The following is an 888,984-nucleotide window of genomic DNA, read 5'->3' on the forward strand; positions in this document are numbered from 1 at the left end:
ACCGATTTTGATGAAATTTGGCATAGAGATAGTTTGAGTCCCGGGAAAGAACATAGGATAGTTTTTATCCCGGTTTTTGAAACAGGGACGCGCGCGATAAAGTTTTTCTGTGACAGACAAAATTCCACGCGGGCGAAGCCGCGGGCGGAAAGCTAGTAATACTATAATAATAGTAGCGATAAATAAAAAGTTATATAGTTTAAAAGCATACTATGAAGAAATAACATTAATGCATTTGGTTTCAACCTAAGGCCCAGAACAGACGGTGAAACGCAACTGCAACGAAACTGCAACTGCTAGTTAGTTTTGAGTTGCATCTAAGTTTCTGCCATAGCGTCCGTTGAGAGACAACACATGACGCGACCAGTTTGAAACTTTCCGTTTCAGTTTCATTCATCAGAATCATCAGAAAGTTGTAGTTTCGTTGCAGTTGCGTTTCACCGTCTGTTCTGGGCCTAAGTAAGTACTTGGTTGATTTAAGTCGAGTGTCGTTTAGGCACCCAGTTAAGTCTATAAACCCAAGGTTCTGTAAGTCGCTTTCATGAACATCATTATACAGTGTGAGTCACGTTAAAGTGTACATATGAAAATAGATGAAACTAGACCTATTTTTATCGACAAAAAAGAGGTCAAAAATTTTTTGAGATTTTTTTTAAATTTTTTATAGAATTTTTTTTCTTCCAATTACTTATTGTAAAGAAAACGTAATAACTTTTGAACTAAGCGGTATATCCTGATAAAATAAAAACAGTAATAATTCTAAATAACAGGCAATACTAAAAAAATACATAAAATACACAAAGAATGAAAACAAATAATAAAAAATGATACTTTTTGAAAAAAATATGCTTTTAAATTCGTGTTTTTTTGGTTATTTGATAAATTTCTCCAAAAAATGCCCCTATAATCGGTGGTTTTTATTACTTTGTATTATTCTCTATCGTATTACCTTCGTAAAACTAAAAATCACATGTCTCTATCCCTATCACAATTTCTGCAATGATCGTTTGAACTAAGCCTCTCCGGGCGCGCCATTCAACGCTTCGTTAACAACGAAACTGAAAATGGCTCTAGATTTGTAATTTTGATAAAGACAAGTAAGATTTCAAATAAAAACAAAAGATTTCGAAGTAAAATAAGCATTTTAGTTAAAATTAAAATTGTCTCTACCTGTAGCGGAGAATAATGTTGTGGCAGGCCTTTGTTCAAACGATCATAGCAAATGTTGTGATAGGGATAGAGACATGCGATTTTTGGTTTTACAAAGATAATACGATAGAGAATAATACAAAGTAATAAAAACCACCTGTTATAGGGGCATTTTTTGGAGAAATTTATCAAATAACCAAAAAAACACGAATTTTAAAGCATATTTTTTTCAAAAAGTATATTTTTTTATTATTTGTTTTCATTTTTTGTGTATTTTATGTATTTTTTTAGTATTGCCTGTTATTTAGCATTATTACTGATTTTATTTTATCAGGATATACCGCTTAGTTCAAAAGTTATTACGTTTTCTTTACAATAAGTAATTGGAAGAAAAAAAATTCTATAAAAAATTAAAAAAAAATCTCAAAAATTTTTTGACCTCTTTTTTGTCGATAAAAATAGGTCTATTTTCATCTATTTTCATATGTGCACTTTAACGTGACTCACACTGTATTTATACACCAGTAAAAAGAATGTACTTCAGTAGGTACACTATCAATATTTTTATCTCACTAATTTACTCAATTCATTCTCGATTCTTGGATCTTAACAGAACTTGGATTTTCCAAAAATTCTGATTGAAGTAAGGTCCAGCGCCGTTAAGAGATTTTTTTTACTAATTCAAGCCACTTATTTTTAGCAAATCTAGCGTTCTTCGGTTGGTAGGCACTGATTGCCTACTCTAATCAAATTACTAAATATTGAGTTCAATATTTAAAGATGCGCATGGCCATTAGATGGCGCTTAAGCTTTAGCAAAGGTTTGTCATTCCATTAGCGAATGCAACGTTACGTCTTGTTCAATGTTGACGAGCAGTCAAATACAAAAGTTTAAAATTAAATTTATGCAGTCGTTAAGTCATCAGAAGATTCGTCTTCTTGCAATGCTTGGGACTTGGCCCCCTCATGGTGAGGGAGCGACAGGGGGGCGCGTATCACCGCGCGGACTGCACGCGCTTGTCTTCAGGGCCGTTCTCCTTCTGGACCTCCTGGCTCTGGTCCCGGGACTCCTGCACGGATTCCAGGCTGATGTCGAAGGATTGTTGTCTGCGAAGAAGAATGGAATGAAGAAAATCAGAGAAGGAGCTGGGAAAAGTGTGAAAGGGGAAATTTCTGTAGCACATGCTACGCAAGACTCACGTGAAGTGACAATAGTTACACTGACGCATCTTCTAAACAATATCTAGCAGGATACAAATCATTCCTGATAGGCAATGCCTCTCAACAAGGTCAAATATCCTACTTGATATAAGAAGACAGTTTAAAAAATAGTACAAATCCTAAACCGTAAGATCACAAAGAAGTATTTATCATTTGACTATACAGACTATCTGCCAGAAACCATACCTTTTGGTGGAGTATACTCCACTCTTGTATCGTTACCAAAAATGGATGAAATCAGTTCTAACCTCAAACCAGACCTTGCTATGACCCGTTACTGTCTACGTTTGCTACAGTCCCTGGCCAGCTCTTGTGCCGTTGCTAACCCTAATGACATCAGTCCTACTGACCTGTCAGTGAGGTAGTTCCCCGGCGCTGACAGCGACCTGCCCGCCCTGGCGAGCTGGCCACGCCTCGCTGCGCACTTCTCAAGCTCGCCGCGCCCGCTGCCTGACTCCCGCCGTGCTGTGCTGCCCTCCCGGCTTCGGAGGAACGGGTTCTGGAGGCAAGAGGACGATGATTGGAATTTACTGGTTGGATTTTTATTGACGGCCAAGTCCTAGGATCTAGAGCGAGGATCTAAAATCCTGGAGTTGCAGTGGTGGAAACGAGGGGTGGGAACAGTCCCGCATGATCACAAATTCACTTGGTGAGACTGATTGGACCGACACTGGTTGGGTTCTTATTCAAGTCAAACAGTAGATCCTGGATATACAGGAGTTGCTGCAGTGGGAACAAAAGGTGGGAATGGTCCCGTTGTGAGATTGAGAAGACATTAACCGGTCATTTAAGGAGATAGAAGGCGGTAGCCTATTTCAATATAGCACGTGTGATGACCACGATCATTTCATGGTAAAAGCTCTACTTAGTTTGTGGTAATTATGTCTGAGGTAATTTATTATTTTGGAGTTGTGATAATTATCACTTTATCTGTTTCATGAATATCAGCGTCAATAATGTTATACCTCTATTGCGTGGACTAGTTCTAAAGTGATTAAAAGAATGTGAATAAACGTACCTGGAAGCTGTGTTTCTTGAGCATGGTCTTGATGAGTATGAGCGTGGAGAGGTTGGGGATGGAGGTGACGACCTGCGCCATGTCCTCGTCCGTGACCTCCACGAGCCGGCAGTTCTCCTGCTCCGACGGCAGCGGGTCCTGCCCGGAGTTCGTTATCCATTCGTGGTCCTGGGAACAGAATTTCTTGTTTTATTATTGACATTTTGGATGTTAAACCTCTTGATTATTATCTGGAAGTTTTATGATACCGGACATATGAGCCTGGACGTAATAGGATATATCTAAGAGTCAATATATCTTGCTTATAGAATTGGTGTCAGATTGAAAAGGCAATAAAAACAGTGATGTATTTGTGACGTCAGATAAAGATATCTACATGTGACCGTATAACTTTAAGAGACACTGCAAGAAGCAAAAAAGTAGAAGTACTTCTTACACCCGTATTCACAAACGATGCTTGCTTAAGTGAAGCAGCAAATCGAACGCACAGCGTTGAATAGAGCCCTGTGATTGGTTTATGTGCGTTCACGTGCACTGTGAGACCTAATGTTAGTAAATACGGGTGTAAGTCTAGACCAACGCGACCTTCTGGAAAAACGCGAACAAACTGCAGTTGGAGCTGACCTTTATCTGCTGCATATTGGCCCTCGTCGCCGGGTTCTTGTCCAGCATCCTTCCCAGCAGGTGCTTCAGCTGCCGCGACAGCTGCGGCCGCTGCGGGAACGCCAGCGGCTCGTCCAGGACCCTCCTCTGCAGCTCGGCCGCCGTGGGCCCGCCCCAGGGGACCTTACCCGTCACCATGGCGAACAGGGTCACTCCTAACGACCAAATGTCAGCTGCCTAGAACAAGTTGATTTTGAGACTATTGTAGAACAGAATTGACCAGTCACTGAAAATTAATTCATTGTAAAAAATGTGGACTACTTTAAAAATCAAGACTATAGCAAGATGGCTGTGGATCTGAAGGTTTTATTCTAGTAACCAGTGTTGATCTCAGCGACCAGCTTAGCTTTTTTTTTATTTTTTTTTTATGTGATAGGTGGCAGACTAGCTGACGGATTACCTGATGGTAAGCAATTGCCATCGCCCATGTACACCCGCAACATCAGTGAAGTCACAAGTGCGCTGCCAACCTTTTAAATCCCATTCCCCCCCAATTGGGCCTCCGATTATTTTTCTGACAAAAATCTTCTTCTTACACGGTCCCTCACTGATGAGGATCGCAACCACATATTATAGCGTTCCACCACAGTTTGTGGTGCACAAAAAATCTGTGTGAAAATCACACTACAGATTCAAAAAACCTGTGACTGGAGTTTTTTTCTGGTTTATTTATTTACTTGATGGTGCTTGCATACCTCTCCATTATACTTGTCGGCGTTCGCCGCTGCCTCAGGTGCCCTGAAGGCTGGCGTGCCCACAGCCCCAGTCAGTCTGCCGGCTCCGGCCAGCTCCCCGCAAGCACCCAGGTCTGCCACTTGCACCCTGCCCTCGCCGAGGAGCAGGTTTGCAGGTTTGATGTCCCGGTGAGCGATGCGTTGGTAGTGTACTAAGAAAATAGAGCATGGAATAAAGTTTCCCTTGAGGAACTTAAATCATTCGGTTTGAAAAAATGCATGTAATACAGAGCTCTTTAGATTATTAGTTTTACAATTTAAAGCCATGATAGGCATACGTGTAGGAAAGTGTAGGTAGGCTAAATCCTCTAATTGCCTCTGCTCCTGCTGCGGAGACGAAATATCCTGATGATGATGATAGGCGTCTGACATTACCATGAAGTGTGAAAGTAGAAGAAAAGGGTCTACAGATGGAGTTTATTAGAATCGTTTTGTAGAGCATTCTTCATAGAACACAGAAACTAAAGGGGGATGTATTGTGACAAGGGGGCGGGGCCGGTGTCGCAGCAATATGCCCAAAAACAGAACACATTGCTCGTGAAAGCAATGATGACAGCAGCGACGTTATAATGTAAGCAGTTTACATTGCTTGCGATTATTCGAACGTTGATAACTGACACCGCAGTGGATAATGAGCACATATTTTGATTTGATTTAATTTTTGACTCTCAATATTCTCACTCACAATATTCTACTCCTAGTAGCGCGTCCCTGAAGTACTTTCTCGCCAACAGTTCGCTGAGCGGGTTTTCGGTGGGGATGTCTATGACGGGCCCCCCTTCTAGCAGCTGGAAGACTAAGTACAGCTGGTCCTCTGCAGGGTCGTCCAATACCTGGGGGTTGGGACAATTTATAATAAGCGGGTAAACATGAGCTATAGTGCCTATAACGAGCGGACTATTAAGCTGTTAGTGTTATGCAGCACGGAATTGGGAATGCTGCAAAGTACTTAATGATTTATCAGCTCGTAGTGAGTTGAGGCAGTAAAACAGGCATTTTTTTTAACAAGAATATTATCATTCGTAGTAAGCTAGATATGGCTTTGTTACGACGTTACGAGTGTTTCCACCATAATAGTCCAGTGGTGGCGGGGATCGAACTTGCGTTACTCGTAAATCTCGTAACACCCGACACCCACTCCGATCGGCTATTGTCACTTCAATTTGGCAAAATTAAACGTTTTTCCTTTATAGGCCACTAGAATTAGATTTTAAATCGGAAATAATTCCTACAAAAGATTTTATTGCTTTAATGGTTTCATTGGTTGCCCATTAAGACTCTCCTAGGTTTTCGACTTCGACGGAGTTGTGCTTAAGTGGTGGGGGCCCCCGAAAGGGGCGCTTTTTAGGTTTTCCGGTTATACCGCTTAAAGGACGTGGAGAGGCTCATTAATTATATACATATTTTCTACTTTGCCGAACATTTGCATGAGAACGGTTTGTTCAAAACATATGAATTTGGTCTTATTTAATGCAGGATTAAATGCCCTTCAACCGTCAGGAAGACCACTTTTCGATAGGGTAAGTCCTTTACGCGGTATAACCGGAAAACCGAAAAAGCGCCCCTTTCGGGGGCCCCCACCACTTAAGCACAACTCCGTCGAAGTCGAAAACCTAGGAGAGTCTTTATGGGCAACTAATGAAGCCATTAAAGCACTAAAATCTTTAGTAGGAATTATTTCCGATTTAATTTATTTTTGTGTTTAATTCTACTGGCCTATTATTTCGAGGTGACATTCTTAGCCCATTCTAGCCTTAGCCTTAGCTTACCTCCACTAGCTTCACGACGTTCGGGTGGTCCAGCTTCTTGAGCACGGCTATTTCCCGGTACACCCTCTGTAGCGGGTCGGGCGGAGGCCCGCGGCCCGGCGTGCGCGGGGGCGCGCGCCCGAAGAGCCCCGCTCTCCTCATCAGCTTCCTTTTGGACAAGATTTTCATTGCCTGCCAAACAGTTAGGATAAGATTTTAAACTTTCGCGTTCCATTCCATCCTTCCATTCATCCGGTGATTATTAAATGCAAACCGCGAATTTTGCCGTCAAATACGAATACGGATACTGTGAGTGTTGTGTGTTGTGGTAACATCACTAGTGGTACGGGACTATACCCACCTCTCCCACCACTGCAACTCCTGTGTAGCCAGGATCTACAGCTTGACCGCTACAAAAACCCAACAAATGAAGGTCAAGTTTGTCCCGGGGGAAAGTTAAACTGTCATTGGACCCGCAACGAAATTAATCAGAAGAACATAGGAGGAGTTCGAAATTAAGGTTCGACTTCCCTCCATTGCAAAGCGGATGACAGGTGACAAACAAAGGTTTAAAACCTTTAAGAAAAGATTAGGTATTCACCACGGACAATAAATATCAATTAAGGGGGCCTATCTAGTGGTTAGTGTAACAAATGACAATATGAGGGTAGTTGAAAATTTTCAAGCCCGCCCGAACGGACTACGCCGCGAGCCGCCAGTCTGCTTGTGACCACGGCTGCAGCATATCAGCCGAAACGTCAAGCTGTGAGTAACGTAATGTAATGTAACTCATGAATAAACGTCGCGTTAAGACCCGTGTCTTACTATTTTAGTTGAAACAGGTAGGATATTTTGAAACAAGGACGATATGCCAAGTCGTTGAATAAATATAGAACTATATAATTTTCGAATTCGATAAAAAATGAGTGTACTTACATAGTGTGTGTCATCTTCTTCGTTGTAAGCTAACTTGACGATACCGTATGAACCCTGTAAGAAAATATTTGATTAAACATCTCAAAATATTGCATAACTGCTTCTTCTAGTGCACACATCCGTAGCACAGTAGCTCTAGAGTCGGTTTTGGCAAAAAGCTAACATTAAGCTCGCTTCGCTCTAGCTTTTTAGTTGTGTATTGAAGTTTGTTTCTTTATGTTACACACTTCAAACGTATCTAATACGCTCTGGTTCAGCTACGAGATGAGTTGCCGCGACTCGTTCAGGACCCAACGCGGCCGAGGCGGGCTATGTCAACATTGGCTCTCTAGCTTTGCTTTTTGTTTCTGCGTGACGAGCTGTGTCCGCACTCAGCTCGCTTTAACTCTACATCTGTTACTGTCTAAAGCCTGGTCCGTGAGCACGTAGAATCCCGTCCAATGACCCCAAGCTGCCCATCCTTGTCGCTCGCACGTAATTATGTTGCTGTCGCGCTCGCACACTCACTGCGGGCGCGCGTCGCACAGTCGCGACAGCAATATAATTACGCGCGAGCGACAAGGATGGGTAGCTTGGGGTCATTGGACGGGATTCTACGTGCTCTCGGACCAGGCTTTACTATAACTCATTGTAGCCTCACCTGTCCAATAGGCTCCAGCAGCCGGTACTGGTTGAGTTGCACGTAGCCGGGCGCCTGCGCGAGCGACACGCGGCGCGACTCGCGTGGCACGCGGCGCGGGCGAGGCGAGCTGTGCCCGCACTCGGCTGACTTTGCTGCGTGCGAGCGAAGCAGGTTCGAGCGGTCGCCCGTAGGCAGGGTGGACAGTCTGCAAGGAATGCGCTGTGAGTATACCCAGTAATCCTACTAATATTATAAACAAGCGGCCGCCCGCGACTTCGTACGCGTGGATCACGTTTTATCTCCTTAGGGGTGGAGTTTCGTAAAATCCGTTCTTAGTGAGCACCTACGTTCTAAAAGGAACTAGCACTGTAGTTTCTGAGATTTCATGATGAGTGAGTGAGTTAGTGATCTTTTATACATAGAAGCTATGTTTAGTTTATTACCCTTTATCAATATGCTTCAATAACTGAACTAAAAATCAATACGGCAACTTAGTTATTTAATTTTTAGCGTTAAGAGTCGCATCTCAAACTAATTTGAAAATTATAAATAACTTGAAAAAATCGAACTGCCTAAGGCGGGAATTGAACCCACGATATATATAATATATATAGTAGATATATAGATATATATAATAGTTGGAAGAGCAGTCGCCCGGCAAGCGGAAGATCGTGGGTTCAATTCCCGCCTTAGGCAGTTCGATTTTTTCAAGTTATTTATAAAATACGGCAACTTGTTCCTTGGATGAAACTAAAAGTGGGGCTAGTCGCAGGAAGACTCTTGGTAGAGTCTAAAGCTAGTTTGAGACCCAAAACATAGGGACGCGCGCTTCCAAAACTTTTTCGTACTTCATTTCATTTATTTATTTTTCCACCATTAGCAATGTATTTTTTCACAAGCCTAAAAATATGCCTTGTATACGAGACGCTTGGGATGCCCCTATTTTTTGACTGGGCTAATGATAAGTAATTTATTTTTGAAAAAAGTTGGTCTTCTTTTTGTCCCGGGATTGGCGCATCTAAATCTGGAAACCCTGGACTGCTAGTGTCAATTTGGGCAGAGGTTGAGTAAACGTGAATTGAAAAATAATTGAATTGCCATTGACTCGTAAAGAACAAGAAGAAAAATATCATTTTTAATAAGTTGTAATGTACCGAAGTAGGTAGGTAGTTAAAGAGAGTGGGCCAAACATTTTTACAAATAGCAACGCTTGATTTCTCGAAAACGGTTCGAGGTAGGGAGGCATGAGTGATGGGAAACTGTGCATAATTTCATAAATTTTTAGTCACTATGAAGCGCTTCAATAAACGCATTTTGTGTAAATTTTTCTACGCATCCCTGCCTCGAACCGTTTTCAAAGCGTTGCTATTTGCAAACATTTTTGGCTCACCCTGTATTTCCTAATTGGTAGTATTTTGTACGTTCAGAATTGTTACTTTGATCCGACCAAAAGGGCAATCAGGATGGTTATAATATCTGCGGGCGCGAGTAATTGGAAACAGCCAGAAAATCACACATGAAAGGAAATAGGAAGGCTACAGAACGTGACCGCACCGACTCAATGGAAATGAAGTTTCCGACCGGTTGGCGATTCCATTCTGGAACGTCACGTACCCGCAAAATACGGGATCCGTCTTCTTTATTAGCTTACAAAAGCAACCTGCTCCGGCTTTGTTTAGATTTTAATGCCCATTTTGATTTTCCTTTTTTGTTTTTTTTTTCTATTCGATTTACTATAGTGTATTGTGTTAATATTTTTTTACGATGATACGGCAACTGTATTATGCGAATCCGATTTACACATGGTTAGTTTTAGTTATTTGAGTACGCGTCATAATCTGGCTTTACAAGATACATAAGTTGGTAAATCATATTATACTATTGTACACAACGCAATAACAAAATAAACAAACAACTTTTTGTAACCGTTGACTTTGTGTGGATTATGTATTTATGTCTATTGTAGATGGATAAAAACACCAAGAGTCCAAAAAGAAATAAAAATGTCTAAGGCAGGGTTGCACTATCTAACTTTAACGGTAACTAAAACGATACCGGTGCTTTTTGTATGGAGTTTCACAGTTTTTGACGTTTGTCATAAGTTAAAATAAGATGGTGCAACCCAGCCTAAGAGAGATCTGTGTGCCTACCATGAGTTTACGTTAGGTGTGCTCGCTAGCCACTGCGTAAAAAAATGACATTCAAATGTATGACATATTGTGCAGCGCCCCTAGCGGCTACTTTCAAGAAATAAAATCTTCATAGAATTTTTTGACGTATTCGCTAGCGAGCTCACCTAACGTAAACTCATGGTAGGCACACTGTCTCTAGCTCGAATTCGATATCGATAGAGCTTTAAACTCTTCATATTTTTTCTGATTAATTTCATTGCGGTTCCGATAACATTAAGAACAATAGAAACTACTTCTCGGCAAAGACTATTAAAGAAAATCGAAAGCACTGTCGCCTATTTCCATGATGTAAAGTAGATACTATTTTTCACCCTTTTTAGAAGTGTTACCACCAGTTTCATTATATTATTACCTTAATAAAACCCACATAATACGTGGGCACCAATAACGTGCCACATCTAGTCGACAGGGCTCTACTGAGACAAAATATTTCCATTATCTCTGTCTCTCTCGTTCATACTAATACACATTGTGAGGGAGCGAGACGGTGATAGCCGAAATGGTTTTTCAGAGTGGGATCTAGCCTATAGCCGATAGTTTATGCTTGTCTTATCTGTTCACGACGGGGTAGGAATGGGCAGGAAAATTTACGGATATTACGTACTTTGTATCCGAAAAGATAGTTTTCAGTTTAGAGAAATAGATTCATGATAGGTACAGTTGTTATTTATTGTATCTGATAGCATTTATGATTATAAAGTGCAGTTCAGAGAAAAACAACGAACTTTTAAACTTTTTAGTTAACTTTTAGTTTCAGGAGAAACTTAGTTTTTATTGCTAGGATTGAAAATCTAACTTTATAAATTGTTATAAACCTTTTCGAAAATTTACTAAACGTATTGCGGGGAAAAACCAATGAAATTACAAAATAAAATGCATGTTAACCCTTAAATGGTTTCTGTCCGTTATAAAAGACACGTCAAACAATTGCCTACAGAATCTAAATTAAAGCAATTTATCGACTTTCAAGAGATATTTTATAAAAAGCATGATATTTTATGTGAAACACGGGGCAGTAGTTCCATAAAAAACCGCGAATTTAAAAAAATAAGACAGTTGAATAACTGCAACAGCAAGGTAAAGTTTTCGCTGTTGATAAATATGGCAACACTGTGGGTATTACACTTGTTCTTGTGCTTTATTGACTGATTTTAGAATATTAACGAATAAAACTGACGATTATTGCCAAAACTGTAAAAAAATATCGATATTTTTTCATTCATTTTAAGGTTACAAATGTTATGTCACTTAAAACAGACAACGCCATGTATCAGTAATAAATACTCATGTTGATTTTTAGACATTTTTACCCCATTTCCCCCTTTTAGGGGTTGAATTCTGAAATAACCTGAAACACGTGTTTATTCATTTATCCATAGGAGTACTCCTGTGAAGTTTCGAATTAAATAGTGCAACTAATTTTGTTTCGCCCTACAAACTTTGGACCCCCATTTCACCCCCTTAGGGGGTAATTTTGGAAAAATCCTTTCTGATAACACCCTAAGACCCTAATAAGGAACCTACATGCCAAAATTTGTGTCTTTATACCCACCGGCTTGGGATTTATGTTGATATATCAGGCAGTCAGTTTCTCTTTTTATATGTCTGGGTATTTTATGATAAATTTATGTAAAATCAACAGTAAATAGTCCGGATGGATTGCAAAAGGCACTGAATTAGCCAGAGGCTGATTATCAGGGATTCCTGTATTGTTATTAATAAAAGTTGTTTTACGTTTGTAGTCCTAAACTGGCAATGTCCGCCCTAAGTGACATGGATGTAATGCTAAATAATTGGCAATGTCCGTTTTGAGTGACATGTCATAACTTCTATACTAATTGAATTTTTTTCAAAAAGAAAATATTTTTTTCTTAATCTATCAAAACAATACCTAAATTCCAAATTTGACCACTTTTGAAGCAAGGGTTCAATGAGTGCCAATTTAAGGGTTAACAAATGTTAAAAGATCGACTAACCAATTTTAAAGGAGCAAAATTCAAGTTCATTATCATGATCATCATCATCATCATTTCAGCCATAAGACGTCCACTGCTGAACATGCTTCCCCCATTGATTTCTTCTACAATGGCCGGTGGGTGGCGGCCTGCAACCAGCGTCCTTTAAGAGTTTCAAGTTCAACCATTTGAAAATATCCGAAAGTGGGCATCCTTACCCGATACCTGTTAATAGGTAATACGGCCCAGAAGGTCCCGATAAGGGAGCATATTGGCCCTCACCGGCTCGTAAACCTGCGGCGAGAGGGAACCACTTTATGGCAAATAAGATGAGCCCAAATCTTATTAGCTCGAGGAAAAACTGTTTCTCTCCATTGTCTAATTCCTTGCTTTTAAGAACACATTTTTTATCCTCACGTCCCACAGCTGTTGGGCAAAAGATTCCCCTTTGTATTAGTTTGTTCGTTCGTTCGTTTCAGCCAAATGACGTCCACTGCTGGACAAAGGCCTCCTCCAAGGTTTTCCACAATGCACGGTCCTACGCTGCCCGCATCCAGGCTCTTCTCGCGACCTTTACCTCGCCGGTCCACCTAGTAGGAGGCCTGCCCACGCTACGTCTTCCAGCCCGTGGTCGCCACTCGAGAACTTTCCTGCCCCAACGGCCATCGTCTCTACGAGCTATGTGCCCCGCCCACTGTCACTTGATTTTAGCAATTCTGCGAGCTTTGTCGGTCACTTTGGTTCTTCTGCGGATCTCCTCATTTCTGATTCGATCACGCAGGGAAACCCCGAGCATAGCCGCTCTATCGCCCTATGGGTGACCTTGAGCCTTCTTATGAGGCCCATAGTGTTTGTATTAGTTATGTAGGCCATTTTCAGGGCTCATACACGTTCAAAATATAGCTTGCCCTGTCACCACTTCGATACAACAATCGTAGCCGATAATTTTTCCCCATTTCCTCATCAAAGGATATAATCTGCTACTATAGACATAGCAGCATATTTGCATATTTATTTATTGATAGCAGTAGTCAAATCAAGATATTATTTTGCTTTAAATTAATAATGCAAGATCCTTGATTGCAGCTTTAGCTAAATGATCATGATTGGTCTAAGCATGTACAGTCGACAGCACATCAAGCTATACATTTTCGTTGCAAAGTCGCCCCTATCGCAACTACGTAAAATACCACAGTGTTTACGTTGACGTGCTATCGACTGTACATCTTGTGCGAAGAAGCACCTACTTACCCAATAAAATTCTCTGACAACTGTTTCAGTTGTCAGAGAATTTTATTGGGTTGTCATTTAATTACCAACAATTTTGCACTAGTTTCAGCTACATGTAAAGTAATTAGTACCGAATAGAAAGGTAACGGGCGTGAATTTAGGCAATAAATTGTATCACCTACCTCCGTATTGTGTCGATTCCTGAACGAAGAATATAAGGGGTATTGTAACAATTTAATTACATTCCCCCTTCGCAATAATTACTAGTACAATCACATTACTTCTTCCCTAATTACGTTTTAATCACTCAAAGCTTAAGCCTGAAGGCGGGAATGAGATCGACGAGGGTCCAAAACGAAGTCGACGTCGACTCTAGCCGTCTCTTTTCATTTTGTATGCTACTTGTTATGTGGGAAAAAGAGGGTAGAGAAGGTTAAAGTTGATCCACTGAATCTTGATTGACCACTAAATGTTCCTTATGTGAAAGGACTGGAAATTCAGTTGTACTTTTTATGTTGCTGTAGATGGAAGTCTTGATTTTTGGTAAAAAAACATACCTATTTAAATAAGCATAATATGATAAGGTTAAGATGAGCTAGCTATAGGTACTTTAACTACGTGTATTAAAGGGTGGGCATTTTATCATGAAAACAGTCGCAGTCATGTACACAGTACGATTCTATTGAAGTAAAAACTTGTTGAAAAGCTTCTAATTTTTTTTTAATTTACAACAGGGGAAACTACGAGAAATAATAATAATGATGATAATCACCTGTTTCCGTCTGTCCATCGGGAGTGTTCATTTTCCTTGGCAGCACTGGACACGTCCACTGCCGAGTGCCTGTAACAATCACACATAAATTAAATTAATAAAATTGGTCTACCAATAAGTACAAGCATTAATTAGACAAGTTTTGGGAAAAATGTTTTTAAAGAATAAATTAATTTTATTCAACCTTTTGGGAGTATAAATGTGTCAAGATTAATTTCATTTCGTAAAATAGATATTATATTAGTAACTAGCTCTTGACCATGGCTTCGCTCGCGTGTATATCACAGAAAATCTGTCACATATTTTAGATACACAACATCCCATTTTTCCTTAATCTTAAAACTATTTCTAAACTTCATCTAAATCGGTTCATCCAGCAGTTAAGGCGTGAGGAGTAACATACAGATACAGTTTCGCATTATTAGTACGGATTTAAGTATTAAAAACAAATGACGTCCACTGCTGGACAAAGGCCTCCCCAAGGTTTTCCACAATGATCGCTCCTGCGCTGCCCGCATCCAGGCTCTTCGCACGACCTTTTACAAGGTCGTCGGTCCACCTAGTAGGAGGCCAGCCCACGCTACGTCTTCCAGTCCGTGGTCGCCACTCGACGGAGTTAAGTATATCATTAATTAAGGTATCTTTATATTAACCTCAAGACACACGATACCAGTTAATAATCTTATAGGGTCTGTAACGCGATCCGTGTGAGTGCTAGGGTATTTTCCTTATTGCTATGACAGGAGGGTCGAGAGTGGTCGCGCACTTAGCTTGTATTGTCGTCTTACACCCACTATTAACTAAATGATTGTGTGGACGCCGCCTTAGGACGCGGCCTCACTTTGTACTGGTATTATACTATTGTACGGGACTATTCGCACCTCTGGTGCCCACCGCTGCAACTCCTGAGTAGCCAGGATCTACAGCTTGGCCGCCAATAACCCAACCAGTGAAGGTCAAGTTTGTCTCGGGGGAAAGTTAAATTCTCATTGGATGAAATTAATCAGAAGAACATACATAGGTAGGACTATTATAGTAAACTAGAAAGTCATATAATTAAGACCAGAAAGTGGTTGTAAAATACCTACAAAGTTATTTTTTGATTAGAAGGTTAATTGGGGTATAAATATATCGCGTGTGATAAAGGGTTTTAAATTGTATATTATTTTACTTGTAAAAATGCACTACGAAAAACCTACGAGTACTTTACTATTTACACACATTACTATGAGGTCTCACAGTGCGCGTGGACGCACAGGGTGACACACGAATCAATCGCAGACCTCTATTCAACGCTCTATTCGATTTGCTGCTTCACATAAGCAAGCATCGTTTGTGAATACGGGTGTTATCCATTTTTTCTAGTACACCAAATTATTTCGTTGCGGGTCCAATGACAGTTTAACATTCCTCCGGGACAAACTTGACTTTCACTGGTTGGGTTTTTATTGGCGGTCAAGCTGTAGATCCTGGCTACACAGGAGTTGCAGTGGTGGGAAAGAGAGGTGGGAATAGTCCCGTACACCAAATTATCTTCTTCCTCCCAGCTGTCAGTGAAGCCCCATCCCTAGTGTAGAATAACTCAATCCAGTGTAATATCTGGGTGACCCACATACCCGATCGCCTCACGCCAATCAAGCTTTGATGCTGTGACTGCACCCGGAACCGTTCAGCAAATCCAGATGCTGATTTAATTACCGTATGCACACAGTACAGGGGAACAGTAAGAGGGTCTTGTATTTGTACTCACACGTGCGTGAAAACAAGGGTTTTGAGACTAAACGATTGATTTATTGGTCAAACCAATCGTCATCAACATCGGACGAAGCACACTTATCAACCGGAACCGAAACGGATCGTTACCGTATCAACTTCAGGCAGTCAGTATTCTTTGTATGAAACTCCTACTGCAACGCTCTCTTATCCGTACCGTAACGTAAACGCCTCGGCTCCTTGTTGACAGCACGCGAAGGCGATGACAGCTCGCGAAAGACGATACGGTACTGATCCCTTTCTAACTTGTTGACAGCTCGCGAAAGGCCATAAAATATGCTGTTGATCCATTTCCGAGTTGATAAGTCTGCTATGACCTTAGTTTCCTCTGCAGGACTACGTCCCTCTCTAATGCACTAGAGGCGAATGGAGGCTTAATTCTACATTCCTCACTCCTCACCCTGGCTAGACGAGTTGAGGAGACCTGTTCGCATTTTTGTCTTAAGTCACCAACGGAAGGAGTGGGAGTGGTTCTATTCTACGAGTACTCTGCCGGAACCACACTGCACCAAATCAATGTAAATTATAAATAACTTGAAAAAATCGAACTGCCTAAGGCGGGAATCGAAGCAACGACCTTTCGCTTGCCGGGCGACTGCTCTTCCATCTACTACTTTGACACTGGATGAAACCGACGAAATTTTCAAGTGTAATACGCTGTTTTGAAACAAAATGCCACTAGCTAAAGGTTATACCAGGTTATACCACAGAATACATAATAGTAGCAACAGAAATTGCACTCCTTTGTGTAGGATCAGATGCCGGCATTTTAACGGTAATAATAATAATGCAAAATATCCAACGCACATGGTGCATTCGAAATCGCACCTTACTACTACGCTCACAAGAGCGCTATTTTTTTGTGTTCAGAATTGATCTACCTCACAGCTCAAGCGTCAGGGTTGTATAAGCAAAGTAAAATAAATAAAAACTTAATTTTAAGAAGCATTTATTGTATTTACGATTGGTAAACTTTAATCTAGTGGTGTTTGTATAATCGTACCATCTCTAAAGTACCTATTAATAAACTTCAGTGTTACGATAATTCGAAATTGGACAAACAGTTTTAAAAGGTGTAGTGTCGGAAAACAGACACGGTAAAGTAAAAGTTAATGTTTTATTAGATAAAATATTTTTTTTGCTACAGTTTTTTGTCATAAGTATTTCAAAATTATTCAAAAAGTGTAGTTTTTTAAATTATTTAAATCACTACAGTTAATTTTTATTTCTAAATATTACGATTTTCCATTAAAGAAGAATAACAGTGCTGTTGGAACAATAAACCTTGATTTCAACGATGATCGACCGAGCGTGTATAGAAATACGCGTGTGCTCACATTCGCGTCACGGCGCGTGGCGGTCCTGACTGATTTGCAACTTGAAGTTGTCGCGCGCTGTAGGTAATTGAGAATGTTACTAGGTATGCAAAATCACTTGAAACCTATGTTACAGTTAAGCTTTTACATTTACAAATACATTAATTTTTATTTCATTCAAAAATACCCAGTAGTTATGTTTTTATAGGCATTCAAAGTTCGCTTAAATATTGAGTCCCGCCGACGGTCACGTGACCCCGTGTGACGTACATTCACAGCGTCCGCTCACTAGAAAACGGATATAAACATACTTAAAATAATTTTTTTTTGTAAATACATACTTATTATACATATTAACACCCTGACCCATCACAGAAATTAAAATTGAACCCAACCCAAACTTGATGCGATTGTGTCGTTTTATTGCGAATTACCTTCCAGCTCCATCATCAGACCCTGATTACTATATAGAATTAAAGTACTCATTAATACAAAACGAACGAGCCCAAACTCGATGGATTTAAGTCGTTTTATTATAGAGTTCCTATGGCCACCTTCCAGCTCCATCATCAGATCAGCTCCATGTCATCATAATATTGCATGGTTATCCAAATCACATGTGTATGCGAAATTTCAGCTTAATCGGTTGCCCGGAAGTGGGTCTTAATTCAGCTTGCAAGATTCCACCCATACAAATATGAGCCAGTCACTGTAATATGACGTCACGCGCATAAAATGGCGGGCCGGCCGCCGCCCGCACTTTTAAAATTCTATATCTTGGAAACTAATTGACGTATCGAAATAATTCTTTCACGTGTATTTTTTATTTTTAACAGAGAATACAGAAAGCTAAAAACAAAATTAGTGAACATTCTTCATTCTTTAAGTTAGTTAGTTATTGAACATGCCGTAAAATTAAAAATGGCCTCAAAATCAGTGACATGGTTTAATCAGGCACCAGCATAATAAACGTCTTTAGTAGGTCGGCTAGGCCATAAAACTTATCGCATATGAAATCCAATTAAACTGTTTATGCATGTGCAGGCCTGTTATTAGAGGACATTAACTGAGGTGGAACTGAAAGGCCCTGTCCTTTGGAACTGTTGTTATCTCGTTCATTATCATAATAATGAACACTGTTTTGCATTAATTAAGGATTTGAAATTGCGTTCAAATTATGTTTCAGTTGTATGAAATAGAGGCCCGTAAATTGGACTCGAATATGCGACCTTTCGCTGCTCACATGACAGATCTTTCACTATGCTATCGATATATTAGTTAGATACAGTCAGCGTCAAACCCAAAGTTGGCAAAAAGTTCGCAACACGTCTTTATTACAAATTGGAATAAGGTTTTGTTGTCTTTTTGGCCAGTTTGAGTGTCACAAAATATTTGATGCTGACAGTACCATGTCGAATTGTTAAAAAAAGAGTTGATGTTGATTGCGCGTTTCAATTTGCAGTGGAAATGCGAGGAGCAACTTCTCAACACTGAACTTTTGAAAATGTGTAAAATCGGTAGAGTTTTCAGATCTAAGCAGGTTCCTGAAATGATTAAATAAAAGATATTAAAGATTATTAAAGAATTGAAATCAAAATTAGTAGGTACATTTAAATAGAAGTAGGAACCTTAAAAGGGGAAAAAATTGCCGTGACTTCATAATTGTAAATAGCCCGTGAAGAGCACATTAACTTATTACGTTTAGCTGATTTTTCGATCGTCAGATATCTTTTAACGGAAGAATAAACTTTTTCTTTTTGACATATTTCCCATACTGAAATGAAGAATGTTCACTAATTTTGTTTTTTAGCTTTCTGTATTCTCTGTTAAAAATAAAAAATACACGTGAAAGAATTATTTCGATACGTCAATTAGTTTCCAAGATATTGAATTTTAAAAGTGCGGGCGGCGGCCGGCCCGCCATTTTATGCGCGTGACGTCATATTACAACGACTGGCTCATATTTGTATGGGTGGAATCTTGCAAACTGAATTAAGACCCACTTCCAGGCAACCGATTAAGCTGAAATTTCGCAAACACATGTGATTTGGATGACCATGCAATATTATGATGACATGGAGCTGATCTGATGATGGAGCTGGAAGGTGGCCATAGGAACTCTATAATAAAACGACTTAAATGCATCGAGTTTGGGCTCGTTCGTTTTGTATTGATGAGTATTTTAATTCTATATAGTAATCGGGGTCTAATGATGGAGCTGGAAGGTAATTCGCAATAAAACGACACAATCGCATCAAGTTTGGGTTTGGTTCAATTTTAATTTCTGTGATGGGTCTGGGTGTTAATATGTATAATAAGTTTGTATTTACAAAAAAAAAAAAAAATTTGTTTTCTAGTGAGCGGACGCTGTGAATGTACGTCACACGGGGTCACGTGACCATCGGCGGGATTCAATATTTAAGCGAACTTTGAATGCCTATAAAATCATAACTACTGGGTATTTTTGAATGAAATAAAAACTAATGTATTTGTAAATGTAAAAGCTTAACTGTAACATAGGTTTCAAGTGATTTTGCATACCTAGTAACATTCTCAATTGTCAATGTGCCAAACTTATTCTTCAGTTAAAGTTATCCGACGATTGAAAAATCAGCCCTTAATCTAAGACTTATTGCTAAAGCTAAAAAGTCTGTTTTTTTGGCTCCAACAATGAGATAAATGTGTGTCGGTGTCAGCACAGAGTGCTGAGTTAGTTCCGGGACAAACTCGGCCAAATAACATTCTATAACATTTTCCTCTTTCTCCAGTCACATCATCAAAATCTTCACAATGGAGCAAAAATGGGAATGAGCTTGTTAATTCTCGAAAAAAGGAGAATGTATTAGGTAATACCGTAAAAGGTCATTATAATTTCCAAGACTTTGCTATCATAAATCTAAAATATCCGAAGTTGGCCTCTACAGGGTATTAGGGAGGCAGATAATGTACAAATTTTTCTTTTCGAGTTCAGCTACCGTGTAAAATCGTTTTTAGGCCTGGCTTGTCACCTCACCAGCATAGCAATTTTCCTCGAAATTTTATCATAAAATACCGACCAGAAAATAATCTCTTTAGGGTAGGTTGAACTACTTACTAAATTAATTGAAATTAGGTAAGGATTATCCAATAAGAGGAGGCTTGTTGATAGTGGTCCGGTAGTTGAGAGTAACTTAATTATCACGAAATAAGATACAAGGATATTTTTTGTATCGGGATTTTCGCTAGAGTGCAACAGCCGGTCAAAAATCCTTTTAAAATTCATTTAAATCGCTAAGAAAGGTTATGTTTTTTAGTACATAGGTATATGCTTCTTTGAGGCCTTTGACTTTTCAGTTTTCCATAACGACAAGCTGTCTGCACGTAACAGCTTAACAAAAAGTTCGTGTAGTTTTATGGTTTGCGATATGAGAGATTTATGGCGATAACGCCATACTTATCGGCGTTATGGGGACGTTGACCGAGGTCTTGATCGACGTCTTGTTTATTTTAAAACAGGCTGCTGTTTGACTGTTGATAATCCTTCATTAAAATGTACCTGCCTAGCTACCAGACTAGGAAAGACTAACAACGATTTGTCAGATGCATTTCCTGATATTTTTATTTTATTGTATAAACTCCCAAAAGACTATTTGACACCATTCCCCAATAATTCGAAATCACAACTTTCACAAAGACTTTCATTCTCGTCTTAAAAATTTGATTAATTTTAAACTACTTACCTGTGAATTGAGAAAAAATTTGGTTGCATTGTAATTCAAAAAAGTAGTATAATTGAGTTGACAAATAGTGACGTCACTTGCTTGTAACCATCAGATTCCTACTTGAGGAATCCATTCCATTGAGCAGTAAGGCGTTCTGCACTATCAGAATTCTACTTGAGGTCATCAGTTCATCGAGCAGTGATTCGTATTGCCATACAATCATAAAATCTATGGGAGAGTCTCATTTTGTCAGTTTTACAAAGTAAATCAATTGATTGGTGGACTTGGTGGTGTCTAATATTCTTGGCCCCATCGCTGCAACTCCTCATTACCCGGGATAAAATATAGCTTGCCCTCCAAAAACCCAAACCCAAGTAAAGGCACAGGGGAATGCTAAACTGTCATCGGACCTCAACGAAATTGGCATGCGGATTTCCAATCCTGCAGAATATCTTCTACCCCGATTTACATATCATGCGTGATAAATGTTTCGATATTTTAAGATTGGATCTTTGGTTCTCTCCAGCCTCCAGCTCTGGGAATCCCGGAAAGGCTGTAACACAAATAATAATAAGTAAATACCCACCAAACAACTTACGCAAACCTTGGATTACAAGTACTAGGTCCACATATTTATTTTAAATGTAACACATTACATAGATTAGAATATTTTTATGCATAAAAGTCATGTATTTGACCGCAATCGCACCTGGTGTTAAGTGAGATGCAGTCTAGGATGGTACATATCTGCCCTGTAAGTGCCTCCTATTCACTCGCTTTGAAAATGCCCAGATTATAATGTATGAATTTGTATTGTGGAGGGTCGAACCTTTAACCTCTATTAGTCCGATACGCACTTGGCCAGGACCGAACATGATACAGCCTTTTCGGGCATCAAAAATAATTGTTGGGACACGTCACACATTTAATTGTACTCGTATGCAATGAGTTTCAAAGGCCACAATCAAATTAGGTACAGAAAGTCTGAGCCGATTGAAGGATACAAAATAATGTACCTACTTAAAGCTGGAAATACATTTACTTGGCACTTCACATGGTGTCATCCAGCACAAATTTGGTACAAATGAGTATACTGTGGCAGGAGGCCACTGCTTACTGCTTTTATTTATTACGACATTTTAGGAAGATAGAGGAACGGGACTATTCTCACCTCTCGTTCTCGCTGCAACTTCTGTGTAGCCAGGATCTACAGCTTGACCGCCAATCAGTGAAGGTCAAGATACTCCTAGAGTAAATTATGTCATTGGGAGATGTGACAAGGGGGCGGGGCCGGCGTCGCATCAATAAGCCCAAAACAGAACACATTGCTTCAGACTTCATAATTTAAACAGTTTACATTGCTTGCGTAGTACTATAGATTTATTCGAACGTTGAGTACTTACTGATACCGCAGTGGATAATGAGCACATATTTTGATTACATTGTGTGTGTCAATTTCTAATGCGACACTGAGTTTCGAACTTAGCGCATAAGTTGGCATCTCTCTATATCTTTATGGATGTCAATGTCATAGACAAATGGGCCTTCTCACTTAGTCTGTGGTACACATTGCGGCGAACTGACAGTAGTCAGGGGATCAGGCGCGTACAATTGCGAGTCCCATTGTTTTGCGAGCCCTGTCATGTTGCCCGCGGACTCGCAAAAAACCACCATTAATTCGCATTTAAACGTGGAGTGACGTAAACAGACGTCGGATTAGCGACGTAACGAACATAATATCAAACAACTGGTTTTGAGTTTACACATCAGTTGCGGTTGCGGGTTTGTACCCTGTGGAGAGCAAATCATTACATTTGCATTTATGTCCAGAAATATAGATGTCACCGTAATATTGTCAACTCCGTCAGATTTTAATCTGACGTTAATTAAATTACAATTTAACCTAACTAGCCCACTGTTAGTTACAAACTCACGCATTATACAGGGTGTCCCAAAAAGTAGTGTCAAGCTGAAGCCCAGAAGTAGAGCATCACTAGGGCTACCCAAATTACCGTGACCTTTGATAGTTTTCGAGTTATGGTTTTTTTACAACATACAGGATTTAAGTTTACATTCGTGTTATGGATGTAAATACTTCTGAATTAGCTAGGCCTAGTATTCATCTAATAATAATAAAAAAATCAGGCATGTAACTTGACTATTCGCGCCACAGTGACCAAAAAAGTGCCTAAGCACAGAAATTTAAAACAATCATAACCCGTTTGAGATATTTGCCCTTGTTAGATGAATATTTGCAATTATACACAGACATAAATAAATTTAATGGAATTCATTTGTTAAATAAGCGGTTGGTATAATGCTATCTGTAAAAATAAATTACCACCGAACAAAAGCGCAGCGAGATAGATATAGCTTAATCTATTCAATTTCATAAGAAAAGAGCGCCATCTTTCTTTCCCCTTTTCTTTAATAAAGTTTTGTTAACAAGCCATCTTGCCAAAAGATAAACCTAAGGCATTCGTTCTTTGACATAGAGCCCGCATAAAGGGCCATAGACAAGGATCCTTTGTCGAAAGATGCGAGACTTTGTAAGATGAATATCTGTAAAACAGTTTATGGCGAATGGAAAAGCCCTTGGAAAGTTTATGAAAATCCAGTATTGCGTAGTTTGTAGGCTTTAAGTTTAAATTTTGTGGTTTGTGTAGGCGCACACTAGGTGACACGCGACAGCGACTAGACGCCTACTGTAGACAATTTCATAATTATATTAGCTTGTCGACTCCGCGATTCGTGTGCGAAGCTTTGAACAAAATACATAATTATAATGAAATTGTTGGCCGCAGCCTGTCGTCGCGTCTAAGTCGCCGAGCCGTCGCTGTCGCGTGCGCCTAGTGTGCGCCTACACCATTCTATACTATGCGTACGTACACTAAACATTTTATATGCCATAGATTATAATTCTATGGAAGCCATAATGAAAACTATGTTCGTTAATTTATTAACCTTGTGGCATAAGGTATAAATAAATATCCTGTTGAAAACGTACCACGCTTCTCAAAAGTTAAATTCTTACTATCTATCCTAATCTAGATGTAAATAATAGTCTCTATTTTATCTGAGAGGCAGGCAAGTTCCTAATACTATGACGGACTTTAATAGCTAGATGCCTATAAGTTGAAAATAAAGCTTACAAATAAGGCCATGAAAGTCATTAATTTAGACAACGAGGCTTAATATGAAGCCTTTTTAGCACTTCTTAATATCTACCTTAAAAAGCTTACCTACAATTTTCTAAAAAAGAAAAAGGCTAACACAAAATTACCTCACTTGTATTTCAGAGGCAAACCCCTCTACGCCGCGCTAACAGGGCGAGATAGAGCACGCCTTCACCTTAACGTGTAAAACGATACACACGTCTTGATAAGTAGCGCGAGTGGAGCTCCGAGGAAATCTCTAAATTGTGCTGCTTTTTGCTTTAGAGCGCTTTCACGTTTAGGCGATTTAGCAGCGCGACAAACGCGCGACAGACGCGCTGCGGAAAATTTCAAACTATGTGACAGCGAATGCATGCCTCCGCATTATAAAAACGCCGCTGCCGCGCTGCAGTCGCGCTTCTAACGCCCTAATGTGAAAGCGCTCTTAATTGTGCTTCTTTTTGCTTTTAGTCTAAACTACGTGTCTTTGTAAATAGGGTCATGTGAGAAGTGACGTCTTACAAACAATAGGCATTTTGTATTAGTTTTTGTGTAACGCCGGAACAAAAACAAAGGGCAATATTTTGGTGTAAAACATAGATTTCGAATATAAAAAATATATAATTTAACTAATTAGGACATGACAAAAAAACTGATGTATGTCTCGTTTCTGTCGGGTCTGGGTTTTTTTTTTGTATGGGGCGTGACCGTTCTTCTTTCATCAAATTCGGTTCAGTGGTTTAGGCATGAAAGCAAGACAGACAGACAGAGTTACTTTCGCATTTATAAATTGTATACTCGTAGATATAGATATAACGGTATTTTCAAGTTTTTGCGATAAATATAAACTTAAATCTCCTATGGAGAGGGATGAATCCTTCGAGGTTTTTCATCTCAAAATCTTATCTTTTACAAGAAGGACTACTTTACAGTAGCAAAATTAGTTCAACGGTTCTTTTTGAGGGTTGATTTCAAGCAGAATCAGTTGGATATTACCTAGAATATTGAAAAACTTGTCGAAAGACGCAAACGTGAAATCCTGTGTAGCCAAACTTTATACATAGTTTGCCTGCCAATAAAACCTACATTTTACTGGTCGAGTTTTATAGGGAGGGTAGTTTTGGGGAATGATAAACCGCCTTGTGAAATGCGACTAACAACGTAATATTCTGAAGTACCTTCCGGCCTGTGGTTTTCTAAATAAAGAAAATAAATATAAAAATCTTTGTCTATAAAAGCGAAAGGGCACTGATTGACTGACTCACTCATCACGAAATCTCAAAAACTACAAGTGCAAGGAGTCTCAACTCAAATCCTTTTAGAACGTAGGTGCTCACAAAGAACGGATTTTACGAAACTCCATTCCTAAGGGGGCAAAACTTGATCCACGCGTATGAAGTCGCGGGGGGCCGCTGGTAAAAAAATAAAATCCTACAGTTATAAAAGAAGTTCGAACTTTAGACGCTATGCAAAGAAGAATAAACTTCACAAAAAGTTAAAAATCACAGTCAGAGAGCAGAAAACCTTTTGGGCTTTTAAAAACTATGTTAGTTTATCTCTGCAACTATCAAAAACCGACAAAAACCATGTCAATATTTAGACACGTCGGCCATTTTATTACCTTTTCGTTCATCTTCTATTTTGTTTTGCAAATGTACAACATTGCTCGTTTTATTCACTAGGCGTCGAGTCAGCCGAGGCTCAGGTACGGCGAATGAATATTCTACATTCATTTTGCTATGAGTTACGATGCTGTACAATAAACAACAAGTTTAAGCTTCGCAAAGTCTGGCAGAGTTATTGCGGAATGTAATTTTTTGGTGTGCACTTTATTTATTACAAAAACTACGTTGCAGTGAATATTTTATGAAGTTTATTTCGCAACGGTCTGTGACCGAAAAGTGTAAACAAAATTAAATTTTAGAGCTTTGTGAGTTTGCAACATTACTTTTAGTATAAAACAGCCAAGGGCTGAAATATAAAAGTTTAAAAATGCACAATTAGTGTAATTAGAGAAAAACTAATACTCGTATGTTTCGTAATAAGTACTCAACATACTTTTTATCATAGCTCACTGCTAGGTATTTTTCTCTCTAACTCTGATCTATCCACCATCATCCCTTGAATGGACAAGTAAGTAAAATAATGTTAACATGTGGAATATTAATAATATGTTGAAGAAAGATAATACTTGTTCCATTTTACAGTGTAGGGGTGCGTCTTATCAACGAATAAAGCATAGAAAGTAATGAAATTGTACGTTTATTAAATCAGCAGTAACATTTTAATGACCGGGTACCCATTTATTTTATTTAATTTATTTAATAGGACAACCTACAAGACATACACTAGAAGACAATCAATATTTACAACGTATTTAAACTTAATCTAAGTGCTGCCTTAATTATAGGTTGCCACGGCATTATAGCTAGCAATAATCTAACATAATAATAATAATTGTCAAAAAGCTGCCTTATTATGCATAAAAAAATCTTGCATGAGTACAATATTGAGAGTAATTTAGTGCGAAGAATTTTCTACGCGTTGCCCCTATGATAGGCATTAGAATAGAATAGAATAGAAAGTATTTATTTGTCTCAAAACAGGTTTCATTTACAGTTCATTACACTAAATGTAAGCTATTTTAATGTTTCCTTGCTCTTTTATTTACAGTGCCGTCCATGTACCTAGTGTACGATGATACCAGAGAAGAAGGCGGACCTAGCACAGTGCCCACTGAAGGTAAGCCATTTAATACATCTTAGTTTCTATCATTGGGAGCAAGATTGAGAGCAGACCTCCATAACCAGGTCAATACGGGGTGATTGATGATGATGGCGATCCTAAGTTGTCACCTTCGGGCTGTAACCATCACGATTGAAGAATATACGACCGCGGAAGTTGCCGAAAGTATCCGAGTTGGTGATTATTCCGATAAATTACCATTATAGTTGTGTCTATGCCTTTTCCCTGGTTCCTGTTTAGCTCGGCCGTAATGCGTCCTATTTATACATGGCGTGGGCCGAGTTTAGGCACGAGCCCCACCGCGGAGGCTGACAAGCGATCGAGCGGAAATCTAAAGGGTTTGTCTTCTACTGTGCTGGAAAATATAAACTTATGTAATGGGAAGTTCCAGTAGAAGTTGCAATGTCCTTGTGTTTACGGCTGAGGAATATTCCTTGATTTGTTTAAATACCCATGTTAATTTCATTGCGATGAAATAAAGGTAGAATTCTAATACCAATGGTATTAAAAAGGAATAAAGTAGATCAATGAATCTAAATCCTTTCTAATACCAAAAGCTAATGGTAGTAGAAAGCAACAGATCGAAATGAAAGCCAAATCTCTTTTTGATGTTTTTTAAAGAACTTTGACTCAAAACTGTACATAAAGTGCATTGCTTTTAGAGAATCCTCAATTAATCACGTGAAGATTGTTTTTTAATTTTTCTCCACAACTTCAATGGAAATTTTACGTCACGTAGGTTCAAGTTTTTTTCAGTGTTCAGTTCCCTATTATTTATTCACAAAAAATATTACTCTTCCTGCAATCAGATTTCATTGAAAACATTTCATCCATCCCAGAATCGCAAATGGCGGCTATTTGTATGTAAACCAGTGCAAATCAGTTTGTGGTCTCAATTAAGTGAATGTCTGTGGTGCAGACGCATGAATATTAATGCGCTGGAGACATGTTTATTATTTATTTATTGTTTATGGTGTGTGCTCGAACACAATAGTGCCTTAAAGAGGGAGGAGAGCAAGGATTGAAAGTTTTCTTTCTTAGTATGTAGGGCTCAAAAGGCAGAGAAGAATTCTTGCTCTATTTTGGGAAGAATTAAATTCGCTGCACCGTTAAAACATTCCTGTTGTCTAACTAAAAACTGTTTAAACAGGCAGCGCTAGATTGCTCACAGAGTATAAGTAGTTTGTCAAATGTAGGATGTCAAAGTCACATGCAGCTGTACAGTTCAGTTATATAGAGCAAGTGTTTGGATTGGGAAATCTAGTGTGTAGTACTGATAGTAGGGCTCTTTTGGAGTAGGTACCTAAACACGTCCCAATATACCTTGTCCTACCTCTTGTAGTCAGGCAGGGGTTCAGCAGATGCGATATATTACGGAACTAGCGACCCGCCCCTGCTTCGAACAGGTACAATGTATTAAAAATTCATCTTGAATCACTCTATCTATTAAAAAAACCGCATCATAATCCGTTGCGTAGTTTTAAAGATCTTAGCATACATAGGGACAGAGAGTCAGGAAAGCCACTTTGTTTTATAATAATTGTAGTGATGAGCTTTCACTCGTGCATTGTAAGAGTTTGGGAACACAAATTGAAAGCTTAGGGAATTCCACTTCTTGAAGTAGGTATTAAAAAGCGTTGAAATGACACAAAAAAGTAATCTCAGTATAAGTTCAGACATTTAACAAAATCCACACCCTTTCAGGGTAGGTTCTATAATAATTTAGTTCCGTGGTAATTATACGACTTATGAGCACGACATGGTATGTGCTTTAATATTTTATCATAAGCGTGCGTGTATATGGGAAAGTTATTTTTTCCTAAAGTAGAAAGTAGGTCAATATGTTAGTTTTTTAAAATGTATTATAATTTTAAATAATAAATTCGGTGACCACAGCACTCCAGTTTAGCGCGCGCTCGTTAGCGAGGGTAGTTTGAAATAATCCGACACTGTGTGTCATTAGTGGCAGCTGCAAGGAAGCTTGGTTCCATTCTATTTTGTTTTCCTTGGAATATTAGAAATACCTTTGTATTTTTATAAAAATATGGATTTAGAACTGTGTTATAAGCGCTTGTGTGAAATACTTTCTACTTATTCTTGTGAATTTGCCATTAATAGTGTAGGGGTTCAACCGACAAGGGTTTGGCCTAAGTACACTCCCCACGCCACGCTCTGACCAGACAGATTGGGGAGGCCTGCTGATCACATATTTTTTTCCTTTAGTCGCCTCTTACGACATCCACGGGAAGAGTGGTCCCATTCTAGTCCATGTCGTCGCTTGCCTCTCTAACTGACGTAACTGACATTTTGCAAAATTTTCAGGCGATTGGACAGATCGATTCGTCTTGCAAAATTGATTAAGATGGTGTAGAACAGAGTTTCCCAATTTTTTTTTGTCAAGGAACCCTAATTGATTATACTTTTCCTAGCGGAACACCCGTACTACTCCGCCCGTGCCCCTCCCTTGTGCGTAAAAAAGTCGGTGCGAGCGAACAACGTCGGTCACGAAACGTGGGATAATATTTTTTACGGAACCCTTGCGGCCTTTCCACGGAACCCCAGGGTTCCGCGGACCACCTTTCGGGAACCGCTGGTGTAGAAGACTCAGTTTCGAAAAAAATGTCAGATACGTCAGTTAGAGAGGCAAGCGACGATGTACTCGTATTGTTACATATTTAGTCGCCATAGTGACTAAGTACCTGCCTACTTACTACTTAACTTATTTTGAAACTACTCGTAGGTAATGACGTGAAAGTTGGATCAATTTATTTAATGCGTGAGCATCGACTCGTTTCATCGACTACAAATTCAATAACAAACCCAAAAAGTAAATCTCTTTAGAGCCAAATCACACGATGCGTTGTAACGCCGCACCGCAAGGATTTCGCCGAATCGCGCAACGCGGCGCGGCGCTCGCACCGCACTTTTGATCGCCACATTCGCCACAGATAATAATATCTTTCTGTGTAAGTGCCTTTTTCCTGTGTGCGGATTTCGACACGCTTTTGTATCTAATCCGCATGCAGGTTTTTTCGCATTTCGTTATTTTATACATGCTTTTCCAATTACGCGGGCTACATGTACGCGGAAAAGAGCACTAAGAAGACGCAGCGACACCGCTTCGGCGTCGCACCGTCGCCGCAACGCATCGTGTGTTTTGGCTCTTATTGTTAGGAAATACAAAACCCGTACTAACGAACACGACTTTCGGTATCCGGGCAATATTTTAACAAGGTTTGTTAACGAGTTAACACATCTAACTACTAGAGCCGATGTTACACATGACGGTACAACAAGCTAATATTGTGGTATCTTGTGTCATTGTAATAAGGCCTATGTTACAACCAAAATGCAGGGTGTTACTTTGCATCCTTGTCATATTCACAGAGATATAAAAGTAGGGAACAATACCTACTATTTTAGATAAACAAGAGACTCCCGTAAATATTTTTTTTACTGATTTGTGTTCAGTGTCAGTAATATAGTTAAGTACCTCTGTAAATATGGCAAGAATACAAAATAACACCGTGTATAAGTACTCATAATTCAAGTGCTCTCGTTTGTACCACAGGCACATCAAGAAGAATACTTTAGGACCTTAATTAGTTGCCATAATAGGTGCGAATGTGCAACAAAATGGGTATTATCTGATGTGTTTTTGCATGCCTAAAGGTGGAAGATGGAGATACCTACTTGAAAAATTGTAATACCTACTGATGTAAACCCATTTTCGCAAAATATATGATTTGATTTGATTTGTTGTCGACTGTACGTGTAACTACGTGATGTTATAAAAGTTCTACGGAAGGTTGTTAACAGTTCAAATCCCGTTTCCGATGTGTGAAATCGATTTCCTGGAGAGTTAACATTGAAATGTTTTTATTCATTGAATAGCGAATAGTAACTGAGAAACATTTTGTGAGCTTATGCACATGAATGTATGTGATTGTATAGGTGTGATATTTTGTTAAAGCTGAAGAGTTTGTTTGGTAGAACGTGCAACTCGCGGGAACTACTGGGCCGAATTGAAAAATGTTTTGGTGTTAGATAGCCCATTTATCGAGGAAAGCGTGTAGGTATACTATAACATCACGCTAGAGCAGCAGCGGAGGATACATGAAAAATTACACTTATTTTCACGCGTACGAAGTCTCAATCTGATTTTAGACTCTACTATATTAATCCACAAAGTCATAGTTAACAGAAGAACATAAAGCTTATGTAAAGATCAAGACCTGAAAACACAATTCAACTAACAACATAGAACATAGCTCACAAAGACTCAGATCTGTGTCGACATTCCGCCAGGGTCAAGGAGGTGTCCTTGCGATTCGAAATGCCGGGCATGTCCCTTGCCTGCACAACGGGTCCTGTTCGCTGTGAGCTCTTTACAAAGGCAGGGGTAGTATGCTTTCTTTGAAGGATAAGTTTAGGAGAGTGAATTATGTGTGACCCTACCCTACATACGTGATGCAAGAAGTTCCTTGAACTTTTTTTGTTTACATTGAACGCATACAAATACTAGTAGGACCCACCCAAGAGAGCAAATAGAAAAAAATGCGTATGGTGTACTCACATGCAAATCTCTTAATTCATAATGAATTTAGGCATTAAGCAACCATAAAATACTTTTCCACGTGTAGCTATTTAAAGGCAGTCATAAAATTGTAACCACTTATTAAAGAAATGCATCATTTTAGTTTACTTTCTGTGACCTCAGAGAAAAGGGTTGTTCTTTTCTTTACATTTTTACGACTGATTTAAACTTGGGTCTTTTCTTTCAAAACTAAAAGATAACCTAAGCTTATAGGAATATGTAGGGAAACGTAGTATTGGTTATTGGAAACTGCTAAATAGTTAAATTGTTTGGTTAAGCTGCAATCACTGCATACAGCCAATTTGGAATGAACTGGTAGTTATCATCATTTCAGTGTAGTTGGTAGAGTTTGCTCTGTTTATTTGTACTGCATTTACTATTTAATAGTTGTGTGCTTCACACTTTTATTTACATATACTTTTCATTGTAAGTACCTACTACAGTTTTTGAGCGATGATGCTGAAGATTCTTCTAGATACTTTTCCTCTTTTTCTCATAGTTCAAAAGATCATCACATCCTTCAAATTTTTTTCTCGCCCTATTACGTGCCCTTCCCAAGGCCAATAGCAAAATTGATTAGTCGAAATTGATTCAGTGGTTTAGGAGTGAAAAGACAAAATACAGAGCAACTGCCATAATAATATACGAGAGAGAAAGAGAAAAAAAAACACCTCCAACAAACAGCTCGCATTTCGTGGCGAATCAGTAGGTACTTTGATGTTCACATACGTTCTCTACTTCACGCCTTCTGTTCCCGAGTCCTCATCGTGGTGATTGATAATTATGAAGCCTGTCAACATGATTAAGCTGCCAGTAAACATGGAGTCAGGTTGTGGCAAATTACACGCCACGACGCCTCCGCGGCGAGTGTGGTTAGAGGCACAAATCTGCGGGTAAACGAATATTTATTGCTCAAGATCAAGTGTGAGTACGTGTGATACGTGCTGAAGCGAGAAGTGTTTTCTTTATTAATATCATTGATTTCGCCTCCGTGGTCTGGGAGATTCTCTGGATTGGGACGGCCTGGGACAAAGGAATTAGAAATGACTGAGATTGAGTTTTAAGTTAGGTTAAATTAGAGGAATGTTGAAATGCGAAATTCTAGTTTATTACAGAATTTTTAGTCTTGCCCTAAAATTTTGGTAGGTATACTTAGTTTTTGGTTCTATGATGCTTTCTCCATACATCATCCCCTCACAAACGCAACACGATCGAAACGGCTGATCAGATTTTCTTAAATCATAGATCATCATAAGAAAACGACCTAAGTCGTTTTTCAAATCAAGCGTTCTGAGTTCTCAACTCAAGTTCTGTTGGTTAAGCGGGGACTTGAATGTTATATTATAGGCTATTATGAACCCGACTGGTAAGAAAGGTCACACTAATGTATGGTGCATAACAAGATAACGTATTATCAAGCAATAATTCGATAGTTACATCACTGTCGTTTGTGTTGTGTTCAAACTGTTCACTAACGTCCTATGATTATTTTCAACCTTCAGCCACAACTAAGGTGAAGGCAGTAGAATCATTCCCTCCAAATTGTAAATTGCTTATACTATGTAAGTACATAATAAAAACCTGCTGCTTTATTAAACAAAACTGGATCTAAAAAGTATGTAATATTTTAGAACAGTATGTTGGTTTAGTTAATAAGTTTTCAAAGACATTGAAAATAATCTTAAACCTTATCTTAGTAACATGCATGGTATTTTTCATGTGATGATGTTGAATTTAGGTATGACAAATAGGATTTCGAGACTGCTAATGGATGGAGATGGATGTCTTTTTATTTGACCTTTTTATTGCTGAAAATTGTGTGCCAGCATAACAAGTAACATCATCGGATAAAACCTCAATTGAGAACTTATTTCTACACTAATTTTTACAGATTACTACTTTTTACAGATCCTATTTAATTTTGGTCAAAAGTTGATATACATTTTAAAGTAGCAATCCTACTGAACCTTTCCTAACCGCTATTATAGTAAACAGACAAGAGGTTACGTGGTGTATGATTAAGGAGCTTAATCAACGTCTTGTCGCCCATATTGTATGCTGTGGTGTATAGTACCTCTTACGACACATTGATAGCTACATTAGAGCACGTACATACGAGTATGTACCCATATCGCCGCGGGCCTGTTTTACTGGGTAAAAGCGCTTTTATTTTCTTTATTTGGAAAACATACAGCTTACCTACATGTAATACGAAGCATGATTATATGACTTTTCACATGTAGATTTCGTGCTTGTTAAAGACGGTCTAAATGTAACAGTATATTATCTTGAATTTTTGTCATATACGAAAGACTGGTATATTTTTGTGAAAAAACTTCTAATGATATGAAACAAAATAACAAAGAGGAGTTTAAAATTACTTAAACAAAATCCCTAAAAACGTTAACAAACGAGACTGGAGTTTTCTTTTATAAACTTTGAAAGTATAAATTAATCGACATGAATCTTATGAAGCGGAAAAAAGGTTTACCTACCTTTGTTTGTTTCTAAGAAATAATGGCACTTTCATACATTTCATACCTTAGGCCCAGAACAGACGGTGAAACGCAACTGCAACGAAACTGCAACTTTCTGATGATTCTGATGAATGAAACTGAAACTGAAAGTTTCAAACTGAAGATTGAAGATTGTAGGTAGACCATGACAACCAGCCGAAAATTTATTATTGTTTAATTTTTATCGACTACCACGCCCCCTGTTGCGCGCCCTTATGGCCAGTAGACTGACCTGGCTCACTGTGTCACCAGATTGTAGCTTGCCTATAACCTGTCTGACACTATCTGATTAATCCGTCTCGGCCACAGATCTCGACCAGAAGGGCGCGCAACCCTCACCACGCATTGGTTCCCGCTGAAAACCAGCTTCTCGGCATGACGTTTGTGTCATGTCGCGATTTTTGCTGAGCGGGCGCCTATTCAGCATATTATGTTTTTATTTATTGTTTGTTATGTTTTTATGTTTTTTTTTTATGTACTTACTCTTGCCTTGTATACCTTAATTTATAATTATGCTGAATAAAGACTTTCTTATTCTTATTCTTATTCTTATTCTTATCAAACTGGTCGCGTCATGTGTTGTCTCTCAACGGACGCTATGGCAGAAACTTAGATGCAACTCAAAAGTAACTAGCAGTTGCAGTTTCGTTGCAGTTGCGTTTCACCGTCTGTTCTGGGACTTAGTTTTAAATAGTTGACCACACCATGCTTGCTTTACAGCAATATTTGGCTTAGTCATAATACATTTTATTTATGAAATTGGACTGTAAAAAACTTTCACCCTTTTCTCATCAGTTAATACAGCTTTGTGGGTTCTAGGAATAATTAATTTATTATGTTAATGTTTTAAAATTAATGAGTAGCTACATTTTAGCTTTCTAAATGTCAAAATACCTACGCATGCACAGCCTGCCGCGGGCAAGCAGCTCTTTCATCTACAACTTCATTTAAAATGGAACTAGAATAACCGAGCCTAAATTTTAATTCCACCGCCTTGATACCGTATTTATAAAGCGGGCCCCTCCTCGCCCGCGGCGAGTCTTTAGCGCGATATTAACGAACAAAGCCTCCTATAAACCATAACAGATTGCTACAAAGGCTTGTCTTTCCAGTGAAAATACCTCTTAAGGGCTCACAGACGAGCGACTACATCGGCGACTGCTTGCGACTTAAGGGCTATATTTCACCGGGACACCATGGCGGCGCAACCAGTCGCCGGCTACCAACAAAATGTATACAGCTCTATAGAGAGTTACTGGTGTCCGTTTGGTTGCGCAAAGCTGCATACATTTTGTTGGTAGCGGCGACTGGTTGCGCCGCCATGGTGTCCCGGTGAAATATTAAAGGTTCGACTAAGCCAACGCGTGTAGCCCGCATGCACGATGGCGATGGCGATGGCGATCCTACTGATTTCTACTGATCGCCGTCGCGCGCGCGGACTGCACGCGTTGGTTTGGCCTGATCTTAAATTGGCGTGGCGACAGTCGCCGATACCTAATCGCCGACGACAGATGGTCAAATTAGACGACCGTCATATTATCAATACCGTCGATGGTCGCCGACAGTTGCCGATGCATCGCGACACTCGAAGACGGGCAGTCACTAACGTATAGTCATGTCATAACAGCGAAAGGCGCAAGTCGAAGACTCTCCTGACAGTCGTCTACAGTCGCTGACCGTCGCCTACAGTTGCTGACCATCGCCGACATAATGTCGCTCGTCTGTGAGCTACCTAGGTCACCTTCCAGTAAAGGACAATTTGTAACAGCCAATTTTTCCAGAATATTCCGAAGTGTAAGGACGATTCAATCAGCCGAGTGACGAAAGGCAAAATGACAGCACAGAAAGCCCGAATTGTAATTGTGTGAAAAAGTTTCTTCTTACGTGTATTTCGAACGTGGCTATTTCGGTCCAAAGATTCGTCTTTACCTTTTTAAAGAACATTTTACGAATTAATATAATTATATCGGAGTCAAGGGCTAATTACATAAAGTTGCCTATAGAATAAGTAACACTATAATTCGGTTGAAACCAAATACGAAAGGTGTCTTCATCCATATTTTATAGGATTTTCCAGTATTTTCATGTATAGCAGACTGCAGTCACTCATATGTCAAATCTGTGAGTTCCAAGAGGCTATGCCCGTTGCCCAGTTTTCTGGGTGTATTCACATAATAATAATAATATCTATATTTTTAAACGTACCTATACTTTTTTGTTTCGTTTATTACGATATAGCTGTTGCCCGCGGCTTCACCCGCGTGACATTCAGTTTGTCACAGATCGTCGTAAATTATAGCCTATACCTATGTTATTCTGGGTTATAAACAATAATACTGTAAAGTTTCATCGAAATCCGTTCAGTAGTTTTTGTGTGAAAGAGTAACAAACATCCATACATCCAAACTTTCGCATTTATAATATTAGTACGATTATATTAGAATTTTTATTTTTTATTTATTTACTAGCAATCCGGTTGGCTCTTCAATTAACTTAGAAATGTCCTCTCGGCATTAAACTTACCTTTTATCATAATGTTTTCAACTTATATTTTAGGAAACGGTCACCAAACCGAGTTTTAGCTCCATTTTCAGAAGCGGTTTACTTTGGGAGTTGTTATTCGTGAAATCAAAAACAATATAACTTGATTGTCTCACTGTTATTATTATTTGAGACTCGGTTATTTACTTATGACAGATAAAACTCAATTACCTTTCTTATCAAAATTATTTACGATGGAGACTAGAATCGTTCGTTCGTTCGTTCGTTTCAGCCGAAAGACGTCCACTGCTGGACAAAGGCCTCCCCCAAGGATTTCCACAAAGACCGGTCCTGCGCCGCTTGCATCCAGGTACTTCTAGACTAGAATATCAGTAATTTAATTAATTTGGTTGAAAAAGTTTGTTGCGCTACTTATTCTTAAAATTCGTCCATTACCAAAGGACATGAGAAGGGGATAATTATTTTATAAATAAAATTAAGGTACATGGCAGCATGTAAAGTGACCATGAAAGTTTAAAACAATATATTGAGAAGGGGAATCATGCATATTCGCAAATATGCGGCATTAGGTAGGTACCTACTTAATTTGTAAATCTTATGACCCCATTATGTTTTTAATTCAACCCACAAGAGCATGAAAAACGATTCCAGACAAAGCCTTGCCGTTAAAAATGGAACCGAATAAAATATTAGAGAACGGACCCACCATTTTGTTCTGCCTGCTTAACATTTCATAAATACCGTGTAATTTTGGCAAGTAATAGGCGAGGACTTCTCAAAAGACGTTGTGTGATTTTTGTGTAATTTTCCTCGTTTTCTGGATGAATGCCTTCGTGAAGCACCTTTGGCTTCAGTGATGTGCCATTTCCCTTTTAATTTTGACAAACGGATAATTTTCTCTGTATTTTCTGATAATAGGTAAAACAATAAGTTTTTTTTATGTGACAGGAGGCACAAGAGCAGACGGACGGGGGAGCAGTCCCCGCAGTCCCAGTTTAGTTAAAACTAACTAAAGCCTTACTTATTTTATGATCATACGTGTAGTGTAGTATGAGATAAAGTTTTAAGGCATCTCTATCAATATTTCATTGCACGAATAAGAATTATATTTTATTTGAAAGTTATCGGCAGGTATTTTAATTTTCTAAATTTCCCTAGAATGTAATAAACCGGGAAAATATAAGAACCTATCCCCTTCTTGCACAATGGTATTTGCATCTAAAGTTTACGTATCTTTTCGTTCAAATAATCTATTCCAAGATGTAACTTACCTCCTCGAAACCCACCTGAGACGCTCTCCATCACTGGTGCCAACATTAAAGTTTCATACCTCGAGGATCAAAGTTCGGATCTGTGGTTTGCGAATCTTCTAAACCGTGGTACTGTTTGTTCGGGCACAGATTTCGGGAAGCGAGCTCACAATGCTAATTGGGTCTACTAAGCCACAGGGGAGTCCTAAATGTTTGTACCGTTTTTGCTTCTGTCGTTTAGGTCGTTAACTGAGGTTTTCAAGCTTAATGTAGGTACCTTTATAAAGCCCGGTTTACCATAATGCGAAGTGTTTTGAATAACCAATCAGATCTCTTCTCCGCTCTGCGCCACCACCTCTGTCAGATTCTATAGAAAAATCGGTCCGTCGACACTTCTCCGCTCGGCCTCGATAGAATTCAGATTGAATGAAACTGACAATGTGAAATCTGATAGTTGGAATTGGCAGACACCAAAATATGCGTATTACTTCTATACATGTTCATTCATACTGATTAACACCCCAACCAATGGATGACAAAAAGTCTATAGTCGGCGGTGAGTCTAAGTGGCTGGTATAAGACGACATAGCGTGCCCTCTAAAGCACAGAATGATATTTATTTTCGGACAACCAAAAATTTTCTGAACATTTTCAAAATGAAGCGCTGGTATGTTAAAAGATTATGAGACATGTAGAGGCTCCTTAAGGGCAAAATATTTGACGATTTGTAAGCACTATAGGTATAATAGCCTATACAAATAAATAAATTTTGACTTTGAACTTTGACTTTGAAAACAAAGATTAAATTTGATTCATAACCGCTTCTTCGAAAATCCTTCTTTGGTTGGAATGTTATTATTTAAAATAGTGAGAGTAGGTTGAGGAAGGATTAATTACAAAATTTTACCAGTAATAATCTTACTAAGTTTTTTAATATTATACAGGTACAAATTAATTATTAAAAATCAGCACATCGTTCATTACGTCTTATAAAGCGTCGAAATTATTTATTCATATCTTTACTTCTTGTAAAATTTGTAAATAATCCCATTACCAAATAATGGTAAAAAGGCATACGGAGAGGAAGTTTTTAAATTTGTAAAATGCCAATACTAGCTTATTTTCGACAGCTGAAACGTATTTACAAAATATTTGTTGCTCATCATTGTTATTCAAACTCAATCTTCATAACGAACAATAAAGTCCCGAGTACAACAACGCAGATGTCACAAAAACAGATTGTAAATAGCCCGAGCCAAGGGTCGAACCGCGACCCCAGCGATAATAATATCGCGTTGTGAAGCGTAGAAGAACACTGCGCTACTTACTTATAGGTCATGAGAACGCCTCTATTAATAGGTCTATTTATATATTTCAGTTAGACATAATAAGACCCAGTTTTTTATGTGTAGTTAAATTAACCTAATTTTTTTACCAATGGTAAAATATTTAAACTAATACTTAAAAATTTTGTTAAAAGTCAAGCTAACCATCGTGGGTCGCTCGAAAAACGCATTTTGCTGATACATTTTTTGTGTTGTGTTTACCACTTATTATATTAAAGATAATACTTGGGTACAATAAGCTTATTATGTTGCTCATTAAATAAAATAAAATTCAAGAAACTGAGCTTACATTTCAATCGTACTGTATTCCTCAGTTTAGAACACCTTTTTAATACCAAAAATGAGTTTTCATGACGAGTTTACTATTTGAATTTTCATCCCCAATTTTAGCCCTTTTGAAATTTATTTTAACAACAATTTGTAGCGAAAAGTACGTATAAAATTTTCCCTTTAGTTAACAGGTTGACGCTTTCATATTATATCGTAATATTGTTGGTAATATGTAATATATTTTAGTACATAATTTTTGGTAAAGTTCAAGTCACTTACGAAGTGTGTAGGTAGGTACATTACGATGATTAAAGAAGGCATTTTCAAAGTGACAATCTTGATACGAATAATAATTTATCATTTCTGTTATTGGAAAAAGTCATTATTTTATTATTATTTCATACGTAAGGAACATGAAAACCACTAAAATTTAATAGTAAGTTGGCACCAAATCCATCGGAGTATCGCCTTCTAGCAGCAAGCTGGCACGTACCAAATATTCACTTAGCTCTCTCTACATTTGCCAAGTCAGCTGTTAACGCTGTGTAGGTTGTATTTTGTGCACTTGACATTTCTGGTGTCGATTCAGCTTAATAATTTGTGCAGTTGCCATTTTATTGGTACGTTATTGAAACACAAAAAAGTGGCTTTTGTTTTAATAAAATAGAGGTATACGCGTGGACCAGTTCCTCCCTAGGGGCGGAGTTTCGTAAAATCCGTTCTTAGTGTTACAGTTTCTGAGATTTCATGATTAATCAGGGAGTGGTTTCGCTTTTATTTAAATAGATTTATTTATATTTTTCACTGTCTTACGTCTATACTTTTTGTGGGTATACGAATAATCTTAATGTAGTTACAGCTGATAGCTAACGTGGAATAATACGAATACTGATAAATAGTAAATATTTACTACTGATTAAAATAGTCCAGTATTCGTCAAATAACACTTGGCTTGTAGTCTTGTGATATTGTGTCGAACTCTTTAGGCTGAGTTGCACCACCTAATTTTGACCGTAACTTAAACGATAACCGGTGTTTTTAACCGACTTCAAAAAAGGAGGAGGTGCAGGCATACTTCACACGTTTCATAATCTTGGCACCGACTCCAGAAGTATCAATCATGGTATACTAATAAATAAGTAGGTACTTAATTGGTAATTATTTTTCTACTTTTTAGTTATGTTTTTTGGAGTCGGATATTTTTTTTTTATAAAATTAATTTGTATGGAGTTTGACAGATTTTTAACGTTTGTCAATGCTAAGGTAAGATAGTGTAACCCAGCTGTAGACTGGTAACTCCCAGTGGGTTCCCAATTCCAAGGCAAATTTTTTACTTCGTTTAAGACTTTCGTATTAAGCTTTAACTTTCCAAAATGATAAAACTTACAACTCCGCAGGGAGAGTTAAACGCGTGGGTGGTTGCCGTTTTCTGGAAGAGGGAAAATACTTCCCGACGTTACTTTATTGCATTGCTGAAGTTATTCCACATTTCTATAATATTCCCGGACCGTAGCGCCTTCAACTAGACCAGTCATTCCCAAAGTGGGCGATAACGCCCCCTTGTGGGCGCTGCAGGTTTAAAGGGGGCAGTAAGAGACCCAGAAAAAAAAATCGGGACGTTGTGTAGAGGCTTGGGAGTCATCATCTACTAGGAGGACTCTTAGACACCGACTAAGCTCGACTCTTGAGTACAAAAATGGGGGCCGCTAAAAATATTTTATTCTCAAAGTGGGCAATAAAACTTTTCGCTGTCAGGATTTGCGCGAAAAGAGGTTACGACGTAGGTAGGTGCATGTCTAGAATAGTTATTACTTTTAATCTATGTTTGTTTATTCTTCTTGTAAACTCGACTTTTCGCAAAGGAAAAGAATAGAAAGTAAAAAGTGGGCTCTTTAATGAAGTTAGTAGTCGCTTTTCGAAGTTGGGATTTTTACCTATAGTGTTAGTGGTTGTGGTATCTTATGTAAGAATCAAAAGTGGTTGGTAAAGGTATCATTTTACTTCTTAGTTGTAGACCGCATGAGTCTTAACGAAAATGCTCTGTATGAGTAGTACTTAAGTAAGTATAGTTTTTTTTATCCACAACGAGGAAGCTCTTGTCCTGTATCTCACCTGATGGTAAGTGACGATCAGGCCGAAGGTGGAAGCGAGCTTCACCCGGAATCCTCAACCACAGAGGAACTGGCTATCTTACCTCTAACTGCCGGAACACAACAATGCTGTAAACATTGTTGTTTTGGCGACAGACTTAGGTAAGATGGTGGTAGCTAGCCAGGCGGACTTAGAACAAGCCCTACCACCAACCAAACGAACAGAAAAATCTGCCCCTTGTGGTTTTACCACTAGACCACAAGAGGGGGCAGTTTGTAGTATTCATTTTATTTGAACTATCGACTGATAGTATTTTATACAGTATCTTCTCGCATTAATGACTTGTTCATTTATACCAATATCTATAATCCACATGCCAAGAGGACATGGCCGTTGTTTGTAAGCCTCGCTAACGAGGACTTAACGAGCTCGGGGAGTTTCCATCGGTCCGCTGTCTGTGTGTCTCGGGATATTAAGTGAATAAGTTAGTTCATTGTCAAATATCTAGTAACTAGTCCAAGCTACATTTGGAAAATAACAAAGAACGGAGATATAGAGAAATAGCTTTCCGCCCGCGGCTATGCCCGCGTGGAATTTTGTCTGTCACAGAAAAACTTTATCGCGCGCGTCCCTGTTTCAAAAACCGGGATAAAAACTATCCTATGTCCTTACCCGGGACTCAAACTATCTCTATGCCAAATTTCATCAAAATCGGTTCAGTGGTTTAGGCGTGAAAGCGAGACAGACAGACAGAGTTACTTTCGCATTTATAATATTAAGTATAGACTAGTATAGATTGACACAGAGACTCTAAAGTGGGAGTTCCATCTTCTACTGTGAGTCCTCTGAGACCCACATGCTCTGATATTAACTGAATGACATAGTTAATTATAAAATAGCTAATTCCGGGCCAGTATATTTAATATTTTATTGACTAATAAATGACAAAGATCTACTTTAGCAGATGCTGAATTTCAGAGATGTCAATATTATTTCATTTAGCAATCAAAATGGGTTTACAAAAATACTAGAGCCTATTTTGTCAATGTTTACATCGAAGTAATTGGAAGAGCAGTCGCCCGGCAAGCGAAAGGTCATGGGTTCAATTCCCGCCTTAGGCAGTTCGATTTTTTCAAGTTATTTATAATTTTCGAAGTAATTGGATTGTAAAATCGCGAAAGAGACGGTCAAAAGATAATGTTCAGTTGAGGTAACCAAGCGAATGAAGTCACAGGCAAAAACTAGTTCTGAATAATCACAACATTTTCTTCGGCCTGTAGGCACCTAAAGTAATTAGGTCTTGTACGAATATGGGATAAGTTTTTCTGGCTTGTTACTGAAGTTATTACCTAATCACAAGAAGATAAAGAAGCCTACTTGAAGTAACAAAACTAATAATAGGAAAACAAACACATCCTACTTCAAAGGCCTAAAAGAAACTAACCGCTGAATATTCAAAAACGCGTCTTTGACCGTCAGTGAGCCGAGAAATCGAGGTAAAACGTTGAATAAAGGCACCTAATTATGAATACAAGGGATGTACGCAGTAATTTAGGTGCAACAGTTAAGCAAACTTGGAAATATTGACGCCCAGAACACACGGTGAAACGCAACTGCAACGAAACTGCAACTTCTAGTTTATACTTTTGAGTTGCATCTAAGTTTCTGCCATAGATTCCGTTGAGAGACCACACATGATGCGATCAGTTTGACCAGTACAAATCTTTTAAACTGGTGGCGTCATGTGTGGTTTCTCAACGGACGCTATGGCAGAAACGTAGATGCAATTCAAAAGTAACTAGAAGTTGCAGTTTCGTTGCAGTTGCGTTTCACTGTCTGTTCTGGGCCTAAGTGACCGTCTTCTATTGGTAAGACTACCTGCTTCAGACGCAGAGGTCCCGGGTTCGATTCCCAGTGGGAGCAGATTTTTCTGTTCGGTTTGGTTGGTGGTAGGGCTTGTTCTAAGTCCACCTGGCTAGCTACCACCGTCTTACCTAAGTCTGTCGCCATAACAACAATGTTAACAGCATTGTTATGTTCCGGCAGTTAGAGGTAAGATAGCCAGTTCCTCTGTGGTTGAAGATTCCGTGTGAAAATCGCTTCCACCTTCGGCCTGATCATCACTTACCATCAGGTGAGATACAGGCCAAGAGCTTCCTCGTTGTGGGTAAAAAAAAACTTTATTGATTTCTTAAGTCGGGATTTTCTAATTCATTAGGCATTTTCATTCATAGACAGTTAGAAAAAATAATGTAGGAAAGAACCTTCAATGTCCTTTATGCTGCAAAAAGTTCCAAATCTCACAAAGTGTTATGTAAATTAACGCGATGTTAGGTAATAAGTAAACATTACCATTTTCGCCTGACCTTTTGAATGTACACGAATGCAACGTAAAAGTATAAACGCTGAAAAAAGTTGATATAGCTATCCATTCCAGACCATTCTCAGTAGAGGAAAGCAACTGACGTGATGCCGACTTTTCAGTTGCTTCTTGAAAGCATTTCGCGCTCCTTATTTACATTACTGTGCTAGGAATAGCTGATAGATTACTTTAGATTTTAGATACTAGGCTATACCTATGTTGACTATGTACTGAACAAGAACTCACGGGAAGCCACATGCGGAGTGTTTGTTAAGGTCTTACTTAAAGTTCAGTTTAGGTTTCGCAAAAGTAATTTAATGTAATTTTCAGCGTTTAACGCGTCCACAGAATCACAGACCTAACTCGGTCCATCGGGTTACTCCGAAAAACGTTATCCAATGTTTCGAGTTTTGCCATCCCTCTCACTCAAAACCAGATGTCAGTATAAGCCTAGGCACAGACCAGCGATTTTTAGTCAGTATGGAGATGTATAAAAGTGCGCACATTACCGATTTGGTATCGGCCGATTCTTCATACAAATTAGAATCGGGCCCAATTATTATTGGCCAACTAAAAGTCGGTGGTCTGCGCGTAGGATAAGCAATGGTAATAGACAGACCCGAAACTACGCAAACAAAGTTTTGGGGTAGCCCTGAATGTCCAGGACACAGATCTTTGTGAGAGCGACATCCATCCGGGTTACGCAAATTGTTTAGCAAGCATTGAATCCGGCCCGGGGTCCGGATCATTCCGGGTGTTTGAAGTTCGCGCCTAATGTGTGGGATATTACGTATGTGACCTACACCCGTATTCACAAAGATGCTTGCTTGAGTGAAGCAGCAAATCGAACGCACAGCGTTGAATAGAGCTATGTGATTGGTTCATGTGTGTCTACGCGCACTGTGAGATCTCAGTAATGTTTGTGAATACGGGCGCTATTTGCGTAGGTTAGTAGCAATATTTAAGCAGTACCTAAGAAGAAGAAATGTCACGCTATTATTCAATTTGTCCAAATTCACATTGAAATTCTTTGTTAGTACCTATAAGCCCTTTTCAGAGCACGTCTCAAATAAAATTATGTAGCTTGCCTCCTACTAGCATTTCTGAGAAATGGAAGAAGTAACTCGGAGTCTTTGCCAGTCTTTATTGCTTATTGTCCAGTTATTAAATTTTATATTTCACTTTATAGTAATAGGTATACCTACTTTGTTTATAAAAATTCTGTAATTTCAATTTATGATAAGAAAGTAAATGTTTATTACATTTTGATGCATTTCTGCAAGAACGAATCTCTGAGACTTTGCAAGGACTGAAGTTTACAATGGCATGTTTATGTTTTTTTTTTTTGTGAAAAATCACTAATCGTTGTAGTAGCAGATTCTTCTAAAGTATGTTTTAAAAGATGTATCTTTTACTTCTGTCACCGAATAATTTACGATACAGATAAGTAAGCACATAATGTCACTGTGCAGTAAAAATTTTCTTTTACACGTTACCTACGGTACTTATGTAAGGCTCAAATCTTACTTCTTGATGTGCAAACTTTTGCTTTTACGTCAGTTTACAATTTTCATACAATCCTATGTAAATTATATGAATGAAATCTCATCAGAACCCGCCCGTATCATTCGAAGTCGAGCATTCCTGATTTAATGAAGTTGCACCTCTGCACGTTACGTACTCTTTGCCCGCTATTTATAGACAAGTCTGTCTGCGGAAGCGTTTGTCTGCAAACAGTTTAGGCCGCAATTACCCGTTGTTTGGCCCCATTGGAAGAACACGCGGTTCGTTTGACTCGCGCATACGATCGGGAATACAGGGCTTCAATGAAAGACCCCGTTTTCTCAGAAACATGCCTCTCTGCCTAATGAAGGAAAATTCTGCTTTGACGTTAATTTTGCTTTACTCACTCGGAACGTCAGCATATTTACTTGAAGGGTTAACGCGACTATTAGTCATTTGTGAATACAAAGCTTTTTATAAAAATAAAGTTTATTTTTATCCCAATTAAGGCTTAACCCATCCTCACCTCATAAAATCTCACGGTCTAGCGCCAGCCTAATCAATTTAGGTACTAGGTTAAAATTGGTTCAATTGTTTTATCGACTTCAGGTAAAAGGCAAATTAAGTTGCAAACACTTTAAGTACTTCGCAAAGTCACCTCTACAGAAGCTTAATTGTTTCTTTGCGCTACATTTTGCAGCACTAAGTTCCTAAAAATTAGATAGAATAGGATTCATTCAAAAATTCTCTTTCAGGCAAAGAGCACATTTCTGTGCAATATTATCCGGCTTACGTTGAACAAAATTAAGCAAACTTCAGGATATGGGTCAAATTACTCGCAACATTTGATCACCCTGTCTGTCTGTCGTAAAGTAAATGCTCGTAAAAATAAACCACTCAAAGTCCAAACAATTTCCTCATTTATGAAATTTTCCGTTCACTCTGTGAGTTCCGACAGCCGTACAAAAAGTTCGCGATTTCGTCAGGACGCGGGTGAAGCCAGAATACCACATTGAAATACACGCTTTCACAATTGTTGGGGAGCTTTTTGAAAGTTTCAGTTTAGGTGGGAAACTTTACAGGTTGGACGCTGTTTTGTAATCGTTTCGTAGAAGAAAGGAGGATAATGTTTTCCAAAATAGCAAGTTTTATTTATGTTTTATGAATTTTGACTTGTTAGTCAAATTAATAAAGTAAGAATGCTTTTTTACTTGTGATGAGATGTTATGTCATTTAAATATAAAGATACTGTTATATGTATAAGCACTCGATCGATCTCGGATTACTTGATTCGCCAGTCGGTAAATGAAGTACTAGTTACGAACTTTCATCGATCAAAGTGGCTAATCCCAGCTGAAAATCTTTGTTTGTTAATTTGTCAAATATTCAATTAGTTTAGTTTCCTTGCAGTTCCGGTTATATTTGAATCACAAACACTAGTATTTTGGTCGCAGAGACGAAGTTTCCGGTGAAACTCCGGCTCTACCGAACGAACATGGTACACAAATGGACCGTACCCCCTGAGCGTTTCGCAAACTGGGTCATGTATTGCATTATTTCCTTTATTTACTTGTAAGACAGTAAATAAACTATGTTCTTCAATAAATTATTTGACATCAGCTTCCCAATTCAAATTATTTTTATTTACTTCAAAACTCTCTAACGCTTTGTTAAAAGAGCCATTCTTGTTATAAAGCTATTTTTTTTTTAGCAAAAGGCTTTTAAAGAGCGCTTATACACAGTGTAATTGTAGTACTACCAGACCAGTGCTTTGGAACAGACAGGCCAGTGATGTGTAGAAAGAATTTACGTTTTATTGTGAAATATTCAGCGATGAATCCTGTCAAAGTGGGGAGGTAGGTACTCGTGTAGATATTTGCTTTCGTTACAAAAAAATACGCACAGGATTAGTGTAGATTTTTTACGCGGATCTCGCTAACTCCCTGTATTTACCGATGATGAATGTAGACTCCTCAGAGTGATCGGTGGCACTTACGTTCGCTCGTCGCCACGAAACGTACCTGGAACGTAATTTGTATCGTTAATCATACGTGTCAGAAGTGTCACAACGTTTCGTCACATAAATAGAACGGAATATCGAGTAGTATCGGAATAGGACCCTCTTTAACCGTTTTGGGAATGCGGTAATCAGATGGTGTCAAAATATGATAATTTACTTAAGATATTAGGAAAATAATAACACAAAATTATTACTTTTTCTTCCTTTAAAGAATGCACCTAAATTTACAATCTTTCAGAAACATTTTGTTGACAGAAAGTAGCTTAATTTTCTCTTAGATTCTATTCCTTAAATTAATGTCTACATCAAAATTAGGCGGTTTAAATAATATCTATCAAAACACAACCTTAGAGCACATCTCGCTTTCGCAACTTTTCAGACAGCAATATGGAAAACTACCATAGCTGAATATTCTACATTTTGTTACTGATGCTCAATTTGTGATTTTCTCTTGCTCTAGCTCAAACAAAGTGGCTTTCAACTCCGAACATTACCGAATCTCCCAAAATTACTTCCCGACTTATGAAAATTTATACTACTGCCTGGTACGAATTCCGCCGAATGTTGCACCTTTAGATAGTAATCTTTAATCAATGTAATTAATTGTGTGCATTTCCCAGTTGCATGTTCGCGGCGGCCTCGCTCTTGGCCTTGGGCCTTGGAGGCTCCAGCATTGCTGGTCAAGGCCTACATTATACATTGCAATACGGCGATTTGATCAACTGCATTTGAGGCGATAATCACACATCTACATAATATTATGAACTGAATCTGAATCATCACAGAGTTTAACAGAATAATCGAATTGTATGAAGTTAGGCGAAACACTTTTAATCTTTGCTTAAAGCACTTCAATTTTAGAAGATTCATTATATTTGCCATTAGGTACTATAGGTGTACCAGAATCTCATGGCAAATGGGGAAAATAAACTTTGTTGAGTGCAATACTGGGGAAATTGGATTAAACGATCTTGATACTGTTAAATTTTTTATTTATGACTTTAATATTAATGAACATGAAGTACGAATGCCTTCCTATATTTTAGGTATGATGTGTATGAAGAATGTTGTTATACATCGGGTTTTTAACATAGAAACATGTCTTGAAAAATAAGTAAACCGTATATTACTGTAAAGAATTTTATTATGTATCATTCTTATAACTTATCACTTCATTCAGAACTAGAAAACGATTCTTAAGAACTTCACTTGCATTTCTTGTTCTTCAATAGATGATCAAGTTAAAGAGGTATTTATACAGGGTGGAATTTTGTAATGCCACCTGGAGGGAAAGCACTCCCACCACTGTAGATAGAAAATTTTACTGAAAGAAAACATTCCTTCACCTTTGAAAAAAAAAGAGAACTGCATTCAAAGTTTTTCGATTTTTTTTCGAAAATTCACTACTATACCTACCATACAATTTTGTGTAACATTATTAAAATAATTTAAGATTTCATGGTTTTCCTTTCATTTGATTTATCAAGTTTGTTAGAGAGATTTCATCCTTATACTTAACCCTAACGATCGATGTAATAAAAAAACAGGATATAATTTTTAACAGATTTTAGTTGGTTAGATTCCCGGGTGTGGCAAGCAAATTTTTGGAAATCTTTGAATGCTGTTCTATTTCCTTTCAAAAACAAAGGAATGCCCTCCTTGAGAAAAAACCTCCATCCACAATACTAAGAGTACCTTCCCTCCAGGTGGCATTGTGGTGGTGGCTCACAAAATTCCATCCTGTATAATATAAATCGCTCTTTCAGCATTTCAATTACTCAAACTTGCTTGATGATATCTTTTTCAATTTTCTTTACATGATCATAACTTTTTCACTATTCCTCTGAACCAATGTATGAAATACACCTGAAAACCCCGAAAAAGCAGCTATTAGGTAAGAATAATATAAAAATAAACATAACCCTCCTTCTGACGCAGTTAGGTAATAAACTAAATGTATCAAAACATTTCACTCCAACTTACTGTCAACTCAACGACGCGCTTTAAAATCAAAGATTGACTTTGAATTATGCCTTATTTTACAATACAGATTGAAAACAATATGATTTGCTTGAGCTTTTTCGAATTTTTCACAAAAATAACAAATAGGCATGAAGAGATTACAAAATTTCTGCAGTGGCTGACAGATCTCTTGATTTACTTTGACAGGTGACAATAAAGCCATAGACAATGGCCATATGAAAAACACACTTTTCCAATATTTTAGTAATTTAGCTCGTCTCAAGAGTCGAGCCCTATTTTGTTGACAAATGTCAGTGATCGGTACTGCGCCGAAGCCGAAGGGCTGATTTCGATAAAATGATATGTGACGTGAGGTGCCAAACTGCGGAAAATGGCGGAGGAAATACATGATTAAGCATGAAGCATATTTTGTGTTTCTATTATTATTCAGGCAGTTAAAAAATACCGGACAGTATTAATTACACCACCGTTTTTACATATAGTTTATTGTCTTTACAATGCAAATGGGTGAAGAATACACGTGCGACGTGCGTGCGTCAATACTCGCTCGTGATTGTCCTGTCGATTAGGTATCTCAGGAGGGGTAGTCGCGCGTGTTTTGTTTTCGATGCAAACTCGCGGAGATGAACAGGCCTGGTTCTACTTACAATGATCAACCAGCCATGAGTTTAAGTAAAAAAACAAAAGAATAGCGGCAATTCAAACAATAGAAAAATAAAAAAGAACGATTCAAAATTGGATTTTTAAATATTTTTTGTTTCTTTTTCATTTCATCAGCCAGTGCGAAATATTTTTTCAGCCTATCACAACAGTAGCTTAATAATAAAAGTTAATTGAGTTGGATATGGCCGCTTTTGATTAGATAACGACGTACTCGACCGCAGACCAATAAATTGTTGAGGTTACAGATAACAGAATGTAGAGTCATCCCAAATAAACTCATAATAAAAACTCATTTTATTTTTGCAAGTAGGTTTTTAAAGCACACGTCGCAGTATTAACCCTACCACTGCTTCGGGACAAAAAACAGGCCAGTGCTGAGAAGAAGCAGCGCAAGAAACTCGCCCGTATTTACAAACATTACTATTAGGTCTCACAGTGCGCATGGATGCACAGCTTAGGGTCACACACGAACCAATCACAGAGCTATATTCAACGCTGTGCGTTCGATTTGCTGCTTCACTTAAGCAAGCATCGTTTGTGAATACGGGCGTCAGTCACTTGTCAGCCTCGTAACTCAAATGAGAATTACTTCAATTCTTGATTCTTATCTAGTTTTCCATAACAAGTAAGTAAACCTGTGATTTAATGTTTTCTATATTTATCTACTATCTCCACCCAGGATCACCATTATTCGGTGTTGTGGCATGGTTTATTCATGAATCAGTCATTCAAAGGGTTTCAAAGGACCCTTACATTCAGACTCCCCTACCCTAGTTTGGGTACTGAATTCTATTGAAAATAAACTTGGTTTGCAGATTTCCTGTCCCTGTTTAGGTGAAATACCTTGTGACGAAAATAATCTATCTTCTATCTATCTATACAGGGTGTTAGGTAAATGGGTATATGAGCCGACACTAGCCCATGTTAACATGGTCATATAAATGTTATGGTGAAGTCAGAAAATTGATATCTTCATTTTAATTATTTTATTATTCATACAAATCGGATTTTGACAAATTTATATTGTACTAGCTGTGCCCGCGACTTCGTCCGCGTGGAATAATGACTTTGGGTAGGCACTTTTAATAAATTAGTCTAATTATTTTACAAATAGCTTTTGCCCGCGACTTCGTCCGCGAAGAAGTCGAAAACGTTCTCATACGATTTTCAACGTTATTATCTAAATGTTTGAATACTTATAAAATATAAAAATCTTAAAGGTTAAATAAACATGAAAATAAAATTTTCTTATAAATTACGAATATGCAGCTCGGCCTTTGATCGGTGGTATTATCTTTTTACAACGAAATCGAAAACTACACCTACCGCAGTATTATTGGTAAACTTTTTTTTTTATTTTCCTACGGGTGCTAGAATCACCAAGTTTCTAGCATGCCACTGGCCGTGGGAGAAGGAGCTTTTCCTCAAGACTACTCCCACTACCTCAAGGGCCTCCGCAAAAACTCTCGCGCGAAAATGAGTTTATGTATACAGCGCAAGCAGGTGCCCGCGGCATGAATTGACCGTCATGCATTACTATGCATTGTTAGGCGAGCGCACGCAGCGGGCACCCACACCGAGGTTAAGTGGAGGCCCCTAGAGTATGATAGTCTTTAACATGACATGATTGTAAAAAAAATGCACTAATGAGTAATTAATATCAACTTTGAAGCAAATCACCACTAAAATAACTTTCTACCCCTTTTTAACATAGTTAGGGGATGCATTTCACTAAAATACGAAACACGTCTTCTATTAATTCTGTTATAGAATGCTTATGCGAAATTTGAAGTAGATTGAACGAAGGAATCTCGTTATCCCATACAAACTTTGCCCTCCCCTTTTTACCTCCTTAGGGGTAGAATTTTGGAAAATCCTTTCTTATCAGATGCTTACGTCTTACAAAGAACACACCGTCCAAGTTTCAGGTCTCTACGATCAGCGGTTTAGGCTGTGCATTGATCCATCAGTGGCGCGCGCAGTATTACTTGATCATTATTTTGCTGCGATGATATTTTTAAACTGCGATATCTCCTAAGATATTTATTGAAATTGAATGGTGTAAAGGCCAAGTATGTTTAAAATTAAATACTTGTGATGAATAACTTATTTATTTGGATAAGGATTAATATCATGTTTATGAAAAAACCTCCGCAAATAATGCATTAATATAAAACAGATTTCTTTTTGCATAAAAAGGGTTACTATGAGCCAACCTTAAAAGATAGACATATACTATCGCGGACTTTTTTTTAGAACTTTTAAAGGGGAACAATCCTGTGATACATGATTTTTGCGAAACTTTAACCGTTTACGCAGCGTCAGCTCTCAAAAGGAAAAAAATCACTGATTTGAAACATTCTTCATTGGTGCTCCGCTCCTATTGGTCTTAGCGTGATGATATACAGCCTAAAGCCTTCAGGAACTAACGGGCTATCCAACACAAAAAGAATTTTCCAAATCGGTCCAGTAGTTCCTGAGATTAGCGCGTTCAACCAAACAAACAAACAAACAAACAAACAAACAAACAAACAAACAAACAAACTCTTCAGCTTTATAATATTAGTATAGATGAAAATTAAAAAAAATAAAATGATGATATCAAATTTCTGACTTCACCATACCATTTATATGGCCATGTTAACATGGGCTAGTGTCGGCTCATATACCCATTTACCTAACACCCTGTATAAATAAAAATGAATTGATGTTCGTTAGTCTGATTAAAACTCGAGAACGGCTGTGCCGATTGAGCTGATTTTGGTGTTAAAATGTTTGTCATAGGGTAGGTTTAAACGGTGCGCAAATAAGGAAAGATTAATTTGCTTATTTATTTTTAAGGCGGAACAGAGTTCGCCGGGTCAGCTAGTGGAAATTGAAAAGTACTTTACATTTCAGTGAAACGAAGCCATGAGTCAAAACTATAGCAAATAGCAAACGTTATGTTTGTTTGTTTTATTTGTGTCTCTTCAAAGCAATTTAATTTAACTTAACAAATAATTTCTAAGTTTATTCTGAAGAAAACTTAGTAATACTAAAGTAGATACTCACAAAATTACATTTACTTTTCATTTTAGTAATGACATCACGACGATCACAAAAAATAGGGACAGGTGCGACTTAAAGCCGTCTAATATAAAAAATATAAAAAGAAAAACAAGTGGACGAGTTATGTTAATCATTACAAAATTCCTAAATAAGCAGTAACATATAAATACTCAGATAATAACAAAAGTATTCACTTACTGAATACTTTATTATATAATTTGACTGTTCGTCATAGCGACAAGTTTGTCTTTTTCGACACTAATAAATTTATTAATAATAAGTTCTTAATGACAGGCAGCTCTTTACACCTGCCCCAAAGCATGAAATTAAAACTTGCTACTTTGTTAGCATATAATATTAACTGTGTTATTAACACAAAACTTATTAAACATTTTGATATTATTAGTAGAAATACTAATATTTCTGTGACGACCTCTGATTTAAACTGAGAGGGACGACAACAGACAGGTCTTTAAAAGGTTTTAATATTGTTCATCAAAATTTACAAGGCCTGGCTGGCAAAGAATTAGAATTAGAATTGTTTTTAAAAAAGTACAATGTTCACGTATTATGCATAACAGAACATTGGCTTAAAAAATATGAATTAATGTTTTATATAGGTAATTATAAAGTTTGTAGTTCGTTCACCAGGGAGTCGGCTATTAGAGGGGGGTCACTCATACTATTAAATAACCAATTTAAATGCAAAGAAAGGAAAGATATTGTTTCACTCTCAGTCGAACGAACTATTGAGCTTGCGTGTGCAGAGCTAGAGCAGTATATAATTATAAGTGTGTACAAGCCCCCATCTGCAAATTACCAATTATTCGAATCCACTATGGAGGAAGTCTTAAAAAAGGTATTTAAATCAAATAAGAAAGTGGTTGTATGTGGAGATTTTAATATAGATTTATTAGATAATACTCAATATAAAATAAGATTCTTAAACCTGTTTAAATCTTTTAACTTATTAAACCTCTTCAATGAGCCTACTAGAATCACTCCAACATCAGCTACTTGCTTAGATAATATTTTTTGTAACTGTAATATTCAAAGTAAATCAATAATTAATTGCCTTAGTTCAGATCATAGTGGACAATTGGCCACATTTGAACACCATCATGTCCCTAGTACAGTGGATGTTGTTTGTAGGCCAATAACAACTAATCGAATTGACAAATTCAAGAAAAACATTTGTGATAGTATTGATAAACTTATAGTAAATGACAATAATGTTGATCGAATGTATGAGGATCTATTCAGTGTAGTGAGTGATGAGTTCAAAACCACATTCCCACAGAAAAAGATCCGAATAAATTCGATAAAATGTAAATTTGACGACTGGGCTACAACCGGCATTCACAAGAGTAGAAATAAAATGTATGAATTATATAGACTTAAAGCTGATACGCAAGATCCGAATGTTATAGAATACGTTAAAAATTACTCGAAAATATTTAAAAAGGTTTGTGTGGCTGCTAAATCGAATCATCTTCGAGACATGATTTTAAATTCTAATAATAAAGCTAAGGCTACGTGGAACATAATAAATAAACAAACATGTAAAAATAAATCGAAGGATAACACCTTCTCACTGAAAGTCGGGAATGAAGTTATAAATTCAGATACAGATGTTGCAACCACATTTGAGACATTCTTCTCAAACATTGCGTCCGAAACAACTAAAGCATTGAATTCATCGCCAATTCTTGCAGAGTCTCTCTTAAAATCTAATGTCACCGAGTGCCAGTCTCTACTCCAGTTCAGGCATATAGATTGTAATACAGTAATTAAAACCTTCAGAGAATTGAATATGAAAAAAACCGAGGACCTTTGGGGAATCTCTGTCAGTATTATTGGGACAATTATTGACACCATAGCTCCTCACCTTGCATTCATTTTTAACACATGCATTGATCAAGGTTGCTTTCCTAGTTTAATGAAATTAAGTAAAATAATCCCATTGTTTAAGGCTGGTGATAAATGTGACCCCTCTAATTTTCGGCCGATTTCTATTTTACCAGTACTTAGCAAAATTTTTGAGAAGACCACCAAACCTTACTAAAAAAATTGCGACATTATGGTGTTTCGGATGAGGCACTTGATCTGTTGAACTCGTATCTCACAGGCAGAAAGCAAAAAGTTTGTATTAATGGAACTGAGTCTTCTGGAGCACCTCTTACCATGGGTGTGCCACAGGGATCGATATTGGGACCTTTGCTATTTCTTATTTATATTAATGACCTTCCCTACTTTGTAAAAGATCTATGTGATATTGTGTTATTTGCTGATGACACATCTCTCATTTTCAAAGTTGATAGAGGTAAAGTAAACCTTGATGATATAAATGACACACTCTCACAGGTTTTGCATTGGTTTACTGTTAACAACTTATTGTTAAATGCAAACAAAACTAAGTGCATTAAATTTACCTTACCTAATGTGAGGCAGGTTCCCACACAATTGATGGTGAAGAATGAACCATTAAATAGCATAAGTTCCACAACATTCTTGGGAATCACTTTAGACTCTAAACTTCAGTGGGGTCCTCATATTGAAACCTTGTCAGCAAGGCTCAGTTCAGCTGCTTTTGCAGTGAGAAAGATAAGGCAATTAACTGACATTGAAACGGCAAGGCTAGTTTATTTTAGCTATTTTCATAGTATAATGTCATACGGCATATTGTTGTGGGGCTCAGCTGCGGACATTGAAACTGTGTTCGTTCTGCAGAAGAGAGCAGTGCGGGCCATTTATAACCTTGGACCCCGATTTTCCTTGAGAGAATTCTTTAAGGAGATTAATATACTGACAGTAGCTTCACAGTTCATTTATGAAAACCTTTTATATGTTCGCAAAAATATAGAGCAATTTACTAGAAAGAGTGATTTACACAAGTTCAATACAAGAAACAAAAATAAACTTGCCGTTCCAAATTTCAGACTGCACAAGATTGGTAATTCATTTATGGGGAAATGTATTAAACTTTTCAATAAATTACCACAAACTGTTGTAGAATTGCCCATTCATAAATTTAAAGCACATATCAAAAGCACCTTAATGAAAAAGGGCTACTATAAAGTTGATGATTATATAAAGGATAAAAATGTTTGGAATGTTTAACTACCTAGCTCGCATTAATACTTATGACTATAATTTGTATATTTTAAAGACTGTAAAACCTTGAAAAGGAGGCTGACAATAGTGACTGAGTTTCTTGCGCTGCTTCTTCTCAGCACTGGCCCATTTATTGTCCCGAAGCAGTGGTAGGGTTAATATTGGGACGTGTAAAAGCGCTTTTTTAAAGCCTATTTGCAAAAATAAATGAATTTTATGAATTTTATTTTAAATATCGTCCAATAATTTAGTTCCGGATTCAAATGTATGTCCTCATTCAGAGGTCGCTCGTATCGATCATTCATATTAACTTCGACACACACGTGACTGTGCGCATGTAAACATAATCTGTGGAGTACGCGCCATTCATTTATGGGACTATAAATAAATTATGGCGGACTCATCATTTAGGCTGAGTTGCACCACTTGACTTTGACCGTAACTTTGACGATAACCGGTGTTTTTTGTATGGAGTTTGAGTTTGACAGATTTTGGACGTTTGTCAAAGTTAAAGTAAGATGGTCCAACCCAGCCTTAGTGTGCTTCAGTTTAAGTTGTAATAAATTAAGTGCCTGTGACTTTGTGTAGAATGGTAGATTCTTTAATAAATCAAAGTTTCCTTTAATCTGTGTATTACTTTACTTATGAATAAAATATTTATCAAAATCTGTTTAACGGTTCAGGCATAAAAACACAAATTACTATTAAGTCACAAAAAAGATTTGTTTTATCGATAAAACAAATATTGAAATCCTCCCTTTTCAATCGCCCTCAGGCAATGCTTTTTCCAATATCTCGTAAACAAGATACAAATAAAAGATATTTTTCTTCTCAACAGCACAGAATACGTATTTACTAGCTAATAGTAAATCTAACTTCAATTTTCATATTATTATCTTCAACTTGAGAAACTAAGTTAATGTTTATGCATAGAAGCAAATCGAGTTTTGGTAGACTAAGTAAAACTTATTATAACTGAACCTAGGAATCTTTTTGGTACGCAAATAGCAAGTTTGGGTATTTCTGGGAATATTCCTATTTACCTACACGTGGAAATAGTGTTCAAAAATGAAATATAACAAAAAATACAAAAAAAAAGGTTTTTATTTACGAGTAAAAGAGCTAGCCCGTAACTTCGTGCCTACGCGTGAAAATAGTTTGAATATTTTTCCCGTTTTTGAAAAATGTTTAGCGATCCTCCGCTGCTATGATCCAACACAAAAATATTTTTTCATTTCGGACTAGTAATTCCTGAGTACTTATACTACGTTCAAACAAACAAACTCTTCAGCTTTGTAATATTAAAAAAAGTAGTAAGATAAGTGTAGATCGACATTTCTGTACCAAATACCTAACCTAAATAAAGGTCATCTGTAAGAAGCTCCGAACTTTGAAGATAGTCATTTTTTGTCGGACGCCAGATGATTGGCACAACCGATCGCGGATCACTCGGCCGGGTCGCTGACCTTAAGGTGGCCGGCCACTTGATACGATGACGTCATATTTTATGTGATTCATCACGTCATCAGTTGAATCATTTTAGATTACTAATGCCCGTTTTCACCATCAATCCCTAATTTTTAAGTGACTCCTATGGCAACACACAACAGGAATTTTGTTTTCATAGGGGTCACTTAAAAATTAGGGATTGATGGTGAAAACAGGCATAAAGCTCACAAAACGGGACATTGAGGTCAAATAACTGATTTACGAGTATGTATGGGTTCGATTCCTACTACCTTTTCAGCTTCAGATCAACTTAACACTCTTGAAGGTGATATTAACAATACCTTAGTACCTTAAAACAGATATTATTTATCACAAAACTAAAACAAGAAATAAAAAAGCTCTCTTAATAATATCCATTAAAAGAAATAAAGACGACGTTACTAGGGCATATTGAGATAATTTTTTCGCCAAGTGTTAAAGAAAATACACAAATCTTACCCTTCCTAATGGCTGCTAAGAGACAATAAAAAGGCAATCGTCTGTCATTAAAATAGAGTAGGGCGTAAAAGCAAACGTCCTATTGTTTTTCATCAATTTTATTGAACTGCTTTCGTTATTATTTAAAAACCTTGTCTTTGGAACTTTATAGATAAAAATATCTTAATACTTGTTGATTTAATCTCTGTTACCGGTTTGATTGTACTTAACACATAGTTCATGGTGTCGTATGTTATGTATCACAGTGTAGGCAGGCACAGTCAGCGTCAAATAGTTCATGACACCCAAAGTAGCCAAAAAGTTCGCAACACGTCTTTGTTACCATTGAAAGAAAGAAAGAAAAAAGAAAAAATATTTATTTGACAACTAATAAAAAAAAGTACAAAAACAATGGAGAGAAAAGAGGAAAAATAATGTTGCCAAAGAGGTCGCCCACTCAGTATCATCTTGACAGTTGACATTTTGCTGCCAAGTGCCAAGACACTGGTTTCAGTGGGTACCTTGTACGCAGGGGCAAAAATAATGTAATAAAATAAATTCCAATTAATTAATTAACAATTGGAATAAGGTTGTTGTCAACATTTAGCCACTTTGGGTTCGTTCGTTCGTTTCAGCCAAATGACGTCCACTGCTGGATAAAGGCCTCCTCCAAGGTTTTCCACAATGCACGCTGCCCGCATTCAGGCTCTTCCCGCGACCTTTACCACTTTGGGTGTCACGAACCATTTAACAGCGACTATAATAAACGAGTACCATAAAAAACCATTAGGTACCAAGTTTCAATGAATTCTAATTTAACTCTGAGGTATATACTTCACCGTAAACCTCTTGTGGTATCTGAATGCCATTTCAGACTGAATTTAAACCCCTGTTCCTAATGTTATGAATCTTACATCAAGACTGTTTCGGCCCACACAATACTGTACAAATTACAGATCTTGCAAACATATTGCTACCTTATCTAGTTGGGAAAGGTGCGATTTTGCTCAAATTGTAAAGTCTGATGTGATGTGGACTGTACCACAATGGTGGGAGGTTTATTCTAAGGGTGCGTTTTCACAGAAGTGGAGCTGCGCGGAGTTGAGCGGAGCAGAGCCGTGTAAATAGGTAGGTGTTTCCACTAAAGCGGCGCAGAGATGACCGGCGCAGGGCTGAGTTGTGTAGCTGAGTGAAGTGGAGCCGAGCAGAGCTGAGACTAGCGGAGCGGAGCTGTGAAGTGGAGATGAGCTGAACGGGGCTGTGAATAAATTTTTTCACGATTTCAATTAATTTTTCGTCCGTTGTCATAATGATAAACGTGCACTCTCGATGACGGTACAAGGTCGAACTGCAACAAACAAACTCCCGCGCCTGACCTGACTCTACTAAGCTCGACACCGCTGTGCCACGCTTATCCCCGCGCACCATACATTTAAATGTAAATCTTCTCAACTCCGCTAACACTTTTTCCACTGAATCGGAGCGGAGATGAGATGTGTATTTTGAGCAATGTGATTGGTCAATTTTTAAAAGTCTGCTCAGCTCCGCGCAGCTTAGCTTCTGTGGAAACGCACCCTGAGACTAACTCCTGTAATTCGGGCTCCAGTTTCGCGTTAAATGGCTTATTTCTAATATTAGAATCACTTGTGTCTGTGGACATATTTAGGCGGAGGCGTTGTCGACAGGAGCATACGTTTTTGAATATTCATAACGTGTTTTAGAGTCTGTAATAGATCAAGGACAAATAGATCAGCTAACACAGTTTGGGCTTGTTGTTACATAGCAGTTATTAAGTACCTACTTACCGACAATTTTTTTCTTTTTCTTTTTCATAATTTTATTTAGTGAATGTTTATGTTAAGAATGTTTGTCTATGATATCATAGACAAATCTCACATCCGATCATGATTATTTTTTTAATTTACCAGAGGCAAAGGGATTTTTTGTCAAATGCACATTTTGCCATAGAAAAGGGACAAAATAATCTCATGATTGATAATAAAATGTGAATGTTGGTATTGAAATAAATTCTAACTTTCTAACCCTTCGAACAATTATGTGTTCATAAATATTCAAATCTCAAGTTATTCAGTCTATTGCCTTTGTAAATGAGTTCTGAGAATGATATAAATATGCAGCTCGTATTAGCACACAATGCCTCAGATAAACGTTGTTCTAACTTCAATTACCATACGTACATATTATTATGCCTTTTTAAACGATTATTTTGACCTTTTTCTAATTTTTAAACGTGTAGGTGTTTCTGCCTTGTAAATTATTATTGATCTGTAAAACTAATTAATGGCGTTCTTTCGAGTGACTGAAATCTCTAAAATTAATTCATGAGACAAAAAGATATTTAGGTAAATAACAGGTAAGTAGACGTGGTAGAGAGACAAAAGAAATTGGTATTGTACTTTGTTTTGCTTACAAAGTTTGCTCTCTGAGACTGAAAATGGGTGATAATGTGTTCATTCATTTAATAATTTATATTCCAAATAAATAATATATTTGCCTTGCCACACTGGCGGATTACAAGCGTTTTCAAAGCGGAGCGGCGACGCAGCGAACACGTCGCGTCCCGGAATCTCAACGTTTCCGCATCGAGTTTCCGCCGCTGCGTCGCCACTTCGCTTTGAAAACGCTTGTAATCCGCCAGTGTGACAAGGCCCTATGGATCATCTACACCTGTTAATAGGTACAGCAGATTAGGTAAAAGCCAAACTCTCGAGTGAGGAGTTTGGGCAGGCTGTTCTATCCGGGCTGTCGGTAAGGCTGCGGCTTCACCCGGCGCCAGCGGGTAAGGGTGCCGACAGACTAATCGCTCGGAAACTATTCTCAAGGGACATTAGTTTAACTTGTTCCAACACACTTCATGAAATAACATGGAATAGATTACTGGAATTTGTTGATCTATATGCGTTTGTAGATAAATAAAACATTACGTATTTAAAGAACTAAATTATAAAAAATACAGTGGAATTTAGGTATTTGAATACGAATGGACAAAAGTAAAAATAAAATAAAAGTCTAATTTAAAAACTTAATCCTGGCGCAGTTGGGTAAAAAATAAGAAGGCTCGCTAGTAATATAGGTACAATAGACGGTTCCTCTGTGGTTGAAGATTCCAGGTGAAGCTCGCTTCCACCTTCGGCGTGATCATCACTTGCCTTTGCCAGGGGAGTTAAAAAAATCTCCAACATTTCTCATAATCTTTTAGCAGTATCTGCCAGCTTTACAAAACAAACATTTGGCGAATGCTGAGAAAACCCACCACGATTGCGATTGAAGCGTAGTTATTCCGCAAAATTGTTTACGTTCCGGGCAAAGTTCGCCAGGTAGAGTCAACAGTGCACGGCGAGATTATGCACGGAACCAAGTTTGTTTGATTGGATGCTGGAGCTATCGGGAGTTGATATTTTGCGCATCCAGATGCGCGATCCGATTGGTTTGCATAAACTTGAGTTCTATGAAATTGACTAGTTACTAAGTAATGTCTCTTTAAAGTGAGAAATCAAAGTTCTTTAAGCGTAGGTTCTTGATACAAATACTAAGAATTATAAGTTAATATAAACTGTGAAAATTATGAGTCATTTTTCTCTATATTTTCTGCATAAAATGTAGTAATATTTAGAGCACGGATGGACAAATTTTTTTATTAATATAGTGTCGAGGACGGTATACAGGGTCGTTCTTATTTTAATACACAAAGAAGTTGCCTACTTTTGATGTAAAAGATAGTAATCAAGAGTTGGCCGACATTCAAATTTAAAATTTCTTATTTTTGGAATAATCTTGGAAGACTTTCATAATTAAATATCAAATTATAAACATTTTAAAAAATATTACAGTTTTCACTGACGGAAATCAAAATCGGTAAACATGTAAAAAATAATTAAAACAATAAGTTATAACTTTTTCATCAAAGTGATAATTAAGTTGACCTGTAAAGTTTTATTATTCACTCTTTTGTTTTATTATTTTCATGACTATTTTTTTTTTAAATAGAATTAAAAAGACTTTGACTTTTGACTTTGAATAAGTTTGCGAGCACCCTAACCGCAGAGGTACAGTCGCGCCGAGGTCGGACTGGTCTCGAGCGCTAATGAGTGAGTACACTCGGCGTCGGATACTTTAATTGTTTTCGCTTCCAGTTAAACTGTTTGCCAAACGGTCCTTGTCTGTGTGTACTTTGCAGGGATTATAGTTGTTGAATCGTCAATTTAGTGTTAGACTTTTGCAGTTTTAATTCTGTCTAGTTTCTGGTGTCAACAGCACATCGGGTGATATATTTTTGTTGCAAAATCCCTACTTCGTCTTTCGTCTTCGTTTCAGCCAAATGACGTCCACTGCTGGACAAAGGCCTCCCCCAAGGTTAAATCCCTACTATCCCTACTAATATTATAAACGCGAATTTGATGACAGTTGGTACAGAGATAGTTTGAGTACCGGGGAAGGACATAGGATAGTTTTTATCCCGGTTTTTGAGACAGGGACGCGCGCGATAACGCTGTGACATAAAATTTCACGCGGGCGAAGCCGCGGGCGGAATGCTAGTAAGTCATAATTAAGATTCTACAGGGTTTAGGTACCTTGATTTGGGTCAATAGTGAGTATGGGTACAGAATAAATTTGGCATGGGTCAACATATTTTTCAACTACAAAATTAAGTGTTTTTTTAAGGAAGGAACGTGAATAGAGATGCAGGTAAGTGAGTAACGGGACTATTATTCCCACCTCTCGTTCCCACCTCTGCAACTCCTGTGTAGCCAGGATCTACAGCTTGACCGCCAATAAAAACCCAACCAGTGAAGATCAAGTTTAGGTAAGCGGGTAGGGTAGCTTATGTTTGCGAGCCCGAATCTTGCTCGTCTGTTTTTATTCCGGAGCACCCACAATTTCCCCTTATTTATTCATAGCGCAGATTCTTAACTCAAAATTCCTGGCAGTCATCAAAGTTTCACCGCGATATTAAGCCCTGTGCTGGGGTCCTATTCTGGAATACCATTTCGACATATCTCTATGGGTCACAAAAGTTTATGGCTCGTAGAGTCAACTCTATGAGTCTTTTAGATTAGACAAAATGTCTTTGATTGGCAGCACGAGTGAGAGAAACGTAGCCTTGAAACACAAGTTATCTTAGGATCTTTAAGTAAGGTATAAAACCACAAAAGCTGAATTTAGCGACTCGAAACGAAATGAATCTTTTCTGTGTATTGTTTTTATCTGACAAAAATCTTCTCAGTTTACTCGTTTATAGGTATGTTGTAGGCAGATTATCTTACTTGCCAACACACTCGGTATAAAACAGATAGTTAACTTATTTTAGTTCAAATTAAACTTAGAATGTAAACGGTATGGCGCGGTAGACCCATGCATTAAAAGTGGAAGCGCTGCGGCCGGCCCCTCGTGAATGTTTAACGCGCCCGCAAACTCCAAGATTGAAGAGGTTACAACTTACAATGTAAAATAAAACGTTAATGTTTAATTTCTTGGTAACAACGTTTTTATTATTCAAAACTAATACAATGTAAAATCCATGCGGCGCCCGCGTCCTCGTACGCGTGGACCCCGTTTTACTCCTTTAGGAGTGGAGTTTCGTAAGACCCTTTCTTAGCGGTTGTCTACATCCTATATGAAACCTACCTGCCAAGTTTGTAAGTATTATAATGGCTTTTGCTTTTATAATTTTGACATAGAAAATGACACGTACCTACTTTTAATTGTATCATTCATGTAGCTTGTTATAACAACTGATATCATCCCTATTGTTACGCTCTTTAAGTCGCTATAGACGTTTGTAAATATACTTACTTTAACGAAGACTAAAAGCAAAGGCTCTACTATGAGCTATAAAGTGAACTTATATTTATATTTACCTAAGCTTTAAGTATATTTTGTAACTCATCGATTACACAAATTTCATTCAGTCCAAAATTGTAACGTGCCAGAAAAAGATACCATAAAAAATAGTATCACAAAACGTCCGCGCCTCGAGCGTTCATTTTACCCATTTTTTGGGGTAGCCACTAATTAGCGGGGGATCTAGGGACTTCCGACGGAATTACTTCCGTTGATTAAAGGCACAGGTGAGCGTTTCCGATGTGGAAATTTGAATTAAAACAAAAAATGTGCTCCACAAAGGTTATTCTGTTCTGTTGTTGACATTTGAAACGTCAACGGTTATTAAGTATTTTATTTGTTATCCATTCGCTTTGGGAATGTCGAGAGTATTTATATCAGACTAATAATATTTTTGTGACAAAATAGCATACATTTGTTGTAACTGTATAAGATTCCGCAGTGTTTAGCTTGATGAGTTTGTTTGTATAAGCTCTGCTTATTGATAATGATAGTTGGAACGAAGTGAATAAATTATGGTCTTAACATAGGAATAGTCCTTGTGATAGACCTACGGCGTAAAAGTGCTCTTTAAGTTTAAATGTTAAGTTACTGAAAATAAATGCATTACTTGTTTATGTAAAGATGTGTTGTTGGTAGATCTGTGTCAATAAATAATAATAATAAAATGTATCATAATATAGGTATATTTGAGACGTCTCTTAGCACAATTAGATTAAACATAAATTATATGCCAATTGAAAAAATATCGTTTTCTAAATTGGCCTCATGAGGAATCTAATCTGGAACTTAGTACATTGAATGCAATAAACGTTATCTCATCTACAAATCAAATCAACTACTGTCGCCGACGTGACTGGTTACTATTTCTATCATTGTTTAACATCATAATTACAAATTACGCAGTGTACACTCAATACCAAAATATTAAATTAATCTTAACCTAAATGTTACTTCTTGACTTACTCTCAAAATCACATCAAAAACTACGAAGTTTTTAGAGTTAAATATCAAACAAAAATTGTAGGTAGGTATTTCTTTTGTACAAGGCTCGGGCGATAGCTATTTATTAATGTCTCAAAATTAATAAAAGCTGCATAATTTAAAAAGTAGTTTTTTGATACACAAAAGTTAATCGTTTTTTTATCACCTTTTAACTTTTTTTGAGCCAATGCGTATAAAAAGTTTTCTTCATAATGACTTCTGAGCCCGACTGTACTGCAACAGCTGAGATAATTATAGCTCATTGCAGACATTGTGAGCATTATTGCAATACATTACTACAAATTGTCTAATAGCATAGTGATGTGACTCAAGAGAACTATTAAAATTCATAAAAATTCATAAAATTCATTTATTTTTGCAAATAGGCTTTAAAAAAGCGCTTTTACACGTCCCTATATTAACCCTACCACTGCTTCGGGACAATAAATGGGCCAGTGCTGAGAAGAAGCAGCGCAAGAAACTCAGTCACTATTGTCAGCCTCCTTTTCAAGGTTTTACAGTCTTTAAAATATACAAATTATAGTCATAAGTATTAATGCGAGCTAGGCAGTTAAATATTCCAAACATTTTTATCCTTTATATAATCATCAACTTTATAGTAGCCCTTTTTCATTAAGGTGCTTTTGATATGTGCTTTAAATTTATGAATGGGCAATTCTACAACAGTTTGTGGTAATTTATTGAAAAGTTTAATACATTTCCCCATAAATGAATTACCAATCTTGTGCTGGTTAGATGTTATGGTTAGATGTTATCTTAATAACTTATGCTGTGGGTATTAAAATTAGCTTGAAAATGTCACCTGTGACCTGGTACAAGCTAAGTGCAGAGATTTCTAGAAAAACATTTATTTATTGTTTTTTAACCTACTTCAACAAAAAATTTTTTTTTCGTAATACTCTTGAACTTGTAGGCAACTCTAATTTATTTATTTACTATTAGGTACTGTTACAGTACACAGAATACCACTTATAAAAAAAAAATACAGCTGCTAATCACTTTACAACTGCACACAACTAGGTATGCCTGATAACTTAAGTGGTTAGATACAAAAAACTAATGTTAATAATTCCATGGTTCTCGATATTAATGTGTATGTTGTAAAACTTTTGCCCTCAATGAAAATCAAATCCGCTACCACAATCGTTGTAATCCATAACGCCCGTATTCGCAAACGATGCTTGCTTAAGTGAGCGAGCGTAATAGAGCTCTGTGATTGGTTCGTGTGTCACCCTCTGCGTCCACGCGCACTGTGAGACCTCATAGTAATCTTTGTGAATACGCCTTAATCGTGTAGTCTAGCGTCTATGTGCAACCACTGGGAATCGAAATTAGCTCATCCAGGTAGTACCTACCTTAAAAGCTTTTTAACTAAATCACGGGAGCTTTACCATTTCTCATCGGCGAACATGATTTTCCTTTCACAAGTAAAATAATTAAACGACCAAAATTATATCTTCAAACAAAAACGTTCCAGATAATATGTTTGACAATAAATCTATAAATAACTGTACACTCGAAATAGGACTGTTTGATTTGGACTCAAGGTCGACTTCGGCGTGCCGTTTTCTAAACATCTGCTATTAATACCATCTTACATGGAAAATTGAGTTCTTTACGAGTGTTGCTTCGTTTTTGCGTACTCGAAATAAATACATAGTCAGGTGCGGGTTCAAATGCCGCGGGGGGCAAATGTAAATGAAAGGCATGAGTAATTATATCTGGACTAGCTTTCCGCCCGCGGCTTCGCCTACGTGGAATTTTGTTTGTCACAGAAAAACGTTATCGCGCGCGTCTCTGTTTCAAAAACCGGGATAAAAATAATCCTATGTCCTTTCCCGGGACTCAAACTAGGTATCTCTATGCCAAATTTCATCAAAATCGGTTCAGTGGTTTAGGCGTGAGCGTGAAAGCAAGACAGACAGACAGAGTTACTTTCGCATTTATAATATTAGTATAGATTCATGTGTTCATCGTGCATTACACCTATAAAAATATGTCAAAGCCTTAGTAGATTGTCGTATGCGAATATTTTTCAGTTTCAATTAAGTCATAGGACCACCCACAAGGTAGACCGATGACCTCTTAAACGTAGCACGAAAGCGCTGGATGCCGGCCGCTATAAACTCATAATGGAGACCTATGTTCAGCAGTGAACGTCCTATGGCTGAAATGATGAAGATGATGATGATGAATGTCACAAACCGGCATAAGTACTAGGTGTTAAATTGATAACATCCTTTTTAAACTGAGTTTTTTTAAGTAGACGCCAGTCTTTCATACACTAATCGACAATAGAGTCGTTGTTCCTCCGGGAACAGTGCGTCCCTGACCAAAATCTGTTCCTGGTCGCTATAGATAAACAAGACAGACGATTCCACATCAAGATGAACACTGTGGCATCTTAATATCGATGTAATAGGAGCGATTTTACGACAACAATGTGCTCTAATATGTTGTTGACTGTACTTGTGTCTGAATATTCTTGTATATTTTATTACTTACTTATAGGGTACGTAAAATAAGAATTATAGCTAACGTAGCTTTTTATTTTCCACAAATGTGCTTTTTTAAAGCTCGATTACTTAATTCTGTCAACTTAGGCCCAGAACACACGGTGAAACGCATCATGTGTGGTCTCTCAACGGACGCTATGGCAGAAACTTAGATGCAACTCAAAAGTAACTAGAAGTTGCAGTTTCGTTGCAATTGCGTTTCACCGTATGTTCTGGGCCTTAGACAACAATGTTGAACGCTCTGGTTGGCTTTGATTTGATTTCCAGGTGGGTGCTATCAACGCTTAGTGTAATCATTGTTTGTAGTTGTTCGGGTAGTTGCCACTTTGTTCCAGACATTATGAAAATGAGTTTCAGGCATCAAATTAGTTAGTAGTAGTATTATTTTAGTCATCATCATTTCAGATGTAGGATATAGAACTCTCCCAATGACTTCCACTTTGCCCGGTTGGTAGCGGCGTCCAGTGCCTTCCTGCTACCTTTATGATATCGTCGGTCCATCTTGTGGGTATTATTTAGTAAGTAGTTTTATTATTCCACAAAAATTAGCATATAAACTGACACGACATCTTATTCAATCGTCTTAAGGATGAATTCGTATTCCACTAGGCATACACGCTCTGCCAAACATGTGACAAATATCTAGACATGCCCCAAATATCTAGGGCTTAGTTCCTTTCTCGAGCTAGTACATAAAGTATCGGATGACTGAAGGGCGCACGTCACAGGACTGTTTATTGTTTTGTCGACGGATCGAGTAAGGGAATTGGATTGGAGCCGGTCGCTTGGAAAATGTACTGGGCTGGGCACAGTGTAACTAGGTTAGGTGCACTCACTGTTTGAGGAAGCGTTAGACGGATCACAGTGTTAATAAATAATGTGGCTGCCTACCATATTACGGACAGTTTTCTTGGCGAGAAAAAAAATTGTAATTAGTACTCATTGACTGCTGGTGATTTGCCGAGTATAAGGAGGAGGCTGAAACTTATCTTGATTTTTACTAGGCACACATAAAATTTTGGTAGTTGATGAAGACGATCTGTGATTCTCCGTGATCATTTTGAGAGTTTCGGGTGGTAGACTAAAACCCGTTGAAGTCAAACCTCTGAGAGCAGTTTTTACAATGAAATTAACAGATTTATGTATTTTGTTGCAGAATATCCTTCGCTTTGCCAAGATGTGACTTCTGAAGCCTGTCTGGTAAGTGACAATTATTTGTAAATTGTTTTATTGGACGAATATGGATAAAGATATCTAGTAATGCCTTACCAGCCTAAAGGTAAGTATAGACATGAGCATTTCCCTGTAACAGAACAAAAAGCCGCTTTAAGAAATGTCTAGTGTTACACCCTGTCACGAACCAAACTTCATACATTTACCTATAGTCAAAGTCAAAGTCAAAATTTCTTTATTTGTTTAGACTAATAAATAGTTCTTACAAATAGTCATTTTGCTCTTAAGGAACCTCTACATGTCTCATAATCTTTTTACCCTACCAGCGCTTCGAGACCAACATTTGGCAAGTGCTGAGAAGAAGCGCCGCAACAAACTCAGTCACCACTGTCTGCCGGTTAATATAAATAAAAAGAAAATGCAGTAGTAAGGTACATTTGATTCAGGAGCAGTTCACTGAATTTACCACGCATTCTTGTATGGTGTATCTTATAAGATTGGGTATACAAAATTGCATGGCATATATTGTTGCATAGTCAATAGTCACCATAATGCTTGTATGATAATACTTAGGCTACTTGTATACGAGTCTATGCTACCTATGCCCAGGGATGCTACATAATGCTTCTTGAGAAGAGTTGACTTACTGTCATTCCTTGTGTTGTGTCGATCAAAGAAAGTTATTACTGTGACAACACTTTATTCCAACAAACCTAACGAAACCTTTTCTGTAGGATTAGGTTTTTATCCGCGACATTTGAGAGCTTTGACGAGTTCGAATCGGCAAACAAACAAGAAAAATCGTTTGTGAGAAGTACTCTCCATTTTGTTTATTCAAAAACAACCATGTTTTGTTTCAATTTGGAACAAAGATTCTAAATTAACCTTTAATTGGAAAACCAAGTTCATATTTTTAATTTTTGGGCCTTAATAAGTACAACGAAATTAAGTTCAAAATTATTTATTGTCCTCAATATTTTAAGATTGAGAGTTAAATTTGAGAATTCTTGATTATATTTAATTGATAGGTACCTCATATTTTAATAAAAGCTTTTTCGGTAGGTAAAGAAGTAATTAATTAACATTTTAATAATAATGAGTTCAGGTCGTAAATAAGAGTTTTTGTTGTTGTTTCATTATACCATAGCACAAGAGAATTTTAACGCCCGTATTCACAAACATTACTATGAGGTCTCACAGTGCGCGTGGACGCACAGGGTCGCACACGAACCAATCACAGAGCTCTATTCAACGCTGTTCGATTTGCTGCTTCACTTAAGCAAGCATCGTTTGGGAATACGGGTGTAAGTATGATGACTACCGCACTGAACCACCAAAGATTGTATGACAGTAAAAAAAACTCAGTAAAACTCATTTATTTCTGTAAGTAGGCTTTAAAAAAGCACTTTTACACGTCCCAGTATTAACCCTACCACTGCTTCAGGACAATAAATGGGCCAGTGCTGAGAAGAAGCAGCGCAAGAAACTCAGACACTATTGTCAGCCTCTTTTTCAAAGGTGCCTTTAAATAAATGCATTTTTAAAAGCTTCCAAAGCCCATGTTTCATACTCTATTCTGTATTTTAGATATTTACGATGCATTCTCCCTAAAAGGACCAAAAGAAACCGACACTTGGCAGTCGGAACAAATGAGTCAACAGTGTAAGAGCTCCTTATATTCCCAGAGCTAACACAACACAGTACACCTTTAGAGAAGCTCTATTGGTAATATTGTGAGAAAAACATTATTATTTCAAAGTTTTCTCTTCGCTACGATCTCGATTAAAGTTGTCTAGATAACATTCATGCATAGTAAGTGCCTATTTACTCTTGCTTTTAGAATTATTGTATTCGGATATGATACTCAATAGACAATGATGATGATGATGTCCAATTAGTGATGTCATTGTATTCGGAAATGATACATAACAGACAATGAGTTCCAATTAGTGATGTTTTCAAAACATTTGAAATCGAATCAATATAATATAATATAATAAGTCATTTATTTCAACACACAGTCATAGGTTTAAGGTTACAGTTAATAATTATAATAATAATAAAATATTTAAATTTCATTTCAATTCACATTAAATTAAATTCAAACAATTCAAACAAGTCAATTTTTGCATTTTGCTATTTGTTCGTTAGTCAGTACATTAATCATAGAGTAATGATTAATGTCGTTCGTTCGTTTCAGCCAAATGATGTCCACTGCTGGACAAAGGCCTCCTCCAAGGTTTTCCACAATGCACGGTCCTGCGCTGCCCGCATCCAGGCTCTTCCCGCGACCTTTACGAGATCGTCGGTCCACCTAGTAGGAGGCCTGCCCACGCTACGTCTTCCAGCCCGTGGTCGCCACTCGAGAACTTTTCTGCCCCAACGGCCATCGTCTCTACGAGCTATGTGCCCCGCCCACTGCCACTTGGTTTTAGCAATTCTGCGAGCTATGTCGGTCACTTTGGTTCTCCTGCGGATCTCCTCATTTCTGATTCGATCACGCAGGGAAACTCCAAGCATGGCCCGCTCCATCGCCCTTTGGGTGACCTTGAGCCTTCTTATGAGGCCCATAGTAAGCGACCACGTTTCGGATCCATAAATCAACACTGGCAGCACACACTGCTCGAAGACTTTTGTCTTGAGACACTGCGGTATTTCGGACGTGAGTATATTGCGTAGCTTCCCGAACGCTGCCCAGCCGAGTTGGATTCGACGATTGACCTCTTTCTCGAAGTTGGCCCTACCTAACTGGACTGTTTGTCCCAGGTATACATAATTGTCAACAACTTCGAGTGTAGAGTCTCCAACCTTCAAAGGAGTGGGTGCGACACGGACATTAGACATGATTTTTGTCTTGTCCATGTTCATTTTGAGACCCACTTGTTGAGAGGCTCTACTGAGGCCATCGAGCATTGTGCCTAGATCTTCCAAGGTTTCAGCCATGACTACGATATCGTCCGCGAATCGAAGGTGGGTGATGTACTCACCGTTGATATTTATGCCAAATCCGCTCCAGTCCAAGAGCTTGAAGACATCTTCCAGGGCGGTGGTAAACAGTTTTGGAGATATGACGTCTCCCTGTCTTACCCCTCGCTGCAACTGGATAGGTTTCGAGTCCCGATCCTGGAGGCGGACTGACATTGTGGCGTTTTTGTATAAACTTTTTAACACTTCGATATAACGATAGTCAATTTGGCACCTTTGGAGAGACTGTAGCACTGCCCAGGTCTCGACCGAATCGAAGGCTTTCTCATAATCCACAAACGCCAGGCAAAGTGGCTGATTATACTCCTCGGTCTTCTGTATAATCTGCCGCAGCGTATGTATGTGGTCTATGGTACCAAAGCCTTTTCGGAAACCGGCTTGTTCGGGAGGCTGGAAGTCGTCGAGCCTGCGAGCGAGACGATTCGTAATGACTCTCGAAAACAGCTTGTAGACATGGCTCAGAAGTGAGATGGGTCTATAATTCTTCAACAAGGTTTTGTCACCTTTTTTGAAGAAGAGTATCACCACACTTCTGTGCCATGTCGTAGGCGTTTTTCCTTCGAGGATGACGGAATTGAACAGCTTCTGAAGAGCCTTCAGTATCGGCGTTCCACCTGCCTTCAAAAGCTCAGCCGTGATTCCATCATCACCCGGTGCCTTGTTGTTCTTTAGCTGTTTGAGAGCCATTCTAATCTCGTACAGACTGACGTCCGGGATATCTTCGGTATAGTGTCGGATCAATCTAGCTCTTGGGTCTTCGGCTAGATTTGTGACAGGTGTGCGTACACTCGTGTATAATTGTCCGTAGAACTTCTCAACCTCTTCCAATATCTCCGGCCCCGACGAAATGGCTCTGCCATCCTCGGTTTTCAGCTTGGTCAGTTGGCTTTGGCCAACAGACAGATCTCTTGCGAACACTTTAGAGCCCTTGTTTCGCTCGATCGCCTCTTTAATACGGTCTGTATTAAATTGGCGTAAGTCGCGAGTCAAAGACTTGGAGATCTGTCTGTTAAGACGCCGATACTGAGCAGCATCTTCAGAGGACTGCAGAACCAAGTTCCGTCTCTCTTCCATGAGTTGATTGGTGAGGTCAGAGATCTTTTTGGTTCTTTTTGAACGACGGGTTTTAAAGAACTTAGACCCAGTCGTTTGGACAATTTCCACGAACCTGTCACTGTATTCGTCCACATTTCCGCAGTCTCCTAGGCATTCGAAACGATTTTGCAGTTCGAGCTGAAAGCTTTCGGGGTTTTGGAGTTGGATGGGCGCTGGGCGGAGCGTAGACTTCATCAGTCGACATCTCTCGAGCTTGGGTCTGATATTCAATGTGCCTCTTACCATTCGGTGATCGCTTCCTGTTTTGACCGAGTTGATCACAGAGACATCATTGAATATATGCTTCTTCGTCGACAAGATGAAGTCGATCTCATTTTTTTGTAGCGCCATTGGGATGCAGCCATGTCCACTTTCGCTGTTTTGGCTTCCTGAAGAAGGAGTTCATCATAAAGAGGCCCTCCTTCTCCATAAAGCCAGCCAGCAGTTGGCCACGTGCGTTCCTCTCTCCGTACCCGAATTGCCCCACTTTCAGCTCATTATCGCTTCGTATTCCCAGCTTCGCGTTGAAGTCCCCCATCACAACGGTAAAATGGGACCGGGAGCTATGTATGGCTCTGGAAATATCCTCATACATAGTCTCCACTTCGTCGTCGGGGTGTTCCGTGGTCGGTGCGTATACCTGTATGACCTTCAGCGAATACCGTTTGGTGATTCTGAGTATAAGGTATGCTACCCTCGCCGAAACACTCTCGATCTGTACCACGTTGTTGATAAGGGACTTGTGGACGATAAACCCGACACCACCCTGGGACTGCTGGTCGCCCTCCCGGAAATAGAGCAGGTTTCCGGATTTGAGGATTATGGTGTCCTCCCCCTCTCTTCGGACTTCACATAATCCTACGATATCCCACCGTAACCTGCTCAATTCTTCCTCGAGTTCCACTAGCTTCACGTCTGTACGCAGTGTGCGAGCGTTGAAGGTTGCCAGGGCCAGAGGTCGTCGGTATTGGTAGCTTGGCATCCCCCGGGGATTCTTCGCACCCCTTGCCCCACCGTTACCGTGACCGCTACCGTGGTCCGGGATAGTGGGGCCGCCGGGGACTAGGGGCCGTTTTTTTGTTTGTGCCACCATTTGGAGGGTTTTGCCCTAATCGCCACGCTTGGCAGGCGGGTTGGCGATCGCAGTTTTTTGTTTGGTTTCGCACGCAGACGCTGCTGCCCGTCTGGTGCTACAGGGGTTTTGTCGCCTCTTACGACACGCCTCCTGTCGGCGGTGGGGAAAAGTATTCTTTTACGGCCGTCCCCACACGGCACAAATGATTAATGTACTGACAGTCAAATCTTGCGGAGAGCGCGTTTAAGATGATGTTGGGACTGCCCCGGACCTCGAATATAAATCGAACATTTACTAAGTAGTGTTCTTACTGAATTAAAGTTAGGGGCATGGCATGTGGCAAAAAGTCTTTTTTCTATAGGCGAAAGAGGATTTTTGCAAAAAGTCTAAAGTCAATTATTTATTTTAATCCTTGCCCGCGCGACACTGGCCACCAAGAAACCTAATTCTTTTTCTCGACGCCTACTCGTATTTCGATGTTCTTTTGTTTTCCCTTGAATTTCCACGCATATTTTCCCCCGTCTCGAATCTATGTAAATAATAGGTATAATACGTTTTATGCGCATATCAAGTAATACTTGTATCTATGAAACCTCGAAACACGCAACATTGAGGCTCCTCGTGCCAAAATAATTATTCCTCTGTAGATTCGCTATACTGCATGCGTATGCACTGTGGCCACACAGCCGTCCACTCCGAGCTGTATTCGTAATGGATCTGATGTATGTGTCAATGAGTTCGTGCGCAAACAGCTTCGTGTCGAACAACATTCGCTAGACGAGGCGCTAGCCGAACAATGGATGATTACGACGAAAAAGTACGTTGTTCAATTGGGATGAACATTTCGTGAAAAAGGACTTTATATTCCTTTTGCCCGTAAAAGACTTTGTATTCTTTTTGTCTAGTAGTTTCAGGTTGCTGTTAGTTATTAGATCATAATAATAAGTCCACCCAAAAGGTGGACCGACGACATCATAAAGGTAGCAGGAAAGCGCTGGACGCAGGCCGCTACCAACCGGGTAACATGGAAAGCATTGGGGGAGGCCTATGTTCAGCAGTAGACGTCCTATATCTGAGATGATGATGATGATGATGATGATGAATAATAAAATATGCTTTGTTCGACTATAATTATGTCATTGACAAATTAACTCATCAAATTCCAAGCGGTTACATAAGACCGCGTAACAATTTGATTTCCATTGTGTCTTAGCGGGACTGTAAGGGCTATTCTATTCGATCAAATATCCATCTTCATTCTACCCTCGCCTCAGTTCGCTGCCGCTGGTGTATCTGGGGGCACGGCAGTGCCCCCACCAAGTCGAGCAAAAAAGCGGCACGGCCGTACCATCCTTTTCTCGAAGCAATTCAGGCCATTTTCGACCGCCTGTCTGTAACTTCGTTGTGGATAAAACTAGAAGGCTGAATTTTCATTAGCTATGCAGGCATTGTAAAGACACGGTATATTTAAAATTTCATTCAATTTGAACCAGTAGTTTAAGAATTATAACGGGTCAAAGTTACTTAATTTTGTCACTCACTGACTCACTGACTCACTGACTCACTGACTCACCGATCATCAAAATTCTAAGGCACTTCTAGCAGACCTAGAAGCTTCAAATTTGGAATATAAGTAGTGTTTGGTGTATGAATCAAGGAAAAACTAAAATAGTTGGGGGCACGGTAGTGCAACCGCCAAGTCGAGTGAAATTTTTCAATTTCGGTCCAGTTTTCTAGATACATAACTGCTGTCTACAAAATACAAAAAGAAATGAGATCCCATCAAAAACAATACTTGTCAAAAAAACCAAGTCTCGCAACTCAGTTGTTCTACGGTAAAAAGTTGTGAGATCCATGTAATACCAAGTCCAGGCCAGGAAATCTTTAACGTTTTACATAAATATATTGAGTTGCGAGACTTGGTTTTTTTGACAAGTATTGTTTTTGATGGGATATTTTTTTACTTTATTTCTAAGAGTAAGGTGGCTTGTGTAGAGCCCTTTTACAACTGCAAGTACTTACATTTTTTAGGCATTTTAACTCTACCTGGGTCGAAACACTAATGTGGGGCCAAGGCTAAGAAGGAATAACATTATACAAATTTTCTATAACGTAGGTAATTTACGTAATCTTTGTTGACACAGCTAAAAGTACTTTGTATTTGATGATTTGATGTAATGCTAAACTTTTAGTTTAGGAAATGTCTCTACAACGTATTCAATGCATTTTGCATTATATGCGACACCGAACGGCGCGTTACGCGACCGAAAGTTTAGAACTTCCTCTTTATAGGACATCTGAGCAGTGCACAATGTTCTAGTCTAAAATTTTAAACTTTCGCGTTCTATTACACAGTTAAAATAGAGTGACATCTCATCGAGAAATTTTTATATGAGTTACATTAGTACTCACAGTTTTACGTTTCAATTGTGTTGCTTCAGCCGTGGTCACAAGCATACTAGAGATGCTGTAGATCCTGGCTACACAGGAGTTGCAGCGGTGGGAAAGAGAGGTGGGAATATCCTCGTAAGCATACTTGAGACCCATCCCTACTAATATTATAAATTCGAAAGTAACTCTGTCTGTCTGTGTAGCTTTCACGCCTAAACCACTGAACCGATTTTGATGAAATTTGGCATGGAGATAGTTTGAGGTTAGTCCCGAGAAAGGACATAGGATATTTTTATCTCGGTTTTTGAAACAGGGACCCGGGCGCGATAAAGTTTTTCTGTGACATTTCATGCGGGCGAAGCCGCGGGCGGAAAGCTAGTGTTTCTATATTTTAAGGTTCTAGTCTGCGAGAACTAGCTTCTTTTCTTCAGTTAACCAAATACTTATCAGTGTGCATTCGTTACAGTGCACGGGCATTTTATGGCGAATCGTAAACGTTATCGCAGATGGCGGCCAATAATGGAATGGTATTATCGTAAATGCTTCTGAAGTACTTATTGCTGTCTTATGAATACATAATGGATAAAAGTATTTATTTATTAAATATTATTTACGATTCGACTTCTACAACACATTCGAACAAAACTGCCCTCTTCTTCTTCTTATTATGTTTAAAACTGCCCTCTCCCATTTGTCTTAAGATGTCATTCACGCAATAAGTAGGTACAATTAAATTTTACCGTTTCAGCTTCAGTATTTTTACAAATTGACGATTTTGAATAATGCAAGACAAATGTATCCAAATCTTGAGAGGCTACTGCCTGGATCCTATTCGTGTAACAGAGTATTACGGCGTCTATTACATACAATCAAAATATTCACACAACTTTAGCAGCAGGATTCGATCTCAATAGTTCGATTCTCAAATATCACACACTTTTCTGTATTGGCAACAAATATGATTTCCAATGGCAGCCAATGTTGCTCAGATCAGAAATATTTTTTACTAAGTACAAATGCTATAAATAGAGATAAATGCTATAAATGCTCAGATAATTTTAAGCACAATAATGTCTTCGACAGCTTTTTGCTAGGCGTTGAAGCAAGCAATTTATGCAAAGCCATCGGCTCGTAGGAATGTAATTTGTATTCGCGGTGCGCAGCGTGCATTACAATCATGGTGGATTCCACGGTTAGCAACGATAATCATCTCGGATGTAATTGTGTTGTCACTTCCTTTCTCCTCTAATGTGCGACGCAATCTGGTTAATTCGGTGTGCAATGTTCTTAATATACCGGGAAGAAATAAATAAAGTAATTGTCTCCTGTCCTAGCTTAAATAACTGCTCTGGATTATCGGGGCTTTTGAAGGTGAAAGTGAATAAGCGCTTACAGGATATAATGTATCATCCTAGACAGCATCTTACTTAACATCAGGCGCGATTACGGTCAAATACCTGCCTTGTTCTGCATAAAAAATCCGCCCAAGTGTATTTTTCATTCGTTTATTTAAACATTAGAGTCAGTGACTCTAACTTGGTTGAAAATTAGCGTGCCTTTGACTACGTGGATCACAACATATTTTATGCTAAGTGAGGTCCCATTGCAATGACAATCTCGCTATTGCAACAGAGCACTAGCACTGCTCAGTCACATTTTCTTTTTGTCGGTCTTTTTTATATGTAACTTTTTGTCTTTGTGTGATATGCATTGTAATAAATGATTCTTCTTTCTATTTTTCGATGTTTTTAAAGAGTAATCCATCTTTTCGACGCCAACTAGCATCATGACTACTAAGTTTTGATGGTTTTGATGGATGATTTTGAGAATCAGAAAATAATCTCTACTAGCGTTCACATTTTATCGTCTGTCAGTATTATTATAGCATGAGTGAAGGTTTTAAGTCGTAAAAAGTATATTAAACATTTTGCAATGTTGCACAATATGCGGCTGTAGACGCCCGTTGATGAAACTTTTAACGATGGCCGCCTCTTGTAAGAGAATGGTTTGATGTAATAAAACGAATACCCGACTGCCTAGAACATTGCTATGTTTCAAGCGTGTGTATGGAAGGGAAATAATTTTTATTTTTCATTGCCAATCTGTGTAATTGTTCCCGTTTTAGAAAAGCTTCATTCGAAAAGGAAATGAGTATGTAATCATGAAGTCCGAAATCTTTGGTGAGCACTCTCCGGATTAAAAAAAGATATAAATGGTAGTATAATTATGTAAATACAATTTCTTTACAAACAGAGCCTTGCATAAACATCATCATAACTTTCTATCGATGTATGTGACGTGTATCGACATAGCAATGCTATAGTGTGGAAAACCTTAAATAAATAATTTCATTTCCAATCAACGTTATTGCCATTACATACTTACTTATAGACTGGCAGAGAATGCCACCCGGCATTAAGTCCGCCACTGTAATACACATTTATGTCCAAAAGTTTAAATAAAAAGTTATTGAAACTACAATCCTCTCATAAATTCAAATCCTAGTTTTTTTAGCACACATACTTGCTTATGTATAACAGTACGTAGGCTTTTTGCACACAAAGCAATCCATAATCCATATTTCTGGATGATCCGATATTTGACGTCGAGATTGAGTATCGTATTAACAGTTTAGCCTGCTAGCGTGTAAGAGGGCTTAGTTTCGGCCAGACCTTGGGATTGAAGGGCTTCCCGTCCTTTGCCGGGCATCGCTAACTAACATTGTAATCAAACGGTCTGGTGTCAGTCACGCTGTAGACTTTATTGCTATTAAATTATAGATCTACGAGTATACAGTGTGAGTCACGTTAAAGTGTACATATCAAAATAGATGAAACTAGACCTATTTTTATCGACAAAAAAGAGGTCAAAAAATTTTTGAGATTTTTTTTTAATTTTTTATAGAATTTTTTTTCTTTCAATTACTTATTGTAAAGAAAACATAATAACTTTTAAACTAAGCGGTATATCTTGATACAATAAAAACAGTAACAATGCTAAATAACAGGCAATACTAAAAAAATACATAAAATACACAAAAAAGGCCAACAAATAATAAAAAATGATGCTTTTTGAAAAAAATCCGCTTAAAAATTCGTGTTTTTTTGGTTATTTGATAAATTTCTCCAAAAAATGCCCCTATAACAGGTAGTTTTTATTACTTTGTATTATTCTCTATCATATTACCTTCGTAAAACGAAAAATTGCATGTCTCTATCCCTATCACAACGTTTGCAATGATCGTTTGAACTAAGCCTCTCCAGGCGCGCCATTCAACGCTTCGTTAACAACAAAACTGAAAATGGCTCTAGATTTGTAATTTTGATAAAGACAAGTTAGATTTCAAATAAAAACAAAAGATTTCGAGGTAAATTAAACATTTTAGTTAAAATTAAAATTGTCTCTACCTGTAGCGGAGAATAATGTTGTGGCAGGCCTTTGTTCAAACGATCATAGCAAATGTTGTGATAGGGATAGAGACATGCGATTTTTGGTTTTACAAAGATAATACGATAGAAAATAATACAAAGTAATAAAAACCACCGGTTATAGGGGCATTTTTTGGAGAAATTTATAAAATAACCAAAAAAACACGAATTTTTAAGCAGATTTTTTTCAAAAAGTATCATTTTTTATTATTTGTTGGCATTTTTTGTGTATTCTATGTATTTTTTTAGTATCGCCTGTTATTTAGCATTATTACTGTTTTTATTTTATCAGGATATACCGCTTAGTTTAAAAGTTATTACGTTTTCTTTACAATAAGTAATTTGAAGAAAAAAAATTCTATAAAAAAATAAAAAAAAATCTCAAAAATTTTTTGACCTCTTTTTTGTCGATAAAAATAGGTCTAGTTTCATCTATTTTCATATGTACACTTTAACGTGACTCACACTGTATCTATAAAAGCGAAAGATCACTGACTCACTCACCACGAAATCTCAGAAACTACAAGAGTTAAGAGTCTCAAATTTTGCATGGGGTTCCTTTTAAAACGTATGTGCTTACTGAGACGAGATTTTGCAAAATTCAACAACTAGTTTTATGGAGCTAAAACGGGATCCACGCGATACGAAGTCGCGGGTGGCTGCTAGTATCTAAAATGGGTTAGCAGTCGCTGTTTATGCATCATTTCCACTGCTGCATTTAATTTAATTTTCATGATTTTATATGGTACATGGGACCAGTGACTTGAAATGAAGTCCCACGAGGGTAAAATTGTATGGAGCAGAACAGATCAGTTCAGCATCACATCAGCTGAAAAACGGACTAAGGTCAGCTAGATACACTCGTAGAGTTTTAGTAACTTTTTTTTCTAATGGTGCGTGTGATGTGTGGAGTAATGCTGGGCCTTTCGTCTAGCAACTGTTTTCGCGACAACTTACTCGTTATAATACTCGTAGTATATTTTTGATAAGAGGCAATTCGTTCTGCTTGTGCCACGCATAACCCTACACTAAGGTCACACGAAGTTCAAAACTTGATTCACTTTCAAACATTGATTGAGGCTTTTTATTGGTTGAATGTCAATATTTAGTTAGCCCAATCACCGGACTATACTAGAATCTTTTTGAGAGTGAATATGGATTAAGAGCGATGTTTTGTCTGTGGGATTTATTTTGTGTTTTGTCATGATGTCGTCTTATTCTCTTATCTCGTACATTATTTAAATAAATGAGCATAATTTGGTGCCTATTGTTAGCCAAACCACAGAATAAGTAATAGTACAGTAGGGTAATTCAAGTGCAATCTGTCATTTCAATCTATTCTATTTGTCATTTAGCTTGTTTAATCTGTGCTGAATAAAGTGCACAATATTTAAGCAGGATATGGTTGCACGCGGATTTTTAGAGAGTTAAATCTTTTGGCCAATAGAAAACGTCATAATAGTTATTATATGAACTGGGATTGGTCAATGACTTTTGAAATTAAAATCCGATGGCCTGAAAAAATCGGTTTTCCAACAAACGTCAGTTACGCGCAAGGAGGTTTAGCTATTTATCCATCGAAGTTAATAAGGGAGAAGACATAAGACTAATTTTATTATTTGCCTGCCGCGACCCGGTTTTTACGAACAATGACGATGACGAACGATGAACCAGTAACGAGGAGCACACTTAGCAATGCTTCCAGGTTGCGCCTCGGTATCAATTAAGTAACATTTTCCGTTAAGTTTACTTTATGGCCAACTAAAGGACTTTTGCCGTCTCCATGGACAAACTCGAAGTATGATAACTACAGTCATAGTCAAAATTTTGCACTGCCATTGCCGCTGGATACCATATATCGCTACTATATTCATAGATAATAGACTTTCAGTGAATCGTCAAAATTGACATTGTTTTTTAAATAACAACAAATGGTATGAATTTTTAAATGTGATATTTTTATAAAGGTAAGTCCCCAAAACAACATTTGATAGCCTATTTTCTTTCGTTGGCATCTAAGTTCCTGTTTTCTACATATATGTTACTACTACCTATTGGATAAGTAACTAAGAACTTTGTCGTTTATTCCATGTGAACAAAATCCCTAAAAGCCCATTTGTAATAATATTCTTACTAAACACTGCTGAAAAAGGACTAAACTTCTGAGCTATGAACGTATAATCCAGTAGCATTAAGTAGGTAGGTACGTATAGCGACGTTGGAACTTGATATAGAAGTTAGCTGTTTTATATTTTTTTTCACAGCAGAAATCTTTATTTTAGATCTTAATATCTGATCGTACGTATTGTCTTTTAAAATATTACATTTGCCTAAATAAAAATAACCGACCTGCTGCTTATGTAAATTATAATTATTTATAACCCTACTTACAATGCATAACAATCATAATTAGGTATAGGTATTATAACCCTACTTAACAATGCATAACAATCATAAGATAGTTTGGCGTATAAGTAGGTAGGTAGGTACTATCTAGGCCGAAGGTGGAAGCGATCGACCCGGAAATATTCTCAACCATCTCAACTATCATAATATGTATTTAGAACAGTCCCTCCTTACCAATGATATTATAGATAATACCATTGCTCCTTACCATCAATGCAATCGAGCAGACATAGGACATTGATAAAAATCGCCCTAAGATTTTCAAAGACTTAGTATGTACCATAATTTTATGTATATTTTATTTATTTACTTGCAAGTGTCCAAACCTATCGGACAAGTTGCAGTTCGAAAAAATATTTTAAAAGTATTTAAACGAAATCAAAGTCACCGACATATTGACAGAGCAGAGACAGAGATGCGCTTTTTTAATTCGATTTAAGTAAATAATGGTATGATCGATTAGACTAGAGTCTAATCATTAGACCTTTAGACGGGCGCAGATCCGCCGCGCCCGCAGCGCTTCAGTGCGCAAAACTATAGCGGTTAAGATACATCAATTAGTTTGAGAGTAATAGTCATTTAACTCATGTATTACTAAATTTCTTAACTAGTGAAAATTCCTTAGAAGAAAATATGAAAAGTGACTGTAGATGAAGTAATTGCTTGCTTCTGAAATATACTGTGGTAACGACGGACCACTACGGAACCCTACACTGCGCGTGGCACGACACGCTAATTATTATAAATTTTATTTTACACTTTTTAGTAGTATCTCAATCTCAGAGCCTTGGTTCAATTACAATACAATTTAGCACCAAAGTGCTCGAAAAGAAATCCAGCAAACCCAAACTCGATAAGTTTCCACCGTTTCGTTTAGGAATTCTTATGGCCACCTCCTGACTCCATCATCAGGACCCTGGACATCATCTAGTACTAAAGTGTTCGAAAAGACAAATCCAACGAACCCAAATTCGATGCGATGCCGCCATTTCATTTAGGAGTTCCTATGGCCACCTCATGACTCCATCATCAGACCAGCTCAATGGTACCATAACATTGCATTGTCATCGTACTTACATAAGTATACCAAATTTCAGCTCAATCGGTTGGAGGAAAACTGGTCTTAAATTCAGTTGCAAGAGTTGTCCCACACATACTTGGTAACAATGTCGTTAGTGATCTGGTTACAAAAACTGTTGTTTTGGGTTCTGGAAGTTCTGAAAGCCCGAATGTACTTGTCAGAACGCGTTTTTCAGCGTGCTTTCGGTAAATAGTAGGTTTAAATAGTAGGTTTTTAGGGATTAACGATTAACGGACTTAGGATAATTTAACGGAAGTTAACGAGTCCGTTAACATTTTTTAAAGTTAACTTAAAAGTTAATCCGTTAATAGAAATGTTAACTTCGTTAATTAACGATTAACGGATTAACGAGTTAATGCCCAGCTATGATATTTAATCACATTTATTTACCTACATTTACATATTTACTCTTTTCTTTAAGTGTAGACACTGTTTATGTATAAGTCCACTATTGCATGCCGTGGCAACCTATAATTAAGGCAGCACTTAGATTAAGTTAAATACGTTGTAAATATTGATTGTCTTCCAGTGTATGTCTTGTTGGTTGTCCTATTAAATAAATAAAATAAATATTTATAGCAACACAATGTTTAAAAATAAAATTTTTCAAAAACGATCAATTTAATCGATTATGTCTATTCTAAATGGACATCCCTATTTGTTAGTCAAATTGTCATTCACTCGCATCACCTTTTCTCTCTCACTCACTCTTGCTGTGTTGCTGTCTTGCTTGATCCTTCTTTGTGATTCGTTTGTGTTTTAGCTTTTATTTTCGGAACTTTATTAACTACAAACTTGGCTATTCAAACGGACTCTGATTGATTGCAATAACGACATACTCAGCCTGGGATTTACTGTTTTTGTGTGGCTCGGCCAAGGCTCGGCTGGTGGTTCTATGGTGTTAGAAAATGAGCAACTTAATTATACACAACAATGGGCAGCACCTCGATCGGTAAGTACCTACATTTTGCTCTGCAATCTTATGAATAAGTACTAGCCTTGCCAAACTTCTGAATTGCCATTCTCATGGCGGGTTGTCTTGAAATGAATGTTCCGCTATTATCTGTGGTTCAACCCTGGACAGTGTGGACAGCCAGGCCCGATTCGATTGTAAGAAACTAGTCGATGGTACAGCGCAATGGAGGCATGAGCGAAACAACAATTATGTTGACAATCCAGCTGGTTTTGGTGTAAATCTAAGGAATTATTTACTTTGACACTATCTCCCTGCTCTCAATGAAAGCTTGTTTTGTTTTGTTTTTTGGAACTAAGACTACTAGATTATTATTTTTTGTAACTAAGTTTGTAACACGTCATAATTAATTATTATAACAACAATGCTTATTTACTAAAGCTGTTTAACCCTACCCTCTGACCCAAAATTCTACTAACAGCACATAATATTGAATTATCATTTTTTTTATGGTTTGCGGCTCAATTTATTCAACGCACAGGAGTATGTGTGGCATGGCATGCAATGAATCTATTTATTTTTACAGGTTACAGCTCATGATCTTATATGCACAACATGATGGACCCAAGCCCAAGATACAACACAAATGCATCTACTTCAAATCTTAGCAGAAAATGTGTGCTTTGCAGTAGAACACTAGAGCCTAGAACACGTTCACATCAGCTCATGTCCCTGAGAACTAACACTCAACATCATATTAACATCAGGAACATAATTGTGGAACGACTAACTCCATTAGAGGTAATGCACGCTAAAGTCCTTATTTAATAAAATGTTATTGGCTATACCACAGAATAATAATAAGTACTTCGTACAGAAGATTTTCTTCGCGAAGATATTTAAAAAAAAATATGCTCAATGTCGTTAACAATATGGTGTAATTTAGCTTGTCTCAAGAGTCGAGCACCATTTTGTTGACAAACGTCAGTGATCGGTACTGCGCCGAAGACATAGGGCTGACTTCGGTAAAATGATGTGTGACGTGAGGTGCCAAACTGCGAAAAATGGCGGAGGAAATACATGAATAAGCATGAATTATATTTTGTGTTTCTAATATTATTCAGGCAGTTAAAAAATACTGCACAGTATTAATTGCACCACCGTTTTTACATATCGCCCATTTGCGACGACACTGTGACATCTCGACATATACGATTTTTTGTTTTACCGAAATTCTGAACCGCGATCTTGCGTTCTTTTATCTCCAAAAACAGGGTATTTGTTACTCCAAAAACAACAATACTATGAGAGAAAGAGACAAAATATTACGTTATAGCGCTGGCTCGTTCGGCGATCTAGTTGGCTTCGACACTGTGACAGTTCAGTTGCCACCTGCGCTTTGAGATGTGAGGTGCTCTTCGTTTTTAAGAAAAACGTGACATCTCGAGGATACCGCGGTATTGATGACAAAGGTAAGTTTTTAAAATATTTTTATTTTATTCGACAATGTGGCACGTCATACTTATCACAGTGTTCTTGTAAAACAAAAAGCAAAGTAAAAGAGAAATTATTTATATGTCACGTTATTCTTGTAAGAAAATCGAAGTATCATCGGGACATCTTAACTAGTAACGTTGTAGATGATGAAAATTTTTCCTATATTGAAAATATGTTGTAGGTCATTTGTTGATGTTCTGTTATTGCAGAATACATGTTATTGAAATTGAATGGTATATCTACTTGTCACGTTGTATACGCTAAACAGTAATACTAAACTTCAGATATCATTACAGATGGGGACTAGCAATGCAAAAAAGCAAAGGTTAACATTTGTGGCGATGCACTGCCTGAATTATCATACGATAGCCTTAGATTAGCTTAATCTAAGACGATAGCTAACAAAATTATCTATTAGTAGAAGTATGCTAGAATAGCAATGCATTAGATGACCCCAGATATTTATTTATTTATGTAATTATTCAATGTTACTTAGCTGTATTGGCTAATGTTTTGCTTTCTGCAAAAATGTATTTTAATGTTTTAATATAATTACAGATAATCAGCAATTGATGGAATTTTATCGATTCTTGCCCAAATATACTTTGGCGGGCGCAACATTTTTTTTTTTAATAACATTGCAATAGGTATAACTATTTCAGAAAAACTACGCCAATAAAATGGCTAAATTATTTATAAATAGTGGTTGTTATTTTTCACAATTAATACATTTTTTAAATATCTTTTATAAATTTAATTTTAAATAAGTATAAAAAATTAAAACACCCTAAAAGGTACCAAAATGTCGCTTCTTTGCCATTTTATGCGCCGTCTCCGGCGATTTTTGCGTTGATAATTTTAGGATTAAATTGTCATTCATGACTAGTCAGTTAAAAAACATCTATTTACTAACCTAGTAGGTACCTACAATTTTTTCTTCTGCATACATACATACTTAGTACAGTTTCTCTTACTGTGTTTTTTTTTTTAGTAGTTTACGAGGTTTTACTTTTGAGAGTTTTTCGTTTATTTTAATAAGCATTAGTTTTTAGAATAAGAAAACTTAATGTGAGCTTAAATATTGTAGGTATGTATACAACTGTCTGTCTACTTAGATAATATTTTTATAAGTGTAATTTAACATGGCAAAGCGAAATATTCGCCTGTTCCAATAATTACCTCATTTTTACTGATTGTAATGTTATTAAAATTAGAGATGAAACGGATAGTGGTTTGGCCGGATACCGGATACCGGATATCCGGCCAGCTGCTAGGCCGGATAGCCGGATATCCGGCGGCCGGATAGTTGGCCAATTGTCTCGTTGCATGTCGTAACGAGTTTAGCGCCGCACAGGTGCTTCAAACGCGATCAGTGGGTCTATTAGTAGACTAGACTAGTCACACTTTTCGAAAATCGAATCCGTCCGAATACAGTGTAAATTCACGATAAAGAGTACATATGAATTAAGGTGAAACTAGACCTATTTTTATCGACAAAAAAGAGGTCAAAAATTTTTTGATTTTTTTTTTTTAATTTTTTCTAGATTTTTTTTTTCTTCCAATTACTTATTGTAAAGAAAACGTAATAACTTTTAAACTAAGAGGTATATCCTGATAAAATAAAAACAGTAATGATGCTAAATAACAGCCAATACTAAACACATAAAATACCCAGAAAATGCCAACAAATAATAAAAAAACGTATTTTTTGAAAAAAATCTGCTTTTAAATTCGTGTTTTTTTGGTTATTTGATAAATTTCTCTAAAAAATGTCCCTATAACCGGTGGTTTTTATTACAGAGACATGCGATTTATGGTTTTACAAAAGTAATATGATAGAAAATATTAAAAAGTAATAAAAACCACCTGTTATAGGGGCATTTTTTAGAGAAATTTATCAAATAACCAAAAAAAACACGAATTTAAAAGCAGATTTTTTTCAAAAAGTATGTTTTTTTATTATTTGTTGGCATTTTGTGGGTATTTTATGTATTTAATTAGTATTGCGTGTTATTTAGCATTATTACTGTTTTTATTTTATCAGGACATACCTCTTAGTTTAAAAGTTATTACGTTTTCTTTACAATAAGTAATTGGCAGAAAAAAAATCTATAAAAAAAATTAAAAAAAAATCTCAAAAAATTTTTGACCTCTTTTTTGTCGATAAAAATAGGTCTAGTTTCACCTTAATTCATATGTGCACTTTTGTCGTGACTCACATCACACTGTATAATGTCAGATTTTGCCACTTGTCTAGGGGGTAGATCAATTCGGGCGATTTCGCTTGCCATCGTGAGTGTGTGATTGAATAGCGAAAATTAAATTAGTTTATTTGCTGCGTAATCTGACTGAACTGCATCATGTCATCAGATCATCAGTGAAAAAAAGATCGCCTATTTTTTTTGGCAATATTTCGACATTAACAGATATTTACTTTTTATCTATTCGTCATTAGAGTGAATAGCCCAGAAAAATATTTTAGTTTTTTGAAAGGCTTTAATATGGCTTTTTTGTAACATTTTGGACTTTAAATAAAAGCCGTCATTATTATAAGCCATTTAATTGACATTAACCTCAAAGATTAATGCATTTCATTTTATTAATAGGAAATTGTCGTAGTTTTTTAATATCCGGTATCCGGCCGGATAGTGAGTTACTATCCGGTATCCGGCCGGATAGTAAATTTAGGCCGGATATCCGGCCTACCGGATAGTTACCGGATATCCGTTTCATCTCTAATTAAAATAAAATAAAAATTTTCAAGATCAACGTTTTATCTAAATAATGACTTATATAAATATATTTTTTTACATCATCTTCAACGTGACAACTGAACTTACCATCTTCAAAATATTATTTTTTACTAGAACAACGTGATAAGTTGTCTCTTTTTTTTTCAATCGCTATAATTTCATCAATTTAGACGCAAAGTTATGTCTTACTATAAATATTTAAATTCATTAATAGTTAATCTGTAAACGTTTTATACACAATTAGGTAATCCTAACCTTCTTTTAAGAGTTATGGTCATTCGAAAGTTAAAAAGTCGATTTCTGTAAAACCACTGTTTTTGATATATCACAGTGTCGTCGCAAATGGACGATATGATTTAATGTATTTGTTACGGTCAAAGTGATAAATGTGAAAATTATGAATAATCGCCGGTTATTATGAATAATTACCGCATGATTTGGTAAATGTGATTAATATGAGGTCATTTATGTGTGTATAAAACTAAATAGGCGGCTTAGAGGTGGCCCTAGGGCCACCCCCGCCGCACCTTAACCTATTTTTCACTTTAAATCAAAACATTATGTTATAGGCATCATGGAAAAGTAATATTATGCAAAAAACATTCCAAACTTATTATGCCAAATTATATTAATATATGATATCAAAACGTTCAAAAGTTTGGCTGTACAGGAGCATGTACACAAGATGTTGTTCTCTTTTATGAAATTTGTTAGTACTAAGGTTGAATTATTAAATAATCACTGTTAAATGTGATTAATTTATCACTTTTACCGCGACTGTCGGTAATTATTCATAATAACCGGTTATTATTAATAATTTTCTATTTATCACATTAACCGTAACATATTTACAATGCAAATGGGTGAAGAATACGTGCGTGCGTCAATACTCGCTCGTGATTGTCCTGTCGATTTGGTATCTCAGGAGGGGTAGTCGCGCGTGTTTTGTTTCCGATGCAAACTCGCGGAGATGAACAGGCCTGGCTATACAATCAGTCTAATTCTTGTAAAGTTATTGGTTTCTGTAAATTAATACTAAAATAAAATAATTTAAGTGCGGGACATTAAAAAACTGATAATTTTTTTAAACTTATTTCTAATTATTATTATTTTTAAACAGGTTACTGCAAATGACTACATCTGTGGGGCTTGTCACTCATTATTGCAAAGAGATACCACACCTACTTCACAAGACTCTCCAGATATGCCAACCGGTGCCCCGGTAGGTCACCAACAAGTTTGTGTTGGATGTGGTTGTTCATTATTGCGAACTTGAAGTCATTGTTTGGATACAGAGAATAATCAAGATATATTAAACATTGTTCGAAATTGGATTCAACCCAGAGAGGTAAGAGCCCTGCCAGTTTTATAATACATAAAAATAATTATGCCGGTTTATTATAATAATAAAAAAGGTTTTTTCCGAATCAGCCTTCCCATCCTTCAACTCCTTCCATTGCTTTCAATCTGCCACTACTCTCATCCATACAGGTTATACAGGGTGGAAACGATAAGTGATCTCACTCGATTATTTCTAAACTACACAAGATATCGAAAAACTGGTTACTCATCCTGAAAGTGCTTCACGAGCTCTTTCTAACGGTATCAGTAAATAGTTACAGAATTAACTGGATCTATCCGAAAATTCAATGTTTTCAGCCTCCATACTAAATGTATACCAGCCACACAATATTAAAAGTGTTATAGATCACTTATCGTTTCCACCCTGTATAATACAAATAGACTTATATTATTAAAATATTGCAATATTATTACTTACATAATATTAAACATAATTTTTACTATTATAAAGCCAGTTAAAAATTCCCTAAGCCAAATAAACTCAGTAAAGTTTTATTTATACTTCCTGCATAACAACAGACTACTCTTTTAAACTACCACTATTCTCACTCTCAATCCTCGTTCCTCATTCATCCCTTTCGTTTCCTCCATAGACCAATCATTCCTCATCATTCAGCGTTCAAATCATAAATTATCTTTCATCACTCATCTTACTATTCCGTTACACACAAAAGTCGTTAATCCTACATAAATATTGCTCTTCTTATTGTTGAACTGTGAATCTGATGTTTTATTTTATTTTCAGATTCGTCCTTCAGATCTTCTTTGCCATAGATACTATCAGAGAGCACGAATTACTACAGTTGGTGCTTATTTAATGAAGCTGAGGACCGGTGATTCAGATGACAGAATAGCTACATTACTTGGCATTTCAAGGAGTACTCTTACAAAATATGTAATGAAAGCACGCAGTATGATGGAGGAACATTTCGTACCAGCACATTTAGGGTTACAACATATTAGTAGAGAGGAAGTAGCCCAAAGAAACCTTTATGTTCCAGTCTCTTTTCGGGAAGCCAGGAAACGATTTACCACAAAGAAAGGCTATTGTCATCATGGATGGTACATACCTACATTTATGTGCAAAAAAGTAGCAATTATGCATACCAAAAAAAAAACTTATTCCCTATACAAATATCGGAATCTCGTTAAACCATTTATGGTACTTTGTTGTGATGGCGACATCATTGATGTATTGGGCCCATATTTAATAGAAAATGTAGAACATGACCATTAATAAATAATAAGTACCTACATACGTATTTTCATTTATACCTACATAACTGCCTACTTACCCTTGGGTCGGAATAAAGATATTTTTGGATTTAAATGTAAGTAAAATATATTAACTTCTTTTTAAAAAATGTTTGGCTTTTCCGTAGGCATTGCTATTTTTCCAATACGCAAAGTTCTATTTGCTGCTATTCATACGGTTTGACAAAGGGGTTCTTTATCGATCTACGATTTAAAGTGTAATTAAGACGTCTCTCCTACATATCTATACCTACTTATAATAAATCTGTAGAGAGGTCAATTCTGTACATGAAATATAATTTTCAAAATAACTATCAGGGGGTGATACTGATGCCAAAAATGCAATCAGTAAAATTTTTGTCTGTCTGTCTGTCCGTCTGTATGTTCCTTATAGAAACAAAAACTACTCGACGGATTTTAACGAAACTTGGTACAATTATTCTTCATACTCCTGGGCAGGTTATAGTATACTTAGGAATTCTCACGGGAACAGGAATTAGCGGGAAAATCCTTTTGTATGAAAAATCTAAACCGCTTAAGTTAGACGCTTTAAATTTCGCACGTAGGTACTTTAGTAAACTAATTCCCACGGGAACGGGAATTCGCATTATTATACATATAATTCTTGACAATAAATAGTTTTATTAGCAACTAGCGGCCGCCCGCGACTTCGTACGCGTGGATCCCGTTTTACCCCCTTCATCTATCTTACGCGGTTTAGATTTTTTCGTTCAAATGTTTTTTCCCGTTCACGTGGGAATTTTGCAATATCCTGTTGTAACTAAGCTTTAAGTTTATTAAGATACCTACATGTCAAATTTCAAGCGTCTAACTAAAGCGGTTTAGATTTTTCATACAAAGGGATTTTCCCACGAATTCCAGTTCCCGTGGGAATTAGTTTACTAAAGTACCTACGTGCGAAATTTAAAGCGTCTAACTTAAGCGGTTTAGATTTTTCATACAAAAGGATTTTCCCGTTAATTCCTGTTCCCGTGGGAATTCCTAAGTATACTATAACCTGCCCAGGAGTATGAAGAATAATTGTACCAAGTTTCGTTAAAATCCGTCGAGTAGTTTTTGTTTCTTTAAGGAACATACAGACAGACAGACAGACAGACAAAAATTTTACTGATTGCATTTTTGGCATCAGTATCACCCCCTGATAGTTATTTTGAAAATATATTTCATGTACAGAGTTGACCTCTCTACAGATTTATTATAAGTACCTATAGAAGATAGAAAATGGAAATGTACTTCTGTTATGCTAATAACCTCAAAATCTGAAGCATTTTTCCTATTGTAACGAATCTCCCGCTTATCCGTGCTTTAAGTATCTACACTAATATTATAAAGAGGAAAACTTTGTTTGTTTGGTTGTAATGAATAGACTCAAAAACTATTGGACCGTTTTTATTAAATTCTTTCACCATTCGAAAGCTACATTATCCACGAGTAACAGGCTAAATTTTATTTTGGAAAATAATAGGGTTCCGTAAAATATGTAGGTACCTAATGTAGGCCACGCGCGCGAAGCCGCGAGCGAAAAGCTAGTGGAGTATAAGGTGACAATCGTTAAGTAATTTCACATATAAAAATCATTATTTCATTGCTTGGGGGTCTTGGGGCGAACGATGTATGGACGCAGAACAATATCCTTTATTTTCAAATTTAAGCAAAAAGCATTCTGTGGTTATAAAATACCTATGCTTATTTGCACCTAGTTTATCAATCACCATGTTAATTCCATGCTTTCTATCCAGTCGACTGCTCTAACGACAAGGGTGGGCAGTCGTTGAGATGACAGCGCGAAAATCGTCGGCATCCACTAATTATGACCCTTATGTACCACTATATTGACAAAGTTCTCCGTCTTCGTACGCGATATTGGAAATTTGGCATCTACCATCGGCTGATCTGACATTAGGCGTAGTCTGGCTTTGATATTCAATTTTCAACTGTATTACCTTGACAATCAGTTCAAAATTGATTACTAGAAAATTATTTGACAGACGATTTCTACTCTCGACAAATGCATTTGAATTAGCCCACAGGTACAGAAGGATTACTCCGCAAGACGATTTAAATAAATGCGAGTCTTGCTACGACGCGATACAGTGGAATTCAGCTCGCACAGCACTACGTACCTACAATTTTATTCACCTACAAGTTTTGTCTCTTTCTATCGCGTGCCTCTGAACTCTTCTTACGTTGTTAGGGTTGCTGTCTAGTGAAAAATTAATTAATCTACTTATATCTAATGAGGTACGTATGTAGGTAAGTACGCATTCATTATGGAAAACCTTGGTAGGTTAGGTTCCTATACTATCCTAAGAATTATTGATTACCTACATGACCAACATACCTTTCAGCATCTTTGGGAAGCGAAAAAAAAGATAAATCCGGTGTAGATTTCTTTTCGAATTTAAACACCCGAACCCCGCACAATATGTATTTCTCTTTATGTCCATTTTTAAATAATACTTCGATCATAGAATTAGGTACATACTACAACGCACGCCAGCGTCCTGACGGGCGCGCGCGTGACACTCGACTGGTATAATACCCGCCGGCGGGGCGCTTCGCTGTAGGTAATTATCGGATGTACCGCGCGGAGTGAGCCAGGCCTGGCCAAACGTCAAACCCATTAAGTCACTAAAACAGCACTAAACCAAATACGGCCGCAAGCAGACGTCAGTATGCGCATGTCAATAACCAAAATATTGCACTATTCTTTATCTCCCATATTATTTAAATAAATAAGCATAAATTGCTACCTATTGTTGGTTAGTCAAACGTAAAACTCATTAAGGTTGAGTTACACGCACCATCTTACTTCAACAGTAACTACAATAACAATAACCGGTGTTTTTAGTATGGAGTTTGAAAGATTATTGACGTTTGTTAAAGTACGATAGTGCAACCCAGCCTAAGTGACACAGACGATGCTTGCTTAAGTGAAACAGCAAATCGAGCGCACAGCGTTGAATAGAGCTCTGTGATTGGTTTATGTGTCGCACGTCCAGGCGCACTGTGAGACCTCATAGTAATGTTTGTGAATACGGGCGTTAAACAGCACTTAACCAAATACAGGCGTAAGCAGACGTCAAAGGCGCGTGCGCACACCGCATTGTCTCGGCCTTTGTGAGACGAAACATGTTGTTATGTCAATACACGCGTTTAAACCAGTTTCGGTGTAATAACAGGTTTGTGTGGAATTGTACAACTAGAGGTCAATTTAAAAAGGTTTATTTGTAAAAATAAAAGTACCTACGTACTTGATTTGGTCTTGTTTATGCATGAGGATTAGCCGCTTAACGTTCTAATAAGACCAAATAGAATGCCAGGGATTATTAAGACGTATTATGTCTTACGTAACTCCAGTACCTTTTTTTTTTTTACGTAGAGCAAAGCAACTTGTGTTATTTTACGAACTAAATAAAATTTTTCTTTTTTTCTTTCTTTAAGCTTTATTTTTCTTTTTCTATCAAACCTGGACTACGTATGTCCTAAATAAATTCACATTTTTTTTTATGAATATCCTTGTACATTTTTGCACTACGCTTCTAGTCCCAAACTAAGCAAAGCTTGTACAATGGGCTCTAGACAACGGATATAAACATACTTAAATACTTTTTTTTTGTAAATACATACATATTATTATTATACTACATAGCAACACCCATATACCTTGATTTACTCCATTTTCTTTTATTTTAGCTGTCACGTGCCGTCACGGTTTTTACGGCGATTCCGCTCCTACGGCATAATATACCGTACTTTTACGCCATCTGGTAGTCAACGTACACCCACTATTACCCATAATTTTTTATTGTTACTACAAGTAGTTCAAGTTAATTTTGTCCCGCAGTGAGTAGATTAGAAGATTATACGCGGTTAACGGTTATTGCAATGTTTCTTCTCCCTTCGTAATTCATGTATATTTTGTTTTAGTTTTTTTATGGGACCAGATGTTAACGAACAAACGGATCATGTGATGGTAAATTATTAAAGCCGCCCATAGACACCCGAAGTCCCGGCGAGTTACAGGTGCGTTGCCGGTCTTCGAGAACACTGCAATCCGGGCTTTTTCAAGGAATAGGCTAACAGGGTAGATGTACCATCTTAGACAGTATCTTGCTTAACACCAGGTGCGATTGCAGTCAAATATCTGCCTTGTTATGTTTCTTGGAAGCTTGTAGATCGTATCGTTATTGTTTCTACAGTCAGTAGGTCAAAATGTATATTTTTGTTTCAAAATAGCATCTATCAAAACCACTTAAGGACGCCACATAGCATTAAGTATGCGGTGTGTGTCTTAGGGCCCTCGCCCACGGCGACTTTTTGTAGCGATGCAGTCGCGCTGCTGTATCGCGTTAGTAGCGCGTTGGCATCTCTTCTATAGTGCGATGCAAATGCGACTAACGCGCGTTAGTAGCGATGCTGTCGCCGTGGGTGAGGGCCCTAAGACACACACCGTATGTGGCGTCGTTCGTACTCTTGGTCAATATGGCCAAAAAGCTTTGAACTTAAAAGACAAATATAGTCCTCAAATACAAGCGTGCCATAATCAGTACACCCTGTCCGGCGTAATGCGGGCCGCAGATTAGGACCCTCATTAGGGTCCTTACTTTAACAAGGGTTCCGTGCCTCCGCGTGACACTTTAACACTTTTTACCGAAATATTTTCGGCCTGCGCTATCCTTTTATCAGCGGACCCTTATTTGGGGGATGACCGACGTCTGTACGTGTGGTCAAAGTAGTGGTCAGATACATTTCTTTGGCAGATTGGCTGTACTTATCCCTGTTATTTACAAAGTCATGTTATTGACACGTTCGTTATTGCGGGCTAGATAGTCCGTCCAACGATTCTGAAACGTCATGTGGCAAAAATCGGAAAATAACCCAGTATTGGTATAGATGTCCAACAATGAACCATCTCAGATATTACATTGTCAGGAGGGCGCTGCTGGATTATTAGTTCCAATTTTTGCCACGTAGGACAACCATATAATTATGACATTTACAGAAGGGCGCTACTATCAACACTGGGTAGTTAGTTTTTATTTTTTCCACTTGACTTTTCAGAATCGTGGGACTAATATAGACTATAGTCAATATGATAATCTGGCACAGCACACTTCATTGTTGTCCAACTATACTTTGAATACATAGTCTAAACTTTTAACTATTTCTGACTCAAGTTTGACAGTTATCTGTTCTGTGTAATTGACATTTCGAGAGGACACGTCAGGATAGCGACACGTGCGCGCTCACATAAAATAGTCAATAAAATTAATATTAAAATTCGAAATACCACACCTGACCTATTACCATACTATTTGGAAGCTCTACAACAGGCATTTTATCTACCTGCTCAAACTTCTTATGAATAACAAATGCCCAAGCATTTTACTAGTGCTTCGCTTGCGTAATATTAATATGTAAAGAGATGAATAATTTGTCCATTGATTCACTATGTTTTTTTGGCACTGATCCGTTTATTTCAGGGTCAACATAATATTGGTATGTAAAAAGTGCTTTAAAAGCCTACTTGCAATATAAATGACTTTTATGAATTTAAGAGAAAAGTAGACCTTTTCTCATAAATTCGATATTATTTTTCCAGGTCCAATGTAAATATTTCTAATACCAAAATAAATTATAATGAAAAAGCGATCAACAAACATTTTAGACAGCGTAATTTTATCGTAGTTAATATTAGTATGGAATTTAATTGTATTTTATTTGCTTCAATAAATTGGAAATGTCGTACGAATAGCAAATTAATGTTAAAATTGTTTGATGAATATTTTGTAGGGCTCCGAAATTAATTTAAAGTAGTCTGGACATTTGCATTTATGTCTTACCACAGATTACAAAGCTTTGCATAATAAAATTAATAAGTTTTCGGGGTACTTGCTAATTTAATTGAATTTAAGGCTTCTAGGAATATTAAAGTTATTATCAATCCTACTAATATTATTAATGTGAAAGTTTGTATGGATGTCTGGATGTTGTCTGGTTGTTTGTTACTCTTTCACGCAAAAACTACTGAACGGATTTTGATGAAATTTTACAGATTATTGTTTATAACTTAGAATAACATTATAGGCTATAATTTATGATGATCTGTTACAAACTAAATTTCACGCAGGTGAAGCTGCGGGCAAAAGCTACTTTTTTATAATTAAACAGTTTTGGTATTTTTTATCAGGGCTGCCAATATTCACTCCCCTATTTATGCATAATACCTAAATACTGCGGTTATTAAACTTTTTAAATCACTTAATATACTTTGGTTATAAATGCTCCTAAAAAAGCTCCCAGCGGATTTCGAACCTGCAACCGCAACCACTATAAGTAAATAGTTAGTATGAAAACCACGAAAGTTTGTACTTGTATGAAATTCACGCAGTCTCAAAGGCCTATTATGATTTAATCACCATCCAATTTGACTCCACGACAAAAGTTGTTAAACTACAAATTACGAAATATGAAAGCTCCTCCATAATAATTATCTTTATTAACTTTACTTTTGTCACTTGCATAATTACGCGTGTCGTTAATGAATAACACGTCTTAATTAATGTGGTAAATTAAATGTCGTTTGTAAAGCATCTAATTAGGCATTCATAGGGGAGACCGAGGAGAGTTGACTTGTAGCAGAGGTATTGTAACAAAGTCAGTTTCTTTGAAACTAAGAAGGTACCAAGGCGAAGCGGAGCGGAGAATAGGCTAGATGACAAAATTTTAATTATTTGTCCGTCAGACAGATAATTAAAAAATATTAGACTCATATTTTTTATTTTCTTTCATAATTAAATAATAACAGTGCTACATCGAGTTGAAATGGCGCGTTACGTCACGCTTGAGTAGATTTTTTACTCAAAAGTGACGTCACGCGACATTTTAACTTAATATAATTACTGTAATTTTTCGATTATGAAAAAAATTCAAAAATATGTGTCCAAATTTTTTTTATTTTCTGTCTGACGGACTAAATAGAATTTCGATTTCATTACCCAGTCATCATCCCTATTGGGTGGACTATTTTTTCTATAGAATTTGACAGTGGCGACGGCGTGGCGTGAAGCGAAGAGAATGGAAATAATGAAATCTGATTGGTTATTCAACACACTTCTCCGCTCCGTTCCACTCTGCTCCGCCTTGGTGGAAACTGGGCCTAAGACTGTTATCAACTTCGTCCGGTCGCCGAGCACGTACAATTTGGTCCAATGACCTCAAGCTACCCATCCTTATCGCTTGCGCGTAATTATATTGCTGTCACGCTCGCACACTCACTGCTTCCACCCGTCGCACAGTCGCGACAGCAATATAATTACGCGTGAGCGATAAGGATGGGTAGCTTGGGGTCATTGGACGAAATTTTACAAGCTCGACGACCGGATTTTAGTTAGGAACTTCGTACTTTCATTGCTTTTTCGACTTCATAGTTTGCGTGAAACTGTCAGTTCGCTAACTATCATAAATGTAGAGAAATTGGCTTTGTGACAACTCAACTCTGTTACAATTCTCCCCAGTCTCTCCTAAGTAACAAATAAGCGGGCCGTTCTTACTTTCTACATGCCCGTGCTGTGGTAATGAGTTCGGGAAATTGAGTGAAATTTCTACGAAGCTACAGAAGTTGGTGTACGTTGTTATAAAATTTTCTACTGAAACTAAGTTTTTCCGTTTGATGTTTGAGACGGGGATGTTGTTTATGTATGTAAACAACTAGTAGCTCTTTACCGACCTCAACTTTACGAGGTGAAGGATTTTTGAACAATAAACTCATGTTTCTAACGCACGTACCTACTTAGTCCTTCGATGTTTTTAATCATCATCGTTTTAGTCACAGGACGTTCACTCCTGAACATAGGCCTCCCCCAATGATTTCCAGATTGGTCGGTTGGTAGCGGCCTGCATCCTTGGCCTTCCTGCTACCTTTATGAAGTCATCCGTTTTAATCATTAAACTTAAATGATACTTATCTAAAACTAAAAATGTCTGTCATCGGTTCAATACCATCATCAGAGCAAACTTGGTGACAATGAAACCACGTAAAAATATCCTCATTCGAACAATAAAATAACAAAAAAATAGCGGAGAAATCGGTTAACAACACATAACAGTCGAACATTCTCGTAGATTTTTTTTGGATTACGTAAGTAGATTAAATATCTAGTCCGTGAAAAATAGGATTTTATTCCATCTAACTTCATTTCTTAGGCTAGCGTATAAAAAGCCATGTTTTAAATGTTCTTCAAACAACCATTGAAATTGGCATCACCTACAAGCAATGTAAAACTTCACCCGCCCACCTTTATATTGTGAGCATGCTAAGCAGTGTAGTCACAGCACACTATATTTAGCGGCCCCGTCACAGTTCATCTCAGGTTATCACTCGAAGAACATGTTTGTATTGAATACTCTCAGACAAAGACTACTTGTGAGTTGTGATGCCAGATGTCGCAGATAATATCTTATGCGTAAATTATAATATCAATATACACTCAACATCAAATAAATCGCACCTTCCGCGACAGGCACTTTCAAACGTATGCATACCCACTTCCCACCAATATTGGCACCATTTAAAAGCCTAGTTCTAAACTTCATTTCATTAAAGGGAAGGTTTTTACCTCAACGTCTAAACTTCATCCAATCGACAACTCAAACGTCTATTAAATGAGACATTTCCATAAGACAAAATTTATTCGTCGCTTTTTCTTATTTAAAGCAAAAGAAGAATGACAACATTAACGCCCGTATTCACAAAAGATGCTTGCTTAAGTGAAGCAGCATAGAACGCACAGCGTTGAATAGAGCTCTGTGATTGGTTCGTTTGTCACCCTGTACGTCCGCGCGCACTGTGAGACCTCATAGTAATGTTTGTGAATACGGTCGTAAATTACTCAAAAAATTCTGAGTCGAAACTCGTGCGAATCTTCTATAGATTGAAGAATTATTTGGGCTCATTCAGGCTTGAATTGAATCAAGATTTGACCGTCATTTTATTAATTTGGATCTATGCATAATTGCATAAGTTATACGCTATCCAGCTACCAAAGTAACAGGTATTCCGTTCAGTCACGGTTCAGTTTTGTTTATGGCTAAGTAAAAAAAATCATTTGTTAGATTTGTTATAATATAGATGCTTTGCGTGAGGAAACCGTGACATTTTATCTATTATTAAGCGATTTGACATAGCGTGAGGCGGCATAATCGAAATTGTCAGCACTACGCAACTTGGATTTATATCTACTGTTGGGTTTCTAAATCATCGGCCTGTAATAAACGAATAATTGTATTAGAATATTAGCTGCTAAATGATGTCCATTGCTGGACAAGAGTCTGTCAAGGATTTCCACAACTCCAACTACAGGTAGGTACATATTATCGAACAAAAACCATGCGAGTTGATAAATACACTCTTAAATTGCACGATTAAACACTTTCAGCTACATCTGTGAGAAAGAACCATCCAATTAATCGTGGCCAATTAAATAGAATGTTTCTTCCAAAGCAATTTCTTCTCATGTTAGTTTCATGTACGAAGAATCGTTTTAATTAATGTTAAATTAATCTGTAATCACGTTTCCAAATGAATGGATTCCGTGTGATTTTAAAATTAATAACAAGCAAACTTTCTATAAAACTTTTCCCCGAGACCAACTATGTAGTTATACGGGAGTTGCAGTGGGAACGAGAGGTGGGAACCGTCCCGCCCTGCAAAACGGAGGGTACTTATATTTATTACCCCCACTTTCCACCGGAAATGCAGTAGAGAGTTCAATTTATTTTTATTGCTGTCTGATTGGAAGTACTGGAACTACACTCAACATCAAATAAATCGCACCTTCCGCGACGCGAACTTTAAAGATTTTATTCTTACACAATCATGGTGCCCCAACAATATTGGTGTTATTTGAAAACCTAATAAATATCCTTAAAGAAAAACACATTTAATTTCTTAATAAATGATTAACATCCCAACTAATATTATAAATGCGAAAGTAACTCTGTCTGTCTGTCTGTCTGTCTGTCTGTCTGTCTGTCTGTCTGTCTGTCTGTCTGTCTGTCTGTTACGCTTTCCCGCTTAAACCTCGCAACCGATTTTGATGAAATTTGGCATAGAGATAGTTTGAGTCCCGGGAAAGAACATAGGATAGTTTTTATCCCGGTTTTTGAAACAGGGACGCGCGCGATAAAGTTTTTCTGTGACAGACAAAATTCCACGCGGGCGAAGCCGCGGGCGGAAAGCTAGTACACCATAAATGTGACTTGAAAAAAGACCTCACTTTGGGCTCACCTCTGGGATCAATTAAACCAATTTTTATGGTTCTAAAACCAAATAATGATCTCACGTGTCCTCTTTAACAGATGGATAGCGATTAATCCCAACTTAACAGTTTGATAGCCATAAAAATTGGCTGAAACGTAACTACCTATTTTTTGAAGTGACTCTGGATCCTTCTAAAGACAAATTTTTGGGATAAAAACCTTTCCTTTAATGAAATGCAGTTTAGAACTAGGATTTTAAATGGTGCCAATATTGGTGGGAAGCGGGGATGCATACGTTTGTAAGTGGAGGTGCGATTTATTTGATGTCGAGTGTATTTTAGCCGCGAACTTAGTTCTGCATAGAGCTTTCCAATCAATTGAGTTGTTTATTTTATGGCCACTCGGAGATGACATAAAAGCTTTGGTAGGCTTCAGTTTTATGATAGGTATATTAAGTGCTTGATTTATTTTCAATCATAGAGTAAATTGTGCAGAATTTATGGCTTTGGACATCTTCATCATTATTTTTCTTTGAACTCGGTTTGTAGAGATGCTCATAAATTGTTTATGTCTGCCAGTAAACATATTAATTTTCTTATACTAACCATAATTCATGATCTTTTCGACATCTAATTTAAGTATCAACAAAATTGTAGCTAATTTGATTGGCAAATAAATCAATGTCTTGAAATTCAGTTTGAGTAATAATTTATTTGTCCACAAAGACAATAAATAAATTAAACTTCAATTACTCAACGAAGACTAATCAACAAAATTTCTAACAAGCATAAATCATTAATAGAAACTGTATTTCATTTATACGTCTTTTGTTTGGATCCACTCAGGCGTGTTTTAAAAACTATATTGTCTATTGTAATGGCCAGTGTTTTTGATGATTGTGACTTATCAACGCGTCGATCGCGTAATGGCGTTAATAATTGTCATGTGTCCATGTTATTTCAACATCTAGCGGTAAGGCCGGCTACACACGTTGGCCCCAACATTGGACCCAACGCCACTCGGGACTATTCCCACCTCTCGTTCCCACCACTGCAACTCCTGTGTAGCCAGGATCTACAGCTTGACCGCCACAAAAACCCAACCAATGAAGGTCAAGTTTAACTGTCATTGGACCCGCAACGCCACTCGTCCAAATTCTAATCTCTACTCAGAAATTGGACGAGTGGCGGTGACAGTGATCTCAAAAATAGTAGATATTGACATAAACATGGGACAAGCTATTTTCTGGATTCACGTATTGTGCGATTGGAGTTGGGGTTAAACTTTTATAACAAAAATGGAACATACGGCATGCGCTTACGTTGCTATGGTTGAAACAAGGCCCTCTGATAACATGGCGAATGTCAGTGTCAGTGAATCTGTCAAAAATGATGTCCTGGGACATCATTACGTCCCTCGCATGACTAACTATCCTATCTCAGTCTTTTGGCGATTTAATAACTCAAGTCCTAACGAACTACAAATTTTTTCCTGCTTCCATTGTCTACGATTTTCTCTAACTCACGTTTCTGTATGTACCTATTTTTCCTCCCACGAGGTCCGTAAAGTATAAACAGAAACTAAAATTGAAATGACCTAACTGAAAACCCGTGGTTTTGAGAAAGTGGCAAAACTGAGATAGGATAGTTAGTCATGCGAGGGCCGATTTGAGTGTGGCACTTTAGAGATGCTTTATTTATGCCGTATCTTCACTTTTTATTTTAATCTAAATGTTGAGGCCGTCGTGTGGAGCGGGCCTTAACCAATAGCTTGTGTTATTCGTTTAATGTGTCACGTTGGAAAGCGATAAAATTATGGTTGAAGCTCTAAAAGGGACATTAAATTGTTTTATAAATACCTGGAAGCTGCCTGCGGTTTTGTCCGCGTGGATTTTGAAATGACACAAAGTTATAATAACGTCAAATAATTGGTATTTTAAAAATGATAATTTTGTATACTTTTTCAACCCCTTAAACTAGTTTCTCTAGTAAGTACCTATAGTTAATTAAAATTATTTTGCTTGAGTTATTTACGAGTTTACGAGTAGATACATTTCAGATCTGCAATGATTTTATTAGTTCAATACCTAATCTAACAGACTAGCATTTGTCAAAATGTCTGCTTACATGTATTTTAGTTTCTCAAAAAAGTACAAAAGTTGCAAAAAACCTTTGACTTCTAAGAACGGTCTCTGGGGTCTGCATCCGATAGCGTAACCTTTTTTATGTCGTCCGTCTATCGGGCAGGTGGGCGCTTCCCGCAACCTTCAATCACGAAACTTGTGTCCCCGTGGGCGATCGGTTCCGAAAATATTCGCGATTTGTATATTGACTTAGGACAAAAAGCCCATGACTCTTGGGATATCGTTGCTATCTTGTTTATTCTTAGGCTCGGTTTCCACCAAGGCAGAGCAGAGCGGAGCAAAGAAGTGTTATCGCTTCGTTTCGCTTCGGTGGAAATGGATAAAGCGGAGAAGAGCGTAGAAGTGTCGGTTGAACTTGTTTTTCTATAGGTAGGTCATTCTTGGCGAATAGTGTTAAAATGTCTAATAAAATACCTCAATCTCTTATAGAACTATTCATAATTTCAAAGTGCAGGTTATGAAAATCTTTATGAAAAAAGGATACTATAAAGTAAACGATTATTTAAATGACAAGAGTGCGTGGACTCTACCTAGCTTGCACTTATTACGTACCCATTACTGTATTGGATTGAAAAACAGGCTGACAAAGGTGACTGAGTTTCTTCCGCCACTTCTTCTCAGCACCAGCCCATATGTTGTCCCGAAGTGGTGGTAGGGCAAGCTATATTTGGGACGTGTATAATATGTGCCCTAGAAAGGAACTATGTACTGAATAAATTATTTCATTTCATTTCATATAATTTAACCGCACCGCGCGCAGTACGAAGGTGCAGAGTGGAGCTGTGCTAAGCAGTGCGGTGTTTCATATAGCAATAGACTGACAGCTGACAGCTACGCACAGCTCACACATCTCAGGGTTTGGGGTGAGATGGTGTAACCCGGCCCAAGTTGTCATACAGAAGAGCAGTCTCATTCTAACACAAGTTTTTCAAACTTAAAAGGATGAGACTCACAATATCATTGTTAAGACTTTTATCGATAAATAAATAATTTTGAATTTTTGAATTTTTTGAATTTGAATCTCCTCTCGCCGCCGCACCGCTCCGCCTTATTGGAAAGCGGGCCTTATGGTATTTTTAGAACGGATTGATCCAGAGATTACCCATACTCATTCATACATGAGTAGTTGAACAAACAATCATGTTTGATGCATTATTAATAGCTATTTGTATGACTAGCTAGCAAAGTTGGCATCGTAACTATAATAAATTACCTAGTTAATAAACTTTGGATTGAATATCAGGTAAGTACTTGGTTTTCCTTTCCTACAGAAATAATGTAAACATTAACATTTTTATGATACTAATGCCCGTTTTCACCATCAATCCCAAATTTTTAAGTGACCCCTATGGTAACATTTAACAGCCATTTTCTTTTCATAGGGGTCACTTAAAAATTAGGGATTGATGGTGAAAACGGGCATAAGGCTGAGTTGCATCACTTTATTTTAACCGTGACTATACCTAACCATAACCGGTGTTTTTTGTATGGAGTTTGGCAGACTTTTGACGTTTGTTAAAGTAAGATGGTGCAACCCAGCCTAAGAATAATTTCTGGGCAGATTTATACGAGTATCTAAGATTTGCTCTATTTCTGCGTACTGTGCATAAGATGAAAGGCGGTCACATTTTCCGAAAAAGTAGCGTTGCACTCTCGTCGCTTTTCGTTGCACTTACGTCGGCTGTCTACTTACCAGAAGTTTTTGTTTTATAGACTATTTAGATAGTAGTGCTTATAAATAAGTGCTACTTGTGGTCTAAACTGAATAAATATTTTTTATTTTGGTTTTGAAAATAATCAAAATTTATTTAAAGAAAATAAATTGGGTTGGATGGGCTTCATCAAATGAATGGGCAATCTAAACTTTAGTCAATCAATCAAAAGTTCACCTGAACTAAATAAAATAGTTCTTGAAGTTTGTAGTATCTTTTACCTACTTATAACTTTGATTTAGCATATTTCTGTTTCTCTTATTGTTTTCAAATCATAAACTAAGTATTAGGGTGGTCCTTATTTTTCGACTTTTGAATTTTCCCCGGGGCACTTTCTCATTCGATTATATACCTCTAAATATGAAATTAGCATTTTTTGTTTTTTTTTTTTGGTTAAGATTTAGAGGTCGCTACCAGCTGTCAAAATATTTACAAAAGCTTTGAAGATCTTAAATCATGGTTTCATAAATGTTTTAAGTGTTTATATCACATTTTAGGTGCAAATGAACATCGCATAGATAGAATAGACAATCGCTTCTTGTCCCCTTCTCCCCTCAACTCCTAGAGCTCTTCTGTACCGACCATGGTACCGACGCGCCGAGATACTAACAAGTAAACACTTATATCTTAAAAATAATTGATTCAAATAATGTACATTGTACATACTATCTTAGTTCATAGCAACAACAATAATTTTGTAATATTTTTATTTGGCTTTGGCTAAAAATAAATGAATCTAACAAATATAGATTTTGTGTTTTTACTTAAAATTCAAACCTTGGTAGCGACCCCTAAATGTCTTTTAAAAATTAAAAAAAAAATAATGAAAGACTTTCATATGGTATATATTCAAATTACGTGGTGCCCCGCAAAATATAAGAAAAAACATTTTTTTTCGTAGAAATAAGGACCACCCTACTAAGTATAGATAAAATATGTATCTATAAACAGCTCATCTTTAAAAGTAAGAGAATGTTTCATGAAAACATCGCGTAGAAACATTATACTTTTGAATTACTAGATCATTATACAATATTGTTGCATGTAGCACCTAAGTAAGTATTAAAACAAAATAAGGTGTCAGTGTTTGGCATTAAGTATGTACATTGTACGTCGTACGATTACATAAAGTGATTTATACGACGTTAAGTACATAAGCTAATGAGTATTAACTTGAACATAATTTAATGTTGTTATTACGCCTAGTACATGGTATTATTTACGTGGTATTTACTTAAAGTTTATTACTAAGTTATGAGTAACACTCATAAAACTCATTTATTATTATTATTTTTGCAAATAGGCTTTTAAAAACCACTTTTACACGTCCCAGTATTAACCCTACCACTGCTTCGGGACAATAAATGGGCCAGTGCTGGGAAGAAGCAGCGCAAGAAACTCAGTCACTATTGTCAGCCTCCTTTTCAAGGGTTTATTAATAGTCCTTAAAATATACAAATTATAGTCATAAGTATTGATGCGAGCTAGGCAAACATTCCAAACATTTTTATCTTTTATATAGCCATCAACTTTATAGTAGCCCTTTTTCATTAAGGTGCTTTTAATGTGCTTTAAATAGGAAACTCTATTAATAACTTCAATATAATGTCGTTTTGAAGAATCAATTAAGTTTTCATAGAATAAAAAAGTCGGTTCTTTTCTAGCGCAAATTAAACTTAATTATTTCTTTTTCTGTTCCGCGAGAAATGCACCAGCATCCTCGCTTCCTTTCTTCATGGACGCGCCATTTTTTAGAAAAAGGTTTTGTTTCCATTAATTTAATGTTTATTTTACTTTCACGTTTAAGTATGGTTAACATCTTTAAGTAAGTAGTTAAATAACTACATTCAACAACAAAAAAATACAGAGAAAAGGTACATGGCATAGTACCTAAATTTTTCAATCAATCACTATTTCTGTTGCTTAGGTATACAAAGTATCTATTAAATTAAATTAATATTTTATGTAGGTATACTTAGTTGTTGTTTAAAGTTTAAATGTCAAATGTCTTAGGTACGTGAATTAATATTCTTCTGTAAATAACCCAAGTAATTTACATAAAACATATTAGAATTATGGAAATAGAGAACCTCGAGAATATTAACGTGTTATGTTTAAGATAAATAGTTGTTTTAGAAGTTGCTTCCCAAAAACATTGTTTAAAGATCTTAAAACTAGTTGCGAAATTGGACATTAAGAGCGACTTAATTTCGTAAAAACAACTTTAACACGTATTTGGTAGTGTCAAACGTGTTGTCAACTACCTTGACCTAAAGTACATACTTCGACAAATCTTCGGCGTTTAATCTAGAGCACTTTATTATCACGATTTAATCGAATTTTCCATTAGAAACAAATTAATAAACTCACCTGTCAACTAATCCCGCCTTTTCTGTATTGCATTCCGAATCCACCACAACACCGTTCATTTTTTAAATCACTTTCACTAATCAAAATCAGACCAAAGAGTTTTACACATAGATAATAAGACACTTTACGATATAAGCAAGAAGTTTTTACTTGCAGCTACACTTTTAAAACACTGGCACAAAAGTTTGTGACACCAAAAAGGCTGATTGAGCACCATGTACTTTTTAAACTTTTTAAAACTCCACTGATATGTTTTGAAATTGGAACAGAAGATTATGTAGTGACCCGAGAGTATTTGCTCGCACGTGCACTGCCTATTTTTATTTTGTTTCGATTGAGTTCGCGTAAGCGAAGTAAAGTTTGTGGGGAGATGGAGCGAGCGTCTGTGTGGGTCAGAGTTCCATGCGGCAATGTTGGTGTGTACGTACGGAGTGTGGACTGGCCGAAACTAGCAAAGAGGGTCGCGCAGATGCGTCATTTACAACAAGTGCGAAATAGGCAGAATGTGAAGATATGTTTTCGTTAAAAGTGCTGACAATACATTTTGAGTGACACAGATTTATGTTACATCATTTTAATAAATATGACTTGGCAACATTTTATTTAATATTTACATGATGTTTGTGACATACATTATTTTTTATTTTCTATGTTATTTAGATAATTAAGTTATACGGAAAATCTTTTAAAGATGTTGACACATCCGAATATTAACCGATATTTAAATGTGCTCTATCGTTTTCTCACAATTGTTATTTCTACCTACTTACCCATCTGTATACCAGTACAAGTTTATTCTATGCCCCAAACCAGTTGCTCCATAGAGCAAGTGTGCTGCGCGCGCACTCGCAAACTCCACGCTAGTTTATTTGCGGGTTTACGGACACCGTAGAGGCATTCTCACCTTTGGGAAACTTGGGACAACTGGAAAACAACCAACTTTGGGGTCTAAATTTAAACTTTCAGTTCTGCGGTCTCAATTTGCTTTTAATTTACCGCTTAAGCAGAATTTGTATTCTCTAGTTGGTGTTTTAATAAAAATTATGTATTAATATTTTGCCGACCATGGCTAGACGACTCAAAATATTAATAACTTGAAGAAATCTACTAATAACTTATAAATAAGAATAATAACTACAAGAATCTAGTAAAGAAAAAGTAGTGTCAATATAACTGAGATTTACGGTTGCTATTTTATTAAGTTTTACGTGTTAGACAGGCCATTAATATCAATTTAGTCAGTGTTGACTACAATTGGTTATCCAAATACGTTTAATCAGTTGACAAAGTTCGATCCCCGTCGACACGGCTGGACTATTGTGTTGAATCCATTCTTTACAAATGATAATGTATCTAGCTAGTCAGGGAGGTTAATGGAATGTTAGAAAATTTCGTACTATTACTAAGTGGCATAGTAGGTAGGTACTAGTGGCGACCACGAGCCAGAAGACTTAGCGTGGGCAGGCCTCCCACTAGGTGGACCGACGATCTGGTGAAGGTCGCAGGAGGTGCCTGGATGCGAGCGGCGCAGGACCGGTCTTCGTGGAAATCCTTGGGGGAGGCCTTTGTCCAGCAGTGGACGTCTTTCGGCTGAAACGAACGAACGATTACTAGGTATAAAAAAAAACTTGTGTTCTTATTATTTTTAGCAATTTGTTACAAATGTAAAATAAAATAAAGGAATGTTTTACAGGTGAAAAATGTACGAGTATGTATCTATCAACACATAATTTTTTGCAGTGATATATTATACATTTGTGAGTTTATGTAACTTGTTTGTATGAAAATATCAAGGTGTTTCTATTTCTGTGGAGCTGACCGTTTGTTATGCCCACCGCTCATTCAAAAATATTATTGTGAAAAATCAGACGTATCCAAATAAACTTGTTTTTGGTGGCATTTTTACCAGTCAGAATCTTTTCGAAAATAAATTAAATAACTAAGTAAAAATGGTACTTAATACTACGAGTAAACAAATGAAGTGTACATTTAAGAGTAGAGTCTTGTTACTTACAAATCTAGAAATACTAAAGTATTTGAGTTGTCACACTTTGCCATGTATTCTGTTACGTGAAGCTTACTCGACCGTTTCGGTGCATCCCGAGATATATTGTGTTTAGCGGCTTAGAGAGCAGCTGACGAAGCAGTTCCTGGAGGTATTACAGCATTTCGGAGCTGTTTGGAGAGTTATTTGTTTACATTGCAGACAAATGTTACAGTTTATTAAAGTGAAGATTAAAACTTAATTTGATGGTGGATGAAAAATTTAAATAAAGGAAAGGTTTTCAAGATTGATTTAAATATTAATTGCGTATTTGGGAGTGCATGGAACGTAGAGTTTATAAAATAAGTATTATAACTCTATAATTAGTATCATGAGTAAAACTTGAACTTAGTTCAGTCCTGTTTCATTATTAAAATACTAAATAGTAATCTCAGATCGAGGCTCGTAGGACTGCAATATGGTATGCACTCGTTGGAATTACAGTGTAGAATTGATCACTTGAAATTGAGCAACTTTTGCGACTAACCTCAAAAATGTCCTTGCAGTTGAGCATTTTTTGAGACAAACCTCAAAAATTAAAATTCTCTAGTTGACCCACTATCATGTATCGTAGCCACATGTGGCTTACTCGGCCGTTTGGTGCATCCAGGATTTATCGCCTCGGCTTAGAGTGCGCGGACGCTGACTCGGCTCTGTGGGCTTATTGAGGCTTTAGGGATGTTTTTGTTTAGGTATAGTTAGGTACTTTGGCTGAATTGGGTAATAGGTACAGTTACCAAAGAATACAATACTTGAAATTCAAGCTTACTGTGTTCCATTTTACCTACGTAATAGAATGCACATGTATCATCACCATAAACATTGAACAAAAGCTCAAGTTCCTTATTATAAAAAAGATAAACGCCCGTTGAACACTGATTTAAAATGTCATTTCCATACTAAATGTGTCTTTAGTCAAGTTCAAGGTGCGTTTAACTTTTTGTAATAAGGCCACAAGCGTTTAGTTTTTTTTAAACATACGTTAGCCGCCTTTTAATGTCATATAAGTAATTTATTTCCTGCAAATAGGCTTTTAAGAAGTGCTTTTACACGCATTACTTTAACGCTAACTGCTTCGGGACAATAAAGTTTGATCAAGTGACGCTGATATTAAAACTTTGACAACACTTGAAAAGTTAATCCTTGCGAATAAATCACATTATTAGAGTCTAAAATTTCTAATTATAATTATAATTAAAATTTCGTATGCATAAAATAATCCTATAGGATTTTAAATCCTATTAAAACAATGTAACATCAACATGACAGTTTGTTTACGTAAGCTGACCTTTAAAAGTCAAAGCTTTCGTTAAAGCTTCCAAGAAGCTGGGCAAAAGCTAGCTTCAGAAGGGATTAGCGAAAACTGAGCTTTAGGTTCAGAAGCCCTGTAAATATTGGCTTCCATCCTACTAATATTTTATAAATGCGAAAGTTTGGATGTCTGGATGTTTGTTACTCTTTCACGCAAAAACTGCTGAACGGATTTTGATGAAACTTTACAGTACTATTGTTTATAACCCAGAATAACATAATTATCCTATCCTATCAATATTATAAATGCGAAAGTTTGGATGTCTGGATGTTAGTTACTCTTTCACGCAAAAAATACTGAACAGATTTTGATGAAACTTTACAGTATTGTTGTTTTTAACCCAGAATAACATATAGGCTATAATTTATGACGATCTGTGACATACGAAATTTCACGCGGGTGAAGCCGCGGGCAAAAGCTAGTTTGCAATATTTCTATTTTAGTATCGTATTAAGTGTCTATAGATGCTTGATATTTTATACAAAACTGACCTGTGAAGGAAGCTCCCATAATACGTTTTGCGATGATAATGTACAGGTATCTTTTACCTTATGTATACCTATGCCACTTTACGAAACATTGGAAAATAGAAAAAGTGTTAAAAAGTAAAGCAGAACTAACTCAGTGTATAAGAGATTGTTGGTATTGAAATGGATTAATATTATCAATACTATGTGTTGAACAATAGAAAGTATTTATCAATTATCTGCTTTTGCTTTCCAGTCCACAGCGCGTTGCGTTTAGTCGAGCGTAACCACGCCAACAGACTCGCGCAATTTTATAAACAATAGCTTTCCGCCCGCGGCTTCGCGCGCGTGGACTACATTTTTTACATATTTTACGGAACCCTACTTTTTCCAAAATAAAATTTAGCCTATGTTCCTCGTGGATAATGTAGCTTTCGAATGGTGAAAGAATTTTTAAAAACTGTCCAGTAGTTTTTGAGCCTATTCATTACAACCAAACAAACAAAGTTTTCCTCTTTATAATATTAGTATAGACAAATAGTAAGGGCTCGGCGCAAATGGGCAACCGACCACAGCCACCGGTGGCCAGCGACGGCGATTTAACACACTTTTTAATTTAATTTGTAGAGACGCGCCGCACACGTGTATCCGGTGGCGGCCACTCGCTACAGTAGTGTCCGCGAGTGGCGCAGGACCGGTCTTTGTGGAAATCCTTGGGGGAGGCCTTTGTCCAGCAGTGGACGTCTTTCGGCTCTGCTTTTCCACGAGATATGTATCGCGAGGGCTGTGTAGAATCCGTTATTTACATAGCCTCGTTCAGCGCTGCGCTAGCGGGATTGTTTATTGAGCATACAAAACAAGCGGGATGCGTGCCGGGGATGCGATACGAGGAATGTGGGTGAAAGACGCGAGAAAATTATCTGTTGCTTTATGTAGCAATAACATGATAGCTACGACAAGTTAAAAAAGAACCCGCTACATATGTGGTGGTGCCTTTAAATAAATAAATATCTTCGCATCGCTCATCTGGGCACCGTTTTAAAGTTTCTCTACGCATCTTAGTACCACTCAGCTTGCTCACATTAGTGAAAATACACACTCACCATTCACAGTATAAGTGAGCTCACCACAATAGTCGAGCGGCGGCGGGGACCGAACCTGCGCTCCCCGGATCACGAGTCAGCCAGTTCGACCCCTTCACCGTTCGGCTATCGTGGTTTCAATTTAATTTTAATAATTAATTAAATTATCTATTTTTAATGTTATTTGCAATCAAAAAATAGATATAATCTAAGTAATTTATTACAACAGGTAGGTAATACACAGAGAGAGTCTGTTTTGTTTGCTTTATTTACTTGAAAAATTACCAGTTTCTGTGAGCGCGTACTATACATAAATAACTTGCAGCCGACAGCTATCCTCTCCCAATATTTGCAGACGGCTGGCGAAAGGACGCGAATTAAATGTAAATAATAAATAATTTGCTCGGTAATTGCTATCTTTCTGTTTTTGTCTACCAAATCTGAGAATTATAATTTTCCCCCTTTTTGAAAATCCCTTACTTTTCATCCATACTTTGCCCCACAGTTACAGTATATTCTGATTATATGAAGAATCGGCATAATGAAGGTGTGTGTTACTCAGAAAAAAAAAAAATATTAATTTACAACAGAGATACCTACTCTGAAAAAATCAACGAATCGCCATTTAAAGTTAATTGGAATGTCGATTCCTTCACAAAATTAAATAATAAATATAAAATATTCATTTATAAAAGCATAAATCAGCATTTAATATTGTGATAGTAACTTAATATTATGGACTCTTGTCCTGGGCTCCCAAAACATTTGAATTCTCGAAGCGTCCCGTTACCAAACTTAAACTATCCTACACTATACAAATTAGATTCGTCAGTCCATCGGGCCGGATGGTTTGAGCGGTCGGATGGCTCGCGCTGCGACCAGTAATTTGCGGTCTCCGCTCATGCATGGTCCGAATCAACTGGCGCGGAGATATCATACCTGAGCTTAAAGCTTCATCAGAAGGATCTATTGAAGCATAAAGTTTTCCTAATAAGGTTCGATAACAGTTATTGTATTCTAATTGGACAAAATATTTGACCTCTATAAAAGAAACTTACTGAAAATAAGCGAATATTATAAATTTTTACATTATGATTTTATGCTTTAACTAGCTTTTGCCCGCGGCTTCGACCGCGTGAAATTTAGTTTGTCACAGATCGTCATAAATTATAGCCTGTACCTATGTCATTCTGGGTTATAAACAATAATACTGTGAAGTTTCATCAAAATCCGTTCAGTAGTTTTTGCGTGAAAGAGTAACAAACATCCAGACATCCAGACGTCCAAACTTTCGCATTTACGAGTATAATATTAGTAGGATTATTATTAGGTTTACGAATACTTTGTTGTTATTTACATTTACTCTAACATTATAAAAGGTTTCTTAACTAACGCTCAGCCAATTAAGAGCTTAAAAATAGATAGTAAATGTAGTGAAAATAAATTTCAATGAACCTTAAGAGAAAATGTAGGTAACTGATGAAATAAAACGTTCCACTTTCCTTGCAAAGGTGACTAGTATCTTTTGATTACTTTCTCGTTAATTACTAAAGAGTTGAGAGCTTTATTTGAGAGTAGAATTTTGCGAAATTTCTTTCCCTTTGAGTCGTCCAACATTCAGCAAGAAAACTATTTTAACTTGGCGAATTCACTAGAATTCTTACGAGAAAGGAAGTTTACATTCTACTTTATTTTGCTAATTAAATTACGGCATCAGAGCTCTCGTACATTTCGAAGAAATTGCTTTTATGAGTGCAGTCATTATTATGTGATTTTCTCAAGAGTAATGCAACGCTAACATTTGTATCTCGAAAATATGCAATAGCATAATTCTTTAAAATATGTGAGATGGAGACAGAAACATTTATTTATTTATTTATTTATAACATATAGCGAAGCACTTACAGTGCAAATATGTAGGATCCTAGACAGCATCTCACATAACATCATGTGCGATTGCGGTCAAATACCTGCCTTGTTCTGCATAAAAAATTGTGAAGTACCTAGTTACCAAAAATCCGGGTATCGTAATTATTAGTCGAGCGAAATGAATATTTATAATTTTACCTTTTACTCTATCGTTACCCAATAATAAAAAATACATAATTGATAATTTCAATAACTCCATCGAGCTAAATTCCTCCACACAATAAAGATTTGATAACCAATTCATGATCCTCTTGACAGAATTAAACCTCCCTTTGATGAGACATTTTTTCATAAATATGAGTAAAGCTATTTGCTTTGGGAATAAAAAAGAGAGAATAATATTTATCAATTATATCAAAATACTCTTCAATTCCCATAAGTCACGGGCCTATTTCCATTCAGAGGTGAAAAGTTATTAAGGGCATTTCTACGGGGACGACCGATCGAGCTACTGGGGCGAAAAAAGTACCTTTAAAATTGAAGTACGGACTTGAAAAAAATCACACGTATTTATAGGACTCTTGACTTGATGGAGAGCATATTTAGAAGACCGCCAGGTTTTTAATCTCGCCTTGAAAAAATCCGAAAGTTCAAAAACGGGCGAAATTTGGCCTAAAATCGAGTGTCCGGTTTCCAGAATTTACTAGTTTTTGCTTCATAACTTTTGAAATAATAACTTCCCCATTATGAAACCCACGTTCACAGAACAAGGGATAGTTAATAAAGCTATATAAATGAGTTTCTTTATTGCAAGTCCTTGGGTTTTAATACAGTAACACATTTAAATTTTGTCCGACGTGTGTGCCTCAATTCCGTGATTTTTACTTTTGTGCTCCTATATCACTAACAACGCACAATACGAACACCCACGCCTGATTCCCATAAACTAGCAGTTGCACTCGAGTGGTCAAGCAGTATAAAAGAGGGATCAGTCGCTTTGAGGAGCATTTTTCAGAGGTTTGAAATCACTCAGAATTTTTGGTCACTGGTCATTTCTCAAACCGGTGTGCGATATTAATAATGTTCATGAAGTATTTAATGAGATTACTGCTGAATTAATTAAGTATTTAACTGATATCTGCCATTACGTTTGGTAGAAATCGTTGTAATTTATAATATTTTCGAGTAATTTGATGAAATGTGATTTTTCCTCAATTCCGTGGATCTCAATTCCGCGGAATATGGGGCATCGAATTGAGAAAACACGTACACCGAATTGATATTAAATGAAAATAGATACTTTTATTGTGCTATAAATTGTTTGTGTAACTTAAAATAATAATGAAATCAATAAAGCATAATAATAGGGTGAACTACCAATCATTGGACCGTACCAGTCATTAGACAGAAGACAATAAAACTATTTTTTTGAGGTTTCATCAAAAAAAATACATTGCTATTGCTATCTTATTAAAATAATTCTTCCAGGTTCTTCCCTCGACCTTCACCAGATCGTCGGTCTACCTAGTGGGGGCCTGCTCACTGGTCCGTGGTTTCCACTCGACAACTTTTCAGTCCCAACAGACATTATCTGTATGAGCTATGTGCCCCGCCCACTGCTACTTGATTTATGCAATTTTACGGGCTATGCCGGTCACTTTGGTTCTCTTGCCGATATTCACATTTATGATTCTTATTAGGCTCATAGTATGCGACCAAGTTTCACATCCATACACCATCACTGGCAACACACACTGGTAGAAGACTTTTGTCTTAAGACGCTGCGGTATTTCAGACGTAATAGCGAAGCTTCCCGATCGATGCTTAGCTGAGTTGAATTCAGCGATAGACCTCTTTCTCAAAGTTGGACATAACTATCTGGACTCTTGTCCCAGGTATACACAATTGTCAACAACTTCGAGTGTAGTCTCCAACCTTCAGAGGAGGAACCTGGGTGCAACACGGACATTTGACATGATTTTTGTCTTGCCCATGTTCATTTTGAGACCCACTTGTTGAAAGGCTCTACGGAGGCCATGACTCCGATATCATCCCCGATATCGCGACTCCTTGGTCTTCTGCATAATCTGCCGTAGCGTACCTGTGTGTGTACCATAATACTAAAGCCTTTTCGGAAACAAGCTTGTTAGGAAGACTGGAAGTCGTTGAGTCTGCGAGCGAGATGATTTGTAAGGACTCTCGAAAACAGCTTGTAAACACGCCTCATAAGTGAGATGAGTCTATAATGCTATCACCACACTTCTGTGCCATGCCGGAGGCGTTTTTTCTTCGAGAATGACGGAATTGAACTGCTTCTGTAGAGCCTTTAGTACCGGCGAAACTCAGCTATAATGCCGTAACACCTGGTGCCTTGTTGTGTTTCAGCTATTTGAGTGCCATTTTAATCGTGTACAAACTGACGTCCGATATAATATCTTCGGTATAGTGTCAGGTCAATCTAGCTCTTGGGTTTTGGAATATTTGTTTTATGTTTAAAGTTAAGAATAAATAAACAAAGAGACCCTGTGTTATGTATTTATTTGTTTTATTAAAATAAAACTAAAATAATATATAAAAATTAAGAATTTATTATAGTTCCTTATTAAAAAATTAAACATATTGATTAGGATTTTTGTTTTATTCCATTGGTATTTCAGACACATAAACCTAAAATGAACCATCTAACTAATAGACCAGCAATCAGATATCAAAACGTTTTATTTATTATATTAATTATTGAAATACATTAGGTATTTCTTCATAATGTCATCAATTCTAAGTTTGCGGAGCGATTTTTATATTTGGAGATTCATTTCTCAATTCCGTGATTCATTTTCTCAATTCGGTGCTATCTCAATTCGATGCTTAATATTTCTCATAAATCACTTCACAATATTTAGTGACAATGCTATTTTTACATTCAGAATGGAGTAACATTTATTTTTTTGAATTGAAACTACTTAAAAAACTAAATATAAATTTTAGCACCGAATTGAGAAAAAATACACCGTACAGTAGAAATGCCCTTAACCTTTTGTGTCTATAATGAAACAAAAAAGCTTTTAACAGACCATCTAAATGTATCTGACTTATATTTTAATGGAAACCTGATATCCAATACTCGTACTTTTGCATGATAATGGAGTACTTTTGTTTTGGGATAACAAGAATGGCCTAAAATAATTCTAGCTAACATTCGCCTGCGGGTACGCCCACGCGAATTTGGATTGTAACGGGTTTTGTTCATTATTATTTTATTCAACATTGATTAGGTTACAAGTACTTCTTCAAAGGATCTTATTTTAGATTTTTAGGTAGGAAGAGATTAACGGACTTTTGCTGGTGGTCAGCGCCCATTAAGGCGATTAGAGTCCTCAATGACCTTGGGCGTTTGACCTTCACGCCGCGCGAAACACCCGCGCACCCCGCACGAAAACTCCGATTTGACATCGATCAAAATTACACGGGCATAGGTAGATACAGAATAAAAGCTCTTTTTTCATCACATTACTGCCTATTATTTTAAACTTGAATTGATGAACCTTGATGTCGGTGTCATTTAACTCAGGCGTAAAGGTATTTAATAAAATAACACAATCCATGAACATTTTGTACGGGATATTTTTTTTTTTTAATTTTTTCGTAAATTTTCTAATGTTTTTGTCGGTTCAGCCGTTCTCGAAATTTAAGGTTTAAAGATTCTTTATTTCTCAATAAAAACATAATTGTCACTTACTTGAGAACAAAATTAAACTAAGTATGATTTACATTTGAATCGTTCGCACCAATATGTTTTATAAAAAGCATTGGCTTTAGTAAATTATACCATCTGATTGGCGATAAAAAGTAAATAAGTATAAGTTCAAAACAAATATAGTTCAGATCAGAGGCTGAGTTGGCAGATGACATTGGGTCGGTGGTTTTAAAATCAGCCAGGTTAGACTCCATTGTTCTCATTTTCTCTTCTCCCTCGAAGATTTTTTTTTCAAGTAATGTTATTTGTGATTTCATTTGGTTCTGTTCCAAGGTAAGGCTCGACATTGACTCTTGGATTTCATTGATTAGTTTTTTCACTTCACTTACATTGTTAGTGAGTAGCGAGAAATTCTGTTCATTCGATGATTTCATATCCGTCAGATGAATATTCATTTCTGAGACATTATCCAGAGTTTTTTTGGTTTATAGTAACAAAATTTTCAAGTAGTTTAGAGATTCGTGCCATCTCGGAGCGTAGATCCTGGACGTCTCCACTGCAAGAACAGCCAAGGTCGTGTGGTTGTTTTCTTTTTCTGAAGGTAATCTGCGGGTCCGCTGCTTCGCGACCAATAGTGGATAAATCACGTGTGGAACGGCACTCTTGCCCCGACGTTGATTTAATAGGTGAATGTAACAGGCTCATTATTGCATAAGCTTGTCCACGGCTCAGTAAAATAATTTCTTACTTGTGTGCGCGCCGTTGTGTTCGGGCGATGAGTCAGGCGAGCAGTAGATTCGCGTCGAAAAATACGTTAATTTAGGGAAGTTTATTTGCACTTAACATGAAAAATATGGTATCAGTGTACTGTGTACCTATGCACCTTCTGTGGCAACAACAAGGTCTATTGAGTACCTATAGTCTACTGAAGGCATGAAATAAATTAATTTTCACCAAAAATTAAAACCAACTCCAAAACGAATCACCAAAAGGTAGGCTGTCACCGACTCCGAAAATATCAATTATGATATACGGGCATTTGTAATCAGTATCCAGATCCACATTTTTTAATAAGCTCTATAGAACAATTTATCAATACCGCTTTATCTTATTTTTTTTAACTGTGGTATTTTCGCGAAGAAACATATTGAAAATCTAATTCTAAATGGCCCATTTGCGCCGAGCCTAAGTATGAAAAATATAAATTGTTTTCTTCACGTAAATCGATTAAGTTACTGATTCTGACTCGCTCCTAATTTGGATACTGATTGCAAAGGCCTAGTAAATAAATCACGGAATATTTTTTCAACTTTTACTTATCTATTGCCGTTTTTTTTTGGAGTCGAATTTTTTACACTTATAGATTCTATTTAGGTAGATAATAGCGTCCGAGCATGCCTTAATTCAATCGTATCGTCTGACTGAACGTGCTCTATGAACAACTCTGACATAAAAACAATTGTCAAACAAAGACTAGGTTGCACCATCTTATTTTAAATTTGACAAAAGTCAAAAATCTGTCAAACTCCATACAAAAAAACACCGGTTATCGCCAAAGCTACGGTCAAAGTTAGGTCACGTCAGGTGGTGCAACTCAGCCGAAGAAAAAATTCATTTTGATCGCTAATGTCAGTTTGCAGCGAGTGACACAACCTCCCCGTCTGAAGGCCAGCGGCCGACTGCCGCCCGCACCCCGCGAAGGCCCCCTCAACAGCAAAACGTTCGGAATTTATAAATAAAATAAATAAAATTCATTTATTTCAGGCCAGGGCCCATAAAATTTCAATAATAATAATAATTGCATGAAATAATTAAAATCAAATTAAAATCAAATTAAAATCAAATTAAAATCAAATTAAAATCAAATTAAATCAATAAAAATAATAATAATAGAGACAAATAAATTAAATTAAAAATTAAATTAAATTAAAAAATTAAATTGAAAATTAAATTAAACATTAAAATAATAAATAAAATTACAATCTAGATTTAATTCAAATACCTGCCTCCCTGTGGGACACCCGGCACCTGCACTTGAGTTTGCACCCAGTGTCGCACAAGGGGGCAGTCTGGCTTATTGCTTAGAACTTTCAGGATGCTATTGGTGCTCCCACGCGTGCGGAGCATCAGCGATGCAATACGTCGCCGCAACACCGTGTAAAAACCGTCTGTGTGCGCATGTGCAAACATCGCCGACGCACTACAGTAGCGCGGGAGCCCCACCAGCACCCTGAAAGCATTATTATATTGCACGCGGAGCGCGTTGATAGCCCGCTGCGTGTAGCTGACCCACAGATTGCACGTGTACAAGGTTTGGCAAAAGGCTTTAAAGAGAGTTATCTTTACTCCTGTGCTACATCGCGCGAATCTGCGTGCCAACATATTACAGCGGACTGCCATCGCCCTCCTCTCCCTTTCGATGTCACCATCGTCTTTTAAATTCTCGGTAACCACATGGCCGAGATATTTAAACTCTTTCACCCTCGTCAGAGCGACGCCATTAAGTAGCACACTTGGCACATCTTCCAGCTTGCGACCCTTGGCTTGAAAGATCAAGAGCTCACTCTTTTTAACGTTGTACAGGAGGCCATGGGTCATCGCATACTGCTCACAAACACCAATTAGCCTTCTGAGAGCGGCGATTGATGGGCTGAGCAACACCATGTCATCTGCATAGCTAATGCTATTGATGCAATGACCATCAATCGAGCAGCCGACTCCTGTATTGCTCAGTTCAACAATCAACCGATTCACATACAAGTTAAAAAGTGAAGGAGACGTTAACCCCCCCTGTCTCACTCCACATTCCAACCTATACTCATCAGAAAGCTCACCAAGCCACCTGACCTGGTTTGTTTGGTGGTCATACCAATATTTGAGGACATTGACTAAACCACTCGGCATACCAGTATCATTTAATTTACGCCACAGAATGTCATAGTTAACCAGGTCAAATGCCTTAGTGAGATCAAGAAATGCTGCATAAACAGGTGTGTTCCTATCGGTGTAGTACCTAACAACCTGCTTGAGAGACATAATCGCGCATTCAGTGGATAGTCCGGGTCTGAAGCCGAACTGAGCGTCATGTAGATGGAGATGTTCTTTAAGTTGTCTCTCAAGCAGGCCGTCAAGAATCTTTGATGTGGTTGTAGCCAATGAGATCGGGCGGTAGTTGCACTTGTCAGAGGTATCCCCTGTTTTGTTTTTAATTATAGGCACCACCACCGTCCTCATTAGCCCAACAGGTAGATAGGAATGCCTAATGCAAAGTGTGAACAGCAGCCCCAAGAGCCTCGGGAGGTGTGGCCCCGCATATCGAAAGTGTTCTATGCTAAGGCCGTCGTGTCCGGGAGACTTTCCTCGGGTCATGCCTTTTATGATATGAGAGACTTGTTTCGCTGTGACACGGTCTGGCACCCCAGACACCACGACCCCCACATCTACATCCTGCACACTTTTTAGCGGTGACTCCACTTGAAAGTGGCGTCTAAATACATTTGCTATGTCCTTTGGTTCAGTGATGCCATTGACACTCACGGGAACGCCAGGCTTTGGACTTAATTTTTTTGTTTGTTGCCAGAACCCCCTAAAGTCTTTATTATTATGTTTGGTCGCTAAAATGTTCATTTTTATTTGCTCTTGGTTATCCTGACAATACTTTAAATTCCTTTTAAAAATCTTTCGCGATTCTTGCATTTCACGGTAAATGATACCACTTTTGGGACGTCCGTACCACACCCAGGTCAAGTACTTTTGCCTAGCGTTTCCATGAGCATCACGGACATACCTATTCCACCCTGTAATTGGACGACCACGGTGCGGTTTCCCACCTCCCTTGCAATCACCATAGCTGACCATAGCGGCCTCCTGCAGCGTTGTTACAATTCCAATATAGAGAGAGTCTATCGCGGCCAAGTGTGACGTATCACTATTATTGCACATATAGTCACCGCACTGATGGAACTCATGTGGAAAGCCAACGTGTCGCAGCTTATTATTACAATATTTTGTATATATTTCTATTTGACTAAGGTCCTTATCCCCCCAGAGAACCTTATTTATTTTTGCACGCGGCAGCTCAACAGTTTGGCAAATAGATTGTAGGTTACAACGTATCTCTAGCGGGAAATGATCTGACCAGAAAACATCACAATGTACTTCTACTGACTGTACCGTACTCCGAGCAGCCTCTGTAACAACACAGTGATCAAGCCATCTGTGGCTGCCGTGTGCTTCACTGACAAATGTGTGAGTATTAGAGTTTAGACCCAACATTTGGATATCAACACATGACCAGTTTTGCTCATTACAAAAGTCTAGAAGCTCATTACAAAAGAGTTCCCCCGGGTGAGCATTAAAATCTCCCAAAATGTATACAGTTTCAATATTACAATCCTCAACAATTGATATAATTTCACTCAAACATTGAACGTACTCTAAAAGATTGTCAGATGAGTCCGTAGGCATATAAACAGTAAAAACGAGCACAGACCGGTCCAATGCACAGACCTTAATAGCACTAATTCGATTACTTTCACACGGAATCACTGTCACGCACTTAAACTTACTGTTTCTCCATAAGAGTGCCACCCCACCGTACGGCCGCCCACGAAGTATCCCGCTCGACGTGTCAACAGCCGATTTCCCGCAAAAACCGAAGTCCTTACTAGTTTTACCTAGTTCCGGTATCTCATGCGGCAAGAGCCAGGTCTCTTGCAGTGCAATAATGTCAGCACTTTGACAAAGCACTCTTACAGAGTCTATAGATCTCTTGAAGGATTTGCAATTAAAACTAATTAATTTGAGACTTACATTGTTTGTTGTACTAACCATTCAAATTAATAAATTGCACCAGTATCAGACCTTCTTTGTCTGTCAGAGGCTCTCTTGCCAAATTCAATAAAACGTCGGAATTTTATGCCGTCAGGCCACAGGTTACAGTCCAGAAACAAACTCAGCTTATGTCTTGGTACAAACATTTTATATGAGTTGTATTCTCTCTGCTGTTTAGAATTAATCTTTTGCAATGACACTTCCACCTCAGTTCTGTTTTTTATATAAGATATTATATCTTTTTCACAAGTTTCCTGGTGCACATTATTTATAAAAATAGCCACACTGGAATTTGCAGCCTTAAAATTTCCTTCAATTATGGTACAAGTTCCTTTTTTACCTAAAAATCTATTTTGTCGTCTCTTTCTTTGTACAGTTTGCCAGCTTTCTTCATGCCTTATCGGTGCATTTTGTATTTGCGGCGATTGTACTAGCTGATCGTTAGCGACGACCCGTACGGAGGTATTAGTCATCGGGGCAGTTGAGGCGCCGTTCATTTGTACCGCGGTTTCGACGGTGGAAACCGCAGTAGGTTCCTCCACGCGCACACTGTTCGGGCTCGCGGCGACAGCTAGATTGCCGCCTGACTGCGCGTGCGACAGGGACAGTGAGTGATCCGCCTGCGCAATACACCCGGCCGCTTTATCAGTAACGGTCGAGTTTTTGTTTACGTTCACCGTCTCCTCTTGGGTAAAGTGTATGAATCCTGACGGGCCACTGTCACAGTTATATTCGGAGTTATCAAATACGTGGTTTGTGCCTCGCTTCATATTAATAAAGTTATTATCATTATTATGCCCGAAGTTGTTGACTATGGAGGTTTGTTGCAAATTTATGACTTCATTTTTTAATTTTGAAAATTGGTCTATAGGTGTGTAAGTATCCAAGATAGTTTCAACTTCATGTTTGAGTACAATAATATCTTTCAACAGTCGTGTAACATCCAGATGATCGAAAGTGACTGGGGGTAGTTTGTGTAGGTCACGAGCGACAAAGATCGGCATTTCTTCAGGATCTTGTTGTTTAATCAATGAAATTATGTCTTCTAATTCACGTTGAGATTTGCCTTCCCTTTTTCGTTTCACTTGCCTTTTCGATGTCTTTACTGATGTAAACAATAGATTTTTTGCTGCACTTATGTCTTCTGGCTTAAAAGCAGTAATACACAATCTAATCATTGCATCTTCGTCCATCACATCACACTTGTTCTGTATAAATGCCAGAACCTCGCTAATTACTAGGTTACAGTTCGCGCACTTTAACATTTTAGAGGTCGTTGAACCGTCCATTTCGAACGCTCTAACGAACGTTCGGCGTACGCTCGCTACGAAGCGCCGTCCGCGACTTATCAAAAGTAAAATTTATGAATGAAAGTAATGTTCGATTGAAAAACGCAACGTGTCATTTAAAGATTAAAGAATTCCTAATCTATTCGTGCAAAAATCTTTTAAATTAACATAGCCGTTTTGGAGGAGTAGGGAATTTAAGTAAAAAATCGATGTCCCGTATTTATTTTTGAAATCCAAAACAAAGAAACGTAGCGAAAATTCAAACGTCACAAATGTAGTCCTTGAACTGTTGTATAACATATATTTTTTTCAACTATTTCTGTCCAGCAGTAAAAGAGGAGTAGGCTTTACAAAATGCCCATTTGACGCGGATTGAGGACTCTAATCGCCTTAACGTTTATTAATTAGTACCTACTACACTAGAAGAATTTATAACTGAGGGCAAACAAGACTCTAATGTGATATTTATTACAAGTCAAGTACCTACATAATACCTACTTACATGCTATTAAAGAAGTTATAGCATACTTTGTTGTAGGTATAAGGTGTTTTTTTTAATATGAACATTTGTTTTGACCTCTCAAAGGCGATGATTTTAATAATTAAAAATTATTTATTTTTATTTCTGTAAAACTTACGCTAAGATGTAAGAAATCAGCTCTTACCATAAAGTAGGACGTATAAATTAAATAATGATCTTGATGATTTAAGAATTATTTTGTTTTATATATTTCAACCAGTTCTTCGTCAAGTAATATACCTCCTTTTGTTAAAAAGGGAAGCCTATTTTTTCGAAGTTTATACATATTGTACCTACAATATCGCTCCATGATGTCATTTATTTTTATTTTTGTTATTATCTTGTTTATTCTTTTCAGCCAGGTCTTTCAAAATCGATTAAGTCATGTTGTTCTATATTGCTCCATGATGCCACGCATTCAATGATAATGCACACTTTCAGCGTGGCAATTTGAGACTTTGAAACTGGCCTCTTACAAAGTGGGCGATAGTGTCATCCTTAACAAGGTGATATCATCCGACAATCTTGCTAATTAGACGATTGTCTCGCGTTTGTTTGGCTCAATCAGTTTTATTAGGGCAACACAACCCACGATGGCTGTGCAGTCAACATAATTGATATTTAAGAGGTTGAGTTAAAGTCACAGTTTCATTGCAATTTAAACCTTATGTTATAAGTGGACATTTTCAGGTCGCTACTGTACAATAATATAAAAAACTTCGTAATAAGATGCTGAATGATTAAGTAACAAGTTTTACCTACTGAGAAAAATAAGACAGCGGCTTCTCATGAAATTATCTTGTCTACATTGACGAACTTGTATGAAGCTTTTGATCCTATACTTGTAAAAGTAATGGTGGATTCATATCAGAAAGTTGTGTCAAAATAAGACATAATAATAATATCTATAATACGACATAAAATGAATAACTTCATCAATGAAATTCCTCAAAAAAATTATATAAAAAAACGTTTCAGATACAACTGGTAGTATGTAGTCCGTAGATGATTATTCCAATTTTTTCCCAAAAATCTCAATTTTTCTAAATTTAATATCACATGAACGTTTGACCATAACCTCTTAATGTAAATAAAAATTAAACAATTCAATATAAATACTTCTCTATTCCACAATAGTAAGGCAAGCTTTCAACCGTCATCTATCACTACAAATGCGTCGGATAAGGAGCTTCGAAAGCTCACTGCAGAAGCTTTTAGCCCCATTAAAAGCTACATTAGCTTCGCAGTGGCCAGTAATGTGACTACATCTGTCTGTATGTCACATCAATTCTACTAACTATGGCTAATGGATTTTATTGTCTTTGTGACATTAGTACTAAGTAGGTATTATTATCTATTCTGTACATTAGTCACAAACAACACATTATAAGAGCATTAACGATTAAATTGTTATTTTGTCAAAAAAGATACACATAATTTAATTCGTCGTCGTGAGACTTGATAATATATTTTACTGTTTACCTACAAATTTTTGTTTGGACTAAAAAAGAAATCATGAGTTTTTTACTCTCCTGAAATCATTCCCAAAGTTGAAAAACCTGACCTGCAAATCTGACATACAAAGGGTTCCGCATAACTATTACATATTTTATGTAGGTAATGTGTCGTGTATGGGGACCTTATTAACTTCAAGATTTTGAACTGAATACAATACAAAAAAAAATTTTTTTTCTTTACGTAAATCAATTAAGTTATTGATTCTGAGTCTCTCAAAAAAAATTAGACACTGATTACAAAATCACCCTGTATTATATTGACATACATGTGAAATTTAACAAAATTAAAGACTACCACCAAATGAGCTTTGTTTTATTCTATAAACAATTTTATAATACTTTTACAAAAAAAACTTAAAATTACTTAACAACTAACATTTAAAAATTAAATTATTTTTAATGGGACCGAATGGCAACTATTTCGCATCGATCGAAGTAAGAATTATAATATAAATTGGATCAGAAACCTTTGCGTAATCGGAATAGATAAATAAATAAAAAATACGAACCGAATTGATCCTCCATGATTGAATCCTCCTTTTGTTGAAGTCGGTTAATGAGGCAATATCCAGTAAGTATCCAGTGTTTTATTTAGTACTACCAGCCTCTAATAATATCTAGATACAAGACAACGGACTTAAACTACACAACTCCTCACAAAAGGTTAACCCAGACATAAATCCACATTAACCGAGCAAATTGACAAATCAAGCAAATCAATTTATAATGTATACCTACGTCTTTATCCCTATTGCCTTACCCATTTGGCATAGAGTTATTCATTCCAGCGAAATTAATTCAATAAAATCAACACAACACACCAATTAGTGGGGCTGTCGCGATAGTATCGATACGAACACAGGCCAAATATAACAGCCAGGTCTAATTTTCAATTTCTGAAAGCTATTCCAACTTTGAAAGAAATGAGAACAAAACTTTACCAAATCTTACTAGAACATATGTATTTTATTTACAAAGAATTTTTTTTAAATTATTTTTTATTGTCTACAAACATTCCAATAGTTTAAAGTGTATTTCGGTTTAACCATTACTTAGTCTGTTTGTATCCATAATTAGTCTCATAAGCTATATTTTAAGTTCACCCTTGTATCTAGCTAAACGGATTTTGCTACAGTCCTTAAAAACTATTTCTGAGATCTAAAAAGTATACACAGACCTGCATTTTATCAGTTATTCTACAACTTAAACCAAAACTAACCTGTCTTAAAGACACAAAATAATAATTATTTTAATTTAATTTTAATCTCCAAACACTACTACGCTTTAAGACTTAAAGTTAAGTGATATAAATGATAAATTACTAGGCTCTGACTTTTCTAGTAGTTTTTCGGTTGATCTAGATGTAGATCTTGGGTGGTCCTCCTCTCCTAATTTCCGTGCCCTACAGGGCCTTTAATGTTCCAATTTAAAGTACACACGTACACAAAACGTGTCGGCCGTTTGGTGTAGTGGTTCAGAATGGACTACTATGCCGAGAGGTCCCGGGTTCGATTCCCGGCCGGGCAGAAATTGAAATGATGAATTTTAATTTCTGTGACGGGTCTGGGTGTTTTCTATGTAAAATATGTATGTATTTACAAAAAAAAGTATTTAAGTATGTTCATATCCGTTGTCTAGTACCCATATAGTAGGGGAGACCTAGGAGAGTTGTGACAGAGGTGAGTTGTGACAAGGACGATTTCTCCTTACTTAATAGGTATAGTTAGGAAGCTGGTAAAAACGCTTGTTTGTCGCTTTTAAGACGCTCTTCTTGACTAAGTACCTGCTGGCGGCGCAAGAGGCACGGTTACGTAAATATGACGTCTGTGTACAAAAAAATGCGAAAAGTAAATTTTTCTTCAAAATTTTATTTCAATTTATTTCATGTTTTAGTATATGTGCACTGTTCTGTTATTTTTTCTCAAGTTGCATGGTTATTCAGGTCTCGAAATGTAGCACTGATCTTTTCTGTGCGCATCGTGTTTAGAAAATAAAAATTATTATTCGAACCAAGTCGTCATTTTAAACACCTAGGAGATTTGTGACAGGCTGTCACAACTCTCCTAGCTTACTTAATTTTTCTGATGGGCCATTTCCACGATGTTTTTAGATGTTTTTTTAGTAGGTTCATAATTTGTAAAATAGCATGCTGTTACTGTTTTGATTCAGAATGCCTAATAACTATACATGAAAGCCACATAAAGGAACTGCTTGCTAGAGCCAAAATCTAGGACGTGGCTTATGAAATGATTAGGTTAAAGGGTTACAGTTTAAGATAATATGCTGCGACCTCTTACAATCTAAACTTGTCAAGATATATTAAGAAGAAAGAGGCTTATCAAGTAAACCCAGAAGACGAAGCTCCGTCTATGGATTATATCACCGCGACTATTTTATTTTTACAGAAGAGGAAGAAATAATTATATTAAGTGACAATTATTACTTAAAAATATAATAAAAAAAATCCAGTGTCGTGGGAGAAAAATGAAAGCTGGAGAAATGTGGCTCAATCTGTGTAACGACATCCTATATAACACAGATAATAACTATTTGTTTTAATTAGTACTAAGGGATGATTAAAGTACTTTTTTGCTAAAAATCATATTTGATTGAGTATAATAGTATTTTTATATCTAATAGATGAAATACAATGCTGTCACAACTCACCTCGGTACCTGTCACAACTTACCTCGGTGCGAGGAGAGTTGTGACAGAGGGAGTGGTCTAAGATTTTGGTGATTTTCTTAGAAACCCTAATACTTTAGTTAACTTTGGTGATTGTTTTGAAAACAGAAGGAACGGCGCTACATTAATTTGTATGATTCATAGCTGTGGAATGTTTTTTGACCGAGATGTGGCCCCTAAAGTAAAAATTGTCACAACTCTCCTAGGTCTCCCCTACAAGCTATGCTTAGTTTGGGACTAGAAGGCGCAGTGTAAAAAAATGTCCAAGGATATAATAATAATATAATATAATAAAAAAAAGTATGTTGGACCCAGGGTCCATATAGTGTTAGTATTAATGTAAGTAAGTAACATATTGGAATAAAAATTGAGTATTGAGTATTTTTTTGTAATAGATTGTTTACGTAGTGGTCTGGCTCTTCTATTTGGGCTAGACCGCCCGTAAAACAGGGTCGGCGATTAGCCCATTTGCAGCTCGACGTGACACGGATCCTTTTACGGTTCGTAGTCGAAAAAGTTGTTCAAATAGCCCTTAAGTACTTTCAGATGTGTTTGGGCTTAATGCTCTTAACTAACCCAAAGAATGTCAGTCTTATTTAGCTTTCTTTTTGGTCAGGGTGAACGCTCCGTAGAAAAATAAGTACGCATTTTTCTCGCCAGCTTGTCTTTAAGAACTTTATTAGGGATGTGGAAGGTACAAATAAGTACCGACAGTAAATAATACTAAGCCGTACCTACTCGAAAAAAATTGGCACTTTAAACTTTAATAATTTGCAAACAGATCCCTAAATGGAAAAATAGTCTTAGAAACCCTATCCAACAATACCCCACACATTGGGGTAGAAGATAAAAAAAAAATCATTCCCACTTTACATGTAGGAGAGGTACCCTAAAAATGTATTTTCAAAATTTTATTTTACCATTTTGTCGGCGCGTTATTAATATAAATACCTCCACAAAGTTACAGCTCTCTAGTGCCAATAGTTTCCAAGCAAAACCTCGGGCAGACAGACAGACAGACATTTCGAAAAAAGCTTTTATTCGCTGAAACAATATAGGTACAATACAGTTAAATTATCTATACATATATGTTTATATGTAGTTCAATAAAACATTTCAATTTAATTAAAATACGAATAATGTATTCGTATGTACATTCGTCAGTACATCTGACTCTACATTTTTGCTGTAAAATCGAACTTAATAGAACAGCATAAGATGCCAGTGTTCAGCACGATATGCAGTCGTCGACATTATCATTCTGCGAGCGGTCTCGAGTGCAGCGTGCATCAGCATTGCACTTAAACTGGAGAATAAGATTTTATTTCTAACTCTGAAAAATAACTAAGTTGCTGAGTGAGATAGGATGTTACCATTTCATATAAGTAAGGGTGGCAATAGCGCAATAGCCCCAACGGTGTCGGCACAGAGTAAAGAAAATTCTTTACCCATGGGGTGTGTCGAAATGGCCGATTCAAGGTCCGAGGAACGCTACGCGTTTGATCCTCGCCGGTCGCTGGACTATTGTGGTGAACCTACTTCTAACACAAACATAGTGAAGCATTATGTAGCTAATATAGGGTGAAAACGATAAGAGATCTCACGAGATTATTTCTAAATTATAAAAGACTAGCTGTGCCCCGCGGTCTTACGTAAAACGTAGCCTATGTGTACTTAATCCAAGGTGTCAGCTAACTCCATACCATATTTTAAAATCGCTCCAGCCGTTTAGATATAAGAAGTAACAAACATACACACTCACACACTTTGGCCTTTATAATATTAGTGTTATAGTGTGACATCGAAAAACTGTTTACTGAATCTGAAAGTGCTTCACGAGCTCTATCAAACGGTATTACATTACAGAATAAATTGGATCTATCCGAAAATTCGATGTTTCTTCAGCAGCATTAGTAAACTTTTTCAAATAGCTAGCTAACCAGCTAGTGGCAGTCTATTTTTCGAGTGAAAATACATTAATCTTTCGAACATTGAGCATTCAAAAATCCCAGTAACTAAATATTAGCTCAACCCAGTCGGAGCTCGCTGCTCTAAAATAAACAACTAAATCCCCCAAATTCCCGCAACATTAAAATGCAGCGCGCAACTCCATTGCAATTTCGCGAAGCTTTGAAACCAAATATTTCTCGAAACAACGGAGCAGTCTTTTTAAATATTAACAACACGAACAATAACCACGGGCTAAGGTACAAGGGATTAATTTTACTGCACAGCAGACTTTAAATTTTGTTCCTAAATAGTACTTATAATAAGCTACATAAGATGTTCTAGTACCTATTTAGTTAAATGTAGCGACTTTCGTACCGAGAATTTCGAGGTACATGTAAGTTGCTAGAAAATAAAGTTTATTGCGCTTTAAAAGTAAGTTTAAAGCTTTTGCTTAAAATTTGAAAAATGTTCAGTGAATTGTTTATTATTGTTTGCAACTCTATTTTACGAGTGATTTTGTTATAGTTAACATTTATTCCAATGATAGAATCGTCTTGTTTCTAAGGTATAATAAAATATAAGTCGTGATTTCGACATGACGAACATTTTAAACCAAAAATATATGTATAGCCCTCAGCCGGGCTAGGATGTCATCATCATCATCATCATCACTTCAGCCATAGGACGTCCATTGCTGAACATAGGCCTCCCCCAATGCTTTCCATGTAGCGGCCTGCGTCCAGCGCTTCCCTGCTACCTTTACGATGTCGTCGGTCCACCTTGTAGGTGGACGTCCCACGCTGAAGTGGCAATGAGCAGGGCACATAGTACGCATAACTGACGAGGACGACCGATGGGATAGCAAGGTTCTGGAATGGAGGCCGCGTACCGGAAAACGCAGCGGCTAGGATGTGCGCCGTGGTAAAATCTTATCGCTGATGACAAACGAAATTGGTGAAAATCGTGTAAAACGTAGCCTACTATAGTGCTCTCTGGGTACGGAACCCTAAAAATATAAATCCATAGTCTCATCATCGATGTCACGGCCTTGTCCACGCATCGTTGTCAGCTGATTACTGATCAGCCGTCATCTAGTTCATTAATACCATTAATCAGCTGCGAGACAGACTTGAGTCGTTATTGATAGATTAGTTTCCATAGGCAAAGTACAGAAGGGGCACGGTAGTGAATACGCCAAGAACTTATCTTGGAAGAGGCAATGGCGTGGTAGCTCCATTTATTTTATTTATTTAAAAGTTATGTGCTTTTATGTTTAAAGATAGAACATGCGTTAATGTTATGAGCTGTAGAAGTGTGAATGTGAATTATACAAAGTACTTATTATGACAAGAAATTCAGTATCCTGTTACAAAATAATGCGAAAGCTCTCGCAGATACTTAGATGTGATCGATCGAATGTCCAATCCATCAAAGACAAGAAGTGGAACCTTAAGAATCAGTGACATCAGTATAGTTAAATAGCCAGCCATATTAAACTAGCGGCCGCCCGCGACTTCGTACGCGTGGATCCCGTTTTACCCCCTTCATCTATATTACGCGGTTTAGATTTTTTCATACAAATGTTTTTTCCCGCTAACTCCCGTTCCCGTGGGAATTTTGCAATATCCTGTTGTAACTAAGCTTTAAGTTTACTAAGGTACCTGCATGCCAAATTTCAAGCGTCTAACTTAAGCGGTTTAGATTTTTCATACAAAAGGATTTTCTCGCTAATTCCCGTTCCCGTGGGAAATTCCTTTCTTAGTGCACCTCTACGGTACCTAAGCTACGTCCCTTCCAAATTTCAAGTGCCTACGTTTAGCCGTTTAGGCTGTGCGTTGATATGTCACTAAGTCAGTCAGTTTCTCCTTTTATACATATATTTAGATTACAATAGACTTTACGGAAGAAAATATTCAATCCGACCCAGATAAATTGAAATTCAACTTAAAACTCACAGAATGTTAATTGATTGGAATTTCTGATTCGGTCCTACACTCGATTTCAAAATCATAAAAGCATGAAACATTTTATTTTTTATGCTTTCAAAACCTTTTTTGCTCCAATTAGGTACTTATTTTTAATCCAATTTAGCCTTATTATTTACCAAATCGCATCGACTTTCAAAATTCAAAGCAACTTGACCCATTTTTTTCACAATCCAAAACTTGCCTCATTATCGTATATTTTCGCGTCCATATTTGTTTATTCGTACAATATCGGGCCATAAGCGAGTTATTGCAAAAGCAAATATCGATGAAATGACAAAAACAAATATCGTCACCGTCGTGGCAGAATTAAATAACTGACAAAACCAAAGTTGCGAGATATTCACGTTTTTGTATTTTTTTTCGTTAAAAATGGCGATAACTTTTAAGGGTAAAAATATTTTACTGTCGGTCTTTTGATATTTTATACAGCAAAGGACAATGGGCAAAATGGTACCCGGCTCCAATAGATATGTGTCTAGTATCGTTTGAAAGGTCTCACCAAGATGAACAACTTTTACTATGACCACCAGCCTCAGATCTGGTTGTGTGCGAAGATACACATACTTTTTTGCAGAATGGTACCCGGCTCCAATAGTTGTGTTTGTAGTGTCATTTGAAAGGTCTTACCAAGACGAACAACATTTACTATGGCCACCAGCCTCAGATCTGGTTGCGCAGAAGAAGAAGTATCATACGTGTCCATCGTATGGTCTTAGGTTATGCGAGGCAGGAAGGGTTTACTGCTCCAGCATCCTTCCTTAACTCTATAATTATTGATGGGGATAATTGTGAAATAAATATTTTTATTTAAAGAAGTACCTACGGGTAGTAGGTACTTCTTTACCTTATTAATAAAAAGTTACACCTAGGAAGAACCTTGGATTAAAATGGCATTTCCATACCAAATGACAATTTAAACCAGAGTTTAGCTAGGGTGTAACTTTTATTAATAAAGGGGTTAAAGTTTTATTACTTCGTAAGGGTTTTATTATAAGTTGCTAAAGCGAATAAACCCACAAGACCCAATAAGTCCACCCGCAAGATGGACCGACGACCTCATAAAGGTAGCGGGAAGGCGCTGGATGCAGGCCGCCACCAACCGGCCATTGTGGAAATCATTGGGGGAGGCCTATGTTCAACTGGACGTCCTATGGCTAAAATGATCATGATGATGATGATGAAAGCGAATAAAGGGCTAATAGCTTGGGTAGTTCATCGTACGTATAATCCTTTCCTTTTCAATGCTTCTTTTAGTTATATTAATAGATTGTAGTCATAATACATACTCGTATACATGGATGATTGTGTTATACCTACTTTCATTATAATACTTAGTGGAATTATTGCTTTCAAAACGTGAATTAGAACTGGCCCCATAGCAGACATTTTCCTACATCTAAAGGCCTTTTAAAATATATATTGGTTATGGCTATTGGAGCGGGTACCACTTTCCATACATTTGTGCCCATCATCCTTTACCTTTATTAATTCAATATTCTTCGATGATGTTACTTTGTATTATTTTAAATAAAAAAATAAAAATGTAATTATTTAGTTTTGCCACAACCGTATTTTACTAAAAAGTTGCAGTTATTTAGTTTTTGTATGTCACTTATTTAGTTTTACCACAACCAAGGTATTACAAAAACGAATATTTCCATTGAATAAGTACACTTGTTTAATTTTGCCACACTTTTATTGACCTAAATGTTGATTTATTCATTTTATTTTATTTATTTTGTCAATGCAATTTTAGTCAAAATCTGTAAAATTGTTAAATAATACTAGAATATACTTACTTATTTAATACTTATAAATGTTTAACAAATTGGTATGGTAACCATAAACATCAGATTCCTATAACATTGAAATACTATTGAAAGAATCAACATCAAAATGAATATCAAAATTAAAATAATCCAAAAACAATAAAACTGTAATAGGGATCTCTCCCTAGGGATCCATAGGGATCCCTTACCCTCAACGTCATGGCAGAACGACGTTCAATGTCTCTGCAGATCACCGTTGACGTTAAGGCACATCGGCAGCTTAATAGACAGATATGGAAGTCCTTCCGACATGATGTTCGCAACTTTAATACAAATAGTATTAAAGAGACGATAGAGCGGAACCAAGGCTCCAAAGTGTTCGCAAGAGACTACTCTATTGGACGAAGCTAGCTGACAAAGCTGAAGACTGCGGAAGGTAGTGTAACGTCAACAAAAGCCGAGGTTCTGGGTGAGATTGAAAAGTTTTATGGACAGCTATATACCTCGACGAAGATATTGTGGATATCAGCATTATCAGCCTATACGAAATTGGGATGGCTCTCAAACACCTAAAGAACAACAAGGCAACGGGGGATGACGGAATAACCTCGGAGCTTCTGAACGCGGGTGGAACATCGATATTAAAGTTAAGTCCTTCAGAGACTATTTAACTTCATCTTACTCCAGGGAACAACGCCAGAGGCATGGAACAGAAGCGTGGTGGTACTCTTTTTCAAGAAAGGGGATAAAACCTTGCTGAAGAATTACTGACCAATCTCGCTTCTGAGTCATGTTTACAAGCTGTTTTCGAAAGTTATCACGAATGATCTCGCGCGTAGGCTCGATGACTTCCAGCCTCCCGAACAAGCCGGTTTCTGAAAAGTATCGGTACATATCGAGGTGCTGAAGTGCTTGTACACGCCACCATGTTGCCCGAGTACAGGAGTGGAGTACGAGGGCGATTCCTCTGCAGCGAGGCATGAGGGAGATGTTATATCTCCGGATCTCCGAAACTATTCACCGCTGCATTGGAAGACGCTTTCAAACTCCTTGAATAGAAAGGATTCGGCATAAACATCAACGACGAGTACATCACTCACCTTCGGTTTGCAGACGATATTGTGTGGTCATGGCAAAGTCATTGGAAGACCTCGGCATAATGCTCGAAGACCTTAATCTCCCAAAAGGTAGGCCTTCGGGTGAATAACATGGAAAAACGAAGCTTTTGTCGAATGTCTATGTTGCGTCCTACCCAGTTTCGGTTAGGAGCTCGAATCTCGAGATTGTTGACAAGTATGTCTATCTCGGACAAACGTTTCAGCTAGGTAGAGAAAGAGGTCGAATCCAACTCGGCTGGGTAGCGTTCGGGAAACTACACAACATCCTTTCATCCAAAATATCTCAGTGCCTAAAGACGAAAATCTACAATCTGTATGTGTTACTACTGATGATATACGGCTCGGGAACGCGGCCTCTTACTTATAGGCCTTATAAATAAGCTCAAAGTTGCACAGCGTGCGCTTTGAAGAGGGCTATGGTCGGTTTTTCTGTACAAGAGACAAGGCACATAGTACGCAGAACTGACAGACGATGGGGCAGCAAGGTTCTGGAGTGGGCACGTACCGGAAAGCACAACGTGGACTTCATAAAGGTAGCAAGAAAGCACTGGATGCAGACCACTACCAGCCGGTCATATTGGAAATCATTGGGGGAGACCTATGTTCGACAGTGGACGTCCTATATGGCTGAAATGATGATGATGATGAAGGTAACTATCCAGATTCAACATCTGAGTAATGAACATTGAAATTAAAAGTAACATTTGAAGTAATGTTACAAAAATGAAATATATCAAAAACACAATTGTACGAGTATTTTGAAGCAATGTTTCGGATCGAGTTGTGGCAGAATTAAATAAAGTCACTTATTGACTTTCTTAGTACAAGTATTTTCAAGCAATGTTTCGCAGTGAGTTGTGGCAGAATTAAATAAAGTCACTTATTCAGTTTTGCCACGTTAATTCTACAACAAACAGAGTTGTAATTTATGGTCAATAGTTTCACTAAACTGAAGATATCTTTGGAAATATCATAGATATTGCCACGAGAGTGAGACCAAAATATAGGTAACACTTTCTACTATACAAAAAGTGGAAAAAGTGTTTTTTGCCAAAAGTTTCAGTTATTTAATTCTGCCACGACGGTGACGATATACTTAAATACGGCCATAAGTACACTGTCATGAGCGCGCGAATTGTTTCGCCACGACAATTCGCCATGGTAAGTGTATCACGTGTTTTAAAGGTGTTAATTCACAGTGTTGATGTGTTTGCTGTATACAGATGATCTCTATTCATGATGTTAGTTACGCTAGATTTAAAATAAATGGATAATATGGATATACAATTATACATACAGTAAGTAATCGAAACACCTTGATATTTTCACCCATCACTACTTACAACGTTTATAAAATAATATTGTAATTGAGAAGTTTCACTTAGCATTTTTTTGTAATACTTAAGTAAGTAAAACTGCGTTCACAACAACACTATATTTATGAAAATATAAAATGTACTTCGTTATTGGAAGGGATCATTAAAAATAATTCTTTTTTGCGATATCTCTATGTAACGCTGAGAATCGAAAGATCACAAACACACCCTATATTAAAGTTAAAGTTACTGTTTGCCTATTTACTTAGAAGATTTTATCTTCAAATATCACGATTGTTAAATTTGCTAACTCCTTGTACTAACAAAGATAAATCGGTATTGTATTATACTATTAAAGTGCCGTATAACATCTATACTTCTACATATAGGTACCTACTAATATTATAAATGCGAAAGTAACTCTGTCTGTCTGTCTTGCTTTCACGCCTAAACCACTAAACTGATTTTGATAAAATTTGGTATAGAGATAGTTTGAGTCCCGGAAAAGAACATAAGTAATAGTTTTTATCCCGGTTTTTGAAACAGGGACGCGCACGATAAAGTTTTTCTGTGACAGACAAAATTCCATGCGGGCGAAGCCGCGGGCGGAAAGCTAGTTTGATATAAAACATGTTTAACTTTAACTGTAACTCTTATTAAGGCACAAGACCAATGCAAATTGTATTACAAGTTCACGGTTAGTACCGATTAACGCTGGCTTTAACGGAAGTTATCGTTAGCGCATCGTCTTTTTCAAAGCGTATCGTTTAACAACTATTTAATTAAAGGTGCCCAGCTATACCTTCATTATTTATTATTATCTGTTTTATGGTTTTAATTTGATAAGGAAAGTTGTGTTTGCCCTTTGTCCTATTCTTGTATTTTTTTTAATTATGACATTCTTTTTTTTAATGCAGCATCCCCATTTGCCCAAGGCGTGCATTGAAAATCAGTGTCCAACCACACACTTGGCTGACTTTAGATATACTTAAAATGTAGCTTCTTTTATTTTAATAATCCCCAATTTTCTCCCAACGGTTAAGTACCCTCAAATTAATTTCTGGTAAAAGCATTGATTAACAAATTCCAGAGTGACTTCTGTTGTTACAACCCACACGAAACAAAAAGGGAAACATTTACCCAATTCTATCACGGTAAAAATAACCCAACAGGATAAGTTTGCTTATACCGTGTTGTTTATTTTTGCTATAAAAAGCGGGTAAGAGGATCTTTTTCCAACAAACTAAAATAGAACTCCTTTCTATTGAACCTCGGCCAGTAGAGTAACTCGATTAGTTCAGAAGTTCTTAATTTATTAGCTTCAACTCGATCCTTCTCCGACACTAGATAGTTCAAAACAAGGACGCCTGTGTACTAGATTAAGTACAATCCTAGACTAGATATAGTACACAGACTACATAGTTTGTGACACTTAACAAAGGCTTGTTTTAGTCGATTGAAAGCAAGCGAGTGGAGCAGATGTGATTACTTTTTTTTAGTCGTTGCAATGGAGACTATGGTTTTTATACTGTACAGTAGCGTCATCTTAGTGAGTGCAAGTGCTATAGTTTTACTACTTCAGCGGTCACCAGTCGACGCCACTGTCATTGCAACTAGCAAGTGAAGGCGACCTTACTTTACAGTGGCGCCAACTGGTGAGGGCTAAAACAATAGTTCTCATTTTTATAGTACAATTGTTATTCTGAACAGTTTATATAGTACACTTAGAAGTCCTTTTAAATAGCAAATAAAGAAGAATTAATGTCCTTACTATTTAGTTCGCGTGAAGGTTAAAAATAGAAAGGTACGAATTAATTGGAAGAACTAATTAGATCTGGCATGATTAGCCGAGTTTCGTAATTAGGTTAGATAGTTTAGGCACTCTAACATTCCCTACCCTTTTTACAAGTTAACATTTGAGTTACATTACACAGTTTGTTAATTGGAAAATATGTTATGTGCGCCCGAGTTAGGTAATGCAGAAAATACAATACCTATTACGCCAATGATGGGCTAAGGAAACACGTGGAATATCGTAAAAGTTTTAGATATTAGGTATTCTCTACTCTTGTCTAGTCTCTAGTTCATTGGTTCCCAAACTTATTTGGGACGCGCCCCCTTTCGACCATACAAATAATTCTGCGCCCCCCTCCTCCAGTTAAGATTATTTATTGGTGGTATCGAGCAGTCTGGAAAGCATTCTCTCAGTGGTCGCAGGTTTTTTTATACTTAAGTACAAAGATGGCCCGCCGGTGGAATAAAGCCACTACCAGCTATCCAGTGACGTCCAAGCAGAATACTATGCCTCTTGAATTCGCTAAAGAGTTTCATATAAACATATATTAAGATATAATGTGTATGCTAATATTACTTCAATGTCAATTCATGTAAAGTTACGAGCCGTCTTAAATGTTTCCTTCAGCTGTAAAATATAAAAATTCAAATTCAATTCTTTATTGCTATTCCACACGTTTAAGGATGTTCCAAGATAATATAGGTACAGCTTGGCCCTTGTCGTTCACATATGTGAATCATCGTGCCAAGGGTGCTCCGGCATTACAGGTATTTTAATCTGCGACGAGGAGCAGGGCCGGGCTCAAGGGCGGGGCTCTTAAGAATATTAAGTTAAAATTTATATTGACTTATCAAATGATTATATTTACATCAGAAATTATTTATAACATTGAATACAGTACAAAACATGGCGTCATTATTATTAAAGAAAAATAGGACGTGTTAGCAAGTAATTTAAAGATGTTTGTTAGGAAAACGGTAAGGCTCAGTTGCACTACCTAACTTTAACCGTAACTATGACGATAACCGGTGTTTTTTGTATGGAGTTTGACAGATTTTTGACGTTTGTCAAAGAGCAAACTGGTGCAACCCAACCTAAGAATAACTACACTGAAAAAAAATGGTTTGGTTACCGATTACACAAAAAAGTTACTTGCGAACTGAAGGTTTACTACTAACTTAGGTAATGATGAACAAAATGTTGTGTAAATTAAGCATTTTGTAGTGAGCTAAACCTGGTTTAGTTATAGGTTAACACTCAGTTCGCTAGTTACTTTTCAGTGTAGTCCACGCCATCTACTCGTAGATCCAGAACCTCCTACTCTCTAACCACCAGAGCACACGTACGCATTGACTTACATCAAGATTATTATGACATTAAGTACTTAGGTAAGTTGCCACTCAAGCCACTCAAGTCTATCTAAACAATTATAACTTGAAACAGTTTCCGATCCGACCATTTGGGGCCCCGGAACACTCTGGATACGCGCCCGTTTATAACAAGATGTCCTTTACAGTATTTGAAAGGAGAGTCGTTTACAATTTCCAAGCAAAGGGGACTATTAATTTCAATCGAATACCCCGATCTCAATATCTTTTCACAGTCACAGTGAATCTGCGTGTGGCAGGGCCCACAAGAATACCAAGGTATATTGCAGTTTCTTGTGTTCGTAATAAGAGCGATATTGCAATAAAAGTTAATGTGAGTTTTACCGTGTGAGGATGATTGGAGTATTTAAAGCGTATATATGTGTAACCGTATCGGTTACTTTACTTTTAAGGTGAGGAGGAAATAAGTTTTTCGGTCAAAACTCATATAGAGCACATCGAAGTCTCTATAAATACCAATTTTCATTACCTACTCCCGGAAAACTTTCCAAATGACTGGACTAATACCGTAGTTTAGCGGATAGATTATTTAGGTTCTGTTATAATTTCTCAGATGGGACTTAATTAGTATTTAATCTACTATTACTTGTAAATGAGATACCACGTGGTTAAAGTAGAAAACAGTCATTTGCCTTGGAAATTAATTTATTAAATTAACTCCTAGATCCTATTTTTAGCATAAAGAGATTAACTACTAATTAAAATAATATTAGATTTTTGGGTAATGTAGATCTTATTAGAACTTACCTTCACAGACTGCATATTTTTTTAAATATAGCCTTCGTTATAGCACCATTGTACAGGTCGAGGCTACTGTCTCTTTTTTATCGTCCTTTGGAATCAAGACGATTAAAGAATATCGACTACAGAAACACGAGTAGACATTTTATTCTGCGTTAGCGTTTTAATTCGGTAAAATTTTGTAGTCATTATCGTCAGTAGAATACGGTAAACCTAACCCCTTTTTTTACGAGTATATGTAAATGTTTTAGTAGGATTAACGGTGATTAAGAACTAGCTGTGTTACCCGTAATCCAGGGTGTCAGCTAACTCCATACCAAATTTTATTAAAATCGCTCCAGCCGTTTAGACGTGAAGAAGTAACAAACATACACACTCACAGTCTCAATGGCTACTGTCGGCTGGCGCTGTGTGAAATTGTCCAAAGATTTATTTATTTATTATTTATTTATTTAATGAAGAAAGAATAGTTAAATATTATTAGAACATACCTATTAAGAACATACTACAGTCTCTCCAACGGTGCCAAATTGACTATAGATACATCGAAGCGCTGAAGGGCTTGTACGAAAACGCCACAATGTCGGTCCGCCTCCAGGATCAGAACTCGAAACCTATCCAGTTGCAGCGAGGGGTGAGACAGGGAGATGTCATATCTCCGAAACTGTTCACCACCGCCCTGGAAGATGTTTTCAAGCTTCTGGACTGGAGCGGATTCGGCATAAATATCAACGGCGAGTATATCACCCACCTTCGTTTCGCGGACGATATCGTAGTCATGGCTGAGACCGTGGAGGACCTAAACACAATGCTCGATGGCCTCAGTAGAGCCTCTCAACAAGTGGGTCTTAAAATGAACATGGACAAGACAAAAATTATGTCAAATGCCCGTGTTGTACCCACTCCTCTGAAGGTTGGAGACACTACACTCGAACTTGTTGACAATTATGTATACCTGGGACAAACAGTCCAGTTAGGTAGGTCCAACTTCGAGAAAGAGGTTAATCGTCGAATCCAACTCGGCTGGGCAGCGTTCGGGAAGCTTCGCGAAATTCTCACGTCCGAAATACCGCAGTGTCTCAAGTCAAAAGTATTTGACCAGTGTGTGTTGCCAGTGATGGTGTATGGCTCTGAGACGTGGTCGCTTACTATGGGCCTCATAAGAAGGCTCAAGGTCACCCAAAGAGCGATGGAGCGTGCTATGCTCGGAGTTTCCCTGCGTGATCGAATCAGAAATGAGGAGATCCGTAGGAGAACCAGAGTGACTGACATAGCCCGCAGAATCGCTAAAATCAAGTGGCAGTGGGCGGGGCACATAGCTCGAAGAGCTGATGGCCGCTGGGGCAGGAAAGTTCTTGAGTGGCGACCACGAGCTGGAAGACGTAGCGTGGGCAGGCCTCCCACTAGGTGGACCGACGATCTGGTGAAGGTCGCGGGAAGTACCTGGATGCAAGCGGCGCAGGACCGGTCTTTGTGGAAATCCTTGGGGGAGGCCTTTGTCCAGCAGTGGACGTCTTTCGGCTGAAACGAACGAACGAACGAACGATAACATCTATACTTCTACATATACCTACCTACTAATATTATAAATGCGAAAGTAACTGTCTGTCTGTCTTGCTTTCACACCTAAACCACTAAACCGATTTTGATAAAATTTGGTATAGAGATAGTTTGAGTCCCGGGAAAGGACATAGGATAGTTTTTATCCCGGTTTTAGAAACAGGGACGCGCGCGATAAAGTTTTTCTGTGACAGACAAAATTCCACGCGGGCGAAGCTGCAGGCGGAAAGCTAGTTTGATATAAAACATGTTTAACTTTAACTGTAACTCTTATTAAGGCACAAGACCAATGCAAATTGTATTACAAGTTCACGGTTAGTACCGATTAACGCTAGCTTTAACGGAAGTTATCGTTAACGCATCGTCGTTTACAAAGTAACGTTTAACGAAGTAACAATTTAATTAAAGGCGCCCAGCTATACCTACATTATTAATTATTATTATATGTATTTAATTTGATAAGGAAAGTTGTGTTTGCCCTTTGTCCTATTCTTGTATTTTTTTAATTATGACATTCTTTTTTTTAATGCAGCATCCCCATGTGCCCAAGGCGTGCATTGAAAATCAGTGTCCAACCACACACTTGGCTGACTATACATACTTAAAATGTAGCTTCTTTTATTTTAATCCCAAAATTTCTCTCAACGGTTATCCTCAAATTAATTTCTGGTAAAAGCATTGATTAACAAATTCCAGAGTGACTTCTGTTGTTACAACCCACACGATACAAAAAGGGAAACATTTACCCAATTCTATCACGGTAAAAATAACCCAACAGGATAAGTTTGCTTATACCGTGTTGTTTATTTTTGCTATAAAAAGCGGGTAAGAGGATCTTTTTCCAACGAACTAAAATAAAACTCCTTTCTATTGAGCCTCGGCCAGTAGAGTAACTCGATTAGTTCAGAAGTTCTTAATTTATTAGCTCCAACTCGATCCTTCTCCCGACACTAGATAGTTCAAAACAAGGACGCCTGTGTACTAGATATAAGTACTATCCTAGACTGAGATGTAGTACACAGACTACATAGTTTGTGACACTTAACAAAGGCTTGTTTTAGTCGATTGAAAGCAAGCGAGTGGAGCAGATGTGATTACTTTTTTTTAGTCGTTGCAATGGAGACTATCGTTTTTATACTCTACAGTAGCGTCATCTTAGTGAGTGCAAGTGCTATAGTTTTACTGCTTCAGCTGTCACCAGTCGACGCCACTGTCATTGCAACTAGCAAGTGAAGGCGACCTTACTTTACAGTGGCGCCAACTGGTGAGCGCTAAAACGATAGTTCTCATTTTTATAGTACAATTGTTATTCTGAACAGTTTATATAGTAGGTACACTTAGAAGTCCTTTTAAATAGCAAATAATAAGAATTAATGTCCTTACTATTTAGTTCGCGTGAAGGTTAAAAATAGAAAGGTACGAATTAATTGGAAGAACTAATTAGATCTGGCATGATTAGCTGAGTTTTGTAATTAGGTTAGATAGTTTAGGCACTCTAACATTCCCTACCCTTTGTACAAGTTAAAATTTGAGTTACATTATACAGTTTCTTAATTGGAAAATATGTTAGGTGCGCCCGAGTTAGGTAATGCAGAAAATACAATACCTATTACGCCAATGATGGACTAAGGAAACACGTGGAATATCGTAAAAGTTTTAGATATTAGGTATTCTCTACTCTTGTCTAGTCTCTAGTTCATTGGTTCCCAAACTTATTTGGGACGCGCCCCCTTTCGACCATACAAATAATTCTGCGCCCCCCTCCTCCAGTTAAGATTATTTTATTGGTGGTATCGAGCAGTCTGGAAAGCATTCTCTCAGCGGTCGCAGGTTTTTTATACTTAAGTACAAAGATGGCCCGCGCCCCCCACTTTGGGAACGAATGCTCTAGTTCTTTTCTCTTAATAAGGCATGGCAGTTCACCTGCATATTTACCCTTTTTTAATAAAGCCACTACCAGCTATCCAGTGACGTCCTAGTAGAATACTATGCCTCTTGAATTCGCTAAAGAGTTTCATATAAACATCTAAAATAATTTTTACACCAAGAAACACAATCATTGAAGGCTTCCTTACAATAACTAGATTTTTAAATTGTATCTATTCATATTAAGATATAATGTGTATGCTAATAATATTACTTCAATGTCAATTCACGTAAATTCACGAGCCGTCTTAAATGTTTCCTTCAGCTGTAAAATATACTGGTCATCACAAAAATCGACCCACCTACGTTTTACAAGAAACCTCGTTTCTACTGACACAGTCATGGTACCCTTGTGAAGAAGTGACTCTGGATCTGGATCCTTCTAAATACACATTTTTGGGGTAAAAACCTTTCCTTTAATGAAATGAACTTTAGAACTAGGCTTTCAAATGGTGCCAACATTTGTGGGAAGTGGGAATGCATACGTTTGATTTTTGTGATGACCACATGACCAGTGTATAAAAAGTCAAATTCAAATTCAATTCTTTATTGCAATTCCACACGTTTAAGGATGTTCCAAGATAATATAGGTACAGCTTGGCCCTTTTAGGGCACATAAGTGAATCATCGTGCCAAGGGTGCTCCGGAATTACAGGTATTTTAATCTGCGACGAGGGGCAGGGCCGGGCTCAAGGGCGGGGCTCTTAAGAATATTAAGTTAAAATTTATATTGACTTATCAAATGATTACATTTACATCAGAAATTATTGATAACATTGAATACAGTACAAAACATGGCGTCATTAATATTAAAGAAAAATAGAACGTGTTAGCAAGTAATTTAAGATGTGTGTTAGGAAAACGCTAAGGCTCAGTTGCACCACGTAACTTTAACCGTAACTATGACGATAACCGGTGTTTTTTGTATGGAGTTTGACAGATTTTTGACGTTTGTCAAAGTGAAAACTGATGCAACCCAGCCAAAGAATAACTACACTGAAAAAAAATTGGTGCGGTTACTGCTTACACAAAAAAGTGTCTTGCGAACTGAAGGTTTACTATTAACTTTGGTAACGATGAACAAAATGTTATGTAAATTAAGCATTTTGTAGTGAGCTAAACCTGGTTTAGTTATAGGTTAACACTCAGTTCGCTAGTCACTTTTCAGTGTAGTCTACGCCATCTACTAGTAGATCCAGAACCTCCTACTTTCTAACCACCAGAGCACACGTACGCATTGACTTACATCAAGATTATTATGACATTAAGTACTTAGGTAAGTTACCACTCAAGCCACTCAAGTCTATCTAAACAATTATAACTTGAAACAGTTTCCGATCCGACCATTTGGGGCCCCGGAAGACCCTGAGTACGCGCCCATTTATAACAAGATGTCCTTTACAGTATTTGAAAGGAGAGTCGTTTACAATTTCCAAGCAAAGGGGACTATTAATTTCAATCGAATACCCCGATCTCAATATCTCTTCACAGTCACAGTGAGTCTGCGTGTGGCAGGCTCACGAGAATATCGAAGTGTATTGTGGCTTCTTGTGTTCGTAATAAGAGCTATATTGCAATAAAAATTTAAGTACTGGTATGTGAGTTTTACCGTGTGAGGATGATTGGAGTATTTGCCTATTATAGAGATAGATGATTCCGTAATTTAGTAAATAGATTCTCTCGGTTCTGTTATGATTTCTCAGATGGGACTTAATTAGTATTTAATCTACTATTACTTGTAAATGAGATACCACGTGGGTAAAGCCGAAAATAAACAGTTATTTGCCTTGGAAATTAATTAATTAAGTTAACTCCTAGATCATATGTTTTTAGCATAAAGGGATTAACTAATTAAATTTAATGATATTAGATTTTTGGGTAATGCAGATCTTATTAGAACTTACGTTTCTTCATTATGTTATCGCCACGTCAGACTGCACATTTTTGCAATATAACCTTCACTGTAAGCTTCACAGTGTTTAGCTTATAGCACCACTGTACAGATTGAGGCTACTGTCTCTTTTTTATCTTCCTTTGGAATCAGGACGATTAAAGAATATCGACTACAGAAACACGAGTAGACATTTTATTCTGCGTTAGCATTTTTATTCGGTAAAGTTTTGTAGAGTCATACTAAACCTAACCCTTTTTATACAAGTAAATGTTTTAGTGGGGTTAACGGTTATTATTACGAATAGTTAAAAGTCTCAATGAAGAAAGAATAGTTAAGTACATATATTAGAACATACCTAGTATTTATGTAATTGGAGACAAAAATGAGCTGAATCACTCTACTTGACTGACGGTACCCGATCTTACTCGTTCATTGGCTTACGGAATACCAGGCTTTTTTTTTTAAAAAGTCATATTTTTCTTTAAAGAACATTGAGGAATGTAATTTTCGGCATTCTTCTTTTTCGACAACAAACCTACACAGCGTCAGCCCAAAACTCCGCTACAAGAGTGGCGTTGTCAGTAGCCTTCATTAAAAATTCCTGCTGTTGTTTGGGCACGCAGGGCACGACATCATGTGCTTCTTCGACTGGGGAACGTCGGCATTTTCGCATTTTCGGCATTGATGGTAGGATATTCCACAAAAGAGTTTTACGAGGCAGAATAATTTCTCGTGAATCGTGCCGAGCTGATCGCTAATTTCAATGATGAGGGTTAGACTTGTGTCATTGTTATCGATGTTTCGGAATTGATTGACGGCACACGCTCAGCATCGAGAGATTTACTCGGAATGTTCATTCGAGTGAACATTACAATATCTAGAAATGCCACAAGGTCGAAATGTGTTCGGTGATTGGTACGCTTTTATCTTTCATGTGCAGTTAAATGGAAAACAGTGATGGACAGAAATGAATACCGACTCATATTGAAATCAAAATACTGAAAAAAGTGGTAATACTTGCATGGGCCGTCTTAAAATTTCAAAAATATTTTGCTCAAAAACTTCAGGATTAAAAGTAATGTTTCCAGGGAGCCAACGATTTCTATTGTGTCTCGATTGATACTTGAAGGGTTAATACCTGCAAATATGTTCTCTCGAGGTACCTCACCTAGGTCTCACCTGGTAGGGCAAATTATATTGGGACTTGTATGCTCCCTGCATAGAGGTTTCTTTTATTTTATGCATAACAAGGCAGTTATTTGACCACAATCGCACCAAATGTTAAGTAGGATGCAGTCTAGGATGGTACATATCTGCCCTGTAACTGCCTATTCACTCTCGCCTTGAAAAGGCCCGGATTATAGTTTTCGGGAAAGACAGCAGCAGGCAGCGAATTCCAGTCCCTAGCTGTTCTCATTATAAAACATTTTTTTTATAAGATTATTAGTAATTTGTTATTTGAAACGCTTAGTGCGAGCTGGTGCCCTGTTGTTGTTTTACTGTATGTCTTCTATCTATACTTATAATAAATCTGTAGAGAGGTCAATAATTCTGTACATGAAATATATTTTCAAAATAACTATCAGGGGGTGATTAGTGATCGATACTGATGCCAAAAATGCAATCAGTAAAATTTTTGTCTGTGTCTGTATGTTCCTTATAGAAACAAAAACTACTCGACGGATTATAACGAAACTTGGTACAATTATTCTTCATACTCCTGGGCAGGTTATAGTATACTTATGAGCAGAGTAGTGAAGGGAAATTTTGGAAAAACGGGAGAAGTTACTCCATTTTTTAAGCTTCCGTCGCGTGTGCAGCCTTAATGGTTAAATTTGGAAGGGACGTAGCTTAGGTACCGTAGAGGTGCACTAAGAAAGAATTCCCGAAATTCCCACGGGAACGGGAATTAGCGGGAAAATCCTTTTGTATGAAAAATCTAAAACGCGTAAGATAGATGAAGGAGGTAAAACGGGATCCACGCATACGAAGTCGCGGGCGGCCGCTAGTTTTTTGAATAAAATAAAATAAAAATAAAAGGACCTACACACTAATAAAGAATTTGAATTAAGTTTCATCCTCTACAAGAGACATAACAAGCTAAACTAAACTAAGCCCACACAGCTGTGAAGCGTAAAGTCGGGTAAACGTGTTTTCGCCGTCTTGAAGGCGATAGTTAGCAGCTCGTCGCTAACTTGCGAACCAGCTTACAGTTAGGCGGCAAAGGAAGGGTGTTAGTGTGAGACGAGCTTTATATACAGGATGTCCAATAAACACCACGTAAGTTTAAAAAGTAGGACTAGGTACATAAAATGATGCTTTATCTAATTGTGAAAAACAATTCCTTTTTTTTTCATGCAGAACAGGGCAGTCACTTGACCGCAATCGCACTTGTCGTTAAGAGATGCAGTCTAGGATGTGTCTTAATGATAAAAACGTAAAAGTTTGTGCGGATTGTTAAATGGGTGATATTCCTTCATGGAGAAGCTGCAATAACTTCAAGTTTTAGCAGTGTATATGGAAAATACCGGAAAATAACAAGAACTGGAAATTTATCAATTTTCATAAGATTGTAAACCAGGGATAAATTGTATTATTTTACGCCCACATTTTCGCAAATACTTCTACAAAACTAGTCACTATGAACAGCGCTACATACTTCGGGGGTTAAATAAGTTAAAATTAGTAATTACCTAGCGATATTATTTATTTCAAGCTTATTTGAATGGACATTTTTACTTTACACCTTACAACCAATCCACCGCATCACAATCACGATATTGTTTTTTGTGTGACGTTTTCATATTAAGTTAAAATTATTTCAGTAGAATTCATTTAAATAGCCCAAAACAAACGATATTGACCTTACAATAAAGTGCAGGGAACTATATTCGATCCACCTGGGGCTTAAATGCCAGTAACGCAAGGGTTAATAAATCAAAACTACCCCATGCGAAGCAGGGGTAGTTCGTAGTAATAGACAATGCCGTAGCATGTAATGGCTACGGGCCGCTGGTCAATAAATCTACGCCGTAGCTCGTAGCCGTAGCGGCTCGTAGCGGCCGCCTGTTTACGTAGCAGGGCTGTGGGATAATAAAATAAATAAATAAATATCCTTAGACATTTTACACTGCGCTTCTAGTCTCAAACTAAGCAAAGCTTGTACTATGGGTACTAGACAACGGATATAAACATACTTAAATACTTTTTTTTGTAAATACACACCTATTATACATAGAAAACACCCAGTCCAATACAAACAAATATGTTCATGCACACAAATGTTTGTACCTACTGTGAGGGAATCGAACCCGCTACCTCCGGAATAGTAATAGTAATACAAAGAACTATATTTTTAAGCTTGGTAAATATTGTGTTGAGTTTGAAAATAGAATGTACTTTATAACTCGTATAAAAGTTAAATGCCTTTATTGACAAGATATTGAATATTTTCCTGTCAAATATTTTTTATTCTTAAAAGTACTCGTAAGCATTTCACTTTTTGAGATAAGTGCTATTTTTTGCATTCAGTATTTTGATAGCAATTTAAACAACATAATCAGATAAGAAATGTTTAAATGCTTTGGATGACACAAGTTTATTTTTTATCAGTAGTTTATTTCGGTGACTGGCGTTATTTTATTTAGTTTAGTTTTGTTGATGTTCTTTTTTGTGTCACTGAACAAAAATTTACTTTTTTCTTTTTTTCTAGTAGAATACTAGAGGACATAGTGATAACTGCGCCAATGAAATAGTTACTTATAGATTTTGTTTTTATTGAAAGTAAAATAGAAAAAAAAATGTAGTTAGTATTGTTAAAATTAGTTTCCAACTACAAAACCAATTAACAAACGTGGCAGCCCTAATCCGCTTGGCAATGTGACAGGTACTTAGGTAATTGTATACCGCGCTACCTGATGGATAAGACAATTACTGAATTATATCGTAAGTCCCCTAATTTGCTTTTGTGTTAACAATGTCTTAGCTGTGCTGAGACACGTTTAAACGACTGCATGTTAAGGTTAAGTTTGGAATTTGTCGTTGAATTAGGGGATGATTGGCAACAAAAAAGTGTGGTATTATGTGCTGTTGTTTTGTAGATATTAATAGGTTACTTACTTAAACCCTCTGGCAAGTTGATAAGACTACAGAGCGACGTGACGGTGTACAATTTGAGAGTCGCAAGGGATTTTTTTACTTTTACCCAGTCTTAGAAGAACATTATTTTCATTGGGTTTCAATCTTGTCTTCGCAGAACAATATTCTAATTGAAATAGGGTATACTAAACTATAGGCCAGATGTCAAAATTTCAATTATTTGTCCGTTATACAGATAATTAGAAAATATTAGACTCATATTGTTTATTTTATTTCATGATTAAATAATAACAGTGCTACATCGAGTTCAAATGGCGCGATACGTCACGCTTGAGTAGAATTTTTACTCAAGAGTGACGTCAGGCGACATTTCAACTCAATATAATACTGTAATTATTCGATTATGGAAAAAATTAAAAAATATGAGTCTAATATTTTCTAATTATCTGTCTGACGGACTAAATAGAATTCCGATTTCATTACCCAGTCATCATCCCTACTATTATGGGATAAAAAACAGTTTATTGCAAAATACTTAAACGATCTTTAAAATATCATTTTCGTACTTTCAACGCCCGACGATTTGCCGTTGCCCTTTGTCAGACTTCCACAGTTACTACTATTTAATTTTATTTATTGGGTTTGAAATACAGTATTAAACACAATAAAAAAATTGTAATTTAAACTATGTTGTTGTAGAATTGCCCATTCATAAATTTAAAGCACATTTATCAAAAGCACCTTAATGAAAAAGGGCTACTATAAAGTTGATGATTATGTAAAAGATAAAAATGTTTGGAATGTTTAACTACCTATCTCGCATCAATACTTATGACTATAATTTGTATATTTTAAAGACTGTAAAACCTTGAAAAGGAGGCTGACAATAGTGACTGAGTGTTCTTGCGCTGCTTCTTCTCAGCACTGGCCCATTTATTGTCCCGAAGCAGTGGTAGGGTTAATATTGGGACGTGTAAAAGCGCTTTTTTAAAGCCTATTTGCAAAAATAAATGAATTTTATGAATTTAATTTTAATTTTATGAAACATCACTAGGAGGAGGCTTGTTCATAGAATAATTAATATTATTAACACAGTGGTAAGAGATTATTGTAATTTAGTAATTGTTACCTATCCAGTTTAGTAATAACATGAACTACATTGTCAGATGTGATGTTAGAGAAATATTACTGAAGTTAATTCTCAGTTTAGGCAAATTCAATATGCCGGGAAGAATTTACTCATTAAGTTGAACAGCTTCTCTAATATTAATTATTGTAATCCAAGGGGTATAATAATGGAAAATTGACATAGTAGTTCACAACCGTACTACCTTCACCCGACAACCGCTTTGCACTGTAAGGAAGTCGAACCTTATCTTCGAAGTTCTCCTATGTTCTTCTGATTAATTTCGTCGCGGGTCCAACGACAGTTTAACTTTCCCCCCGGGACAAACTTGACCTTCACTGGTTGGGTTTTTATTGGCGGTCAAGCTGTAGATCTTGGCTACACAGGAGTTGCAGCGGTGAGAATGATAGGTGGGAATAGTCGGGGTAGGGTAGGGTATGCTTGACCTCGCATATGCTGAGCCTCATCCTTTTGCCTCTTATGTTTTTTAATGTAATTTTTTGTTTATATTTCTATGTTTGTAAAGCAAGTAAAAACGAGGCAATAAAGTATTATCTTATCTTATCTTATCTTAATAGTCGGGATCCGTAACCTTAAGAGCTAAGCTATTTTTATGGTTGACTAAAAAAGAGAGAGAAATAGCTAAGTAGATAATGTAATTTCAATTCAATTCCAATTTACGATTAAGTCTGAAAAGCTTTGTTTTGAAAGCGTTGCCCTTTACACCCACACGCCGTACAAGTTTACTTAATGTAATATCTACTTTCCTAAAAGTTCGTATTTTGGATTCATTTCGGATGTTTTTATACATCCCTCTGTCTGCACCAGTGGAGTCTTCCGTGGAATGACCCCACTTTAACTGGGGCCACGGTCCCAATCGCCGGATTGAGTATTTAAATATATTTTTTCCGGCAACAGGTGGGGTATAGTTTTATAGAAACTACTGGTATAATTTTATTTCATTGTGGGCAAACGATACTATTCTCACCTCTCGTTTCCACCACTGCAACTTCTACAAGGTGTCCCAGAATGGGTGAATCAAACAAAAATTTCTTATTTTTTAGGGATAGTACATTAGTAGAGCTACCTCCCCTAGCAGTTTGATTTACCCATTCTGGGACACCCTGTATAAGTTATAGTTAGTAGAATTGATGTGACATACAGACAGATGTAGTCACATTACTGGCCACTGCGAAGCTAATGTAGCTTTTAGTGGGGCTAAAAGCTTCTGCAGTGAGCTTTCGAAGCTCCTTATCCGAGCGACGCATTTGTAGTGATAGATACGGGACTATTCCCACCTCTCGTTCCCACCGCTGCAACTCCTGTGTAGCCAGGATCTACAGCTTTACCGCAAATAAAAACCCAACCAGTGAAGGTCAAGTTTGACCCGGGGAAAGTTAAACTGTCATTGGAACCGCAACGAAATTAATCAGAAGAACATAGGAGTGCGAAGTTAAGGTTCGACTTTGATCCAGTGCAAAGCGGAGGTTGAAGGTAGGCAGTAGAATTTAAACAAGCGTCATGACCTAAATGCAATGGACGCCACTGTTCTGCAACTATTATATTTTCATTTGTTTGAGTGGTCAATTACAAGATTGGGACTGTAGCACGCGACTTTTGGCACAAGTTTATGGCCCATATTACCTTATTATTTAGTAGTTATATTAACCAAGGTCCACACTTGTGTAACGTGAAATGTTTTGTGAAACGTAACGCAACGTGTAGGCGGTGTTCATATTTAACGCATATCCTAAGCGTTCCTTCCATTTGCTACATTATGCTCTAGTAGTTACATCCATTAGCTAAATCCACTTTCATTAAATGATAGGTACCTACTCACATAACTTGAGCAAACATGATTAATTATTTTAAAGGTAGCCTTTCGAAGCGAGCGTCTATAGCGTCAGTAGCGCCGCGACTCTGACGCCGCGACAGAGCGACAAATATGTAGGTAGATGTTCTATGCAAATGTATGAAATTCTAGGGAACGTCATTCGAACGCAGCGACACTGTCGCGGCGTTAGTGACGCAGCGTTGGTGGCAATAGAGGTAGCCTTTCGAACTAAGCGTCACAAACGCAGCGTCTTTAGATTTGGTCTTAAAGGTAGCCTTTCAAACTAAGCGTCACAGACGCAGCGTCTTTAGCTTTGGTCTTGTGCCACCAACGCCGCGTCACTAACTCGCTTCGAAAGGCTACCTTTAAGACCAAAGCTAACGCTGCGTCTGTGACGCTTGGTTCGAAAGGCTACCTTTATTCTATTCTAATTCAAATTGTTTGTTGCGCTTACTCACACTTAACTATACTATTGCTATATTTCTATGGAATGTGATGAACTTACCTCGGTATATCGCCAAGTCGAGGAGGTCTGGCCCTCCGGACTGCGCCTCCGATGGGCAGCACGCCCACCTGTGGGCAAACAAAAGAAATTCTATTAAACACTTTCATTACGAGAAAGAGTACATACCTACATTTGCATTATAAGTATTAGGTAATTTATCACAAACTTATAAATTGCGACAGGTCACCAATAAAGCTAACACAAGCATAAAATTAATCAGCTAAATTGTAATTCTGTTTGGGGATTGAACTAGTGACCCTCGAATCGGCAGTCCGATGCTGACTTCATCATTATGCTATGCAGACTACACTTCCCTGATGTCAAACTTAGGTATCTGACAATATGGCTCTCTGATAGACGGCTTATCTACACATTACCACAACACTAGCACTGAGAACTCTAGTTTTACTGAGGTAATATTTTTAATTGAGCTATCATAAAACAAAATCAGTTCTCACAATTGACGCAGTAATACGATGTAATGGGAACATATGGCACTTTCGTTTCTGAACAGCTGCACGCGATGCATGAGAAAAAGTGTCTTGTTTTTGTTTTTGACAGAATACGTCCCAGTTTATCGCCAGGCAGATAAAAATGATACATGATTAAATTAAAAGGGGAAACAGCTTTGAAAAACTCTACCTTATTAAGGCTGAGTTGCACCACCTAACTTTGACCGTAACTGTAACGATAACCGATGCTTTTTGTATGGAGTTTGACGTTTGTCAAAGTTCAAGTAAGATGGTGCAAGCAGATAAATAAAAATCAGGTCGGTACCTAGAGCTAACCCAATTTTTTTCATTACAAAGTTTTTTACAAAACCGAAAAAACGGAGTTTCTGGTAAATGTAATAGGATTACACTTAGTCGGAACTTATTATTATTTCCTAACTTGAATTTCAAGTTTAATAACTCCGAAGTTTAAGAACCCTGAGAAAGTAATTTTAAATATTCCAATATAACTGTCATTTAGAGCTGAAACATTATACATTTTAAGCCAATAAGGTTGTGTGTTTATTCAATGTTTTGAGCTAAAAATACCCTTGGTATTTGCTCAATATAATCATAGAGCGGCGGTGAATATTAAGCCAAGCTTCATCGCGCACTGAATGTTGTCAAACTGATGGATTAAAAATAACAATGGGATTGTAACATTTAACAAAGGTGAGTGAGTTTGTTCAGGCTACAATAATTTAGCGTACGTATGTGAGGTAGAATAATAGAGTTACACCCCGTAAATCACCATCATAATGGGACACAATCAGTCTGTAATTATGCAAAATCTTGCGCGTGCGTATTCTGATGTTTATTTTACTAAGAATTCAGAGTCTTAACGGTTTTAATCCTTAGATTACTCTTTCTGATATTTTGCTTTGCTCTTGCAAGGCGTTACGTGTATATCTTCATTATTATCATTATTTCAGCCAAGGACATCCACTGCTGAACATAGGCCTCCCCATATATTTCCATGTTGATCGGTTGATAGCGGCCTGCGTCTAGCGCCTTCCTACCTTTATGATGTCGTCGGTCCAACTTGTGGGTGAACTTAATGTGGCATGCAATAAACAATTTGAATTTGAGATTTCATGGCGAATTGCATTAATTCCTGCTAAATTTAAAAATATATTACGAGGAAAATAATGTAGCTTGGCTACTATTTTATCGTGCAACTAAAAAGCCACGATAAGCGCTCTCTCTTCAGTAATGAATTTTTGGATGCTCGGGAAATTTCTTGAAGAACATCATAATATTTCAGGAGGATAACGTTTCTTCCGCTTTACCGAAAGTCGGAAGGGTTTATGAATACCGTGTACAATCCTCAAGTTTATTTTACTAGAGCTTTTTATTTTCACATTGTAAGTCTAAACTTCGACTGCGGCTTTGTCTGGAATTTTCCCAAATCTTGAGTACCTTGTCAGAATCGATAAGTCATAATTAATTTTAGGGGCAAATTTTTTACATCATTTTCCGTTTGTAACATATAACTCGCAATAATTTTACCCAGAATTATGGTAGTCTATAAATGTATATTAATTTAGTTATCAGTACTTTCCACGAACTCTACACTAGTAATTCCAAATCAAATTGGAATTCACGCTAGCAGAAACTTTGTGCTCAAAACGGGACGTGTCCCGTCAGAATTACAGTCCCGACAGTTGCACGAAACTCACTGAACTACTCCCGGGCTAGTTTGTCCGTGAAAACTATGAAATTACTTTGAAATACCATATTCATTTGTATCCCATCCATGCATGCATAAATAAAGCAACCAATGTAAAATGTTAAACTTTTCATTCAAAACATAATTATAACATACAGTTTTTACTATATTTTTATTTAATTAAAAAAAGAAAAAATATTAATTTAGTATCATTACACGCTTATTATAAAAACACAACGGGAAGTAACAAAATATGCTCATTATCAAAATGAAATGAGCCAGAAATAAATTATTTTCCCATTATTTTAATGAAACGTTTCACGGGAATCAAAAATATTCGCAGGATTTATCAGGAAGAGGAATAAACAAAGCTCATTATTAAAATTAAATGTACCAGGGGAACCGCTAAACATTCCCTTAAACAAAATATGGCAGGAGATTCAACTGACTGTTCGTAAGATTCATCAATATTATCATCATCATCATCATTATTTCAGCCACAGGACGTCCACTGCTGAACATAGGCCTCCCCCAATCATTTCCACAATGGCCGTATGGTGGCGGCCTGCATTCAGCGCCTTCCCGCTACCTTTATGAGGTCGTCGGTCCACCTTGCGGGTTGACATCCCACGCTACGCTTTCCGGTACGTGACCTCCACTCCACAACCTTGCTGCCCCATCGGCCGTCAGTTCTGCGCACTATATGTCCTGCCCATCGCCACTTCAGCTTACTAATCCGTTGGGCTATAGGCATCAATATTATTATTGTCAACAAAACCTCCCCCACTGGGTGGTTGCAGCCCAACCCTCACATCACCCCCCACTTGGCTCAGCACTTACTGCACTTGACATGCAATCTTCGCTAATGTGGCTTTTGATGTATTGAAACGCAAGTGAAACTATTACAATTTATGTATTTATGCAGTTTGAATGAGCACGATGGATTGTCACGTGAATAAGTTGTAGTCGAATTTTGAACTGAATGCGGTTTTGAAATTGCGGTTTGACGAATATGGGTTAAGCGTTGGATATATTTTAGCACATTTACACACTAAAGGTACACTTGCTCATATTATATAAAATATGTGATGCTTATTAGAATGCTTAAGGCGATTAGAGTCCTCAATGACCTTGGGCGTTTGACCTTCACGCCGCGAGCAACACCCGCGTACCCCGCACCAAAAACTCCGATTTGACACCGATCAAAAATACACGGGCATAGGTAGATACAGAATAGAACTAAGCTCTTTCTTCATACATTACTGCCTATTATTTTAAACTTAAATTGATGAACCTTGATGTCGGTGTCATTTAACTCAGGCCAGGCCTGGCTCACTCCGCGCGGTACATCCGATAATTACCTACAGCGAAGCGCCCCGCCGGCGGGTATTATATCAGTCGAGTGTCACGCGCGCGCCCGTCAGGACGCTGGCGTGCGTTGTAGTACCTAATTCTATGATCGAAGTATTATTTAAAAATGGACATAAAGAGAAAGAAATATTATTGTGCGGCGTTCGGGTGTTTAAATTCGAAAAGAAATCTACCGGATTTATCTTTTTTTTCGCTTCCCAAAGATGCTGAAAGGTATGTTGGCCATGTAGGTAATCAATAATTCTTAGAATAGTATAGGAACCTAACCTACCATGACTACTGCTCAGAATGCGTTCGTTCGTTACAGCCAAAAATGACGTTCACTGCTGGACAAAGGCCTCTCCCAAGGTTTTCCATAATCAATGCGTACTTACCTACATACGTACCTCATTACAAATAAGTAGATTAATTATTTTTTTACTAGACACTACTAGACAGCAACCCTAACAGCGTAAGAAGAGTTCAGAGGCACGCGATAGAAAGAGACAAAACTTGTAGGTGAATAAAATTGTAGGTACTTAGTGCTGTGCGAGCTGAATTCCACTGTATCGCGTCGTAGCAAGACTCGCATTTATTTAAATCGTCTTGCGGAGTAATCCTTCTGTACCTGTACTATTACTTATTCTGTGCTCAGGCGTAAAGGTATTTAATAAAAATAACAAAATCCATGAACATTTTGTACGGGATAAAATTTTATTTTATTTTTCGTAAATTTTCTAATGCTTTTGTCGGTTCAGTCGTTCTCGAAATTTGAACAATCCCGACTTTATTACAAGCTTTTATTTAGCTTGCAATTTATGATGTTTGTTCGGATGGAATCTTGCAAGCTGAATTAGTTGCAAGCTGAATTAGTTAGACCAACTTCCTGACGACAACTAGGCTAGATGACAAAATTTCAATTATTTGTCCGCCAGACAGATAATTAGAAAATATTAGACTCATATTTTTTATTTTCTTTCATAATTAAATAATAACAGTGCTACATCGAGTTGAAATGGCGCGATACGCCACGCTTGAGTAGAATTTTTACTCAAATGTGACGTCACGCGACATTTCAACTCAATATAATACTGTAATTATTCGATTATGGAAAAAATTAAAAAATATGAGTCTAATATTTTCTAATTATCTGTCTGACGGACTAAATAGAATTTCGATTTCATTACCCAGTCATCATCCCTATTGGAACGCATTAGTACCTACCTAGTATTGTCTATGGCCTAAAAAAGCAAATGTTTCTGCTTTTGTCTATCACTTATGAAGAATAAACTGAAAATGTATTTGTCTTTTTATTAGAAATCCTTCATCAATTTTCATAAGTTTAAAAAAGTGAAAAATACATTTAGAGTTTTTTTTTTGGTAAGTTCACCGACGGTCTTATTCAAACTCTTGCCACTTTCTTGCTTTATCCACGAAACATCCCTATTCTTCGAAATTATTACGATCTACAAACGGAAAATCTCTGCTACTACGCCGTGGTAAATTCCCCATCATAAATAAAAAGATTTTTTTTAAAACAAGCTCTTTTATGCTAATAATTTTGGTTACATGACATGCTCCTAAAATTCATCACCTTATAAGAGGATTTTAGTTTTTAATTTTAGCTGCGAAACTTTTTAATAATATAGGTACGTTTCATGGTTTGGTAATTTAGGGAAGTTTATTTGCACTTAACATGAAAAATATGGTATCAATGTACTGAGTACCTATGCACCTTCAGTGGCAACAACAAGGTCTACTGGGTACCTATAGTCTACTAAAGGCATGAAATAGATTAATTTCACTAAAAATTATAACCAACTCCAAAACGAATCACCAAAAGGTAGGACACCGACACCGACTCCGAAAATGGCTAATTTTGTAATCAGTATCCAAATTTTTAATAAGCTCTATAGAACAATTCAATACCACTTTATCTTAATTTTTTTTAATGTGACAGGAGGCAAACGAGCAAACGGATCACCTGTTGGTAAATGATTACCGTCACCCATAGACACCCGCAGACCCAGGGGCGTTACAGGTGTTATTTTTAATTGTGGTATTTTCGCGAAGAAACATATTTAAAATCTAATTCTAATAAGTATGAAAAATATAAATTGTTTTCTTCACGTAAATCGATTAGGTTACAGATTCTGACTAGCTCCTAATTTGGATACTGATTGCAAAGGCCTAGTAGCTAAATAAATAACGTAATAATTTTTCTACTTGAATTTATCTAGTGCAGTTGTTTTGGAGTCAATTATAGTTTTTTTACACTAATAGATTCTATTCAGGTAGAAAATAGCGTCTGAGCGCGTCATAATTCAATTGTATCATCTGACTGCACGTACTCTATGAACAATTCTGACATAAAATCTATTGTCGAACAAAAGCTGGGTTGCACCATCTTACTTCAACTTTGACAAGCGTCAAAAGTCTGTCTAACTCCATACAAAAAACACCGGTTATCGCCAAAGCTACGGTCAAAGTTAGGTCACGTCAGGTGGTGCAACTTAGCCAAAGAAAAAATTCATTTTGATCGCTAATGTCAGTTTGTAGCGAGTGACACAACCTCCCCGTCTGAAGGCCAGCGGCCGACTGCCGCCCGCACCCCGCGAAGGCCCCCTCAACAGCAAAACGTTCGGAATTTATCAAAAGTAAAATTTATGAATGAAAGTAATGTTCGATTGAAAAACGCAACGTGTCATTTAAAGATTAAAGAATTCCCAATCTATTCGCGCAAAAATCTTTTAAATTAACATAGCCGTTTTGGAGGAGTAGGGAATTTAAGTAAAAAATCGATGTCCCGTATTTATTTTTTTAATCCAAAACAAAGAAACGTAGCGAAAATTCAAACGTCACAAATGTAGTCCTTGAACTGTTGTATAACATATATTTTTTTCAACTATTTCTGTCCAGCAGTAAAAGAGGAGTAGGCTTTACAAAATGCCCATTTGGCGCGGATTGAGGACACTAATCGCCTTAAAACAAGCGTGCTCTAACAATTCAAAATGAGCAAGCTTATTACTAGCAATGCTTCCTTCGACACATATGCTACTGGCCTGATTCGACCAATTTTTTATCCAAGAATAACTCCTGGTATAACTGGCACATTGACAGTTTCAGTATGGGAAGTATGTCAAAATGACAAGTTTATTCTGAAATTAACTCTTGTTTGGTCGAATCCCCCTTATAGCAAATGTCGTGATAGTAATGAGCAAGCATAATAAATAATAAATCTTTGGACAATTTCACACAGCGCCAGCTAGCCCCAAAGTAAGCAACTTAATGCTTGTGTTATGGGTGCTAGCTTAACGGATATACTACTTATATACTTTTTTTTTTTTTTTTTTAAATACATAAATATTATACATAGTCACACCCAGACCCGTCACAGAAATTAAAATTCATCATTTCAATTTCTGCCCGGCCGGGAATCGAACCCGGGACCTCTCGGCATAGTAGTCCGTTCTGAACCACTACACCAAACGGCCGACAAGCATGTATCTGTACCTTTACTTACAGCTCTATATTATTTTATTTATTTAATAGCATTTCAGCTCTCTGAAATTAAAATACCACTGTATTTACTGTAGCACAACTCGTTTGGCTTAGTTAAAAACATATTCACTGTCCTTCTAAAAAGTATTTTAAACCAAATTAGGTAAGTAATTAAACCTACCTAAGCAGAAAGAGCTTAAGCAACGACAAACTTTAACTTTTCTTGTAAGTTTCTTTTATAAAGTCCTTTCAAAGTCATAAAATAAGTTTATAATTCTAAGCGTTCTCTGCGAGACCTATTTAGTACTCATCTCAAAGACAAACACTGTGAAGCATTTCAATGCGAAGACTTAGCACATTGTAAGGCTTTAATCTCTTGAATAACAAAATGGGGGAGTTAGGGAAAGGCGTTGAAACAAGCTTCGAAAACTAAAGAGACAAAAGGTGAGTTGCATCAACTTACTTTAACAGTAACTTTAACAATAATTGGTGTTTTTGTATGGAGTTAGACAGATTTTTGACGTTTGATAAAGTTAAAGTAAGAAGGTGCAACTCAGCAAGATACTTTAAAGAAAAATATTTAAATATTAGTAATTTGTTTGCGCAGGGCGCACTAAGCTTAATGTTTTAACTAGCATTTTAGCGCTTACTTCAGTAGATCCTCACTATGATCTGGTGATTTGATAAATGAAATATCTTAGTTCTGAGGTTCTAGGTTCTAGAACCAATAAGTATAGACGATTGTACTGCAAACTTTAAATTAAACAATTTAAGACTGAAACATAACCCTCCTTCTGGCGCAGTCGGGTACAAAAAAGCTTGACAATTGAAATGATATAAATTGAATAAGAAGAAAATCATTTAGTTTTCAATAGCAAAGTTTTCCCATCTGGGTACGGTGGCGGCGCTAATTTATCTCTCGCGTCCACTCCTCCAGCTTTAAGCTCTGAGCTTTTGACGGAGCGAAAGCACAGGGAATTATTACTGAGAGCGCGAATCGAGGCAAAGCTCACTGTGGTATTAAAAGCACTTCTATCGTTCCGTTCAGAAGTTAATTAGCGTTTTCGAAAGTTTATTGATGATTATAAACGTAGAATTGCACTGTAGACCCAAAAAGCACATTAGGTAATAGACAAAAGTTTTTGTAAGGTAGATAGAGATAAATAGGTACTAAAATTTGGCAATTATAAGAAAAATTTCCTCTGTGGTTAAGACCTTCTTCGGCCTGATCATCACATTCCACCAGGTGAGATTCAGGTTAAGAGCTTTTTCGTTGTTGATAAAAAAAACTGAAAATTGGAGGCATTATTTAATTGGTCAGAAAACCTGGGACAGGACAAATATTTTAAACAATAAGATGGTGAAAAGTGATAATACAATGGAACAAAGTCCTATAAATATCTTTTTCTCTTCTCTCTTGATTTCCGAATAGCACTTTTTGTGTTATTATTAAAAAAGTAAAGTGTCTAAAGGTGGAAGAAAAATTACTTATTTACTCAAAACACGCACAATTTTGACTCCAATCAGTGTTCAGCAAACGATAAACATTTTACAAAAAGCTTCATTAACTTATTTAAATAATGGCCGATTTTTTCCAACGACCCAAAACAATACGGACCCGTTATGATGGACGATTTACATAATTAAATACCGAAATTTGCGGTTAGCGCGAAGGCAAAATATAATTACAATGGAAGTTCCGGCTCCAGCCCGAATAAAACAGCCAGTTCGGTTATTTATTTATTTTAAGTTTTTATAGACGCCAATTTGTTGTGAAATGTACTTACGTTTTACACTAAGAAAATTGCAGGTTTCATTGGCAAACAATAGGTTATTTTCAAGACTAAATTGCTAGATGTGTCGTTGCTTCGACGATTGAGTAAAATACACGTGTATAAATATTTCTTTGGAAGGATATCATATATTGTATAGTCCACGCCAAATGAGTCATTAATAAAACATTAAAATAATACCTAACAAATAAGATCATTTTAAATTAGGAAACAACATTAATTCACTTAGCAATCAAACAAAAGTTTGTGCATTAAATAGAAAGTTCGGCGTCAACACAAGACAATTCGGTGTCAACGTTTCAAGATAAGACCAAAGGTCAGATCAGTTACAATATTGCACGTTTTGATTTATTATTTATTTTAAACTTGTATGCACATAAAACAGTGTACATAAGGCGGACTTAATGACTTAATCGATCAACTATTTTACCGGTGCGGTGGGCTTGTTTCAAACGGTAGCTGACGAGGACTGACACTAAGATTTTGACCTGGCTGTTTTCTTCCGAGCTATGTAGGAAACAGCACGTTTCATTGGAAGGGGGGAGTGGGATGGGCAGCATTCGGTCGGGCACGGGAAATGTAGCGGGAAGTCTTGCAATTACTTTATTGATGCGAGTGGAAAAGGTCTTTTTGATTTATTTCGTACTGGCTGTGCCTGCGATTGTGAATGTGTGGAAATTGTTTGCAATGAGCAAATACCTTTTTTTTGTATGATTGGGGAAGGAAGAGGGGTCAAGCAAGATGTCAAGAGCTACACAATTAATAGATATAAAATACACCTCAAACTTGTATTTAAATTTTAGTAGGTAATTTAGTGTGGAACCACGGTTCCAGTTGAGTACAAAACAATGCGTAGGGTGAATGTGATAGGTTTAGGGCTCTTGTTAAAAAACTTATAAAAAATATGATTTAGCCGAGTATCACTTGGGTAGGTAGGTACTTCAATTCAATTCTTTATCGCTCCAAGTTACTTATGTTACAGATTTGATACCTATAGGTATTCGTATCTTCCATAATGAATTAGTAAAACTTGAGTTAATCATTTACTTGAAAAACAAAAGTATCCAGCAGAATTCTGCATTATATTTCATTGAATAGCAAAACTGCAATATCATCAACTTATATGAACTTTTTTCCAAATTTAATATCTCTGCCTGCTACGACTGGCTCTGAAACTGCTGATTCACTACTGTCCTCCCAACCTAAACTGAACTCTAAGAAGTGGTCTTTAAGTAGACGTTCGGTTACCAGTTGTAAGAAATGAGTCGCTTATTGGAGCCAACGTTTGTGCAAAGGGGCGCTGCAAAATGGTCGTGTTTTACATTGTTTAGACTCCATTTGGCTTATTAAAATGCTCGGGGCTTGTCGGCGATAGGGTTGAGGGTAGCTAACAAATTCTTTTGTCTTAGGTACAAGGGCTTTGCTCTGAATACAAAAAGAATGGGCGTAAAATTTATATCTGCGATATGATTTGAATAACCGAAGAGCGGATTATTCTCGCGTGTAGATTGTTTCGTTTATTTTATAGCCTTACAAGATTTCTAAACGTTTCTTATTTATTGTTTCTAGTCTATATTAAGTAAGAAAAATGGTATTGATGACAGAGAAGTGACAGGACTGGTTAAAGAGGAATGGGAGGATCGAGCTTGCTTCGGGAACTAAAAACGGGAAAACTTATTCATCAAAGATGCTGGTCGCCATTAATAAAAAAAAGCTGAAGACTAACCTTCATGTAAGATTAATTCGAATTTGGATAGCCTACACAAAAAATATAGCAGCGATTAAAGAACAATAAGATCGGTCTTTCTAGCAGACGTGCTTTATCATATGGGAAAGCCTGCATTCAACGGTGGACGTAAAAAGCTCATGTGTACCTACATAGAAAATGTTCCATCCCATGGTTTTTTGTGAATCAAATATAAGAACTACCTATCACAACAACATATTTTTGTGAATCCAGAATTACCTATCACAACAAAGTCGACCTAAAACGGCCGACGGCCGACAGCCGACAGCGGGCAATATGTCGGCTGAGCCGGCAACAAATTACTCAGCGACGGGTCACGTCGGCGGACGACGGGTATTCCTTCTTGTTTAATAGCGGATTTCTTTGAGTTGTTTATGTTTAACACCTATTTTCGAGGGCTTTTGGGAATCCTGAGCTGATTACCAAATATCAAGAAAATATTATTTTTATTTGTATAGAGAACAATAGTGTCTAGACAAACCTCAAGAGGATTTAAGACACTATTTAAATCAAAGATGTAATGGCTAAATAATGTAATAATAAATAAATAAATAAATATGCTGGTGGTAGCTACTTTGCTATTTTCATATTTTCACCATACATTCTGTTACGTTGTAAGCTACCTATTGTAAGCATTAAGCATGTATACCTAGATAGATCACCCACGAAGACGCGTCTCACCATTTTTCGGCTAATATTTGAGTGTTATCGGTACACGCTAAATTATCCATGAGTGCACACACACACTACAATAATGACGCTCGGATTGTTCGGATCAAACTCCCTGCACGTGCTTCCCTCGACTAAAAAGTGGTGGGGCGCATCTTCGTGGATGAAACGATTTATCTAAATTTAGCGTGTAAACTGCTGTTCTTGATATAAATATAATTGTGTGACAGCTAATCAGGAATTTCAGTTAAAGTCAACAAAAGTTGAAAGTACATCAATTTACCTTTACTTATGTAGTTTTACATGATAAATTACCAACCTTCTTGTAAAGTGCTTATTCGACTAGCTCTCTCACGTTGGCAGTGTGCCAAAAATCTTTAATAAAGGGGTCTATAAATCCAAACTTTATAGTTCGCGAATACAAACTTTATTCAGGCCTTTGGACCTTGTGTGTTACTTGCTATAGAATTCGAAGACAATGCCACTTTAGCAATGTACATGCTTGTTAGGTTAATTAAAAGGTTTCTATTAAAAGCTGTTGGAACTTGCTTCAAGTAGGTGCGAGCTGCATAACTACTTATAACTTGCGTTGTAGAGCCTTTGTAAGCAAGAGCAGCGAGAATAGAACAGCTAGACCACTGTGAAAATTTTTTTGTTTATCGATAGGTCGAAGTTTTCAACCGACTTCAAAAAAGGAGGAGGTTCTCAATTCGACCCGTATGTTTTTTTTCTATGTTTGTTACGCGATAACTCCGCCAATTATGAACCGATTTGAACAAATCTTTTTTCGGCGTATAGGTAATACCTCAAGGGTGGTCCCATTTAAATTTAATAATAGAAAAAACAACCCCCAAGGGTGGAAAATTGGGGATGAACTTTTTTATACGCAATATCTCCGCCGATTATAAATCAATTTGAACGATTATTTTTTTGTTGAATAGGTATTATCAAAAGGGTGGTTTCATGCGAATTTGAAGAAAATATTTCACCCCCAAGGGTGGAAAATTGGGGATGAACTTTTTTATACGCAATATTTTTAATTTTTAGTTTTTTTTTGTGTTCACGCATTTGAAGTCGGTTTTATTTTTTTTAAAAGTAAATTATGAGACAACAGGTATCTCGTAGAAAATATTTTCGTGTAAAATATTGCCAAGGCGAGATCATATTGGCTCGCATTGTGAAAAGGTTATCAGATCTCACGCAGAGTCAAGTTTTTAATTCTACAAGTCCTAATTAAACAAACTACACCTTATTCAAAATACTGTGACGTGTAGTTTCGCTATTGTCACATGGCCGTAAGGTGTATTTATTCACTGTTCATTACTTTCCTGTTATATCAATAGTTTTTGTAGTAACGAAACAACACGGAAAGATCAACACCGTATCACCTTTCGCGCACTGTCAACTGCGAGACGAGGCGTTTACGTAACGGTATTTTCTACCGAGCTGGCTTTTACCTCTGAGCTGCTTGTGCCCCTACAAGTTCCGAACTTGTGACCATATTATTAGGTATGCCAAGTCGCGCCGCTCAGCTATTGTTGGGAGCTCGATCAGAACTTCAGTGTTCGATGGAGCTCCACCTTCAGGGACCCAAGACTTGAAACTTGAGGAATATATGTATAGATAGGCACTCATATTATAATATAAATTGCACTGCTTCTTATCAGCACTGGCCTATTTATTGACCCGAAACAGGGGCAGGATTATAAAAATACTGGGATGTGTAAAAGCGCTTTTCTAATGCCTATTTACAGAAAATAAATAACTTTTATGTAGGTAATCCCTTTCAGCATTTAAAAACTAAAAAATGTAAAATACCATATGAAACAAAAAAGCATTTTTCAACCTTTTATCTGTAGTAAAAGTAAATAGACAATCGGCATAATCTACTTATGAAAGTTTTATGTGAAATTCATGCACATTTTGAGTGATTTTCACTAGCGATATGACTATTATGTGAAGGCAGGATCTAAGGCTTACAGCCATAACACTTTTCCATGGGAATCCCAACGCCCTAGGAATGCCCTTAGAACTGAAAGCACATAAATCTAATGTATACTATACTAATATTATAAATGCGAAAGTAACTCTCTGTCTGTCTGTCTTGCTTTCACGCTTAAACCATTGAACCGATTTTGATAAAATTTGGCATAGAGATAGTTTGAGTCCCGGAAAAGGACAAAGGATAGTTTTTATCCCGGTTTTTAAAACAGGGACTCGTGCGATAAAGTTTTTCTGTGACAGAAAAAATTCCACGCGGGCGAAGCTCGGGCAGAAAGCTGGTTATAAATAAACAACAATACCCACAGTTGAATAATTCCATTAATATTCGTCAAAACGTCAAAAACCATAGTCCTGTCACAAAAGCAATTCCAGAACTTCGCCCATCTTTCCACAAGCCAAAGTATACTCTACACCCTTTAAAATAAAGTAAGAGATAGATGGAGCTTCTTGTTGACAAGTTTGTGACGGAAGACATAAATGTCAAATGATCTGATGGTTGATTCCACGAATTCAAAGTCAAGAGCCTGGAGCGATTCCACCAAGGATATAGCTATTAATTTTCATTTCAGAGGTTGTGGGTGCTATCCTTGCATAATACAAGCATTTGTATGCCAGAACATCTGTGTATTGCTTGGTGCTTTTGTATAAAGTGTGCTCATAAAGAGTGTATGAGTACGTTTATATCCGCATTATGGTATCCATACAAGATTTGCTACTTATTTTGGGACTGGATAGCGCTGTAAAATTTCTACATATTTGGTTTTATTTATTTATTTATACTTGTTGCACATAAGCACTTGTGACGGACTTAATGCCGGGTGGCATTCTCTACCAATTAACCACAGTTTGCGACTTGGTAAGTGTGGAAACCGTCTTCTAGTTATCTAAGAGCGAAAAAGATGTGTGTAGCTATCTCGGATACACTAGCTAGTTATGCATCCGTCAGCTCCCTCTGCTCTAGACTAAACAAGATAAGTCATCACTTTCCACTCTACAGTGTAAGCATTCCTAGAATTGTTATTCACATAAGAGATGTGTCAGCAGAACTAAATTGTAAACACCGTACTGGACGACTGCGATCGGCCACAATATTAACACGTTGAGTGCGAAACCAGGTCTATAGACCTTGTGTACGTCTCGCTTACCGTGCGGCTAAGAAAATTATAGTCTTCCTTGTCGTGCGAAAGGCATAACTTCAATTGGGTCCGGTGTAGGAAAGTGATGAATATATATCTATGATGTATTCTTAAAATAGAATCCAATGATGTACCTACCTTAATACCAGGTTTTTAGACCTGGTACCGCACGGAAGTAATAAAATGTCTTCACAATGCGAAACCAGGTCGAAGCACCTTGTACCCTGCGCACCTGGTACCGCACCCCACGCTAGCTTCGTGCAGCCAGTGTTGCCTCGCATTCGTAAGAAACGCACATGTCGACATGGCGTCAAGAGAAACAAACAAAATCAAAACTGCAAATTGATTATAATTTAATTTGCTACACGATTGCTAATTTAAATAATGTTTTTCGTGACAAACATTTGAAGTTGTAACTAAATGTTATTAAATAATATGTTTTCTTTAAATATAGCTTATTTAAGTATTTATGCACGTATGTCTTATTTGTAAAATATTTAGACTAAATTATTAAAACATCTTTGTTTGTTACTTTTTTAAATGTTTATTAAGACTTAATTTAAACTATCGATATTTGTATTTCACATCCCTAGAATACCCACCAGACTTCCCTACTTCAGTGCGGCACAGGGTGCATAAGCCTTGTATTTTGAATATAGCTATAATTTTTATACTAAACAAGTTATTCACGAACGCCTTCAGGTGTATGTCAATAAATGCATTATTATTAATATTCAAAGAAAAAAAACACAATATCTATTAACATGAAGCCAAAAATAAAATTAATAAATCTTAAATATTACAAGGTCTTTAAGCCTTGTGCCGCCACAATGTAAGTTTTAATACCAGGTTTAATGACCTTGTACCGAAGGAATGGAAAGTATTAGAAAGTTACTGCCGCAGCAAAGGTGTTAAATCATTATTAAATCGCCTCCAACTCGGCGAGGACGTGATCACTTAGTTTAATTAAATATAATCCTTTTTAAAAAGCTTCCACCCCGCTCCCGAAATCTGACTGGCGCAGCCGTTCGGATTTATTGCTGCAAGTTTTCCTAAAGTTTACGCGATTGGTGTCAAAATCCGCCGTTTAAATTCGTGATACTACGGGAAACTAATAAATCCGCCGAACCAAATAAATTTGTCATCGAAGTACGGGTGGAACGAGTATGCAGAGAACGGTCGGTTGGTGAGTAGAACTTTTCGCCAATCCTTCCACTCCTTATCCTCTGTGTATTTTTCATGCTTTTTAAATCGTAGGGAAATATTGCTACTCCGGGATAGAACTTCTCCCAGGGTATCGCATTTTGTGTTTTCGTCATAAAACTTTATCGTTAACACTTTTCGTTTAGATTTAAGTGAATTAAATATTGAAACAAAGTAAAGAAAATTAATTGAAATAAAGTAAATAAATTGAAATAAAGTAAATAAATTGAAATAAAGTGAAATAAAGTGAAATAAAGTGAAATAAAGTAAATAAATTGTATTGAATTAAATAAGTTTATTGTGTAAAGTAAAAATTATTAAAGTTGTTAAGTTAATTGTCTCTCGAAATTGAACAATTAAATTAAGAACCACTCTTATTTTTACTGTGTATTTTATTGTGTATTTTATTGTGTGTTTTACACGGTAATCACTACGTGTATTTTAATTGTGAATATTGTGTAAAGTACTGTTACAAATTCTGACTGGCGCATATCAATTAAATACATTTAAATTCAGTAAAAATGGCTTCACCACAAATCGAATCCGTACAAATCACGCCAATACCCAACGAGATGCTCAGATTAATTCCATTTTTTAATGGTGACAAAAAACATCTAAATTTGTTCCTTAAAAAATGTGAGTATGTTATATCGAGATATAGAGGTGGGGTTGAGCAAGATTTATACGTGTACCACGCTATAACTAGCCGCCTTACAGAAAATGCAGCAGCACTGTTATCAGAACAAGAAAATTTAACAAACTGGTCGGAACTTAAAGAAATTCTGACACAACATTTTGGAGACCCGCGTAGTGAGGCATGTATTAATATCGAATTAGAATCACTAAAAATCAGATCGAATGAATCGTACACAGACTTTTGCAACCGCGTGCAATCAACCAGGTCAATGCTTATATCCAAAGTAAACACCATAGCAGACGAGTCAATCCGTCACGCCAAAATCACCATATACAACAACACCGCGTTAAACGTGTTTCTCTATAATTTACCAGAAAACCTTGTGCGCATTGTGAGACTAAAGGCACCGTCCACTTTGGAAGCCGCCCTCTCGATTGTGCTCGAGGAAGTAAACTTTATGGACCAATATAACATGCGAAGCAAAATGCATTCGCAACCCAAACCTAACAATTCGTTTACGCCAACTCAACAGAAATTTTCAGGCAATCAGCCTCATTTTGTCAGCTCTAATGCTTTCAAACCGATAATTCCTCCACAATTTAAATTTGGCCTTCCGCCTAATCAAGGCTACAAACCCTTCCAGCAATATGGAAACAAACCTTTACAACAATTCGGCTATTTCAAGCCTCCGCATCAACCAGGTTTCAGGCCGCCGCAGCAGTTCGGCTACAGGCCTCCACAGCAGTTCGGATATAGACCGCCCCAGCAGTTTGGCTATAGACATCCTCCTCAGCAATTCGGTTACAAACCGCCTCAATTCGGCTATAAGCCACAGTTCGGTGCTCAGCAAGCCCAACAAGTCCAGCCGCCACGTATGCAGCTGACCGACGTGTCTATGCGTACGGCTACAAAACCAAACAACGTAAATGAAACAAACTTAAATGATCTGAACTACGATGAATCAGAACAGTCGTATTACGATCAATATTATTGTGAATACCCTATAGACGAATATAATAACATGTACAGCGAACAGTATTACCCTGATTTCGAGGAAACTCCCGAGGAAACCCAGGAAACTGAATTCCAACAGGATTTTCACGAAACAGCCTCCATCAAAGAACAGAACAGATAAACATTAATTGCGATCCGGAATTAACATTACCATATATTTACCTACCGGAACTGGATGCTCGCATGATGATCGACACTGGCAGCATGCGTTCGTTTTTCAGTCCGCGTATTGGCTACCAGTATTTCAGCGAATTCATTAGAAATGAACCGTTCCAAGTTGTGAGTACACACTCGTCAAGTATTCACGATGAAACTATGGAAATCCCCCTTTTACCAACATTTAACAGTGACAAACACCACAAATTTTATTTGTATGATGTAGACAAAAGATACGATGGTCTTATTGGAAATGATTTGTTAGAACAATTAGAAGCATTAATTGATTTGAAAAACAGGGTCCTTAGGACTAAAACAGCATGTATTCCGATAATTAATAACAACCTTAACTACGTTATTAATTTACCTCCACGTTCAGAAAAACGCGTAAAGTTACCTGTTGACCAATATTCAGGTGACGCTATTCTAAATTACAGAGAATTTACAGACGGCGTTAGAATGCCTAGTGCAATCGTTAACTGTCGCAACGGATACGCATCCACGATTATTCAAAACACTTTAGACAGACCAATCAGTTATAAAATCACTTGCCCATTTAAAGTTAATAAATTCGAATTGACTGACATTCAAGTTAACACGACACAAAACATGAATGACATCGAAATTGACAATTTGCTTGAAGAGAATTTGGTAAAGTTACGATTAGACCACACAAACGACGAAGAGCGTGAAAAAATTTACAGCCTTTGTCATAAATATAAAGACATATTTTATTGCGATCAACTTCCATTAACATTCACAAACAAAATTAAACATCAGATAAGGACAAAAAATGAGGATCCAATCCACGTAAAGCCATACAGACAGGCCCCAGCTCAGCAAGCTGAAATTACTAAACAAGTAGAAAAAATGTTAAAAGATAATGTAATCCAGGAATCCCACTCTCCTTGGAGTGCACCAGTTCACCTAGTGCCAAAAAAAATGGACGCATCTGGTGAAACAAAATACAGAATGGTTATCGACTACAGACGTTTGAACGACATAACGATCGACGACAAATACCCATTACCAAACATTAATGACTTATTTGATAAATTAGGAAAAAGTGTTTACTTCAGTACGATTGATTTAGCTAGCGGATATCATCAGATTGAGGTAGAAAAATCCGACAGACAAAAAACTGCCTTCAGCACACAAAACGGTCATTATGAGTTTCTCAGAATGCCCTTTGGCCTTAAAACAGCTCCGGCAACATTCCAAAGAACTATGGATAATATACTTAGAGGTCTACAAGGACTCCATTGCATGGTTTACCTTGATGACATAATTGTGTATTCCAGCAGCTTAGATCAACACCTGGAACATCTAAAATCAATTTTCGACAGACTTAGAGCCACAAACCTTAAAATTCAACTTGATAAATCCGAGTTCCTTCGTAAGGAAGTGCTTTACCTAGGACACACCATCACGAAAAACGGTCTTAAACCTAATGATGATAAAATTGACGCTGTATTAAATTACCCAATTCCGAAAACGACCACAGAAATAAAGAGCTTTTTAGGACTTGTAGGATATTACAGGCGCTTTATTAAAGACTTTGCTAAAGTTACAAAACCATTAACGTCATGTTTAAAAAAACGAAATAAAATCGTAATAAATCAGGAATATACAGACGCATTTAACAAATGTAAGGAATTACTTACACATGCCCCATTATTACAATACCCAGACTATGACAAGCAATTCATATTAACAACAGACGCATCGAATGTAGCATTGGGCGCAGTACTCTCACAAGGACAAGTAGGCAAAGATAAACCCATAGCGTATGCTAGCCGCACACTCAGTGATACTGAAGCTCGATACAGTACAATCGAACGCGAATTACTTGCTATTGTATGGGCTGTAAAACACTTCAGACCTTATCTCTATGGTCGTAAATTTGTCATTTACACAGATCACAGACCTTTGGCATGGCTTAACTCGCTAAAGGATCCAAACAGCAAATTAACTCGATGGCGTTTACGCTTACAGGATTACGATTTCGATATCGTGTACAAAAACGGGAAACAAAACACAAACGCAGACGCGTTATCCCGCATAAAAGTAAATGCTCTCGATTCAGATAATCAGTCCATGAAAGTAAATGTTAGCAAAAAGGAAAAACGTATTCAAAAACATGTTGATAAAGTAGTAAAGAAAATAGAAAAATTATCATCAGGAAGTACAATAGTAATTTCCGACTCTACATCCTCAGAAGGAAGTAGACAATTAGGTTCAGAATATCCGATTCCGTCGTCAAATAATTCAGACTGTGTCGATGAACAATCAAATAACTCACAAACTATTCATTCCGCAAAAGATACCGAATCACAAGGCATCCCAATCTTAAACGAAGCAATCGATAACAAACCTAATCAAATATTAGTCTTTGAACGATTCGATAATGAACTTTCAGTCAAAAACCTTTCACGCGATAAACAAAAGGTTCTTGAAGTACATTTACCTGATAATAATGCAGAATTAGTAAAACAGTTTTTAAAAGAATATATCAAACCTAAAACAAAGTATTTCATTTATTTTGAATCAGATCAACTTAGACGAATTTTCACAGACGTAATTATTAAACTTTTTAAGAAAGATGTAGTTCAGTTTTACGAGTGTACAGAACGGGTAAATTACATAGAAGACGAGGGTGAACAAAAAGCAATAGTTATCCAATACCATGAAGGAAAAACATGCCACCGTGGTATTAAGGAAACATTGATTAGAATTCGTAGAAATCATTTTTGGCCTAACATGCAACAAACAGTTTCCGCAATCATTAACGCTTGCGAAGCCTGCCGTAAAATGAAATACGATAGGAAACCCATAAAACCATTTTTACAATTAACTAAAACTCAAGATTCCCCATTTCAGGAAATTTTCATTGATCTCTTCAGTATTGAAGGAATCACATATTTAACCCTAATTGACGCCTTCAGCAAATTAGGACAAGCAATAGAGATACCTAGCAAATCAACATCAGACGTTACTAGAGCACTTATGAAATATTTCTCATTCTACGGAATTCCAAAACGTATAAGCTCAGATCCAGGAACCGAATTTAATAACGAACTCATGAAAGAATTTCTAAATTTACATAAAGTTGAACTTCACATCGGAACCCCAAATAACCCGAATTCTATGGGACTTATCGAACGCTTTCACTCGACAATTATAGAGATCTATAGATTGGCTAAATACGAAAGACGATGTACAGATGCCGCATCAGTTATGACATATTCAGTAATGGCATATAACCACACCATCCACTCTGTAACTGAGTTAACACCATTTGAGGTAGTTTTTGGTCATACAGATTCAGATAGTCCATTTAGAATCAATTTCGAAAAGCAATATTATCAGCAATTAGTTCAAGATCATGCGAAACGTACAAAGCACTTATATAAATACATAGCTCAGAAAACGACAGCCAAAAAGGAAACCATTAGGGAAAAGAAAGGTGGTGAAACAGATATAGAGTTTTCCGAAGGAAACATAATATTTGCAAAAGACGTAAATAAGCGAAAAAGCAAAGACAAACCACGTTATGTAAAAGCAAAGGTTGTAGGCAAAGCCAAGCGAAACATCTTACCAATTAAAGTAGGTGATAGGACTACCAAAGTGCCTATTAAAAACATAAAACGCCCTCCGCAGGTGGTGCCTTCTGCTGATGATAGGGACGCAGGCGCTGGCCCTTCAACTGCAACCGATTAAAGATAATCCAGGCATTCTACCGGTAAAACAAGGACAAGCATTTTTGCAAACAGATTTTTGGACAATTATTAAAGTAATCAACTTAAAAGGAATTTACTCCGATCTTGTTAGTTTAACCAATAGTTACAGGCAATTAGACACTTTAATCGATTATAACAATCCATATTATCATGAATTTATCAATAATAAATATCACACTGATTTCATCCGCGACATAACATTAGAAAAATACAGGCAATTAGTACCACAGCAACGCTATAAGCGAGGCCTTATTAATCCATTAGGATCTCTTATAAAGTTAATTACAGGAAACCTTGACCACGATGATGCACTTAAATATGATAAGTTGACTTCTCAATTGAGTAATAATCAAGTTATAATATCTAAGAAAATTACCCTGGTCTCAAAAATGTTCGACAGTTTCATAAATATTTCAGAGCAAATAAATAACAACTCTATTATTATTGATGAACGCTTGAAACGAGTTGAAAGCCTATTGCAAAACATAACGTCCACACAAAACGATTGGACTTTTTCTACATACATACTAGGAGTGTATAACATATTCATAAGTAGTTTCCGTACAATATTTATAAGATTAAGTGAAATAGAAACAGCATTAGCATTAAGTAGAGTATCCATTTTACACCAAGCAATTGTAAACTCTACAGAATTATTGTATCATTTAAAGTTAATTTCAAACTCTGCCAATTTAGTTTACCAGCCTACGGAAAGTAATTTGTTAAATTTAGAAGAAACTATTTGTGTAAAATCTTATATGAAACAGGATCAGATAACATTTATTTTAGAAATACCATTGATAGATAATTATACTTACAATTATTATAAGATATACTCACTTCCTATATTCCAAGAATCCCAAAACGTTACGCTTTCCATTTTCCCCAAATTTCCTTACCTTTTGGCGAAGGGTTTGAAATACTTACCGATCGTAACACCGTGTCGCCCGCTTGCCGCCGGCGATCGCTTCCTGTGCTCTACGGACAACCAGGCTCTACATAACGAGCCTACCTGCGTGGAACAGCTGATGAGGTTCAGTAAGGACCTTACCTCCTGCAAGCAGCACCAGATCCAGCTGGAAGAAGTAAAACTCCAGCAGCTCAACGCGAACAACTGGATTCTGTACAGCAGACTGAAAGGCACGCTGACCAAACATTGCGACAGCGAAGTCAGTAAGCAGTCAGTCTTCGGCACGTACATCATCACCATCGATGAGCCCTGTGACCTGGAAATCCATGGCCTGCAGATCCACCATCGACTCTACATTTCATCAGACGCCGTAGAACACGTACCGGTGATTCACCTACCCGAGCTACCTGTAAACGCAACGCTATCCGGTGCACGCGCACTCAATATGCATGGAATCAATTTGGATGAAATCAAATACATGTCGTACGCCCTGAAACACAGTGCAGCAATCAGTGCTAGTGAAAATGAAACAGACACTTCTTATTTTACATACTTTACATTTGTATTAGTTTTGATTCTTTTTATGTTAATTATGTTAATTGCCATCCGCAAACATGTAGAAATTTTATGTAAACGAAATTATCGGAATACTCATAAAAATGAAACTTCCGATAATTTCTCACTTAGGGAGGGAGGAGTTATGCATCCGTCAGCTCCCTCTGCTCTAGACTAAACAAGATAAGTCATCACTTTCCACTCTACAGTGTAAGCATTCCTAGAATTGTTATTCACATAAGAGATGTGTCAGCAGAACTAAATTGTAAACACCGTACTGGACGACTGCGATCGGCCACAATATTAAATCATTATTAAATCGCCTCCAACTCGGCGAGGACGTGATCACTTAGTTTAATTAAATATAATCCTTTTTAAAAAGCTTCCACCCCGCTCCCGAAATCTGACTAGCTAGGTGTTTGGCTCTATTTTAAAACTTTTTGTACAACGAATTCCTTTAAGAGCTGATTTTTCAATCATCAAATAACTTTTAACTGACGAATAAATGTGTCATTTTGTCATATTTCCCATACTGAAACTGTCAATATGCCAAACTTATTCTTCAGTTAAAAGTTATCCAACGATTGAAAAATCTGCTCTAAAGGGTATTTAATTCTGTAGCGGCCTCCTGAAATATTTATCGCGGTACTAAAAATATTCACATACTGTTTGGGAAGCTGCAGATACTTTCAGAGCAGTCTGGGGGACAAAACTCTCTGAAAATTATGCCACAGTCGAATGTATTATTCCAAGAAACATCTTATAATGCAACAAGTTGATACTTCTATATTGCTTATCCTCTGAAAGTGAGTGTTCGTTTAGGATGCTACGGGAATTCCTAGGTATTGTATAGTTGCTGCCTTTGTTCCCTATTGTAAAGCTATCTTGAACTTAGAATAAGTTTCTAAGCTTTGGCCTCGGAGTTCATTGCAGTCTTAGCTTAGTTTTATCCCTATTGTAATGCTTTTGTATATATGTATAACTCAAAGGTGACTGACTGACTAACTGACTGACATAGCACCTTGTGGGTGGACGTCCTACGCTGCGCTTTCCAGTACGTGGCTTCCACTCCAGAACCTTGCTGCCCCATCGGCTGTGAGTTCTGCGTACTATGTGCCCTGCCCACTGCCACTTCAGCTTGCTAATCCGTCGGGCTATGTCAGCGACTTTAGTTCGCTTACGGATCTCCCCATTTCTGATTCGATCTTGTAAAGAAACACCGAGCATGGAAACTCGGCTTAAGAATAATTTGTTATTTACCCACTGAACCTGATATAGGACAATGGGTTTGTTATTCTAACAGAGTAAAGCAAAAATATTTTGTTTCAAGCTACTGTAGCGTTTTTGCGACGTTAGCTTTTTTGTGAAAAATAGACTTGTATACAGGGTGTCCCAAAATGTAGTGTCAAGCCGAAGCCCAGAGGTAGAGCATCACTAGAGCTACCCGAATCACCCCCACGTATGTTCCACGCGACTTTTCATAGTTTTCGAGTTATGATTGTTTTATATATCTATGCTTAGGTTTTTTTTATTACTGTGACGTGAATGGTTAAGGTACATGCCTGATTTTTTAATTATTATTAGATGAATACTAGGCCTAGCTAAATCAGAAGTACATCTATAACACTAAAAACAAAAAAACTGAATGTTGTAAAAAAATCATAACTCGAAAACTCGTGATTGGGGTAGCTCTAGTGACGCTCTACCTCTGGGCTTCGGCTTGACACTATTTTTGCGACACCCTGTATAATGGTACTGAAACTGTTTAACGGAAAAATAGGGTTAAATATTTATTCAGATTTAAGATATAGCTAGATCTCACTGTGCCCATATTACTGAGTTAACTGACAATTAGAGCTGTGTTTACTTTTTTATATTACAGTATTCCTTCATTTCCATGTGAAAGACTAAAATGAGATCCTGAAATAATATTATTAATACTATTTCATTAACCACTTACATAAATAAGTATCTGGTTGGCCCATTTAAAGGTAAAATTACTTTTAGAGAAACCCCTGTAGGTATTAGATTTTCCCTTTTTAACTAAAAATGTGATCTACAGAATCTACAATGTTTTTCAACGTAACTCAATGTCACATACAAGCCTTTATTTACCAGCATTGTCCTGCCAGCAGAACGCGATAAGCAAAGGTCATCGTAGTACCCGTGACCTCCGATGGGGGCGCTTGTTTATCGGCTTTGGGGTTCCGTTGGACAACGTGGCGCAGTTAGAAACAATATCATGCTTGTGAGAGGCTTACACCCTCTGGCACTTACTGTGGTAAATGGGAGTTCTTCAATAAATACACTGGGTGATTTTACCAACGTCGTATATTTAATAGAATAGTTTTTATTTGAAAGAAAGGTATAAAATCAGTCAAGACATATTCAAATTCAAATAGTTTATTCAGTACATAGGCCCTTTGTACGGCACTTAAAATTATACATGTACGTAAGTAATGAAAGAGATACACAAATGGACAGATAGCTACTAGTGCCCCTCTGACAAAAAGGCACCCGCTCAGCATACATCAAGACCGCGCCAGGGCTTGTCCCGAAACTGATTTATTGTTATTGCCATTGTTACAGCTTACACTTCTTCTACTATAATAATTACACAACTCGTCCGTCTTTCGTCTTACGTTGTCTACAACACACTCACAGCATCTTTCGTCTTACGTCGTCCACAACACAGTCACATCATAACAACAGACTCTCTTTGAAACTGTTAAACTGCTATTCTCACTCTCAATCCTCGTTCTTCATTCATTCAGCCGTTCAAATCATAAACTATCTTTCATCCGTCATCCTACTATTCCGTTACACACAAAACTCATTAATTCTACATTACAATGTCATTTATTTTCTGCAAATAAACTTTTAAAAGCTCCTTTACACCCCCTAGTATTATTTTATCTCTACCAACTGCTTCAGTACATTAAATATGCCAGTGCTGAGAAGAAGCAGCGCAAGAAACTCAGTCACCGTTGCTCATCATATTTTTGACAGCCTATGTGCGAGTGCTAGAGGTAGAGAAGATAGAGCTATTTGATAGCCCTTGGTGGCTCTATTTCACACGCACACCACGGTACAACAATATGTGTAAATCGTACTGCCTGCAGCAGGACTCGAACCCACGACCTTCCGCTTGCCGAGCGACTGCTCTTCAAACTGAGCTACTTAGACTGGATGAACCTGTCGAAATTTTCAAGTGTAATACCACAGAATAATAATAAGTACTACGTACAGAAGTTTTACTTCGCGAAGGTATTTAAAAAAATGTATGCTCAATGTCATTAACAATATGGTGTAATTTAGCCTGTCTCAAGAGTCAAGCACCATTTTGTTGACAAATGTCAGTGATCGGCACTGCGCCGAAGCTATAGGGCTGACTTCGGTAAAATGATGTGACGTGAGGTGCCAAACTGCGGAAAATGGCGGAGGAAATACATAATTTAGCATGAATTATCATGAATAATATTAACTGCTTATTTACCTCTCAGTGTCTTGAGGCAACTTAAAAAAATACATTCTGTGTTTTTATTATTATTTAGGCAGTTAAATACTGCACAGTATTTAGTACACCATTTTTTTTATTTTCTTCCATCATACATAAGAATACGCGTGCGTGAGTCAATGTTCGCTCGTATGTGAGGCCTTGTCGAATAGTATCCTGTAGGTGGGCCATCGTGCGTGTTTTGTTTTCGATGTAAACTCGCGGAGATGAACAGGCCTGGTAATACGCTGTTATGGCCGCGTTTATTATGTGTAACATTTTACGTAATGCCCGGCACATAAGTGGGTACTGTGATAATTATAGAACCCTTCCCACACCCTAAGTACCTATTTTTGTTATCAGATTAGCCCATGATCGCATCAATATTAATAATGAAGTTTAGGTAATTAATCACTTGGTCTGATGCAAAATGTCATTCACAATGACAGGTCATTATTTAAAATGCCTTAATTTATAACCTTTTGAGGCTGAGTTGCACCACCTAACTTTGCCGTAACTTTGCCGACAGCCGGTGTTTTTGTATGGAGTTTGACAGATTTTTGACGGTTGTTAAAGTTAAGTTTAACTTTTAAAGTAAGATGGTGCAACCCAACCTTAGTATCCAACCTAATACTTTAGAAAGAAAGGAAATGTTTCTTCACTGAAAAAATTTTAACATAACATAGGTAAAAATAAGTAAAATAACTTTTTTAAAGTTACTTTCTGTAAAAACAATTTAATTGCCTTCGCGTTTTGTAAAATCATAAAACCTTAAAGCACGAGTAAACTACCTTTTTGCTGGGCAAGCTCGCTTCTAGATAAAATCTACCCTTCGTCTAAGAAATGATCTATAAATCGCTCTGCTCATAAAATATAGTAGTAAAATACACAAACGCAGTACATTTCAGTCGTAAATACAGGGTGTCCCAAAAAGTAGTGTCAATCACTAGGGCTACCAGAATCACAGCGACTTTTGACAGTTTTCGAGTTATGATTTTTTTTTACAACATATAGGATTTTTTAGTTTACACGTGTTGGATGTAAATATTTCTGGATCAGATAGCACTAGATTCATCTAATAATAATAAAAAAACAGGCATGTACACACGAAAGCAGTGGTTACGTTGACGTGCCGTCGTCCGTACCTTATCTATTCGCGCCACAGTGACCAAAAAAGTGCCTAAGCACAGAAATTTAAAAAAATGATAACCTGAAAACCATCAAAAATCTCAGAACATACATGGGGGTGGTTCGGATAGTCCTAGTGATGATCTACCTCTGAGCTTCGGCTTGACACTATTTTTTGGGACACCCTGTATAACGAGTATACCTCTACATATTATGTATTCGATTGAAGCATGAACTCTACCCGACTTTAAATGAGTCATCGCCCAAAAGGTAGGGTTACAACCAAATATTTGTCCGGGCACCCAAACCCGACTGTCTCGCTAAAAACAAACGCGTGGTCCCCACACTGACCTTCGTCCAAGGACAGAACGTGTTTACGGGCGATGTTGATTGTTGCCAGTTTAAAAATTCAAGCGAAGTGTACAATAATAGAATAATCCAAAGCAAATTTACGAAGTGTCCTTTCATTATTGGGGTTTTGTTTCATCATTATTTTGAGGATTAAGCTTGAATCAACCAATTTTCTGATGAAATATGATTTTATGTTTTTAGTTTGCACGATAGATACCGTTTTATTATGGCTATACCTGTTTTGTTGTCTGTCTACGGGTAATCAAATCTTTGTAGAATTGGAACTACAGTATTGTCGGTGTAAATAATACTTTGAAAATAAGTTTCAAATAGAATTTTCACAAATTTACCACTGGACATAAACAGCCTAGCTGCTGTTTCATAAAAATTGGCCATACAAAGAAAGGAACCCGGGCCCTCTGGATTTAAAACCGGTGGTCTTACCACTACACCACTGAAGCCAAACGTTAGGTGCCTTATTACAAAAAGTTAAACGTGCGATGAACACTTGTTTAAAATGACATTTCGATACTAAGGCTGAGTTGCACCACCTTATTTTAACCGTGACTAACAACCATAACCGGTGTTTTTTATGGAGTTTGACAGACTTTTGACGTTTGTTAAAGTTAAAGTAAGATGGTGCAACCCAGGCTTATATGAGACCATAATGGCTCGCATTGTGAAAACGTTATCAGATATCATGTAGAATCATGTAGAATAAACAAACAAACTTATTCTTATTCTACACCTTATTCATACTAATTGTCAACGATTGACGCGAGTTGTTTTTTCATGGGGGTAGTAAGTAGAATATCTTTCACTAGCGGCCGCTCGCGACTTCGTACGCGTCGATCCCGTTTTACCCCTTTAGTTAGGGGTAGATTTTCGTAAAATCCTTTCTTAGCGGATGCCTACGTCATAACATCTACCTGCGTGCCAAATTTCAGCCCGATCCGTCCAGTGGTTTGGGCTGTGCGTTGATAGATCACTATGTCAGTCAGTCAGTCACCTTTGATTTTATTTATTTATTTATACTTTTGCACAAAAAACCTATACAGTGGCGGACTTAATGCCAGGTGGCATTCTCTGTGAGTTATATAATATTTAGATAATAGTCCTTATCCCACTCATTGTCAAGGACACATTCTTTATTTCTGTTTTAGACGTTTCCCAGCTTTAGCGTCCGTTTTAAATCCAATTGAAGGGTGCAGTGGAAACTGGATTGTAGCGAGATAAGTGAATTTGTAACCTCCGGGGAGGGGGCTAGGTTCACACTCCTTTGAGGGATGTGGGGGATGATTTCTTTTCTTTGTCGAGGGAGCTGGTTAGAAGCGAGATGAGGAAATTAATACTAATAATGGAGATAGTTATTTTATTGTAGCCGCCTCTCTACAAGCACTTCATGCACGCAATTTAAAGTTAAAAATTACAAAAAAAATCATAGATTCTACACTTGCGAGCAAAAGTATGGAATCACTTACATGAAGTTGTTTCCACGCGATCTTGTGAACTAACGAATTTGTTAGTAACAAAAAAGGTAGCACCATTTTAAAGATTAATCTTTTAACTTTAAATTGATACCAAATTCATTTAAATCACACCAGTATTTAAAAAGATATCCCGGCTGATGTAAAGAAGTAAGGAAAAAGACATGTATCAACTGTTTGATACGTCGCGAGTTGCGGCCTATTTACCCCCTATAAAAGCACGTGTTTTCGGATTTTTGCTTTCACACGTTGATCCTTACACATTTCCGCTTCTTTTGACACTTTACCTGGGATTCTACACCTTCAGAAGCAGTACAAATCGTTGCACTATTGCAAGAAGAGCTCAGCCAGCGGGCTGTCGCACGTCAGCTCCACATAAGCCAGTCCTGGGTTTCGAAAGTTTTAAGACGCTTTCGGGAGACTGGTGGCTTTATCCCGAGACCAAGTTCTGAACAGCGCCGGTGCACATCGCAGAGGGATGACCGTTTTTTCATGTCAACCTCTCTATAAAATCGTCATTTGACTGGTATCGACGTCCAGCAAGAGCTCAGAAATGTTCGTAGGGTAGCTGTTAGCAAGTGGACAGTTCGTCTAAGATATAAGTAATACAATTTGACTCCAAAAAGGCCTGCCACGGGCTCGAAACTGACGGCAGGTCACCGATAAGCACGCTTTCAATTTGCTCGTACACATCTCGATGGGAAGTCGAGCAAGCCACCCCTATAAGCCACTGTTTCAGCGAACCAGCACTGCACAAATCTCTCCTCAGGCCGCCTATAGACCCGACCTCTTCGACTGCTGCACTGCAAACACAGTCTGCAGAGAACAAAACTCGCCTCCATTACTCGCCTTCCCATCAAAATAAGTGCGAGCTAATTGAAAGCGTGCTTATCGGTGACCTGCCGTCAGTTTCGAGCCCGTGGCAGGCCTTTTTGCAGTCAAATTGTATTACTTATATCTTAGACGAACTGTCCACTTGCTAACAGCTACCCTACGAACATTTCTGAGCTCTTGCTGGACGTCGATACCAGTCAAATGACGATTTTATAGAGAGGTTGACATGAAAAAACGGTCATCCCTCTGCGATGTGCACCGGCGCTGTTCAGAACTTGGTTTCGGGATAAAGCCACCAGTCTCCCGAAAGCGTCTTAAAACTTTCGAAACCCAGGACTGGCTTATGTGGAGCTGACGTGCGACAGCCCGCTGGCTGAGCTCTTCTCGCAATAGTGCAACGATTTGTGCTGCTTCTGAAGGTGTAGAATCCCAGGTAAAGTGTCAAAAGAAGCGGAGATGTGTAAGGATCAACGTGTAAAAGCAAAATCCGAAAACACGTGCTTTTATAGGGGGTAAATAGGCCGCAAGTCTCGACGTATCAAAGAGTTGATACATGTCTTTTTCCTTACTTCTTCACATTAACCGGGATATCTTTTTAAATACTGATGTGATTTAAATAAATTTGGTATCAGTTTAAAGTTAAAAGTTTAATCTTTAAAATGGTGCCACTTTTTTTGTTACTAACAAATTCGTTAGAACACAAGATCGCGTGGAAACAACTTCATGCAAGTGATTCCATACTTTTGCTCGCGAGTGTATTTTTTTCGCAAAAAAATACTTTGTTAAGGATTAAAAATATATTTAAAAAAATCAGTATGTTTAGGTATGCGTAAAGCAACCTGGTTGTCTGAAAAGAAAATTGATTCATGACAGCAGCATGAAGACTGAATTTAATAATATTGTCCTAATAGACTATAGGTATCTTGTCGATTGTACTGTCAGCTGGGAAATCGCCCTAGGTTTTATAGGGCGGTTATAAATTCGAAAAATTAACAATAACTTTTTAAAATTTCTTTAAGTTTTGATTTGCGTCCCAAAAATGAAAGTCGCCCGGCGAAAGGCCATGGGTTCGATTCCCGCCTTAGGCAGTTCGATTTTTTCAAATTATTTATAATACATTTTTTCACGTTTTCTTTTTTGACGCCCACCCACAAGGTTGACCGACGACCTTATAAAGGTAGCGAGATCCCACTGGATGCAGGCAGACTGGCCACCAACCGGCCATTGTGGAAATCATTGGGGGAAACCTATGTTCAGCAGTGGACGTCCTATGGCTGAAATGATGATAATGATGAACTTTTTTCCTATAAATAAATATGTACATTGTTTATTCACTAAGGCAGTGGTCTCCTAAAAACGCCGTACGCCGCGTACAGCGTCACGTCACGTTGTAGGCCGTGTCACATTGCTTGCTAAAGAAATGTTTTGTTTTGGTCTTTGACGTTGACTTCGGCGTATGGACACTACGGACGTCCGCGTCGATAGGAACATTTGACCCTGACATCGTACGCCGTTTAATAGGAGACCGTAGCCTTAAAAAGATTACACCTTGCTAGACAAATAAAACAGATGTTTGTTCTAGTACTCAAACGTACTTATTACATATGTATGTACTTTTCGGGAATCGAGCCATCAAAACACAAACCGAATTATTTGAGTACAATAAAACATGGACCATGAATATTATTTGCTAGCTTCATCCTGCGGCTCTACTCCTTAATTTATTGACTCCATCTTTATAGACTTGTCCAAGGTACAATCATCACATCAAGCTAAACACAGGCCTTGTGGAGTTGTAATAGGGGTTATTTTTCAACAAAATGTTTAAGATATGCTGTCGACTGTACAATAGGCGTGTTTAAAATTCAACGGGGCTTCGTCCCTGGGAGTCAATTTGTCCTGCCGGCGGGGAATCGTCCAGGAATGATAGGGTGACTGTCAAAAAACAAAGACATAGTACAAAAACATAGTATTTTACTCGTAGTTACTAATTTAGAGCGTGGTTGAAAATTGGTGACTTGATAACGTGATGTGGGTAACAACTCATTAATTTTCATCATCATCATCATTTCAGCCACAAGACGTCCATTTCAACTGGTTCTGGAATGGAGGCCACGTACCGGATAACGCAGCGTGGGACGTCCACCCACAAGGTGGACCGACGACATCATAAAGGTAGCAGGGAAGCGCTGGACGCAGGCCGCTACCAATCGATCAACATGGAAAGCATTGGGGGAGGCCTATCTTCAGCAGTGGACGTCCTATGGCTGAAATGATGATGATGATGACGATAAAAGAATTTCAACTTGCTTAACCTACCAATCATAAACTACAAAGTGATTGAACTGTCTTTTACCACCTAAATACTCATTAAGCATTGCAAATTTGCAACCACCTATTCATATTTCCAGGAAATCCCGACTACCCCTCAAACCCATGGCCACCCCAGCTATTAACGCCGCTGTCAGCGTCCAAACAGTCCGACACAAATAGGAAATTAGTGGCAAATCCCGACTGAGCTCGGGAACTATAGTACTGTTACTATACTATAGTAAGGCATCGCAGACCGACAGGAAAGTAACAATAGGAATCTAGAACATGACATTTTACGTAGTTAGGTAGACTAGTATTGAAATAAAAAAAATTAAGACTCATAAGCGTGCTAATCTATATCTATACTAATATTATAAATGCGAAAGTAACTCTGTCTCTCTTTCACGCCAAAACCACTGAACCGATTTTGATGAAATTTGGCATAGAGATAGTTTGAGTCCCGGGAAAGGACATAGGATAGTTTTTATCCCGGTTTTTGAAACAGGAACGAGCGTGATAAAGTTTTTCTGTGAAAGATAAAATTCCACGCGGGCGAAGCCGCGGGCGGAAAGCTAGTATCTCTCAGAAAGCGTGCGCGCTCACGTTGTCCTTTAATCTTTACTTATCTAATAACAAAATCGCTCTCGCTGTCTGTTAGATCTTAAAGACATGCAACTTTCAGCAATAGATAGTGATTCAAGAGGAAGGCTTAATTCCATATTCAGTAAATCACTTGTGTAAGATGTAAGATGATTTTTATTCCGGCGTTTCTTCTCAGCACTTGCCATATTATGTTTGTCTCGAAGCGCTGGTAGGGCCCAAAAGATAAGGAGACATGTAAAGTGCCCCATAAGGGCTACCTTTTTTATTTACTATATTTTGACGTTCACAAGTGCCACTAGTGGTCTTAATTGAATAAAATATATTTGATTTTGATGAAAATTAAATGATTAGTATAAACTAACACATTTCACACGCTGGTATTGTTTTTGTAAGTACGAGTATTATGGTAATACTGTATTTTAAGACAAATAAATACATTCATAATTTCAATATACAACTTGCTAGTGTCGCAGGATTGTTTGAAGAATTTATGATAACAGTCATCTTTAGTATGTCTATCCTTGTCGGTGCTTGTTTTCGTAACAAAGGAGTTTATGGGCAAAGCGAGGATACATAAAATTTTATGCGTCACCGGCCTTTAGGGCAGCTTTATAAGTTTGGTGTGCAAATAGATTTTATAGACTTATTTACTTGGCAAGGTCAGAGGTATTTGCTATCTGGATAGATAGTAAATAAAGTTAACGTGTCCTTTTCCTACATAAATTAGTTAAATACTTATATACTTACATTTCAAAGAACCCGCTGGGCGGGTCACGGGCATTATTGGATGTGTTAAAGTAGGTAATATACCTTACTGAGGTTTTTTAATAGAAATTACAGTTTTAAACTAAACGATTGAAAGGTAGTCGAAAAATTGTGTGTATTTAAGGTCTCGCCTGTGATTTTCATTAAAAGATTAATTTTAATATCAAAATTGTGGGACCACTTTCTTTGTTGAATATGTTGAAATGTTTTCGATGTACAATTTTACTTTGAAAGTATTGAATAATAGTAGTAGGTAATTGCTCTAAATCGTGTTCAAAGGATATCCAAAACCTGGTGTGTCCCGTCATTTTGACGTGAATATCATAAAAATTCTATCTCCAAAGCCTTCCAGAGCTTATCTCATACATCGCATGAGCACCCGAAGCCCCCAAATCCCGCAGGCTTGGATTCGGGCCAGATTATTAATTTGCATTGAAAACTTGTATGAGAAAGGTTTTAGCGCGAAATTCGCCTTCCATTTTGATTCTGTCTATGGAATCTGTTGTGGCAAATGATTTCAGGTGCATTGGTAAGTTTTATTGATAAAAGATGATGATGATGATTGTAGTTTCAAACGATTTTTTTCTGCGTAGCCCAAAGGTAAACTGGTAGAAAATGCCTTGTGGCCTTATGTAGGCCAATTTATTTGGTATGAAAGATTAAATAAATAAATTAGTACATACCTACCTAGTTCTTTTGATCAAGCAAGACTTAAAATAAGTTTGAATTTAATAGTGAGGTAGCACAGCACAGGGGTGGTCCAAACCTAATACAAATCTGGGCCAATTCTAAAACCTAAATAGACTGGAGGGCTGCAGAAAAATAAACTTACTTACTCTCAACTTGACAGTGACGAATGAGTTAGAAAATTATGTGGCTAGAGTTCCTAGACTTTAAAGCCTTCAGAATCAGATTGATATAGGTAGATAGGTAGACGTACTTCAACAGGTAAGAGTATTTACTTAATTTTAAATGAACAATTTGAAAAAATCGAACTGCCTAAGGCGGGAATCGAATTCACGACTTTTCGCTTGCCAGGCGACTGCTCTTCTAACTGAGCTAGGTACTTAATTTTAGTTTATTGTAAACGGGACTATTCCCACCTCTCGTTCCCACCGCTGCAACTCCTATGTAGCCAGGATCTACAGCTTGACCGCCAATAAAAACCCAACCAGTGAAGGTCAAGTTTGTCCCGGGGGAAAGTTAAACCGTCATTGGACCCGCAACGAAATTAATCAGAAGAACATAGGAGGAGTTCGAAGTTATGGTTCGACTTCCCTCCGTTGCAAAGCGGATGACAGGTGACAAACAAAGGTTTAGAACCTGAAACGTAGTTTAACTTAGTGAAAACTTCTATCTTTTAATTAGTGTATCATACAAGTTATTTAATTGAAACTTTCCAAACTAAAATATAACTAAAGTTTAATTTTCCAGCACCAGCTGATACAGTTAATACAATCCTAACATGCAAATGTACTCGGATGTGTTAGTCGCGCAAATAACTGTGTTTGCGAACTATATTGGCGTGTGCTTCGTATTTATATTGCACTTTGGGCTCTATGTTTGTTGGGGAAGATGTGCTTTATAATTTCCGACTTCTTTCGTGGATATTCTAAGGTCAGACAACCCTGGTGAACTTAATATGCTCAAACTTGAGGCGACTATAGCCCAACGGTATCAGTGTCAGACTGGCCAATGGAAGAAAGCTGTTTCGAATCCTGCTGCTGAATTGTAGGCTATTTTACTAATTAATTAGGCACGTACTCGTATATTTTTAATTGTCAGTCAAACAAATAATTACAAAGTTATAGTGCGTTGAAGTTCCGCCGCGCGACGTCACAAAGTGCTGTAGGTACTTATAAGCACTCATTGACGTAACGGGCCTCTTCTTTTGAACTTTGGCGCGCTCTATCCCTTTAAATTTTCATTAGTTTGAAAAAGTGAAAAACATGTGTCGGGTATTTTATTATAAGTTAAAAGACGGACTAAGTACTTTGTATGTTACGTTGTTGATATGCCTCAATAAATGAATAAATTAATAAGTACTCTCATTTAAAATAACGGACCAACACGGCATAATGTGCCTAAGCCCTAAGCACATTATCTTATTTCTTTTTTAGACTAATGGTCTAAATGGATGAATTTCAAACCTGTAAAATCCTAATTGAACTTGGAACAAAATTACATGATACAAGTAATGCTGGGAGTCAAATTCTGACTCTCCAGGTCGAGATCCAGTAGTCTTGTGATTGGTCTAATTTAAATTCAACCAATACTTAAATAGCCTCGATCTATGCTTGAAATTGATCGAGCTTTAGTTTTTAGCTTCCTTTTGCAATATGCATCTACTTCTTAGCAATCGCTGAGGCGCAAAGTATCAAAGTTTATCTTAGTGCCAGTTATTTCAGGCTTCAAGCGCTATTCAGCAGCTGAACTAAAGCGCTGCAGCTCTTTGATCGTTGTGCCTCGCAAGGAAACGATTTATGAGTACATTTGGACGGCGGCCAAACGCCGCGTTTAAAAGCCTATTATGGAAATACGCTCGTTTATATGTAGGTAGTAAATACTTACGGCTTCACGTTGATTTTGGAATCTAACTTGAACATGAATCCTGTGGTCAAATACTAGACGTAGGTATGTAGGTAAAAAAACTACACCGTTCTAAAATAATTATCTTTGTTTCTTCCAAATATATTTAGAAATGTTTCTTAACCCATATATGCCCAGAGGCACGAAAACGACCAAATGGTACAAGTTCTCTTGAAAAGAAACTGTAAATATGCCAAATTACATGAAAATCTGAGATTTAAATAGTTTTGGGCATATATGGGTTTGTTAAAATTTAGCAAAGAAACATTCAAGCCCCTTATCCCTATTTTGTTTTTGCGACAATTACCTAAGTTGACATTAGTGTTTCTGGCGAGAAATTAAAAAAATAATACATACAGACATTTTCCGTAACACATATTATTTACATTGTACAAGTTTGTACCTAATTTATACTGTTTATAATACACATCAGCTCATTTTTTTATTTTGTATTAATACTTTAATTTAATTTTGAACTCCTTCTTCTGATTAATTTCGTTGCGGGTCCAATGACAGTTTAAAAAACTTTCCTCCGGGACAAACTTGACCTTCATTGGTTGGGTTTTTGTGGCGGTCAAGTTGTAGATCCTGGCTACACAGGAGTTGCAGTGGTGGGAACGAGATGTGGGAATAGTCCCGTAAAACTTTAATTTACAAATAAGTATTTTTTGTTTCAGTTTAACCGGTATCTCTTTTCCTGCACCAGTTGAACCTGACCACCGATCACACGTAAGTAAGTACGAAGCAAAATTCATAAAACGCCTCAATATTGTCCAGGGTCTCGTGCAGATGTTGAATCGAAGCTTTTTTTAATTGGACCGCGGCCAAAAGCTCCGCCCTCGGTGTCAAAGCTCATTTATTCGGAGCATGCTTGGATTAAATTCATTTTTGTGCCACCAGACCCTTTTGATCCCTTCAAATTTACCAGCCACTTGAATGTAACGACATTTTAAATTTAACGACAAATTAAATTTACATTAAAGGATAGGTAAAGCTTACTCACGATCTGTAAACACGGTTTTAAAATCAACAATGTATAACAATCTTTACTTTTAATTAATTTTCCAAATTAATTATTTATCCCCCAAGTTTAGAAATGATGACTTAGCCAGTCTTAAGTAAGTGCCTACATAACTAGGATGTCTCCTGTAGGTCTAATGCCCGTTTTCACCATCAATCCCTAATTTTTAAGTGACCCCAGAAATCAAAATTCTAGTTACCATAAGGGTCACTTTAAAATTAGGGATTGATGGTAAAAAGGGCATATTATGCGCCGCGGTAATCTTTTATCGCGCCATTTATCAATTTTACGCGATAAGTCCATACGTTGGTCGTCTAACATCATCGATAAGATTTTCTCACGGCGCGCATAGCAAAGGCTTTGTGTTGTCAATTACAAATTAATCTACGAGAACCTTTTTATTTAAATCTATCAAAATTGTTTACTTAAATTGGTTGAATCGTAAAAAAACGGACGAATGTTAAAAAATTGCTTTTAGATTTTCAAAGCACTGGACTAAGGTTAAAAGTTTCAATATTCTCTCAATGTCACCAAATTAAAATCCACTATCTTTGACGATCAAATTACAATTAACAGCCTTTTTATTGACGCTGCTCCTTTAAAAACAATTACACTTTCTTTGATGGCGCTTTGAGCTCATTTTAAACTCGTTTAGGGTTTCACTTCAAAGTTAAGTGTTGTCTAATTTTGTTTTAAGACACTTTTAAACAATGTCCATCGATTTATTAATGTTATAAAGAAAGGCTGTGACCAACCGAAGACTAAAAATATACTATGAATAGATTGTGCTATTATTTTCAATCGTCGGATAACTTTTAACTGAAGAATAAGTTTGGCACATTGAGTTGGACCACCTAAGTTTAACGGTAACTATAACGATAACCGGTGCTTTTTGTATGGAGTTTGTCAGATTTTTGACGTTTGTCAAAGTTAAAGTAAGATGGTGCAACTCAGCCTAACAGTGTCAGTATGGGAAATATGTCAAAATTAAATTCAGTATGCAGTTAAAAGTTATTGTCTGCACTTTCAAGAGAATCATTTATGCCACTCAGCTCATACAGTGGAAAGCCAGCCTTACTGATGTCTAGATATCACGTCACGCAGGCAGCAGTTCTGCACAATACAACACTGTCTATTCTTCGAAGCCTTATCTAGCTCGTGTTTGTTCGTATGGAAACTGAAAATCATTGTTCAGCTTTGAATAATGTCAGCTCACACTTCTAACTCGTAGGCTGTTATGTTGGCTCAACATGTTGACCCCAATGTTGGATCCAACGCCACTCATCGTGTGTATCTATAACAGGCAGAACAGTATTGGCACCAACGTTGCGACAAGCGGAGACGGCCCAACTCCAGCGCCACACGTTGCCGCCAATGTGTGTACCAACATTGGTCCTTTAATATCTGTGGCGCCCATCCATTGGCTATAAATTGTATGTATACCAGTCCGGTCCCGTCAGAGCCAACGTGAAGATGTGCCAACATTGGTACCAATACTATTTATATAATATATTTAATAAATATATTATATGGACTAGCGGGCGCCCGCGACTTCATACGCGTGGATCCCGCTTTACCCCCTTAGGGGTGGAGTTTCGTAAAATTCTTTCTTAGCGGATGCCTACGTCATAACATCTACCTGCATGTCAAATTTCAGCTCGATCCGTCCAGTAGTTTGGACTGTGCGTTGATCACTACGTCAGTCAGTCAGTCAGTCAGACAGTCACCTTTTTAGATTGGCGTTGGTACTAACCTATTTGTACCTTACAAAAGAGGTTGCAATCCTGTTGTCAAACTTTATAAGCCGCCATAAGCACAACATAAGTTAATTTCGTGAGCGTGTGATAATGCGTGACTGCCGGATGTAGGTATACGTAAACAGCTGTATCTTTGTAGGCTCAGCTAAGCATTACATGAGGCTTGCTTATTACTTCGTTAACTTTGTCATGTATAAACTTATGGTGAAAGGTGTCAGTGTTATAAAAAGTAACTCATCCATAGGTACAGTCAGCATCAAATAGTTCGTGACACAATCGGAGTGGTCAAAAAGTGACAAAAACCATATACCAATTTTTTGCTACAAAGATGTGTTGTGAACTTTTTGGCTACTTTGGGTGTCACGAACTGTTTGACGCTAACTTTTGTACACAATTCTTATCAATGCAAGTGTAACACGTTTTCGCACTTAAATTATTTTAAAAAATGATGAATTTTTATAGATAGAGAGATAGGATTTAGAAGAAAAACATAACCCTCTTTCTGGCGCAGTCGGGTAAAAACAAAAGCTACGTTTCTCAAAACAATTATCTTAAAAAGGGATGAAATACACATCCATAATAGTGTTAAGACGTAAAGTACCCTGTGAGACTACATAACTTATTACTATAGTCTGGTCTGTTAACACGTAGAATTTTGCTATCGGGCTCGCACACTCACTGCGGGTGCCAGTCGCACAGTCGCGACAGCAATATAATTACGCGCGAGCGATAAGGATGGGTAGCTTGGGGTCATTGGACAAAATTCTACGTGCTCACAGACCAGGATTTACCCCGCACCTAGTATAGTTACGAGACCTATGCCTATCTTCTCCCGAAAAGAAAAAGCTCTGTTCAAGCGATAAAAGCTCTTGAGATAAGTAGATTTACAGCTTTGGGAACAGTTTACCTTTGGGTCAAACGAGCACACCTAACCATGAAGTTTGAGAGAAAACTGTACAGAGGAACGTAGGCATATCCACGTTAGTTTTAGGTCCTAATTAACCTATATTCTTGTAACGATTAGTTTTTATAGGCACATCTATACGAGTAATACTCAATTCAAAATAAGTATGAAAAAGGATTCGTTCGTTCGTTTCAGCCGAAAGACGTCCACTGCTGGACAAAGACCCGAAAAAGGATCATCATCATCATCATCTCAGCCATAGGACGTCCACTGCTGAATTTAGGCCTCGCCCAATGCTTTCCATGTTACCCGGTTGGTAGCGGCTTGCGTCAATCAATGAAAAAGGATAATCATATAAATATTTCAAACAAACACAAACGTCCTGCTAAAGCATAAAAAATCACCAGAAAATAAATAAATAAGAAAGACATACCTATTTTCTACACTCTTTAAGTACTTATCTGCGAACAAAATCCGCCTTTTTAACGTAGTTACATCTTTATAACAGACGAAAGGGTTATAAAATGATTATGAGCCGTATTTCGGTCGGCAAACATCATACACTCCGGGACATCAAAGTCAGCCGACCGATTAAGCGCCCATTAAAAAGGGCAAAAACGCCTTTCTGACATTTAACATGTTTTTACGCCAACAAAAATGAGATAACGCTAAAGTTTTACCTCCTTGTAAAAGTTACGCGCATTTAACGGTACAAAAATTACATTAGCATACAAAAAGTCACATAAAATTCGTGTTCAAAGAGCGTGTAAGATTGTCTATTAATCTAGCGGTTAATTAAATAAATAAGTAAATATTTAGATACTTGAGCTGCGCTTGACAGATCAGACTATCCACAAGGTGGACAGATGACCTCATAAAGGTTGTAGGAATGCGCTGGATGCATGCTGTTGTTGATTGCCAACCGTCCAATCTAGAAATTATTGGGGGTAAATCTATGTTCAGCAGTGGACGACCTGTAGCTGAAATGATGATGATGATGATCCACCACTATCCAGCTACGATTAAAATTGTAGAAAAAATATTACAATTATTCTTATTCGAGAATTTTTAATTTAAATTTTTAGAAAAAATATTTTTCTAGTTAAAAGGCTTTTCCAAAATAAGGCACTTTATTCCTTACCCCAAAATCCGCCAAGCCAAATTAAAAATGACAGACGGTTTCACTAAAGTCTCCACTTAAATTGAAAGCGGCTGGGCCTCAAATGGCCGCTTAGAAGCCGTAATCTGTGACATTTTTAATGGGACACGTCCTCTCGGCTTTGGGGTTTGATCGGAATTTGTTTATTAAAATAGCTCCGACATTGGCGGAACAACAACCTCAGCAAAATTTATTGCGACAACTCACTAACTTTAACGTATAGCAAGCTATATTTGGGACGTGTATAAGCGCCATGGAAAAAGGCCTATGTACCTACCAAATAAACTATTTGATTTGACTAGCTCCCTTCGCTACCTCATGGAGCTAACACAAAATTGAGATACTTAATGTAACACAAAATGGAACGGTATTTAGGTTAAAGTCAAAACTCTTAATCGGTCAAAACTACTTTTGACTGCAAAAATACAGGTTTTAACTAAAGGCGTAACGATTATGAGTTTTGACTGTAACAGTGCTTAGTACTTGTCTTTAGATACTAAATTCATACTCACTGATATCTTGGAATGGAAAAAGTTGAGCTGTCAACTCAGATCGATTTCATCTTACAAGTGAGTATCCCAAAATAACAGAAAATAACAAATCTTATGCGTATTTTTCCAAAATAAAAAATTTAGTTAATAACAAAGAGTGTCTCCGAATTCTTATCTTCTTCTTCTTCTTCTTTTCAGCCAAATGACGTCCACTGCTGGACAAAGGCCTCCCCCAAGGTTTTCCACAATGAACGGTCCTGCGCTGCCCGCATCCAGGCTCTTCCCGCGACCTTTACCAGATCGTCGGTCCACCTAGTAGGAGGCCTGCCCACGCTACGTCTTCCAGCCCGTGGTCGCCACTCGAGAAGGGCGATGGAGCGGGCTATGCTCGGAGTTTCTCTGCGTGATCGAATCAGAAATGAGGAGATCCGCAGGAGAACCAAAGTAACCGACATAGCTCGCAGAATTGCTAAAATCAAGTGGCAGTGGGCGGGGCACATAGCTCGTAGAGACGATGGCCGTTGGGGCAGGAAAGAATTCTTATCTATAAGATAATTATTATGCGTAGGTATTCACTACAAAAGAAATACAGAATCGAAATGGCACAATTTAATTTATTTGATTTCTTGAAAAAGCGATACTAAACAATAATACGATAAATGCCTACTTATAACTTGCAGTATCCCATAAAGTAGTAAGTTTAAGTAATTTGCTGTAATAGCGTAATATAGGAGTCTATTTTTAACCTTTTTTGTAAAGCTGAAGAAAAGAACTTTCCTTCATCAGACTACAAAACTCCAGTAAGTACGGTAAAGGCACATAATGATTGAAACTTTAACAAGTGCGGGGAACCACTATGTATTCATGAGTCAGGCTGAGACGCCAATGATGGGCTAGCGCCCTGGAGGCTTCAATCACAACCAAATTCCAGCACTATTTAAAGTAGGTTGTTATTTAGAACATTGCCAATGACTTGTCTGACTTTTAGAGGTACTTTTTCAGGAACTAAGAAAACTAAGGCGAGAGTGAATAAGCACTTACCGATTGCGGTCGAAGATTTGGAAGGACTTGGGATTATTGGGATTATTGGGACGACATCGTAAAGGTAGCAGGGAAGCGCTGGACGCAGGCCGCTACCAATAGATCAACATGGAAAGCATTGGGGGAGGCCTATGTTCAGCAGTGGACGTCCTATGGCTGAAATGATGATGATGATGATGATGATGATGGGATTATTCCTTCTTCCCGTTCAGATTTGCAACTCATGAGTAAACCTTGGCCTCACTAGTTAGGTTTTATTGACGGTCAAGCTGTAGATCCTGGCTACACAGGGGTTGCAGCGGTGGGAACGAGAGGCAGGAATAGTCACGTAACTCCTCTATAACCAGAATCTGTAGCATCATCTTCAATGAAAACTATACTAGGTTTCTCGTATAGCTAGCTATTATAACGTATTATTAAAGATAGATGGCATTATAAACCTAAACAAAACTCTTTTTAGCGGCTTAAAAATAAACCTCCACCTCGTTTATAAAACAGAGCTCCGGTGATTGTAAACAGTTATTAAAACTTCAGCGAGTGGGCTCGAACCATTATCAATTCAAGAGCCGGCGGGTACGCTGAGGCTTGGACAGCCTCGGACTTAGGTGGTTTCGGTACAACCAAATTTCAGAGAATATACCTAAATCTGATGATTTTATTGCAGACTAGCGACCTGCCCCGGCTTCGCACGGGTGCTAAGTGTACGTATAAACCTTCCTCTTGAATCACTCTATCTATTAAAAAAACCGCGTCAAAATACGTTGCGTAGTTTTAAAGATCTAAGCATACAGACAGACAGCGAAAAGCGACTTTGGTTTTATACTATGTAGTGATAGGCATAAGGGGTCAAAGTATTTATCTTGATATGCTGTGGATGTGCAAATTAATCAAAAGGTCTTTCTTGCTTGTGAAGTATATCTTCGAATGATGAATGTTACCAGAGAGCATTCTTATTGATAACAGAAAAAAACATAAAATCAAGTAGTATAAAGGCTCATTACCACGGCAATCCAGTAATGCAGGTCCCGCAAAACTGGGCTATCGCATGAACACACATACTCCTACGTATGTGTCTAATTCGAACGAATCGTTTTTTTGCGGGATACGCAAATGGGATGTCCGTGTGAACGTTATATTAAAATAGTATACTTCTAAACGGGATCCCATAAAAAGCAGTTCCTGCTAATAACGGGATATGTCCGTGAGAACAAGCTCTTAAATGTTCGAAGTAGGTATACAATGTTAGTTAGTTCATGTTACCAGTTGAAATAAGCGCAATATCTTATCCTAATGAAAACCTTGAAAAAAATAAAGCACCACTCCTCTGGACTCACCATTGCAATAAATAAATCACATTCGCTCGTGTCAATATTATATTTGATCACGGCCAGACGCGGGAACAAAGTATAATTCAGGCAAGTAAATCTCGCCCCATCCAATCCAATTTGTCAGTCTTGTGACACCCGTGACCTGCTTCTTCGTTCCAATGCAGACCACTTAGTAATGGATGCCGAAAAATTATAATAATATAGTGTAAGATTCGCCCGTATTCAAAAACATTACTATGAGGTCTCACAGGGTGCGTGGACGCACAGGGTGACACACGAACCAATCACAGAGCTCTATTCAACGCTGTTCAATTTGCTGCTTCACTTAAGCAAGCATCGTTTGTGAATACGGCTGTTATTGGACTCCGGCAAATTATAATGTCTATGATTTACTGACAAACACTTATCTTATCTAGGTCACGTCTTAGGCTCGGTTTCCACCAAAGAGAAGTTGTTTCTAGAATCAATAAGATTCTGTTATTTTCACATCACCACTCCACTCAGATTCTGAAATCTGATTGATTATTGAAATACATCTCCTCTCTTCTCCGCTTTGGTAGGAAACTGGGTTTTAACGAAGCGCACCCCGACCCGTTAGGATCTTTTGTGCTTTCCTTTCCTTAGTCTATCGTCCACTAAAATCTATCCATCAGATGAATAATTATGTACCTGGATGAGAGGATTTTGTAGTCTTCTGGTGCCAGATACCTATGCCTAGAAGACCTATCCTTGTTAACACATTAGTGTTTCATGGACTCCGCATGTTATCCACATACTTGATAGACGTCTTCTGCTGTTGTTAGGCCCATTTTGTGGAGAATCAAGTAAGCTCACCTTCTTTTTTCGCTGAATATGAGTTTAGGAAGGATTAATAATTTATTGACTTCAGAAACATTAATAGAATCTTATTATTAAACTTTTTCACTCACTAATGCGGCGTCTATTCTACTCAGTAGTATATAAAGCACAAAATGGCTAATCACAAAAAGTGGGTCCGCCTATCGATTGTAGTCATCCAAAATCGTTGGCAACTTAATATAGAAACCGCTGAATTATTGAGCAGTGACTATACCGGGGCCGAAAATACGAGCAGTTGGAAAATTCCCGCCAGAATTTTTGTTTATTTTGTAAGTAATAAAAAAAGGTATTTAATTTAGGTATAACCCATAAAAGTGTTAGTAACAAAGGTTTTTAAAATCAGTTAAACTTTATCAGTTTTGATAGTCTATCGATATTAATTTTCGATGATAAATAAAATAAAAAAAATCACATGTTAGTATCTACTAATTTACTACACTGATTGGATTTTAATATACGATGGTCAAACTATCAAATTCATATTGTAATTTTGGTATGTACAGTTTGTACAGTCACGGAATGAAAAGGTTCGTCAGTTTTCTAATTGATTCCTTCAACGAATCGCGAGCACATGTTACCTTTTGAAACTATGTTACAGAATAATCTCGAGTTAGAGAAAATAATCTTTAACTGTTCGTCAGTAAAGTTCAAAATTATTCAGATCTAAGTTGTTTGACGAATTAACTTGTCAAGAAGATTATTATGATTGATAAACTAAAACCTTCTTGTTGGTTCAACCTGCCATTATCTATTAAATAAAAAAAACTACATTTTGTAACATTGCACTGATGGGATAGAAAAATAAACAATGAAAACCTTATTCGTTAGCAAACGTCATATTTATTTAAATGTTAGCAGCACTGTTTCTTGCACGGTTATGTTGGCAGGTTTGACTCTTACAGTACCTACTGCAAGCGAAAACCGACACTAAGGTGACGAACCTTTTCATTCCGCGACTGTACTTGCTGCATACAATCAAAGGAGTTTCTGTCGTATCATTACGAGTATGTTGCGTAAAAGGTCCATTTCTAAACAAAATTGTAATTCGGGAATCTCAAGAAATTAAAGATTTATTTTATTTATTTTCTTATTTTTATTTATAACTTATCAAGTCTGTTATTAGACATAAACGCCCGTATTCACAAACGATGCTTACTAAGTGAAGCAGCAAATCGAACGCACAGCGTTGAATAGAGCTCTGTGATTGGTTAATGTGTCACCCTGTACGTTCACGCGCACTGTGAGACCTCATGCCACCAAATTCTTGTAATTGGTTTTAAACAATAATATTTTAAACAAACAAGCGAAATAGAATTGGATAAACAAAACCTTACAATTTGTTCCAAGTCCAACTGGGAACCGAAACCGAGACCTTTTGATCAAAACAATTTATCTCTCTATTCACACGGCTCAGCCGCAAAATTATCCCAGTTTCAGGAATTCAGGATCTAATAAAACAACAATAACTCGAGTTTCTCCCCCAATAATTCATCCGTAACTTGGCCAAAACACTTGGCAACACATTTATTTGTAGGGTATCAAAATAATCCAGGTCACAGCTCTTCGGATATTGTTTAGATCGCGCCCCTCACAAAGAAGGTGTAGTGGGCCAGTCACTCGGAGGGCCGAATATGCGATAATATGAGGCTACTATGGGAAATATATTCCTCTGGTATGCTTTAGGTCAATGTTCCGCAAACTTTTTGTGTTCAAGGTACAGCTAGAAAAACAAAAATTTTCCAAGGCACCCTTTGCGGAACACTGCTTTAGGTAAAAATGATAATACTAACAATTTATTAGGTTCTGACCGCGGCTTTGCCCGTGAATCTCGGTAAACTCAAATTATTTGATAGGTTCTGCAAGATTTTTCGATTTTTTCGACAATCCGTAGACCTGTTTTAAAATTTACTTCCGAAGCTAATATTCCATTATCGCTAAAATCTTGATTATGTAATATCAGGAAAATCCTCAAAATTAATAGTCACTAATGTACTTTTCGTTTTATCATAACTTATTCAGGTTTTTGCGTAAAATCCGGTAATGGCTGAAAATTTATGAGATATCGAGTTCTGATTTAAATTTTCCTAACTAAAACGAAAGTAGGTAAAAGTTTAGTTCTAACTAAACTTTTTTACATGCCGAATATCGGTAAGACATGTTGATACTAACAAAACCTACTAACACCAAAAATATATTTCTGTATTGCAATATTGTCACACATTTTCTGGTAAATAAAAATATCTTTTTCTTTAAAAATCGATACCTTGGTTAGAGCCACACCACACAGTCAGAATGCTACTTTGAGCATTGGCGATCGGCGATTTAGCAGACGTCGAATGCAGTGACCACACATTCCACACCGCGTGGCGATTGAGTCGCTTTTCGGAAGCTCGACGCAGCGACACGCGATAACGATACCGCGTCCCAACGTTTGAAGTTGCGAAAACGCGATACGCATGGAAGTTGCTAAATCGCGCGATACTGCATCGATACAGTCGCAAAATTGCCGATCGATATGCTAAAAGTAGCATGTCAGCTATGGACCTTATTTCAAGTAGTTCTAAATACGTAAAAAAGGTAAGCGGTTTATTTCTCTGTATGTATGAATAAGACCCGTATTGCGAAACGGCGCGCTCATAATTCAATTGAGAGCAAGCATTGATTCGGTAAATATTGAATTTCAACCAAACCAATCACACGAGATGACATGCGTTGAGTTTAAATCGAGTTAAGCTTTGTTTTATCAGGCTTTTTCTCAGCAGAAGTGTTGGTACAAGGCAAGCTATAATGGGATGTGTGTGTATGTGCTCTGAAAAGGTACTAATAAAGAAATTGAATATCGGATTCGCAACAGCCAGATCTTATAAGATTTTAAACTTTCGCGTTCCATTTCGACTTACATAGGAAGACACGAGCCTTCGAGCGTTTAATTTCACCATTTTGAATCCAAATTCTTTACATTAAACTAGTCTAGACTAGTCCAATAAAGTCTTACTTAAACCTTATTACTACCTTTTTCCTCGAAATGGAACTGTTACAACTTAAGTACATTGAGATTATTAAATATTTGCCTCCCGAAGCGATGCCGGGATGAAACTCAATATCTCATCAGATATTTCGTGAGTGAGATGACATTTTATTTGCTCAGTGTCGAGTTCTATGGACTGTAAGTTTGTTCTTGTGCTGGATATTTTGACATTGCTTTGTGATGGAAGGTTATTTTATTATGATGAGATCAACGTTGGATATAGGAAGTATGAAAAGAGCGAATAGTTGAAAATAATTTAAGGTTTGTTAACTTCCAGCCTTGAAAAAATATATTTACCAATTTAATTATCTATTTACCAACAGCTCAAATCCTTGCTGTGGAGACTAAAAGCCTGGTCATGATGATGACAGGTTTTAATTAATGAAAAGGGACCGAAGCAATATTTATTTGTTTGTTTATTTATTTATTTATTTGTTTGTTTGTTTGTTTGTTTTTATTTATTTGTTTGTTGTTTGTTTGTTTGTTCGTTCGTTCGTTCGTTCGTTCGTTCGTTCGATCGTTCGTTCGTTCGTTCGTTCATTCGTTCATACGTTCATTCATTCATTCATTCATTCATTCTCTCATTCATTCATTCATTCTTTCATTCATTGATTCATTTATTTATTTATACTTTTGCACATAAAACTGTACAGTGGCGGACTTAATGCCAGGTGGCATTCTCTGCCAGTCAACCACAGGTCGAGTAGAGAGACTAAGACTAATTTATATTGTTTTAACTATAATATTTACCAGAAATAAATGCCTGTAAGTTTGTGGGTGATCTATTTAAATAAATAAATAAAATGTCAGCTAACTTCTAACCCTTCATCTGTAAACGTTTTCCAACTTTTCAACAACCAAAAAGCATCCCATACAAATACCGTGACAAATGTGTCTCCCGACCGATGTCAGACATCGACGCTTGCCCACACGCCCGTGCGCTCAAATGTTGACGCCATCGATTTTACATTATGGCACGTTAGGTCCCGTTTCCACCAAAGCAGAGAGAAAAGGAGATGTGTTTTTAAATTATTTTATCATCACCATCATCATTTCAGCCATAGGACGCCCACTGCTAAACATAGGCATCCCCCAATGATTTCCACAATTTCCGGTTGGTGGCGGCCTGCATCCAGCGCCTTCCCGCTACCTTTATGAGGTCGTCGGTCCACCTTGTGGGGTGGACGTCCTACGCTGCGCTTTCGGAACGTGTGGCCTTCACTCCAGAACCTTGCTGCCCCATCGGTTTTAAATTATTTAAACACATAAATTAATATACCAATCAGATTTCGTTATTTTGTGGAGATATTATCTTCACTCACCTTTGGTTTGGAAAACTGATTGGTTATTTAAAGCTTCTCTCCGCTTTGGTGGAAACCGGCCTTACTCATAATACACGCCACGGGCTAAGCTATGTATGCTTCACTTTTTAAACAAATGCTTCAAAAATTTCAATTAATTTTCAACTTCCTAGGTAGGTAACATAAACTAAACTACATAATGTAAGTGATTTTTTAATATTATTAAATAATAATTTTCAATATTTGAAATTACCGAATTGAGCTTCGGTTCATAGGGGAAAGATCTTGCATAATTATGAGCAGTCCTTCTCAAATCAACTATAAAAATAACATCCTGTATTTTATCGCTTGCTCTGTGGCCTGAGCTTTACAACTGGCAAAGGTTTTGGTTGTTTGACTCAATTATTCGATTTATTCCATAATTCGCCCGTAAGTCTTCAACGAATAAGAGAAGACGCAAACATTGTTATTGTCTCGACACACGCCTGGAGTACGCCTGTGAGAATTATTTGGTTTATTTCACTGTATATTGCTTTTGCCGATCTTATCAATACGTTCTATTTGGAGTTAGAATTATTTGGTTTGCTTTAACGTGTTTTACACGTTCTGTTTGGAGGACTACTATTGGGTTATCTGTGGCAAAGGCTAATGTCCAAGAGGCTGGATAATCAGATAGCTGTTGTTATAAAGGTGAATAGAGACTCGAGCATTACTTGTAACCTCAGATCATAGAAGGGAATAGATGTGAAACGGGGGCGTGGCGCGTGTCTCCGCGATATGCCCAGAAACGAACATCGCCCGTGACGCCAGGTTAGTCGCGAATCGCGATTCAGTCGTACTGAGGAAATGTTCTCCGATATTGTTGGATAATGCGTCGTAACGTGCAATAACATAAGTGAAACGAAGAACTACAGGAACAATGAAGTCATTTACCACATGTAAGTATTGCAAATCCATTGGTATTTTGCTTATAAATAAAAAAAACTAAACATTTTTACGAACGAATTCAGTGCCGTGACATTTACTGCGATATCGAAATTAGTGGTGATAAAAATTCAAACACGTTGTACATTGACGATTTAGTTAGCTACCACTTTATGTCATGCGTAACTACTGCGCAATGTATTTTATTTCTTCCGATATCCACTGACGCGTGAAAATACACAGTACGGCCGCATGTGCCGGTCGTAACATAGTGCAGGGCTCGTGTTCTAATACGGTTTCCTATTATCGATAAATAGAAGTAAATTATTATTTTCTATTTTCTAATTTTGAATGAAAAAATCATGAGTTGCATGCTTGCGATTTTTAAGTTTTTACAAAAACAATAACAATAGTAGAAGGGATTAGTAACTGTCAACTATGTAATTACTATAAGAGCTAGTTGAAAGCCTAATATAGGCATTATTTTTGATAAACATAGGCGGTACGAATTTCGCCATAATTAAAAAGTTAATGCGCGATAGTAGTTAATAATAATTACAGTGATCCTGTTATTGTTATTAAAGTAAATAATAATATATTACCAATATTGTAAATACTGGTAAAAATCGCAAGTACCTACTTAACCCATGACTTAATAAACTTTGTCAGTCTATAACTTCTATACTCCATCGATAACGACATTGAGCTTTGGTTGGGGTAAATTAATATAAGGTAACTTCATTTAGTCCCAATAATTGATTCTGAGTTTTTCGTCCATACAAAATGGAACTGACTCCTTTATGCAAAAATCGTTAAAGAACATAATAATAACGTATAATAATAAAAAGGTTTTCATACAAGCATTTTTTAAACCAATTTCGAGCCTTGCCCCCAGGATTTAAAGTATCGATATCTTATCGACTCCATTTTATCTTTCTTCTCTCTAATTGCTTTTTTTAAAGTGTGCGTTACGTCACGCGGCCATTGATTGGCCATAAGGCACGCCTTCTGGCCAATCACAGCACTTTTAAGCCGGTTGCACATGTTGTCGCAGACTCAGTCGCTTTGTTTTTACACAGTTGAATGTGTGTGTGGGAGCTGTGGTGGAGGAAATGTGGGGACACTGGTTCTCGTTGTAGTTACGCGCGACTTCATATCTATTCTCTTTCTATGATCTGAGCTTGTAACTTAACATTGAGCAGCTCTAAAATACGTTCTAGTGTTCACCCTTTCACGAATCAAACGTTGTATTGCACAAATTACTAATAGTCCCTTTAGCCCTTCGTGGTAAGCTAAATAAGCTTGTGTTACGAGTGGGCTCACCACAATAGTCGAGCGGCGGTGGGATTCGAACCCGCGTTCCTCGGATCTCGAGTCGGCCAGTCCGACCACTTCACCGTTGGGCTATCGTGGCTATGGCTAATTACATAGAAATTCCTGAGAAAATGTTCTAGTCTAGTCTATATTTACCTTAAAGGGTAACAGAGCTAACCAAGAAGAAAAATAATTTTATGAGCGTACCTACCGTGAAATTTTAATATAAATTAAACCCCATAAATTCTGAGCAAAAACAATGTCCCCAAAATTCATGTAGGCATAACCGTGGGATGTAGCTACACATATTAATTCTAAAAATAAACGTACCCTCATCCTTATTTCTCGTAAGTGAAACATCACACTTCCCGACGCCTTCCGTTTCATAAAGCTTCGGCCAAACCAACGCGTGCAGCTCGCGTCGGCGATGGCGGTTGCGATGGCGATCACTGTGCGTGCATAGATCACCGCGACTCATGACAGGACGCGTCGATATGAACTCATCTCTACTCCAAATTCATACACGAAGTCTGTATTCTAGCACGAACAACTTTCGCCTTCGAATCGATTGCGTAATCGACAAAATTCGATAGGTAAGAACCTAGCCTTCGAATTCAACGATAATGTGACAATCTCGATTTTCAAAATTAGTTTCATGCTACCATTTCTCATACTATGTTCACTTTACTTCACGTTCACAAAGATGCTGTTTAAGTTTTCATACTAAGGCTGGATTGCACCATCTTACTTTGACTTTAACAAACGTCAAAAATCTGTCAAACTTCATACAAAAAGCACCGGTTATACCATTAAAGTTAGGTGATGCAACTCAGCCTTAATCTTTTGATGTTGATTCGAATACGTAAACGATTCGAAGTCGAAAGTTTTCCGTGCTAGAACTAGAGGTACGGATCGCCATCGCGCACGCAGGCTGCACGCGTTGGTTTGGTCGAACCTTTAAAGGAAAAGTACAGCTCAAGCTCGCGTTTCACCCTCACGATACTCCCCTTAGTTTGCAAGTATAATTTGTCCTTGATCGCGAGTGTACTCAAGTCATGAGTCTTAAGACGAGGGCGTAGAACTCAAAATGGAGATTTTTCTAACGCGGAAATAGGCCAAGGGCTTGTCTCGACACAAGGTCGACGTTGTTACGAAACAAAACGAAAGGAATTTTTTGCAATTTATTAAAAAACGGAAAAACATTACCATTTTGAACCATTAAGATCTGTAGATAACAAGGATGTGGTAACTTTAAAGCGAATGACAAAAAACACTCTAGGTACCTACACAGACTAATCAAATCCTACTAATATTATAAATGCGAAAGTTTGTATGGATGTCTGGATTTAAACATGTTTGTTACTCTTTCACGCAAAAACTACTGAACGGATTTTGATGAAACTTTACAGTATTATTGTTTATAACCCAGAAAAACATAATATAGGTAGGCTATAATTTATGACGATCTGTGACAAACTAAATTTCATGCGGGTGAAGCCGCGGGCAAAAGCTAGTTCCAGATAAATAGGATACTTTATCTTTTTGGAAATTGAAATCTTGTTCATGAAAACACTTTTTTTTTCTCTTAGAAGAGGTACATTTGACAGAACATCAGACAGATTACACAATTTTATTTCAAAATGACTCTTAAAACAAATACATAAGATGTCACAAAGGTAGCTTAATGTGCAGTCGTCTGTACCACATAAAAATAGAAATGTAGGTGTACATAAAAATCCGCTCTGTCACGTATTTGAAACCATGGGACAAAAGTTGCTTGACTCAACAGTTGGGTTCCATCAGACATTCAGACTCAGAGTATAAAAATTGAGTGGAACTCAATTCAAATTCTTGTAATTTATGCACAATTTTGCGAACTTGGTCTGCGGAATATTGAGTGAAGCAAAACACACGCCTGTTAGCTTTCAACCTTTGTTCTACAAAAATACGAGTTTTCAGAATAATAGCCATTTTGATTCAGTTTACATAAAATAATGTACCTACCAAAACTATTTTTTCTGATACGAAGCGTTAAGTATGTACCTTAAATAAGTATAGCAATTTTTAGATAAATATAATACTACTTAAGTATTATTGGTATCCAATAGAATACCTATATTCAAATCTGCTTTCGTTGAAGATTCCTTTTAAAATAACTTGTAATATCACAAACGCCTGATAGATTCATCTTTGCAAATTCACTAATACTCGTGTCTGAAGCGTGGGCGGAGCTTACGTAAGGCGCCTTGTAAGGGTCAGACTTCAAAGGCTAAGGGCCTGAAAGGGAACATTATCGTAGTACAACATGTGTGGGCGTGATGCTGTCTAGTTCAGAACTAGGTTAGTTTAACTTTGGAAATTGGGCGAGATTCGAAAAGTTTCAAAAACTTCGTTTAAAGCCAATTTATGTAAACTACTTAGCTGTGCCCGCGACTTCATACGCGTTAAAATAGTTTGAATAATTCCCATTTTTGCAAGAATTTTCTTTACTGCTCTGCCCCTATTGGCTGTAGAGGGATGTTATAATATAGCCAAAAGCCTAGCTCGATAAATAGGCTATCCAACACAAAAATATTTTTTCAAATCGGACCAGAGATCGGCGTATCCAAGCAAACAAACTCTTCAGCAAATGTTATTGAGCGACATGTTCACTCAGTGAACAAGCTCATAAAATAAACATAAAAAATACTCTTCAGCTTTATAATATTAGTATAGATACATTCAGTAAGGTTTTAGTCTACAAAGTCACTCGTATCGTTTAAAATCGATAAAGCGTTGTCATCATTTAAGTGTACGCATTTAGTTTGCGTGATTTGAAGTAATTTTCATTTCCATGAATTGTACCCAGCGCACGCCCGAACCACCCGAACTGTGACACATTTTTTATTCCGAACAGCTTGTCTTGTCTAACCAGTTAGACGTCTTTACTTATTTATTACCTAAAGCTAATATAAAAATTGGTATAATTATGAATAACAATTGGTTGTACTAGCGGTAAAAGATAGGTAAGTAAATGTTTGCGTAATTCATTGTAGCCGAAAGATTGTCGAAGTACCTAATTATTTAATTGCAATCTAGGGTAGGGCACAAAATAAGAATGATTGAAATGGATTCTGATGCCCGTTTTCAATCCCTAATTTTTAAGTAACACATAGGTAACAGGAATTTTGTTTTCATAGGGGTCACTTAAAATGTAGGGATTTACGGTGGGAACTGTCATGAGTCCCAGAAACCACCCCTTACATACATACCCTCACAAAATAATAAGCAATTAATATCTACGAGTATATCAAGCAGCAGGAGATGAAAATTCACATCAAATATTTAAATAGGTAGGTGGTACGCTTTGTGTAAATTGTGAAGCCCCAAGCGATGAATGAAAACCATTATGTTATTGAAATGTTCTCAGCGAGTGAGTTTGCATTATTATTTTGTCAGAGAACATATCGAGCCTTCCTTGTACCTTATTTCTTCCTTTATGATCATGTTATTTTATTTTTAGTGCCAAATATAAGTAATTTTCTCTTTCATTCTTATAACTAAACAGAGGTGGAATTGTGTAAAGCAATCGTAATCATTTGACAGTTCATAACGTACGATAAAATCAGTTAAACAAAACGTTTGACAGAATAATCGTACGTTATAAACTGTCAAATGATAACGATTGCTTTACACAATTCCACCTCAGATTGTTTTGAGGCGTTTTTAAATCAGAAAGAACATCCAAATATAAACTTTTAAAAGCCATCTACAGTGAAATACCAGTTTCGTATAAATTATTATAGCAAAGAAATGTTAATGAGCATTGCTGTAAAATCATTCAGCAACTGAAAAACCTTCAATACCCGTAATAAAATTCAATAATAAATGAAAGAAATAGCTGTACGTACGACAGAACATTAAGATCTACGCTGCGGTATCTCATTCGGTTGAAATAGAGTCTATTTTTCAACAATAACGTCTGATGTACTGTAGGTACGTTAAAGTCGTTTCTTTTTCTGTGTTCTACATAATTGACTTGATCCAAAGCCGCTGTTAAATCCCTCAGGCGATGAATTATTCAAGGATATTCGTTTCTTCCGATCAGTATTCATTTAAGAATTAAATGAAATACGAATTTGTTAGAATTAAAAAAACATTAGGCACGCACGTGCCGTTTATAAACCAAATCAAAGTACAAACATACGTCTAAGAACTGGGATTGCCTGAAACTCTAAAGTATCAAAACATATTACTCCAACAATAATAGGATAGTTGAATATTCAATTGCTTTCAATCTAGCGCGAGTTTCGGCGCCATCGCCGCAAGATGGAGGCGATAAGCATGTAGGGGAACTAAATAATTTTGTTTGCATTATTATTATTATTCTCTTTATTAACTTTGGTTCTTAATTTTGAATATTTTTTTACAATGTAAATTATCAAAAAAATAAATAAAAATACATTATTTATTATGTTATTATTATTTACTAGCTGTGCCCGCGACTTCGTCCGCGTGGAATAATGACTTTGGGTAGGCACTTTTAATAAATTAGTCTAATTATTTTACAAATAGCTTTTGCCCGCGACTTCGTCCGCGAAGAAGTCGAAAACGTTCTCATACGATTTTCAACGTTATTATCTAAATGTTTGAATACTTATAAAATATAAAAATCTTAAAGGTTAAATAAACATGAAAATAAAATTTTCTTATAAATTACGAATATGCAGCTCGGCCTTTGATCGGTGGTATTATCTTTTTACAACGAAATCGAAAACTACACCTACCGCAGTATTATTGGTAAACTTTTTTTTTTATTTTCCTACGGGTGCTAGAATCACCAAGTTTCTAGCATGCCACTGGCCGTGGGAGAAGGAGCTTTTCCTCAAGACTACTCCCACTACCTCAAGGGCCTCCGCAAAAACTCTCGCGCGAAAATGAGTTTATGTATACAGCGCAAGCAGGTGCCCGCGGCATGAATTGACCGTCATGCATTACTATGCATTGTTAGGCGAGCGCACGCAGCGGGCACCCACACCGAGGTTAAGTGGAGGCCCCTAGAGTATGATAGTCTTTAACATGACATGATTGTAAAAAAAATGCACTAATGAGTAATTAATATCAACTTTGAAGCAAATCACCACTAAAATAACTTTCTACCCCTTTTTAACATAGTTAGGGGATGCATTTCACTAAAATACGAAACACGTCTTCTATTAATTCTGTTATAGAATGCTTATGCGAAATTTGAAGTAGATTGAACGAAGGAATCTCGTTATCCCATACAAACTTTGCCCTCCCCTTTTTACCTCCTTAGGGGTAGAATTTTGGAAAATCCTTTCTTATCAGATGCTTACGTCTTACAAAGAACACACCGTCCAAGTTTCAGGTCTCTACGATCAGCGGTTTAGGCTGTGCATTGATCCATCAGTGGCGCGCGCAGTATTACTTGATCATTATTTTGCTGCGATGATATTTTTAAACTGCGATATCTCCTAAGATATTTATTGAAATTGAATGGTGTAAAGGCCAAGTATGTTTAAAATTAAATACTTGTGATGAATAACTTATTTATTTGGATAAGGATTAATATCATGTTTATGAAAAAACCTCCGCAAATAATGCATTAATATAAAACAGATTTCTTTTTGCATAAAAAGGGTTACTATGAGCCAACCTTAAAAGATAGACATATACTATCGCGGACTTTTTTTTAGAACTTTTAAAGGGGAACAATCCTGTGATACATGATTTTTGCGAAACTTTAACCGTTTACGCAGCGTCAGCTCTCAAAAGGAAAAAAATCACTGATTTGAAACATTCTTCATTGGTGCTCCGCTCCTATTGGTCTTAGCGTGATGATATACAGCCTAAAGCCTTCAGGAACTAACGGGCTATCCAACACAAAAAGAATTTTCCAAATCGGTCCAGTAGTTCCTGAGATTAGCGCGTTCAACCAAACAAACAAACAAACAAACAAACAAACAAACAAACAAACAAACAAACTCTTCAGCTTTATAATATTAGTATAGATTATTATTATTATTCATTATTGAGCAATTACATATTTGATCCAAATAGCGTCCTAAATCCTCATTAGATTACTGCTTGCAGACTTTATTAAAGTTGAAAAGATTTAAACAAGATTTCCGTTTAGTCATATACAATTTTGTTTTAAATTTTTTATTATCCACAACGAGGAAGCTCTTGGCCTGTATCTCACCTGATGGTAAGTGATGATCAGGCCGAAGGTGGAAGCGAGCTTCACCCGGAATCCTCAACCACGGAGGATCTACCAACCTCAAACGTTGCTAATTAACCCGAATATATTTTTTTAGTTTTTGCCTATGTCTTTGCCCGTGTTTATGATTGGATTTTCATGATTTACTGTTGAAATAAGTTCCTACATATACCTACATATCTGCCTCGAAGGTGTTCTCGAGCACGTGGAGACCACGGGCCGAAAGACGTAGTGTGGGCAGGCCTCCCATTAGGTGGACTTACGATCTGATGAAGGTCGCAGGAAGTACCTGGATGCGGGTAGCGCAGGACCGGTGTGGAAATCTTTGGGGAGGTCTTTTTTTTAATCCACAACGAGGAAGCTCTTGGCCTGTATCTCATCTGATGGTAAGTGACGATCAGGCCGAAGGTGGAAGCGATCTTCACCCGGAATCCCCAACCACGGAGGAACTGGTTATCTTACCTCTAACTGCCAGAACACAACAATGCTGTTAACATTGTTGTTATGGCGACAGACTTAGGTAAGATGGTGGTAGTAGCCAGGCGGACTTAGAACAAGCCCTACCTACCACCAACCAAACCGAACAGAAAAATCTGCCTTCACTGGGAATCGATCCCGGGACCTTTGCGTCTGAAGCAGGTGGTGTTACCACTAGACCTCAGAGGCGGTTAATAAAAGACGGCTTTGTCCAGCAGTGGACGTCATTAGGCTGAAACGAAAGAACGAAGATGCCGTCTTCGTGTCCTTCCATTTATCGATATCTTATGAATTGTACCACAACAAGAAGTTCTGTTGGAAACATAATCATTTGCTAGTGAAATTCGGAAGCTCTCGATTACATATGAAACTGTTAACTTTGTTATTGTTGCTGCGAACAAGACGATGGTTTGGAAATTACTTGTTTGTTGACAACTTTCCATTAGCTATAGCCTATGATTACGGCGTAAATTATGGTTGAAATATGGATAGTGAGAAACATTAATGCTTTGAACAATAACAATTAAATAGACGTGCTGACACCACCAATCAATTGACGTTTTTTAAAACTTTCAACTTTGTATGACACTACAAGCAAGTGACGTCACTATTTTGTCAACTCAATTAAACTACTTTTAACAATTACAATGCGACCAAAAATCGTAATTTACAGGTAATTTAAAATTAATTAAGTTTTTAAGACCATAATGAAGTGTTTTTTTAGAAAAGTTGTGATTTCGAATTATTGGGGAATGGTGTCAAATTGTCTATTTGTCAATAGTTTTTGAGTTTCTCAAACTGGACACACATGTCTTGTGTCCAATCTCTTGTGTCGAGTTGGTGAATAACCCTCAAATAAAAAGGTAGACGATTTTGTCAGTTTGTGAGTTGTGACGAAAGTGTTGAAGCAAATTCTGTGAATTTTGTTATGAATCTCAGGTAGAAGACTACCATTTGACTCAAAAATAGACCATAAGACTCCCCGCAAAGTATAGACTTTTAACGCCCGTATTTACAAACATTACTATCTTTCTCTCACACACATGGTCTCACAGGACGCGTGGACGCACAGGGTGACACACGAACCAATCACAGAGCTCTATTCAACGCTGTGCGTTCGATTTGTTGCTTCACTTAAGCAAGCATCGTTTGTGAATACGGGCGATAGTGTGTTAGGTGTGTACACCATAATGTAACAGGGTTCGAACTACAGACCTTCGAATCCGCAGTTCGATACTTATACCGGGCTATTGTCGCTTCAAATGGGCTGATATAGGGGATGGAAGCTTTTATAGGAACCCATTTTTTCTCACAGCAATATGAAAAGTTTTTATGCTTCCTAACGCGTTGAGTGGTACTCAAGCAATTTATGTCGTAGATTCGACGTTCATACGTAAACCATTAAAGATGTTATGTAACTTTTCAATGTACAGTGTTGCCAATAACGAAAGTATAATAATTTACCATAGGTACATAGAAGATCGATACTATAAGAAGACAATTAATAATGGCACTTGCTTCTGAAATGCCTCGGTTTTCATATTGGCCCCGTTTAGTTTTGTTCACATTGTAACGATCGTAGCTGAAATTGAAACTTTTAGTTTCACAGAATTGTTATTATTTCATGAACTATGTATTTCAAGTTTTCAACAATCGTACCGCGAATTGGAGTTGGAACTTTGCAGACGATTTTTTATTTGTTTGTTTTCGCGCTCAGTTTGAGTACAATTTCGGGTGCAATAATATTTTACTATCTTCGAAACATTTTAAACCTTATTTTTATTATGTACCTACTAGCGGCCACGGTAACTTCGTACGCGTAGACCCCGTTTTAACTCCTTAAGAATTCATTTTGCAAAATCCCGTCCTAGTGCACTACGTTCTAAAAGGAACCCCCATGCAAAATTTGAGACTCCTAGCACTTGTAGTTCCTGAGATTTCGTGATGAGTGAGTCAGTCAGAGACCTTAAAAACAAAGAAAAATCGCTTGTATAATCAATTATTTTATTATGGATGTTTTGTTTCTGGGTTTTAAAATATATTTGCGTTTCTAAGTAAATTTAAATTCTGTACATCTAGTACTAGATGTACAGAATTTAAATTACTAGCTTACAGACAGAGCCGAAGAGAAGCGTTCAGAGAAAACTTAATTCGAAAACCGACAGTTTTTCTTTTGAGAATACTTATGAGTTACCAAGAAATATGATAAAATCCTGTAAAGGCCAAAAGGGCAATAGTGAAAACCCCAGAAAACTTACTATGAGCACCGAGGTCTTAAGTTTCGTTAATTAGGAAATGAATAATAATTATAATTTTTATGTTATCTCGTGTGTGGGTGTTGTACAAAGCGTTGAATTTAAATATTTTGTGCGGTTTTCATAACAACTCATATAATTGCTCCAATTTAATTTTAAATTCGACACAAACACGTCTAATTTTCATGTGAGAGGTGTCACAAAAGATCTTTAAACTCTTCCTACTTAATATTCTTCTGATTTTTGTTGCAGGTACTAAAACAGTCTTCAACCTTCGCTGGTTGATATTCCTTCGTTGCGAAGCTTCAGATCCTGCTGAGAATTACAATCATTCTGATAACGAAAGGTATGTGGATATTAGTTATTTTTTAGCTAAGTATTAATAAGAATTACCACCCTAATAACTGTTGGTTGGCTCCTTCTTTCATCCATCTATGACTTATTATTATTATGGCATTGTTTAGATTAGAGAAACAAATTATCTTGGGACAAATGGAAGGCAGACGCGCTCGGAGCAGGGCACCGACGAGATGGTCGGACGCGGTGAGGAAGACGGTGGGCGGGAGTTTGCATCGTGCGGTCCACACAGCTTATGACCGCAGTCTGTGGAGGAACAGTACTGTGGTCGCGATCCTCATCAGTGAGGGACCGAGGAAGAAGAAGAAGATGAGTTATTAGGTTTTCTCAAGTCACCTAAAAATAAGTCAGGCATAAAAGACCCGGGAAAAATACATATTTAATTATCTTTCTTTCCTTTGTTGTCTGACGTTAATTTATTGGACCTACGCCAACAACAGCTAAGATGTAAATTAGATATTTTGACACCTCACCTCCCCAAGGGCAGGGCGAATTAAAATGAAACTGAACGCGGATTCGAAGAATAATACCTCATTAAGCGAATCGATAAGCTATTATTTTCACTTGGCCGTACCCGTACCTCGGAGAGCACGAGAAGTTTTGCGTTCTCAGTAACTTGTACAGTCAGCTCGGAATATGAGGTGGAGAGTTTTTATAAGATGATGAAATTGGGACAGGTAGCAGGAAGGTGCTGGACGCAGGCCGCTACCAATCGGGCAACATGGAAAGCATTGGGGGAGGCCTATGTTCAGCAGTGGACGTCCTATGGCTGAGATGATGATGATGATGATGAAATTGGATTCCAATTCTTTGAAAACATTATTTTATCTACGAGTATATTGTACCTTGTTGAGCTTTAGGCGACAATAGCCTAGGGTTCAGGTACCGTGTTTTTTGTATGGAGTTTGACAGATTTTTGACGTTTGTCAAAGTTAAAGTAAGATGGTGCAACCCAGCCTTAGATTACATGAGCGAGTTAACAGGAATAGTTCATTAATTTGTTGGTTTGGTTTTTCATTTGTTCAGGAATTCTTTAATCTAGCTGGTAGACCAGTGTATATTTAACCTTCTGTCACTATAGTTACATAATTAAGCGTGTCCTGTGATCAAAATACTGGATTTCTTACCAATAGTACCGACCTAAAGGTATATGCATTTACATATTAATTTAACATGCTTTAATTAAAGAAATTGATATTGCTCATGTATGAGCAAGACTAAATCAGTTTTGACGCGTTTGTGTCTTCCAATGTAATAAACCATTTTGTGTAGTAATTACGACTGTAATCAAACTGGAGTTACACGGATTGTGGGGATCGCAGTGTAATTACACTGACGAGTCGGCTTTCAGAGGTTTAGTGGCAAGTGGTGGCTGAAGGTTAATGAACGCCTCCAGATGTTAGATATCACCTGACAGTTCGTTCGTTCGTTTCAGCTGAAAGACGTCCACTGCTGGACAAAGAGGACCCCCAAGGATTTCCACAAAGACCGGTCCTGCGCCGCTCCCATCTAGGCACCTGCCACGACCTTCACCAGATCGTCGGTCCACCTAGTGGGAGGTTTGGCCAAGAACTTTCCTGCCCCAGAGGCCATCAGCTCTTCGAGCTATGTGCCCCACCCATTGCCGCTTGATTTTGGCGATTCTGCGGGCTATGTCAGTCATTTTGGTTCTCCTACAGATCTCCTCATTTCTGATTCGATCACGCAGGGAAACTCCGAGCACAGCACGCTCCACCTTACAGTGTCGGCAAATAAAGGCTTATTGCATTCGTAAAGGCGATAACAGATCAGATCATCATTATCATAATATCATCATCATTTCAGCCACAGGACGTCCACCGCTGAACTGTCTATCCCCCAATGATTTCCATATCGCCCGGTTGGTAGCGGCCTGCATCCAGCGCCTCCCTGCTACCTTTGTGAGGTCGTCGGTCCTTGTGGGTAGACGTCCTACGCTGCGTTTGCCTTCACCCCAGATCAGACCAAAATGGCACCTATTGTATTGTCAGTTTGTGCTATCATGTCGACCAAGAATTTTGCAGAGGTCATGGTACATCCCCTTCGGTCGCTCGTTCGTAATCGACAGGAGTTCTTGATATTTTATCAGAACAGCTTCTCCAATAAACGAGACTATTCCCACCTCTCGTTCCCACCGCTGCAACTCCTGTGTAGCCAGGATCTACACCTTGACCACCAATAAAACCCAACCAGTGAAGGTCAAACTTCTCCAGTAGTAGATTACTTGAGAGTCTTTGAGTTGCATAGTTTTGGTCGGAGTTTACAAAAAGTGGAAGATCATTTATGGTGATTTAGAGACAGCTGTCCAGCAGTGGGCTATCGTAAACCTAAATAATGAAGGCAAAAATGCCTTTGGCACGATCAAAGCAATATTCTGGAAGACTGTACTATTCTTTGAAAGGGGTAGCATATGGGGTGCCGTATTGCGACTTTATTGCAGTACTTAAAAGTTGTCGAAACGGCCGCGAAGCGAACGGAAACGTTCGAGAAGACATTATCGATATATTACAGAATCGAACTTTTGCTCGCTGAGTTATGCCCGCCTTTGATGTCAATAAAGTTGGTTTTCTTTTCCCAATTTCGAGAAAATGGGGTAAAATGACTATTGAACATTCAAAGTTAGGTTCGTGTTACAAAAATGAAGTCGCTCATTACAACTCATGCAATAGTGACTGAGTTTCTTGCGCTGCTTCTTCTCAGCACTGGCCCATTTGTCCCAAAGCAGTGGTAGAGTTAATACTCGGGCCTGTAAAAGTGCTTTTTAAAAGCCTACTTACAAAAATAAATGAGTTTTTTTTTAATACAAAACAGTCACTGTGTTTTTAATACATAACTCTTGTAAACTATGTCTTCGTAACATATTATTTACTAATTGTTTTATATTAAGAAGATTGTTGACTTCCTTCATAAAAACGTAATATTGTTAGCAAAGAGAGAGTGTAAATCAACTTTTTCTTCCTGAAATCATCCTTCTCACCTTCCAAACAGACGAAACGTTTTTTATTAATGTGTTTTTCATCATCCCAGCAATGTAAATCTCAACATGCCGTCGTGTTGTAGCTCAGAATTATTTTCAGATGAATTTGTCCAAAATGAAACTCGCCATTGAGGGCGTTCAGTTCTGAACGAGCGAGAGCGGAAAAATAAAAACCGGCCAAGTGCGAGTCGGACTCGCGCACCGAGGGTTCCGTACCATTGATTTATGAAATTACAATTATTATTTTTTATTTAAGTTATTAGTATGAAAGATAACGCGGTAATAATAAGCGGTTTACGATTTACGAGGTATTAAAAAAAACTGCTTACTAGATCTCGTTCAAAACAATTTTCGTTGGTAGGTTTTATAGTAATGTACATCATACCAACTTTTTTCCACTTTGGAAGCGTCTGTCACGCAAACTATTCGAGTTTCAGTTCTAAGTATGGGGAGCCCCCAATATTTTTATTTTTTATTGTTGCATCAAAATCTTAATGCGGTTCACAGAATACATCTACTTACCAAGTTTCAATAGTATAGCTCTTATAGTTTCGGAAAAAAATGGCTGTGACATACGGACGGACAGACGTACGGACGGACGGACGGACAGACAGACAGACATAACGAATCTATAAGGGTTCCGTTTTTTACCATTTGGCTACGGAACCCTAAAAAGGTATCCTACTAGCAAATTTCTAGATTTTGTACGCATGAACTCGCAGTTAAAATCACCTTTAATCGTTTTAGCCAAATGACGTCCAGTGCTGGACAAAGGCCTCCCCCAATCATTACCAAACAACCGGTCCTGCCCTGCCCGCATCCAGGTACTTCCCGCGACCTTCACCAGATCATCGGTCCACCTAGCCTACCCACCCACACTACGTCTTCCGGCCAGTTGGTCAAAATATTGAATTTTGCATCAAAGCCTTGGCATATCTAGGGTTCTTTTTCAGGGGATTAGTATCACAGCTCATCATAGTACTATTAACTATCGGCTTCAAATCAGTAGCCCAACAATCTAACATCCTGGGAGGGGGGCACGACCATATACGCGCATCTAAAGCCAATGATATGCAGGGTATTCACCTGCCATGTAGCACGTAACGTAGCATGTAACGTAACCAACCTTCAAGTGAGTACGGCTCGTCCACGGCCATCGCGTATCTGGCTGCGAGCTCCTGGATTCTACTGCGAGCCGCCTTTGTGCTCGCAGTGATACCGCCAGCTGCCGTCGCTGCGATCTCCCTGCGAACCACGCGCGAGCAGCTCGCAGCGGGCTCGTGCCTATGTACTCACTTGATACAGTATCTGATACATTACATGCTACACGGCTAGACGAGTACCCTGCTATAGAACTAAGCGTACGCGCCACGCTCAGCTCATGTCCATGACAGTGGTCTTAGGAGAAAATTAAATATTTCCCGTGTCAACACGGCGGGTGAATGAATCTTTCTTGAAACACTGTTTTGTTAGTACTTTTAGGATCACTTAAAAATAAAGAAATGGTTAAAACAGTCCCATATAGTTATTCTTATTTTGCAATTTTATTGGGATACCACCACCACACACACCAAGTATTGTACAGACACCATATTAACTGTCAGATAAACATAAGACTCCCCTTTGCATTCTCCGTCCGTTTAATAATTTAGAATTTAACTAAGAGTAGGCGCACACCGTTGATTTTTCGTCGGCCGATAGTTGTGCCCGATTTTAAATTGTATGAAGAATCGGCCAAATCGAATCGGCGTAGTGTGCGCACTCCCATACATGCCCATACTGATCAACTGCCCGACTAAACTATCGGCCGACGAAAAATCAACGGTGTGCGCCTACTCTAAGACTTTTGGTCATTTATGAAAAAATTATATAATAGTTTGACAGATTTTTGACGTTTGTCAAAGTAAGGTGGATTTATAGGGTTAAGTTAAAATAAATTTACGATTGCAGACTCAACAATGCGTGTAATATTCTCGTAGCTAGATAGCTGGAGTCTTGGGGTTGAAATAGACCAAATAATGGAAAACTTGATTTTCAAAATGTTATGTTGGTATTTCTCATTACGTTCTATCACAGTTACTCGGTGAAAAGAAAATTAACTGGGCAAATACCTTTTAGTCAAAATTCAAAATCTATTGTAGACATTTATGAAGTAATAATCTAAATTGCATATAAATTGGGTACCTAAATAAATAAAATATTCGGTGCTAGTACAGTAATAAAATATTGAGTTATAAATTGACTAAATTTGACCAATTTTGACCGGTCATTTATGGTATTTGACCATCGTGACTGGTCAGATTCAGTCAATTTACATCTCTAGTTGTCACTCGAGAAGGTATAACTGTAGAAATGTTTAATGTTGGATAGTTATAATAATTGGCCTACAATATCTACTAAAAACATTGTTATTACAAATTTATATTGTGCTGTGTACTATCCTTAAATAAATTATCGCATCCAGACATCAATCCTTGAACGACAATGTCTTTATCGCAGTATTGATACCGTTGGATCGATATAATTATCAAAGCTTGTGCTATGTACACTAGACTTGTGTTTCTAGAAAGTAGAAAAATGTTTAATAAGTTTTAATTATTTTGTAATTAACAAAAACAAAACGCATCACGTACTTACTTATTTATTGAATTCAAAGTACCTACCTAATTACAATAAGATAAAACGACTTAAAAGTCCCGATTTCATAAAAAAGGAAGTGTATTTGTACGGCGAACAATTGGGAAATAAATTTTCTTGTTACTGGTATCATTCCCGTATTTAATTTTTGAAAGCCAAATTCAAGCAAAATACGCGTCGAATTGTAGTACATACTTACTTACTTATGAAATGTAACACTGGTCACTTTCTTTCGTTTTTCTGATGTATTTAGATACCGTCATCTACTATACAGGGTGTTAGGTAAATGGGTATATGAGCCGAGACTAGCCCATGTTAACATACTCATATAAATACTATAGTGGTGTCAGAAAGTGGATATCGTAATATTTAATAAATAATATTTTCCCATACAAAACTAAATAAATTATTATTATTTTAATTTTTGGACAGCCCTACGATCGCGCAGCTCCCTCTTAGGTCAAACGTGGTCAAACGGTATTTCATTCACAAATTTTGACGCGAGTCGGCACCGCCCAATTTTATTATTACTTTTGAACCAATTCTTCACTTACCTCTTTTTATTGACTCTGCAAGCAATCCAAGGTATTCAGGGGGGTAACACTTCACTCTAATTCACAAAATGAATCGCAACACATCTATCACATCCATCCAAGCATCCACTTATTCACCTTCCCACGCTTTCAAGTGACCGGGTAGGTTCTTGTAGTGAAATCCTATTTTCAAGAACGGGATCTCCGGGTCTCCCTTTGGTGGTATGGTGGTGTCGATTCACCCACCCGCGAAAACATTAAGATACAAGGCATCGTGGAACGGAAGGTCTCCCGGACATAAATCGTTCATCACACTAAAGAAGACACAAAGTCCTATTGCACCAACACCACTCAACACACATCACCATAATTTCACTGTATTACTTAGCTCAACAACAAAACATCGCAACGAACGCAAATTATTTACTGACAAAATAATGTAAACAAATAAACATGGCCGCATGGCGCATGCGCGGTGCAACTAGTGCGAGGTCATTATTTTTTCCACAAAATCGGTAATCGATATTGATATTACAAAAAATCGATTAAAATATCAAATTGTTTGTAACCCATCTGAGTAATCAATAGGAATGTCTTAAAATCAATTATCGATTAATTGATAGATCCTACCTACCTGAAATCGCTCATACTATCGATGGGTCTAAATTAGTTTAACGATACCATTGATAGAAGATATTGAAAAAAAAAAACAACAGTTTTATTTGGTAAATTAAGAAAACCGTAATCTGCCATGCTTTTGGAAATGTTTTAGCTAAATTTAAATTTGCGATAACCGCTGTTATTTTTCTTAGAAAATATGATATTTTATTAACGATAGTATGAGTGATTGGGTGGCCTTTCGGTAGGCTATTGATAGACAATCGGCAAGACTAACTGTACTGACCAACTGGATTGTAATTACGGCACTGTAATTACGACACTTTGACCCCAGACGACTCAACCTTCATTAGTCAATCATGAAATGAAAACTTAACCCCAACCACATGTCATCTCCATTAATGATTGGAAATGAATTAATGGCACCTAAATTTATTATTTGTAGAAAAAAAATCCTTCAACGATTTATTATTGAACACGTGAAAAATCTTAATCGATTTTTTGCCTTCAATGTCACCTCCTTACACATCCTTACTCCTGCGCCGCGATGATCTTCCGACTCTTTCTTGCAAGTGAAAGCCGCCGTGCGATACGTCTTGCGTCTCACTCGCACTACACGTGCCGGTCCCATTGTTCCACAACAAAGGACCTTTCGCTGTCCTTCAAAGATTAAACAGTGCGTTGGACACATTTCTTTAATGCCTAAGGTTTTTTTTCAATGGTGTCTTATTTTTAGTTAAGGTATTTTTAATACACAATATCGAGATTTACGATGATAAAATGCAATGAAGTAAAATTAATTCTTGACCACTTTGTTTACTTTTACTTATCCAAAATCCAAATCGAATCAAATAAGGTAAGGGAGTATTTGACTTGTGCTAAATCTTTTTAGATGGACTGATTTTCCTGGGGGATTGCTTAAGGTTTTTGCCTCTCAGAGACAAATTTTTAGGCAGTAAATTATAATGAATTCTGTTATTTGTTTTATCTACGCTAGTTTGTCGTACTATTAATTTTCAGGGGTGTCACGACGCAATTTGGCGACAAAAACTGAATCAGCTGATTACTCAATAATGGTACCTTTCCCAGACTTTCTGACACCACTATAGTATTTATATGACTATGTTAACATGGGCTGGTCTCGGCTCATATACCCATTTACCTAACACCCTGTATAAAAATAAGTCGGGTTTTCCTCCCTGACGCTATAACTCCAGAACGCACGAACCGATTTCCACGGTTTTGCATTCGTTGGAAAGGTCTCGGGCTCCGTGAGGTTTATAGCAAAGAAAATTCAGGAAAAATGTCAACAGAAAAGCGGGAAGGGGGTAAAACGGGATCCACGCGTACGAAGTCGCGGGCGGCCGCTAGTAATTAATTAAAATTCGTCGGACGTGTTTTTCACTTTGACAGTTCATGTGACGTTTACGGGTGAGCCGTTCAGGCTCACTAAAAGCTGCCTCACCTTTCATGCACTGACTATCTATCTAGGCTTTATTAATCTAAGCCCATAGTGGTCAAAAAGTTGACAACACAATCTATTCCAATATTTCCAATTGTGACAAACGCCCGTATTCACAAACGATGCTGCTTAAGTGAAGCAGCAAATCGAACGAACAGCGTTGAATAGAGCTCTGTGATTGATTCGCGTGTCACCCTGCGCGTCCACGCGCACTGTGAGACCTCATAGTAATGTTTGTGAATACGGGCGAAAGACGTGTTGCGAACTTTTTGGCTACTTTGGGTGTCACGAACTGTTTGACGCTGACTGTACTGATTTAGGTACTCTTCGAGCGAACCTATTTATTGGGCTATGGAGTCGTAACGAGATTGTCGGCGATGGAATTCGTCGTGGCCATTTATTCGTGAAATTCGTTTATCCCAGGTACAGACGATGTCAATGATAATACATTTTTATTGGAATATAGCACCTATTGCTTGTACACAAGATGCTATAGCGTTTATCTTGATGTGCAGTCGCTTGTACATATGCCAAAATACAAATGAACACTTCATTGCCTTAGGATTGTATTTGCTATCTCATTTTCATTTTACTTCTTCAGTCGTCCTAATAACTAATGTCACACTCTGTTCTCAGAATTTTTATGCCACTAAATGTATCTGAGATAACTCAGAACCAGCCAAGACTTAAACAAATAAAGTAGACTGAAAGAGGAGACTGAAACTTGACCTTCACTGGTTGGGGTTTTATTGGCGGTCAAGCTGCAGATCCTGGCTACACAGGAGTTGCAGCGGTGGGAACGAGAGGTGGGTATAGTTTCGTAAAAGAGGCTGTCATATGGAATGAAATTCGCTTTTAGCACCTTAATTATTGATATGCAATTTAAAAAATCTAGAGTAGGTACATTGCAGGGATCAAGCCCGTGACGTTAGGTATACTCTTTCAGTAAATAAACCACCAGGCAGCTGATTGAAAATTCATAATAGATAATGCCACGGCTCGTTATACCGTGAAATAGAAATTCTAATACTTATACGGCGATTTGAAATTCAATGGAGAAGCGCTGCAGGCATTCTACCTGATTATTGGATTTCATCAATAAGCAATCGTGAGATATTGAATGGTGTGTAGTCTACGGTGTGTCTCCAAAATGTTGCTCAAATTCAAATTCAATTCAATCCTAAGCCTATTACAAGTTTAACATTATAGATTGATTTAATGCTTGGACCAATCACAAAGCATAATCATTTAATCATTTATGACTTGAAAATTGGATGGCAAAATAAATTCGCTTGGCATCAAATGTCACTATATGTGTGGGTATTATAATTCCATATTGGTTGTTTCTAAAAGTTGTACATTCGTATGGCATCGTTAATTATATTACAGACAGATGTATTTATTTCGGCAATTTATATTACGGTACTTAAAGATTCGTCATAGCAAAAACTATGATGAATGAAAAATATTTGTAACTCCTTGACGCAAAAACTTCTGGACTAATTTCGATGAAACTTATTTACATCAGAACTTTTTCTTTATTTTTCTTTGCAGAATAAGGCAGGTGTTTGACCTCAATCGCACCTGATGTTAAGTGAGATGCAGTCTAGGATGGTACATAATAATATCTGCTCTGTAAGTGCCTATTCACTTTCGCCACGAAAAGGCCCAGAATATAGTGTTCGAGAACGACAACAGCAGGCAGCGAATTGCAAACCTTACGTTTTATTTATCAGAACGTGGAAGAAGTCACGGGCAGAAGCTTGTATTTATAAATCGTTTGCAGCGAGTTATTTTGGGCACAGAAAAGGGGTTTGTATGTTACCCAACTTTGTTTGTTGGCATTTAGTACATTGCCCACGCGCGAACTTTGCGTGACCCAGCTAAGCGTTACGCGTTTAAAGTTTACTAATATCCCTTCCAATTTTATTATCATCATCATAATAATAATAATAGCAATCAATACTACAAAGTCCTATTCGGTTTAGCCATCTTTCTGGAATAGTCCTTTAGCGGGTGCTGTCTTTGGCTGTATCTCCTCAATAGTGCAGGCATAGATAATAGGGATGTATGGAAATGTAGTTTCGGTTATGGAGACGGTTACGGATATACTAATTATATTATACCGGTTTTGGTTACGGTTACGGATATCCATAGCATCCCTGATAGATAGTATCAGTTAGGTGTAGAGTGTACATATCCCTAAATATTATCGTATCTGGAAGGGGCCTCTTCGTGTTTGGCGGGTTTTAGAATCGCGCTGACCGCTCGCTGATCGTCGGCACTGACAGATCAATATGTATGTAATTGAAGGGAACGTTCCTGAGTGACGCTGATCGCTCGGCGCCGACGCTTCATACATTTCGGCTGACAGCGCTGACGGTCAGCGTGACTCTAAAACCAGCCTTAGATCTGTATCACAAGCGCCTTCCAAACGGACCGGCCTCCGCGCCGTGATATATGAGATCCATAGGAGATACAAATGAGAATCATATGTTAATAGTCTTTATTATCATCAAGTTACCTAGACTCCAATTTTGGAGGAAGATCCTCTCTAATTTACCAGATGCAAGATTTTGACCTTCACTCCCCCGCGCTCTGGTCAGGCGGATTTTGGAGGTAAGCTAAATAAGCTTGTATTAAGGAGTAGGTTTACTACAATTCAGTGGTCGACGGGGGTTGAACTTTTGACGCTTGATTCTTAAATCTGCAGCCCGATGTGTCGATACTAACACCAATTCTGAGCAATAAATAGCTATGCTACTAATATTATAAATGCGAAAGTTTGGATGTCTGGATGGATGTTTGTTACTCTTTCACGCAAAAACTACTGAACGGATTTTGATGAAACTTTACAGTAATATTCTTTATAACCCAGAATAACATAATTATTATTATAGGCTATAATTTATGAAGATCTGTGACAAACTAAATTTCACGCGGGTGAAGCCGCGGGCAAAAGCTAGTTTGACATAATATTTATGTACTTTATGTAAAAAAAACTACACCTTGTAAATGGCCGACTGTCCTGCTATGGGCAATTCAGATTGAAATCCTAGGATTTAGGGATTACCTAAATGGATAACTTTTTGAAATGGAAGAAATCGATGTCATCTTGGTTACAGAATAATATTCTGGTATATTATGCCTTCGTGGTCTTATGGTTACAATCAGATTTTATCGATGCAAGTCTTGGGTTCAAATCCTGGATGGGCTTTCAGTTTGGGTAGGTTGTTTAGCAAACCGCGGGACCTATCGGACCTTAAATTGTTTGTACAGAAACTTTTTAATTGCTTTAAAAGGCTCGTAAGTTGTCATTTTAAACGTATCCTATGGGACTACTTCAGTAGCTATAACTTTACACTAAGGCTACGTAATTATACAAATTAATTTAAGTACCAACTACCAACTACATTATACACGTGTTCAGCTATTGTTTTCAATGTACCAAGTTAATTATTTAGTAAATGAGATCGATATTGTCATTGCTGTTACATAATTAATTCACTGTAACATCCTTGTAAGCGATTGCTTCGCCATCGATCGGTGTCACGTTATCGTTCACTATTCTTATCATTAAGCATCGGTGGATCGCGTGGGATGGATACGGAAAACAATTGACATAGACAACTGTAGAAAAATGCAATTAGAATTGATTTTATTTACGTACTAGCGGCCGCCCGCGACTTCGTACACGTGGATTCCGTTTTACCCCCTTAGGGGTGGAGTTTCGTAAAATCCGGATGCCTACGTCATAACATCTACCTGCATGCCAAATTTCAGCCCGATCCGTCCAGTGGTTTGGCTGTGCGTTGATAGATCACTATGTCAGTCAGTCAGTCACCTTTGAGTTAGAAATATTTAAGAAAGATTGAGACGTATACCTAATGCTATGTTTGTATTACGGTCTGTACGTTGGACTCTAAATATGGAAACAAAAGAAATTAATATACAAAGATTTATGGGATGGTAAGCCCCGACTTTGGTATTGATAAGGTATGTTATTACAAAACAAGCACTCACCGTACCCCCTCCGCAGTCGACGCCCTCTGCCATCGGCGCGTTCCACTGCACACTACCATAACACAACGGAAAAACAAACGGCGATCACCACGCTTTTCGAAATTCAAAATTCCGCGTTCCAAATTCGAATGTTTATGCAAACATCGCCCGTCGCGCAACACGTCCGACGCGCTCCGCGGCTCGCGTGGTACTGGGTGCGCGCGCTGCCGTTGCCATGGCAACCGGTGGCCGTTTGCAATTTGTAGTTATTGGAAGGTGTGAAATGAAATTAGGCGCGTCTGTTTGTTAGAGGTTGGGAACCGCTGGCCTCCTGACAGCTATTTAGCGATTTGTTGGGCATGTAGGTACTACAGTTGGCAGTCTAAAGTCTGTATTTTTGTTGGAAAATCAAATCTCATGAAAGCTTCTGGTTTGGAAGTCGTTTCCTAACGTACCTAGTAATTTAAACGCGATAAATGTAAATCGTGTATAATTTCCTAAGCAGTGGTTATTAGTCTGTTATTGTTGCTATTGTTTCACTGTATGTTTTCCGAACAAAATAAAATAAAAAACTGAAAATAAAAAAATAAAAATAAACTGGAACTGAAAAATACCTTCTTTAATTTTTTATCGTTAAGAGTTGCAACTCAAACTAAATTGTAAAAAATAACCTTAAAAGTCGGGAACTATTATGGGTTCGATTCTCGCCTTAGGCAGTTCGTTTTTTTTCCAAGTTATTTATAAATTAATACCTACTCTTTGACGGATTCATCATAACCACGGTAATAATATCATAGTATTACCACAGAATAAGTAATAGTACAGGTACAGAAGGATTACTCCGCAAGACGATTTAAATAAATGCGAGTCTTGCTGCGACGCGATACAGTGGAATTCAGCTCGCACAGCACTACGTACCTACAATTTTATTCACCTACAAGTTTTGTCTCTTTCTATCGCGTGCCTCTGAACTCTTCTTACGCTGTTAGGGTTGCTGTCTAGTGAAAAAAATAATTAATCTACTTATATGTCATGAGGTACGTACCTCATGACACGTATGTATGTAAGTACGCATTCATTATGGAAAACCTTGGGAGAGGCCTTTGTCCAGCAGTGGACGTCATTTGGCTGAAACGAACGAACGCATTCTGAGCAGTAGTCATGGTAGGTTAGGTTCCTATACTATCCTAAGAATTATTGATTCCCTACATGGCCAACATACCTTTCAGCATCTTTGGGAAGCGAAAAAAAAGATAAATCCGGTAGATTTCTTTTCGAATTTAAACACCCGAACGCCGCACAATATTTCTTTCTCTTTATGTCCATTTTTAAATAATACTTCGATCATAGAAATAGGTAGGTACTACAACGCACGCCAGCGTCCTGACGGGCGCGCGCGTGACACTCGACTGATATAATACCCGCCGGCGGGGCGCTTCGCTGTAGGTAATTATCGGATGTACCGCGCGGAGTGAGCCAGGCCTGGTATTACCGTGTTATAACTATCCATGATGTCTAAAAAAGCTAGATGTCTGGAAAAGATTGGAAGACGGATTTAACCTTATAATAATGTTTGACTAATTATTTTTCATTTAATGAAAGTTTTCATGGCCTTCAATAAGTAGGTCGCTTCTAAATACTTATCTAATATTTCACGAAAGTAACCGGGACATCTTTTCGGGCCTAAAACTATTTTCCCTTAGCTTGTGAGGCTAATAAAAGTCCTCAAAAGCACGCCTCGGATGTTTGTCTTTGACACGGGAGGCGGCCATCGTATTGCTAATAATTCCCTTCGGAAGCCTTTGAAAGGTGCCCTTGTCACTAAAACTACACTATTACGAAAAATATCTTTGGAATTTACGTAGGAAAATATTACACGAGCATTGTCTACGTTATAACATTGAAATAAATATCTCTGAGATATTGATATTCTTTTAAAATTTATTCACTTTAAACCGGCAGATAGTGGTGGTGACTGAGTTTGTTGCGGCGCTTCTTCTTGGCACATGCCAAAATGTTGATCTTAAAGCAATGGTAGGACAAAAAAAAACCTACATTAAAATTTTTGACTATTTTTATTCAAGTGCGCCTAAAATTCTCTAATGCCCGTATTCACAAACATTACTATGAGGTCTCACAGTCGGCGTGGACGCACAGGGTGAAAAAAAAACAACTTTTTAGTTAATTGTTTTTTTTAGTCGGCTTTATTTATTTTTTGTTAAAATTATTTTTTACAATTACCAATCATCGTATCAATTTTTCTCTGCACACTGTCACGTGATACCCGCATCACACTGAGTCATCACGCACGATCCTGCATCGCGGTATTGAAGTTTTAGCCGACTGTCACCCAAATAGGCTGAATGAGCATACTCGCCCGGGGGTCAGCAGTCTCGTGGTGAACCAGCTCGCCAAGCTGGCCCAAGTTGGCGGCGATCAGACGGGCTGCTCCGGCGGCCAAGCTGGCAACAGCTCACAGCGAATGCACACGAAACTCAGAACAAGACGTGTCTCTTAATTCGACCCCCACTTTTTGGAAAACATAAAAAATATTATGTACCGTAAATTTTTGAAGATACATTTTATGACTGCGAAATTAACCTAAAAATATTATTGAAACAACAAAAACCTAACTGCGTAAAAAAATACAGAAAAGATAGAAACAAGGCCACTTAGGTTGAGTTGCACCATCTAACTTTAATTTTAACAAAAGTCAAAAATCTGTCAAACTCCATACCAAAAGCACCGGTTTTTGTAATAGTTACTATTAAAGTAAGTTGGTGCAACTCAACCTTAGTGTTGTCAGTATGTTGTCACGTGATGCGCGCGTCAGCATGATCACGCACGATCCTGAATCGCGGTATTGAAGTTTTAGCCGCCGCGTCGCTCAAGTAAGCCAGTCTCGCCTGCTTGCTCGGGGGTCAGCAGTCTCGTGGTGAACCAGCTCGCCAAGCTGGCCCAAGTTGGCGGCGATCAGACGGGCTGCTCCGGCGGCCAAGCTGGCGACAGCTCACAACGAATGCCATGTCAAACGAAACTCAGAACAAGACTTGTTTCTTAACTCGACCCCCGCTTTTTGGAAAACATTAACAATCATTTTATACCGTAAAGTGACGTTTTATGACTGTGAAAATAACCTAAAAAATACATGCGATTCTTTACACATTGGTAGCACCAGACTTAGTTTCGTTTATTACTTGTATGTAAATAGCAGCCATTTTCATTACCCGACTGCGCCAGAAGGAGTCAAATTCATAGTCATCTTTATTTGTCAAATATTTTGCTCTTAAGGAGCCTCTACATGTCTCATAATCTTTTTACCCTACCAGCGCTTCAAGACCAACATTTGGCAAGTGCTGAGAAGAAGGGAGACATAATTATTACATAATTATAATCAACAAAAAAAATTGTCATTGATGCGTCCGACTGCATTTGTGAACACTAAGTTGTATTGTTTTTATCTTTTTAGATCATTTTTACGCAGTTTTTTTTTTCAATAATAATTTTAGGTTGATTTCACAGTTGTAAAACGTCACTTCAAAAATTTACGGTATAAAATGTATGTTTAAGTTTATGTTTTCCAAAAAGCGGGGGTCGAATTAAGACAAGTCTTGTTCTGAGTTTCGTGTGGCCATTCGCTGTGAGCTGTTGCCAGCTTGGCCGCCGGAGCAGCCCGTCTGATCGCCGCCAACTTGGGCCAGCTTGGCGCGCTGGTTCACCACGAGACTGCTGACCCCCGGGTGAGTAACTATAACTGGAGTATTTGAGTAACGCGGCGGCTAAAACTTCAATACCGCGATGCAGGTTTGAAGCCTGCGTGACTCATTTGTATGGACGGCTGGACGCGCGTATTACCTACGTGACAGCTTATTGAGAGAAATGGATAGGGGTAATTTCAAATATTTGTTTTATTCCACTTTGTTCACCTGGGTGAATAAAGTAAATTTTTTAGTTTCCTTATTTCACCTTGGAACCATTTCACCCAGGTGATATCACCCGGGTAAACAAAGTGGAATAAACCCCAAATAAATATTTGTTGTTCTAACTAACAGCACTTCTAAAGAGATTCGTTCTGTAATTTGTCAAGACAATTTTACTATATTATTTTGAGTTTGAATAGATAGTGTAGGTATAAAGTTTTAATCAACTACTATAATATTCGTTTGAATGTTTCGACCATTTTATTTCCTCGTTTTACAAAACACTGTCAGTTGTGATTGTGAGTGAGTACAAAATGCCCTTATATTCGGTTTTTTTTATGTAATGTTTGTAATATTGTCGACAATGCGGGTTAAATTGAACTTTCCCTGTTTTGTAATTTAATGCATCACTTCAATAATTCTTTAAAATGCTACCTGCTTTTTAACGCGCCTCTTTGGTTTGTATTGGCAACACAATTTGTTGTACATCAGTTGTTTAACATAGTTCAGTCTATAGCAGTCCTCTGCTGGACCTTCATACAGACGCTGCTGCCAGCTGGGTAATCTTGAGGTCATCGGTCCATCGAGTATCGTTCTGATTTTATTTATTAATTTTCAGCCTCAAAAATTAACAGTCTTCCAAAGTTACTCATACAAACGCGTTTTCTTATAAGAACGCGCTTCACCCGATTCAATTACAAACCTACCTAAACCTTGGTTTTTCCATATTCGAATCAATTTAGAGATAAGAATGGTGGATAGAATTGGGATTTTCACCAGATTACGATGTAAACCACAAAAGAACACAACAAAAGCCACATGGGGATTTTCATATAAAATCAATCTACGATGTTGTTGACATAAAACATACTGCATTACGTTTTTTATCTTACGGTTCCATCTGAAAATCGATCCTAAAAAATTCATAGTAATAAAATAATTTACATTCCTCTTTATAGGTTGATATGATATGTAACCATATTTAATTTATATTGCAGATTTTTATTATTCCAAATAACGTTTTTATTTATAACATGTCTCCTTAAGGCTCTCGTTTTATGACTGATAATTACTCAAACTTACCTAAGCTACCTACGACTTTACCATCCAAGATCCAAAGTTATTAATCTATTCCTAAGTTGCATCCACACATCTTACTATTCGCACCAAAATTACTATTTTGGCACCTTACAAGAAGCACATAGAAAAAAAGGAGACTTGAGACATCCCACAGACTGTAGACTTTTTGTCGGCCGATAGTTTAGTAGGGCTGATAATCATCGGGACTATTCCCAATTTCCCACCTCTCGTTCCCACCGCTGCAACTCCTGTGTAACCAGGATCTACAGCTTGACCGCCAATAACCCAACCAGTGAAGGTCAAGTTTGTCCCGGGGGAAAGTTAAACTGTCATTGGACCCGCAACGAAATTAATCAGATGAACATAGGAATTCGAAGTTTAGGTTCGACTTCCCTACAGTGCAAAGCGGATGACAGATGACAAAACAGAGGTTCAATACCTTTAAAGGGCAGTTAATTAGTGAATATGTATGGAAGTGCGCACATTACACCAAAATCGGTTTACAAATAAATAGTAGGTATTGGCCGATTCCTCATACAAATTGGGAGCTGACTAAACTATCGGCCGACTAAATTAAAGCCTGTGGGGTGTCTTAAGATAGTATCACAACTAAGACTAAGCCTAGGCGCAGACCACCGACTTTTAGTTGGCCGATAGTTGGGTCGGGCTGTTGATCTGTATGGAGATGTATGGAAGTGCGCACATTACACCGATTTGGTATCGGCCGATTCTTCGTACAAATTAGAATCAGGCCCAACTATCTGCCAACTAAAAGCCTATTATAATCAGTCTGCGAGGAAGGCTGGAGTTGGGTCGGGTTGTTGATCAGTATGGAGATGTATGAAAGTGCGCACATTACACCGATTTGGTATCGGCCGATTCTTCATACAAATTAAAGTCAGGCCCAACTATGGGACAGCTAAAATTCGGTGGTCTGCGCCTAGGTTAAGATAGTATCACATGACTAATGTAGACTCTTTCTGTGGGCGACAGTTGGCCCTGAAACTACTTGCTCATTGTTCGTAAATGACACATAAACAAAATATGTGGGGTCCGGCTGTGGTCCAATTGCAGGGTGTTGTGACGTATCAGATTCGAATCATTCGTCAGTAACCGCAAAAAGTGCCACGGGGTTCCTTTGTCTTATACAAGGTACTTACAATCAGGTACTTACTTATTTTTATTTTAGATAATTTACTTGTCTACCTACTTAAGGTATGTTAAGATTGTTTGTATTTTCAAAAATCCTCGTGTACTCTTTTTCATATTTTTTGTTTTACAAAATGTAACATAACGTTTGTAAAAAAAATACATTTTCCTACAATAGGTTTTTATTCTTTATTTTGTTTTTTAACCAGAAAAAATAAGCTTACAAACAACTTTTCAACCATACACCCGATTGAAAGTGTGTTACCACCTCCTTATTTTGTTATCACATTACTTGTTACTTCTTTTCTAAATATTCATAAAATTTATCTAAGTCGCAGTTAGCAGCCAGTCTTCTACGAGTATAAATTTATTTTTATTACAAAGTATTTAGTTTAGAATTTAGATACAAAACTTGCAATCGACGATCATCCATCTTCTTAACCCTCGCTGTACGAGGTGGGGTGTGACACACCCCAGTCCTTTAAAAATAGCCACAATTTTAAAAATTTGCAAGTGCTGAATTTGAAATTCTCAGTAGCTGGAATTATGACACTGCTGCTTCGATCAGCGTTGCAAAATCAGTCCAGCGGTAACTACCAACTGAGTTACATGCCTTTAAAGTGCGTGTGGGTGTCACACACCCCACCTGGTACGGGACGTTGTTAAAAAGTTTAAAAAAAAATCTAACAGTTTTGGTGTAATTTATATATTTTTAGTAGAGATGAAACGGATATCCGGTAACTATCCGGTAGGCCGGATATCCGGCCTAAATTTACTATCCGGCCGGATACCGGATAGTAACTCACTATCCGGCCGGATACCGGATATTAAAAAACTACGACAATTTTCTATTAATAAAATGAAATACATTAAATCTTTGGGGTAAATAAATATCAATAAAATGGCTTATAATAATGACGGCTTTTATTTAAAGTCCAAAAAGTTACAAAAAAGCCATATTAAGGCCTTTCAAAAAACTAATTTCTTTTTCTGGGCTATTATCTCTAATGACGAATACATAAATGGTAAATATCTGTTAATGTCAAAATATTACCAAATAAATTTTCGCTATTCAATCACACACTCACGATGGCAACCAAAATCGCCCGAATTAATCTGCCCCCTAGACAAGTGGCAAAATCTGACATTCTATTCGGATGAATTCGATTTTCGAAAAGTGACTAGTCTAATCTACTAATAGACCCACTGATCGCGTTCGAAACACCTGTGCGGCGCTAAACTCGTCACGACATGCAACGAGACAATGGGCCAACTATCCGGCCGCCGGATATCCGGCTATCCGGCCTAGCAGCTGGCCGGATATCCGGTATCCGGTATCCGGCCAAACAACTATCCGTTTCATCACTAATTTTTAGCTTTGTCAATTGAATAAAATTCAATACAAATATTATTTTTCGTAATTTTTACGGTATCTGAAATTTTCAAGCACTTTTAGTCAAATGAGATGACTTTTAGTGCGAATCTGGAAGTTTAGTACTGAGATCCGAAGATGTATGTGAACATACACTTGTGGGCTACAATTTATACTTGGTGATACAATTTATGGGCTACTGAAATGGAATAACATATTTTATAAATAAATAAAATTGTTACGCTCCCATTTTATGCATTGAGCATACTCATTTTCTTTCATCAGAATTGTGGTAAATTGAAAACCGATGATCAAAACAAATTTATACCCTTACAGTTTTTAATTTACTTTTAAATTATAAGTAAATACTTGTACTTTGTTAAATAAAAACGGTTGTCATAATTAAAGGCACTAATTAAAAATTATACATAGGAAACTGATTCCTAAATTACAAGAACAACGGAAATTGTATCTTTTTGTTTTTTTATGATAAAAATGTTATAATACATATTTTCAGCTCAGAGCATTTCTTAAACCTAATTAGCATACGTAAATAATCAATATTAAATATTAAATTCCACCTAAAAAAATGTTGAATGAAAATTTTATCACTTTGTATATTGGGGTGTGTCATACCCCACCTGGTACGGGACGTAACTTTTAGTCACCTCGTACACGGAGGGTTAAAGAACTTTATGGAAACCACATTGAATTAATATGTAACAAACAATAAGTAATTCCCCTTTGCCGTTTACACACCAAATTATTAGGTTTTCCACATTAATTAAGGCTAAAACAAAATATTCGATATTTTTCTATGTAGTAAAATTTCGTTCGTGTCAGCCGAAAGACGTCTACTGCTGGACAAAGCCCTCCCCCAAGGATTTCCACGAAGACCGGTCCTGCGCCGCTCGCATCCAGGTACCTCCCACGACCTTCACCAGATCGTCGGTCCACCTAGTGGGAGGCCTACTAAAAGGCCTAGTAAAATTTAAATGCACTTATTGCAATTAAGTTAGGTACAATAACCCGTACTGTGTTTACCTTGATGTACCGTCTTACCTAGAATAAAAGTTTGTGGCGATGACACATAAGTAGGTAAATGGCGTTGCTGTGCTTTAAGTACTCGTATGTTGTTACTTTAGTTTTTCTTTTTAGGGTTCCTTCGGTACCATGATCATTTTTAAAAACCCTTAGAATATCATTGATAACTTTTTAATTTTTTTCTCATCGTTTGAAAACTGTTAAATAATAAATTTTTGGACCATACATAGGTATGTAATATTACTTTTTTCTAGTGAATGTGAAAAATATTGATAACTCTGGCATAATTGAATTGATTATAATAAGCACTTAAGTTTAAAATGCTAAACATTTTAAACTTAAGTGCATATTATACAAGTTTAGGTGTTAAGCTTGACGTATTACACTTTGAGCACCCGTTCAAATAGCACCTGGCCTATTCCACTTAGAGAACCTATCGATATTTTGGGCAGGTGCTCTAAGTTGATGTGACGTCGTTGTATGTTACCTATACTAGTAAAAATCAAAATTATGTCTAAATGGGTTTCCAACTTTTAATTCATAATAATCACTTTTTAATTGATTTTAAGTACTGTTACTGTATCCAGTACATCTCAGTTTACCACAAATTGACTTTTGAATTGACCTATATAAAACCCATCGGGGAAATTGATCATTGTTCCTTCTTCAGTACATTCCCAACTCGCGCTTGGCTATTCGCTACTCACTATGAGTCAGAGAACAATATAAAAACATTCGTCGGCTCAAACGCCGACATATTATTTATCCTTCGGAGTGATTAAAAGGCTGATGAGCAAAAACCCGCATTTTTTGCGGGGAAACCAACCGTCTGTGGTGCAGTTCGTTTGACAGTGCTGTGGTTATCGATCGTGTTTAATTAAACAAAATGGAGCTGGAGATATTGTGTTTTGTGTTTGTGAGTACCTCTTTTTCTATTTATAGGTGTCCATTTATAATTTGAACTTAGCGGGTGAAGCTCACTTCCACCTTCGGCTTGATCATCTCTTTATATCAGGACAAGAGCTTCCTCGTTGTATAAAAAAGTTCGAGATTTTCTTCATTCGAATATTCAGTTAGTGCTTATGTATGTAATTAATTATCAGTTATTGCCAAACTGCAAACTAAGTCATCAACATTGCGTTAAAATGTTTGTGTAGACTAAAGTGTACTTACCAATAACATTAACTAGATTTTCAACAATTTTTCTCTGGACATTTTGCAATAAGCTAATTTACTAAGCTACTATAGTAATAACATTTGTGATATGTGAAGGAAGGAAACTGTTAGCTCCTTGTAAAGTAAAATAAAGTTACATATAAAAATTCTTGAAGTAAATCTTGTACATCGTGTGGGTTTGTGAGTGACAACCTTGTCAGGCGTTGTGAGATCACAAAGACGCTTGATATAGGATAGAAAAGCTTAATTTAATCAAGTATAGTACGAAATATATTTATACTATTTTATTAAAATATAAAACTAGCGGCCGCTCGTGACTTTGTCCGCGTAGACCCCGTTTTACCCCCTTAAGCGTTGAATTTTGCAAAATCCCGTCTTAGTGATCACCTACGTTCTAAAAGGAACCCCCATGCAAAATTTGAGACTCCTAGCACTTGTAGTTTCTGAGATTTCGTGATGAGTGAGTCAGTCAATCAGTGACCTTTCGCTTTTATAGATATAGGTAAATAGTTCTGGATTAAGACCAGATTTCTCATTTTCAGGAAATGCGTGGTAAGGTTAAACGATTTTCACTCAGGCGTAACTTAGAATAGGTTGAAAAAAGTTCACGGTGCTTTTATTTTGTTACTAGCGGCCGCCCGCGACTTCGTACGCGTGGTTCCCGTTTTACCCCCTTCATCTGTCTTACGCGGTTTAGATTTTTTCATACAAAAGTTTTTTCCCGCTAACTCCCATTCCCGTGGGAATTTTGCAATATCCTGTTGTAACTAAGCTTTAAGTTTACTAAGGTACCTGCATGCCAAGTTTTAAGCGTCTAACTTAAGCGGTTTAGATTTTTCATACAAAAGGATTTTCCCGCTAATTCCCGTTCCCGTGGGAATTTCGGGAATTCCTTGTTGTAACTAAGCTTTAAGTTTACTAAGGTACCTACATACCAAATTTCAAGCGTCTAACTTAAGCGGTTTAGATTTTTCATACAAAAGGATTTTCCCGCTAAATCCTGTTCCCGTGGGAATTCCTAAGTATACTATAACCTGCCCAGGAGTATGAAGAATAATTGTACCAAGTTTCGTTAAAATCCGTCAAGTAGTTTTTGTTTCTATAAGGAACATACAGACGGACAGACAGACAGACAGACAGACAGACAGACAGACAGACAAAAATTTTACTGATTGCATTTTTGGCATCAGTATCGATCACTAATCACCCCCAGATAGTTATTTTGAAAATATATTTCATGTACAGAATTGACCTCTCTACAGATTTATTATAAGTATAGATTAACTATCAGTTTCATTGTATCTAATAGTCCGTGACTTTCGCTCGATATGAGTATTTTTTAAATGGACATTGTGGTAGTAACGAGGATCAGTGATCTTATAAAAGCGCCTTTGTTCCTTTTAACAATTTATATGAATAGGGAGGTATAGTCCGCTCCAGTAGCAATTGAAAACTTATCTATTAACTAGAGCTGAATAACATTGAATATAATCAAACTTCAGAGTTTGAACAAATATCTTTTATAGTACTATAACTAAATGTCTCTGTTGGCGGGAACTACTCGTATAATGGGCATTCAAAAAGAGTTCTATCCCTTTTACGTTATCCAGTTTCAATCAATATTTTAGATCGGTTTTATTATGTTTCCAGATTATATCCCTAAGCCTGTCTGCACCAACCTACGACGAAAGCGGGGAAGACTACTACGATTCACACGAAGACTACAACTCAAAAGAATACGACCAGCGGACACCAGCAAGAGTCGTCGTCAAACAAGAAGTTTCTACAAGACCTCCGTCAAACTACGAAGTCACAGAAAACATTGTAGATATACCAAGTCCAAAACCACCAGCCAATTTCATAATCGCTAACTTCACAAACAGAACCCCTTTGAACATTGTGCCAGTAATTGCAAGGAATAACAGCGTCCAAAATGTCAATAATGTAACGCCGAATGCTAGAAATGATCCAATAAATAACTATAACTATTTTGATTTTGATAAAAAACACATCGACTCTTCCGAAGAGTTTGACGACGACGATGATGATGATGAAGATTACACTCATGATCATGAAGAATTTCACGAAGGGCATAAGTTTTTTCCCATTCTTAGAGCGTATCTTTATGGGCTAAAAAAGGGGATCGTGAATGGTCTAAATTCCCTGGTAGGGAAAGGTAACAAAAGTGTCAATGAACCTTATAATACGAATCCAGTTTTGTTTGAGAAGCTACGTAAGAAGAATGGGGCAAAAAACAGTAAATATTTCGGTCATGAATTCGATGATTGTTAAAATAATTTAGATAGATCAGTGATACTGCCATTGTATTAATTAACATAAATTAGATGAACCAGCTCGCAAGAAATCATCCAGTTGTCGACAAGATGGTTTTGAAAGCATATAAGCAACTTGAGATGAATATGAAGTAGACTGGAAATCTAAAAATTAAGGCTCACAAGTATTCAAGCTTTAATACAGTTTATTATAATTATAATACTTAGAACAAAATAATATGACTTATGAAGTCCGCGAATCCAAAACTAATTAACAATATTTCGGAAAATGCAATTAAATATGGGAACCGATCTCGATGCACCAAAAAAGTCTCATTAGATTTTTGAAAATCAAATACTGTGATAGAAAAACGAATGCATAAAAAAAACATACACCATCCCATAGTTAGGTTTACTTTTAAAACTATACCATTTACAAGCTTAACATATAATTTAGAATTTCACGGACAGTATACTCCTACGAGTCAATTAATTTATGTAGGTATTTAAAAAATATCGTATCACCACCACCAGTGATTGCAACGAAACCAGTTTATTTATTAGGAAATTTGAAACAGTATTCAACTTGTTTTTATTTAAACGATTATTTTAAGTACTAATTTATTAAGCTAATTTAAGCAGTCGTTAATGACAGTGATTTGTTTCTTCCAATTGATTAAACTCCTATTGAAGACCAGTTTAATGCGCCCATAAATATTGAAGTGGAGAATAAAGATGTACTTTCTTAAAAGCTGTTTTATTTTAAGCTCTCCACCTAGAAATACAGAATAGTAAATTATGTTAGGTAACAAACCCTTGAGTCTAGAGCCAAAATAGTTAAACCCGGGATGAACATTCGTTTAAAATTATATTCTATACTAAACGACAATTTTATTTAAACTAGATTTCAATTAGGCTGAGTTGCGCCACTTACTTAACCGTAAACTAAAACGATAACCGGTGCCTTTTGTATGGAATTTGACAGATCTATGACGTTTGTTAAAGTTAAAGTAAGATGGTGCAACCTTAATGTCAATTTAAACTAGAGTTTAGGGGATAGGGTTAGGATTCAAAATACAATCAACCTACTTACCTACAGATGACCTCTTAGGAGATGCTCTGTGGACCTACCACAAATATGTCGCGTTTTTTTTAGTAAATTGTGAACTTTATAAAGCAAGTAATAAGGAAATTAACAATTAATATGACAGAAAAAACTTAAATACTTGTACAATTAAAGAAAAACAGATTTGAATGACACTAGTCCTCTACTGTTTTACATCACCTAACAGAACTGTGTAATCTGCTATGCTAGCATGAGCTTCACAATGATTTATAGATTCTTGTATAAATGTAGCTGAAATCTAACAACTTGAGAATCGAACTACCAAACAGACCAAGCATTTAATGAGTAAAGGACGTAGCACACTTATCAACCCGGAAAGGGATCGTAACCGTATCAACTTGGGCAGTCAGTATTCTTTGTATGAAACTTCATACTGCAACGCACACATAAACGCCTCGTCTCGCGATAGCGCGCGAAAGGCGATACGGTGTTGATAAGTGTGCTATGACCTTAAAGATGTGATATTCAAGTGGAAAACACGGGCTTGGTCCAGCACTCATGATTGACCTTGGGGTTTATGGTCACCTTATCCTTGTTTTAAATTAGTCATAAAGGTATTTTTGTGACATTTCTTTGTTACTTTTTGTCATAACAGAAAAACTGCTGACTCATATCTGGGTGGGTGAAGTAAAATGTTTCACTACATTTTAAAGCCGTTCTTTTGATTAACTAGCTGACTCGGCGAACTTCACACCGCCGATGTGCCTCAGATTATAATGTAGGATTTTAGTGCTGAAACATATTTCTAATCGATAAGAGTAATATTAGTATCGTAGAGACGATGGCCGTTGGGGCAGGAAAGTTCTCGAGTGGCGACCACGGGCTGGAAGGAGTAGCGTGGGCAGGCCTCCTACTAGGTGGACCGACGATCTGGTAAAGGTCGCGGGAAGAGCCTGGATGCGAGCAGCGCAGGACCGTTCATTGTGGAAAACCTTGGGGGAGGCCTTTGTCCAGCAGTGGACGTCATTTGGCTGAAACGAACGAACGAACGAAAGAGTAATATTGGAGCCTATTCAATACAAACATCAATAATATTTCATCTTTAAAATATTAGTGTAGATAAATGAGCTGTGTGGTGGTAGGAACTAGGATAGGACCACCTCCCCTCTTCCTGTGGATGTCCCAAGAGGTGACTAAGGGAAAAAAATGCGACAATCAGGCCTCCCCAATTCGTTCACATTCATTGTATTCGCTCATTTTCCCTCCTTAACTCTTTTTCTTCCAAATATTCGTCTCCTACATTGTTTTATACCACCTTTCCCTTCTGAGATAAACATTGCTCTTACAAAAATTAAGGCAAGTTGGATTCAAAACAAACTAAATGTTGAAGTTTAAAAATGACACTGCAAATGTAAATAAGTCATCATCCTTTAGCGGTAGTCAAAGAGCCTTCCTTTCTTCAAAGTAGAATATCTCTTTTTTCATCAATTTCCACCTATGACAAATCATTAAATCTGACACTAAGTAAGAAGGAGGAGGAGGATGTAAATGATGAAGTATGATCGTAACTATCTTTACAATAGCAGAATAACTTATTTGGCATCAAAGAGTAGGTACCTATCGTAAGCTTATGAATCTTGTGATCTCGAAATGAGAAAAAAGTTGCAAATGTTCTAAAACGGACAAGTTTGGACAAAAGTGGCATATTTTACCTGTATGCAAATGCTTGGCGTGCCGATGAACTTGAGGATTTAGTATTCATAAGAGATGTTTACACCTCCTCAGGATTTGTTAATTAATTTGGTAAAACATGATTGTAAAATAAAACACGTACGAATATAAAGGGGTAAGGGAAGCACTGAACTGAATTTTTTATTTAATTTTTCATATTGTTCTTTTCATAAAAAAATAATATTAGAATACATAATTAGTTGTTTGTCAATAAATTTGGACTTGGACATTGAGTTTTTTGTCAACGTCAATAGACATCAAGATTTCAAAGAAAATGTTAGCAGTTGGTATGCAATTGATTGTGCCCATTTATCAATTTTACATAAGTTACATAAGCACTTAGAAATTTAAGGAAGCAACTGCTGAAAAATAAAATCTGCTGGTAAAATATAAATTTTCATAGAAATCAATGTTTGGTAAAATTCTTTCAGTGAGAAACCGAAATCCACGAAGCACCATGCAAGTGTAGTCAATATTTTAATAGTTAGATCCATTTGAAGATATCTATTTTTACATACCACCCCTTATTTCAAAGTTAAAAAAACGTCAATTATAACAATTTCCTAAACTTCATTAATATCAATAGGTACCTCTTCATTTCGTGCTCCAATATTCACATAAGCAGTGCAAAGGCATCCTCACTAATATCCATAAAAGATAATAATTAAAATAGCTTTGTCTGTGTGTTAGTTTATCTTTTTAATGCCTGAAATTAATGTCGACGAATTTGGAAAACACATTCTCATATCTTCTCCTCTCCACTGGGCCTTTTTTAACCCAGGAAAATGGCCTATCTGTACCTACTACCGGGGGACGGCAGGTTGTTTGGGACTCATCATCATCATCATCATTTCAGCCATAGGACGTCCACTGCTGAACATAGGCCTCCTTCAATGCTTTCCATGTTGCCCGGTTGGTAGCGGCCTGCGTCTAGCGCTGTCCTGCTACCTTTATAATGTCGTCGGTCCACCTTGTAGGTGGACGTCTTACGATGCGTTTTCCGGTACATGGCCTCCACTCCAGAACCTTGCTGCCCCATCGGCCGTCAGTTCTGCGCACTATGTGCTCTGCCCATTGCCACTTCAGCTTGCTAATCCATCGGGCTATGTCAGCGACTTTATTTCGTTTACGGATCTCCTCATTTCTGATTCGGTCTCGTAAAGAAACACCGAATATGTGGGGCTCTAACCCATTAAAAACCTGGGGTGTTCCCTCTGTCGCTTAGTGGTCGGCGCCTTGGGTACTAGAAACGACCAAGGCGATGGAAACTGGCCTAAATCCACGCGAGCAAAGCCCCAGTCCAAAACTAGTGTATAATTTTGAAAGGAAAACAAACGCTAAGGCTCTAAACAGGTCCAAGGAGGCGGGGTCAGCGACCGGGAGGCTGCGCAGTCGGAAGCGGCGCGCGCGCAGAGCACACGCGCGGATCGCGGCACAGATTGTTTCGTGACTTTTGTGACGTCAGTGACAAGTTTGTAAGTAACCTTTTTATTATTATTATTCTTTTTCGTTTCTTTTCTCAACCTTTTTAGGACGGATTATTACATCTGTCATGTGGGACTCGGCCAAGTCGTAAATGACGTTGTTTAAGAACAAGAATTATTATTATTGTGTTTTTTTTTCCTACTTGGTAGGTGCTTAAAATAAAAATATGTAGGAGAATTAATTTTATTAAGTTTTTAAGGCTGTTATTTATTCAAAATAATTAAAGATTGAAGGTTTTTATGTCGCCCTAATTTAAACAAGCAAGTAGGTAATCGGTATTGCATTAGGATTAAATTAATGAAATATTTTTCAATAAACTATAAGTCAGTCTTTGTAAAAATTTTGTGATCCACGAGTAGGTAGTTCTTAAGACCATTTTTAAAGTGGACTGTTTTAGATCCTAACCGATCTAACAAAATGGTTATAAATCGATTTAATATTAAAATACTTTAATTAAAATAACTTATAACAAAATATTAGTGCCTCAGGTATTACCAGAAAATACAAATTGTACCTACTTAATATAAATAAAATAAATATTTAGATAGATCTTAACATAAACATTTGTAACTCGCATATTTTAATCCAATAAATCACAATTATAACAAAAAATCTAATCTACTGTTTAATATTAAAATAACTACATACTTAAGCCTATTAGTTACCTTAACATTTCGAGGATTAACTCGTTAGAACGCCTAGCACTAGTTCATTTAATCTAAAACCTAAATTGGCCTCCACTAATAGCTTTACGAATATAAGTAACTTTATCTACAGTTTTCTATAATATTTTAATTTATATTTAGGTATTAATAAAGTTATACGCCTACACTCGGTCGGCGCGAATTTGTGAGCAAGACCTTTGTTAATAAGGTTCAACCTTTAAGGTCAGTGTCCTTTAAGCGATCGTGAAAAAATTTTATAACATAACATATGGAAAAATGTTTTAATTAATGCTGTATCCATTATCTGGTGCCCATATTAGGTACCCTTTTACTTAGTTTGGGACTAGATTTCACCATACACTGTCATTTACAAAAAGAAACTAAAAATCTTATGTCTAGGAAGTGATCTCTTCCAGACAACCAAGGTAAATTTAATTAAATATGTGTGGTTTATTAAACTAAGTAAATAATTATTCACACCAGTCCACCCACAAGGTGGATCGACAATTCATAAAGGTAGCAGGGAAGCGCTGGACGCAGGCCGCTACCAATCGATCAACATGGAAAGCATTGGGGGAGGCCTATGTTCAGCAGTGGACGTCCTATGGCTGAAATGATGATGATGATGAAATAAATTATTTACCTTTCAATAAAAAGGTCGATCAACCCAAACAAAAACAACAAATAACGAAATATGTATTCCAATATCCATCCAATCGGGCGCATCATAAATCGAAATCGAATGGAAATTAAATTCCAAACGCCAACGAATAAGCAATTTCCGAAAAATACTTCGCATCGAGAACACTTAATCGTATGTCAACGAGCGATTATTCGATACTTTATATCGATACTGGATTTGAGGTTGTTATGCGAGAGATTTTTACGGTTTTGTTTTGGGATGATCGGCTGAGATTTGCGAGGTCGATCACCTCGAGACTTTTGTTTGAAAAGATGTACACCGTCGATTGTTTTATTTTTACTGATTTCTGAAATATGTAGAATACATTATTGTGTGGTATGAATTCTTCTTGATACTGGTATAATAAAAATCCTTAGTTTAATCTTAAAGCCTAAATCTTAATGTTGGGTACAACCCACCCACAACATGGGTTGTAATGTAATAATGTAAACCATCTTGGAAGTCAAAATTTTTATTCCTTAAGTAAAAAAGGTTTTGTCTTGCATTCAATTACACTTTAATAATTGAGTAACTAATCGTAGTTTCTTGTATTCCTCGTACATTCCGATGATCGTTGTTTTATATTTTACTAAGGCTGGGTTGCACCATCTTACTTTAACTTTGACAAACGTCAAAAATCTGTCAAACTCCATACAAAATGCACCAGTTATCGTCATAGTTACCGTTAAAGTTAGGTGGTGCAACTCACCCTAAGTATACTTAATCTGTGATTCAGTCTCATAATCCTTTTGAAATTAGTTCTCAAAAATTAATGTTACTTAATTCTTTGAGCCACTCTTGGAGGCTTTTCAATTTACCATGGCTTAGTTATTCGCATGTCGTCTGACATACATTTGAAGTGATTTGACATGAATAACGCGTATCACTTAGCATGTTTACATAACTGCAGTGCTGCACGCATGTTCACGTGATGTGTGACGTAGTAGTTTGCGAGCCAAACTACCGGTAGCGGGTAGACAAAAATCTTTAATCCCGCCTAATTACTTACACCATTTTAAATCTATAATATTATACTAGCGGCCGCTCCCGACTACGTACGCGTGGACCCCGTTTTACCCCCTTAGGGGTTGAATTTTACAAAATCCCGTCTTAGTGAACACCTACGTTCTAAAAAGAACCCCAATGCAAAATTTTTGACTCCTAGCACTTGTAGTTTCTGAGATTCTCTACAAAAAACCCGGTTAGTTTTTTTTAAACGGTATAGTATACATAGTGCTTTTCTAAATAAGTACATTTTCTTGTATGAAAACGATAAAGCTACGACTAATAAAATTGTCTTCAATGCTAATGAGTTAACAAACTTTTTAATTGAGCGCGTGACTAAACTGTAGGCCCTTTACTGGGCTTTTACGATGTCTCAAATGTCTCATCTCTCCCTTTAACAACTTTAAAGGATGGATGAAGAAAGATTTTCATAAAGCCTTTCTTAGCCGATATTAAATGAAGTACTACGAAAAAGATACAAATACGGCACAATTAAGACGGTCTTATCGCTATAGAATAGATCGATCTTTTCCAGACAACCCTATAGGACAGTTGTTTAGAATAGGTAAAAAGGCTATTAGACTCTTTCAGAGCTTTTTTGACATACTTATGTTATGTACTAGCTGTGCCCGCGACTTCGTAGGTACGAGTGAAAATATTTTAAATAATATTGACCGTCTTGCAACACTTTTCTTTACTGCTCCGCAGCCAATACTATTGGCTGTAGGGTGATATTATAAAGCCTTCCTTGATAAATGGGCTATCCAACACAAAAATATTTTTTAAATAGGACCAGTAGTTCCTGAGATTACCGCGTTCAAGCAAACTAACGCCCGTATTCACAAAAGATGTTTGCTTATGTAAAGCAGCAAATCGAACGCACAGCGTTGAATAGAGCTCTGTGATTGGTCCTTTATAATATTAGTACAGATAATACAGTAGGTACTCTATATTCATTGTTGCATTCCAAGACTAAACTAATCCGATATTCTCTAAACGGCAATTCCATCCATTTGTATCGCCTAAAGCCTATGATTTCCCTACAGCCAGTAGCCATAACAGTACTAAGTTGTCCCGGGCACTGAAGCCGACCTGGATCTGGTCCGAGCACGCACAACGGAGGGCGGGCCGGTCCGACCGTTATGCACTAGAATCCTAACAACTTGGGCTTGAAACAATTGTAGGTTCAATTGGCTGCGCCTACGCAGCTGGTATAGGCCTAGTGCTAGTTATTTTGAAAGACAGTCGTAAATCTGTGTACGATAATATTCTATGTATTTATAAAAAAAAGTATTTAAGTATGTACAAATCCGTTGTCTAGTACCCATAGTACAAGCATTGTTTATTTTGGGACTAGAAGCGTAGTGTAAAATGTCCAAGGATATTAATTATTTTTTAATATAATTTGCTCCTGCCATAATATACCTTCTATTATTGTTTTTGGTAAATAAACGTTTTGAAATTCACCTAGTTTGTTGGTGCAGCGACGCACACAATCTTTTATATCTTTTTCAAAGAATAAGCTGATGAGAAACAGAATTAGGAATTGTAGCATTCTTCTTTTTTCCAAATCAAATGTTTTATTTTTTCGTTCTTTTTTCCAAATCAAATGTTTTATTTTTTCGATCTTATCTAATTGTCTATACTTAATTAAGTAACTGAAATAAATCTTAGCTTAGTTTGTAATGCAGTAAATGAGTTTTTTTTTATCCACAACAAGGAAGCTCATGGCCTTTATCTCACCTGATGGTAAGTGACGATCAGGCCGAAGGTAGAAGCGAGCTTCACCCGGAATCCTCAACCACGGAGGAACTGGCTATCTTACCTCTACTGCCGGAACGCAATAATGCTGTTAACATTGTTGTTATGGCGACAGACTTAGGTAAGATGGTGGTAGCTAGCCAGGCGGACTTAAAACAAGGCCTACCACCAACCAAACCGACCAGAAAAATCTTTTCTTGGGAGTCCACATTCTTACAGGAGTTGCAATAGTCGGCACAAGAAATGGGATTAGTCTCATTCGTCAAAAAAAGAAATTATCTACATATTTTATTATTTTGTTTCAGAAACACACACCATGATTCGACACATAACTTTAGTTGCAATAATATTGCAACTCACGGATCTGAGTCTCGTAAGTAACTTTTGTTATTCATCAATCTTTAAAACCCAATGATTAATAAAAAAATTACAAGTTTTATCGCTGACCTAAATCTTAATTTAGTCTATTTTAAAGAGTACAAAACTACAATTAATTAACATCTAGAGTAATGATTAGAGTCATTAAGGGCACATTAGCGGTGTGATGAAGCGAGTTGGAAAATTTTTCGTGACTACTTTAAGTTATAATAATTATACACACGAGGATTAAAAATTGCTCAATATTATTGTAAAGGGTTTAATGTTGAGGATTTAACCCAGTTTAGACTAATGATGATGATGGATGAAAAACATCACAAAATACTCGCTCATATTAAGTACTTTCTGATGGTACCTCTAAGTATAGATACTGGTGTTCTAGTTATAAAGTAACTTGAAAAGAAAATGTATTCAAAGAAATGACCCAGTCCCAATGTCATTCACTGTCGCGAAGAACGGATGAAAGTGTGAATAATTTTCAGAACATTCATTTTCATAGATTTATGTGTAATATAATTATTATAAGTACCTAGTTGTAGCAGTAGGTTACTATTGGTAACTATTTAGTTAAATTTTTTCAATTAACTTTTTATTTAGAACAAATTGTTGTCGAATTAAAAATTGAAATTGATATACTGTTGTAGCGCAACTATAATATCGAATAGTGCGATTTACCTGTGCATTTACACGTTTACTTCCAATTTTCTTCCACTTTATCTACTTATTGTCCCGAAGCAGTGGCAAAGTTAATAAGAAGTGATGATGGGGCGTATAAAAGCGCTTCTTAAAAGCCTATTTGCAGAAAATAAATGACATTGACTTTACTTTGAACTACCTTCAGGTACACACAGCTCAACAGCAACTTCAACTCTCCGACTCGTACCTACCAGTGGCGATGCAAGTCATAGCTCACCTCACCGACCAGATGGCGTACGAAGTGTCCGACGACCCCGCGCCCACCACGCGGCCCATGAACAAACCCGCTAAGCCGACAGTAAGGCCGACAGTAAGGCCGACAGCTAGGCCGACAGTGAAGCCGGTGACGAGCAAACCGTACGTTTGGTCGTGGTCTCCTTCGAGCTTCCACAAGACTCCTAATGGGTGGAGGATGGTATACGGAGTGAGGTGATGGCTCAGCTTTGCTCTTTTCTATGCTACTGCTAAAGGCATTATGCCCTTTCCCTCGGCAATCCAGTTTCCACCAGAATCTCGCATTACTGGGTCCCGAATTTTTAGTTTTAAAACATGTACTATCTATCCCACTGAAAATCAGTGTCTTGGCAGTCCAACTGTCAAGATATTACTGAGTGGGTGACCTTTTGTGGCAACTTAGTTAATTTTTTTTGTGTATGTCTTTGTTGCCTAAATAAAGTTATTTTCTTTCTTTTACTATCGGCAACAGTGTTAAAACTACCCATTGCCCGTCATTCGTCTCGTTCTATCGCAAAGAATTACCATTTGATGAGAGCGAGAGCAAAAACGGGAATGGATAGTTAACACTGTGGCCGATAGTATGTATAGGTACTACTAAACGGGATCCTTCAAAAAACAGTACCTGCAAAAAACTGGATGTCTCCGTGGGAAAGTGCCCTAAGACGTTATCTGCCAATTAAATAGGCAGTGTAATTTAAAACGTAATTAGAAAGTAAATAAAAAGTGAGATCTTCACGCGCGTTGAACGTAAGGTAGATTGAAAATGATTAGAAAAACACGTGGAGGGTAGATACTATTATATTCTGTACTATTATTTCTTGCAACTTTTATTAACTATCTTAATCTTTCCTAAAATAACTTTCTTTCTCTGTTAACTATATAATGAAGGAAGCTTTAACTTTTCTTGGACTGACATCATTTCAACCTTTCTACGACTTTTGCTTATGATTTAACCAACTTGATTATCTCTTATTTACAAAGCTTGGAAGGGGTTTTGTTTAAAATGTTTTTATTTTTAGGCTTTAAATATTAATCTAGTTCGTTGGACAGTTTCGGTACAAGTTGGACAGTTTCCTAACTAGCAAGATTAACTACTAAAAGCTACACTATGACAAGTCTAAACTTCCATTAATCATTTGTACTTAGGTAGATAGATATCTATTTTAAAGCCTCAACTGAATACACATCAAGAAAACAAGAAATAACAAAATATTCGCAACCAATTTCAGGTTGGATCAGACCACTCCCCACCACAAGCCAGGTCTCTACTCCCCCAACGCCCCTCCAAAGGCCAACGAGCGTTCAGACTCCAAATTCGTTCTCCTTCCCATGGAAAACAACTCTGAATACACAGTCATCCAACCAGAAGACCGAAAGACTGGAGAACCTCTCCTCTCCATCCACGAGGAAGAAGTCAAACCCCTGATGGAGCCAAGTCGAGTTGATGCCCCATTACTGCCACCCCATTTCGAAGCTGACAAGATTTCTCGTTCTGATATCCTGGATATTGACGAAGAATTAGACGATGATAGCTTGCAGTACCTATCACATGATGTGAGAGAGATGATTAAGTTGGCTAATGACCCTGCTGATGAGAAGCTGGTGGATGTTTGGGAGGGCGTAAGAGCTGGACCTCAGATGGCGCAGAAGATGAAGCTGTCCTCTTCGAATCTGAGGCTGCTGCTGCTGTATGACCTGCTGAGCAGGGAGGCGAAGAGGCAGCGGCTTTCGGATTATACTGTAAGTTGAAGATTCTTATTCATAGCCTTAAATTAAGGGGTACCTTGTTCGAAACACCTTTTTATGAAAACATTTTTTGAGCCCATACTTACTCGTGCGTACATAAAACGATGTAAATAGACGCCTTACCAGGCTTAGGTAGTGTATTGTAAGTGGACAGCAAAATTTTCTTTTTCTGAATCCAAGTATGGCAATCAAGCTACTAATTTTGTAGAAAACATCCGATAATGGACGCAGGCCGCTACCAACCGGGCAACATGGAAAGCATTGGGGGAGGCCCATGTTCAGCAGTGGACTTCCTATGGCTGAGGTGATGATCCCATAATACAATACTAATCTATGATGATAACCATTGAAACAGAGGTCCCAGCTCTCGCTACAAAAATCCATTTCGAAGGTACATTTTCTAATATCCAAATTAATCAAATATGAAAAGTTAAGAATACCAACTCCATTTTATGAAAATAGAAAACATTGCAAACTTGTTTATCTTCCTCAAGTATGTACCAATTTGGACTAATACTTATTTTCTCCGGACGTACTGAAACGGCTTTCGCTAATTATGGATTCTAAGTGGTATTGGCATGTACCACGGCAAGTGAGGCCAACAATGGATCTGTGACTCATCAGTGAATTTCAATTAGACAAACGTAATTATGATTATTGTCTTATGTAAGACTAGATTTTGCACGCCACTCCGTCCGCGTTTCAATAAGAAATTATTTAATATAACCTTTGACATAAGGCTGAGTTGCACCGCCTAACTTTAACCGTAACTATAAGGATAACCGATGTTTTTGTATGGAATTTTAACAGACTTTTGACGTTTGTCAAAGTTAAAGTAAGATAATGCAACTCAGCCATTTTTCAAAATCTCAATAAAACCGTGGTTGACAAGCATTTGTAATGGAAGAGCCAAATTGACCCTCAATTTATATTTTTTTTTCGTTAAGTGCCTGCTCCATTCCAATCATAAGCTTAAGTTTTAATCATGTTACAATAATCATGATTGAACTAATGCTAGCAAACAATCTTTAATCACCTGTCCTTCTCTAATTGCAAACCCAGCGGTATACTTACCACATCTTACAGGCCCATCTTACAGTATTTAATGTATGTCTACCCTCCTTTAGTATTCCATTATCTTATGTATTAGGACTTGGGCTCATTTGTATCCCTCTCTGCATTATAGATAGATCAAGCACCTACAGTTCGGATCAAGTTTAAACCTATAGTACTTTGTGTGCTTGTAATAGGTGTTATTTTCCAATGAAAATGTAAAGCCTGATGTGCTGTAGACTAACGCCCATATTTACAAACGATGCTTGCTTAAGTGAAGCAGCAAATTGAACGCACAGCGTTGAATAGAGCTCTGTGATTGTTTCGTGTGTCACCCTGTGCATCCACGCGCACTATGAGATCTCATTGTAATGTTTTTGAATACGGGCGTATGTGTGAACTGTAGTAGATGTACTTACAGGGTGTCATTGTTTTGGCACAAAATATAACAGAAGGTAAACTCATGTATGTACCTCGCTTTGCATACCTCTCTCGCTCGCACGCTCGGCCGTCGCGCTAGGGTTGTCTTGTCATGTATTGCGTTTATTTCGTTATGATAGAATAATGTTACTCTTAATACTATGCAAGAAAGACAATAACAGATATCCACGTATACTTATTTATATTTAGTACGTTATTATAGTAATAGTTTGCAAACAAATACACGAGAAGGAAGTAGTATTTAGTTGAGTGGTTGACACTATTATCCAACTAATATTATAAATGCGAAAGTTTGGATGTCTGGATGTTTGTTGCTCTTTCACGCAAAAACTACTGAACGGATTTTGATGTAACTTTACAGTATTATTGTTTATAACCCTGAATAACATATACTTAGGCTATAATTTATGACGATCTGTGATAAACTAAATTTACGCGGGTGAAGCCGCGGGCAAAAGCTAGTTATCCAATAATTCCTAAAACCTCTCTAAAACAATTCGATATTCCTAATAATTGAGTTGGCTTTCAATTTCAATTGAAATTCAAACAAATAACTTACTTACCTCCCCGAATCAACTGGTAATTTAAAAAATGAAAATTCGGTATTTAATGATGAGTTTAAGCAACCAAATACCGAACAATTATAATACGACTTTTTCTGTTCACTCATTTTCGTCAATTTCGCAAAACAAAATAATATCACAGGCGGTTGACCGGCGCGTGACTCAAGCGAACCACAGCGAACGTGTGGCGAACGTCTGTCGCGCTCGCGCCACGTCGCGCTCGCATTCGTCCAAGACAGTCTTGCTAGAGCGGTGTCTATGTGTGCGTGGCTCGAGCGCGTTTAGTATGGAGTTTGTCTTCTGTTATATTTTGTGGTTTTGGTGTAAAACCTCTTTGGAGATTGTACGTGAGAGGGGTATTTCAATTACCCTGTATAAACACCTTAATTTGCGCCTTATGTTGGGAGAGAGAGGGACTATGGCCGTAATAGGATTTTCTTTAAATCTATATCTATAAAAGCGAAAGGTCACTGACTGACTCACTCATCACGAAATCTCAGAAATTACAAGTGCTAGGAGTCTCAAATTTTGCATGGGGGTTCCTTTTAGAACGTAGGTGCTTAAACGGGATCCACGCGTACGAAGTCGCGGGCGGCCGCTAGTCCTTCTTAATATTAAGTAAGAAAATAATACACTTGACCGCAAAGAAAATGGGGCCGTTACAAAATCTTCAAAAGTACCTGACCTAGTTTTATAAAATGAAGATGATTAATACAAGCTTTTTATTTTTAACATCTAAATTGTTAAATAAATAAAAATGCTTAGTTTTTCCAGGAATTTATTTCATGAAACTAGGTCAGGTACTTTTGAAGATAAAGAAGATTTTCTAGACGACCCTTTTCATTGCGGTATTTAATACACTGGGTATTTTCTTTATTCCAAACTTAGTAAAATTGTAAGAAAGACGTACGGTGAGGGCTGTATTTAAATTCAAGTTAATATGACCAAGTCTTGTATTTATGTTCAAGAATTTCCTAATCAATACCAATTGAAAGTTAAAAAATACAATTGGTTTCATTCAAAACTAAAGCCTCAGTTCCATGGTAGTGGTCAAGTACACCGTAAAATCCTAGCAAAACCCATAAAAGCTACAATCGCGCGAAGTCCTTTGCGAAGCCATAAAACCTTCTATTGCCATGTCCCTTTCAGTCTTTCAGTGGAATCAAGACACTTCTCGCACATATTTCATCAACACAAGTGTTGGACGCGTAAATTCAAACTCTAAAATAATCTTTTTTCCAATATCTACTTCGTGGCGGAAAATTCTCGTATGTAGTCAGTATTCCAGTTAACCAAGACTTTCAATTTATTTTAAATCTACCTTCTTCTTCTTCTTTTCGTGTCGACAACAAACCTACACAGTGTCAGCCCAAAACTCCGCCACAAGAGTGGCGTTGTCAGTAGCACTCATCAAATCCTCCTGAGTGCAGTTGCTTGGGCACTCAGGGCATGACATCAAAATCAAAATCAAAATCAAAATTTTCTTTATTTGTTTAGACTAATTAAATTAGTTCTTGCAAATCGTCAAATGCTCTTAAGGAGCCTATACATGTCTCATTCTTTTGTTGCCCTACCAGCGCTTCGAGACAAACATTTGGCAAGTGCTGAGAAGAAGCGCCGCAACAAACTCAGTCACCACTGTCTGCCGGTTTAAAAATATAAAAAAGCGCATCAGGTGCTTTATCGACTGGGGAACAAAACCGCACCTGCACGCCATCCTAGAATCCTCACCTGACCAGATTAAATCTACCTTATTAAAATTTGTTACAAGATTTTAATGTTGTAAAATTATCTTTGTTAATCCACAACGAAGAAATTCTTAGCCTGCATTTCACCTGAATGAAAGTGATCATCAGGCTGAAGGTGGAAGTGAGCTTCACTAGTAAATTCGGAATCCTTGACCACAGAGGAACTGTGGAAGTAGGACTTATTGGATAATGTAGGTATTTAAAATACATTGTTTCTTTGTCAATTGAATATTGTATTTTTCCAATGACAAACTTCATCGCGGCGTTTAAGTGTGGATTTCAATTTTTATGGCCGTTTAGCGTTTTATCCAAATCCGTTCTGTAGTTCTGCGTGAAAGAACATCATCCAGCCATATAGCCTCGTAAACATTCTTCACTATAATATTTTTATAGATCTATACGAATATTCGTTAATATTATTGACTACATTAGCGTTATGTTTCAACCACACCAACGCGTGCAGATCGCCATCGCTGGCGCTATCACGGCGTGATCATAGGCCAATGACAGGTCGCGCGGACTGTCATGGGTCGCGCGACCTGTCATTGGCTTATCAACGCGCCGGCGATGGCGATCTGCACGCGTTGGTGTGGTTGAAGCTTTAGGCATTTCCCAGCTATTACATATTAAAAAACTTTTTTACACGTCCTTTTTCCCAGCATACATTGTAACCGCGCCGCCCGCTGCCCTCGTAACGCCGCCACTTGTTACGGCCAGTATATTTCATTTAGGACCTGTGATTCGGTTTATGGGGATGTAAACTTTATACGTCACCTTCCAAGGGGGTTGCATGAATTCTGGGGGGACTCGGTTATGAGATGTTTGGGAGTTACGTAAGAAGGGTTTGAATTTATTTAACTTGTATGGGAGTACATGAGTCAGGAATAGGAATAGAAAATATTATAATACTAGATTCAAACATTATTTATTCACCGAGATAATGTAGTACAATAAAAGAAATAAACAAGAGGTGCAGCTTATCTCACCAGCGCAGCTGGCATCTGAATGTGTGCATAAAAAAATCATTATTATAAATTACAATTACAATTTTTATTATTATATAGGTATGTCAATAAATTCAATTAGTTATTCAATAATATTAATTATAATAATCTAGACATGGGAAAAGGAAAGCGAAAGGAAAACGGGATGAACACAATAAAAAAGACAGGGAAAATAATTTTAACTAAGCTTGTAATACCTACCCAGTGGTCGACCAATGCTACATTTTTTATGCAGAACAAGGTATAAGTAGAGAATACAATCCCGAGCATGTTTTTCAATCCCGGGATTACGGGATTTTTTATGGGTAATCCCGGGATCCCGGGACAATCCCGGGATCAGCTTTATGTGGGAATTGGGTTCTAATAAAAAAAACTTAAGTATAATTTCCTTATTTCCTCATTAAGTGTAATCCAATGTTGACTTCCTAGCCTGCTTCGTAATTTATTTCCAACAAAAGCAGCAGCTGAAAACGCTCACTCGGGTTCTACACTCGTTGGAGGTATAGATAATAATAGATACGCTAATTTATTCTAAGTGATATCCACGAACTCCTCCACACGGATGACGTATCACTGTCTTTTTTATGTTTAACAAAGTCTCCCGCCATAGCCGCCGTTTAAAATACTTAATTTCAAATAATTTGCTTTCAAATTTAAATGACGTAACGTTAGTTTACGTAAATTTGTCACTGGCAGAATAATAAATGAAAAAAAATTGCCTGGCGTATTTATACTTTCGTACAGGGAATCCCCGAAGGGGAATTACCCCGCAACAATATTTTGATATGAGATGATCGGGTGATTCCCCTGCTAGCTCGTCGGGGAGTTAACTTAAGAGAAGGGGAATTACCTTATTGAAGTATTCCGAGTGGGAAAGTCCCTTCTAAGGTCTACGAAAAAGATAATATTAGGGCCGTACCTGTATAGTCCGTATCCGTATCGTACCTTAGGTTTGTTTTTTATCGTTATATCATTTTATGCTAAGGTATAATCTAGGCAAGATCATAATCAAGGCGTAACGGATCGTAGAATGCAAAATAGACCAGTTTATATCAATCCCGAAAATACCGGGATTATCCAAGAACAGTCCCGGGATTTTCGGGATCAGAAAAGGGTCGGGATCCCGGGATCCCGGGAATCGGGATCCCGGGATTGTATTCTCTAGGTATAAGGCATATAGTACGCAGAACTGACGGCCGATGGGGCAGCAAGGTTCAGGGATGGAGGCCGCGTACCGTAAAACGCAGCGTGGGACGTCCACCTACAAGGTGGACCGACGACATCGTAAAGGTAGCAGGGAAGCGCTGGATGCAGGCCGCTACCAATCGGTCAACGTGGAAAGCATTAGGGGAGGCCTGTGTTCAGCAGTGGACGTCCTATGGCTGAAATGATGATGATGATGATGAAGGTATATGTGATTTGACCGCAGTCACGCCTAATGTTAAGTGCGATGCAGTGTACATATCTGCCTTGTAAGTTAGCGAAACGCTTAGGTAAAGCTGGTAGAATGTTGACAACGTAAGAATAATACGCCAACTTGCGTCTGGTTCCCCGGTGATGGAAGGGGACTGATCCCCTCGATTTGCCTCGAGTACTTATAATATTTTATGGGCAATCGTGCATTTGTAATGGAAACTACCATGTGGTTCTAAACAAAGTGCACATTATAATCGCAAACCATTCGAAAATCCTTTTTTGTATGGTGTTTTGTCGGATTCGATTTTCGATTCGATCAAAAAGTGCATTTTGTCTAGGGCAGCGGTTCCCAAACTTATTTTGTCTACTGCTCACTTTGAGAATAAATTCTTTTTAGCGCCCCCATTTGTAGTCGAGTGCTCAGTCGGTGTCTAAAAGTCCTCCTAGTAAATGACGCCTCCCAAGCCTCTACGCAACGTCCCGATTTTTTTAAGCCTGTGCAGCGCCCACAAGGGGGCGTTATCGCCCACTTTGGGAAAGATTGGTCTAGGGGGCTGGTGAGGATAAAAGCATATCACTAACATCTACATTCCTCATTCCAGGGCTTCTCCCCCACCGTGATGAAGACCCTGGTAGACTCGTCCAGCGGCGGCGCCCGCGCACAACTCCGTCTTGCTCTCTCCAAGATGGTGGACCGGCGCGACTGCGAGCACGAGTACGCGAACAACCGTGCGAAAGAGATGGTCGACGAGCTGGCCAAGGATGAGTCCAAGTTATCTGCTGAGCTCAGATATTTGCAGCCTTTGGTTTATGCTTATTAAAAGATCGAAATAGTTGTAGTTTATCAAGTAACGTTCAAAAGCTATTTCTTACAGTTTCTTATATTATGGCCAACGATAATATTAATAATAAAAGGTTTCTTTTTTTTTTTTCACTCCTCTGGAGAACACAGAATCTATAACTCTCTGGAAAACTGGCGCTTCAGAAATAAGATCTAGAAAATGTAATGATCTGTAATCGATTTGAATTCCATAAGTCCTTAAAACATTAATTACGAGTAAACTATTTTGTAACTAACTTTGGGACTATGAGAAACGATCACGGATTCGAATCTTTAACTAATCTTACATTGTCTTTTCAAGACACGTTTAAATCTAGCATGTCATTTTATCGATTTTAGACGGTGCCACGATAAAATTATATCGTATGATCTAAGCTGGTAGAGCTGTTACCTAAACCGTATCTATATCAATTTCTATGTACTTACATAAGTATATTTATTTATTATAGCCATTTTTAAAGAAAAGAAAAAAGCATTTATTAAGTTTATTATTTACACGCCCTTTTCTGTATTTTTTGTAACGTCTATAATTTCTGAAATATTACTAAAATATCATACAAGTCAGAAACTAAGGACAATGGATATAGTTTGTAAGTTAAATTGTATAGTAACTAGCAATTAATTATATTAATAATAATATTAATCTCAAAGTGCATTTGATAAAGACTTCAGTTTAGTATTAAAGTGATATTCATCTTATTTAATAGTGTATAAACCGAATTATGTATATTCTGTAGTTTATGATACTTAAGTTTTATTAAAATCAGTATTTGTAAGTGCGTTTTTAAATTATTTCCATTATCAAGCCTTTTTTAATAACTAGTTTTAGTAGGATCTTTCACACTATGTCAACTTGAAATGTGAACTCCGTCAGTTTATAATATAACGCGTAAGATTGTAAACAATAGTGAGTTGAGCCCCGCAGGGTAGCAGGTATCCTGTCCCCGCAGGGTAGGTATGCCATTTCATGCATTCTTTCCCCGACAAAAAGAACGTTAGATTGTAATCTAACTACGTCAGATTATAATCTGACTAAATTCACAATTTTATGGTGACAGATAATAAATATTTTTATTTATTTATTTATTTATTATTCATTATTGAGCAATTACATATTTGATCCAAATAGCGTCCTAAATCCTCTTTAGGTTTGTCTAGACTTTTGTTTGTTTAGTATATGTATTTATACTTTGGCAAATAAGTAGGTATTTTTTTTGCAATCTTCTGAACTTTATTGAAGACTGCAAAATTACTTTTAAATTTTTTTCAATTCATTGTTGGTGATCAAATAAATAAATTAACCCATTTCCATCGCAAAGATAATTTCAGAAGCTAGTTTTAAAAATAACTAAAGGTCATTTTATAGGTCCTAATAAAACAAAGAAGAAAGTGCACCATTAAAAACATAACCCTTTTTCTGGCGCATTCGGATAAAAAACGATTGTCCTGTTTCCCATTCCAATGTGCACAGAAAATCCTCAGCAAACGTAGCCGATACAGAAAAATAATCAAAGCGTAATTCAATTAACGACTCGGCTCGCTCGCAGCTTGTTTGCGATCAATCGATTTCAATTTCAATTGATTCCGATTCTCGTTTCCCTGACTCGGCTCCAATATTCTTAGTATCGGTAAAAAGACGCAACAAACTTTTCTAGAGACTAAATCCGAGGACTTATTATTACCTAAAAGGTATCGGATTTGGACACTGTTCAGAAAATAATTGGTTGAACTAACTCAGGAACGTGGATTTTAAATTGAAACGGCTGGCTCTTTTTCGTTACCGATGTGTAGGGTGGGTGCACCAGTCCCACACCAGGAACCTGTAGTACACCATTTCTAATTTCACATCAAAATATTAACAATCTGTCGAATTTCCCGCCACTTTTGTTACGTTTGGTAGCACTGCCGTACTTCTACCAATAATTAGTCATAAATAAAAGCGACAAACACGACTTGCACGATCTGAGGTGGAATTGTGTAAAGCAATCGTAATCATTTGACAGTTCATAACGTACGATAAAGTCAGTTAAACAAAGCGTTTGACAGAATAATCGTACGTTATGAACTGTCAAATGATAACGATTGCTTTACACAATTCCACCTCTGGTCAACCTTAGGCACATTGCGACTTTCCACATTGATTGTTAAATAAAAACAAACCTTACAGCTATTAAGAAATTTGGAATAAGCTACTTGATTCTATGATAGACAAGGAGTAGTTAATTATTTTTTTGGCAATTATTGTTGTAATAATTGCGTCACAATCACAATATCAAAATTACTTTTGAAATGCCGCTTATTCGGTTTGTTACTGGTACACCCACCCTATTTGATTTGAAATCAATACAAGTGACCTAAAACGTAATCTGTTCAAAAACATCTGACAGTTCCCAAAATCATATTGGCAGAGAATGCCTTAATGGCATTAAGATCGCCTTATGTACGTACAAATTACTATGGCATTATAAAATGTACCTAGAGGTAGATTAAATAAAAACAGAATCTCAATTAATCGCAAGACGCGTGTCTTTGTGCTTATTTAAAAACTACAGGGTTGCTAAAAATGTGTAAAGCCCGGTCCGTGAGCACGTAGAATTTTGTTGACTACTATAGTCTTCGTCTATTTTAGAAAAGTACATACTATGTAATGAATATCATTCAGGCAAACCGTTTATGGCAGTTTTAATATAAAAATAATATGAGGGTAGATAAATAAGTTATATCAGCGACCGCGGTCCACGCGAAATTAAAGAGGGTAGTTGAGTTTATTCGCACATTCCAATGGCGCGCAGTTTGCATCGTCCAGTTTGCGTCGGGACCGTCTAGTGGAGGGCCCACAGTATTGTTCATTTTAAGTTCTTGGTGGTGGCTTTAAATTATTGAGTAAACATTTTATAGTAGTGTTCGGTGTTCTTTAAATTTTTTTGCAATTATATTGTTGGAGTACTATGTGATTAATTGTATTAGGTATGTGTCTTTTACTACAATTAACTGTGCGGGTGACTTCTCGACGCGGCGGTTATAGCTATTTTTTTTTACTTCAGTACATTAATTACTTATATTGTGTACGTTTCCGAACCGGAGGACTGTGGCAGCAATATCTTATACAGATTTGGTTAAAGTAAGTGGTTACAGTATTTTTAGTATTTTTTAGAGTTCCGTAGTTCTGACAAGGATTAACCCTTATAGTTTCGATATGTCTGTCAAATTTTGTGGAGGTATATGTATATTAATCACGCCCACAAAACGGTAAAATAACATTTTGAAATAATTTTTTTTAGTGTATCTCCCCTACATGTGAAGTGGGAATGAATTTTTTTTTTTTTCATCTTCTACCCCATCGTGTGGGGTATCGTTGAATAGGTCTTTTAAAATGGCTCGGGGGTGTAGGAAAAATTCGTAATAGTACTGCTTTTCGTGAACTTTCAAGGAAAACTATAACGGTTAAGATACATCAGTTAGTTTAAGAGTAATAGTCATTTAACTCATGTATTATAAAATTTCTTAACTAGTAAACAATCCTTAGAAGACGCACACCGTTGATTTTTCGTTGGCCGATAGTTTAGTCGGGCTGTTGATCAGTATGGGCATGCGCAAACTACGCCGATTCGATTTGGCCGATTCTTCATACAATTTGAAATCGGGCACAACTATCGGCCAACTAAAAATCAACGGTGTGCGCCTACTCTAAATGTAACTTTAAGTGAAGTAATTGCTTGCTTCTAAAAATATTGTGTTAACAACGGACAACTACGGAACCCTACACTGCGCGTGGCACGACACGCACTTGGCCAATTTTAGTCTCTCAAGTGACCAAGTGCGAGATGACAGTCCAGTTGCGGGATGACAGTCCAGTTGCGGGATGACAGTCCAGTTGTGGGAAGACAGTCCAGTTGCGAGATGGCAGTCCAGTTGCGGGATGGCAGTCCAGTTGCGGGATGACAGTCCAGTTGCGGGATGACAGTCCAGTTGCGGGATGACAGTCCAGTTTTGCGGGATGACAGTCAAGTTTTGCGGGATTCTTGCGTGACCCTACAAAGCCCTACAAAATCTAATGATTAAAAAAAACCTACACTAAAAAGTAGAAAAATAATTACTAATTACCTACTTATTTATTAGGACGAATTATTAATATTTATGTAGGTATACCATGATTGATACTTCTGGAGTCGGTGCCAAGATTATGAAACATGTAAAGTTTGCCTGCACCGACTAAGTAGGTAATTAGTAATTATTTTTCTACTTTTTAGTGTAGGTTTTTTGGAGTCGGTTTTATTTTTTTTAATAAAATTTTACTTATTTCTTGCTTTTTAGTTAACTAATTATTACCTTGATGTTACCACTGAAGGTAGGCAGTACATTGAGACCATATTCTTAATGTATATTATAAAAAAGTTCATCCCCAATTTTCCACCCTTGGGGGTGAAATATTTTCTTCAAATTCGCATGAAACCACCCTTTTGATAATACCTATTCAACAAAAAAAATAATCGTTCAAATTGGTTCATAATCGGCGGAGATATTGCGTATAAAAAAGTTCATCCCCAATTTTCCACCCTTGGGGGTGAAATATTTTCTTCAAATTCGCATGAAACCACCCTTTTGATAATACCTATTCAACAAAAAAGTAATCGTTCTAATTGGTTTATAATCGGCGGAGATATTGCGTATAAAAAATTTCATCCCCAATTTTCCACCCTTGGGGGTTGATTTTTTTATTATTAAATTTAAATGGGACCACCCTTGAGGTATTACCTATACGCTGAAAAAAGATTTGTTCAAATCGGTTCATAATTGGCGGAGTTATCGCGTAACAAACATAGAAAAAAAAAAAACATACGGGTCGAATTGAGAACCTCCTCCTTTTTTTGAAGTCGGTTGATAACAAGTCGCCCCAAGATTTACCCTCCATTAATTTATTATCATTCTTATAAAAGTCCCTCAGAATAAAAAGCGGTAATTAATAAAGTAAAGCAACTTTGATTAATCTTTAGCAATCTCCATAATAATATGTTTGATCCAACTTCTGGAAGTTCTGGAGACATCTGCTCCCAAAGTTCAGTTAATCAAGGTAATCAGTCTGTTGGAGGTTTTTTCTTCTAGTTTTAGAACTTGGTTAATTAATTTTAGGACTGGCCCGCGACTTCGTACGCGTGGATCCCTTAGGGGTGGAGTTTCGTAAAATCTGTTCTTAGAGGATGTTTACCCTACCTGCCAAATTTCAAGTTTGTAAGTAGGTGTTATAGTTTCTAATGATGACTCACCAATATAACATTTTGAGTATAGCGAATTTTACAATGTAGGTAACTCAAACTAACTCCACTTCAAACTTAAACTACACTCTCTTATTATGACAAAAAAAAGTACTTTTCATCAGAAATAATGTGAAATTCTTATTGTGAAAGAATTTATCAAATCGATCCAGTAAGTACTATTGGAGCCTATTCAATAAAACTTGATTGTTTGCTTTTCTTTCCCCTTTATAATATTAGTGGAGATAACTGTACAAATCTATTAAACTACGGCAATATTATTGTAACTTAAAAGATCATTCTCAGAAATAATAAAAGAAAATCTACTAACAAATCTATCGGATTTTCCTTCTTGTACAAAAGAGGAGTATTTCGAGTGATTCGTCGCAGCGGGGAATGGAATGATGAACCTGCGGCGCGTAATAACGCGGGTGAGCGATGTCGTTTATATGGACAGGGGGTGGCTGTCACACCGACGTGCGAGAAATATTTTATTATTAGCGTGATTTAGTATTAGCTTTGCCAAAATAACAATAGATGCCACCCGTATTGAGAAGTTACTTTTGACTTGGCAACTATAGGTGCCTCCCGTAGGTAAGAGGTTAAATTATTACCGACAATAGGGATGATGACTGGGTAATGAAATCGAAATTCTATTTAGTCCGTCAGACAGATAATAAAAATATTTTGGACACATTTTTTTTTCATAATCGAATAAATGTCGCGTGACGTCACTTTTGAGTAAAAATCTACTTATCTGCAACTGACGTGTTACAGTTCGGTGTGACAGCGTGCCCAGAAACAAAATAAATGGGAATAACTCGCGCGCTGTGATTTAGACGTCTGTTAGTTCTGCAGAAAGGGTTATTTGTAACACTTGCTGTGATGTAGGGGAATATGTGTGAATTATGTGATATCAGTAGTTTTGGGGAGGATTGATTTATAACGAGCCGTGTGGTGGCGGCAGAGTAGAATACATTTGTCACCAACCCCTACTCTTCCCGCGGGTGTCGTAAGAGGCGACTTAGGGACTACACATCAAACAGAGAACGGGCAGCAGCGCTCTCTGAAAAACATCAATCTTTTAAACTGCGATCTCCAACCCGCCTGCCAAGCGTGGAGATTATGGCAAAACCCTCCACTATAGTGGAGGAGGCTCATAGTCCAGCAGTGGACTGTAAAGGGCTGTTGATGATTTATAACGTTAGATATTCTTCATAGTCTTTATTGAAAATCCGTCTTTTAGACAGACACGACCTTATTCAGATTCTCTATTTGCACGGTATTTTCAAAGAGGTCATATACACACGTCCCAGTTAAAGCTAACATAAAATATCAGCTGTCTGATTTTCAGTTTTCTTAATTAATTTAGTTTTTCTATGTCTGCATAGTTGAGATAACGTAAGAAAACAAAAAAATGGTTTTACTGATTTTATTTATTACTAAATTAAAATGTCTTCTTAACTATTTTTTATTTCCAAATTTTTACAAATTGTTTGCAAAAATTGATATAATCAACTTCAGGTTCATAATTTAATTATACATATAAATTATTAAATTACTAGCTTCAACCTTTGATGGCACATTATAATTACATCAACCAATAATTTAAATTAATTTGTACAATACATTATTTTTTAATATTTTAGTTTAACCATTTTAGAATATTTTCAGATATCTGAAATAAGTATCTAAAATCTACATACATAGTCCCTCGGCAGGCCATTATAATTTGAGGGTACTCAATTTCCTTTTTACAGTGGATAGATTATGATAGAGATAGGTTTATTATAAGATGTAAATGTAACTAACAAATATGGCAGACTTTCATATTATGCAATTAGAAAATCGTGGATAGTTAGATATCCACTAGGATGCTTTGTGTTGTGCCATTCCATTAAATATATCGGTTCGTATATCCTTCGTGTCCAAATGACTATTGTTTAAACACTAAAGTAATACTTGTGAAATCTTAATAATACCTTAAAACTAATCCTCAGAACTAGATTTCGGCTTCAGCCACGAAGTGATTCCGCCCCATATAAGCTGAACTATACTCGCTAATACCTCTAGAATATAAGTAAAATAATTTTCTCTGGGTTCGTCTTCACCCACGTCATCTAACGTCAGTCCACCATCATCATCATCACTGCTCCTATTGCTATCGACTTCGTTGACAGTATCATTGACGTCTAGGGTCTCTAGTTTTCCCAAAATTGGTAGATAGCTGTTGTAAAGGGTAATTTTTTCTGGTTTCTTATCAGCCTTCTTCAGGGCTTCGACGGACAGTTCTTCTACGTCTCTGCCTTCGGATATGTCGTTGTCAACAGGCAGGTAGTTCGGTTTGGTGACTTCTTCTGGAGTCTCGTCGAGGAGTTCGATCTTCTCCCAAGATTTCCTTGTGGCGTTCTTCTCAGTATTCGTTTTGTTGATGCCGAGGAATCTGGAATTACATAATAATCTTTCATTAGGTACCTTATACGTAAAGTATTTGTACAATTTATTTTTTTGGAATCGTAGCTAACGAATGTGTACGAGAAAAACTTATAGGAAGAATTTGTCTGTAGTGTTTATTATTATTCTGTGGTCTAACCCCTAAGGTGACCAATTTGAATTAGAGTCTTATGCCCGGTTTCACCATCAATCCCTAATTTTTAAGTGACCCCTATGGTAACACATAACAGGAATTTTGTTTTCATAGGGGCAACTTAAAAATTAGGAATTGATGGTGAAAATGGGCATAAGTGCAGATTCCTTTTTTAAATATTGTTACAAAATTTCGACAAACCAATTCCAATGAAATAAAAGATTAAAATTATAGATTCAAGGTTTTCTCTTAAAATCTGATAAATAACTTTATATGGATTCTGGCTTGGCCAAATTTATTCGTTATCTATCAAAGCAATAAGTAATTTTTCGTGGTTTCATGTGGAAGTTTTTCCATTCAAATCTGTTGACACTGGTTGACATACTTTCATTGCAGGATATACTCGTAGGTAGGTACATAAGTAAATGATAATATTTATAGCTTAAAAAGTAATACCTGTATATCGGCGAGGTGATCCTCTCAGCAATATTGTTGGCTATCTGGTGGTAGACGTCGAGCGACGGGTGGGTTCCCGCGGTGGTGGGCAAGGTGGTGTAGACAGACACCACCGAGTCCTCCCCCTCAGGCATGGAGCGACCATTGCAAGGCTGGTACGCCTGGAAAAACCACGAGGGAATTGTTAAAATGTCTGCAATGAAAATAACAGTATGCTGGTACGCCTGGAAAAGATAAGGGAGTGATGTTAGTCTGCTATCATCATCGTTTCAGCTGCAGGACGTCCACTGCTGAACATAGGCCTCCCCCAATGATTTCGACACCGCCCGGTTGGTAGCGGCCTGCATCCAGCGCCTGCTTGGTACCTTTATGAAGTCTGCTATAGACAAGACTAATTTACTTCCACTATTTCTTGTCGGTGCTGGTCCAGAAGTGACTGTAGTGACTAGTGCGAGCTATACCTATGCCTATTTAGGAGGAGTTTAGGTGCTAATTTAAAGTTACGTAACTCATCGCAAAAATATGTACTCAATTAACTGAAATGGCCATGCCAATATTAGGTTTTTTTTTTACTTTTTATGTTTTACGAAACGAGATATTTTTTTTTTGTTACGGTGCAATGCAACCAAAAGTAAGTAAGTAGGCTTTCTCTTTGCAATATTTTTATATCAGGTACCTATAATATGCTATAAAACGTTGGAATGAATGCCCTAAGGCGTTAAGTTCGCTATGTACCGATTTTTATGGATGGTACTAAAGATTAAATAGGTACGTAAATTATTTGTGAAAAACGAGCTTTATGTTTTGGAGATGAACATTTTAAAATCGTTATTGAATATAAGCCCATATAAAAACTTCAGCCAATAAACTTTGTCTACTTTCTTTCACCATATTAGGCTCGTTCGCAGCCGCTGACATGCTGTCATTCAGCAATACTTCCATCTCTTCATCCATATTCCATACACGTAAAGTCTTTTTATTTCGCACATTCGTCGTGGTGAACGAATGTGCATGGAAACAGTCAGAAGTAAATTATTCACAGTCCAAATTTATTTATTTGTGCGCTAGTAATAGCCTACTCATAGACACCTACGGAAGACCAACTTCGAGGCATCTTTTGCCACCTCACACTGAGTATCAGCCATTTCTTCTTTTTATTACACAGGTTTTAAACCATAAGCGCAATGAAATTTTACAATAAAAATTATACATCAAGACCGCGCCAGGGCTTGTCTCGAAACTAGGCGCCCTACGGACTAACGGCGTAAAGCCTGACCACGCCTGACGATGTTCCTATTTATGCCTTTTCCATTCACCCCAAGCGACTCACTCTTTGATGGAACGTGTACAAATATACATAATATATTATATTATGTAATAATTTCTCCGAAAACACATTTCGTATTCAAGGGAAATACAGGTGAAGTGAGTATAATGAATTTTTATTTCGTGTAACGCGTCGATATTTGAGATACGACGAAATTTCCCTGGGGTTGGTGGTAATAAAATAAATGTGATAATATAAGAAAAAATATAATAAGATTTGTTTCATAGCTACCTACAAGATATTTTATTATAGTAGGTTCTAGGTGTTGCTTAACAATGTATAGGTACGTCTAATATTCAATTCATAATCTAATTCTTCGTTTTCGTGTATGTAAAAAACTTCACTTCACTGGTCCTCATAAAAAAGCGAATCAATTAAGTATATAATTTATTATTTTTCTTATCATTGCACAAGCTTATAATTTATAAATCTAGTTTTATTTATAGTCTCCAATCTACATCATAGATCTGCATGAGATGCTATTATCACTTTAATGAAAACAAAATCTAAACAATGATTCTTGGAATATTGTGACAAAACAAATATTATTACTTATATTCATTATCTTATCAAACATCACGCATACTTTGCACAAACCTTAATAATTTCAACGCAACGACAAATACTTAAACAAAAGATTCAATTTCTAGTAACTTGTTCTGTTGCAGATAGAATAATAATTAAATGTAATTTCCACCAGAACCTGCCCTGCGCTGCCCGTATCCAGGTACTTCCCGCGACCTTCACCAGATCGTCGGTCCACCTAGTGAGAACGCATTAGTAAAAGCTAAAATTTGAACTTGGTGATATTTTTCACAAATCAAATGTTGCTGTGTTTACTTTTTATTTGAGATTAATATGTTTTTCTCTTTTCTAGGTAAGTCATTTGCTGTTAAATTTCATTGGAGTCACCGCGGGAATTCCTGTGAGTGTATTTATTTTTATTTTATTCTATGTATTGGATTTAGGCTATGTGTGTTTCAGGAGAAAGTTAAATGATGTTTTTTCCAGCCAATTGCTAGTAGTTTACCTAAGCCACAAAAACTAGGTTCGCCACATACTTCACAAGTTAACTAAAGATTAGACGTTTCACAAATATGCTGATTTTCTTATGAAACTACTACATAGGAATAAAATTAAAACGGTAACAAAGGTTTGTTTGTAAATGAACACAGATCGTAATATAAGACAACGCGAGGTATAACGAAACAAAAACAAGAATTTTAAAATAAATCAACGAAAGTTGATAATCTTTTGAAGTAAGGTAGGTGTAGGGTGAAGGAAATGAAGGAAAATTTTTGAGGAAATTCGGCCATTTTAGTTCGTTTTTGGAAGGCCAAATGTTTTAACGAGACAGATAGTGACCCTTAGATGTTATGTTGGATGTGATTATTGCAATTAAAAGTGTTTTTAATCACAACTTTTTAAACGACCGTTATGCCAGGATAAAAACGGTCCTGTTTTTACCAGCACCTTATGCTACTTCTATATTTTTCATAAAAACAGTTCAGTAGTTTTAGTGTGAGAAGGTGTCAGAAAAACAGAGCTATTTTCGCATTTATAGCATTGGCATGAGTACATTGTAGCAGTAGGTACTAGTATGCCTCCTTAACCCGTTTGGCCAGCGTACGGAGTTTAGGCTAACTCCTCCATTTGGCCCTGCAAAATACTGGGGTCGTACTTTGATAAATGACCTGATTATAAAAACATTCTTAACTTTGCATTAGAGAAACACACCTTAATTTCGAACTCCTCCTATGTTCTTCTGATTAATTTCGTTGCGGGTCCAATGACAGTTTAACTTTCTCCCGGGACAAACTTGACCTTCATTGGTTGGGTTTATGTGGCGGTCAAGCTGTAGATCCTGGCTACACAGGAGTTGCAGTGGTGGGAACGAGAGCTGGGAATAGTCCCGTAATAGAGAAACACAGATTATTAAAGTTACTACGATATAGCTACGAATGTAGGTAACAAAGAACATGTATAAACCTAAGCGCATACTAATCCTCTCATAAACTAAGGCCGAGCCAAATCCGAACTACATCAACACATCAAACGAACCGCTCATACAGTATTCAAGCCCGTGACGTCTTGATCCTTGCGTCCAATGCCACGATGAATACGCCGAGCACGTCGCTTGATACTTTGACAGCTCTAAAAGCGATCGTCAATGACACATTTACTTTTTATTGTCTTTATCCTGTAGATGTTTGGGCGCATCGAATTTGAGGCTGATTGTGACGAAAATTACAACCGAGGCCTCTGGTCAAGTGGTTAATGAATTTGTGTATTCTTGAAGCATTCGGATGTAATTGGTACCTATACGAATTGGTTAAAAAAAACCCAGTCAAGTGCTAGTCTCTCTGAAGAAGGTTTCCATCCAAGGTACATCGTAAGATTGATAGGTTGTCTGGAAGAGATCGCTTTATGGCGATAAGACCGCCTAAATTGTACCTACTGTCCCTGTGTATTTCTTTTTTTGTGTGTGGTGTACAATATGGTGTACAATATATTTCTTTATTCATATTTCTTTCTTAGTTTTAAATATTTTTCTTACAATGTAAATTACAAAAAAAAATACAATATAAAAAAAAACTTAAAACTAATTTATCCGCCGGCAGCGGAGCAAGGCCCAAGCTACCGATGGTCAGGGTCACAGGCTGAGGAACCTCCGGACAATGCGTGCCGTGCTGAGGATCACCGCCTTTTGCATCTGACCCTTGAGCCAACCATTATTATTATTATTGATCGTCAGACAGACACAGACAGCGTAGGTTTAATAAGTATCCCGTTGGCACCTTTTTAAACCCTTTTTGGCTGAGTATGGTCTGTAAAACTCGTGCAAACGATGGATGCGGGTTTGTACTGTTGTTGTTGACAAACGTTGTCACGAGCACGACCTTTGAAACCTACGTACCCCGGAAATTGGGACACGGACTATTTTATTTCTTTTATCAATTCACTTTTACATTAAGGGCTCTTTCCCACACAGTTCCCGTATCCCGTTTTTTGCAGGAACTATTTTTTGCAGGATTCCGTTTAGTCTACGTGTTGAAATAACATTTACTTGAACACCCCGTTAGCAATGTCCCGCAAAAAACTGATCCATTCGAATTTTGAATTCAGATTTCAAAACATACGTGTGTTTACAATCCCGGATTGCGGATTCCTACATTACTGTATCCCGCAAAACTGGATACCCTTGGACAAGGGCCCCCTAATCCCCTAATATTTTTCTTTCCCACTGATTTGACTTCACTTTCCTTTCGAACAAAATCAGTGTGACGAATGTGTTACACGCTCATTGTAACACAAAAATATTGTCTCTTAGGCCCAGAACACACGGTGAAACGCAACTGCAACGAAACTGCAACTTCTAGTCACTTTTGAGTTGCATCTCAGTTTCTGCCAAAGCGTCCGTTGAGAGACCACACATGACGCGACCAGAACCAGTCCAGAAAAAGTAACTAGAAGTTGCAGTTTCGTTGCAGTTGCGTTTCACCGTGTGTTCTGGGCCTTAGCAGACAGCAGAACGAAAACATCACTAAATTCCTAGCTGTTACATTTTACATTCTGTGTTGCAAGATTTAGCTCCAATAGAAATGTCGAGTTTCGTAAAAAGGATTCTTGTAGATGAACGATTTCAATTAACATTATTACACAGTTTATGGTAATAGTGAAATGAGTCAATCAGTTCCAATCTTTTTAATTTGCTTAAAAATATCGTAAATCGATTGCACTCATCTCTACACATCCGGAGAATCAAAGTAGATGCCATTTTGGGCATAGATCTTTTTTATACAAATGTACTATATTATGTGAAAGTAACTCTGTCTGTCTTGCTTTCACGCCTAAACCACAGAACCAATTTTGATGAAAGGATAGAGATAGTTTGAGTCCCGGGAAAGGACATAGGATAGTTTTTATCCCGGTTTTTGAAAAAGGGATGTGCGCGATAAAGTTTTTCTGTGACAGACAAAATTCCACGCGGGCGAAGCCGCGGGCGGAAAGCTAGTAATTAATAAATCTCCAAATATACTTGAAGCTGCCTTCAACTTTGCAAATACATTATAATATTAATAAGATTGAAGTATCATTTAGATTCAGTTAGGTATATTTCAACACCCTCACATAATATGTCAACCACCATTAGTACCTAAACTAATTTTTTAGAGTCATAAAGTAACACGACACGTTATTTATTTATTTATAATATTTTGCTTTAATCTAAAATTAACAATCAAGAGTAGATAGATTAAAAGCAGATTTAAAGCTAGCCCAAAAGTAAATCAGTGTTGAAGTTTAGTATGCTTGAACTTGAAGTTTTAACCGCCAGAACAACTTAGTTTGCGAAAACGCATATTTAGGTCAGTACTTACCATCTATTTATGAGATCTTAATTATGCCGTGGATATTGTGAAAGAAGGGAAATTACACTGACAAGAGACGCCTCTTTGATCAAGATGAACCATCTAGCTCAACATTTAAAAACCGTTTAAGCATAGTAAGGTTAACGTAACATAACACAATCGTAATTTTTTTACAAGCTTTTATTTACTTTTTCTTCAGATTTGAATCTGCTATATCCTAAATAACCCGAATTGGTAAATAAATACCTAACACTTAGGCTAAGTTGCATCACCTCAATACTCAATACTCAACTTAACTTTAACCGTAACCATAACCTTAACCAGTGCTTATAATGAATACATGGCTTAAATTTCATATGTGTGGCGTTTGGCAGACTTTTGACGTTTTTTAAAGTTAAGGTAAAGGTTGTTCAGCCAAACCAACGCGATCACACGCGATCAGCCGGCGTGCAGCGATGGCGATCAATGCATTTAGTCTGGTCGCCATCGCTGCACGCCGGCTGATCGCGTGTGATCGCGTTGGTTTGGTCGAACCATAAGATGGTACAATCTCAATGTAACAAAATTCGGGAATCAAGTCCAGGACCTTTTGTCACTGGACCACGGATGCGTATAAGGTAGTTTTTTTTTTATAAAAACTGCGAAGTAATGTGCTACAATACCTAAACTATAAAGATTCGACCAGATATAATATCATGGGTATATTAAACAATACATAAGATGCTCGAACCAAACATGGAAAACAATAAATAATATCTTACCAACAACAATATTACATGAATAGATTAAACGCTATTAACACATTTAATGCCGAATACACGGCGCCGTGGAGCGGTAGGAGGCCACTTCCACGGCACCGTGGAGGGGCGGGGGGCCGAGCACACGGCGCCGTGGATCGCGACCGTATCGTTTCTATGAGGCTGTATGCCGCCGGCTTTCACGGCAGGGTCACGTAGCTCGTGCAGCCACACGCACGATTTGTCGATCTCACAAATACTTTTTTCGGATTTTGACTAGCGTGATATTTGTATTTTATAGAGGGCTGTCAATCACGCGTAATTTTCGCGCCAAAATGAGTGAAGTGCCGGGTCCGTCGAAGCGCTTTTCTACTGATAATTCTTCGATTTCTGGTGCTAAAATATGAATTTGTGACAAAATAATATAATCAAAAATATATATACACATATATATATTTATATGAATGTAAAGGATGCGACAGATCGCCAGGTTTCTGTACCCAATGTTTTTGTAATTTTCATTCATAGTTTTCAGACTTTTAAGCATTTTATTTTTTAGAAACAAAGCTATTTCCTGTTTTTCATAGAAATTTACGATTTGTGTATGTTTTTCTTTTGAATTTTATCTTTTTTAATAATAAACACTAAACTTTTAAGTTCCACAAATGATTAATTGTTTATTTTCATCCATTAACCTAATAATAAAATATAAATAAACCATAAAATAGATTAAAACAAGATAATATCTCCTCCCCACGGCGCCGTGTTGTCGGCCACACACATGCTGCCAGGCCGACTACACGGCACCGTGGATTATCCTTTTTTTTACTTAAATTCATTCCAAATGACTTTTTTTTTTGATAAATCGTCCTAGGGTGCCTTCTATTAACTATAGAAACATTAAAATAATTTGGTCCTACGCGAACATCTTTGATGATAAGGTGGGAATTGCACATACATCTCAGTATTAAATAGGCATTAAATGTGTTAAATATATATTAATGACGTCATTCTATCATTATTGGGCGTCCAGTTATATGTAAGGTTTTATTAGGTTTTGTATGTAAATAAATTACTTGACGCTAAAGCGCACAGTGGCGCCAAATTTTCCGTAAGTACAGCCATTGATTCTTTCGGTTGGAGGGGTTTAAATGGTTTTTTACTTTGTTCGGTTAGTAACTGCAGGCCTAAATTAATCAGATTTATGAAGAACGGGTCATGATTAATTTAGTTGCGGGTCTAATGACAGTTTAACTTTCCCCCGGGACAAACTTGACCATCACTGGTTGGGTTTTTATTGGCGTTCGAGCTGTAGATCCTGGCTATACAGGAGTTGCAGCGGTGGGAACGAGGGGTGGGAATATTCCCATACCGTAATTGACACTTGATTGAGGTTTATTAACTGAAAATTAATGTACAGAAAAGAGTTTAAAGAATCGGAAAGAAAGTCGGACATCTCATCAAGTAACACCAAGGTTACCTACTAAAGATAGTTAAAAAGTAACAAACAAACAACATTGTATCTTAACATCACGTGAGTGCGGAAAATTTAAAACAACGTGAAAGTTGTAGTGCACTTTACTTTCTTCATAACACTTTATTATTAAACCTGTCGATATTTGTGTCAAAATATTACCTACTTTTATATAAAAAAGCCTTTACTACCAGTTCAAAAACAGGTTTACCGATTTATGATTTATTATCAAATTTCTTTTTTCTAAACGCATAGATCATTCTATAAATAAAGTTAGTAAGGCACCAAGATTAATGCTAAAAACTTTCCTATTACATACTAAACATAAGAAAAGCATGGATGATAGAGTTTTATTTTGTTACATTTAAAATTTCCTATAGGTACATTTTATTTAATTAAGGTTCTCTTAAAAAAAAACTGATATAAACAATCAAGTGTTGCGCACATTTCAGGAGCATTTTTAAGTCATAATCTTTTTCGCTATTTTTAAGTAGGCATTTAAAAGAAACATACATACATAAAATTAAATAAACATTCATACAATACTCTAAGGTTGAGCTGCACCATCTCACTTTGACCGTAACTATAACGATAACCAGTGCTTTTTGTATGGAGTTTGACAAGTTTTTGACGTTTGTAAAAGTTAAGTAAAATAGTGCAACCCAGTCTAATTGTATCATCATTTATACAACCCTTTGAACGTTGTTAATAGATAGATAAAAAGTGCAAGTGATTCCGCCGTGAAGAATATTCGCTGAAGGTCAATGCCACTGACCGCATTACCAAACCAGCGGATCTGAATCGGTTGTCGATTGTTATGTCAATAATAATTACAGTTAAATCAATTTTTATAAGGAAATCTCGAAATGTAAGCATTTGTTGCTAATCTTTATACTAATCGAATTACATACAATTTTTTCTTAAAAAGTAGGTAGGTACTTACATTTTTCAAAAACATGAAACTGACATGGTGTTTTGTTGGCTTTTAAAGAATCCACCAGCTACAACCATTAGCTACAACTAAGTAATCACAAATATTTATTGACTGCCTAGCGGCCGAATACTGAAACACTACTCAAATCTGTCACTCAGCTGACGGGCTCCTAAATTTAAGTATCCTTAAATTTTAAATGGTATTCTCAAACGCTACTCAACGGATTTGAAGCCGTGATCAGCTAAGCAGCTCTCAAATGTTTACATAATGGCAACATTTACCAAAAAAAGTATGTTTTCATTTACACAAATGATAACTTTACGTCTTTTATCCATTACACGCAGCATCGTTTGGTTATGTATTGTCTTTTATGGAAACATACTCAATCAACTTAACATAGAACAGTTTATTTTTAGTTTCTATATAAATCTCGTTTTATCATATAAAAAAATTAATGCTTGCATTTTTTTTTAATTAAAAAAATAATTTTAAAGGTGATACTTTTTATTGTTGAAATCTATTAAGTGGCGATCGTGGACCGAAACGTAACCACAATTGACATTTATCATTGTTGACTGACAGAGCATCAAATTGACAAATCAACAACTCTTGGAAATGCTGCTATGCGATGTCCCCTTAATCCTCAGAAATAGGCATGTTTATGTAAAGCGATTTCATAGGAGCTATTTTGGTTGTTACTTCGTGCACTATACGATGCACAGTTGGCTGTTAGATTTGGAAGATATCACCTAGTACACGTTCATAACTTCCCGTTGCGTAGAATAGTAGGGTTATAATAAGTATTTGGTCCACTGGTTGTATGGCATTTGGTGAGGGGTTTCAAAGAGCTTCCAAATTATGAATCCAGAAACAACACCGTTTCTTTAGGGACGCGGAACCTCGCTCGGAATTGCACGTCATTATAATAATATTTTTCAATAGCGTTCAGCCTTATTGCGTTCCTGCGATTAGATCTAGGTATTTCCTCGAGGCTCGAAAGAAATGATAACGATGACACACATTATTTACCACTATTTAGGTCGATTTAGGTATAAGAATAGGATTTAAGATACCGCGCAAGCACTCTCAAATTTAACAGCTGCTTAAGACGATTTGACAGTTGTTTGAGTAATGCTTAGCGTTGAATGGCGTTTCAGTATGCGAAAATTCATTTAAGTGGCGTTTGAGTGCAACTTAATTTGAGAGGTGCTTAAAAATTGAGAACTGCTCAGATATTGTTTTGAGTATGCGAAATGTAAGTTTAGGAGCTGCTTAACTATTTGAGAAGCCGTCAAATATTTAAATGGCGTTTCAGTATTCGGCCGTTAGGTATAAGAATAGGATTTAAGATACCGCGCAAGCACTCTCAAATTTAACAGCTGCTTAAGACGATTTGACAGTTGTTTGAGTAATGCTTAGCGTTGAATGGCATTTCAGTATGCGAAAATTCATTTAAGTGGCGTTTGAGTGCAACTTAATTTGAGAGGTGCTTAAAAATTGAGAACTGCTCAGATATTGTTTTGAGTATGCGAAATGTAAGTTTAGGAGCTGCTTAACTATTTGAGAAGCCGTCAAATATTTAAATGGCGTGTCAGTATTCGGCCGTAAGTACTTCAAATAAAATAATTATTTTTCTAACAAATATTTTGAGATTAACGTAAAGACCATTTACGAGCAACTCTTCAAAATCTTTATAAGTTTAATTTTTTAAAGCATGTAGTTACCTAATAGTGGTATTAAAACAAAAAAGTGTTAAATATAAAAAATCTCCTCAAAAGCCTATATTCTTCTATGCTTCTACTTTTTAGTATGTTTTATCCGTTGTCTAGTACCCATAGTACAAGCTTTGCTTAGTTTCGAGTTTTCCCAAGGATATTTACTTAGAACGAAAGAAAGAAAATGTTTATTTGGCACGTAATTAAAAAATAAATAAAAAAACTCAACACAAAATAAGAGTTAAAATAAATTATGCCAAAAATTATCATAAAGACTTACCAGCACAGCACATAGCACTATCAAAGCCCTCATCGCCATAGCTTCCTCAAGAACTTGAACTTCTTGTTGCCACTGCGCTTGAGTCGCCACAGTCTAAACAGACGCGATGCGCGCGCGCACATCTGAACAACTGAAGAGCTGTGGCGGTGGATAGGGTGTGCGTGGTTCTGGGGGAACGAGGATAACGAGTGTAGGGTGTACATGTTTGGTTTATACGAGGAGATACTACGTTTTGTTGGCGACTTTTCATGTTTTCGATGAAACGTAGCCTAACTTGCGGGAGTGATGTTTTTTGTCTGACTCAGACCCAGAGATCTCGGGATCGGTTTCCAGTGTCGGCAAAATTAACTGCTCGGTTTGGTTGGTGGTAGAGCTTATTCTAAATCTGCCTAGCTAACTACCATTATCTTATAGCTCAATTCCACCTTCGATTTTCACTAGACCTAAGGCAAGATGCCGGCTAAGAGCTTCCTTGTTGTACACAAAATTATATACTCCTGATGAAAAAAGCTGAAACTAATTTTGTAAAACATCATGTTAATAGGTACGTCCAGTAGTTTCTGCATTTAAGCTACAACTACTTGAACCTAATTTTGTAGACATAATATCTACGAATAATTTTAACTTCTTCTATTTTGTGGATCTGTGGATAGTAACTCCTCAAGACTTTTGTAATCTTGGTAGTAGATAATAGATTTCATGAGCTGTTTGGCTCCTGGAATGTTTTATTTCAGTCGGTTTGTCTTTCAGGGAATATAAGTCTAGTTATTTAATTTAAACGTTTAGTTCATAACAAACAAACTGATGGCCACTCTAGCAACGCGACCTCTGCGCAGACGCACGCTGCGTGCGCTGCTGCTCAATGAACTATACAGAGTGGACCAAAATGTCTAGAGGTTTCTTGCATTTAAATAATTATTAATAAGTTAATTCTATCGATCTTTCAATCAAATAACCTATTTATTTGAACAAAACGTTTTGCTAAACTCTCTCATTTTGGCAATCATTATTTTCAAAAGTATACCCAAAATGTTTACCTATCTCATAATAAATACATAGGCATTGTTATTAATGGATTCCCGGCCGGGCAGAAATTGAAATGATGAATTTTAATTTCTGTGACGGGTGTTACTATGTATAATATTATGTATGTATTAAAAAAAAAAAGGGTATAAAAAGTATATCCGTTAAGCTTAGCACCCATAACACAAGCATTAAGTTGCTTACTTTGGGGCTAGCTGGCGCTGTGTGAAATTGTCCAAAGATTTATTAAAATAAAATTATTAAATAAAAATAAAAAAATAAGTTGGATTAAGGAAGGGTAACATTTTTGGTACTGCATTTTTTTGGTGCTTAAAAACAATAGTTTTCAAGAGGACAAACTGTTGAAATCAACCTGTATAATCATTGCGTAAACTTAACCTACGGATATGTGCCTAACTTCCTTCGTAATTCAGGAAGGACTCATGACTCACATCGAAATGGTGATGGTGATCGAAATTTTTGCCATTAATAACAATAATAATTAAATATTTCACATAAACAAAATATCCTAAAGCATTATCTGTAATACTTTCTGAAGCTAAAAAAGTGAAGTTTATCTAATGGTAGGTTACTTTATTTAATTTATGTACTTAAGATTGCCTGAATAAAATTATTTAAAGACCGAATTCTGAAAATAAGCAAGTATAACAAATCTTAGACTTTTCTTAGAAAGAGACATCTACATTTTATAAATAACAGCACAATACGGGCTTGTATTTAGCAACGGCGCCATCTCGTAGTTATAAAGTTTGGCGCTAGATGGCGTGATCCCAAGTAATCCGATGCTCAACGTGGAATAGAAATAAAATGTTTTGTAATGTTTTTTTTATTATAAATAGCGTGTATTGAAGCAGTTTTTTATTATAAATAATTTTATAATTAAGACATAAAAGAACGCGATCTATTGACAACTGTTGACAACGATGCTCTATAGATTTATTTCTATGACTGCCAATTTCGTTTCTATGGCAACGGTTTGTTATGGGTTTTGTTGTTTTCTTCATACGTTGTCCTAAAAGCGGAAAATACTTTTTCTATGATCTTTAAAAATGTCTTATAAATATATTAAAGCATGCGATCGCTCTACAAAAACGAACTCTGCAACTACCGCCAAAAATTTCAAGCGGGTGACTCCAAAGAGAGTGGTTTTGTCAAGGAAACTCGGTGATGGTTCAGAGAAGAGCTGTTCTACTGGCATCATAATGACAGGTTGGAATACCAGCTCTAAGCCACGAAAAACTACCAAGTCTGATGTGAGTATGTCGACAAAATTCACTGGAAGACATTCTTTGGATTATTGTAAGAAGTGCGGAGACGCTGTCTCGACAAACGGCAGTAATGGTCATTCCACTCACCATATGAATTCAGTGAACAGCTTTAAAGAAGCCCAAGAAACCTCTTCTAAATCTCAAGATAACGGCAGCAGAAAAAGCAGGACAAAAATCAGAGAAAATGGCAAATCTAGCTCAGTTAAACAGTATTACAAGAATGAAAACTTCCAATCGACTGAATCTCTGCACGAGACTGAGAATGATTTTAAGAAAATGTCTTTGGACACGATCAAAGAGGTTCCCGAGACTGATAAGTTTAGATCAATCGATGATAACGTTTTTGAGATATATTCAGATTCAGAAGAAATTGGATTTTTGGATACAAACGACGCTGACAATATTGCAACACTGAAAAATTTCAGAGAAGACAATTACTTCGAGTGTCATTCAGTGAAATCTAGAATAAATAGCAAAGGAAGTGCGACCAGCCTTCGAGATCACAAATGCGTGTATCGTTTTTACCTAAACGATCGGCTCTTCCCTGTCCCTCTTAGTTCTGATCACCATAACAACGTGAGATGTGTAGAATGCCATCTCCCCATGAATTTGAAGGAAGAATTAGATGGTTCTGGTAAAGCCAATGGGACAATACAAGCCAAGGTAAAGATTAACTCAGAAAATGAAGTCCAAGATATGATTTTGTTTCTGCCAGTGAAGGATTCCCTCATTATCAAAGAGAGAAGGAAACAAATAAAGAACGAGGAAGAAGTAATGTACTTCGGCGTTATAAAACTGGATACTTATGGACATTCTGTATTTAAATCGACTTTGCCTACTGATTCTTTAGCTTTGAAGTACCAGAAGGGGTACAAAGAGTATGATGTCAATAAATCTTATAAATATAAAGGAATAGAGCAAGACGACGTCATTGTAATATAATTTTGATTAATGAAAATAAATGATACTACTAAGACTTGGGTATCATGTATCTGAAAGAAACCATGATGATCCATGACTCTCCTTAAAAGTGCTTCTGTTCATCACACTAACCTTTGTTCCCTCCGGGAATCGAACCTGTAACCACAGAATAAGATAGCGTTATTGTAGTCCTCTAGGCCATACAACCATCAGGTCGCTTCTTTACTTGTTACCTAAAGTAGGTAAAAGCTTCATAACTAAACCCATAATAAGGCAGACCTTAAGGCAGTTCGATTTTTTTCAAGTTATTTGTTTAAAACTTAAGTCAAAAGGTTAAATTGATACTGGTTTATTTCAACGTTACCTATTCTAACAAATAGTTTTGCCTTTCTTTGTAAACTTTCAGAAATTCACTACAAATTATGTCAATAAATGGATATTAAACATAAATTACTACACTTTATAATAGCCATGAGGTTTTGTAATGTTGCAGGTATTTGAAAATAATCACAGTGATGAGCACAGCCGCCATGGTCGTTATACCACACTTTTAGAACAAACGTAGTGCAACGACGGTCGCCAAACAGTACTACGAAATATTTCCATTTCATATTGATGTGGTTACTACACATGATTGGGAAACTCAGTATAAAATATCCACTGAGTCTTTGACTGGTTTTGTTTTGTTCTTGATTGTTTTAAGAGCCAACAACGAACAGTTTTTTCTAAGTTGGATGAGGATCTCCTGAAGGATGTGATCCCATTGAAAACTATCCTTATAGATGTACAAATTAATCTTGTTTTAACTCAACTAAGTATCTTCGATCAGTTGCAATCGGCAAAATTACCCCACATCATGTGCGTACAAACATGATGTAAATGATATAACATTCAGTAAGCTCGCTTTCTTCAACATTAGAGAAGTCACTTTCTCAAAAAGGCAATTTTAAAAAACCTATCAGGAAAATTAAATGGATTTAAAAAATAAACTGTTGCTATTTGATGCTTTGCTTTGCGTTTTAGGAACACTTGATTTATGAAGAGATATGTTTGAAAAGTTATCCCTACTAAAAGCAATAAAAAATCTATCTAACCCTACCAGTGCGGATCAGTAGGATAGTATGGAGTAGGAGGTTCCTCATTTCCAATCGGTAGCGAAAATTGGAGAAAAAATAGCATAGATTTTTTTATGCAGAACATGGCAAGGAATTGACCGCAATCGCACCTGATATTAAGCGAGATGCAGTCTAGGATAGTACATTTATCTGCCCTATAAGTGCTTATTCACTCTCGCCCTGAAATGGCTCGGATTATTGTATTCGGGAAAGTCCCTCGCTGTTCGAATTATAAAAGAGTTATCGAATCACTAGTGCGAGTAGGTGGAATATCGACAATGTAGAGATGGTACACTATGCGTTTATAGCGGATAATCCTCCATACAACATATTTTGGACTCGGAAAAGGCAATATTTATAATGTGCATGTTTCAGCATGCATCCACGCCCTCTATACCTTACCTCCATTGTGGCATAGGACCGCAATCGTAGGAGATAAATATGAGGCGCCGGCGCGCGGCTCTCAGTTTGCGCGCGCGCATCGTGTCGACATGATCTCCGCTTGTGTGTGTGTGTTGCTTGTGTGCGGGTTGGCCACCGCGGATAACAGCTTGCGTAAGTCGATTTGGTTTTAAAATTTTATTAAGGATGGCAGAATATAAAAAAACAACGAAGATTTAGGACAAAAAGCAGTATTTTTTCGAATAAGGAATTATGGATTGTTCCTACGGCAATCCAGTTTTACAGAATCCCGCAAAAAATCCTTTCGAATTTGTAATGAAAATTGAACGGATCAGGTTTTTGCGGGACACAGCAAACGGGCTGTTCGTGTGAAATATAATATTAAAGCACGTATACTAAACGGAATCCTGTAAAAAATCAGTTCCTGAAAAAAACGGGATTTCACAGTTTCACAAGTCCGAGTAAACTTGGTTTTTGAAACCTTGGCGGTTTATTCTTAGGGAAATGATATGGAAATATTTCATAAAGTGCTACGAACTTTTGACCTGCCTATTTAGAAATTCATAGCACAAATTGGGAAATTCCAAAAGGATAGGTAATATTAATTAAAATGAGTATTTACATGACAAAAGTGCATGAACTTAAAGCTCATACCTAAATTATTTATAATTATATCTTGTGCATTGTATTTCTGTAAAAAAAAATTCAGCACCACTCTTTTCAAATTCAGTTCTCTATTTTCTCCAAGTGGTACCCAAGCTATATTCGGGACATGTATGAGTGCCCTAAAAATGTCCCAACATTCTAATAAACAATGTTTTTGATTGTTTAACTATTCTTGTATTAAGATTGAAGATCTCAGATGCTAACAAACGTATTAGAAATATCTAGACAGCTAGATAAACAGTAGTGGATTTAAAAAATACAAGATAGTTAACTAATACCACCATCTTACCTAAGTCTGTCGCCATAACAACAATGTTAACAGCATTGTTGTGTTCCGGCAGTTAGAGGTAAGATAGCCAGTTCCTTCGTGGTTGAGGATTCCGGGTGAAGCTCGCTTCCACCTTCGGACTGATCGTCACTTACCATCGGGTGAGATACAGGCCAAGAGCTTCCTCGTTGTGGATAAAAAAATTAAATTCTGAATATTAAGGGACTATTTTGACTTTAAACTTCCAAAGGGACAAGGACAATTTGATGCGTAGTACCTTATGGTAATCAAGTATTATGTACTCATGTACATAGTAGGTACATAAGTTGTATTGATTGTATATTTTAATAAGCACCTTTGTCTCGAAGCACATAAGCACAAAGCAATGTCATTGTCAACTGTTTTTGCAAACTCATAAATAATTTGTAAAGGACATCCAAACACAATAATATAATAAATTAATATAAATGCCTGTTTTCACCATCAACTCCTAATTTCTAAGTGACCCCTATGGGTAACACATACCAGGATTTTTTTTTCATTCCTGATAAGTGTTACCTATAGGGGACACTTAAAAATTAGGGATTAATGGTGAAAACGGGCATAAATCTCTGATAAAATGGGAGCCTTTTGGCTGAAACAAACGGGAGCCTATTTTAACCTTCTGCCTTGGGGAGTTTTTTTAGCAAATTACAGAAGGTCAAGGTCAAATTCAAATGGTTTATTGTATGTCATATTACAAATATTGGTGTTATAATAAAATACAGGATCGTGTTGCAGGTCATGAAAATTACCTGTTAAAAATCAAAAATCAAAATCAAAAACATTTATTCACTTTACAACACAAGTGGCACTAATGATGATGAAAAGGGATTATTTAAATTAGGCGTTTGATCGCAATCGCACCCGATGTTAGGTGAGATGCAGTCTAGGGATGGTACATGTCTGCCCTGTAAGTGCCTATTCACTCTCGCCTTGAAAAGTCCCGGATTATAGAATGCCATTCCCTAGTTGTTGGAATTATAAAAGAGGTATCTAATCGCTTAGTGCGAGCTGGTGGTTTTGGGTTACTATACAACTTAAATAAGAAGTCCTTCAAACTGGTTTTATGCAGCACGTCCTTTTTGACCAATCTTATGTATTAGGTCATCAAAGGTCTCTTAAAATTTTCCTCGCAATTAAAGTTATTTATGTTCATTTAGGTGACCCTTAGGAGGAAGATTATTACAGATCAAGCGTAGGTATTTAATATTAGACATCATCTTTACTACCCTGAAATCTGACACCGTGAAGTCGTGATATCAGTATTATTTATTATTTATTACCTAAGAGATGAAATGTATAAGGGTGGTTTTAATATGAAGACTTAACAACTCACTTGGTAAAAGTTTTCATATTACTTTTCTGAAAACCATATCAAGTATTTTCTGAGGAATTTTTCAGGCAGAAGAAAGAGACAGAGTAGAGTAATCTGACAAGGATTCTGTTATTTCAAACGTTTTTGCAACAATAAACAAAAAAAATACGAAAAGTGTGAAAAACTTCAGTGCGACTTAAATACCTAGATAGGTACAAATTGTATAGCATTATTCCAGTATTACAAATTATATTTTTACTATCATGAGCTTACCATAAGCATCTGACATGCCATGTTACGTGCCCTCGGATAAACGAATCCATATTATTGGTTTTTCCCAGTTCGTTCATTCGTTCGTTTCAGCCGAAAGATGTCCACTGCTGGACAAAGCAAGGATTTCCACAAAGACCGGTCCTGTGCCGCCCGCATCCAGGCACCTCCCGTGACCTTCACCAGATCGTCGGTCCACCTAGTGGGATGCCTGCCCACGTCACGTCTTCCGGTTCGTGGTCGCCACTCAAGAACTTTCCTGTCTCAACGGCCATCAGCTCTATGAGCTATATGCCCGTAAAGCCGTTTTCCCCGTAAACTGCTATGATGTTCGGATCCACGTAAGACCTGTATAATCAGCTATGTGATAGGACTCACAATAGATAAGAACGCAAACAGCAAACGAAGCGGATCGTTGGATAACCGATAACGGTATGCGGTAACGAACGCTAGGACTTCGTTATGAAGTCGTGACGTAACGTTACCTAAGATCGGTCTTTGTAGGGCTGCCACAAAACTGAAGATCCTTACAAGAATATTTCTTCTATTCAGAGTGAATTCTTTATAGCATGTAGGACCTTTTTTAGGGCACTTAAATACGTCCAAATAGCTATTAATATTTATTTATTTTAAAACTTTATTTCACACAAAAAATTGCCGTACAAATGGCGAACTTAACGCCGTATGGAATTCTCTACCTGTTGATCTTGGAGCCAAACAAAAAATTTGAGTAGGTGGTGCAAAAATAATAAGTTAGTAGCTTGTTCTACCATTATTTCGGAAAATCATAGGACTGAGAAGTGGTGGAAGAAACTCAAGTCTCCTGGATGGACCTAAGCAAGCATAATGAGAACCATTTTACAAACATTGCAACTAGCTAGTACTTGTGTCTCTACTGCCTAAATGTTTAACAGAACTTTAAATATAAAATCTTAAAATGTGCTTGGTAAGCGCATAAGCTTAAAAAAGAATCGCAAAATGTGCTTGGTAAGCGCATAACTCAACAACGCCTGCCCCCCTAGACAAAACGCACTTTTTGATCGAATCGAAAATCGAATCCGTCAAAACTCCATACAAAAAAGGGGCTTTTCGACCACTTTTCGACTGGTTTGCGATTATAATTTGCACTTTGTCTAGACCCACTGGACCAATTTTACCAATTATTATTTTTTAATGTTCGTTGAAGTCCAAGGATGGTTTTTACGGTAAGAAAAATTCGAATAATTTCTGGGAAAACCCTAAAAACAGCTCTTTTTACACGCGGGCTAGGCCGCGGGCGGAAAGCTAGTAACAATACAAAAACCTTTTTTTTTTAATTTTCTGTAAATAGTCCAAACACGAAAATACATAAAATATTAACAATAAAAGTCGTTGTCGACAGCCCTGGGCCCAGAAACCGAACTTCGGTAACTTTCCCTAACGCTGCCTTAATATTCAGTGCACATTATGTACTTTTGTTACATATCTAGGCAATGTTACTTTGTAACTATTAATTGTATTCCTAGTCATTTTGCATTTATATTGGTTTATTTAGTGAGACTTTGTTTTGCGACTCTATTCAACGCTGTGCGTTCGATTTGCTGTTTCACTTAAGCAGGCATCGTTTGTGAATACGGGCGTAAAGGTAAACAAACATCTTTCGTTCGTTTGTTTCAGCCAAATGAAGTCTACTGCTGGACAAAGGGCTCCCCCAACTAAGAAAGACGTTAATATATTTTATTAACATACAACGTCCTATAAACATCCATAACTCCGGGCATAAATCTTTGAACTACCATTTGCTCCCAGTGGGATTCGAACCCACTACCTTAGCTAGAATATTGTAGACCAGTATACAAACCACCAAGCAAAGGGCAGCTCATCTGTAGTACTCTTTTTATAGGGATAAAAACACTATTTTGCCGATCTCAAAAAGGTCTTACACGTTTCTTTATTTAAGTCACGCGTGTAACATGTAACAAGAATTCAAAAGACGCTACATAAACGATGTTTCCGAAAACTATCGGATGTAGGTCCGTGGTTTGGCTGTAAGCGAATATAAAATAGTAGATATTTAAAAGGGTATAATGTAGGTAGGTAGGTATAGGTATTCATTGAATATTGTTTTGTAAAAATTACTCGTAGTCATTTCTGCTTTTTACACAGTTTCTTAACCCAATGCTGGATTAGCAGTGCTCTCAATCATCTTAGTGCTTTGAGTCCTGGGTTCAGTAAATAGGTAAAAATAATCATGATGTAATGCTTAAATTGGCAATCCTAGACCGTCACCGTTTGTTCAAGGTGTGTTTTATTTCATCAAAATAAAAATATTTTACGGGGATATTTACATTGTCAATCTATATCTATAAAAGCGAAAGGTCACTGACTGACTCACTCACTCATCATAGAATCTCAGAAACTACAAATGCTGGAGGTTCCTTTTAGAACGTAGGAGCTCACTAAGACGGGTATGCACATTGCACAATTCAATGCCTAAGGGGGTAAAACGGGATCCACGCGTATTTAATCGCGGGTGGCCGCTAGTCTTTCATAATCAATGTTCGTAAATTGTGACTGATCTTCTTTGCGCTTTTTAAAAGCCTATTTTCAGAAATTATGAGACTAATGCCCGTTTTCACCATCAATCCCTAATTTTTAAGTGACCTCTATGGTAACACATAACAGGAATTTTGATATCATAGGGGTCACTTAAAAATTAGGGATTGATGGTGAAAACGGGCATTAATCCATGTTCGATTTAACCGCTCATGTTCATACAACTTCCCCGCGCTCGGCCAAGCCGCGTCACCCACCAGGTCAAGGGCTGGCGACTTCGTGCGCGCATACCAACGCGCTTGATGCGCCGTTTGCATGCGCGTCCGCCGCCGAGTGGCCCCAGCCTGGTGGTCGCAAGGTGATTGACCATTGTGCAATATGCGAAAAGGCTCATCTTGGCATCTCTTCTGGTTTTTCTGAAGTGATTTCATGGCTACCTTTCTTGGTGTTAAAGTAAACTTATGAACAACTAGGTATTAGGCATTAATAAGCAACTGTTAACAATATCGGTATAACACTAGTTTCAAATTTAAATTTTCATTTTTTAATTCAATTCGAATTCAGCTGGAGAGAAAATTTGTGTCAAACGAGTTAATTGCAGTACAATTGTTCAAATTCTTTATTAGACCCTTTTCAGGGGCGGAAGCCTTAAACTCAGTCACTTTTGTCACGGGACTACTCCCACCTCTCGTCCCCACGGCTGCAACTCCTGTATAGCCAGGATCTACAGCTTGACCGCCAATAAAAACCCAACCAGTGAAGGTCAAGTTTGTCCCGAGGGAAAGTTAAACTGTCATTAGACCCGCATCGAAATTATTCAGAAGAACATAGGAGTTCGAAGTTAATCATTTTTTCAGCTTGATATTTATTTAATATGGGATAGTCAGTTCATGAAACGACTACTGAGTTCACGACAACAGTCCAAAGACGCGAAGGTCGAACTATTAACCCTTAAATTGGTAGTCTTTTCTTCTAGTATCATTATTTTCTTTCACCAACTAGTTAGGTATCTTTTTATTGCGAAATTCAGCCACAGCACACTTCTGGGCGCTCAGTTTGACAGTTACTTAGACACCGTGAAATTTTTAATTATTATATGCGATTACGCAATCCTTTGTCACCCTCTCTACATCGAAGAGAAAGGAGGACAGTGACGTATTGTACTGTATTAAAATTAGTACACATCAGTAAATTATAAGTATTACCTTTTTAGGTCATAATCAACAGCCCTTTACAGTCCTAGACTAGTCCCAGACTATGAGCCTCCTCCACTATAGAGGAGGGTTTTGCCACAATCCCCGCGCTTGGCAGGTGGGTTGGAGATCGCAGTTTAAAAGTTTGATGTTTTTCAGAGAGCGCTGCTGCCCGTTCTCTGTTTGAAGTGTAGTCCCTAAGTCGCCACTTACGACACCCGTGGGAAGAGTAGGGGTTGGTGACAAATGTATTCTACTCTGCCGTCACCACACGGCACCTTTTTAGGTAAAGCTCCTTAATATACTATCGGCGTAAAATTTTATTCACACCGTTATTCATTATTTACATTGTACCAATTTTCGAACTCCTCCTATGTTCTTCTGATTAATTTCGTTGCGGGTCCAATGACAGTTTAACTTTCCCCCGGGACAAACTTGACCTTCACTGGTTGGGTTTTTACGGCGGTCAAGCTGTAGATCCTGGCTACACAGAAGTTGCAGCAGTGGGAACGAGAGGTGGGAATAGTCCCGTTATTCATTATTTTTATTTATTTAATTTAATTACAAAGTTAGGCTTATAATCTTTCTTTCTTATGTCACTAAACATAAAAATGTTTGTTGTGAAACTCATCACATCACTTCAGTCTACCAAGTTAATAATTATTTTCAGTCAACAAACCAGACCTATTTCGTTCGTTCGTTCGTTTCAGCCAAATGACGTACCCTGCTGGACAAAAGCCCAAGGCTTTCCATAATGAACGGTCCTGCGACCAAACACAGAACAGACCTATTTAGTTCCCTAATTTTTAGTGACCCCTATGGTAAACACATGACAGGAACTTTTTTTTCATGGGGGTCACTTAAAATTAGGGATTGATGGTGAAAATGGGCATAAGGCACACTTAAATTTATTTTTTTCGTTGTATTTTATAGCTTTTTATTTTCATTTCAGTTTGTATGAAAAGTTTTAAATGTTAGTTTGTATGAAAAGACATCAACGCGCTCGAGCTACGAGCTACGATAATTCAATGTGTAAAAAATTGGACGAGTATGAATTTTGTAAAGATCCATACTACTAAAAAACATTAAAACCATTAGGTTTATCTATACTTATAATAAATCTGTAGAGAGGTCAATTCTGTACATTAAATATATTTTCAAAATAACTATCAGGGGGTGATTAGTGATCGATACTGATGCCAAAAATGCAATCAGTAAAATTTTTGTCTGTCTGTCTGTCTGTCTGTCTGTCTGTCTGTCTGTCTGTCTGTCTGTCTGTCTGTATGTTCCTTATAGAAACAAAAACTACTCGACGGATTTTAACGAAACTTGGTACTAATTATTCTTCATACTCCTGGGCAGGTTATAGGATACTTAGGAATTCCCACGGGAATGGGAATTAGCGGGAAAATCGTTTTGTATGAAAAATCTGAACCGCTTAAGTTAGACGCTTGAAATTCGGCATGCAGGTACCTTAGTAAACTTAAAGCTTAGTTACAACAGGATATTGCAAAATTCCCACGGGAACGGGAGTAAGCGGGAAAAAACATTTGTATGAAAAATCTAAACCGCTTAAGTTAGACGCTTGAAATTTGGCATGCAGGTACCTTAGTAAACTTGAAGCTTAGTTACAACAGGATATTGCAAAATTCCCACGGGAACGGGAGTTAGCGGAAAAAAACATTTGTATGAAAAAATCTAAACCGCGTAAGATAGATGAAGGGGGTAAAACGGGATCCACGCGTACGAAGTCGCGGGCGGCCGCTAGTCTGATATATTCTTACTTTCGTAAAGACTTTTGTTATAGGTACGTAATAATATCGACTAGGCCCCATTCACTTTCAATAATATAATATTTTTTGGTACTCGCAATAAAAATCACGTTTTGTACCATTTATCTTCCTTACAGTTTCAAAATACAGCCCGCCAACTTATAAATAGACAAATAAAAAGACGGACGGTCGACGGAGGCTTAGGAATAGGTACCCAAATGGTACTAACTATGCTAAGGGGATATTTTGGGTACGAAGCCACAAAAAATATAATTTTCATGACTATATTTTGTTATGTACCTACCTATGTAACAATGACCTTATCACTCATTCGAAATCATTTTCCACCGGTTCCTCTTCCGCGAAAGTATAACCATCAGGTTCTTGAATTACATTGTGGGCACCGGCTATTATGCGTCCACGCATAATCATAAGACGCGCTTGGCAGCGCTTGGCAGTGGTTGGCAGAACACTTTCTTGTCCTTAATTAGTAAATTAGCTATTTAACTTCAACTACAAAATTAGTGCAAAACATAATGACATTTTTAAGGCCGGAAGACGTAGTGTTGGTAGGTCTCCCACTAGGTGGACCGACGATCTGGTGGATCCGACCGAAGATGCGGGCGGCGCAGGACCGGTCTTTGTGGAAATCCTTGGGGGAGGCCTTTGTCCAGCAGTGGACGTCATTCGGCTGAAACTATGACAATGACATTTGACATAATTAATTACCACTTGATCGAATCCCACCAGTCAGTCAATCGAAATGATTTTATGGAAAAGGAACATCCCGTTTACTATAATTGTACGTAGATTGCACATGTTATTTGCAGATGGATGAGAACCGTGATATAAGAATATACGGTGAACCGATGATCTGGTGAAGGTCGCGGAAAACTTCTGGAAGTGGGCAGTGAGAACCAGTGGTTGTGGGATGTCTTTTGACCAGCAGTGGACGTCATTTAGTTAAAACGAGGCTAGGATTCGTATATTACTTGTAATACGAGTATAAACATGTTCTCATTATACGGTCTCACGTCAGGTACATAATAACTGCTAATTAACTTTGATATCTGATATTTAAATAATGCTACAATAATAATTCTTGCGCTAAATATGTCTACTGGCTATAATAACTAAAATTATTTACGGTCTTGACATTGTTATTGCAGGCACAGGCACTATGATTTAAATTACAAACTAGCCTTTGCCCGCGGCTTCACCTGCGTGAAATTTAGTGCCACAGATTCGCATAAATTGTAGCCTCTATGTTAATCTGGGTTACAAATAATAATACTGTAAAGTTTCAGCCAAATCCGTTCAGTAGTTTCTGCGTGAAAGAGTAACAAACATCCACACAAACTTTCACCTTTATAAATTAGTAGGATGTCCCCAGTTGTACACAAAAAGCTGGAAGAGCTTCTTTGGATATAACCAAACTCTTTGTTATCCGAGGTAACTGCCAAGATCTTGATTACCAACTAGTTGACTTTAGTATACAATAAACAAGTTAGTTTTCTTTCAAATTATCATCATTCGTTGTATCTTCGTTATTATGCCATTGTTACATTTGTTTATAAACTGACCTAAACGAGAACTCAACCGTAGATCGCTCGAGCATGGCCGGTAACACGCACCGCGATTACGCGGCTTTATGCAATGCGCAGGCGCCGGCCGCGGCGTAACCTTCACCGATCGTCCAGTTATTTGTAAATATTTACTTTTATTTCGATATTTATTGAGTAATAACCATGTTATTTTAGACGTTGACGCCAATTCTTGATTTATGCAAAATAAATATAAACTACATTGGCATTCGGTGACCGATATATTGATGAAAACATCGTAAATAATTAAAATATAGCCCAATGGTTTCGGCGTCTGACGGCCGATTCAATAATTTGCTAACTCACTCTACTCGGATTCAAGCATAATAATAGTGTAATTTGTCATTTCATTAGCATTATAAAAATGGATGCACATGCAAAGTCAGCTTTTCCCATACTTACTGGATCTCTATAGGATTTTTCCCAGATGGTGAAAGGTCATACTCGTAGGTTCGATTTGTACCTCAGTCCATCATCGCCTTTTACAAGTGACATACGAGTATTATGAAACCTGTGTTTTAATGTGCTTTAAAAGTTTTAGTTTTGGTTTTGTAGAACTCTAACTTAACATTATGGCATGGGTCATTTAGGAAAGCCAATAGAGAAATAAAGATAGTGAGAACCTTCAAAATAAAGCACGTACTCATAGTTATTCCTTATGGGACTTTATGGTCTATTGTTGAGCCTGCAGACGAGTGATCATCCTATATCAAATATCAAATATCAATATCAAATAATTTATTGTGCATAAATTTGGGTACATTACATTTGCAGTAGTTATTGCAATAATAAAGTTAGATCGCCAAATCCTACCATTACAGGTGTATACACATTTCTCTTAAAATAAAATTAAAAACTATTCCTTATGCTCCATAAAATCTTTCAAACTATAGAAACAATTTTTCAATAACCACAATTTAGTGAGCCTCTTAAACGAACTTAAACTTAATTCATCATCTTTAAAGCGATCAGGTAATTTATTATAGATATCTATACACATAATATAGGCATTTCGTGACACTGCAGACAGTTTTACACATGGTTTATGTAATTTGTACAAATATTGGGATCGTATTCTCCTATTAGTAGCTTCCTGTTTTTTTACAAAAAGAGACTTATGTTTAGTTACAAATAGACAAATTTCATATACATATAAACTTGGAATAGGAAGAATATTATGTTTTTGAAAGTATGGCCGACAGGAATCGGTTTTTTTAATGCCAAATATAGCTCTTATACATCGCTTTTGTATCAAGAATATGCTGTGGATATCTACAGAATTTCCCCATAGAATAATACCGTAACGAAGAATACAGTCAACGTAGCCATTGTAAGCCATGAGCGCAGATTTTACAGATACAACTCTGCTAACCCTTCTTAAAGCATACACGAATTTGTTAACTCTTGTGCACAGGTCATCAATATGAGTCTTCCAGTTACAATGGCAATCAACATTCATACCTAGGAATTTTATTTGTGTAACTTCTTCTATGGGGTCATCATTAACTGTAACATTCAAAGGCTGTGAGTTACCTCTTACTGTCCGGAACTGTATGTATTTTGTTTTGCCAGCGTTCAATTTTAAATTATTACATTTGAGCCATGCTATGGCCTGAGATAATATGTTATTCACCTCAATGTTATATGTGGCAATGTCTTTACGTTCAATAATAAGGGTGGTGTCATCTGCAAACAAGATGCATTCCTGCGATACATGTTTAGGCAAATCGTTAATATAAAGCAAAAAAAGCAGTGGCCCCAGTATGCTGCCCTGGGGAACACCGAATTTATTATTAACATAAGAAGATCTATATGGCAAAACTGTTTTTGATTGCGAACAATACCTTTTGATTTCCACACACTGTGTTCTGCCACTCAAGTATGATTTTATCAATTCAAACGCTGGACCTCGTATACCATATTTGGATAATTTTGCTAGGAGACGTTTGTGACACACGAAATCGAAAGCTTTACTCATATCCATGAATATCACCGTGATGGGTATCTTTTGGTCTATGCAAGTCATTATATGTCGAATCAAATTAAATGCAGCCAATGAAGTACTCCTACCTTTTCTAAATCCATTTTGCTTCTCCGTAATGATATTGTATTTTTCAAAGAATTTATTTAACCTCCTGTAAATTATCTTTTCAATTATCTTTGAGAATATTGGTATCAAGGTAACCGGCCTATAATTATCTATTTTACATTTTTCACCTTTCTTGAATAGGGGTTTTACGATAGATTTTTTCAATTTTTCTGGGAATTTTCCTTGCACCAAGCATAAATTGACTACATATAGTAATGGAACTGCTATGTAAGTCATAACTTCTTTTATAATATCTGTTTTAATGTCGTCAAACCCTACGGAATTAGTATTTTTTACTGTTCTAACAATCTTTATTAATTCGGCCATATCTACTGGATTTAAGAATATACTTGGTTCGATATTATCTATTCCTAGGTCACCTGTACTAGTTACGTCACAATTGTCTTTTACAACATTTATAAAATAATCATTAAAAGTATTAGAAATCAGTTGAGGATCAGTAATGTCTGTGTTATTAATCGTTATTTTTTCTATAGTATTATTGTTACAGTCAGGCGTTGTATATTTTGTTATAACTCTCCATACCGCCTTACAAGTATTATTTGAATTATTTATATACTTTGTGTTTTCAGATCTTTGGAAAGAAATTAAGCATTTTTTAAATATTCTAGAGTATTTTTTGTAAATAGTTTTATGTTCTTTGTAATGTCTACTTTTAATATATAATTTTCTTTTATATGTACTAGATCTTTTGATTCCTCTAGTTAACCATTTCGAAAAAATATTTCTTTTTTATATTTTATTCGAGACTTTGATTTTGTGTACAGGGAAGCAAAGGTTATAAAAAAGAGTAAATAAATTATAGAAATTTTCAAAAGCTTGGGATGCGTCCTTTTCTTCAAATATTTCTGTAAAAGTAAGAGCCGACAAGCAATCTCTAAACTTTCTACGGTTATCTTTACAATAATCTCGTCTATATTCATACCACCATTTAATAGGCGTATGTAGACGTTTACTTATAGGAATGAGAAAAGATTGAGCCGTATGATCTGATAGACCTAGATCATGAACGTTAGCTTGACCCCCTTGAACATTTGTGAATATATGGTCTATGCATGTTTTTGATGTTGCCGTAATCCTAGTAGCGTCTTGAATGGTTGCTTGCAAATTGTACGTTTCAAATAATCTTTTTAACTCTGTCGAAATCTTAGTATCTTTCATGAGATCAATGTTGAAATCTCCACATATTACATACTTTTTCCTACTATGATAACCTATTGATTCCAACATTTCGCATAATTTATGAAAAAATATCGAATTTGTTGATGACGGTGTTTTATTAGTGTAAATACATATCAATACTATACCATATTTATTTATATTTATCCCACAACATTCAAAGCTGTACGGTATTGAAATATTTTCCAGCTCTTTTATTATTGTAAATTCAATATTTTTGCGAAATAAAATAGCAACGCCTCCTCTTTTAGATTTTTTCCTCGAAAAAGAAGTCGCGATCTCAAAATTTTTTAGTTTTAAATTGAATTCGGACCCTTTCATTAAGTTTGTTTCGCATAAACATAATGCGTCAACATATAAGCCCTTATCATTTAGGTCGGATAATGCACAATACAAATCCTCCTGCTTATTCAGAACCCCGGCAATATTCTGATGAAGTATCCCTAGACAATTACTATATAGAAAGGCGTCGAAAAAACGTTTTATTTTCTGTTAAAGGCACGCCCTGATTTTGCTGTTCAAGAGCACAAACATTACTTTGGGATGTGTGATATTCTCTTATCATATTTACTATTTTTCTTACGCTTTGAAATATTGAGTTTAGGCCACGATTATTAATGGTGCCAAAACTTTTGTGAAACATCGTATTACTATATTCTAGGCCGCGATTTGAATCAATCACATAAGCATACTCATGGGTCATTATATCTGCATATAATACATGGTTAAAAATTTCTATTCTCCAATTAAAGAGATTTGTGTATCCATGATACTTATAGGTTGGAAGACATATGAGAATATTGGTGTGCTTAATTTTTGTTAGCGTTTCTCGTAAGTATTTAATTAAGTCGTAGTAATCCGTAGTTCTTTTGAAATCATCCTCACCTATAAGTATGATACAGTAATCTGACATTGTAAAGTCTACTAATTTTGCGTCGATACCGTTCACAAGTTGCCTTATACCACAGTTTGGCATTAGATAATGACATAAATTTTCACCTAAATTAGACATTGCTATAGATCTAGTTTTATTAAATTTGTTACAACTTAACAGGCAGATCTTGGGTCCCAGATCTTGGCGAGACGAGTTAGATGAGATCGTATGATGTCTTTCTTCGGGATTTTGTAAATTTTCAGGCGACGTCACTTGCGTATCAATATTCTTTTTCTTCAGGGACGAATGCATTTCCGGTGTTTTTGATAAGATGGTTCCAATTTTGCAATCAGGTAACTTCTCCTTTGGTTCTATGGTCTTTTCCCTTTTTTTCCGAGATGGTGTTTCTTTTTTACTGTGGCTCTTCGGCGTAGATTGAAAGATTCTTGTCAACTGGTTTATTTTTGAATCTCTATTAGATATTATGTCTTTCAGTGAGTAGTTTTCATTTAACAATCTCTCGACTTCATTTTCTGCACTTTCAAGTTTCGTTTCTAATAGTGATACTTTTGCTTTAAGTTCCTCGATTTCTTCCCACATATGTATGTTATTTTCCGGACAGCTTCTATTGAAAAGTGTATCAGCAGAAGATGTAGTATCGGTGGTTGTATCGATACTACTAGTTGGTGAACTTGGTAATTTAATATCTGATTGCTTTTTTCGTAAAGTAATATTAGTGTTCTTGCTAGACGATGGAAAATTTTGATTTGCTGTGTGAACTATATTTTTTGCCTTATTCTTCATACTAGCGCACGGTGTACATTTCCAAGATTTTTTATTTTCAGTTGTCATTAATAGAAATCTTTTCATTGACACATTGCCACAATCAAGGTGAAATCGTTCCTTACATGATGAGCAATCCAAAAAATCTTTGTTAGTGATTTTATTGTTACATTTCTTACATTTAAGCGTCATTTTTGCTCAGACAATTTTGAATCAAATTTCTATTCTTACTCTGTATTTCTCTTTATAAACAAACTAATTCACAATTAATTATATCTTATCATTATTAATCACTCCTTAACTCGGAGGTAAAAAAGATATGTGCCTTCTGCGTTCTTACTCTTTGGCGAGTTATACGGCGCATGCGCGGTGATGTAGCAGTGTCGAGCGCCCGGTGGATGCGTGCGATTTTGGTATTTCTGCGCTGCGCGTAACCGTGAGATTCGCTTGCGCAGGTGCGTTGATTCTCGGGTCGGGCGCAATGGCGTCGTGCCGGCTTGTAGCACGGTAGATGATTCACTGAGATTCTCAAACTGTGTTATTCACTTATTGTCAAACGAATTTATTAGCGTAACTTATTTGAATTATATTCATTTAAACTTTCACGGAATATTTTTGTAAACAGTACGGTATAACTACACTTTAACAATTTATTTTCAAGAACGAGTTTGATGACAAAGTTAACTGTGTGACGTCACGTCACGTCATTGATGTTCTGCAGTTAACATAATGTTCAGTTAACTGCTTGACGACTACTAGGTATTGCAAGAAAGGATTTTTTTTCCTGGCGGCTTGGTGACTGGAATTGAACCGCCACCGGTGCAGACTGAGAAGATGGTGAGTTGTCTGCACGTGAAAAAGAGGTTGTCCGGCTTGCAGAAATTTATATAAGTTACCGTTCCTTGTGTGAAATTAAAAAATATAAATAAAACAGCTCCCTCTCAATTGACACAATTTATTTTTATCTCGTATGCTCCTATATAGTTAACAATTACGATATTATAATAACTACTGTAATAGTGTCAATCTCAAGGGATTCAGGGTCGTTAATTAGGTTCGGTTTGGTGAATATTATTGCCACTACAAATTTCTTAAAACTCAGCCTAAACATTAAAAGACTCTACTAGTTAAGATAACTGCGCGATGTCAGGTCGGAAAGACTCCTACTTGAAGGATGGAAAAGTGGGTACCTTGGAAGCCATGCGGTTATAAGCCGTTACCCTGAACGTTCCTCTCTTCTTCCGGGGTCCAACGGGTCTCGCACACTTTTAGGTTACAAGCAGCGTCCTCCACGGCCTCAAGCGCGCAGTGCCAGATGAAGCTCTTGCGTCTCCTCGACAGGAAAGCGTTCAAACTCTTGCAGAGACAGAGGTTTGATGACAAGGAGGAAATGCGAAGAGATCAGCAGTTTAGAAAGGAGAAATAATTTATACCAAATGATGAGAAATCAATATGAAATATTGAAATATCTAAAATGTCTATAAAAATAGTGTAAAATATGAAATATAAAATATAAAATTTGAAATCCCGCATCTGAAACGAAAAATACACTGTCAGCATCACATGTGGAACGTGGCATTAGGTTATGAAAAACCCCGCAATGGGAAAGAAATACTTACGAAGGCTGTTCACTAATTTGAGCTTCGCTCGCAGCCCTCAGCAACCCAATACCCTCATCCGAATAGAATTTAGGGAATTTCTGAAAGAAACCATCACATAAAATACCACGTACTGGAATACGAAAAATATCAATCACGAAAAATAAATAAATTCTCCGACGGGAACTTACCTCATGTGTGATTATTTTAAATTATATTATGAAATTATCGCGGATGCATTCTGCAACACACGATTTAAAACACAAGGGATTACATCCCCGAAAATAATAAAATTGCGGTTGCGCAAGATCGACCAAAATTCCAAAGTGATTTGACCTCTCAACTGACAGCCTGCGAGTCATTGACATCGCAAGACGTTTCGTTTCGCCGCTTAGGTAAAAAGCAAATACTAATAAAAACCATGATGAAAACAATCTCCTGAACACTGAAAATATTCTATTAAAAAATAGAATAATCAAAACAAAAACATTAGGAAATGTTTCAATAAAATATTTTTGAATTGACTGAGCAAAAAGCGCCATCTATTGCAAATTAATTCAATATCACGCCAATAGATGTCGCTAGTGGTATCCTAAATCCAAATATCGAGAAGAAATATCAATTTGTGAAAACAGCCAAAACTGCAACGCTACAATACCCTCCCCCCTAGACATTCGCACGGAGAAAGAATCTGAGCTGCCCTCAGCGAACTACAAACTGAAAAAGAAAAAAAAAGTGTCTAAACGCAGAAAGACCTCAAAAAGAAAACATTCCAGCAGAAACTTCAACTAAAAAAAAAAATCTAGAAAACAAACAACGAGTTGTAGGGTATGCTGACATAACAGGAACAAAAACAAACTGACTTTTCACTAAGCAGAACAAACCAGATGAAAACCAACTACCAGGACTGATGTTCTTCAAACCTAAAACAATCTCTGCTGTCCGAGCATAAATAAAACCCAACACTAACATACAATCATCTTTCATACCTCTCTTTCATACCTGTAAGCATCAGTTTCAAATTACACTGCTTGCCACCTGCATTCAAAATTCCCCATAGAGTCCCAACTGTGAACCAGTGGTACTCGAATCCCCAGTAACGTTGTAAGGCTATTTCGGCCATTACGAACATATTTTCTGGAATAGCCATCCAGTGGGCCCTAGGGAAAGTGTATATTTCAACACATGTCGTCCCTAGAAAAAATGTCTGGGTTATAAAAACCACAGAACAAAAATGTCGCTGGCCACAATATAAATTGGACGTCATCGCAACAAAACACAAAACACAGGGAATAGTGCATAAAAGCACATGATGTCATCCCTGGAAAAGACAAAACAAACGAGGCATGTATATAGGAGATACATAGCACTCAGACAAAACAAAACAAAAACACAGAGATAAAATCTCTGGAAAAAAAATATATCTGAACTTTAACACCTTTGCTGCGGCAGTAACTTTCTAATACTTTCCATTCCTTCGGTACAAGGTCAGTAAACCTGGTATTAAAACTTACATTGTGGCGGCACAAGGCTTAAAGACCTTGTAATATTTAAGATATATTAATTTTATTTTTGGCTTCATGTTAATAGATATTGTGTTTTTTTTCTTTGAATATTAATAATAATGCATTTATTGACATACACCTGAAGGCGTTCGTGAATAACTTGTTTAGTATAAAAATTATAGCTATATTCAAAATACAAGGCTTATGCACCCTGTGCCGCACTGAAGTAGGGAAGTCTGGTGGTTATTCTAGGGATGTGAAATACAAATATCGATAGTTTTAATTAAGTTTTAATAAAAATTTATAAAAGTAACAAACAAAGATGTTTTAATAATTTAGTCTAAATATTTTACAAATAAGACATACGTGCATAAATACTTAAATAAGCTATATTCAAAGAAAACATATTATTTAATAACATTTACTTACAACTTCAAATGTTTGTCACGAACAACTATTTAAATTAGCAATAAATCGTGTAGCAAATTAAATTATAATCAATTTGCAGTTTTGTTTTTGTTTGTTTCTCTTGACGCCATGTCGACATGTGCGTTTCTTACGAATGCGAGGCAACACTGGCTGCACGTAGCTAGCGTGGGGTGCGGTACCAGGTGCGCGGGGTACAAGGTGCTTCGACCTGGTTTCGCATTGTGAAGACATTTTATTACTTCCGTGCGGTACCAGGTCTAAAAACCTGGTATTAAGGTAGGTACATCATTGGATTCAATTTTGAGAATACATCATAGATATATATTCATCACTTTCCTACACCGGACCCAATTGAAGTTATGCCTTTCGCACGACAAGGAAGACTATAATTTTCTTAGCCGCACGGTAAGCGAGACGTACACAAGGTCTATAGACCTGGTTTCGCACTCAACGTGTTAAGTTACAGATAAAGCACCGAGGCAAAACTGTAGCAGATACCCGACAACTCGATTGTGTTCAAAAAAAAAACTAAAAACTAAACTCAAGTTAGTTACCAAAGCAAAGTACCTACCTACCCAGAAAAAAAATCCTAAGTCCTACGACTGAGAACCTTGGTATAACCACAGTATAACCATAATTTAAAAAAAAACTTCCTCGAGGAAGGTAGCTTATAAAAATATTTTTGAAAAAAAAAAACTATGTGGCAAAAATATTTTCCAAAGGTTAGTTGAAAAAATTAATCTTATTTATACAAATTTAAGAGAATGGCACTTTACTAAAATTAATAACTTTTAATTGTTATCAAAACCAAAAAATAATCAATTAAGTTATTCCCGTATAAAAATTAACAAGTTAGTAAGTGTACCCACAAACAACTCACTAACCAGTAATAACATTATGTACCAAACCTTATAATACACTGCAGTATAATGCCTAAATAACTATTAGGTATAACTGTATTAAATTATTTAAAATCCATTACTTATGATTCAAAAGTACTGAAATGTAAACAAATATTTTCCAAAAACTAAAAAGTTATAATATTATGCTAACATTATGTAATGCAAAATAATGTGTACTAGGTAACATGAAATAAAAGTTATATGTCCATGGTGACACAAAAGCAATTTGTTACCTTAGTACATAAACAACGTTAAAGTTATCAGTTAGCATTAGTAACAAAATATCCAGGTAGGTACTTTAAAAAACATTATGTACTTACTTATTATGAGTACACATGAATAAACACTAAAATTAAAACTAAACTGTGTTTGTCTTGTATGTAAAAACAAAATAATTAAAGTAAGTAACTAAAAGTTATAAGCTATAAAGCCCAAAAGCAGTGTAGGTATACAATAAATACAACCTAACAAAAAAAAATGTTACTTACTTGTCCCAACATAATATACAAAATAAGAGTTGTAACACAAAAAATATGTAACCTAACATCATGTAAACTAACCTCATATAGAGTAGTACGCTCTGTTATAATGGTTAACATCATATTATGAAAAAGTTGACAACCTAAATAAAAAATTATGTGGGCATCACAAATAAAATAAATTACAACAAAAAAAACAAGACAAACAACAGCACACACATGAGAGATTCCCTAATAAAAATTATTAAACAATAAAATAGAAGTGTATGAGCGGATAGTCAGCACACAATGTTGCTTCTTTTATTGGCTTTCCACCCATAAACTTCATAAAAATAATGTGGCAATAATAAACATCAAAAGATGGGCGCCACTGCAAGAAAAGATTTTTCTGGCGGCTTGGTGACTGGAATTGAACCGCCACCGGTGCAGACAGAGAAGATGGTGAGTTGTCTGCACGTGAAAAAGAGGTTGTCCGGCTTGCAGAAATTTATATAAGTTACCGTTCCTTGTGTGAAATTAAAAAATATAAATAAAACAGCTCCCTCTCAATTGACACAATTTATTTTTATCTCGTATGCTCCTATATAGTTAACAATTACGATATTATAATAACTACTGTAATAGTGTCAATCTCAAGGGATTCAGGGTCGTTAATTAGGTTCGGTTTGGTGAATATTATTGCCACTACAAATTTCTTAAAACTCAGCCTAAACATTAAAAGACTCTACTAGTTAAGATAACTGCGCGATGTCAGGTCGGAAAGACTCCTACTTGAAGGATGGAAAAGTGGGTACCTTGGAAGCCATGCGGTTATAAGCCGTTACCCTGAACGTTCCTCTCTTCTTCCGGGGTCCAACGGGTCTCGCACACTTTTAGGTTACAAGCAGCGTCCTCCACGGCCTCAAGCGCGCAGTGCCAGATGAAGCTCTTGCGTCTCCTCGACAGGAAAGCGTTCAAACTCTTGCAGAGACAGAGGTTTGATGACAAGGAGGAAATGCGAAGAGATCAGCAGTTTAGAAAGGAGAAATAATTTATACCAAATGATGAGAAATCAATATGAAATATTGAAATATCTAAAATGTCTATAAAAATAGTGTAAAATATGAAATATAAAATATAAAATTTGAAATCCCGCATCTGAAACGAAAAATACACTGTCAGCATCACATGTGGAACGTGGCATTAGGTTATGAAAAACCCCGCAATGGGAAAGAAATACTTACGAAGGCTGTTCACTAATTTGAGCTTCGCTCGCAGCCCTCAGCAACCCAATACCCTCATCCGAATAGAATTTAGGGAATTTCTGAAAGAAACCATCACATAAAATACCACGTACTGGAATACGAAAAATATCAATCACGAAAAATAAATAAATTCTCCGACGGGAACTTACCTCATGTGTGATTATTTTAAATTATATTATGAAATTATCGCGGATGCATTCTGCAACACACGATTTAAAACACAAGGGATTACATCCCCGAAAATAATAAAATTGCGGTTGCGCAAGATCGACCAAAATTCCAAAGTGATTTGACCTCTCAACTGACAGCCTGCGAGTCATTGACATCGCAAGACGTTTCGTTTCGCCGCTTAGGTAAAAAGCAAATACTAATAAAAACCATGATGAAAACAATCTCCTGAACACTGAAAATATTCTATTAAAAAATAGAATAATCAAAACAAAAACATTAGGAAATGTTTCAATAAAATATTTTTGAATTGACTGAGCAAAAAGCGCCATCTATTGCAAATTAATTCAATATCACGCCAATAGATGTCGCTAGTGGTATCCTAAATCCAAATATCGAGAAGAAATATCAATTTGTGAAAACAGCCAAAACTGCAACGCTACAGTATAGATTTATTTAGTCAAGCTGTAAATCTTGAGAAGTTGCTCAGGTGGAAACGGGAGTAAGGATAAGTTTTAAATTGGTAGTTTGTGTGACTTTTGTAAATATGTAACTGAATAATTGACTGAATACTCCCATTTCATATCTGAGTAAACTAGGATCTGTAGTTTGGTATAAAAGGCTCAATTACTTTATTTTTTCCGGGTCTTTTTAAGGCGAGAGTGAATAGGCATTTACAGGGCAGATAATAATATGTACCATCCTAAACTGCATCTCACTTAACACCAGGTGCGATTGCGGTCAAATACCTGCCTTGTCTTGCATATAAAAAATATTGTTGCTAGTTGTACCATAGCTATAAAAGTTTTAAAGGTCCCGTTTATTTTTTTTATACAGGACACTAAAGTTTCTCTGTATCTGAAGTTAAACTTCTGTGACAAGTTAATTTCTCAATAGAACTTTCACAAAACCCTAGATGATGATGCGCCAACAGTTCTACAGGTACCTTTTAATCTATTTTGAGATCATCATCTTTCTAACTAATTAACCAATTAAAGAGTGCAATTTGTTTTCCGACCCCATAGCACAGAATAAGTAATAGTACAGGTACAGAAGGATTACTCCGCAAGACGATTTAAATAAATGCGAGTCTTGCTACGACGTGATACAGTGGAATTCAGCTCGCACAGCACTACGTACCTACAATTTTATTCACCTACAAGTTTTGTCTCTTTCTATCGCGTGCCTCTGAACTCTTCTTACGCTGTTAGGGTTGCTGTCTAGTGAAAAAATATTAATCTACTTATTTGTAATGAGGTACGTATGTAGGTAAGTATGCATTCATTATGGAAAACCTTGGGAGAGGCCTTTGTCCAGCAGTGACGCATTCTGAGCAGTAGTCATAGTAGGTTAGGTTCCTATACTATCCTAAGAATTATTGATTACCCACTTGGCCAACATACCTTTCAGCATCTTTGGGAAGCGAAAAAAAAAGATGAATCCGGTAGATTACTTTTCGAATTTAAACACCCGAACGCCGCACAATATTTCTTTCTCTTTATGTCCATTTTTAAATAATACTTTGATCATAGAATTATAATCATACTACAACGCACGCCAGCGTCCTGACGAGCGCGCGCGTGACACTCGACTGATATAATACCCGCCGGCGGGGCGCTTCGCTGTAGGTAATTATCGGATGTACCGCGCGGAGTGAGCCAGACCTGCCCATAGTAACTATACAGCCTAACAAATCATCCGTGTCGCAACGTGCGTTACTAAAATAACTGACGCCGATGCGTTACAAGGCTGCGTTGCCAAAGAGGGCCTTAAGAGGGATGTACTCCGACGGCTTTTATGGTCAAAAATATGGATTAACCATAATATTTTGTGGGTAGGGTACGTGGATTTTTTTCAAAAACAGGGCTAGTTCAGTGATTCGTCCCACAACAGGTTCGTCCCACTGGGACGAAACAATTAAAAAATATATATATTTTTCCTTTTGGATTCGTCCCATTTAATTTATTCTTTAACATAATTAGATTTATATTATTATGAGAGTTAGTCAGAAAGTCAATGAAATAAAAGAAAACATGAATTTGTTAACAATATCTGTATTTAAAAGGAAATCAACACGTTCACTACGTTACCTTTGTTTCTTAGCCCTGTTTTTATAGAATGTTGCTGTTTTAAATTAAACTCTCTTACGGACAGACACTAAATACAAATTAAGTAAATAAGAGAGGGGAGATTGAGGGACAAATGGGAGATAGGGAGAAAGAAAGAGAGAGAGGGACGAAGGGGGGAAATATGGAAAAAGAAACGGGAAAGAAACAGGTGTTACCATTTGTACGACCATTTCATTGCCTATTTATTTTTGTGTCTTTATCCGTGATCATATTTTTTATTTATTTATTTGATTTACCAACAGTTAATGTATTAACTTATTACAGGTATAGGTACACCATCATTACAATAAACTTATGTGCATGTGTTTACAGAAACATAATAGTTGTACACAGTTTTATAGATCAAACAAATGTTGTATGTAAAGAATTTTATTTAGCGAAAATTCTGTGAAATAAATGTCAGAAGATGGCACACATCAAGGTAAACTCTTGGTATCTTTTACTCTTGTATAAGTGCGATTTTTCAACAATAATGTATCTATAGCCTAATGTGCTGGCTGCATCGACTACCCTTGTAAGCAAAAATGTGGATCACCCCATTTATTTCGATCGATTCCATACTTTTGCTCATAAGTATCATAGATCATGGAAAAATCCACAGCAATCCTCCATCGTCTTTTGCAAGCATTGCGCTGGCAGGTTGCTTCACTTGTTAAGGCTGCAAGGTCGGTTGCCCAACATGCTCCGACTCCTGGATCCAGTCTTGAGTCTGGATCTAAGGCGAGATTCGTATCAGTCATTCAAGTGCAAAAAATGTAGAGGACTCTATTCCGTCATTATGCTATTTTTTTTATTTCTATGGTAATAAGATTTTCGAAAAGCACAAAAATTTTGTCTAGCCAGTATTTTCGAAAATATAAGATTAAAATTTTATATTTGTTGTATGAAAATTCGTAGGGCACACATAAACTTAAGGCATGTTAAAATTGGTATTTCACTAGATAAGTAGTGGTTAAAAATTTTGTGCTTTTGCATTTAAACTATAAGCCGCTACAGTTTTAGATCTTTATTATTATGAACGTTGTAATCGACATAATTTACTCAAGAAGCCTTTACATGTCTCATTATTTTTTGCCCTAGCAACGCTTGGCAGGTGCTGAGAAAAAGCGCCGCAATAAACTTAGTCACCTAATAATCAATCAAGGTGCCCTACGAAGTTTGAGTTGATACCTACAAGTTTGCAAATATCTTGAAGAACTTCATCTCCCTATTGCAGAAGACAATTTTAGTTGCAAAACCCACTCATCTCGGCAATACGCACTAGATGTTTCGAGCTAGGTATACAAACAGTGGTAAAAGTAAAGAAATGCGAGCGCAAGGCCGCCCGGTGCCGGTCCCGCTGTTTCACAAACGATATGTCTTCACGATTCACGACGTCTGAGGGAACAGCCTCAAGAGTGTGCAATGAGTATAATATTGATCCGTCTTTGGCATTACCAATTTGGTTGCCTTACTGGCATGGTAACTATAATTTCTGAATCTCCTTTTCTCAAAGTGGATTAGGATCCAGAAAAGGTAGATAGATATATGTAGATATGTAATAGTGACTGAGTGGAAGAAGCTGCTTCTTCTCAGCACTGGCCCATTTATTGTCCCGAAGCAGTGACACAGAATAAGTAATAGTACCATATAGGGTTATTACTAGGACGTGCAAGTGCTTTCTAAAAGCCCACTTGCAAAAATTTTCGAGTTTTATAAGATTAGTTTTTTCCAAACTCTTGACCTCTTGATAGTTTTCTGTAAATAATTTTAATGGAATACTGAATTAAAACAATGCTACATTGTCTGAATTATTTTTTTCAGCGTATTTACCACTTCACTCTCTTATTTCATATTAAATAATCTCCAAAACTTTTCAACTTTTACTGGGTGGGTTTCAGTTTCGTTCAAGATGTAAATCTTGATTATTGCCATCATAAAAATATGGAATGTTGCAAATCTGCATCGCAAATTGCATAAAATTGGTGCAGGCTTCTTTCTCGTCCACAGTTCCGGCTTCCGCTGTCGGAAGTCGTCAAAAACACGTTTGTATTTTTAGCCACACTATAATTTGGTGCAGATGGTTTGGCTATTTCTAAAACTAAAGCTGTGTGGTTGGTAGTGTAGAATAGTACCATCCCATTGTAGGATGCGACTTAACCGATTGAGTCCAAGACGGCATTAATTAATGTCATAACAATTGATTATCTATTGTGTCTAGATTCGCGGAGCTTGAAGGATTAAAGATAAATAAGCGAACATCAGGCCTTTCCAACCCATCTGTCCAGTAGGTCAGATTCTCCATTTTCTCTGGCAAATTAAATAAGGCTCTTGCAGTGGAGAATTAGCCTGATGATAAAAATGATGGTGTGTATCGAGTCGGGACAAAGACAAGCGACCGAGACAAGAGACTGAGCAGGAGACCGCAACCATTACTTGACTTAGGTTTATGTGTCCTGTCTCTATCGCGGCGGCAAAGACAGGAGACCGACAAACGAAACCGTAAAGGTAGCATTCGGATCAAGACGACCGCGACGCGAGACCGCGACTCGAGACCGCGACCGGCGACCGCGACCCACTGCTTTATATGAATTAATAGGAAGTGCTGACGGATGCAAGCAACCGAGTCGCGCTACGTGTGGGCGTGGCCTGCCGGCTACTTGCGTCGCGCGACTCGGTCGCTCACAAGGCAGTGCCGTGGCGCGACAGATGCAAAATGGCCGTGTTTTCTTCGCACGAAGACGAAATTTTAATAGAATTAGTAAGATTCGTATGGGTCGCACGACTCGTGTCGCGAAGATTCGTAAGTAGCTGTCGCCCTGCGACCTGCGACCGGTTGCCTGTCGCGGTCTCGGGTCGTGGTCTCTCGTCGCGGTCGTCTTGATCCGAATGCTATCTTAACGAGAGACCGCGACCGCTACTTGATTTTAGCTAATGTGCGTCAGTTCGCGAGCGAGACAGAGACCTAATGCCCGTTTTCACCATCAATCCCTAATTTTTAAGTGACCTCTATGGTAACACCCGGGTCTTAACGCGATCACGTCAAGCTGTAATGTAACTCATTAATAAACGTCGCGTTAAGACCCGTGTCTTACTATTTTAGGAATTTTGTTTTAAAGGGTCACTCAAAAATTACGGATTGATGGTGAAAACGGGCAAAAGTCAAGTAACGGTCGCGGACTCCCATCTCGGTCTTTGTTTCTGTCGCGACGCGCACCGAAACCTTGAGGTTACTGAGGCTGCTTCCAGTATGTTCTTTCTCTCGCACATTCACCGCGTTATGCAACGTGTGACTCAAGCAGAAAGGTCAAGGATGGTTATAAATCGATTAGCGGGGCGATTACGGACACGTTCATATCAAGACAAACACTGAAGCTTCTGGATTTGGCATATTTGGAGACTTCTTTAAGAATAGCTTAATTATAGCCTACTTACTGACAAAAAAAGGTTGATACCTACTTAAATTGGAAACCACATGTAAATAAAATTTCGACTAAGCTATCCAGATTTATTTATGCGCTTTACGAATTAAAAAAATGCACAGATCTAAAAATATACTATGGGGGAATAGCACAGATGCCAAGGACATTTTCATTCTACAAAAAAAAATGTGTTAGAATAATAGTAAACATAACTGAAACTGAAAGCTGTACAAAACACTTCACATCACTAAAAATATTAACACTAACATCAATTTATATCCTAGGTCTATGTAAATTTGTCAGAGAGAATAAAATTATTTACTCTCAAGCAAAAGAACAATATTCAGCACCCCGTAACTTAAGATACAAAGATAGATTAGCATTACCCGACACTAAGCTTCACCTGGTAAGATCAGGAGTCTACCACATGTCCATAGTAGTCTATAATAAACTGCCTACCTATTTAAAAAATATTGAAAAAGACTCATTATTCTTGGCCAAGCTAAAAGAGTTCCTTATATCAAAATGTCTTTATAGTATTCAGGAGTTCTATAATTTGAGTAGGATGCGATGATGAAAATTATGTATGAATAGGTATGGAAAAACATTATTGTATTTTAATTGTAATGTAAAATTATGTAAACTAATTAATTTTATAATTTATCAATATTAATTATTACTAACTATTGTAGAATATTTAGTAATGTACCTACGATACAAGATTTGCAACACCCTTACAGGGTCATAAGTTGAGACTAAGTTTAAGATCACCACCTATGTACACTTATGAAGCAATAAATAAATGATTATGATTATGAAAAAAGAGTTGGTATTTTTATCTGCAAAAATGCCAAGCTTGTCTCATAAACCTTAAATAAACAGAACCTGTATCATGGTTTGTTTCCAAAATAGGTTTTTGCCTTTTGTAGGGCTGCGTAACTAACAATTTGTCTTTTGTAAAATGGCTACATAACCGGCGCTGGCTGAAATTCAGCAATATCAGTGTGCCAGCTTATATTCAGCCAGATTCTATTTTTATTTAATTATTAATTTTGCGCTTTGAAAATAAAATATTTTATTTATTTATTACTGATTTCAGCGAAGGACTTCCACAAATGTCGGCAGAAGGACACGAAGCTGAATGAATGTCTGCGGGCGGCGGTTCCTGACGCGCTACGGAAGATGAGAGATGGTAAGTCACCGCCTTTCAACAAACTAAAGCCTCAACTACACCAACGCAGTGTGAACAAGTGCAGATCGCCATCGCCGGCGCAATCATAGGCCACATGACAGTCCGCGCGACCTGTCATTGGCCTATTATGATCGATACGATCCTCGGATCGGCCTCGGATCGCCGGCGATGGCGATTTGCACGCGTTGTTGTGGTTGAACAGATTTTTGAAACTGGAGACACTTGGGAGCATATAAAAAGCTATCTTGATAACACTTTACAAATAGGAACATCACAAAATTTTATTGCATTGGCATCAGATTTGGGGATCTGATCCAAATTAAGTCGCGTAGATTTGATCTAAACATACTGCAAGTCAAAACAAAACGCAGATAATGTTATGACGTAGGCCTAGAAAGGGTTCCAAAATGAAACCTGAATGAAACCAGTTTCTAAATTGTCCTGAAGTGGTGTTAGGCCAAGTATAATACGAGTCAAGTCGCGGGCAAGAGTATACGTATAATTGATGAGCTACCTTAAAATTCCAGGCATCCCTTCGCTATCAGTGCCGCGCATGGAGCCTCTCCACGTGGCCGCCATCAACATTGACTCCGGCGCAGGACCCGTCGTCATCACACAGAACTATAAGAACATCAAGCTGCATGGACTCACCAACTCCAAGCTCACTACCTACAAGTAAGTTTGCTTCTTACCTATTTGATATAAAGTTTATTTTACAATTGTAAAAAAACTTATTGTTATCGTCAGCGAAGTAAAGCTGCCTACTGCTGGACATAGCTAAGCTTCCTCTAATACACTCAATTTTACCCTGTCATCAGCTTGCTGCATCCAGGATCAGTCAGCTGCTTTTCGCAAGCCTTCATTTTACTTAGCTAAGCCCACTTGCCAACACAAAAACTGTTTTAAGTTCTGCGATAATTCATCATTCGAAAGAGTCCGTAATGTACTTGATGGCAAACATTTTTTAAAATATTAGAAATGGGGTGGGATTAGCAGTGGTTGTAAAATTTATAAGTGCTGAAGACAGAGGCTAATAAAATCTTATTACGAGTAAAAAACCATAAAATACCCTGAGTTAGAATAAATTCCTGTATTATTATTATTGGTTTTTGGGCCTTTACTTGCGCCAACTCGACCAGGTTTGATCTATTGTGGCAGCCCTTGTCTTTAGAGTTCACTGCTTAGTCCCGTTGAGTCTATAAATTCCTGTAACTACTCTCGCCTTCACTTTCTCTACTACCAAGAACTCTTCTGATCCTCAACAAACTGTTTCCAGAGCCGATCTGAAGCAGTACCGGCTGCGGACGGACTCCATCACGCCGAAGATGGAGTTCATCGCGGACTACGTCATGAAGGGCAGGATCCTCGTGCTGCCCATACAGGGGAAGGGAATCGCGAACATTACCATGAGTGAGTGTAATTATTTGCAATGACAAGGAGAATGACAAAGAGAACAAGATTGGAGCTTAAAGTTCTTGGGAAATCCATTTGAACGGTAGGAATAATCCTTTAAGTTTGATACACCATCAACGATAAAGAAATATTGTCAAATTTTTTGAACGAAACGACTTCAAGAATAAACTTTTAGAACAATAGATGGTCAACTTAAAATAGGTATTTTGATTCTTGTTAAAACTTAAAAAAACTCATCAAAACTCATTTATTTCTGTAAATAGGCTTAAAAAAAGCACTTTTACACGTCCCAGTATTAACCCTACCACTGCTTCAGGACAATAAATGGGCCAGTACTGAGAAGAAGCAGCGCAAGAAACTCAGTCACTATTGTCAGCCTCTTTTTCAAAGGTTTACATGCTTTAAAATGTACAAAGTTATAAATATTTATGCGAGCTAGGCAGTAACGTATCCCAAACATTTTTATCTTTTAAATAATCATCGACTTTATAGTAGCCCTTAAAAAACATGAATGAAGTAAGAAAAAATCACTTATCATACAGCAAATTCAATTGGGAATTCGTGCCCTGCGTGCCAAAACATCTGAGGGCCTAGTGTGAATTTACATCAAACGCGCTCACTAGTGAGCGCGTCAAAAAATTACATTAAATTAAATGTATGACGGATTGTACAGCGCCCCTAGCGGGAAACGTTCAAAAACTAAGAATTTCTTACATTTTTGAAACGCGCTCTTAAACTCACACTCAGCACGCAAGAAGATGATTATGAAGGCTACTGAGCTACTGACAACGCCACTCTTGTGGCGGAGTTTTGGGCTGACACTGTGTAGGTTTATTGTCGACACGACAAGAAAAAGAAGAATTAGGAATCAATTTTTGTATCTAAATTCAAATTAAACACAACTGTTGGCCCGCCATCCTGATGGTTTCAGATATCCTTTTCTTGAATATTTTCTCATCCTCTCCCTGGGTTGTCTGGAATATCTTCCACGGCTGGTCTTAGCAATAAGGCCCGGTTTCCTCTATCACCTTAAATTCACCCACCTTACCCTGAATGTTTCAGTAAACCTAGTAGTCAAGCACGACCTGGTCGGCGAGCCGGTGGTGCGCGATGGACAGACTTACATGCACATCCGGGACTACAAGGTCAAGTTCATCCCTCAACGAGTGCTGCTCAATTTCTCCAACCTGTTCAACGGGGACAAGAGGCTGGGCGACCAGATGAACATGTGAGTATTGATAGAAAATCGTAGAGAATCTTCATTTGTGTTTCTTTATGAGAGCGAATCAGAAATGAGATCCGTAAATGGACTAAATTCGCTGATATAGCCCGACGGATCGGCAAGCTGAAGTGGTGATGAGTAGGGCACGTAGTACGCATAACAGACGGCCTATGGGGCAGCAAGGTTCTGAAGCGGAGGTCATGAACCGACGACCCCATAAAAGGTAGCAGAAAGGCGCTGGATAGTAGGTAGTAGGTAGGCCGATACCGGGCAATATGAAGATCATTGGGGGAGGCCTATGTCCACTGTACCATCAAGGAACAGCCAAGGGTACACAGGAAAACAAGGGCTGTAGACGAATGAAGATGATGATGATGATGAAAACAGAGGTCAGGCCGCGTGGCCTCTATTATTTGTGGCACCTAGCAGAGGTCGTGGGTTTGAATCCCAGCTGCGTCAGTTACCCGATGCTCACAGTTGATTTTTTAATTTTGAGACTAGATGGCGCAGTGAAATATTTATTATGGTAGTGTCTACTGAATTCCTTTTATTTTCACAGCTTCTTGAACGAGAACTCGGAGCTTGTCTTCAATGAGCTGAAGGAATCCTACGAAAAAAGCCTCAGTTCCGTTTTTCAGGACGTGACGAATAAAATATTTGACAAAGTGCCCATGAACAAAATTTTCATTGAGGAATAAGTGTAAAACTATTTGTATTTTTTAAGTGTCCTGACTATTTATAAAATTAATTTAGGAATGATAAGCATAGGTTAATATTGCAACCTGCTTTAATTAGTATACGTAAGAAATAAATTTTGTACAAATCATTTGCATTTCGTTTTGATTTCACACGTGATTTTCTCTGTTTTGGGGTTTCAATCTGTTATAGTGACATCTGGTGGCGGCGATATACATCTTTAGTAGGACGATTAGCGCCATCTCTTATTGTGTTCTCGAACTTCTTGCTACTGAGGTTTACAAGTGGTTTATGCGAGACGGTATGGCGTCGCCTGTGCCATGGTTTCTTCGTGGTGCCCTGGTTATCGTCTTTGAAGGCCTCCTCTCATTCAGCTCGACATCTGGTGCTTCTTCGTTTGCTATACGTCTAGCATTCTTCATACATATCGACTTGCAGAAGGCCTCGTTTATAATTATCACTGTAAAATTAATTTTATTTAGAAACGTTCAATGTCTAATTTTTATTTTATTCTGAAACTAGTGTTAGCTCACATAGATTAACGTTTGTTGATTACCTATAATATTATGATAATGAAGGAATATTATTAAAATTTTACTATGACATTATTTTATCTTTGGCAACGCTGTCAAGCAATTAAGTGAGGAGGTAGATGGATATTCTCTTTACATCTTGTCAACTGTTTAGTTGTGCTTTATTCTTACAAAAGCTTCATTTATTTCAGAAAAAGAAATAATTTTCTCAAAATAAACAATGGTCTTGGTAAAATTCATGTGAAGGAAGACAGTATAAAGAGTAAATAAGTGTGGAAGAATGTTGTGTGAAGTTGTGTGTTGTCAACAAGTATCAAGGAAAAGTTGCACAAGATATAAGAAGGGCCAGGTAAGTGTCCTACTAACTTGACATAATAACAGGACTTGACATCATAAAGGTAGCAGGAAGGTGCTGGACGCAGGCCGCTACCAACCGGTCAACATGGAAATCATTGGGGGAGGCCTATGTCCAGCAGTGGACGTCCTATGCCTGAGATGATGATGATGATGACACAGATGAAATCTTATTTACTATTGAAACATGTGTGCCAAATAAAACTCATAATATCACCACTAAAAACCACAACTTAGAGCTAGGAATCGAACCAGAATCTCCACGAACAGAGTATGATTTTTAACCACAACACCTATACGTTTATAGGTCTTGATAAATATAAGTAAAATACTAACGTATGCCCACTAGAAGTAAATACAGGACTAGCCCCAATAGGATGGCATCCAGCTCCATAACTGGAACACAATAAAACATTATTAGAATACAATAAGATATCATTCATAATTCGCCTGCCTAAATGATAAGTATAATTTTTAAACATGTTACATTCAAAATGTATGTACGGGCAACGGAATATCAAGCTAACCCTTTAGCATTTTACCTAATACATAGATAGGGTGTTATTTTAAACAAAAATGGAAAGTCGCATTGGGTAGTTGTTGACTACTAACTTTATGAAAATTTTAATGTGTAGATACCTATTATGCAGACCGCTACCAACCGGGCAACGTGGAAAGCATTGGGGGAGGCCTATGTTCAGAAGTGGACGGCTATAAGAATAGAGGAGATGATGATGATGATGATGACGAAGTATTAATATGCATGCCATTCACAATTTATTTACCAACGTAATTAGTGTAATACAAGTTTATTACCTATAAATAATGTAAAGTTTTCAGACAACTAAAAGAAGCGACAAGTGTACCATGTGTACAAGATTCTACATTTTATTAATAGATGGCGCTAAATGCAACTGCAAGTACACTACCTTAGCAAGAACCACATAATCCTACAAAACTGAGCTTGAATTTATCTGTTTAATGATCAAAAACTTACTCCTTCAACACCTCGACCCTCTCGTGGCCCTGATCAGCCCTCTGATGGACAAATAAGCGGCGAAGAGGATCAAGAGGAAAAACGCTGTCTCCCAGAAATGTGCTACGAGGACCCTGGTGCTCATCCTCCGGTGGACCTTCGGGGAAGGTGCATCAGGCACAGGTTAAAATTGGATCACGACTTGGTCATCAGGGTGGTTTTTGTTTGACAGCGTGACATTGACAGAAGGATAAACTTCTTTTTCTTGAAAAATGTCTTCAACGACAAAGGTCTGGCATAAATTGTGAGGTAATTAATGATTTATTTAATTTTTCTGGTGTCATGTAAAATAACCAGAATGAACGCATAATAATTAATGATTACACTTTATTTTGATTACGAATTTAAGTAACTTAGTCAAAGTTTTACTTCACAAATATTGCAAGCAATGAATCTTATTTGAGCAAGTTTGCTTATATAAAAACTGAAGGCATTATCTATAACTATGCTATGTTCAACATTTGCAGGAGCCCTCTGTAACCTACTGGGGGGCCCTAGACATTTAAGGATCGAGGGCCGCCCAGTAGGTTACAGAGGGCCCTAGCAAATGTACCCTTTAAAAAAATACTGTAGAACTTTTCGACGATATTTCTACAAAAATATTATTTCTACAAAAATATTGGTTACTTGCCCAGTGTGTCCAATGGGAAAGAAGGGTCTGTCCTTAGATTTTGTTTAGGTTTTTATATCACATAGTATAAAAAGACAGGAAAAGAAATAACAAGAAATGTTTTATAGGTTTATTCAGTGAAATATAACAATTTCTATGGCATAGTCACTGGTAACATTATGTCGAAGAAACAGTAACTTAAACTAAGATCCACTTAGCCTCTAACTAATATTTTTATTTCATTGTCATTTTAAGAAAACAGATCCAAAATAGCTCCTTGGGAAGCTCCAACTGTTAGTTTTTTAAATGACAATGTAATAAAGATATTTACCACGACAGCGAACACTGCTTTAGTTACTGACTGTCCTCAAATTACATTACTTATTTTAATTAACACATTTGAGAACATTCAAGCACCATTTAGCAAAATATAGCGGTCATTTGCCTTAGGGTAATAGAAAAACTATTTTATTTGCTTCAATTATGCACTACAAACTTAAAACAAAGTTATGTGTTACGCCAAAATAAAGGCAAATGACCTAACATTAAAGTAAAAGGTAGAGCATTATAACTAACAGTAGAGATACAATATTTTTGAATAATTTTATACGTTAGACACTTAACATAGATGTTTGAAAGAGCGTCATCGCCTAAGATTTACATTGAGTACGCTTGACTCGAAAACTTCAATCATCAATTTAATTAAATCATTAAATTATCCATAGCAATGATTGATGAATCGTACGTCCTACAACTATGCTAGCATCGGACGGTTATATGGCATTCATTGAGTCTAAAATTTTAAACTTGTTAAAACTGCAAGTGAAAAAATATTTCTTCTTAATTTTAGTACTTCTACGTATACTAAAATGAGGTATAACGATGGATGTTTATTGTTCAAATTCATATGCCATATGACCTAGAATTTTGTTTATCCTATTTAGTTAAAATTTCAAAAACACTACGGATATTTTATAAGCTCTAACCTTATCACAACCTACAATCTGAAAATTAAAAATTGAGATTACTGTGCGTGTAACATTGCCAATTTCCCCGGCTCTATATTTATGGAATGGATCGATTTCTCAAATAAATGCATTAGAATGCGTCTCCGGTTTAAATTTTAGTGTTGAACCAGGCCGGGATAACTTAAAACTAAAACTTAAAACAAAACTAACTACAAAAAAATTCGTCAGCTCGGACATTATACATTAAAAACTAAAACTTGTCTTGTTATAAAACTTATCTACAGCGTATCATCTTCAATAAAATCAGCTGTAAATACAATAAATGATCTACAAATGCTTGATGATTTTTTATAGTCAGTCATAGATCATGTATTGTATTACTAGTATTTGCAAAACTTAGCAAATATCTATAAACATCGTAATCATTGTTACAATATAAAATAACTAACATAAACTAACTTTTCATCGCTTAGCACCATCTTTAGCTGAATTTTAGAGCGAAATAATAATCTTAACAACTCTTCACCCTACGTTTTCAAACCATCATAGTAATCAAACTACAGATGATGATGATCATTTATCATCAACTTACGATGGATTAGAAGTTGTAACAGTTAAGGTTAGTACAATTATCTAGTCAATAGATTAATTAGTACTAATACTAAGTTAGTTAAGACATTCGATTAACTACCGTTAAAAGTACAAAAATTCTGTCATTTATATCATTTTAAAAATGCCTAATCACATCTACATCTAATTCCACAAAGATATGATTATACTATTCAATATAGAAAGATAAATAGACCTTAATATAATTTTAGGCAAACTTGATGTTTGTAGATTATATCATTAAAAATTGCCTCTAAATAATTTTAGACAGTTAAAAATCTCATAAGTATGCCACGAAACTTCGAATCCTGGACCATCACACATCGTCCACATACCCTAATTTTATTGCCAACCAATCGGAACTTCAGTTATCACTTTCAGGATTTCAAGTTTATCTTTGTGACACTACACAGTCGGTGAACACCAAATCACTGGACGTCACGCAGCTTAGTCTTTGGGTCACTTATCACTGACTTCCTCACTATCCTCCGAGGTTCCTTGTCATTGGAACTGCGAGGTGGACGTAGACCTTCGGCAACCGATCGACACGGGCGCCGGTATCCGCGAAGTGCCGCCATTCCTTTGGTCTTTCCTAGGTGTAGCTAATTGTCTAGTGCTCATTGATCTTTCTAATTTCCCATCTGACATAACCCAGGCTGAGGTGAAGTCAGCATAATCAGAGTCTTTCGAGCTGGTCCTTGACAAGGAATCATTGTCTCCTTTAGAATAAGTCCTAATGATTTCCTTCATCTTCTCCAAGACCGCTGCGTCGTCTTTCGCATTTTCTGTGGATCTTAAGATCGTTTCTAGTAAAGGACTAAGCTGTTTCTGGTTGGGTGGTGATCTAAGAGTGGCGCTGCTAGCTCGCAGCGGAGAGTTTCTCTTGAAGGCCTCTGATTGGATAACAGCTTTGACTCTGGCTTTGGGAGATTTGTTGGGATTCTCGAAGGTATCAGCTCCAATGGTAGGTCTGGCTTTAGCCTTCGCTTGGTTGGGGGCTGTGCGACCACTCCAGGTATTCCTCGCTGCTGGAGGGAGTTTAGGAGTCAGCTTGGGCGATGTCTGAGCAGGATTAGCTACGTGTTTGGGACTTGGTGTATTCCCACGGCTTGGGGTTCTGTTCCTAACAGGTGAATGGGGAATACGACTGGCTTGCCGACTTCTTATTGTCTTCGTGGGGGATTCTATCGCGTCCCTTGATGGTCTGAGGCTTTTGCTGGGGGAATCGTTATTCTCTGTGATTACGATTCTTTCAGGGCTACCTCTGTTGCTCTTGTCTTCGATAGAGCCGGGTTTCTTTCCCCCGTAGAATGTGTCGGAGAAGTCAGTCTTTCGGAGGCCGGTGGAGAGGCTCACGTAGACATCTACTCGTTCGTTTCTGTCCATGTGACAGCCATCATCTTGGTCGAGACGCTCTGAAATTAGAAAAGGGAAAATATTAATATGTTTACTTCATTTATTGATAAAACTAGTGGTCATGTTGTTGTCACACAAGAGCTATTCATTAATTGAATTTAAATCTGGGTATTATTTATTCTTCATAGAATTTTCTAATAATGGTTTATGATAAATAAACATAGTTTTGTCACTTCATCAAAGTATAATTCATTCACACCATAAAAGTATAAAGCTACAAACTGCGATCTTAGCTTGATATTAAATTATACGACACGCCTAATAAATAAATGTCTTTGTAATTCCAATCCATACAAATTAAAATACCTGATACCCGCCACTTCCATTTTAGAAGTGTGGATAATAGCTCAGCTAGATTATTTGAGTTATTTAATTGCTGAAGTTGTCTTTCCGGGTGAGCCATAATGCACAAGCTAGTCTATCATTTATTGCCTTAAAAGTACACTGACTATTAAATCGAGACCTTCCCATAGTTATGAGGTTATGTCTAATAGCTTTGAAGTTTATTTTTGTAACAATACGACTACAATAACTTAGAAAAGTTTTACAGATGTGTCGCGTCCAGAATATTTGGGATCAAAGTAAAAGTAAGGGTGCCTAATAGCAGCTTCTAAAATAAACAATTTGTTGTTAGAATCGTCTATACTTAGAACAGATTTCTAACTGTGGAGTGGAAACGTGGAACGTGGTCGATAAAAAGATTGGTGGTCTAGTCACACATAATCTTTTGATTAGTAATTATTTTATCTATTCTTCGAGCTATCACAATAAAATTAGCCAGGGCGTGTACGTACCTACTTACTTTTACCCTAAAGGAGCTGTATTTCAGCTCTAAAATTATGTACTGAAAAAATGCAATTTTACATTGTTGACTTGACTTGCAAACTTGCTCAATCCTTTCCAGATCTATGATACATTTTGATAGGATACAGATCAAATTCAGGGCCGCGATATAATGCATTCCGATATGTCATTGTACGTTTCACCATACATAGCCTCGTGGATCAAATTCGTCAGCGCGCGCGCAGCTATCGTTCGTTTTAATATCACACCATATTCGGCGTAGGTGTCGAACGGATTCAGGGCTGAGGCTGACCGATCTCTTAAGGTATTGGTTCAATTTTTACATTAGTTTAATCAAAAGGGCTTATGCTATCAACTATGTATAGCTATCAGCTTTGGTTGGTTACGCTTCATGTAGAGTATTCTGAATCATAATGTGCCCCAGGAGGCACATACTTACAGTAATCCAATTCAGAGCCATTGTTTTAAGAACTTTTGGTGCTTTTATCCAAAGAGTCATTGAAATGTAGACGATAGCCTATAGGTTTGTCTTGTTCAATCTCCGTCCACCGCTGGACTGGGCTGTTGTAGTGAGTGAACGCACTTTATAACACAAACTTAGAGAAATTAATGGGAATGTCGTATTAATAAGTACGTGAAGTATAGTATGTTTAAAAATGCTTCTTTTAGACACTTTAATCATGGCAAGTATCCTTGAGTTCTGACGAAGCATGCTTACTCGAAGACATCAACGTTGAATTTTGGATGATAAACGAACTACACGGGACTATTCCCACCTCTCGTTCCCACCGTTGCAACTGCTGTGTAGCCAGGATCTACAGCTCGATCACCAATAAAAAACCAACCAGTGAAGGTCAAGTTTGTCCCAGGGGAAAGTTAAATTTTCATAGTCACTCATGGTAAACAAATCTTTCCGTTGATACGCAAAGGGACGTCAATTGTGAATTCTTTTTACTCAATTTTATAATTGCTCCATTATAATTTTACCAGCCCTACTTCGAGATCACTCGGTCACATTGTCAGCTATCGCCGCACCATTTACGTCAGGAATGTGGTTGCTACTAAAAAGGAGAGCGAAGCCAGGCGGACCTGGCTAGCGAGGCGGTCTCTTGCGACCTTCGGGCTTTGTCCTTCAAAAAATTCTTTATTAGTTACGTTCTAAGCGCACTTAAAATTATAATAAAAAAATCTTTTTTAAAAACAAGCTTTATTCTGAAATGCAGTTGTACTAAAATGAAAAAAATAATTGTATGCTATGTTCAAGTAATTTCGAAAGCTTGTATCGCGCATGGAATTTATTCTTCTTTTTTCTGTTTGCGCTACAAGCTTTCGAAATTTTTTTTATTATAATTTTATTTTACACTTTTTAGTTGTATCTCAATCTGGACCCTGGTCATCATTTAGCACCAAAGTGCTCGGGAAGACGAATCAAACGAACCCAAACTCGATTATGTTTCCGCCGTTTCGTTTATGAGTTCCTATGGCCACCTCCTGACTCCATCATCAGGACCCTGGACATCATCTAGCACTAAAGTGCTTAAGAAGACAAAATCAACGAACCCAAATTCGATGTGATTCTGCCGTTTCGTTTAGGAGTTCCTATGGCCACCTGCTGACTCCATCATCAGACCAGCTCAATGGTACCATAACATTGCATTGTCCTCGTACTTACATAAGTAATCCAAATTTCAGCTCAATCGGTTGAGGAAAACTGGTCTTAATTTCAGTTACAAGATTTGTCCCACACATACTAACAAGTGAAGTCAATATAAAGCTTGTAAAAAGCTTGTAAAAAGCTTGTAAAAAAAGCTTGTAATAAACAAACACATCCTTATTTAGTTAGTCCTACCACTTTCGTGGCTACATGCATACCTAAAGGCTGGCGCTAAGAAGTGCCCAAAGAAATTAAGTTACCATCGTATTCGAGTATTTTCTGCCTAAATCTAAACTATTTTTTTTAATGATTGCGCATAACTGCTGACATTTCCATGTCTAAGCCAGTGAATCAATTTTGAGACCTACAGGAAGAATTAAAGTGATCTAAGAAGAAAGACATAAATATAGGTACTCGTATTTTTCTGCAAAAAATATCTGAAATGAATGTAATATGGCGATTCCCCATCAATTTCCCCATTGGGGTGAAATTGAATTGCGAACAAATGACATCGCATATTTATATCCATGGGATGATTTCAAAATGCTGGATACATTTCGTGGACAACTATGCTTTCCAACTCAATTTATTTATTTACTTTACTTGTATTGCAAAACATAAATAACAACAAAACGTGAAGTGTTTTATCAACCTTCGCAACATTTATCTGAGCATCGAGTATGATAGAGCAATCAGGTTTTCACAATGCCTCACATCTTTAAAGTATTGCTGAAGACCACTCGAGAGTCATAACACTTGACATGCTCTTTGCCTTCGGTGCAAATAAAGAAAGGATTGATACAGAGCCGGACTGCGCTCCCGTGGTGGTCCTAAATTACATTTTTATTACAAAATACTACGAGTAGGTATATGATGTTATACTATAACATCTTACTTCTTTACTACATACAGTGTTTGATTAGCTAACAATACATCCACCTTCGTCCATAGATCTGTTAATTGGAGCTCTTTTCACCAACCATTCTATACTCCGATTTGATCTTAATCATATTTAACGTTTCATTCTGTTTCTATTGAATTCAAACCCTTAATCTAGTAGTTAGAAAATTAGATTATATTAATCAGAGTTGGTTTTTGAGTTCACTATTGAGTATCATCATTAGCGATTTAAATCAACTTTCCTTCTGTCTTTTCATAAGAGAGAACTAGTAGTTTTGCAGATAACACTGCACAACAAAATTGCAACTTTTGGCTGATGATTGACTTTCATTACATGATGTTTACTAATTTGACGTCGCTGATTCTGAATCTGCCGTCCATTTTTTCGTAGCAGCTCTTGTCTACGTGTTATAGCTTTCACTCAAAAATTGCTAAATTTCAGTCTTAATTCGCCGACAGTTCAAAAAATACTATGTTTTCTTTGTATAATTTAATATGGTAGCATTAAGAAGTGTTTGTGTGATTGATCTAAATCAATTTTGTTTCATTTGCGGAGAGGATATGTTTAAATAATCCGTTTAAATGTGACAAAGTTCGTAAAATTGGCTTACAAAAATTAGTTTGGGGACCCAGTGGAAATGAAAGATAAGCCTTGAATTCCACAAAAGGCGTGGAAAAGATGCGTTGAGTTTTTACGTTTATAAACAAATAAGAATATGTGTAAAGGACAATGTTCGTTCTCCATACATTGTTCGCCGTTAGATCAACAGTGCCGAAAAAATACTTTCTAGGTTCTAAATGACACAAATCTTTATGTAAGAACAATTATTCCTGGCGGACCAATTCTATAAACTTATTGATAGCAATATTGTTATCATAACCTCTTACTTACTAGTATTGTATTATAATATTGTATGCACATCGATTTAGGAGATGTTCTGTATTGTAGTTGTCGCAGCCAAATTGTATTATAATATTGGACGGGTTTTGGAAATAGCTCGGCGTTCCACTTTTATCATTTACTTACTTACATTTTGCACGTAAATAAATAACATGAATCCTATGTTTACTTTCCACTCTTGACATTTAACACGTGACTTACCAAACTAACTATCTCCATGGTTACCGTCTTAGTCTATGCATGACTAGGGATTGAACAACTTTTAATTGAATATTATTAACAATTCTCGATAATTTTTATCGATTGAAAAATATTCGGTATTTGAATCGAAAGGTATATTCAATTTTATCAATATCAAAATATTCAATTTTAATAATAAAATAAATATTATTTACTACCACCTATGAAATGTTCTGAAAATTGCCTGGAGCGCTCCCCCAATCCTGGGTTTTCCCTTTCCAAACTGAGAGGACATCATTTTGGTTCTATCGATACATTATAAAGGTAGGTACTTAATATTTGAAATGTATTACCAATTATTGTTATAAGCATTTTGAGTGAATAAAACTTTCAATTCTATTAGAACTTTAGACATTTCTCTCACTTTAAGCGGCATTGGATTTTTCATCGGATTTTGAAACTGTTACAGATATATTAAAGATGATCCCATATTTATGTCATTGTCAATATCAGTATTATGATCACAATTCTTTTTATTTTATTCATGACCTTTTAGACCAGTTGGACACATTAGATAGCTTCTTGTAGTATCGTGCAATATATTTTTAACTTTTAATTAAAATCTAGTCATACTGTAGCAATTTGGACGATTTATTTTATTTACAAGATCGGTATCTTATTGTCTATGATGACCGCAATCAACATCACTATTACGTGGATTCCTAACAATGAAGTACGGCATTGCCTTGTGCCGATTTTACATAGATTTTATCGACACAAATTATGGAACTTCATAGGATATGGAGCAGGCCACGCCCTAAAATGTCCGGATGTCGTCATAGTATTATGGAATACATATAAAAGACTTTTATTATTTCATTTTCTAATCCTCAAGTGTCCATTACAATCTAATTAATATTTATGTATTCAAAAAGTAAGAGATCAATTTTGATACTTTACTGCTGTGCCCAGGAATCTGAGGCCGTTTCTGACAATGTCCTTTAGGTACGAAACCGCTATGATCTGAAAGGAACCCTTGAACCATCGCGACGACTGTTATTTTTATTTTTGAACAAAAATGGTATTAACCAAAAAATATTGAACTAAATGGTAATTCCTTGCATACGTTTGGCATGTAGATGTCTTTTCAACCCTAAGAAGTCACCTGAACCTCATGTTGATACTTCACATGAGGATTTTGAGGCGAAAACTGTCAGTGTGGTAGAGACTTTGAATGTGACCCGAAATTTTCAAAACCATGTAGCCAAGATGGTTTAAACGATCGTTTTAGAGATTTAGGATCTTCAAGTCTTCCGAAAAGACATGGAATGAGTTATTTTGGCATTTTAATATTTTTTTTTGGAAAATCCGTAAAAATCTTACTATTCTTACACATCGAACAACGTATGAGTCACTTACAAACATGTTTTTTTGGTTGGATGTAATATAAACATCGAATTACACTCTCTTCGCAATCACCTGAACAATTTTATCACAACTCTTAAGGATCTAAGTGAAGAACATGGCGAGCAAATCCACCAGGGCCTTCGTACGATAGAGGGACGCTATCAGGGCCACTAGAATGCACACATGATGGCTGACTGCTGTTGAATCATTCAGAAGAGCTGTCTGCCTTCAGCATCAGCAAGGAAGTCAAATAAAAGAAAGTTTTTTCAACTTAACAACTTCATAAAATAGGATCATCTCTAAAAAAAGAGTGTTTTTTTACAAAAAGACCCAAGTGTCATATTTTTTTAACCAGAGCTGATACAGATATTTCAATCACAGATTTGAAATCGGTCGGTAGCACATCGGACTATACGTGTTTGTTGCAAAGTCACCAGTACTACGTCGAAATAAGTTTTGTCTCGATGTGGCATCGTCTGTACAATTTAATATTGCATGCTCAATATGAGCAATCTGTTGTAACGAATTTTATGCCTTAACAACTGCAAACTGTACACAGAAAAAGCAATAAATACATTCTATTCTATTCTATTCTATTCTAATCGTCATTAAATATTGGACTAATATCATGTAACATAACCCAATCATCAGAAATGCTGTTGTGCAGTGTAATCATAATATCTTGTTCAGAATACGTATAACTAAATCCATTAGTGGCGCCAGTCAACTCATACCAGGCTCTAAATACGTCTCTGTGTACATTACTCCTAACAATGTGATCCTTGCACCATTTTAAGTGCACTTACTGTTCCACCACCGATCTTTCTCCAAACAACACATCTTATTCTCAACCACACAGGGTTTGAAATTGCTTAGCAAATGAACATTGTGGTAATGGATGCAAATATGCAAAAGGACGACATGAAAGACTGACTCAGCGAATTTGATGAAATACATATCACGTGTGGTGTATAGGACCATCTGCATTGAATTTATGCCATCGAAAGTGTATTGCATTCTTCCTGGACAGATATGGGTGGTTAATGAGTAATATGACGTTTTAAAGCAGCTATTTGATGGTATCAATGAAAGTTTAGTGGTTATTGTATGGTTGAATGGAGCTGGGTACTTGACTATGAATTGTAAGTTAGATTCTAGCTAGAGGAACAGGGATGCTGGGTTCGGTCTCTAAAAGCTAAAGGTCACTGATTGCCTGACTCACTCATCACGAAATCTCAGAAAGTACAAGTGCTAGAAGTCTCAAATTTTGCATAGGGGTTCCTTTTAAAACGAAGGAGCTCAATAAGACAGGATTTTTTAAAATCCAACTCCTAAGGGGGTAAAACGGGATCCACGCGTACGAAGTCGCGGGCGGCCGCTAGTTTGTTATATTTGGCAGATGGGGAATGACGGCACATCCATATAATCACCTTTATGTATTTTTTAATAGGTGCCCATTTCCAAAAAAATATGTAGCCTGATGCGCTGTCGCCTGCAAATTGCTCACGCACGTATTCAGAAACACTGAAAGCGTTATTATGTTAGTTCTACACTTCTTCAGTCCAAAAACAATACTTGCTCTACATTCCACAGCCGAATATTTTTGCAAAACTCATCTACATAACGCAATGCCCGCATTTTAGAAGATTTCGCGACATTTTTGTATCGGATAGTGATGTTGAAGTGTCGATAACGTCGATATTTTACTTAATTGTTCATAAACATTGTTCTAATTCAGGCAATCAGGCATCAGTCAGCAAAAGTAATGAAGCTATTTTAACGATAATAAACCAAACATTTAGAAATAATTTGCCAAACTGGCACAATTTATGGAAAAACCCGAAGTAATATTTAGTGACTGTGACATCTTTTGCAGTTTTACTAGAATCTATTTTGCATCAACTGAGTAGGTTTTATCCGATGTGTTGTCACCGTTGGTAGCTACATCACAAACATCGAGCATGACGTCTTTTGCATCATGAAATGGGTCGATCATTACTCAGATTTTTATCGATATTTGCACAGCACTATCAGCTATTGTGCGGTCATGAGCCATATGTGCAAATATTGGCGCCGTTGGCCTGGTTCTATAGTAATCTCAGTGGGTGTGCATTAAGGTCAACAGTGACTTTGAGGTTCGATTGTTACCAATTTGTTATTGGCAAATCGTAATTGGCAAATGAGAGCTTGTAAAAGATAGTATTGATTGACAAACGCACCAGCACTTAAGTTTCTTAGGAACTGTTTTATAGGATAGCTGATAAACAACCCGGAGGTAACTGCGCACCTGACAGCCGTGACGTCACATCGACGCTCTGGTACGGACGGGGTGAACGCGGCGGGGAGGTATGCGGGTAAGTGGGAGGGAGTCGCATTCCAGCGTGGTGCGCAGTTAGCTCGATCAGATTGTAGGTATTGTTCGTTTCAGACAAATGACGTCCATTGCTGGATAAAGGCCTCCCCCGAGGCTTTCCATAATAACCGGTCCTGCGCTGCCCGCATCCAGGTTCTTCCCGCGAGTCCGCGACCTTCACCAGATTGTAGGTGTCACAGTACCCTTCTGCCTAATATCATACTCGATACCTGTGCAAAAAGTGTCTTAATTCTGGTAGGTCACATGCATCTTTGGGCAAAACTAGCAGCGGTTGGTGTATTTTCATGACGTTTTGAAAGAGACTACCATAATAGTGTCTGTCCGCGGGTGGTCTGTCCATTCCATGATGTGTTGAAGTAGACCACCATATTAAGAGTAGTAAAAATTCTCACGAATCTTCATACAGAATGTTGAAATTATTTGCGAGTGTTTGTAATCGTCTTCAGACAATAGGCGGCGAGTGTCAAAACAGACGTGGGAACTGAACACTCACAATAGGTGACAAATTGTGTTTGGCAATGGGGTTTTTGTAATTGAGAAGTAGCCCGATGGACGGACGACCTGATGAGGGCACTTGGATAAGCAGACCGAAATGGTGCGTTAACTGGGCTAGTGATATTTGTTGAAGAGGTGATTGAGGTAGACAATACTAGTGAAGAATACGACACCTTTGACTAACACAATGAAAAAAAATCACATAAGGGGCTACATAGGAATTCATTGAGCTCTAGGACTGTATCTGTAGGAAGTCAAAAGATTGATCTAGGGTGATGATGACAATGATACACTAACAGTAAATTTAATGTATGGCTGAAGCGTATACACGTTTGGACTGGAGCTTGAATTTGAAGTCTTCAACGGGGCTTATCATATTCATCTAATTTCATAAAATTATGTAGTAATTTGAGGTGTGTATTGTAAATTTTGTTTCTTTTGAGATGTTACACAGTTTTTATCAAATTTCAGCAATCAGCAGCTTCCATTTTAGCAGCAACTCACTCCCATATCCAGCCTATTGCGAGTTCCGCTGAAAGCATGTCGGAACGATGCGCAGACGCACGCCTATTCATCCGCTAACAGGACAATTTAACGGTCCGCGCGCAAACGACAACGTTGCAAAACTGTCTTTGGGGTGGCCTGATGAGGAGGATTCAGCGGATTTGGCAAACAATATTAAGATAAGACTTTTAATTTACTGCCAAATTCGTCATTTATATTGAGACTAGCTTTCCGCCCGCGGCTCGCTCGCGGCTTCGCCCGCGGCTTCGCCCGCGGCTTCGCCCGCGTGGAATTTTATCTGTCACAGAAAAACTTTATCGCGCGCGTCCCTGTTTCAAAAACCGGGACAAAAACTATCCCATGTCCTTTCCCGGGATTTAAACTATCTCTATGCCAAATTTCATCAAAATCGGTTCAGTGGTAGCTGTCATAACATATCGGATTAGTAAAGGAATTTGAAGTCAGCGCAAGCGTATAGGTATTTTGTAGGTTATTTGCTCATCTTTTTGTTACAATGTGTGCGTATTTAGACTGCATCTTTTCAGTGAAAACTTTTCAACTATCTTTTTTCACGTCTGTTTTTCACTTGGACAGCAAACTAACAATTTGCACACGACCGCTTAGCGGGGGCATTTCAATGTATTTCCTCGCTAAAACGCTAACTGCGACGACCTGCCTATTATCTAGCCCGGTTTAACGGATACTGCACGCAAATTGTTTACGCAACACTCAATATTTTGTGTTGTAAATTATTTGCATCACAGTCCATACATTGTTTGAGGACATATTTTGTTGCAGCTACCTTAAAACGGAGGTGCTAATGCTAATTACTAAACTACGCGTCCAAACAGTCAGACGGTGACCTTAGTAAAACTTTGGAGTCAAAAAGTCATCGTTATTCATGATATCCTATGGGAGTTCTCAATTCAATAAAAGCGTATCTTAGTCTTCGTCGTTTAAACCAAATGATGTCCACTGCCGGGCAAAGGCCTCCCCCAAGGATTTCTACAATAATTGATCCTGCGCTGCCCGCATTAAGCAAACGCAAAGCGTATAAAAATAACCAAAAAATATTGAGAAACTACTTACCACTAAATTCAGCGTCCTCCATCGAATTCTGGCTGTGCATCGAGTATCTGTTCGTAGTTTTCGTCGAGGGCGATCCTTGCGTGGACCCGGCCACCACTCCCAGACTCCTGTATCCCTCATCTGACACCTCCGACCCGTTGTCTGATGCAGACTCGGCTGCTGGTGCCGGTGACACCGGCCTTGGGCTCTTATTCCTACCCAGTGGAGTTGGAACCAGGTGATTTGAAGATACGACCACTTTAGATCTTCTGTCAGGTGAAGAAGACTTCCTGCCAGTGGAAGGACTGTGAGCTCTTGGAGTGATCTTTCTGTAAGGCGACACAGCTCTGTCCGTTTCGCCCATATAAGGAAGACTAGTTGGAGCATCGCTCAGCCTGTGATTCGACTGGTAATGCCCAGCTCTCGGGTCGTCGTTGTACAGTTTGTTGTACTGATACGTCTGGAGCGACATGGGCTCGTATTTCTCGTATTTTTCTGGTTTGTAGGTCAGAGAGGTGGGGCCGGGATCGGGGCGTTCGTAGGTGACCGTGGCTCCGGCCAGGTCGTGCTTGGGGCGTGCCAGGCGGGCAGACAGCGAGGTGCGGTGCTGTGCGCGGCAGCGGCAGGGGTCGTGCTTGTCTAAGTAGTGGGCGAGGGTGTCCCAGCCACCTCCAACGCGGACCATCACGTGGGAGCGGAGGATCTGGAAGAAAGAAGGGGTTATGAGTAAGTTTGTCACGTTACATGATAAAGATGAAGGCAGTGAACTTTCTGGTAGATATTTCAAAATTTGGTTTTTGCTATTTGATTTAGTTTAAAATTTTCCTTTATAATGAACATTTTGTAATTGAAATTTATTATTAAATCCTTCCAATTTCTAACATCAAAATTTCAAGTATATTCATCAACGAATTTCTGTGAAAATCGCATACACATTTATAGATCTCGTTTGGATTTACCTATCTGTTTTAAAAACTATCCTACTGCCTATTTGTGATCTTTTTCTTAAATAAGCAACTTTAGTCGTTTTATTTTAGTAGCTTGCTCTATGATCAAAATGGCCCCGTTTCTCGATTTCTACAAATAAATTACAATGATCCGTTTCTCCAAATATCAAGATACCCGTTTAGGTTCGTATCCCTCCATCAAATCTGAGGCCATCAAACAAAGATCTGAATCCATTAAAGTCTGCGATGATTCATGCCCAGCGTTCGATTCCTTGTTTGGGCAAATCGAACTAGTCTCATATCGCAAGAAAACATTAGGAATTCGACCTTATAAACAGCTATTATATCCTGGCACGTATTTTCGAACTCATCATATACGGAGGCAGGTCAAATTATAATGGCCAATTTCAACACGGCCAAATGAAGCTGGCTTCCAATTTCGAGTATTTGTTGGTGCTCGCGGGTCAGCTTAGATTGGTCGTATGATTTGGTCAGCATCCTTTTAAGGGTGCCAGCAAGGTTTGAAGTACGGTGAATAGAGGTCAGCGTGTGTTTCTCTGTTTCTATCAATTGAATTGCCAAGGTCTGAGGCTTTCCCACGGGCCCCTAGCTGTATTGTGTTCTCAATATATTGGCAGGTTGCATTAACTTATCTGCCATCTTAAGCTGGTTGTAGCATGGCGGACAAAACAAACAAGGCTGCCAACTTGGCGCAATAAATACGTTTATGATTTAAATCGTGTGTAGGTACACTAAGTAAGTTGTAGTAAGTACTACTTAACCAATGTATGTAGGTACTGTAACCAAACTAGGATCTGTCACTACTCTAGAAGCTTGAAATAAAATGATTACTAAAGTTTTTTATGTCATAGCATTTTGGTCAAGTCAAATAGTTTCATAATTCATTACAATTTCCTAACTTTATTATACGTATAAATAACTATCCCAGACATATTTGCACAATACGAAAAAACTTTTCAAATTCAATAAAAAAAACTTATCGTACATCCTTCGTATTTATTTCTGTACAAGTTGACCTTGAAGAAAAAGCAGATAAAATTTCAAATTCAAGCATTATCAACAAATAAAACGACCTTTCAAGTTCGTTTACTAAAAGTAAAGAAACATTTTATACTGCATGACACGTAGTATAAAAAAAACTATAATAAATTGTTCACGTGAAACTAAACTTTAAATTAGGGCACTTAGAGTCTAGCTAGGATAATGGATTAATAAATAAGTGATGATGTCACATAATTTTATAATGTCCATGATCTTCTCATCTTTGGATTTATCGCAATACAATAAGCGAACAACGACTAAATATCGTACAGAGAAGCAATTTCATTAATTTAGGTAATGGATTTGTACCTACCTACTCTATGAAAAGATCGATACTTTGAGCACTTTGGCTGTGATATTGATACCTTTGATGGAAACTGCATATAGCCGTTTAACAAAGTGGGGAAAAAATATGTTCACAATGACATGCACATCGCATGTGAACATATTGACGGTGAAGCTAAGCTAAAAAGAATGAATCGGTTCCGCTTTTCAATAAGTAAATAAATAAATAAATAAATTTCATTCCATTTTTTTTGTGTCCTGCTCCCTACCTATGGATTGGACCCAGGATTTCGATAGATTTAGTCCCCACAAAATTAGGCAAGCTATTCTTTAAGCGGATAGGCATAGTATTTAAAGGCACTTCTTAAGACATTCCTGCATGCACCTCTGTACATTGCCTACTCTTTGCCACAGCTATGGCGTTAATTACCAGTAACACGGTAAGGTGATCAGGAAGCGGGGCCGTTTGCATGCATTACGGAGCCGCCTCGCAGCCGCCGGATACCTCACGCCCTCATTAATTGCTCGCAATTAAATAATTGTCATCGCTTCTGACTCAAACAGAAGCTGTTCTGAGAACGTATGTTGTATTGTTTACGCTATTTTTATCGTTGTCATCGAATACTCGATCGAGTAGGGTCAATTCTATTTATAGATTCGTGTAGTTGATGTTAATATCTATCTTTAAAGTTATAGTGCTCAAAATATCACAGTTGTAACAAATAATTTTCAATTAATAAGATTGTGTAAATATCTTTGAGCGAATGTTTAAATATGCTAGCTAACTCTTACGTATTTGGTAGACTTGTCTCGTTTCTAAAACTCTGGGGAGCTGGTCTTTATATTATTTTATGATTACTTTAAATTCATAATAGAGGCTATATTTTCTTAAACAGTCGCCTTTAAGTATATTCGTAAGTATTTCGAAAAATTCTGAATACTAGTGTTGATAGATAGATGCTAAATAAAGATGATACTCACCCTAACGAAAATCAGGAGCCTCGTGTCGCCAATCCTGTACTTTCCTTCCGAGACCCTCACCATGGGGAACTGTGTGGGACAGGAGCACCTTTCCACCAGATCCCTGACCCGCTCGTCCAGACTCCTCAAGTCATTCGTCACCAACTGAGGCTGAGGACCCAACGGCACCAGACCTAAGGCAGACTCATCTGGCCTGATCTCCTCCCCTGCCAACTCCCTCTCTATTTGCTTCTCCATCTGTACTAATAACGGAGCAGGCATTCCTAGCACTGCTCCTTTTCTGGCAACCTCTAGAAGGCATAACACCACGTGCTTTTCGTTCTTCCTCAAGCATAAGTCATCTGTTTCAAATAACAGGCATTCTAAAATGCCCAGAGCTCGTCTGCACCATTCAATGAAGTTGGAAAGGTTGTCTCTAGCGAAGAAGGTGCCGGCCTTGGCTGCTGGGAGCATGTTGACGGGCGGTCTGGTGCGGAGCGCGCGGGCCAGGGTCATGGCGTCTTCGGACTCTGGCGCTGGAGACTCGAGGATCAACCGGGCGGAGTCACGGACTGCGTTTGCGTGCTGGAACAAAGAGAAAGTGAGGTTAGTTTTGATTTTTACTCAATTAGAAACCCAAACAAATCAAGGGCATGTGGTACTATTCTCGAGTTCAGTTCAGCAAATAATGTTTCAAACTAAGGCTGAATTGCACCACCTTACTTTAACCGTAACTATAACTTAACCGGTGTTTTTTGTAAGTTGGAGAAGGGAATATGACGATGACAAATTCAGTTTGCGTGATGAAGGTAAGCAAATTTCTTCTCTCATTTACGTTACATTTACTTTTCCTTGACTCTTTTAAGTTGTTTCTTATCTATGTAAATGTTTTCCAAAAATGTTTTTAGTGTGTGTAGTTATACCTAACGTTGCATAAGTATTAGTTTCGCAATTTAATATCACCAGTTCCCTTCTAAGAAGTCTTGCAGCCTCCCCACGTGTTTCACAAAATTTGCGCCATGATAATCTCCATTATATGGACTTACAACATTTCAATAGCTAATTTGGCATAATGTCCTGCCATTTGGCTGCGACGGTGATATGTTCAACATAATCTAAACGCCTTTTTCAATCTGCATAGTGATGTCGTGCTAGTGATGTCATCGTGCCGGCAACGTGATATCGATTTTCAAATGTTTAATTTACGATGAAGGTGCACCGATATAACGGTACACCTTCAATGTTTTAACAAATTAGTAACGCTATAATGCAATAAATTAGAATCTACAGACATAATAATATTTTAGAGATATCTTTCAATGTTTTTCAAGTAATTTCTTCCAAGTTTACGAATTTTTATATCCTTTTTAGGCCGCTAAACTACTAATTCGTACCTAATTTCGAATCCATTCATTACTCAAAGAATTTGTGTGCTTAATTCGAGCTCAAGTGCTTATTTCGTCTTTAAAACCCTAAACATGATTTTTTTTAACTACTACATAATATCGATGTCCATGCTTACAGACATCACTACGAAACGCCTTTTTCCACTACCTGTGTTGCAATCTATTTATTAGCAAGTCTTTAAAAGTGTTAGGTTTCTATGCCGATTCTAATGCATTGGCAATATTGGCATACATTAAGTAGCTTCGTTGCTAGGGTACGAAATGTTTTTAAGGGTTTCGTAGCCAAATGGCAAAAAACGGAACCCTTATAGATTCTTTGTTTGATGAATTGAAGAAGAAGGTGACTCTAATTTTTTAAGGAAAAAGGCACTGGATCGGCAAAAGATTCTCGTGCACGTGAAGTTATAAAAATATCTGTAACATTCAACTTGATGATGACAGCTTTTTATTTCCTAGGATTCAGGAGATTCTTGCAATCTTGATATGAATCGGTCTAGCACTCGAATTAATCCTGTACCTCCGATTGCTATGAAACTCCTATAGCCTCCAAGAGAGTTTAGGTTCGTGTCGACAACAAACCTACACAGCGTCAGCCCAAAACTCCGCCACAAGAATGGCGTTGTCAGTAGCCTTCATTAAATCTTCTTGCGTGCAGTTGTTTGGGCACGCAGGGCACGACATCTTGTGCTTCATCAGTGTTTAGGTTTAATAATAATAATAATGTTTTTTTTATAATGTATTTTTAGTTTTCTTTATAATTTACATTGTAAAAAAAATATTAAAAATAAGAAGGAAAATGAATAAAGAGATAATAATAATGTATATTTATTTTTTGATAATTACATTGTAAAAAGAAAAAATTAAAAATAAGAAAGAAAAATGAATAAAGAAATAATAATAATAAATGTGGGAGTGTGAAACGGAACGCAAGGGAGTGAGTGAGAGGGAACGAATGAGTGAAGGAGCAAGAAAGACGTGAGTAAAAGGACAAGACGATTTGTATTAAGACGGTTAAGATATTCCTATTTTTTGTGGTTTTTATCCTGGAGAAAATACAAATAAAGCTGAAGAAATACACTCTGAATTTCAATTCCTACATAAATAATAAATAAATCTTTATTTTACTCACAGAAAAAATCGAACAGAATTACATAGTGAATGTATAAGATACGTTTGATGTTTATTCTTGTGTGAGTCTGAAGAGTATTTGTTAAAAGCTTTATTTTCTTTTCTCATTAAAACCTGTACAAAAATGTCCAGTGAGTATTTAGACGGTAACTTAGAAATAGTTATGTAGTGGGTCAGGTAGTTACCTACATTATTGCCTAAACCACATAGGTTTAGTTACAATATCCTCTAATTTGACTTATTACTGATTTATAGCTCAGTCAAATTAAAATCAACGCCAATCCACTGGTGTGATATCCGGCTCAATTATCCTTCTTAGTTTATGCTAAATAGTAATTACAAACTAAAGTTAAATCTGAACGAGCTGTTGTCTACTTACATACTTCTCATTCATAAAAGGCAATGTGAACACAACATAGAAAATAATAGTAACTTTACTTCAATACAAAAAAGTCTCGTCAAGTTCTGGTTGGTGAATGGCAGATCCGAATACAATGCTACGATTGCAGGTTCGGCTCCTGCTGGAAGCAAAATTTATTGTGATCACGTTGATAATCTGTAACCAGAGATACATGGTGCCCTATAGATTTGCCTATTTCAGGAATGTTTATCAATTTCTTAGTAGACCATAGTACAGTTCAACAGTTTTATCGGAAGCTCAGTGGTTAGACTAGCCTACTCTAATAAATGAAGGGAAGTCTTAAATTAACTTCGAACTCCTCCTATGTTCTTCTGATTAATTTCGGGTCCAATGACAGTTTAACTTTCCCCCGGGGCAAACTTGACCTTCACTGGTTTTTATTGGCGGTCAAGCTGTAGATCCTGGCTACACAGGAATTGCAGGGTTGGGAACGAGAGGTAGGAATAGTCCCGTAATAGCTAGATCTTCTGTCCTCTTTTTATCTTATTATCAGAAGGGGGAGAATTGACTATGAGAAGGGACATGGAACAGATAAATTTGTAGGGAGTCAAGCAAAGCGCCCGGGGAAAGCCCAGAGCAAGTACCCGCGCGCTCTCCCGTGATTCGGTTCGTACGCCGTGAGGCAGGAAGAACCATGGGTGGTGGTGGGATTTGTCCTCTTTTTATTGCGTCCCAATTAAAACACCTGTTGTTGTAAAAATTATACCTTACAAAGTAGTTGTGAAATTATGCTAATTTTCCCAGGCGCCACCGGCCATTACCTGGTAGTAATAGCGCATAGTAAACACCGTGTAATCGATCTATCGAGTTAATCACTGTGATTATCGATTTCATAGCGATTGTTTAGGCATGGAATAAATTGACGGTGAATACCTTGGGTTGCTTGAGTGAATAAGTTGGAGTGATATGAATCTTGTATTTAAATTTTGATATTGAACTATTGAAGCTGCAATACTGTTGACTCAGTTGACAGTTTCAGACATTTCAGTAGCACTTAAAACTAGTACATGACTGTACTAAATGATATGTTTACGAATAAAAACACAAAATAAATATACACAAAGAATTAATGATATGTAAACAAAAGATCATGTAAGTTAAAAATACAAAGACATTAATATAGTGCTGTATGTCAAGGGTACTTTTATCGATATATCGATAATACCTGAATCATAATACTAGGTTCGGTAATAACTAGGACGATGCTGACCCACCACAGCGTGTAATTACATTAATACCACGTTATTTAATTTTCATGAACTTTAAGTAACCTTTATTAATTAATAACTTATTATCAAGTAGCAAATGATGACATATTTTGGCTAAAACAGCAGAGCATCAACATGCACCTTATCATTATTGATAACCTTTTATGGTACGAGAAATAAGTTTTTATAAAAATATTTAAATGTGTTTAACTACCTACTTAACTCTCCTGATTAATATTTATTACATCGAGCGATCTTAAAAACATTTTGCATCTCACTTAAATATTAATATTGGCAGGGATATGACAATGATTTATTTAATGTAAGGAACTAAATGAAGGTTGTTTCAGAATCATTTGAATTCAGATGATCTTTAAACATTGATAGGAGGACAAAAACTTTCTGTGTGAAACTAAAATTTACAGGACTTTTTCCTATGATTGGTGTTAGTTAAGTAGTAAATATCTTATCTATTAAATTATACGACTTTTCCGTTTTTGTAACTAGGACCTATACCTATCTTACTGATAGTTGTCATTTTTCATGGAGATATCGATAAATATGGTCTACCTTTTCCCATCCCTACACAATAGTACCAATTCAAATTCAGCACCAGCTTATTACAAGTCATATAGCTCCCAATAATGATCAGTTCTCATGGAGTCATTCAAGCTTCACCTGTTAATGTCCTTAAATGTATGGTTCGGGGTTGGCTGATGAGATATTGCAAGTTATTGTCTTGAAAGCAATACTTTTGTTTGAACTTCAATTCAATTGAATGTCAGAGGAAAGAAGGAAAACGAAATATAAGATTAATAATCAAATATTTCTTCCGAAAGACCAGCTACAAACTGAAACTTAGTAGAGCTATTTCTCTTTTGTAATAATAATTCAAATACTGAAAATAGTTTGATTTATTCTTTTACCCTTACCACAGAATAATTATAAGTATTCCTTTACTGATAAAAGCTACACACGCGTTGAGACATACTACATAGTATGGAAATGTCAATGTAAGCCACTGTTAAACGAGCGTGTAACTTATTACTAGTAAGGGGGTTATGCCCGTTTTCACCATCAATCCCTAATTTTTAAGTGACCCCTATGGTAGCACACAACAGGAATTTTATTTTCAAAGGGGTCACTTAAAAATTAGGGATTAATGGTCAAAACGAGCATTAGTCTCGTAGTCATAGTTCGTAGAAGCTTTGCTTATTTTGAAACTTGATGGCCTTTTGAAAATATTTACTTGATATTTATGACCATAACCTTTTGCAACAACAACATAATTTTACTTAGATTAATAATCGTATTAAAAGGTTTAATACTTAGGCAATAATACCACAATCTATACTTATACTAATATTATAAAGCTGAAGAGTTTGTTTGTTTACTTAAACGCGCTAATCTCCGGAACTACTGGTCCGATTTGAAAAATTCTTTCAGTGTTAGATAGCCCATTTATCGAGGAAGGCTATAGGCTATACGACATCACGCTACGATCAATAGAAGCAGAGCAATAATGAAAAATGTTGCGAAAACGGGTTTTCACGCGTACGAAGTCGCGGGCACAGCTAGTAGTCAATATTTAAGAAACTGATCGAGAGAAATTCACAAGGCTTCTCCCACGTCGCTGCCCACAGGTGGTGCATCATTAATACAGCTAACGCGGGTGAATCATTGGATGCGCACGCGCCGGTCTACTACTGGTACTCGAACGGTAGACGATTTGTACTCGATTGTTTAACGACTCGATACAGCAAAGCGCTGGAGGTCTTAACATCGAGTGAAATATGGAATCAACATAATTATTTTGAGTAGAAACACTAATTAATACCCAGTTTTGTGTATCTGACAAATAACGCTACCCAGCGAATAGATAAAAGTTGCTGGGCAATGATGATTTTATCCGCTCCTGAAAAACCAAGAGGTGGCTTTATCTGTCAGGTAAGTTCCTTAAAGTTTATCTGGGAATTTACAAGAAAGTGGTGCCCTTAGTTTTATAAAATCATAAACCGCAATAACCGCATTATTATGACATGACGTAGTGTTTCAAAAATAGTAACCAATTAATTTCCTCTGAAAACTTCAGGAACTAAAAGATAACTAAAAGATGATCTGCATAAAAAAAAATATTTTAACGTAATCAACCTACATTGATCGCCAGTATCGCAAGGCCGTTACGCGACCTACAATCGCGAAGGTCGACCTTCCAAACTTCGGGGTATCCTTGGCAGTCTCAAATTGGAGGTCAGCCTTGTACTTGGCCTCGTTGAGGACGAGGCCTCCAAAGCCAGGGTGTAGCCTTGGGCAGGGATTGTAGAGGTCAGAGAGGTTATTGGGTGAAGGACGAGGGTGAATCGTAGATTCGTAAAGGATAAGGTCAATGTATTTCGTCTTGGGTATTTGGGAAAGGATCGATTGAGGCACATACTACTTAACATCTTGCCAAAAACTGGGATCTTTGTGGTTATAAATAGTTGCCATAACATCTTTACAATAAAAATGTATAGTAAGATGTGCAATCGTGCGTGTGTCTGTGTACTAATAAATAAATGTTTGTAAAACACAATGTTGCTGTGCCCAAACCCGGTCTATGTTTGAGACTATAGATTGTTTAAGACCTTATGTACAATATGAAATGCAATAAAGATATGTATTGAATTGAATTTAATCGACTGTGTGATTTCTTTCTATGATCTGATGTATCATTAAAATTATTTGGGTGCTTTAAATTAGATAGTAGATGTAGAGCATAGTTTTAGACGAATTTCCACTTCCATTTTACATACATTAAAAACAAAAACAACCGATTAAATAACATCCTATTTTTAATATAGCAAGGGACTCCCCAGGGACCAATTTTGGTTCCCATTCATTAAATCAATTACATTTTATCGTCTAACACTTCTAATACCTTAGTAGTGGTCCTCGCGTCAATTTAGTAACAATATTACGCCATGCGCCGGCGCCGTCTGAATCGACTAATCGATTGTGATTCGATTGTTCATACTGATTCGATTGTACTCGATACTTAGTTCCGAATTCATTAATTGGACCAAGGCCAAGCATTAGTTGCGGTTAGTTAAAAGATGTTTGTTTTTATTTACGGAATGTCAAAGCAATTTGTTTGTCATCATCATTCCTACTAGGAAGGAATTTCCTAGTCCAAAAATACTAAAAACCTAATTTCAGTTGACTCCACACACGCGTTGACACAGAATTTTGAAGTGAAAAAATGTTGAGTATAATAATGAAAATGAATAAAAATGATGAATTGAGGTGTTAGTAGTTAGAAGTTGGGTGAAGTAACTTACGCAAAAAATTGTTAAAATCTAACAGAATCTTCACAACTTTAAATACATAGAGGTAATTATACAATATTGTGATTCAAAGATAATAATCTTGTTAACCCTATCTTACTTAGGGTCAGTTTCAAACTATGTATGTATAAAGATAAATAGACGCCGTCCATAAAGCTGTCTAATGAATAAAGTTGCTGTTATTAAATCTTCCTCGCTTTACATTGTATCGGTCTTTAGTCGGCAGCTTAGGCTACACACAGTAACGTCTTATGCAGTTGAAATAAGTTCGAATTTGCGACAAAAATGTGAAACCTTATGTGCAAAGATAAACACATCTCAACCAAACATTGGTATAATTGACCGCTACTGACATCAACAAGGTACTAAATTAATCTTAATTAAGGCTCTAGGAACACCAGCGATAATGCCACCGCATTCTCACGCGACGGTGAAATTAACCGATATTACTAATTAAATTCTCAATGCGAAGAGTATGAGGGGAAAATAAAAGAGCTTATTGATGGGAAAAGGGCTCATTACACTGCGGGAAGAGAACTTGAAGCTAATATAAAGCGTCCTATGAAAGTTATTAAAAATAATGATTTTTCAGAGACGCATCAACCTAGGCATCTGTACCAAAAGTATAAAGCACTAGCACTATGTCGATATATTGAGTGGCGACCACGAGCTGGAAGACGTAGCGTGGGCAGGCCTCCCACTAGGTGGACCGACGATCTGGTGAAGGTCGCGGGAGGTACCTGGATGCAAGCGGCGCAGGACCGGTCTTTGTGGAAATCCTTGGGGGAGGCCTTTGTCCAGCAGTGGACGTCTTTCGGCTGAAACGAACGAACGAACGAACTATGTCGATAAGATATCGGACAATGTGTACGAAAAGTTACACGATATAGTTACCTTTACTAGACTTAAACACATTATTGTATAGTACAATATCCTAGAACTCCGTTCGTGCTAAAAATTCTCTCCCGTCGTCACTCATTTCTAGCAGAATTTACAATTTAAATAGATGAAAATATGGCAAAAATTAACAATCAACAATCTGGCCATGGTCTTGGATTTGATTCCTGATCAACATTCCAATGTAGAGCCAAAATGAGTCATCCGAAATCAATTCATTTAACCAAATAAACTCTTGATCCGAAGGGCTCTTGATGCTCCACCAATAAACTTGTGAATTTACGTCGCAAACTTATCTTACCACAGTTCATTGTCACGAGAGGACGACCTTAAAATGGCGCCTACTGTTTGTTTTCGTAATTAAGCACGTGTATAATTAGTATGATCATTTTGTTAATTGAGCCAAAAATTAGTACCTAGTAGTAGTAGACCAAAATTTAAAAAAAAAACAATTGCGTAATATAGATTAAAACCCAAACCGAGTAGATGGAGTCAGAACCAAAGCAAATAACCCTCCTTCTGGCGCAGTCGGATAAAAAGGTTATTATCATTTGATAAGAATATCCAACGAGAACCTAAAAATCATGAAAATTCTAAGTTTAATATACAATACCAATAAAAATACTTCTGCTTTGCCAGTATTTCGAGAAAGCATATAGAAAGTGCAAAAGAAGAAGTAACTTAGTAGTCAAAGAATGGTCCCTTTAATGCAGAAATGGTGTGATTTAGGTAAAGCCTGGTCCGTGAGCACGTAGAATTTTGTCCAATGACCCCAAGCTACCCATCCTTATCGCTCGCGCGTAATTATATTGCTGTCGCGACTGCTCACGGACCAGGCTTTAGGATTAACTACCTATAGTTATTCAAAATAATACAATTATGGCAAATTTAAACCCAGTATCCTAAAAGTAGCTATAGCATCGCTCCTGTCTTCACCAACCCTAGCATACCCTGTATTTACAAAGCGCTACTATCTCTATCAGAAGTCGGCACAAAACGAATAGGCCGATCGTATCGAAGTGCTGAGGATAGAGCAGCTGCATTATTATTGGAGGATGTTAATACAGCTTTATTTTTGCAACTACATTCCGATGGTGCCTCCCGATTTGAGTTCGAACGTTGTTTTATGTAAGCGGCCCGGTATTTTAAGCTAGGAAGATTCTTAGTTCATTTATTGCCTTGGCATGCTTGCTTGTTGAAGATTTATTACTATATTCAATAATTTTATCTTTGGTTCTTCAAGAGAACCTTTCAAAAGTCTGGGATGTATTAATAATCCTTTTAAAGTCTGGGATGATTAACACTAAGCACTGTACTATACTAAATGCAACATTTACCTATATGATCATAATTTGATAGCATTCGATTTTTTATACATAACAAGGCAGGTATTTGACCGCAATTGCACCTGGTGTTAAGTGAGATGCAGTCTAGGATGGTACATATCTGCCCTGTAAGTGCCTATTCATTCTCACTTTGAAGAGGCCCGGATGATAATGTTCGGGAAAGACAGCAGCAGACAGTGAATTCCACTCCCTAGCTCTTCGCATTATAAAAGAATTTATCGAAACGCTTATTCCGTTTTTCCGAAACATCCATTTTGAAATCTCAAACCTACCCCATTGCTTCAAGAATCTCCATCGCCACAACGTCATCAAGACAACAAAACGCCAAATACCACTTTCATCTCGATCGCATCTCGTCAACGAAAGTGAAAACTCGAATGCAAATGCGACCTTGAACTGCGCGGGCGCCGGCGTCGGACGGAGTTTATCGAACTCGAATCGAGTCAAGTGCGCGTGACTGATCGTGATGAGGTTTTGATAGTGCCGTCTTCGATTTTTCTTAACGCCAAATTAGGGTAAATTCCGGTAACTGATGACGCTGCGTTAATGAACGGAGTAATTGATGGTGACGGGATTTTAAATGCTCTGCTGGATGATATAGTAAGTTTTAATGTCCTTTTTAAAGATCAGTTAAAGTTGGCCATTTCGGCTTCTGATACAATCTTTGAAATGTTTCATGAGTTGCTTTTTTCCAAGGTTTTGCCTGAACTGTAACATTATTTATTAAGGGTATGTGTGTGTGATAGATTTCCTGTATTTCTTATAGTTACTCTATTTCTCCTTTATCAGATTTTTAGGCATGATTTTGTTTTTCTTCAAGTCCAAACCTTATGAAAATTCTTCAATATTGGAAAATATAATTTAGTGAAACAAACAAAATTAATAATAGCATTATGCAAACTCAAATAATAAACCAGTAAACTGATTACCAACAGTTGTCGTAATAAATTAAATTAATGCACGCAGAAAATTATTCGTTGCGGATTTATTATTAAACATAAAATCACAATCCAATTTGTATTAACATTTAATAACAGTCACTATCGTTGCAAGTCGCAACTCAGATAAGTCGATATTAATTTAATAGAGCGCCTAATGCAAATCTTGAATCAAATCCATACTAATATTATAAATGCGTAAATAGTTCCATCTGTCTGTTAACTCTTCACACTCAAACCACTGTAGCTATGGAAGGTAGAGATACAGTTTGAGACCCAGGGAATATAGTATGTTTTTATCTCAGTACTTGAAAGAGAAAGACCTGTTTTAAGGACTCTTTCCCACAGAGACATCCCGTTTTTTGCAGGAGCTGTTTTATCAGGATCCCGTCTAGTAGCATGCGTGTTTTATGTAAACATTCATACGAACATCCCGTTTGTAGTCCCGCAGAACCAATCAGTTCGAATTGGAAGTTCAAACAAACAACAGTGTGTGTTCACAAGGCAGTCCAATTTTACTGGATTCTGCATTACTGGATCCCGGAAAGCTGGATTGACGTGGGAAAGAGCCCATAAATGTAATTTGGAGTAGAGATACTTTGAGACCCAGAGAAAAACTTACTACAGTTTTTCCTGGTTCACAGTGACGCAGTATTCGTTTGACAGAACAAATTTCACGCAAACCCCACAGGCAAAAGCGAATGCTAAAGTAATTCAACCTAACAATGTGGGCACTTTCACAGTACCAATTCATGCCCATCTCATGATAAACCGAATGCCATTCCAGAAACATTACATCTGTCTGAAATGCCAACTATTAGCAACAAAGCAAATGGGCCATTCAATGAAGAACAATATATCATTATAATTCTAGATCACCGATAACACGAGTGCGGGCTTTGGCTATTGTTCGCAATAACTATTATTGATGAACGACACAATGGGAGATGGCATTATTCCCAATTATTGGGGAGGTTCGGAATGAAAACAATTAAATAAATTTTAAAATAGTATCATTGTAATTTTTGGACTGGAGTATCAACATTATACTTTAATTAAGTGACTGGTTCCTACCTGTTGAGTTCATTTAATAACATTAACACGTTTTGGAGATCAAACGGGTTTGTCAGTTACAAAAAAATACAGTTTAGGGATCAGTGACAACTCTGAAACAATTTTGACTGCTTAAGTGAGCTGCTGTAAATTACTTTACAAATTAACGAATTCTTTATTTTAGATTCAGCGAATAATCAAAGAAAGAATGTGAAATAAATGACCAAAGAATCATTCAAAATACACGTGCCAGAGAGCTTATTGAATTCAACCACTCGTTTAAAAAGTAGTCCCAATTGGATAATGATAAAAAGTGAACAACCAAGGTTCTTTAAATAGACTTCCTACAAACTTAATCAGTATTATCCAAACAAGATAAGTAAAAGTATTGATAAATTGAATCTGATAAAAATTAATAACACACTTACAGTTATAATAAAAACAACAGATGCAAAACATAAAGACTATCTCGAAGTTAAGTGTTAAATATATTCCTTGGCAGAAATATAAAATTCATTTAACAGTAATGTTGGCACATTAATTGAAACACGACGTGAAACATATAAATAATGTAAATATAAACGCTATAATAGTGAAAAATTAGCTGTGAACATGATAAAAAGAACTAAGAAAATCTAGATTAACTTGACACGTAGACAAATAGAAACGAGAACAGTGATTAAATTATTTATAGAAATAGCTTATAAAAACGGTTGGCCATAAAAGGAGCGCTATGGTTTCTCGGTCACCTAACGATCGGCTTCAAGGAGCAGCAGGATTCATAAATGGGCATATACCTATCTGTTCCTCGTCCGCAAGGTTTGATCATAGATATTGTTATTGCAATGTCACGTTTGATCCGGCTTTGGAAGTGGCCTCCGTCATATTTTCATAGTTAACTGTTTTCGAGATCTGTTCTGTCAGTTTTATTAGTGAGCCGTGAGCAATCACTTGGTTTGTTGATGGTAGGTTATCTTGGTGACCTTTTTTGATCGGAACAAGATCTTTTTTTAGAAAGTGTTAGTTATGAATGAATTTCTAGATGTCGAAGGAATAAAATTGATTTGTAAAATTAGCAACCGAATTTATTGAGAGTTAATAATGATCGGCTAAGTAGCTGTAGACTGTTATAAGTTTCAGTATTATACTCGTATTTTGGAGAATGATGTTGATGATTCCAAGCAGGTGCATGTCTCGTTTTGACATTGATGCACTCTTCTTTTTCGAAGGCGTCAGATATTGCATAAATATCTTTATATTCATGAATATTGTTTACATAATTTTCGGCTATAAATAGTCCAGCTGCACTGGCAATCCTCGGACGTTTCTACACTTCCAGCAATGACATTCTACGGCATTCATTCATCAAAACTTAACGATCATCAGCATTAAATTTCTTCCGTATTTATACCTTTTTGGGTTATCAAAATCGTAAATCTCACTCGATAGTGTGAATTTTTATATGAGTCAGTCACCCCCGGCCGTATATGGAAGGCTCCTTTGACCTTCGCGGGCGCCTGGCCTCGACTGAGCGGGCCGGCGCGCGCTGCCCCTTATATGGGAGATATCGCGCCTGCGCGGTGCGTTCTGCTTCCAGGTCACGTGGTCTCATCTAAATTTCGCGTTTATCGAATGTAGGAAATTGTTTACGCACTTTCAACGGCCTCGGCATTACATTGCAATGTTAGCTGATATGCAGGACGTGTTGAAATGCGTTCCGATGCTGCAATTGAGTTGCTTGATGTGTTTTTAACTATGGAGTATGTCCTTAGTCCTCGGTATGTAGAAGGAAACGTTTTAATGAACCGTGAATTCCGATGGCATGATGAATTCAGTGATACAGAGAGTATGAGCTGGGCGATTCGATTATGCACTATTATGGTGCTTCAAAACGACAGCAGTATAGCAAAGGACATTGTCAGAAACCGCCTAAAAAACCGCCCAAAAACATTAACCCATCATAATTATTTTCTATTTTTTTTAATACATTAAGCACCCTTTCATTCTAATGGACACTTAAGCATTGAAAAATTAAATAAATAAGTCTTTTAACGTTTATTCTATAATACTATTACAACTTCCGGACGTTTTGGTGCGTGGCATGGTCTAAAACCTATCAAGTTCCATAATTTTTGCCGATAAAATCTGTACGAGGCATTACCGTACTTTATTGCTGGGAGTCCATGTATAGTGATGTTCCTGCGGCCATCATAGACAATAAAATATCGATTTTGAAAATAAAATAAATCGATTAAACTGCTTTGAAGACTAGATTTGCGTTAAAAGCTAAAAAGATATTGACAGTTTGACACTATTACAAGAAGATATCTAAAGTGTCCAACTGGTCGAAGGTCGTAAATAAAATAAAAATAATTAGGACCATAAACTGATATTCATGGTATCATAACTGTAAAAGTGTCAGAATCCGATGTTGAATCCAATGCCAGTTGAAGTGTGAGAAACATATATATTTTTTTTTATGTGACAGGAGGCAAATGAGCAGACGGATCACCTGATATCAACCTAGTATAGTTGCCAGTCTCTCATAATCTATGCCAATGAGGGTTTTCGCGATTGAAAAATCCGCCAGATGGCAATACGTAGACGTGAGGTCCAAATGCTGCATGATTGGTTATTTTTGACATGACATTGACAGATATCCACCAATCATGCAGCATTTGGACCTCGCGTCTACGTATTGCCATCTCGCGGATTTTTCAATCGCGAAAACCCTCATTCATAGCACATGTATAATAATAGACCAAATGAACTTTTATAGATTGTGAAAGAGAAGATAAAGATTTTATTATTTTATTAAAATCTTGCCACGAGGTAGTTTTTCAGTAGAAACCAGGATTGGATAATCGCTACAGGCAAGTATCAGAACATTTTATAAATATTTTTAATCGATTATATCCATGTGAATCGTTTTAATAAATTATCATTTTACTTTTTCAATTAAAACTTTTTCAATCCCTAGTCTTGTCAAACTGTCATAATGTCAACAAATTATAAATGTCACGTCAGTTGACTCAATTTCAGTCTTCTGTGCGTTTATTGTATTTTTATTTCAATGAAATAGTGCTAAAGGGTTAGTACTAAAACTGAAAGCCTTTTTTCAGAAAGAAAACCAATGTGGTGCCCTTATTATTCATGCTGTTTGAAAGTTACAAGTCAGTGATACAGAGTTGCCGACATTATAACTCCGTAGTGATACCATACCAAAGAAGAAGTTTTCCTAAACACTTGTGTTGTTTTTATATGTGATCGAATAAAAAGGATTAATTCTACTGCTCAAATGGAATAACTTATCCCAAGAGACCGAATATAAAAAAACCTCTCCATAGAAATTATCACCATCACGAGGATGTGAATTTTTTTGAGAATTTGATATTGGTCCTGTAAGAAAAGTAGTTGTGTTTCAGTAGTAGAATCAACCCTTCTTGTTTCATCAGCAAGAGTAACTATAAAAACGCCCTGTAGGTAGGTATTATTAAGCTGAAGAGTTTGTTTAGTGTCAAAGACTGTCACACAGTGTAACTTAAATTGGCATATTATGTTAATGAACATAAAAACTTAAATAAATATTTATGTTAATATTTTTTCTATTTATTTATTTTCCCAAAGCTTCACAGTGACAGCTGAAACAGCAATACTGTTAACAAAACAGTAAAACTAAACTTGGAACAAACTGTTACAAATACGAGGGGTTTAATATTTTACAAATTAAAATAAAACCGCATGTTGCTTTACTTTCTCGTATAGGTAATAAATGTAATTAATGGCTAGATTATTAATGTTACTTTGTTACCCTCAATAGTGAGGAAATCTTATAAAATGGTAACCCTGATTTTTATTGTCATTCAAGTGCTCTTTCTTCGCATAGGCTTCTGTGATTTGGCCAAGGGCCACACACATTGCGATAACATTATGCGACATTGATTTGACAGCAGCGGAGTGAAGTCTTGCGACTATGCAAAATGATACCCTGTAATCGTAGCGCATACAGACATAGACGGGGCGGGGCACATAGCTCGTAGAGCTGATGGCCGCTGGGGCAGGAAAGTTCTTGAGTGGCGACCACGAGCCGAAAGACGTAGCGTGGGCAGGCCTCCCACTAGGTGGACCGACGATCTGGTGAAGGTCGCGGGAGGTGCCTGTATGCGAGCGGTGCAGGATCGGTCTTCGTGGAAATCCTTGGGGGAGGCCTTTGTCCAGCAGTGGACGTCTTTTCGGCTGAAACGAACGAACGAACGATACGTATTACCACTATTTACCAGACATTACTATTTATTGCATACTCGCCGGATTACACGTATGAGCACGCGCGTAACAGCTTCGGCCTTGCATTATTATAAGATCTTGTTCCGCCCTTTTACGAACTTCCTCCGTGAGGATATCCCCGCCGAATTCTATGATGAACCTATCAAAAGTCATATTCTGCAATGTCAACCCACCACAAGGTGGACCGACGACCTGATAAAGGTAGCGGGAAGGCGCTGGATGCAGGCCGCTACCAACCGTGCGATGTGGAAGTCATTGGGGGAGGCCTATGTTCAGTAGTGGACGTCCTGTGGCTGAAATGATGATGATGATGAAGAAATGAATGAAAATGACAAATCTTCGAACGTGTATAATACCGTGCCAAAGTAATCATATAATTTTGGCACCTTAATAACTATTGCCGTTTTTGTTGTAAAGATCATGCAGCGCTACTTGCGGATATTATTGGAAAGAAAACTATGTGGGCTCTAGATCTGAAGCCGCTTTAACGAACACGAAGTGCTCATACAATGCGGCGTATTTTCTTCCAGTCTTTAGTCAGGACTTTAGTCGAATTAAAACCCCGGTTGAACGTGATATAGCCGCACTAGAATACGATGCTTTTTTGCATAATCGCAAGACTTCGTTCCGGTGTCGACCGAATGTTATCATGATGTATGTGGCCCAGGGGTTACCGTAGCCGCTAAGGTTTGAAACTTCTTGCTTAAAATATTGTAGTCTTTGGCATAGACTACGATGGTAGTCATGGAGATAGGAGTTTGTTATCTCGTGTCAGATGTAAATGGTGAAAAGAAAACTCATGATTCGTGGTATTTTTATGTAATATGTAGGTATTTTATAAAAGTGGAACCCCGAGTGATCTCCAAAACCCATTCTATTATTATATACGATTCGGCTTCGATATCTATAATACAATAGGAGTTTATTTCATGTGTCAGATGACAAGGGTGGAAACAACCTACGATTCATGTTGTTTATTTACGTGCAATATGTGGGCATATTGTAAAAGTGGAATGCCGAGTTGTATTTCTAAAACTTGTTCTATTATTTTATACTATTTGGCTGCGACTCGGCGTGACGACAATACAAAACATTTTTCGCGAATCGGTGTTCATACATTCACACAATACATTAGACGCCATGTTGTCATAAACGACATATTATAAAATCGCTGTGATTTAATATTCTTAATCATTAATTTTATGGCAAGTGTCCATCAGGAATCATTGTTCTTACACACAGAATCGTATTATTTCGCTTTCGGGTAGTAATATGTCAAAATTGTTGGTTCTTTAGGCGAACAATGTATGGAGAACGAACATTGTCCTTTTCGATGCTGAGCACTGACGACACTATTTTGGTGCTTCAAAACGACAGCAGTACCTATAGCTAATTGGCATTTGTGACAGTTTCTATTTCGTGATCGTTTTGAAATATCTTTTATTACGAACTCTATCATGAAAAGTTAAAGGCGACAGACAGCTCTAACTGTACAATGTTACGTCCGATTTGTTCTTCTTAGGCTGGTCAATTTATATTCATTCTACACAACTAATCTAACTCTAATATTGAATTTAAATTCTTTCTTTCTTGGCAACATTTCCTAAACTGGCTCTCACAGAGTAGGGAGATCCTCCCACAAAAATCCATTGTGTAAGAGGAGAAGTTCATTACATAGTCTGTCGCATATTTATTAATATTTATACGTAATTATGTATATTCCAAAAGCACCTTGAATTCGCGGGAGCTGCCGAAACTTCTGCAAAAAAATGAAGTGATAAATAAGCTCCTTGCTGCATTATTATACAGCTAACGCCTCTTATAAAGTCGTAATAAGGTGTCGGAAGCGGCCGCTAAGCTTCTTACGGTCAATTATGCATGATTGATCTGTCGTAGTGAAAATAATTCCACTGTAATTATGTGGTTAGAGCCGAGGCTACACTGTCGTGAGAATCGGCTATGTGTATACTTACCTAAGTATGTTATAGACAAAGTGTATACCTAAGTATGTTTTTAAACGCTGCACCAGTGTAGGAGTCGTGCGAAATGCCAATATACTGCTTTGATTTATTTATTTATTCTTTAATGCCATATAATTGGTACTTATGGAACTTAATACCATTGGGCATTCTCTGCCGGTATTCTCTTTGATTGATAATAGCTCTACCATCAAATAGGGTAGTGAACACTCCCATAAAATTTGTATGGCTATTGATAGTGTATACGTACTAAAATATTTTTATTCATTACATAAAATGTAAAATAAGATAATAAGATACTCATAAATAAATAAAAAATATTTTTAGAAAGGTTTATGTGACTGAGCCACCAGAATTGGTCGAAAAAAGTCGAAACTTTTTAAAAGTATTATATTTTACATGATATTGGGCATTTGATAAATATATAAAAAAACACAAAACTAAATAAAAATGCAAAAAGATCTGCGATGGCCGGGAATCGAACCCGGATCAACTGCTTGGAAGGCAACTATGCTGACCATTACACCACCATCGCAGCTGGGTGAAGCGCCGAAATAGCGTGTCAGTTGATTTTAGAACAGTGACCTTTCATCTTTTAGTGGGCGTAATTTTATTAGTCAAAGATTAAATTAGTTTAGAGCTCAATGGTTTATTTATTACCTCATTTTATTTATTATCTGCACGATTTTTTTATTCTGTTCCAAGTGCACTCTTATCGTAAAGCTGTAAAGAAAAATGTTGCAAAAACGGGAAATATTATTCAAACTTTTTTTTTATCTACAACGAGGAAGCTCTTGGCCTGTATCTCACCTGATGGTAAGTGATTTTCACGCCTACGAAGTCGCGGGCATACTTAGCTAGTATGATTATTATCGTAAAGGTATTGATAAACTACGGGCTAAACTAATTAGATATTCAAGTAACTAACTTTATATGACGGCATCTTTATTAATAAATAATGAATAATTATTATGTTCATATTTTCCAATAATATTGTGTAACGCAAATAGCGTGTGTTGGACGACCCCGGGCAAAGTCATTATGCTAATAAATCTATATAATTACACACTTACAACGTTATTATTTTGTTAGTGTCTTGCTGACTGTGTAATTATTGATAAATTTATTTCAACTCCTCCGCATAAATAATTTAATCGACTGACGTTTAGCTATTATTTTTATTTAGCGACATTAATACAGTGTTGATAAAATAAGCCACTCCTGCTTATGTGATATATGTAAGGTAAAGAAAACTATATACAAAATAAACAAGTAGCTGAGTACTTCATCATCATCATCATTTTCAGCCATAATTAAGACGTCCTGCTGAACATAGGCCTCCCCCAATGATTTCTATAATGACCAATTGGTAGCAGCCTGCATCAAGCGCTACTACTTTATGAGGTCGTCGGTCCACCTTGTGAGTGTACGCTGCGCTGTGCTTTCCTTACAGTATTTTTTCCACCACAAATATCAGTATTACTGAAATGACGAATTGCAAATAATTTATGATTTATTTTTTATTTTGTATCAGCAAGAAATAATCTCAATAGGTAAATAGTAGTTTTAATATTGTAAAAGTAGCGCCCTAAAGACCACAGTATAATATTGTTTCGTCTCATTCCTAAAGGAAAAATGGTTTTGCTTTAAAAAACACATCAGTACCAGACGAGCGCACGCGCCTCTCACGCGCCTCAAAGATAGCCGCCGCTCGTGATCCGTCCAGATTACACGTTTATCAGCAAATTGACAATTTGACCTTTATCTTGTGCACTAAGTTCCCTATGATATTAATATACTAGTTAGTTTGACAAAATATGGTATTAACAGAATAGCGGGATTTTGCAGTTGGTTAAATTCACAAGGTATTTTTATCTAAATGTAGGAGTGTAGATAAATACCAACTTACTGCAACTACTTAATACATGTGGTATCTTAAATAAAACACTGATATATGTTCACTGTGTAAGCTAGTGCAAGCACTGACGTCCGTCCCGTGTGGCGGCCCGACTACGACTGAGCCCCCACCGCGCCGTACTAGTCAGTGTTGCCATAGCGCACACTCTTTATTTGTGTAGTAGTACACCACATCTCTTCCTTATTTTATTTGATTCGAGACAAGCTATATTATAATTAATGCTACTACTAAATTAAAGTACATTGGTTTGTAATAACTAGTAAGTAGGTACTTTCTATAAGCTTACAAATTATACACAAATATTTTGCTTATTCAATTTCCAGACACGTTACTCATCTTCCTTTCAATTAAATTGAAACAAGTCAAAAGGTCAAAATATTCAACCATCTTTGGACAATAGCCCATTAATGATCTGTAATACTTAATTAGTAAGTACTTTCTATTAGCATACAAATTACACATAAATATTTTGCTTATTCAATTTCCTGACACGTTACACATCTTCCTTTCAATTAAATTGAAACAAATCAAAAGGTCAAATTAATATTCGACCATCTTTGGACAAAATAGCCAATTTATCAAATAAAATATTAGACTCAAACATCACAACACATTATTATTTGAACTCAAATAAGTTAATAAATAGTAGGTGTGTCCACTTATTACATTACGAATTTCCCACAAGATAGGTAGGTATCTCAAATTAATATTATGTCAATTATTTTTCTTACAATTTTAATTTCCTTAGTGTAGGCCTAGGATGCGCGCCATGATAAACTTTTTATAAACTTTGAATGGTAAGCCCATACGCCTGTTGTCTAAAATCATGGAAAGATTCCATCAGGGTGCGCATCCTAGCTCAGTTGATCTAGTTAAAATACAATAAAAATAAAGTTTCATCTACCACTGCTTCGGAACAGTAAGTGGGCCAGTGCTGAGAAGAAGCAGCGCAAGAAACTCAGTCACCTCTGTGGGCCGCTTTTAAAGGCTTTACTATTATTTTATATATTGATGCGAGCGGGCGAAGATAGTTATCATATTCGGATCATTTACCTTTATACAGTTTGTGGCACAAAATATAGTGCGTTCACTACTCCCACAGGTTAATCTTATGTAATCTGAAATGTGTAGGCAGGCACATCACTCACACTTTTTCATAGACTTGTCTTTATTTTGCCATGAAATATGAACTTTGAAGCTACTGTCTCACTGACAGGCTTGCTGACAAGGTTTCAATATGTTGTTGAATTTCTCAATAAATGACACTTACGAGTGAATAACAACGCTATTGAATAATTACACAATTATTTTCAACGTTCATTATTTGTATGCTACCGAGTTAATGAATTCCTATCGTTATTATATGCATTTTTTAGACATAATTATGATATGAGACTTGAAGTTATAAATGTCTATTCTTTTCGAAACTAAAATGATCTGTCACGCTATATATTATATTGTATGTATAATATTAAGTAATATCTATCATTTTGGTAGCGTTTGATTTTCCAAACGACCACCGGCACCGCGTGCCTTTCAATTTTCATCAAACATTACAGGTTTTATAACCATTTTGGTAGTGATTGGTTTCCCAAACCACCACCGGCACCGAGTGCGCTTCGATTTTCATCGAATCATCACTGGTTCTAGACCCATATTGTTTTCCCATTTAAGGCGTCACTGGACTATGTCAAACATATCAAAACCAACAGCATCCAAATCGGTGCAGCCGTTCTCAAATTTTAGCACGGAAAAATTAAATGAACAGCAATCTTTTTTTCGTAATAATGTAATATTGTATTATTGGCATAGCAACATAATATTCACATAGGATAGGTATAGATATATTTTTTAAGCTAAGTGTACGAATGTCTGTATAGTTTGTCTGTATATAATGATATGTCTACCGGTGCCATCCGCGGTAGAACATTATTATTGAAACTGACTCAGATACTGGATACCTGTATTATCGTGACATTGGTTCTGCTAATAAAATATTTGATTAGATTTGACTTAATTTAATTTGCTGACAAGGCTGATCACATTTCTCAATTATATTGACTTCTTTATTCTTAAGAAGAAATAATATAGGTACATTTATTTGGCACATTAAAACAGCAAATTACAAATTTGGACAGCGTATAAATTAATTTGGTAATAATGCCAAAAGGGCTTCCACCCAGCATAATGCCGCAGTGCGTAGCACTACAACGCTAGTTTCAAGTGGTTGCTGAGAGAAGAGGTATGTACCTATCTCAAAACATTCATTTTCATCAAAGTTGATTCAGTTGTGTAGTTATTAGTCAAAATAGCTGTAAAATATTGTCTATCTAAGTTAACGATTTCCTTTCACAATTAATTTCCACCCCTTTTTTATTCCCACATATATCACGTCCTTCCACGACTAGCAATTTTGATTTACAACGTTGATTATTTATTAGCACCGGTCGATAATTAATCATTTTGTGCATGCTAGTGATTATCGCACCCCTGCTACTAAGTGGTTATCAGTTGTATTTTTCAATATACAAAACGAACATCAGTGCCAAGGAACAACTGCCATTTTTCGATAATAGTTATTGTGATGAAAATCGCTTGTATATAATCGTTCCACATGATGGCTAATATATAATATCGGCTTTATCCCTGGCTATACAAAATGACTATTACAACCCTGCCTTTTATACGCCTTTGTACCTTTGATAATGTACCCTTGGTGATTGATTGGTGATAACCATTGAGGTAATTTATACAAATTATAGAACACTACACTACTTAGGTAGGTATGATCCATACAATATCAGCGATTTAGTTGCTTGCCAGCTTTAGACGTGTTATTAAAGTTATAACACTTTTCTTTCTTTCTTGAAATAATGTGAAATGTATTTGTGCTGTGACTGTGACAAAATGCTGTGATGTGAAGATGTTGCATACATAAACTCAAGGAATACGGCAAAGAGCCAAGGAATAACTTCTCATCGGATAAATAAGATTCCTGGATGGCTCAAACTTGGAGTGAAAATGTGGTTATGTTCTCCAGTCGATGGACCACATGATGTCGTGCCCTGCGTGCCCAATCAACTGCACGCGGGAAGATGTATGCTATTGAGGACACCACTCTTGAAGCGAAGTTTTGGGTTGACACTGTATAGGTTTGTTGTGGACACAACAAGAAGAATAATAATTTGATGTCTTAAAATTCAATGCAATCACCATATTTGTCAGACGCTATAATATCTACATCTGACCAACGATACAGCGCTTTGTCAACTGCATAAACAATTTGGTTTGACTTTTCAAAATGGAGTAGGTACGACTTTTGTGTACCGTCCTCTAGTTCACATTTGACACAGTAAACAGGTGTACCGATTAGTTTATTTTTTAGTGGGACCTAAGTAGGTAAACGACATTTATTTTATATTTTTTTTTTTGTCTGACAATACTGATTCTTAATTGTTTTCAGAATCAGGCACAGATTGGTTGCAATGTAGAGAAATTGATGATTATGGGCACGCTGTACTTGTATACCACCTTATGAGTGCCGTATGCACGATTCACTGGCTCACCGTCACACTGCTGACGTCTACCATTATTACTTCTAATTTGACAGAGATCAGTTGACAACCTATCACTTGTGCGCGTGATACAGTACTGTAGGTACCTTGTAAATGTTTTCGATGGAAGTCACGTCCATTTTTTTTTTATAATAGATATTCTAGGCTACGTCAAATTTAATGGTTACCACATCTCTTCATCAATCATAAATCATCACATCACAATTTCAAAAAGAAAACCGAGACCAACAAAAACAGCTGTTTGTGCTGTGTGAGATATTGTTTTACTTTTTTGACGGTTCATAGCTTGTCTCTGACAATTCACAACTTGCCTAGTTTTTTTTTACTGATACAATACTTCAATTTTTTTTTTTGACGGGAAATCATCATAATATCATGAAGGTTTAAAATATTATCTTATCTCGGGTCATGTCAGTTCCTTGGAGTAGGTACTTTGTAATAAATTATGATATTTTTTTGTCTGCTAACCTTAAATAGATATGAGTAGGTACTTACTAATATTTGATGTTTGTACAGATTTAGTTTTAAGACCTTTTTAAACCCTTAGTGTGCAATTAATTAAATGAATACGTAATTTCAAATTGACAATGTGAGCGCTTAGGATTTATCTCTAAGCTCACTTGCATTTAAAGTAAATAAATAAATCTATATACTTTACTATAATAAATCTATCATTTTCAGCCACCATAATAAACCTATATTATGGTGCAATTATTTCATGAAACTCAAACACACAACGATACCAGGAGGATAGATATACTTTAAGACCACTAATGAATTTCACAACTTTCATTTTTGAATATTTTCTACGTGACAATAAATTATTATCTTGTCTCGTGTCGTTGTATGGAACTCTTTAATAACAGACTGATACTTTGTACTAAAACTCTTTAATAATACACTGATACTTGATTTAATAACACACTGATACTTGGTGCTAATAGTAATCTCCGAGTTCATTATTTATCACTAAATACTTAATTTCAGTGTGGGCGGGAATCGAACACGCGCCCTCACACGTACCTACGTGAAATTGGTGTTAAAATGAAGTTTGTTTATTATTCCATATTAGCAATTCACTACCTGCTTTGTTTATTATTCCATATTAGCAATTCGCTACTTGTTTTGTTTATCATTCTATATTAGCAATTCACTACTTGCTTTATTTATTATTTAAGATTATATACCCAATCAGATTGTCATAATTTCTTAACAATACATTATCTTGTCTCGTTTTATAGGTAGCATTGATGTAAACAGGAGGTAACCTACTAGTATTACGTATATTTCATTGTAGTAAAACAATTTAATTCGTTCTGGAATACGATAATAAAATTGTAATAATATAAATTATTTAGTTCGATAAGGAATAATGATCAAACGAGTCTCAGTGGCATTGCAAATTACAGTTTAAATAGGGTACCCTTCAACTAGCAGGCAGACATATTCTGTCTGCGTCAGTTTGGCTCAAATGATCTTACATGATTTAGTTTTAACAAGACTAATTACTTAATAATAACAAGTGACTTTTGGTAAGTAACGAGTTTGTTAATCAACATAACACCTGTGACTCATGCGTACGCGCAACATAATCAAAATCAATATTACTATGGGTTGGAGATTTGGTATTGTTTGTAAAATTAAATATTAATTGACTTGACGTTGATAATAATAATGATTTTGATAAATAATAATCGGCAAATAGACTGTGAATGTACATTCTGTAAGTGTAATGATTGTAGCTACCTCCCTTTTATTTTATTTAATTTATTGGGTATATAATCATTAAAATTATTAATTACTCACTTTTATCCTCGTCGCCATTGTGGTATCTTAAATAAAACACTGATATATGTTCACTGTGTAAGCTAGTGCAAGCACTGACGTCCGTCCCGTGTGGCGGCCCGACTACGACTGAGCCCCCACCGCGCCGTACTAGTCAGTGTTGCCATAGCGCACACACTTTATTTGTGTAGTAGTACACCACAATACATAAATAATATTATTTAGTGCACACCAAAGACCACAAAAAACTGACAAATAAAACATTATCACAAAAAAGCGATATATTCCTGAAAACCCAGGAAAATTTCAATCAAAATTACCCTTATTTTACACGTAGATAAATTTCAACAATATTTTCAGAAAATTAGCATTTCAAAAGCTAAAAACCATACAGCATTGTTCAGTCAAGATTCGGTTTCCATTCTCCAGTAAACGTATCCTATCAAGGCGCGGGCACATCGTTAGGGCTACAATGGCTGACCTTAGGGCTGCGCCCAAATTGGCGCGGGTCGCCAGTCGTGGGAGCGCCCGCCAATTACTGGCGGACACGACTTGTGACTGGCTAATCGGTTGTGGCCAACAGTTTTAGCATATTATTTTAACCCTATAACAGACAATATTATAAAATTTTTCATTGGTTTTGGACGTTAAAACAAGTGGATAAGGTTGATAATATAGTGGGAATAATATTTCTATTGCCTTATAACTGATTACTATACTGTATTGCTTGTATTAATATTTGGATAAAAATCTCTTGCAACTAAGCTTTTAAAAGAGTTTTATATTACACGTCCTACTTCAAACTCTACCACTGCTTCAGGCCAATAATCTTAGCTAGTTTTTAGGGTAGTTTGCATGGGGCATATCTCCAACAGGGGACTGATGATCATTATAATGATAAATAACTTTAGTACCTAATGATGATTCAAAGTTTTCGAACCACGGCTTTCAATTAAGCCTTATAATGACTAAATTAATATAAGTTCGAATTTCAATGCGCTAAATTCTTACCAAAGCCATAAACTGGCATTCCATAAATCACGATATGCAGGAATTCCAAATTCCAACCAGAATTCCAGAGAACCACAGAATAAATAATCAGGGCATTAAGGCTGGGTTGCACCATCTTATTTTAACTTTGACAAACGTCAAAAATCTGTCAAAATCCACACAAAAAACACCGGTTATCGTCAAAGTTACGGTCAAAGTTAGGTGGTGCAACTCAGCCTAAGTACCAGTTACAAAACATCGGCCCAGCTCAGGTAGGTGTTAGTTTATTCAAATATCTAGATTCTAGACGTAAATACGGCTTTGGACACTTCCAGAGCATTTCTGCAACGGACTGACAAATATTCTAAAGCCGTCTGATTTATCGTTTGAGGTAATTCGAAGCTTTTATTTGTAAATGGCTGGAGCGTGTCGCAATTTCAGGTTGCAGTTCGGGTTATTATAATGTTATTCACACGTTAAATACTAAAAGATAACCTATTTATCAGTTAGAGACAAAAATGTCTTTATTTGTTTGGAATAAGTAAACAATTATTACTTTACTCAGATTTAACTCACCGTTTAGATTGTAAATTGTTTAAATTTTTCAATTTCTTGTGTAACTAGTCTTTTTTGTATGCCAGATTCTGATCAGGCAAGATATTATCCACAAATTAGGTCGAAATCACAATACAGATATCAAATTGGTGAATCATATTCGTAAAGGGCGTACCTTTAATGTATAAATTCTCATACTCTACTCCTCTCCTTTTAGATATCAGATGTCATCATATCCTTCATTATCAGTTGCCCTAAACTCTAAGGCTGAGTTGCACCACCTAACTTTGACCGTAACTATAACGATAACCGGTGATTTTTGTATGGAGTTTGACAGATTTTTGACGTTTGTCAAAGTTAAGGTAAGATGATGCAACCAGGCCTAAGACAGACAATATCATTGGTGACAGTAGAGTTTAGCGATCGCGTCACGAAGCAAAGTAAGTAGGTGTCTACTAAAGACAACAAAATTGAAACTTGATCTAGGGGGACTGATAGATACTGAGTCTAGCCCTATAATTTTGATCCATTTAAGTCACAGTAGTGGCATAAACGAGCTTCAAACCAAAACCAGAAGCTCTGCTCCGCTGTCAAGCGTCATATCAAGCTTTACACTTGCGCTAAATTTAAATCTAAGGGCCATTATATTTGTTAACGTCGCCCGCTCGTGATGTCTCATAATTCAATATTGTTGGGAACATTAATAATAATATGGGGTTTACACATAACGACTGATATTGTGAATTTGTGACCAAAAGTAAATACCATTTTAATGGCAGATCGAAAACGGTTCTACTATTCGCGATTTTTTCGGGTATTTTGCGGTGAGGCGATTCAATAAATTATTCACGACGATATTGGTACTTTCTCGCTGCGTATATGCCGAAACTCACATAGTAGAAGAATCTTGGGTAAAATCTCTTACATTCAACTCTTTATCTGCAGATAAGCAGATAGGTAAAATAAGAAATTCCGTCAACGCCATAATAGAAAATAATGTTAATCCGACGCCAGATAAGTTCAATTCGTGATACTAACAGAAAAATGCATTTTCTTCCAAAGTTTTTCCAGCCCAAAAAGCCTTGATACAATCAAAGTGTCACGTTAGAGTCGACAGCACTTCAGACTCTACATTTTTGCTGCAAAACCTGACCTGCTTGTTACAACTACATATCAGTATTTACTTTGATGCACTGTATCTGTACTATGTTACCCAAGGCTAAAAGGAAGCATCGAACACTACGCAACACGAATCCTCAGGGACTTTTACACAATCGTCGGGTGTAAATCCCGCCGGGCGATTGCCCAACGTCGGTATGCGCAGGATTGGCTGCCCGCGGCGTCGTACCGTTGTTTCGCTGCAAATTGGGTCCCAGTGTTTGTTGTTGTTGAATTAAAAGGACAATAGTGGAACATCGGACTGGGTCACTAGATAGACTATTGCACAGCGCACTAAACTGATTTGTTGATTTTAAATCACAGCAGTAACAATTAGAATTACGTTTACATGCATTGGTTTAGGAATATCAGAGAAGAGGAACATATACAGTTAACAGTACACACGAGTATGCATAAAATAGTGGCTACAACTTGGCTTACAACGGCTTACTAAATAAAATGAATTAGCTCCAAATTATGATATTGTTCTGGCAAGGAGACAGCGGATGAACATAACTCTATTTTTTTGGATATAATTTAATATCAGAATCATGATTAAAATTTTATTATCCATCATTCATTTTAATTCCTGTTCACTTTTTTGTCTCTAACAGGATCAAACCCCGCAACTAACCGCTGCTGGCTTATGTAAACTTGTGAACTACAGGCCGTCAACTTGAACACACTGGGCCCTTTCCATGAGCTTACATTAAATCAGAGTAAATGCCATCGTCAGCAAGTGCGTCAAAAAATCTATGAAGATTTTAATTCATGAAAACGCTATACAATCTGTCATACCAATCAATCGAGCAATTCCAAGTGCGTCACTAGCGCCATACAAATAATTATCTCCTAACGAAGCCATTGATTGATTCTGACAAGTGTAACGACCCTAAATCCGTATAATTATGGATTTATCAGATCGGATCCAGTTCGCGCCCACGCCGCTCGCGCAGCTTGCGCAAACGCAGTAAGTCTGGGGCATGCACGAAAACATTGAAAAGGGTATTGATTAGGACAAAGACGGTAAGTGAGACATACAAGAAACGGGCAAGACGATAAGTGAGACATGCCAGAAATGGGCAAGACTTTAAGTGAGATAAGTAAGAAGGAAAACATTGAAAAGAGCCTTTTGGGACAAAGAAATAGACGAAAAATTTCCTGAAAACTCTTTGGTTTTGATGGATTTGATACTGTATTGAGGTATCGTCAGGAAAATTTTTGAAATAGCATACCCACCAGCCGTGGGGGCAGCTAGTGGGTTATGAGGGGCTCTCCCTACCAGAAGGGTAGGGCCTACCCACTAAAAACCTGTTTCCGCCATAAGCCATATGAGTGGAGAACGCGGGACATCGCCATTGGCTGTTGCCTGTAGCATTCGTCCGCATTCCATTATTGTAACTAACTTGATACTTCAACAATTGATCTATGCGAATGCGATTAGCTGCTAGAGGAGGATGTGCTGTGAGAGCCTTGTTCAAAGCCATGTTCAATGAAAACAAAAATTTTCGAGAAAATATTAAAGGTATGAATGCAACTGAGTATAATGAAGAATTTAATTAGTTGATACTTTGTCGCATTTTGGTTTTTATCTAATATTATATTGCGCTCACTATTAAATTATTTTATTCAGTAGGTACCTACTTAGGTCCCTTCCAGGGCCCAAATAGCTTGCCCTAGCACTACTTCGGGACAACATTATGAGCTGGTGCTGAGCACAGAATAATGAATTAATGTCGAAGTACAAGACAAGTCTTATTGATAAATACCTACCTAACAATGTCTCGCAACCTGTACTTAATAATATTAAATCGCGAGTTATAATAGCAAACAGGTTACAATCACAGTGCGGTATGCGCATCTAATGAACAAAGTGTTCTAGCATTAATAATGGCGGAACTAATCGCAGATTAAAATGCGACTTGTAGTTTGATTATTGTGGTCCAAGTGAGAGCGGGGAGCGTAGCGGCAGCGAGAGCGGAATGCTGGAGCATAAGTGATATTAAAAAGATTGTACCTAACTTAGCTTCGGTTACTAAACCTTTGTCACCTGTCATCCGCTATGCAATGCAGGGAAGCCGAATCTTAACTAAGAACTCCTATGTTCTTCTAATTAATATCGTTGCGGGCCCAATGACAGTTCAACTTTCTCACGGTAAAAACTTGACCTTCACTGGTTGGGTTTTTATTGGCGGTCAAGCTGTAGATCCTGGCTACACAGGAGTTGCAGCAATGAGAACGAGAGGTGGGAATAGTCCCGTACATTTATTGTGAGTGTGTGATCTCTAGCTTCATTCTCAACTCCTGATCTTTCTGCCTACTCTGGGTCAAATGGTTTAGTATTGATTTTTTAAGAGTGGCCAATCCTGGATTTACTGGAGTTGCAGCTGTGGAAAAAAGAGATGGGAACAATCCATTGATACCTCTAAACTCTAAGTATTATTCTGTGTAGTCTTTTACACATTTTCATACAGTAATTAGTAAGGGAAGAACATACCATGAATGAGGATGAATTTAATGCCCAGCCTTCTGATGGCAAGTCCTTGATAACATCAGCATTCTATTGGTTAAACATGATGACACTTCGATTACATAATTAAGCCCAAATGTCTGTGTCAGACTGGCTGAATCCAGATCCGAGAAACGCGGGTTTGAAAATCGTCGCTGCCAGACTTTGTCCCACATATTTAAGCATATTTAGCTGCCACAAGGGGTTAACTGACTAACAAGACTGTTAGTAATTTCCTTAATAAATTATCTAAGGGCTGATGCAATTTCTATTCCTAAAAAGAAACTCCCCGCTCTCACACAAACCTCGCTCGTCCCTTGACCGCGCCCTACTTACTACGACGCTGTGACAGACGCACAAACGCAGGAAATGCATTGTGTGACAAGACGATGTCAACGATTGCATCTGTCATTGTTTTATTCATAGAACAAAGTGGGACGGACGGACTCGGGGGCTATTGTAGTCACAAAATGTTTTGGGCGCGGCTGAAATTGGACACGGTATAGGATTGTAGGTACGGCAGCAACTCCAGCTCAATAAATGTATCTTGTACTTTTAATAGGTGAGATTTTGAAGTAACAGTAGGTACCGGCTACTAAGAAGATAGGATCAAGAAGGTATTTTATAATAAAACTAGCTTTTCCCGCACCTTCGCCCATGAATCGTAATTGTTCCGGCGTTTCTTCTTAGCACTTGCCATATTATGTTTAACTCGAAGCAGTGGTAGAGCCCAATAAGGAGACATGTAAAGTGCCCCATAAGGGCTGCCTTTTTTATTTACTACTAGCTGACCCGGCGAACTTTGTTCCACCTTAATGGCAATAAATAAGAAGACTTTTTTTTTATTTCGAACGGTATAAAAAGTATCCTATGTCCTTCTCCTGGCTCTAAACTACCTCCCTGACAATTTTCAGCTAAATCGGTTCAGCCGTTCTTGAGTTATAAGTGGAGTAACTAACACGACTTTCTTTTATATATATAGATATTTTGACTTTCATAAGTGCCACCAGTGGTCTAAATTGAATAAAATATTTTTAATTTTGATATTCCAGTAATTATGTCAATTTCAGTAGCTATGTTATAGAAAAACTATCGCGTGTTCTCTTTCAAAAATCGGAATAAAAACTATTCCATGTCTTTACTTGGGTATTAAACTATATCCATACAAAATCTCATCAAAAAAAGGTTTCAGAGTTAGGGCCCTTTCCTACGGAAATCCTGAAAAACTGGACTGTCGAGTGAATATACCTCTGTGATACGTTTTTTGCGGGATACTGCAAACAGGATGTTCCTGTGAATGTTAATATTAAAACACGTATTAAGTACTAGACGGAATCCTGCAAAAAACAGTATCTTGTAGTGGGAAAGAGCTCTTACATGACTATTTTGACAGTCTGTTAGTCAAATACTGCTTTAGTAAATATCCATCAATGAAGAATTATCTAAATATATGTATAACTCAAGGTGACTGACTGACTGACATAGTGATCTATCAACGCACAGCCCAAACCACTGGACGGATCGGGCTGAAATTTGGCATGCAGGTAGATGATGTTATGACGCAGGCATCCGCTAAGAAAGGATTTTACGAATCTCCACGGTAAAACGGGATCAACGCGTACGAAGTCGCGGGCGGCCGCTAGTTCTCAAATATAAGTAGCCACTCGAAGCATGCATGTTAAACTACCGCTAGGCTGTAGGTGTGAGGTCAAACGACCAACAAGGCTGTAAAGGCCTGCGAACACTTAGGCCAGTAGGCGGGTACTGTTAGGCACCTGTCAAAGTGTTACTTTTAAGTGCCACCACAAATGGTCACGTGCATTGTCGTGAAGCTCTCACCAAAGAAATTCAAGTTTATTGACTTCACTTTGGCAAGTGGCATCTTATTATTTTGCTAATCTTATCCAACTATACATAAACAACGGATAAGTAACTAAATAATAAAACTAAATGATCGCTTCTTAGCGACAAGCCGCCTAAACTGTGCCGTTTTAATTTTGAACGTAATCCTTTATTTTTTCATTTTTGCGGTGTGCTATAAAGAGTACCTCTACCTATCTATCTATCTATGACATGGCTCTAGATTCTTGAGCACACTAATATTTGCCCCTAGAGGGAATCAATCAAACTCATACTTGCAACTGACCTTCTTTACTACGGAAACCACCAAGCCATGCGTCCCCCAATAACATTAAATCTGACGCATTCAAAAACGATGCTTGCTTAAGTGAAGCAGCAAATCGAACTTTGTTGAATGGAGCTCTGTGATTGATTCGTGTGTCACCCTGTACGTCCACGCGCACTGTGAGACCTCATAGCAATGTTTGTGAATACGGGTGTAAGTACAATTACTAAACCAGCAAGCCCAAGAGCATATTTATCAAGACAAGTGTTTTACAACTGCAATGTCATCCGATGTTCAATTAAAAAGACAATTTATTACTATGTAAACAGATGGACCGAAGGCCGGAAGCGTTCTGACCTTTGGAGAGATACTGTAGAAGTGTAGACCAAATTCAAGGCTTATATCTTAGTGGCGGAACCGGTTTGGGAGCTGAGGACCCTATCGGTTCGATTCCGAGGCTAAGCAATTGGTATTAGGACACACTGCTATACCGCTTTTATTGTGCAGTGCCCAAAGTGCAACCCAGCCTAAGTGAAGCAGAAAATCGAACGCACAGCGTTGAATAGAGCTCTGTGATTGGTTCGTCTGTGACCCTGTGCGTCCACGCGCACTGTGAGACCTCATAGTAATGTTTGTGAATACGGGCGTTAGTACACTACTAAACGGGATCCAGCAAAAAGCTGGATGTCTCTCGACTCGAAGTCCAGAGTTCAAGTTTCAGGATGGACAACACCTATGAGCATATTACAGAAAAAGCCTCAACTTCATCATAGATTAGGGCATTTGGGTGGTTGAATTTCAATATTTAGATTAAACTGCACAGTATAAGACTGAGACTTAAACAGTCAGAATATAAGACATCAGGAAGATACCTAGACTTTACTAGAAGTTCCTACTGAAAATAACTGCTTCCACATAAATCAATTGTTTAAGTTACTCATCAATTGCCCAAAAAACTTCTTAAAACAAATCCGAGAGCCAAAGACCAAAGTTTTTATTTAATCGCACATGTAAATTAAATTCAAATGAGTCATACACACTGAGCGCAATTAGTCTTGCCATTGTGCACGCGCCTTAGGTGGCCTTTGTGGACGCCGCCTAACGCGTTTAGACGTCATTAGGGATTCACAGTTAATTAATAACATTGTGTTCTTAGGCCTCTGACACACAGCCATCAGAAGAGTGAAGCGAAGGAATCATAATGCGGCACTAGGTTTTGTATGAGGCTTTACCCCGCGTTAAACTTTAAACCGGAAATGAGTAGAAAGATAGATAAACACTATTGTAGTAACAAAAACATAAAAAAGAAGGCACAATTTAGGCGGTCTTATCGCTATGAAGCGATCTCTTACGGACAACTTAGGAGAGGACAATTGCGTTTAGGCTACGAGTTTATATTTAGATAAACTTTTTAGCGGGTCTGAACCCTCTTTTCATCCCTTTAGGGGGTGAATTTTAGAAAATCCTTTCTTAACGGATACCTACGACATATAATAATAACTACCTACGTGCTTTTCAGCATAATCTGTGTTCAGTAGTTTGAGCTATGTTGATAGATCATTAACGGTATCACAAATAAATACAGAAGATTTATCACACAAGTGTAGTAAATAATACCGGTCAACAAAAAAAAAATTCTTTTTGAGCATGGATTTTACTTATTATATTCTGATTATATAAGCAAATTTATATAAAAAAGTGCGATTACAAATCGAAAATATTTGCTTTTCAAAGAGTTATAGCGATTTGAATTTTCCATCTTCATAGTAGAATGTCTCTAAAGATGCACGTCACACTCTCATTGGGATATATTTATAGCTAATTATGGGGGCTTATTCGCAAGAACAAGGGGCACGCTTTCATCAAAATATAATGGGATTTGAGAGACGACGTTACCAAGGCCAGAAAACTGAAAGCATGATAGGGTTAGATTTTTATGAAAAAAATCTTCTATGGAACATGACAGGAAATTAGAACTTTTCATTTTTAATAAATATTTGGACTCTATTTTAAATTTTCTCTTGTGAGAATGAATCTTAAATGGATGTTTGGTATGTTTTGATAATTAGAAAGAATGAAAGAAAGAAAGAAAAAAGTATATTTGGCAACAAATTAAATCATCTCTATGTTCATGTTTCATACATTCATTGATATGATTTTTTTTATTTTTTACACATAAAAGCAAATTCAGAACAATTTTTTGTTGTTATTCTTATTTCTAGGTATTAAAGCAATAAAAACAAGCTATGCATAACCCGTGCGCAAAAATGCTGTAGACAGTTGTAATCAATAATTTCAAGCTGCAAGTGTGGCCGTAGATTAAATAACATAATTTAACTTTATTGTTGGATCGAGGACTTCGCTATTGGTACGGCAAATACAGCCAAGGTTTGTGTGGTTTGTCTGCAGTACCAGACATAATAATAAACCTTCCTGTCTATAGACAGCAATAAAATTCAGATTATGCAAATTATGAAACTCAAATTATTAATTTTAGCGAAATTATCTCAGTATCTAAACTGCTAATGAATTTACAATTTTTTTTAACAAAAAAAAGGGCTATCAAAACTCATGTTTATTTAAATCTAGCTTTTCCTTCCTTTGAAATTGATAAATAGCTGTCAAATTGACATCGCAAAGCAATGACATCATCACCTAGTATCGCCATACAAAATCTACTGGAAAATCACGTTTTGACAGCCCATAAAAATGTCAATTGATTGGTGGTGTCAAATACCTTCTCACAGATACATTTCCTATGATATTTTAACAAGCACATGTCTTACCGACCTGTCATTGTATTGTGACGCTTCCTGACACCAAATTGCGATCCCATTGTTTTGTTATGTCACATAAAAACAATGTATGAGTCATGTATGTGGATGTTACATAGAGTGAATGCTCGCGTGAAGGTTTTTTTGTCCATTTTTAACGATTGGAAATCATTTACCTTTGAAGAATCGTATCGTGATAGATCGAAATAACATTATTTTTATTCTTTTGGTTTGTTTGTTTTCATTGGGTTTTGTTGCCGAAAATGTGCAGTTTGTCACTCAGCATTTTAGTTTCAAAAAATAAACTAAAAATGCTGAGTTGCGCCATCTTATTTTAACTTTGTTAAACGGACAAAATCTGTCGAACTCCATACAAAAAACACCGGTTAGTGTTAATGTTACGGTTAAAATACGGTGGTGCAACACAGCCTAAATATTTCTACTTAATTAAGTCTATGCAAAACAAGCTGCAAATATTTGTACGTGGAAGTGATTTTATTTGAAACCTTTCCTGTATTGCAAAACCTTTTAATATACTTCAATCGTCTAAATATAGATATTACTAAAATTAGACTTCGTTAACAGTGAGTTGATTAAGATAAATTCCAATAACTCACTCGTTTAAGGAAAAACCAGTTTAGGAAAAACTGGGGGCCTATTCCGTATGACATTTTTTTAACGCGTTTCACAAATATTATCACACAAGATTCAGCATCGCTTACATGAACTGCACATTGCATTATTATTTATTTGAGCTATAAAGTATTTATTTGAGGATCAATTAACAACTTAATATTTTTAATTTTTTACTAAAAAAATATAGTAAATAATTATTATAATTTCATTACCAGAAATATAAGCATACTCGTATTATGTGTGTTTAGTGTGTTTAATTAAAGCATACACAAGTGACTGATTCTGTACCGTTTTTCCCTGCCTTTAGAGTCTATATAGCATAATCTTCATGCCTTTTCGTTTTACTACATACAATACATATTTAAAAGATTCGCGTATATTTATTTATTCTAAATCGTTTTCCAGAATAGAACCCCAGCCTTTTAAAGAAATGTCTCCTATAAAGGGCCGCCAACCGTTTTCATCATTAGTCCTCTAATATGGCCATGTATGAAAACCTTATTAAAGTACTTCTAAATACAGCCAAGAACGACTAAATTTAGACTATTGAAAACTAAATTAAGCGACTCCAATTCAGTCTGTTGATAGATTTTTTAATCATATCAAGTAAGGTGCGCCAAACAAGATAGAAGAGAATTATCGGTGCTTTTATGTAGCTACTGCCTGTTTTTTTTAACTCATCGGTCCATCTAGACAAAGGGCGTTATACTTCTGCGAAATGGTGTCCATTCAAATTTTTTTTTAAACTTTTATTATCTTTCGTCACATAAAGGGAATCTCTTTAAAATTATTTTCAATTTAAAAAATATTTTACGGTAACCTTCTACTAGGTAATCTAATGTCAAAACATTTTGAACATTAAACCAATGGCATTATTTATACCTATCCAAAAAATATATTGGTTACTGATGATCGCATAGAATTCATCATCATTGAATCTTCTTAATTTTTTATCAGAAAAACTAGTGTGTTAAGCAAAAAATGGCAACATCACTTATGTAATTCATTCCAAAAACTTCCGACAAAGAGTTGAATTTTGACAAAAAGTCAAGGGTTCGATTACCGCGCGGGACATACATTATTTAGCGTTATAACTGCCTCTTGTCATGCATCTGATATGTATGAGTTGTATGACGGAGCGACAGTGATGAGGCTCCGAATATAAAAGACTTTTGATCAGCCAAATTGGTTTTTGGATGGTAATAGTGATGTAGCTTCAATGGCAATCGATATCGATAGCTAAAAAGTGCCTAGATTTGGGTAAAAAATCCGGGAACGTTTTTTTTTTCAGTTTAACTACATTTCCCCTATTTGGCATGTAACAATGTTTTACTTACGTACGATAATAAAAAAAACGCAATATTTGATTAGGTCATAGTATTAATTACGTAATTAGGTAAGTAGACCTAGAAAACACGCTGGACGATGATGATGATGAAGGTGACCTTGATATCATTGAGTTCAATTGTGACTAATCATTTTGTATCTATACGATCAATTACATTACCTTATCAAGTAAGTAAGTAAGTACGTTATCAAATCTTGCGCTATTGATATTGATGCAGTACTAAATCAATAGATTGCATTACTAGTACGAATCAACTTACTGCTGCATAAATTTAATCTGCTTGCGACCATACCTCACATTTATGAACGTTGAAACTGAAAAGTAGTCGTTACGTTAAGAAGCTATAAATTTTCTTGCAATATGTTTTTTTATGCAGAACAAGGCAGGTATTTTGAACGCAATCGCTCCTGATGTTAAGTGACATGCTGTCTAGAGTGGTACATAATTATCAACCCTCTTAGTGCCTATTCACTCTAAGGCGCGGATTTTAGCGTAGATTATATCGTTTCTATTACATTAGAAAGAAAGAATGAAAAAATGTTTTTTTTTATGTGACAGGAGGCAAACGAGCAGACGGATCACCTGATGGTAAGTGATTACCGTCGCCCATAGACACCCGTTTATTTGGTACTAAATTACAATACATTATAACTTCATAAGATGCTAAAATGTTCAGCATGATCTATTGTCTTAATCAAAAGTAGTAACCGAAACCTGACCTAACCTGCAGTGTATAAATACTTCGATAATTCAAGGCCACGTCGACCTATCTTAAGGAACATCACTATCGAATACTTGTGACGGCCTCGCAGGAATATTGGCATGTTTTTTGTTTATTTTTGCCTTTTTTTAACACGATTAATACTTGTAAAGCATCTTGTATGAGTTTATTGAAACACCATTACGCGCTATAATTATAGGGGGAGTGTTTTGTCGCGAAAAAAGTGAATGGAATGAGCCTATACAGTTTATGGGAGTCATTGTGTTGCATTAAAATACTCAAAAGGGATTTTATGAGATAAAAAAACGTATTAAACGTAATCGAATGTTACGTAGAGTTCAGGGAGTAAAAACAGGTTATAAACATAAAAACATAACCCTCCTTCTAGCGTAGTCGGGTAAAAATTTGTGTTCTTACCCTAACCGCATGTAGTTATCAACTGAAGATGTCCAATAGAAGTTGTAAGTAAACACTGCCATTCGCAACTTACCTGTAACAAAATAAGAAAAACATATTAATACAATTTTATGATAGTTTCCTACGTTTTCACATAGAACTAAGGACTTGTTCCCACGTGGACATCCCGTTTTATGCAAGCACTGTTTTTTGCGAGACCCAGCTTAGTAGTATACGTGTTTTAATCTTAACGTTTCACACGAACATCCCATTTACAGTGTCCCGCAAAAAACCGATACATTCGAGTTAGTTATTCGAATTTCAAACACATTATGTGTGTTCCCACGACAGTCCAGTTTTGCAGGATGCCGCATTACTGGATCCCGCAAAACTGGATTGCCGTGGGAATGAACCCTAACGTTCGTATTCACAAACATTACTATGTGGTCTCACAGTGCGCGTGGACGCACAGGGTGACACACGAACCAATCACAGAGCTCTATTCAACGCTGTGCGTTCAATTACTGCTTCACTTAAGCAACCATCGTAAGAATCGTACCAATAATTCAATTTACCACCCTGTATAAACATACATAAAAACAAAACGTACGTCCATAAGCTCACCGGCCCGTGCCTAGCTTACTCACTGTTTACTTCTATTGAACTAAAAACTATTTCCCGGCCATTGAGGCTCAATGCCGCGCTCTGTAAGGGCAAAGACAATAAGCTAATTTGGTCTCTTATACTGCCACAGTATAGAGAACTTACAGAAAGCTTACGTCTTTTAAATAAAAGTCACTTATTTTCAGCAAATGGGCTTTTAGATAGCGCTTTTACACGTCCCTGTATTACTTAAACCCTTCCACTGGTTTAAGAGCGCAAGAAACATGCACACCTTTAAAAATGGCAGTTTAATTTCATGAAGTTCAGCTTTCATACGTTTATTCTCACTAGCGGCGGCCAGCGACTTCGTACGCGTGGATCCCGTTTTACCCCCTTAGGGGTGGAGTTTCGTAAAATCCTTTCTTAGCGGATGCTTACGTCATAACATCTACCTGCATGCCTTTCAGCCCGATCCGTCCAGTGGTTTGGGCTGTGCGTTGATACATCACTATGTCAGTCAGTCAGTTACCCTTTGAGTTATATATATTTAGATTTTTTTTTATTTATAGGAAGATACATCGGAAGAGTTTGATATTGATACAAATCGACTCTATCAAAAATTTACCGTACTACTTAAGAGTGTTATCTTCATTTTGCAAAGAAAGAAGTTTACTCAAATTACTAGTTAAATCTATTTAGTTGTCTATAACAGCTAAGCAGGCCTCAATATTGTTTTCTTTAAAAGAGAGTTTTGAAAGAAAAATGCTAGTTTCTCCTGGCACGAACACAGTTTACTTTGGCTAAACCATTGATACAGAGTGAACATACCTACTATACGTTTTTCTTGTATCCACGGAAGGTGTAAAGCCATAGTACAAACTATACTCACACTACTCTATCCCCTTCAATATACGGTTCAAAATCCCTCTTCCCATAATCAAAGACGCCGGCGCACGCCGTAAACAGATCGATATCTCGATAATTGGCTGAATCGATTCTTAATCGATTACAGAGGACGGACCGATTAGTCACTCGATGCTAAGCTCACGTCTTCTCGATTAATGAAAGCCGTTGACTAAAAGAAAGGTGTAATTGCACTGTTATTAATAAAATTTCAACGGATGTTGGATGTTGTAATACTGTACATGTTGAAGTTGTTGACAAGTTGTTGAATTAATTTAATATTAAAGATAAATACTGGATTACCAATTAGGTAATGGCTGGGATAATTATTTTCATGATAGCGCAATAGATTTAATTTTAATTTGATGTCTAAGTAACTTCAAACTACATTTCCAAAAGACGTACCTACCCAGTACTCTTACGTTTCATACGAGTATACTTAATAATAAGGGTAAAAATAATATGAAAGCCTAAAAGACAACAATGTAAAGATTGTGATGACGCAGCGCGAACGAGACGCTCTTTGCAGATATAATTGATTTTTTTGGCAGTTAAATTCGATAAAGTTATAAATAATTTTTACGTGATTCATGACCACATGGCACATAACAGAAGGAATTAAAAATATGTAATCAGAGTGCATTAAAAGTCAGTAAACGTCAGTTCTTCAGTCAGACTGTATCCAGCCTTCCTTGTCTTTACCAAATTGCTCCGTTTTTTTTATTTGGGAATAAAACCTATGGCATCCAAATCTAGAGATCCTTCAATCCTCTAACGGTTAGAAATATATTTTAGTTTATAAATATGCATACCAGTCGAGGTACCGCAAATCATCAGTGAATATAATAAATAACTGCCCTGTCTAAAAGAATCTATGATTATTAAGTAAACGCATTGTTTTAGACGCATGTAATCAATATGAATGCGGTGCCAAGGCCCGGGCCCGCCACGCCGACCATATTTTCGGAATTGTATGACTTTTTCAGGACTCAATACACGTCCCAAATACAGCATAAATTATCATCTTAATATCGTCTGCTATGAAGTTTAAAACTTTATTTATCTGATGAATATTGTCTATCGCTAGACAAAAATGCGCGCGTGCGCACGATATTCAGCAGCTGAAGGCCGCGCGTGGGCGCTGGTCACGGTGGCGAAACTTGCGGTGGCCAGGCTGTGCAGGCTTTAGTTTAAGGCTCTATTACTTTACTTTAAAAGTTTTTCCTGTTTCTTGACCAGATATACAGGGTGCGGTTTTGTAAAACAACGCCCATCTTAGGGGTGATAGTATACACGACACTGGTGCCAAAAATATAAAAAAAGTAAAATGTTTCTTGTAATTACTTTCAGGTTACTAACACCCCTGAGATGGGCGATGTTTTACAAAATCACACCCTGTATACTTTTTTGCCTTTATCTTTCTTTTGTTTATCATTGTTTTCTAAGCTGCGTAGCGAGGGTTGTATTTACTTCGCCAGTTTTAGTGGAAATGGCACTAATTCTGTGTTACATTTTTATTTCAAGTGAAATTAATATTGAAGAAAAAATTGTCAAAAGTTTGATAAAATGGTATTTATACTCGTAATTAAAGCTTTACCTTCATTTGTTCGTTCGTTTCAGCCAAGTCATGTCCACTGTTGGACAAAGGCATCCCCCAAGGATTCGCCTTAGTTGTTAATATTTAATTTCTTTCTATCTTCTTTTTATTCAATGTGTATAAAAAGTGAAAAGAAGAAAAACAAGCTACTTTTATCAAATTTATTTCTTCTTTCAATATCTGAATGCTCAGAGACTGTCCCACAAATGCCCATGCAACTGGTGCCCATACTGGCGCCCAGGCCTAGATTACCAGCCGGCTGGTAAACTAACCGGTAGCCGGCGCGGGCGCAGAAGACGTGGGTGACAAAATCATAAGCTGTGACAGTGACAGCTGACTCGTGCGGTGACAATGTAATTTGGACCTAGGTGTGTCTTAATAGATCACTTATTGGATCAAGCATGTAAAGTTTAATATTGTGATGTTTATGAAGTTGTAATAAAACTCATTTAGTTTTGCAATTAGGCTTTTAAAAAGCACTTACACGTCCCAGTATTAACCCTACCACTGTTTCGGCACAATAAATGGGCCAGTGCTGAGAAGAAGCAGCGCAAGAAACTCAGTCACTATTGTCAATAGGTGCAGTACATATTAGAATAAAAATGTGTACCTACTAAGTAGTGTGATGGTATATCGGCTATAGGTACAATAGGGGACACTTACTTGTAGCTAACTCAAGAACGGATTTCGTAAATTAGTTCTTTAACAAGAAAACGTTAAATTTTGTCAAATATTCACATTGTTTACCTTTCATTTTGGCTTTAACCTAAAGTGTATTTTTCACTCTGTGGTTAGAATAATATTAAGTGTAACTTCTAAACATAAATCATTTAATAGTGACTGACTTTCTTGCGCTGCTTCTTCTCAGCACTGGCCCATTTATTGACCTGATGCAATGGTAGGGGTTAATACAGGGACGTGTAAAAAAGCTTTTTAAAAGCTTATTTGCAAACATAAATGAGTTTTTTTATGAGTTTCATGCTAAGAACACCGGAGTCCCGACTTAATTACACCGAAGATAAAGTGATTAATGTTAAACTATGTACACATCTTTAGAGAAATTAAAATCTTAGATCGGCCTTCCCTTCCTTTGCGTAACTTCAATAAAAAATATAAATCAAAGTTCGCTCTTACAACACTTTCAATTGCCAAACCCACGTTTAAGCGAATCTGCAATAAAACACTATTATTTCATACACCCATTATTAAATACAACTAGTAATTAATCCACTAAGCGGAGCATATAAAAAAGTTTATGAATTTTTAATACTAATAAATTGCGGTAGGTGTCGACACTTTAGTTGTCTAGATAAGGAGTGTTGCATTGGAATTAATTATGAGGTTTCTAAATATATGTTTTTTTGTACTTACAAAAAATACAAAGATTGCATTTTGTATCTAACTACCAAACCATTCCAAAAACAAAACTCAGAAGCAAAAAGAAACTTCCCTCTTTAAAAAATGGTATTCTTGGAATAGTTACATTTTATCATAATAATATTTAATCCAAAATACTCTGAAAAAAAACATACTGTAACTTTTTCTTATTTTCAGTGACATTTTCTTGAATCATGCGCCACTAATTTGTCACAGCTTGCAAGAGATCCGCCAGTTCATTTGCAATTTACTGTTTTGTAATAAGATCGGTTATCATCTCGCTTTTGTGAGATGTATTTAAAAACAATTGGACTTTAAGTTAAATGTGTATGGTTCAAAACTGGTTGACTTTACTAGCGTTGGGTTTTAAGTTATGTGATGTCAAAAATACATCATATCACAGTCCCTTGTTTAACGCTTTAAGTTCAAAATGGTTTATCTTTTCATTTCAGTTATCACAGCAATTCCAGCGATATTAGACGAACTTAAGGTTCATATTAGCTTGTTATAATGATAGCCAAGTGAGGTAAAGGTCACAAAGGTTGACTCGTATTGTCAGCGAATAAATGCGAGGGCACGAAGAGACCTCTTGTATAAGAGATCGGATGAATATTACGGGATTACCTGATTTGTATGGTGTAACATACGTTTTGCAACTTGAGGCAGTTTCCGACTTATACGGCTTCTTTGTAGGCTATTTATAACGCTTTTATAACGTACCAATGACGGAAAATTACAGGAGTGTTAACAGGATAGTTCCTGTAAATTGTTAAAGAAGTGATTTTACTAAAAGTAACTCGTAGAGATGTTTTATGTATTTAAGGGTCGCCTTATTTACTAACTTTTATGGCATTAATAAATTAACAAAACAAATTATCTTACAGACGAGTCCAATTGTTTTAGTGAGAGTGATTGTAAAGCTCAAAATAATATCTAAGATTTAGTAAAAACTAAAATATTTATTCATACACATAAATTTTAAATTAAATAATTGACCAATCACCTGTTACAATTATACGGTGACTAGATTTTATTTCTTCAGATTTCAATTGGACCACCATACAAAAACGTGTTGTGTTTAATCACTGGAATTACAACATTACGAACGGGATAGGCATTTTAAACATAAATATGTATCTACAAAAAATACACACAATCAATATATTTTTACATAAGTGAAAATAACAATTATAATAAATCCGACATGAATGTATTGAAAGTCAAAAGGCGTTAACGTAAACGACAGCACATCAAGTAAAACTTTGGCATTTTAAATCTAATGTTGTTATAAATAGGATTTATTTTGCAATAAAAAATAATCTGATGTTCTGTACAATTAAATCGCAAACTCGAGTATTGAATACGAAAGCAAAACAGAAAAGAAATGTTCAAGCGAGTGTTATTATGAATTAATTGGGCAAAAAGTTTCGTGTTTACTTTCAAATTGTCCGTAAAAAGCGACTTATTAGATACCATCCGATGATTAATCGATACGGATTCATCGAATTGAGCCACAGCCCAAATATAACCGACTGTTAAAATTAACTCAAGTGTACATAATGTGAGTACTGAAAAAATTTATTAAGTAAGAATGTTAGTCGTTAATGGCTGGGATAAAAATAAAGGCTGCAAGTGGCTTGTAATTATATTATCATGTACTGTGTATTCTATCTAAATCTGAAGTTTCAATTTTCCAAAGAGTTGCATGTCGTTTTACGTCGACAACACCTAGACTAAAAACCAAGAGATTGTGGTGACACGGGAAATCCTTGTGGAGGCTTATGTCTAGCAGCAGACGTGTTTTGATTTCTGTTGAAACGATATCATTGGTATTTTTGAAAAAAAAAATTTTTTTTAATATTTTATTTTAAAAATTATTATTTTTATTAATTTTATAAACTATAACCAAATGAGCTGGCTGATCTATACGCGCTGTGCACTCAGCCTCGAGTGGCGAAAGTGTCGACAGGTGATTACGAGCCCGACTCGATGAATCGAATCTAACGCATCAATTCGATAATCGATTATATCGATCGTTATCGGTGTTTGGCCATGAAAGTTGCGCCGGCGGCGACAAAACGGAAATTACAGAATATTCTATAGAAAACGTGGGTTATGTAATGTACGATGAATTGAAATAGATAGATAGATAAATCTTTATTAGGGCCCTTTCCCACGGCAATCCAGTTTTGCCGGATCTAGAAATGCAGAATCCCGCATGGATTGTCGTTTCAGTAACAAACGGGATCTCATAAAGTAACAGTTCCTGCAAAATACGTGGAAAAGAGCCCTTACACGAACGATGGCACAACATCATATCTACGAGTACTTACTTACTCGTAGCTTGGTAATGGCATCTTTATGTATTTGTCAATATTAAGCGCTATCATAAATGAATATAGACTGATTTGGATGACTTTTTTGTTTGGTGATAAATTTGTTCGGTCAGCACATTTATCTGATAAAAGACAGCTAAACTAATATTTTTATGCCGACCAAAGCAGGTAGGTATTTGACCGCACTCCTGATGTGAAGTGAGATGCACTCTAGGGTATGTATACACGGTGTCCCAAAAATTAGGAAGTCACACTTTTCTGTGGACATTAACAACTAAAATTGGTCATATCTCAAAACTCTTGAAACTTTTCTATGGACATTTAGGCTTGTTCTATACGTCTTTGGCCCAGCTACGAGTAGATTCAGCGTCAGTGTTAATTTTAGGACACATACCTGCCATGAAATGCTTATTCTCCCTCGCCTTGAAGAGGCCCGGATTTTATTTGAAATGATCAATTAATCTCACAGCTGAGTGTCAGTTTTGTCAGTCAGTCACCCGGCCGCCAGTCACGTCACAGACCTAAGACAATGGGCTCTAATCCGGCGGTAAATAAGGCTTCGACGGTTTCGTCATCGCTAAACAGGTCATGATATGACGCCATGTTTTAGTGGGAACAATGCTCTTGGAGTACGAAAAGTTTTGGCAATAATGTTTATTCATAATGTATAATGAATTGCGTCGCAGATCCAAAGACAAGTAAATTTTTATTGGGACTAAATTAGAATGCAATCTTTTGGTTTTTTCATTTCAACCGGCCTGCATTTAGCACCTTTCTGCTACCTTTATCAGGTCGTCGGTCCACCGATGAACAACGGCCTCCCAAGGATTTGTTTCTTGGTACTCTTTTTACTGGTGATCTTTTTTGCTAAGTAGGTAATTGCAGGAGTTTCAGTGGTAAGAACTATTTAACTCTAGAGATGGGAATATTCCCTTAACCACTTTTACAAATAATTTTGATTTGGAAAACAGAATCCAGAAAAATACGATAAAGTTAAAGAGATGAAGAGTTGATTATTGTTGCTCAAAATATAAACTATCGAATTAACTTTATATCCAGAAACAAGCATTACGGATTAAACTACCCAGCCCTGAATTAGCAGTCTGACACCGACAACGTTGGTCGTTATTAATAATCAGCTCGAGCAGAATACAATTATCTCTATTGATGTCAATTATTACCAATACTATTGCTATTAATACCATTGATAGAGTAGCAAATTTTCGACAACACCATCCAAAATCTACCAGACGTGAACCCCGGTCAAGGTCGCGCAAAGCCCCTCAATAACCAACGATTGAATCAACGTGATTGATTGACCAGCGCCGAGACAGTCAATTTGTTAACAACGCCCCCCAATGCCCCCCATATTGATATAATCATCGTCCACAGACTGATGGTCTCACTCTCAGTGAAATGACATCAGCTCTTGACAACCAATTGTCTCATTGGCGTGTATTGATTGATTTTTGTGATTGATAGGTGGATGCGATGAAGAAATGGCCGAAAATAACACACAACTAAAATTATTGTGGCTATTTTCATTTTGAATTGCAGACGTTAATAAATTGATATTATTATGTGATATCAAAAGCTTTACATTTAAAAGTTTAAAGCTAGGTTCACCACCTTACTTTAACCGCAACTAGTGTTTTCGGTATAGAGTTTGACAGACTTTAAGACGTTTTTATAGTTAAGATGGTGCAACCCAGCCTAAAAATTACACTGCAGCTGCCATTTTGATTCTAATTTTACCAATAACAATCAAAAGAAAACTAGGTTTTGAGTGCTTCCAAAATTCAGAATAAATTAAATTAACCACAACACCTGTGACATTGACAAGTTCGTTAACATATTTCGGAAAAATAACAACAAACGAGAACAATTTACACAATACAACAAAAAAACCACAGCCTTGCCCATGGCGAATTATTTACAAATTAACAGTAAATACATAATTACCGCACTCCAAGTGTGAAATTAACCGGCATATTTAACCCTTATTACCTAAATGTGGTTACACAATTAAATTCAGTTTAAGGGTCTCACGTACGCGGGGTCACCTTCGGAAAATAAGTGGATAAAATAATAATTATACCTACCACAAAAGTGAACCAAATTTTATTGATAAAGCTATTTTTACTCCTCCTATTTTTTTCTCAAAAATTTTGTCGCGGATCCAATGATAATAAATCTTTCCCCCGGGACTTAGATATTTGGCATAACTGGTTGGGTTTTTATTGATAGTCAAGATGTGATCTTGACTACATAGAAGGTGCAGAGATGGGGACTACTTTGATAAATCTGCAGACGTAAGGTAGGTGACAATATTATAATTGACATTATAGTACCTAGATAATAGAGTAGGGAAACAAATCATTCTCCGCAAAGAAAACTCAGATTTTCAACCTAAGTAGTTATCCAAGTAGTAGTTGGAGTGACATACTCCTTAATTACCTTTGTGCCCTGTCGTACGTGAGCCTCTTAACTGCTTAATGACATTCCAGCCGCGGCCTCGCATCCACCAACAATCCATTTTAAATCAAAACTATTAAAACGTGGACAATATACGAGAAGAATTTGACCAAGGCTGGCGGAAGGCTGGCCAATTTTATTATTATGAAGTAATGCCAACATTACAACATTACTTAACCTCAACCGCGAAATAGCATCCGTTGTCTGATCATTTTGATAATTGTGGTCTACGGGTGTGTCAGAATAATGGACGTTAGGCTCTTAAGTGGATTGCATTAATGTCAATGTCATTGACAGAGTCAAAATGTTCACTTGGTTAGTTATTTTACTATGATAAGTTTAGCGATATGTTTGGTTATCGCGTGAACTTTAATGCCTTAGCGTATTTCAAGCCGTATTTCACATAATAACAACTCAGGTCACTTTCTCGATGCCGGATTTGATTCTCGGATTGTCACATAAAAAATCACCATCATAGCTTCGGGTTCGGTCCCCGCCGCCGCTCGACTATTGTAATGAGCTCACTCGTGACACAAGCATATTAGCTTAGTACGAGGGGCAATTTGTGTAATAACAAATTACTAATATTCTTAAAAAAAAAAGTTTCAGTTTCGTCAGGAAATTGTACGCATGAACAAAATTTACCGAAAAAAGTAGTCATTCATTTTAGACTCCTATCACCTATGGCAAATACTGAAATAGGGTTTCAGTTGTTTTTTTTTTTTTTTTTTTTATACAATCCACACTATCGAAGAAAAACACGATCCTATGACGCATAGTGAGCTAAAGAAACGATCATAACCCATATATCTACAGTTCTAAAGCTGCAAAACAAATCAGTGTGCCTACCATGAGTTTACGTTAGGTGTGCTCGCTAGCGACTGCGTAAAAAAATGACATTTAAATGTATGACATATTGTGCAGCGCCCCTAGCGGCTTCTTTCAAGAAATAAAATCTTCATAGAATTTTTTGACGTATTCGCTAGCGAGCTCACCTAACGTAAACTCATGGTAGGCACACAGACAACGTCACAAGTACAGTTACGTCCTTAATCCTTAACCAAAGGAAGTCCTTTGCCAATTCCACTCGCGCGTATCGCATTTCCGGACACTATTCGCGAATGTACAGTCCACCACAATTGATTAATTACTTTAGCCCTTAGTGACTGGTAATAAGCGTATTCTCAGTTTCAGGTTGACTGTTGGCAACATAAGTATATAACAACATAGTAGGTAAAATAGCTACTTTCTTAAATAGTATAATATCATTCAAAATTTAATACTGTGTATGAAAGGACGAATGGTATGTAGTTTGGTTGGTAGACTGTAAAGACAGAATGTTACTTGTATTTCGTTGGTTTTGGATTACATTGACACGAAAAATTACAGAAATAATCAATCATAATAGCTTTCTTACAGTGGATCTAATTCAATTAAAAGATTTTTTTTTATCCACATCGAGGAAGCTCTTGGCCTGTATCTCACCTGATGGTAAGTGATGATCAGGCCGAAGGTGGAAGCGAGCTTCACCCGTAAAATTATTATAAAAGCTTTTTTTGATACCGATATAAGCCTGCAATGTGGTGTGTGTGTATTATTGTGACATGAGTTACATACAGCAGAACAAACCTTCCCAAAACTACTGTTCCTCTGCCCCTAACCATTACGCAAATTGTGCAAGCTGCTGCAATGGCTACACAATAGAAAGTCCTCAACAATCAAACATTTAACAACTTAATTGTTTAACTGTTTCCATTTTACTTGTTAAGACGAGAAAAATATCGGAACGTCTTCATTTTCAATCTGGGTTTAAAAAAACAGCAATAAATAAAAGAATCGCTTTTAGTTATTTTAGTACATTACATATCTTTATATTAACCGTCACTTCATATTTGAAGTCGTCTGGTAGTAAGTAGAGTGTACCTCTAGATTACTCCCGCGCACAAAATTCAAAATTTTACTTGTACCCAAAATGTAGTTTGCTCTCTGGTATTTAATTTAAATTGAATAAATACATTATTTACCATCTGCGTTTAATTTATAAAAATATCTTACTTGTTCTATTTGCCTATTTCTCTTGATCCTATTTTTTACCGTAACACCATAGTCCAACGAAAACGGACTCTACAAAACAGTAGACGGTACCTTGTCCAATTTAATATTACCAAAAAATTATGTGGGAGAGCGACCAAAGTTGAACAATGGCGGTAGTCTTTCATAATTCATAAGTCATTAGTGGCAATTAAAAGATTTGATCTTCCGAAAAGCTCTACATGGCTAAAGTAGATCAGCCAGTCAGTAAACTGATGAACTGAAATGTGAACAGCTGAGATTTTTTTATGCAGAACAAAGCAGGTATTTGACCACGTTTTTTTTTCAGCTTAACGAAAGCGTTAGCAGAATTTCATTTTAATTTACCGGAAAACATTGGCAGATTGAGTAGAATACAAATTGTTTACTTTGTACTCAAAATGCTATTTCAAATGGTTCAGGCAAAAAACAAGAGGTGTGATAAACGGAGATCTTAAGCTGGACATTCACGGTCAGTTAAAAAGATCTTGAACTGACGTACATCCAAAAACTGTCACTGATGTGCAAATTCATTCTACAGATGCCAGCAGATCAAGGTATAAACACTCCGGCATCTTAGGTCGTAATTAATAGGTGCTATTTTGCAATAAAAATCTGATGTTATATCGACTGTACTATAGACGGCAAATATCTCAGTTTAAAGATATTTTACGGCGTTCACGCAAGAATGTGATGATTGCACTCCCATAACTTCATTGTATGAGCTGTCTGATTTCTTTTTGCTACAACATCGGACTTAAATTCTCAGTGGCATGGCTTCTTCGCAATAACCAGAACTGAAGTTGACGTTAATTGAATTTCGGACGTTTGTGTAAAAGACGGAATGGCGCGAGACGGAGCACCGTGAAGATTTGTATCCAATTAATTAATGATGAATCAGCGATTTTAGCATTACTTTAATTAATGATGATGGTTAAAGACTCTTTAGATCGACAGAAAAACTGTTGAGATCAGCTGTTCTTTTGTTTGTGAAACATTTAACAGCATGGGCGATAGATTTTTTTATGTTTTCTACAAAATTCGGTTTTAACTTAGTATTAATTAGGTCTGTCAAAGTCTGAAGAAGTTTAATAACTGTGGTACTGAATCAGAAATCGTCACAAACAACAAAAGTTACAGAGAACACATGAAATATACATTTTTTTATCCTTTGTTCTTTGACTGAAGTTTAAAGAGAAATTACCTACAACTATAAAATGTATTAAGTTATAACACATAAGTTTTTAAGATTTTTTAGCGTTAAGAGCATCCTAAATTAGTTTTTTTTTTTTCAAGTTTTAAAACTACAAAATAGATTTTAAATCAGAATGGATTTAACGGATCTAGTCCGAATGCGAAAGCCTAAAATCCAAAAGATAGGTAATTACAATTCCACACGAACAATGGAATAATAATAACAGATGGATCTGGTTCTGGAACTGTGACAATGGAAAAAGTTCTCGCTGAAGTTGGAGCCAAATTGTAATTACAAAGATTGAAAATAGAAGATTCATAATGCCTTTCAAGATAAGATTACGGGATGAAAATAATTATTGAGACTGAGAGATTATCCTGCCTAAAGATTTTATAAGATCCCCTAAGATATGGCATTGTTATTTATTGTGTATTTAATATTAATTTTGTGTGATTATGATTGTCTACAAACTTATGATTATTTATCCTCTAAGAATACCAACTAAAAAAATTGATTAAATAACTTAAAAATTGCGACAAGTGCACTCCTTAGCTCAATGGTATCTAACCATCATCTGGCAAGACAGGTCATGGGTTCGAATCTCACCAGCAGCGACAGTCAAATACTTATTTGAAGTGAAAAGTCCCTTTTGTGTGTAACATAAACTAAGCATTATAAATCCAAAAATCTCAATATTCATGGAGACTGTCTTATTTGTATTGAGCAGTCATTCGATATGGTCATGACGTGTAGGTATATCAGACGTCTGATAACAAAATATGTAGATCAGCGCAGTCAAGATACAAATCGGATTGATAGGAATGCAAGTGGCAACCGAAACGCAGCCAAATCCTTTCCAAACTGATAAATTGAGATAACAGCTTGTGCGATGAAATTCTCAGAGATTTCGTATGATAGAGACTGATTTAGGTATTGAAATTGGAAACCTGACTTCTTAAAGGAAATTATTCTTTGGAGAGTACGTTAAGCCTTAAAGACGCGTGGCTCATCAAGTTTGATATCTCAGTCGTTACCTATATCCACGTGGTTATAGGAAAGGAACTAGAAAATACTGCAATTTGGTTCCAAAAAATATGGCTGTAAGATATTTTACACCTTATTTAAATTAGCAAGATTCGGCAGGTGCACGTCAATATACTTACGCCCGTATTTACAAACATTACTATGAGGTCTCACAGTGCGCGTGGACGCACAGGGTGACACACGAATCAATCACAGAGCTCTATTCAACGCTGTGCGTCCGATTTGCTGCTTCACTTAAGCAAGCATCGTTTGTGAATGCGGGCGTTAGGCTGTTACCCCCAAAACATCACCCCTGTAACCCCTGACTATTCGCTTTACTTTTAGACAAATCATATCCTTCATGCCGTGTGATATCGGCAGAGTGGAAATAGGATCACTTTCACCCTTTGGAAGTCGGTTAAGGATTCCAATATCAGGCTTCCCCAACTCGTCTGTCTGGACAGCGTAGAGAACTGGAGAGTGTACACCAAATCCTCTTTTTGCCTCTGTAAATTTGAGAGGATCGTGCTCCTGTAGCGAAGACTGAATGACCTGATGATGGGGCCTCAAGCAGTGTCGAAACTGACTTTCAAATGAAAGCGATTAGCGTATTTGGTCATGGCGGCCGTAGGCGCGTCCGCGATATGCGCGCAGTATTGTTCCACAACAATGGGTAGTTGCGATTATTTCGACAGCTTTCTTAGACCACAGTACATGGTGAAGCAGTAGGTTAAGTTCTACCAAAGCGGAGAGATGAGACATCGTTATTTTCATGTCGCCTTTCCGCTCAGTTTTGGTTCGGATCTAATTGGTTATTCAAATACATCTCCTTAGTTTTAGACCTTACTTAAAGGTGCTCTTAATTGTATTTTGTGTGGGATTCGAAGAAGATTTTATATTTGATTTTGTTTTTTTTTTTGTTTAAAGGGAAAGACTTGGTTGTGTGGTACCTATGTTTATCCAAAAGACGTCCACCGCTGGACAAAGACCTCCCCAAGGATAACTACAACGATCAGTCTCCCCCATTCTACCAAGTGGCAGGCCTCATCAGACCTGCCTACATCCACCACGTCTTCCAGTCCGTAGTCATCAACATCTTCATTTTAGCCGTAGGACGTCCACTGATGAACATAGGCCTCCCCCAATGACTTCCATAATGAATGACTGTTTGGCAGCGGCAGAGTCTGTGGTCGCTACTCCAGAACTTTTCACACCACGTCTTCCAGTCCGTGGTCATTTTCTGCCAAACGAAGCTATGTGCTATCTACTTAGCGAGAAAGTAAACTTACTGAGACAATTTTAACTGTGGTAGTTAGAGGATGGTTTTGCACAGTCATTGTTGAGAGCTAATCAAACGGCTTGTTTCGAACAAGTATTAATAAACGTTATTTAAAAGTTTCATCAGCTAATCAACATCTAGGATAGGTGTTGTAATTGGACAAGCCAAACAGGACTTTTTATACACATAAGGTTAGGTAGATAATGGCAGAGAAAGTTAGAACACTTTAGCATCGCATCGAAAAAATATTCTCGTCATTTCAGCCATAGGACGTCCACTGCTGAACATCTAGACTTCCCCCAATGATTTCCACGTCGCCCGGTTGGCAGCCGCCTTCATCCAGCTCCTTCGTCTCACTATAGACCTCATAAATAGGCCTCATCAAGAGAGTCGTGTGAAATGAATTTTCACACAAGTATGGCTCTCGAAGAAAACATAATCTGAGGAATCAACTAAAGAAGTGGCTTATTGTTGAAAAACAGATTGCCATGAAGCAGAAACATCAAAAAAACAAAAAACAAAAATAGGCCTCATAAAGAAGCTGAAAGTTGAACAGCGTGCTATGGAAAGGGCTATGCTCGGTGTTTCTTTACGTGATCGAATCAGAAATCTAAAACGATGGATAGGTACCTAGATATGCTTGAAGATTCTTAAATTAAATGATACTTTAAATACATTCTTACAATAATAATCATCTAATTGATGTAATCCAATCCTTTCTACATAATAATAATTTATCTATTAAGCAGTAAATTGTTCAATAATTGAACATTAATTACGTGTGATGTGTGTTTAACTGTTTAATACTACCTACTTATCTAATGACTTCAATTACAATAATTAGTTTTGTAACCGCTCGATTAAAGTAAATAAATAAAATGATATAATCCGATTTTTTATACAAAATTACACAAATTACATAACATGCTACTTTGTTTAGCTGAATATGCAGTCGTGCGTGAAACCACGAATTATTTAAATACAATTTAGCAGCAACACGTTTTTACCCGACTGTGCAAGGAGGGTTATGTTTTTCACATGTGTGAGACGCTCTGTAGCTTAAACGAGTTGATGTATTGTATTTTAGTTTGAGAATCGTAGTCGTCGTAGATTCATCTTAATTATGAGAGTGACCCTGGCCCCTGAAAATATGAATGCAAAAGAAAATCTCTAACATAGATTTCTCTTTACTCGAAGTGCTCGGCGTTTACTACTACAAATTATTCGTTCTTCTGAAAGCACATTCGGCGATACTTAGAAGTCGACAAAATTTACTCTTCGGTCTTACTAGGCTAGATCAGTCAGGTACATATATCTAAAATACTTTTAATTTAATTTGTAAGTTTTATCTTTTCAAGTTTACATTTTTTCTTTACTCTAGCGTTTGTTACATCTGTCAATAACTTCTTTTCATAATTTTTAATTCAGTTGACAAAAGTACGTTCTTGATTAGCTCAAAACAAATTCTTTTTATTTCATTACTCATTGTCCTGTAGATATTTTTTTATCAGGAATGATAATCCAATTTCAATATGGACTGATAAGTTATCAATTACTGGAAAAACTAAGATAAACATGCTTTTGTTCTTTACGTGAAGTCTTATGAACAAAATGCGCTACATTTTGTACGTGAAGGAATAATGCGTTTTGACGTATCTTTGTAATAATCTGGGTGTTTTCATTAACATTATGTAAACACTGGAATCCGGTTCCTATAGTAAAAACTTTGCTTTAGTTTGGCTCTAGATAGAGCTGTCAATCAGGAAATCAATCACTCCCCATATCAGCATTAAGATAACTCATTAATTTTGTTAATAATACGGGACTATTCCCACCTCTCGTTCCCACCGCTGCAACTCCTGTGTAGCCAGGATCTACAGCTTGACCGCCAATAAAAACCCAACCAGTTAAGGCCAAGTTTGTCCCGAGGGAAAGTTAAACTCATTGGACTCATAACGAAATTAATGAAAAGAACAGGAGCAGTTCGTAGTTAAGTTTTGATAAAAATAGGTAAATAACGTTTTGAGTTTGTATTTTAGTGACAGACCAAAATTCTAAGCCAGTGTGACCATAAAACATAATTTAAAGTGCCCAAATCTTATTTTATCGACTCATGAATCACTAATTAATTAATTTACGCAAATAATTAATCAATGTATACCGTCATACCCATACAATCGTCCAGAAAAGCATCGGTGACGTTTGTGAACGTATCGAGTATCGATAGCAGTGCTGTCATTGTTTGGATTATGTCACAGGATGGACCTCGCGTGTCATAGACAAAATAGTGTACAGAGTAGACAATTTATGTATAGGCAAAAAACAAAACAACTTTTACTTAAACTATCTATACATGAGTATAACCAGTAACCCGATGTGCTAAATTTTACAAGTTTTGAATGCTTAAGTAGGTATCATTCAAAAATGATTGATTAGGTAAAATATTTGACAGAAAACAATGAATATTTAATTGTTTCCGTAACTGTCATCATAATTATGCCCACCAACAAAAATTCTTACTACCGATTTTTTTTTTCGATCATTTCACCAATTAAAATTGAAAACAACGAGAATATATTATGAAGCGTTTAATAAGGATTATATTGACTGAATACATAATATTTAAAATGAATATTTTAAATAAAATACCTGTATGAATAATTAAAACCTACTTAACAACGAGTAAGTAGCTTTACGAAGAATATTGATTAAAATACCTTTGTTTTATATTACTTTAGATCTTCACCGATCAATTTGCATCCACGTCAAAAACGCCACTTAATTCACCATTACGCAAAACTTATAAACATTTCCATAATACTCATTTATATTCTTTACACCTTCTGCACCTTAATTAAGCATTAATCTATGCCAACTAAGCATTCAAAATGCGTCGTGAGCGCACATCCTGTAAGCGCGTGCGCATCCACTTTATATTGAGCTCTATCTTCATACATTTTGTTACATTTTAGAGATCTTCTTATGCTGGGGATACCATGCTCATGCATTGGATAACCAACACAATTTGACATCTGTTTTTTAACCTATCCAAAGATCACAAAGGTCTTCTTAACTGGTGGTTTACTTAAAAGGGAACTGACGTACTATGCGGGGGAGGGTCAAAACTTGACATTGCAATTTGTGCTCTACTTCTTTATGTTACAGTTGAATTTAGTATGTGGTGATTGTTTATTATAGATTAGGGAGCCATTTTGCCAAAGTTGTTATTCTAATTGTCAAACCGCATATGGATGGGGCAGATTTGAGATAGGCAACAATTTTGGAACGATATTGTATGCAAATAAGAGATTACGGTTTCAATATTTATTTTGCTAATACATAAAAATAATATTAGTAAAAACTAAAAACCGGAAAACGCAGCGTGGGATGTCCACCCACAAGGTGGACCGACGACCTGATAAAGGTAGCAGGAAGGCGCTGGATGCAGGCCGCTACCAAGCGATGTGGAAGTCATTGGGGGGCCTATGTTCAGCAGTGGACGTCCTGTGGCTGAAATGATGATGATTCAAAATGAATCAATATTATTACCTTATTTAATGAGAACATCCTCCTTTTGTTGAAGTCGGTTAAAAGGCAACGAAAAACGGTCCAGTTTGACTTTTTGTCCCCATTAAAGTAATGTGTGTAATTGCCAATCAAAATGTTTATGATACTTATCAGAAATATCGCAATAACGATCTGCAATCGACAATAATTAAAAGGTCCTTCATTAATTACAATATTTATTGCGTTTTTACTGCTATACATATTTTATAAATCAATATTTGTACCTATTTGTGTCAAAAGTTGTTAAGTGTTGCAACAATTTCAGAATTATTGTTGACATAAAACATTCAACATAGGTACTAAATGTAATTAATATAAAAGTATCTACAAAATCCACAAGAAAAAGTATTACTTTTATTGAACTAATTTATTTATATTGGAAATCAAAATCACAACACCAGCAGTTTCCTTTCAGCCAAATGACGTCCACTACTGGACAAAAACCTCCCCCCACAAGGCTCAATACAAGAAAAAAACATCACTTATTTAAGGCTCATAAGTTTATGCATATTATGGATGTCTATGACCTATTTTCCCACTTATAAATTGCATTCATAATCTTCTTCACCTAAATATGAAGTTACCATTGTAAGTAAACATCAAAAAATGCAATTAACGACGTTGTCACACGAAAGCCGTAAGCGCCAGTCAACAAGTAAGGATACATAACTTCTGTCCTAATAAAGAATATCATGCGTACTTTTGATTTACGACACATACCGATGACACACTTGACAGGGGACTGAGAAGGTTCAATGATCACCAAATCAACTTACGAGTATTTAGAAAAATGTTAATAACAAATTGTAGTAACTGCCAGATACTCTTTGTTGTCAGATGGAGAGGGCTATGCTTGGTGTTTCTTTGCGAGATCGAATCAGAAATGAGGAGATCCGTAAACGAACCAAAGTCGCTGACATAGCCCGACGTATTAGCAAGCTGAAGTGGCAATGGGCAGGGCACATAGTACGCAGAACTGACGGCCGATGGGGCAGAAAGGTTCTGGAATGGAGGCCGCGTACCGGAAAACGCAGCGTGGGACGTCCACCTACAAGGTGGACCGACGACATCGTAAAGGTAGCAGGGAAGCGCTGGACGCAGGCCGCTACCAATCGATCAACATGGAAAGCATTGGGGGAGGCCTATGTTCAGCAGTGGACGTCCTGTGGCTGAAATGATGATGATGATGATGATGACTCTTTGTTACGTAGGTAAGTTAAATAATGTAGCGCAAAAGTTTAATCACTTACAACTGATCGATGATTGAATCACTTACCTTGATGGTTTTATACAAAAATTTGCTGCGTGATAATAGTTTGAATAATATTTCAAACCTGACCACTAGTTCCTGAAATTAGCGCGTTCAAGCGAACAAACTCTTTAGCTTTATAATATTAGTAGAGGCTGCAGGTATTTGAGAACCAAAATCACCCATTTTGGGTCGGTTTCTTCTTTTAGTTATGATTTTGTAGTTTTTAAGCCTTTCGATTGTCATACGATTTAACTAACAGTTGTCAGTCAGCCCTCACTTTTCAGTTCAAACTAACACAATTACTCAAAAAAAGAAACAAAACTTTGTAAGACTACTGAACTAAACTTTGTTACGTTATCGTCTTAAATATTCATTGTTATGTTTCGTTTTAATTGCATTAAGCATTAATTACTACATAATTGTGTGTAAAAACAGTTGTAAACTCCAAATAAACTTGGAGTTGTCATAAGAGTCATAACGCGCAAGGCTCATGTTTCAAAATCAGCTTGTACCAGTATGGAAATGGGAAATGTAGTAAATTATAATGACCTGCTATACTATGGTACACAGAATGCTTAATAGGAGCTTATAGTGTTGGCAACTTAAAAGGCAAGCCTATATTGTACAAGAATTGTATGTGTAGTTGGACCTTTATAGGGTTCCGTAGGCAAAAGGTGCCAACGTCTGCTGTCACGGCTTATGAGCAGATGCCATTTTGGTGCATGTACCTACCCGTTATTTGTCTAGTTTTAGTTGTTATTTTATTTTGTACTTGCATCGAATAAATACTTGTTCTTACTTTCTTTCAATGAGGCTCTATTACTAAGCTTCCACGGTCGGTCCTTCTGTGTGTCAGCAAATAGTATCAACAAATAATAAAAACAAAATCAAAAACGTAGAACGCTTTACAAAAAAAAGTTATTTCCTACGTGTTTTATTCGTATTTAAAAGCAAATGAGATTTAATTTTGTACAAGGTAGGTACTCTTGAAATCCTTCGTATTTGAGTCCGACTCGTACTTGCCCGGTTCTCATTTCATTACCCGTTTTCTCGAACCAAAAACATCAGAGTCCAACCACTGAATCAATAAAAAAACATAAATAGAAGTTGAACCAGTAGAAAATAGCAGTCAACCACTTCTATTTTCTGAATTTGCGTTCTCGTCACTACTCACGTATAATTACTTGCTAGTAAACTGAGTATATTCAGTCAGGCAATAAATCAAAATGTTCCCACCAGTTTAGCGCAGGCAAAAACATGCTCGCAGGCCCTTAATAATGCCCATGTATGTTTGTAAGCCGCGGCGGACAGTGCGCAGGAAAACCGCTGATTTGATACTTTACAATATCATTCTGTTGACAGATTTTAAAGAGCTTTTAAAATCATGGCTAAATCTGTTGAATGCTTTATCAGAAAAAAACGCGCGATTTCGATTAGCCAGAGACCACAGAAGTGTCTTTTTGATCGAGTATTATTATCATCATCGGTTAACCCCTAATTCACATAATAATTTCCATTATAGCGACCCGTTAAACACAGCCTGAATCTAACTAGATTCATCTAACTAGGTCCTGTCAACTCCAGGTTATCAGTTCGCCTTGTGGTTGGGCGTTCGCCGTTACACTGTCAAAAAGTACCCCTTTAAACACATTGTTATCATAAAAATGGCGGTTAAATCAATCGCGTTCAACCGTCCCAGTGTGCGCATCCCCACTTACAATTGGTTCAACAAAAACAAAGTTCAAAGGCGTACACGCCTTAACCGAAATGCCAGCGCACGTCCAATCATGCCTTAACTCATTCGCGGCTGTTAAAGGGAGGAAGTGGTCATTACAGCCTTCGCACAGACTGACACGCCAATTAAATTATGCTCACAGTTTGAACAGGTCTGTACTAGGTAGCTACAATAAAACCGTGGACTGTATGTACTATATCATTCTATTTCGCTTTCAAACTAGTTCTACTACATTGTTCTACTTTGATAGACCTAGACAGACTTTGACAGACACATAATTTTGGGCTCCTCTTGACCCAAGGAAATGGAAAAAATCAAATTGAACCGCGTGTTAATCTACCCTCAGTGCCATCTAGTATCACTTTGTAACAACTAAAACCCAACATAAACAACAGTACTATCTTTTGATACTAGATGTCACTTTATACACATATGTGACTTCAACATGCCGCCCACCAAGGACAAAATGTCCTTAACTATGACCCATACATGTCTAGTAAAAAACCTCTCGTATAACAAACAACACCTCGCGTATAAAAACCCATGTTTAAGAACCACTCGTATAATAAACCCTTTACATACTTATTAAAACCACTCGTTTAACTAAACCTTAAAACTAATAAATCAAATAATGTAACATTCCTTAACAGTTAATTACTTATTAACCAGTGAAAAACCAATTTTAAAACTACACATTTTACATTTACAAAATACAAGTCATCCATCAGTTCAGGGATTGTCCTAGAAAATCTTGCCAAACAACCACGTTCTTGGAGACAAGTTATCATCCTACACCAAAATTGTATCCCCGACTGCCGGCTCAGAACTTTTATGAGCCTGTTAATAAACCTTGTATGAAAATTGTAAAATGTCTATAAAATATCAATTGAACTTATTACCTACCTACCTAAAAACCACGAACTGAACAAGAGAGTGAAGAACTGTTTTGTAACATAGATTGGTCTACCGTACCTATATGAACATAAAACCCTTTTCCTTTTCGAGTTTAGTGTATGATAGTTTGTTCTCTTAAAAACCCTTGAAAAACTTTCATACACACTACTAACAACTTAGTCATTCAAACAGCTCCACAAAACTAAACTGCGATATACCTACTCATTTGTCACCGAAGTAACGGAGTTTTGACACTAGCAAACTAGCCCAACGGGAATTTCCCTGATGCAGTGATTACGCGTAAATAAACCCCAGCAGCGTAAGCAACGTTGAAGGCATCTGAGAATCCCTGCAGCCCTGCAAAGCATCATCTGATCGAGTGCATACCACCGTGGATACTTCAGCTAAGTGGTAACTCGTTGAAAGGTAAGTATTCCCATCTTTAGTTAACTCCAGTAAGTTCTTTCTCTCACCCTATTCCAGCTATCCACACAGCTTGATAACTTCTTCGCTTAAGCAAGTTGCTATCCATTCTAATGGATTGAATAGATGTGATACCATACAACCGATAGATATAATTTTTCTTTTTTTTACAGGTGCGGACAGCAGCGGCAATTCACCGAGTACTAAAATTCATCATTGTTCCTGTTTCAGGTAAGTCCCTCTTTTTCCTTTTTGTTCTAATAACCTTAGTAACGCTTCTCGGTTACATAACCATTTTTGTCCTAAATATAAATCCCTAATTTGTACTATAAATCCCTAATTTGCACTATAAATCCCTTTTCTGTACTATAAATCCCTAATTTGTTCTATAATCCCTTATTTGCTCTATTCTTTCTTCCCCAGTTTGACTCTTGCGGATGCGTCAAACACCACTTTCGCAGTTGATCTATTTCCCTTCATAACAGCATGTGGTAAGTATACTGCTTGTTCTTTGTTGTACTTAGTTTTCTGTATTAACTTCATGTATTCCAGTTGTGTATTATCCTCTGTGTAATATCTTCTGTTCTTTAGCTTGTTTCCGTAGTAAATCTTTGTTCTGAATGTTTTCAATCTTCTGACTGATGTTTCTTCTTGGTTACAGGAAGGCACTTCTTCGTGGTATGGTGACTTCACTCCGTATTCTTCATTTGCACTCCGGCGAGTGGCTGCTGCAAAGATTTCTTCACGTCTTTGTTCTTTAGATGTTAATTTTCTTAAGGTGAATAAAGATTCCATATCCAAAACCTTAGAGCGTTTTGAACTAAATCCCTTTACACGCGCGTGCAACACTGTAACACGATTTTCATCAGCAGCCGTATTTATCGGTCCAGATATTATCCACCCAAGCGTGGTGCACTGTGCCACTGGCGAACCCGTAGGACCCCGCAACAAACCATCCCTTAATATCTGACTACATACGTCTGCTCCCAGAAGAATATCAATCTTGTTCGGTACGTTAAATTGCGGATCCGCTAAATAAACATGTGATAATTCAACCAAATTGTCTAATGAAACTCTCTGTCCTGGTAAGTATGACGTAATGTCGCTAAGAACATACGCCTCTACCTCTATCTCAAAACTCGGATCTAGTTTAGAATTAAGTGTAAGTGAAACCATAGATCTGGAAAACACAGAAGGTTTCGCATCACCCAAGCCTGATATGTTATTTGTCACATTTATTTTCTTTAGTCCCAAACCTTGGACCGTAGCTTCTGTCACGAATGAAGCTTGAGAGCCTTGATCTACTAAAGCCCTACACACGTGATATTGGCCTGTCCTAGACTTAACGTCAACCAATGCTGTTGCCAATAACACATGACTGCTCTTAGTCTTCGCGCAACATGCCATGTGATTTGCAGTCTCAATTGGCTGCGTATCATGTTCTAAACCTTTCAGATTGTTGTCCTTCCCCGCACCTTCTTCTACTACTTGACCTAAAAACCCTGAACCAGCAGTCGAAGTGGGGGCTTTCCCTGAGTGAAGCAAAGAATGATGCCGTTTTTTACAAACTCGACAATTGGTGGGTGATCGGCAAAACTTTACACCATGGTTGCTTCCTAGACAGTTATAACACATTTTATTTTTTATAACAAAGTCACGTTTGTTCTCATAACCCAAATTCGCAAACTCTTTACAAAAACATAATTTGTGTTCCTCCCCACAAAACTCGCAAGATAATTTTTGAACATTAGTCGTATGTAAAGCCCTAGTATGACTAACATTCTGCCCGGTATGCACATTGGGAGCTGACTGTCTACTGAAATGTTTCGGTTCGATACATTCCAAAGCACGAAACCTATCGTACAAGAAATCCTTCATTTGATCGTAAGTTGGTAAACAATCAGACTCTACCGTCCTAGCAATGTGCAGTTCCCACTCCTTGCGTGTCTCGGGGTCTAGTTTGGAACTCAACAGATGTATTATGATTGTATCCCACGTCGAGACATCTATCCCTAAATTGATCAAAGCATTTATGCAATCTGAGGTCGTGTCAATAAAACCCTTTAAAATACCTGCAGATACAGTACTAGCATTACGTTGACTTAAAAACCGATTCAAAATGTTGTGTGCCAAATACTTTTTATTACTGTATCTTTGCTCTAGAAGTACCCAACATTGATCATAATTCGCCTCAGATACAGGTATGTATCGAATAAGTTGTTCTGCCTCTCCCGTCAAATATCCCTTCAAATACTGTAAACGCTGAACATTGTCGAGAGATTGGTTCTTGTGTATCATTGAAACAAATAAATCCCTAAAAGTTATCCATTCTGAGTAGTTACCTCCAAACTTTGGAATGTGAATCTCAGGCAACTTAACTCGAGATTGAGATGGATAATTTGGCCTACTGTTATCTACTGACTCTATGGGTGTTGACATAGCAGACAGACATTGTTTCAATGCACCCTTGTAATTCAAAACCACTTGTTCTGTTTGATCGTAAACATCATTAACCATGTAATCTGTCTTTTTTAACAATTTTGGATCTGATATCTGAAATAACCCCTTATGCCCTTGTCTAAATTCAGCCCACATCTCTATCAATGCCTGTAATCTGTTGTCTATGTAATCTCTAGTCAAGCGTTCTTTGGGAGACTTTTTATAATTAACTTCAGCTTTGAAAATCCTGGATGATAAATCATCCTGATAGTTAATTAGAGATTCCATAGTAGCCATTGTTAAATAAATGATTACAAAACAAAAATAAAGTAAAAAGTTAAAATCGATAAAAATAACTTAGAAGTTTTTCTTAGTTCACTTCATGAAAATTTTACAAGTGTTTGAAACATTAAAATTCTATGGAAAATCGGACATAGAGTCCCCGTACCTTCGTTTTTTCCACTTAAATTCTAAGTCCTAACTACTTCTAAAATTATTCTAAGTTCTAAAAATCCTATCAAAATAAATTAAAGTTCCAAATATTTTAAAGTTATAAACTTCCTTGAAATAAGGTTGAAATTTGCCTGCTTAGTAAACGTCAAAGTACTCACGGTTCGCACTTCACTCACACATAGATTGCACTAAAAACCTTCTTTGTCGATGTGTAGTGAAGCCCGTAGATCCCGTTGTCCTCAGTCGCTGATCCAGCTGAGCCTGCAGCAGGCCACAACCAGGAACTCCTCGCTTGTCTCAGCTCCTCCCACCAGCTCTTCATCCAAGAGCTGTTCTGCACTCCATGAACCAGCTCGTAATCCAAGAGCTGTTCTGCTCTCCAAGAACCAGCTCATCATCCAAGAGCTGTTCTGTACTCCAAGAACCAGCTCATCATCCAAGAGCTGTTCTGTACTCCATAAACCAGCTCTCAGGAGCTGTTCTGTACTCCTCCTACCTACCACGTACTCGGTTTGTTGCAGCGATCCACTGCGAGTACGGGTTACAGCGGTTTTCACCACTGTGCACTCAAAAATAGCCTTTATATTCCGGCTCGTCAAGGACCATGAACAGGTCTGTACTAGGTAGCTACAATAAAACCGTGGACTGTATGTACTATATCATTCTATTTCGCTTTCAAACTAGTTCTACTACATTGTTCTACTTTGATAGACCTAGACAGACTTTGACAGACACATAATTTTGGGCTCCTCTTGACCCAAGGAAATGGAAAAAATCAAATTGAACCGCGTGTTAATCTACCCTCAGTGCCATCTAGTATCACTTTGTAACAACTAAAACCCAACATAAACAACAGTACTATCTTTTGATACTAGATGTCACTTTATACACATATGTGACTTCAACACAGTTGATTAAATAAAGCTAATTTGATTGGGATGGTAACAGGTGACAAATGTAGTAAAGACACTAAGGTTAATCTCGATTCAGTCTCACCCATAGAATATTAAAATTGAACTAATGAAAATCCTCAATATTATGCTTGAAAATGACGTTTTGAACTTCGTCCTGTAAAACGCATGATTCTTAAAGGCTAGGTTGCACCATCTTACATTAACTATAATAAACGTCAAAAATCTGGCCGAACTCCATACAAAACACCGGTTATCGTTATAGTTACGGTTAAAGTTAGATGGCAACTCAGCCTTAGGAATAACTATTAATAATAAATAACACTTAAATCGCATAATGAGACCGATAAAGCGTTGTCATTATTTTCGTGTACATTTTTCCAGTTTTTACACACGCGCTGTGACAACTTGTCTAATACTATACTAGAAGTCATTGTTTTTTATCAATTATTTTAACAACATGTGTTTCTGTTGTCATGTATCAGTGAGCAATGATCATTGTTCAGTGCTACAATTGTTTATCAACATTTTTACGACAAGAGAATAAAACTCGAGAACAGGAACAACATCCGTGTTCATATCGTTCTTGGTAACCAATTTCATTTGGACTAAGATAGTAAAATAATTTATGTAAACAAAACAGTAATTATATTTTATTTAAATAGGATATTATTGAGTTTTTGATAGTTACCCTGAGTTTATTTATCATTAATTGTTTTAAATAACACAGTTTTGTAAATGTAATTGTGTGAGATAGACAAGTGGCGTTAACTTTGTTTACATAAATCTTGTTATCTTGTCTCAATTACTTTCTTAATTAATATTTAAGATAATCAAGACCGTTCTTAGACTCTCTTATTTCATCCTACAATCGATCTCATTAACGGGTCGTCTGTTAATCACGTGATTTTTAAGCAACTTTTTATACAGCTATCAATAATCGTATAAAATAAAATTCTAACAACTATCTTAAACGTCGTAAAAACACTGCCACCGTATTGTCGTTTTGCAGTCAATATACAAAATTACACTAGACATATTATATTTACCAACAGTTATAAACACAAAGCCTTCAATCCATACACTTCCACTTTCCACAAGTCACAGACCTAGTCATTAAATCATAACTAAAGGTCTGTCAGGCCGGGTGTGAAAATGATCACCAGCCACTTCCGGTCAACTAATTAAAGGTTAACTCAACAATTTCGGCTGTCAGTTAACAGTTCTGGCAATGGATTAATCTCTGTGAACTTTAACAGTTCAATTAAGTCCAGGTTAAGCGTCAATTTGTGGACGAAATTGATTGCAGTTATATTTTGTTGTAAGCGACATAATTGTTGTTTGTTGTTGATTGATGGGTTAAAACAGTTCTTGTAAAAACAATAAAAGGTTTAAATAATGAGTTATTGTGTTAGGTACTCGACTGGAATGAAAATAACAGTCAATTGCAGTTAAGCATAGCACTGCAACAAACCGAAGATACAAAGAAACATACCTACATCAAAACAGAAAGCATAATGTTGAGTTGCACCACCTAATTTGACCGTAACTTTGACAATAACCGGTCTTTTTTGTATGGAGTTTGACAGATTTTTGACGTTTGTTAAAGTTAAAGCAATATGGTGCAACCCAGCCTAAGTTGTTTACGAGAGCTAGAGACAGTGCTTATCAGAACATAGGTACCTATAATGATGACACATAATATTTTATTTACAAATGTGTAGGCACTAACTGCACTTCGCCAAATTAATGTTTTTAGAAGTACCTGTCACTGGTTGGACCAAAATTATAGAAGGTTGGACATAGTTTCACAATCTGAAGCTAACGGAAGACATTTAATGATGATATTTTATGTTATTCCGGTAGTTTACGGGATTGTTAAACTTTTTGACATTCAATCTACGATGTTAAGTTTGAAGCAGTGATAGTCAGCCATTAAAAATTATATATTAACTTCAAATCGAATTGAAATGTAATTAATCAAATCAAATCTTTTATTCAGAACTTAGGCGCTTTCCAGGGCGCTTATACACGTCACAAATATAGCTTGCCCTACCACCACTTCAGGACAACATTTATGGGCTGGTGCTGAGAAGAAGTGGCGGAAGAAACTCAGTAATTAATGCCAGGAGTCGCTAATTTCTTTAATTAGATGACAAAAATTCCACGCCAATTTGTACTTACAAATCAGACAACAAAAACACAAACAGAGTAACAAAATTAAACCACGACGGATCGTAACAATTGTTATTGGCAATAAAACTTAACGTCCCTAAATCGAAGAGTTCGAAGTTCTCATAAAAGCTTAGAAGTAAACAAAATAAAGAAGAAAACGCTTGAGAGAATACCGAAATGGGATTTTTAAGTATAATGTTTATACTGAACACCGCATTAATGATGTGACAAGAGAGCTCTAAACAATCGATATTGTTAAGATTGTATTGTTATGTGTGTGTAATCTTTTTAGGGTTCCGTACCCAGACCGAAATTAAACGTCAGCTGTCTAATTTGTGTATCTTTCAGCGGACTACATTTCTTGAAATGAATTTTTTTCGTCTTCGTTTCCTTGTAAGAGGTAGGCAAAAAAAATACAGTCAAATTGAGAACCTCCTCCGTTTTCGAAGTCGATTAAAAAGACCATACAGTTGCCTGTACTTCTGACTATACATTTATATTACAAAGTCACACCTATTAGGGCTCGTCCCCACGGCAATCCAGTTTTTTCCGGGATATTGCACTACTGGATCCCAGTAGTGCAATATCCCGCAAAAATGTCTTCGTGTGAACACATTCGTGTTAACATTAAAACACGTATGCTACTGAACGGGACCCTGAAAAAATAGGATGTCTCCGTGAGAACCAGCCGTTACAAGTTTAGGCTAATGTTCTTTCATCTGTACATAAATACTTCTACGAACAAAGTAGGGGAAAAAGCTAGTAAATAAATCAAAACAGAAAGCGTACAAAACGCCGTAAACTCACGCTGCCGATGCCTCTGTTTCCTAACAATGGCTGTAAATTCTAAGTTTTCACTTGTAATTACTAACTGTTAATGAACGAACGTTACATTACGTGGGACCATTTTCTAAGCTCACTGAATTGCACTTGCACCTGTTATTTGACTTTCACTGCATTGATTAATTCGTGTCAGTGATGTGACATTGTTTAATGTCTTAAGGTGAGTACAGACTAGAACGTTTACTTGTAACAGAACCACGAGCCGCTCTATGAAATTTTCTAGGGTCAGTGACTCCCTTTCAGGAATCAAACGTCGCCGCGTACATTTTACCTGTAGGTAGGTATTGTATCTACCATTCGTAAGAAACGTTAAATTACATAGAAATGCTCTAGGTAGTCTATACTCACCTTTAGGATAGCGTAGGGATGCGTATATCTATGATTGATTATTACTTTACAAGTTAAGTTTAATTCATACAGAAAATTTTAAAAGTTAAGTTAATTTTAAGGTTAGTTAATAATTAATTGTTTTGCATTCTGTCACTTTGACAACGTTATTGTTATCCAACATTCTGTGCATGTCGTGGCAACACCTTAGCTTAATTTATTTATAAGGATACTGTGAACGTATGGTGTATGTTTTGTTGGTTGTCCTTAAATAAATAAATAAATAAAAAGTTAAAATAATGGTGCTTTGAGAATAATCTACTACTTAACAATAATATTTTTACAATACTTCATAAACCAACAACTAAAACACGTTGTAGAACTTGTAGATCTGTACACTAATATTGCTTTTCTAAATGAAGACATAATGTATAAATATTTATCAGGCGCCAATGCGAATTGCAAGTTAGTTTTTATGAATGTATGAAGAAACAATAGCAGTACAAAAATAGCTACTATTACTATTCATCTATAGAATAATGGGGTATTATGTCATGCAGTATCACATAATCATACAAAGTTGTAAGCCAAATATTCCATCTTGCTGGACGCTTTGGTATTCCAAGAGACTTTAGTCAGGGCTGGCGATTTGGAATACCTGCATATTATTATTTCAATGGTTATTATGCAGGGCCACCAGTTAAATAAAGACCTTATAGAAATACCTTAACTGACCTAAATGCATATTATCTACTTCTAGCTTCATTACAATTTTCGCCTTCAGTAAACATTAAACTTTTTGAATCATTTCACTAAAATGAAATAATCCAATGAACGTATTTCTCGTAAATACAAAAATGTACTTACTCATTTTTGGAGTTAAAAAAAGAAAATTATTTTACCCTACGGTTTCTTCCATGCTTTCACTTTATTTTTTAACAACAGACATAAACGAATACCTGTAGGTGTTACTTCTAATAATGTAAAAAGTTATCATGAAATAATTTTCTGCACTGGCAACCCTGAGCAAAGCCTAAATATGCGATTCGCGCCACGTCCCAAACTTGGCAGCACCGATCGCATTTGTAATCGATCGCCATCGATTCGCTGAAGCGATCCGAATTCACGCATTCGATGCATCAACCCATCGGGCATTTCCCAACGATGTGTGAGAACTGAGAAGTTATTGAAGGTGTTCAAATCTATATTCATAAAAGCGAAAGACACTGACTGACTGACTCACTCACGAAATCTCAGAAACTACAAGTGCTAGGAGTCTCAAATTTTGCATGGAGGTTCCTTTTAGAACGTAGGAGTTCATTATGACGGGATTTTACGAAACTCCACCACTAGGAAGGTAAAACGGGATCCACGCATACGAAGTCGCGGGCGGCCGCTAGTTCTTTAATAATAGTATGCTCTTTTTCGTTCATTCGTTTGTTTCAGCCAAATGACGTCCACTGCTGGACAATAGCTTTTCCCAAGGATTTCAACAAAAACCGATCCTATGCTGCCCGCATCCAGGTGTTTTCCGCAACCTTCAACAGATCGTCGGTCCATCAGCTCTCTTTAGGGCACCTTAACACTCCTCAAGTATGTTGGATTATTATACCTATATTATAGTTAAACACGTCCCAAGAAGAGGCAATGGGCAGGGCACATAGTAGGCAGACCTGAGGGCCGGTGGGGCAGCAAGGTTCTGGAGTGGAGGCCACGCCTACCGGAAAACGCAGCGTGGAACGTCCACACACAAGGTGGATCGACGACCAGATAAAGGTAGTAGGAAGGCGCTGGATGTAGGATCAACCGTGCGATGTGGAAGTCATTGAGAGAGGCCTATGTTCAGCAGTAGACGTCCTGTGGCTGAAATGATGATGATGATGATAATGACGTCCCAAGAATAACTTGACCTATTGACTATCAAGTCGGACGGGACACTAGCTGATATTTTTGGGACTCTACATATAGGCCAGTGTTGAGAAGAAGTGGCGGAAGAAACTCAGTCACCTTCATCAACATCTTTATTTATTACAGGAAATACTATTTACAAGATGTGTAGTATGTAGGTACTAAGCAGGAAAAATCCAAGCACCCTTGTCATTTAAAATAGGTATTTTATTAATAAAATCTTAATAAATAACAGACATAACGAATGAAATCATTCACGACCATTTTTCCAGGTTGTTTCCATTACCATTTGAAATGAAAATGTTTCCTAGGAACGCACACGTTTGAAATGTCAATCAGTTTACTGGTAATATGTAAGTTAATGAAGTACTAGGCAAATAGGTGAATTACATACGTGTGTACATTCTCTAGCACATCGAGCTTTACATAATGTATGTAAATATTTAGCTCAAAGTGCCGCTATCAATACATAAAATACTTTACGTTAAAAGCAACTAAGTTCTAGCTAAGTTAGTTTTCAGAAATAAAACAAGACGTTTTAGAGAATCTGTAGCCTTTCTAAGTCTTTTCATATCACGTATAAATTAGTAATTTAAGAATCAAACCAATCTACTGTTTATCAATAGCAGAAACTGCTAAAAATAAAATATCAAAGCTTTAGCGCGTTTTAAAACCCGTACAACGCCATCTATTGAATTAAAAACACACCACGAGTGTTTCGCAGTAAACTATCGGTGTCACCAAGTAACGGTCAAGCACCGAACCCGCGCCCGCGTGGGACCGATGTTATCGCCGCGCCATACGCTGATTTTGTAATGTCATTCATTTCATACAAGTTCTAGAGGAAAAGTTAGATTTTTCTTGAGATATAACTATTGTGATTTGGATGACTTCCTTGTATGGCAGGTCATTGGACCCGAATTTACATAGTCATAGTCAAATTCGTGAGAGTTTTATAATTTTTATAGCATCTTCATATTGCAATGGGAACTGGAAAGTCAATGCGGTTTATGATTTTATTGTTGTTGTTTTTTTAGTGTAGGGTGAACTCACCTAACTTCGTGAATTTGAGGCATATTTTTTTTATTAACAACGAGGAAGCTCTTGGCGCCTGTATCTATAGACATTTATGTATTTAATATATGGATACATATAGTAAAAATATGTATTTAAATAAAGACATTTCAGTAATAAAATCCCAATAAATTTATTAATTTAATTTAGACTTTATATGAGTTTTAGTCAGTCTTTTATGAGGAATATAGGCACAAATTATCACAATCTTTCCTATATTCCTTAGAGTAATACCAGAATGTACTTAAGTAAGTCAACTTGCCTTGCCCTCAAAGCAAATATATCACAGAATTAAGGCGAGTCACGGAATTAGATAAGTCTACCCTAGTGTATTTTTTAATTCTTCATTATTTTATTAATTATTAATATAAGACATCAAATTTTAATTTTATTATTAATGAAGCCACGATAGCCGAACGGTGAAGGGGTCGGACTGGCCGACTCGTGATCCGGGGAACGCGGGTTCGGTCCCCGCCGCCGCTCGACTATTGTGGTGAGCTCACTCGTGACACAAGCATATTTAGCTTAGTACGAGGGGCTAACGGGAGTATTAGTAATTTGTGTAATAACAAATTACTAATAATCTTTAAAAAAAAAAATTATATTATTTTTGTTGAATTAATAATTTAATATAGGTACTACATATTCGTCTTTACAAATGTAAAAACACACAAAACAAAATGTAACAAAATAAATACTAATCAAAAGAAAAAAGTCCTTAACCCATTAAAATGTTTTCAATGTTTAACCTACGGGTATCCTTGGCTAAAAATAGCACCCCAACAATACGCCATGTTGTGATTATACCCAGATCCGTCCATCATAACGTCTAGACGTATAATCTGGCATTGTCTTAGTCCTGTAGGATAATTAGGGCCCTTTTTTGGGACCTTAAGTAACCATTTATTATGTTTGTGAGAGCTTAATGATTAAAAATACATTTGGGATAAAAAATATACTTTGGTATAAATTCATTTAGGAATTCTTTGTATTGTAACCTTCCTAATGTTATCAATATCAGACAGATACCAATAAGTATGGCCAAAAAAAAGTTTTTGAGAGCTTTATGATTAAAAATATATTTGGGATTAAAATTATACTTTGGTATAAATTCATTTAGGATTTCTTTGTAACCTTCCTAATGTCATCAAAATCAGACAGAAAGATAGCCAAAAAAAATTTTACCAGTTTCAACATACTTTTGTACGAAAATACTATTTCCCCGACCTAGTAAGTACATTCAGCGTCAAATAGTTTGTGACAAAGTGGCCAAAAAGTTGACAACACAACCTTATTCCAATCGTAACAAAGACGTGTTGCGAACTTTTTGGCTACTTTGGGTGTCACGAACTATTTGACACTGATTACGGGACTATTCCCACCTCTCGTTCCCACCACTGCAACTCCTGTGAAGCCAGGATCTACAGCTTGACCGCCACAAAAACCCAACCAATAAAGGTCAAGTTTGTCCCGGGGGAAAGTTAAACTGTCATTGGACCCGCAACGAAATTAATCAGAAGAACATAGGAGGAGTTCGAAATTAAGGTTCAACTTCCCTCCATTGCAAAGCGGATGACAGGTGACAAACAAAGGTTTAAAACCTTTAAGAAAAGATTATGCACCACGGACAATAAATTAAATTAAGGGGGCCTATCTTATGAGCAATTAGCAACTACCTGCCAATAATATTTTTCACAAAATCGCTTAAAAGCACGGAAATTTTTCCTTGTCGCGACAAGATCGGTGTAATAAATTGCGGAAACAGATGTATGTTGTATTGAATTAAGCATTATATCACGTTAATGTTTCCAAAAATTACACTCCCACAAGATATGATAGGCAGACTGCTCATGACTGACATCATCAGTGGAACACTCGCAAAAAGGAGACGGAACTATATAGTTTGAATTCGTGAAGTTTATGTTTAAAGTTGCCATGTCCCGTGAGGAACTGCGACGAGCAATGGTCGATTTCTAACCATCGCCTAGTTGACACTATTTGACACTACCTATTTGACACTGATTGTACTGTACATACTTCTTTCGCCATACTGAACTCCGGACGAAGTCGCGATTTCAATATTATTTATTTTAAACCGAATTAAAATAACACTTAGCCAACTCTCCAGTTCTTAACAAAATAGTCTAATAATTATTCTTAATGTAACTATTCCACAATATAATATTCATAAGTGTGAAACTGACCAGTGCATATCTAAGCATGCATTTTTGTTAGCTTTGCGAAATTTCCACGCGGGTGTCGAGGGCCGAGTTGCGACAAGCCTTGCGACACAAGGTTGCCGCGAATATGGTAGTTATGTAACCAATACTAAACACTAATTTTGTGTGGCTTCTGCTCATAATAGTGTGTAGTTACCCGCAAGTCCAACGGTTTTGAGGAAAAGTGTAACTTATTGGAACTACATAAGGTGCTGTTGTCTATTTGTACTATGTATACAGCTACTTATTTCAGTAGCTAGTGTAGTATTGGATACTTGGTTCAGTGACAGTGAGTAGGCGAAATGTGAAATAATTAATTTCATTTTTTTGTACAATATGTTAGTCAAAAATATCCGTTTTCACATTCCCACGTTATTTCTATAAATAAACACTGAGCCCATAGACTGGAAAATTTTGCAAAAAAAACCCGACCATCTTAAAAATACAGAATGATTTTAGTGATTTAAGTAACATAATCCTACATTTGATTGATAAAAGATATTATTTTGAGATCACTATGTCACTGATTCAGTCTATTTTTCATAGCAACAACAAAACTAAATATGGAGGGCTAGCGTGTGGAAGTTTATCAATTAGTTTATTATTTTAAAACATTCTTCCCACACTTAATCACAGATTAACTGAGCCATTTCCGGTCAAGCCCAAGGAGCGTGACTAACACTCACTTGTGTTTTCTTTCAGCTTGACTCAGAGCGCTTCCCTGTGCTTCGCTGAAACTGACGCATTCAGATATAATTTTATCTGCCCTGAATATTCATTTCCGTACATTGTTTTTATTGTTTGTTGTAAGCAAATTACTGGATAAAGATTACTAGTGGTTTGGTTCTATTATTATGCTTTCAATTTAAATGATATCGTGAAGAGGACTATAAGTTGCTAGTAATATATGCTTTGTCTGTTTTGCCAGCGAATTGAGATTTAAAGTTTGACAAATACTTAAACAGCTTTATATTGAGACAATAGGTAGGTATGTAAGCATTTCAACTACGAGTTTTCATTTATTATGTAACTGTAAACGATAAGCTTAGCTAGCATCTTGTAAATGTGTTTTCTTACTAAACAAACGGCTGAAAAAGGCGCGACTGAGTCTCTTACGCATCTTCTCAGATTGGTAGTACCTACCTAGCTTAGATTATCTAGATGCCATTTTTATACAAGTAGTATTTAAGTATAGGCTAAATTATGACGATGAATTGTACAAACAATATGCGAGTAAATTGTGCAAAATTGTTCCAGACATGGTCTTCATCCTTATACCTAACAGGACAAGTCTAGTCCATTGCGTTACGTCAATATACCTATTATGTACTAAGTTTCCCTATTAATAGTCGTCATAATTTTAGTTAGGCACTTAAACAATTTGTATTTTGTTGTAAATTCTAAAAATTATTTGCTATAAAACAAGTTAATAAACGAGTGACATGTCAAATCCAACAGGTGCAAAACGTTTAGAACCAGTTTAAAATAAAAATCGCCTTTAAATTAAGTATTCTTACACCTGAGCCTGACACGTCAGTTTAATAGGCAACAAGCGTGCAAACGAGCGCATAAGCATAGATTAGCTAAGTCTGTAACTAAAGTATACGTCTAGCGTTTAACTCAGTCAGAAGCTGAAGCAGAACGAGAATTTTTTTTTGTGACTTCAAACCACTGAATAAGTACTACGTACAGGTTTTCTTCGCGAAGGTATTTAAAAAAATGTATGCTCAATATCGTTATCAATATGATGTAATTTAGCTTGTCTCAAGAGTCCAGCACCATTTTGTTGACAAACGTCAGTGATCGGTACTGCGCCGAAGCCATAGGGCTGACTTCGGTAAAATGATGTGTGACGTGAGGTGCCAAACTGCGGAAAATAGCGGAGGAAATACATGAATAAAAGCATGAATTATATTTTGTGTTTCTATTATTTATTATTTTATTCAGGCAGTTAAAATACTGCACAGTATTCATTACAATGCAAATGGGTGAAGAATACACGTGAATGCGTTAATGCTTGCTCGTGATTGTCCTGTCGGTTAGATATCTCAGGCAGGAGGTGTAGTCGCGCGTGTTTTGTTTTCGATGCAACCTCACGGAGATGAAGCCTGGTCAAACTGACGTTTGCTGCCGCTGACTTCAGATTTATATGTGTTATACGTGCCCTTGAGAATACCACGTTACCCTTGTGGATTGTTCAAAGATAGATTTTGTAGGACGAGGATGAGTCGCAGTTCACCAATTGTTCGTGTATCTCGTTTGTACAATGATCTCAGCAAGAAGTTGCCAGAACTTGATATACATTTTCAAAGCCTCGCTGGTTTCTTAAAAACAATTAAGACGGATGACGTTAGGCATGGAAATGATTGCTATTTTTCATTCATTTTCATTCTATGAAATGATGATTTTTTTTCATATGATTTCACATGCGAAATTTCACAGGCAATGATTTTTATTCGCAGTGTTTTAATGTAGCTCTTTCATATAATGTGCTACTTTTAATGAAGTATGAATTATGATGAAGGATTGCTAATTAGCTAAAATATGAAATGTAACAATATCTGTTTCATTTATGTCGCACAACAAAAAACAAACAGTTTCACAGCACATTGATAACCGCGCGACTAATGAAAATCATTCATTTCATCTGCCTGCTATCTAATGAAATCACACGAATCATGATAAAGAAATCTAAACCTTACACCTTTGAGTTTAAAGTTCATATTTAAAATGCCCAGATTCGTCCGTCATCACATCTCTTGTCCTTTTCTAACACGCACATGATCAAATCATTCCTTCTTACTCGCTCGGTCGCTTCGAAGAGCTGCGCTCACGAACTTCGCTCGAATGAATGAATGAAATTCATGTGATTCGTGATTTCGTTGACTGTGAAATTATAGCAGTCTATGTGAAGTAAAATAGCAGGTGTGATTAATGAAATTCATTTCATATGATTTTTCACCTGCTATTCATGAAATGTTCCATGCCTAGATGACGTGCCCCTGGTGGCATGCATCTAGGAGGCCTCTTATTATTTTATTTTTATTTTTTGTTGCTTTCTTTTTGTTGTTTAAATTCAAAGTTGTAATTAGGTATTATATTATGTGTATTGTGTAAAGTTCACGGGTTGCTTACATTATAATATTATGCATGCTGTGGTTATCGTTTGTGTGGGAGCAGTTAGCTAGAGACCTTTGGCTTAATTGTTTAATTATTTAATTGTGTTTAATACTGTATCTCATGTTGATAGCCCAATAAAAATAAAAAATAAATCTTCTTTATCTATCTATATATATAAAAATGAAACCCGTTTTCCGTTGTCACGACATAACATGAAAACGGCTTGACCGATTTGGCTGATTTTTTTTTTGTAGTTATCTAATACTCTGTACAAGGTTTTTACGGAAAAAAACATAAAGAAAATCTCTCAGAAAGATTGATATAAGGCGGTACGAAGTTCGCCGGGTCAGCTAGTAAATAAATAAATATGCTCTGTCACGTCATTATGTCAATGTCACCCCTCCCGTGCCGCTGCCATACCTCAGGCACTGACTGAGTTTAACTCTAGACGGATAATAACCATACTGGGCTGTTGCAACACCCATTGACACCAGCATCTGTCAACTAATCGCTCTGTCGGATTAGCCGAGTAATACTTGGATTAAGTAATACGTACTTACAATCTAAAATCAAAATCAAAAATATCTTTATTTGTTTAGACTAATTAAATTAGTACTTGCAAATCGTCAAATGCTCTTAAGGAGCCTATACATGTCTCATTCTTTTTTTGGCCTACCAGCGCTTCGAGACAAACATTTGGCAAGTGCTGAGAAGAAGCGCCGCAACAAACTCAGTCACCACTGTCTGCCGGTTTAAAAATATACTACCTATTTTCTTGTGGGTACACTATTTATCAACTAAATTCCTTGTGACATGTTACTAAGAACTTATCGATGCTACAAAAAAAAAGGATTTGGTACTAAGAGTATGCCCATACTACGAGAAATACATATGGGATAATTTTTATCCCAAGTCTATAGTAGAGTTTCCCAGGTAGCAGGAAGGTGTTGAGTGCAGGCCGCTACCAACCGGTCACTATGGAAATCTTTGGTGAAGACCTATGTTCAGAAGTGGACATCCTATGGCTGAAATGATGACGATGACGACAGTTTCCAAAGGATACGTCACATTTCTCTTTAATGAACTGAAATTTAACTCAATTTAAAAATGCAGATCTGAAATCTAACTCAGTTTAAAAATACTGGTGCTAATCACTCCGACATTTGCATCCCGTAGGATTCGAATCCTCAATCACAGAACTATCAAAGCACGCGGCTATCAATGCATCTGGTCAGGTGGGGATTCTTGGATGGCTTAAACATGGAGTGCAGGTGCGGTTTTGTTTCCCAGTCGATGAAGCACCTGATGTCATGCCCTGAGTGCCCAAGCAACTGCACTCAGGAGGATTTGATGAGTGCTACTGAAAACGCCACTCTTGTGGCGGAGTTTTGGGCTGACACTGTGTAGGTTTGTTGTTGACACGAAAAGAAGAAGAATACATAAATATAGCGTCATCATCATCATCATCTCAGCCATAGGACGTCCACTGCTAAGCTGCGTTTTCCGATACGCGGCCTCCACTCCAGAACCTTGCTGCCCCATCGGCCGTCAGTTCTGCGTACTATGTTCCCTATATACTAACTTACGTATAAATATAGCGTAAATACCCTCAATTGAAATCAAGCTGTGGGTTCACACTTAAGGCGTACCTATTACAAGTAATAAGCCCGTAATTGCGTCTAAATCGCTTCGTGTAAAGCCGGTATGCGCCGGCGCAAATAAACCACCCTGCGCGCGAGTTGTTGATTTAAAGCTATGCGTGTTAGTTAAACTGCGGTTAAACTAAAGTTTGTAAACTTCATGTGAGGTTTCGCTTTTAAAACCACACTAATAATAATTGTTGTGTAACCAAAATCTTACTAAAGAGGTATTTACTTCGTATCTATTTACACAAATAAATGTCAATTAACACTTGAACTATTGAAAAAATATCACCTGGAGCATGATGGAACAAAAATATAATAGAATAATTTATTTTAAAGAAGTCAAGCTTTCCCAAGAGAAGCTAAATAATTATTATTATAAATTATTATTATTATAGACACTTAAAAATATAGTAATAAAGTTTTGACTAACTCAATTATTGAATTGGACACGGTTTACTTATTTTTGCTTCTTCATAACAAAAAAAAGTTCACAGATCCATTTTAATACAATCTATTAATTCAACATAAAAATATATTGACAGACAATGACTTTAACAATTAACAATATTATCGACATTGTCGATAATTTATTATTGTAGTAGGGTGAATATCCCAAACACGTTTTTTACGCGGCGGAGCTGAGAATCGATGGGAGAAATGTAACTAGAGCGATGATTTTTTTTCTGTATATAGTTTATGCAGCGTTTTACACGACACAAAGTCTTAAGGACAATAGGTAGTTATTTTATGTACTAAAAAAATTTTCAAAGACCCAAAATCTAATAGCGGTGGCGCGTCCTAACTCTATTTCTACTCATAAATTGTGTTATTCCTTCTTTCTCGGGGATTCTAGTAATTTAAAAATAGTATAGCCATAAAATACATTAAATAAGACTTCCAAATGATATGAAAGAAATGTGATATTTCATATTTTAAGTGTTTTAAATAGCCTTTCAAAACTGTCCCACGAAAAAAAGCAATTACAGTGGCTCAATTTCGACACTCTCTTACTTCTCCAAAGAAGCTTTGAGAGACGTAGAGTTCTTCTTCCCTGCATCACTCAACTGTGTCCTCCTGATCGGGCTATAAAGACTTGCGACTTGTGGTATTGTTTTTCCAGCAGACCCGTAAATATTAGTATCAGCGGCACAGGAATACAAAATTTTTCAATTTCGCTGGCAAGTGTATGAGTGAAAGCTACTTACTTAGATGCTAAACGATTCTTTAACATGATTAAAGTTTGGTGTTTTGTTGTATCTGCATACAGAAATTATTGATCAGAATTATAGTTTTCTTTATAATTTGAATTTTGTAACAGTTTTTCAATTCCGGTGGCGCAATTTCGGTGGCTCCGGTGGCGAATATATTGCCGGAATTGGTCTTATTGGCTCTGGAGCATTGTACCTAGGTCTACTAAGGTCTCAGTCATAACTACAATATCGTCAGTGAATCGAAGTTGTGTGATGTACTCGCCGTATCTTGATACTGAGCTCGGTCTAGCTCAGAAGCTTGAAAACCTCTAAGTGGGAAGTAGTGAAGACTTCAAGAGATTATGGTGTCTCCAACTCTGAACCCTCGCAGTAATCAGATAAGTTTCGAGTTCTGATCTTGGGGGAGGGCTGATATGATGAAGTTTTCATACAAATACTTCAGAAGTTGCATGTATCGACAGTCAATTTGACGCCATTAAAGAGACACAGCCCAGGTCTTGACCGAATCGAAGAAGGTACAAAAAGGCCAATAATAATGACTGATTATAGTCCTCAGTCTTCTGCATAATTTGACGCAGCATTAAATATGTACGTAGTATTACAAACGTCTTTTCGAAAATGAGGTTGTCTGGATGTTTCAGGAAAAAGCTGCCTCACCTGACTCTGAACCATCGCCAACGTCCATTCCATTCCAGTCTCTAGCACCACCACCATGTCTTATTTTTTGGTTTATCGACCAATAAACATGGTGGTATTTAAGAGAACTTTAGTACTAGCATTCCATCTGATTTCATAAGCTCAGTTGTGATTTCATTATCTCCTGGTACATACCTTGCTGTTTTTAATAGGGCATTCCAATCTCACTCAAGCTAAAGTCTAGGATATCTTCGCTAAAGTGTCGGAATAATCTCGATCTTCAGCCTAATTACTAGTAGTGCTTCTTAATCTCTCCTAGCAGCTTAGGCATTTACCAAAATGGTTCTGCTATCCTCGTTATTCATGTTGGTATATTCAATTTGGTCTCGCAAATACATACTTTCGATTTATTACAAAAAAATCGTCTCTATAATACACGTTGTATCAGCGTGAGGACTTGGATAGCTATTTATACATCGATACTAAGCAGAATCTTAAAAACAGATGAGAATAGTCCTGAAACAGCTAAAATTTCCCTAGTCTCGTAGGTTGCAATCTATTCTGCCACTCGAGATGAAAATTCGTGGGGCTTTGGAGCTGGATTGGCACTGGTCGTGGCTTAGGCTTCATCAGTCGACAGCTTTTGAGCATCTTTTATTCGGCATTCTTCTATTTCGGTGATGACTTCTTCTTCTTCCTCGGTCCCTCACTGATGAGGATCGCAACCGCAGATAGTGTTCCTTCATAGACTGCGGTCATAAGCTGTGTGGTGATCGGAGAATGCAAATGTAATTAAATTGCCTGTTCGTCTAAAAATGATTACTACATTTTGATTTTTGCAGTACTATTAGGGTGCAGCTCAGTACGCTTTTACAGTTCTGGCATCTTTTGCTAGGCCTTCTCTCTCTATGAGGCTGGCTGGATTTAGTCCTCCGTTTCTTAATTGTACTACTTTCATCTAGCTCATTGTGGCTAGGTTTGCATAGTTTTCCGTTAAATTACCCTGTCACAAATATGTAATGTGTTAGTTCAGTAGCTGGTATAGATCTAGAAATATCTTCATACTTAATCTCCAGTTCGCGTGGTCTTTAGCGAATAATTAGTTGCGTAATTCTGAGTATAGGATAGGTATGATACCATCATGAAAACTTGGCTAGCCTGGACCAATATTTTTACTTATGGAAGATAAACCTAACACCAACCTGGGGCAGTTGGTCGCCCTCCCGGGACTAGAGTTGGTTTCTGGGTTTGAGGGTCATGTATGATGTCTTTGTGATGACTCTAGAATAACGGGGCTGTTGGCGGCTAGAGCCAGAAAGTTTTGGATTTGTTCTCTATGGAGGGATTTTGCCGTTATCACCATGCTTAGCAGGCTGGTTGGTAGTTCCAGTATGGTAGTATAATACCCGGAAAGATGCTGCAGCCCACCCTCCAGTATTTTGATTCCTTAGTCGGCTATTACGACTCACGTGGGAAGATTTGATGCTTTTTTAGGGTCACAACACAGGCCTGAATATATTGTTTTTAATTATAAACATCTTTACTGGATAATAATACTTAATTGATTACAAATAAATAAGTAATTTGAGACAATCATCCGTAACATTCCGAAGTCCGCTGTATAAATAAATTTCGGTGGATTGGTTCTTAATTCCGGTGGCTCAAATACAATTTCGGTGGCTCTTGATAATTTCAAATTGACATATCTCGAGAACTAATAATAATAATAATAATAATAATAAATATCCTTGGACATTTTACACTGCGCCTCTAGTCCCAAACTAAGCAAAGCTTGTACTATGGGTACTAGACGACCGATATAAACATACTTAAATACTTTTTTTTTTTGTAAATACATACATATTATACATAGAAAACACCCAGTCCAATACAAACAAATATGTTCATATGCACACAAATGTTTGTACTGTGCGGGAATCGAACCCGCAACCTCCGGAATAGTAGTCCGTTTCGAACCACTACACCAAACGGCCGACAAACTATTAATAATATTTTGATCTCTACCATATCATTGAATAATACAAGTTATTTACTATTATTTCTGCCACAAAAAAGTTTTGGAAAGTGGAAATTAAAATTCGCCACCGGAATTAGGCAAAAAACGAGTTTGTTGATATTCACTCAGTACCTAATTAATTTAATATTAAATCTTGTCTCTAACAACAATATATTAGTCATTGTTCAAAAGAAGTTAATTAATTTGATCAGCAAAATTGTGTTCAATTATTTTTGAGCCCCTATTAGATTAGTGTCAGATTTAATTTTGACACGTATTTCACAAGATGGCGAAACAAAGCCTTCAGCTCGCGGTAATTAGGCATAATGAATTTCAAATTGCTAATCACGGATTGGGAAATAAGAGATATTAAGGCCAAAGTACGACAGTGGACAGTCGAAATCATTTTTTTTTTTATATTTTGCTAATTACGGTCACTGAAAATCATAATAAATAAGAATAAATTCAAGTTTGGATTTAGTTATACAATATTCACAATTTTTTTTTTAAGATTAGATTAAAGAGGCACAGAAAACAGTCGTTACAGTTAGGTATTTCTTCATTTATTAGATTTTACTTGCATATAAACAACTGATTTGATTAAGATTCAAGCTACTCGTACTTTAGTTTAAAGCCATTTTTAACCGACTTCAAAAAAGGAGGAGGTTCTCATTTAATAATCTACATAGAGCAGCATATTTATGTTATTAAATTGCAGTCACCTAAACTAAAAGTGTGAATGAAAAAGTCCCGTTAATGTTTTTTAAATACTAACACCCGTATTCACAAACGATGCTTGCTTAAGTGAAGCAGCAAATCGAAAGCACAACGTTGAATAGAGCTCTGTGATTGGTTCGTGTCACCCTGTGCGTCCACGCGCACTGTGAGACCTCATAGTAATGTTTGTGAATACGGTAAATATCTTTTCCCACCAAAACTACCAAACATTCGTTCTGAGAAAGGTAAACAAGTAGGTGTTTATTCTGTTATCGAAGTAAAAGAGGCCATAAATACTTATCTGATACCGACGTAATGATAAGCACTTAATGATTTCCGACCTAACCAATGATAAGGCGCAGTTCGTTATAAAGTAGAAAATGATTAATATATCGAAGAAACAGGGTATTCCTAAAGCTAAACATAATAATGTTAGTTCTTCTTCGTCATCGTCAACTTTTTCTTGTACTTTTTCCGTGAAAAATTACAAAAATTATGGAGATAGGAGAGTAATATTAGCATATTACAGCCAGTAATGAATTTCACTTACTCTAGCACACCAAATCTACAATACGGATCTTCATAAAACTCCAAAATTTTGCATAAGTTTAACTTGACGCAACACATACGGGCAGAAAAAACCAAGTCATTAAAGAACTTAAATGAATTCGTTCGTTCATTACAGCCAAATGTCGTCTACTGATGTACTTCCCGCGATCTTCACCAGATCGTCGGTCCCCCAAGTGGGGGGATCTGCCCACACTAAGTCTTCCAGACCGTGGTCGCCACGACCATGGTTTAATTAAATAATTATTAATAACTAGCTGGCATAGCTTGGCATCAGTATCGTTCACTAATCACCCCCTGATAGTTATTTTGAAAATATATTTCATGTACAGAATTGACCTCTCTACAGATTTATTATAAGTATAGATAATAAATCTAAAATATTAAACCGAATCGCAAAATGTGTTGGTAAGCGCATAACTCAACAACGCATGGACCAATTTCACCAATTCTTTTTTAATGTTCGTTGAAGTCCAAGAATGGTTTTTACGGCAAGAAAATTTCGAATAATTTCCGGGAAAACCCTAAAAATAGCCCTTTTTCACGCGGGCGAAGCCGTGGTCGAGTAATAAATAAATAAATAAAACTTACCCGGCACAAAGCGACGCCCGTATCCAGTCTGTCCAAGAAATTGTCCGCGTTGATCCTCAGCTCAGGGTAGAGGATGGTCAGCCACTCCGCCAGGTCCTCCTTCATGGCGTAGAGGTACTCCTCCGAGGACTTGAAGGGCCTGAAGGGCCGCGCCTCCAGGAGCACTGCGCCTGCGCTCGCCATTGCTCAAGTGGACATCACTGGCTCTGGAAAGAAGAGGACAGAGTTAGAAAGTGGGAAAAAATCATCATCATCATCACTAGGGCTATATTTCACCGGGACACCATGGCGGCGCAACCAGTCGCCGCTACCAACAAAATGTATGCAGCTTTGCGCAACCAAATGGACACCAGGTGAGTAACTCTCTATAGAGCTGTATACATTTTGTTGGTAGCGGCGACTGGTTGCGCCGCCGTAGTGTCCCGGTGAAATATAGCCCTTAATATCTAGTGCGATTACAGTCTTGTTGTTCTTAACTTGTCGAACCTTAACTTGGAACTCATACGTATGTTCTTCTGATTAATTTTGATGCGGGTCTAATGACAGTTTAATTTTCCCCCGGGACAAATTTGACCTTCACTGGTTGGGTTAAGGAGGTCAAGCTGTAGATCCTGGCTACACAGGAGTTGCAACGGTGGGAACGAGAGGTGGGAATAGTCCCATTAGTCTTGTTGCCTCATAAAACTCTGCAAATCATGCTGAGAATGTATAAAATCAAGTGGCAGTGGGCGGGACACATAGCTCGCAGAGCTGATGGCAGCTGGGGCAGAAAAGTTCAACCACAGGTCGGAAGATGTAGTGTGGACAGGCCCCCATCTAGGTGGGTCTAAGATCTGGTGAAGGTTACGGGAGTAGCCCAAGCGATTTTAAATATCAAAAAGTCACAGTGTAGGCAAACAGCCTTTTATTTTTATAGAATATTCTACTTTATACAAGCCTAGTTTCGTCATTAAAATACTAGGTATATTATTTAAATCCAAGTTCAAGTAGAAGACCAATAACTTACACTGTTTCAAATCTGTCATTCTGAATAAAGCCTATTGTCTCAATAGTAAAATATCTCCCAATCCACCTTAATAAAAGAATCAATGCTAAATGGTTTGTCTAGAATCTAGATAGACAATTACCCATCAGGCAGGTTCAAATGGCACCCGTATCAGTACAATTGAGATGGACGGCTCAGATTGATATCTAGTCTAGATCCAGACCGAAAGGATGAAGTCATAAATAAAGTGGGTCGATTTAGTTCACAGCTTCCTTCTCTAGTTATCGTTTAGTTTGATAACCAGTTGATGGATGAGAAATGTCTACATTGTAACACCTCAATTGTTTCAATTATGCATTTTAACAACCTTTTATGTATGCAGTTGGAAAATTTAATTACAAAAAGCTTATTACAAGCACCCAGATTTCAGGTAAAAGTTATCCAAAAAGTTTTTTTTTTAATGTGACAGGAGGCAAATTATCCGGTTAACGAATAAAAAAACTACGAACTTTGCTTCCACGTCTTCGATCCTTCAATATATGATAAGAAAACCACAAGAAAATATTTACATTTAAATATGCTAAATGCATTCATTTCGTGGGAGTCCAAGGAAAAATCTTATGAAGGTAAAAAATTGCCCTAAAAAAAGTGGACCCACAACGAAAATCAGAAGAACATAGGAAGAATTCGAAGTTAAGGTTCGGCTTCCCTCCAGCCAGTAAGTAGTGAATGAATGAATATGAATAAAAATATTCACGTAAATTCTCTTTAGGTGATATCGCACCATTGGTTTTTCACATAAAGTCCCATTATCAGTCTGTTTGTATTGAACCAGTTCGTTTACCCCCACGGTCTAGTGAGCACAGCATGGCGGCTTACTAATGGTTAACGCCATATTAACCCCAGGAGACACTACATAGATTATAGTAAGGATTTAGTATAGTAATTACACTGGCAATTTAATAGTAAAAAATTGAGGGTAACTGAAAATCTTTCAGACCGCCTGATGATGCCGCGTCGAACACCGCAAGCCACCAGTCTTCTTGCGACCACGGCTGTAGCAACACACCCGAAACGACAAGCTATGTTGCTAACTTTTTGGCTACTTTGGGTGTTACGAACTATTTGACGCTGACTGTACGATGTACATACTTATGCACTACATAATAAGTCGCTTTTGAGTCCCGTTGGTCTCTTTTTCATGATTCGCTTTTGAGTTTGGACGTCATGATGTCTGGATGTTTGTTACTCTTTCACGCTAAAACTACTGAATGGATTTTGATGAAACTTTACAGTATTATTGTTTATAACACAGAATAACATATAGGCTATAAAATGACTATCTGTGATAAACTAAATTTCACGCGAGTGAAGCCGCGGGCAAAAGCTAGTCTAATATAAACGGGTTGAAAAGGACTGAAAATGCCTTCGGGAAAACAAAAGTAATTATCACAACGGACGAAAATCACGGGAACCAGCTAGTTACATCATATAAAACAATGTAAAGCAATGTGGATACTACTTGTACATAGCATAACGAATAGAGCAGCACAATATAATTGAGATCTTCTTATCGCTTAAAGTGGTTTCTTCCAGAACATATTCAGGAAGATTACGTCATAACAGTGTGTTAGTATTTGTCTTCATGGACATAAGGGACTTTCAACACCTATTTAAAAGGATCTCGTTGAAATTCCAGTGAAAAATCAGCCCTTAGCAGTCTAGACGCATTAAGAGCCCTTAGGGGATACTGGGGGAGTAAGTATTTAAGGGTCTCTTTAGGTATCACCTTTTTCATTTGCATCTTTGGAGTAAATAATCGTTCATTACAGTATTTTTCTAAACATTCGCTTTGCTAGTGTAAATAATAATATGTATTCAGAAATTAGAATTGGTATGTCGTCCACATGTTGATATAAAATGACATAAAATAGCAATGATTTTAGGAATTTTAAGTTTTGAAGTTGACTTCTTCTGGTGTAATTCGACAATAATTATGATTTTCGACATTGAATTGATCAGAAACTTATGGAAACAAGTTTTTTAAACTAATCTTTTTCAGAATTCTACCTTATTTTTAATCTCGAGATGTGGACTCTCTAGCAAAAATAGTGTATCTGCTTAAATTCAACAAAAAGCGTGCAAATCGCGTTGGACATGAAACACTCATCAATTAGATGGATTCACCGACCCGAGCCAAATTATATGATGACCGTGAGATTACAAACATAAATATAAATCAGTGGATCAGCCAACTGACGATTGACGGACGTTCTGGTTTAACTTGATTTTCGTTAACAATATGGGAGATAAAGTATGGTGCGATTAGTGAAGTCCGAATTTTCAGAACTTTTTCAGCCCAAAAGCATGTACTGAAGTAACTTTACCTTAAATCCTGTTACCTTTATAAAGTAAAAGTAATGAAAATGGAACAAAATAATTATATTATATAATATGTAAGTAATTAGTTCAAAAAGCTCAAGGTTCGTCCTCATTTCTACTCGTAATTATTCAGTTTTGGGTAATTTCTGAAAAACTAAAATTTCAAGGTATTTCAATCGACCTCATTATTTTAATAATGTAAAAAAAATAGTTTCTAGGAGGTCTTCTTCTTCATTTACATATTTTCAGATACCTAATTGAAATACATTTTAAAAGGTCTAATTTTCTATCAATTTGGCCAAAACTATTTTTATCGTCTACTAAAACTTAAATTGACTCTTATTCCAATAGCCGTAGGAAAATAAACAAGAACTACTTCGGCCGTTACTACATTCGTTGCTTGCGCAGCGAAAGATAATCACAAGGCCACATTAATAAGCACATCCTACTTTCAGTAATATGTATTTTAATACTAAAACTGAAATATTACCAACGTTTATGTAAATAGGACTACGAAAGTAAAAAAGTAGGTAGGTACAGTATGTCCTACATAAAAAATATTGTTTTAATTTGATTTTCCAGTCCTGACATCAGAGCTTTTGACCAATAAGTAGCTTAATACTAATGAAGGTACAGCTATAGATTAATAAGCTCTATTTTTGTATGAAAAGAGGAAAACGAGCTTATAAGTGACCTGGACAAAAATAAGAAGGCGCCTGTCAGCACTTGCCAAATGTTGGTTTCGAAGCGCTGGTAGGGTAACATGTTAGTAGACATGTAGAAGCTCCTTATGAGCAAAATATTTCACGATTTGTAGGTACTATGTAATAGTCTAATAAACAAATAAAGAAATTTTGACTTTGACTTTGTCGATTTATAAATGAGTGTACCCGTTATTTTGATTGTCTTTAAGTATTTCAATTTTGATATTATTTACAGAAACTGAGGACCGGTTTACAAATATACGGCGCACGCGCAGCGACCAATCACCGAGCGAAATGATGCGTGAGATATGTGCACACGAATACTGGACCATAGACAATCGGACGACTGATCAATTTATGGAAATGTCGATAATTGAAATAGAAAAAATATAGCGAAGTCGCTGACTGGTCTTGATTATTGACGAGTATGATACGAGTAACTTGATTTTTAGAAAGGTAGATAAATTTTGGAAATAACCTAAAATACCTAAATAGTGGACTCTCCAGATAGCATAAAGAAAATTATTTGAAAAAATTCTTCAACTTAAAACTGTTTTGTTCAAAACATTTAAAAATTGTTTTATTCTTGCTACTGCTTCAGAATAATGTGTGACAGTGCTAAAAAGAGGCAGCTCGAGAAACTTAGTCACCTCACCTAATGCTACTTTGCAGTTATTTTAATAAATTACTGAAAAACAACTGAACAGAAACTGCATACAAACGCTGTGGCGTTCTACAAATCTTCATCATCATCAGGTCATATAGTTTAAACTACAGGACCACAGTGCTGGTGAAGGTCGTAGGAAGAGCCTGGATGCGGGCAGCGCAGGACCGTTCATTGTGGAAAACCTTGGAGGAGGCCTTTGTCCAGCAGTGGACGTCATTCGGCTGTAACGAACAGGACCACAACCTCTCTGCAATCAGTTACGTATTGCAGCAGATCACGATCTTCTTGTCTCAACTTACAAAGCTCTTTGTCAATGCATCCTTACTTACTGTCTATGTGTTTGGGGTAACGCGGCGAAGACTCATATGATTCTGCTGGAAAGAGCTCAAAGAGCCGTTCTCAAAGTTGCACTAGGTCTTCCTTATCGGTTCCCAACAGAGCATCTGTATCAGCAAGCTAGGGTTCTCCCAGTCCGTAAATTATACATACTATTAACCTTATGTAGATTCCACAACAAAATAGTCCCACATACTACATTAGACAAAAGGAGAGTCCCTAGGTTCACTATTCCCATAACACACTCAGCACTCATGAAACGGCATTTTTCACACATGGCCCCTAGACTATACAACAAAATACTTGCAACAAGTAAAGACATCACACAACTTGTTTCGGTAACGTTTAAAAAACTTATTATAAAATGGATGGAACAATATACGTACGACACTTTAGAAAAGTTAATCCAGACAATTACTAGTTTCTCTTAGCACACTTATTCAGTTACACACAAAATCACACTCACACTATCACACACACATTTTTGTTTTGTTTTTCTATTTAAATTATTTTTTAAATTAAAGATAAAATTTAATCTAAACACTAAATTTTAGTCTTATGTTTTTTTGAGGAGGAGCCTGACTCTCGTTACACAGGTTAACCTTATACGAGAGCGGCACATATCTTGTAATTGTAAAGTGTTTATTTAATAAAAGTATTTTCATTTTTTTCATTTTCATTTTCTCTAATCTACTAGAGACATACCTACATATTATGGAGGCTGTCACGTACACTCAAATCTGTCTGACCAAAGTGAGCTGATGGTGATTTATAAAAGAAGGCACAGCTGACGAATCAAGGGCAAGATATGCAGAGACATAATAATATACACTATGATTCAGCCTTTGAGATTAGATTAAGCTGTATGTTGACGGAGCTACATTCGGCGCGTGCGCATGCGACTCGTGTTACGGGGATTACGTGTCCTGTCAGGGCTGGCGCTGCTGATGTCAATGATTTGAAAGAAGGCTGGAAAAGTTGACTGAGTTTCTTGCGCTGCTTCTACTCAGGTGGCCAATTTATTGTCCCGAAACAGTGGTAGGGTTAAAGTTATGCTATAAAACTATAAAAATCAGTCGGTTAAACTGAGCTAAGTAGGTATTTGGTCCAATTATTAAATTCAAACATTTTCAAAAGAGCTTTGTTGATGCGGATCAATTTACCGCACAATAGAAGCATCTATTATCTATATATATAAAAGAAAGTCGTGTTAGTTACTCCACTTATAACTCAAGAACGGCTGAACCGATTTAGCTGAAAATTGTCAGGGAGGTAGTTTAGAGCCAGGAGAAGGACATAGGATTTTTATCCCGTTCGACAGCATTCCCGTGTGACTTGACATGAAACGTCAGTCACTATAAAACGTGGTATAACAAAAAAGAATCAGACTTGGAATAACAAACCACGCGGGCGAAGCCGCGGGCGGAAAGCTAGTAAATTATAAATAATAATATTATAAATGCGAAAGTAACTCTGTCTGTCTGTCTGTCTCTCTTTCACGCCTAAACCGCTGAACCGATTTTGATGAAATTTGGCAGGGACATAGTTTGAGTCCCGGGAAAGGACATAGGATAGTTTTTATCCCAGTTTTCAAAAACAGGGACGCGCGCGATAAAGTTTTTCTGTGACGGACAAAATTCCACGCGGGCGAAGCCGCGGGCGTAAAGTTAGTTTGAAATAAGTAAGTAAAGAATCCATAAGGGTTCCGTTTTTTTCCATTTGGCTACGGAACCCTAAAAAGTCTAACCTTTATTAATAAAAGATCTGCCCTAGTGATCCAAAACAATCGAAAATGGTTTTATTTGGTTCCAAAGCTTTCAAATTTTTGGCACTTCCGGTGTTGCCAGCCCTGCAGCCCACAGTCGACAGGTGAGCCGAGTGCAAATATTTTAGCTCAGGACGTTGACTTCAAACTTGCGGCATTTCCTAATCTTTGGTATATCTTGCCCGAGAATTTAGAAACATTATTTAAAAAGCTAAGGAACTACCTAAACAAAGATGAGGAGAAGACAGACGGTAAGGCAATAAAACTTCCTAAAAAAAATATATCAGTGTTTTTACCTTCTTTTTGACAGACATGCACAAAGAGAAGTTTTTTTTTTGGGCGCGTTTGTCCAAAAAAAACTTGTTTTGCTAACAATAGAAAATAAAATTGTTGGCAAAACAACTTTTTTCGCCCAATTTATGGCAATTGCCATGGCAACCGCCGAAACATTAGCATGTTTTCGGCGAGGACATGTTTGCTGAACTTCAAAAGTGACGTTTTCCCATAATTTTTTTTTTGACAGGGACAGACTTGCCTTTCCCGGGACCATATTAATTTCATCAAAATTGGTTTAGGCATGAAAGCGTGACAGAAAGACAACTTTCGCATTTATAGTTTACAGTAGGGATTTGATTTAATTTTAAAACATTTAACCCATCATTCCATTAATTACCTAATAGGTTCTATAAAAAGTACCAGTGCTGTTGTTACACCGAATACTAGTAATTGGTCTCATGGGGCCTTGACACCCTGACAATTGATTACAGAGTTTAATTACAAAGAATGTTACCTAAGTTCTATTTTTATCGACTAATCCTTCCTATTATTACGTCACTATCGTTTAAAAAAATGTCAGAAAAATAAACACATAGAAAGTTAAAAAAGAAAGGAGGTATTATAACAATGTCTAGAAAATAATCAAGAAGATAATAAAAGAGACTCAGAAGGAGGCCTAGTGAAGGCAATAATTTCTTTGGTCGATGGGTAATTGAGGATTAATCAAGAATAGAAGAAAATGAGATAAGAGACAGATATAATACATAAACATACCATATACATGCTTCTCGTATATTGAAAATCTCACGGCACATTGTTATAGCAATACTGCATAAAAAAGGGTGATAGTATAATAAGTAGTATTAAATTTGTACCAAATAAAAATTCTAGAATGACTTAAACTTTTCACTAGAATGCCTCTGAAAACTTCTGACAGATAGGCTTAAAAGTGTCTCGCAGATATCTTGTGTCTACCTACCCTCAATCTAGTTCAATCTCCGCGGATAAAAAGCAAATTAATTCAGCCATCCACATTAGATTCCAACGTCACAAAAAGTGGACTAATCAAACATGAGCGCGTCATTTAGACCAGAATGCGAGGAATCCATGTTGATCATGACTGAAACGTTTTTTCCTTAATTACGTCATAATGAGCTGTTGCAGCGAGTATAGATCGCGAGTCATTTAATTTTGTGCAGTTTTTATACATATTCAGATTTGAAACTGAAGGACCTACAGAAAGAATAAGCATTTATAAGTACCTACTCGTAATCACAATAATAACAATATTGATATTTTTAACAATACGTAAAAATTGGCTACTCGTTTTCAGGCCTATGGTCAGCGCAGTGGACGTCCTGTGGCTGAAATGAAGATGATATTGGTTGAAGTATACATAAACTCCTTTCTTTGCATAGACTTTTTTCACTTCTCCAAATATGGGTCATTTTCGAAATGATGGAGTTTCTATCCATCTGTTTTCAGCCAACCACTAAAACACTAAACTTCATCAAATATTATGTAACGTATCCTTTGGTTATCAGTTGGTAAAAGTTTAAAACAATAACTAAAACATTCAATACATAGTAGGTATTATAATTTAATAATCCATTAAAATTTCTATGTAATACAATTTAACTTGACCACATTAATTGTTTACAATTTAGGAAGGAAAAGTATCGCAGTCACTTAAAGTTACGCTGCAGCGCTGCGCTTACGCACGCGCCCAAGGATTCGCGGGAACGTCACTGACATTGGTTTCGAGACGATTATAAATCCATTCGCAGTAACTTATATTTCGTAACTGTACCTCGAATTTGGTTTTACACAGAAATTATGACGTTCTTGTGACGTCGTTATGGTGTATTTTTGTTGGTTACATTGTGTAAGGTAGTTATAAATTAGGTACCACAACATAGTGTGTACAAGGACAGTCGCTATTTCATAGATTGGTGATGAGTTAAAATGTTTTTGTTAGGTTTAGGTTGTTTTACTGACGATAGTGACTGAATCGCTGGTACTGTTTTTAATTTTCAGCAGCTAACCCTCATTATTGTCCTGACTTTAGAAAATAATCAAAACAATCCGTCTCTTTAAATATTAAATCGGTAAAATAATGTTTTTTTGTTATAAAAGCATCATTTTATATTTTTCAAAATGTGTAAGATATTTAGCATCAACAAATTTTAATACCCTTTATTTAGGTAGTGTGCCTATTACATGAAAATAATAATCAAAGAGATGTTGTCTACATTTGTAAGAAACTGTATCAAGATTTTGTTTTTATTTTCCCCGAGAACTTATTTCCCAAGGAACACGCGTCACTTTACGTAGATCTAGCAAGCAAAGCAATAAGACAAAGCTAGTTAACTATAACGATATTTATGTTAATAATCGCATGCGCGTCTCCAGACGAGTACCTAAGTACGGTCAGCAGAGACAATGGTTTGCGCAACGATGCGCTCCGTTGGCTTCCGTTGTCGCGTGTACCGACAGAAAACTACATACTTTTAAAAATAGTACAAAAAAAAGAAAAAGTAAGGAAATATTTGTAAGATATAATGTTGGTCAAGATTAGCGTGGGACACTTGTGCTCGGTAGACAGACAACCTCAAAAAGAGAGCTGCAATGAAAGAAAAACATCGTACTTTTTTTGTGGTAGACTATACTCTTAAGGTTAAAGTGGACTGCCAGACGCTGATGATACGTAGTTACATAGTCTTCTGTCATATCCACTCATGTCATAAAAGTACGACGATTATAGGGTACGAAATATTGAAGTCTTTTCTAAGAAAAGTGTTGTAATCTCGTTATTTTTATTAACAACGTTGTACTTAAACCATTTTTCAGAATCTTGCTTTTGACATACTGAAATACTTAGGCTGTGTTACACCATCTTACTTTAACTTTAACAAACGTCAAAAATCTGTCAAACCTCATACAAAAAACACCGGTTATCGTTATAGTTACGGTTAATTAAAGTTAGGTGGTGCAACTGAGCCTTACTGTGAAAATAAATAAAAGACTTATTTGCTGATGGTGAGTCCGCGTTTGTAGGCTAATCTGTTTACGGCGCAATGCCACTAAGTATATTTTGAGTTGCGCACGCGACGTTCTTCGCACTTATGTCATACATAGTAGTTAGTACGTCGAGTCGTCGTTGACTAGACCATTCGCTTAAATACTGCAATAAGTCACTTTGTATGATTCATTTTTGTTCTAGAGTTTGTGGCAGCTCACACCGACTCGAACCACGAATCTACGGGTATGAGTGTGAAAGTATTAAAAAACTTTATTCAACACTAGCTATCCACCCGCGGCTTCGCCCGCGTGGAATTTTGTCTGTCACAGAAAAACTTTATCGCGCGCGTCCCTGCTTCAAAAACCGGGATAAAAACTATTCTAAATATTTCGGGACTCAAACTATCTCTATGCCAAATTTCAACAAAATCGGTTCAGCGGTTTAGGCGTGAAAGAGAGACAGACAGACAGACATACAGACAGACAGACAAACAGTTACTTTCGAATTTATAATATTAGTATAGATTTACTAAAATAATAACTATAGTATAGCCTGACCAGGAACATAAAAACCCTCGCCATGTTGCGGAAAACTAATGGTACTAATTTCTTTTAATGGCAACAATAACTGAAAACTTCATTGACATGTCACCTTGCATGTCAGTCTATTGTTGTCAAAGTGTAAACAAACTTTATTTTAAATGTGTGCAATTGATTTTGTGAATTAAATTGCTAAAATATTTTTATAGTCGTGAAAGAAAAGTGGTTCACAATGTGTTAATGTATTTGTCGAAGAGAAATACTAAGGGTTCGGACAATATTTTCATTGAATAATGTTTCCGACAAAGGTTGTCAAATTGACTGACATGTTTATCGTATAGTACAGTCCACTATGAAAATTAGCTGAAGTCTGTTTCAACTACCTATTTTAAAGTTTTTTGTCACTTTCTAAGTTTTGAATTTTATGGAATTGGGAAAGAAGTACCGAGTTTGAAGCGTTCATGAGCAGACATTGCAGTTGAATATTCAAGTTCTGAATTTGATTATTGATGAATAATAAAATAAATCCTACTAGCTCGATTGATGGTTTCATTTAATTTATTTAAACCAGGTTACCTTTAATCATATTTTTTCGTTAATTTATGAAAATATCAAATTAGCCCGTAATCCTGAATCCTGATACATAAATTTAGCCTATTAATTTAACACATGTACGACTGTACTCAGTGTTGCACTATCAAATGCAATTGACGCGCCTCTATGCCAGGGTTTTTATGTTCCTGGTCAGGCTATAAAATCTAGAATTTGAGGCTACCCACACAGTGACCCTGTTCGTTATCGCAGTTATTTTAGAATAAAAATAGCAAGGTATTTCATGCAAAAAGTCCATAAAATAATATGAACGGTACTGGGATGGGGAAAAAAGAAAATTAAATAAAAAAAGAAGTAAAAAAAATCTATTACAAAACTATTCTGCCGACCGTACTTCTTAGTAGGCTAATGTGTTGACAGTGTGGTCTTATTATTTTTGGGCTCCACATGTGGTAAACGTACTTATTCTTATGTCACACTTTAAGAATATCTATACTACACAAAAAAGTCAAATACCATTCAGCTTTAAGATACGTTATCGTTTGGCTAAGAAATTAATTGGATATTTGTTTGTACCTCACAAATACCTCTGATAAACTATAGAAAAAACAGATGATTGCATTTTTTAAACAATTTACTTTGTTTTGTCTCTATGCATAAATATATTTCTTACCGTATAGGTACCTAAAAAACTTTAATATTTTGTTTTATTTATTAACTTTTTTATTTGCGAACGGTACTTACTTGTTATTATGCCAATTTATGTACTCGTAAATATTATTGGAAACTACACAAGCGATCGTGTTCCTTATGCTTCTGTCATTAAATCGTTACAGACATTTGTTTTAATATGTGTAAAAAATAATAAAACATATCCTACATAGATAAAAATAACTAATAATAAGATAATAATCACTCGTAAAGTATAGAAAATATTTTTTAAAACAAAATAGAAAGAAACTAGAGTTGTTACGAATCTCTATCGATAAAATTCAATTACTGAATTTCAGTTTTTTTTAATCAATTATTACTTAAATAAAAAAAAGTCTAACTTCAGTTCGTTCGTTAGTATTTCACTACTGAATAGATTTCAATAAAATTAGTTAATAAAAAGCTAGATTTTAATTAAAAATAGATTACCAGAACGAAATTGAGGGAGCATTATCAAAATAATAAAAAATATATTACGGTTATTAGCTCAGCAATAAGTGCCAAAATTAATCGAGCACACATGACAGATCGGCTTATCAAATGTCACCGCGAGCAAGGCTGCGCGTGCGCTTCCGTACAAAATGAAGGAATAGCCTTTACGACTATTTTATGCAATGTACTTTAAAGAAAGAAATTATATTAATACAAGACGTGTAGTAATACCTTTTTTTAAATATTAAAAAATATTAAGACACATCTGGAACACACTGGAATATAATGTTTGGTTACTTTGGTTTCAATGGAATTGTATCTTATCTATATCTGCAAACGTAAGAGATTCTTATTAACAGAAAAGTGCTTATTTTATATATATATATATATTACTTTAATACAGTTCTTTACAATCTAATTATCTTTAACAAAGAGTCAAAGCTAATTCATAAGTAAAACGAGTCAGTTGCTGAATTACGACTGTCTTTTATTTTCAAGTTTGAATGTGACACACATCATACACAATGTCATTTAGGTTTACATAGTCATAGTTATCAATGGATGTCTCTATAATAATATACTATGATATGCTTTTTGATATGCTTTCCAATACCCCTAGAGTCAAGTAAAAACACATGAAAATGTATATAGAAATTGACCAAACCCATTAAGTAAACACAACAATTTCTCTTTTTTATCAAGTTATATTACCGTTAATCATATTTTAGTAGCCATTGTTGTAATTTAGTTCGATCGATAGTGCTCACGCGCCGGCGCACGAGCGATACCTTATCGAGTTTCGATGCAAGACGCGCTGTTTATCGAAAGGTATTTAACTTGGTAAAAACAAGAATTGCTTTTGAATATTTAAACACTGGCTTTTTCCTGTGAAACTGTAAACAAGGCATGACACGGGACTAATACCCGGACTAAGACCCCTATGAAAACAAAATTCATATTAAATGTTATCATAGGGGTCACTTAAAAATTATGGTGAAAACGGGGATAATTCTAATTCTCTCTTTGCAAACACTGTAGTTTTTATGCCAGGATCTACAGTTTGGCCTCGAATGAAAGTATCAATGATAATACTGATCCTCAACAAATATTATAAAGATGTAAAAATTCTGTAAAAATAAATCATTATTGAAAAAAAAAACTGTCAGACGCAACAACTACTAAAAATAAACTACCAGGTGGGCAACAATTTGAAATATTGATTGCCAATGCAAAGTCACCTCACAAGTAATGCCTACAAATACAATGTTAAAAACTAGGCAAATAGAAACGCAGAAACACACAAGTACCTTCTGGCTGATATTGGAAATGTCAAAAAAACTAATTTGCATGTTCCAATGTCAAACCCACGACAAACGCTAAATTGTGGAATAACAAATAAACGGTTACATTTCGCTTCCATTTTGAGAAGCACGAGTATTATTTAACAACTGAGGTAGTCTGTTTATCAACAAAGTAACAGCTGTAAAAAAACCGCAGGTTTTACGGTAGTTTGGTGTTTATGCATATTTTTACTTTAGCGTTATCTGTGGCATAGATTTAAGTGTAGCTTTTGACAATGTAATGGAAGAACAATTTAAAAGAAGAAACACTTCGGAATTGAATAGAGATACATTACCAAAATAATACAAAAGAATTCGTGATCATTAATTATAGAAATATCAACTATTATTACCATACTTGTTAGGAGTTCTCCAGGGTTCAATACTAAGACCGATATTGCATTTTTTTGATAACAGGGATATAAAATAGCTGTCTTTGTCTTTATTGAGACATGTCTTCTATTAACCTCTAAGGTGAGCCGCATTTATCTGAGTAAAATATGGGCATAATAACGATTTCTTTAATGAAGACCAGTCCGCCATTATTGTCGCTGACAACGCGCCAAGGGTACATTCCTTTTTATTTAAATAAACAGAGCAAAACGTGTCACATCACATAAATTAATAAACTCCAATGCAACCCACTTACGACTTTACACAATTAAATCATAAAACGGGCGATATTATCAATTACTCTCGTTTTTATCACTCAATATATTAATTTACGATGTCGATAAATACGTTATTGTATCAATACGAGAACAGTGAAACTTGAACTGAATTGACAGGTCACGATAACTCGGGCCGGCGCTTGCGCAGCCGCGTCTCAACTCGTTCGAAAACCGCCTAAAAATAACGAGAAAATGAAGAAAAAGACTTAGGCTCGCATTCGTAAACGGATCCATACTTTGACTAATTGAGAGTCTTGAGCCTTAATAAATGAATCGGAGGATGCGGTCTGGCATTTTGTTTAATAGGATGCTTAATTAAACGAGGACTTAATAAAGTGGCCATTTTTCTTGTTTTGGTTCGGAATGAAATATTACTACTGGACGGGGGATTATTACTTCCGAATAATTTCGTTTTAAGCTATTCACGAGAGATGGGCTCAGGATATTTTGCTTGTTAAAATAAATCATCCGTCTTACCATACTCTTAATTGTTGCAGTATCTTACCTTAGCGTGTATTATCACATCTAGGTCTTACTCACGGTTGATTTCAAAATGACTAATATTTATCTTCTTTTAAAACGCATGAAGCCTAATAACAATACCAATTAATTTCTATCAAATTGTATAACAAATGAATAACAAAGATAAGTAATTAATTAAATTGTAGACGCCTATGACTCAAGTTTAAACGGTCGGAGTTAACACGCAAACGCAAATATTTGCCTTGTGCGTGACACAAACTTGTGACCGCTGGGTTTGATCGAAATACAAATGCACCACACCTAACAAATTATTGAGTTAAAGTAGTAAAGACCTCTCGAGTGGCGACCACGGGCTGGAAGACGTAGCGTGGGCAGGCCTCCTACTAGGTGGACCGACGATCTGGTGAAGGTCGCGGGAAGAGCCTGGATGCGGGCAGCGCAGGACCGTTCATTGTGGAAAACCTTGGGGGAGGCCTTTGTCCAGCAGTGGACGTCATTTGGCTGAAAACGAAAACGAAGTAAAGACCTGTAGTGAAAAGACATTCAAATATACTTAGTCTACCTTCCAAATAAATTCACGGATATTGTAATTCAATTTACTACAATTTAGAACTAGGAAGGGCGACTCCAAAAAATGTGTGAAACGACAAACAGAAGAATATTGAAATTCTATACTTGAATCTAAGCGCGCGTTTGAATATTTTTGAGATTCGTTCCAGAATTTGAGTCAACGAGTCTAAAACCAATTCTCGTTTATAAATACGAGTGTTAGGGCACTCCGTTACTGGAATAGCTGACACCCTAATGCTTCCTTTGGCATACCGAACCCTTGAAAACAGATATCTCTATATTTAACGCTTAAAGAAAACTATATTTTGGGTCATCTTCCTTATCAATAACTAGCTGTGCCCGCAACTTCGAATAGAAAGAAATAGTTTGAATAATACTTCCCGTTTTTGCAACATTTTTCTTTACTACTCCGCACCTATTGGTTTTAGATGTTATAAAGCCTATAGCCTTCCTCGATAAATGGGCTATCCAACACAAAAATGATTTTTTAAATCGGACCAGTAGTTCCTGAAATTCGCGCGTTCTAAGCAAGCAAACAAACTCTTCAGCTTTAAAATATTTTATTATTCAAGTGTAGTGATTAATTTAAACTATGGATGATTACTTATTCAGTCGCCAATTTACTCACAACGTGCCTTCCGTAAAAAGTGACTGAACTGACAAAAAGACAAAAATGTTTTCCAGAACTTGCCGTGCCACTTTTGTAAATAAAATTAAGGAGGCACATATAATTATTTAAACACGTAGTTAATTTAATAAGTCTATAATAATAGACTGTTAATTCCGTACATTCCTTATAGAAAACGTGTGGGTTGCAGACAAGTTGTATTTGTGATTTAGTCATAATTCAAAACTTAAATGATTTGGCGTCAGCCGCAATAAATATCTTAAATGTCGTCATTACTCATAGGTATGACAGTTCACATAATATTACTAAGCTACTAGCCTTTTAAAACGTATCCTTTTTAATAATTTAGTTGCGCTAATATTTATTTTGTGGCCTTACATTTCAATTTCAAAATTGCATGAATATTCAGCAAAAACATCGATCTTTACATTTGCAAATTGCAATTTGGTGTCTAGCATTTATAAATTAAATATCGACAGCATTGCCTAACAACACTATCGCCTAATCGATGGATTATCGAGATTACTAATCGACGTCACTATTTTTGACAAAATACAATACCGCGCACACCCTAAACTCATGCATCAATTTTTACCCAAAAAAGCAAATGTAGATTAATCAAATGAGAAAAAAGGGGTACCTTTGTAATTAAAAAGAACGGTTCGGTCCACTATGGCAGGCACCAGAAATCCTTTATCGGAAAAAAACACAACACTTCGGCTACGTTATCGAACGAGCGATACTAGCGAGACGTGCGCTCGACGCGGCGGCTGTGGGTCGACTGGCCGCGGTCGTCGCGGGCCGTGCGTGCGCGCAAGTAGCCTTGCAGGACGCATACAGATTTATCTCGCAGGCAACTTTTCGAGGATCGCAGTTTAGATAGGCCGGGATGGGGAGTTTATTTAATTTGATGTTTCGCAAAACGGTTAATTAATTTGCTGATAATTATGTTTTGGGTTATTGTTCACCGGTTTTGGTTACATAGAATATAATGCTATGTGATATGTAACTAATTTTTCGCAATTTAAGCTATTGCAATGCGAACTATTTTTACTTAAAGTTATTTTTAGATACTTAACATTTACTTTTTATTCTAGTTTTCATAATTTCATAATTTACGTTACCTATTCAAATCTAGATTCTGTCTTAAATAAATTTTATGTCTAACAGGAATGTAAATAATAAAAAGTTACATCCACAAGTTAATTCATTGATTACATTACATAATATTGGTATTTATAGCAATTATTATGAATGTGATAATTGTAATATTATGTCGTGCCGTTACAAGTTGTGAGTAACGCGTTACATACGACTTGTAACTAATAATTAGGGTTACCCCCAAACAGTCAATATCTAAAACTAGAATATGAACTACTTAAAAAATAACGGCAATTAATTGTAAAACACGAAAACACAAGGAAAACAGTAGTTTTAATACCACTAAAAGTAATTTTAAGTTCCATAATAGTTATGTTTTCATTTCAGCTTGGTAGTCCACTACCTACTGGATCATTATAAAGTACAATCTTCGGAATTTTTTTATCCGGCCAGCCTGCCACGTTTTTAAAGGCGTCGGTCCATCGAACAGGGGAATTACTATCTACATTTACTTCACACCCCATCACATCACGTACCTCAATCTTCAGTGGGTTTAACTCAGGAATCTTTCTTTATTAACTTATTTGCCTGCGGCTTCACCCGCGTGAAATTTAGTGTCACAGATCGGCATAAATTATAGCCTATAATATGTTAATCTGGGTTACAAACGATAATACTGTAAAGTTTCAACAAAATCCTTTATGTAGTTTTTGCGTGAAGAGTAACAAACATCCCGACATCCAAACTTTCGCATTTATAATAATATTAGGATTAGGATCGTACGCTATACGGTTATATCTAGAGATGACTTATCATTTCAACATTGCTAACCCAGTGGCTACGAGGCACATAGCTCGTAGAGGAGAGATGATGGCCGTTAGGGCCGAAAAGTTCTCGAGTGGCGACCACGGGCCGGAAGACGTAGCGTGGGCAGGCCTCCCAGTAGGTGGACTGACGATCTGGTGAAGGTCTCGAGATGAACCTGGATGCAGGGAGCGCAGGGCCGGTCGTTATGGAAATCCTTGGGGGGGCTTTTGTCCAGCAGTGGACGTCATTTGGCTGAAATGATGATGGTGAATGCTAACCCACCTGGTGTTAGACGTGAAGAGCTACCATAGTCATCTGACATCAGCGCCGGCCTACCAACCCTATCCACCTGCATAGCGTGTGTGACATAACTGAGTTATGTGCCGTTACTATACTACATGGGTTCCTGGCTTCGCTCATGTCGAACAATAACATAATAAGCTTTTCACATCGCTGTAGTGCAGGAGATGGACATTGGAAAACATATTTTAGAATATTTTCAAAAAAATAAATCAAATCAAAAGCCTAGCCTACTTTATACTTCATTTCAAACGTTAAAGTTGTTCTTGCTTTAACATACCTACTACTTAATTTTACGTTAAAAATCAAATTATTAGTATGTAGGCCCTTTTCATGGTACGCGTCCTAAATGATAGCCTGTCCCACCACTAACTTCGGGACAGCATATCGGCTGTACTGACTCACTGAAGAAACTCAGACAGTGTCAGTCACTGACGATCTTTATTTTTTTATGCTTCAAACTTTCTGCAGCCTGTCCCTTGGTCTATTTCCAACGAACACCTATCTCTGCGTGTTAACAAGCCGCTCTTACCATTGTTACTGATTAGAAACGCCTGTATCGTGCGAAAATCTAAAGAAAATCAATTCAAAGTTTTTACAACCACTTATGAAATATGAAACGTTATCCCACTGGTATCTTGTTAGCTATTTGCTACAGAATATCTATTTTAAACTCAATCTTAATAGACTTTTACATTGTTTATAGTTGAATTCTTTCGATCCGGGGTCCTGGGTTCGATGCCCATGTAACTCAACTATTATTCAGTGTCATAAAGTATGTAGATTTATAATTTCTAAAATTTTCTGGGGTGGGTACCAGACTATTCTGGGGTGTGCACTATAGCTAGACCATTCTGGGGTGGGCACTAGACCATTCTGAGGTGGGCACTAACTAGACCATTCTAGGTTGGGCATTAGACCATTCTGGGTTGGGCATTAGACCATTCTGGGGTGGGCACTAATACCATTCTGGGGTGGGCACTAGACCATTCTGGGGTGGGCACTATACCATTCTAAGGTGGGCCTAAACCATTATGTTCCGGGGTGGGTACGCCAAAATGAAAAAAATGAAATTCGATTATTATAGGGAAATAGCAACATTTTGCGCTTTGTATGTTAACCGAAGTATAGACAGAGTTGTCTACTATACATTTTAATATACAAGCAAATATACGACGTAATATAACCTTTAATCAAACCTAAGCTATTAACAATTCAATGAGGCGTAATAACACTGGTCGTGGGCGTCCAATAAAAAATTAACTGAATCACATCTGTGTACTTTTCAAGAATCTGACCAGTGGGTGAAAACGTATAATTTAGCAATAAATTAATGATATAAATTACCTTTGTCCTACTCCTAGTACAACAAACGACAGCCATGAGATTATAACATTTTCATTGCAATTTAGCCCTTGTTATTATAAGGGTATAAGATACCATAGTTTAACGTGCTGTCCACTGTACCTACTAGGAAGTGGGTAGTTGCTGAAAGCCAATAAGGACATCGTTTATCATGAGTCAATATAGATAATAGCAGTACCTATGTGTCCACTTGTCACATAATAGTAGGTACAAATAAATACAGAAGGATTTAAAGTCAGATTAGTTTCAAGCAATACATGTTATTGAATAAGTGAACTGAATCCATAACTTAATAAAGGTAGCAGGAAGGCGCTGGATGCAAGCCGCTACCAACCGTGCAATGTGGAAATCTTTGGGGGAGGCCTATGTTCAGCAGTGGACGTCCTGTGGGTGAAATGATGATGATGTGATGATCTAGGTATTAAAATAGTAAGACACGGGTCTTAACGCGACGTTTATTAATGAGTTACATTATGTACTCACGGCTTGACGTTTCGGTTGCGATGCTGCAGCCGTGGGTGGCCGTGGTCACAAGCATCTAGACATCCTGGGTTTGGTTTCCAGACAGATCAGCAGCACAAGACTTTTTAACAGATCTTTTTTTTCACGCGCTTCTTGTCTTCCTAGTACTAAATAAGCACACCGTTTGAATTTTACAATCGTTTGGCTTATGTCCGTTTTCACCATCAATCCCTAATTCGTTAAATTTACAACTAAAAATTCAAAATTTCATTACTAGGTACCCGAAAACTATCCACTATCATAAAATATGCAGGTCAAACAGCTTTGATTATAATATTTACTGAGTAAATGACCTTTTGCTTTTATTTTTTAACAAACATACTACAAGAAAAGTGACTGCTCAATTCCCCAGCTAATATTGAGCTAATAAATATTTCTAGAACAAACTCCGCCACGGTTGACGGTTGTCACGCAGCGCAACAATTTTCGCGGAAATGCCTCGCGTGTTACCGGGGCGGGCGGCGCCCAAGGCCCTACTACGAAGTTACGAACTATTATATTAATGCCATAATTGTATTCTCCATTCTTATACTAGGACCTTCAGATTCTGAATGTTCTGTCACCAATATGAGAACCTCCTCCTTTTATTGAAGTCAGTTAAAAAAGAAAAATAATTATATTATCTATCTATACTTATAATAAATCTGTAGAGAGGTCAATTCTGTACATGAAATATATTTTCAAAATAACTATCAGGGAGTGATTTAGTGATCGATACTGATGCCAAAAATGCAATCAGTAAAATTTTTGTCTGTCTGTCTGTCTGTCTGTATGTTCCTTATAGAAACAAAAACTATTCGACGGATTTTAACGAAACTTGGTACAATTACTCCTGGGCAGGTTATAGTATACTTAGGAATTCCCACGGGAGCGGAAATTAGCGGGAAAATCCTTTTGTATGAAAAATCTAGACCGCTTAAGTTAGACGCTTGAAAGGATGATGGGCACAAATGTATGGAAAGTGGTACCCGCTCCAATAGCCATAACCAATATATATTTTAAAAGGCCTTTAGATGTAGGAAAATGTCTGCTATGGGGCCAGTTCTAATTCACGTTTTGAAAGCAGTAATTCCACTAAGTATTATAATGAAAATATAACATAATCATCCATGTATACGAGTATGTATTATGACTACAATCTATTAATATAACTAAAAGAAGCATTGAAAAGGAAAGGATTATACCTATGATGAACTACCCAAGCTATTAGCCCTTTATTCGCTTTCATCATCATCATCATGAACATTTTAGCCATAGGACGTCCAGTTGAACATAGGCCTCCCCCAATGAGTTCCACAATGGCCGGTTGGTGGCGGCCTGCATCCAGCGCCTTCCCGCTACCTTTATGAAGTCGTCGGTCCATCTTGTGGGTGGACTTATTGGGTCTTGTGGGTTTATTCGCTTTAGCGACCCATAATAAAACCCTTAAGAAGTAATAAAACTTTAACCCCTTTATTAATAAAAGTTACACCCTAGTTGAACTCTGGCTTAAATTGTCATTTGGTATGGAAATGTCTTTTTAATCCAAGGTTCTTCCTAGGTGTAACTTTTTATTAATAAGGGGGTAGTAGTTCTTCAAATAAAAATATTTATCCCTATCAATAATAGAGTTAAGGAAGGATGCTGGAGCAGTAAACCCTTCCTGCCTCGCATAACCTAAGTACCATACGATAGACACGTATGATACTTCTTCTTCTTCTTCCGCGGTCCCTCACTGATGAGGATCGCGACCACAGATAGTGTTCCTCCACAGACTGCGGTCATAAGCTGTGTGGACCGCACGATGCAAAGTCCCGCCCCCCGTCTTCCTCACCGCGTCCGACCATCTCATCGGTGCCCTGCCTCGAGCGCGTCTGCCTTCCATACTGTATGATACTTAGGTTACACAAAAAGTATGTTTATCTTCGAACGCAACCAGATCTGAGGCTGGTGGCCATAGTAAATGTTGTTCGTCTTGGTAAGACCTTTCAAATGACACTACAAACATAACTATTGGAGCCGGGTACCATTCTGCAAAAAAGTATGTTTATCTTCGTACACAACCAGATCTGAGGCTGGTGGTCATAGTAAAAGTTATTCATCTTGGTAAGACCTTTCAAGCGATATTAGACACATATCTATTGGAGCCGGGTACCATTTTGCCCATTGTCCTTTGGCATGCAGGACGCAGGTACCTTAGTAAACTTAAAGCTTAGTTACAACAGGATATTTCAAAATTCCCACGAGAACGGGATTTAGCGGGAAAAAACATTTGTATGGAAAAAATCTAAACCGCGTAAGATAGATGAAGGGGGTAAAACAGTATCCACGCGTACGAAGTCGCAGGTAGTTATTTTTCTTTTTTATATGAATAGGTAAATTAAACCTAGGTACAACAAATAGTGTTGCAAATTTTATCGCCGGAGCCAGAAAATGTTTAAGTATTACTCGTACTGCTTAGACGTTGGCTCTTTTTTGAAGATTTTTTGAAGACAAATCCTATAGATCTTACTCAGATCTTCTTTTTTCAAAGGTAATAAGTGAAGTAAAGTTATTCTCGGGTATGTTTAATGTTGTTGGTATACCTAAATAAATAAAATAAAATAATTATGTGGGAAAGAACATAGGTAATATCCGAAATTGAAAAATAAAAAATGAAAATGAAAAAAATACCTATAACCTTAATTAGCCACCACTTCTGCCAACTGTATTCACCAATAAATTAATAAATAAATATACATTTAAGTACATAAAACTCAGTACATTCCCACTTTAAGTGGTTAGTAGTAATAATCCACGACATTTAATTTTCATCGTTCACGGAAATACATCGCGTGCGGCGCCGACGTGTTTGGGCGGTGAGTCGTTGGGCGGGCGGCGCTACGCCCCTACCAATGCACGATATTCATCTCAACACGAATTAAGTAATTTGTGCGAGACATATTTTTCAGAAAATTATGTTATTATTGATATTATACCATAGTTTATAAGACCTTTGTTACTAACACTTTTATGGGCTATGCCTGAAATAAAAATACCTTTTATTTTTATTTTATTTATTTATTATTTCTTCCCTGCGAGATGGGCAGGGCACATTGCACGGATGAACCAGGATCGCTGGGCCAGAAAGACCCTGGAGTGGAGACCCCGCAACAACACCCGCGACAGGGGAAGACCGCCTAAACGATGGACAAACGACATCCGGCAGCAGGCTGGAGTGAACTGGATGCGTGTGGCCAGGGACAGAAGTCGGTGGAGGGTTGAAGAGGAGGCCTATGTTCGAAGGCGAACCCAAAGGCTGCTATAGATAGATAGATTGATATTATTTAACAGAAACCAATTGTGAAAAGGAATTTCATCAACATTTTGCTTCAGATTTAATATCATACGTTTACGCTTAATGACGTAAAAGCCCTTGTGGCAAGAATGTACTTGGAAAGAGTAAAACTAGGCCAAGGTAGGTATAATGTATCAGCTAAGTAGTCCAAACATGTTTCACGTTCCGTTTTATACGGCAGTTAGGTAGATATTATGGGCCACACTTCTAGCTTTCCATTTTCGGTCATGTCGTCTCGTTCTATCGCAAAGAAATTCCATTTGATGAGAGCGAGTGAAAAATCGGAAATGGGTAGCTGGAACTTTATGTACTTGTAACACAAACATAAATTTTTTCAGGAGTACATTTCACCGCATGACTTACCTTTACCGAAAACAAATAGTAGGCGTGTTTACAAAATTGCAATATTAATGACGTGTGGCGCCACCTAACGACTTCCGCGAAACTAAGTTTAAACTACCAGAAAGCATAGGTTCGCTCCTGTGGTTGGTATCTAATATTTAAAATCAATTAATCACTTGCTGATGCTTGAGTGAATAATATTTCGGGATAGACTTTATTTCGTACCTTATACGGATAAAAACACTGACACCCGGCGTTAATAATAGATTATTGCAAATTCTTATTACAACTCTTACGAACTATTCTTTAGTCTGTAAAAAGTCGAGCAAAAAAGCGGCACGGCCGTACCATCCTTTTCTCGAAGCAATTCAGGCCATTTTCGACTGCCTGTAACTTCGTTGTGGATAAAACTAGAAGGCTGAATTTTCATTAGCTATGCAGGCATTGTAAAGACACGGTATATTTAAAATTTCATTCAATTTGAACCAGTAGTTTAAGAATTATAACGGGTCAAAGTTACTTAATTTTGTAACTCACTGACTCACTGACTCACCGATCATCAAAACTCTAAGGCACTTCTAGCAGACCTAGAAGCTTCAAATTTGGAATATAAGTAGTGTTTGGTGTATGAATCAAGGAAAAACTAAAATATTTGGGGGCACGGTAGTGCAACCGCCAAGTCGAGTAAAATTTTTCAATTTCGGTCCAGTTTTCTAGATACATAACTGCTGTCTACAAAATACAAAAAGAAATGAGATTTGGGGGCACGGTAGTGCAACCGCCAAGTCGAGTAAAATTTTTCAATTTCGGTCCAGTTTTCTAGATACATAACTGCTGTCTACAAAATACAAAAAGAAATGAGATCCCATCAAAAACAATACTTGTCAAAAAAACCAAGTCTCGCAACTCAGTTGTTCTACGGTAAAAAGTTGTGAGATCCATGTAATACCAAGTCCAGGCCAGGAAATCTTTAACGTTTTACATAAATATATTGACTTGGCCATCGCATGAAAACACGTGTAAATTAAATTATTTAGTGCGATGGCCAAGTCAATAATTTATGTAAAACGTTAAAGATTTCCTGGCCTGGACTTGGTATTACATGGATCTCACAACTTTTTACCGTAGAACAACTGAGTTGCGAGACTTGGTTTTTTTGACAAGTATTGTTTTTGATGGGATTAATTATTTTGACTTGACACTTACGAACAATTACAAAGATAGCCAAAGATGACAGAGTTTCTTGCGCTGCTTCTTCTCAGCACTGGCCCATTTATTGTTCCGAAGCAGTGGTAGGATTATACGCGGTATGATAATATTGTGATATGATAATTTGAAGCCACGATAGCCGAACGGTGAAGGGGTCGGACTGGCCGACTCGTGATCCGGGGAACGCGGGTTCGGTCCCCGCCGCCGCTCGACTATTGTGGTGAGCTCACTCGTGATACAAGCATATTTAGCTTAGTACGAGGGGCTAACGGGACTATTAGTAATTTGTGTAATAACAAATTACTAATAATCTTTCTAAAAAATACAGGGCCGTGTAAAAGCGCTTTTTAAAAGCTCATTTGCAGAAAATAAAATGACTTTTAATATAGTGTCAGTGCTTTATTACCAATATTCCCTAATGAAAATAAGTAGTTTTTCCCCTATCCCTAATTCCCCCGGATTCCAGGTTGAGGCAATTAGTGCTATGTTATTTTGGCGCTGCGCCAGCGCTGCGGTACTGCAGTGCGGGCGCTGACCCGTTATGCAGTCTGTATTAATACGACATATTCAAGTTGTAAATTGTCACGCGAGTGCTACAATTGGTATATTGATACTCTACTATCGGTAGGGTTAAAAAACCAATTGCTTAGACTATTCATGGGTTGAGTAATTTATAGTTTTACCTTCCATCATCACCTCATCAACATTCAATGATGACTACCAGACGCATATACTTGAATAACTTTAGAATAAATATGAAAAACGATATACGTGCCTATAAAATTTGAGGGTTGCCCTCGATTTCCCTAGGATCCCATCATCAGATCCTGACTTGGTGACAATAGGACCACCTCAGAAGTGTAGGGTACACTTCAAACAAAAAAAAAGAATTTTGGAAATCGGTCCACAATTGACGGAGTAATCGGTGAACATAGATAGAAAAAAAATACAGCCGAACATATAACCTCCTCCTTTGTTGAAGTTGGTTAAAAAGCACTTTTACACGTCCCAGTATTAACCCTACCACTGCTTCAGAACAATAATTTAAAATTGCAAGGGTCTTTTAGACGTCTTATGTTGGTTTTAAGTAACAGTAATTATTAGAGACTTCATTGTTTAGTTTAAAAACATTACGCTTCTTTTCATTTTTATTGCATTACCTTTGTGTACTAATACCACCAACTTTCTATTCGTGTCTTTTGCGATAACCAAATCAATTACAAACCTCATTGTAATACATGAGCATCTATTTATGAAATTATGAGACAATCTCATACATTCACATGACGATGGCTCCTACGTATACTGGCGTAAGTGAAAAAAGTAAATTTTACAGGAGAGCCATTTTAGTGGCCAGAACCATATTTTTGGGTCATATCTTCTGACCTACTAAAACGAATTTAATGAAATTTCACATTTAGCCTTAACATGTAATGCTTTTGCTACTGCTGTTATCAATTTTTATATTTTTCTTATATATTTTGAGATTTTACGCATTGCCCTTTTACGTCGGCATATTTCTATAATTTCATGTATATTGTTCAACGTAAAGAGACTTAAATGACAACGTAAATATAATATTTTAAGCGATTACTCTCTTTATTTATGCATGTAATTATTTTAATTGTTATCATGTGCTATATCAATAATAAATCAGTTAGAAAAAGTCGTTTAATGTACCGTTTTACGTTTTAACGCAAATACGCCCATATACTGTGCTCGAGATTTAGTTAGGTCTTTTAACATAATGTGTCATATTTTTAAAAAATATAAATAACTTGAAAAAATCGAATTGCCTAAGGCGGGAATTGAACCCACGATGCCTTAGGCAGTTCGATTTTTTCAAGTTATTTATAATTTTCAAATTAGTTTGAGATGCGACTCTTAACGCTAAAAATTAAATAACTATATAATGTGTCATAATTTATAAATAAAACAATTTGCTAAATATTTTCATGGCTTTATTTAAGATTTGGATTATAAAAAATATATGTTTATGTAAGCAACTACTCGTATAGATTGACGAATCGTATGATTGGGCTTTATACGTGGCGTAGTTTTGCACATACGCCTATTTGCCTAAAATTTTATTTTGTATCTAATGGAAAAAAAAATTTTTTTTCTTACTGATGTTATAGATTAGAGCAAAGTGAAATCATTGCTTAAATAATTGGAAAAAGGCGTAAGCGGCAGTTTCGCCCTTATACGTAGGAGCCATCGATGAATCACATGTCATTTCATCCAAATACATCCATTTATAACCATACGGGTCTATTCTGCATAACAATTTAAGTTCCATCTGTCTCTTTCTTCCATGGCGAAGTTACATAGAAAAGAAAGAGACAGATATAGAGATTTTTTTCCAGAGTAGACCCCCGTTTGAGATGGAAAGTCGCAAGCGCATCGATTTGTCATAGTTGTTTGGAGCACGCTCTGACCTTTGGCAAAGGCTAATCACCATTATTAGGAATTCATGATTTAATAAAACATAAAGTGGCCACATGATGCGGTATTATGTAAGGTTGTGTGAACTTAAAATTTTTCAATCTTCGGGACTATTGTGAGACACTAGGTGAACCGACAATCACGGGAGGTGCCTGGATGCGGGACCGGTCGTTGCAGAAATGCTTAGGGAGACCTTTGACCAGCTGTGGACGTCATTTGGCTGAAACAAACGAATGTGGGATAGTCGAAAGATGAATCGCAAGAGACTCATGCCCGTTTTCACCATCAATCCCTAATTTTTAAGTGACCCCTATGGTAACACATAACAGCAATTTTGTTTTCATAGGGGTCACTTAAAAGTTAGGGATTGATGGTGAAAAAAATTTTAAGTGACCCCTATGGTAACACATAACAGGAATTTTGTTTTCATAGGGGTCACTTAAAAGTTAGGGATTGATGGTGAAAACGGGACTGCACTATTCGTCAGCTTCTTAAATTATCCAAACTTAATCTTAAGCAAAAAAAATATAGAGCCTACTCTATCATAAGTGATGACTGAGGACTAAAAGAAGAAAAAATATACATCAAAGTAAATATAATTAGTCTGATATACCTATAGGCAACTAATAAGGCATTAACGACTGCCTCTAATTCCAAACAACCGTTATTATCGGTTTAGTGATCAGTACGTTCGATTCTATTAACACAAACAAACTGAAGCTATAAAACCACATAAGCTGGAGTTACAGGAATAGTCGGGACACCCGCGGGATACAATAATATACGGTTAGTTCAAGTGCAGACATGTACAGATCGGTTTTGAAGTTCACTCCTCAGAGAGAGAACGAAGTTCAAGAGGCATTTTGAATTTATCAATATGAACTACTAAATATTATTTGAATATGTTATTTTTATACAGGGTGTTAGGTAAATGGGTATATGAGCCGACACTAGCCCATGTTAACATGGTCATATAAATGGTATGGTGAAGTCAGAAAATTGATATCTTCATTTTAATTATTTTAATTTTCATACAAATCGGATGTTATAAAATTTATTTTGTATGAAAATTAAAAAAAATAAAATTATGATATCAAATTTCTGACTTCACCATACCATTTATATGACCATGTTAACATGGGCTAGTGTCGGCTCATATACCCATTTACCTAACACCCTGTATAGAATATTGCGATGATAACACAGTAAATCTTTTACGAACTTCATCTGAACTGTAGTATCAAGCAAACACTTTAATACGTATGTTCAGTTCCTACGATTTCGCAATTCAAAATGTAACTGTGATTGTTTTTCAACTTATCAACTTAATACTTAGTTAATTTTTGGAATTCATTCATAATTTCAACCAACTGTCCGCTTAGGTAGAGTTAAGAACTCCAAAGAGGGCTCTAAGGGCTCTAATGCCTGTTTTCACCATCAATGCCTATTCACCCCTATGACAACAAAATTCATGTTATTTGTGGTTACCCTAAGAGTCACTTAAAAATTAGGCATTGATGGTGAAAACGGGCATAAGACCTTCAAATTAGAGGCGTGAGGAAGCACTGAGAAGAAGCAGCGCAAGAAACTAGTCAGTCACTATTTACCTCTTACGATTCATAGTTGCATCTCTTAAAAACTCTTAAATGATTCAACAATTCAAGCAGAATCATGACATGTCCAGTCTTTCTGAAAAGTTTCAATGTGAAATAACTTCACTATAACGTAAACAATTGAATCATATTCCGTTTTTATCAAAATTATTACGTTTTACATTACAATGGCGGCCTAGACCCACTTGTGAGCGCCGCGTGGGTGCAGACTGACCCATATGCGTGCGAGCACGTGGGGTGTGTGAATCAGAAAGTTTAGTGCTTTGGACATTCACCCAAGCATTATCTTCTTCTTATCGTGTCGACAACAAACCTATACAGTGTCAGCCCAAAACTCCGCTACAAGGGTGGCGTTGTCAGTAGCATTATCAATAGCACTAGACGTTACATTGAATTAAGGCCGGGTAGCAGAGAAAATGGCGAAAATGAGGTTTTCATTTTTCATTTTTGAGGTACTAAACAGTAAAATTAAAGGCTAAGATTTTTATTGGGCATAGTTGAGGATATTTTCTAGGGCTATTAACGGATGGAAACACGATTTGATGAAGTTGACTCGATAGAATAAATTCCCAAAGTTACCTCTATTCGTTTTCTATTTATGGTTTTATTTTTAAAATAAGCGATTTGAGATTCTAAATCTTTTACTAAACTAAAGTTCAGAAATAACTTGAGGGCTTTTAACGGATGAAATTTTTATATTGCGTCTTATTTAGTTACTATGTTAAAAAATGTGGAAAAAATCGTCCATGACGGCTTGGACAATCTCAATCAGTCGCGCGGTGGCGCTTACGGAGGACGGACGCGTGTCAGTTTTTTGGTCGTGACAGTTCGCGATTTGTCAATATTTTTGACAATGATGACTTTGATGAGTCACAGTATAATAATATCAGTGTTACTGGAGAAAGCTTAAACATTCAATTCAATTTTGTCTACCTATTGAAATTTAAATCGTTCGCATCCTTTTAAACGAAGACTCTACTCATGATACATAGTACATTCCTCAAATATGAGACAAAACCAATGAGTTAAAATTACATTTTAATAGTACCTACATACAATCGTCTTACACTCTTTACAAGAGCACACTGACACAAATAAATAATAAAAAATACTGTCTAAGGTCTGTAGCTAAAGGTCTAAGCTGTAAGATAGAAGAATCTTCTAGCCAAAAAGATGGCAGATGCAGCAGATGTCAACGGATTTAAAACTGGAGTTCATGTGACTCCTTGTAGACTTGAGTGTCTAGAGCGTCCCTTCCTCCACCATGCGTAAGAATTTTCACAAAAATACTGTCTAAGGTCTGTAGCTAAAGGTCTAAGCCGTAAGATAGAAGAATCTTATAGCCAAAAACATGGCAGATGCAGAAGATATCAACGGATTTAAAACTGGAGTTCATGTGTATCCTTGTAGTTTTGAGTCTCTAGAGCAGTGGTTCTTAACCTTTAAGTCATGAGGGACCATTTTACCAAATTTCCGTCTTGTCAGGGACCACCTCATAATCGGTCAAAACCTGTTTGACTGCAAAAATCAGTTAAAAGTGGTTTTGACCAAGGTGTGCAAGTGCACATCGTGGACTACTTGGAATGCCTCCAGGGACCACCAGTGGTCCGCGGACCACCGGTTAAGAACCACTGCTCTAGAGCGTCCCTTCCTCCACCATGCGTAAGAATGTTTCAAAAATACTGTCTAAGATCTGTAGCTAAAGGTCTATGCTGCAAGATAGAAGAATCTTCTAGCCAAAAAGATGGCAGATGCAGCAGATGTCAACGGATTTAAAACTTGGAGTTCATGTGACTCCTTCTAGACTTGAGTTTCTAGAGCGTCCCTTCCTCCACCATGCGTAAAAGTTTTCCAAAAATACTGTCTGAGGTCTGTAATAAAAGTCTAAACTGCAAGATAGAAGAATCTTTTAGCCAAAAACATGGCAGATGCAGCATATATCAACGGATTTAAGACTGGACTGGCACCACCTTGCAATGTCATCCTCTCATTGTTATTTGTAATGTAAATTATTTTTAAAATGTATTTAAAAAATAAAATGTTCGTTTTATTATTTCCATAATCTGACCTCTCAACTCAACTACACTACACAAACACCTTTGTTCGCAACTGTACTGACGAAACCTCGATATTATACAGTTCATTTAAGATGGCAAGCTTTTTGCTGCGTTAATGCACTCCAGGTAACCGTGTGTGATGCTTATTGCTCATAGTGATTTTCGATACAGAGCCCCGTACATACGTTATACATAAATTATGGAAAGAAAACACCCAGACCAATACAAACAAATTAATACTAATATGTATGCAATTTTAGTATGATATTTTTATTTATTAATAAACAAAAAGACTGAACAAAATTGATGCGTGTACTGATTAATGTAATTAACCACATGCAAAGCTTTGTGAATTGCAACAACTATAATTTATTATCCAAGCTCTAAATAATCGCTACTACGAGTAACTGATCATAAAATGTTTTTCCAATCGCTCAAGCTCCCGAGGATCTACCGATAGGTCGGGTGACGTAATCTTGAAATTCTTTTAGCCGGCGCGGAACTTACGGAGGGTCGGGTGACGCCACGCCTCTTTGAACCGTGTTTACTTTGGCAGTTATATTCTATGTTTATTCGATTCTAAAATATATTCCCAAAAATTTTGAAAGTTGTTTTAATTTGTATCACTTGGATATGATTTGTATTAGAAAGTGCTGTGAGTGTGACGCTTGAACGGAAGGAAGTCAACCTAACCTAACCAACTGCGTATTTCTATACTGTGTAGCCGCGAGAGCTCTTTGGCGCGCTGTCTTCGGCGGCGTATTGCGCGCGCAGATTTTGACAGCGCGAAATACCTACTTTAGCAGAAATACCAAGCCTTAATGTCATTACTACGGTGCAGCCACGGTAATACTATCATACAGTATTGTAACTTCATATTTACGGACGAAACGCGAACTTTCCTTCGAAATTCAAATCTCGGTATGCGCTCGACATGCAAAAGTCGGGGGTGTCGCGAATGTGCCACGGTAATAAACGGATGATGTGTTGTTTTTGAAACAGTAAGCGCTCTTTTTTATAAAACTAATTACAACTACCTATTTATACAGGGTGTTAGGTAAATAGGTTTATAAGCTAACACTAGCCCATGTTAACATATTATGCATATAAATGGTATGGTGAAGTCAGTGATATCATTTTAATTTGTTTAATTTTCATACAATATAAAATTTATAAAATCACATTTGTATGCAAATTAAAATTATTAAAATGATGATTTCAATTTTTTGCCTTCACTAAGTATACCATTTATATGCACATGTTAACATGGGCTAGTGTCGGCTTATAAACCCATTTAGGTACCTAACACCCTGTATAATAATGAAAAATTTTGTACGCCTCAGTCGAGGCGCATACATTTTACGGTCGCAAATTTATAAGATTTATTACTAAATCTTAACACAAATATAACGACATGCATTTTATCCTATTTCATTCAGTAAGTTATTTTGTTTGTCAAAATAAAATAAAAAATTACAATCACAAAATACGTTCACAAAACTAGATAAAAAAAAATTCTAAGTAGGCAGATGTAATGAAAATAGGGTCTGCAGGTGGGCAGCCCTATCGCATGTTGTCATGGTGGGTGACGTACCGCGCGGCTGTTGACATTTATTTAAAAAATATGGCCGAGTTGGAATACTGTATAGATAGTATTACCGTGGTGCAGCAGTGTGGTGATTGAAATGAAGGAGTTTTCGTTCAACGAACGAACGTCCACTGCTGGACAAAGGCTTCCCCCTTCCCCCAAAGAATTCCAAAACGACCGGTCCTGTGTGGCCCAGTTGCCGATCCAAGTCCTTCCCGGGACTTTCATCAGACTAGTAAACTAGTTACTCACCAGATCGTTCGTTCACCGGGTGGGAGGCCACGTTTTCCGTGCAACTGCTATTATCAGTGTGATGACATTTTGATGTACTTAGAAGGGAAGTCAGAATTTAGACATATAAACTACCTTAATAATATTTAAATGGTGCTGAAAAATAAAACACTTTCATCTCAATGATGACACAATTTCAAGGAATATGGTGCAATTTATAAAAAGAATAGATTTCTCAATCTAAAATTGAGTAATGCTTAGATTAATAAGGCTTTACCCTGCAGGGCATAACAGGTGGACACAAAAAAGGTACAAGATACATTACATTACACATAACATACATGTTACCCATTGCACTTGCGTAACCTAAAACAATACAACATGCTGGTCCCAAATTGATAAGACTGCTCTCTGACCTATGACGCCACTCTATTATCCGTGACGAATGACGAAAAACATCGCTGACCCGGGCCCTTGGCCCTTAAGCTTTATACTTCCGTTGTTATTTTGATTGATTTTCGATCAAATTCGTTATGCCAAACTTACCTTACAAGAGCTTAAAGCTTCCTACCTTTATACAACCTATCGTGAATTGTAATTGGTAAAATGAAAAATATGTCATGTGATTCTCGTCGAGTAGAAGTGTAGACAAAATTTTCTATTTGCCTCTGGTAAATCACATAGAGTCATGCTCCTGTAGTGAAGACTATATGACCTGATGATGATAAATGCCAAAATAATAGAAGTTTGATAAAATAATAGAAGAAGAACCTTACGTTTGACAATGAGATGAATGACAATGAAAAATCCGCCAGATGGCAATACGTAGACGCGAGGTCCAAATACTGCATGATTGGTTATTTTTGACATGACATTGACAGATATGTCAAAATCCACCAATCACGCAGCAGTCAGAGACCCCACACCCACGTCCCGCCATCTAGCGGATCTTTCATTCGCGAAAACCCTCATTGTGAGATAATCTTGTAAATACAACGCATTTTTAGTGATAAAGGTAATAAAATCGCATAGTAACTTAGTTTAAATAAGTAACTAAACTACCAAATGATAAATAATTAATGAAAGTATACTACAAATCTTGCTATCTCCTCACACTACACGGAGGATCAAGATTCAATCATACTTATGAATAAATCGCCCAATTCAAACACATGTCAACCCGTCAATCTATTCAATCATGAATAGACAAGTAAATAATAACCATGTATCGTCAATACTATAGATAGGCCTAGTGCTAACTCAGTCAGTGCCAGAGGTGTGGGAGCGGCACGGGAGGGGTGACATTGATATTTATGACGTAACAGATCATACAAATTATGAAGTCTCACTGACGTTTAACCGTCGTCATGAAAACACCCTCCCGTGCCCAGTGGCGTAGCTAGGTAACCAAGGGCCCTGGGGCAAATAAAAAAATGGGGCCCCACTGCAATCTAAACTGGTTAGGTTTTATCCTGATACAGCATTCTTTATTAACCGATTGAGTCCCAGACGGCATTAATTAATGTCATAACAATTGATTATCTATTGTGTCTAGATTCGCGGAGCTTGAAGGATTAATCGTTCTCTTCTCTTCACAATAAAACGCACATCGATGAACAATAAAATGCACATATCTCTATCCTTCAAATTTACAACACTGCCAACCCACAGAAAGAATTTAGGGGAATTCCCTTCCCTAGATATAACTTTCGAATTTCTCTGTTTATTTAAGAGAATTTTTTTAAAGTTCAGTTCAATTGAGATTTTCAGGTAAGGATTCAGGGGCCCCCTGAGCTTGGGGGCCCCGGGGCACAGCCCCGCCTTGCCCCTTAGTAGCTACGCCCCTGCCCGTGCCGCTCCCATACCTCAGGTACTGACTCAATTAAACGCTAAACCTATGTCTGACAGATTCACGGTATCCGACGGTTAAATGATGATCGCATAGACGCCGCAAAAAATAGTGATATCATATAGTTTTACAAAAGAGAAGCTAAAAATAACTATTTGGGATTTTGGATTCATAAACCATAGATTTGTTTCGTAAAAATGTGAACGAATAGTTTGTCTCAAGATTTTATTTCACACTAGGTTTTATCACAGAATAATTTAAATTTAGTTTACTTCGCGTTTTACTGAGATTGTCGTCTTTATGTGAAGCTTTTGATTTTGAAGACATAACTGTTTAATTACAATGTCAAAGTCAAAATTTCTGTATTTGTATAGACTAATAAATAGTCCTTACAAATCCTCAAATATTTTGCTCATAAGGAGCCTCTACACGTCTCATAATATATAATCTTTTACCCCACCAGCGCTTCGAGACCAACATTTGGCAAGTGCTGAGAAGAAGCGCCGCAACAAACTCACTACATAATTACAATAATTAGGTACAAGTTTAACCTGATATAGAGCTTGTACTATAATGACTAAGCAATTGATTTCTACGTTTTAGGCGTTTTATTTAAAGTTATTTTCATAAAATTTTGAGTCTGCACTGTACTCTGCTGAGTTGCACCACCTAACTTTGACCGTAACTATAACGATAACCGGTGATTTTTTGTATAAAGTTTGACAGATTTTTGACGTCCTAACTTTGACCGTAATTAGAAGATTTTTGACGTTTTTCAAGATAAAGAAAGATGGTGAACCCTGCCTAATTTGTGAAGTTTTACAATTACGACTAGCAATTAAACTAACCAAGGTCAAATCTCAAACTCAATATCCAATTTCATCCTCAAACTATTAATAGGTACAAAGCACTGTACCCTAATGCCGAACTTCCTGCTTTGCCCGGGAGAAGACACCGCGACCTCACGACTCAATGACTCTGATTCAGCTGCTTTGAGCCCGTATCCCTTACATCCGTTCGGCGGCCTCGACTTGTCCATAGATAAAGGAAATCAGCCAGGAGGGAGACACCGTCAGATGATAAGAAAAGTTGATGATGAACGATAATTTTTTCGATTATAATATAAAAGTGTGTAAAAAAGTGCGACGAGCAGCACTTTAAAAAAAGCCTAATTGCAAAAAATAAATTACTTACATGACTGATGTGTTTAACACAATTATTTAAAACCCCCAAAAAAGTAACGAAAGTTTTTGGATGAAGAGCTTATAAATTACGTCAAGCAGTGAACGTTCTTTAGCGATATGATGATGATAAATAATAATAATAAATAAATAAATAATCTTTATTTGAAACCAGAAACAATTTTACAAAATCATTTTAGCGTTAACATTTGCAGTAGTCTAAGACTGTGTCGCAGATGTTAGCGCCCACCGCTAAGTAGACGGGCGTTTCAGACAAAGACATTAATAAATAACATTAAGTTGGTATACATTTAACTAAGAACAAAAATAGCAGTGTGTGAGTAATGTACTAGTATATTAAAATTTTCATTTATAAATAACTTTACAGAAACAAATGCGATAAAATTGGGTTCACTTGCGCACTCTAACGTACTCGTATGAAGACGATATTAAATATTTTTCCAAAACACCAAGTTTGTTTGATTCAAAAATGGGTGTAATAAACTAAGATTTTTGTTCAAACAGAGCTGTCTGTTCTTTCTAAGCTGGGTCCCGCGATGAGAGCCGCGAAAATAGGTCATATCGAGTGTTATCTAATCAAGGGTCGTTGACCTGTGAAATGTAACACTACACCACAGATAATAATGCTACACCATCGCACATGTGTTAACTGTAACTGTAATCAATGTCTAATACCATGCTTTATTAATTGGCTCATTGAAATTGGGTCAATTTTTTGTCAATGACTTGATGATTGAATGACGCATGAGTTCGTGTTACTTAGATTTATTAATAACTGTAATTGCCTGAGGGTTTTCTGGAGAAGTTAACATTTATGCTTTTAGCGAATAGACCGGCTGAATTATAAACAACTAATTTTGTGAATATTTATCTTTTTTCTTAGGCTGAGTGCACCACCTAACTTTAACGATAACCGGTGCTTTGTGTATGTAGTTTGACGTTTATTAAAGTTAAAGTGAGATGGTGCATGCAACCCAGACTTAAATTGATCACTTTACACAATGTTATAAAACACAACACTTCGCACAAATGTAAAAAACCGAGAATCACTTTACCCGTTATCACTGTCGCCAGGGGGGTTAATTAGTCATTTGTTTAATCACAAATTACTGGTATTAAGTTAGTACATTTAATAGTGTAGACCTTTATAAGATTCAAATGAATCTATAGCTGGGAATATCCTATGAATAAAATTCTTTTTCCGACAAATTTTTGATTCTAATCAAACTGGGGAGAACTATGTGATTTGGATTGATTTTCCCACAGGACCTGGACAAGAAGAAGAGACCTGGACACACAGTCTACCTCTATGACTCTAGCTGTAGCTCTCCAGGTCCAACTCTCTAACTCTTAGAGCATAGGAATCATGCTCTTCATCAGACAATAACTACGGACCAAACTAGAAACAACAAAGATATTTCTCCTTATGTGTTCCATCTAGACATATAACCCAGAACCTCTAAGCCCCAGGTTCAGAAACAGAGACCTATTACAACAACCAGACAACGTTGTTTGACTTCGGCGTCACTAACGCCTTCCTTCCTGAACTGTCGTCCACAACTTCAAAGTAACCTCTGAATTCTTATGCAGTTATAATAAAGGCGAGATTGCTACAAAAATGCTGTTGTACATCAAGCACATCAAGCTTAACTCTGTGATCTTATGCCATTAGAATAGAAGCTATTTTCCATCAAAAACTGTCCGTTAAGCTGACTGTACAACGAGCTTTAATTACCAATGTTGTTCTAACACAGATCCCCAATATGGCCGCGGCCGCACAAGGAGCTTTCATAAATACAGTCGTTCTACTTAATTGCCCTATTAAGACGTTAATAGCCACGTGTCGAGGGCTTTACAAGCGCGTGCGCAGCTAGCAGTCCGTTGGATCTACTAGTTACACTTTAAAATGCGGGTTGCAGACCAATATACAGGGTGTAACAAGGGGGTTGGATCTTCGTAAGTCAAACCCATGTATGTTCCGCGATTTTCAATGGTTCCAAAGTTATTGACATTTTTGTCAAATTTGAGTAAAAATCCGGAATTCATATAAAAGTCTTCACTGTATCTTAACTGCTGGACCTGCTTGCATGATGTTTTTTCTAGAAGTAGTTCGATAGTGGGTCTTAATAATCACGATATCGATTCGTAAAAAAATAATTTAAAAAAAAATGTAAACTTTTCTTCCGGCTTTTTACTTAAATTTGACAAAAATCTCAATAACTTTGGAACCATTGAAAATCGCGGAACATACATGGGGGTTATATCGATAGGTATTGAAGTCCCCCATCGTTTGACTTACGATGATCCACCACCCTGTTACACCCTGTATACTATAAGTTAGTAAATTCAAGTTAAAGCTTTAATTCAGTACTTGGGCCCTTTCCAGGGCACTTATACACGTCTCAAATATAACTTGCCCTACCACCACTTCGGGAGAACATATACGGCTGCATAGAAGTGGCGGAAGAAACTCTGCAGCAGTTGTAGAAATAGGCTAGTTTCCAAAAAAAAAAATTTTTAGTCCGTCATGTTTAATATCAAAAAATATTGCTCACATATATTTTTATTTGTCAATCTAACAAATAATTACATAGTTGTGGTGCGTTGAAGTTCCGCACGACGTCACAACGTGCGGCACTTTTATGCACGCATTGACGTCACGGGCCTCTTCTTATGAACTTTGGCGCTCTTTATCTCTTTCAATTTTCATTAGTTTGAAAAAGTGAAAAATACGTGTAGAGTATTTTTTGATAAGTTAACTGACGGACTAATTAAAACTCTTGCTTTTTGACCCAGGAAACATCCCTATTTGCACTGTCGCATACCTGTTTGTAACTAAAAAACTACTGTGCGATCTACTCGCTTACCAGCCAAATGCAGGCACTCCAGGAAGCGTATACACATGACAGTCAGTACAAGAACCTGGCATGCAAGTGTACCAGTCACTGGCATGTGCATCGCCACCTTAATGTCTTTACTTTCATCTACCTATAGATTGGCACCTATCAATTTTATTCATGCTTTTGTAACCGCTGGGTCAAAATAACCAAACTATTTTGCAAAATGTCCACTTTATTTTACCAGCGGCAAATAGAGGATTTAGCGTAGGTACACCCCTATAATCCTTCCTTTCCTTAGTCATCTCTTACTACGACATTAAGGGAAAGAGTATGTTGTAATTCTTTTATACTCTGCCAGTTGGTTAAGCCAGATAGTGGACATGTTTTTCTCATAAAGTTAATATTCTTCCTTCCGAAGGAATATTAACTGTATGGTTTTTCTAATCAATATACAACTGAACTAAAAACTCCTTTGTTCATTTCTTTAATAAGATGATTCAAGCATTTTTTTATTGTTTCCGTAGTTAACAACTCAAAAAATATCTCTATATCTAAATCACAACTAAAGATGACTTGAGTCAAAATGTCAACACTAATAGTTAAATGGAATAAAATAAAAACATAGTATTTATCCCAACTAATATTATAAATGTGAAAATAACTCTGTCTGTCTGTCTGTCTGTTACGCTTTCCCGCTTAAACCTCGCAACCGATTTTGATGAAATTTGGCATAGAGATAGTTTGAGTCCCGGGAAAGAACATAGGATAGTTTTTATCCCGGTTTTTGAAACAGGGACGCGCGCGATAAAGTTTTTCTGTGACAGACAAAATTCCACGCGGGCGAAGCCGCGGGCGGAAAGCTAGTATTTACATAAATAGGTCAACTATAATTAAATAGACAAGATCAACAGTCATATATTCAAACAGGAAGGCGCTAAAGAGTCCCAGTGTGACTCAGACATAGGACATGGCATTCTTATATCTTATTACAAATAATTCATTAACATTTATATTAATTAATGCATCCATTCAGTCCTCATTCAAAACTAAATCCTTTTGTCCAGACTATAACGTCTAAAGTTTACAATTTATAAGATTCTGCATTAATATATTTCCATATCATTTTGAACTTTATTAAGAAAGTAATAAGGTAGTTGTAAATGTCATGTTACTGGCGCCAGACATTTAATAATAGGGTGGCCAAGCTCTATGGAAAATAAAGTCACTTCCCTCTTTGCATGACATTAGGCAAGTAAGGTAAATGATTGTTTTGATTAAAATATGGTTAAGGAAAAACTTCTCCTACACTATTATTATAATCCAAGCAATAATTTTGAAGTAAATAATAATTTTATTATTATTTATGTTCATAAAGAAGATTTTACGAAAGAGAGTAGGAAAAGCCGTTCATTATTTATTATTAATAAAATTATGTAAATGAAAACAAGTTTACTGATAGCACTTTTAACAAGTTTTCGCGATATTTGACCAGAACGTCGATAGTTAAATAGTTACCTATTGTTAAAGCAATAACATAAAATGTATTAATCATTACGTTTAACGCTACGTACTCTGTAGGTACGGTCACACAAATACAATGAAATTCAGAACAACATAAATCTGCAGTAAGAGCATTTATTTTACTATTTTTGACGTTCATATTATGTGCCAAAATAGTGGTCAAAGTTGAATAAATATTTTTGATTTGATTTTGAGACTGTCCCAATGACATTAGGAATTTTGGCTACCACACCCTGACCCCTACACACGATTGATCACAAAGGAGCGCTTATTTCGCTCACCCGCCTAAGGAATTCAGGACCTAGGCGCCAGTTGACCTACAACTATGACATCCACTTCAAATGGCCACAGTGATCACTGTGACTAAAAATAGATGATCATTGATCACCAGTATTCATTGACTACGCACTTGGCATTCCTGTTTAGAGGTCAGGAAGATGACAACAGCACTTAAAACCACCTTATTGTAGAAATCCTACCGACCGCTAAAGGTAGACTGGATTGTTCCCACCTCTCGTTTCCACCACTGCAACATCTGTGTAGCCAGGATCTACAGCTTGACCGCCAATCAAAACCAAACCAATGAAGGCCAAGTTTATCCCGAGGGATAGTTAAAGACTATTGGTAGAGGTGTGTGGTTGAGGATTCCGGGTGAAGCTCGCTTCCACCTTCGGCCTGATCATCATTTACTATCAGGTGAGATACAGGCCAAGAACTCCCTCGTTGTAGTTACAAAAAAAGGTAGAGTCCTGGAGACAGCTGACTGTCTTGGATCCCCAAAAGAAATGTTATCAGAAGAATATAAGGAGAAGTTCGAAGTATAGAATCAACTTCCTTCAGCAGAACTGAAGAAATTTGACTAAAAAGGTGTTAAACCTTTATGAGATTGAGTTTTCACCATTAATCCCTAATTTTTAAGTGACCCCTATGGTAACACATAACAAGAATTTTGTTTTTATAAGCCAGTGGGGCAGCAAGGTTCTGGAGTGGAGGCCACATACCGGAAAACGCAGCGTGTGACGTCCACCCACAAGGTGGACCGACGACCTGATAAAGGTAGCAGGAAGGCGCTGGAAGCAGGCCGCTACCAACCGTGCGATGTGGAAGTCATTGGGGGAGGCCTATGTCCAGCTGTGGACGTCCTGTGGCTGTAATGATGATGAAGATGATGAGGGGTCACTTAAAAATTAGGGATTGATGGTGAAAACGGGCATGAGATACAGATACTTAAATGTGATTTAAAACATTTTAGCTCTATGTATTTACTTACTGTCTTATTTAATTTTATAACTAAACAAAATTAATAAAGATATAATGTAAACTGCTCATTTACATCTATCCGAGTAAATGTATTCACATCGCATATTAATCCTGTATTAGGTATACGTCCATAATTCAGCTTTTGTTTACAATAAACACGGATCGAATGCATGAATGCAAATAACAAATTGTTTATTTTATGGCGGGACAATAACAATAAAACATTAAAGGATTGGATCTATGAAACCATTTGCATTTGGAGTGTGAGATCGTGCTGTCGACTACTATTGTATACAGTATACAGAAAGAGACAGGTGTACAGATGAATCAAAGGCTTAATAAAACTGTCTGTAGACTATGTAGTTAAAATGGCAGTGTTCTATCGCAGCATGAAAGTAAATGGGTCCTAGAATGGATACCAAGTTTTGACAATGCTCATTCTGAACAGGGCTCGATGGATAGACGACCTGAGGAATATTTGGTCATAGTTGGAATAAAAAAGCGGGAATTGACTGAAACGGTGGTGACCACCAGAACATGTTACTTTTGCTGGACAAAAAATGGCCTAAGATTATGTTTGTCCAGGTGTTTACACTACTCATCATAAGTCCGGTCAATGGATGTGACTATGATAGTCCCCACAGTGGACAGATGCTGATCCAGAAATTAAAGGGCTACTCCTGAGTTCGATTAGGTAAAACATCGATTACATTTTTAAAAATAACTAGCTGACCCGGCGAACTTTGTTCCGCCTTAATGGCAATAAGTAAGCAGACTTTTTTTTTAATTTCGAACGGGATAAAAAGTATCCTATGTCCTTCTCCTGGCTCTAAACTACCTCCCTGACAATTTTCAGCTAAATCGGTTCAGCCGTTCTTGAGTTATAAGTGGAGTAACTAACACGACTTTCTTTTATATAATAGAAGACTATGCGGTAAACGCAAACATTTGCCAGTAAACCTGCTACCAACATAAAAATTGGTTTAGTTATTCTATAAATACCGCATCTAGGTCACATGTGAGTACGCGGGACATCTAGATCTTAGGCTAAGGTCACACTAGCGCCTTGACCCGTACCGGGTCCTAACACTGCGTCTTCGTGTTCAAACGCTGCGTACGCGCATGTGACCGACGCGACACGACACAAACGTGACTGCAGGAATGTGTACCTGGCTTTATGTCAACTGAGCCAATTATTTCGTTAGGGAAGAGTCGTTTATCACGACGTCTATTATTTTAATACTTATCTATTTCGCAAAACTGGGTGTTTCGCCATAAGATTATATACGAAATTAGGTGGGTAGTAACAATTTAAATTCACTTCGAAATCCTCCTATGTTCTGCTGATTAATTTCAATTCGGGTCTAATGACTGTTTAACTTTCCGGTTTATTGGCGGTCAAGCTGGAGATCTGTGGGAATGAGAGGTGGGAGTAGTCCCTTGCAGATGCGATCTGTATGTAATATGTCAAGTGTGGATTGTAAAAAGCGATCAATCGCAAAAATCAGACCTACCCAATCCATCTAGTCAACTTGGAGAGTGTACTGTGTAGACCAAATCTTCCATTTGCCTCTGATAAAATAGAGAGGGTCCGTGCTCTTGTAGTGAAGACTAAAATGACCTGATGATGATGACAGTTTGTAACTAGGATTTAGGTAGACTCTATGAGCCGCTGCAGACATTTGACATGGCTCTATCAGATAGATGACTTAGAGTACCCTCAAAGCACACAATCATATCTATTTTCAGAAAATAAGGTTGATTCTCCTAAATTCTTCTGCAGCTCTCACTAAACGCACATAAAAGCACGATGTGGTTTTACAATAACTTTGTTCCTTAAGGAAATCGAACCCAGAACCTTAGAGAAAACTGTAAATAACAACGGAGGCATTATTAGCAGTTAAACCCAACCTCATTAACGTGGTACAAACAAACATCACCCACTTCTAACTTCACAAGCTTTCTATGTCCAAAACAGATGGTAACTGTTGACCAGATGTGACACGATAACAAGAACTTTGATCCTTATCTGTATCAACTTAAGAACATAATTGTGGGCGACTGTACGCCACGCCTACGTTACATGTTTGCCTTTTTTTGGCTTATTAGGAAGACAGTACTTGCGAAAAATGACTGAGTCATAGCAAAGGCTGGGCATTTTGTAAGTAACCGTTTTAATACTAAATACTATAGTAAGTAGGAATTGGAGTCATGGCCTGAAGGTCTCGGATTTAACTCTCTTGAAAAGCTTAAAAACACACTTAAACCTGGCCAATGCATACTATACGAAGACTTTGGGTTTGATTCTGGGGTGGGACATTGAGAGTTAATTACTGCTTTTTACTTTTCTCATAACAATTATTATTTTGAAAGACTAGCAACTCCTATCAAAATGAGTTACAGCAAATGTTCCTTCAAATTACTATTTGAGTTGAAAAGTACAGGATATGTTACGACTGAGGCAGACAAAAAGTAAACAACACATAGGTACTCGCAGTGTGCTTTCATCTGAGCAAACACATCCAGATGAAGTCCCGAAAAGATACTACCTACTCTCGTATGATAAAATAATATCTATTTTATGAATGTACTAAATGTATGGATGCTGGAAACATTGGATTTTCGGATAGATCCAGTTTATTCTGTAACCTATATTGATACCGTTTGATAGAGCTCGTGAAGCACTTTCAGGATTAGTAACCATTCTTCGGTATCTTGTATAGTTTAAATAAAAATAATAAAATAAAATAAAAAGTATTTATTTCGGATAACAGGGATCCATAATGTTAGTAAAAACTTAGGCTACTTTAGAAATAATCGACTGAGATCACTTATCGTTTCCCTGTATAGGACTGGGAGGCGAAATGTATCCTATTGTGATCACAATAGATCGAAACCGGTCACACTGATATTGCAATTAACTAGAACAGCTTAATAAGTTGAAATCCACATGACCTTTGTTAGATTCGAAGGCTCACAATGTTCACCCACTGGCGTCAACTTGCAAATAAACGTTTTATGCGCACTAAAATTAAAATGTCAACGTTTTCCTTCCTATCCTTCCTTCGGCCATAAAAAACTATTTTAAATACGACGATGCTGCCAAAAATGGTAGAATATAAACCCGGTATTGTGGCCACAATGTAAGTAATTGCAGTAAGTTGAAAGACACTTGTCGGTAACATTGTCGTGCAATGGTTATTGACCTTTTGGGCCACAGTAAATTGTTTAATATAACGTAGCTCTCAATTAAGTTTTAAGCTCTCTACATTGTCGCGAATTCTTCAAGATGGCAGATAAAAATAAAAAGTTGATCAAACTTTAAACAATACTACGTAACATCTATTAATTTTGATTCTAGAAGCGGCACACGTCATATTTTGACTGTAAAAAAAAGAGATCAGGAAATAAATTACAAGGAATGTAACAAGTCTAGTTAGAAATACTGCTATTGATATTCATAAAATCACAGGCTTGAGTTAAATCGAGTTTTTAGCATCGTTTAGTCTGCATTTGACTGTAACAGTTCGTACACCAGTGTGTTGTTTACCATGAGTTTACATTACGGGTGCTCGCTAGCGAGCTAGTAAAAAGCTAGTACAAAAATTACATTAGTTAAATGTATAACAAATATAGCGTCCCTAGGGGCTACTTTTAAGAACTAAAATCTGCATACAATTTTTTGACACACTTGCTAGCGAGCACACCTAACGTAAACTCATGGTATACACACAGTACCCTCATTGTAAACAAACTGAAAAATAGACACACAATAAACAAATAACATCCAGAGACGAGCTTCTGCTTCTATCTACACTATGGCATTACGATCTAGAAACATTTTTTAACCGTCTTGACCCCGCCTCAAAGAAAAGTGCGGCCATCTGGCTGTCGTTAACTACATATGTAAATACAGGAAACAATAAACCTTTAGGAAACTTTGCACTACATAGTAAGGACGATAAGTGATGTCACGGTGGACATTAAAAAGATATGGGCCTTTTAAGGTGCTATCGTTACGAATTACACGCCAATTTGCATGGGCCATACCGAACTGTACATATCTTTATGATGAGGCATCGGACAATAATGTTTTGTCATTTTCCAGCCTCCAAATGGTTTATCAAAGAACAATTTGATTGAAGCAGAGCTTATTTTGGAAATTTTCGTTGTTATTATTGGCCTTACACCATACGGGATCAAATAGGAAGCCTCTCTTAGGCTGGATAGCACCATCTTACTTTGACAAACGTCAAAAATCTGTCAAACTACATACAAAACACACCGGTTATTGTTATAGTTACTGTTAAAGTTAGGTGGTGCAACTCAGCCCTATTATGAAAAGACTTTATGACACTGCTGAATCATAGGGGTTCACATAATCATAATGATTACATACAGTTTTAGAAGGAAATTTTAGCCTTTGATGGATTCCGATGCGATAAGACCGCAGACATGAAACTGCTTTGTAACTCTTCTTTTATGACCAAAACCAAAGGCTATGGAAAATTATCGTACACCCCATAATAATAAGTTCGCACTTTTCCTCTATTAGGTAGGTGGGTCATTCCACCGGCCAAGAAAATCACGTGTCCGGGGCCAAAAAGTACCCGAATATCATAATATTTTAGTAACAAATATTTTAATCTAATAGTATAACTTTGGTTCTTGTTGTTAAACCACAGAGATAGTTAATAATAGTTAACTAAGTAATTTAAAAAAAATCGTAAGTCGTCAAAAATTGATTACCACGACGTGTCCGCGCTCCCGATTTCAGAACAAATTTGCTCGTATAAATTAATCCGTTATTATTACCGCTTTCAATGCTTATGTAATCGATTACTGATTAAATAAACATTGATAAATTAAATACGATATAACTATATGACTAAAAGGTTTTGTAAAATAACTATTTGAAGTTGTGTCCGGGCGTTAACCGTGATTACCCCGACACGTCACTAATGTGCGCCTACGTGCCTAGCTACGCAATTAAGAAACGATCTCTATCCTCCCCCGTGAACCTTTAGTGGTGGCCTGCGTGCCGAGGTGATCGGTAATGCAACTCGTCGCAGGATTTCGGAGTTATCGAGATAAGAATATGATTACCCCGACCTTGGTTCAGTGCACGATTGATTTACTCTATCCTGTTTTTTTAGGTTTCTTTACATGGAAAGTTCTTGAGAATGTACAGGAATAATGGTCCATGTAACCGCATTTTTGTGTATTAAAACATATGGGATTCAACTTACAGATTGGGCAGGGCTCAGGATAAACCTTAATTTTTTACTACCCCGACCTTGATTACCCCGACTTTTGTCACCGAGTAATCAATAATACTGTAATTTTACTAATGAATGATTAACTAAATAACGTTTGATAAGCAAAATTTACCCTTTACTAAAATGAAATCCTATCTCCTATTAATACATAATATTATTATCCCTCAAAATTGGCAAGACCCCTGGACTCGACCTTATCACCGCTGAAATGCTGTAAGCCGATATAAACTCCGCCGTTAACGTCCTGACACCTGTCTTCGAAAACATCTGGATGGAAGAGGAACTCCCAGACGACTGCCATAAGGGGCTTCTAATTATTGTGCCGAAAAAAGGGTAAAGCAAGGGTATCAGTACCGGAAGACCCAAGAGATGCGATCTGGAGTGAGGAATTACACACCGTTGGTGCAGAGGATGTCCAACGAGTCCACAATTTCACTTACCTCGGGAGCATCGTTTCAGAGCCTGGAGGTACCGAAGAGGACATCACTTCGTGCATTGCCAAGGCCAGAGCTTCCTTCGCACAACTTCGAGCCGTATGGCAGTCACGGAAATTGACCCAAGCAAGATCAAAATATTCGGGTCCAACGTCAAACCAGTTCTGCTCTATGGGCGTGAAAAGTGGAAGGTCACTAAGGTTATCTCGCACCAGCTGCAGATCTTCTTCAGCAGCTGTCTTCGCCGAATTCTCCAAAATCTTCAAACGACGAACTTTTGGAACGCTGCCACGAAATACCGATCTTTCAGCAGAATAAACGCTGCAAGTGGAACTGGATCGGCTACACTTTCCGAAGGGACCCCGATCACATCCCCAAGCAGGCTCTAGATTGGAACCCCCAGGGAAAATGCAAACGTGGTCGCGCCAAAAAAACATAGCGGCGCACTGCTAAGACTTGGAGCGAGATCAAAAACGAAGCTCAAGACCGAATGCAATGGAGGACTGTTGTGGACGCCTTCTGTCCTAGCCTTCTGTCATATAGGAGACATAGGACATTGAGTCACTAATATTATATGTATAATGTATAATGTATATGTATGTTTTTTACTCTTTTACGCAACAACTACTTAACAGATTTTGTTAAAACTTTACAATATTCTCGTTTATACATCAAAATAACAAATGGCTAGTTATAATAACATTTATTTTACCATAACTTAAAAAAACCTTAGAAAATTTTGTTTTATTTTTGATTACTCTGACTCCCAACTTTGATTACCCCGACCATGAAAATTTTGATGTCGCATAACTTTTTATTCCTGCTTGCTACAGATGGGCCAATATAAAAAATATGCTCGTAATAATGTCTATTTTGAAATGTTTTACCTAAACTTACTCTAAATTCAAAAATAAAAAAGGTCGGGGTAATCAACAAAATAATCCAGATCCGGAGAATGACCGAGGTATTTCTTTGTAAAAGTTTTTCTAAAATAGACGTAGCAAAGAGGAAAGATAATTTCGATTTACTTTGCACAGGTAGCAAAAGTAAAGATGGAATAAACAACACTATAACAAATAAATTCCAAAACACTAAACTCATAAACAGTGCAAAATCGCTGGTTAATTCAGGAAGTTAGAGGCGACCTTTCTCACATTATTTGGTGCGAAGGCAGCGGACCTTTGCCTTTGGTCCTATATGGACACAACTGGCGCTGGGCCCAATTATGGTTACTGCTAGTGATGCTAAATACTATCGATATCATGAGATTGTATCGACAAAAATGTTAGCTTATAAACTTGCCATTTCAGCGTCCTAGCACTTGACCTGCTCGATAGATGAAAGAAGTCAAGATAGCTGGCAGTGGTTGAGTAAAATAATTAGGTGGTTTATGGCGTTCCTTGGAGTTTTATGTCCAGCAGTGGACTGGAATTCATTTATCTCTATCGTATTCCGAATAGACATTTGCAATAAAATTCCTTTACCGAGAAACGACAAAAGTTGCAGGATTTTTTATCTTTATGGTAAAAACAGCGTAATATGTAATTGGAGCAACACTCTACAGACATAGAAACAACGAAATTATGGCATTCAAATGCAACACCCTATAGATGAGTCCCACCCACCTCATTAAAATTTTAAGGGAATCTATCTTTTATCGATATATTCCTGCGACCCCGGTTACGTCACTAGCAGCCCTATAGCCAAATGTTGACCTGCGCTTGCGCAGCTTATAAGGTGTAAGGTTGAGGTGCTTTGTTGCTGACTACTCATTGAAAATGTATGGCGCCTTGGATTCCGTAGAAATTCTAAGGTTATTACTGTTTCCGGGGAACTTTTATGGCGCTGACCTAATAAGTTTTATGAGTAGATATATGAATATTCATGAATAGATTATGATCTAAAAATATCCTTAGGCCATCATCACTTAACATCAGGTGAGATACAGACCAATGCCTCTACCATGAGTTTACCTACCGAGCATCTCGCTATCGAGGGCGTAAAAAAATGTATGGCAAATTGTACAGCGCCTCTAGCGGTTAGTAGTTGAACCACAGCAAAACTAAAAACACTACCATGAGTTCATCTCAAATCGTTAGGTAAAAAACCTATCTAAATAAATTCGATAGCGACTAAAGTTTTTATTAAGTTTCATACAAATAACTTACCATGAGTTGCAATTTTCAAAGATGTCATCGAAAAATACCTTAGCTGTCACAGTAACGTAACTCACTGGCTTATTGACGTGTGAAAAGCAAAATAAAATTGTGGTTTTAGGTCATTTTAGGTGTTTTCTTTATTAAATTATGTCGGAAATAAGTTTATTACGATGGAACATGTTATCAGCATGTGGGCAGACCTCCCACTAGGTGGACCGACGATCTGGTGAAGGTCGCGGGAAGAACCTGGATGCGGGCACATTGTGGAGATCCTTGGGGGAGGGAGAGGATGCTGCGTTTCCCAGAGATATGCGAGGGAATTGTGTCGTGCGAAGATGTCTAGCTGTGCTGTGAAAATGTGTGCGGGTTTCCACCAAAGCTGTGCGAGGAAAATGTATCGTACGAGGATGTGTAGCAGAGATTTGAAAATGCTCATTAGTGTTGTACAGCCTGAGCCTTTTCTACCAGAGATGTGCTGACCGAGGCGAGGTAAATGAAGCGATTCTATTGGTTCTTTACAAACACATCCTTCGCTACGCATCCTCGCACATCTCTGGTGGAAACGCAGCCTTACGAGATCATGATAGAAAGCTAATCCGACAATGAATATGTATTTTCATAAGTTGAAATTTACTTTTGTTTTTAATCAGTCTGTGTATTATGTATTAGGTTTTGTGAAATAAATAGTCAATAAAAATTAATCATTTTATTTTCAACTAGCTTTTGCCCGCGGCTTCGTCCGCGTGAAATTTAGTTTGTCACAGATCGTCATAATTATAGCCTATATGTTAATCTGGGTTATAAACAATAATACTGTAAAGTTTCATCAAAATCCGTTCAGTAGTTTTTGCGTGAAAGAGTAACAAACATCCAGACATCCAAACTTTCGCATTTTTAATAATAAGTAGGATATTTACATTATTATATTTTCTGCTCAACCCAAAGGTAAACTGGTCGAGAATGCTTTAGTGCATTAAGTTCGCCTTATGTTCAAATTTATTTTGGCATAAAGTTTAAATAAATAAATAAATAGATATTAGTAGGATATGTATTTACTTAATTATTATTACTGACGAGATTGCTACCATGTATGTTTAGTGACCATGAAAGATTAAAACAATATACCTAATGTATTTTATTATTTATAATATCTTAAGTTTTACAATAATAAGGTAGGTATATCCATCCAGTTACCCTAGGTCTTTATTATGAATTTAATTTACAAGTAGTTATTTACAAGCACTCTGCTCTAAATCCTTTGGCTTCAGGGAAGAACCTGGACCGCCACCAGTCCAGTGTTCCCTTGGCAGCTCTGTGTATGCGAGTTGCCTTCTTCTTGCTGTTTAAAGTCACTCCACACCTTAACAAATAAACATTACAAATAATAATGACGAAATAAGATAAAAGCAATCAAAATGAATATACCTAGTAATAGGTATTTATACACACTTTTCTCAATTTCTCAGTAGTTTTCGTGTCGGCCGGTGGCATCAGCATTTCACGTTCGCGTGTCCGTTACTTCCACCCACCGTTGACTATTGTTGGCTCTTTCTTGGGGCCCTTCAGTGGGCATACTCAGATCGCCATATCTATAGAAAATCAACTTTATTGTATCTAGAAAATATAAATCTAGCACTCATATTACTGAATCTAGGCACGTTACTTAGCTAGGCACGTGGAAGTTATGCTGGAAAGGTTATATTTCTCCAAAAAAACAGCTCAAAATTATTCGTTTAATTTCGAAATTCCTCCACCACATAGTATGTTTATTTTTACTTAACTTACCTTTCCATAAATTCTACAATCGATTTAAACGGATAGGCGCAGGTTCTCATTTTCCTATCCTGGTTAAAATCCAATTTTTTTTTGTGGAAAATTATTCATCAATAATCCTTCAACAAAACATGTTTTGTTATCTGTTGTCATGACAACAGCTGCATCAAAGTCGCAATGTTTTTCGCTCGCCGCATGTGACAGTGGCAACACGTGTTTCAGGTGTTTAAGTGGAAAAATCAAATTCTAACGTAGTTTAACTCAAAAAAAAACTCAATTTTAAGCTTAGTTATTTTAATAAATAACAACAGGTGACGGATTTATCTGGTAAAACCGTAAGTAGAATGGAATTAACTCCTCCCGATCCCCCGGATCCTCCGGATCCGGCCTCCTGTTCAATGGACATTTCTCAACCACTGTTTTCCCTAGCCGCAACAAAACGCCGCCTGGATTCGGAGGTTCCTTCTGAACCCGCGAAGAGATCCAACAACCCTTCTGCTGCAATGTCATCTCCAAGCAGCCAACCGGTGTACACGCACCCATCTCTTGTTATCGCACCAAAAGTCTACAGTGACCTTGACAAAGGCCCTTTTATTGTCCACGTGTCCCGCATCGAAACCGAGCCTAATGCCCCAACTTTCATCCAGCCAATTAGGTTTGGAAAATTTTTGGTCAATAACAAAATTAAGGACGTGATCAACGATGGTATCAAAAAAATTGGGAGAAACAGAATCTCTGTTGAGTTCACATCTGCCAGTGCTGCCAACAAATTTTTGAGTAGCGAGATTCTATCTCTTTGCAAGTACTCAGCAACAATCCCGACGTACAACGTGACCCGTATGGGCCTCATTAAACAGATCCCCTCCGATCTTCCAATGGAAGAGCTTGCGGAGTCATTGACGATTCCTGACGGATGTGGCATCCTACTAAAAGCCCGCCGTCTAAACAGGAAAGTGACCACAGACGGGCAAGCGTCCTGGGTCCCCACCCAATCGGTAGTCGTGACATTTAAGGGACAGGTTTTGCCAAAACGAGTATTTCTGTTCCATAACTCAATTCCAGTTGAGACATACCAGCTCCCAACTATTCAGTGCCTCAACTGCTGCCGCTTTGGCCATGTCAAAGCCCAGTGCAGGTCGAAGGCTAGATGTTTTCGTTGCACGCAACCCCACTCAGCGGATAACTGTGATATTACCGAAGAAAAGGCCACATGCATTCACTGCACAGGACCTCACTTTGCTCTTAACAAATCCTGTCCAGAGCACTCCAGACAAAAAGCTATTAAAATTGCTATGTCACAGGATAATATCTCCTACGCTGAGGCTTCGGCCATGTACCCAACCACTCGTAGGTCTTATGCCGACATAACAAAGTCCCCATCCTCACAACCCCTACCCTCTCCATCCCAAACACTCCATTCACAAACATCCCACCTACCTCTCTCCTACAAGAAAACCATACCCCGCTCCCCCCGCTCTCCCGCGCCGTTAGGAAAAGGCTACGACCGGCAGGCACACCAGGCCATTATTGGCAATTGTGCTTCTAGCCTTCCTAATGGGTGCGCCCTTACCGACAATCCTCCATCGTCCTTCTCAGACGACATAAACCTTTTAGATCTTGTCCTAACCCTCATCCTCCGTGTTGTTACCCAACACAAAGACAGTATACCGTCCAACGTTGCTCAAAAACTTTCCCAAATCTCTCAGATATCTAATTACAATGGCAATTCAGGCGGTTCAGTGGAACTGTCAGAGCATTAGAAGAAAAAAACACGAACTTTCCTACCTAATCAATAAATACTCTCCGTCGTTCATAGCCGTCTCGGAGACCTGGTTAGTTCCGGATTCACACTTCCGTGTATCTGGCTATTCATGTCTCCGGGATGATAGAAACGATGGATACGCAGGAAGCGCCTTTCTTGTAAGGCGCTCCCTCTCCTATTCCCAACTCCCTCTTCCCTCGCATAGCCAGGACATTAATGCCGTGGCTGTGCGAATTTTCGACCTTTCAATCCTATCCGTTTACATTCCCCGTCCTAACTCATCCTCCCTTAATGAACTGCGTACAGCCATTCTGGCTCTTCCTCCTCCCGTCCTTATCCTAGGCGACCTTAATGCTCACAATACTGCATGGGGCTCCTATCACACGGACTCCCCAGGATCTTTACTCTTAGACCTTCTTGACGATCTAAATCTATGCGTCCTAAACAACGGCTGTTCAACTAGAAGATGCCTCCCATCTCAAAATCCAGCCACCGCCGTGGATGTATCTTTTTGCTCTCCTAACCTTACGTCACTTCTCTCATGGAATGTTCTAAAAAGCACTTTTGGCAGCGACCATTTCCCCATTTTGTTAACTATCCCTAATAAATCATCCCCAACCGTCCGTCCCCCTCCTCTACTACGATATAAATTAAATAATGCTGATTGGTCAGCCTTCTCAGTATCAGTAAATAATAAATTAGACTCACTTCCCACAATCTCCCCTTTAAATTCAATTTCAGTGTATGAACACTTTACAAACATCCTCCGGATGTCAGCAGATGAACATTTCCCTCAAAAGAATCCTACACATAAGACCTCCCCCCCTTGGTGGGATGCGGAATGTTCAGCTGCCATTCGGAAACGCAAAGAGGCGGAAAAACGTTATAACAGGTCTATGACAATGGAGAACTTTCTGCTCTATCAGCAGACAGCAGCCCAGACAAGGAAATTTTTATCGCAGAAGAAAAAGCTAGGATGGACCCGTTTCTGCGAGAATATGTCTCCCAGGACGCCCTCTTCTGTAGTGTGGAAGCAGATTAGAAGGTACCGCCAATCCCTTTCTCCATCCAACGCTCCCTCAAACAATCCCTCTATTTGGTTGGAAGAATTTGCAGATAAATTAGCTCCTCCTTTTGTCCCCTTTATGGACTGCTTCCCATCCAGCTCCTCTGTGCCTATTCCCCCAACTGGTAATTTAGATTCCCCTTTTTCTGCTGACGAACTCCTTTGTGCCCTTAGTGGGCTAACTGATTCGTCTCCCGGAGCCGATGGATTGCCATATTCCTTTTTAGTTAACTCTCCCCCTAGAGCCAAATCTTTCTTTCTTCAACTAGTCAACAACTTCTTTGACCTAGGAACCGTCCCTGACTCTTGGAAGGAACAAATTGTAATTCCTATACCGAAGCCAGGGAAGGATCCTTTAGAACATAACTCCTATCGCCCTATAGCCTTATCCTCTGCCCTACTAAAAGTTATGGAGCATATGATCAGAAACCGCCTGGAGTGGTTCATGGAGTCTCACGGTATCCTAGCAAAGTCTCAATTCGGTTTCCGCAAAGGTCTGAGCACTCTGGACAGTCTTAGTATTTTAACCACCGACATCAGACTGGCTTTCAAGAATAAGGAGTACTTAGTGGGTGTTTTTTTGGACATATCTTCCGCTTACGATAACGTCTTACTTCCAGTACTCAGGCAAAAGTTGCTACATCTGAGTGGCTCGGAGAAGTTGGTTCGTTTCATCAGTAACTCGTTAATGGCAAGAACTGTCTCAATAAAATGTCAAAACATCACATCCCCTCCCCGTCTACTCTGGAAAGGCCTACCTCAAGGTTCCGTTCTCAGTCCACTCCTATACAGCATTTATACCTATGACCTTGACCAAGCTGTCGATTCTTTCTGCAACATCCTTCAGTACGCCGATGATATTGCCCTTTACATCTCATCTAAATCGATAGACGAGGCAACTACTCGTCTTAATTCCGCTCTAAGCTATCTCAGTGACTGGATGCTCTCCCACGGCCTATCCATCTCTGTTCCGAAATGCTGTTGCGTTACCTTTACTCGGAAACGACAGACTCCGAACATAGAGGTATTTATAGACGGTGACCTTATTCCCTGCTGCAACCAGGTCAAATTTTTGGGTCTGACTCTAGACTGTAGACTGTCAGGTGTCGCTCATTTTAACTCCATCCTTAAAAAGGCGGAAAATGGAATTAACGTAATTCGCGCCCTTTCAGGCACTTGGTGGGGGGCCCACCCTTACTCTCAAAAGCTCCTTTATAACGCCATTGTGCGCAGTCATTTTGACTACGCGTCTTTTCTTTTGGACCCTTGTAACAAAGCAGCCCTTGATAGATTATCCAAAACACAATCAAAGTGCTTACGCATAATTTTGGGAGCAATGAAATCTTCGCCTATAAATGCGTTACAAGTAGAGTGCGTTGACCCTCCCCTCTATTTGCGTAGGCAGTACCTCAGCGACCGTTTCTTTGCTAAGGTCGCTCAGAATGCCTCTCATCCACTTTTAAAAAAACTTGAGCTTCTCTCGTCTTCTAACATTTCATCTTCTTCTTTTCAAAAGACACCTTGCATTTTGCTGAGCTTCCAAAAATTTAGTCGTCTTCCATGCCCCATTACAAAAACTCCTGTTTTCCCTCTCTTCTCCAATAGCTTTGAATCGTTAATATTTCAACCGCCTGTTATTTTAAATTTCGGTATTTCTAAAGATTCCCCTGCCGCACCCCAAGAATTCAGAATTATTTTATCCGAACACTGGCAAGGCTGGCTCACGATGTACACAGATGCGTCCAAGCTCGCTGATGACGGCTGCGTCGGCGCCGCAGTGTGGATACCTGTGTACAAAATCGCTCTTAGTTACAAATGTCCCCCAGTGACATCGGTTTTTACCGGTGAAGCAGTGGCAATTTTAGAAGCAATTCTATACGCTAAATCTCACTCATTAAATAATGTTTTAATTTTTTCGGACTCCCTAAGTTGTCTCCAATCGATTCTGGCTAATACTTTTAAGTCTAAAGTTAAATTTCCAACCGTCTTAAAAATAAGAGAAGCTCTTTTTGATTGCCGTTCGAAGGGTATAAATATCGTTTTGGCTTGGATCCCTAGTCACAGAGGAATTCCAGGAAACGAATCTGTTGACTCATGCGCAAAACATGCTATATCCTCTGGCTCCCTAGAGCACTACTCACTATTCTCTCATGACGCTGCATCCCTCTCCCTAGCCCATCTTTATAAATCGTGGAGAACTCATTGGGACAATTCAAAAAGGATGGTTGGCAAATACTACGCAGACATTCAAAACGATATTCCCCCTAGACCCTGGTTTTTTAAACACAAATACTTACCAAAAAGTTCTGTATCAATTATATGTCGGTTGCGAATTGGTCATGCGTGTACTCCGGTTCACCTTGCGAAGATGCACATAAAGGATAGTTCCTTATGCGAATGTGGCTTAGACGAAGGCACAACTAATCACATTTTCTTCAATTGTCCAAACGTAGGTTCCTCCTTATTTGATTTCCTTCCTGAAAGCGTCCCTCGCCCTACTAATATTAAATGTTTATTAAATTCTATGGACCCACCGCTTTTAAAACTACTATCAAAATTTATTCAATCCCGCAAAATTCGTTTGTAGGTAACCGAATTTTTTTCTTTCCTCTCCCAATCTTTCGTCCCACCTACCCCCCTCCTTACATTTTAATTTCTATGTTATGTATCTATTTGTGGTGTCTCAATTTGTGTTGTCTTTTTTGTTATAGGTACACAAATAATAATTTTGCTTATTATTAGAAACGTTAAATATTTTTGTTTTTTGTAAACCCTGTTACTTTGTCAAAACTGTTTACGTGACATTGGCGAAATCATGGTTCTCAAAACCAAACCGTTGCCATAAAAAAAAGAAGAAGAAGAAAGTCGCAATGACAAGAAATAAACAATACAAATTTAAAATCATCATGTTAATTCAGCTTTAAGCACTGTTCTAGGACACTTAAATTTTGCAGTGTTATTTTTGACATTTTCGTTATTTCCTACTCTATCTTTTCTATATAGTTAGAAAGGAGCGGCATTCGTTCTTTCATTCATCCATTCATAGAGTGTGAAGTTGGATACGTTTACATGCTCACCAACATTACATCACAAAACCATCGAATTATCGCTGGCGAGTAAAGTATACGGTAATTGAACTCATGGTATGATTTTAAGGCAAACTTCATCGATCCACGTTTAAACTCTATCGACTGTAGTATACGAATACAAGTTTTCGATGGCAACTCATGGTAGAGGCACAAGAGCTTAATCGTTGTAGATAAAAAAAACATAGTCATACCATCGAATCACATAAGAAGTAGGAACGCTCGCGAACAAGCGGCGATCGTGAGCGAACGTACGCGAGCAATGTTACTGTTAGGCCGGGTACAGACGTGTGTAACGCGTAATGGATTCTATTGTGTAAACGTATGGTAATAATATGGGTGACGCTTTACATGAAACGCTCGTGGTGCCGTCCACACGCAGGATTCGCGTTATTTTTCAAGATAGATGACGTCACACACGTCTGTACCTGGCCTTACAATAATTATACCTAAGCAGTCACATTTATCAAAGTAAGCTTTCAATTAAGACCAGTTAGCGCCACTAATGTGACTGTTTACTTCAGACACAGTCCATTATTGTCCATGTCCATGTTTACGAAAGAAATTAGGCGAAACTGGGTAAGTATGTAAACCAAACATTGTCACTAAATGTTTGGAGACTGTGGGACCGGCTTTGACATGGAACGGTAAATTGCTGCAAAGGTTATCGTTTAAAGAACAAACGATACCACAAAAAAAAATTGGCCAAGTGCGTGTCGTGCCACGCGCAGTGTAGGTTCCGTAGTTGTCCGTCGTTAACACACAATACATAATATATTACTTCATCTAAAGTCACTTTTAATATTTTCTTCTAAGGATTTTTTACTAGTTAAGAAATTTTATAATACATGAGTCAAGTGACTATTACTCTTAACTAACTAATGTATCTTAACCGTTATAGTTTTCCTTGAAAGTTCATGAAAGAATGAAGAAAGCAGTATTATTACGAATTTTTCCAGATTTTTCAAGCCAACAGTTCAGTTTTTGGAGGGGGGGGGTCGCCCTAACTCGAACAAAAATTGGCACTTTAAACTTTAATAATTTGCGAACAGAACAGACAGTTCCTTGTCAGGACTACGGAACCCTAAAAACATGTAAAATGCTGCCAAGACGAACCGTATGACTCACACTGAAAAAGTTTTTCAGATCTCACTCAGACTCTACAAGTCAAGCTTCTAACTCTACACCTTAGTAAAAACATGTGGCCAGGCCATGTCATTGCTACAAGAAGCTCTTAAAAATAATTGGGACTACATACCTAACAAACTGAGACTAACGCCCGTATTAACAAACATTACTATGAGGTCTCACAGTGCGCGTGGACTCACAGGGTCACACACGAACCAATCACAGAGCTCTATTTGCTGCTTCACTTAAGCAAGCATCGTTTGTGAATACGGGCGAAAGTAAATTAATGCAAAGTTAAAGATACATTATAGTGCATATTGGCCACATTGTCCTATTACTGAAAATCAGGGGTCTGAAGTTTTCCTAGACTGCATAAATTCAAACGCCCTCCTCTGAAATACGTATTTCTAATTTTATTCAACCAAATTCGCCCCTATTCCTCCAGCATACAAACATTTAAATTTTCAATAAATAAAGTAATAAAATTAGGTTGTTATTAGCCTTTTGTATTAATGTTTACATACTAAAGTTTTGTTTATACCAAAATTGAGTATTTTTAAACAAAACTAGTTCAGCTATCAACGTCCATTTGCGGACTATCCATTATATTTTCCCAAATCAAAATGGTTGCCTAATCTAAAAGACACCAATTTGTACGTAGGAGGTGTAAGCCGTTAAAGTTTAATGTCTCACTCGTTACCTGCTAACTCCAATTAACCCCACGCTGAGCTTTTAGCAAGCTTTTGACAACTTATTATGAAAGTTTTATTAATTTTGTCAAAAGCTTTTAGTGGGAAATTAAGTGGTGCTGATTATTTGTGATGTTAATTTTATGTTATTAACACTTTGAATTTAATTTAATCAAAGACAACACCTACTAATATAGTTCTGAAGGGGTGGTAGGTAGGGCGTGTTTAACTTTCCCTGGTTCAAACTTGACCTTCATTGGTTAGGTTTTTATTGACAGTCAAGCTGTAGATCTTCGCTACACAGGAGCAGCGGTGGAAACGAGCTGTGGTATTAGTCCCGTATATTTTATTTTTTGTCTTTTTTATTTTTATCCATATATTGGAAAGGGAATCAAATCATTCTGCCCCGGTTTCCTTCAAAAAATCCTTGCTGGGTGCTTTCAGTGCGATTTTGCAACGATATAACTATGTCATCAAAGAAAGAAATATTTATTTCTTTCTAATCATTAACTATAACATCATAGGTAGGAGTATGTAATCTGATGCTGTTACTGTACATGAATACAATAGTCTGAATTGCTGACGACTGCAACATACCGATCTACCTTTTTCTCAACTAAAGTCTACCGGTCTATTCATATGCCCACCACTGGGTTCCCATACAATAAATAAAGCAGCTTTTTTACAACCATTATTAGCTCCAATCATTATTTATCCGTCTCATTATTTATTTGTCTGCTTTGATAAGTTTTTGTCTTGTTTTTTGCGGTTTAAACAAATTGAGCTCAAGAGTGGGTGTTGATAGTCGTCCTTATAAGACGTGTTGTTATGTAATGACGTGTTTTTTCTTGATATAATCTGCAAGGATTTGTTTGAATTTAATTCTTGATCTAGTAATGTTGGTGTCCAAGGCAACCATAGAAAATGAAGGCCCCTAAAAATATAAAGTCTTTGGAATCTACATTTATTACCACTCAAACTCATTGACTCAGCATTGACTCACTGATCAGGAACATAACGGTCTGGTCAGGATTATAACGCTTACTGCCAACTCATATAACCTTAAACCTTCTAGGCACAAAAAATAGGCATTTGCTGGGCAAACTCGCTTCACAATAAGTAGATCGCATATCTACTCCCAGGTACAAACTATATGTTATTTTGTGCCCCAGGCGAGTGCCGATATGTTGTCCCGAAGTGGTAGTAAGGCAAGCTATATTGGGACTCATTTGGGACGTGCATCAGTGCCCTGAAAAGGGCAACATTATTAATAAAGAATTTGAGTTTTTAATAGTTTTAAAGTTTAAATTGTTTTTCAAAGTATCTAGCTAAAATACTCTACAGTCCAATCGTGAGCCAATAGAAATGCCTATGTAAATCTAAAATTCTAAATATCCTTAGCCGTTTCTAGGCCAAAAGCGTCGGAATGTCCTAACAACGGTCAGCTAACCTATCACTATTCAGTGGTTTACAATGGTCTGATCCGAGTTGTGACTCAAGACACGTCAGTGACCTTACGCTGTGGGCTTGTGTCACGCGGAGTTAAGGTCAGGCTTGATTGTTTATTGTAGTTTTTGGACAACTTTTGTATTTGACCACTATATCATCTTAAGTATGTGATAGATCCTTGATATGTCAATGCTATCGGTATCTTCATAAAAGAACTGTGATAATAAAATGTTACTAAAAATGCGACAGGAGTGAGACTAGAGCCTATCTATAACACTGTCTACTTATTTTGTTAAAAATACATTAATTCTCGTAGCTCATACCGTGTCCTATGTGGTTATGGTTCATGATACACAGCTGACAGAGAGTTAAAGGAGGCAATTAATAGGATCCCATTGGCACCCTTTGGGTAAGGAACCCTAATAATATCAGGTGATGGCGTGAGAGACCTGATTCCCTGCCCTTTTGTCCTTTTGTCTGAGAGTCCTCCGCCTGGACATGAGCTCTCCTGGCTTATTTGGAAGTCTTTAAATAGACTTCGGACGTAGTAAGGACAATCTGTTCAGGTGGGGATTCTTGGATGGCTCAAACTTGGAGTGCAAGTGAAGTTCCCCAGTCGATGAAGCACATGACGTCGTGCCCTGCATGCCCGAGCAACTGCACGCAGGAAGATTTAATGAAGCCTGACAACGCCACTCTTGTAGCGGAGTTTTGGGCTGACAGTCTACAGGTTTGTTCAAGAAGAAGAAGGGCTTTTTCCTATGCTTTTTGAGAACACAAAGTGCATAAGCAATTTAATTTTTAACCTACTGTCTAAATAACACACGTACGTTATTACTGCCCCTTAACAGGCTTGCTAAAAGCAAAAAAGTAAGAGATCACCCGATAGCGTTAGCACGTGATAATGAACTCGTTATGACCCGAGTGACTGAATGGCTGCATAATAACTGTGGTTTATTACGTTAATTTAAGACTAGGCGCAGACCACCGATTTTAGTTGGCCGATAGTTGTGCCCGATTTTAAATTGTATAGAATCGGCCAAATCAAATCGGTGTAATGTTCGCACTTCCATACATGACCATACTGATCAACTGCCCGACTAAACTATTGGCCGACGAAAAATCGATGGTCTGCGCCTAGGCTGTGTATTTTGTTACAAATACTAATACAGGGTAGATTTTTGTGAGGAATAGATAACCCGTGGGGGGTGGAGTTAGACTAGCTACTTAATTCTACTTTCCCAACCACGCGGGCAAATATTTTTTTTTTTTTTTTTTTTTTATGTGATAGGAGGCAAACGAGCAAACGGATCACCTGTGCCTCTACCATGAGTTGCCATCGAAAACTTGTATTCGTATACTACAGTCGATAGAGTTTAAACGCGGATCGATGAAGTTTGCATTAAAATCATACCATGAGTTCAATTACCGTATACTTTACTCGCCAGCGATAATTCGATGGTTTTGTGATGTCATGTTGGTGAACATGTTAACGTATCCAACTTCACACTCTATGAATGGATGAATGAAAGAACGAATGCCGTTCCTTTCTAACTATATAGAAAAGATAGAGTAGGAAAAAGCAAAAATGTCAAAAATAACACTGCAAAATTTAAGTGTCCTAGAACAGTGCTTAAAACTGAATTAACATGATGATTTTAAATCTGTATTGTTTATTTCTTGTCATTGCGACTTTGACGCAGCTGTTGTCATGACAACAGATAACAAAACATGTTTTGTTGAAGGATTATTGATGAATAATTTTCCACAAAAAATTGTATTTTAACCACGATAGGAAAATGAGAATCTGCGCCTATCCGTTTAAACCGATTGTAGAATTTATGGAAAGGTAAGTTAAGTAAAAATAAACATACTAGGTATGTGGTGGAGGAATTTCGAAATTAAACGAATAATTTTGAGCTGGTTTTTTTGGAGAAATACAACCTTTCCAGCATAACTTCCACGTGCCTAGCTAAAATTCAGTAATATGAGTGCTAGATTTATATTTTCTAGATACAATAAAGTTGTTTTTCCATAGATATGGCGATCTGAGTATGCCCACTAAAGGGCCCCAAGAAAGAGCCAACAATAGTCAACGGTGGGTGGAACTAACGGACACGCGAACGTGAAATGCTGATGCCACCGGCGACACGAAAACTACTGAGAAATTGAGAAAAGTGTGTATAAATACCTACTACTTTATTAATTTTGATTGCTTTTATCTTATTTCGTCATTATTATTTGTAATGTTTATTTGTTAAGGTGTGGAGTGACTTTAAACAGCAAGAAGAAGGCAACTCGCATACACAGAGCTGCCAAGGGAACACTGGACTGGTGGCGGTCCAGGTTCTTCCCTGAAGCCAAAGGATTTAGAGCAGAGTGCTTGTAAATAACTACTTGTAAATTAAATCCATAATAAAGACCTAGGGTAACTGGATGGATATACCTACCTTATTATTGTAAAACTTAAGATATTATAATTAATTAAATACATTATATTGTTTTAATCTTTCATGGTCACTAAACATACATGGTAGCAATCTCGTCAGTAATAATAATTAAGTAAATACATATCCTACTAATATCCTACTTAATATTAAAAATGCGAAAGTTTGGATGTCTGGATGTTTGTTACTCTTTCACGCAAAAACTACTAAACTGATTTTGATGAAACTTTACAGTATTATTGTTTATAACCCAGATTAACATATAGGCTATAATTATTATGATGATCTGTGACAAACTAAATTTCACGCGGACGAAGCCGCGGGCAAAAGCTAGTTGAAAATAAAATGATTAATTTTTATTGACTATTTATTTCACAAAACCTAATACATAATACACAGACTGATTAAAAACAAAAGTAAATTTCAACTTATGAAAATACATATTCATTGTCGGATTAGCTTTCTATCATGATCTCGTAAGGCTGCGTTTCCACCAGAGATGTGCGAGGATGCGTAGCGAAGGATGTGTTTGTAAAGAACCAATAGAATCGCTTCATTTACCTCGCCTCGGTCAGCACATCTCTGGTAGAAAAGGCTCAGGCTGTACAACACTAATGAGCATTTTCAAATCTCTGCTACACATCCTCGTAGCTACGATACATTTTCCTCGCACAGCTTTGGTGGAAACCCGCACACATTTTCACAGCACAGCTAGACATCTTCGCACGACACAATTCCCTCGCATATCTCTGGGAAACGCAGCATCCTCTCCCTCCCCCAAGGATCTCCACAATGTGCCCGCATCCAGGTTCATCCCGCGACCTTCACCAGATCGTCGGTCCACCTAGTGGGAGGTCTGCCCACATGCTGATAACATGTTCCATCGTAATAAACTTCTTTCCGACATAATTTAATAAAGAAAACACCTAAAATGACCTAAAACCACAATTTTATTTTGCTTTTCACATGTCAATAAGCCAGTGAGTTACGTTACTGCTGAGCGTTACTGTGACAGCTAAGGTATTTTTCGATGACATCTTTGAAAATTGCAACTCATGGTAAGTTATTTGTATGAAACTTAATAAAAACTTTAGTCGCTATCGTATTCATTTAGATAGGTTTTTTACCTAACGATTTGAGATGAACTCATGGTAGTGTTTTTAGTTTTGCTGTGGTTCAGCTACTAACCGCTAGAGGCGCTGTACAATTTGCCATACATTTTTTTACGCCCTCGATAGCGAGATGCTCGGTAGGTAAACTCATGGTAGAGGCACTGATGGTAAGTGATTACCGTCGCCCATAGATAAATATGATCGTAAATTATTGTTTTATATAAAATAAAAATAGGCGGTCTAAGTTCAACCCTAGGGTACCCTAGAAGGAAGATCCGCCCCTGGGAGTAACTAATTTGTTAGGTTTCAGGCAAGACAGCGCGACAGATAGATGATAGAATTTCAAAAATACTTGCGGACTGCGGTAGAAATCCACGCAAAATAGTAGAGAATACAATAAAAGGCAATTTTAGGTATCGTCGAGCTTTGATTGTGTAAACAAAGTATGAATTTTGAAATCGCACGCATCCCAGAGAGCCCCACGCGTGGGTGTTTACGCGCTTCGCAGTTTCGCGACCCATTCATGGTGCTCTTCAAGGTTAAAAGGCTCCATTAGTCTTTATTTTTTAACCAGCTTCGGAAAAGGAGGAGTTTCTCAATTCAATTACATGTATATTTTTTCTTTAATTTGGTGAGGTTTCCATCTGTTGCAAATTGAGATATAGAGAATGAAGTAAAACAGAAACAATTCTTAGATTCTATGCCCGTGGAAGTCATCTCTACATAGAATAAAAAAGTCGCTTTGTCTGTCTGTTCCAGGACGGTCGCTATATTATGGTTATAATAACGGGACTACTATTCCCACCTCTCGTTCCCACCGCTGCAACTCCTGTGTAGCCAGGATCTACAGCTTCACCGCCAATAGAAAAAATCGTTTAAATAAGTAGTAAGACTAATATAATAATACTAACGTGGTTTGAAGTTATTTAGGTATTTTAGATATATCCACACACTAAGTACATTCTTGCCCTATGATACAATTTTTATTCTGAACGCTCATATCTTATACATATAGAAATCTTCGCCTAAACTGTATTTCTTAAAATCGCATCCACAAATAACGTCAAGAAATTACTTAAAACTGTAATTGCTTGAAAAATCATCGTCAATCAATTCCCAGACAAAACCATTTTGAATGCTCAGAATCGTGATTCATATAAAACCTGTATTATGTTTTAAACCATTACCTACACACCAAATATAGTTGGATCAATTATAAACTAAGTTCCGAGTGATTCATTGTCAATTATAATTAGACCAAAATGGTATCTAAAGCGGTCTTTGACTCGTGTTCAAAAAATCTATCGATAAATAGTTCTGTTTATAAATCTGTGAGTATGTTCTCGCTTGATGTTGGAATAGACTATTATAGCATTTTACTTGCAATTTAAGACATTTAAAAAACGTTTTACTGGCAATTTAGTATGCGAAGTAGGTTTTCTATTGCATTGTAAATATATTATGAAAAAAAAAGAAGTTTTTAGACAGCAAAATACAGAGTTTGTTACGGCGTCGTGAATGACGCTTGTTGCAAGTCGAAAATACTTTTCTCAGTGCGATGGTAGCTAGTACTGTAATACTTATTAGAAGTGCAGGTACAATTGCCAGCACATCGGACTATATATTTTTATAGCAAAGTCGTACCTATATTCATCTACATAACAAGATACAATGTCAAGCGTGATATGCCGTTCATACAAGTGGGCGACACGCGGGCGTGGACTTTGCTCTGGTCGGCTTTATACAATCGACAATGCATATAAATAAAACATACCTATTTTTTTTCTGCAATGTTTCTTTAAATCTAAATAAATACCATAGGTAACAAGATAAACTAACTGAGATACAGGCAGCCCAAAAACATTTTTTTATTATATTATAGCCCTAAGAAAGAATTTCATAAAATTTAATTAGATTTAAAAAGTACTACAGGTAATTGGTCTTCAAACCTACAAATGCAAATGGTGTTGAGACGCAGATTCATAGTTACTGATTGAAGTTCGTTTAGGGGAACCATCAACAAGAGAGAGAGCTGTGATGACAGCCTAGTTTGTTGATGGTTTTCTATAGGATGGTTCCCATGGACACTCTAGGAACCTCCAATTTAACCAATGGTTTGGGTGATTCTTAACATACACCCTACCACGAAAGATTCATTCCAATTCAATTCAGCTAATCTAAAAATGCTGGTCACTCAAGAATCAACATCCATAATACCATTCGTCTTTTCAAATTTACTAAAACATGTGTAAATCTAATATCTTGGTTCCGTTTCTTACGCGATGTTCGTCTAATCAATGCGCGTCTCATCTCAATCCACTAGCAATACAAACGATCACGACATGACACTTCCTTGTTTGTTTTACACGTCCACTGGTTAAGCAAAAACTAAGACAAAACACTTGTTTTATCGTGTTCTGTTATTCGTGTTACTCACTACTCACTAGACTCTACGTGCGGCTTCGCTCACGTGAACTGCGGTCACTCACGGAAAATCATCGTGAACACCATAGCCAAAAGCATTATTTATTAACCGCAAAGTATCTTCTATCTATCTATATATCTATATAAATAAAAATGAATTGCTGTTCGTTAGTGATTAAAACTCGAGAACGGCTGGGCCGATTGAGCTAATTTTGGTTTTAAAATGTTTGTCGTAGTCCAGGGTAGGTCTAAACGGTGAGCAAATAAGGAAAAATTGCGATGGCTTATTTATTGCCTTTAAGGCGGAACAGAGTTCGCCGGGTCAGCTAGTAAAAAATATAATGTTATTAATATTAACATGAGAGAGGTATAGGTTTTCCATGCAAACAACACAACTTGTGTTTTTCAGTTGCTTCGCTTGTGCACTAAACATTTTAACCTACTCGTATTTTACACTGTTTTATTTTTGCTTTGATTAATCATCATCATCATAGCCGCTGGGGTAAAAAAATTTCGGGTGGCAACCACAAATGTATGTGTGGGCAGGTGTCCCACTAGGTGGACCAACGATCTGGTAACGTTCGGGGGAAGTCGAACTGGTCGATGTGGAAGTCTATGGGGGAGGCCTTTGTCCAGCAGTGGACGTCATTTGGCTGAAACGAACGAACGAACATCATCATGATCCTATAAAATAGGCCTCTGTAGTTTTTGCTATATCCAACCAGACTGAGCATTAGAACGAAGACTTTCGTCTGAAACTTCTTATTACTCCCAAGTTTCCAACTCCTACTGAAGTGTCCTTAGTCAACATTAAATATTATTAATATCAGTAGTGTTTAACACTATAAATTATTTACATTTATTGAATTGCTAGTCACAATCGAGCAAAACTGCGTCAGCCGCGATCAGTCACGTTTGCATCGAGTTGTTATGAAGCGCACTCGCAATTAGGATAAACGAGCTGCGCCGGCGCCGATGCGCTTCTGCTAGTGCTGGGAAATAATTTGCCAAGATATCGATAAATCGATATTCATAAAAAGGTTTGTATTTTAAATCTATATATATAAAAGAAAGTCGTGTTAGTTACTCCACTTATAACTCAAGAACGGCTGAACCGATTTAGCTGAAAATTGTCAGAGAGGTAGTTTAGAGCCAGGAGAAGGACATAGGATACTTTTTATCCCGTTCGAAATAAATAAAAAAGTCTGCTTATTTATTGCCATTAAGGCGGAACAAAGTTCGCCGGGTCAGCTAGTTACAGATGAAAGAAAGTTCAGGCATAATGTAGGCCTTTATAATGAGTACAAATCTACTGCAAAATAATGATGACCTATCGCTTTTAGCGCACAAATTAGAACTAAATTATCATTTCTCAATTCACTTTTAAGGTCTCTTAAATAAATCTTTCAATTTAACTCAATAGTAAAGATAAAGGCTCTTTCTGTCTGGATTTTTTTCCTTAGATACCTAAGTTTTGTAAGATTTTTTGGACACTTTTTCATTTAAAACCACTTTCTTTAGCAAAAAAAATTGGTGAAAGCTATCGACAATCTACAGACAGCCTATTTTCCACGTGCCCCATCCCTACCAAACGCTGATATTGAAAGCTTTATACATTTTAAATTGATCTGCAGTATAAAGTTACTCAAAAAGGGCCTATCTTCTTTGCAAAACAATTTCGATGTCGACTACATCCTTCTCACTTACTCTTATGCTTAGTGAGGAAGAGGTAGAGAATCGAATTGTTACATAGAGTTTTTATATTAGAATCCCCTGCGCTTACTCGTGTCGGTTTCCTAGAGCTATTTATTTATTTGTTAGTATCATATGAACCCATATTTCTTGAATTCTCTACTTTATGAGTGGACTGTATGTGAACTTATTTTTATCGATATTTATGACAAAAGAATAGAGCAAAAGAGCAAACAACGTCGATACAGTCATAGTTTTCGATAAAATTGGAAACGTGTTGGAATATTAGTAGATATTTCTGAAAAATAAACAAAGATACTGTAGTAACTTTAAAGTCTAATATAAATCTATAACGTTTAACAGCAGGTAGGAGATACAAATACAAATAATTTATTTGTGAAACACAAGTAATATGGGGCATTAATTTTTTCAGGAGTGTGTAGTTCTAAAATCATAAGATACAAACTTGAAAATGGTGGCCGATATTAGTGTCGTGTCGCAGAGTAGACTCGCAGACCACCGATTTGGAGTTGGCTGATAGTTTAGTCGAGCAGTTAATCAGTGTGGGCATGTACCTATGGAAGTACTGTAGTATAATAGGCTAGATGACAAAATTTCAATTATTTGTCCGACAGAAAGATAATTAGAAAATATTAGACTCATATTTTTTCGAGTTGAAATGGCGCGATAAGTCACGCTTAAGTAGAATTTTTACTCAAAAGTGACGTCACGCGACATTTCAACTCAATATAATACTGTAAGTAATTATTCGATTATGAAAAAAATTAAAAAATACCTATGTCTCCAAAATTTATTTTTATTATCTGTCTGACGGACTAAATAGAATTTCGATTTCATTACCCAGTCATCATCCCTATTATCTGTAAATCTGAAGATTGAAAATTTTGCCCTAAGATCGCCAGATCCTATTGGTGTCGACTATAAGGTTCGTTAGCTTGGCTTGGGTCGAGAATCTACAGTTCTACACCAACCTATCCTCAACTAATTAATGTTAATGCCACCAATCAAAATAAACCCGTCATTAGACAAAGCTTGAAGCACAGCGCTAATTGCCTGAATTGATGCGCGCGCGCACATTTGCGTAGTGTTTACAGCTAGCGGCGCATTGATGAATAAATCACTAGTCTAGATCTTGTAGGCTAGGGGCTACTAGACCCATAGTGATGATGAAGAAATCTATATCATCTGATTATTTTATCTCCACTGCAGAAGCTCGACTCTTTAATTTCATTTCGGCCAAATGCCAAATGACGTCCACTGCTGGACAAAGGCCACCCCCAAGGATTACCGTGACGACCAATCCTACGCTTCCCACATCCAGGTATTTCCCGCGACCTTCACCAGACGGTCGGCCCACCTAGAGAAGAGTGCCCACGCAACGTCTTCCAGAGCGTAGTCAAGCCTTGATCACACGTACCGAATACACGGGCGAGACAGTAATATGTTTATTCGGTCGAGACAGTTGGGTGAGCGAGTCACATACTCGAGCCACGGTCTCGAGCGCTCCGCGCTCGGCCGAGCACTCGGCGTAATATTCATACACACCGAGTACTCAGCCAAGAGCACGGTCTCGCCCGTTTGCTCGGTACGTGTGATCAAGGCATCACTCGAAGACTTTTCTGCCCAAGCGGTCATCAGCTCTGCAAACTATGTGCCCCGCCCACTGCCACTTATTTTTTTACTTTGGTTCTCCTGCGGATCTCCTCATTTCTGATTCGATCACGCAGGGAAACTCTGAGCATAACACGCAACATAACCATTTGTGTGAACTTGAGCCTTATTATGAGGGCTTACTATTCCTTCTTGATAATATTACGATATTTTTTACGTTTTGATACAAAAAATGTTGTTGCATTTGATAAACAAAATCAGCATCGAATCGGGCAGGTTATATTACACCTTCTAAATGAAGGTACAATTTCCCCAATTTTCTTTTAATAATATGAAAACTCACGAAAAATGCACTCCATCTCCGCGCCTACGTTCTTGTCAACTCGCGCAGTTTGTATCAATCAGTACCCCGCCCCGGGAGCGCATGATGCGCATGCGTTGATTACTGGGCTAATGAGCGCGCGTTCTGCGCGGGCGACTGTACCTACCTGAAGGGCCGACTTACCTGGAAAGAAAGAAACTATGGTTATTTTTCAAAAAATATTTTATTTATGCAAACACACCTTTTAGGCATACACCTTCAAATAAAATTTGTACAATTTATTCGGTAAACATTATATTGCTTTGTCTGCGGGTCCCACACTAGGAATAACCTGTGTCGTAAAATATACACTGGCCTACAAAAGTAAGCATTAAACATAATCCTCCTTCTGACACAGTCGGTTAAAATGGCTTAACTTTTTAAGTAGGTACACAAGATACTTTCGATTTTATGATGTCGGTAATTAAACACAGATAGGTTTCAGAAAGATCTTATTTAGTAACCTACACACGAAGTAGAAGCAATAAAAAGTATATTTAAGTGACACTTTTTGAGAAACTACTCGTAAAACTTACTCGTAGATCACTACACAGAATTATTATTTTAGATAATTTTCCGGAAATGAACATTAATTTTTAATAGATTTTTCCATGTACAGACGAACATAAAAACATCTGCAGCATCTTATGTAATTGCAAAAGGTTTTATTTTGCAACCAAAATATAGTTCAATGTTTAGTCAAGAAAGTTAAGACATGCAAAATTATATTACTTATTTAAATCCGTGACTTATAATACATATTAATTACTGGAACACCCAGTACATGGCTCTATTTATTTAACCAGCACTGATGCCCTTATAAAGCGTGGGTAGTTATCAAAACTGATCTGCAATGGCGTCAACAGCCATAATAAATAAAACATAAGATATATGGATCGATCGATCACTATAATTAATTTATCACCTATGCTGTAATTTCGCTAAGTGATCGAGGAATTAGACAACCTTGCTCTGGATACCCGAAGATTGGTGATAAACTTGTACATTGACGTGTCAAAGTATAATCTAATAGGGCTGGCTCTTGATCAAATAGCCTTGGTCGATAGCCTTTGATAGAAACATCATAAACAATGGAAAGCTCCCATTCATTCATTTGCCGTTAAATGTTTTTAAAGGAAAATTAAAATCATGGCTGATTGGGAAGGGTTTTTACACCATTTTATTTATTTATTTATACTTCAGCACACAAAGTAACAAATGCACTGTGGCGGACTTAATGCCGGATGGCATTCTCTGCCAGTCAACCCCGGGTCATGCAGAAAGAGTAAGGTGGTGCAAAAATTTTACATTTTTGATAATAAACCTACTTACATAAGATTACATAAAATAAATAACATAATACAAATAAATATAATAGACATACACATAAATACATAAACATAATAATATTATAGATGTACACATCACTCATGTCTGAGATAGCGAGAAAATGGAGAAAAAAAGGTCATTCCTTGAAATGTTTGCGCAGAGCCTTTTTGAAAGTAAATTTGGAAGAAGGTTTGCGTAATTTGGCCGGAAGGCCGTTCCAGAGCCGTACAGCGGAGACTAAGAAAGAGTACCAGAGAGAGACCATTAAGGAATACTTTGATGCTTTTAAGTTTCAGTAGTATGTACCCACATGTTTCCTGTTTTTGTTGCATGTACCTACTTATTAAATTGAGTAAATTAAGTAGTTGTAAGCAGTGTTGGCACTAATCAATTAATTTTTTAATCAATTAATTAATTTGATTAATTTTAATCATGATTAAATTAATCCTGATTAAAATAATCATGATTAAAAAAGTAATCATAATCATGATTAATTTGTTAATCATTAATCAATAATCATTAATTTGATTAACTTGATTAACTTCTTAAATGTTCTATCGAAAACAATGTTAAAACATTGAATTCTAATATTAGATGTTTGGTTTTTAGGCTACAATTCTATGACAGGTCATACCTAGATAAATATAAGGTAACCTAGACTGCCCCCCGCCCCCTTCCCTCGCTGAAACTTCCGGTGCAGTCTTCCGACCTCCCGTAGGAGGATATCAGTCCACTTCCCCTACCGTTCCAGCACTTACTTGCAACCCCACACTCCCACCACCTGCCCCCCACCCCTAGCCTCCCATGAAACTTCTGGTACGAAGTCTCCTGCACCTCCCCAACACGCAAAACCTCCTAGCTTAACAACCCCACCCTTCTATTGAATTGCCCACGCGTGGGCCTCCCCCCGAAACTTCTGGTACGAAGTCTCCTGCACCTCCCCAACACGCAAAACCTCCTAGCTTAACAACCCCACCCTTCTATTGAATTGCCCACGCGTGGGCCTCCCCCCGAAACTTCTGGTACGAAGTCTCCTGCACCTCCACAACACGCAAAACCTCCTAGTTTAGCAACCCCACCCTTCTATTGAATTGCCCACGCGTGGGCTTCTCCCCGAAACTTCTGGTACGAAGTCTCCTGCACCTCCCCAATACGCAAAACTTCCTAGCTTAGTAACCCCACCCTTCTATTGAATTGCCCACGCGTGGGCCTCCCCCCGAAACTTCTGGTACGAACTCTCCTGCACCTCCCCAACACGCAAAACCTCCTAGCTTAACAACCCCACCCTTCTATTGAATTGCCCACGCGTGGGCCTCCCCCCGAAACTTCTGGTACGAAGTCTCCTGCACCTCCACAACACGCAAAACCTCCTAGTTTAGCAACCCCACCCTTCTATTGAATTGCCCACGCGTGGGCTTCTCCCCGAAACTTCTGGTACGAAGTCTCCTGCACCTCCCCAACACGCAAAACTTCCTAGCTTAGTAACCCCACCCTTCTGTTGAATTGCCCACGCGTGGGCCTCCCCCCGAAACTTCTGTTACGAACTCTCCTGCACCTCCCCAACACACAAAACGTCCTAGTTTAGCAACCCCACCTTTCCGTTGAATTGCCCACGCTTGCGCCTACCTTGGGAGGGGGGGGACTTCTCCCCTATCGTCAGCCAGCCCGCTTAACTTCGATCCTGACCCAATTTTGCTGGAGGATACCGGAAGAATAGAAGGAATTGTGAGAAACAAAACTAGTGCGATAAGTGTTTTGAGTAGTGAAAATTGACGCAGTTTTTTGGGAAAACGACAGTACAACTCCAGATCCCCCCTTTGCTAGACATTTTATAAGTCGCGGGTACCTTTTCATACACTCCCAACCCTTTTCTTATGAAAATAGTAGATAGTTAATCAGATAATCAAATTAACGATTAATGATTATGATTAATTAATCTTAATCAAAATTTTTGATTAATGATTAACTAATCATAATCAAAAAAATTTGATTATGATTTTAATCATTAATTTTTAATCATTAATCAGATTAACTTTTTGCCAACACTGGTTGTAAGCTATTTGCATGCCAGTTGTGGTTATTTGTGCGAACTATTTTTATATTGACATCTGCTGTACCGCAAGCAAATAAATAAATGGATTTTGATTTGATTTGATTCGCCAAACCCATGATTGACTAAAGCATGTCAAACTACTCTAGTATTTTATGTACATAAAAATGTAATCCGATAAGTTATTTAACTGTACTTCAACGGACGTAGATTTGGTTAAAAGATCGCCGAACATTTGCGAACGAGCACGAAAAATGTGTAATCTTATAATAGGTACTGGTAATATGTAGGTACCTATTATGGTATTGACTGGTCATCACAACAGAAGGACTGATTGAAGGATCGGCGAACATCTGCGAACGAGCACGTGCAGTTTTTGGCTCGCGAGCACGTTGCTGATCGCCAAAATGTTAACACAAATGGCCCGACCGACCCGAGTTTCGCATTTCCTTGATATGTCGATAAAAGATGAATAATGTAATGCAAATATTTGGCCATTCAATATAAAGGTTTGGCACAAATATTGTCAATGAATGACAATATTTGATAAATAAGGGCTGTTACAAAATTGATCGCCCGGGGCTTATCAACTCAAACAGTGTTTTAGAATCGCCCTCGTAACTTTAACCACCCTTCTTAGGGTTCCACAGAAGTTTTTTTAAAAACTCCCGTGTATAATTTTAAATAAACAACTTGAAAAAATCGAACTGCCTAAGGCGGGAATTGAACCCACTCGTGTCTGATGTTTGTGCAAAAAAATAAAAAATCTTAATATTCATTAATTTTTGTAAGGCTTTTAAAAAGCTCTTTTACACATAACCTACTTTAATTCTACCACTGCTTCGGGAAAAGAAAATGGGCCAGTGCTGAGAAGAAGCAGCGCAAGAAACTCAGTCTATTTCGTTTTCGTAATTATCCAACAAACTACAAAGATAAGCAAGTTTGGAAAAAAAATGTAGAGCTAGGTGGCCCTCAAAAGTAGGTACTAGGTAGGTACCTACTAAAATAGGATAATATTTTAGTTAAAATAGAAAAACATGGGTCTCAATAACGCGTAATATTTATATGACTTACATGTACTCGCAGTTCATAAGTGCCAAAATACTGGTCAAAATTGAATAAATAGATTCCGGGTGAAGCTCGCTTCCACCTTCGGCCTGATCATCACTTACCATCAGGTGAGATACAGGCCAAGAGCTTCCTCGTTGTGGATAAAAAATATATTTTTGATTTAATCTGTAGGTATTTTAGTTGAAATGAAACGCGAAAGTTTGAAATATTTTCAGCGTCGCGTCGACGGAACCCTACATGCGCTATCAAAACTCGCACTTGTCCGCTAGTATCAAGTGACAGATGGGTTATAGTCGGAAAATTTGATTTGTTGTCTAACGATTCGCCGAGGGAAATCTTTTTGAATGGGCACCGGTGATTGCTTATACTCATACACGAGTTTGTTCCGCCTATAAAACCAAAGTTCAAATAATTTAAAATAAAATTTTCACGTGTTTTTTCTTCGTGGATCTTTATCAGTCTCTGCTAATACTATAGGTAAATGTGAAAGTAACTCTGCCTGTTACACGTCACGCCTAACCATTGAACCAATTTTGATGAAATTTGGTTATAGAAATAGGTTAGAGTCCCGGGATAGGACATGATATAGTTTTTATCCCAGTTTTTGAAACAAGGACGCACGTGATAGTTTTTCTGTGACAAACAGAATTTCACGCGGGCAAAGCCGCGAGCAAAAGCTAGTTAATTTATAAATGCGGGAATTTGTGACAATACGGACGACGAATAAAAAATAAGTACAGTTTATAACGAGTTTAAAATGTATCCGAGAAACTTTCTAATTTTTGTCTCGAGTACTGCCCTACGTAAGGTTCAGCCCTAAATAGGTAATATGCGTGACAAATGTCAATTACCACAATAAGCCAGTAAGTGCAATTATTTGCACAAAGCTGGTCTTATCGGACCATGGAAGTGGACTTCAGTACAGTCAACGGCGATTTGAAACACCATACTAAATCTTGCATGTTTTTGTCATAAATATTTTCTTCTGATTTTCATTCTTGCGGTCCAAAAGAATGTTTTCCCCGGGAAAAGCTTGACTTTCACTGGTCGGATTTGATTCCAATTTTATAGAGTTAGAGTTTCTCCTGGGACAAACTTACTGGCCTTCACTGTTGGAGTTTTTATTGGTGGTCTAGTTGTAGATCCTGGCTGCACAGGAGTTACAGCGTTGATTTACTCAAAGCAAAAATTTTCTAAGCATTTGGAAGCGAACTTTTTGATAATCTATATTTTATGATCTGAAACGATTAGTGGCTACCTACGGATTTTAGAGTTTTATCAATATTTTCTTTATGAATTTTTATTTTAAACTTTTAACCGACTGTACAAACGAAGGTAAAAGCCATTTTATTGATAAGCCTTAGATTTATAATACCATTTACATTTATTAATAAAGATATTTCTTAATCAGTACTTTACCTACATACCTTTGCACTTGAACTTAAGGTTCACAGTCGTATGCGTATTTCAACAAATTACGACGTATTTTCTTATGCATTACCTATACAATGTCCTGCCCGTGGTTCCACTCGCATTGCCCTGAAAATCCAGTTTGATTCCTGAAGAAAGTATCGCCCGTATTCACAAAAATTACTATGAGGTCTCACAGTACACGTGGACGCACAGGGTGACACACGAACCAATCACAGAGCTCTTTTCAACGCTGTGCCTTTGAATTGTTGTTGTGAATACAACTGCAGTGAGAAACTGGATAATTTTCAGGATGTGACGCTGGTATTTGCTATCTACCTTCTGCTCTTTGTATAGGTACCACAGAATTTTCGCAGACAGACAGTTAAATTTGAATTTATATTAATAATTGGATTATGTCTCATATAATTACGCTGAATGGATAACGATTGCGATAAATGCAGTTATTATTAGTATTATATTTACCGATAATTGCCGTAGAAGTTAATAGTGTAATGACATAGTGTTTAGAAATTGAAAATGGGGATCAAAACTGATTGAGCTATAAGAACGATTTCATAATTAGGTTAGAGACTAATGCTGGATTTCTATATTCGGTCGGTTATTAGTCAAAATATCTGCGGTTTTCGGTATTTTTACATCATTTTCATATTGTTTATAGGATTATTTAAACAATATTTAAGTGTAAAGGCATCGAATGTTGTGGATATTTAAATTTAAATTTTTTAAGCTAAAACTGAATTGAATTTGACAGTTACAATCCGGATTTGGACAAGGATTGAATCGTAGGGCCTGTTAGCTGTCAGTAGATAGATAGACAGATGGAACACACACATAACATTATTGTACAATTATTGCACACCACACAAGATAAGAAAAGAAGGAAATACTCGTATACAAAAGAGACTAGACAGTACAAGTTTAACAAATTGACAGCTTTGTACGGAAAATATTATTATCCAAACGTCAATTTTATTATTCAGTTATCCTATGATTGAAATATTTGCTCTTAGTAATAAAAGACCATAATCCGTGTTAAACAAATAAAATAAAATAAAATAAAATATATAAAATCCCCACGCTTGGCAGGCGGGTTGGAGATCGCAGTTTAAAAGATTGATGTTTTTCAGTTTCAAAACCCTCCACTATAGTGGAGGAAGTTCATAGTCCAGCAGTGGACTGTAAAGGGCTGTTGTTGATGATGATCCTACTATATTTTAAATGCGAAAGTTTGTATGGATGTCTGGATGTTAACATGTTTGTTACTCTTTCACGCATAAAGTACTGAACGGATTTTGATGAAACTTTACAGTATTATTCTTTATAACCCATAATAACATATAGGCTATAATTTATGACGATCTTCTGTGACAAACAAATTTCACGTGGGTGAAGCCGCGAGCAAAAGCTAGTGTTAAATTAAAGACCAAGAAATTACATAATTTAGTCAGAGCACCTACATACACATGTAGATATGGACATGTATGAATGAATGGAGTGCATTAGGACGTCCCCTCTAATGCAGCGACCGAAATACGCGCCATATGGTGCGCCCGCGCAGCGTGTATCAGGGCTGCCCTAAGATTGCTCTGAAAAGATATAGGAAACCATTGATCTGCTACCGCCTTCGGGTTAATTTTTATTGCTTACCTATCTATCTACCTAAAGGGGATTTAGAATTCACCAATGAAGAGGCATCATATTATAGTGCATCCGAAGAAAACCTTAAACTTCCACACTCCCATCTCAAAAATGAAAATATAGTTTTTTTTTCAGCAGCAAATGCATTTTAAACAGAAAAATATGATTTGTCTGGAAGTACCAGTGGGTTTTTGGAACTCTCCCTGCCAAACGGGGGACCCATTAAAACCTGATGGTATTCTCCAAAGTCTATTGCGACGAAACTACGAGCTACATAGCCTGGACATTCTTTGGTACCTACCAGTCTATGGCAATCCGCTGCAAAGTCTATTACTTATATGTCGAACTCCTCCTATAGTATTTTGATTAAATTCGTTGCTTCCAAGACAGTTAGCTACTATCCCTCGGGACTACTCAACCTTCACCAGTTGGGTTTCATTGGAGGCTAAGCTGTAGATCCTGGCTATACATCGCAGTGGTGGGAAAGTGTGGTGGGGTAAGTCCCTTATAGACGACGGTAATCGAATCGCTGGTAGAGCCCAAAAGATAAGGAGACATGTAAAGTGCCCTATAAGAGCTACCTTTTTACCCGACTACGGCAAAGCAAAAGGAGGGTTATGATTTAGCAAGGTATGTATGTATGTACGTAACGTATGTATGTATGTACGTAACGTATGTATGTATTTTAGGGTTCCGTTCTGAAATATATTGTGTTAACGACGGACAACTACGGAACCCTACACACCGCGTAGCACGACACGCACTTGGCCAATTTTGTTATTTATTGTATTTTGACGTTCATAAGTGCCACTAGTGGTCTAAATTGAATAAAATATTTTTGATTTGATTTTCATTTGTTTTGATTATCGTACTTGTGCTAACCCTACCGCCTGCATGCGAGCTGCGTTTGCGCATCCCATCACGCGAGGTGGTGGTGTTCGTCTCACTTTACGCGCCTTTTTATAGATGTGCATTACAGATGGCCGCTGGGTTCGACCATAATGTTATGTTTCTGTTTATGGTTCGAAAGGAAGTTTCATAACTTTATGGAGCTATGAAGTTCTGGTGTGAAGTTATTTCATATTTTACAGGATGAATGGTTAAGATTAGACGTAAGTACCAAAAAGTCTTTGAAAGTGAATGATTGCAAAAATGAGGATTCCGTCAACTGGGACCGCAATTAACTGGGACCGCGGTCCCAGTCGCCGGATGCGTAAAAATTAAATATTTTTCTTCCGGCGACTGGGACCACTCATGGATTTTAGTACTGTACCGATTTTGGATTGAATAATATTTTCTTTTAAGTTATCTATGAGTGGTCCCAGTCGCCGGAAGAAAATTATTATTTTTTTATGGATCCGGCGACTGGGACCGCGGTCCTAGTTAACTGCGGTCCCAGTCGCCGGAAGCCTCGCAAAAATACACTTTGACACTTTGTAACGTCCTAGTAATAATTTCAGCTTCAGGATAAATGACCTTTTTTTCTCAATTTTCTCGCTATCTCAGACATGAGTGATGTGTACATCTATAATATTATTATGTTTATGTATTTATGTGTATGTCTATTATATTTATTTGTATTATGTTATTTATTTTATGTAATCTTATGTAAGTAGGTTTATTATCAAAAATGTTAATTTTTTGCACCGCCTTACTCTTTCTGCATGACCCGTGGTTGACTGGCAGAGAATGCCATCCGGCATTAAGTCCGCCACAGTGCATTTGTTACTTTATGTGCTGAAGTATAAATAAATAAATAAATAAATAAATAAATCAGCCAGTACTAACATACAAGTATAATATAGTACTAAAGCGCACTTTTCTAGATCTTTACATTTTACGAGTGACATAATATGTAAGTACCTACTATACACACAAAAAAACTGTTCACCTTATCACCAGATAAGTAGGTGGCAGCCACAGTTTAAAATTCCTGTGACAGTTGAAACATTGTATTTATAATTATGGTAAACATCAAGAAGCTTAGCTGACGTTACATCAAACAAACTAACGGTAAAAACAATGTCTGTTAAAGCAGTAAAACAACGACAACCCCCACACTGAAATCTAAACCATACAATTAACTACCAAGCTTCAAATTCCCTTAACAATGTCTGTCTGTCTTTAGGCCCGGTTTCCACAGAGAAGAGCGGAGAAGTTTTTTGAATAACCAATCAGATTCCATTATTTGCACATCACCCCTCCGCTCCGCTTCGATGGAAATGGATCGAGCGGAGAAGAGCAGAGAAGTGTCGAGCGCACTTGAAGACCACACGGGAAAAACAATGAATGTCACCATTTTTGTGAAACTTACTTTTTAATGCCATCTGTTAGCTTTTTAGGGAAACATTCTATTTCAAAAATCAGAATTGGGTAAAATCGTCGTGGTCAACTGTAATAGTTCAATTTGTGTTTGTTTGTCCATGGCAAGAAACGGTTATATTATGGACCATAACTTAAAACTTATTTAAACAAATCGAGTTTTAGAAGTACAGGCAAAGCATATGTTAACACAGTAATAAGTTGTTTCAATATCTCACATAAAAGAGTCTAAAATGAAAGAAATATAGATTTTCAAACTACCTTTAAAAACTGTTTTTCTCTTAATTGTAGTTTTTTTACATTCTTTGTTTTTCCCGTGTGGTCTTCACTTGTTTTTCTGTAGAATTTGTCAACGGCGGCGGTACGGAGAAGAGCGGAGCGGTGCGGTGTTTCATAGATAGCTATAGACTGACAGCTGACAGCTACGCACAGCTCGCACATCATCTCCTCTCGCCTCCGCACCGCTCCGCTCTTCTCCGCTCCGCTTTGGTGGAAATAGACTGCCAGCTTCGCCGCACAACTCCTCTCGTCTCCTCACCGGTCCGCGCTTCTCCGCTCCGCTTTGGTGGAAATAGACTGCCTGCTTCGCCGCACATCTCTCGTCTCCGCACCGCTCCGCTCTTCTCCGCTCCGTTTTGTTGGAAATAGCCAACTTCACCGCACATCTCCTCTCGCCTTCACACCGCTCCGCTCTTCTCCTCTCCGCTTTGGTCCAAATAGCCGGCCAGCTTCGCCGCACCGCTCCGCTCTTCTCCGCTCCGTTTTGTTGGAAATAGCCTGCCAGCTTCGCCGCACATCTCTCGTCTCCTCACCTGTCCGCTCTTCTCCGCTCCGCTTTGGTGGAAATAGCGTGCCAGCTTCGCCGCACATCTCCTCTCATCTCCGCACCGCTCCGCTCTTCTCCGCTCCGCTTTGGTGGAAATAGACTGCCACTTTTGCCGCACATCTCTCGTCTCCTCACCAATCCGCTCTTCTCCTCTCCGCTTTGGTCCAAATAGCCTGCCAACTTCACCGCACATCTCCTCTCGCCTTCACACCGCTCCGCTCTTCTCCTCTCCGCTTTGGTCCAAATAGCCGGCCAGCTTCGCCGCACATCTCTCGTCGCCGCACCGCTCCGCTCTTCTCCGCTCCGTTTTGGTGAAAATAGCCAACTTCGCCGCACATCTCCTCTCGTCTCCGCACCGCTCCGCTCTTCTCCGCTCTTCTCCGCTCCGCTTTAGTGGAAATAGCGTGCCTTCTCCGTACATCTCTCGTCTCCGCACCGCTCTGCTCTGCTCCGCTCCGCTTTAGTGGAAATAGCGTGCCAACTTCTCCGCACATCTCCTCTCGTCTCCGCACCGCTCCGCTCTTCTCCGCTCCGCTTTGGTGGAAATAGACTGCAAGCTTCGCCGCACATCTCTTCTCGTAAAATAGTATATTGATGAGTTACATTATGTCCTACTCACGGCTTGACGTTTCGTCTGTCTGCAAGTCTGCTTGCGACCACGGCTGCACCATAGCGTCGCGTTAAGACCCGTGTCTTTCTATTTTAGTTGAGATGGAACGCGAAAGTTTAAAATCTTATATCTCCTCTCGCCTCCGCACCGCTCCGCTCTTCTCCGCTCCGCTTTGGTGGAAACCGAGCCTTATGACTGTCCAACACGAAGGGAAGGAAACAAGGCTACACAGATGCAGGGACGTTAAACTTTAACGATGTATGAGTTATGTGACCGAGGATCCTGCGGGCAATCTGGACGGAAACGGATGGTGAATGACCAAATTGAATTACTGGTTTAATTAGAAAATTACGACGCTTTAACTAAATTCTACTTACATAAGCTTTTGTCCAGTACTTTTTACATAAACCTACGCTGACAAAGGTCATTAACATTACTATGCGGTCTCACAGTACGCGTGGACGCACAGGGTGACACATGAACCAATCACAGAGCTCTATTCAATACTGTGCGTTCGATTTGCTGCTTCACTGCAAGCATCGTTTGAATTAAGTTTCTTCCGCCACTTCTTCTAAGCACCAGCCCATAATTATGTTGTCCCGAAGTGGTGGTAGGGCAAGCTATATTTGGGACGTGTATAAGAACCCTGGAAAGGGCCTAAGCAAATAAAAGCTTTGACTTTGACTTTTAATTATATTTTTCATTGTTTAGTCTTTGTGCTACCTATGTAGCTTTTTGTCTTTCAACACACTTACTCAAAGCCAAGAAAATCTTATCCTGTCAGGCATCGATCCATAATATCAATTCAAGCAAAGGAAACCCGATTGAATTAAAAATAATAAAACTTCTTAACCGTAAAAGTTTCAAGTCTTTAATGTTACTTTTAAAAACGTCGCTCGACACATTAGTAAAACATCAAAGCGCAATAGACTATAAAAGCTCTTTTCATCAAAAAATCTCAGACATTTCAATCTGGCAGTATTTTCAGCCTCGTTTCATATCTGAAACTAGGTCAAATCTGCAGGTAGTCTGCTGAAATAGCATATTTCCGGGCAATTTTCAGCCTTAGCTGACAGATTTTAGGCTAGGAATAGACGTTTGGGGATTAGTAATATTAATATTGCCATGGATTTAAGAGTATGTACAGATTTTTACACAAAAGTACCTACTTATTTATAAGTAGGTATGTTTATACCCGATGTTCATTTTTTTTTATTTAGAATTAAACAATGTGGCAAACGTCGTGGAGCGAAGGCTAGTTAATCTAGGTTTTATACAGTTAAACGGTCTACAAAAACGTCATAAATCCTCATCCTATATTTATTAATCCTTATTCAATCAAAAATATTTTATTCAATTTAGACCACTAGGTACTAGTGGCAATTATTCACTGACGAATTAGCTACATGCTATACGACATATAGCTACATGCTATAGCACTGGCATATTAGCTTTGTTAATTTGTTTTTTCATAGGTTTCTAAAAGTTTTCTCTATTTTATGTTAACCAATGTTTCTATTTCTAAACAAATACAGATTTACAACACAAAGTTTCATTTAACTTCCAAAGCAGTTTACTCAATAAAAAGTTTTTTGTAAACAATAGTTATCTAAAACCAGCGCAGACAGACAAACAGTAACAACTGGCGGGCTTACAGCGGGCGCAGTCTGCACCAGCCACCATATGTTTACACGATGGATAATAAACCTCGCGCCCGCATGCGGCTTGCTAGTGATGTGCCGGTGTCGATAAAATTATCAATATTTTTTTATTTATTTATTGAATGATATTGCAGTTATGTACCAGAAAAGCTACAATAAATTCTTGCTAACCCTTCTGCATTAAAGCTACGTGCAAAACAAAACTCCTGGGTACCTGAATCACCCAAGAAAAAATAACTTCAACTTTTTAAGTTAAATGGGAATTAAATCGACCACGAAGAATGGTATTTCTTAAAAGGCTCCAAAGTCATTTAGATGAGTCTGGGATAATCCAAATTGTCAGCATAAGATTGATGTAGCTTTGTCGATAAAATTTAAAGTGACCGTTGTTACAAAAAAAAATATCCTGTGTGTGTGTTTGTGTGTAATACCTATAAAATTACAAAGTTTACATACTTAAATAGGGCCCCCAATGAAATAAATAATAAATTTCATTGTTTCTCGTTTTTAAGCGTAAAATTTTAGTCAAAATTGAGTAATAGATATTTGATTTCAATTTGTCTTGTCTATATTTTGCATAATTAATGTTATTCAATAAACGCACTACATTTGAGGCTATAATTTGTAACTCAGATGATAATCTAAAACACATTAATACCACCGTGAAGGATTAGTGAATTAGCAATGCAGAGCAGTTTAATTTATAATGACATCCGTGTAGTGAGCATAAGATACAACTCATAAATAAATCGATGGAAACGTGTAATTACATCGATATAATGTGAACAGGAATGTAAACAAATGATAAATTATCTATTCCCTTTCGATAACAGCACGGATAATGTAGGCTTAAAATATTTTGGGCGCCATTTTATCTAGTTATGACATTTTTATCCAATAACTACTTGAAATGGAATTCGGAAGTCAGGACGTTAAACTTTTACGTTAACTAAAACCTAAATTGACCATGGTATTCCAACTAAATGCAACATATTGTAGGTACCTAAATTACGTATATTACAGTTCATCGTCTCGGAGTAAACCTACTGTGAGTGATTGAAACAAAAGTTTGACATTGAGTTTAATACATATATTTAATTATGAATTGACATTATTGATAATACATACATAGAATAAGGCTATAAAAAATGTCTCTATGTATGTAAGGTGGTCGTAACACCTGCCTACACCGATTGATTATTGAGTAATTTATAAAACTTGAATAAAATTATTCATCGACAGATCTCATTGTGATTGCTCAAAACTTATCTTTTTAGCACACGTCATTGACAGACAGAAATTAAGCAATTTGACACCTAATCTCTGCCGCTCTTTCTCTCATTAGCTATGGAATTTGGCAAATGTAATTTGCAAAAATAATTGCATGTTCTAACACGTCTCAAATTCATAATCCTTAGATAACACACATAGATTAGATAGTCCGAACTTCAATGATAACCTGAATGCAAATTCAATCAAACTACATCGTTAGGATTGCATGGACCGAATGTAGCAAGTTGAATGATCGAAGACAGTGATGGGCGGAGAGAACGCCTTGGTAAAAAATGTGGAACACCCTGGCTTTGGGTTGCTAGAGTAAAAAAGTAATTAATTAAATATGTAATACATTTATTTTGGTATCATTTGTGTATTGTTGTCTTCATGTGCTTTCAGGAAGTCTAAAAAATGAGTTTGAATAAGTCAATGAAACAAACTGCTTTTTTTTACCTTCTAACAAAATCAAATCCCTCGTTTTTTCTCTCTTTCTATCTCTCGCTTATAATTTGAAGGGTTCGTATTTCTACAGTAAAAGATAAATGACCAGCGGATGAAAAGAGTATAATTAAGACTTATATTTGCTTTTTTAAATGCCAAGTGACTTGTATTATAACCTAAAACCCATCAAACCACAAGCTGTCGCATAACAACAAGGAACAATTGATTTTTATTGTGTCGATTCGCGGGTACTTCAAGGGATAATCCGACTATTTCTTCACCTCAATGCTGAAACTACTCATAGGCAAGCATAGCAGATAAAACATTTTTTTCGCTGTTCAAATTGATTTACTAGCAACACCGCACACAAAGGCCGCTTCCCACGTGGGTGTGCGCACACGCATCTACACCAATTAGCGCAACAACGCGTCTAACTGGATCGACAATATACAGGGTGTCCACTGTCCAGGGAGTTGATGCTCCATTCCGATATCTAAAATTTCTTACATCAAGGTGTATCCAATCCAAATCACTCCCATATATTATATTCTAAGAATTTCGTGATTTTACTATCCAAACGTTTCATGTATCGAAACATGGGTAACCGTTGGCTTCTAAGTACCTATTGTTAAAAACTGACCAGGACAGATAATGTTCTATCCTGAGCAGTTTTTCATGGGGTGATTTGGATACACCTTGATGTAAGGAATCTAAATTTTAGCTTTGAACGTCAATTCCCTGGCCACCCTGTATACGACAATCCTCGACAATGGACGACAAAAGGCTACAAAGCCAGGTGTAAGCACAATCGGATTACGATCACGCCTCTGACATCAGTTTGCGTAACGAGATCTGATGATTTGAGTACTTAAGTACCTTCATTATCCACCATCAGAGCTTGTTATCAAGTAGTAGATTAGTTAAGTGGCTGTTAACCATGCCATGCAGTTATGTTCTCAGCTAACATCAGGTAAATACGAGTATTAAATGAAAATATACAGTAACCATCTACCAGAGTAAATTCATTTATCAAAGTTGGCTTTGCCCAAAGGCTTACTTTAAATTCAATTAGCTTCTTTACTGGTCATGATGATAATAATGATCTGGAGACTGTTATTTATGAAGTTCGTGCTACAGAAGGTTTTAGATTTAACACTGACCCTTTTGGCATAACTCCATATTACCCAATATTTTTAAATAATTTAATAGAACATTAAAAAGGAGATAGTAAATCCTCCTTTCAATTCCTCCAAAGAATGTCAATAAACTTTTACTTTCAAGTTACCCATACAAATAACTTCGATATATTTATCATTTGACACGCGGTTTCTTTTTTCAATCCACTTACAATCCAATCGTATAATGATTAATGAACTCACAAAAGTTGCCCAATATAGTCATTACAGTACATCAGCACATCAAGCTAATCATGTTTCTTAAACAGTCGTAATAGAAACTATATTTCAACAGAAATATGTGGTTTAATGTGCCGCTGTATTTAGCAGATCGTTCGTCTGCTTAATGGACATATTCGTAGGTTGAATGAATCAACATCTAATGATTGACATGTCCAAAAACACGGCTACCGTACTTGACCGTCCGTCCCACGCGTTGCGTTGCGCTGCGCGGGCGCTGGGGGCCGATTCTTTGGTATTTGCAGAGTAAATACGTATATTGGCGCACTCACATACAAACCGCGCTCGGTGCTTTTCTATGAAGATGACCTACTCATTTGTATTTAGTCTGGTATTTGGGAACGTTATTTATTCAGAACGTTACAATACAATGACAGGTTCGTGGAAATTGTCCAAACGACTGGGTCTAAGTTCTTTAAAACCCGTCGTTCAAAAGGAACCAAAGAGATCTCTGACCTCACCAATCAACTCATGGAAGAGAGACGGAACTTGGTTATGCAGTCCTCTGAAGATGCTGCTCAGTATCGGCGCCTCAACAGACAGATCTCCAAGTCTTTGACTCGCGACCTACGCCAATTTAATACAGACCGTATTAAAGAGGCGATTGAGCGAAACAAGGGCTCTAAAGTGTTCGCAAGAGATCTGTCTGTTGGTCAAAGTCAACTGACCAAGCTGAAGACAGAGGATGGCAGAGCCATTTCGTCGGGGCCGGAGATATTGGAAGAGGTTGAGAAGTTCTACGGACAACTATACACGAGTGTACGCGCACCTGTCACAAATCTAGCCGAGGACCCAAGAGCTAGACTGACCCGACACTATACCGAAGATATCCCGGACGTCAGTCTGTACGAGATTAGAATGGCTCTCAAACAGCTGAAGAACAAAAAGGCACCTGGTGATGATGGAATCACGGCTGAGCTTTTGAAGGCAGGCGGAACGCCGGTACTAAGGGCTCTTCAGAAGTTGTTCAATTCCGTCATCCTCGAAGGAAAAACGCCTACGACATGGCACGGAAGTGTGGTGGTACTCTTCTTCAAAAAAGGTGACAAAACCTTGTTGAAGAATTATAGACCCATCTCACTTCTGAGCCATGTCTACAAGCTGTTTTCAAGAGTCATTACGAATCGTCTCGCTCGCAGGCTCGACGACTTCCAGCCTCCCGAACAAGCCGGTTTCCGAAAAGGCTTTAGTACCATAGACCACATACATACGCTAAGGCAGATTATACAGAAGACCGAGGAGTATAATCAACCACTTTGCCTGGCGTTTGTGGATTATGAGAAAGCCTTCGATTCGGTCGAGACCTGGGCAGTGCTACAGTCTCTCCAAAGGTGCCAAATTGACTATCGATATATCGAAGTGTTGAGGGGTTTGTACAAAAACGCCACAATGTCGGTCCGCCTCCAGGATCGGGACTCGAAACCTATCCAGTTGCAGCGAGGGGTAAGACAGGGAGACGTCATATCTCCAAAACTGTTTACCACCGCCCTGGAAGATGTCTTCAAGCTTCTGGACTGGAACGGATTTGGCATAAATATCAACGGCGAGTACATCACCCACCTTCGATTCGCGGACGATATCGTAGTCATGGCTGAGACCTTGAAGGATCTAGGCACAATGCTCGATGGCCTCAGTAGAGCCTCTCAACAAGTGGGCCTCAGAATGAACATGGACAAGACAAAAATCATGTCTAATGTCCGTGTTGCACCCACTCCTCTGAAGGTTGGAGACTCTACACTCGAAGTTGTTGACAATTATGTATACCTGGGACAAACAGTCCAGTTAGGTAGATCCAACTTCGAGAAAGAGGTCAATCGTGATGGTATACGGAGCTGAGACGTGGTCGCTTACTATGGGCCTCATAAGAAGGCTCAAGGTCACCCAAAGGGCGATGGAGCGGGCTATGCTCGGAGTCTCCCTGCGTGATCGAATCAGAAATGAGGAGATCCGCAGGAGAACCAAAGTAACCGACATAGCTCGCAGAATTGCTAAAATCAAGTGGCAGTGGGCGGGGCACATAGCTCGTAGAGACGATGGCCGTTGGGGCAGGAAAGTTCTCGAGTGGCGACCACGGGCTGGAAGACGTAGCGTGGGCAGGCCTCCTACTAGGTGGACCGACGATCTGGTAAAGGTCGCGGGAAGAGCCTGGATGCGGGCAGCGCAGGACCGTTCATTGTGGAAAACCTTGGGGGAGGCCTTTGTCCAGCAGTGGACGTCATTTGGCTGAAACGAAGCTGCATGATGATGATAATAATGATCATATTACTACACGTTTGGGATTAAATAACGCTGCATAAGATCCAATGACATATTTATTTAGATGATTACATAAACATTTTAGAAGTTAGATCCACATTCGAAAATAAATATCATTATCTTTTATCGATATTTTCAGTTATTTTCCTAACGAGTGTACAACCCTAATGTCTGACAAAGATTTTTAAGGAAAATTCTCCTAGTTATCTACCCAATAATTAATAGATTTATCTACATTTTAATAGATATTAAGCTTTAGAATGGACACGCACCAGTTGTGTAAAATCGTTATGTTGAACGACAGCGAGACAAGAATCAACGCCGCCGTAATTTAAATGTCGATATGCTTGAATGCACACAAGTTTAATAAGCTGCCGTGTTTAAGATGCCTATCTGGGGGCACGGCAGTGCCCCCACCAAGTCGAGCAAAAAAGCGGCACGGCCGTACCATCCTTTTCTCGAAGCAATTCAGGCCATTTTCGACTGCCTGTAACTTCGTTGTGGATAAAACTAGAAGGCTGAATTTTCATTAGCTATGCAGGCATTGTAAAGACACGGTATATTTAAAATTTCATTCAATTTGAACCAGTAGTTTAAGAATTATAACGGGTCAAAGTTACTTAATTTTGTCACTCACTGACTCACTGACTGACTCACCGATCATCAAAATTCTAAGGCACTTCTAGCAGACCTAGAAGCTTCAAATTTGGAATATAAGTAGTGTTTGGTGTATGAATCAAGGAAAAACTAAAATATTTGGGGGCACGGTAGTGCAACGGCCAAATCGAGTAAAATTTTTCAATTTCGGTCCAGTTTTCTAGATACATAACTGCTGTCTACAAAATACAAAAAGAAATGAGATTTGGGGGCACGGTAGTGCAACCGCCAAGTCGAGTAAAATTTTTCAATTTCGGTCCAGTTTTCTAGATACATAACTGCTGTCTACAAAATACAAAAAGAAATGAGATCCCATCAAAAACAATACTTGTCAAAAAAACCAAGTCTCGCAACTCAGTTGTTCTACGGTAAAAAGTTGTGAGATCCATGTAATACCAAGTCCAGGCCAGGAAATCTTTAACGTTTTACATAAATTATTGACTTGGCCATCGCACTAAATAATTTAATTTACACGTGTTTTCATGCGATGGCCAAGTCAATATATTTATGTAAAACGTTAAAGATTTCCTGGCCTGGACTTGGTATTACATGGATCTCACAACTTTTTACCGTAGAACAACTGAGTTGCGAGACTTGGTTTTTTTGACAAGTATTGTTTTTGATGGGATTATATATGTCTAGAGCTTAATTCAGTAAATGCCTGAGGTATGGGAGCGGCACGGGAGGGGTGACATTGACATAATACTATGATGTATTATGTGAATTATTATTTAGTACAGTGGTTCTTAACCTTTAAGTCACGAGGGACCATTTTACCAAATTTCTGTCTTGTCAGGGACCAATTTTTTTTTTCTTGAAAATCCTATGAAAGGGAAGGTCTATTTATCGCACACTGTGCGCCGTTTGCGTTGTGATGACTCGACTCGTCACGTCACTTGTTTATTACGATGTCTTTGACCACTTGGAATGCCTCCAGGGACCACCAGTGGTCCGCGGACCACCGGTTAAGAACCACTGATTTAGTAGGTAGGTACTAAATTTTGACGTTCATAAGTGCCACTTCTGGTCTAAACTGAATAAATATTTTTGATTTTGATTTTTTTTATTTTGTGACAAAGGATATTTTGAAGGATCTACAAAAACACCCTCCCGTGCCCCAGGCACTGACCGAGTAAAGCGCTAGTGACCTATAGGTACCTCTTAAGTCTACGATAAATAAATTGTAGAAGAGAAATCCCGCTGAAAACCAGCTTCTCGACATGGCGCTTGTTATGTCGCGAATATAGCTGAGCGGACGCCTCTTCAGCATAGCTTGTAGTTTAATGTTATACGTACTGTATTTTTATTTTATATTTTTCTATGCTGAATAAAGTATTCTTATTCTTATTCTTATTGTGGTTTAAAAAAAACATATTTACATACATAATTACCTATCACAGTAGGGTCATATTCTGGGCTTTGGGCAGAATTGATTGAATGGATCGTATGTTCAAGTCATAATAGTCTTTGAAATGAAAAATCGTTCAATATCTGAGGAATATACTTTTCCAGTAGCTCTTATTGCTATCAAAATGTCTACAATCTATACTATTGCAGGGATTTCTACTTTTTTTTTTGTTTATAGCTGTCACTTCGTTCTTAATGTCACTGTCAATCAAATGTAATTGAGTAGTAATATTGATTGAGCCATTGCCTGTGGCTTATTTATTTCCTGTCCCCCATTATATTTCCGGATCCGGTCGTATAATCTCGAAGGTTGCGATAACAGAATAATAGTTTTATAATAATATCATAATTATATATTTTCTTTTAATTAGCGTCTCAAATGGAAGTTGTCAATAATAAATCAGCGCAAGTTACTTGTTAACTTTTATCGTAAATTGATTTATTAGTTTGACATTTAAAAAATTAACTTGTTTCATGCAGTAACTAGTACGATATAATCAAAACATGTAATTGTGGTAAAGGTCAATGGTAAAGTTAATTTATAATTAATTATTAAGAAATTAACATGGTACACGTTGTTCTAGGACAACGGCGGACAATTATTTTCTACTTTGAGTACACAACAGAACAGATTTACTCATTATAGAAGATAAGTTTACTTACTTTAACAATATTCTTAAATAAATAATCCTAATATTACATCATCTTTTTTTCCAAATACTAGTGTAATTAAAAAAAATATAAAAAAAAATTTTTTTTGTAATCTTTGATAAAATCATCGACACCACCCCCTCCCTATCGCTAATAAAAATGACGTTTAATTTTCCTAATGTTTACATAAGAATTATCAGAAACTATCTTGTCTTATTATCTACCAAAAGTAATGTAAATTAAAACAGTTTTAATTTTAATTTTTAAGTCTCCAGACATTTTTTAAGAATCAGCATTTTGTATACATCGATAAAATCATCGACACCGCCCCCTCCCTAGCGCTAATAAAAGCGACGACGTTAATGAACTTGTAGTTTGTAAATAGAAGATGCGCCCGCGCCGCCCCTCCCCCTCCCCTGTGCATTACCTCCCCCTCGCAGCTGTGCGGTAACTTAATCACTTCAATTAGGATATTTTAGTGGATAAGGATCTTTGAAAATGCATTAACTTTTTATCGATAAAAATTATCGGTCGTGACGTTTGTCGTCTAGATGTGATAACTCGTAATATACAAACAATCTAAATTTTCAGGAAAGAAAAAAACTATTTTTATACTGTGGAACTTATGAGGTATTTTATGTACTTTTTGTAGCCAAACTGTAAGAAATAAAGAGTTATACCTACCTACCGGAAATAACTACGTATAGCAAAGTTTTTGCATCAAAATCTTATTTTACCAAAAACTATTTAAATACCAAGAAAATCAAGTGTCATGTAAGAACCTTTGTATACCAACATGGTTACATGGAGCAATAAATAATTTGTCACATTCCTATTTATCACAAGACCGATTTGTTGCCTTGGTATGGTTTTTAGCATACTTTTGCAAAAATAAAACGAGACAGATTGGAGACGATTTCAAACGATGCATACGCAGCGTGGGGTGCTCTCCTGCAAGGGAGCGACAATATTCACAAACATACCAAAATACCAGATAAAAAGATCCCGATGGGCAGATTCGAGCGCATTTTAATCATGGCGACATAATACTAGGAAAAACTACGAGAAAATCCTAGCAAGTTCCGGCTTTTGTTTTAATATTTTATGTATAAAACATAATGTAAACTTACTTAAGGTCCCAGTTTTAAACCAGGGTGTTTCAAGTTTCAGCTTAGCTAGCTCTGCTTGTGTGTATGGTAAATCTTGGTTATGTAGATTTGACCGCAATCATATGTACCTGATTTTAAGTGAGATGCAGTTTACGGTGGCTCATGCCCAGACTATTCACTCTATCCTTGAAGAAGCGCAGTAAGATATTGATATTGGCCACAAATGTTAGGTACTCCTACATTGTCTACAATTACTACAAACACAAATGTGTGTCCAATAAAGTCAATAGCAAATGCCAGATGCCACCGTTCATTCATAACCAACCTCGACCAAGCTTACTATGTGACACTCCGCACGTAGTCCAGTCCCAAACAACGATAAGAACGAATAATTTCTTTTATTGTCTTATTGTTTGACTATCAGCTGATAACATATTGGCTGATAAGCTTGAATTAATTAGCGATGACACTACAATCTGCTGACAGCAGTAGACTTTCTATTTTTGTTGTTAAATCGCACTTATAGCGTAGTAGGGCTTAGTGGGTGCGGTCTACATCAACGTGTTACTAATACAATATGTATAACAAAGTTGAAGAAAGATAAACAACTTTATTGAGAAATAAATATGACGTTATTGCGATTTTCGGTTGGAAATTCATTAAAGTTAAGAATTTAATCTTAATCTTAGCGGGGTTTTACCTACACCAGAAACTAATCAACAGAGATAAGAAAAACGTCGATTAATAGATAATGAATATGAATATAAACACCCATGTGGTTTCGGTAGAGTTCAGTATACTTAATAGGACCTCCCTGTTACCGTGGGCATCAGACACACCTCAACTTCGAACTCTTATGTTCTTCTGATTAATTTCGTTGCGGGTTCAATGACAGTTTAACTTTCCCCCAGGACAAACTTGACCTTCACTGATTGGGTTTTTATTGGCGGTCAAGCTGTAGATCCTGGCTACACAGGAGTTGCAGCTGTGGGAACGAGAGGTGGGAATAGTCCCGTTTGTTACTCGACATCGTAAGAGATAAATATGCAAACATCAGGCTTTTCCATCCCGCCTGGACAGCTTAATTTATGTTGGCTCTGGTACATAGAGAGGGTCATCCTCCTGCAGCGGACTCTAAATGATCTGATGATGAATACATATTTATGTTTCAGAAGCAATAGACATCCATAGAGTGTAGTAGATAGATAAACACTAATATTTGCCCCTGGTGAGATGGATTGGAATCCAAACCCTGGCATTATAGTCCAACATGCGATCAGGGTTCGAAAGGATAATTATATCTGAAAATTATCCGATAATTATCACGAAGCGTAATTATCTTGATAATTCCGAACCCTGCATGCGATCCATCACTTCAAGCGAAAATGTTCCTTTGAATCCCTCAATGAGTATCCTAAGTATACATTATGCCTTCAAAAGCCTCTGTTTATACAGACAAACAGACGTACCATTCATTTCTAAGACCAATAAAACTTAAACAAGCTCCAAACAATAATATTAACAACTTGAAACAATGGGCATTAACCATCCTAAATTGAAAGCAAGTACGCGACGACGTCCGGAGGGCATCGTTCAATAGCTGACCCCAGAAACTGGGCGAGAATTAACAGCATCCGATAGGGAGGGGACACTCACTGTTGCGGATGAGTCGATAGTCGATATCGATAAAATTAGTTCAATAGCTGACCCCAGAGACTGGGCGAGAATTAACAGCATCCGATAGAGAGGGGACACTCACTGCTGCGGATGTGTCGATAGTTGCTATCGATAACCGATAATCAGTTCAATAGCTGACCCCAGAGACTGGGCGAGAATTAACAGCATCCGATAGGGAGGGGACACTCACTGCTGCGGATAGGTATGTCGATAGCCGCTATGGATAAGATAGCACACACCACACCCCACCGCCCACTGGAAGCCATTAGCGTGAACTATCCATCTCATATTTAATTCCAGCGAATCGTTTTCAATTATAAAGTTCAACCTTCGCATCAAACCAAAAAAATGCCATACAACTTGTTAAGTCTGAAATTCTGAATACATTCTAATCAATGTAGGTACTTTCTTCGTCGAAAATAATTAGTATAGTCATGGTGTAATCAAAAAGTCGGTCATAAAAGTACCTATGTACCTGTCTGTTGTCGTATCCGCTTTTAATCTTAATTGTGTACGTCCATAAACAATTTTCATTATCAATGTTTACAATAAAAACATCATCATCATGATTTTAGTTATTATAATGAAATTAATGTAATGATTGAATGAATGAAATGTTTATTTGAAACTTAAAATACAAAACACACAAATTAACACTTATCCCCCTGTTTCTGAATTGAAATTCTCTGCTTGAGCGTGCCTATTTTCTACTTAATTTTTAGTAAAAAATAAGGAAACATTTTATTCATCTTTTTGTGACTTTTATTTTAGTAGGCAATCTAGATTCGAAATAAGTTTTGGACTCAAGTGTGGATAATGGATAGTACCACTATCATAATTTCTGTGAATAGTGACAGTATATCCGTTATCGATATCCGTTTTATCGACACGTCATGCGACACTAGCCAGGGCAGGGCGGCGGAAACGCACATGAATGCAGCAACAAGCGGGATCCAGTGCACTTTGACCGACTGCACCGAGACAAAGGGTGTGTGTTTGAAGTTTTGAGTCTTTATGGTGTGGGTAGTGACAACTGGATCTCTAGACATAAATATAAAGTGACAGTTTTAACGGTTATCACTTCACGGGATTTATTGTAACAATACCTATCTTTTTAACGGTAAATAAGATATTTACCCTCCCGACGTTTCGATAACCGTTTACGTGAAGTGATAACAGTTTTATAATAAAAATGCAACATAATAGTTTGTAATATTATTATGGCAGTTTTAATTCTAAAATCGCTTCGCTCCTTTCATTCGCAGTTAGGTACTCCGTGAAGCGATTTCGAGATTGAATCTTTTAAGGATGTTATTGGTCTAATCTTGGCCACGAAATAGAAATGATTTGTGTCTTGGGGGTCAGGTGTAACATGTTAAATAATAAATCTGTCCTTATAGGTGTGTATCTGTATACCCTTTGGTATTTATTTTAGAACAACAGGCAGGCCCAAGTCCTAACCAAACTGAGAATAAAGCACACATAAGTATGAATCCACTTTCTTTACAACATCCTTTATTATCATTTGCAAAGTCCTAATATCACTACAGAGGGCTGAGTGTGAGTTTAAAAAATGTATGATAGTTCTTGAATGTTTCCGCTAGGGGCACTGTACAATCCGTCATACAGTTAATGTCAGTGAGTGCGTATGATTTAAACTCACACTAGGCCCTCAGTAGTCTAGACAGGGTACTTAGTACTAGCACAGAATACAATAATAGTAGACAGGGTACAATACTACCTTTATCCGCATTACTATCCTAGCACTTAAAAAAATCCCTAGCCTAGCAGATTAGGCATTGCTCAACCTAGCCCTAACTAAATAAAGAAAAAGGACTTTTCTTTTTCATTAGAATAAAACTCATTTATGCTTGAGTGAGCTCATAGCTTATTTGATCAAATCGTCGGAATAAACTCAGCTCATTTCAGCAGCTGTAATAATCGTTGAGTCACAACAACACAGGGCTGCCAACTGCAATTTTCTGCGTTATTTCTTGTCGGGAAATTGTATTAAAGGCGGAATCTTCTGGATCAAGGGAAATGTTTAAAAATGCTTTTAGCTTTATCTACTTACTAAACTTGAAATACTATCAATGAAAATTACAAAACAACGCTAAAAACCACATACTTTTATCAGTCATTTTGATTTTGTCCTGTAATTGGCTTATATTTTAAGTTAAAATTCAATCAAAAGTCTCAATTTGTGCGAGATTGAATCGAGTTTTGAAAGAACTATCAAATCAATAAGATCGATACGTGTAGGTACTAGGTACTCGAATCGAGCGTCCCTAAACTGAAAACTTCCTAGTGTTCTTCGAAAAAGTGCAGTCATAAGTTCCTACAAAAATTTACTCAGTTCGAAACTCACGAAGACTAAGCTAAATGTAGAAGCTAGCTTGCAATATGTTTAAAGATTATTTATTTATTTATTTTAACAAAGCTTAAACCTATCATAATTACAGCGTACAAATTCAATTATTATTACAGCCAGCCCTACCAACCGCAGACGGTCGCGTGAGACGCCGCCCCGCCCAGTCTAGCCGCCCGCCCTGCGTATGGATTTTACGTTCCACTACGGTTAGGATTTGATTTCAAACGTATACGTGTCATGTATATTGCTACTCATGTTTGAGTGAGTAAGCTTTAGCTCGTACGTACGCCTGTTTTCATTTTAAGTTTGCGGTGTTCAGGAGATGATTCATCTCGGTGTAAAATAATGCTAACAATCTATAAACATAATATTTATAAAAGCGAAAGTTTGACTGATTGACTGACTGACTCACTCACTCATCACGAAATCTCAGAAACTACAAATGCTAGGAGTCTCAAATTGTGCATGGGGGTTCCTTTTAGAACGTAGGTGCTCACTAAGACGGGATTTTGCTAAATTCAACCCCTAAGGGGGTAAAACAGGATCCACACGTACGAAGTCACGGGCGGCCGCTAGTATGAAACAATTGTGCAAGTACTACCTCCTCCCTACAGTTTCGTAGTAACTATTTTTTATGTTACTCATCATCTCAGCCATAGGACGTCCACTGCTGAACATAGGCCTCCCCCAATGCTTTCTATGTTTCCCGATTGGTAGCGACCTGCGTCCAGCGTTTATGTTACTATAGTGTTTAAAATGTCATGGGAGTGTACTTACTTCATAAATATGTTTTTCAGACAAATATGGCAAGTTCTGAGAAGAATCATCAGTTGCCAGTTGTGAATATAAGTCACGTAAACAGAAATAGGTAGGTAGGTATGTATATTTACAATGAAGTCGGTTAAAAAAGGGACTTTATTATGCTGAAAAATACCTATTCAGCCTCAACTGTCTCAAGGAAAAATACTCAAAAGGCTGGCAGCAAAAGCTTAGACTTTGCCAACTTTCATGGAAAATGAAGTGAATTTTCCAGTTTATTTCAAGCTGTTCGGGATATTAAAAAAGTGATGAAGTGCACTGCAGTTGCCAAGTCGCAAGGGAAAGCCATTTCATTGAATGTCAAGTAGGGTTTCTGATTTCTCGACTTATTTTTTTTCTCGAGTTTCGGGAATTCTCGAGGCCAAAGTCTCGAGTTTTCTCGGGTCTCGAGTCTTTTAATTAAAACTGATGAAATCGGTTGAAGTTTAATAAAAACACGGGTTTTTATTAATGTTATAATGTGTCTGGGTTATAATCAATAATACTGTAAAGTTTCAACAAAATCCGTTCAGTAGTTTTTGCGTGAAAGAGTAACAAACATCCAGACATCCACACAAACTTTCACATTTATAATATTAGTAGGATAATAATTATAACTTAGTAATTAACTAAAGGAACAAAAGTCATAAAGTCGCATGTACTTTAAGGATTAATAACCATAAATATCTGGAGCTCCAATTGAATCACTTGTTTTCCAAAGAACACAAGTCCAAATTAATTGAAAAATTACGATAATAAACCTATATACATTTACAAACAAAAAAAAACTTTTAATTAATTTTTAAACTTAAAGTAAACGACTTGAATAAACGTATTTAAGAGTACCTAAACTAACAGATAGTTAACAAAAAAAAATCAGTGTTTAAATCAGTCAGTTATACAAACATAATGAAATATAGCATACTCGTAGGTGAACATTATTATCATTACTTGCAAATCAAATTAGTTAAAAAAAGGAAAGACTAGGCCAGTCTAAACGCAACGTTAACCTATTAAATAATTAAAAACTTACTTTTGTCTAAGAAAATAGGCTTTCAAGAATATTAAAGCTTCAAATTCGAAACTCGAGAATTCTCGAGCTCCGGTAATTTTTTTCTCGTCTCGAATGAAGCCAAATTTCTCGAGTTTTCTCGAGTTCGAGAAAGCTCGAGCAGAAACCCTAATGTCAAGTTCTGTTCAAGTATTTTGCCAAATGAATATGGATTCTAAGCCGTCCTGAAAGGTCGCTGTTAAAAGATTCAGACACTTCTGCCATGAAAACTAGAATCCGGTAGGTATTATTTCGATGGATATCGCAAAGGAAAATAATATTACATTATTTAAATTCAGTTTTTTATAAACATGTTTCTTAATAATATCTAGCAGCCGCTTGCGACTTCGTACGCGTGGATCCCGTTTTACCCCTCTATGTATGAGTGAGTTAAATTTTGCAAAAACCCGTCTTAGTGAGCACCTACGTTCTAAAAAATTTGAGACTCCTAGCACTTGTAGTTTCTGAGATTTCGTTATGAGTGAGTCAGTAAATCAGTGACCTTTCGTTTTTATAGATTATAGAAGATAAAAACAAATCGTTGCCTGATAAACAAATAATAATACATTACGAAAATAAAAATCAAAGATTTCCTCATTTTCTCACCAATGCCTAAAATTTAAAATCTTTACTTTATGGAGATAAATAAACATAAAAGAATATATTTAAACTATTTATGCTATCAATGTGTGGGTGTATGTTAATCAATACAAAAATTAAAAATAGTAAAGCGCTTTTGCAGACCGTACTAAAAGCTCGCCAGCAAACGAATCGCTAAATTCGTCACTCTCCTCACCGGCCCTGTGGCGCAACGGATAACGCGTCTGACTACGGATCAGAAGATTCCAGGTTCGAATCCTGGCAGGGTCGCTGAAACACTTTTTGCGTTTTTCTATTAATTTTGCTTTTCTTTTCGTGGATGAAGACAACGATTAATGTATTAAAATAGGCAAGCAAGAGCGTTTTATTTTCAAATAACTGAGTACGTTCACGTACATCTCAAATGTAGTATTTTAATTTATACGTCAAGTTTTATCAAAATCGGTTTAATTATGTTTCAGAATATCTACAAAAAAAGTTTAATTCACTTCTCCATTTGACTCCTAAATTGACTGATTCGCTGTTAAAAATTTATAAAATAACCTTAGCGATCCGCACCACCATTAAACACCGTGATCGTAGGGTTTTTTTACATCTTACCGTTAAATGTTTGTCTATCTATTTGAACTTACCTACCACTTTCAGACCATTCGGCGTTAAATCGATTTCTTTTATTACACCAATTTGCAGGTAGGTATTTATATAATCATACATTTACCTACCGCATTCGACTACCCGCAATATGACGAACCAATCAACAAAATTGCTGAATGCTTTTTAATTTCCTCGCATTTTTGAAGTTATTCCATTTATATTGCAAGTTACAAAGGCACAATACGTGTTGTAAACGATTCAACATCTACCTGCTTTTTGTGTAGGTAACAGTTATTGTTTGGTACCCACTGGTAAGGGTTCCTTACATTTAATTTTTCGCAAACAATTCGTTAAAATGAAATTTCAAAAACTTTTTTGAAAGATTTGGTCATGTATTGACAGAAACAATTCGTTAAAATCAAACAATAACTATTTACCCGACTGCGCCAGAAGGAGGCTTATGTTTTTGAAGGACTTTTGGTCAAGTAGGTCCCTTTGGTAGTAAGGGTTCGTAAAATCAAGTAAAGTTCGTTAGAGCACCTCCTTGAATACTAATTTTCATATTTTTAATATCCCTACTAATAATAATGCGAAAGTAACTCGTTACGCTTTCACGCCTGGACCACTTAACCGATTTAGATGAAATTTGTTATAAGACTATAGACACACTATAGATAGAGATAGTTTTTACCTTTTTATACCGGTTTTTGTTACAGGGACGTGTCACGTGCGCAATTATGTTTATGTGTGACAGACAAAATTACACGCGGGCGAAGCCGCGGGTAAAAGCTAGTATGTTTGTTTATACATAAGAAAGAACACCTAATACTAAACTGGTAGGTACTACTTAAGAGTCTTAACGAAGAGAGTAATAAGAAAAGCTTTGACGAAAATGTGCTCTCCCATTTTTGAAGTGGGGTTTCTTATTATGTCACGGAACCCCACACCTGACCTTTGTTAATCCAGAACGTGCCGTCGTATAATGCCTGTCTACCTTACAAAAAGCGAAAAGAGCGAAAAAAGCGTAAACAAAGGTTTTAGGAGCGAAACTATAAATCAGAATCGATGGATTGTTTTGTTGCTCGCCTATTGTGGGGGCACGCCTAACGAGGCTGTGGGTTCGATGCTCAGTTAGTTTATTTGGTTTTAGAAATTCTTTGAACTGCTAAGAATTTAGGTAGGTATTAAGGTAGGTATTCGACGACAAATCAAAACTATAGATACATTTACGTTGCAATTAGCAACTTCCCAAGGTGAGATAGCTAGCCTGTTTTAAAACAATTACTTCCTAAGCACCGACTTAATAGAAAAACTTCAAAATTACCTTAAGTTGCCATCAAATTATTACCTACCTACTTAAAAGTAGGATAAATACAATACAAGATTGCAGATTTACAGAAAGCGTAGTTAAACCAATTTAGAGAAGCTCTTGTCCTTTTGCGCCAGTTTAAGATGAAAACCTAAGCAAAAATCTGGTAGTGGGACCTTAAAATATTAAAATGAGCAAATACTTGCTTATTTTCTAGCTAAAACCCTAAAATAGGTAGGTACCTACTTAACTATTGTAGGTACATAAAATAGACACAACTACTAGGTAGTCTAGAAATAGGTAGGTATAATTTATTATTTACCAACTTAGTTACAACAATATTGATAACCGACTAAAACATTTATCGCTATACCTACTTATCCAATTATACTAACACAAAGGAAAATTATTTATGAACTCCTTGAAAACAAAGAAAAGCAAACAGCTGATTTCTGCCTCCGCCAAGATTACAATGACACTTACCTACAAAAATCTCCAATTCTCCCTCCTCCGAGTCAGGTAAATAGATCACAAACACTATTATATCAGTTCACTGCTACACTATCGAACTAAAAAAACCACCAAACTATCAATACGACCACAAAACACTGATAATATCTACAAAAACATTTATCAATAAACAAAATTCCAAATATAACCTAAAAAATAACCCTCCCAATGCAACGCGATTGTCACAGTGACAAAATGAACGATCGGGCCCCGCAGACCACCGGGCGCGTTTGACAGCTGACTGGCTAAACCGCGCATGCGCGAAGTCTACACACGCGCAAAAACAAGGGTGAAATCCTTGAGTTGATAAGATTAGGCGCTTTTAGGTTATCTTTTTCGCGCTCGAAGTGCTAATAGATATTCACTTGAATTATCTGTCCTCTTCACGCGTGAAGAACGGTTATGGCTTCTAAATCACAGCGGGTAGATTGTTAGGGCTCTTGAGTTGGATAAATTCGCTAACTTCAACGGAGGGTTGAGTTGTCTGATTTTACTTAAAACTTAGCTAGGTGCTTTGTTACTAGTAATAGTAAGTTTAATAGCAGGAAAATAGAGGTATTGGCCATACAGATACCTACAGCAGTGATAGGAACAATATTATCAGCTGTATTAAAGACACCTACCCAGACCTAGAGATTATTTTGAACATATAGAGAGAAGTATTTATTCCGTTATAAATAACTTGAAAAAATCGAATCGACCTTTCGGTTGCCGGGCGACTTCTCTTCCATCTGAGCTACCTGAATGAACCATTCGCAACTTTAAATGCTAAAGATTTTAATAACATTTATTTCGTCTTCTCCTCTTAGGACCAATCAATAAGTATTAAAAGATATCATTAATTTTAATTACAAACTGCTACGCTGGGTAAGATCTCTTGAAACTTTGTTCTTCAGTCAATCTACATCACAATCTTTCTTAACCCTTTTAAGTTTCCAAAAAGCCTTTGATCAAAAATAAACGACGCAGAATAGATTAGCGGTCAAACGACCTCGGACGACAGACGGGTTCAATATTTGATTTAGGTCCTTTGGACCCTTGATTAAACACATTACGAAAGGCGCGTGAGGGATCAAATAGGTTGTTTTTGTTATAAATGGGACGAAAAAAGCAATCAGTTAAGGAAGGAATGTTTGTGGAAGCTACGTAAGTAGGTGTCGAATATGAGATTTTGACCCTCGTCTCGTTTAGGCCCAGAACAGACGGTGAAACGCAACTGCAACGAAACTGCAACTTTCTGATGATTCTTATGAATGAAACTGAAACTGAAAGTTTCAAACTGGTCGCGTCGTGTGTGGTCTCTTAATGGACGCTATGGCAGAAACTTAGATGCAACTCAAAAGTAACTAGCAGTTGCAGTTTCGTTGCAGTTGCGTTTCACGGTCTGTTATGGGCCTTACGGTTTGATTCTTCTGTGTGTATCGAAATTTAGTGAAAAAAAAAACATTATTTTAGGTGCAGTTTACCACAAATTATGGTTTCTTTTCCACCTGGATGATACGGGCAGGACGACCGAACGTTGTGGAAATCCATGGGAGAGGCCTTTGTCCATCAGTGGATGTCATTTGGCTAAAACGACCGAACCACCAACTCAGAGGTGATGATAAGGACAATGAAGGCTAGATATAAGAATCGACCTCATTGAAGCTTTCAGCTCAATGAAATTCCGCAAAGGAATCAAAAATCAAATCAAAATCAAAAATATTTTATTTAATTTAGACCACTAGTGGCAGTTATGAACGTAAAAATACAGTAAATAAAAAAAAAGGTAGCCCTTTTGGGGCACTTTACATAATATCTCCTTATCTTTTGGGCCCTACCAGCGCTTCGAGACAAACATATCAAATGGAACTCGCAAAAATTAGGCTCCTTGAATCTATTTTCATAAAGCTTGTAGCTAAAAATAGCAATAAAAAGAACTATTAATGATAACCATTTAGAGTCCAGACACCATGCAAAACAGAAATAGAAACAAATAAAGCGTTAAAACAGCTATTGTCCGAGAAACCAGCAAATAGCACGACGCAGCATGCACGACGCTGCATTGGTATGGACGCGTCGCGACAATGCGCCACGTCGCGTCGCACGACACCGCGCGACATTTCCGCCGGCACGCGCGGCGTGATTTGAAGGGGGGTTTTACATCGCACGATGCCAGAGGGGAGAGATCGCCACAAAAAGAGGGGAAGAATGAAGATGAAGATGCAAGAGGGGAGACAGATTATATTATCTGTGGGAGACAGTAATCAAATTCGATCGTGAGTCTTGACAATAGAGACTTTAAGGCGATTTGATAACATCTGACAGTAAGTTGACCACTTGCCTTACAAGTTTCAACACCCGTCCCTAAATAGCACTGAATCCACTCTTGATGTATGGCTTGAAGTGAACATCTTGTGCTTGTGTAAAAGGGCACTTACAAAATAAAGTAGGTCATTCGCTGGACCGACGATCTGGTGAAGATCGCAAGCACAGAACATATTTCTATGTTCTGTGGTCGCAAGCAACACATGGTGATGCGAACAGGACTGGATGTTATTGAAGTCCTTGGACATCCTTTGGCTGAGTCTGTAACGATGGTGACGATTGATAATATATAACGGAGGATTTGGGCCAGCAGGGTTTTTAAAAGGGGTGACGTCAGCTCCGCTGACGTTATCCCTTTCGTCATCACTCATCACAAATTAACGAAAACACAGGTTGGAGCACGTACACTGATTTTATTCCATAAAACAAAAATTACTTAAAGAAAATAATTAGTTTTAATTACAATAATTATAAAAATAATAAAATACTCACAGGATTCGTGATCACCGTCCTCCCTCGACCAAAGTCGATTCAATAATGCCGCGCGCCGCCACCAAAATCACTTAACACAAAACTAGAATGGCGTCGCTTGGCGGAAGTGCCGTAGTCAAAACACTACTTTTAAGAAAATATTAACAGATTGATTTTTTAGAACGACGAAATACATTTGTAAAATCATTAATAATTTTAACAAGTTAATTTTAATATTCAAATTATTTTTACGGTGAGTTTCAGTCGAAACATCCGCTGAATTATCTTAGAAATGGCAGCGGATGTTCCGGCTTGTAATCAAGTTCAAATAAGTTTTAATAATTCGTGTTTTACCGCAAAATATTTTAACAAACTGGTTTTGTGACATTTATAAATCAAGGCAAGATTTTTAAAACTATCAGCGCTAAATTAATAAATCGTTTAGTCGTGGTTTCACAATAATCATTTATTGAAACATAAGCTTACGACTAAACAAAACTTTTCATGGCAAACAATCATGGGAATTTACATATTTCCACATATAAAATAGGCTAGCTCAAAATCGACCGTTCACGTTGGCGTCGCGCACCGGGAAGAAGGAAACTTCTCGAAGCTTCCGCGTGAGTCGCGAGACGCGCGGGGGGACTGCCTCGCGCCGATTGGCCGAGGAAAGGGCGCGGCACCATACATCCGCGTGATTCGCTATTAGACGAGATGGCGTGATAACACTAACGTTGCGTTGTTCGCGCGCGATAACGTTATAAACGTTATGAAATAGCGTTGCCGCGTTACAACCTCCCCCTCTAGTTCAGACGACGCAACGCGGTCTGGACTAGCTTAAAAGTTACGCGGCCTACCTCGCCTACGTTTCTCCCTAACAGGCGGATGGATGTGACCAACAAATGGAGTAAGTTGTGAGGCATAACACTTCCCTAACTTCGCTCCAGGCTCTCCCTTCAGGAGGTAAGTGCTGTCACTCAAGACCCTCGATACCTTATACGGGCCGTCACGCCTAAGGTTAAGCTTAGGGGTTTGATTTCGACCAGTGTCGTTCAAACCCTGGGTCTTCAGTAAGACCAAATCGCCCACCTTATAGTCTGGCGGCGGCCGACGCCCTTGGTCGGCATAGTTCCTCTCGGCGGCAGCCAGGAGGCGGCTAGGGTACTCAATAAGTCGCTCGTCCGGCCCCTCCCCCTGCTTCAAAGCTGCCCCGAGGCAATAACGACTGCTCTCGGTCCTCAGCTTCAGCTTCGTGGTCTCCTCGACACGCTTCAGCTCGGCGTCGGCGGTAGGGGTAAGTACACGATCCTGTACAAAAGCATACCGCCGGTCTGGTGTGTCGGCAAAACTCCACGCTGCCTGCTGGATATCAATGACAATACCTGCGTCTCTGATGAAATCACGTCCTAGAAGCGTCCTCGTATCGGCCCCAGGGATCACCAGGAATGTGGTAAATATCTTTCGACCTTGCAGGACGACAGTGACATCACCTGTAAGGACGTCGTGTACCTGTCGTGTTCCATCTGCTAACCCGATCAATCGTTGCGTCTCCGTGAAGCGTACGCCACCTGCCACCAACTTCCGGTACAACATCGGACTGGCTAGGCAGTCCGTAGCCCCTGTGTCCATGACAGCAACGCCGCTATGACCCAATATCTGGATACGGATCGTCGGTTTGAAGTGGTCGAAGTCAACTCCCGCTGTATAAAGAGTCAGACCAGGGAGGAAACATAAATCGTGAGGCTCGCCCTCCACCTGGGCGGAATTGAACTCACTAGTACCTAAAAAACTGGCTTTCGCCTCAAAATCGGCAATTTCTCGAAAATTGCGTAAAACATCGGGTGAGATAGGCATTTCACATCTATCTTGCACACAATTACCACTGTGACACATTTCGGATGCGTTACCCTGCATCCCAGAAAAGTCGCATTTGCCACCCTGTACTATGCCAGAAAAGTTCCGGTTACCACCCTGTGTGTCCGAAAAATTCCGGTTGCCACCCTGTGTTACAGGTGAACTGCGGTTACCATACCGCACTGAATTAACATTCCCGGGCTTACAATTTTTAGTGAACAAATACCCGGTTTCACCCCGTATTGTAAAAACATTCCCGTTTTCATCCTGCATGACGGGAATTTTACGTGATGAGTTACGACGAGTTTTCGTCTTGTTACGTGATGATAATAATGTTACGGGGGGTTTACAATTATTGTAAAAAGTACGACGGGACCCTAAAGTGTGGAGTTCCGATTGAGACTTCGGACTACACGTCTCACACTTCGATTTGATTACGCCTTGCTGGCCACATCCATAACACCGTATTGTACTATTATTACGCGAACTATTATTATTAAAATTACGTTCGGAGTTGTCTTTGCTCGTGGAAGTTTTGTTATTTCGCTCACGGTTACGACAATTATCTATTTGATGACCAAATACATTACAAAAAGAACAACGTAAACGATTACGTCCCTGTGTTTTTGCGTCATTTGAACTAGAGGGCGAGTGTGTAGGTGTGTTATCAGTTAGCGGAGAACTACTTACGGTTTTCTGGATGGAATAGGTACTTGTGGTGCCGCGTGGACCTTTACCTGAGTCCCCTTGCGTTACCTCGGCGATAGACTCCTCGATATCGCGGGCCCTATCCACCAACACGTCTAACGACACAACACTTTCGCGGGTTACGCGTTTACGCACTCGTCGGTCAAGTAGACCGTAAACAATGTCAATCTGCAGACACTCGTTCAGTTCATATGGAAGTTTAGCTATCAACGCTCTCGTCTTCGAGATAAACACGTCGCATCGTTGCTGTCCTTGCTCTTGCGCGAATATTTCGCGAAGGATTTTGTAGGCCGGTCGTGCGGCGCCGTACATGCCTCGTAGGCGCGCGACCGCGTCGTCCCAGGTGTAGACGGAGTTCTTGACCCCTCGCCACCACACAGCTGCATCATCCACCAGCAGGATGGGGAGGCCGCGCAGCGCGTGCTCGTCGCTCACGCTCAGGCACTCCTTGTATGTAGTGACGGCGTCCAGAAATGCTTCCAACTTGTCGGCGTCGTCCGCTCGCCCATCGAAGCGTGCCGTGCATTTTGCGAACGACCCGCCTCGGAACTGCGACTCGGATGTCGACATCGGTGGCGACTGGGGCGGTACTGCCGGCCCCGTGCTCGTCGTGCTCGTGGTGCTCAGCGTCGTCAGTAGGTTCTCGAAGAGGATGCGGTTGGCCTCCTGTTGGGACCGTGCGAAGGCCGACAGGAGGGAGGACACCTGCGACTCGGTCATGAACGGGCCCGCGGCGCTGCCGCCGGGCGCGGTCGGAGCCGCTGTCGCTTGCCGGTCGGCGCCGTGCTGAGCGACCCCTTGGTCGCCCGCGGCTGCCGATGCCGTTGCCGCCGAGTGGTCGTCATGGTCATCGCGGTTGCCTGCGACCCCACATTTGGATCGCGTCGCGGAAGCCATCGTCACTCGTAACAGTTCGAGATTGCACTGTTTTCACGCCGGTAAAAACAGGTTTCGACACGTTGCTGCACTCACGGTAGGTACTTTGCCGGTACTGTTCATAGGTTAAGGCCTCGAGTTGGGCGTCATTTTAGTCGTGGTTTCACAATAATCATTTATTGAAACATAAGCTTACGACTAAACAAAACTTTTCATGGCAAACAATCATGGGAATTTACATATTTCCACATATAAAATAGGCTAGCTCAAAATCGACCGTTCACGTTGGCGTCGCGCACCGGGAAGAAGGAAACTTCTCGAAGCTTCCGCGTGAGTCGCGAGACGCGCGGGGGGACTGCCTCGCGCCGATTGGCCGAGGAAAGGGCGCGGCACCATACATCCGCGTGATTCGCTATTAGACGAGATGGCGTGATAACACTAACGTTGCGTTGTTCGCGCGCGATAACGTTATAAACGTTATGAAATAGCGTTGCCGCGTTACAATCGTAAATTAGCAATACTGATTATTACATTCTCAAAATAATAGAAAGTAATTGGAAATGAAATTAAGTCTTGCCTTGACAAGTAAATGACATGTAAATTCATGAACTATTTTTAGAACCTTCAGACAATTTTTACAAATAATTCCAGTCGAAACATCCGGCGGGAATATCCAAAAATGTCGGCGGATATTTCGACTGGTAAACAAGTCCATATTAGTTTAATAAATTAAAGAAACTTTACACAAAACAATCTTTCTTAATTTATAAATCAAGGCAAGGTTTTTAGAATCAATAACGAATAATTAGAACAATAAGAATCAGCTATACTTATTATTATGTGTTGAAGCATTTATAGTCTTGCGTCGACACGGCCATTCTGCGAGACGGTGCGTGCTCTGCGCCAGTCTTAGTTCTGAAAAATACAAATGGTTTCTCTGAGCTAGGTATCTGTTAGGAGGTACACTAGCTGATAACTTAGTTATGGTACTCCATAGTGTTATTAATGAAACTTGACGACAATGATCACAGCCAAGTATTCAGCTATAATTTTGTACATAGTACTTTCAGATTTATAATATTAGCAAGTACTGATACTGCATCTTATTACGATTCATGTTTAGTAAATTCACATTAAATCATTTGAGAATTTGTAAAAATAAGAGAACTTAAGAAATAGAACAGGATGAAGGAAAGTGAGCGAAGTTTTTACTTTTATGTTACGAATATTTTACACATACTCGTACTGATCAGGTTTATATGTTTTGTTTATATGCAAATGCCCCACGCATACTTGCATACCTTTTAGATATAGTATGATGCTGTGGTGCTGAGCGGTCTCGTACGCCGTGGTCCACAGGGGCTCTAAAGGATTTAGGAGAAGGTCGATGCTGGGGCCTAGGCCTTACTTTTATGACCGTGGTCCCCAGGGGCTCTGAAAAATAGGTACTTGCGTTTGTTGAAGCTCACAGGTAAATGTTGCTGTGGTGCTGAGCGGTCTTGTACGCCGTGGTCCACAGGGGCTCTAAAGGATTTAGGAGAAGGTCGATGCTGGGGCCTAGGCCTTACTTTTATGACCGTGGTCCCCAGGGGCTCTGAAAAATAGGTACTTGCGTTTGTTGAAGCTCACAGGTAAATGTTGCTGTGGTGCTGAGCGGTCTCGTACGCCGTGGTCCACAGGGGCTCTAAAGGATAGAGGAAGGTCGATGCTGGGGCCTAGGCCTTACTTTTATGACCGTGGTCCCCAGAGGCTCTGAAAACAACAGAAATTGGAAAGGAACGAAGGAAAAAGTAACCTTTGGTCTTTTAGGTAGGTTAATGTCATGATACCAACCAATTAGTTGAGGCATCCAAAAGCAAGGCAGCTCGAGATGTAGAAGGTTGTGGTTCATTAGAGGTATCTGTTTGTGGAGTGTCATTAACGCCTGCCGATGAGTTGTCATCGAGTTGGAGTGCAGTCTGTTGTTGGATATCGTCATTGGACCCCGTCGACACGGTTTCTTGCTCACCAGGTTGAGGAGCTTTACGTAATTGATCGTGAGCGACTTTGCGTGGTCGCCCTCTGCCCGTTACGCGTTTCACCATGTAGCGGTCATTATCCAGTATTCTGAAGATCTCGTATGGTTCGCTGTACTTCAGGTCCAGGGACGTTTGATTTCTGGGATTGTTCTTAATAAGTACATAGTCACCTCTTTGAAATGGGCGTAATCTTGCTTTATTCCGATCAAAGCGTTGTTTTTCATACTGAGCTGCAGCCGCCATTTTCTGTTGCACGTGTTGGTCGAGTGTATCAAAATCTATTGACTCATTATCAATATTTACCAACCTTAGCAATTCTGGTGGTACACAGTGTTGACGGCGTGTCAAGAGAGTAAGTGGTGCAACTCCTGTGACCCTGTGTGGAGTGCAGTTGAATGCAAGTTGAAGGGCTTCTAAAGCGGTCTGCCAGTTTTCAGTATCATAGTTCTTGATCATGGTTAGTGCATTTTTGAGAGTAGCCATTACCCGTTCAACTTGTCCATTCGCTCGGCTTACTCCTGGCGCTATTGCATGAAAATTTATACCAAAACGGTCGCAATAGGTTTTGAACTCACCGAGAAATTCCCGACCGCCATCGACTACCACCTGGATTGGAGTTCCAAATAAGTGTACAACTCGTTTCAGTGCTGCGAGAGTGCTGCTTGGGCTCTTGTCATTGGAGTAACTGAGGAGTATGTACTTACTGAACGCATCGATGGTGACTATTACGTACTCGTCCTGACCTTCAGCGTTTCTTGTACCCAGCTTGCCGGTAATGTCCATGTGAATGACTTGAAATGCTGTAGTGGGTTTTTGTATCGGATGAAGCTGGGCTTGAATTGCACCGGAAGGGCCTTTTGAAGTTCTACATATTACGCAATTGTCCACAAACCTCCTGACAATAGTGGTCATGTTAGCAAACCAGTAAGTTTCTCTCAACTTTTGTAAAGTTTTCTCCCATCCTGGATGTTGGAGTGTTGTGTGGAAAGAGTTTATTAAACTCCACTGGAATGACTTTGGTGCCACTATTGATTTGTACGTACCAAGTATTGAGTCGGTGATCGTTTTCTTGAGCACGCCCTCTTCCAACACGTAGCCTGCAGCGGGACTGTCAGTAGTCATGCTTTCAATTAGCGGACGCAGAGTATCATCGCGTCGTTGCTCAATTCGGAGCCACTCTGTGTCTCTGGTCATGGTGTTAACAGACATTTCCGCTGTGGGGTTTCGGCTAAAAAAATCTGCGTGCTGTAAACGCTCACCTTTTCGGTACTCTACCTCGAAATCGTAATTCTGTAGAAAGGCCCACCACCGATGAATTCGTGGAAGTAAGTCCTTCTTGTGCTTGGATGCCTTCAAAGCATTACAGTCTGTTATTACCTTGAACTTTCGGCCGTATAAGTAGTGCCGAAAATGTTTGATGGCCCTCACCACCGCCAAGGTCTCCAGCTCGTACGAATGGTAGCGGCTCTCGGCGTCGGTGGTGCGCTGGCTCATGTACGCGACTGGATGCTGGCGGTCTCCAACAGTCTGGACCAACACCGCTCCGAAGCCGAGGCTGCTGGCGTCCGTGTAGAGCTCGATTGGTGCGCCTTCCTGGAATAGTGCAAGGGTAGGCGCAGTAGACAAGTGTTGTATAATTTTGTTACGAGCCTCGTCATGTCGGTCATTCCATTCCCATTTGGCGTCTTTCTTAGTTAACTCGTAAAGGGGTAGCATTACGCGTGAAAAATTGGGAATGAAACGCCGGAAGTAGCCGGCGAGGCCGTTAAATTGCCTAACTTGCTTAGCTGTTTGTGGAATAGGTGCCTTCGTTAAAGCCTCCACTTTTCGTGGGCTGGGGCTGACTTGCCCGTCGGTCACAATATTGCCCAAATACTCGATGGAGCGTTTAAAGAAAGCAGTCTTTTCCACATTAATCGAGAAGCCGGCTTCTTGCAAAGCAATTAGTATCCGCTCAATATGGGCTAGACCCTGATCAAATCCCTTACATTTTGAGAGTACATCGTCAACGTAAACTTGACAAACCTGATCAGGAGAATTTAAAAGTTCCGCTAAAGCCCTATTCATGCATCTTTGGTACACAGAGCATGCATTACTGAGACCAAACGGCATGGTCAAGTATTCGTACATGCCGTCCGGGGTCACAAAGGCGGTCTTTTCAATAGAGTTCTCAGAAATGGGAATTTGGTGAAAGCCAGCCGCCATGTCAAATGTAGAGAAGTAGAGACCCCCCGCTAATTGATCTATTTGATCCGAAATGATTGATAATGGGTAGTGATCTCTCAGGGTATTTTTGTTCAACTCGCGGTAGTCCACGCACATGCGATCCTTTCCATTTTTCTTCTTATCAAGAATGATTGGACTAGAGAATGGTGATTTGCTCTCTCGAATGATATTGTGCTCAAGTAATTCATTGACAATGTCACGCACCTTTTCCCGCTCGACGGGACTCAATCTATACGGTCTACGCTCGACGCACTTATTTGGATCTTTCAAACGAATTTCCAGTTCGCCAGTATTGACCCGTGTGCGAGGGTAGCCGCGGACAAACAGGTGTTCAAACTTGTTCAACAATATTTTCAATTCGCTAATTTGATCAACATCAATCAGGTCGCAATCTAAACTGTCAAACTTTTCGCTATGCGATCGCACGTGGTAAACCGACGGTTGATGAACCAATGTTGCACCCCGAGAATTCACTACCACACTTAAATTCGTGTTCTCTACAAGATTCATCCCTATCAAAACATCGGAGCCTACTTCATAGTCCGGGACTATGTGGAACTGAAGCTCCACTCGCATGTTGTCTATCATGCAGATAGTTGTCAATGTTGATAATGATACGACTGTATATTGCCCTATGCCTTTCAAATAATTAACAGCATGAATTCGTTTCCCGGGTAACTTTGATGCTATCGACTCCCGCATAACAGAACATTCCGCCCCGCTATCGAAAATTGCGCAAATTTTTAAATCACCGATTATTAGGGGCATGGAATTTAATTTTGGTATGCCCACACAATTCACATTTGATGTTACTGCGCGTTCGCGTTTGTAACACGTTTCATATGTGTGACCAACTCTTGAACAGAACGTGCATGTCGGCCTCTTATCCTTTTGCGGCACGGTTTTATCATCCAGATGACGCGGTTGAGGGTTTTCATTTTTATCACGGTAATAGCAATCACGCGTATCATGACCGGGTTTTTTACAAATTCGGCAAAATAACGATGGCTTATCTGCGAGTCGCTGCCGCTTGACAGGGCCCTGCTGTACATTTGATGTACTTGGGTAAGGGCGTTTTACGCGGCGTATGGATGAAGCTACTGATATTAACTCGGGCACTGAAGCGGCCCTGGCATTCAACAGCTCGATTCTAAGCCTTTCGTCCCCAATGCAACCGATTACGGCCTCAACTGCGTCATCATTGGATAACTTATCCTTGGTAATACGTCGCCATAACACCCAAGCCTGTGATAGGAACTGCGCGATATCCTTTGAATTATCATAGGTATGCTCTCGAAAACGTATAACATCTCGAGAGTACCTATTCTCAGGTTCGAATGTTGTAATTAAAACATCGCGCAATTCCTGCCAGGTGGTGGTAGAAACAAGCCAATTGTCGACCCACAACCTGGCACGACCTTTGAGTAAACTACCCGCCTTCATTCTTACATCATAGTCGCTCAGGTTATAGGTTTCCATGGCAGTGGTCACATGCTGACACCACTCACGTACTCCAACATTGGCGTCCGGATCGTATGATGGCAAAAACACATCATTAATTTTTACTTTCGCATCGGGTAACACACAAATACGATCGGACATGTGCTTCATCATTTGCATCATTTGTGAGAAAAACTCTGCTGGTACTCCGCTAACAGAAGCGTTACTATTTTCATCATTTAAAACAGAAGGGCGAGCAGAAGTGGGTTGTGATCCCACTTCTGATAACGGAGGATTTGGGCCAGCAGGGTTTTTAAAAGGGGTGACGTCAGCTCCGCTGACGTTATCCCTTTCGTCATCACTCATCACAAATTAACGAAAACACAGGTTGGAGCACGTACACTGATTTTATTCCATAAAACAAAAATTACTTAAAGAAAATAATTAGTTTTAATTACAATAATTATAAAAATAATAAAATACTCACAGGATTCGTGATCACCGTCCTCCCTCGACCAAAGTCGATTCAATAATGCCGCGCGCCGCCACCAAAATCACTTAACACAAAACTAGAATGGCGTCGCTTGGCGGAAGTGCCGTAGTCAAAACACTACTTGTTGGGCACCGGGTGTGCCCGTTACTATACCTATATAAATTTAATTGGTTTGGAGATATTCACTTTTACTATATTGAAACACGTCTTTGTCTAATGGTGTTTAATGAACAACTGAAGTAAAAAAGTAAAAAAACAAAGCGTCAAAATATAAAAAACATTCCAAAAGAAAAAAATACAAAAAACGCATATAAAAAAGGTCTGTCGCCAACACTACTTTTAAGAAAATATTAACAGATTGATTTTTTAGAACGACGAAATACATTTGTAAAATCATTAATAATTTTAACAAGTTACTTTTAATATTCAAATTATTTTTACGGTGAGTTTCAGTCGAAACATCCGCTGAATTATCTTAGAAATGGCAGCGGATGTTCCGGCTTGTAATCAAGTTCAAATAAGTTTTAATAATTCGTGTTTTACCGCAAAATATTTTAACAAACTGGTTTTGTGTCATTTATAAATCAAGGCAAGATTTTTAAAACTATCAGCGCTAAATTAATAAATCGTAAATTAGCAATACTGATTATTACATTCTCAAAATAATAGAAAGTAATTGGAAATGAAATTAAGTCTTGCCTTGACAAGTAAATGACATGTAAATTCATGAACTATTTTTAGAACCTTCAGACAATTTTTACAAATAATTCCAGTCGAAACATCCGGCGGGAATATCCAAAAATGTCGGCGGATATTTCGACTGGTAAACAAGTCCATATTAGTTTAATAAATTAAAGAAACTTTACACAAAACAATCTTTCTTAATTTATAAATCAAGGCAAGGTTTTTAGAATCAATAACGAATAATTAGAACAATAAGAATCAGCTATACTTATTATTATGTGTTGAAGCATTTATAGTCTTACGTCGACATATACAGTGTGAGTCACGTTAAAGTGTACATATGAAAATAGATGAAACTAGACCTATTTTTATCGACAAAAAAGAGGTCAAAAATTTTTTGAGATTTTTTTAAAATTTTTTATAGAATTTTTTTTCTTCCAATTACTTATTGTAAAGAAAACGTAATAACTTTTAAACTAAGCGGTATATCCTGATAAAATAAAAACAGTAATAATGCTAAATAACAGGCGATACTAAAAAAATACACAAAATACACAAAAAAGGCCAACAAATAATAAAAAATGATACTTTTTGAAAAAAATCTGCTTTTAAATTCGTGTTTTTTTTAGTTATTTGACAAATTTCTCCAAAAAATGCCCCTATAACAGGTTGTTTTTATTACTTTGTATTATTCTCTATCGTATTATCTTTGTAAAACCAAAAATCGCATGTCTCTATCCCTATCACAACATTTGCTATGAGCGTTTGAACAAAGGCCTGCCACAACATTATACTCCGCTGCAGGTAGAGAAAATTTTAATTTTAACTAAAATGCTTATTTTACTTCGAAATCTTTTGTTTTTATTTGAAATTTAACTTGTCTTTATCTAAATTACAAATCTAGAGCCATTTTCAGTTTCGTTGTTAACGAAGCGTTGAATAGCGCGCCCGGAGAGGCTTAGTTCAAACGATCATTGCAAATGTTGTGATAGGGATAGAGACATGCGATTTTTGGTTTTATGAAGGTAATACGATAGACAATAATACAAAGTAGTAAAAACCACCGATTATAGGGCCATTTTTTGGAGAAATTTATCAAATTACCAAAAAAACACGAATTTAAAAGCAGATTTTTTTCAAAAAGTATCATTTTTTATTATTTGTTGGCCTTTTTTGTGTATTTTATGTATTTTTTTAGTATCGCGTGTTATTTAGCATTATTACTGTTTTTATTTTATCAGGATATACCGCTTAGTTTAAAATTTATTACGTTTTCTTTACAATAAGTAATTGGAAGAAAAAAAATTCTATAAAAAATTAAAAAAAAATCTCAAAAATATTTTGACCTCTTTTTTGTCGATAAAAATAGGTCTAGTTTCATCTATTTTCATATGTACACTTTAACGTGACTCACACTGTATTATAGCTGTGATTATAGTATCAGAAATCATGTTAGCTGACGACTGATCGGGTCGTGAGGTGTAAAGCCTACAGCTAGCCCTTTGTTTGCGTGGCTTTGTGTGTACCGTAGGAACCACTCTGGCCTATATTTGGAGACATGACACCCTTTCACGCACACGGAAATAGCATTTAGCTGAAAATATAAAATGAGTAAAGATACCTACTACCTACCGTTGGGACAGAAGTTCTCGAGAGGCGACCACGGGCCGGAAGACGTAGCGTGGGTAGGCCTCCCACTAGGTGGACCGACGATCTAGTGAAGGTCGCGGGAAGAGCCTGGATGCGGACGCGGTTTTATGGACGGTTAAGGACCGGTTGCTATGGAAATCCTTGGGAGAGGCCTTTGTCCAGCAGTGGACGCCATTTGACTGAAACGAAACGAACGAAAGATACCTAGTCTTTAAAAATCAAGTAAGTACATAAAACGTACGCAGCGTCGGACATCCACCCACAAGGTGGACCGACGACCTCATAAAGGTAGCAAGAAGGCGCTGGGTGCAGGTCGCTACCCTACTAACCAGGCGATGTGGAAGTCATTGGGGGAGGCCTATGTTCAGCAGTGGACGTTCTGTGGCCGAAATGATGATGATGAGTACATAAAATACCCATCTACATACTTTCAGGTCGTATTTTGGTTAAATAAAAGTTACTCGGCGCTGCCAAATATCAACCTGTCCCAAATGAAGGACTCTTAAGAACCACACATCGGTCCTTTATTTGTTCAACCTTGTAAATCACAAAATCTGATTTAATTGTAGCTCCATCCATACCTTCGGCGAACTCGTGACTCGATAACATCCTCGAGAACCCCTCCAGCGTCTTGCAACATTGTTGCCGCAACATACTCAATCGACATACCTCGAGCGATATAAATATTTGCGGCGTAGTGAAGTCTAGCAGTGTCCCTTGTGTCCCGATACCCTTGATTGAAAATAATCGGCTGTGCCACTTGTACAAATGTCCTGATAAAAAGAATCTGTGTCCCGATAAAAAATAACATCTATGCCACTTGAAGAAACAATTTTTGACACTTGTATCCAGATTAGAAGAGATATCTGTCCCACCACCATGCTTGAAGATATTATATTATTATGGAGTGTTGGAGTCTTAAACTATGTTTAACATCTGAAAATTCTACGTTGGCCTTGCTGTCCAGAGTATTATATTATAGGTATGATACCCATAAGCTGGTCATTGTAATCAATCATCATCATCATCATTTCAGACATTGGACGTCCACTGCTGAACATAGGTCAATGATTTCCAGATTGGCCGATAGGTAGCGGCCTGAAACCAGCGCCTTCCTACCAACTTTAAGTTAACTAACTTAAAAAATGTTTGGTCGTCCCACAATACTGAAAGTAGTGGAATTAAAAAAACTATTTGTCCCACAATTTTGCAACTGACATCACTACTTACTCCATGGATTACATCGCAGCCAGGACGATATGATCAAATATGCCAATTAATTAAGAAACTATGCAAGACGACTCGACCACTCCAAGGAAGCATTCTGAATTTCAATTATGCTGGCTGGACGCTTGTTATTGTTTAGGTTTAAATAGTCGTATATTGGTCTTATTTTATATGATTTTATCTGGTTATAGTGACTTACAACCGTTTAATTTTAATACTTTCCACCTACTTGTCGTGCTTATATTCAAATTCAAATTCAAATTATTTATTTGCAGAATGTGGTACCTACATTAGATGTTACATAATGAAATGGAGCAGGACACATTCGCCAGATATGAACCAGCATGCAAATGTATAGGTACCCAAGAGGTAGGAAAAATGGTTTTGTTCTAGCATCCCTTTTTTTGAATACTACTAAAACGACAAAAAGCTCATATTTTGGGCACATTTACATTACTCTAGTACTCTCTAGTAGACTATAGTATTTGTATCATTAGATTTTTGAAAGGAGACATTTTGTTGCGGTAAAGCACACACTACTTACTCATCGTTAGTGAGCAAATGCGATTCGGAAAGACACGTTGCTATGAAAAAACAATCAGACGCATATTACTCGTCAAATAAATAAGTTTTCGTTGATTGCAATCTTGCACTAAAATCTAAATAACGAAACTAGAAATTGTTTGAATAATTTTATTATAGAAAAATATTAGTTGTAAAAATTACTTTCACGCTAATCTCATGCACTCTTCATAAGCACTCGATATCTTCATGAAGTCGGTTAACAACTATCACTAACCTTTCACTTATGTATTGTTTTTTGTATTAATTACAAAATATCGTAGCTCAGTCTTAACTCTCACACATTACAAGTACATAAGCAATAAGCATACTCTTAGTAGGTACAGGGAATACTTTTTCCAAGATTCCATAGACTTCGTTATTGAGAAAGTGGAAGATCTCGTATCTCATACGTTGTGTGTGGTTTTACGCATAGTGTAAATCGTTAACATAAACTTCAGTATTTCGATTGATTGATATTTTACGTACTTACGATCTTTAGGTATATCAGGCCCCACACAAATAGTTCATGCCTGTTTTCACCACCAATCGCTAATTTTTAGTTGTGTTACCATAGGGGTCACTTAAAAATTAGGTATTGGTGGTGAAAACGGGCATCAGTCTTTTGGCCGGTGCTAAAAAGACTATTGCCCGTATTCACAAACGATGCTTGCTTTTGCTTAGGTGAAGCAGCAAATCGAACGAACAGCGTTGAATAGAGCTCTGTGATTGGTTTGTGTGTCACCCTGTGCGTCCACGCGCACTGTGAGACCTCTTACTAATGTTTGTGAATACGGGCGTATGTAACGTGTCCTGTAGGCCTAGGATGCGCGCCACGATAAGCGTTTATCGCGCCATTTTATCGATTTTACGCGATAAGCCCATACATTTGTCGTCTTCGTCGATAAGATTTTATCACGGCGCATCCTAGCTTAGCAAATTAAAGTAAAACATTTGCATCACGTATCGAGTATGAATATTTCTTGCAGCAGCGAGTCCTCGAAGGCAGTAGGAAGCGGCGCGCGTTGCGGGGATGCATACCGCCACTCCGTCGTGAAACTCCTGCGCAGAATGGAACGGTATTTCTACAGTCAGCATGTATAGGACCTGACTATTTTTCTAAGATAACAAAGTGAAATAAAATATCTTTGTGTTCAATTTTGACCACCTTGAAAAAAGGTTCATTTTATTGGGACTCTTAAGGTAGCCTTTCGAACTAAGCGTCACAGACGCAGCGTCTTCAGCTTTCGTCTTAAGGTAGCCTTTCGAAGCGAGTTAGTGACGCGGCGTTGGTGGCACAAGACCAAAGCTAAAGACGCTGCGTCTGTGACGCTTAGTTCGAAAGGCTACCTTTAATATCACCTTTTTTTTTACTCTATTTACGAGTAGTTCCTCAAATACCGAGTTTAACTTTTTTTAAACGACCTACTTTCAAAATTAATTAGGAGGTGGAAGTTAAATGTCCATCAGCTTTTCAACTATAGTGTGGCGTCTCTTTACAAACAAATCAATAAAAACAAGTGAAAAACAAAGGTATATAAAACATTACAAGTCAACAACACGGAATCGTAATCAATACATTTATTTCATTCAAATCAACATACAACTAATAACCCATAAATACATAAATGCACTATGTACACAAAATGCTACAAAAATAGGATATAATGTAAATTCTTATACATAAATAGTTACAATATAATCATTACATACAATCAAATGGCAAGCAATAAAATATTTCAGTGATTTATAATAAAACTACAGAACAACCAAAACCAACACCATAAGTAAAATACGAATACATAAAATAAATACATATTTAAACCATAATAAGCTACACAGCTTAAATTACTTATATTTTTAACAATAGCATTTTATTTGGTATTCAAGTCTTATTCATTCCAAAAACTACATTTTCCATACACTTTTACTAAATACTTGTTAAATGCTACAACTTATGCATTTATAATTAGTATTATAATTTATACACAATACAAATATAAATTGTGACAGCACTACATAATGTCATAATGAAACCGATATAAGATTAGTTATCACAGTTTGATCATTCTAACAAATATACAAGCCCAGACAATCTATATTTACATACATACAACACTTCTAAACTACATTTACTTTACAACCTGCTTGATTACAATATAAGAACTTTTGTTCTATATTTAGTGTTAAAACTAGATTTAAATTGAAGCAAAAACCTATGATTAGTAGAATATCAAACCTATGAAATACTCAAGTTACTTCTTGAGTGTAATATCATGACTTGAATGTTGTTTGAACTCGTGTGTATTCACTGCAGTGTAGCTGCTAGCTAGCTAGCTTAATTGCTAGCCTGTAATTCCTGTAAACCAGCTGCTTCGCATGTATATTTATATTGATCCAGTTGATCACTAATTGCTATGCAGCTGAACACTGAATGCTATCCAGCTGATCCCTGACTGCTATTCCAGCAGATCGGTAGCTGCTATCCAGTTGATCACTAGCTACTATCCATCTGATCAATAGCTGCTATCCTGCTATCCAGCTAATCACTGGCTGGTATCCAACTGATCACTAGCTGCTAGCCAGCACGCCTGGCACTAACTAGCAAGCCTAGTAACTAACTAGTAGTCATGGACTAGCTGCTAGCAAGCCAGTTAGCTAGCTAGCTACTATCCAGCTACTAGCTAGCTAACCATAGCAAGCTGCTATCCAGTTTATCACTAGCTGCTAGCCAGCTACTCAGTAGTCACTGTCCAGATAGCAAGCCATCTATCTAGCCAGCTAGTCACTTGATGCTATCCAGCTGATTACTAGCTGCTAGCCAGCTGATTAACAGCTGCTAGCCAGCTGATTAACAGCTGCTAGCTAGCAAGCCAGTTATCCAGCTAGCTACTATCCAGCTACTAGCCAGCTAGCCACAGCAAGCCAGCAGCAGCCACTAGCCGCTGTCCTCGCGGACGGCGTACCTCTCGAAGAAGTGCAGCAGCTCGAAGCACACCTCCACCAGGATGAGCGCGATGATCATCCACTCCAAATGACTAGCTAGCCAGCTACTATCCAGCTACTAGCCAGCTAGCCGCAGCAAGCCAGCAGTAGCCACTAGCTACTATCCAGCTACTACCTAGCCAGCTACTAGCCAGCTACTATCCAGCTAGTAGCCAGCTAGCCACAGCAAGCCAGCAGCAGCCACTAGCTACTATCCAGCTAGCTACTATCCAGCTACTGGCCAGCTAGCCACAGCAAGCCAGCAGCAGCCACTAGCTACTAGCCAGCTAGCTACTATCCAGCTACTGGCCAGCTAGCCACAGCAAGCCAGCAGCAGCCACTAGCCGCTGTCCTCGCGGACGGCGTACCTCTCGAAGAAGTGCAGCAGCTCGAAGCACACCTCCACCAGGATGAGCGCGATGATCATCCACTCCAAATGACTAGCTAGCCAGCTACTATCCAGCTACTAGCCAGCTAGCCGCAGCAAGCCAGCAGTAGCCACTAGCTACTATCCAGCTACTACCTAGCCAGCTACTAGCCAGCTACTATCCAGCTAGTAGCCAGCTAGCCACAGCAAGCCAGCAGCAGCCACTAGCTACTATCCAGCTAGCTACTATCCAGCTACTGGCCAGCTAGCCACAGCAAGCCAGCAGCAGCCACTAGCTACTAGCCAGCTAGCTACTATCCAGCTACTGGCCAGCTAGCCACAGCAAGCCAGCAGCAGCCACTAGCCGCTGTCCTCGCGGACGGCGTACCTCTCGAAGAAGTGCAGCAGCTCGAAGCACACCTCCACCAGGATGAGCGCGATGATCATCCACTCCAAATGACTAGCTAGCCAGCTACTATCCAGCTACTAGCCAGCTAGCCGCAGCAAGCCAGCAGTAGCCACTAGCTACTATCCAGCTACTACCTAGCCAGCTACTAGCCAGCTACTATCCAGCTAGTAGCCAGCTAGCCACAGCAAGCCAGCAGCAGCCACTAGCTACTATCCAGCTAGCTACTATCCAGCTACTGGCCAGCTAGCCACAGCAAGCCAGCAGCAGCCACTAGCTACTAGCCAGCTAGCTACTATCCAGCTACTGGCCAGCTAGCCACAGCAAGCCAGCAGCAGCCACTAGCCGCTGTCCTCGCGGACGGCGTACCTCTCGAAGAAGTGCAGCAGCTCGAAGCACACCTCCACCAGGATGAGCGCGATGATCATCCACTCCAAATGACTAGCTAGCCAGCTACTATCCAGCTACTAGCCAGCTAGCCGCAGCAAGCCAGCAGCGGCCACTAGCCGCTGTCCTCGCGGACGGCGTACCTCTCGAAGAAGTGCAGCAGCTCGAAGCACACCTCCACCAGGATGAGCGCGATGATCATCCACTCCAGATGACTAGCTAGCCAGCTACTATCCAGCTACTAGCCAGCTAGCCACAGCAAGCCAGCAGCAGCCACTAGCCGCTGTCTTCCCTGACGGCGTACCTCTCGAAGAAGTGCAGCAGCTCGAAGCACACCTCCACCAGGATGAGCGCGATGATCATCCATTCCAACCGCACGTGGTGCCTGTCTGCCGCCCACTGGGAGACCAGCTCGAGGAGTTCCACGCAGTGGGCCAGACGCTCGTTGAGGACCTGGAATACGAATAAGAACATTTTTATTTGACACAAAAAACACGACACAATGAACAAAAATAATAAAACAAAACCACACAAGGATAGTTAAAATAAAGCCTGGTCCGTGAGCACGTAGAATCCCGTCCAATGACCCCAAGCTACCCATCCTTATCGCTCGCGCGTAATTATATTGCTGTCGCGACTGTGCAACGCGCGCCCGCAGTGAGTGTGCGAGCAGCTTGGGGTCATTGGACGGGATTCTACGTGCTCAAGGACCAGGCTTTAGTAAGACACGGGTCTTAACGCGAAATATAAATAAAAATAAATAGCATTGTAATTTTTTTTTTATATGCATAACAAGGCAGGTATTTGACCACAATCGCACCTGATGTTAAGTGGGATGCAGTCTAGTATGGTACATATCTGCCCTGTAAGTGCTTATTCACTCTCGCCTTGAAGAGGCCCGGATTATAGTTTTCGGGAAAGACAGCTGCAGGCAACGAATTCAAGCCCGCCCGAACGGACGACGCCGCGAACCGCCAGTCTGCTTGTGACCACGGCTGCAGCATCGCAGCCGAAACGTCAAGCCGTGAGTACATAATGTAACTCATTAATAAACGTGGCGTTAAGACCCGTGTCTTACTATTTTAATTGAAATGGAATGCGAAAGTTTAAAATCTTATTTTACACACAAGGATAGGTTGTTTGTGCCAAAAAGGTGTCCGCTCAGCATTAATCGCGACACGCGTGCCCCGACGCTGGTTTTCAGCGAGTGCCTCTACAGCCAACAACATATTATGGCACCAAATGGAAGCAATAGGCGTGATGGTAAACTCGTTAAGGAGTTAGCAATGTGAAATTCATAATAGTATTAACCTAAATAAAAAAATAATATATAAAATTAAAAAATAAATAGTGTGAACAAAATTATGGTCTTTTGTTCACACGAGCTAAAAACTGCCGTGAGAGGTCACTCGTAACAGAGTAGAAATCTTATAAGTACACTATGCTGTGGCCATCACTCATCGATGCGATGGTGTAGGTTATAGGCTAACTAGCAAGCCAGCCACTAGCTGCTATTCAACTGATCACTAGCTAATGTCCAGCTGCACTCTAACTGTCATCCATCTGATCACTAGCTGCTATCCAGCTGATCACTGCTGCTATCCAGCTGGTCACGAACTTCTATCCAACTGATCACTAGACAGTTGACATCACGCAGCTAGCCACAGCAAGCCAGCACCATTAGCTACGGCTGAAGAATACCACCACTCACCCGTGTCCGCTATCCACAACCCAGCTGGTAACTAGCTGCTATCCAGCTGATCACCACCTGCTATCCATCTGACCACTAGCCGCTATCCAGCTGATCACTAGCCGCTATCCAGCTGACCACTAGCTGCTATCCAGCTAGTCACTAGCTACTAGCCAGGTGATTTCTAGGTGCTATCCACCTGATAACTAGCTGCTATCCAGATGGTCACTAGCTAGATAGCAGCTAGTGGTCAGCTGGATAGCAGCTGAGATCAAACAAAATGGATAGCGGCGTGATCAGTTGGATAGGAGCCAGAAATCAGCTGGATAGCAGCTAGTACTCAGCTGGATAGCAACTAGTGACCATCTGGATAGCAGCTAGTGACCAGCTGGTTAGCAGCTAGTGACCAGCTGGTTAGCAGCTAGTGGCCATCTGGATAGCAGCTAGTTATCAGGTGGATAGCAGCTAGTGACCATCTGGATAGCAGCTAGTTATCAGGTGGATAGCAGCTAGTACTCAGCTGGATAGCAACTAGTGACCATCTGGATAGCAGCTAGTGAGCAGCTGGTTAGCAGCTAGTGACCATCTGGATAGCAGCTAGTTATCAGGTGGATAGCACCTAGAAATAACCTGGCTAGTAGCTAGTGACTAGCTGGATAGCGGCTAGCCACTCACCCGTGTCCGCCGGGCGATGGTGAAGCAGGCCACGGTGCTGGAGTAGATCCGCTCGAGCTGCTCCTGCTCCCAGTACAAGTCGCTAGCCGCTATCCAGCCGCCCGCTAGCCGCTATCCAGCCCGCTAGCCACTCACCCTCGTCCGCCGGGCGATGGTGAAGCAGGCCACGGTGCTGGAATAGATCCGCTCGAGCTGCTCCTGCTCCCAGTACAAGTCGCTAGCCGCTATCCAGCCGCCCGCTAGCCGCTATCCAGCCCGCTAGCCACTCACCCGTGTCCGCCGGGCGATGGTGAAGCAGGCCACGGTGCTGGAGTAGATCCGCTCGAGCTGCTCCTGCTCCCAGTACAAGTCGGGCGTGTCCAGCAAATCTGACTCCACGTTCAGCTGGTGCCGTAAGGAGAACAGCTCGCCTAGCTTGCGGACGATCTAAGGAGAATATAATAGTTACTTTTTAAATGGTACTTACAAATCGTCAAATATATTGCTCTCAAGCGTTTGTTAGTCGTATACCTCGAAATCAAAAAATCCTTGTAGCTTTTCACCTATTCGCATTTCACCGTGATAGCGTTTTTTGTTGTAGCGTGTAATATCGGTAGTATATTTTGTTACTAGCATATATTTTTAACAGATTTTTACAACAGTAGCAAATTTTGATGTAGCATTTATTATCAATAGCCTGTTTATTAAGCCGCATATATTTTGAATAGATTTTTACAACAGTAGCAATATGTAATAAATAAACCTACCCTGGACTACGACAAACATTTTAACACCAAAATCAGCTCAATCGGCCCAGCCGTTCTCGAGTTTTAATCAGACTAACGAACAGAATAACGCATTACAAACAAATATCTATCAAGGTGAAAAGCGACTACAGTGAAGACAGACAGGAAAGTAAATCTACTATGAATTTTTAGACAATTGTAATTAGCGATCAAAAATTATACTACAAGAATAAAAATCTATTCAGAAATTTTGATATCGCGGCGAAATGCGAATAGGTGAAAAACTACAAGGATTTTTTGATTTCGAGGTATACGACTAACAAACGCTCTCAAGTAGCCTCCACATGTCTCATAATCTTTTTACCCTACCAGCGCTTCGAGACGAACATTGGCAAATGCAGAGATGAAGCGTATATTACATGTTACCGGACGAATCTCAATCTTGATTCAATTTGAACATACACAGGATAGTATCTATGACTGAAATTGAATTGAGTTCTAAGATACGAACTTGGAATCATCATGTGAACCAACATTCTTCAGATCTTGAATCCTGTCCAACACTAATCTGAATGTTTTTTATGGATAACAAGGCAGGTATTTGACCACAATCGCACCTGGTTCTTATGAATACTGATGGACTATTTAAATTGAACTTAAACTAGCTAGTGACATCCTCACCTCTTTCTTATCCACGTTGGCTGCTCCATGCCTCTCCATCAACGAGGAGTGTTGCCTGACTGCCGCCGCTAGGGCTTCTAGCCGCGACTCCCAGGCCCCCAGCCTGGCCGACTGGGTCATGGCGTGGCTGGAATAAAGAATTTCGAATCATATGCTGGAAGTTTAGAGTCTGAAATTGTGTGTAGATTGAATTGAAATGCTCACAAAAAATTGAACTTCAACAAATCAAGCTGTCTGATAAGTAAAACAAAGGATTTGGAATTATATGCTCAAAGTGTAAGGTTGTAAATTGTTTGTAAGTTGAAATACTGGATGTTTCTTTGTCTAGCCTCAGGTGGCTAATCTAGAAGCCTAGGGACATAGAGCTTGGAGCATACTCTGTAGACCTGCTCCCAAATGATAACATATGCCAATGTCATGAAGGATTACCAAGTGAAGACACTTATTAATCTTGCTTGTCCAATATCATTTTTGTTTGAGGTGGGTGAAGCTGATCTATACTAATATTATAAAGCGGAAGAGTTTGTTTGTTTACTTAAACACGCTAATCTCCGGAACTACTGGTCCGATTTGAAAAATTCTTTCAGTGTTAGATAGCCCATTTATCGAGGAAGGCTATAGACTATACAACATCACGCTACAATCAATAGGAGCAGAGCAGCAAAGAAAAATGTTGCGAAAACGGGTTTCCACGCGTAAGAAGTCGCGGGCACAGCTAGTTTATAAATAAAGCATAATTACCTGAATGTGAACTTCTCCAATAAGTTATCCTTGTGAGGCACCAGCACAAACCCTTCTTCTTGTAGGTAGCATTTCTTCCTATGTAAACAAACAAATCAATTTAAAAAAGTCCTATTATGAACCAGTTTGGCTCTATGGTTAACTAGAGAACGCCAAATGGTATTAAGTTGCCTTTTGTACTGTGTTTTAAGTGCATATAACTTGAGAATAAATTGAATACTTACGCATTTGGTTGATAGCAGTAGGTCATGACTTCTCTTTCCTTTTCAACCACGTCTCTTGGGTAGCTGTCTACTTCAAACCTAAAAGTAGATAATTTAGATTTTTATATCCGAAAGTAATGAACTAATTTTATTCAACACTCTTCAAATTGTAAAAAAATAATATTATAAGGCATGGTAATTTATACTTCTTAGTAGGTTTGCCTGTTTGAGCATAAAATTATTCTGGTATTTTATAGATTATAATTGGCATACCTAAGATACAACTTATTACATTAATTTGCAAGATGAAATCAAGACAGCAATGTGGCCTTGCTTTTGACTTTCACACAGAGAGCTCTAAATATTACTAGAGATGAAGTGAACTTTTAAGTTAAGTTAAAGTAACCAGTTAAGGCTTATGTTTACTTTTGCTTTGAAGACTTGGTTTGAATGAATTTAAGTAATAAAGTAAATAAATATTAGTTCTCAATTATTATTTTACCTGCGAACCAAGTCTAACACATTGCTGGCCTCCAGTTCAGTACAATTCCAGAACACCACGGCACCTTCACGGAAGAATATGATCTGTCTTGGCTCCGAGCCAACGGAGTACACTGCATTGGCTATCACCACATCGCCCACCTCTTGTGCTTGGAGCCTGGTGGAAAAATAAGTGTAATTCCTATTACAGGTTTTAGAAACAAATTGTAGTAACCAAAAAAACATAAGGCATATCCATTTAGTATTAAGTAACATCTAGGTACTGGTAATAATAAATAATTCTCGCTATAAGACACTTTTTACTATTCAAATAAATAAACTTTACTTTCAATGTTTCACATGATTTCACATCATTGCATCACTCAGTGAACAATGGTAATAACTCAAAAAATACTTTACGTGGCCGGTTCGTAGAGCTTCTGCTGCACCAGGGCCTCTTTCAAACCCTTCAGGTCATAGCTGTTTGCAGTCACGTACGCCAGAGTTAGGTAATGACCTTCCTTCTTCGTCAGATCATCTAAATCAGCCTTCTTGTGTATTATCTTCTTTTTCAACGGTATACTCGAGTTTTCTAAGGCTACGGTAGGGTGAATAGCATCGCTGGAGCTTTTCCTCGCTATTATAACACGGGGCAAGTTAAATGAATCTCTCTTTATCGAGAAAAACCTACACTGCCGCGACATTTGCTCCGGCATATTCAAACATTTTATATAAGAAGTACGCACTGAATTACACACAATTCTGGATAAATAGACCGTCATATTGATAGCAATATGTAAATATTTTAAGAAAATATGTAACTTGAGCTTAAATAAAAATTATTACATAAAATATTGAGGTTATCTGCAAAGTTTACTTTTTCGAAGCTGTCATTTTTGACATTTTGACATTTTTTTTTTTTTTGGTTTCGTTCTTTCCTCTTGCAGGAAAAGGCAAAGGCATTCGCCATACAGCCAAGTCTTCAGTTTGTATTCACGGAGACGGCGCGAGAGAGAGGAAACATTTTCATTTTGAACTTTTGAAGCCGACTGAGTAATTTCCCTTCAATATTATTTTTTTCCCTTCAACTTCGGCTTTGAATTTCTTCAAATTTCTTCTTTAGTGGTAACTAAGAACTTGTATAATGCTACGAAACAGTTTTCATTTTTGAGAAGATCAGGTAGAGAGCGCGGGATGACTTCTGGTTCTTTATAAACTTGTAATAAGTCTTCTATCAAAATGAGTCTTTGGAGTGAAAATATAGAACACTCGAAGAATATGTGATGGAGGGATTGATTAGCTTGATTGCAGAATGAGCATGATGGGGAGGTGATCATGTTCATCCGGTGGAGATGTTCATTAAAACGGCCATGTCCAATTCTTAATCTTGATATGTAAGAATAAAACTTTCTGTTCTTATAGGTTCCTTTTGTAAACCAGGGCTTTCCTATTCCATGGTTAATCTGGTGGTACCATTTTCCTTTAGTTTGAATACTTTCTTGCCAGTGGTCTAGCCATTTTTTCTTCATTAGTTCTTTTAAAAGGGTTGAACAGTCTGTGTATGATATTTTGATCTTTTTAACAGGTACTACATCTGATGTGTTTGTTATAAGCTTAGCTAAAGTGTCTGCCTCTTCATTGCCCACCACGCCCACATGTGAAGGTGTCCAGAAAAAAATAATATCTCTGCCCATGTTACATAGTTTGTGATATTTTTCTTTTATTTGAAAAATAATATAGTTTGTTTTTGCGTTATGACACGGATTCGACAAAGCTTCTAAAACACTCATGCTGTCGGAAACTATTATCCATTTTTCAATGTTTGAATGCTCAATGTACTCCAGAGCAGCCAGCACTGCGCATGCCTCGGCAGTATAAATACTTGCTGCAGATGGTAATTTTATCCCATGACCAATCTTGACATTTAAGTCATAAAATGCCATAGAAACCTTATCTTCGGTTTTTGAACCATCAGTGTATATTTGTCTATAGCCTTCCCAAGAATTAAGTTCATTATTTACAACATATTTACAAGAAAGTTTTTTATTAATTATTACATTTATAAAACAAAACTTACTGTCATATTCACCTCCATAACACGGTAATAAATCGCTAGTATGTACATTATTATCATCTTTTAACCTTCTGATATCCGATAGCACAGTACTCAAATAAGAAGGAAAATTAATTTGTAATAACTTAGTCGTTAATAAACTATTATTTACAGACAACAATCTCATCAAAAACGTTTGTCTAAGATAATCAAATCTAATGAATAAAGGAGGTAAGTTGCACTCGATTTGCATTGAATTAATTGGTGAGGTGTTCATTGCTCCTAATATAAGTCGCAAATTCTTATTTTGGATTTTTTCAAGTTTCTCTACAAGTTTCTTATCAGAGGCAAAACAAAAGAATGCATATTCAAAATGGCTTCTTACCAAAGATTTATATAATAATAAAAGTATTTTAGGATCTGCACCCCAATTGGTTCCAGTAAGAGATTTAAGAATATTTGTAGCACGTAGAGATCTTTCTATAAGGCAATCAACATAGGGTTTCCAAGAGAAGTTTTGTTGGAAAGTAACACCTAAGAATTTTGCACCTGATTCCAGTGGTAGTTCTTGATGGTTATATTTAATACCCGAACTTAATAAATGTATGCAGCGTTTCTTAAAAACAACAACTTTACTTTTATTTGCATTAACATCTAAATTCAAATACGATAGATAATTATGCAGTTTATTAAGTAGTACATTTATTTTGCTTGTTAACGTGGACAAATTTGGGCCTTGAGTATATATTGCTAAATCATCTGCAAATTGTAAATTACATATTTGGGGATCAGGTCCCAAAATTTCATTTAGCCTATGAATGTATATAATATACAACAACGGGCTCAAAATACCTCCTTGACAAACTCCTTTGAAAGAGAGTCTTGGACCATATAATTTATTATTAAGTTTAACATGTACTAAGCGATTATTTAAAAAATTATGTAACCAGGCCACAATTTTAGTTGGAAGACCTAATGAAGAGAGAATCGAGGATAACACAGTAAGATTGACATTGTTAAAGGCACCGACAATATCAAAGAAAACGCAGATTAGATAGTTATTTTCTTTTAAAGCCTTTTGTATGTCTGTGTATAAACAACCTAAACTTTCACGAGCGGAACGCCCACGTCTGAACCCAAATTGATTGCTTGGAAGCAAATTATTACTTTCTATGTAAAACTCCAGACGCTGTTTTATCAATTGTTCAAAAATTTTACCTACACACGATGTTAAAGCTATCGGACGATATGAGTCTGGACTATTTTTATCTTTATTCGGTTTTAATATGGGAACTAAGCAGTCAGTCTTCCATTGACCTGGAATCAGATTTTCCTTCCACAAACTATTAATGATAAATAGAAATTTTAATAGGTTTTCTTTATTTAATTTTTTTAACATTTTATAAGAGATAAAATCCAAGCCGCAAGCGGTGTCCTTTCGTGATTTGATCGCTGATAAAAGCTCAGTAAACGTAAACATGCTTAACAGATAAGAATTTGCATTACTTGCTGTACAATTAGTGAAATCTAATGGTGGCGATTCTGCATGGTCTGGAGTGTATTTCGTAAGAAAATCATGAACCCAAAGCGGACAAGAATCATTCTGCGAAAACTTGCAATTATTACTTTTATTAAATTTACGTAAAGTATTCCAAATAAGAGATATGGGAGTAAATCTACTTAAATTTGAACAAAATTCTTTCCAACTCTCAATTTTCTCTGTATTAATAACACGCTTTTTTAGGGCTTGTAATTTTTTAAAATGTATATAATTTTCAAGAGTAGGGTCATTTTTGAATTGCACGTAAGCTTCTTTCGAGTTTTGTACAGCACTAGCACAGCGATCATTCCACCAAGGAACCGAAAGACGTTTAGATTTTTTAACTGACGATCTGTGTGGAACGAAACGTTGAGATTGACTTTTTTTATTTGAGTTTGGCATTGACATATTTACAGCTGACTTGATGATGTCACAAAAGTTGTTGTACAATTCCAAAACATTGCTATTAGACACTGTAAAATCATACAACATTTCATTGACTAACTTTGAGTAATGTTTCCAATTAACTAGTTTAAGATTAGGATGATCAGGGATATCAGTACCTGCTGGCATGTATGTTAGACGTGGTTGCGATGCAGTTGTTAATAGTTGTATTGAGGTTATTGTGGGTAAATGATAACTACCAAGTGGATCATCGTGCACTTTCCAGTCACAGCATAAAGCTAAACAGGGGCTCACCATAGTCAAGTCGAGTCCGTTCGGTCTCCAGACATGTGTTCCCACAGTCGTAACCTGTTTATCATTTAATAAAACTAAATCACAATCATCTAAACTATCTAAAATATCTCGTCCTCGACTGTCTACAGTGTTACAGCCCCATATGGTATGATGGGCGTTAAAATCTCCAGCTACAATAACTGGCTTTGGCAAACTTACAATTAAATCTGAAAATTTCTTTATATGAAATCTAGGTGAACTATTAGTAGGACAATAAACTGAAACTATTGTGTATGATTTATTATTGATTGTGATTTGAACTGCTAAATTTTGTAATGAGTTATCAAAATAAGTTTGAAGTCTACAATATTGAATTCTTTCATGAATCAGAATGGCTACTCCATTATGATCATTTCCACAGTCATTTCGCTCTATTTTATAACCTTTTACCTTAAATTTGTGAATAGGCTTTAGCCAAGTCTCAGATATTACAGCAATATCTATACAATTATCATAAATAAACTTAGTAAATAAATTACGATTGCACAGAAAGCTCTGAGCATTCCATTGAACTATATTTATTTGCTCTTCGAATTTGATGAATTAAAATTTTTACTGAAAGTGTCTGTAAGAATATCTAAAATGTTTTTGGATGAAATAGTTGTGTTGTTGCTTTTATTTAATGTTATAATTTTAACTATTGACTCTATTAAAAGATTCATTACCGTTGCATCAGAGTTCAATATAGACATTAAGTTGTTTTCAGGCTTTGGTAAGTATTTATTATTTGTTCTCAATTCTGGAAAGGTTTGTTTACTAGATATGTCTGCATAAGTGGGAGCTTTAACAAATTTCACTCTATTTTCTTGTATTTTCTTTTGTTTTATTGGACATTGTGCTGAAATACTAACATGGTTTCCTTTGCAATGAGAGCATACTGCATTTTCTTTAGGAGTTGGACAATCTTTATAATTGTGTCCATTACTGCAAATTGAGCACCGTTCCTCGTTCTTACAATACTTGGAAATGTGACCATACCTCTGGCAGCGGTAACATTGCTTAACTGGAGGGATGTACTGGGAGATGCTGTGCCTCCAGCCGCCCAGCTCCACGAAGTCTGGCAGGGTCGTGGCCGCAAAAGTGATGGCGACTGTCCCTGTGGGCTGACGGGAGAAACCTTCAGTTGTGGTGTCTTTGCGGAAGAATCTGCGAACGCTGATAATCTTCTTACTACTGCTCAACATGGTAAAGATTTTTTTGTTATTGTACTTTATAGGCACATTTCGAATTATCCCCGTGGTTTCGGTGGATGAAGCTGGAATGCTGGCTTTGAACTGATTATCACTTAAAAAGGTTTTATTATTCAGTAGTGCATTGGCTAGACCTGGCTTTTCAAAGTAGACTCCTATTTTGTACTTGTTGAGTGCTTTCAAATACTTAACGCCTTTATTGTACCTTCTCAGAACGTTGGAAAGAGATAATAAATCTCTGTTACCAATGGGCCTCTGGCTATCAGATGACTCTATGAAGACTACGAATTCAAAAGCTGCAGAGTCCTCTGGGTATAACCTGGTGTAGTCAGTAACATAATACGGAACAAGGACACTTCCCTGACCATCCTCCACCTCGGAATCTGATGAACTGGTATCTCCGTTGCTGCGATCGCCCGGATCCAAACCGGTGACCTCCACTTTTTTCCTTTTTTTGCTACCCCTCCCCATCGTCTTAATAAACTTTCCTAACAACAAAAATCTAACAGATTTAGTTTAATTAATTTAAAACTTTCGGAAGCGCGTCTTTCCACTTCGAAGTTTCCCGCCGCTTGACATTTTGACAATTTGAAATTTTTTTTGACGTTTTTTTATTTTAAGCAAAAAGAAATATTTTATGCATCTTAACAATCAAAGTTTCAGTACAATGAAAATAATTGTTTACTTAATAAATTCTACATTCATTTAATGCAAATAAACCATACTATGTGTTTATTTAATCAGATTTAATCACACAAGTTTTTTTTTTCGATCGTTGATTATTTGTTTCTTTTGTGATTTTATGATAATGTTACTTGATAAGAACTGCACTAACAGACATTAATTTGTTAATAAGATGACCATCTACTTGTATTAGATTTTGAGAATTTACTTCAGTTTAGTATTATCATTATTATTATTCTGTGGTATTATCACAGATTTAAACCATGACTTATGACTAGAAAATACCAAAGTTTGGTGATGAACACTCAATTTTAGAACTTTGTTATTGTGCCGATTTCTTTTTGAAATAAAACATGTTGATTTTGATTAATTTATTTTATATTTTCAGCAAATCACATTTATTTTCTTCACATTTAAAGGCACTAACCACCAGTCAATCAATACTCATTTATTAGGTCTGGAACGGGCATAATCATCGTCAATACTAACTACCTTACATATACATATAAATACATAATACTACTTACACAACATTTGACATATTTTATACATTTTTCATTTTCATTTAAATTTTTACACAAAATAATTATTTACAAACTAATCTTGAACAGACTTCAAACTGAATAGACAAAGTTTAATTAATATCTTAGTTTCCTTTGATCACCTATAAATAAATTACATATCTGAATAGTCAGGGCGCGCGCGCAAGGGTGACTTGTCACTGTGACAGTAATTGTCTCTCACTCTCTCCATACATACATAAGAATAAGTACTACATTGTCTCTCCTTCTCTTTATAAATGGTTGACGCTCTTTTCAAGATGGTTCCTACAGAATACCAGCATTCATGTTCTGAATGGAACATGATACAAGCTGAGTAGGAGCCATTTTGCTTCAATAAATTATGTATGTAATTTAAATTGTGTAAAACGTTTGTTTGAACAAAATAAACCATTTTTCTTTCTTTCTTTCTATACAGGGTGGAAACGTTAAGTGATCTCACTCGATTATTTCTAAACTATACAAGATATTGAAAAACTGATTACTGATTCTGAAAGTGCTTCACAAGCTCTTTCAAACGGTACCAATAAAAGGTTACAGAATAAACTGGATCTATCCGAAAATTCAATGTTTCCAGCTTCCATACATTTAGTAAAACCACATAATATTAAAAACTATACAAGATATTCAAAAACTCGTTACTGATCCTGAAAGTGCTTCACGAGCTCTATCCAACGGTACCAATAATAGGTTACAAAATAAACTGGATCCATTCGAAAATTCAATGTTTCCAGCTTCCATACATTTAGTACAGCTACAGTCATGGCACTCCTGTCTTGTTAATATTATAGCAAGTAAAGCCTAAAACCAATGTTTTCCAAGAATAATTTTAAATAAGAATGCAATTTACGAGTTCATTAAAATTTTAAGTGTTTATGATTTAATAAAAAAAAATTAATATCTATTATTATTGTTTGGCTGGCATACATTTAGTATGGAGGCTGAAAACATTAAATTTTCGGATAGATCCAGTTAATTCTGTAACCTAATATTAGCACCGTTTGAAAGAGCTCGTGAAGCACTTTCAGGATCAGTAACCAGTTTTTGGATATTTTGTATAGTTTAGAAATAATCGAATGAGATCACTTATCGTTTCCACCCTGTATAGGCGATTATCACAATGCACCGCGCTCCGCAGCGGTCCGCGTGGCGACATAATATAACGTATCCCGCGCGCAAACGCGTTGTCAGTGTGTTGTGCCGCGCGTGAGGTAGGTACTTGCATAATGATTAAATCTGTCGTCCCGCGTATCGCGGCGGAGCGCGGTGCAGTGTGATAATCGTCATACTGTCGCGGTGACAAAAAGCCACTCGTGAGCGCATACATTCGTCTTGGCGAACACATTGGGCGACAAATGACGCGCGCATGCGTTTTGTGGCCGTCTGTCGCTGCGTTTTGTCGCTCAAAGGGCGCTGTCGCTTATGTACTGTCGATAGAAAAAATAAATTAACGATAATTTCAAATGTTCATCGTTTTCGGCCACTGGCCGTCACTGTGTTGCCAGTGTTAGCCCACAAGTGTGTTGCCATCTTCTTGCGTGAGCAAGGCGTGTAATTTAGCCGCCATCTCGGGGCCCACGCGGCGCCCGCGCGCCCCCGGGGCCCCCGCGCGGGACACACACACGTCCGCCACGGGGGTCACGCCTGATGAGAGGAAGGCCTGGAAAGTAGGAAATAAAATAGTATCACAAAATGGCTGAATTGCACCAACTTTAACTTAAATTTTGACAAACTAGACTTTTGTTAAAGTGATAGAAAGATGGTGCGACCCAGTTTAAAAAAAATCATAGGGCGATAAAACTCCGGAAAACGTAAACGTAGATAGGTTTCGGAATTCGGTAGACCGACGATCAGAAGGCTTTGAGTTTACGTCAAACGTCGTCTGCGAGCGCGTTAACAAATATTAAGATATTAGTTCTTGGGAGTTTCCGCTAGGGGCGCTGTACAATTCGTCACACATTTAATACCCCTTTTTAACGCAATCCACATCGAATGCGTTTGAGGTAAACGCTACTCCCCCAGGCGATACTAGGACTGGGCGATACTGGGAGCGCAAGACCGGTTTTTATGCAGAATTCCTTGGGGTGGCCTTTATCCAACAATGGAAATGATTTGATCAAAACGACCGAAACTTTAAATTACCATTAAAACACGTTGATCATGTTTATTTTAATTATTAAAAATCTAAATAATTATATAAAAGGAGAAACTGACTGACTGACATATCAACGCACAGCCTAAACGGCTAAACGTAGGCACTTGAAAAGACAATGCCGGAAATTGGCGTCTTTTTTTTTCGCGCGGCCATCGACCAAATCATGTTTTTTGGTTACAAAATAGTGTAATAAACCAAACTTACTATGACATGTATACCTCTAAACTCAGTCTGAACTGAGTTACGAGCATTAGAAGTTTGAAGATTTTCATACTAGATTTGCTTTTTGCGCGCAAGTTTTGTAAGAAATTGCAACAAAATAGTGACGTCTTTTTTATTGCGCTAATTCTGCTCCACACTAATGGCTGGAGCCTATAATGGATGGTATTGTTTGTTTACATATACAATGTCACTATTTTGTTGCAATTTCTTACAAAACTTGCGCGCAGCTAAAGCAAATCTAGTATGAAAATCATCAAACTTCTAATGCTCGTAACTCAGTTCAGACTGAGTTTAGAGGTATACATGTCATAGTAAGTTTGCTTTATTACACTATTTTGTAATCAAAAAATAAGGTTTGGTCGATGGCCGCGCGAAAAAAAAAAGACGCCACCTTCCATACAAAATCTGGCATTGCCATTTGGAAGGCACGTAGCTTAGATACCGTAGAGGTGCACTAAGAAAGGAATTCCCGAAATTCCCACGGGAACGAGTCCCTAAGGGGGTAAAACGGGATCCACGCGTACGAAGTCGCGGGCGGCCGCTAGTATATTTTAAGAAACTACCAATGACGTTATTTGCTTACCTCATACAAAGCGAGAGGCGATTTAAACTCCTCACACAGTGACCGGGAGGTCTCCAAGCTCGAGTTTGGCAGGACTGCAATGATCTGTTGCCACAATCGCGCTAAGCCGTTACCTGAAACGTTACGTTATGGCGTTGTAATAGGTACTATGTTACAACAAAAGTTCATAGTGGGATGTGAGATCGAATGTACACAAATATAATTGGCAATCAAACAATAGATTGGCTGAAACTGATGACGTAACAAATCCCTTGTCTTACATAAAAAAACAGCCCGACGCCATATTGAATAGCTTTTTAACACGAAGGAATCGAATATAGAGGATTATGGAATCGATTTTCTAAGATAAGACATGCACTCTTTCTCATGTCACTCTTTTACAGCATTTTAAAAGCAAAAGGGACAACGATTTCTAGCGCAGACGCCTGAGATTGCCCAGCATAAGTAGTTGAATCCCGACAAATAATCCCTTAAAAATCTTCCGGGATCGAATCCCCTAATTTACTAACCATCTTTGTCCACGGTGACGCTGTTTTTCTTGTCGCCTCTCATGTAGAACTCTGCCTGTTCATCCCACGACTTCTTAGCGTTCCTGAAGGTAAAATTAGTTGCCAAATGTAGTTCTGGATGTCATGTCTTCACTATATCATACCAATGAGGGCTATCGTTTTAGCGCTCACCAGTTAGCGCCACTGTAGAGTAAGGTCCTGTCACTTGCTAGTAGCGAAGACAGTGGCGCCAACTTGTGAGTGCTAAAGTGGTAGGAGGACTATCGTATTTGCACTCATCAAGATGGCGCCACTGTAGAGTAAGGTCCTGTCAATCGCCAGGGGTGCCAACTGTTAAGTATAAAAACGATAGCCCTCATTCAATAGTTTTACCATTTAACACGGAACACTCAATTATGTCGGCCGTTTGGTGTAGTGGTTCGGAACAGATTACTATGCCGAGAGGTCCCGGGTTCGATTCCCGGCCGGGCAGAAATTGAAATGATGAATTTTAATTTCTGTGACGGGTCTGGGTGTTACTATGTATAATATGTATATATTTAAAAAGCATATAAGTAGTACACCCGTTAAGCTAGCACCCATAACACAACCATTAGTTGCTTACTTTGTGGCTGTGTCAAAGTTATTTATTACTTACAATATTTATTTATTACTTACTTATGTGGCGCTTCGGCGATGGCCTTCGTGAATTGAACAATAAGCAACGCAAGTTCACTTGGCGTTTCTACCATCACAGTGTCGCAGCTCGCGGTCACCAACAAATCTGCAGGCAAAAAGTATGTATTGACAATCTAAACCCTGTGTAGTGTACTCATAGGAATCAAACAGTAACATGCTTACCTGTTATGGCCATTTCTAATTCCAGTTCAGTCATTTTCCTGCTATTTACAGTTTGGCGTCCTGATTTTCTGAAATGAAAATATATTTGTAATAGTGGTGAAGACTTCATAAGGTGCTCCAGATTCTAATTCTAAACATATCCCAGGGAAATGTAAACTTTCAATTTACCCACAAAGTAATTTCCATCATCATCATCATCATCTCAGCCATAGGACGTCCACTGCTGAACATAGATCCATCCATCCAATGCTGTTGGAGGCCAAAGTAATTTATCAGAAGAAAATGGAAGGATTTTATTAAGTATTTCATCAGTTAAAATAGTAAGACACGGGTCTTACCGCGACGTTTATTAGTGCAATGCTGCAGCCGTGGTCACAAGCAGACTGCAGCATCGCAGCCGAAACGTCAAGCCGTGAGTACACAATGTAGGTAACTCATTAATAATCTTAAAATGGAACGCGAAAGTTTAAAATCTTATGAAAGTCTTTCATCAGTCCGCCTACTCACTTGAAGAAGTCCTTAGCCCCGAACACGACCAGCGTCAGTTCCCTGTCCACCACCTCCCTCAGCTGTCCGACTTGTTGCGAGAGCGTCTTCCCCGACACGTGCTCGTGGATGTCGTCCGCTGTGATGACGTACAGCGCGCGCGCGCACGCCTCCTTGTTGGATGATAGTGCTAGCTGAAGAAGAGAAATTTTATGACAGAACAACACTATAAAAAAAGATATTTGTAGACATGGACCTAAATTTCAATGAGGGCATCGTTTAGGGCTCACCAGTTAGCGCCACTGTAGAGTAAGGTCCTGTCACTTGCTAGTAACGAAGAAAATGGCACCAATTGGTGAGCGCTAAAGTGGTAGGAGGACTATTGCATTTGCACTCATCAAGATGGCGCCACTGTAAATTAAGGTCCTGTCAATCGCCAGGGGTGTTGCCACCAAATGTTAAGTATAAAAAGATAGCCCTCATTGACTACAACTGCAAGAGTGGTCCGTGTATGTTTATAAATAGCTAATTGCTCAAGCTGTATGTGTATGGCGGGCCTCATAATTAACACGAGAGAGAATAATAATCTACAACTGGTCAAAAGTGGATCAGATAGAATAGTATTCCAATCAAAAACAATACTGCTGTGCATTAGAAAAGAGCAAACACTAGTGTGTTTGTAGGCAAACAAACAAATGGTCAAAAGAATTTTCTGCAACCTAATCAGACTGTCGGCAAAATGTCTGCTAGCTAAGCATCAAAATTTTTCGAAGACTAAGTGCAGATACATACAATCCTATACATCTGCTGATACTTAGACATGTAAAGTGCTCCTTATGTGCTGCTTTTTTTATTATTATTTTTGACGTTCATAAGTTCCAAAATATTAATCAAAACTGAATAAAATAATTTGTTCCTCACATTTCCTCCCGTGTCGTACAGCGTCGGAGGCACAGTCCGCGTCCACACCACGAGCCCGGGATGGAATAGGTCTGGTGCGGGAACATACGCGCACCCGCTGTTTCCATCTCTACTGGCCATGTACCGTGGAGACTAGATCCAGTAGTACCACAGCTACTCACATCTCCCCCTGTGACGCACAGCGTCGGTGGCACAGTCCGCGATGGAACACGTGTAGCGGGGACGACGCAAGCACCCGCTGCTTCCATCTCTACTGGCCATGTACCGTGGAGGCTAGATCCAGTAGTACCACAGCTACTCACATTTCCCCCTGTGACGCACAGCGTCGGCGGCACAGTCCGCGATGGAACACGTGTAGCGGGGACGACGCAAGCACCCGCTGCTTCCATCTCTACTGGCCATGTACCGTGGAGGCTAGATCCAGTAGTACCACAGCTACTCACATTTCCCCCTGTGACGCACAGCGTCGGCGGCACAGTCCGCGATGGAACACGTGTAGCGGGGACGACGCAAGCACCCGCTGCTTCCATCTCTACTGGCCATGTACCGTGGAGGCTAGATCCAGTAGTACCACAGCTACTCACATTTCCCCCTGTGACGCACAGCGTCGGCGGCACAGTCCGCGATGGAACACGTGTAGCGGGGACGACGCAAGCACCCGCTGCTTCCATCTCTACTGGCCATGTACCGTGGAGGCTAGATCCAGTAGTACCACAGCTACTCACATTTCCCCCTGTGACGCACAGCGTCGGCGGCACAGTCCGCGATGGAACACGTGTAGCGGGGACGACGCAAGCACCCGCTGCTTCCATCTCTACTGGCCATGTACCGTGGAGGCTAGATCCAGTAGTACCACAGCTACTCACATTTCCCCCTGTGACGCACAGCGTCGGCGGCACAGTCCGCGATGGAACACGTGTAGCGGGGACGACGCAAGCACCCGCTGCTTCCATCTCTACTGGCCATGTACCGTGGAGGCTAGATCCAGTATTACCACAGCTACTCACATTTCCCCCCGTGTCGCACAGCGTCGGTGGCACAGTCCGCGATGGAACACGTGTAGGGGGGATGACGCAAGCACCCGCTGCTTCCATCTCTACTGGCCATGTAGCATTGGAGGCTTGATCCAGTAGTATCACAGCTACTCACATTTCCCCCTGTGTCGCACAGCGTCGGTGGCACAGTCCGCGATGGAACACGTGTAGGGGGGACGACGCAAGCACCCACTGCTTCCATCTCTACTGGCCATGTACCGTGGAGGCTAGATCCAGTAGTACCACAGCTACTCACATTTCCCCCTGTGACGCACAGCGTCGGCGGCACAGTCCGCGATGGAACACGTGTAGCGGGGACGACGCAAGCACCCGCTGCTTCCATCTCTACTGGCCATGTACCGTGGAGGCTAGATCCAGTAGTACCACAGCTACTCACATTTCCCCCTGTGACGCACAGCGTCGGCGGCACAGTCCGCGATGGAACACGTGTAGCGGGGACGACGCAAGCACCCGCTGCTTCCATCTCTACTGGCCATGTACCGTGGAGGCTAGATCCAGTAGTACCACAGCTACTCACATTTCCCCCTGTGACGCACAGCGTCGGCGGCACAGTCCGCGATGGAACACGTGTAGCGGGGACGACGCAAGCACCCGCTGCTTCCATCTCTACTGGCCATGTACCGTGGAGGCTAGATCCAGTAGTACCACAGCTACTCACATTTCCCCCCGTGTCGCACAGCGTCGGTGGCACAGTCCGCGATGGAACACGTGTAGGGGGGATGACGCAAGCACCCGCTGCTTCCATCTCTACTGGCCATGTAGCATTGGAGGCTTGATCCAGTAGTACCACAGCTACTCACATTTCCCCCTGTGACGCACAGCGTCGGTGGCACAGTCCGCGATGGAACACGTGTAGCGGGGACGACGCAAGCACCCGCTGCTTCCATCTCTACTGGCCATGTAGCATTGGAGGCTATAATAGATCCAGTAGTACCACAGCTACTCACATTTCCCCCTGTGTCGCACAGCGTCGGAGGCACAGTCCGCGTCCACACCACAAGCCCAGGATGGAATAGGTCTGGCGCGGGACGATACGCGCACCCGCTGCTTCCATCTCCATTGGCCAGGCCATGTAGCGTGGAAACTTGATCCAGTAGTACACAACTGTAGATAGTGCTACTCACGAAGACGCGCCCCACCAAAATTTGGTCGAGCGTCATTCAGTCACATTCAGTTGTGAGTTATTGTATTGTGCGTGTGCACTCATGGATAATTAGTGTGTACCGATAACACTCAAACATTAGCGGAAGCATGCATATTGCATACATAAACTATTAACGATTAGGACGAATGGTGGGGCGCGTCTTCGTGGATGGGACTATCTATACTCACATTTCCTCCCGTGTCGCACAGCGTCAGCGGGACAGTCCGCGTCCACACCACAAGTCCAGGATGGAATAGGTCTGGCGCGGGACGATACGCGCGCCCGCTGCTTCCATCTCTACCAGGCCTGTTCATCTCCGTGAGTTTACATCGAAAACAAAACACGCACGATGGCCCACCTACAGGATACTATTCGACAAGGCCTCACATACGAGCGAACATTGACTCACGCACGCGTATTCTTGTGTAGGTATGACGGAAGAAAATAAATAAATGTGCAGTATTTAACTGCCTAAATAATAATAAAAACACAGAATGTACTTTTTTAAGTTGCCTCAAGACACTGAGAGGTAAATAAGTAGTTAATATTATTCATGATAATTCATGCTAAATCATGTATTTCCTCCGCCATTTTCCGCAGTTTGGCACCTCACGTCACATCATTTTACCGAAGTCAGAGCCCCGATTACGGTAACTTTTAACGTCTACAATCCAGACGCGTTTCTGATTCTGCAATACGATTGGTCAAAACAGCTGACGTACGCTGTTGAACGACCAATCGTATCGCAGAATCGAGAAGCGTGTCTGGATTGTTGACGTTAAAAATTACCATAATCGGGGCTCAGCCCTATAGCTTCGGCGCAGTGCCGATCACTGACGTTTGTCAACAAAATGGTGCTTGACTCTTGAGACAGGCTAAATTACACCATATTGTTAATGACATTGAGCATACATTTTTTTAAATACCTTCGCGAAGTAAAACTTCTGTACGTAGTACTTATAATTATTCTGTGTCTCTACTGGCCATGTACCGTGGAGACTAGATCCAGTACGTCGCCTACGCCGCAAAGGGGCGAACATCATACGAACGATAAAAAAAATTGTTAAGTATACAGAATGCTCCATTCTTCAGGCACTATGTCGCTTTTTGCTCTTCTGTCCTGTATAATACTATAAAAATAGGTTCGCCCCTTTTTTGTCGACGAGTAGTACCACAGCTAAATTCCGGTCGTCGGACAGATAGAATTTCGTCTCGCGCTCGCACACTCACTGCGGCCGCCCGTCGCACAGTCGCGACAGCAATATAATTACGCGCGAGCGATAAGGATGGGTAGCTTGAGGTCATTAGACGAAATTCTATCTGTCCGGCGACCGGACTTTACTCACATTTCCCCCTGTGTCGCACAGTGTCGGAGGCACAGTCCGCGTCCACACCACAAGTCCAGGATGGAATAGGTCTGGGGCAGGGACGATACGCGCGCCCGCCGCTGCTGCTTCGGTCTGGACGTTAGCCATGTACCATTCGGCAGCTAGGGTTGGATGGATCTCTATGTTCATATGCTAAAAATCAATAAAGAATCAATAATTAAGCTCAGAAAATGTCAATTATTGTCGTTTTTCTGAGCTGACATATTGTGGAATTTTGCAATGATGTATTCCTTACTAGATCTTGCCTATACTAAAATTTGTCAAAACTGGGTCAAGAGCAACAAGCTTTGAAAAACTGTCAGAAATCTTTTCATATTTAGGCTTGATTTTCTTCTATGCTAACATTGGTATCAATCAAAACAAAATACCTAATTACTTGTACGCTAAGCTGACATAAATATTAAAAAGTAATTACTTACAGCTTAATTCACATAAAATTAAATAAGAAAAGATCAGAGGTGGAATTGTGTAAAGCAATCGTAATCATTTGACAGTTCATAACGTACGATAAAGTCAGTTAAACAAAGCGTTTGACAGAATAATCGTACGTTATGAACTGTCAAATGATAACGATTGCTTTACACAATTCCACCTCAGGTGTTAGGTAAAGATAACATACCTTCATACACTCTCCAGGCTTGTAAATCTTGTTCATTTCATTTGCAGCTTTCTTTGCTAACTTTTCTGCTGCTTGCTTTTCTTTCAAAGACTGCTTACTGGCTTTTGTCTTCTTATTCTCAGTATTTTCCGTACTCCCTACACCAAAAACTGTTATTAGCTATAGTCCAGTCTGTGGGCACATAGAATTTTTTCCAATGACCCCAAGCTACCCATCCTTATCGCTCGCGCGTAATTATGTTGTTGTCGCGTTCGCACACTCACTGCGGGCACCCGTCGCACAGTAGCTTGGGGTCATTGGAAAAAAATCTACGTGCTCACAGACCGGGCTTTAGTTCATCATCACCATCATCATGAAGAAGAGACTACTTACCTAATTCTACAGTTCAACAACATCAAAACCCCTTCCAATTCTTCTGAGCCAAATTAACCCTCACCCTCAAGCCCCGTGAATCGAGTCACAATAGATAAAATTGTTTCATGGTAATATTCCTCCCCAACTCATCTGGCCAGTGTGGGGGGTGTAGGCCAAATTCTCCATTTGCCTCTGGTAAATTAAAGAGTCGTGCTTCTGCAGTGGGAACTAAAAATGACCAGAGGGCTATGTGAGTTTTTTTCACTCACTAGTGAGCGTGTCAAAAAATGACATTAAATGTATGACGGATTGTACAGAGCCCCTAGCGGGAAACTTTCAAAAACTAAAATTTTCATACATTTTTAATCGATGTAAACTCACACAGCCCACTGGTGATGATGCAACCGCATGAGGTTTGATGGGTTAACTTACCAACACTCCTTCTCTTTCCCCTGCCCCTGGTTTTCTGGGCTCTAGATGTGCCGGGCAAGTTTACAGCAGTTAGGCCTTCATCGTCATCTGTACCAAAAAGGTAAGATAGATTAAATAAAGACTACAGACATATGGATAAACTCACCCATTTAACTTATAAAGTACAGCAGTATCTATTCTAAGATCTACACTCGCGAGCAAAAATATGGAATCACCCTATTTGTTTTGAGCTATCATAAGAACTAAATGACTAATAGATGATAATAAAAGTGGTACCATTTTAAAGGTAATATTATTGATACCATAGATCTTAATATCACTCAGAAAAAGAGGGTGATTCCATACTTTTGCTCGTAAGTATATTTAATTTTGATTTAGAGTCTGGATATAATCTGAAGGATGGTAAACAGTCTTTAGTTGCAAGTAAAACGTGTAAATTTTATGACTGAATGACCTGAGCTGGAGGCCAGGGCTTGTCGTCGAAAATAAATGTAATAAAGTATTTATTATCTACTTTTACTACCTAACTTCTACTCTAAAATTCAACTTACCAAGTGGAATAGAATCGTCTTGGGTCAAATCCATGTGATCAACTTTCTTTGCCATTATTAACTACTTTAATAGAATTAAACACCGAGGAGAACAACTTATTTAATCTAATTTATGGCTTACAATATGCAATTATAAAACTACTGACTAATATTTCGAAAATGTTGCATTTTGGAAAACAAAACAAACAACGCACGCCGGCCACTTTTCTCTATGCGCCGGCCGGTCCAACAACATCTGTCAAGAATGGCGGAAGTGACAATGACATTGACAATGACTTTGACAGATTTAAGATGAAGTCCACCCAAATATTCGATAATGCAACGCTTACGTATACGACACAAAGATATCAACAATATAATTTGTTGGACCGAATCATCACTTTTGTCTTTTGTCAAACAAAATTGCGGCAAAAGTTCGCAGCTTTTGCTTTGCGGTAAACCTTTGAATTTCATTCAAATAGTTCTCTAGTAAAAGCAATCGCTTTGTCGTTAGTTTGTTTTCAAAAAGTCTATTACAGACAAACCTTCGACAAAAGATGAAATCCACTTAACAAAATAATTTTATTGTGGATCTCCCAATATTTCACAGAATGTAACATAGGCCCAGGAACCCGGCCTTGAATTTTTTTCAAAGTAAAAGAATGAAAGTAAATTCTGCGTGAGTGATTGAACCAAATAATAGGTAACCTACATAAACAAACAAACGACCGTAAATGAAAAACGTAGCAAAATGAAACAATTCGACGCACGAGCCAGCCTATTGATTTCCCATAAAAGCGTAGTAAATCATCCCGGAACCGCTATCAGCGCTTTTGAACGTTTTGTTGAATTCACAGCTCGACAATGTTTCAGACAGATGAGATTTATTTCCTACCAGGATTTGCTCTGGTTAAGATTTAGGCTATAACACATTGCTTAGCTGGTACACTCTGCTTCACAATTACATTTATAGTCTACCTGCGTTTTATCGACATTTTTAAGCTGTCCAATCTAGAATTGAATCCAGTACCCGCGCTCCAAGACTAGACGATGCGCTGCTGCACCTTCCATTACGCCAATAATTGGGCTCACGGGCTCACCATGCTGTAACTAACTGCAAGTTACAATAATTTATTTTTATTTATAAACATACTCGTACTTAAAAAATTAGGTTATTAGCTTTAACACAGAAAAGAAGTCAACTTCTTAGCTGAGAAGCGGAAAGCAACATTGCATTAGTAAGTCCGCGAAGCGCAGTCTCTGCCGCAATGACTCAAGAAAATGCAATTTCAATTTCAAAAATCTATTGATCATAGCTTTTTTGAAAATTTATTACCTACCTGTTATTGAAATTCATAAAGAAATCATCTCCAACAAGAACCCTCACCCAGTCCATTAGGCGATTGATTTCCAAACAAAATACCTAAAAAATTACGTAATGCAAATATCATACCGGCATTTTTCACTGTCTGTTAAAGTGTTTGCTCTGTCTGAGGGACCCTCACTCGCCCTCCGGCCTCCGCTGCAGTCTGCCTTTGTCTCCGAGGGCGACCGCCCGCGCGCACTCCGCGCCCCGGCTAAAAATAACTTACTCCCGCATCCTTCATAACGAACCAAAATAACAACCGCGCTTTTATAAAAAAAAAAGGAATTCTATTCGCGTTCTTTTTTCAAAATTGTGTGAATTAAACGATTTTGTTGCGAATCTGTGAACCAGTTGATGCGAAACCAAAATAAACAAAAGAATCGCGAGCGAATGATGCGGGCATAAGAATTTCGTTCGTTCGTACAAATTCGAATATGGATTGGCGCGAAAAACTTTTTGGTAAAGTGCTCGTCAAATCGGGTCAAAGTGGCCAGTTAGAGAATGTGGCGACCATGGAGGCTCTAGTTGACTGTGTGGAGGAAGGTGAAGGTGCCGTGTGTGGAATATACTTTTCTTTCGCGAATATAAGCGACGAGAGTGACGATTTCGGCGTGCGTTTGGAGGAGGTGTACAATAAAGTGCATCCGAGGCTGAAGGTAGTGCAAGTGGTGTTATGGGCGCATGTTGGGACCCCTGAAGGACCGGTGGAGAGAGAAGCCGGGTTCCATCGGAGCTTGATCGGGAAGCCTTGGTTCGCTGTGCCGTTCCATGATGTGGATACAAAGGTAAGGATTTGCGACAATACATATACCATACTTAACTTTTTCTTTGGAAACCTGTTTTTGTTTACATTCTTCAACCCTAGCTCTGCTGGTTTTGATATTTATTTTGTAGGTAGTTATATTTTTTTATACGGAAAAACTAATGAATCACCAAACTTTTATGAAAATAAATAAAAATGAGTACTTACTAAATCATGTTAATAGTATTGGTGATTTAACTATAATACAAACACATGGGACATGGTAAAAACTGTGGGAAATAATAAAAATATAACAATTTAAAAAACAAGTTAAAATGAAATCCAGCTTGAGCACGAACATCCTATTTTTCCTTTGAGAACAAAAATTTATTTCAAACTTAATTTAAATCAAAAGACATTTTATGAAAAGAACCAGTTTTGAATCAAATTCGTTGAAAACAGTTGAAAAGGTTGTTTAATCGGCGAAGTTCGTTCGAAATTCGAATTAGCGTTAAATTGGAAGTAACAAAAACCTTGTTCATCTTCAATAATTACATCTTCTTAACATTTTCTCCAAATATTTGTACTTACAACAGTTATTAAAAGTAGGTACAGTTAGCATCGGGTCTTTAAATGTTATAACTAAATAATTAAATTATGTTTATAGTATTTTATTAAAAACAAACTTTATGTATATAAAAATTATGTTCTTTACATTTATGATTATTTAAATTATGGTATTGAAAATTAGAGAAAGTTATTATTATGCCTAAGAAATCATTATGCATTTAGAAAACTATGCATATCAAAGTTTATGCGAAAAAACTTTATGCAAATACTGTTATGCCAAACTAAATTATGATGAAAAATGTTATGCGTCTGAGAGGGCACCCGTTAGCATCAAATAGTTCATGACACCTAAAGTGGCCTTAAAGTTGACAAGACAGACAACACAAACTTATTTTGGTGAGTGTTACGAACTAATTGACACTGACTGTACCAGAAAATAACACAACAAATTAGTAATAATTAAATACGTCTAGCGAGCTGTAGAAGAAAAGAGCGAAGGAAAATCTCGGTTATTTCTGCCAATCGCCAAGGCCAATGACCGATAATGAGGGTAAACAAACCCTTATAAATTTTCCTTTATAATTCCGATTGCACCGGGGTGCACCTGTTCCCGGGGAAAAAACCTCCCCCTTCCCCCCAGGGGTGCTAGGGTAGAAGTGAGTAATTTAGGGTGATGCATGGCATTGAGCCCCCATGATTGCAAGGGGAGCTGAGGGCGCAGTTCTAAGGGCTAGGTTTTGAACTGCGTAAAGGGAATGCAAAGTGACTTTGTAGGTAGGAAGAGTTAGTTTCTGTTTTAGTGCGATTTTAATACGAAGTTTTCAATACATGAGAGTATAGTTGCTTTACGTTCGTATGAATGCGATTATTGCATATTATTTTAAGTAAAACAAAGGCGGAGTTGCGCCATCTTACTTTAACTTTAATAAACGTAAGAAATCTATCAAACTCCATACAATAAACATCGATTAAGTAGTGCAACTCAGCCTTACAAGTTAGTGCTTTAAAAAAACTATGATTCCTGTTATAAAATGGGTTAAATGCACTAGGGAAGTGTAATCATCTTTCTTAGTTCAGCATATCGAAGTGAACACGAAAAAGTACCTATCTTTAACGTTATCTACAGTCTACAGACCCTGGACAAATAATAAACACCCCTCCAGGAGTTGTCCACTTTTGTCATAAATCACATGAATAAACAACACTTTGGGATCACTCACAAATCCTCAAAGCAGTTTGAACTTTAAGCTTATAGAATTAAAGTTCACACGTTCCCTATCCAAGTCATACCACAGGTGTGTGTGTCCAAAATCCGCAGATCATGGCCAACTTGGTCACTCTACTTATTAAAATCCAAGCGATATTGAACTATATTTGAACTGTATAAGGTTTGAAATGTCAGCTGATCGTCTGAGTCATCCTGCCGAATAAGTAGTGGGATTTTGAACTCTAACTCATTGGAATACGATTGGAATATGTTAGCAGGGTGTTGTATTCTCGGGAGACGTTTCGCAAACATAACGATTAATATTAAGGGATGTGGTTGCATTTGAAAATGATAAAATCGATCGACATTTTGGTAAACGGAACCACAGATAAGTTACACCACAGAATATCTAACATTTACATGTTGAAACCAGTAGGTAGGTACAAGATTTTATTCTACTCGTATGGTTATTAAACTACCTACCTACTTACTGTACTGTAAGTACTAGACTAGAATGTCTTGAATTTAAGCTTAGGTATTGTGTTAAATTAAAAGCCAATTAGGTCCCGAGGTCTTGTATTAAAGAGCTTTTAGTGATAAGCAATAAGGTGTGGTATTCCAATTTGTGCAAAGTTCTCTACCAAACTGTTAATTTTCTGCAGAGTAATAAGATTTACACAGTGGAAAATGCACTATCGATAAAATTAAACATTCAATCGATACACTCACATCCCTAATTTGTCCCGCATCGGTCAGTATCGCTAATTAATGCGTAATTAAACCTCTCTTAGGTATAATTCCCCTGGCTCTTGTATTGTTGGTGCGATGTTGGAAACTGCTCTCTTCCTTTGAATTTTCCATTCTTATTGTTTCATAATGAAATAAAATTAATCAATTTCTCTCGTCGATTAGATCAAATTCTTCACTGGATGCGGGCGCATTACCGGTCTTTGTGGAAATCCTTGGGTGAGGCCTTTGTCCAGAGACGTCATTTGGCTGAAACGAATATTTATGTCATTCTAGGGCACTAAATAGTCTAGTCTAGGTACAAACACGTCCTAAATTAGTAATAGCCCTAGTGATGCTCTACCTCTGGACTTCGGCTTGACGCTACTTTTTGGGACACCCTGTATAGATAAATAAATACTATGACTTTGACTTTGATAAATGCTAGTAAGTAGGTACATACCACGTTACGAAAGACAACAATCTGCTAGTGCTGAAAAGTGGCAAAATACTTACCGTCTCACCTTTGTCAACCTGTTATTTTTTACAGAAAATAGGTTATAGCTTCCACACAAAGATTGCTTTTACTTATTCTCCAAACTGATCGAAACGGAGTCTGCGTTATACCTAATAGCAGATGATGACGAAATCTATGTAAATCCCTATTTACTCGAGTCATAATCCAGGCATTGAGGGAACACAGTAACTAATGGTGATGCTTTCCCCGGATTTACGGCTAACCTAGTTATGCTACTACTGTAATTATATCTGCCCAATACCGCAATGGCGGCGGCGGCCAGTCTAGACCGCAGGCTGACAGCCTGAGATACAGATAATATATTTGAAAATTGCAGGATGTTTCCAAAATGGAACGCTAGACAAGATAGAGGACATGGGTATTTGTTAAAACTTGCCTTTCCAACCTTATTACCGAGTGGGTAGGAACTTGTCCCAAAAATGGCACGTCAGACTGACTTTAATTACTCCCACGCAGCGATTTTTACTGGAAGCATGTTATTTTTATTTGAGTGGTTTATGGCTCTCTCCAGTGTTCATTTTGTCTCCAAATTCTTAAATTGATGTATTATTATGATGTCTCTGTCTACTCATTTGTCATTCATGCATGACTCAGAACCAGAACTCAGACTTAGCCAAAACGTTTGTTATTTTTAATTAATATCGAATCCTTGAAAACAACGTCCTTAAAAAGGAATATTTTCTCAAAATTAATTCATGTCTTACCCACTTACTTTTAAGTATATTTGCCAGTTATAACAACACTTCTGTTGTAGCCCCGTAGATGAAAACTGGACTAAAACACACAAAAGTAGAATGTCGATCTGTGTACACTCCTAAAATACTGTCTGGGACTACCGAGCGGTGTGTGCTGGGCAAATATTGTGACTGCGACAAAGGCTGGCAAACCAAACACCAAACATTTTGCTTCTATTTAAATAAGACTCAGAATTGCCCAGCTATGCTTGTAACAAACGAGGTTTACAAATACCATTTTATTATCATGTATGTTGATGATCGTTTCCGTTAGTGGTCTTTTCTTCGTCTATTAAGAGGTAAACAAAGGTTCATTAATGTAAGCACAAGTGATCATCACACCACTCTCGATTTATGGTGGTACTCCTCCCACCAGGTATTTTTCCACTGTTTGGTTTTGAAAGAATTACTGGAAGCTTCTAAGCTATGATTATATTATTGATTAAGTGTCCGATTTGACATTTGTCTCTAGTTCCTTCCTGCCCCCTTAGACAAAACGCACTTTTTGATCGAATCGAAAATCGAATCCGTCAAAACTCCATACAAAAAAGGGGCTTTTCGACCACTTTTCGACTGGTTTGCGATTATAATTTGCACTTTGTCTAGACCCACTGATGAACTTTTGCAATGTCCAGATAAAACAAATCATTTTGCAAACGTGTCATCACTTGAATAGGTACACTGTGCTTCATATGGCACGTGCCACTCAACTTCACCCAAAAAAAAGACCCAATTTCTACATAATGTCACTGTGTCTGACTAATGACGAACAAAGCAACGGGACGCAGCATGCACGCGGCCATTGTGCGGGGTTCAGTTTTCAGGGATTCAAGCCCGTGCCTCTGCGCATGAATCTTTGAACAGCGAGCGTTTGGCCATCGATTTGTCTAGCTTTTTTTACTATACAGTTTGTAGTCAGAGGGCTGAGTGTAAGTTTTTTTCAAACGCGCTCACGTGAGCGCGTCAATAAATGACATTAAATGTAGGTATGACGGATTGTACAGCGCCCCTAGCGGGAAACTTTCAAAAACTAAAATTTTCATACATTTTTTTATGTAAACTCACACTCAGCCCACAGTCCTTGGATCCAATTCATAAAAGATAGTAGACCGTAATAAAAATTTGAAATCTGAACCAATAATATGACTTGTCTGTGATTTCAGTCAAATCTCTCAATGAATTATAGTCACAAGATATTTTTATACAACTCTACTTAGTTACTTTAATATTATTTTTGTAAATACAATGAGATATGGAGACAAAAAGTGAACATATCACTTTTTGTCGGCCGTTTAGTGTAGTGGTTCGAATCGGACTACTATTCTGGAGGTTGTGGGTTCGATTCCCGCACAGTACAAACATTTGTGTGCATGAATATATTTGTTTGTATTGGACTGGGTGTTTTCTATGTATAATATGTATGTATGTATTTACAAAAAAAAAGTATTTAAGTATGTTTAGGTATATCCGTTGTCTAGTACCCATAGTACAAGCTTTGCTTAGTTTGGGACTAGAAGCGCAGTGCAAAAGGATATTTATTTATTTAGTTATTTTTACTCCTATAATAATGAAAGTAAAACACAGGTAGAAGGAGGCCTGTTAACTTTATGGGTCTGTTTGTTTGTCTTTGGTACATAGTACTTAACTAGTTTATTTTACGAGACTTGGACGCAGTTCTGCCTTCACAAACAATAATAAAGCAAAGCTTTACAGAAACAATGGTCTGCTTCCCTCGTGTAAAGCCTTCAAGCTTCACCTTTTGTACAAGTTATTTTTAGTTTAAATCAAACTTGCACTTTGTTCACTCGTAATATAAACTTTAACATTTACTGAGTTTCTTGCGCTACTTCTTCTCAGCACTCAGGCGCGGATCCACAGTTGTCTTGTGGGCACTGTGGGCATGCCCACAACCTTAATTTGCTTGTTTGAATTATGATCTATTGATAAGATCGATAGGCATGCATGTATGTCCGGGCATGTAGTGATCCAACTCTCACTTTGCTAATTTTTTGTGGCTGTGCCCACAACCTTTTTTGAGGGCTGGATCCGCTCCTGTCAGCACAGGCCCATTTATTGTCCCGAAGCAGTGGTAGGGTTAACACTGGGACGTGTAAAAGCTTTTTAAAAGCCTACTTGCAAAAATAAAATGAGTTTTATGAATTTTATCCGTATCTACGAGGTGTACAGTAAACCGGAATTCCTTGCCGAATAACCAGGCATCTCTGCATTTGCATTTTTAAAGAGCGCCGTCGAGCGATCCGATTATTCCGAATTCCAGAATCTTGAATCGCTGCATGGAATTTCTTGGAATGGAACGCGATTTTGAGCTTCACGCTCCAGCGAGTAACGTTTCAGGAAATTGTGTTTAAGTTGTCTGGATTCCTTTTTCGAGGGAATTTAGACTAACATTTAGGTAAGCACTTTGGAGTGACGGGAAAATGGAATGGAAAATTAACAAAATGAACATTAATGGTAGACTTAGGTATCTTTGGAATTTGGAACGCCACTTTAGTGATAGGTAAGAAAAGATTTTTCAGGACGTTAAAATAAAAATATCGATAAGAATCACTGGAATTAAGTACTAGATATTTCTCACTTTGTTTTGATATTAACTTTTGATGTTCAATCATTTTCACTAACGTAATTGCCTGTATTGCAAAATCAGACTTCAATGTATGTACCAGCGTCGAAATACTAAGAAAAGAAAACTTTTTAAATTGAGGCAGGTGCCCTTCGTGAAATAACTACGTCATGATAAATTTTATTGGAAATCTGAAGCGGCAAGATGGTATCCCCCTTAAATATTCTCATGCTTACAATTTTTTTCCCTTTATAGCTTGTTCGCACGAAGTTCAAAAACCTTAATTCTTTATTAATTGTAGCCCAAGGTACGAGCTTTTACTGTTAAGATTCTTGAGAACCACCTACTTAGTTCATTAATTTTTACGTAGAGTAACAGACGTCTTTTTCGTTCACACAGTAATATGAGTATTTTTTTTTCCTGAATTTTTCAGAGATTTTATTATGTATAGTTATTTTGCTATTCAAGAGACGAATCCATCAATAAATCTCATCATCATCATCATTTAAGCCGCAGGACGTCAACTGCTGAACATAGGCCTCCACCAATGATTTCCACATCGCCCGGTTTGGTAGCAGCCTGCATCCAGCACCTTCCAAGTATCTTTATCAATAAATCTGATATCATTAAAATGAAATTAATCCAGCAGTTCTTGAGTTATAAATGGTGTAACTTAGTTTGTGTTTTCTAGCCTTCTTCAACGAATCTCAGTGTCAGATTAATTCAACGAAGCTTGCCATTGCAAATTCTCCTGCAGTACGTTTATCTGGATTACATCATAATTGAATTCGTAAGTCAGCATGTGCATGCATTAGGGTCAACGAACCGCCGCCATGTTGCGATGCGAAGATTAACGTATGCATGCGCTTTTGTTGCGGTTACGTTTCGGTGGTGGGAACACACTTTGAGATTAATAATATTAATTTGAGAAAACTTTGCTTATTATGTGGTTTATTAGTCAAACACCAAGATTGTCTTTTTCATGGTCATGATGACACTTAATTTGGTCTCTTTTATGAGAATCTATTCATCGTCATCATCATTTCAGCCATAGGACGTCCACTGCTGAACATAGGCCTATGATTTTCACAATGGCCGGTTGGTAGCGGCCTGCATCCAGCGCCTTCCGGCTACCTTTATGAGGTCGTCGGTTCCTTTTTTTTTTACCTCCACTTCAGAACCGCGAAATCTGTTCATCAGTCAATATCAAAATCGTTATTACTGAGAAAAGTTAAGAACAAACAAAACAAAGTTTAAACTTTCGTGGCCATTGAATGTCTTCTTTGTATTCACTTCTTCTTCTATCATGATCACGTTAGAGATCCACTAAAGCAAATGTAGAAAGCTCAAAAAGTGCATGGTGAAAAGTTTTCTAAGTTTCAGTACTAGGACCTCACTACCAGATCACTCTTTCTTTGAACTTTTTCGCACATATCCCACTGCTGAACAGATTTCCATGTTTTGTAATCCTCGAAGGTCGGCCTCGAACAGGCTAACAGAAGTAGGTAAATAAAAGAAGCAAATAAAGCACCAAAATGTCAAGTAACTACCTATATTAGAAGATTTACACATTCCCTATTATCTTAGTAAGATTACATACGTCTTTTATTTGTGACACAAAGATAGTAAATCAGAAACAACATGTCCTCCTAGAAACTAATTAGGCGCCCCCAATAAATTCAGAAGTTGGCCACAAGCGCCATTTGACCTAACGAGCGCGTTTGTCCCGCGGCCATTACAGGGTTAATCGCTCTCTATCCCGGTCGATGGGTTAAGTTTTGTTTACGGCAATCAACAGAAGCAGTTTTTGAACTAGGGATGTTTTTGGTTAGAAATACGAGGCTTGACTATTGTCGGCAAAGGAAGATGTTTGATGTAGAGGCGTTTAACACAGTAATATAATAGGTAAAAGAGATTAGGTCCAAATACACTACCTTGAGGGACACCTATACCTTTCTTCCTGGATGTGCCTGTGGATATGTTACATAGTATCATCGAATGTATTGAACTTGTGAACAAAACGAAACGTGCTGTCAGACACTGAAGGCTTTAGGCTTTCAGCACATTGGAGCGACTACCTGATAAAGGTAGCAGGAAGGCGCTGGATGCAGGCCGCTACCAACCGTGCGATGTGGTCATTGGGGGAGGCCTATGTTCAGCAGTAGACATGCTGTAGGAAAGGATGATGATGATGATATAACTGAACTTTCAGTCTCTTATTCGCACTAGATTCGGCTGCTGCGTTGCTACAAGTCTTGCAAAACAAAAGAAACCAAATACTGTTACTTGTTTTCTATCATTTTCTATAAGCAGACGTTAGTCCAGAGTCCCGAGTGGAACATTGTTTATATTCACTCGCCCAAAAATAATGGTATTTAAGGTTAGGAAATCACATTGATAAGGTGGCGAGTTCCAATCACCTGGCTAAGTTTAGTTTACCCAATCCATATTTCCATAAACTATCAACTTAATGAAAACCCCCAATTTTCTAATCCAATCTCCCATTAAATGCTTTCACGGGGATCCCATGGGAGTGTTCGCTTGCCCTCCTGGCAGCCGCCAGGTCGGGGGGTCAACCGCCATTAATAACCCTGAGATGTGGGCGTGGCCTGATGGCATCATTTGTTGTCTGTCAGACGTAACGATGCTTGGAATACAAGGAAAATGCGCATTAGCTATTCATTGGAATGGCTAATCTGAAGTACCTACCTATTTATTTCTTTGAGGGTCTGGGGAATAACGTAACACTGTCAAAGTATTATCTGTGGTATTATCTTCAAATATTTACGTCTATTTTTTTGAATAACATTTATCATAACACAACATCGCGATTGATGCAAATTCACAACTTTCTATAAGTAGAGACACTCAGAAATTGATTTTGTAAACAAAACCTCTAGATTAAAATATTACTTTTATAGTTTTTTAAGTCTGTATATTAAAGCACAGTCTCATTTTTTATTATTCAAAGATCCATTTTCTCTGCACACCTATTGGAAACCTAAAGAATTGCTCAGCAGACAGATAATAAACTGTAAAAAAATAGCATTAGTATAACATAATGGTCTTGTTTTAACTTTACTGCACCGGGTTAAGTTGTAAGTTTAAAGATTAACCTCTCACTCATGACATGCAGGTTTTGCAAATAATTTAATCGTATCTTTAACCACAGTTGCATACCCACCTGTAATGTTTCGAAAGACGTTCGTCTAGGCGGGTTGACGTTTGCTGGAGGGCCCTACAGGCCGCACTCCACCGCGCTAGGGTTGACATTCTTTTTGCTTTTACCCTCTGTCTGCTCTGAAGTATAAATAGGGGTGTTAATTATTTCGGCCCTATCGTCTGCTACCTACTAGATTTGGTTAATTTATTTGACTTGTGATAAAGTGGTCAATTAGCTAAGATCTTGTGTTACGCATTGTTTTTTTACCAGAACAGAGAATTAGACTCCTTCATCTTCTTACTAAAATAAACTCTACCAGCTCTACCTTCAAAATTTCGACTTTTTGAGACTGAGCCTGCGTTTAAACATTATTTATTCAGCTGATATTCTCTACTTATGATGATAATAAAATTATGATGATGACATCAGATCTATGATGAAACAAGCTTAAGAACTGTGCAAGCATGATGGGAGAGACTTCCATTTTCTTGAATTCCCATAATAAGTATGCTGCTGAAATATGAAGTATGCTGAAGAGGCAATAAATGAACGTAGAGTTGTGCTCAGTAAGATGTCGGTCAATGCGCCACCTTTAAATTCAATATTAATTTGAAGTTTTGGTGGTCATAAGCCTCACGTGACAGTTGTTTGTTTTGACACATTTGTAATCTCTTCGAAATACCCAACCTGTACCGGGTCAATCAGTCCCTATCATTCCTTTTGCTTGTTGCGCTGCGGACTCGATTCTCGAGGGTTCTACAGACCGTCTGCGGGCCGAGAGGTGGTTGTGTTTTGTTTTTATCATTTATCGCGCCAATAATGTACACTGTGTATACAGACGATGGCGTAAGCACTGGTTTTTTAGGCTGAGTTGTAATGTCTTGTTTAAAAAAATATATTTAAAATCTACGGTGCTGGCCACTACGATTATTGATCTGTTTTTCGGATGGTTATTCCGACATAATATCAAAGGTTATTTAACGATGACTTTATATCTGATGATTAAAGATAAAGTCCTTTATGAAGTTTCAAACGTGAAACTAAGACCGATAGAGTAACACTACGTTTCTCAGTTTTCGGATATCATCATCATTATTTCAGCCATAGGACATAGGCCTCCCCCAATTATTTCCTTATAATTATCGGATATAGTACCTAGTCTTTGGAAACTTTCATCTATTTATCTTTAAAGTACCTATTCAGTAGCAGCCCTACGACCCTTCCACGGCGTTTACCCGCGTCTTTCAGCGCTCGTCTAAACACGCTTTGTAAGTTTGTAACGCACCTCGTACACATACATGTTCTTGTAAGTCACAAGACTGTAGATACTGCTAGCGTTGGAGGTTGGGGAAATCTGACTGAGTTTAGTTAATGACTACCTTACTTAGATGTACCTATTCTAAGAATGAGAATTATGTTGACTTACTTGACTTAAGGTCCTATGTCCCCTAGATGGGGCAGAGGGCGTCCACAACAGTCCTCCATCGCGTTCGGTCTTGAGCTTCGCGTTTGATCTCGCTCCAAGTCTTGCCGATCTTCTTCGCCTCGTCTGCCACAGTGCGCCGCCAAGTTTGCTTGGGGCGACCACGTTTCTCGTTTTCCTTGGGGGTTCAAATCCAGAGCCTGCTTGGGGATGTGATCGGGATCCCTTCGGAGGGTGTGGCCAATCCAGTTCCAATTATGTTGAAAGTCTATCTATAATATTATGATTTGATATGATGCTTCAAAAGCCACCTCCCTCTCCTCCTCTTTGTAACTCCGACACTACCAGTGAAGATTTATTTTCAATGTTGTTTAGGGCAGTTTTTCAATAGAAGCAGGATATTTTCTAATGCAAAAATGTTATAGTTACATACTGTAAAATGTTATACTGCATAATGTAACTGATTTCTTAGAATCAGTGCTTAGATCCAGCGATCTATTATTTAATATGAGTTAGTATTTCGCGTGTACAACACAAATCGTGTTGCGGGTTTCAAGTAAAAGCCGCAGGGGGCAAAGGTGATTTCGATGAACATGATTCATGGCCTTTATACTTGGAAGGTCAAATGTATCCCTTTAACCCTAACGTAGACCTTACCCACTCTTTGAAATACCAAAACTAATTAAAAAGAAACCGTAACAACCTTGAAACACGTCTCACTATCGCATTACACGCTTGCACATAATGCACAGAGAAATCGCTGCATCGTCTCAACATAGAAACGCACAATATACCAGTCTGTGCGAAATAAAAGAAAGCGCCACAAAACAGCGCGTTCCTTCTTCAATGGGACATTGAAAAGCGGTCAAGCATGAACGGGTCTCGCTCGAGAACCCTTTTTAAAGGCACTCCAACTGTGAATGAGTTTTCGAAAGACTGGCCAGTAAGAATTCGGGCATGGTTTAAAAAAGGTCGTGGAAGAAAACATGAAGGTGGAAAACTAGCGTGAGGTAAGGTCACGCAAGTCACTAGGTAGTGAGATTTTCTATTTAGAATTCTATGTAAGTTTTGTTTTAACTTAAAGTAGATTATAAACTTTACTGTTTTGATCTAACTGTAAAAGAAATATGAAAAAAATCTACTGATAAGTAAAAGTATTAAGTACAGGCAACTTGTAAATAGATTTTACAACAACTTGTTAAAACATACAAGCACAAAAGTGTTGATATAAGTACCGTAATGATAAAAGTTGTTAGATGTGAGTTATTATTTTAATGGTTCAGGAATATTAACTTCCACTGATCTTTCAACAAATCAGTTGTCTTTTGCCCGTTTTTACCAACAATCCCTAATTTTTAAGTGACCCCTATGAAAACAAAATTCTTTATGTGTTACCATAGGGGTCACTTAAAAATTAGGGATTGATGGTGAAAACGAGCATTTGTCTCCCTAAATATCTCACCACGGACCCCCAAAACAAAGCGAATTCCACCGCACGTCGTTACATTCGCCACAATGCGAATGTTTTGTTCGTGTTCTCAACAATTACAGAGCCACGCAGCCTGTGAGGTCGCTTATTACGGAAATTGCAGCTTTCCGACAGGGAATTTAGAAATCAGGGGGAAAATATTCTTATTTCAAGGGAAAGTAAGATGATACTTGACGTTTCAAGTGGAATTTGCTTCCGTGTGTCTGAATTTTATATTTTAAATCATTAAAGAATGATAAACAAGAGTTGGTTCTATGATCTGCGGTCTAACTATACTAAAGCCTAGTGATATTTTGTCTACATTAACCATTAAATCTTTTGCCTAATGTTGATTTTGAACTAGAGGCAAAAGAGATGCTTGTAAATTGTAGTAATACTAGCTAGAAGTTTTCAGACGGCTTAAAACATTAAAACAGAAAGTTTCGAAGTGAAAAGAATTACATGAAAACGATATAATCAAAACAGCAGGTCAAAAGACATGGCACTTTTTAACCGAATCGAAAATCGAATCCGTACAAGAAAAGGCCTTTCAACCATATTTCGACATTACAACCGTCATGTTTTGTGTGTGACAGTTAACTTGCCGCCGTTCCTATAAATACAGATTCCACATCAACTTCCACATAATAACCTCCGAACGGTATCATAACATTATTCCAGAAAATCCTACTATTCACTATGGTCTCCTAAGATCCCTCCAGTAGACTTCATCCCACGACTCCGAATATCCGTCCAAGACTTAGCCTTTTTACCCGACTACACCAGAAGGAGGGTTATGTTTAATCAACAACAGCCTAAGATTAGGAGCACCTAAGCCCCTCGTTTGGAGTCCGAAGCCCTACGTTCCGCTCCGGCGACCACCCCTGTGAATTACTTTCGGCGATTAGGCACTGCCCCTCAAGACAATGTTACATTCCAATTACTATCTACATCTAAACATACTCGTAATGTAGGTAGGGTTCAGAGGCAAGCGATGCGGAACATTAATCTAGTAACATCAGGGAAATAGGATACTTAAACTGGGTTGCATCTTACTTTAACTACAATAAACGTCAAAAATCTGTCAAACTCCTTACAAAACCACCGGTTTAAGTTAAGATGATGGAATTCAGCCTAAATCTAGTTTTTACCCTCAACGGAGAAACTCTTGACCTACTAGAATGATGCTCACGTGATAGCAAACAGAAAAGATGGTGGTATCTAGCCAGGGAAGGAAAATCTCTATCTGCAACAATGAAATTGTAGCAAAGTTTGCTCCCATTGGAAAACATTTGGGTCTGAAACAGGTGTTCTAAACACTAAACCATAGAGGCAGTTGATTGTTTGGTCAAAATGGTCTTCATCATGATCAAAAACAGGCAGTCAGACTTTAAGTTAAACTTTTGCATATTTAATAAGTAGAGACAAATCTTGACCCTTGCAGGATTTGAACTTGAATCCACTCCTCATTTACCACCCAAAGGCAGTAAATTAACTGATTGTTTACTACTGACGACTGTCTGTCCATCATCTTCAACTGTTTATTTTCTAAAACAAACTACGTTAGGTCAGTGCTGCTCAGCGTCAAAATCTCAAAATACCCCCGTTTCCGGCGCGGCGGGAGCGGGTTCGAGTCCCGGCTATATTTAGCGTTAATTATTCCATAACCATTCATGATAGCGACGTTATTAACACTTCTAGTAGCAGATGATTGTTTGGAGATCAAAGAGGATGCTTGTTGTGTTGTCTTTGAAGTGAGTACTAGGAGCACATCAAGCTAAATACTGTGGTATCTATGCAGTTGTAATAGCAGCTATGTTACAACAGAAAATAGTCTCATGTGCCGTTGAACGTAGAAGTTATAGGAATGTGAGATTGTCTTGCTCATAGAGATATACTAGAGAGATGCCAACTAATGCGCTTAGTTCGAAACTCAGTGTAACATTAGAAATTCACACACACAAATAAATCAAAATATGTGCTCATTATCCACTGCGGTATCAGTCAGTACTCAACGTTCGAATAATCTTACTACGCAAGCAATGTAAACTGTTTACATTATGACGTCGCTGCTGTCATCATTGCTGTCACGAGCAATGTGTTCTGTTTTTGGGCATCTTGCTGCGACACCGGCCCCGCCCCCTTGTCACATCTCCCTTTAGTTTCTGTGATCCGTGGTCTTGCTCATAGCTAACCGGGTGTGATGACTGACTATGGCCCGGTTTCTGAATTGAGATTTCCAACTTGAGAGTGCTCATCGTGTACTCTATTAGAAAACGAGTAATATGTTCAAGCCTAAAATCTCTTCAGAAACCGGGCCTAAGAGCGTTTACGCCGTTTGGCGCAAAAACAGTACTTTTTCAACTCGTTACAATCCTTAACCAGTAATATTACAAATATGTTATAGGCATAAATAGTTAGGCAATTTTGTCGTCTAAATAGTTAGTTGAGAAAATTTTGCGATTAGTTTAGTATTTAAGAATTCTATCAAGATAAGTCCACACAGGTTTTGTAAATTTCCACTTTAGCGTCAGTTTACAAGCTGAAATTTGTATAAAAATACTGTGAAAACGATTTAACAAACATTTATATCATATAGCATAGATCCTTGGGCAAATAGTTATCTGAGAAAATTTCTAGATTTAAGCATTTTACAATAAGAAATCACAAATTAAAAAAACGGGAAATACCCAAAAATCAAAGTGATTTTTTCACCAATATTCTTCCTTTATTCAACACAAAAATAGCTTAATATAATAGAAGAATATCTTATCTCAAATATTTACTTTGAAATTTAAAATAATTCATTGTAAATTTTTTTCTATGAGTATTTCAAAAGTACTATAAAACGCCGCGCAAGAATCGTTCAAATTCAGTCCGCCTCGAGGCGTTCCAGAGTGAGGTCACGTCGCTCAGTGCTCTGCTGACATGTGTCACGCGTACGTTGATATTTGACATGTAGCTGGACTTTTATAGTGTATCCGCAAAATCTTGGTGGTAGATTTTGCGATCACGTGGTTGTAGATTTTGCGACAACAAATTCTATTTCAGACGTAATGAGAAATAAAAGTAAGTTATTTTTAGCGATGAAATGAAAACGAATGACGAAAATTTGGAACAGCAAGAGCTTAAGTATGTATACTAATATTATAAAGAGGAATAATACTGATAATTTATTTGCCATAAATAGGTGGTTACAGAATAGTTAATAGGAATGCTCCGCCAGCAGAGTCCACCCAGTTGTAGGGGGAACACCTATTCCAGTCGAAAAATCTTTGCGGTACCTCGGGTTGTAGTTAGTTGGACAGTGACGTCATTTGACGGCCACTTGAAGCTTCTCACCCCTAAGCTTTTGGCTACCGCCGGCATACTAAGTCAGTTGATGCCTAATTTCGGAAGCCCGATTACCGAGTCACCGAATACTTTTGCATCGTGCATTCTATGGCCCTATTGGGCCCGAATATGACACAGAACTGTGTCGTCACGGAGTATCCTACTGCTGTAGTTCGTGGAAACCGCATAGTACTTATCCGCAGACCGTCTATTTCCGGTTGTGGACACTGACTATGTCTCACTGAGGATAAATGGGAAAAAAAATCCTGATAGTCACCATTGATGACGTTGTAACACATATTTATAATAACAATAATAATATTTGTATTGATCTGGTCTTACTTGACTTTGTGACATTTGGGATGTATTTGAAGCGTAAGAATTATAAAATAATTAGAGTTTATTAGTAAACATTCTCTCAGTTATTGTATGCGAAAACATATAATTGGTTTAAAGCTTTATATTCAGACAGTTGATAAGTTACTTAACACTGTTTGTTTTCCGAATGAAGTAAAGTAAAATGAAATAAAAAGATAAAGTATTTTTTCATTTGTCATCCGTGGTGAGAAAGCCTGTAGCTACAACTGGGAAAGTATGTGTTTATACGTCGTCACTGGTGACAATCCATATTATTTATCCTATTTATCCTCAGTGGCGATAACCGAGAATAGACGCCAGTTGCGAGGTGACCAGAGGTCCCAAGGGGAAATGCCTGCACCACGACAGGTGAAAACCGAAAGGTAGAGGCTTGAGAATCTGGGCTCTAGAGTGCTGAAGGGTATGCTTGACCGTCAGCCAAGTTCTACGTCGCACCACAGAGACAGTTCTGCCTGTATTAGAGGAGTGGGTGCGACACATAGGGCGACCCAGGTTCTAACGGGCCATGGGTGCTTTGGGCCATTCCTCCACAGTAGGTATAGGCCGAGTGTATGTATGGTTGTCAGCCACCACTGCAGTCTTGGCTAGGGATGTTCCGATACCACCTAAGTATCGATACCTACTCATTTCGATAATACTCAAATCTTTTTTCGATACTACTTAAATAAGTACTCATAAAGTATCGATAGTTACTGATATCGATACTTTTTGGAACTTTTATTTTGTTTTATTATTTTGAGGGTGCTATCAATGAACGTTGAAGGACAATAATTTAAACAAAATTGAGAAGAAAACAACTATTTATTTATTATAAATGTTTATTAGGCTTATTATTAATTTAAACAAAAAACTCTTCAGCATTAAGATTGCCCAAAAACAGTAACTGTTCAAGGTATTTTGAAGACAATCTGTTCCTTGTTTGTGTCATTGTTGCACCGGCTTTGGAAAAAAGGCACTCGCTAGGAACTGTCCTCGGTTTTTTTTATTGTTTTCGGTTGTTTTGTTGATTCGATTCGATACCAAGTATTTTTGTTTCGATACCGATTATGTATCGCAAAATTGGTTCGATACAATAAATACTTGGTATCGAATCAAAAGTATCGAGTACCTACTCGTATTTATTAGTATCGGAATATCCCTAGTCTTGGCACGAGAGTCACCGCAGACTGACACGCTCCAACAGTGCCCACCCTGAGCGAACGAGCGGCCCCCGGATCGTGTGTTGGCGTGTCATCGATAGATAGATACATTGTTTATTTGTAACACACACTTTTTTAATGCTTTTAACACACACATTATGTATTGCGACCGAGCGCGACGACAGCGCCACGTACAGGTGGGCTATATGGGCAATATTGTCACCGCTGTTAAACAAGAAGTAAGTAAATGATGTGAGAAAGTTTATGAAATCTTGTGTTATTTTACTATATTTGTCAATTTTGAATGATGGTAGTCAGTAAAATTATTGCCAATAACATTAAAATAGTTGTTTTCAGTGAAAATTAGCCTACTGGTGACTAAAATGGGGTTTCGTGCCATCATTATTATCATTTATTTCTTTGTCCTTATATCCACCACATTCTTGGAAATCGATAAAATTCACAGTCGCTTTTCTTCTTGGTGTTATTACAATTCAAAACAACACATCTTTCTTACTAGAACCGTATTTTATCTTAAAAACGATTAGAAAATGTTTACTGCAATATGGATTTGACAGCTCAAGTCAGAGATTAAAATGTCAATTTTAGCCGCAGCGTGCGCTGTATTCGTTTAGGCTACTCCCTCCACCCGGTTTGCACCCTGCCTATAGTTGCTATTTAAACACAATTGTGATTTCTCATAGACTGACATATAATTTTGAAATAAAGACGGTTAGGCAAACAGGGAGTACAACAGACTGTGCAAAGCATGACACGTCGACATTTTTTGTTATAAGCTACTGAAATTTAGGCGCGCTGTGCTGAGATCCCTTACAGCGGCAGCAAATTAACTAGTCACTGTTAGTTGTTAGTTTTTAAATTTGCAATCGTCTGCATTGCATGCCGTGGCAGCCTCTAATTATTTATTTATTTATTTATTTATTTATTTAATGAAAGAAACATACAGCTTTTATATTACATATAGGTACAGGAAAAAGTTTAGTTTATTCATAAGCCAAAAAAGTTTCCAATGTTAATTTGTCAATAGCGAAGACATATTATAAAAAGTTTCGTAGTAATTTAACTAGGTAAGGTTTCGTTCATCAGAAACAAGATAATCCCACTTAAACGTGGTCAACCTTCTTAACATGTGAAGTAAAAACACGCAGAGAACAATTGAATATATCAATGTGACTGTATCGAACATTATGTGTGTTGCAAGCACGAACAAGAAATCTATTCTTTGAATAATTAGTTCTACAAATAGGAACAGAGAAAACTGCATTGGAGCGGGCACTGAGCCTGGGGCACCTGAATGACACTCGGCTGAGAAGGAAGGATGAATCTATGTAGTCATTTAAAATTTTAAACAAAAATACTTGATCCCTATGTTCACGTCTTAATTCTAATGACTGAAGCTGCGCTGAATGATCCCTAAACAAGTATTTAAGTCTTTTTAAGAATTTGTTTTGTATCCTTTCCATCTGATCAATATAAGTGGCATAAATTGGGTTCCATACTGTTGATGCATATTCGAGATGACTTCTTACTAAGGAGTTATACAACATTATATAGGTGTTTATATTTTTAAAATCTTTACATTGACGAAAGACAAAACCCAACATTTTATAAGATTTCGCAGTAACTCTATCAATATGAGACGCCAAGTTAAGTTCATTATCTAGATATACTCCCAGGTCTCTCACCTCGGCCACTCTTTTAATCAGAATGTTATTAAATGTATAATTATAATTAATCGGACGTTTTTTGCGTGAAAAGGTAATAGTATGACATTTATCAATATTTAATTTTAGATTATTAGCTGAGCAATAATCATAAAAATTATTCAAATCGTTTTGAAATAGTAATGATTCTTCAACAGATTTAATGAATGTAAAAATTTTAGTATCGTCGGCGTATAATAATGCTTTGGAGTGAAGAAAACAATTCATGACGTCATTAATAAATATATTAAAGAGAAGAGGGCCGAGATGAGAGCCCTGAGGCACGCCAGATGTGATAGGAACAAAGCTAGAAGTATAGCCCTTTATCGCAACTGCCTGGGATCTTTCGCGCAAGTATGAAGTCAACCATCTCAGGAGATCGCCGTGTATACCTACCCTTCCGATTTTGCTAATCAATAAGTTATGGGAAATTTTGTCAAACGCTTTCGAAAAATCCGTATACACAGCATCCACCTGGAAGCCATCCTCCATAGCTTGCAATGTTAAATCCAAAAATTCACATAGATTAGATTCTGTGGAACGACGAGGTATAAAACCATGTTGATTTGGGATAATTAACGGTTTAATTGCGGGGAAAAGAGAATCGTAAATTATTTTTTCAAAGAGTTTTGGTATTACAGACAATTTGGAGATGCCACGGTAGTTAGCGATATTATGTTTGTCACCATTCTTATGTATGGGCACAATAATAGATTGCTTCCAGATCGAGGGCATCACACCCTGTTTTAGAGACATATTAAATAGCAAAGATAAAGGAACTGCCATAAGCTTATTACATTGCCTGAGAAATGTTGGGTGTATACCATCAGGGCCAGCTCCCTTGGTGACGTCAAGATTCTTTAAATATTTTTCGACAGTGACGCTATCAATGTCCACAGAATTAATAATACAGGCATTGTAATTAAGACAATACTTACTTATAAGCACTGTGTTTGTCTTTTTGGTTGGTCCTAATAAATAAAATTAAATAAAACACAACCAGTGGTGTCTAGACCACTGGTATTTTGTTACAAAGATTATTAGTAATAATTTCAACAGTTGCAACATAGCAAAAGTGACAAAACAACAGAAGATAAAGATGATTGATGAAATCTTTCACCATTACAATTCAATTTTTCAGGTGAACATAAAGCTAAAAATATTCAAAAAATATGTAGTAAAAAAACTTTGATAACTTTCTATTTATTTATTTATTTAGAAAGGTACACCAACAGTACATGTATACTTACACTTTTAAAAATACATTATTTGATAATTAAATTACGTATTTATTTATTTATTAGGATTCATTTATACCATAGCCACGATAGCCGAACGGTGAAGGGGTCGGACTGGCCGACTCGTGATCCGGGGAACGCGGGTTCGGTCCCCGCCGCCGCTCGACTATTGTGGTGAGCTCACTCGTGACACAAGCATATTTAGCTTAGTACGAGGGGCTAACGGGAGTATTAGTAATTTGTGTAATAACAAATTACTAATAATCTTTAAAAAAAAAAATATACCATACCATGATTAAAATTTATAATGTTGGAGTCGGTGTTGGAAGATTTTATAGTTTTTTTGAGCTGTCACTTGACAGCCTAGCACACTTTTACGATGGTGGATCAAAGTAGTTGGGTTTGACTATAGAGCAAGAGAACACGCACACAGTCCCAATCGTTTAAGTGTGAATAAAAATAGCATTGAAATTACCTAAACTTGACATGCCACGCTAGACGTAAACGCTCCTAAGTTAATTAATGACATCTTAACCCTCAGTTTGCATGGTGACTAAAACTTACGTTAAGTGTAAGGTGGAGACCCAGGGACTCCATATTTCAAATGAAGAAAAAATATACTAATACTTATAAAAGTAATATATTTTTTATTTGGTAAACATAATATGGTTAATATACTATTAATTAGAAACAACAGAAATGGAAACATTAATTAAAATTCATTTAAAAAATAAAATTTTCATGAAGTCGTAAAAATCACATAAAAATCGACATAGGCATTTTGTACCTCTTAAACTTAGAAAAAAAATTAACCAAATTTTTCTTTCTCTCTAAATTATGTGGACATAACAGTCTTCTTGATAAATAATATGTAAAATGTTAGAAAAAAATTAACACGAAAAAACGTGCAATGGCTTAGTAACTACTACGAGCAGCACATTGCCTGCCAAACTTTTTCGAACAATACAAGCATATTTTTGTGAAATGAATTTCAAAATAAGCAGTCTTTCTTTTAATTCATCAAAACACATCATCAAAATACAAAATCATCTAAACAAATCTTTCGGGACGTAAGATGTAAAATCCTCTTCTTTTTCTTCATCGTCTGCATTTTCTTCTAGACTTTCTTGCCAGTCCCTCATATCTGAGGCCTCATTTCCATCTAACGTATTGATAAATCATGTATTGTGACTGTTTGATGCTTTTTTGATCCACTCAAACCGTAAATAAACCATAATTTAAAAAAAAAAATAATATCATAATAAAAAACTTTGTTACGCAAAGTGTATGGTGGAGTCCACGGGACTCCGCAAGTGTCAATTACTCAACTTTCTGTGATGCGCACGCAGACGACCTCTCGCCCCCGAGTTGGCCACGACACCAAAGGAAGCTACTCAAGCGCACAGCACTTTATTCGCGTATTGAAAAAAAATATGAACCAAAACAGTTTCACATGGAGTCCCTGGGACCTACCATGCAAATTGAGGGTTAACCAACGACTTAACGTGCCCAGCTCACTGAAGCACAGAAAGGGTTTTTTATTATTGCTATTTCTATTTATTTACATTATCCGGCAGACAGTGGTGACTGAGTTTGTTGCGGCGCTTCTTCTCAGCACTTGCCAAATGTTGGTCTCGAAGCGCTGGTAGGGTAAAAAGATTATGAGACGTAGAGGCTCCTTCAGAGCAAAATATTTGACGATTTGTAGTTAATTATTATTAGTCTATACAAATTAATAAATTTTGACTTTGACTTTAAGGGAGAGGGATGACTTTACGGAGCATAGGTATCTCATGGGACATACGTGCGTTCAAAGTTCGCTATCTATGGGGCTAGGCACCGCAAACTGTACAATAGTGTCACGAGCTGGCAATCAGCTAAAAGCCGTCATGCGAGACTAGGTCCGATTCTGTGATGGCACGTTAAATCGAATTTTCATATCAATAATTTAGCCAAGTACGACTTAGATTTAGTCAATAATTTAATATGTATACCTACCTACTACTAATAAGTAGGTAACTAGTTGGACAAACATTGTAATTTAAACTAATTTTCTATTGCATAATGTTGACTGAAACAACATTTATTTACAGATATTTAAAAAAAGATATAGTTAGACATATTAGTAAGTACTTTACCTAAACTGTTTAATAAACGGTAGAGAGCTCTTGATATAGAGAAGATTTTATTTTATAATAATTATAAATCGTAGTTAATTAACACTTCAGCGTATTTAGCTTACAATTATTTAGCCTTTGCAATTTAAATTGTACGCTAAATACGCTAAAATGTTAATTAACTACGATGTAACTGCGCTTTATGCATTATAAAAAAAATAAGTAGGTACCTATGTCAGAAGAATGTGTCACTCGTAGTTATTGCGAAATAGTAGAGCCAAAAATGCATACAGTTACTTTATTTAATAGCTTTGTTGACATACTCTTTCCTTTCAATGAAGAAAAAAAGCGAATCCGAGTGGACGAACAACCTCGGAATTGAGTCCTACCAGTCTATACAGCCATAGCCGCTGTCAATCAACTGAAAGCGCTGCCCAGCTGTCACTGCGCTGATTAAACACAGGCTTTTCAGTTATTAATCAATACGGCATGCCATTCAGGCTGGAATTCAAAGGACTACAGTATCGCTGTCGGAATTAATTTGGACTGGGCGACAGTTTTGTCAGTTTAGCAACTAAATATGTAATCTAATTTATGAAATTAACAGGCATTTTTAATTAATGTTCGTTCGTTCGTTCGTTCGTTTCAGCCGAAAGACGTCCACTGCTGGACAAAGGCCTCCTCCAAGAATTTCCACGAACGTCAACGTGGAGCGTGCTATGCTCGGAGTTTCCCTACGTGATCGAATCAGAAATGAGGAGATCCGTGGGAGAACCAGAGTGACTGACATAGCCCGCAGAATCGCTAAAATCAAGTGGCAGTGGGCGGGGCACTATGGGACACGATGGTCGCTGAGGCAGGAAAGTTCTTGAGTGGCGACCACGAGCCGGAAGACGTAGCGTGGGCAGGCCTCGTTCGTTCATTTCAGCCAAATGACGTCCACTGCTGGACATAATTAATGTATTGATTAGGAATCACTATTCCTTAGTATTTTAAATATACGCTGTCATGAAAATTGTTTTTCAAAAGTTACTTACTAATTTAACAAAAAAGCAGTGTGATATTCGCAATCAATTAAATTCGGGATGTTTTTGTGCATGCCTAGCAGTAGCATCTAAAGTATTTAATTATTTTTTATTGTGAAATGTCAGAGCATAACACAAAGGACATTGTCAGAAACCGCCTAAAAAACCGCCCAAAAACATTAACCCATCATAATTATTTTCTATTTTTTTTAATACATTAAGCACCCTTTCATTCTAATGGACACTTAAGCATTGAAAAATTAAATAAATAAGTCTTTTAACGTTTATTCTATAATACTATTACAACTTCCGGACGTTTTGGTGCGTGGCATGGTCTAAAACCTATCAAGTTCCATAATTTTTGCCGATAAAATCTGTACGAGGCATTACCGTACTTTATTGCTGGGAGTCCATGTATAGTGATGTTCCTGCGGCCATCATAGACAATAAAATATCGATTTTGAAAATAAAATAAATCGATTAAACTGCTTTGAAGACTAGATTTGCGTTAAAAGCTAAAAAGATATTGACAGTTTGACACTATTACAAGAAGATATCTAAAGTGTCCAACTGGTCGAAGGTCGTAAATAAAATAAAAATAATTAGGACCATAAACTGATATTCATGGTATCATAACTGTAAAAGTGTCAGAATCCGATGTTGAATCCAATGCCAGTTGAAGTGTGAGAAACATATATTTTTTTTTTTATGTGACAGGAGGCAAATGAGCAGACGGATCACCTGATATCAACCTAGTATAGTTGCCAGTCTCTCATAATCTATGCCAATGAGGGTTTTCGCGATTGAAAAATCCGCCAGATGGCAATACGTAGACGTGAGGTCCAAATGCTGCATGATTGGTTATTTTTGACATGACATTGACAGATATCCACCAATCATGCAGCATTTGGACCTCGCGTCTACGTATTGCCATCTCGCGGATTTTTCAATCGCGAAAACCCTCATTCATAGCACATGTATAATAATAGACCAAATGAACTTTTATAGATTGTGAAAGAGAAGATAAAGATTTTATTATTTTATTAAAATCTTGCCACGAGGTAGTTTTTCAGTAGAAACCAGGATTGGATAATCGCTACAGGCAAGTATCAGAACATTTTATAAATATTTTTAATCGATTATATCCATGTGAATCGTTTTAATAAATTGTCATTTTACTTTTTCAATTAAAACTTTTTCAATCCCTAGTCTTGTCAAACTGTCATAATGTCAACAAATTATAAATGTCACGTCAGTTGACTCAATTTCAGTCTTCTGTGCGTTTATTGTATTTTTATTTCAATGAAATAGTGCTAAAGGGTTAGTACTAAAACTGAAAGCCTTTTTTCAGAAAGAAAACCAATGTGGTGCCCTTATTATTCATGCTGTTTGAAAGTTACAAGTCAGTGATACAGAGTTGCCGACATTATAACTCCGTAGTGATACCATACCAAAGAAGAAGTTTTCCTAAACACTTGTGTTGTTTTTATATGTGATCGAATAAAAAGGATTAATTCTACTGCTCAAATGGAATAACTTATCCCAAGAGACCGAATATAAAAAAAACCTCTCCATAGAAATTATCACCATCACGAGGATGTGAATTTTTTTGAGAATTTGATATTGGTCCTGTAAGAAAAGTAGTTGTATTTCAGTAGTAGAATCAACCCTTCTTGTTTCATCAGCAAGAGTAACTATAAAAACGCCCTGTAGGTAGGTATTATTAAGCTAAAGAGTTTGTTTAGTGTCAAAGACTGTCACACAGTGTAACTTAAATTGGCATATTATGATAATGAACATAAAAACTTAAATAAATATTTATGTTAATATTTTTTCTATTTATTTATTTTCCCAAAGCTTCACAGTGACAGCTGAAACAGCAATACTGTTAACAAAACAGTAAAACTAAACTTGGAACAAACTGTTACAAATATGAGGGGTTTAATATTTTACAAATTAAAATAAAACCGCATGTTGCTTTACTTTCTCGTATAGGTAATAAATGTAATTAATGGCTAGATTATTAATGTTACTTTGTTACCCTCAATAGTGAGGAAATCTTATAAAATGGTAACCCTGATTTTTATTGTCATTCAAGTGCTCTTTCTTCGCATAGGCTTCTGTGATTTGGCCAAGGGCCACACACATTGCGATAACATTATGCGACATTGATTTGACAGCAGCGGAGTGAAGTCTTGCGACTATGCAAAATGATACCTGTAATCGTAGCGCATACAGACATAGACGGGGCGGGGCACATAGCTCGTAGAGCTGATGGCCGCTGGGGCAGGAAAGTTCTTGAGTGGCGACCACGAGCCGAAAGACTTAGCGTGGGCAGGCCTCCCACTAGGTGGACCGACGATCTGGTGAAGGTCGCGGGAGGTGCCTGTATGCGAGCGGTGCAGGATCGGTCTTCGTGGAAATCCTTGGGGGAGGCCTTTGTCCAGCAGTGGACGTCTTTTCGGCTGAAACGAACGAACGAACGATACGTATTACCACTATTTACCAGACATTACTATTTATTGCATACTCGCCGGATTACACGTAGGAGCACGCGCGTAACAGCTTCGGCCTTGCATTATTATAAGATCTTGTTCCGCCCTTTTACGAACTTCCTCCGTGAGGATATCCCCGCCGAATTCTATGATGAACCTATCAAAAGTCATATTCTGCAATGTCAACCCACCACAAGGTGGACCGACGACCTGATAAAGGTAGCGGGAAGGCGCTGGATGCAGGCCGCTACCAACCGTGCGATGTGGAAGTCATTGGGGGAGGCCTATGTTCAGTAGTGGACGTCCTGTGGCTGAAATGATGATGATGATGAAGAAATGAATGAAAATGACAAATCTTCGAACGTGTATAATACCGTGCCAAACTATTGCCGTTTTTGTTGTAAAGATCATGCAGCGCTACTTGCGGATATTATTGGAAAGAAAACTATGTGGGCTCTAGATCTGAAGCCGCTTTAACGAACACGAAGTGCTCATACAATGCGGCGTATTTTCTTCCAGTCTTTAGTCAGGACTTTAGTCGAATTAAAACCCCGGTTGAACGTGATATAGCCGCACTAGAATACGATGCTTTTTTGCATAATCGCAAGACTTCGTTCTGGTGTCGACCGAATGTTATCATGATGTATGTGGCCCAGGGGTTACCGTAGCCGCTAAGGTTTGAAACTTCTTGCTTAAAATATTGTAGTCTTTGGCATAGACTACGATGGTAGTCATGGAGATAGGAGTTTGTTATCTCGTGTCAGATGTAAATGGTGAAAAGAAAACTCATGATTCGTGGTATTTTTATGTAATATGTAGGTATTTTATAAAAGTGGAACCCCGAGTGATCTCCAAAACCCATTCTATTATTATATACGATTCGGCTTCGATATCTATAATACAATAGGAGTTTATTTCATGTGTCAGATGACAAGGGTGGAAACAACCTACGATTCATGTTGTTTATTTACGTGGGCATATTGTAAAAGTGGAATGCCGAGTTGTATTTCTAAAACTTGTTCTATTATTTTATACTATTTGGCTGCGACTCGGCGTGACGACAATACAAAACATTTTTCGCGAATCGGTGTTCATACATTCACACAATACATTAGACGCCATGTTGTCATAAACGACATATTATAAAATCGCTGTGATTTAATATTCTTAATCATTAATTTTATGGCAAGTGTCCATCAGGAATCATTGTTCTTACACACAGAATCGTATTATTTCGCTTTCGGGTAGTAATATGTCAAAATTGTTGGTTCTTTAGGCGAACAATGTATGGAGAACGAACATTGTCCTTTGACAAAAACAAATGCAGACTCTTACGCGAATATTTTGAAGAAAATCCTGCTGTTCCTTTTTTTCGCGTTTTCTCCAGGAAACCACCGTTTTCCGCGAACATCGAGTGGCTGTACAAAGCTGCCGCAATCAGCTAAAAGCTACGGAGTGCTAAAGCTCTGCTCTTATAGAAATGCGACAGGTTTCCCGGGAGCTTTGCTTAATTTGCCGCCAGCTTTAATGAAGGGGCTAAAGAGGAAAAAAAACATAAAATGTAGAGTCAAAATAAAATACGACTAATTAGAAGTACTAGGTTTTTATTGGTTACTGTATTAAACGAATCAAAATACGACATCAAAAAGAATTATAATTTTGTTTACATTTCTCATTAGTTTTTTTCGCTACTTAACCAGCAAATGCTTCGGTTTGTCTCAAAGGTAGTGAGAGAAAAATAGTTATTTCAAACTTTACTAAGCTGCTCTTTTTTTTCTTAGTATTTAAAATGGCCTTTATGTATCTAAAAACAAATTGTATGGTAGGTAATTGTGTTTAAGACCAGGCTTCGTAATTCAGTAAGTAACTACACTAACCGGCCGACCTACAACAGTCTCTATATTTTACACCATCAGCTAGCTGTTAGTAGCCCATAGAATCTCTCTACCAAACTTCTTGCACACGAAGTGTTAACAAACCGTCTGTCCTCCAAAACAAACAGATCGATGGGGTTAGTCACAAAAACGACCATTGTTCCATGGGGACATTGGCATGCAGCGCGCGTCGACGTGACCCGTGGGTGCAAGTAACGTGACACTGGTATTGGTATCATACCGGGATATATGGTATTAATTCCAAAATAGTTATCATAATGGGTGTGTTGAAATTTAACACAACATAACTTTTTGAGAATAAGAAGATTTTTTAACTTTAGGCAACAATAGCCCAAAAACGTTTGAACGTGAACGGAATTGGTGCTGGATTAGCTGATCCGAGGAACGCGGGATCAAACCCCGTCGTTCGGTAGATTATTGTGGTGAACCCATTCGTAACACAAGCATATTTAACTTATAACGATGGATTACCGAAAGGAAAAAAGTAAAAAAAGAAAATCTAGTTTTTTCTACTGATCTAATTTTCAGTCCGTCGCCATAACCACAATGCTAACAGTATCATTGTGTTTCGCCAGTTACTCCTTGATTTAGGACCTTCTGCCTGATCATCACTTTTCATCAAGAGCTTAGGTAGCTGTAATGCTTGACACCGACGCAAGATTTAGTAAGAGCTTTTATAATGTATGCTTCCATAACATCTGTTATTCTTTACTTAGTGAAAGGCATGTCTGCAGAACAGTTTAAGTCAGTAACAGGGTCTTCTACTTTGCCTGGACATATCCCATTTTATTTGGGCTCGACCTTCCGTATTATGCGTCTCCAGGCGGCTCGGTCCTGGGTCGTCTCTTTGTTCTTAATCCTAACCGGTATCACATACAACTTTGATTGATTACCTACCGGTGTACCACAACACTAGCCCAGCATTTTCTATCAGTAGCCCGGTAATACGCGTTATGGATTTACGCCTGTACCGTCGAAGTGTGAAGGATACGCGCGTGTATGGAATAGCGATCGCTTGTTACTAAGTTAGCTTCCTATTGACCAGAAATTAATATATCTTTCGCGTTTATCGAATCTATTCGTCGAAAAGGATGGGACGATAACCTAAGTCTATGTCGCGAAACCGTTGCAGACAGCAAACATGTAAATGGACGAATTAATGTAGGTAGTGAATTAAGATGATGCACCTAATGACTTCTAAAAAAATATTTAGGAGGAAGTTTTGTTTTGATTTGACAGCTCATTTAATCGGCTAAATACATTAATAATCTGTCCTTATATTGCAATAGAAAAAAAAATTTGCTTCGTGAGCCAAAATTTTTAGTTTATTTTTTCTTCCTGACTTTTAGGTAGCCCGTAGGATAACAATTTATCAATCTTATCAATATGAACTTTTTCTCAACACCCAACGGTCTACTTATTCCCAAATTACATGGTCAGATTCACCCAACTGGAACTAAGCGTCAAAAATCTAATTCTTCGGTAATATTTCCTGGGATAAAACATAATCTTAAAAATAGATAACGAACAAAAAGTTTCAATAATAACCTCCTTTCAAGATTCTGATAGCGTGGGAATTTTCATTCATAAAACGGATTGAATTACACGATTAGTTAAACAATGTTTTTGAAACACAAAAGGGGATAATGCTACTTAACAAGATTGCTGATGATTAGAATAAGCCAAAAATGTTTAATGATAAAATACCCTATGACTTAATAATTTGTGAACGTTCTTCTGGTAGAAAAATTTTGGATACTGAAATACTAAAGCCACTCCAGCGCGTGTTTTGCCCTACACAATCAACAAAACATGTCAACATTCTGCTAAATTGTCTACACATAACATTGTTTCACTACGTACGTGTTTTCCACCAGATGTGGATTTTTTTTTATTTATTTTTTATTTATTTATTATTAACATTATTTAGCCATTACATTTAATTTCAATAGTGTCTTAAATCCTCTTGAGGTTTGTCCAGACACTATTGTTCTCTATACAAATAAAAGAAACGTTTTAAATATTGTTGATGCAAACAAAAATGTACTGTTAAGTAATGAAACAATGTCAATTTGTTGAATGTTGACATGTTTCTGTTGATCAAAACACATTTGGAGTAGTTGAGGTTTTGAACAATCTCTATAAAAAAACCAGACAGAATTATAGGTCCATGAAATATTGTCGTTATCAAAAATTAAATTAAATGTTTTCTCAGAAAACATCCAGATCTTAGATAACTTTAGTAAAATATGCTCCCTTTTGTTCCCAGCGTCGTCTGACCCAGAAATACAGCATCGCAGTAGGAGTGCCGACCCTGGTCATCAGAGGCCGGGCGGTCCGGGACGCCCTCCTCGCCGACCCCCTGGGAGAGCGGTTCCCCTGGCCTGCCCCCCCTCTGCAGGAGGTCCTGAGAGGCGTCCAGCTCCAGGGTGACGGACATACCAAGCTGTATGAGGAACTGCCGCCGGATTCAGTGCGCGTGTTCTATTTTGCTGCTCATTGGGTAAGTTAGACCTTTAAAAGTTAAGTAGAAACGTTAAAGGATGAGTTGACTAATAGCCCATGGGAGAGCGGTTCCCCTAGCCTGCCCCCCTTCTGATGTAATGTAGAAAGGTTAACTACACCAGGCAGTTTGCCAACAGGGAGAGATGATGGGAGTTCGTGCGGAGAGCTCTATTCGCTTCAAGGGGAGGCCGGGGAGAGCTGTACTGTTACACGCTTCTGTATTTCTTTTAATTTCTCTGAACCTAAGACCATTTATCGAGGCAACTTCACGAATTCGTTGCTCTTTCGACACTCCAAGCTTGCTAACTGTCATAAGCACAGAAAATCGATTTTGTCACAACTCAGCTCTGTTACAACTCTCCTCGGTCACCCCTACAATAGACATGGAAGCCTCAACCCTCAACCTCCTGTGTAGCCAGGATCTACAGCTTGACCGCCAATAAAAACTCAACCAGTGAAGGTCAAGTTTCTTTACCTACTACAAGGCAAGGATTCCTTACATCTTCTGCTGTTATCTTAAAGAAAGTAACTATTTTCCGTAACCCTATGTCTAGTGAATGTTCGTCATTTGTTTCAGTGCCCGCCCTGCCGAGCATTCGCCCCGAGCCTGTGCTCGGCACTCGCGGCGGTGCGCAAGCGGCGCGCCAAGTACGCTAACACGCAGCTCATACTCGTCTCTAGTGACAGGTCAGTTTAGATATTTAACCCTTTATACAATAGTGGGAAAATAGTTCCCATCATATTTTGAACTTTACTCCGTTGTTTTAAGGTAGGGTTGCCATCCGTCCGGATTTCCCCGGATTTGTCCTAATTTAGAGGGTGTCCGGGGAGCGTCCGGGCAGGGTTTTATTTATTATCCGGGTATAAAAAAATTAAATCTTGGGCCAATGCCGGGCAATGCAACTAAATTTTATAAAAACCTGTTGACATAGGGTTCTGGGCCCCAAAATCCGGGGTTTTCACGCGTCTTATCCTGGTTGTCAAATTTTGAGATGGCAACCCTATTTGAAGGTCCAAAATCAATGAAAAATTTGGACTCGTTAAGCCCGCTTATTTATGGAAATGCTTAGCAAAGCTTGTAGGTATTATGAGTATAATCACACATGTCTATTTTTTTGGAAATACATACATAGGTATTAGTTATTACACATAGAAAACATCCAGACTATTCCAGACCAATGCAAAGGCAAACAGTCAAGGTCATGCACGTAAATGTGCGGGGATCGAACCCGCGACCTCAGGCTTAGTAATTCAGTACGCGAAAGCGAACCCTTTAGAAGTTATGAATTAACAGCTTTGGACTTCTTATTTTTAGATAACAGTAACACAGCACTGTCGACAAAATGTTCAGCAGTTTGGCAGATTAGTATTAAGTAAAATCGATGTTACTTTTATGAGATAAAAAATTAAAAAAAAAGATACCCTAAAAATAACACTAAGTACCTACTAACAATAATCGATTAATGTATGTAACGTACACTTGTAAGGAAGTGTACGTTTCCAAAAAATGTCGTTGTTAGAGATAACTGAATTTAATAAACAGTACATTATTAGAAAACCCTTATAAGTTGGGAAAAAAGCAAATGATACCGCGATCTAAAACCAGACAGCGCCATCTATTGGTGAGCGCGCATAAACTTATATTTTCTCTAGCTAACGCGTGTTTGCCCTAAACCATTATGGATGGGTGCGAAGTATAAGGTGGGGGAACCACGAAACGATCGCAGCGCGCGTCATGGCCAAAAAAGAAACTTTCTGTGGCGGACGCTGTCACTTTTTACTAGCGAGATTTACGTTTTTAGTAAATAAACATGAGTCACGAAGCTTGCTGCGTAGTTAATTGCAAAAACAATGGCAGAAATAGTGATAAAAAATTCTACAAACACCTACTAATGGTGTAATACATTTATATTACGTACTTCAACAAAAATTGCAAAAACAGTAAACAACTGCTGCTATATTCAAGGATGTTTTGTATGGCGTTGATGTCACTGAAGTTTGTCGAATAACATGTGCTTTAATGGTGTGCATCATAGCATCTTCATATTTAATTTCTTTTACATCTTGCACATGTTGAGCTAAAACTAATTGTTTTCCTTTCAATGTTGTTTGTGGTTGGAAAATGATGTCGTGTGTGATTGGTCGGAATCCAGTTTTTATGATTAATTTGGCCATGTTTAACTGAAAATACATAAAAGGATGGATTATTGAGAGCACAAGCACTCATAAAATTCGTCTGCTATTTACATGAAATGCGTTATTCGATGAAATGGCAATGCCAGATTTTGTATGGAAAGTGGCGTCTTTTTTTTTTCGCGCGGCCATCGACCAAACTTTGTTTTTTGATTACAAAATTGTGTAATAAACCAAACTTACTATGGCATGTATACCTCTAAACTCAGTCTGAACTGAGTTACGAGCAATAGACGTTTGATTATTTTCATACTAGATTTGCTTTTTGTGCGCAAGTTTTGTAAGAAATTGCAACAAAATATTGCGCTATTTTTTTATTGCGCTGATTCTGCTCCATACTGATGTCTGGAGCCTTTAATGGATGATATTGTTTGTTTACACATACAATCTCACTATTTTGTTGCAATTTCTTACAAAACTTTGCGCGCAAAAAGCAAATCTAGTATGAAAATCATCAAACTTCTAATGCTCGTAACTCAGTTCAGACTGAGTTTAGAGGTATACATGTCATAGTAAGTTTGGTTTATTACACTATTTTGTAATCAAAAAACAAAGTTTGGTCGATGGCCGCGCGAAAAAAAAAAGACGCCAATTTCCGGCATTGTCTTTTGCTTATTTCTTTACTTAGATACTTCTCATGACGACAGCCATGAAAAATCCGTAATGTACTAAGCGAAATCTATTGATCTTACCTTATATAGATTTAAAATATTTATTGGAATAAATGTAAATTACAATATTTAATTAAAATTGTTCGTTTGTAAATAACTCGTCGTAATGACAGCCGGGCATTTGACATTTCGAAGGCCACCGTATTTGCAACCGCTAGTTGGCGCTGTCATCGCGCACCCAGCGATAACATTCAACATTTTTGTCGGCTATTTTGTTGAATGTTGACGTTTTTGTTGATTGTGTAGGGAAAAACACGCACTATTACACGTATTTCAAGAAATTATTGTCTACATAAATGTATCAACCAACAATTATTATTTTAGCTCGCTTACTTAGAGGCCCCTTACCACCCTTGCATCTAAATCTAATCTAATCTAATAGTATATAAAAGGAGAAACTGACTGACTTAGTGACATATCAACGCACAGCCTAAACGGCTAAACGTAGGCACTTGAAATTTGGAAGGAACGTAGCTTAGGTAGGTACCGTAGAGGTGCACTAAGAAAGGAATTCCCGAAATTCCCACGGGAACGGGAATTAGCGGGAAAATCTTTTTGTATGAAAAATCTAAACCGCTTAAGTTAGACGCTTGAAATTTGGCATGCAGGTACCTTAGTAAACTTAAGGCTTAGTTACAACAGGATATTGCAAAATTCTCACGGGAACGGGAATAGCGGGAAAAAAAATTTGTATGAAAAAATCTAAACCGCGTAAGATAGACGCTTGAAATTGGGCATGCAGGTACCTTAGTAAACTTAAAGCTTAGTTACAACAGGATATTGCAAAATTCCCACGGGAACGGGAGTTAGCGGGAAAAAAACATTTGTATGAAAAAATCTAAACCGCGTAAGATAGATGAAGGGGGTAAAACGGGATCCACGCGTACGAAGTCGCGGGCGGCCGCTAGTTTTTTATATAGCTTTAAATAGCTGAACTAGGGATGTTATGGATATGTAGTTTCGGTTATGGATACGGTTACGGATATCTGTGCTTTAGAATGCAATTTGCAATAGTTGTCCAACACGGTTCATTCATGGAACTTTACATCGAATAAAAAGTACCTATAATCTATCTATATACATCTATACATATAAATAAAAATGAATTGCTGTTCGTTAGTCTGATTAAAACTCGAGAACGACTGGGTCGATTGAGCTGATTTTGGTTTTAAAATGTTTGTCGTAGTCCAGGGTAGGTCTAAACGGTGAGCAAATAAGGAAAAATTGCGATGGCTTATTTGATGCCTTTAAGGCGGAACAGAGTTCGCCGGGTCAGCTAGTAAAATATAAAAATTGATACTAGATGGCATTATAAAGGTAAATCAAGCTGTTATGCCTTTACATAATAATGCTATACAAAAAAAAAACAATTTAAATTGCTTTCATCCGAAACTATTGAATCGGTTACGGTTTCGGATATTTTTTTATTTCGGATATTCGAAAGTTTCGGTTACGGTTACGGATATCCATAACATCCCTATTTATGGACTGACAGCAAAAGCTTTGGACTTTTTATTTTTGAGAACAGTAACACAGATAGAACAGGTTAATAATGTAACCTGTTACGAGTACAAGCCATCCCTAAAAATAACACTACTATCAATAATAATCGATTAATGTACGTAACAGGTACTATTACTTATTCTGTGATGTAACGTACACTTGTAAGGAAGTGTACGTTTCCAAAAATTTTGATATAAAACAATCTCAGTTATGACGAATTATTACAGTAGATAATTTAGAATACCCTTATAAGTTGGGAAAAAAGCAAATGATACCGCGATCTAAAACCAGAAAGCGCCATTTATTAGTGAGCGCGCATAAACTTATATTTTCTCTAGCTAGCGCATGTTTGCCCTAAACAAATCAACATGTCTCTACATAGCTGAACCAAAACTAAAGGGATTTTCTGCAGTTCCTTGTTTTAAAACTTTTCCCTTACCTACCGCAAATTCAGAACTAACATGGCCGCGCTCGGTGTTGGCCAACAATTTAGACATTTACCGGTACGTAATTTCAGTTGCCGTTAATTAGTTTTCACAAATTAGGCTAACTTTCGGATCTTATACAGGGTGGAAACAATAAGTGATCTCACTGTATTATTTCTAAACTATACAAGATATCGAACAACTGGTTAAATTATTCTGAAAATGCTTCATGAGCTCTATCAAACGGTATCAATGATAGATTACAGGATAAACTGGATCTATCCGAAAATTCAATTTTACCAGCTTCCAGAGTAAACCAGTTTTTCGATATCTTGTAGGTATAGTTCAGAAATAATCGAGTGTGATCACTTATCGCTTCCAGCCTGTATAGTTACAACATGCGAATTTCCAATATAAATGTAGGTAGGTACAGTCTATTGGGGTATGTCCCTACAAATTTTGACCTCGACTCTTGGGCTAATATTCCGTTCGTTATAAAACGGCAACGTCTCTTTTATAACGTTTAATTAACTCAGTCAGTATTGATTTACCTAATGAAAACATTTCGAAGTTATGAGAATACTAGCTTTCCGCCCGCGGCTTCGCCCGCGTGGAATTTTGTCTGTCACAGAAAAACATAATCGCGCGCGTCCCTGTTTCAAAAACCGGGATAAAAACTATCCTATGTTCTTTCCCGGGACTCAAACTATCTCTATGTCAAATTTCATCAAAATCGGTTGCGAGGTTAAAGCGGGAAAGCGTAACAGACAGACAGACAGACAGAGTTACTTTCGCATTTATAATATTAGTTGGGATAACCTCTGGAATTGGCTTATATTGTATGGAGCACCCATTCCGAGGTTTTATATTTTAATTAACGTAAAAGATCGCTTAAAAGTGCTATCTAATTAAACCTAGATACTTACAGGAATATAAGGAATTTAGGACACTTTCAGCCGCGTAGTCTCGGCATCTTTTATATAAATTATTTTATTATTATTACTCAAATCTGTACCTACATTTTACTACTACTACTAACTTACTACGTAACTTAGTTTCTTCCCCCCTTACTAATAAAAAGTTACACAGTTGTTGAATACTGTTTTAAAATGACACTTCCATACTAAACGTCACTTTAAAACACTGTTCAACGAGCGTGTAAGTTTTATTAGTAAGGGGGTTCGAATCTAGAGTTAACCTACCATGCAGCACTTTACTTATCTGTGCTTAAACGCAAAATATCAACTGGCCATGAGAAGATAATAAACTCAATCTTCTAAATTAAAAGGAATACAATTTACATCATTTTCTAAAATAGAAAGAGTTGAAAGGCTACAATATTCATTTGTCATTTTACTACTTGTAACATTGTTGTTTAATTAACTCTAACCACTTTTAGTTAACAACGCATCGAGCTAATCTCTAAACAAAATGGAATGTCAGCTAATTTACTTTACAATTAACAGCCGCCCTTTGTCTACACTCGTTACTCCTCCATAATTTGATGGATTTATATTTTATTTATTTGGTACGGCTTTTAAAAGTTGAGTTGGCTTTAAAAAGGATGCGCCTGCTTATGTAATCAGAACAACAAAGTTTTTTAATTTAAAATTCATTCGTTCGTTCGTTTCAGCCGGATAACGTCCACTGCTGGAGAAAGGCCTCCCCCAAGGATTTCCACAAAGACCGGTCCTGTGCCGCCCGCAAGAAAAATTGAAATTAAAGTTAAAAGAGCATTAATTTCTATATTGGCTACTTCTCAGCATTTGCCAGATGTTTTTGAAAAATTATGAGACATGTAGTGAAAATGTAATAGACAGTTATTTTCGCACTTGTCTCTTCCACTACATTAGAGCCAGATACTCTGATTTACAGAGGCATAAGAATTTGACAAAATCCGCAATTCTAAGAAAAATAGCTCTACCAGCCGTTGAATGATGTGGAAACTTTTCTTCCGCGGTCGATTTCTCCGCACAGATGTATTCAAGAGCCATATTTCACTACAGTATTCGCCCCGCGACTTCCGTTGTATCTGCTGTATTGTATCGCTGCGGCGAAATTGAGTTTGGCTGATTTGCAAAATAGCGTGAATAGAACAGCCTCCTCTCGCCTAAAATGCCTTACGGGCTCGACAAAATATTTGGCGGTGTGCTCCTCTTGTTTGGACAGGAGCAACGAGTCAGTTTCTTAATCTGGACGTTTTTTATCGCTACTCTATCCCGAGGGAGCAATACTTAAGGTCTTAAAAATATTTGGAAATAGTTAGATTTAATTGGGAAGTTAATATTTTTGTTGAGCCATTTTAATTAAGAAGTAAAACAATTTCTAACCGGATTTCCCTGGTTCTTTCTGGCCTGAAAAGGTAGAACTAAGATATGCCTTCTTACCTATATAAGAACTCTTGTAACCTTTGTTCATACACAATAAAGACTTTATTACTTTTGGAAGGGTCCGCGGGACCAAACCTGCCTTAGAGAATCTACTTTCTATATCATTTAACTCTTTCGTCAGATGCCTATATTCAGCAGTGAACCCCTGTGGCTGATATGGTGATGATGATGATATACAGACAATCCTGTTAAAATTGTTTTCATGAAAGCTCCGTTCTAGCTGTTCTACCCAGGCTGTGCCCGACGCGGCATCGATCCGATCGCTCCTGTTTTTGTTCGTGAGCTGGAGCTATGTGATTAGAATTTTCCAAATGAGAAGCCGCGGACAGACGTGACTTGGGCACCAACACTACTGACTATAACTTGACAATACTCCTACTAAGAAGTTAACTATAATACGCATTATATGGTTATTTGGCATGGATTCCAGTCTGAGTGACGCAGTAGGTAGTAGTGATTTACGATTGTGCTAAGTAGGTAATCCTCTTAACTACCTAATACACCCCATACCTACAATATCAAATCTAGTAATGCTGTGTACAAATCTACTAACTATTTTTATTAATTACTAGCTTACATAACATAATATTTGGTTTCTTGAAAGGTTGAAAACAACACGAGAATTCGTTATCGTACCTATTATCTGAAAATGAATGTAGAAACCTGAAAAAACGTGTAAAAAGACTGTTCCTAAGTTACGAGTAGGTTAGTTCATATTCAATAACAAAAAAATTGAATTCTTGAATCTATTACATTAGAATTTCATTTACGTTTTTGTTTACAAAGTATTATAATTAATATCCCAAACAAACGTAAAAACTCGGCGAAATGAAGTCCAAGAAAAACGAAGGACGTGTTTAGTTATTCCGTATAATAGTGTTGCTAAACAAAAAGGTCACGCGCACAACTTTCTTCTTCATAATTGAATCAGAGGAGGGTCGGTTCGTGATCGTGAGCACAATACACCTCACTAACACATAAATAGAATTAATTATGTTGAGGAAGCTTGCTTTTAAAGGCTGCTTTTACACGTCCCAATGCCAACATGACTGTTTTTACAATAAACTGTACCACTGCTTCGGGACAAATAGGCCAGTCAGTGTGCTGAAAAGAAGCTGCACTAGAAACTCAGCTGATATGTCTGTCTACTTTTCATAAATTGCACAAAATTGTGTAGCTGATGCAGCTTCAAGTCATTACATTTCATCTATTTTAGGTAGTTATTCTAGGTTTTATAAAAGCACTTTTTCTTTATTTAAAGTTCTTTCAGATATGCGATGTTGTTTAAGAATGCAGCTTCAAAAGGTTTCCCCACCTCCATTTGTGAGCATGAACAAATCTGTTTGTATTGATCTGGATCTTTTCTATTACATACTTTACTCGTATGTATTTACGATAACATCATTTTCTCGTGTCAGTTTCCCATAGTAAATGCTTTGCTTAGTTTGGAACTAGATGGTCCGTTGGCGCCGTGTAAAATGTCCATTGTCCAGGGATATTTATATTATATTGTCCAGGGATATTCGTGGATATTCGGGTCGGATTTATGGCTTCCTTTCCGGTGGTCAGATGATTTATTATACTTGCGTTTGTTATGCAAGTAAATTGTGAGCATTGTGTTTGTTAAATCGAAAGTAAGCAAGATTGATGGTTATAGAATTACAAAAGTTTGCTCCCTGATTTTACTTCAATTTATAAATTCAAGTGGGGAACGCAGTGTGTATTATTATTTGTACGGATTTTGATTTGTTTTTGAATGTTAAAAGTGTGAGATGCAGAGCTTAATTTTCTGTTGTAGGGAAAAAATCGCGTGCTTTTTGAAGTTTATTTTTTTCGGAAATGTTTGTTTTTCCGGAAATGTTTGTATCTCATCTGATAATCGGACTCAAGATTATTGAACCCAGAGACTAATTTGACACAAAAAAAAATTTACTAACTAGTTCCTCTTGTTATTGAACTGTTTTTCAGTAAATGTTTTTACGTGACGCGGTTCATTCATTTAGCAAACCTTTCCAAATTGTTCTTTATTCACACTCCAGATACGTGATTTTAAAAAATGTTGCCATTCCTAGGAATTCCATTAACCTCCCATAAAGGGGGATCAATCCCATCAGACGTGAGTGTAATACAAACCGTCCGTTGAAATACGTTCAGGTCCGGAGGCTTTGAACAATGCTATTAACGAAATTAACTTTGCGAAACCAGGGCTGTTGTAGAGCACAGTGTTGATCATGTCACGACAAAAATTAAACCGGAGATATTTTAAAAGGGTTAAATTAAACCGCACAAACTCTATTCGTCACACTTTTATGTTAAAGTTAAATTCAGTCAACTGAATGTTCAAACATGAGGGAAGTAGGGATGTTTCCTGGGTCAAAAAGCAAGAGTTTTAATAAGTCCGTCAGTTAACTTATCAAACTATACTCTACACGTATTTTTCACTTTTTTAAACTAATGAAAATTTAAAGAGATAGAGCGCTAAAGTTCATAAGAAGAGGCCCGTGACGTCAATGCTTGCATAAAAGTGCCGCACGTTGTGACGTCGTGCGGAACTTCAACGCACCATAAATATATAATTATTTGTTAGATTGACAAATAAAAATATATGTGTCCAATATTTTTTGATATTAAACATGACGGACTAAAAAAATTTTTTTAGGAAACTTGCCTAATCATACGAAATACATAATTATATGAGATGTGATGAATTTACAACTGATTTTCCCTGTGACGAGACGATTTCCCATTAGTTTGCAACGGTTTCCAATAGTTATTGTAATTACATATCATTGTTCATACAGAGTAATTATGGTTAACTGTTGTTTAGCCTCAGGTTGCAACACGTAAAGTTATTATCAAAGTTCTAATTAGCCCCATAATTTCTTACAACAGACTGGAAACCGTTATTCTCACTGAGTAGGTTCCACGTTATCCAATATGTAGGTAAAGATTTAAATATTTTAACTGATCTTCCTCACAATTATAATATTTTTATTTTACCCTTACATTTTATGCCAAAGATTTGCCCATTTTCGAAAAATTATTACCAAATCATCCCTCTCCCAATACAGATTTTGTGCACATATCCGTACCATACCCGGTCGGTGTAGAATTCTCCAGATGCCGGTCAAAATCGGCCCCCGCGCCGAATCTCATTAAAATTCAACGGCGCCGTTACGCCAAATTGAAATAGGGATGTAACCGCAGTGATTTCGGGAACCGGTCGAGGTATTCCGGGATTTTAGATGGACTGCAGGTAGCCGGGATCCGCTGAAATAGTTTTAGACGGTCTGGCTCGACTCTACATTTTCATGTGGAGTGAATGAACGGACTCAAGTCCTGGGTGTCAGACTTAACTGCAAACTACAGAAAATACTTAGTACATAAATAGGCTCAATAAGGCAAAAATCTCCTTAAAAATTCTTACAACTCAAGTGAGAGTGGAAAGAAAATTGCAACTTTCTGAACTCCACAGTAATTTCCATAATTATGTTCTTGACTTACTTATCCTTACTAAATTATAAATGCGAAAGTAACTCTGTCCGTCTGTGTCGCTTTCACGCCTAAACCGCCTGAACCGATTATGATTAAATTTGGCTTAGGTAAATGGTTTGAGTCCCGGGAAAGGACGCAGGACAGTTTCTATCCCGGTTTTTGAAACAGGGACGCGCACTATAAAGTTTTTCTGTGACAGACAAAATTTTACGCGGGCGAAGCTGCGGGCGGAAATCTAGTTTCTAATATTTAGGAAATCGAACTATATTTTGCATTTTTTTTATAAGTACACTAGCGGCCGCCCGCCACTTCGTACGCGTGGATCCCGTTTTACCCCCTTCATCTATCTTACGCGGTTTAGATTTTTTCATACAAATGTTTTTTCCCGCTAACTCCCGTTCCCGTGGGAATTTTGCAATATCCTGTTGTAACTAAGCTTTAAGTTTACTAAGGTACCTGCATGCCAAATTTCAAGCGTCTAACTTAAGCGGTTTAGATTTTTCATACAAAAGGATTTTCCCGCTAATTCCCGTTCCCGTGGGAATTTCGGGAATTCCTTTCTTAGTGCACCTCTACGGTAGGAAGCTACGTCCCTTCCAAATTTCAAGTGCCTACGTTTAGCCGTTTAGGCTGTGCGTTGATCTGTCACTAAATCAGTCAGTTTCTCCTTTTATATATTTAGATATTAAGTACATTTTGGTAATTCAATTACTGGATTAACTCATACTACTTTCGATAATGTGGCGATTAATGGCGCATCCCTAGTTCACCGGTCCATCCTTAAGTCGTAAGATTTACATTTTTCCATCTGCATAACTCACCTGGACCACTCCCGAAACTAAATGCCTCATCTTTATTCTGCGTGCGGTTTTATGGCAAATTAAATTCAACGCAGTATGTTATAATAGTGATGTCATGGTGTCGATTTTTTATCGATATTATGTAACGATAAATAATAATAATAGAACTCTTTATTGCACTCCACAACAAGAACAAAAGAAACACACGGACAAGTAGAAATAGGCGGTCTTATCGCTATGAAGCGATTGATAAATATCATGTAAAGTTTTCTAACAATGTTAGAGATTAGTTTTATTTTGTGGAAAACAGTATCGGATGAGCATGCTAAGTAACTTTCATACTTTATTGAGGAAGATTAGCGCAGTGACCTAAAAGCATAGAAAGCTTATTTGTGTTTCATAAATGAAATAAATAAAGCCACCAAAAATAATTCGCTACATCAATAAATAATGCTTTAATTAATTTTTCACATCATCTCAAAATCTCCGACAAGTAATTATTTCTGAATCCCACTTATCGCCTTTGCTGGTTTTCTTTTAATGCGGATTATGTTTCGGATTTCCTTTTGGCTTTTTCGGGCAAAAGGACTCGTTTATAAAAGGAGTAGGTACAGGATGTTTCAGTAAAATGTGTTTTTATTACTCATAAAATATACTCGTCTGATAACGCTCGTATCGCGAATACCAACGATTTACATACAAAAAGCTCTTTCCTTGGATGGCACACGTAAATACACAAAATATTGAAAAAATACGCTACCGGGAATAGTGTATAACGGTTTCCTCTACTTTCCCAAATGTGTACCTTCACGTATACTTATTAATATTTTTTGATACGTCATTCAAATTGGATCATTTTATACTTTTTATTTCTTTAAAAAAAAAAGTTATGTTAGTTTCTAGTATCATTGCTATTATTTCAAAAGTTTTCATTTGAAAGTAAAAGAAAGTTTAAATTCAATTTATTAAAATAGCGAACCCTACTTTACAATGCCGTTTTAATACAACCACAAACAAAAATAAATCTCCTACACAGCAACATTGGAACGCGTCTAAAAACTTTTCTAAAGGCCTGCGCAATTAAATTAAGCTGATAACGATGTAGGCAGCGTGAATAAAGGGCTAACTGCCACTGTCGACCATTTAAATTCCCGCCTTTTTGCGGCGCGCTCACTGAATGACACTTTTCTTTTTAATGAGCTAAATGGAACAGACGTTTAGTCTACGCAGCGTGATTTTCAAGATCCATCGACAATAGCTCTTTGAAACCCCATTTCTGAGCAAGTAACTAAAAATGAAAAACTTGCAGGTCGTTGGACCTGCAACAATCCATGAGTTTTTTTTTAATGTAAAACGAGAATATCATAAGCTCTAAACGTCTTGGTTTAACTCTAATGCTATAACTATTCTAGCTCATCTCTTTGATTAAGTCAGAACTCTTCTATCATATGTAAATAACAATCTTCGTTATGAGTGTTATGACTCATAACTGTTCCACTGTAACCGTCCTATTCTCCCCCCAGTTCCATAAATAAACATCTGCAGTAATAAATTATTGATAGTCAGTTGTTATGGACAAGAATTTTGACGCGTTATCCATTGGTAACCGACCAAAGACCTATAATTCAAAACATTGGAGTGTTCCAAGCAATGGTTATCTAATCCTTGTAAACCCTTGTCTATACCCTCAGCTTTTAGACAGACGCTAAGATTCCCACAGAGGCCAGACTATCGTAATCATTTGAATCAGACGGATATTATTGGCGTCGGATAAACTTGCCTCCCTCACAGACATCCCCCTCCCCCCATTTTGTCGATCGCCCATTTAGATACGGACAAAAACACCTGATGGAATCTGTTTCTTTATGGTCTGGAAAATTCCTTTGTTTTGAGCCAGCTCCGTGATCGCTACGCGAATTAATAATGGGTGAAAGTTCGAGTGTTTTTGGGTTCTAATTCAATTCTTTATTAGTATTTAGGCCATTTTCAGAGCACTTATACACGTCCCAATATTGCTTGCTATACCACCAGAAATACATGTATACAAGGTAATTTAAGAAAAATTAAGATTTCACATAAAGCTTTTCTAAAATCTAACCAAATATACCACCTAATTTTTCTGTAATAACATAGGTAATCGGTAATTTATTCAGACGAAAAGCAAATGATTTCATTCGTTTTTTTTTTTGTACTTTGAGGAAATAACTTGAATAAGAAATATTGCTACAATTAATTAAAACGATATTAATTGAGTTGCGGGCTTTGAAATATTCGTTCTGATGTTGAATTTTGTTACATTGTTGTTATGCTTTCATCATTTTCCGGGAGTTCGTGTTTCACTTCAGGTTTTTGAGGGCGAAGGGTAGTGTTGTGCGTAGATATTCACCAGTTTTATCGATAGAATTTATTTTAGGGTTAACCATAATAGTATTTATGCTCGCCACACAGCGATAAATTATTGTAAATAATAGTATTCTTAACTGGATAAAATTATAAAATAATGTTATTATTGAAAACCGATCAGAGCTATGGCTACATCTGAAAGTGTATAGCCATCAAACAACAAAAAAAAAATGCTACTGAAAGCCATACATAAATATAAGTTGCTTTACGCACGCAATGTCGATTTCGATAAAATCTATCGATACTTTGACAACACTAGTGGAGGGTACTCAACAGGTATTGTGTAAAGTACGCTGTGAGCTTGTGATTATTCCTGGCCAACTATTGTTATAGGGAAGTGTGGCAGAAATAGTTTAAAACTGCGTTTTAATTACACTTTATCAAAGGCGACTCGTGTTACATTCATTTTAAGCCCAGGGAAACTATATATATTTTTCATTTTTCTTCAATGGTGTAAGTGAAAAGAAACCATGAAATGCCATTTATTGTAGAAGTTTTAAAGATTTTCAACATTCTTTGCCCTGAAACTCCTACATAGACATACTTTGAAAGTTATTTAATAAAAACAGATTACAGAATAAAAACGTGTAACGTATTTTTATTAAAACAACAAAAAATGTATGAAAAAATTCGTACATTGTTGGAAACTTTTAAGAGAATTTTATTTTCCAGACCATAGACAAGTTTTACCATTAAAACCTCTTATCTTCGCTGGGGAATGCGCGGGAATTTTTCAGCGGCCATTTTGGAGCTTCCACCTACTTTATTACGGACGTTTCGTCTTTATGGGAATATTATCTTTGCAGCCAGTGGCGAATAAACTCAGTGTTACCACTGTAGAAGTAATATAAATACGGTGGGGGCGAGAGCACACGCTGAAGCGGTGAAAATGACGCGAGTTATACCTACAGGATTTTCTTTTCTATTTCATGAACCATCACGATGAAGTCCGGTTTGATCGATTTAATTACATTTATGTTTCCATTTTGTGTCACAAATTTTACGACCTTGGCAATATACAAGTTTGAAAAACAACTCAAAATCAGTACTTTTCCAGAGCCTGAAAAATAACTTTCTATGTTAAAAAGTAAAGTCCGATTCACAGTTTTGATTTTAAACACATTTCTATTTCTCAATATTAGCCGTGTGGTTCCGCAAAATCAAAATAGAACCACCAAAGGACATTTCCCAACCCGTCTTGCCAGTGTGGGGAGTTTAGGTAAATCTTGCATTTTCCTCTGTTATTCAAAAGAGTCGTGCTCTTGTAGAGGACTTATGACCTTAGGATGTTGATGAACAAAAACATCTCCCAGCTCACTTAAACAAGAAAGGGTCGTGCTCTTGGTCGCTGTTAATGATGATGATGATGATGAATGAAATATTTATACGATGAACAAAACATCCACCTGCTTACTCGCTGGTCGCTACCACCAAGACCACGCCCTGCTGGGGCACGCTTAACGAATAAAGCAAAAGTGAAATTGCTCAAACGCCCGCCTGCTTAATGTCGGGGTGGCAAACGACGACGTATAAATTGTGATTGCTCAATAATAACTAACTGTGCCCAGAGAATTAAGAATGAAATACTGAATTAAAGGAATGAAAGTGATTTTTAAGTAAAATATAAGTGATTTTTACGTAAAATACAACCGATGTGAACAGCACCTCAACGTGACCACGACTGCTCTGCCAAGAGCGAAAGGAATAAGATGAGTGAATGAGTGTAGGACTCTGTAGGGAAGTCGATGGAAAAACGCAGTAAATTTTTCATCATTTTCCATACTATATCAATCAAATAAATCTATACTAATATAATATTATAAATGCGAAAGTAGGTAACTCTGTCTGTCTCGCTTTCACGCCTAAACCACTGAACATTTTGACTAAATTTGGCAGAGATATAGTTTGAGTCCCGGGAAAGGACATAGGATAGTTTTTATCCCGGTTTTTGAAACAGGGACGCCGCGATAAAGTTTTTCTGTGGCGAAGCCGCGGGCGGAAAGCTAGTAATGTCATAAATCCATATCATCATAAGACAGACAAAATTATGAGTTCACTAATAAGTTACTTCTCAGGTGCGAATTACAGAACGCAACTTCGAAGTCCTATAATAATACATATTGAGGCTTATTTTGATCTATCAAACAATCTACAACTGAGATTGAATAAAGTTTTGGGCGTTTTGTAAAGTGTCTGGAAAATGGCCTGTCCATAAAAAGCTTATTGGATTTAGGCTGAAGCCAATCTTAGTTTAATTCAATTTTCCACTTTGCGGGAGCTTTGAAAGCTCTACTTCTGCCTTATTGTGCTTTTATTTTATATGTCAAAGAGCGCTTTGGTGCTCATAAGCTATTGAAGATGAGTCCTTGAAGATGAATTAAGAAGTACCTATTTAAATAACTTAACTATTGAACTCTATTTTCTTCAAGCTACGTCTTGAAGAGAAAATACAAATATACGATTGGCTAACAAGGATCTTAATATCTGGATTTCTTAATTTGGACTCTTCTGAGAGACCAAATGAGATAATTTAAATCGATTTTTATCGTTTATAACGACTGAGAGGATTTGCAACTTAACTATATGGGCTTTTGCCAAAAATAGATAGCATCAAAATGGGGTTTGGAAGGAATTGGCTAAAAGCTCAGTAAAACAAGCTACTTTTATCAAATAAATAGCTACTAGATCCAATTTACAAGAGACGCAATAAAATAATGTTTGTTTTAATTGCTAGGGATTTCATATTGACCAAACTAACATCTGATTTTCAGTTAATAAATAAATAGTACAGCCTACATTAGAACTTATCTTGTCAGTTAAAAGTGTACCTAATGACCAATGTTACAATCATGTTAACTGTTTATAATATTGCGCAGTTCCCAAATTATAAATTACTTACTTTCAAACAAATATTAGCGAGTAATTTGCTTACGAAGCGAAGAAGTTAAATAATTCAGTCATTTTGTAGCCGTAACCGTGACGCTTCGAGTTTCGGTCTCGTTCCCTGCCTGTCGATGCCATTAGGGGCGTCCAAACAATGTAATTGATTACTAATTACTTGTTATAACAAAGTTATACATTGTAGATCGACAGGCAGCACATCAGACAGTATATTTTGTTGCAAAATGGCACCTAATTCAAGTATTGAACAATCATATCATCATTCATGGCGACATGGCGAGTAGGCCTTAATATAGGTCGTAGCTTTCTTCGACTTCATGAAGGTACTGGCCGGGCCTAGCGTCACTATATCGGCCAAGATCCTTGTTTCTTTTTTTCAAAATTATATTATCCTTGTTTCTTGTTGTGTGCAGTGGAGTAACATCCTCATTAATTGTCTCCACTGCAGAACGGCTCTCTAATTATCGTGGCAAATACAAAATTTGACCTACACTTTCCACACTGACCACTGAGGTCAGACGGGTTGGGGAGGCCAGACGGTTTGGGGAGGGTTTCAAAACAAGAATAGTTATTATATCGGGATACGTACCCTAGCCATTTTCGTGGCGCAAGTAACTTTGCCGAAATATCGAAAAGTCTATCAAGTCTAGCCTGTCTAGCTGCCTCAAACACATGGTGGAACTCCTATTTAATTATTACGTAGTCATTCTATCGTTACTGCTACAAAAGCTTAAAACTTTATCAGTCGTCGGTCTACCATTACGGCGCTTTCTATAAAATTTTCCACAGACTGACAGCCCTGTCGTTTACCTGAAACTGAAACGGGCACGGACACAAGTCGGTCCGGACACGGCTCGGTGTCAGCCCTAGACACCCTTCCATTAGCCGGGGGCAGACAGGTGTCCCCCGTCGCGACGCCTTCGCCTGTGGGGTGACCATGATTTGAGTATCTTTGGGATATATTGACAGGTCTGTCGTTTATCATCGGACACGGACAGTAGTCGGCGCGGACTCGGCTCGGTGTCAGCCCTAGACACCCTTCCATTAGCCGAGGGCAGTTAGGTGTCCCCCGGCGCGACGCCTACGCCTGTGGGTGACTATGCTTTGAGTGTCCTTGGGATATATTGACAGCCCTGTCCGTTTACCAACGGACACGGACAGTAGTCGGCCCGGACACGGCTCGGTGTCAGCCCTAGACACCCTTCCATTAGCCGGGGGCAGACAGGTGTCCCCCGTCACGAGGCTACGCCTGTGGGGTGACTATGCTTTGAGTATCCTTGGGATATATTGACAACCCTGTCGTTTACCAACGGACACGGACACAAGTCGGTCCGGACACGGCTCGGTGTCAGCCCTAGACACCCTTCCATTAGCCGGGGGCAGACAGGTGTCCCCTGTCGCGATGCCTACGCCTGTGGGGTGACCATGCTTTGAGTTATTCTTGGGATATATTGACAGCAATGTCGTTTACCAGAAACTGAATTGGACAGGACACGGAGTCGGCCCGGACACGGCTCGGTGTGTTTCAGTCCTAGACACCCTTCCATTAATTTTTAAATTATAAATAACTTGAAAAAATCGAACCCTTCCATTGGCCACGTGAGCAGACAGGTAGCCCCCGTCGCGACGCCTACGCCTGTGGGGTGACTGTGCTTTGAGTGTCTTTCGGATGTTATGTGCATTTTAGATTGACGTAAAAGTTATGGTGCTTACAAGGATAGCCTCTTTGCCAACCTACTTGAAAGGAAAGTCAGGTAGGTACACGGGTCAATAAATATCACAGTCTCCTCGATGAATTTATTTATTTGCAATTCGTTCGTTCGTTCGTTTCAGCCAAATGACGTCCACTGCTGGACAAAAGCCTCCCTCCCCTCAAGGTTTTCCACAATGAACTGTCCTGCGCTGCCCGCATCCAGGTTCGACCCGCGACCTTTACTAGATCGTCGGTCCACCTAGTAGGAGGCCGGCCCACGCTACGTCTTCCAGCCCGTGGTCGCCACTCAAGATCTTTCCTGCCCCAGCGACCATCAGCTCTACGAGCTATGTGCCCCGCCCATTGCCCCTTGATTTTAGCAATTCTGCGAGCTATGTCTTTGCGTTCCATTATAAACTTATCTTGACATGGCTGAACAAAAACTATAGCTGTTCATGTTAGCTATAGTTCTAGATTTTTAAGTATGTTAATTTCTGTCTCTCTCCAACCTAAGAAACCCCACCCAACCCCACCCAAACCCACCCCAACCCACATAAGAGGGAAGAGGGACTCTACAGCGAATGTTAACAATAACAACAAGTTTACCATGTCCTAATTTCCCTTAACTCATGGTGGCCCTACACCAGCCCTTTTTCGGGTGAATCGCAACTTTGGAAAATACAAAAAGCCCGCTTTGATGAGGCTTCGCCCACGGAATATTATACCTATTACAGGGAATGGTTAGTCTCGTTTGGAAGGTAAATTGAATGAAAGCGGCATAGGTCAGTCGAGATGGCGCTGCCGTCACGTTCGTATCGTGCTCCGTATTTTACTCGTTTTAAAAATATCAAAAATCGTTTTTTCTTTTCGAAAACTACATAAACTAAGTACTGTGAACAATATACAGTGGTGAAAGTGTTATCTCAAGAAAATACTACTTAATATTATGTGTTCAAAGCATAATTGAAACCGGACCAAAAGTTACTTCCTAAATGTAAACAAACAATCAGTGACTCGATTATAATAACATTTAACAAGTGAACTGATAAATAAACAGTGAAACAAACACATTAAAGTGCATTTTATCGATTACAAGTGAATAAATCCTAGACAATTTCAACATACCCACCCATTAGTGAACAAAAAGTGCAAAAAGACGTAACGTGAATCACACTATAACGAACACAGAATTTGAAAGATAACAAGACTCAAGTGAAGGGCAATTTCAAAGCGTCTACCAGTTGAACGCTTGGCGTAGCGGTGCAAGCTGCGGTATAAGTGCCTAAGTCCAACTTCATAACCCAAGTTCAAACCCCGGAGCCCCACATCTTTTTGTGTTTATTTGAAAACATAGAAGCTCAAATATTTATCTGACATTAAGCAAAACAAACAATTATGGCTTCAAAACAAATAGTAAATTGCTCGAAGTGCAAAAGAAAAATTACTAACAGAGATTATTTGAAATGTAATGCATGTAAGAGTATTTTCGACCTAGATTGTTTACACATATCCGAAAAATTTTTTGACATAATGAAAAAGGAAAGCAAAACAAACTGGATTTGCAGTATTTGTAAAGGTAAAAATAGAAATAGAAATAAAACAAATTTGGTATCTTCTTCAACACCAAAGACACATGCAAATACGAGCTCAATAAAGCAAACAACCCCAGCCATTTGTACTGAACCAAGTACCAGTAAAACAGTCTCCCCTGGGCCAACTACTAAGATACCTGTGAATGAATACCCTAAGCAAACCGACAAAAGACGAGAGAATACTGAATTAACAACAAGGAAAAAACACCCTACCGAGGGGCCACTAAATTCGTCGTTACCAAACCTAGACAGTCCAAATTCTTCATCATTGTCGGAACACAGTTGGTCAAACAAGAGCTTGCCAGATTTATCGTCTCTGCAAAATAAAGAAATAGAAAATCTACAAGATGAAATATCAAATCTTAAGCAAAAATTACATGCCGCTCAGAATGAAATAGATAATTTACTGCTGGAAAAAAACACAATGGAAAAAACTATAGCAAGCCAGAGCCGGAAGATAAACAGTCTGCTAAATGTATGCTCCAGTAGTAGCCCGCTCAGCACATCTCTGTCACTAAGTTCTACCAAAAAAAGTAAGAAAAAACGCAAACAAACTTTGCTAGAGACTCATAAAAGCAATTTAGAAAAGAGTATGTCCACTACAAAAGACTTATATCTAAGTCAAGAAGAGACTACAAAAACTACTTTGTATCATAAAAAGATCATAAGAAAGGAGGTGTTTCCTAGAAAGTGCTCTAGTCCCACTATATACATTTTAGGTGGACAATTTTGCAGCGGAATGGCAACAACTTTAAAGTACTCCAGAAGAAACACCAAATATGAAACATACAAAATTACTTCCACCACTAAGCCCAATGCCCCATGTGAAGAAATTTTAAAGACAACAGAGACACAAAATGCTGATGAAAATGATATAATTATTATAAATATTGGGGAAAATGATAAAAATCCGACAAAAATTTGTGCAGAATTAAGCTTTTTTCTGAAAACAAATAATAAACCAACTGTTATCGTAGTTGGTGTTAAGAATAATGTATATCTAAATGAATTAAATTTAAATTCGACACTTAAATTATATTGCAAATTATTCGAAAATTGTAAATTTTTAGATATAAGTGACATTGACCAATATGATATTAATTCTATTTATAAAATATGTTGTAAACTAAATGTTATTATTGACACGTTATATTATGACAAAAAATATTTGGGTTACAACAAACTTGTAGTCAGGACTAAACATTCGCTTAAAAATTCTTTGATTTTTCCATCAACCGACATCAAAAAATGCGAAGTAGGTACAATTCCTTACTATTTTAAACGTGAATCTAAAAACTATCCCATGCCAAAAAATAATAATCTAAAAAAGATCGTACAAAAATCAATAACTGATTATTTTTCAATATGCGACGTGAAAGAAATTTCAGAACAAGATTTTTTTCGTGAATAATGGTTTCTTTTCTATTTTTCACCAAAACATCGCAGGATTATTTAGTAAAAAAGAATTAATAGAACTAACTTTTGCAGAACTCAAATGTAAAAATAGGACTTTCGAGGTAGTTTGTTTTAGCGAAACCTTTGTAAAAGCAGGTAGTGAGAAAAATATAAATGTATCAGGATTCAAACTAATAACCTCTTATTCTAGATCTCATCAAAAGAGAGGTGGTGTTTGTATTTTGGGTACCTATAATATTCAAGCCAAAGAGTTGGTGTATCTGAAAGAAATCGCACAGGATTTTGTGTTTGAATGCTGTGGTATAGAGATTCCAGAAATAAAATGTATAATAATATGTATTTACCGAACACCGACTTCAAACTTAACAGTTTTCTTTACAAAATTAAAGGTTCTCTTTGCGAAACTAAAATTAAAAATAAAACATAAAATTATTATAACCGGAGACCTTAACATTGATACATTAAAAAATACAAATGAAGCTGACGAACTCCGAAGAATCATAGCAAACCATAATTTTACCCTGAAAATAACAAGTCCGACACGTAAAACTGCATGCTTGGATCAAATAATCAGTAATGTCTCGGATAGTCATGCAGGTACTATAGGACTTGGGTTGTCTGATCATGACACTGCCCAATATATTAGATTTCAAACACTTAGCAAATCACCGCCACATACACATTGGTATTACAAGAAAAGAGATTATAATTTAGAAAACATGACTAAATTTCGTAATTGCGTGAAAGATCTTACATGGGCTAATGTTTTTGAGGAATCAAATATGCAAAAAGCATTTACTAACTTTTACGACGACCTTAAGCTCTTTTATGATTTATGTTTCCCAGTAAAAAAGATACTAGCTAAACCACAAACAAAGTCTTCAAAGTGGTTTACAAAGGGTTTAAAAAAATCTACGATCACAAAAAGATGCCTACGATTTTCCTACTATAGAAGTCCAAACGCAAACTCCAAAGCAAAATATAATAAATACTCAAAACTTCTTAAACGTTGCATAAATCAGGCTCAGAAAATTACTAATACTAGGTATATGCAGAAATCGAAAAACCTATGCAGGGCAACATGGAATGTAATCAAAGGCGAATCTCAGAATGTACTTTCTAATACAAACATTGACAAACTAGTTATAAATAATGAAAATATTGACAAACCTGTTGACATTGCAAATGCATTTAATGATTATTATATTAATTTGACTAAATCGAACTCGAAGACAAATGATGAATCTGATAGCTATAAATTTTTAAAGTATAGTAAGGACAGCATTTTTTTGTACCCGATTGACGAAAAGGAGGTTCAAAAAATTATTGCTTCACTAAATTCCACGAATTCTACTGGATTCGATGAAATACAAACAAATGTTTTGAAACTATGTGCAATAGAATTATCATCGGTATTGGCCTACCTAATAGGTAAATCTATCCTTTTCCACTGGTATTTTTCCAGAAATCCTTAAAATGTCTATCGTTAAGCCACTTTATAAGAAAGGAAGCAAATTTGCAGTTGAGAACTATAGGCCTATATCTCTTCTGCCTACAATCTCAAAAATAATCGAAAGAGCTATGCACGTCCGTATAACAAATTTTTTGAACAAATATAAATTAATAAAACCGGAACAATATGGCTTCCAGAAAGGTAAATCGACATCTTTAGCTGCCTTTACATTAATAAACAAAGTATCGTCTTATCTAGATAAGCGTACACCAGTTACAACGGTATTTTTCGACATGAGCAAGGCATTTGATTTTGTGTCTCACAATATTCTTCTTAACAAATGTAACGCACTAGGGTTAAGAGGAATCACAAATGAGTGGATTAAGAGTTATCTAAATAATAGAACGCAATACGTAGAAATAACAAAGATGGATAAAAATTTAGAATTAAATAAGTTTAGATCATCTATAAATTTGAACAATGTTGGAGTACCGCAGGGAAGCATTTTGGGCCCCTTACTCTTTTTACTCTACATAAATGATCTCCCCGATGTGACTGTACACGATTGTATACTTTTTGCTGACGATGTATCTGTTATTATTCCATGCAACAATACTAAAACATATAATGACGACATAAATAAAATAATCCATAATATTATAAAGTGGTTAGGTAATAATAATCTCAGAGTAAATTTAGAAAAAACGACATTTATACAATTTATTAACAAAAATGGTAACAAACACTCTTTACATGTTGTTTCTGGTTCGAATACCATTAAAGAGTCGAGGGATGCCTTATTCCTGGGTATCAAAATTGATGATGAATTGTCTTGGCTAGAACATATAAATAAACTCTGCAATAAAATAAACTCTTTTGCATATGCACTATGGCGCCTTGGAAGAGTTAGTGAAAGGAATATTGCAATCCAAGCATACCACGGATATGTATGTTCTTTATTAAGGTATGGCATAATTCTTTGGGGAAACTCGTGTCATGTCAACCGGGCACTTATAGCACAAAAGCAATGCATCCGAGCCATCTGCAATGTTGATGGTTTAACATCTTGTAGACCATTATTTAAAACACTAGGGCTGCTCACTGTTCCTTGTATATACATATATGAGATTTGTGTCTTCGTCAAAACCAATCTGGGATTATTTGTGATGAAGAAAAATGTTTGCAGATTTAATACAAGATACCCGAATGCACTTGTGTTGCCCATCAACACTACAACGCTTTACAGTCGGAGTACGTACTGTATGGCAATAAAAATATATAATAAATTACAAGATGACTTGAAAATACTCCCACTAAACAAATTTAAATGCACTCTCAAACGATGGTTGATAGAAAAATGTTTTTACTCAATGGACGAATATTTTAATTATTTTAAATCAGGGAAGTTGTTGTAACCTTGATATTTATATTCTAATTTTTGACTACATACTCGGTGACTTTATTCATATCTAATATTTGTGTTCTATTTGATGTTAATAACTTTATTGTTGACATAATTACTTAAAATGACATTGTTTAAATTTTATATTTTTGCATGCCATACTCTGGCGAAATGTGTGATACTACTCTAATCTACTTTACCATCACTTACATGTACCACTTTCAAGCGAAATAAATGATTTGATTTGATTTGATTTGATTAGGTAAAAAGCGTAGACTTACCTATATTAATAAGTATTAATTTCGAGCAAAGGTAGAGTCAGAGACCAAAGGCCCAAAGGTTTTGTTCCGTTCGAAGTTGGTAGAGCTAGATGGGAACATAAACGCCATATATTTAGTGCCGACCACCACCCCGGTGGCAAGCTTGAAGGGGGTGGATGGGAATAAAGGGGTGCTGTGCTATTTATTGTATTTCCTCTCAGCAGTTAGCGCCACAGTCGAATGACAGGATTTTTACCCTACAGTGATGTCCAAGCTGGTATAGCTGTCCCAGCTACGACTTTGTCTGGAGGGCGTTCTACTATCAATATTGTAGGTTTAATAGTTCCGATTTTTGCCCCTAGACGACATTTCAGAATCATTTGACTTTATGAGAGTGCAAAGCAAATATAGATGACCCACGCTGAACTGTCCCACCAAACTCAATGACAGGGTGGCGCTACCATCGTTCAACTATGTGGTTTCCAAAATGGCAAAAATCGGAACCAGTGATCCGGTATTGACGGTGGCGCCCCACTGTCAATGTCATGGATAGGACAGTTCAGTATTTTGGAACTATACGCAATAATATAGTCTTCCTACAGCTTCAGTGTTGACTATTTGGCGCCACTGTCAGCCACTAGCAATGGCACTACATTTCAGTAGCGCCAACTGGAAAGCACAAATGCCAAACCATTTCAAAGCTACTAAAAACCGAATTTTATAGCAAATTGAAAACTGTTTCGATTCTCAATGTTTGTGCGGTTTGTGTACTTCAATAGAGCAAAACAACATGGCGTTTGTTTACGTTCAGGTGCATCGGAATGTTGGCAACCATGGAGTACCTAAACCACATCAGACTATACACTTTTTATGCAAAATAGTACTTATTACAACGGTGTAAGATGCCATAGTGTTTACTTGATGTGCTGTCGTCTACCCTCCGCTTTGATCGCGTTCAAGGGGGATCTTACCTAGAGAGAGGGTTGCAACTGGGGTGTACTGTGTTAGATGATTGACAAAAAAAATGCTATCAAAAATTTTGAAATCTGAGTCTGGACACGAATTCCTACAGTTAACATACTACGAGTAGGTAAGACGATTTTAACATGGAGACAAATTTTCTAAATCAACCCTGCTCTGAACTGTGTAGAAAATTATCGCAAAATCCACACCATAATGTATTGTGCCCTTGCAGGACGTCACATTACCTATGTTACTGCATCTCTATTATATCATCGCTATAAAAATTGTAATATGACATGAAATAATTAAATTAAAACATAAACCAAGAAACCATTCCAACGAGGTTAGTTACAACGATTATTGATTTTAATTTCAATTGAATCTACATTCCTGAAAAGTTTTTCGGAATGTAAATTCAATTGAAACGGATGACGTTTTTCAATCAAAAGGAATCGTAAATCTGCTGCGAACTTCTGAATCGAACCCGGACTATAATCAAACATTTCGATGACACTAGCGATTGGTGAGGCTGAGGAGCGTTCTTTTACATTGAATGTCTTTAAAATGCAACCTTTCATTTTTCGAATTGAAAAGAGAAAACTTTTTTCATTAAAATGAAATTGCTTACTTGCTGAAAGCAGTTCAAGGCATGATTCAAAGTAAAACAATTGAAAATTAAATTGGTCTTATAAAAGAACCTAAAGTTGCAAAAAAGTTATCAGTGTCTTTAGCGCGAACTGTAGTGGACGTCCTATGGCTGAAATGATGATGATGATGATGATGATAGTATCTAATCTATTCGATTAGATTATTATTAACTATCATGTTCTAAGCAGGTTCTTATTGAAACTGGGGTGAACAAGGCTCAGTATAGTATACGAGGGGCGGCTGAAAAGTTTTGAGCCTAAGGTATTAAAAATGCCGATAGAAAAGTAAAAAAAATATATTTTTCTATTTAATCTCCCTCTACTACAACGCACTTCTTACATTTGTGTAAAAGAGCTTTTAACCCACTGAAAAAAAATTCGCAAACTTTGCCTTCGAAATGATCCTCAAACGACGCCTTCATTTCTTTGTCACTCAAAAATCTTCGTTCCTGGAGGTCCTTTTTCCAAATTGAGAATTAGAAAAAAAAGCTAAGGATTTGGACTAAACTATGTGGTAGGCGATTAATTTCTTTAAATCCAGTTTTACCCGGGGCAGGCCTTGCAACATGCGCGGTGTGCACGGGCGAATTGTCGTGCAATAACAGATTTCATTTCGCCAGTTTACCTCTTATTATTTCGACAACTACTTGACGCACTCTTATCAACAGTACAGTAAAATAATCCCCGTTTATTGTAGTTTTTTTTAAGTAGGTAGTCAATGAATAAAATTCCTCCACAATCCCAAAAATAGTGGCTATGAGCTTGGGTGTCGATCGCTCCACTTTGAATTTCCGCAGCGGCGTTTTCCCTTTTCAATCCATTGCATTGACTCTTGTTTTGACTCTAAATCGTACTGCTGAATTTATTATTTATCAATAGTGACAATGTGAGAAAAAAATTTGTTAGGATTATGGCCAAAGATGTCCCAAAACTCCTGCGAAGTTGTGACTCGACGCTGTTTGTTGAGTGGCGTGAGCATTTTTGACACCCATCGCGCACCCCTTTTTCATGTGCAAATGAGTATGAAAAATATTGCCGATACGTTCCTTGCTAATGCCTATGGCTTCAGCTATCTGTCACAGCTTAATTGGCGGATCTCTAGAGCAAGATTCTTTAACTTTTCATTATTTTATTCGTTAATGGCGAAATCTGGCCGCCCTGACTTGCGGTCATCTTTTAGCGACTCCCTGCCATGATTGAATTATCGGATTCAATCTTTCATGGTGGCAAATGAAGGCCCAGACTCACCATAAACTGTTGACATCTCTTCAAATATTACCGTCAGCGTTTTGTTCTTCTTTGTGAGGCATTTTATGACAACTGTGTACTTCAATTTCGTACATTGCGCGGATGACTGAGACATGATGATGTTTACGGATTAATTACTAAAAGCGTGATGATGCTAATAAAATGAAACTTTGTACATATACTAAGGAGGTTATTGGCAAATTAATAAAATTTAGTGCGAGTCAATAATAACACTTGAAGATACTTAGGCTCAAAACTTTTCAGCCGCCCCTCGTATGTACAGTTGACAACACATGCGGCTATTGTTACAAAATCGATTGAAACTAGAATAGACGCTACAGGCATAGCTTGATGTGCTGTCTGATTAAGGAAGCCATGTTTCGTAGCCTGACAGTAATCGTCGGCCGTCGATAACGCCTGATATACGGCGTCAAAGGCCCGATACACCCCTCAATTTACGCGCACGCGAACGCGTAATAACGCGCTGCAGGCGCAGTTAAAGTTGGTCGAGTAGACTCAGTCTGGACGAGGAAAGTCAGACATCCTTCTTCTTCTTCTCTTCCACGTTTGCCATGTCAGACGTCCTTAGGTCTGATATTTCAGCTTAGAATGTCTGACAAAAATAACATGGCGACGAACTTTGCTACACAATTATGTAAGGTTAGAAAATGTAGAGCCACTCTGTAAATGATTGGATACTGGTTGGATAAGTAAAGACAATCGCTGTCTGAGTTTCTAGCGCTGCTTCTTCTCAGCACTGGCCCATTTATTGTCCCGAAGCAATGGTAGGGTTAGTACTGGGACGTGTAAAAGTGCTTTTTAAAAGCCTATTTGCAAAAATAAATGAGTTTTATAAGTTTTTTTTACGACAATTAAGTATTTGGGTAGTTGACACTTCTAACCGACAACAAGAAACTTGTCTATAGAAAACATTGTAAGACTTTATTTGCTTTGAATTCAAAAAATATTATTTTGAGTTGGCGAACAAATAACGTCATAGGTTTCTCTATGGGGTAATGACATTTGGCTAGTTCATAAAAAATATGTCAATGGCTTTGTGGAGTCAATTTTCGGTTTTTACCTATTTTACATACCCCATTAGACCCACCCTGTGAACAAAACAGTGGACCTTCTGTGCCTACCGACATTATGTCATTACCAAGAACACCCTTTACTCGTAAACCTCCCTTCTTTACGACTGCTTTATGATCTACCCCCCAAGGTATGGCTGCAAGAGACATTACTGAAGTTTCATTAAAGTGCGGAGGCGGTAGGTACTATGCAGTAACCAGGGGAGGGGTTGATCGGCAATCAAAACTGGTAATGACGGTCAGGAGGCTGGTTCATTTGGGCCCTCATCGGCTTGAAGTTGTACATCATTTAATATTAACCTCGTAAGTCCTGTGTTTTTTCAACAGCAGTATTCATATCTGCCGGATGTACTATACCAAGTACAAACTAAGAAATGTGCTTCAGACCGAGATAAAATATTGACGGTTTTACATAGTTTTTTAAGTGTTACCTTATGTTTTGTATTTTTTACTGTAAGTTAAGCATCTTTAGCACCTGTTTTAAAAGAAAAATATTGAAAATAGTTTGTACTCCTGTAAGTACGTTAGGCTTTTTATACAGTGTAAAAAAAAATATCATTAAGATAAAGGTTTTATTTATGTATTAAAAATAAATTATTTTTTTCTTCTAAACGTCACTTAAGTAAGCAATAATTATAAAATTCAGTCTTAAGACAAAATTATTTGGCCTTAGCGTTTTATATGGAGAATTTCACAAAAAATGTTTTTTTCATACTAATATTTTTGGGATTTTTTAAAAAGCCATAAATTCAAATGTTATGAAATTTTGTAGGTAGATTGAAACAACATTAAGCTATAAAAAAATTAAAACATTTTTTGAAAATTGGTATCTGTATAAAATATATATTTATTTTTGTTTAATGGAAACGAAACACAATTAGGACGAGCTATCTTTGAAAATTAAATTCAAATTAAAAAAATAAAATTAAGTTTAGCATTTTAAACGTAAAAGTAAGCTCTTAAAGTCAAATTTCAAATAATAAAAGAATGATGGACATAGCTATACTATGAAAGAAATTACATAGTAATGAACATTGAAGAAAAAAAAAACGCTAATTTCATACCTAATACAAATTTCATACAATTTTTTGTGTAACAAATGCCTAACGTACTATATCAAGTACAAATTATTTTGACCGATCATGAACCTCCTAAAATACTAAGTTTCTTTTTAAATTTTGTTTAATTTACAGAAACTATAATTTATATTTACTGATACATTTAAAAAACAAGACAAAAAACCAAAGATTACTTTGATATAAACAGATAAACTATCCTCGTGCCAGCCGGCAAACCGACCCCGTGACCATTTTGCGAAAAAATGACACTGACACTGACAGTTGACGTTACCTGTCTAACATGGCGGAATTGACCATAGAGTATTGAATGAGTATGGTCGTATCATTTTTGCCATTGTAAAAAAAACTACCCGGTAAATGGGGAAAGAAAGATTTGTACTTGGGTAAGTACATTGGGCAGTTACTCTTGGTATGTAGTTTAAATGTCAGGTCTGAACTACTATCCTTAATATGTACTTGTACAAGTACGCGGGGACTTACGAGGTTAAAATTCAAATAATATGCCCTAAAGACACCCCACAGGAAACTTTTGACTGCTTAGTTCGTAGTTAACTGCAGGCCAGGCTCTATACTTATCTCCTTCCTAAAACACTTTAGCCAACATAGTAATCATATTTGTTTTATATCGTGCCAATTAAAATACTTTAGAACAATATACATTTACTTTTTTTTTTAATGGCTCTTCTTTCTTTTTCCAAATTTTCCCCATGTTCTGCTGAAGTTGTTTTTCAGTCTGTGATGGTTTTAATATTAAAATTCGAGCCTTTTGAATCAAACTTTGAGCATCGTTTCATAAAATCGTTCCATTTATCAATCCAATTGATCCATGTGATTTGACAGTTGACACGAATTTATTTTGGGGTGGTTACAACCCACATGATTTAAACTCAATCTCAAAACTTGCAACATGACGAGACAAACCACGTAAATCGTGGGAAAACGCTCGAAGGCAACTACAAATAAATGTCGTTTATCAACTCGATTCGCTTTCGAATCGCTGCATTACGTCAAATCGCATCGTTCTCGCGACACGCGCATGATCGCGGCGTTTATCGCGCGCCGGCGGCGACGGCTCATGATCACACACAGGGCTGTCAAAGTGGTTTCATAGTCAAAGTCAACATTTCTTTATTTGTAGAGACTATTTAAATAGTACTTACAAATTGTCAAATATTTTCTTTTTACCCTACCAGTGCTTCGAGACCAACATTTGGCAAGTGCTGAGAAGAAGCGCCGATTTCTAATATGTACCTATAGTCTTTTTCACCTAAGATGATCCGTATGACGTTTCGAGTTTGAAAGATTTAGAGATGTCCCATAACTAAACCATAGCGATTTATCAATCGATTTTTTTCGGAATGTTAGTAAAACCTACTTTTAGAGAAATATTTTGTATAGGTGTTATTTAACAAAAAAAACATGTTTTTTTTAATAACAAATATTATTGTAACAATTTTTTATTGATAATATTCAAATTTCATGGTTCGTGTTCAAAAAAACGATTCCTAAAAAGTACTGGTTCTGTTTCTTTTTTTTTTTTTTTATGTGATAGGAGGCAAACGAGCAGACGGAATTTTCTTTAAATTAAAAACCATTAATTTATTTTTAATGCGTTTATTAAAGTCAATAATCGAAAAATATAGTTGATTTTTGTGATGTTTTTAATAACTAAGAATTCACTGCAATCGATTAATGAACCGCGGAAATAATCGATTTTATTATACAAGAAATACCCCAGCACTAAATGTATTCCGTTTCACACATTGCGTACATTAAATAAAAAATATTTTTACATCGTATTTAATTAAAATATAATCAATAGACTCAGATTTTACTATATATTTCAAGACAGGCAGACGGGCAGGCCTCCTACTAGGTGGACCGACGATCTGGTAAAGGTCGCGGGAAGAGCCTGGATGCGGGCAGCGCAGGACCGTTCATTGTGGAAAACCTTGGGGGAGGCCTTTGTCCAGCAGTGGACGTCATTTGGCTGAAACGACAACGAGTATGCGTAATATGGATAACCTTGAAGTGTCATACGGATCATCTTACGTGAAAAAGACTATAGTAACTATACAAGGGTACGGGTGGGTAGGGTAAGGTAAGGGTGGGTAGTCACAACCAATGAAATTGTGGCATCCCTGATCCCATATCAGCATTCAGGCCGATCCCGATTTTATGGCCTTATTGACTCCCTCAGGACTGATCCCGCCATTGCCGGCAATTGAGCCGACTCTATCGTTTTTAGATTTCTTTTATTCGGTAGAGTCAACCCCGGGATGTAGGGTATCAATAAATAAATATCCAGCCCGCGGCTTTGCTTGGATTTGGGTTGTTTTCAGTAGATATCTTTCTTTCCATTTTCACATTTATTGAAAGTGAAACTAACGAAAAGTAATAAAAAAAATATATGTCTGTAACTGAGGTTTTTTACTCATAAGTTACAGACATTGAGCAAAGTAATATAGTTACAGACATCTTAAATAATGGCAAAGATTTTTAATGAAATCATTTTCATACAAGAATAAGTCGATAATCTTTAGTCTTTCAGTTTACCTTTACTTTCATAAAGATACATAATTGTTTAGGATGCCTGACAGCTAGTTTAGCTAACACAAACATTTCTTCGAAACTTAATTTGAGGAGTTAGCGAGTCTGAGGGACTAAAGGCAGTTTCATTGTCCCTTGGGGCCACCCGACGCCGAACTTTAACATCTAGAGTCAGTCACAAAAAAATAACAACATTCGATGACAAAAGTCGCTTATTTTTTTAATAAGTTTGCACAAGACTATTCCCACCTCTCCTTCCCACCGCTGCAACTCCTGTGTAGTCAGGATCTACAGCTTGACCGCCAATAAAAACCCAACCAGTGTAGACCCACTTTGTCTCGTAGGTAAATGTTTGTACACTTTCTCTTAAAAATGTATTATCTTCTCTGAGGACAAAAAATACAAGCAAAGATATCTTGGCAAGCACGAAACTCGCTCATAAAGTGGAACTTCCTTAGCAATATTTGCGCCCTTCCGCGCCATGAACCCGTAACTCGTCGCATTCGCGCCATTTCACGCCATTCCACCATAGCTTGAAGAATACAGACACACCATACCTACGTATAAAGTTCCATGTTTTAACCCGTAGCAAGAAAAGCTCACTTTTGGATTCTAGAAAACCTTGTGATCCCTAGAAATTAACAAATTGGTTTGAGGACTTCATACAGAGTTTAAAAAATACTTCAACAACGCCTGTAACCCAAGATTTGTCTATTATGGTTGTTGAATTGTTTGTCGAGTGAATTTTATCTACTTCACATAAGTAGGAAAATTATCAAGGAAAAGTTATCTAGGTATTCTTGTTTATTTAGGCACACATGGAGCGACAAACAACTTATGATATAACTGTTTTATGACTTGTAAAGTATAGCACAGCCTCATTTTAAGACATTTTTATAGAGCTAGCTGTTTTCTCTGTGCTTTGCATTTTGATTTACCTAAGTGCCACCGTTGTTTGCAGATAGGCAATTTGAACTGTCCTTAGCAAATGAACGGAAACTTTCGAGTATATTGACATAATATCCCCTGGCGACAACAGAACGGTGGAAGTAAGTTATGATGAGTGTAGGATTAACTTCGTGACAATTTTATATCATCAGAGATGTGTTGAATCGTGTCTAAGTGGTCTGTGCTGTGATGGGACCAATTTGGCTTGGAGGTTTGGGGAAAATATAGACCCAGGTGGGAATCCAGTAACTGCTTCTGCTTACCTACTTTACTTGGGAAAAATGCTGACATTTAATTCTAAAAATGGTAATGGTACGTTGACAGACTATCGTCACTTTTTATCAATATTTGACCGGGAGAAGATGCAGTCTAGGATGTTAAAGATGCAACGATTAAAAAGTGCTTAGATTCACTTTTGAAACCCAGATCATAGTGTAATGAAGACTAAACCCTTGAAAAGGAGGCTGACAATAGTGACTGAGTTTCTTGCGCTGCTTCTTCTCAGCACTGGCCCAGTTATTGTCCCGAAGCTGTGGTAGGGTTAATACTGGGACGTGTAAATGTGCTTTTTAAAAGCCTATTTGCAAAAATAAATGAGTTTTTTTACATCAACAGAGCTAAGCTCAGTTTCCAGCTGATTTCTAACTCTAGTACAAAACCTACTGAATTTAAAGGTTAAAAGAAATGTTCCCAATATTATTTTGACCCCGATTATCACATCTAAACAGACAAACGCCTGTATTATTCACAAACGATGCTTGCTCAAGTGAAGCAGCAAATTGAACGCACAACTTTGAATAGAGCTCTGTGATTGGTCCGTGTGTCACCCTGTGCGTCCACGCGAACTGTGAGATCTCATAGTAATGTTTGTAATACGGGCGAAAGTCACAGCAAAAGCCAACGAATACGACGTGCTCCGTGCAATGTATTCACGCGGCCGTTCCCGAACTCATTTACTATGAATAGTTCGTTCCCCCAGCCTGAAAGTTTTCACATTAGCTGGGCTCAAAGGAAGCAAATAACTTTAAGTCGATACGGGTGCTGGTAATTCATAAACTGTCAACGGATACTACTACCTACTACTGAATATAGTACTAGATACTAAGGGTTTTTTCCCGGAGACGTTCCCGTTTTTTGCAGGATCTTTTTTCATACATCTCGTTTGCAGTGTCCCGCAAAAAAAAGATCCGTATGAATTTGTAATTCAACAAACACTGTTTACACGACGGTCCAGTTTTGCGGGATCCTACATTACTGGATCCCGCAAAACTGGATTGCCGTAGGTACGAGCCCTTAGTTCTAAAAGAAAAAAAAATGTGTTTTTTTAATTTTGTATAGAGACAAGATAAAATCCATTCGTATCTGCCCCGAACTTTTGGAAACAGAATAGAAAGGCAACTAAATATAACTAGCGATAACCCCATCAGTTAGGTGGATATGACTACCGCCCACTTAAACCTTTCCATTTGATAAAATTAGAAAGGATTCCAATTAGACCCCTCACGTGGGGAGTCCCTAAAATTCCCTCTATTTTACAGTAATATCGTATAATTGTAATGAATTCTGTCCATTTTGTCCCGATGGGGTTCGCTATCAATCTGCGGGTAGGTAGCGTACGGTGCAGTGGGGGTAAAAACGTAACGTACGGTACAGTAATAATAAAAGCAGAGACAGTGGTTCTCAATCTATACATGGACTCATGCAAATATCTAAGTCGTGAAGCTACCATTACGCAAAGAAGGAACAGTGCTTACCTATCTAAGCACAGAAGTGATGTGTGGGATACCTACTTAAGTGTGCCAAAAAATCAGCTTAAAGCTTTCGCAATATCCTTGTATTCCAGATGGTTTTAAGGCTTGGTAATTTTACTATTTAGTACTTCAAAAATGAATAATGAAAACCCTCAGATCATATTTTATTCCCTTCTATGATCTGAGTGAAAACCTCATTTTCGCCATTTTCTCTGCTACCCGGTATTAAATGCAGCAAGTTAATTGTCTGATTTTTTTTAAATAAACAGGTAGACGATGAAAATGCATACTTTGTAAATGGTATTTGCATTCCAACATTAATCAACCATCATCAGATTGTTTTGGAACCGCGTGCCACGGCAGCCATTCCGGGAATTTACGGCGTCCGCCATTACCCGTAAATATGATGCTGATTTACAATCTGCGCACTTCGCGGGCACCGCTCGGTGGAAAAATGCGAATAAAAGCATTACTGATTTAAGGCAGGCTGTGCTGCTCAAAATTGGACGTTTTGAATACTTTCTAGCAAGAAATTATATAGAAAGAAACTTCCTACACCCCATTCCGTATTTTTCAGGCAGGCTGTCCAAAGAGATCGCTTCCTGGCCTACACAATTGTGTCATTCCAATTTTTCCCCAAAATCACATCAAATGCCCACCAAAATCACATGCTAAATAGACATCTTCTGACAGCCCATTAAGCTGGACACCATCATAGTTTTAGCCAGACAAAACAGACTCTAGGAGAGTAGGAAACTCGTCCACAATCACTGCTACACCTATTCAAGTACCAAATCTCTCTTCTTTTCCAGGAGTGAGCAGTCCTACAACCGCACAGTGCAGTCGGTATCATCAGTAGATGCTCTGGCTGTCCCCTGGAGCGCGGTGGAGGCAAGACTGGCTCTACCCTCGGCCCTAGGAGTGGCTGGCATCCCTGCACTGGTCCTGACCTCGCCTACTGGCAGCGTGCTGACTGTCAATGGAAGGACGCATCTGGCTGCTGATCCTTTAGGACTGGTGAGTAAAAACGTCGTATAAACGCACAGTGAAGTCTGTTTCCTTGGTGGACGCATTAGCTGTCCCCTAGAGCGCGGTGGAGGCACGACTGGCGCTACCCTTGGCCCTTGGAGTAGCCGGCATCCCTGCACTGGTCCTGACCTCGCCTACTGGCAGCGTGCTGACTGTCAATGGAAGGACGCATCTGGCTGCTGATCCTTTAGGACTGGTGAGTAAAAACGTCCTATAAACGCACAGTGAAGTCTGTTTCCTTGGTGGACGCATTAGCTGTCCCCTAGAGCGCGGTGGAGGCACGACTGGCGCTACCCTCGGCCCTTGGAGTAGCTGGTATCCCTGCACTGGTCCTCACCTCGCCTACTGGCAGCGTGCTGCTGACTGTCAATGGAAGGATGCATCTGGCTGCTGATCCTCTGGGACTGGTGAGTTGAAAAATGTGGACATCATTAATTTTATTACCGCCTAATTTTGAGACTGGTGTGTGTTCATTGGGCTAATTCAAATGCATTTGTCGAGAGTAGAAATCGTCTGTCAAATAATTTTCTAGTAATCAATTTTGAACTGATTGTCAAGGTAATACAGTTGAAAATTGAATATCAAAGCCAGACTACGCCTAATGTCAGATCAGCCGATGGTAGATGCCAAATTTCCAATATCGCGTACGAAGACGGAGAACTTTGTCAATATAGTGGTACATAAGGGTCATAATTAGTGGATGCCGACGATTTTCGCGCTGTCATCTCAACGACTGCCCACCCTTGTCGTTAGAGCAGTCGACTGGATAGAAAGCATGGAATTAACATGGTGATTGATAAACTAGGTGCAAATAAGCATAGGTATTTTATAACTACAGAATGCTTTTTGCTTAAATTTGAAAATAAAGGATATTGTTCTGCGTCCATACATCGTTCGCCCCAAGACCCCCAAGCAATGAAATAATGATTTTTATATGTGAAATTACTTAACGATTGTCACCTTATACTCCACTAGCTTTTCGCTCGCGGCATCGCGCGCGTGGCCTACATTAGGTACCTACATATTTTACGGAACCCTATTATTTTCCAAAATAAAATTTAGCCTGTTACTCGTGGATAATGTAGCTTTCGAATGGTGAAAGAATTTAATAAAAACGGTCCAATAGTTTTTGAGTCTATTCATTACAACCAAACAAACAAAGTTTTCCTCTTTATAATATTAGTGTAGATACTTAAAGCACGGATAAGCGGGAGATTCGTTACAATAGGAAAAATGCTTCAGATTTTGAGGTTATTAGCATAACAGAAGTACATTTCCATTTTCTATCTTCTATAGGTACCTACTTATAATAAATCTGTAGAGAGGTCAACTCTGTACATGAAATATATTTTCAAAATAACTATCAGGGGGTGATACTGATGCCAAAAATGCAATCAGTAAAATTTTTGTCTGTCTGTCTGTCTGTATGTTCCTTATAGAAACAAAAACTACTCGACGGATTTTAACGAAACTTGGTACAATTATTCTTCATACTCCTGGGCAGGTTATAGTATACTTAGGAATTCCCACGGGAACAGGAATTAGCGGGAAAATCCTTTTGTATGAAAAATCTAAACCGCTTAAGTTAGACGCTTTAAATTTCGCACGTAGGTACTTTAGTAAACTAATTCCCACGGGAACTGGAATTCGTGGGAAAATCCCTTTGTATGAAAAATCTAAACCGCTTTAGTTAGACGCTTGAAATTTGACATGTAGGTATCTTAATAAACTTAAAGCTTAGTTACAACAGGATATTGCAAAATTCCCACGTGAACGGGAAAAAACATTTGAACGAAAAAATCTAAACCGCGTAAGATAGATGAAGGGGGTAAAACGGGATCCACGCGTACGAAGTCGCGGGCGGCCGCTAGTTGCTAATAAAACTATTTATTGTCAAGAATTATATGTATAATAATGCGAATTCCCGTTCCCGTGGGAATTAGTTTACTAAAGTACCTACGTGCGAAATTTAAAGCGTCTAACTTAAGCGGTTTAGATTTTTCATACAAAAGGATTTTCCCGCTAATTCCTGTTCCCGTGAGAATTCCTAAGTATACTATAACCTGCCCAGGAGTATGAAGAATAATTGTACCAAGTTTCGTTAAAATCCGTCGAGTAGTTTTTGTTTCTATAAGGAACATACAGACGGACAGACAGACAGACAAAAATTTTACTGATTGCATTTTTGGCATCAGTATCACCCCCTGATAGTTATTTTGAAAATTATATTTCATGTACAGAATTGACCTCTCTACAGATTTATTATAAGTAGGTATAGATATGTAGGAGAGACGTCTTAATTACACTTTAAATCGTAGATCGATAAAGAACCCCTTTGTCAAACCGTATGAATAGCAGCAAATAGAACTTTGCGTATTGGAAAAATAGGAATGCCTACGGAAAAGCCAAACATTTTTTAAAAAGAAGTTAATATATTTTACTTACATTTAAATCCAAAAATATCTTTATTCCGACCCAAGGGTAAGTAGGCAGTTATGTAGGTATAAATGAAAATACGTATGTAGGTACTTATTATTTATTAATGGTCATGTTCTACATTTTCTATTAAATATGGGCCCAATACATCAATGATGTCGCCATCACAACAAAGTACCATAAATGGTTTAACGAGATTCCGATATTTGTATAGGGAATAAGTTTTTTTTTTTGGTATGCATAATTGCTACTTTTTTGCACATAAAGTATGTATGTACCATCCATGATGACAATAGCCTTTCTTTGTGGTAAATCGTTTCCTGGCTTCCCGAAAAGAGACTGGAACATAAAGGTTTCTTTGGGCTACTTCCTCTCTACTAATATGTTGTAACCCTAAATGTGCTGGTACGAAATGTTCCTCCATCATACTGCGTGCTTTCATTACATATTTTGTAAGAGTACTCCTTGAAATGCCAAGTAATGTAGCTATTCTGTCATCTGAATCACCGGTCCTCAGCTTCATTAAATAAGCACCAACTGTAGTAATTCGTGCTCTCTGATAGTATCTATGGCAAAGAAGATCTGAAGGACGAATCTGAAAATAAAATAAAACATCAGATTCACAGTTCAACAATAAGAAGAGCAATATTTATATAGGATTAACGACTTTTGTGTGTAACGGAATAGTAAGATGAGTGATGAAAGATAATTTATGATTTGAACGCTGAATGATGAGGAATGATTGGTCTATGGAGGAAACGAAAGGGATGAATGAGGAACGAGGATTGAGAGTGAGAATAGTGGTAGTTTAAAAGAGTAGTCTGTTGTTATGCAGGAAGTATAAATAAAACTTTACTGAGTTTATTTGGCTCAGGGAATTTTTAACTGGCTTTATAATAGTAAAAATTATGTTTAATATTATGTAAGTAATAATATTGCAATATTTTAATAATATAAGTCTATTTGTATTATACAGGGTGGAAACGATAAGTGATCTATAACACTTTTAATATTGTGTGGCTGGCATACATTTAGTATGGAGGCTGAAAACATTGAATTTTCGGATAGATCCAGTTAATTCTGTAACTATTTACTGATACCGTTAGAAAGAGCTCGTGAAGCACTTTCAGGATGAGTAACCAGTTTTTCGATATCTTGTGTAGTTTAGAAATAATCGAGTGAGATCACTTATCGTTTCCACCCTGTATAACCTGTATGGATGAGAGTAGTGGCAGATTGAAAGCAATGGAAGGAGTTGAAGGATGGGAAGGCTGATTCGGAAAAAACCTTTTTTATTATTATAATAAACCGGCATAATTATTTTTATGTATTATAAAACTGGCAGGGCTCTTACCTCTCTGGGTTGAATCCAATTTCGAACAATGTTTAATATATCTTGATTATTCTCTGTATCCAAACAATGACTTCAAGTTCGCAATAATGAACAACCACATCCAACACAAACTTGTTGGTGACCTACCGGGGCACCGGTTGGCATATCTGGAGAGTCTTGTGAAGTAGGTGTGGTATCTCTTTGCAATAATGAGTGACAAGCCCCACAGATGTAGTCATTTGCAGTAACCTGTTTAAAAATAATAATAATTAGAAATAAGTTTAAAAAAATTATCAGTTTTTTAACCCATTAACGCCCGCCGTACTATAAATTGTACACAACTTTAAGTTACGATGAATCTGATTTAGAGGGTATTTTAACTCTGGAAATAATTCCAATCGATAAACAAAGGTCTATGCATTACATCCTGAGATGAAACAGAACATAGTTATAAAATCTTAAGGAGGTATTTTGCGATTACGTTTCAGTGATTTTTTCGTATCTCCTAGTGGATAGTTGACAATTTTTTATACAAGGTTTAAGTTACACAAAATACCGAATAAGTTGTTAGTGTATTAGCTAACAACATATCCTAATAAAAAATAAATAAAAATGTTCATTTCATGGAAAGTTTTTTATGCTATAACTCCCAAAGTGATGCTGTACTAACTTTAGTACAATGGGCGCTTGACATGTTACGTAAAATAGTAAAATAATGACATTATTATTAGAGTGTTTACTTATTTCTTCATAGTTCTTATATGTAATCATTGTTTTCTTTTTCCAATAACATGGCTCTTTATTTATGGGGTTACAGACAACAAAAAGAAACATTTTGTTTTTCCAATTACGACCTGTTTGTCGACCTAAAGAGACTTAGTTACATAGTTTCTGGAACCATACGTGACAACAGAACCAAACGGTATCCTTTGATTACTTATAAAGATTTTCACAAAAAGCCTAGTGACAGATTCGACAAGGCAAACATAATTTTATTAGTATTGATTGAAAGATAATAATGTGGGTACTATTGGAACAAATTTTGATGCTTTAGAACCATTGGGAAAGGTCATTATATGGGATCTCTTGATAAAAAAAGTAGATTTAGGCACCACTGGGTGTCCAGCTCCAGTATAATAAAAAGATTAGTGGGTTAGATCAGATGGATAGTCTATAGAACTTAACCAAACTGAGGTAAAAGGAAAAAAAGCGGTGGATGGGTCTTGTTCGCTTATATGGTGGACATGACAATTTCAAATGCATGCAGACTGCACTGCATAGTAAACTCATATAGTCGCTTAGATCAGCTAGCATTTCGCAAATTTTATAGTAGCGCACATATTTGACCTATAAAAGATAAATAATAGTAGGTAATCTTGCTCTAGTTGATGGAGAAGAAATATGAAATAATGGTTATAATCAAAATAAACCAGCAAACAAGCTGATTTGACCGCTTAAAATTACTGTGTGTTTCAATAGAGTCAAAACAGCCTATGGCAAGTGCCTGAAAACACTGTGCCAAGATGGAGAAGGCTTTGCTCAATATGACTCATAAGCGCCCATTGTACTAAACTTAGTACACCCCTGAAAACCTAACTTCTGATTTTGTTTTTGGTTTCCTTTCTGTTTAGTATTATTTTTGAAGTATTTTTATAAAGAAAATAAACATTGGCTATGTGAAATTGACCGTAGTTTTCATTTGGGCGTTAATGGGTTAATGTCCCGCACTTAAATTATTTTATTTTAGTATTAATTTACAGAAACCAATAACTTTACAAGAATTAGACTGATTGTATAGCCAATAACATTTTATTAAATAAGGACTTTAGCGTGCATTACCTCTAATGGAGTTAGTCGTTCCACAATTATGTTCCTGATGTTAATATGATGTTGAGTGTTAGTTCTCAGGGACATGAGCTGATGTGAACGTGTTCTAGGCTCTAGTGTTCTACTGCAAAGCACACATTTTCTGCTAAGATTTGAAGTAGATGCATTTGTGTTGTATCTTGGGCTTGGGTCCAACATGTTGTGCATATAAGATCATGAGCTGTAACCTGTAAAAATAAATAGATTCATTGCATGCCATGCCACACATACTCCTGTGCGTTGAATAAATTGAGCCGCAAACCATAAAAAAAATTATAATTCAATATTATGTGCTGTTAGTAGAATTTTGGGTCAGAGGGTAGGGTTAAACAGCTTTAGTAAATAAGCATTGTTGTTATAATAATTAATTATGACGTGTTACAAACTTAGTTACAAAAAATAATAATCTAGTAGTCTTAGTTCCAAAAAACAAAACAAAACAAGCTTTCATTGAGAGCAGGGAGATAGTGTCAAAGTAAATAATTCCTTAGATTTACACCAAAACCAGCAGGCGCGGATCCAGCCCTCAAAAAAGGTTGTGGGCACAGCCACCAAAAATGAGCAAAGTGAGAGTTGGATCACTACATGCCCGGACAATCCGGACATACATACATGCCTATCGATCTTATCAATAGATCATAATTAAAACAATCAAATTAGGGTTGTGGGCATGCCCACAGTGCCCACAACGGTGGATCCGCGCCTGAAAACCAGCTGGATTGTCAACATAATTGTTGTTTCGCTCATGCCTCCATTGCGCTGTACCATCGACTAGTTTCTTACAATCGAATCGGGCCTGGCTGTCCACACTGTCCAGGGTTGAACCACAGATAATAGCGGAACATTCATTTCAAGACAACCCGCCATGAGAATGGCAATTCAGAAGTTTGGCAAGGCTAGTACTTATTCATAAGATTGCAGAGCAAAATGTAGGTACTTACCGATCGAGGTGCTGCCCATTGTTGTGTATAATTAAGTTGCTCATTTTCTAACACCATAGAACCACCAGCCGAGCCTTGGCCGAGCCACACAAAAACAGTAAATCCCAGGCTGAGTATGTCGTTATTGCAATCAATCAGAGTCCGTTTGAATAGCCAAGTTTGTAGTTAATAAAGTTCCGAAAATAAAAGCTAAAACACAAACGAATCACAAAGAAGGATCAAGCAAGACAGCAACACAGCAAGAGTGAGTGAGAGAGAAAAGGTGATGCGAGTGAATGACAATTTGACTAACAAATAGGGATGTCCATTTAGAATAGACATAATCGATTAAATTGATCGTTTTTGAAAAATTTTATTTTTAAACATTGTGTTGCTATAAATATTTATTTTATTTATTTAATAGGACAACCAACAAGACATACACTGGAAGACAATCAATATTTACAACGTATTTAACTTAATCTAAGTGCTGCCTTAATTATAGGTTGCCACGGCATGCAATAGTGGACTTATACATAAACAGTGTCTACACTTAAAGAAAAGAGTAAATATGTAAATGTAGGTAAATAAATGTGATTAAATATACATAAAATGCAATAATCCACTGAAGCGCTGCGGGCGCGGCGGATCTGCGCCCGTCTAAAGGTCTAATGATTAGACTCTAGTCTAATCGATCATACCATTATTTACTTAAATCGAATTAAAAAAGCGCATCTCTGTCTCTGCTCTGTCAATATGTCGGTGACTTTGATTTCGTTTAAATACTTTTAAAATATTTTTTCGAACTGCAACTTGTCCGATAGGTTTGGACACTTGCAAGTAAATAAATAAAATATTCATAAAATTATGGTACATACTAAGTCTTTGAAAATCTTAGGGCGATTTTTATCAATGTCCTTTGTCTGCTCGTTTGCATTGATGGTAAGGGGCAATGGTATTATCTATAATATCATTGGTAAGGAGGGACTGTTCTAAATACATATTATGATAGTTGAGATGGTTGAGAATATTTCCGGGTCGATCGCTTCCACCTTCGGCCTAGATAGTACCTACCTACCTACTTATACGCCAAACTATCTTATGATTGTTATGCATTGATAGGTAGGGTTATAATACCTAATTATGATTGTTATGCATTGTAAGTAGGGTTATAAATAATTATAATTTACATAAGCAGCAGGTCGGTTATTTTTATTTAGGCAAATGTAATATTTTAAAAGACAATACGTACGATCAGATATTAAGATCAAAGATAAAGATTTCTGCTGTGAAAAAAAATATAAAACAGCTAACTTCTATATCAAGTTCCAACGTCGCTATACGTACCTACCTACTTAATGCTACTGGATTATACGTTCATAGCTCAGAAGTTTAGTCCTTTTTCAGCAGTGTTTAGTAAGAATATTATTACAAATGGGCTTTTAGGGATTTTGTTCACATGGAATAAACGACAAAGTTCTTAGTTACTTATCCAATAGGTAGTAGTAACATATATGTAGAAAACAGGAACTTAGATGCCAACGAAAGAAAATAGGCTATCAAATGTTGTTTTGGGGACTTACCTTTATAAAAATATCACATTTAAAAATTCATACCATTTGTTGTTATTTAAAAAACAATGTCAATTTTGACGATTAACTGAAAGTCTATTATCTATGAATATAGTAGCGATATATGGTATCCAGCGGCAATGGCAGTGCAAAATTTTGACAATGACTGTAGTTATCATACTTCGAGTTTGTCCATGGAGACGGCAAAAGTCCTTTAGTTGGCCATAAAGTAAACTTAACGGAAAATGTTACTTAATTGATACCGAGGCGCAACCTGGAAGCATTGCTAAGTGTGCTCCTCGTTACTGGTTCATCGTTCGTCATCGTCATTGTTCGTAAAAACCGGGTCGCGGCAGGCAAATAATAAAATTAGTCTTATGTCTTCTCCCTTATTAACTTCGATGGATAAATAGCTAAACCTCCTTGCGCGTAACTGACGTTTGTTGGAAAACCGATTTTTTCAGGCCATCGGATTTTAATTTCAAAAGTCATTGACCAATCCCAGTTCATATAATAACTATTATGACGTTTTCTATTGGCCAAAAGATTTAACTCTCTAAAAATCCGCGTGCAACCATATCCTGCTTAAATATTGTGCACTTTATTCAGCACAGATTAAACAAGCTAAATGACAAATAGAATAGATTGAAATGACAGATTGCACTTGAATTACCCTACATATCTGTCGAAGAACCGATAACGTGGGTTAATGATTTTTTGAGTCACGATGACTTAGCAAGAGTTGACGTTTTGCGAAAAGTATTTGGTAGAACCTAAATAAAATAAAACGTAAATTTCCACTGCAGGAGGATGCCCTCTCTAATTTAACAGAAGAAAACGGAGGATTTTCCCTACACTCCCCACGCTGGCCAAAAGGATTGGGGTGGTCTAATTTTCGCATAGGTATTTGGTCTCAAGCACTTCTGACCTCCACGGAAAGATCGGGGGTGGTCCTTAAGATTAATCTAAGGGGTGGTCCTATTCTACCCTACAGGTGCCACACGGCTATACACATTATTATCTCTTTGGTGTTGTCCGCAGAACTTCCCGTGGGCGGCGCGGCCGGTGTCGGTGCTGACGGAGCAGGCGCTGCTGAAGATGGCTCGACACGCCGCGCTCGTGCTGTTCGTTGGTCAGTAGCTTTCAACCTCTTTTAACTACCTACCTACCTGTTTAACTTTCCCCGGGACCAACTTGACTTTCTGTGGTTGTGTTTTTATTGGCGGTCAAGCTGTAGATCCTGGCTACACAGGAGTTGCAGCGGTAAGAACTAGAGGTGGGAATAGTCCTGTATACATACATTTTTACCTCTTTATCTGGTCTAACCCTTAACAAACAGATTGAGCCCTTAACAAGCTGTAGAGCTACTTATACGAAGCTCTAGGCTCTAGTTTACAAATAGACAAATAGTGAGAATTGGGTTGTCAGTAAACAGTGTAGGTATATACTAATACTTATTCTGTGGTGATGCTAAGGTGATAAGTACTCTAGTTTGTGATGCCTTTCTAGAAGAAAGATAACTTAATTACCTACCTACTTAGGCAAAACTTTTAACATAAAACTTCTTGTTATGGTCTTTAATTCCCATGTCTCTTCCCCAGACGACGAGGACTCCGAGATCGAATTCGCCGAGTCAGTGCTCACACCATCCGCCGAATCGTACTACGAGGAGTGCAGCATCCAGTACCCAGGCTTCTGCCCCTACCAGAACTCTTCCGACGACGAAACCATGGACTTCGACTACCCCACCTCCAAACATTCCCGCGTCAAAAAGAAATCTTTCAAGCACGTCATGTTCTACATTGGGATAGACGGGACAGACAGCGCTGACATGCTAAGAGAGCACATCGGTCTAGATGACGCTGTCCCGCTCTTAACTGCCATAGACTTCCCCAAGCAGAGGATGGTGACCATGAACTATGGAGACGAGATTACCACGGATTCTGTGCAGAACTTCGTCGATGCGTACCTTAGTGGTAACGCGGACTTCAAGCCTTTGAAGCCGTATAGTGAAAAATGTTAGAGGACTGATGATTGTTTGTAGCGAGTACGTTTTTCCTAATAAATTTGGATCATTTTGTATGATTAAGTAATTTGGTTTTGAATTAAGATACGATGTATTGATTGTATTTCTGAAATGAAATTACAGTTGTTTACGTTGATTAAGGGCCATTCTTAAATTTGTGCCAATTTTTTTTAAAAAATTAAAGATTTTTTTTTTAAACTTTTTGCGATGTGTATCGAAAGTATAAACCAAAAGCATACTTTTGATGTATATGGACAACCTTAAAGCCCTCGGAAAGGATACAAAATAGCCTACGTAAACACGGCTGTGACACTGCATGACACGGATGTGACAGTTTTACATTTTTACTGTAAATAATAATATTTATGTTGTTAAATTTAGATCATAATAGTTTAAATTGATTAACAATAAAATACACTAAATTCGTTTCATCAACAAAGGTGTTATTTGGTAATATGTACTTTTTTCTGAACATCCAAAAATTTAATTAAAATGGAGATCAAAAATACCGTCAGGTAGTTAATAATCTACTAGATAATAAAAAAAATAGACTTTTTATTATTGGCACTATCTGATCATGCTTCCGATATGCTACCTACATGGTTTCGATATGATAATATGCTTAACAAATTAGTAAATCTTAAACACAGTAGGTACCTAATTGAGTATCAAATGAGATTTCTGTAGGATTCACATAACAGTTGGTTTTGACAACTTAAACATGTTTCATAGTCACCGTACCACTAAAAATATGGTTAATAGCAATTCCTTTTAAAACAACTCCGACCACCTCTGCAGGGCCTTTACCGGGAGCTGTCTCAGTAAAATTTGATATTACTGCAGAAATGATAAAGTGCAATAATTTTTCCTTCGTGGCATCTAGAAAATCATACTAGCGAAAAATAAGTACACTTACTAAAAGGCTACTCCTAAAAATTGCACAATACACAAAATAATTTAGCAGAACAACAAAAACTATTAAAATAATAAAAATAGAATGTCACAACCACGCGTTGTAATGTCACGACCATGTACTTAAATAGTTTGCGGTAGTGACACATTTTTAATACCATGGCCGTGACAATTTGGAACGTGTCCGATATATCCAAAAAACTATCTGTGAATTAGCAGATCTTGTGCAATTATCTGAAACTATACTGCATGAGGTACATAATTATGTTTTATACAATAGCGTGACATTGATACCTACCTTTAATAACCGTACACGGGATGGACGTGTTATGGTTGTCCCTTTTTTCAAATAAATAGGAAATAATTTTTTGCGGCTCACTCACTACGTTCAGCCATTTGCAAATCTAATAAGATGACAATGTTACTGTTCTAAAAAAACTTAGCAAGGGATGTCAATATCAAAGATAGTTTTTTACCGAGTTACGCATATTTAAAGTGGCGCACGTGGTTGTGACACAAAAACTGCTCACACAATGTTTGGTGTTCAAAATCAAAAATGGTAATTATTATTGATTAAATTTTTAACAGTCTTATATAACATGTATTAATCTTGCATAATTACTGTAATATTTATCAAAATAACATAACATCTCTTCAGAAAAAAATATTGTATGTCCAAATCCGGGAATCTCACACTACACGGTCCGTGACATTTTGGACTTGTAACTTTTTTAAAATATTCTTCTAATAGTTTTATGATAAAAATGATATTGGGCCTAGTTAATAGAGGTATTTTACTAAGTAAATTAATATACAGTGCACTGATTTTCTTTAAAAACATATGCTATTCTTACATCTCACACAAAAATGCGTAAGAATAAGAATGGCCCTTAAACTCGCTACGAAACGAAATAAAATATGTTTAAATCAGACTTTTATAAAATAGTTTCATTCATTGTTAGTAGAGAGTAGAGAATAGCGTAATTTTTTGTATTACAGACCAAATACATTTTAGATTTGAGATTATTGTTTTATTTATTGTATAAAATAAAGGCTATAAAAATATTTTATTCTAGTGACTTGGTAGTAGGTATAACCACGAACCTAAATTATTTGGAAATGAGTTTGAAATCAAAATCGATATAGTGCAAAGTTGGCTGGGTAGAAATTTTCATTAATAAATTAAAATAAAAAAATAACTACCCTCTATAAAGTTTTTGTATTGACCCCAAAATAATTCCTATTGGTTAGTAGCATATTTTTGTTTCCCTCCATTTATTGTTTGAATACGGCATTGGTTGAAATGTTGCGACAGATGGCGCTAGTCCTCTGTTTAAAGTGATTTGATTGGCCATTATAAAGTTCTGGCAACTTGAGACGAATCAAGGCATTGTTGTAAAAACACTTCAAAGCAACCGCAACTCAAACTTTTTTTTTTCACAATTATTTAAATTTAACTGTGAAAATACTCAAATCAGACTTCTCCGAACAATAAAGTGATGATGTGAAATGAAATTAGTGAGTGACATCATTGAACCTTAGTGCTCGTGAAAAACGTATCTCCAAGGATTCAAAGGGATATCAAACCGGTTCGATCATCGTGTCTGGACTCCGTACAATACTTGCTGAAAGCAATCCATGAATTGTTCAACAGGTTAGTGGCTATTTTGTAACTTTGGTATTAGTTATTTTATTATAAACGTTAGTTCATCCGAAACTTATACGCGGGAAAAAGTCACAATGCGGACGCTTGCATTTACTTTTAGTTGGTTATAAAATCACGCGGTTAGAAACCGCGGCGGTTTAGCCGTAATGCGGATTCGGCCTAATATTAATAAAACACAGTTTGCTTAAAAATTGAATTTGACAATACCCTCCTTCTAGCGCAGTCGGGTGAAAAGAACACATCTGATTCTCTTCTATCTTCTAGGAAATATTGCTTACAGGACCGGGGACTGCGACCAACGCTACCTTCATACCTACCTAATTTAATCTAAATCGGTCCAGTAGTTAATAGAGTTGGTTTCTCAACAATATCTTTAAACAAATAAAATTAGTCGTAGTAGTAATCGTTGCATTACCAAAAATAAAAACTTGATGAACGCAGCCGTGGTACTTTACCATAGACAAATGGCGGGAAATAGAATGATGTCATTCATTCGTTGAATTAATCAAATCTTAATCGATTCTCAAATGTGAGTGTTCAATTGAAAATTTTGTGTAAAATTCTCATGAAAATTCTTTGCATTACAGAACATTTCAAACCGAATTAAATATTTTCACATTGTTTTGAAATAGTACATGATATTTTTATTCGTTATTCGTCCTTATCGAAAAAAATAATTATCGAAAATTATTTCAATTGCCATATCGATTTACCTTAACTCGATTGTGGTGCACAACACTAATATTGACGCCGGTCCACGGGGTGGAAACGCCATAGAGTTTGACAGCTCCATAGAGAGTGAATTTTTTTGACAGTTCCGAGAGGAAGTGACTTTTTTTATAGTTGTCTTCTGTATGCGACAGTGGTCTTTTGCATGTTAGAAACCTTAGAAACCTTTTCGAATTACAACTTCAGCTTTTATTCAGAAATTATTTTATTGAATCTATGTGATTTCTATAAATTAAATGGTTATTTAAAAGTATAATAATTCAAAGTCGTAATTTTCACTTTAATCACTTTAGTTCCGTCTCAAGTCTACAACTGTGACATTATTAAAAAAAAATAAACGTCAAAAATTTTTCATCGGAAAAACGTGTTTTTCTACGATTTTTAATTATTTCTAATTGAAATCAATAATTTCTCAGTCATTATTAATAAGAACTACATGTGCATGGATTGCCTGTTGGATTGATGTTTGTTTACGAAAAAAATTCTCTCAAGTAAGTTAATAAGTAAGTTATTTCACTCGAGATAGGTTATTACTTGCAGCAACATCATGTTTTAAGTATTGAACCACACAAAGGATTAAATCTTCATTACAAAATCATTCATAACTCCATTTAAATCAATGGAAACCAAATATGGATAGTTTCATGGAGTAACAACATACTTTGGATTTTGGACATAAAATATAATACAAGTAGGTACATTGCAGGCATAGATTGCAGGATACAGTGAATGATACGTGTTTTATACAATGAATCTAAGTACCTATTTGTTTCAGGTTAATATCGAACTTCGAACTTATAAAGTGTTAAGCAGCAATTACAATAAAAGTGCTTGCTGTGGAATCACTGGTGCTGCTCATTATTGTCAACTGTTACTTAAAAAGGTCCAGATGAACCAACATATTCAATGAAGTTTAAAAGAGACCTATTTAAACAATAAAACAAGACCAAAAATGCTTAATTACAAATGATGAACTCATTTCATTTGCAGGTTATGCCATGCATTAAATTAGGAAGATTTGTGTTGGATGAATTACCCAGATAACAATTAAAACAACTTCTATTTATAAGAACATTCGGTAAGTACCTATAAAATTGAAAAGACCCTCAAAATCATTCTTACCCGTATCTTCTGACGCTTTTCATCTAGGATCAAATAGAAAGACCTAAAAGTTAATTATTTGATTACAGATTGGTGGAATCCAGATTCTGTGAATATATATTAAGTAATTGATTGACAAGTACACATTTGACAAGGTAAATTAATTTTCATTTAACAAAGTAGTATGAATCTAGAAACAAAACAGACAGTAGGCATGGTAGATAGATAGATCGATCACTTGTTTATATGCTGTACTCTTTATAATATTAGTGTAGAATGTAGATGTAGAAGATTACAGACTTACGGTGACTTTTTGCTCTAAATTTACAAATATTTCATATATTTTACAGGTGGTGAGAAACATGTAGATCTGGCCTGCTTACAGTAGAGTGGACAGAACCAACGTGAGAGTGAACGTGTGAATTTATGGAGAACATTAAACTATTTTACTATAAGTCTTAACGCAACATATTTTATATGAGTTACATACAAATGTCAATCCGTGAGTACATAATGTAAAAACTAAAACAATGTACTGTTATCACAACAGTAACTGTAATCTTTTAAAATCCAGTAGTTTTATTGCTTATTGATTTTCGTAAACAAAATATTTCATGTTATATTTCATCAATAAAGTTTTATTTTATACTTCAATAGTTTTATTTTTAAACACATTACATGAAACGGAACGGATCATAAAAAAAGTATGAGAGGTATATATTTAATCTGTGGGCGGCAGACGCCATATTGTTTACAGCGCCACCTACTGGACAATCTAGCTCGGTACCAGTTTGTTTATCGTTCAACAAATACTAGGGCCGTTTCCTATCTGTCTTTAGACATACTCTCTAATCTGTGCGCCGGTCGACGACGCCATTTGTGAAATAAATTTGTTCAAAATAAATTTCACGTGCTCTTCTGGAGTCCGTGTCGTAAATAATTATATTTAGTAACTACAAATCATGGCCGATAACGACGAACTTCTCGACTACGACGAGGATGAAGAGCAGGCGGAACAGCAGACTACCGAAGGGGCGGCAGACGCGGTTCCCAAGAAAGAGGTTAAGGGTTCTTACGTATCAATCCACAGCTCTGGCTTCAGAGATTTTCTCTTGAAACCGGAGATTTTGAGAGCAATCGTCGACTGCGGTTTCGAGCATCCTTCAGAAGTCCAGCATGAGTGCATTCCACAAGCCGTATTGGGCATGGACATTCTATGTCAAGCGAAGTCCGGTATGGGGAAAACGGCCGTGTTTGTTTTAGCAACATTGCAGCAGCTGGAACCGTCTGAGAATCATGTTTACGTGCTAGTTATGTGCCACACTCGTGAGTTGGCCTTCCAGATCAGCAAAGAGTATGAAAGATTCTCAAAGTACATGTCTGGTGTACGTGTGTCCGTGTTCTTTGGCGGAATGCCCATCCAAAAGGATGAGGAAGTGCTGAAGACCGCCTGCCCGCACATCGTCGTGGGAACTCCCGGCAGAATCTTAGCTTTAGTCAACAGCAAGAAATTAAACCTGAAACATCTAAAACACTTCATCCTGGACGAGTGTGACAAAATGCTGGAATCTCTGGACATGAGGCGCGACGTGCAGGAGATATTTAGGAACACCCCACACGGAAAACAAGTTATGATGTTCTCCGCTACTTTGAGCAAGGAAATCCGACCAGTGTGCAAGAAATTCATGCAGGATCCTATGGAGGTGTACGTAGATGACGAGGCCAAGCTGACACTGCACGGACTGCAGCAGCATTACGTGAAGTTGAAGGAAAACGAGAAAAACAAAAAGCTTTTCGAGCTGTTGGATGTTTTGGAATTCAACCAAGTTGTGATATTTGTGAAGTCAGTGCAACGTTGTATAGCACTAGCTCAATTGCTGACAGATCAGAACTTCCCTGCTATTGGAATCCACAGAAACATGACTCAAGATGAGCGTCTTTCTCGTTATCAGCAATTCAAGGACTTCCAGAAGCGAATCCTTGTTGCCACCAACCTGTTTGGACGAGGAATGGATATTGAGCGAGTGAACATAGTATTCAACTATGACATGCCTGAAGACTCAGACACCTACTTACACCGAGTGGCTCGCGCCGGGCGTTTTGGTACCAAGGGTTTGGCCATAACCATGGTATCTGATGAAAATGATGCCAAGATCCTGAATGAAGTGCAAGACCGTTTCGATGTGAACATAACGGAGTTGCCTGAAGAGATAGAGCTGTCTACTTACATTGAGGGCCGATAATTATGGACTTTAGTGTTTCATTCCCATTTTGTACCAACTTTGTGGTAATTAACTTTAGACATCCGGCTGTCATTCACCAACATGAGTGTTGTTTCATTTAGTTTGTTAATCTATTGTAAGTTTGACAGAGTGATCACCTTGTGTAATACATTGGTAGGCACAGCTCATGTCCAAATACTAATAATTTAGGTTTAAAAGTAATTAAAGTGACATTTGATATTGTGAAAATTGCCTCTTATTGTTATACATTCCCAGATCTCTGCAACTATGTTATTTTAATTTTTGTTATAAATGGTATACCTAGTTTATGCCAAATCAAATCTACCTAAGTCAATTATAACTTTATAAGGTACTTAAACTCATTACTTTTATACTTGTTATTTAGTATTTGAGTTCCCTAGCTAGACTATGTATAAGATACAAATTAAATTTTGATAAGATAAAATAAAAGACCATTGTTCAGATATATAAAAACTTTATTTCAACAATGAGTATTGAGCCTTGAGACAATGCTAACATTGAGTAGGTTTCTGATTACAGTGGATACCTTGAACACAATACCTAGAATTACAACAATTTAGCTTACAAGGAAAATAAGTACACTTAGTAACTACAATGGAATTTGAAACACATAACTTTTATCAAACAAACATTTTCTTTTCATAAATGCCATTCTTTTTTCTGTAATGTTTATTATAAACATCATGGTCACCAAAGGTTTTTTCATGGGTGAACCTTGTGATAAGATCCAATGCCCACTTTGGTTGGTCTCCTGGCACCATGTGGCCTGCATTCCTCACCATGATCTCAACCAGCTTCCCAGCTTGCTTCACATATCCAGCAACCTCGTCATCCACTTTCCAAATGTACCTTTTAGCAGTCTTGTAGTCTTCAGATCCAGTGAAATTCAGATTCCTCAAGTAATTTATAGTCAAAGGATAAGCCACAATGATGTCCAGCTGCCCATTGTATATCACAACATAGTAATGGTCGAGGAGCTCTGATATCCATGGTGCTACAGATTTCATCACATCCTGCTTCAAATGCTGCTCTACTATGGAACCATTATTGAAAGGCAAATCGCCAACATGAATGGCTTTCCTTACAGAACTCTTTTGTAGCATGGGACCAAAGTCTTCATAGTTAGTGTAGTCCTTGGTGTGCAAGTAGTTGAAATAGAAGTTAAAACCAGTCATATTGTAGAAAATGCTCTTCCCATCTATTAAGTCACCATTCAAGAGGGTGTCAAATGTATCAAAAGCATCATTCCATTGACCTTTCTGAATGAAATCTCTTGTTTTATTTTCATACTCTTCAAACACCTTGGCTTGGTTCCAATCAATGAGGCCTATTTGGTACAAATATTTGCCATACAACAGTTGATGCTCAGGGTCACTCAATCCATTGCCTATTGCAATTCCTTTCAGGTTGATTTCCAATGAAGCAGTAGGGTTCTTCTTATGTATGGTGTAAGCCAGAGCAGGAACATACTTTCCACCGTATGACTCGCCTGTGACAAAGAACTTATTCTGTTGCAGTTCAGGAAATAGTTGGAAGAATTGTATGAGAGTTGAATACAGCTGTTCCCCCACCTGGGCCTCATCAATACAGTAACCTTTGCTGTCGTTTGTGAAACTGAATCCTGTTCCAACGGGGTTGTCGATGTAGATGACGTGATGGCTCAGAGCCCAGTTGTACTTCCTGCGTTCAAATTTACCGTTGCGCACCCTTAGAGGCCCATTCTCAGTGAAGAGTCCGTACAAAGACGTAGCGCCCGGCCCGCCCTGCAGCCACACCACCACCGGAGCCGGCTGATTATTCGAGGTCATCGCTGGGAAGTACCAGAAGAACTGGTTGGAGTTGTATTTCTTGTCAACAGTGAAGTAGCCGGCGTAACTTTTGATCCTCAAACTCTCTGTGAACGGCACACGTGCTAGCCGCCTGCCATCAGCGATGTTGCCGCTCTCGACGTATGGCGTGAGGAATAGAGGTTTCCCAGCATCACCACCGTCGCGTTCGCCAAGCTCGATCTTAGGATACCGGTGGAAGAAGCCTTGAACGTTGAGTGCTTGAAGAGCAAGCAAAAAACAGAGCGCGCGGGCCATCCTGACTGCTTGAATTATCGCCAATGACTGGCGTGATAACAAAAATACTTAACCTTCGTATATAAACCGGCTTATCGGTACTTTGCCGTTAGGGAAACTAAAAAATCATTGTTGATAAAACAACAACAAAGTTAACTTAGTTTGACATTGACACTTTGACAACTCAGCAGCTGAAAGGAGCTTTTAGCGCTTTACCACGGCTTTACACTTTTCGACCAACAATGGAACACGCCCGCCCACTGTTTGCTCGCATGCAGCTCTGCGCCTGCACAGTGAAAAAACAAACCGGATTATTTCCTAAAAATTCCGTCGACCGCGTAAATTGTGTAGTAATTCTGAAATCAATAGAATTATGCATTTTATAAAATCTAGTTTGAATGATGCGCGCTCTTTATCCAGAATAATACGGTCCTTTAAAAAAGCAGGAAAACAAACTCTTACTTTCAAAGAGAAAAAGCTAATTTATGCACTTAAAACACTTCAACAAATTAACATTTTTTAAGCCGAAATAAATGGCGCATCGTCGTTTTATCGATAGATTCTGAAATAGGCCGCAGTTTTTTAGAATGAGAAAAAGACCAAAAGCATCTTAATTATATGCCCTACCTAGTTCATTATCAGGTGAATATTAAACACGATCTCGAAGAAAAAATGCACTTTGTAGAGGTCATTCTCCAAATGTTATCAGACCGGGAATTGAACCCGGACCCCCTTTGTTCTTGACGGTTCACCACGGCTTAAAACCACATCCACTAATTTCAAAATGTTATGCAATTGGCAATAATGTGATTAATTTAAAGTTAACCATTATTTTGCAAACATTTTTTATATCGGACATAATAATAAACGAGGCCTAATTTTAGGCCAAAAGCAGTTGTTGTTAATTTAGAACAAGTTATCAATAGTAAGTAAGTAAGTAGGTAACTGTGTTAATAAGTATTAAGTACAGTCAGCTGCGAGAGTAAACTATTATTATGCTACAAGCATAATAAATCATAATAATTCAGTGAGAAACACATAAAATACTGCAGGCTCACTGTCTGTCTGACTCAAAGGTTGACTGGCAGCAGTTAATGATTTTAGCTTTAAGTTCACCATGCAGGTACTTATTCTAAGTAGTTTCGTAACTTTTTCCAATTCTAATTTTTTTAGAAAAGTGCTTTTTAATTTCATACGTCGTCAATATAAATGCGAGTGTTTGTGCGTGGTTTGTGTGACTGTTACTCTTTCACGCAAAAACTGCTGAACGGATTTTGATTAAACTTTACAGTTACTGCTTGTTTATACTCAGAATAACATAATATTTTATAGACGCAAACTGAATTTCACGCGGGTGAAGCCGCGGGCAAAAGGTAATGTTTACCTAGAACAGTACATAATAATGTGACTGTATAAATTATCGTAATAACTTTTATGGCCAATGGTAGGCTAGGAAGACCTACTTAGCAAACTCTTTCACGCAAAAACTACTGAACGGATTTTGTTGAAACTTTACAGTATTATTGTTTGTAACCCAAATTCACATATAGGCTATAATTTATGCCGATCTGTGACACTAAATTTCACGCGGTTGAAGCCGCGGGCAAAAGCTAGTAGGTAATAATATTATTTGCACTTTGCAACTTAAGTAATATAAACCGATGTTACGAAGTATTGTTTATTGTGGTGAGTCAATGAGTACGATACAAGAAAGTGGAAAAATATTACACATAGTCCATTTGTGTGTTCATTATAATTTAAGTGTACATACAAGTGGTTTGAATTCAAATAGGTCAACGAACTCAATGAGGGTCATTTACCCAGTGTCTCTAACAATGATAGAGTGACCAACTTTTAAGGAAGTCGGCAGAAAAGGGAACTATAGTTGTTCTTTATAATAAATCACAAAATAATTATGCAAATTACCAATTTAATCGTTTCATAGTTTACATTAAATTGTATTTCAGAAAAATACTATACAATTATTGTGTTCTTTACTAAAATTAATGCTGAAAACAGCTTTGATTCATAAGATAAGCGCCCTCGATCAGCTTGCAGACATGTTGGTCTCGCTGAAGACATGTTGTTCCAAAAGCCGGTAACCAATCATATAAAAGTAAGCTCATTTTGCGTTAAATCGTCTATTGGTGAATAATAGAGTTTTGAGCCTGAGTCAGATAGTTCTTCTTTCTGTTGTTACTTTGACAGTTTGTAAACTTCAAGCAAAATATCATTTTGCTTTTTATCTCGGTGTACTCGAGTTTTGTATTATTTACAAAAATGCAAGGCGATCTCATTAATTTTAAGTCTTTTATAGTTATCTGTGTATTAGTAAGTTTAATTTCGCCTTTACACGCAATAATATTTCCGTACGTGTACCCGCGCTTGAAGTTGGAGGCAAAGACGTCGGGAGATGCGGGAGATCCCTTGATCCTGACTCCGTACCTCAAGAAAGGCTCCATAGCAGAGGCCCAGAAACTATCGCGCGTCTCTCTCACAGACAGAGTAGGATTTCCAAGTCACGCGGGGTTTTTCACCGTCGAAGAGAAGTACAATTCGAATCTCTACTTTTGGTATTTCCCGCCAATTTCTAAAAATGCCGATGCACCCGTAGTCCTCTGGTTACAAGGCGGACCTGGTGGTAGCTCTCTGTTTGGCTTGTTTACAGAGTTGGGACCTCTTATAGCGAAAAAAGACGGTTTCGCACTTAGAAAGTATCACTGGGCTTTGAAGAACCACTTGATATTCATCGACAATCCCGTTGGTACGGGATTCAGTTACACCAACGACGATAAAGGGTACTGTTCCGATGAAAAATGCGTCGCCAAGGGACTTTATAATGCCATGCAGCAATTTTTCACTCTATTTCCTGACTTAAGGAACAATACCTTCTGTATAACTGGGGAATCATATGCAGGGAAATATATTCCAGCGTTAGCAATGGAGATTCATAATCAAAATGACAATGGTGACGATGAATTGATCAACTTGAAGTGTCTTGCAATGGGCAACGCTTACTGTGATCCGGTTCACCAAATAGACTATGGAAATTACCTCTACCAACATGGATTGATTGATAATAATCAGCTGGAAGTATTTGAGAAGTATCAAACGGATATTGCCGCTGAAATCCAAAACGAAAACTGGGAAAAGGCAGACATACTGATGGACAAACTAATGGATGGAGAATTGACTAACTTCTCTTACTTCAAATCTTATACAGGGTTCACCGACTACTACAATTTCCTAAAAACAGACAATGATGACGACATGTCTATTTTCACAGATTTACTACAAAACGATAAGTTAAGACATAGTATCCATGTAGGGGGACTGCCCTTCAACTCGGGGGAAGAAGTACAAATACACTTGGCATTTGACATACTTAAATCGGTAGCACCAGACATATCCGAGTTACTTTCACACTACCGCATACTGTTTTACAATGGGCAGCTAGACATTATTGTTGCATATCCGTTAACAGAAAATTTCTTACGTAACCTAAACTTTTCTTCGGCTGAAGAGTACAAAAAAGCCACTAGAAATGTGTGGAAAGTAGGAGATGATATAGCTGGTTATTGGAAGAAAGCTGGCAATCTGACAGAAGTCTTGGTACGAAATGCCGGACACATGGTGCCCCATGATCAACCGAAATGGGCCCTCAACCTCATAACTCGCTTCATCCAAGGCAAATTTTGACAATTTTACATGGGTTTTGGTAAAGTTACATAAAATATTATAATTTTATGATGAAATGTTTTTTTTATAATAAAAATATTATTTTTAGTTTATACATTTTATTAATTACCAAATAAATAATAGAAACTAAATCAAGTCAATTCAATTTCACGTTAACAATATCATTGATCTCTATCATTACTTTGGGTGAGTATTGTTTGAATACAATGCGAATTCATGATAGGAAATTAATTAGAAAATTGTAATTGTGATTAAAATACATTAACAATATTAAATGCTAAATCAGGCAATCAAGTATTAAAAAATATATTACACACTAATCAATGAAATCAAAATAAAATAACAAGCCATTCGATTCCTTTAATCCTATATTTGTACAGTATTAATTTTCTTCTTCTTTTCGTGTCGACAACAAACCTACACAGTGTCAGCCCAAAACTCCGCCACAAGAGTGGCGTTGTCAGTAGCACTCATCAAATCCTCCTGAGTGCAGTTGCTTGGGCACTCAGGGCATGACATCAGGTGCTTCATCGACACGATGACAAACCGAAGTATTAATTTTAATCCTTCATAAGACACCTGATGCAGAAATTAGTGTCAAAATCAACTTTACTCTCAAGGTTATCCTGGGATTGATTTGTAGATGTGTTGTGGCACTCATAGTTAAGGCGGCTATTACAATAGAACAGTCTCAGTTACTTCTCTAAAATTATTTCACTACAACAAATGAGCTAGTCTGACGCTGGATGCCTGGATAGTAACGTTCAATACAGTAAACATTGCAACCCTGTTTCCTACATTATTGCATCACATCACCAACCCAACAACCTGTTCTGACAATCGTTACGGTAGCGTTGTATGACAGCGTTAAAAGAATGTGTTTCACGCCAGCAAGGCGGTGAGCGCGTCGAGAAACTGCGGCCGCTGTGACGTCGGCAGCGTGATTACTGACGCGTCTAGCAGGTCCAGGGACACTGATGCGCCGCTCTTGCGCGCCGCTTGCTCGAATGCTGCCCCGAACAAGCTGGAAAAAGAGATTCTTGTCAGTTGAAATTAAAATAATAGGTAAAAAGCTATAAGAGGAAAATAGTGAGTAAAGGATGGTTCTTAAAAGTGTATGCTGTGAAACAGAAAAAAATTACATTCTAACGATTACCACCTGCATGTCACCAGGACATTTTTTTTTTTTTTTTTTTTTTTTTAAATTCTATCTGCGATCAGCCGTCAGCCTTTATCAGATTAGATGAATTCGCATTAATGACAGTTTAGGTTCTGCACATCCCATGATGTGTCACCTCGTTTCCTTTACAATAGCTCTTCAGATGGATGCTATTCGCTTTCTCCTGAGCCTGAATGTAGAGTTCTCAGAATTCAGAAGGGATGCAGCAAGTACATTTTCATGACGCTGAAGTCTCTGTTTGTAAGCCCTACAGGACTTATCCACAATCTCTTGGACATTTGGTATCTCCAGGTATTCATGCACTTCAGTGGACTTTGTAAACCAAGGTGCACAACTCAAGATTTTCAGCACTTTGTTTTGGAAACGCTGGAGTATTTCCACATTTGAGTGGCTGGCCGACCCCCAGAGCTCAATGCCATATGTCCACACGGGTCTTAGGATGCATTTGTAAATCAGCAGTTTGTTCTCTAGGCTTAGCAGTGACCTCCTGCCTAGTATCCATTGCATATCACGAAGTTGTCTGTTAATTTGCTCCCTTTTGTTCTTGATGTGTTCACGCCAGGTGAGTCTTCTATCTATGTGCATGCCTAGGTATTTCACGGTTTGTTTATGTGGCATAGCGTTTCCGTTGAGTGTTACCGTTGGACAATCTCCTCTTCTCAGGGCGAAGGTAATGTGGATAGATTTTGCTGCACTGGCCTTGATCCTCCACTTCCTTAGCCACGAGCCAATCCTATCCAGGTGTTCTTGGAGTTTTGTAGAGGCTCTAATTTGATCTTTATCACAGGATAGGACTGCAGTGTCATCGGCATAGGTAGCGGTAACAGTATCATTGGAGGTGGGTAGATCCGCAGTGTAAATGGTGTACAGAACCGGGCCCAGGACCGATCCCTGGGGTACTCCTGCTTCTATGGGGTACATGGCCGAAAGACTGTCTCCAGATTTTACCTGGAACACTCTGCTCTCTAGGTACGATTTGAGGAGCACGTACGCTGGGTGCGGTAGGCAGGTTTTTAGTTTACACAAAAGGCCTTTGTGCCATACTCGGTCGAACGCTTGCTGTACATCCAGGAAAGCAGCTGAACAGTATTCTTTCCTTTCAAGGGACTGTCGAACGGTATGTACAACTCTGTGTATTTGTTCTATCGTGCCATGGTGCGCACGAAAGCCAAACTGGTGGTCTGGGATTGCCTTTTGCTCTTCAAGTATGGGTAGCAAGCGTGGTAAAAGTAGTTTTTCGAAAAGCTTGGACAGCAAAGGTAGGAGGCTAATTGGTCTATAAGAGGACGCTTCAGTAGGCGGTTTTCCTGGCTTGGCCACCATGTTTATGATCGAAATTTTCCAGATCAGAGGGAAGTAATGAAGTCTCAGTATTGAGTTAAAGAGAATTGTTAACAGGACGATTCCCTTTCTCGGTAGTTGCTTTAAGACCTCTGATGTGATCAAGTCGAATCCTGGTGCTTTTTTCTTTTTCAGATTTCTTATTGTTTTGAAGACCTCGGCTGGGGTGCACAAGCGTAGTGGTAAAGACATTTGCTGGTCACTACTTAGGATTTCGTCAAACTCATGTTCTGGATGCATTGTGTCAGGTTCATTTGGTTTAAATGTGTCCTTCAGAAATCTGGCAAAAAGTTCCGCTTTCTCTGGGGATTTCCTGGCCCAGCTACCATCTGGTTGCTTTAGTGGAGGTAAGTGTTCTTGTGGTCGTTTAAGAGTCTTGGTGAATTTCCAGAGAGAGTAGTCGTCTGCTTTGCGCGTCGATAGTGTCATGAGTTTGTCCTGGATGGTGGCGTTCTCGTGCTCTCTGAGCATCTTCTTCAGCTCTTTCTGTGCTTTATTGAGAGCTCTTTTGTCGTGAGCGTTTCTGCTGGTATGCCATTGTCGTCTCAGTTTCCTTTTAGTAGCTACCATCTTCCGTATCTCCAGTGTATAGTCCTGTTTCTGTGGTCTATCAATCAAACATGGAGTGGACATCCAGGCTGCTTTTTGGAATAGGTTGGTTGTATACCAGGCGGCACTTTCTATGTCTTCCTTTGTTTTAAGGGGAATTTGTAGGTTAGTATGTTCCTGTATGTAATTCTGGAAGGACTCCCAGTCAGTCTTACTGTTGTATAGAGTCTGGGGAGGTTCTCTCCAAATGATTGTAGTGCTTAATGTACATACTACCGGTGTGTGATCAGAGCTGCCATCAAAACATGATTCGACCTTTGTATAGAGTCCAGACATTCCTTTGGTGATGAAAAAGTCAATGAGGTCAGGTGTTTTATTGGGGTCAGATGGCCAGTAGGTTGGTTCTCCTGTAGATAGTGTGCTGAGTGAGTTTGAATCTACAGCTTTTTTCAAAGATCTGCCTCTCGTTGTGGATAGTCTGGATCCCCAAAAGGTGTTCTTGGCGTTCCAGTCTCCCCCAGCGACGAATCTACCCCCTAGTTGACGGAAGAAGTTGCCAAAGGTGAGATCACAAATATTGTGTCTAGGTGGGGAGTACACCGCAGCAACGTTAAGTGGGCCCTGCCAGTCGTCTATTGATACTACAGTAGCCTGTAGGTATGATTCCCTGAAGTTTAGGAATATGTGTTGCTTAATGCTTTCTTTTATTATAACAGCACTTCCGGCATGGGATTTTCCATCGGGGTGATTAGTGTAGTAGATTTTATATCCCTTGATGTGGATGGCCTTACAGTCATTCATGTGGGATTCCAATATTAGGAGTATGTCCACATTATTGTGTCGGATGAATAGTTCAACTTCTAGTTTATTAGGCGAAAGGCCATTTATGTTCCATGCGGCAATGCGCAGGAATTTCATTTTTTATACTGGGCTATTAGGGAAGTTAGGAGACCCATCAGGGTACCCATTTGTTGGATTAGAATATCTAATTTCTCTGATTGTTTTAATATAATTTGTTCTAATGAACTTGTTGGCTGAGTTTGTGAGTTCTCTGACTTTTGATACCATTGTGTTTTTCCAGGATCAGGGGTGAGGGGCTTGGTAGTTTGATGGTTAGCGTATCTACTTGGCTTAAGTTGTGGAAAGTCATTCATTTGGAAAGGTGGGATGTGGTTTCTAGTGTGTGCGTCTGATGGCATTGCAGGTTTCTTGTGGTATGGCTGGACAACTTTTCTTTTGCGGATCTCTTGGGAGGGAGATGTTGCACGCGTCCGTAGGATTTACCACCTTTTCCTAGGCCCACCCTACACGTCCCTCCCGGGTGGTGCTAAATGTGCAACAACGCCGAGCAACGGGCGGCGGTAAATAACCTGTCCACAGGCATTCGCAAGCCTTGGTAGACTAAATCCCACCTAAAAGTGCGACCATAGCTCCCTGGGGAAGTGCTGTGTGTATTACCCACTTCGTAATATGAAAATGAGTGATAACGATATTGATTTGTCATGCGATCCGGCTAACGCCCGGCGCTCGCAGGTACCCGGGCCTGCGAGTGTGAAATTGGTTACCGAAGACTGTACAGGGGTGGGCGACCAGGCCCCAGTGACAGTGAATGCTACTGGCAGCACTAAAAGAAATCTTGTACAACAGGCATTTCATCCGAGCCTCTTCATCTCTAGACCAAGATCTTACTCTCAGGGTAGTAATACCGGCACACCTGGCTCAGTAGATAAGAACATGTCCTCGTCACCTCCAGAGACCATCACCATAGATGATGATGCCACCAGTTGTCCTCCCGAATGGCAAAGAATACCAACCCAACGCAACCCAAAAAGGAAGAAACCATCTAATAGCCCACCCGCCGCAGATTCTAAGAATAGATCTAAAAACACACATCAGAACTCTGTAAACATATCAAATAGATACAGTGGACTCCCACTCGATGCACCCGATGAATCCACCGATCTTACGGAAAGCGATACCGGTCCTAAAAAGATAAGTAAACCGCCGCCGATAATCCTTTATGGCATCACAGACCTATCAAAACTGACCGAGCTCCTGAATATCTCGGTACCTAGTGGAAGTTTCACCTACAAAATAGTCAACAGAGACCAGCTTAGAGTGATGACACGGGAAACTGAAGTGTACAAAAATATTATCGACCTAATTCGAAAAAACGGACTCATTGGCCATACTTTCACCCAGAAAGACAAAAGATGCTGCAGAATAGTAATCAAAAACTTACACCATACAACTCCAAAAGCAGCCATTTTGGAAGAGATAGAAAAATCTGGGAACAAAGTCAGAGGTGAAATAATATGTGCGATTTCAAGGAGAAATAAAAGACAGCTTAATATGTTCTTCGTGAACGTAGAACCCGGTCCAAACAACCCTGAACTTAAACGCATAGACTCCATATATCACACAAAGGTGACGATAGAAGATCCGCGGAAAACTAATGAGATTCCCCAATGCACAAGATGTCAACAATATGGACACACTAAAAACAATTGTATGCGTCCCTACAGATGTGTAAAGTGTGCACAAGGACACCGAACCATTGACTGTCCGAAAAAAGATAGGAATACTCCAGCTACTTGCACTTTATGCCTTGGAGAACATCCTGCCAACTACAAGGGCTGTGAAGTACCAGGACATATGAGAGTGAAAAAATGTTCTAGTGCTAAAAAAATAGTGACCCTTGTGATTCTGACTGTTATAAACCTTGATAGCTAAAGACTACTGTACCCTTGTGATACTGACTAGGTACTCTCAAGATAAAAAGACCACGAGGATTTGACTGCTGTTCCCTAGAGACAGCTGCACCCGAAAGCTTGTCGCACTCACTTTCTGGGTTCCTGGTCGAAGCGCGGCGGGATTCCGACTAGTAGACACGTGGCGTCGTCTAGCGGAGCGCTAGCCAGCAAGGGCCGCGCCCTGCCGGTCCCTTAAGATAGACCCTAGGGCCTTGTACCAGAGTAAATACAAATGAGTAGGTTATCTTCATAGAAACGCATCGAGCGCGGTTTGTATGTGAACGCACACACGGACAAAATTTAACGTGGATTATCGGGGAGCCAGTCGTGGTTGCGCCAAATTTTGTCAGTGTGTGGCGCGCTCACATACAAACCGCGCTCGGTGCGTTTCTATGAAGATAACCTACTCATTTGTATTTACTCTGCTTGTACTTACTTTCTGGGCTCCTGATCGAAGCGCGGCGGGATTCCGACTAGTAGACATGTGGCGTCGTCTAAAGGAGCACTGGCCAGCAGAGGCCGAGCGCCGCCGCATGCGCTCGAAGCCCAGCGCGCTGCCACGCCTAGCCAATGTGGTCCGCGGACGAAGCGCGCTTCTGGTGTACCCTAGAAATAGACATGAATGACAGAAATTTAATATTTTAGTGATGAAGCGTCTTCCTTTCCCGTCTGACTAGCATAAGGAATTCTTCATTTACCTCTGGTCATGCTCCTGCGGTGAAGACTAAATGACCTGATGATGTACAGCTCACACACTGCACAATGAAGTAGCTGTAGGGCCCTTTATTCCCATCCACCCCCTTTAAGCTTGCCACCGTTGCCACTAAATTTGTGGCGTTTACCACCCCCGTGGTAAATGGCACATAATATAGTGGCAAACACCACCCCCGTGGTAAATAGCACATATTTATTCCCATCCACCTCCTTTAAGATTGCCAACTGGCTGGTGGTAGCAGAATAGCGACGCATTAGGCTGTCCAAGTAGCATACAGTGCCGAGCACACAGTGACTCTCCAGTATCACAGTGAACCCCCAGTGTCACGGTGACCCACCAGTAGTGTCACGGTGACCCCACCAGTGTCACGGTGACCCATCTCCTGCATGATCAAGTAGCAGTAGGGCTCCGCTAGCGGGAAGGCGACGTGCGTGTGTCAGCCCTCGGATTTTAGCGCCATGGAGTCGCGGACAGTGACTCCAGTGTCATAGTGACCCACCAGTGTCACAGTGACCCACCAGTGTCACAGTGACCCACCAGTGTCACAGTGACCCACCAGTGTCACAGTGACCCACCTCCTGCACGATGAAGCAGCAGAAAGGTGACGCGATTGCTCCCATGGAGCCATAGAGCCAAATGTCGAGACAGTGACCTCCAGTGTCATGGTGACTCCCAGTGTCACGGTGACCCACCTCCTGCACGATGAAGTAGCCGAAACGCCCGGCGAGGTGCAGGCAGCGCGCGCTGAACGTACACGAGGCACCCGGTGTCACAGTGACCTATCTCCTGCACGATCAAGTAGCAGTAGGGCTCCGCTAGCTGACGATGACGTGCATATCGTCTGCGTAGCCCTCGGACTTTAGCACCATGGAGTGGCGGACAGTGACTCTCCAGTGGCACAGTGACTCCACTGTCACGGTGACCCCCAGTGTCACGGTGACCCACCAGTGTCACAGTGGCCCCCTCAGTGTCACGGTGACCCACCTGTACCATCTAGCAGGAAGGTGACGTGCATGTTGTTTGCGTAGCCCTCGGACTTTAGAGCCATGAAGTCGAGGACAGTGACCCACCAGTGGCACAGTGACCCACCAATGTCACAGTAATCCACCAATATCCCAGTGACCCACCAGTGTCTCAGAGTCCCACCCGTGTCCCGGTGACCCACCTCCTGCACGATGAAGTAGCCGAAGGGCCCGGCGAGGTGCAGGCGGCGCGCGCTGAGCGTGGCGTGCACGAGGCGCGCTACTGCTTCCAGCGCGCGTTGGGCCGCCTGTAGTCCCGCGGGCCCAGTGTCCCGGTGACCCCCAGTGTCCCGGTGACCCACCTCCTGCACGATGAAGTAGCCGAAGGGCCCGGCGAGGTGCAGGCGGCGCGCGCTGAGCGTGGCGTGCACGAGGCGCGCGACTGCTTCCAGCGCGCGTTGGGCCGCCTGTAGTCCCGCGGGCCCAGTGTCCCGGTGACCCCCAGTGTCCCGGTGACCCACCTCCTGCACGATGAAGTAGCCGAAGGGCCCGGCGAGGTGCAGGCGGCGCGCGCTGAGCGTGGCGTGCACGAGGCGCGCTACTGCTTCCAGCGCGCGTTGGGCCGCCTGTAGTCCCGCGGGCCCAGTGTCACGGTGACCCCCAGTGTCCCGGTGACCCACCTCCTGCACGATGAAGTAGCCGAAGGGCCCGGCGAGGTGCAGGCGGCGCGCGCTGAGCGTGGCGTGCACGAGACGCGCGTTGGGCCGCCTGTAGTCCCGCGGGCCCAGTGTCACGGTGACCCCCAGTGTCCCGGTGACCCACCTCCTGCACGATGAAGTAGCCGAAGGGCCCGGCGAGGTGCAGGCGGCGCGCGCTGAGCGTGGCGTGCACGAGACGCGCGTTGGGCCGCCTGTAGTCCCGCGGGCCCAGTGTCACGGTGACCCCCAGTGTCCCGGTGACCCACCTCCTGCACGATGAAGAAGCTTATGCGCTCGATACGGCCCTTATGCGCTCGATACGGCCCGATCGCGAACGTCGGTCTGCGACCGACGCGGACGAGCCTGGGCTTCCCACACTCGGCCTCGTCGGCACGCGCGCCGACGATCGCCAAACGGCTAGAGTACCTTCTGTACTCGCCACTCTGCCCGGTGAAGCTGGAAAAGCTCCTCAAGCTACCAGCGCGCGTCCCTTAAAAAAAAAAAAAAAAAAAAAAAAAAAAAAAAAGTAGCCGAAGGGCCCGGCGAGGTGCAGGCGGCGCGCGCTGAGCGTGGCGTGCACGAGGCGCGCTACTGCTTCCAGCGCGCGTTGGGCCGCCTGTAGTCCCGCGGGCCCAGTGTCACGGTGACCCCCAGTGTCACGGTGACCCCAGTGTCACGGTGACCCCCAGTGTCACGGTGAACCCCCAGTGTCAGATGACCCCCAGTGTCACAGTGACTCCGCGGTGTCACGGTGACCCCCAGTGTCCCGGTGACCCACCTCCTGCACGATGAAGTAGCCGAAGGGCCCGGCGAGGTGCAGGCGGCGCGCGCTGAGCGTGGCGTGCACGAGGCGCGCTACTGCTTCCAGCGCGCGTTGGGCCGCCTGTAGTCCCGCGGGCCCAGTGTCCCGGTGACCCCCAGTGTCACGTGACCCACCTCCTGCACGATGAAGTAGCCGAAGGGCCCGGCGAGGTGCAGGCGGCGCGCGCTGAGCGTGGCGTGCACGAGGCGCGCTACTGCTTCCAGCGCGCGTTGGGCCGCCTGTAGTCCCGCGGGCCCAGTGTCACGGTGACCCCCAGTGTCCCGGTGACCCACCAGTGTCCATCAGTGTCACGGTGACCCACCAGTGTCACGGTGAACCCCCAGTGTCACGGTGACCCTACCAGTATCACAGTGACCCACCAGTGTTGCAGTGACTCCGCGGTGTCACGGTGACTCCCAGTGTCACGGTGACCCACCTCCTGCACGATGAAGTAGCCGAAGGGCACCCGGTGTCACAGTGACCTATCTCCTGCATGATCAAGTAGCAGTAGGGCTCCGCTAGCGGGAAGGTGACGTGCATGCTGTCTGCGTAGCCCTCGGACTTTAGCACCATGGAGTGGCGGACAGTGACTCTCCAGTGGCACAGTGACTCCACTGTCACGGTGACCCCCAGTGTCACGGTGACCCACCAGTGTCACAGTGGCCCCCTCAGTGTCACTTTGACCCACCTGTACAATCTAGCAGGAAGGTGACGTGCATGTTGTTTGCGTAGCCCTCGGACTTTAGAGCCATGAAGTCGAGGACAGTGACCCACCAGTGGCACAGTAACCCACCAATGTCACAGTAATCCACCAATATCCCAGTGACCCACCAGTGTCCCGGTGACCCACCTCCTGCACGATGAAGTAGCCGAAGGGCCCGGCGAGGTGCAGGCGGCGCGCGCTGAGCGTGGCGTGCACGAGGCGCGCTACTGCTTCCAGCGCGCGTTGGGCCGCCTGTAGTCCCGCGGGCCCAGTGTCCCGGTGACCCCCAGTGTCACGTGACCCACCTCCTGCACGATGAAGTAGCCGAAGGGCCCGGCGAGGTGCAGGCGGCGCGCGCTGAGCGTGGCGTGCACGAGGCGCGCTACTGCTTCCAGCGCGCGTTGGGCCGCCTGTAGTCCCGCGGGCCCAGTGTCCCGGTGACCCCCAGTGTCACGTGACCCACCTCCTGCACGATGAAGTAGCCGAAGGGCCCGGCGAGGTGCAGGCGGCGCGCGCTGAGCGTGGCGTGCACGAGGCGCGCTACTGCTTCCAGCGCGCGTTGGGCCGCCTGTAGTCCCGCGGGCCCAGTGTCACGGTGACCCCCAGTGTCCCGGTGACCCACCTCCTGCACGATGAAGTAGCCGAAGGGCCCGGCGAGGTGCAGGCGGCGCGCGCTGAGCGTGGCGTGCACGAGGCGCGCTACTGCTTCCAGCGCGCGTTGGGCCGCCTGTAGTCCCGCGGGCCCAGTGTCCCGGTGACCCCCAGTGTCCCGGTGACCCACCTCCTGCACGATGAAGTAGCCGAAGGGCCCGGCGAGGTGCAGGCGGCGCGCGCTGAGCGTGGCGTGCACGAGGCGCGCTACTGCTTCCAGCGCGCGTTGGGCCGCCTGTAGTCCCGCGGGCCCAGTGTCCCGGTGACCCCCAGTGTCCCGGTGACCCACCTCCTGCACGATGAAGTAGCCGAAGGGCCCGGCGAGGTGCAGGCGGCGCGCGCTGAGCGTGGCGTGCACGAGGCGCGCTACTGCTTCCAGCGCGCGTTGGGCCGCCTGTAGTCCCGCGGGCCCAGTGTCCCGGTGACCCCCAGTGTCCCGGTGACCCACCTCCTGCACGATGAAGTAGCCGAAGGGCCCGGCGAGGTGCAGGCGGCGCGCGCTGAGCGTGGCGTGCACGAGGCGCGCTACTGCTTCCAGCGCGCGTTGGGCCGCCTGTAGTCCGGCGCGCGCGCTGTCGTCGCAGCCCGACGGCTCCAGTGCTGCTAATGCGTGTTGGAAGCCCTCGCCCTTTGGCATCGTCTCCTGGAAAGTTCGGTTCAAACATAATAATAATAAATAATAAATAGTTTATTTCCAAACCATAACACTAATACAACTTAGAATCTTAATCACGTTAATTAACAACTTCGTGTTTAAGCAAATTTGTTGTTCCCCTGACCTTCAAAATAGGAAAAACCTGAGCTTTGAAGGGTCACATAAACATTCAAAGGATTAAAAAAAAAAAGGCAAGAATAGCAGCGGTGCGAATGTCTAAAGCCTGGTCCGTGAGCACGTAGAATTTTGTCAAATGACCCCAAGCTACCCATCCTTATCGCTCGCGCGTAATTATGTTGCTGTCGCGTTCGCACACTCACTCCGGGCGCCCGTCGCACAGTCGCGACAGCAATATAATTACGCGCGAGCGATAAGGATGGGTAGCTTGGGGTCATTGGACAAAATTCTACGTGCTCACGGACCAGACTTTACCGATGGAAATCATTCAGGAGCACCGAAAGAACCACTGTTGCAAAAATGAGCCTTCTATACCAAAGTGGAGGGGTCTCCATGCAATCCAGGTGGAGGAATTAAGCTTGTGCTCGGGCGGCGGCGCTAGGTACTCACGTACCTAGATTCTAGCGTAGGGAGGGGCAAGTCATAACTGGCTTCTGCTGCAAGTCAGACTTTTTAGGTCAGATCGTTTGACCAGAGTAAATACAAATGAGTTGATCATCTTCATAGAAACGCACCGAGCGCGGTTTGTATGTGATGCGTCGCGCACACACACACTGACAAAATTTAGCGTGGATTAGCGGGGAGCCAGTCGTGGTTGCGCCGAATTTTGTCAGTGTGTGCGTGCGCGCCGCATACGTATTGGCGCGCTCACATACAAACCGCGCTCGGTGCGTTTCTATGATGATGACCTACTCATTTGTATTTACTCTGGTTTGACTTTCGCTTGAAAGATCTAAAAATCTCCAGGGGGGCAGCTGCTCTCCCTTGGTCCCCCTCGATACGCCCATGGGGAGGGGGGCAACTTGTTTTTTTTTAAAGATTATTAGCAATTTGTATCGCCCAAATTACTAATAGTCCCATTAGCCCCTCGTGTTAAGCTAAATAAGCTTGTGTTACGAGTGGGCAGCACAATAGTCGAGCGGCGGTGGGATTCGAACCCGCGTTCCTCGGATCTCGAGTCGGCCACTCCGACTTCTTCACCGTTCGGCTATCGTGGCTAACTTGTGTTCGGGCGGCGCTCGCTGGGCGGAGACACTCACGTGCTCGATGAGCCCCAGCAGCGCGTACGCCAGGTCGTGGGCCGGCCTGGGCGGCGCGTGCGGCCGCTGCAGCACGAAGGCGGCGCGCGTGGGCGGCGGCAGCTCGTGCTGGGGCGGCGCTCGCTGGGCGGAGACACTCACGTGCTCGATGAGCCCCAGCAGCGCGTACGCCAGGTCGTGGGCCGGCCTGGGCGGCGCGTGCGGCCGCTGCAGCACGAAGGCGGCGCGCGTGGGCGGCGGCAGCTCGTGCTGGGGCGGCGCTCGCTGGGCGGAGACACTCACGTGCTCGATGAGCCCCAGCAGCGCGTACGCCAGGTCGTGGGCCGGCCTGGGCGGCGCGTGCGGCCGCTGCAGCACGAAGGCGGCGCGCGTGGGCGGCGGCAGCTCGTGCTGGGGCGGCGCTCGCTGGGCGGAGACACTCACGTGCTCGATGAGCCCCAGCAGCGCGTACGCCAGGTCGTGGGCCGGCCTGGGCGGCGCGTGCGGCCGCTGCAGCACGAAGGCGGCGCGCGTGGGCGGCGGCAGCTCGTGCTGGGGCGGCGCTCGCTGGGCGGAGACACTCACGTGCTCGATGAGCCCCAGCAGCGCGTACGCCAGGTCGTGGGCCGGCCTGGGCGGCGCGTGCGGCCGCTGCAGCACGAAGGCGGCGCGCGTGGGCGGCGGCAGCTCGTGCTGGGGCGGCGCTCGCTGGGCGGAGACACTCACGTGCTCGATGAGCCCCAGCAGCGCGTACGCCAGGTCGTGGGCCGGCCTGGGCGGCGCGTGCGGCCGCTGCAGCACGAAGGCGGCGCGCGTGGGCGGCGGCAGCTTGTGCTTGGGCGCGGCCGCTTCGAGGGCGGACAGCAGGCAACGCCGGAGTTCCACGTCCATGGAGCGGTACGCCTGCCGCGCTTGTTGGAGGGGGAAGCTAGGGATTGAAAAAGAACAAGTCGTCAACATACTTCACAATGTGGGAGAACGTTAAGCTGTTCGTCAAAATCATTATCTTTATGGCGAAGTCGTCAAGATACAGTCCTGTAGGCCTAAGATGCGCGCCGCGATAAGCGGTTATCACGCCATTTTATGGATTTTCCCCATGGACATCATCCACGTTTCATATATTTTTGGTCCAAAATCAAAAGTGCCGGCCAACAAAAAAAAGTGCTGTATTCTGACAGAATACGTCTGCCTTAGCATTTGTTATTATGGCACCAAAGCCGTAGCTCCACTGTGCGTCGAGTATTTGAGATGTAAAAGTCATCGATTATTCATACATTTTTTGTTCAAAATCAAAAGTGTCGGCCAATACAAAAAAAAGTGCTGTGTTCTGACAGAATACGTCCGCCTTAGCATTTGTTACTATGGCACCAAAGCTGTAGCACCACTATGCGTCGAGTATTTGAGATCTAAAATTCATCGACAATTCATACATTTTTTGTTCAAAATCAAAAGTGTCGGCCAATAATAAAAAGTGCTGTCTTCTGACAGAATACGTCCGCCTTAGCATTTGTTACTATGGCACCAAAGCTGTAGCACCACTGTGCGTCGAGTATTTGAGATCTAAAATTCATCGACGATTCATACATTTTTTGTTCAAAATTAAAAATGTCGGCCAATAAAAAAAAATGTGCTGTATTCTGACAGAATACGTCCGCCTTAGTATTTGTTACTATGACACCAAAGCTGTAGCACCACTGTGCATCGTAGTATTTGAGATCAAAGTCAGTCGTTTCATATATTTTTAGAGCTCAAATACTACGATGCACAGTGGTGCTACAGCTTTGGTGCCATAGTAATAAATGCTAAGGCGGACGTATTCTATCAGAATACAGCACTTTTATTTTTTGGCCGGCACTTTTGATTTTGGACCAAAATGGATGATGTCCTTTTGACGTCGATAAAGTATATCACAGCGCGCATCCCGGCTGAACAGTGTAAGAGAGAGAATGTAAAACTGTTGGTTTAAATCTACATGAAGAAGTCATCAAGATACAGTTCTTAACTGGGAAAATGGAGGTATGCCCACCGGATATCTGGCGAACCAGGGGAAACTAAAGTGACCGAAGACAATGTGTTTGAAAAGTCGCTCTACAGTGTTTGTGCAATGTGCAATAATGTCAATAGTTCTATTAATGAACCTATTATACTGTTCATTTGTAAACCTTAGACGGTTCAAAAAAGTTAAATTGAATCAAATTGTCAAGCTGTATAACTGGTATAACTAAGGCTGGGTTGCACCATCTCAAAAAACACCGGTTATCGTCAAAGTTACGATCAAAGTTAGGTGGTGCTACTCAGCCTAAGCTGTACAAAAGTTCTAACCGACCGCTATAAACTCACCCCATATCAGCTAGCAGCTGCCTTAGTCTCGCGGCTCCAGCCAGCGTGTGTAACTTGAGATACGGGCCGGTAGCGGGCGCGTGACGTAGCGCTGCCTCTACCGACCACGAGCGGTATAGCGGCAGCCAGACGTCTTTTTCTAGCACCACGCGGTAAGACTGTGGAGTTATAGAGGCTCTATAGGGGTGTTATTAAGGTCAGACACTTATGGAGCTTGCGGTGCAGGCCCCATAAGCCGTATAGTGGTAACCACACATCTTTTTCTAGCACCACGCGGTAAGACTGTGGAGTTATAAAGGCTTTATAGATGACTTCAAGGCAGCTTAAAGTACTGCATCTTGAGGTGTGGGCCGGTAGCGGGCGCGTGACGTAGCGCCGCCTCCACCGACCACGAGCGGTATAGCGGCAACCACACGTCTTTTTCTAGCACCACGCAGTACGACTGGGGAGTTATAAAGGCTTTATAGGGGTGTTATTAAGGGCAGACACTTATGGAGCTTGAGGTGCGGGCCCCATGAGCAGTATAGCGGCAGCCATGCGTCCTTTTCTAGCACCACGCGGTAGGACTGTGGAGTTATAGAGGCTTTATAAGGGTGTTAAGGGTAGCCACTTAAAGTAATAGAGCTTGGGGTGAGGGCCTGTAGCCGAGGCGTGGCGTAGCGCCGCCTCCACCGACCACGAGCGGTATAGCGGCAACCACACGTCTTTTTCTAGCACCACGCGGTACGACTGTGGAGTTATAGAGGCTTTATTTATAGACGTTTTAAGGGTAGTCACTTATGGAGCTTGAGGTGCTGGCCCCATGAGCGGTATAACGGCAGCAGGCACACGTCCTTTTCTAGCACCACGCGGTAAGACTGTGGAGTTATAGAGGCTTTATAGGGGTGTTAAGGGTAGCCACTTAAAGTAATAGAGATTGGGGTGAGGGCCTGTAGCCGAGGCGTGGCGTAGCGCCGCCTCTACCGACCACGAGCGGTATAGCGGCAGCCAGACGTCCTTTTCTAGCACCACGCGGTACGACTGTGGAGTTATAAGGCTTTATAGGGGTGTTATTAATGGCAGACACTTATGGAGCTTGAGGTGCGGGCCCCATGAGCGGTATAACGGTAGCCAGACGTCCTTTTCTAGCACCACTCGGTAGGACTGTGGAGTTATAGAGGCTTTATAGGGGTGTTGTTAATGGCACACTTATAGAGCTTGAGGTGCAGGTCCCATAAGCGGTATAGCGGAAGCTACATGACCTTTTCTAGCACCACGCGGTAGGACTGTGGAGTTATAGAGGCTCTATAGAGGTCTTAAAGGCAGTCACTTAAAGTATTGTAGCTTCAGATTCGGGCCGGTAGCGGGCGCGTGACGTAGCGCCGCCTCCACCGACCACGAGCGGTATAGCGGCAGCCAGACGTCTTTTTCTAGCACCACGCGGTACGACTGTGGAGTTATAGAGGCTCTATAGGGGTCTTAAAGACAGTCACTTAAAGTATTGTAGCTTGAGGTGCAGGCCTGTCGCCGGCGCGTGACGTAGCGCCGCCTCCACCGACCACGAGCGGTATAGCGGCAACCACACGTCCTTTTCTAGCACCACGCGGTAAGACTGTTTAGTTATAGAGGCTTTATAAGGGTGTTAAGGGTAGCCACTTAAAGTAATAGAGCTTGGGGTGAGGGCCTGTAGCCGAGGCGTGGCGTAGCGCCGCTTCCACCGACCACGAACGGTATAGCGGCAACCACACGTCCTTTTCTAGCACCACGCGGTACGACTGTGAAGTTATAGAGGCTTTATAGGGGTCTTAAAGGCAATCACTTAAAGTATTGTAGCTTGAAATGTGGGCCGGTAGCGGGCGCGTGACGTGAAGTTATAGAGGCTCTATAGGGGTGTTATTAAGGGCAGACACTTATGGAGCTTGAGGTTGCCGGAGCATGTCGCAGCGCCGCCTCCACCGACCACGAGCGATATAACAGCAGCCAGACGTCCTTTTCTAGCACCACGCAGTACGACTGTGGAGTTTTAGAGGCTTTTTAAGGGCAGTCACTTATATAGCTTAAAGCGCTGGCCCCATGAGCGGTATAGTGGCAACCACACATCCTTCTCTTTCTAGCACCACGCGGTAGGACTGTGGAGTTATAGAGGCTTAATAAGACCTTTGAATACTTCACTAAAAAGTTGATTACTGCCTAGAAATAATAATCTGTTGGGAAAAGGAAAAGTTTACTGACCGGTCAATAACATCGCTGATAATCCCGTGCGGGTGGGACGAATTGAAAGAAGGAAACATTTTTATTACAACGGGACATCACATGATCACATCACAAGTACCTACATTAACCATTTTTGCACATAAACATAACAGTAGCATAAGAAAACACGAAGTATGCCACCGCGCCGCCATTGCAGAACACTGATCAATTTAGGACAATAATTTTCAGTTTGGTTTCATTGGCTCCGGAGGACATCGTCGGGTCACAAGTCGGGTTTAGTGGAAGAGTCTCACATAACCCACTGGCCGACCTAATCAGTAGAAAGCAAGTTACATACATTAGTGTTGCCAGTTATGTGCCGGTGCAGCGTGTCAGCATCCAGGAACGCTGCTATGACCACATCTCTACTCCGCTTCAGTGAACATAACCTGCCCACTTTGGTGGAAAACGACCCTCAGTAGGGTACCGTGAAACACAGAAGTGAAGTCAAGTTAAAAACTAAGCCAGGCCAGGATGTAGACAGCGAGCCACTCACATTAGTGTTGTTAGCCAGGCCAGGATGTAGACAGCGAGCCACTCACATCAGTGTTGCTAGCCAGGCCAGGATGTAGACAGCGAGCCACTCACATTGGTGTCGCCGGCCGCGTGCTGCCCGCCCGCCACGAGCCGGTGCAGCGAGGCGGCGTCCAGCAGCGCCTGGGCGGGCGGGCCGCGTGCCAGCCAGGCCAGGATGTAGACAGCGAGCCACTCACATTGGTGTCGCCGGCCGCGTGCTGCCCGCCCGCCACGAGCCGGTGCAGCGAGGCGGCGTCCAGCAGCGCCTGGGCGGGCGGGCCGCGTGCCAGCCAGGCCAGGATGTAGACAGCGAGCCACTCACATTGGTGTCGCCGGCCGCGTGCTGCCCGCCCGCCACGAGCCGGTGCAGCGAGGCGGCGTCCAGCAGCGCCTGGGCGGGCGGGCCGCGTGCCAGCCAGGCCAGGATGTAGACAGCGAGCCACTCACATTGGTGTCGCCGGCCGCGTGCTGCCCGCCCGCCACGAGCCGGTGCAGCGAGGCGGCGTCCAGCAGCGCCTGGGCGGGCGGGCCGCGTGCCAGCCAGGCCAGGATGTAGACAGCGAGCCACTCACATTGGTGTCGCCGGCCGCGTGCTGCCCGCCCGCCACGAGCCGGTGCAGCGAGGCGGCGTCCAGCAGCGCCTGGGCGGGCGGGCCGCGTGCCAGCCAGGCCAGGATGTAGACAGCGAGCCACTCACATTGGTGTCGCCGGCCGCGTGCTGCCCGCCCGCCACGAGCCGGTGCAGCGAGGCGGCGTCCAGCAGCGCCTGGGCGGGCGGGCCGCGTGCCAGCCAGGCCAGGATGTAGACAGCGAGCCACTCACATTGGTGTCGCCGGCCGCGTGCTGCCCGCCCGCCACGAGCCGGTGCAGCGAGGCGGCGTCCAGCAGCGCCTGGGCGGGCGGGCCGCGTGCCAGCCAGGCCAGGATGTAGACAGCGAGCCACTCACATTGGTGTCGCCGGCCGCGTGCTGCCCGCCCGCCACGAGCCGGTGCAGCGAGGCGGCGTCCAGCAGCGCCTGGGCGGGCGGGCCGCGTGCCAGCCAGGCCAGGATGTAGACAGCGAGCCACTCACATTGGTGTCGCCGGCCGCGTGCTGCCCGCCCGCCACGAGCCGGTGCAGCGAGGCGGCGTCCAGCAGCGCCTGGGCGGGCGGGCGCGCGTGCAGCGCCTCGTGCGAGGCCGCGCCCACGGCCGCCGCCCACAGAACCGCGCCGCCGCAGCGCGACACTAGCCAGGCCAGGTCCAGGGCTACGCACGCGCTCTGCGAAAAATGGTGAAACTTTTTTGACCAGTGTCAACATTGGTTTCGTTCGGCAACCGTTGTATCAGCACGTTAGCCCAAGCACACTGTAGGTATCCAAAGATATATCAAATTGCAATAGAATTTTTTGAAGTCCTAAAGATACATCATCATTATGCTTTCTTTTCTTTGAAGTGAGTCTCAAACTAAACAGGACAAAAGCAACTACACATTCCTAAGTGCCCAAAGATAGGTATGTGTATATCAAGTTGCAATAGAATTTTAAGAGGTACCTATGACCTCAGGAAATTCTAACCATCATGCATCATTATGCTTTCTTTTCTTAGAAGTGATAATCTCAAACTAAATACACTAGGGAAGTAGCTAATCGCTCCTATCACATTATCAGTCGTTTTTTCTTCACTCCATAAAGATAACTCTCTATAACGATAAAAAAATGCTCAGTTTTTAAGTTATGAAACAGATATGGGAACAAATCTGTAACAAAACATGTTCATCAAGCTGTCACTATCACAGAAATGATTGCATTAAAATGTAATTTTCAAAATATCACATTCTTCAGACCTTAATTTCTAACCCATCCTCTGGAAAATTAGAGGAGTGTGCTCCTTCCTTCAATGGAGACTGAATGAACTGTAAATAAGTTTACTCACGGGCTTCCCATAGTAGGAGAACTGTGTGTAGTTGAACATGAGCGTGTGCCGGCGCTCCTCCCACGCGCGCCTCTCGCGGCGCTTCTCCACGGCTGCCTCCAGGGCTTCCATGCCGCTGCCTTGGGGCTCCTGTTCCTGGAACAATCACCCATAGGTGTTCAATAACAGTTGTATGATTTATAGAAGGTGGAACAGTGAGTATAGACTAAAGCAGGGGTGACCAACCAGCAGATCGCAGCAAAGCAAAAAATACTACATGATTGTGTACTAAACTATGTTGTTTCATTTAAGATTTCAAGAAGTATGTAAGTGATAGATCGCCCAGGGTTTCGTTAGTAAACACTAGATCTTATGTCTCATCAAGTTGGCTACCCCTGCTCTAGTCTATACTCATCTTAAGATCTAAATTACAAACTTACCTCTTCTTCATCATCTCTAAAAATGTCATCAAAATTAGGAATGTTTTCTTCAGTATCCTTATAGACTAGTCTCACCTGAAAACAATAATCCGAAAACATTAGTAAATTTTCATTTTGAGTATGTTAGCATGGTCATAAACAATCACTGGTGTTCACAAGCTTAAGTTATCGGATATCTTGACCTATACAAAAAGGAATTAGCATTATAATCACAACAAACCTGCCCATCACTATACACATTACAAATGTCTGTCGGTTTATGCGAGTCCAACACAAAAAATACTACATCCTCCTCGGGCTGCAGGATATCCACCAGGTCTATGGTCCCGCCACAGTTCACCAGCACCACGAATTTGATCTCCTCATTGTTTTCTTCATACGCTGTCTTCAACTCCGACACACCCCCCACTGGGACCAACGTATACGATATATTATCACATTTAAACAATCCCTGGAGAATCTTACACGCACATATCGCGTCTACGTCGTAATGCACTAACAGAAGAACCCTCTGCAACAACAAACACCAACGTTTACCCACTGAATAAAGTTGTAAACAACGAAATGATAACCTACTTCTTCATCACTTACATTTCCAAGTAATACGTTATAAAAATCATTCCTGAGGTCTTCAATGAACATCTTTGAACCGAAAGAACACCAGGATCATCAAAATATCATCTTTTCATGGTGAAAACAGGCAATTTTCGGCGAAAGAAACCCACAAATAAACACCTGCTGTCTGCGATTGTCAAAAGGTCAAACTTTAACTGTCAAATTACCGATTTCGCGCGAAAATATACGGGCGTGTTCTTGTGCAATAAAAAAATTCATAAAGTTGCTTGATTTGATAATCGCGCGCGTCCCCATTTCAAAAACCGGAAAAAACTATCTTTTATTTTTTTACCTGAAAAATTAAACACTTCTTTTTTATTAATCACTCCATCCATTGGTGAAAACCACATGAAAATCCGTTCAGTAATTTTTGAGTTCATCGCGAACAAACAGGTAGGCGTGGCGGAGAACTTTGAATTAAAGTTGTTTGTTTAAGGTTATGGAAAATACTTTTCCATGGAGATTACATAATATTACATTCAAATTACTGTTTAACTAGTTTTATTACATCAAATAAAAAGTTGAAGAAGTCACAAATAAAGTTATAAATTTTCTGACTCTACAGGGTGTTAGGTAAATGGGTATATGAGCCGACACTAGCCCATGTTAACATGGGCATAATATAAATGTTATGGTGAAGTCAGAAATTTGATATCATCATTTAATTTTTTTTAATTTTCATACAAAATAAATTTTATAAAATCCGATTTGTATGAAAATTAAAATAATTAAAATGAAGATATCAATTTTCTGGCTTCACCATACCATGTATATGGCCATGTTAACATGGGCTAGTGTCGGCTCATATACCCATTTACCTAACACCCTGTATAAAAGAGGGTAGGTTGATTTCGGCCATGCATTTAACATTAGGTTCGAGAAAGTATAGCTCTAATCCATATCTGTGGTATAGGTACAAACAAGTTCCCTTCAAATAACATCTGTGTATGGCCACAGTACAATGTTTACTAAGAAGTACATTATTTAAGTACTGTATATGCCTGGGATAGAAGAGAGCGCTTCATAGTGATAAGACCGCCGACCTTAAATTTTACTTACATAATAAATAATTCTAGTGTGTTATCGTGGTAAATTAAAATACAGTTTAATTTTCAGTGTTATTTATTTTGCTCTTAAAACTAATTTTAAACATTTGATCGATTTTTATATGACTCGACATGATGTTGCGCTATTCTATACGCTATAGTTCCGGGCCTTAGGAGGCTGCCGGACAGCGCTTGGAAATATGATTTGATGAGCGACATGTCTGTTTCCTCTGGATACAAGTAATCCTTCATCTCGTAGCAAAGCATATCCTCGGGACAATCCAAGGCTCTCAGGCATCCAGCGTATTCTGACCATAACAGTTTCCGCCACTTCACATTATGTTTTTGAGCCAGGGGCACTAATACGCACGCAGCGAACGTAGCATCCCCGTAGCTTACTGACTGGAACTGCTCCAAGAATTGCGTGTAAAAATCTTGGAAATTACTTAGTCCCATAAGCTCTTTGTCGAAGTTAAATGAAGCCTTCTGTTTAAAAAGAATCTGCGTACATTTACGCAACAGAACTTTAATTCTGGCGTCAAGAAACAATGAGCTATCGCAGAGGTAGACGCACATGATTCGGCAGAATCTGTCAGTGACATCAATGTCTTTGAGAAGGTCTGAGAAACAAAGCTCGTTGAAGAGGATCCACTCCAGGCTGCAGCATATGATCAACTCCTTTTGAGCGATCGCCTGCAAAGCCGCTCTCCGTGCGTTCTCCCCAAAAACTTTTGGCGCCGTATCAACCACTTGGCTTTTACTATACAGCATAAGTATCGGCAAATAGATCCAATCCCTTGGCAGTATTGGCTCCTGCCATTTTATCAGTACAATGTTGGGCCCTGTGTCCACATAATTCAAATTTATAACTTTACTGTAGCAAATTCTAATGTCGTCAACCGATTTCAAAGATCTTGAAAACCCATCTGAATCTGACAATGAAACAAGGTTCATCAATCTTTCAGCTGTGAACCAGTGTTTGTTAAACACAACATTTCTAAATAAGTACTGCAGCTCAAACTTCTTATCGATTCTTAAAATATAGCAAAGTTTACTTGCTACTGTATAAATTAGGTCCTTATTTGCTTCTGGGATATCATTCTGTATGGCCACTTTCACAACATAGAATAAAAATTCTGTTTCTATTCTAGTGAACCAGTTATCACACAAACTTGGCATTTTACTTGCCATGCTTCCAAGATACTCAGTTAAATGTTCTATGAACAGATTCTTTACAGATTTGTCTTCAATGAGACTCAGCACTTTGAAAAGAGAACTCAAAAATGGCAATGGTGAAATGGTACTCAACACAGGTAAAACCTTTTGGACTCTATCAATAGTTGATGAGCCAAGATTCTTCAAATTCTTTGTCATGTGTAAATCCTTATTTTCTATGCCTGATAGCAAATTAGAAGATCTAATTAAATTCTTCAAGACCAATTTAAAACCCTTGGAAGAAGCAAGGTCTTTCAGTAAATTAATTAGCAGTTTCATGGGTATATTTTCAGTCAACATCACTGTTTTGCAGCAGTCTAATGTTGAGCAAACCAGTCTCAAATGCCCACAAGTGTAAATGTCAGAAGTTGCCAACTGTGTAACCCATTTCTGAACACCCTCTTTCAGTAAGGGATATATTTGGTGCTTATGTTTGGTCAAGTTTAAGAGCATGTGACAATTTAAGAAAATATTTATAAATTGGGTTACAGCTGCTGCATGAGTGGCTGATATTAGTGAGGAAGTAGCAAAGACGTCAGTTCCATGAATGTGTTTGTACAATGCTGTGATTATTACTGGAAACAATGATGTGGCAGATTCTAAGCCAACATTGTACTGTAGTAAGTTGGTGAGAATGCAAAATGCTTCAATCTGGATTCTCAAGCCATATGTGCCATCTACACCAGAGCTGATATATTCAGATATTGGTCTCAGAATGTCATATTTCGTTGTTAGGGCTTCACCAATCTCGCGGGACTGTAGAGACAAAACTCTCAAAAATTTCAATGCAGCTAAAATGGGTTTCCCATTGTAAACTATTTGTGGCTCAAATACAAAATTAATGCTTGTTGCAGGAACAAATTGTTTAGTGATGGTGTTCATCAAATGTTCAGTTTTGATGATAGTATCAGATGTTTGGACAGAATCTCTAGCTAGTCTTGTAAGAATTTGTAGGCAGTACTGCACACAGTTAAAACTGGGCCTGATAGTTTCCAGAATGTAGTAAATCCTTTGCAATATATCAGTCCTTACAAGAGCAGTAATGATGTCTATTTCAGCTAGGTGAAAGTCATTAAATTCGGATTCCTTTGATTCTAGTTCAACTATTTCTGATTTGTCATTTTCCAAGCTTGGCTGTTGGGTGCCTTCTTCAAATCCTATCAAGGCATCAAGACATGCTTCATCAACCCTGTTGCAGATTAAGTTTCTCATGGCTTTTAGAGCTGGTTCTAAAATTATAGGCTTGTTCTCATCCATAGCAAATCTGATGATGAAGAATATTTTGCTCAGTGGAATCTCTATAATATCTTTGTATGTTCCCACATTATAGTATTCTAGTAGGCCTGCCAATGTGTTGAGGGCCATTACTCTTTGCTGGGTGACAGCAGACCTTGAGAGTTCAATCAATTCAGACAAAGTATATCCAGGTCTATGTGGTTCTTCTCCGTGATGAAATAGGGTTTTGTTTTCTTCAGTGTATTCCATTGTGTAAGGCAACAAGTACCCTTTGAAATCAAATCTTGCTTCGTAAGGCTCATCAGGCTTGACTTTTTTGCTTTCTTTGATACCTTTCATCCACTCTAATTTGTCTTTTTCTAGTGAATCAAAATGAAGCCATTTGTTGACACTTGGATGAGACAGAATATCATTTTCCCACAAGGCATCATTCTCAACTTCATTGTCTGAGTCTGATTCATCCATTCTTTCGACTTTATTTGGAATCATAGTAGGCATTACCTTACTTTCTTGCTTCTGTGATGTGCTAGGAAGGTCAGGTTGCCCCTGTGCCGAAGATTGGTTTCGCTTGGCTTTCAGGTATTCAATTAATTTAGGGTCTAAAGTAGACAGTAACTTTTGTTGCTCCTCCAATATTTCTTTCTCTGACATTTTACTTAGAACTTTAACATTTTCATTGTGAATATCATCTGCATCTTTTGAAGATACAATGTAGCTTTTTTCAGGCAAATTGGAAGACTTGGTGCTAGTATTCATGTTTATTTCATCAACTTCCATAGTAGATTCTGCAGTATTCTTCACACTGCTAGTGCTTGGGGCGCTTGCAGTCTTTGGAGCGGCACTTGGGTCCCATTTGGTAGGAACTGGGAAGCCCTGAGCTGGCATTGGCTTGAAGTCAAAATCAGCTAAAGTATCCACATTTTTCTCAACTATATCCCCCAATACGGAAGGTATTACTTTTGGAAAATATACTTTATCATCTTCATCGTCGAGTTCTTTGTTTGGGGGTGGATTGTCAATGTTTTTCTCCAGAATGTCTCCCAAAGGGCTCGAGCTTTGGTCGAATCTTGCCCGCTTCTCGCCTTGTCCTTTCAATCCCTTAGACTGAGCATACTTAGAGGGCTTTTTTTCGCCAGTCTCACTTGTGCTACCTCTTTTGGTAGGCTCTGTACGTCGTAAATTGACGAATTGAGCAGACGGCTGATGATTTTGGTTTTTACTCTTTTCCCGAAGGAACTCCTCCTGCATACGCAGTATATCATCTTCATCTTCGCCTGGTTTCGGTCTTCTAATCATTTTCAGAGTAAAGGATTGTTATTTTTATAAAAATCCCATTCGTAAAGCGAAACAGAAACAAACAGGTTATGTTTTCATGAAATGTCAGATTGACTTTGACTGACGCACACCACCAAGAAACAAACGGAAAAGGCAAAGGCAATATGCTGAACAGCGAAATCTTCAGCATAAAAGCTATTTTTTTTTTTTTACTTTCGTCTCCAAAATATTTAAGAAACAAATTGTCAGATTGACATGTAACGTCAAATGTAGTAAACAAAAGCACGTGAAAATTACGAAAAACATTATTTCTTAAAATAATTTAGTTTATTGGTCAAAATGCCGAAAACAAAAAAAACAGTTCAAAACCTCAAGCATCCTAATAGTAGGAAAACTATATCACTTGTCAAGAAAATGAAGAAAAGCGAAAAAAGGGACACCAAGAAACTTGGCACCGATATCAAGAACAACCTCATAGGCGAAAAAATTATGTGGTTTAAAGACAGGATTCCTGAAGATTGTCCCGTGCTATCCAAGGAGCAAACGTTAGGGCTCATTGAACAGTACCTGTCGCGTTTCGATGAGGAGTTGGAACAAATTTTGTTGAAGAATTCCATCGGCCATAGAAAAAATCGGCAACATGCTAGTAGAGAGGACATTATTAATATTACAAAGAAAAATGAGTTAGAAGAGTTCCAGACCTGTGGCTTGGAAATGCCGGACTTGATGGATCATCAGCAGATGGAGGTTTTAAGGAGTTGGAATGGAGAACTGAGGTATCTGCAGCACTTCAAGCTGAAAAGATTTGCTAGGAAACATCTAACATAATTTATTTAGTACTGGTATTATATACTCAACATCAAATAAACCGCACCTTCCGCGACGCGAACTTTAAAGATTTTCTTCTGACACAATCATGGTACCCCAACAATATTGGTGTTATTTGAAAGCCCAATAAATATCCTTAAAGAAAAATACATGTCCTTTCTAAATAAATGATTAACATATACCATGAATGTGACTTGAAAATAGACCTCACTTTGGGCTCACCTCTGGGATCAATTAGACCAATTTTTATGGTTATAAAACCAAATAAAGATCTCACGTGTCCTCTTTAACAGATGGATAGCGATTAATCCCAACTTAACAGTTTTATAGTCATAAAAAATGGCTATAGCGTAACTACCTATTTTTTGAAGAAGTGACTCTGGATCCTTCTAAAGACACGTTTTTGGGGTAAAAACCTTTCCTTTAATGAAATGAAGGTAAGAACTAGGCTTTTAAATGGTGCCAATATCGGTGGGAAGTGGGGAAGCATACGTTTGAAAATGCTTGTCGCGGGAGGTGCGATTTATTTGATGCCGAGTGTAGTTTTAAGTAAATTAAAATTTTATTTCTAACATTTGCTTCTTTTTTATCATTTATTAGTACAATAATAAAAACATCTTTGTATGTCTGCTTTTGTGAGTGTAAAGTCATTCATTTGCCTCTGGTACATTATAGAGGGTCATGCACTTGCAGAGGAGATTACCAAGTGACCTATTAATGATGATGAAGCTTATTGAGGGAAAATCTTAAAAAGGGTTGATATAGGTACTACCTAATAAAGAATGTGGATTGAATAACAAGTGGTTTAGGTGTGAGATATTGAAATAAAACCATCAAATTCATCAGCTAATTTATTCAATCAATAAGTATTTACACATCTCAAAATTAGAATGACATTATGGTTCAAATTAGAATGACATTAAATACAGGTTGATGTTACACAAAATGAATCAGTCAACATTATCACATACAAAAATATAAAAAACCTAGAATTAACAGAAAGCAAATATTGGGTAACTAAATTCTTATTTTATGTAAGTAGCAAAATATTGCAGTTAAAAAAATATAAGGTTGTAAACCAAAATAATTAAACATTTAATTTTGCAACTTTTTAAGTATGATGTTTACGTTGATTAAACAACTGTCTCATAGCAGAAAAATCAACGCCATTCATAAATTCTATCTGTAAAAAAGAAACTATTGTTTACATTTTCACAAAATTGCAAACAAAAATATTACACCATGACTATTTTTTTAATTTTATTTAGAGTAAAACTACTTTATTTATTATATTTTCCACATTCACTTATAAATACATTTTAGGGTTATATCAAACTTTTGAACACACAAAGCTAAATAATTAAAATAAACAATAAATAAGGTAGAACAAAATAAATATGTGGATGCTGTTTCATAAAATAGTACAAGTTTTACAAAACAATAAAACTTGTATTATTGAGCAGAGACGATGCACAGCATCTGGTGAGAGATGCGTCTACTTCCGGTGTAGTTTTTTACCATTTTATACCTTAAATGACGTCATTTCCGCAATTATTTAATAGGAATTGATTTGACTTACTTCCGTTTGCCGCCATTTTAGTCACCTGGGGGCGAGCTTGCTCGGAGTTCTTCATAGAGAGCTCACCAGGAGGCCTTCTTGGGATGCTGTGCATCGTCTCTGCTCAATAATACAAGTTTTATTGTTTTGTAAAACTTGTACTATTATTCGGCATGTGACGATGCACAGCATCTGGTGAGAGACTTGTTTATTAGCTCCTGGTGACTACTTACCAATGGCGCTATGTGATGAAAGTTCTCGAGTTTCTGTAACAGAACTAGATTAGAACATGATTAATTTCAGGGTATTAACATGTTTTGTTCTAAATGCCCAGTGAGAGCAGCACTAATATCACAAAGTAGGAGGGTTTGTACTTTTGTATGTTTGAAATGAATAAACTGGAAAGCTACTGAACAGAATTCAGAAATTCTTTCCTCGTTAAAATGCAGATTGAGTGTGTATTGATATAATTTGCCCGCATGGCAGCAAGATTCATGCGAGTCATCAACATAAGTTTATAATACAGGCGTACGATGTGATTGAAGAGTATCCAACATGCTTTAGATCTGTTGATTGAAAGTTATTAATTAAATAATATGTTATTTGGTGTATCGGTCGTAGATCAGTTAATAAAAGTGTCTGCCTTATAATATTGCTATTATTGTTCTGCCTACGCCAATATCTCGTCAAATAATTTCATCTATGGCTAAATTGGGATCAACCCAAATTAAAGATGCCACAACGAAGTCAACAATACCAGGAGAGGTTTTAAATCCAACAACCTTTATACTGTTTTTATCCATGTAGATTCCTAGTATTACTTGGTGTTGAAAAAATAAATAAATAATGTGTTATTATATTCCGCTGTTCGCCTCTGCTCGCCTGATTCTAGTAACTTACGCAACCGTAGCAAGGGCATACATAATTATGTTGTTTTTTGGGATTTGCTGTCATTTTTCCCAGTTGTTTGTATGATGTCGTAACGGTGCCGAACTTACTCGTAGGTCAAGGTTTATTAACTTAATCTTGAAATTATTCAGGTGAGACTATGTTTTGTCATGTCAGCAGCTGATGTAGATGGTAGGAGAAAAATATACATAAGCTAGTCTACGAGAAGCCTCGTAAAGGTCACATTTTAGATACCTACTGTTGGGTTTAAGGCCTTTATCAGGAAGTGAAATTGGTTAAGCTTTTATGCTTAGTAAGAAAATTAAAGTTATCTTTAATATAGTTTTAGATTAGTAATACCAGCCCCCATAGATAAGTAGCACTTTTTGATCGAATCGAAAATTGGATACGTTATAACTTCATATAGAAAAAAGAAGGCTAATCGACCATCCTTCGACTGGTTTGCGATTTTAGTCTAGACCCACAGGGCATAAAGGTAGTAGAAGAGTAGATAAACGATTTAGTCTAGCAAATAGATCTTGCTGTCGAGCTTCAAGAGGTAAGTATATAGCTACGACTGTTTTCCTTAGGCCATTAGTTTAACCACCAAGGCCAGGTTATTTTATAAGTTTTTAAAGTGGATTTTTGCCAGGTATGTTTTAGGAACGATACCTTTTCCCCCCAACTCAAAATACTAAAAAATTACATGTTACCTGATCCTGACGTGGAGGTCACCATGTGGTAAGTAAGAACATGGTGGAGATTCTGTATTTTGAGGGTCGGCCTCGAGCCCTGCTAAGAAAAGCCAGAAAGGTCACTTCGAGGTGCTAAGCAGGTACCTTTTGCTGTGGTGAGAAACGGGACAGCAAAGATTTAGCCTAGTTTACCACCATAGCTACCCTGGTTGAAGTCGTTGCAAAGGCTGCTGGTGAATCTCTGTGGGGTCTCTGGATATCCAGTTTCCCGAACTTTTGGAATATATACCTTTGGATTTGAACCCAGGAGATGCCACTAAGTAGGTTGTTTTCCCCGTAAATCGACCTAGATCGTCAGATAAATTTGATTGAATCGACCTGGGAGATAATATTTTGCGCTGTCAGAGCTATTTTTACCCGACTGAACCGAAAGGAGGTGATGTTTTTCAAGTTGAAAAGTTAGAGAGACAGTTCCAATAGAGGCTCTGAATGTGCCCCTTCCTCCCTTAGTTTCGAGTATAGGCTATGCTTTGATTGTCCGATAGCAAAATTAGTGAACGCACATGAAATGAATGAAGGAATGAGAAATCCCCCATTGCTGATTATGATTTCTGATATTTTGTAGACATCCAGATGGTTGTTAAGAGATGCTGAGCTGGAGTCTTGTGTATTGGATCGGTTGTGTGGGGTCGAGTTGTGATGAGCCCTCACTGGAGATCAAGCTTACCATTATAGGCACTTGTTGAGTCGTATAGATTTCGTATTTACCGACAAAACCCTTAGAGATGACGACTTGTTGAACCTGAGTTCACGTAATTGACAAGGTTTAGTGTTCCAGAAGATAAAATGTTACACACTAACCTTCCGTTCTAGTAGTTGCTGTCTCGTCTGGTTTGTCAAAGGTGACGAGGTTTAGTAAGTAGTTTGTGATTGTATCAATGTTTTTCGGTATGCAGTAGAGAACGAGAGATTGATAATTTTAGGGTACCTTGACAAGACATGCGGAGAGGCCGGCGGTGTCTCTGTGATCGGTATCTGCATCCAGATTTAGAATTTAGCATTCAACTACTTCAGATCGGATCAATACTTACATAATTGTATCTACTGATTAGGACGTTTAATAGAATAGGTTGTTTGGTCTGTCCTTCTTGCGAAGGGATATTGTGAGGAGCAGGCTCATGCTGAGCGGTGCCTTATCTGGTAATTTCAGCACCTGTTTTAACAGGATTTCGGTTTATTTGGTCAGCGTTAGACAGTCAAGAGTGTTAAGACGCTGAATAAAGCACGGCGTTGAAGGGACAAGCACCGGCTTGGAGGTGAATGGCAGACGCATCCCTGGAACCATTGTCAGGTAACAGGTTGACCTCCGCAGTCTGATGACGCCTGCCACTGCCCAAGATACGCTCAAAGGCAGCCTCCGTAGAATTTGCTGAGTGGAAAGTCACTTGACTTTGCTATTCTTATTTGGTCAGCGCTAGACAGTCAAGAGTGTTAAGACGCTGAATAAAGCACGGCGTTGCAGGTGCAGGGGCAAGCACCGGCTTGGAGGTGAATGGCAGACGCATCCCTGGAACCATTGTCAGGTAACAGGTTGACCTCCGCAGTCTGATGACGCCTACCACTGCCTAAGATACGCTCAAAGGCAGCCTCCGTAGAATTTGCTGAGTGGAAAGTCACTTGACTTTGCTATTCTTATTTGGTCAGCGCTAGACAGTCAAGAGTGTTAAGACGCTGAATAAAGCACGGCGTTGCAGGTGCAGGGGCAAGCACCGGCTTGGAGGTGAATGGCAGACGCATCCCTGGAACCATTGTCAGGTAAAAGGTTGACCTCCACAGAATGATGACGCCTGCCAGTGCCCAAAATAGGTACGCTCAAAGGCAGCTTCCATAGAATTTGCTGAGTGGATGGTCATTTGACTTATTGGTCGTCAAGGGGACCTGAAGGGACTGATTTGGAATCCTTGGCTTTTTGTTTTATCAGTATTTGACGATTTGTAAGAACTAATTTAATCAGTCTAAGCAAATAAAGATATTATTATGTTTTGATTTTGCTTGAAGTGACCGGCTAGAGAACCAAGGTCGGATTATTTTTTAGATATCACCAGTACGAGCACAGGGTGATTTTGCCGAACAAAAATCCAGCACTGGGAGGGTGCTCCTCGCACAATGCTTATTAGGAATTTTAGCCAGGATACGTTCGTGACATGTTCAAATTCAAATTCAAAAACGTTTATTGCATGTCACATTACAATTTATATGTTGTTGCAAAATAGAAGTATACATGTTCGATGCACTAAGCACATTTTGTCATACTTATTAAGCTTCTTGATTTGCAAAAAACATTAGAATTTAATAATTCAAGCTGTAAGCTGGCTCAGTGTTGGGGGTGGCCACCCAGTCTACTAATAGTTGTAGTTTAAAGTGCTTTATTGATGTGGTAAAGCATTTGTAGGTGCTTTATTTTATGAGCACAATGAGCCTTTTTAAATGGGTATTTATTAAGAAACTCGTACCATACCAGAAAGAGTTATCGTTCGATTGTGGTGATGCTAACAACGTATTTTGATTGGTAATGTTTGCGATTGGGGCTGACGGGGCCGCCGTTAAAATTGTATAAGATGGTTGTGGGTACGTTATTCAATCTATTTATACAATATAGAGATTCGCGAGAATGCTCATTTGATCGAAAAGAGTGTTAAAGCTATCAGAATCCCACGTACCTCGTTTCATCCGTTTTGAATCTCGCCGGGGTCCGAGTTTCTCCGGTATCCGACGCTATGAAGAACTCCGAGCAAGCTCGCCCCCAGGTGACTAAAATGGCGGCAAACGGAAGTAAGTCAAATCAATTCCTATTAAATAATTGCGGAAATGACGTCATTTAAGGTATAAAATGGTAAAAAACTACACCGGAAGTAGACGCATCTCTCACCAGATGCTGTGCATCGTCACATGCCGAATAATAATAATTATAAAGTCATATAATAATTTAATCACTTACCTCTTTTATATTATACATAAATACCTAATACTAACATCTTATTACCCAAACACTTGAAAATGTGATGATTAGAAATAATTTTAAATGCAAAGGCAAAACAGATGTATGCAAGATGTCCAATTTATTACATTATATTATATGTATTATGTATGCAGTTCCACACTGGGTACACAACATAGACAAATATAAATAGGTAATAAAAACAAAATACCTTCTTCTTCTTTCTTTTCTTTTCAGCCAAATGACGTCCACTGCTGGACAAAGGCCTCCCCCAAGGTTTTCCACAATGAACGGTCCTGCGCTGCCCGCATCCAGGCTCTTCCCGCGACCTTTACCAGATCGTCGGTCCACCTAGTAGGAGGCCTGCCCACGCTACGTCTTCCAGCCCAAATATCAGTTTTACTAAAGACCATTTAAAGTCATATGTACTTAGACAAAGTTTTATAATGTCCCCTTTATACAAATATAATCTTTATCATTTTCATCTAAAAATGCACTTGATCTAGATTTAGATTAACTAAACATTTATTATGAATAAGTAGCCTTCAGATAACGATTCTGATTAGAAAGTCCAAGTTGAAATTTACAAACATCCAGGAGAAATGACTAGCCAACCAAGAGATGCTCCGGAACATTAATATTAAAAGGGTATAGAATGATAGATAACTCTAAAGAATGAAAATGTTCTCTCTTGCATATCTAATTGTTTATCACAAAGTCAATCATGCGTGACGTACAGTCAGAACAAACACACTTACGACATAAAACGGTACGGTAAACACATTCCTAGCTGCCATATAATTAGAAGACTATCATTTGAAACACAAGATATGAAAGTAAGCAGGTACAAACACAAATTCTATCAATCTGTTAACCAGAGTCAATTTATATTCCTACAATCCTATGCTTCTAGGCACTTGATAGTCTATTAATAAAAATACTTATTTTGTAACAAGACTATAGTTCTTACGAGAAGTATGTAGCAGTAAATAATTAAACTGTTACAGTAATATTATATTCAATGTAACATATATTTGATATATTTCATTAATTAGTTTCTGTTTTATGTACATTTTAAAGTGATATTTTAATCTAATAGGAAAATCTAAATTGGACAGATTTAGAATTTTATGAAAAGAAAGTGAAATTAGGATACATTATGAGCAAAGCATAAAATAAACAATTTCATTTATGATTATAGATTATAAAAATCACTAATATGCGATAGAATTTTATTTAGATTTTATAAATAAGAATGCCTTTTGCTCAGATAACAACCTGATGGACCAATCACAATTTTACATCTTTCGCTTAATTAGAGAGCAAACTATTGGATGCCAGCACCAATCAACGTACAGATTTGATATTCTTACTCCTCTTTTAATTTTTATATTTCCTTAATTTTACATCTCCATTGCTTAATAAATAGTTAAACCACTAGACAAATCAGGTGAAAAGAGGGAGGTGGTAGAAGTCGTACCCTCGTTGGCCTCTTGCTGCCAGCCATATGTAAACAACGTGGTATGCTCCGGGAACAAAGCAAATCATACCTGCGACGAAAAAGACTGCACCCTGCAATCCGTTTTCTGGTTCAGCGACAGCAAAAGCGCCCATTCCCAAGAGGCCTACTCCAACGATAAGGAGCACTACAGCAGCGCACACCGTCTTCCAGTTTTCGCGGACTTTGGGATGGTTCCAGCAGTACATGGATTGTGTTGCTTCCACATACTCGTGTATAAGTGAATCTGAGTCACGGGACGTCGTGTCTTCGGTGCATTTGTATGTTTTACTGTAAATAAGAAATACATTCATGAATAATTCAGTCAAGGAACTCGATATCCTATGACTACATAATGTGTGACTGGTTTTAAAACAAGTTATTAAAATCCAATTAGTTTTGAAGTCCGTGTATCAACAGTGATGTAATGCATAGACTTGTAATACCAAACTATAAACATGCTTTATCACGCACGATTGCTATTGTTCAGGATAAGATAGCCTGAATGCGGTGCAATTAAGAACGCAGATACGGTAATAAACTTAATTCCACTGCTGAATGGACGTAAAGCGGGTCACTGAACATTGGATGATTAGCGAACATTCTCGACAATTAGAACTAATTTGCAGCGCGAAGTAGGTCTACGGGACGCGAGTAACGGCCCGGCCGACCAAGTTCAACCACTCCTGCCCCACTAAGAAAGTAAATGACTCATGAAAAGGTCAAGAACATCATGACAATTTCAGACAACGCAGTTTACTTTCCCGTGAAAGTTGTAGCATTATTTCACAAATATGATATCGCACAACTTGTAAACAAACCTTACCTCGATATAAAATCACCCCCATTCTTGTATTTGTTCTGTAAAGGCGAACGGTCACCCGTCGCTCCATACACTTTTATAGCTTCATCTGTCTCCTCCTCAAAGGCGTCGTCGATCGAAAAACGTTTGTCACTGTTACCAAACGGTCTCGTCATTGTTCAAGTTTAACTTTATTAGTCTGGAGATGTAAAATAAACATTACAACGTCCGCACAAAGACAAAACACAGCTGTCAATTTATCATATCAACATGCGCCATATTGATTGGGAATTGTTCAAAAACCTTTACTTATGATTTTCCTTATTTGAACTTTATCACCTTCCATAATTTTTATCCGTTTCTATATTTTAAAGTTTTATGTGCATTAACTGAGAAGGCTATTAAACTGGTAAAATAAAATTATTTCAAGCATTGCGGGCAGCGAATAGACGTTTATTTGAAATAATGTTAGTTTCATCTTTTGATAAGGTATTTGAACGTTCCTGATTCCTGGCTCTTAGATTTTAATAATGCTACGGTTATAAACACGACTTTTGTATACAACTTTCTTTTTTCTTGTGGCAACACTGACACTGGCTGACATTTACAAAATGTCAAAAGCACATGGCTGTCTCCTTTCTGTCACTGTCAAAATATTCACAACAATCGTGCAGCAGTTCAGAATAATTGTGATTTTTAAATTTATCTAGGCTATGTAATCTTCCTATCAAAATGGTGAACAAATTGTGGTCTAAAGTTGACCCTCCTCTCTCAAAACCGGTGCTCAACTGCATACAGAAGCAGGATTTTAGTGCGATGACACCGATTCAGGCCGCAGTTATTCCTCTTCTAATAACTTGCAAAGATGTTGCGGCAGAGGCTGTGACGGGTTCAGGGAAGACCTTGGCCTTCGTAGTGCCTATGCTGGAGATGCTTATGAAGCGGGAGAAGTTAGATGGCCCTTTACGGAAAGACTACATTTACGCTCTCGTCATCTCGCCGACGAGAGAGCTAGCTGTGCAGATATTTAAGGTAAATGTTGGAAATTAATTTAAATTACTGTGTTTATAATTACTTATGATTGTGGTGGTTAATGCTAACAAGCTATAGGACATACGAGGCACATAGTAAACATTGAGGGTAGGAGTATATTTTTTCTTTTTACAATCGTAACCCTGGCTTAATTACATTTATTGGCATTCTATTACGTGAGACATTGAGAGAAATTGACTGTTTTGTAGCTAAGAAATGAATTGACAGTCGAAAAAATATTAAAAAATGTTTTATTATTTTCAGGTTATAGAGCAATTTCTCCAAGAGCCAGAACTAGCACACTTCACTATTTCCCTGATGGTGGGAGGTCGCAGTATTGAGACTGACGTAGAGAGCCTGAAGAATGGAGCACAGATTGCAGTGTGTACGCCTGGACGGATGATGGACTTACTGACAGAGCAGCGGAACTTGAACTTACCTAGCAGGATGAAGGAACTGGTATGATACGTTGAAATAAATAAAATACCCCCCCGTACTAATAAAAAGTGACACAGTTGTTGAACACTGTTTTAAAATGACATTTCCATACTAAATGTCACTTTAAAACACTGTTCAACAAGCATGTGCGTGTAAGTTTTATTAGTAAGGGGGATAATATTTAGTAAAACATTAGGATTTTAAGAAAACTCTACTTCTTTTTATAATTTTGTTGGTAATTTTAACATTTTCTGGTTTATTTAGCATTAAAAAAATTTAAATCATCCAGATTCCAGAATTGTTTTAATTATTATTATTCTCATCTAACATGTAGGAACATTGAAAATTGTATGTATAAATTATGTTTTAATTTCTTGATTTTTCTTTATTTTATCTGTAAGAAAAACTTTCTTTATTTCCAGGAATTCCTAGTCCTAGATGAAGCTGACAAAATCCTAGGTTTTGGCTTCCAAGGCACTCTGTCCGCCATCCTGCAGTACCTTCCACGACAGAGGCGCACTGGCCTCTTCTCCGCCACCCAGACCAAAGACCTCCAGGACCTCATCAGAGCTGGCCTCAGGAACCCTGTCATAGTCAGTGTGAAAGAAAAACCTTCCATAAGCACACCGATTCTGCTCGAAAATTATTACGTCATCGTAGAACCTCAAGATAAGTTCTTGTTCTTATTGAACTTTATACGGAATCGGAAGATGGTGAAAGGTCTTTTCTTCCTGCCCACTTGCGCGTGCGTCGATTATTGGGCGAGTGTGTTGCCAGCGTTCTTGCCTGACAAGAAGATATTTGCGATTCATGGAAAAATGAAGCACAATAGAAACAACATATTGGAGAGCTTCAGGAAAACAGAAAACACTATTTTGCTGTGCACAGACTTAATGGCAAGGTTTGTTTCTTTTGTGTTTGCTATTTTTTCAATTTTCCAAATCAATTAAAGTTTTTTGGCCAAGATTCTGCTAATGTCAGGTAGATATAGAAATACATGTGCATGTTGAGAAATATGTGGGTAGATAGGTATTTTTTTTGTTCCTTCATTTTTACATTACGTGCCAGAAAATTTGCAAGAGATTCTGTGGAGGGTAGTTAGAAGTAGAAAGGAAAAAATTGATGATCTTTTTTAAAGGTTTTAAGTTAATGGACTTGAGTGTACAAATCTGGTGTTATTTTGTGTTCTAAAGTGCAGTGAAGTGATAAATATACATAAAGAATTGACACACTTCGAATTTGAGCGCGCATCGAGTGTCCAGTAGGTTGTCGTATTATGACAACCCACTTTGGACCCGATGGCGTCTTGAAACCTGCTTACGGTAATACTTGTCTCCATGGAATCCACATAAAACAATAGAATTGCTACAAAAATTTATAGTCTGATATGCTCTCGTTTCTAGGCGGCGGTTCGCGCTGCGACAGAGAAAAACGTCCAAGAAGAGAGACCGCGACCGCTACTTGACTTTAAGCAATGTATATGCGTCAGTTGGCGAGCGAGAGACAGGGGATAGAGAAGTTCTTTGTGCTCTGAGAGAACTAAGTAAAGTAACGGTCGCAGCAGAGTAAATATAAATGAGTAGGTAATCTTCATAGAAACGCACCGGGCGCGGTTTGTATGTGAGCGCGCCAATACGTATGCGGCGCGCACGCACACACTGACAAAATTTAGCGTGGATTAGCGGTGAGTCAATCGTGGTTGTGCCGAATTTTGTCAGTGTGTGCGTGCGCGCCGCATACGTATATTGGCGCGCTCACATACAAACCGCGCTAGGTGCGTTTCTATGAAGATATAACCTACTCATTTGTATTTACTCTGGTCCAAGTCTCCCGCCTCGATCTCTTGTCTTTGTTGAGATGTGAACCGCCACTTTGAAAGAAAAATATAAAACATCTGTCACAATCACCGACTCCTCAAAACTAACCTACTCTTCTAGAGGCCTAGACATCCCTCAAGTGGAGTGGGTGCTCCAATGGGAGCCTCCCACGTCCCCTGCTGCCTTTGTCCACCGCGTGGGGCGCGCGGCCCGCGGCGGCGCCGCCGGCTGCTCGCTGATGCCGCTCCTGCCTACTGAAGACGCGTATGTGCCCTTCATCAGGACCAATCAGTTAGTGGAACTGAAAGACTGGAGGGAGTCGAAGGACCAGATCAAGATCAGTGACAAGTTGAAGGATAAGGTTCGTTGTAGATTTATTATGTCTTTATCTTTTAAGTGAACTCTTATTTTAATAGACTGTTGATTTAGTTTCTTTGGAATATTGTTTATGAGCTCCTGCAAAACTTACGATTCTCGTGCCATAGTTGGTATAATTTTTCATTTAGGATTTGTGTCGGTAAATTGCTCAGTGCTCCTGCAGTGGAGGAAATTTATGTAATGCCTGTACTTAAGCATTAAAATTTGTTGTAGTCATGTGTGGTTCACGCAGAGTAAAATAAGATACCCTAACTCTTTCCTTGAATGCCATAAGAGGCGAAGGAGAAATATGCGCACATCTTCCAATCCAAAAGAGACCTCCCTGTCCCTGCTGGCCAGAGCGCGATGAGTTAATACCAAACCCTTCGTTTGCCTCTGGTAAATTACAGAAGATAGTCCTCCAATGGAGACTAAATCGCCTGATGATGAAGTGCTAGATGTTGCCAAGATGACCAACCTCTTTCTTTTTACTTTTCTTTTAAAAATAATCTTTTTATCCTTTACTAGCTTTCCGCCCGCGGCTTCGCGCGCGTGGACTACATTATCTACATATTTTACAGAACCCTATTTTTTTCCAAAATAAAATGTAGCTTATGTTACTCGTGGATAATGTAGCTTTCGAACGGTGAAAGAATTTTTAAAAACGGTCCAGTAGTTTTTGAGCCTATTCATAACAACCAAACAAACAAACAAAGTTTTCCTCTTTATAATATTAGTGTAGATATCTGATTTCTCGTTCACACCAGGTGCTGTCGCTCCTGCACTCGCAGCAACTCCGCGATCGGGCGATCCTCGAGCGTGGAGCACGCGCCTTCGTCTCCCACATACGAGCCTACTCCAAGCACGAGTGCAACCTGCTGCTGCAGCTGAAGCAGTTGCCGCTGGGACACATCGCGGCCAGCTACGGCCTGCTGCGGCTGCCAGCCATGCCTGAGATTACGCAGGTGGAGATAATGTCTTAGGAAATGGAGTAGTTGACTCTACCAAGGCGTAACCTCTTTAGGAATGCTCGCTTTATGTCTTGAAAACGCCGCGACAGAGACAAGAAATCGAATCGGGAGACAACGACCGTTACTTGATTTTTAAGACAATTTATAAGCATCAGTTCGAGAGCTCACTTATATGGTCTGTCTTTCAAAGACTAAAGCCACAAGAGGTCAGCCCCTGCTTTGCCTGTCCTTGTCACATTTTAAGTTCATTCAATAATTACTGCCACCTTTTCACTGTAATTTACGCCCGTATTCACAAACGATACATGCTTAAATGAAGCAGCAAATCTAACGCACAGCGTTGAATAGAGCTCTGTGATTGGTTCGTGCGTCACCCTGTGCGTCCACGCATACTGTGAGACCTCATAGTAATGTTTGTGAATACGGGCGTTAATCTATGTATCATTTCCAGGAGCACAAAGACCAGTTCGTGGGGCCCAAAGAGAAGATAGACTTCGACAGCATCCCGTACTTGGACAAGCAGAGAGAGGCGCTCCGGCTGCAGCGGCTGGAGGAACAGAAGAGGACGGGCGTGCGGCGGCCGGCTAAGCAGAAGAAAAAGATGGTGAATGTATTTTAATGCTTTAATTTTTTCTCAAAACTCGCATTGTTTTTAATCCACAACGTAAAATCTCTTTGCTTTCATCTCACGTGATGGAAAGTGATGATCAGGCCGAAGGTGTAAACGAGCTTCACTCGGAATCCTCAACCACAGAGGAACTGGCTATCTTACGTCCAACTGCCGGAACACGAACAATTCTGTTAACTTTGTGGTAGCTAGCCTGACAGGACTTAGAAGCCCTACCACCAACCAAACCGAATATGCTTTTGAAGATACTATAGTACGTTCGCTATAGGAGGGTTTATCCAATCTTTAGTCATGTCAAACTACAGCGCACGGATTATATGAGTGTTTCCAAATGAATTTAACGACAATTTTTGATGCGATAAGGATATTTAATCCATGCGTTCAGAATCTAGTAACAAATAAATGAATAAAAATAAATATAAAAATATTAAACTCTTCAAGCAACTGCACTCAGGAGGATTTGATGAGTGCTACTGACAACGCCAGCCACTCTTGTGGCGGAGTTTTGGGCTGACACTGTGTAGGTTTGTTGTCGACACGAAAAGAAGATTAAACTCTTCAATATTTTCAGGTAAAAACCACGCCATGGGCGAACGCCAAACAGAACAAAGTAGAACGCAAAGAGCGGAAGCAGAAGAGAAAAGAACAGAAGCAGAAAGTGGAAGCGGCCGGCAAGAAGCGAGCGAAAAAGCGCAAAGCGGTCACGGCAGAAGAAATAGCAGAATTGGCCGAAGACGTCGCGCTGTTGAAAAAGCTAAAGAAGAGAAAAATAACAGAAGAACAGTTCGATAAGGCGTTTGATCTAGAAGCGTGATGGCTGTTTACATTTGTGTACAGCTTTCTTAAACAAAGTAACACTCGAGATAGTTTTAATTTCGAATTCGCTACAAAAGAAATAGAGTGAAGCGTTTCGAAGTTAAACTGTCACTGTCAGTTTTGTCTAGGGGAATCGTACACAGTGCAGAGACAAAGTGACATAAGTGCTAATAGAATGTTTTTATTTAATAAGTTTTATTTGACTGTAACATAAATGAAAATGTGTATATTTTATATTTTGTGTTGTTATTATGTAGCAAAGGACATGTTTCTTTGCAAGAACCTACGTACTTTGAACTTGGTTAAATCGGTAAACTTTATCGCTGAGCTAACCCCTTTCTATGTTATTTTATTTATTAATGCAAAACACTTGTAAGCTTACAGAGCAGGTCCAAAGCGCTTACAAGCTTAAAAATAAAATAAACATGTCATACATTTAGGTCACAAATAAAATACATGCAGTTTATAAATTAAATGGCCCATAATGTTCTAATTTTAAGTACATAATGATTCTATAGTGCCTTTTAACTTTTTTAATGCAATGTTTGTGTGTAACTGTTTGTGCAATATAACCTAACTGTATATTTACCAAAAAGTCTTATAACCCGATCGAGTTAACTGCTCACCTGGTGGCCGTGACGTCACATGGACGCTCTGGTACGGACGGGGTGAACGCGGGGAGGTGAGCAGGTGAGTGCGAGGAAGTCGCATTCCAGCTAGGTGCGCAGTTAGCTCGATCGGGTTGATTACCGATTGGTAGATCTTCTTTAGGCTCGGATCAAATAGGCCACCGACCACAGCCACCGGTGGCCAGCGACGGCGATTTAACACACTTTGTATAGTGGCGAGTCGCGGTCACTTCTGTAGCGAGTGGCCGCCACCGGATACACGTGTGCGGCGCGTCTATACAAAATGTATTAAAAAGTGTGTTAAGTCGCCGTCGCTGGCCACCGGTGACTGTGGTCGGTGGCCCATTTGCGCCGACACTTAATTTTACAAATCTGAAAAGGTTAGGGTGTATCGAAATAACACAACTAATGAAAATAGTAAAATAGACATTTATTTGCTTTCGCTCAACTTTCGTAATTGCATATTTGATTGAGTATTTAACACAACAAGGCACTTACAACCTATTTATGACAAACTTCATAAGATGGATCCAAAATTTAGAAATACTTTACAAGAGAAGGCGGACACGGTATGATGCTGACAGCGAGCTAAGCAAGATCAGCGCATGTCAGAGAGATTGTATTTTGACCGTCATGTCATTCTAATAGATAGTCGACAAACCAGCCTATCATTGTTAGATTACCTTAGTCCATTGCTGGACATAGTTCACCTCTAACGCGTTACTAAGCCCAATTCCAACATTTTCTTTCAACTTTGTATATGTAGCAGTCATAAGTTCATAGCGAACTTTTTTAGGGAAATTAACTTTTGACGGTCAAACTATAGTGAATACTGGTTCACACTGTTTGGTCTACAATTTTGACATTCGGTCGGTTATCATCTGTAACTAACTAGCCTGTAAATCGAGGTTGTCCCAACAGTGTTACCAGTTTATCCATACTGTGCCCGCCTCGTCACTACAATTTGGCACGGCGATCGCCCCATAGCACCACATACTTACAGACTTATGTTACACCAATAAATTTATTGTGCGTATATTATTTTACTATTTTCCGTTTTGATTCTCGCGTTTTCTAATCAAAAGGAGCATATATTTACATAAAATGTGAATCGTATAGATAGCCGACTGTGAGCGGAGAAATACAATCACGCACTTAATATTAGTATAAAACAAAACCAAAGCGCAGTGTTGGCCGATAAACCATAGATATTTTAGTCTATGAATGTTTGCATTACTGGTATTTTTCCGAAGTTTATTTATTAAAATTGACCGTGTATGCTTTATTTCAAATTGATACAAAAAATCTGGCCACACACTGCGCCATTGGCATAGTATGAAAAAAGCATTCGACCACATATTTCGAAGCATAATCCTCCGTGTACAAGACTCCAGTGCCTATAAAAACATCCTTGGACCTCAACAAGATAAACAACCGGCCCTGACACCCGGCAGGAGAACAGGTTACAAAGCTTTCAAGCGGCGGCCCGAGGCACCTTACAATTATATAACGTCAAATATAACATTTGTTCGCTTAGTACCGATCTCTACAGCTCAGTCGCACGAATGTCGATATCGCGATTCAGAATCAAGACTAACGCCATCTATCGGCTAAAGTAGTCAACCTGAACTATAGAGGTCGCCACGCAATTGTTGTCACAAGTTTACATAAGTACATTACATCTGCATCTATACACGTTTGTGTGGCCTATAAAACTCAAAAAAGAAAAACAATACAATACAAAATCAAGCTTCAAAATTACAAAAAAACAAAAAAAAAAGTGAAACGATTTACATATAAACCCTTCAATGGTAAACAAGCATTTTCGTACACATTTAAAATTCTTTGTCATGATCTTAAAACGAACATCTAATATTACGCCATCTTACAAATTACAAAATAATAATAATCATCATAATAATAATACTATTAAATTTAACTATAATACTTGCCGCCTCAATAGAGACGGCGCTAACTGTCAAATGTCAGTTTTACAGTGACATGACTAGTTGTCAAAAGCACGTTTTTCATAGTTATTGTCGTCGTTACGGTTAGAGTCGCAGCCGACTCATTTGTTCTACTTTTACGGTAGGGCGTTATCTACAAAAACGTATTACACAGAAATAAAAAATATTAATTTGTTAAAAAACAGTGACAATAATTGTCAAAGACAACAATTTAATCAATTATACCAAGTGCATTTGTTTTACAAAAGGAGAGTTAACAATTACCGCTTTCATAGATGGCGCCCTACGCGATATGATATAATCTAATACCTAGAATTTTAGTAGAAATACTTTAAATACCGGCGACATGTGACAAACTAAGAATACTATTAAAAATTCAAGACAAGCCTAAATCGAAATTATTAAAACAGCAAACTTAAGGCTTAAAAACTATTTCCATCGTCAATTAAAAGCATAAAAACAAATAAGACGTATTTTTTCTTCTTACCCATTCAAGTATTAACCAGAATACAGTTTACATGACATTTGTTGCGCTTACGCAAACCATAGACAAAAGATGACTTCGAAATTTTAAATTTAGAATTACCATAGACAATTTTAAGTTTACAGATGCGTAAAAAGGTTTCACTTGACGATGAAAACAGCACGAAAACAGAAGTGATACAAGTAAAGGACAATTAATACGCGTATTGAGCCAGCAATTGTTTAGAAGCGTAACCTGCAGTATCGTATTATAATAAGCACCTTAGTAAACACTTGACACTTATCTAACTTATTCGTACATCTAGCAAATATCGTTTGTGATTACAAGAGGCGTACACATTTCATATTTAAAATACTCTTATAAAAAAATCCATTCAAAGTACATTGTAGTATTAACATGACATTTGCGATTTGCTTTATAGTAAAATTCGAGCTATATTATTGAGATTGAGACACTGTTTAGATAATTTTAATAATTTTTACAACTATATTTCATCGACTAATCGATATTTTTAACCGACTAAAAAGAAGGAAATGAAAATGAAGTATTTTATTCAGCAACACAAAACAGCATCAAAAATATGAAAACTCTCAAGGAGGTTAACAATCATCTGTATGTTTTTTTTATAATAAGTATCCATGTAATCACACACGATATTTAATTACAATCAGATGTGTACAGAAGTTAAAATAAATAGCTCTGCTGAAAACGATAATATCCTAAATTGTTAATCATGTGTGTTGACATGTGATTTCATCATAGACAAGGTTCGAATTCGTTTCTACAGTCGTAAAGATGGCGGTAGATAGACCACGTGACTTAGCGAAAACTAGTGTCATTTTTACTCGTTTGCGAAATTGAATGCCATCTTTACAATGATAAATACCAAACATTTAACTCTTGATAATTATAAACATCTTAAATTGCACGTATTTTCATCGATGTTGATGAATCAGTAACGAACTCTACGGCAGACAGTCGATTAACAAGTAACGTACTTACTCTAGTGCAGACATGAGGGTAATGTTTTCGAGACTTTGCCATGACACGTCAACACGCACGCCTGGCTACTAAACAATAAATCTTGATGAGACTGGTAACGTGTGGTCACCAAATAAATAACGATCGCTACGTCGATATGAAATTTTAGATTAAATGAGAAGAGTTCACACGAACTGTGCATAGTTGGCTCCAAAAGAACATAGTAAAATATTTTGTGACTGAGTTTTTATTTGTATTTTGAAGCCGTAAGGAACCATCTGCTGCGTTCAGAAAAAATATTAAGAACGACAAAAATACTATTTTAACTGTATATTTTTTACTTTTGAGACAGGACTCTGAAAATAAATGACGATGTTTCAGACGTTTAATTTGACGTGTCAACAAATTCGGAAACAAAAATGTATTTTACTCCTAAAACAAAACTGATAATTGCATTACAATAAAAAAAAACAATCGTTTTATATTGAACGTCACATCCCTAGTTTATAGCTCTTTCCGATTAAAACGCAACGCAGCAAACGGTTTCACATAGTACAGCCAACAGCACAGAAAAGTAGCACGTATTACAAAGTACATAAGACTGTGTGTAACTTGACTTGCCGTCCCTTATACGAGCTATACCAGTCCGCGTGACACCCCAAACTGAGGGAACACTAAATGCGAGCGATATCACCAATATTAATTCATTTTCGAAGGATAAGGCACATCATTGATTCCGCATATCACTTTCTTTAAAACTTACTATTTACAAATTACGGTTATAAATAAATAAACATAATCATACCTTTCATATTATATACGAACAATAAAATATCAATACATCCAAAAACCGCTTAAACTGGCCGTTTGCTATGCGTAGCGCGAAGTTTAAAATTATTGTCAATCCATTGCACTATTGTTAATTTATTACATTTAAATAATGTAATGACATTTTATTGATATTATTTAGTTGTTAATTTTTCTAAGCCGCTTTTTAATTTTCGTAATTACATTTTGTAAATAACGCTGGACATATTTTACAATATAATTTTATAAAATGAAACAGAATGTAAAAAAGTAAGATTTAGAAAAAATATCAACTGATGCCTTTGTATTTTGAATGGAAACTATTAAACATCAAATAAAAAGTTTTTATCAACCTTGTAAAATAGGTCGCCAACAATATCAAATAGTTATTTATTTAAATAACTAATGAAATAGCATGTTTGACTGATCATTGTATTTTTTATATTTCAAAAAAAGTTTCAAAGCAAAAAACAAAGGCATCGAGAATTTATCTCGTAATTCGACCGATCTCATGCACATAGACAAAAACTTCTGTACAAACATTTTAATTCAATTCCTAGGGCGTTTAACATTAGTTTGAGACCATTTAGATAACTGTGTTTAACCGGCTTTACCTCTAGCTTGTCGTACGACTTTGCCCTTTATTTCAATCAGAATAAGTGTTTCAAATCTATTTTGACGTAAGTCGGTTAGTTCAATAATTCCATGGTAAAAGTTCTATAAAACACACAATTCTAGGCCTAAAAACCCAAATATTTTAAAATTATCAATAAAATAAGTTTTAAGTGGATTTGAAATCAATAAATGGTCAATGACGAAAAAGTGACGTCATAGCTTGGCGATAATTTTGACAGTCATTGACTATAATAGTGCTGTCAAGTTACCACTTTCTGGGCATTTATCGGTATATTCTGTCATGTTTTGTGGTCACCAATGGCAGCTGTCAAACCTTTATGACAAGGGCGAAAATATTCGTACGAGAAGCTAGAGGCATTCTTATAAAAATACATGCTATGATACTCTGGTGAATCTAACTGTGTTTAGAATGTAACATCGAAAACGGATAATTTTTCAATATGTCAGTTTTTTACCAATTAAATATTTAGTACATTGTCATGCAGTCCCGTATACTGTATCAAATTCAAAACTGACATTTCTCTGATGTTACGTAAATTCTATTCAAGTTACATTGTGCAGAGTATACTTCATTATCGTCGACTTAGTATAATACCGGGGTGTAATTTATATTTTTCTATTGAATCTTCACTGAACAATTTTTCGGAGATCGTTCCCTATACCTGGCTGTGTAACATTCACCTGAGCATGATCCTGTTGACGAGAAGCATGGTGTTGGTCGCCTACGCCTGGAAATACATAAGTTTGTCTTGTTAGATTATTTTCTCCAGTGTGGAAATAATTGCGACTTCTGGCGGGAAAGTCAAGCGTCATTTTTTTTTTGTTTCACTAGCTTTCCGCCCGCGGCTTCGCCCGCGTGGAACTTTCGTCTGTCATGATCAAAATCGGTTCAGTGGTTTAGGCGTGAAAGAGAGACAGACAGACAGAGTTACTTTCGCATTTATAATATTAGTATAGATTTGCTACGATTTGGTGTTGTACTTAAAAAAAGATCTCATTATCAAATTGTAAATATCCCCGTTACTTAAGACACAGTTTCCATCAATGCGGAAAGGAGATGTGTTTGTTGATCGGTTATTCAACTCTCTGCTTTGGTGGACACTGGGCTTTCAAGAAAGTCCAGCGGTCGACGGTCGGTTAATCAGTATACCTGTAACTCAGACCTCGTCGGGCGCCATGGCGTCGTCGTGGTGGTTATCCAGCGTGGGCGCAGGCAGGTAGGGTTTTTATTGGCGGTCAAGCTAGATACTGGCTGCACAGGAGAACGCTGTTGCTGCGGTGGGAACGAGAAGTGGGAATAGTCCATACCTGTAGTTCAGATCACGTCGGCCACTATGGCATCATCATGGTGGTAGGGCTGGCATCATGAGGTCTGCGGGGAGGACGACACTTCGAGCGTGCAGATTATTGGCAAACCCCATGAAGCCATCATTAAAAGTCCTATAACTCCACATACCTGCCCTCAGACCTCGTCGGGCGCCATGGCGTCGTCGTGGTGGTTGGGCTGGCATCACTAGGGCTTATTGGCGGTCAAACTGTAGATCCTGGCTACACAGGAGTTGCAGCGGTGGGAACGAGAAGTGGGAATAGTCCATACCTGTAGCTCGGACCTTGTCAGGCTCCATGGCGGTTATCCGGCGCGCCGGCTGCGGCTTTGGGAAGGGCGCCGCCTTGGCTGTTGCCTCAAGTCACAATCAAAGGTAAGTCCTATAGCAGGCCTGTTCATCTCCGCGAGTTCACATCGAAAACAAAACACGCACGATGGCCCACCTACAGGATACTATTCGACAAGGCCTCACATACGAGCGAACATTGACTCACGCACGCGTATTCTTGTGTATGATGGAAGAAAATAAAGAAAATGGTGTACTAAATACTGTGCAGTATTTAACTGCCTAAATAATAATAAAAACACAGAATTTACTTTTTTAAGTTGCCTCAAGACACTGGGAGGTAAATAAGTAGTTAATATTATTCATGATAATTCATGCTAAATCATGTATTTCCTCCGCCATTTTCCGCAGTTTGGCACCTCACGTCACATCATTTTACCGAAGCTTTGGCGCAGTGCCGATCATTGACGTTTGTCAACAAAATGGTGTTAGCCTCTTGAGACAGGCTAAATTACACCATATTGTTAATGACATTGAGCATACATTTTTTTAAATACCTTACATACCTGCCGCTCAGACCACGTCGGGCGCCATAGCGTTGTTATGTCGATTGTTCGGCTAAGACTCGGGCTACGGGGAGGGCGGGGCCTTGGCTGCGGCCTCTAGAAGGGAGTCCTACAGGCCACGCGACACATACCTGTAGCTCAGACCTCGTCGGGCGCCATGGCGTCATCATGGTGGTTGGGCTGGCATCATAAGGTGCCGTATCGAGTCGCGAATTATGTGCGAACCCAATGAAGTCACAATCAAGTCCTATAACTCCACATACCTGCTCTCAGACCTCGTCGGGCGCCATGGCGTCGTCGTGGTGGTTGTCCGGCGTGGGCGCAGGCAGGTTGGGTTTTTGCGGAGTTGTTGCGGTGGGAACCAGACATGGGAATCGTTATCATGGATGTTGGGCTGCTATTGCGAGGTCTTCGGGGAGGGCGGTTCACCACTCAATCCCAGCGTTCAACTGTCCTATAGTTCCACATACCTGCCGCTCAGACCTCGTCGGTAGGGACACGGTATCGAATAGAAAGTATCGATACTGTACTCATGAGTAGTATCGATAAAAAAGTATCGTACTCGTAAAAGAATCGACACAAAAGTATCGATACCTCAAAGTATCGAGTTCTTTTCTCAGGCAGGGCCTACGCCATACGTTAGTTTGTCAATGTTAGTCAGTTCAGTAAGTATCGTCTGTACCTTCATTCATACAGTAAGAGAAAATGAAAAAGTAACAAATGGTACATATATAATTATAAGGGCTGATTTTTCCATCGTCTGATAACACTTAACAGACCAATAAAGTGTAATATGATTAAAAGTAAGTGTCACTTTATGTTATGCATTTATTATAAATATGAAGGTGTAGACAACTTTGATTCGCTGAGTTATACTTTATTGGTTTGTTAACTTATACCTTACGATGGATAAATCAGCCCTAAGATAAATAAAAACAACCTGTAAGTAAAGCCACAATTTTTTAATCTAAAATATTATAAATCCCATTCCTCCTCGGTACAATCGCTCAAGAAAAGAAGTTTGTCGAGCCTTTTTGGCGATAGGCGGTTACGGGTTTTAGTAATTGTACTTCCAGCTTTCGAAAACAATCTTTCTGAGGGCACTGAAGTCGCAGGAATCGATAAAAATTCTCGTGCCAATTTATATAATTTTGGGAAAACAACTTTCATGTCTTCCCATTGTTTCAGAGGATCCAAAGAGAGTGGCGAAACCTGTGTAGATAAATAATGGCTTATTTCATCCTTATTTTCAAACTGTGATGAAGCACTGGTTTTACTTCGCTTTTTCGTGTGAGCTAATTTCTTGTGGTGACTCCAAAAATCGTAAGTTGTTTCAAGAGAGGAATCGCTGTCATGATCGCTGCCGATAACACTAGGAGACGTTGTTATATATCTTCTCAGTGAAGAAATTGCCTTTGCACAAGCTTTAGCGTCCTGAAAATGGATATTCTTGAATCTCGGATCTAGCAAACATGACATTGCAATCAAATAATTACCTTCAATATGTCCGAATCGGCGTTCTATCTGTTTTAGGATTTCTTTTTTTACTGTATCTATTACCTTTCCATGGGGATCATCACCATCACCTACAGCCATAGGTATAGTATTAATCTGCGTCTTCAAACAGTTCACCATCGGAATTATTTTACTAATGGTTACATACTGTTCACCTGATAACTCTTTGGTTACATACTCCAGCGGTTTCAAAATACAAATCAATGTTTTAATATTTTGCATTTCTACAGCCGATGGTGTGGGTGGTGCTTTTGTATTTAACATCAAAATTTGATGAACTATTGGTGCTAATTCAATGTATCTCTGTAGCATATAATAGACGGAATTCCACCGAGTCTTCACGTCTAAAATCAGTTTGAGAGGTTGAGACCCAGTTTGCTTTTGACGTAAAGAGTCACTGAGGATTACACTGCTCTTGAAAAATTTTACAATGTCTCGTACCTTGCTTACTAATGCTCCTAAATCATTGACTGACATGGCAGATTCAGCAATTAGATTAATTGTATGAGCAAAGCAAGATAAATGTTTGTTCTTTTCTAGAAAATTTGCTATGCCGGCTATCATGTTCGAGCCATTGTCTGTAACTACTGCAGTTATTTTATCCAAACTGATGTGTATACCTGCACAAATTTCTTTTAATTTTTCAGCGATAAAATCACCAGTATGACGCTGATCCAGTGCAACGGTAGCTATGCAACGTGACACCAGTTTGTCTTCTTGCAAATAATGAGCAGTAACCCCTAAATAACTGGTAACAGTCATCATCTCACTCCAAATATCGCAGGTTAATGCCACGTGATCTACATTGTCAAATATATTTTCTATTTTCAAACGCATTACACTATAAAAGTGTTCGAATTGTGCTTTAAGGGTATCTACATGAGGAATTTTAAATGATGGACATGCTTGATGCATCAATTTTTTAAACCCACGCCCTTTCACAATGTCAAACGGTCTTTTATCAACGCAAATAAAATAAAGCAAACATTTGCAGAGTTTCAAATAATCTTTTCCTCCATCCAAATAAGAGTATTTTCGTTCCATTGATTGTACAATTGAAAGTTGCCTTTTTTTTGGAGGTGGTGCATAGGTTTCTTCTAACTCACCATCACCACTGATTACTATTGGAATTCTCTCGACATCAGATGGTGAAGGAGTTGTTAGCAATGCATCTGATTCAGGTGCTTTCGATGTACTTGTTGATGGTTGGGGTTCGTGATCACGACTCGTTAAATTCGACAGTTCTAACTTTTTCTGAATCGTCGACATCGTCGTTTGTTTTTTATCTCCTTTTACACTAAAAAGAATAATATAAAATAATCAGTTTCGTGCGCCTATTAAATGACTACAAAACAAATTTTAGGTTATATAAATAAGGACCATATAATCATTAAAAAAAATTACCTTGAGGCATCAGAATTAGGGTGTTTCTTTAAATGTTTATTCATGTTTGACGTATTCCCTGACGATTTTAAAGTTTTGAAACAAATCTTACATTTCACCTCATCTTTGTTAATCTTGACGAAATACTGCCAAACGTCACTCTTGGTAGGCGGCATTCTTTGGATATTGCACTGATTCAAATCCCGATACAAACACAGAATAATTGTGAGTGCTGTTCTGAATAGGTTGAAATATCAATAAGTCAATTATCATTTATCAATAATGCAAGAAAATCATTAAATATCAACATGTTATAAATAACAACCAACTGTCAGTTAACAACAACGAACGAATGAACCAGAGTTTTTTTTGTATGATTTTTTCGTGAGGTTAGGCAAAGGGATCTAAGTCCATACAGCTACAGTACAGCCAATGAACCATAGACTAATTAAACAAATGAAATGTGAATCCGGCAACCTACCGGCAACGGAACTATCTCTATGAATGAAAGCTTCAGCAAGATTGAACAAGATGGCGTTGCAAATGTTGCCATAAATTATGAATAAATAAAAAAACAAGTAATTTATTCGATACGATATCTGTCAAAAGTACTTGGTAAGTAAAAGTATCGAATACAAGTTATCGAGTACAAAAGTATCGGTATCGAAAAGAAACCTACTCGATACCATAAAGTATCGATACTTTTTTCGTGTCCCTACTCGTCGGACGCCATGGCGTCGTCGTGGTGGTTATCCGGCGTGGGCGCAGGCGTGGGCTGCGGCGAGGGCGGGGCCTGGGCCTCTAGAAGGGAGTCCTACAGGCCACGCGACACATACCTGCGCTCAGACCTCGTCGGGCGCCATGGCGTCGTCATGGTGATTATCCGGCGTGGGCTGCGGCGAGGGCGGGGCCTTGGCGGCGGGTTCTAGAAGGGAGTCCTACAGGCCACGTGACATACCTGCTCAGACCTCGTCGGGCGCCATGGCGTCGTCATGGTGATTGGGTCTGAGGGGAGGATGCCCTTTCGAGCGTGCAGATTATGTGCAAGCCCAATGAAGTCACAATCAAGTCCTATAACTTTACATACCTGCCGCTCAGACCTCGTCGGGCGCCATAGCGTTGTTATGTCGATTGTTCGGCTAAGACTCGGGCTACGGGGAGGGCGGGGCCTTGGCGACGGCTTCTAGAAGGGAGTCCTACAGGCCACGTGCCACATACCTGCGCTCAGACCTCGTCGGGCGCCATGGCGTTGTCGTGGTGTTTAAGCTGGCATCACTAAAGCTTATTGGCGGTCAAGCTGTAGATTCTGGCTACACAGGAATTTCAGCAGTAGGAACGAGAGGTGGGAATAGTCCATAACTGTAGCTCGCCTCCTTGGGCGCCGCCTCGAGCTCGCGGATTATGTGCAAACCACATGAAGCCCCAATCAAAAGAAAGTCCTATAACTCCACTGCTCCACATACCTGCGCTCAGACCTCGTCGGGCGCCATGGCGTCATCATGGTGGTTGTCTGGCGTGGGCGCAGGCGTGGGCGTGGGTTGCGGCGAGGGTTGCGGCGAGGGCGGGGCCTTGGCGGCGGCCTCGAGCGCGCGGATGCGGTTCTCTTGCTTCACGATCACTGACTTCAGCTTGCGGATCTCGTCCACCAGGTCGGACAGCTGCTTCTCCTGGAAAGTGAAGGTTTTGATATACAAGTTAAACACTATATAAACTGTTCATAAACAATGTTTCATAATCTCTGTAAACACTATAAACAGTCCATAAACATAGGTGATGATACATGTTGCCCTTGCCGTGCTCTTCGCTTTGAGTGTAGAGCAAGTGTGGACGGCCAAGTTTCAGTAACCTGTGTTTATGGTAAACTTGTTTCACACTAGTCATAAACAGTTTATCAACAAATGTTGCGTAATGAATACATGGCTTTAAAGTATACGCAATTTTGACTATAGTATACCTATTTATGAGGTACTCTCAAGAACGGTAGTAATCTTGGTGGTGGAATATTATACGCACAATCTGCTGGTAGCGGTGGAGCGGTGGTGGTAGGAAAACGCATTCTTCTCAGTGTCATGGAGTGGTATTCTTGTGGGCGGGGCCTTATGTGCTGTTCGATTTTGCTAGTGTTTTGGGGTTATTTTGTTGAATATTTGACTCACAAACTACTGAGTGGTAGTGGTAACAAATCACTGGGCATGGAAGATGCTTATGCCGTAATATGGGCGGGGTTTTTTGATGCAAGTTTCGCTGAAGTTCAAAGAGGAAATGGAATATTAGACTCACATTCTGCTGCTTCACTGAAGCGGCAGACGGCGGCGTAGCAGACTGATGTGCTTGGAAACCGGCGTAGGCGAGCGCGTTCTTATTAGTGACATTTAGTCAATTTTTGTGGGCGGGGCCACTTACAATCTCCCACGATTATGGGCGTGGCTTGTTGGCTAAAGCGTAATGAAGTCATTGACAGATATTGGACTCACAATCTGCTGCGTCACAGGTGTGGCAGGCGACGGCGTAGCGGCCTGGTCTTGCTAGCTATAGGGCTGGGTGGAAAAGCAGACTCAATCAAGATCTGCTGCGTGACCGTGACAAGCCTGATTGTGTTAACTGTAGGATGTGGTGAGGTTGGACTTACAATCTGCTGCGTAACTGGTGTGGCAGGTGGCGGCGTAGCGGCTTGATCGTGCTTAGAAGCCGGCGTGGGTGACCTCTCCTTGCCGGCAGCGAGCGCGTTCTTCTTGGTGACATTCAGTAAATTTTTGTGGGCGGGGCCAAGTTACAATCTCCCACGATTGTGGGCGAGGCTTGTCATTTGAAATTTAGGGAGTTCTTAGTCACATTTAACTTACAATCTGCTGCGTAACTGGTGTGGCAGGCGGCGGCGTGGCGGCTTGGTCGTGCTTAGAAGCCGGCGTGGGCAACCTTTCATTGCCGGTAGCGAGCGCGTCATTCTTTGGTGACAATTAGTAAATTTTTGTGGGCGGGGCTTGTCAATTGAAATTTAGGGAGTTCTTAGTCACATTAAACTTACAATTTGCTGCGTAACTGGTGTGGCAGGCGGCGGCGTGGCGGCTTGGTCGTGCTTAGAAGCCGGCGTGGGTGACCTCTCCTTGCCGGCAGCGAGCGCGTTCTTCTTGGTGACATTCAGTCAATTTTTGTGGGCCAGGCCACTTACAGTCTCCCACAATTATGGCCGTGGCTTGTTGGCTGAAGTGTAATGGGAATCATTGATAGATATTGGACTCACAATCTGCTGTGTAACTGGTGTGGCAGGCGGCGGCGTAGCGGCGTGGTCGTGCTTAGAAGCCGGCGTGGGTGACCTCTCCTTGCCGGCAGCAAGCGCGTTCTTCTTGGTGACGTTCAGTAAATTTTTGTGGGCGGGGCCACGTTACAATCTCCCACAATTATGGGCGTGGCTTGTTGGCTAAAGTTTATGGGAATCTTTAATTCATATGGACTTACAATCTGCTGTGTAACTGGTGTGGCAGGCGGCGGCGTGGCGGCTTGATCGTGCTTAGAAGCCGGCGTGGGCGAGCGCTCCTTGCCGGTAGCGAGCGCGTTCTTCTTGGTGATGTTCAGTAAATCTTTGTGGGCGGGGCCACTTACAGTCTCCCACGATTGTAGGCGGGGCTTGTCAATTGAGGGGAGTTTTTAGTCGCATTAAACTTACAATTTGCTGCGTAACTGGTGCGGCAGGCGGCGGCGTAGCGGCCTAATCGTGCTTGGAAGCAGGCGTGGGCAACCTTTCATTGCCGGTAGCGAGCGCGTCATTCTTTGGTGACATTCAGTAAATTTTTGTGGGCGGGGCCAAGTTACAATCTCCCACGATTGTGGGCGTGGCTTGTTGACTAAAGTTTAATGGAGTCTTTAATAGATATGGACTTACAATCTGCTGTGTAACTGGTGTGGCAGGCGGCGACGTGGCGGCTTGATCATGCTAGCTATAGGGCTGGGGTGAAAAGCAGACTCAAGCAAGATCTGCTGAGTGACCGAGGCTGATCTGGTCGTTCTAGAAAGAAAGGGACTTACAATCTGCTGAGTAACTGGTGTGGCAGGCGGCGGCGTAGCGGCCTGGTCGTGCTTGGAAGCCGGCGTGGGTGACCTCTCCTTGCCGGTAGCCAGCGCGTTCTTCTTAGTGACGTGCAGTTGCGTTGCGGCGCGGCCCGACACGTAGCCGCCCTGCACGACAAGAGCGCGCTCCTGTAGTTTGGTTAGGGAGCCCCTAGCCTATAGCATCTGTCTTTTGATAGTTCTGTTGGCTTTACTGACACTTTGGGGGGTTTATCGATTTTAAGATTGAAATTGGTATGTTTTACTTGATACTCAATAGTTTATATCATTCCACAGTGTGTTTGTTGCGTGATAAGTTAAGAATCATAATAAGAGAAGATTAATTCGACGAAAACGGTGTGTAAATAAACCGTTTCGTTTATGTAGACGTTATACAAATAATAAAAAAAAATCACACTATATCTATTTAGATAAAGTAAGCAAATTTTACCCTCTACTTTTCGCTACATAAAAAAATCTAATATTAAAGAGATCATTGTAATTCAATGAAAAGAGATTTACAAATGTATGCCAAATAAGCAATCTAATGTAGGCAATTCCCAATTTAAATGTAACCCAAATTAATTACATCAACCCCATTGGTATTATACGTTATGTTGGTTATTGTTAGTAACAGTATCAAAAGCATCAAACTCAGTTATCACATAGAACACAACACGGCAGGTTTAGAGGAAGCCAACAGAATCATCAATCAACACTGGAAGAGTCAACACATTTACACTTAAACATATTTACAGACTGAAGCCCGTATTCACAAACATTACTATGCGTCACAGTGCGCGTGGACGCACAGGGTGACACACGAACCAATAAAAAAGCTTTATTAAACGCTGTGCGTTTGATTAGCTGCTTCACTTAAGGAAGCATCGTTTGTGAATACGGGCGATACGTCCACGTCAGAATCGTGTGACCACCACGCATTTTTGGGAAACTGAAAATCAGATAGCCAAAAGTTTGCTGGCCATACCACTTAAAAATATCTTTTAATATTATATTATTTTTCCAGGACTACATTTAAACATGCCATCTAAAGCCCGGTTGCCGAGCACGTAGAATTTCTTCCAATGACCCCAAGCTCCTTATCGCTCGCGCGTAATTATGTTGCTATCGCGCTCGCACACTCACTGCGGCTGCCCGTCGCACAGTCGCGACAGCAATATTACGCGCGAGCGATAAGGATGGGTATCTTGGGGTCATTGGACGAAATTCTAATAGAAACAATATAAACTAATAACGCATGTATGTGTTGACCCTTATTTTAATCACATTATTTACTATAAACTTATATTATGCCATATGTAGTCCATCGACATTGGCTTCTGAGATGGGCTTAGTTTACGCAGATATATTGTTATTATAAAAATAGAAAAGTAACGATTTGAATCTATGATCATATAATGTAATCGGAATAGGTAGATATTTAAGATGATTATGTTATCAATGGACAAGCTTTAAAACCCAATTATACCTATCTAAACTTTCCAATAAAACGTGAAATATCTACATATTCTGACCACGGTGGGTTTAGTGCCCTTGTGAGTTTACATCAAACGTGATCACTAGTGAGCGTGTAAAAAAATGACATTAAATGTTTGACAAATTGTACAGCGCCCCTAGCGGAAACTTTCAAGAACTAAAATTTTCATATTTTTTAACACGCTCACTAGCGTGGACGTTTGATATAAACTCATACTAAGCCCTCTGATCAGTTGATTCTTCCATCGAGAGAACACAGTATTTATACTCAAGTTTAGGATATTTCCTATGTCACACAATATCACTTACCGTCAGATTTTGGTTCACATTTAACATGTATTTGAAAACCCATGCACATAGAAATCACATACATATTTACAAAATATAATACAATTAAAATTTATGTGGTAAGACATGGGCAAGTGGATAATTTATTTATTTAAAATCTTGAATTCAAAGTGAACGCAGTACCGCTGTCATTATGGGTTTATCATCATCATTAAATTATTTGCAGTTCACTGCTGGACTTAAGCCACTCCCAACGAGATCCAAAGAGCATAATTTCAATTTTTTTTTCTCTCAGCCATTGCTAGGTATTTTCTTGACGTCGTCGGTCCATCCAACTTTGCCGAGACGTGACCTACATGTGGTCGGGATGGATAGGGTAAGGTCAGGGGATAGTTTCACCGAATTTTTTATACCATAAGCTATGTCACTACATAATAGTCGAAAAGATTTTGAAAGGTAGAGGAGCATACCAACGTTCTGCGGCATTTTTGTGGAAGGGCGATATGCTGATATAAAATATCACGAAGAGAGTGTACCTTGGGTACAGGACTATTCCCACCTCTCGTTCCCACCACTGCAACTCCTGTGTAGCCAGGATCGACAGCTTGACCGCCACAAAAACCCAACCAATGAAGGTCAAGTTTGTCCCGGGGGAAAGTTAAACTGTCATTGGACCCACAACGAAATTAATCAGAAGAACATAGGAGGAATTCGAAATTAAGGTTCGACTTCCCTCCATTGCAAAGCGGATGACAGGTGACAAACAAAGGTTTAAAACCTTTTAAGAAAAGATTATGCACCTTGGGTAACAATGATGCCCGGATTTACAGTGGAGTTGGGAAGGACGGAAAGGGCGTACCTTCAGCGACATTTTTCTGGGCCATTTATAGGACCCCTACGGGACCGTAGGACTGGTAGGAGTGGGGAAGGAAGGGAAGGGCGTACCTTCAGCGACATGGTGGCGGGGTACAACAGGAGTGGGAAAGGATAGGAGGGGCGTATCTTCAGCGACATAGTAGCAGGATACAACAGGAGTGGGAAAGGATGGGAGGGGCATATCTTCAGCGACTAGTAGCAGGATACAACAGGAGTGGAGAAGGATGGGAAGAGCGTACCTTCAGCGACATTTCTAGGGGACTTATATGCTGCTACGTCACGTAGGGTACAACAGGAGAGGGGAAGGATGGGAAGGGCGTACCTTCAGCGACATTTCTAGGGGACTAATATGCTGCTATGTCACGTAGGGTACAATAGGAGTAGAGAAGGATGAGATGGGCGTACCTTCAGCTACATAGTGGCGGGGTACTACAGGAGTGTGGAAGGATGGGAGGGGCGTACCTTTAGCGACATATCTTATATGCTGCTATGTCACGTAGGGTACAAAAGGAGTGGGAAGGATAGGAAAAGCGTACCTTCAGCGACATTTCTAGGGGACTTATATGCTGCTACGTCACGTAGGGTACAATAGAATTGGGAGGGGCGTACCTTGAGCGACATGGTAGCAGGGTACAACAGGAGTGTGGAAGGATGGGACGGGCGTACCTTCAGCGACATGGTGGCGGGCTCGGCGTCTTCCCCCGCGAGCCACTCGTCGGCCGTGAGGCTGGCCTCATCACTCAGCGTGTCTGGATACAGGTCCTCTTGGAAGAGCTCCGACTTGCGAGGCACCGTCATTGACACCACCTGTCAGTACAACACTATTTGTGTAGTTGTTACTGCAAACGACTGCTGTCCCCCCCGCCGCGCGCCCGGCTTGTATAGAGGAAATCTCCTACAATGAGGGTTTTCGCGATTGAAAAATCCGCCAGATGGCAATACGTAGACGCGAGGTCCAAATGCTGAATGATTGGTTATTTTTGACATGACATTGACAGATATGTCAAAATCCACCAATCATGCAGCATTTGGACCTCGCGTCTACGTATTGCCATCTGGCGGATTTTTCAATCGCGAAAACCCTCATTGGGCTTCTTAATTTGAATATCAGAATGCAACCAATTTCAAGATTTAGTGTAATTAAATAAAAATGCTTAGAGATGGCACTGAATGTAGATTCGATAGCAATTACGAGTTCCAATATCTTAATGTAATCAATTTAATCAGTTAATTCAGTAAAATTTTAATTGCGCGGCGTCGAGACGCGTTAAAAAAGTAACTTCAATAGAAAAGTGATTTTACGAGTGAAAACATTTAATTTTATTACAGTAACTTTACCAAAGTTTAGTCAAAATCCTTACCTGACAGAGTCCAGAATTGTTTAGCCTATAGAACTTGGCGATTTCACACGTGGCCACGTCGCACCCTCTCTTCGGCATCATACCGATACCTGCACAAAAACAATGCGAAATTGCCGATATTTGATAATACTATTTTCAAACAATAAAAGTTAATGAAAGAATGTGTTTACCTCGCTGTGGGTCTGGCGTTTGGAAGGTGTTGATGTAGTGGACGAATGGGGGCTCGGGTGTAACCTGCAAATGGAAATAGTTATTTTAAACCTGAGTAGTCGATCGATGAATATCAAATTGTGCGGTTTATTTGACCGGGATCCCAACTTTATTAGAGGGTTGAAGGGAGGGGTTTAAGAGTGATGAGAGGTGAGAATTAACTTGACTGATAGAGGGTTGGGAAGGTCAGTAGCTTTCATTGGTTTAGCGACAGCTATGACGGTAGATATAATCTGGTCTGCGAGCACGTAGAATTTTGTCCAATGACCTCAAGCTACCCATTCTTATCGCTCGCGCGTAATTATATTGCTGTCGCGACTGTGCGAAGCGCGCCCGCAGTGAGTGTGCGAGCCATTGATTGGTTATTCAAACATTTTTCCGCTTCGTTCCGCCATCGTGGAAACCAGGTCATAGTCATGAATGGGTTGCAAAAACAAGGGAGGTGAGAAGTGGAGGGAGGGGGGATTACAAACGATGCAGGTGAGGGGTAGGAAGGGTTTTCTTTCATCGATTTTACGAGAGATATACCTTTTTTTTATGTGACAGGAGGCAAACGAGCAAACGGATCACCTGATGGTAAGTGATTACCGTCGCCCATAGACACCCGCAGACCCAGGGGCGTTACAGGTGCGTTGCCGGCCTGTAAGGTGAAGATAAGCTCTCCTCTTGAAAGCTTGCAGGTCGTATCCGTCCGGAAACACCACAGACGACAGTCCATTCCACAGTTTGGTTGTACGGGGCAGGAAGTTTCTAGAGAAACGTACTGTTGTGGACTGCCAACCTTCTAAGTGATGGGGATGGAAGTGCTGTCGAAATACCTCGAAGTAGCGGATGACGGAGTCGCCCTTGCCGCAGAGGTAGATGAGGTTGGTATCGGGGTCGTAGAGCGGGAACATCACTCCGTTGCTTGTATCGATCTCCACCGTCACGATCGGTTCCGATAACGCGTCTGGCGTGCGCAGCGTGTACTGACGCTCGGACATTCGGCTGAAACTGAAACAAAAAGGGACGTTAAGCCAGGGGTCACCAACGTGTGTTTTGCTCTACACAATCAACATTTTTTTGCAGACAATTATGTTGAATGTTGAAATGCTTTTGTTGATTGTGTACGCACTGGAGGCTCGGCCTTAGTTAAACATGTGGGAGAATAAGAGCCTACTATAAAACTCGAGACTGAAATTGAAGCAAATAAAACGTTAGTAACGTGACATGAAGGAGAATAATGGTTCTAAGGCCTCAGCCTCGAGTTTAGCGGGCAGCGGGGCGGGAGCGGCGGCGGCGCGGGAGCGGCAGGATCTTATGCGTAAAATCAAATAGACCGGTTCTCGAAAACAGCGGCGCGGGAGCGGGCAACGAGCGGGCAGCGCACTCCTTCTTTCGCCCACAATAAATAGAGCGTTAGGAATAAATTTGAATCGAAATAAAATTGTCGCCGTTGTTCAGACATTTCGTTTGCGAGTAAAAACAAATATCTCGACAACACAACCCCGAACACAACACTTCGCCGCTAAAGCGCCGCGCGAGCTGCCCGCTTGTTTCGAGAACGGGTCTGCGTTGCCCGCCCCGCTCCCGCGCCGCCGCCGCTCCCGCCCCGCTGCCCGCTAAACTCGAGGCTGAGGCCTAAGGCTTATGCTAAAACCCGCGCGGGCGCACGCACGCGAGTCTGTATCGAAAAGTATACCTTAGTTCTTTAGAAATTTCCCTAAATGTAAACAAATATGGCCAACTGACATTGACGAATTTTTAGTCTATGTCAGTTGATCTACTAGTGATGCGACAAAATCTCTCGTTAATCGCAATTCTGTAAATGTCATTTACGGACTGCAACAGACGATTATTAGATTTTCAAAGATCGTTTGTATCATTATTAAGATCAATCCCTCTTATCGTACGTTATGAACTGTCAAATGAATACGATTGCCTTACACAATCGCACCAGTAATGTGATCGTCAAAATAGGATAGTGGGTCTAGACAAAGTGCACAATAAAATCGTAAACCAGTCGAAAAGTGGTCGAAAGGCCTTTTTTATGTGACACTCGTCTGTATAATAAAGCTGAATTCAAAGACTTCTTTGCAAAGTGTGTTGTTGCATTTAATGAAGAAAAAATACATTGTTGAAAATAACCTCGTTTATATTTTATTTTAAATTAATATTATCAAAGTAATTGGTAATTGAAATAATTGAATACTTAAAATAAAATCGATTAAATTTACAGATTATTATCTATGAATATTGTCTATGACTTACAGATTTTCCAGAGATAGGACCTAAATTTAAACGCCAGATGTCGATTTGACATTTTAACATGTAACAAAAATTTTCACCATCCAAATATTTTGTTATTTTATTTTATTTTTATTTTATAAAACACATGACAAATTACAATTTTCAAAAAAAATATTTTTACAAAATTGTTTTGCTTAAATCTAGATTTTAATTCAGAAGTATGTGTTATTAGAAAAGCAAGGTGGGTAGGTCAGTACAGTTCAAACGTCACCGCAGTCATGCACGTAACGTACGGACGCGAGCAAACAAATAAGTAGGTAGGTTAATCAGGCGAGACTCAGCGACAACGTCGAGCCGACTCAAAGTCATCACCGAGCCCGTCAGGCGCGGCGTAGAGGACATCCTGCAGTGATTTGATATAATGTGTGAGTCTGGAAGCAAAAATATCGATCTCCGGGTAATGCTTTGCCAATTCATTATACTGACGAGCCATTCTAACTAAGGGACTGTAAAAGGAGGTATTGTTTTTAAAAATCTGTAATGCAAAAAGGTTAGTTTTGTTGGATCTTTGAGCACTATGTTTGATGTTAAATGATATTTGAGAAAGCAAGTAAGGGGTGTCTATAACCGAATTAATTATTTTGTAAAGATAGACAAAGTCAAAATATTTTCGACGCAATTCAAGTTTTTGAATGCCAAATTTTTGAAGACTTGCTTCATAATCGAAACCTGGACGACCCAGACGCAGGCGATAGTTAAGCATTCGTAAACACTTCCGCTGTACCCGCTCAATTTCGTCAATATGTACCCTGTAGTGAGGAGACCAAACGGGGCTGCCGTACTCCAAGATACTCCTGACGATAGCGGAGAATAAATAAAGCATGGACCGGGGTTTTTTAAAACCTTTAGTGGATCTGAAGACGAAACCAAGGAGTTGATTGGCTTTTGATGTTATGTGCTCATAGTGTGGTCGAAAAGATAGTTTTTCGTCAAAATAAACGCCAAGGTCTCTGGCAACAGAGAATCTCGACAGGACCTGTCCGTCAATCGTATAATCATTAACGATCCTGGAACGCTTGTTAGTGAATGTAATAATAAAACATTTGTTGATGTTGAGATCCATGTTGTTCTTCTTACACCAGTTCGAAACAGTGCTCAGATCTTTTTGTAAGTTAATGCGGTCGGCATCAGAAGAAATAGTTTTAAATATCTTGAGATCATCTGCGTACAACAAACATTCGCAAGATAGAAGCTCGATAAGGTCGTTAATAAAAACAACGAACAGAAGAGGCCCCAAGTGAGACCCTTGTGGCACCCCGGAAGTGACTAATGTTGGTAATGAGGTGAATCCCCTTAAAGCGACCAATTGGCTTCTGTTACTGAGGTAGGAAGTCATCCAGCGATACAAATTACCATGAATACCGTAAAGCGCAAGTTTTTCACAAAGCAGTCCATGATTGACACTATCAAAGGCCTTCGAAAAATCCGTATAGATAGAGTCTACCTGACCGCCTGTGGCAAAGCTCTTACATAGATAGTGTTTGTATTCTAGCAGATTGGTGATAGTAGACCTACCCTTAACGAAGCCATGTTGTTTATTTGATAAGTATGGCTTGAAATGCATATATAGCTGATCATAGACCAAGGTTTCGAATAATTTTGCAAAACAAGATAAGATGCTAATTGGTCTATAGTTATCACAACGGGTTTTATCACCACTTTTAAAGATGGGTATTATGTGAGCTGTTTTCCATCGCTTGGGAAAGATACCGTAGTTGAGTGACTTATTAAATATAATGTATAATGGGATGCTGAGCTCCTTACCACATAGTCTAATAAATAGCGGAGGAAGTAGGTCAGGTCCAGGACCTTTATTTATGTCGAGATTTTCAATCTTAGTCATAATGTTTTTCTCAGTGACTGTTATATACGATAATGTGTCAGCTGATTTGCCCTCAAGAGATTCTCCATTAGTGCCAGATTGGGGTGGAGAAGATGTTCCATTTTGAGTGTCCGCTCTGAAGACTGATGCAAAGTAGGTAGAGAACAGTTCACAGATACCGTATCCATCAGACGCAGAACGGTCACCAAATTTCATCTCCTGAGGTATTGCTACATTACCCTTCCTACCATTCACGAACTTCCAAAAATGTTTAATATTTTTGTTCATGGAGTCCTCAATTGAAGCGATATAATTCCTATAACACTGATTAGCCATTCTCTTAAATCTGTCACGCAATAATGAAAATGTGTCACAATCACGAGGGTTCTTGAATTTTTTGTAAAGTTTGTGAAATTTATTCTTTTCCTCGTTACATTTTATTAAGGGTTTACTATACCAAATTGGATATTTTTGAGAATTAATGGCTGAAAGAGGTGTGTGTTTCTTTATAATTCTAAAAAGTTCATCATAAAAGATGTCAGTGCACGAGTCTAAGTCAGAACACGATAGCGTCTGAGCCCAGTCTATTGAAGTCAGCTCATGTCTCACCCTTTCATAGTCACACTTTAAAAAGTTTAAACGCTTACAATTTGTTTTTTTTAAACATTTTACTCCAATAATTTTTGAAGGAAATTCAAATTGTATCGCTGGGTGGTGCCTATCCACGAGACTCAAAGGATTAGCCTCGTTGACCGATAGAGATTCAATTGTCGAAAGTACTAGATCGAGAGTACGGCCATTCCCGTTGGTAATGTTATTAAATTGCTTTAAGTGACAGAGTAAAGTAAATTCGTGCAAGAGCATTAGTTTCTTGTTATGTGAGGTATGTGTTGGCTCAGTAGCGTCAATAACAGTGGTAGTAAATTCGGGAGTATTGAAATCGCCGATGATCAAGAAATTATCGTTATCTTTAGCATTTAACATTACTTTTTGGCAATTAGAGTAAAATTCATTTATATCAGAATAACTTAGGTCTGGGGGAAGATAGCAAACACACACATTAAGATCAGGAGCATTACATGTATCCGGTTTTATGGTAATCCAGATATCCTCTAAGCCACTGTCCCAATATGCCTGTCGGATGACATGATATGATTTTTTTATTGCGATAATCACCCCACCGCCCTCATCCTTTAAAGAACTAGTATCTATTCGGTCTCTTCTGAAAAGATTGTAGCGTGCATCCACAATTTCTCCATCGAAGATTCCTCTATTCAAATTTGTCTCCGTCAGGCATATAACATCATAATCAGAGCCCAATAAATTCAAGTAAAATTCTGGCAATTTAGAACGAAATCTATTGACATTCTGGTAATATACACTTAACATATTGTAAAGGGTTTCTTAAAGCCAAACAAACAAGTAATTTTTAATGGAGAAGTTAAAAAAGAAAAAAGTCCAATTACAAGATTTTACCAAGAGAATCAACATTTTTAACATGAACAGCTGGGCTTTGTTCATCCTTGCGGATGCATATTTGGCCAAAGCGTACCCAGACGAACTTAAAGTTATTTTCTCGACAGAACTTTCTTGTTGCACTGTGCACTTCTTTTAATTCAGGAGACAGATGTTCAGCCACATATATTCTACGCATTTCGCCCGTGAAACCAATGTGAGATGTGGCAAGTTTTTGCTTCGGATGGGTTTTATTAAAGCGAGTCACTGCTGATAAAACAAGATCACGAAGACGCTGCGATGAGAGTGTGACGAGTATGTTTCGTGGTCTTTTCGAGGACACATCCATTTTAGCAACGCGGCGGCAAGCTCTCACATCACAATCAGGTATGTCCACTTGTAGACATTCACAGAGTTTCTTAAATAAGGCCGTTAAATTTTCGTTTCTGCTCTCAGGGACTTCGTGAATCTCAATATTTAAGTCCCGTGAGATTTTCTCCATAGTTGATACCCTAGACTGAAGCTTAGCCAGTGAGTTCTGCGAATCTAAGATATCAGATTGTAGTTTTTTTATTACATTGTCTCTTTCTCTAATCTCAGCTCTTAGATCACTTTGTTCAGCAGATAAAAAATCAGTTGTGTTAGTAAATTCGCTCTTTAGGCTTTCGAAGGCACGATTCACGTGCGTAGCCACCATTTTTTCGAGGTCTTTGTTAAGCGCTGATCTTAAATTTAACATAATTGGGGAATCCGCTGCCATTTTTAAATCAAGAAGTTTGCTTATATTTTCCATCGAGACAGGCTCATTTTTTAAATTAACTTGTGCAGAAACACTGTCAGAGACGGAGATACTCGCACCGTTGTCTTGAGCTGCGCCGCCATAGCTATAGGAAACGTTCATAGTAGTTTCATTCAGGGTCTGCTCTTGGTGACGCTGGCGGCACGGAGTCTCATCATTTTTTCTATGCCGGCGTTCATTGTTCACGTTTGTGCAGTAAGGGCAGCTCAATGACTTGATCTGTTCACTTGTGAGGGATTTGTGAGTTTTCTTTGTTAAATTCAAGCAAGCAAAGCATAGATCCGATTTACAAGAATTACACTTTAAGAAATTATTCTCCTTTAAAGCTGAATTGCAACCGTGGCACAGCATTGTGTGTGTGGCGATGTAGACGCAGAGATGGCGCTGTAGTCGCAGAGGTGGCGCTGTGGTCGCAGTGGTGGCGCTAGTGTGTAACGTCAAATTGGTACTGTTGGTAGTAAGGTGTGCGTATCCGAACGTCGGCCAGCTAATCAACTGTCAATCAGCCTCGGCCCCAAAAAATTACGATCTTCCAGCAGCTTTAACAACGCGAATACATTATTTTTATTATTCAGTCACTTCACTCACTTACAATCTTTGTTATAGTCACTATTCTGAAGTTGGAGCACTATTATTTTTGTTCTTATTAAAGTTATAAGTACGGAGCATAGTGAGTACGTGTTTGAACTTTGACAGCCGCCGAAAAAAAAAAAAAAAAAAAATATGTTAAAATATTTTGTTTTCAATGTTAGATTTCATATTTGTTTCATCATGAGAATAAAGTTGGTTTCATGAGCTTGTGAAATAATGTGTATGATATTAAGAAAACGTGAGTATTATAGTGTAATTGTGTGCACAAGTGTTTGTTTACATCGATGGAAATTTCTAAAGAATTAGGGATTAGTATGACGATGATAAAAGTAGATGGAAACTAGCGCCATCTGTAATTGAATACGGCGCTGTCATTGGTTAGCGTAGCAGTTGCATTGACAATGTCAACTATAGTCTCGTCTGTGAGCACGTAGAATTTTGTCCAATGACCCCAAGCTACCCATCCTTATCGCTCGCTCGTAATTATGTTGCTGTCGCACTCGCACACTCACTGCGGGCGCCCGTCGCACAGTCGCGACAGCAATATAATTACGCGCGAGCGATAAGGATGGGTAGCTTGGGGTCATTGGACAAAATTCTACGTGCTCACAGACCGGGCTTTAGTAACTGGTTGCTAAGATCTGTAATACGCATGCGGAACGGGCAAAATTTTCAGTCGCATGTAAGGCAATTGAAGGAAAATAAATTAGCAAGTTCAACTTACCCAGTGGTGAATACGAGGCCGTGCTTGAGGAATATAGCCCTTGAGGCCTTGCTGCCCTCGTGCGCGATGGCTTCTGATTCCACCTCGCCTTTGCGCGGGTCGATGATTCTGCAGGAAGCAAAAAAGTCACATTCAGACGTTTTATTGCACACGTGCGGTTACAATTATATTACACTTTTGTTCATGTCTCCATCGTATACATAATATTATACTCATCATGATAGGGTTGATAAAAAGAACACGACGTGTCTGTACTGCGTTACAATAATCACATCCGTCGGTGTGTGATTCTGTAGGCTCGATATGTTTTTGAATTTTGAAAAATAAAATAATGTTATTTAAAGTAGCTACTTTAGAGTGGTTAATGTTAATAAGTTATGGTTAATTAATTTATAGCCCAAAAATAGATTTTGACGGATGGAAACATGCGACGTTGTTCGACGACGACAACGGTATGTTCTTGTATATTAGAGTTGGCGTCAGATTTTGGTAGTGATATAGTTGAGAAAACATGTGAAACATCCTTAGGATATTGTTTTTAAATGCAGTTGCAATAAAATATGATTTTACACCAAATAGGTAAATTAAAGAGGCAAGATCCAGGAGGAGCCTGAAGAAACCTGAAGAATACTATCAGTGTCTCCTCAGACTGTACCTGATCTTCTTGTCGCGGCAGGTGGTGAGCAGCTTGGAGCCGGACCAGTTCCAGCAGGCCGAGTAGATGAGGTCGGGGTGGCAGTCCAGCGACAGCAGCAGCTCGCCGGTGCCCACGTTCCAGATCGCTGTCTGTGGCTGATGGTGTACCTGATCTTCTTGTCGCGGCAGGTGGTGAGCAGCTTGGAGCCGGACCAGTTCCAGCAGGCCGAGTAGATGAGGTCGGGGTGGCAGTCCAGCGACAGCAGCAGCTCGCCGGTGCCCACGTTCCAGATCGCTGTCTGTGGCTGATGGTGTACCTGATCTTCTTGTCGCGGCAGGTGGTGAGCAGCTTGGAGCCGGACCAGTTCCAGCAGGCCGAGTAGATGAGGTCGGGGTGGCAGTCCAGCGACAGCAGCAGCTCGCCGGTGCCCACGTTCCAGATCGCTGTCTGTGGCTGATGGTGTACCTGATCTTCTTGTCGCGGCAGGTGGTGAGCAGCTTGGAGCCGGACCAGTTCCAGCAGGCCGAGTAGATGAGGTCGGGGTGGCAGTCCAGCGACAGCAGCAGCTCGCCGGTGCCCACGTTCCAGATCGCTGTCTGTGGCTGATGGTGTACCTGATCTTCTTGTCGCGGCAGGTGGTGAGCAGCTTGGAGCCGGACCAGTTCCAGCAGGCCGAGTAGATGAGGTCGGGGTGGCAGTCCAGCGACAGCAGCAGCTCGCCGGTGCCCACGTTCCAGATCGCTGTCTGTGGCTGATGGTGTACCTGATCTTCTTGTCGCGGCAGGTGGTGAGCAGCTTGGAGCCGGACCAGTTCCAGCAGGCCGAGTAGATGAGGTCGGGGTGGCAGTCCAGCGACAGCAGCAGCTCGCCGGTGCCCACGTTCCAGATCGCTGTCTGTGGCTGATGGTGTACCTGATCTTCTTGTCGCGGCAGGTGGTGAGCAGCTTGGAGCCGGACCAGTTCCAGCAGGCCGAGTAGATGAGGTCGGGGTGGCAGTCCAGCGACAGCAGCAGCTCGCCGGTGCCCACGTTCCAGATCGCTGTCTGTGGCTGATGGTGTACCTGATCTTCTTGTCGCGGCAGGTGGTGAGCAGCTTGGAGCCGGACCAGTTCCAGCAGGCCGAGTAGATGAGGTCGGGGTGGCAGTCCAGCGACAGCAGCAGCTCGCCGGTGCCCACGTTCCAGATCGCTGTCTGTGGCTGATGGTGTACCTGATCTTCTTGTCGCGGCAGGTGGTGAGCAGCTTGGAGCCGGACCAGTTCCAGCAGGCCGAGTAGATGAGGTCGGGGTGGCAGTCCAGCGACAGCAGCACCTCGCCGGTTCCCACGTTCCAGATCGCTATCTGATGGAGAAAACAAAGCATTGGTTTCCTTCTGGTATTGATAAGGTTTAAGACAGATTGTCTATATTATTTTATTATTCAATCATTATGCTTTAACCTGGAAGAAACTGAATGTAATTGGCGGGGACAGAAGTCGGTGGAAGGTTGAAGAGGAGGTTCGAATACGAACCCTAAAGGCTGCTATAGATAGAATCTGTGGCGACGCCACTACAAACTAATGACCAACAGATGGCGTAAATAGGACCTTGGTCCCCGAGCATAACACCCGCTCGGAAGGAAGCATTAACATCTAGCTTCCTTATTGTGGATGAACATCATATCCCACAAATCCTTTAACCAACATTTAGTTTAGTTTGTTTCATCAACCAGAGGACGTCCATTGCTGAACAGGGGCCTCTCCCAATGATTTCCACAACGATCCGTCATACGCTGCTCGTATGCAGGAGTTTCCCGCGACCGCAAATGTCTGATCATTGAAGAGTGACTTGGTCAAGCTGTAGAATTTACAGCTGGACCAAGTTACTCTTCTACAGTGTAGATCCTGGTCATACAAGGGTTGCGGCGGTGGGAATGAAAGGTGAGGATAGTCCAGTGAGCCTAGTATTCCATCTATTTCATCACCATAAAATACACCGCAGGGTTTGTGAGCGCTCGCGACAGCCTGCCATCTCTAAAGACCCCATCTTTCTTTTAGCCTTCTAGCATCCAGAAGACAGTGACATCCCGCCATCTCTAAGGACCCTATCATTCTTTGACCCTGTAGCCACGCACCTGGTTATCCGAGCCCGCTGTGAGCAGCACGTTCTGAGCGGTGGGGTGCCATAGCACGAGCCCCACGCGGCGCTGGTGGTACACCAGGTCCACCACGGATCCGTGAGAGTCCTCGACACCCCATGTCTAAGGACCCTATCATTCCTTGACCCTGTGGCCACGCACCTGGTTATCCGAGCCCGCTGTGAGCAGCACGTTCTGAGCTGTAGGGTGCCATAGCACGAGCCCCACGCGGCGCTGGTGGTACACCAGGTCCACCACGGGGTCCGTGAGGGTCCCGTGACAGTTTGCCATCTCTAAGGACCCTATCATTCCTGGACCCTGTAGCCACGCACCTGGTTATCCGAGCCCGCTGTGAGCAGCACGTTTTGAGCGGTGGGGTGCCATAGCACGAGCCCCACGCGGCGCTGGTGGTACACCAGGTCCACCACGGGGTCCGTGAGAGTCCTCGATAGTCCACCATCGGGGATCTGCCACACCTGTAAAGGTTGTATTTAGATGAGAATTATTGAAATGAAACTACATTTAGTTAGATTATACCAACATTTGGCATTTACGATCGTCTAAAGCCCGGTCGCCGAGCACGTAGGATTTCGTCCATTGTCCCCAAGCTACGCGGCCGCCCGTTGCACAGTGGCGACAGCAATATAATTACGCGCGAGCGATAAGGATGGGTAGCTAGGGGTCAGTAGACGAAATTCTACGTGCTCGGCGACCGGACAATAATAAGGGTAGCCCTTAAAGGGCTCTTTTCTCCTTATCTTTGGGGCCCTACAAGCGCGAGACAAACATATGGTAAGTGCTGAGAAGAAACTACGAAACAAAAACAGCTTTGTAGAATGTACAGAAGATATTATAAGTACTGGTACATTAAGTGAAATATTATTTAGAGATTGTAACATATTAATGAAAAATGAGATTAGAGATAAATAAAGCATTTCAGTCATCCATCCATAACAAAATAGTTGATATTGATGTATTTAATTGTTTTGTTTACTGTTTATTATTTTTTATCTAATTTTGTTAGCTGCAACCGGAGGTTCCAAGAAAAAGCAAACTTTATTTAATTAAAGGACAATGGGCAAAATGGTACCCGGCTCCAATAGATATGCTTCTAGTGTCGTTTGAAAGGTCTTACCAAGACGAATAACTTTTACTATGGCCACCAGCCTCAGATCTGGTTGTGTTCGAAGATAAACATACTTTTTTGCAAAATGGTACCCGGCTCTAATAGTTATGTTTGTAGTGTCATTTGAAAGGTCTTACCAAGACGAACAACATTTACTATGGCCACCAGCCTCAGATCTGGTTGCGTTCGAAGATAAACATACTTTTTGTGTAACCGAAGTATCATACGTGTCCATCGTATGGTACTTAGGTTATGCGAGGCATGAAGGGTTTACTGCTCCAGCATCCTTCCTTAACTCTATAATTATTGATAGAGATAATTGTGAAATAAAATGTTTTTATTTGAAGAACTACTACCCCCTTAATTAAAAAAGTTATACCTAGGATGTACCTTGAATTAAAATGACATTTCCATACCAAATGACAATTTAAATTAGAGTTCAACTAGGGTGTAACTTTTATTAATTAAGGGGTTGGAGTTTTATTATTTCTTAAGGGTTTTATTCGTTCGTTCGTTTCAGCCAAATGACGTCCACTGCTGGACAAAGGCCTCCCCCAAGGTTTTCCACAATGAACGGTCCTGCGCTGCCCGCATCCAGGCTCTTCCCGCGACCTTTACCAGATCGTCGCACACTGGATCGAGCCCATACAAAGCGTTGGACATCGCTTCCTTACTCAGTGTTTTTAAAATAAAATGAGATTGCGTCAACGTAGTAACTTCAAATTTTTACAGTGTAAGGTTGATAAGTTTATCTTTCTAATGTGATAGGTTTTACTTATTAGATGGCAATTAATATAAGTGAAAAAAATTCTTAAAATATAGTGATGAAAAACTTGTATTTATTGTTCAATGAAAAGCAAATACTCACTCATTTTGGTCTATTTCCATATTTAAAGAGTAACATAATCTAACAATACTCTAAATTTATTCTCATTAAGTGTTAAAATTTTTAAAGAAATATTTTTGTAAACGCCTGATTTTTCATTGCACACAATCAGTTTGTTCGATTTTGTCGAGCTTGATTTCATATTCTGTTAACTGTTAGATACATAATCTAACAATACTCTAAATTTATTCTCATTAAGTGTTAAAATTATGAAAGAATTTTTTTTGTAAACGCCTGATTTTTCATTACACACAATCACTTTGTTCGATTTTGTCGAGCTTGATTTTATATTCTGTTAGCTGTTAGATACATACTAATGCAATTTTATAGGAACTTGGCGGACTACAAAACTGACTCCAATCAACAGATTATACGTTTATATACGCCAATATACGTTTGTAGCTAAAAACTGGTTCTCATTATAATGACACTGCTTCTTCTTGCGACAAACAGTGTCAATGAAATTATTGATTTTTTTCGATAGTTATCTGATAAATAAAATGTGTAACTTAGTACCTACCTAACACAATCATAAATTAAGAAAAAAATACATACAAAATGTATGTATGGTATGTACTAAATTCAACGACGACAATCTTTTGAGATGATGACAGTGTGATTTTTTTACTATGTCTGTTTTATAGTATTTCTTTATGTTCATAAAGTATTAACTACGTTAGTACTTACCTCTGTTTATCTGAAGAGAGTGTATGGGAAAACAGCTCTAGTATCCTAGCTAAAGAACTAGCGCGATCTTTCATCGTGGTTTTTAATAATGCATACAAATCTCTATTTGCCTTGAGGTTTTCCATTTTAATGAGTATTTTTTACTGAATTGCACACGATAAATAACTCATAAACCAAAATAAACATCTTTGGTTTACCTGACATTATTTTAGTGTAACGAATTTTACCTAAGTTAATTTTGCTATGCGGAAAAATGAGGCGCTTTTATTTAGTTTTTTTGTGATTTTCTCGAAAATATGGATGAACAAGGGTCCAAAAACTGAGTAATAATATCGCCCACATTGTCATCTATCATCTCTCATTCATGGTTTGTTAAAGATCGCCCAAGATGTCAACTAAAACACGCAGTTTTCATTTAAAAAAATACCTTTTAAAATTACGTCAAAATAGCCAAGCTAGAAATTTTTTAGGCACTCATTTTAACACACAGATTAAGATAAAGGTATAAACTAATACATTATTAAGTACTAACATAAAACCAGTGAACGAAATTGGATATATTGACAATACAAACAGAAGTCAGAAAATCCATGATTTTGACTTTGTTCACTTTACGGTCGCACCACATAGCTATGATAGTAGATCATGACTTGATATTAATGATATTTGATAGAATGAAGTCTCATCTTTCAACTTATATGCAAATCAATCTTGTTTTAAGTAGTTGCATTTAAAGCACCATGTCCAACACCTTGTATGGGCTCGATCCACCGTGCGTCGGTCCACCTAGTAGGAGGCCTTTATTATGGGTTGCTAAAGCGAATAAACCCACAAGACCCAATAAGTCCACCCACAAGATGGACCGACGACCTTATAAAGGTAGCGGGAAGGCGCTGTATGCAGGCCGCCACCAACCGGCCATTGTGGAAATCATTGGGGGAGGCCTATGTTCAACTGGACGTCTTATGGCTAAAATGATCATGATGATGATGATGAAAGCGAATAAAGGGCTAATAGCTTGGGTAGTTCATCGTAGGTATAATCCTTTACTTTTCAAGGCTTCTTTTAGTTATATTAATAGATTGTAGTCATAGTACATACTCGTATACATGGATGATTGTGTTATACTTTCATTAAAATACTTAGTGGAATTACTGCTTTCAAAACGTGAATTAGAACTGGCCCCATAGCAGACATTTTCCTACATCTAAAGGCCTTTTAAAATATATATTGGTTATGGCTATTGGAGCGGGTACCACTTTCCATACATTTGTGCCCATCATCCTTTAATTTAAAAGAAAGAAATTACAATTAAACTAAAATTAGCCTAGCCTAGTGATACCGTCTCGAAGTATGAAACGAATATGATTATAAAATAATTAGTAAAATTAATGAAACGTCGCCGCTGTCGTCATGAGAGGCGCATTTTGCTGATGCTGCTCCTCGCGGTCCATAGTGCAGTTGCAATGTTGATTTGGGTAAACTGGGTCAGCGTCGATGCAGCGATCTTCATAGATTAGGCGTACGTAACAATCTCATCCAATTAGTTATACACATTTCACAATATTTTATTTATTATAATCATAATTTAAAAGTGTTTTCGTAATTAACGAAATTAAAGATTAACAATGATAGAAATAAAGTGAATGAAAAAGAGGCTGACTGAATATAGTGCCCGAGTTTCTTGCGCTCTATTTCTTCCCAGCAATAATGGTGTACCTATGTATGTTAGAAATACAGTGTGAGTCACGATAAAGTGTACATATCTGCCGCACAATTTATAAACGCAGTAAGTAACACGTGAACAGTTTCGAGAAAAACGCGATCAAAGTTGAAATTTTATTTTGGGGTGTCTACAATTAATTACGCAAATATTTGTAAAAAAATATATATATGGGCTTATAGAGCTAAACTCAAAGTTTATTTTGATATGAGGTTTTTGTATTTTAATGAATATTTTGTATTTAAAATTATTAAAAAACTGTTTATGTTATGGATTAACTAAGTTTTCGTTCGATACTTACTACCCATGAATGCAGTATGATTGTTCCTTACTGCGTTTATCAGTAGTTTTCGTTACTTACGGTACATGTGTTAAATGATAGATTTAAATTTTAGTTCTTACAACGTAATATATGCGCCGTATCTTTACAACTTACTGCATTTATGAGTGGGAGTGTGAATCAAAATAATTAATCAAAACTTTAAATGCGCAGTAATAATACAATTATACTGCGCTTATCATAAGCCAATAACGCTTTCATGTTGAACTTTCCCAAATGACCAAGGGGTAAATGAAACAAGTATTACAAAATAATTGCTGAGATCGCTTGTTATTAAATCAAAAATTAAGATATGGCACCCACTTTTAGATCTTAAATATACCAATCTAATAAAATAAAGACTCGGTCGTTCGTTTCAGCCGAAAGAAGTCCACTGCTGGACAACGGCCTCCCCCAAGGATTTCCACAAAGACCGGTCCTGTGCCGCTCGCATACAGGCACCTGACGCGACCTTCACCAGATCATCGGTCCACCTAGTGTGAGGCTTGCCCAAGCTGCGTCTTCCAGCTCATGGTCGCCACTCAAGAACTTTCCTGACCCAGCGGCCATCAGACAACTTATAGTGTCTCCAACCTTCAGAGGAGTGGGTACAGCACGGCATTTGACATGATTTTTGTCTTATCCATTAAAGACCCATTTGTTGAGAGGCTCTATTGAGGCAATCGAGGATTGAGCTTAGATCCTCCACGTTCTCAGCCATGACTACGATATCGTCCGCGAATCAAAGATGGGTGATGTACTCGCTGATGATATTTATGCCCAATCCGCTCCAGTCCAGAAGCTTGAAAACATCTTCCAGAGTGGTAGTGAACAGTTTTAGAAATATGACATCTCCCTGTCTGACCCCTCGCTGCAACTGAAGTCCTGATCCCGGAGACGGACTGACATTGTGGCCTATTCGTACAAGCCCTTCAACGATTATATCTATAGTAAATTTGGCACCGTTGGAGAGACTGTAGCTTGAAGAGATGTCTTTCTCATAGACCACAAATGCCAGACAATGTTGCTGATTATTCTCCTCAGTTTTCTACCATAGATAAGTATGTGGTCTATCATACTAAAGCCTTATCGGAAACTGATTTGTTCGGGAGGCTAGATGTCGCGTGAAACCATTCGTGATGACTCCCAAAAACAGAATCAGAAGTGAGATGGGTAAAAAATAAATTCTTCAACAAGGTTTTGTTACCTTTTTTGAAGAAGAGTATCACCACACTTCTGTGCCATGCCGTAGGCGTTTTTCCCTCAAGGATGACGGAATCGAATAGTTTCTAAAGAGCCTTTAGTACCGGCGTTCCGCCTGATTTCAGAAGCTCAGCCGTTATTCCATCATCGCCCGGTGCCTTGTTGTTTTTCAGCTGTTTGAGAGCCATTCTAATCTCGTACAGACACGTCCGGGATATCTTCGGTATAATGTCGGGTCAATCTAGCTCTTGGGTCTTCGGCTAGATTTGTCATTTGGACAGGTTTTCAACTTCTTCCAATAACGTAAGAGTCAGCCACTGCGTTCATAACATGTTAACACCTAGGCAGCACTCTGACAATCCTTAGTATGTACGCAGTATAATTGTAATTACTGCATTAACCCAGATACTCCTGAAACATTTTACTATCTCCAAACTTAATAATCTTTGTATATGAGGCTTAAAAACTGACAAATAACATGGGAAAAATAAGAAAAAAAATATTTCCATCGTGGAAATTCGGAAAAGCGGTGTCGTTTATAAACAACAGTAGTAAAATGCACTACTATGAGGTATGCATTGCATAAAGAAAACCATCCTTTATTTTATTTGGCTTTTGTGACAAAACTGAGTAATATTACTTTTGGTATTATCTTTTGTTTCTTTAATTGTAAAAATGCATAACTGAAGATAGGTACCACGGTAATTCCCTGCATTACGCACCCTTTTGAGGGATAGCAAACTCGAGTCGATGTCTCTTCGACAGGATGTGCGATGCCAAAAGCAAGAGCGTCCGAGGAAGACCAGCTTCTTGACATGCCCTTACGAGAATGTCAGGATAAATGCTGAGCGGGGAGCCTATTGGGGGGTCATTCCACTTTGTTCACCTGGGTGAAGAAAGTGAAATAGAAATATTTATTTGTCTTTTTAGTGTCCTCATCTCACCTCGGAACCATTTCACCTAGCTTCATTTTACAGGTGGATTGCGTCGACTAAAACGATCACCTAGAACCTTTGTTCACCTAGAAATTAATTCACCCTGGTAAACAAATGCGAAAACCTGGGTGAATTCATCCCTAAAAATAGATGAACAAAAGCGACTGCTTTAGTCAAATCAAGTCATATGGATAATATCATCTGGGTGAAATGGTTCTGAGGTGAAATGAGGACACGAAAAATAACACTTTCTTCACCCAGGTGATATCACCGAGGTGAACATAGTGGAATAATCCTATTGGGGCCACTGGACCACTGAGCCACTGCTCAGTAATTGTTTTTATTCTAGTTGTGTTGTTATTGTTTATAGGTATCTATGTATTAACTACTGTATCAATAATCATCAGACAATCTAGTACTGGAAAATTATCGTCATTTTCTAGCTCCTCGACGAAATCATGAAGCTCCAGAGCCTGATAATGTGTCCTACAGTAAAAAATAAAATAATAATGTCTTGAAAGATAAAGTAGTACATTTTACTGCTGGCGTTTATAAACAACACCAGTTATTTTTCGTTATAACTTCTTACCAAAGGGTCTGAATCAGTGTGATTTGATGTTTATATGTAGTTTATGATACTAACATCACGTTTTATATAAACTATCTCAATAAAGTGTGCAACTTATTATTATTACTTATCTTGAAAACTCATCGTTGAAAATGGCTAAATAAACTTGTAAATATTATGGAAAACCTAATGAATTATTAAGATTTGCCACATAGACTAAGTCGACAAAGCCTTCACCTGTCAAGTAACATAAATAAATAAAAACAAAAGTACCTACATATTCTCCAAATTTTTTTGTTTCTATGTGTTGTTTTAAAACGACGGTAGTATAAAGTGGGTTAATATTAAGTACAAGTCATCTGTTTTTCCTATGGAAACATAATATCAGTGTGTGTTTAAGTGGAATTACTGCACATATACTATGTGCAAGGTGAACTTAACAATTGTAGAAACATAATAAGAATGATGTAATTGGCACATACTGCACTATTACTGTGTAGCAAATTAAGTAAGCGCGAGTATTCACGTAATATTAAGTTATTATGTGCTCTTACTGCTAACATAGTATGTGAAGAAACCTACAATCTGCTCTTTACTGCGTTTATGATAACATGTATCTTCCGTTCTAAGATAGATAGAAAAAAACGGGTCTTTGATTCTTATAGATCGCGATGTCAGGATTCAGAATATTTAAAACAATCATAAATGCAGTAAGTGGTACTTACTGCGTTTATAAATTGTGCGGCAGATATGAAATTAGGTGAAATTAGATCATTTTTATCGACAAAAAGGAGGTCAAAATTTTTTTTTAAATTTTTTATAGAATTTTTTTTCTTCCAATTACTTATTGTAAAGAAAACGTAATAACTTTTATAGTCTTTTTCATCTAAGATGATCCGTATGACACTTCAAGGTTATCCATATAACGCATACTACATATGCAGAATATTTTTGAAAAAATATTTGTATTATATTAGCAATATAATAAAAAAAATATTAACTACTTGTCTTGAAATATATAGTAAAATCTAAGTCTATTGATTATATTTTAATTAAATACGATGTAAAAATATTTTTTATTTAATGTACGCAATGTGTGAAACGGAATAGATTTAGTGCTGTTTAGGGGTAGTTTGTTTTGGGGTATTTGTTGTATAACAAAATCGATTTCAAAATAGATTCATTAATCGATTGCAGTGAATACTTAGTTATTAAAACATCACAAAAATCAACTATATTTTTCGATTGTTGACTTTAATAAACGCATTGAAAATAAATTAATAGTTTTTAATTTAAAGAAATAGAACCAGTACTTTTTAGAAATCGGTTTTTTGAACACGAAGTCCATGGAATTTGAATATTATCAATAAAAAATTGTTACAAAAATATTTGTAATTAAAAAAAACATGGTTTTCGTTAAATGACACCTATACAAAATATTTCTCTAAAAGTAGGTTTTACTAACTCTTAGAAAAAAATCGATAGATAAATCGCTATGGTTTAGTTATGTGACATCTCTATAACTTTCAAACTCGAAACGTCATACGGATCATCTTACGTGAAAAAGACTATAAGCTAAGATGTATATTCCGATAAAATAAAAACAGTAATAATGCTAAATAACAGACGATACTAAAAAAAATACATAAAATACTCTGAAAATGCCAACAAATAAAAAAAATGATTATTTTTGAAAAAAATCTCCTTTTAAATTCGTGTTTTTTGGTTATTTGACAAATTTCTCCAAAAAATGCCCTTACAACAGGTATCTTAAAAATAGGTCTAGTTTCACCTAATTTCATATGTGCACTTTATCGTGACTCACACTGTATAATGTTGTTTGTTTCCTGAATACAATAAAATAATAAATTAATTAATTAAATGTATTGTACCTTGACGACGCAGTCTTCCGAACCGCTGGCGATGACGTTGTCATTGTGCGGACACCACGCGATGTCCAACACTGGACCTTTGTGCCCGCCCACAAGTGGGTGGTCTGCTGGGATGCGGCCCACCTGGAAACAACAGGACACAACGTTAGTTTATCGTCATCAGGTCATTTAGTCTACTGCAGGAGGAAGACCCTTTCTAATTAACCAGAGACAAATGGTAGACCAGGATTGTGTTTAGCTCTAAGACACCTACAATTTAACATCCAATGTACTACATGATGCAATGAATAAATTAATAATGAATTATGGACGATTTGGCGTACACTCCTCTCACGCGCTGGCTTGGCTCTTATGATATCCGAATCCAACGGGCATCTTCCCCCGAAGGGGAAAATTTCCATTTTCCTCTGAATGCTCGCCTGTGAAAAGTGGGAGTGATCCTTTTCTACTCTACCGGAACCACACAGCTAAATTGTTAGTTTACGATTCACTAAGCAAACCCCCGTTGACGGGGCAGATCCACCGGGGCCGTTGGGACTAACCCAAGATAAGGTAGAGAGGTCGCTATGGATCCTACCGATCTTCTTCTTCTATGAAAGTGTACTCAATCTAACTCATGGTAATCATTCTCATTATTTATTTACAAAATAGAAGCTTAATGTCAATAGGGAACATAATTTTCTCGATAAACGTTTTTTTCCTTGTAGTTATCTTTCTTTTGTTTCCAATTAACCGCAAATGCACCTCAAATGGAAGCGTGCACGTTATTCTAAACAATTACGAGTTTAACTGCCCATTAGCATTCGAATCAGCATGCAGCACTAATAAAAACTGTACTTATCTACTTTTTCAACTATTATTGTTGTCTAGACCACTTTTTAGAGTTAATTTCAATTTGAAGATTGAATTGCAACACAATAGAGTTATAAAATGTACTTAAAATTATTTCCAACTAATAATCTGAAGAAAAAAAAAACAGAACTAATTTTAGCACAAGACTGATATTTTGCGATACAGTCAGCGTCAAATAATTCGTGACACCTAAAGTAGCCAAATAAGTGCAGAACACGTCTTTGTTACGATTGGAATAAGGTCGTGTTGTCAACTTTTCGGCTACTTTGGGTGAAACTATTTGACGCTGACTGTATAAGTTAAAAAAAAACAATCACAAAAGATCATAATAAAACATTGTTTATGCCCAATAACAATAAAAGAGCGTTGAAATACTATTATACGGTATTTATAAAACAATGATGCAATCACCGAGCGATAACGATAAAATCTATCGCATGACGACAGCAAGCGTTTAGAAGAAACTGCAGAAAAATGTAAACATAATAAAGGAAATACTTTTTGTAAATATACTAGCGACCCGCCCCAGCTTCGCATGGATGCTAAGTATGCAATAGTATACATTATAAACTATCCTCTTGAATCACTATCTATTAAAAAACCGCATCAAAAACCGTTGCGTAGTTTTAAATATCTAAGCATACATAGGGACAGACAGCGGAAAGCGACTTTGATACTATGTAGTGATGTAATTCGACATTTCGATTTGTTAATTTCACGTAACGAGTCACCCACTAGAAACTAGGTGTAAAAGATAATCCAAGCATTTGATCATTTATATTGCCAAGATGTCAGTAATTGCGAATCTAAAGAGATATTAGTATGAATTACAGCTAGATAAAACGTAAAAATACTGTGACGACTTTAGGAAATACCTATCCCACATATTAGCTTGCAGGTAAGTTGGCTACAATAAACAAAACTCGTTCAAAGTGCTGGTGATTACTAGCTGGTGGTTACGCGAATATTCCCATCTCTCGTTCCCACCGCTGCAACTCCTGTGTAGCCAGGATCTACAGCTTGACCGCCAAAAAAACCCAACCAGTGAAGGTCAAGTTTGTCCCGGGGGAAAGTTGGTGGTTAGCTTTCAAAATAATCTTTAAGTAAGGAAGGACATTTTTTTTTATCCCTAGTTAGATCCTGCCTGCCAGATGTAATCATCGCACGTTATCAGCTTATCAGTGAAGGTTCACTATCGCTTAACATTCGCGTAACGGTATCGGGCGGTAGCCGCTTCGAGATAGCATTGATAATGAACTCCCATTAAAAAGTGCTGATTAATTCGATACCAACTTGACGGTCTGTCTGAAGTATTTTTTTGATCATTTGTTTCCACCAAAAGACGTCCACTGCTGGACAAAGGTCTTCCGCAAGGGTTTCCACAACGACCGGTCTTGCATTGCCCTCAACCAGGCTCTTTCAGCGACCTACACCAGATTCTTGGATGAAAATCTAATACATATTTCTAAAAATACTATGTATTGTATTCTGTTACAAGGTGCGCCCCCTTTGTATGGTTATTTGACGATAAAGTTTATTCCGACTCTTAGCATACTGCATGATAGAAATCCATAACGCACTATTTACATTATATTTAACAAGGACTAACTATGAAATTCGAAAGGACTACAAAATAAAAATACCTTTGATTACAATAAACTTTGGATCGGAACATCATCATGTATTTTCGACAGTACACTTTCACATGTCAAAACAATGGAGTGAAAGTAATAATTAGCGCCATTATACGAGCTCAATTACCGCGCGAATTTCGTGTTTTGGCGCCAACGGCGCAGATTCTTTCGTCCGGTAAGTGGGTCAGTGGCCAGTGCGCATGAGTTGTCTCTATTATTTTATCCTCCCGCAACTATTTTTGGACTAGTTCGTGTTATCCTCTTTGTTATAAATAATTTTTGTTTGTTTCGTTGTGTATTTATTGCACGTAGGGAGGTTTCCCCGAGTTTGTACTTTTAATTAGGCATTGCGGTCTAATGAACTAAAACAAAAGATGTCATTGATATTTGAATTAACGAGGTCATAGTAGTAACACGGGGAAAAAGCTATACTGCATTGAAATAAAGAGGCATTTTTGAAATAGGCCTCTTTATTTCTGCAAATTTTTTTTTCCTAGATCTTTTATTAGGATTTTTTTAGATGTCTTTTTCTTAACATTTTTAACACCTTGAACTCAAAGTTCTTTCTGCAGTCCGATTCTATACCTAAGACAAGTAACACGATCTTTTGCAATACTGTACTGTAACACGATACGGCGGCTACTGTGATCTAACACGATACACGTGATATCACTTCGCGAGCAGTTAATTTCCGAAGCGATCGTAAATCCTGGCCGGTTATTATAATAACTCATTACGCCCACACGTGAGATTAGTTTTATTTTAAACGTAAATCACTCGCAAGGCAGATCTTTCAGAGGTGTTCCAGATCTAATATTCTGCAAGTGATGGCAGCGAGCGTCAGAATGGAGAAGTTTCGTGATGTTGAAAACATTAGATTTCACTGAAAAATATAGACCAAAACTAAAAAGCCGGTAAAGTTATTTTTGAAATCCATCAAGAAATGGCTGAGAAAATAATTATTTAAATTACCTCCATATTTTCGCGTGGAACTTAAACATAGGCGGTGCCGTGATATGCGCAACTTTAGGGCCCTGTAACTTTTGTATTTGTAGAGATATTTTCATGATTATTTCACAATTATTATTAGTTTTACTTATATTTTCAAGTTTTATTAAAAGAAAAAAATTGGTAACTTGTCCGTTGTGCTATACTGTCTAGTAGAGCATTAGAGTAGATCATTGACAGTATGTCACATTTGAATCAGAATAAAGCTGTCACATTAGTGGTACATCCTATTCACGTCGCGTTGTAGCGTTATGATAACCCGAGCTAGGAATCTGATTAGGATAGTTTTTCGTAGATAATAATTTTCACTTTCTTTGTAGTAGCTTTGTCGAACGTTTGAATTCTGATCCCATATGTTTTGGCTTGAGTTACTTTTATTATATCACCTATGTTTCTTCCTTTTTCTTTTCTCTAGCGGCAGTAGCGATACTTTTACGATATTTGCTACAGGTGATGAAGACTTAAAGCTCTTCGGAAATTATCGAACTGTCCATATCACCCCTCATATCACCAATCATTCACCAACCGTCCAACCCTCCAAATGTTGGCCCCAACGTTTAGTCACCGTGTTTACGGGCGCACCGGCATGGCGTGCCGCCAAGCATCTCGGCTCTCCAATGCGCCGCGGTTTACTACTGCCCGGATTATGTCATGGGTTTGAATGGTTATCGGTATAATTAGAACGTTTTGAAGAGTTACCGAGGTGGTTCGATGACATTCGCGATGTGATAAGGGTAAGGCTGGTATGAATCATCGATATAGTTAAACATCTGCATGAGTTACAAATAGAGAATTAACTGATTTATACTGTCCTGGCGCCGTAGAACGAGGAGAGCCGACCCAAATCATGGGAAATGGCTAGGATAAAGAAGAAGACTGATTTACATTGCTCAATCAGATGAGTAGACGTTCACATCGGAAGGGATCCCATAAAAAGATGGTGCTGATGGTGGAGGACCTCTTTGAAGATATCTGTAGGAGAACAAAACCTAAAGAAAAATACAGCAATAGGAAACTCACAGGAAGACGACCCTCTGTTGTGTCTGATGGATGAATAGCTTCATAAAGGTTGCAAAAACTGAATCGTTCCCTCTGAAGATTAATGGAACGGTCCCATGTGCACAAACAGGACGCTTACATGAGGTGAAGGTTACTAGATTGATGTAGCTTGCATTACCACTTGGGACAACATACCGGCTGGTGTTAAGTGTCTCCCTGTCTAAACAGTCGCCTGCACCTGCACGCAGGAGGATTTAAAGAATGCTACTGACAATGCCAGTCTTATAGCAGTTTTGGGCTGACACTGTGTAGAATTGTTGTCAACACGACAAGAAGAAGAAGAACAGTCGACTTTGGCAAAATCACTGCGGTAATATATATCCGCGGGATAGGGTCCATAAAAATGTGTTGAAGAACATAAGGGCACTTTTATTCAAGCGAATTTGTTTATCAATAAGTCTGCAATCTGCATCTGCAGAAGACTAATGGCTGCCAACTGCTACATGCGGAACCATGCCATCTATCATCTACTTGGCTAATAAGATATTATTTTATTTTCTATGTATTAGATGTATTGATTGCACAAGACTCGAATGTTAAAACGTATATTTATGCGTAGTTTTTGTATAGGTAACCGCAAGGTGTTTAAAAGAAATGACTTAATTATGAAAAACAAACAAAGCAGAATAGATTGACTCCTGAGCTTTGGCTGTCCAGTGGAAGTAGGTGGCACAATATTACTGGTAGTGTGGCAAAAGCATATTCCTTCAGATTTTAATTAGTTTGAGGTCCATTCCATTTTTCCTTTACAATATCGAGTCCAATCCCATCCCAAAGCTTTTAATCTTCTACTGCTGTAACTTTAAACCATGAACCCATTTTTAACCGACTTCAACAAAAGGAGGAGGTTCTCAATTCGGTTGGTATAATTCCTTTACAATATCTAATCAACGGCGAGAAAGGTTTCAATCTTCTACCGCTAACTTCAAACCATGACATGTAATACTGTATCAAACCGCTGTGGACCCCGTATCGCTGCACACGTTTCAGCGTGCGTGGGCGCAGCGTATCCGCCCGTTTTGCGGAATATTGCCCAACGCCACGAATAGCCGCCGAAAATACGCGCCGGCTAATTCCGTCTAATGTGCACTTTTGTGGGCTAATAATAACAATCTGATTGATCGACAACCGCTGCCCAGGAGATTTGTAGCCAATTCTATCTAGGATTATATGCGAATATGATACGTTTGTTTGTCTGGCATGTTTTTAACAGCTGTATTTTGAAGAAATGTTTCCATGGTATCCAACCAAAGAAGGTAAATCCAAATTACATACGATCTGATTAGGTATATTTACTGATTTACCTGAAAAAAATCATGCATATTTCATAGTCGAAATATACAAAATACACCCCTCCTACCCTTTGCACATCATCAGAATGTCTCCTAGAATGGTATGGTATCCAAATAAGGTACAACCAACCTTCTATGTATATCAAATTCCATTCGATCGGATAGGTATCTTTACTGATTTACCTGAAAAAGTCAAGCATCTTTCCTAGTAGAAATATGCAAAATACACCCCTCCTACCCTTTTCATATTTTCAGAAAAAGGATACTTGTTTAGGTCTTTGCCGACGAAGTCATGGGCTAAAGCTAGTTCAGCATATCGATGGTCCAAGATATTTGCGGAGTGAGTGATTTATCCGTTGGCTAGCTCCGCGTATCCGAGCGTTTTGTCGCGTACTTAGGCCCGCTATACACGGACAGCTCGAGCAGTTAGTCAGTGATCAACATACACGGTCCACTCTTGTAGTCAAGAGTCAACAGCTTGAAGCTGCCAGTGATAACTGCTCGAGCAGTTGGTATTAACTGCTCAACAAATCACAAGCGCGCGCGCCGTGGAATGAAGAAAGTGGGCGGAGGTAACTGCGCGAGAGCTGTCGACAGCTCGAGCAGTCAGTGTATGGCTGGCGACTGCTTGACCGCTCAATGAAAATTCACCGTGCTGTCGACCGCCCGAATCAGTTGCAACTGCACGAGCGGTTCGTGTATGTGCGTCCATAGAACTCTGCAGTTCACTGTGTAGTCGCAGCTTGAAGCTGTCGACCCTGACTGCTTCAAGCGGTCCGTGTATTGCCGGCCTTATTCTGTGTAATGGACATTTTACGACATGTCACTCATGTAGGATTTGATGTGGTGTGTCGCTACTTTAATCTCCGTAATTTGTACTAATTCATACTTTTACATTTAAATAACTCAACGTGTTTACAAACAGTCATGAAAACAAGCGATAAAATTCAATTACAAAAAGCGAATTTGTTAAAATTACACAACATTCAAATGAAAGTAAATGCATGATTACGGAATAGGAAAGATAAAATGGTTTATTTGCATTTCTAAACTGTTTATTTATAAACAGACTTCGTATGTTAATTATTTCAAATTAATTAACATCAGAATGTTGTGTTATCGAGCCAATATTTAATTACTTCGTCTAAGAATTTAGGGCCAATTTGGTGAAACGCAAAACTCGTAAACCTTGAGTTTATGGGGTTAATGGATTCCTCGGTTTCTGTGCTGTGTCACGCTGTGTGTTATTACCAAATAAATAAAATCTTGATTGATTGATTGATTCTGTCTACAGCCACTTGTCACATTGATTCGCATATAAGTAGAAGATGAGCACGCTCAAGACAAAAATCTTAATTCAAAAGCCGGGCTTTCTTGGACATAGATCCGTACTTGAGTGGAGTTTAAAACGGGTCTAAGTCACACCTCCTTACGTTGCAAACGTCCTTACGGTGTCAAGTTCGTGGTCAAACCAGTAAATGAGCACATAAACGGTTGAAATCACCGCAGCCACGACCACTCACTTTATGGCTCAGAAAATAGATGTTATGCGCATCCCTATTCCCTTTTTCTTGACCCACACATGAGACGTTCAATTTTGAAGGCCTGTGATTGGTCGGAATTTTTGTTTGATTTTGAATATGGTTTTGAGCATTTCGTATTATAAACTTTAGTTACTTAGATGATACATGCACCTTTAAAGAATGTGGGAAGCTATTCAAATTGGGCTAGTATCGCATCCTCATGTTTGACAAGTAATGTATTATAATCTATCGCCATAACAACAATGTTTACAGCATTGTTGTGTTCTGGCAGTTAGAGGTAGCCAGTTCCTCTGTAGTTGAGGATTCCGGATGAAGCTCGCTACCACCTTCGGCCGATCGTCTCCTTCCATCAGGTCACCAGGTGAGATGCAGGCCAAGAGCTTCCTCGTTGTGGGGATCAAAAAAATAATAATAGGGCTCCTTTTAGACAATAGTAGAGTAGTCGGAGTAGTATGCCACTGATCTTAATGCTTTAGTGGTTGCTAATCAAATTGAACCAATAGTTTTCTTCAGCAACCGAACTCAAAATCAGCCAAAAAAGTATTTAACCAGTTAAGGCTTGGTATTTCTGCTAAAGTAGGTATTTCGCGCTGTCAAAATCTGCGCGCGCAATACTTCGCCGAAGACAGCGCGCCAAAGAGCTCTCGCGGCTACACAGTATAGAAATACGCAGTTGGTTAGGTTAGGTTGACTTCCTTCCGTTCAAGCGTCACACTCACAGCACTTTCTAATACAAATCATATCCAAGTGATACAAATTAACCCAGATACTCCTGAAACTTTTTAACCTTGTCAATTTTTATAAATTTTTAGTATGTTTCTAAATAGAGGTCAAGTATCCACAGAAAAATATTAGAAAAATTCTTGGTCAACTGGAAAAGCCGGAAAATGGGTGGTGTTTTAACACCTGGTCGGAGAATGGACTACTACTGCGAGAAAAAATTATACTATGATTTTGTTAGGTTTAAGAGTTAAAAACGAGTTGTAAGTTATACACATTTATTTAAAAAATACCAAAATCTTATTCAGAGGAGGTAGGAGGATGGTGGAGACATAAATCATAACCCAGGATACTTTAGTACGTGGCGCATTTTTTACACCAAATTGATTTTTTCTTGCAAATTTTACATGTCAGTTGCATGTAGTACCTACTCGTAAGTACAGTAGTACATACATAGGGATGTAAGCTCCATAGACCCTGGTTGTGGCGCCATTCTTCATAAATATTGTTTCGAGTATAACTGCTTTGCCATGTATATTTTAGACATTTTGGCACAAACTTTAACAGAAGGTACTTGCACTATATTGCATTGTTGTTAAATAATTGTGATTGCGGTAGGTACTTTCATGGCAGAAGAACTAGCTGCATTGGAGGCAACATTAGATTCATTTCGTCTTACTTTAAAAAATTCAGAAAGTGGGATGTTATCCTCTTTGTCTGAAGAAGACTTGTCCTTCTGTACTTCTGCCTCGGCTCTAAGTTGAGAACCTGGAAATTCACGAAAAATAGCAATAGAAAACTTACACACTATAAGTAACTGTAGTTAGATAAACGGAAGCAGGCTAACCTGGAAGATTTTGTAAGGTAACGTGGTCTTCTTCACCAGAATCTTCATCTGTTGCTTCTGCATTAGCATTTTCTGGTGGTAAAATTGCTATGTAATTCGGTATCTGATCATCGTCGTCAATGTTTTCTAATATTTCCACTATTTCGTGAAGTCTCAGCGGTCTTTTATATCGTGGCCTAAACTTTTAATGAATATACAAGTTAGACGTCGATTATGCGACCAGGTGTTAAAACACCGATCGTAATTTTGTCATAAAAAGTCTCAAAAATATAAAGCTTTTCAAAAACATAAGTTTATTGTTTTGTAGCTAACAGTAGTACCTAAAATAATAACTAGTATAATCTGATGTATTACTAGCAAGTTTATGAAATATCTTAGCTTTTATAAGACGTTTTTACACAAAACTAAATAACAGAATTCAAAATAGTAAAATAATAACAAAATAAAGCAAATATGCGATATCGAACATACTCAATTACAGCTTGATTCGTAATGAAGAGAAAATACAAGGAACAGTAAATAAATTCTCGATGTTTTTATAATTTATCTGAGAATATTCCGAACTACTTTTTAGCGGTGTTATAACACCTGGTAGGAGTAAGTGGGTTAAAACAACTTTCAAAATTTTTGGGAATATATTTTAGAATCGAATAAATATAGAATATAACTGCCAAAGTAAACACGGTTCAAAGAGGCGTGGCATCACCCGACCTTCCGGAAGTTCCGCGCCGGCTAAAAGAATTTCAAGATTACGTCACCCGACCTATCGGTAGATCCTCGGGAGCTTGAGCGATTGGAAAAACATTTTATGATCAGTTACTCGTAGTAGCGATTATTTAGAGCTTGAATAATAAATTATAGTTGTTGCAATTCACAAAGATTTGCATGTGGTTAATTACATAAATCAGTACACGCATCAATTTTGTTCAGTCTTTTTGTTTATTAATAAATAAAAATATCATACTAAAATTGCATACATATTTGTTTGTATTGGTCTGGGTGTTTTCTTTCCATAATTTATGTATAACGTATGTACGGGACTCTGTATCGAAAATCACTATGAGCAATGAGCATCACACACTGTTACCTGGAGTGCATTACCGCAGCAAAATTTTTATAAATGTTGTGCTTTAAAGAGTCGAGAGTATAGCAGATAATTAGTTTAAATAGTAGAAATTTGTCCACTAATAGCAAAATTCGTTCAAATTATAGTTTTAAAGTTATTGGCTAGAAGATTCTTTTATCTTGCAGCTTAGACCTTTAGCCTCGTAGCGCCCACGGATTTTTTGGATCCTCTTTAACTACGACCCGACCGTCCTTCTTATAGGACTTATAGTTATAGTCCTATCAGCCCAAGATTTTGAGTTGAAATTCGTATGTGTTAGAGTTACCGGTTTGAAGTGAAACTTTCAGGGTATAATTATGATTATATTAGCATGTGTTTTTAAATTCAATTATTTGTCTACCTTTTGTTCTTTACAAAGGCCATCGGGCCACAAATTCTAGATTAAAAGGAAGTATTAAGTGATGTAAAATTAAATAATACAAAAAATTAGTAGTGTAAAGAGTATTAAATTAATAATAATAATAAATATAATAAATATTTTTGAACAATTTCACACATAACGCTATCTAGCCCCATAGTAAGCAATTAATATGCTTGTGTTATGGGTGCTCGCTTAACGGATATACTACATTATATACGTTTTAAATACATACATATTATACTAGTAACACCCAGACCCATCACAGAAATTAAAATTCATCATTTCAATTTCTGCCCGGCTGGGAATCGAACCCGGGACCTCTCGGCATAGTAGTCCCTTTTAGAACTACTACACCAAACGGCCGACAAATAATTAATTAATTAAATTAATTATTAGCAGGGTTCGAGGATATATATCAAGGGATATATATCAAGATATATATCGGATATATATCCGATATATATCAAGCCGGTTTTGATGATATATATCAACTTTTAAAATTTGTTACTGTATTTGTACTTTTTGACATAAGATTTTTATTTTTTTAGTTGATTTTGCCGTATTTTAAAGATATTTTATGTTTTTGCTTTATTTGTCTGATTTTAAGTTTTAAAAACATTAAAAACATGTTTATGTAACACATATGCAATAGTATTCATGAATAATACAATAAAATAATACTAAGGCTTTCATACAAAATTGATATATATCAAAGTTGATATATATCGGATATATATCATAAATATCCGATATTTTGATATTTATAATAAATATCGGATATTTTCGAACCCTGATTATTAGTGAAAGATAAGTTGCATTTTTATATTAGTAATATTCCATAAACCAATATAACACAAAGCCACAAACTAAAAATATTATGATATTTTTAGTACTAGCTTCGACCCAATCGCCTTCACAAAGTACATATTATTTCAAACCAAGATTTCGCAGAATTTCTGCCCTAAAAATGCAAAGTAATTATCTCTATTTAAGTAATACCTATTCGTTAGCAACTTTTTGCATAAAAACATACTCGACAACCACGGATTATCATAAAAAAAATGCGATTTACTAACTACGTGTTAGTGAGCCGTCCATACCGCCGGCCATTTTTCAAAAAATCCCATCTGTCAATTGTGACAGCCAATGGTAGCATACCGGAAACTGTTCCCTGATATTTCGTTCAGAAATCGAATTAAATTATTTCTTTAAGCCGCGAAATTTCAAAAATCTAGACAAAGTTTAATAATATGGCCTTCTGAAAGGCGCATGGGCGGTAATTGAAAGTTAGTTGAAAAAAGTTCTGGTTCTGTAGTCGCCATGTTTATTTTGGGTTATCAAAAGGCGCGTGGGCGCTACGAGGTTAGCTACAGACCTTAGACAGTATTTTTGAAACATTCTTACGCATGGTGGAGGAAGGGACGCTCTAGAGCAGTGGTTCTTAACCGGTGGTCTGCGGACCACTGGTGGTCCCTGGAGGCATTCCAAGTGGTCCACGATGTGCACCTGCACACCTTGGTCAAAACCACTTTTAACTGATTTTTGCAGTCAAACTGGTTTTGACCGATTATGAGGTGGTCCCTGACAAGACAAAAATTTGGTAAAATGGTTCCTCATGACTTAAAGGTTAAGAACCACTGCTCTAGAGACTCAAAACTACAAGGATACACATGAACTCCAGTTTTAAATCCGTTGATATCTGCTGCATCTGCCATGTTTTTGGCTATAAGATTCTTCTATCTTACGGCTTAGACCTTTAGCTTAGACAGTAGACCTTTAGCTTAGACAGTATTTTTGTAAAAATTCTTATGTTGTCAAAATGTTGTGCTTTAAAGAGTCGAGAGTATAGCAGATAATTAGTTTAAATAGTAGAAATTTGTCCACTAATAGCAAAATTCGTTCAAATTATAGTTTTAAAGTTATTGACTAGAAGATTCTTCTATCTTGCAGCTTAGACCTTTAGCTACAGACCTTAGACAGTATTTTTGAAACATTCTTACGCATGGTGGAGGAAGGGACGCTCTAGAGACTCAAGTCTACAAGGAGTCATATGAACTCCAGTTTTAAATCCGTTGACATCTGCTGCATCTGCAATCTTTTTGGCTAGAAGATTCTTCTATCTTACAGCTTAGATCTTTAGCTACAGACCTTAGACAGTATGTTTTATTATTTATTTGTGTCAGTGTGCTCTTCTAAAGAGTGTAAGACGATTGTATGTAGGTACTATTAAAATGTAATTTTAACTCATTGGTTTTGTCTCATATTTGAGGAATGTACTATGTATCATGAGTAGAGTCTTCGTTTAAAAGGATGCGAACGATTTAAATTTCAATAGGTAGACAAAATTGATTTAAATTCTTAATTCAAAAATTTAAGCTTTCTCCAGTAACACTGATATTATTATACTGAGACTCATCAAAGTCATCATTGTCAAAAATATTGACAAATCGCGAACTGTCACGGCCAAAAAACTGACACGCGTCCGTCCTCCGTAAGCGCCACCGCGCGACTGATTGAGATTGTCCAAGCCGTCATGGACGATTTTTTCCACATTTTCTAACATAGTAACTAAATAAGACGCAATATAAAAATTTCATCCGTTAAAAGCCCTCAAGTTATTTCTTAACTTTAGTTTAGTAAAAGATTTAGAATCTCAAATCGCTTATTTTAAAAATAAAACCATAAATAGAAAACGAATAGAGGTAACTTTGGGAATATATTCTATCGAGTCAACTTCATCAAATCGTGTTTCCATCCGTTAATAGCCCTAGAAAATATCCTCAACTATGCCCAATAAAAATCATAGCCTTTAATTTTACTGTTTAGTACCTCAAAAATGAAAAATGAAAACCTCATTTTCGCCATTTTCTCTGCTACCCGGCCTTAAGAACATAAACCTCTAAGTATAGTCCGAGAACTTGACACTACGAGCGCAGTCACGGGCAGCAAATAGCAATCAAGCCGTTAATGAGTCCACATTCTTCAGATAAAACATATATTTCTTGCGGACAAACTCACCGGATCCAATTAGGTTTTAGTCAGCGCAATTACCGGGTAAATGTTTGGGTAAATGGTTATCTGGTTCAACCGAAAAAATTGTGGAATGAAATTCAAGTCCTTTCATTTTCTGCTGAAGCATTTACACATATTTGAAGAAATTGAATGTTGGACATATGAAAAATTGTTTTAGTAGTTAGTTAATTTTAACTGCTCTGTTAGTGACTAATAATACACTGCGCTATATCGTTACCCTGTCGATGAAGTGAAATATGAGTTAATTTTGAGTCTCTCTCATTTTTAAATACGTAAAAACATGTCCTAAATATTTGGGCGGACAATTTGGATGACGCAACCACGTCAAAATCCATGTACGAATAGACAAAACCACGGGTAGCAGGTAGATGCTTATGAGCGCACCTACTCACCAGCATATTCCTCCTACCCACCGCATAACCCAGTGTCTGTCATAGGACAACATTACACACATCGCTTCATAAAATAAAAGTGGCGATGATCGCCCCGTATGAGGTATGTATGAAACAAAGGCGTTGGCAGACTACCCAATAAAGTAGGTATATTAAGAAATTATTGTACGCGCTAATGAGTCACGGTGCACTATTGTTGTGGTGACACAATTATAGTAAGGAGGAAAGTTATCGGGCTTTATCGAACCGGCATTAACACGTTTAATTTAAACGTTTATTTAGTAACACTATTTGATAGACTGTCTATGTACAAAGAAGATACTACTATTTCATTGTCCAAGTATACTTGGGTAAGGAATGTAGTCCAGCGGTTGATTGATAGGGATCGAGCTGGAAAACTCGAAATTGTAGCCTGATACTGAAACCTTTGGGCAATTGTCGCCTACAGTTATGAATATGATTTCTATGGCTCTAAATTAATCAAACTCAAATCATTAATTAAGCAGTAGAGACGGAAACTAGCACAGATAGTATCGATGGCAGTTTATTAACCGACTTCAAAAATGCGGAAGTTCTCATTAAACACTTCTCTGCTCTCTTATTAAAGATGTCTATTATAATAATAAAAAGTTACACGCGAGTTTATAATGACATTTCCATACAAAAAGTCGCCTAAAACTAGTGTTTTTGTCGTAATACAAATCGAAACATTATACCCGTACATCTGAGACTACCCGGCGACTGGTCATGGAATTGACCATCTCTAAATATAGCCCGTGACGAGGCAAGGACGCGGCCCAATCTGATTCCCGCTGGAACAATTGCAACATGAACTGGGATCGCACACGCCTCCAGGATATCCAGATTTATTTGCTACTCTATCTAAGTGTTAAAAAATATGCTACTGGTATGTGGAAGGTGAGTGGGTACCCTGAGTGGTTATTTTTTCTTTATAATCCGTCACGAAGCACTGGCAGGGTTAAATTATAGTGGAACGCGTAAAAGCGCTTTAAAAAGCCTATTTGCAGCAAATGCTAAATGGTTCCCGCTGAAAACCAGCGACATGACGTTTGTGTCATGTCGCGATTTTTGCTGAACGGGCGCCTCTTCAGCATAGCTTATTTTTAAGAAAGGTGTACTGCAATTTTTGTTTTGTTTTATCGTGTCGAATAAAGATTTTCTTATCTTTGATCGAAGTAAAATCCGTTAGTTTGTGATTAACCCTTTTAGAGAGTTGTACAATCTAACCTTTTTTTTTTACGGTGGTCGTAATGCGTTTGCGCACCGTCTCCCAGTCACGAGGGGTAACCTAACCCACTGTTGGTTTACAATCTCACGCGTTATATTATAAACTGACGGAGTTCACAATTTCGCGTTGACATATACATGTATTGAGTTATCATCACAGGTGAGAATATGAGGTAATTGCGGAGAGGTGACGTGGAAATGATGAAATCTGCTTAGTTATTCAAACACAACTCTTCGCTTTGGTGGAAACCAGGCCTAATGGGCTGCGCAAACGCAGACATTTTGTTCTCGACAGACACGGCACACCATAACTGGAAACCGAGTCATTGTATGGTGTCATGTGGAACCACACAAGATATGGAAGTTTCTCAGTTTCTATACCATAATCCCAACTAATATTATAAATGCGAAAGTAACTCTGTCTGTCTGTCTGTCTGTCTGTTACGCTTTCCCGCTTAAACCTCGCAACCGATTTTGATGAAATTTGGCATAGAGATAGTTTGAGTCCCGGGAAAGAACATAGGATAGTTTTTATCCCGGTTTTTGAAACAGGGACGCGCGCGATAAAGTTTTTCTGTGACAGACAAAATTCCACGCGGGCGAAGCCGTGGGCGGAAAGCTAGTTCAATAGAAGCTGTTATCTATTATGCGATTAACGAGAGGTTTTATCGCATCATAACGGACCACAAATACGCCGGTGTCTCAGACATAGGTATTTGTTTACATGATTATCGGCTTCTATTGAATCGGACTTCGTTTGCGTAGCCTCTAAAGTCTAATAGAACAAGTTATGGCGCTGTTGCGAAGTTTGCAAAAAAAAATCGCAAGTTGTAACACATAACAAAGCACCTGACAAAGAAATGGCCCAGTTCGAGTCATGGCATGACGTTGCAATTAAAAACATATTACGCTACATTACTTAAGCCATGAGTAACCTCACAAGTATTCCCACCATTGATAGTCGCTACCGTGATAAGCCCCGTATACACCTTGACGGAAAATATTTTAGAGTCGCTCGAACCAAGTGATTTTAGCTCAATACAGTGATTTACGCCTATAAGGACAGGCATGGCAGTTGAGAGGACTCTATGGATGATGTGATATTATCAATTCTTAGGTGAAAGTAGGGCACAGCAAAAAAATGGAAAAATCAATCGAATATGACAAACAAATATAAAACAATAATGTCCCAAAAGCTGAACTGAGCTTTTCTAAAGTAAATGAATAGGATTCAAGTATGAATCGACACATGAATATTGAGCGTCTAATTACTCGTTTAAAATACATTAATGGGACTTAGCAAATGAATAAACCCTACTTTTAAACTTAAGTTTAAAGTTTTAACTTAATGTTGTACTTGTAAGTGCATTCGTTGACATTTGCAATGCGATGCGGCGCGATTATTTAAAGTATAGACAAGCTTTAATAGGGTATTGTGGCTTATTGTTCGCCGTATCGGCCACACAATAGCTGTATACATGTCGCTGCATTGTTTTTATTGTACAATTGATCATTTTTGTGGCAAATCACAAGTATACTGTACTGTTTGGATAAGTAACAAACAGGCACCCTAAAGGAGGTACCATTCGTCACAGATTCTATTTCGCAATCGCTTCACGGAGCAAAAGTAGTTGTGTGCAAAAAAGCTGGAGGGAACCGATTTCGGAATTAAGCCTGTGACGTTATGTGACATTGTCTAGCTAAGTAGTTGTTTAACTTTATCATTTATGTATTAGACCGAATTTGCGCGGGGATTGCAGCAGACTTATAGCAAACTAACTTTCCGCCCGCGGCTTTGCCCGCGTGGAATTTTATCTGTCACAGAAAAACTTTATCGCGTGCGTCCCTGTTTCAAAATCCGGGATAAAAACTATTAGAGATGAAACGGATAGTTGTTTGGCCGGATACCGGATACCGGATATCCGGCCAGCTGCTAGGCCAGATAGCCGGATATCCGGCGGCCGGATAGTTGGCCCATTGTCTCGTTGCATGTCGTGACGAGTTTAGCGCCGCACAGGTGCTTCGAACGCGATCAGTGGGTCTATTAGTAGACTAGACTAGTCACACTTTTCGAAAATCGAATCCGTTCGAATGGAATGTCAGATTTTGCCACTTGTCTAGGGGGCAGATCAATTCGAGCGATTTTGTCACTTGTCTAGGGGGCAGATCAATTCAATTTCGGTTGCAATCGTGAGTGTGTGATTGAATAGCAAAAATTAAATTAGTTGCATCATGTCATCAGACCATCTGCATCAGTGAAAAAAATCGCCTATTTTATTTGGCAATATTTCGACATTAACAGATATTTACTATTTATGTATTCGTCATTAGAGTGAATAGCCCACAAAAATAAATAAATTTGTTTTGAAAGGCCTTAATATGGCTTTTTTGTAACTTTTTGGACTTTAAATAAAAGCCGTCATTATTGTAAGCCATTTTATTGATATTTACCTCAAAGATGAATGTATTTCATTTTATTAATAGGAAATTGTCGTAGTTTTTAAAATCCGGTATCCGGCCGGATAGTGAGTTAGGGAGCATTCAAGTATTACGTAACGCAATTTGGGGGGGAGGGGGGTCTCGTAAAACGTTACGATGCGTTACAGGGGCGGGAGTACTTTCTTACAAGACGTTACGTAACATTGTTTCTTTTTTTTTTATAAAAATTTAGGGAATTAAGACTCCCAAATTGGCAACCCTTTTCGTTTACGTTTTACGGGGAATCCTTCGATTGTATTATAGTCTGGTCGTCATTTTTCATTTGTTCTCGCAAGTTGACAAACCTTTTCGTTTATAATACACTCGACATCAAATAAATCGCACCTCCCGCGAACTGTTAAGTTGTGATTAATCGCTATCCATAATGTTAAATGGTCACTTGAGTGTTACGTAACGTTTAGTGAGGGGGAGGGGGAGTACAGAAAAACGTTACGGTGCGTTACAAGGGGGGGAGGGGGAGTCTAAAATCTTCAAAAATTGCGTTACGTAATACTTGAATGCTCCCTTACTATCCGGTATCCGGCCGGATAGTAAATGTAGGCCGGATATCCGGCCTACCGGATAGTTACCGGATATCCGTTTCATCTCTAAAAACTATCCTATGTCCTTTCCCGGGACTCAAACTATCTCTATGCCAAATTTCATCAAAATCGGTTCAGTGGTTTAGGCGTGAAAGCAAGACAGACCATTCGGGAACTGCTGGTATAGATGATATGAAAGTTACAGTACTATTGGGAAGTGTATAAGCGCCCTGGAAAGGGCCTAAGTGCTGAATAAAGATTGACTTTGACTTATTTATTTATAGGATGCTATAACATAGAACTGTACAAGAATACATACATACACCATAAAGAATTGTACAAGAACAAAAGATGTAACAGTAACTATCAGAAAGTTGAAATGGAGATGGACAGGACACACAATAGAGGAAAAGAGAAATGGTCTAAATCTACAATGAACTGGTTCACAAGGCATTTTAAGCGAAAACGGGGAAGGCCACCAAGAAGATGGGTAGATGAAATAAAGGCCACAGCTGGAGGTGGATGGGCAACAGTTGCAGGAGATAGAGGAGAGTGGAAACAGTTGGAGGAGGCCTTTGCCAAAAAAGGCACACAGACAAGTGTCAATTAGAATAATATTAAACTCAATCAATTTTAAACTCTGTGTGTCTGAATAAAGGCTTATATTATTATTATTATAACATAGACGAAAGCTAATGCACAATGACACTATAATTAGGGTCAACAAAAAGGGCTACAGACATGGGCTGTATCTACATAATTACATCAGCAATACAATACAAAGTTCGCAACACCTATTGTGCAAAACAATAAGTTTCCTAACGCGTTTCATGAAAGCGGTCGAGTTTATTCACCTCGACCACCTAATGCAATTAATTAAAAATAACGCAAGAATGCTGATTTAAAAATAAGCGGAACATTCATAATGAAATCTTCGTGAATCGTGAAGTATAAACTGCTGCACATTAATAAGAGAGAATTCATCAAAATATTTTATAACAGCGACTTATAACACTAAGTAAGTATGTGAAATTAGAAAAGTGAAATATTAATTATGAGAAGATGAATATAATTTAACCCATTATAGACTAGCGGTCCCATATGGTACCACTTTTTTGTGTGTTTTAATTTGGCTCTATACATTAACACGTGAAAAGATGCAGTGCTCTGATTGATGCAAGTCGTAGCCAATAGATATGGTCTATGCTTCCAGGAATAAAAATTTACAGTTATTCTTTTCAGTTGTGTGTAATTGATGATTGAAGTGAGCGCATCAAAATTTTCTCTTAAAAATTGACGCGCCATTCAAGTAAGTGATCATATTTTTTTTGTGTGATAGTGAAATACTGATTTTGTTACAATCTTGTATTCTCCATAAGTGCTCTTATTGTGAAATGGTGTAAAATTACGTCGATAGGTATTATTAATGAGAAATATTGTATGTCAAAATTACTGGTACCGTACGGTACCGCTAGCCGCTTACCGTGTCTTTTTAATAATTTTATGATTTTTAGTTTTTACTGTATTTAATGGGAAGTATGTGATATATTCAATGGTATATAAGGTATACAGGAAGATAAAGTAAAATAGTTTCCTATACTTTACAAAACCATGGGTTATTATTTATTTTAGATGTAACTTACATGAAACATTGGCAGTTTTGGAGGACGATGAAGGTCCCAAGACGAAGCAGATATTTATAGAACGAACTCAAGATAATTGCAACTCTCGAACAATATTAGAGTATAGAAAATGTAACGTGGGGCTATGTGTAGCGTGCAATGCCAAGCTCCATTCCAAAATTTTGAATATTCAAAGATAAAAATTAATATTGCTGACCCAATATACAGTTTTTTTTTACATTTAATGTTACTCCTGTTATTTGCTTGTTTATTAATGCATATTATAATAATAATAAAAATATAATTTACCCTATTTTTATAAAGTCCATGATAAAGTTATATTTTAACCGACTGACACGGTAAGCGGCTAGCGGTACCATATGGTACCAGCATTTTTTTTCTAGATTACAGGTCGAATCATTTTTTTAATGCTTGTATAGCATTAAGTAGACCATAATTATGAACATATTTCATAAAAACAAAAATCTGACACTTTAAGAAAACTCAGTCTATAATGGGTTAAGTCATTTTTGTTATAATTTTTTATTGAATACTTGACATTTTCCGACATCATGGGTTTATTAAGACAGTCCACACACATTCATCAAAAACTTATTATTCCAGAGAGTGAAAATGCCTTTTTCCTTGAACTATTTTTTTCTCTCATAAACTAACTGAACTTGATAAGGCAATACAATGAGGAATATTTTGGGCTAATATTGATTTAAGAATTAATTGTATTAATCATGTACCTAATTAATGATAACTTATTTATTGTTGACAAAATTGAAGTTTGAAATACTATGTACCTACCCAAACATTTAATCAAATTAATTAAAAGATTTCAAATAGATTATTCAATTACTTGTTTAATTTACATAGAATATCTTAATGGCTTCATGGTAGCAATGGCCAAATAATACAATTGATAGAATTGACTATTATTATTATGATTATGATTATGATTATTATAGCTGCAGAAAGTCATGGCTTTGTCCAGCAGGGGACTTTTATTATGTTTTTACAGAAAATAACTACATGGACACAATGAAAAGTTACAAATTGCTTTCTCTTAATATGAGTAATTAGGCAAACGAACCAAAACTATTGAAAGATAACACAAAAGTATGTCATAGGCACTATAGTTTTAATATTAACCTTTAACCGACGACGTGATTTTTTTGTCACGCCGTCTGCGACGTGCGGTCTGTGGGACCGCTATACTGTTTACTCAAAAAGTAATATTTTTTTGTATAAAAGTATATTGGTTTTATATTTTTTGAGAACATTATAGTATTACAAATAAACATACGTATAATTTGCGAGGAATCGATGTATATTTTTTATTTAAATATGGCTAAAACTTTTTGACCCTTAATTTCATTGAAATTACACTAGAGCTCAATAATACCTATATAACTTGAAAATTTTAATTAAAGCAAGAAAAACTATACTCCTTCCTAAATATAGTGAACATAATGAACAAAATAAAAATAATGACACGTACATTTCATGCACAAAAAATATTTGACGTAGGGTAAACATTAGGCACAATCAGGATTTTTTTTTACCGCATGCCAAGCATTTTCGGTATGCATAGGTAACACCTGTAAGAAAATTTCGTTTTCAATTTAGGTGGACTAAAATGTACGTCTTTTTTGCAGCTGGTGCAATGACATCAGGCTGATTTAGCATGTCAGAGCCTAGAATACATGTCACTGTTTGCTTTACCACCCGTTTTGCGGTATTTTTTTACAGACTACCATCTTTTATGTTCAAATATCAATATATCATTAGGAAATGTCTTTTCCTAGGTTGTGGTGGCCCAGGATCCACCATTTTTACAAAAAATGAGTCGTCTAAAACAAAAACGCAAGTTTCAGTATGGTACAAAAATGTCACGTAGTCTGCGACGTGCGGTCCCACAGACCGCTGTTGAACTTTAAATTGAATTATCTTATTAAAACTGCCCTCGCCGATGTAATCACTACCTGTAATGGCGTTTGGGCAACTAAACTCGAAGGTATTGAGACGCTCGGGACACGGGAGTAAGCAGAACATTGCAATCCAGAAATTTCGAAAACCGGAGCGGTCTGTGAGACCGCACGTCGTCGGTTAAAGGTTAAAGTTACTTGAAAAAAATGTTTAAACAGCTGTAAAAAATACATTTCATTAATGAAAATCACTGACCTTATTGTGTGGCAGGACTATAAAGGCGCCTCCTCCGGCAGACTCGACGATTATTGCCAAAAATTTGGGGTTCACGGCACAAAACGTAGAGTCCCATGAACTTTTCGACACTCGAATATTATCATAACACTGTTCGCGTTTCAGGGCCTGCCCGTAAACGTGACGGAATTTAGAACTACGAACCACTCTAAACGACATCTGGAATACGGAAAATCACACGGTTAACAACAAAACAATAAACAATACTCATTTATCCAAATAATTGCTTAGAACATAACCTATACACCACTTTGACCTATATTTTGACATTATTACTAAGATAGAATCACAACTCACTTTTGTTTAAAAGAAGAAATTATTATATTTACACTAGAAAATGCGATAAAATCATTTGAAATTAACACAATAATTAATAGAAAATAAAATTGAGAGCTACTAAGGATTGAAGGGAGGACGGTTGGGAAAACGAGCGAACTCCATATTTGGTAATGCCTACAGCTACTACATTTGCCGATTTTATATTTCTTGTTTAAAACAACTAAAAAATATAAAAATGTATTTTTAGGATGCAAATAATTGTTCTATCTTTACTGTTATATCTTAATTATTATAAAATACTGTCTAAAGTGGATAATTTCCGAATAAATTGATCTTTGAAATAAAAATTCTTGAACGCATCAGCATAATGTCAAAAAGCTGTCAAATATGACAGTTGGTGGCAAAGAGCATAAAAGATTGGTGGATGCGTTCATTAGAATGAATATTCTGTTACTTGTGTCCTAATCTCTAATGCTGCGCACGCGCAATTTTCCTAAATTTCTGCACACCCTTACTTCTAACGAAAGCCACAAAATAAAAAACAGCAGTAGTACAAAAATAAGATAGACTCTATGTTGAGACCTCGACCCTACCTAAATGTATTAGGGCCATTCTTATTCTTACGCATTTTTGTGTGAGATGTAAGAATAGCATATGTTTTTAAAGAAAATCAGTGCACTGTATATTAATTTACTTAGTAAAATACCTCTATTAACTAGGCCCAATATCATTTTCATCATAAAACTATTAGAAGAATATTAAAAAAAAGTTACAAGTCCAAAATGTCACGGACCGTGTAGTGTGAGATTCCCGGATTTGGACATACAATATTTTTTTCTGAAGAGATGTTATGTTATTTTGATAAATATTACAGTAATTATGCAAGATTAATACATGTTATATAAGACTGTTAAAAATTTATATCAATAATAATTACCATTTTTGATTTTGAACACCAAACATTGTGTGAGCAGTTTTTGTGTCACAACCACGTGCGCCACTTTAAATATGCGTAACTCGGTAAAAAACTATCTTTGATATTGACATCCCTTGCTAAGTTTTTTTAGAACAGTAACATTGTCATCTTATTAGATTTGCAAATGGCTGAACGTAGTGAGTGAGCCGCAAAAAAATATTTCCTATTTATTTGAAAAAAGGGACAACCATAACACGTCCATCCCGTGTACGGTTTTTAAAGGTAGGTATCAATGTCACGCTATTGTATAAAACATAATTATGTACCTCATGCAGTATAGTTTCAGATAATTGCACAAGATCTGCTAATTCACAGATAGTTTTTTGGATATATCGGACACGTTCCAAATTGTCACGGCCATGGTATTAAAAATGTGTCACTACCGCAAACTATTTAAGTACATGGTCGTGACATTACAACGCGTGGTTGTGACATTCTATTTTTATTATTTTAATAGTTTTTGTTGTTTTGCTAAATTATTTTGTGTATTGTGCAATTTTTAGGAGTAGCCTTTTAGTAAGTGTACTTATTTTTCGCTAGTATGATTTTCTAGATGCCACGAAGGAAAAATTATTGCACTTTCTCATTTCTGCAGTAATATCAAATTTTACTGAGACAGCTCCCGGTAAAGGCCCTGCAGGGGTGGTCGGAGTTGTTTTAAAAGGAATTGCTATTAACCATATTTTTAGTGGTACGGTGACTATGAAACATGTTTAAGTTGTCAAAACCAACTGTTATGTGAATCCTACAGAAATCTCATTTGATACTCAATTAGGTACCTACTGTGTTTAAGATTTACTTATTTGTTAAATCATATCGAAACCATGTAGGTAGCATATCGGAAGCATGATCAGATAGCGCCAATAATAAAAAGTCAATTTTTTTATTATCTAGTAGATATATTAACTACCTGACGGTATTTTTGATCTCAATTTTAATTAAATTTTTGGATGTTCAGAAAAAAGTACATATTACCAAATAACACCTTTGTTGATGAAACGAATTTAGTGTATTTTATTGTTATTCAATTTAAACTATTATTATATAAATTTAACAACATAAATATTATTATTTACAGTAAAAATGTAAAACTGTCACATCCGTGTCATGCAGTGTCACAGCCGTGTTTACGTAGGCTATTTTGTTTCCTTTCCGAGGGCTTTAAGGTTGTCCATATACATCAAAAGTATGCTTTTGGTTTATACTTTCGATACACATCGCAAAAAGTTTAAAAAAAAATTCTTTAATTTTTAAAAAAAAATTGGCACAAAGGACAATGACCAAAAGTGGTCCAAATGTCCACCACTAATGAGACCTATATTGGCTTATAGTTCATTAAATAGAGATTAACTTTCAGTATGGGACGAAAAAAAAAATAAGCTGTCAGTAAAAAGTTATGACCGTATGAAAAATTGTAGTAGTTTACGCGCTAATCTCAGGAACTACTGGTCCGATTTGAAAAATTATTTTTGTTATGGATAGCCCATTTATCAAGGATGGTTTTAGGTTATATAACATCACCCTACAACCGATAGGGGCGGAGCAGCGACCATCCGGCCATAATTCCAATATTGTTGTCTTTCTTCTGAGCTTATTTTTTTTTCTTTTAGCGAGAATCTAACACGGCACACTAAGCGACATGACATAACATGCATAGATTAATCCAAAATGTGCGATGGATAGAATGATATCAAGAACATTTTTCGGCTGAAAAGGTAAAAAACATGACTTTTCATTCAGTCATAACTTTTTACTGACAGCATATTTTTGATTGCGGTTTGGTTATAATGAATCAATATTTAATAGACTATTTTACTACATAGGTTTCGTTAGTGGTGGACATTTGGACCACACTCCATACATTTTTGGTCATTGTCCTTTAAGAATGGCCCATTAACCCTTCGTTGGTCGCCTGGGGTGTCGTACAATCCCAAAGCCTTAGATTAATTTATTTGATTTATTAATCTAAGCCCAAAGCAGATTTCTAGGCCTAGAACTTTTTCAAAATTGAATTTAAGATTACGCAACTAGAGTTGAGGCCATTAATTAATATAACACAAGCAAATATTTATATCGGTAACTTCGGTAAGCTTTGTTTGCACTTTCTGTTTCGCTTAAAAGAGCGAGGTAGCTAAAAGCTTTTAGTTTAGTGTATTTAATATTTGAACTTGAATGAGTAGGTACCTATTAATTTTGTTATAACAGTTTATGTATTCAAAGGACTTTTACATCCATACATACAAAATTCAGCGTTGAATTTTTGGAACACGATGTATATTTGCCCACGATTTATACGTTTATAATAACTTATAATGTATAATCGTGGGCAAATATGTATGGTCAAAAAGACATGGAAATGTTATTATTAATAACATTTCCATGTCTTTTTGACCGCGTAGTGCGATAAAATGATGCCGAATTTTTTATCTTGGGTCTCAGAATCCCATGTTAGTAATAAAGAAGAGATTCTGAACTACGCTTTTGCTAATACTAATAAAGGATGAAGTCAACAAAATATTATGGCGAATAAGTTTATGATTATAACTTACTTTTGGAACCCCCAAACGAGAATCTGACTGCCGAGACTGTAATGTTGGCTTTTTGTCAGGAGTGTGAGTGTAGCTGTGACAACGCTCTCTTCCCAGTCTCTTAGCCACAGGCGGTCTCTTTATATTGGGACTCGTAAAGCTGTTGTGTCGCTTGATTTCCTGTAATAAAATAATATTCTTTTTCAACTCCCATTCGTGAAATATTCTTGATTAGTTGATTTAGGGATATTAGAATATAATAAAATAAATAATTAGGTAATAGTGAAGGAGACTCGAGAGGTACGCTGCCGTGCCATGCTAGTCAAAAAAATATAATTTCAATACACTACTTACCCCAGTGACGTCGACTTCCATGTTCATGACTTAAATAAATTAACTTAAATCCTTATAAAATAAAAATAAAAAGGTTAATACTTTAGATTTAAAATAAATATCTCACTTGCTCTTCGAAAAAATGCTGTTGCTCTATTTAATTTGTAAGAATGTGGGTAATTGGATTTTGAAAAATATGACAAATGATAATTTGAACAGGAAAATGTTGATTAAATGTAGGTATGCTGATAAATACCGTTAGTCATGATGTTAGATGTTTTACTTTTAATTATTGAAAAAAGTCGTAGATATATACATTGCATTACATTTAGAAATCTTGAAATGAACGCATCGAATACATACCGATCATTATTTTTAATCTGTGGTTGTTTTTTGACATTCGTGAAATTTGACAGATCTTTTTCAAAAAAATTGAAAATTTGTGAGGTGGTGTCTGCTTGCTATTATTCTGCTGTTATTTCATAATTTGCGTTGTATATTCTACAATGTTTTAATTTATTTCTTGTTATTTAGTGAGACACATAACTTATTAAAATGGATTTCGGAATTTGCAAGGTAAGTTTTTAGAAATTAAGTTAAAAAAATATTATTTCTGTGAACATGTCTGTGAACATGTCTGTGAACATCGCGAATCGTAACTCCGGTTTGAGTATTTATTTTATTCCGATTAACTTTTAGTAGTTAGTGTACGTTTAATAATTAGCAGAACTTACTGCGTCATGGATTTTAGTTTTGCGTTTTTACGTCGTCACGCCGGTAAATTATTTTAAGTATTTTGGTTCTTCATTTGGGGATTCTTGCTTGAATCAAGTGTGTCTCATATTTTAACTTGTATTTCCTGCAAGTGTGCTTGTGCATCAAACTAGACAATAATTTTTATTGAAATTAAACAAACACAATTACATTGTTTTGTTAAATTGAGTAATTTTTGATCTTTTTATTTAAATTTTATTCATTTACCTAAGTTTCTAACTGTAAATATAATGTGAGATTTACCAGCGATACATAAATTACCCTAGAGAACATCACACCATTGATAACACCATTACTAAATGGTTTGAGTAGTTTTAGGCCACATATTATACCTCTCTGTTTACATAAGTACTTAATGATTCATATTAATATAAATGTTTGAGATTGTATTCTGTTGTTGTACCTATAAATAAATAAATAAATATGGGTCAACATAATTGAATCCTTTTCTTCATCCATTCAAGTGTCAGTTATTGTTTATTCAATGGATTTGACCTCTCAGAATCCTTATTGATAGTGTAAGAGCTTCTGCTGCAGAGATGTTGTTTAGAATATCTCCATAATATTTTTATCTTGAACTTTTTTAATGTCAAAAAGATATGAAAACACACAAAGCTCAAACAAAGGCAGCTGTTTTAACATAAAAGACACTGTAATGTCATGAATAATTATTGTTATTTGTAATAATGTCTTTCATTGTACTTAAATGTGTGTATGTTATGGGAATATGTGGAATAATTTTACTCTGTTAAAGAATTGGGTAATTTTTTACACATAATACATGTTAAGTCATATATAATAGACACAAACACAGCAAACTGAAGTTCTAACCAAGTCTCAATACATGTAAATTAATTCCAATATTAACACTTAAGGACTCGCTAATGGGTCTAACGGACCCAGTCCTTCAATTTTTGTGTAATAACTTTTAAGTTTTGACGTTTGCGATGTTGTCGCTCTTAGTACCTTTCTACGACATTGTAGCACGGACAATAGCGGTCGTACTCGACAAATAGCCCACTGTATGTGAGTGCTACAGACGAAAAAGGTGTTTTTAAGTCCGCTGGACCCGGTAAATAAAGTGATTTTTTTAATGTTCTATACTTATTTCTCATTAATTGTTAATTAGTTTAAGTAGGCAAATCATAGTACATTACGAAAATATACAAGGCATTTTTTTAAATAATTTATTACAGAAATTTTCAAAAATAACCTTAATTTTACCAAAAAACCTTCAATTTCTTAAATAAGTTGTTATTTTAGAAAAAGGCAATAAATATTACTATTTGGTTTACTATTGTCTTTGTTTATATCGTATTATCCTTCTAATAAAGTATTTTTGACTTTTATTAAGTGTTTCTGAAAAATACATAGGATTTTATCTACTGGGTCCAGCGCACCTGGTAGCGAGTATGGATGTTACAAATGAAGGCGCGAGTCCTTAAGTGTTAAGAGTTGTTGAGATTTATTTATAGAAACAGCATAAAATCATTTTTCAAAACACGATCATAAATTCCAATTAGAAATTTTGTTTACGAACAAACTTATGACTATCCAAATGATGAGTCTATTATTAGAATTTGATTACATTTGATTGTTATTTGAATAATAATAATTTACACAGATGTTATCTGTAATGGATACTAAATTCCATACCAAATTATTTAGTTGATTTCTATATCAAAACATACAGGATGTAAGAAATAAGTTAAAAAATAACAAATCATAAAACTTGAACTTTTGTTTATTTCGAAGACTTAAGACATCACTAGTGATATTTTGCTTTAAAATTCAATAAGATTTCTATTGATAAAACAAAAACATGAAATATAATAATAATCATCAGTTTTTTACTTAGTCAGCTCTGCTGAACTCTGTTTTAGTTTTCCCAAACAGTCTACACCCTGTATGTATAGCATGATTTAGTCATTTTGTAATGTATCATTAGTAATTTGTACTTTGAGTTGTCATTTTGTGATTGTTTTATTATAGTTTTGATATCTTATGTTATGATGCTGTTTGATTTTTTGGTGAGTTAATTTTTTTAACTAAACCAGTCTGATTAATTGTTAATACTGATACAAAAATTGTGTCAATTTAATGCGAAAGTAACTCTGTCTGTCTCTCTTTCACGCCTAAACCACTGAACCGATTTTGATGAAATTTGGCACAGAGATAGTTTGAGTCCCGAGAAAGGACATATTAGGATAGCCCGGTTTTTGAAACAGGGACGCGCGCGATAAAGTTTTTCTGTGACAGACAAAATTCCACGCGGGCGAAGCCGCGGGCGGAAAGCTAGTTAGAAATATTTCTGCATTACGGCACCCCACAAAGGATTTCTTCGGGAAACCACTGCACTGTCGTCGTCGAAACGCGAGAAGGAAATACTTTCGATGTACAGACAGACGCGCAACATACTACATGTTTGCTGCAAAATATCACCCTATTACAATCACAAGTGTTTATCTTGCTGTACTGTCACCATGGAGGTAGCAGGAAGGCACTGGATGCAGGCTGCTACCAACCGCGCTATATGGAAATCATTGGGGGAGACCTATGTTCAGCAGTGGACGTCCTATGGCTGAGATGATGATGATGAGCACATACAGGGTGTCCCAAAAACAATGGATAACCCTGTAACCATCGATAGGCCTCGCCATGGTCTCCCTAACGCAGGGTTAAAGTGGAGGCTACGTACCGGAAAGCGCATCGTAGGACGTCCACCTACAAAGTGGACCGACGACCTCATAAAGGTAAGCAGGAAGGTGCTGGATGCAGGCCGCTACCAAGCGGTCATTATGAAATCATTGGGGTACAGGCCTATGTTCAGCAGTGGACGTCCTATGGCTGAAATGATGATGATGATGATGATAAAATGTTGCTTTATTAAAATTCCTACGCTAAAAATTATCCATTTGTATTTAATGCCACTATGCAGTCCTAGTTTAACTATTACGAGAAAAACTCATTTTTGAAATTTTCATACTAGTTGCTATTCAAGTAGCCATAAGATAAAAATAATACAGAATACATAGGCTTGTGATACCTTTTTAGAATTTCAATTAACCAAGGAAGTTTTCAAGGTAATGGGCACGATGGTCTTCCTACATTTTTTTTACACGACGGCTGATCAGAAGTGCAAGACAATGAATTAATTTTTCCTTCTTCTCTGCAATTTCTTAAAATTTTCATACTTTTAAACTAGTTTGTTGAACTTTAATCTTTTCTTTTGATAGCCCAACTATCCCTTGTGATAAGGAAAAAAACTAGATTGAAAAGTATCCTCATTTGTAGAAATGGCATGAGAAAAAGTAATCGCAGGTGGCAATTTTCTAAAAATGCACAAAAACTTAAAAATCTTGAAAACGGTGATATTTTTACTGGGGTCAAAATTGGACGTTAGGGAGACCATGGCGAGGCCTATCGATGGTTACAGGGTTATCCATTGTTTTTGGGACACCCTGTATTACAATCACATAAGATGACACAGTGTTTAGTAGGTACTATATTATGACTTTTGTTCAAAGGCTCTTTTTTTGTAAAATAAGTACATAGTTGGCTTGTAAGTGCTGTTTACTCATCTTGTACCTACGATTTGTCAGTAGCGTGACGTGGTGCGCCGAATTTCGTGTTTTTTCCCCAATTAGGTCAAATCTAAATTCTACAGCCGTTGCGTGGGGTGGCGCTCCCGCCGAAATCACTAGTCTGGCATTTCGTTATGTTGTAGGAAGATCTATCAAGGGCCACGCGAAATTATAAATATTATAATTTGAATCAGTGGGTCATACGTTTGGTCGGGTTCATTATAAGCTGAATGAAAGAAGATTTCCTATTTTATCTACTAACTTATGCCCGCGTCTTCCCGCGTGAAATTTTGTCAGTTACAAAAAAACTATCGTCTTCTATATCGTCTATCGAAAAACTTATCTTTGTTTCAAAGACCGGGATAAGAATAAGCAAATCTTTATTCAGCACAATGTGGCGGACAAAGCAAGAGTAGACATGATTATCTAAAAAATATGCTGAACAGGCGCCCGCTCAGCAAAAATCGCGACATGAAATGACACAAACGTCATGTCGAGAAGCAGGTTTTCAGCGGGAACCAATGCGTGATGAGGATTGCGTGCCCCTTTGGTCGAGACGGTTTGATCAGACAGATAAAAACTATCCTATGTCCTTTCCCGGGACTTAAACTATCTCTATACCAAGTTTCATCAAAATCGGTTCAGTGGTTTAGGAGTGAAAGCGTAACAGAGAGTTACTTTCGCATTTATATTAATAGAGTGGGGATTCCGGATTCTTTCCTACACAAGGTTAGAGACCATGAAGTGTGCTATCTTACGCTTATTTATTTATAAAACGATTAAAAAATAGTAAAACCATGACTCAACATGAAGCTCACTGTTATGTCAGAAATTACTTTGCTTACGTCATTCTGTATTAACGTGAACTAAGCCTCTATTTGATCATTATTTAAATATTTCTTACAGGCGTTGTTATTGTTCCAAAGAATACCTAAGATAATTATTATAATATGACTAACACAGTCATAAAACTAATAATAAACTTCACTTCCAAATCTATCTCATCAACTAATAGGTACCTACCTGTTCTCTTGCCTACTTACATTGAATTTGCATCACATTTATTATTACAGCATTACCTACCTACATGGACTACCTATAGACTCACCAAAGTAAACACTGTGTCATCTTATGCTGTTCTTTTGTAAAAATGTAATACATGTATGGTATTTTGCCATAATCCCCACGCTTGGCAGGCGGGTTGGAGATCGCAGTTTAAAATATTGACGTTTTTCAGAAAGCGCTGTTGCCCGTTCTCTGTTTGATGTGTAGTCCCTAAGTTGCCTCTTACGACACCAGCGGAAAGTAGGGGTTGGTGGCCAATAAGTAGGTACAATACAACTTTATTCCAAAGACGTGTTGCGATTTTTGGCTACTTTGGGTGTCACGAACTATTTGACGCTGACTGTAGGAAATAAAATGTTATATTATACACTAGCGGCCGCCCGCGACTTCGTACGCGTGGATCCCGTTCATCTATCTTACGCGGTTTAGATTTTTTCATACAAATGTTTTTTCCCGCTAACTCCCGTTCCCGTGGGAATTTTGCAATATCCTATTGTAACTAAGCTTTAAGTTTACTAAGGTACCTGCATGCCAAATTTCAAGCATCAAACTTAAGCGGTTTAGATTTTTCATACAAAAGGATTTTCCCGCTATTTCCCGTTCCCGTGGGAATTCCTAAGTATACTATAACCTGCCCAGGAGTATGAAGAATAATTGTACCAAGTTTCGTTAAAATCCGTCGAGAAGTTTTTGTTTCTATAAGGAACATACAGACGGACAGACAGACAGACAGACAAAAATATTACTGATTGCATTTTTGGCATCAGTATCGATCACTAATCACCCCCTGATAGTTATTTTGAAAATATATTTCATGTACAGAATTGACCTCTCTACAGATTTATTATAAGTCAGTATAGATGACTGCGACATGATATCCCGAAACGTCTCGCCATACAGCCTTCTAATTTAATAAATGCGAAAATTGGTTTTGCTGTTTGGTGATGACCTTGACCTTTCTAAGGGTAGCTTGGGGTCAAGTAGGTCATAGGACACTCGGTCAAATATGTGCGCAGCTGCCGACACTCGATGTAGCCTTTTTATACATGTGATTGGTATTTTCTACGCATTGCTGAGCGAAAGACGACACTGCTATTTCTTTTATCGATGTTTCATGACACATTTTTCTTTTCTAACCTTTATGAAAAGGAAAGACTTATTAATATTGTTTAGTAGGTCATCATTTATTCTTCTTTGTTGTGCTTAGCTAAATGTTGTCAGTAAAGCGATAAGTAGCATTGAAGATTTTTTAACAAAAGTATTCTTCCGCTACACTGTGGTCTAATGATTGGCGTGCTAAAGGTTGCGGGTTCGATTACCCCACTACACAAACTTTTGCGTGTATTCTATCTTTTTGTGTGGTCTTGTTCTGTTAACCCTGGATGTGTTAAAAAAGTATAGATTTTATCCGCTGTCTGGTTTATAACAAACTACGCGTATGCTTCATTAAGATGCTCCCCATCGGGAGGATTCGCGTGTACTGTAACGTTACAGATTCGAGCATTACATAAGTGAGGGAGGAAAAGGAAATAGAATGTGATGTACTGTAATGCAATCGAATCTATAATATTCTACATCTTCCGGTGAGGGAGCACCTTTATAAGGACAAGATGACGCTTAAAATGTCCAAGGATATTTATTTATTTATTTAAAAGCCAACCAAGGTGTTAATCAGAGGCGTCAGATAACGCCATAGACGGTTAGGTCAATTAGTGAACATAACAGGGTCGAGTATCGATTACACCCAATGGGGCCAGCTGAGCCATGACGAAACACCGTAGGTAATCGAATAAACAAGGAATTCGGATACATACAGTTTTTTAATGCTAGTTTACTATGAAAAAACATTTCACCTTGTTGTTTTATATACGGATTCCTAAGAAGAAAGTAAACATCCACAAAAAATATACCTACTCTTTGCACAACACAAACCAACAAAAATGAAAGGAATATAAAATTGAAACGGTATCAATTTACGCTTTTTTATCTCTAGGAAGCGATCTCTTCCAGACAATCCAATTAGGAGACGGTTGTTTTAGGTAAAAAGTGCGAATATCAGGTCTCTCCAACTAAAGTCTGGTCGTGTCTGGTCTGTGAGCAAGTAGAATTTTGTCCAGTGACCCCAAGCTACCCATCCTTATCGCTCGCGCGTAATTATGTTTCTGTCCCGCTCGCACACTCACTGCGGGCGCGCCCGTCGCACAGTCGCGACAAAATTCTACGTGCTCACAGACCGGGCTTTAATCTGGCTGCGTGGGGAGTATAGATCCAAAACTCACTTTTGCCTCTACCTATATACTACTAAAATAGTGAGGGTTGTCCTGATGAGGTATGACGATGAAGCTTATGATTGTTGCAGACGCACTCCCGGACGACTATGCTCGCGCTGGCGGTGTGCAACGTGGTCTCGCTGAGCGTCGCCACCAACCTCGTCAGCACCCTCAACCCTGAAGACAAGTAAGTCGGTTTCACAAGGATAGCTTCCTTTAGTAGAACGTAGAACTGACAAGCTTTATCTGTTTCGTGCTAAAGCCTGGTCTGTGAGCACGTAGAATTTTGTCCAATGACCCCAAGCTACCCATCCTTATCGCTCGCGCGTAATTATGTCGCTGTCGCGCTCGCACACTCACTGCCGGCGCCCGTCGCACAGTCGCGACAGCAATATAATTACGCGCGAGCGATAAAGATGGGTAGTTTGTGGTCATTGGACAAAATTCTACGTGCTCACAGACCAGGCTTTAGTATCCCACCAGGCTATGATACAGAACAGCGATTAAAGTGTGTTGGTCAGAAGCGTATCAGTAGATTACTCTGAACAAACAACTGTCAGTCTTTACCTGTTTCGTGGTAGTGTCCCCCAGAGGCTGTGATAGGAACAGCTTCGAATTAGGGTGGAGTTTCACCATTCACATAAACTAAACGAGTTTGAACTTAGTTCAAGAGCTGTCAATGTCTTCTTCTTTCGTGATAAAGGTGAACTTTATTGTGTGCTACCACAACAGAAAATTAGTTGGCAAATATTTGTGGAAAATTGTTCAAAAGGTATTTTGCGTACTCTCAACGTAACCGTCGTCTTTTATGTTCTTTGAAAAAACTGTTCAAAGATATTTACTAAACGTGTATTATGGGAAATCATAATTGAAAAGAGTAAACATTTTCAAATTTTAAAAATCTTTCTATAAACATTTGTACACGACACATAATGTACATGTCTGTGACCGGCATTTAAAGACACGCGCAACAGCACGTTAGTGCATCTGCGCGTGCGACTGCGTCCATTAGGTAATATGAATATCCGGCGGGGACGTTATGTAAATCGGAATATGATAGCGATTTACAACTCGTTCGTAACGAAGTTGTCGGGTAGTGTTACAATATGAATGAAATTGATAGTAATTAGATCGAAATTCCTGGATGAACAGTCGTCTTTAAAAGATTTCACATGACATAATGTCCCATCTGCACTGAAAATCATCATTTCAGCCACAGGACGTCCAGTGCTGAACATAGGCCTCCTCCAATGATTTCCACATCGTGCGGTTGGCAGCGGCCTGCATCCAGCGCCTTCCTGCTACCTTTATGAGGTCGTCGGTCCACCTCCTCTTTATTTCTCCCATGCACTGATAAAAAAACTGAAGATTTTAACATTGAAAGACCTGATGGGGGTTTGAGGAGTCCGGTTTGTTTCAATTATCAGTTTTTTCTTATCTTATACAACACTTACGTAGTTTTTTTTTCATTGACCTTAATGGCCAGTTATATGGGAAGTTAAAACCATCTATCAATTATACAGTGTGAGTCACGTTAAAGTGTACATATGAAATTAGGTGAAACTAGACCTATTTTTATCGACAAAAAAGAGGTCAAAATTTTTTTGAGATTTTTTTTTATTTTGTTATAGAATTTTTTTTCTTCCAATTACTTATTGTAAAGAAAACGTAATAACTCTTAAACTAAGCTGTATATCCTGATAAAATAAAAACAGTAATAATGCTAAATAACAATCAATACTAAAAAAATACATAAAATGCACAAAAAAAGGCCAACAAATAATAAAAAATGATATTTTTTGAAAATAATCTGCTTAAAAATTCGTGTTTTTTTGGTTATTTGATAAATTTCTCCAAAAAATGCCCCTATAACTGGTGGTTTTTATTACTTTGTATTATTCTCTATCGTATTACCTTCGTAAAACCAAAAATCGCATGTCTTTATCCCTATCACAACGTTTGCAATGATTGTTTGAACTAAGCCTCTCCGGGCGCGCCATTCAACGCTTCGTTAACAACGAAACTGAATATGGCTCTAGATTTGTAATTTTGATAAAGACAAGTTAGATTGCAAATAAAAATAAAAGATTTCGAAGTAAAATAAGCATTTTAGTTAAAATTAAAATTGTCTCTACCTGTAGCGGAGAATAATGTTGTGGCAGGCCTTTGTTCAAACGATCATAGCAAATGTTGTGATAGGGATAGAGACATGCGATTTTTGGTTTTACAAAGATAATACGATAGAAAATAATACAAAGTAATAAAAACCACCTGTTATAGGGGCATTTTTTTGAGAAATTTATCAAATAACCAAAAAAATACGAATTTTTAAGCAGTTTTTTTTTCAAAAAGTCTCATTTTTTATTATTTGTTGGCATTTTCTGGGTATTTTTTGTATTTTTTCAGTATTGCCTGTTATTTAGCATTATTATTGTTTTTATTTTATCAGGATATACCGCTTAGTTTAAAAGTTATTACGTTTTCTTTACAATAAGTAATTAAAAGAAAAAAAATTCTATAAAAAATTAAAAAAAAATCTCAAAAAAATTTTGACCTCTTTTTTGTCGATAAAAATAGGTCTAGTTTTATCTATTTTCATATGTACACTTTAACGTGACTCACACTGTATTGATACTTGTTTTATGAGCTGCCAAAACACGATTCTTCCAAAGATTTCGTTGCCACTTGTCCGACAACTCGATTGACTATTATTGATTTCAAAGCATCAAAAAATCTAATTTTACAGTAAATTCAGTAATTGGATCTTCAAGGTCGGAAATAAAGTGTTTTTGAAGAAGTTGTGCACTTGTGCCATGAATTTGTTTGTAAATGGTGTCAACCATCCAATTGACAGGTTGTCGAGTCGAAATAGACTGAGTGGACCGTCCTCTTGTCCAAAAAGGTCAATGCAAAGGTTCTATCTCAATCTTTCACAAACATTGCTAAGAGGTCTCACATTAGGTACTCGGGGAGGCCTTTGTCCAGTGGACGTCATTTGGCTGAAACGAACGAACGATGAGGTCTCACAGTGCGCGTGGACGCACAGGGTGACACACGAACCAATCACAGAGCTCTATTCAACGCTGTGCGTTCGATTTGCTGCGTCACTTAAGCAAGTATCGTTTGTGAATTCGGGCGTAAGTGTTTATGGAGTCAACAACGATATTTAACTTGCTGAATTTCTCCAGTATACAATAAGAGAATTTCTCGTACATTACTAAAAATATCACTTCAGTTAGAAGCGATCAAGCGTAGCTCGAATCATTATTGTTTAAATAAAAATAGCAGAAAAACCTGATTGTTCTCTTAATTGACTTGGTATTATGCTTTTTAGGCCATATCCGTCGATAACGACTAAACCATAACGATTTGCTCTCAATATATTCCACCTTCGTTCGGCCTGATCATCACTTACCAGCAGCTTCCTCGTTGAGGATGAAAATAGAAACACTGAAAGCAAATCATTATGGCTTAGAACTTAAGATCATTACTACCAAATACCAAGTTACGGTCATTTCTCCACAACTAATTTAGTCGATTGCGAGTCAGACCCGTAAAGGTTGCTAAAAACGAACACCATATTCGTTTGTTGTGAGCTGTGAGCGATTTAATCGTCATTATGTTTCTGCGCATTTTGTTTACGTGATTTGAAGTTATTTTGGGTAAACGCACGCAATGTGACGCAATTTTAATTCGGAACTGCTTATACACATGGAAATCTTATATGAACCCAAAATCACCCGATAGATACTTTTGAAAATACCGAGAATTCTCTAAAAAGTAGCAATGACAGTTTAACTTTCTCCGGGACAACTTGACCTTCACTGGTTGGGTTTTTATTGGCGGTCAAGCTGTAGATCCTGGCTACACAGGAGTTGCAGCGGTGGGAACGAGAGACGGGAACATTACCCTAAAGAGTTACTACCTACTCCGAATTGCATTATCAATACCGGTAGATTATTGTCCGGTACGAGTAAAAAATTTTTTTAAAATTATACACACTCGTAATATGTTTAAATATTGTATTACGTCAAACGATTCTTCCAAGCATTGCGACCGAAATTCTTCGGCGCGTAACAATTTATTATGAAACAATTGATATGATACGTATTGCTATGCGCGCGCGCCGCTCGTCTATAATTAGCTCCATTCATAATAAAGATACCACAGGCCAATAGGCCATAGGCTATCTGCAATAATATAGGGGCTATCTCTTATGTAACGGTGAAGATAATATAATAATAAGCCAAAAGTCGTTTGTTACGTATTTCTCGATCGATTGTTGTAGGAATTTTGATGAATTTTGGTTTTAAATATTATTATGTACCTAATTCAACTTTTGAAAACGGACATGCTTGTTTCCCTAAATCAATTTGAAGGAGAATTAGAGGATTAAAGATTGCGTGGGAAATCCAAAATTTATAATGTTGCTGTCTTGAAGGAGAGATCTTCCTTGATAGGCCAATATCCACACGAGCAGAAATTAGTTATCTTTAACACATGAACAATTATAAAAAGGTGTCTATTGCAATTTTTTTATCATCTATTGGAACATAACTTTACTGGTTAGAGACAATAAAATCGAACTGGGGTAAGACTACCTAAGTCAACCAAGTTAAATTACAGTGTTTTCTAATTTAATTCAATACAAATTTAAACTCCGGATTGAGAGTCTAAATTCTAACCACCTGATAAAACCCGGAATATACGTTTACGTAATTTTAATTGCATAATAATGTGTTACATTTACCCTATTATTTTACGCGCCACGATAGCAACGAATTTAGGCTGCGATTCCACCAGAGATGTGCGAGGATGCGTATAGATCGTTTCATCCACGAAGACGCGCCCCACCAATTTTTGGTCGAGGGAAGCGCGGGGTGCGGGAAGTTGGATCCGAGCGTCATTATTGTAGTGTGCGTGTGTACTCGTGGATAATTTAGCGTGTCCCGATAACACTCAATGAGGAAGAATGGTGGGGCGCGTCTTCGTGGATGACCATCTATAGCGAGTGATGTGTTTGTAGAGAACCAATAGTATCGCTTCATTTACCTCGCACATCTTTGGTGGAAACGCAGCCTAAGCGTTTGTTTTCGCAGTTAATTCTACCCGCTCATCCTCTGCTTATCAGTACATGCGTTCTCTTATCACCTAATTTACATTAGGCATGCTAGGCGGCCTTGGTGGTAGGTATTTAATATACTATATGTTTAATATCCTATGTAATGACAAGGTAATATACGTAGGTAAATAATAGAGGTGGAATCTTTATTTCTGAGGCCAGCGATACAAGGACAGCTTTAAGCTGCGACTGAATAAAAACGTAAGTAGATCGTTTCATCCACGAAGACGCGCCCCTTCATTCTTCCGCGAATGTTTGAGTATTATCGGTACACGCTAAATTATCCATGAGTGCACACTAGGGTGTCCCAAAAAAATCAAAGTCTTTTTTTTTCAACGCATACCCTCTAATTATGTTTAAATCGTGTCAAAACAATAATATATAAAATTTTGTATACCTAGAACCACGGCAACCCGTGCCGACTTGCATCGATAATGTCAGTACTTTTTACTTGGCCGCGCGGGAGGTAAAGTATCGAAGTGCCTATTATTACTTGTTTGTTTAATTCGTAAATGCATTATTTTCATTCAGCCAACATGTCAGTGCAATTACACAGTTCTAAAAAAAAGGAATATTTTTAATAGGGTGGGCTATAAAACATCAAATTACCGGTTCAAAGTTCCCTCTAATGGAGTAGTTTTGGTAGTTCTGTTTGAAGGCATGAAATGAATTTGCATTACATATTTATTAGAAAAAGGCACGTAAATACTGACGAGAGCTTTCTCTGACAGATAGAAAAAATAAGATTCGGCGTCTAGGTGCCATCAAGCGCGATGGATGGCGAGAGCAATTAATTCATTAAAATTTTGTTACTAACCTCTCAATTTAAAATTCCTAACAAGGGTAAATTAGCTTTTTTAGACGTCTGCTTGTTTATGCTACATGCCAGACGCCAATCCATGGCTGCAATGTATTTTTACGGTAAAAGCACCTTTGAGGATATTTGTTTTTAATGGCCATGAAAAGTCTAAGAAAAAACGCAAGCAAACCATCTCAAAAATAGCTTTAGAGTCCAAAATTTTGTCGGCATCTAAGGTATTTGATAGATGGAGTGGCTGTCTTGTTTATTACTTTGTTTTAATCAAAAGCATAGTCTTGTTCAATCAACAAACAAACTGACAGTTTCATGAACGAGAGTCCTACTCCATGATCTAATTATGCTTCTTTTCAATGCGCTAAAAACTTGATACAGCGAAAAGATCGATTAAATTAATGTACAACTTTTATGGCGAAATCATTGTTAAGTAGGAACAACAGCAATAAAATTATAAATTACTTAAAAATAACACTTTCAGGTAGTCAGTAGGGTAATTCAGATCCTGACTGTAAAAACGATATTTCAAAAGAAAATTTACGAATTATTAACATCTTTTTAATAATAGATATTTAATTAAAATAATATGCAGCTAAAACAGCGTTGTATTTACTAAACAAATGTTAAGTTCCACAATCTACAGTATCCTATACAGCTTCATACCTACAAACATTTTGGTAAAAGTTTGACGTCAAGTCGGCACGGGTTATAGTTATCCGATACTAATAATATTTGATATTTTAGTTGCTAGGGTCAAATAGAAAAAAACTAAAGGGTATGCGTACCAGAAATCGAAAAAAAAAATTTCGCCCTACTAGCCTGGGACACCCTAGTGCACACACACACTACAATAATGACGCTCAGATTGCTCGGATCAAACTCCCCGCACCCCGCGCTTCCCTCGACCAAAAATTGGTGGGGCGCGTCTTCATGGATGAAACGATTTATATTCTACGTACACAAATACACGGAACTGCTCGAGCAGTTGTGACTGCTAGGTCGTTTGGCAGCACGGTAAAATTTCAATTGACTACGACTGCAAGAGCAATTTGTTTATGTTTTATCACTGGCTAACTGCTCGAGTTGTCCGTGTATGGCGGGCCTAAGGTTCGATTACATAACGGGACATGCACATAGTGTTTGTGTATAAACAAAATTATTTTGTGTATGAATACGAAACACAGACGATGGTATGTGTCAGAATTACTGACATGTTTGAAGGAACTTCCGTTGCTTGGCTCTACGCAGCGAAATATTTGTGACTAGGTGTGGATAGTGGGTATATGAATACAGAATACATGCAAATAGCAGGAAAAAGTTTAGAAAAATAAGATAAACGATATGTCGAAACCACTTTTTTCATTATCAATCTAATCTCTTGACAAAGTAATAAGGAAAATTGTATGATTATTGCAAAAAAATCTTAGATATCTCAATTTAATAAATTCATAACACACATGAGTATATTCCAGAATTTCCATATAATCTTTAAAGTAAATATAATGCCATAGCTCGTAGCAAAACAGCCAGTTTATATTTTTGACTACATACTGTACAGTCACGTACAGTTTAGTCCCATAATAGTTGAAAGTAACCAGAATATAATTTATTTACATATTTATTTATATTAGGGAAACAAACAATTTTGATATACAGACAAATAATCACACAAAAAATAGGACAGAAATAATATTATCCTTTTAGCAAGAAGAAAAAGCTAAAACAAAGCAACCATTTTAGATGAAACTTGGATAATTTTAAGTCTACTAGCTGTAAAGATATCAATTAGATAATATCCGAAACTGTTCAGCTCAGAGACTAGCTGTTTTGTTTAGGCTGTGTACCAAGTGGGAGATGATAATGTCTTAAGATAAACCGGAGATGAAAGCGCCAGTAAGCCATAATATTTACGTTTATCTTTAACGAGTTTATCGCGACATCATCAACAGCGTAATGAAATATCTACACGTGATAGGTGAAGGCAGCACTGACAGGTTAAAATTGTTCTCTATTTTTCGATTTGGATGGATTACCAGGCTCGGAAGTTATTTTGTTGTCCGCTAATGTTTTTGACAGCATTATTGAGGGAACGTTTGTTCGTGTAAACAGGCCTGTTCATCTCCGCGAGTTTACATAGAAAACAAAACACGCACGATGGCCCACCTACAGGATACTATTCGACAAGGCCTCACATACGAGCGAACATTGACTCACGCACGCGTATTCTTGTGTATGATGGAAGAAAATAAAGAAAATGGTGTACTAAATACTGTGCAGTATTTAACTGCCTAAATAATAATAAAACACAGAATGTACTTTTTTAAGTTGCCTCAAGACACTGAGAGGTAAATAAGTAGTTAATATTAATAATACATGATTTAGCACGAATTCATGATAATTCATGGTAAATCATGTATTTCCTCCGCCATTTTCCGCAGTTTGGCACCTCACGTCACATCATTTTACCGAAGTCAGCCCTATAGCTTCGGCGCAGTGCCGATCACTGACGTTTGTAGGCATGGAACATTTCATGAATAGCAGGTGAAAAATCATATGAGATGAATTTCATTAATCACACCTGCTATTTTTCTTCACATAGACTGCTATAATTTCGCAGTCAACGAAATCACGAATCACATGAATTTCATTCATTCATTCGAGCGAAGTCCGTGAGCGCTGCTCTGCTAAGTGACCGAGCGAGTAAGAAGGAATGATTTGATCATGTGCGTGTTAGAAAAGGACAAGAGATGTGATGACGAACGAAACTGAGCATTTTAAATATGAACTTTAAACTTAAAGGAGTAAGGTTTAGATTTCCTTGTCATGATTCGTATGATTTCATTAGATAGCAGGCAAATGAAATGAATGATTTTTCACTAGTCGCGCGGTTAGTGATTGTTTTGTTGCATACATACTGTGCTGTGGAACTGTTTGTTTTTTGTTGTGCGACATAAAATCAAACAGATATTAAGTCACATTCAATATAGGTAGCTAATTAGCAATCGTTCATCATAATTCATACTTCATTAAAAGTAGCACATTATATGAAAGAGCTATATTTTAACACTGCGAATAAAAATCATTGCCTGTGAAATTTCACATGTGAAATCACATGAATAAAAATCATCATTTCATGAAATGAAAATGAACGGAAAATAGCAATCATTTCCATGCCTAGACGTTTGTCAACACGTTTGGTGCTTGACTCTTGAAACAGGCTAAATTACACCATATTGTTAATGGCATTGAGCATACATTTTTTTAAATACCTTCCCGAAGTAAAACTTCTGTACGTAGTACTTATTATTATTCTGTGGTGTAAACCTCAATTCAGCTCGAACACAAGATATTACGGGAGCAGTAATGTGCGAACTTGCCTCAATGTCAATGCATGCAGGTTCCTGAAGTTATGAAACTCCAATCGTTGTACTAAGATGTTTTATGGTATGTCATGGTCGTTGTAGAATTCCTGTGGAGCGTGGAGCGCTTTACATTTGGCGATCTTAGCAGCGTGATAGACGCCATGCCGATAATTTCATACTATAGTACTATGACAGCGTATGCCTGTCTTCACATTATAAAAACGCCGCCGCTGCCGCGCTGCTGTCGCGATTCTGACGCTCTAATGTGAAAGCGGTCTTAGTTTAGTACTAAATTGTTTACGTGACAGTTGATTTATTTGGTACTAAATACTAATGCTGTTCCCCGTTCGTTACAGGATCTCCATAAAGCGCGGCGTGGCATTAACCGGTCTTGGATTCGCGTACTTCACGTCACTGTTTTCGCTGCTGAACCTGGCGGCGCTGTCCACCGGCGCCGGCGCGCGCTTCCGCCACGCCTACCGCCTCAGCGTCGGCGACGTACTCGACATCACCAACAAGTATGTAAAGTCCGGTCGCCGAGCACATAGAATTTCCTCCAATGACCCCAAGCAAGCAACATAATTAAAATACGCGCGAGCGATAAGGATGGGTAGCTTGGGGTCATTGGACAAAATTCTACGTGCTCGCAGACCAGACTATAGATAGTGTCAACGCCAGAACGCTTCCTAAAGGACCCCCCATCTAGCGGTTTTACACCCGTATTCACAAACGATACTTACCTATGTGAAGCAGCAACGCTATGCGAAATGTGACATTTCTCAATGCGTTCCATATGGCAAGCCTTTCAATTCATAAACAATACTTAAACGACCCTTGACTATGCAAAATCAGAGTGTTGAATAGAGCTCTGTGATTGGTTCGCTTATGTTACGCACTTCACTCCGCTAACTGACATTCCTGTCATTCAAACGGTGCAACGGTTTTATGTGATAATATTTTGTGGATTTGTGAATTTAATAAATATGAATTAAACTACAACTATCAGGTTAGTATGAATACTTCGATTTCATTGTTTATTTTCATTCAATAATAAAACACTGTCTTGAGCAGTAATAAAAATAGTGAAAATCATGTGTTTCAATCATTATTTTTCAGATCAAAAAAGCTGCCGTTTTCTTCTTCCGAAAGAGAGCTGCTGATTGTAGCTATAATAAGAGAAAGGCCTATTATTGAAGACAAGCATACCTAATTATTATCCTCTCTAAAATATCGAGTTGAATAAGCAGGACTGGGAAAATCTAACAGTGACTTACAATTCTCAACCATATTTATGTTTCACAAAGGCTCACACATCAACTGAAAACCTGCTGGAATAATTTAAAGACCCAAAGAAAGAAAGAACTTTCTTAGGAATCAATCAAACGTTCTCAACACCCACTAGTAAGTAATGTTTTTAAAATATTAGTAGGTAGATTTATGAGGAATAACTAAGCAGAGTATACTCAAAGGAATTAAATTCATAATTTGCTTTACAGGTATGAAGAAATTAAGATTAGTAGTAGCAAGAATGAAGATTAAGACAGAAACAAGAATCAAACGCACCACATTAAATAATATACAACAAGACCAGGCTAGGCTTTGCACGAGTTGGGGCTACAAAGTGAAAAAAAATTGATAGCAAGAGAAAATAATTTTTTAGAACATGAAAAAAAGATTCATGATTTACAAATACATAAAATTAAATAAGCCATTGAAGATTGATGAAAATAAAACTTCATAAAAATTTTTGTTTTATTTGCCACTAGGAACTGATACATTATGTAGGTGGCACTGGAAGGCCTCTCGCAGTTAATTTCCTCAGGTCTTCTTTTATCAGTGGTAAAAGTATGAAAAGTACCCCATCTTTGGAAAACCTAAACTAAATTCGTCTGAATTGTAATAATCAAAGGGATTTTGGGAATCCCTTTGATTATTACAATTCAGACGATATTGTACTTTGCTCATTGATAAAATTATCAAATTACTCTTCACTACTGTAATCCATTGTAAGATGATATTAATCGAATACAACCATAAATAAAGCAAACAAACCTAAAAAACGAGAATAACCTAAAAATTTTGACGTAAATAGACACTATGCGTTGCGTAATACAGCTCCCTGTCTACCTTAGCTTTGCGTTCATTCTAAGGGACGCATAGTGCTTGTCACCACTGAAGTATCGTCTATGAATAGGTTTTTGGGACCCTGTGCGTCCACGCGCACTATGAGGCCTCAAAGTAATGTTTGTGAATACGGGTGTTAGAGTCATCGTCATGCAGCCCTTGCAGTCTTGCGCCTGCGCAGCGTCGACATGGCGCACAGATGTTCAAAGAGTCTCAACAAAACTCTCAAATCGCTGACGCTTGCGCTCCTCCTGCTGTGATATAACTTGTATTTTGCGCGGCCTGGCCGTAACCGAAACTTTGAAAAAGTTCATTGGACGTCTAGTGGCCTAATTCACGTCAAAATCTCGCTGACGTTCAGAAGTCGTCCCATTGAAAAACTGTTCTAAATCCGTATTCACAAGGGTCATTTCGATAGAACGATTACTCGATAAGATCGCAACTCAGGCTTATAGGTCATTCATTAAACGCCGGCATCCAATGGATGCCAATGGATGCCTAGTCTGAATGTTAATAGAGCGTGGATCGCTGAACATTTAAGAACTTAACGTATTGAAAGTTAGCCATTTAAAGATGACTAACTAACCAAGACTTATTTTTGTCCTCATTTTATTCTTCCTAGCTATAATCCCGGTTGCATATTAGGCTAAGATTCGATCAGAGGCTAGCTATATTCTTATCTGTGTACCCCCAGACTGGTGTCAGCTGTCCAAGCGGCGCTGTCGTGCGCTACGGGCGCCATCGTGTGCATGTGGTCGTGCACGCGCGACTTCATGCGCTCCTCGCACTTCATGTCGGAGGCCTACGCCTGGTTCGGCGCCGCCTACTTCTTCTACGACATATGGTCCATGTACATGGTGAGTGTTCGCTAGCGGAGCGGAGCGGAGAATGGTGTCAGCAGTGCAAGCGGCGCTGTCGTGCGCAACAGGAGCCATCGTGTGCATGTGGTCGTGCACGCGCGACTTCATGCGCTCGTCGCACTTCATGTCGGAGGCCTACGCCTGGTTCGGCGCCGCCTACTTCTTCTACGACATATGGTCCATGTACATGGTGAGTGTTCGCTAGCGGAGCGGAGCGGAGAATGGTGTCAGCAGTGCAAGCGGCGCTGTCGTGCGCAACAGGAGCCATCGTGTGCATGTGGTCGTGCACGCGCGACTTCATGCGCTCGTCGCACTTCATGTCGGAGGCCTACGCCTGGTTCGGCGCCGCCTACTTCTTCTACGACATATGGTCCATGTACATGGTGAGTGTGCGCTAGCGGAGCGGAGGAAGCGGAGCGGAGAGGAGACTGGTGTCAGCAGTCGAGACGAGTAGAACTTAGAAGTGATATGAGTCGACTGGTTGAACAGTGCAGAGCAGTATAAGGATATATCACATGACGACATATCCTAGGATTTTAGCAATTATATCATCATCCAGCTTGTAGGTACTATTCCATTTGCTGGGTCTCCATTCCAGAATCTTGCTGCTGCTTGCAACTATCAAAAATGTTGCAGGAAGATGCTGGATTCGACCCGTCTCTCAATCGGCCAATCTGGAAATCATTGGGAGGCTTAATTTTAACAGTGTACATTTTATTGCTGAAATACATCTTTTCGTTGCGCCAAAAGTGCTTTAAATGCCACATAAATTGAGACAAACACATGTCTCGACACTGATTTTCAGTGTGCGCCCTCAGCCATTACCTTACCATTTAAAATACTTACAGAAAATTATTGAATTTTCCCAGGTATACGTCCAAATGAGTAACAGCGCGGAGTGGAAATCCAGGTTCCAGAAGCGCGTCTCCAAGAATGGCGAACTAGTTTTGTCTTCCGGAGACGGAGCGCGCAAGAAACCCTCGGCTTCCTTCCTGGAGTACTGCCGTCATGAGCCTGTGATCCTCATGCATCACCTTTTCATTGGAGGATTCGGATTCCTGGTCATTGTGGTGAGTTTATTTGAACGGTGAGCTGGTGTTATCCTCTGGAGACGGAGCGCGCAAGAAACCCTCGGCTTCCTTCCTGGAGTACTGCCGTCATGAGCCTGTGATCCTCATGCATCACCTTTTCATTGGAGGATTCGGATTCCTGGTCATTGTGGTGAGTTTATTTGAACGGTGAGCTGGTGTTATCCTCTGGAGACGGAGCGCGCAAGAAACCCTCGGCTTCCTTCCTGGAGTACTGCCGTCATGAGCCTGTGATCCTCATGCATCACCTTTTCATTGGAGGATTCGGATTCCTGGTCATTGTGGTGAGTTTATTTGAACGGTGAGCTGGTGTTATCCTCTGGAGACGGAGCGCGCAAGAAACCCTCGGCTTCCTTCCTGGAGTACTGCCGTCATGAGCCTGTGATCCTCATGCATCATCTTTTCATTGGAGGATTCGGATTCCTGGTCATTGTGGTGAGTTTATTTGAACGGTGAGCTGGTGTTATCCTCTGGAGACGGAGCGCGCAAGAAACCCTCGGCTTCCTTCCTGGAGTACTGCCGTCATGAGCCTGTGATCCTCATGCATCACCTTTTCATTGGAGGATTCGGATTCCTGGTCATTGTGGTGAGTTTATTTGAACGGTGAGCTGGTGTTATCCTCTGGAGACGGAGCGCGCAAGAAACCCTCGGCTTCCTTCCTGGAGTACTGCCGTCATGAGCCTGTGATCCTCATGCATCACCTTTTCATTGGAGGATTCGGATTCCTGGTCATTGTGGTGAGTTTATTTGAACGGTGAGCTGGTGTTATCCTCTGGAGACGGAGCGCGCAAGAAACCCTCGGCTTCCTTCCTGGAGTACTGCCGTCATGAGCCTGTGATCCTCATGCATCATCTTTTCATTGGAGGATTCGGATTCCTGGTCATTGTGGTGAGTTTATTTGAACGGTGAGCTGGTGTTATCCTCTGGAGACGGAGCGCGCAAGAAACCCTCGGCTTCCTTCCTGGAGTACTGTCGTCACGAGCCTGTGATACTCATGCACCATCTTTTCATTGGAGGCTTTGGATTCCTGGTCATCGTGGTGAGTTTTATTATTTTGTCTATTTATGTGGGATATGGAGGTCTACCACTGATAGAAACTAAGGTGGAATTGCTTCCTTCCGAACGGGTGTCATCCTCGGAGACAAGGTCCAATTGTATACCATCCTCTGGTGCTGTCCTCTGGTGACGGAACGCGCAAGAAACCCTCGGCTTCCTTCCTGGAATACTGTCGTCACGATCCTGTGATACTCATGCACCACCTCTTCATTGGAGGTTTTAGATTCCTGGTCATTGTAGTGTGTCACCACAGGTGTGAGCTAGGTAACATCTACTTCATAATAATGCACACTTATGGGCTGTCACCCCATGAAACTCGAGTTCGATCCCACACCAGATAATTTAACTAACTTACTTCGATCGTGCGCAGCACATCCACGTTGCATCGTGCGCCTGAGTGCGTTACGCGATCTTAGCGCGGTAGATCGTCCGGTAATTGGTAAGTAATGAGAGTAGACCGGTCGTTGTGAAGAGACCTTTGTCCAGCAGTGGACGTCTTTTGGTCGAAAGAAACAGCCAACAATATCTACGTATTTTCATGGTTTTTTTTAATGTTTCCGCAGTACTTCCGCGGCAGCTTCGGCGACTGCACGTTCGGCTTCGTGTACCTGATGGAACTGTCGACGCCGTTCGTGTCCCTCCGAGGCATCCTGTCGCGGCTGCGGCTGAAGGCGTCGCGCCTGTACCTGGCCAACGGGCTGGCCATGCTCGGCTCCTTCCTGCTGTGCCGCGTGCTGTCGCTGCCCTACGCCTGCCTGCTGTACGCGCGCGCGCGACGCCTGCCCTACCTCGAGGTGAGTGGCCTCTGAGGCACCCGTCGCGGCCGCGGCTGAAGGGTCGCGCCTGTACCTGGCCAACGGGCTGGCCATGCTCGGCTCCTTCCTGCTGTGCCGCGTGCTGTCGCTGCCCTACGCCTGCCTGCTGTACGCGCGCGCGCGACGCCTGCCCTACCTCGAGGTGAGTGGCCTCTGAGGCACCCGTCGCGGCCGCGGCTGAAGGCGTCGCGCCTGTACCTGGCCAACGGGCTGGCCATGCTCGGCTCCTTCCTGCTGTGCCGCGTGCTGTCGCTGCCCTACGCCTGCCTGCTGTACGCGCGCGCGCGACGCCTGCCCTACCTCGAGGTGAGTGGCCTCTGAGGCACCCGTCGCGGCCGCGGCTGAAGGCGTCGCGCCTGTACCTGGCCAACGGGCTGGCCATGCTCGGCTCCTTCCTGCTGTGCCGCGTGCTGTCGCTGCCCTACGCCTGCCTGCTGTACGCGCGCGCGCGACGCCTGCCCTACCTCGAGGTGAGTGGCCTCTGAGGCACCCGTCGCGGCCGCGGCTGAAGGCGTCGCGCCTGTACCTGGCCAACGGGCTGGCCATGCTCGGCTCCTTCCTGCTGTGCCGCGTGCTGTCGCTGCCCTACGCCTGCCTGCTGTACGCGCGCGCGCGACGCCTGCCCTACCTCGAGGTGAGTGGCCTCTGAGGCACCCGTCGCGGCCGCGGCTGAAGGCGTCGCGCCTGTACCTGGCCAACGGGCTGGCCATGCTCGGCTCCTTCCTGCTGTGCCGCGTGCTGTCGCTGCCCTACGCCTGCCTGCTGTACGCGCGCGCGCGACGCCTGCCCTACCTCGAGGTGAGTGGCCTCTGAGGCACCCGTCGCGGCCGCGGCTGAAGGCGTCGCGCCTGTACCTGGCCAACGGGCTGGCCATGCTCGGCTCCTTCCTGCTGTGCCGCGTGCTGTCGCTGCCCTACGCCTGCCTGCTGTACGCGCGCGCGCGACGCCTGCCCTACCTCGAGGTGAGTGGCCTCTGAGGCACCCGTCGCGGCCGCGGCTGAAGGCGTCGCGCCTGTACCTGGCCAACGGGCCTCGAGGTGAGTGGCCTCTGAGCAGCGTTGTCAGACGTCCCGATTTTTAAATCAAATTTATATGTCCCGCGCGGGACAGGCTCGGTCCCGCTTTTCGGATAGAGACACTCACTTCACCAGACTATTGTTTGAAACGCCATTTATTATTCTAAAGAATTTTTTTTTTTTCGAAATTTGTTTTTTTTTCTTTTTTTATTCTAAAGACGAATTTAAAGATAGAGTAAATCTGATTTAAAATATTATTTTTTTGTTAAAATACATTTTCTATGACTACTTTTGCTATCTATTGTCACGTAAACGTAATTTTAAGTCAAATTAAAAGATAAATATTTGAAAACCTTTGATTGTATACGTTTTTTTACTATGTCCCGCTTCTGACGGAAGAATCCCGCTATTTTCACTCAAAAAGTACCAAAGTCCCGACTTGGCGAAAAAAAAAACTGGCAACGCTGCCTCTGAGGCACCCGTCGCGGCTGCGGCTGAAGGCGTCGCGCCTGTACCTGGCCAACGGACCTCGAGATGAGTGGCTTCTTTGTGGTCATTAACCGCCTCTGTGGTCTAGTGGTAAGACCACCTGCTTCAGACGCAGGGGTCCCGGGTTCGATTCCCAGTGGGAACAGATTTTTCTGTTCGGTTTGGTTGGTGGTAGGGCTTGTTCTAAGTCCGCCTGGCTAAAGCCCGGTCCGTGAGCACATAGAATTTTGTCCAATGACCCCTAGCTACCCATCCTTATCGCTCGCGCGTAATTATATTGCTGTCGCGACAGTGCGACTGGCACCCGCAGTGAGTGTGCGAGCGCGATAGCAATATAATTACGCGCGAGCGATAAGGGTGGGTAGCTAGGGGTCATTGGACAAAATTCTACGTGCTCACGGACCAGACTATAGCTACCACCATCTTACCTAAGTCTGTCGACATAACAATAATGTTAACAGCATTGTTGTGTTCCGGCAGTTAGGGAGGAGGATTATTCCGGAGTATTCCGAGGGAAGCTCGCTTTCACCTTTTCGGCCTGATCGTCACTTACCATCAGGTGAGATACAGGCCAAGAGCTTCCTCGTTGTGGATAAAAAAAAATACCGAGACAGGGAAAGAGAAGGCGATAATACTGTTGTTTCGTCATCATCGTGGAGTCAGCTCACAAGATAGGTCCCCATAATTGGGTGTGTAATGTATGATATAACTACATATCATATAATACTTAGAGGATATAACATCAAATTATATAAAATCGTTTAATATAATAATTATTTACTATAATAAACGAATAATATAATTTTAAAACGAATAATTTTAAGACAAATAACTATTAACTGATATAAAATGGTTTGATATAATGAATATTTTCTATAAAACTTACAATGTATGTAAAGAAAACCTATTTTGAGGTTGTCTTTGGTTTGTTTTTTCTTTAAGAGTAAAATGTTATGACACGAGCATGTCATGTGTCATGGAGATGTATTTTATAAATTACCGATAAAATGTTCATATTGTTTTAAATCGGTTAATGAAACGGATTAAGAGCTTTGAGCAATAAATCTGTTATTTATTTTCAGAAACGCATTAATGCTTTTATTTCGAACAATATCATTATAAATTAACATTCGCTGCAACATGGACCTATAAAAAAAGTCGGACGGATTCTCATCAACAAAATACTGTGACATTAGGATACACCAGCTTGCCTGTACGTACAGGCCGGCACGCACACATTCACACCCTGTTACACCACTTCGAGTGCAAACTTCACACAGTTGACACATTTAAGCAGCGAAAAAACAACACGAATACGACATGTCTTGTGTGATGAAATTGTGTAAAAACCGTTCTGTTCGAACAAACAAAAATTAAGGAATCACATTTCACAGGCAAAATAATAATCCAATCACTTATTTCCCGACATTAAAATATTGAAATTAATTGAAATCAAACGTCATTCACTCGAAAAAATAATACGTCAAAGACCAGTGTTCTCAGTTATTTACGTGGGAAAATTACCCGAAATATGGGAAATTAATAATGATTTTAGGACTTTTTAGTTTTGTATACGCATACTATGGAAATAAAATAATTTATCATAATAATTGTGTTTTAATGGGATATATTTTCATAGGCAAATTTGATCCTTCCCAAAAATGTGGAACTGCGAAATTCAAATTTTCTTACATTGATTGCAAGTCAGTGTCAGGTTGTATGTTAAAAAAAATCTATCAGAGATAATAATAATATATTGATGATGCATAAGATTATGATTATAATGTACACAAGATTCGTAATTTGTAACTGCGTGAATCATTTTTGATCAACATTATGTACATGTTACGGTTAATGTGATAAATTGAAAATTATTAATAATAACCGGTTATTATGAATAATTACCGACAGTCGCGGTAAAAGTGATAAATGAATCACATTTAACAGTGATTATTAAATAATTGAAGCTTAGTACTAACAAATTTCATAAAAAAGAACAACATCTTGTGTACGTGCTCGTGTACAGCCAAACTTTTGAACGTTTTGATATCATATATTAATATAATTTGGCATAATGAGTTTGGAGTGTTTCTTGCATAATATTACTTTTCCATGATGCCTATAACATAATGTTTTTATTATAAAGTGAAAAATAGGTTAAGGTGCGGCGGGGGTGGCCCTTGGGCCACCCCTAAGCCGCCTATTTAGTTTTATACACACATAAATGACCTCATATTAATCACATTTACCAAATCATGCGGTTAAAAAGTATTTAAGTATGTTTATATCCGTTGTCTAGTACCCATAGTACAAGCTTTGCTTAGTTTGGGACTAGAAGCGCAGTGTAAAATGTCCAAAGATATTTATTTATTTTATTTATTTATTTATTATTCATAATAACCGGCGATTATTCATAATTTTCACATTTATCACTTTGACCGTAACATACATACCCTGACACACTGACTTGCAAACAATGTAAGAAAATTTGAACATTGAAAATTTCGCGCCTACCTCAACGCATACACCTTTCATCCTTTTAAAATGGCACGGAATAATTCTGTCTACATTTCCAAGTAACATCTGCCGATCTATGTTTTTCTTAAAATAATAGGGTAAAATGTTTTGGCTAACATGGCATCCCTAAATTCACTCACACAATAGACAAACGCCAAAATTTTGCGTCACAGTTTTGTTGTAGCGCGAGTTCCGTCCGCCTTTTTTTATAGGTCCATGCGCTGCAATTATTTCAAGAAAAATGGAGACGTTGAGATTTGACTTTATGGTGAAGCCAACGGCAGATGGAAAGTCAAACACCATTTGGATTGTATCAAAAATTTCAAACTAATGCAAGATGAGGAATTAAACATCATAGGTACAGGGTAACAATCGAGAACAAAGAGATGAAACTTGTATTGAAGAGGACTTAAGTAACATAGACTAACTACCAGCATAATGTTTGTTTAAATTCACAAAATGTCAAGATTCCTGATGTACTAGGTGACAAAAATGAAGAAAATTTACAAACTGGGGTATTAAAACCAGAAAACAGTTATGTAAATAAATGTGAAATTTAATGAACACATTGATGCTGAAAGATTTCTGTCAAGATTCCTGATGTACTAGGTGACAAAAATGAAGAAAATTTTGGTTTACTCTGGAAAACACAATAAAAATCTCACAATTATAATAAGAAGATATTCGACCAGCGTAGAGAAGACTATAAATTGGAAGAGGGAGATAGAGTCTACGTAGAGAACGGAAATCGATTGAATAGGAAGAAGATGAATGAATTGAGAATTGGTCCATACAAAATTTTGAAGAAGATATCAAATACAATCTATGAAGTAGATACCGGCCACCAGAAATCTGAATCAAATTTCTATCACATTACAAAACTATACCCAATGCATAATGAATGAACAATTACTTAAAATAATTGTTCTCTCCTAGGGGGGGAGATGTAAAGAAAACCTATTTTGAGGTTGTCTTTGGTTTGTTTTTTCTTTAAGAGTAAAATGTTATGACACGAGCATGTCATGTGTCATGGAGATGTATTTTATAAATTACCGATAAAATGTTCATATTGTTTTAAATCGGTTAATGAAACGGATTAAGAGCTTTGAGCAATAAATCTGTTATTTATTTTCAGAAACGCATTAATGCTTTTATTTCGAACAATATCATTATATGTATACTATTTAAAACAAATAACATTCAAATCATATAAAAATAAAATGTCGAACAATCAAATGAGATAAAATTATTTTCCTATAAAACTTAAATCATATAACAATAATAATTTTATATATAGTTCATTTGTTATAATAAGCATTGCATGCAGCAAGCAAGCAAGTGAGCAAGCAAGCAAGCTAGCAAGCAAGCTAGCATGCAGGCAAGCAAGCAGGCAAGCAAGCTAGCAAGCAGGCAAGCAAGCAGGCAAGCAAGCAAGCAGGCAAGCAAGCAAGCAAGCAGGCATGCAGGCATGCAGCATGCAAATTTGACTAAAAACTTGAGACTTCTGTCACGGCTCCGGCACTGCGGGGCTCTGGCGGTCCCTCGCGTGCTAATCGTCGCAGATGGCTTTCGCTCGACACCGCGTCTTCGGCTTGCTGGCCGGCTTTGCCGGCCAGCCTCAGCCGCGGCGCCTCGCTTCCAGCCACCTGCTCCTCAGCCCGCGGGCCGCCTCGCCCCTCCGTGCCTACGCGCTTCTAAATTACACTCTAGGGGTAGGGCAGACAAGACTACGTGGAGTCGGTTTTACGGTGCAGTCCTGTTGTCCCCCCTGCTTGGCCCCCCTGGGGGAGCCAACAGGATTTCGAAATCCTGTTGTTCCCCCTGGCTAGGGGAGACAACAGGACTAGATTTTCAATCAATTATTTGAGGACTGTTGTCCCCCCTGGAAAACATTGGGTATTTAGAAGCCATATATTTTTGTAACATTTAAGAAGTTCTGGAGTACCTGACTAAATGCCATATTGCCAAACTAAATACCTAAACGTATGTCAAATAATAATTAACATTTTGTTAACGAAAAAAATATAAGTTGTTGGTACCGGTAATATTTCTGACTATTCCAAAATCTGCTTTACTTGCTTTTATATAATATAATACAAGTAAATGCGAAAGAAACTTTATCTGTCTGTCTGTTACGAATTCACGCATAAACCATTGAACCGATTTTGATATTTGGTATCGAGATAGTTTTGAGTCCCGGGAAAGGACGTTGGACAGTTTTTATCCCGGTTTTTTAAACAGGAATGCGCTCTATATTTTTTCTGTGACAGAAAAAAAATTACGTGGACAAAGCTGTAAACAAAAGCTAAGTAAGTATATGCTATTCTCATGTATAAAAAATAGTCTTCTGTAAAATTGACTAAAAATCCGTTTAGTAGTTTTTACGTGAAAGAGTATCAAACATCTATACTATTCCATACTCACAAATTTTCGCATTTATAATATTAATACGTAGGAAGCTAAAACTGCATAATTTTAAATAAATCATAATAATTTTCAACAAATTAATCGCTCATTCAACTAGCGGCCGCCCGCAACTTCGTACGAGTGGAGTCCGTTTTACCCCCTTATGTGTGGAATTTCGTAAAATCCTATAATATGCTTCGTATTATTTCCTATCCTTAAATAAATAGATAAATAAAATCCGTTCTTGGCAGATGTCTACACCCTATAAGGAACCTACCTGCCAAATTTCAAGTTTCTAGGTGTCAGTACCAGCACCAACCACCAACACCTTATTTTTTTCGTTATCAATTATTATTTGACAAACGTTTAGGTAGTAGGGCAAAAAAAGAATGAGACATGTATAGGCTCCATAAGAGCATTTGACGATTTTCAAGTACTAATTTAATTAGTCTAAACCTATTATAAAGATAATTTTGATTTTATCAAAATGGTAATTATTATTTAACAAACGTTTAGGTATTCACTCAGTTTGGGAATTTGGCATTCAGTCAAGTACTTCAGTATTTTACAAATTATGTTATAAAAATACATGGCTTTTAAATAATGTTTGTCAGGGGGGACAACAGTCCTCAAATCATTGATTAAAAATCCAGTCCGAGATTTTGGAATAGTCAGAAATATTACCGGTACCAACAACTTATATTTTTTCGTTAACAAAATGTTAATTATTATTTGACATACGTTAAGGTATTTAGTTTGGCAATATGGCATTTAGTCAGGTACTCCAGAACTTCTTAAATGTTACAAAAATATATGGCTTCTAAATACCCAATGTTTGCCAGGGGGGACAACAGTCCTCAAATCATTGATTGAAAATCTAGTCCTGTTGTCTCCCCTAGCCAGGGGGGACAACAGGATTTCGAAATCCTGTTGGCTCCCCCAGGGGGGCCAAGCAGGGGGGACAACAGGACTGCACCGGTTTTACGGCGATTCGTTTTTGTCACTAAAGTCATTTATAAGTCAAGCTAAAAAAGAACATACTTAAAGTTATATCTACCAGAAATTATATCAATTAAAGAGTATAACAAATAATATTTATTACAAGTAATGGTTATGTGAAATAATATTTATATTAAACAAAATTACATCAAATGAGTCTTTGATTAAGTAAGGTTTATATCAAATGTCTTTATGCGTTGTGATTGGTATCTGAAATGATATTATTAGAAATGATTTATTATATGAAGTAAACATTATATGTTAAAAAATTATATCAAGTGTTATTATAACATACGTTTATTATACAATATGAACGTTATTGAAATGAATTTATATCATATAAACTTATATAAACTGTCACGCACCCCCCATAATTGATACTTACTGTCTGTATCCTTTCAAGGTTTAAGTAACCTTTGTTTTGTCTCCTGTCATCCGCTTTGCACTGGAGGGAAGTCCAACCTTAACCGAACTCCTAGGTTCTTCTGATGAATTTCGTTGCGGGTCCAATGACAGTTTAACTTTCCCCCGGGACATTGACCTTCACTGGTTGGGTTTTTATGGCAGTCAAGCTATAAATCCTGGCTACACAGAAGTTGCAGCGGTGGGAACGAAAGGTGGGAATAGTCCCGTTGACATCGTGGAGTCTGTTCTCCGCGGCCTCTTTTATAGAGGCTACATACTTCATATCGTATCACTATTACAGAAGCTATATCACTCATCGTTTCAGCCAAATGACGTCCACTGCTGGACAAAGGCCTCCCCCAAGGTTTTCCATAATAAACGGTCCTGCGCTGCCCGCATCCAGGCTCGCCCGCGACTTTCACCAGATCGTCGGTCCACCTAGTAGGAGGCCTGCCCACGCTACGTCTTCAGAACAGAAGCTATATCACTCAATCTGCTGTTTCCAGGCCGTGAAATCCCTACCGACCGGCTGCAAGATCTCCATTTGCATCCTCCTGCTACCCCAATTATACTGGTTCTACCTGATGTCATCCGGCGCCATCAAGATGCTACTAGCTCCCCGCGACGCGCCGTCTGCCGGCGACGCCAAGCACAAGCGCAGCTGATGCCGCCGCCGCCGCCGCTAGTCGGCGCCGCCGGACCCGCCGGGCCCACGCCGGCACCCGCCGGACACACGCCGGAACCCGCCGGACCCACGCCGGAACCTTCGGCGTTTACGTGCGGTGAGTCGTAGGGTCGTGTAAGGTGTGGTTAGGGCATGCCGACGCCGGTTTTCAATTCAATTACTACGTAGTTATATGAATCTTTTAATGCTGGGTTCCAGTGGCCTAATTCACGTATTTTGAGCAAGATCTCGCTGACGTTCAGAAGTCGTCCCATTGAAAAACAGTTCTAGATCCGTATTCACAAGGGTCATTTTCGATAGAACGATTACTCGATAGGATCGCGACTCAGCTATTTGTTGTCATTGAAGTTTTGTTACGTCGTCCCATTGAAAAACAGTTCTAAATCCGTATTCACAAGGGTCATTTCGATAGAACTATTACTCGATAGGATCGCAGCTGAGTGTTTTGTAGTCGTTGAAGTTTTGTTACGTGAATAAGGCTACTGGGCGGCTACTCCAAAACGCTGTTTCGAGTCTTATCTGTCTCCGTCGCTCTAGCTTTGTGTGAGAAGGATGGCAACATTCGAAACTTCGGAGTATACTCACTCACAGTCTTTTGTTTAGTAACTCCATACATCCGTTCGTTATAAAATTGTAGGTGATTAAACTGATATAAAAACATAATGTAATTCGTACATCCGAGATTATGTACATAGGCGAATATTACATACAGGGTGTTTCAAAATTAGCACGTCACGACAACGGTAGTAGCTGGGTCTAAGACATCAAGCATCATCGATGTAGTAGTAGTAGTAGATTTTGGGACACCCTGTATATTTTTCATAATGGTTCTACCAGGGCATGCCCGATGTCACACCGTTAAGAAGTCTGTAAACGATCGATTACGCACTCGGCGAGTTTTTTTATTTAGTTAATTGGCAACACAGTAGCATGATATTGGGCGATGTTACCAGTGTAGCCAACAAAATACCGAGAAAAAGTTGATTGCTTACAGACCTTTCGAAGGTACGGCGTTCGCTGTATTAGTTGATATGACGTAGTGGTTTGTATTGTTAGTCCGGCACCCCTATTCTCGACATCGATTTCGCCTAATCGATATGGACAAGACATTTGATTGATTTTTGACCTTATTACAAGGTAATAAGATCGACAGATGCTTGTCTATGGTGATCGGGAAAAATCGGCTCGATGGTAGAGGACCAGTTGCTATTGTTTATGCCACGACGCAACGCGTTAACATGTATAATGTCAAAGATTTTGTGACAAAGCGTGGGTGTGGTCGTGCCATAACTGACCCGTTGTTATAAGTGACGACGCGACTAAGTCAGTCAGTGCCTGAGGTATGGCACGCTGACGTTTGACGTTACAAAAACACCTTGTTTTTGTAACGTCAAACGTCAGCGATATTCAGATCTTCTTCAGATGTATACAGGGTGTTAGGTAAATGGGTATATGAGCCGACACTAACCCATGTTAACATATGCATATAAATGGTATGGTGAAGTCAGAAATTTGATATCATCATTTTAGTTTTTTAAATGTTCATACAAAATAAAATTTATAAAATCAGATTTGTATGAAAATTAAAATAATTAAAATTATGATATCAATTTTCTGACTTCACCATACCATTTATATGCATATGTTAACATGGGCTAGTGTCGGCTCATATACCCATTTACCTAACACCCTGTAAATGCTCTGTCACGTTATTATTTTTGTTTGTCACCTGACATACGTTTTGCAATAGATTGAAGTCGAACCTTAATTTCGAAGTCCTATGTTCTTCTGATTAATTTCGTTGCGGGTCCAATGACAGTTTAACTTTCCCCCGGGACAAACTTAACCTTCATTAGTTGGGTTTTTATGGCGGTCAAGCTGTAGATCCTGGCTACACAGGAGATGCAGTGGTGGGAACGAGAGATGGGAATAGTCCCGTGTCACGTTATTATGTCAATGTCATCCTCAGGCACTGACTGAGCTAAACCTTTAAGACAACGGGTATGGCGACCTTATGGCTCGTAAGTTGGCACTCTAGTCTCCGGGGCAGGGTAGTGTAAAGAGGTTGCTGTGTTTATTTATCTAGTTAACCACTTAGGTATAGCGCGGTGTTGCAAACTTATTCGACAGTTATTTTCTTTTGTATTTTAGTGGCTATCTAAAGTCATTTGCACATTAAATGTTGTTAAGTCTACAATATCCTATTAAACGCCATACAAACATTCAACGTTCCTACGACGTCCATATTCCGACGTGAACGTTTGAAAGAGACCACAACAGTACATTTCTATTGTAAGCATTATGACGCGGTCTACGGCGTTTATAGGAGACCACAGCCTAAGCAAATTTCGTTATGCAAGACTATAGTCACTAAGATTCAACAGAATAAGTAACTGTAAGTTTGCAGCACTGTACATAAAGTTATGTACTAATCGTGATTAATTGACATGTGTTACACAATTTGGCTATCAGTGTCTAATCCCTGTATTATTATGTCAAACGAGAATTCGAAAGTCACGTTGTTTCTTATTAGAAAGTGGTTAAAGCACAAATTGGCTTGCGATTTATGTTTACTTTAAGACTAAGGATACAGGGAGTAGACTCATGGTACAATCACGATAAATATTTTAAGATAATATTGTGACATTACAATATCTATCATGAGACGATGACGCCATATTGATTAACAAAATGTCAGTTTTAAAGGTGTTTGTGTAGTATGTATGATAATAGAGAACCACAAATATTAAGCAAGGATAAACGAAGAAATCTTTTAGTATATTTGTCAAATATTTTAGCTTAAATAAAATTAACAGGAAATATTTAAGGTGCAAAGAAAAATTCAATATAGATGTTTTGACAATACTCCAAAGTAGCATTCAAAATGTATTTCTTTTCACAACTCCGTTTAAAGGAAGTAGTTAGTTCTTCAAAATTTTTATTACAAAGTTATCGAAATTTGACAAATTAGTGTAAGGCTAAAATAAAATAACTTGGAATGTGAGAGATATGGTTTAAAGCACACCAAAGCGTCGCTTGTGTAATAAATAAATTTTAACGTCTCCTTATACAGTGTGAGTCACGTTAAAGTGTACATATGAAAATAGATGAAACTAGACCTATTTTTATCGACAAAAAAGAGGTCGAAAAATTTTTGAGATTTTTTTTTAATTTTTTTTAGATTTTTTTTTCTTCCAATTACTTATTGTAAAGAAAACGTAATAACTTTTAAACTAAGCGGTATATCCCGATAAAATAAAAACAGTAATAATGATAAATAACAGGCAATACTAAAAAAATACACAAAATACACAAAAAATGCCAACAAATAATAAAAAATGATACTTTTTGAAAAAATTCTGCTTTTAAATTCGTGTTTTTTTGGTTATTTGATAAATTTCTCCAAAAAATGCCCCTATAACCAGTGGTTTTTATTACTTTGTATTATTCTCTATCGTGTTACCTTCGTAAAACCAAAAATCGCACGTCTCTATTCCTATCACAACGTTTGCAATGATCGTTTGAACTAAGCCTCTCCGGGCGCGCCATTCAACGCTTCGTTAACAACGAAACTGAAAATGGCTCTAGATTTGTAATTTTGATAAAGACAAGTTAGATTTCAAATAAAAACAAAAGATTTCGAGTAAAATAAGCATTTTAGTTAAAATTAAAATTGTCTCTACCTGTAGCGGAGAATAATGTTGTGGCAGGCCTTTGTTCAAACGATCATAGCAAATGTTGTGATAGGGATAGAGACATGCGATTTTTGGTTTTACAAAGATAATACGATAGAGAATAATACAAAGTAATAAAAACCACCTGTTATACGGGCATTTTTTGGAGAAATTTATCAAATAACCAAAAAAACACGAATTTAAAAGCAGATTTTTTTCAAAAAGTATCATTTTTTATTATTTGTTGGCATTTTTTGTGTATTTTATGTATTTTTTTAATATCGCCTGTTATTTAGCATTATTACTGTTTTCATTTTATCAGGATATACCGCTTAGTTTAAAAGTTATTACGTTTTCTTTACAATAAGTAATAGGAAGAAAAAAAAATCTATAAAAAATAAAAAAAAAATCTCAAAAATTTTTTGACCTCTTTTTTGTCGATAAAAATAGGTAAAGTTTCATCTGTTTTCATATGTACACTTTAACGTGACTCACACTGTATACGAGTATCGCTAGCAATTGTCCCAGTATCACGAACCGTAGTTAAAGTTTAACTGTCTTATCATCAATCCCTAATTTCTAATTGACCCATATGAAAACAAAATTCCTGTAATGTGTTAACGTTACCATAGGGTCACTTAAAAATTAGGGATAGATGGTGAAAATGAGCACCTTTGATTGGTCAGATTAAGGTCTTTTTACGTGGCCATGTAACCTTATTATGGGATTGCAATTTAATTAATTATATTGAATTAAAAAAATGCCTATGAAGTTCAGAGACAACCAATATTTTAACTAACTATAGTAACTTTCAAGATGAGATTTTACTAGACTAAAAAAGGTAGCATAGTATGACAGAAATGGCCTATACGCGAGTAATTTTTTAGTCAACATTTTCAAATCATAATACTTCCTATTCTTAAAGAAAAGTATAAAACGAACTATTTTATGTTACTCTTTAACTTCAAATTCCGATGTAAACTTTGAATTCGATAAATACATTTCCTCAAAACTTACCTCTCTACAATAAAACAACGCACAATGCCCCAATCGTTTCCTTATTTACAGCCGAATTACTAATTAAAGTATTATTATTTATTATATTGTACACAAATACAACCATATTACTACTCTTGGTTATTTCTTTGTCTACCGCACAAACAGTAATATTTCACTGTAAAAGAATCTGTAATGACGTCAACATAACGTTTAAAATCCAATGATTGACATTTAAAAAAGGACATACTCACCTACGTAAGGGAGAGTCCGCTAATTTGGACCAGTTTTTTTCAATCCCATTTTACACATAGTTTTCTTTTGTTTTTGCTAATGTCCATGGTTTAAAATAAAAGATACATTATTCAACTTACTATTTCATAAGTATTAATTAACATGATTGTTGTATATTTAGCACAAATCAACAAAGTACGAGTTCAGAGCTTCGGTCCAATTTAGCCAACCAGTTCGATAATTTGTACCACAGGGTGACTAAATTGGATTTCAATAAATTTCAAGCCTATAAAAAAACTATGGCAAAATATTATACGATACATTCTTAACAAATTAGGAAACGAAAAGGAACAGTAGTTAATAACATAGACAATCGATATTGTTTTTCACGTTATCACGATTTTGAGTACAAGTTTTGTAATTCCAATTATCGTAACGCACACTTCTACCTAATCTACTTTGCCAGTCTTTTGCTTTCATTTATTGTTAGTCAAACATAACTACGCTATTATAACTTCAAAATATGATTTACTAAAAAAAATTTCAAAATCCTTTGGTAAAGTTCCATACAACTTGATGAGGTACAATTTAGCCGACTAGGTGATAGTGCTTTTAAAAATCGGTAAAAAATATAGCATATATAAATACTGAAAAATGTTTCAAATAATTGTGATCCACACTAATTTACGCTTCTAAATAATATATTAGAAACACCCTGTGATTAAATTTAACAAAATTACAAACTAAACATGTTTTGTCAAAAGTTACTTGAAAACAATGAAAAAATACTTTTCAAAATAAAACACACGTGTTTATTGTCACGGCAAAAACCACATGGCCGATATTAATTGATTTTAGTTGTGTATCGCTGAGTGTTGCAATTACAGACATTCAATAAATACTTTACGAAATATGAGGGTGGTACAATTTACCCGGCGGTACAATATACCGAACTCTCCCCTATATCGATTTGGAACTTTATGCTTTTCGTGTAAGGTTCAAAATTAATTGGGGAAAATAATAGCGCCATCTCGAGGCGTATACAAAGTATCAAATATCTTGACAAATCGGCCTACAATAAACTTCAACTTGTATTGACCTGCAGTTTGTATAAAATATCTTTACTGACTGCTTGATATCGAATTAAGAGCCATTTTACATTTTCGTGCGAATTTCTAAGATTTTGGAAGCATGAATTACTATCTTAAGCAACACCCAGAGATTATTTAATAACTGCGAAAGATAGGTCAATCCTTGGTGTTGACCATTAATGAAACGGATTTACTAAAACTCTTTTGCTTAATTCACAGTGCCCCATCTCCCACAACCATTTTACGGAAAAATTGCCGCAGACTCATTTTCAAAGTCCTGTATCTATTATTTATGCTCATATAATAAGCTTAAAAATATATAGTAATCATCGGACATATATTCTTGTAGTCCATTAATGAAATAGATTCTTGAATTTCATTACCATTATTGAGTAAAATCTAAAAATAATTTGGCAAATTTGAAGATTAACGTCACATTTTGATCGTGGTTTTTGGTTTAAAAACACAGCAATAACTGCAATAAAAGTATCCCAAAATAAAGAATATTCATTGTAGAATTGATTTCTACAGTTATTGTTTAAATAGTAGTAACCACTTTGTCAAAATATTGATGTGAATATCAGTATAAATTACAATACGCAAGCCGACATCGATTAGTATGGCGCAAGCGCCCGTCAAGGCAGGACCTGTGTCATTTTTCCCGCCGTGACGTTTACGTGCGTTCGTGTCGTGAAGCGGTGATTTGTACGGCGACCAAATGCATTTGATACTATGCCGAGAGGCTGTTTCGAGTCGGCCGGCCGAGCAGAAATTGAAATGATGAATTTTAATTTCTTTGACGGATCTGGGTGTAACTATGTATAATATGTAGGTACCATGTATTTAATTTAATAAATAAATTATAAAAAGTATATCCATTATGCTAGCACCCTTAACACAAGCATATTGGTTGCCTACTTTTGGACTAGATGGCGCTGTGAAATTGTCCAAAGATTTGTTTATTTATTTATCCGCTTTGAGTTTTGTTTCGTGAAGAAGAAAAAGAAGCGTTTTGTTTCGAGAGGGAAGCTTTGTTGTTAAATCTATACTAATAAAAGAGGAAAGATTTAATTGTTTGTTTGTTTGTTTGGAGGCAATAGGCTCCGAAAAAAAATTCTTTCACGATTTAGAATCCTAATTTTTTTCTATGTAGGCTATAAAATATTTTCAAAAACTTTAGTCCAAAATCTTTGATAAAATTCGACGTTTAATAAATAAATTAGATAACATATTATTGATACTTTTTTTCAGTACGATTTTAGTACTTGTTTTTCAGAAATTCTACGATTTAACTAAACTTCTTAAGTGTTTATATTTTATGCATAATTTATTAACTTCTAAAATATACATATATCCTATTGATAGATGACGTGCTTCGTATTTTATTAAAATTATTACCTGACTAGGTTAAAAAGGTGTGGAATGTTATTTTGGAGATAACTTGGTTCCATAGAAATATAGAGAGATGCTAAGTAATGCGCTGAGTTCGAAACTCAGTGTCGTATTAGAAATTCACACACACAAAGAAATCAAATTATGTGCACATTATCCACTGCGGTATCAGTATTCAACGTTCGAATAATCTTTAGTACTATTCAAGCAATATAAACTGTTTACATAATGACTTCGCTACTGTCATCATTGCTTTCACAAGCAATATGTTCCAATTTGTCCCTTGTCACATTTCCCTTTAGTTTCTGTGATCTGTGCTTGTTTCTAAGTTGATATCAATGAAATATTCCTTAGTACTTTTGATTTAAATTATTTTTTTTATTTTGACACGTGTTTGAAAAATCAAGGTCAGATAACAATAAAATAACAAGTGAAAACGTATTATTGCATTGCAACTCGCAATTTCGCAATATTGATGAGGAGATTCCATTGGAAAGTCTGTATTCATTCCTAGGATTCCCCTAACACCATCAAATTCAAGAGAATTCAAGAGAGTGCAGTTTCCCATCTCATGCTTATGGACCACGGTTTAAAATAGTGTGGTTGCATAGAGCCTGCAACGGGCAACCGCGTGCGCAGCTGCTCATACTAATTTTCGATACAAAAGTAAGTGTTGGCGCCCTCACGACTTAATGGAAATCTATGCTTCTCCGACGACCAGTTGTATGTGGAATACTCCAGAGTATGCGCACACAATAGCCTGGTGATTTTAGCACCTGAAGGAAAAACAAAAAAACATTGTTTACAAAGAAATCTGCGGCAGGTGTAGTGTTTTAATTTTGTTTTAGAAAGATCTCATAATTTTGTAAGTATTCAAATATTTAAACATAATAATTTGTAGATTTTATATCAAAAAATATAAACATTTATTTTAACAAAATTAATTTTCTTAGAATATTTTAATTCTATTAGAACCATTTTCCACTTCATCGCAGAAGAAGTCGCGGGCAAAAAGCTAGTATGAAATATGTAGTATTGCCCGCGGCTTCACCCGCTTGAAATTTAGTTTGTCACAGATCGTCATAAATTATAGCCTATACATTGTTATTCTGGTCGACGCCAGGGATGGATGAGCGTCGCTGTCGCTGGCGACAGGGTCTTCTGGTTCAGGGTTCATGGCGTAGGTCTCAGTCAAAATGAAATCCACTCGTAGAAATTAATAAACTCAGTGTATTCACGAAAATGATTACACACAGCACTAGAGTCGTATCGGAACTGAGTGAACCAAAGGTCTTGCGATAGGAACGTCCGACCCGAGTGATAGTTGAACACAGACTGCCTAGTACTGCTGTACTGTACTGTAAAGTTTCATCAAAATCTGTTCAGTAGTTTTTGCGTGAAAGTGTAACAAACACCCAGACATCCACACAAACTTTCGTATTTATAATATTAGTAAGACTAGTAAGAAGTAAGATAGTAAGATGAATTATTTTAGTTATTTGTTTACTTATAATAATATTTATTTATTTATTTCTTAGCTCTGTCTGATAATGGATCTGGAGGAGATGCAATGGCCACCTCCGTAACAAAACAATAGAACCATATGGAGTTTGGGCTTGTGTGATTCGCCTTGACGTATAGTTCGTATCCAGGGTCCGATGATGGAGCTGTAAGGGGGCAGATTTTTTTTTCACTATGTGACTGTCTTTATTTAGTACTTAATATATATTTTACATATTATACCTATTCGTGTTTCATTATTCGTATCCAGGGTCCGATGATGGAGCTGTAAGGGGGCAGATTTTTTTTTCACTATGTGACTGTCTTTATTTTGTACTTAATATATATTTTACATATTATACCTATTCGTGTTTCATTATGAATCGAAATATAAAAGACTTAATAAACTCTATTAAAAATTTAAATTAATTTATCAAGTTTGAATACCTCATTCTACCTTAAAATTAATAACTTAAATCAAGTCTTAATACGGTCACGGCTCAAGATTTTTTTGTCTATTTCAGCGTTCTTTTTACTCTTTTGACGTTGCGTTGACAGCTTTTACCTAAATTCGCGCGGAATATTTTTGTGAAATGGCTCTTAAAGACTACTATCATTATGTCTCTATAAATAAACTGAAAACTGAAAAATTAACAAAGTGAAATATTATTTAAAGGAAGCTGCATTTAAATTTACACTATGCATTTTATAGACATTCTTGCTTTTTATTTATCAAATATATTCATATTTATTTAGAAATGGTTTAAAATTATATACAAACGTAGTTATTTCTAAATAAATGGGCATTTAATTAAGACGCCGACTTAAGTGTTGCTTATTAATATTATAATTCTTTATATTTGTTTCCATAGTGCTAAAATAGATTGTGAGTCTAAAAATAAGTCTGTTATAAAAAGAAAGTGCACTCAACAACATATTAGAATTGACACCGTCTTGAGATTTTATGCGCTGCGGAATAAGAGCGACTTTTGCAGTAAAACTGTAACATTTAATGTGTTGTCGAGTGTACTTACTACCACAAAATATAACAGAAGGTAAACTCCATACTAAGCGCGCTCGAGCCACGCACACATAGACACCGCTCACGTACGCGTTATCAAGACTGTCTTGGACGAATGCGAGGCGCGACTGCGTTCGCTTGAGTGACGCTGCTCACGCGTTTGTAAAATTATTTTGTTTGTGCGAAAATGAGTGAACAACAAAAAAGGGGTATTATAACATTTGTTAAGTAGACGGTTGCTTACACTCAACATTAAAAACTAATTTTCGTTTTTTAAACTACCAGTTGATTCCGGGAGGTAAGTAAGGTATTTATTTGTATTTCAATAGTTCGTTTAACGTTGACAAATTGAAAGCCAACTCAATTATTAGGAATATCGAATTGTTTTAAAGAGGTTTTAGGAATTATTGGATAATAGTGTCAACCACTCAACTACATACTACTTCCTTCTCGTGTATTTGTTTGCAAACTATTACTATAATAACGTACTAAACATAACTAGGTACATAATTATACTTGGATATCTGTTATTGTCTTTCTTCCATAGTATTAAGAGTTACATTTTTCTATCATAACGAAATAAACGCAACACATGACAAGACAACCCTAGCGCGACGGCCGAGCGTGCGAGCGAGCGAGGTATGCAAAGCGAGGTACATACATGAGTTTACCTTCTGTTATATTTTGTGTTACTACTACTTACACTAAACAATTTGGGTAATACCATACAGTCAGCCTCAAATAGTTCATGACATCCAAAGTGGCCAAAAAGTCGACAACACAACCTTATTCCAATTGTAACAAAGACGTGTTGCTACTTTGACTACTTTGGGTGTCACGAAATATTTGACGCTCACTGTACATAGTTTGAGGACTGGAAATATGTATCTTTTGCCCACAGCATAAGGTGTATTTTTCTGTTACTAAACCATAGTATTTATTCATCTCCACTAAAACAACTGTTAATCTGATTGAATCTCGGAACTGAATTCGAAAAGACCTCGAATATTTATTCTTTAAACGAGAGGCTATATTGATTATCTCTAATGTTTATATTGATTTATCCTATTTACGGCTTCCATTGTAGAAATTTTGGCTTCCGATTTGCCAAACATTGATGGAAACATAACAACGATAATAAAGTATCAATTACTATCTGTATTAAATCATGATGTGTTAACGAACTTGAATTAATACACAAATGTACAAGGTTTTAGAATTATTGATACTTATTCATCATACTATTTATTTATACACCTCCAAACCCAGTGTCTCCATAAGTTTTTACACTTTCTACAATTTAGATTGATAGATGCACAAAGCGTCAAAATATTCTTTAGTAGGTACATTTTGTAAGGTGTATGTCGGTCGCATTAGGGTGGCGCTACAGCGAGCGTCATTGCGTAAATGCGTAGATAGTGACGTGCAGCGCAATGTCAAAATGCACTCCGACCTAAGGCGAGGTTTACACTAGTAATAAAATTTGCAGAAGTTGGCTTACCACAGCTATTTAAACAGTGGTAAACAGCTTGCGGAAGTCAACTTCTGCAAGTTTTATTGCTAGCCTAAACCTCGCTTTATATACGGCGCAATATGGCGCCCAATGCGTATGGTTTGAGTTTTTAATTTAAGTATTTATTATATCGTTATTATTTTAGTTTTTACAAACATCACGTCGCGACCCATTTCATGCAAGCTGGTTTGTTGTTATTAATGTTATTATAACTTTAAAAGTTATAAGTTCTGCCCGTAGTTCATCAAATATGGCTCGCATCTTCAAATACCTATTAAAGGTTTGATTTGATTCGATTTAATTTTATGTTATAATAAAAGAGCTTATAAACAAGTCGGTTCCCGGATCGTAAGATATTCAATCGCCCCAGTGGGTTTCTTCCCGTTTTTCGGACAGAAGCATTTCTGTGACAAGATTGTTTGATTGTTCATAGTACGAGAGCCCACGACCAAAACCATGTGTCATAGCAATACGGCAAAAACCCTATAAAATCGTTAGATTGTATGATTCTGAACCCGACTAGGTGTGTAGTAACGGTCGAAAGTGTAGCAACTGAGTGGGAGGCCATTTCTGCTGTGTCAAAAAAAAAGACAGTCGGTATTATAGCAATACGTCTGATAGTGAAAATGTACATAGATTTTATAATTGTATTACGAAAAAGTTTGTTTTCAGACATTTTGCGCGTAGCATATAGCCTGTGCGCATTTTTGAAAATGTCAACAAATTTAGCCGACCTGTATCATAGCAATACGGATAATTATTTTTTTTAACTTTTCGTATTGCTGCCATGATTACCAAAAACCTGTTTTCAGACACTTTAAGTGTATCAAAAAGTTGTATGATAGAGAAGGTGCTACACTTAATTTGTCTGATATAAATTTTTTGCACATGTGGACAACTTATTTTATCATGTCCAACAATTTTCAGACATATTGCTATGATACCGATCGGTAAAATTTGTTAACATTTTCAAAACGGTCTCAAAATTTAATGCGTTCACATTTCCGTCTGAAAATTGTTTTGTTCGCATCAAATAACCAAAATTTACTAATAAAAAAGATTTTCAGACGTATTGCTATGAGACATTTTTTTTGTCTCATTTTTAATTTTTATAAGTGATTTTACGGGTTTGCGCTACACCACTAACGTCTGAAAATAATGTTTCCGGTATCTCAGAACTATCATTCAACTACAGTCTGCAAATCAGACATATTGCTATGATGCAGTTCGGTAAAATTCTTTGACAATTTTGAAAATTCGGTCAGATCAAACGCTACGCGGAAAATGTCTGATATTGGTATTTTCGAGTTCAGGATAATCGTATCTATCGATTTGATGCGGTTTTGGCCGTATTGCTATGAGACAAAAATTTTGGTCGTGGGCTCTCGTACTATCAAGTGTTATTATGCACCACGAGTTCTTTTCTTAAAGGTTAAATTTTTGTTTTGTCACCTGTCATCCGCTATGCACTGGAGTGAAGACGAACCTTAACTTTCAACTCCTATGTTCTTCTGATTAATTTCGTTGCGGGTCCGATGACAGATTAACTTTCCCCGGGACAAACTTGACCTTCACTGGTTGGGTTTTAGATCAAGCTGTAGATCCTGGCTACACAGGGGTTGCAGCGGTGGGAACGAGAGGTGGGAATAGTCCCGTTTTATGCACCACGCCAAATGCAATAGGCGATTGTGGTGTGGCATTGCAAACAATATCGCCTCAGTAGCTTTACCACTTAAAAATAAACAGAAATGTTATAATAGTAATTTGTAGTGCTTCTACTAGTCAGCTTGGGGCATATACAACTGTATTACCATTATTTTCTTTGTTAGCTAATCTTATTTTTTAATTGCAAATACATTAATGCGGATTATCTTTCTATTTTGTTTCTTATCGTACCGTGTTTGATAAATTATATCATCGTTTTTACAATATGTGCAGGATTTCAGGAGAAATGAAATGTTTTTAAGAAGTTGTGTCTTGAAATTTTGGTCTATGGTGATCACATGGACGGATAAGTTTTATCGCAAATTTAATAGTTCTTTATTAAATTGCTATCTTATTATGTAGTTCTGGGTTTGCTCATCGGGCTATTAACTGATTGTTTGTATGATAAACAATTAATATGATTAATTATTAAGTAGGTATATCTAATCGAAATGCCGTCACCGTATTCTGTGTTTTTGAAAAGGACCAAGTCCTCTTTCATTCTCCACAACTACTTATTTATGTATAGATTTATTATTTTGTAAGTACAGTCAGCCTCATAAATATAGGTTCTATTCGCGTCTCATAAGACAATAATATTTTTGTGATTATTAACCTGCTGGCATTTAACGTATACGCTATAATTTTGTTTATTATATTAAAGAATTGTTTTATATGTGCATATTTAAATATTAACATTATAACGCGTGGGCTTCGAATCTCATCTACAGTTCTTCCAAATTGTCAAGTCAGCGCAACGCTGTAGTCATTGTTTTATTCTTTTAACCAATATTTTTGTATTCTGGTCGTTGTTGGTTCAAATTAAATGTATATCGTGTATGGTGATGTTTGTACAACCAGTACTCGAGTGTTACCAGTGTTGTATGTTATAAATTATTATAGTTCACAGGCCGGGCCGCTGGTTTAGCTAGTATAGTTATTTATTCGTTGAACTGTACACGGGTAGAACGCATGCTTCCTAGAGAGTGTATCTTTGTAATATGCCTCCGGCATTTGAAGTAAAATGAGTTTTATGAAGCAGGAATTAAGTTTAATATTCCACAAACTGTAACGGCGATCCGGCCGGACAGCAAAAATCTACGTCATAGATTTAAATTATTAGTCGCTGTCGATGGTTCCTCGTAAATAGTAAATGCTGTCGCTTTTTAAATAAAAACCTAGACACGGACACAAATTGCGATGCTGTTTAGCACGTACGGGCTAAGATTTTTAGTAGTTGCAGAACGGGAGGTGGGAATAGTCCTGTGAGTGTGAATTATGGTCTTATGTTGGTATAGTTTTTGACAACTAAAAGAAAGTGATCTATGACGTAGGCGTTTGCTGTCGCTTGTGAAGCGAATAGATGTGATACGTCAGCGTCGGCTGTCGCACTGTGCACTGAGTGTTTTATAAATGTATAGAGAATTCACGTGTCTTTTATTGTACCCTTCCATCTCCTGTGATGTACCTAGTTTTATGGTGCGTCCACACTGGGCGAACGGGCTCACGCGGCACGCTGGTCATCCTGCTCACCCTGCTCTTGAGTGAGCAGGATGTCGAGCTTGCCGCGCGAGCCCGTTCGCCCAGTGTGGACGCACTTACTGAGTGTAACTCGCACTTTGCCAGTTTCTTTCAGTTTGTTTGACTTAGTTGACTTTAGCTATTTAACGTTTAACTTCTAGCTAGACCTATAAATAAAGATCTAGTTGCACGTCATTGCTTAATTTTATGAGGTATATTTTAAAGATTTTTATCATCGTTCTGGAAAAAACTAAGTGTGTGAATCATTTTTTTTATCTATCGCTGTAAAAATTATTGTAACGCGCTATGCTTGTAGCACTTGGTTTTTTGCATATTTTAAATACGTATCTAATTACGTAAATAATCTATGAAATGGGCATTCCAAGTCTTGCCTTTAGGACTTGTAGGTGGTTTAAATTTATCATTTTCGACAAGTGTTGATATGACATCTTCCTCGGTAATCAATGATGTTGTCATGGACTACCTTTCCTCTCGGTTTCGCTTGCATTTTTGTAGTATCATGTATCCTATTGGAAAATGTAATCTCAGTATACCCCGATCGTGTTAAGGGGGCGTCCATAAATTACGTGAGACAATTTTGGCTATTTTTAACCCCTCCCCCCGCCCCCTTGGTGAGATTTCATGAGATTTTGCCAGACCCCCTCCCCCACCCCCTAATCTCACGTGAGATTTTCCAAAATGCCTATTTGCAATGTAAATGAGATAATTCATGCTTCGAAAATATTAGATTTTATAAAAAAACCCGACCTGCGTAAAAAATTAACTGAAATGATAAAACAAAACAATTTAGGCCCAGTTTTTTTACTTTTAGTACAATGTTTAACTATTAGTTTATATTTTGTTAATATTTAAGCATTGGTAGCAAACTGCGGATCTAATAACTTTTAAAAAAAATAAAACCGACTTCAAATGCGTGAACACAAAAAAAAACTAAAAATTAAAAATATTGCGTATAAAAAAGTTCATCCCCAATTTTCCACCCTTGGGGGTGAAATATTTTCTTCAAATTCGCATGAAACCACCCTTTTGATAATACCTATTCAACAAAAAAAGAATCGTTCAAATTGATTTATAATCGGCGGAGATATTGCGTATAAAAAAGTTCATCCCCAATTTTCCACCCTTGGGGGTTGTTTTTTCTATTATTAAATTTAAATGGGACCACCCTTGAAGTATTACCTATACGCCGAAAAAAGATTTTTTCAAATCGGTTCATAATTGGCGGAGTTATCGCGTAACAAACATAGAAAAAAAAAAAAAAAACATACGGGTCGAATTGAGAACCTCCTCCTTTTTTGAAGTCGGTTGAAAACGGGGCCTATGTTCACAAATGCAGACGGAGGATTTACTCTGTTTGTTGTGGAAAAAAATACGTGATATTTCTCGACATCCCTCTCCCCTACGTGAGATTAAGTGAGGTTTTTTCTGGACCCCCCCCCCCCCCTAAAAGTCTCACGTAATTAATGGACGCCCCCTAACTTCGCACCTGGCAGCTGTGATGTCACATCAACGCGCGTACGAACGGCGAGGTGTGCGGGTGAGTGCGAAGGAGTCGCATTAAAGCGAGATGCGCAGTTAGCTCGATCGGGTTGTAGACCTAAAATCGATTGGACAATTTGACACCATTCTCCAATAATTCGAAATCACAACTTTTCTAAAAAGACACTTAATTCTGGTCTTAAAAACTTAATTAATTTTAAATTACTTGTAAATTACGATTTTTGGTCGCATTGTAATTGATAAAAGTAGTTTATTTGAGTTGACAAAATAGTGACGTCACTTGCTTGTAGTGCCATACAAAAGCTATGGGAGAGTTTCGTTTTAACAGTTTTAAAAAGTACGTCAATTGATTGGTGTTGTCAACATGTCTATTAAAGCCGCTGGCTTCCACATAAACGGAGTGTGTGAATAACCAATCAGATTTCCGAAACGAAGCTGAGTGGAAGTGACGTGGCAATAACGAAATGGTTATTCAAATACATCTCTCTCCGTTTTGGGGTTATAACCGGGTAACTTTCTCTTGGATATGAAAGTTTCATAAATTCGGAGGGAACAAAAGACTTAGAAAATCAACGTTATTAAAAGAAAAAAATGTGGTACCTACCCTTTAGGCCCTTAGGGTTAACTTAGGCCCTATGCTCAGTATTTTTTGATTTAGGGCACACAATGTTTTCATAATATCTTCACCTTAAAAACGTATTTTTAGTCTACCTTCCTAATCGATCCTTATATTTTTTTCTAGTCGACATACAAAAACATTTGCACAGTTTTATGATACGAACAAAACATGTACAGATAGACGATAATATGATTGAGTATTATACAGATTATCAGTAATTAACAGTGATTTGTAAGCGCGATTGGCGTATCTGGTGGTGATATAAGCGGGCTTCGAACAGTTGCAGTGACAGCAAACAAGATGTTTTGGCAGGTGGCATTCGTGATCGCTCTAGCCGTTGGCCAGGTACCTAAGGCCGTATACAGAAAGAATGCTGGAAACTTATAAGCGCTTACCGGCGCTTGACAGCGCTGGTCCGTTCGTTCACAAAGGAAGCAAGTTGAATGGCATTTTTAGGGCAGCGTCCAGCGCTGACCAGCGCGTGTTGAAACTTGTCGGCGCCGTTCAGTGCTTATCGGCGCGCGTTCATATTTATTTTCCTGCGCGGGTTACCAGCGCTGTCAAGCGCCGGTAAGCGCTTATAAGTTTCCAGCTTTCTTTCTGTATACGGCCTCACTGAATATACTTTTTTAATACTTTAGTGGTCACTTACGGCACAGTTACATTACGCGCGAAATTGATGGAATCAGTTAGTGTAGACACACAGTTTTTGTTTCGCCGTTCGTCGCCCATATTTCTGCGCGTGCTTCTGTTCTTGCGGTTTTAAGTAGTGTAACTGCGCCATTACATTGATAAAAAAAAAAAATAAGTGCAACTGTATTGGCAACTAAGTCCAGCTGTACCGTATTGACAATGTGATATTTCGTTTTTGAAGACTTGTGTGGGTGCAGCAACTGATTGCATGTTATGTGATTGCGATTTGTAATTGATTTGATAATGTGTTTTTAATCCACCTTTCAGGTTCCAGCTAGGCCTGAGGCGGATTTAAAAGTAGACTATGTCGAAAACGTCCGCAGCAGTTCTGGTGAGTGTCACCCGAATCTTTATTTTGTACCATAGAATACCTACTCGGCGACATTAGCAATTTAAATAAAAAAAAACATGAGTGATAAAGTATTTTTTTTAAATTCATAATAGATGAGAACCTCATGCAGATTTTTTGGATGAATTTGAAGTGATATTGCACTGTTTAGTTTCATTTGCTTACACTCGACCGTGGACCGACGATCTAATGAAGGTCGCGGGAAGCACCTGGATGCGGATAGCGAAGGTCTGGTTGCTGGTAGAAGACCTTTGTCCAGCAGTGGACGTCCTTTGGCTGAGACGAGACACTATGGAATAAAACAAAACAGCCAAACAATACGCTTCACTTTCATTGGCGTAGCTAGGGTTATTTGAGAGGGACCTCACATGAAGAAGCACTTGGAGATAAATTAAAATACTTAGATTTACTATTATACGTGAATGGTCACTTTCTCGCCAAGAAGTGTCCCAATCTCTTTACCGTTTTTCATGTAGGCTCCTGCATCGTGTCGGCGCTTTCTTTAGTCGCTTAGTTCGCTTTAGTCGAATCTATAGGTCGCTGGTTCATATCCGGTTCGAAGGACCAATGTAAAGAGCAGGACTTCTTTATCCTAAAATTAATAATTTCACAATTTTATTGACGACTTTCAAGTAATAGCACATTACACGTTCGTTGCACATATAGACAAGAAGAAGTCTTAGTTGCTTGAGTAAAAAATACACTTTTATTCGATGTTGCCAACACCATTTTTAAACGGTTTTATCTCTAGGCTCCCGCATCGTGTCGGGCTGGGAGGCGTACCCGGGACAGCACCCGCACCACGTGTCGCTGCGCATGGTCAACCCCGACGGCGCCGCCTTCAGCTGCGGAGGCTCCCTGGTCTCCCACAACTGGGTCATTTCCGCTGCGCACTGCACTGCTTTGTAAGTACTGTTATGGTTGAAAATTTCGACAGGCTCATCCAGTCTAAGTAGCTCAGATAGAAGAGCAGTCGCCCGGCAAGCGAAAGGCCGTGGGTTCGATCCTCACCTTAGGCAGTTCGGTTTTTTCAAGTTGTTTATAATTTTCAAATTGTTGTGGCCAGTCTTGCTTATGTCGGTTGCAGACTAAGAACTAAGCTAAGTTTAGCGCTTAACTCAATCAGCTTGAGGTATTTGCGAGCCGTGCGGTGGGAGGCTGTTTTTAAACCGTCAAACGTCAGTGAGCTAATCTAATCTTTGTATGATCTGTCACGTCATATAATGTCAAGGTCACCTTTCCCTACCACTCCCATACCTAAGGAACTGACTGAGTTAAGCGCTGGAACTATAGTTTAGCTTAACTTGCATAGCTTACGTAGTTGGAAAACTTCACGTAGTGTTCACTCATCCATCTAAGTAGTCCTTTCCTACCAAAGTGTCGCTTAGTGAGAACACTAAGAACGTTGAACGAACGTCGCGTGTTAGCCATTCTTTTTCTTTTAATCAACTGGTATTCCTTGAGTGCCTGGATGGCTGGTGTACCTGGTATTCCTGAAGTGCCTGGACCGTTTTACGATGCTAATGTATAATCTTCACCTACCCTCAGACGAGCGATGATCCTGATCCGCGCGGGCGTGATCCAGGTGGCCAACCCGGAGTTCGCGGTGGAGACGACGGAGTGGTACAACTACCCGTCGTTTGTGGACCAGCTGGCCGCGTTCGTGGTACAGCCCAATGACATCTCGCTGGTCAAGGCGCCGGTCGACATACCCTACACCCGTGAGTACAATACACTAGCTTTAAAGCTCATAAAATACAGTACAATAAAATAATTTAAGGCTGAGTTGCACCACATAACTTTCTTCTTCTTTGCCTGGCCCATTCCCATTTTATTTGGGGTCGGCCCTCCGACCATCGGTTGCACCACCTAACTTTGACCGTAACTAAAGCGATACGCTTTTTGTATAGAGTTTGACACATTTTTGACGTTTTTTTAAGTTAAAGTAAAATTGTGCAACCCAGTTTAAGACTCAAAAAGTACTTTATTATTATCTAGGGTTGTGACATTGTAGTTAAAAAATCGATTTTTAATTAATCGGTTTTTTTTCTACTCTTGAAAAATCGATTAATAAATAATCGATTTTTCTTTAGAAAAAAATCGATTTTTCTTAAGAAAAAAATCGATTTTATTATATAAATAGAAAACATTGACGCCAACTACTGGCCGTTCTTTTAGTCGTAGACATTTTTAAAAACGGGACTTTTAAAACACTAAAAACTTTTTGTCACGAAAACCTTTTAAATTGTTTGAAAAATGAAGTTTCAGCAACGGATAATGAATTAATGAATGACATATCAAACGAATGTCGGTAAAATAGTACAGTTCATCGTTTAACTCCATCTAGTGAATGTTTGATTAAATTAATCAACTTAACTGTTTCAAAAGCACAGAAGGAATGCCATCATAAATGCACAGATGGCGTTAATGTAATATTATGGAGCTATGATAGTATTCTTTGGCAGTTCGCGTTCCGAACTCCGAGCCAGTAGACCAAACGTAATCGGGGTGCATTTATTGCATGATTATAAAAAAAATCGATTATAAAAAATCGATTATTAATCGATTATAAATGAAAAAAAAATCACATTTTAAAATCGATTTCTATTTTATAATAATCGATTTTTAATAGATTTTTCCATAATCGATTATTTTTTCACATCCCTATTATTATCCTAAAAAGGCCTCAAATGCGGCCTGAGCTATTATTAATTATTCTTAGTTATAAAATTCAAGACAGCCTAAGATTTAACGTATATTGGCTGTAAATCTAACTGTGTAATCCATTGTAAAAGTTAAGCTAGTTGCCGCTAGATGGCGCTGTGCCGTTCAACGCAAAAGCTGCATCGCGGTATCAACATTGTAATAAATAAATTATTGTTATTGTCCCTTAGGGCTGACGCAGCCGATCCGCATCGCACCACGCGCCGACGCTCTCCGCAACTACGACGGAGAAAAGCTCATCGCTAGCGGCCACGGAGTCACCATGACTGGGGGTATTTATTTATTTATTTTATTACGTATACAAAACAGGACAATGTCCTAAGCAATACAATGACAATATGAAATAAAAAGCAAAACCAGACATTATCCCAAAGCATGTATACACAACATGGAATATTTCCAAGCAGTTGTTGTAAAAATCATGCAAATGAATGGTACGTATGGAAACCTATCTATTTCATCATCATCTTTATTTCAGCCACAGGACCCTATTTATTTAACAACTTCGACTATATTCGACTATTCAACTCCTGCTATGTTCTTCTGATTAATTTCGTTGCGGGTCCAATGACAATTTAATTTTCCCCGGGACAAACTTCGCTTTCACTGGTTGGGTTTTTATTGGCGGTCAAGCTGTAGATCCTGGCTACACAGGAGTTGCAGCGGTGGGAACGAGAGGTGGAAATAGTCCTGTTTCCATCAGTGAGCTTCCTCGTTGTGGATTTAAAAAAATGCTGAAAATAAATTAAGTTTATACAGGGTGTGGTTTGTTAAAACAACCCCCATCTCAGGAGTGGTAGTACATATGAAAGTAATTAATAAATAATAAATAAATAAATTCTTTATTGACATAAAGTTTTACACTAAAACATACAACACAGTAATTAATTATACTTACAATTACAATAAATAATTACAAGAAAAATATAAATAAACTTTTAACTATTATTTTATTAGCAAAAAAACCTTGTTCAGACGTCTCCTAAAACTTTCGAGACGGCGATTGTTACCGCCCGCACCACCCCCGCGTGCCCCGCTACACTACCGGACACATGCGGCCGGGAGAGCAGGGGGAAAGTCCGATAGCTCGCTCGTAATGATACCATTTTTCTGATTTCATGGATTTCTGTCGTGTAACATACTTGACTTAAGGTCCTATGTCCCCTAAATGGGGCAGAAGGCGTCCACAACAGTCCTCCATCGCGTTCGGTCTTGAGCTTCGCGCTTGATCTCGCTCCAGGTCTTGCCGATTTTCTCGTCTGCTACAGTGCGCCGCCAAGTTTGCTTGGGGCGACCACGTTTGCATTTTCCTTGGGGGTTCCAATCCAGAGCCTGCTTGGGGATGTGATCGGGATCAATTCGGAGAGTGTGGCCAATCCAGTTCCACTTGCGGCGCTTGATCTGCTGGTCGATCGGAATTTCGTGGCAGCGTTGTGTGTAACATACTAAAGCCCTCTCACACTCGCTGCGGGCGCCTTTCGCACAGTCGCGACAGCAACATAATTACGCGCGAGCGATAGGGATGGGTAGCTTGGGGTCATTGGACGGTATTCTACGTGCTCACGGACCAGGCTTTACAACCCCTGAGCTGGGCGTTGTTGTACAAAACCACATGTATTTTTTAATCTTTTTCCGCAGGCAGCGTGCCTGTCAACTTGAACTGGGTGTACCTGCGAGGTATTGATAACGAGCAGTGCGAGGGCACATTCGGCGCTGCCGTCATCACCGACAACGCCGTCTGCACGCGCTCCTACAACGTCACCAGCCAGTCCACTTGCCACGTGAGTTATTTAGAACGAATGAGCTATCTTTATAGGGGACGACCAGCCAGTCCACTTGCCACGTGAGTTATTAAGAACGAATGAGCTATCTTTATTTAGAACGAATGAGCTATCGTTATATCTGTACCCCCCCCCCCCCCCATCATGACATATCATGATTGTCCTTGCCATGCAGATGCGCCAGTGAGTACTAATCTGCGCGACTGTTGTCACCCCCTGATGCTTGGCACCCGGGGCGGACCGCCCCCACCGCCCCTCCCCCCGTATGCCACTATTTAATTGTCATTAATGTAGAATTTTACTATGGACAACAATGTTCTAACTACCCATTGCCGCTCATGTCGTCTCGTTTTATCAAAGAAATCGCAAAGAATCACCATTTGATGGGAGCGAGAGCAAAAATGGAAATGGATAGTTAACACTGTGGCCGATAGTACATTGTGTACCAATAGTGACAGGGAATTCGTAATCGTAAGCGCGAAAGCTAGGTTTGAGTGAAGATAGACGAATGTTTGTTACTCTTTCAAGCGGATTGGATCGGACGTTCAACAAGCTTGATGATTTTTTTTTTATTCTGGTCGCGGTAATTTAAAATATCATAAGAGGTGTCAATTTTCGAAAAAAAATTATTATTTATTGTGTAATTTAAAAAATAATTAAGATAGATTTCTTTTCTTATTTTTCCTAAAGTAGTCATGACCATGTCGACCCTACGGCGCCGGCATAAGCCGACTATAAAGTTGAATTTTGGGACAGGTTGTATAAATGGACACCAGAAAAATGATACAAACAAAATTATAAGTTGCAATGATAAAAGCTATAAGTTGTAATAATATTAAGTTTTTCAGAATCAGAATCATCATTTACTTTAAATGTGGTATAGAGGATGGATAGAAGGATTTTTTTACAAACTGGGTTAAAGGCGGGCCCGCAAAGGCTTTACATTGTGAACTGTCCGCAGGGCGACAGCGGCGGGCCCCTGGTGCTGGTGGGCAGCGACGGAGTCCCCAGCCTGATCGGCGTGGCTTCCTTCGTGGCCGGCGCCGCGCACGGCGGCTGCCACTCCGGACTACCCGCAGGTAAGTTACGAGCGAGCGACGTTTTAGAGCTAAAGTCCGGTCGCCGAGCAGATAGAATTTCGAACAATGACCCCCAGCCACTCATCCTTATCGCTCGCGCGTAATTACTAATAGCAGCAGATAGAGCAGATAGAACTTCGTACAATGACTCCGAGCTACCTATCCTTATCGCTCGCAAGTAATTATATTGCAGCTGTCGCTTGCACAGTCACTGCGGCCGCTCGTCGCATAGTCGCAACAGCAATATAATTAGTAATTACGCGCGAGCGATAAGGATGAGTAGCTTGGGGTCATTGTACGAATTTCTATCTGCTCGGCGACGACGGCGACCGGACTTTAGTCTGATGATCGAGCCGGTGGAAGGTGACTTAGGAAAAAATTTTTTTTTTTCAAGTTCTTTTTAAATATTAATTAATTATCTAAAAAACGTCGGTAGTCGGGCCCTGTAGCCCTGGGGCCCCGTATCATTGATACGGTTGATACGGTGATAGCGACGACCCTGCCACTACATACTCGATATGCAACTAAAGCCTGGTCCGTGAGCACGTAGAATCCCGTCCAATGACCCCAAGCTACCCATCCTTGTCGCTCGCACGTAATTATGTTGCTGTCACGCTCGCACGCTCACTGCGGGCGCGCGTCGCACAGTCGCGACAGCAATATAATTACGCGCGAGCGATAAGGATGGGTAGCTTGGGGTCATTGGACGGGATTCTACGTGCTCACGGACCAGGCTTTAGACAACCATAAACGGTAGCGGTAACGGAAATAAAAAAGTTTTATGAGTACCTTTCAGCAGCGTAGATGACACGCGACTGTAGACGACCATAACGAGCGTATTGTATTGTTGCAGTTAGTGACACCGAATGATTTTAATTATAGCTTTTGATAAACTTAGGCTGGGTTGCACCATCTTACTTTAACTTTAACAAACGTCAAAACTCTGTCAAACTTCATAAAAAAGCACCGAATATTGCTATAGTTACGGTTAAAGTTAGGTGGTGCAACTCAGCCTTAAGAAAGTAATTCGCCCAAACATTACCTTATTTCATACCATAAATAACACAATGTATTTCTCCCTCAGCGTTCGTCCGCACCAGCCCCTTCCACGACTGGTATACCGACATCACCGGCATCGACTTTGATAACGTGAGCGACGGCGAGACTGAGTCGCCGCCCACTGACGCACCTACCACCACCCCTGAGCCTACCACTACTCCTGAGCATACCACCACTACTCCTGAGCATACCACCACTACTCCTGAGCATACCACCACTACCCCTGGGCCTACCACCACTACTCCTGAGCATACCACCACCACCCAGGCCCCTGTGACTACCCCCGAGCCGGAAGAATCTGAAGAATCACCAGAAGAATCCGAAGAAAAACCGGAAGAATCGGAAGAAACTCCAGAAGAGTCGAACGAAGACTCAAATGATGGCTCCGAAGAAGATTCCAGCGATATAGATTCAGACGAAGACGAGGATGACAAAGAATTATCTGAGCTTCTCAAGAAACTGGAAGTGCTCGTGAAAGTCAAGGTCAAGATGAGCAAGCACGGCAACAAACACGTCATCAACCACGACAAGCACATCACGCACCGACACTAACCTAATAAAAGTGCGTTTGAAACTTGTTTAAGGCGGGTTTTAAAATCGCGCTGACCGCTCGCTGATCATCGATGCTGACAAATCAATATGTATGTAATTGAAGTAAACGTTCCTGAGTGACGCTGATCGCTCGGCGCCGACGCTTCATACATTTCGGATGTCAGCGCTGACGGTCAGCGTGCGTCAGCGTGACTCTAAAACCAGCCTAAAAGACAGACACGTGAAAATAACACCCCTCTCTTCCGTCGGGGGTTAAGATGCTTGTATGGAAAGTTAACTTATAGTTATGAATAAAATTGAATTATTTATTTCTGTTTGTAATTGCTACGTCATAACTTAGTTGTTTTATTTCTTGCTACTCCTTGATTGTAATCTAAAGTAGATACGAGATAAGCTTCTTAATTTATACGTCAATGGAAATTATTAACGAACTTAATAAGAAAAGATGACGTGCAGAGTTATAATTATGTGCAGTCTAGTTTTATGTAGCCTTGCAACTTAATATCAAAGTACAGTTTCTAAAATCTACTGATAACTGGCTTACATGATTTCGATATTCACAACAATGAGACTGGTTCAAATTAGGATAAAATATTATGAGACAATTTGATTTTAGCATGAAAAAATGAAATAAAACGAAGTTATTCGGTCCTTGCGCTCTAGGATGGTGTGGGTATCGTGACAAAATAGCATAGAATAGTAAAGAAATAGGCGAGAGTGTTGAGTGGCCAATCCAATGGCCCGTGCTGTTCAAAGCTCTCCTTTCCTTTCCCTCAAAGCAAATGTCTGGATTGCTGCGTCCTTAGTGTTCTGAAGCTCCGAGGCTAAAATTTACAAACAAACTTGTTTACTTTTTATATTAATGTTCAAAGATAATGCGTGTTAGGTTTAAAGTGTTTTGATTGTTTAATCATTGATTGAAGAAAACTGATTTTGCAAATCCGTGTGTCAGCAGTAAGTAGCTATCGAATTATTAATTTATCAATTTTGGTAAGTATTGATACGCTCACTATCGGCATATAATTATTATTGCTGTACTTGCGTGCTCAATCAAGATATCATGGTTATCAGTAATTAGTGCTACTTAACAGTGATTTTTTGCTACCGTTTGATGGATTCAAGTGTCGCGAATATACCTACGCGGAGCTTTGCGGCGGGTGGAGGGAACAGTGGGATCAAACATGTCGTGGAAGGTGGTATTCGTGGTCGCTCTAGCTGTGACTCAGGTAATAAATGTTAAGGATTCTCTAGAACTACAGTTTTACTAAAGAATTAAAAAGGTAATTTTGAAGTTGTGAGGGTCTAGAACTTTCTAAATATATTTAAATGATGATAAAGCATTGCGCAACTAAATACAAAGCTCCTCCGGCGGCTCATCTCTTGAAGTGTTCTGAAATTGCTGGCAGGTCAACTGTTATCTTTTTACCTGAAGTTAGACCGAAGAAATACTTACAGATTCAGCGTAACGTAATTTTTGGTATAAGTTGGTAATTACCCACTCACCATACGACCCGAAACCGAGAAAATGTCGGATTGACCCCACCGAGAATCAAACGAGCTTTCAGTTCTTCGCTTCGAAGACTCCGTTGTTTCGTTACGATCATTGAAAGGAAACGTTCACCACGAAGTGTTAATTGCCGGATAAGACAAATCTTTAAGGTATTCCCATTTTCAGGTCCCAGCAAGACCAGACGTAGCCCAACTAGCAGAGCCTAGCTATGTAGAAAATGTCCGCATCAATGACGGTAAGCAGTTTAGCAATTGAATAATAGTACAAGTTTTACAAAACAATAAAACTTGTATTATTGTGCAGAGACGATGCACAGCATCTGGTGAGAGATGCGTCTACTTCCGGTGTAGTTTTTTTATCATTTTATACCTTAAATGACGTCATTTCCGCAATTATTTAATAGGAATTGATTTGACTTACTTCCGTTTGCCGCCATTTTAGTCACCTGGGGGCGAGCTTGCTCGGAGTTCTTCATAGAGAGCTCACCAGGAGGCCTTCTTGGGATGCTGTGCATCGTCTCTGCACAATAATACAAGTTTTATTGTTTTGTAAAACTTGTACTATTATTCGGCATGTGACGATGCACAGCATCTGGTGAGAGACTTGTTTATTAGCTCCTGGTGACTACTTACCAATGGCGCTATGTGATGAAAGTTTTCGAGTTTCTGTAACAGAACTAGATTAGAACATGATTAATTTCAGGGTATTAACATGTTTTGTTCTAAATGCCCAGTGAGAGCAGCACTAATATCACAAAGTAGGAGGGTTTGTACTTTTGTATGTTTGAAATATGAATAAACTGGAAAGCTACTGAACTGAATTCAGAAATTCTTTCCTCATTAAAATGCAGATTGAGTGTGTATTGATATAATTTGCCCGCATGGCAGTAAGATTCATGCGGTCATCAACATAAGTTTATAATACAGGCGTACGATGTGATTGAAGAGTATCCAACATGCTTTAGATCTGTTGATTGAAAGTTATTAATTAAATAATATTTTATTTGGTGTATCGATCGTAGATCAGTTAATAAAAGTCTGCCTTATAATATTGCTATTATTGTTCTGCCTACGCCAATATCTCGTCAAATGATTTCATCTATGGCTAAATATTAACCCAAATTAAAGATGCCACAACGAAGTCAACAATACCAGGAGAGGTTTTAAATCCAACAACCTTTATACTGTTTTTATCCATGTAGATTCCTAGTATTACTTGGTGTTGAAAAAAAATAATAATAATAATGTGTTATTATATTCCGCTGTTCGCCTCTGATCGCCTGATTCCAGTAACTTACGCAACCGTAGCAAGGGCATACATATGTTGTTTTTTTGGGATTTGCTGTCATTTTTCCCAGTTGTTTGTATGATGCCGTAACGGTGCCGAACTTATTCGTAGGTCAAGGTTTATTAACTTAATCTTGAAATTATTCCGGTGAGACTATGTTTTGTCATGTCAGCAGCTGATGTAGATGGTAGGAGAAAAATATACATAAGCTAGTCTACGAGAAGCCTCGTAAAGGTCACCTTTTAGATACCTACTGTTGGGTTTAAGGCCTTTATCAGGAAGTGAAATTGGTTAAGCTTTTAAGCTTGGTAAGAAAATTAAAGTTATCTTTAATATAGTTTTAGATTAGTAATACCAGCCCCCCTAGGCAAGTAGCACTTTTTGATCGAATCGAAAATTGGATACGTTATAACTTCATATAGAAAAAAGAAGGCTAATCGACCATCCTTCGACTGGTTTGCGATTATAAAGTGAATTTTGTCTAGACCCACAGGGCATAAAGGTAGTAGAAGATTAGATAAACGATTTAGTCTAGCAAATAAATCTTGCTGTCGAGCTTCAAGAGGTAAGTATATAGCTGTGACTGTTTTCCTTAGGCCATTAGTTTAACCACCAAGGCCAGGTTATTTTATAAGTTTTTAAAGTGGATTTTTGCCAGGTATGTTTTAGGAACGATACCTTATTACCCCCAACTCAACATACTAAAAAATTACATGTTACCTGATCCTGACGTGGAGGTCACCATGTGGTAAGAACATGGTGGAGATTCTGTATTTTGAGGGTCGGCCTCGAGCCCTGCTAGGAAAAGCCAGAAAGGTCACTTCGAGGTGCTAAGCAGGTACCTTTTGCTGTGGTGAGAAACGGGACAGCAAAGATTTAGCCTAGTTTACCACCATAGCTACCCTGGTTGAAGTCGTTGCAAAGGCTGCTGGTGAATCTCTGTGGGGTCTCTGGATATCCAGTTTCCCGAACTTTTGGAATATATACCTTTGGATTTGAACCCAGGAGATGCCACTAAGTAGGTTGTTTTCCCCGTAAATCGACCTAGATCGTCAGATAAATTTGATTGAATCGACCTGGGAGATAATATTTTGCGCTGTCAGAGCTATTTTTACCCGACTGAACCGAAAGGAGGTGATGTTTTTCAAGCTGAAAAGTTAGAGAGACAGTTCCAATAGAGGCTTTGAATGTGCCCCTTCCTCCCTTAGTTTCGAGTATAGGCTATGCTTTGATTGTCCGATAGCAAAATTAGTGAACGCACATGAAATTAATGAAAGAATGAGAAATCCCCCATCGCTGATTATGATTTCTGATATTTTGTAGACATCCAGATGGTTGTTAAGAGATGCTGAGCTGGAGTCTTGTGTATTGGATCGGTTGTGTGGGGTCGAGTTGTGATGAGCCCTCACTGGAGATCAAGCTTACCATTATAGGCACTTGTTGAGTCGTATAGATTTCGTATTTACCGACAAAACCCTTAGAGATGACGACTTGTTGAACCTGAGTTCACGTAATTGACAAGGTTTAAAGTGTTCCAGAAGATAAAATGTTACACACTAACCTTCCGTTCTAGTAGTTGCTGTCTCGTCTGGTTTGTCAAAGGTGACGAGGTTTAGTAAGTAGTTTGTGATTGTATCAATGTTTTTCGGTATGCAGTAGAGAACGAGAGATTGATAATTTTAGGGTACCTTGACAAGACATGCGGAGAGGCCGGCGGTGTCTCTGTGATCGGTATCTGCATCCAGATTTAGAATTTAGCATTCAACTACTTCAGATCGGATCAATACTTACATAATTGTATCTACTGATTAGGACGTTTAATAGAATAGGTTGTTTGGTCTGTCCTTCTTGCGAAGGGATATTGTGAGGAGCAGGCTCATGCTGAGCGGTGCCTTATCTGGTAATTTCAGCACCTGTTTTAACAGGATTTCGGTTTATTTGGTCAGCGTTAGACAGTCAAGAGTGTTAGAACGCTGAATAAAGCACGGCGTTGAAGGGACAAGCACCGGCTTGGAGGTGAATGGCAGACGCATCCCTGGAACCATTGTCAGGTAACAGGTTGACCTCCGCAGTCTGATGACGCCTGCCACTGCCTAAGATACGCTCAAAGGCAGCCTCCGTAGAATTTGCTGAGTGGAAAGTCACTTGACTTTGCTATTCTTATTTGGTCAGCGCTAGACAGTCAAGAGTGTTAAGACGCTGAATAAAGCACGGCGTTGCAGGTGCAGGGGCAAGCACCGGCTTGGAGGTGAATGGCAGACACATCCCTGGAACCATTGTCAGGTAACAGGTTGACCTCCGCAGTCTGATGACGCCTACCACTGCCTAAGATACGCTCAAAGGCAGCCTCCGTAGAATTTGCTGAGTGGAAAGTCACTTGACTTTACTATTCTTATTTGGTCAGCGCTAGACAGTCAAGAGTGTTAAGACGCTGAATAAAGCACGGCGTTGCAGGGGCAAGCACCGGCTTGGGGGTGAATGGCAGACGCATCCCTGGAACCATTGTCAGGTAAAAGGTTGACCTCCGCAGAATGATGACGCCTGCCAATGCCCAAGATAGGTACGCTCAAAGGCAGCTTCCATAGAATTTGCTGAGTGGATGGTCATTTGACTTATTGGTCGTCAAGGGGACCTGAAGGGACTGATTTGGAATCCTTGGCTTTTTGTTCTAAATCAAAGGGAGTTATTTTGAGGCTTATGTATTTGCTTTAAAGATAATAAGATGTGTAGGTAGAGGTTACTTACTTATTAGTATTTGACGATTTGTAAGAACTAATGATATTATTATGTTTTGATTTTGCTTGAAGTGACCGGCTAGAGAACCAAGGTCGGATTATTTTTTAGATACGACGAATATAAATAGAATACGACGTACGAGCACAGGGTGATTTTGCCGAACAAAAATCCAGCACTGGGAGGGTGCTCCTCGCACAATGCTTATTAGGAATTTTAGCCAGGATACGCTCGTGACATGTTCAAATTCAAATTCAAAAACGTTTATTGCATGTCACATTACAATTTATATGTTGTTGCAAAATAGAAGTATACGTCATGTTCGATGCACTTAGCACATTTTGTCATACTTATTAAGCTTCTTGATTTGCAAAAAACATTAGAATTTAATAATTCAAGCTGTAAGCTGGCTCAGTGTTTATTAAGAAACTCGTACCAGAAAGAGCTATCGTTCGATTGTGGTGATGCTAACAACGTATTTTGATTGGTAATGTTTGCGAATGGGGCTGACGGGGCCGCCGTTAAAATTGTATAAGATGGTTGTGGGTACGTTATTCAATCTATTTATACAATATAGAGATTCGCGAGAATGCTCATTTGATCGAAAAGAGTGTTAAAGCTATCAGAATCCCACGTACCTCGTTTCATCCGTTTTGAATCTCGCCGGGGTCCGAGTTTCTCCGGTATCCGACGCTCTGGGTCCACCTGCTCGTCGTCCGGAAGACACTCGTCCCCTTTGGCGCCAACCACCATCACGTACATGTCGTTCGCGGTCACACACGCGCGGTCAATTGCACTTTTTAATTTTAAACTTAGTATAAGAACGTTGAGAAATAAATTATTTCAGTAAAAATCTGAGCAGAGTTTCTGCTTACGATGTTGCTACTTTGGAAGTTAAAGACGCTATGAAGAACTCCGAGCAAGCTCGCCCCCAGGTGACTAAAATGGCGGCAAACGGAAGTAAGTCAAATCAATTCCTATTAAATAATTGCGGAAATGACGTCATTTAAGGTATAAAATGATAAAAAAACTACACCGGAAGTAGACGCATCTCTCACCAGATGCTGTGCATCGTCACATGCCGAATAATACCTACTTTACCTTATTTACTTACCTAACACCGTACGGATTCAAGTTCATGAAAATTATAGAACTTTTTTTAACTGTTGGTATTGGTCTTAGATTAAGGTATTGGTATTAACGACCCTGATACGGGGCCCCGTATCATTGATACGGAGTTAGCTACACCCCTGGATCGCACAGCGTGTGTAGTATAGCGCAGGGGGGCTCTTGACCTCAAGTATGAACGCTTGTAGGCTCCCGCATCGTGTCGGGCTGGGAGGCGTACCCGGCCGGGGCATCACACGCACCAGGTCTCACTTTCCCGCCAAGTTATTCCGCCATCTTTTTGCTATCTCTAGGTTCTCGCATCGTGTCGGGCTGGGAGGCGTACCCGGGACAGCACCCGCACCACGTGTCGCTGCGCATGGTCAACCCCGACGGCGCCGCCTTCAGCTGTGGAGGCTCCCTCGTCGCCGAGAACTGGGTCATCTCTGCCGCTCATTGCACTGCTGGGTACGTTTATGAAGGACGAGGGACTTTTGTAAACGAGAAAGTTTTTCAGCCGTGGAAAAAGATGCCAAGAAAAAAATTAAATTATTTTAAGGAGGCTGTATGCTTTGTGTTACCTTTGCGCGTTATGTTTTAAATGTTTTTTTATTGGTGTTGCCGACTGCTATTTGTTTATTACCTTATTTTTTCATTATACCGATGTTTGTGAATTAATTTTATTAATCTTTTGATTCATTTTATGGCTGATTAGGGTTCAGGATGCCGAATGTGTTATTAATATTAAAAGAGCGATGCATAATATTGTCCAAAGCAAATTAATAAAAACTGTTGTTTTTAGGCGTGCAAGTATTCTAGTCCGCGCTGGTGTAGTGGATGTGTCCCATCCAGAATTCACCTCCGAGACTACAGAGTGGTACAACTACCCCACGTTTGTCGAGGAAATGCCTCAGGTCGTGCAGCCCAATGATATCTCACTTGTGAAAATGCAAGATTCTGTTACGTATACCAGTAAGTTTGTGTTATTTTATTTTGTTATTATCAATTTGTTCTGCATTCAGTTTTAGATCAAATCCAGTCTTGTGACTCGTAATATTACCCAATATTGGTATGAGTTATTTTTAGATATGCTTAGATATTAGGAATGATTATTACCATCTACATAGATTATATAATTTTTTGATTGTGATTTACAGGGCTCACTCAGAGAATCCGTATTCAACCTCGTGTGGATGCGTTCCGCAACTACGAAGGTCTTGTAGTAATCGCCAGTGGCCATGGAAGAACATGGACTGATGGTATGGAGTGGATCTATTGATGAAGATAATAATATAGTTGAACAAAAGTTTATCATATTTAACAAATTTTCGATTTCTAAGTAGAATAATTAAATTGTTTAACATGAGTACGTGCTTTTTACACTTCTTCACAGGCTCCACTTCCCAAAACTTGAACTGGGTGTACCTGCGAACTATATCCAACAATGCGTGCGCCGGAACCTTCGGAAATTCCCTCATTAACAACAACGCCATTTGCGCTAGATATTTCAACGTCACCAGCCAGTCCACTTGTCAGGTAATTACTTTCCATGTTTTTTGTTTATCTGGAAGCACTTTCAGTAGAACAAATACTGACACAATTGTAAGAACAGAATTATGAAATGATATCCTTAAAACGAACTAAGGATATCAAACCTTTGCTTGGTCTAGCTATATAAATTCCGATTCAACAACAACAACACTACCTATTCCCCAAGTAACAGATTTACCGTAACGAATAATCAAACCAAACACACATAACAATGTTATTGACAAAGAGAAATGAATAATCTTATCTTTCTAGGGTGATAGCGGCGGTCCACTCGTCCACACCGACGTGGATGGCGTGCCTACCCTCATAGGCGTGGCGTCATTCGTCGCCGGCGGCTCCTTCGGCTGCCACTCAGGGCTGCCAGGTGGTAAGTGGCTTATGAACTCAAAGAGTTGTTGATGTTTTTTGATGCATTTATCATCATCGAACTATTTGTTGCTCGAAAATATTTTCAAGCCTAGATGGGCAATAACTTGTCATTATTTAAGATACGAAATATTACATTTTTCTATTGCCTTTTATTGTCATCGATATTAAAATACCTACTTCGGATTGCAGGTTTCATCCGCCCCGGACCATTCCACGATTGGTTTACCCAGATATCTGGTCTTGACTTCGACAACCTCGTAGAAGAAGATGATGTGACTGATCCGCCGCCTACTGAACCACCCGCAATCCCTACTGAGGTGCCCACGACAACTACCCAGGCACCCACTACCACTACTACTCAAGCACCCCCCAAACCCGACACGGAGGAACCTGAAAACGAGACGGAAGCACCTGAGTCAGAAGAAGATACTAACGAAGACTCAAACGAAGAATCAGGTGACAGTGACTCCTCCGAAGACGACGAAGATGATGATCCTGAGCTGAAGGATCTGCTAAAGAGACTGGAAGTGCTCGTCAAGGTCAAAGTCAAGATGAGCAAGTATGGAAATAAGCACAAGCATGAAATCAAACACAAACACAATAAATCTATATCGCATCGTCATTAATATGATGAGATGAGGTTAATGTTTTTTAACACCGGAAACTATAACACTGATGTAAATAAATGTTTTGTATTATTTCGTTAATTTTCTTTTCTTTTCTTTGCTATAACGTCTTGATTGATTAATGTCATGATAGACGAACGGTAAAGGGGTCGGACTGGCCGACTCGTGATCTGAAGAACGCGGGTTTGAATCCCGCCTCCGCTCGACTATTGTGGTGAACCCACTCGTGATGTTCAGATCTAATTCGTCATCATGATGTATGTAAAATCAAAATCAAATCAATTCCAATTTAGCATACGTATCTACTTTTTACTATGTAGCTACCTAGTTACTGGTGTTATTATATGATTTTTTTTACAATTACGTACTATGAGTAATAATAATTATTTAGACTTTTGAGACTGCTGATTTAGGAATGATGAATGTCATAAATAAGAAAAAATAGAATTCATGAAGAAATAAACTTTTTGAAACTTGTTTCATCGCAAACAATTTCAAATTATATTTTGCGAAATTACATTATTTATTTTTATTATACAATGCAATAATTAAGCGATTATTATATTATTACTAACCAACAAACTTAACCCTCGTAACTGTAAGTTTTCAAGAAGTTCATAAACTTCGTCTTTGTCACGTAATTAATTATTTTTTTTAACATGATTTCTCCAATATGCTATAGATATTGCCGGTACACTCAATCAAGATTAAATCAGTGTTAAGTATTTTTATCAGTAATTAATTAGTTGATATTTACAGGGGTTTTACGACGCCGTTTGATGGTTATATTATTTATCTATTGGCTTGTGATATAAGCACAGGCCTAGTGCTTTTAGTGGCGAGTGTTAAATCATTAAGATGTTGTGGAAGGTGGCATTCGTGATCGCTCTTGCCGTTGGTCAGGTAAAGACCCCAAGACATATTAATTAAAAAATACTTGTACACATTATTGTCATAAGTAGTCCCCGAAATCTGATTTATTTATTAATATACAGGGTGTTAGGTAAATGGGTATATGAGCCGACACTAGCCCATGTTAACATGGTCATATAAATGGTATGGTGAAGTCAGAAAATTGATATCTTCATTTTAATTATTTTATTTTTCATACAAATCGGATTTTATAAAAAATATTTTATATGAAAATTAAAAAAATTGAAATGATGATATCAAAATTCTGACTTCACCATACCATTTATATGCCCATGTTAACATGGGCTAGTGTCGGCTCATATACCCATTTACCTAACACCCTGTATATGGATTACTCATTCATAATATTACATGACTTTTTTTATTTTACAGGTACCAGCTAGGCCAGATACAATTGAAAATGTAGAACCTACCTTTCTAGAAAATGTCCAGAGTGATAGCGGTGAGTACCTAAATGTCAGTGAATTATTTTATTTCACATTTAGGTATATTCTTTCAGCTACTGCTGGCTACTCCTTAGTCGTGCAATCGACACAAAACACTGTTTATTCCCAAAAAGGCTTAGGGATTTATTAATATGGATTTGAACCACTTTTTAACAACATCAAGTAGTAATGAAAAAAGTGTCTACAGTGTGAAAGCAAACCGTTTATATTTAGTATATTGTGTTTACAGACTCACGTATTGTGTCTGGATGGGACGCGGTGCCTGGTCAGTTCCCGCACCACGTGGCGGTGCGCATGATAAACCCCAATGGTGCCTCGCTGTGTTGCTGCGGTGGCTCCCTGGTCGCCAAGAGCTGGGTGATCTCCGCTGCCCACTGTACAGCTGGGTACGTAAACTTACCGCAGTTATGGTAGTATTCAATATGTGTTTAGTTTACCAGCATCAGCAATACCATGACTAAAGTTGATCCAAACCTTGTGTCAATAATGAAAATAACTTATTCTCCTTCATAGACGTGCAAGACTCCAGATCCACGGTGGCGTGATCGATGTAAACAACCCAGAATTTACCTCTGAGTCCACAGAGTGGTTTAACTACCCAACTTTCATAGACGAGTTGCCCAACATTGTACAACCTAATGATATTTCCTTGGTAAAACTGAAGGACTCGGTTAGGTATACCAGTGAGTTTTCGTTCTGTTCTGATTTTATTATTATTATTTATTATAATAACAGTAGCAAGAGAAATATCATCTTGTTTGTTTCTTGCAGGGCTCACCCAACCAATTCGTATACAGCCTCGTGCGGAAGTAAACCGTAATTACGAAAATCTAGTGTTAATTGCTAGCGGACATGGAGCCACTTGGACTGGAAGTAAGGAATAATCATTTTAAAATTACATTATTAGAGAAAAAAATATATAGTTCAGTGCAAATATTAACAATATTATTCTTCACAGGCGCTATATCCCAAAAATTGCAATGGGTTTACCTATTTGGTGTATCGAACGAAGCGTGTGGAAGAAACTTCGGAACTGCACTTATCACCAACAACGCTATCTGCGCCAGATACTTCAATGTCACTAGCCAATCCACTTGCCAGGTAGAGTAACTTTCGCGTCTTGATCTTTTATTATACATTATTATTATATAACATATAAAATAAATCTTTAACGTCTACGTCACAAGTGATACCTATTAAATATTTAATTATCTTATCTTAATAGGGAGATAGCGGTGGCCCACTCATCCACGTCGAAAACGGCGTACCTACCCTTGTGGGTATAGCTTCCTTTGTTGCTGGTGGAACCTTTGGCTGTCACTCTGGATTACCAGCTGGTAAGTAACAAATTTACTTGTTTTACAAGGTTAACAACACACGCACACAATAATAGCTATGCTGCTATTTTTTTTATTAGCAGCATAATACACTGATTTTATTTATATTATAAAGTATTTTATTACAGGATTCATCCGCCCTGGACCATTCCATGACTGGTTGACTCAAATCTCAGGACTTGACTTCGAGAACTTAAATGAAGATGATGAGGAAGCGCTGCCGACTGTACCACCCACGATCACTACCGAGGTTCCTCCCACCGATCCGCCCACAACTACCACTGAAGCGCCCACAACTACTACTGAACCGCCCACCGAACCTGATACTGAAGAACCTGAAAAGGAGGAGGAGTCAAATGAAGAATCAAATGAAGACTCTGATGACAGCAGTGACTCTTCCGAAGAAGACGAAGATGACCCAGAGCTGAAGGACTTGCTTAAGAAACTGGAAGTGCTTGTCAAGGTCAAAGTCAAGATGAGCAAGCATGGAAATAAGCATAAACATGTTATTCATCACAATAAAACAATAACGGACCATCACTAAAATTAAATGACTGATGAGAAAATCACTGAATTAGTTTAATGAAGTATTTAAAGAAATTAAATGCTTTTTCATTATTGTATGCGTTTTCTTTTAACCCATACTGTTTTCATGCAATTTTAGATTTTTATTAAAGTAAACGGAAATGGCCACTAAAGTCACATTTACCTTACTCTGCTTTGCTTATTTTTCGGGAGAATAAATCAATATAATTCTGGGTAAATATTTTTATATTGCAATTTTAATAAATGCTGTCAATGTCAGTTAAGCTAAGCCGAGTAAGTGGGTAGACACTTCTCATACAAAAACTAGTCTCTATATGTAGCAATTGATATACAACCTTATCCTTTAAGCAATAAAGTGCATTTTGGATTGATTTCACTATAGCAGGGGAACCCGCGGATCAATACCACCATACTAAAAATAATTGTTAGTGTCCTTATGTTGGTAGTATTGTTAGTTTGACAAATGAAAAAAAATGTCTGTCAATTGAGCATACTCTCTAATCTGTGCAATTGAGTTTGAGTTTTTAACCGGCGAATTGATTCGTGTGAAGTTATTTTCTCAGATTTGGTGCAATATTACTGTAAATAAACTTTTCTGTCGTTTACGTTGAGTTGATTAAGTTCCTCCGTATCGGGCGTGATAAAGTTTGCTGTTCAGTGTTATGTTTTTTGTGAGATAGAGACTCTTTTAAATAAGCTGTGTTTCAACTTCTACAGAAGTTTAAACTCTTATTTACTTTTCTGTTTAATGGGTATGTTATCTACTTACTTGAAATATTAGATCTATTACAAATCTATTTTTCATTAAAAACAACCCTATGTGATGAAAATGTAAATGTACTTTCAAAACTGGTAAATGCATGAACCAGGGCATTGACACTGGTTGGAGAGAAATTATAGGCTTTGTTTAATTAATACCTATTTCATTTTAGGCTTCTACTGATAATGGAGAGTAGAAACAACAAGAAGTGCGTTATTTGTAATAAGAGGCGAAGTCGTGGTGGATCACCCTTACTTTTGAGTAGGTTTCCTCTGGATTCTGACCGGTAAGTTTCTAATAACACTCATTTATTACAAGATAATTTTACTGATTGTGTAAACTTAAAGGCTGGGATTAATATTTTTAATCATACAGTAAATAACCATAACCAATTTTTAATTTCAGTATTTTGTTTCGTACTCTGAAAATGAATTGCATAACAATACTAAAAGAAATTAGTTGATGAATAAATTTCAGTTTGTTATTCTTTTTCTTTTCTAATAGGTATTTCTTATTTCAGTTGTCGAATGTGGGTTAAAAATGCTGGCATAGAAGACTTAGCATATGTACCTATTGAAAAGTTACACCAACTGAAGTTTGTTTGTGGTGGGCACTTCACTCCTGAATCCTTCAATGCCAAAGGAACTCGGCTGAAGAACTCAGCTATTCCAACACTGGAATTGAGCAATCCAATCTTGCCAGATGAAGTTTTGACAGAGTTTCCTCTTCATGTAAAAGACTCCAATAAAGAAAACCTCAATACAGGTATGATGATGACTTCAATTATTTTTTTTAAATTTAATTTACTATCTATCAATTTTTCTGAATTATTTAGATGTCTTAATTAATTTTCTTTGGTTTCCAAAACAAACCAACCGAATGCAATTTAACAAGGTTCTTTCTTTGTAACCACAAACATGTGTTGTATGCTTATCAATAAATAATATATAAGGTAAACGGCTACTAGTTCGTGATAGTACGTAAGTTCGTAAGTTTTTTTTCTAGCTCAAATAATAAGCAAATGGAATATTATTTATAAAAATTCTTCATTACTACAAAAACTCTATTATTTAAGCTATCTAAAAAACCAAGTACCAACATTGTGGCGCCAAAAATGAGAGCAATACGAAGCTTCAAACTCTCAGAGAGCCAAAAACAGCCGTGCGGCTTGCAAAGGTTGCTCTCACCGTAAGGTTAGCGCTCCAACTTCTTAAGCTTATAAAAAGGCGAAGGAACGTCCATTTAAATAAAACTTGTAATAGTGGTTTCATGTGTTCCTTGACAATTGATTTGGCTTAGAAAAAAGTTATATAAAAACGTAGAATTCCTTTAAAATTGCGATTAATTGACTCACGAAATAGCGTACATATTATTTTTCGGGTGTCCCCTATTTCGTGACACTACCGATTCAAGGATATTATGGATAACAATTTGATGCTTGGTTTTAAAAAAAATATTTATGATAATTTAAATGTAAGTTATGAAACAAATAATGCATTTATTTAAGTTTCTCATGACCTAAATTCGGTATATGTTTCGTTCACTAGAATTTATATGACACGAGTTTGAAGTTCACATATATGACCAATTTTAAGATAAATTAGCATAAGCAGTACCAGCATAATTTTGGTTTTATTTCAATTTGTTTTATTTATCTTTGTTTATTTGTATTGTATATGGGATAGATAATAGTTAATTGACACATTTTGACAATAATCCGTGAATTTTACTTGGGGAATTTGGAATAATCAGTATCACGAAACAAGGAACCGTATTATTGTTACTTTTTTCCAAGTTCGTGATATATAAATGTATGGTGTTAGGTACTTTTATGACACACACCATCAAAGAAATCGACATATTTTTTTAGTTTTTAATACTTACCTACCTAAGAAATTAATTAATTACTTACTTTTTATTATGAGTCATTGGCGTATCTGGGGTTATTTTCAGGGGGGGGAGGCTACTCTCACTTGAATCAGCTCCAGGGGTGGGATTATGGGGAGAAGGGGGGGGGGGTGTTACAAATCAATTTTTTATGGGTACGAAGGGGGGGGGGGGGGTAAGTCCCCCCACATTTCTAATGGTTAATATAAATATTTTCACATATCGCTAGAAATAACAAATCTAAATTTTATGGGTACGAGGGGGGGGGGGTTAAGTTCCCCCCCCCCCTACATTTCTAATGGTTACATAAATATTTTCACATGTTGTTAGAATTAACAAATCAAAATGTTATACTAGACTCACATTATTTCTAATGAATATTTCAGGTAAAATATCGTGAATTTCACATAATTATTTTATTCTAAATTTTTATTATCGTTTTTAAATTTATTAAACCCTTAATCATTATTAAAATATCCTAACTGTATGCATAAAACCTTATCCCGAAATAGGGGACATGAGTTCACGAACTTAGAAACAGAGCAAAATTTTGTCACGAAACAGGATCCAAACAAGAGGTCCGCAGAACAATTAATATAAAAAGAAGTTCAAACTATATAACTATAAATTATGTATTAACTTACTGTCAAAAGACCAAAGTTTAGCATACAAAAGCTTTCATACTGATATCATGCTTGGTTATTTTTAAATAAAATGTTAAAATCGTAAGAGCCTTAATATACCGAAGTAGGGGGCACTTACCTTAATTTCAATTATTAATTATATCTATACTTTGTTACAGTTCTTTATGATCATTCATATTGCATTCCAAAGAAGTCAAATCCAGTTGAACGAGGTATGTTTATCTAAAATTATACTAATAATATAAAAAGGAAATATTTAATTGTTTGTTTGTATTTGATCGGCTCCGTAACTCGAAGCCAAGATAGCCTAAAGTGCGGGTTAGAACCCCACAGCTTGAATATTGTAGTAAACCCACTCGTAACACAATTTAGCTTAGAATGTGTGTTGAGTTAGAGGGACTTTAGTAATTTTTGTAATACAAATTCTTCAAAAAAAGTACCGGACCAATTTGAAAAATTTTAGGCAATCTACATTAATTAGCCAGGTCAGCTAGTTTAATAATATTTATAAGCTAGTAATTTTTAATGTGAGCAAGACATGTACTAGACTGATTGTACCCTAAAGTTGGGTAAGAACATGACATTTTATTACCCAATTCACATTTCATTATCTTCTTTCAGTTCCCCTTACAACTACAACCAAACAACTAAATTCAACATGTTTGGGAGCTGTGGATATACCAGATTCTGGTATTTCTGCGAAAACAACTTTTGAACCTCTTCCTTCTACTTCCAATGCACCAGAACATATGACCTATAAACCCATTACTCATGGTAAGTGTACAAACTAATTATTTACCTTCTAAAATATGCCTTCCCTCAAACTAAAGAATGCCACCCTGGATGCGTTCTGCAGTCTGCAGTCAGGTCAAAATGAACTTATATGTACAACATTCTAGGTTTCTGTACATTTTATATTAATGCGATTTGACCGTGCGGATACGAACAAAGAACGCAAAGCACACGTGACTGATTGCCTTATCACGACCACTTACAGATTGTCTTGACATACCCGCAGACCGCATCCAGAATGCAGAACATTAAAACCTCTAAATGCCTTTAATTTAATATTATGTCATTGTTATTGAAGGTGGGCCCACGCTTCATATTTTATGAGAAGAGCTATCATTATCCTGTCTTTGCATTTTTTTAAAACTTGATAATGATTGATTGATTTGGAAATAATATGTTTCATAAAACAACAAAATAAATTTTAAACTAATTTGCATATTTATAATATTTCAGATGATAAAAACATTTGCCATCAAGATGCACAGGCAGAAATATTAGTCCACAGTTATAAAAGACCTAAGAAAAACATTGAAATGAAAGGTAAGATAAAACATACCTAATTTAAAAAACTAAGTAAAATTGCTGATTAATTAACCAATATTCAATTCAATTTGCTTTAATGTTGTTTTTTTTACTAATGGAAATGTTTTTATTACAGACACTTCATCAACATTTACAATTAAAGAGAAGAGGCTTTGGCGACAGTTACAAAATGCAAAAAAAACAATAAGGAATATAGCGAAGTCAAGAGTGAATTTAGACAAGTTAGATTCGGAAGTGCTGACATCGTTAGTAAAGGATGTAGTGCAGAATAACAAAAAAAAGTCACAAGGAAAAAGGTGGACTTTAGCCAACAAAATATATGCTTTGGCTATATTTAAACGGTCCCCTAAAGCATACCGCTATATGCAAAAGCTGTTTACGCTACCAAGCACTAAAACGCTCCAAAGGATTTTAAAAAATATACCAATGGAGCCTGGTATAAATAAAAATATAATTGATATGTTAGAGGCAAAAGCATCAAGTATGCCAAAGGAAAATAAATATTGCTCGTTAATATTTGACGAGATGGCGTTAAAGAAACGGATAATTTATAACGAAATTGCTGATAAAGTGGATGGCTACGTGGATTATGGAGAGGGCGAGAACATGGGACGAGAAAAGAAAATTGCAGACCATGCGTTAGTGTTTATGATACAGGGTGCTAAACATAAATACAAGCAATATATTGCGCACTATTTTGTGGAAGGCACAATATCAACAGCAAAACTGGCAAAAATTATATCGGACATCATCAAAAAATTAAAAGAAATCGGATTTATGGTTCTAACAACAGTTTGTGATCAGGGATCTACAAATATAGGAGCTCTTAACATGTTAAAAAGAAACTGTGGACAAGGCATAGATAGCAACTTTTTCTCTGTAAATAATGACAAAATTTTTATAATCTATGACATCCCTCACTTGTTCAAATCATTACGAAACAATTTCTTTAAAAGTGGAAATATGTCTTTCGATGGAAAAATTGCACAATGGAGGCATTTGGTAGTTGCAGAAGAACACAACAGAAATTTTTTAAATTTTAAAAAACTGAATAGTACCATTGTAAATCCAACATTCAAAACTAAGATGAGGGTGAAGTATGCTGCGCATGCTCTGAGTAATACCGTGGCAGCTATTTTAAAAATGATGGCATGGAAAGAAGTTTCTGATTGCAATGATACAGCATTTGTGATTGAACAGTTAGATAAACTATTTGATTGTACAAATGGTCCATCATCTTTAAATGACGTAAAGAAAGGGATCCGGGAAAATGTTTCCACATCAAGTAATCACATTGAGTCTTGGACCTTTTATACTGATAAGTTAAAAACCATAAAATTTATAACAGCAGAAAACACGATACTAAAAAATGTTAAATGCGTAAAGGGATATCAAATATCTATCAAATCCTTAAACGATATTTGGGAAAAGTTAAAGAATGAAGGGTTTAAATATATGAACCTTAGACAGTTTAACCAAGACTCTCTGGAAAACTTATTTGGAATCATTAGGCAACACAGTGTAACCAATAGAAATCCCACTATCACGCACTTTACTGCAGCGCTTAAAACAAGCATGGTTACTGGGCTGAAAGTGCCTCATAGCAGAAGTGCTAATTGTGAAGCAGACAACAATAAACATATGCTGGAATATAAAGACATTTTAAAAACTAATTTAAAAACAACAGAAATAAAAATTAATGTTCAAGATTCCACAGACACTGAATTTTATCCTGTGTTGTCTATCCCGGACCCTGAAAACTTAGAACAGCCCATTGAAAATTTGTGTAGCCTTGAAAACCAACCAGTAGTATATGTAAGCGGGTATTTAGCTGCCAAACTATTACAGAACAGTTCTTGTTTAATTTGTGAAGAGTGTTTGAGCGTGAAAACTCCTGTTGACAATGATTTGTATGCATATATATCTCTTCGCGAATGGTGGCATGATAAAAAAAGTCTCGTTTATCCAACAATTCAATTATGTACCACCGTAAATGAAGCTAAACAATTTTATTTTATCATGACCATATTGCCGACCAGATATATATGGAAAATGTTGGAAAATTCATTTTCTTAATGTTGAGTACAAATTGTAATTTTAGTTGGTTTAAATGTCAACAACATAATAAAGAAATTTATGATAAGATGTTTAAAATATTAAGTTACCTTTTTCTAAGAAAAAGTTGTAAAATCATTAATGACAGCTTCATAAAAAGTGAAAACAATTTTGCTGACAAAAGTAAAAAAGCACAGCAACAAAGCATTGAAAAGTAATCTTGAGGCTGAGGTTCGATCAGCTGATAAGAAAATTAAAGATGTTTATAAATAAAAATCCTATTTTTTCTTAGAAAAAGTTGTGAAAATAAAAGTTTACAAAATTATCATTTCTGTACTTTGTTATAATTTTCAATAATTCCTCATGCCTACAACTGCTATGTCATGTTCAATACTTATTGTAATATACCTATTTTATTTCGAAATAAATAATTTACGTTACAAAACTTCGTTTTACTTACACATAGTATAAAATAAAAATAGTAATCATTAAAATATTGAAGGTTCCTATACTAGATATCGATATGCAATTACAACCCTAGCAAAGTATCGATAATCGATAAGTTATTACGAACGTCACTAATACTGTCAGAAAATAAGGCATTATGTTGGTAGCTCCGCCTGTAGTTTGTGCGGTTGGTAAAGATTTGCGGGTCGTTCTCTAAAATGCATATGTGTGCGTGAGCTCAAAAAATATCTATGGAGTAGGCATGGAAATGATTGCTATTTTTCATTCATTTTCATTCTATGAAATGATGATTTTTTTTCATATGATTTCACATGCGAAATTTCACAGGCAATGATTTTTATTCGCAGTGTTTTAATGTAGCTCTTTCATATAATGTGCTACTTTTAATGAAGTATGAATTATGATGAAGGATTGCTAATTAGCTAAAATATGAAATGTAACAATATCTGTTTCATTTATGTCGCACAACAAAAAACAAACAGTTTCACAGCACATTGATAACCGCGCGACTAATGAAAATCATTCATTTCATCTGCCTGCTATCTAATGAAATCACACGAATCATGACAAGGAAATCTAAACCTTACACCTTTGAGTTTAAAGTTCATATTTAAAATGCCCAGATTCGTCCGTCATCACATCTCTTGTCCTTTTCTAACACGCACATGATCAAATCATTCCTTCTTACTCGCTCGGTCGCTTCGCAGAGCTGCGCTCACGAACTTCGCTCGAATGAATGAATGAAATTCATGTGATTCGTGATTTCGTTGACTGTGAAATTATAGCAGTCTATGTGAAGTAAAATAGCAGGTGTGATTAATGAAATTCATTTCATATGATTTTTCACCTGCTATTCATGAAATCTTCCATGCCTACTATGGAGTGCCGTCTCTTACTCTTTTCAAGCTCTGTGTAATTTACGTCATTTTCAAGCAATGAAGATTAAAGCACAAGTTATTGGTATATTTTCCTTACTTTAATTAATTAAATGTTCGTAATTGCAATGAAATGGAGGGAACAAACACGAATGGTAAGCTGTAATTCTTTTAAGATAGTTTTCGAGCTTTAAAGTGCTTGAAAATAGTTGTTTTGGAAGTACTTGTCACTGAATATTTTGTGTGGGCGAAGCTTGCTAAGAAATATCCTTTGTTTGCCCCCTGCCTCGCCTATTCTAAGCATAAAATTGTATTTTGGTCCTCTACTTAATAATATTTTTATAAAGAACTCTGTAGGTATGAGTTTGACTAAGTTTTACACTAAACTTGATCAAGCAATTTCTGGAATTTTGTTTACTTCCGCATTTTAAGTTTATACTGTAGGGACTTACAACTTATTAATTGGAGGATTGTGCCTTCTAAACTGATATTTAAGTGACAACTGAGCCTAGAAAGTTGTTATAATGTCAAATCAGTCATCCTTGGGTTTGCACAGCTTTGCATGAAACAAGCATTTTGTAATTATTGCAGAAGAATTAATTTAATAAAATGAATCTTATTGCAAAAGCTTGAAACTATTATAAATAATATGATGTATTGTACCATGATTCTGTGCAAATAAAATGAATTTGAATTTGAACTATCATTACCCACCCACTGTAGTTTTCTATAGCTATAGCTTAGACCAATAGTATAAAATTAAGTTCATTGCACATGAAGGTCAGAATTATAATTGATGGATTGATTTTAGAATCCCTCAGCTGTGCCGGGTGCTTAAATGACATTGGTGATGACGATTATGTGTCTGCTCTCGGGCAGGAATGGCATAAAGACTGCTTTAGGTAAGTGTACAACTTCAAAGTTGTGTTTATCTTTATTTTATAGAGATACTTAAACTGGGCATAATTCTAAGACACTCCTTCTTTAAAATTAAGTTCCAAGATTTGACCTAAACCTGACATAAATTAAAGCTTTAAAAAAACTTCATTCTAGCACTGAAAGCTAGATAGTTCTTAAAAATTAACAAAATGCCAGTCAATTAAATTGAATTAAGTTAGTGACTTGATATCATCATATTCCCAATGTCCATACAAAAAGAGTCATGGTATATCAACTCTGAAAAGGTGTATAAATCAACAGCATAACCAGGGCCGTCTTTAACCTACTAGGGGCCCTGGGCACATAAGGATCAAGGGAGGCCCTTCTCATCTGGGTAAAGATCTTTTATGAGAACAGATGGGGGCCTGCTCGATTGTGGGGCCCTGGGCTTGTGCCCAGAGTGCCCAGTGGGAAAGAGGGGCCTGAGCATTACTATGCATTGATTAGGGTGCCTACTTTCCTATTCATTGTGGTTTTTCAAAATCATCTGCGCAAAGATGAAAACTTATTTTTATAAACAGGTGCTCAGTATGCGACGCGGCGCTATCCTCTTGGTACTTCGAGAAGGCAGGGCTTCTGTTCTGCCAGAGTGACTACTGGGCGCGGTATGGAGAGAGCTGTCAGCAATGCACTCAGGTAATTCATAACTCATAATTTATTTATAGTTAGATATCGTTCGTTCGTTCGTTTCAGCCAAATGACGCCCACAAAGGCCTCCCCGAAGGATTTTTACAACGGGCCGCACGCATTAGGCACCTGCCGCGACCATCATCGTCGGTCCACCTAGTGGGGGGCCTGGACACTACATGTCTTCCGTTCGCCACTCGAGAACTTTTTGCCGCCTGCTAAATACATATTATAATAATTAATTTATCAATATATGAGCAGTATGAGCACACCCTTGAGGGCACCTCAACAATAAAGCATTAAAGTATCATAGTTATTTAGTAATTCATGGATTAATTTATTAGGTATTATTATGCTTTAAATCCTTTTTATAAGTTCATACTCAGGCAGTAAAGTGCACATCAATTCAATACCTTATTGTTACCATACATAAATGTTTCCAAAGTTTTTTTCCTTATTTTGTAGTGTTCTAATGAGGTAACCCATTAGTCTGCTTAAAATATTTTGGTAGGTATTCGAACACCTATTGGTAGGTTATCAAATACCTATTAGCACATACATGTAGAATACAAGTAAATAAATTACTGCATTGAAGTTTGAATGGAATGTACACCTAATAAACTAATTGTAATAAAGATTATATTGATTTGTGTCTATGACTACTTATTTTAGTATATTCTAAAAGAGTTCTTATTTCTCATATTTTTGAGTCAGTTTTATGGCAATTTTTATCGTTGTTGTAAACATGTGGGAAAAGGGCTTTGATTTACTTTGACCTTGAATCAAAACCATATTTTTTAATGGGAAAGTCACTGAACAAAATGATTGTCAAGATGTGGAGTTAACAGATTATTCCACTTTGTTCATCTGTGTGATATCACGTGAGTGAACAAAGTGGATTTTTAGTGTCATCATTTCACTTCCGAACATGATTCTTTTTTGGTGTTTTTATTCTCATTATGAGTCGACGAAGCACATGATGTCGTGCCCTGCGTGCCCAAACAAATGCACGCAGGAAGGTTTAATGAAGGCTACTGACAACGCCATTCTTGTGGCGGAGTTTTGGGCTGACGCTATGGAGGTTTGTTGTCGACACGAAAAGAAGAAGATTATTTAATTTTTAGCGTTAAGAGTCGCATCTCAAACTAATTTAAAAATTATGAATAACTTGAAAAAATCGAACTGCCTAACGCTGGCCGTAATAGCGTATTACACTTGAAAATTTCGACGGGTTCATCCAGTGTCGTAGCTCAGTTGGAAGAGCAGTCGCCCGGCAAGCGGAAGGTCGTGGGTTCAATTCCCGCCTTAGGCAGTTCGATTTTTTCAAGTTATTTATAATTTTCAAAGAAGAAGATTCTCATTATGTATTTCTCTGGCAGGTGATAACAGGTCCGGTGATGTCCGCGGGCGAGCACCGCTTCCACCCCGAGTGCTTTGCGTGCGTATCGTGCGCCGCGCACATAGAGGACGGCCAACCCTATGCGCTGGTGGAGCGCTCCAGCTTGTACTGGTGAGTGCTCCTTTGTTCATCAGTGATTCCATCCATGTATAATCCATACTATTAAGATCTTTCTTTAAGACTGCATTTTTTTTTAACACTATACTCCAAGTTATATCCAATATTACTTCATCATTCACATGCCTTGACATCATATGCTACTGCGTAGTCAAGTGAAGTTGAGCGCTTAAAGGTGGGTTTATGCTAGACGAGCACAACAATAGGCGGAGCACAGTCGAGCACGAGCCAAACGCTTATAGTGCGTTTGTTCGAACGAGCCTCGTAATTCACGCTACTCGAATTTTGGCTCGGCGCGTGCTCCGCTCGTGCTCGGCTCGTCTAGTGTAGACCCACCTTAACATCAGGGATGTTATGGATATCCGTAACCGTATCCGAAACTTTCGGATATCCGAAATAAAAAAATATCCGTAACCGTAATCGAAACCGGTATAATATTATTCCTATATCCGTAACCGTATCCATAACCAAAACTACATATCCCTAATATCCCTACAACACCTTCGGTTTGTTTGCAGCGGCGAATGCTATGCGCTCGAAGCGGGCGCGCGCGCTCCCGCCATCCGCGTGCTGCAGGCGCCGGCGCGTGCACTGCGCGTCACACCCGCGCCCGGCGCCGCCGCGCTCACCGTTACTGAGTGAGTACCACATACTCCCCTGTACGAGTGTTCATGCGTAAAGTTCATAAACTTACCCATAGATGGCGCTTTGCGGAGTTAACTCGCGCAATAGACTAGATGACACAATTTCAGTTATTTGTCCGTCAGACAGATAATTAGAAAATATAAGACTCATATTTTTTGTTTTCTTTCATAATCAAATAATAACAGGGCTACATCGAGTTGAAATGGCGCGTTACGTCACGCTTTAGTAGATTTTTTACTCAAAAGTGACGTCACATGATATAGTAGGGAATTTAGTGCAAGAACCCCTCCACTTTGGTATAGAAGGCTCATTTTTGCAACAGCGGTTCTTTGGGTGCTCCTGAGTGGATTTCCGTCGGTAGACATCGGGAGCCCCCCCTGTGGTAGCAGGGGGAGGGGGGGCAAGTTTCCTTCCGCCGCGCTTCACTTTAAGGCCCATATCTTTAAAACTATGGGTATTAGGGCAAGTGTGGTATCATTTTCGGATAATTAAAGGATGGCGAATTCATTTCTAGAACAAACTTTTTGCCTTTTCATACAAAAAAATAGAAATATTGAGTAAAATTCACAAAAACCAAAAAGTATTTTTTTAAATAAACGTCGTTTACTTTTAAACTACTGGAGATAATCTAATAAAAAAAATATGACCTGAAAGCTACATTTATCAGGATTATTAAAATATAACATTGTATGGTACTTTTTTCGCAAGAAGTAGGTGAAAAAAATTTTTTCTTCAGGACACAGCGGGCGAATTTTATTGCGCATCGGAAAAAAAAAATATTTTATCCATGAATTCATACTATTTGGTTCATAAGCAAGCAAGGATTATTATTTTAGAATTTATTTAGAGTTCCTGGCACATCAATCTACCACGATTTGTATTTTTTCGTCAATTGATTTTGAACTCTATGTGTGAGACATAAGGTTGAAAATAGCTTAAATACATTTTAATATTGAAAATATCATAAGAAGAAAGCACTGATTAAAGAACTTTAATTTGTCTAAACGTCTTAATGATTATTATTATTTTAATTAACACTTTTATTTCTACATACTATTGTACCAGTGATTTAACGGAAAGATAAGTGTGAGGAAAATGAGGTTTCACAATCATAGTACGGGAGATATTTTTAGCACAAAGGTTACGGCTGTGACCATTTTACTTAGTTGTTTTTTTCAGACAGCACCAGCTTCTGCACTACTTCTTGCACTTACATCTCACCATTTCCAGGCAAGCCTCGGCAGCTACGGGCAAACCGGCCCATGTAGGCTCCATCTTGCTATCGGTTCTGGTCCACCCCCAACCAGTCGGGTAAAGGGAAGACTGAGTCGGTTGCTTGCAACTAATCCTATACGCGAACCCCTTAGATTGATCTAATAAGTAAGTGGATAGATCTTGAACAAGGGACGACTAGAAAAGAGGACCAAAATCCCAACAGAACAGCCTAATCTGGTTAACTGACAGCTCAAAGATGCAGTAGCGGCGCCCCGGGTGCCAAGCATCAGAGGGTGACACATGTCGCACAGATTAGTACTCACTGGCGCATCTGCATAGCAAGTCTGCGGTCTATGTCATTGTCTTTCAATCTTGGAATCGGTAGGTAACCCCAAAATCGTGGGGGTTACCAGGGGGTGCCTCAAAACTTACGCCGCCACTGCAAAGATGGCCTTGGGAACGGGAACGGGCGTCTACTGTAAACACTTCGAACATAGTGAACGCTTAAGGAGGTTTGCTACAGTGTTTCAAGCTGAATTCTACGCTATAATATGTGTGCACTAAAGAACAGGGGTGTAAAAACGCAATATTTACATCCTGATCCACAGCCAGGCAGCACTCAAACAAAAAGCCATCGCCTCAGTGAAGGTTGAGTCTAGAATTATTCTAGATGCAATCTTAAAGATGAACAAACTCGGAAGGCATGAAAGTGTCCCTGATGTGGGATACCTGGACATACACGGATCAAATGCAATGGGAGAGCCGACAGTCTAGCGAAACTAGGGTCAGAGGCGATACCTATTGGGTCAGAACTGATACATACCTTTATCTAACGGCATACATCATGGCCATAATATGGCCATATCCAAGAAGCACAGTGCTGAATGGGAAAGCTCCAACGATATAAAATAAGCCTCTCCAAATCATTCCTAAAGGGAAACACAGGGTCATGGAGAAAACTCATTAAGCGGAAATAAAAGGTACCTAAGCCCAAGAAATTACTGGTACGCAAACTGGGCATTATGGAACGAACCACATGTCCCACAAAATGGGCCTAACAACAGAAGACAGCTCTCGAGCATGTGGAATACATGTGTGGTCCATGAATCAATACTGTAAGGATGGGTCTGCTTGGGTCAGCATATCCGGCATCAGAAAACTTAGAAGGCTTTCACTCAGACGCTTAATTCACCTAATGGATAGGATCTTTATGGATGATAGGGAATAAAAAAATGGAGCATAAAGATCCTAATGGGTCGCTGTGGACTACGCTTAGACCTAGCTTAGCTTAGGCCCTACATAAGATAACCCAGACAGCAGCAGCAGCTTTGTATCAGCCTTGGCTACTGGCAGTATATCAAGGGATTCGTGTATAGGATCAGGTGCAAGCAACCGACTCGAGTCTTCCCTTTACCCGACTGGTTGGGGGTGGACCAGCGTCAATAGCGTCTACATGGACCGGTTTGCCCGTAGCTGCCGAGGCTTGCCTGGAAATGGTGAGATGTAAGTGCAAGTAGTAGTGCAGAAGCTGGTGCTGTCTGAAAAAAACAACTAAAATGGTCACAGCCTTAACCTTTGTGCTAAAAATATCTCCCGTACTATGATTGTGAAACCTCATTTTCCTCACACTTATCTTTCCGTTAAATCACTGGTACAATAGTATGATTGAATTTTGGAATTTGGAATGACCTGCCACCACCGGTTCGCGCCGCATTGGATCTTACGCTACCGACCTTCCGCAAAAGATGTCGCAACTGGCTGCTTCAAGAGCAATCTCTGGCACTGGCTAATTATAAGTTCACATAGCAATTTGTAATTTTAGGAAATTGTAATTTTAAGTACCTATAAATTAATATTTATTTACTTATGTATATCTTGGCTATGGCAGAATAACAGGGTTTGTGGGTCTCCTGCAATCACTGAGTCATAGACCTTTTTGTCTCTTATGATTTTTTGTATCTGTGAAAAACTGTAAATGAAACCTGTTTTGAGACAAATAAATACTTTCTATTCTATTCTATTCTATGTAGAAATAAAAGTGTTAATTAAAATAATAATAATCATTAAGACGTTTAGACAAATTAAAGTTCTTTAATCAGTGCTTTCTTCTTATGATATTTTCAATATTAAAATGTATTTAAGCTATTTTCAACCTTATGTCTCACACATAGAGTTCAAAATCAATTGACGAAAAAATACAAATCGTGGTAGATTGATGTGCCAGGAACTCTAAATAAATTCTAAAATAATAATCCTTGCTTGCTTATGAACCAAATAGTATGAATTCATGGATAAAATTTTTTTTTTCCGATGCGCAATAAAATTCGCCCGCTGTGTCCTGAAGAAAAAATTTTTTTCACCTACTTCTTGCGAAAAAAGTACCATACAATGTTATATTTTTATAATCCTGATAAATGTAGCTTTCAGGTCATATTTTTTTTATTAGATTATCTCCAGTGGTTTAAAAGTAAACGACGTTTATTTAAAAAAATACTTTTTGGTTTTTGTGAATTTTACTCAATATTTCTATTTTTTTGTATAAAAAGGCAAAAAGTTTGTTCTAGAAATGAATTCGCCATCCTTTAATTATCCGAAAATGATACCACACTTGCCCTAATACCCATAGTTTTGTAGATATGGGCCTTAAAATGAAGCGCGGCGGAAGGAAACTTGCCCCCCCTCCCCCTGCTACCACAGGGGGGGCTCCCGATGTCTACCGACGGAAATCCACTCCGGAGCACCCAAAAAACCACTGTTGCAAAAATGAGCCTTCTATACCAAAGTGGAGGGGTCTCCATACAAATCATTGCACTAAATTCCCTACTAATATTTCAACTCAATATAATTCTGTAATTATTCGATTATGAAAAAAAATAAAAAATATGTGTCCAAATTTTTTTTATTATCTGTCTGACGGACTAAATAGAATTTCGATTTCATTATTACCCAGTCATCATCCCTATTGAAGTATACACAGGCTTATGGTATCGTATGACGTCGACTAAACTGTGACTTGTATGATTTGTCCATGATATACACAAAATTCATACTACCTAATACCTTCCAAGAGGAAGCTTTAGATATAATTAGTTAAGGCCGAGCTTTAAGGCTTGGTATTTCTGCTAAAGTAGGTATTTCGCGCTGTCAAAATCTGCGCGCGCAATACTTCGCCGAAGACAGCGCGCCAAAGAGCTCTCGCGGCTACACAGTATAGAAATACGCAGTTGGTTAGGTTAGGTTGACTTCCTTCCGTTCAAGCGTCACACTCACAGCACTTTTTAATACAAATCATATCCAAGTGATACAAATTAAAACAACTTTCAAAATTTTTGGGAATATATTTTAGAATCGAATAAATATAGAATATAACTGCCACAGTAAACACGGTTCAAAGAGGCGTGGCGTCACCCGACCTTCCGGAAGTTCCGCGCTGGCTAAAAGAATTTCAAGATTACGTCACCCGACCTATCGGTAGATCCTCGGGAGCTTGAGCGATAGGAAAAACATTTTATGATCAGTTACTCGTAGTAGCGATTATTTAGAGCTTGGATAACACAAGTTAACAAAAAAATACTTTTTTTTGAGTTTGTCATTTAATTGATATTTTCTGATTGTCTGCATCTAAAAGTACCTAGAGGCTCTATGTCTATGCATAGCAAATAAAGTTTGCTTTTGTGCATTTTACAATGAAAAAGTTAAAGCTAGTATTTTCGTCGGTCCAGAAATTAAAAAAATAATGGCCAGTGAAGAATTCCCAGAGTTACTGAACGCCCACGAAAAACAATCGTGGCTCAGTCTTAAAGCAGTAATCCATGGATTTCTTGGCAATAAAAAAGCTGCAAACTATGTATAAAGATCTAATTTCTAAATGCTTAATAAGTATTTTCAAACTCATGGGTTGCAGAATGTCCCTTAAAGTAAATATGCTAGATGCTCACTTAGAAGAGTTTAAAGATAACTTAGGGGCATATTCAGAAGAGCAAGGAGAACGGTTTCATCAAGATGTGATGAATTTTGAACAACGTTATCAAGGACAATATAATGAAAACATGATGGGTGACTACATATTTTGGAGTCTAATACGTGAAAGTTCCTACGTACACAGAAGAAAAACAAAAAATCTTCATTTTTAAAGCTTCTTTCTGTTTCATTTTAAGTATTTTGACGTTTATCTTTATTGTTCTTTGTAATTAAAAGTGATTAACACATAAATTAAAGTTCTATCTCTTGCTTTCGCATTTGATTGAAGAAAATTATTAGATTTTCTTAAAATTTGAAATTTCGTTCTAGTTGCTACAAAAGCAAACTTTATTAGATAAATGTATTTTTTCCTAGTTTAGTTAGACGAAATTAATCAAAACCAGCACTACAGAACTCAGACTCAAAAATCGTGTTTACTTGTGTAATAAATTATAGTTGTTGCAATTCACAAAGCTTTGCATGTGGTTAATTACATTAATCAGTACACGCATCAATTTTGTTCAGTCTTTTTGTTTATTAATAGATAAAAATATCATACTAAAATTGCATACATATTTGTTTGTATTGGTCTGGGTGTTTTCTTTCCATAATTTATGTATAACGTATGTACAGGGCTCTGTATCGAAAATCACTATGAGCAATAAGCATCACACACGGTTACCTGGAGTGCATTACCAGTCCAGTCTTAAATCCGTTGATATATGCTGCATCTGCCATGTTTTTGGCTAAAAGATTCTTCTATCTTGCAGTTTAGACTTTTATTACAGACCTCAGACAGTATTTTTGGAAAACTTTTACGCATGGTGGAGGAAGGGACGCTCTAGAGACTCAAGTCTAGAAGGAGTCACATGAACTCCAAGTTTTAAATCCGTTGACATCTGCTGCATCTGCCATGTTTTTGGCTATAAGATTCTTCTATCTTACGGCTTAGACCTTTAGCTACAGGCCTTAGACAGTATTTTTGTGAAAATTCTTACGCATGGTGGAGGAAGGGACGCTCTAGACACTCAAGTCTACAAGGAGTCACATCAACTCCAGTTTTAAATCCGTTGACATCTGCTGCATCTGCCATCTTTTTGGTTAGAAGATTCTTCCATCTTGCAGCGTAGACCTTTAACTACAGACCTTAGACAGTATTTTTGTGAAAATTCTTACGCATGGTGGAGGAAGGGACGCTCTAGACACTCAAGTCTACAAGGAGTCACATGAACTCCAGTTTTAAATCCGATAATTTTTAATTATCAAAAATTTAAGCTTTCTCCAGTAACACTGATATTATTATACTGTGACTCATCAAAGTCATCATTGTCAAAAATATTGACAAATCGCGAACTGTCACGGCCAAAAAACTGACACGCGTCCGTCCTCCGTAAGCGCCACCGCGCGACTGATTGAGATTGTCCAAGCCGTCAGGACGATTTTTTCCACATTTTTTAACATAGTAACTAAATAAGACGCAATATAAAAATTTCATCCGTTAAAAGCCCTCAAGTTATTTCTGAACTTTAGTTTAGTATAAGATTTAGAATCTCAAATCGCTTATTTTAAAAATAAAACCATAAATAGAAAACGAATAGAGGTAACTTTGGGAATTTATTCTATCGAGTCAACTTCATCAAATCGTGTTTCCATCCGTTAATAGCCCTAGAAAATATCCTCAACTATGCCCAATAAAAATCTTAGCCTTTAATTTTACTGTTTAGTACCTCAAAAATGAAAAATGAAAACCTCATTTTCGCCATTTTCTCTGCTACCCGGCCTTAAACTGTTCATAAAAAATTCAAGGTATGCTTATTCATTGTCAGGTGCCGTAAGACAAGCCTATTTTATTTTGAAGTAGAAGGCGCCATATAAAAATGTCTAAAAAATAAATTAAACTTCCATAAATTCCATAATATGTTTGGCAGCATAAACAGTTATTTATTAACTTTCATGATTGTGATCGGAGTTGATGAAAGGTAAAACTTCCACGGAAATGTTTTATATGATGTCATGATAATAATAAACAATAATTAGCGATCAAACCTGCCGCCAAGATACGCACATTAAATCACCTCTAAGCACCTTAACCTCTGATACCTAGATATTATGTTTGTCTAACATTACCGACTCTAGATAATATTGATAACTTCACTAATTAACTAATCAATAATTTCTAATAGCAAATGATTTGCGTCCCAATTCCATAACAATCGCTGAACTTCTCTGCAATCACTTGAATTTCTTTGGATTTTCATCCAGTAGTGGGTCAAATTACATTTCAGGATCTGTTAGCTATGAAAATAAAATGTAATATATGATTTAGGTTAAAAAAGGTAATAAACCACACCAGTTCCATACGAGACCTTGACACTAACTCCCTTACTAATAAAAAGTTACACACTTGTTGAACACTGTTTTATATGGACATTCCCTAAACGTCACTTTAAAACACTGTTCAACATAAAGCATCAAGGCAGAGACCTGAGGAGACGGCGCTGACGGCGGCGTGCGCCAAGGCCAACTGTGTCGGTTAACGTGACTTTCTTCTGCAGTTTTACTCTTTACTCTACTTCTTATTAAATCTAACGAAACACTAACAATCCATAGCATCATGGCCACTAGCCCACTAACACTGCTAACGCGTAGGTGCGCGTGCGGCGTGCACGTGGCCCGCTGCGGCGCCAAGCTGTGTCGCGTGGCGCGGGCGCTGCTGCAGTCTCTTCTACTATTTTATTCTACATCTTAATAACTTGAGTCTTGTTCGCACTTGTCTAATTATTTAGAAACGTGACATGGTCTGATTACCAAAAACTTAGTAGAGTACCTAATTTACTAAATTGTTTAGTCGAGCATTCGTCATCGAATTCACCACGTGTCTCTCGTTACTCGACTTCAGTGCGAACAAGGCTTTATTATTTATCGAACATCACCAGTTCACCACCGACGCGTGCGTGCGCGTGGCCCGCTACTCTACACCCTATAAAGACTGTAAAAGACTTATGGTTAACACATCCATAGCATCATGGCCACTAACTCACTAACAGTGCTAACGCGTAGGTGCGCGTGCGGCGTGCACTTCACTCGTTGCGGCGCCAAGCTGTGTCGCCTGGCGCGCGCGCTTCTAAGGGCCGCGCTCGCCGCCTGCCTGCAGCTCGTCTGCCGCAGGTATTGACGACCACTTGACCTCAACGATGTTGAGGGACTGCGCACATTACAACTGTATATAGCATTTTTGCGCACGGGTTATAAATACCTTATTTTGATGCTTTTATTCCTAGAAATAAGAATAAGAACAAAAAATAGTTCTGTGGGCTGAGTGCGAGTTTACATCAAACGTCCTCACTAGTGAGCACAAAATTTTAGTTCTTTAAAGTTTCCGCTAGGGGCGCTGTACAATCCGTCATACATTTAATGTCATTTTTTTACGCGCTCCACTAGTGACGACGATTGATGTAAACTCACACTAAGCCTAAGTAGCTAGACGGGTCTGACGCAGAATTTAAAATAATAACTTCCCAAATGCATACTTTTCTATACTAATAATTATTACTTACAGATGTAAACTAACTCTTCAGCCTTTATAATTAATAAAAAAGTGCACACATTGAGAAGTGCACATACTGATATTTTTGGTGCTTTCTTTAAAATTTACTCAATTGCTAGTTGCTATAGTAACACCACGCTTATTTAAAGGCGCGCGCGTGGTGACTTGTCACCGTGACAGTATGTCACTCTTTTACTCTTTATAAAGGTGTAAACGAAACAGATATACTATCACGGGATAATACTGGCGACAAAAAATCAACCATGCGCGCGCGCCTTTGCGCCTTTTGACGGATACTTTTGGATCTGTAGAGATAAATAGTTCTTCTTACTACCCTCTCTACCTTCAATATCGTAGTGACTGTCGCATCTTTGCGTTTTATTGCATGAATTTTTCTGGTATTCATTTATTTCATTTTACTCGGAAACCTCATAATACAAAACTTACACGAATTCTGTGTCACTCCATTTCATTTACCAAGTTAGGCAAAATACAGATAAACTTTAGTAATTTGAACCTTTTACCTGGTTTTACTATTTATGGCTTTATTTGTTGCTTTCGCTCATGAATGACGGTGAATCATTAAATGAATCAAATGTGTGTATAGCCTGACCAGGAACATAAAAACCCTGGCATAGAGGCGCGTCAATTGCATTTGATAGTGCAACACTGAGTACAGTCGTACCTGTGTTAAATTAACAGGCTAACTTTATGTATCAGGATTCAGGATTGCGGGCTAATTTGATATTTTCATAAATTAACGAAAAAATATTATTACAGGTAACCTGGTTAAAATAAATTAAATGAAACCATCAATCGAGCTAGTAGGATTTATTTTATTATTCATCAATAATCAAATTCAGAACTTGAATATTCAACTGCAATGTCTGCTCATGAACGCTTCAAACTCGGTACTTCTTTCCCAATTCCATAAAATTCAACACTTAGAAAGTGACAAAAAACTTTAAAATAGGTAGTTGAAACAAACCACAGCTAATTTTTCATAGCGGACAGTACTATACGATAAATGTCAGACAATTTGACAACCTTTGTCGGAAACATTATTGAATGAAAATATTGTCCGAACCCTTAATATTTCTCTTCGACAAATACTTTAACACATTGTGAACCACTTTTCTTTCACGACTATAAAAAGATTTTAGCAATTTAATTCACAAAATCAATTGCACACATTTAAAATAAAGTTTGTTTACACTTTGACAGCAATAGACAGCTTGATTATTGACATGCAAGGTAACATGTAAATGAAGTTTTCAGTTACTGTTGCCATTAAAAGAAATTAGTACCATTAGTTTTCCGCAACATGGCGAGGGTTTTTATGTTCCTGGTCAGGCTATACCTAATCGAAAATACGATCATCTTATTAGGTACATAGTAGTATTTTAGACCGTATTTCAGATATGTACCATCCTAGACTGCATCTCACTTAACACCAGGTGCGATTGCGGTCAAATACCTGTCTTGTAATGCTTAAAAAAATCCTTTTGCTGCAAAGTAACGCATATATCACAACTACGACGTTGTTAGCTAGATGTGCTGCCGTCCATCCATACAAGAAAATGCACACGTCAGTTTTTTGTTGGCCTATTCCTATAACGTCACACCAACACCGGGTGATGTTTCGGGTAATTCCTTGTAAGTGACACGAGTGCCTATGACGTTAATCATCATTAAGAAAACAGAGCTCGTCAATATTTTGAGCAGAATGACGCCTATGGTATGTTATTATGACAGACTTTAAATCCAGAGTTGAGATCTCTACCTTAACGCTTAGACCAAGACTTTCGATGGACTTTATTGTGGTCAATCTTATGACGTCACACGAACATCGGGTGATATGCTTGAAGCAATTTCATTGTGAGTGACAAACAAACAAATGTTATTCATCTTTATTATGAATCACCGTCTGCGCGGGTGATAGTCGCGTATGCAGTATAATCAGTCACTGTTATTGGTTACTACGTTACATAATTAATAATACATTAAACTATAATATTATCTATTTGTATTGAGTTCGAAGTGCATTTTGTGGTACTGTGTTGATTTTGTGTACAGCATAAAATAGAACTTTATGTTTGCCAAAGTAGTTTTAGTCATTGATCGAGAAAGAGGTGATGCTGTAAGTGTATGAACAATAGTATTTATTTTAAAACAATATTTATATTTTGTTCATAGTTAAATCATTTTAAGTTTTAATACACGTGCTTTTTTATGTGTTGCAAATTATATTTTCTTGCATTTTTGGCGCCAAATTATCAAAATGTAGGTTTCCATTCAATGAGGTTTTTCGCGATTAAAAAATCCGCCAGATGGCAATACGTAGACGCGAGGTCCAAATGCTGCATGATTGGTGGATTTTGACATATCTGTCAATGTCATGTCAAAAATAACCAATCATGCAGCATTTGCACCTCACGTCTACGTATTGCCATCTGGCGGATTTTTCAATCGCGAAAATTCTCATTAAAACTAATCTTCATCAAAGGATCGTTTAATTTCGGTTATAAATAGTTAAAAGTTTTTTAGCGTGTAAGTATCAGAGCAATTGATATGTTTGTATTTTTTTTCTTTTATTTTTTAATTTTTGTTGCATTATTTAATTTTTCTTTTTCACAATATAAGTAGTAAATATAATTATCCTTTAATATTTCCTTTAAAGAAACTGCTGCCATTATCAATGCATGTTGAGTCACATTTCAAGCGAACTGGCCTAATAATTATAAAGGATAATAATATATCGATAAACATTATGTAAGTCATGCATATTTTATGTTTCAATTAATTTGCGAGTAGACTACTCAGTGTAAGTTTGTCCTGTAGTTTTTCCCCTATTGTTAACTTTTGCTAATTGTGTGTCAAAGTGTGTGCAAATAAATGATTTATCTATCAATACATACACAGCATGTTATTAAAACTTTTATTTACATAGTGTACATATTTTAACTTTCCCCCGGGACAAACTTGACCTTCACTGGTTGTGTTTTATTCGAGGTCGAGCTGTAGATCCTGGCTACAGGAGTTGCAGCGGTAGGAAAGAGAGGTGGGAATAGTCCCGTTTATAGTGCAAAAATGATTTGTGAAGCTACGCGTAGTCGAGTGAGTGTGTAAGTAATGCCCTATAGTTTCATAAGTGCAGTTTGCTGTGTATTAGTTTGGCAAAAATAAGTCACGTTAGCAACTTAGTTCAGTGACTTCATTCGTCAATTGATTCTACGAAAGTTACGTATTAGCGGACCAAAATAACTTCGCGATGACAACAACCTACTATAAAGTTAAATGTAATAATTTGTCGACTGAAATATTATTGTACAATTCAAGGCCATGTAGTCGAGTTAATGGACAGATCTTTATTGAATTAATAATCGCATTTCTATTACAACAATAAGAGATTGCGACTGATGGAGATAAATAGGTGATAAATTGCAATTTGTAAATATAAAATCTGTAATTATTTATTTTGTATAATTTGTAAGGGAAGTCCCGATAATAATTTGTCGACGCAACTAGTCATACATAGGACTTTTTATAGAAAGAGATCAGTTGCATTATTCCCCTTTTTAGTATAACCTTAATAATATGATTTTATTGTGTTTTGTCCTACGTAAATATCTTTCATACAAAGGCGCCCAAAATTCACATGGTGTAGACCGTTTTTCTTTTTTAATTTCTTAGTGTTTTTTTTTCGGTTGTCAGCTAAATTTCGTTTGCTTAGCTCTCGTAGATCTAGGATGCGCACCACGATAAACTTTTATCGGGACATTTTATTTTATCGATTTTGCCCGATAATTCCTACGTTTATCGTCTAAAATCGTTGATAAGAGTTTATCACGGTGCGCTTTATACTCCGGCTGGCAAGGCTAATGCAGTTGAATTAATTAATTCTCTCTTCCACAGGATCGACTCGTCGTGCGGTCTGCTGACGCTGCAGATCGGAGACCGCATCCTGGAGATAAACGGCGCGCCCGTCAGGACCACGCCCGCTGACGAGATAGAACGGGTGCTGGCGCGCCCGGCCGCTGTTTTACAGGTATAACGGACAGAAGACGTACAGTACAGGTCGACAGTTGTCCGTAATACAGGGCGCGTAAGGATCCTCATCGTGTGGACTGCTGACACTGCAGATAACGGCGCGCCCGTCAGGACCACGCCCGCTGACGAGATAGAACGGGTGCTGGCGCGCCCGGCCGCTGTCTTACAGGTACCCGTACAGGTCACTTGCAGTACAGTACAGGTCACTTACAGTAAAGTACAGGTCACTTACAGTACAGTACAGGTCGCCAGGTGCTTGAAGCATAGGGGTTTACAGTATAGGTCAGCAGGTACCCGTACTTAAGGGCGCGAAACATCAATTATACAGGTTGACTCATTGCGAACTGGCGCATCAGACCGTTGTCATAAGGGTATGTTTCTGTGGCACAGGGCAAGTAGACTGATAGCTGACTCGTCCGAACGACAGATAGGTACCCGTAATGTATATTTTTTTAATGTAAACCTTTTGTCATCCACTTTGCCCTGGAAGGAACACAAATTCGAATTCCTCTTATTTTCTTCTAATTTCTTTGCGGATTACATATTATTCACCCGTTAACAGCATCTAAGATGTTTACCCCACTTGGTGTTTAGACTGTATCCCTTACCCACTGATCTTTCCTCAGAGTTTTCTATTGTGCTTATAAATCGTTTATCTTTCCAGTTAACCATAGAACACAACCCCGAAGCAACAAACCACAGCACAAACAACAACAATAACAACAAGCGTGCATCTGACTCAGAAGAAAAGCTGAAACACGACACAAAATCGCCCGTTGAAAGGAAAATCCTGAGGGAAGACTTGAAGAAACACACAACAGACTTGGACATTCCGGAGCATAAAGAGGGGGGAGGGGGGAGGAAAGAGAGGCTGTTTAAGAGGAAGGGGGAGGATGGGGGGAAGGGGCGGCAGATGAGGAAGCGGCAGACGCCGTCCTCGCCGCTCTTGGGCGATAAGGAGAGGAGCAGCAGCATGTCTAAGTTACTTGATGTGTGAGTATTTGTTGTTGTTTGAAAGTGAATTGGGTAAACCGATAGTCATTGGACGCTGCCAGTCATTGGACAAAACAACCCTTGAATTTTCTTAAAATGAATATTCCTTCAAAAAAACGCCCTTTTCTCCATCAGTTGGAATCTCTCAGTTGTTGAAATAGAAATCCTATTTTTAATTCAGTAAATAACTATCCAATAACTACTTTATTAAGTGTCCAATGACTGGCAGTTTACCATAGGCATTTGTAGAGCAGATATGTACCATTCTAGACTGCATCTCATTTAACACCAGGTGCGATTGCGGTTATATACCTGCCTTGTAGTATATTAAAAACTAGCTTTCCGCCCGCGGCTTCGCCTGCGTGGAATTTTGTCTGTCACAGAAAAACTTTATCGCGCGTCCCTGTTTCAAAAACCGTGATAAAAACTATCCTATGTTCTTTCCCGGGACTCAAACTATCTCTATGCCAAATTTCATCAAAATCGGTTGCGAGGTTTAAGCGGGAAAGCGTAACAGACAGACAGACAGACAGAGTTACTTTCGCATTTATAATATTAGTTGGGATGTAAAATTCGGAGCATTAAAATTACATCTACTTAGTAACATTTTAGATTTAGTTCAGTTTATTAAAGTTTTTAAAGACAACAATTTGAAATAGAAATGTAATCCTCAGTCCAAACTAAGCCTAGGTGTAGACCACTGACTTTTAGTCGGCGGATAGTTGGGCCCGATTTTAATTTGTATGAAAATCAAATCGGTGTAATGTGCGCACTTCTATACATGCCATACTGATTAAATGCCCGAATAAATTAACGCCTAAGCTAACTTTTAGACAAGGAAATTGAATTTCCAACCAACGTAAAAAAAAGTGAAATTCCCGCAGTGTGGAAGGAGGTGAGGGGTGTGGAGGGGTGCTCCGAGACCTGAGCCGTGCGCGTTCCTTCCGCGCGCATCCTGCGCCTGGCCAGACTGTATTCCGCGCCGCTGACTTGTTACAGGTACTTGTATTATAAAGTTTTTTACAGTCTATCAAGGTATTATACCTGTTAAGTAAATACATTTTAATTTAAGGTCTATGGTTTGTCTATGACTTTGACGTCTATCAAATGAATGTCATAGTGAAAACTCATTGTGGAAATATGAAGATATTTTAAGAGATAATAATAAACTTTAAATGTCGTTTTATAATGTACTCTTTCTCAGAGATAAAATAAACGTATGTGTTGCTCTGTAAAATAAAAGAAGCGACATTTAAAGTTTATTATTATCTCTTAAAATATACCTTTACTTTTTCTTGTCGTATCGACAACAAACCACAGTGTCAACCCAAACTCCGCTACAAGAATGACGTTGTCAGTAGCATTCATTAAATCTTCCTGCGGGCAGTTGTTTGGTCACGCAGGACACGACATCATTACTAACTTAATTGGTGCACAAAAGATGTATTAATCTTACCTTAGCTGGTTGATTTTTTTGACAAACGGTTATAAATCTTATCAACACAGAAGTTGCAATTGGGACGAGATGTGGGAACTGGGAATAGCATAAATTCGCACGAGGCTAGAAAAAGGCTGGCTCTCCAACAAAGACTTGAGCTACGTCCAATGGTCTTCTTTATGTTGTTGTATAGTCTGGTCTGTGAGCACGTAGAATTTTGTCCAATGACCCCAAGATACCCATCCTTATCGTGCGCGCGTAATTATGTTGCTATCGCGCTCGCACACTCACTGCGGGTGCCAGTCGCACAGTCGCGACAGCAATATAATTACGCGCGAGCAATAAGGATGGGTAGCTAGGGGTCATTGGACAAAATTCTACGTGCTCACAGACCGGGCTTTAGTTAAATTTCATGTTCATATTATAACTAGTGACCGCCCGTGACTTCGTACGCGTGGATCCCGTTTTACCCCCTTAGGGGTGGAGTTTCGTAAAATCCATTATTAGTGAGCACCTACGTTCTAAAAGGAACCCCCATACAAAATTGAGACTCCTAGTACTTGTAGTTTCATAGATTTCGTGATGAGTGAGTCAGTCAGTAGTCAATCCTCTGTAACCTATAAATACATGTTTACTAATTTATTTTGTCGTAGGGTGAGCTGCTGGGCTCGGGCTTCTTCGGGCAGGTGTACAAGGTGACGCACCGCGCCACCAACGAGGTCATGGTGCTCAAGCAGCTCTACCGCGTCGACGAGGCCGCGCAGAGGAACTTCCTCAAGGAGGTACTGTTGACTCGGCAAACTTCCTACTGCCTATGTTCAGAAATAATGTAGGATTCTATTGGTGAAAGAATTTTTGTGTCCTTACAAGATTTTAAACTTTCGCGTTCCATTTCAATTAAAATAGAAAGACACGGGTCTTAACGCGACGTTTATTAATGAGTTACAATATGTACTCACGGCTTGACGTTTCGGCTGTTATGCTTTTTGTATCCTTTTCATACAAGTATTTAATGTAATACGTGGAATACACGCAGGGGGTAGGGGCACGCAGGGAAATCCCGCGTGCGGAATGAAATCCGCACGATATTAAAAACACCCATAGTGTCTATTATGTATTGCGTGACGTCAACCGGTGAGCGCTAAAACGGTTGTCAACGCTTGTGTGGCATTTCTCAGAAGGTTAGGCCAAACCAACGCGTGCAGCCTGCATATGAGTTGTATATGAATTTGAAGCGATGAGTTCACATCAACGCGTCCTGTCTTTGGTCGCGGTGATCTATGCACGCGCAGTGATCGCCATCGCCGACGCGAGCGCATGCGTTGGCTTGGCCGACGCTTTAGTGCATTGGTTCCCAAACTTATTTGTGACGCGCCCCCTTTCGATCATACAAAAAATTCCACGCCCCCCTCCTCCAGTCAAGATTATTTATTGGTCGTATCGAGCAGCCTGAGGTAGAATTGTGTAAAGCAATCGTAATCATTTGACAGTTCATAACGTACGATTATTCTGTCAAACGCTTTGTTTAACTGACGTCGTACGTTATGAACTGTCAATTGATTACGATTGCTTTACACAATTCCACCTCTGGAATGCATTCTCTCAGCGGTTGTAGGTTTCTTACAGATGGCCCGCGCCCCCCTTTAAAGGTCTTTGCGCCCCCCACTTTGGGAACTAATGCTTTAGTGTCTACTGGGTCGTCAACGCCTGTGTGCCTCATAGTGTGTGTCATGTCCTTAGGTGGCGGTGCTGCGGTCGCTGTCGCACCCGAACGTGCTGCGCTTCGTGGGCGTGTTATACAGAGACAAGCGCCTGCACCTCGTCACCGAGTACGTGCCCGGCGGCACGCTGCACCAGCTCATACAGGTCAGTCACGCTGAAATATTCACCAATAAATAATTCTAATACACTCGCTATAAATCAAATCAAAATATATTTAATTTACGAACATGGGTCATTACAAGTAGGTGTTACAGGTATTTTAGTATCTCCATCTTCCACCTTATACAGTATAGGTTGGCCATAACTGCCATTGTAAGGGCTGTTCCAGGAAAGAACTGCCCTTGAACTGGGCTGTTGTCATCATTGACCATTAGTTCTTAGACACTGTTTAAACTGCTCACTATTAATTTGTTTAAGGATAGACTATATAAATGGCTAAATCAACATAGCTTCTATGACATGAAGGATTTCTTTGCGACATAACATTTGCGCTAAAATGATTATTAATATTTTGTTGACATTTTGTAAATTGAAATGAATTGACTTAAATTGAATTCTGACATTATTGTAACTGAGACATTATTATGAACTTTTTGTATTAATTAATTAGATTCCAACTACTGTATATAAAATATTTGCATGCATTCTTTGATGAAGCAGAACATGAGCACATTTCAACATGTAACACCGATATTTAATTATGTATACCATGTTTTAAGCAAATAAATAAATTATCTTATCACAATCGCTGTCCAGGTTGTTTGAAAAAGATCCGTTTCTTAAAAAAAAGGTCGCTTGCTACTTTGGTCAGGCAAATCCACGTGCTTTTCGAAACAACCACTTCTGAATCGGGCAGTCAACATGATTTACCAACATGACATTCCAAGATACACCTGCTGTCAAGTATAGGTTCGCCGTAACTGTCGTTATAAGGGCTGTTGGAAAGAACTGCCTCATTTCAATTTAGGAGTTCAAGACATTTGCCAATAATTTTAATACATACCCGCTGTTCAATATAGGTCGGCCATAACTGTCGCGGAAAGGGCTGTTGAAACAAACACTCCTGAAGTACTCAGTTGACATAATTTATCAATAGTTCTAAAAAGCACCGGTTGTCCAGTATCAGTCTACCATAATTACTGCTATAACGATTGTTGAAACAATCATACGGACATTGATTGTGCCCTACGACATGTGAGCGGTGACGCTCCGTAATTCTACCAATAGTTGTCCTACACTGAATGACACTAACAACTGCTATGACATTGACAGAAGGAGCACAAGGTTATCAGTTCGGATTTTTGCCACGTTGGATAACCTATACAGTGTGAGTCACGTTAAAGTGTACATATGAAAATAGATGAAACTAGATCTATTTTTATCGACAAAAAAGAGGTCAAAAAATTTTTGAGATTTTTTTTTTAATTTTTTATAGAATTTTTTTTCTTCCAATTACTTATTGTAAAGAAAACGTAATAACTTTTAAACTAAGCGGTATATCCTGATAAAATAAAAACAATAATAATGCTAAATAACAGGCGATACTAAAAAAATACATAAAATACACAAAAAAGGCCAACAAATAATAAAAAATGATACTTTTTGAAAAAAATCTGCTTTAAAATTCGTGTTTTTTTGGTTATTTAATAAATTTCTCCAAAAATTGCCCCTATAACCGGTGGTTTTTATTACTTTGTACTATTCTCTATCGTATTACCTTCGTAAAACCAAAAATCGCATGTCTCTATCCCTATCACAACGTTTGCAATGATCGTTTGAACTAAACCTCTCCGGGCGCGCCATTCAAAGTTTCGTTATCAACGAAACTGAAAATGGCTCTAGATTTGTAATTTTGATAAAGACAAGTTAGATTTCAAATAAAAACAAAAGATTTCGAAGTAAAATAAGCATTTTAGTTAAAATTAAAATTGTCTCTACCTGTAGCGGAGAATAATGTTGTGGCAGGCCTTTGTTCAAACGTTCATAGCAAATGTTGTGATAGGGATAGAGACATGCAATTTTTGGTTTTACAAAGATAATACGATAGAGAATAATAAAAAGTAATAAAAACCACCTGTTATAGGGCATTTTTTGGAGAAATTTATAAAATAACCAAAAAAACACGAATTTTAAAGCAGATTTTTTTCAAAAAGTATCATTTTTTATTATTTTTTGGCATTTTTTGTGTATTTTATGTATTTTTTTAGTATCGCCTGTTATTTAGCATTATTATTGTTTTTATTTTATCAGGATATACCGCTTAGTTTAAAAGTTATTACGTTTTCTTTACAATAAGTAATTGGAAGAAAAAAAATTATATAAAAAATTTTAAAAAAATCTCAAAAATTTTTTGACCTCTTTTTTGTCGATAAAAATAGGTCTAGTTTCATCTATTTTCATATGTACACTTTAACGTGACTCACACTGTATAGAGTGGGTGTACCAGTAACAAACCGAATAAGCGACATTTTAAAAGTAATTTTGATATTGTGACTCAATTATTACAACAATCATTGCAAAAAAAAAAGAATTAACTACTCCTTGTCTATCATAGAATCAAGTAGCTTATTCCAATTTTCTTAATAGCTGTTCGTTCGTTTCAGCCGAAAGACGTCCACTGCTGGACAAAGGTTTATTTTTATTTAACAACCAATGTGGAAAGTCGCAATGTGCCTAAGGTTGACCAGCGGGCCTAAAAAGGCCGCTTTGAGCAATTCTTATTAGATTCATAATATGATTCAGATTTAAAAACACAAAATGGCCACTTGTCGGCAATTCATATTATGATTCGGATACAATTCATATTCGGCAATTCATTTATTTGACAGTTTTGTATGAGAAATCGTAAAATGGTCCACAAAATAGGAATTGCTAATGTGTCAATTAGCAGAATCATAAGAAGTTACTCGAGAGCAACATTTTACAATTCAGCTAGTTTGTAATTTTAAAAAATAAATTAATTATGGCATATTTAGGCCTCTAAGTAAACTTTTGGGAGCATTTATGTATTATGGAAAGTGTTTTAAATCGTCTAGGCTAGTATGGGGTGTTCGCAAAGGGTGCTTTGGATTTAGAATTGAGTAATATAATTAGAAATAGAAATGCATTATAAAACTTCAAAATACCTATTTGTTGCAAAATGTGTACCTATACCTCAATCGATTCTTACAAGTATTTACCTACCTAATTTAAATCCTATAGTAAATAACTATCTAGGTATGAGTCCACGATTTAGGGGCAGGATTGAGGAGGGTAGGGAGAGGGTAGCTATTTAAAAGCAAAAAAAAATTAAAATATAATTAATAATAGTCGGTTTAATTTTTTTTTTATAAAATTTTACCTATTTCTTGTTAACTAATTATTACCTTGATGTTACCACTGAAGGTAGACAGTACATTGAGACCATATTCTTCATGTCTAGTGTAAAATAATATTCCTTCCAATATTCCATATCGGCAACCTAAAAAGACCTTAAACCGTCAGCCCAGCTTAAAAACATAAAAGAAAACAACTGTTGGTCTATTTGTACCTATATTAAAGAATAAATCCTCCAACTCCTAAGCATTATGGAGTTGTAAGCCTAATGACTATCAAATCAAATTTCTTTATTTGCGTAATTCCAGGTACATAAGTGGTCTTACATAGATTTGGTAGGTTTCACTGAAATTTGCTCAAACTAGGAAGCGTGCAAATATTAAAAAGAGTAGTAGACTTTATATCGAAAATAATACTAACATGTCATATTACATTAATTGATTAAAAACAGAAAACTAATAAATTATCATTAATTAAATTATAAACTAATACAGAATGTCATATTGAATAATTATTGTCATATCATATTGAAAATGTCATCTCAGGATAATAATGTAGGGTCAAGGAGGCAACAGTGACTCGGTCGGCTACAGTGGCTCAGTCATGTTTCGACCTGAAGGCATAGGAATATATATTTGTCTCTTTTACCGATTCAAAGGTCTTGGTACCCGAACACATTTAAACCAGTTTGCTCGCCGGTCAAGTGCCGTGCGGAAGGGTGAGGGAATGTTTTTTGTTTTCGCGCCCACTAAATTACATTCTAAGGTGAGTTTCGATTGTTTTCATATCTTTGTTTGTTGCTATAGGTAATAGCCGTTATATTTATCGGATAGTAGGTCTTGTATCAATTGTCTTTAATCCGAATTTTGACTAATTTGTTTTACATCTTGGTTTTTTTGATCAAATATTTACAAAATGGCGTAGAAGTACACAGTGACTCAATTTGAATACTTTATACGAATTCAATATTTTTATAACTTTAAATCGAATTTTGTTTTTTATTTACAGAATGCCACGGAAAAAAACCGACAGAAAAATAGGGAAGAAATAAATAACGAAGAGATTGAGATGACTTAAGATCTTATAGGTAGCAATAAAAGTACTAAGAGTCGTGTTGAATTGTTGATTATAATAAGAATAGCTTGTGCAGTTTTGTTATTATTTCTAATAAAAAACTACGCGGAATGGGCATTTTCTTTTCATATAAATACTGCCGTACCACGTTAATACTGTGTACCACGGTAGTGAGTCAGTGTGTACACCTAGTAGTCCACAGTGGCTCAATTATCATTTTTTTGTTTTAGGTTCCTACTTTGACATAAGTAGTAAATAATGTAGAATCATGAGTGCTCAGTTACAGTTCAATAGTGTATCTAAAATGTGAGCAAATTTTAGGCCAATATTAAAGCGATATCTATTTTTATTAAGCTTCGAAAAAAAAGTGAGTCACTGTTGCCTCCCTGACCCTACTTATTGTATGTCACTTAACATTAAATTACAATTAAAATATTCATTTAATGAGTAGAACGACCTCTCCACAAGCCATGCATGCAGTTTGGTTTGAAACTGAGATCCGCTAAGCCCTCTTAATTCCGCGGGCAATGAGTTAAAAACTTTAATGGCCATATAATAACAATTTTTCTGGACCATTGTCAACCTGCAAAGGGGAATCTGAAGTAGGTTTATAGGACGTTCCCTCAATTGTTTTACAGTGACCACCTGTTTTGCTGAAAAAAGACCTAAGTTATTTTTAACAAATATACAAATCTGTTTGATGTATAGGCAGGTAAGAGTCAATAGTGACATTTTTTTGAACAGTGGTCGGCAAGAATCTCTAAATTTAGCACCACAGACAGCCCTTATACATTTTTTTTGGACTCTGAATACCATGACAATATCAGTGCAGTTTCCCCATATGATAAGACCATACTGCAGTACTGAGACGACATAGGCATGATATGTTTGTAAGGCTACCTCCACCGAGACTGTCTCTCTAAGTTTACGGAGTACGAACACAAACCTACTTAACTTTTCACATACACTATCAACATGAAACTTCCAACAACAGTTTTCGTCAATTGTAATACCAAGAAATTTGATCACCGGGACTTGCTGAATCAGTTGTCCAGCATGGGTAATGTCAATATTAGTACTTCTTGAATTATAAGTTTTAAATTGCATCATTTTAGTTTTTTCTATATTAACCCTTAAATTATTTACCTTTAGCCAGTTCATTGCCTTGTTTATTGTAACCTGCGCCTCTTTCTTCAGTACTTCCGTATCTTTGGCGCTAATAATAAAAGTTGTGTCGTCAGCAAACAATATAGTCCTGTGATTAGTAATGGAAGGCAAGTCATTTATATAGAGTACAAATAAGGTTGGTCCTAAAATGCTTCCTTGCGGAACTCCAAATTTATTAAGTTTGTATTCTGATCTATAGTTTACCTGTCTCACCTTTCCATTACTGTTTTCCGTTTTACTAATTTCTACGCATTGTTTTCTGTTATCTAGATAACTATCTGATGCAAACACTTGAATAACTTTAGAAACTATACTTATCTATAAAATTAAAAGAATTATCCTCCAACTCCTAAGCATTAAGGAGTTTTACCTTCTATCATCAGCTGATGATGATGATGATTTCCAGGAGCAAATACTTGAATAACTTAAGAAAAAGTTTGAAAAACGATATACGTGCCTATAAAATTTGAGGGTTGCCCTCGATTTCCCTAGGATCCCATCATCAGATCCTGACTTGGTGACAATGGGACTACCTCAGAAGTGTACTCTATCGAACAAAAAAAGAATTTTGAAAATCGGTCCACAATTGACGGAGTAATCGGTGAACATACATAGAAAAAAAAACATACAGTCGAACATATTATAACCTCCTCCTTTTTTGAATTCGGTTAAAAAAATATAATTAGCTGGATCACTATTCAATATCAAGAGGATATAAGTATTTTCTTTTATGTTTGAGTTCTATTTTAAGATAAATAAGTGCATAATTTTTTGAAGGACACTGAGTTTCCACAACAAAATGCATAAACGAAACCTTGCACAATCCCTCCCTACCACACTAAGCGAATATTGTTTCTTTTGTCAATAACATAAAATAACGCTTGGAATGTATGTCAATCACTTAAAACCTTGATTTATCGCCTAAATCATAAGAGTTTAGTTCAAGCATAATATTCCGTATCTATACAATGGTATTGTTTACATTAACTTGACCTTCATTATTGTCGACACCTAACTTGTTGCCAGTCGTAAATAAAATAGTGAATGATTTTTCATTTCTCATTTTTGGCTTCTAAACTCAAATAATTTGATGTTATTAAATTACTTTTATTAATTTAAAACAAGTTATGAGGTAATTGTTCAAGATTTTCAGTTTAAAATGTAAAAAAAGTCGTAGAAATGATAACCGGTAAAGTACGGTTTTTATTATTCACATGTGGCAACATAGACGCCGAATATGAATCTGCGGATGAATTGAATTGCGGCAATTCTGCCAAAATGTAAGACCATTTTATGAAAATTAGAGGAATTCCTTATGATCTGCTATGAATTCTGGAAATGAATTCCTTTTAGCAATGTTGCGTGATTTGGCCTTTTTAGGCCCGCAGATCGTACCAAGTCGTGTTTGTCGCTTTTATTTATGACTAATGATTGGTAGAAGTACGGCAGTGCTACCAAACGTAACAAAAGTGGCGGGAAATTCGACAGATTGTTAATATTTTGATGTGTAATTGAGAATGTTACTAGGTATGCAAAATCACTTGAAACCTTTGTTACAGTTAGGCTTTTACATTTACAAATACATTAGTTTTTATTTCATTCAAAAATACCCAGTAGTTATGATTTTATAGGCATTCAAAGTTCGCTTAAATATTGAGTCCCGCCGACGGTCATGTGACCCCGCGTGACGTACATTCACAGTGTCCGCTCACTAGAAAACGGATATAAACATACTTAAATACATTTTTTTTGTAAATACAAACTTATTATACATATTAACACCCAGACCCATCACAGAAATTAAAATTGAACCAAACCCAAACTTGATGCGATTGTGTCGTTTTATTGCGAATTACCTTCCAGCTCCATCATTAGACCCTGATTACTATATAGAATTAAAGTACTCATCAATACAAAACGAACGAGCCCAAACTCGATGGATTTAAGTCGTTTTATTATAGAGTTCCTATGGCCACCTTCCAGCTCCATCATCAGATCAGCTCCATGTCATCATAATATTGCATGGTCATCCAAATCACATGTGTTTGCGAAATTTCAGCTTAATCGGTTGCCTGGAAGTGGGTCTTAATTCAGCTTGCAAGATTCCACCCATACAAATATGAGCCAGTCGCTGTAATATGACGTCACGCGCATAAAATGGCGGGCCGGCCGCCGCCCGCACTTTTAAAATTCAATATCTTGGAAACTAATTGACGTATCGAAATAATTCTTTCACGTGTATTTTTTATTTTTAACAGAGAATACAGAAAGCTAAAAAACAAAATTAGTGAACATTCTTCATTAGAAATGGTGTACTACTGGTTCCTGGTGTGGGACTGGTGCACCCACCCTAGAATCTTATGTTGAAACAATCGCCCTGAAACGTTTTTTTTTTTTTCGAACAAGTAACACAACACTTCGACGTTGCTTAGGCGCTGAATGAATGATCGACAATCATTTCAATCTATGTTGTCGTCTCGTGAGCAATGTGACGTTAAGTGAGTTATAAATTGCAAAGTGTGAAGTGTATTAACGTATGCTCCCACAGGATCCCGGGCGCGTGCTGGGCTGGCGGGCGCGGGCGCGGCTGGCGCGCGACGTGGCGGCGGGCGTGGGCTACCTGCACCGCATGAACGTCATCCACAGGGACCTCAACTCGCACAACTGCCTGGTTCGAGAGGTATGTACAAAACTGTGCCTTTATTGCCTATCCTGTGATGTGGATTCGACAAGGCCTCGCATACGAGTGAGCATTGACACGCACGCGTATTCTTGTGTATGATGGAAGAAAATAAAGAAAATGGTAAATACTGTGCAGTATTTAACTGCCTAAATAATAATAAAAACACAGAATGTACTTTTTTAAGTTGCCTGAAGACACTGAGAGGTAAATAAGTAGTTAATATTATTCATGATAATTCATGCGAAATCATGTATTTCCTCCGCTATTTTCCGCAGTTTGGCACCTCACGTCACATCATTTTACCGAAGTCAGCCCTAAAGCTTCGGCGCAGTGCCGATCACTGACGTTTGTCAACAAAATGGTGCTTGACTCTTGAGACAGGCTAAATTACACCATATTGTTAATGACATTAAGCATACATTTTTTTAAATACCTCCGCGAAGTAAAGCTTCTGTACGACTACGTATATACGTACAGAGTAATAATAAGTACTAACTTATTATTATTCTGTACTATAACCAAATAAAATCATTTTGATGTCACGTCCTAGCATTCCCTCCAGCATTATCTATCTAAATAGCTGTGTGTTATCTGTCCAAATGGGCTGTTGTACCCGGTTCGTGTGCGCAGGACATGACGGTGATCGTGGCGGACTTCGGGCTGGCGCGCATCGTGCAGCGCACCGCCGCCAGCACGCTCGAGCGCGCGCCGCACGCGCGCACGCGCAAGCGGTACACGGTACGATATGGCCTATTACAACTGTCTACAGCATTTTTGCGCACGGGTTATGCATAGCTTATTTTATTGCTTTGTAACCTAGAAATAATAATAACAACAAAAAAATGTTCTGAATTTGCTTTTATGTGTAAAAAATAGAAAAATTCATATCAATGAATGTATGAAACATAGAACATAGAGATGACTTTAGAGTCCAAATATTTATTAAAAATGAAATGTTCTAATTTCCCGTCATGTTCCATAGAAGATTTTTCTCATAAAAATCTAACCCTATCATACTTTCAGTATACTGGCCTTGGTAACGTCGTCTCTCAAATCCCACTATATTTTGATGAAAGCGTGCCCCTTGTTCTTGCGAATAAACCCCCATAATTATCTTTAAATATATACCAATAAGAATGTAACGTGCATCTTAGAGACATTCTACTATGAAGATGGAAAATTCAAATCGCTATAACTTCTTAAAAAGCAAATATTTTCGATTTGTAATCGCACTTTTTATATAAATTTGCTTATATAATCAGAATATAATAAGTAAAATCCATGCGCAAAAAAATTTTTTTTTTTGTTGACCGGTGTAATTTATCAACCCACTAACCTGTATACTCACTGCACTAGCTGCTGTCATAATATTTTTTTGCCTACTTCTCTGTAGGCAGATGCGATTGTCCATGGAGCTAAAATTAGTAATGTTCTTTCTCGCTTACTCTTATGGTTAGTCCATACAATGTATGTCAAATTAATTCTTGAGACAATCGTAGTGGCGCTTCAAATTGGCACACAAAATTAGCTGTCATTTGTATGAGACAGCCTGTCCAGTGTTTATTAGAGGTCAGTGCATCAATCTAATAAGTGTTCTTAAATATAACGTACACAATCTAATCAAATCTTGGTCAGACTACTTAAACACTACCCAAAATCATCATCATCATCATCATCATTTCATATCATAATATCTTTATTATTATCATCATTTCAGCCATAGGACGTCCACTGCTGAACATAGGCCTCCCCCAATGCTTTCCACGTTGATCGATTGGTAGCGGCCTGCGTCCAGCGCTTCCCTGCTACCTTACCTTTACGATGTCGTCAGTCCACCTTGAAGGTGGACGTCCCACGCTGCGTTTTCCAGTACGCGGCCTCCATTCCAGAACCTTTCTGCCCCATCGGCCGTCAGTTCTGCGTACTATGTGCCCTGCCCATTGCCACCCAAAATAATAAATAATATTTTTTTATTTTTTATTTATAACATAATCGTGGTGATTCTAAAAGCTTTGGTTTTTCAGGTGGTGGGCAACCCATACTGGATGGCACCAGAAATGATGAACGGGAACGTTTACGACGAGAAGGTCGACGTGTTCTCCTTCGGGATCATTCTTTGCGAGGTAAGTATTGTGACGACAAATTGCAAGTAAATCGACTGGTTTTTGCCTGGTTTTTTGTAAGACCTTCTAATAGCATTAGTTTTATTACTTGGTATGGTAATACTGGGCATTAAACATCAATACCGGAAAACGCAGCGTGCGACGTCCACCCACAAGGTGGACCGACGACATCATAAATAAATAAATAAATCCTTGGACAAAATTTCACACAGCGCCAGCTAGCCCCAAAGTAAGCAACTTAATGCTTGTGTTATGGGTGCTATATACTACTTATATACTTTTTTTTAAATACATACATATTTTATACATAGTAACACCCAGGCCCGGCCGGGAATCGAACCTGGGACCTCTCGGAATAGTAGTCCGTTCTGAACCACTACACCAAACGGCCGACGATAATAAAGGTAGCAGGGAAGCGCTGGACGCAGGCCGCTACCAATCGATCAACATGGAAAGCATTGGGGGAGGCCTATGTTCAGCAGTGGACGTCCTATGGCTGAAATGATGATGATGAAACATCAATGATTGACAGTTTCAAGTACCCAATGAAGTGTATTTGTGCTTGCTAGTTGGCGCCACTGATGAGTAAAATAAATGAGAGTAAAGATACTCCGCTACCGTCTTAGTTAAGCGATCAGCAGTTGGCGCCTCTGTCAAAGCCACCATTAGCCTAGGCGCAGACCACCGATTTTTTATCGGCCGATAGTTTAGTCGGGCAGTTAATCAGTATAGGGATGTATGGAAGTGCGCACATTACACCGATTGATTCTTCATACAAATTAGTATTGGGCTCAACTATCGGCCGGCTAAAAATCGCGATGGTCTGCGCTTAGGCTTAAGTGACAAAATTTTGCTTGTCAGTGGCGCAGCAAAATTCAACTTTTCAATTCAACTCGTTCAAAAGCAGTCCAAAGTTGTTTTATTATAAACTAAAAATGAACTTCGTTGGTTTAGATAATCGGGCGAGTGTCAGCCGACCCGGACTTCTTACCGCGGCGCTCGGACTTCGGGCTCAATGAGGCGGCCTTCCGCGACAAGTACGGCGGCTGCTGCCCCGAGTCGCTGCTGCGACTCGCCTTCATGGCCTGCAGCCTGGACCCTGACGCCAGGTGAGACACTATAGAAATTTAGAGAAATGCCAACCAATGCGCCGAGCTCGAAACCCAGTGTCACGTTAGAAATTCAATACATCGTCGAAGAGTGTGTGTCATGCACACATTGCATTGAGTACGACTATTCGTTCGCATGCTACTTTGCAAGTAATATACGTACAGCACCACTACATACGCAGTGACGTACGATTGAATGTATTCTGTTAGTTTGAATGTACTCATTATCCACTTCGGTATCAGTACTAAACGTTCATATAATCTTTAGTACTACGCAAGCAACGTAAACTGTTTACACATATAACGTCGCTGCTATCATCCTTGCTGTCGCGAGCAATGTGTTCTGTTTTTGGGCATCTTGCTGCGACACCGGCCCCGCCCCCTTGTCACATCTCCCTTTAGTTTCTGTGATTTGTGTGAGACACGCTAGACTAGGATGGAGATACCGGAAGGGAGATACTATACCACACTAAGAGAGCAACAAATATTTCAAGGGAGACTCGAGTCTTCTTTTTTCTTTTTGTAGTATAGCTACGAACAGGAAATATTCAATTTAATTCAATTTTTTATTGTAAACAAAATAAATACATTAAACCAAGGAAAAACGTATCAGGGGAGTGGCACTATACCAGGGGGAATAACACTGTACCAGGGTAGAGACACTTCACCAAGGGAGACACTATTAAACTAGTGTAGAACAAATATACTACATCAAGGTATTCACCTACACCAAGGATAACGCGTCGTTAACGATAACCAAATTACACCATTGCGGGGCCTATCCACTAAAACCCGTAAATGGAGCCGCGAGTTATTGTCCTAAAACTGGACGTTCCGAATGTCCCATGTTTAGGACAATAACGAATGTCACACTCGTCCGCGTCTCTAGACTCTAACAGAGGAGACACAGAGTCTAACGATCCGAGAAACTGCACCAAATACTATCAGGGAAAATACTACATCAAACAGACACATTCCTAACTCTTGTTTTCTTTCCAGGCCATCATTCGAAGTCATGGAGGGCTGGCTGGAGCGTTTAGTCCGCCATCTCAGCGCACCAGCCGCGCCTGACACCACCCTGCTATCTGACATCTTGAAACACGCCACCGAGTTAGAGCACCAAGCTCAGTGCAACTGCACTTGTGACGGCAACGCTTGCAACGTCAGCAGCGGGTGCGGCGGCTGCAATGACTGCGACGACTGCGGACGGAAGGAGGACGTGAAGACTGAGTGCGAGATTGTCAAAGTGAGTTGCTTATACTAGTGATACTTAGTGGTCTTTCTGTTGGTTGACATCTTTAAACACGCTGCCGAATTAGAGCACCAAGCTCAGTGCAGCTGTACTTGCGACGGCAACGCTTGCAACGTCAACGGGTGCGGCGGCTGCAATGACTGCGACGACTGCGGACGGACACGGGAGGACGTGAAGCCTGAGTGCGAGATTGTCAAGGTGAGTACCTTATAGTAGTGATACTTAGTGGTCTTTCTGTTGGTTGACATCCTCAAATACGCCGTCTAGTTAGAGCAGCTGTACTTGCGATGGGAACGCTTGCAACGTCAACGGGTGCGGCGGCTGCAATGACTGCGACGACTGCGGACGGACACGGGAGGACGTGAAGACTGAGTGCGAGATTGTCAAGGTGAGTGGCACTAACGCCCGTGTTCATAAACGTTGCTTGCTTAAGTGAAGCAGCAAATCGAACGAACAGTGTTGAATAGAGCTGTGATTGGTTCGTGTGTCACCCTGTGCGTCCACGCGCACTGTGAGACCTTATAGTAATGTTTGTGAAAGTGGTTTCCTTGTTGGATAACATTCTTAAACACGCCGTCGAGTTAGAGCTCCAAGCTCAGTGCAGTTGCACTTGCGATGGGAACGCTTGCAACGTCAACGGCTGCAATGACTGCGACGACTGCGGACGGACACGGGAGGACGTGAAGACTGAGTGCGAGATTGTCAAGGTAAGTGCAAGTGCGGTTTTGTTCCCCAGTCGATGAAGCACCTGATGTCGTGCCCTGAGTGCCCAAGCAACTGCACTCAGGAGGATTTGATGAGTGCTGCTGACAACGTCACACTTGTGGCGGAGTTTTGGACTGACATTGTATAGGTTTGTTGTCGACACGAAAAGAAGAAGGTAAGTTGCTTATAGTAGTGGTACTAACGCCCGTATTCATAAACGTTGCTTGCTTAAGTGAAGCAGCAAATCGAACGAACAGTGTTGAATAGAGCTGTGATTGGTTCGTGTGTCACCCTGTACGTCCACGCGCACTGTGAGACCTCATAGTAATGTTTGTGAAAGTGGTTTCCCTGTTGGATGACATCCTCAAACACGCCGTCTAGTTAGAGCACCAAGCTCAGTGCACCTGCACTTGTGACGGGAACGCTTGCAACGTCAACGGCTGCGGCGGCTGCAATGACTGCGACGACTGCGGACGGAAACGGGAGGACTTGAAGACTGAGTGCGAGATTGTCAAGGTGAGTACCTTATAGTAGTGATACTTAGTGGTCTTTCTGTTGGCTGACATTCTCAAACACGCCGCCGAGTTAGAGCACCAAGCTCAGTGCAGTTGCACTTGCGATGGGAACGCTTGCAACGTCAACGGCTGCGGCGGCTGCAATGACTGCGACGACTGCGGACGGACACGGGAGGACGTGAAGACTGAGTGCGAGATTGTCAAGGTAGGTGGTTTGTAGTAGTGGAACTTAAACATAGGCGGCGCCGTGACGTCAGGCCACCTGTTCAAGGTTCAATCACAATGCTTATGTAGGGCAGCGAAGTTGTTGTAGGTGTTGATTGAAAGGCCGTGGTTTCACTAATTAAGTTTATTGCCAGGTCTGCACAGTTTAATACACACAATCACAAGTGTAATGGCCGGAGTACGAAACGCTACTGGGCGCGAAAGGCGCTCAAAATACATACGTCACAAGATCGAACGAATGAAAGAATGAATGAATTTTAGTGTTGGAACCCAACATGCTCCACCTCTACAAAAGGAGAGAGCTCTTATTTATAAGCAAGTTACAATTACCAATAACAGCGAGCTTATAATACATTAAAAAAGGAATTGTGACGCATGTATGGACTTCATAAGATATTAAGTTTCATATGAAAGGTGAATACATTTTTACTTATACAAAGCTTAGTTACTACTCAATGAACAACAATGTCCAAAGGGAAAACAAAAAAATGGGAGTACAGCGCTACAAGGCAACCTATTTGTCACTATGTTACCTAGTTAGTACTTAACATTAACTTATAAATTAATTATTATCATCCATAGGTAGAATACAGATATTACGAATAATATTTAACGTTACTTAAAAATTAACGTTACTTAAAATTAATTATTATCATCTATAGGTAGGATACAGATTTTACGAATAGAGCGCACATGGCTCTTTCTATTAGACCTTATTACTTCTACCGCTCTTACGCGGCCATCATGACCAGGAAAAACCTTAGTAACTCTAGCCATGGGCCAAGACATTACAGGTACATTATCCTCTTTCAAAATTACAATTGTGCCTACCTTTACATTGGGTAAAACATCTAGCCATTTAGGCCTATTTTGCAAACTATTAAGATATTGCTTGTACCACATTTTCCAAAATGATTGTTTAATTTGATTACATAGCTGCCAAAATTTAAGTCTGTTAGAAGGAATATTTGTTACATCATTTTCAGGGTACATTGTTAGTGAATTTCCTATTAAAAAATGTCCCGGTGTCAAGTAACTAAAATCATTTACATCTGATGACAATGGAATAAGTGGTCTTGAATTCAATATACATTCAATTTCAATTAAGATTGTATTTATCTGTTCATAAGTTAACAATTGTGATTGTAACACTCTTTTTAAGTGGTATTTAGTGCTCTTCACTGCAGCCTCTGCAAGTCCCGCAAATGTAGGCGAGTAGGCCGGAACAAAATGAAAGTTTATGCCTTGATTGGCAGCAAATTGACATACTTTATTTTGGTGACTACCAGATGCCTGCAGTGAATAGAGCTCAGCTAATTGGTTCCGTGCGCCTTTAAAGGTGCTAGCATTGTCAGAGTAGATTTCCCTGGGCAACCCTCTTCTAGAGATAAGTCGTTTGAGGCACGCTAGATAGGTTTCTGTGGTAAGATCTGATGCGAGTTCAAGATGAACCGCTTTTGTAGCAAAGCATACAAATACGCAGATATAGCCTTTACCCACTAGGGATCGTCTCACGCGCGAAAGTTTTACATTTATAGGCCCAGCAAAATCCACTCCAACCTTTTCAAAGGGGCGACTCATAGCGGTCACTCTATCGGCTGGCAAGGAACCCATCAACTGCTTGGAGGCACTAGCCTTGTGTCTGAAACATAATACACAATCCTTAGTTAATTTCTTAACATACATTAAACCGTTTGTAATCCAAAATTTTTGATTTAAATTACACAATAATAGCTTCGGTCCCGCATGTAACAGTCTTTCATGCTCAGACTTTATAATACAATCAGTAATATGACATTTTTTGGGCAAAATAACCTGATGCTTATGTGCATATGGAATATTAGAATGGTGTAGTCTGCCGCCAACACGCAAAATGCCTTTACAATCTAAAAATGGGCATAGACTTTGCAAGGGACCCTTAACAGGTTTATTATTTCTTAAACATGCAATTTCGTCCTTAAAATATAATTCTTGTTCATTCTTAATTATCAACAATAAAGCATTATTCAATTCAGAAGATGACAAATAATTGTAAGATATTTTGTCACCTTTTATGTTGTTTACAAACCGCAATACATAAGCCAACGTACGTACCATCTTGTGTATGCTAGAATAATTACGTAAATGATCAAAAATGTCACCCGTGTATGTGGAGAGTTGACTGGTAGAGAATGCTGACCCGGACTTGGTCTCAGGTAAGTTTGCAGGTAAATCTATTTCAGAGTCAAAATTGTATTTATTATCGAGCAAAATTTCAGGCCCATCCCACCACATGCGACAATCGTGAAGCTCACTGGGTGAAACGCCCCTACTTACATAGTCCGCAGGATTGTTTTCAGTGTTTACAGCCAGCGACAAAAAGATAGATTTTTGGTGATCGCTTTAACCCTGTTCGCGACGTATGCATTAAGTTTCATGGGTTCTGCGTGCAACCATGCGAGTACAATTTTTGAATCAGTAAAACAGTAAACATTGTTTATATTATGTATTAATTTTAGCGTGCAATAGACCTTTGACATAAGAATAGAGAGTAGCAGGGCTGCGTTAAGCTCTAAGCGCGGCACAGTCTTGTTTTTGTCCTGAAGCGGATTGATGCGCGATTTTGAACATAGCAAGTGCATTTTTACATTACCATTAATATCTGTAACTCGCATGTACACGCAGCATCCATATGCCGTAGAACTGGATGCATCTGAGAATCCTATCAATTCAATTTTATCTGTATTATTAACATGTATATTTCTAGGAATATAAATTGGCTCCATCATAGCTAATGCAGCGGAAAACTCATGCCACGCATGCCTAATGTCATCATCAGGCGTGGAATCCCAGGCGGTTTTAGAAGCCCATAACCTTTGCATGATAGCCTTTGCTTGCACAATTATAGGACTAACAAATCCCATGGGATCATACATTTTCCCAATATATGAAAGAATGTCTCTTTTTGTGGAATTATTACTAAATGGCTCTGGACAAGACATTTCGAACTTGTCATCTTTAACTATTAATTTCAAACCTAACGTCTTTAACAGGCAGTTGTCTTGCTGAAGCTCTATATCATCAAAGTGGCGTTCAGCTGAGGGAATGTCAGTCAGTACCCTATTATCATTGGATGACCATTTATGTGTGTGAAAACTACCTAAGCTTAGGAGCTTGCGAAGTTGTGATTTTGCCTCTAGGATAATATCTAAATTATTATTTGCATACAGGATATCATCAACATATGTGCAGTTCTCTATAATAAATGAAGCCAGAGGATAGGTATGCTTATGTTGCATTGCTAATTCTTTCAGACAGCGAGTTGCTAAATAGTTTGAACTTTTTAACCCATAAGTAACCGTGTCTAATCGTATACACTTAATAGGTTCATCAGGGCTATCCCTCCATAGTATGTTTTGCAAACTAGCATGCTCCGGTATAATACGCACATTTCGAAACATTTGTTTTATGTCGGAAGTAAAGTTAAAATCGCCAAAACGAAACAGTAATAAAATTTCAAACAAATCTCTTTGTACAGTCGGCCCATTTAAAAGCAAATCATTTAAAGACACCTTTTTGTTAGTCTTCATGGAACCGTCAAAAACTGTACGCAATTTAGTAGTTTTACTGTCAGGCTTTAAAACTGCATGATGAGGCAAGAAATAAACTGCATTTTTATTCAATTCATACAGTTCAATATCTACATATTGGCCATGTTGCAAGTTAATATAATCATGAATAAATTTTTGGTACTCAATAAAAAGATATGGATCATTATGCAGTCTTTTCTCTAAGTTCAAAAACCTTTTTAAAGCAGAATTAAAGGAATCACCTAGTGCATCATTGATTTCATCAAGAGGTAATTTTAAAGGTAAAGAGACTTCAAAACAATTTTCTTTCATCTGAACAGTACTTTTAAAAATATACTCGCAGAGCTCTTGCTCTGATGACCTTTCATCATAGATCTGAGGAACGCTTTCTGTTTTCCAAAATTTACTTAAGGTTTCATTAATGTCAGACTCACAAGTAGTACACTTTAACGTTACCTTGTTGCAGACCTTAGATGAAATATGTGGTAGGGTACCTCCAATTATGTATCCAAAATAAGTGTTGATAAGACGTGGTTGCGGAGTGCCGGCCTCTGTTGCAGACTGCTGGCGCTCAGGCATCACCGGCAGCACTGTAGGCAGCAGCACCTGGAAAAATACGTCCGCTCCCATTAATACATCAATCTCAGCTGGTATATTAAATTGATCATCAGCCAATTTAATATTTTTAGGTATCAATATGTCAGATGCACTGAATTTGTGTTGAGGTAAATTGCATGTGATTTGATCAACAACGTGACAAGTGGCTGAAATTTTATATGGACAAGTTATTGAGTAAATCTCTAAAGGTAAGCAATGCTTTAACTTTGTCTGTGTTGAAGTTATGCCCACTACTTTGACATTGCTATCGGTGAGGTCCAGATCGAGCAGCCTTACTGCCTTTTGTGAAATAAAGGACAGCTGGGACCCACTGTCTAGTAGGGCTCTTAAGTAAACTTCAGTACCATCTCGAGCAATAAGTTTGACTTTAGCTGTGGGTAAAAGTACATCATTATTATTATTATTGCTTGCTGCTAGGGAAGCAGTGGATGATGATGCCGTATGAGTTTTATCTGAGTTATTACTCTTATGTGCGCTGCAATGCAGCAATGTGTTGTGGGCCTCTTTACATTCTGCACACCGAAAATGAAATTTGCATTTTCCGGTGTGAGCCCCCAAACAAATATTACACAGGCCTTTATCCTTGGCAAATTTAATTCTGTCCTTTGCATGCAGTAATTTAAAACTGTTACATAAATAAAGTTTGTGTTTCAACTTACAGTATAAGCATGTAGACTCCTGCGCAGCTGTGTAGGCTACCATCCTACCAACGGCATTGCCTTGCTCCTTTTGCGGCTGGCGTTGCTGCCCGTGGAAGCCCGGATCAGCATTCTCAAGCGCCAGCGCTCTCTTATCCAAGTATTCAAGGAAGGTGTTGATAGTTGGCTCCTTCGTGGCATCTCTTTCCATTTGAAATGCACGTGACGTGTATGCATCTAATTTGCGGTACAAAATACATAATATTATAGCATCCCAAAATGATACGTTTGGCTCCAAATTACTTAAAGCAGATATTTGTTGTTTTACATTGGACACAAATTCTCTTAAATTAACTGCCGTGGATTTTGTGATTGGCTTAAGATCCAACAATAAACAAATATGCTCATTAACGAGTTTGTGTTTGTTGTTGTATCTGTCTTCAATAATTTTAATTGCTTGGCTGTAACTTTCACTAGTCAAGGGTAAGTTTTTTACAAGATCTAATGGCTCATTTTTTAAATATGAGCGAAGGTAATACAGTTTTTGAACATTGTCAATGGAATCGTTTTGATCTATTAATGAGTGGAATAAGTTTTTAAATGGTACATAATCCGAGAACTTACCACTAAATATTGGTACATCAATTGGTGGTAAATGCAATTTGGACATTGGAGCTGAGTGATTCCTATTTTCACGGCTGTTAAGTTCTTGGTCAATTACTGATGTGATGTTGTAATAGTTTTCCTCAAAAAGTTCGACATTTTCCTTGTCCTCTGGTTGGATGGTTAAAATCTTTATATTTAGCTTTTCGTATTGACTAAAGGAGTCGATCAATTTTTGCCTCTTAGCCATTAAGTTTTCTTTACACAAGTTTTTAACTGACTGCGGTGTCGAAACAAGTGAAGTTAATCGTGTAATCGTACCTTTTACGTAGCCTCGCGCGGCTATTAGCTCGTTCAGCTCCATTGTCAAAACTTGTCAAATGCAAGAAAATACAAATGCTATAAATCACTATGTGGCTTAAAATTACACACTACGAGTATCACTGCACGAGTTATGTCTTTCGACTTAAAAACAATAGCACTGCACACTAAGCAAATGGCGTCGGCGGTAAACAGCGTTGACAGATGGCAGCGGAAACAGCCGAAGCAGCAGCGAACAAGTGAACGATGACCGACGAGAGAACGAACGATGTTGTGCGTTGGCCAATCCTCGATGCGCGCGCGAACTTCAGGCAGCGCGAAGATGGATGTCACGCCCACTTCGTGAAGTAATTTGTTGCTGGCCTCGTGTTCCGGCGCCCCCCAACCCGCCGTCTTGCCGGGAATGCCGGGTTGCGTTTGATGACGTTTGATGATTGTTGCAAAACTGACTTGCTTGATATCTTGCAATTTGCTGGTTTTGCATACGATGAACGATTTTTCTTGCAGTATTGAGTGCGTGATTCTTAATGCGCACTATGCAGATGAATGCAAATTCCACGTAAGTAGGTAATGCAGGAGTTATATTGCGCGATGATGCGGCTCCCGTTGTTGTATTATGTGTGAATTGCAGGAGTTCTGTTGCGCGATGATGCGGCTCCCGTTGTATTATGAGTGCGATTTCTTGATGCGCACTATATGAATGCAGTTTCCACTGTATGTAGGTACAATTGCAGGAGTTCTGTTGCGCGATGATGCGGCTCCCGTTGTATTATGAGTGCGATTTCTTGATGCGCACTATCGGCACTATGTGAATGCAGTTTCCACGTGTATGTAGAAGTAGGCACAATGCAGGAGTTCTGTTGCGCGATGATGCGGCTCCTGTCCCACTTTATACACAATGGTGCAGACCAGGCAGTTCGAAGCTCGAAGGACCATGTAGGGCAGCGAAGTTGTTGTAGGTGTTGATTGAAAGGCCGTGGTTTCACTAATTAAGTTTATTGCCAGGTCTGCACAGTTTAATACACACAATCACAAGTGTAATGGCCGGAGTACGAAACGCTACTGGGCGCGAAAGGCGCTCAAAATACATACGTCACAAGATCGAACGAATGAAAGAATGAATGAATTTTAGTGTTGGAACCCAACAGCTTATCATCCCTAACGCATTGTCAAGAATGATACTATAATGTCAGTCTTCTTTTTCTTTATGTATATGGCCAGGTTTTCAAAAATTATGATGCCAATAGGCTAGTTTCCTAAAAAAAACTTTTAGTCCGTCAACTACATCATCAAAAAATATTGAACACGTATATTTTTATTTGTTAACCAAACAAGTAATTACGGAGTTATGATGCGTTGAAGTTCCGCATGACGTCACAAAGTGAATTTTGACGTGCTTTATCTCTTTTAGTTTTTATTAGTTTGAAAAAGTAAAAAATACGTGTCGAGTATTTTTTGATAAGTTAAACGATGGACTAATTGAAACTCTTGCTTTAACCAGAGTACATACAAATGAATAGGTCATCTTCTTAGAAACGCCCGAGCGCGGTTTGTATGTGAGCGCGCACACTGACAAAATTCAGCGCACCTCACCGCTAATCCACGCTAAACGCTCGGTGCCTTTTTATGAAGATGACCTACTCAATGAGGGCTATCGTTTTAGCGCTCACCAGTTAGCGCCACTGTAGAGTAAGGTCCTGTCACTTGCTAGTAGCGAAGACAGTGGCGCCAACTTGCGAGCGCTAAAGTGGTAGGAGGACTATCGCATTTGCACTCATCAAGATGGCGCCACTGTAGAGTAAGGTCCTGCCACTTGCTAATAGCGAAGACAGTGGCACCAACTGGTGAGCGCGAAAGCGGTAGGAGGACTATCGTATTTGCACTCATCAAGATGGCGCCACTGTAGAGTAAGGTCCTGTCAATCGCCAGGGGTGCCAACTGTTAAGTATAAAAACGATAGCCCTCATTGTATTTACTCTGCTTTAACCCAGGAAACATCTTTATTAGCAACTTATTTTATCGCTTCCAGTCAAAAGATAAATCGAATATCCCGCAGCCTCATCAGACTAAACAGGGACAGCATCCGCAAGGTCTTAAGTGTCATAACCGGACACTGTATGCTAAACAAGCACCTATACAATATAGGTGTCACAGACAGCCCACTATGCAGGGGGTGCATGGAGGCGGAGGAAACACCGCAGCATGTGCTCATGGAGTGCAGTAGCGTGGAAGAACAACGGGCTGAATTTCTTCGATCACCGTCGTCGCTACAGGAGGCCTGCAGCAGCCTAGACGGGCTGCTCGCCTTCTGGGGGGATCTGGGGTGGTTGGAGTAGGAAGATAAACCACAAATCGCGCACAATGGCCCAATCATGAGGCTAAGTGCGGTATTCGATTGCCCTGCAAAACTAACTAACTATTGCTTCCAGTCGGCATCAAACGCGACGCTGCGGCCACCCGTACCGCGCGCGCTGGGCAAGTGCGTGTCGGCGAGCCACCTGGCGCGCCGCACGGTCACCGTGACCAGCCTCAGCCGCAGCCAGCACGCACTGCACGCGCCTGCGTATATACTGCGCGCTGCCGGCGCACACATCGACATCACCGAGGTACCACAGCAATATTATCGAGATGAACTATGTGCAGGATGAAATGCTATTAGATTCACCACTGATTGCGGACATGTGACGACCAGCCTCAGCCGCAGCCAGCACGCACTGCACGCGCCTGCGTACATCCTGCGTGCCGCCGGCGCACACATCGACATCACCGAGGTATAAATAAATAAATAAAAAGCCTGTTTATTTTCCTATAGGTATCTGACAAAACATTGTTTTATAGTTTCTTATTTCTAAATTAGTAATAATTTTATAATTAATTCTATGTTAGTTTACTTATAATATAATGTGTCTATAGGAACCCCTTTTAGGGTATAGGCCTCCTCCAAGTCCTTCCATTTCTCTCTATTCTGTGCTAGTTTAATCCAGTCCTTCCCAGCCGTCTCTTCTATGTCGTCCATCCATCGTTTTTGTGGTCTACCCACGTTTCTTTTCCCCGGTGGGCCGGGCCAATTCGTGCTCTTGAGAGTCCACCGTTGGTATTTGCATCTCGCTACATGTCCGGCCCAACCCCATTTAAGTTTTAGTGCTTGGTGTAATGCATCTGTCAGTTTTGTTTTGTCTCTTATTACTTGACTTTTTGTTTTTTGAATTTTCCTCAGGCGTAGCATGCTCCTCTCCATTGCCCGTTGACAAGTTCTTATTTTGTTGCTTACTTTTTTAGTATCACTGAGGTACCACAGCAATATTATCGAGATAAATTATATGCAGAATGAATGCTATTAGAATCATCACCGATTGCGGACCTGTGACATAATAGCCGAACCTCGCTCTTTTATTTTTTATTTAAAAGAAATAACTAATTTCTTTCCCGTATTTGATTCAATATGTCTTATTGCTAGGCAGGCATGTGGTAATCTTCATCTGCCCGGCAGCACGGGACTATTCCCACCTCTCGTTCCCACCGCTGCAACTCCTGTGTAGCCAGGATCTACAGCTTGACCGCCAATAAAAACACAACCAATGAAGGTCAAGTTGCCCGGCAGCAGTCCTTTTTTTATGATGATCCTTCATTTTAGCCAAATGACATCCACAGCAGCTGGACAGAGACCTCCCCCAAGGATTTCCACAATGACCAGTCCTACCCCAGCCGCATCCAGGCACCTCTCGCAACCCTCACCAGATCGTCGGTTCACATAGTTATGACGATCAATATTGCTAAAGTTACTAACATCTGTAATGCAAGTCCAACATCCAGCGGGTTCGTACGTTTCAATCATCGCTTCGATGGTCACTTCGGAATTGTGGATAATATGTAGTTTCGGTTACGGATATAGGAATAATATTATACCGGTTTCGTTAACGGTAACGGTTACGGATATTTTTTTTTTTTCGGATATTGTCAGTTGTTGTGCGCTATCTCCTGTGACGGCTTGACAATATTTGTGAGCTTTTTGCTAATATTTAGCTTTGGCATTACTTTCTTCTTGGGCTCTTCGCCACACCACGTCAGATCTGCGCCGACCTTTAGGAGACTTGATTCGACATATGTGCGGTCTCCAATGACATGATGGCTCTATGACTCTTTGCATAAGTATTTACTAACATTAACTGTAATTTTAAATTGGCAATGTGAGCGCTTTGGATTTATCTGTAAGCTCACTTGCATTTAAAACTATAAATAATGTCATTATGTATACCTGCAGGTGGACGACATCACAAAGTGGCTGGAGCCGCCGGCTCCTCTCAAGCGCAGCAGCGCCGCCACGCGCCTGCACCGCGCGCACAAGCGGCCCGCGCCCGCGGTCTCAGAGACCCCCGCTTTCCTCAGGAACCAGTCGGTTGAGGGACTGGAGACGCACGCCAAGGTTGGTGCCTACTCTCTCATCCTTTTGATAAATAGTCTCAAGCGCAGTAGCAGCTCACTGAGACTCCCGCCTTTCTGTGCAACCAGTCAGCTGCAGATGCCCGCTGAAGGACAGATCAGTACCGACTTCTGCTTTTTGATAACCAACTAGCTGGAGCCCCCAGCGTCTCTTTTTTTTTGTGTGACAGGAGGCAAACGAGCAGACGGATCACCTGATGGTAAGTGATTACCGTCGCCCATAGACACCCGCAGACCCAGGGGCGTTACAGGTGCGTTGCCGGCCTTTAAGGTGAAGATACGCTCTTAAACAGCTTACTTCCGCTAAGCACCCGCCTTCCTCTGTCGAGGGGCTGGAGACACGCTAAGGTTGGTGCCAACTTCTCTTTCCTTTGATAAGTAAGTTTCTGGAGCCTGCAGCGCCGCCACCCGCCTGCACCGCGCGCACAAGCGGCCCGCGCCCGCGGTCTCAGAGACCCCCGCTTTTCTCAGGAACCAGTCGGTCGAGGGGCTGGAGACGCATGCCAAGGTTGGTGCCAACTTCTCTTCCTTTTGATAAGCAAGTTTTGATAAGGAGCCTTGAGCGTCTGTCAAACGCAGTAGCAGTCCGCCAAGATCCCCGCTTTCCTCAGGAACCAGTCTGTTGAGGGGCTGCAGACACCTGCTAACGGACAGGTCGGTGTTTTCTTCTTCCTTATGTTAGCCAAGTGATTGGAGCCCCTAGCGTCTCAAGCACAGCGGCCCAAGTCTGCGTCCTCAGAGACCCCCGCCTTCCTCAGGAACCAGTCCGTCGAGGGGCTGGAGACGCACGCTAAGGTTGGTGCCAACTTCCTTGTGATAACTACACGGCTAGAGCAGCCTGCGCTCACCGAGATCCCTGTATTTCTCCGCAATCCAGTTGAGGGGCTTTAGAAGCACGTCAAAGGACAGGTCGGTGTCTTATTCCATGTGATAACCAAGTGGCTGGAGCTCCGCAGCGTCCCTTAAGCGGCTCACTGAGACCCTCGCCTTCTTCGAGAACCAGTCTATTGAGGAGCTGCAGACGCAAGCAAAAGGACAGGTTGGTGCCTTCTTCCTTTTGATAGCCAAGTGGCTGGAGCCCCTAGCGTCTCAAGCGCAGCGGCCCAAGTCTGCGTCCTCAGAGACCCCCGCCTTCCTCAGGAACCAGTCGGTTGAGGGACTGGAGACGCACGCCAAGGTTGGTACTAAGTTCTGTTCCTTTTGATAACCAAGGCATCAGGAGACTCCAGCGACTCTCTCAAGCATCTTGCGCCCACCAAAATCCTGCGCAACAAAGCTGTAGAGGGGTTGCAGACGCATGCTAAGGGACAGGTTGGTGCCTTCTTCCTTTTGATAGCCAGTGTCTGGAGCCCCTAGCGTCTGTCAAGCGCAGCGGTTCGCACCTGCGCCTTCAAAGAGCCTTCCTCAGGACCCAGTCAGTTGAAGGGCTGGAGACACGCTAAGGTTGGTGCCAACTTCTTTTTCCTTTGATAAGTAAGTTTCTGAAGCGCAGCAGCGCCGCCACGCGCCTGCACCGCGCGCACAAGCGGCCCGCGCCCGCGGTCTCAGAGACCCCCGCTTTTCTCAGGAACCAGTCGGTTGAGGGGCTGGAGACGCACGCTAAGGTTGGTGCCAACTACTCTTCCTTTTGATAACTATTTAGTTTGTTTTTCAAGCGCACTAGCGCCCACCGAGCTCCCCGCCTTCCTCAGAAATCAGTCGGTTGAGGGACTGCAGACGTACGCCAAGGTTGGTGCTAACTCTAACTAGGAAGACCTCCAGCTGCAGTCCCCGTCGTTTTTTAAGACGTCGTCTTCTACAGAACCAGTCCTTTGAGGGTCTAAAAACACATCAAGGTCGATGGATTAACGTAGTTACAATATAAAGTGGCTATATCTTGTCAGTGGTACAGTTCTCGCAACGAAAATTTAGGCGAATACGATATTTACACAGCAGAATATTAATTTGCATACAGGAACCTCGTTCTTGTTTGTTTTTCTATTGCTGTTTCGTGATTACACCATTTCATATATTACTCCGCATTTAATAACATTTCATCATTAACGTTCCAGGCGCACCCGCTACCTACCTTCTGCCGCCACGAGAGCATCCCGGACACCGCCGTGCCCGCTGACATAAACCTCGACTCCGACTCCTCCTCCGACGACGAGCTCAGCCCCTGCCCCCTCCCTTCACCCCCCAAACCCGTTACCCCCGCCCACCCCTCCCACCCCCGTCACGTTCCGCAACCCAGAGTGTCTCGATGGAGAGAGAAGAATCCCCGAGGAAGACTACAGGCGATACAACATCGACCACTTGACCAGAACACCGATAATGGCTGAAGGCGTCAAGAACATACCCAAAGTGATCGAGTCTCAAAAGCAGCCAGAAAAAACCAACTTCTTCACCAAAAAACTTCTGTCGCCGAAACTGAGCCGCCTTTTCCGACCGAACACTCCGGAAGCGGTGCGGAACAAACCAGACTCGGATGACAAGGAAGAAAAGTCTAGGAGTAAGTTCTTCATCCAAAGACCGGCGTCGCCGAGCAACATTCGTTCCTACAGGGTGCGGCCCACCGACCGACACGCCGAAAAGAGGGACTGCGACGTCATCAAAAGCGACTTAAAACTCGCCAGCTTAGGAAAACCTATGACTCCCATCTTCAGGCGGCATATACCTACAGAGAGACCGGAATTCGCGGACGGTAGATTCAGCTACCGCGACCGGCGACTCAAGCCGAACGAAGCGACCTTCGTCGACGTGGGCCGAAACAAAATTAAAGCTCCGGTGATTTCGGTCGAAAAGGAAAAACTGACTCCCCTGATCCGGAGTTCGCAAATCGCGAATATTCCTGCTCTGGCGACAGTGGTGGAAAAGAAAGGAGATGTAGGGAAGAAGAGAGAGACAGGTATATCGCGCAGCAACTACGTCAGTCTGGCCAATCTAAGGATCAACGCTAAGGAAAAGGCCCGAACGGATAAGCCGCCGTTGGAGCGCGTCATATAAGCTCTGAGTATAATATCTACCTTCAAACCTCAATTTGGGTGCACAATTTTGATCTATTAGTCTACTGAATATAATAATCTTCGTTGACAAATTTTGTAGAAGAATCAGGTCTTTCTCCGTAAGCTGTTTTGTAGCAATAAATAAATTGAACTGTCAGAAATTGAGTCGAAGATGGCCGATGTGTATGATTTCTTGACGGAGATTATTGTTACTGCCCTCGTAATTTGTAAGGGTTAAAGCTTGTCAAAGCCGACGTTTTAGCTTTTATGAATTAGGAATCGAGTACTGGGCCGGTGATAACGCGTGCGCGGTTCAACCAGTATTTTGTTACATGTATAACGTGTATTTTTGGTGCCAGAGTTTCTTGCAATTGCAATAATTTTGTAAGGGTGCTTTTGAGAATGTATTTTTTCAAACGACTAAATCCATAGGAATCACGAAACGATCACGGACCTAGTACTTAAATCTTGAAACGTTTATATTGAATATTCCCTGTTATTCCCGTTTTTTGGATTCTTATACTCCATTGTACAACTTATTACATTCTGACTCTATTTATACGTAGTTAGACACGCGTGGAGCGCTGAAACTAGTTACAAAGTGACTTGCCAAGGCGAGCAGTGTCGCCGATTTTATACAATTGTTGAGTACTTATAACTTAACCGTAAGAGTGGAGGCACAAACGTAGGCGTAGTATACTAGCAACATGATTTTGTAATGTCAGATACGCGACGCGATTCCAAAGCTAAGTAATTGCTTTTTCTGCGTACAATTTGTTGACTGACTTCAAATAAAACTGCAATGTTAGTGGTTTATAATGGTTTACTATGCCTACATTTGTGTCAGACGTCTCATTGCGGTAAAGGCGTGCTTTTAGTATGTTTGTATTTGTGGTTTTAGACATGACAATATGCGATAAGTATTACATTCCTGTATACACTTTTTGGATTATATAAATTTATTGTTACGCGTATTTGTTTAGTGTTGAAAAATGCTTGATGGTTTATGTGAGTGTAGAGGTATATTCATATTGTTGCAGCGATTGTAAAGGTGAGTATAGACTAGATCATTTCTATGTAACGTTCAATACAGATAAAATGTAAGACGTTTGGTTAGTGAAAGGGTGAAACTGACTCTAGAACATTTCATAGAGCCGGCTCATTGTTCTGTTATAAGAAAATGCTCTAAATCTATACTCACCTTATGAGACACGAGTCTCTCCGCGGTATCTTACGAATGTCGTTGACAATTTGAATATACCATAGTGCGTTTGTTCCCAAAGTGGAGGACGCGCCACCCAGGGGAGGCGCAAAGACCTTTAAAAGGGGGCGCGGGCCATCTGTGTACTTAAGTATAAAAAAACCTGCGACCGCTGAAAGAATGCATTTCAGACTGCTGACTGACTGTATGGCTGGTTTTAGTGTCGCGCGGACTGTCAGTGCGGATCGCTCCGCACAGCCAATCTGTATGAACTGCTAGGGAGCGGAGCGGTTCCTCCGGACCGCATTAACTACTCTAAAACGCTCCCTAGAAGTTCATACAGATTGGCCGTGCGGAGCGGGTCCGCACCGGACGGTCCGCGTGACACTAAAACCAGCCTATGATCGAAAGGGGGCGCGTCTCAAATAAATTTGGGAACCAATACCATAGAGTAAGTGAGTGTGTTGGTTTGGATCGTCGCGAGTGGCGACGCGTCGTGCCTTCAACAAGACTGCGCGGCTCTGCTGCCGTCAATTACGCGATTCTCGCCCTTTTTGACGCCGATTTGCGCATACGAGACCTTATATGTTGCAATTTAGGATATTTTACATACATATGTATGATATTTGTTTATGTAGTTCACTCGCTGTGGTCGCAAATCGGCTTTGTTTGTGTAGTTCCCCGCTACCCTCGTGTTAGGTGCGGTATACACTCGTTACCTTCCCGTTATTAAGCCGGATTCACACCGGCACTTGTGATGCATCAGAAGTGCATGCGTTCTAACACTCCCAGTGTGTTCGCACCATAACAAAATGCTTCTGATACGTCACAGCACGCTTGAAAAGTGTGAATCCGGCTTCACTGTTGTAGTTTTTATATCAAACATTAGCTGAATCATTAAATAATTATATACGCAATAATATTATAGAGGTTTTTCTATACAATGTCCAAAGGATCTTTTCTTATTAATCAAACTCTTTTTCTAAGTAATAATTGTTTAGTATGTATGAGATTAAATAGTGCCATTATATCCGCTTAATATACATAATATATCGTCGCTAAATACAGTATCCGTCATCTACCATCCAATTATTTATGTATATCAATTCAAATGGACAAAAATATTTGCCAAATTAACCATATTATATTCTGATATGATGCATAGTATATTTATGGAAAAACATAGCACGTTTTTTATGCTTTCTTCTATACAAAATATCTGAATACACGTTATAGCCTGACCAGGAACATAAAAACCCTGGCATAGAGGCGCGTCAATTGCATTTGATAGTGCAACACTGAGTACAGTCGTACCTGTGTTAAATTAATAGGCTAACTTTATGTATCAGGATTCAGGATTACGTCCTAATTAATTGATATTTTCATAAATTAACGAATAAAGATTATATAGGTAACCTGGTTTAAATAAATTAAATGAAACCATCAATCGAGCTAGTATGATTTATTTCATTATTCATCAATAATCAAATTCAGAACTTGAATATTCAACTGCAATGTCTGCTCATGAACGCTTCAAACTCGGTACTTCTTTCCCAATTCCATAAAATTCAACACTTAGAAAGTGACAAAAAACTTTAAAATAGGTATTTGAAACAAACCACAGCTAATTTTCATAGTGGACTGTACTATACGATAAACATGTCAGTCAATTTGACAACCTTTGTCGAAAACATTATTCAATGAAAATATTGTCCGAACCCTTAGTATTTCTCTTCGATAAATACTTTAACACATTGTGAACCACTTTTCTTTCACGACTATAAAAAGATTTTAGCAATTTAATTCACAAAATCAATTGCGCACATTTAAAATAAAGTTTGTTTACACTTTGACAGCAATAGACTGACATGCAAGGTGACATGTCAATGAAGTTTTCAGTTACTGTTGCCATTAAAAGAAATTAGTACCATTAGTTTTCCGCAACATGGCGAGGGTTTTTATGTTCCTGGTCAGGCTATAAAGTTAATTTTGATTTCATTTGGTACAAAGAGATGTTTGCAAGGTGGTACTGGAAGCCCAGTCTGTGTATCGAATTTCAACTTTATTTTACATTTAGTATAGTTTCTCTTATTCATAACTCGAATAATTTATTAACATTACTTTTAAGTTTAATGTTTAAGATATATTTTTAAGTCTGATTTATTTTATGACACAAGGTGCCATTTTGTATTTTATATTTAATTATATTGACGACTCAGTTGTCCCATATTTTATTGTGAAGAGCAATCTCATTTGATTGATTTTATGTTGGCGACAGTCCGGCTCACGTTTTACCTTATCTGTGATACATTTTGTTTGTAAAATGTTGCAATAACGAGTATTATAGGCCCGCCAGCGCCCTCTGCGCGCGGTTTAGATTTACAAAATAATAATATATTGTAACCCATTAACCGCGTTAACAACGAGTCTCTCCGTCTCCTTGCATTCCACATGTTTTTCCATTGTTTAAGTACAAAATATTAATAAAGGATATATTCGTAAAATAAATACTTTTTTCATTATTAAACCTTAAGGCCCAGAACAGACGGTGAAAACGAAACTGCAACTGCTAATACTTTTGAGTTGCATCTAAGTTTCTGCCATAGCGTCCGTTGAGAGACCACAAATGACGCGACTAGTTTGAAACTTTCAGTTTCATTCATGAGAATCATCGGAAAGTTGCAGTTTCATTGCAGTTGCGTTTCACCGTCTGTTCTGGGCCTAAGATTTGGGCTGTAAGTGAAACTAATATGAACCATAAAATATTCTTTATTCAAAACAAAATACAAAACAGGGCTGATACAGTATCCCAGTTATCGTTACCGCTACCTACAGTGTCCAAAATCATAGAAAATATACGAGAATACATAAGTTGTTCAAAAACATCTACTTGAATAACTTCAACTAAAATAGTTTCTCCCAGTATTCGATTTGGCATCCATTGTATGTATGTGCTGCATTATAAGAGCTCTATAATTTTAAATTTCGCCTTATTTTTGGTATAATATCCAATAGTATTTTTTGAATTTCCATCCTTGTTACTCAAAGCGAGATCTTGTCATGAGCGACAGTGACATCTAGACTCCAAACAAGAAATCAGTGAGTAAACCAACTAGACTCGCTAGTGTGTTGTCCAGCAGTGGACAAACCTTAATCATGATCTTTATTCTTTGATCTTTCAGATTGGAACTAATAAAGTCACACACAACCTTGGTGGCAGGCTTAATCAATCTCAAGGGGCGTTTGATAATTAAGCTCGATTCACATACATATATCAGTGAAGCCACAGTTCCGTCACAGTACCGGCACAGTGCGAAATATTCTTTCATACAGTTTCTATCGTCACTGACACTTGTCAGATGTATGGGTACGGTACTGTGACGGAACTGTAGCTTCACTGATATGTGTTAATCGAGCTTTAAACACATGATTACGGTGTTCCATAGTTAGTTTTTAGTTTGAAACTTTATAACTCTTATAATGCAGAAACATACCACAGAAGTACAGAACAATACTGACATAATCACTCATTCGGGCACAGTTTGCGGCCACGGAAAGATTTGCGCCTTCTGACTTGCACATCATGACTCGACGCAAACCACGGGCCTATAATAGTACATTCATCAAAAATTGCTAAAGCAAACTACGGAAGTATAGATAGGAATAGAGCGGGTAGGTATTGTCGGAATTGGACATTAGTTACGGCCTTCACCTTTTTGTAACGTATTTAAAAAAACTTTGACATCTAGTTACACTTTGAACCCACGAAACATTGATTCAGGGTGGTGGAGTAAGCCAACGAAATGCGTTACAAAAAGGGTGTGATCGAGGCCAGGTCGACGTGATTCTACATTCACACGTAGGTATCAGACAAACCAGCGACACGGGGATGACGGCGACACGTTGATACTTCAGTGTTGCTTACTGCGAGTTTAGCGAATGCGTCAATAAATCTATGAAAATTGTAGTCCTTGAAAGTATCCGCTAGGGGCGCTGTACAACCTGCATTTAATGTTTTTTTACTCAGTCGCCATCGCCAGCGATGAAGTTTAATGTAAACTCGCACCAAGCACACATACTTCGAAGTCTTTGACACTCAACACTTAACTGCGTAGGCGCAGTTCTCTCAGTCTTATCAGTGACGTCCTCCGCGTGCGCCGGCCGAACTAAATGTTATAATTACACGCTGACATCATAAACAAACAGATTGTTTATGTTCTAAACACAAAACTGTGACATTTCAATAATTTATAGGTAAAATTCTTAATTAATAACAAACTAGTATTGCCGTTTATTGCTATGAATATTGCTTTAGGATGGATTACCACTGATTTAACAAACAAATATCAATCTTAATTAGCAATACGTTACATTTTATTCAACATCATAATTATTTATGAACGTCAGCGCATTAGACACTTATTTTAATAAGTCTAGAATCACTGAAAATCCAGCCAGACTCGTACATACATCCAAAATATCAAGAATATAAGAAATAATTTATAATTATCTTAAACAGTACATTGAATAAATAGTGCTGAATAATAAATGTATTCACAACGCTGTGTATTAGTGTGTAGATTAGTGAGTTGCGTTTGCCAGGATCTATTTGCGTGTACATAATAAATTAATGTATTTACAGTCAACAGTACAGTCAGCGTCAAACAGTTCGTGACACCCAAGTTGCCAAAAAGTTCGTAACACGTCTTTGTTAGGTACCTACAATAGGCTAGTTGACAAAATTTCAATTATTTGATCGTCAGATAATAATTAGAAAATATTTGACTCATATTTTTTTATTTTCTTTCATAATTAAACAGTGCCAGGCCTGGCTCACTCCGCGCGGTACATCCGATAATTACCTACAGCGAAGCGCTCCGCCGGCGGGTATTATATCGGTCGAGTGTCACGCGTGCGCCCGTCAGGACGCTGGCGTGTGTTGTAGTACGTACCTAATTCTATGATCGAAGTATTATTTAAAAATGGACATAAAGAGAAAGAAATATTGTGCGGCGTTCGGGTATTTAAATTCGAAAAGAAATCTACCGGATTTATCTTTTTTTTCGCTTCCCAGAGATGCTGAAAGGTATGTTATCCATGTAGGTAATCAATAATTCTTAGGATAGTATAGGAACCTTAGATTAATAAAGCCAATAATTAATCTAAGATAGGAACCTAACCTACCATGACTATCTACTGCTCAGAATGCGTTCGTTCGTTTCAGCCAAATGACGTCCACACCTGGACAAAGGCCTCTCCCAAGGTTTTCCATAATGAATGCGTATGAGTCATGAATGCTACATACGTACCTCATTACATATAAGAAGATTAATTATTTTTTCACTAGACAGCAACCCTAACAGCGTAAGAAGAGTTCAGAGGCACGCGATAGAAAGAGACAAAACTTGTAGGTGAATAAAATTGTAGGTACGTAGTGCTGTGCGAGCTGAATTCCACTTTATCGCGTCGCAGCAAGACTCGCATTTATTTAAATCGTCTTGCGGAGTAATCCTTCTGTACCTGTACTATTACTTATTCTGTGACAGTGCTACATCAAGTTGAAATGGCGCGTTACGTCACGCTTGAGTAGATTGTTTACTCAAAGTGACGTCACGCGACATTTCAACTCAATGTTATACTGTAATTATTATTCGATTATGAAAAAAATAATAAAAAATATGTGTCCAAAATTGTTTTATTATCTGTCTGACGGACTAAATAAATGGAATTTTGATTTCATTACCCAGTCATCATCCCTATTGATTTACGGTTGTGTTGTCATCTTTTTGACCACCTTGGGTGTCACGAAATATTTGACGCTGACTGTACATCAGAGTAAACATTTTTGCTGTAAAATAGGACTTAATACAACTGAATAAGGTTGATGTCCAGCGGTTTGTACACTGATTTATTGCCAATTTTCTATTGGTAGTACGTGTTATTGAAGGAATATACCATTCTTTCAACACTATCGCCAGCACATCATGCTGTTAAGTGTTTGTTGCAATACAGCACCAAATTCTTGGTAATACATAAATTGCCAATACCATAGTTGTTTCGCTTGATGTGCTATCAATAAAGCCGGGTACTCACTAGCGAGCTGTAACCGTAACCGTTACATGCACTGTAACCATAAAAGATAGTGTATACGTGGTTCGCTAACCTACGAAACACGTACACGCTATGTCTTTTGGTTACAATGCATGCAACGGTTAACGGTTACAGTTCGCTAATGAGTACTCGGCTTAATACTAGACTCTTTTTACAGACTAGTTTGTTTACACAGAAGCTTTAATACAGGGCGACCTAGGATTTAGAATAGTAAGTAAAATCCTGGCAACAGCAGCTCACCCTGTATATTAATTAAAGATTGTGCTGCAATGGACGTGCGAGTAGATTAGTATTAGTAGTGTATCATAAGAGTATTCACATCGGAGCTGAGTATATCATAAAAATACGCGTCAATAAATACAAAGAAAAGTACAGACGCGTCCATAAACGTTTGGCATTTTGTGTGAGCCAATATTTGTAATATCTCCTCACGTAATATTACCAAAATGACAATCGTCTATGGATTTCATTGAGATTAATTAAAAATGGCAGACGAATAACAGTCTCCGCCAAAATATATCTACGTACATTTGAAATACAAACTATATCCATACATAAATTACAATATGACATCTATAAAATAAACTCAACACATCTAACAAGATATGAACCGATTTTGGGTTCATTATTTAAATTTTATCCACGCTCTCCATACGCTTGACAAGACGCACA

The 888,984-nt window shown here is 38.1% G+C and overlaps 25 protein-coding genes, 9 long non-coding RNA genes and 2 other non-coding genes across 39 annotated transcripts; 18 read left to right on the plus strand and 18 right to left on the minus strand.

The window, feature by feature from the left end:
• Nucleotides 1–1,952: 1,952 nt before the first annotated feature.
• On the minus strand, nucleotides 1,953–6,724 carry LOC135082026 (calcium/calmodulin-dependent protein kinase kinase 2). Its single transcript, XM_063976778.1, has 7 exons — nucleotides 6,554–6,724; nucleotides 5,470–5,617; nucleotides 4,746–4,936; nucleotides 4,012–4,227; nucleotides 3,388–3,555; nucleotides 2,720–2,868; nucleotides 1,953–2,255 (listed from the first exon to the last, which is right to left on the minus strand). Exons 1-7 carry the CDS (start codon nucleotides 6,719–6,721, stop codon nucleotides 2,144–2,146), a joined length of 1,152 nt encoding a protein of 383 aa, XP_063832848.1. The 5' UTR covers nucleotides 6,722–6,724; the 3' UTR covers nucleotides 1,953–2,143.
• Nucleotides 6,725–7,148: 424 nt separating this feature from the next.
• Nucleotides 7,149–107,899, minus strand: LOC135082409 (calcium/calmodulin-dependent protein kinase kinase-like). Its single transcript, XM_063977204.1, has 5 exons — nucleotides 107,426–107,899; nucleotides 14,240–14,308; nucleotides 8,109–8,295; nucleotides 7,469–7,522; nucleotides 7,149–7,166 (listed from the first exon to the last, which is right to left on the minus strand). The coding sequence occupies exons 1-5, from the start codon at nucleotides 107,482–107,484 to the stop codon at nucleotides 7,149–7,151; spliced, it is 387 nt and encodes a 128-aa protein (XP_063833274.1). The 5' UTR covers nucleotides 107,485–107,899.
• Nucleotides 83,843–90,887, plus strand: LOC135082032 (uncharacterized). The gene is made up of 4 exons (XR_010259328.1): nucleotides 83,843–84,089; nucleotides 84,637–84,851; nucleotides 89,421–89,648; nucleotides 90,408–90,887. It is a non-coding gene; the product is annotated as an uncharacterized LOC135082032 (long non-coding RNA).
• Nucleotides 107,900–242,769: 134,870 nt separating the features above from the next.
• Nucleotides 242,770–258,182, plus strand: LOC135082377 (uncharacterized). The gene is made up of 5 exons (XM_063977174.1): nucleotides 242,770–242,854; nucleotides 247,283–247,350; nucleotides 248,197–248,408; nucleotides 249,518–250,028; nucleotides 256,862–258,182. The coding sequence occupies exons 2-5, from the start codon at nucleotides 247,294–247,296 to the stop codon at nucleotides 257,078–257,080; spliced, it is 999 nt and encodes a 332-aa protein (XP_063833244.1). The 5' UTR covers nucleotides 242,770–242,854; nucleotides 247,283–247,293; the 3' UTR covers nucleotides 257,081–258,182.
• Nucleotides 258,183–263,561: 5,379 nt separating this feature from the next.
• LOC135082565 (uncharacterized) lies at nucleotides 263,562–276,386 on the minus strand. The gene is made up of 3 exons (XM_063977365.1): nucleotides 276,233–276,386; nucleotides 265,396–265,556; nucleotides 263,562–264,795 (listed from the first exon to the last, which is right to left on the minus strand). The coding sequence occupies exons 1-3, from the start codon at nucleotides 276,269–276,271 to the stop codon at nucleotides 264,342–264,344; spliced, it is 654 nt and encodes a 217-aa protein (XP_063833435.1). The 5' UTR covers nucleotides 276,272–276,386; the 3' UTR covers nucleotides 263,562–264,341.
• Nucleotides 276,387–281,053: 4,667 nt separating this feature from the next.
• LOC135082028 (protein takeout) lies at nucleotides 281,054–312,101 on the plus strand. The gene is made up of 6 exons (XM_063976780.1): nucleotides 281,054–281,135; nucleotides 308,548–308,640; nucleotides 309,168–309,315; nucleotides 309,917–310,050; nucleotides 311,116–311,281; nucleotides 311,835–312,101. The coding sequence occupies exons 1-6, from the start codon at nucleotides 281,072–281,074 to the stop codon at nucleotides 311,971–311,973; spliced, it is 744 nt and encodes a 247-aa protein (XP_063832850.1). The 5' UTR covers nucleotides 281,054–281,071; the 3' UTR covers nucleotides 311,974–312,101.
• Nucleotides 312,045–314,087, minus strand: LOC135082031 (uncharacterized). Its single transcript, XR_010259327.1, has 3 exons — nucleotides 313,856–314,087; nucleotides 313,195–313,254; nucleotides 312,045–312,431 (listed from the first exon to the last, which is right to left on the minus strand). It is a non-coding gene; the product is annotated as an uncharacterized LOC135082031 (long non-coding RNA).
• Nucleotides 314,088–314,619: 532 nt separating this feature from the next.
• On the minus strand, nucleotides 314,620–516,512 carry LOC135082018 (GAS2-like protein pickled eggs). 2 transcript variants are annotated; one of them, XM_063976767.1, is made up of 5 exons: nucleotides 516,254–516,512; nucleotides 415,095–415,300; nucleotides 331,060–331,623; nucleotides 327,806–328,487; nucleotides 314,620–317,496 (listed from the first exon to the last, which is right to left on the minus strand). In XM_063976767.1, exons 2-5 carry the CDS (start codon nucleotides 415,275–415,277, stop codon nucleotides 316,583–316,585), a joined length of 2,343 nt encoding a protein of 780 aa, XP_063832837.1. In that variant the 5' UTR covers nucleotides 415,278–415,300; nucleotides 516,254–516,512; the 3' UTR covers nucleotides 314,620–316,582. The 2 variants fall into 2 exon arrangements, with proteins under 2 accessions (XP_063832837.1, XP_063832836.1); XM_063976766.1 differs by lacking the exon at nucleotides 516,254–516,512 and adding an exon at nucleotides 431,798–431,933.
• On the minus strand, nucleotides 349,485–349,556 carry Trnag-ucc (transfer RNA glycine (anticodon UCC)). The gene has a single exon. It is a non-coding gene; the product is annotated as a tRNA-Gly (tRNA).
• LOC135081958 (uncharacterized) lies at nucleotides 465,800–466,451 on the minus strand. Its single transcript, XR_010259310.1, has 3 exons — nucleotides 466,383–466,451; nucleotides 466,047–466,186; nucleotides 465,800–465,957 (listed from the first exon to the last, which is right to left on the minus strand). It is a non-coding gene; the product is annotated as an uncharacterized LOC135081958 (long non-coding RNA).
• Nucleotides 477,345–478,043, plus strand: LOC135082105 (uncharacterized). The gene is made up of 3 exons (XR_010259347.1): nucleotides 477,345–477,399; nucleotides 477,589–477,727; nucleotides 477,813–478,043. It is a non-coding gene; the product is annotated as an uncharacterized LOC135082105 (long non-coding RNA).
• LOC135082033 (uncharacterized) lies at nucleotides 482,587–677,469 on the plus strand. Its single transcript, XR_010259329.1, has 2 exons — nucleotides 482,587–482,779; nucleotides 677,074–677,469. It is a non-coding gene; the product is annotated as an uncharacterized LOC135082033 (long non-coding RNA).
• On the plus strand, nucleotides 514,065–514,137 carry Trnar-acg (transfer RNA arginine (anticodon ACG)). Its single transcript has one exon. It is a non-coding gene; the product is annotated as a tRNA-Arg (tRNA).
• Nucleotides 534,362–543,024, minus strand: LOC135082030 (required for meiotic nuclear division protein 1 homolog). The gene is made up of 10 exons (XM_063976783.1): nucleotides 542,556–543,024; nucleotides 542,158–542,313; nucleotides 541,677–541,754; nucleotides 541,453–541,530; nucleotides 540,712–540,838; nucleotides 539,576–539,731; nucleotides 537,022–537,393; nucleotides 536,635–536,777; nucleotides 536,061–536,390; nucleotides 534,362–536,003 (listed from the first exon to the last, which is right to left on the minus strand). The coding sequence occupies exons 1-7, from the start codon at nucleotides 542,915–542,917 to the stop codon at nucleotides 537,217–537,219; spliced, it is 1,134 nt and encodes a 377-aa protein (XP_063832853.1). The 5' UTR covers nucleotides 542,918–543,024; the 3' UTR covers nucleotides 534,362–536,003; nucleotides 536,061–536,390; nucleotides 536,635–536,777; nucleotides 537,022–537,216.
• LOC135082094 (crossover junction endonuclease EME1) lies at nucleotides 550,130–556,831 on the minus strand. The gene is made up of 7 exons (XM_063976853.1): nucleotides 556,619–556,831; nucleotides 553,717–553,889; nucleotides 553,210–553,277; nucleotides 553,027–553,132; nucleotides 552,370–552,452; nucleotides 551,861–551,973; nucleotides 550,130–550,560 (listed from the first exon to the last, which is right to left on the minus strand). The coding sequence occupies exons 1-7, from the start codon at nucleotides 556,829–556,831 to the stop codon at nucleotides 550,408–550,410; spliced, it is 909 nt and encodes a 302-aa protein (XP_063832923.1). The 3' UTR covers nucleotides 550,130–550,407.
• LOC135082381 (uncharacterized) lies at nucleotides 558,132–560,354 on the minus strand. Its single transcript, XM_063977177.1, has 4 exons — nucleotides 560,160–560,354; nucleotides 559,609–559,695; nucleotides 558,823–558,959; nucleotides 558,132–558,335 (listed from the first exon to the last, which is right to left on the minus strand). Exons 1-4 carry the CDS (start codon nucleotides 560,212–560,214, stop codon nucleotides 558,132–558,134), a joined length of 483 nt encoding a protein of 160 aa, XP_063833247.1. The 5' UTR covers nucleotides 560,215–560,354.
• On the plus strand, nucleotides 561,662–628,824 carry LOC135082383 (uncharacterized). The gene is made up of 6 exons (XM_063977178.1): nucleotides 561,662–562,289; nucleotides 592,270–592,503; nucleotides 593,083–593,192; nucleotides 628,192–628,396; nucleotides 628,467–628,604; nucleotides 628,675–628,824. The coding sequence occupies exons 1-6, from the start codon at nucleotides 561,939–561,941 to the stop codon at nucleotides 628,822–628,824; spliced, it is 1,188 nt and encodes a 395-aa protein (XP_063833248.1). The 5' UTR covers nucleotides 561,662–561,938.
• Nucleotides 628,475–640,493, plus strand: LOC135082531 (uncharacterized). Its single transcript, XM_063977331.1, has 3 exons — nucleotides 628,475–628,604; nucleotides 637,576–637,666; nucleotides 638,136–640,493. Exons 2-3 carry the CDS (start codon nucleotides 637,633–637,635, stop codon nucleotides 638,555–638,557), a joined length of 456 nt encoding a protein of 151 aa, XP_063833401.1. The 5' UTR covers nucleotides 628,475–628,604; nucleotides 637,576–637,632; the 3' UTR covers nucleotides 638,558–640,493.
• On the minus strand, nucleotides 631,135–632,422 carry LOC135082056 (uncharacterized). The gene is made up of 2 exons (XR_010259331.1): nucleotides 632,199–632,422; nucleotides 631,135–631,439 (listed from the first exon to the last, which is right to left on the minus strand). It is a non-coding gene; the product is annotated as an uncharacterized LOC135082056 (long non-coding RNA).
• Nucleotides 642,084–643,616, plus strand: LOC135082002 (uncharacterized). Its single transcript, XR_010259320.1, has 5 exons — nucleotides 642,084–642,358; nucleotides 642,643–642,750; nucleotides 642,858–642,945; nucleotides 643,058–643,123; nucleotides 643,319–643,616. It is a non-coding gene; the product is annotated as an uncharacterized LOC135082002 (long non-coding RNA).
• On the plus strand, nucleotides 643,823–645,439 carry LOC135082001 (ATP-dependent RNA helicase WM6). Its single transcript, XM_063976750.1, has one exon. The coding sequence runs from the start codon at nucleotides 643,931–643,933 to the stop codon at nucleotides 645,209–645,211; it is 1,281 nt and encodes a 426-aa protein (XP_063832820.1). The 5' UTR covers nucleotides 643,823–643,930; the 3' UTR covers nucleotides 645,212–645,439.
• LOC135082000 (venom serine carboxypeptidase) lies at nucleotides 645,667–647,559 on the minus strand. The gene has a single exon (XM_063976749.1). The coding sequence runs from the start codon at nucleotides 647,314–647,316 to the stop codon at nucleotides 645,853–645,855; it is 1,464 nt and encodes a 487-aa protein (XP_063832819.1). The 5' UTR covers nucleotides 647,317–647,559; the 3' UTR covers nucleotides 645,667–645,852.
• LOC135082003 (venom serine carboxypeptidase-like) lies at nucleotides 649,446–651,086 on the plus strand. The gene has a single exon (XM_063976751.1). It carries the CDS (start codon nucleotides 649,576–649,578, stop codon nucleotides 650,992–650,994), a length of 1,419 nt encoding a protein of 472 aa, XP_063832821.1. The 5' UTR covers nucleotides 649,446–649,575; the 3' UTR covers nucleotides 650,995–651,086.
• LOC135082384 (uncharacterized) lies at nucleotides 651,210–667,863 on the minus strand. The gene is made up of 16 exons (XM_063977179.1): nucleotides 667,855–667,863; nucleotides 667,448–667,531; nucleotides 666,905–666,967; nucleotides 666,503–666,559; nucleotides 666,185–666,268; nucleotides 665,872–665,981; nucleotides 665,540–665,716; nucleotides 663,221–664,127; nucleotides 661,161–661,991; nucleotides 661,003–661,107; nucleotides 660,845–660,949; nucleotides 660,129–660,233; nucleotides 659,924–660,075; nucleotides 658,698–659,319; nucleotides 657,254–657,423; nucleotides 651,210–652,018 (listed from the first exon to the last, which is right to left on the minus strand). Exons 1-16 carry the CDS (start codon nucleotides 667,861–667,863, stop codon nucleotides 651,877–651,879), a joined length of 3,723 nt encoding a protein of 1,240 aa, XP_063833249.1. The 3' UTR covers nucleotides 651,210–651,876.
• Nucleotides 667,215–671,398, minus strand: LOC135082004 (cell division control protein 45 homolog). 2 transcript variants are annotated; one of them, XR_010259321.1, is made up of 6 exons: nucleotides 671,212–671,398; nucleotides 670,841–671,131; nucleotides 670,621–670,695; nucleotides 670,202–670,336; nucleotides 668,360–669,548; nucleotides 667,215–667,293 (listed from the first exon to the last, which is right to left on the minus strand). XR_010259321.1 is itself a non-coding variant. In XM_063976752.1 (5 exons), the coding sequence occupies exons 1-5, from the start codon at nucleotides 671,260–671,262 to the stop codon at nucleotides 669,231–669,233; spliced, it is 870 nt and encodes a 289-aa protein (XP_063832822.1). In that variant the 5' UTR covers nucleotides 671,263–671,398; the 3' UTR covers nucleotides 668,326–669,230. The 2 variants fall into 2 exon arrangements, 1 of the variants encoding a protein (XP_063832822.1); XM_063976752.1 differs by lacking the exon at nucleotides 667,215–667,293 and having other exon boundaries at nucleotides 668,326–669,548.
• On the minus strand, nucleotides 672,340–676,099 carry LOC135082005 (RNA polymerase II-associated protein 1). The gene has a single exon (XM_063976753.1). It carries the CDS (start codon nucleotides 676,026–676,028, stop codon nucleotides 672,381–672,383), a length of 3,648 nt encoding a protein of 1,215 aa, XP_063832823.1. The 5' UTR covers nucleotides 676,029–676,099; the 3' UTR covers nucleotides 672,340–672,380.
• On the plus strand, nucleotides 676,271–677,469 carry LOC135082024 (translation machinery-associated protein 16 homolog). Its single transcript, XM_063976776.1, has one exon. The coding sequence runs from the start codon at nucleotides 676,347–676,349 to the stop codon at nucleotides 676,833–676,835; it is 489 nt and encodes a 162-aa protein (XP_063832846.1). The 5' UTR covers nucleotides 676,271–676,346; the 3' UTR covers nucleotides 676,836–677,469.
• Nucleotides 677,470–684,396: 6,927 nt separating this feature from the next.
• LOC135082007 (transmembrane protein 134) lies at nucleotides 684,397–685,564 on the minus strand. Its single transcript, XM_063976754.1, has 2 exons — nucleotides 685,299–685,564; nucleotides 684,397–684,763 (listed from the first exon to the last, which is right to left on the minus strand). The coding sequence occupies exons 1-2, from the start codon at nucleotides 685,448–685,450 to the stop codon at nucleotides 684,421–684,423; spliced, it is 495 nt and encodes a 164-aa protein (XP_063832824.1). The 5' UTR covers nucleotides 685,451–685,564; the 3' UTR covers nucleotides 684,397–684,420.
• Nucleotides 685,565–685,921: 357 nt separating this feature from the next.
• Nucleotides 685,922–691,567, plus strand: LOC135082021 (probable ATP-dependent RNA helicase DDX55 homolog). Its single transcript, XM_063976770.1, has 7 exons — nucleotides 685,922–686,306; nucleotides 686,571–686,765; nucleotides 687,167–687,645; nucleotides 688,682–688,922; nucleotides 689,686–689,883; nucleotides 690,341–690,493; nucleotides 691,089–691,567. Exons 1-7 carry the CDS (start codon nucleotides 686,007–686,009, stop codon nucleotides 691,329–691,331), a joined length of 1,809 nt encoding a protein of 602 aa, XP_063832840.1. The 5' UTR covers nucleotides 685,922–686,006; the 3' UTR covers nucleotides 691,332–691,567.
• Nucleotides 691,568–696,645: 5,078 nt separating this feature from the next.
• On the minus strand, nucleotides 696,646–752,541 carry LOC135082011 (coronin-6). Of its 2 annotated transcripts, XM_063976757.1 has the most exons (13): nucleotides 752,246–752,527; nucleotides 751,910–752,107; nucleotides 729,962–730,084; nucleotides 720,955–721,098; nucleotides 719,718–719,848; nucleotides 717,871–717,978; nucleotides 711,009–711,183; nucleotides 710,151–710,214; nucleotides 709,981–710,069; nucleotides 709,286–709,426; nucleotides 705,938–706,087; nucleotides 703,378–703,581; nucleotides 696,646–697,565 (listed from the first exon to the last, which is right to left on the minus strand). In XM_063976757.1, exons 2-12 carry the CDS (start codon nucleotides 752,105–752,107, stop codon nucleotides 703,384–703,386), a joined length of 1,521 nt encoding a protein of 506 aa, XP_063832827.1. In that variant the 5' UTR covers nucleotides 752,246–752,527; the 3' UTR covers nucleotides 696,646–697,565; nucleotides 703,378–703,383. The 2 variants fall into 2 exon arrangements, with proteins under 2 accessions (XP_063832827.1, XP_063832826.1); XM_063976756.1 differs by lacking the exons at nucleotides 696,646–697,565; nucleotides 703,378–703,581; nucleotides 705,938–706,087 and having other exon boundaries at nucleotides 709,337–709,426; nucleotides 718,526–719,848; nucleotides 752,246–752,541.
• On the minus strand, nucleotides 699,960–702,629 carry LOC135082008 (uncharacterized). The gene is made up of 2 exons (XR_010259322.1): nucleotides 701,936–702,629; nucleotides 699,960–701,828 (listed from the first exon to the last, which is right to left on the minus strand). It is a non-coding gene; the product is annotated as an uncharacterized LOC135082008 (long non-coding RNA).
• Nucleotides 752,542–756,509: 3,968 nt separating the features above from the next.
• LOC135082410 (uncharacterized) lies at nucleotides 756,510–789,068 on the plus strand. Its single transcript, XM_063977205.1, has 14 exons — nucleotides 756,510–756,640; nucleotides 763,847–763,944; nucleotides 773,412–773,573; nucleotides 775,874–776,029; nucleotides 776,245–776,422; nucleotides 776,909–777,109; nucleotides 777,887–778,015; nucleotides 778,747–778,977; nucleotides 779,146–779,304; nucleotides 779,346–779,468; nucleotides 779,510–779,632; nucleotides 779,674–779,796; nucleotides 779,838–779,960; nucleotides 787,337–789,068. The coding sequence occupies exons 1-14, from the start codon at nucleotides 756,620–756,622 to the stop codon at nucleotides 787,493–787,495; spliced, it is 1,986 nt and encodes a 661-aa protein (XP_063833275.1). The 5' UTR covers nucleotides 756,510–756,619; the 3' UTR covers nucleotides 787,496–789,068.
• Nucleotides 789,069–804,562: 15,494 nt separating this feature from the next.
• On the plus strand, nucleotides 804,563–821,802 carry LOC135082411 (uncharacterized). The gene is made up of 16 exons (XM_063977206.1): nucleotides 804,563–804,646; nucleotides 805,262–805,325; nucleotides 806,095–806,248; nucleotides 806,892–807,064; nucleotides 808,238–808,339; nucleotides 809,706–809,848; nucleotides 810,810–810,927; nucleotides 812,012–812,533; nucleotides 813,649–813,764; nucleotides 814,214–814,283; nucleotides 819,490–819,643; nucleotides 819,978–820,147; nucleotides 820,333–820,434; nucleotides 820,569–820,711; nucleotides 820,979–821,093; nucleotides 821,285–821,802. Exons 1-16 carry the CDS (start codon nucleotides 804,602–804,604, stop codon nucleotides 821,719–821,721), a joined length of 2,628 nt encoding a protein of 875 aa, XP_063833276.1. The 5' UTR covers nucleotides 804,563–804,601; the 3' UTR covers nucleotides 821,722–821,802.
• Nucleotides 821,803–822,515: 713 nt separating this feature from the next.
• On the plus strand, nucleotides 822,516–825,056 carry LOC135082535 (serine protease 3-like). The gene is made up of 8 exons (XM_063977334.1): nucleotides 822,516–822,624; nucleotides 823,027–823,096; nucleotides 823,330–823,486; nucleotides 823,614–823,783; nucleotides 823,872–823,973; nucleotides 824,059–824,201; nucleotides 824,326–824,437; nucleotides 824,566–825,056. The coding sequence occupies exons 1-8, from the start codon at nucleotides 822,580–822,582 to the stop codon at nucleotides 824,979–824,981; spliced, it is 1,215 nt and encodes a 404-aa protein (XP_063833404.1). The 5' UTR covers nucleotides 822,516–822,579; the 3' UTR covers nucleotides 824,982–825,056.
• A 7,983-nt stretch (nucleotides 825,057–833,039) lies between these two features.
• LOC135082413 (uncharacterized) lies at nucleotides 833,040–882,483 on the plus strand. Its single transcript, XM_063977207.1, has 25 exons — nucleotides 833,040–833,162; nucleotides 833,819–833,909; nucleotides 834,468–834,582; nucleotides 835,953–836,083; nucleotides 836,608–836,727; nucleotides 844,970–845,077; nucleotides 849,372–849,504; nucleotides 850,171–850,499; nucleotides 851,384–851,498; nucleotides 852,591–852,719; nucleotides 853,678–853,803; nucleotides 861,764–861,895; nucleotides 862,529–862,636; nucleotides 863,923–864,021; nucleotides 864,976–865,130; nucleotides 866,130–866,376; nucleotides 866,452–866,580; nucleotides 866,654–866,770; nucleotides 866,964–867,089; nucleotides 867,469–867,603; nucleotides 877,838–877,999; nucleotides 878,734–878,874; nucleotides 879,014–879,193; nucleotides 879,495–879,620; nucleotides 880,141–882,483. The coding sequence occupies exons 1-25, from the start codon at nucleotides 833,141–833,143 to the stop codon at nucleotides 880,999–881,001; spliced, it is 4,137 nt and encodes a 1,378-aa protein (XP_063833277.1). The 5' UTR covers nucleotides 833,040–833,140; the 3' UTR covers nucleotides 881,002–882,483.
• On the plus strand, nucleotides 857,534–858,159 carry LOC135081957 (uncharacterized). The gene is made up of 2 exons (XR_010259309.1): nucleotides 857,534–857,739; nucleotides 857,983–858,159. It is a non-coding gene; the product is annotated as an uncharacterized LOC135081957 (long non-coding RNA).
• Nucleotides 882,484–888,984: the final 6,501 nt, after the last annotated feature.

This window comes from Ostrinia nubilalis, chromosome 21, assembly GCF_963855985.1.
Source record: "Ostrinia nubilalis chromosome 21, ilOstNubi1.1, whole genome shotgun sequence".
NCBI classification, from domain to species: domain Eukaryota; kingdom Metazoa; phylum Arthropoda; class Insecta; order Lepidoptera; family Crambidae; genus Ostrinia; species Ostrinia nubilalis.

Bases quoted from the DNA above. Each gene is read 5' to 3' on its own strand.
- LOC135082026 (XM_063976778.1), bottom strand. From the start codon at position 6,721: ATGAAAATCTTGTCCAAAAGGAAGCTGATGAGGAGAGCGGGGCTCTTC. The intron at 5,618-6,553 runs GTAAGCTAAGGC...CCCAACCCCCAG, and splicing joins ACGTCGTGAAGCTAGTGGAG to GTATTGGACGACCCTGCAGA. The intron at 4,228-4,745 runs GTATGCAAGCAC...AACTTGTTCTAG, and splicing joins CCGACAAGTATAATGGAGAG to GCAGCTGACATTTGGTCGTT.
- LOC135082409 (XM_063977204.1), bottom strand. From the start codon at position 107,484: ATGAACGGTGTTGTGGTGGATTCGGAATGCAATACAGAAAAGGCGGGA. The intron at 8,296-14,239 runs GTGATTATCATC...CATTCCTTGCAG, and splicing joins CGATGGACAGACGGAAACAG to ACTGTCCACCCTGCCTACGG. The intron at 7,523-8,108 runs GTGAGGCTACAA...ATTTTCTTACAG, and splicing joins TGCTGGAGCCTATTGGACAG to GGTTCATACGGTATCGTCAA.
- LOC135082377 (XM_063977174.1), top strand. From the start codon at position 247,294: ATGATTCGACACATAACTTTAGTTGCAATAATATTGCAACTCACGGAT. The intron at 247,351-248,196 runs GTAAGTAACTTT...AACTACCTTCAG, and splicing joins AACTCACGGATCTGAGTCTC to GTACACACAGCTCAACAGCA. The intron at 248,409-249,517 runs GTACGTTTGGTC...AACCAATTTCAG, and splicing joins AAGCCGGTGACGAGCAAACC to GTTGGATCAGACCACTCCCC.
- LOC135082565 (XM_063977365.1), bottom strand. From the start codon at position 276,271: ATGGCGATGAGGGCTTTGATAGTGCTATGTGCTGTGCTG. The intron at 265,557-276,232 runs GTAAGTCTTTAT...TGGTTTTTCCAG, and splicing joins TAGTGCTATGTGCTGTGCTG to GCGTACCAGCCTTGCAATGG. The intron at 264,796-265,395 runs GTATTACTTTTT...ATGTAATTCCAG, and splicing joins ATCACCTCGCCGATATACAG to ATTCCTCGGCATCAACAAAA.
- LOC135082028 (XM_063976780.1), top strand. From the start codon at position 281,072: ATGATCTCCGCTTGTGTGTGTGTGTTGCTTGTGTGCGGGTTGGCCACC. The intron at 281,136-308,547 runs GTAAGTCGATTT...TACTGATTTCAG, and splicing joins CACCGCGGATAACAGCTTGC to CGAAGGACTTCCACAAATGT. The intron at 308,641-309,167 runs GTAAGTCACCGC...TTAAAATTCCAG, and splicing joins GCTACGGAAGATGAGAGATG to GCATCCCTTCGCTATCAGTG.
- LOC135082018 (XM_063976767.1), bottom strand. From the start codon at position 415,277: ATGGCGAGCGCAGGCGCAGTGCTCCTGGAGGCGCGGCCCTTCAGGCCC. The intron at 331,624-415,094 runs GTAAGTTTTATT...TCTTTGTTCCAG, and splicing joins CGGGCGTCGCTTTGTGCCGG to CACGCAAACGCAGTCCGTGA. The intron at 317,497-327,805 runs GTAAGTAGTTTC...TTCTAATTTCAG, and splicing joins GGAGGACGCTGAATTTAGTG to AGCGTCTCGACCAAGATGAT.
- LOC135082030 (XM_063976783.1), bottom strand. From the start codon at position 542,917: ATGACGGTCTATTTATCCAGAATTGTGTGTAATTCAGTGCGTACTTCT. The intron at 541,755-542,157 runs GTAAAATAATAA...ATCTACTTTTAG, and splicing joins GTGTTAGACTTGGTTCGCAG to GTTTGAAGTAGACAGCTACC. The intron at 540,839-541,452 runs GTAATTATGCTT...TCTTTATTCCAG, and splicing joins TTGGAGAAGTTCACATTCAG to CCACGCCATGACCCAGTCGG.
- LOC135082094 (XM_063976853.1), bottom strand. From the start codon at position 556,831: ATGACGCTCGACCAAATTTTGGTGGGGCGCGTCTTCGTGAGTAGCACT. The intron at 553,133-553,209 runs GTAAGCATGTTA...TTTTGCCTGCAG, and splicing joins ATTAGAAATGGCCATAACAG to ATTTGTTGGTGACCGCGAGC. The intron at 551,974-552,369 runs GTTAGTAAATTA...GTAACGTTTCAG, and splicing joins CGTCACCGTGGACAAAGATG to GTAACGGCTTAGCGCGATTG.
- LOC135082381 (XM_063977177.1), bottom strand. From the start codon at position 560,214: ATGGCAAAGAAAGTTGATCACATGGATTTGACCCAAGACGATTCTATT. The intron at 558,960-559,608 runs GTAAGTTAACCC...TTTTTGGTGTAG, and splicing joins GGGAAAGAGAAGGAGTGTTG to GGAGTACGGAAAATACTGAG. The intron at 558,336-558,822 runs GTATGTTATCTT...ATTGATTTTTAG, and splicing joins AGCCTGGAGAGTGTATGAAG to CATATGAACATAGAGATCCA.
- LOC135082383 (XM_063977178.1), top strand. From the start codon at position 561,939: ATGGATTGGCGCGAAAAACTTTTTGGTAAAGTGCTCGTCAAATCGGGT. The intron at 593,193-628,191 runs GTCAGTTTAGAT...CTTCTTTTCCAG, and splicing joins ATACTCGTCTCTAGTGACAG to GAGTGAGCAGTCCTACAACC. The intron at 628,397-628,466 runs GTGAGTAAAAAC...GCTGTCCCCTAG, and splicing joins CTGCTGATCCTTTAGGACTG to AGCGCGGTGGAGGCACGACT.
- LOC135082531 (XM_063977331.1), top strand. From the start codon at position 637,633: ATGGCTCGACACGCCGCGCTCGTGCTGTTCGTTG. The intron at 637,667-638,135 runs GTCAGTAGCTTT...TCTCTTCCCCAG, and splicing joins CGCGCTCGTGCTGTTCGTTG to ACGACGAGGACTCCGAGATC.
- LOC135082001 (XM_063976750.1), top strand. From the start codon at position 643,931: ATGGCCGATAACGACGAACTTCTCGACTACGACGAGGATGAAGAGCAG.
- LOC135082000 (XM_063976749.1), bottom strand. From the start codon at position 647,316: ATGGCCCGCGCGCTCTGTTTTTTGCTTGCTCTTCAAGCACTCAACGTT.
- LOC135082003 (XM_063976751.1), top strand. From the start codon at position 649,576: ATGCAAGGCGATCTCATTAATTTTAAGTCTTTTATAGTTATCTGTGTA.
- LOC135082384 (XM_063977179.1), bottom strand. The intron at 665,982-666,184 runs GCTACAGGCCCT...ATAACTCCCCAG, and splicing joins CGGCGCTACGCCACGCCTCG to TCGTACTGCGTGGTGCTAGA. The intron at 660,950-661,002 runs GTGGGTCACGTG...GCGGGACTACAG, and splicing joins GCTACTTCATCGTGCAGGAG to GCGGCCCAACGCGCGCTGGA.
- LOC135082004 (XM_063976752.1), bottom strand. From the start codon at position 671,262: ATGTTCATTGAAGACCTCAGGAATGATTTTTATAACGTATTACTTGGA. The intron at 670,337-670,620 runs GTAAGTTTGTAA...TGATTGTTCCAG, and splicing joins TTAGAGATGATGAAGAAGAG to GAACAGGAGCCCCAAGGCAG. The intron at 669,549-670,201 runs GTGAGTAAACTT...CATTTTTCGCAG, and splicing joins TCTCCTACTATGGGAAGCCC to AGCGCGTGCGTAGCCCTGGA.
- LOC135082005 (XM_063976753.1), bottom strand. From the start codon at position 676,028: ATGATTAGAAGACCGAAACCAGGCGAAGATGAAGATGATATACTGCGT.
- LOC135082024 (XM_063976776.1), top strand. From the start codon at position 676,347: ATGCCGAAAACAAAAAAAACAGTTCAAAACCTCAAGCATCCTAATAGT.
- LOC135082007 (XM_063976754.1), bottom strand. From the start codon at position 685,450: ATGACGAGACCGTTTGGTAACAGTGACAAACGTTTTTCGATCGACGAC. The intron at 684,764-685,298 runs GTAAGGTTTGTT...TCTTATTTACAG, and splicing joins GGGGGTGATTTTATATCGAG to TAAAACATACAAATGCACCG.
- LOC135082021 (XM_063976770.1), top strand. From the start codon at position 686,007: ATGGTGAACAAATTGTGGTCTAAAGTTGACCCTCCTCTCTCAAAACCG. The intron at 686,307-686,570 runs GTAAATGTTGGA...TATTATTTTCAG, and splicing joins TAGCTGTGCAGATATTTAAG to GTTATAGAGCAATTTCTCCA. The intron at 689,884-690,340 runs GTGGAGATAATG...TATCATTTCCAG, and splicing joins CCATGCCTGAGATTACGCAG to GAGCACAAAGACCAGTTCGT.
- LOC135082011 (XM_063976756.1), bottom strand. From the start codon at position 752,107: ATGTCGTTTAGAGTGGTTCGTAGTTCTAAATTCCGTCACGTTTACGGG. The intron at 721,099-729,961 runs GTACAATACATT...CAACCTTTACAG, and splicing joins CGGAAGACTGCGTCGTCAAG to GTGTGGCAGATCCCCGATGG. The intron at 717,979-718,525 runs GTACAGTCTGAG...TGCTTCCTGCAG, and splicing joins TGCCGCGACAAGAAGATCAG to AATCATCGACCCGCGCAAAG.
- LOC135082410 (XM_063977205.1), top strand. From the start codon at position 756,620: ATGGATTTCGGAATTTGCAAG. The intron at 778,978-779,145 runs GTGAGTGGCCTC...CCTCGAGGTGAG, and splicing joins GACGCCTGCCCTACCTCGAG to TGGCCTCTGAGGCACCCGTC. The intron at 779,469-779,509 runs GTGAGTGGCCTC...CCGCGGCTGAAG, and splicing joins GACGCCTGCCCTACCTCGAG to GCGTCGCGCCTGTACCTGGC.
- LOC135082411 (XM_063977206.1), top strand. From the start codon at position 804,602: ATGTTTTGGCAGGTGGCATTCGTGATCGCTCTAGCCGTTGGCCAG. The intron at 810,928-812,011 runs GTAAGTTACGAG...TTTCTCCCTCAG, and splicing joins CCACTCCGGACTACCCGCAG to CGTTCGTCCGCACCAGCCCC. The intron at 820,148-820,332 runs GTAAGTTTGTGT...TGTGATTTACAG, and splicing joins AGATTCTGTTACGTATACCA to GGCTCACTCAGAGAATCCGT.
- LOC135082535 (XM_063977334.1), top strand. From the start codon at position 822,580: ATGTTGTGGAAGGTGGCATTCGTGATCGCTCTTGCCGTTGGTCAG. The intron at 823,097-823,329 runs GTGAGTACCTAA...TTGTGTTTACAG, and splicing joins AAATGTCCAGAGTGATAGCG to ACTCACGTATTGTGTCTGGA. The intron at 824,202-824,325 runs GTAGAGTAACTT...TTATCTTAATAG, and splicing joins CTAGCCAATCCACTTGCCAG to GGAGATAGCGGTGGCCCACT.
- LOC135082413 (XM_063977207.1), top strand. From the start codon at position 833,141: ATGGAGGGAACAAACACGAATG. The intron at 836,084-836,607 runs GTGAGTGCTCCT...GTTTGTTTGCAG, and splicing joins GAGCGCTCCAGCTTGTACTG to CGGCGAATGCTATGCGCTCG. The intron at 845,078-849,371 runs GTATTGACGACC...TCTCTTCCACAG, and splicing joins CTGCAGCTCGTCTGCCGCAG to GATCGACTCGTCGTGCGGTC.